This window comes from Vanessa atalanta, chromosome 16 (genome assembly GCF_905147765.1).
Source record: "Vanessa atalanta chromosome 16, ilVanAtal1.2, whole genome shotgun sequence".
Classification (NCBI taxonomy): Eukaryota; Metazoa; Arthropoda; class Insecta; order Lepidoptera; family Nymphalidae; genus Vanessa; species Vanessa atalanta.
The window spans coordinates 2998360-4076715 of record NC_061886.1 but is presented as its reverse complement, the minus strand read 5'-3'; the positions used below and the strand labels follow the sequence as shown (position 1 = coordinate 4076715).

General features: G+C 32.0%; 42 protein-coding genes and 1 long non-coding RNA gene across 73 annotated transcripts; 19 read left to right on the top strand and 24 right to left on the bottom strand.

Annotated features, from left to right (window-relative positions):
* Positions 1-50773: 50773 nt before the first annotated feature.
* LOC125069931 lies at positions 50774-55636 on the bottom strand. 3 transcript variants are annotated; one of them, XM_047679559.1, is made up of 4 exons: positions 55503-55636; positions 51861-52021; positions 50975-51208; positions 50774-50932 (listed from the first exon to the last, which is right to left on the bottom strand). In XM_047679559.1, the coding sequence occupies exons 2-4, from the start codon at positions 52007-52009 to the stop codon at positions 50857-50859; spliced, it is 459 nt and encodes a 152-aa protein (XP_047535515.1). In that variant the 5' UTR covers positions 52010-52021; positions 55503-55636; the 3' UTR covers positions 50774-50856. The 3 variants fall into 3 exon arrangements, with proteins under 3 accessions (XP_047535515.1, XP_047535513.1, XP_047535514.1); XM_047679557.1 differs by having other exon boundaries at positions 50774-51208; XM_047679558.1 differs by having other exon boundaries at positions 50774-51208; positions 51861-52009; positions 55503-55626.
* An 11914-nt stretch (positions 55637-67550) lies between these two features.
* Positions 67551-76141, bottom strand: LOC125070109 (U-Kazal-Dg21.2-like). The gene is made up of 4 exons (XM_047679809.1): positions 76078-76141; positions 70957-71106; positions 68096-68302; positions 67551-67662 (listed from the first exon to the last, which is right to left on the bottom strand). The coding sequence occupies exons 1-4, from the start codon at positions 76139-76141 to the stop codon at positions 67559-67561; spliced, it is 525 nt and encodes a 174-aa protein (XP_047535765.1). The 3' UTR covers positions 67551-67558.
* Positions 76142-146151: 70010 nt separating this feature from the next.
* On the bottom strand, positions 146152-146994 carry LOC125069879. Its single transcript, XR_007119864.1, has 2 exons — positions 146921-146994; positions 146152-146741 (listed from the first exon to the last, which is right to left on the bottom strand). It is a non-coding gene; the product is annotated as an uncharacterized LOC125069879 (long non-coding RNA).
* Positions 146995-175741: 28747 nt separating this feature from the next.
* On the bottom strand, positions 175742-254935 carry LOC125070044 (neuropeptide CCHamide-2 receptor-like). Its single transcript, XM_047679715.1, has 8 exons — positions 254852-254935; positions 191213-191420; positions 189983-190202; positions 183169-183332; positions 182049-182242; positions 178215-178335; positions 176757-176939; positions 175742-175904 (listed from the first exon to the last, which is right to left on the bottom strand). Exons 2-8 carry the CDS (start codon positions 191410-191412, stop codon positions 175742-175744), a joined length of 1245 nt encoding a protein of 414 aa, XP_047535671.1. The 5' UTR covers positions 191413-191420; positions 254852-254935.
* Positions 194947-197707, bottom strand: LOC125070108. The gene is made up of 3 exons (XM_047679808.1): positions 197698-197707; positions 195130-197158; positions 194947-195085 (listed from the first exon to the last, which is right to left on the bottom strand). Exons 1-3 carry the CDS (start codon positions 197705-197707, stop codon positions 194947-194949), a joined length of 2178 nt encoding a protein of 725 aa, XP_047535764.1.
* A 26508-nt stretch (positions 254936-281443) lies between the features above and the next one.
* Positions 281444-283967, top strand: LOC125070061 (cell wall protein DAN4-like). Its single transcript, XM_047679739.1, has 3 exons — positions 281444-281537; positions 282695-282771; positions 283712-283967. Exons 1-3 carry the CDS (start codon positions 281459-281461, stop codon positions 283877-283879), a joined length of 324 nt encoding a protein of 107 aa, XP_047535695.1. The 5' UTR covers positions 281444-281458; the 3' UTR covers positions 283880-283967.
* Positions 283968-288025: 4058 nt separating this feature from the next.
* LOC125070075 lies at positions 288026-295113 on the bottom strand. Its single transcript, XM_047679767.1, has 4 exons — positions 295050-295113; positions 293281-293337; positions 289036-289193; positions 288026-288139 (listed from the first exon to the last, which is right to left on the bottom strand). The coding sequence occupies exons 1-4, from the start codon at positions 295111-295113 to the stop codon at positions 288089-288091; spliced, it is 330 nt and encodes a 109-aa protein (XP_047535723.1). The 3' UTR covers positions 288026-288088.
* Positions 295114-341126: 46013 nt separating this feature from the next.
* Positions 341127-342117, top strand: LOC125069921. Its single transcript, XM_047679538.1, has one exon. The coding sequence runs from the start codon at positions 341424-341426 to the stop codon at positions 341850-341852; it is 429 nt and encodes a 142-aa protein (XP_047535494.1). The 5' UTR covers positions 341127-341423; the 3' UTR covers positions 341853-342117.
* A 25189-nt stretch (positions 342118-367306) lies between these two features.
* LOC125069944 (lipopolysaccharide-induced tumor necrosis factor-alpha factor homolog) lies at positions 367307-368956 on the bottom strand. Its single transcript, XM_047679571.1, has 2 exons — positions 368701-368956; positions 367307-367691 (listed from the first exon to the last, which is right to left on the bottom strand). The coding sequence occupies exons 1-2, from the start codon at positions 368817-368819 to the stop codon at positions 367589-367591; spliced, it is 222 nt and encodes a 73-aa protein (XP_047535527.1). The 5' UTR covers positions 368820-368956; the 3' UTR covers positions 367307-367588.
* A 28793-nt stretch (positions 368957-397749) lies between these two features.
* LOC125070067 lies at positions 397750-443050 on the top strand. The gene is made up of 7 exons (XM_047679747.1): positions 397750-397882; positions 426594-426817; positions 427713-427866; positions 430058-431338; positions 432597-433780; positions 437924-438892; positions 441340-443050. Exons 1-7 carry the CDS (start codon positions 397880-397882, stop codon positions 442742-442744), a joined length of 5220 nt encoding a protein of 1739 aa, XP_047535703.1. The 5' UTR covers positions 397750-397879; the 3' UTR covers positions 442745-443050.
* Positions 443051-443429: 379 nt separating this feature from the next.
* Positions 443430-445545, bottom strand: LOC125070005 (SET and MYND domain-containing protein 4). The gene is made up of 2 exons (XM_047679670.1): positions 444128-445545; positions 443430-444007 (listed from the first exon to the last, which is right to left on the bottom strand). The coding sequence occupies exons 1-2, from the start codon at positions 445543-445545 to the stop codon at positions 443611-443613; spliced, it is 1815 nt and encodes a 604-aa protein (XP_047535626.1). The 3' UTR covers positions 443430-443610.
* A 47-nt stretch (positions 445546-445592) lies between these two features.
* LOC125070006 (protein OSCP1) lies at positions 445593-446706 on the top strand. The gene is made up of 2 exons (XM_047679671.1): positions 445593-445713; positions 445789-446706. The coding sequence occupies exons 1-2, from the start codon at positions 445602-445604 to the stop codon at positions 446586-446588; spliced, it is 912 nt and encodes a 303-aa protein (XP_047535627.1). The 5' UTR covers positions 445593-445601; the 3' UTR covers positions 446589-446706.
* A 2172-nt stretch (positions 446707-448878) lies between these two features.
* Positions 448879-465557, bottom strand: LOC125069794 (nuclear pore membrane glycoprotein 210). Its single transcript, XM_047679372.1, has 28 exons — positions 465307-465557; positions 465074-465224; positions 464860-464980; positions 464280-464367; positions 463527-463757; positions 462871-463342; positions 462228-462313; positions 461680-461856; positions 461054-461185; positions 460570-460655; positions 460118-460281; positions 459508-459636; positions 459019-459161; positions 458350-458557; positions 458008-458127; positions 457435-457635; positions 456942-457184; positions 456639-456785; positions 455719-455829; positions 455354-455543; positions 455103-455203; positions 454602-454886; positions 454178-454356; positions 453702-453841; positions 453184-453365; positions 452553-452745; positions 451384-451851; positions 448879-451111 (listed from the first exon to the last, which is right to left on the bottom strand). Exons 1-28 carry the CDS (start codon positions 465468-465470, stop codon positions 450897-450899), a joined length of 5127 nt encoding a protein of 1708 aa, XP_047535328.1. The 5' UTR covers positions 465471-465557; the 3' UTR covers positions 448879-450896.
* Positions 465558-465995: 438 nt separating this feature from the next.
* LOC125069990 lies at positions 465996-479268 on the top strand. Its single transcript, XM_047679647.1, has 9 exons — positions 465996-468693; positions 469122-469283; positions 473826-474044; positions 474335-474489; positions 476060-476282; positions 476811-476988; positions 477241-477347; positions 478083-478199; positions 478827-479268. The coding sequence occupies exons 1-9, from the start codon at positions 466141-466143 to the stop codon at positions 478929-478931; spliced, it is 3819 nt and encodes a 1272-aa protein (XP_047535603.1). The 5' UTR covers positions 465996-466140; the 3' UTR covers positions 478932-479268.
* A 5590-nt stretch (positions 479269-484858) lies between these two features.
* On the top strand, positions 484859-488409 carry LOC125069712 (homogentisate 1,2-dioxygenase). Its single transcript, XM_047679262.1, has 10 exons — positions 484859-484952; positions 485632-485804; positions 485916-486012; positions 486083-486260; positions 486331-486451; positions 486526-486656; positions 486860-487014; positions 487248-487374; positions 487852-488033; positions 488247-488409. The coding sequence occupies exons 1-10, from the start codon at positions 484938-484940 to the stop codon at positions 488385-488387; spliced, it is 1320 nt and encodes a 439-aa protein (XP_047535218.1). The 5' UTR covers positions 484859-484937; the 3' UTR covers positions 488388-488409.
* A 7-nt stretch (positions 488410-488416) lies between these two features.
* On the bottom strand, positions 488417-489438 carry LOC125070107. Its single transcript, XM_047679807.1, has one exon. The coding sequence runs from the start codon at positions 489341-489343 to the stop codon at positions 488417-488419; it is 927 nt and encodes a 308-aa protein (XP_047535763.1). The 5' UTR covers positions 489344-489438.
* A 134-nt stretch (positions 489439-489572) lies between these two features.
* On the bottom strand, positions 489573-495409 carry LOC125069713 (chromatin assembly factor 1 p55 subunit). Its single transcript, XM_047679264.1, has 10 exons — positions 495279-495409; positions 494956-495133; positions 494717-494832; positions 494284-494488; positions 493480-493554; positions 493051-493233; positions 492741-492858; positions 492491-492621; positions 492013-492190; positions 489573-491480 (listed from the first exon to the last, which is right to left on the bottom strand). Exons 1-10 carry the CDS (start codon positions 495298-495300, stop codon positions 491388-491390), a joined length of 1299 nt encoding a protein of 432 aa, XP_047535220.1. The 5' UTR covers positions 495301-495409; the 3' UTR covers positions 489573-491387.
* An 835-nt stretch (positions 495410-496244) lies between these two features.
* Positions 496245-498207, top strand: LOC125069923. Of its 2 annotated transcripts, none has more exons than XM_047679542.1 (2): positions 496245-496408; positions 496493-498207. In XM_047679542.1, the coding sequence occupies exons 1-2, from the start codon at positions 496297-496299 to the stop codon at positions 497050-497052; spliced, it is 672 nt and encodes a 223-aa protein (XP_047535498.1). In that variant the 5' UTR covers positions 496245-496296; the 3' UTR covers positions 497053-498207. The 2 variants fall into 2 exon arrangements, with proteins under 2 accessions (XP_047535498.1, XP_047535496.1); XM_047679540.1 differs by having other exon boundaries at positions 496247-496408; positions 496478-498207.
* Positions 498208-498222: 15 nt separating this feature from the next.
* On the bottom strand, positions 498223-502042 carry LOC125069922 (transcription factor A, mitochondrial). Of its 2 annotated transcripts, XR_007119865.1 has the most exons (6): positions 501853-502042; positions 501421-501631; positions 501041-501199; positions 500176-500369; positions 499198-499571; positions 498223-498241 (listed from the first exon to the last, which is right to left on the bottom strand). XR_007119865.1 is itself a non-coding variant. In XM_047679539.1 (5 exons), the coding sequence occupies exons 1-5, from the start codon at positions 501924-501926 to the stop codon at positions 499460-499462; spliced, it is 750 nt and encodes a 249-aa protein (XP_047535495.1). In that variant the 5' UTR covers positions 501927-502042; the 3' UTR covers positions 499042-499459. The 2 variants fall into 2 exon arrangements, 1 of the variants encoding a protein (XP_047535495.1); XM_047679539.1 differs by lacking the exon at positions 498223-498241 and having other exon boundaries at positions 499042-499571.
* Positions 502043-503824: 1782 nt separating this feature from the next.
* On the bottom strand, positions 503825-536288 carry LOC125069874 (frizzled-4). Its single transcript, XM_047679475.1, has 3 exons — positions 535316-536288; positions 506940-507112; positions 503825-505120 (listed from the first exon to the last, which is right to left on the bottom strand). Exons 1-3 carry the CDS (start codon positions 536224-536226, stop codon positions 504483-504485), a joined length of 1722 nt encoding a protein of 573 aa, XP_047535431.1. The 5' UTR covers positions 536227-536288; the 3' UTR covers positions 503825-504482.
* Positions 536289-537104: 816 nt separating this feature from the next.
* LOC125069954 (ralBP1-associated Eps domain-containing protein 1) lies at positions 537105-543572 on the bottom strand. The gene is made up of 5 exons (XM_047679583.1): positions 543236-543572; positions 542752-543156; positions 541593-541749; positions 540196-540352; positions 537105-539973 (listed from the first exon to the last, which is right to left on the bottom strand). The coding sequence occupies exons 1-5, from the start codon at positions 543383-543385 to the stop codon at positions 538713-538715; spliced, it is 2130 nt and encodes a 709-aa protein (XP_047535539.1). The 5' UTR covers positions 543386-543572; the 3' UTR covers positions 537105-538712.
* Positions 543573-544479: 907 nt separating this feature from the next.
* LOC125069687 (glyceraldehyde-3-phosphate dehydrogenase 2-like) lies at positions 544480-546697 on the bottom strand. Its single transcript, XM_047679220.1, has 2 exons — positions 546604-546697; positions 544480-545791 (listed from the first exon to the last, which is right to left on the bottom strand). Exon 2 carries the CDS (start codon positions 545784-545786, stop codon positions 544788-544790), a length of 999 nt encoding a protein of 332 aa, XP_047535176.1. The 5' UTR covers positions 545787-545791; positions 546604-546697; the 3' UTR covers positions 544480-544787.
* A 1071-nt stretch (positions 546698-547768) lies between these two features.
* LOC125070105 lies at positions 547769-552109 on the top strand. The gene is made up of 7 exons (XM_047679806.1): positions 547769-547866; positions 547954-548077; positions 548169-548284; positions 548439-548541; positions 549221-549381; positions 549756-549916; positions 550318-552109. The coding sequence occupies exons 1-7, from the start codon at positions 547783-547785 to the stop codon at positions 552107-552109; spliced, it is 2541 nt and encodes an 846-aa protein (XP_047535762.1). The 5' UTR covers positions 547769-547782.
* Positions 552110-552196: 87 nt separating this feature from the next.
* Positions 552197-557081, bottom strand: LOC125069861 (PI-PLC X domain-containing protein 3). Of its 2 annotated transcripts, none has more exons than XM_047679458.1 (7): positions 556688-557081; positions 556494-556604; positions 555998-556160; positions 555579-555708; positions 554248-554406; positions 553455-553651; positions 552197-552594 (listed from the first exon to the last, which is right to left on the bottom strand). In XM_047679458.1, exons 2-7 carry the CDS (start codon positions 556594-556596, stop codon positions 552366-552368), a joined length of 981 nt encoding a protein of 326 aa, XP_047535414.1. In that variant the 5' UTR covers positions 556597-556604; positions 556688-557081; the 3' UTR covers positions 552197-552365. The 2 variants fall into 2 exon arrangements, with proteins under 2 accessions (XP_047535414.1, XP_047535415.1); XM_047679459.1 differs by having other exon boundaries at positions 556757-557081.
* A 12490-nt stretch (positions 557082-569571) lies between these two features.
* LOC125069685 (6-phosphofructo-2-kinase/fructose-2,6-bisphosphatase-like) lies at positions 569572-596609 on the top strand. 2 transcript variants are annotated; one of them, XM_047679214.1, is made up of 9 exons: positions 569572-570064; positions 576101-576429; positions 586829-586963; positions 587751-587911; positions 589679-590071; positions 591323-591544; positions 593243-593477; positions 593990-594117; positions 595043-596609. In XM_047679214.1, exons 2-9 carry the CDS (start codon positions 576111-576113, stop codon positions 595145-595147), a joined length of 1698 nt encoding a protein of 565 aa, XP_047535170.1. In that variant the 5' UTR covers positions 569572-570064; positions 576101-576110; the 3' UTR covers positions 595148-596609. The 2 variants fall into 2 exon arrangements, with proteins under 2 accessions (XP_047535170.1, XP_047535171.1); XM_047679215.1 differs by lacking the exons at positions 569572-570064; positions 576101-576429 and adding an exon at positions 586538-586679.
* Positions 596610-601107: 4498 nt separating this feature from the next.
* On the top strand, positions 601108-636544 carry LOC125069824 (NAD kinase-like). Of its 8 annotated transcripts, XR_007119861.1 has the most exons (10): positions 608412-608964; positions 627101-627184; positions 627703-627832; positions 631043-631237; positions 631434-631536; positions 632165-632362; positions 632894-633051; positions 633462-633544; positions 634019-634101; positions 634802-634845. XR_007119861.1 is itself a non-coding variant. In XM_047679409.1 (9 exons), exons 2-9 carry the CDS (start codon positions 627162-627164, stop codon positions 635013-635015), a joined length of 1104 nt encoding a protein of 367 aa, XP_047535365.1. In that variant the 5' UTR covers positions 601108-601139; positions 627101-627161; the 3' UTR covers positions 635016-636544. The 8 variants fall into 8 exon arrangements, 7 of the variants coding, with proteins under 7 accessions (XP_047535365.1, XP_047535367.1, XP_047535364.1 ...); XM_047679409.1 differs by lacking the exons at positions 608412-608964; positions 634019-634101 and adding an exon at positions 601108-601139 and having other exon boundaries at positions 634802-636544; XM_047679411.1 differs by lacking the exons at positions 608412-608964; positions 634019-634101 and adding an exon at positions 602524-602746 and having other exon boundaries at positions 634802-636544.
* A 788-nt stretch (positions 636545-637332) lies between these two features.
* On the top strand, positions 637333-637959 carry LOC125069894 (39S ribosomal protein L41, mitochondrial). The gene has a single exon (XM_047679498.1). The coding sequence runs from the start codon at positions 637412-637414 to the stop codon at positions 637898-637900; it is 489 nt and encodes a 162-aa protein (XP_047535454.1). The 5' UTR covers positions 637333-637411; the 3' UTR covers positions 637901-637959.
* A 914-nt stretch (positions 637960-638873) lies between these two features.
* Positions 638874-648434, top strand: LOC125069730 (1,4-alpha-glucan-branching enzyme). Its single transcript, XM_047679290.1, has 14 exons — positions 638874-639084; positions 642254-642423; positions 642572-642789; positions 643162-643306; positions 643390-643480; positions 643775-643984; positions 644319-644390; positions 644636-644807; positions 645190-645399; positions 645793-645964; positions 646285-646469; positions 647275-647412; positions 647993-648106; positions 648176-648434. The coding sequence occupies exons 1-14, from the start codon at positions 638972-638974 to the stop codon at positions 648224-648226; spliced, it is 2061 nt and encodes a 686-aa protein (XP_047535246.1). The 5' UTR covers positions 638874-638971; the 3' UTR covers positions 648227-648434.
* A 26-nt stretch (positions 648435-648460) lies between these two features.
* Positions 648461-650542, bottom strand: LOC125069731 (glutathione S-transferase C-terminal domain-containing protein homolog). Its single transcript, XM_047679291.1, has one exon. It carries the CDS (start codon positions 650410-650412, stop codon positions 648604-648606), a length of 1809 nt encoding a protein of 602 aa, XP_047535247.1. The 5' UTR covers positions 650413-650542; the 3' UTR covers positions 648461-648603.
* A 497-nt stretch (positions 650543-651039) lies between these two features.
* Positions 651040-692843, top strand: LOC125070148 (mitochondrial carrier protein Rim2). 2 transcript variants are annotated; one of them, XM_047679878.1, is made up of 8 exons: positions 651040-651474; positions 652394-652544; positions 674417-674484; positions 681364-681542; positions 686399-686511; positions 688050-688269; positions 689612-689714; positions 690867-692843. In XM_047679878.1, the coding sequence occupies exons 1-8, from the start codon at positions 651434-651436 to the stop codon at positions 690985-690987; spliced, it is 996 nt and encodes a 331-aa protein (XP_047535834.1). In that variant the 5' UTR covers positions 651040-651433; the 3' UTR covers positions 690988-692843. The 2 variants fall into 2 exon arrangements, with proteins under 2 accessions (XP_047535834.1, XP_047535833.1); XM_047679877.1 differs by having other exon boundaries at positions 674327-674484.
* A 6-nt stretch (positions 692844-692849) lies between these two features.
* LOC125070150 (guided entry of tail-anchored proteins factor 1-like) lies at positions 692850-693881 on the bottom strand. The gene is made up of 2 exons (XM_047679881.1): positions 693621-693881; positions 692850-693548 (listed from the first exon to the last, which is right to left on the bottom strand). Exons 1-2 carry the CDS (start codon positions 693705-693707, stop codon positions 693126-693128), a joined length of 510 nt encoding a protein of 169 aa, XP_047535837.1. The 5' UTR covers positions 693708-693881; the 3' UTR covers positions 692850-693125.
* Positions 693882-695489: 1608 nt separating this feature from the next.
* On the top strand, positions 695490-698344 carry LOC125070149 (superoxide dismutase [Mn], mitochondrial). The gene is made up of 5 exons (XM_047679880.1): positions 695490-695648; positions 696178-696356; positions 697044-697182; positions 697808-697962; positions 698054-698344. The coding sequence occupies exons 1-5, from the start codon at positions 695617-695619 to the stop codon at positions 698197-698199; spliced, it is 651 nt and encodes a 216-aa protein (XP_047535836.1). The 5' UTR covers positions 695490-695616; the 3' UTR covers positions 698200-698344.
* Positions 698345-698661: 317 nt separating this feature from the next.
* On the top strand, positions 698662-796099 carry LOC125070143 (kinesin-like protein unc-104). 13 transcript variants are annotated; one of them, XM_047679844.1, is made up of 40 exons: positions 698662-698799; positions 709212-709249; positions 750226-750385; positions 768686-768768; positions 773612-773690; positions 773898-774058; positions 774263-774447; positions 775343-775454; positions 776217-776360; positions 777567-777569; positions 778578-778741; positions 779046-779185; positions 779351-779395; positions 780498-780635; positions 780837-781037; positions 781511-781668; positions 782308-782458; positions 783018-783184; positions 783621-783735; positions 784161-784294; positions 784577-784788; positions 787044-787181; positions 787927-788057; positions 788401-788574; positions 788730-788910; positions 789028-789118; positions 789201-789299; positions 789535-789774; positions 789908-790046; positions 790426-790546; positions 790830-790932; positions 791279-791459; positions 791622-791734; positions 792994-793122; positions 793504-793633; positions 793955-794084; positions 794350-794566; positions 794645-794781; positions 795130-795231; positions 795751-796099. In XM_047679844.1, the coding sequence occupies exons 3-40, from the start codon at positions 750286-750288 to the stop codon at positions 795950-795952; spliced, it is 5250 nt and encodes a 1749-aa protein (XP_047535800.1). In that variant the 5' UTR covers positions 698662-698799; positions 709212-709249; positions 750226-750285; the 3' UTR covers positions 795953-796099. The 13 variants fall into 13 exon arrangements, with proteins under 13 accessions (XP_047535800.1, XP_047535802.1, XP_047535805.1 ...); XM_047679846.1 differs by lacking the exons at positions 698662-698799; positions 709212-709249 and adding an exon at positions 747504-747620 and having other exon boundaries at positions 780501-780635; XM_047679849.1 differs by lacking the exons at positions 698662-698799; positions 709212-709249 and adding an exon at positions 747504-747620 and having other exon boundaries at positions 784182-784294.
* A 3572-nt stretch (positions 796100-799671) lies between these two features.
* LOC125069719 lies at positions 799672-803215 on the bottom strand. The gene is made up of 3 exons (XM_047679272.1): positions 803112-803215; positions 800993-801159; positions 799672-800093 (listed from the first exon to the last, which is right to left on the bottom strand). Exons 2-3 carry the CDS (start codon positions 801111-801113, stop codon positions 799789-799791), a joined length of 426 nt encoding a protein of 141 aa, XP_047535228.1. The 5' UTR covers positions 801114-801159; positions 803112-803215; the 3' UTR covers positions 799672-799788.
* Positions 803216-806077: 2862 nt separating this feature from the next.
* LOC125069717 lies at positions 806078-813220 on the top strand. 4 transcript variants are annotated; one of them, XR_007119859.1, is made up of 2 exons: positions 806078-806324; positions 811006-811209. XR_007119859.1 is itself a non-coding variant. In XM_047679270.1 (2 exons), exon 2 carries the CDS (start codon positions 811944-811946, stop codon positions 813006-813008), a length of 1065 nt encoding a protein of 354 aa, XP_047535226.1. In that variant the 5' UTR covers positions 806078-806324; positions 811936-811943; the 3' UTR covers positions 813009-813220. The 4 variants fall into 4 exon arrangements, 2 of the variants coding, with proteins under 2 accessions (XP_047535226.1, XP_047535227.1); XM_047679270.1 differs by lacking the exon at positions 811006-811209 and adding an exon at positions 811936-813220; XM_047679271.1 differs by lacking the exons at positions 806078-806324; positions 811006-811209 and adding exons at positions 806647-806788; positions 811936-813220.
* LOC125069716 (vacuolar protein sorting-associated protein 11 homolog) lies at positions 807668-822671 on the bottom strand. The gene is made up of 17 exons (XM_047679269.1): positions 822534-822671; positions 822102-822170; positions 820913-821086; positions 820567-820719; positions 819829-819959; positions 819079-819229; positions 817386-817814; positions 816805-817080; positions 816492-816711; positions 815406-815628; positions 815115-815273; positions 814396-814553; positions 814093-814174; positions 813649-813864; positions 813448-813573; positions 808451-808650; positions 807668-808214 (listed from the first exon to the last, which is right to left on the bottom strand). Exons 1-17 carry the CDS (start codon positions 822546-822548, stop codon positions 807859-807861), a joined length of 3138 nt encoding a protein of 1045 aa, XP_047535225.1. The 5' UTR covers positions 822549-822671; the 3' UTR covers positions 807668-807858.
* Positions 822672-823309: 638 nt separating this feature from the next.
* LOC125069989 lies at positions 823310-824345 on the top strand. The gene is made up of 2 exons (XM_047679646.1): positions 823310-823502; positions 823913-824345. The coding sequence occupies exons 1-2, from the start codon at positions 823414-823416 to the stop codon at positions 824115-824117; spliced, it is 294 nt and encodes a 97-aa protein (XP_047535602.1). The 5' UTR covers positions 823310-823413; the 3' UTR covers positions 824118-824345.
* Positions 824346-824993: 648 nt separating this feature from the next.
* On the bottom strand, positions 824994-1025400 carry LOC125069696 (beta-1,4-N-acetylgalactosaminyltransferase bre-4-like). The gene is made up of 10 exons (XM_047679240.1): positions 1025113-1025400; positions 836600-836700; positions 834313-834517; positions 833841-834136; positions 833516-833651; positions 831183-831280; positions 830533-830722; positions 830240-830362; positions 829864-829959; positions 824994-829008 (listed from the first exon to the last, which is right to left on the bottom strand). The coding sequence occupies exons 3-10, from the start codon at positions 834480-834482 to the stop codon at positions 828876-828878; spliced, it is 1242 nt and encodes a 413-aa protein (XP_047535196.1). The 5' UTR covers positions 834483-834517; positions 836600-836700; positions 1025113-1025400; the 3' UTR covers positions 824994-828875.
* A 3540-nt stretch (positions 1025401-1028940) lies between these two features.
* Positions 1028941-1038515, bottom strand: LOC125070104 (beta-1,4-N-acetylgalactosaminyltransferase bre-4-like). The gene is made up of 8 exons (XM_047679805.1): positions 1038438-1038515; positions 1036348-1036410; positions 1036055-1036181; positions 1032556-1032653; positions 1031969-1032149; positions 1031535-1031657; positions 1031053-1031148; positions 1028941-1029124 (listed from the first exon to the last, which is right to left on the bottom strand). The coding sequence occupies exons 1-8, from the start codon at positions 1038499-1038501 to the stop codon at positions 1028941-1028943; spliced, it is 936 nt and encodes a 311-aa protein (XP_047535761.1). The 5' UTR covers positions 1038502-1038515.
* Positions 1038516-1043551: 5036 nt separating this feature from the next.
* On the bottom strand, positions 1043552-1049030 carry LOC125069999 (sperm flagellar protein 2-like). The gene is made up of 2 exons (XM_047679662.1): positions 1045723-1049030; positions 1043552-1045634 (listed from the first exon to the last, which is right to left on the bottom strand). The coding sequence occupies exons 1-2, from the start codon at positions 1049028-1049030 to the stop codon at positions 1043588-1043590; spliced, it is 5355 nt and encodes a 1784-aa protein (XP_047535618.1). The 3' UTR covers positions 1043552-1043587.
* Positions 1049031-1049308: 278 nt separating this feature from the next.
* LOC125069811 lies at positions 1049309-1050876 on the top strand. Its single transcript, XM_047679390.1, has 2 exons — positions 1049309-1049424; positions 1049503-1050876. Exons 1-2 carry the CDS (start codon positions 1049395-1049397, stop codon positions 1049980-1049982), a joined length of 510 nt encoding a protein of 169 aa, XP_047535346.1. The 5' UTR covers positions 1049309-1049394; the 3' UTR covers positions 1049983-1050876.
* A 1132-nt stretch (positions 1050877-1052008) lies between these two features.
* Positions 1052009-1058687, bottom strand: LOC125070012 (PAT complex subunit CCDC47). 2 transcript variants are annotated; one of them, XM_047679679.1, is made up of 11 exons: positions 1058549-1058687; positions 1057344-1057489; positions 1056769-1056866; positions 1056123-1056227; positions 1055505-1055679; positions 1055084-1055214; positions 1054235-1054393; positions 1053749-1053939; positions 1053133-1053286; positions 1052591-1052725; positions 1052009-1052219 (listed from the first exon to the last, which is right to left on the bottom strand). In XM_047679679.1, the coding sequence occupies exons 2-11, from the start codon at positions 1057480-1057482 to the stop codon at positions 1052115-1052117; spliced, it is 1392 nt and encodes a 463-aa protein (XP_047535635.1). In that variant the 5' UTR covers positions 1057483-1057489; positions 1058549-1058687; the 3' UTR covers positions 1052009-1052114. The 2 variants fall into 2 exon arrangements, with proteins under 2 accessions (XP_047535635.1, XP_047535634.1); XM_047679678.1 differs by lacking the exon at positions 1058549-1058687 and adding an exon at positions 1058418-1058474.
* A 5232-nt stretch (positions 1058688-1063919) lies between these two features.
* Positions 1063920-1076902, top strand: LOC125069852 (lysozyme-like). Its single transcript, XM_047679447.1, has 4 exons — positions 1063920-1064079; positions 1073423-1073596; positions 1074448-1074521; positions 1076701-1076902. The coding sequence occupies exons 1-4, from the start codon at positions 1064013-1064015 to the stop codon at positions 1076845-1076847; spliced, it is 462 nt and encodes a 153-aa protein (XP_047535403.1). The 5' UTR covers positions 1063920-1064012; the 3' UTR covers positions 1076848-1076902.
* The last annotated feature ends 1454 nt before the right edge of the window (positions 1076903-1078356 follow it).

Here is a 1078356-nt window from a genome sequence, read left to right as displayed (position 1 = left end):
CCATCTTCCCCTATATGGGTCAATGCGACTGAATTATTGATCTTTTGATATTTACTTAAAGTATTTGAGACTTATATTCTTTAGAAAACTATATCTACCTGTAATTACAAAATTATTTCGGAAACTTTTATATTTGCATTTGTTTGGGTAATCATCAATAAAGTTGTTAGTACTGTATTTAATAAGTGTGTCAATATATCTCAAACTTGGATATTATGTAATTACACTATTACGTAAACGATAATCAAATGTAAATAGAAGTCCGCATGGAAATTAATGGTGAGGTAGTTTCTAATGATGAGTCATTAAGTTATATATTTTTTTTCTGAATAATTTCACCCTCCAGTTTGTTCTAGTAAAACCATAATCATATATACTTACTTGAAAAATCGCAATAATTCACACAACGTATTTTTATAAAAAGCCCTAATATAGGGCTATTATCTGCAACATGCGATAATATTATGGAAGACCGAAAATACTTTTATGATTCAAATATACTTTTAATAGCTTAGGGAATAGTGATCAAAATCGCATAAACGAAATAGGCAAATTCATGATCGAGGTATTTAGTACTATCGTCATTTGCATGAAGCGTTCAAAGCGTTAGAAGTGTGATTTTCTACGTTTCTCATTTACATATGTATCGTAGTAATCTATGTATTAGATCTACACCGTAAATAAAAACCATACATATAAAAGAATATTAACAAGTTATACTTAAACGACGTCACAGTTATTCAAAATTATGAAAATAAGGAAAAGCATTATACAAAAATTAAAAAATAGTTTTAATATTTTTTTTTGTTTTATTTTGGATCAAGCATTTTCTATACGACGTTTAAAGTTGTATCGAAGAAACTTAATAAGGTCTAGGCATGGCTATAGTTCTTGATACTTGCTAATGAAACTCGCGTGCATGTATGGCTAGTAACAATCAATGCGTTATGCCTCCTGGTTTTTCAGGTCGTTCCTTAACAAATTTATGAGAACCTGACTGAGAATTTTGACCTAGATTTCAAACAGATATTGTATATAATAGATGTTGATGGTTGCATAAGCTGAGATTATTCATTGATTAGAGCACAACATGGCTGTAAGTTCAATTCAAGCAACATTGAATTTTCAAGTGCTTCATTTGTGTTTATAAATTATCTCGTGCTGGACGTTAGAGGAACACATTGTAAGGAAACCTTCTTGTTTGAATGAATACTGTAATATACGTGTCTTCCGTACCGTATTTGGGCTGGGTTGTGGACACAAGGAGAGGAGGTCTTAATAGCAGGATTGGAACATTCAAAGGCTACTTATTTGTCTTTAAATACACTTTTCATTGACTATAAATAAAATGTATCTATAATGTGTGAAAAGTCCAATCAAATAGTTATTCGAATGGAATAGTTATTTCTGTAAAATATTGATAAGGTTTTGTAGAACTACTTTTAATAGGTGACGAATTCAAAGTTGGCGTGATTAAACCTGCTTTCTGCAAACAGCTAACATCGGTTAGATCATAATCTTTAGTGTTTAGAGCAAATGTATGAACTTATGTCGCTTACAATCGCGTTGGCTAAAATAAACCGTTGAACAAAGGAAATTGTAATTTTAGGTCGTTGCTTTTAATTAACAATCTTACGTGACATATAATATTAGCTGCCTGTCCTGACTTGGTAAAGGTAAAACTCATACAAATATACACGTCCCTTACTCCCCTTAAAATTGAAATTTCTAAAAAAAAAATTTGTAAAACGATGTATTAATTTTGTTATACCTAGGTATATTCTAAATTTCAGCTTTTTGGAATTTTAAGCTCAGTACTTTTCAATATCATCAATTTATGTATTTATAGTATTTTTTTATAATTGTTAGGGATATCATATCAAAATATTAATTGTTTAAAATATTAGTATTATAATGTTACTTTTACCTCGCAGGTTCTCTACATTAAATTTTATTCTCGTTAATAAATACCATTCTAGTTTGCAAGTTTGGTTGACGTTAACGTATACAACTACGATCCTTGCGGTTGTTGATTTATATGTCCTATGATCTCTCTCAAAAAAGGGACTCCTTCAAATGGGTAATTCTCGACATTAGCAAGTAAAATACAAGTTACCTAGATTTAAAATATTAGTTTGAATGACATAAATTTATGACTTTAGTTGGCATAATTATGAGGCCTTACAGACCAAAAGAGAAAAACACTTTTTTAAAGACTCTACTAATAACTGCCTGACCTTCTGATAACAAATAATGATCAACAATAACTGTAACTACAATAACCAATAAAACGACGAATTTCCTATGATTCAGAAATTGTATATCCATAGTAATCCAAAGTAACTCTCTTTGACTGGCGTTTTTTTAAGTATAACGCTACAAGGAATTGAAGCATTATTGAATATTATCAGCTTTGGCTAGAGATTGAATGACGCCATATATTAGAAGCCAAGATGGCCCAGTGGTTAGAACGCGTGCATGTTAACCGATGTTGATGGTTCAAACTCAGGCAAGCACCATTGAATTTTCATGTTTATAATTTGTGTTTATAATTCATCTCGTGATCGGCGGTGAAGAAAAAAATCGTGAGAAAACCTGCATATGTCTAATTTCAACCCACATTGTAGCGGCGTGGTGGAATTTGCTCCAAACCTTCTCCTCAAAAGGAGAAAAGGCCTTAGCCCAGCAGTGGGAAATTAACAGGCTGTTAATGTAAAAAAAATGTAATATTTTAGAAAATGTTTACCTTTGTATGTTCCCCTAAATAGTGAATCCCTCCAGTCAGTAGTTCCCTTTAAACTTTAGGTACTACAATAATGATTTTATTCTATTAAATCCGTCTGTGGCATCAATCTAGGTCCGGATACAAAATTTCATTATAATTCATTATTCCCAGAGCTTACTTAGCATAGATACTGCCTCGCCTCAGCTTACAAGACAGCGTACTTTCATTATTATGCCAGCATCGAATAAATATAGATTAGGGTTCAACCATTAAGCTCTTGAGACTTAAGAAATATAGTTTAAATAAAATTAATTAATGATGTTACTAAGTTTGCATTTGAACATTTTGATATATGGCTATAGTTTTCTCTGTATATATTTACTTAACAAAGCTATTTATTTATTTACTTAAAGATGCATTTAATAAAGTAGGTTAAGGACATAATATTCAAGAAGCATTATCTTGATGAAATGATCTTTTGAAAAGAATATAAAATTAAATAAGAAAATTACTAATGATAACACGAAATAGCAATATTTAATCTTAAAAACATACATAATATATTATGTTTACCAAGAGTGAAAAATAAAAGGAACCCAAATTACGATGAAAATAAAATGAGAGAAGAAATAATGTATACAGACGTTCGTCAGTTTAGCGTTGCAGTGTCAGAACAACTACTTTAAATTCATACTTAAACAATTCATACATAAGAAAGCAAAAAAGCTAAAGTTAAATATTCGCCCAGTGGTCTAAATTCGACAATAATAATTCCATTAACAGCTCTAAACGGTAACACGAACGATAGTAAATAGCACCCTGATGATGAACACTACATCTTATCAATAACTACCAATCACACAAAAGCAAAGAAAATCACTTGACAGAAAGAAGAGAAAAAGGCACTGACACACTTTGCCAAATTATAATTATCAGAAAACCACCTGTTAAAACAAATAACAAATAAGGAAACTTTAAGTATATAAAAGTTCCGATAAAATCAACCACGGTGCGGCAAAGGCAATATTCAATAACGGTGGATTCTATAGCTTTCAACCACGCAATACTGCAGACATCGTTGCCGCCTTATCACATCACTGACACTATAATTCTCGTATCTATACGTAATGAATACAATGATTGTGTTTAACATTTATTTTGGTGTATTATATTCTTCTGTGAATACATATAATAAACGGGCAGTTACCGTCCTGGTACGTGTAAAATTCATACAATAATCATTCTTCCCATTTTATGCAAAAAAATAATAATTGAAATACTCAAAAACGTTTTCAGATTTGATTTCATAAACTAAAATTTTGATTCAAATTTGACCACAACCTGACCTAACTGAATCACTAGACCGTTGAAGCTGTCTTATACATTAAAATATAATACTATACAAAGGAAACAGTTCCGTTTTTACACGATTTTATTTCACTACACCCGTTCGTATGTATGGCTCAAATATTGCAATTGAATTTTAAACCAAGTCTACTTTAAAGATCGGACTGAAATATTCATTCTTTACCTTTATTTTGATAAAATACAGTCTATTATATTACAGTTTTTAGTGTACATGAAGTAAATAATATCCCATTTTTAATAAGTTTTTATGTTTTAAATTTATTTATAGTACTAATATAAATTTGTTTGTAGTAATTTCATATATTTGCTTATGCCAGTTGGAACATTTTGTTTCAACAATTGCTAAATAATCGATTATATTTTATTCCGTTCTCCAAGGGGGAAAAAATACCATAAAAAAGCGAACATATCATTATAATCATAATACGCTTGAATTTATTTCATTTATAAGAAATAAAAAAAATACATTTGGTAGATTATTACCGCTGGTCGCCTTCCTGACGCCAACGCTTAGGAAAGCTATTAACGATTGTTTAGTTTGACTGACTCGTTTGTGAAGTTATAAACTTGTACGGCTACAAATTCCGTGTTCATATCCAGAATCTGACTATGATTTTTTTTTTGCCAAGCAATTTTCAGCAGGGCCAGTAATTGTCAGAAGTCTATTAGTTGAATATATCGTCTTTAAGATCAGCACCCTGGCCAAATTTCTGTCAGAATAAAATACGGATAACTGATCTGACAAAAAAATGTTACAAGCATTTTTTAGTTCTTTTATATGTTTTTGATACGCAAAATTTTGTCATTTTTTCAGAATGCAGGGCTAAAGAAAATAGTAGGGTATGTGTCACTACTGACGCTAAGAAATGATAAGAGGTTGTAATGAGGTCGTTGTGATTTTCTATTATTTTGGTAGTAATATAACTCTTACGCTTTCTTATTAATTTTATCAATAATATCTACATATTATAGATATTAATATGGTGACAAATAGATTTAAACTTTAAGCAATTTGGTTTGACCTTTAGTATTTTTAACATATTATGGCGATACATCGCCAATATATATGATATGAAATGCAATATATTTTACAAAATATATTGCATTTCATAATTGAAATTACTTATTATTTTCTTTGCCTTAAAATTGTAAAAAAAAAATTCTAACAATACGTTTTTGCCCTTATGCTGTGTAGTAATTATATCGATTAAGTGGCGTGTCTGTTGCGACATATTCATAACTATAATAGTGTCTAAAGGTAATACCGGTGATTTGCATAATATTAATGGCTGCGTTATGCAGAACATTATGATTAATTTAAATTATTTTACTTTTTCTAATTGGATGATAATTCCAATTCCGTAAATTATGAACTTTTAGCAAACAAATATGCCGAATTATATGAGGCATTTTATTTTTACAGACCAAAAGTGTTCACTAGATATTTTTACTTTCAATTTTATTAGCTGTATGTGAGTTTGTGTTACGTATTTCGTACGAATACTTTCATTCAAATTTAGTTTTAGTCTCATCCAATGCATAGAAAGTGTTTTGTTTTTTACAACTGCTCTTTTCCAATGACTCTAAATATGGGAAAGCTGATAGTTGTGGCAGACATTGTACTAAAAATAAAAATGTCAACTGGTGCTACAGACATAGTTTACAAAGTAGAATTCTTAACAAAAAGTGCTTTGTCATCGAAGATCGCTGAAGATGATGAATTCATCAGTAAAGCAGTAATCACAGCCACAGTGCATTCCAATTAGGGCATTACGTAGTTGAGTTTCTTTCGCCGGTTCTTCTCAGGTCTGAGGTGCTAAATTCCGAACCGGTGGTAGATTTTTGACAATCAATAAGCAAGTGTAAACACTTCTATATTGAATAAAGATTTTTGACTTTGACTTTGACTTTGATTCTGGGCACAGCAGTAGACTGCGATTAGATGAATAGAATTTTTCTCAATTTTAATGATATTTATTACTATAATATAATATGTTTTAATTAAATTGTTTGTTTTAATCGTATTACTTACCTTTCCTATGTAGGTCTATGACAATTGACAACTTAATTGAATATCTAATTTCTCGAACATTGTTTGAAATATTCTCTTCAGACCAAACCTTACAAATTTGAGTTTTGTGTTTAATATTTAAAATCTACAAAACCTTTTGAAGTAATTATACAAATAAATCTATATTTAAGTTAGCATTTATAAATAAATACAGATCTATATTTGACCTTGTTGAATGTTTGCAAGAATGTTGCCAGCATTTCTCCGTTAAATCGAAATTCCATAATTTGGGTGAAAAATGAGTTAGCTTCTGTCAAAAGTCAAGATAAGGCGGGTATTTAGAGTTTTACTTTACTAAATTGTCTTCCATTTAATTTAATTTTCATTTCAACTTTTGTGATAAATTTTCTCTGACGGTAAGTATTTGTAAGAACGAATATATTTTACAAATTGACAATAAAGACGCTTAGAGTGAGTGAAATTTTGAAAACTTTGAGCGAATATGTACCATACCCTGTTTGAAAATAGGTATTTCTTTAATACCAGAAATTATAGTTACACAATTGCCGTACGCTTTCTTCGAAAACTTTTCATTTTATGCGAAAAATTCTATGCCTTCCGTCATGCTTTAAGACCCAACCCTTATATTATGCTTGATTACTGTGGCAGTTAAAATAAATTACCTACGTTCTAGCCTTCTTGTGACCTTGACGTTTGAGCTGTTAACATCAGGATTATTCAAGGGTAAATTTTATGATTTTATTACGAGCGATATTTGGTGTCCAAAATTAGACTATGATTATCGATTAGAGTAGATTAAGAAAGTAACAATGAGCATAATTTTTAAATAGCATTTTGTCTTTGCTGATGTTCGCGGGTTTAAGTCCAAGTGCATCATTTGTATTTAAAATTATAGCGGTAACGGAATAATAACGTCGTGAGGAAATCACTCCAATAAAAATTGTATAATAAAGTCCTCTTAACTGAATAGCAGCTTCCGATTTCAAGGATTAGCTAAATGCGCACGACATATATAAGAGATGGTGCTAAAATGTGTTCGTAAATATTGGTGTGCTCTCTATTTACCTGAATAAACATTCTGGTACTGACTAAGCAATAAACGTTGACATCAAATCTAAATAATTCTTTATTGGCCTTAAGAAAGACCGATAAAAAAATGTATGCTGATCTAATAAAGACAAAGTTAAAATAAAATGTAATATATATTTTAAGCATAATAGATGAGGTGTCTCAAGTTTTATATGATAAAATTAGACCACGAGGTGGCTTCTAATCTCCAGTACAAAGTTTTACTATAGGTATATGTTTATCAGAAAATCGCCTGGATCGAAGGGATTATTTTCAAAAGAATATGTTTTAAAACATAAGGAGCTTATGTCACCAACCTTCTCCAACGCGAATTTGTGGATACATTCATGTGGCATTTTTCATCTGACTGATGCTTATGTAAAACACCATAAAGAGTAAACATAAAATAAATACATGAAAATTCAATATATTATTTACAGGTAATACATTATAGTGAAGAATTGTGACTCAAAAAATCCGCTCTTTATTTTCTAAGACGACAGATCTTGTTTAAATGATGTAATTATAAATATATTAACGATAGATACATTCGAATCTGTTAAGACGTTTAATAAAAATTAGCAACATGTATTATAATATTATATTTAGTTAACCACAAGTTTTGTATATGAAAAATTGAATGTTCTAATAAATGACCCAGTTTCACTATGCTCGAATAAAGATTTAAATATATTTTTCGAATTATTTAAAATAATTTAATTCCAACTATTCGTTTGTTTCGTGACATTTCCTAAAACATAAATCCTTTTTAATAGCGACCATGTATCGAAATTACTCGAGTGTTTTTCTTATCGCTTTCTTTAAAATGTTATCACGATTCGACCTTCATTTTGGGGGTAGTAGTCAATGACGTGAATTGAGTAACTACAGAGTTAGTTCAAGGTCCATGGGTCATTTTGTTATACATGAGGTCCAAAACAATTTTATCTGATCGCAGTAGCTGAGAATTTCAAGTCACTTAAACGTTTTTCAAACGTTCTTGGTATATTTACGATTTGAACTCGTTGTTTCGTTGATCTTATGGCTAGATAAGATAAGGCCACAGATCCCGAGGTTGTGGGTTCAAATCCCAGATGGGGCCTATAAAAAGCTATTGGGATTTTCTGTTGAAAAAAACTCATTCACACTCTTGTGTCTCGGAAAGTCCTCTTCTCGTCTCGTGTCTCTCTTTCTTCTTCTGTCGAATCTGCCGTCCCATCAGATTTTGAGAATGAGGGAATAGAGAGTTTACCTGTGTTTGTCAGACAATTATGTACTATAGAAATATGTCCTTCGTTATTGGCTGGTCTTCCTTAAGATTGGCCGTGACCAAAATCGGTCAGGATGTCATCATCACCAGCACGATTTTAAAGGTAGTTCTAGGTAGCCCAATGAGCCATTAAATAATCTACCGCCAAACAACAATACGTAGTATTATTGTGTTCTGGTTTGAAGGGTGAGTGAGTCAGTGTAACTATAGGCACAAAGGACGTAATATCATACCACCCACGGTTGGTGGTTCAATGGTGATGTCAATGTCTTTGGGTAGTGGTGACGAATAGATGGGCCATTTGCCCGTACGACAACTATTACAATAAAAAAAGATTATTTATTACAAAAAAAATATCATTGCAATTGGAATAACAAACTTCAATAAAGAGAAACTTCTCTTTATTAAAGTTTTTGATTTTGTTTATATTTTGCGAGTAAATATATTATCGATACATCAATATCTTTGCCGAGATGTCGATTGAGAATCGCTATTTTGATTATTCCTTTTTCATCGGATTCCCATTAGAATTCAAAGGTCCTATTTAAATATGATTTAAAATTTGATTCGACCCTTGTTACTATAAACAGTGCTGTCATTTGAGAATCGCGCTTGCCGTGAACCCGGCCAATCCATTTTTAATATGAAATCTGTAACACTTATTTACACAAACGAATTTAATCGACATTCCTTTAAAATTGTTACTTTTGAAGATCAGTTTTTTGTAACATTAGTTAAGCCAATTCGATGAAGCGTTTAATCCGTGATAAATCAATTTAAAACTTTGAAGAAAGTAATTACATTACTATAATAGGTCACGTTATGTTTGACGCATGACGTTATCAAATACAACGTAAGGTTTGAAAATATATATAAAAATATTTTGACTGAAAATTTATTCAACAAATCAAATATCACGAACATTTTCATGTTTTATTATAATTATGTCTGACACGTTACACTTGTGTTATATTTGTTACGTGTGTGTATTTTATCAAAGGGAATAAATGCAAATATTATATTAAAACGTAACATTTTACTTCCTCTTAAGAGGTCTTTACAATACGTCTTGAAATTCATATAAAAACATTTTCTTTTAAATATTTTTTCAATTTAAAGTATTATAACTTTAAGGCAGTTTTTATTTTTATAATTTTAAAATTACGGAGACCTATTTATAGTATTACACGACTCGTGGTGAGAAATGTTAGAGAATATTTTACGATAAAAAAAAATTACATCGCCTCAATTCTGTAACTACTTTTAGTTCTGTACTTTCAATTGATTTAATGTGGACAGAGAATTAAAAAAAATAATATAAAACTCCAAAAAGTTTTCCCATCAATCAAGTGTGATAAAGGTTTCAACCGTACATTTCGAAAATATTCACTAATTCGCATCAGTCTTAATAAATTCACTAATTAATAAGCTTTAATAAATTCGTTTTAGTAATTTTTGGACCCAATAGATCATTGTCGTTTTATAAAAATATTTAAAAAATAAACAAAAGACTAATTGTATTTATAAATATCTAGATTTCTTTTTTCGTTTAACTTTGAGATTAAGGAATAAGTAGTATTGATTTTTTTTCATTTCAATGAGCACTGAGCCGTGCACCTATTGGATTTTGTAACTTTTTAATTAAAAAAAAAAGTGTCTTTATTAATTTTAGACAATGCGAAAATAATCTTTAATTAATTCATAAATAGAACCAGTCGAGAAATAAGGTTTTTTCTTAATTGTTATAAAATATACGAATGTTTTAGCTTAACATAAAACAACATACCAACCTCTACGCAAATTGTATAATTGAATATATTTGGTACAACGTTACGATAATTTCTGTTTATTCAAATTATTCATTTTCTCTAATGAATCTCATCTCCCTTTAACTCACATGCGTTGCTATGTCCTTTCACTTTGATGATCTCAATGTTATGTAACTCCTCGACTTGATTTACCAGAGATTCTAAATAAATAGAAATATCTTCGTTTACCATTCCTGAAGTCAGCTGTATGACATTGTACCGACGGTCCACTACTTCAGTGAGAATTTCCGTAGGAGTTTATGACAAATACTTCACAATTGATTGCAATTTAGTCGGTAGTAAATTAATCCAAATCGATGAAATCTGAATACTTTGTTGATATAGACACTAGCTTATAACTAGCTCCAGATCCTGAGGTCTTGGGATTGATCCCAAACCAGGTAATAAAAAGTCATTAAACTTTTCTGTCAATAAATTCTTAGTATAAGATCGAAATTTGGGGGCCGGTAATGCTAACACTCCTGTGTCTCAGAATGTATGTTACACGTTGGTTTAACGCTTGAACTTCTGTGTCTTCGGAATAATCTTACGGGCCGGCATGAATACTTGTTGTTGTCCATTTGAGCTGCTATTATGCTGTCTCCTCTGCAGAAGTATTATTCTCCTTTGAGAATGACTGCTTTGACTGAAATTAATCTGAACATCACAATAAAAAAAGTTTGGATGGGATCATTTCGTTTGTATAATCTACTTCCTCAATATGAAGAACGAACTTTGACGGTTTTTTGATTTCCAATATAATATTTCAATACCGTACTTTTTTCTAATTTTCGCCACTACGGGATTGATTATTTTACCACTTCATGTCTTATAGTTTGAAAGTGAAACAAGATCTATTGTATTTAGTTTTTTGTCTTATTCATACAACATATGTCTGTTTGTATGGTGAACTGATCTTATACTTTGATGATGATCCTATGTAAAAGTTCTACCACCAAAATGTTTCACTTGAAAATGAAACTCTGCTATCTACTTTATCTATTTAAGAAGCAATGATTCGAGACCATTATCAAATGGCATTTCTAACTAGCTTTTGTGTTTCAAGCAAACTATATAACAGTTAATGTTAGCGATGAAATTCCACGCGTTTTCTGAATCAAATCTGAATCTAAATTGTACAATGATTTGGCAAATTCCCCTAGGCGATTAAAACTGACACACAAGTTGCTTATATATTTTTGGTTGGTAAATAATTTTGGAGGATCACTACAGTGTAAGAATTAGAATAAGAAACAGTTTATATGAGACCATTTGAGACAAATATTTTATTATATTAAAAAAAAAACCAATTGAATATACGCAAACAATTTATGGCATAGGGGGAAAAAGAGATTAAAAAACAATGACCTTGGTCCCAAATTGGTACCATTCAGCTTCCAAGTCGTCTTCCAAAAGCCAACATTGATTTTCAATTTGATTCTGACGGCGCATAAGCGTAAACGTAAGTCGTATAAAGTCGTAGATAGCTCTGAATGTTAGTTCTAGAACTTTAAGTCTTCTTAGTTAAGTTCTAGAACTTAAGAACTATCGAGAATTCTAAAGTTAGGTCTCATTCAGACATTAAAATATACAATGAATAACTGCATTCTCATCTTTATTAAAATTGTTGAAATTGCTGTAATTATTTCTAGAAAAAGTTTAATGTAAATTCAGAAAATACAAAGTATACACTTTTATAATCAACAAATTTTATATCAATAAACTTTATACGTTAGTATACCTTTTGTTAATATTGTCTTCGGTTTTATATTTCAATTATCTATATTGCAGTTTTCAAAAAAATATATAAAAAATACTTTATATTAGGAAAAATCTAGTCTGATTGTTATAAAAGTAATAAAAAATAAATATAAAATGTCAACTTAATTCAAATATACATTGTGTTACTATATATTAACTAGATATATATATATATATATATATATATATATATATATATATATATATATATATCTAGCACTATACCAAGTTATGGAAAACAGAATATATAACATATATGTATAACAGCCGATGGAACGATGAATGCGTAATTCAAATTAGAATTCAATTTATCTTATTTTTCTAAAAAGACCAACTAAAGATGTAACATTGTACAAGGGTCTATTATTTTCAGTGTTTCTATTTAATTTTACTTTGAAGCAATAAAAAGTCTTAAAATTTTCGGATAACGCTTGAATCTTTAGGGACTTTTGTATTATATATATTTTTTTACAAATTTTAAAATTATTAAATTAAGAAAATAAAATGTTCGTTATTGCAAAGTTATGTCAATCAGAAAAATTTACGTCTGTCAAAAAGATCATGCTAACTTGTACAGGGTATAATCAAGTTTATTTAGTTGAAATTAATCTATAGTATTTTTGATACCGTAGTATTTACAGATTAAACATAAACAAGTTTTATATAAAGTCGCGCTGGTAATTGAAACTCCTTGGTATAATTAAATACGCTATTTGATCGTTTACTTAATTTGCGCTTCGTAGGTTCTGAAATTGTCTTCTTAATGGCCACTCAAACAATTAAATGAGACGTATAAATAGTGAAGATGTTAAATGCAAATTTGTTTTGAACTTTATTCAAACGGTAAGGTAAATTATTTTAAGTTTTCTTTCAAAATAAAAACAATACACTAGTTGCAATATTTTTTTTAAGGTGTTGTAATAACACTAACTTAAAATACATTATTAATATAATTTTAGTAATTAATTTTTTAATTAAAAATTAAACCTCTTTGATATGAATTTGCAGTGTTATTCCGTTAGAACTCGCTTAGAATTTCACACATATGTTAATCGATGCGTGTATTGTTTAAATGTTATAACGCATTTATTATATTCAATGTCGCATATATTTTTTTGACATTTCATGATCGTGTTCCGCAGTGAGTTCTGAGAGAATACCTCAACTGTGTGCGGATCTGTTATCTATATACATATAATAAAATTGAAGTGTCTGTTTGTAATATAAAACTAACCGCTTTTTAATTTATTCATATTACTAAATGTATACACGGTATATATAACAAAATAACTTTTTTCAATTTTTGTCTGTCTGTCTGTTTGCTTAATCTCCGGAATGGCTGGTAGGATTTTAACGGGACTTTCACTGGCAGATAGCTGATATAATTAGGAGTAACTTAGGCTACAATGATAACATTTTTGTTATATGCTTACGCGCACGAAGTCACGGCCTCAGCTAGTGATGAATATGAAAGCTGCTTTGACAGTCATTATAATAGTTTTTTAATTAATTTTTTTTTATGAAATCAATTCGATATGTCTAAATTATATATAACCACTATTTATTACACACATATTGCTCATACCTTTGTTTATTTAAATTGCTGGACACCTATCTAAAATTGAAATATTTCACGATTTAATTGTGCTTTAGAAAAAACCTACCGAATACTTTGAATACATTTGAAAAACTTTAACTTGGTTAAATTAATTTTGAATTACCGTCATTGTTATGAGTACTTTCTTTTGTTTTTCCTCTATTATGTTATATAACTAGTTTACATGTTACAATTTATAAAAGTTATGTAAATTTGTAATTGATATACATATATAAGTGAGTGTTACGAAGACTATTTATTTTATTTGTGTTAAATGTATCTTTTGCTGATATTGAAAGTATAAACACCCTATAATTTATTGTATCGTCAAATATATATACCGTACGGAAATATCAGATACATAACTTATCTAGTATATAACCTGTGTAAACCTGAATTTAATTACAAATATGAATCAATCATATATGTAATTAAATTCATGTTATGTACGTACATAATATGCGTATTGAAGGAAGCATAGTGTTAATGACCTTTTGATGTCTCACTAGCTGATACTTCTGGTATTGTTTCCACGACAATTGCGATGGTACCATCTTCGTGGCAATACATTTATTTAGAATTGGTATATCTAATAATTATAATAAAAATCTTGTGACTCATACAGGTATTACTACAACTCAGAACGTAATTTAATTTATTTATTTTATCATCGTACAATAATTGAATTTGAATAATTCATCGGTGCTTCTATGGATTTGAACTCGTGAATTTTCAGATGAGACAATTTCTATTCACAGAATTATGTAGTGTAGCTATATACGTGTAGTTTATAAAAGATCGAAATAAATTGTCACAAATTCCAATTATAAACATTTTTTTTTATTCGGACATATGTTTCAATGTTGTTTATAAAAAGAGGTTTTATTTATTTATTTATTGACTGTTTAACGCTACCTTTACATAAAATAGTTGTGTTACATAAAAGCAGCACTAACTCAATTTCTCATTCAATGACGCGGCACAAAACTGAAAGATAATTTTATTTACATGAGCTTCCTTTAAGTCGAAGTTAAATCGACACGAACGAAAGCTGACATCGTTTCCACACGAAAATTTCGGAATTGCAGAATAATTGCTGTTTATGTAACATAAGACTCTAAAGAACGTGTTATTATAGAAGTACTGTTTAAAAATGAAGTGATACAACAAATGCAAATTTAAAAATGGTGGTAGGGCTTTATGCAAGCCCGTCTGGGTAGGTTAAATATATAAAAAACAGTATTGTTGTGTTCCGGTTTGAAGGGTGAGTGAGCCAGTCTAACTATAGGCACAAGGGACATAACATCTTAGTTCCTAAGGTTGGTGGCGCATTAGCGATGAAATTCATATTTCTTACAGCGCCATTGTCTATGGGCGGTGGTGACCATTTACCATGGTGCCCCATATGATTGTCCGGCAACATATGCGATAAAAAAATGGCTACCACTGCTGGAATATATACGCCATGTCTTCTATTCTAGTAGGTTCGATGTTTTATTTCACCACGCTGCTCTAATTTGCAACGTTGGATTTTTTTTTTTTTTTTTTTTTTTTTTTATTGCCCGGGAGGGCAAATGACTCTGCTCCACCTGATGGTAAGTGGTAGTAGAGTCCAAACGCGACGACGGCTAGTGCAGTTGGGAAAGGTGATCTGCTCTAGCCGCCCCCGCCTTGCCGGCCCGCAAGATGCCTCTTCACGCCTCGCTTGAAGGAACCCAGGTCATAAGAGGAGGGGAATACGTGCGCTGGTAAAGAATTCCATGTTTTGGAAGTGCGACAAAGAAAAGAGTTGCCAAATTTCTTGGTACGCGATGGAATTGATGTCACAGTTAGGCGGTGACATCGAGAACCAGCACGCGTGGACTTGTGAAGGAAAGGGGAAGCAGGAATAAGGGAGAATAGTTCTTCTGAGCACTCGCCGTGACACATTCGATAGAAAGCGCTGAGTGCCGCTATCTCTCGACGCAATTGTAAAGGCTCGAGGGTGTTGGTGACCTTTACATCGCCAATAATGCGAACCGCACGTCGCTGCAACCGATCCAAAGCCTCCAGTAGGTACTTAGCGGAGCCATCCCAGAGGTGCGAGCAATATTCAACGCAGGACCGTACCTGTGTTTTATACAGCAGGAGCAGTTGAGCAGGCGTGAAAAAACGCCGCACCTTGTTCAGGACTCCGAGTTTACGTGAGGCTGTTTTAATAACAGCCTCGATGTGATCCCTTGGATTGAGGTCGCACCGAACGTCGATTCCCAGTATGGCGACTTTGCTATGTATCTCCAGCGTGGTGCCACAGAGGGAAGGAGGAGGGGAAAATGGTGACTTTTTCGCTGTGAGAGCGCACACCTGTGTTTTCTTGGCGTTAAACTCAACAAGATTGTCAGAGCCCCATTTGGCGATGAGTCCTAACGTCCTATCGAGCTCAACAACAAGATCCCTCCGTCTCTCCTCAGTTTCCGCCCGTCCAGCCGCTGCGCGTCCGTGGTATCCCCCGTGCACTGTACTGTCATCTGCATAGCAATGTATGTTCCCGAGAGAGAGCATATCATTGATATGCAGAAGAAAGAGCGTGGGGGATATCACAGACCCCTGGGGGACTCCAGCATTCACTACATGGGATTTTGAAGCGCAACCATCAACTAGAACGCGAAGGCTGCGCTTGTGTAGGAAGCTAGCAATCCAGGTGCAGAGCTGTACCGGCAGACCGTATGCCGGCAGCTTGGAGAGAAGACTTCTGTGCCAGACTCTGTCGAAAGCCTTGGAGATATCGAGGCTGACGGCCAACGACTCTCCACGCTTATCGATAGCTTCACCCCAGAGGTGTGTTACGTACGCTAGAAGATCACCTGTGGACCGTTTTGGTCGAAACCCGTACTGACGATCATTAATTAGACAGTGATCTTCTAGGTAATGGATCAGTTGGTTGTTTAAGATCCGTTCCATCACCTTACAAAGAACTGAGGTGATAGCTATTGGCCGATAATTTGCCGGGTCAGATCGATCCCCTTTTTTGGGAACCGCTTGCACATTAGCTTCTCTCCAAGAATCCGGCACACATCCTGTAGAAAGAGACAGCTAGAACAGGCGCGTTAACACAGGAGACAGCTCCGCTGCACACTTCATCAGCACTATGGCTGGTATTCCATCGGGACCGCTAGCTTTCCGCACATCAAGTGATTGTAGCTCTGCACGTACATCACGTTGCCTGATTTTGATGTCAGGCATCATGTAGCCACATGAAGGAATTGTTGGTGGCAGCGCACTACAATCATTGATTACGGAATTATCCGCAAAGAGTTTTGCCAGAAGATCAGCTTTCTCCTGCGGACTGTGAGCTAGCGATCCGTCCGGATACCTGAGCGGTGGCAGCGAAGGTTGACAGAAATTGCTTTGCACAGATTTGGTCAGACGCCAGAAGCTACGGGAGCCTCTAGGATGTGAAATAAGGTCATGGCCAAACCGCGCAATGCGCTGTGCATCCGCTCTTGTGTATGCCTTCCTACAAGACTTGGAAGTTTTATTGTAGGTTGCTTTCAGTGAGTCAATGTTAGATGCCCCACTAACGCAGCCATTGATCCACGCGCGATATGCCGCCTGCTTAGAAGACACAGCATCGGCACATTCACGAGTGAACCAACGGTTACGCGTACCCTTACTGGCGAGGTCTGAGTTAGGAATGTAGTATTCCATCCCCAACAGGATCTCACCAGCAATAGCAGCGGCGCTAGCTGTCGGGTCATTCTCACTGAAGCAACGCTCCTTCCAAGGGACTGACGCATAGTAATCGCGCAAACCGTCCCAATCTGCCGACTTATAGTGCCAAATGCGACGTTTGCTTACCGTTGGTGGCGGCAGCTTGGCCTGTGGCACTTTGGTAGATATCAGGCAGTGATCCGAAGAACCAAGTGGAGCCCGAACCTCAACCTGATATTCCATCGGGTGGCTAGTCAGCAGAAGGTCCAGTAGGGAAGGCGCTTGCCCGTCAATGTCTGGGATCCTGGTGGGCTGATCAACCAACTGGGTCAAGTCATGCGTGAGAGCGAAAGCATGGGCAGTCCTTCCCGCATGGTCAGTTTTGGAGGACTTCAACCATGATTCATGGTGAGCGTTAAAGTCCCCCAAAAACACCAGTTCCGCGTTAGGAAACTGCTCTTGCGCAGCATCTGCCACCCGACTAAGATGGTCAAATAGTCGGCTTGTCTCCAAGTCACCATTGTGGGATCTGTAGAGGCACACGTAGACCCGACTCTGACGAACCAAGTCCACACGTACCACTAACAGGGAGAAGGAAGGGTCCTCCAAGCAGCGCAGACGGTGACAACAAACATCCGTCCTGACGAACAAGCATACTCCGGCTTTCGCTTTGAAGGATTCTTCAAGCATGTAGCCGGGATAATTAAGGTAGCTGGTATCGACAGGACGGAGTATTTGAGTCTCCGTCAGAAACAACATTGCTTCATGTGATATTTTCATACAACACATACAGTTTACCTCAAGATATTTTATGCCGAGATAAAATAATCATGAGATAAAGTATAAACTCAAATTTAACGCAACAATATTGAGATGCAAACTTCTGCTTATATTCACGTGTTCACCGGACCTCTCGGATCTTATTTACCTTAAACTTTTATTTAATATTTGTTGGTATATTAAATAAAGGATGATAATTACAACGAAACGACACGAACATGACGTCACAGGTTGACGCAACGTACATACTTAAGACAAACACTTTCCTTTGATCATTATCTTGTTTATCACAAAACTGGGTATTATTCCTGGGCATTGCAAATTCCACTTAGTAAGCTTACAGATAAAACACAATATCGTAAAATAATTAATTATCCAAATATCAAATGTCAATAGTTGCTTTTCGGTTCCAACGACCTTTGACTTCTGAGCAAATAACTTTAAAGTCGAACGAGGATATAATAATAGTCTGATTGTGTAAAGGAATACCAAATTATGGTTCATTATAATTTAATTTGGACCTTAATTTATGTATAGTGTTTAAATCTTATTAATATTGATATGCTGTCGACTTTTTTGGGTTGATTTTTGAATTATTATTGTGTTGAGCAAATATAATATTGTAATTTGATTAAATTTTGTTATATAATGATAAACAGAGAGACATATCTTTCCTATTAACTCCATCTACTTATCAAATATCTGTCCGTCAAGAAGCAAAACTAAGTACTGTGGTGTTCCGGTTTGAAGGGCGATTGAGACAGTGTAGCTACAGACACAAGGGACCTCTCAGTTTCCAAGGTTGGTGGTTGCTTTATTATTTTTGACTTTACCAATATCTGTAACTTTGTAGGCAACAGCGACCACTTACCATCAGGTAGCCCATGTTCCAATTTAACTAGCTACTTAAAATAAAATAAAAAGCTATTACCAATAGTCAGTCTAGAATTAAAATTTGGGTCGAACTGAAAAAGTTGTTGAGTTTTTTTGTCCAGTAATTGTCAATTGCAGTCCGAAATTAGAAAGCGCGTAAAGCTATTAGTTATGCACCTAAAAATAATTTTATAACCGAAACTCAGCAGGTCATTTTATAATATAGACAATAATATCCTCGGCTTCGCTTGAGATCTTGAACATTTTTCTACTAAAATATTTTCGTGCGTTACATTTACGTACTTTATATTTATCGGGCATATTTAACACAGCAGAAAATGTTATTATAAGTTTCCCAAGGAAATGTTAGTATGAAAAAAATGTTCGTATTCTAGTAAATTCACTTATGACGTAGACACGTAGCAAAAGCTACTGATACAGTGATTAAATGAAGATATCACGATGTACTTGAAAACTAAGGAAACCAATATGGAAATATATTTTATTAAAGACCCGACGAGTTTTTATTTTATACTAGTTGTCGCAAGCGGTTTTGCTCACGTTTTATATGTTAGTCGTCAGCAGTAAACTTATTTCATATTACACACGGTGCTGCTCGCCAGTTCTGTTACTAGAACTTGGCTGACACGCTACCGCGTGTCTAGATACCAAATTTCCTCAAATTCGTTTTAGTAGTTTGGCCGTGAGAGACAAACAGACACTGTTTGTCTGTTGCTCTTTTACATTTATAATATTAAGTAAAGTTTTTGTTAATAATTTTAAATAGATTATCAGATGAATTTATGTATCAAACATTCAAGACTCTTAACATGATTATTATACTTACCTATGCTATGTTATTATAATGTTTTAAAGAGTCTAAATGAAGAATGACTATAATCGAAACAAAACAAAAATAAAAATAATTTATACGGTATATCCCATTAAAGTGGAAGAAACAATTAACCCTTTCTTCCAGACAGTTAATTGAAAATGGAGGTCTTAACAAGGTATCCGCATCCGATCCGGATAAATTTGACATGGAATACGATAGTCAATTAATCAACCAATCAAAATATTCAATTTAAGGTAACACTGTTGAATTAAATGTAAAGCAACCAGCGGTACAGAGAGTAGATTCTACCGAGAAGATCCGGCAATAAACTAAGTTACTATAATTAATTACAGAGTATTCCAGTAAAGTAAATTTTTTTTTTATATTATCTAGAAATCAATAAATATTAGGTCCACCACCACAATGGTAGGCCTTTATCTTTTATATAATCTTTATCAACATTGTAAAACAGTTATTTTTAACTTGTAAACTGTTTTATAAACATTCTACTCTTAAACATTAACATTCTTTAAACAAGTACCTATCTTGTAAGTATTCAAAAGAAAAAACAACGAAATCAAAATAAACTATTCACGATTCATTTCAAATATCGTTGACAAGTTTGGAATACAAAACTACAACGATACATTTATGAAATAAATGCTTCGCCTGAATGACGGTATAATTTTTAGTTTTTATGAAGTTCATTTCTTTTAATACATTTCGTAGTATTACATTTTCACCATCACGTTCAAAATGAGTCCATCAACAACAATTGTCATTTAATTTCCTATTTTCCTGACTTTAATGTACACTTTTATTCACTTGTAATATGAAGAATTATATGAAATACTGCATTACTACAAAACTTCGATAAATATGTCCATTCTCTGTAAAAAAAAAAAATTCTGTAAGATAGTTAAATCCACGATTATGCGCCCCATTTTTTTCCAGTAATATTGTACTATTACTGCTGACATGTATGTAAGCAGTATTGTTACACTCAGAATATTTATGTGAGCGTGTACCCACTAAGTTAAAGATTCGTATTCGACTGGAAATATGTTCTACATTCATACATAGTCTACATGTTCCCGACTCTCATTCTCTCATTTAACCTCCCGTCTCTACTACTAATTCCCGATTACAAATAACGACATTATTACTCAATGTGCATTATTCTGTACTATTATTTTTTAATAATATTAATTTTGAAATAAATGTATTTCTATTTATAATTTAATTCCAGCCTTATATAGAACAAATTTATTATGAAGGAGGCTCCACGTTTAAGCACTAGGATTATAAAGTATATACCTAATAATAATTTTAAAACACAATTTTATAAAAATAAAATATTTTATTTAAATTAATATTATTTTTAAATCACACTTATGTTTATTTTACAACAAATGTGTATTCGTAAGCGGTTGTCCAAAATAAGTACAAATAAGATTTAAAAAAAATACATACCTGCATATCCAGATATATTATAAATTAGTCAGAACGGTTTTATTATTAAGAGCCCCATGGATAGTATCACCATTAATACGTAAAACTACAGCACAGTATTCATATCAATACTAGCCCTCTACTTTTTCGACGTGGTGACATGACGTAAGACTTAAATTTTTATTTGATAGAAAATAATATTACGGCAGACAATGTTATTTTTTACCATACCCTATAATATCTTATACATTGGATTAAAGTTCGGTTGCTAAGACCAGGATCATTTAATAAGTCGTCGACATTTTTACGTTCTGAATTTGTTTTCATATTTATAATTAAATCCAGTTCCAGTATTTTAAAACTGATTTCAAATGTAATATTATTTGCGAAAGGCTAACTCTGTATTTCTAGTTTCTTCGATTTGGAAGTAGGTATTTTTTTCCTAGCCAAGATTATAAGCTGAATTATCCTAGACTATTTATTATTAGTGCATATTTCGGAAGAATGGGTCAGTTTTATCCTTTAATCGCATTTTGAATTGACAAAATTTAGTTCGGGATCAGAGGTACTTTGGAAAGTTTCATCAAGTTCTCACCATACCACAATAATACTTGAAGTTAAAAGTTTTCAACGAATGCAACTCACCTGCTTGTCTTACACTAAACGGGGATTAATCTTCAAATTCAAGATCATTTAGTGTGTTATGAAGCGAGTCTTCAAAGGAGAAATTGAGAAACAAGATTAATCGGAGAAGAACGTAGTAACCGACATACTCGTAGCTTGCAAAATTCAGATTGGTAAATCCAAATCAATCAATTAAAATCAGCTTTAGGCTGGACACGTATGTTAAGGTCTTTGAAGCAGATAATCGCGGTACCACAAAAGCCCATCAACCAAATGCACTGATAGCCCGAAGAAGTCAATGGGACACATTTGGATGCGCTTGGGGAGGAATGGATGCTTTGGAGCACTTTGAGAGGCTTACTTTGTTTGTCAATATCCCGAATACTTTTTCATATGTATAGATCTGGTTATTCGCCAAGGCGCGCCTTATATTGAATTATCGGCATGTATTAACAAAGATAATCTTGACAAATTTCTATTTTTTTTTCTTTCTTTATTTTTACATTAGTCCCATCACGCACACTTGGACATTTTATATATGCGTGTATCACTCAACATACATGCATACCGATAACTTAGCGTGGAGGTGCGCGTCTTCGCCAGTGAATAGATCTATACGCAAAAACTGGTCGTTTGATGTTTAAAAAAATGACATTCGTTTGATATTGTTCCACAAAAAGGAAGATATGATTTATGTTTTTGATCTTTCAATATACATTAAATTGCCAAAATTGACAAAGTCACAACATTTCAAAGGAAATCGTTTTGATTCTACATATCTGAGAGTTCTTTTATGTATCCGAACTATTGCCAGATATGATATTTATTAATTAATCAGAATAAATATGAGCTAATGATAAATATCTAATTGTAAAAAATTGTGCATTTGGAGAGGCCTATGTCCACTGCTGGTCATTGGCCTCTCCAAATGCACTCTACTGTGGTCTTTCTTCGGCAACTCGCATCCAGCTCCTGTCAGCCGTCTTGCGCAAATCGTACCTCCAAATGCTGAAATAAATTATATGATCGAAGAAATACTCTTAAAAAGTTATGATCTCGACAATGTCTGCAATTTTGACTTGATATTCAGAACATTAATCACTCCTATGGAATTCAAGGAAATGTTTATATGTGAGTTGAGATATGTGATATTTTTTATCGATTAAAGTTCTTATAGACCTTAGCGAAAAACTTTTGTGATGCCTTTAATTTTTTCAAATTGTTTCTAATTATTTTGTTAACATCGACCAATATATGCATAGTATATTAAATTGGATTTTGAACCAAATTTATAAGTTCGAATTTGGTTTAGAAGGGTGGGCTATTTCTTGGATGAGATATTTATGAGTGTTTCGTTGCTTTACACTCTTGACGATTAATTTTATGAACATTATGAAAATATGTATGAACTTAAAATGTATATGCAATAATTTAGTTATAAGTAACTGCTCTCGAGCTCGCAATATAAAGTACTAGTTACAACGACTTAGCATATAAATTGAGTTGAAGTCTCTAGATATTATGAAATCTTTACAATTAATGAGTCCATAATTTAAGTCATGAATCTAGACACGCGGTAGCGTGTCAGCCAAGTTCTAGTAACAGAACTGGCTAGTAGCACCGTGTGTAATATTACACGAACCATTTGGAGCCACTTTTGACCTCCTCATAACTCAAAAACTATTTGACATAGATGTGTCAAATTTGGCTCATATATTGAGACTCGCGAGATACACATATGTTCCAAATTTCATAAACGCATCTCAAATGGTTATTTAGATATTAACGTCTAAAAATCGTCATTTTTATCACTGACTGACCTATAGATCAAAACTATATCCTACTTCCAGGTGACCTAGAAAGTTCAAATTTGGCATGCAGGTAGATAATTAGGCCAATATAAAGGAAAAAATCTGAAACTGGTAATTTTTTATCATTTTATTATAATTTTTCATTTTATTGGGTCTATTAGGAACACTTATATAGTTAGATACTTAGTTCCTGTAATAACTGTAATAAAAAAATGATGTAAGAACCAGCAATCAAAACTTATGACAGCCGGTCTTCATGTGGATTTTAAGGTCTTCACGTGAATATATAACAAGTTGAATACCACCCTTAAGTTTTTTAAATCCAAATATTTCCGTTTTAGTACTTATGAGTATAGCCGACTTTCGTATTTATTACGTTATTAACTAGCATTTAGCGCACATCAATAGTGCCAAATAATTATACTTAAAAAAAAAATAATAATAGGCATTTCGGTACAAGGCGCGCGACGCGACGCCGGAGCAGCGCGTTGCGATTAAACCTTAACGCGGACGTGTCTGAGCGAGTGGCAACCGCGCTCATAAGAATTATTTCAATACCTTCCGATGGAAACTGCCTAGTCTATTCGACTGCATATTTTTTGTTTGAGTATACTAGTATACAATAAAATAGGTTTCGTGAGATTGTAGTAGAGTATGTATATCGTAACTGGAATGATTTAAGTTTGTACTCTAGCGCTACAAACGGGGATCCTTATTGCTTGGAAGAACAGTATCGAGAAAGCATGCTGATGTCAGCAAAGGACTGATGAATGGGTCCAATGGAAAAATAGAGAAGGTACATTGGGGACATCGATAACAGCAATAGCGCATGTAAAATAACAATTCAATTTAAACATAATTTAATTTGCGAACTAGAAGTCAAAACCAAGTTACAGATATTAAGTAATGTACATATATGTTCAAAGAAAATAATTCTCTATTTGCTTAGCATATTCTACTGTTATACACAAATTACAAAGCCTTCGCCTTGACGGTGCTCTTTTCGACATAGGCTCCTCTATATTAAGTAAAGAGCAGGCTTACGTTGGCCTCTCTAGAGTTACAACCTTAGATGGAGTACATCTTATCAATTTAGGTCCAATTCAAATCAAGACACAAGAGAGCTCTATTGTAGAGTACAACCGTCTGCGCACATTATACCACCCCTACTTGGCCAAATTAAGTATTAACAGAAAACGCGTAAAAATAAATCCGGACACTGAATGGGCAATTCACTCGAACATTTCAGAGGTACCTACAAGAAAAATAAGAATGTATCAAAAAAAAGACAATTATGCCCCGTAAACGTAGGAAAATAGAATAGCTTAACAAAAACCATTTGGTATTAATTTTGTTATTAATAAGTACCTATTAATAATTTATATACAAAAAGTAGTGATATCCCATCAAAAACATAAATGTAAAAATGAGAGCCAAGTTAAATATTATGATATATACCTTGGTTGTTGTCTTCAACGACAAAAGAAGTGAGATCTAAATTTGTGCCAAGTTAAATAGTCCTTTCTGAAATTTATTTATAACTACATAAAATATAATTTATTCTTATAACTTGGGGTAATATATTGTTGCCTAAGGTCTGACTTGGCTAGTTCTTATATGTTTATAAACACAAATTGTAGTTTGTGTTTAGAATAACAAATTATAACTCAGAATTGCTTAGTTAATATTAACGTACATTAAGAGCTGTGATGGTCCAGTCACTAGAAAACATGAATCTTAACCAGATATTGCGAGTTCATATCCAGACAAGTACCATTGAATAATTGCGTGCTTAATTTGTGTTTATAATTCATTTGTAACAGGCTTAAAACTTACGAAGGCTATAATATAATTTGTATATAAGAACTAGCCAAGTCAGACCTTAGGCAACAATATATTACCCCAAGTTATAAGAATAAATTATATTTTATGTAGTTATAAATAAATTTCAGAAAGGACTATTTAACTTGGCACAAATTTAGATCTCACTTCTTTTGTCGTTGAAGACAACAACCAAGGTATATATCATAATATTTAACTTGGCTCTCATTTTTACATTTATGTTTTTGATGGGATTGCTTTTCTATTGAAACTTTATGTTCAATGGCTTATAGATTAAAAAAAAAACCTAATTCCAGGCTAGGTTAGTTTTTTTTTTATGATATCAAGTTAGTTCAACCAATTCAATTCACAAGTTGAGTTGTTTTGAAGTGACAGATTTATGCGTATTTTTAATGAAATGATTAATGATGGTCTACTTGATGTTATATATTAAAAAAAATATCGAAAAAATTGTATAGACAAACAAATACTGGCGCTGTATAGTACTAGCGTCGTCATGCGTTAGCACTTTAAATATAAGGCTTCTTTGACATGCATACAAAACTGTTTTATTTCTTTATAGTTCAATAATGTAGAAACATACAGAAGTAGCAATTATAAAAAAAAAAAACGATCTTCAAGTGTCAACCTTATATTTCCAACATATATAGAACGGGCTATCACAAATTACTGTGTATACAAAATTTTGTGTGTATACTATTTATGTTAATCGTCGATGACTTCTTCCGTTGAGAGCGAACACTAAATATAGTAGTCATGTCATAGAAAATAAAACTACGAAGGAGTTACTATGAAAAAAATATTATTACAAAATGTCTATACTATTAAACGCTATATCTTTTATATAGTTTAAACACAGCGTTTAATGTGAAATATTCTTATTCTTAGACTATGTTTATTAAATCAAATTATGTTTAAAGCTACAACGAACAAAGGAAGCAAATATTCGTATCTTATTCCAAAGATGTCTTTGTTACGTGCAGTCGAGCAAGTTGGAGTAATATTTCAAAAAACTTTATTAAAATATAACATCTCAGTCTACTACTGGTGACGGAGGGTGGGGAGTTTTAGCCCGTACTTGTTTCTTTTTTAAACTGAACGTGGTCATGTTTTGTAGAGTAGCTATTATTAATTTAGTTTCTTATATACACTTACTAGCGATCCGCCCGGCACGGGTGCTAAGCAGATATTAAATATAGTATAGAATGTCTTTATATACATCGTTCACAGCTTTTTTAGCATTCTAAATCTGTAATATCGTCTAATATATTCATTTGAATTACATTCTGCAAAGGGTCATAATGATTTATATTAAATACACAATCTATTTAAGGTATTTAATTGGATAAGGAAAATAGCTTCGTTAATAAGCGATTATTTCTTGTATAAAGGAAAGGATAAAAAATAGTTATTGTGGAATATCCCTAAGAATTAGTCATGTTCAATACTGTAGTACATTATTTTGATCTATATCGTAGGGTTCAGCCTCAGTTTGCTATGAAAGCGCAAAAAAAATGTGTTTATTTTACAACATCACTTTAGAAACTTCTAAAATTATCAGTGTTTCTCTCCTATAGTGTGCATCTATTATATACATATAAAAATCTCCTTTTGAATCACTCTATCTATTAAACAAACCGCATCAAAATCAATTGCTTTGTTATAAAGATTTAAGCATATATAGGGACAAACAAACAGCAGGAAACGACTTTGTTTTATACTATGTAGTGATTGTAGATAATTCTTATGTAAATATGACCTCTTTAAAAAAATCTTATACTGATGTTTACTTCATTTTTAGTTCAATTTAAAAAATATATAATGACAGTTTATTTCACTCTTCAACTATCAGCTTGAGATAAGTAATCAATCAATTCGAAGTTGTTTTTTTAATCATTTCAACAATACGACTATTAAGATACTAGCATAACCTGCATCTTTACCCGCGCATATAGAGTTGCGCAAAATCCGTTCCTAGCGTCTTTTCTACACCCTTTAAGGAACCTACCTGCCTAATTTCAAGTTGGTAGGTGTTATAGTTTATGAGATTTCGTGATTAATCAGTGAGTGATATTTCACTTATATATATGTATATATTAAGAGATATTCAATCACGAATAATAAAAGTTCAAAATAATATTTTGGAGGAATTTCAAAAAACAATAAAATACATTAACAGCCTGTAAATTTCCCTCTGCTAAGGACTAAGATTTCCTGTCCCTTCGAGGAGAAGGTTTTGAGCATATTCCACCACGCTGTATTGGAACAGCGTGTTGGAAACCCGGCAGTATTAAAACCTTCGACATGAAAAAAATATAACAACATAAACAGACTTTCTTGGTTTAGGTAAATTGGTTTCGAAGCGTATTTATCTCTAATAGATATATGAAGTACGATAAAGACGAAAATGTTAATAATACTCAAGGAAAAAATCCGTTTAAAGAATTATGACGTATATTATCATTACAAGTATGACATTACAGTGACCCTCGATGAAAATTCTTGATATTATTAAATTATTCAGATTACTTGGAATTTGCATATAAATTTCAAATTTTGCCTCAAGATAGGATATAAATTACCGTCAAGATATCCATTTATAAACCCAGATTATAAACCAAAATACAATAGTTACAAAATATACACAAAAATGTTAAATAAATGAAAGTGAATAAGATCTTCGTCTATATGATTTAATGTCATTATCACCATCCACATAAATTTGTATAAATGACATGAACATATAATGCATCATCTAGACCAGATATCATATACGAAATATACAGGTGCTTAGTTTCCGTCGAATGTGAAAGTTGCGAAAGATTATCGCTGCTATTGCGAGGTTTATAATATGATACCTACAAAAAACACCAATCAATACATCAATTGTAGAGTTTTACGCGCAGTTGTCAACGTATTTGAAATTTCCTACGTGTTACAGTGGTAAACATTTGCCTGCACTTTCCATCAGGCAGAGAAGAGGAAAGTATATTTGGTCGTAGGCGTACTTAAAGTATAAAAAATCTATCAGCAGTTAAAAAAGCTTAGATAAATAAATCCGAGATGATAAAAGATGATGTCGTACGGATGCACTTAAACAAAGTGTAGTGTGATGAACATTATATAAAAATCAGTACGCAGTATATAATATAAAAATAATTAATATATATATATATTATTTTATTTATATTTTATTTATATATATATATATATATATATAATTAATACACATGTCTTTGTTTTAGCGTGCTTACAAAAAAAGCTAAATTTTATTTGTTTAATATCAATGTTCGGTGACAAACCATATGATCACAGGTATTTTATTTGAAAATTTGGAGTTGGTTGGAGGGTTTTATACGTTGTTTCACTTGTTTCGTCGCGTATTTTAAGTATTGCATGTTTAACCTTAATAGGACTTTAATGATTATTTTACAAAAGAGCTTTGTCTTAAGAGCGCGTTTAAACTCCGAGATTCAGGATTTACGCATCGAGAAAGGTTCCATGCAAGGCACGCCTACATCGCTTGCTGCCAGTTTGCACCAAATCCTGATTGCTTGGAATCCAATCTTACACCATACTAAGGTATTCACCAAAACAACCATGACCGATCATACCTGTGTAATTTGGATGTTAATCTGACACTTGCGTCTCATCCAGGCTTCGGAGGTTGGCAAGATAAACAAGAGGCGGCTGCGCTATATCGCTAGAGCCCTCCAGTGTTCCCACTGGTTCAACGAATCGAGCGCACTTAGAGCTTGGTTTCGGCGTTCTGATTTTAGAGAAGGGCCATCTATTACGGTCTACTTCATATCCGCCACAAGGGATATCGTGATATATCCCTGCATACACATAATGTGTATGAAATCTCTCTGCTGCAAACTTTGGATCTTAGTCCTGCAATGACGGAAGCCTGGGAGCCTAAGTGACCAAATAGGCGTCCCATGGAGGACTATCTACTACGAACATTATCCAATTAAAAAAACTTATATATTAATATCACAAAAGTAACATCCTCTCGAGGGTCCATTTATGGCTGAAACAAGAGCCATATCAATCAAATATATTTATCTTTTACCTAAAAAATTAGCATCTTTTAAATGCACTTCTTAAATGGCTTCAGCTTCGGCCAATAATCATTTTAAGGATAAAATAAAAAAAATTAAACCCATCATGTAGTTGAGAGAACAGCAGATTGAAACACTGACATGCGGTGGTACCATTATATATAGATATTTTTATATTCATATTCTCACAGGCAGAAAGGAAACTGACGGGAAAATGAGCCTAATAAACCTAATTAAGACCGTTCATATAGATTTGGTATTCAAGAAATATTAATCATTCAATACATCGCCAATGCATTTAATATTCATTAAGCCTTAATTACAATCTCTCACTAATCCTTTCGGAACACAACGAGTCCTTGTTGTTTGGTGGTAGATTTGTTTATGAGTTCTTCATATTAACATTACTATTGCATATACAGCTTAGGTTTTCCTTCGAGATATCGAGAAAATATTGGTTTCGAGTTTTTTTTCTCAACAGAACTGAAAATAATGTTCATCGATTTATGAAAGCTACAATAATAATTATTAATAATAATAATAATAAGGGGGGTAAGGGAGTGCGCTTCCATCTAAGCACTCCAAGTCAACCTCACCTGCTCGTGGTACCCCCTGCTCAATAACAATCGAGGCAATGGCAACCGTCTGGTGGCGGTATATCCACTAACCCAAGCTGTCTCATGGCTTAAGAATATGGATATTCTTATGAGGTTGAGATAGAACAGTCAGCATCAGTGTGGGATGTTGACTTAGGGTGACGGTGACTAGGTATTAAGTATACCAAGGGTGGCGCACTCACGTGATTTGGACAGGCACGATAAGTTTTAAGGTCGGATTTAAATTTAAATTAAGATGCAACCAAAAACATATTCCCAAGTACCCGAGGACCCAGAGAGGAACTCTGATGATGGTGAGGAAGTATCTCGAGAGGTTAGGGGAGAGAAGAATCTCCGGGTGGCGGTGTCAAACCATCATACAACACGCGATTTGCTTTTGGACTGCGATGCTAATACGATAAGAAATAAGGAAACGGAAATGACGATAAGCAACAATACAAGGTACTTCCTGAGGTCTACTAGACGAACACAAAATGCAAATGGAACATCAAAATAGCAACATGAATCACCTTTAACCCCATCACCCACCAGTAGTTTATTCGAATCTATAGCTTTATCACCACACTCATTCGAATTGCTAGATAATTCTAGCTCCTCACCATCTAACTTATAATAACCCAGAGAATGCTGTGCAGTTGGCACTCGCTACAAATCTACTGCTGGCCATAATAGTGTGCGAAAGAAGTGGACTGCTGAAATGTATGAATGTATTTGGTGCACATATCTTATAACAAGTGAACTAGAATCTAAGCCTCGTTACCTAGATTTATTACATGCAAAATTTATTGGCAAATTTAAGAACTTTAATGTTTCAAAACAAAGGATAGGTGACAAAAGAAGAGCAATCAAAAGAAATAATTATTTACCCCAACCGACTTTAGATAATATAAGAAAAGAAGTAGAAAAAGAATTACAAAGCAAAACTCAATCTCTGCCTCTACCTAATTCTGGCACATTTTCCTCAAGACTACGATGGACCGATGGTATTAATGAAGCCCTTACACGAGAATACTTTAAAATTACACAATGCGAATCAAATAGAACAGCTTACCGTGGACCATTGCATGCATGGAATGGATGGATCAAGTAAAAGATCAGGAATTGTGGTGTAATGGCAATTACACCACAATTCCCACAAATATCACATGTATCAGAGCAAAGAATTGCAGATCAAACAAGAGTTATTGTTAATAACAAACTCCTAACAGCAGATAGAATACAAGAAATTAATGAAAAAGTGAGAAAAAAAGAAAAAATATATAGAACAAACATTGATAGCATTATCGGTTTAGTAATTACACTAGCAATAATGAAGATGACCACAACAGTAATACACCAAACATATTACTGATAAATTATTATGACTGTACACACACAAACTTAACCGAAAATAATTGCAGCATAAATAACGTAACACGAGAGTGCACACAATCTACTACAGAATTTCGAAGAAAAATACAACTTACATTTGAAGCAACATATGAGAAATACAAAAATATTGACTCAACCCAACTATAACGTAATCTAATGAAATGTAATGCATGCACTTTTTTTGAATAATTTCCATATTATTTTTTTCCTTATTATTTATACTCTTTACTACATAAACGTCAGTAAATTACAATCGATGTTTAAAGCATTAATTCATATTACGTAAATATTCAACAATAAGAAAAAAATCAAATTGTCTAATACAGCTTCATTTGTTTTTGATTTTTACGTAACATGATACAATCGTGAAAGGGCCGCGTCTGCGGGTGAAACGTCATTTAAAAATATGACATTATCGACATAGTTTACATATACAGCAACAAAAATACATTTATTTCAAACTACTAGTTGTCAGAGGCGGTTTAGGGGTTAAGGTTAAGGGTAGGTAAGAAGATATATGCCTATGTCTATCCTTGAGGTTCAAGCTTGCTTCATGCCAAATTTTATCTAATTCGATTTGCTGGTTTGGCCGTGGAGAGACAGACAGAGTTATTATATTATTAGTATGCAAATTTTTATTATTAATTGAACTGAAATTTGGTCATTGCTCTCCCCTTCTTTTGAACAATTTTTTTAATAATTGATAATTGTATTCATTGCATCAGTCATTGGAACCTTAAATTGGCAATAATTCGATAATATTTGTTAATAACTAAGATGTTCCATGTGCCTGATACAATAATACTAAGGTATTGCTGTTTAGCGATAGAATACATAATGAGGAACCTTATCAGATATTCTAAAAACCAACCTTTTTGACCTAGTAATAGATTTTGCCACCAATAAGCAAATGTTACGCTTTTATTTTGGATAAAGATTTTTACTTTAGCGTTGATGAGGTTTCTCTCGCAATCAATTTTATTTGCTCGTTACCTGTTTCCTACATACTATGAGATACAGCTTGCAAGATTGTTTGACATTCACAATTACTGATCCGCTCCTTTAAAATATTAATAACATTATACATATAACTTAGGTCACATAAGTCATACATGTTTGTTTAAAAACTTTTCCTATAACCGACTGTCTTATCCCAAGGGTTAATTTTCAATTGGTGAATTATTTAATTTAGATTGTATGTAAGAAATACGAAAAGTTTCTTACATCACCAACGCGCTATCAAGGCAAGCATGAGCCAGTAGTTACACTGGATCACTCACCCTTCAAACCAGAACACAACAATCGCTGTTTGGCGAAGTCATATTTGATGAGTGAGAAGTCATATTTGATGATCACAAAGCCCTACCACCAAGTAAACGCCTGCAACTACACAAATATCAATGTTTTAAAAAAAATAATTATTGATTATAGGTATTACATAACCAAACCCACGACAATATCTACCATCATGCTGAATATGTATGTTTCATTAATTTTCTTCCTTTGTTGCATACCGTGCAGAACTTGATAAACCCACGCGTATGAAGTGGCTTTACATACTATAGTGGCAGTACATATTGTGAACATCGAGAACTCAGAGAGCATCACGTGTCCTGCTATTTCCATATACAAGCCAGTTGTTAGAATTCCAATGCATTGAATAATAAATAATTCAAATGAGCCCTTTGTTGTGTTTGGTCAACATACTTCAATGTATCGTCAGCAATGTCTATTTTGACTGCTCGTATATGTCAGATCTGCTTCATATATAATATTGATCCCATGAAAAACATAAATGTAATGAAATGAGAGAAAAAAAAAAATGAGAGCCAAGTCCAATATTATGATATATACCTTGGTTGTTGACTTCAACGACAAAAGAAGTGAGATCTAAATGGGTGCCAAGTACAATGGTTCTTTCTGAAATTTATTTATAACTACATAAAATATCACTATAAGATTTATAACTTAGGATAACATATTGTAGCCTAAGGTCTGTCTTGGCTAGTTTAGATGATGAGAGTTTAGTTAGATTTATTTATGTTGTTGCTTTTTTCTCTAGAGTATTACCATGAAGTGATACAGTCTATATTTTCCTCAATAAACTGACTATGTAGAGCGAAAAGATTTTTTTTAATTCCACTAGTTCTTATTTTTTTGTAGGAATAACAGTACATAGCAGAATATTATATTTAATGTTGGTAGCGCCAATGTGCTCAGTCAATACTTTCTGAGGCTCAGTTAATATTTCTGACATTTCTGTCTATGGGCGATGGCGATGGATATCCATCCACTTACTACTACTACTTAATTAAATGAAAATGGAATAAAAATATAATTTTATTTCAAATGGTGTGAAGGGGATCATTTTAGTCTCATAATATGTAAAAAATCGCTAGTTTAGTAGTTAACACGCAAATATTTTTATTTTTTTTATTATTTTACAACTATATTAGACGATATAACGATCCTGTTAAAATACATTAATAGTAAAAAGTATTTTTTAAAACAAGCTTTTACTTAAATGCGCTAAAACGAAAAAAAGTTTACTTTCACTGTAAACTTATAAGTCTTATAACGTCATTCCACTTTTGACATATTTGACACAATTTATATCATACAATTATATTCATATCAAATTATTTAATTTACTTGTAAATTATATGAGAATAAATGTAAATTATAGGAGAATTACACTATAAGTTAACAGGAAAAAGTTTTATTGTAAAAGTTTATTTTTTCCTTTTATTATTATTTTTTACTTTTTAGTAGTTAAGAATTCATATTCTCCTTTAATTTGACATCCATATTATAGGCAAGCGCTAAAAACTTACTCTACCATATTGATTTACAGTGACGTCACTTTATTTTTTGACTTGTCTTCAGCAGGCCCTTTCATTTGATACCCATATTGTAGGAATGAATTAAAAATAATTGACCCGCCATCAGGGTTATCCTGCAATGCTGCATTTAGAATTACGTCACGCAGTTAACCATGCATTGTCATCCAAACTGAACGTGTTTATAAAATTCAGCTCAATCGGCTAAAAATATCTGGTTTAAAATTGATTTACAAGCTTTAGAAGTCTGCCATATTGAATTAAGTGTGACGTCACATTATGTTTCGAATTATTCTTAGCAAACCCTTTTACTTGATAAACATATTGTAAGAGTGCATTAATAATAATTTTTCCGCCATGTTGGGTATGTTGGGTATGCCGCCATGTTGGATTTAGAATGACGTAACACCGTTAACCATGCATTATCATCCAAACTGAAATTTTATAAAAAAAATTAAGATCAATCAGATAAAGATCTGCTTCTAAATTGCATTGCAAGTTAAATAAAAGCTTGTAAAAATGTACTACATACATACATTGTATTACAAAAAAGTCCCTCACCCTGTTTAATCAGGTAACAGTAATAACTTTATGCTTTATTTTTTTATTAATAGTATGTCCAAAACAATTTATATGTATCTACTATTTATATAATAATTTAATAATACACTTAACAATTGTGTATATAATTATACAATTACCTAATAGTTATTTACAAATAGCTTAATTACCTATTCAATTAACACCTAGCTTGGCACTGTTCAATTAGCGGCCTGAATATCATTCAGCCAATACATCTTGTGCTAATTCTTTTAGACATTTGCAAGTCTGCCTAAATTTTTACAATTTTTTTTATAAAGTAACATTGACATTCCAATCACGTTGATAACTTGATACACGTCGATAATGTTATTTATTGGACGCTTAAATGTTAAGAATCTAATAATGTTGGCTTTAACACGTATGCCTACATTAATTTATTTCCGTGTAAATAGGTGTTTTAATGAGTTAAAAGGCTGAGTATGGCGCGTTTCATACATGATCATAAATATTATACGTCTGTTAAATTTTGTCATATCGTATTAGATATATGAACACCTCGTTGGTCTAGTGGCTAGATTTAATGCAACAGATTTCGTGATTTTGGATTGAAATCCCAAAAAATAATGGATTTTGCTGCCGAAAATGTTTCAGTAATAACTCGGAGTCTGGAAGTATGTACACTCCCGTGCCACGGAACACATACACATACACGTGTACGTTCATCAGAACTTATTATTCCGCATTTTTATATTAGGTCACGGGGCTTAGTAATTGGCGCGTGCAGAGTACAACATTTTGATATATCTTGCAAAAATGTTCCCTTAGTATTGTTATAAAAAAAAATGTTGCGATAGAGAGCTTGAGACGATACTTTGCATATTTATGTCTATAGGCATATTTATATTTTGGAATGAGAGTTCTATATGTTATATACAAATATGTCAGCCAGTTCACGTCTTCTTCTTAAGTATTTGTTCCTTATAAGATTTTTTTGGTAATCTGCATTGCCAATACCTATTCACCTCGGTCACAGTACACTATCTATGTAACACTAACAAAATGAAGAAACTCTAAACATGATGATAAAACAAAGTTTCATTCTAAATTTCACCCTCTAAGATAAGTGTTTATAATTTTTTTTAACGATTACGATAAATAATTATATACATAAGCACGATTTCGAGAAAAATCCATACAAATGTCAAACTAGTTGTAAAATGGATTATAGTAACAACGCATGTACTCTTATAAGTAAAGGATTATTCATGGAATAGAATATAATAAAAAAAAACATAAATACAAAAACAGCAGTCGTGAGTTTAGAAACATTTAGCCAGATTATTCGATGCCACAGAGTTGCTTCGAGATAATTGGAAAAGTTCGTCGACGTCAAAGCGTATGCTAACCACGTGGGATCCTCTTAAGAATCACTCATTAAACTTCTTTATCAAATCCTTAGAAACTCACACGTCTTAGAACTTGATACGTTTACTAATTGCTTGAAGATATTGCAAATAGAGTGGGTGTGACCCGGATAGATTAACTGTGGGTTAAGAGACTTCAACCTGAAGTGCAGAGACAAAATTCCGGTAAGAACTCGGTATAAATTAAATTATGTATTTATAATTCAACTTAATGGACATATTGGCATACCTAGTATCGAAAAGAGTTCCAGATATTCAGTGAAGTGACATGATGATTTAAAATTCGAATTTTTTTATTGGAGAGCGGTTCATATTGTAACAGACAATAAATAATAGCCCAGAAATGTTTCATTGGCTATCACCTCCTTGAAAATCGGAGTTTATTTCACAACTCTCAAATACACGTCATGTTATAGAATTTCATCCAAATGATACCGGTACCCTATGTTGGTATTTTTTACCGCCAAGGTCAAGGTGAATTATACACACATCCATGATAACCTGGACTTAAAACCACAATCTTCGAATATGATCATCTCAGCTCTTTTGGTTTATAAAATACATTGTATAACTCTTGTAGACACATTTCATGATTATTAGTTTCAACTGCAACTAATACGTACTGATCAGGACTATCCTCGAAAAAAATATTGTAATAATAAAGAAAATATCAGAATAGCATTTAATCATTAATCAATATTAAATATTTTTGAGCTCAAAAGTATAAAGACAAACCACAAAGCGAGTGGCAATTGCTATCAATATTAATGAGACGCAATAATACTAATTTTTGTATTAACGTAAGTTAAACTGTCAATGCAATGAGAGAAAAGCTATATTTTATTTGTGTGTGAGAGAGAGAGAACGTTATTTATACATTTGAACATTTTTGTAATAAATAATCAGTGAATTGTAATTTATATCTAGACCGTAAAGCATTTCCTTTCGAATGTAGTGTAATTTTTCTTACCGACTTATATCGATTCGTTGCGGGTTACTCCGGGACGTCGTTTAAAAACACACAAAAGTTTCGAAAACTAAAGTTTAATAAAAAAACTAGTTGCCACCCGCGGCTTCTCTCGTGTTTTAAGTGTTTATCGTTAGGTCTTAGCCTATGTCCTTTCTTGATTTTCAAGCTTGTTTCATACCAAATGTGGAGTGGTTTGGCCGTGAGAGAGCAAAAGACAAGAGTTACTTTCCCATTTTTAATATTAGTATAGAAATAGAACTTTATTTTCTTTTACATTCAGAAATACTTTTGATATTATAGACACTATATAAAACGACAATATATTAAGTAATTATATTAAAGGTATAATAATACTGTTAATGTTATTGAATAGTATATTATTATTATTAATAGATTGATGTTTGTACACGTTAATACGTAATTGTTTAAGCATTTATGCTGTAATAGGCTATTTGACTGGATTATAAAATTCATTTTATATTATTTTGTAGAGGTTAAGGAACCTAGTAAAAGTTGTTTTTTTTTTTAATTCTTTTAGGTACATATTTGCTGAAAAATATCAAATTAAAAATTCCATATTTAAAAAGCGCGCGAAAACGCTACTTCGACAATATAGCGCTGCAATGGGGTTGGTGACGCCACTTGCCTGTATTGTAATCTGTGGGACATATTATCCATATACAGTAGGCAAACGAGGTTAACAAGCAAGTGACGTCATCATAAGCCCGACCAATCAGGAGCGTTTTGTGTCACGTATCAAACGTTTAAAAAATGCATTTTTATTTATGGATTTATGAATAAATTAATTATTATATTCAACTTTCGTTAATAAATAACCAATTTTAAACTCATAATATCTACTGTAAAAATGAAAGGTTAAAAATATGTACATATTTAGAATAATTGACACTTTATTTTTCGCATTGTCAAATAGCCTATTGCATTACTTATATATTCGGGATGTATTGTATAGTAGCTTGACAAGCTTCAAGTTCCTGTAATTTTCCGTTTTAGTAGTCGCCTTAACTGCTACTTCTTAATACAGATATTATAACCTAACTAGGAGAACATCACTTTAGCCATTGAATTTAAATAAATATTGTGTAGCGTGTCTGTAGGATATATTACGATGACTATATGATTCCTACCCGGGTTTGCACATCAAGTAAAACTCTTTATAAAGAATATATTTTTGTTTTATGAAACAACATCTCTCATCGAGTTTAGTCATTATTTACGGCTAAGAACAAGTTCACAGATCACTTCACGTTGTGTTCTTGTTTTATATGTGTCGGTGAATTTTTAATATTTCGTTTATCATAAGAAAAACATATTTTATATTAAAGGCCCACGTCAGATGGATCTCAGTATTACAGTACTACCCAGTTTTTATTTCGGGAAGATATAGCTTGGGTTACATTGTTGTTTAATTATATGATATAAACTGAAAATTTCTTTCAATTTACACAGACAGGATTTTTTTTAATTATGTATGTAGGTATATGGTGCTTAATTCATCCTCGGATATACGTGTTTTAATAATTGTAATTGTATACGTAAGCGATTGAAATACATATCAATCCAACAATTCAAATTTAGAATTTAAATGGAATTTCAGAATGTAACAGAACTCCATGCAACTATTTAAATTTCGAAAAAAAAAAGTTTGTTCAAACAATACAATGTCAACGCCTAAAAAAACCCTTGTAGTTTTGCAGCAATAAACCCGTCGTGTCATGTTGGTATGAAAAACGTAGTGTGAGCCGCGTGGCTTTGGATAGCAATTACTGTGACGTTTGTGAATGATAAATGACTTTTGTAAATTGAATTCTTATGCCTTGCTATTGTTTTATAACTATGGAAATAAATATACAATACTTTCTTTTATTTTAAATGCGAAGTTAACTCTGTCTGTTATCTCTTCACGTATAAACCGCTAATCCCATTAAGATTAAATTTGATAGTTTGAGTCCTGTTGAATGACATAGGTTAGTTTTTTAATTTATTTTTTGTTTAAGGATTTGGAAGTATGTATTGGGAATTAATGGTTTATGTGCTATACAGTTTTATAAATTAGGCGCGTGTAAAGCCGCTGATTCGACTAGTGTACATAACACGGTATACATTAAGTATACATAGAATACTATTTATTTATTTCTGTAACTTCATTTATAAATTATGGCTATAAATCATAATAGGCCAATGAATGAAAAAGGTATTTGAAAACCGAGGTTTTCAATTAAATTTAATTGTATTTATTTTTAACTCAACGATGTAGAAAAAATATCGTGGGAAAAACTGCATGTGTTGGATGAAACTCTTCGACATTTATATCCTCCCGCGGTGAAACAGCGTGGTTAAGTAAGTTCTATATATTTTTTCCTAATAGGACAGCAGATATTGCTCAGAAGTATTTAGCTCATTTGGACTTACTAAACACTGATATTATATTAATTTATACTAATTTTGACGACACAAAATATATGCTTCGCGGTTATTCGTATGATAAATAAATATATATATATATCGGAGCGTGGTTACTTTAGTTGTTGATTTGGATAAATAATGAATCGAGTAGTTGGCAATAATGTTTGATGGCTGATTTACTTATAAGAGCGGGTCACCCCGAATGGAGTTGTAAGTGTCATTGCAACGCGAGTCGTTATGTTTTGACAAGCTTCTCGAATGCGATGGTTGCTTGCAAACCCATTTGCTCTTAATCGAGATGAATTATTGTAATCCTTTGATATTATTGTGGTGTACGATTATTGAATCAATGAATACAGTGATTAGACGATATTAAATACGTTTTATTTTGTGAATATCTCCATTGCACGCCCTAATAGTCTTACAAATGTCGGATCAATCCCCGAACCCAACTGTTCGGTATCCTGCTTCTCCGACATATATATATTAAACTAGTTACCAAACACAATTTCAAACTGTCAAAATGAATGTATTATCCATTACCATTGTCTCCAAAATAAATAAAAAAAATATTAAATTATAATCAGTGATCCGTGCAATGTATCCGATTGTAGATACTATGCTCATTTATCTTAACTCATCCACGCGTTGTAACATATCAAGAAATGCAGTTCAAATTGAAAAAAAATACTGTCATTATTATCACTTAGAATGAATGTGTTGTTTATAATATTTAATACTAGCTGTTACTCATGACTTTGTCCGCTTTGAATTAGATCTTGTTAACAATTAGTACATGTTTTTTTTTGCGTGAAAGCTAACGAAACTCCTCATAATATCAGCTATCTGTCATTAAAAGTTCTATCAAAACCGGTCAAGTCGGACAGACTAACAAAAACCAGACTAAAAATATATAAATTCTAGAAAAACGATTCCCTATTTATTTTATTTATTTAGGAGTAAATCATAAAAATGTTACTAATCCGTGTGTATGACAAATTAAATAATATATATTATGAATACTTATTTATTTTCTGTCACTAATAAAATATATTTAACCGTACAAACAGGTTATTCTAAGACGCGTAGAATCCAATGAATACGATTATAGAATTATAAATATATTAATAATATTGATACATTATTACAAAAATATCAACATAGAATCTTGCTTACGTTGTTTGGAAATATTATCCTGCTCAGGAAAGAGCATTATTTTTTCATATACAGTTGAAGGTTTATATTACCTTCACACATTGCACATATTATGCATGTAATTTTTTAATGCGAATAAAACATTTACGTCCAATGCCACATATTTCCAATAAACTTAGATATATGTATATACTTGAGGTCATTGTGCGATATTGAGTTTAAAGGTAAAATCTTAAGGTAGGCGAGGTACGTCGCATTGGTTATGGTTGAATGTGTTCTGGTTGCATGTGTGTAACTACAGCCATAAGGGACATATTATCTTAGTTTCCAAGGTTGGTAGTGTATTGGCGTTAATATTTCTTACAGCGCCGATGTGTACGGGCGATTACCATTTCGTTTATTGTTGGATACGATATTTACCTCTTCTGGTTAAATTAGGACCCTTTGGACAGATTTGAACTTGGTACTATTAAATTTATGTTATTCTATGAAGACTGAGCGATATTTTGTCTTCCACGTATAAATCTAACAAAAACATTATGAAATCGTATCACGTGGTACATGAATTAAATATAAAACCGTTGTGGGTTATTATTCACAGCAAGCACGTTTCGATTATACCTCTTCTGACTGATGCTCGAATTTACGATAATTCGTGGATGAATTTTCAATTCGAATTATGAGAATGTTATACTTAGGACTAGGACAATATCCGCATATTGACATGTAATATTTTAATTTAAATGGGATATGCAGCTTACAATGAAATTAAATCAAAACAAAACCCGTCATAAGTTTCGAACTTTCTATAGAATCTTTTGAATAAGCGCCAAGTTTCGTAGGACATCACTTAGTAAGTAGGTAATTATGTGTAATTAAATAATAAATAAATAAATATTGGATAACATCACATACATTACTCTGATCCCATTGTATGTAGCTAAAGCACTTGTGATATGGAAAATCAGAAGTAACGACGGTACCACAAACACCCAGACCCAAGGCAACATAGAAAAGTAACTCGACCCGACCCGACCCTCGGAGTGGCGTACCCATGACAACCGGTGTACACGTCATCTTTCTCTTTCCCTGTCTCTGTCTATTACATACTTTGAAATTTTTTAAACTAATTTTCTGTTATTTGTTTTAATTCATACGGGATTCAAATAACGATTTAATTTATTGTCATTTTATTATTCACAAACGTTGTTATTTTCTTTTATTGTGTCTGTTATTTATTAAATCATATATAACGAAAGCAACTTCGTTTCAATCAGGTGTCTTACGTCACCTCTCGTTTTTTTTTTTTAATAATATTGTTGCTATTATTTACGCGTGCATTTTAACCGATGACTTCGGGTTCTAACCCAGGCAGGCACCACTGAATTTCATGTGCTTAATTTGTGTTTATAATAAAAACATCGTAAGGAAACCTGCATGTGTCTATATTCAACGAAATTCTGCCACATGTGTATTCCACCAACACGCATTGGAGCAGCGTGGTGGAATATGCTCCAAACATTCTTCTTAAAGGGAGAGGAGGCCTTAGCCCAGCAGTGGGAAATTTACAGTCTGCTGATGAAGCATTAATTTGTAATATAAGCCATTCGTGAACAACTGTACGTTGACCTGTTTAATCATACTTTAAATAAAATTTTAAAACGAATAAATTGTTTTATGTTCGTGTGTTGCTCGAAATAAAAATGTAGTACATCTTAAAATGTATAATTAGTATGTTTGATACGAGTAAATTCCATTTTCAAAATATTTGCGTTTTTTTAACATGAATAATGAGTTTTGAAACGTGTTAAATTAAATTAGGCTAATAGGTTTATAAATCAACTCGAAATAAAAATTCAAGCTAAAAATCTTGTTAATTTAATCCTTTTAAACTCGTGCAGAACAATCTTAAGACAAACTTTGAAGGTTGTCTTTAAACATTATTCATCTAAACTTGAAATTATTAATGCTACTATTTTAGTCTAAGTAGGTATGAAAACTTTAGTTGTGTAATATGATCACAATCTTAAGATAATTGTGAAGCTGTAAATTTTATCAACATTTTAGAAATGTATTCACTATATACATAATGAATAACTATATTTTTAATATACAAACTTTATTTTTATTGCGAACTACATAAGTTGTTAGCATCTATTTTTCACTTCATTACCTTTTTTTTTTGGAAATTCATCAACTAGGAGTGAAAAATTTAGATGAAAACTAAACTTAACATTTCATGAAGGGTTTTTATTGTATATGGGGGAAAACTCAAAACAATATTTCAAAAAGGAATTGTATGTATGTTCCATCAAAACTCCATCTCGCTCTATCACACGATACGACTCGAGGCATGCGATTTGAAAGACAGCATTTTGAATATTCCTACTCGCACTCCGTTTCGGTACTTTACAATCCTCTTAAGACTTAGGCACAAAATGTAATGACACATTAAATACTTTCAACGGTAATAAAATAAGCATAGCTCTATTTTTTTAAGCAAAAAAATAATACTATTTTTAATTCTACTAACTCTCAACTAGGATAACTTATTAACTGTTCATCTACTTAACTTTACTAACAGTCGAAGCCGGTGGGTCTAACAGGATGAAATTTTGCACAGCAAATCCTTACTGAACGAAATTTATCTTAAAAATATATCATCTAAGGGATTCGAATAGGAGAAGAAAGTTTTTATGGAAATTTGTCATTTTCAGTGGTAGAAATAAAGAAATAAGTTTGTAGACTTAAGTTAGTTAGTTAGTTAAGGACAGATGTTTTTTTTTTTTTGAAAATTCAACAGTTGGGATTGTGAAGTTTAGATGAAATAATATATGGAGTACATGGAAAATCATCATTTTTAAATGAATACAGATATTACGGCTTCTTTGAAAAGTCCTCGATCAAGAGTGTAATTGGGGCTGAATGTTTGTATGGAAGTTCATCATTTTTTAAGTTGGAAACATGAATAACGGTATTAAGGCTTCTGTTCATAAGTAAAAGACCGACTTTACAGTGTTTTTCAATGGGATATCTCATCTAGTACACGGCTAGTAAAACAATAAATTACTACAAGTAAACAACAATAGCATTTTTAGGTTATTGGACACTCTATGTTGCAACTTTGTATCTTATTTAACATAGTCATTATATATATATATATATATATAAAACACCCAATTTGTTTGTGTTATTATTATTGTTTTATTGTAGATCATTTTTTTGTGCTTTTTTTTTAATTTACTTTTTTAATATTATAACTAAGCTTCGACTTACTTTAATATGCAAACCGTCTCTTACAATTATATCTTGACATTCATGAGATCATAATAATATATATATATATATTACTATTATTTGGATATTGTATCGTGATTTTATTTTTATTCTATGTGTAATTCCAATATGAAAGTAGCCTAAATTACACCTTATTACATCCGCTATCTGCCAGTGAAAGTCCCATCGAAATCGGTTCAGCCGTTCCAGAGATTAGCTGACACAAACAGACAGACAGACAGACAAAAATTGTAAAAAATGTTATTTTGGTATATGTACCGTGTATATATATATACATATGCATTTAGTAAAAATGGGTTATTTTAATATCAAAAACAGACACTCCAATTTTATTATATGTATATAGATTTTGTTAATTTCCATATCATATCACAAAGATCAATTAAAAGTAACATTTGTATCCATTAATCTATATACTGAATCATTATTCAAATATTTAAGTCAAACGACAATTACACTTATATCCGAGAGACACTCAAATCAGCTATTACCTCAACGTTACTTGAGAAGGAAACGATATAATGAAAAGACTTAACTTATAAAAAGTGTTAAAAAGTCTCCTTAAAGATTTGAGTGCCCGTTAAATAAGTAGCAGAATTTCTGTAGAATTTTTATGAAGGCATCTTATAGTAATGTTTCACCTAGCAAATTCTTATATATTATTTTATTTCAATTGTAGGTTTTTTTTTAATGTAATTTAAGTAATTTAATTTAGGAAGGTATCCTTTTTTATTTCTGCTTTGTAATACTATTTTTTTTTTTTCTTTTAAATATTTATTGTCTTTGTTACAATGTTGCATATATGTAATTATGGTATATAGTGTTTTGTTTTTAATTATCCCTATTTAGTGTGGTTCTACGTGTAAATCATAACTTTTCTGAATTGTCATTCATTAAGTTATTTATTCAAGATAAAAATAAAAACAGTGACAATTTTTTTAAAGTTTTTACATTTTAACTAAAGAAAGTGTAACGTCAATACATATTTGAAGTTATATAATTAAAATTAAAATCAATATCAATGTTTATTTCAAATTACAAAATTATAATTTATTTTTCATTTATATGTTAACTAAAACCTCAACGTGCTACAAAATGTATTTTTGAAAATTTGCATATTGATTTAGGATTTTGTTACAAAACAGATAATAATAAATAAAGCGTTATACACTGGCATATATATATATGCCAATGCGTAAGCGAACACGCCAACCTGATTACTTAAAAGGTTATATATTTGCCAGTAATTAAAAACGGCTCACTCACCATTTCAACTGAAATACAGTAAGACAAATTATAGCCATCGGTAAAATAGATTCTAATATATTTTTATGTGCTATTAATTAAGTTGTTGTTACTTGATATGTATAAATAAAAAAAATTAAACCAATGATTGAGATACTCAATTTTTATGCCCTAATTATACTAATTTCATGTATTAGTCTGTATTTTGCTAATGATTTAAATAAATAAATAAAAAAACCAATGAAATTATGGCATTTATCTTAATTGTCCTAATAAGTACTTTGATGTATGGTCTATGACTTGCGATTCGTTACATAAAAATATATACATCGTTATATGGCATTTTGAATAACCTTTCTAATCCTTTTCATTCGGCTTGCACAATAAGCCGACCCCAAGTTTAAGGGATGAGAGAAATTGAATGATGAAAATCCGATATTATAGCTTCATTTTAATATATTAATTATATTCTTTTTTATCTAAAAATCCTTGAGAACAATCTTAAGATACACATGATTGGAGAGTCTGAACAAAATTTAGGAAATTATTTATCTCACTTGTTATAAACTTAGTATGTCAGGATCATGGTGTTAAGACTTTAAAAGCAAAAGGAAAAAAAAAGTGTTCTAAAATAAAAAAGGTACAACTAACCTAACCTAACCTAGGACTCTAAAGTAGGAATACTCGTACCGTGTGCATCCAGGAAGAAAATTTAACTCGTTCTCTGCGATAAAGGATAACATAGTAAATAAACCTACATGTATCAGATGAAAATCTGCTACAATATGTGCATTCAGCAACCCGCGTTAGAGCAACTTGCGTTGAAAAAGACTCATTCGAAACCTTCTTTTTAAAAGGAGAGCTATTTATGTATAACGTATACACAGTTACAGACTGTTTACTTTTTATATATGTATATAATTATATGTTTGTATTGTGTAATAAGTAGTGTGAGATAATGTTACCTATATTAAATAAAAGTATATTCATAGAGTTTGTGATTATTATTATTTATTTTTTCGCAAATTTTGTTTATATTTAAAATTAAACTACTTTTGTAGGCTATTCTGCAACAAGAAGCTCATCAAAGAACACAAGTGCGACTGACATTTCGCCCAATGTGACTGTGAATACGACGTTTACAATAGTATTTATAAAGTATCACTAAGTCGACTGTCAATATTTCACGAGTGAGAAAGTAAGTGAATTCTTACTGTATCGTACTCCTGCCGAATTTCGACTGTCGAGTCGCACCTGTGTTTGCAGACAAACACAGGTGCACTCTCTAATAATCATAACATAATCCACGGGATGAGAAATCGATAAGACCCGACAGATCTCAGGCGTCATTAACTAATTTCCGAGGCAAGGGATTGTTACACTAGCTGTGGACGGAATGTGAATTTCTTGATGGCAAAGTTTTATATCTACTCCGAATACATTTCCACGTTCAAACAACACTAGTGGGCCTCCCGCGAAACTTCGCTATCATTCGAAAGATTTTTTAGAAATTTCGAAACCTATGACAGGTTTAATTTTCATTCTGTTTCATTGTAAGCTGCGAGTATATATTTGGCGCGAACATTATGAAAAATTGTTTAAATTAAATCGTCCCATAAGCACTGAGACAAAAATCTGCTTACGCTATCAATATATAAGATGATGTGAAAAGAAACGGCAATAAAATATATTAAAATGGACAAAGTGTGCGAAGGCCACGCAAAACACAATTTTTTGTTACGTTAACTTTTTTTTTCTTAACTTTCTGGAAAATAAACAATTATATTATTATAATCAGTCATGAGATTTTGCTTAATGTTTGTATGTATTTTCTTTGAATTAGTAACTCCTTTACGTTCCAAGGAAAACTTTTGACCGCAGTTAACAAAAGTTAAAATATTAAAATTGATACTTCACATATTTTACAGTTCTCGTATAGTTACAAAACACATTGTCAATATGATTCATTAATGTCAGTATGGTTTATTAAATCTGCGCGTTGAATCAAACGACTTAAACCAGTTGACTAATCGAACTCTCAACTTTGTTTCCTTTAATAAGTCCACGTTAATGTCGCCACATACAACTACATATAATACTATGACATATATTTTTTGATGATGGCTGATTCACGTACATTATAATGTAAAGTGGAACATATAACAAGAAATGTCCGTGAGAAACATTCAACTAGACTAGTGGGACGCCCGCGAAAATTCGTGTTTAATTAACAGATTTTTAGGAATTTCGAAACCTATGACAGACAGGTTTTGTTTTGATTTAATTTCATTTTAAACTGACGTCTGTTCGCACGTTCTACATTTGTTTTTTTTTTATACAGCCATAACACCGCTTTCTACCCGGTCAGTAACATTATTCTGCGCTCTAAAATTTATTCTTTGTTAAATCGTAACAATTTAGTAAATTGCAATCAAGAGTCCTCTTTAATCACATCTACGGCTGGAGCTCTTCAAAAAAAGGCCATTAGAGATTTTCTAAGTAATGCTATCGTCCCATAAACACGTGGACAAAAATCGGCTTACGCTATTAATATATAAGATTCATACATATTATTTATCTTAAACATATAAGAAACTGGTTACCCCCACCCTCCCACATCTCTCTGAAAATATAAATACCCGCACATCCTTTCTGAGCATATTCTTACCTTATAAAACAAATGTAGTCTCCAAAAATCAGCTATCTAAGAAGTTTTGGTTGTACATTGATAGATAGTCAGTCAAGAAAAACAAATGAATTAAATTATGTCTGAGGTTAATTACTATTAAATCAAATGAGATTTTAAACATTGTTTGACGTCTTTGATACTTTAAGAGTTCAAATAAGACAAACCATAATTTAGTAAGATCCTTAAATAAAACTAAATTATATTCTATTGCTATGCTTTCAAACTGTACGTGCGACCATATAAATCTTACACAGCCTACATAACATTCTTATGTTCCTTAAGGTACGCGTTATTAAATCGCTAATGAACGACTTCAACCCTTGCGATTTATTGCGTTAAAAATATTCTTTGTCGTGTGAATTAATTTAACATCTAGCGATTAAAAAAAAAACTTTATTAATAAATGATTCTAAATACATACAGCTGATAAAATGTGGTTAGATTTGTTGTTTTCCATGCTAAAACATAAATCTAATTGTACATGATTATTACATCTATAAAATTATTGGATAATACTACATGAATGCTGACTACATTGAAAGTAGGTGAGGTCAACAAGGTTGGCTCAAAATTAATCTGTCTTATAAAAAAGCGATCTAAAAGTGCTTAAGAACTCGAATAAAGTATTTTTGTTCCTACGAAATAGTAAAGAGAGGGCGTAGGCTGAGGCCTATCACTTGTCAAACTTGGACAATGTATTAATTTTGCGTTTAATTCATCTTATGTCCTAGAAAGACAAAATCTCGAAGAAACCTCTATACTTCGGTTGAAAGTCTGTAACATGCGTATCATTCGACAAACTGCAGAGGAACATTGAGAGGATGATACTACCTCTTTATTTTTAAGTACATTTTATCTCCAGTGTCATAACCACATGATTAGTGAAGCGAAGATGATCTGGATGGACGTCGTACTATATAACTGATGTTTCTGGAAGCATGCATTGGTTACTCAACCGAGAGAACCTCGTTCAAAGCCTTGAGATTTGTCGCACAATTACAGATGAATTGTACAATAATTTATATGAGCTTTCACATAATATGCTAAGTATTGGAATTACATATATTATGATTATCTGTAACTAGTGATTAATAAGAATAAGATAAGGAGAAGGTTTGGAGCATATTCCACCACGCTGCTCCAATGCGGGTTGGTGGAATACACATGTGGCAGAATTTCGTTGAAATTAGACAAATGCAGGTTTCCTCACGATGTTTTCCTTCACAGCCGAGAACGAGATGAATTATAAACACAAATTAAGCACATGAAAATTCAGTGTTACCTGCCTGGGTTTGAACCCGAAATCATCGGTTAAGATGCACGCGTTCTAACCACTGGGCCATCTCGGTTCTCAAGACTCTTTGGTGCTTCAAAAATAACTCGAAGCACGCCAGATAGCCATGCTTTCGGCTTATAAGTGTGAGGCATTAGTGCACTCTTGTGCTAGTACAAAAGGTTATTAAGTTTATTATTTTTCGCGCTGTTGGAGATTCTTCGCTGAATAGCCGCCGTGACCGATATAAATCAGAGGATGTCTTCATTAGTAGTAAGTTTTTGTTCGCCCCCACATCCTGTATATAAAAATTATATATATATGGTAGATATACGAGAAAATATAAGAGTTTAAATATAATACTGATATTAGAGTGACTTTAATCGGTTCTTCTCATAGTATTCTACATATATTTTACATTTGTAAATGATGATAAAATAAAGTGTATTATTTTAATGAGTATGCCTTTATAATTATTCATAGAAAACTAATCTTCTAGATTTTGTCTTGTATATTCGTCATTCTATCATAATTAGGTTGGACGCACGCCAAGAGATAAAAAGGACAACGTTGACAAATTTTAGTAACATATTATTTATTTGTCAGCGCAGTATTTTTCTTTTACTTTTCTGTATCTTACGTCTCTGTCATTACGTACTTCCGTCTTGTACACGTCATCTCTCAAACTATCAATCTTTTTTCGACTTTTCTCTCATTGTAATCATAATTTTTTGGCTTTCTTTTATTTCCTATTCGTTCAAAATAGTATCAATGACCAAAAATCTTTGTTTTAGAGCTTATGTCCGCCGGAATGGCTGGCAAATTACGATTGTAGTGAATATAGAAATAAAAAAAAAAATGTTACTTTAATGCAAAAATTAGTATCATGTGAGCATTAAAACAATTGACAGTTAAAAATCTTTAATAAATTAACGATTATTACAGAAACGCGATAAAGTTAAGAAAGTTAAAATATGTTACGAAGAAAGTTTTCAAGTTTTTAAGCAGTCTGAAAATTCGGGACACATGACAACTTACGTACAAAAGCCTATTACTAGCTTGAAGGACTTAATGATACTACATTGCAAGCTAAAGTAGGCTAGCTTAGAACATAAGTGGTTACTAACGTCATAAAACCTAGACATTTAAAACTGCTAACCGCAAAGTCAGTAATTAAAATACTATCGTTAAATCAACATATATATAGTGAACATACGAGTACATATGACTCATGCATAAGTAATATAAAATATATATATATATATATATATATTTGATTCATGTTAAAGTGTGTAATTATGAAAGGAATCGGAAAAAAGGAATTCCTGAATTAATCATCATCTTATTTATTTCAAAAAATAGGTATTCTGTCCATATAGGTTAGCTAATACATTTTAGATTTTCCTTAAGTGCTTGTTACATTTCTATTGATCTGTACGGATGATTGATTTGTCTGTGTGGATACTTGATTTGTTTTTGTTAATACTTGATTTGTCTGTGTTGATACTTGATTTGTCTGTGTCGATACTTGATTTGTCTGTACCGTTTGGACAGGTATGGCAGAGTTGGCAGCGAATGAGCTTGGTCTTAAAGGATAAGACTGTGGCTTTTGTCTATGTTGTTCCAGTGCTTGCCAATTGATAAACCAGAAAGGCTGTTTGTCCTGCGGGAACTGTCCAAGACGATTGATGAGATCTCTATCTCCCAAAGCTTCGATTGGTAATCGCTGTGTGGTTGCATTTTCCGGAGTATCAAATCTGTCATAAAAATGCATTATAAAGGTAAGTTTTGTGTAATTACTATTACATTTAAAATAAATATTATTTATTATAAACCGTACGATAAAATAAAGTTTCGCTTCACAAATTATAACCCAACTTGTTTTGGTATGTAACGGTATTATTATAAATAAGTATTAACATTTATTGATAAATTAGAAGAAAAAAAAATACATAATATAATTGCTTGCTTGTGCTATTAAACAAACGAATATTTAATTTATTTAAAGTTATATTTATTGTATATACATAAATGTAATGTGATAATTATTTCAGATTGAAAATAAGTCGCTAATATTGTAATTGTAATTTCCATCAGCCACGGCGACAAATCTTAAGGGCTACTAGCCACTGCACCTAAAATATTATAGTAGACTCTCATAGTTCTATATATCAGAAATCATTGACGTGGGGTCAATAGGATTCGAACCGGTGACCAAGGGATTAATCCCTCATAAGCTAGCTCTTAGACTCAAAACATTTACTTTTTCATATTTGCTAGGTGGTTAAATTATATTTTAACTGACACAGACGATATACAAATTTTAAATGGAATTCCGCTCGTTTGACTATTTTTAATATTTCTTAACTTAACGGTATCTGAGGTGAAATAGTTAGGAAGTTTTATTACCTATTTCCTAGAGAATCATTTTGCGGACTCGCTAATGTAGTAGTTTCGATTACTGGGAAGCCTATGGGCCGACGACCAGCATATGGCGATCTCTGGCTCGCGCAAATAACTATCAGCGCTGAGAATATGATAAAATGGCTGGTATTCATCTTGAATAATATCTGAAATAAAAACATTAATTAGAATACTTGAGTCATTGGTTGAAATTCGACACCATTTAATTATTACTATTATTTTTAGAAGTAGCAACTCTCCAATTTAATTATGGAATTACTAATATTCCTAGACCTTTACCGATTGTTGAGAAAAAATAAATTAGACATAGGTACATGGGCAATAAAGAGTGCAAACGTACAATGTTATAGAAAATTAAGTGGGATTTTATGGTATATCCCATTGTATACAAGGCTGGTTTTTATGTAAATTTTTGCTTCCTGCACTCCTCGATATAAACTTTTAAAAAATCTAATCTGACGCCCGACCGTGCGCGAATTTTAAAATGTCAAATCTGACGTGCGCATATTATGCTTAAAAAGAGATAAAAGTTATACCCAAACTGAAGATTATTAATTAATTAATTTCCAATCTTGACTGGAAATAATTACAAAAAGAAATAACCGATTCAAAATTGAAATGATAAGTATAACCCATCCAGATAAAAAAACAGACCAAATCGGTTCACGAATGACGCAATTCAGAAGTAATAAACAAAAAAAAACTACCAATCATCCCCTTTTTTTGAATTCGGTCACAAACAAAATATCTGTAGGTACCTACAATTACAAATGCCATCTTTCTGTGCCATTTAAAAAAAGCGTTTTATAAAAAAAAAAAACAAAAATCCTTAGTGCATATTAAGTTGACTTTTGACAAACTAGTTTCAGAATTAATGATCCGTTATTTAAATTCGACTTAGTGACGACAACGGGTAAATTACTTTGACGTACGAGCACTACAAATCATTTGCATAATAGGTTCGTATCTGTAACTGATTGAATAATCTATACGCACTGTATTATTACTAAGCATTGAATAATTAAAAATCGTATAAAATTATATATAAACTCAGTTTATATAACGTTATAAGATTCGTTCGTTTATACGTAAGAAATTTCATCTAATTTGAAAGAAAATGCTTACATTGTGTAAAGTATTGGTAACGGACAAACATCACTGACTTTTTTATGTAATAGGTAGTTGGACGGGCAAATGGGCCACCTGGTGGTAAGTGGTCACCACCGCCCAGAGACATTGATGCTGTAAGAAATAATAACCATTCCTTATATTACGCCAATACGCCACCAACCTTGGGAGCTAAGATGTGTCCCTTGTGCTGTTATTACACTGGCTCACTCACCCTTCAAATCGGAACATAACAATGAGTACATTATCTGATGAGTCGGTGGTACCTACCTTTGATTACAGATTACGTGTTCGTCGAAGCATTAGTTTTAATAACAAAAATATTAAGAGCTAAAATTAAAAGCTAACTTAATATTAAGACATGAATAGACTACTTATATCTCACTTTTACTAATAATAATAAAAATGATGTGTGTTTTGTCATAATTTACTAAAAATGGCATATTGGGCATTTCATTTTGGGGCAAAATTTACCCAAAATTATGTCGGGGTAGTTTATACCCACTCATCAGTATTTAACGTCAAATCAATACTACATTGCTGTGTTCCAGTTTGAAAGACTAGTGGGCCAGTGTATTTACAGGGATAAGGAACATAACATTTAAGATCTAGTGGTTGGAGGCGTATAGTTTCTGGGAGGAATGGCTCTTTATGCTTACAGTACGAAAATAATCGCATATCATTTATCACATATATTGTGTACAGATAAAAAAGGCTGACTTCTTAAACTATAAACTTCGAACTTAATGATTATTGATATAACATAGAGTTTGCTTAATCAAATAAATATGTTTTTTTTTCCATTATTTTAAGTATACGAACAAAGCATACACGAACGAGAGGTGTCGAAGAGTTGACAAGGATGCACACCGTCTGTCATCTCGGGACACGAATCTAATCCCGATAAACGCCAATAAGACTACATAAAAATAAAAATAATATCATAGTGTAATCTGAATTGGATTTTTGAAGACGAAGTTGCGTGTCACAGCTTCTTTCTAGCATATAAGATTAATGAGAAAAAAGGTCAAGTATTATTTCATACTATTTATATTTATATTAATATGCTGATGTATATAAATTGCTTATTTAAAATTAACAACTTCATACGTTTTTATGGTTTTATTAACGTTACGTAATAATACGTTTGAAGCAATGCTGTTAAATGATAAATTATGTACTAAAAATAAATATGTTATTTTCAATATTGTCGTATCAAACTTGGAGATATATATCGTTCATTTCGTTTAGAAACGGTTTATATATAATATAATACACATATATAGAAGGAAGTGTATTGAATTGTCATTAATATTCTGGTGTGGAACCCAAATTCACGCTAAAAGCCTATGTGTTCACATGTGGCTTTGTCAATAAATTCATAAGAATAAGAATAATAGTGTCTGTACGCAAAGTATTTTTTAAAAGGCTTTCTAATCTCATTCTTATATAAAAAACAAGCCAAGTACGAGTCGGACTCGCAAACTGAGGGTTCCGTGCCGCCACACAATTCTGATAAAATGCGCCTTGGGGGAGGCATGTCCAGCAGTCGACTAATACAGGCTGATTATCATGATAGATTTTTATCTATCTTTGTGATACAACATATTGCTTGCTGAATTTAATGTGATTAAAAAGTGTGTATTACTAGTAAATATTTTTACAAGTAACGCTTAATATACGTTAAAGTAATTGTTCTATTTTTGAAATTACTAGTTTTACTCAAAATTCTTTTTTAAATTAAAACTCGTCATTTTAATACACTTTTTTCCCAGAAGGAAACATAAAAGATTTTCTTTATATTAAACATCGTAACAAAGTCGCTATCAAAACAATTAAATAAAAAAAATAAATAAACCATACGTTGATATATACAATAACATAGATTTTTATTAATAAATTAAATTTTACAACTAAGTTTGACCAATTTGGATGTAATATAAATCATATTATATATTTTTTACTTCGTTATTTTTTTGTATCTAAATAACGCTATAATGATTTGACCGCTATAAAGAGGACGAAACTTTATTTCCCACGAATAAAAAATTAATTCGAATATTTTTTAATGGTTATATATTTAATGTGTTTTTAAAACAAAACACGTACATCAATTTAATATTATTCGAATTTACGATCGCTCTGTTAATAACAATTTATAATTAATAATTTAATGTCTAAGTTTATAATCTCTTATACCTTATACGAAATATTATAATATTTAATTAAAATATATAAATGATATCCTATTATTTTAAAAGAAAACTATTAAAAAAAAAATGTATTACCAAAGTTCTAAATTAATTAATTGTCTGGAAGAGATCGTTGCTTTAGCCATAAAACCGTCTGTTGCACCTCACGCTATTTTTGTTTTAATCCAAATGTCAAAATTGGTGTACACCAATACTTAAAACTGATTTAATAAAGAATAAATAATATACCATTTCGTAATTCAAATTAATAACAATATATTATCACGATGAATTTTTTGATACTCACCTCAAGTAACTGAAAATAAATGAAATCCGAAACAAATTGGCCACTGAACTTTTAGATATAACAACTAAATATTCTATAACATTTAAAATAAAACGATGTCGGTACGAAATGTGATGTCTCCGAAGAATATAAACAAACTGCCTCAAAATTAGAAACAGAATTTTATAAATACTTAAAACACATTAACAATATGAAAGAGACAGCTAATACTAATTAATGAGAGAACGAATGGGACAACAAGAAAAATTAAAAATACAGGTATAATATGAATCACTTAAGTTTTAATCTGTTGGAGATTGGGTTTTCCCTGAGTGGACAATATTAAACAAGTTCAAGTTTGAAAGGAAAATTAAAAAAAAACATTTAGTACATTATCCAATAAATTATTATATTTTTTTCATTTATTTCATTACAAATAACGTGTTCAAAATAATTAATCAATTATTATTTTAATTATTATGTTAAGATTAAGTTTAAAAAAAAAGGAGAATAATTGTTTTAATATTATAAATTAGGACTAAATTATAAACAAAGTCGTAAAACATAATATGTCTCAAAGTAATTAAAACTAAATTGATAATTAAATAAACTAATGCTTATTTTTTTTTTTCAAATGTTCTTCTATATAATTGTCTACCAATAAACAAAACCAGTTTATAGCTTTGCCAAAGCCCATATAGATGGGTATAACCCATTTGTCGTTTGAATGACATTTATTAATACTTAGTATTAGTATTGTTGATTAGTTTGATACAATCTTGCAAGAGGTAATAGTATTATGAGATAGCTCGGAGTAGAGCAACATTACACTTTTCATGCATTTCATTTTTTATTTTATTTCATATAGAATTCGGCGATCGTTAAGAAAACTGATGAATCAAATTGCTTCGACAAAATATATCAAATGGAGAAGGCCTTTTCCCAGCTCTGCTGCACATTTGTGATGTTGAATGATATCGAGGCAACAGTCTTAGTGCGTTTTCGCCTTTAGATATAGTGGCGGATATGGACGTGAGATACTATCGCGTACGTAGACGGGAGAGTTGGAATGGCGAAACTACGTCTAGAGGTGAAACCTGATCTCTGCGAGCAATCGGTCTGCGACGCTCCACATGGAAGTGGGCTATTGCAAGCCTTCTTCTGTTAAGCCGTCATGGTTCAGAAGGAGCCGACGGAGCAGTATCGAGAAAGGGCTGATCCAGTTCGGCGGAGATGACGAAGGTGGTGAACGGCCCTTTCACAGGCTTAATTTAAGGTCTGCAGTATCTATGCACAAATTTTATTAATAAATACTTAGACATATGTGGAGTAGAATTCATCAGATACCCTTTGAACTTTAAGCTTTATTATCATTTCAAGTTTTTTTTTTGTCTCTTCGTCATGAAAAATGGACAGTGATTATTTTGTAAATGTCACGTAGGATGAATCAGACGCGATGGAAGATTTATTGATGCGTTCGCGATAAAGAATGAAACGTTCAATAAATCATTTGTTAAATAAATAGGAACAGTGGAATCACCGACTAAAATGAGTATTTATTTAACCCATTAATGGCCAGTACTTTTTTGGCTTCGTTACATGGCGTTCATCAAAGATCTTAAACGATTAATTTGAAAGTAATTTGTAATTTTCAGTCCAAAAACTGTTTTTTAGGTGAAAACAGAACGAATCCTTGGGCAGATAAGTGTTAACATTTTTGTTAATAGCCCTCAATTTTTCTCTCTCCAACAGCCCAATAAAAAGCCTTTTCATTTATAAAATATAAATTGATCCTATCTCATATATCATTGTAGGACATTAGTATATTACGTATTGATAATTGCTAAGTGTCGTAGGTAACTTGGTAACGATGGTAGCTTCGTCTTAAGGATAAAAGTATTTTAATCATATGAGAAATGTAGATTGGGGATGGCCAAGTGATTAGAACGTGAATCTTATCTAATATAATTATATATATATAATCTAATAATTCTTAATTCTTTATATACAGTTAATGATATCACCTAACTTGTTCTGAAGCTCATATTAGTAATCGCACTAGCTCACTGGCCCTTTACAGCTTAGCACGTTTCAAAGAGATATTGATCTGTGGTAAAGTATCTCTAATCGGGTGGTATTTTCCTTGATGAGTTTTCATTTCCTGTTAATTAATTTATGTTATAATAAAATCCACAACAGCGCGATTTTTAAGGAATTTTCTGCCTCGCATAACCACTCTGTAGACCCAGCTTTCGCCGGCTGTTTTTCCGAAGCGATACGACTTGGGAACCTTCAACAAAAGAGCGTACTGCTTCCTTAACCCGGCAACGCACTTGCAAGCCCCCCGGTTTTGCAGATGTCCATGGGCGGTGGTAGTCACTTTCCATCAGGCAAACCTCCTGCTCGTTTGACTAAAAAAAATTCCTGTCAATTTTTTTTTTACATTCATTTTGGGCAATAAAAAGAAACATTGTGTGGAAACTTCAACGTCATGTCAAAAGGAGAGAGCATTGAGATATTTGTAGGCTGTTACTTGAATATCAGGAATATGTATCTGAATTGTATCATAATATAAAATTAATTTATTTAATTCAATTAGCTTTAGTTTTCATTAAATTATTCTTAACAGTAATGCTTGAGGAAACCATAAACGAAGGAAATATTCCACACATATAATTTTATTATAATGTGCGTAATGTCAATACTATATACATATTGTTACTCTTTTCATGTTTATTTACTGTACTGTACTTGAGACCACATTCCATAAAAACATTTAATACGTATGAGCATCTTAACTTGTAATAAATAAGCGATAGAGAAATGTTTATTTTTTATTACTAATGACAACTCGCATTAATTAAATGCTGCGAGGACAGGGTCGGATTAAGCCATATAAATATCCTTGGCAACACAAGCTTCTCCTCCTTCCATATTATTACAAAGTAAAGGGGGAAAAACCTAGCTACATACCTATCTAGAAAAGTTGTTTGATATTTTGCCTAAAAATTAAATGGATGCCCTGTGTAAATTAAAATGAAACTCTTTTTTCAATTGAAAACAAAAAAAAAAACATCGAATTAAAAAAAAAACTTTAAGCACGTGGCATGTGTAAGGTATGTCATTTCTATATTACTAATAAATTATTAATAATAAATTATTAATTCGGCTCTTAATTAAATTAAGAGCCGAGATGGCCCAGTGGTTAGAACGCGTGCATCTTAACCGATGATTTCGGGTTCAAACCCAGGCAGGCACCACTGAATTTTCATGTGCTTAATTTGTGTTTATAATTCATCTCGTGCTCGGCGGTGAAGGAAAACATCGTGAGGAAACCTGCATGTGTCTAATTTCAACGAAATTCTGCCACATGTGTATTCGAGTGTTATGTTGCGAGTAAGACGAGTCGTATGACATATGTTTGTTCATGAGACAAAACATTTTAAAACACATTGCGACATAATATGTGCAAATCAAATCAAAATATTCTTTATCCAGGTAGGCTCGTAAAAGAACTTTGAATTGACATGTAGCAATATTGAATGTAAAAACTCAGTTGTTACTCTTTTCCACTTATCAAATTACAGAGCTTATGTCAATAAAATACATTTAATTTTATATTATATATCCTGCCTGGAAATCAATAAATATTGACTCCAAGCTTTATTGTCATTATTATAATCTTGTTTTGAGTAATGTGCCTTATTCATGATTTTTTTTATGACATGAGATTAAAATTAATTAATAGGCAAAGTTAAAAATATCTGTGGTATCAATAGAATGTAATCTTTAGACTTTCAAAGAACAAACTAGCTTAAGTAACTAAGACTTCATGATTTTATACGCATACGCAGTTACACGCACACAGAATAAGCGCTCTTAATTACTGTTTTTAATCTATCTCACGCACACAGCAAACTTGCACCTTTGTCGGCTGAAATATCTATCTGCTAATCCGCACTGTTTCGTCTTCGTAACTCAAGCCTTCTTAACCGGATAGTACTCCAAAGAAAAGAGCATTTTAATGCTTTATTTATTATTTCAAATAGGTATTGGTAGATAGACTGGCAAATATTTTACTTGGTTTAGGGCTGTGTGCAAGCCCGTCTGGGTAGGTGTTCCGGTTTGAAAGGTGAGTGAGCCAATGTAACTACAGGTACAAGGTACATAACATCTTAGTTCCCAAGGTTGGTGGCGTATAATTGGCGGTGTAAGGAATGGTTAATATTTCTTATAGCACCCTTGTCTGTGGGCGGTGGTGACCACTTACCATCAGGTGGCCCACACGCTCGCCCACCAACCTATGTCAAAAAAAATAATATATATATATAAAGACTACTCGGTAGTACCGACAGCAGACTTGCGCAAAGCTCCACTACCAAGTAGTATATACTTATTTACTTGTTACAGTAGTTCATATTTTATCTAGAATAAAATTTAATATTAAATTAGAAGTATTCCACTCGGAAAAGATCAGCATTAACGTCACGACAAATTACATGATGAATGGAGTCTGAAGGCAGAGCGGAGGTCTTAGAAATGAGTAATATGATTGCGGGAATTTACTCTACGACGTCGACGCGACGTTTTTCTTTAATAAATATTGGTTTCATAATTTTATTGTTTCTATTTTATTTTTATTTGTGGTAAACCTTCGTATGATTTATTTGAATTTATTTCAGATGTTTATTTGTAAGTTGTAAAATAAACGACATTAGTACACATCACTAACATTTTAACATTTTACATCGTAAGCGAAGTCTCCTGATAGTTATTCCTATATTAACCCACACACTAAGCGTGTAGTCTTACGCTCATTTAAACGAATAGAAACATAATTATTTTTTGAAATTCTTTGTAAAGGCCAAATTGGATATTTTTAATTAATCGCGACCATTCAACCAAAGTTTTGTTTCAAATTACAGTAAAAAGAGGTAAGTTTTTTCATAAAAATAAGTAATCTTACAGATTGAAAATTTTCACATTATAAGTAAAACTAAAATATATTACATACTTGAAGTAACACGATGAATTATCCGAAAACGAAAAATTTCTATGACAGGACGGAAAATTCGTCTATCTGATAAATAATATATAGGATATTCATCCGAATCCAATTATATAATGTAGTTGAAGTAATGTGAAAAAAAGCTTTCGAACGAAACACAATATATGTACGGGCATAATTGTTAAAAGTAAATATCTAGTTAGAATATTCGTTCACTTTGTCATACTTGTTTGAAACGATTCAGTTCAATTATGCACGCGCAACAAGCGAATTCTCTCTTCCTTCATTCTTATAATCCAGTAAGAGGGATCAGATACGACGAACAGTAATTTAGACGCAACCCAAACAGAGTCGAGATGGCACATAGAACGCTTGCATTTTAACCGATGATCTCGAATTCAAATCCAGATATTTGCATGTGCTTAGTTAGAGCTTATAATTCATCTCGTGCTCGATGGTAAAGGAAAACATCGGAATTCGCGAGGAATCCTGCGTATGTTGAATTTCAACGAAATTCTGCCACATGTGAATCCACCAACCCGCATTGGATCAGCGTAGAGCTATAAATATAAATGATTTATCATTGTTAACAACACATTTCTGACAAAAAAATCCCGCTAAGTTTCTTTAGCCGGTTATTCGCAGGTCTGATGTATTTCATTCGGAACCGGTGGTAGAATTTTGACAGGCAATAAGAAAATGTAATAATTCTATGTTAAATAAAGATATTTAAGTATGAATTTTTGAATAAAAAAAAGTACACATTCAAGCGCAAGTGAGAACAGATTTAACTAAGACTGGGATAATTACAGGCTGTTTTGTGAATAGTCTTGCTTACTCTGCACATATTGACGAAGATCAGCTAAAATGTATTTTTTAAAAAGGAGTTCCGTGTATTCTATTTTTAAATATATATTCATTTAAAAAAAAGTATTTTTACTTACTTAATACATCACACTGTCACATAAATTTTTGCTCCACGGGTTTATATGTGTTGTTTAATTAAAGTTTTCCGCATTTTTACATTCTTGTTTATCCCAACACGGACGGATATTTCCTAACATTTATATAATGAAACGTAAACAGTTTTATGTTATGAAACTGTTAAATTCTTCGTTCATTCAGTTAAAGTTATTATGTTTATATATCTATACTGATATTTACTCTCTTAATTAAACAGTTACTTTTTTATGTATCAAGAAAACAGACCAGCAAAATGGCAACTACGAGTAGATGGTAAGTTATCCTGTAAATATTGGTACATTTAGAATTAAACTCCACGTATAATGTGTCGCGAATCATGGGATTTATCTTGTTATCACCTGAGTCTATAATTCCGCTGGGTCACCTAATCTACAAGTCGAAATATAATTACATGAGACATTGTTCTTTAGCTGTAGAATATTTAATGGTCAGATAACTCACACTGAATGGCACAAATTACCACAATATAATAGTTCCATGAATGCGATATACTTTATTAGCAAACAAGAATACTAATTAATTGATACGATCTTTACATTATGTCCCAACTAGACAAAACCGAGGATTTACCCGCGTGAAATTTATAAACTTTACATTAACCTGATTGGCGCAAAATTCCTAGGCCTCAAGTTAAATTGAAACGAGTTTTATATTCCTTATATATGAAATGATTAATTCCCCACACAAACTTCGAACCCTTTTCACGCCATTAAGGGATGATTTCCGCGATAAAATTATCTAACCGATGCGCTTCCCGGGGCCTCAAACCTATCTCCATAGCAAATATCATATGATATTTGTTTATTATTAAGTACGTTTAATGGTGACAACGTAAGTCAGAGAGGAAGTTCGCCGAAATGTTTACATTTCTTAATTGGCGTTGCACATTTTTTCCTTGAAGTAAATGTCAAAGTAATTTCTTTTTTTTTTCGCAGAATATGAGCTTCAAATTTTTATTACCTATATACGTTTCGGAAATATTTCAAGACTATTTTAAGGCTTAATTCTACGTGCATGCATATAATTTTTTTAAAGTTATAAAGTAGATACTCTTGATTAAACTAGCATCTTGACGAGAATCTTCTTCAGGTCTAATTTAATCTATCCATCCTTTCTTAACGGTAACTAGCCAAAGATTATATTTTGTACTTTATTGAATTGATAAAAAACGGTATCTAAGTACCGAGTTTCTGGGTCGTCCTAACCCTTGTAGCTTTATGCTTTAATCCGTCATGATGATTGAATGGAATGGGTTAATGATTTTATTACTTTTCGCAAAAAGCCTGAATTGTCGATCACATAATTTGCATAACATTAACTTTGGTTACATTTAATTTCATATTTCAGTTAACAATATTGAAATTTGAATGCAAATATCTCGATTTTATCCTGTATTATAATTGGATAGGATAATAGGACTGGCTGTTTAATTAAACATTTAAAATTAAAAACATAAGTTGTAATATTAGTCTAGTCAAATTACGAAATAAATAAACATGAGCGAACACAGTTTGGGGATTTTGAGGATCGATAGGGGGGTGCATCGTGAGCATAAATTCCAATTTGTGGCTTTCGCTCGGTAAAAGAATATATAACTCCGAAGGTATCGGCATTACAGAAAAAAGTTTAAGAACAAAATTGTGCATAATTAAAAGATATACACGTTGATGAGCAATAAAATTCAATAAAATTGAATGGTTGGGGAGAAAACGACGAAAAATAGGAAAAAAAATAAAATTTTTGCCTTGCGGGAGTAATAAGTTGAAAAATATTGATGTTATATAAAAAAGTTTTAAATAAAAAAGTTAATAAATTTCATTTAGAAGAGAAAAGGTCTCTACAATTTTTTGGCTAACACTGATATTTCTCGAGATATCGAATTAAACGCGTTTCCATCGAAATGACCTTGAGCTGACCTCAGTACAGCCCCTCAAATTGGAATTTATGCTCACGATGCACCCCCCTATCGATCCTCAAAATCCCCAAACTGTGTTCGCTCATGTTTATTTAACCCGTTTTTTTTCGTAATTTGACTGGACTATATGAATTACAAATAGTTCAATTTAAAAATATTATTTATCTTCTATTATAGCTGCAGTCCTATAAACTAAGGAATACATCAGTTTTCCTTTAGTATTTTTTTGGTGGTAAGCCTGTCTCCGTAGGTACCATCTATTTATCACACATTATAGTACCGCCAAAAATCAATATTTATTATTGTTGAATTCCGATTTGAAAGATGAGTAGAAAAGTGTAACTACAAGCACAACAGATGTAAAATCTTGGTTCCCAAGGTTGGCGGTGAATTGACGATGTATGCTTAATATTTCTTAAAACGCCAATGCTTGTAAGCGGTGGTGAACACTTACCATTAGATGGCCCAGTTCTTACGGATATCAGTATATATCCAATTTATATACATACACATACATACAACATATTTTATAATAACCAAAATAAAATAATATATAACATCGTAGTTCCGACGAGGGGTTTTGCACTAGTGATGTAAGAAATACTTTATTACAATTTCTTTGGCAGTAGTGTCAGCTTACCATCAGGTGGCCTATTTTCCGTTCTACCTATAAATGATAAAAAGACACGTAAAATGGCGACTTAAAGGTTGTAGTTTTTGATCGTGAGTGTATAAATGAAGTTTATTTTGATTTGATCTAGTAACGTGTTTTCATACTCGATCATAAAGTCGAAGCCGGAAAAGAGGAGTTTATTATTGTAATATTAAAACTCTTTGAATTACCATAATTACTCAACTTATTATACAGCGTGGTCTAAAACTTTTCCAATAAAAACAAGTGTTCTCGTCATTTCATCAGTAGCAAACCCTTCTTTCGTTATAAACTCTGACAAACAAAACCTATTGAATACTCTTTGGAGACGAGCCAATATAATGCAAATACGTAAGCAAAAATGATTTAGTTCTTTTTAGGATATTATTTATCTGTGCTTTACTCTGTTACCAATTATTAAATCACCAAAAAGTATTACAATTGTCTTCTAGTTTGGTTGGTGAGTGAGACACTAAAATAACGGCCACAAGAAGAATAATATTTTAATCCTAGAACGACGTTTTCATGTAAGAAGTATATTATAACATTACCAGTATCCATAGAAGAAGATGACTAAAGGTTTATTAGAAGTGTATAGGCGTGTCTGCCTTTAGATGTAAAAATTATATTATTTTATCTAATTATTTATTTTTGTGTTGTTTTAGGTTATGGGTTTACGAAAAGTCTACTACTATTATGCCTTCAAATATAAAATGAGCCTGTAATTTAGTCCGTATGATGTATGTCAACAAAGCAGACAGTATACGCGTTACACTCACGAGGAAGTAGAAAACGGTTGAGAAAAGGTGGTATATGAGAGAGTCACGCCATTTACCGGCACGGCATAGGGGACGGCCCTACCCCTAAAACGATAAAATTAAATACAAGTGGATGTAAATGATAGTTAATGTTCTAATATATTAAACTAAAACGATCTGTAGGTAACGAACGTTTTCCATCTAAATTGTTCATAATCAAAATGTGATTATTATTGATGAGGCTGCGACTGCTTCTGCGCCCGGAATTCCCCGTAACTTACGACCACACGACTGCGGTTGCATCGATCTGGCCGTATTCTTAACTAAGTAGGTACTTTGTCGAGGACGTTAATGCACTTATCGAATTTTACGTCGAATAAAATGTCATTTATATTAATTATGATGTTTAAGAAAATGACGTGTCTTCTCGAAGTTTATAGATTTATTTAAAAGTTTGTGCAGTCTTCCAGCACAAATATTGGAACGGCCTCCCAAACAACAAATGAATAACCGTAATATCTCTAGTACTACATCATAAGAAATGATGGTTCTGCGTCTTAATTATTTTTGGTCGGATGTATTGTCATGGGATTATGAGAGAATAGAGTGTGGGATACACAATGATGTTTTCCTTAACCACCGAACATCAGGTGAATTAAAAACACTAATTAAACACATTGTGACACTTTGTTTTCATACAATCTACGTATTCTACTGAGCTAGTAGATAGGCTTAAATTTTAATCAGTGTTTCAAGATTGTGTTGACAGTGTCATTAATTTGGTTTGTCAAAGTTTAAAAAAGTTTTGTAGATAATTCATTTCGTTAATGCTATAAATGTTAATCCTTTTTTATTTGTTATCAATTTATACCATACGGTATTATAAGTGAGTATGTAATTGGTTATTTAGGTCTTAAAAATTTGAGTTTTGTCTAATTGTAACATAACCGGTTTCACAATAATGACATAAGAAAATAACAGCCAAGAAAGTTTTCAAATTTTAATTTACTTTGTGTTTTCCGAAAGAGATGATTTTAAGAAATTTAAAGTTATTATTATTTATTGAAGTTTTAAGTTGAATGAAAACGTAAACATATAATCTAGTATGGTGAACGCTACGAGCGTTTTGATTTAATATTATAATTTAATATCAGTATCTTTCGCATGTACTGATTGTATTTAATACATAATTATTATTGAGTAAATTTTACTGTAATAATTTTCTGTATTGCGTTAAATTGATTTTCGTCGCTAGTAAGTGAGACCGCCTTTTATGCCGCACATAATCTCGACATTGTATAAAATAACCGAGTCGCCTTCCGCCGTCTATACGCTTAGGTATTTTAAACGACGCCATTGATTTTAATACGGTTGTACAATATACATAGTGATTCAAAAGAAAGGTTTATATGCATAAAAGATGGATATTATTCCAGAGAAATTCGGACATAATGCAAGATTTAATTTTTATTTATCAATCTAACTATTGTATGTATTACTAGACTCTCATTATTCCCATGAGGAGCAGGAAAGAGTAGCTAGTTATTTTATAAGATCAATTATTTTTGTATTTACAAAATGATTAAACTTAAGTGTTATTTAATTATAAATTCCTTCTCTTCGACATTATTGTATATAATGCAGCCATTTTAAATTTTACTTTTAATAATCAGATTTGTATTTAACATTTATTTGTATTATTTTTGACGTCATTCGAATCGAAAATAATTGGACAAGTAATTCAGACCATCATAAATTTGTTACGATTATATATATACAAAAAACTAGTTATAAGATATTAAAACTTAAGACTTTAATAATATATAAATAGGAAGACAAAATAATCAGTACCATTTTCTGTTCTGTTTGTCAAACAATTTCCTTATTTTGTATCGTAGCTATTGACGAACTTCGGCGATATCAATGAAAAAATAACATAAAAGTACCGACAAAAATGATCGAAAGATTCTATGTAATTCGTATAAATATTGTTTTCGTAAAATTTTCGAATTTCGAACTATATCACTTTACTAATAATAAACAGCTAGATAATAACAGTAATGTTTCCCCTATAATACCTATTATTATATATAAATATGGACGATACACCTGTAATGAATAATCATCTATCTGAAATTTAATTTATTACATCCAGTTTATCGTTGATCTCATTTACAACGTGCTGAACAATCAAATTAATTTTCAATTTTAAACAGGATACTGACAGCGAAGTTTCATTATAGTAAGTATCACTTAATTGATGTCGATACCTCGTGAGAACTTTAGCACAAATGTACATGACAGTAAATTAATTCTCTTCAGTGATATCAGGCGCTGTGTGAAAATATTATTGCACGATAAATTCAAATGTTTAACTAAAATTTCTATATTTTCGACGTATTGGAAATGATTAAACATAAACATTAATAGTACGAAGAAATCATTTCTAACAATATTACATTAATGTTTGTATTCATGACATAGAGTTTCTAATACCTGAATTAAACATACTTAAATGTTTTAAATTTAAGTCATGTTTTCCACCGGAACTTTTGCTGGAGTATCAAAGAAATTGTGTCAAAGTTTGAAGGGAATAAATGTCTTCTCTCTTAATATAAATTATAAAGTGAGTAGGTACTGTTGTTGAGAAAATATTGTTTAGATGGTTGAGCCCTTAATACCACTGAATAAGATATAGGACGTAGTTATTCTAATAGGTATATGAACTAATAAATTTACGCTCATTTTTTTTTTGTTATATTAATAATCGCGATGGTCGTAGGCATTTGACATTATGAGTTTTTCTTTGAATATATTTTTCATTAGATGTCTTTGGCAGAATTGTAGTGGAACTTCGACGTAACCTAGAATAAAAAACTTTATATATGTAACTTTATTATGAAAAATATAAATAAAAAGTAAAGTAACAACAGATTGTAAATGTTCCACCGCTGGGCTGAGGCCTCATTTCCATTTGAGTAGAAGAATTTTTCCTTTTGTTTAGAGAATGCGTGCTGGATACTGGTGGATACACGTGGCAGAATATAATTGGAATTAAATGAAGGTAATGAATTATAAACACGAAATAAGCACTTCAACTTCTAGGCTCCAGGCTTCTACTGAGAATTCCTCCATAGTAGAAACCGATCTTTATCAGCACGACCTGGGATTTTAATCCAAGACCTCAAGATCTGTGTACCTATGTCGAGCCACTAGACAGTCGTTACAAATATACATTATATTTAAATACATATATATACAGAACTATATACTGATTTAAAAAAAAAAAGTTCCAACCTGTGAAATCGTCGTCTCCTCTGCAATTAATCATATCTAGATAACAACCGTTAGTGAAAGTCCTGTACAAATAATCTCTGTATTTAGAAGCACCGCATACGGGTCGGTAATGACTGGGGCAGAACACGGGACAAGATTCGCCGTACATGCGTCGTGTTGATGCGAAATGTTCCTTTATACAATATCTCAGCGGCGTCCTCACAAAATCTGCAAAATATTTTGATGCGATAGACATTGGTACTTTGCCTATAAATTTTATAGAGCTGGACATGTCCGCTTCTTTTGTATAATAGAATTGAAGTGATAACACAGTGCTCCAATGCGGAAATTTACCTTGTGTTTGAAAACCCCTAGTGTATCCTTATTTTATTAATAGTGTGTTGATATTTCCTCTGCTTTTTACATGGTAACTGACGCTTAACATTAATTGTAAAACGATTAATTTCATGGAACATAATATTACGCTTGTGAGTCATAATTTATGGATTGGTGGTCAAAGTCAAAGTCAAAGTCAAAAATCTTTATTCAATATAGAAGTGTTTACACTTGCTTATTGATTGTCAAAAATCTACCACTGGTTCGGAATTTAGCACCTAGGACCTGAGAAGAACCGGCGAAAGAAACTCAGCGGAATATATATATTTTTTTTTTATTACAATTTTCCATGTACAATAATAATTATATTTTAGTTATTTGAAACAGCCTGGAGGCGATCATTTCATTCCCAAGGTGTGCAGTCAACTAAAAAGTCATTAGTGTTGTAATATCCTTTAGGTAATTTGAAAAATTCCTTACATTTTCATAAGTTGGTATATTAAGGTAATATTTTTTATAACAAAGAACTAATAGATTTTATATGTTATAAATAATATGATAGCCGTTAAATACACCGCAGATACTTAACAGTACGGTTACAATAATATATTTCCTTCTTTAAATCCACTTTAACACCTAAACATGGACATGAGGATTAAATATTTTTACGTATAGATAGGCGAATAGCAAATAGGCCACTTAATGATAAGTGGTCACCACCACACATAGACATAAACGCTGTAAGAGATATTGACCATTCCTTACATGGTCAATTTGCCACCAACTTTGGGAGCTAGGTTGTTACGTCTATAGTAAAACTCATTTACTCGGATTTCAAACCGAAAATATATTTGATGGTGGGTGAGTTTGCGCAAAACCCTACCACCAAGTAAGGTAAAGCTATAGGGCATTGCAGTTCAGTTATTGCCACGCCGCTCGGCTTAAAGGCTGTAAAAATCGGGATTGCTATCTGGTTTTACATAAAATTGCCTGCATAAATGCCAGTGCCGTAACTGTTATTCCAATAATTGCTCTACACTAGATGGTATCATTATGTTTGTTGTTAGCTTAACAGCTTAGCTATTATATGTTATTTTTAATTGTGATATTTGAATCTAGAATAAACTCAAAATGATACATTCGATAAAGTAACAGTCGTTAGTGACAATTATTGGCTGTCATTTTGTCGCTATTTTGATAGAGGTCTTAATCGAAAATCCAACATGAAAAGAGAAAAAAAATAAACAATCAAACGGCAATTCGATTTACGTTTTCCAACCACTGAACTATCTCGGCTCCAATAATTTCAGAGCATGTACATTTTTAAAATGTATTATTATAATTACTAAGTTCTCTATAATATGCATATATATGAAAGACTAGGGATAATAAAAAGAATACGGAGAAGCTTTTCGAATCCACTTTTTGCTATCATTCACACATCATTTTTATACAAAATTACATACACTATTTAAACCACACAAAACACCTAAAATAATAAAGAGCTAAGAGGAGTATTCTTTGATTACTTTGAAGAATACATTCATAGCGAGACTAAGAGGATATTTGCTTAAAATGTAGGTATTAAGGAAATAAAAGCAAGGAAAATATTGCAAAAGTCTTATCCTTGTTTGGTCCACGGTCATTTAAATTTAATCTTTTCTCGTATATATTTTTATATATATATCGAAGTCTTTTATTTACAGCAAAGTGTTATTTAAGTGAAATATTTTATAGATATTTTTATGTCAGTAAAATTTTTTTTATTTCGCGCAAATAAATCAAAATAAACCTATTGAACCCAATGATTTCATCTAATGTATCTGAGCGACATTGTGTAAGTAAATAAATAGAAAGTTCAGATATTAGTATCGACCGTCATTTATATCCCTCATTTTGTAAACAGTAGTTTTAATAAGACTTGCAACGGGACTTCTTCTTCGGTATTTTAGAAATAATGTAAAAAAAAAATTAACAAAAATAATATTCAATTTGTAGTTTGTATATAAAGCAGCAATTGCGTTAGTATTGCTGGCATTTATCGAAATGTTTCGTTATCCGCTCCGAAACTCATTATTTCGGAATAAACTTTTTCGAACAAAAAATAAAATATCAAATCCGAATATATATGACGGAGTTATATCGGTATAACTATTCAAATTGAGAAACTCCTACTCTTTTAAGTCCAGTATTTAAGTATACTAATAATAATACAATAGAATTTAGTGTTACTATCTCTATAAAGCATGTGCTTTGTTTGCCAAATGATTTTCTGATTCTTATTTCACAGCTATGTAATATGTATAAACAAAATATTAAATTACTAATAATAAGAATTGTATATAATGTCTTTATATGTGTTTCTCAATTTAATTTACACTGCTATCGTTAATTTCTTTCGTTTTCCTTTTTAAGGTTGCTTTAAAGATATATATTGTATTTCATGGTCCTTGTTAATATTCTGTTAAGTTCAACAAACAGTATGACATATGAAGATATTAGTATTAAATTATATTTTTAGAAACAATAATTAAATAATATCTTACCCATATCATAACATTTAGCAAAACCCTCCATTGCGCATTTGCTAGGAAACATTTTGTAGGCGCTCTTTTTGATTTCAAAGGCACAAACCATGTTTTCATTTTCAACGGGGCAATCTATTTGACATTCTTGGCTGAGTGATTTTGCAATTTCTAAACCCAAAACAAGCAAAAAATATTAAAATTATAAAATAAATAAAAAAAATGCTGAAGTAACTATTTATTCTACTAAACACCGTCATCACTGAATTTTCATGTGCTTGATTTGTTTTTATAATTCATCTCGTGTTCGGTATCTTAAAACCTTAAGTCAGATTCTGCATGTGTCGGATGAAAATCTACCACATATGTATCCTCTACCACATATAAGAGTAGTTTGGAGAAAAAAGGCTCCATCTTCTCTTTAAAAGGCGAGGTGACTGAGGTTCTGCATTTGTATTTTTACACGCTGTTACTTTATTTGACTAACTATTATGTTAAGTTTTAGCTTATTTCTGTTTATCATGAAGTATTTATTAATTTATATTATTATTGTTTTATATTTTAATTAGGTTAAAATCCATCACATTTATTCAGAAAACTGCTATTCTCAACACTTGCCGTCACACGATAATTCTTGTCATCAACGTATGCTTTATTCTACAAAGGCTGATACACTTGGGTTAGGCTCGTGTATCTGTTTTATTACCCCTCTAAAAGTAATAAAAAAAACGGGAAATTAAATATAATAATAATCTTTATTTCTACACAGTAGTAACTTGGCTTTGTGCAAGCCAATCAGTGCAGTCTGTGATACCTACCCAGACAGGGTAGGTATCACAGACTCATCAGATATTCTACCGCCAAACAACACTACTCAGTATTGTTGAATTCCGATTTTAAGGGTGAGTGAGCCAGTGTAACACAAGGAATATAACATCTTAGTTCCCAAGGTTGGTGGTGCATTGGCGATGTTAGAAATGGTTAATACCACAGCGCCATTGACTATCTATGGGCGGTGGTGACCACTTACCATCACGTGGCCCATCACCTCGTCCGCCAACCTATCCCATAATAGAAAGAAAGAAAAGAAATACTTACAATTATATAATGCTTCTCTGACTCGTACACTAGATTTAATTCTATTTCACCAGTCAGGTACACACTTGACATAATGTATTTGTTTCAACTTTAAATGTTTGTAAATACTTTTATTATTTCCCTCGATAGCTCAATTTGTATCAATAAAATAAGATTTAAAAAAGTACCTAAGTGGTTTTATTTTTTAATCCTTTTGTTATGTTTCAAGCTCGATCTAGATCCATTGAATTCTATTGTTGAAAATCGAGCGCTTTTATCTTATATTAAAGAGAATAATTAATATTTTATACGGTATAAAATAAATACTTATTAAACAACTTCAAAAATGGTGAAAACTTAAGCCGTCTATATATAGATTATTATGTATGTGCGGATATTCTATTTACTTCGATAAAAAAAATTGGCAATTTTTTTATCGAAGTTTTATATTTATATTATCCTTATTAACTTTACGTAAAAATATTTAAAATATTACATTTATTTTGAATGAAAAATAATGAAACCTTTTTCGTCTTTAACGTATTTTTTTTAATAAATAGCTGATATATCAAGTTAACTCTATAACATAAGATAAGTCATATTATAGTTAGTTTCAGCTTAATAACAAGGTGTAACTTATTTGTTTGTTAATATCTAACCATATATAATAAAAACATAGTATCGTGTAAGCTGCGAGTATATACCACAAGTCACGTAATACTTAAGGCACTCTTCGTAGCATTATCGTTCGTTACACGGAATCAACCAAGAAATTTGGTTCAAATAATTTGATTTCCCAGAATCCATCTGGTTGAGTTGATTTGGAAGGAAAGTGTAGGAAAAATAAGGTTACTCTCAAACTCAATTTATAAAAATCTCCTAATGTAAAGAACCTTTTTTTATGTCTTTTCATTAAATGTTACCAAATCTATACTAAATTTAATTATTACTAAAACATCAAACATGAAATCATATTACGTAAGATACGTTGCTTTTGACGTAAAAAGCAACATGGTAATACAGATAGTTCTACAAACAGTAATGCAATATTAAAGGTGGGTTCGATTTTATTCTCTTAATGTCTGAAGCTAATTAACGAATATGCATTAATAGAAACGATATTTATAAAGAGTTAAAGGATAAATCATGAGATTTCTATCGATTATTTCGTTATTGAATTAAAATATTTTATTTGTTTCTTGGTCAAGCCCGTCTGGGTAGGTAAAACCCACTCATCAGATATTCTAGCGTCATATTGCAGTACTCCGTATTGTTGTGTTCCGGTTTGAAGAGTGAGTGAGCCAGTGTAACTACAGGCACAAGGGACATAACATCTTAGTTCCCAAGGTTGGTGGCACATGGGCGATATGAGCGATGGTTAATATTTCTTACACACAGCGCTATTGTGGGCTTTGGTGACCACTAACCATAAGGTGACCCATATACGCATCTGCCCACGATATACATAAAAAAAAAGTTGTAATAATGCATGAGAGCATAAGAGACGTTTTAAAATGGCGTTTTGCGTTTATCGATACGACACGATACACACATCGGTCTACCTTTTTGTTCGTTTCGCTGTAAAAATGCATTTACGCGTTTCCCTTTACATGGAGTGGGGTATGTGTGACTCACTGGTGCTGAGCGCACCGGAATACTGACAAAAAATACTAATATTAATTGTACAGCAGCTTACTTTGATCAAAATAATAAATCAATATTATCAAATTTTAAAAAATAAAAACATCGTGAGAAAATAAATTGTAAATAAAATTAAAGACTATAAAAGTATCTTTACACCCTTCCAACGAGAAGTATGTTATAAATACCCTTTCAAACAAAAACATACTTGCCCAAATCCATTCCGAAGTGACGGAGTTATGAGGTCACAAGCATAAAAAGAAAATACAACCGTATTGATAACTTTTCTCGAAGTCGGTTAATAAATACGACTATTTGGTATATTATATAAATATTAGCAGTCTTACCATTGAATAACACGCCAAGTATAATCACAAAATAATTCATTTCTGACAGTCCTTCACTATAACATAAAAGTAATCATTTTAATTGAACGTAAGACGAAATTTCAATTAAGATAAAACGTGATTTTAGTTATTGACATCGTGAAACGAATTTTACATCCTTGATGAAAATTTACCCGATGTTGTTTTTATGAAAAGAGCAAACTCATTCCTTAAAGATTGGCAACGCATCTGCAAGCCCCCCGGTGTTGCAGATGTCCATGAGCGGTGATAATCACTTTCCATCATATGAGCCTCCTGCTCGTTTGCCCCCTATAATATAAAAAAATATATATATTGTGTAGTTCTGTGTCTTAATTAAAAAAATATAAATAATTTGAAATAAGAATTAATTGTAAATCTTATTTATATAAATTGTGGGAACTTTTATTTAATTAAGGCCTAGTTTATAGGTATATTATAGAAACGATTCGTTTTTTCAAAAATCATTATTAAATATAGAAGTGTTACATTTGCTTATTGATAGTCAAAAGCAAGTGTTTTGCATACGGATCTTAGAATTGTCTACGCGGAGTAATACATAAACCATCATTGGCTTTTGTCTTCCAGGTCAGACGGATACGAATAGCGAATAAAATAGGAAACGTATATAGATATCAGATACTAGTTTTGTAAGCGTTATTAAACAAATAGTTCTCGCCCGTTTCGCTCGGATTGTAGGAGTTATTTGTCAGTAATATAAAAACGATATATTTTTAATTTAAAGCCTATGTGTTTTTCTGATGATTAAAATCAATTGAGTAGTTTTTTCGTGAAAGAGTAACGAACATCCATACATACAAACTTTCGCCTTTACAATATCAGTAAGGATTCTGCTGACTGTTACGAAGGCGGATCATTTATTGAAAATAGTAACCTTAGCTATTTTACCAAAATGTATTCAAGAAGATATTGACAGGAATAAAAACAAGTGCGAGTCGGAATTCGAATCCGGATCGAATTTTATTTTGTTTTTTAGTATTTGTTTTGATAGTGGCAACAGAAATGCATCACCTGTGAAAAAAGCCTGGTGACAGGCGGAAAGAGAGACCTTTTACCCTTTGGTTACGGAACCCTAAAAATACTCTGGATTTTTCAGTTCATCCTCCTGTTGTATTTTAATTTTCAATTCATTTAAAAAAAAATACTTATTTCTAAGTGCATAGGCAAATTTTAAATTATTCATTACGATTAAGATTCATGTAATGTTATTAATAATAAAAAAATAGCATTTAATCTCTTAAAATCAACACAAAAAGTTTATGTAATAGTTGATATATAACTTCGGTTTGTTGTTGCTGGTTCTCCTCAGTAAAAATTCCAAAATATGGCAATAAAATATGGCATACGAGAACCTATACTGTAAATTGACATACATCAGTACTTATAAAAGCCTACGTGAATAAAGTATATGGAAATTCAAGAATAATTTTAAAATAATCAAGTTCTCTTCCAAATAGAATTACACTTCGAGAAAGGTATGGTTATAAAAAAGTATCCCTTGCTGGTAATGGAATCGAACGTTTGTGATTTGTGAAATAAACCGATCCCGACCTTTGAATTTAATTTCGACTTTATAAATTTTAAATATGAAACTCTCAAGCTTTCGTTGAGAGTGATATCGAATATTACTTGTTGGTTTAGGTAATTTATAAATGTCTTAATAGGGACAACATTAACAACCTGTAAATTTCCCACTGCTGGGCTAAGGCTTTCTTTCCCATTCAGGAGAAGGCTTGGAACATATTCCAACACGCTGCTCCAATGCGGGTTGGTGGATTCAAATATGACAGAATTTCGCTGAAATTAGACACATACAGTTTTCCTAACGACGTTTTCCTTCAATGCCGAACACGAGATAAACACAAATTAAGCACATGAAAATTCAGTGGTAGCTATATACCATTCCAATCGACGGATGAATATAAACTAAACTTAGATTTACGTTTTCCATGCGTTTTGCTAATAGTTCAGCTATATTGTGCACTACTAACGGTTCTTGATTAGGTAATAAATATTTATTTATAATTCAACACTATACCACTTAACTTCATCCATACAACAATGTCCTCGATGTTCAAAACGCCATTTTCTCTCAAATCCATTCTGAAGATCATAGATTATTCAAGTTCTCGACCGAAGATACCGCGTCAATTCGTTGTCAAACGTTGTTATTTGGCTTTTGCGCTCTTGCGGTTGGAGCAGACTATACAGACATTATGTCTGTATCTTTGATCTTTAATTTATATGTTTTATTTTGATGTGCCTTAAATATATTACATAAAAAATCGTTCAGACTATTTATAATTTTAGAACTGAAGACTCTTGATATTCTTCTCAACAAATAGTGAATATTTAAAGTTGCGTCACTATAAGCTATGCATATATACTTAAATAATTTAAAATTACTTATTTCAATATTCGTTTCTATTTTACGTTTTCTGTGCTAAAATAATTTTCAGAAATATTAGTAACATAAAATTTGGATAATATGAAACAAAGAAACTTACAAGTCCAACGGAAATATCCAAAATACCTATTTGAACTTTCAGTAGAGTTATTCTGTAACAAGAAACTCACAAAACAAAACGAGCGTGACATGTAAGAATGTGATATGCGATCTTGACAATAATAGTTATAGAATTTATAGGATACACGTATCAAAATGGCGTATCACGGTAAGTCGGTTGTCAACATTTTACGAATTAATGACATCGCAAGTTTTAAATTATTAAATAGTGATTTAAAATTTCGACTAACTTCGACTTGTTTAGGAGACAGAACAAATTCACTTTTTTTTTTATTTTTACGTCACCTGACGTGTAATTATATTGAACTCGTAAATACAAAAAACTCAGTAGTAACACTTATCTGTCAATGAAATTATATAGGTAAATTGCTGGTTGGTTAATGATCAGCAGTATTTTATACAACACACGTTGTTTTTTTGTTTATTGCTAATAAATAAAGTCATTCTTGTAAGGTTTAAACCAGCCGTTAAATCTTACGAATACTAATATTACCTGCGTCACGTCTGTGTGCAGGTTTATATGTCTGTCATCATCATCATTTCATAGTCATGAAATTTTGGATGTTGTATAGTACAGAAATGGATTCGTAATAAATTTCAACGAGAAACACGCATTTTATTTTAAAGATATAAATTTACATAGTTAGATAATAAACTTATGTAATAAAACGTCAATAACATGATACTATATAAGGAACAGACGAATACAAAAGAGGTCGTCGTACTGAATAATACTTGGCCGGAGAGGGTGTAAATGGAACGTAATGGAACCTTTTGTGTATTATCTTTTGATAATAAAAGATTCATTCATTGGAGAAAATATTGTGAAGCTTATTATAGAAAGAACGATATTTCGCGATGCAACGAATAAATACGGTTATCGAAGACAACTAACGGTTATATTTTTTAAATTTAAGCTTCTTGTAAAAAAACAAAAGGGCGATGGAATGCACGGAACATTAATGTGAAGCAACAAAAGTGAATACAAAACCAAAAGTAAATATTATAATGTTAGAAAATTGAAAAAAAAAAGAAACAAGTTATTATTATATATTTTATAGATAAATATTTATTACTAAATTTAAAGTGGGTAATACAACGTAGAACAGTTACTTATATATACATAATATATACTATATATGTATAATATAAAAAATTACGTCTCTTCATGTATTAGTACAGACAATTTAAATTGTTCATTTTTGATAATCTCTTTAATTGAACTACACATCTATATCATTGCGGTTGATAGCCCAATGATTTAAAAGGCTATGTAACTTTCGCTCCAACCCTTGGACGCAGATTAATGTAGTCAAACGTCAACCCATATCATGAAACATTCATCATAAACTGTATGAAATCGTCATGTATATGACACTAATAGCACGTGGTACATCAATTGTTTGTATACAACATTGAGAGTTGTTCGGGCAAGATTGGCCACTTGGTGGTTAATAATCACTGAACTGGCAACAATTTCAAATCAAATATGAAATAGGTGTTATTTTGTTACTATTATATCCCGTTTAATGATTTAAGAAACGATATATGTTAGTGTTCTATATAGTACATTATACTTGGTGGTAAGGCTTTGTGCAAGCCCATCTGAGTAGGTACCACCTACGCATAGTATATTCTTCCAATGAGCCAATGTACTACAGGCACAAGGGACAAAACATCTTAGTTACCAAGGTTGGTGGCGCATTGGAAATATATTTATAACACTAGTAATGGGTAGGGGCGATTATACTTGTATTAAAGTATACGTATAAAAATATAGTTGATTTTTTGGACAGTACTTTGGTACTTTATTGTTTCTCTATATTTGTAAACAGACATTTTAATTTAATTTATTAACACAACTCAAACGAATTAAATCATAAATAAAGTTACAATTAATATAAAAATTGCGTGATCTAAATTAAAAGTCCAATCGAATAAATATGAACAAAAATAAAAACCTCTGTTTGACCGTACGAATATTTATTTCCAACATAAAGGATTACAATGCCATTTATTGAAATGAACGTTTTTTAATTTTTAATTCTATTCAATTGAAATTAAGTCTATAATCGCTTGGTGCGCTTAGTAAAGTTTATTCAATATAGATTTATTTAACGCATATCAAATTGTGAGCAAACCAATGTCGTGTTCAGTGAAATGTAGGCAGACGTATAATGGAAGCACTATTTATGACAGGAATGGATTTTGACGTCGGATTGGCAACGAAATTATTTCCATAATTATATTATAGCTTTGAAATCATAGGTATCTGTTTATTTATGTGTAATATTTAAATATATAAGCATTATTTTTTTCTGTATTGTGATAACATATCATTGAAATACTTCAAAAAACCTGTAGTGCGATGTAATTAATTGTTAAAAAGGTTGTGTAGATATTAATGAAATTAGTGTGTGTTTTTTTTTTAATATTACTATAAGATAGAATTTAAATTTATAAACAACTGTTTATTTTATTTTTTCATTGTACCTGCCCCTAATTGGTGCTCTGCTCAAAAGATGCCTGAAAACGATCGCAATTTTATTAATTGGAGTGTATAAATATACTTTAGCACTCGGTAAGGGATCAAAATGAAAATACTCTTAATCCAAGTGGGCTCATAAAAGCACTTTTGAGTTGTCATATCAGTGTTAAATTAAATGTAAAGCTACCACCGGTTCGGAAGACAGATTCTATTGAAGAACCGGTGAGTAACTCAGTAGTTTCTCATTTTCACTATTTTAATTGCTGAGTATACTTACATAAACTGCAATTAAATTAAAATTAAATGTATATACATATATATCGCCTAGAAATCAATAAATATTAAGACCACTTCATTAAAAACATCCCGAAGGGAGTTTCGAGTGCCAAGATTATAAATAGATACAAAACGAACTCAAGGGGGCTTTAGTAAAACAGAATTTAACAGAATATTAAATGTAAAACAAGACTAAACTGAGTTGTCAGAATATTCTGCATAGTTTAGTTAGAATGGTAATTTTGTTTTGTTTTTGGTTCTTTTTCAATTTAATACTAATTCAAGTATTAAATTAAATATTAATAATAAAATATTCGTGTCTTATGTCAAATTACTTTTTTGGCCGATTTACTGTCGAAACACTTGGCCCTTGGAATAGTGGCGCAAAAAGCTTCATCAAAAGTATAACACCTCGCCTTATTGCCTCCACTGGTGACAGGAGGGCTGGTTCGTTTTTAGCCCGGTTCAGAATTGCGATTAAACGGGGAAATGCTGCTAACATTCTTGTCATAATTCGACTCGGTCAAGATTTATATAGTTGCTATTCTTAATTCATATTTGTATACATATAAATATATTTATTAAAAAAAAAGTATTCATTGGTATACATTAAGTAGTTTAGCCATTGAATACTTTTAGAATCCAACCACTATCTTCAATATAAGATCAGCTCAACTCTTATCAAATAACTTAATTTACTGTCAACCAAATTCATTACGCAACTTGCTAAGTTACAAATCAATATGACAATAATTAAAAGTTACCACAATTCGACTTTCTTGATTTGTTCACTGTCAAACTGTCACTGCTAGTAATTATACAAAAAATATCATTTGTACAACAATAATCATATGATAAATTACAATTGTATAATTATAATAAAGGGTAAGTATATATAAATGTATATAAGTACCGATCAAGATTGAATTATTATCACATAAGTTTCGCACTTATATCTTTGAACAGTTATAATTTTGTCATAACTAATATATACATATATAAGCCTGTAAAATTATCATTGCTGGTCAAATGTCTCGTTAGCTTAATTAGCTTAGTTTGGAGCTCATTTCGCCGCTGCTGCGGGTTGGTGTACACATCTATACATAGTAGAATTTTATACGAAACATCGATGTTTTCCTTGCACTTTACAAATTGGTCACATGTAAACTCATTGGTGCTTGCTCATTTACGTTACCTAGCAACTAGGCCATCAATTAAGTCACCGGTTAAATAAAATGTATGAAAAATAACACTTATTTACATAATACATTCTGCTTATCTGTGCCCGCATCACAGGCCATTAAATCTGTTTTAAGGATAACACTAACAAATGACTAGTTTTGTAATTTGAAACAAAAAATATTATATTAATATGACTCCAGCTTATAAAATACCCGAAGTATATAGCCGAGATGGCCCCGTGGTTAGAAATATGATTTCGGGTTCAAACCCAGGCAGGCACCACTGAATTTTCGTGTGCTTAATTTGTGTTTATAATTCATCTCGTGCTCGGCGGTGAAGGAAAACATCGTGAGGACACCTGCATGTGTCTAATTTCAACGAAATTCTGCCATATGTTTGTACCACCAATTGGAGCAGCGTGGTGGAATATGCTCCAACCCTCCTCCTCAAAGGTAGAGGAGGCCTTAGCCCAGCAGTGGGAAATATACAGGCTGCTAATGTAAAAAATATTATGTTATAAAATACCTACATATATAATTTATTGCACCAAAATATTATTTTTTATTGACTCACCTTCATTAAGAATACAGCTCATAGCAATGATGAATCGATGCTGTTACATTGTCTAAAGTTCGGTTAATTTTACGTTGACTTATTGTGTGGTTTTCAAACATTAAGTGTGTCAAAAAATTATAAGGAAAATTATTATCATATGTAAAATTGTTACCGCAAGGTATAATAAATACTTAGAAGACGAGAAATATAATTAAAACTACTAGAAAATTTAATGACTGTTTGAAGTAAAAGTTTATTATTATTAAACGTATTTTATCGTATGTTATAAGGTTAATTCCTTCAATTAAAAAGCATTTTATTACATGACGTACTAGAGCTATCGTTACGAGATTAAATTTTAGAATAAAAAATACTATTTTTCTTGACTATATACTTTCTTTTTTATGGTTTAGGTGGTCAATACGCACGAGGTTAATATGATGAATTATTTATTGATTAGCACCGTCCATGAATGAGAAATGCTTGTAGGTGAATGACCAGCCACTAAGAAATGAAAATAATAATCAAAAATCCCTTACGTACTCTTGACCAATTCTGATCACCGCGATCGTTTTCAACGGAGAGCTACCATCACAAAACCAATTATAATGATTATACATTAAATATTATATATTTTTAGGAAAGAATTATGGCGAGTTTACGTACTTCTGAGTTGCAGTAACAATACTGCTAGTTTCTAAGATCTGGGAGCTATTGGCACTTTTTTTTTTACAATAAGTCTAGTAATATTTTAATGACAAACGAGACAGTTTTAACTTGTGGTTAAGAGTACGTTGACTTATTCACTATTTTGTGGTTTCTGAACTATAATAATATTAGTGTGGCAAAAAAAATGAAAGAATAAAAGACAATTATTTTTGTTGTATATTCGTTTATATACGGAAATGCACGTCAGACTATTAATGAAAGTAAAATTTCCATGCAATTTTGAATTACTTATGGGGTATTCTCTAAAAAGAAACTCGAAATTCACCGCGGCAATGCGATTCTTTAAGTCATTACGTATTTCACTCGTGAAATATTGACAACCGACTTACACTGACAGGCCATCTTGATAAGTGTATCCTATAAATTTTATAGTCAATGTCGTATATAAAATTCTGACATTTCAAGCTCTGTGTTCTGCTATGAGCTTCGAGTTTCTTGTTACAGAATAGCCTAACAGAACAAGAACGTGAAATATCAGAATATTATATGTGACATTGACAATAATTATTAGGAAATTATTAGAATACAAGTACCAAAACGCCATATCACTGTAAGTCGATTGTCAAGGACAGAATTCACTTCGAGTCAAGACACGAAGTGAATTCTTCTTCTACGGAATCAAATTGCTGAGTAGGAAGAGCTTAAGTACTACACGGCTTTCAAGTTACAAAGATATGGCTCTACATAAATGCTATATGTATAATCAATTCTGTGTCCTTTTCTATGGAATGTTAAATCAATATCAGTAAGGGAGAAAACAATATTTAACCTACACCCGCTTCTCGACTTCTAATCTAAGTAAGAATGATAATATAAAAAATAATCCACATTTATTGTAGGTAAAAGAGATCTTTACAAACACACATACATTATGTATATTCTAAACAATACACGTGTATAAAATTATAAATAATGATCTACGACGTATATTATCTGCGTTGCTCATTAATCATAATTAAATAACATGATGTTTAATATTCATTTATTATTAACCATATTGATGACATATTTTTTTATATAATATACTTTAATCTTATGTGACACACTAGACCAACGTAGAAGCCCTTAATCGGGCAGAACTAAAAATCTGGTTTTCTTGGCTTACGAATATATTCTTGGGTCATATTGGATATTAGTGTATATAAAATCATATATAAATTTTTATTTTGATTATTTGATTGATTATTTTTGTGTAAAAAATACAAACAAAAAGTTGCCATTTTAAAAATATTTGGGAATTAAGCTAGCTTGGGAGGGTTGGATAATAGTTCCCTGTCGCCGATTAAGGGTTAAATATATTAAATTTCTGATGATAGATTCATCATACTTTATTTTTTGATGTCATATATGTAGACGAACTAGCAAATAGGCCATATATAATATATAGCAAATAGTAAGTAGCCATCGTTTTCCATAGACAGTTGTCAAGTTAAACATATTAATCATTCCTTATTTATCACCAGAATTAATTAATTCCAAAATGGCCCAGTGGTTAGAAAGCGTGCATCTTAACCGATGATTTCTGGTACAAACTCAGGCAAGCACCACTGAATTTTCATGTATTAATTTGTGTTTATAATTCATATTGTGCTTGTGAAGGAAATCATAGTGAGGAGACCTTAATTGTAGATCTTTTTAAGGTTTACAATACTGTAGTAGGTACATTATTTTTATCTATCTCGTGTGGTTCAGCCAGCGTTTGCAATGTAAACGCAAACAAATGTGTTTATTAACGACATCACATTAAAAACTTCTAAAATTATCAGTGTTCCTCTAATATATTATGCATGTATTTTACATATAAACCTTTGTTTTGAATCATTCTTTCTATTAAAAAAATCACATCAAAATCCGTTGCGTAGTTTTTAGGATACACAGGGACAGTACAGACAGCGCCTTTGTTTTATACTATATAATGATGTACCTTATTTAAATATATATGTATAGCCTTGACGAAACTCAAACAATTCTATTGACGCGCTTTTCATTATCTCTATAATCTTGAATATAATAAGTTTTGTCAAAGGATTTTTTTTTTTAATTATTAAAATATTCTTCTTCGTAAATTTGTACATGTATTTAAAAAACTGACTGTCTTTTGTTCTCGAGGGAAATTTCGTTGAAAACTCTTATAAATTGTAGCTCAAATCGTACTTAATACAATAACGCTGTTTGTATAACACGTGAAGTACGTAAATTTTCAAGGTTGTAACTAAAATTTATTGCTTGTTGGCTTACGTTAATTTGTACAGGTAAAATTCATACGTTACCCCTCCCACTTCTTCCTCTTGAAGTTGAAATATCTACCGAGACGGGCTAGAACAAAACCCTTCCACCAACATTTTACAAACTCTTTTACACGATATATAATTAAACTAATTGCGTAATTATATTTTGATTTTGTTTACTAGTGAAATGATACGCAGTAAAATGAATTATATCGTGTATAAGTTGGATCACCAAATATCTTATTACCAAAACTGTTGGATTAATAAATTACCGATTGTCATGAAAGTTGACAACTACAAATATATTTTAGCATGAAGTTTTTTTATAGTATCCACTTAATTATATTACGATAGATAGCGTTAATATTACTTATATTAGTAATATAGGATATTGATGATACTAGAAAATTTAAAAGTTTTTTTTTTATACAGCACTTTATTAAAACTTGACATAAAATGAAATGGTTTTATCATACTGGTATATATTGGCATTTTTATTTGACCTTTAGAAAAATTAGTATCGAATATAAGCCAAACGAAAGAGGTTAGTTTTATTCACGGAATAATAAATATTTTACATAGTATGTTAAATGATATATATCTACATACATAGAAAACCATAGAAATTCTTTTTTGCGGCAAAAGGGTCACCATTCTTAGAGATTGACGCAAGTATTTTTTTTTTTTGAAATGTTTCAGTGGAAATATTTAATTCTAAAAAGTTTAAGCATATTTTACTATAGTAATTACTCAAAATTAACTCCTTTAATTCTAGTATTGCGTTCGTTTGACATTAAATAGATATTCAAATGAAGCCAATGCATTCAATTAAATATAAATATAACTATACTTTTATTAAGTGAAGATTAAAAAAGGCTCTCTCCAGAGAAATCTTGGAAGCCAGAAATAAATCTTGATTAAATGGAATGTAACCTTATCATATCTCTCTATATTTAATTTATTTAAACAATGTTTATACTTTAAATACTTGAATCTAATAATATTCAATTACATAATCTACAAAATGTTTTATAATGATGTGGAGCTACTTCAATTACAAATAAATTGCTTGAAAATATCATCAGAATTTGATAATGGAAAGTATGGATTGGCACAAATACAGATAGAGAAGAACATTAAATTAAACATCTTGTTGAGCTACGCAACTCCAATTTAGAGAGGTTTGAGTCATATTCAAACAAAAACATACTTGTGTCTGCTTGGAAGCTGAACAAGATGAGTCGACAGGTCCTTTCATCAGAAAAATCATCTTAACAAGGTCACGCAACCACGTTCAAATCAAAATTCATTCCAGTCAAATCGAGAATTGTAATAGTATCTAAAAATGGGACAGAGCTTTGGTTCGACTATCTACTCTGTAAGTACTCTGGTAAAAATGTATATTCCAAACACATGTTCACCTGGAGCAACCTATGATTACCAGATTAATAAGATGAATTATATGCCTATGGATTTAAATACTATAGTTGTCTCAAAGGTGGCAGTTTATTTTTAAATTAAAAAAAAAAAAAAACTATGTAAGTTACTTCTGCTTTGAAGTTCCATGGTATATGAAAATACACTTATTATGAAACTTCATAATAAGTGCATTTCCATATTTAAACATTCTAACAGATGCACAGAGTTATCGTATATATTATCTCAACTTATGCATCGCACCCGTGCGAAGCAACTCCGGGTCGCCAGCTTAATAAAATTTAATTAATTGTGTGATGATTTTTATTTATGTTATTCTGATTTAAAGATGGTAACACTGTTGCATGGCGGTTGGCTGGTTGAAAAAGCAGCCAATCACGATCGAGCTCAGCTGACCTATTGGATGATCGCGTACATTTTGATGTGACAGAAGGAAGTTGGAAGAAAGGAGGAAGGCAGACTGGTGTCAGACTGGGAGCTCAACGGGGTTATTTTTAAAATGAAGGGTGATTGATTGTACAACTTGGATAATTATGCCGATTAAACCTATTGTGTTAAAATAAAGGTATTTACACCTAATTGAACTGAGTTTTGATTTACTAAAATTGTTTATGTCAAAATTCCTGTCATGGGCGACTATACAAATAAATAAATTATTAATAACATATTTTATTACGTCAGCAATATTTGTCTCTTACTTTTCATCGGTAGGATTATGGTATCTTCTGTCAACTTAATTGTAGTTTTATAATAATCTAATATAAAATAATATAATAAGTAATTTTTGTTAAATATAAACGATCTTCCTTTCTATGTTAAAGATATTTGTGATATTGTATTGTTTTCTCATGATGCCTCATTACTTTTAAATTTGTCAGATAAAAAGCTAATTATAACTACATATGTAAACAATGTTTTATCACTGATACAAATTTTGTTTACAATAAAATACTTAGTTCTAAATGTCAAAAAGACAAAATGCGTACTGTTTGTCTGAAATAATGTAAGAAAGGAAAATATAAAGTTAACTTTAAACAATAGTAGTCTAAATGTAATTAATACTACAGTATTTCTAGGAATCAAAACTTCAGTGGAATCCTTATTTATCGTCCCTGACAGGGAGTTTCAGTTTCGCAGCATACGCGGTTAGTAAAGTTAGACAAGTAACTAATGTTGATACTGCTTGATTACATATATATACACGTATATCAGGAACTATGTCCCTTGTATCTTTAGTTACATTGGCTCACTTACTTCAAACCGGAACACAACTATGACAGAGTCGATTATACCTAACCAAATGGGCTTGCACAAAGCTCTACTACCAACAACCGTTTTTTTTAAATCTTATTGTAATCGAAATAACTTGAAATTCTATACCAAGGTAAGCAGAAAATACTCCTGTGTCACTCGAGATGGAGATGACATCTTTGTATTGTTATCGTCTCATTGATCTTGGCTTGCTTATAAGACTACAGGTCTCAAGGATTTCAATATCTACACGATCGTTTAGAATGGCAATAGTGACCGAAATCGTTCAGAAGGTCATCATGAAAATTAGCCGTCCCTTGATATGGAAAACTATGTATATCCGTCAGTTTCAATCTAAGCATCATAAATAATTCAAATTAGGCTTAAGATACAAATGGTAACGTTCCCTAGTGATTACCCCAGTGAAGTGATTCCTTCCTCACCTAATACATTAACAGCGACATCAGGAATTCAACTAGATACGGTCAGATTATTGTATCTCTAATTAACATATTAAGCGCCCTACTCAGATAGCGGTTGTGTTGTATAATTTATTTAATTTAGAAGAATGACATGTTTTTGATATTTCAATACGAAAGAAAACCTTTTTTTTTTTTTTTTGTCATAATGTGGCAAACGAGCAGGAGGCTCAAAAGGCGAAAGCTGGTTCCACAGAGTGGTTGTGCGAGGCAGAAAATGTCTTAAAAATCGCGCTGTTGTGGATTTTCGGACATCTAGGTGGTGCGGGTGATATTTGGAATTTTGACGAGATGTCCGAAGGTGAAATTCAGCAGCCGGGATTAATCCGAACAATTCCTCGGAACATTCTCCGTGATAAATTCTGTAGAAGATGCAGAGCGATCCAACATCTCTACGCAAAGCCAAAGGATCAAGCAGATCGGAAAGGGCTTGATCGTCGATAATTCGAGCCGCTCTACGTTGGATACGGTCAAATAGAAGAAGCTGGTACTGGGGAGCACCCGCCCAGAGGTGAGAGCAGTATTCCATGTGAGGCCGAATTTGCGCCTTGTATAGTCTTAGACGATAGGCCGACGTGAAATACTGTCTTGCCTTGCTGAGCACACCAAGCTTTTTTGATGCCAATTTGGCTTTGCCTTCCAATTGACCGCGGAACTGAACGAGACTCGAAACATCAACGCCAAGTATTCCGATACTAGCTGTAGCGGCTAACGGAATGTTCTCGAACCGTGGAGATACGACAAATGGTGTTTTTTTAGCAGTTAACGCGCAAACTTGCGTCTTTTTGGGGTTGAAGTGAACTAGGTTTAGCCGACCCCAGTTCGAGACTTTGTTTAACGAAGACTCGATTTCAGATACAAGTTTGTTCCGGTTTTCTTCGACGTTTTCCCGAGAAATATTAGCACGGCCGGTGTATGAGGTGTCTACGGTGCTGTCGTCTGCATAGCAATGAATGTTACTAATTTGCAACAAGTCATTGATATGCAGAAGAAACAGAGTGGGTGATAGAACGCAGCCTTGTGGAACACCAGCATTGACGAATTTTAAGTCAGAGCATGCACCGTCGACAACGACCTTGATGCTCCGATCTGCCAAAAAACTGGTAATCCAATTGCATAATTTCCCGGGAAGCCCATAGGAAGGAAGCTTCGAAAGAAGCGCTTTGTGCCACACGCGATCGAAGGCCTTCGCTATGTCCAGACTGGCTGCTAATGCCTCCCCCTTGCTCTCAACTGCTTCCGCCCATCTATGAGTAAGGTAAACTAGAAGATCACCGGCTGAGCGACCCCGACGGAAACCGTACTGGCGGTCGCTAATCAGCTGGTACTCCTCTAGGTACCGCAGGAGCTGGCAGTTTATAATGGACTCCATTACCTTGGAGAACAAGGAGGTGATGGCTATAGGCCTATAATTGGACGGGTCTGAGTGGTTGCCCTTTTTAGGGATCGGATGCACCAAAGCAGTCTTCCAGGAGTTCGGGACGACGCCGAATGCATAGGATTGCCGGAAAAGACGCGTTAAGACCGGCGCCAACTCGGGAGCACAAGTCCGTAGCACGATTGGAGGGATGCCATCGGGTCCACTCGACTTATGAATATCCAAGGAAAGAAGTGCTTTACGAACTGCACTTTGCCGGAATTTAACCTCCGGCATCGTGGTATCACACCGCGGGGTTGTTGGTGGTGACTTTCCTCGGTCATCCAGAGTCGAGTTCACCGCGAAGAGAGAGCCTAAAAGATCAGCCTTCTCCTTCGCTGTATGGGCCAATGACTCACCGTCCTTGTGCAGAGATGGTAAGGAAGGCTGACAGAAATTCCCTAAGACAGCCTTGGCGAGAGACCAGAACGCACGTGTTCCTGAAGGGAGGCGCACCAGTCTCTCGCCAATTCTGCCAATGTACTCCGTCTTCGCCTTAGCAGGACCTAGAGGCAGAGTTATATTCCTTTCTGATTGCGCTGGTATTTACATCACGAGACGCTGATGCGTTAGCCCAGTCTTGGTAGCGTTCCCATTTTCTGCGTGAAGCCGTTTTGCAGAAACGACCAAACCAGGGCTGGGACTTTCCACCGATGGGGACCGCAGAATACGGAATGAATAGTTCCATACCCTGAAGCACCACATCGGCAACAGAGTCAGCAACAACACTCGGATCATCCGGCGAGAAACAAACCTGCCCCCATGGGTAGGATGCAAAGAAGGACCGCATCCCATCCCAATCTGCTGACCTGTAGTGCCACACTCGGCGACAGCCTACGAAACGAGGTCGTGAGTAACGCGCAACCGGCACTGTACTTCGGACGAGACAGTGGTCCGACGAGCCCAGAGGGGGTTCGACGATAACCTGGTAGCCATCCGGATGGGAAGTCAGCAGAAGGTCCAACAGGGAAGGTGTATGATCCTCCACGTCTGGTATTCGCGTTGGCGAGGGGACTAGTTGTGTCAAATCATATGCTAAAGCGAAGTCGAGAATAGATCTACCCGCATGATCGGTAGTGCGCGATCCAAGCCATTCGGCATGGTGGGCATTAAAATCGCCAAGAATAACGATCTCTGCGGATGGGATCTGCTGCAGTACGGAATCTGTAGCCATTTGGACGTGCTCAACCAGTCGGTCGGTTTCAGCATTACCGCTATGGGACCTATAAAGGCAAGCGTAGATTCGCGGATGGTCGTCACAATCTACACGCAGCCAGATAATTGATAGGTCCTGTCCTTCAAGGCTGCCGAGGCGTCGAGAGCAGATATCATCTCTGACGTAAACGCACACCCCAGCTCGTGGTACAAAGGAATGTTCCAATTTATACCCGGGGTAGGAAAGAAAAGTCGTATCGGCAGGAGAAGATATCTGAGTCTCGGTAAGAAAGAGCAAGGCCGGCTTCGCCGTCTCAAGGTGAAAGTGGACGGCGTTCAAGTTCGAGTTGAGTCCCCTAATGTTGCAGAAGTCCACAGTGAGGGTGGTAGGGGTTGCCTTATGATGCCTGCTCCGCTTGCCCCGAACAGTGGCGAGCGCAAAATTGCCCCCCCCAGAATTCGGAGGGCAGCCTGGGCATCCCTGCTCAGGTGGTGTATGTCCTGAGCATGGATGCCCAGAGAGGGATTCTCCACCGCAGTCGCTGATGGTACCCTCCTGGGGTAATGTAACCAAATTCTGCACAACCATCATGTTTAAGGGGGGGGGGGGGGGGTATCGGGCCTCCGGGACTCTCACATACCAGACGAAACGCGGTAACATAGCTACCACTTCACGCCGATTTTAAGTGAGATTAGATTAGACTATATTTTCGGGCTTTATAGAAAGTTTTATAGACTTAAATTTGACAGATTATAAAAGTATAAGCGAAAAATTTATCCTACCTGTCAACTGTTGACATCTTTTAAAAATTAAACAAAAAGCGATTAAAATTAAATCACACAGCCTATAAATCGCTCAATACATATTTTGATTTAATTCAAGCAACATTTTAAGTTAAAAAAAAAAACGATGAAAATCCTCTGAAGAATATTTTTGATGAACGTTAATTATATTCTCTGGTAAGTCTATTAATTTATTGTAAACTTCAGTGTCGGAGTTAGCTTCAATGACATTGAGAATTTTCAAACGAGTTTCGGAAGTATTATAAGTTGTGGTCTAATGGATAATGTATATTTTATTATATTTACGCGTATTTGCGATTATTCTAAAGAGGAGTTTTAATACATCAGTAAACAAAGTATATTTTTAATATTTATTATTAAAATTTTATTTTAATTGGTTTCCGGCATTTTCGCCTGCGTTAAATGCTTTTAGATAGACCATGCTTGAAAAGTTTATGGTGATCGGTGGTATTTAAGACGTAAAAGTCTAACAAACTAATAAACAAACTCCCTTTATAATTTTTAATATTAGTTACGATGAAAAACTTCGCGACGGTCATAAATGAGAAATTGTACCAAAACACTAAAAGGTCTTTAACAAAGATATTATTTTTGACATAAAAAAACTATTTTACCATTTTGATTTGTTTATAGAAAACTATGTACCTCTCCTATAACAAATTAAAATAACGCCCATATATATGAAAGCATTATTCAAATAATTTTCCCTTTACATAATTAAAGGATTACACTGTCCTAGTCGTATTTTTTATGGTATAAGTTGTCGTACCAAACGAACCACCTTTGGAAGTTGGGCTACCTGCTGGAAGTGGTCACCAGAAATATTAAACATTCCTTACATCGCCAATGCGCCACCTGGTTAAACGCCACGCCTATAGTTACACTGGCTCACTTACCCTTCAAGCCGGAACACAATACTAAGTACTGTTGTTTGGCGGTAGAATATCTGATGAGCGGTCTATCCAGACGGACTTGCACATAGCCCTACCACCCAGAAAAACTCGTAACAAAATTACAAATCAATCATTCAAACTATTACATTAAATATTATATTCGATACCCTTACATTATTGAACATTTAAAAAAAAACATGCAAATTGGAAATCAAAGGTTTTAGATGTAAAGTATTGTAATCATTTCGATATTTTAACGTTCGAAATTTGTCATATTACTTTTTGAAGTATCTGTAAACATATTTATTTGTCTTTGTCTGTTTCTTTTGTCTAATTAGTCTTTGATCTTTGAATATTTGAGACCAAACGACGATATTTATTCCAGCCAATTTAATTGGATACGTGATACTTTTATAATAATATATAAATATTGTTGACAAGTTATAGTGGTTTTTGTTTAATAATAATGTCTCCTCATCTACAATTAAGAGAAAAAACATCAAAATCTTATCGGCAGTAATATGATTATAATTTTGTAATAAAAAAAATAAAATAAAATAAAATATTTATTTCATTATTAACAAGTTACAGCTATAATCAGAAACTGGGACTATCCTAGTAAGTAAATAGTATTGCTACTAGTACTTGTGGCAGGTAGTCCCGCTCTTCCATAACATTCTTATACATTACTAAAAACGTGTGTGTGTGTGTGTGTGCGTGTGTGTGTGTGTGTGGGCGTGTGTGTTTGTGTGCGTGTGTGTGTGTGTGTGGGCGTGTGTGTTTGTGTGCGTGTGTGTGTGTGTGTGCGCGTGGGTGTGCGTGTGTGTGCGTGTGTATGTGTGTGTGTGTGTGTGTGTGTATACGTGTGTGTGTGCTTGTGTCTGTGTAGAGATTTAACAAGTTATACGAATTATAAGATTATAGCATTATAGTAGAGCTTCTGTCTCGAGGTAATTCAAGCGGAGTAACCACTGAGTTACGACTTTCTTACAATCATAAAAGCTTAGCGAATTAATATTTAACTTTTCATTTACACGATTATATACATAGCTAGACTGCCATGCATATTGTCTGGATGCAAATTTAGTTTTAATTGGACAAGTATATGAGACTAATTTTTTTCTTCTTTTGTCTTGTTTGTTACAGTCAAAAGTGATAGTCTTGTGTACTTTAAGAATACATCTTAATAAATAAAGTTGTCTTACAGTTAATAATTTGCAGTCTGAGTAAAGTTGATCCGTTGAAAATGTATAAGGCTTAAAATTCATTACCTTAATAATAAACCCCTGTCCTCTTTCCACCTCTAGAAATTTAGATTTTGAAGCCCCGCCCCACACTGATATACAATAACCTAAAACTGATTGTACCAGTGTGACGTAAATTTGGCTTAATAACTTTTTTGTCGTAACATGTCTCAGTTTTTTAAAAATCCAAATTAGTTTTCTTACTTTACTATTAACAAATTCTATTTGTGGGTGCCAAGACAGGCGTTGGTCTAGCATCACACCTAAGTATTTAGTAGAAGATACTTTTGTTATTAAAGGACAACTACAATTATTACGATTGACATTACAATTTTGATTGTGTAATTTTATATGAAAATTACTTCCCGGTTGCGTTCTTTTATTTAGAGTAAAACAGAGGTAGTTAGTTTTAGAAGTATTTAACGAGAGGAGATTAGATTTAAGCCAATGAGAAACCCTAGACAAACCAGACTCCACAATTCCTTGTAAAATATTCCATGAGGAACCGGAAAAGACAAGCGCAGTATCATCTGCGTATGAAAATATACTACCGCCATCAAGAGTTAAGTCGCATAAATCATTAATATATATAAGGAATAATGTAGGGCCCAAAACACTACCTTGTGGTACACCAAAAGATAACGTCGATTCATGACTTATAAATTCCCCAAGTTTTACACGTTGCCTTCTTCCATATAAATAGTCTTTAAAAAGACACAATGCATTGCCTCTTATGCCAATGTTTTCCAGTTTCTGTACAAGAATGGGAACAGAGACAGTATCAAAAGCTTTCTTTATATCCAAGAATACAGTTAAACACTTATGCCCTTGGTCAAGATGCTTTGTAATAAGAGTAGTGAGGGCCATTACCGCATCTTCTGTTGATTTATTTTGCCGAAAACCATACTGTGATTTTGAAAGTATGTTAAATTTATTAAGGTAATTAATTAATCTGTTGTTTATTAACTTTTCAATCACTTTGGCTATAGATGGTAGAATGGAAATTGGTCTATAGTTATTTATGTCGTCTCTGTTACCATTCTTGTACACTGGGGTAACGATGGAAAGTTTCAATGGTTGGGGGAAAACACCAGTTTTGAAACATACATTAGCTATATGACATAATATGGGGGAAATAATGTGACTAGCTGCCTTGAGAAATTTAGTAGGGATTTTATCCCATCCTGGAGCGCTCTCCGACTTTAGATTTCTGATTATTATATCAATTTCTTGAGGATCAGTGTCTAAGAGAGCGAAGGAAGATAGGTGAGAATTAGGGGATTTTACTATAGGACTAGTTTGAGGGGCAATAGAAAGTGTGTCCTCTGCAATCATTCTGCCAACGTTTGCAAAGTAATCAGATATATAGTTAACAGAGTCAGAAGGTTTCGATTTTATATTTAACAAGTTTTTGTTTTGAGTCTTGTCTGGTTTAGTATTAACAATAGATTTTATTGTATTCCAGAGAACTTTCATGTTATTTGCTGCTAAAGTAAGTTGTTGTCTTTCATAGTTTCGTTTTAATTTTTTTATCATATTATTACAGAAATTCCTATATCTTTTAAATGTGATCCGTAATATTTGATTGTCGGGGTCAGATTTTAGCTTTTTTTGCATATTATTTCTATTTTTAATGCAGCGCAAAATTCCAGGCGTCATCCAAGGCTTAATAATACGTTTAGATTTACAGAAGTAAGTAGTAGTAGAGCTTTCATTCAGTGATTCACACAATATGCTTATTAAATTTTCAACTAATGAATTAGGATCTTCATTATTTAGAAGTGCAGCGATATTTTTGTTAATAAGAATTTTGACAGCCTTATTAAAATCTATAAAGACTTTTATTTTATGGCATTCATTTTGATTTTTTATTTTAGCTAGACTTAAGAATATCATACTGTGATCGGTAATAGTGGTGTTAAGAACTGCAATAAATGGAACTCTTTGTTTGTCTACTTTCAGTATAAAGTGATCAAGACAACTATTACCTCGCGTTGGAAACGAGTGTCCTGGAAGTAGACCATGCATGGATAACATGTTCAAGTAGTTAGACTTGTTATTGCATTCATTATTTGACTCATTTTCTTTTGATATAATATTAATATTGATATCACCCGTTATAATAATATTTCTACAACATTTTAGAGTACTTAGATAAGAACTTAGCGAACAAATAAAATCTGAAGCATTGACATTAGATGGGGATCGGTAGATACCAAGAATAATGGTATCATTTATTTTAAGCTGTAGACAGGATGCCTTCATGAGTCTAACTTCCTCGACATTGACTTGTAAGCATTTTTTAACATAGATTACAACACCGTCACTCCTGTTGATATGTAAGGTAGTTGTAAATGAATTATAATTTTCAAGGGACGGTACTGCCTTAGAAGAATTTAAGTGACATTCTGACAGTACCAAGATGTCCACTTCAATATTAAGCTGAGATAGAGTTAAGGAGAAATCATCGAGGTTGGAATATGCGCTTCGAATATTTTGTGAAACTATAGTAAGATCATTTTTATTTATAATTTTAATTTTATGCAATTCCTCAACATCACATTGTTGTGAGTCAATAGCGGATTGGTCTATTTCGTTTAAGGTGTTAAAATAGCTTTTATTCATAAAGATTATCAATTTGAATAATTATGGTGGTAGCTTGTAAATGATACGTGATATGCTGCTCTATAATTATGATGTTAGGATATATATTGTCTAGAATAAACTGAAAATATAACGATATATCTCTACATGAGTGTACGATTTCAAGATGTTGAGTGAAAAAAATTGAGTATTTATATATGATGTGTGAGTGTTGAAGTGTACAATTTACAGGAGAAATATTTGATGAGTACAAAATACAAAAATAACAAAAAAGAAATTTAAAGCTTAGAAATAAAATTAACAATTTTTTCAAACTAAACATTGGCTCCAGAAATAGTCATATGGCTTGCAAGAGCTTGTGGATCTGAGATTCATTTTTGATAAGAATAATCTGTGATGACTCGTCTTTTCTTACGTATACTTTCCCATAGGCTGTCCAACAAAAATGATATCCTTTTGTTTTGACTAAGTCCCTCGCGAGAAAATAAAGTCGTGACGCTTTGGCAGTCAAATGTTCCGAAACAAAGATTGGTGTTTCTTCAAATGTATTTAAACCCAAATGCTTAGCGCAGAGTTTGGACTTATGTTTGATATTAAATGTCTTACTCAGTTTTAGGACATTGGTTTTGACAATTGTAGAATTTGTTTCTACTATTATGGGAGTATTTTCAAAGCCCTCTTTTTTAGATCGTACTCTGTATATGTCTTTTATGTCTGTATCAGAAATTTTGGATTCGATATTAGTTGATAAGTTAATAACCATTTTTATTAAATCCTCTTTAGTTTCATTTTTTTGTTTCGGTACATTTTTTAATTCCAAATTGGTTTTCCGAGTTTCTCTTTGCATTTCCTCGATTTTTTCCTCTAGAAGAGTTAATATACTTTCTGTCTTCTTTCACCTGGCACTCTAAACTCTCTATTTTCTTTTTGAATTCTTCATTCTGCGCCGATAAAAATGTTATAGAACTCTCAATGTTGATATTAGTGCGTTGAATTTCTTTCAGGGTAGCGGCATTTTTTTTAAATTCTTGTTCCTGGCTTTCCATCAGAGTTGAGATCATTTTCCTCATTTCCTCCTTAAAATTACTCAGGTCTGCTAAAACATCATCATCCCTTTTTCTTTTATTACGAGATGAGACATAATTTGGAGGCGCTTTTGGCTGATGGCTCGACATTTGCATTTCTGAGTCCGAAAGCGATTTATCAAGTACGCTGTCCATTTGTTGAGTACCAGGAAATTATAAATACAGAACTGGTGTTAATGAACATATAGATCTGTCAGGTATGACGACTGTCAAAATGACGACTGTCAAAAACAGTGTTGTCCTGTATGTCAGCCAATCTTAAAAGTACCAGGAGATCATAAGCGTGACAGAGTTTAAAAATAAATCTTCAACGGTAGGTGCTGGATGATTCCTTACAGTAGGGCGTGGCTACTATAAGGATCAATTTTGTAGCGTATGTGCGTAGGTTAGCAACGATAATTGCAAATATAGACTCACACGGGCGGGATGGCGAGTACCAGGATCACAGCGCCTTGCGGTTAGTTGAAATAAATACACTCTTTAGACTTATGCACTCCTAATTTTTTCAACTGATTTTATGATTTCGAAAATATTTAAAATAAAATAAAAAAACTTTATTTAGTTCAGTGAGCACGTCAACGCTAAGCGAAGGTCCGGGGGGAAGAGGAAGATATCGATATCATAAGAAGGTAATGATATCGAATCAAATCAAAATATTATTTATTTAAATAGGTTAAGAAATTTGAATCGTCTTGTTAAAGTATTGAATTAAAGGTACCACTGGTTCGGATAGTAGATTATGTCGAGAAGAACCGGCAAAAAACTCAGTACTCTTTTCCACCATTCCAATTACAGTGTCCAGTGTCCAATTCCAAATTTGATTGTACGTTCAATAAAGCTATTAAAATATAGGTAGAAACCTATAAATCAACAAATATGAACGACGCTTTTTTATCTATATATATAACCTTGTATTGACTAATATACCTTATTTATTTTTTGACATTAGATCTAAAATTTTTAATAGGCCGAGTTATCAATATCTGTGAAATATTTTTAAGGAAAATAATTCCGTGCCCAGTAAGTATATATTAAATCGAAACTCGTAAACTAATTAGTTTACATTTACTCCTTGTGTCGATATAATACTTGTCACCGTTGTTTTCAAAAAGACCCATTATCTTGTGGATATACATAATGTTGTTGTAAACATACTGTGAAGCAACTGATAGAGAAGTAAACTTAACTTTATTAAGAAAATACCGGAGTCTCGAGAGCCAAGTTTAAAAATAGACCGGAGAGCTCTTTTTGCTGGATGAAAATAGTTAAAATAACTGTACCCCAAAGCAAAATGCCGTAAGACATAATACTATAAAAGTAATACAACTATACCAATCGAGCTGTATGTCGATAGCGTTAGGTGATGACGCCGTAATTATTAGTACTTAATATTTATTCAAAAATTGCTGTTTGGCGGTAGAATATCTGATGTGTGTTGGGTACATACCCAGACGGGCTTTCACGAAGCCCTTACCCAAAGTGTATGTGTTCGAAATGGAAAAGTATTTGTTAATTAATAATTTGAAAACTGGTTACATTTCTATCTGTTAAAATTCCATCCAAATATATTGTGTGAATAAGAGGATAAATTTACAGTTATTAAAATATTATTATAATAGCGGTCTTATCATGAATGAACACACTTTTCAATGCGTCACTCATTATTCAAGCGAACCCACTACACAGAAGAGTTTTGCATATAATACTCGCAGAACCCGAAACACATTATTCTACTTGTGTATATACCAACTATTTGTCAACCGCGAGTGCGCTCTCGTTTTAGGGGTTGATCGTCAGATGTTATTCATAACAAGTATCTAGTGTCCCTTCTTGGAGTTCAAGCTTGCTTCATACCAAATTTAGTTCAGAATCCTGAAATCCTGACAAAAAATAAAACAAACAAAGTATATACTACTCAATCTACAAATAAAAAAACACAACAAAAAAAAAGAAAAGATAAATAAAAAAAAGAGATTTGATACGATGGTAGTAATCGTGTCCTGAATAGTTTTTATTCAGCTTCCAAGTTGGGTTTCAAAATCAAACGTTGACGTTTAGTATTTATAATGTTAGTTTATACTATATATATTGTTCTACCGGTTGAAGGGTTTGGATTTTGATGCACTGCTATAAAAAAATAATAAGAATTACTTATAATGTGAATATTTTTATAATGACTGGTCAAATGGTATCTGCTATCAAACACAACTATATAAGATTGTATATATATAAAGAAGACTTGCGTACGAATTACAGAGTCTAATAAGTTTTTAATATCACCTCCTCATCGACCTCCGTGGTCGAAAAGGGTGAACACCGGTTTACGGGTACGCCACTCTGAGGTCCCGGGTTCGATTAACGGCCATATAGAAAAAGTTCATTAGTTTTATAATTTCTATATTGCCTTGCGTGTTGGATCTGGGTGTTTGTGGTAACGTCGTTACTTCTGATTTCCATAACACAAGTGCTTTAGCTACTTATATTCGGATCAGGGTAAGGTATGTGATGTTGTCCAATATTTAATAAAATGTAGACAGTGCGATTCAGTTGTGTGACATTTTTTATTAGCGCCATCTATCACGACTGAGTTGTAACATAGGCACATATACACTCGTTTTTGTACGTGAAATTTCGATTAACCGCAGTCCACGTTGCTTTATTGATAGGTGCTGAGCGAAACGGCAAGCGGAGCCTCTTTGATTTACGCCGTAAAACGAACCCACAAAATGAGTGAAACCTGACGTATGCATGTTTTTACTTGTAAAAAATACTGACCATATTTTCAATGTCATTTAAGCGCTTAACGTCGTTGTTATTATATTAATGTTTTGATAAAAATCCAAACACAAGTTTTACCTGGTAGTGAGGTTGTATAAGAGGTACAAATGTTGAATTGTTATACTCTTGATCAAGGTCCTTGGTTAATTTAAGACAATTGCATAAATTTGCCCTTAAATCAGAATTACGAATTATTATAATTGTGCAACAAAACTTTTACGTAGGCAAACATTCAGGACATCAGGAATGTAGGTGAAAAATAATTAAATCGTTTTTTATCACGTGAATTTATTAAATGTTTTATTTATTTATTTATATATACATATATATTTTATAATATTACTAGGAACAAGTAAAGTCATAGCTTGCCGAAACTTAAAATAAATTTAGCGCCTTATGTCAACAAGAACTTACGCTTTGAACGGGTCAAGTGGATCCAGTTGAAAATTGAGGAAGAGCAGCGTTAATAATACATCACCTATAAAACAATAGTCTCGTCTGAATTCTCAGTCTGTAGGGTTAAAATTTAAGCTATTCGTTGAAATTTTGTCTGCTTTTGCATAAATAATATAATTTTTGCATGTGGAACATTTTAAGGCTCGTACGTTAAGAATTTACTAGAACGGCGTCTATATTATATCCTTCCGATAGGGTATCTGGTTCTTGTTGCTCTGCTGCTGAAGACAGTAGATACACATGTAGCAGAATTTTATCTATTATATGTTTGCTCACGAGGTCTTCCTTCACTACCGAACACGAGATGAATTAAATATATTCAATAAGTATATAAAAACACGCATAGATTTGAGCCTTTGAACATTGGTTGGACCTACAAAAATAATAAAATAAAAAAATACAATTAAAACAAAAAGCCTTTCAATCGGCTTTTAAACTCGAATGAAAGTAAATAAACTTTAATGGTATTCCGTCCGAATCAAATCCGATAATCGGATTACGATGACGAATTGAACATTTAAAAAGTCTCAAGAAGCGGGTTGACTTATTGATTTTTTATTTTAATTCGTTTTTTAAGGAATTAAGTAGGTTAGATATAATTGATTCATAAAGAAAGCGTTTTTTTTTTTTCATTTTAGGCGAAGGCATTAAACTCATGTAACATTTCCTGATTCATCTCGTCGGGTTTTTCCTTAAACTGTCACTCTTAAGTACAACTACTCGCAAGAACAGACACGATATGATTATATAAGTTACTTTCTCATAACTATACAGTATGAGGCTACATAATTGTATACTTAAGAAATATTTTATTCATGCACTCAAGTAAGATACAAGACTGCTTATACTCTTTATAGAATTTGAATATGGAAAAACTGTACAAGATCTTTTTACGAGGTATTTTAATATTAATAGTGGGTCTGCCACGAAACTTCGCGATTATTCAAAAGTTTTTTTTTTTTTAATTTCGTAACCTATTAGAGGTTATGTTTTGATTTAATTTCATTGTAAACTCCAAATTACTTATCTACATTTGGCGCCAAAATTATGAAACTTCTTTTAGATAATATTTTTAATATTAAATAGTATACATTAGTTCAGTTAGAATTGGAGTTTGTCGAAAACCACTTACTTTAATAATGTTTACTTTTTTTTTTATAAGTAACTTTTTCCGCTCTCTTAAATGAATTCTTTGTTAAATCGGAACAATTTAGTAAATTGTAATCTAGAATAATCTTAAATTTTCTGCACATCTACGGCTAGAGTTCTTCAAAATAAGACCATAACCATTTTTTTATATACAGCTATCGTCCCATAATCACTGAGACAAAAATCAGCTTACGCTATTAATATAAGATTTTTCGGCATTTAACATCTGAGACAAAAAAACAAAATTAAAAAAAAAGAATTAATTAGGATTTGTTTTACGAAACAAAACGTTTATAAATCGTTTCATCTGGACAACAATTGACCCAAAAAATTGAAAAATGATTTTAAAGTAAACATTTTACTGAACGGAAACTGAATTCCGTTTTCCGAATAATTGCATTTCCTGCCGTTAGACGGTCCGATGTCACGTCTCATCGTAAAAGATAGCGCTTTATACGGATTTTTATGCATCGTTTATCCGTAATAGGTTCAAGCTTTTGTTTGTTTAGTTAAACCCATTTGTCACTTTTAAAATGTTATGGTATCCTATATTTTATCGACAAGATAGGTCATTTCATAAATACCAGATCAGATATTCTTCGAAAATACATTTTTGGATTTTTTTAGACTGGATTTTATTAATACGTTCCCTTCATCAGTACATAATTCAAAGTGTAATCACTGCTGGCCAAAGGGGTCCAAATGGGTTTTACCACCATGACCATTGGTTAGTAATATTTTCTTAGTTATTTACATTACACATATATCTGTATAATAAATATTAGCTGTGGGTACCTGTAAATTCGTACGCGTTAGAATTTAGAAAAAAAAATTGCAGATTTGCTATAACTTATTCATTCTTTATTATTTTACTATAGCTTTTGTGATGTTAAGTCATTGGTCGGAGGCACCTGACGTGATGGCGGAGTGGTGGCATGCGCGAGGGCTGCTCGCGGTACTGGACGGTATTTGGACATTGCAGCGTGACTTTATTATTATTTTATATATAATTCTAAAATAAAAGTAGCTTAAGCTACTCCATATTACATCAGCTATGTGCTATTGTGAAAGTCTCGTCTAAATCGGTCCAGCCGTTCCAGAGATTAGCCGGAACAAACAGACACTATAATTTTTTTATATATATTATATCATAGATTACAACATATTATATCATATTATGTAATTTAAAAATCATTATCTTATCCTACAACGATAAGATAATGATTTTTAAATTACATATTTGGCAGCTCGTGCTATTCTCGCTACACAAAAATTCCCTAAGAAAGGATTTTTTGGCACTCGACGACTCCGAAGTAGGCAAGAGGAGGAGGATTAGTGCCAAGTCGATGACGTCATATCTGAAAGTCAATAAAGTAAATATTTTTTTGTTTCAGCTTATTAACGAAACCTGTCACGAGGTAAGTCCTATTGACAGGTTTCTGCTTATTGCCGAGCTACTTTTGTCTGAATATCCTTTGATTCCTTTTGTATTCATTTAGTTTGGATTATTTTCCTATTATTTTTATTGGCACGAAGTAAAAATAGCTAGTCATATAATATAATTTCTCTTAGAATTTTTTCGAACAATGCTCGATATTTAGTATGGAAGAGGAAGACATGCTGCGCCGACTCCAAGTAAAATTGGGATAAGGACAGGAGTATGATGATGATGATGACGATGCTCGATATTTTATGTCAGGATTAAGGTCACTGACTCATGTTAATTTTTTTTTTTTATTATTGTTATGAAGATTTAAATTTAAGAACTAAGTTTAATTTTTTTTTTTAATTTTTAATTTTACGTAGATATGACTTTGTGCAGCCGCTTGAGATGATACAACTCGCTTACTATATAATGCACTGTTAAAAAGTGTTACTGTATGTTTTGTATAAGGATGGGTGAGTGAGCCAGTACAATTAAAAGAACCATAGATATAACATGTTAGATGGTTGGAAAGAGGCTTGAGAGGTGATTAATATTAAAAAAGTGGAATCTATTATATACGATAACTAATAGCCCTGTGAAGCTCGGTTGTTTCCCTAAAAATAAAAATAAAAGTAAATTAAACTTATTGACAAATAAAACTATCAGAAGATACTAACCCAAAATGCGTTGTTACAGTTATCGTAACGGTCTCGTAAATAGGCGTATGTATCTAGCTGACAATACAGCCAACAATAAGTCACGTATTTGGTAGCGACCTCAACTAACGGTTTCATCCTATAGTCATAAATTGAATTTGCTGCCAACAAATTTATCTTCATTTATCCAATATCTAATAAACTGGCCAGAATTACTTTATTACGTCACGTACAATACGCTTAATGCTTTAGTCATTCCTGTCAACTAATATTTATTTAATTGCTTGGGTATATGTATGTATAAATTGCCGAGGCTGATTTACAAATGATTCACCTGTTGGTAAGTTCACCACCGCTCAAAAGACCGAAAAAAAGCGAATAGCGCATTATGGTATCGGTAGGTGGACCAGCAAATGAGCCACCTGATGGTAAGTGGTCACCACCGCCCATAGACAATGGCGCTGTAAGAAATATTAACCATTCCTTACATTACCAATGCACCACCAACCTGGGAAACTAATATGTTATGTACCTTGTACATGTAGTTACACTGTCTTACCATTAGGGACGCAACAATATTAAGTATTCTTGTTTGGCGGTAGAATATCCGGAGATATTTAGAAAAAAACGCCTGGATTTAGGCTCGGGTTCCATCACGGTACGTTTATAGACTATAGTATAAAAAACCATGTTAAAGTGCCGCCCTGTATACACTGTGATTAATTATTTATCACTCTCGTCATAAATTACACAATCACAGTCCTCTGTTGCTCATAGGCTTTTCTCAAAAAGCGCCTCAGTTCACGGATAGTTGAGTGTCGCTAACTTCTTCGAGTAACATACAGATTATATACAAGGAGATTATTTGCTATTAGCATAATTATTATTGACACTGTATTAATTATTATTATTAATACATAAGCTTTCAGTTTATATAACACTAGCTGATCCTCTGTTTTAACTGCGCTTGATAAAAATTTACACAAATAAAAATTGTGGGCGACGAACCCACAATTTTACCCCCTCGAGGGGTGAATAGAAAAAAATCTTATAAACCTTCATAGTTACTTTTGAATCTATGATATTAGTATAGATTAAATCATAAAATTAATACGCGATACTCGAATTGAAACGTAATACTCGTTTTATTATTTGACATAATTTCATATCTTCCTTTTATGAAATTCCCCAGAAATCCTCTTGGATATTATATTGAATTCTTTGATGATATTAGAATTTAGAAATATATTAAATGTGTATCTATTGATAGACGTAATGATTATTTTATGTCCTCCTGATCGATTTTGGCAACGATTCCTGAATAAATCCGGCAGACTGCATGTGGAAGACTAAAACACTAATTTCAAATTAATTGACTATTTTCTTCTAGAAAGATACAACCGAAACAAAATATTTTTAAATGTCTTATACTTACAGCCCAACAAAACTATAGCGTGATTCACAAATTATCATAAACCTAACAACGCCATCTAGGCATCACCGTGGTACTAAGAATAACAAACTTTTCAAAGCAAATCATTTACATTTATTAAACAGGTTCAAAGGTGTGTAGGTTTAATCCGGACAGTGCCATTAACAAGGGAGGCTGGGCAACTATGCAGGGCATATTATAGTTCATATGTATAAGCGCAAACGCTGTACTGACTATTAAAACGATGAGATTGCAATCGGATATGGATATCGATATATGTTACATACATATATAATTGTATTTATGAAAAAGAGTAACTACTGAGTTTCTTGGCGGTTCTTCTCGGTTGAATCTACATTCCGAACCGGTGGTACTTTACTTACTACTAATACTTTACTATTCACTTAATATAGTTTGTTAAATGACACTTCAAAAGTGCTTGTAAAAGCCTACTTGAATGAAGTATATTTTGATTTGGTTTAATTGAATACATGTAGCACAAAATAATAGATTTTCGGTTTCGCATTTATAATATAGGTATTTGTATATTGATAATAAGAGGCTCATCTACTGAGATGTTCATCTCACGAGATGTCTAAACTAATGAGATGTGAGAATTCTAATAAGGATGTTAAATAAAAAGATAAAATTGCATTAAATACTTGGTATGCTCATTTTGGTTTGAAAACCTGTCATGACAAATTCAAAATCGTTATGTCTGTTATGTCAAATTTAAAATTGTTTTAAACTTTGTTTAATATTTTTGCAGACCGTATTTGCTCAGTATATGTGAATATCAATTGGAATGCATTTAAGATACATTAACACTTTATCATGAACATGTTCCTAAACGGTTGTACCGTTAGCATAACTACACTATCTATTACAAATTTCCATCCTGTAAAATGTGTGATAAAAATATACTGTACTCCTTTAGCTTTCACCTTATCTTGTCTTTTTCTTTCTCTCTCTTTTATAAGGTTCGCAAAATGAAGGAAATAATTACGACACAGCGTGTTCCTACATTTCATATAAAGACTCCCGCTGTGAGATTCTCAGTTTTATAACGAGGATTTGCTTGGAGACTCTTTCAATGATGCATTAGTATTCATTCTCAGTTCACTTTGCCATAAAATAAGATAAAAAATACTAAAGTTCTGAAATGAAAGTTTTATGCACCATTTTATTAAACTAATTTGAATTTATTTTCTGAAAAATTTGCTCTTATTTTATCATTTTATTCTTCGGACTAATAGGAAAGAAATTGAAAAAATCAATTCATAGTAGTTATTGTGTATTTTAAAGATTTGATGTGGAGTAGTTGTTAGAGTACTTGAATAGTGGCTATAGATACCAAGTTCTAATCAGAGCTGGAACTATTCTGCCACATGTGTATCCACGCTGCACTAATGCAACCCGATGATGAACTGCGCGGTGGAATAAAGTAGAAAACTTCTGAAGAAGGGAAGATTAACTGTAAGACATTTACTATTTTTACTTATTTACTAGAAACTTATTTATTTATTAACCACAAGATAATATATGCCTCAGAAAAAGAACACAAAGATCTTAATTAAATCAAATTCAAATATGTACCACAGATCTTTTCATGCTCTCCTTGGGTGAAAATTAACTGAGCCTCTCCCGAGAGAAATCTCAGAAGCCATAAATATGTCTTGATTGAAATGGAACATTTTAATAAAATATACGTTATTTACTTTATTTAAATTGTTGGAATGTTTTCGTTTCAATAATAAATTATTATAGAATTGAAAATATCGATTTTATTGCTGATTCTGCTCAAGAGACATTTATCTTGAACTATTGTGATTTTAAATTAATTATTTTTCAGGAAAACATTTTGATCATATACCTATAGTCTGAGTATCTTCGACTAAATTGAGATGACAGCGTATCAGAAACAGTTGAAGAAGAAAAGGACGAGTGTCATCAGTTTAGAATACTAATAAAATTAAAGTAACAAATCCAAAAAAAAGTAGTTCAGTGGTTAACGCGCAAATTCTAACCAGAAAGTGAGGGGATAGTGTGACCCGTCGAACACATAATGTCAAAGAAGTAACTGAACTACTGTCATCTTATGGGTCGACATAACTGTGAGTGGATCTGTATTTGTGCACACGTTTGTGCGTCATCTTTTGCACAGTCACGAGTGTACGTTGAGAATGACCACTCTTGTTAAAAACGTTCAGGAGAAATCAGTCTAGATATATAAGCAATCTATATTGATATTATTTTAAGATAGCTTATCGAGTATAATTTTTAGTTACAAAATAAAAAAAATTTAGTACATCAAAATAACAATGATAACATAAAAAATAATATATAAGGGCAATATTGGCAAATTGAATAAACATTTTTTTTAATTTCATTAGAAATATAATATATTTGAAGTTATAATTTTCATTTAATTTTGGCAGTTTCATGAAACATGAGAATTAATATTATTGTATTATACCACAATATTCTTTAATAAAATATAGATATTTTGATTTGAGGTAACCGGTAACTTCGCTGTGAAAGATTTATTCAGAAACTTAAGCGCATTAATCTCGCTGAGAAATATGATAGGATAAATCTCGGAAGTAGCGGTTCAAAAAAGGTAAAAAAATCTGTGAAACTTTAGACAAAGAAAGAAGCAAGTTATGAAATTTCGATAAGACTTATGCTTTTTTGGTGAACGGTCTTATGAACCACTTACTACCTATGCACCGGTTACTCTTCCCCAAGTTAGTTATTTAGTTCTCTACGTTTCCATATAAAGGTCACTGACCCTCTTTGTGTGATTGTTATAATTCATAAGGCGGTGTATAATTATCTCATTTCAAATGTCAAATCTCTAAATTAACTGATTAAAAGGTACTAATAATATGGTTATTTCCAACCAAAATAATATTATTTGAGACTAGTAATTTCCCTCGTATAATAAACCATTGACTATGTCCTAGATGTCTATCTAATATTTCAGTATCAACAGTACAAGTGACTACTTAAACGATTACTAGTTTGTTCTGACGATTAGTTATAAACACATATGAATTTCTATTATTATTTACTTCTCTTTAATATTTCAAGATCACTTCTGCGAAAAGCTTCGAGTTTTTTTCTTACAGAACAACTTTATATAACTGCTATACCAAACACAATAACAATGAAATGAACATATGTTTTCCATCATGGAAGTTGATCGTCCATTTTCCTCTTATAATAAAAAAAAAAAACAAACAATTAACTCATCTAATTATTTTAAGTGCTGTATCACACTTACAATTACGAAACAATATCGAAAGTTTCAACGCGAACTTGGATATCGTTCCCAAATAGCTCTGCCAACGAGTATGTGTCGTATCAAAACTTTTCTAATTATAAAGATATTTTAACCGACGCTCTATTCAATTTTTTATATCTTGTCATAAATTGTTTACAATTTAAAAAACTGATTTAATACGTTCGGTGCTTTGTATATTTATAGAAGTGTTCGTTATTACTCTTTGATTGTAGCAGCTTCACTCATAGCATTCCCTTCGATACTTTTATAGTCCGATAGGTGGACACTTTGTTAGGGCTAATGATGTTTTATTAGTAACCGAGATAAGTGAGTCTGAAAATTTAATTACTTGGGTATTGCAAGAAGTAAAAAACACACTTAAACCTTAATACTGGTACAAAGTCACTCTTACTTTATTGGCCAAACACCGTTTTATTGTCCTGACCCAGGATTTAAGCTTGTGACATCATGGTCTGTAGCCCCACGAGCTAGCTACTAGTCTTTATAGCAAGCGAAATGTCTGAATCTAACGTTAATAGCACGTCGCAGGAGATATTAAACTTTAAGTACATTGTTCATATCAGGATCATCAAAATAAATGGAGCTCGTCCATCAAATCATTTCGACTTTTGTCAAAAGTTATCAAATCAATCAACCGAATGCCTTGCCGCCTAAACATTGGAAATCGGCTTTCTTTCAATCACATTTATTATATCCGATGGCTCTGTCCAGTGAAATTGACTTGATTGATTAACTTACTCATTAATCTCAAAGAGGTGACACCTGACTTATTTTGGTCACGCTGGCGATCTCAACGCATAATAGCCACCTACGCAGGATATGTTACATATATATTTCGTTATGATACTCGTATATATATAATCGCAAAGATAGGCACTTTTTATTTCCTACCTCTTATAATCGCATGGGTAGGAATCCAACCCGACAGGAGAGAGTTCAAGTGTAGACTTTTTTTTACGTCGAATAAATCTTTATAATGTGTCTCAGGCATTTATGTGCGACTAGATAAAGCATCCGCGGCCCGGTCCCTGCTGTGACCCGCTCGTTGCTCAGTGGAGTTCCCTTCATGGGGCGAATTTAAACCCCTTAATCTCACCTCCACTCTTCAAACGTACGCCAAAGTGTAAGCCAGCACGAGGCTATAATATAATTATATTTTATACACATTTTTACAACAAAAACAATAATTATAATATGAAATCGTAAGAACACTTGAATGAATTGCGAAATTAACATAACTTTTCTTATAGCATTTGTAAAACAATATTACATTTTGATTTCTAATCAAAACTCTACGATATATCAATATATGGAAAATTTGATTGTTCGGAAAAGTAATCCAATTTTTATTTTGATGACAAGAATAATCAGTCTAGTCGGGAAATCGCTTCTTCAATATTCTCTCCTACATAATTGTCAAGATGTTTTTTTAAATCAAACGTCTTAATTTTCTTGCTAATCCAGATGATTGGAGTACTTATTATATTGGATACTTGGAGTTTGATTCTTTTCCGAGAATAGATAAATGTGAGGCGATTCGTTTTGAGAAAAGGCCATGATTACTGAACTGAACCAAGAGAACTTTTTTGGGATCGATTTTATTTATTTTATATGTGATATAATTATACACCTCTTACGGGGTCTATTAAAATAAAATGTATTCGTTTCTAAAATTGTTATTTGTTTGTTGGGGCGGAAACAATTCCTTAGGCAGATTTTTTTTAAAATTTAGTAACATCCTCAGGCTCACAGTTGCCCTTGCCTTTTTACATTTTGGCATTTTATGTGTTATCTTTTTACTAAACATCAGAAGATCTTCATCGCATTCGAGCTAGTCATCTCCTTGGCCAGTTGCACTGGCAATTGCATAAAAAATATTGATTTTCTTCAGATTATTTTATTTAATCAAATAACATTTAGCAAAAAGAACCTTAGATTTGAATATTCTTAATTTTTTTTCTTCAATTATCTTTCAAGTTTTCAATGTGATCTCCAATTTAAGAACGACGAGACGAAACTTGAGACTAACAACACGATCGTGAAATCTCAGAAAATATCAGCCTTTTAAAATCATATCACTGTAAATTGATTTTAAAAATTTCACGAGTGAGATACGAAGATAGTTATTACAGAATAGGAGAAAAGTAATAGCCTATGTAGTCCGCGCACTACAAGAATGGTACGTAACTTTGTCAAAGTATATCGAAAATGTCATCTCTTCGATCGAAGGAGCGTTAGAAAAGAGTTTCTACAAAATATTCCGCTCTAGCAAAGTGACAATAAGGTTTTAGCAGATTGTATCTATGGAGATATTTATGTAGGTATTTGCATGTATGTATGATGATGTTTTTCGGGATGTTTTTAACAAAGTAGGAATACTCACTCTTGCGTCACTATATTGCAACAATACTGATTATGTATATTCACAGTAGCATTGATCACTTTGATAAAATCAGTGATAATCATTGTATGTGCACAAGAAGTAAGGATAAGCTTAGAACGCCAAGTTACCGACTCCGCGAAGTCAATAAATCATTCTTGGGGCAAGGTATCTTCTATAATAAAATTCCGCAGACATTTTTAACGTTGCCGTTTCATAGATTCAAGTCAATTTATAATATCAAAAAATACATCGGTAAAGAGGAGATACAAATATATTATTCGATACAAGATTATATTGATGATAAAAAAGCGTGGAGTTAATGCTTGTTGACTTCCAGGCAAGAGACATAACATACATATATAATTGTATTTAACTAACATGACTGTATTTTTATATGTTGAAAAAGAGTAACTACTGATTTTCTTGACGGTTTTTCTCGGTAGAATCTACATTCCGAACCGGTGGTAGCTTTAATATGGTTTGTTAAATGACGATTCAAAAGTGCTTGTAAAAGCCTACTTGAATAAAGTATATTTTGATTTGATTTGATTTATTATTTTAATCTAATAATAATTATGAAATTTAAATAATTGTATAAGAATAAATCTTAAAAAAAAACGCTGTGGCAAATCACAGGCAAAAATCCTAATACCCAACAAGTAACATCGGCTTGAGTTTGTTGACGCTACCGCGCTGCCGGGTGCGATCTTGTCTTATTTCCAATAAGTCGGATCTGAATCTGATTGCACGTAGATTATTCTTGTAAATCGTTTGTATTGATTTAACTGAGTCTCGGGACATTCGACAATGAGTAGAGCCACTTTTTACGAATTTTGCGCTTTCGAGGTCGGGTCGGACGACTTGTGTATCGTACTTAATATAACATGTTTTTTTTTAATCACGGTAAGACTACTTATACTATTGAACATTACGATAGATTATAGTTATAATTTCAACACGGTATGCCTCTTATTATGATATATGATATTTTCCTAGACATCTATAAAGCATCTAAAGTTAAATAAAATTACATTAAAATTTATAGGTCTCAGAACTTCTAAAGCTGTTAAAACTATGATAAATGCAAGAAAATTTTGTATCAGCGATTTATAGATCTGCAACATTAATACAAGTCTGCGACGGTATAATTTTTTCTCTAATAGATCGCACGCATTAACCATTAATAAGATTAAAATATATGTATTCAATATGGTTTAATTTATTGGTTATAGTGTATTATTCCATAAAATTAGACACTAACAATTACGTTACTCTTGTCTAAGTATCAGTTACATGGCACAGACACAAAAGTGTACAGTACTCTTATAAATAAGAAAAAAAAAACATAATTCCGTAACCAAAAGTCACGCACTCTAAATATGACATCATATGCGTGACATTTACCTAATCCCAAAATAGGTTGATTATAATAATACTTTTTCTTAGAAATGTTGATATCCCTTCTTGATTCTTGGAATATTGTCGTAATATTATATTTCGCCCATATGAGGTTAAAAGTATTTTTGAATAGTATTGGCTTCTCCACATAGTATAAAAGTCGCTTCCCGCCGTCTGTGCACTTAGACGCAACGGATTTTAATGCAGTTTACATCAATAAACAGAGTGATTCTCCCACTGCTGGACTACAGGCCTCCTCTCCCTTTGAGGAGAAGGTTTGGAGCATATTCCACCACGCTGCTCCAATGCGGGTTGGCGGAATACACATGTGGCAGAATTTCCTTGAAATTAGACACATGCAGGTTTCCTCACGATGTTTGCCTTCACCGCCGAGCACGAGATGAATTATAAACACAAATTAAGCTAAATTAAAGCAGGTTTATATGCATATTATTTTAGAGAAAAGCGAAAACTTTCAATTTTCTAAGGCGGGAATTTATTTTTAAATTATTTTTTTTATGTTTATTCTTCAATCTAAACGTCGTTTTGTACTCGTATGAAGCCGGGGCGAGTTGTTAGTTATCTTAAAAGATCACTCTTTTTATATATACCAAATAAATAAACTTAGTGTAATTTAATTAAAAATGTTTCGTTCGCCTCAAAATTATTGTATATAAAGTGGCCATTTTTAATTGTTCTTTTAATAAGCAGTTTTATTTTTTTAACTTTTATTTGTATTACTTTTTACGTCACTCAAATTGGGCTATTGTTTTAGAGATAACAAAATAATTGGATGGGGAACTCAGACCATGATAAATAACGTATAATTATAGATGTATACCAAAAACCTGTTATGAGATATTAAGATTTTACATTAAGGTATGCACACACAGGTAAGTTTCGGTCCACGAATTATTTTTAAGTAAAAAAGTCTTGCAATTTCTATTAAATAATATCTAGCTAACACGGAAAGCACGGCGCGTTGTTGATTATTGACAGTATGTATAAATAAATTAGTATTGAAAAAATAAAAACAAAGTATTTCTGTTATTTTATTTTTTATTATAATAAAGTTCATTTCACATTAAACAGGTTTATTGAATTGACTGTTGATATATAAGAGTACATAGTATACATATATAGGGAAAACAGCAGAAAGTAGAGTGTATGAGGGTCTTTATTTTGGGAAAAACCATTCTCAGATTAACAATCGTCTTTTTTTTATGTGTCCGCGATAATAACAGCATTTTATTTTGACAAGTTATTTTTGCGATAGCGTGGTACAAGTTTAAATATTATGTATTTTTATTTTTACATACAAAAATAGAAAATATATACGATAACCCCTCGTAAACGATGCTACTGAAAAAGAATTTGATAAGTTTTAAAAATAAATAATTCCTTACTGATTTCGTCCAATTTAAGCTGAGACTAGCTATTGTAGACTTAGGGCTTCGTGCAAAATATTTCACCGCCAACAGTAATATTTCGTATTGTTGTGTTCCGGTTTGAAGGGCGAGTGAGGTAGCATAACTACAGGGTCAAGGGACATAATCAAATTCCCAAGGTTTGTGTCGATTAGGTTATATAAAAAAAAATGAAATTTCATACAGTGCCTATGTCAATGGGCGGTGGTGATCGTTTGCACAATTGACCATCTGCCTACATAAAAAATAAAACTACTACTACTCTCCGTATTAACTCTCAATTCTATTATCGAAATAAAAATAAAAATATACTTTATTCAAGTAGACTTTTACAAGCAATTTTGAATTGTCGTTTTACAAACTATATTAAGTAAGCTACTTTTCTGTAATGTAAATTCTTTTTCAAGATTTAAAATTCAAAGTTATGTTGGTTAAATACAATTATATATGTATACTAGCTGTTGGCTGCGGCTTTGCTCGCGTGAAAATTACGGTAATTTAAGACCTCTTTGTATACCACATTTGTATTCCAACAGATTCAGATCCACCAAACTCAAAGAGCTTACTCTCGAACAGGCTATTTAGGACTTTCCATGCGAAAAACAGTCTTCTCTTAGGTCAACTCCGGCCATTTTAAAGATTTGACCTCGTGCTTTATTTATTGTCATGACAAAGTAGACTTTAAGCTCGAACTCTACTCTCTTGAACTTAAAGGGGTATTCTGGTGATATCAAAGTTATTCGTGAAATATCTACTGTTTTTATTTTGGCACACTCAGTGATAACTGTAGCCTCTATCACGTAACGATGGAGTACCGTTACTATTAGTCTGGTGCCATTGAATAATTTTGGAGGTCTTAAATTCCCCAGTACATTATTGGCGCGCCAATCTTCTTCCTTAAAAAATGACGTATTTCAAGACTAACCTATATTCGAAATTTCAAACCCTATTTCAACTCTTAACCCTTAAGGGTAGGGTAGAATACCCAGAATTTTGTGCTGCCAGATATGGGATATAATTATTTTTTTTAGCATTAGCAGCCCGTAAATGTCCCACTGCTGGGATAAAGGCCTCCTCTCCCTTTGAGGAGAAGGTATGGAGCATATTCCACCACGCTGCTCCAATGCGGGTTGGTGGAATACACATGTGACAGAATTTCGTTGAAATTAGACACATGCAGGTTTCCTCACGATGTTTTCCTTCACCGCCGAGCACGAGATGAATTATAAAAACAAATTAAGCACATGAAAATTCAGTGGTGCTAGGTTTGAACCCGAATTCATCTGTTAAGATGCACGTTTTCTACCCACTGGGCCATTTCGGCTCTATATATATATTTACGTGATACTCAAATCTAAAATAAATATCTGAAGCGTTCAATGTGAACAAAGATAATAATTACTAAAAACCTGCCAAGTGCGAGTAGGACTCGCGAAAGTTACCGTTTATCTTACATATATTATCTACATAAACGGCAAAAAAAACATGTCTGTTGTACGGAAGTTCCCTTAAATATTTATTTTATTCTATTTTTTTTTATAACGGCAATATAAATAAGTACATCATCTGTGAAAATTGTAAGTGTCTAAATACGTATTCATGAGATACATTCTGGTGAGTCTTAGTAATAGGATCCGTTTTTCCCTTTGGGTACGGAACCCTAAAAAAAAACAATCAGTGCGCAATAAATATGCATTGTATATATTCGCTTTAATCACATTAAAACTGTTTACCTATCATCGTTGTGATTAAAGTTAATTATAGCTAACCGGTCAGTCAATTATCGTTTTATATAATTTTATCTTCTTGTCTGAGTCATGTGTATAAATGAGACTTAAGCCGAAATATATGTAAACAAATATTCGTTTTATTCTATTATTATGCATAAAAAAAAAAACACTTTCCTCGATAAGTTACTAAATGACTTAAGGTTGATGACGATGATGTCTGTCACTCTTTCACTGCCAAACCAGTGAACCGAATTTTATGAAATTTGGTATGAAGCAAACTTTAACTCAAAGAAATGACATTAGCTACTTTTTTTGCCTAACACGTGACAACCGACCCCCTAAAACGCGAGCGGAACCGCGGACGACAACTATTAAAGTAATATCCGTGATTAGTTATATAATAAAGCTTTACAATTTTTTTAAGAATAGTGATATTAATGATGTTCCCCACCAACTCGAGGTCCGGAGTTTGGAGTTCACAGTATTACAGAAGACAGCTCAAATTTTAAAACAAATGACGATAAGAGCGCGGGAAACAAAAGTGAAGCGACAAAATGTAATACTAATAAAGTCATTTTTTTTTCTTATGTTGTAGGGGTAAACGAGCAGGAGACTCACCTGATGGAAAGTGATTACCACCGCACATGGACATCTGGAACAGCAGGGGGCTTGAAGGTGCGTTGCCGGCCTTTAAGGAATGAATACGCTCTTTTCTTGAAGATTCCCAAGTCGTATCGGGTCGGAAAAACCGCCGGCGAAAGCTGGTTCTACAGACTGGTTGTGCGAGGCAGAAAATGTCTTAAGAATCGCGCTGTTGTGGACTTTATAATAACATAAATTAATCAACAGGAAATGCAAACTCATCAATGAAAATACCACCCGATTAGAGATACTTTACCACAGATCAATGTCTCTTTGAAACGTGCTAAGCTGTAAAGGGCCAGTGAGCTAGTGCGATTACTAGTACGAGCTTCAGAACAATTTAGGTCATACTATTAACTGCATATAAAGAAATCGGCATTACTATCGGTTAAGGTATCACTACTATTGGATAAAATTAAAACATATATTTTATTGACATAGTAGTGTCCTACTTGAATTTCAATGACCCTTTTTAAAAAACTAAATGGCCGTCTCGGGACCCCCAAAATAATATTAACTTAAAGTAATCTAAGTTAAGCTGTTTAATACTTAACTGCTTAACTTGAGAAGAGCTTATGTTATTACTTAAATTGTATGTGTATTAATATGATAATGTAAGGAATGGTTATTTATTAAAAAAAACTATTATTGATTATGAAATATATTATATTCTTTGTTAAACCCGAACCGCTGCCATATAAGTAAGAGGAAGGGAAGCCAGTCAGACAGGCACCGGAACGCGTTACGTAACAAAGCGATTTAATCTCCCATAAGAAGTTATCAATTCAAGACGAACTTATTAAATCAACAAAATGTTAGATTCACATTATAGTTGACAGGCTTCTAAAATTCAAAACCGACCAGTTCTTTTTAAAGTCATATACCGAAACACGATTATAAGGCTGATAGCTTTTATAATATTCCGTTTTACTCCCAGCAAGCGTTGGGACTGGGTAACAGTGAGTTATACTCTCACAATATTCCGATGAAAAGTCTAAAAAACTAGTCACGCCGAATACGTAAATATTTGGCAAGACGTGTCTGCAGTAATCGAAACATCCAGCTTAAAGCCTTTATGAGATATATTTTTCTAATACACAGGTAACAAAATAATTCAAATTAAACATTAAATTGCATAATGGTAACATTATCATTAATATTACCTGTATTAATAGTACTGGTAATTTGGTATGGAGATAGTTTGAGTTCCCGGGAAGGACATAAGCTGCTTTTTTTAATTCACCCCTCGACGTGGTAAAATTCGGGAATGACAGTTTACGTGCTATAATTGTATAAATAAAGTTTTATAAATTTCGCGCGGTTAAAGCCGCAGGGTCAGCTAACACTCAATATACCGTACAAAACAGTTTTGACGCAAAAACGTATATCTCAAAACCTTATTTTCAAAAGTAACAAATTCTTATTTCGAACCTTATATAATATATTTATTTATTATATTTAATCATACGTTTTACAAGTATCAAATGTCGTGTTGAAAGATTAACTTTAATATTACATACGATTTTATGTAACGGTGAAGTGATACTTCGCTTAGAATTTTTTCTCTTGTGTACGTTTAGACGCAAACTACGTCTGGGTTAACAGAAAATGCAAAGCCCCAGGCGGATACTTTAAAAATAGAATTTTTTCCTTAGCTTGCATTCTATAGTGGACCGTTTTTCGAGAAAGATTTTAATACCTCGATATTGTATCTATGCAATAAAAATTAGTCTACTAAGACTAAAAAAGGTTGCACGCAAACATTTACTTACGCTTAGTTCAGCACCAAAAGAAACAAAGTCCTCTGTTAATGTCACAGCAAAAATCAATGAAATCGAATGAACCAAGGCCAATCAATGTCACAAATAGCTGTTTCTGTGTTTGCACGACTTTACGTTTTATGGTAAACGAGAACGCATTTAACAGCGCAAACTCATTTGCATAAATTACACCTTAAAATAATAATAACAAGAATAACCATTCGTCATGCACCTACGCAAAATAATACGCAATCGCCGTATCGTTATCAATAAAATTCTAAGCAATAAACTATATTGAAGGCAAAAAGTAGAGGAAAAATCACGAAGGAAATTAACTTGGCTGTAATAAATGCGGAGATGAGTACAAATGCTTATAAAGTCATAACCACCACAATACGACCAATAACTTTATTGGATTTGAATAATGTTTTTAGACGTAATGTAATTATGTTTTGTTTATATATATATTTTCATTATAAATATTTATATTCCAATTTTGAAAAAAAGAAAAATCAATTTTTGTCTGATTTTTTCCGGTTGTATTTATTCAATAAACGATTAGTATCGCTAATCAGTAGGTTTGTTTACAGGACGTAATCAAAATCGTCTTAATAAGAAACCTGTCGTACGATTATAAGAATATCGCATACATTTGGATCGTGAGAATAATAGGAACGATTGGATACTCGTTACTCAAAAACGATCGATTACTGACGTACGTACATACCTATATTTATATACATATGGTAATGTTCTTTCGATACTTGTGACGGGTTATCATTAAAGATACTTGTTTTGGCCTGGGTGAAGTAACAAGTCTTCCTAACTGTAACAAATACCTGATACTGGTAACTCTTGATAGATGCTAGTCTAGTATAATATATCCGTCCGTATGTAGAGTGTATTTCAGGTTATATGACAAAGGTACTCGTACATTATTCTATCCAAATGTTTTTATAATTGTTCTTGTGGTCTAATTTGTTTTAAAAAGTTTTATAACAATAAACTAATACAACAAGGTGACTGGAGAAAACCCTTAAGTTTCGTTTAGCGCTTCTTTTCAGGTTATTATCTTTTCCTGATCAAATGTATTTGTATTTTTACTTTGAATATCATTAACTAAGTATTAGCTTCTATATTAGATAAATAAATTATATAGTAAGTATAATTATAAAACAAAAACATGAAATTGATGGTAGAAAATCAAAGTTATATAGATCATTGACGACCTCCGTGGTCGAGTAGTGTATAAACCGGTTTTCATGGGTACGCCAGTCCGAGTCCCGGGTTCGATTCCCGGCCGAGTCGATGTAGAAAAAGTTCATTAGTTTTCTATGTTGTCTTGGGTCTGGGTGTATGTGGTACCGACGTTACTTCTGATTTTCCATAACACAAGTGCTTTAGCTACTTACATTGGGATCAGAGTAATGTATGTGATGTTGTCCAATATTTATAAATAAAAAAAAAATAATACTTCGAGTATTTGTAATATATACTTTTTAAATGTTAATTATTGTTAAATTGTTGGACTTTATTTTCATTTCTTGATGGCAAACGTGCAAACCGATTACTGAGTCCTGCTATAAATATTGACAGTCTACAGAACATTAATTACTTTTAGCATTCCCAGTGCGTATTTTGCTAATTTAACTTTCATTAAATCATTCGTTTTTTATACAGAAACGAATGACCACGAAACAGATAAAAAACTCAGACGTAAGGTCTTAGACCTCTGATTTTTATATGCTTTGTTTGTAATCCTCATTTTATTATATAGTCAATCAAACCCATCGATAGTTAAGTGAATTCTTTTTGGTTTCATAAAATTCCTTTTATTCATCATTTAGGTATATAGTGAGTGAAACGTTTTAAAAAGAGTGATATGTCTTTAATAACTTCGGAATCAAACTCGATACGTCTTACATCGGGTTACATTCTCTGACAGCTGTCTAGTGTCACCATATTTACAAAAACTAAATCCTCCAGTAAGGAGGTGTAACATTAAAATAATTAACCTAACTATATTAGTATACCACATATATTCAAAATGTATTCCACCTAACCGCATTTCACGACCCGGATTAATACGTACGTACAAGAAAATCTCGATCGTGCACTCGTAATTTACATATATTACTCATTAATTAAATATCTGTCTATGAAAATCAAAGTCATATGAAGAGCTATCATTACGTTTATTGTAACCGTGTTTTGTCATATAATATAAAATAATATAAATAAAAAAACTGTGTCTATCAGACAAATAACAGATCAAGAAAAAACAAAAAAAAAATAATTGCAAAGGTACCAACTGTTGTTTTGGAATGCAGATTGAAAAAAAAAAAAAATGCTGGCAAGAAACTAATTATATCTTCCGAAAGAAACTTTATTTCTACAAGAATTGTTAACATTAATGCCTTAACTATATATAAATAAGACTTAAAAATATGTAATTACTCACTGAATCAAGAGTGGCATGGTGGCAAGAATATACTAGCAGCACTTTTCCGTTGAATCGTAATTCCGATCCTCTGGGCAATAAATGAACCAGCCCTCCTGTGTAGGCAATAAGGCAAATTAAGCCGAAATCATAATGTATACGCTACACTAAACGATGTTGCTCTAAGCTGGTTAATGAATAGTCACAGCGACAATTTACTTATCGCTGTTTTATGAAAAAAAAAAAAAACACAAACAACTAATTTTTAACATTTGCTATGTACCTGCCTTTTGTTGATTTTTTGTTTCTTTTATATTTATGTTATAATTATTGTATAGTTATTAGTCTAAGTGTTGACAACGAATTCCGATGTACGGATAAATCCAATGGGGTTTTTGTTACATCGTCGTCAATATAAAAAATGTATATTCAATAAATAAATAAACAAAAAAAAAAATAATAATTCCGAAATATAAACGTAGCTTTGATATTTAAAGCTTAAATTCTGTAGAACGCCAATGTTAAAGTGCCTACGCGATGACATTATTGAAGAATATGTATCTGTGAAGAATTCATGACGAGACTAAGCATGGCGGTTTAACTTTATTCTTTTACTTTTATTGTTAGTATAAGAGAGCCGGGATGGTCCAGTGGTTAGAACGCGTGCATCTTAACCGATGATTTCGGGTTCAAACCCAGGCAGGCACCACTGAAATTTCATGTGCTTAATTTGTTTTTATAATTCATCTCGTGCTCGGCGGTGAAGGAAAACATCGTGAGGAAACCTGCATGTGTCTAATTTCAAAGAAATTCTGCCGCATGTCTACCAACCCGCATTGGAGCAGCATGGTGGAATATGCTCCAAACCTTCTCCTCAAAGGGAGAGGAGGCCTTTATCCCAGCAGTGGGACATTTACGGGCTGCAAATGCTAAAAAAAAAAAAAGTTCGTATAAGTATGAGATGATGGTTTTCAATAATAATTTTCAACATTATTATGAATCTAAACAAAACAAAATAACGAAAGTTACCAATATACGAGACCAATATAGGTAATATTGTCATGCTTATAATTAAAGGAATCAAAATTAAACACATATATATCAAACCAATTTATCAATTTGTTAAATAAAAAATAATATTCAGTAATAAATCAAATAGATCAATTATTACGATTTATTGCTTCTATTTATATGTCGTTAATTTACCTTTAACTAGAAATATATTTGAGTGTGCGTGTCTATATGTATTTGCGTGTTTGTGATGGTGTTGCGTGTGCAGGTGTTTGATTGCTTGATTTCTCAGATATCACCTAAGCATCATTTTTTCCGAAATATCTAAGAAAATATAAAAGTCCATTTTTTTAGCATTATTAGCATTAGCAGCCTGTAAATTTTCCCACTGCTGGGCCAAAGGCCTCCTCTCCCTTTGAGGAGAAGGTTTGGAGCATATTCCACCACGCTGCTCCAATGCGGGTTGTATAAAAGTCCCTAATAGCTTATTCATATACTTACAGTAACGAGAAGTAACGAGAAGTGGCGGACCTCCTATCCTTCGAGTTGTTGGTACATATAAATTGACTGCCTCCTTGGTAAAATAACTTGATATAAGGCCTCAGATCCCTGTTTGGACCGGATCAGAAATACCAATTCATATATTAAATATTTATTAACTTAGATCCACATTATAGTTATACTTGTTGGTAGGGCTGTAGTAATCCTATTTGACCGAGTTAACCAAAAAAAAAATTAAGTTAACACCCTCTCATCATATTCTTCCATTAAGCAGCAATATATAGCATTGTTGTGTTCCGGTTTGAAGAAAAAGTGACAAGATATTTACACTGGTATAGGTACAAGGGACATGACATCTTAATTCCAAAGGGAATGGTTAATGTGTGGGAATGATGACTACTTACAATCAGGTGGCCCATTCCACATGTCTATAAGAAAAAACATTTAAATTAAAATATGTTTCAAAATATCTTTACAGTAAGTCGACCATATCTCTCAGTATCGTGATAAACTAAAATGCTTTACAATTCGACAACGTAGAGACTTCCGATTACTTTCATCTCCTTTCTCTATTCTCTTTGATCCTCTCTCTCCCGATTATTTGAAAGGCAAATTCAAATCTCTTTGTGATAACCACAGCCGTCAACTTCGTTCTATGGATTCTTACCTTCTTTCTGTCCCTACTCACACTTCCGGTTTCGTCTCTAATTCCTACTCCGTTCAGGTTGTCCGTTTATGGAACAAAGTACCCGAACATATTAGGAAAGCTACCTCAAAATTTACATTTAAAACACGTCTACGTGAGCACATATTGTCAAAAAGCCCCAAGCTCTTATGATTTCTGTTATGCACTACTATTTTTTAAATTAAGTATTGTTATATTATATACATGTTTTTACGATAGACAGTATATATCAATATTTATTCTGTAGATACTATATGGATATGTAAGTAAATGTTTTTTTTTATGTAGTTTTATATAAGTATATGCATATATTGTTATATATTGTTAATTAACTTTTAATTAATTTTTAATTACCGCCTTCACGGTTTTTCTGTTTGACCTAAAGATTGACTGGTAGAGAATGCCTTCAGGCATTAAGTCCGCCTTTTGTCCCATTAACTTTATGGTGGTCAATAAAGCATTTAAATCAATAAATAAATAAAGTTATTTGCGTATAAAAACGAAAGGTCATTAAAAAAAAGGATTTAATGAAAAATACAGTTCTAAAATAATTTCGCGATGGATAGGTATTTAGCTTAATTGCCTTCAGGGCTATTAAACATAAGCCCACGCGATTGCCTCGGTTGAGTATTATTGTTTCACATAATCAGGGCTCAGAGGGTATTATTCTGAAATACAATATAAGGTACGATACATTTGATTGATTTGCACTTAGATTATAAATATTATCAACTCCACTTAATCTACAACTCAAACCTTTAAAACATTTTTACAATAAAACTCAAAACTCACTGTATGACACGACCGTGAATTATCAAAGAGGGACATTGACTATAGTAATCATTAAGATTTCAATGATCAAAAAAAGATATCACCGTATAAAGATTTTCAAAATTTCAACGAATGAGATACAAAGTGAGACTCCTCAAATGCTGTCAACGATTTCGCGCACAAAATGCTGACAGCGTTATTTCTTTATCCCATTTATTTGTTGTCGTCGCGGTGCGTAATGCATGACTAAATTACTTAGCCTGCTTTTACTGCCAACCTGCTAACAATAACTCATTTTTAGAATGCTTTCACTAACATAGTGTGTTCCCCGCCATTATACAAGTAAGCATTAATATATTTGATTAGTCCTTTAGTCAGGTATGGCATGGGTTAAGATGGGTAGCTTTATTATTTCCATAACCAAACATCCTATAATAATTAATCCAAATTATTTTTATACAAAAAATATATTTTTTTATAACTTATAAACTACTACTAATATAAAATACTAGTAAAAGTGCTCGGTACTGAAAGTGCAACATTTAGTATTTTTTTAAAATACTCGTACATTATATTAAAAAATTGTTTGTAACTTATTTTCGTTCTAATTAAAATTGCAATATAAATTTTATTGTAAGCTTGGTGCGCCGCTCGAGGACGGGACTATCAAATGTAAAAATATTTTTTTTATCCGGCAGTTTTAATTACGCGTTCAAACAAAAGAAAAACCTCTTAAGCTTTTTTATTTTAGATATTACTATAGACAAGTAATATCATTATTATAATAATCAATAAAATTTTAGTCATGTGTTTATCATATTATATATATTGTGTATGAACCTATGTTAGTTGACGTTTCGTTAGTTTAAATTCTAGATAAATGGCCATCAGTACGCTGTTCCCGGGTTCAAGCCCCATGTTGGGTCGATAAAAGTTATTGAGTTTTTAAGTCAAAAAATCTCAATAGTAGCCTTGAGTCTTGATTTGGAAGTGTGTACAATCCCGTGCCTCGACAAGCCGTTGGTTCTGCGCCTGAACACTTTTCGTTCGAGTCGGATTTGCGATCCACCGCATAAAGAGAAAGAAAAATGATGTACCTATAGAGTGTGTGGCAGATCTGTGTGTAGGCACACACGTGTGCATTGTAGTTCTGCATGGTTAACTCGTCTCCCTTGCGATTGGACGTTGTGGCGATAATCTGTCAGGCGACATCATTATTAATGATTATATATTATATTTATTGTTAGTGTGTGTATGTATTTAATAATTGCCATTAATATACAATAAATATATTATTCCGTTTCACAAATATGTTCCTGTAATTAAGTTAACGCCATTCATTGCTAAGAAAAATACAAGATATATTGCTTCGAGCGATATGAAATATGAAGCTCAGCTGGACGATACCTTGTCATTATTAAAATAAAAATAAAAAAAACCCAAATATCAAAATAAGCGTCATTGTTTTGAGACATGACGTACGTTGTCGTTCGCAATAATTATGAACGAAAACTATACCCAGTCCAAACAGTTATTGACTTTTTGACAGTTGCTTTAAAATGCATGATTAAAATATATTTAAACTGCGTAATCTTATTTAAATTTCTTACAAACATTTTATAACCCTAAATGTATCAGATTTTTTTAAACACGATAATTATCATGCGTCATGAATATAAAGATATATTAATGTAGGTGTTTATTGTTTTGTTTTTTAAATAGTATAATGTCAACGTTTGCAGTGGTGTATCACACCGAACAAGAATTTGTCTCCTATTTTTTCTTAATAAAATAAATAATTACATTCTATGAGTCTCAGTGACCTGATCGAAAGCATTATTCGAAAATAAAATAATAAGAATATATAATATATATAAGAATAAGAAATATATAATATATATAAACATTAACAAATGCTAAGCCCTAATTATATTTTGTAAAAACACTAATAGTTTTAAATTGAAGGTTTTGTGCGTCGAAAATTAAAAACCATAATAAATATTACAGATTTTATTACGATAAGAGTATTATAATATAAATTATATCAAATATCGTATTTAAGTAAAATCTTCCGATGGTAAACTTTCGTCGGATGTCGAGTATATTTATTAACAAACTTTTTTTAAAGTTTAGCACAAAAATCCAAACATAATATTAATACTTTATGAGTTTACATAATTGATGATTATCTTTCGACGTCCGGCCGCGTGTGTGTGTTTGTGTAAATATGTTGTCATACAATATCTCAAGAACGAATCAAGCGATTACTATCTTTGACGGCGTTTGGTAAAAAAAAACTTAGATTTGATTGGATTTTGGAGCCAATCGATCGAGCTATTCCGAAGATATTGGAAAAATAAAAGTAAAAGTGTACTTTTATATTTTCGAGCGCTTTTAGATCGAAAATAGAGGAAATATGAAGCTATGTCATTACAGACATCTCGTTAGTAGACGTCTCGGGATAGACTGCAAGGTCAACCGCTTGTTTTTTGTTAATTTTATGTATTTATAATCCTTCTCCATATAAACTTAAAGTCAAAATTAAAGTAGCAGCCTATATAGAGAAGGTTTGGAGCCTATTCCATCATGCCGGTTGGTGGATACGCATGGGGCACAATATCATTGAAATTAGACACATGAAGATTTTCTCACGATGTTTCCCTTCACTGCCAGGCACGATGTGAATTATTAACATAAATGAAGCTCATTAAAAATTCAGTGCTGCTTGCCTGAGTTTTAACCCGCAATCATCTGTTTAAATGCACGAGGCTAACCACTGTGCCATCTCGTCTATTAAGTCATCAACTTTAACGGTGCCAAATATCATACTCCTCTATTCGCATGATTTTCGTTTATTGCTATATAACGTTTTTGCTTCACGTATTATTTATTTATAAATATATAGATAATATAATATTAAATAAAGAAAAGCAAAATCTTATATTATTTTAATAAAACATCGTGAAACCGCTGAAATAAATAACAGGTACCTGAGTCACAATTGCTATTCTCGAATACCACGAAAGTAATTTACTCGAAAATTTATAAATAATGAATGAACTACGTGACATTTAACACATATTTAATGTTATTGAAACATTTTTAAACTAGAATTAAATTGTGAAATAATTGTGTACATTATTAAATTGAAATTGACTTTAAATACAAACATACCATTGATATAATTATGTGTATAATTTAAAGCAAAAAACGTTAAGTAAAGTAACAGCCATTGAATATTCCACTGCTGGGCTAAGGGCTCCTTTTGAGGAAAAGGTTTGGAGCTTATTCCACCACGCTGCTCCAATACTGATTGGTGGATACACATGTGGCAGAATATCATTGAAATTACTCTCTTGCAGTTTTTCATACGATGTTACAAAGACAAATTAAGTATATAATGATCCTTCAGGTTTGAATCCGCAATCAACGCTCAAGATCTCTCGGCTTAATCAACGATTTAATGTTAAAGTACTTAAAACGAAACTTTTGTTTAAATTACTATTTTGACGACTAACAAACTATTGATAATGCAGAGTACCTATGAACCACATATATATGTCGATATTTAAAAAAAAAAAAACAAAAAAAAGTCAATGGTATTTCCTACAAAATCATAATATAATTTATTTAAATAAGCTGTAAGTTACTTTAATATTCATTTAACAAGGTGAAATATAATCTTAGGCCACGGGTTCAGAATGTAGATTCTACGGAGAGTACTATTCTAACTCAATAGTTATTCTTTATCATCAATAAATATACATGTATATACTCATCTCGTACAGACCCGTAATACCCGTAACACGTTTAAATTTGAATAAATTTTCTATCCAACCTATAATCATTTCATAAATTTACATATTATTATTGAGAGTTTTCATAAACGTTTTTACGTCCAAAAATTTTGTATGGAACTCCATTTAACTTTTGTTATCAGAATTTATTAAAACAAAGTCCCTTGATGCATGACCTTATATTAACGAAAATATTTTCAATCTCTTTAAGTATTTTGAACGTTTATAAATATGCTACAGAATGTCTCTATATACAAGGTTCACAGTTTTTTTGTCTTTAGACAATACAAGCCGTTCATAGAACCTGCATTTTAAGTCTATAATATCTTCGAAAATATTCATTTAAGTTACATGCTGTAAATTGTCATATTGATCTATTAGGTACTTTATTGAATGAGGATTTATGCTGTATTGCCTAAAACAGCTTCGTAGATAAGCCATTATTTCTAGTAAAAAATAAAGGATAAAAAATGTTTATTACAGATTATCCCTAAGAGATAGACATATACCATGGCGGACTTTTTTTATTTCAATTTATCGCGTAGGGTTCAGTCAACGTTTATTTACGAGATCAAATAGGAAACATTTAAAATATTATCAATTTTTCTCAACTATATTATGCATTTATTATACATATAAACCTTCCTTTTGAATCTGTCTTTCTATTGAAAAAAACCGCATCAAAATCCGTTCCGCTGTTTTTAAGTGATGCATTTTTCTGATTCAATTTGATGCCTAAATAAATTACCTATTATTATTAAAAAAAAAGATGTAAGCCTAGATAGGAGCAGACAGACAGTGGGAAGGACTTTTTTTAGACTACGAGTCTGTAGTAATTATTTAACAAAGGCGGATTTATTACGTAGAATACGTGGATCGTAACTGGAGTTGGGGTTATCGGAAAACTGCATTCGGAAACCTACACGTGTTGGATGAAACATTATTGTTGTCTCACTTGGTTGTTTACCAAGTGGTCCCTCTGTCGACTAAGGGCAGTGGAATATTTACAGACTGGTCCTTTATTATATTTTGTTTCTGTTTTTGTGCACTTTTTGGCACAACGTACATAACATCTCAATTGCCAAGTTTGGTGTTTCTTACAGCGATATTGACTATGAGTGGCGGTGACCACTTACCATCAGGTGGCCCATTACTCGTCCGCCTACCTATACCATAACAAAAAAAACTATACTCATATTATAAATGCTAGAGTAACTCTATCTACCAAAAATATCTGTAACACTTTCAAGGCTAAACTATTAAACCGAAAAAAATGGATGAAATAAGCTAGGATACGAAGCTAGGATACGAAGATCATAGGTTACTTTTTTATACCTTTAACCTATGACACACCCCGCCCCCCAACACTTCTCAAACACGTATTACTTTATAACTAAGAATGAGCAGATTTTGAAAAAAATACCTGACGGTGCTCCAATAATTAGTGATCTTTGTATAAATATAATTATATTTAAAGCATAATTTATTAATATTAATATAAAAATTATACCTGTCAAAATATACTAAACATTTTCTGACTTAAAAAAAATGTCATTGAAACAAGCTGGGCATATTAAAGAAATTTCGTGTTATCCGAATCAGTCTAGCTGTTTTTTATTAATCAGCGAAGAAACCAAAAAGTATTTTTTTTTTCGGTTAAGAATTATTTAACAGGCAGGCAGTTTTTCTATTACGGAAATATATTGAAAGGCATAGTCCAATCGTTACAATGCATTGTAAATCCAAAGTACTGTTATTATTCATAGTAAGAAAAAACCCAATGTAATCACCTAATAAGGAATATAATGTTAAGAAATATGAAATTGGTGTTTTCATCACTTTAACAACTACTTAATATATTTTTGTTTAATAATACTCGGGAATAAGCTAGTCTGGTATTTTTCAGGCGCTGTGTAAATTTATAGCTGCAAAATAATGTAGTTTCTGTCGGAACAAATCAACCTTAACACTCCGTATGGTGCCGTGAAACTCTTTAGCAGTAGCAAGCCCGAGCAGGAGTGGCGTAAGGTGATCGCTATTAATTTTTGTCCAAATTCTTTTTTACATAACCCACTGTGCAGACCTCTTTTAAGTAGGATAAAGGTTAGTATTCATTATTCAGTTTAATTTTACAAGTTTCATTCACAGAGATTTCAACTTGCAGCTAAATGTAGCGAATGACTTTGATGTATGACTAGCTGATGTCTGTGGCTTCAACTTCGTCGAATTTGTCTTCCATATTTCTTAATGGATATCTAACTTAATTCTTATGATCTTGTTGTTATATGGTAAGATGAAAAAGAGAAACTACTGATTTTATAGCTGCTCTTCTCGGTAGAATCTAAATTCCAAGCTGGTGGTAGATACTTATAATTCTAATTTACCCTGTAAAATGACAGGTCAAAAGAGCTTGTCAGGACTTACTCGAATAAAGTATATACTTATTGGACACTACCCTAAGAACCTATTAAAAATAGCATACGTCTATGAATATTGAACTATTTGTTTTGAGGAAATAGCAATCATAACATACAAGTATGTAATGTTGTAAAAATATAAATTTCACAGCGACATATTTTATGTTCACAATTTTACACAATAACTAATAAAAATAAAAATCGTAAATTGACTGAAACGCTCAAACCACTTCAGAGCGGCCTTCTCAGATAGACACAGGACACACAGACAGGTGCTGTAAGTTATTATTAATCATTTCTGATATCGCCAATACGACACCAACCTTGGAATCTAAGTGCCTGTAGTTACACTCACCCTTTATACTGGAACACAATAATACTAGGTATTGCTGTATGCCTACTCAGACGGGCTCACATAAAGCCCAATCTCCAAGTAAGAAAATAAAATAACATTAGTATAGCGCAACCGTTATTTTTAATATAATTAAACGACTTCAATAATATGAGTCATTAAATAAGACTAATAAAAATTATAAATGCTTAGTGGCAGCATTATTGCAAATCGCAAGTCACGGTAGAAAGATTATAATCCAATTATTGGATGAACTTGGAAAAACCCAACCACAATGTGAATCTGCCTATAGTTATGCTAATTTTAATTCATCAGACATTGTTTATACGATGTGGTTTCGATAAATCATTTTTTTTTATCCGTGCAATGTTGGTTTTGATATTTTGGAGACAATAAAATAAAGTTGAAAGGCTTGTTTCTGTATCTGAGTTCATATGATAAAAAACCTTTATAAGTATTGACCTTTATAGCTGAGGATTTATTTGAGTACTACTCATTCTAATATAGATTCCGTATGATTATACGCGTCTTCCTTATTTTTATGTCTAATTTTATTTCTATCTTGGGTGCGCTGATAAAATCTTCATGCCCTTTTTAGTTGGTCGTATTTTCTTTTACCGTTATTGTGGCAAATAGACCACCCTAATGTAAGTGGTCACCACTGCTCATAGAAATTTTGGAACTGGGATGTTATGTTCCTTGTGTGGCTACAATGGTTCACGCATCTTCCAAACCGAAAAACAAATTCTATTGGTAAATCCCTTCCACCAAGTGATACATAAAATAAATAAACAATAATGATTCTTAAGCAAATAAATACTTGTACAATACTGTCAAATAAATATGTTATATAAATAATTACTCATTGCACAATTCCGTTTTTTTTTTTTTTACCTTGAAAATGCAAAGACATTATTCATACGGGAAAGTATGTTATTTTAGCCTCTCTGTTTAAGAGTATTTGTTTTTGATTTTATCGATAAATCGTATACATTGACATTGACATTCATATTCATATCTTGTTTTATTTATGATAGTATGTTTTTATGATTATTGTGAAACGATCTTATTGATTTTATTCAATGAATAAAATCAATAATTTATTAATTACCGGTTAGTAGTAACAACTTCGTTTGAGTAAAATAGAGATTTAATTCAGCGATATATCTTAACCAATGATAGCAGATTGATAAGCCATTAATAAAAAAATATATTTTGAGAAAAATATATTTTGTCGGTGAGGCTTTAAGGATTATTATAGCAAACGGGATGGTGATAGATTTTTAGTAATCAATAAGAAAATATAATGCTTCGATGTTCTTCTGCTTCAACCCTAAATGTGACCTATCCCATAAGTACAAACATTATTTTAACAAAATCGGAACATATGAACAGAAATGGTAATTATAATGCATTAAAATCGGAAAATCCCACAATTGCACAACCGGCATCGTAATGTTTTCCTTTTAAATGAGAATATTTAGTTTTAATTAACTTAACACTTCGCATCACATAACTTGTAACTACACGTATTTTACATTTACATTTTTTTACATTAAAAGCCTGTTAATTTCCCAATGCTGGGCTAAAGCCTCTTCTCCCTTCGAGGAGAAGGTATGGAGCATATTCCACCACGCTGCTCCAATGCGGGTTGGTGGAATACACATGTGACAGAATTTCGTTGAAATTAGACACATGCAGGTTTCCTCACGATGTTTTCCTTCACCACCGAGCATGAGATGAATTATAAACACAAATTAAGTACATGAACGTTCTGGCTAAAAGTTAACAAGTGCAAAATTTGCAATTCAGCCTGGAGTATAGAATTTCGTAGTCGTTACATTTACATAATAAAACTAGTATGCGGTGTAAGGAGGGGGGAAGTTGTCGTATGTATTCGTATAAAAGCCTTCCTTCTTTGGGATACGAGTTTCCTTCACACCAAATTTCAACAAACTCGGTTCAGTAGTTTAACCGTGAAAGCGTAACAGGCAGACAAAAATTACTCGTTGGTATTCACTAGTCAGTATTGATGCTTGAACATCACACAAAATGGAAATTAAACAAATATTATTCAAGACATTTTGTAAGTTATCGCAATCCTTTATACTAGTAACAATGATCACAGTTCGTCTTAGTAATTCTATTGTTGCGCGTGAAAATTAATCAGACCCTTATATCACGTCGTTGGACAAGTATATCCTTTTCAGGAAGTAGGATTTATGTACACCTTTTTGGACACAATAATCAAATGTTTTATCGCCAAATGGCATTATTTTGTTTATCGCTTTTTTTGCGACTGGTAAGTTTGACAGTATAATTAAACACATGGGACATTAATCATTGCTGTACTTAGCATCGCACTGGCGGTGTTAGTATATATTAAAAAAATTAAAACCAATATTTCCACTTGCGAGTATCATCAGGCCATACTTAGTTTCGTTGTTGTTTTAAAGTACATACTGGCATTATAAAGGAGATAACATCTTAGTTCCCAAGGTTGGTGGCGCAATGATGATACCAAGAATGATTAATATTAGATGGAGTTTAATACTTGTCATCAGGTGGCCCATTTGCCAGTAAAACGACCAATGATATAAAAAAATGTTTTTGGGCAGTTAATATAATTTATTTGCAAGCTTTTCGCTCCAAATTGTTAATAAAAACATGTCTGTTATTTTCAGTCCGGGTTAAGTATAACGTCTATGCATCATGTATGCAGGTAAATCTTATAAAATGTTCCGAGAGGTTGGCTCGCTATGTTCTTTTGTATTGCACAAGATTAAGATGCAGATTAGCTTTGCGCGCATAATAGCAAGTTTATTTAAATGCTATGGTCTGGAATAAGAAGTAACTATACATAAAAACTAAACATTACACTTATAAAGGAACAAAGTTTATATCAAACTTACGTTATGTGATATGCAATTAAATTGAGCCAAAATATTTTTGTCTTTAGTTTAAGAAGTAAAAACAATATTATTTTGTTATTAATTGGAATTTAAAACTATTACAGCCTTATGAATTGACTGGCTCGATGGTCTAATCGTTTGATGTAAGGCCACATATCTCAAGGTTCTAGGTTTAACTCCAGGTCAGGCCGATTAAAAGTTGCTGAGTTTTCTGTTGAAAAGTTCTCAATGGGAAATTGGAAGTATGTACATTACTGTGCCTTGGGAACCACGGAAATCCGTTCTGCCTGATAGCGCTTGCGCGCCTGATCTCTTTCGTCATTGGTCGTGTCGGCTTTACCATCCCATCCAAGCATGAGATTTCACCTGTATTTACGCGCACACAAGGCACAAGGTACTATAATACATATGTCTGTCCTGCGTAGTTGGTTGTTTTCCTATGAGATTCGCCGTTGTGACCGAAATCGGCTGGACGACATCAGCCTTATAAAACCTGTACTTTATAGTATTATTTTGCCTATTTTTTTTAGTTTCAGTTTATTGTCTTTGAAGAACACCTAAAAAAAATAGCACGAATTGCAATTATATTTTTATTTCTATCAACTCTCGAAACTTAGGATTACCTAATTAACTTGAAGACAATGATTAATTTGAATTCGTCATTACAATTTATTGTATTTTAAAATACAAAGGAATTGTTCAAAGGAGAAACTTAAATGATTTATTGTTTATTTGTATTAAAATGAAGGTTTCATTTTCATAGATGATTAAAAATTAACAAGTGGAATGAAATCACATTGAATCATTTACTGAGAAGGCCAATTTATTTTGTTATATTTTATTAAATTGGGATATTTTTGTTTCGTATATTTATATAACCTTATTTATTTAACGCGTATCAATGGCACTAGGAAAGTATTTTGAGACATTTTGCATTAGTAGACTGGTATACTATCATTGAATGGATCTAATTCCCAGCAAACTTAAAATCATATTTTCCTAATGTTGTATCAAAATTTATTTTTAGTGTCTCTTTTTTTGAGACCATTATTTGAATTTGAGTCTGTGAATAACTACAAAAAACAAAAAAATATATAATATATATATAATAATATGTGAATAACTACAAAAAAAACTACAGTACAACTACAAAAAATTGGTACAAGCCCGTCTTACTACAGATATTCAATCGTCAATGTGTTCTGTTTTGAAAGGTGAGTGAGCCAGTGTAACTGCAAGCACAAGGGGTTATAACATCTTAGCTCCCAAGGTGCATTGACATGATGTACGGAAAGGTTATATTTGACTTATAACCAACGAGAATCTATTTTTTTTTTGTGTTTATATAATAACCTAACTCGTTATGCTACTGTGTTTAAAAATAAATTTGCTTTTAATTTAACACTTATACAAAAAAAAACTATTAAAGATATATGCACAAAAGCCCGGAAAACATGCCTGTGGAGATACAAATATAACACAAAACAAAAAAAAACAAACAAAAAAAAAACATTTATATATAGACGGCGTTATGTATATTGCTTGTAACGTATCTTAATTCGTTTGATATTTGCAGCGACTTGTATAACCAGTTTTTGCTCAATTGCCAATTATCGAACATGTTTAATTATATTTCGTCAAAGATTAACAATCGCTTGTTACTTGTTACGTACTTTGCGTTTTTGTTTTTATAACCATTCTAAAATTTGAAAATGTATTAAGCCTACTGATTTCAGATGATGCTGCAACATTGAAGTCACGGGATCTCAACTTTTAAATCGATCAGAACACAGAACAGAAGAGAACAGATGATCATCATCAAGCTAAAGATAAGAAAGATGTTCTTTCACCATAGCTAAAAGAAACTCAATCAAGACACATTTGAAAGCCATCAACTTCAACCATCAATTTCAAACTTGACAATCATTTAAAGTTTACTTATTAAAAGTATTGAAATAAAACAGTGTTCGTGGTCACGGGCAGACAGTCTGCCCGTGACCACGAACACTGCAAAGTGCTCGAAACGTCGGGATGTTAAAATAATTAATATACGCGATTAAATCCGTTAAAAACTAGTTTTATTTCAATGTGTAATAATCGCGAAAATCTAAGACAACATTATTAAAAGTAGGTATTATACTTAGGTATATATAGATACATTTATTATACAAAAGGTAGTGAATGTAATAAAGACGTTGCAAGACGTGTACGATTCTAAAGCAACAGATACTTTAGAATCTAAAAAAATAGTCGTGACACTTATTTGAATCGTGTTCATATTAATCGTACGAGTCACATTTTTACGGACAAAGACAAACTGGGGGGAAATGAGAGCAGACCCACTTTATAGACATTAGAAATCCGAAGGTCTGCTTGTTCATTTGATTTATATTGGACGACGTCTGCCCTTTTCGTAAAATATAGAGTTGGGTCAATTAAATTTAGGGTATATTGTAAATATTTACTTTAAATCCTTAAAGGGTTGTGTTATGTGTCAGATGAATAGTAATTTGGAATTTATAAATCTTTGACTATTTATATTCAATACCAGCCCTTCGCCCCGGCTTTATATTGATAAAATAGGGTTCTAAATAAAACGCTTATATTGAAGGACAAATAATGTCGTGGGAACTTGCTTGAGGGACTGCAGAGATGTCTTTCGATTGGAAATATATTCAGGTGCTTAAATGTTTGTATATCGAGTTGTCCAAATACAGATTAAGGCGATTCAACTGCGCAGAGGGGTTAAACAGGGGGATGCTAAAGCCCTGAAACTGTTTTCCTACGGGCTAGAGGTAAAATGTCGTTGACGCTTGATTGGACTGATATGGACTCAATGTAAGCGATGAATACATCATGATGATATTCTCATAATCGCAGAGACACTGGGACATCATAGTAGAATGCTGCGTAACTGTAGATAATTTTCCCGGCTTGTTATGAACTTTTTGGACTCAAAGTTGCTGGTGAATATGACATAATATGTGAGTGGTGAAATGTTGGTCAAGAATACAGCTCGGTAGGAATAGCTTCGACGAGGAAGCCGATCGAAGAATTCATCCAGAGTGCACAGCATTTGACAACATTCGTCAAGTACTTAATCGCCTATAACCCCATGTTTGAAAATAAAAATTTTTGACCAATGACTTGTTTTAGAGCAGAAACATAAAAACATTAACTTTTATTTATTAAGATTTTTAGGCCCTTTCTATTGAAGACAAATACTTTGAGTTATGATACAGTTTTCTGTATCAATAATCTGTTGTCCAGTCAACGCATTCAAATCAAATTATTAACTTCAATGAAAGATAAGATTAGATTTTCAAGGTCACAGCTCCGACCTCAACTAAATCGTATCGTAAAAACTCCTCGAATAAATGTTATGCTTTGCTAGATGATATAATTGCAATACCATAAAAAGCAGTCGAGTGTATAAATTGAATATGAATCCGTTGTAATGACTTTTGGTATTAATCTAATATTAGATCTATACACAGTTCAAACTCTGAGAGATAATTGTTACTTTGTAAGAAAATTGAACCTCCTCGATAGTCTTGTGGTTAGTTTATAAACAATAAAGCTTTTGTTTTTGAATCGTCAATATTTAAACACTGCCACCATTTCGGAAAGCTGCCTCTAACGAGAAGAAACGGCAAGAAATTCGTATAGCTGCTCTTCATTACATACTATAAAACGAAGCATGTATTTTAAATGAATATCTTCGAAGATATTACAGATTTAAAACGCAGGGACATAGTGGATTTTATTGTCTAATGACTGGAAAACTGTGAAAGTTATAAATAAAGACAGGATATGTAGTATATTTACTATCAGCTTTGCACCCGTGTCAAGCCGGGACGGGTCGCTAGTTTCAAATAAACAGATTAAGAAAACTATTATTCACAATTATTGTTTAAGGAGTCCTGTGATGGAACCCGAGCCTAAATCCAGGCGTTTTTCCAAAAAAGTTTTCTTTCAATATATTATAATATTTATTGATTCATTTTGTTTACTACTACTACTAGAATTAATGTTTTAAAGACAATAGGTTAACAAATATATTTTAACCATAATAACAATTGAGACGTAGATTCTACCGAGATAAACTGACACGAAACGTCTATTAAATTAAATTAATTATTCATTTTAACCATTCTTTTCATCGCTAATTTTCTACCAGCCATGGGAACTAAGAGTTTATGTTTATTTTGTCTACACTTACACTGGCTCACACATCATTCACACTGGAACACAAAAATATTAAATTCTGCTGTTTGGCGGTAGAATATCTGAAGAATATCTAGCCTTACCTAACCACCAAACTTTACATATCTTTCAAAAGGGGATACCTTGTATTCTGCTCTATTATTAAGGTTAATTGACCCAAGAGTGAAACAGGCATAAAATATATCATAATTATAAGCTAATTCAAGAAAGAGAAAGAAAATAAACTGTCTGCCTTCGCTAGAATACCGGTGAGCATTTTAAATCTATGGTACTTTTAACTTCGTGTTCAATTACTATATAAGGCATTTAAAGCATGATTGCGCTAATACTTGCTTTTAGTTCCATTATAATCGACTTATTATAAGAGAAGGCAGGAGGAGGAGGAGGCAGTTCGCAATAAACGATAATTTAATCGCTTGTAGTCATGAAAGTAATATTTATTCCTTTACGGTACGTATTAAATTGTTGCAATTAACTTATTTTTATTCACAAAATCTTATTGATTTTAATTTCCTGTAAGGTATTTTATAAGGAGAAAGTTTTGGCTAAGCATTATCGTAGAACATAATTCAACATATAACGTAACCATGGCAACGCATGGCGGTTTCCGGTCGTATTATTAATAAGTATAAATTTTATGAAAATTTTGAGTACGTTTAATCGATACTACGTCAATAAGACCAGCAATTGGTCTTAGCAGTAAATTATTTGTATTATGTGCCATGTAATGCGGGTTAGGTATTCGTAACATACATATATAATTGTATTTAACTAATTATTATTATTTTCATAAAATTTTTTTTTTTTAAACCTTTTCTTTCTGGCCTACGAAAAAAATTGAAAACCATATTTAGTTCTGCACTGTTCTTATATCTACTCGATCTTATTAAAATTATTTGTTATCATTTTCTTTTATAGATTTAAACTGATTAAATAAAATAATAACTGCATTCATGTATGTAATGTGCCACTACTGGGCCGAGGCCTCCTTTCCCTTGGAGAAGAACCACTTACTCCAATGTGGAACCGATACACATGTGACATTAACATCCGATACATTCACATTCCCTCACCGATGAGCACGAGATGAATTTTAAACACATATAAAGTACATGAAAAATCTGCGGTGCTTGCCCAGGTTTGAGTCCGCAATCATAGATTCACGTGTTCTAACTAATGGGTTATATCGGCTAATTCACAATTATTTAAAATAATATTGTAGGTCGATTTATATTAAAAAAATAAATTTTAATAAAGCGTTTAATATAAAAAAATACATTCAAATGTATCTAATATAAAATATATATAAAACTAAATTCATAATTAACAATAATAATTGCAAACATAGCATAAAATTAAATAAAGTAGTGAATACATTAATAGAAAAAAACTCTCCTAACTATGGCACTATGGCAATCGATAAAAATATATCTTAAATACTAGGTTTTATAAATCACAGATTCACTCAATACAATTTTGATTTTCGAACTTTGGCACGGACCGATTACTAAATTTTTTTAATCTTCAAGAAGGTTTTATTATTCAGCCAGCACTATTGGTTGGATGCGAACACACTGGGCCTTACGGGGTAGGTCTGCGGGTTTTTCCTAATCTCATCGTACTGTCTCCAATTAAGATACCAAAAAGGTTGCTTATCGACAGGCATTGAATCTAATCTGTTTATCAAATTTCCATCTCCTCTGGCTTCAATGGGAATATCGCTGTCTTCACCAAATCTGTTTGCAAGCGGGTTCGATTCTGCTGCAGGATATCCGATTGGCCGAAGACCCGCATAAAACGGCCTCTGTGCTTGTGCAACTACACAGAACAATGCGACGACTATTATGACTTTGTATGCTGCCATTTTCTGTGAAAAAAAGAAAAACGTTATCAAATTGTGAATCGATGTATCTTATAAATTATGTGATGTATCTTATAATCGATGCATTAAAAAAAAAAACAATATTAAAATTAATTTATTTTTAAAATTTTACAAAATCCAATAAAAATAAGCGGTGTTATATATAATATGATAAATTCAATTTTTTTAACGTTACATCTATTTCTAATGGTACCTGATATAATTAATTATCTTAATCGAAAATATCAATATTATTTAAATAAATATTGAAAATATGTGATATACTTATGCAGTAGTTAGTATATATGTATACTTTATATTTACCTTCAATATGTTATAAAGTAGGTGTTTTAAGAACTCAACAGAGACACGTGTCGTTGCGTTGGAGTCTTCAAGTGTTGTGAATGTAGGTGCGGCGGATCGTTTAAATATACCCTGCGCACGCGCCTCCACTTCATACGTCATAATAAATGATGTAGAGTAAAGAACAAATTAGAGATGTCTTATAAATATTGTAAAGTTTTAAATTTTGGCGATAGGATTTGGTATATGGACTAGTCTAGAAAAAATGAGAATTTTACGAAATCACAATAATTCCAACCTATTTAAGAAATGTTTTATTAAATATTCAGATATAAAAAGTAATTAAAAAACAAAAAAAAATTATTTCAATTCAATTTAGATATCCAAATAAATTTTCACAATTATTTTAATTTTAGTTAATAATTCATTTTGACGACCTCCGTGGTCGATTAGTGTGTACACCGGTTTTCATGGGTACGCAACTCCGAGTTTGATTCCCGGCCGAGTTTTCTATGTTTTCTTGGGTCTGAGTGTATGTGGTACCGTCGTTATTTCTGATTTTCCATAACACAAGTGCTTTAGCTACTTATATTGGGATCAGAGTAATGTAGGTGATCTTGTCCAATATTTATTTATTTTTTTATTATTTATTCATAATTAAATAATTCATAATTTTATTACAATTAGACGACGAATTCAAATAATCTGTGTATATATGTATATACCATAATATACTCAATATTAACCTAATCTTGACCTACGTAGAAATCGTTGTAATAATAATACAAAGAAGTCTACTCTATCCATTCTTAAGTCAACGTGAAGCCCCCAACGCTATACGTCACTTGGGAATATCTACGTTCTGGTTCGTGACGTAAGATCTCACAAATATCTTATCAACCATATAGTATAACCTCTCATTCGATTATCTATATTTTTATATTTTTTTTATTTCAAATAGTTAGGCACAAAGATTCTACCACCAACTTACTTGGTGGTAGAACCTTTGTGCCAACCCCTCACTCACAGTCATATTCTGCCGTCAAGCAGCAATACCAACTTATTTGGTGGTAGAGCTTTATGCAAACCCGTGTGGATAGGTACCACCCACTCATCAGAGATTCTGCAATACTTGGTATTATTGTGTTCCGATATGAAGGGTGAGTGAACCAGTGTAACATCAAATAAAAGGAATCTTAGTTCCCAAGGTTAGGGGCGCATTGGCGAAGCTAGGGTTGGTTAATATTTCTAGCAGCACCAATGTCTACGGGCGGTGGTGACCTCTTACCATCAGGTGGCTCATTTGCCGCTGCGCCTACCTATTACATAAAAAAAAAACAATTAACAAGATAAAAAATAATGATCATCATTTTCATTCTCATTGCCAATTCGTCATTAACCGTTATATCTCTTAAACTTTTAGATACACTTGCCAACTCAACCTTTAAACTTGAACACAACAGTACTAAGTATTGCTGTTTGATGGCAGAATATGTGATATCATTAAAATCATTGAAATTGAAAATTCTTTGAATCATCGAGGTGACGTGTGAACTCAAATGCGTATAAAGTCTATTAATTTTCTTTTTTTTTTCATTGATATTAAAAGTAGAACTATGAAGATTTCTCAAATTTATTTGATCCGTTTTTTTTTATTCCGGCAAAAAAGCAAACGTATTTAAATGGCGAGGCTTTGAGCAAGCCCTTGTAAGGTACCACTCATCTCTTTCTCTCCTCTTTTTATTAGGGTCACCAACAACTATACATTCACTATTACACAAAAAGTAACATTAAAAAATAATTCAATCTAAAATGGAAAGCGACATACAAACACGACATTTAAATATAACAGTTACACATTAAAATAATTAGATTAAAAATAAAATTTCCTACTATACTACCAAGACAAACAAAAATAAACATTAAATTACTTAAACCATACACTCATCAAACATTCTACCTCCAAACAACAAACATATGGTTTCAAATGATGTCAACATATTCTATAGTTAATATTCGTAGAATTCTTTGAATACTTCGTAACTTCACTTAGATATACATAGAATCGAAACGAACACTTGTTATATGTTTGCTTTCATGATATGAGTGTACAAACAATTATTATTATTATATTAGTAATATGATTCTAGTTAGTAAAACATACTTTTTTACATTCATAACAAAGCCGAATAAATTATTAAATAAATAAAAGAAACTTTGATTTATTAGGTTACGTAATATCAGCGATCCTGCCCCCCGATGAAACTGATTTGGTACCGCTGGTTTTTTAGTGGGTATTCCGGTGTGCTTAGCATCGGCCCCACATATAAACTTCACGTGGGAGAAACGCGTAACATGTTTTTCCAGCGCAAAAAAGAACACGAAGGGTTATGCAATTTCTTCGCCGGTTTGAACCGGTTTCTTTTACCGTGACTGGATATTACACCTCTAGTCTATTCCAACCATAAGTGGAGTAAAGCAAAATAAACTTTGACGTTGAATTGACGTGATATTATTGGTCGACATCTCGAATAATCTAATCATGACATAAATTATGAATTCGCATAAATAGTGAATATCGACCTAGTTGTTATGGGAAGTTTTAAAGTGAAATTAAAGTGTATCTAATTAGTGAAGTGGAATATGCTATCCTTAATTTTAAGTTACTAATTTATATTTGTTTTATACTGCAACGTATATTTTCTTAATTGTATTTAAATTATTATTTACTGCACGCTCTAGTCTCCTATAATTGAAGCACACAACTTGTAACCCTTATATTGTTTAATTTTAAGAATATTTATTTATTGTGTATCTTTTGTTGGAGACTCGTGATTTAAATAAATAAATAAATAGTGTTGTATTTTATCTAAAGATAAGTATATCAATCAGGAACTGTCTGTAGTGCATATAAAGCAGAGCTCCGAGGAAATTGCATGGTTTGACCTTGGGTGCTAAATTGTTATATCCCTTGTGCCTGTTTAAGTTACACTGGCAACCTTCAAACCAGAACAACAACAATGAGTATTTCTGTTTGGCATCAGAATATCTGATGAGTGTTTTTTTTCGTGAAATATTAATTGATTACCCACTTCTCGTCTCAATAACTTAAAACGATATTTGTAATACGATTTATATAAACGGAAATATTTTATTTTCCTATATTTTTGATTTCACACAATCCCTGAAATTCAAATGTAATTGTACATACATTTAATTCACTACTATATTATACAAATAAGATTTATTTTAGAAGAAAATCATTGAAATTGTACGTGCGAGAGATAAGTGTACTATATTAAAACGGATAGAAAGAAAAGTTATTACCTCGAAATCCGGGCTCTAACACTCGAAGACACTTTCTTCTTGGAAGCGCTCCCTTGATCTTCACACACTTGAGGAACACTAGCCAAGGGATGGGTATTATAATTCATAGAATAGGAAAAGAACCAAATCGTCAACGTCAAAATTTTACCATGCATAATAATAATTATAGTTCAAATATAAGCATTAAACTAAATATGTTACAGAAATATTTAAGTTAATTTTTGTTTCGATAATAATTTTGTAACGTAATTTATGGCTTGCCTAATCAATTCATGTTTTATTTAAAAATAAAACACTTTGAATATCGGACAATGTTACGATAATAGTTACAATTTTCGTTGAAAAACGAGCCTCTTATATATTCAATAGTGTTTAAAATAATATATAAAAACTTAATTTCATAGTATACTTCAGTGACATATCTAATATATAATTAAACCAAGTAGAGAGTACATCAATATAATAGAAATTTATTACTATAGCTAATATATAGCTATATATAAAATAAACGATGTATTTAATATTGGGTTTCTTCAATCCAGATTCACTCTGAACGATTTTGATTTTCGAACTCTCGTAACGACCAGTTACTTCAATATTTTAAAAAAAGTTTTTATTTTCCAGCTAGCGCTATTGGGTTTTTCCTCAAGTCATCATAGTGTTTCCAATTCATATACGGAAAAGGTTGCATATCGCAGAGCATCTAGTCTTTTTTTAATAAATTCGCGTCACCTCTGGCTTCAATAGGAGCACTGGGGTATTCTTCTTAGTTTGGGGTAGAGTCAGATTCTATTGCTGCTCTATTGATCTCCATAAAACAGCCTCCGTACTTGCAATTGCACGACAAAGAGTATTGTGATTGCTGTGTCTAGTGTATAATAGTGTAATCTGAGAAATTCTAATGTAGTGAAAATTTCGAACATTATGTGCATCGATATAAATGTACACTACGCATGCGCCTTTAATTTGTACGTCATTATTAAATAATGTAATGTAAATATGTAGTAATGTCAACCTGGTTTCATATCACGACACGCTAACATAAAAAGTAAAGAATAACATTATATTATTTTATTTTAACATCCCGACGTTTCGAGCACTTTGCAGTGTTCGTGGTCACGGGTAGTCTGCCCGTATATACGCGATTAAATCCGTTAAAAACTAGTTTTATTTCAATGTGTAATAATCGCGAAAATCTAAGATAATTCTTAGCTTATTATGTTATTTTTAGGGTTTTAAAAGGTAAAAACGGGACCTTTTTACTAAGATTTCGCTATTTATCCGTCCGTCTGTCTGTCCCCAGTCTGTACTCAAGAACCACGATAGCTAGACAGTTGAAATTTTCACAAATTATGTATTTCTGTTGCCGCTATAACAAAAAACAATAAAAACAAAATAAAGTAAATATTTAAGGGGGATATAAAACAAACACGATTTATTTTGCCCTTTTTTTTCGATATCAATAATGGCAAAATACTACTATATTTTCTTTAATAATAAATTATAAAATATATATATTTGAGTAGTATTAAAGTTGTTTGCCAACACAGCCGAGCACGACATAAATTTTAAACACAAATTAAGCAAATAAAATAACACTGTGGCCGGCCCGGGCTTGAACTCAGAATCATCGGTTAGGTTAGGTAAGTTTACCAATTACTGGGCCATCATAGCGTTGGTGTTTATTAATTTATTTTGTTTATTTAATAATTTAATTTCAATACTTATGCCAATTTAAAAATAAATGAAAAAATCGTAAAAATATTGTATCAAAAATCGGCTGAAAATAGATAGAACCATGGCCTGCATTAACGACGTGAAGATAATGAAGGTACATCCTCTACTTTATCCACGCACTACCTCCATTATTAAGTAAGCGTGGAGCCCTCAGCGCAGTACGTCTCAGGGGAACATATATATTCTAGTAGTGACATAAAATTTTATTAAGTTCTAACCAAACAGATAATAAGACCTATCCTATAAGATTTATAATTCAAAAAATGTTTTTCTTTATAGATTTGTTTTCCTTAACAGTTATCGGAATCGAGAATTATTTGAATCATTCTTCGAATGATATCATCATCATAAGCAGCCCGTAATTGTCCCACTGCTGGGATAAAGGCCTCCTCTCCCTTTGAGGAGAAGGTTTGGAGCATATTCCACCACGCTGCTCCAATGCGGGTTGGCGGAATACACATGTGGCTGAATTTCGTTGAAATTAGACACATGCAGGTTTCCTCACGATGTTTTCCTTCACCGCCGAGCACGAGATGAATTATAAACACAAATTAAGCACATGAAATTTCAGTGGTGCCTGCCTGGGTTTGAACCCGAAATCATCGGTTAAGATGCACGCGTTCTAACCACTGGGCCATCTCGGCTCTTCTTTCTTCGAATGATGTAAGACTCAAATCCATATATTTTTGACGTTGATTTTAGCAGATTTTATTTTGTAATCCCAAATAACTCGGTCCTCCCCTAGAGGCTCCGTTAACTTTGTGACGGTTCCCGCTGCGTGAAAAAAAAATAGATTACGCATACAAGTGTGATTTATGTATGTAGGTTGTAATCTAAGGAAGATGTAAAATCAGCAACATCCTGCAGCCTTGTCGCTATTTCTAAAGGAAGCGTTGCTAGGAGATTTACAGTGGAATTTTAAAACCATAGTAACATTCTTTTGACACAGATAATAAAAAAATTCTAAAGTAAGATTGAGACTCTTTTTTTCCATATAGTAAAGATCTCCAGGAAGGTTCTGTTCTGTAAGGGGTATTTTTATCTACTAAAACCACTGTGATGATGATGATGGGTAAACTTCTCGAATAGTTACTAAACTAAAAATAAATTAATAACCTAACATAGTAAGTTTCCGAAACTTGAGAATATCTAATATAAAATGACGGGTTATAACCAGTTCTACATACATTTAATAAATAACGGAATATGACGTATATTATGCTATTTATAAAATGTAAACACCACGATAACGACTATTCCAGTCAACCAGTCTCCTTTAGGCCTTCCGGTAGGCCCCGTACCAAGTGTTCAGGGGGCTCCCGGCTCGAGGACTTTTAATCGCCTCGTAACGACCCATGCTAGAATAGAATTCTGTTCCCTCCACGCACTCTATAATAAATTATTGACTGGCTACAACAAACATTTTTAATTCATCAATATCATTAATAAAACTCAATATTTTCCAAATCAATTTTAAAATCCATTTATTTAAAGTGTACTATAATTCATAAAATAACTACTATTATAATAAAAATAAATTGAATATAAAGAACCTAATTTAATCCTTATGGCAAAATATATGAAAAGTAACAGTGATATATTATTATATTTATTATATATATATTAGTAATAATATTTATATAAACATCTTAATGAACATATAAACATTTTTACTTTTAGGTATACAAGGAATAATTAAACGTGTATTTCCTTAAGCCAACTAAATCGTTCTGAATAAAAAAAATAAAAAAAAATATCCAAATTCAAAAAATGTATAACCTATTCTACACGAGATTATATAAATTAGAAATAAATGTAACCGTGGAATCAGTTTTCTTTGATATTCACGCACAGTAATCGATTTAAGAGTATGGCTAAAACACCTAACCTTAACCAAAGATTGTGGGTTCAAGCTCCGCCATCATGTGTACCAATCCGTATTGAAGGAGCGTGGTGGAATATACCCGAAATTTTCCTCAAGAAGACTTTACTTGAATATATGTAGATGTAAGTTATGAATAAGCGACAAAACTTCTCCTAAAAAGGGAAAGGAGGCCTTAGCTCAGCAGCGGGACATTTAAAGATTGTTACTAAGTACGAATACTAAATGTATATTATCGGCTTACGAAGTTTCTCTTGTGAGGTTATTTAAAGTAGAAATTACGCTCCTTTCCGGTTTGAGGTTCACGACTAATTCACACGACAGATTTATGAAAACAAGAGCCAACAGAATATTTTGATTTCGTTTGGTATTTTAAAAATGCTTTTGTTTTCGCCTATGGACTTCACACTGCTGAAAAATGGCCTCCTCTTTCAATAATATGGAACTTGTTCAAAACGTGTATAAACAAATATACGTATAAATATTTGCTTTTACACAATACGCATGGTATACAATGTTTTCCGTGAATTTTCACGATAGTTATTTTATTAACAAATAAAAAATGATCATGTGGTTTTAGAGCCACGATCTTATTTAGGCTACGTGCTTATAGGCGGAGTTTTAAAAGTGAACTTTTCAGCTGAGCACATTTGGCCACCCTGAACTTATGTTCAGAGCAACATGCTAAGACAATCTTTTCTGGTTTGACCAATGGAACGATACTCCCTAGAAGGAGACTGTACAATAAGATCATACGCAAGGTCCACTGTGCCAAGCAGAAAAGTACCAGGAGTTTACTGTGTGGCACCATCATCGCATCTGTCATTCACCATAGCTGGCAAACATTTCGAAAAGAACTGTTTTATCTTTAATAATATTTTTTTTATTATAGTAATAACGGGAATTTTTTTTTTTTTAGTATTGAATAAATCAATTGAGTAGAAAATTTATTTAAGTTAGCTTACTCGTGTATTAAAACAAAAACAAAAACTTAGTTTATAATTTAGTATTTATTGAGAACAACATAGTATCTTGACATTTATCAGTCAGCATATAGGATTCCCAAAATTTTACAGTTACATTGCTAACAATATGCTAGATAAAATTAAAGTTAACATTATGGCACCAAATGAAAAACTTAAAAAGAAACTGGATCTTCCTTTTAAATTAACTTAATTTACACTAGAAATGCACTTTCACTCGCTTAAAACAATTTATAAACGAATCTTTGGCAACGATCGCTAAATGATGTTTTTCTTTTCTTCCTCAAAAATTGTTGAGTGCAAATGGGCTAGGCCTAATGGGATAGGTTTGTGGGTTATTCCTCATAGCCTCGTATTGCCTCCAATTCAGATACCAAAAAGGTTGGTTATCGATAGGCATTGCGTTTAATCTTTGTATAAAATCTCGGTCTCCTCTAGCTTCAATAGGAGCATATTCGTTTTCAGAGAAACGGTTTGTTAGGGCATTAGATTCCACTGAAGGGTATCCAATCGCTCTCAGTCCAGCGTAAAATGGTCTCTGTGCTTCGACAGCTGCGCAGAATATTACAACAGCTAAAGCAATTTTGTGTACTGCCATCTGCAAAAACATAAAATGTTATTTATTTAAAAAAAATATATAACTTTAACATTCATCATTATTTAAACAATTATTAATTTCAAAAATAGAACAAATTGCAAAGCAATTGGATAATAAGTAAACATTGCGGTAAAACGATACCGCAGGTTGATATAATTGTAAATCCAAAGTTTATTTACCTCGTATATAAATCTCTTGTAATGAACGCTAAATTCTTGACACGACTCGTTTCTGTGAAGTGCTCCACTGATATGAATGTATGTGCAGCGAAACGTATAAATATACTGCGCACACGCGGCTATCTTCTACGTCACAATATGTAGAACGAATAATGGCGTAGAAGTGCCAATTACATTTTTATAACGATTGCATAATTATATAAAATGTCATAAGCCGATAAAAAATGGTATTCAGAATTGTTCGTTGGATTGTTACATTAAAAATTAATAATTATCGCTTTTTATACATTTAATATATATAAAATATGAATTAAAAATGAGTGGAAATTAAACAAAATTAACGTATCACTGCTAAACGAAGCATAAGTGTCAATCTTTTTATTAATTATTTCTTATTTAACATTTTCCTATAAAAGTTACCTATTTGCTTATCATCGCAAAGAATAAGGAAAACATTGCTCAGTACGAAAAGGTATACACAAATCAGTTGAGCAGAAAACATTAATCCAAACTTTGTTTATAATTTAGTATTTATTGAGACATTTATAACTCAAACGCGTATCAATTTTCCAAAATTTTACAATTACATTGCTAGCAATATGCTAGAAAAAATCAAAGTTGAAATGAACTACTTAAAAATACCTGGATATTTCTTTTAAATTAACTCAATTTACACTAGAAATGCATTATCTCTTCTATAGTTAAATATAAATCTTATAGTTTCAAATTTGATAAAAGGAATTAAGAATGAATGTTCATACAATAATATAAATTATTTAACTAAATTAAAAACACATTTTTTTTTATATTTCAGGTCAATCTACAAATACTATTCTGATAATTGTGTCGTACTTTCTATCCATTGTTACGACCCACGTAAAACCCCAGCGTAACACGTCACGCGGGAATAGTCATCGTTCTTGTCCATGACGTAACACATCAACCAAATAAGAAGATCTGTTGAACCATGAACTTTATTCATAGCAATAGGTCTTTTATTCGGGTTTTAAGTTATCAAGAACTCCAGTTTATTGGTTTTACAATCTAGCAAGAGTTCTTGAATACTGGGTGGTTGAGAAAATTCTATGACTCAGAGGTTATGTTTTGATGCGTAAGTGTGAAGATACAAAATATGTATAATAACTACATTTATGTGGAATATGTTAAATGTATATTAATATTTTAATATTGAGATATATCTCTCCAGTTCAATTACCTTTAAATATTTATTTATTTATTTAAAATACTTTATTGCACAACACAGAAATACATAATATAAACACAAAACATTAAATAAATAGTGCGCAAAGGCGGTCTTATCGCTTATAGCGATCTCTCTCTCTCACAGACAACCTTTGGTGATAGAAGCTTAGAAGGTAAAACAGGTAAGTGCAGAAATAGACAAAGAGGGGAGATAAAAAACTATAATATAAAAATATTTATAGTAATGTATAATAATAAACTACACATAGCTACATCCCAATAATACACACATAATAATATAGTAGGTATATAATTATAGACTATCTATATATATATATATATATATACATAATTATGAACTACATATTATTACATACATACTTGCATACATTATTTAGATATGGATATATAATAGTTTTAATTGTGCATTAATCTATTTTTGTTGTTTATTTGTAACCTCAAACGGGGTGTTTTTATACATGTATCTATAATAATTAAAGTTGTGCTAGTACAGTTATTTATAGATGCGAGTAAAGTTGTGCATTTAATTATTTTTTTTTATAAAAATGTAACAATCATGTGACGGTAGTTGTTAATAACCAAAACACGGTGTGAGTTTCAGAGCTTATATCACAATCCTTGTTTTATTAGGGCTTACGAATATATATAGATCAGGGCTTCGGATGCAGCACTTAGATTTCCTGCACAGCGAGGAACAAGTTGATTTATCAGCACTTGATACTGACTGAAATAGATCCGCAGACTTCAAATACTGCTAGTTCAAATGGCTTCCCCAGCGTCTATGTAAATCAGGTAACATACGCCCTTCTTGAAAACCTGACAATATGTATGCATGCATGATCGGTTCTTAACCTTCAACTTTAACATTTATAATGTTAGTCAAGATAACCCACGAGTGTGTCAATAAATGCATTATTTAATTTTGACATGGCATTTCCGATTAATATTAATATAGAACACGCGAGTTATTTATATTACAAGTTTTATATCTTTTACCGGAAATATTGCAAATGGATGGTATTCAATTTATCCTGTTTGTCTGTTACGACCTTTAGTACAATTTCATTTGTGTTGCTGCCACTGTTTCGGATTTAAGATTTAAGCCCATAGGCACGATCTTGTAAAATTTAACATTGAATTGACAGTTTTTTTACAATACAGAAATACTCTTTAAATATATTAGATTCGCTACCCGTCTCGGGGTCACATGAGTTCAATAAGGATCTACATAAAACCTTATTGGGAGTATTACTGGCGAATGTTGGTAGGTTCTTAGATATTTTCCACACTCATCGTTATATTTCAGAAAAATACCCAAAAACGTAATGAACTGTACTCCGGAACCTTCTTAATGAATCACTCAATGTACTCTGTTCTGTAGTTTTTCAATTTATTGACAGACAGACAGACAAATAATGAAAGTATGGTATGTAAGTTATGCTAAAATTTAACATTGATTATTTTATACAAGACTTAGTACTTATTTTTTCTTTGAGACATTTCAAACAATATAAAAAGAACTCAGTGACGACATTGCCTTGAAATTTGCATAATAAACAAAAGGTTACTTGTGCATCACGATTATTCGTTATAAAAGATTTTATCTTTTATGACTAAACTTGTAATTCATGGTGTATCTGTATTTTTTTTTTATAATTAAGAACTTTAAACAGAACAGTATTGATAAATATCAAACCTATGTGGATTTTTTTTTGAGTGAAAATATTATTAAATATTTAAATATGACATTATTATTATGAGTTAAGAAATACACCAGACCTATCCTTTCAAGCAGAATAAAATAGACAAATGCCGTATATATAGTTTGTTTTTTTTTTTTAATTAATTGCCTGCTCATCAATACTTATTGTTGAACAATCCCTATTTCTGAAACCATCCAACCAATAAAGCGTTCCCAATGAAGTCAGACGTGCCATAAAAATCTGTAACAATCTTTTTCTAGTATAGTTATTGAACACCTGGGACCTCGCAATCTTATAAGCTAGTAACTAAAACAAAGAGATTTTGAAATCATATAATCAAAAAAACAATGACAACATTGGTTCCCTGGGAACGAGGACGGGCCCTTGTGTGGGACGCTACATTCGTTGACACGTTGGCCCCGTCTCATATCCGAGAAACAATGTTAAGAGCTGAAGCAAAAAAAAAGATCTAAACATTCGTGTCTTATGTCAAATTACTTTTTTGTCCCATTTACTGTCGAAACACTTGGCCCTTGGAGTAGTGGTGCAAAAAGCTTCATCAAAAGTATAACACCTCGCCTTATTGCCTCCACTGGTGGCAGGAGGGCCGGTTCGTTTTTAGTCCTTTAGGATCGGAATTCCGATTCAACGGGGAAATGCTGCTAGCATTCTTGCCACCATTCCACGCGATTTATACAGTAACATTTTTTAATTTATATTTATATATATTTAAACACTTAATGTTATCAATTCTTATGTTAATGAACATAAACATTTTTGTTTTAAAAAAATGTATTACATATTGATATATGAATATCATAAACGCTACGCATATTAAAATATCCAAATAAAAGGAGAGAAAGCAGCTTTTTCTTAGATTTCATTATCTTGGTGTGCGTGGCAGCTACGCTTGACAAGCGCCATAGTTCATACTACTTTACTAGTGTGCGTGTACGCTGGGTGTTAAGTTTAACAAGATCTAAGACTCTTATGAGCTCTTTTAAATCGACGTGTTATATAATAAATAAATTACCACTGGCTATTTTTAGTTGATCGGATTGCCAAAGGGGCTACATAATGTAACATTGTTACTGTGAGAAATATTAATCAAGCCTGACATCACTAATGCCCAACATTTGAATTAAGATGTTATGTTCCTGCAGTTTTACACTACGTCGGAAGAGCACACAACAATATTAAACATTACTATTTGAAAGTTAATTTATAATAAGCAGGTCGTATCTATCCACGGGATTGTACCTACAACCAAGTAAGTTGTCACTACCAATTTAATTATATAAGTATGTTAATTGTATACAATTGAATGATTACTTGCTATAATTCAATTTAAGAATACTTACTGCTATATATTTTTTTTCGTGTTTGACTTTGAATCTGGTAACCGTCAAAAATCATAATCATAATTTTTGATTTATGTTTATATAACAATTTTAACTCAGAATAAAAAAAAAAATCTATTTATATTGTGTATACATAGTTATTATAATATATGCTTTTATACTAATATAATAAATGTGAAAGTAAATATTTCTGTATGTGCGTTTACAGCTAAACCGTGAACCGAATTTGAAGAAAGTTTGAAACCCAGGAAGGACACACTTTTCTTAATTTTAATACCTAATACTAACAAGTGCATGTAACACACAAGCAAACTCGCGGTCATAAACTAGTATACCTATACTTTGAACTCATTAAATTGTTTATGTGTATGCATTTGTCACCGTTTACTATTATTATGACAATTATAATAAATATTTATTATCTGAAATTCAATGACGTGTTTCTCATATTATACATAATGACGTTTAAAAATATGTAACTGTATAGAATTATGAGTTAAGTAAAACAAACTTGTGCGTGCTATTGTATTAAAATAAAATGATTATGATTGAAATTTAATTTACTTATATATTTAATTAGTATATCTTGCGGTATTAAATTATGATAATAATTCATTTATGTTTTTGTGGCTACAGCTATTGATTGTTCAAAAGCTCTTTCCAGTTTATCAACCTCTTATTGAAACAAAGCTAGGGGCAGTTGTACAAAATTATAACTGTTACGATATGTTACCGATTATATTTCGTGTAGAAATCAACTGCATCGCGCATTATGTATTTGCTGAGATGGCCCAGTGGTTAGAACGCGTGCATTCAAACGTTCAAACCCAGGCAAGCATCACTGAATTATCATGTGCTTAATTTGTGTTTATAATTCATCTCGTACTCGGCGGTGAAGGAAAACATCGTGAGGAAACCTGCATGTGTGTAATTTCAACGAAATTCTGCCACATGTGTATTCCGCCAACCCGCGTTGGAGCAGCGTGGTGGAATATGCTCCAAACTTTCTCCTCAAAGGGAGAGGAGGCCTTCAGCACAGCAGTGGGAAATTTACAGGCTGCTAATGTAATGTAGATATAGTCCATTAGTATTAAATCAATTAAATCAAGTCCATAGCGCAATGGCTTAAGGGCTGATGTCTAAAATAATAATAAAAAAATAACTAAGTCCTCCTTGATGATTTGCACCAACGCGCATGTGAAAAATATATGTAAGCATACTAGTATAAGTGGAATCCCAGGGACTCGGGGTTCTATCACGCTAATAATCCCCTGGATATCTAGTAGGATCGCAGAGACAACACTGACACTCTGGCCACTTTTTAAGTATACAAATGTGCCAACTGTAAATTACTTGAAAAATTTCGTAAAAGATTTTAACTATAGATAAAAATTCAAATATGTGAAAAGACAGTGGAATTATTCATGCACATAACAAGTACGTATATTATATTAAAATAATTTAACAATGCCACATTACATGAGTAAATTAAGTTCTCATACACATTAATAAAGATCATCTATATTATTAAATGTATGCTATTTTCCTTAATATATAAGTCTCGTCAACATTTATGGGTCACTACGTGTTGCCTATAACTTTTTTATAACAAAGAAACGTTAAATTTATGCAAATATGAAATATATTCATACGTAATGAATGCATTATAACGATGCCATATTTCTGCCATTCAATTTTCTGCTTTTAACACTCCCATTTCCCCTTTGTGTGTGATTGAAGGGCTTGTGAACGTAGTTTCGGTCAAAACTAGAAATAGACCTGTCAGTTGCATGAATTCGCTTTCGAACTATTTCTGAGTTCGTCTCTGTTACTTACCGTCCAAATTAATAACGGCTATTAATAATAAATCTACGTAAAACTTTAATTAACATTTTTAATCTATAATATAAAAAAAAAATCTATAAAGTGAGTAAAATACTATAATTTATAGCACCAGATTTACAGCAGGAGCACGAGCAGGATCTTACATATTTAATATCAATTAGAATTAATTGCTAAATATAAATTATGACGTCATCAAAACCGTCAGCGAGTAACCGTTCAACGAAATCAACGGGAAATCAAAAACACTCCCAGTACAGGTAAAATAACTACGATTTCCTTAACACGTCATAGAATTAGATTATTGCAGAGTATTCCAATTGATGATTCAATTGGCTAAGTATTTATTTATATATGTATATATATATATATATATATATATATATATAATTTAATATTGTTTGCGTTTACCTGTGAACTTTAAATCAAGACAAAGAGTATATTTTCCGAAGCGTTAAGACGTCATAGCTTTTACGAGACGGTTCTTTTGTCAACGGCATTATCAAAAGGTCATATAAATTGAATTTCGATATTTTATCGTCGACGGTAGAGTATTTTTTTCCGATTCAATATCTTATCTATCGTTAAATGCATATTTACATATTAGATTTTAGATATACATTACATTATGAGAGATAATTTAAAATTTGAAGTCGTCATTGAATTATTCAAGAGCTGAATTTGGACATACAACAATTAATCTTAAGCCTGTTAATATCGGAGAATGAAATGAAAAAACCACATCCCTGAAAAGTTCTCAGTCATGTAGACAGCTGCAAAGTAATGAAGCAAAGGAAGGGTGACACGAGTCCTTATTTCTTTTTTTTTTCCTTTTTTTATATTATAGATTGGCGAACGAGTATATAGGTCACCTGTTGGTAAGTGGTCACCAACTCCCTTAGACGATAACGCTGTTAGAAATATTAACCATTCCTTACATCGCCAATGCGCCACTAACCCCGGGGACTAAGATTTTATGTCACTTGTGCCTGTAGTTACACTGGCTCACTTACCCTCCAAACCGGGACACAACAATACTGAGTACTGTTATTTCGTGGTAGAATATCTGATGAGTGGGTGGTACCTACCCAGACGGGCTTGCACAAGTAATAATTTCTTATTCATTGGTAAAAATAACCGTTACAGCTTTGCAATATTTACATTACCTTAAATATATCTTTTCATTAAATTCTACGATATATTTATTTTATACTTGCTTGCAGTACATGGTAGTTTGAATGCCTCGTCGGTCGAGTGGCTAGATATAGGGCTACAGATCCCGAAATGTCTGGATTCAAGTCTCAGGTCGGGTTACTAATACTCAGTAACAGCCCGGAGTCTGGAAAGCACGTTAAGCCGTTTGTCCTGCACCTGAATTCTTTCTGGCCGTGTCGGATTCGCCTTCCCATCGGACTAATATTATTATTTTATAGATAATTCTAATTTTTTGTTATCAGACGGTATAATCCGTCACACTTATGTGAAAAGAGTAAATTTTCTACAGAATCTCGGAAAGTATTATAGCTGATTTTGTTGGGAAGTCAAATAAATGTAATGACATTTTTGTGCAAAATCATATGGTTATAGTTAAAATATGATGATAAATATGACGGCAAATATTATGACATAATAATAATGCAAAGTATGGACTATGAGCTATGACTTATGCGAAATTACCTATTTCATGTATTATATATGAACAGAATGATTGTCTCATCGGTAATCGTTTGGACTAGCCGACTTTTCTCAATTGCTAGAGTTTGATATGCTTTGGATTGGAATTAAATAATCCAATTGGGTTACGCGTTTTAAATTAGAAAAATGAATCATTCATCACTTTAAATTATAACTTTTAAAAGCAGTAATCTTTTGAAAATCATATCTAGAAATTCAACTTTTTTTTATTTGATTTCGTCTATATGTTTTCCGCCAGTTAATCATTTAGAGTACAACTCATCCTATACGTTAAAATTAAAAAAATATATACACTAAAGACATCAGTTCTACATTCAAAATTTCTGCATCTCCGCAATCAATGTTTTTAAAGTCTAAGACGAGTTATTAAAGTTATTTAATATAAATAAATCCATATATTCATTTATAAACATTGGGTTTTATAGATAGCATGGTTAGGAATTCTTAATCTTAAATAACATAATGCTAACATTATGTAATTTAAAATAAATCCATTATTATTGGTAACTTATGTTGTACCCATTAAAAGATTTAAATATAGTACAGAGGCCCATTCAATTACTCTGTAATGGTTTCATTAATGGTTATCAATAAAAGTAGAAGAAAAAAAAATGATGTCACGGTTACATTTAAAGTAAACAGAGAACGTATTACGAAATTTTGTTTATAAGCTAACATAATTTTTAATTGTATATATGTACATTGTATAAGTATTTACATGTAGATATTTGTATGCAAGTGTAGTTATAATACCGCCTTAGCACCACCTACCCAACTTCCATACAACCTCTCTCTTTATTGGGTTGTCTGGAAGAAATGGCTACTTAGCCATAAGGCCGCCCGTTGTACTCTACAATAATATCTAAATTTTTCTTGTAACATATTTTAATCTGTATCATGTGGTGTACAATAAAGTATAAATAAATAAATAATTTATCATGTGTGCCATAGTCAATATTTTTTAATTAAATCGTATTTGACGCATGTGTTTTTACATTAAGTATTTTATTAGTCATGCTGAAAATCAACATGAATAAGTTCAGTTATGTTTCAATAACAAAAACTTTAATCAAACGTCATTCTTATTGTGTTTTTTCAGCGCCGATAAATAACTCTGCGGTTGACTATTTATGAAAGAATATATAACTAAATTCTGTTTAATACAAATATAAATCTTAGGGGATATAAACAAAACAATTCTAAAACACAAATCACAAATTGATTTAAATAAAAAAATATTTGACTCACTCAATCATTTTGAAATATGTATGTAGCTTAAAGCTTCAAAAGGATAAAGTATGATATAATCAAAATAATTCCACGCGAGAAAAGTTCGAAAGCGAAAACATTTTAAATCTACATCTTTCAAGATAAAAAAAAAATAAGCTAAACTGGAAGTTAATTGTTTCAATATGATCCGACAAGCTAAACTTAATGACAACTTTGTTAAATCTTTTTATAAGCTTTATCCTTATTTATCTGTGTGAGCAGTATGTGTGTGGTAAAATCTTGCAACATAATTTTAAACTCATCCTATTCAACCGTTAGGTAACAATGAAATCATTTATAATGTACCTGTACTAAAATGTAATGATTTAAAGAAAATTATCAATGAAATAATAAGCTAAAAATAATGATTTCACGCTGTCAACCACTTGTTCTTTTAAGTAAATGTTTTCTTATATATTATTGTAACTTAGATTTTTTTTTATTAATAATAATTTTGTGATAAAAATAATAAGTTATATTAAATATGCTACAAGTTGAGATGGCCCAGTGGCTAGAACGCGTGCATTTTAACCGATGATTTCGGGTTCAAACCCAGGCAGGCACTGAAATTTCATGTGCTTAATTTGTGTTTATAATTCATCTCGTGCTCGGCGGTGAAGGAAAACATCGTGAGGAAACCTGCATGTGTTTAATTTCAACGAAATTCTGTCACATGTGTATTCCGCCAACCCGCATTGGAGCAGCGTGGTGGAATATGCTCCAAACCCTCTCCTCAAAGGGAGAGGAGGCCTTTATCCCAGCAGTGGGACATTTACGGGCTGCTAATGCTAAAAAAAATAAAAAAAATATGCTAATGTTTGATGGTGAAATAGGCCACTTTACAGTACCACCTTCTCATAGAAATTGGCACAGTATGAAGCTTAAGCCAACTTTTCATAACCAATGCGTCAACCTTGGTAACTTAGAGTCATGTCTCTTGTGTCTATAGTTACACCGGCTCATTCACTTTTTAAAGCCGAACACAACAATACAAGTATTGCTATTTAACGGTAGAGTATTTGATGAGTGGGTGGTACCAACCAAGACCGGCATTCACAAAGTCACCCCCAAAATATTTAATATATCTGAGCTACTTACAAGAGTGGTGACTTGTGTGGTACTATGTCGTCAGTGTTACTTTTACCTTTACTGTCTTAGTTTTTAAAGTTCTAGATTAAAATATTAGAGATATATTATGGTGAACCGGCAGTGCGATTTAGAAAAAGTTTTATCCAAACAAATTTTAGAAAAGAAAACATATTTTTAAATGGTTTTTTCAGCAGATGAAACCGCGCAAAACAGCTTGTGTATAACACTACAGAGTCTACTTACACAGAGTACTAAGTTCGCAGACGGCGCGTATATAATTATAATTGTTATGTTCCCATCTGAAGGCCAAATGAACCAGATGTTATTACCGTAAGTGTTACCAGGCTCTGCTGAATGTCTTAATTATCAATGTGTGCAGTTACAACTACTAATGTAAGTGGTCTATTCAACGTGCTTTGAGACACTTTACAACAAGATTGTGAAATTTACGCTTTTAAAATCAAACGGTTAACTTTGGAGATGATTTCACCATAAGTAACTTACTTTTCCTCTTTGTAATTGCTTTAATAAAATAAAATAAATGTGGTGTTTAATACAAAATTCTTGTATCATTTTCAGAATCAGAACGGAAGGCAGAAGTTAATTCGAGCAGTTCCTCGCTGAAAATAAAATTATTTTTTATTTAAGTAGACTCTTTTACAAGCACGTAATTTATCGTTATTTTACAAGATTAAATCCTTATAATTTTTAACAAGGAAATCAGAAGATTTCTTGCTGTCCGTTAAATATAATACGTCGTCATTGGAAAAGAAAAAAAGGCTTAAGCGCCAAACTGATACTTTTTGAAAATTATATTAGTATGACGAAAGTAAAGCTCATTTTTCAGTAGCATTATATTTACGTTTTTTACCATTCTTCTTTTCCTTTATCATTTATCCGGCTTGAAAATCAACGAATGCAAAATCAACGATTTGAATCATCTATATAATCTTTTATATAGAAGAATAACTATCAAAATCTTATAATTAAGCTGTATAAATTTTGCTTTGCCTATCATTTTCTGTATTTACATATTTTTACTTGGTGGTAGGGTTTCGAGATAGTCAATAGCCCCCAGGATACAGGGTGACCTAGTTTACGGGTACAGGGCCGCTTAGATATAAGTAACATATTTTAAACAATTAAAAATACTATTATTATGGCAGATAGTACTTTTTCTGTCTGTAAAGCTAAACGAAACGTTGGAATTCAATAAAATGTTCCTTTCATTGGCGACAGTTAATGTAAGTTTGTGTATAGAAGCAATTATTCATAATTAATTATTTTATGTAATAGATAGACGGATGAACAAATATACCATACCACCACCGCCCATAGACATTGAAACGTTGTAAGAAATATCAACCACTCCTTACATTACATCAATGCACCTTGGGAACTAAGATTTGCTATCCCTTATTCCCGTAGATACACTCGGTCTATCACCTTTCAACCAGGAATTCAATCACACTAAATATTGCTGTTTGTTGTGTTAGTATCTGATAACCAATCCACCAAATAATTGTCCAAGTCTTGCTACTATTTACACAATTTAAATCTACAGACAATAGATCTTAGGTATGTATCAAAATGTTCAATTTAATTTAGCTTTGAGCGACTGCTGTTGCGAAGCTTAAATAAATTCAGATTAATGTATAAATTCGGATTAAATTAAATTGGATTGATGTTGTAATTGAAATAAACTGAGTTAAATTAAATTCACATATTAATTTATACATAGACTTATTGATTTCATAGGATAACGGTAACAATTGTTTGCTTCTATTATTTTGATAGAACAAAGCTTGTTCAACTTCTTCAGTACCAAAATGTATGAGACATTACATTATGTATTTAATTTTCATTGTCGAATATAATTACAATGACCCCAACGAGGTTTTGTCATATCCTAAGTTTATTTCAGAACGTAAGAATTAATTCCATCAAATTTGATATTTAAAATATCCGAAATGATCCGAAGACTACTGGTTCAAACTCGGACAAACACAACTGAATTTTTATGTGCTTAAATTGTTTATAGCTTATCTAGTGCTCGATGTAATTTTCATGTGTCTCTAATGTGGAACAAGTTCATCGGAAGAAGCTTGACTTTACTTTGTGGTATTGCTTTGTGCAAGCTCGTCTGGGAAGGTACCACCCACCCATCCTTTATTCTATCGCTAAACAGCAACGTATAATCGTTGCCAGTGTAACAATAGCCATAATTGACATAACATTTTAGTTTACAAGGTTGGCGATGAAATAAGTATTTTTAACTTAAACTATTTATCATCAGCCTACATATTTTATATAAAAAATAAATGAGCCTCCTATTAAAGACATTCATAAACTGCTATTTTACATTTTTAAAAATTTATTGTTATGTAATAAAAAAACACCCGATTTACACCATATTTGACATACTCGTAAATAGTTTGTAATTTGATTTCAATGAGTAATGTGTAAGACTCTGAAAACAATTTATTTGTCCTTAAATTAATTTAAAAAAAAAACTAAAAACCATGAATAATATCAATAAAAATTTGTAGAGCACATTCTGTTTAACATAAACATATTTAAAAAAAAAGTCTTTGACTTGTTAGGATCGATGGATTCTTTGTTTTCAAGCTTTTATGAAAATATTTTTACGCATTTATTATTCTCTACCTTGCTCTTAAAGATTTCTTGCTTCATAGTGAAGATTCTGGATATGTCGTCAACTATTTCCGGTCGTGCCATCGGATTATCCTCTTTGAAATTGGCAAACGTTGCAAAAATCGGTCAGGATGACGTTGTCATAAAAATTCGCCAAGCGAAAAGAAGATTCGACGATTTCAACTATGTATTTAAGTACATCACTAATCTCGATTTTATTAGATCATAATAAAACTAAGCTTAAAATAAAATGAGTCTAGTTTAACAGGAGAGTTTTACTAAGCACTGCCAAGTTAGGTTACCATTAGGTAGTTTTTATTTATCCATAATCACAATGAAATACAAAAAAAAACAAAGCGTCATTCTTTTGCCGTCGGTACCATAAATAAACCATGGCCGTGTTTAGCGCCAATGATTACTATTCCTTGATGTCGTATCGTTGTCGTTCCGATAAAAAAAAGGAATCTTGTATATTGCATTCCAACGCTACACGAAGATTTTGTTTGACTCAATCGTATTAGTAGAAGTAATGGAATTCCTTACGTTCCACCCGCAGACTAAGGATTAAAGGCTCTTTTATAAGGTTCTTATATTATTATGGTACCGTAGTCAAAGAAGGAATCCTAATAATTTCATCGAGTACAAGTACTATTCACATACACCACAAGATAGTTTCTCTGGCAAGATGGATCTGCATTGAACTTTGATGTACTTCAAGTTAGTTTGCAATATAATCTTTCAAAGATCTTATGATGTCTTTGGTAGCAAAGTCAGGTTTTATTAAATAAAATATATGTTTCAACTATCATGAAAATTAGCGTTATAATCACCGTTTCAAAATTTACGCACAGGTTTATGAAGACAAAAGAAAAAAGTCTTAACGAGAAAAAAATAACATTCTACGTGCAAGTGAAGAAAATGTTTGTTTTTGTTTGTAGAAATAATAACTATTATATAAAATAATAATTTGTGCTTTATTTTATTGAAATTGTATCTACCATCTTATATCGAAGCACCATGGTGGAATAAGCTTCAAAGCTTCTCTGAAAAGGAAAGGAACCTTAGCCCGGCAGTGGCACCTTTTCTTTATTTATCACTACTTTTTTCCCACCACCTCGTCCGCTTTTTGAAGGGGTTAGGTTTTAAGTTAAAGTTTAGGTTTCAGTGGTTTAGCTGTGAAGGAATAATAGACAGACAGACAGATAGAGTTATCTTCTGATTTATAATATTAGTATAGATGATAAATATTGGACATAATATTCGTAAATTACGATTCGTATATAGATTTCCAATGGCTTTTATAGTATGAGTACGCCTGCATGTTTTCATTAAGACTATCACAATTAAGGATTCAGATTTCTTTTTTTATATAAACGTATGGTAGTCTAATTATGCAACATTAAAACAGCAATACTTACTGTTTCAGTTTTAACGTTGAGTAACCTTAACAGTGCATTAACCGGTGGTACTTATATACTGGTATAAAGCTAGCACCAATGCAATGATGACCTAATCATATTTGCAATTCCATACCAAAGAAATTTAAATTTAAAAATTAGAGCGTAGTCTCGTTATTAAGGTACGAACTAAAATGGAACTTTTGATAAAGATATCTATTATAATTATCCTTAGAGTAGGAAAATTATTAGAAATTATAATTTGTACGTATTAAAAAATATCTATAGCCTTTAATAAATCGATAACCAAATATCTATATAACAAAGGTAAGGTATTTTATTATTGCTATTTCATAAGTCTGTTCACGAACATTAAACTTTAACCTTTATCGCATAATCGTAACTTCGAAATATAATTATTGAAAAGGCTTGTGCTCTACGCAGATTGCCTAACAATATTGTATAAGCATCTAACAAATTTAAACTCCATAAGCTTAAACAAACAGTGGTACTTACATATTACAGGACGTGTAAGTCGTAGACATAATAATTTCGTCCTTTATTCATAAACGATTTTCTGCTTAGCATACCAATTTTAAAATTAATTTTAGGAAGATAAACTTGACATATTATAAGTGGTCACTTTCACACAAATATAATGAGGCTGAGATATTTGTCAGACAAAGACAAATAACAATATTTGACAGACAAAGGGGTCTGTCATTAAGCTGGCTTAATCAGTATTATACCCTGTACAAGATTGCTTGATCTTTTTGACAGATGTAAATTTTCTGATCGACATAACTTTGCAATGACGAACATATTATTATCTTAGTTTAATAATTTTAAAAATTGTAAAAATATTTTAAAAAATACATATAATACAAAAGTTCCTAAAGATTCAAGCGCTATCCGAAAATTTTAAGATTTTTTTATTATATATTATTGCTTCAAAGTAAAATTTAAATAGAAACACTGAAAATAATAGATGCTTGTACAATGTTACATCGGTCGGATGGTAGGGACGAGAATAGCAGGCAGTAACTGCTACAAATATCGATTACGAAAATCCTTATTAAAGATCATTTTTAAGTTATTGTTACGAACGGGGGTCCTTTTGGTCGGGGTCTCTTTACTCTTTTTAGAAAAATTAGTTAAAAAAAAAATGAATTCTAATTTGAATTACGCATTCCATCGTTCCATCGGCTGTTATATATGTTATATTTTCTGTTTCTCATCACTAGCCCGTCTGTCAAAAACATCACGCTAACTTGAACAGGATATAAAACCGCACTATAGCAATACGACGTATTGCTTTTTGGCGCTTGAAAATATGGTAAATGGATATATTGGTACACACACAAAGCACAGATCGAAATCTTGCTATGTTTTTCGTCAAAAATGATATTTTTAATATCACATAACTCTATTATTATTATTAAATTACAATTTTTAGTTAATAAATTAAATTCTTACCTAATTGAAGAACAAGGTGTTCATATTTGGTGATATGCATACAGGTCATATAAACTTAATGGTATATAGCTTATGCATTTCACCAGAGTTATAGAGTAACTCAGTTTCTTGCTTCTTCTTGGCGGTATAATATCAATTCTGAACCGGTGCTTTATATTGAAATTTAATCAAATAACGTGGCGATTCAAACGTGCGGGTAAGATAATCTTCTTCTGACTGGCATTGACTAAACCGGCTAAAATTATGATACTGGCCGTAGTTTAGCGGGCTTAGCGGTTAGAAATTTATGACGCGATTATATATGGGATAAAGTCCTCCTCTCCCTTTGAGGAGAAGGTTTGGAGCATATTCCACCACGCTGCTCCAATGCGGGTTGGCAGAATACACATGTGGCAGAATTTCGTTGAAATTAGACACATGCAGGTTTCCTCACGACGTTTTCCTTCACGTAAATAATATTCTTTAATGGTTACGTTATCGCGTCATATTTAACAGCTTAGTAAAAAATTCATGACTGTACTTTTTGATTTTACTTAGTGAATATTATATAATTGTTTCACGTAAGCTATGTAAAGTTGTAATACAGGTGATCCTTGTCAGGGGTAACCACGTCACGCTCCCTTGCGTGGAAACTTTTAATAGGTTTTTTTCCTAATTACTCAAATTGAGAAACTCTTTTCGTGAAAGATTTTTCGTTATATTCTGGGGTTTCGTCGTTGGAATATAAAATAAATCAGTTGCAACACGTTACGAAACTAAAAAAAAAAACTAAACAAAAATTTGGTCTTCGGGGGTTATTCTGGCTAACTGGTTAAACTTGTGGCGGGAGGTTGCCTGCTGGGCTCTCAGTACCTTGGGAACCTCTCTAAATTGGAGGCCCACAAAAAAGCCAACCGTCTTGGTGTAATAAATAAATAAGACAATATTTTGAAATTATACTTTTTAGAAGAGTAATATGTTATTCTAAACGTTACATCGAATCATTAGGACTATCGGAGATAAAATCACTGAACAACTGGCATAATCATTCGTGTACAAATTCGATCTCGAAAAGATCCGTTTATACATTCATTTATATTCAGTGAACATAGAAGTTTCTCACATGGATAACGTGCGATTTGCCGTACGGCTTTATTCTTATTGTGTTTTTGTTATCTTTGCGCAACCGATGCTTCAGATCTCATATAAAAGATTCTCACTGGTAAACGTAAATAAAATTTCAAGTAATCTCGTTCGTCCAGTCTTTCACAAAAATAAGCCGCTTGAAACGACCACTCGTGACAACGAATATATTGGTAATCGTACACGAATATAAATATTCTCCTTCAATCCTTTGATTCGCGTCAAAAAACCGATATCGCGCTGAAAACGAGGAAAAATTTATATTCGTGGCGAATACATCCGAATAATGTTAATACATGTTCGTTTTTCGTACCTATTCATTTTTTTTATGGCATTGATTGGCGGACGAACATGTGGGCCACCTGATGGTAAGTGGTCACCACCGCCCATAGACAAAGGCTTAACCATTCCTTACATCACCTATGCGCCACTAACCCTGGGAACTAAGATGTTATGTCCCTTGTGCCTGTGATTACACTGGCTCGGTGACCCTTCTAACAGGAACACAACAATACTGTTATTTGGCGGTGGAATATCTGATGAGAGTGTGTTACCCACCCAGACGGGCTTGCACAAAGCCCTACCACCAAGTAATTGTATTCGATTATTTAAATAATGACGTCACTACAAAATTTTATTTAAAAGTAAAAAAAAAAGACACTCGATCTAAATCCATATTGAACCTTATTTCTATATATCGATACTTTAACAACGCTACAATAAATTTTAAATAAATAAATAAACGTTTACACTAAAACTTTTACTATTAACTTATAACGTCATTTCACATTTATTTTTTAGTTATTAAACTCGCTTAAGTATTCTCAGTAAGTCATTTCATTTGATACCCATATTGTAGGAATAAATGAAAATAATTATTCGCCATCTTGGGTGTTCCACCATACAAGATTTAGAATGACGTCACACTGTTAACCATGCATTGTCATTTTCAGCTCAATCGGTTAAATATATCTGCTTCAAAATTGATTTTCAAGCTTTCGAAGTCCGCCATATTGAATTAAGAGTAACGTCACATTATTTTTCGAGTTATACTCAGCAAGCCATTTTATTTGATACCCTTGTTGTTGGAGTGCATTAAAAATAATTGGTCCGCCATCTTGGCTATGTCTCCATGTTAGATTTAGAATGACGTCACACGAACCATGCATTGTCATCCAAACTGAACGTTTATATAAAATTTCTGCTCAATCGGATACACATATCTGCTTCTAAATTCAGTTGCTAGATTTCACCCGTACATACTTACATTACAAGATAAATAAAAGCTTGTAAAATATTTCATTTCGAATGACAATTGAGAAGTTGCAGTGCAAACTAAATCTCAATATCCTTTGGCTTTTATCCTGAACTCTCGGAATAAACTCTAAACTGTATTGTTTCTCGATCAAAGCAAAGGATTTACGGTACACTCACGCTTTGATATTAAACGGATATGAGGTGTCTCGGGCCCCGGATACAGACCGCAAATCTACGTGTACGCTATAAATATATCGAACGAAAATTATTTTGGTTATGATGAGAGAGATTCCCGCGAAAACTTTGTAAATTTGTACAGTTTTAAAACTATTTATGGTTAAAAGTAATATAATATTCGCTTTCATAAAATTAATATCGAAGTCGAATTTATTTCAATTTTTTTCTTGAATTTCGGAATTCGAATTTACTTAGTAGTAATTAATGTTCGGGTTAAAGACCCTTATTTATCAAAAAAAAAAAAACAATTCTCTTAAAATGTGGTAAAATACATAACAAAAAAACTTAGCAACTAAATGTTATAATAATAATAATTGTATTTAATAAATAACATGAGCTAATTAAACAAGTTACAATATAAGAATTAGTAATTATAGGTATCACAATTTTTCTTTGGCATTTATCGTTTCAGTTTATTATTAAACTTACTGTTAGCCGCGAACTTTGTTTGTCATTAAATAAAATTAGGTTCAACGGAATTCAATAAATTTATAGCTATAACCTCCTACGGATGATTCAGCGTTGATTCGTCATAGTCCAATACTATTTATGCACTGACGATCAAGGCACTAAAAAAATATAAAAATTAATTTTATTTACAAAAAAAAACACATCCTACATAAAAATCATCAAATACTTATTCTACGTCTAAAAATCATATTAAATATTCATTTTAATAATCAATTTTGTTTATAATCAAGTATTACTAAATCTGTGTACAGTAATTTCTAATAGATATATATGGGTTATAATTTCGACCCCACCAAATACGAGTACATATGTACAATATTTATCTTGTTCATGAAATTCTATTTACAAGTAGCCATTGAAAATAATTTATTTAATATATTATATTTTTCTATAATAAATATATATTAAAGCGAAATACCGCTCACTGATAACCATCATAACACCTACAAATTTGAAAATTGGCAGGTAGGTTCCTTATAGGGTGTAGACATCCGCTAAGAACGGATTTTATGAGATTCCACCCCTAATTTGTGTTTTATAAATTTCGCGGGGGTAAAGCCGCAGGTTCAGCCAGTATCTTTTAATCTTTTAATATAGAGAGCTTCCTAAGAAGAAATTTTAAGATTTTAGTCGTAAACAAAAATTTTACTTAATCATTCCGGCCCTTTGAATATAATATCCTTGTTTATAATGTTAAACATTAACATAGTTCAAGTAAGCTGATAAAATACCGAAGCTTTTAAGCCCATAGACCTAAATGACCTTCTGTATATTATGTAGAAATTTAATGGCATGGCAATACATCCATCAAAAACCCCCTAATGTTATATTACAGGGGTGTGTTGCCATGACGCTTAATTGGAAGAGTATTAAAACTTCAAGGACATTCAATCCTATTTTATAGTACTCTGGAATATACCAGGCTATATTTAACTCCAATTTATTCGGTGGTACCTTTTTTGTAAGTTTGGGTGACAGTGGGTACCTAACCACCCATTCATTCCTTTCCCAAATTCGTGCTATGTAAAAAAACGATGTAAAAAATCCTTAAGATATCTTACGGGGACAGTCTAAGGGCGGAACTCATAATTTACAGTTTTATATATCATGTTTTATATATCTGTTATCATAATTTACAGTTTTATATATTTTTATTGACATACTACATTTCGACATTGACTAAGATTTAAAATGATACACGTATCAAAATGACATATGTCGAATATTCCGTAAATCAAGTTTAAAGATAATTCAAAGAGACTAATAGTTCAGTTACAAAAAAGCTTCATGACAACTTCTAAAATTGTCTGTAAAATAAATGAAAAATCTTAAAAAAACTACAGTGACAATCTTCAAAGAACATTATTCTTTTGATATAATGGCTTAAGCTTCACGGTCCGATATTTATATCTGAAGTATGCTCATTAAAAGGCGCTCCTTTTTTAATTAAGAAGCTTAATTAATTGAAGACTGTATAAATGGATAAATTTAAAAAAAAATCTTAGAGGTTCCTTTAAATAGAGTGACACTAACATGGACCTCAATACTAATTAAGGTAATGAATAATTTTCCTGCTATACTTTATAGTAATCGGTCTCATTGATCTAGTTACCAGCTTATAAGGCTGCAGCCCAGAGGTACTTGATTTGAACGCCGAATATAGCCGATAAGATCGATAAACTTACATCTGGATTCTGGTAGTTGGAATATTTTAATCTCCAATGCCTCAGAAATACATTTATCCAATATAATATAACCCTCGCAGATAGCGTCTTCCTTGAGAATGGCCGAAGGGTGAAATCGTTAGAAGGCAGCGTCCTAATCATTATCAGATTTTCGCTTACGATAACAATACTCATAATTGTTAATTAATTAAGTGTAACATACTTTCCGCAAACACATATTAAATAAACATCTGGTAAAACGTTACAGAAAGGTCAATAATATAATTGCATAGCTACCAAAGACAATCTTCGATAACTGCTATGCAGATAAAAATCTCTTCTATATTTTCTTTATCTGGTGTCGGCGCAGCATGTCTTCCATACTTATCTGACGTCATCTCACAAGTAACATTTTTTCTCATCATATCGTCTTTCACACAATCCATTCATCGTTTCTTTGGTCGTCCCCTACCTCTATATCTATCCACATCTATGCTCAAGACCTTCCTCACAACATGGTCCTCAGTCCTCCACAAAACATGCATCACAGCCGGTTTCCACATAATGTCGAGTAATAATAATCTTATCTTGTATATCTTAATGATATGGTAATAATATCAATTTTAATAAATAAAATCAATAATGTAATGTGGTTTCTGAGCAAAACGATCAACACAAAATAGGCCCAGTGGGAAATCAATGCGGAGGCGGTACAGCCAATTAAACCATTGTTAGCGGTTATTATTACTTACGTCATTAGCTATATTTATAACAGCGTAGTATTTGAAATGTATTCACAATCATTAATTATGTATCAATTAGTAGCTTATATAATCTCATTCGAATAATAAGCAAGTCCTTGACATTTTTTTTATCAACCCTTGTCTTGTATTGTTTGTTATCTGTACTTAATTTTTTAATTATTTTTTTTTGTCTCTGTATACCGAATTACGAAAGTTTAATAAATTATAAAGAAATATGTATGCCATCTGTACCTCTGTGGTAGGATATTTTAAAATTTAGGTAGAGTTCTTGGTAGTGTTTTTATTGATACTTTTACATACATATATATAACTATATAACAATACGTAAACACTATTATAATTGTATTGAAAATAAATACAGTAAAATATACTTATAAACATATAAAAATTGTATTTCATATGAATAAATAAATGGAATCATTGAAATAAATTTAATAAGTTTTTATTAATAGATGAATTCATTTAATATCGAATAAAATTACTAGAATAGTAATGTTTCTCTATCGAATGTCAGGTAATCGTATTCAGGAACGTTCTGTTTAAAACATTACAGACAGTTACACGATACGCAAATGAGTTCCCAAATATATAACAGGTGAACCTCTAGAGATTACATAATATCCGTATATATAGCCAGAAGCTCATTGACTTTGTAAAAAGCATAAATGAGTTTAAAAAATAATATATTTATTATTTTTTTAAAATATCTTTGTTCATCATGTGGGCGTACAGTGGGTAATCGTGAAAATAATACAAAGAACACTAAGTTAATATTTAACTACACTTTATTACACTATTAGGTTCACACACAAAGTACTCCAATTAGAATGATAACACTCTGCACTTCGGGAACGGTAGGACAGTTCCGTGACCTCACTCGGCTAATGCTTTGCAGTAAGTCATCTGCCTCGACCCGAGCGATGCCTTCACGACTCTGTCGAAAGCGCGGTGAAGTTAGCACCGAACTACATCGAAGTCAAATTCACAACCGTAGGCGCGCTTTTCGTTCCGTTGAGTGTCTGTGACGCTTGACCGGATGCGACAAATCGGATCCTTACTTCCGGAGATCACCTCCTACACACAAACAAACCAATTCTACCTCTTTAAATATATATTAGTATAGATAAAGCAACGCGTTTCAGAGACAGTTTCAGTATTTAATATAATTATAAACTATTGATGTGACAAGCGTGAATTTCAGATTCAAGTAACAACATAAATACAATTTAAAACGTCGTGTATGATCAACAATATATCTGTATTGAAAAACAACATCGTAGTTTCTCATAACAAATTCGTCATGTCATTTCTAGTGCCATGGCATTGTTCTTAGGTATAGTTTACTAGTAAATAATTTTACGCATACGTTCTGTTATTCACGCGGAATTATATCGTTGAAGTTACTTTAGATTTCTCGAAACGGCTGTTTCTCGTTAGTATATTCACATAAAGATTTTAAGATGTAAATCGACGTGTCTGGTTGAAATGATTATGTTTATTCATAAAGTTTAAATTTAGTACATCAAAAAGGATCCGATGCGATTCAATTGCCATTTGATTTTGATGTTATTGCATACATTACGATTAGATTTATGTATATATTACTGGATAATTGTAAGGACCGTTACACCTCTACCTACCTCCGTGGTCGAGTAGTGTATACACCGGTTTTCATGGGTACGCCACTCCGAAGTCCTGGGGTCGATTCCCGGCCGAGTCGATGTAGAAAAATTTCATTAGTTTTCTATGTTGTCTTGGGTCTGGGTGTTTGTGGTACCGTCGTTACTTCTGATTTTCCATAACACAAGTGCTTTAGCTACTTACCTTGGGATTAGAGTAATGTATGTGATTTTGTCCAATATAATTTAAAAAAAAAACCCTAGTTAGATTGTAAGCTTTCGAAAAATTATGAACGGTGCTATTTTTTTTAAATATAATACACCAATTTCAGTTATATTGTGAACACACTAAGCTATATAACCTTAAAGATTATAAGCCATCGAAATATGCATTAATGCATTTAATCGTTAACAGCCCCGGCTTAAGCATATCAAGTGGCCTTTTTTTTCTCGCTGAGATACACTCTTACGCGTTTGCCCCAGCACACCGGAATACTCAGGAGATCGGGTAAGGAATACCTAGCGGTACTCAGCGCAAGACACGGACATAACAGGATCGTACACAACAATCGTCCTGGTACAATTATTATTCTGAAGTACCGCTGCCAAAAAAAAAATAATTTAAGAGACTTTCTAGGGCTCCTCGCCAAGATCCTACCGTCATCGACATAACGACCGTTGGCGACCCTACAATAAGACGGATATGATTGTCAACGTGAAATTTACACGCTAATATTCTAAATCCAGAGCAAGTAAAATTGTGAAGCAGAGATAATATAAACTACTTGCAATGATACAATAATAAATATACATATATGTTTATGTAAATGTATATATACAAAAGAACGCCTCCTTACTTATTTGTATACATGATGATTTACAATCAGACTAGGTTTTTTATAAATAAATGTTCCTTACAATTGTACAGTGATATGCTTAAATATATGTGAAGCTGCGAGCGTGATTACTTTGGAGATATTGTAATAAAGATAAGCTCTTCAAAGCAACACTGCTTTTTGACAGAGGTGAGGACATTTTGCGCCAGAAATGTTACATAAGAAAAATGCGTTATACATTGCACTCAAATTTGACCCAGATGCATAAAAAAAATTGACCACGTGCGAGTCGGACTCGCGCACGAATGGTTCCGTACCATTATATTTATATTTATATATTTTTTTAATTATTAAAGTAAATATATTTATTATTATTATTAATTATTATATTAAGTATTGGTTTTGAGAATATTTCAAGTGCCATTTATTGATATCGAGCATTAATAGGCGAAAAATGGCATTTTTTGTATGGTCCATTAAATATTTATTTTATTTTCTTTTTAGTATTTGTCGTTATAGCGGCAACAGAAATACATAATTAGTGAATATTTCAACTGTCTAGCTATCGCGATTCTTGAGATACAGCCTAATGACGGACTGACAGACGGCGAAGTCTCAGCGAATAGGGTCCTATTTTTACCCTCAGGGTAGGGAACCCTAACAATGAATATGCGGTAAATAACATAGAGATATACAATTATTGTCAGTTTACGGCGTTGTTTAATTTCAAATAGGTATCTCAAAGAACTAACTACATGTATTTATTTATGAATATTCCTAATCAGTTTTTTTTATCATAATAATGGTAGGCGGTCTGGCAAATGTGCCATCTGGTGGTAAGTGACCACTGACCATAGACATTAGTACTGTAACTTGTAATAAATATTAGTCATTCTTCATATCTTCACCAATGAGGGTGCAATTTTCGGAACTAAATGTTATATCTCTTGTGTCTGTAGTAACACTGGTTCACTCACCCTTCAAATAGGATGAAAACAACCACATCTATAATCATCCACCTATAATTAGCACAAAATATAAGGTAAAAAAAAACATACTTTAGATGTAGGATCGTTTTATTTTATTAACATAATAAATAAAGAAATACGACTAGCGCACGATCTTATTATCAGAATTGTACTACGACTTAACCTTCGTTAAACAACTTACAATTCAATTGAATGAATAATTTAGAAACGTATACGACATAAACAAAGAATCATTTGTTGTGATGACTGATTCCCAGACGGGCTTGAATGAAAGGCACCAAGTATAACTCTTGTTAGTCATTTTAAAGAAGTACAACAATTAAAAAGTACTCGTTGAATGGTTTTGTTTAAATTTGAATATTTATATATTAATACTATACTAACCGAGTGATAATGAGAACCGAGATGGCCCAATAGTTAAATTGAATCAAAAAGCACGGATTCAAATGCTCGGTTTTGAACTTTCATGTACTTAAAGATAGATTGCAAGCTCTCTGTTTAATAGGAGAATTTACGACTGTTAGGTATGATGGACCGTGAAGGCCCAGTTACAAGGCTTGTATCTTGACCGTTGGTTCTGAGTTCAAACCCGGAACAAGCACCTCTGATTTTATGTGCTTAATTTAAATTTATAATACATCTCGTGCTCAGCTGTTCAGGAAAACACCTGCACGTGGTGGATGAGAATCTGTCACGTGTATCCACTAACACGCATTGGAGCAGCGAGGTGAAGTATGTTCCACACAAATTCTCCTCATAGGGAAGAGGAAGCCTTTGCCCAGTTGTGGGACGTTTAATTACTTATAACATATTTAAATTACTTAAGAACTGCAATAATCTTGGAAAAAAATATTTGCATTTCTGTAGGTTGGAATATTGGATATTTACATCATGGAACACGGTCCATTTAAACAGATGAATCGAAATTCTATTTCCAAAATTATTTCGTCTTTTATTATTTTATGTACATGATAAAATTAAAAATTTTGAAATAGAGATAAATAATTAACCATAATATCTCCATGACTATTAATAATGGTCACATTTTTATACGAGAAACGCATTTCACATAAAGATCAAATTCGCTCTTGAAACTGCGTGAAATGTATAGAAATCTCAAGTCTGTTTAAATAGATACATTGTATATATATGCCGTAATTAGTAAGTGATGCTTAGAATATTTTACAATAATAATAATGTAATAATATCATTATTTTCCTTATTTGCTTTGTTTATTAAAGGTTGCAATAACAAAGAATTAAAATATAATATACATATCAGCAATATATTTTATAAAGTAAGCAAGTCATTTGCGTTATTTTTGCAAAGTTTCTATATTTATTCTTTTGATTTACACTTATTTTATCGTTGACAGAAATTCTTTCATGGCTCAAAATAAGTTTGGTTGGTAGTAAAATTGTCGTGATTATGGTATCATACTTATTTGTATTGCTCTTTAGATATTTTCAGGGCTATATCATCGCTCTATAAATACATATTACAAGCAACTAACTCAATTAACAAATCCCATATTCACATGAGTCTTATTCTGTGAAGAAATTGTACTACATACAATTTCTTCACACGGGCGACTTGTTAGGTTAGGCAGTTAGCAGGTGACTTAACCGTCACAATAGCATGCGAAAGCGATCCTGTGGCGCCTGCACAAAGCTAAAAAAGTTAATATTTCTTTCAACGCCATTGTCTATGGGCGGTGGTGAATACTTACCATCAGGTTGTCCATATGCTCGTCCGCCAATCTATACCAAAAAAAAAACTTCTCATAAATTTAATCGAATATGATATAAATAAAACGATACAATATTTTTTTACATTTTATTTAAAATAAGGTTGTTTATTTTTTGCAATAAACATAGACACGTATATAAACAATAATAAGAAAGCTTAAAATATGTACAATACAATTGGATCTTTAGTTTATACTGGTAGTGTTTTACAATTTACAAAATAGTTTGTGACATCAACGTGAAACATAAATAAATATGCAATTGATGTTTTTAAATATTTCAACTAACATCAAGATATGTGTAATTTATATATTTATATAGTTACAATTTTAACTTTTTTGCGCCGTGTTGTATTTATCAAGTAAATTTCATTTGATAACCTTTTTTTGTTGAACGTGCAAACAATAATTCGATTTCATAATCATACATTTTCTTTTACATGTAATAATGCCCATTTAGATTTTGTTACTGGATTTTATCCTATTATCATATTTACTTTATCCAAATTTAATCATTCCTTTTTTGAAATTAGGATAAAATATTTATAATAATAAACCAGATACACGAAAAGATGCAACCATATGCTTGTGCTGTTTGCGCACTTAAATAAGTAATAAAAAGTGCGTTACTTTTAGCGTCTATTACGGGATATTTGCTTTATTTTGTAACTGAAGAGATGAAATGGCTCAGTAGATAGAGCACGCGAATTTAAGCCATAGATCACGAATTTCAATCCGACATGGCCATAGTTTACATGAGTTTAATTTATATTGTAAGTTTCAATACCTTTCATGGTCACTAGCAATGAAAATCATCGAAAGCGATTCTGTGTCTGATGGAATGTCTGTCAATCCACCGACCCAGTGTAGTAGAAGAAGTTCCAAATAGATTTGCTCAACTATAAGATATCTATGGATTGTTACTTTACTTTATTTTTACTTTTGTACAGACATAAAATATTTAGTTAAAATTTTCAATGAAACGAATCTATAAGCCGTTGCATCAAGGGAAAGCTACCATTTTATTCAGCGCAGAACGCTTTTAACTGCGCAAATAGTTACATAGGTACTGGGATCACGAACACAATTGTAAAAGTAACTGCGTGATAAAAATTAAGAACGTAGCCGGTTTTTAAATTATATTCGAATTGCCTTATTAAAAAATAATACGATTTATTAATAAATTATAGGACTAGTAATACGTGTTTTTGTCTTTATTAAACAATACTTATAAAATATATATTAATAAAAGAGAAATTATTCTTTTTACTATTCTTTATTTTTAGTTTACTTTTTCGGATTATAGCTGTGTTTCGTTTCATCCCAGGACGTAATTAATGACAATGACCCTTTATAGTCGACAACGGGTACACAAAGATTCTTTGAAAGTATTCATTCCAACTTCATCCTTCACGGGAAGTTCTTTAAAGAATTCAATGATCCGATTGTAGATGTCGAAATGTTTCAAAGATTCCTCAGAGTTCTAAGCTTTCCTGCATTGATTGTCACTTGTTACTATTAAGAATAATTTATAGATATTGCCAAATTAAAAAAAATATATATGTCAAAGAACGCTTGTGTGCGAAAGGTTGTTATACAATGAGTTTATGCTTGATAGCACACATTGGGAATGAAACAATCGCTTCCTGGCTATTTCTTTTCATTTTGAATTTGTAAATATTAAAATTGACAAAAAAAGGTCCGGAGGAAGGAGTTTCTTTCGTCGGTTGGTATTTTCTTTTCCGGACCGGTGCTAGTGTTTAATTTGACAATCAATAAGTAAGTGTAATGCTTCTACATAGAATTTGATTTGATATAATTTTACTTGATTTGATAAGATAAATTTGTTTGTAAAAAACAATCATATAGCTTTATTCAATCGCAACGATATGAAGTAACTATTTAGTATTACGACATTTATAACAGTCAAGATTATATTTATAATATTGAAGTTTGATCGTGATTGATAATCAATATTTTATTTATATTGTAAACATTGTATAAACAATTAGGTACATATTTATAGTTTACTCAACGTCCAATTATTTCTATTTATTTAGCGATGTTTCCACATCGCGCATTGAACAAGCAACGACCTGTTTTAATATATCGCTTAAAATTACTCATACACAAATTTACAATTACATATTTAAATGTCTTTGACAACATATTAATAATATTTACAAATGATTTTATCTTTGATTATAACTAGAGTACATTTAATAAGACATATATCAATTATTTTACATCAATAGAATTTAACACTAAATGTCTTTTAATTTGAAATAAATAAATTTAAACCTTTTTTTTTTTGTTTCTGGTCATATTATCTTGAAATACTTAAAGACTTATAATATTTAGTACAATAATATGACGCTTGTTGATATTTTATCTATATTTAGATTTATCTATCTATGCATTTCTCGTTGACGTCCGTGATGAAATCACTGGAGTCCCTGACGGTCATGATCGTGACACCATCCGTGCTGTTCCTGGATATGATGTTATTCTTTTTCTTCGAGCTACCGTAGTCGTAGTTAGATATAACGACACTTTCCGTTGGATTCCTGTTAAGATAATTATTTGTTTGTTAACTCCAGCACTAAACGCAAAAGTAGTTACTTGTAGTAGTACTTACAGTAAAGGAAATACTTAGTTGGAAATTGAATTTAAAGAAGTTCTCCGTCCGTGTTTGTCTCTTAGAAATGTTTAATAATTAATTAGATTAACTAACTTTTTTTTATTAGTTAATTAGATTGAGCCGAGATGGCCCAGTGGTTAAAACGAGTGCATCTTAACCGATGATTTCGGGCTCAAATCCAGGCAAGCACCACTGAATTTTCATGTGCTTAATTTATTTTTATAATTCATCTCGTGCTCGGCGGTGAAGGAAAACATCGTGAGGAAATCTGCATGTGTCTAATTTCAACGAAATTCTGCCACATGTGTATTCCACCAACCCGCATTGGAGCAGCGCTGTGGAATTTGCTCCAAACCTTCTCCTCAAACGGAGGCCTTAGCCCAGCAGTGGGAAATTTACAGGCTGCTAATGTGATATAATAAAAATTTAATTAGATTTGTTGCCTTACCTTTTTGTATACTGGCTGCTGTATTTGTTATCTAAATTTCATCATATGATTGATGAAATTTGTATATCTTTGAAATATTCCAATGAATGTCTAAATTAATGTTAAATGTACCATTCGTACCTATTACAGCAATGTCGTTGTGGTTCTTCGATCGATGTTTCAAATACAGCCTTTCTCGCCAGCCTAAAGCTCGATGTTTCAAGAACGTCCTTCTCACAGCAGAGATAACGCAGAAAGTACTTCTTGTAGACGTCACTCATGGAGTACAAGGCGATCGGGTTGAAGCAGGAGTTCATAAATCTGGTAGATATAAAGATAATCAATTCATACCTATTACAGCGATGGCGTTGAGTGCTTCTAAAGGACGTCTCGCATATAGCCGTTCTGGACAATCTAGAACTGCAAGTTGGATGGAGGGCGCCTCGACGACAGCAGAGATATCGGTTGAAGTGCTGTCTGAAGACGCCACTCACGCAGTATAAGGCGACCGGATTAACGCAGGAGTTGAGAAAACTGTTTGTTTATAAAACAATATTAATTTATTTTCTTTATTTATACAGTATATTTCACAATAATATTAAATTGGACAAAAAGTGAGCTTAAAGTAACTGGATTCTGTATCAACTAACGTCAAAATGTAAACGACGAATGGCATTTCGACGGGTTAACCGCAATACCATGACAGATAGACTGGACCACGATTAGATCATCGTTTAGTGAATCGATTATTTTGCCTATGCCATCGATAGGAGAATGGTCATAAAGGATTATAGGTTTATAGGATTTTAATGACATAATGGCTTATATATTAAATATATTTTTTTTATATTTGTAATGGAATAGGCGTTTGTCTTCCATCTCACCTGATGGAAAGTGTAGATGAAGTCGAAGGTGGTATACGCCCATCAAAAAGAAACCTGTTCACTATACTCTTAAAAGCTTCAGAGCTTAACTTATCAGGAGAAATAGACCCAGACAGGTCGTTCTCTGTCTTGTACTATAATACTAATTTACTAATACTAACTGATAACGATACTAGGAATTATAGTTATATAAACTAAGAGCTTGGTGATGTCGTCCTGACTGATTTCAGATGTTGTGGCAAATCTTAAGAGATAACAGCCAACTACGCAGGAGTTATGATAGTGCACAAGTATGTGTGCACTACATGTGCACTTCCTATACCCCCACTTTTATAATCCCTCGGGACGGCAATTCTGACTCAAACGGAAAATTTGGCGCAAAACTAACGGCATCACGTGGTTTTCGGGAGTGTACACACTTCAACTCTAAGCTCCAGTTTTTACTGGCATTTTTCCAATCGACGTACCTTCTATCAGCTGGACCGGATCTGGGGTTTGAACCCAGGACATCCAGATTTTGCAAACTTATATAATAACAGGAAAACGGAAAACTTAAAATATGATTTAAATTTACTTATATTATAGACAATATTCATGACCTAGATAAATTAGCGTTGTTGAAGAAATAACATTTTACATATTCATTTATTTAATCAAGTACATGTCCATAAAGAAATTTCTGAAAGCATGTCCAAAAGAAGAAGACGATACGATAAAACAAATGAAACGAATCTTCTCTCGTTTCTCAGATAATTATCAATTACCGATATAGTAATTATTCGCCCATCCCATTTTACAACGCTAGCCGATTTTATCTCAGCGATTGATGCGAGTTTCCTACCTAGACGAGATGCAAATTACTCATAAAATTTTACCCTCATCTTTTTCAATCGTCAGCATAGTTGGAGACATCAATTTTACGAACCTTAGACAGAAAGCGATTATTCTGAGAGCGTGGGTCCAGTCATTATAGTCGCTTTGGGCTGTCGGCGACATGTAGAACCATACTTCCAGTGCATGATACGGTAAGAAGCAAATGAAAAATACTGAAACAAATACTGTTTTATAGTAAAAATATATCTATTTTAGTGTAAATTTGTGTATTTTTAATTGTGCTATATAATCTTTTTTATCTTAATTTTCAATTGAATTCTTATTTCATGATTTAAATACTTATAAGTAAAAGTAATAAACTTAAGTTTTCACGAATGTGTGTGTGTATTGTTGCAATTTGTGTTAGTAGTGGTATAAATAAATAAATTTTTCAGTAAAATTACAGTTTCGAAATGTTCCGCTATTGGACAAAGACCTTTTTTCTACGTAAGGAGTACTTTAATGAAGCGTACTCCGTCACGCTGCACTAGTGTGTATGACTGTAACTAAATATAAGGCAGATAATCATCTGACAGATGCAGGTTTCCTGGTAATGATTACCTTCACCACCTTTCGTGACATATTATAAATACGAAATGAAACATACGAAAACTCTGCTTGTCTGGATTTGAACTTGGAATCTTCGGTTACGAATTAAGTATATTTATCTCCACTAGACACCTCGCCTGCTTTTATTATATAAGCATAAATATGCGCAACGATATATTGATCGAATTTTCTATGAAATTGGGTATTGAAAAATCAGCGGACAACAAAAAGAAACTCGAATCTCACCGTAGAACAAGAGAGTACAATGTTAATATGTGATATGTGACAATAATTACAAATTACGATACAAGTATCAAAAAGGCGTATCACTGTAAGTCGGTTGTAAAAATTTCACGAATGAAAAGTGAATTCTTACTGAATCGCGCTGCAAATAAGTCAGATTATTTTAAAATGTAACCGCCTGTGTTTTACTAACGAAGTAGGAACATCTTGGTGAAACGATTTAATTTTTTACATAATGATGATCTTTATTTTTAAATTTTGCTAAGCTGTCCGTGTCGTTCGTAAGCATCGAATATTGTAAGGCGGGTGCAAATCTGCGTTGTAAGTCGAGGGTCCGTCGTTAGAGGCTTTTAGGTTGCCGACTTAAGTGGCTCTAATATTTGTGACGGCACACGGCTATGTAGTTCAACTTATTTTTGTTATTTGTTTTAAAATACGGACTTATTGTTTTTATATAAACAAACAACTCGCTTATCACTCAACTCACAAAACTCGCATATATTCTATCTTTAAAAAATAATAATTTATTTTTCATCTTATATAAAAAATGCGGTCCAATTAATGCGGAATTATTTGTTCGAAAAGTCTTTATTAAATGGATTTTTTAAAAGAGATTTATTTTTAACTCACGATTCTAACCTAAAATATAGACAGCTTTAATTTCACCTTACATCATCATGACATCGATGCTATACTGATATATAATATATTAAAAATGTCGTTACAAGACGCGCAACCCCGCTGTGAGTCGGACGGGATTATAGCTTGGAAACGCAACTCAATTCTATAACCTTTCTATTTAAATCATCATTTTCCTTATGTTAACAACTATTTATGCGTAAATCATTAAAGCTTCATAACTCAATTTTTTTTCCAAATAAAATGAGGTAAATTGCTTTACTACGTAAACGATATTATTTGATAATTTGACCAAAGAAACATAACAATAGCGCTTATTTCTCAAAAGGCTTCTTTATCGTATAATGTTACACTGAACGGTAATTGGTTATTCCATTTTTTCTTAACAATAGAAAAGTAATAATGATAATTCGTATTAAATGCGGCTTTTCAGCTATTTTTTTCATTCATCCTAATTTGATATTACATTAAATTGATATAAATGGATCTATTATAACATTATTTTCAAAATATAATAGACAAACAAATGAACGTAGAACGTATTGTAAGAGAATAATGAACGAAATATATTGCTTTAAAGTTTGAATGTAAAATAACAGCCATATTCCACTGCTGAAATAGGAGGATAGAGGATAAAATTTGAAGTTCCACCTACTCCAAGGTGGATTGGTCTGACACATGTATCACAATTTCATACACATGCCTTTGTAGATATGTTCAGCGGTACCTTACGAGTAAACCTACACCATACAATATTCCTATAAATATATACATAAATTTTATGAAATCTCTGTAGAGTTTTAGTCTGGATTTGAGGCCGCAATCTTCAGCTCAGACCCGCATTTTTTAACTTCGCCGTCGCAACTTATTTTTTAATTAAATGAATACTAGAAAAGTTAAGATTGTTTAATTATAACTATAATCGATAACTGTTTAAATATCTTTTTTTATATATTCTTAAATAGCATTTAAAAAAAAATTAAACGTAAGCTGTGGTAATCATAAATGCACTCTATATTCCCCCACTCTCATAATTCGATGTGACGGAAAACCCCACACGAACGGTAAGAGCTTTAATAAAAAAGAACACCGGACCAATACTTCTACAGGCTTTCAATGAATGCATGTATAAACACTCCTAACTTATAGACTGCTATTAATAATAATATCTCTTTAATAACTCGGCCCAGGATTAGAACTAAGGCTATGATTGGCTAGCCACTAGACGAACGAATAAAATATAATTCATGATTGGCTAGCCACTCATGAAGCCACCAATGAAGTATAAATATAACTTTAAGTATATTTAGTTTAAAAATTTAAAGTTGAAACAAAACCAACCCTGCATTATTCAGTCATCGATAAAATAGTGAAGTAGGATTCGGATCGGATAAGATATCTTTAGAAGTGTTCTTCTAAAGCTTTTAAATGGATATCCTACTTATTATCCATTAAACATTGAGTTCCTATTTTAAATTCACAATGGGTACTTCACAAAATGCACTTATGTGAATGGTGTTTCTAGATTGCGCTATAAAAACGATATCGCTTGCGTAGAGGTAAGATTTTTGGCAAAATTTGTGAATAATCTTAATAAAACACCACACCATAATACTAACATGCTTTACTGATAACAACATCCAAGATCGGATCCGTATCCGGTAAAAGTGTGCGCTGTGTATTGCTATGGATGGTAAAAATATATGAAGAAAAAGTAAGACTGTCGAGTTTCTTTCGCCGTTCGTTTCTACTTTTAATAAAACTGTCGATAAAGACATCAATCTTGCACAGATTAAAATATTCCATGTAACATTCATTACTGACGTCTCCTTATTTCTTTAGTTAATCAGAATTCCAAGTAAACATCGCCTTAACGAATGTATAAGGCAATAACAACGTACAAATACATTTTGCGAACCAATTTACACTTCGTATTAATATTAAAATTACGCAACGAAATTGTGAGATTACAAAATTACTCGGAGTGGAGTGAAAATTCAAAATAATGTATTAGAATTGTGCAATTTATGACAAAGAACATAAGAAGCCTGTTGTCATATAACTACTCCTTTTTTAGGATATAAGTAAGGTATGACAAAAAAATCCACCCTTATTCCACCCTTATGGGTAATATTTTTAGTTTTGCAGATTTATAGAGTTCATCAAATAAAAGTATTACCAAAATCAGTGTTGTATCAACGAAACTATCTTAAAACATATACTCTAAGCCTAATATAATAAGACCCAACTTGTAATATTCATAATCTTTTCCCTTATCACGGAACATATTGAAAAACAAAAAATAAAGTATTAAAAAAATTCGGTATTATAACTTTAATTTTGAGTTTTATATAAAATTTTAGACTAAAGATTTTTTTATGACATTTTAGTATGAATAATATAGGTGATTATGTGTTTGTTAAAAATATTTTGAATAGTAGCGTTAAGTACTCACCAATGACAAATATCAAGACCATACAAGCGACAGACTTTCTCGCCTTGGCCTGGGCTTCGCCTTGTCCGCCGTGTAGCGCACCCGGCATCTCCTTAGTACTCGCCAATAGGCGTTGCGCCATTAAAGAATAAAAGAATGCAATCACTAGAAGCGGTAAAGCGTAGTAAACGATTGCCTTCGTTAGTGTCATCCATCTAGTAAAATAGAAACATAACATTGTAGAGATTCAACAGATTTAAATGTACCCTACTTATTACCAAAGTTATATCTATTAATGAAATCTTATATCAAAAATAATTGATAAATAAGGCGTATATATAATACGAGATTATATTAATGATGAACCGACGCTTCGATTTAGTGTTTGTGTATAATTTAATTATTTATTGTAATACTTTGTAATTAAAATGTTGGAAAAGTATTACTACTGAGTTTCTTGCCGGTTCTTCTCAGACGAATTTACCCAAAACGGTTTTAGCTATCGTACATTTAATTAAACACTTTAACTAATCCAGAAGTGCTTTTATGAGCTATTTGAATTAAGAAAAAGTTGATTGTAATTGATTTTTTTATATCAAAAAAGTAGATTAATATTTTTACTTTATATATTTAGATTTTTTTTAATACATATTTACACAGGGGCATATATTTAGTTAATTAAAATACACTATTCTTCTTTTTGTAGATTATATAATAAAAAAATGGGAAAAAGATCGATAGTGAAAATAATAATCGCTTCCATAACACTATGTCTTGGTGTGACAATTACGATTCAATTAACAAGACAAAGTGTTAGACAAAGCAAAATGGCTAATGGTTTTTTAAAAGCATATTGCATTATTGTAACACGTGTACACAATCCAATATAGAACATTCTAATTATTCTTAGAGTTTTATTAGGACTTCAATAGTTTATAAGCTTGTCCCACTTTCAATAATAAAGTTATTACTAGAAAACACTACCAACTACATAGAGTCAGTCAGTCAGTCAGTCAAATTAGTAGTTGAGGAAAATGAATACCCATTATACTATTTATTTAAGTTAATCTAATGCTTCTATATTCTAATATCGAAAAAAAACATTCGAATTTTAAATATTAGAATAAAATTAAAAACTCACTTGGAATAATTATGCCAGTCGGCTGGATATGGGGAGCAGTAAACAATAGAGACATTGCTGTCGATATCTTCCGTGATTATGCTGGAAAAAAGCGCTGCCGGTGCTGCAAATATAAGTGCAGCGGCCCATATAATTGTCGCACACACCAAAGGCAGCTTGCGTAGCTAGAAAAAAGGATGAAGTTTTATAAAATGAACGAGAAACACTATGAATATTTTATGCGAATTTTATTTAAAAAAAATAAGTCACACGTGTATAGTATTGTATTAGTATACATAAGTTCATTTTATGTTATCTTTAGACAAAGACTAGAGATATATTTTAAACGAAATTTTGCCACATGTGTATCCCGTAATATCATAGTAACCCGCATTGCAGCAGCGTGATGGAAGCTCCAAACCTTCTGCAAAGGGTGAGGAGGCTTAGGCTTAGCCCAGCAGTGGGAAGTTTCCAAGCTGTTACTCTTTTCGAAAAATTGAAGAATATGAAACTCAGTCACTCTTGGATTACAATCTGTATTTTCAATTAAGTTCGACGTATAATATTTATTTTAGTTAGTTAAGGTTTTATTGGTGCAAGTCCATCTGTGTATGTGCAACCATTTCATCCAATATTCTATCGCCAAGCAGTAACACTTAGAATTGTTGTGTTTTAGTTTGAAGATTAAATGAGCCAAAGTAACTACATACACAAGGGACATAACACCTTAGTTTCCAACGTTGAACACATTGGCGATATAAGGAATAATTAAAAAAAAATCGGCGCTATATATATATGCAGTTGGGACCACTTACCATCATGTCGCCGAAGATAATGTATTACTGTGACCCAATAATAAAATTAATTTTAAGAATCGAATGTTCTAATTTTAAAAATCATAATTACCACTAATTTTACCGAAACAACAATGATTTATATTCCACTGTTGTAGTTGAAATGGTAATAGAGCTGGCGTAATCACAGGTACAAAGGACTTAGCAATTTAGATTCCAAGTCTGACTGAACATTGGTAACAATGATCATATATTATTTACAATGACAATTACTATGAGCGAGAATGGTCATACCAACTATTACTAGCTATTAGAATGGTCGAGATGGCCCAGCCATTAAACACCTGAATCTCAACCGAAGGTGGCGAGTTCAAATCCGGACAAACAACACTATCTTTTTATACGTATATGTGTTTTTTATATTTCATACGTGCTCAGCGATGAAAATAAGCATTGTGAATAAACTTGCTTTCATTTGCCACATGTGTATCCCCGAACACCTTTGGAGTAGCGTGGTAAGGGGAGGAGGCAGGTTTTTGAAATGAGCTATCTAATTTTAAATGATCACCAAACGCCTTAACATTGGCACTATATTATAGCCCTTATTCTAAGAGGCTATGTTTCTGGTGTGTGTTATGAAATTACACTGGCACACTCACGCACTATAAAAGTGAAACCTGTAATAAAATATGTTGATTCGTAGCAATAACATTTCAAACAATAAAAAAAAAAATTGTAAAAATTGACACCAAGTTTAAATATTGCAAGCCCGTCAAGCCCACCATTGTTGTATTCCGGTTTGAATGGTGAGTGAGCCAGTGTAACCACAGTCAAAAGGGACAAACATCTTCCCATGGTTGATAGTGCATTTTCAAATTAAGGAGTAGTTAAAATTTCTTCCGTCACCAATATCTATGTAGAATGGTGACCATTACCAATGTTATAAAAAATCTGATAAAAATAGAAGAGATAAAAATAAACCATTGTATTCTAGCTAACAGTGGTTAGCACGCGTAGATCTTAACCGATGTTCGGGTTCAGTTCGGGTTCGGTTCGGGTTCAAACCCAGGCAGGCACCACTGAACTTTCTTGTGCTTAAATATTTATAATTCGTGCTCGGCGGTGAAGGAAAACATCGTGAGGAAACCTGCATGTGTCTAATTTCAACGAAATTTTGCCACATTCCACCACACATGTATTCCACCAACCCGCATTGGAGCAGCGTGGTGGAGTAAGCTCCAAAGCTTCTCCTCAAAGGGAAAGGGGTGCCTAAGCCCAGCAGTGGGAAATTTACAGGCTGCTAACGTAATGTAATGTACCCGCCCACGTTACAATATATCTTTAACGTAATAAACAATTACCAGATACGAATCACGCGCCTACTGAACCTTCACACTAATTCTAACAACTGTCCAACATGTCAAGTTCATCGGAACGAAGTCTAAACAAAGACAATTCATTGTAAAAGACTAACCTAGAACGTCACACAACAAAGTATTTACTGGAAAGTAATGAACAGCATTGAATTTCATTTAAATGTTTAATCATAAAAAGTTATATAATAAGATCAAAGAGTTTACACATATGTCGTTATAATTATAAATTAGGCTCTTGGTGGTAGGGCTTTGTGCAAGCCCATCTGGGTAGGTATCACCCACTCATCCAAACAACAGTACTCAGTATTGCTGTGTTCCGGTTTGAGAGGTGAGAGAGTCAGTATAATATCTTAGGAAATAACATCTTAGTTTCCAAGGTTGGTGGCGCATTGGCGATGTAAGGAATGTTTAACATTTCTTACAGCGCCATTGTCAATGGGCGGTAGTGACCACTTACCATCACTTACCTATTTGCTCGTCCGCCTACCGATATCATAAAAATAAATCAATAAGGTACGTTCAGACAAACTAAAAATATTACAACATATTATGATATAAATTAATATGAACCATCTAGAATTAAAAAAGAATGCTGAGTGTATTTATTTGTGTGTGTGTTTATGAAAATTAAATAAAATACTATAATAATATATAATAGAGAACATATTATTACTGGTAACTGAGATGACACTTCTCAAAATAACAATGTTAGAGTTTAAAGCAAAACGTAACATACTTAATGCTATTCAGTCCTCGACAATAAAGTTTCACTAACGAGCTGGCTGTTCACAACTTCCTAATTAAATGGCCGTTTAGTTTAAGACTAGTTATATAGTAATTAACAATTAAATTTATAACAATGGGGACTCATTAGGAGAATGACATATGTATTATACATGCGAGTATGTATAATATGTCAGGCTGTTATTTCTCGTGAATCCGAAGGCGTCATTCTAGAACGCCTACGCCTTCATTATAGTAAATAAAGTATTAATAATTATTTTCATATTTTTCATTAAAACCTCCTTTTAAAATGATTTGACATTTAATTCTTTGAAAAATATGTATTAAGTAAATAGCTGAGCCGAGATGGCAAGTGGTTGAAATACGATAATCTTAAGCGATGATTGCAGGTTCAAACCCAGACAAGCACCACTGAATTTTCATATGTTTAGTTGTGTTTATTATTCATCTCGTGCTTGAAGGGAGACTTGTATGTGTCAGACTTGAATCTTCTACGTGTGTTTCTATCCACCAATCTGGATAGGAGCAGTCTATTGGAATTAGCTACAATCCGTCTAATCAGAGTGAGAGAATACCCTAAGCCAGCATTAAGATATTTTATTATGTATATAATAAAATTATATTAGTTTAATATTCAATATAGGTTAATACTTATAGGTAAAATCTTAAAATATGGTCCTTAAATTTCGAAAAAAGTTCTAAAGAAAGTACGGGCATCAAGATCATCGATGACTTTCACAAAATTTTCTTTCAATTTATATCAACATGCCGAACGAACTAACGAATTTAATAGTTTTATACTAACTTTATAATTCGTCAAAATTATACACAGTGATACATAAGATACGATACGAGAATATTATAAATTACTATGATTAAAATTCAAAACATGTATGTTTGTTTAAAATTAATTAAAAGTATTATATTTCATTAATATACGAGTCAATTTACCACTTATTTTCGTCGCGAATATATAATAAAATTAAACAAGATAAGTACATAGCTCAATTAACATACATAAAGAAATTATATAAACACGTTAGATGTGTGACCTGTATACCGCGATTATACGTGTTAGAGTTACATGGTCCTGGTCACAAGTCTGAGTACTTGTAACCGTGACAGATGCAGCTCTGTCCAAATAACATTTAAAATACAAAAGGTGTGATCGCTTGTATGATTTTTTTATGTCATAATATAAATAAAAAATACTATAATCAAATTAATATTAATCTTAATATTATTATTTGTACTTATATTATAATTAACTCAGACTGTTTGTCTATTTACGTTTTCACGGCTAAACCAATTTTGATAATGTTTGGTATTAAGAAAGTTTGAACCTCAAGTATGGACATAGGAACTAGGCTCCTTCTGATCCTTTGATGTAATATTGCTCATTATAAGTTTTTAAAATAATTTTCATCCCAAACTGAATTCCAAGCGGGTGGAGCCGCGATTACAAATATTTTATACTTGGAAAGGAGCACTAAAACTCAGTTTAATTAATCCTTCTAAAAAACTTTAGAACACTTTATAATTTAAAATAGATATTATATTTAAACAATATGAAAAACGTGCGGGTTAAACGATTTAGATGGTGACGATACTAAACTTTGTGTTTACCTGATATAAATTTGTATTTCGAATGTTGCGAAAGATTAACTACTGAGTTTCTTGACGATTCTTCTCGGTACAATCTACCTCCCGAACCGGTGATAGTTTTATATTTAATACAATTATGAAACTATATTTTGTTTGTTTTGATTTTGTATACCTTACTATTTGAAAATGGGTATTTTCTACGTCAATATACGTCGTCAGTTATGTATAAAAAGTATAATTTACACGATAATTTAAAGTGCACAACAGCCAAGTACTGTTATCAGAAAATCATTTACGCGGTTTGACACGAACTCGGCCCAATTTTATGATTGCCATCGCGTAGGAGTAAAATATCCGACACGTTGAGACTGAAAATGCGTTAGCCTCATATGAATTTCGCCAAATGGGAATATTTTTTACGGATCAACTTCACGCCGAAATTACTTTTATTTTAAGTTTTTTTTATAATAACATAATTAGCAAAAGTAATACTTAAAAGATAAAATTCCTTCTTAGCATACAATTTTCTGTATGTGAAATGAATTAATTAATTTAACTGTTATATTAATTAATATATTAAATACTTAATCGTTAAGTCTCATTGATCTATGTATTTAATAATCTATCCGATAATAAATATAAGCAGCATATTATTGTACAATATAAAAAAGTAAAAAATACAAATCAAAAGTCAAACACAAACATCAAAAGCAAGGACATGTCTTTTAAGACATAAATATAACAGTATTCTATATTTTTTATTATTAGGCGGTTTTCTTTATAATAAGATAAATAAAATCTTAAATATATACAAAGGTAAATACCCATTAATTAAAATATACACTAATGAACTGACTAGTGTATCTTACTTACGAATCTTCAGAGAATTTACTAATTATACCGACATAAAACACTGGAACAAAACCACCACATCAAAATACGCACACGCACGGATTCACACAAATAAAAAGTCTAATGTGTGAGACTGTTTATTACACACTCATGTTTACACACAAACATAAACCCACAAACCCACACACACTTTATAGCGACCAGTATATATATATTTTTATAATATTGTATTTATTTAAATCACTATACAATGCATATCTATAAGCCTTGTAATCAATAGCCTTATACAATTTTTATTATTTAAACAGTTATATGATAGAACAATTAATTTTATATCAATTGAGGGTTGAAAGACGTGTACAGGATTCATATTTCAGGCAATAGTCTAAATATATGATGATTTAACTGATGCTGATGAGACCTACTTCTGAACTTTAGGGATAAATATTCAAAAAACTTCAGTGATTCATTAATTCAATAAGAAATAAATCGCAGATGTTCGTTTTATTTAATCTTGTCAAATTTTAAAATATTTTTTATCTCAAGAAAACCTAAAAGCTTACAAATAATAGAGTTGTTAAGCTCTACGAGTAAATTCCACGAACGTCGTCGAATGCGCTACGATAAATCTTTACTAATAAATATTTACGCCTGAGCTGGCTTTGTATCGGTAAGAGTGAGTTAATCTCATACTAGTACATAGTATTCTTGGAAGAAAATTAAATTTTTTGAAACGCAATTTATTTAACTTTTTACGTTAACTATGTATTAAGATTACGTATATAAGCGAATTGGAAGCAAAAGTTTAGGAAGGCAGACTCCACCTTCAAATGGGAATAATAAATGCACAGAAGAGAGAGAGAGAGAGAGATGTATTAAGATTACATTATGATTAGTCTTATATTCCTTATATGCTTTTAATAATTTTTAAATTAACTTCAATTAGAGAATCATTATAGACAATTTGCTGACATAATATACCCTAAGATTTCTTATGTCTGTAAGTGTACACCTAGTGGACAGAAAAGTACATAGAGTAACATAAACAATAGAAACATCGGATAATCGTGTTGTTCTGTAAGAGAACCATACCTATTCTTATTATTTTTGTCGTTAAAAGTAACAATTGTATTACTTTTTGCTTACTAGTATCAGCGTGTAAATATCCCACTGCTGGGTAATTAAGATCTTCTTTAATTTTGAAGAAAAGGATTGGAGTATATTCCACGACGTTCCTCTACCAGATGGTGGCAGTTTTTTTATACATGTTTCTTCTTGATGTTTACCTTAAGAGATTCTCGACCGCGATTGAACCCATAATCTTTGATTAATATTGAATCTAGTATGTTGTATTAGACAGTGTTGTTTTGTTAAATTATTTAAGAAAAATGTTCTTATATCGCAGAAAATTTCTTCATCTAAAGAAAACGTTACTAAAAATATGAAGCTATAACAAAATATTACCTGAAGCTTTCTAAAGGGGTTGACAATGGCGCAATATCGCTCAGCCGATAGCGCGGTGAGTGTGAACACGGATACTCCGATACTTATATCCTTCCCTGTCTCCGATATCCTGCAAATGGCTTCGCCCCACGGCCACGATTCAAGTGTATAAATGACCGACACAAAGGGCACGCAGATTAGAATGACAAGTAAATCTGCTAACGCAAGGGAAAATATGTATCTGAAAATAAATTATACATTACTTTTATCCTTTTTTATGACGTTTAAAAACAGTCTATATTTGAAAGTGTATCATGAAACGGAACCATGAATACCAACATCACTTAAACGTAATCTGACATTCGTTGAATTATTCGCGATATTAACTCAAAACAAAACTTGATTTTATAATTTAAATTAATATCGGTATTTAAATTTTTAATTATCCGTTGGTTTCGAAGCAAATTGAATTATAAAACTAATAGAAAAAAGTAAAAGGAAAATCTTATTCATCAGCCCGTATGAAGCGAGTGCTCTTTAAAAAGATTTAAACTCTATCTAGTCCAGACAAAAGCCGTATATAGAAATTTTCAATTAAGCGTATCTCTATAGACGTCAATTTTTTATTTCACTTGCATTATATTCAACAAATTGCTAAGTCAGGTTTATCCTTTATCGGGAAATATTATAGTGCGCAAGTGCATACACTTGAAATAAAGAGTGTTTATTTTTTCACTATCATAATAATGTGGATAACTATCATAAAAATTCAAGCGCTTCAAGCCCATTCTGACGCGCTGCATTGTAATAACTACCAACTTGAAATTGGCTGGCTTGGCTGCTATTGAAAACTACTGGGTAAACGAGAGGTGTCGAGATACAGCCGTTTAAAATGATGTTACTTACGCTATGTATTAGGTATAGCAACGTTTGAGAAAATTTATTAAAATCCCGTGTGAATTGAGACGATAACAAAAAAATTATAAAAGGAAGAATTTATTAATAACAGAGAAAGAGAGAAAGAGAGAGAGAAAGGTCATCTAGAGATTAAATAACGCTTTTTCCTATCGTGACGATTTTATGCCAGTTCACTCTACTGTAAGGTTCTGTAATCCATGTAAAAGCGCTGCGTTCCACTAAACCCAAAAACTTTAATGTCTCGTTATAGGATGCAAACCAAGGACCTCAGGATCAGTATAAGCTAACTATTAAATCAGTCAATTAATATTATAATACATTTTTAATACTTACGTGTTCGGTGCATTTCGCATTCCTCTATGTCTAACGTACACCACAACCAGTGTGCCATTGCCGAGAACGCCTACGATGAAAATTATAGCAAATATGATCGGAACCAAATAGGTCTCAACGCGCTCTTTGTATGGCGTGTAATCGCTCTCCGACGAGTTGAACTCGAACATCGACGTGCTTAAATTTGACTGTGTATACATTTTGCCATCTGCAACAATGGGAAATTAAATCATTATAGTCGTTTTATATAAATAGGTAAAGATAAATAAATCGCACGGGAGTGATGCGTTATATCAACACGATCCGTGCATAAGACGGGTACTGGACTGATTTAAATGGTTGAGAACCCCATATAACGTCCCCCTCCTCCCAGAGGCCAAGAACCTTTCTAATATTTTTTTGGGATTGGTTGATAAAAAGATAAATATGATGTATGATCAACTCATAAAACATAAAAAAGAAACAAACATATATTATTTACATATTTATACAATGTTTATATACAAATAATATGTTTTTCGCTATGTAATATTTATGTTTCCTAATTTACTACTACTCATGATAATATTTTTGTTTGTCTTTTGATAAATAATTATCTTAACATTGCTGATGTTAAAGTATTTACTGTAACAATTTATTCTATAAAACGATATGTTACTTATCATCTCAACCTGCGGTTTTATTCATTTTACCCTCTTGTCCTTCCCCGTGACTCAAACTATCTCCATTGCAAATTTCATTAAAATCGGTTCAGCGTGAAGCGTGAAGAGGTGTCAGATAGAATTACTTTCTTATTTATAATATTTGTACAGTGTACACATTAATATTCATAATTATTTTATATAGTACAGAGTTTAAATTTGTATTAACATAAAGTAAAGATAAACTCAGTACGCCAAATTTTCGAGTATCTTCAGTGCCAAAGCAAGGAATTCGATTCTATGATATAAGTCCCGGAAACAACAATGACTAACTGAATTTAAAGCTAATTTCGAGTTCAAATAATAGAAGACGTTTTATTTTACCTAATTCAGTAGCCAATCTGATATATATTTTTGGTGTACGCAATGAACAAAATAATACTCAATATGTAATTTTTTTTTTTATTTAATTTACAACATCCACGGGCTCACGCAATTGCCCGTGCCTTATTTTTACATTTTACTTTTATACATTTCGGCGTTTTATATATTTACTTTACATCAGCAGATCTTCGCTGGACTTCAAGCTTGTCGCCTTCTTGGAAGATCCCAATGTGTACTTGGAAGAATCAACATGTACATTATACATAAATAGGCTTAAAATTACTTAATAGTATAAATCTGCGACATTTGCGCTTTAAGAAATTAGACCATTTACCGACGTTGATACACTTAGTATATTTCAGTTACATTCATTATTATTCGGTATTATCTTTTGGAGTAACGCAGTCGTTATCCATACGATATTTGTGCTGGAGAAAAGGGCTTTTCGTGCAATCCATAACTTACGAGCTGTATCGTTGAGGCATAAATTTAAGAAAATCAAGATATTAAATGTCACTACTTATACTTCTCGGTATATATCCTAATATTATGTATGTACGGAAAAATTTTAATGATATTGTGAGAAAACTCATAACATTGGTACAAGGAACAAACACGAACTTATTACTCCTGTTACTCGACTGCTTACAGCCCAGTAACTCTTTTGTAACGGTTTTTGCGGCAATGTTAACGGTTTTACGACAGGATCCGAGAAAGCGTTCACGATGTATCTGTTGCCAAATAAAAAAAAAATATGTAAAAATATGACTCTGTGAAAAACTTTATTATAGAATCAGTGAGTTCAATTTTAATAGACCTCCGTGGTCAAGTAGTATGTACACCGGTTTTCATGGGTACGCTACTCTGAGGTCCCGGGTTCGATTCCCGGCCGAGTCAATGTAGAAAAATTTCATTAATTTTCTATGTTGTCTTGGATCTGGGTATTTGTGGTACCGTCGTTACTTCTGATTTTCCATAACACAAGTGCTTTAGCTACTTACATTGGGATCAGAGTAATGTATGTGATGTTGTCCAATATTTAATAGCACACCTTGGGAATTATACAATCATCTCCTGATTATTTCTTTATGACATTGAATATATGTAAACAATCACAAATTTACAAAAAAAAAACACCGATTCGCCGATTCTTCTCAGGTTCTTTCATTTCCGAACCAGATATTTTCTGGAACTGTTTCCTTTGACAATCAATGATTTAGTGAATAAAGGAATCGGATTTAATTTGAAAATAAAATAAACTATTATCGTACAATAATTATGTTTTAACTTAAATTTTAACTTTAATATAACAAAATATTCTGTATTCAAGTCGGCTCACGTAAGCATTTTTTTTAATTACAGTCAAAAATATGACGAACCCAAAAAAACCGAATGGAATAATTTCATCTTGATTTCGTTTTAATTCCATAAAAATATGAATAATTTAAAATGAAACAATCAAATACATTTTAATGGAGGATGTTAAAATATTTTTTCATGATGATGATTATATATATGTATGTTTTTTTTTATGGGATAGGTCGGGCAATTGGTCCTGTAAATGGTTACTACTATCCGAATGGCACTGTAAGAAATATTAACCATTCCTTTCATCAACAATGTGCCACCAACCTTGGGAACTAAGTTGTTATATCCCCTATAACTGTAATTATATTACATAGAACACTATAGTTTTTACAACTGTTAAGTAAGAAATCGTGCTTACAATTTCATTCTTCATTTTAAGTATAAGACTAAATGGCTTGAAGCCGATCTTCAATTCACTTACTTCGCCTCATCAAAATTGGTAAGAAAAAAAAACAACTGCAGAATTATGACTATGGCAAGGTTGGACGGTCGATTAACCAAATATTTTGCTCATATAAAAAGAAAAACTTTACTTTTGTTACTTTTCTTTATTTGATTTGACTTATGCGCTTTGCTTATGCTTTTTCTATATTATAAATTGGGAATACTATCGTAAAACTTCATTTATGCTGATATATCTTATAATTATCTCTGTCCTGCTTTTTGGATGGCCAGTTATGTTACATGGAGTCACGTACATCATATCCTTCCCTAGGCATACAAGTAAGGGTGTGTTTTTTTAACTTTTTGGGTATTTGCGCACATGTAAACCCTTTAGCTCCTAGTAAAGTATGTATAATTCACGTAGAACATATGATGTTTCTATTAGGTTCTGTGCATGCAAAACTAAAGCTGATTAATGTCTGATTATATAATATTCTGCTAGTCTTTATCGCTATATAATGGCCCCGAAATTAACTTCATTTCTCTGTTGTTTTTTCTCGGCCAAATAAAGCCTATACTTGCTTGGGTTTTAAGCTTGCTTCATACAAAACAAAATTAATCGAATTCAGCTATGTTGTTTAGCCGTGAAGGCGTAACATACAGATAAACAAAGTATTATTCCATAAATTAATTTTTTTGAAAAAGTAAAACAAATCTAATTTATCCATCAAATATAAACTTAAACATACACCTATATAAGTTTGTTTAGTTAGATTCAGAATGGTAGACGAAAATTTTAATTATTATTATTATAATATTATTATATTATTTTTTTATTTATTTTTACTCATGTATAATAACATTTTTAAATATAAAATACAAATTTATAAAATATATTTAAAAATATAGAATACAGAGGCCAACCAGTGGCGGGAACAGGGTCCAAGCCACCGGTGGTCAGGGCTCCAGAGAGAGGAACTTCCTCACAATACGTGCCGTGCCGAGGAGTACTGCCTTCTGCATCAAGCCCTTGACCCAGCTGCCTAACGAGAGCCTCTTAAGGTGTTGGTCGAGGCTCTTGGCCTTAGGCCATTCGCTGAAACGACTATTGGCACAATAACTGCTGTATCCACATCCCACATGTCGACAACCTCGTGAGCTAAGTCGAGATATTTTATTTGCTTATCTTTCTCAGCCTTCACGAGATTCTCGTCATGAGGGATGGTGACGTCAACAATTATCGTGCGGCGCTCTGACCGATCTATCACCACTATATCAGGCTTGTTGGCGACAACAGCCCTGTCAGTGATTATAGATCGGTCCCAGTACAGTGTGATACGACCATTCTCGAGAACTGGGTCGGGCACATACCTGTAGTATGGTACCTCTGATACCACAAGATCGTATCGAAGTGCAAGTTGTTGATGGATAATCTTGGCCACTTGATTATGCCTGTGCAAATACTCTCCGTTAGCAAGACGAGAACAACCGGAAATAATATGTCTAAGGGATTCGCCCGGAGTGTGACACGCCCGACATATGTCCACCGTGCCATCCCTCACAATATACTTCCGGTAATTGTTCGTCATGATAACTTCGTCCATAATTGCACAGACAAAACCTTCGGTTTCACCGAATAGGTTATCGAACCGTAGCCAAGAAACGGACGCCATAAAATCCACATCGGGTCCATGAAGGGCCCGATAGAAGCGTCCATGTAACTCCTTGCTCTTCCATACCCCCTTGCGATTCTCAGTACTTAGTACTACGGGTTTGCGCCAGTTCTCTTTGCCTAAGGAGAGCGGAGTTAGCCCCTTGTCCATTGTAACTACATCTCGGTGCATATCCAAGTCAGTGTGGAGAAAATACTCCCTGAGTTTGTATACTTCACGGTTATGTAGGGTCTTGGCATTTAAAAAGCCTCGGCCACCACATCTCCGTGGGATATACAATCTCATCACCGAAGACCGACGATGATGCATCCGATATGCAGTCAGCAGGACACGGACTCTCCTATCCAAGGCGTCTAGTTCTTTTTGAGTCCACTTGAGTATGCCGAAAGAGTACATCAAGACCGGCATGACCCAACCATTGAAAGCGCGAACCTTATTGCCACCCGACAAAAGACTTTTGAGCACTTTTTTCAGGCGACCAAAGAAACGCTCCTGCAGTGATTGTTTCATGTCGGTCACATTGATGCCTAACGCTTCCGACACACCCAAGTATTTGTATGATTCGTTTGCGGACAGTGATCTAAAGTTTATGGAATCTGAAAGTTGTAATCCGTCAGATTCCATAATCTCTCCTCGCTCTACATGCATAACCGCGCACTTGTCAACTCCAAATTCCATTCTAATAGAATTACTAAAAGTTTCTGTTACCTTTAGTAACTCCATTAATTGTGAACCTGAAGGTGCAAAGAGCTTTAAGTCATCCATGTAAAGTAGGTGGGATATTACTTTACCTCCTCTCCGCAAACGATAGCCTAACCTTGAACCCTCCAACAGAGTACTTAGAGGGTTCAAGGCTAAACAAAACCACAATGTACTCAAACTATCGCCCTGAAATATTCCCCGCTCAATCCTTATCGGTTCGTCATTACCATGAATCGTTCGACATCCTGGATAGCGAAGGACTGTCCGCCATTGCCCCATACATGATCTCAAGAAACTGCATAGAGTTGTATCTAATTTATACAACTCCAGCACCCTCAAGAGCCATGTATGCGGCACGGAATCATAGGCCTTCTTGTAATCTATCCAGCATGTCGACAGACTCTTTCGAAAACGACGGACCTGTTGGCTAATGATCATATCAATGAGGAGTAGCTCCTTAGTGCCTTGTGATCCACCCCTACATCCATTCTGAGAGACAGACAAAATACTATTATTCTGTATGTGACTATTAATCTTATCTCTCAGAATGGAGGTAAGAAGTTTATAGACCGTCGGTAAACAAGTAATCGGTCTATAGTTTTTAGGATCCGTTGCACTATCTGACTTATGGAGCAGGTGGGTGACTCCGGTGGTAAGAAACTGTGGTAGCGACCCAGACTCTAGAGCTGACTGGAACTGAGATGCCAAGCATTCATGCGAGCTGCGCAGCCATTTTAGCCAAAAGCTATGCAGCCCGTCCGGTCCCGGAGACTTCCAGTTGGGAACGGACCGAACTATTAATAATATTAATATTATTTTAATTATTAATATTACTATTATTCACACAGCAAGAAACATAAAAAAAATCATTATATATTAACTATATTATATAGTTTTGTGAATACTTGTATGAAAACTACGGATTAAATAATATTACGTAAGTCTTGTCTGGAGTTTTATTAAATTTAAACAGTTTTATGCCCTCACACCAACACGTCTGAACGGTCGTTTATTTTCCTCTTAGAGCAGTATACAGTTTGAACCAAACCAAGGGTACGTGCAATGCATATATTAAACGACTATCGTGTTTCAGCTCCGTTCACTTATGTCGTGGTATGTTATAGTTGTCAAATAAATTTTCCATTACAATGAAATTCATAGGCACATATTTCGTTATTATATCATGTGTATATTAAATGTACCTTTTTCCTGTTAATATTATATGCATGGCTCTAAAATTTATGTTCTTTGAATAATGTACATTAAGTAATTTTAGTTTAGCGACATTTAAACACATCGAAATAATTGATATTATTTCGATGTGTTTAAATACCAGAATACATGACTTTTTCTGTCATAAAATTATTAGTGTACATACGGGAGTAACCGAGATGGCCAGAACGTGCATCTTAACCGATGATAGCGGGTTGAAACCCAGGCAAGCACGATTGAATTTTCATATGCTTAATTTGTATTTATAATTCATCTCGTGATCAGCGGTGAAGGAAAACATCTTGAGGAAACCTGCATGTGTCTAATTTCATTTAAATTATGCCAAATGTGTATTCCAACAACCCGCATTGGAGCAGCGTGGTGGAATGTGCTCCAAACCTTCACCTCAAAGGGAGAGGAGGCCTTAGCCCAGCAGTGGGAAATTTACAGGCTGTTAATGTAATATAAAAAATGTACGGGAGTATGTGAGATAATTCTGTTTCGATTAACTAACATTGTATACCGCATGTTAAATGGTATTTATATGAGTATAGGGATTAAAAAAATGTATAAATTAAGATGAATATTTAACACTAAATAACAGTTAATTATAAATTGGAATATGATTGGAATAAAATATATGTTCATATATTTTTAATTATATTGGGTGGCAGACGGGTGAATGACCTCATGCTACCCGTAGACATTTGCCACTGCCGCTGTAAGAGATATTTACCATTCTCGACATCGTCAAGGCACTGCCAACCTTGTAAAGATGGTATGTATCTTGAGCTGATATTAAAATATGTGATGAGCACCAGTAGTAGAAGACGGGTTGAATGCACCAAGTGCATTATAAATATTCAGTAAAACATAGTGAAATCTTTAATATTAGAGAAAATCGCGGAATATATTCCGATTTCAATATCGTAAACTGGAAGGAATTTGAAATGAAACGTATCTGACGATAACATTATGTAAATGATGTGATCGAAAGTCGATCATGCCTTTTACGAAAAGAAATAAAATATTCCAACTTCTGTTACTTCACATGGAATATGTTCTTATTTTAAATATAGTAGTATTGTCGCTACGATATTTGAAGCTGACAACAATAAAAAAAAATTGGCGGGAAAGTTAAACGCTCTTCTGGACGCTGGAACCGGAAACATTGTTAAAACATTATCATACATAACTGTATTGTTTTACATTAATTGCTTAACTTATACAATAAATAAAAACATTATTTATTAATTTCGAGAGTGATACATACAACTAATATAAATACACCGTACAGATACCTATCAGCAATTAATTAACAAATAACTTTCTTTAACAGTAGTATGTCAATGATTTTTATATACATTTATATTTACAGACAGTATAATAGACTCAGGAGTATTTTATTTCCACATACTGACTCCTATTTCATGCCGCAAAGCTATCTGAATATTGCGTCGCAAAAGAAGCGGTACTGATTTTGTATAGCTGAACTTAGTAATTCCAGATATGACGCTTTTAAAAACCTATCGAATTGTAAAGCTAAGGCCACACTGCGAAATAATACAGAGCGTTTTTATTTTAGCGGTTCAAAATCGCACGTAGTGCAGGTCACATTCTATCACAGTTATAATATAAAATTTAATTCGTATGCACATACATGGGTATATTTATCACATCTCGTACAGAAATGCAAAACTAAAACGATTTTGATCGCTTATAGAAACAAGCATCTTATAAATGCTTAAGACACAGATTTACACTAAGCTTGATACCACAGGCCGTCCGACTAAACGAGCCTGAAATTTATGTCATACAGAAACTTCACGCACTATTACTTTAGTTTGTGTTCGTGTAATTTTGCCGTTATAAACTGGCCCAGTGCAACCCAGGCAAGCACCACTGAATTTTCATGTGCTTAATTTGTGTTTATAATTCATCACGTGTTCGGTGGTGAAGAAAAACATCGTGAGGAAACCTGCATGCGAAATTCTGTCATATGTGTATTCCACCTACCGTCATTGGAGCAGCGTGGTGGAAAAATGTAATGTAAACTGTAAAAACTCATCGAGGGTAGTAAGTCGAGTCAATGGAAGTATTACCTACCATCGGTAAGTAATTTTGTTGCGGAAATAGCTGTTAATTGATCTTAACATCCTATCATGTTTATGATATTGTATTGTTTGCTTATGATACTTGATTACTTTTCACATAAAAATTAGTTACCAATAAATAATTTAGTTCTAGAAAATTACCCAATTAACTGATGTTAATATTCGATTATACATTATTTTATTAAAGTGTTATTCTTAAGGCATTCTATTTTGGGATAACAGTACAGAATTATCTTAGAAACTATTTCAATTCTGCGAAAAGCGAGGTCTGATCTATTTATAATCTTGGAGCTCGAGACTATCTTCAGGGAGTTTTTATTTAGTTACAATATGCTTACAACAGTGTTATGAATATTTACAATAGAATAGTTTTTTTTTTTTATCTATTATATATTATATATATATATTTAAATTAAGAAATTAAGGTTAATCTCGGTAGAATCTGCATTCCGAACCGGTGGTATCTTGGTAACTTGAATCTATACTAATATTATAAATGTGAAAGTAACTTTGTCTGTCTGTCGCTCTTTCACTGCCAAACCAATGAACCGATTTTAACGAAATTTGGTATGAAGCAAACTTGAACTCTAAGGAAGGGCATAGGGTATTTGCCAAACACGCCACAACTAACCCCTACAACGCGAGCGAAGTCTCGGGCGACAACTAGTAAAGTATATTTTGATTATGATTTTTATTTTGAGCGACAATCATTGTATAAACACGAGGGGTAAAGGTAAACATCTAGTTTCCGACTTCACAGCCTCAAAACATCTTTTCTGGGGCACGGTATTTATTTAAATAATAACATTTCACAGACATTTTATTTATTATCATTTAAAAAACCCTTTATATATAAGCTGTGTATTTATTACTCTATATAAGATTATTATGTTAATAATTATAAAATGTGGAGTTACTATTTGTTAATTTTCAGACAGGATATATCTACATAAATTTAATTCTATTTGATTGACGTTTTTTTTTGTTATGTCCAGACAAACATGGCTTCACTCCACCTGATGGTAAGTGAAAGTGAAGTCAAAACGCGAAGAGGACTAGTACAGTCAGCTAGAATGAGCTGCACCAGTCATCCTTGCCATGCCAGCCAGCAAGATGACTCTTCACGCCTCGTTTGAAGGCACCCAGGTTATAAGAGGAGGGGAACACGTGTGTTGGTAAAGAGTTCCATTTTTTGGCAAAAGAAAAGTATAAACTCATATAAGCTTAAATCCTTGAACCTTTGAATTGTCATTGTCATTGTAAAGAATATTTTTATTTAATATGTACATGAGTTTGTGTGTTGCAGACACAATTCTTTAAGTACGATAAACAGTTGGGTACTGTTGGGACGGAATATTAAACTCAAGTATGTACTGTATTTTAAACCTACTGCGTGTTTTAACATTTCTAGATTCCAGGTTAGACAGAAGTTGCAAAAATTGTGATCAATATGAAAAATTGTGATGTTTAATATTAGATTAATGTTTTTAGTTTTATTTAAAAAGATTGCATAATTATAATAATTTTAAAAAATCTTTTTTTAAATCTATCATTATTATCACAGATCACAGATTTATATGAAAACCAAAGAAAGTTCACGACGAACGATCACGAGTTCGAACTATTATTAAAGGAATCAAGAATAGACACTTAAAGTCACACGACCCATAAGATTTCAAATACATCTATATCTTGTGCCATAACAAAGAATTGTTATTACAACGCTATGCAGAACTTAGTCGACGTTTTTGGTCCCATTTAACTCGTTATATTGTTGTATCTGTTTAAGTGCAGTTTAAATGCAGTGTGAATAAACATAAGCTAAACTTTATATCATATTATTTACGAAATAAAATAATATACATTAAATACACTGCTTAGCGACACGTTAGATGAATCATTAACATCGATTAAGCGCTCTTGTGTAACATCCACGTATTCTATCCACTTGGTCACTGGATTTTCAATGTGTGATTATTGTGTACGTAAATATATATAATATATTTTTAAAAAATGGAAGTACTATTGTTCTGGTAACATTATATAAGTCTTTTACTTCAAAATTTCTTTAATAATCTTTCCATCACTAGTTTTATTAGCTTAGGTATTTTTACACTGGATTTAAACTGCATTTAGACAAAGACAACAATATAACGTGTTAAATGGGAAAAAGCTTATGTGACACCTCAAGAATACCAGTTAATATATTTCTGTGTCAAAAAATAAATTAAACTGTTTTTAAAAATGAAATTAAAAGTACGTTTATGCGGACGGGATTAGCATTTACAAAATCTAGGCTATTTCGCATTAAGGCTATTGACGGGGTCGCCGCAAAAGGAACGATAGCGTACAACTCCGTTTGACTACGAAATTGAATCGAACTAAGCCATACATTTAGAGAAGCGTTTCACGTTTTTTACACCTACGATGACGTCAACCCAGGCGTACTTGATCATAAGCGACCCCGTGGCGCCCGCCGAAAGACGGAGAGGGTACCGCTGGTTTTTTAGTGGGTAAACCCGGCGTACCTGGGCGCGTCCAGGGCTCCGGGAAGTCCCCGAAAAAAAAAAAAAGGCGTACTTGATCATCATAATAAATGACAAAGGAAGTACATTTACATATACCAAAAATAAAAATGACACAAAATTAATCCTTGTCGAACCTTATCGTTTTTGTCAGAAAACTTTATTCCATTAATGGATGTTGAATTATTTGATATTAATATGAAGCAATGAAATCAATAGTTTTTCTTTATCTTTGACGACAAAGGTGTAATATTTTAGTACAATAAAATTATGCTAATTTTTTTCCACAAAGCCTCTCATTTCTTCAAATAACTTTTGTCATTAATTTTAGAAATTATATATTACGATATTTCTTTACAATTATTTTGATGTATAATCTTCACATATACCTATTTCTTACAAATCTCGTTTTTAATATCAAGGGAGTAGAAGAATAGAAACATACGAAACTTAAAGTACGCCCACGTCGATTCGAACTACGAAACATGGCTGCACTAAGCAGAAAATATTGTAAAACTTGCAACGGACGTTTGTACTTTGTTAAAAAAATTACGTACTATTTTAATTTCTTCCTTTATGTCGTTAAGTGTAGGAACTATTTCATCTCTACTTATATTGTAGATGTGACCTTAGAATAGGACATTAGGAATATCAGGGTATTTTGAAATGCTTAAAACAATTCTACTATATTATAGACGCAACAGTTTTTGAGGACGTAGAGACAAAAACTACTGAACGAATTTGGAAAAGAAATAGTTTATCTCCAAAATGAATACATAGACTGTCTAATACATGGCCCCTTCCTTTTCAATCGAGCTTAGCCATGCACAGATGCTAGATGTATCTGGATAAGCGTATTTTTAAATTACAAACAATTTAGATAAGTTTTTTTAGTTGGTCAATTGACAATTTATCATCAAATTCCGGTCTTTCTAAATTTAAAACAAAGTGTTATCGATGCAAAGCTTCGGATAACTTTAAGGCAATATAATGTATATATATATAATATAATGGTTTTACGCATAACCGTCTCGATGGGTACTATTCACTCATCACGTAATATATACTAACGATAACTAGCAGTATACATATAGTACTATTATGTTCCGGTATGAAGGATAAGTGAGCCGTTGTAACAACAGGCACTAGGGACGTAATATCTATAATAACAATGGTTGGTGGCACATTGGCAATTTAAATGAATATGAATAGGAATGGCTAATATGTCTATTGACGGTTACCACTTACCACCAGATGGTCGATTTGCTAATGTGTCATCTTATATATCCTTATTCATAAATAAAAAAAATATATTTGTATTTTACAGTCTATGTGATCGTAAGCTATTCGTCCAATTATGATGAAACTTTGATCAGATGTTCTGTGTACGCCAGTGAAAAAAGAAGAAAGAATTATTTGTATAATATAAACATGAGAACCAGATACGAGTAGCGTAGAGTTAAATAAAAAAAAAAACATCAACTTTCGGACTGCGACCAAATATATAAAGGAAAATACTATTACCACATACATTCAATAGTATGTCAAACCCAGTGGAATAGGTAACGAATATTTAACATGAATTTATCGCGGGTGAGTGCACACGTCAAAGGCATAATCAACAGAACTTTGCTTTTGATAAGTTTGATCGATTAAAAAGGCCACTTGTAATTAAAATTGTTATTAACTGGTTTCTATCTATTTAATTTTAATTAATTATTGCCGCTGTAGATCCCAAGATCCTGAAATCATATCCTAGGTTGACATTGTTGGGATTAAAAAGCTATTGATTTTTTTTGTTCATTAATTCTCAGTACAAAGCCAGAAATTGGAATATAGCAACACAATTACATTACATCAACAGCCTGTAATTTTCCCACTGTTGGGCTAAGGCCTCCTCTCCCTTTGGTGAGCTGCTCCAATGCGGTTTGGTGGATACGCATGTGGCAGAATTTTGTTGAAATTAGGCACATGCAGGTTTCCTCACGATGTTTTCCTTCACCGCCGAGCACGAGATGAATTATAAACACAAATTAAGCACATGAAAATTCCGTGGTGCTTGCCTGGGTTTGAACCTTAATCATCGGTTAAGATGCGATGCACGCGTTCAAACTACTGGGCCATCTTACACAGCAATAAAATACTTAACGTTATTTTAATTACAGATGGAGTCATATTTTCATTCAGATTTGTGAATCTCATTGGGGGCAAATGAAAAGGGAAATAGATGCATGGAAATATTTAGGGAGAGACTAGTTTCTATCTGTAACTTCGATCACGTGTAAGGGACAGAGGTGGTGGTAGGTGTTTCCTATGGGTAGTAGGTCCCCATGTTCTCTTTTTTCTTCACCCTTAACAACCTTTATGCAAAATTTTATGATCACCAGTTAAGTAGTTAAGTCGTAAAAGGGTATAAAGAATAAATAAGCTCGCTGTAGAATTTAATATTAGTTAGGGAAAAAAAATCGTATTGAGTTTACAAAATCTAGCACTCACTCATAACAAATACTTAAGAGTTTAGACTTTACAAGGATCAATGACTATAGTTTTATTTCAGTAATAGTTGTTGAATAAATAACAGAAATATGTCACAAAGTAGATAAAAATCATAATTCATATGCAACGAATATATAAAACCTACTGGCGATGACCAAAAACTTGATATCATAGATTGGTGCTGAGCCAAAGAATGAAAATGTAATTCTAAGCGGACGTTTTAATATTTTCCGAGCAAAATAACGTGATGGTACACCATCAAATATGGAAGCCGAATATCGAGGTGAATTGCTTTTCGTTCAGATACATAAAAAGAAAAACAAAATTATAACTTTAGACCAGACTTTGCTTAGTTGACATAAACTTTACTGATCAAGCCGAGATGACCCTGTGGTTAGTACAGGTAAATCTTAATCGATAATTGCTGGTTCAAACTCAGACGAGCTCCATTGAATTTGTATTTGTTTTGAGCAGCGTGGTGAAATAAACTCTACGACTATATCTTAATTGGAGAGGAAGCCTTAGCTTAGTAACCCACTACTGGGCTAAGGCTAAAACACAAATAACCTGTAAATGTCCCAAAACTTATAGGTTATTTCTTTATGTGATGCGTTGCATAGCTGCTTTAAATTTCTTCGGGTGAAAACTTTAAAATAGCAACAGTTATAGTGCTTCAGTTTTTATTTACATAATAATTATTAATATGAAGTCCTTGAATATAAACAAATATGATATAAAAATAGTTACTGTATAAATCTTGACCGCGTGGAATCGCAATTCCGATCCTCTGGCAAAAAATCAACCTACGCTCATGTCACCAGTGGGTGCGATAAGGCGAGGTGTTATACTTTTAATGTAGCTTTTTGAAGTACTACTCGAAGGTCCAAGTGTTTCAAGATAAAATGGGACAAAAAAAATCATTTGGAATAAGACACGAATATTTGGATCGTTTGTTCGCTTCAGCTTTTTCCGCAGTTACAGACTGTTGCTATTTCACTTTTTTCTAAACTTTTTATTATAATTCAATATTAAGCCCTTCCTGCTTTAATTATCAATTTTAATCCCTACGTCGGTTGTAAACAACTTTTTATAGACTTAGCGAACACTAGAAAATCTTCTTTTTTATAAGGCGAAGTTAGGGATGGTTAGGTTAGCATTTTACCATTTAACATCAGGTGGCCCATTTGTCGGTCTGCAAATTACATGTAACCTATCTGGCTTCATTATTTTATCACACAAAAAATTTACATGTTTTTTAATACTGTTATGATGCCTTAGAGCTACAAAGAACTTATGTAATCACGAAAATCGTTTCAATTAACTAAACAGCTTAACGAACAAATCTGTATTTTTATTTACACTTCAAATTCCGTCCCACTGGAGAATAAGTAATTAGTAAACAAATAATTGAAGTACTTTGTTTAATTTAGATTTTGAAAAGTTATACGGCATCTTCGACAACCCTGTTAACCAAGTTTTGCAACCTGCAAGTAATTACAGTAAATAGTACATACTAGGAAAATCTAAGGAAAAAAAAGGTGGGGCAATAATTTCACACCCATCTCTTTCTATCATCAGCTACCTATCATTCCAAAAAAAGAAGACAAAACATCGTGTAAATTGACAATGCTTTATAGTAAGAGGATATCTAAAATTATTCTCTAAAACATTCATTTGATGTTGCGTTTTATTACTAAGAAAAATATTAAATTATTACATATATAAAAATTAACAAAAAAAAAAAAAATTGTTCTACATAAAATGAAGTACCATTTATACTGAATATCAAAAAAGAGATTACAAATTTTTCACATTTTTAGCTGGAAAGTAGTAAATATGATCAAACAAAAAAAAAGATAAAAAAAAAATACGTATGCACCGTAATAATAATTTCGTGTCCATTATATATGAAATGAACAATGTTGTCAGTATGTCGTATTTCGATTTAAAAAATGGGCACCTAGTTGACATTACCGTGATGTCCATTTTTTCCAAAAAATTAACCCGCAATCGTTGCTTATATAACCTCTGGGTTATCTTAACAAAAATTAATAAAATGTGTGTGTATATTGTGTATCAATGAAATTCTTCATTTCTTGACATTTAAAAAAGTTAAATAAAGTCTGTCTGATTCTACAAATTTAAATACTATGCACGCTACATTTTAAATACATTTTATCCTTTGGTATAAATCTGAGAATAAACTCGCTATATGAATTAATAATGAGTTTTGACTTGTCAGGCGTACGTCTGTCTGTTTATTTAATAAATTATAGTAATATCGTTTATAAAGTTGATAAAATACATTTTTATTTCAAGTAGTAAGGACCTATCAAAAATATTAATTAAATATGGGAAAATCCATCAATTTTTTTTCAATTGGTTTTTGAATTTAAAATTCATATTCTAGCGAACGAAATAACATAGTTACAAAAGAACCAAATATCGATATAAAAAGAAGTAGCAGTCGGGGGCACCTAGCAAATGTTAGAATCGAAATTGGTGGTTATTGAAATTTATAATAAAATTCTAAAATACCAATAAATAAATATGTTGTATAAACGGAGTTTTGTAATAACAAAAAACTATTTTTCTTAATTATTTATTAAAAGCAATATAGTATACGCGCTACACACACTCGTGGAATAAGATTCGATAACAGAGGGGAAGAAGGAGGAAAGGGGAAATTAAGAGAATACCACTATTGTTTGCCATCATAGCATACGAGCGGGTTTCATCCTCAATTACTGCCAATAGCAACAAGATATGCAGTCCGCCTATAAGCACCTACGTTCTTAAAGTATTACGGAAAACTTCAGAATTACACTCGTATAATTTTTTTTTTTTTATATTAGAACACTGCTAATAATCCTCGATAAATTTATAAAGTAATAAAAGTTTAATTTCATTCGAGAATACATATATATTTTTGGAACAAATGTAAATATATAATATAATGAAAACTTAATTACTAAAATTTCAATGAATCAATAAAAAATCAAGTCTTTTATATAGTATTGGTAGGCAGGCCACCTAACGGTGAGCAGTCACGAACGTACTAACGTAACTAGACGTTTATAACCCTCGTTTTTGTAGTTACACTGGCTAGCTCAACCTTCCAACTTTGTGGTACAGTATATGATGACTAGGTGGTACTTACCTTGCACAAAGGCCTACCACCATGTAAACTTTTAATTCAACTACTTTGTATTGACTGGGTTTGCATTTACGTAGCTTATGCATGTTGACATTGGAAATGCGTATTGATTATTGCTATCACGAATAATAAAGCAACTACTTCTATCTTTTTGATTTGTTTTCGATTTGCGATGATCAAGATAATCTAAACTTGTGGAAATTCTAACCTTTACTAATTTATTATTCGGTATTATATCATATAATTCTGAATCGGAGACGCTCGTTGTTTTTTCATCTAGTATGTCGGATTTTGAATTTAATTCTTCGTTCTTGTCTGCACGTTTTCTGTTACATTCTCCATTACTAAGATCGTCGTCTTTATTGGAGCGTTTGTTCTTTTCCAAAACAGCAATACATATATTTTGCATGACATCAGGTGGTATGAAAATGGTTGCATCTTGTTTATTTCTATTTATCATCGTAATAGCCTGATTAGTTTTATTTGTTGTTCCTTCAGATTGAACTTCAGCGCTATTTTCAATATTAATAATTTCATTTATACCTTCTGTTTCGATTGTATAATTAACGTTGGTCTCACATTCTTGAAATTCTTTATTCATTTTATTTAAATGACCAATAGATAATATTTCATTATTATCAATGTGTGAACTATGATTAATATACTGCTCGTTTTCATTTTCGAAAGTGGTGTATACTCGGCGATTTTTGCAAGATTTTTTAAAGAGCAAATATATTACCACAGCAATCAAGATAAAGTACCCAGCTCCTATTATATGGAGACCATAAATTGGTAAGGTCACATTATTCTCTTCTACGTCTGACATTGTACCTGTAACAAAAATCCGCATAATATTTATTTAATAGAACGTCATTTCGAACATTTATCATTGGCTGTTAGCTTCGGCTGGCCAGCATTTAAAACACTATGTTTATTATGATTTTAGATTTACATTGCATTCGTGTGAACTAACAAGAATGTCGCGTCTTATCACGAATTCACGGTGGACTTTGTTGGGGACTTATCTCACATGTAATAGATTTTCGTCAAATGCCTGTTCTGATTCAAAATTTCCTTCAATACTCACGAGATTAATTACTAAGAAATAAGGCATGTTAAAACTTAATAGTGTTAAGCCCATGGTTGAAATAATTCAATCTATGGTTGACAGTTACGTGTATCAAATATATAATCCAGCATTAAGATATAAGATTAAACAAAAAAAGAGTTATTAATTTAAGCGGAAAAATCTTATCTATCTTATTTAGACAAGATAAAATTAAGAAAAAGAAAATTGACTATTTCATTTAAATTTTTAAATAATTTGTTCACATTGAAAAATGATTACACACTTACCTTTTTGATAATTTTCACAACAGTGATACTATATGATATTGTTCTTTACACAAAAAATGGTAAAGTAAACAAAAGACACAGAAATCACCTGTCCACTGTCACATTTAAAATTTCTTCTAACGTTACTCGACACTAAATGCCAAACGTCAAATCCGTAATATTAGTATATTATAATTTCCTTGAGGATAAATTGCAATAACGACAGTCAGAGTTATGATTTTTAGTATTATTATTAATTCAAATAATATCCTCACTCGATACACAAATAAACTACATCCCATATAAGTACAATATATTACAGTAATAATTTATTTATTTTTCATGATTTATGACACTGACAATAGTTGGAAACTCCGAACAATTTCCAAGTTCTGTATGTAGACACGTCCCTTCGGTATACTTGATAGCACAATTTTGTCGCAGTACTACCACTATAAACTTAGGTGTCATAGTACTTTTTCTTGTTGTTGTTATCAGAAGTGTCTGACTTAAGTTTCAAGATATTGATATACTGGTAACTTGCGATTTAAATTAAATATTAGAAAAATATTGTTTATTAAGAAGACGTAAAATCTAGCTCGACTAAAAAAGAATTTTGCTTTGCTATTACGATTACACTGATATCATACTATTTAAGTATACTTTACATTTATACAAAATAAAGTATACTTGCAGACTACAACTTGTTATATGGAAGATATATCTTTTCAATCTATTACAGCTTGAAAAGATGAAAAGGTGATAAAATCTTTATTTTAAGTATATTTTTTATGTAAATAAATTTTTAACCATATTTCGAAATATTCCAGTACTTGATTGGGAAGGCAATTTACTTGACACTCTGTATTTCTACTTTTAACTATTGTTTTCTATCTTCTGAATTTTTAAATTTGCCCACAAAATATAAGGTACAATTATCGAACAATTATACAACTATCGAACATTTTATTGATCTGTTCCTGAATGGCTGGACCAATTTTGATGATTTGTGTGTGTATCAGCGGGTAGTTTATGTCGCGATGCGATCAGGTTACATTGTTACGGTATTAGATAATACTAAAGCTCGTCAATAGCTATCGAATTCAAAATGGTTGACATTATGGTTGAAATTGTTACCTATTTCTTAATTGATTTTCACTTCTTCATAATTATACCTTCACTGTCAGTCTTATCTTAACAAGGTGGGCTGTAAGAGATCGCTATCTGATAAGGCATTTGCACACAATTTTATTTTCCATCCATCCATTTTTGTAATTATTCATTTACAAAAGATAAATTTTCTATCCATCTATTTTATAGTAAAAAAGAGTGGATTTAATATGATTTCAGTAGTCTTTACATTCCTCCATTCGATTATTATCATTTTCGTCATTTCCGACTGTCTATCTCTCTGTCTGTAAAGAAGAAGACCACAAAATAATTCAACCCTGAAACGTATGATCCAACACACAATCGCCCTTTTTAGTTTTGCGTTATAATGCATTGCTTGCATAACACCTCGCCTTATTGCCTCCATCGGTGACAAGAGCCCTGCTGTCCGTTCGCCGCTCCGTGGTTCATTTTTTGTTCAGACGATAGGAATTGCGAATCAACGAGAAAATGCTGTTACCAGTCATTGAGAACATGATTTATACAGCAACTATTTTTAATTTTTATTTGAATACAGTTAGGGATTTAATGTTAATAATTCTTATGTAAATAAAAAAATATATTATTGTTGAAAATAAGTAATTATATTGCTTATAGTTTGTATATTTTGATAGTGGAAATAAAGAGTTAAAAAATTATATAATTTTATTCAAGCAATATATCATATATATCACAATAGTACCTAGTAAGCCATTAACTTAAATTATTTGAATTGGAGGATTGTTTATCAATGAGCTTGAAGTGTTCTTTGAAGTAAAACTTCTTTAGAATTGTAATTTGAAACTTCGAGAAACAATAATGCCTCAAGACAAAGAGACAAACAAAAGACATTCAATTTAATTATTAAATTTTACTAATAATTTAATTTTGATAAAAGGTTTTTGCCTCCATTTACACGGAAAACGTGAAACTTTATTTTTTAAAATGCCGAAGAAAACAACGCTTAAGTTTATGAGGCCTATGTTACAAAATTGTTGTATGTATATGATAAATGATTATAATAATGTCCACTGAATTTTAAAGTTAGCAAGTCCAATATAATATTATTAAATAGAAGAGAAGTAAATGTTCTACAAAGAATTAAAAAAAAAACACTTCTTTAATTCGTCATGTAGCATTTGATTCTATAATTTAACCAAATCAGCAACATCATCGTTAGGTGTATGTAGTAAGGCCTTGTTTCAAACTTCAGCATAAATGTTTTCTTCTACAAAAAAAATTAAAAAAAAACCTGTTAAATCTAAATAAAAAAAATGTATTCAATATTTTAAGTTTTCCAAAAAGTTTTATAAAATTAAAAGAAAAACTTGTCATATACAAACTTTTCAATTTATACCGACGTATAAGCAGACGACAAGTGAACCCTTGCCTAATTAATTATTTACCGTTTTGCTTCACGCTGAAATTAGATCTTTTTGGGACGAACTTTTACTTTTCTTTACTTTTCAGCAGGGTTTGTACTACGGAATATCTTAAAGGTTCTACTCTTAATTTTGGATATTATATCACTTGTTTTTAGGCTCGTTAGTTTCAGCGACAAGGTTTACTTATCTATTTTTTTTTTTTCATTTTACGCCAGTTTTCAATTACGCTTTTTTCTCAATTTTTAGGTTTCCGTACTCAAATTACAAAATAAGTGTAAAAAGGGTTAGAAGTTGTTCTTCTATTTTTCTCGATATTAATAAATGTGTGTACCTACTGTTGATTACCTGGTCAATAGTACGAAACCCTTAGGGCGCGAGTCCAACTCGCACTTGGCCGGTTTTTTAACTAACTCGTATTTGTTGTACTATATTAAAATTTTGTGTGGTCATTGAACTTTATTGGTGATATAACAGTATAACATAATAATGTTTTAGATTTATGGTTACAGGCGGGTAACTCTTGGGTAGCTTACATAAATACAATTTATAATTTTGGTAGAAATTTGTTGTATACGAACGTGATTATTTTACTTATTTAATTTGCCTGACGTCACGTTCGTAGTTTTATCGTGTTTTGCCCGTAGTGAGTAAGGCCACTCATAACAATTGATTAATCAGTTTAAAAGTAGGGTATTTTCGTTACTGAAAAATAAATTATGTAATTTGATAAAAGTTAAAATATATTTATTTATTTATAATACAAAACTCTATACATATCATTACAGGACATGGCTGACCTAATTCGATTTTAGCACGATTATTAAAAATATTTAAAATAAGTCTCTACATTATATATGATATATTCCAGTGGCTATAGTTGTGAGTTCACTCAGGCTGCAATAAAACAAATCTACCCTGTCGGTTATGACGTTGAGGTTACGTAACATGCGCGTCAGTGGCGTCTCCTTGAGCAACTTGGTTCGTCCGTTGGGCACCGCTAGCAACGACGGTCGATGTCTCCGCCACACACATACATATATATTTGTAGAAATATACTCAAATATTTCGATTTGGAGTCATAAAAGCGCATTATTATATTAAAATTTAAAAGTCGTAATTTTTAGTCTGTATATCACGTGACCTAAAACACGAGCCACCGTGGTGAGGCAAAAACTGACATTTCAATATTATCTGGAACTTTGTTAAAGAACTTTTCTGGAGTTTTAATGTTAGTATTTGTACTATATTTATATTACACAACAACGATAGCGATTGTAATTCATTATTTTCCCAAAAAACACAAAATATTTATAGCTGTTAACGTTGAATGAGTGCCAGTCATATAAATGCCAGTCATATATAGACACAGTTGTTGTTTTTATCAATGTGACGTCACCAAAATGACTGACAGCGTGGTTAACAGCGTGGACAACAGAATGGTTTAAAATATAATTTAATTTTATGGCAAGAAAACGTGTTTATTTTGCCGATATATTAAAATATTATATAAATATGGCTTTTTATTAGGAGAATCAGCATTTTGAAGTACTATTTCAAACATAGTAGGATAAGGGTATCCTACTATGTTTGAAATAGTATTGGTGGTATCGACGCAAATGGTTCAACAATACTGAGTACTGCTTTTTGGCGGTAAAATATATGATGAGTGGATGGTCTAGTCTAGTCTAACCACCAAGAAAATAACTATAAAAACAGTAATAATAGCAGACACATTTAATCTCGATTTTTTCCATCACTGCTTAGCAGATTTATTACATATGTATGTATGTTAACGTTAGCAGTGGAACATACAACTCTAGTTCAAAGCTGAAGTACATAGAGTCGCTTATAAATACTAGTACCAAATATTACTCACAAAATATCCTCAACAAATAAATGTAAATAACATCAGCAAATATAATAATCCTTAGAACTCAATATTGTTGAGAACGAATTCTCGGCAATTTCATAGTAAAATAAAAATGGTGATATTGAGCAAATGCTTCATATAAAAATCTACATCACACAAGCTAGCCAAATTCATTCAATTACCACCAAGCATTATTGTACAAACATCTTCAATACGCCTTAATCAGGATGAATCTTTGTTCACAACTAGCTTATCCTTGCAGTTTTACTTATATTTACTGCGTGGGTAATATCATAACAAAATCTGATGAGAGTTAAAACCTCTTTTAACAAATGAGCGATCTTAAATTTTAAAAAAATACAAATTCTGAGTCGCAATCGCAGGTTTAACACGAACAAAATGTGTAACTGATTTAGCTTTATAATATGTATTAGTGATGATAGACTTATGATTATGTTTATTTAAAAATATTGCAAAGTAATTACCGGTACGTATTCAACCGCTATATTAAATATTTCAGTGCTAGTGACAAGGGTGAGTGAGGCAGTTTAATTACAAGCTACATAACTTGGATACCTGAGTCGTCTTCGACTAAGTCACTTATATACCTATTGCTATTTAATATTCCTGTAAATATTCATTTATTTTTACTAACTGATCACAGCACAAAAAATCTTTCATGAATGTATGTGTAAATACGTATATGTCTTTATACATACATATTATTATATAGGAAAGGAGGTATGTATGTGTGTTGTTATTGTTTTTGTTTCAGTTTTTTTAGCCGATCCGTGTGGTACTTCGCGAATACTACTGATTTCGGGAAAGTTCTCGAACTTTTCTGAAAGCAGTCCTGTATCTTACTTCTACGAAGATCTAACCATGATTGATGATAAGGCCACATACCCCGAAGTTATGAGTTCAAAGCGCTGGTCGGTTCTAATTCTGGTTTTCTTTCGAATTCTCATTGAAAACCCGGAACATAGAAATTGAAAGATTGTATACTCCGTGCCACGGAAATTATTATTATTAAATAAATTTCATGTTATTATTAACCGATTACACAAATAAATATTTGCAGCGCGTACATAGACGAGATGGCTTCACTTGAGAAGGGTTCGGAGCAAAGCCTTATTATTATAATTCCTATAGCTGTTATTAAATACCTAACTGTATACTTTATTCGATATCATAGACGACTGCCGTTCTTAAGAGTTATAAATTATGTAAACGTCAAGTCTCTTCCCTATTAAACAGGATTTGTCTCGAAGAAATTAGATTGTTCTTAAAGTTTCACACAAAGTTTCTAATATTGTCTCATAAAATATTTTATTTAACCTTCATCCTGTTTAGTTAATTGTGTTGATTCGTAGAATTATCATTTTAGAAGTTATTTAAATGTCTTCTTATGACATGATACTAAGTACTATTTAGTAGTATCAATTCATTGGGACTATTATTGATAGAATTCTATAAGTTTTTTAAAATAATAGTGTATTTATGTGCTATGTATATTATTGGCGTTTTGTAATTATGTGAGACTCACAAGCCTATTTGTGGCTGAAGCTGGTACTGGAGAGCACCCGCCCAGAGGTAAGAGGAGGACTACATGTAAGGCTCAATTTGCGGCTTGTATAATTTTAAGCGATGGGATATATCTTTAAATAGAAAATCAAAAAGTATTATATTTAATAATTTTTTTTAAATTACATTAATAAGGTGTAATTTACAGTATATAATATAACCCAAATGCCAGAATTAATTTAGTACATCACTCGACGAATATCACTTAACAATGTATTCGCATATCCACCGCAGTCAAATTCTTGATCAAATATGTTTAAAGGTATTGTGGTATCTGTATATTAACTATATTTTATAAATTGTGCCAAATTTGCCATTGGCAATAATAGATCTGGTTCATTTTGGGTACAGTATAGCAGAATTACGATTTAACGCAAAAGAAAAAAACAGCTAGCATTGTTGTCATCAAACCACGCAGTCATTATTAATGTAGCATCAATTTTTAATTTTAATATTTATACACTCATTTAAGTCGTGAATAAATAATAATAATTTATTTAAATTATATTATTAATTCGTTACTCAGAGTCAATTCCGTAAATATTTCTTTTTTAAATTCGTACTTATGTATGATATAAAGATATTCCATCCTGTATTCTGAAAATACAATTTGTTTCACTTTAACTTTAGGCAGTAATCTAAAATACAGTTTAATAAAGAACTTTTATGACGTAATAAATAACATGTTTTACTACTAAGCGTTTAAATACGACTCTAAAACAGAACGATCAATTTTAAAGTACCAAGTTTTTTTTTTTAAGAGACAGACTGCGCACAAGGCTTTTGAATGATTATAGTCAAAATAGTTAAAATAATTACCAAAGTTATAATTTAACCAATAATAACATTAATAATAAAAAAATAGATTTATTATTAAAAACATTTAAGTCAATTACTATGTATAGACGCACCTTATATCCTTTGCGACGCAATATTTAACTAATTTCTTAAAGGAATTAAAGAGAGATGATAGAAAGGGTTTCGACAAACCTGTCTGGGGTAATAAACACACATCACATATTCCATTGCAAAACAGCAAAGCGTAGTATTTTTGTGTTCCAGTTTCAAGGGTAAGTTTCAGGGGCGAGAGATAGACCATATTATCCTAGGGTTGGTCATCGACGATGTGAATATTTCTTATAATGCAATACATATAGGCAGTAGCGATCACCTACAGGTAGTCAGGTCAGTCAGCCTTATTATTGCAAATAAAAATAAAAGAAGCGTGCGTGTGTTTCTTTAAAAAAAAGTTTGAATATTAAATCTCAACTCAATATTTGTTGTATTTTATCTATCTGTACTTCAATATAAAATGTCATCTCAACTCAATATGTCTACTACTCTAAATATTTAACTTACCGCCATTTTTTTTTTCGCCGGATTAACTCTATCATGCTTTACTCCCCCTTGAAGTGTGTAACTCGCTAGTGCCGAGAACGCCTGGTGTGCCCCAGCTCACCTGAATACCCTCAAAAAAACCAGTGCTATCCACTCCGTCTCTTCAGCGAGTCATCACGGGAACGCTTGCGCGTGCTACTGTGATGAACTTGTGCTGCCGTATGCTTAGTCTTAAATATATTTTTCTATAAATAATTGTCTTGAAAGTTTAATTCAAGTCGAATTGTCTGAATAATCTTATTATCTAAAGTACTAATTCTGACACGTAATTACTTATCCTTAAATTTAATTTAATACACCAAAAAAAAAAAATTCTCTCTTCTTCAGTCTTTAAAAATTTAATATTAAGTTTACAAAGTTCGTTTACTGTTTTAAGCCACCAAAGCATTCTGTAATAAACACATGATATACTTTTATTATGAAAGTTTTTTTTTCGAAAATAACCTGATAATTTTTAAGAAAGTTTGATTAAGTCGCTTTGATGATTGAAAATGTGGAAATTTGTATTTTTTAACTAACTTACTCGTACGTTAGTCTACAAATTGGAACATGTGAGTACCTCGTGATAAGATGATAATGTAAACAAAAATTAAATATATAATAATATATATTATATATACATGCAAAACATTTTTGGCATTATAATTTTTTATTGGATATCATTATGTATCGCCTTTGTGTGCCATTGCGATATTATAATTTAATATAAAAAGTTTATAGACGTAATAAAATCGGGAAATGACGCCATTACTCAAGTCTGCCTTTTGCATGAAATGTGACTTTACTTTGATGGACGAAATTAAAAACGGATTTATTTAAAATTTCACAAAATGACCGTAATATGCCATAAAAAAATCGACTAAATTGTTTAAAGAATATGATATTATAATAAAGTTTTTTTCTTGTAGTTCTTTTATTTTATTTTTATTATTACATAGTAATTAACGTTTGATGGTAATGAATTGTTATATGTAATGGAACAATCTTGATACTCTATTTCAAGAGTCTAATAGAATTTGACAGAATTGAATGATACGATCAAAAATTTTATCCGTCAAAGTTAGCTACATTTCTTATGTCTGTCTTTTATTACAAACTTGATGGTAAAAGTTTAAGATAGAATTGTATTAAAAGTATTTCAAGAAGATTTTATAGGATATTTCCATAAAATCACTATATAAAGACGTGCATTAGCACAGAGCTCAGTTGGGAGACGTATATCTTTGGTTGAGGTCGAAGTTTGATATCTGAATACACACTTATGAAGTTTTATTAATTTGTTTTTATTCTTAAAGATCTCACGATCTGTATTAGTTGAATAGGCGAGAAAAGTACTGATGTTACACTGTCTACGATTTAACCTTAGCAGCTATTTGCATTCTAACTGATATTGTAGGCAGTCAAAGTCAAAAGTCAAAGTCAAAAATCTTTATTCAATATAGAAGTGTTTACACTTGCTTATTGATTGTCAAAAATCTACCACCGGTTCGGAATTTAGCACCTCGGACCTGAGAAGAACCGGCATTTCGGGTCATTGCATTTCATCTATACTTATAATAAAATTGGAGTGTCTTTTTGTAATATTAAAATAACCGCTTTATACTAAATGCATATGTATGTATACACGTTACATATAAAAAAACAATATTTTTTTAAATTTTTCTCTGACTGTCTGTTCCTCTGAAACGGCTGGGCCGATTTTGACGGGATTTCACTGGCAGATAGCTGATATAATATGTATAACTTTTTTGTTAAATTCAAACGCTAACTTGTCATAACACATTCTGTTTATTGAACATGACATGTATAACGCTCGGGAGAATTCTCAAATAAAATTCTAACAAACCGTAGTAATATTTTGTTTTGTTTTTTTTTTTTTTTTTAATTGTACGACGTCGGCACTGAGCCATGGTACTTGTGCGTGTTCTAATAGATCAACGCAAATCGTTGCAACCGAGGACACGAATATACGCGCAAGTTTAAAAATGATGAGACTATTAGCGAGTTAAAGTCTCGGTATTTCGAGAAAATATGTAAATATGTATATATATTCACGAATTTGTAGTATTTATATAAAATTACATAATGATACCAAAACCTCATTTTGGCAAAATGAGATTTTGGTATTTGGATGATGAGAAACATGTTACGACTTTTTTCGTGGAGGGCTGTATTCGAAACCCGATCATTGCTTCAATAAATACACTACTTTCAACGTATCGAATCATTTATTAAACCGAATTAAATACCATAATAAATTTATAAATAATTACGCATGTTTACATGACTATACACTTAAATTTGCAATTAATTTAAAGAAAACCAAACAAACGATGTTTATATAGCAATAAAACGAGACCAACTAAAACTCTGTATACATTTTGTTTGATGTATCGCACGCATCGTGAACTACGTTCCAGATTCTCTGTACGTGAGTAAATTTCATCACTTGCATAATTTGGTATACCCGTATTATCAGTACACAAATTCATCTATACATATACTAAAATTTTAGTATCTGTTTGTAATATTAAAATAACTTTTACTAAATGTATGTATGTATACACGGTACATATTCCAAAATAACAATTTTTGTCTGTCTGTCTGTCTAATCTAATCCGTCCGTAGTCAGACTAATCTCTGGAATGTCTGGATCGATTTTTACGGGGCTTTCACTGGCAGATAACTGCTGGAATAATAAGTAACTTAGGCTATTTCCAAATCAGAATTTTATTTAAAATAATAATAAAGACACGCTGCAATGTCCAAATACTTTCCAGTACCACGCGCAGCCCTCGCGCATGCCACTACTCCGCCGCCACGTCGGGTGCCTCCTACCAACGACTTAATATCACTAAAGCTGTCTAATACAGAATTAATAACTTATATTAAATTCTGCGAACTGAACAATCCATTTTTGTTAAATTCAAACGCTACCCGCTACCTGTCTTGGCTACACACGGGCAGAACATGGGTTTATATTGAAGGACAAATATAAGAAGAAAACTTATTGCTTTTTTGAGCCAGGCGCTGATGTAATTAAAACACCTGTCAAATTTTCATCACAATCGGATGATTAGTAATAAGAAATCATAGTAGATATCTTTTTTTATCTATTACTGGGTCACTAGTAAAATCACCCCGGTTTCGCAGATGGTGCAACTTCTAAGCAAATAAAACGAGAGATGCGCTTAGCAAGAAAATATTAATCTATTTATTGTATACCGTTTATTTCTTGGTTTATAGTTAACATAAAAATTGGTTTTGAGTCGTTATATTGTGATCAAAATTTGTTCACAGATTAAACATTTAAACTTGGAAAGTTAACAAAAAATAAAATCAGTTGAGTAGTGTTTGAGTTTATCCATTCCAAACAATTCTGTTTTTACAAAAAACAATCAAGTCTCGTCTTAATAATTCGGGTTTTGACCACGATCGTTCCTATTTTATAATTTTCCCCGCCAACACTAATCTACTAACTAAATATGCAAGCCTATAAAATATACTCATGTACTGTAGGTACTGAAATGTAGAATAAAGTTAGTAAGCAAAAATAGCTAGGTAATCGTAAAAGTCCTAGGTTAGAGGCCGTAGATTAACAAAAGCACCGTAAACCCACCAGTTAGGCGATGACTCAAAGACGTTGGAAAAAAAGAAAGAACCCGAATGGATAAAGAGTGAGTACTTCGGTGCAACTCAGAAAGGATATAATTATGTTCAACATTTGACTGCGATTTCTTGACTGATGATGCTACACTTTTATAAACATATTTAAGTTAAGCTTAACTTTATTCTAAATAATGTCAGTAAAGTAACAATAAATATACTCTATAAGCATTAAATGTAACTGTTTGGGAAATCCCGCACAATAAAACAGCGATACGCCTAGATTTACTTTTCAAATTAATTACTCCCAGCTCCAATAAGTGCTTTCATGTTTCAAGCCACTTTTTTTTAATTGTAAATTATATATGTACTTTAATTTATTTAACTAACGCATTAAATTTATAAGTTATTAATAAACAACACTATTGTGCTGACTTAAAGAAATAGAAGATATTAAAATCCATTGAATATGAATATTCGTTAAATGAAATGATTTAATTTTTACTTTTTTTATGATATCGGTAGGCGGATGGGCAAATAGGCAAGTGATGGTAAGTAGCTACCACCACCTATAGACAATGGCACTGTAACAAATATTCACCATTCTTTACATCGCCAATGCGCCACCACGCTTGGAGTCTAACTTACTAATATACTATGACCCCTGTATCTGTATTTAAAATGGTCCACTCATAATATTAAGTACTGCTGTTTGGCGTCGTCACAAAGTCCTTCCACCTTACCACCAATTAAAACCTATATATACATATATAATAGAAATATAAAATTTTTATTAATATAAAAATAAATTTGTAAATTTTTCAACAGTTTTTTTTTCTCGAAGCAAGTTCTTCAGCTAAATTGACAATAGTAACAAAATTGGCGACGAAGGATTGCTAAGGCTTTTATATCGTAACATGTATTTATTGTGTTTGAAACACTATCCAATTAAAAACAAGAATTAATATATTTTAAAACGACTTACTGTAAGCATATTGTTATACTTGTTTTTTGCCGCGACAGTGGTACGACCATACTCGCATGTCTATAATATATATTTTTGGGATGAAAAAAAAACTTGATCGATTGTTCTGTTACTGCGTGAAAAAATGTCCAAAAAAAAAAAAATTAACTTCCTCATATTCAGTAAAAATAATAATTATGCTTTCTGAAAAGACCTAAATAATATTAAAGGGTTTGAGAGGTCCCTGTTAATCATAAATGAATAATTTTCAACTTGTATTTTTCACTTAGTTTAATACTTGCTATTTTTACAATAAAAATAAAGCTAACCAAGTTCGTATACATTACATACATTAACAGCCTGTAAATTTCCCACTGCTGGGCTAAGGCCTCCTCTCCCTTTGAGGAGAAGGTTTGGAGGATAATCCACCACGCTGCTCCAATACGGGTTGGTGGAATACACATGTGGCAGAATTTCGTTGAAATTAGACACATGCAGGTTTCCTCACGATGTTTTCCTTCACCGACGAGCACGAGATGCGGTGTTCGTATGCGGTGGTTAAATTAAAAAACCCTCATCAATTACTCCACCGCATCAATACATTAACGCTGTTTCCGATTTAGAAAGTGAGTTAGTCATTGGATATATTAGATCTCGGCGTATTAAATGAACGCTCATGAATTAGTTAATCTGTTTGCCTAAAATATTTAGTATCGCACACTAGATCAATATTAGTTCTTGCTCCACTATCTAAAAGATAGTTTAAACTGCGAACATTCACAAGACACACACATACAACAGCTTAAAATAAAGAATTACCAACGTTTACAAGCTTTGATATATTGCATAAATACGCCAACTTTGTTCCGGTTTTATGAATCACGAATCTTTTATACAAAATAAATGAAAAGTGAATTTAAGCATTGCCGCGTTTATGAACTATTTTTGTGATAAAATAAAATATAAATATAAAACCTATTTAACATGTGTGTGTGTGTGTGTGTGTGTGTGTGTGTGTGTGTGTGTGTAGTGTTGAATATATGTATATATTTAATATCGTTGCTTGGAAATGTGCCACTAAGTTCTCACAAATGAAAGATTTTAAAGATTCGAAAGAATTATCTAGAACATCACCGATTTCATATTAAATACAACCAAATAAATTGTAAAACGGGTGGTGTATGACAATATTTTTTCTAACTTAGCAGTTTCAATTAACCAAAACGGTATCTATAATCTGTTGACAATGTTTTTATCTGTGTTTCACAAAAAAGTACTATTAATAATTATTACTTACAACGAATATATAGAATAATTAATTATAAAATAATTTATCTACTTAATAATTTCTCGCTAAACGCTCATCTCATTTTCTTTAGTAATAAATTGTAATCGTCCAGGGCGGGATTGGTACTACATTACACAAAGAAAAGTCGAAAAACTGCGAAGAAGCTTATATCATTATTTGGATTAATTGTTCTAACTCGATATTAACATTTACATGTATATAACTACCAAGCATGCATGCAACCTCATTCACAATAAAATAAATCACAATATAAATGAAACAAAGAAAAAACGTTCAGAAATGTAACATGACTCATTAGAATTTACGTTTAGTAACAAATAAAATGAAAGCACAAAATAAAATAAAACTTGCGACACACGCGACGGAGGCGACCTTTATTGCAATGTAAACACTGAATTGATTATTCTATTTTCTTTTAGTTCATTCTAAGCGATTACTTCTTGCCCCGACAGAATTTTTCCATTAGAACTCCTTACATTTCCTTGGCTTCGTAATATTTCCTCGGGACATGCAAATAATGACTAATAAAACAAGCTTGTTTCAATTTTTAGATAATAAAATCTCTAGACGGCTCGCGTATTTACATTAAATTTTTCGTAGGAATATGATACGACTTTTATTTATAAAAACATATTTAATGAGAGTAAAATTATTTTGATTTTCTCATTCTGTATCATAACTGTTGTGTTAGCTTAGTAATTTAATTTAGAAGACTCTTCTTATTAATCGTTTTTATTAAGCATATTTTGTTTGAAATAGATTGTTCCAAGTATTATTACCGTGATAAGTGAGTCACTCTCATATCGATCTTATTACAATATTTTTATATCCTTAGTGTCACGTATATATTTTTTTAACAACCAAAAATTCACAGACATGGTGTCTGTGCCTTTGATGTGTCTTTTTTAAAGTTATGTTTTACTTTATTTCGATGTGCTTCAATGTTTTACTCATGATGCGAAGTAAAAGAAAGTGCTTTACGATCGGCAACTAGTTTTATTATAATATCCTTGTTCGTTCACAGAGTCAAGAGTGTTTGCAGACCGTTGTAAAAATAATTTAATGGAAATCAATTCTGTATCACATTTTTTAAAAAACCTCAAAGCAGTTTAAATGTTTGCCAATCAACCAAACATGAAACCTGAAACACTCTAACCTGCAAAAACCCTAATATTTAACTTTTTTTTTTAAATAATTTCTATTCAATAATTTCAAATAGCTATCTTATACAGCGTCTTTTTATATGTATTATAAGTTAATAAAAAAATAAATTTTATTTCGATTTTTCATAAATAACGCGTTTTAACTGAGAAGGACCAGTAGTTACTCCATTACTTCTCTCTCTTTCTAACATACCATTCAAATGATTTTTTTAATTCTTACTAAATATATTTTTTAAACAATTCTGTTTTTTTTTGCCTTAAATTATAAAGATATCGTCGTAGTTTATTTAACGTTTACTGTACTTTAATCATAGCTATCCTTTCCTCTCATGACGATAGATAGTCTATAAAAGATATGTGGGAAAAAAAACATAAACATAAGACAAAACAACCTCTACTTGACAAATCTATTGGAGCAGTGTGGTGGAAACTCCAAGCCTTCGCCTTAAAAATAATGCTAAGCAGACGTTCATTTAAAGACTAAAAAAGAAAAAATATATTACTTTTACTACAATCATTTTTTTTAAATGGTTATGTACACGTCGTCATATGAATCTATCGTAATATTATATTGTATATGAAAAAAGTAATTGCGTCTGTCTGTTTTTCTATTTGTTGCTATTTTCGCGGCCAAACGACTGAACGGAATATAATGAATTTCAATATAAAGCAAGCTTTAAAGGAAATAAAGAAATACATTTTTAGACGCGACGGGACGTGAAGCCGCAGGCGATAACTAGTAGTAAATAAACCAGTATCGCGTGCTGTTAAAAAATATTTTTCACCCCTTTTATTTTGGACTCCAAATTACCTATTTTTTGTCCAGATAAAGAAGGTATACATACATGTATAGAATACGTGGTTTATTTCCTTCCTTTTATAATAAATTTGTTTCTGCCCGCGGCTTTATCCGAGTGTTAAGGGGGAAAGTTAGATGTTAAATACTCCATTACATATCTTTATGAAACTATTTGGAAACCGGCTGTCATTGTATGGGCATACTATGCGGAATGAGGACCACGTTGTGAGGAAGGTCTTGAATATAGATGTGGATGGATATAGAGCTGGGAGACGACCACGAAACCATGTATGGATTGTGTGAAAGACGATATGGTTAGAAGGAATGTTACTTGTGAGATGACGTCCGACAGAAAAGTATGGAAGAAGAAGACATGCTGCGCCGACCCCAAGTAAAATTGAGATAAAGGCAGTAGGATGACGATGATGATGATGATATGAACCCCCGACAACACGTATACAAAATTTCATAATGATTAAATATTTAAGGCGTGAAAGCCAAACAAATGAACACACTTTTCATAAAAGTAATAAGGATACAAAGGCTGCATAACCCAAAGCCCGGAGGTAGAATCACAGATCACGCAAAAGAAATGAAGGATTTTAAAGAAATTCTCAGTAGCACTTGTACCTTGTGCAAATCAGAATTTCATTATCGACTGCGGTATTATTAACTGCGGTCTACAGTTTAATTTAGATCATCATTTAAAAAGACCTAATCTTACGATTTAAAGGTAGGAAGTGAAGCGACTAAAAAAAGAACAAATTAATAAAACAATTTAAGAAGAACGTTAAATAAATATAACTATGTAGGTTAGTGGGCGGACAAGTGTTAACTTCGTGTAATCGACGTTCGCGAATGGAATGAACTGACAACTATGTTTACCGGCTTTTACGTTCAAGTGCCGGCTTAATTGATTACCGACTCGTGTGATATTATTTTGTTTAATATTGTGTAACTACAGGCATAAGGACTCAGTTCCTAATGTTGGTTGCATTGTCGATGAAAAAAGGGTTAATATTTCTTACAGCGCCAATGTCTATGGACAATGACCTCTTGTCATCAGGTGGCTGGACTGCTACCCATGCTTTATAAGACAGATGAAAACCAAGATGGCCCAGTGGTTAGAACACGTGCATCTTAATCGATGATTGCGGGTTCACGCCCAGGCAAGCACCACAGAATATTCATGTGCCTAATTTATGTTTATAATTCATCTCGTGCTCAGCGTGCTCAGTCTAATTTCAACCAAATTCTGCCACATGTGTATCCACCAGTCCACATTGGAGAAGCGTGGTGGAATATGCTCTAAAACCTTCTCCTCAAAGGTAGAGGAGACCTTAGCCCAGCCGTGGGAAATTTGCAGTCTATTATATTTTACATATATACATAAAAAATATTAACAATTAAGTCCTTAAATATATACAAATAGGAATTAAAAATAGTTACTGTAAAAATAACCTTAAAACAAAAAAAAAATAAGTTTATTTTATTTTCATTTCAATATAATTGCAAATATGCTGTTATGCAAAATAAATTGAATTTAAACTTTAAGAAAAGCTTAAAATAAAAAAAATATACCGACTGCCCTAGAGTGTGATTATATCTTTATACTAAAAAATCCAGTATTCTCGTATACCTAACTATTCTCTTCTGTAAACAGCTTGAATGATTTTGATGAAATCATCTGATTGATACCTAGCTATTAAACTGGATGGGTGACGTTGAAATACTAAAAAAAAAGTTTAAATTTTATATAAAAAAAATAACATTACAAAATAACTCCTGTTATTGTATTTAAGTATCATTATTTTACCGGTTAGTAAATATTTTATTTGTAACACACGTAATAAGTATATATCATATGATAGGAATTTAAGCATAAAATTTTTAAAAGTATTTGATATATACACTATGTGAAATTCAATATATTGAAGTTAATTTGTCATATATATTATTTATTTGCTACTTTATAGCGGTTTTATGGTTCGATGGTATTAAAGTATTTTTTGTTATAAAATAGAAAACAATTTATACAAGTAAAACAAACATACGTTTAAAAATATGTGCATTAACGAGAGCCGTTCATGAGCGTACATTTTTAAGCTTTAAAAATACCGTTCACTCGATTTTATTAGTAATACGTTGAACAAACGTAAATTAATTTTGTTCGAGGATTTTTCGTTAAACGTACAAATAAATATTTATTTATCACAAAAGGCTGAATTATAAAACTATTTTCCACTATGCATTCTCAGGAAATGCAGGAAAGTTTGTAGGTCTGCAGAAGAATAAATTAATTTAAGAGAACGACAATTTACACAATCATAGACAAAAATTACAAATACATTACATAAGTATATAAGAAATATACTTATGTAATATTTTTAAATACTTGATAAAAATATGGTTTAATATGACGATTAAATGAGCCGAGATGGCCCAGTGGTTAGAACGCGTGCATCTTAACCGATGATTTCGGGTTCAAACCCAGGCAGGCACCACTGAAATTTCATGTGCTTAATTTGTGTTTATAATTCATCTCGTGCTCGGCGGTGAAGGAAAACATCGTGAGGAAACCTGCATGTGACTAATTTCAACGAAATTCTGCCACATGTGTATTCCCCCAACCCGCATTGGAGCAGCGTGGTGGAATATGCTCCAAACCTTCTCCTCAAAGGGAGAGGAGACCTTTATCCCTGCAGTGGGACATTTACGGGCTGCCAATGTCACGTGAAGGATATTTTCTTATATACTATAACAACAATATGAAATTTACGCTTGTCATGTCAATAGTTTCAGTAGGGAGAAACTGCGAAGCGCGTCTACTTATGTAATAATATCATATACCCCACTATAATATAACGCGGTATAAATTTCATGTAAATTGGTTCAGTAAATTTTTCAAATAACATAACAACTACATTAACAAATAAAAAACTTCTCCTCGTTTCTACGTATAAATAATTCGTAATGAACAGATGAAACGATCAACGGAGACATTTAAATAATTAAAATTTATAATATTTAAAGTTAATGTTCTGTGTTCTAATGTTCAAAGAAGCTTCATGATTTAAATCGTCTTTGAACATAAGTAGGTACTTATCGAGAGCGATGAAATTAACATGACAATAGATAGATAATTCGCTTTGTAAAACTCCTAAGCACTACACATTAAACTTTTACTTGGTAAGGCTGTGTGTAAAAGACTCTGGGCAGGTTTTTTAAGGCGTTATTGGCAAATGAGCGGGAGGCTAACCTGTTGGAAATTGACTACCACCGCCCTTGGAAATTTACTTTGTTTCCAAGGAACTTTGGACTATCATTAATTCAAGCAGTGTTTTGGTATGTATGCTTTCTCTCTTACTCTTCTACATATTCATGACTACATATTTTTCCCGCATAACTTGCTGGTCATAAGCTGGAAAAACGTGGAAAAATTATACCGATCACACAATTTATTTGATTTTTATTAAAGTTATATATAATGAAGGTTTAATGTTATGTGAATGAGACGTCTATTGGAGTGAATGTTCAGGTGACTCGTATGCCGTGACGGTAAACGATATCCCCTCTTTCCTTACATAGCGCTATGCCCCCTTTTATGAGCGTGACATAATCAATTTCATAGAAACATATTTTAACGAGCAAATGCATTAAAACAATTACCACACTATTAATCGTAGCATCAACATTTCGGTTTTACTCTACGATATGAGCATGCTTAAATTTCGTAAGGTACATGGGTTCTTGTGATTGAACAAAAATTTTATAGTTGGTTAACTAAGAATATATATGTAGAGGAGTTATTCTGTACAAAAACATCTTGAAACTCGAAGATTACGAGTGTGAAACATCAGAATGTGATATGACGTGACATTCAATATCATAATTATATAATTTATAGGTTACACATATCAAAATGGCGTATCACCGTAGTTGTCAACATTTCACGAGTGACATACGAAGTGACTTCTCGCAGAATCGCACCAATGTAACAAAACAAAAGAAATCCAGTTGATTTAAATGATTTATTATCATAACCAGTAACTTTAAAATTGAACTCGTTTGCGTGAATAATAAATAAATTATAAGGTTTTAAAACAAATCGTCTTTTAGCGTGCGATGGAGGCGTTATTATGAAATAAATGCCATCATCATTATTATTACATCACTTATTATTATTTTTAATTAATTTACATTTTTTAATGGATTATAAACGCTAACATGCTTAAAAATTGTTACTCAATTACTCTTGAACAGTTTCGAACTTAATTAAAAAATCTATCGTAAATATCATGTACTTTATTTAAAATAACTAGTCTATTAATACGAATATATATTCATTAGTTTATTTACGAAATGATTTCTTAATAAAACATGTTAATGGAGCCGTAATTATTATATTTCTGCCTAAAAAAAAACTATATATATAATAAAAATTATTGTACCGTACCTATTTTAAATTAATAGTTTTCCGTGTATAATCTTGGATTAGTAATATTTATGTGTTAATATATGTAATACCCAAATTATTCTTACTTTAGGTTAGAAGCGATTACCAATCAGATTCTGGATTACAAACTGATAATGGCGATAGTAAAGATTATTCGGTAATGCACAATGGCCCACCAAACCTATTACCATACCACATATACCATCCAAACTTGCAAAAGAATCCAGAATCCTAATAAGAAAATTAATATTACTTCTTTAAGAACACATTCCGAAACAATTGAGATGTCGTCTAGAATCTAGTTGTTATGCAGATACTTTTATTGCATATAAATACTATATATATTAAAATTCCCACACAATTTATTTAAAATAATAACCAATGTAAAAAAACTTGCCTATTTACTTAACTTACTTACTTAATACAAATTTAAAATTAAATTTAGATACATAAACAGTTGAAACAGTTGAAATTTTTGAAGTTGCATTTTTGACTTATTTAAAAAAAAACAAAAAAACGCGATAACTCAAAAATGGTTCACTTTTGCACCATGCATATGGGGGTTAAAATTATCACAAATAGTCACCCCTATCACCTCCTAACGGGAATACGTCGAATTACCAATAACCCTGTATATACCTTAAAACTTAAATTGTGATGCTGCCTGGTTATATAAATATGCAAGCACACAAAATAATAACGTACAGATTAAAGATTAAATACACCAAAGGCACGGAAAACATTTCTATAGAGATACAAATTAAACTACTAAAAAAAATATCAGAAAATATATATTTTTTTTAATTATAAGTCAATTTTTAATAAGATTAATCACGTGAACAGATGCGTCAGAAGCGTCATTTACGGATGGTACGATACACTTCAATTCGACCTCGAACATTACTCTCATCGCGCGAAAGATTTCATTTCAAAAATGAAACATTTGGAAAGTATTTTCGAATTCACCTCACATACCACACATTCGGGAATAACTAACGATAATGTTACGCGGCGTTTATTTTAAAGCGGGCTCCAGATATTTGCGTTAGACGGTATAATTTAACGGTGCGATTTTACCGAAAAGATTGCGTGGAAAATATGTTCATACACTTGCGAAGCACATTTACTTATTAGTTTAATTTAGTTGAACTATTTTAACTTTAAGAACAAACTCGAAACTAGCCGCATAATATTTTTGGAAATTATTATAGTGTATATAAAAAAAGTAACATTACACAATCTCTTTCATGGTGCATCTTGAATACGTGTGTTCATTATCTTAACTTTTTGCGCCTATCAACGATATTTACAGCGAGAATGTGGAACCTACTTGAAATAAAAAATTCAAAAATCGAAAATAAATAGATTGTTTTTATAAAAGATGCCTTTACTATGTAAAAAATAATACCGTCTCAGAAAACTATTACCAAGTGAATCAAATCGTGTATCCTTAATACGGCTTTGCACACTCCAGGCCCACGTAGGGGTACATCTAGATATCAATTATTATCGCAAAACATCAATACCTCTTTCTTTATTTGTGAAAGTGTACGAGGGATTATGGATAAATAAATATAAATAAATATAAATATTGGACAACATCACATACATTACTCTGATCCCAATGTAAGTAGCTAAAGCACTTGTATTATGGAAATCAGAAGTAACGACGGTACCACAAACACCCAGACCCAAGACAACATAGAAAACTAATGAACTTTTTCTACATCAACTCGGCCGGGAATCGAACCTGGGACCTCGGAGTGGCGTACCCATGAAAACCGGTGTACACACTACTCGACCACGGAGGACGTCAAAATGGTTGGTATTTAAGTTATATTTTCTAAGAATTCATATGTTTATATTTATGTATGGATATAAAAATTATAAAGAAAACAATGTCTTGAACCCTGTATGACGGATTTTGCCACCGACCCGCATTGGAGCACTATACAGCCTTATCCAGAAGAGCCTTTTTGGCTGTTATTAAACACGTGTTTATATCAGTATGTAATATTACGAAATAAAACAGAGTGTATTCAAGATTAATTTATATTTAGTTTTTTATTTAATAGCTAGGCGGACGGGCAAATATAGCACCTGATGGTAAGTGGTCACCAACACCCATAGACTTGTACGAAATTAATCATTCCTTACATCACACAAATTCGCCACCAACTTTAGAAGCAAAGATGTTATGTGCCTGCAGTTGCACCGGGTCGCTCACCCTTCAAAACGGAACGCTAATTGTAATATTAAATGTTTGAAGGTAAAATATCTGATAAGCGAGTAGTACCTATTACAGGCTTGCACAAAGCCCTACAACCAAATAAATAAGTTATATAAGAAAATAAAACACATTCATTAAAAGTCATTCACTAAAAGTCAATTCATTAAGTCATTCATTCACTAAAAGTCTGAAGAACCATGCTGATATATTTGAAAGTAGACGCTAATATAGATAGAATATGATTATCGATTCGAACTAATTTAAAAATAAAACACTTGCATAAATCTGAAAACTTATCAAAATATTCCTATGTTGGTAAACTGCGGACCCATTTGCGGCATTAAACGTTAATCTTCTCTCGTCGAGAACATTAATCTGTTTACTCTAGCGTTGCGAATGCATCATAACAGCAAATTATACTTCAAGCTACTGTAACACTTATCGACATAAAAATAAAGATTATTACACTGTAATTTTATTTTACCAGATCAAAAGTTTGGGTCGTCATACGTTGAAAGCGCAGTACTGCATCCGATAATGTATTTCATCTATTATATTGAAGGCGAGCTGTGAATGAACATCTCAGTACACAAGCCGAGAGTGAATGGAGATAAGAATACGGTTCGTTCCAGACAATCTATTTTTCACTTCGAGTTGACTGAACGGATTGGTAATAAAATTTTGTTTGATTTTATAAAAATAAATACACTTTGAATGATAATGTTAGACATTATGAAGTAATCGAATAGTATTTTTGACTTTTTAAAGTAATTGCATTCACACGAAAGTGAAAAGTAACAAGTCGATATAAAAAGGCACGCTTATAAAGGAAAATGGATCACAATAAGATGCTTTTGACAATATCTATAGTAATATTATAAATGTATCGAAAATAAATCTGCAACCGTCTGTTATGCTTTCACGGTCAAACCCCTGAATTTGATGAAATTTATATGAAGATAGCTTGAACAAGAAAGGACTTACATTTCGGATGACAACTAGTTATTAATATTTTAGTAGATAGAGAAATATAACTTACTTTAAAGTTAATTGCGTCTCTTATTAAAAGTTTTATGTGTAAGTACTGCTAGTGCAAAAAATTCGAAGTCGTTTTTGTCCAAACAGGAAATATAACGCAGTTTAATATTAATCAATTTACATGTTTTTTTATATGAAACAGTTGTGAATACAGCTCAATTAAATAAAGCTTAAATCATCATGATTATATAACGAAGGCGCATCTCCACGTTGCTTACGAGATGTTAATGTTTGTGTGCGTGAGGTGACTAATGTACGAATAAAGACAGCAAATAAAAATGTTCAGGTATATTATATTCGATAATACACGCCGCGAAGTCCAACGATGCGCACAACTTCGTGAGAAAGATTAATACCCGTTTTTAAGTCGATAAACAGAATTGGTCATTTACTAAATCAGAACTTTCTTCGCTTATTTATAATCAAAAAGGGTCAATGTAACCTTTTTTATTCATAATCAAAAAGGTCCCGTCAAAAAGGGAACTCCCTGCCCTGAGATGAACCGATGAAAAAATCACTGCTTATTATCTAATTTTTTGCTTGCTTCCAATCTATACAGTATATGCGACATATAAAAAGATATCAGAAAATGTATATAGATTAACATATAGCTTCTTTTTTGAAGTGAGGCATTGTGCCAAAAAGCCTACCAAACTCTTTTGAAATCGAAACCAGCGGAAGGAAACTGACAACCGTAAGGCCGTCGGATGCCTTAAGAAGAAGCATTGAAAGGTCTTTTAGGAGGTTCCGTCATCAATATGCTTCGCATAATAAAGGGAAGCGAGGGTCTACAGCTGTCAACATTTGAGGTGAAATGACTTCTAAGAACCTACTTGCTATTATTAGATATCCCTTTTAAATATCTTTTTCGGAACGTTTACATACAACGATTCAGAAGGGACAGAACTGCTAAGTGAATATCTATATTAGTAATCTTAAAGAAAAAGTAAAAATGTTTCAGTAAAATAAATCAGGGTGAGACGATATTACTAGAATGGCTAGTGGTTAGAACGCGTGCATCTTAACCGATAAACGCTCGTTCAAAACCACTAATTCTAATACTAAATTACCATATGCTTAATTTGTGTTTATAATTCATCTCGTGTTCGGCGATGAAGGAAAACATCGCGAGGAAGCCTGCATGTGTACAGATCTACCCCGCATTAGGCAGCGTGTTGGAATAAGCTCCAAAGCTACTCTAACCCAACAGTGAGACTTTTATAGGTTGTAACATTACCTATTTTTTTAAGCATGGGATCTATCATATACCTTACATTGAACCTGCATATAGTAAGGCTTAACTTCACACACTGTATAATTTCCTTACCTATAATTAGTTTTAAAAATAGATAATGTCGTAGTGTTAAAAAACTTGACTGCCTAGTCGGTCTAATGTTTGAGTTGTTGGAAGGCGGATGAGGTCCTAAAATCCCTTTTAGGGCGTAGATTAAAAATAGCATGGGTGCATGGAGCCGTTGTCCTATAGTCTTATAATCGTCCGGCATATGGGAATAGCTCAATTTGAGCGCATACTATAAGTTTTATTTTTTATTTGAGTAATCAAGTAAAACTGACACTTAAAATACTTGTTTTAATGAATACGAAGATATATTTCTCAATGAACTATTCATAAGAATAGTTAAGAATAACCTAAAGCAATAAAAAATGAGTTCTAAAGACTGAAAGTCTGAGGATTTTTATAAAAGTCTGCAATTTTTTTCCGTCACACAAAGTTTCTTCAATCGATTTCCTTAAAAAAGTTTTTATAAAACCTCAAGAATCCCAGTTAATATTTTTCTAAGGCATTTAAACTATTTTTTTTAAAACAAATTAAAGTAAGTTTGGACCGACGCGATCTCGGATATTCTGCTTAGGTATATAATATTATTTCTTAATACAATAACGCGAGAGTTCGCGATCTTTATAGAGTTTTTCTGTCGAAGAATTCTTAGTAATAGCCGAGAGTCTGAAATGTATACGCTAATTGATACAAATAATTATAATTCATTTCTAAATCATTACTACTTAAAATCGCGTTTCTTTGTATATTTTGCCTATGTCCTTCCTTGGAGTTCAAGTTTGCCTCATACCAAATTTCATCAAATTCGTTCATTAGTTTGGCAGTTAAAGAGTGACAGATAGACAGACAGACAGACAGAGTTACTTTTATAATATTAGTATATATTTATCATCGTCAATTTTTTTTTCATTAATAATTCTTGTTATAAATCAAATAATATTAAACTAACAAGAGTAAACTAGACCTCTTTAACAGACACATTTAAAAATTCGAACAATGTGGTATAAACAGCATACTAAGAGCTGTATTTTAAGATAGTGGAACGTATTTTGCTATGCGACCTATTTAAACCACTAGTTTACATAAGGCAACATATTAACTAATTTTCAAGCAAAGCAACCGGTTTTTTTTATGAAATACTAAATAATTTTCGGCGCGCTTTGCATTACAAATCCTGCGCTTTGAATTTGTTTGTAAGCTATTGTCCGTTGTGACTCTATTTAGCGCAACTAAAATATTATCCGTGCTCGGTTTTATAATGATATACGTGGAAAAACATTGTATTTCACATAATAGGTTACAATTTTTAGACACAAGTTCATTCATTTCATTTTTCATTTTTTCATTGACATTTTCATTTTTTCATTTTCACTCATTTGACGTTTATCGTACACCCGCGCTGTAGACTGTCATTCTGTAAAGTACATAAACGTACTCGTATACCAAGTGTAATGGCAATCAGTTGTTTCGTATAGAAGTTGATTTGCTGCAGCGCCATCTGTTGGTGGCCTACAACAAAGTGAATAAAATAAAATGGGTTATCATGAGATACCCAGATTGAACGAAATTGCTTTTACTATATATTAAATAACATACAATGCAATAAATCAACAACGTTTGAGATTAATTTCATGACAGTAAAAAATAGTTATAAAATTCCGTATGAACTTACGACTCTTTACATCACTGGGCCCGTAAGTTGCCCTATTGAGGCAAAGCTTCCTCCTTTATCCGTTATTTATAGGATCAGTTGGGTGTGTTTTGTTTTTCTACCAACCATCTCTATTTTCACATTTACATTTTATGTACATAACTTATTACTAACCTTCTTTCTTTTTACTATATATGAGATCAAATATGTGAAATCCTCTTTGAAGTTCGATTATTACTAACGGCTTTATATTCGAGCTCCCGGTCACTGTGCATATATATTCCTTTAACTATTTTTCTTATAGAAATATTATATTGTTGAACAGCAAAAATAAATTAATTTACACAAATAATAATTATTCAAAATACATTTTAGTCATAAAAATTGATATGCTAATAAAATGTAATCAATCTATCAACCTAACGTAACCTAACCTAACCTGATCATTGCATGGTATATTCCACTGATTACACAATTATTTTAATATAACGTACTTCGTTATGTGATGGCTATCACGTCCCTCGTGTCAACAATAATGTGAAACAATCATATAGATTCGACGTCCAATCACGGATCCTATTATGAAATTGTCCTCAAATTGCACCGCATTTTGGGGAACGCGTTTTAAACCAATTTTAATTTCTTTAATTTGAAAGATTTGATTGTTTGTAATGGATAAACTCAAAAAGTACTCAAGCGATTTTAAAAACTCTGCGATTGTAACAATAAATTTTGAACTTGGCGTTTAAATTTATTCAAAATTCAATCTATTTTTCAAAATATTTACCGTGCGAACCAATTTTTATATCATTCATTCTCATTTTTGATATACTTATAAGTAAGTAGAAAATAATAAATAGTTGTTATAAAATAAATATCAATTTAATCTTTTCTTGCTATGAGTATTTCTCAATTTCATTGTTTAAAATATGAACCCGTGTGAAGACGTTCGTGTTTATTATTACTTTTTTTTTTAGAATCGATAAATTTACGCACTCAACTCACCAGCCAACTTCATCTAAGAGATCATCTCTTTTTATAAGTGGGTCTAACAACTGAATTTTTATCCATCATTGAACTGATTGAGCTTGAACTTTGCACACGCTTTTAGTGCTGGTGACAAGTTGCGTTAGATTATCGCCGTGCATTGGTGTGAGTGATGCTCAGTCTAACAAGATGTCTTCGTATGCGTGAGATCACAAATTTAACAATAAAGACAGCAAAGAAAATCAAATTAGATTATATTTGTTAATCCACGCCTATAATTAATATGGAAGCACGCCTTTGAGAGTGAACCGATCTATACTTTTAATACTAAAATTAATAGGGCTGGCGGTGAAATGTTAAATCAAGTAGAAAATTTAATTAACTTTATTATATATTTACGTATATTATGAAACTTTAATATTTAAGAAGCACTATTTAAATGCATCATGTTTGATGTAAACTTTTTAGTTTCCTATAAAATTAATGAATATGTTTCAAAAAAGGTTTCATTATAAAAATCTTGCAATATCGCAAAACTTACAAACAATTTACAAATACTAACTGTAGTTATAGTTTTTAGTTATTTATAGAAATATGAATACAAAATGGAAAACTAATCTGGTGCGATCGGATCTCACTATCAAATTATTTTTGACGCCTTTACAAACAATATGGATCTTCTATTTATATATGGTTTTTGTATTAAAAAATCTTATTATTATAAAATTAATATTTATAAAGGACATTTTTGGACAGGATTTATTACATATCATATTTAACATAAAAAGCTAGCAAACTTACACAGCCCTTAAGATATTCAAGGTTACGTTTTAATTACACAGTTTCAATAGAAGCCCATGAACAAATCTTACACGCGTACGTTGTAATTATTATTTATAGAAGCCCGAATTCTATGATAAGAAATAAGGCTGTATTTAAAATTATATTGTTATTATTGAATGTCATGCAGATTAAAAATTTAATAATACTAGGAATAAGTCAATAAACAAGGGATATATAAATAAAATAAGAAACAAAATATGTCAAAAATGTTAATAATGTACGCGATACTACAGCTAACGCAAAAAAAAACTGTAATTTCGTACATTTTTGATACAGCCTTTGTAAAAGGTAATAAATAATATATTGGCTGAAATAAATTTTAATACATACATATCAAAATACAAGACTTTTTAATTACTTAAACTGGTATAATTACTTAATTATACTACTTATTGGTACGATTCTATGACATTTCACCTACATCCGTATTTCAATGTAATCGGTTGAAAGTTATGATGTGAGCCACTTGTATGTTATAGAAGTGATCATAATCATCGCCCAAAAGAGTAATTAGTACTTTATCTTATATATAAATAGCGTAAGCCGATTTTTGTCCCAGTATTACGGGACGAAGGGATTTTGAAAAGTCGTAGATGTGCAAAAATTTAAGAGGAATCTTGAAGATAATTTACTAAATTTTTAAGATTTAACAAAGAATTAATTTTAGAGAGCGGAAAAAATTTACTCGCAGACTAGAGAGCGCTACTACAGCTGTAAAAGTAAATTGTTATCGACAAACTTCAATTCTAGCTGAACTAATTTATCCTATATGACATTAACATGTTGATAAGTTGAGAAATGAAATCAACACAAAACCTGTCATAGGTTTCGAAATTCCTAAAAAATACTTTTGAATAAACACCACTAGTAAAATATTAAATAGTAATATAACTTTACCAATGCGACATCAACCTCGGGAAGTAAGATGCCCCTGTGCCGTTGTTACCTACAAACGGATCACTCATATTTCAAATAGGAACACAAAAAACTATGTAATACTGTTCGAAGGGTGGGTGTGACTGGGTGGTACCTAACAAGCCAGGCACAAAGCCCTACCACCAAGTGACATAAATTATTAATAATATATAATTATTATAATATTGATTCTATGGGCATTATTCTCATAGGATTTTATTTAGAATAATTTTATCCGAATTCCTGCCATCGTCAACATACAATATTATGACTAATACTTATCTTATGATACAACTATCATCCGTATATAATATATTCCTATATTTTTAATTATTTTATATTCGCTATACATTTTATTTTAATTGGTATTACGAAACCTCTAAATTGAAGAGAAATACTCTGATTCACCCTCAAAGAGGAGCACGTAGTGAGCGGTTGAGAGGTTGTTTGGAAAACACCCAAGTCGGTCAGGAATTAAGTCTTGAAAAAGAAGTCGATATTCTTACACTTAAAGTGCTTAGATATATCAAAGCGTGACTAAAATTGATATTTTATATCATGATATTTTGCGAGAGATATTAGCAAATATTATAAATGCAAATCATTTATTGGCGCGCTTTGGGGTTAAACCGAGTCTTGCCGTAACGACAAAAGGCTCTCTTACACTGTGATGCCCCCTTTTATACTTATATACATTGTTGTTATCCCTAAAAACGTATTTGCATGAAAATATCTGACCATTCTTAATACAGGTTATTCTTATAATATAGCAGTCCCGTCATGCCAATGGAAGAGACGGAGTAGGTACCGCTGGTACCACCAGCGAGTCCTACATAACCCCCGCTTCATGTGCGCGTAAGAGCACTTTTCCAGGGCAAAAGCACTTTTCCCGTGGAAAAATAATAATAAAATGACTATTATTTTAATCTAGCAAAGATAACTAGACTTTACTCTAAATTATCTTTGTTAACTTCAATTATTGACTAGACTAAGTAAATGTGTAAACCCTATATATTATATTATTATTATTAAAAAATCATGACTATCAGTTATGTAATAAAGACGTGAACGACAAACAAAGAAATACACTTACGAATTTATAATATTAGTAAAGGATATATTTGAAACTGATGGTACAATCGCTAACGCTCTAAGCGTTAGCGATTATTCGATCGTATCCATTTCTTTGATAGCTTGGCCACTTGTAATCCGATTTCGATGATTATTTTTATTGGATAAATTATATACCGATGGTCGTATCAAAATTAAATGAAAATTTGTCTAGTTTTAAAAATAGAATATGGATGTATTGATTGTGCGAATGTAGATACTAATCTACCCATAAGGGCACGCAGCCGTACCCACTTATGAAATACTACCGTTCAGATTTGAAGAACGAGTGAGCCAGTGTATCTACAAACACATAACATAACATTTTAGTTCACTGTCATGATTGGTGGCGCAATGGCGATATAAGGAATGGTTGATACTTATAGCACCAATGTTTTTATGGCGTCTTTGGGTGGTGGGTCATTTGATTGTGTCCGACACACAACACATAACATAAAAAGAAACTGCAATAAATGATTAATAAAATAAGTCAATCATAAGACGTTTCGTGTCACTGACACATTTGTTTATGGAACAAGAATATAAATGTATAACTTTATCGTGTATAATTTATTCGTGATACCTAAAATAAATTTTAAAGCGGTAGAAAATTCAATAGTCGAATATAAATTCAATTTGAATTTAGCTTCGCAGCCGAATATTGTTATAAATTCATTGATCGTATGTGTTCATACCTAAAACTATATTGAAATTTAGTTTCAATTTGTCTTTTAAATTAATAAGCGAGTGTTTAGGTAGGACTGATATTGGTCATTGATTTAACATTTTTTTAAATTATTAGTAAAAAGTAGTAGGGATATTTATCCCACTGTAATGTTTGTAATGTTCTACTGCTAGGCTAAAGCCTCCCCTGCCTTTTGAAAAGATAATCTTATTACGTAAGTAAGTTACGTTCCCTTGCGTTTTGGTGGATACATTCAGCAGAATTGCTTCATGATGATTACCTCCAACTAAAAGCACAAAAACAATTACAAACACAAATTAAGCACATATAAATTCTATGGTGCTTGCCTAGGTTTTAAGCCCACAATTATCTGTTAAGGCGCATGTGCTCTAACCGTTGGTCCATCTCATGGTCAGCTTGCATTTTTTAAATTTGTAATAATAAATCACATGTTAAAAAAGCCGAGATGGCCCAGTGAGTAGAACGCGTGCACCTTAACCGATAATTTCGGGTTCAAACCCAGGCAAGCACATGTGAATTTCATGTGTTTATTTGTGTTTATAATTCATCTCGTGCTCGGCGGTGAAGGAAAACATCGTGAGGAAACCTGCATGTGTCTAATTTCAACGAAATTCTGCCACATGTGTATTTCACCAGCCCATTAGAGCAGCGTGTTGGAATATGTTCCAAACCTTCTCAAAGGGAGAGGAGGCCTTAGCCCAGTAGTGGGAAATTTACAGGCTGCTAATGTAAAAAAAAAACAGTGGATTTTTTTTAAGTTTATTGCTATGTTATATATTCTTATGAATGTTACATGGTACCTCAAATAATTTAACAATGTTATTCGTAACAGCTATCTAAATTTTAATAAAAACCTGTTTCGATCTATAAACTAATGCTCAAAGAAAAATAGCCATCTGAGCTATCAAGACTGCGTGTGTCCTAGCACAAGCGCAATACTATTCCCATTCAAATATTCCAATCGGACGGACCAATCTGAGAATTGCTTGCCAAATTTTGGTCTGGCCAATGCTACTTTTGAGAAATTATCGAGAGTAACAATATAATATCATAACATCCGGATGTTGAACCTAGGACCTCGACACCAATCCAACGAAGTATACATGAAAATACTACTAACCATAAGGTAAGCAACCTGATGGTAAATAGTCACCACCGCTCATAGAAAATGACTGCATAAAAATTAGTAACTGTTCCTTATATAATCAGCTAGGATATTATATCCCTTGTATCTTTAGCTACAACTTGCTCTTCAAATTGGAACACAATAATTTTAAATATTGCTGTTTGACGGTAGAGTATGTGATGACTGGATGGTACCCAGGTGGGTTTGCCTACCCTGCCACAAATTGTAAATATATACCAGATCCAGTAAGAGATCCAATCATGTGTTATTGAATTATTTTTATTGACTAATCTAGACATTGAAAATTACAAAAAAATAGCGAGTAAGTTTTTTTTAAATTTAACGAATAAAATTCTTTAAAGTTACAAAATGCGATTCGTGCCATCATCACATATATCTTTCACGCTTTACGCATTACTGATTTGCGATATATGTTTCGCTCGCTAGTTCTGGTAAATTGAGTTTGTAAGACAAATATATGAAAACACATTATGCGGCTCGAAAGAATCATAAAATAAATTAAACTCTGTAAACATCCGATAGGAAATAGTAATTCCGAAAGTTTTTCCAATTTCAAATGATAGACTCTGACAGAGCTAATGAAATAAATCGGCTTTTGTTTGACCAAAAATATAATTTCCACAGGAGTGAGCAATTTTGCCAAGTCATCGCCAACTCCTTGTAAGGATCTTCCCGCTTGTAGAAGCAAAATTGACGATTTCCTTTTTAAGATTATTTTTTGCTCTTCATTTCTCGTTTTCCGAATTAATCTTCGGATCAGAACGTAATTGATCTATCTCGTACCAGATACTAAAATATCTGTATTAAAATAACCTGTACTGTATAAAACCTATACATTGTAAAACCAATCATTTTCTTAATTTTTAAGTCGTTGAAAATGATCTTTCGTTACCTTTACTTTCTTAACATATTGGGTTAGAAACTCTATTGATGAAGTCCAATCACTCCTAAGGACCTAGCGTACTGTATGCATAGACAGTACTCTTCGGAATACTTGCAGCAATGGAGCGAACTAGCATTGGAGTGGTGCCATAGGTATTTCATTAGCAGAGTGGATCACGCAAGATTTGGACCATTCGAAAGAACTTGCATGATTTTGAATGTAGGCAAATCACCTCACTATTACGTTAACACGATCCCATAGTCCATCTGATCTCCGAATAGGACGGTCATCACAGGGTTTAGTAAGTATGAATCCCGCATAACCCGGTTACCTCTTTTCGAAGCAGCTGGTAAAATTTTAAAGGTTAACATAATAAAACAACTATCTGATGATTTAAATCAGATAGCTAAAGCTATTTCGTGAGCAAATATCATAGTATTATATTACGACAATAACATCAACTATTTTCCAAAAGTTTTTTATTACGTAGAAAAATGTATTGCACGTATGAAAAAAAAAAACTATCAAAGCAAAAGAATAAATTTAAACAATGGTTTCGTAATCTATGCTAGTATCAATTCGAACTATACAGAAATCTAATCACATTATAACATGAAGCCTTCATCCAAAGTTTATTGTCGAATAACTATTTAACTTTTCCAATTTTAAACAGAGCAAACATTACTTAGCTAAATAGAAATTGTAAAGACAAACTAAATAATTAAACTAAAATCGTTATGAGAATCAAGATTGAAAGTGCCAGTAACATTAGAATAAAAGAAAAACTCATAAAAGTACATCGAGGTTTTTTTTTAAACAAAAAAAATCTTTATCTGAGATTGCACCAGTACTGTCGACATCTTGTCTTTATTGTATATATTCCGTGATTTTAATTTAATGAAAACTACTTGGTACATCAATTGGCAATTTTAAATAAAAAAGGCATTGTTTTAAATTCCCTATTCTATCACAATCCTATTTAACTGGATACCTTACAAATAAGCATAAAACAGCTATTTGACCTTTTTTTCTATAGTTTAATGTCTTTCAGTTAAAAGGTCAAGAACAACTACGTCTTTGTCGTTGCGAAATGGGACTCTACTGAAAAATTGCTTTTAAACTACCGTCAAGACTCAAGACTATTCTTCACTAGTAGCACAATAATTGGAAAACGAAATGAAAACAATCCTAAATTGTTTCGATGTTTCTTTTGGTAGTAACTAAAATTTGGGATTAATCATTGATGTTCTCCTATCATTTACATTTTATTTTTATATGAATTAAAAGTTAAAAGGATCCCTTTTTAAACCTATAGACTAAATTAGTTATATTATAGTGCGAGAACGTTTTGATACTTGTGAACCGATTTTGAGACATTAATTTACAAATATGTTTCTTAGTTTCTCTTAATCTCCGAATTGTGTTACGTATTACTCATTATTGGGTCTTATACATTTTAACTTATTTCTGTGACGTTTTAACTTTTCTAGCTTCAAGTGTATTATTAAATATTGTTCTAGATTTATTTATGTTGTGCGTTTTTATTATTTTACGTTTTTATAATATTTTTTCGTGGCGACTATAGTTGCGACCGAACGAGTATCCGCAGACTAACTTACTACTACTCACGGCAAAAAAGCACTTTAAATAAATGAGATAAATATGTATTAAAATTTTGCCAATGTTTTCGAAGTTTTAAGACGTAATCAAAACAACATACATCATTATATAATTTTTCAAATGTAGAAGTTATATTAATTATATTAAAAATTACATTATGTTAATTATGAAAATACACTAACAATTATTGATAAAAAAATAATGTATTATAGTCATTTATAATTAGCACACTTATATTACAAATGCGAATATTACGCCCATATTTATTGATTTACATAATAATAATTTTAATTAAGGCCTTAGATATATTAAAAATGAAAATAAATAAAAAAATAGCTACTGTACAAAACATGCGTGAAATGCTGGCAAATATTGCTAGCATTTCCCCAATTAATCACAATTCCGATCCTCTGAGCGAAAAATGAACCAGCCCTCCAGTAACCAGCGGAAGCAATAAAAGGAGGGGTTACATTTTTTATAAACGTTTTATATTTTTTATTAAATTCAAATAATGGATGTTTGTGACCCATTTACATTCGAACGACTGAACAGATTCTAATCTTATTGAAACGGATTAAGTCACGAAATAAGATAAATACGTTTTTGTTTATCTGTATTAATATATAAAGCTTTTGGATTTATTTGTGTTCCTAATTGTAAGTCTTTGTACAATTCAGGGTAGGTCGCACCCACTCATTATATTCTAAGGTCTGTGATGAATTTACGATGTAGTTTATGATTTACTTACATTTGACTACCGACCTATTTTAAATAAAAGAAAAAGAAAAAAATTATCAGCCAGTGTTTGCAACCTCTTACGTTATAAAATACCTATTCAACCTACCTATTCAATTTTATTTATCATTAAAAATAGCAGCCGCGCAAAGCCGAAGCGGGTGGCTAGTTAAAAATAAATTGTGACTTTAATTCATAGCTACATAACTTGTTTGTACTGTGGTATAAACTTGAGTTTAATATTTGCATTCATGATGCAAGTAAGTTCGCTTTCTTTCAAATTGTCCTCTAAATATAACATTATATTCCAACTTTTTATAGTAACTATTACTTTGTTCGCGTTGAAATCGTTTTGTGATCATGAGTAATGGCGTGTACACTAATAATTATTTGATTAATAGCTTGGTAGAACGTGTTCTATAATTAAAAATGCTACATTTAAATATTTCTTTAACTTATATAAATTTATTTATCTGGGTAGCCATTTTGTTTTATAAAGTTGACTTGTTAATGTAACTCCTCTTCCACGTATAAAATCAGTAAATATGTAGAAATGTATGTAGATAAATAACGACTCGGTAATAATTATGAATTCAACGAAACTGCAACTTTGCAATCAAGCATTTCCACGCAGTCCATACAATATCACATGAAAACTGCACTCACTTATAATACAGGTGTAACAATGCAACAAGCCTTTTCATCCTAAAGTACGCGATGCAATAGTGAAAATCATAGTATAAAAATATTTAAAAAAGAGTAACCGTGTTCTTGGAGAAGCTGATGAAAATAAACAGCGATTTTTAATTAAATTTTTCGCAGTGTATCTATCGTCTCTATGGAATTAAGGACTCAATTATAACGACATAAATGTTTATAGGTATACATATATATATACATATATGTACAGATTGATTTAAAAGTTTATATTGGGTTGGAGTAGAATGATTAAAAAATAAATAAGCAATAAAACAGTCAAAGATGAATCGAAAGTCGACCATAAAAAAAAAATACTTATAATGTAGAAAATAGTTAATGTTTGACTTAATTTTTTTTAATGAATTTTTGGTTAATGTCATTAACCAGTATTAATTTGCACATAGAATTCCATCTCACAATAAAACCTTTTTTTTTATTTTCGATTAATCTATAATACTCATCACTTAGAAATAAAGAACAACAGCATTTATCCATTTATCGAGCATTTGTAACAGCTTTTATCTAGTACAAATAAATTAACCAGCGCATTAGCGGTAGACCAAGCTGTTACGCTACTGTGCTTGGCAAAATTAAATTTAGAATAGATTCGATATCTAAAAAAAAACTATAATACGTTACGATTTTGGCAGATTATTTCTTAACATTACACTTTAGTGTTAGGACATACATTTCGGAGTAGTGTAATGTTAACAAATAAGATTTGTGTTGGTGGGGGCGGGGTGTTGGTGTGACGTGTTTAGTCCTAAATCCTTTCATATATCCTTAACTTATTTACAAAATTTCAAGAAGATCAGTGCTAAATTTTATTTTTGTGAGGAATAGTCGTATTTGGATCGCAATAGAAACGGAAACGTATTATAATCGTTGTTTAATAATTAGGACATCAAAGCTTTTTAAACTTATCTCTTAAATTGTTAAGATTTAACTATATAATTCTTCAATGAACTCACTTCATTTCTTAAAAATAAACTAATGGTAATATATTAATTATATACAAAAATAACGTAATATAGAGCCAACGCTACAGTTTCATTTAACGCAAAACGGAACATTCTAGATGCATACCTATACATGTATCTTATTGAAGTATCTTATCTTAGAGCGCAGTTAAATTTCTGTAAACACCCACGACGTCCTTAATTTGAGTTATAACGAGCTCAGTAAATAGTTTCAGTAAATTTTCGTAACTTACCCTTGCACGTGGTTCTTTAGAAACTCCATCGTGCATGTAATATCCGTATAAATGTGCATGTTTAGATTTTTCCGTTATACAAAGATTGCATCTCTACCGTGAAGTGAAACAGCTTAGTGGATTAAATTTCAAACTCAAATAAAATGGATTTCATCCAGAGGCTCGTTAACGATATAACCTTTTTTAACTTTTATAAGAAGATTAATCTCCAGTTTCATAGGCCCTTGTTAAACTCCGATTTAATAATTCGGCTTTAATCTAAACGTTCATCGGTCGCCTATTGTTTCACCGCTAGTCAACGGCCAATTAGGTAATTTAAATATCAGCTTTTCCGTCGTGCCGTGTATGAGCCGTAATGGCCAAGTATTTGGAGGACGATAACCAATGATTATTAGTTCAAAATAATCACCACTGTTTTTGACGATAACCAATGATTACTAGTTCAAAATAATCACCACTGATTTTTTTCTTTCTGCCACGTGTACAGCAAAACGCATTAAATTAGAGTGTTGATATAAGCTCCGAACCTGCTAAAAAGTAGACGAGGCCATAGCCCAGTAGTGGGACACTCATAGAGTATTACTTTACAGCGTTTCTGAAAATAGAGGTCTAAGTATTTTCCTTGGACCGAGCAAACATTTTATCTCATAATAAAATTTATATACCTTGTACCCTACTAGGATAGGTAGTATTTTGCCGCTAAATTATTTCATTAATTTATTCGTTTCTTAAATAAGGACAAACGGGAAGTAAACTTTCTCCAAAAAAAATCCAAGTCGATTCATAAATTATAGTTCTTAGATAACGAACTTAAATACATGTACTCGTATATGTATACAACGCCTTCTATTTTTGAAGTTAGTTAAAAACCGATACAAGTATCAAGAATAACAATTTATGATAATGTTTTGAAGGTTATTCATTTGATTGATTAATTTGCAGCGTTGTAATTGGTATGCAGACAGTACACCGTGCATATCCATACTAATCAAATGTGTGGTCAGTCGCTTGCAAAACTTTTTTTAATTTACAAATTAAATAAACAATAAAGCAGTTTGAACGAACTATCAGTTACGAATAGGCTGTGCATCTTATTATAATTATTAGCAGCCTTGTTTGCGTAGTTTTTAAGATGTACGTCCCGTGTGTTACTTGTTTTTACAACGGGTGTGTGAGTTACCCGTTTGTAAACCGGAAATGTTAATAATAAGTATTGCTGTTTGGCCGAAATTTGTGTGATGGATGGTTGGTTATGGCCATTACAATATTGATTTTATCAATATATAGTAATATAACCTACTTACCTCGTCTCGCATTAAGCCCTATCACCAAGTACTTCTATGCATAGCAATAAACCAATAGTGCACCACTGGATGGATGGATTTGTGTCATAAAAGACAAAGTAAGGTACTCTGAGTGCTCTAACTAATATACCGAAGTTGCGACCTTTGGCAACCGCCACTCCCGCCTCCTTTTTCGTGAAATGGTACCAAAAAAAGAGATTTTTCGATTAAACATTTCTTAAATTTCAGCACCATTTAAATTAAAAACAGCTATTACAAAGATTTGAGACCTGGAACCTTTATAGGAAACATTTAGAGTCCGCCGAAGCTGGTTCCACGGAGTGGTTGTGCGAGGCAGAAAATGTAGAGTATGGTATTAAAAGCACATTACAATAACACGAAACATAATATAAACAAAAATTAACCGATTAAAAAAAAGGAAGTTCATTTATTAAGTATTGGGCACAACATTTAAATAAAATCATTACTAATCATTTTCTGTAAATACAAATATAATTTGGACTATTACTTTCGGATATTTCAAAAAGCACTACAGACCATAATTTTAGTACTCAGTGTGTATTAGCACGTATTGGAGCAGAGTGGTGGAATAAGCAAGCTGTTATTATTATTTTAATAAAATATTAAAAAAGAAAAATTATAATTTAATATTAATAAATTATCGTTTGTTATTGTTACCGTAATCTATATTTAATTAAATACAGTTATACATATCGTAAAGGAGAAGATAGTGGCAATACTTTGGCCTCTGACTTCAAGCCGTTTTGATGAACATATAAAAAAATCCCTAATCGAGTTTTATTTATACTTTTCATATTATTTTTAAAACCCTTGAATTTTATTTTATTATTTAAATTTTTTTCTTGTCTTTGTTTGCTTTGTATGCTACTTTGTTTAAGACACTTTTACAAGTACACATTTTTTTAAATTAATATTCCATTACCGAATATTGTAATCCATTGCTTACTCTTGTGCCTTATCTTATTCTAGAAACATCCTTAACAACAACAACTACCGACACAGTTTTGACAAACTATATATTTCTGTATTTATGTTTTCATAATCGAGAAGAATAAAATTTTATAATATAGCTGAAATGAGTAACAAAAAAAATAATATGAAGTTAACTTTAAGAACGCATAATCTATACATATAATAAAATTGGAGTGTCTGTTTGTAATATTATAATAACTGCGTTTTACTAAATGCATATGTATGTATACACGGTACATATACCTAAATAACATTTTTTACAATTTTTGTCTGTCTGTCTGTTTGTTCCGGCTAATCTCTGGAACGGCTAATAGGGAGTAACTTAGGCTGATTTTATTTTAGAATTATATGTAAAATAATAATAAAGTCACGATTTGTTATAAAATTCAAACGCGCACGAAGTCGCGGGCACAGCTAGTGATTATAGTAAAATTTCATTTCAATTGTGAGATCATTTTATGCAAGAGTTCTGAAACGAAAACGAAATAATATTAGCATGTCTTTTCGTTTAGCAATTTTAAAAAAAAACGTAAAGTATAAAAGATGAGGACAATGATCACATCATAGTTTCGTGTCGCCATTGTTGTTACTGAGAATAAATTTGATTATTCAGTAGAGCTATTCTGTAAGGAGAAACTCGAAAGTCGCCGCAGAATTGACTATATTATTTATAAAATGTACTTTATACACGTATCAAAACGGTGTATAATCGAAACTCGTCGCCGGTTGTCAACATTTCACGACTGACATATGAAGTCCATTCTTGAAGGATCGCACTGCTGCTTTTCATTTTCCCTAAATAGCTTATTTAGCGAAACGACTCTCGTCACATGTTTACCTTTTAAATTATTTCACTTCTGTGACGATGTTTTTTTTGTTATTCATTTGTTATGTATTCTGTTTATAAAATAGTATATCATCTTTATTAACATAATTTGAGTTTAATTCTAATTTTAAACCTCATATCATTCGTATATATAATTGTTTTTGTATTTTATATATCTATATTTAATTTAAAATAATAAGAATTATAAAATATTAATTTAATAAAATCTTTTTAAGCAAACTATGATTTCCTTTAATAGAAGAAAATGAGTTAAGTTTACAATTGTATGCTTATAAGTTATGAATTGGGAATTCAATAAAATATAAATGTTCTTATTTTCATTAAATATAAAATGCTCGAAGTAGCTTTAAACACAAACCTTATAAGGCAAGGCTGTATTCAATTGAAGCGATGAGTTTATCAAACCAAGTGCTCGACTCGCGTGGATAGGGTTCTGTACTACGAGTATTCTGAATCCGTATTTTATTAAAACAAAATATCCCTTTTGTTTCCTCTAAATTATTAGTATTATAATTGATTATGCTATTCGAAATTTAATAAATATATATTTCTAGAGATAAGAGAGATGCAGGATTGCATTCCTATTTAATATATTCAGAAAAAAAGCTTTTAAATTAAAACTAAATATAAATTTTCTTTTTACAACGAACCACTTGATATGTCACATAAATGACAATGATTATGTTTATTTTATTTTCTGATTTGCATCCCAAATCATCGTACAAAGTCAGATATTCATTTATTTACGATATACAACCATGATTGGGTCGTTACGTTGAGTATATTCAGAGGATAGTATATGATATACGAACAAACAGATACGAAAGTGATCGTAAAACTGTACGTTTTTTTCATAAACAAAACCCTACAAATTAGATTATCAATGAAAGTGGCTCAGATATAGTAAGTTTTATTAAATAATAAACTTGACTTAAAACTTATAAAGGTCTGGTATAAACCAAAAAGGTCTTATATAAATATAAAAAAAAAAAAACAAAATAAGTACAATTTATCTATAAGGTAAGTCTAAATTTGAGAAAAAATTTTGCATATCTTTAAGTAAACTGCGTGTAAACTTTGGCCCTGAAATGTTTATTTAGATTAATTGTTTTTAAATTTGATGTCTATTCGACTTGTTAAATATTAAGAAACAAAATATTTCAGCCTAATTATAATGTTTTTTAATGTCGAACGAATTTCTCGTCATCATCTAAATTGCTTGCTCAGTAAATAACTCAAATTAATCGTAAATCGAAACTAAATATAGAAGCGTTTATTTTAATTACGTAAATTTTATTTTAAAATTTCTATAACACAAATTTTTTTTGCCAAACACTGCATACATTGTCTCTTTTCTGCTTCATTAATTTATTTTGTCGAACGTAGGACTACTACTTTGCTAGGTGGTCCAAACACCACAGAGAAAAAATATTATATATTTTATAAAAAATATACTATAAGTTAGGTTAAATCGAACCGCCAGGTGCAATGGCGCTAAAATATTCCGGACAAAGGTAGATGCGAGTTTGAGTGTCGGCAAGCTATAAACAGTTACCTGATTGACATAAAACCGATGAGGACAAAGGTTCTGTTCAACATTAGTATCCATTACGTCTACGTGATGACGTCATTTCGACGATTGCCGTAATATCCCTTAATAAGCATCATCGGCATATTCGCATGAATAGTTTTCTTACAGCGCCCATATGTAATCCCCATGTTAGATTGATCGCTAAGCTTATTGATGTATTTTCTAAAAGGATAATAATTTCTTAGACGTGTTATTTTATAACCACTTTTTTTAACTTTGTCGTTTCATAGATTCAAGTCATTTGTAAAAAATACATTGGTAAAGAAGGCATACAAGGTTATATAGATGATAGCGTGGAGTGAATGCTTGTTGACTTCCAGGCAGGAGACATAACATTTATATATAATTGTATTTAACATGGCTGTATTTTTAGATGTTGAAAAAGAGTAACTACTGAGTTTCTTGCCGGTTCTTCTCGGTGGAATCAACATTTCGAACCGATGGTAGCTTTACTTTAAATAGTTTGTTAAATGATGATTCAAAAGGGCTTGTAAAAGCCTAGAATAAAGTATATTTTGATTTGATTTTATTTGATTTCAAGGGCTTAAGCAATTTAAGCTGACTTTGAATAAAGAAAACAACAACAGCTATTGATTAGTGGCCAGTTTTGATGAATATCTAATCTGAGTTGCCTGGATATGTAGCAAGGTCGTCAAATTTGTATACTACTTCTATTAAGGCTGTATCAATGTTCTGTTTGTATTCTCTCTGCAGTGTGCAATAGAGTATAAAGTAAAGTCTTCTGTTTTAGTTTTTTGTAGATCATCTCGGTAGAATTGCTTTTCGAATCAATTGTAGCCTTACGTTAAATATTCAAAGGTGCTTTCATGAGCCTATTTGATTAAATAATATGATTGGATATTAATTGCTCGTACCTAGCATTTGTTTTATCAATGTTTTTAATTTTATTATAACATAACTACTGTTTGATAGGTATGTCATAACTAATTTATCAACGTGTTCTTCTCCGTTTATGCTAGCTTTATTAGTTTACGTAGACTGCAAGATGTTTATTATTAATGTATATTAGTACGAGAGCTTCATGTTTCTTCAAGTAAAATTAAATTTATGAATTTTTTTTTTGTTCTGTGTGCCTTTCTTTAAACATCGATCTTTTTTTAGTTGTTCAACTTGGTTGACATCGCCATTTATATTCCCATGAGAAATTACGGTAATGTATTTTATATATATATATATATATTATTGGTTTTTTAATAAAACGATTAAATAAATTACCTCGAATTGATGATTTTAATGACCAAAAGTTTTTGCTGCGTTTCGATATTCCTGCAATATGTCGTGAAGAATACGATAAATATGTATGATAAAATATTGTTATACTTATTTTTTTTTCTAACGGTACATTTTTATAAGCACTGTTAATACAAGTAAAAATATTTTTAAAAGTAAATGTTGCCTCATAAGAACATTTTTCTGCAGTAACAGCGGTTAAGATACTCACCTCCATTTCGGCTATTATTTACATCCTGTATAAGCTGTACTTACATAAAAATGATATACGCTTTAAATGGCTTGTGGAACAGCCAAAATGTACCCTCTACCGCCTACACTCTGTATTATATATTACCTAGTTTTGTTGAAAAATTAAAATAAAAATTAGCAATAAATATTGTGATTTAACTTAAAAAATATTGGGTCTTCAAAAACAAACCTTGAACGACAATCGGTACATTATTTAAGAAAAATTTTAATATTGTATCAATTATCACAAAACAAAAAATTAGGCGTACCTAAAAAACAGTATCATTAACGTATACTTTTTCCCCATTTAAACATAATCGATAATGATTTTTTTAAAGTAATGCTGCGTTTATTTGTAAACTATAACATATACATGAAGTGACATTTAAAGTTTATCATTATTAAATAGGTGTATCCGTCAATAAAATAATATTAACGATATTTATTTTCAAGCTATTATTAATAGTCTAAATTTAAACCAGTGTTAACTAGAAGTGGAAACGCAATATCCCCAAGGGTCAGGATACTGTTTCTCATTACAAGATGATCCGTATACCGTTATTGACACTAAATATCATATCTGTGATTTTGACTACCATGACAACTTATATTATTCAAACTCTAGGGCTGGTGAGAGAAATCTCTCATACGAGACAAATATAAATGTATAAACTCACATTTGTTTTTTTTTTAATTAAATTGGAACATGAATAATAAAACCTATACTATTATTATAAATACGGAAATGACTCTGCCTATCTGTTGCTCTTTGTCAGCCAAACTACTGAACCGAATTTGATATAATTTCGTATGAAATGAGCTTGAACTCAACAAGCCTAACTTTACGAGTGTGTGCAGTATGTGATACATTAAATCTTGCATTAGACTTTTAAAAAAAATGATGGAGCTAAAATTTCATCACACTTATGTTACTCTTGGCGATGAAATACAGCCTACTTAATTTGGTTTCATTATACTACATTGTTTTGAATATTTTTCATATATAACTCATCGTCCTTATTTATTTAATCATTATTATTTAGTTCCAAGTAAATATATTATTATTATGCCAAATTAAAGATAATCAGTTTATAATTGTAACCCGCACAAGAACAAACCGACTAAAATTTGTAAGATAATATTAAATTGATTCTTTTATTGCATACGCACGTATAAGATAGGATGTTATCATTTTATACAGTCGAATGTATTTGTATTCTAGATCTATTGCAACTAGAATTACTTAACTTTGGCAACAGTTAGCAATTCATTAGGATTATTGCAGTAACTATTACATTTGAACTATAATAAAAACAAATGGGAGAAAGAAAGGAATAATAAGTCTTCATTGCACATACATACATAAAAGGAAAGTTAAATACACATTAATTTATTACATTTTGTGTGTACAAAGGCGGTCTTGTTGCTTTAAGCGATCACTTTGGAGAGACGACCTCTCTTTCGAGGAAAAAATCTGTGTGGAATTGGGATAGTGCAATTGCTACAGGGACATTTGCAGTACCTACTTTAATTAAATATATACTCGTTAATAATAATAACCATATACTAGTATATAAACACAAAATAAGTCCCAATTTATTTATATATAAATAGGTATATGTACTTATTTTGTGTAGATATATGCTTATATTTTAGGACTGAAAGGCCTAGTTTGAGTGTAAATCGTTGCATGAAGGTTTTAGTATAAAGAGTTCTGATTTTGAAAATATTAAAAAACCTTAACCTTAAACAATATTAAAACGCCATTGCTTTTGACAATTTTATTTAAACATCCTATCATGGAAATAATTCAAATGGTTCTAAGCCGTCTCGAAATATATTGGGTGTTAGTTTTTGTTCGAATCTAACGAACTACCTGTATATGTATGTATATTTATACATAAGCACATACAATTAAATATTATATTAAATGTGTACAAATAATTTCAAATATATAAATAAATACTATGAATGTAATGGGAAATAATAACTTTTTAAACGACATTAGAAATCGTGAAGGATAACGAATTTCAGTTGAAGATTATCAGCTTATAGGTATTCTCACATGTCCGGAACAACCGTAAAAAAAGTGTAATGGGTGGGTTATTAATATTTATTACTGAATCGCGATCATATCATATTTTAATTTTGTTCATATACTCGAGTAATATGTAAATATTTATACTTGTCAAAAGGTCATTTACCTATTATATAAAATTAAAGAGAATAAATAATAGCTTTGTATTATATTTGGAGACGTCATTGCTACTTGAATTAAATTATAAAATCATCCGATGATCCGACCTTGCGTTTAAAAAAAGTCAAGGTCAATGTTCGGCATTATTGCCAAAGCTCGTTGACGGCAGAAATTCGTGTTAGATTTTTTTTCGTTACAATTTATCGTAAATAAACTTTTTTTTTAATTGTAGTTTAGTTTTTAATCTGTAATTTATTTATTTTAAAATAAATTATAAAAAAAACGTACCTACGCACTTTACACACTTAACAAGTGATTGTTATTTCTGTTCCCTACAATCTCATACAAAATAAAACTTAATTTTATATTGAATTAAACAAAATATAAAAAATATGAATATGTTCATATAATAAATTAATAAAAATCCAAATTACTGATTAATTAAGATTTAATTTCAATAAATCTTCTACTTACCGAAAAGAGACAAATGCCGGTTAAAATTTTCCACAGCGTCGCGGCCGCATCGTAAATCATTCAAACTTTACGAACTTATCTTTCTCACCTTCCCAAAATAATTATATTGCATACGGATCAAAGTGATCAGCCAAAATATACATACAGTTTATAAAACTCACTCTATAACAACCGCAACTAAACTTTTTAAATTGTAATAATTTTTTTATTTAATCGTGTTTTTTATTTATTTTTACTTTTATTATTTTTATTTAATAACTATATTATCTGTCATTGAATGTTGAATGAATTATTTTAAAAATAGAACCGTTCAAACCGTTGCGTATCGTTCAAAGTTGGTCGCATTCCCGCGCGTTCTTTGAAGCGACTACTCTCCGGAGTCTCACAAAATAGACTGGAGGCGATCGCTCCCGTGGCTACGGGAGCTATGCGCATGGTAAGGACTCTAAGGGGCTAAACCTCAACTGGGAAGGCTCTAAATGCATTGTATTATTACACTTCGAACCAAAGAATATACGTGCACTTTTGCCATAAAACTTAATGGAACCTTCGAGATCGTATTTCATATGTTATGTCAGATTTGATATGAATTCACGTTATATATATAATACACATATCTGTGCTATATTGAGAAAAACGCCTTCGTTCTCAACTCAACTCGTGCTAAGGTTACGAAAAAATTTAATATAGGGAAGTATCACAGTAACATTTCCAATAAAAAATGTTATGTCATATTTGCATGACAGTTATAGTTTGAGTGTAGTAGTAGTACAGGGTGCTTCCTGACTGATCCAAAAGGCAGTCTGCGTACGGGCTTCGAGGATTTCCTGCTTTCCCGGGCTTCTCCTCACCGCCTATCGTCGTCAATCTTTTAGCCCTGAAAGGCCAGGGTCAATTGTGACCCAATTACTGTCAATGTTGAGAGTGAGTTGTTAAATGAAGGTTTGACTTTTAATTCAAAATCAAACCATACCTTTGATTAATAATGATTGTACTTATGACTTTATATTTAGTATTTATTTAAAATATAATTATGATTTTTATACGATACTATTACCTTATTATTATCATTATCACTTGTAGATTATATAATGTAATGTAATTTTAATTCTACATTAAAAAAATATGGACAATATTATAATTAACATTAAAAAATAAAATAACTAAGTATAATAAGCTCTAACCCTTATCAAGGAAGAAGAGAATCCTTAGCCCAGTAGTGGGCAATGATAGGCTATATGATATTATTTATATTGACAGTTGAAATCTATACTTTTTTAGTGTCATTGACGTGTTGTCCAATTCATTATTGTATCCTATTTATTTTATTTTAACGTGGCTGCATGTTCATGACAGACAGCATCATCATTTTTGAATTTCAAATTTATGACAATTGCATTGAACTTGAACTTATATTGAATTGGTGTTATTAGTCTTCGTGGGATTCTTGTTTTTCAGCTGGTCTGGAAGGTGTTATGGATCGTTATTTCGAAATTGTAATCCATTATCTCCGATGGGATTGATGAGTTTGTAATCTAAAATCAATGCTAAAAACAGCTACTATACAAATCAAGGGCATGTGTAATATATGGTTAGTTAGTATGGTGTGTTAGCAGCGTTTTCAATTTGAATTAAAATTCCAATTCTCAGGGCGTAAAATAAACCAGCTCTCACCTGTAGAGGCAATAAAGCAGATTAAAAAATATTTTAGATTTTTTTTTATTATTATTTAAAAATCCTTTAAATAATTATGAAAAAATTAATCTGGAAACAGCATAAAGAATAAATAAATCATTTTAACGCTGTTTCCTCAACGTGAGAAGACGCTAATGTATCAAGACATGGAGCCAGTTTCGTTAATATAATAATAAAAGAGCCAACTCATTCCTTAAAAGCCAGAAACATATCCATAAGCCTCCTCCTCCTCACTAAATCAAATAATCGAAAAAACCAATTCGCGGTGATACAAATTATTTGTAATGATGCAAATTTTTACCATACCATTAAAATACTAAAAAAATATATTTTTAAGTTATTTAGGGTCGATAACAATTCAAACTAACCATTTAAAAATTCACCAAGACTTATATCCTTTTCATGTACTCTTACGTTTACCTTCAGATTAAGTGAACATTTCGATAATGCACATGATACTTAGTGCTTTCAACTTTTTTTTGTGGTATCTTTTGGTAGACGAGCATATGGGCCACCTGATGGTAAATGGTCACCACCGCCCAGAGATAATGGCGCTGTAAGAAATATTAACCATTCCTTACATCGCCAATGCGCCACCAACTTTGGGAACTAAGATGTTATATCCCTTGTGTCTGTAGTTACACTGGCTCACTCACCCTTCAAACCAGAACACAACAATACTAAGTACTGTTGTTTGGTGGTAAAATATCTGACGAGTGGGTGGTAAGTAAGTTTCAACGCTGAAATCAAAATTATTAGGCGGCAAATACGCCACTATGAGAACTGTCTTTCACAGCCCATAAAGATAATATTTTTATCATGATTTAAAAGTAAAAATAGTAACAGCCTCGTCAGGCTTTAAGGAAATAATTGTTCTATCATGCAACTTAAATTATGGTTGCTGACGAAAAATAATGTAGTTTTTTGGTTTTTGGCGATTGGACGATTTTTGGCGATTACTTACTTTTAAGATTGATAGGATGTTTGAATTAATTTTTAATGTCAATGAAAATTAGGGCGGTCGAAATACACTATTTATTTTGGATAAACGCCGTATACAGGAATGGTATAAGTGTTATTCCACTCTTTTTGTAATTAATACCAATTAGATTTGCAACAGCTCTCGTTGTTCACCTATTAATAGACAAAACTTAGCAGCTGACTTCGAAATGAAAATTAAACTCATAAGATTAATTAATATAATTAATAAAATAGATAAATCTCACAAACAAAGTATTAGTTAAATATTTGGGTGATACTTAAAACAAAACTAAAACAATTTATATAAAAATAAATTATAAAGTTATTTGTGTATTTGTTGCTGAAAATTCAAAATGGTTTCAAAGACATAATGTATTTATGAATACATACGAAAAACGGTATGGGACGTTCGGTAGGTGTACCTCTAGATAGATATGGTCTACCCCTTAGTGTAATACGTGATTATATTATATTCGTGTATAAAGAGATGGGATAAAATAATGAATCAGTCTTTGCTGATTGATGGACGTACATATAGATATAATATTAGCAATATATATTACAAACTATATTTTCGTAACAATTAGACACTCGGACCTTCGACTTTTTCTGGGCCATATTACTAACAGAAGGCCTGATTCATTTTTCGTACAAAACATCATTATTGCAACGGGAAAACATTGCTAACATTCTTCCAATTTATTATTTAAGTCACTGACAGATTTAAAGATTTCTCAAACTTAGTTTTCTAGTCTTGCCATTATTCACATTTACAACGATGTTATTGATAGATTTAGGGTATAGGTAGCAAACGTAGCAAAGGTAGGTCATGCATATTACACATTACTAACAATTCGTACATATTTATCGGGATAACGATGAGGTGGAATAAAAGACTTCAGTTTACATAACGTAGTCAAAATTTATCACACGAACTTTTTATACGTTATATGGGTCCTATTATCAAAGTGAGCCAACGTGACAAGGCTCCGAAAATACCTGTGAGCGTAAAACAAATTGACGCCTATAACATTTATTGAAATACATTTCTTATGGAGGATAGTACATTTAAGGTCGTAGTTTATTTGTACAGGCAGATAAATATAACACTGAGTTATTTATCCGTCACTGCAGAAGTGGTGACTTTGTGGAAGGGCAAGTCCGTCTTGGTAGGTACCATCCACTCACATATATTCATCTGGCAAACAGCTATTTTTGGGATTGCTCTATCCGGCTTGAAGAGCGATTGTGATAGTATAATTACAATCATAAGGAATATACATATCATATTTTAGTCATAAATGTTAGTAGCGCAGCTGTAGGCGGTGGTAACCCATTATTATGCCTATTTGCAATACATTACATTAACAGCCTGTAAATTTCCCACTGCTGGGCTAAGGCCTCCTCTCCCTTCGAGGAGAATTTTGGAGGATTATTCCACCACGCTGCTCCAATGTGGGTTGGTGGAATACACATGTGGCAGAATTCGTTGAAATTAGACACATGCAGGTTTCCTTACGATGTTTTCCTTCACCGCCGAGCACGAGATGAATTTTAAACACAAATTAAGGACATGAAAATTCAGTGGTGCTTGCTTGGGTTTGAACCCATAAAAACTTAAAAAAAATAAGTTTAAATAGTATTATTTAAAATAGAAAGAGACAGAGCGAAAGAGACTATAATTAAAAAAATGACAGCGCTATACAGTTTTTCTCGCTTTAAACTTAGATATAGACGTGACAATCGTATCTTTTTATAATTTTCTATTTAACATTTCGTACATAAAAAAGTTTCATCAGTATTGATCCATGTTAACAAACATGTAATGCCAATTTATAATATAAATTGCATGCAAATCCGATAATGCTTCCGAAGCTTAATATTAATGCTGGTAAAATTAACGTTAAGTATGTTATCATTTTATGCATAGATAGATTTAGCACGCACACAGACACATTCAAAAGGATCGATTGATAACGTTTGATCAATTGTATATATATATATATCGGAGCGTGGTTACTTTGGTTGTTGATTTGGATAATTAATGAATCGAGTAGTTGGCAATAATGTTTGATGGCTGATTTACTTATAAGAGCGGGTCACCCCGAATGGAGTTGTAAGCGTCATGGCAACGCGAGTCGTTATGTTTTGACAAGCTTCTCGAATGCGATGGTTGCTTGCAAACCCATTTGCTCTTAATCGAGATGAATTATTGTAATCCTTTGATATTATTGTAGTGTACGATTATTGAATCAATGAATACAGTGATTAGACGATAGTAAATACGTTTTATTTTATGAATATCTCCATTGCACGCCCACATAGTCTTACAAATGTCGGATCAATCCCCGAACCCAACTGTTCGGCATCCTGCTTCTCCGACATCAGAAGTGGGATCAGAACACATATCAGACCACGAAGGCGCACTCAGCAGGTTAACAACGCCAAAGCTCAAGTAAGCAAGAACTACAATGGACGTCTCGAAGAAAACATCCCCGCTGACGTGTTTTTCCTGCGGCGAGCGAAGCCACATATCGACGCGTTGTGCGAAGAAGGAAAAACAAAACAAGCGAGTCGATTGTGGAACGTCGAGTGGATGTCTGCACGATGAAGCCAACTGTAGGCTTATTCTTTATTGATAACGGTGGGCAGTTTTCATTTTGTTTTTATTTCGGTGTTAACAAATTACTTGGTAAGAGAAAGCATAGCATAGTGACCCTACTAGAGATTGACTTGGTGACAAAATTGGCCTTGGTGGCAAATGATGGCCTTGGTGGCAAGTGATTGACTTGGTGACAAAATTGGCCTTGGTGGCAAATGACAGCCTTGGTGGCAAATGACAGCCTTGGTGGCAAGAGATTGACTTAGTGGCGTAAATAGACCTTGGTGGTCTTGCTGGTCGCTTACCTTGTAAAGTTATGCTGCTAGAGAATGTTATGCTATTGAGATAGCATGGACGGTTATAATATTCATCGTGTGGTGGTCAGAATGGCCAAGCGGGTTATGATGTGTACATTTGTTGTTTTATTGTTTACAGACGAGGAGGTTTACAGCAACGAGACACACGAGGACGTGTGATAGTGCAGGATGGCCGTATCGGAGCGTGGTTACTTTGGTTGTTGATTTGGATAATTAATGAATCGAGTAGTTGGCAATAATGTTTGATGGCTGATTTACTTATAAGAGCGGGTCACCCCGAATGGAGTTGTAAGCGTCATGGCAACGCGAGTCGTTATGTTTTGACAAGCTTCTCGAATGCGATGGTTGCTTGCAAACCCATTTGCTCTTAATCGAGATGAATTATTGTAATCCTTTGATATTATTGTAGTGTACGATTATTGAATCAATGAATACAGTGATTAGACGATAGTAAATACGTTTTATTTTATGAATATCTCCATTGCACGCCCACATAGTCTTACAAATGTCGGATCAATCCCCGAACCCAACTGTTCGGCATCCTGCTTCTCCGACATATATATATATATACATTTTGTTTTGTGATCATAATTGAAAAATTTTACTAAAAATATTTCACGCGAATCGTTAATGTTTCCGGATTAAAAAGTTACCTGTATCTCCAACGTCTAAGCCTCGAATTAAATTTCACCAAAACCCGTTCAATGGCTTTAATAAGTGGTAAGTAAATAATGAGAGGAAACATTGGGGGAGGCCTACGCCGAAGAGATTACTAGCATGTTTTAGGAATAATAATATTTTAAATAAATAAATATATATGCAATTAAATTGATGAAATTATATTATAAAATGTATATTAAAAAAAAATGGAAATAATATATACTGTATATAATATAATTAGAATATAATTGTAAGCCTGTTTTGTGGTAGAATAAAAAGCTATTTTTATATTTATTTTATAAGTAAATAATGATGATACAGATCCCACAAGAACTATTTACATTTTCATTTTCTCTTAATAAGCCTTTAAGTATCACACTTTTATGAACTAATGCAAACAATCACTTCGCTTTGTCAAGAATGACAACAAAAACACTTTATCATCTGTGGGCGTAATACCTTACGTTATATTACGATGAGTATTCTAATTTAAAAAAAGAAGTACTTTATTTTATAAGATACACATTACTTGAACAAAACAATTTTCACCTCTCCAAGAGCGAAAGTTCTCGATGTTTCTTTGAAAACTTTTAAAATTTATTTCAAAATAAATGTCGAGACGGAATCTATCAGTTCAAATAAATCAAAGAAGCACTTTAAAGTAAGACGCGTTTTGTGGCTTCAATTCCAGGGAAATAAATGGCGTCATACAGCATCAATCGCAATTTTTTCTTATTATGCTATTGAACAATTCTATTTTCACGTGTGTTTCATACAATAGATGTTGAATGAATGAATATAAAAGAGAATAACATCAAATAAAAAGTTATATAAAATCAAGAGAATAATAAATACTTTGACACAAGAATATGAATACATTTAAAGGCATTGGCGTCTGACTGAATGTCAATATATCCGTCCAGACTAAATTATAAACAAGATAGAGACTTGAATTTACACTACAAATTAATAATTAAAAAGCTTTTATTTTCAAGTAATAATGGATTAATTTGATTAATATTGACGGTAATAAAACATAAATTAAAATAAGCGATATATCCTAAATTAATAAAATAAAATAAATTGAATAATTTTCATTACACATTCCATTAATTGGAATTGAAATTAAATAAAAAAACACATATTTAAAATGAAAATAATAAAATTACAAATGATTAAAATAAAAGTAAGAAATTAGAAAAAACCCTTAACTACAATAGACTACGTGTAAATCTCAACAGGCGATTGTCATATCAAAACCAAGCACTAATTTTCTTATGTTTGAAATGACATTTTTTTAATACAAAACTTAAACACTTAATTTTTATTATTTATTGCTTGGCTATGGAAAACATTGTATAGATACGTGGGATAACTAAGAAAATCTGACTCACAAACCCCCTTTGGAGCGGCGGAATAAAGTCCAAACTTATGTTGTGTATTTTGTTTTATTTAATGGTTTCTTCGCGATGATTTTCCTTCGCCGTCGTGTTCATATGAAAGAGATGCTCCAGTGGCCTAAACTAGTATACCATTTTTTTAGAATAGTAATATAATAAACGAATACTAGGCTATGTCTACTATAAAGTTATTAGTTAACTATAAAACCAATAATATGCGATATTATTTTTTCAACCAATTTGCTGTGAAATAAACTAACCTGAATACAAATATAAAAAAATTAAGTAATAGATAGTAATAGATACATTCCCACTACTGTGTTGAGGATTTTTTCCTTTGAGGAGAGGTTTCATCCCGCTGATCCAACTCTGATTGATTGGCCAACACATGTGACGGAATCTCATAGAATCAAGACATATGCAGGTGCATCACCTCATCCTCACTTGTTTTCTTGCACCGCTAATCACGAGCTTTTTCTTTAAAAAAAAAGAATATTAGCAATGCCCCAAATTAATTAAGGAATTACTTATATTCCTATTTACCCCTCCTTTTAAGCTTATCACTTGTGTTAACAGTGGGTACGACAATAGCCCAAAGGGGTCAGGATCGATCCTGCGACTTTTGACAACGCTAGGCGGCGCGTAAACCATTGCGCTATTGACGCTAAGCGAGCTTAATTATAAACATAGCCTTATTTCCAAAGTCATTTAATGTCATATATTTTAATTTATAAAATCATACGCTAACCGCAAGACTTTTACGGCTCTTACAAAATTTACCCTCAGAATATAGCAACGTAAGTCATTACATCGAGCTATTGTTCCTTTCAAGAGATTAATACTAACTTCTTGAACAAAAGGCCCCGTACTTCAGATACGTTGTCATTTTCCAACGCAATGATTCAGCGATTTCCGTTACGGGAAATAACAATGTAGATTCGTAGGCTGACCCGTGATTTAGCTCGTGGATACATTGAATCCATTATTTTCACTACCCTCCAAACTATCATATTTTCAAGTAAATACCTCTATGAATCAATTATAGAACCATGTCGGACTATCGGATAATTAATTCAAATACTCGAACACGCTACGCGAAGTGAAGTACCGTAATTACGTGTAGACATCAAACACACTGTATGTGCCACCGAAGCGTATAAAGTGGCTATAGTATATAGCTATTCAGTAAATAAATATTAACCGACGAAAAATGTAGGTGATATGTTATTGTTTTATAAGTATATCTCTACATCTTTTTTAACGAGTCGCTTAACTGAATTCCCTTGGACGTATCATGGCAATTGTCTATTATAATACTAATATCTACAACCAAAGATAACGTTAACTAGAAACGGTATGTTGGTGTTAAGAACAATTATAATTATGAATATACATAATTATAATCAACTCTATCAATATAGAAATAAGGTCGTTTACTTAATGCGTTTATATCAAAACTACCTCTATCTTATACGGATCATAAAGTCCTATATTCGACTCCGGGGTCATCGCATAAAATTGATTGCTCTCCTATCGAACGTATAAAAGCGAGAACAAATTATTGAGTGTGTTTTACTCACTTGTACACGATAATATCTCTTACGTATTAAGCTCACCTTTGAGATTGGTCACCCTAAGTCTATACTAACAATATTACTGAAATGAACCTTTGAATAAATATTAGATATCGAATAATTTTCTAAAACATTTCGAAAATAGAATATTTTATCAGTTTTTTTTTATTTTTATTCACAATTCTATTTCATCATTGAATAAAGAATTCAAAGCTATTCAATAAATCAGTGGAACTAATGAACACAATTTCCTTCACAAATTGTAGCGAGCCCTACCAGTCTTAGAGTTCTATCATCTAATTCCACCTTCAGCGAGCTAAACGAATTATAGGAACGTGTTTCTTGCTTGTTTTTCGTGTTAGCAGAAACACTAACCGCCTTCAGTAAGTTGAATTAAAGCGGTCTAAAGTTAGAAAGACACTGATGATATATGAAAATGTTCCAAGAGTATGACATTTCAAAATTCATAGATTAATTTGATATTATGTTCTTACTCAGTGTATTTAAGAACAAACTATTCTTAACATTCTATTTTTAAAATTTACTTATCCGGTTTTTCTCAGATTTTTGGCAATGATAGTATATTTAAATTCCTGTAAATTCGTTTGAATATCTCTTCATTTGCGTAACAAAATGTATGGCATAATGTTAAAGTTCAATAGAAATGTGATTCGGATGTTTTACGGCTAGTGACCAAATATCGATCAAGAAATGTTTATTCAGCTTAATTCCTTTCCAAGCTATCAGCCTCGGTTTTAAAGGACACAATTTTGGCTAATATTAATTATTAATAAGGTTTTTTTTGTATAATATATACATGATAATAATCTTTAAAGATATATTACGTTTTAAGTAGTAATGGATCTTAAAGTTAAAACATTTATATTTATAATTAAAATAATTATTTTTTGTTTATAATTATTTTTTTACGAAAAATTAAGGTTTAAAGAAAAAAAAGTCTTTATATTTTTTGCTATATGTATCATTTAAAATGAAAGATTTCAGAGTGCTCGGATGAACGTTCTCGAAAACATTTCTGTCTAAAGCCAATCAAGCTTTCCACTTAGTTCTAAAACTCTTCCACAAACATGAGTGTGTCTTAATGATGTTTATTAACAAAATAAAACGTTATCAGAATATAACAAAAATAAGCCAAAACACATTAACGCTTCACAAACCCCTAGAGAATGGTTCTCAATTACGTATACAATACAATATTATTTTCGATAGAAATTGAATCAAATGTATTTAATAATTAAATTACACTATTATTAATTTATTTAAAATTATAGATTTTGTGTGTATCGATATATTGTGATTTAGAAGTATTTAAGTTTTACAGTATTTTGGTACTTATTATGGAAAATAAAAGTTTACATTAATTTGATATTTCTTATGACTTACAAAAAATAGAATTCGTCCAATTGTTTAAGCGTGATGGTCAGACAAAATCCAAATACTCAAACTTTCTGATTTATTATATAACTCAGTTTTTTTTTCTCATAGAAAGGCGAATCGGATAATGGGCCGCCTGATGGTAAGTGGGCATCACTGCCCGTAGACGTTGGTACTGTAAAAAATATTGATCGTTTATCATATTATTATGAATTTAATTGAATGTTTCCATAAAATAAATTATTTATTAATTCACAATATAATATCGAATTCACCTTTATCGTTTTTTATACAAAGACCCTGCCCAAGATTTTAACTGATCCGATGTTATCAGCCTAACTATCTTACGCTAAGGTTGTTTACAAAGCCTCGTTTTTGGTTAGCTCTGCGAACAAACGCAGTGTCTCTGTTTTATATAAGTTAGTAAGCTATGTATAAAACAGTGTATTCAGGAATAAGATATTATAAAAATATAGATAAAATTGATTTAATTATTTTTTTAATGTGCTGTGATTTTTAATTCTGTCATTTTAATAATAACTTTTACGACCAAACAATATATTTAATTAAATGACTTTATTAAAAACTTTTTAAATAAGATATTTAATTTTAAGAAACATTCGATGCATATTGTGATTAACTATAAAAATAAATACTTTGTAGTTACCTATAAAATTATCTTTGTGATTTCGGTTGGTAATTATGATGACGATGTCGTCCTGACTGTTTTGGCCACGACCGCTAATTTCAAGGGACACCAGCCAACTATCTCAAATATATGCACAAGTGTGTGCTTTCTCTATTCCCTCACAATAATTATCCGATGGGACAACAAATCTAACACGACCGGAAACTGTTCAGGCGCATGACCAACGGTTTTTCCCGTTTTCCAAGGCACAGAAGTATACACACTTCCAACTTCTAGACTCCGAACAGTTCAGTAACCGAGTATATTTCGATCGAAAACCTCAAAACTTTTTATCGTCTTACCTGAAGTTTCAAACCAGTATCTGCTGCGTTTTATCTAGGCACTAGACCCGTTGGTCTACTGGCTTGATATACAGATAGGCAGTTATTAATAATGATGATTATAAGAATAAATATTTTCGTAACTTAATGAGAAAACATAATAGGATGCAAGTCAGTGATATCTCCCTTACAAATTGTATGCGTTCGTGACTATCTCAAATAACTCTATTCATCGTGGTTATTTGTAATTTAAATATACTATTTATTTAATGTTTGTGTAATTCTGTTGTATTTCTAATGTGTGTTCTAATTTGGGAAAATTTAAAGCAATGTACATATAGCTTCAAAATTGTTTTTTTTTTTTAATTTATTTTATAAATAACGTAAAATATTTATTATAAGTATAAATAGAATTTTTTAAGCGAAGTAACATTTTCTTTCTTCGAATTTAATACATTCTTCAAATTGAACGCTACGTGGCATTGATAAAGTTGTATGTTGTTCTACTTGGTATTATTGGAATTTGCCAAAATGTGATCTTGTGCGTCAAATTATAAATCTTCATTTATATATATAAACCAAAAAAGGTAGTAAATCTATTTGAGAAAATATTTTTATACTGTAATAACATTCAGTGATCCTATTGCCAAAGCAATATGTAATCGAAGCCATGATTATGGAATATTGAATGGATAGCCATCCATGATAATATATTTATTAGTCGACATATGCCATGTCCTTAATTAATGCGACTGATACGTTCATACAAATATGATAGAGATTATCCCCTTGACTCAATCGAATTATTTACTTGCTATTAACTTAGGCTGATCGTTTGAACTTCGTGCACGTACGACTAGGTTTTCCTAGAAACACGAATACTTTGTATTGTATCTAGTTCGAAGTATGAGTGAGCCAGTATTATTACAGGCAAATAACATCTTATATCCCACGAGAAGCGAAGAGTACTTGCCCGTCATTGCCATAAAAAAATATTTCATTGACTATTTCTAATCAACTAATTCTAAATCTCAAGTCATTCATTTTAATATTGAGATTACTATGACATATTATTATAAGTTCTACCTTTTATCCGTTGTTTGATATTTATACTGACTTCGCGTAGAGTGCAGAAGAGCAGATTAGAGTACATATCAATTCCCTTTCACAACTTTATCTAACTACACAAGGTTAGCCATTTTTTTGTAGAGTAATGTGTACGCTTTTACAAGAGGATCCTAGAAAACACTTGGTGGTAGAGCTTTGTGAAAGCGTGGGTAGGTACCACCCACTCATCAGATATTCTACCGCAAAACATCAGTACTCAGTATTTTTGTGTTTGAAAGGTAAGTGAGCCAGTGTAACTACAGTTAGAAGGGACTTTATTTCTCAAGGTTGGTGCTGCATTTGATTGATGATGTAAGAAATGGTTAATGTTTCATTTACGGCGCCATTGTCTACGGACGATGGTGACCCTTTATCATCAAGTGGCCCACTTGCTCGTCCGCCTATTTATATCATATAAAAACCTTGTAATCGTTCAAAATGCTTCCATCGTAAACTTAAAAAAATGATAGAGAACGTTTTTGTGCTAATAATTATTATAACGACTTCAGAAATGATACGCCTTGGGAATAAAGCGATCGCCTCCCGGCCGTATCAAAATATATAATTTATCACTGTAAACACAAATTACTTCCAAAAAAATGAATCCTGATGAATTACTTTCGCGGTTATTCGTAAGTCTGATGTGTTTCTTTCCGTACCGGTGGTAGACTTTTCACAATCAATAAGAAAGTGTTGTTTCTATGTTGAATAAAATTATTTGAATTTGAAATATGAATCCATACATACATAATACATATATATAAATTGTGTCGGTATTTATATCTATCTCTTTGAAATTAATACCCTTTGGCGCCGTTCAACCGATTTCTAAGACATTTGACATACACTAGAGAATATTCCAGAGTATTGGATAATAGCTTAGAAGCAAATGCATTCTAGCATTGCAACGTATGCCCGGTTAAATATTAGCTGTATTTTAATAATAGACAACAACCAAACACATAGACTCAATGAGAAATAAAAAACAATTAAAGCAAAATAAAAAAAATAGGTGATGGTTAAGGCTGGTAGAGTCTTAAAGTCATTTACCTATTCAGTTAATACCAATCGAAAATTGCCATATTTTTTTAAATCTCTAACTCTCCTTTGACAGAAAATAGTATAGTGTAGAGGCTCTACACTAAATCAACACTTATCCACATAGGGTGAAGGAACTGCGCTTAACTTCAGTCTCGTCTAAAATTATAATTAACGCTTTTTAAGTCAGAACTCTATGTATTCGACTTTGAATTCTTCTTTAGGCTTAAGCTAGAGTTAAGTGTTAAATGACGACTTCATCGATAAAATTGATTCTTCATATCTTGTTAAAAAAAAATTCAGCCAAACCATCTTGAAATGAAGTATTGACGGAAAGTAAGTTCGGACTTGTAGAGTTTGCTAATATCGTGGAAAGTGCCTTCACCTTTATCTAAATTTTATTAGAATAAGAGAAATTTTCTTGCCACATTGTATGTTTTTTTTTAATTCAATTCAACGTATCAATTTTAAACTATAATTGTTTTAATTAAATATTTCAATTTGTTTGAAATTTGTCGTTTGTTTTTAAATATTTTTTGTCCCATTATTTATTTCTATTTAAAAAAAAAAGTGTTTTGTTTAATTAAATAGATTCAAGAAACGATTCAGAGAAATGAGTACAGAAGAAAAACGATTTTAAAATTCAATTAATTTCATATCTTATTGATTACTTGAATATATAATGAAACTCTACGTTCAATCATTTTTTACAATGAAACGACATTATGTTCATAGAGTATATTTCGTACTATTAATTTAAATGAACCATGAGACCCTTATGAAATGGCAAATCAATTTTCATTCTCTTGATAGGTTCATAAAATTCCAATTTGCTATTAAATATTAATAATTAATATTTGTCTTAATTTATAAATAATAGGAATGATAGGAGTAGAGCGACGTGACTTGACAATTTGCAAATCTTCTAGTTCACGATAATATTTCAACGTCTGTTTCATCTATTTCATTTATATTCTCTCTCACTAAATTATCATTGAGTAGTTTTTTTTTTATGATATTAGACGTTATTATATCATAACAGATTATTTAATTAACTTATAATCTGAAACGACCATTATAATCATATCTAAGTTTTAAACTTATTGGTTAATTGTACAAATATATTCGTGTATAATTAATATGCGTTATCTCCTGCCTTCAGGTTAGCCTTCCTTAATCTTTGATCATTATATAACATAGATTAACATCTACATCAACATACAATAGCGGACGTAGCTTCTATGCCTCCAGCATTTGGCTCAACCGCAGATTCCGTTCTTGCAGTAATTAGGTCTCAAGGCGCTATAAATCAAGTATAGACAGGCCGCAGACTAACTTTGGCCTAACATTACTTTGATTAAATTCGCATGCTATATATTTCAATTATATTTTATGATGTTAAAAACATATAGTAAAGTATCGTAAAGGCGTATTAATGTCCAACTACTTGGCAAAGGCCTATCTCCCTTTTGAGGCTTGACGCTTACTTCATTGTGCTATTCCAATGCGGTTTGGTGGAAACATATGACAAATTCTCATACGCTAAGTTTAGATTTCCATGCGATGTTTTATTTACTATCGAGCAAGAGATAAATCATAAACTCTCAGGCCATTAGACCATCACTGCTATATAGACTCATAAAGACATCATTTTACAATATTGTTAAACTTGCATTGTAGATTATCTCTAGAGTTACGGACAAGAAACTCAGTAGTGTTCAGTTAGTGTTTTCGACCGATTAAATAATATACGTGTTTTAATATAACGTATCGATTTGTTTATATCGCGGCTTTCTTATACTCGCAATATCTTCTGTAAAGAATTATATCTCATTTCTTGTAAGTAATTATGGTTGTAATTTTTTTTAAAAATATTTTTATCTAAAAGTGTAATTTTCATCTCGCACATCCTGAAAATTATTCATGATATTTACATAATTTGATGTAATTGTCTTTATGTCCAAATCAAATAATTTCGACAAAGTAAAATTAGGTTGGTGAATTATTATTAATTTATTATAAAAATATAATGAATTATTAACACCTAAAATTGTTGTCAAAAAATATTTACGTAAGCTTTAAGTTGTTATAGCTTTTGATAAAATAAAGACCTTTTACCGTTTGGGTACCTTGGAATATTCCTTAATATATGTTTAGCCATTTGAAGATTACCTTAAAGAAAAAGACAGACAAAAAAATCATTGTTTCGGTTTTGGTAACTCAAAAGGCAGACGAACTTAAAACACTTTTATTTATTTGTATAGATAGTCTCATTCTTAGGACGTCAAAAGAAAGGTCTAGTAAAGTCTACGTTAATGTTTGAACATAAATCACAGAACTAACATAAATAACAGTAGAAAAATAGTAACATCGGTGACATGAATAATGCGCTTCTGTAGGAAACACATCTTCTTTCCTAGTATCCCTTTAATCACCAGCAACCATTTCCACTTAGCAGGATGTTAATTGCTTACTAACACATGGAAAACCGATAATATACTCTTAATAATATAAAATTATAAATTATAAATATAATGTTTGTTATTCTTGAGACGTACACAAATTAAATATTTGAAAGTGCACATGTCATGTTGTTTCGGTGATTAAAATCGTTTTCATAATGATTTATTCACTTTTATTACTAATTGAAATATAAACTCAAAATCACAAATCGATAAGGTCTAGTTTGTAAAAACAAACCGCTTAGATGCAAAATATTCTTCCTTGTTTTTGTACTTCTGGACTGTAACTTCTATAATATAACCAATTTTATCTCCGTTTGACGTCCTCCCTGATATTGTTCGATGAGATCTTATCTCATTTTATGACGTGCTCAGTGGGATGGAGGCGTTAATTGTTGATTTTAATCGTTCTGTAGAAGCACGGTAGTATCATCACATTCTAGGCACCTTAAGCACAGTCGTTTAGAGCAAATGTCGTTATGAGCAGAGAATTTTGGCAGTGAAGGAAACATCTCGATGAAATCTGCATGCTTTTATATTACATTAGCAGCCTATAAATTTCCCACTGCTGGGCTAAGGCCTCCTCTTCTTTTGAGGAGAAGGCTTGGAGCATATTCCACCACGCTACTCCAACGCGAAATTCTGCTACATGTATAGTCCACTAAGGACTACACATGTGGCAGAATTTCGTTGAAATTAGACACATGCAGGTTTCCTCACGATGTTTTCCTTCGCCGCCGAGCACGAGATGAATTTTAAACACAAATTAAGCACATGAAAATTCAGTGGTGCCTGCCTGGGTTTGAACCAGAAATCATCGGTTAAGATGCACGCATTCTAACCACTGGGCCATCTCGGCTCATCTGCATGTGTCTATTAACTATTTAATTAATTTATGCCATAAGTGTATCCACCAACCTGTAGTGTAACAGCGTTATGGAATGAGTTCTTTTATAGCTTTAAACCAACACTGGGCTATTAACGGGCTATTATAGTCATAGTTGTTTAAGATAACCGTTAGATGGCCCTGACGCAAATATATTAATGAAGATTAGGTCTAGAACTATTTACATAGCTGTTATAAACGTAATAAAAAGGTAGGATATGTTACAAGCGGGTATACACATAACAATATTACAATAACAATCAACATAGCAATTAGCACTTTAACAAGAAGCGAAATAATTAGTATGAGCGGCACTCATACTAATCGACACCCTTCATGAAAATATAACATAAATTTTGGCCAAAATAAACTCGGTAATAGTCTTATCATATTTAAACTCCCGCGAATATAGTCGTATCCTCGGTTTGGCGTTTCTCTGGTTTCGGAGACGATTTGCGTTGATCTATTAGAACACGCACAAGTGAACCATGGCTCAGTTCCGACGTCTGAAATTAAATATTTCCGACGCAAAACGTTGCAACAAGGAAGTTGCAAATCGTCGTAAGTATGACTTACGATTATATGCGTCGTTTCATATTAAAGTAAAGATATTGTGACAACAAGAATAAGGTCGTAGGGTTTAATTTTTACCCATTGTTACTAAAATATGTATTTTTAATTCAATGAGAAAGCCTTATCATACTCTCTAACCTACAATCAGTGCGGTATTCTAAAATTAATCACAAACTGTATTTGGTCGCTGATCAATGCAAAGATGAAAGCTAAAAATCGCTCTCCTTAAAATACACAAATTTTGTCATAAGACCTAATGCGCGAAATGTGTCCTAATGTACGCCGATATTTTAACGTGGATATCTTACAGAAATGGGTATAACCCATAATTTACTTAAATGTGAAAGTTTGTACTATGCATAAACGCGCTACTATTATATAAAAACGCCTACTTGTGCGATTATAAGCTGTAAACACCCTCCTAGTAGGAAAGTAATTTTACTAGGGTATTGAATCGAGTCAATAGAGAACCCACCTACGAAAAGTAATTTTGTTAATTTTGTAATTTACACGCAGTCATGATTTGTACGATAACTATTTTTAATTTTTATTTGTATATAAGGCCTTAATATCAATATTTTTTAATATACCTTATAGATTCTTATAAAAATAAATATATGTGGTTAAAGAACTTTATTTCTCATAAGAATTTTACAATTCACTTAAATGAGATTAATATATTGTTAAATAATCCTTAAGCAAGTACCACAAAAGGCGACACCGATTTATTCGAAAATGGAAAAAGGAAACATCGACTTACAAAACCGGCATATTATAGACTGCAAATATTTCCAACGTCGAAAATATCTTGGAATGTTTCCAGTTCAGGGTATCAACTTCATTCCTAACATGAAAATAAGCTTTATATTATTTATTATGTTACATATACTCCGGTCAGCCACAAATGATTATTTGAAGAATACATAGTTACAATTCGAGTACATTGTGATAAGTAAACCCTCTTATTCAAGTATACTTATACTAGAGGTTACTTACATTTTTGGACACTCAAAATATGCATGTGCGTTGTATCTTAATTACTAATCAATACACTATTTTACTTATCTATCAAATCAGAACTTATTACCAAAGAACTCCTTGGTAGGAGAATAAACGGCAGTTACACAAATCTTCTATACTAATATTGTGAAGAGGTAAAATTTGTTTGTTCGTATGTTCTCCTGAACTAATGATCCAATTCCAATTTCACTGATAGAAAGCTACATTATTATGATATACATACATTTTATATACATAATTTTGATATCATGTCATTCTCTATAGTAATAAATCGCACCCGTGAGAAACCCAGATAGGTAGCAGCTTAAGCACAAAATAACACAAAACAGACAAGTTTTAAACAAAAACAATTATCTTCAAAAAAAAAATCACAATAATTGTATTCATACTAATTAAAAAATCTTGTTAATTCACTAAACAATGACAATCTACGGTACAATTTGTGCGACAAATTAGTCCGTCGTTAAGGAAAATTGAAGAACTTTTTCATCGTTCCTGTTAAAAGAATGAGATCTGAAATTGGCACGATCGTGAAAACACATTTCAATGCCAGCCTAAATGTACGAAATAATGAAGCAATCTGTACTAGTTCCTTTTCTAGATATCTTGTAGAAAAAAAATCTGGACTAATACTAGATAATGAAGGATCTTGTAATTTTTATTTCAAACAGGTTGGGTGCAAATGGGCTATGCTAAGTGGTACTCAAAGACATTAGCGTTGTAGAAATATTGACCGTTACATACGCCAATGCGCAACCGACCTTATAAATTGAGATGTTATGTCCCTTGTGAATATAGTTAACATGGTTACTCACCCGTCAAACCAAAACAAAACAATACTAAGTAGGTATTATTATTAGTCCAGTCAATAAAGCCTAAAATCCTATCCTATCCTAGTATATCTGATGGTATAGTATGTGATTAGTGGGTGGTACCTACTTGCACAAAGCCCTGCCATCAAGCAGTATATTTATAGATTTTAGGCATCGATCCAAAATTATGCTAGGGATATCACCTAATGAGCATTTAAAAAACAATTATATTATATAATAATAAATTAAATTAAAAAAAATATCGCGGAAGCAATTGAATGCTCATTCTTTGCGGTATTATCGTCCCACTTCGAGCTAACCTTCACAGGTATTTAATAAGAATTCCTTGAAAAAAGGAACGATACGACGGTGGAATAGTAAGGCGATAATAATGAGAAATTAGCAAGGAACAAAACCATAAATCTGTTTTCATAAAGTAATTAAATAAATAGTATTCGAACGATGATATAATATAAGAGCCGAGATGGCCCAGTGGTTAGAACGCGTGCATCTTAACCGATGATTTCGGGTTCAAACCCAGGCAAGCACCACTGAATTTTCATGTGCTTAATTTTTGTGTTTATAATTCATCTCGCGCTCGGCGGTGAAGGAAAACATCGTGAGGAAACCTGCATGTGTCTAATTTCAACGAAATTCTGCCACATGTGTATTCCACCAACCCGCATTGGAGCAGCGTGGTGGAATATGCTCCAAACCTTCTCCTCAAAAGGGATAGAAGGCCTTAGCCCAGCAGTGGGAAATTTACAAGCTGTTAATGTATGTTATGTATATAATATAATTACTTGCACTTAAAATTCCTATTAATAATGTTATAAGCATAGTCAATATTAATTTGCCGCGGAATTCACTCATATCGAATATTTATAAAAGTTATAAAAAGTATTATTGGTATCAATAATTATAATAAATTGTAATCACAAAACTTTTTAGAAGTTTACTTGTATAGCCAGCAACTTTAACAATGGTCAGACTCATCTTGAAAAACTAATTTAATTTAAAGTACGATAATACGGCGTACGCGTAGTTTATCTTAGTAGTCGACGCAGCTTGCTTTGAATAACTGTTCGTATCCTGGTCGTTAGAGATAAAAAATATTATTTTAATATAAATTGCTATGACAATACAGGTGAGAAGACTAATAGGTTTTAATTAAAAATAAAGTAATGGGTATTTGTTATTATAAATTCGTATAAAGATTTCTGGTATAATAATTAATCATTGTGAAATTATTGTAATTGTAACTTCATCCCAATGGGAGTTTCTGTCGGTAAAATCTCAAATTTCATCGAACTTTTCTAAAATATTATTAAATATTAAAATTTTAAAAATAAGCTGCTCTGTTAATGATATTAAAAAAATACTATCAAGTAAATGTGTATCATTGCTTATTGTTTTTATGAGAAACAACTAGTCGCGCCCTTTGGGGTTAAGGTTGACTAGAATGCCGTTACGGCATATTATGTCATGAATATCCAAATATGATAAATAATTTAATATTTGGGTCAAATCTGTCAACTGAATTTAAAACGTACCGATTGAGCTGTAATTTAGCATACATATTCGACGTTGGTGTCGATAAAATCTAGCCCAGTTTAGTACATGAAATAAATTATAGCGTGTGTGGGAAAAATATAAAGTTTCCGTGCCGTATATAATATTTTAAAATGTTTTTTTTTTTCGGTCATTGCCGTCAGTCGTGATAAAAGTAACCGATTTAATGAATATATTATTTTGTTTAAAGAATAGAATAGAATAGCCTTGTTTTACACTCAGAGATATTGAAACAGATCTAATAGTGTACCGCTTTGAATACGATTATAATTAAGTATTCAAATAAACAACCAGAAACTATAGTACAAATGGGTGTAGTAGGTTAAAAATTTAGGGAATAACAAGCGAATGTTTTAAATTTATAATTTTGTTGGAAAAAAGTTATCATGTATTTATTTATAGATTGAACCCGTTGAAAACTATTTTAAACGATTTTTATTTTGGAATAAAATAGATCCAGTTTTTAAATAAAGAATCAGCTGTGCCGCACCCTGTTAAAATTCTGCTTTTATCACAAAGCTTTCATGGACTTTGTTTGGACCTCTAAGGAGGTCTATTATAGGTACGCCTACTATCGAATTAATCTTATGAGCTCTTATGGCAGGCCAGAAGCCCTTCAACTTTATAGTCAGTACAGTCATCCTGTTCCATAACTCGGTTGATCGAGGTATTATCCCCTGAAACAAAACCCATAATTTCAACGTTTATTGCAGCGGTCTGATCAGCGATTATTGTCAAAGGGGTGATGTAACACCACAGACTGGTACTCTATAAACAGGGTTTCACCTAATCAGCCCTCGCATGTAGTGACGAAAGTCACCATAAAAAAGTATTGTAATACCACCTAAGGATTGTTCGTTTTGGGCAAATAGTGAAAATATAACAAATGGTGATTTTATAGCGGTTAACGCGCAAACTTGCTTCTTTTTGGAATTGAATTAGACTAGGTTTAGCCGCCAGTCCGAGAATTTATTTAACAAACACTCGATGTCACACACAAGTTTGGCATGAACTGGCCGTTTATAGTAGAATCCATATAACTATTCTGGGAGAACAAGGTGAACGTTATAGGCTTATAATTGCAGGAGTCCGAGCGATTGTCTTTTTTAAGGATCAGGTGCACCAATGAAGTTTTCCAGAAGTTCGTGACTAGCCGGAAAACTTCAAATTAGAGTTCAGCCAGGATTATTTATGTTGAGGGCTTAACTAAGACCCAAATTAAAAATAGCTCCTGTAGAAATAATGAAAGCGTGGTGGCCATAGCGCTTGCAGCATTTCCCCGGTGAATCGCAATTCCGATTCTCTAGGCGAAAAATGAACTACCTCTGTCACCGGTGGAGACAATTTAAAATTCAAAATTCGAACACAAATTCTTTACAGTGAACTTGGGTAACAACAGAGATTCTTAGAATATATATATAAGATGTTGCCGACACCATACAATTTTGTTCTAAATAAATAGTATATTTACTTTTTACTCATTTTTGTATTTCATTTTAACGCAATATTTCTGTAATACATTAGTGGTGTAAATAAACTTTGACATGATATTTAGATTAGATAATTTTATAACAACTACTACAATTATTTGATAATTATAAATCTATTACTTATAGACTATTACTTAAGCGACTTTGAGTAAAAAAAGGAACCATTGCTTGTAATTAGCTCGCGTCTTGTCAAAGGCCAGGACCTCATAAGGAGTTTATTTCCGGCTGCTATAAAGCACGATGGTAGATGCTATCCTTCACCATCGAGTGCAACTTGAAGCGTAAAAACAATTTAAGCACTTAAAAATCATTAGCGCTGACTATGTATTAAGGAGATTTATAAGAAGCTAGACAATACCATGAGAATAAACTAGTATAATAGTTGTTATCTTGTCAAGAATGCTTTGTTTATTACATGCAATAATATTAAATGCAGGCTAATGAGAATACTCACGAAACTACAAATAATGTCTCGTCTTTGTGATGAAACTATACATAATTATTATACATTATATACGCTCTAGTTAATTCAATGAAATTATGTCAAATTATATTACAATATATACAAATGATAATAATAATAATTTAATTAACGTTTCGATTGTACTTACATATTCGGATTGTGATTGATATCGAGGTTGCTTTCAATTAATTTAATTGTCTTTTTATTTAATTAAAAACAGAAACGGCCCTGTTGTTAGAATATTGAATTATAACCGAATATTTTGAGCTTAAAACCAGACAAACAATACGTAAAATTGGGACTTAATTTGCTTTAATAATTCATCTCGTACTTTTTTTCTTAGCATTAGCAGCCTGTAAATTTCCCACTGCTGGGCTAAAGGCCTCCTCTCCCTTGAAGAGAAGGTTTGGAGCATATTCCACCACGCTGCTCCATGCCGGTTGGTGGAAATCTCGTACGCAGTAATGAATAATGTTGAAAAAACTTGCAGAAGTCGAATAAAAATCTGTTATATAATATATGTATCCTCTATCTAACAAAAGATCAATGTAGTAAAATAATCTCCATACCTCAAACCATACATTCTCCTCAAAATTATAATCTGTATAACTACAGATGTATACAACAGTGACATAACTTTCCAGTTTCCAAGGTTGGTGGCGTATTGGCGATGTTTGTCGCCAATGTCTACAAGAATTGACCACTAACGATCAGGTGGTCTATTTGACCGTCCGTCTACCTATGCTATAATTATTTCTGTGACATTACTTAATTTGCTAGACATGAATATCATATAAGGTACAATTACTGTTATAATGTAAATGACTGACTTAGTTAAAGATAAAATCTGGCTCGTAAAATATAAAACGTTACAAAACCCCGTTGTGGAATGGCATTCTTTTTTCATAAAATATTTACAGCGTTGTAAATAAAGCGAATCGTGACACTTCATTGAGCAACCGACTTATTTGCTTCTGACTGTTATTTCCTACACTTTGCCAAACATTGTTGTAACTCTTAAATATCTAAGTGTTTATAGTTATTGTTAATGCTTGGAAAATGGTGACTATGAATATATTGGTATGAAACAATTAAAGTTGGTTCATCGTTCAATGTAAAAATAGTAAAATACCAACCAAATTATAGCGACGTACAATCGCGTTGGTAATTTTCCTTCCAAGCTAACGTCGAGAAATGTATACATCAAGTCATTATAAAGCGACTTCGAGATTTCCATAGCATTCTGTTACTTTGAATGAAATTTCAAAATAATGAACATGCAATAGACTATCTGTTCATTTAAAATAAAAATAAAAAATTCACATTTTTATAAACGCACCCACGTAAACCTATTATAACATTAGAGCGTTTAAAAATATGACAGAAGGTGAGTACGTGGCTGTTGGTATGTGTGCGTGAGTTAAAGACAATGTCTTAAAGATTCCTCATTTAAAAGCTCTTTAAAGTAGACTTGCTATTCTATAACCGGTTCACGCATTGACAATTGTTTTATCACTTTTACTGCACTCGTAAAAACTCGAGAGATAACGACTACGAAGACTTTTTACAATTAATATATTTCCCTACAACTCTAACATTTCTAGGCAGCAATAGTAGGGATTTGACTGCTTAAAATAGAATATGTAGATAAATTTATTATTATTATTATTTTAATCTTTATTGCACACCAAATATACATAAAGATAAAAAAAAATATATTCTTTAAAACAAAGTTGGCCAAGCAAAAGACCGCCTCTTATGGCTTATAAGCCATTTCTTCCTGACAACCTTTGGGTTAGAGGAATAATGTGTATGGAAGACGGCAATTTAAGTACTTAGGCCTAAATATCGATAAAAATTTCAACTGGAAGATACATGTAAATTATATTTGTAATAGTTTAAGAGCAGTGTTAAGTAAATTTTATCATTTAAAACCAGTACTAAATAAACAAATGTTAAGAATAGTGTATTTCGCACTCGCCGACTCGCTTTTAAATCACGGACTTATAGTATACAGACGAACGTTTAAGACATATTTAAAATATATAAGAAAATTAGAAATAAGACTGATCAAGTTCCTAGTTAGTAAAAATGTTAAGAAAAGTTGTAATAGAGACTATGATAGGCTTTTTCATATACGCAAAATATTACCAGTAGACAAAAAGGTAGAATATTATTACAAGGCCGAATATAAAATATTAGTAAAAAATAAATATAATACGAGAAGAGTAACTGACAAAAAGTTATATCAGCCAAAAATAAATAATTACTATGGGGAAAGAACAATTAAATATATGGTACCAAAATTATTTAATAGAAATGTTATGCTAAGACAAAAAAATTAAATAAGCTGAAAACTGTTAAAAATTAAGTTAAGGGATTTGTTTCTCGATGAAGAAAAAATGTCGCCATTATAATATTTATGCAAATGTTTATATGAAGTGAATACTTTATTTGTATTTATACTAAAAACATTTTTTTTTCTGTAATAACGAGCGCGTCTCGCCGTTAAGCATAACTGCTTGGCGAGAACAAATTTTTTTGTAAAAACTTTTTTTATAATAAATAAATAAAAAAATAAAAAGCTTAAAACTTAAAAAAAAAAACTAATTTTAATATCGTTTATTAAAGAAATGGACTAACTTTATATATGACAGATGAAGTGTTCGATTTGAGTGGATGTCCTCATCATCAGGTGGTACGAGTAACAAATAATATACAACAATTCATAAGTGTTGTTTGTACGATGCTAGCACTGAAATATATAATGACGCCAACTCGCACCGACCGCTCTAGACTCCGTCGATACTTTTTGTAACACTGACAATACTTGCGGCTCGTAGTCAAATCAACTTCCGTATTGTACATCATCGACGAATAAATATACTTTCGTTAGAATATGTGTTGAATAGGTGGTACGTAACAAAAAGGGTTTACACAAAGCCGTGCCACGAATCCCGCTGAGCTTCTTTCGCTGATCTGTATTCTGAGAAGACTCAGGTCAAGGTATTTTATTTTCAGAACTGGTGGTATTGTTTAATTTTACATTAAATGATATAAAGCTTCCATATTGAATAAAGGAATTCGATTTGATTGATTTGAGATATAATATGTAAAACTATATTTTTTAAGGTATTTTTTTAAAGTTTACAGTTTTAATTTCTTGACAGACGTGATTGTTTTAATTTAATTATTTGATTTTTATATATATTGATATTTTTTAGATTTATAATACGAGTACTACTTGTATTTATTCAATAATTCACAAATATTATAGTACTACAATATACTTTCATGGAAATGTTTGGACTCATGATGAAAATTAACTATTTTTATTATGAGTCCAAACATTTTAACCAAATTCTAAATATAGAGTTTCAAATTTATTTTTCAATCAAGTCTCTAAATTAATTTACCAAAATAATCAACGCGTAAATGTTTTAGGCAGCGAATATATTTTCTATTTAATTTCCGACGCGACGTAATTCTATTGTCGTATCCATATATGTCTAGCGCAATCCTGTTTTAGTAAATATAGGGACAGCTTGATAGCTTTTTTTTTCATTATTGCACATTCTCGGCTAGAACAACATGGCGTATCTGCGCAAATTTTCTATTGTGTTTTGTTTATTATTAATCTCTATAATATCTGGAACTGAATCAAACAAAGGTAATTAATTATTATATTGTGTTATACTTATTCTTATTTTATATGTACATATATTTACATAAACGAACGCTTTACAAATCCGTGTCGAGGAAGGCCATCGCAGGGATTTTAGTAGACACACATAACCCAACTGACCCTAGTTACCCTAGTTACCGGAGCGCGATAAGTCTAATGCCATGAGGGAGTTCAGAAAATTCAAATCTCACTTTTTCGTTGAAGAGGTTTTCATTAGCAGTACAGTTTGTACCTTAGTCAGCAAAAGGTTATTGATCCTACACCTGGTGTATACCAGTCATTACAAGGGGGGAAGCACTTATCCAGCTGTGTATAATTCATAGGTTTATACTTAACATTAATATTTTTATTTCAGTGAAAATATCATATTGTAGTAATATATAAGATAAACGAGATTTTTCTAGTATTTTACTTAATTTAAAATTATTAATGTTCTTAGTTCTAATTACACTCGTCCCATATGAACGAAAAAGATATTTTTTCTCATGAACTCTGGCTCCGCGTAATTACACAGAGCATCACTTCAATTTTAATGAATAGAATGGTGGTGTTGGTGGAGGGACTCTTATAACTGTATACAATTTACTTTTTGTTTCTTTTTTGTGATCAGAAGTAAAAATGTTTGATGCCATTGACACTGTCCATAAAAAATATATTAAACAGTATAGTTTATTTCTTTGTGCAAACTGATCTGGATATGTTACCGCTCAATAATTGACATTTTTTTATAATCACCATCAGGTGGTGGTGGTTTACTTGGTGGTAGGGCTTTGTGCAAGCCCGTCTGGGTATGTACCATCCACTCATCAGATATGCCAAACAGCAGCACTCAGTATTGTTGTCCGGTTTGAAGGGTGAGTGAGCCAGTGTAACTACAGGCACAAGGGACTTAACATCTTAGTAAAAAAATGTTACCAATAAACGTTTGGATAGATGTTTGTACTCAATCGCGTAAAAACGGCCGAACTTATCTGTATGAAATTTGACACAGAGATTGATTATAGTCTGGAATAGAACACCTCCATCTCCACACCTCTTGCATCCCCGCCCACGCCTGTGAAATTGCGGAAACTAGTAGTCAATATAGAACCTTAAAACTCAAGATTTTCATATTAGATTATTGATTGATAATTTTCTTTCAGATACCAAAATTGCCTTTCCAATTTTCGACGTCACCAGATTATGCTCCGATCGGTTATACTTCGCAAGAAGTAGAAAGGTAATTACGTTTATGTTTCCAAAAAGTTTAATGTAGAAGTGTGTGTGTGTGTGTGTGTGTGAACTGTCATGTCATTGAATTTTATTTATTTAATATCGAAATATCTCGATTATACGAATTTTGTAGATATATGTTGTCTACTAAACAATATTAATTTTTAACATATAACATATTTAATTAATTTTTTTTTACATAATTAAAATATTATTAATATAATTGTGGTAGGTTTCTGATCTGCATGAAATTATTAATATAGATATATTGTTAAACAAAGATTTATTCTAGCTTATTACCGTAATATTCTCGCATAGGTTTAGATTTAGTAGTGAACGTGAACCCTACGTTCACGTCACTTAATATTTCAAAATTAAATTAGTGAAATATTATTATTCAAATCATATCTTATTCTTAAAACCAATTAATCTTTAGTAAATATAAATAAATAAATAATTCTATAAACTACTAGTAATAACAAAAAAAAGCCTCATTAAGTGCAGGAGTTTGAAGTCACAATGCCATTACTTTCAGGCCCGCGGGATTTGTAACTCTTCTTTTACGACATTTTAGTGAACCCTCGCGTCCTTTCCAAAAGATCGTTAATGTTTTACTTCACACGTTTTATTTGTAAGGGACACATAAAAAAAAACTGTAGACTAAAAGGCGTTGAAAATTAATGCTAATGTTTAAAGGGGTTCTTATTATTCCTTCTTCCTTCTTACGCTCTTGTTTAAATTCAAATATATTTATTTAGTTTAAAATATAATTCCATTTTTAAAGTCTTGAATTGACCTTAGTTGAATGAAATATAGAATTCAAAAATATATATGTTTTGTTATAAATAAAACTTACTAAAAATATAAATAATAATACAAAATAAAGTATTATTATTTATATTTTTAGTAAGTTTTATTTATATAATAAAACTTTATTTTGTCCTCAGATCATATGCTTATTATGCAAGGGATTCGATCCATCATGCCTACAATATTCAACCTCGACTACAACTTCAAGTACCACCACTCCAACTACAACAACCAATACAACTACAACAGCAACTACTCCCACGATAAATACAACAACTACTGAAGCTACACCTGCTTCAGAGTGATGTCGTCATTCTACTATTGTTGCTTTATATTCGAGTAAAATCAAATTATCCTGACATTGGTATTCCTATCTTAATTTAAAAATATATGTAATCACCTAAAAATGTTTTTTTATTTTTATTTTATATGTAACTACTTTAAGGCGGCCTCTCTGTCTCGTAGTTCTCTTTCACAGCCAAACCACTGAACTGATAATAAGCATAACACATAATAAGAACACATAATAAGCATATGATCTGACGGATAAGCGTGGACGCCATGAGAGTTGGCTCTGAAACAGGCGACGTAGCAGTCCGCTTCGGCTGCCTGTTAGCCTCTAAAATACACGAGGTTGTCATATACGAAGATAGGGGGGAAGACCTAGGATTCTTAAAACCTGAGGCCACACCATCTCTCCCCCCTGCGGAGCCGACAACCATGGAGTCCCCTCTAAGTGGATCCGAGCGACTACAGCAGAAGCTGGCGGCGCAGAAGCCTGCCCAAACTTTACACACCCGCAGAGAGCCGTGCTCCCCAGTACGAGAAATGGCTTTGATTAAAACTATCCGAGATCTGGTCTCACCGAGGAACAAAGGGTCAAAATCGCCCCAACTTGCCCCCGGGCCGTCGACCTCAACAGACCAAAAAGCGCTGGCGATCAGGGAATTCCTTAAGTCCGACGACCTGGGAAAACCTAAAACGTCACGCTCAGGGTTGACAAGGGCTGACTGGGGACAAATTTCACCACCAAAGCTGAGACCAGCGTCAAACCCACGGGACCACGCAGTGAATGCATTCATAGAGTTCCAGGCTATAGTGAGGGCGACTCGCGACATACACTTAGCCACCTGCAAGAAGATCATGCAGGCCTACCAGCGATCAAACGATAAGCTGCTGGAGGTGGAGCTCAATGAAGCAGAAGCGGCCATATACAACAACGACACATCCCAGATCATCAAAGGGAAGATGTCGGGGTGGTACATGGCCGCTTACAGCGCTGCCTGTGGTTTCGTGGGCCTGGTCGAGGCAGACGGACGAGGAGACTCCCCCATCAAGTTCCTCACACCACCTGAAGACCCAATCGTGGTGGTCGCCAGATGCACGAGGATAATGCTAGATGACAGGATACTGGGGATGGCTAAGTCCATCTCAATAGGTTCTGAAGTCGAAGCACCCCTTGTGGACTGGAAACTACCGCGATTATCTTGGATCAATGGAGTACCGGGATGTGGAAAGACAACTCACATTGTCGGGAACTTCGACGAGAACACAGACATCATAGCCACCACCACCCTAGAATCCGCCAAAGATCTCCGTCAACATCTAACACACCGTTTTGGCCCCAAAGTCAAATCAAGGGTACGAACTATGGCTTCAATCCTTGTAAATGGTCTTCATGAGGACACCAGGTGCGACCGCCTAACGGTCGACGAAGCCCTCATGAACCATTTTGGAAGCATAGTTATGGCGGCTCGCATAACAGAGGCGAAGGAAGTGATACTCGTTGGAGACATCAATCAGCTGCCTTACATCGACAGAGAAAATCTGTTCGAGATGAGGTATTGCCGGCCAAACCTGACCACCACCATCACATGTGAGTTGTCTTGCACATACCGATGCCCCATGGACGTCGCATACGCCATCAGAGACGTCTACAGAGCCATTTACTCAGCGAACCCCGTTGTCCACTCCCTAAAAATGGAGAGGTTCACTGGCGTGAAAATACCATCCAACCTAACCAGAACCCTATACCTGGTCCACACGCAGGAGGAAAAGAGGAAACTTCTGGTGGACCAGGGATATGGTAAAGGTGAAGGTTCTCGCGTCATGACCATCCATGAGGCACAGGGACAGACCTACGAGGAGGTAATCATCATCCGAACCAAAAGTGCGAGGCTCACAATACATCAAAGTGTGCCTCACGCCGTGGTAGCAATAACTAGACACACCAACACCTGTGTCTATTACACGGATGTCTGTGACGACGCAATCGGCAATTTCATCAGCCGAACGATCGGGGTCTCAGCTAAAACATTATTAGAGCACAGCTTAAAAATGGCAATACACCAGCGTAACAACACCATCGCCGAGGCTGTGCTAAATCTGATTCGTGACGGGGCAGGGTCCACTGTTCATAGTATAAGATCGACTAAGTTAAAATAAATTCCCAAAACTATCTGTATAAAATTAAGTATACATAATTAAAAATAAGGTATAACCATAGTTTACTATAAAATAAATGTAATAAAAAAAAAAAAAAAAATTTGTATAGAAATAAGTAAATATTGTTAATAATAAGGTATAACTACTATAATTTACTGTACAACAAATATGCTAAAATAGTAGAAAAAAAAAAAAAAAAATGTACAAAAAAAAAATGTACAAAAAAAAAAAATACAAACATAAAGTCAGTATGGGCAAGAGCCTCCGGCAAGAAGACATCGCCGGCGGAGGCGGAGAAGATCTTCGCTGCTCATCGATCTACAGTAGTTGATAAGCTAGTACTGTTAGAATAGTAACTACTGTAAATCCCAGTGCGCTAAAATTGTCACGTAAACATAAATTAAATTGTAAAAAAGGCACGGGCAAATGCGAGCCTGTGGATGTAGCATAATTAATAAAAAAAAAAAAAAACCACTGAACTGATGTTGATGAAATTTTGTATGAAGCAATCTTGAACCCCAAGAAAGGACATGGGTTACTTTTTTATTCCTTAAACCTGACGATCAATGACTAAGACAAGAGCGAAGCCGTGGACTACAACTATTAACTAATATTTTTCTAAATTGTATATGCCAATACGCTGTCATCTTGAAGTGGGTCTAGTTAGCTTCAACTAAATTTTATATTAAATACAAGCAATTAAAAATAAAGATTTTTATGATATTATCTGTATAAACTAAAAAGTGACAATGTGTAGCTGTCTCATTATTGTGACTATAATTTTTAAACATTTTATTCATGGACACACAAATAAATACTTTCTATCTACTGACATCAATCTAAATTAACATTTTTCGATATTTATTTATTTACTTAAGCACTGGCAGTTTGATAAAACAACATTTTTGTGTATTTTTGTGTTCCTGTATGAATGATGATTAAACCAGTGCAAATACAGGCACAAGGGACATAAAATCTTAGTTTTGGTTTGCTTTGGCGATGTAAGCAACGGTTAATATTTCTTTCGGCGCTATTTTCTATGAACGGTGGTGATCTTTGATTATGAAAAAAAGGTTTTTTACATATGTAATTTCAAAGATTTCTATTTTTTGTAGCTGTAATAACAGTATACAAAGTATTGAATTTATATTGGTGATCTTTCTTGAAGGTCGACTGGTGAACCGTGACATGTATATAAGCAGAGTTATTATTATCAGTTTGCAGATACTAAAATGGAATCTACCACGATTGGTCGAAATGGCGTTTAAAATCAAATCTCTATTCAAAATGGAAGCAAAACACTTACTTATTTATTAACAAAAATCTACCATCGGTTTTGTAAGAAATATCTCAGACCTGATAATAACCCATGAAGGGTTTCGCCGGTTCTTAAACTGACTTAATAATCTCGATTACAAAACATTCTTCAATCGATTACCTATTTAGTACTATGTACAAGGTATTTAACCGCTCATATTAAACTTGCCGTGTCAATATCTCGTGCAACAAATTGCGTGGTCTAGACGTGCGACGCAATTCTCATGCGGCGCGTGATAGGATGGGAGATTATGATGAACTTGATGAGTTTCCAGCGATGCGTGCGCTTCACGTGCTTACGGTGATCTATTGTTCTCAAGTTTAGATATTAACTAGTATCTAAATAGGACAAATTGAGCTTCAATATATATAAAACGTCAAAAATTTCGATAGTTTATGATATTGCGGTTAGGTTAAGTTTGAATTGTTATAATCTAACTTTAATAAGCTTCGGTAGATTATAATCTACCGATAAGTAATGCGATTTATGTAACTAATTGTCAGAAAGGAGTAACAACTGAGATCTTTTCCGTACCTTCTCGGTTGGATGTATTTTCTGAGCCGTACTTACCGTACTTATCTCGTAAAACGACGCTTCTATTATGCTCATAAGGTCCTACTTGAATAAAGGATATTTTCATTTGGTTTGATTTGACAACAGGGTTAATTGATTAGATAAAAAACTTAGACATGATTCGGCGCTGTTTATTTAAAATAAATCATAATACATTCGAATAAATCATTATTTTTATTTAATGTTTGTGGGCGCGGCGATGGGAGCCTCCATGGTGGCGGGTCGATTGCTAAAATAAAATAGATTTATTAAATAAAACAAATAATCACTTTTACACAGACGTGTTTTCCGTGTCTTTAATGCAGCTTTTCCATTGTTTTTATTGACGTTATTTTAGACGTGTCCGCATGATTTTATTTCTAGACATAATCGTAATTCAAATTTTAATAATACTAATAACTAAAAATCTTATTGCATTTGATATTATATCATAGAGAAAACTTTATCGGAAATTCTTTCTGAATTAAAATGTGTTTTTTTCCTATCTGTATTCAAGACTGGTTATTAAATAGCCCAGTTATTTTAAAAGGATAGACTCACAACGACCCACGAGGGCGCAGTAGTTACGCTTAATACTGATAAAACCGCCCGGAGGAGCTTGATAATTCCTATTTTATACTATCGTGCAAATAATATTGTAACAATTGAGGTTTGGAAGCCTGGTAATGTGCAAGATCTACCCTTTATCAGGCACCTAGCTGAAAGACTTACAATTGTAATATTATATGAAGAAAATAAATCCATTCATTTATATTAAGATATCCATTGATATATCAAAGATCAAACAAGAAAAAAACAATATTACAATGAATCACAATTATCATCATTAAATCTGCATATGCAGTTCAATAAATCCCTCTGACAACATACCGTGAAAATTATCATTAGTAGATATTGTATAGAATCTTAATATGACGGTAACTTTTCATTTTTATAATATGATATTATTATTAACACAGAAACCAAAAAGTTTGACGCGAAATAGTTTCTATGTTTGAATATAGATATATCTATTTATTATTTTTAGTACAGTTTATCATTTTAAGTGCCTAGTGGCAGTATAACGTTGAGCTATTGACGCCATTTTTGAATTTCGAAATCTGTAAAAAAAATCGCAACACTTACGTCATCATTTTCACTGTTATCGCCCGCTTCTCCTGTCTGGGTAAACGCCTCAGGTACATCGAAGTTGTGAATGTCTTGAGGTTTTGGGAAATCAGCAGCCGCATCTTCCTCTCCTTCATCACTGCGTGCTCGGGATTTTGATTTTCGGTTATGACGACCTTGAAAAATAAGTATACTAATGTAATCTAATGATTATTCATATGAACGTATATGATAGATGCAGAAGAGTAATTGGCTGCCTTCCTGGTTCTTCTCTGAAGAATCGACATTCCGAAGATATCAGTTTAATATATTATATAGATATTAGTTTTAAAACGACGATCCGTAATTGATTTTCAGAGCATATTTCAAAACTTTTGATACTCGATTTGATGATTTTTATGCTGTATATTGCATTAGACAAGAAACGGATTAGCGCTATCCACTTTCCAATAAATCGAAAGTATATTTTCTGGACCGTTGAACTATTAGCGCGTAATGCGATTTGTCAGTATATTACTGATTTTAAATTCCATTGGAATCGACAATTACTACCTTAAGAAAATTGTTAGATTAAATAAAAAAAATATAAGCAATCAAAATCTATATTTCTTAGGAATAATCAAAAACATTTCTAGGACTAAAAATAACTTCTTCTATATAATGTGCCACCGAGTCCCAGAACTTTTATCCTTTGATCCTGTAACTACACTGGATCATTGACATTTCTAACTAGACGCAGCAATTTCTATTGAGGTAGGTACTCTGTTTTGCATTACAATTAAATAACTAATATAGTTTGTGAAGTTCTCGAATTAACCTTTACTAAATTTGAAGAGTTTGTTTTAAGGTTATTTATTCCTTTAACTGTTAGGGCTTTGTGCAAGCCCGTCTGGGTAGGTACTACTCACTCATCAGATGTTCTACCGCAAAATAACAGTACTCTGTATTGTTGTATTCTGGTTAGAAGAGTGAGTGAGCCAGTGTAATCACAGGCACAAGGGACAAAACATCTTAGTTCCCAAGGTTGGTGGCGCATATGAGATGTAAGGAATGGTTAATATTTCTTACAGCGCCTTTGTCTATGGGCAGTGACCACTTACTATCAGGTGGCCCATATGCTCGTCCGTCAACCAATGCCATAAAAAAAAACCTGATTGCAAATGGTCACTACTGCCTATAGACATTGGTACTGTAGAAGTTATAATGTTACCATCCCTTGTGACAATGCCACTCACCCTTCAAACTGGAACACAACCAGATGTTTTTTTTTTATATTATAGGGGCAAACGAGCAGGAGGCTCACCTGATGGAGAGTGATTACCACCGCACATGGACATCTACAACACCGGGGGGTTTGCAGGTGCGTTACCGGCCTTTACAGTACTTGGTGTATTAGTTAATAGAATATATGATAATTGGGTGATACTTAATCAGATGGGCTATTGCAGGTAAAATATTAACGGTGTATTGTTACCAAAAGTTAATTTACATTTAAACTTTAATTTTTTAATATAACATGCTCCAACATGATCTGAAATGTTATTGAAGCAATTTCTCTGGTGCTTCAGCAATGTACATCATAAATACAGAGACGTTTAATAGTCAATATCGAAGCGGTCTCTTTGATGTATTACGATGTAGCGCTCTTAATACGAATATGTACACGTTACTTGGAGTATTCGAGTGTATTTCCACTTTAATGTCATAAATTGTCCTTCTAATGGCAAACATTAATCAAAATATTATATTTATGTAGTTGCCATTTCATCTTTCATCATAATATTTAACAGCCATTGGATCAAAATTCATCAGTCTGCAGTTCCTTTGTCAAGTCATATTATTCTACCATTAAACAGTAATACTTAGTATTATTCTGTTTCGGTTTAAAATATATATTAGCTGGTATTTTAGCAACTGACAAAAGAGCCCCAGGATGTTAAGTGGTCATCACTACCTATATACACTGGCTATATAAGAAATATTAACCAACATTTACATCACCAACTTATTACCAACCTTGGAAAATAAGACGATATGTTTTTGCGTCTGCAGTTACATTGGATCACTCATCGTTCCAACTTGAATTCAATATACTAATACTGAGTATTGATGTTTGTCGGAATATCTGATAAATGGGTGGAACCTACTCAGATAGATTTGCACAAAACTTGGCCGCCAATGTTGTCTTATAAGCCAATAATATTGTAAAACATGAAATTAATGTAAACGCCGGCTGTGTTCGACTGAAACATTATTCAAGATGGCATTTCACTGAATTAAAGATTTGAAATGACAAGTCCAAAAGACTGTAAGACATTTAGATACTCTTATCGGATACTGTTTGCGTCCGGATCGTTACTCAGGACCAACCTGAGACCCGCTGCCAGTAATTGCGAATAACGTTTTGATACCCGATGAAATATTTTGACCTTAGTGCGCTGTAAATATTTATATTTATATATATATTTATACCAAGTTTTCATTCCGTACACCATAATATTTATTAAAAATTTAGGAAAACGTGTGTGAATAAGAACAATTTTTGGTCTACTTTTCTTCTCGATTTCATTTTTGGCACTAACCTGTAGCTGCTAAACAAATAATAGTTTTAAAAACTAAAAAGCACGCTTTTAGCACGCACAAAAAATTACAAATGAAGCGTTTTGCCAAAAATAATAGTTTAAAAAACTAAAAAACACGTTAATACCCATATCGTGGGGGTACATTTCAAATAGCTTGTCCGCCATATTGGATTTAAGTCACGTGACTATTTTTTTCGTATTCCTGACAGCAAACCCTTTCATTTGATATCCATATCATGGGGGGTGGATTTCAAACAGCCAGTCCGCCATCTTGGGTAGGTCGCCATATTGGATTTGTAATGACGTTTCTTAGCTAGTCATGTATTGTCATCAGAATTTAGAGCGTGTGCAAAATTTATTCCTAATCGAAGACCGTGAGTGGGTCAAATTAAGATTCCAAGATTTTCTTACATACATAGTTACAAGTGAAGCTAATATAAGCGTGTTAAGAAAGAAAAACGTTCGACAAACAGGGGAGAAAAAGGTACTAAGTCATTTTGTCTTTCCCTATTTATCTATAGATATGTAAATCGTATTTAATATCGTTAATTACTAAATACATGATGCTATAGGTAGCCAATTGGCCTATCTATAGGAGGTAACCATCGCTCATAGACATCAACAACGTTAGAAATATTAACCATTCCTTACATAGTCAACATGCCCCACCAACTTTGGAGACTTGGATGTATTATGGCTCAAAAAATAACTATCATGGAATGATAGTCATGGAATGATAGTTATTTTTTGAGTTGGTAGTCTACCCTAACGGGTTTGCGCAAATGACAGATTAAATTTACAATGATTAACAAAAAAAAAAATATCTTTTATGTACGAAATTATTTATCGAGTAATAAATTCCTATAGCCAAGATTATAAATATTATAAACCAAAAACAGATAAATATAACATTTCAGTTATAATGGACTTTGGCAGAAGAAACGAAAAACAGCGCTTTTACACATACACATTTGTTATAAACGCGTCTTCATATATCCATTAACCTGCAATGAAGCAGAATATTGGAATAAGCTGAGCCGTCTTGCAGTCATCTTAAGAGGAGATGTGGCTTCGTCTGTGGAACATTTACAGGCTGTGTTACACTTCCGAAGATATATGTATAACATTTTTAAACGTATATTCACACTAAACTGTATTTAGAACGGCGTAGTATTCTTTATTTGATCCTGGTCAGATATATTTTATATAGCAGTCTAATTAATCTTCAAAAAACAAACTACTTTACAATTGCTACATTATATCACAAAAAAGAAATATACGTTAATAGTTTACGTATACATTGTAATAATTTTAGGCTAAATATATTTAAACGCGTAAACCAAACCAGAGACAATATATAGAATTAAAACCATAAATGATCAAGCTGATTAATATTCTGAATTCTTAATCTGTCACGATGAAATCACGATGATGTCTACCTTAAAGAGTAACCATCTTTGGAGATTTATTAGTTGCCAACAGACCAAATCGAAAAATAACTGAATTAACCAAATTAAACTAAAAGTGACTTAAGAATAAAAGGTGCCAACAGACCAATTCGAAAAAGAACTGAATTAACCAAATTAAACAAAGTGATTTAAGACAAAAATGTGCCAAAAGACCAATTCGAAAAAGGACTGTAACTAAATGAAAATAAAAGTGACTTAAGGAAATATCTTACCGCGTCCGATCGTAAAACCAGGATCAAGAGACCCGGATAAATTGAAACTTCCAGCATCTGGAAGTATTCAATATGTACTTTAAACTACTATTACATAATAAAACGATCGTAATTTTCCCTACAACATAGTTTAACCTACATAGTTTTCAATATTCATTGCCAAAACAGAAGTAAAGTGAAAAGAATAACAGCTTTTAAATTCACAACAGTTGGACTAAGACCTTTAGAGGAAAGTTTGGGGATTATTCGCAGCTCTATGTTTATTTATTATATTACTCATGGGACAGATTACCATGCATCAGATGTAGATTTTGCATGCAAAAGCATTTGAAGGTAAATATTGTAACTTAAAAAATAAGCGAAAATGTTTCATCAAAAATATAAAAATGTACCTAAACACTTTTTATAAAAGTTTTTATTCGACTTTATATATATATTTAAAAAATATATAGACGTTGTTTTTTGGATCTGTGGTTATATTCCCCCTAATATAGTAATACAATATACTAATTGTAAATATTACTGTTTGGCGGTAGAATATCCGATAAGGGATTTACCTAACGGGTTGGACACAACCGGCCACTAATATTATGAAAAAGTTTTTATTCAATTAATCATGATCATCAAGGAGGATCTCTTATCTAAATTTTATTTGGAGTCGGCGCAGCGTGTCTTCTTCTTCTATACTTCTCTGTCTGACGTAATCTCACAAGTAACATTCTTTCTAGCTATACCGTCTTTCCCACAATCCCCGACCTTTATATCCATCCGACCTTTATATCCTCCGCATAACATGCCCATACCATGACATATTTTTATTCAACTATAAATATATATTGAAAAATATATCAATTTAATGATTTGCAGAATTATTTATGACTATTTAGATGACTAAATAGTACAAATGATTTTACATATTTATGTACAAGGAACTGATAACGTCGAATAATCCTCTAAACAGATCGTAATTTTATTGAGGAAGTGTAGTAGTAGTGAAGTACTCATAGAGTGTCGTTTGACTTACTACTAAACGTTAAGCTACCGCCGATTGGAATATAGATTATATGGACGAAAACAGGCCGGAAATGTAAAAGTTTCCAATTCAATTTGAAAAAAAATCAACGAACACATATAATTTACTGAGAAAAAAATCATGGTATGTCAATTTGTACGAAAATTTATCAGGAAACGAATATATTTCTTTAAAAGTATATTTGTTAATTCGAAAATACAAATGTTTGTTGTTAATCAAATTAAAATCTATACTAATATTACGAGTATAAATGCAAAAGTAAATCTGTTACATCTTTACACTTAAACCGCTGAACCGATTTATATGAAATTTGATACGGATATAGTTTGAGTCCTGGGAAAGGACATAGGCTCTTCTTTAATTCACCCCTTGACAGGGCCGGACCGTAGGTTTAGGGGGCCCTGGGCTAACACTACTTAGGGGCCCACCGAAGACATATATGAACGTAGACTTTAATTAAATTAATTGAATGGGTTTGATTAATTGCAGGACTCACAGGGCTGCAAACCATACGATATGTTTAATTTAAATATAGTAATAGATTCTTTCGCATTGTCGTCTATTTTTGACTTTGACTTGACTTAGCTGGGGCCCCTTGAATCCACGGGACCCTGGGCTGAAGACCAAAAAGCTATATGGTAGATAGGGCTCTGCCCCTTGAGGAGGTTAAACGGGAGAAGACGTTTTATGGTTAGTGTAATATGGGCCGAGCTTTATAAATGAAAAATTTGCTTACCAGCCTCAACAGTGAAAGCCATTAACACGACGAATAAAAGGAGAGCTGTAGTCAAAGCCTTCATGATGGTGAGTCTCGAAGTCTTCAGTAGATACTGAATAGTTTATATCGTTGTTTATATATATTTCTTTCAAGTTATTATAATAACGATATCGCTATCTATAATTTGAAAGCAATTATAAAAATTGCAGTGACTTAGCACATTGCTTCTAATCTATTGAAAACTACACTAATACATAATATACACGAAGTATTATGATAATAACTCGAGTGTTCCGTCGGAATATGAGGATTTATTAAATTTATTTTTAATTTCCGTTTCTACTATAAAGAGCCACATATTGGAGATTTGCTTTAGTAATATATAGAATATTACATTTTTCCAATCATTTTTCGAAATATTTATTTAATATCCATGTTATAGATTGAACTAGTTGAACCCGCGGCGTCGCCTTACTTATTTATTATACAAGACTTGTCTTCAACATCGCCTACAAAATGCGAAATGATAACCTATGTGCGTCTTAAGGTTCAACAATCATGCACAAATTTCATCATAATCAATTCAGAGATTTAACCGTGAAATCGTAACAGACAGACAGGCAAACGGACTTACATTCGTATTAATAGTATTAGTACATATTATGATGCATCATAGAGTAGATTTTTGCAGCTTGTTAATTTCTTCTATACTACACATTGGATGTTGAGACTGATTGTTGTATAAATTATCCGGGAATATTGAATGGGACTCATAATATCACCCATAATCAATTCTCATTTTTATTTGATAACAGTTTTCGCTCGCATTTTGGAAGAGGGTGATATATATATATATAAATTAATAAATAAGTCTTATTGTTCATTAAAAGAGTACTTTTTAGAAAAAAGCCCCTGGATTAAGGCTCGGTTTCCATCACAAGACACTAATTATTGTAAAAAACAGCATTGTAAATCTGTTTATTTGAAAAGAGCAACGATGCGAGTTTCTTGCCGTTTCTTCTCGCTGGAGGCTGCTTTTCGAAACGGTGGTAGTATTTTAAAATTGACGATTCAAAAACGCTTCGTTGTGAAGTTTACTTGAATAAACTTGATTTGATTTGATATATATATGTCGATTTTGGTTATAAAAAGTAGTCCTTCGTTGTGTTTAAGCTTGCTTGATACAAATTTCTTTAAATTATTTTAGTGCTTTAGTTCTGAAAGCGTAAAATACATATATACAGAGTTATTTTTGTATTCATAATATTAATTTAGATAATTGAAAAAATAATAATAACAAAGTCGTAGGCCTTTAATATGCTTATTTTAATCCTTAATGCTATCTATTATAGACAAACATTAACCATTTAAATGTTCCAAAATAATAGGTAAAAAAGGGTCACTTTAGTTAAATTTATTTTTCAGACGATTTTAGACGATATCAATTTTATTTCAGCTATTTAAATAAACATATAAATTCGAGGGGTGTGCGGTATTGGATACTGATTACGACATTTATACCTCGAGGAGTGTGAAATTGCATTCGCATTATCAAAGTTTTTATCGAGATGAATTGCAGGAAGCTAAAATTGACACATACGGTGTAATATTTAACTTACCTTATATTGAATAAAATAAAACATTCATTAATACGATCAATATCGAACATTGAATCTATTTCGTTGTCAAAGTTAAAAACCAAACCAAACCAATAACACCTCTTTTGACATTTCCAATTTTTTTTTTTACAACCGACCAGGTCTTGCCAATAATACCTCGAATATTAATGCACTACAATTATCGATATAAATATTATAAATGCGTCTTTACTGAAAAATTTTTAATTTTATTTTATTATATTCGATATAACACAATATCCATATATGTATTGAATTATTCCAGTATTGTTTTTGAATATTTATTAATGTTATTTATACTGTTAATACTCGTAATTGTGTAACACTGTATTGACGTTATGTTTAATTTTATTAAACATAACGTCAATTCTTAATTTTACATGCCTGTTTTAATCTGCTTCCTTTATTCAATGATCGTTTATGCCTAGTATTTCTCTCTATAAGGTCGTAGTGTAAAATAATAAAATTTATAACACCTACTTAATTAAATTTTAAAATGACTCTCTGACATACAATGCACAACCTTTAGGTTGTCAAGCTGGTAGGTCTAACAGGATGAAATTTTGCTAACATTGCTAAGGGAATGGTGAGGTAATCACTGACAAAGGTTTTTTCGAAATATATCTCCTATGGGATCTTAATAGGGGATGAAAGTTTGTATGGAAATCGTCATATCTGACAAATATAGATATATTTTAAGCTTCTGTTAAAGGACAAACTTATAACAGTCATTTTGAAAATTCATCTCTTACTAGGATGAAATTAAGGAAGAAGTTTGTATAGAAATTCGTCATTTTTTAAAGTAACGAAATATGGTATTCGGTATTTAAGCTTCTGCTTATGAGTAAAAGACGGTCAATAAATCATTTTTAATACTAATCCCATAAGCTGTATCACGGCGAGTGCTCCGAGGAATTATCTCGCTAATTCCTGCTTCCCCTTTACTTCACAGATCTACGAGTAAGCGTGCTGGCTCACGATGTCACCGTCTAACTGTGACATCAATCCCATCGCGCACAAAGAAACTTGACAACTATATTCTTTGTCGCACCGCCAAAAAATTGACCTTTTCACCAGCACACGTGTTTCTCTCTTTTCCAAAAATACAAATTGGTCAATAGGCAACGCAGTTATCAAAAAACTGTAATACTAAAAAAAAATAGGTGAATTTCTATACAATGCTTTCTTCAACAAATTGACAATCTAACGGTACAAAACTCAATCAAAAAGAACTAGATTTTATTTTATAAAGGTAGTTGGACCGGCAAATGGGCCACCTGATATAAGTGGTCACCTCAGCCCATAGATATTGGTGCTGTAATATCATTAATTTCTTATAACTATCGCTAATGGGTCATCAACCTTGGAAACTAAGATATTAGGTGCCCGCCCCTTTGCCTGTAGCAACAATAACTCATTCTTCAAGTATTGTTGTATGTATTGTAAACCTCAAAAGTACCTTTACAGACAGGTTAACACGAAACCCTACCATACTAGTATTTTCTGAAATAAACGAATACAAACATAACATAATCTCCCTTTAAAACTTGCTTTCCACTGATGCAAGAAAACCACTAAGAATCCTTTACGTTCAAGATTGAAAGACTTTTTCTCAAGCTGCAACGTACTTAACAGTCCTTATGTATATTATTTTCTTTTCTCATTCAGTTTCCCCCTTGAGTTGAGTCATATTGATTTGTTTTTCTCTCTTGTTACAACAAATATATATTTTTATATCTTTTAGGTTTACATATTGTGTGTTTTTTTATCAGATTTGTTTTTTTGTTCTTAATTAATTTGCAATACATTGTTCAACTTATCCTAAACACAATACTTTTTGGCATTATATCTATATACTTTTGCGTAATTTGTGCAAATAAAAAATATATGTTCGTACTTATAGGAGACGAACGAAATTCGACGTGAATATTTTCACAATATACACCAAATAGAATGTCCTCGTCAATAGATACCTATTTGCACACCTCTCTCTGAGACAGCATAACCCTTGAACTAACGATGTACTCACACTCGGGATTCGGTGACAGGATTGTGTGAGTAATTGACATGACATTGTGTATAAATTGTCAATCTGAATACATTTACTATGTACACGTAGTATTAAAAATTGTCCATACGTCTTTGATTTAGTGGGTAATGAACATGACGTTTGTGTGCTAAAGGATATTACAACAATAATGACTTTTTAGTTGACTGCACACCTTGGGAATGAAATGATCGCCTCCAGGCTGTTTCAAATAACTAAAATATAATTATCATTGTACATGGAAAATGGTTAAAAAATATATATATATATATCCCGCTGAGTTTCTTTCGCCGGTTCTTCTCAGGTCCGAGGTACTAAATTCCGAACCAGTGGTAGATTTTTGACAATCAATAAGCAAGTGTAAACACTTCTATATTGAATAAAGATTTTTGACTTTGACTTTGACCTCTGTCATGTGAAACAATGTGTATTAAGATAAATCGTTATTTTGTTACATACTAAAAAATCATTCTATGGGCAAGTACCTCTTCTCTTAAAGAACTGCGATGATCTATGCGTTATTATATAGAGAGGCGTAATTTCATTCGACCATAATTTCACACAAATATTTATTCAGATAGTAATCCTTCATGACATAAAATATAAAAAGAATAATAATATAATCACATGCATGTAGCAGAGCTAGGATCTAAACCTTCGAGTAAATCTACGTTTGATCTACTGCGCCATCTCGTCTCCTAATCCCATCACAACCTGCTTATAAATCCAGTAGTGTTAAATAAAACACGCTTAGTATCCTCAAACGACATTAAACACTTTTCGATCCAATCCACTTAAAACACGATTAAAGGAAGTAAATAGCATTTAACGTTCCATTACTTTTCGTACAAATAAAATTCACATCATGATCTTATTGTTGGTCCCTCTTCCTTTACAAACAGGATTTACCCTCTTATTGTTAGAGGTTATAAATACATCTAACTTGCGTTTATTTTTCATACATATATTAATCATAGAGGAAAATACTTAATATATTTTTCGATTTTATTTTTGTTATTATAAAAAACAACTAAAACCAATAGAAGTGGTAACTTAAAAAAAACGTCTGTTTAATCGTCGTGGACTAGAGTGAGAGAGGAGGAGCCTGCCTATCGCTGCCTTATGCGTAAAAGACAGGGAAGCCATACAGACTGGCGGCGTAACGCGTTACGTAACGAAGAGGTTTACCCTCCCATAAGAAGTTATCTCTTTAAAACAACTCCATTTTCAAAAATACAGATTTATCATTTGATTTGACAACACTTCTATCTATTATATACTTCTATCTTTAAAATTAAATGAACACACTGATTTGTAAGTCGTAACTGAAAAAAACTATAAAACAAATATTCTTATTATATAACTTGGTGATAGGGCTTTGTGCAAGCCTGTCTAGGTAGGAACACCCATTCATCATATATTCTACCGCCAAGCAACAATTATTTGTATTGTTGTGTTCCAGTTTGAAGGGTGAATGAACCAGTGTAACTACAGGCACGAGAGACATAATGACTTAAGGTTGGTGGCAGATTGGAGATGTAAGAATTGATTAATATTTCTTATGGCGCCAATGTCTATGAGTGGTGGTGACCACTTAACATCAGGTGGCCCAAAAATAAAAATAAACTATTCATAAATCATATACTAGAAGATGCAACATGTTTCAGATAAAGTTTTATTATAGTAACGTAGCTACTTATGTAACATAATATTATTACATAAGTAGCTACGTTTCGCAGTTTCTTCCTGTATTAATTTATGCTATCTATTGACGTAACAAGCGAGAATTACATGTCTATATAATATTTTGAAAACTTATAATACACATAATATTATAAACTAGCTATGCCCGCGACTTATTTGGATATTGTAGCGTGATTTTATTTTTGTTCTATATATAATTCTAAAATAAAAGTAGCCTAAGTTACGCCTTACATCCGCTATCTGCCAGTGAAAGTCCCGTCGAAATCGGTTCAGCCGTTCCAGAGTTTAGCCGAAACAAACAGACAGACAGACAGAAATTGTAAAAAATGTTATTATGGTATATGTACCGTGTAGACATACATACATTTAGTAAAAATGGGTTGTTTTAATATAACAAACGGACACTCCAATTTTATTATATGTATAGATAATATATTTTAAAATCGAAAACTATTTCAACGTTACTCCAGTGACATACGATATGTTTAAAATGTACGATTTACAATATAAAAGTATTATTATAGTTCGTAAAAGCAAAAAAAAAAAACCGCTGTAAATCTTTTTCTTGGTATTATTTGTTATCATAAATGTCTTTACCCAGTCCATATAATCACCATGTCACTTATGTCATTTTCTGCGAATGTAGTCGTTTATCAGTAAGTGATTTTTATATTTCATCATATTGCTGATTATTTACAAACGAAAGGAGGAAAATACAACTGCCGAGCGAGGAGCCCAGGAATAAAGGAGATTTAGGGCTCTAATGGAAAATAAGTTGAATTTCATACGATTCGGTTCAGTTATCTTCACGATGTTTCTCTTTACCAATGAGCAAATTAAATTAAGCAGATATGAAAACGCAGTGATTGATTTTTTATACCATAGGTAGATAAGTAATAACCGTGCATAGACATTTACGCCATAAGAATAACCATTTCTTATATTGCCAATACGCCAACCTTGCTAACTAATTTGTCACTTTTGCATGTAGTGAGCCGAGATGGCCCAGTGGTTAGAACGCGTGCATCTTAACCGATGATTTCGGGTTCAAAGCCAGGCAAGCACCACTGAATTTTCATGTGCTTAATTTGTGTTTATAATTGATCTCATGCTCGACGGTGAAGAAAAACATCGTGAGGAAACCTGCATGTGTCTAATTTCAACGAAATTCTGCCACATGTGTTTTCCACCAAACCGCATTGGAACAGCGTGGGGGAATATGTTCCAAGCCTTCTCCTTAAAAGAAGAGGAGGCCTTTAGCCCAGCAGTAGGAATTTACAGACTGCTAATGTAAAAATGTAATGTAAAGACTGAGTACTGGTCCAAACAGGAACTCAGCCGTATTAAGTATTGCTGTTTGGTAGAATATGTGATGAGCGCAGTATAGAGTCAATGGTTATTACTATTGTCAAATCTCTCTGAATGAATAATACCAAATACTTTTTTACAAGTTATTCGACAGCCAATCCATTGCGTTCAAGTGAATACGTTTTTTATTTTGTTGAAATTTGAAACATTCATAACCGAATCACATCAATCAGATTAACAAATAACGACTTAATAATTCGATTGTTTTTTTCAATTTTGATTGGAATGATTGAGAACGCAATCATTTTTTATTTAATAAATTAATTTTCTATCAATATAAATAAGATGTTAAAATTTTCAAAATATATATCATCAGTCATCAAGAACAAGGAATCTACCATCTCATTTACCAAGGTTGTTGGTGAATTGGCATTATAAGGAATATATAATATTTTTCTCTGCACTAATATCTATGCCAGTGCTGACCACTTACCATCCTGGTGGCCCAGTTGCTGGTGCACTTAAGTATATCAGAGAAAAAAATAGACTCAGATTCTGAACCCAAGACCTCAAGATGTGAAGCTAACCACTGTACTAACGATGCTTTGTTATACAACAATATAAAATGCTCAATTTATTTATCAGCTAACTAAGAGTCTACACAAAAACTATTTTCCATTCACTTTCAAACAATTTACAACGAGGAAGTGAAAAAGTGAATTCCGAGCGAAAACTCTTTGATTTATTACTCGTTGATAAAAATATATGTATGTAGTCTTTTGTTACGTATGACAAATTTATGATTGTTTTGTTCCGTTGGTTTCACACTCGTGGTCACCTTTCACTAACGATGAAATATATCACTTTAATTTTGCGTGTTTGTAACCTGACGACTATCTTCTCCATTTTTATTAAGGCTTATGGTAACTAGCTTTTGTTCAGTTTGATCATGATATTATTCTACGTCATTTTTAAACATTGCTGCTGCCATTGCTGATAATATATGTTGAGTGAGCGATAAATACTCAGCATGCTTGCAAGCAAGGCACAGAAAAACTTAGCTTTCCAGGTTGCTAGCATTGATTTTGTAAGAAATGGTTATTATATATTAAAGCACCGATGTATATGGGCGATGATGACCACTTGCCATCAGATGACCCAGTTACTCAACAGCGTATCTACGCTGTAAAAAAAATTAAATTTCAAACATCATTTATTCCCTATTTTCCTCTCTAAGAAAAAAAAATTAAAATAACCTTTTCGTAAGTTGAAGCGTAATTTGAAAACCTTATTCCTCAATTTTGTACTCCCATTGTTTCTTCTCGCGCTTTTGTACATTCGGCTTAACGATTATACTAAATCAATGTGTTCCTTTATTACAACTTATACTATACCAGTATAAGTTCGGGGCATTTTCCAACGAAATCGGAATACATTTTCATATTTTTCAACGGATTATATTAAAACAAATATGATCCTTGGAAAATAAACTGATTATCTTTTACAATTTCCCCGTTGAAAAAAAAGCAAGTGGTTTTGTAAAAATATAATCGACGTGTCAGACGAATCAAGATCTGGTCCAAGTCGTGTATGTACCAATACTTACCGATCTAGGTCTCAAATTTTACCGAGTCATTAATAATGTGGCTGTTATGCCTGTTCCATTGATCTATTCTAGCCACTTTACCTCTATTTCACGCTCGTAAGGCATCAGTTATTAACAATAGAAAATCAATCGATAAGCTACATTGAAACAGCTTATCATATACGAGTCCACAAACATAAATGTTTACCTTACATATTCTCAATCTGGCTTTACCACATTTTATATAGACAGCACTTATCGTACACTCACTTATCGTAATTGTCAATCTTTAATCTAGCAATACTTTTTCAACTTTCAATTAATTCGGTACTCAAATGATAATCTTTAACCTTACGTTAACGAATTAAACAATGTCTAGTGTCACGGTGAAATGTTCCAGTTTTATTACCAAGATGAAATTCAGAACTGTAACCGATTTTAACACATTTTCCTCACTATAAATAATTTGAGATAGTGCTGTAAATAGATAACAGTGTATCTCAACTGGGCATAATTTCTATCAAAATTACACTAGACGTTAAGCTCGAGGCATTATTAATATTTTAATGCCAAAAGGCCTCGAGTAATATTATATCATCGAAATAAAATGCTTATAGCAAATTAAGAAGGTGATTCTATATTTAGATAAACACTGTCACTTTCCATAAAAGTAAAATTTAATTGACCAGTGACACCAGTTTACTGACGAAAGAACTAGTTTTGAAATTAGCATACCTTTTAAATATGCAACTTGTTAATCCTGTTGGAGATATAAAGTTACATACTTTAGGTACCAGTAGTTTGCTTCTAGAATATCAACTAGATAATAGCGGAAAATTTAAATTTAAAATTCTAAAAATCGTTATTTCACCGCTTTATACTTATTAGGTAAACCTGTGCACCAAGCTTCAGCTTTTCAGATTCAGTAGACTTGCGTTAATAGATAGTTAGTCAAAACAAACGATTTTATAATTATATACCTGTCTCAGCTTCGCACAGACGGAATAAGGGTCTACATAAAACGTTTACGTAATAAATAATTCAGTTAATTTACACAAACCTATAATGAATTATACACCTAAACCTTTTTCATTAATCACTCCGTCCATTACTGCAAGCCGTATGAAAATCAGTTAAGTAGTATTTGAATTTTTTTTTTTTTTATGGTACAGGTGGGAACGGGCTTAAGGCTTATCTCATAGATAGTGACTTCCAGCGCCCATGGACTCTTTCAACGCCGGGGGGCTTGCAGGTGCGTTGCCTGCCTTTAAGAAACGTGTAAGCTCTTTTCTTGGAGGTTCCCAAGTCGTAAAGACAGAAAATGCAGGAGAATTCACGCTGTTGTGGATTTTTGGACATCTAATTAGTGCGGGTGAATCTTGGAATTTTAGCGCGATGTCTGAAGGTGAAATTCAGAAGCCGGGATTAATGCAAACAATTCCTCGAAACATTCACCGTGAAAAACGCGCAAGAACATGTAGAATGGTCCAACAACCAAAGAATCTAGCATATCGGAAAAAGGCTTGATCGTCGATAATTCGTACAGCTCTACGTTGAATACTATTAAATGAAAGAAACTGGTACTGGGGGCACCCGTCCAGAGGCGAGAACAGTACTCCATGTGAGGCCGAATTTGCGACTTGTATAGTTTTAGGCGATGGGCTGACGTGAAGTATCGTCTTGCCCTGCTGCTCCACACCAAGCTTTGACCGCGATACTGAACGAGGTTCGAAACATCAACGCTAATGAGAATCACGGCCAGACAAACAGATAGGTAATAAAAAAGCCTTATTTTGCAATGGGTTATATTGTGAGCGTAAGCTATTGTAAATATTCCATTGATTTATATTCACCATACACAATTCAACACTTTTGTATATCAGTATTACAAAGCCTATTTAAACGTGGTATTCATTGGACCGCTCCACCGCTCCAATTATTTTAGTGAAGTGTCCTGAAATTTTGTAAAACAATTTATAAATCAGTATTTTATTTATAAATTATTGTTGTCTTTCGACTTACATTTCCAATTTGTTTTTAGGTCACCATGAAACTTGCGACTTACGTGTACTTATTCATGGAGAAACAATTTTATGCAGCATATCAACTTCCATACCGTTTCACCGATTGCCATGGAATTTGGTATAAACAGGAGCAATGTGGTAGAATTCTGAGATGAGAATGTGCCTTCTTAAAAAGAGAGAAGGGCCAGCGTTGACTATATGGACATCAAAACATCTTTAAGGTCATTGCTTTATTTTTATAGAAAGTCTGAGATTATATAATCAACTAGATTCCCTGTATGAATTCACCTGAGTATTAGTCCCCAGTACAAGGACCTTAAATTGTTTTGACATATGTAAATGTAAAACTTTGTGAGTGCCTTTTTTGCGATGAGTCCGCCAAAATTTTCTAATGCGAAAAGTCTTGGCGCTGCTACGTTTTCGAATGCTCGATTCCTAGAATTGAAATTGTGTCAAAACAATTAAAGGTCTTTGTACTGGGGCCTATATGAGTTAGGTACTCTATGTCAAATTTCTGAACCCATGGCAACGTATTTGCAAAATTTAATGATGATATATTTATCAATAGTAGTTTAGACGTAACAAACGAGCAAACTTACTTTAGTATTTATAATATTCGGTAGGATAGTATGTTAGTCACCTCAACTGTAAACGAAGACATTGTAAGATGGCATTGGTTGGCGGACGAGCATATGGGCCACCTGATGGTAAGTGGTCACCACCGTCCATAGAAAAAGGCGCTGTAAGAAATATAAACCATTCCTTACATCACCTATGCGCCACCAACCTTGGGAACTAAAATTGAAATTTGGTATGCACATAGATGAGTCGAGTCAAGTCCCGGGGGAAGGATTTAGGCTACTTTTTCAATTTACGCCTCGAGGGGCGTAAAAGTGGAGATGACGGTTTGTGTACTATAAGTTTACCTATAAATTATGCGCGGTTAAAACCGCCGGTTCAGCCAGTTTAAAATAAATAAAAAGTATTAAATATATTTGTGTTTATATCCATAGAGTTTTATAATAATTATAAAAAATAAACATGAAAGAATTCTTAGACATGTCTTAATCCTTTTTGTAAATTGAAGGGGACCTCTTTGTCCAGTAAACGGGTTCCTTATTTAATTCTACGTAATCAAAGTTCAACCTTCTTTTCTAATCGACATTTCATGAAATCCACTTTAATTATACATTTTCGATTGTCTGGTTTTGTTAGGAGAAATCTAGATTAATTTATTAATATACATATAAATAAAAAATCGACGTCACTCCATGTAGGAAACCTACATACTTGCAACCTACATATATAATATTAATATATTTCAGAAAATATATGTGACGTAGTACTGATGATTTTTCATGGCTGGCTACTACTTTAAATGGCTAATGTTATGAATAGTGCCGTTCTAAGGAAAAGTTAAAGTCAGTATATTGATACCTAAAGATTGCTTATCCAAAAGAACTCACTAGTTCATAATATAACGGTGTAGAGTTTATGTAGAATATAATATGTACACAGAAGTTCAGCAAAATAAATTACACCATAATCCTTGTTTGATAAACAATGATGATACTTTAATTTGACGATAATACTGCCTTATAGTTTTTAACAATTAAAACAGGTTCAGTATTACAACATACAATTAACATTGGTTTAGTGTAAATAAATACGTTGTCAAATTTAATTAACCAAATGTTAAACATTTAAAGGCCTATGTACATATCAATTTGGAGATGATAGCTCGAGAAATAATTGAATTTCCTGGCACTTATGCTAAACGGCAATGGTTTAGCTCAGTTCCATTCGTGAAATGTCTTCGGCAGCAAAATTTGGAGTAACACTGCCGCTATCAGTTGATTGTTACTTCTCAATCAAAATATCTCATAAAATAATTGAAAACATCACACTGAATTCAAAAACAAAACGTTATGGTACGTTTGTGTGCACAAGGTATTTATACAATGAGTTCCTAGATAAAAGCACAGGGAATAACTTGGCAGAGCATAACTTTAAATTAATTTAACTGATAAGAATAATTTCAGTGAGATCTCCTAGGTTAAAGTACATCAGATAAAATAGGTGTAATAAAAAAAAAAAACGATTTTTGTAATTCTAGTTTTTATTCTACGACTTGGGATACTTTGTGCATTTCTTCATGCAGACCATGCATATCCAAGAGGGTTCTTCTGTGGTCGTCATCATAGTGGTAGGAGCTGGCGTAGTAGTGGTGGTAGGCTTCGGTGGCTTGCAAAAGTAGTACGGATCGAAATGGTGGGGGATAAACTCGTGTTCATGCCAGTTATCTATGGGTATGAATGGTGGTGGTTCATCGACGTAAATAAGGGATGATGCATCTGAAATGATAATTAAAATATTTTTTTATATCTGTTCATGTTATAAGGAAAAACAAAAGAAAACCACAGGCAACCAAACCGACGTGACGTCACACCAGCGAAACGAAACACATAAATGATCTGGAGTTAGTATGCGATCATCGACAATACGACGGACAGAGGCAAGTGGGCTACTTGAAGTTGTCAGTGAAATGGTCACCACCGCCCATAGGCATTGGAGCAGTGAGAAATTTTAATTATTCCCTACATCCCCAATACGCCACCGACCTTGGGAGCTAAGTAGTTATCTCTTATACCTGTTAAGCTATCTCAATCACCCTTCAGACCGGATCACAACAATGTCAAGAATTTCTTTTTGGAGAATATATTATGAGTGAGTGGTACTACGATGTTTGTGGATTATGAGAAATACACGTTCAATTGCCTGTTAGATTACTCAAGAGAGGATGTTGCCCATAGCAACCCCCAATAACAATAAGTATGACTGTTACTCATAGCAACACGAATTACTTATATTACAGGTACCCGACTAGACGGTCTTGTCCAAAGCCCTAACACCAAGTTCATAATAAAATGTTTTTGTGTCAGCCTTGGTGCGATTAAGGTATAGAAGAAGAAGAGAAGATCGACTCATGCAATAAATACGCTTGTGTGTTTGTCCTACATTCGTGGCAGTGTAAAGGATCCCTGATCTTGATCCTCAATCTTTTTTATAACGATAGTTTGTTACATTGGCTTTTTATGGCAAAAAATGATATCTGTAAAGTACTTTATCTGTAAAAGTAGAAATAGGAAATCTGTAAATCTAGCGACATATTAAATTTACTTATAAAACATGAACAAGATCATAAAAGTTAGCGAGCTTGTTCTTAAGACGTTATTATTCTTTGCTATACTTTAGAAAAGATTTTTAAAATAAATTGTATCCTAAATACCTACGATGACAGCATTTGAAGTAATACGCATGACTTTTTGAACACCTTAGTATTTTGAAAACATAAATAAAAAGTCAAACTTAAAACGTTTTCACAACAATTAGAACTACGATTCAGCGATACGAGTAATAATCTTTACAAGAACCAATAAAAGGAATCGTAAAGCTGTACTGTTATTTACTACTAGTCAAAACAATTAACGTCAATCTACATTGTAGGGTATTGTCTTAATATTCGATCTTTAAAAATTACACAATGTTTAAAATACTACATGTTTATAGAAAAGAAAAATCTATCCGATATTATATTTTGTTATCGATTATTATTTATCTGTGAAAAATAGGCTGGCAACACACGTCAGAGCCGTTTTTGGGCAGCGGCAGCACGCAAAGATATGCATCTAAGCTTGCGCTTGCATCACATAGCCCACTTGCAGTCTATCAATAAAATTAACTTCAGTTTTGTCAAAATAACCTTAAATGAATCGACTCTAGTAGATTAATATTTCAGATAGCTAAGCCAATTTTATTTTTATAAATTAATTTCTTTACATTTTATTTATAAAGATATTACATAATTTCGGATTTATAAATATTAAGCGATGATCTTTTTAACGAATTCTCGTTATTAAATAAATTATGATTGAAAATACAAAACACGAACGAATAATGAGGTCCGTTTACACAACGATGAATTCCATAATAAATATTTTACAATTAACATAATATTCTTCTTGGTATAGATTTTTATCCTATAAAATCGTATTTATATTTTCGACTCGCATCCTATTTACCATTACAAAAGTTTAAAGTTTATTTATTTTTATAAATATTATATTAGAATTAATGATTTGTAAAATTACCATATTTTACATTTATGACATTAGTAGATTGTAATAAGGACTAATTCTTCGAATAATACCGTTTTAAAATATAAATAATATATTTAGCAACAAATAGCTTAATATTTAAAAGATTACAAATGTATTGTATTAATGTATTATCAAAATGAATATAAACTTTATTCAAGTTGGCTTTTACGAACACTTTTGAATCGTCATTTCACATATCAAGTGAAGCTACCACCGATTCGGAATGTAGATTCTACTGAGAAGAACTGTCAAGAAACTCACTAGTTGCTCTTGTTCAACATTTATACACAAGACAAGTATTAGTTCCACGCTTTTTTATCATCTATATATAAATCTTGTATTGAATAATAAGCTTAATATAAAACGTCGTAAGCACAAATAACATTTTCTTACCCTCGTCATGTCTTCGCGGCGAGCAGTACAATGGACAGACCTTTATGCAGAACAACACTGGCTCTTGATTATCTGTGAAATTTAATTATTGCAACGTTATTATTGTATTTCCATAAAACGACGTTTATTTTAATTACCTACAATTTCATAATCCTTTAAACATCAATGGAATTATGATAAAGGGGATACGTTTGGAGCTTATACCACTCTGTTCGATTTCAAGTCAATTGTTACCCATGAGGCAGAATCTCATCCAAGTTAAGCAAGTGTATCCGTCACGTTTTCATTCACCGCCGATTATAAGAATAATTATTTAACACAAAATATGCACATGTAATGTTTGCGGCGCATGGGTTCGAATCAGTTTTTCGAATCTTTGCTTAAAATTCATGTGTTTTAGACACATTTTGATTCTGGAATCTTTTAAAATGTAGTATCATTTCTAAAATATATGTACATTTTTTTTAATTTATATACTGATATTCGTAATCTAGAATTATATCAACCATCTGATCTCAATCATTAATTATATTTATTATTACAGAAATCTCAACCAATCAAATCAATATATTCTTTATTTAAAATTTAAATGTAAAGCTTGCAATAATATTACATGTAACATATCGTCCTGTAAAAAGACTCGACTCGTAGTCTTTTTATGCAAATATAGTAAACAAAAATACTAGGTCTCATCCTATACCTTCTCACCAATCTCTTTAGTATTTACAAATGAAATAAAATGATTTAATATAAATATATCTGTACTTAAACTTGAGTGCGAGAACTACAAAAAAATATTTAATATAAAAAAAAAAAAAACCTAGTTTTTTTAAGCTTTTGTGAAATTTATTCCGCCCGCGTTTTAGGCTCAACGAATTCGAGATACGATGTGTTTTATAAAACGTTTATCAAAGAAAAATATATGTATAATTTATTCTTGCCTGGAGTTACGAAATAAAATATGGTCTTGCCGTGACTTTGACTTTTATAGAGAGAAAAATACGCCTTTATATGCGGACATTATAAAACAAGAGACAGAAATTGCTTCCTGTATTTTATTCCTCTTAAGTATATGTGGTTTGATTAATATCTATCGAACTGTTTTTGCGTAAAAAGTAAATCGGTAAGTCCAACGGCTAGATAAAGACCTTTTTCCTTTCTAGGAGTAGTATTAGTACTCTTTCGACACGTTGCTCCAATGTAGACTGATGAATGCATATGAAGCCAATAAGCTGGCCGTCTCGACTTCATATGGGTAATCATACAAATTTCATGAGGGATTTCATGATTAAGAAATTTGGAAAAATTTAATAATCGATTGATGATTTGATTCCAAATTTAAAGTCAGCGTCTACCTTACGAAAGGAGTACCTATCTAAGAAATTCCAAGTCAATCGGCCATATAGTATCGGAGATCTCGTGATATATGTAATTTCGAAACATACTGGTTTCCTCGCTATGTTTTCTTTCACCGCACAGGATTAAATAAATATATGAACAAGAACTCAGGTTTAAGCCCGCAAAGGTTATAGACTACATAACATCACGCTAGTTTGTCGCACGTCTGAGTCTGTTTGATGAGTTCAATGAGTTTTTATCTGCGTAGAACACTATGTCCACTAGTAAATTAGTCTTGAATAATTCATAAATTTAACCTAAAGCTATTTTCCAAAAAATAACACGATAGATCTGATATAACAAAATCAAATACAAGTCTTTGAATCTTTCACAAACAATAAAGTTCTTCTGAAAATATAATTAACATTGTGTTGGTGTAAAAGTTACCTCCGAACAAGAAAAATGCCCGAGCTAGCGATATAAAACTCAGATAAAGTATGCAAAAACTTGAGTACATTTTTGTTTTTTAAAAATATTTTTTTACGATGAGTTTTTTCCACTTCACGCACCTTTCACTTGAAAATAACGACAGCTTTCCTCGAATACGAACCGCAGTCTTTATACAAAGGCACTTATCGACTTTTGCACTTATTACGTATCGCGATAGCAATCTTCGATCAATACATTTTATTTATTTGAATTGTATAACTTTTATCTCAATCGTGAGAACCAAGATAAACGTATTTTTCTTAACTTTTTGTATGAGATAATTATTTCAAAAGAAAAATCTTTCAAGATACACACATGTAAAAAAAATCCTTTAAAACGACCTGTATTACTTTATATATATTTTTATTAGGACAAAGTAAAGGAGTAATTGTAAAAGCTCTCCAAATATTTCATAAATCGTTGCTTAATCACATTAGCTACCATTGCCTCAGATGTACTTTCTCTTTCAGAATAAACAACCATTATTAAAGTTATCCTTAAAAAAACTGAGAAGATTCCCGCCAAATGAGATTTATAAAATAAGTAAAATAAACCTGTCAATTATTTATAAATAAAAACACTTTCATTGCCTTTCATAGATCTTATTCCTAGAATAATATCTAAATTATAAAGTAACAGATAGTTATGTTTGTAGGGGCGTGACAAACACACACACATGCATACATACTTATATATATTATACACTATTTTTTTAACTAAAGAATGAAATATAATTCTTATAATATGTCTAACAAATACAAGCATTGCTTGGGAAGGCACAGGCTCCTAAGATATGGGGGTGTCCTAGTTAAGGGGTTCGGGCCTCTTTGATGTATTTAATGTATGGTAAACTAAACAAAAATATCAATATAAATAATATTGTATACGTCTTCATTATATTGCAATAATATAATGAACACATTTGTTCTCCAAAAGTATCTGTTGATATTCAGGTGGGGAAAGGAAATGGGATCTGTAGATAAGGGTGAGTAGCCACTCTTTACTCATATGTCTGTTATATATCAAAACTAAGATATACAAATTAATCTAAACTATTTTTGAAGTAACAAGAATAATTTTAGGGGCATGCCAAATTCCATTAATATATTAATTAAAAAAAAATGTATGTGAAGGAACTGACTTCTAGCGCATGTTCATACTAGTTTAGAAGTCAGAGCTGTCTTATTACGATTTCTAAGAATAAGTTTCACAATATACTTATTACAGAAAACAATAAATAAATAAATTACGCTTACGTGACATTAATTTCATTCTTATTAGTAAACTAATCTCATTGCTAACATTTCAATGTTAATCATAGAAATATAAAAGTAATATTCAATAGCAACAATGTCATAGCAATTCCTTTACCAATACGTAATGATGCCACAGATATTAAAACTAGGAAACATCGCCCATAATTTATGCACTGACCACCAGTTTTATTCACAAGTACATAGTTCCAGACTCCTTACATAAGACACTTACTCGTATAGGAACTTGTTGTAAACGTTTTAAAACAACACGATAAAAAGATTAAACGAGACTTATATGCAATATTTAATATAAAATTAATTAAATTAATAGTGTTATTCGTCATACTTATAAAAAACAACCAGTGTTTAATATGATGCTGTCTGTTAATAAAAACAGGGAACACAAAAAAAAATACAAATTAAATGTAAAATACACCAAAAGCACAGACAACATGTCCTTGGAACTACAAAATTAAAAAAAAAATCAAACTATCTTAACGCGTGGCGACGCGTTGCTATGCCAACAGTCGCACTGACCCGCGGCACGAGATGTATCACATCAATGTTTCGTTCATATTTGCGTATATCCTCCGATTGGTATGTAGCTCTGTGGGATTATTATATGCGTAAAGTTTTCTGATATAATATCAACAACAATAGACGTTGCGCCTGACGCATCAATTAACTAGACTTTTTCTTTTTATCTGGATGTGCAAATGTACCTGATGGTAAGACACTTACAAACATTGGTGCATTAAGAAAAATTAACCATGACTTAAATCGTCAATGCGCACCAACCGTAGGAACTAAGTTGTTATGGCCCTTGTGCCTGTAATTACACTGGCCTACTCAATCCTCAAACTGGAATACAACAATACTAAGTATTGCCGTTTGGTGGTAGAATATCTGATCAATAGGTGGTACCTAACCAGACGGGCCGGCATAAAGCCCTACCACCAAGTGAAATTATTTGTAAACGAATTAATTCCATGTTTTTCTTTCAATACTGTTAGTTTTTGTGTATAAGATATTAATTATCGTTATGTACACAAGTGTAGTGTATAAAAATAACATAAAATATTCCATTTAATGAATATTATAGTTTAATTTTAAATTATACGTCACGAAGAAAATGGAGTCCCTGCAAAGGGCAGCTATAAATAGCTACAGAAAAGAAAAACGATCACTTACACGAGACCTTCATTATGATACCCCGAAGGCCTTTTGGGATCATTATGAATATGAATAAGGTTTTCGATCTAAAAGGAGTGCTAAATAAAGCGCAAAGAGGATATATAAAAAAAGATTGTTATAATTTACTGTTATTTGCTTTTAATGTATCTTTATATTTCCATAAAATCGATATGGCCTAGTGGTTAGAACTCGTGAATATAGACCGGAGATTTCGGGTTCACACCCGAATGAGGACTGAGTTTTATAATGTTCTTAATTTATACTTATAATTTCTTGATGTGTTTGGAATTGAAGGAAATCATCGTGAGATCACCTGCATGTATCAGGTGAAATAATGCCACATAAACCTCCACACATTATACATATATCCACCATCCAGCATCAGAGCAGCGTGATAGGATAGTAAAAAAAAAATTGAAATGCAATTTAAAGTATTTACATAACTTGAAAAAAGAAAAACAAAAAGTTTACTTAACTTGCGATTTCGGTACGATAATATTAAGAGCAAATAGCTGTCGCGTGCTTCTAAAAGTATACACAGCCTTAATGTTGCGTATACATTTTATAGCCAATATTTATATTTAGATCTTGATATCAACAGTCTGTATAATAATTTAACGCTAACGCGGGTAATTTTCTATACTAAACAACAATAGACTGAAACTCGTGCGACATGACATATCCACCTTGAGACAAATTTACACTTTAGTGAATTAATTGTTACTTTACCTTGTAACATTATGGTTTGCTTGTTAATATATAAGAAACAAATTTATTTTCAAATAGATTTTTTCTTTTTTTGACATATTTTCGTTTGTATTTTTTTATTTTTAGCATACCTAACATCCAAGTATTTTCTGATATATTTTTGTCAGCGTTAATGTCGGTCGTTTTGGCGATCTTTGGAGAGGGCCATGTCCAGCAGTGGACGACCTAATGCTGATATAGAGAGAGAGTTTTATCTATACAAAATATAATTATGAAAATCTACAATGATCAAAATTAACAAATCTAAAAACCTTTTACTATCTGTTAATTTGGTGTCAGCAGTCCGTGTAAATCGTACTTAAATCTGTTATAAGTTAAGTAACAAAATAATTCGTTTCTAAAAGCAATTTGATTACAACACTACCTGTTGGTAGGGTTTGTGCAAACCCGCCTGAGTATGTACTACCTACTCATCATGTATTCTACCGCCAAGCAGCAATGCTTAGTGTTGTTGTATTCTGGTTTAATTGATGAGTGAGTCAGTGTAACTAGAGACACAAGAGGAATAACATCTTAGCTCCCAAGTCCCAAGGTTGTAGGCGCAATTACATGTATGTATGTGTATGTGTGTACTGTAGTGCGTACATATCATCAGATGGTCAATTTGCATGTACGTTTACCTATATCATAAAAAAATGTACATGAAATATTCCAAAATGATAAAGTGACATGTTCAACTTATTTCCTCCGTGAACTTAAAATATTAGCTCTTTTGTGATGTACACGTATAAGACGAGGTAACTCGACTGCACTTCCCTTTGCCTTTGACGTGTACAAAACAATTTTCAGCAAAGTTAGGAACGGAGATGGAAGGTAATGGCTGTAATTTTATCCTCAAATAGACATTCGCATAAAATAAGTCAAGTTTATTTTCTCATTGCGACTAGGGACTACAACTTCATTCGTGTTCACTTAAAACATGTGTTGCCCCAGATATTTACCCATAAAAATATTATATTTGTAAGTATATCGCCGTTATTTCGATAATAATTTTCACTACTAATTTTACTTTGAAAAGGAGAGGGTCTTTGATTATTCGTACCTATGGATATTCATAAGTCATTTTTCTTTTTTTTATGTTATAGGTGGCAAACGAGCAGGAGGTTCACCCGATGGAAAGTCAAAGTCAAAGTCAAAGTCAAAGTCAAAAATCTTTATTCAATATAGAAGTGTTTGCACTTGCTTATTGATTGTCAAAAATCTACCACCGGTTCGGAATTTAGCACCTCGGACCTGAGAAGAACCGGCGAAAGAAACTCAGCGGGATATATTTTTTTTATTTTTTTTAACCATTTTCCATGTAGGTACAATGATAAGTATATTTTAGTTGTTTGAAACAGCCTGGAGGCGATCATTTTATTCCCAAGGTGTGAAGTCAACTAAAAAGTAATTTTTTTTATTTTTAACATTAGCAGCCCGTAAATGTCCCACTGCTGGGATAAAGGCCTCCTCTCCCTTTGAGGAGAAGGTTTGGAGCATATTCCACCACACTGCCCCAATGCGGGTTGGCGGAATACACATGTGGCTAAATTACGTTGAAATTAGACACATGCAGGTTTCCTCACGATGTTTTCCTTCACCGCCGAGCACGAGATGAATTATAAACACAAATTAAGCACATGAAATTTCAGTGGTGCCTGCCTGGTTTTGAACCCGAAATCATCGGTTAAGATGCACGCGTTCTAACCACTGGGCCATTTCGGCATCTATAAATATAATGCAATAAAGATGTTAGACACGTTATTTTGACATTTAAAAAATCATGAAATTCATTGTATGATCAAAATCAAAATATACTTTATTCAAGTAGGCTTTTGAACAAGCCCTTTTGAATCGTCATTTTACAAAACTATATTACGTGAAGCTACCACCGGTTTAGACTGTAGATTCTACCGAGAAGAACCGGCAAGAATCTTAGTAGTTCTCTATAGACTATATACTATAGACTTATAAATATGGTACTCTACCCATGGATTAAAATGATAAAAATTTGATTTCTCACCTGCACAGATATATCTTACGTCGGTTTAGATGCTGTGGCCGGAATTTATTCAAGAGGATATTAAAATTTTAATCTTATTTAATATTTAAATGGGATATGTACCATTAATGCTTATAAAAAAACATTAACGATGGTGTACGATATTTTAATAATAACGTGAAATATTGTAGTATCTACATCGTGGATGACGCACTTTGCACTGTTCAGTCTAACAATCTCGTATGAATAGTTCGACTATCTAGCATAGTCAAAAGGCACCTGGCATAACTTGGCACTTCTCTTCATTGGCCCAATGATGGATAGTTGGCAACACGATTGATTTAATATCCTCCGACCTAATATCACTTAAGCCTAAGAGTCTCTCAAACTTCGAACTAATGAGTTTCCAATTCGTTATCTACATGTATTTACACAACACGATAAAACATCGTTACGATATTTGAATAGCCTTACAATCAATTGAACTTTTGAATGTATATATAAAATATTTGTTTTTATTTATGTACGTATATAAATAATTTTTTTTTAAGTTTTTGTACGAAATCATTGACATATCGCCTGCGGCTTCCCTCGCGTTTTAGTGGTTGGTTGTCAAGTGTTAGACATAAAAAAGCCTATGTCCTTAATTGGAATTCAAGCTTTCTTATATCAAATTCGATTTAGTTAAAAGAGCAACATACAGTCAAAGATACTTTCGCATTTATAACAATAGTATAACAATAGTATAGATATAACATTTACGTATGTTATAAAACAAACAGCTTTGTTGGTACAGCAGCTTTAAAGGCTACAGAAGCCTAGGTTTTAGATTCAACATCCGGGTCTGCTAATGAAAAGGTATTCGTTTCCCCGTTCGAAAAATGCCTCACGTCAGGTACTCGGCAGTGCTTACACTACAATGTCTGAGAAAACACTCAAAATTGTTCGCCTTGCGTCTGAGCCCTTTCTGATCGTGCCAATAGAGAGTGTTAATACAGTGGTATTTGCGTGCAAACTCGAGCACTATAATATGTACTGCGCAGTTGGCTCATCGGTCATAAGTACAGGATGATCATCAAGGTCACTTATATGACAGTCCAATTTATCTCTTCGAATTAATATAGTTCAGTTTAATAATAAACTTCCTCATTAACGTGCTATGTCAAGTCCAAATTCTAGTCAAATTTATCTGTATTAACTTGTACTAAAATGATGTGTTGATATTTATAAAATCGATTGAGATGTGAAATTACATATAAATACAAAGTACCTTCTATTCTCTACGCTCCCCTTAAATCATTAATAAACCTTTTACGTGGCGGCAATATTAGCCTTAAATTTACGATACATAGTCTGCTAAATTGTATTGTCTCCAGCGTCGAAAGAATACATTACATTAGATATTCTCTTCACAAAGAAAATACAGTCAACTCATTTCAAAAGTAAGGTTAATTACATCAAATTTACTTTTAAGGTTTTATATATATCTGAGATTTACATTCATAATATGTAAGAATTCTATAATCAACATTATCTAAGAATTAGTTGCGCCACTAGCCTTGGGAACTAAGATGATATGTCCCTTGTACCTGTAGTTATAATCGCTTACTCACCCTTCAAATCGGAACACACCAATACTGAGGACTGCTTTTTGGCGGTAGAATATCTGATGAATGGGTAGTACCTACCCAGACGAGGTTGCACAGAGTCCTACCACCAAGTAAACCAAGTAAAAGTTGACTTAAATAGAATAGGATCTTCGAGACGCAAATACCTCGAGATAAAAACAAAAAAGACTCATTTTTAATTAAAATAAAACATGTATGATGTTCAAATTTACTGAGTATTTTATTTGATAAATTAATGAAGGAATGCACATTTTATCGTAAAATATAACACGTTTAAACGCGAAAAAACCTGAAAGAAAATAATACTTATTAACTCCCACTTCGAATGAAAATGTGACACTATATTTTTCGCTTTATTGGCAGAAAGAAACATCAGCTTGTATCAGTGTAATCTATCTAGTTTTTTAAAAAAGTAGCTATTTTTGCTGAAGAAGATTTTTTCCAATATTTGCGGCCAAAACAATTTTTAGGGTAAATGAAGCCAAAACTACTTACCCCTTTTTCCACAGAGAATAAAATAAGTCAAAAGTCGAATAAAAAAATTAACGTTCAATTCCAGTAGACATTAATTATTATTGGTTCGAAATATAAATTAACGAATAATTAACATTCCAAATTACGATATTAGAAATTATTATCATTTTCTCACATATCTTAAATAATATATTTTTGAATAAAGGGCTTATTCCACCTCACACACACATTGCTAATATTAAAAATAATTATAAAAATTATGATTGGCTGAATAAACGAGCTATTGCCGTCAGGAACACAGACTACTATGAACTTAACAATATTATTCTGTCTAAGATTCAATAGAAGTCCGTCGACACTCTTGTAAAGGCCGATAAAGCAATAAATTATGCAACCGTGCATGCAACCAGATTGGCATAACCAACCAAAGCTTTGAAAATATATAAGGCTTGCATTAAAAATAAAATGAAAGAAATATTGACAACACATACTTGAATTTACATAACGGACATGAAAATTGAAATTTAAGAGACACTTTACGATTCGATTGACTTTTGAAGTCACCATCAGACAACCTTTAAAATTGTGCGTAGATACGAAAAATTATTTGTAACGTTTTCTAAATGAGGTCATATAAAATCTCTCCTCTCTTTTCCGTCTATCTAGACTGACCCTCGGCAATGTAATCTAATTTTTAATAAGTACAAGATATATACAATTTAAGAGATATGTACTGTATATTATTATTTTTAAATATTGTCTTTAGCAATCAAAAGACAAAAGTATCAAATGCCTATTTATAACTAAAAACTACATGGTTATTGATTAACCCTTAAATGTTAAGTTACCATAACTGTTGACAAACATTAAAGAGATTTAAGTTAAGTAAACAAAAGCAATTAAAGTGAAACTGAGTAGCTTAAATAACTGCATAACTTAAACCGCTCGGCTTTTAAGATATTCATGAAAACTTTAATTATGTCATAATAGGTTATATTGAAATTTAAATGTCATCTCAAGGTACTAGAAAACAGAATACAGCTCATTATTTTAAATTGACTTAATTGATACTTCAATTTTACTTACGAAATATTCTTCTGAATTCGAAATAAGAAATAGCAATGGAAACACATCTTTGATTTTATAAAAAAAAAAAAGTATTATAATTTTTTTCTGAAAATAAATTTTGATGAAATTGTTTTTTTATTTTTATTTTTGCCGTGTTTTAAAAGGAGTAACTTAATTGGCATTTTACTCTTCGTCAATTATGAGACTTATAATAAGCTTTGCCAATTAATTTCAATTGTTTATTAATTAACACTAATACATCAGATATATTTCTACATAAACACTTATTACGAACAAATATATCACACATATTACGACTAAATATATCATAAAAATGCGTGAAGTTACATTAAGATGTATGTATAAATTTAATTATACTTCATTGACATAACTTTGCACTTGAAGTGTTGAAAAAGAGCAACTACTAAGTTTCTTGTCGGTTCTTTTTGGCAAAATTTAGATTCCGAATATCTAGTAATAATTAATATAATTCATTTAAATTATGATTGAAAATTGCTAGTAAAAGCGTATCTTAATAAAGAATAATTTGACTTGATTTCATTTGATTTGACTTATAATTTTTATTTAAAAATAACTTTTTTTATAAAATTTTAAAATAATCTAATATACCATCATACCGGTATTCTCTAGATGTTTTCCGTCACCGTCAAGCATGTGTCAAAAATAAGTTCCTGAAAATTAATCGATTAAAATTGACATCTTTTAGCTACTGGGCCTTCACGGCTAACGTAATCTAATAAAACTATAAGTCAATAAAATAATATTGTTATTATCGAACTTAGATGACACTGACTGTAAATTCTAAACTCTGATTACAAATACTTGTCCGATAAACTTTAAGTGATCAGCAAGTCTAATGGTATTCCATATCTGACGTACATCAAATTAACGTTTGGATATTCTTCGAGATTTTTCGAGATATATTATTCTTCGTAAAGAAAATTGACTGATGAGTTGAATATTCTATATCAACTAAATTCCTAATAAATACAGTAATATTGCACTGACCAATGATAAAACTTTGCTTATCTTACAGAACCGTATAACTTCTAAGAAGCCATAGCTAGCAATTTTCAAATGATCTATTTTTAGAATTCAATGATTAGTTTGAAGCCGGAGAGGAATACGCCATATAAGTATATGAAGTTATTATTGGCACAATTCATTTGTTTTTCTATAAATTAATACTACTGGCTAACTAAAATTTACGGTAAACAGTTTCAAGTAAGTATTCTATTTAAATATTCTAAAAATCACGTATATGATAATACACATAAATAAATATTGACTTACAAAATTTATTTATTGGCTAGTACACGTAAAGAACAAAATGGCGGGCAGCCCCAGGCAGACATCCCTAAGTTTTCATGTGCTTAATTTGTGGTATAATGAATATCATGCTCAACGGTGAAGGAAAAAATCTTAAGGTATCGCGTGCTGTCTCTACTCTCTAACTGTCACATCAATTCCATCGCGTACCAATAGAATAGGCAACTCTTTTCAATGTCTCACCGCCAAAACAAGGAATTCTCTACCAGTACACGTGTTCCTCTCCTCTTATAACTTGGGTTCCTTCAAATGAGGCGTGAAGAGGCACCTTGCGGGCGATGGCTAGGGCGACTAGTGCAGTTCATTCTCCCTGACTGTACTAATCGTCATCGCGTTTGGACTCCACTAACACTTATCATCGGGTGGAGTAGAGTCATAAGCTTACCTTTGATAAAATTCTGTCACATGTGGAGCTACAAAACTGCATTGGAGCTGCGTAGCGAAATATATCACCTGAAAATGAGAGGAAGTCTTAGGCCAGTAGTGGATGGATCATTTACCGTTGTTACTTTAATTTACTTTATATGAATACCATCCGATTTTTGAACTTCTATCATCTAGTCTTCAATCCGTTGCCCATTCATATGCAATGCATGAATTGCTCAGTGTATACATATTTGAGTGTATGTATTACTAGCGTCGATGTTACTTCCGCTTAAATCCGTATGTATATTTGGCGTTCTCAGAAACGACTTGATCGATTCTCGTTCTGTTTGCCATTTAACGTCAGGTAGTAAAGGCGCATACCCAAAATCGATGGAAATCGTATTTGTTTATCCTAAGGTAAGCAAAAGCTTATAAATAATATATTCGAATATGTTAAGAGAAACATAAGGAAGGAGAAGACGATTCGAATATATATCTCACAACGAATTGACATTGCAATTGGTTATTATTAAAAATAGATTGTAAAAAATATAGAAATAAAAGGAATGCAATAATAACAAAGTGTCGTTTATAAAATTAATATGATTTTCTTATTATTATATCCATACATAGCAACGAAGTATACGCCACTCACACACGAGTTAAAGAAGAAATAAGTATATCAAAAATTAGAATATCATAAAAGCTACTAAACTTTAATTCCAGCGTGGATATTTTATTCAAGAGTCTGTCGTTATCAATGAACAATCCACCAGGGTTTCTCTTTGAAATTACACAGATATTCAGCGTAACTGCAATACCACATAGATATCATTATACTGTCCCCTAAGCTGACTACGTTAATTACGAAGTTTTAGTCACCGATATTAAGTCCTCCATTTGAAGTAAATGGCCTTTGTGCTAATGATCGTTACCAAATAGTTATTATATGAATAAAAAAGGGAAATTGTATTTAACTAACATAACTGTATTTTTAGATGTTGAAACAGACTAATTACTGAGTTTCTTGCCGGTTCTTCTCGGTGGAATCTACATTCCGGACCGGTGGTAGCTTTACTTGATATAGTTTGTTAAATGACGATTCAAAATTGCTTGTAAAAGCCTACTTGAATAAAGTATATTTTGATTTTGAAACAATGCGCAAATTACTATTTAAAAAAAAAAAAAACATTTTATTGCTTTATTACGAGTTTAAAAAATAAAAACAATTTTAAGGTAATAACATTAATAAAGCCTTTTTATGCTTAACATACATAGAAATGTAAAATAGAGTTATTTATTTAAAATTATTCTGTCAATGACAATATACATAAAACAATTACGTCTTTTAGTATTAACGTGTTCCAAATCAATTGTGATCTAATGTTCTAAAAAAAACATGACAATATCTTATAGCCTATGATTGGTGGAGCATAGCATAAGAAGGGATACCAAGAATAACCATAACAATATCACAACATAAATGTATTTGATAGAAATAACGACTAACATAAACACGAGAATGAAAATTAATCCTTCCTGACACGGGATAATCAATTCCATATCAAATATCTGCAAAATAATTTATATTAACCAATTTAAACTTGATGTTATAGAATATTAATAAAGACCGCTTATTGTACCTTACCGGATTATGATTAGAACACGTCATAATTCATAGGAATTTCATACAAGATAGATTGAAATATATTTTCATACACCAACAATTACTATCCTGTTTCGTAGACTGGTAACACTGACGTTTTTTCGAATGCCAAGAAACTAGAACTAAGCAAATGAATAATGTTTTATTTTAAATATATTCCAAAGCTGTAAAAAAATTTTTTGTGCCATGATTCTTTTTTTTAGTTGTCCTGTATAAGAATCAACGATTAACTCCAAGCTCTGTCATAAAATGTCATCAAACTTAATCTAAGTATTTAACAGATTGAACAAATGCAACGACGTGTTAGACAAAGTTCAAAGTCAACGTTTATCAAATCTCAATATTTACAAGAATATATATGTCTAATAACTTTTCCAATGTGTTCGCTTGTCGAGTCAGAATCATTTGACGCTCGGCGGAGCGCGACAGATCTCTGATGGAATGCGCGCCCGGCCGTAATAATCGACATTACTTACGATATTAACAACCTTATTCGGTAAACACATTTGTATCCGAATGAGGATATATACAACTTAATTTATTTAACTATTGGAAAAACTTTTTTTAGTGTAATTTTTTTTTGTAATAAAATATTTATAATTATTTTAGACTATTTTGCTTTCGCTCTAAATGATGTATTGTATATATTATATTAATAATGAAATGATAAGAAATAAAATTGTTATTAAATATCCCGTCCAATAACAAAAAAAAACAGTTTAAATAACTTTATATCAAATCGTATATAATAGAGACACAATGAAAGGGGAAATGTCGCCTGGAAGGGCCTAATGCTTATACCTTACCTGATGATGTAAGTCGGGTAAAAAGACCTTCGCTCGAAAAATATATTAGTTGCGTCTCATATTCGATAGTGTGAGTTTCAATGAACACAGAAATAGGAGGAGTTTAGACTGGTCAATAATATTTACATTATTCTGATGAGAATATTACCAATCGGCCAAAAAGTGCCCAAAATGAAAGGGATTAAAAGACACGACTCTCACTTAAAATGTAAAAAAGGACAAGACAAATGTTGTACAAGCAGATTCGTGGATCTAAATTTAATCAAGATATTCCTGTTATGGCAACCATAGATAGGTTTATGAGACTGGCAACTGCGCTGTCAATTTTATAACAAGTATAAGCGCAAACATGTAATCTTTCTTCTCTCATTCTCGTAAGCCTATGGAACGATCTTACACGAATATGTTTTCCGAGGCATAGTAGGCAAAAAATTATGCCTCGGATAAAAAAAAAACATTCAACTTCCAAACTCCGCTCTGCTACTGCGAGTTTCCCGAAAAACCCAATAATTTTAAATGGTCATTAAAACTATACAGCATAAAAAAGTTTTCACTCCTATTTAACAAGTTAAGGTTAACCTAACCTATACGTTATGGAATACGATTATCGATATCGATAATTCAATAAAAGTAAAGCAATCCGATCTGAGTTGCGATGGTAAAAATATTATAGGCAACAATAATAATAATACAATAATAATTCTTGTAATAATATGTCTTTCGAAATAATTCCAAGACGATAAAAAAAATAACTCCATTTTGGAAATTAATTTTTTCAGAGAAACCTGAAACTTTTATACCACATAATATAAAATATAAAGTAGCTTTCAGTGACGAACGACAAAAGCTGAAATCCATAAAACGGTAAAGCCCTTATTTTACTAACTTAATTAAATATTCAAGGGCACTCTGATCTGAGCCTTGTTAATTGATCACGAGATACTTGAATCTTTTGGATTGTAACAAAATTTTGTCAACGCTAAATTTTTCAACATTCGATAAAATAATTTGATTGAATTGAAATACAATGTCCCTAGGAAGATAATCATTGCAATGAATTTAGAAATATATTAGTAATATAATTAATGGATCTAAATGAAACTCGACATGCTGATAGCGAATAAATTAGTCAAAGTATATAATTATAATATTTTATGTACAAATCTTAAAATCTCCTTTGGTAACTTGGACAAAAAACACATTCGATAAACTTCCACAGAAACGAAAAAATATGAGAACGAAATGTTTCACTCTGAGTTTTTCACGTGATCGTGTGCAGAAAAGTTTTTTTTTGTTTTGTCAATATTACATTACAGGACGGACTGGTGGATACAATGACATTTATATTGGCCAAATATTAAAAAAAAAAATATTGGACTACATCACATACATAACTCTGATCCCAATGTAAGTAGACAACATAGAAAACTAATGAACTTTTTCTACATCGACTCTCAGGACCTCGGAGTGGCGTACCCATGAAAACCGGTGTACACACTACTCGACCACGGAGGTCGTCAAAAAATGAAAACATTAAAAGGAACCCTTTTAGATTATACTCCATATTTCTCGTTATGCAACGGAACAATCGTAGGAGCCTAACTACACTATTATATATTCGGCATTAATGCGTCAATAATAATAATTCAGAACATATTTAAATGTCATTCATTACAAAGACTTTAACATTATGCTAGGAAGAAATATCAAATAAAATATTCGAATATTCTGTCTGCATTAATTCCTTCAGCTTATTTTAGAAACATTCTATAATAAGATCAAAATAATAAACAGAACGTCCCCTCTGGATTAATCTACAGCCGGCCTGACCATTATTAAAATAAAAAAGTGATACCCTTAAGTATGTTTTAAAACATCCTGTCCCAATAAAAATGGGTACGATAGTAGCTCAAGGGGTCTTAATTAAGCCTGTGACTGTCATATCACAAACCAAAGTCACGACCTTTTAACTATCAACAGCGGACTGTAACGGCAGCCTAGTTTTATTTTTTATGAGTTAATAAGCCGAATTATTCTTGGGACGGCTTATGACGGATTTCCATGAAAGTCTAGATATATTGAGGCCAATTTAGTAAAATAATCAAATCACAATAGTGTCCATATGGCTTAAAGAATTACTACTGAATTTTTAAGAGCGTAATGAGTGCTTATCATCTCGTGCTTGGTGGAGAAAATAAAAAAAAACTGTATCGCTGCAAGTAATAGATTCACGTGGTGGTAGAGCTCAGTGCAAGAACCTCTGGGTAGGTACTAACCAATTATCAGATATTCTACAGCCAAACAGCAGTAATCAGTATTGTTGTGTTCCTATTTAAAGAGTGAGTGAGCCAGTGTGACTACAGGCCCAAGGGATATAACATTTTAGTTCCCAAGGTTAGTGAAGCAAGAAATTATTAATATTTCCTACAGCGCCATTGTCTATGGGTGGTGGTGACCGTTGACCGTTTACCATCAGGTAGCCCATTTACTCGTCCACCTATATCATACCTACAGACTTTCAATAGAGCAGCAATTTGAATATAATTTACATATCTTATCAAGGAAGAGAGAAATCTATTTCTAAAAGTTGGAGACTTTTACGTGCTATTAATATGACAAAATAAAATCAGGAGAGCCTTTTGAAAGAAAAATACAAATCCTAATATATAAATCGTTTCTCAAAAGCAACCTATTATAATCTGTTAGATGAAGTTTATCTTGACGATCAACCCTTTAAACGCTGAGCCACTTAAACATTCAAACTGATTAATTATTTTGACTTGCTGTCCGTCGGCAAAGGAACAATGGATTGACGTTTTGCTTTAGACGGAATGTGTAGCATTCAACATTGGAGCTGCCCATAATTCAGGGTGGTGCTGCACCTCGATGCCACAGCCATAAACTCTCTTGCTCAAGATTAAATCATATATAATATATTCATTTGTTTTTGGAATGCCAGCACAAAAACGTCCTGTCGTTATTTGATTCACAGACTTACAGTATAATACAATTATTGTGCCACATTTTTAAATTTATTGAATATGTTACTGAATAAATCAAAGTCAACATATTTTGATGTATTTCATAATTATTCTCTTTAAAGAAGACTTGTTCCATAAGTATCACACTCATATCAACACTATTGAAAAATATATTGTTGATGATAATAACAAAAGGGCCATCAGACTGCTCAAATATAGGACGGTAAGTACAGCACAACGAATAGTATAGTAACAGTGTGTAATAATACCCGACATTATGAAACATAAGTCCCAAACTAATTTTTGGGTACCCATTTGAATTAATTAAACGGCGAATTGTCATTCCTGTTATTTTGATAAAATATTCATGAAGCCAAACCAAACTGAAATCCATTTATGAATACAAAATATAAACTGTGGATTTTTTTTTTAAAACAACCTATGTATACAAAAGCTTATGTACGCTTTCATAAAAACTGTAATCCGTGGCTGAAAATATCTGCGCTTTTTTTTATTTTAGGTTAGAGTGGACTATGTCCGACTTTTTTACCCGCGTAGAAATCAAATCAATTATACTTTAGATTTTTGCCTTAAAACAAGATCCTTTAGACTGGACGAGTGGTACGTTACGGTGTCAAAAAATGTGCCTAATGTGCTACGTGCCCGCCCAGCAGGCAGGCAGCCGTGGCATTTCGTAACTGAATTGTAAATCGTAACACTGCCGTTTTAAAATGCTTTTGAGCAATTATTATTAATGGGCATTTTCTCGCAAATTATATTATTTTTTGCCGAAATTATTAAAATATTTTATCATATTATTTAACTTATTTAAGTATTCGTCGAGGTAAAGAACGGCGAATGGATCATCAGAATAACGTTGATCTTGTAAAGTCAGAATCATAATATTTAAAAATTTTAGATCACGTTCAAATAATACGATTTAAACAGCTTAGAAGAACACTTGAACTGTAACTTTATTACAAGTCTATCAAGCCAACAAGACCTCGCCACTGTTTCGTAAAATAGATTCTACTGATACGAACTGTGGAGCCTTTTGTAAGTTCTTCCGCTCTCTTTTTAATATAAATTCCTAACTTACTACCATTAAATTGACATATCCTTCATCACATAAAGACTACATCACCATATTCCACCACGCTGCCCCAATGCGAGTTGGATACACGTGCCATCAACCACGTGCAGGTTTTCTGACGATGTTTTCCTGCATTGTCGAGCATGGTATTTTAATTTGAAAACACAGTAGTGTCTGTGAGGTTTAAACCCACAATCATCGGGCACTGTTCACGTACAGCCAACAACTCATTTCCGTGTCTCTATATATTTCAATACCACCAATTCCACAATAATTATAGTATTTAAAGAGTACATGTTGTAGAGTTCTGTTATTCTGAAGCAGGGTGATGGAATAAGCTCAGATTGATCTCTTTGAGAATAGAGGTCTTTACCCAAAAGTGGTTCATTTGCTGTTTTGGAAAAAAGGAAGTAATTCTATTTACCTATATGGTATATTGATTATTAATGAGAATGTTTTCGTTTGTTCGGTTGTTACGCTTTCACGTCGCTTAACTACTCAACTGAACATCATGAAAATTATCGTTCACGTTGCCAGGAGTGCAAATAAGGACGAAAAGTACAGCTGCTGCATAAGTCGGGGGTGAAATTACGGGTTGGAAGTATTTAAAAAATAAATAATAAAAATGTGCGTTCCCTTATCTCTTTCATAATGTCGTTGAAAAATATAACAAGTTCCGAAGTTGCTGTCGGAACTGTCATGTCAATTTTTCTGCTTAAACAGGTAAATGAAGGGATGTTTTCTTGACAGTACCAATACATTTTTTTAATTTTCTTTATTTCTTTGCACAGGATATTCTTTTCTTATCCTTATATGAAAGATAATACGTAATGCTATGAGGTAAGTGAGCCGAGATGGCCCAGTGGTTAGAACGCGTGCATCTTAGCCGATGATTTCACATGCTTCACCACTGAAATTTCATGTGCTTAATTTGTATTTATAATTCATCTCGTGCTCGGCGGTGAAGGAAAACATCGTGAGGAAACCTGCATGTGTCTAATTTCAACGAAATTCAGCCACATGTGTATTCCGCCAACCCGCATTGGAGCAGCGTGGTGGAATATTCTCCAAACATTCTCCTCAAAGGGAGAGGAGGCCTTTATCCCAGCAGTGGACATTTACGGGCTGCTAATGTAAAAAAAAATGTAATGAGGTAAAAATTATTACGTCATAGTGACCGGTTTAATGTATGACAATGGAGACGGAACCACATACATGACAGATGTGTGCTCAAACCTATTTCCATAATCCTCGCAATTTGATGAGATGCCAAATACGACACGACAAGAATAAAATTTCCCGTTTTCCAAGTATATACTTCCAACTTCTAGAATCAGAGCTGTCTAATTTCTGTCTATAAAAAAGGTAAAACGAACTGATTGGATACGTATTGGAAATTAGTAAGGAGACCAAGAACTGATAGGATTATGAAAATAGTTCATTAATTTGATTATATACATAAAATAAGAAGTTTAATTAATTCATATTAAGAATAAAATTAAATCTTTTTAATTAGTAAGTAAATGACTTTGTGGTGCTACATGGTGGTAGGGCTTTGTGTAAGGTAGGCTAAGTAACACCCATTCATCAGATATTCTACTACCAAACAAAAGTACTCAGTACTGTTATGTTTCAGTTTGAAGGGTAAGTGAGCCAGTGTAACTACAGGCACCAGGGACATAACATCTTAGTTCCCAAGGTTTTTGGCGCATTAGCGAAGTAAGGGATGGTTAATATTTCTTACAGCGCCAATGTCTATGGGAAGTGGTGACCACTTACCATCATGTGGCCCATTTGCCCATTAAAAAAAACAGTTGTTAGTTTTAATTTTCTTATACATTATAAACTAAACAACTATTTAGTTGATAACAACAAATATTACGGTGGTGGTGGCGGTGTGTTAATGTACGAATTATTATTTTTTCTTTATAACTTTTACTCAGGTAAATAACCCTAAAAGAAAAAAAACAGTAAAATGTAAATTATATTCTGTAAAACGATACATAACATCAAGCATTTACCCTAAAAATTGTTTTGGCCGCAAATATTGAAAAAACTCTTCTTCGGCAAAAAATGTTACTTTTTAAAAATACTAGGTAGATTATACTGATACAAACTGACGGCTCACTCTGCCAATAAAGCGAAAAACATAGTCCTCAAATTTTTCACTCGAAGTGAGATTTAATAAGTATTATTTTCTTTGATGTATTTTTGTGTTTAAACGTGTTATATTTTGCGATAAAATTTGTATTCCTCCATTAAACTCGTTTATTCATACTGTAAATTTGAACATCCAACATGTTTTATTTAAAAATAAAAATAGAGCCTTTTTTTGTTTTTATCACGAGGTATTTGCGTCTCGAAAACATCCTATCCTATTTAAGCTAAATTTTACTTGGTTTACTTGGTGGTAGGATTTTGTGCAAGCACGTCTGGGTAGTTACCACCCACTCATCAGATATTCTACCGACACACAAAAGTACTCAGTATTGTTGTGTTCTAGTTTGTAGGGTGAGTGAGCCAGTGAACTACAGGCACAAGGGATATAACATCTTAGTACTCACGGTTGGTTACGCATTGGCGATGTAAGGAATGGTTAATATTTCTTACAGCGTCAATGTCTATGAGCGTCGGTGACCACTTACCATCAGGTGGCCCATTTGCTCGTCCGCCAAAATAAAAAATAAATAGGTAACCTATTTGTCCCACAAATAGAAAAACACCTCCTCTCCTTATAAGGAAAAGGATGTGAAATGTGATATTTGTCAAAAATACTTTACATGCAATATAAATAAACTTTCTTTTTGTATCACGATCATTACGATCAATTAACCCTTTTTTATTACAAAACATTAAAAAAAAAAGTAAAAATCAATTTATTATTTATATAAACTAATACACACAATACAAATACATACAGGACAATAGATGAACAACCATCTGTAACTAATATCGTGCAATAATGTTACCTAACTTTTAACAGCCGACTTCAAAAAGAAGTTAATCAAATCGGCTGTATCGGAATATGAACCTTTTTTGATTAACCTTTTTATTTGATACAGGCCATACCTAGAAATTTGTTCCATTTCAATTTAAAAAGGAAATTTCTTAATTTGACTGACCCCGATAGCAACTGATGGGATATTGTAAATTTAAATATTGATATTTTTAAATATTGTCTATATCTTTAATATCTAACTCTAGATGTGGATACAAAGGTTTAAATAAATGGATTTCCATCTAAATTGGAAAATAATTAGTATAAGAATGGAACTTTGTATAAATTGTACATCATAGAAAGAAAAATTCGATTTCAATATTCTCATATATATTTTGCAAATCTGTCCATATATATGATGGAATTATAAACGAGAAAACACTTAACAAAAAAATATCCCTTTTTATATTTCCTAGTTTGAATTATAAATAAATATATTTACAAAATAAAAATCACGTGATATAGTGAAAGCGCCATCTATGAAAAGCATTGGTAATTACGTCAAACATTGATATAAACCTACAAATGGCTGTAGCGTGCAAAAAGGTTTTGAAAGATGTCTATGAAATACGAAATTTTCTAAAAAAAAAACTCATACTTAATAAAATAACAATAATTATATTCAACATAACTCTGAATATTAAGTAGCATTATAATTGAATACAATATAGCTTTCATTTTCTTTTTTTTTTTTATGGCATTGGTTGGCGGACGAGCATATGGGCCACCTGATGGTAAGTGGTCACCACCGCCCATAGACAAAGGCGCTGTAAGAAATATTAACCATTCCTTACATCACCTATGCGCCACCAACCTTGGGAACTAAGATGTTATGTCCCTTGTGCCTGTGATTACACGCTTAATTGTTCTGTAATCGTGTTTGTTCTGGTTCTCTAATTAATCGTGAATAATATTATTTACTTTATATATAGAGTTGCCAACCGTACAATTTCTCAGGACATGTTCTAGTTTTTATGAAGTGTCTTAGAAAGTCATAGATAGTTTTAAACAGCGTCCTGGGTTTTTATAAAACCCTGATGTATTTGAAAATTCGAACGCCATTTTTCTTATGATACGGGGCTCAGTCCACGCGAGTGTTCGTGCTGCACGGGCTCAAATATTCATATCACATAAAATATTATCAATAGAATTTCATTTAACCTATTTTCGCTACAAATTAAATCAACTATACTGCTTTCTCCTCGCTACTCTATTCCTGCGTCCTGTTTTAAATTGAATTGTCCTGATTGAGTGCTAGTTTTTGGGGTTGACAGCCCTATTTTTACAAGTGGTTAACATTTTATTTTATTTTTTAAATCTATCTATATACAGAACATGACATAGGGGGAAAAGTACTCTATAGTTTTTATGAGTTGATGAATTATTTATGAAAGTTTAGTTATAATATTTACCAGAATATTCAAAAAATTATATTAGGAGATAAGTGAATATTACGATTTCTATTCATATGTTTTATTTCTTCAGCATCATTATATATTAATCGTGTAAAAATATCTCGCTCTGGAAACAAAATGGTGTCTGAAATCGAAAACATCGTTTAAAAAGTTTTATATTTATAAAAACATGTAAGAGAGATGTTTGCTGAATGGTAAAGAAAATTAAATGTATATTTTTAGGGTTAAAACAACCCTCCCAAATGATTTCATCAAAATCCGCTAGTATTGAGTAACCGTTTATTTTTGAATCGCCTTAATTTTCGTTTGTTTATTAATAACTCAATTGTTATTTTTGTAATGTTCAACAAGCTCAAAGGACTCCGGCTAATCGAGTTAAAAACACGCGCCCGAAAAACAGTCACGCGCTCGGACACGCGCCTCTGGGGCACGCCCCGGACGCACGTCTCGGACACGCGCTTCGGATCCTTTCTAAATCACGGCCTTAGTAAAAAAGACTATATTTTTAATAAAAACATTGTCAACGTCTTAAAATAATTAATTATTACACAAAAAAATCTATATTATAATTCAAAAATATAAAACCACGTAGATTTAAATTGAGATTATTCAGTGATTAGAACACGTAAATTTAGACCGATGATTGTGGATTCAAGTCCAGTCAAGCACCTGGATTTTCAAGTGTACTTAAATTTTGATTATAATTCATTTCGTTCTCAGTGCTCGTAATACATCGTAAAGATGCTTATATGTGTGGGATGAAAATCTGAAACATTTTTATCAATCAAAACTCATTGCAACGTCGTGGCAGTAGTAGAAAATTCACAGGCAGTTACTCTACTTTTCCTCATGTTCGAGATTCTAAATGTAACTTCGCTCCCCTTCATTCTCGTTCGTTAAGCAATGTTACTTCTTCATTGTTCTCTTTATGTCAAAGTATCATATCGTGACCCCATTGGACTACCTCTCGACGTTTTATCACGTAAATGAGACGTTTTCCTGCAACGTTCCACTTAATAAATGGAATAAGCGGGGTATATACTTATCATAGAATTTCCTATCGCTACACAAATAGGTACTGTTTGTCTTAGTATATTTAACTTAACGCAAACTGTTTTGTTTGTAACTTAATATTATAAACGTATGAAGTATCTTTAAATAACAAAAACCACCCAAAAAAGTTTCATCGTGAGGAAACCTGCATATGTGTCTTATTTCAATTTAAATAGCTTTAAGTTTGTCTATAAAATTTTAAGACTTTCCTCGAATTTTCCAGAATCCTATTATGAGATGCTGATAACCTGGGAATTATATCCTTTCAAACAAAGAATTCGGAAAAATCGGTTCAGGCATCTTTGAGGGATCGGGGAACATATATAAAAAAATCCGACGAATTGAGAACCTTCTCACTTAGTTTGTTACCCTTTCATGGCTTAACTGCTCAGCCAATCAAAAAAAAAAGTATGGTATACATTGTGTGAGGGGTACAGTTAAGGACCTACCTAGTTCCTAAGATAAAGAACCCCCACCACCCCCTTCTTTTTTTTTCTCCTAGCACTATCACAAGGGGCCCCCAGGCTCTCCTCCGACATTTTTTTCTGGTTTACTGTCTTTAACTTGTGTTACCACTTATTTTATTTATCTTTTTAGTAATTTATGTGCAATATTCTAAAAATTTGTTCCTTTTTGTTTTATCTTCTATTATGGTACTAATCGTTTGCGTGTTTATTATATTATTTATGTGCCTTTCTGTGTCGTATCTCGTTATGTTATATTTTGAGCATTCTGCTAATAAATGCAGTGCCGACTCTGGGGACTCAACATCGCAGGAGCAAGTCGGGCTTTCCTTGCATTTAAGCCGGTGGAGATATTGCCCATATCCTCCGTGACCTGTCATAACTGGATTTGAGTGCAGCGTTATTTTTAATTTCCTAACTATTTTGTACGCCTTTTTTATATTTGGGAAGATTTTTTTTGTCACCCCTGCTGTTTCTGCGTTTTGATATCTGTCATTCCATTTTTGTATCGTTTTTTGCCTCAATGTCCACTTCATATATAACAGAGGGCAACTGTCGTATGTCTGGGCTGCGGTCTTACTTTACCACACTTCACCCAACAGTATTCAGTGCTTATGTTGCTTTTCGCCAGGTCACGTATGTTCTTCTTTATTTCCACTGCTATCCTTTTCGTGATGATTTGGTCCGCTAGCATTTGCAGTGCCAATCTTGAGTCACTACTGATACTCACAGTTTTTTTTTCTTAATTTGGCCGCTAGATTAGTCTAGGTGACTATAGAGCGCGTACAGCTCCGCCTGGTACACTACCACGCCGTCTCTTACACTCAGTCAGGTACAAAACAATTAAGTAACATATCCGTATTCTGATGAGAGATTTTTTTAGAGAGATTACCACCCAAGTGATTAAGTACCACCTACTCATAATTTTGTTTGTGTTTGAAGGATGAGAGAGAAACATTGTTATCAAGCACAAGGGACATAACATCGTTATCGTAAACTTTGGAAAACTTGTTTTCTATTAATGATGTAAATCAATTTTTGTGCAGTGGCAATGTCTATGGGCAATAGTGATCTGTTTGCTAGTCTGCCAACCTGATATAAATAATTAACCGAACTTCACCGAATAGCTGAACCGATTTATACAACACAAATCGGAATGTGACTAACAAAAAGTAAATAAATATTTAGGAGGTTCCTTTATCCAAACAACTGGCTAGAACGAAAAAAAAAAACAAAAGCGCGCGAAACCGAATTAAGCCGCCAAAATTTTTGCTTTTTGTGCGCGGACAGTAAGGTCGATATTGGCGCGGCTTTTAATTTGTTAAAAGAGTTTTGTTTTATTTGGATTTGTAAGCTCAACTGAGTAAGTAGTTTACTTCAATATGATTTAGTGATTTATATATGTTAAGATAAATTCGAAGTTAAAACTATTTTTGGTTTGTTAGTAAATTGTTTAAAGTTGTATTAATTCTTGTCTTTTTTAATCTATTTCCGTTCTGTACGCTGAATATATTATATCTATATTTTAATTAAAAAGCACTCCATAAAGGACTCTGTGTCGTATATAATAAAGTCATATTTAAGAAAGATTAAACTTATAGTTTTATCTTATCCCATATCATATTTATTTTATGGACAGATATGTGCATAAGAATGAATGATGAAATAAAAACCTTTCCATAAGTACAAAGATGTTGTACTGATAGATTTTGAAAATGACTCTATTGTCAAGTGAGTATAACCAACTACGTACACAAGTGACATCAATCACATAACCGGAAATAATTCAGGCAGGACCAAGGATTTGAGTGTTTATCTAGACACGGTAGTGTAAGCACTACCAACTTGCAAACTGAGAGCTAGCTAGTGAGAATTTCTTGTCAAAAACCTCCTTGTTGCTTTTTATTAAACCCACTCTCTATTTGTTCCAGTGACTGGAAGCTGCTGCCTTATACATAATCCAATAACTCAACAGATAATTAATCATAAATATCCGCATAATATTGTCTGAAAATATAGAGTTCATCCATTTCAACGTCGGTTAAAACAGACGAATCTATGTAATTTTTCGCATTGCGTTCATAAATTTTAACGTCCTAAACAATGGTCTATCAGGGAACGAATTAAGTATTGATTCATCGCACGTAATGAGCTTTCCTACTGACAAGCGCGTAATTAAAAACTGTTTCAAAATACGTCGGCAAACGTTTTAATTCATTAAATGAAATTTGATTTCCGGGTAAGCGGAATATAATCTGATTGCGTTCGACTCGCGTTTTAATGATATTTTGTTTTGGTTTGTGAAACTGTTATTACGCATATAAAATGCAATTTCCGTCTGTCTTTCTGTCCTTTTTCATCTCTTCCAATATAATTAACTACAGTATGTTATATACACATACGTTTGCAACACAACGAAATAATATTTTATTATATGTATTAAGGTAACTATTATAATAGGGACCCGCCCCGACTTCGCACGGATACAATTTATTAATAAAAAAAGCGATATGATATAATTATAATGTATAACCAACAGCACTCAGGAATAACGTAGCTTTATACCAGTAAATAAAATTTTAAAATTGGATCATAAGTGGAGCACACAGCCTATGAATAAAAAAACGAATTAAACCTCTTTATAACTTTAGTTTGTATATTTATTAAAGAGCAAATATAATGTCAGAATATATCAATGGTTTAATAATTGACTTGACTATGATACATGTGTTCTTGTAATCCGTTTCAAGTGTTCATTTGTGAAGTAAAATAGCTCGTCTAGTTAGGTACCACCCACTCATCAGATATTGGCGCTTTAGAGATAAAAGCAATGGTTATTGTTATTTCTGCCTCGATTTCTGTGAGTGACGGTACTAACCATTAGATGGTTTGTTCATTCGCCCACCTACAACAACTTTCTTTTTAACAAAAGAAAAGTGAGGGAACTGTCACATGTACATATGTACAAAAGAATAGCGTGGAAGAAATAAATAAATAAATGTTAATTGTACCCGTGCGAAGCCGGGGCGGTTCACTAGTTATATACACAAACCCTTCTAACTTTTTCTATTAGTGAAAACCGCATCAAAATCCGTTGGTCGACTTTATAGAACGAAAATACAGGCAGAAACAAAAAGCGACTTAGTATTTAAACATTTGTAAATTATAATTAAATAATGTCGTTAAAAAATTTTTAATTACAAAATTTACTAATAAAAACTCTAATTTCTCTCAGTTCTTGTGTAACCGCGATCAATAACAATACATTATCGGAGCCAATTCTACTGCTAATAAAGTATTTATCTGAGCTTCTAGTCGTTAAAGAAATGTGTTTGTTAATTGTGAATACTTGAATACGTAATTGGCATTTTCAAACCGGTCTTTCCGAGCGGTAACAGTCTGCTTCACCAGACATCCGATCTACATTTCCTATTATTCCTTTTGTTGCATTAAGTCTTTCTCTTTAAAGGTTCTGTATGAAAAGAATTTTTTATGTCTAAAAAAATATTTAAATGGACAAAGCGACCTTTAGTCGTGTGCCTTTTACCCACGTTTAGAGGTCAATTTATACTGGTAGTTTTAGCTACCGGAGACACTGATACTATATAGACGTGTACAGGATGAGTAAGTAAGACATTATAATTACACATAATGTCATCAGACATTTGACCTAAGATGTTGTAACATGTTTAGCTTCAAATGTGAAGATGTTTCACACCAACTTTCATCCCTAATTTCAATTTTCCCTGTCAGATGATTAAGAAACGCTCATACTATTTTGTCTTTTAATCAAAAACAGTCGACCAAATACCCATTTCCCTAATTCTAACATCAAAAATTTTATTACAATTAATTCAATACAAACTTTCCCCTATTAAACCCTCTTAAGAGATTAATTCTGCAATAAAGTTCTTTAATAAAGTTTAATAAAAGACATGACATGACAGGTAACATCTTCGATCCAAAGATTGCTAGATTATTGACAATAGAAATATACGTATTCCCGCTGAACTTCCACCTCCATTAATTCTCAAATCTGTACTATTTGTTTGTCGTTTTAGATTTTTAACAATCAACAAATGTAATGTGCATTGAAGAAAGAGAACTTTGACAAAATTTAAATTCAGTTAATTTAACTTACTCGGTAATTTCCTTATGCTATGGTGAGAAAGATATTCCTTCCACAGTGGTTTGTACAACTTGGTGGTAGGACTTTGGCAAGTCCACCTGGGTAGGTGTCACCCATTTATCACATTATTCTTCCATCAAACAACAATAGTTAGTATTTTTATGTTCTGGTTTAAGGGCGAGTCTGTCTGCGTACTACAAACATAAAGGGCATAAAATCATTGTTCCCAAGGTTGTTGATAAAATATTTCTGACGGCTATAATGTCTATGGGCGGTGATGATCACTTCCCATCAGGTGGCCCATTTGCCCACCTTTCAACTTACGACATAAAAAAACAGGTGAACACCCCGTTCCAGTATATTCACATAGCAAAGATCATTATGACCGTAAATCTTTCAAATCAAATGTATTTGTAATAAATTATGTTAAGAATTCAAAACTTGCGATTAATAAAATGATGTATGTTTTCTAGCATTTCTAGAAGATTCGAAATCGTTTTGTTTTGTAAAGCAATAAATATATCAATTACTTTTATTTTATCTCTTTTAAAACGCAATTCCAATAAAACAACTTAAAACGCATATTTTTTTCAAGCTGGTAGTATACTTTTTACAAATCAATAAAAAATTGCAGTTGTTTCAGCTATTAAATACTTTGATTTTGGAAGAACATCCTTTTACCAAATTGATAACTTACACTTTAGTAAAACACACGGTATAATCTTATTCATTTATAGTTAATTAAAAAAATGTTAGACAAATTATATCAATTTATTTTTCATATTAAAAACAAATATATAAATTAAAATCTGCACGTACTTTCATATTACAAAAATAATTACAAAATAATATTTTACGGTATAAACCTTGCATACCTTAAAACATTATTTATAACGTTTTAAAAATGCAGCAATTAAAAAAGTCACTTCATTCGAAATTTAAAAAAAGAATTCTATGAAGCATCAGCGTAATTTTACTATAAAAAAACAGTTAAACAGAAATAGTAAAACCATATTCACTTCATTTTTATTCTTTTTAAAAAACAGTATAGTGCTTTTATAAAACTTAGATTACACAAGTAATATTTAATCTGTGTTTATTCTGTTTAAAAGGAACAACAAATCTGAGACCAATCTGCTTCATAATATTGCATGACAGAGATGGAGAAACTCGTCATATGAACGCACTGTTATTAGCGTGAGATAGATATATTTTTCTCAATACCTTTTCCCAAATGAGAGTGACAAACATTGCTCTTTGCCGTTGTACAAAAGCTGATAGATAATTTTCGGGTATTTATTTTAATATGTAATATAAATACCTACTTACATATATAAAATAACTCATATGTAAAAAAACACCAGAAGACTATACCTTTTATTAAATATAAATCTAATAAGTAACAAATACATTTGAAAATTGAGTTTAGATGTAACAGTAAATCCTCCATTTTATTTAATATAAATAAATATAATAAATAAGTGAATATTATTGATAATAAATACATATAAGAAATATATTTTTAAGAGAAGATATGTTAAGAAAATAAAACAGACAGCATCCAGATGAAGTGGTATTTGTAACATAAATTGAATCCCCAAAAAATCCCTCCTAGTTTCGACCCCATTAGACTAAGTTAGTTTTAAGTAAAGTAAACGTACTCCTATCCGATATAACGTACTATGTTCAAAAGATACACTAACTTAACGACGTAGAACTTCACAACTAAGTTGGTAAGTAATGGAGTAATGTTACTTTAACAAAACTTACTCTCAATTACGTATTTAGGATTTTAAATTAAATTCTTTGGCAGAATACCAACGTCTGTTCCTAAAATTAGATCTATGTGTGAACTGTTATGTGACTGTGAGGTCTATGGCGATTATTTGAGGAATGACTTGTGATCCCTCTCAGAAAATGTGTTTTGTATGTGTCAACTAGTAATACCTTAAATCGACATGTATAAAGTTCAATTTCGCTTAACAAATCCTTATTCTGAAGTGAGATACGTTCCAAAGTTTCAAAGCATTTGACGTTTCCTTTGTAATGAAATTGCTGAAACTCTGTGCTATCAACGTTTCAACTATTTAGCGCCGCGACTAGTACTGAAATATGATTTCGTTCATAAATCTTAATATAAATCCGTAAGATTTTTAAATAATTTCTCGATAACGATTTTATTATTAAAACAAAATCTTTGATTTCATGCCCCTACTAACTCTACAAACATTTTCAGCGTGTGACAAGACGTTATAATTTTACATACATACATATAATGTACATCAAGAAATGTACAAGGTGTTATACATTTCTTGGTGTATCTGTTCATTATATTTCAAAGAGGATTACCAAGATATAGACATAAGGCGATAACAGTCTACCTGTATACAGTACATAAAGCTAGGTACAGAGGCCGGCAGCTCGTTTCCCGGTACTACATAAACCTGAGTATTGATTTTTACAATTTACGCAGATAGCTATTAGTTTACATACAAGCCCGAGCGTAAAACAATGAACTCAGCCAGGTTTTATTTTTGCACGCTAATTACGTTTGGAGCGCGCTCCACGTTTTCCGTACAAATTTCCAAAGCATAGCCTAAATGGGTCCGCTTTGTTTACATACGAGCTAGGCTTCGCCGCGACTAATTGCTCTGTGTCGGCACCTTGAGACAGTTGGAATTCACCTGAATCGGCAGATGCGTCGCAGCTGTCGACCGGGCCAGTCCTCTCGCCCCGCGCGTCCCCTCGCCCCGCAGACTCGCGCAATCGCGGCTAACAGTTTTATTTTCCCGAATAAACTTTATCAAACAAAGCGTGCGTGCCCCGCGCCCTGCATCTGCTCGCCCAGCTGTTACTCTTGCAGCTGGCCACGTCGTCTCGCTCTATCCCGCACAATATCGGTGGAGTCGAACGAGACGAACGTCACCTAGTGTAATCGCATCGAGACCCTTCAATTCCCTGTGCACGGCCCATTCGCAGTCCGTATCCCGACGCCGGCGGGCAAACTGCTAGCGATTATGACGAGCAAGCGTAAGCGCGAACGCGAGAATGAAGCTGAGCGGCACGTTAAGCGTCAGCGGCGTCGCAAGCGTTCTCGCAGCGAACCGCTAATGAATGATCCTGATAATGCTGAGAAGCGTCAAGCGCTCAAACGTTTATTTGGACGGATTTGTTCAGTGGAAATGGATAATGAGCACCACAATTCGGATAATTTGTTTGACAACATGAACGATCACGAGAGCCAGGATGCTTACGGAGACGAAAACGACGACCCTCTGCTGGATTCGGTGCCTGTGGATATGGATCCTGAACAACTGGGATTTTTGGTGTGCGCTCAGGAGACGCTGCGATTCTTGCACGGCCGTGGGATCCCCATCGAACACCCGGTATTCTCAAGGCTGCGCTCACGCCTTCTCCGTGGGATCGGCGAGATGGCGATGGCCTGAGTATTGCTTGGCCCAGAGCCCGCAAGAAACTAAACCTTCTTCTAGCTTCACTTTCGAACATTTTTCACTACAGTGGTTATTTATTCAGTGTAATATGTATGTATATCGGTGTGATCTTCCTATACAAAGAACTATTCTATTTCCTTACTAAGGGGCTCTGGTTAGTGCTTAAGGTGTTTAAGTGTAAAGTTGATTGTTGTTAACGCAACAGGTGGCCCGAAAGGGTACTCTAGTCATTAATACTAGTCAATAATGAAATATATTTGTTAAACAAAAAAAAAAACTATTGATATATTGTATGTAATAAATTCGTCCACAAAAATGGTCTTTATTATTTAATATCCGATTCGATCAAAAATATAAATTAGAATTTAAAAATAAAATCCAACTATCAATTAAATTTGTTTTATTTAATATTCCAGTAATACTACATACTTAAGTATAAAATGTTAGGTTGATACTCCTTGAGAGACTCGTAAACCTAAGAATCAATTCGATAATTATTTTCTCGACTAAAATAATATATTGTAATTATATAATTAAACAATAAAAAGAATAAAACATACACATTATATATTTTTTTGATTTCTATGTTTTTAATAAAATCCTAAAATCATTACCAAAATATTATTGTAAACACTACTACTACTACTATTTCGTCGTTACTTCTGATTTTCCATAACACAAGTGCTTTAGCTACTTACATTGGGATTAGAGTAATGTATGTGATGTTGTCCAATATTTATAAAAAAAAAAAAAACACTCAAGGTTACATCATGTAAAAAAAATAATACATACAATAAAAAATTATAGCTTCAGACAACAAATAAGTATACATTTCTTTATATCTTATAACTTTACGAAAATTAAAATAAAATCTTTTGTATACTATGAGCAGTTTTTATAAGTTTAATTTATGTTTAGACATAAAGGAACACTTTAAATTCACTTTTACGTATTAAGAATCTGTGGAAACTATACTGGCTGTACGCTGTTTGTTTTCAATAACTAAAAAAAAAAAGACAATTTATATTATATGTCAAGCAATTACCCGAATAGTCACTAAAAACTATATTTATACACAGAAATTCGAATTTGAAAATCATATAATTTCATTTTGGTTTGTAGTTCAAGCATCGCATGTAAAGCTCACTCTGTTTCTTTGTTCCGTTTTTTTTTAACGAACGATTGGAAAAATGGTTTATGCGCTGAAGGCGATTCAATTTCTGCTTGTTATTTTCAAATATTTGAATTGTTCATGTAAATATCGATTGCAGTTAGACAGATATCTTCATTGTCTTACAAGAGATTAAAAAATAATATCAATACTTTTAAATCTGACAGTTGTACTTTTTTTTTAACAGTCATGGAAAAGGAGACACAAGGATGAAAAACGTTATTTTGTAAAATAAAATAAATGAATAATGCATCATTTTGACTCTATATATTTTTTTGTACTTTCAAGGACGTCTATTCTATTTTTGTTAATTATTTAATTAAGTAATTTATTTTTTTCAAAACTTTATAGAAAAAGATAGGCGTTTCAAATATGGTACACTTAATATAAATTGAGTACACTTAATCTAACCTAAGATAATTTCTATTTTTATTTTATTAAACTTTAAGGCAAACAGATTTGTTCACTAACAGTTGATACTCCAGTTTATTATTTAAAGATAATAATTTGAGAGATTACGGGCTGTAACAGCGCTCTTAATATATTCTTCAGCGAGTAACAGTATGGCTTTAAGACGGATGCAGAGGTCAGAAGCCTTTTCAATATTGTACCTTTCTTTGTAGGCTTCCGCATTTATGTGCTATTTGTAAACACCTTTTGACTCGGTGTAATAAAAAGTTTTTTAGGCATAATAAAACAATTTAATTTTCATATACCAAGTGTAAGTAACATCAGACACATATAAGAAACTGAAATGAATATTCATCGTATATATTTGTATGCAGAGTCATAATTTTTTTTATACTAGATTGTCACGGGCTCAAGTTTTTTATATATGTATACTATATAAATAGGTAGAATAAGTTGGATCGTGTTTAAAAATAACGAACAAGGAAATCAGTTTACACATAGTTTAATTTAAAAATAATCAAACCTTTGTCTACTTCAAATGGGGTTTTTTTAAACTAATTATCGGATGCGACTCGCACGCTAGCTTTTTATCCGTTGATAGCACTACCACAGAAACCTTCAAACACAACTATACACAGCCTCAACTCCGGAAACCGGATGAACGATGCATGAACAAATAATACGAACAAGTATTTATAAATATTGTATTACTTTATCATGTAAAAACGTAAAAAAAAGCAAAGCCGAAATGTAAATCGCCAAGTCCAAATGAAATTTTACAAAAAAATACATTTATCGTTTTCTATTTAAAGTCTCTAGAAGTTATTAATTTATATTTTATAGAATTACAATTGTACTGTGTCGTTAGTACTTTAGTATTCTTCTATTGTTTTTTAGTATCACATGCCGTTATAATCCATCCTAAGAGTTACCTGTTAGTGTTATTTAAAGCTTATTGTATTCTATAATAAACGCTCTTTACTACTTGTAGATCTATTCACTCATGAAGCCGCGCCCCTCCACTTTTAATATTACTATTAATGACTGACGCTCTTTTTAACAGACTTCAATATTTTATGTTATTCCATATATTTGATGCAAAAGTCCAAAAGAGTGTGTTTGGTTCTACTTATTTACGAACTACTGAACGAACAAAGATGAAATTTGGTATTCATGGACCCAAAATTACGGCGATAAAATAATTTGATGCGAGTGAAACTACCCCATAGTTCGTACTCGTACTTCTACTATTTTTAACTAGAAATGGGGCACTAATAATAGTAGGAGCACGTAGGACAGTTAGTGAGAATTATTACGTAAACGCATCATTTCCTAGTATGCACCGGATCATGAGGTTGTTTTAACAGTTTGTTAGAGTCTAGTGTGTTTTGTTTATTTGTCTGATTGTTTTTCTCGACGCCACCCTCGGTCTCTGTCTTAAGATTCTTCCCATTTTATCAGAGCTTCCCGATACCGATCTTTCCATTGTTAAAAACACTTTAAATTACTAATAAATAAAGACGAAATCACTTAGAATATCTAATATTCTACCTTTTATAATATAATAATAAGAAATAAGTAGCTATTTACTTTTATGTTAACTTAATGGACTAAATAATATTTTTTAGGACTTACGGAAAGGTAAACGTAATTCAGAAACAGATTTGTTCAATACCTAATTCAGTACACACGAAGAAAATTTTCGAGGTCTGTGCCAGCCAGCGCAGAACAAATACAAATTAAAAAATGTATTTAATAAATAACAAATATTAATAATTAATATTAACACTTATCCGCTGCTGGCTGGCAGCGTCTATGTATCTATATTTTAAGGTATGTTTTCTTTTTAAAGTTTCATATGTACAATAGTTGGACAGCATTATTAAATAAATAAATAACATATTATTCAAATAAACCTTCACTAAATTTTGCTCACACATTCTTATAACACTATTGAATTATTAATAGCTAATTTTACTATTTTTAGACATTCCAGTTTCCAATTCGAAATATAAACATATTTAAAATATTAACTTTTGTGCGTGTGTGCGTTATACGTTCGCCTTTGAAACAAAAATAGTAATAATAAAATATGTATGATTATGGAGTTATATTAAATAAAAAAGCATACTAAATGCTGTCGATACTTCTAACAATTCTCAAAATGAAAGTCTTATTAAAGGTAAATAAATGTTTATTAATACAAAATGACAGCAAATATACTTTAAAATAAAATTAAAATTAGTATAAAATATCTTAATCTAGACACTAGACATGCTTTGGCGTTATGTATATTTACTAATATCTTAAAATAGATGTATAATTATATTGACAACTTCATAGTTTTAAAGAAAATAAATATTGTAAAACATGTGTATTTAGGTAAATAATATAAGAATTTACGATTAGTATATTTCGTTGAAAATACATATTATATTTACTATTATTATGTTATTTATTTGGTATTAAACATATAAACAAAATTATAGAGACTATTGTTATGACTTATCTAAATAATACCATTATACTCGGTACTTTTAATAAAACAATGAATACTTTCTTTTTATAAAAATTAATCAGGTATTCATTCACAAAGATAAATAATAGTAGCTAAGTCTAATACAATAGATAAAATTTTGATTATATGTAGAGGGACATAAAAATCATTCACTAGCAGATGGCCTCACTATCTGCGAATATATTACTTTAATAAAAATAAAGAACGCGGAAAAAAATCACAAGGCATAAATTACAAATAATAAAACGTTCCCATAACCCCCGTGAAAGAATTTTATAAATCTTTGGTATAACTTCTGAAGTAACCGCGCTATATACAAACACCCGTTACGTAAAGATAAGCCCTTCTATTTTGAGGCAGCTAATTATAAAATATCACTTAATAATGAAAAATATTTGTAGGTATATTTATGTATTTATGATTGCTGACCGTGAACTAAACTGAACTCTAGGTAAAAGTGTGTTACGTTAAATCAATAGAACCAGTATTGAACACAAAACAATTTCAACTTCACAACTAACTTGCGTATGATATATCACTTCCTCGAAAAGCATATTCAATGATCAATCTGTTAATCTCATCTGTGCTTAACGTATTAATACTATTTGCGTATGCCACTTCCGTTTCTAATTGTTGTTCACCCGATTTTGTTTGATTTTGATAATGATTTTTTGTGTATATTGTTTTGAGAATATTGTAGAGGTTGTGCGCGTTGGGCCTCGTTGAAGGGCATGTTTCACTTTTTGATACAGTCGTCACTTCCGGGATCATCCTGAAACAAGATTTGTAAATTTTTTTTTACTGGCTACTCTATTTGGACATGCTAGCCCCATCGAAACCGTAATGGAAAAAAGTCAAAAGAGAGTCCGTGACGAGACTACTACTAAAACATATGACTGTGTATGGTTACCGCAGTTATGGAAGTCGGAATACAGAGAATATTATTCAGAATTTTATTCAGCCTGTATAAATGTATTTCTATCTCATCAGTGACAGCCTTTGTGCATAATTCTTGGTATAATTTCTTAATATATTTTACGCATTTTAAACTATTTTACGGACATCACTAACTCGTAAATAGGTATTATTTTAAATCTTTATCTTATATTTTTTCTATAATACTGTTATATGTTTATGATAATGATAAATGATCACAATTTCATCCTTAAAAAAATTAAGTTACTACAAATTATACCAAAAAAATCCTATTTTTAAAAAGCTGTTTTTGAAATTACTCTTAATTTACAATCAATAATACAGCAAAAATAATACTCGCAATTTTTTGTAAACTGTATTTTTATCATAATCTAAAATAAAGAAAACATTGAAGTACTTTCAAATTTATATCTATTTAAAATATATATACGGAACATTCAATGCTAATCATACTCCCATTTGAACGTTTTTCCTCGTAAGTTATATCGAACTATGGATTGATATCAAATCGAATATGTATGAGCACCACCGACGCATCGTGCAACAAAGTATGCTCAATCATTAACATGTCTAACAAAACTAACAACTACAATGTGACAGTATTTAAAAATTATTAAAATTGGCATAAATATAATATCTTAATTAAAAAAAAAAAAACATAACGTATAAACAAAAACCTTAAAACTTATTCATCTAAATGAAACAATATTCGTAGCCTTTGAAATACCTCTATGTTTAATGCAAAATTAAAGTTTGTTACGGACACATTTCATTGAACGACATCGCGACTAAAATATTTTAAATAATCTTAATTTCATACTTAAATCTATATTATTACAAAACACAACGTTTTAAATACAAGCTATATAATAAAAAATGTATTTTTTTAACAAAAATATTAATATTAATGTGATAAGCTGTAATCAGCTTTTCTGAATTTATAATATTCTTTAACTTCCGGAAGTAATTTTCGAATCTTTGTTTACGTTCTACAACAAATTTTAAATATTGCTTGAACGTCAACCTTCGAAGTATTGAGATTATACGACCATATTATACGTCAAGACATTAAATAAGTCAATATATAAAATATGAATCGATTAGTTGGTATTAAAATGATTTAATAAAAAGTAAAACATTATTTGTAAAGATTTATCTACCCTCTATCTAATGAAAAATATATAACGAAGACGAGTATCCGGTTATACAATAATAAACACACTTAAACATAATAAATACATATATAAAAAAAACATGTAATCTATCCCACGGATGGATAGAATGGGGAGGAGGTACTGTAGATATTATATTACACAGAAAGTTAGGCAACTTTCGTAAACTATAGGCCGGCTTTAGTTTTTATCACGGATCCCATACAAATTTGCTATAGCCTTTATTGGTATACTTTAGGTAAAATATTTCATGAAACTATAGATGTATGATATCAAACAAAATTAACATAGGTTTATAATATATGAATGGCATCTATGAACCATGGTGGCTGTAGTTCTAATTAAAAGTTTAAATTGGTTCCCCTTTTGGACGCTTGTTCAGAGCCCTAATTCATCTAATGTTTGTAAATCGAATGTATTTTGATGTTCGCAATTATGTTTCCACATGTCTTATAACTGTCAATAATCATTGTATGTACTTATTATGCTTAATAAATAAATATATTCACTTGCACCATAAGTACTTATGTCAATTAAAAACCGTCATTTATTTTAAGTAAAAATTACAAATATGGCATTATATTTTAAATAAAATTAGAAACCACTATTTAAAATAAATTTATGAAACGTTAATTAATATAAATAATTACTTATTTCATATTACAACTTTAAAACAATTAAATTTAAAACCTTAATATGTTACTAATGCACGTTGTATTTAAATTGTAAACTGCGAACGAACAATTCAAACGATTAAAATTCCATAAAACACATGTCAAGGAAACCTGTTAAGTTATTCCGTGCCCCGAAAATAGAAGAAATAACCCACCTGCAGTCGCCCCTCGGCTATATCTTGAGCAAACCTTACAATTACACCTTATATTGCGAAAAAACACTCCACAACTCTCTCGAGCTATTAATCGTACAGGAACTTTCGACAAAATGCCCGACTACGACCGACCGGCAGTCATTCACGATCCTTTTTTCAAATACTTAACAATTACACTTATTAAAGACATTAAACCTTATTCCCTTCAATTAAAGATCATTTTGTAATAACCTAAAATAACTAAGGGGTGCATCTGGGAGCCGTCTGGCCCTATTTGTGTGATTTACCCCAACATGTGGTGTAGTGGGGTTTGAATCCGCTCTGAGCTCGGATAAATGTAGTGCTGGCTTCAAAAATGAATGATATTGCAACGGATTTTAGTTTTACAACGATAGTGCACAGATAAAAAATGCTGCGTAACAGAATCACAGATGAAAAAAGCGTATTCGTGAGGCGGAACAAATTCAATTGTATTTTTTTTTATTTTTGTTTAGAGAAATAACACAATGGTATTACTCACAGAATTGAGTCGAGGCACCTTGTCTAAGTTGAACTTTATTATTATTTGATTTTGTGTAATGTAAATTGTAAATAGTAATTTAAAAATATATATAAAATAATGGTAGATTAATAATAACATTTACGTTTATACACTATATTTGAAATTGAACTCTATTATATTTTAAAAAGGTCGAATACTGCAAAATATTAGTAGGTACAGTAAACTAATATGCAGTTTAAAGAGGATCACAATAATCTAAGTGTACTATACTATTTCAACTCATAATCTTACAATTGTTTTCTTTTTTAATCTATTTACCGATAATCTTATTAATAATGGTACTTCATTCTAAGTTTAAGCGATTAAGTATGTGTTAATATTTTTTGTAAATTATGAAGAAAAAAAAATTGTCTATATTTGGGAGAAGTGTTAATTTTAAATATAGAGTCAATTGTGAACCTCTCGAATATTATTTTATTTTATTTTATTTATATTATAATAATTTAAAGAGATCCACATTAAAAAAGGTACATTAATGATAATTAGCCAGTCAGAAATTTGTTACAAGTGCAGATATTTTAGAACAAAAGCAAGAACTGCGGAGTAAGCCTACAGGCCTTTATTAGGCTAGGTATGCAAAAATACATATTGCGCGCCTCATATAATTTTAGTTTTTACGGCTTAAATGCGCAAACGTCGGGACAGCCTTCATGCCAGCCAACTTAGATAGCACATCTTGTACTATTTTATTTATTTTCTAACAAATATTTTTCTCAACACAAATTTATTGTACAAAAGGAAAAACGGATATTAAATTAATGGTTCATAAGCCAACCTTAGGAAGTGCAGGAAAAAACGTTTGCAAATCGAATAACGAAAACAAGGTTAACAAAAACATTTGACTATACACAAACCTATAAATAAATAATACGTATATATAGTATTTAATGGTATATGAAATACACATGATTCTGTAAGACGTCACTTCGTATGTCACGCGTGAAATGTTGGCAACTAACTACGGTGATACGCCATTTTGATACCTGTGTCCTATATATTTTACAACTATTATAATAAATGTCGGATATCGCATTCTGTCAGTTCGCACTGATTTTCTGAGACGAGTTTCGAATTTCTTCCTAGAACTTTGCTGTCATTTTTATGAAAACTGATAAACGGTAAAGGATTTTTTTATTTAAATAACCATAATTTACGTATATTACATCAACGATATAACATACTTAAAATTATTTATTCAACTCGCGTGAAGTCGAGATGATTCGCCATTAAATTATAAAAATAAATAAGTTACACAAACACAGTTTGACATTGAAAATTATAATTATCTCGTATACCTAATGGAAATTTGTCAAAGCAATTTGCACAAGCTTAAGACAACGACAACGGAGTGCCATAATTAAATAAAACAATAAATGTCATATGTTCTTATCAACTTTGCACAAAAGACAATGTGAGACGAACTCGTTATAACCAATAAAATTGTTATCATTCGGTCGCAAACTGCGCAAGCGACGAGCCGCGTCGGTATAAAAAACCAAGCCGGAAAAATCGTGACGAGAAATATCATTAGAACTTGAAGTGACGTTGTGTATAAATAAATTCTAGCAATAATATATGTGTGCTTACGAATTATAGTTAATATTTGTGTATTGACAATGGAGTTATAAATATGAAGTTCGCAAAATAGAATAAATATCATACAATTGTGATTATCAAGAAGACTTTTCCTAAAAATGGTAATTTTTTTTTTTTTAAATTTAAACGTTTTAATAAAACAGCTGTTTTTGTGTTTCCCACATGACTATTATAACCTATCATGTTAAAATGCAAATAAAACACGCACAAAAATATCACTAGAATTTGTTTAGCGGATGAGTTAATTTTTTGTACAAATCGCTGTTTAAAATTCTCGCAGACACAATTTCGACCTGTTTCTAACCTGTTTCGATATTATTTATATACCACACTTATTCATTCGATCCTTAGCTTTATAAAATCCAACTTGCTATTCAAATGAATAGAACTCAAGCAAAATATATACCAATATTATAAATGCGAATGTAACTCTGTCAGTAGCCTTCACCTTCAGATGAATAATGGTTTTAGTTTGTATCCCGGGGAAAGAATTAGGCTACTTTTTTTTAAGTGACGGTTCATGTGCTATAAAGTTATATAAATTTCACGCAGGTAAAGCCGCAGGTTCAACTAGTTAAGCAAAGAAAATCTAATCTAAAGCGAAAGAAGTATTTTCAATACAAACGGAATATTTTAATTCTAGCATTCCTGCAACCATTTCAAGCGGACATGATTTGCTTTATTTATCACTAGCTGCGCCCGCGACTTCGTGCGCGTTGAATTTAACAAAAAAGTTCTCGGTTATTTTTCAGTTCGCAGATTTTACAATTATTAATTCTGTATTAGGCAGCTTTTTTATATTAAGTCGTTGGTGAGAGGCACCCGACATGACAGCCATGAGTGGCCAGTGAAAGTTCCGTCAAAATCGGTCCAGCTGTTCCAGAAATTAGCCGGAACAAACTGACAGACAGACAGACAACAATTGTAAAAAATGTTATTCTGGTATATGTACCGTGTTTACATGCACATGCATTTAGTAAAAAGCGGTTATTTTACTTTTACAACCAGACACTCCAATTTTATTATATGTATAGGTGTAATTTTATAAATATAGTTAATGTCTTATACTGTGTGAATATTAGCTCTGTTATGATCTTTACTTTATTATTGGTGTGTAACATATTTCCTTTCGGTTTCCTGCAGTCCTTGGGAGTGAGTTCGTTAAAAGGGACGGAAGTGTGTAACAGGAAGTTAGGGAAACGCGCGCTTTTAGATTTGACCAATGAGCGCGTTCGGCGCTCGGGTACGCTGTCAAATGGTTTATGGTCTACCTATTTCTCGAGAGGATATAAGATTAATATAGCTTTTAATATAGCATTTATTAACAAGGTCAAATGTTAGTCATCATAAGCAGTACCGTTCATCTTATTTGTTATTGATCATTACCTCATTGGTATAGTTGTGAATAGTACAATTTCTGATATTGAGGTTCAAATTCTGAGTATTATATAAAAATATTTGCCGTACCTAAGAAACTTTATATCACTGATCCCTCTCAGGTCGTAACAGATTGGACCGGTAATCTGACCGAACCATCGGTAAGGACATAGATATGTCACTTGTGTTTGCACACACACATAAACACTACGATATGTCTAACGCGGTTTGCTTTACCGTTGAGAATGGCCACCTTTACGAAGTCAGTCAGAAGGAAATGATTAATTAAACGCATGACATAATAACAGAATAATTTAATGAATTGAAATCGTTCTTAAAATAAAAGATTTGAATATACAAAAATATTTTTTGTAAATAATCTTAAAGTATTCTTTAAATAAGACGCGCATTATCCTGCTGTGTTTTATTTCAATAAATTCCTTTTCCAGAGAACATTTGAACCCTAATCAAATGTGGACTTACTCGAGCGTGGACATCCCAGCGAGTAGAGTCAGTCGAGCGGAGAGAATAAGGATATACGTGTCAGAGTGCGTTGTCTGTTTTTGTATATTATTTTTCATTGTGTGTGTAGGCTTACTTCTGTACTTGTTTTTCCATTTGTATAGCACTGTGACAAACACACGGAAAGCAGTTGAAACTTTGATCGAAAGTTAAATTCGAATTGTATCCTTACATTTTAATATTATCGTCAAGTTTGTCACTTGATCTTGTTCTTTATTTGTAATTTTAGTATCGTGATATTGTAATAAATCCTGTTTATAATTGTAAAAGAAATAAATTGCTCTTTGTAATAGAACCTTTTCCTTTATATTTTGCTTACAGTAATACAGTTTTATTAATAATAAATATGTGTTCTCTAGCATAGGTCCTGTAAATAATTGTATTATATTTATAAGCCTAATTATAAACAAAGAAATCAAGAACCGTATCTAATTAAAATGTTGACGAACAATAAAATGTAATATTAATTTACAGTTTCACATATTTTCCTTTTCAAGTTAGAATTTCCGTCATTAATTGTATATGTTACGGTCAGAATTGTATCCCGGTCAAAATTAATTTTGACTGAAAAAATATTTAATAAAAGAAAAATCTAAATAACAGAAAATGTGCTGAAATTAGTTAATTTGATCAGTCTTTAAGAATGAGAAAAAAAAAGTATAAAAAAAGCGATTTAATGTTAACTTATGCATTACTTTTATTAATAAAGTAATAATAATAATTAAATAAATACAACTTAAATAACCAAAATCGATTGGTTTGTCATTTGGTTATTTAGTCTATGTATGTATATATGTCAAGATAAACTGTCAAAATGGAGAACGCGTTAAAAAATAACATGGCTAACAGTTGGCTACTAAGTACACGCACAATAGTAAAGTATAAAATATATTTGACCAGCCAGTGACCTAAATTGTAAAGGTTTCGTTAGTTTTACTCATAAACGTAACATCCGACTGTTGTAATGTTATCGTTGAAGTGATTTAATAGTACAAGTTCCACAGACTATTAAGAATATTCGCAGGTAACACGCTTACTTAACCTAAGTTTTCTTTAGTGTCAAAATACTAATGCATTGCCAGGCGAAAGTAATTTTGACCAGAAAATAGTTTTAACCGTAACATATATACTGAATTGAGGAGCAAAATAAAAACAATAACATGAAGTTGTCTATGGATGAAAACAATGACCATTGAGTTATTTTAAAACAAATAAATATAATAATTCAAGATTTATACTTTTATTCCAATCTATGTATTGGAATGGAATTAATTACCGTGTTTTTTAATCTGTGAGATGAATTCACAATTACGAATCCCTTTTTTATCTATTGACGGAGGATTTTGTTACACAAAATGTATATAAAGGATTTATATTCATAGATTTTTACGTTTAAGTTGCTATAAAAGTTTTTTTTTTGTTCAATTCTCTTTGTTGTTTTATCACACGTGCCTCTAAATATATGTATATACAAACACATATATCAGATAAGGTAAGTATAACATTTACTAACATTATATTACATTTTCTATAACCTTCTTACTAATATTGAAAATCTGTGAAATTAAAGCAAAATAATGTATGGACATCGTGAAAGCAAATATTTTTTATTTTCTAATATCCACTCACAAGAAATACTAACTTAAATTTATTATGGTGAAAATGCAGCCGTCGCAAAATTCTGTCATTGACCCGGTTCTTGTGTAATTCGTATTTAGTTACTATGTTTTTTTTTCTTTTAATAATTATATTATTTACAACATTAACATTTTATTAAACGATAACATGATCTATATATAAAACTAGACAGACATAACAGTTCAGGAACTTTTTTCATCTGTTTGATAATCGATGTCCGTCTTTTTGGTAGCTAAAATTGGAATAAGAGTGAAAATCACTATATTGATTAAGGTCGAATGTCGACTTACTAAAACAAGTTATTTCGTATTGAAATACGATTTATTTATATCGATTCTATTTGGAGCTGAGTTAAAAAGGTAAAAAACAAATGACTATCGATTCGAAAGTTCTAGAACAGAATACCTGTCATGCATAGTACGAGTGTATCATATTACACGCTGTCCGAAATCGATTGGATGAACTAGTTATTTAGATTTTCTAGCGAACTATTCGAGCAAAGCATAAAACACAAAACGATTTATATATTACCACCAGACTAATAATATAAATGTGAAAGTCTGTCCGTATGTTACCTCATCACGACTAAACCAGTGAACCGGTCGTAACGAATTTGACATAGAGGTATCCTGGGACCGGGATAATGAGATAGGGATATAAATTACGGGATTTACGGGGATAATAAATTAGAAAAGGTACATATTATAAAGAGGTTCTATATAGACATCAAATTAATTTGAAACATTCCAATTCTTATTGTAATTATTTTTAGGATCAACATTATTAAATATTATTCATTTATTCTATAGCCAAAGATTATAAACAAACTAACATTACCTACAATAAGATAACATGGATCTTAGAACGAGAGCAATGATTTACAATGAATTTTCAAGTGCTTAATTTGTATGTATAGTTTATACCTTGTTTTGCGGGTAAAATTTTGACAACATGTCAAGTCAAACAGCAATAAAAGCAGCGTAGTCGAAATAGTGGATTGAGGTACTACACTATACCTATTAATTATTATTTTCAGGTACAAAATATGAATACAAATCTTGATATAGTTATTAAGATTATTAGTATGAAAAACTTTTCATCTGATTTACATAGTTTTTTAAACTTTATACTAAATTGTTTACGAAAACAAAAAAGAATGCCTTTTCACTTTCAAGAAATAGTAAGTTTCATAAGTACTTTTAACATTTAATTTAATTTATTCCATGGAAAATAGTTTGAGTACTGTTAAGCAAAAATGCATTCTACAAAGGAATTGATTGGATTCGACTGTGTACTCAAAAATCTTTTTCTTCCGTTAAGTTCCTAAATAACGTTCACAAAGTTCTTGTATCTTTAATTTCAATTAAGCTAACACTAAATAATCGTGCTCGTACAGCACAAAAGAGCAAACTCCAATGAAATATAATTGCATATCTATTTAACACTTTATTGTATAATGGGGAATAATATCCAGATAAACTAAAGTTAGGGGAAGGCTTATCACTCTTTCTCTAAAATCGGAAATGAGGAACACTTTTATGGGAGGCTAGCAACTGCGAAGGACATATAATAGACCACAGGTGAGTTCGCGTTCCGAGCATGCTACTGACTATTAAGGTTCTATGTAAGCTAATCAAAAAAACTATTTGAACCTAGGACATCAGGACCGCCTGTCTTATGATCTACCGAAAAGAACGATGAAGTCGTACCATGTATGTAGATATCTGATAGGAATTAAATGAAAACACAAAAATCATAACAGGTAGTATACAAAATAAAATACATAAAGAGTAAATATTATTATTATTATTAATAAATATTATAATATAAGAGTACATAAAGACAATCGAGAATCATAATTACAGCGGACAAAAGAAAAAAATCTGATACAATCTATGTTTCGCATAAAATATACAAACATATTATTTATTTAAATTAATAAACTTGTGATGAATTAAATACGAACTTTTATAGATTTAATGTAATTCTAAATGCGACATACAAAGCCATAACAAGCAATAAAACACTACAGGAATATTTCCGACATCTGATAAAAATAATCATGTCATAAAAACTACTAATAAAGATTACGCCGTTGATTGCGTTACAAAATCAAAATACATTATATTCAAGCATATGCATATTAATACTAGTAGAAAATGAGTATACTTAATAATAATTGTATTATCAAAAGGTACAAAAGCGTGGACAAAATTTCAACATAAAACGATTAATTGGAACTGCTTTAAAATTCGATTGCACGATTTGACCTGTAAATACCAATAAATGAAGCTATCAATGTTTGTAAGAACTATCTGAATAGAGTCAAATGATGGTGACGGGGAGAAATTAACGTAAGAAAAAATTAAATACTAACGATTGGAGATTTATAATGCTACAATGATTACAACATAAGCTGAGTGGTTTACCAATTTGGGCATCACATTCTCTGTGTCTTTGTTATTTTGTATGTATATATTTCTATGAACTGTAAAATGTGTATGTCCAAATAAAGATATTTTGATTTGATTTGACCCAAAACTGAACACCGTAAAATATTAATTGTTTTGAAAGACAAGTGAAAATTTTGTCCAATCGGAAGGAGTAAATCTTTACTTATTAATTATCTAATTACGGTACCAAGTTTCCAGAATATCACCACATTATCATTTCATCATTTTCATCTCACCTTGTACACGTTCGTTTCTACAATTCAGTCAAAAAGCCATTTTCATTTACATTATAAAGATACATTTGCTAAAATGAAAAGATTAACTACTGAGTTTCTCACTGAGACTCATCCAGAACTTGTGATATTATAGGATTAAATTCAATTTGCAAAATAGTTCGAGTAACATCTGAAATATACTGTAAAAATTGTAACAGTGTATGTCAGATGCTACTCGAATAAAATATATTATGATTATGAAACCCGAGTCTTCCAACAACGATGGGTCGTCGAAATCACAGAAGTCGCTGTTTTCACAAGATCAAAAACAGTAATGGAAACTTAGCCTTATACTGCCTATGGAAGCCTTATGACTCATCAAAGACTTTTGATGATAAGACTGCTGCTCCGGTTGTTTTGTTATAATTTGCTCTGTACATACAATACGTAATAATAAATTATTTGCAATGATATTGAGATAGGACTTACAGGAAATATAATTACTAATATATTTTTTTAATAAACAAATATCATTATTATTATAGTAGTTAAGTCGTTTGATTATTTTAATAAAGTTTTGTAGACTTTGTATTAAAAATAACATATCATTTTGTGAAGTAAAAAATAATCCAAATGATTTATTTTATCAAACAGTTAAACGGACGGTCAAATGGGCTACCTGATGGTAAATGGTCAACTCCACTCACAGACATTGGTGCCGTAAGAAATATTAACCATTCATTACAATGCGCGGCCAGCCTAAGACTAAAATGTGACGTCTCTAGTGCCTGTAGTTACACTGGCTCACTCATCCTTCAAACCGGAACACAACAATAATATTAATATTGTTATAAGTATTGCGGTTTGGCTGTAGAATATGAGTAGTTGGTACCTAAACGTACTTATACAATCCCCTACTATTAAGTAAATAACCTAAAAGCCTGCATTTTAAAAATATAGTATGTACACAATTTTAAAGATAAATTGATAATGAATTATCTTAGAACCTTGTGTACCGTTAGTCAGTACTGAGTTGCAAAACACTAAATTTTAAGGTTTAAGTAAAGTTATAAATATAACATTTAGTTTACATTACAAATACGTCAGTGTTAACCATGTATAAAGTTGTAAGTGCATATATACATTTTTTTTGCATTAACAGCCTGTGAATTTCCCACTGCTGGGCTAAGGCCTAATCTCCTTTTTGAGGAGAAGGTTTGGAGCATATTCCTCCACGCTGCTCCAATGCGGATTGGTGGATATACATGTGACAGAATTTCGTTGCAATTAGACACATGCAGGTTTCCTAACGATGTTTGCCTTCACCGCCGAGCACGAGGTGAATTATAAACACAAATTAAGTACATGAAAATTCAGTGGTGCTAGCCTGGGTTTGAACCCGGAATTCTCGGTTAAGGTGACGCGTTCTAACCAATGGGCCATCTCGGCTCTTATACATACTTGTTTATAATTAATTAACATTTTAAATTCCGCAGAACAAAAAACTATGTTGGTTGCAGAGTTTTCAATCATAAATGCATCCTTGGTAACTTTGCGCCGTAAATTCGCTTTTATAATACTAACATCTACTACGTATAAATCTTTATATGGAAGAAACATAGACAGAAAAAGTTTGGTGCGAATTTATCTGATCTTTTAATATGTTTATTATTATTACAAGGTTTTATTTTATCGAAAAAAAAACTATTTATTTAAATAATTATTCAATTTTGCAAATATATATAAGTATGATACATATACAGATAAAAAATATCACACTGTCATCATCGACTTCACCGAGGACTCCAACCAAATTACCTCGGCGGAGACGTCGCCAGGACTAGAACAACCACTCTGTACCCCGGGAACTTCCGTAGGGCGGTCCCGTGATGATTGACGATGGATATTCCGGTGCGGTCGGCACAAATAAAAAATATCTCCAATCCGCAATCTTGAAAATAAAAATAAATTTATTTCTTTTGCGATATCTTGACTTAATGAAATAACATAAAAATTTTGATTAGGGGTAAAGGGGGTATATCCCTTTTTATACTTTACCTATTTTTTAAATATGCGATTTAATTTATTAATAGACAAAGTTAAAAACAAATGGAGAATCCTATTACAGAAACGAATACCGTGCCCAGGAAGGATTTATTGACTTTGCAGAACTTGATGTTATAAGTCGGGGACTTGGTGTTATAAGTTTACCTTTACTTTTCGTGTTTATACAATGATTGTTACACTATTTGCTGTTAACAAATTATGTATCGGTAATAATGCATCGTTATCATGTTTGCATCGTCATAATTAGCTTATTTTCTGTCAACTTTAATTATGATAGAACTAATCTTTACCAAACAATACAATGTCACAAATACATTCAGGATAGATGAAGATTCTATATAAACACCAAAAATAAAAAATGACCTAAAATTAATCCTTGGAACCAATGACATGCGAATGAATTGGATCCCAGAATTATTTCTCATGTTTCTTATTTTATTGAATTGAAATTTAATCATACTAATATTATAAACGCGAAGGTTTAGATGGATGTTTGATACACTCAATAACGCCAGAACGGATGAAATTTAGTACAAAGATAGATAACAGTTTGGAATATAGGTTACCTTGAATCCCGGAAAGATGTACTTACGTAACTAATACCCTCCTCCCATACGGGCAAACTAGAACTAGTAGATATAAAAATGTATATTAAAAGTAATCTAGTTATGTGAATGTCTAGGCAGTAACCAAAAACTTCGGAATTTTTCACTGCAAAAGTCAATACTATGTCTTGATTCTCACGACTAATATGAGCGAATGACCCATTGTTATTACAGAAATAAAATATATTTTATATTCTGTAATGTGATTCAAAAGTAAAAGCCCGTAATGTCTCACTGATCCGTAGAATCTTTATAAGAGTCTCGGAGCTTGTTCCGCTCTGTATAACTCCGGTTGGTGTAAATATATGTATATATATTAGGTAGAATCGAATCCAACACATGCAGGATATCTTACTTAAACATAATAAAACTCGTGTTAAATTAGTACACTTTTATTATTATGTAAATGAAAATACATATTATTATCAATAAATAATATTGAACCGTTCCGTCTGTGATTTTAGAATAACTACCTTTTTTTAAGTTCTATGGTTATATGACTATTCGCAAGTTATCAATTTTTTTTTTTGTTATTTAATATTCTCACGGCTAAATTTCGGCATTCAACCTATTTTGATAAAATTTGCTACAGACAAGCTTGTAAACCATGTACAAACATATTTTTATAATTCACCAGTTAAAGCTAGCATTTCTTTTATGTCAATAACAAGGCAGGCCGGCTAACTGTTCGGTAATTTAAGTGGTCACCACCGTACATACCGTACATTAATCATATATTTCATGGCTATTGCTTTATCAACCTTATGTGATGAGGAAGGTAAAAAATGAGGAGTATGTGATGAGTTCGATGGCACGCTAAAAACAGTATTATATTTTACGAACGTGTCATTGGTATGACAGACTTATTGAATTAATATTCATAATTGTTACTTGGAGCTTAAATTACTCGACTTTGACCTTACTAGTATGTTCTAATCACACCGCGAACTAAAGATATATTTAAGTATAAATGGTATTGTCTGTGGTATTTTTTTTTTGGAACTCCGCTATAAAATCCGTGTCTATGGTACTGTACTTTTTTAATTGTACGCTCTTCAGTCTTCTCTTTACGATGGATATAAATTATTTACGTAACTAGATAGATACGCATTAAATATAGATATTAAATCCACAATTAGTTTAAGGTACTTAATTGGATAAGGGTTAATGCTGTATTGCTTAAAAGAGCTTCGAAAATAAGCCATTATTTCTCGTAAAAAGTAAAGTTAAAAAAATGTTAATTGTGGCTTATCCTTAAAAGATAGATCGCGGACTTTTTTGAGGATCTTTTTAGGGTTTATACCGTACATTATTTTGATCTATCTTTCAGCCAGCGTTTGCAATTCAAGCGCAAAAAGTGTTTATTTACGACATCATCTTAGAAACTTCTAAAAATAATGATCAGTGTTTCTCTGTTAGTGAATATACACCTTCCTCTTGAATCGATCTATGTATTGAAAATAATTTATGCTATGTAATGATTATAAGTATATATATTAAAATCTTTGACCACCGAATCGGATGTTTAATTATTACATACATACCTATGTTGTGGTTTATTATTTATAGTTAATAGCCTACGAATAATTTTACTTATTTTAACGCTTTCCTGTGGGAGTTATATCTCGAAAAAGGACGGAACTGTATCATCCGGAGAATTGCGCGCTATTTGATTGGACCAATGAGCGCGCACGGTGCTAGAGTTGACCTTTAGAGGGCACAAACACATTTTCGGTGAGAATATAATGATAATATTATTCAATACCAAGGTGAGATTTCTGATGTTACATATTTGTGTTTGATCAAAATCATCAAAATATAATTTATTCAACTAGGCTTTTACAAGCAGTTTTGAAACGTCATTTAACAAACTATTTTAAGTAAATCTACTACCGTTTCGGAATGTAGATGCTACCGAGAAGAACGGCAAGAAACTCAGTAGTTACTCTTTTTCAACATCTTTTGAATGGGGTGATTTGTTAGGTTAATTATACTCGCCCCTTTAATATTCTGACACTACTGTAACCAAGATCAATTTTCATGTAAAGGCCATTGCAATAGAATCAATTCAAATAAATTTTATTCAAGTAAACTTTACTATAAAGCATTTTTGAATCGTCATTATTTTAAATCTACTAGGAAGAAATAGCGATAAATTCGCACAGATATTGATTTTTGAATTATTTTTATTACAAACTACTTAATTATGCTCATAAGAATTGATTACCTGTACAACAGTTACGTTTTAGTTAATATATTGTATTTTATTGTTGTATTCTTACTTTTGATTTCTAATAATAGATTATTCTAGCAGGTTGTGTTGTGATAGCAACCGCGATCGATGGCTTGTGTAGCCTGAGAGGTCTTGTAAGGAGAACACGAATCGGACAGATCGTAACGAATATATGGGAGATCCGTTAATTTACGTAGAGACGGAAATCTAAAACATCACTATTTACATTTAAGACGAAAATGAAAATGAAATGGTTTTTATAATATCATTTAAACCAAGAAAATCACTAATGAGGTTCTTTATAAATTATTTACGTTCAATTAGTCTTGTGAAATTACGTTTAAGAACTAATTGTAAAAGTCGACTCGAATAAAGTATATTTTTGATAAGGTTTTGATTGTGTGCTAACGTGATAGGCAAAATTGTAGTTCTGTTTGACATTATATAATGTAGCGTTTCAAAGCATTTAATAATAATTAAAATGATATTCCTCGACGTAAATAATGTAAATGTTTTTCTCCCTAAAATGTACATTACTCGTTACTACGCAGGATAGCATCATTCCGCAATCAATAATCCTTGGAATACGTTTTAAAATAGCTCTTTGATATCGTACCTACTTATATAACATTCAAGCTTTGAATTACTAAGAATTTTTTACAATTTTATTTGCTTTATACTTTCACGGTATTGGAATAGGATTAAAGGAACTATTTTCCAAGTCGTAATAGCTAATAGCTCTTTAATTTTTATTATTTACCTAATGGACTTGTTTAAATCTTCGAGAAAAGTACAATAAGAGATAAATTATGTTGAAACATGATTAAAAATCACAATTCTCAAAATAAGTGATACGGTTTTTTTATTTCTTAACACGATGACATCTTTTTTTTTATGTAATTGCCAGGTTGGACGTATGGCGGTGTAAAACTTATTAACCATTCCAAAGATGACCAACCTCGAGTGGCAAGATTTTACGTCCCTTGTGCCTGTAGTTAAGTTGGCTCAATCACTAATCAGCAATACATAGTATATTGGTGTCCGTTTTAATAGCCATATTTTTTGTAATGTTAAATATATATGACTCGCAGTAAAATATCTGATAAGTAAGTGGTAACCACCCACACCCAGGTTGCTCAAAGCGCCACCACCGAGTATATATTTAATTGGTAATGAATAAAAGATTCTTTAGAGATCTTGACTTAAAAAGTGCTAATTTCTGAAACTGTTAATATTATAAATATGACAAACATTTAATAATTATTATTATATTTTAAAAATAATTACGTTTAATAAATAATCATTTCATTAAAAGCAGTGACAAGGTGTAGATGTAAATAATAAAGTAATTTATCCTCCTATTATAAATATCCTTCAATCAACTGCAGACTTTAGGTATTAATTAACCTTATTTTTCCTTTTAAATATAATATAGATGTGTTATGTGTTATTGATGTGAAACGTATATTGACGCGTCTTGGGGGCAAGGCGGAATCGTATGCCGTGACGACAAACGGCGGAAAACTCGTGCGCTTAGTCGGCACAAAGCTCTTATATGACGTCGTGCCTTCTCTCCACTACAGCTCTCCGTGTGTGCGTGACGCGTATGTTATTTACTACTATACATCATACAATTATTTTAATAATATCAAGTAATATATTTATTTTACTAAAAATAAAATGATATTATTTTTTTTTTTTTATTAAAAATTATTCCAATAATTCAACAATCATAATTAAGATTTATGACGGCTGATTTTTACAAAATATATTACTGTTTTTTACAAATTGACATTTTTATGAGAATGGGAAATAGTGTTAGGTTACTAGTTACTCAAGTGCATAACACTTTTTATTAGATTTCTGCTTTCATAGTTGAGTTAGATAGAATGATACTCGCAGTCGCAAGGGACATAACATTTAAGATACCGGGGTAGACGGCAAAGTGACGTCTTAAGAAGCTGCTTATACTTGTTGTAGTGCCAGTCTCTAGAGAATATTTGAGTTGATACTTGAGGTGACTATCAGATAGTTGAGTTGCTCGTCAACGATATATAAAAAAATAGTCTTACACGGCTTGAAAATAAAATATGAAGGGGCCACTTAATAATGACGTCACTGGATCTACAACAAAAATGCCGTAAGCCAATGTTTCTTATTTTCCACTTTTTTTTAATTTTTTGCCTAAACATTATTATTATATTTTAATAATCAATCAAATCTCCTAAGCCGCGCTGTCCTACCGTTCTTTTTTCCGTATTCTATTATTTTTAATGGCTTTAGTTTTTATGACATGTATTTATTTCAAAGAAGCATTACAATAGAATATGTAATAAATACGTACAAAGAATCTTGTTACATTGTTTTGACTAATTTATACCGAACTTGTGGTGTCAATTTTTTTTTTTTAGAATAATGTATTCCAAATATAAAAATTAGAATATCACTATTCTACAAATTTCAATATGTATATTTTTAAAATTGTCTATGCACAAATATTCCGAGTATGCACGTAGATGTATCAAAACAAACCAAAACTGGTTTATCTAAGCTCTGTCTTGGTCAGAACATTGTTTACCGAGTCAGTGACTCCCAGATAACAACAATACTTCACATGACTTACTTGTATATAACAATGTAAGCATAAATACTGCACTACACTACACAAACTTAGTAAAATTATTTTGTTATAAAATAAAATGTTCAGTCGAATTTAATTAGCTTGATAAGCTGTTCATTATGCTAATTACACATCGTTAAAAATTTACGAGATGATAATATAGTTTTCAAGTATGTAAATTTAAATAAACATTTTGAATTTATAATGCACACACAAGCACACACATGATTCGTTGAATCATGCATTATATGTCTATATTGAATATCGCACTAAAAACGAACTTAAACAAACGAGACCATTTTATTATCTTGGTGTGCGTGACAAATACGATTGGCACTCACAAACGTCACCTTACTGGTGTGCGTGTAAAATAGCAAAAACTGGACACTATTTTATACTTTTTTAAATATGTTTAGTTAAAAATGTTAAGTGGACTGACATAACTTTGTAATTAAAATGCTGGAAAAGAGTAACAACTGAGTATATTCCCGTCTTTTCTCGGTAGAATAATTCCGAACCAGTGACGTAAATTGACAATTCGAAAGTGCTTGTTAAAGCCTACTCGAATAATGTATATTTTAATTTTGATTACAAGACAAGATTGTTTTTTTTTAATTTAATTAGGAGGAGGATGCAATATAGAAGCTTGATTTTTTTTTGTTACTTATTACATTTAAACTAATCATTTGTTCGGAACTACTCAATCAGATACTTTCCAAAATCTGTCTAATTATACTAAAAGTTATTACTAATTTTTATATCGTTATCTTCTTCACTTTTCTTCATTTGTGAAAAAGAGTAGTTACTCTTTTTAACAAATGAAGTTCTCAGTAGTTACTGAGTATCTTGCCTGTTCTGCTCTATAGAACTTATATTCTGCACTGACGTGACGATTCAAAATTGCTTATGCTTGTGCCTACTTGAAAAAATAATATTTTGACATAGATTTACAGTAATTAAATGTAACAAGTCCACTGATGAAAAATATAGCTCAAAAATCAACCCAAGGGATTGGAAAGGTGTAAAAATAAAATTAGTATAAGTTAATACATTTTATTATGAATATTTTCATATAAGTATTTACCGTTACTTTTTTTAAATATCTATATAACAATTCCAATCAGTAAACCAACAGTAACTTTTTACAAAATTAATTTATAAAAAAATGACCTAAACATTAACCAAGTTCGAACATATAGACTGTTGATAAAAAAATTCCAAGAATATAGGTATTTTGATTTATTTTTAAAGATTGCATAAAAATTGACTAAATAATTTCTTAAGAAAAACTGATTTTAATTTCATTCCCGTGACGTATGAACATTACAATATATAATAATTTCCTTATCGAGGAGTTTACTTTTAATATTATATTCATAATAATAAAAAACTTATTGAAAGAAACATTGTTGATCATTGTATAAACACAAGGAGTAAAAGTAAACTTACACGAATATATTCCGACTTCATAAAATCGATACATACTTCCGGAGCACGGTGTTAATTTCTATAATAAGATTGCACAGCTATTTTTAACTTGGCCTTTTAATAAATTTAAAACTCATGTCAAAAAAGATTAATTATAAACGTCGATTTAATATTAGTTGATTTTCAGACCGTATATGTATATAAACTTAAATGCATTTAATTGACATAAACTCAGTAGTTAATATTGTTGTTACTGAGTTTCTTGCCGGTGCTGGTAGAATATACACTCTGAAAATGTGGTATTATTACATGTTATTCAATACTGTGGCACGGCGATTCCAAAGTTCATTTATGAGCCCACTTGAATAAAGATTATTTTGATAAGTAATTACGTTTATCACAACTAAAAACGCTAATTCTAATTAAACTCCTATTCAATATCAAATAACTACACTAAAGGCCTGGGAAAGACATCTCCAATTGAGGAGGTTTCGACCTTTTTCCACCAAACCTCGATAAGATTTGGTGGATAAACGGATCACAAAATGTCACCTGGCAAATACAAATTTCCTCAAGATGTTGTCATTAAGCACACTTAAAAACTTCATGGTGTAAAATTAATGTTTTCCCAGCAGTACGATTCTGTTAGAATTCACTTCGCATCTCACACGTGAAATGTTGATAACCGATTTACGGCGACATGTTCTATAAATTATATAATAATTATAGTCAAAATCGTATATCACATACTGACATTTCAAACTCGTGTTCGGCTGAGTTTCGAGAATATTCTTACAGAACACCTCTATTGATTTTAATACATTTTGATTTCATGTTCTTCGGTTAAGAATCACGTCTAACCGAGCCATTAGGACACATAAAAAATACATTAAACATTGCGTACAATTTATATACTCATTGAGACAAAGATTAACGATATTTTAAATTTAACTGAAATATTTATTTATTATTATAAATATATATTATTCATAACAGTATAATATTTTCCGTATATTTGTGAACAACCTCTACAAAGTAGTAAAATAAATAAATTGTTTAAATAATATGAAAAATATTAATTAAACATGCTATATATTCATGTACTTTTATCACGTGTATAATTGTATTCTTGTATTGTCTTTTATTACAGAGTAATGAAATATTCACATATTTAAACTTATGAAATAGTTTTACAGATTGTTATGGCAACATAGGGAATGTTGTCACTACGTTAGGTTTCAGACAGCATACAAATCCACGACGGTAAGGAGATATCGAGAGCCTACGTCATAACTTGTCAACTTATTCGCTTACGGAGACTACGATGGAGCTCTGTTCTACTCTACCGAAACCACACGGATCCAGTATCCTTCTCTCTTATCCGATATACGATCCAACGTACGCATTGCAATTCGTACAATAGTGTTCAGCGTTATTGCAAGTGTCCACGCAGTAAGGAAGACACACACACGGCCAGCAACTGTAAATGAAACATTCGATCATGATTTTCACTGTAATTATTTTTAATTTTATTTATATATTAAGGCCTAAGTGTTAATAATTCTTATTTAAATAAATATTATAGTGACTTTCATGTGTCATTTTTCATTTTTGTCCGTAAAAATCTCATCAGTGTCACTTGTTGTTTGAACAATTGTTTTGAATGATTTAAGGTTTCGTAAGGTCGATAAACAAGAAACAATTAAATGATCACTCGTCTCTCCTTCTTCTGTTATTTTCGAGTATATACGGCGAAAGCAATTAAAATTTGACAAATATATACTTAGTTGACCTAAATATGTATGTTGAAGTGAAAATTAGAAAAATAAAAATATATACAAGAAGATCAACAAACAACAAAAGACTATCATTTAAAACACAGTTAGGTATTATCGTTTATTTTAAAATGTCAAAGTGTTAAGTTTTCAAATACACAATAATCTCTAACACAAAGGTGAACACTGTAATAAAAAATACTGAGTTCAAATATATTTAGCATTAGCATTAGCAGCCCGTAAATGTCCCACTGCTGCGATAAAGGCCTCCTCTCCCTTTGAGGAGAAGGTTTGGAGCATATTCCACCACGCTGCTCCAATGCGGGTTGGCGGAATACACATGTGGCAGAATTTCGTTGAAATTAGACACATGCAGGTTTCCTCACGATGTTTTCCTTCACCGCCGAGCATGAGATGAATTATAAACACAAATTAAGCACATGAAAATTCAGTGGTGCCTGCCTGAGTTTGAACCCGAAATCATCGGTTAAGATGCACGCGTTCTAACCACTGGGCCATCTCGGCTCATCAAATATATTCTATATTAAAACTGTTCTATTCGCCTTATCGCCGGCATAGAAAATAATATATTTGAAATGTTTTCTTTCATTTTGAGAGTAATTATTAATAATATAATAATAATCTCATACAGCAACGTCACTAATATGTATTTTTATTAATAAATAAATTGAAAATAAATATTATGGCACTTACCCAAGAATACACAACATCAGCGCAAACAAATGTGTTCTCAAAGATGGAGTTCTTTCAACCCTGGTTATTATTTGTTGGTTACATGATCTACATACGTATGGCGAAGGATTTGGGCTCATACTGTTTGCAATAACGACAGCTGGGTATACTGTGGTGCTAGAGGGATGAACCACTGTAACTTGTGGCTGACTCGATATTGGGTAGCCAGGATAACTTTGTCCAGTTCTTGGATCATTGTAATTTGGTCCAGGTGGACCAGGATAGCTTGGACCAGATGCAGGACCAGGATAGTTTGGTCCATCTGGGAGACCAGGGTACGGCGGAGGGTCTTGAGATGGCCGTACATAAGGTTGCGAATCGACTGTCGGATCTTTCACTGTAATTATAAGAAACTCAAATTAAAATAATCATGATTTATTTTGATTTTGTAATTATGAGAACTTGTGTTTTTAGACACCTTTATAACTAACAATGTGGTCCTTGAATAAAGTTATACATACATATAAATAATTCAATAATATTAATTTTAAATTTTCAGACATTTTGTAATACATCCATATATTGATATATTGTAACTAAATATTTTAAAGTGAACGATAAGGAATGATATCAAATAACGCTGATAATATTATGACTAAGACACTAAGCTAAAAAAAGTTTTGAAATAATAAAATATTCTAGTATGACACATCGATAAATTTACATCACGTATAATATTTACTATCTTTAAATAGTTGATGGAACTTATAATTGTTATAATAATATTTCAATCAACAATCTCTAAATAAAATGAATTATAAGGTAAGTTTACATAACCAAATAAATCTTTTCAAATAACTTTGACACAAAAATAGTTTTTAACTAAATAACAAAAATTAAGTTAAACATTAATTCGTCACTGTTTACATACAAGTTCAAACAATTACATAATATTAATCACGAATTAAAAAAAAATATATTAAATTAGTTGACAATAGTTTTAAAAATTTGTGATGAAATAATCAAATATTTTAACCACTTACTTTTTCTTTATTTTAAAACACTCTGAAACACGATTCGTCTTTTATCGAACAAACTTTCAATATAACTGATAAAGAACTAGTTTTTATCAGTTATATTGAAAACATTAACACGTCAAAATGGTTCCACGGAAAGGAGATTAGGAAATATCGATATTTGATAAAAAATAATCGCGATTGTACAAAGAATTTTCTTTAAAAGTATGTTTTTATTTTTATATTATCGAATTATCGATAGTCGAACGGGTAAAATCGGCTGATTTGCCATCTGGTGGCAAGTCGTTACCGCCGCCTTTAGACTTTGGCGCTGTAAGAAATATTAAACATTCCTTTAAATCGTAAATGCGCCATCAACCTTTGGACCTGACTTACTTCAAACCGGAACACAACAATACTAATTATATTGCTGTGTGGCGGTGTTATATCTAATAAGTGGTTGTATCAATAGTGCTTGCACAAAGCCCTACCACCAGGTATTAAAATTGTCAAAATATGGACTTCGAAAAATAGCAAAGTTTTTTTTGTATGTCTACATAGATTTCATCACCTTAAAAATATTCGATTCGGTACGATTTTGTATTTTACTTCTTATGACCCTAATCAAAATATTATTAATATAGAAGAATTATTGAAAACAGAAAAAATATATTGATATTATATTTCAAAACAATTAAACTGTTTACGCAACAAACGTTAGAAAAAAGTAGAAAACATAGCACTTCTGAATATGAAAAATATGGGCGTTGAAACGATGCATCAGGATGCAGCCACCCTGAACCCACCCTGAACGTAGTACTTCAAGATATAAATACAGGTTTTGTGTAAAACGTCTGTTTTCCTCGATTTATATGAAACTCATAACGCTCGTTAACGTTCAATAAATAGGAGAGGTCAAGTAGATTCAGACTGTGTAGTAATATAAGTAGAAATTCATAATTGTAGAGTATTTTGTTTACAAGACTTTATAATATGAAATGCCTGTACATTTCTATAGGAATTCGTAAAATTTAAGCGGATTATTTGTATTACTCTCCAAGAAATTCCCAGTACCAGCCCGAGGTTGTGAAGCTCTTTGTCTTGTCCATAGGAATCTCATATGTTGGACTCTTGCACTATATAATGTTATTTTTAGTAGTTTAACTTGTATTTTCGAAATACTAGTGATGATGTGATCCAAACCTATTTCAAACACGGTGGCCGTTCTTAAAAGAAACTGGCTAACTGTGCATATTCTATTATAGTGCACCAGTGCACTTTCATAAACCAATGGAACAGCAAATCCGATAGGACTGGAAAGAGTTTGGGGCCAGGCAGGGTTTTATGTGCAGCAGTATCGGACAATGAGAGTTAAGGAATGGAGAAACCCGTCAACCTATGAGTGTACACAATATTGCACTTTAATATCTCCTGCGTAAAAGATTGGACATGGCTGAAATCGACAAGGAGACAATCATAAAATTAAGATTGCTAACTTAAATAAAATATTTTATTTCTAATATTTTCTAAAATGATAGAATGGAACTTATTAATAGGTTGATAAATAAATAAATCTTTAGTAATATTATGAACATGAAATATTTTTTAACGCGTTTATCTAATGATAAAAATATATGTTTTTAATTTTCATACCCCAACGATTGGGGAAGGTTATATAACCCAATGCTACGTACGAGGACAGAGGTGGAGCGGAACAGCTATACGTTTAATAACCAATTATTTTCATTGCATAACGAATAAGCTTTTAATTCCTAAATTTAGTATTATACATCTATATCCCATTTTATTCTTTTGTATTTGTCTGTAAATGAAATAACGTCAATTTCCTTAACAATCTGAAAGAGCAATAATACGATTTATATTGCTTAAGACAAAGTTGAGTAAAAAGCATTTTCTGTCGCGAAGGTATCGAATAAATACAGATACGACTATATTCTATAAGATCTGACGTGTTTTCACACAGTAAAGCCATTCTGTAAGGAAAGACACTCAATGATCGAACTTATCGTAAAATGTCGTAACGACCATTGTGATGCGCCATTTTGATACGTGTAATATTTACCTTTCGTTTATAATTTCAGTCAATATGGCGAATCATTTTTTTTATCTCACGTCTTTTTACCGACGACCTCCGTGGTCGAGTAGTGTGTAGTCCCGGGTTCTATTCCCGACCGAGTCGATGTAGAAAAAGTTCATTAGTTTTCTATGTTGTCTTGGGTCTGGGTGTAGTGGTACCGTCGTTATTTCTGATTTTCCATAACACAAGTGGTTTAGCTACTTTCATTCGGATCAGTGTAATATATGTGATGTTGTCCAATATTTATTTATTTAATTTACATTTTACAAAAACTCGAAATTTTATTCTACAAAATACCCAAAAGGATAATAAATGCAGTAACCATGCAATTAGAGGATAAAAAAATATATACAGAACCAACGACTTCACGAAGTATTGACATACTAATTAGTATATACTTGATAAAAAATTGTATATTAACTAAATAACTCAAAGCATTACGTTTATTTTACATCAAACCGTAACTGTGTTATGAAGATAAGAATTAAGTAATTACAAAACCTGTTTCCCTTTATCGTTTCGAATAATTATTCACTTTTATCGAACGATATAACATTGAAACAAATTAAATTGTCATTAATGTTAACTAAATTATATTAAAAATTATCGAGGATAGGTTCTATACGTTTTCCTTCATCTCAGCGATACAATAGTTATATATATAAAAAAATTCAAAAGGTTCTTAGATATCGTATCCCATAGCAGCTTTATAAAATAAAAGAGAAATAAAATTAAAATGATAAACATATCTTATTATTCTTCTTATTTTTACGGTCCTTTCAAGAAGCCTCGCGTAATGCCTTGCTTTTTTATGTTTAAAAACAAAGTGGCAAAGTACTACCCGATAGTGAGTAACCAACATAGATATTGGTACTGTATGAAATTTTAATCATTCCTTATACCGCCCATGCGCCAACAAACTTCAGTATACAGTAGTGTTGTCGTTCCGCTTTGTAAGGTGAGTTAGCTAGTATAACTATAGGCACAAGAAACATAACATCTTAGTTCTCAAGGTCGGTAGCGTATTAGCGATGTAAGCAATGGTTAATATTTCTTACAGTACCATACCATGAGGCCCGCCAAGCTATATATATAATAAATAATAAATATTGGACAACATCACATACATTACTCTGATCCCAATGTAAGTAGCTAAACCACTTGTGTTATGGAAAATCAGAAGTAACGACGGTACCACAAACACCCAAGACAACATAGAAAATTAATGAACATTTCAGCATCGACTCGGCCGGGAATCGAACCCGGGACCTCAAGTAGCGTTCCCATGAAAACTGGTGTACACACTACTCGATCACGGAGGTATATTAGTTTTATGATATAGGTTGGTAGACGTGCAAATGGGCCACCCGATGGTAAGTACCCACCACCCATAGATAATGGCGCTAAACTAAGAATTTATGTCCCTTGTGCCTGTAGCTCACTCAACCTTGAAACTGGAACACAACAATACCAAGTACTGCTGTTTGGCAGTACAATATCTGACGAGTGGGTGGCATCTACCCAGACGAGCTTGCACAAAGCCCTAACACCAAGTGAGTAATATCATAGTAAAAATCAACCTTGGGAACGGAGATGTTAAATATTTTCTACCTGTACGTCTTTTACATAGACTCACAAAAATACTAAATAGTTTTAAGTAAAAACACTAAACAGTACTGTTAAGTATAAAACGTAAATGAACCGTATTCCAGGACACTTCAGAGGAGCTGTAATTTATAAATTGTAAATAAAGTAACATAACATCATTTAAAGCAGTATATACAGCTGGTAGATATAAAATATGAACAAAAAAACGCGACTACAAAACACTTTTGCTCTAAAAGTCGTGTAAAGCTTTGAAACCGATCGGTCATCGGCGAATCATACTTCAGTCATAATATGTGTTGTTAGTGTATGAATTCAGATTACGGATTACTTCGTCCATACGTTTTTACAAGTTTTTATTGGAAAATCAATATTATAAATTATAAATTGCAAAAGCAACGTAACAAACATTTATTGTTTATTTAAATTTAATCAGAACATATCTTATCCTACGACGTAATATTTCAAAGGTATTTCAGTTCCTATACAATACATCTTTATGGTATAATTCAAACATAAGTTGATTTTACACAGGACCCAATTAAAGTAACACCAAGGTCAATAGATTAGGCAAGATGTGTGTATGTTGAAGCTTGTTATAAAAAATTTTCACCATTAATTTATTTTCAGATGTACATTGATACTTTTTATTGATTGTTTTTTAACCGGAAATGATTTCAATTATTCTATTTTTATATGAAATAAATTATCGCCCGACTTTACTCATCATCGACTTTACTCGCGTTTTGAGGCTGGGTGTTAGGTGTTAGGCATAAAAATTTCTTTCCTTCCAAGCTTTCTTCATACAAAATTTCATCAAATTCAATTCACCTGTTTGGCTGTGAAAAACAGACAAGCAGACAGAGAATTTCATATTAATTATATTAGTAAATCTAATTACTTGGTGTTCACTTACCTTAGTTCCTAATGTTGGTGGCGCATTGGCGATTTAGGGAATGGTTAATATTTCTTACAGCCCCATTGTCGCCATGGGTGGTGGTGACCACTTACCATATGCCCATATGCTCGTCCGCCAACCTATATCTTAAAGAAAAAAATAACCTGATTTATGTGGGTAGAACGTAATTAAGAAAAAACGGTATAAACTTTTACTAAGAATGTAGCAACAGACTTTGTAAATACTACAGACTAGACATCAACATTCAATGAAACTCAATACACTGCTGGACATCTTTCCCTAGGTGCGCTAACCACGCTGTTCTCCGCCTTAGGTGTATTACAAATTAGTTCCTGCTGTTAAACCATATTATTCATATTATTTCATGATTGCATTTCCATGTAGCCTTGTTACTTGGACAAAAATGTATATTTAATTTCTTACGTAAATACTAAATACGTAAAGTTTGTAAAATAAATTATAAATGATTAATCATATTGAAAAATATAAAAAAAAAAACGAAACAAAGTATTTTTGAATCTTTGGAGTGACATATGAAGCAAACTTGTTTAAGTTTAATAAAAATAAAACTAATTTAAAAAAAAAACATAATTTATGAACTTAATCCGCCAGGATAATTTACAAAATACATTAGGACATTTTTAATTAAAAACGTACATTCGAGGAATACCGTGAAATTATGTTATTCTGTTCCCGGTATTAGATTATGAACTGAGTATATTCAAAGAATTAGAAATAAACTAAATTTACATAAAGATAACATTTTATATAAAATTAAACTTTAGAGGAACCACTAACATCAGATTACATCATGATTCAGTGCACTGGTTATTTCTAAATGTTCTTAAAACCAACCCTAAAAGCTTAATACCTAAACGTCCCGTAATATACCTAAGAATTATTAACATGAAGTCCTTAAATATATACAAATAATAATTATAAAATGTTACTGTATAAATCTTGACCGCGTGGAACGGTGACAAGAATGCTAGCAGCATTTCCCCGTTGAATCGCAATTCCGATCGCTAAAAACGAACCAGTCCTACTTTCACCATTGGTGGCAATAAGGCGAAGTGTTATAATTTTAATATAATATCAATCAATTCTACATCATATAAAATTGAAGATATCTTACAGAAGTTAACAGTGTACATACAATTATACAATACAAGATCATTATTTATATAAAACCATAAATACCTAATATTATCTGTAAAATAACAATGATGACCAAAAACTAGTGACTTTTTTACGGTTCTTATCGGTATGAAATTATCTATAAACCATAAACCATCGTTTTTATTTTTAAACAAAGTAGTGAATGATAAAATAAATTAGAAAAAAATATATTTCATTTAACAATGAGGATGATATTAACATTTTATACGACAACAAACGTCTACAGACGTCATAACAAATACTTTGTTATTGTGTCTACTTTGCTGTCCCTGAAAGTATTAATTAATCTTAATTTATAATAATGAGAATCAAGATCTATTTACCAAACGCCCACACCTTTTATTCAATCCCCCGCCAATTATTACAGTCGTTTCAGAGAAACTAAAGTACAAATATAGCTCATTCAATACACGACAGGGGTCTTCAAACTAGAGCCCGCAGACACAGGTCCCCCTAGCACTTCCGACAGGCGGTAGCGAGCTGGACACACCCGTTATTGACACGAAAATTTGAGCGTTATTCGAATAATGAGTTCGTATGATGAGTTAGCTCGGACCTGCAGTGCTATTCTGCCAGAACTCACTTCGTGTCTAACTAGTGAAATATCCAAAAAAAATTCTTAAAAGTGATATTTATTTTCGCCTATCTCACATGACTTTCGCGATATTATCCTGTAGTGAGTTTTGAGTTATTCTACATATTATAGAAATCATTACATTAAGAAAACCATTGGATCAAACAACCAAGTCTTTATATTATGTGTGTAGTTTTATTTTAATGTTAATATTTTTTTTATAATTTAACCAATTTAATTATAAAAAAAGAATCGAAAAATGATTATTAAATAAAACTATCAAATTACATAATTTATCTGATTTGTCTATATGATATTTTAAGGAATTGATGCCGTCAGGATACTTATTTTAACCAATATGTTTTCGAAATGATCACGATTTCCAGATAATATTTATAAAATCACCATCTTTATGGCAGATTTCTGTGATTTCCAAGTATGTAAAATAACAGTATTATTATACTTTATGTAACAGCGTTCTATCACAATTTTGAAAGTATTTGCATTTAATTAAAAACAAATAATCCTCAAAGAATTATTTTAAATAGCTGTCGTCCTAATAGATTAAACTATGAATGTATTAGAACTACGTAAACATAAAATTTAATGAATATCACGTAAGTTACATAAGAGCATTTTATTTCTTAAAGATTTCAATTCACGCAGTCAGCCATCATTTCAATGATAAAAAGTAAATCCGCTTTACTTTTGATACACACACGTAAACACGCACGCACACACAAACGTGTGTGCATTTTCACAAAATCTGAAGGAGTAACAAACAAAAACATTGGTAGAGCTTTGTATAAACCCGTCTGGATGGTACCATTCATGAGACATTCTTCCACCGAACATCATTAATTATTATTTTAGTGTTCCGGTTTGAAGGATGATTTAACCAGTGCAACTAAAGGCACAAGCGACATGACATCTTAGCTTCCAAGGTTGGTGGCGCATTGGCGATGCAAGGAATGGTTAATACGTCTATGAGTGGTGATCATCACTTACCATCATGTAACCCATTTGTAAGTCCGTTAAAAAATTATCTAATAAAGATAGAAATTATTGATACTAAAAATAAAACAAATAACACACTTGCATTAAATCGGACTGATAATAAATTTCAAAATGGAAGTTAACAAATAGTACAATATTATTTAGTACTTAATCTCCACTTTTCATTAATGTTAATCTTTCAGAGCATTTAGATGAATTTAAAATAAAAATATGCAATGTTTTCATGCTTTGCAGTTTTTTATAATCTAGTTCGTTGTTTTTTGGTTGCGTAATGACCTATTTTATCTTTCAAAGCTTTTGATAGAAATCGCTTGAAACACGATTATGCTACGGAATATCACGTTATATGTATAATACCTTCATGTTAGAATTTCTATGTAATTCGAGTGGATTTAGTTCTTTAGATAGAGAAGTTGTAAAATAGTACAGGAAGTAGAGTGCTCTACATTTCAAAATCGGATGCTTGTAATCAACATTTTAGTGTTTATAAACATTATATAATAAGATATAATGACGAAAAAATGTTTTAACGTCTTACATACAGACCATAGAGCTTATAGCTTTTCATTATAAAATAACTTTTTTTTATTCAAATACAGAAGCACATTATAAACAAAAGAAGTACTATAAATAAAAATATGACGTACATACCGAAGATTTTACAAAATAAAGGTATATTACAAAATAGACTCTCATGGGAATAACAAGAGATGTGAACAACAAACTAAAAACATTTTATATACGGTGCTGGCTAATGTCTGTGACGTCTCGTGATCTATTGAACGTAGACGTCACAGACATAAGATCAGGAATCTTATGTCTTTCCGATCAATTACATTACAACAAATGTAATGTAATCGATGCAATAAACCAAAATGGCGGTACTAGTCAATTAAATTCAATCAACGAAGAAGTGGATTTAGAAGATGTAGAGACGTAGAAATAATCAACAAGATTAGGATAGTATCGATAGAATCAACTATTTTTTTTACAAAAAGAAAAATAAATAAAAATATACAAAAGCATACACAGAAACTTTAAAAATAATTATATCCATATTTGTATTCGATATTCAATTAACCGAACGAAACAAATTGAGCGTAATCTGATTGAATATGTACTGATTTCATACGAACTGTTTGTTTTAATAATATTTTACGAAAACTCATGCTCTGCACGCAAAGGGTTGAATTCTGTAGAATAAATTAGACAATTAAAGGTGTTTACGCTTTTGTGCTTTTGGAAATCATTCACAGATAAAAGTATTCTATAAGACGTCTCACCGTTATTTATCACGACGCTAAATTTTGTTTCGAGAAGTTTTCTGACTGTACTGGATCGAGACTGAACGCTGTATCGATTTTAATGCTTCACAAGATTGTAAGTAAGATTTTTATCTAAATCTTCAGCAACACAATATTTTTAAACAATTTTTTCAAGTATTATTTTCTATATGGGAAACTCGAATGAAAATTGATCAAAGATACCGCAATTTGATTTTAAAACCTTTTCAACGATACCTTTGTCGGTACGGTGAAAAAAACATCCTCAATTTCACAGGAACGGGAAGCGTGGAGGTTTTATGCTATATTGATAAATGTGTTTTGAAACCTGTTTCTGAAGCAATTATTTGAAAATTTCATAAATCAACTTTTGACTTTACGTCGTAAAGTATAGACTAAAATTACGAAATTGTATACTTCAAAAGTTTCACGACGAGACCTTAAAAAGAAAAATCAGATTGATAAATATTTTTCCGTTCCTATAAAAGATCGTATTACTTTTTTATCCACCATCAATGTTATTTTATTTCAAACAAAGTAAGTTTTACAAAGTTAAAGGTATAAATGGCTTTTAGCGTATGTTCACAACATACGTGGAATAGAGATATTCAGTTACCGACAACCCGTACCCTGTCTAGCTTTGAAAGCGAGGATAAAAATTGTTCCGAAAAATTGTATGCCAGTTAAAATCATGGCACACAATGTACAATACATTTTTATATAACTGAATAGTAAATGTTAACGGTTTTTTTTATACATAGAAACTTCAACAAAGAGAAACGAACTCTATTTAAAAATACCAACGCGTAGTTACAATTGCTATTAATGAAATATAAAATTGTGTTTTTGTATATATAATATATATGTTTAAATACAATATAATAATAAATTAAAACACTAGATAAGATCTACACCTCCAATTTCAATTTTCTATTCAATCTATCCATTGAGTCTCTACCTTCTTATGGGTTCAAATCTTTGCGTTATATTTGTGTTTATATGTAATTCATAACGTCTTGTACTTTGCTTAACTCGAAACGTTTTAAAAAATATGCACATGCCTTCTTCGATTCTACCACAAACTGGTAAAGAATAGAGCTTAAATAAATCATTGTCTAGCAATGAACCTGGCTATTCCATTGCAAAATAATTAATAATTAGTATAAATAATACCTATGTATATGTGCAGACAAAAATGTTGACTCATTTGCGATAATAACGTCCAAAATATTCAATCTTTCTGAAAACATTCCGCATACGGAGAAAGTTTTAGATATCCAAAGCTTACGACACAGTCAGAGATGCAGCATTTTACAGCAAAACTATTAAATAAATCTCATTTCGTCCCTATTAAAACTTTTCGCAAAGGTTTTGCACATCGCTACTGGCTCATATGTGGAACACTCAACTCCGACCGTTTTAATGATTTATGCAAGTAAGACACTCTAGTGTAGCTTTAAGGCTTATCCCGCTATCTCATTTTAGTTAGAGCTCTAAAGATTTTTATTTTATTTACATTATATATCATTATTTTAATTTGTTTATCAATGAGTACTAAAATGTTGAAATTAAACTTATGTTCTGAAATAGATGTAAAGAAGAGCCATTTGAGTTATTTTTTCTTTGTTTACTTCAACATAATTCGATAACATACTCACGTAATCGACGGCAGAAAGACATTCATAGATTCTAAGCTTAACTTACTTTATTGTTGTTCTAAAATTTTTTAAATATAATAAATAGGTTTGTGTAATGAGTTCATATAATAAATATGTAGTATAATAATTTAGATTGAATTATTAGTATTTTAAGAGACGGTTTAAACATTAATTTAATCTCTACAAAATTTCGAAGCACAATATTGCTCATAATAATTATGTAGGCGCTTTATTAAAAAATGTTTATTTATAATTACACGTGTTATATATTATCATTACATCAATTTCAAGACTAATTTCAGCATTTGATTCAAAATATTATGAATAAATAAATTATAACAAAACCGCTAATGTATATAATTTAGACTTTGAACAATGATAATCACGAGTCTATTGTTTCAACAAGTCGTATTAAAGTTCTTTCATAATAATATTACTGAAAAAATAGGTATTTTTCATTTTAACGAACAATGTGCTCGATGATGAAATGTACGCTTCGTACATTGAAAGGGCAGCTAGCCTCGCATGTTTTCGACGCAACGAATTTTTGCTGCACTGCGCGGCTGAATTACAGCAAATATACTACCTACATGTCATCAACTGAATCCAACTGGGCTATCGATTTTATCAAAATGGAAGCCGACTAGTGGTCAGCCAGAAAACTGTTTAATTTTTACAGACTGGCATTGTAACGACACTGCGTTATTTCGTATGTGAATACTCAAAATTCACCACAAACCTTTTGTAAGAGAGAAAAATGCATACTTAATATAGGTTTTTAAAAAATTACCTGATATAATTGTTCGTTAGGTGATTGTATAAAATTCATACAATATAATATGTGAAAAATCTACTTAATTTTATTGCTTTATAAAAACGGTGCATTTACTTTGAGAACAAAGGAACCATAACACAGTTGTAACTACCCTTTCAAGACGAAAGGTGTGCTGTGCGAAAATAAAGTGGTAAATCATACATTAATACATACGTTTTTGTAGACATGTGCCAAAATATAAAAAAAAAAAATAATCAATATATTATTCTTAAAAAAAAAAAAAACAAAAGAAAACTACAAATAAAAATAAAACATAAAATCCAGTAGCAAAATGTAAATAGTGAAGTGTAATATATGCATTTAGCATGGTCGCTAATGGCAGTTTGATCTACGAAGCGTTCCCTGCGAACGACTTCGCTTAGTTGCTAAGCAAGTGCCCGGCCGATCCCAGACTGTCCTCTCATGTTTCTAAGGCAAGAGATTTCCCTGTATTGATTAGTTTCCCGCACGGGATACGGACAGTTCATATCACATTAGCGAACTTATGTATTATCATACACAGTTTCTGTTGGTAGAAATGTTAATGACTTTATGCCAAAATAAATTACAGACTCTTTTCTTGTACTCTTAAATAACGTGTTCATTATAAATTAACTATTATCAAGAAATCATATTCACATCTTCTTTATATATATACTAAAATAATAACTCTGTGTCTGTCTGTTGCTATTTTACTAAACACAATTTGATGAAATTTGATATGAAGTAAACTAGAAATGCTATCTTTTATTCCTAACACCTGACAAACAATCCTTAAATCGCGAGCAAAGACACGGACGACAATTGGTTTAATATAAATAAGTTAATACTATAACGCTATCAATTACTAAATACATAATTAAAGTTTATAAAGTTTTATTTGTCAACTAGCTGTGCATTATTATTTTACATATAATTCTAAAATAAAAGTAGCCTAAGTTACTCCTTATTACATCAGCTATCTGCCAGTGAAATTCCCGTCAAAATCAGTCCAGCCGTTCCAGAGATGAGAAATGTTATTTAGCTATATGTGCCGTGTATACATACATATGCATTTAGTAAAACGCGGTTATTTTAATATTACAACCACACACTCCAATTTTATTATATGCGTTACTATGTGATTTATATAATAAAAGGTTGTATTAACCCACTTCCAATCCCTTCTTATACTTCTCACACTACAAACATAAAGCCTATTAAGTAATCTATGTCCATCTGCTTGTTAAATAAACCGATTGAAACAAAATCCGACTGCTTATGTCAATATTGATACAGTCTATTCATGATTAATTATATATTATATATTTTACGTACATTATACATTGAATACATGTACAGCATAGCGAGCGTATGACTAATGTGATATTATATATAATAACATCTTAAATCTATTAATTAGAATTAATACAGTTATTTCCTATTTTTCATTGCATCTTTTGTATAGGCCGTCGAGTTTTAAGCTGTGTGAACTTAAATTAAATACCATAAACCTTTGTTACAGTCAGCTTCTCTAAAACCACGATGTCTCTACTGTCTGTTCTTTTAAGCCATTATTTGATCCCTTATTATGTCACTTGGAGCATTCTCGACCTTCCGGTTGATAAGGGTTGATGCATCATTACCAGCGCGGGAATTATCAGTAACGGCAAAATCAGTAGGACGAGAAGGAAATATTTCTCCATCTCTTTTAAAATATGAATAATTAAAAAATAAATAAGCGAGAGGTGACGTGGAACACCTGCTTGGAACGATGTTGCTTCTGCTTTTCTAAATTATAATAAATTAAATAATAATAATTTAAATTAAAAACGTTTAAGAAATAATGAAATATATTAAAATACCGTGTTAATTAAAACAATAGCCAATAAATAGTCAAAATATAACCGTATGCAAAAGAAAGAGACAGAGAGAAAGAGAAAAGGGGCGGGGGCGTAACGCTTTATCCTTACTTGACATTTCTCTCTACTAAAAGCCGCGTAAAAGAACTTCGTTCGCATAACAGAGTAAATATACTGCTATGAATGAAACATTTAATTTATTTAAAATTTGTGTGCCGAAACTGTATACACTTTATGCAATATAACAAATATATAACCCACGCATTGCCCTGTGACGTAATATTACGTCACAGGGCGCTGCGTGGGTGACACTGTATACACGTAATCCACTTCTATGCCTTTACAAGCTATTCAGTCATATCAGTGTAATTAAAGGCGATTCTTTTTAATAATATCAATAAGCGGACGGACCACCTCGTGGTAAGTGGCTACTATAGAACAAAGACATTGACACCGTAAGAAATATTGACTATTCCTCCCACCAATACGTCATCAACCTTGGCTGCTAAGGCGTTTTCTCACTTACCCTTCAAACCGGAACACAACTGAGTGGGTGGTACCTAGACAGTCTTGCTCAAAGCCCTACCTATATATAACACACGGTAATGTGTGACCACTTCATTATATGTAATTATGTTATCTTCACGCGTGAATCTTAACCGATGATTGCGGGTTCAATCCCAGGCAAGCACCACTGCAATTTCGTGTGCTTAATTTGTATTTATAATTCATCAGTGAAGGAAAACGTCGTGAGGAAACCTGCATGTGTCTAATTTCAACGAAATTCTGCCATATGTGTATCCAACAATCCGCATTGGAGCAGCGTGGTGGAATATGCTCCAAACCTTCTCCTCAAATATAGAGGAGGCCTTAGCCCAGCAATGGCAATTTACAGGCTGTTACTGAAAAAAAAATTAATGTCTTTTGTTTTTTTTTTGTTAATGTAAAATAAATTAATGTAATGCGTCTTTTGTTTTTTTTTAATTCAAGTCACGTTAACTTTATACCTTAATTGTTGAATTAGATAAGCTATGATTTTATGAATATAATTTCCATATAAAATAAATTCCATATAAAATAATAGACTTAACAGACGTCACTCGATTTGGATTACATTTCACCCTCCCACACGGATAACAACATTACAGAAATAGCCTACATTATAATAATATGAATTTATCAATTTATGTATTCCACGAACATAAAAATCACGTTTGTCGAGTCAATATTCCAATTTCAAAAACTTTCCTGTATCGTCGTAAGTATTTTGTTATAGTTCAGTAATATTTGTAGCTAGGTATTATAAAGAAACGCCTCATAATTTATTTCTATATGATTTTCATGTAGTAAAGATTATACATATGATAATTAAAAACTTTGATCTCTTAGTTTTGAGATTTGATTCTGGATGGCCAGTGAAGTCAATCACTCTTTGTCACGTTAGAAAAACATAAAATTTCAGTTGTCAAGAAGGAGAAGACAGATGTGGTCGCGGCCAATGAAATATTGTAAAAATCAATATACGATAATCCACCTATCGATTTGTTGTATTATTTGTGAACATGTATGACGAAGATGGTAACCCCGAACCAAACAATATTACCGGTTCGCCGTTACATGTATTATATATTACAGGGTTATTGGTAATTTGACGAAATTAATACTTTTATTAAATAAATGTTAATGTTTTACAAATCTAAAAACGTGATAACTCAAAAATGCGTATGTGAGTTAAAATTATCGCATATAACCTATCACCTCCTAACGGGAATACGCCGAATTAATATATTTATACCTATAAAATTTAATATATTAAAGAAAAAATAGGATATTCCAAATATTATATATTTTCATGCGCATATTACAATGTGGTATTTTTGTATGTTAATTATAAACCTACACATAATTAAACATATATTTTAACAAACCTTTGAGATAATTCTTAGCCGGAAAAAAATCGTCAGTCCAAACGTTTTCGAAGCGAACGCTGCCAAAACTATGACATGTACTTATAAATGCGAGATTTGTAGTCTAAAATATCTACCGAAAAGTCCGAAACAACTCATCGATCTTTAACAAATAATAGTGAGAATCTATTGGAAAAAAAAAACAAATTAATGATTATTATTACACACTGAAATATAAGAAAATAATGTTTTCTTCAATTACAGTAATACTCGGCGGCTTCGTGCAAGCGCCTTCTGGGTAGTACCACCCACTCATCAGCTATTCTACCGTAAAATATAATATAATAAATAATATTTTTTTATGGCATTATTGGCGGACGAGCATATGGGTCACCTGATGGTAAGTGGTCACCACCGCCCATAGGCAAAGGCGCTGTAAGAAATATTAACCATTCCTTACATCACCTATACGCCACCAACCTCGGGAACTAAGATGTTATGTCCCTTGTGCCTGTGATTACACTGGCTCACTCACCCTTCTAGTCGGAATACAACAATACAGAGTACTGTTATTTGGCGATAGAATATCTGATGAGTGGGTGGAAGTAAATATATACAACAATTGACACATTATAATTTATATTGTAATATTAAGTTAGTCTGTAATTGGTATATACATTGTAACAATGTTTTATATACGTATTAAGCATGTCTTAGTCCATAACGTTGGCTTCGTAAAAAAAAAAAAATATCGTCACACTGTATTGACTTCATCAAAACAAATAACATGCTGATTTTTACCATTTGATTGACATTTACTTTTAGTAATGTGGACGAGTAGTTTTTTATATAATATCAAGATATTTTAATCAGCGCGTGGAGAAAGAGATATACATCACGAGCAGTGTGATTACAAATAGACCGCTTGACTAGATACTAACTCGATTGTAATATAATGGGTAAAACTCTAACTTTACCTTGGAGTTAGAAATGAGAGAATTAGAGTTCAAATCCTTCATACTGCGAAGGTACGAGTCACGAATAAGTTCTTTGGTTTAAGAAGGACGTATGTGTGTATATATGAAGATATATTCATTTCCTTTGCCTCTAATATCTATAAATTATTATATAAGTCGATTATATTCTGTTTTAGAGCTGCAGGTAAATGCTGGACGACATTGACTGGCGTACTAACATCCTTAAAAAAGCCAAATCAATCGACTCTAATTAATTAAACATTTTAAATAACGACTCTATGTTTGTATAAATTGTTATATTATACATCATGTTATAAAAAAAATATATTTATTAGTTAGTAATCGATAAATTGTGAACCTGTTATTATTTAACAAAGGCTTTATTTTACTACAGTAATAATACATTTATAGTCTCAAATTGAATACAAATCGGGCGAAGTCGTGGGCCCGCGACTATATTTTTATTTTTGTTATACACTTATGATATAATATGTCATAAGTGTATAAACAAAAATAAACAATTATAGAGGCTGTACATATATAATTATGTATATAAAATTCACTCAAAAAGCAATATAGTAAAAACCACAACAGAATGATACCTATATTTCTTTACAAAATTCAATAAAAATAGGAAACGGAATTGCAGACAAGCGATTCTTTCAATAGCTACCGTTTTTGCGGCAGATCGTTCACCCGGAAGGTTTGGGGATTGACGAGCCAAAAATAGCGGTCAGTCTAACCATAACTACGTACCAGCGGGACTATGTCACCTACTAATGGTCGGGAACACGCTTAGCTGAGCTTGCGTCAAATTAATTTTCCATTACCCTTAAATATACGTACAGATTGGAATCAGAAATAAAAAAGCGGTCTGAGTTATGTACATTACTTAATTGATTAATGATAAGAATTCTTTTTTAATTTGCTACCTTAACCTAACAAATATTTATAATTATATCATAATTTATATATATATATATATTTCAGTCAAATTGTCGTCTGTTTTATGTTCAAACCATTTACATTTTTTATGAAATGAATAACAATTACAGATAAAATATAATTTGTAATATAAAATAATAATTATTTTTTATCTGTAATTGTTATGCCGATGCGGCCGAGTATCTTACGACCGTATCATTTAAGAACGCTAAAACAAAACAAAGAATCAATTCTATTCTTTAACCCGACAAGTGTTCGCCAGACAGATGTTCAGCTAAGATTCTAATTACACTAGTCGACAAATATAGCAAGTCGGTACGGATAAAAATAGAAAAAGTGCTTACTCCACAACCTCGTTTTTCATGTTCATGATAAAACTTAATAAATAGTTCGCGTTTAATATATAATACATTTTAATTATGTTTCTTTGTTAACATTTTTGAAGCTTTTAATGAATGAAACAGCAACCCTTTGTAATACATCATAATTAATCTGTCCGACCGTTATTGGCAAACGAATTATAGCTACATTTTAAGAACTTTTATTGAAAATAAAATTTGTAAATAAATTTAAAATTTAAAAACAAGTAGAGGTGTTCTTTATTTAAATAAACATATATATATTATAATTGTTAATAAAATATTTAAGTTAATTTACTCGACTCGAATCTGTCTGGGGCCTCATCTGCTACCGGCAAACACCAATATGTTGCCGTATTTGGATTTGAAGGGTGAGTGAACCAGTATTGTTACATGCACTGCGGACATAGCATCTTACTTCCTATGGTTGGCGACACATTGATATGTACACGTAATACGCGGAACTTGCCTATTTGCTTCTTAAATTAAAATCAAAGTCTTAATGAATATGTTTAACTATATATATATGTGTATCTTGTACGAAAATTAACGATTAAAACTCACTCTTTTCTCAATTATTATTAATTTTCTTCATTTTTTTTTTGTGAAAATTCTAATGGTATATTTTCTAAATGTGCTAATTATGTTAATTATTAATTCAAATAGAACACCTAGTTCAAGCAATGTTTAATATTTCTTAACTAAATATAATATTATAATCCATCATATTGTTCGTATTTCTTATATATTATCGTAACTGACAGCTGTCATTCCGCTAAGTATGTCGGAATAGAAAATAATTTCCTTTAAACTAAGAATTGAATTGTAGCAATTTTTTTTTTAATAATAAGACCTACATATAATAGTGTTGGTTCGAATATATCGATATTATTGCCTTGAATTTCAAACGAAAGTAGCACCGACAAAGCTTTTTTTCATTACATTATTAAACATATTCGAATTACGCGATTGAATTGTATAATCATATTCAGAATTCAGCGAATTTCATTCAATCATTGATTTTGGTTTACAGTTTTAAGTATTTTATATATACCTACATACTACATACATGAAACAATATTTTTATTTCATTTTATTATATAGAAAAATACAATAATGATACATCAATTATAAAAGTTGATAATTTATAATGATCTAGCGTAACGGTCAAATGAGTGATCTAATATTTTAATAATTTCAAGTTATTATTGTTTGAGTAGGAAGTTAATCGGTATCTACTTGTCAAAAAAAAATGCATTGCCTTGCTTTGCCTTTTTAAATGTTTGACTTCATAACTACGCATACTATACAAGAGAGTATCACCATTCAAATCTAGAATAATTCTGTTTTTTATTTGATTGATTTTGTACCTATTACTTTAGATTTAAGATCAATATTTACAGTTGACACCATTTAACATATTTGTTAATTAACAAAAAATATCATTTTATCATATTACAGTCGTCTCTAAAATAAAAGCGTAAATAATCATAGCCCGTCATAGTGTAAGAAGCCGTTTTAATAATATAGACACAAAATTCTAAATAATAGGAAGTGATTTGACTAATTCGAATCGATAATCGATAAATCAATATAATAACTATATTTAATGAGAGATTAACTTTCGATGAGGTACGCACAAAGAAATAGTTATTGGTAATTAGAATTCTACAGCAATGAAATGACATTGCTATAGAATGTTCTAGCATTTATTTTTACTGTAAGGATTTTGGATCATGTATTTTCAATCATGACTATTCAACTTTAGCAAGGCGACATTGAAAAAAAGTTATTAATATATATGATATTATTATGAGTTTTATTTGAGAAAATCTAACCAAAGTGAATAAAAATTAACTTGTAAACGGTAAAGCCAAAACAAAGTATACACTATTCATTAACTATGTATTTGCATCTTCGTAAATGTCGTGAACAATATGCTTATACTACTGAGTAAAATAAGCAATGTCATTGTCTGAGTTGATATTTTATATTATACTTATAATTATCAGAACAAATATTTATCGTAATTATATTTTTTAGGTAAGAACAAAATTAATAGTGAACACTTCTTTAAATAACGATAATAAATTAACTTTAAAAATATAAATGTACTAGCAACCCAGACATTTCATGCATCAATCACGGACTTTTTTACAACTGTGTGAGAGGAACTATTTCACCGCACATTAATATCATACAACCCTATCGATTTACACAACGCACGCCATGGAAGCACAACGGCCAAAGCGACGCTTTTTTTTTCAAATAGGTCATCGACATATACTATAACCGGTTTGATTGTATTTAATTAACATTCGTATATACATATATTAATGGTAAGGAGAACTGAAATCCTTGCCGGAATCAATAAAGAAATATTCAATTAAATGGTGTGACATTCAGATTCAAAAATGTTTGCTTTAGTAAATAGAATCGCGGACTAAGGGCTCGCCCCGTGCCTCCAGTCTTGGGGGCCCCAAATGCATCCGCGTTCCCCTGATCAAATCCTAAACAAGACTTTAAAAATCTGTACTCTATACTCTACAGCCATTTAGACTTTTTACACATAAACATAAATATACTATATAGGTATAATAAATAAACATAAACACTTATTTATACGCATAAATGTAAACTGAATAAAAAGCTTGTAAAACTATTTTTTTTTAAGCTGCGAGCCTCATTCAGCTTTGCCGCCTCGGGCCTCTGACGGGCTTAGACCGCCACTGTTTGAATAAAAACATTTTTATTTTAATAATAGCAATACCCTCAAATATTCTTTATGATTCTATTGGTGAAAATGGAATTAAATTCATGAAAACTAAACGGTAGTTATTATATCGATAATCACTTTTATACAACGTTTAATCACCGTTTAATTAAATTTTTAATATACTATTACATTATTTCCATTATTTATACTTATCTAGTCTAGTCTAGCTAAATCTACACTTTTGGTTTTTTTTTTTTTTAAAAAAACTAACAAAATTGTGTAGTTCAAACAAAACGCAGATTAACGCCTGAAGGAATCCTTAACTCTTAGGTACTACGAAAATAAAAAAGTTACGCAAATAAATGCCAATTTAATACAACCTGTTATCAGTTTATTCGTAATTAGGTTACAAACAGAGACAGTACAGTTTCGCATTTATAATATGAAATAGATAATTTTATAGATAGATCAATGTATTTAAGGTTTTAATTAAGATTTGATAACGCTTTAAGATTTGACGTAAATCATGCTAGACGAATGATCGCGACTTGTCTGCCACGGCTCGTCTGCACGATGTAGATATATATTATACTTATTACATATAAATGTCGCATGTTTTGCGCTGCGACGCTAATTTGGGTTGCTACCGCTACCCTATACCCTAAACATTCCCTATTATAGATTCTATATCAGTTCTTGTAATACACACAATTCAGCATTCATTCAAATACTAAAACGTAAACACATATTTTTATTTATCTTGACAGACGATAAGGGTCAATTTAAGGAACAGAGTTTTAACTGCCATTAAAAACTTTTTATATGTATATTTTAGCGGACGAGCATATTCGCCACCTGATGTGGTCACCACCGCCCATAACACTGTAAGAAATATTAACCATTCCTTACATTATCAATGTGCCGACAACCTTGGGAACTAAGATGTTATGTCCCTTGTGCCTGTAGTTACACTGGCTCAATCACCCTTCAAACCGGAACACGACAATACTGAGTACTGTTGATGCCGGTAGAATATATGATGAGTGGCTGGTACCTACCCAGGTGGGCTTTCACAGAGCTCTATCACCTAATTACTAATTATTACTAAGATTTTTACGTCATTGGTATATTAAAAACATTAAATATATACTTGTCTAAATAAACATGTAAACAAAACTTTAAATAGACGTTTTTAGTCGTCCTTTTTTACATGAAACACTAAGTAAAGCTATTACGTAAGGACAAACTCGAATGTCAACGTATATTGTCATTTACAAAAGGTTATATATGACATTGAGTATTTAATTACAAATAACATTTATAGATACACGCATCAAAGTCGTATTTCAACTATTTTATGTCACGGGTCACAAAATACCACTGCAGATAGTTTTCATTGCTGCAAGCACGATAGTCCATTAAAATAAGTTTTATATGTTGGTAGATGTTACGCCTTATAGTCCGTACAAGCTTAGTGGAGCTCTTAACGATATTGATTACCGACACTGAACGTCTTTGAGATATTACAAAGGTCATGAACGTGACGAGCGAATATTTCCTTCTGACTTTTTAAGAGTGAAATATATTAATCAAATCATATTAAAAATCTCTCATTTGTTAAATGATTATGATAATATATATATATATCAGTAACATTCAAGTAATTCTTGACACTTAATGAGAATCGATAAAATTAATCCAGTTTTTACCGAAAATAAAACTGTCACATATTCCAAATCTACGGTCCCATCTTTCTATTCTAATATCAAAGTGCTGTATATTTATATTTTATTGCAATTATCACAGAAAATAATAAACACTCAATCAAAACAAAATAATCGTCGAAAAATAAATTGTTTTAATGTATTTAAATCCTGCTATATTGATAAAGCGATACATAGAAATGGGATGAGAGTTTACATGTATGTATAATACATGAACAATATAGTAGAGAAACACTGATTATTTTAGAGGTTTCTAAAGTGATATCGTAATAAACACAATAATGATTTTTTATCCTTGACTTTTTACGAGTAATAATTATTAATAAGGCTTATTTTCGAAGCAATTTTAAAGCAATAAAGCATTAATCTTTATCCAATTAAGTACTTTAAGTACATTGCGCGTTTAATATAGATTAATATGACCCTTTTCAGCATGTTATTTACATAAATATTTTCGAAGTTATTACAGATTTAAAACGCAGGGACATTCAGGGTTTGTATTGTCTAATGTCTGAAAAACTGTGAACGTTGTAAGACATTCATAATCATATATTTGGTAACAGCATTGCACAAGTGCGAAGCCGAGGCGGGTCACTAGTAATAAATATAATAATATCTGAGTAATGTCGTCTACACCCTCACTCTCATAGTTTAGCTTTCTTTCTGAGGCAAAGAATTGTAACATTGCCAACTTTCAGACTCCGGCCTGGGTAATTATTCCAAAAACCTTTGATTAGAACTAAGCCAGAAACAGACTTATCGAAACCGTAGTAAAAAACGAACTTCCAGATTTAAAATAAAACGTATAAACTATTTAATATACGAAACTAAAAACAGTACCTAAAAAAATATACAAAAAAAAAGTCCTTTGTGCATATAATTTGAACAGACGTCACATTTTGTTAAATGATTTCAATTTGTAATCGTAATGTTTGTGTTTACATTTACTTTATACTTTATCACGTTTAAATAAAATGACAGGTGCTGTTTCTGTCTACAACAGACGTTATAATTAAAATGAAATTACGGAGTATATTGAAATTTGAAGGCGAAGCATTCTGCATAAAAATTATAGGAAAATATTTTTATAAGTCACTTGCTGAACGCCCCGATTCAACTTCATACTTATATAAATAAATCGACCTGAAGTTATCGTTTATTCGTCCCCAGTTTTTAAAAACTAAATATTCTGTAACATTAGATAACTCACAAGGGTCACCTATCAAAGATAGATAAGCACTGCATTGTAGTATCCTGGTTGCTTCGTAAAGTTTTCCTACTTCGAAATGTTATTCCAAACGCCAAAAAAGTGTATTTCTCATCAACTATGGTAACTTATATGTCAATATATTATAACGTAAAAAAAAAATACTTTCTATTTGCACACATTGAACGTACGTACGTAGTCTATTTAAATATGAATGTTTTCATATTCAATCGAACTTGGCGTAAATTTGAGATAACTAAAAAACTAAATTAATCTTTAATTACTTACTCATTTATGAAACATCACCATCAATCATCTGTGACATCAATGTCACAGTTTCATTTAAATATTAAACATTATATAATAATAATAATTTAACTTATAATTAATAATTGACATTTAAATTATTATTATTATTATTTTCTTCAATGTCTTCTTATCTGAAACATTAAACTACTCTTATCAAATGATAACTTGGAACAATTGCTTAGAACCTTCAAAAGTGAAACAAATCACATGCTCTGATTAAAATAAATGTCAATAATAGCTTAATTACTAACCCAATATAATAGTTATTAAATAACCTTAATATCTATTAATGCGAATTAAATGGCAATTTATCACAATGGTGACGACCTCCGTGGTCGAGACGTGTTTACACCGGTTTTCATGGGTACGCCACTCCGAGGTCCCGGGTTCGATTCCCAGCCGAGTCGATGTAGAAAAAGTTCATTAGTTTCCTATGTTGATTTTCCATAACACAAGTGCTTTAGCTACTTACATTGGGATCAGAGTAATATATGTGATGTTGTCCAATATTTATTTATTTATTATTTAGGCACTCAAAGACCACAGCTGCACAAAGACCTACCTAGTAGCATGAAAGGTTCTCCACTTTCCGCATTCAGTCTGATTTTTCGTTGCGTTTACCGATATTAACTCCCTCAACTCTCATCATCATCTCCAACGGCCATCGGTATATCTCTTCCCAAAGATAGCAAACAGTTAGTGATCTCATTGCAAAAAAAAATCATCTTTAAACATTGCGGTATAAGTGATGTAAGAACTCGACGAAGGTTGCCAAATCTGAAACGAATTCTCCGACTGGCTTCCTTAAATAACAATTAAGAACAAAAAAAATATAAGTTTTTGGCAACATGAACGGAAAATCATAAACTTTTACACGAATGAATGAACGAATTTTTAGCGAATGAAGCTTAGAATACACTCATTGTTTCAAACTGTTTTATTGTTTGAAATTTTGTATGAATAGCCCTTTTAAGGGTACGGTTATTAAAAATATCACAGTCAATGACAATATTACTTGTATTGTGTCAACTGTAATACAATAACTTCTGTATTTCTTATTAAGAGCAGGAAGTCAAAATGTTTTTTCATTATAACGTCACACTTTCTTGTTAATTCTCAAAAATGTACCACCGGTTCATAAATAAACACCTCGAATCTGAAAAGTGCCGGCGAATGAAAAGCAGCGGATTTTTTTTTATCACATTTGTAACAACTGTGTGTGTCATTACAATTATATATTTTTTTCTTTACACGAAACAGCCCGGAGACGGTCCTCTCTGTCAGGGTATGCAATCATGCAAAAAATTATTAATCATTAATATACTTTAACACAAAAACGTTTCTAGATGATTCTATTAAATATTACAATTTCATATTTTTGAATGTTTATGGGATCCTTTTGTAAACACGTAAACATTGTCCCACAAAAGATTAACCCTGTATAACCAGGTAATACTCTTATTACCTGAGCCCTTATTGTAAGCGATGCATCATCATTATAAGTACAATAAACAAAAAACTTATAAAATAGCATATAAAAAAATGGGATAATTAATTAAATTAACATTCTAGAGCTGTGTTCAGGGATTTGTTAGTAAAATAACGATAAAAAGCTTTCGGCGCTTACTACATTTCTTTGTTCGAAATATAGTACATCTCATGACGCATACTTCAAGCAGCGCATAAGTTATTTGATCTTGGTGTAACAATTTGCAGCTCCATGACATAGTATCAAAGGCAGTTGTTGCAGTATAACGACACAGGAAGACGTGTATTTATTACACAGACACCTGCAAAAATACAACCGTCCTCTTCATTCGAATGGCCGAGCAAAGCGATAAAGGATCATAACATGAAATTACCCTAAATATACAAAATCATTATAGTAATATTTACCTAATATGACCATAATGATACATCAGTTTCTATATAATGTAATGTAAGGAAGTCTTTGATATCATTTGATTTTAATAATCTAGGTATTCGTAATCAAATGCTGAATAAACTTTGATTCTTATCTATTATTAAATGCAATAACTATCATAATTCCTAACCGTCATAAAGTTCACCTACCTGTCACCAGTACAGAGGATAATATATACGTCGAACTTGGGTTGCTTAGCATTGCTGTGTATTATTTTTAATATATATAGTTCACAGTTAATGTCTATGTTATTATAATCATTCTGACACTTCACGCTCTTGTTCTGAAATGAGTTTCGAGTTTCTTCTTAGAGAATGGGTAATAAGCTAAGTCGTTGATTGCTTAAAATAATTAAATAAATAGTCTTTGTGTGGATTTTGTTTATATTACATTAAACTTTGTAAACATTTTACATTATTTTAAATCCTAAAAATTTACTGAAACAAAGTATTTATTGAAATTAAAAGTATGAAATAAAGTTTCGAAATTCGTTTGTTTAAAGCTTGTTTGCATTTAGAAGCACAAGTGTGGTCGTAGCTTTAGACATGATTCCTCGTTGCGATCATATGACAGGTGCGGTCGATATTCGTCCGACATATGTACGTTGTCATTTCACTTTTTCTTTAACTGTAGACATACCTAAACTCAAAATCATATAGTATACACCAATAGAGCAATTCGTACTCCGATTGTCGGACATATAAATCTTTATGATATTTTTATAGGAAACAGAAAACGTTAAAGTATGATCGTAATTGTAAACAAATGCTAAAAGGCGAGTGCTTCGTTTTCCTTATAAATACTTTACTTGGACTATATAAAACTAGATACAAAAGTATTTAAAAATATATATTATATCAAAAGTCAATACCGAATATCTTCATTCAATAAAGAAGCATTACATTTACTTATTGCTTGTCAAAAGTAAAAATTATCGATATATCTATGGATATTGTCAGTGCCACAAGAGCGTATGTAACTTAAGGCTCAATATAAAACCAAGAAAAAAATACATAACAAAAGAACTTACTCAACTTAACTAACTCGACGTAAGAGTACACAATTTTGACTTAAGACCTTTTGCGTTAATAATCTATTATACAATTGCTGGATTATCATAAATACCTTAGAAATTTGTGTTCGCGTATTTATTCGAGTCAGTGCAAGTGAAAGATAAGAACTTTTATTATTCTGATTAGATTACTAGTAAAATTATACCAAAAGTTATTTAATTTATTCTTTCATCTAAACGCTACCGCACTCAATATAGAAATAACAAAACATGCAGTCAATTAAACTGTATTAGATATGATTTCTAAACGTGAATACTATAAAATAAATAATAATAATTCTCTAACAAAAGACACGAAATTCACCATACAACACGGAACAAAATTTATAGGAAACACGTATCGAAATGGCGTATCACTGTAAGTCTGTTATCAGTATTTCACGAGTGAATTATGAAATAAATTGTTATAGAATCGTACTTCTGCTTAAAAATAGTTTTTTTTTATCATACTTATAATTATTAAGTCCATGCATCCGACTGGATGCGGAAGGCGGAGGACCGGGAGCTTTGGCGCACCTTGGGAGAGGCCTATGTTCAGCAGTGGACAACGATTGGCTTTTGATTGATTGATTGATTGATATAATTATTTCGATGATTTTTTTTTGTACAGATACTACTTTTGACAATCCATTGAAAAATAAAATATCCGTTTGTAGTTTAAAAATACATATGAATTTACAATAAGACATATAAAATTTCGAAGGTTTACAATATTTTAGGTTCGGTTAATGTGTTTTTAATTTAACATAAATTGGCTCGTTATTTTAAAAACAATATGCACCGTTCTTATAACTTTTGAGCAGTAAACAGTAATTTGACTAGATGACTTATAAACAAACGGTCCTTGCCCAGTAAATATAAAAAAAAAAAAGTTTTCGGTCTCAATATCTGTACTAACTTTCACGGCATACTTCCCGGACATGTTTCAATAAATAAATCAACTGGAACTGTTTCGTTGTTTTACACACGGCTTCCTTTAATTGGAATTAGTACTTCATTTTTTAATGATTTTATTAAAACATTGTTGCCATTTCAAACTGTTTTATCTCTAGCTGATTTATTTTATCCAATTTAACGTTTCAGTCATTAAAAATTAACAGACAGTGACTTGACTTTTATATTTATTTAATTTGTTAAAATCAATGTGTTTTTTAATAAAAAAAAACCTATTTACTGTTTGCAATCGAAAAGTATAATAAAGTAAGTATAGATTAACTACTTAGTATTCCTAATCACAAATATGCCGTATTTGCAACACAATATAATCTTGTAGATCTAAAAACTAGGAAGTACATGCCTGGAGACAGTGGTTTCTTTTTTAAGATGTAGAGTCTAGTCAATAATGTTTATTTTCATGCAATTGTTTTGTAATAACTAATTACATATTTTTTATTTATATTTAAACCCTATTTGCTGCTGAATCACATTCCCATATAAATCCAAATAGTAGAGTTAGTTATCAGGTAAAGCCAACTGCCGGGCAAATTCTTGCTCTCCTTTTTAAAGTGAAAGCTTTTGGATTATTACACTATTTTGCTTCAGTGCGGGTTGGTGGATACACTGAATATCATCGAAAACATATTATCAGACATATTGGCATCAGACATATTTGTTAATATACCTTATATGTTTTAATTATGACTATTTATGTAATGTAAAAATATCCTAATATTCATCAAGCATTTTGATGAACAATTAAATAACTTTTTTTTTCTTAATTACACTCAACTGCACAAATATGGACATAACATAACATAAAACAAAACAACACTTGTGTACACATAATATAAACCATAAAACAAACATCATATTATTTCAACTCTATTTTGATAGACGTTTGAAATAGAGAACAATAAAGATAATATTTATACATATTGTAAAGTAGGAAATGTGTTATCCTTATCAATTTATCAGAGGAGATGCGCGCGCGCAATCATTTATCGAATTCCATCCAACCTGAAACCTGCAGTAGCGAGCCAAACAGCCGCCGAAGCGCACGTACTTTGCGGTCTCATCGAAAACCATATGGCCGGACGGAGTGTATCAAATAATTAAAATGGTAAGTGCACTGTGTTTCATATCCGTGTCAATCATTCCCGTATCGTGACGATCAATTGCAAGTTAGCAAATATAATAAATGATATTTTATATTTTTTACCATGTTCGGAGCGTGTATAATTGCAGAACAACATGAGATTATGATTATGTATTTTTTTACATACATTTCGTTTAAAATAGTGCACGATGTTTTGTTCGTTTATGCGAATAATATAAATATAAAATATTTATAACATTAATTTACGTTTTTAAGTTTTTTTTTTAGCAATTAGTATTTATGTCATTGCCATAATCATAAATATTGTATTACTTATGATACGATCATAATATTTTTTTTTACACTTCTGACAAGGTTATATAAGCACGTGTCTGCGATCTATTAAATCACGTATTGTACCTGTGATCATGAAAAGTATAAGTTTATCATCTTATAAATTCCGAATTATCACTCAAGAAGGCTAGGATGTTATTATATTTTACCTGATTAAATAATGATAAAATCTTATATACGCGTTGTAGTTTGTAAAAAAAAAAATATTTTCACATATTGAATATCATATATTGGCCTTTCCACAATGGACTTTTTAATCAGTAGTGAGAAACTTTGATGTCGCTATTGTAATGAAAAATGACTTTATTTTAAAAATTAAGAGCACTTTTTTGCATAACGAAGTGCTTATTTATCATTTTGTACTTAATAACTTAATTTATATAGTTAGTTTTCCTTATATAAACAAATGCGTTGAAAAGTGTAAAAAATGTTTTGCAGTGCAAAGAGGTTATATATCACGGAAATGAAGATTAATGTTTAATAACATTTATCGTATTGAAAATATTTGTAAACGTCAACAATATTTTATTTTATAATTTAATTAATTATATTTATAACGTAGGTATCATATTTAGTTTATTTAAAACAAGTGATATTTCATTATGTAAATATAATAAAATAAAATGTAAGAATTTTGCTAAGACATTTTTTTATATATTAATATAGATTATTACACCTACAAGCAATTATTTCTGAACGATCTTGGCACAGTTCAAATAGATAAGGCTAAAAGATTAAAATTCGAATAGTTTTTAAATGTATAAAAAGTTTGTGTAGACTAGAGCGAGGATAATTTCAATGAGTTGAATATAATTTTCAATTATTTTAATTTATATGATTTTATAGGTACACAATAGTCTCTAACACTTAGAAATATCCAGTTTATCAAACAATTTTAAGGTAATTGATATATTCAATCATGAACCAAAATAGTCTTTATTTTATGAATCGTATGTCTTATATTCATTTAATTTTAGACTCTGTTGTATTCCGACACATCTCATAACGGGATCTTTTCCTTTCAGTTTTTCGCTGCGTGTTAAAAATCTCAAAACTTCATTCGTTCCTTTGTAAAAGTAAACGAAACAAATTACCTTATCTTATTAAGATGCACCGACCGCAAACGTTTTATAACGACATATGTTTAAATTCCAACTTATTATATTATTTAATTAACCATTGCTAATATGAAAATCATTGAAAAGACACTTGCGATAATATCTTTCCAATTATACTAAATTTAAGATCAAAAATCCATTTCATCATAAAAATACGTTGAAAACAAATTTTTCGTTATTCTCTGAAGACTATTATTACAAAGTACAAATAATTTGTCCGCTAAATAAACCGTTACGGGGTTATATAAAAAATAGTTTGTCCTCTTCTTACGAATGTAAAATTAATGATGACAGAAAGAGAGAATTCATTTTTTAATTAAAATCTATATTTATATCTATCATAATATATTATAAATGTATTGTAATAATATATTATTTTGACAAAATGTACCAAAGTGCACCCCTAAATACTAAACCTACATACCTGACCCTAAATCCCGTCGGGAATTTTAATATAAAATACTTATGAATTGGTTAATGGTCAAAAATCTATCACCGGCTATACGTATATAAAGCAGAATTTTAAAAAGGGGTAAATGTTCGCCGGTATTAGGTATAAATTAATTTTTTCCGATAATTACTTAGATAGAGGCGAATTTTTTTCATAAACAAGATCTTATTTAGGATTACTCTTTTTATAATTGAATACAAATTCATATTATAAACAAAAATGTATAATCCCTGTATAAAAAGCATATTATACAAAAATATCATTCATTTTTATACATGAGATTCTAAAAATATAATAATTTTAACGTAACGAAAAGCAAAAGCCTATCCATCAAAATTATCCAACTTTAATGGAAATCCAGTTTCATTCGTATTACCGCGATACTATATGACAATGTCCATTAGAGAATTCTACGTAAAACCAAAACCAATTGTCTGCATACTGAAATATATTCAAACGTACAATGTAGACTGATACAAAACGGTTTCGAACTTTAAACCCTATTTTAACAATGTCTATTATATCTTGTTATATAATTGGTATGTCATTTCCTTTCTTCATTTATTTTATTTAAATTTTTTATTATACTCTGACAACTTGCACAAAGCTAAATAAAAAAAAAACAATACATTTTTCAAGATTTTGACGTCTCAAAGTATCATCATTTAATTAAAAAAAAAAAACTTATGAAAAATTAACAATTAGAAAAAAAAAAAATCGAGATCATTCTATTGAATCAATGTGAATAGACGCTTGATTATATTAGATATGGCGTTATAAAACACGTGCTGAACAAATAACAGTTCAATTAAGGTAAACATTTAACTGATTCCGGTCTTGTTAAATATTGACATTCCTAGTTTGTTTCAAACATGATCCCATTTAAGCTTAGGTACACAAAAAAAATTATACAGAGTGTTCGGTGATTTCATAGAATTTTGTCGTCGCCTGGGAACCATTTAAATTCCCAGAAGGGGAAAATAATAAATAATTAAATAAATAATATCAACATTATCGCAGTCATATTCACTGCATCTTTAATGCCCTAACCATTAAATTCTTTATAATATATAAGTCTATGTAAGTACCTAACAATAATCGCATTCCCAATTTAAAAACATTAATGGTGTCTCATAGGACACCACATTGATCTTAGCAGAGAAATAACGATCAAGCTAGAATAATAAGAAATTATATTCAACTAGAACAAATACTTCTTTAAGTTGAAACGCAACTATCCTAAACAATATTGGACGTTTAGCGCGATAATTATGTAAATGTGCGTGGTACCCATCCACACATACACAAAGCCAACAACCACTTGAAATCTACATAAACCTCTTCTTTATCGAGTTGCATTATGAGATTGAATTACTAGTCAAACGGGCGATGTCTATTCCAGAAACGTCACGTCCATCTATTTATTACGAATACAATTAAATAATAGATATTTTTAACGTTACTTCAACTTACTGATGTACACTGTATTACTATAATAATATAAAAAAAAACAGTAGTCAGGACTATATAGATACACTATAAAGATTTTTTTTTTATTTTTTTAATTTAAATTTAATTAAGCGCAAATTATAACATCTATTTATAGATATATCGTTAGTATGGCAAAAAACTATGTAAAAATATAAATGATAATCATTATCTTTAAGTTGAAGATTAAGAAGTTACTTTGAAGTGGAGAGTTTACTCTCCACTTCAAAGTAACTTCCTCCGCTCGATCGTGGACCTGTCATAGTCCAAGAGCCAATGATCGGCAGACTTACGATGGGAATAGTGAACCTCCTTTTCACCAACAGCAGGTGAAGCAGTATACCTAGCAGAAATATGGAGCTTGCTACTATACAGTAAGTCTGCTGAACACTGGCTCTCAGTCTATCAGGGACGCATTCTCCCAGCGATCAGATATTAGTCGTAATCTAGCAGTACAGGTACAATTTTTGTTTACTCTCATTGAGAACTATCAAAGTCATTAAAATTACTCTAACGACCCCGGCTGAAAACGACCGAAGTGTCTTAACAATTTCTGGAATTAACGTCTAGAGGCGTTTACTGACCAAAGGACTGTTATATATGTACTGCATTAATCTTAATAAAGTATCGTTTCTCGAGATTGTTATCAAACGATACTTAATTACTGATATTTATAATTTTTTATATGTTACTGGCAAAACCCGTTAGAGATTTTCCTGTATGTATATAATTTATACCTACAATTGTAAGGATCGTTAATATAAAATAAATCTAGATTGATTGTAAACTGTTGAATAATCGTAAACGAAGTATTTGTTACAGTTTATAATCGAACAGATCACCAACCAGCGCACGACAGATCTAGTCCAGCTTATCGTACGGAGATCGTGGTCCGCGAGTTTTGACGGTCTTTTTTAATTCAGACAGCCCTGAGGCCATTACAGAGGTTGTATTGGGTAAAAATCCTACATAACCCAATTAAGAATACACAAAAAATTTGCTATAAATTAACCCACATTTCAATAGGGTATTATAAAAAACAATATACATACATAACAAAATATTCATAATTTGTCGACAGTTCACAATCTTGCTAGATTTATTGTAAAGTAACGGTTCTTACTTTTCATGAATCTACTCAACATTATAGAAGTATCCATAATGTAGCGCCATCTCGTGGTGAATTACAACGAATTTGGTAGCATAAAAAAAAAATCATGAAAAATACAAACGCAGTTTGCACGTTTCGTGGTTGTCAGTTCACCGTCGAAGTCTAATAATGTCAAACAGATATTCCATATATTTAGACAAAGCCAGAGTATAATTCGTATTGATTTTAACTAAACTGTGCTCAAAGATATATAAGAGAAGCTTCATTCAATCCAAAAATAAACAATCATCGGCGAACTAAATTGAATAAATAAATCGACATTACAGTTTTAAAATAGTAATAGCAAAATAATAAAATTAGATAGTACCCAATCTCTATGTCCTTAACTCGTAAAGATTCTTAAAGGCATTTAAACTTCACCTTTAGTGGAAGTCACCGTCTACCCTCATTTCCTCAGACGAGTCTATATTAAAGAACATTCCGAGTCGTCTGGACTGTTTTTTTTAAATGCTTTTGGTTAGAGTAACAAAGGAACGTGATTTTATAATTATGAAACAATTCAAATACTTTTAAAATTAACCTGCATATTTCTGAACGAATTCTAAATTTATTATAAGTCACTAAAGCGGTGTACTTTCTAATGAATGTAAGAGAAACTCTTCCCCTGAGATTGATAATAATTAATGAACCTTAGAACTTTGCCAATCGTCTCATTATAGCTGCATTCTTTTATATTACACTAAATGCCGTGATGCAGCTTCGCTCGTGTCTGAGAGGGATAGCAGGTGTTAGGTATGATATGTCCTTTTCTCTTCTCTATAAAAACACAATGCAAAATTTCATAATAAACTTACTTTTACATTTATAATATGACTAACAATTATTGATATAACGGAAATATATGTATAAAAAAGTAATATATATATCCAACTTGGTAGATACCTACTGTTGTACACACCTGACAGAATTCCACCCGAATCAAACAGAATTCCTCGAAATAATTTTCTTTTCTGCCACGTAAGATTTATACACAAAAAAAACACTTGATAATTTCCTGGTACGAAAATTAAACGATTAAATTCCGCGGGTCCGTCCACTGAACAGTCCAACTCGACATTATATGTAAATACATGTGATTCTCTAACAATATCTAGTGTATCTTTTATTTTTATATGTAAGTTATATAGATAATATTATTTGATATTAAAACTTTATGGTCGAATTTAATTGCAACGTTTTATGTGTACCTCTGAGTATACCTTATCTGACGCGAAAATATTTTATTTGTTTCATGTACATCGAGAATTATTTTTTAATCATTATTATCGACTTAAAACGACGGCAACGAACCTCCAGCTGATGAGTGGGATTTAAAAATAGAGGTTTATTTTTAAAACCGATTATAAAGAATGAAGTAGATACTATAATTAAGGTTTTGATATTTTTATAATACATATACTATTTACACTAACAATCAATTAATCCGTTCTTATATTATATCGCCGATTTAAATGAAATTTGAGTCCCCGGGAAGGACATAGGGTCAGCAACATCATGTATCCATTAGGTGTGAAAAACAGGAGTTTGGAAGTTTGTATCAACGTTTGTGTGGGGGTAAAATGGGGGTGAAGGTTTGTGCTACAATTTTTTATAAATTTCGCGCTGGTAAAGCCATGGGTTCGGCTAGTATCGTTATAAATGGTAACGAAGTTAGTTCGTCTTAATATTACTAAAATGTTTTTATATTATTCTTATATATTTTAATAATATGTAATTGGCAATAAAATTAGATTGGTTTTATACGCATTTTTTACCTCTTAACAATGAAATGCCGATTATGACAGTAATTTGATATCAAACAATGCAAATTAGTGTAAAAAATTATAAATCATTTTTGAACGGTACGTAACAATACATTGAAAGGAATAATTAATGTGTATAAAAACGTAGACATACTAACTAACCAAAGAGTAATTTCACTATAATATTATATAATTATTTTAAATTATTATTAACGATATGACAGTCTATTTAACCCAATGGGTCTTAAAACAAGGTCGCATGTCAAAAGTACTTGACTCGTATTAAAAGAAAACATTGTAAGAAAACCTCATCTGTGTATTAAAATTCATATATTATATTAGGAATTATTCATATATGTTAGGAATACAAAAGTTATATACAGCCTTTGTTCAGATTATAATTCGAAGAATCAACTAAAAACCGAAAATATCTTAATGTATATACTGAAGAAGGTTTTGATGCCGCTTTATTAGCTGATACACTACTTTTTATATAAATATATTACGAAAATATTAGATAATACTAGTATAAATATTAAATTAATTTAATTTTCCTTTACTTTAACATGAAGATGGCTTTTGTAGGTCTACCTCGTTGGTCTTATGGCTAAATATAATTCCGCAATATCATATATAGCATAGCATATCATTTATCACTAATTCAAATAAAAAAATCATTAACTTTTCTTCTACTTTAACATGAAGGTGGCTTCTGTAGGTTGGTCTAATGGCTAAATATAATTCCATAAATCCCGAGGTCCTGGGTTCAAGCCTACGTCGGACTGATAAAGAGTTATGAGGTTTTTCTCTCTAAAGGTTCACTATAGCAACTCTAGAGGTAACTCTTTCCAGAAGCATCTGATCATGAAAGGGACAGAATAAAGGTGCTTTCTCACTCTGTGTTTGAGCACACACTTGTGCACTGTAGTAATTATGTCCTGCGTCAGGCTTGTCTCTGTTGAGACTGAAATCGGTCAGGAAGCCATCATCTTCATATCCATTCAAATATACATACTCTAAACTTTGTTGGTATCAAATGTTAGTGTAGTATACTATGTATGTATGTATGTATGTATACTATTTCCCGAAAATAAAATAAAACGTATAAAATTTCGTCAGTTTATAATCTCTCGATTAGGTAAGTATTTTTATAATTGAACTTGTCATTTCCCGTTATTATTTTTCGTAGGTCAATATTCTGACTAGATTTTCTATTGTTTGAAACAAAAAAGGGTTAGAAATCTATAAACTCCGAATTGGATAATTAAAGAGAATATAGTAGAATTAATTAATTATCTTACCTAAAATCCAAATCTAAAACTTTAGAAAATAATCAAAGAAAATAAATTATCAATTATTTCAATCATCGACAAACTCGTAATTTATTTAAAACACATCCTTGAAACACTAAACACGAAATATTGTTCCAAGCGACTTAAGCTACCTAATTACAAACACACACGTTATACCACATTTTTATCATTATTATCTTATAATAATTAAATTACGTGCAGTATTTCTTTATCAAAACGTTCGTCTAAGATTAATAACTCATTGATTTAAAAAAAGAATTAAACATTTATATCATTGAATCTGAAACAAATGAAATGTTATCACTTTAGTCCACTGACCTTAAATCAAACGGTGGGACAAATCGACAATATTTGTTTAAAAACGAATGTTATACCGTTATTATAAAATGCATTTGAATTTGGAATTCTAAATAGAATGATATCGATATTCGCACTAGCCAGTATTAAAAATTATTATACTATAATCTATCATTCATCAAATATTGAAAAATTATACACAAGTAACAATTATATACAGCAAAATAACAAAAACATTAAAGAACTCATATCTTAAGCAACCGACTATTCTATTCTATCTCTTATGTCAACTAAATATGGCTGCCTCGCCGCGTGTGTCATATATTTTCTTATGCCACGTCGTCTGTCCGGTGACGTCACTTCCCAAGCCACGTCACTCAGTCTGCGTTCAACACGGCCTCTCCTGACATGAGAACGTCCTCGTTCTCTTTTGTTGAATGTGTCTGTACTTCTCTGCTAGGCCCCGCTTCTGACGAGGTATTAGGTTGAACATCTTCAGTTCCAGCAACTTGGTCTCGAATGGCCTCATCATTTGATGAGTCTGCACCTACCAAAAAAAACATAAAACATCTTAGAAGATAAATTACGCTATGAAGCTATTAACAAGTGAGATAGAGGCACAACGTGAAGCGTATCTCACAGTTTGTGACATAAGGGAGGAAGCACGACGTGAGGCTATCCCAAATGTACGAGATAGAGGCACGACGTGAAGCATATCTCACAAACTAAACATAAGGGAGGAAGCACGACGTGAGGCTATCCCAAATGTACGAGATAGAGGCACGACGTGAAGCATATCTCAGAAACCAAACATATGGGAGGAAGCACGACGTGAGGCTATCCCAAATGTACGAGATAGAGGCACGACGTGAAGCATATCTCAAAAACCAAACATATGGGAGGAAGCACGACGTGAGGCTATCCCAAATGTACGAGATAGAGGCACGACGTGAAGCATATCTCAAAAACCAAACATATGGGAGGAAGCACGACGTGAGGCTATCCCAAATGTACGAGATAGAGGCACGACGTGAAGCATATCTCAGGTACATAAGACAGAGGCACGACGTGAAGCATGTCTTTTACTTACTCTCACATTATGCAGCATAGGCTTCAGCAGTTCACTCGCCTCGTCAAGGTATCATGGATCCACAGATCCCTCTGTATGCTCGGCTGTTCCTGACATAACTTATTGTACACACTTCTTGTTGATTGAAAGAACGCTTTCATAAAGTTATGGAAAATCGGACATCAGTTTAAATTTTCAACACTTACATTTAGTAGTAAACCAGTCTTTAATCATGTTACTCAAACTATCATAGAAAAGGACTTTACCAGATTCGACGGGGTGACGGAGTTTGTTAAAAATTATCCACTGTTCAACAATCAGAGGGGGTAAAAGTTGCTCGCGAAAATCAATGCACATACGATGCGTGCCGTCTTTTTTCGTGGCTAAATGGATTCTCTTGCAATCTTTATGTTGAGGAATTCGCTGACACTTACCTCTACCTAAGAAAGGCGATACGTTCGAATATTTACTGATTGACATAATACCTTTTTTCTGTTGAAGTTACCGTTATAAAATATCCTGAAAACTTACGAATAACTTCGTGTAAATGTTGTAAATTATCATCAATAACTTTGGTTTTTAAGAGTATATTTCTATGAGACTCAACCGTAAACACATCAGTCACCTCATTGGAAACATGTTTTAAATATTGACGATCACGTACGAACGTATGTAGCTCATTCACGGCTAAGTACATCAGTGCCTATAATTACAGGACTGTTCATAAGTTCTGATGAAACTACGAATAATTCTACCTCTAATGTAATTTCATCAAACTCAATCGGTAAAGTGACATATTGAGTGATTTCTATTTCTTGTCCTCCTATACCTCTTAAAACAAGAAAACATGGTTTCCGAACACAATCAAAATGTTTCAGTAAAGACAAGGAAATTAGAGAAATAGTAGAACCGCTGTCAATTAAAATGTCTACAGGTACACCACATATAGCTGCTACTACCACATCATTATCGCTTGTATCTTTTTTTTCCATACAGAAGTTAACATTGTCCCTATTTCGTGTTTCTGACTTCAATTTACCAAATCATAAGGCATCAATTTTGCGTTAGTTACGGCAGCGCGTAATTGTGAATCTGTGATACCACAAATAATTATTGCAGACATAAATTCATCACTTTATCCCCGAACGATTCGGAGACGAAGTAACGAACGACGTGCATAATCCGCATAGGTGGGATAATTATTTGATTCCGTATTCATGACATCAAATAAAATATTTGCAGCGTCGGGTTTTTTTGGACATAATGGCTTAAATTCTCTCTTAAAATTACTCCAACTACGATCTGTTGTAACCCACTCATTAGGCCATAATCTAGCGTCACCTTTAAGACAATTCCCTATACGAGGGAGGCATTCATTATCACTCCATTTGTTAATAGCTATCGCGCGATCTACCTCATCGCACCAAACATCAATGTCATGAACACTGGGATCAAAGTTAGAAATATAAAATGAATGATTTACCAAAGTATTTATAGAACGAAATGCATCTACAATTCGCTCAGTGGTGGTCATTTCTGCATCAGTGATACCACTCACAGATTGAGTCCTCGAGGAAGACCCAGCGCCTGCCCCTTCTACATTCTTTGTCACCTGCGGCGTCCGTGTGCCAAGGTCCGAAGGTACCCGTGTAGTCGCGGCTTCCGACGTTGGCGATTGTTGCACATTATTACCTTCTAATTTATTTAGACGTTCAAGAATCAAATCCATCTGACGTCTAACATTACTAGAGGACTTGTCACGATGCCGGCCATGTCGACTTCGTCCTCTTTCTCGGCTACGTCTTTCACGCTTTTGGTCAGACATTATTAACAAAATACTAACAACGTTAGTATAACCATATAGCATAAAATCTGAAATCAAAAATCAAAGTAATCATCACACCTTTAAAGAGAAAAAATTTAAAAACGTTAAATTCAAAAAAATATATGAAGGCTATGAGCGTCCATGCGTGAGAAATATAAGAAAATGTCAGAAGGCGAGTCGGATAGGGCATAAACCCAATCCCACTTCTGATATAATCTATCATTCATCAAATATTGAAAAATTATACACAAGTAACAATTATATACAGCAAAATAACAAAAACATTAAAGAACTCATATCTTAAGCAACCGACTATTCTATTCTATCTCTTATGTCAACTAAATATGGCTGCCTCGCCGCGTGTGTCATATATTTTCTTATGCCACGTCGTCTGTCCGGTGACGTCACTTCCCAAGCCACGTCACTCAGTCTGCGTTCAACAATACATATAATATATAGTTCGGACTCAAACTCAACGGCTTCGCTAAGAGCTAGGTTCAGAAATTACCGAAAAATATAACGTAAAAAGCAGAATTTTACATAAAGCCTTCAATTTAGTTTTCTTTATTATGTATGTGGCTCAGAGGCAATCACGGCGGCTTAGGAAAAAGTGACAAATGCAATTCTTATATCTCTGCTGTGCTGCTCTCGAGGAAAGAAGGCGTTTACCGTGCATTGGGACATTTATTCATGTTACTTTTTATCTTTATATTTAGTCGAAATGAAAAAGAGCTGACGCGCCAAAATTGTGCTTTTGGGAAATGAGGTTTAATATTTTTACTTTGAATCTAATTCAAATAACTACCATTTTGACGCTCTAGCGTAAATAACAAAAGTAGTATTATTCGGGAAATATAACTGGAGGTATTTAAAAAAAAAAAACAAAAACTTTATTTTTTTTTTAAATTATAACAGTACACATAATTAATACAGTTTTAACTATAAGCAGATTCGACTTTGACAGTAACAGGCAGGCATTAACTAAATGTTCAAAACTACTAACAAATTGGTTTGGTCTGAAACTGCGCAAAAAGCAAAACAAAAAATTCAGTATTACATTGAAACATATTATGAACCCTGTTCTTGCTACACATTTTTTATATACTCACTAAATAATTTGTATTTAAGATCAAGTTTTCCTTGTTCATTATAATATTTATTTAAAATGAAATTTTACTACATCAACATACAGTTAAAAATAAATAAAATTCCCTTTTTTAAATAATATTCAGTTCATTTTCGTTCATTTTCGTTCATTTTTGCGTGAATAAGCATCATAATAAACATACAAACATTCACATTTATAACATTAGTAAGACATTATAAATGTAATTACTATTTTTTATTTAAGTAGTTTCTCGATTTTAGTAAGATATATATAAAAAAATTATATGTCAAGTACTCTAGAATATAATATAATTAGAATAGACAAACAGAATATAATGCCTTCATGTCAGTTATCTCGTTCGCACGTAGGTATTTGTAAAAGCATTATAATCACAGATAATAAATAACAAATTAGAGCTAAATAGAGTGTATTCAGTTATTTTAGTTTGAATCGATTAATCATTCACAATGTTAAATGTGAAAAAGATTTTTTTTTTTAATTATTGTTTTATTATTCAAACTATAATAGTTTGAATAATAAAACAATAATCTGTGATCATAAATTAATCTGCCAAGATAAATAATTGTAGCGTTATGTAAATACAATATTGCAATATTAGAAATTTGTTGCAACTTCATACTATAAAGTAACGATTTTTTTTTGCCTTTCTTTTTAAAGTCATTTTGGTTATATGAATACATATAATAAATTGAATTATATACACTTTATTTAAAATTATCATAGCGTTTTTTAATTTTATTTTATTTACCGAGAGTTATATCTATATATAGGTGGTTGCCACCCAAAAGTTAGTTAATTACCGCCAAACAGCAATGTTTGTTTTAATAAATTTTGTATTTTTTGTTTCGGTTTCATTACAAACACAAATTTTAATAATCTTATACATACCGTTACGTGTCGTGGTGCTTGGTAACACTTACCAGTAAATAATTTGGTCGTCTTCTTTTAAAAAAAAATAAATATTATTATTTGTACTTTATTTATAATATTTATATATATGTTCGTAACAAAAAATATATAACCTAATAAACAAATTGACTATACAAGTATTTGCACAAAACTATAAACTGCTACGGCGCGGCGAAGCGCGTTAAGAAACGAAGACACTTGAACTCGAACCGTTCATAAAATGTAGTAACTAACTTTAAGTGACACGCTATTTTAAATCATATAACTTCTTAATATTATAATCAATTTTATTGTGGTCAATGTCACATATCACTTTATGAAATTTGACGGTTGATTTACTTCAAATTTCAAATATAACTTGTTCTAGTAAACATCGTGGTAACAATATTAAAATATACCGATAAATATTATTAACATAACTAGAGTATAAACCGGCATAGCACGGATACAATTTACTGTTAAAAAAAATGATACGCTGATAATGAAAAGGTATGAATATAATTTAAGTATACACTATATCACTCAGGAATTTATAATTATTATTATAATAATAATAATTTATGAGTGATTTTTTTTAGAATTGTTTTATTCTTATATTTTAAAGATGTTATATAGGCGGGCAAGCAAATTGGCCACTTGATCGTTAGTGGTCACCACCGCCATATGGCGCTATAAGAAATATTAAAGTTTCTTTATATCACCAATGTGCCACCAACCTTGGGAACTAAGGATTTATGACTCTTGTGCTTGTAGTTACACTGGATCACTCACCCTTCAAACCGGAACACAACAATACAGAGTACTGCTCTTGGGCGGTAAAATATCTGATGAGTGGGTGGTACATCCCCAGACGAACTTCTACAAAGCCATACCACCAAGTGAATAATAAGTATTTCAGGGGAATACCCTCTAATAGGCAAAATTTGTTTGCTCATAGCATCAATTTTTTCCTATTTATTTTTAGTATAGATTTTCGCACGTCACTGTAGCCTTGTATTTTTTATTAGTTACCGATAAATCGATTCATGGTCATATTGATACTTTATGTACTTTACTAGAGGTAACGACCTAAATCTACCTTACTTAAATTTAAATTTTTAATGGTATATTCTATCGAATTAATATTCAAGAATTTTTATATTGGTCGTACATAAAAATCCTTAAATAAATAAATCTATATAAATCACTTTATGAGAAAATTGTTTCTATGATTATTATTTTTTTCGGATAGTACCTACAACACTATCTTTCCGTTTCACTATGATTTGACTTTTAGATCTAATCTCAAATCTAAATCTATATATATAAAAGCGAAATACCACTCCCGAAATCTCGGAAACGATAACATCTACAAACTTGAAATTTGGCAGATAGGTTCCTTATAGGATATAGAGATATCCGCTCAGAACGGATTTTACGAACCTCGGGGTAGAACGGAGCTTGGACGTTTGTATGAAATTCCTATGTTTTGGAAGTAAGAGACGTGAAATTTAAAATTTATACTCTATAAATGGTGTGAAGGTGTACTAATAATGTATGTTTAGAAATAAACCCCCTATTGTATTTGTATGAAATTCGAATGCTATTAAAGTTGAAGTAATAATGGCAGAAGGATTTTAAATGATATTTAATTATAAGGATTATTGAAATCAACTACTCACTATTATAAGGAGGGGTGTTTTATTATATTATTTTTTCCGAACAGGTGGTAGTGTTTAATTTGACCATCAATAAGAAAGCGTATTGCTTCTTTGTTTAATAAAGGAGTTTGAGTATAACAATGAAAAGTATTTTAGCGTGGACCGTGCGGACCGAGGCGTACACAATATTATGAATAAAGGCTTGTTTGTTTGTAATAGATAACATTACATTTGAATCTGTTGAACCGATTATCTAGCAATAACATTTTATTTTATTTCAGTAACAATAAGACTCACACAGCTACAAACTGAGAACTTCGAATAAATCCGTGGGCTCAGTTAGTACTATTATATAACAAAAGTTACATACTAATAATACATCATTTTAAGCATGTGATAACTTACAGTTAAAACAGTCTTAAAAACCCACCAATTTTTTTTTTGTACTATAACAATATGAAAGAAACTTCGATATTTGAAAACATTTTGCAGTACTACCAATATTCCAAAAACATCGTAAAATGAGCTTAACATTTTTTCTCACTATATGAGGATAATTCTAAATTCGAAATAACGCAAAGGATAAGAGATAGAAATCTTTCATTGGTTCTTATATCAAAAATAATATTAAGCGCTTTTAAGTTTTCACAATACCACCCCATATGAGACTATGTATAAAATTTGTATCTAAGGAAGCCAATATTTACGAGTATATTCAAGACGTAGATATGATGTATTTCGAGTTTCTAGTATTAGATCCCGTGCAGTCGCAAGATCGATGCGTCTTATCCATACCGGGTGACCTACATACGCCCCCGCAGTTCCTAGAAATTTCCACCGTTACATCGAAAGCTTGTAACGTTTGAAACTAGTTTCTTATCATTGACAGTGAATATAGACCTCATATTCAAATATATATATGTACCATAAAGTTTTAACTTAAACGTTTTGAAAAAGGTGATTTAAGTTTTTTTTTCAATGGGTACATAAATGTATTTTGGAATTAAATGTCTTCAAAATGGCACGTGTACTTGTGTTAGTTGAATAAAAACAAATTGCGATTGTATTTAAAAAATAAATTGTTAGAAGACGAATGCGCGAATTGGCTGCAGAGTTATCACCTTAGCCCGCAGTCCACAGACACTGAAATATGCATAAATTACTTCATTCACAGTCACTGTTCCATCAACGATGGTATCAAAGCCGTTATATCCCTCCTGTTTGTAATGACACTATAACAATTCACAATACGAAAAATTAATGTTTGATGATAGAATATCTGGTTGTAATTACAATAACGATTGATTTTTTTATTTTAACTAAGTAATTAATTTTTAGTTTATTTCATATAACACACTGGCGTTTCTTTTCAAGGCCATTGCGCCAACCTTGGCAGCCAAGGTGTTACGTCTCTTGTGCCTGTAGTTACACTGTCACACTTTAAACCGGAACGCAATAATATTAAGTTTTGCTATTTGGCGATAGAATTTGTGATGAGTTGGTGTTACATAATAAAACCGGTTTGCACAAAACCTTATTAGTAAACCTATCCTGCTACTGGAAAATTAATAAGGAATATCTTTATTATTGTCTCTATAGTTGTCAATTAATCCAATCACTTCCAATTTTTTTTTCTGACGTATTTCCTATATAACCTTTTTAGAGATCAATATGTGATTAATCCTACATAAAAGATTAACTCAAACAAGGTCACCCCTATTAATACGAATAAACAATACCTTGGACTGGTAGTTTAAAAATACGTCACACCGATGTTGTTAATTGCAATTCATTTGAAACACGATTAATTATAGTACAATCACCAACAATGACAAAATTGCTGCTAAATGATTACCTTAATTTAAATCGAAATGCTAATTTAAATACAAACTAATTACTTGGTTTCGCTAATAATTATCCGATTTATTTTGAATGTATGTGTGTATGTGTGACTAAAACTAAATTTGTTTCGTGAATATCTTTTTTTTTTATTTATATATTAACATACCGTAAAATTGAAAGGCAAATCGCTGTAAATTCTGAGAGCTGATATTTGCTTCAATATGAACTTTTCCGCATTTAGTTTAAGGCGAAAGCGGAACTCCAGTTTACCGCTTCGAGTTGCGGGGATGATGAAAATTTGTCCAATTCCATTTCAGCTTAAGCGTGTTTTGAAATTTTCTAGAATACAAGTACTGTAAACATAAACAACTATAAATTTTACAGTCAAAATATAATATTTACTATGAATACGTACTCAAATCTACTAGTGTACAAATTTATAATTCTATTTATGTTTTTTTAATTAATACACAAGAACCATATTTACAAAGACACAGTCAATTTATTCATAATAAAAAGAGTATCTTTAGCTTTTATTTAAATTTAATTCTAGGTTTGTGTGGGTCATTTCAAAATAGTTCCACACACCCGATTTATGTCATTACAATGTAATTTTCCATATTCAAATAATTTAAGAACATAGATTAAAAAGATACAAAATATTTTTCATGATTTAAGTATCGTCTGAGCATCACGTGTAATCAAACTGCTTGAATACTTCATATAATAAAGAGACATTAAAAAAAAATAATGTGTATTTGTAACTACATTGTGTAAATTAATTTCTTAAGCCATAACATTAAATAAAAAAAAAACTAGTTGTGTTCGTTTTTTGAATAAATTCATTCTTATAAAATGCTTATTATCAATCGAATATAAATTACCTTATATAAGATGGCTATTTTATTTTAAAGGTATTCGTTTATTTAATAATAATTATAGAATATTCACAGCCAACGTTTGTTATTTACGAGGATATATTTATTGAAATAATAGATGAACGTAACCAACATGTTGAATCGTATTCAAAAAATATAAAAACGACGGATGTAAGCAAACACATGTTGAATTATAATGAGTTCGCTATTATCTAGAATCTAGATAACAAGTTTATGTATTTGTACGGTTGCATGTATGGATATCTAAACATCTCATTTCATATCTGAATTCAAACTAGGTGTGCATAAAAGTAGACCATAAAGGATATACCTAAAAAGTTTCCATAACATATTAAGTACTACTTAGTAGCTAGTTGTGCTCCACGAATTCATTATCAAAATCGATATGTTATACTTCAATAAAGTATGACTGCTTCGTTGGTCTAGTGGCTCGATATAAGGCCACAGATCTCAAAGTTCTCGGTTCAAATCCCAGATCGGGCTGATAAAAAGTTATTATTTTATTAGTAAAAATTCTCAGCAACAGCCCTGAATATGGAAGTTCGAAGTATGTATACTATCGTTACTCGGAAAGCGCGTAAAGCCATTGGAACTGCATCTGAACTCTTTCCGGCCGTGTCGGATTTGCCGTCCCAACGGATTACGAGACTGAGTGAGTCATGATTGTTCCCTCTTGAGATTTACCGCCGTGACCATTGAAAAAAACTGGCAAAAGGAAGAGTAATTACCCTTTTACATATAAAAAAAACATAGGTAATGAATTACAATGAATCTTAAAGTATAATCTTAAATCAATGTGGTGCTAATCACGTTCAAACATACAAATTCTCTACCATTATAATATGAATGTTCTTCTGACTGATTAAGGCCCCGGCAGTCATCCTCAAGAGAGACCAGTCTATCGGGTTAGTACATGTGTGAGTGCACGAACACAACTGTAACATACTACTTATATATATATACTCTCGTAAGTCGATATATCAGATTTCCGGTCTCGTCAGACAGACCTAATAACACGAAAAACCCCGGATCTAGGCTAAACAAAAAAAATCGTTTTAATAACTCTAAAAATTATGTCATATAAAAACAAACAAAATATTTAATAAGAAGTTTTAAAGTAAATACGAACTGAAACAAACAAATAACAATATACACTCAAGGTACACAAGATCTGTAATATAATTACATTTTATCTCAAGACGTTATCTTCTTACAAAACATGAAATCTATCAATAATATTTGTGCATGATGTAGTCATGTTATTATTGATTAATCTACGACTAGATAGAGCGCTTCGAACGCAACAAAAGAAACGCCAGATATTAAACACTATTGTGAAGATATATTTGTGCATAACCGACTCCTAATCTTTTGTTATAGTAAACAAAAACGGAATGTTCCAATATATATATATATTTTTTCATTTACAAAACATCACCTATCGAATTTAAAATAAAAAATATACATTCTTAAAAGCATCTATGAATTTATTATGAATGTTGCAGTGTTGCCTGTATATAATTTCTTTTTGTAAATTTAATTTTCTTAGTGTAATTTAAATATTGAGATACATTTATCATAATTCTAACTCTATTAATTGTTTTTAAAAACATAATTAATCATCCATTGTAATGTTATCTACTTTTATAGACTTTCATTATATCAATACTTAATATAACAAATTCGCAACTAGCTCTGTCTCTTTTCGCTAGCCTGTTGCTCTTTCACGACCACACCACTTAACCGATTTTGATGTAGTTTTGTATGAACTTAAATGCCAGGAAAGGATATAGGCTCCTTTTATGCCTAACACCTGATAAATAATCCCTAAAGGGCGAGCAAAGGCGCGGGCGACAACTATTAACCCATAAATCTAAATTATTAATTTTGTGATATTCTCACGGAGACAAATTTACGAATGCTCATTTGTTTTTTACGTTTTGATGCAAAAAGAACATTGTTTATTTTTCAAATCGATTATGTCAAATAACATGAAGTCTTTTTGAACGTTAACAGCTGACTTGCTTATCTATATGGTACATTTATTCGTAAATATATCTCTTAAAACATCATTATTTAAAGATAAAAATGCAGAGCGATTATATTTATCACATTTAGGTGGTTATTAAATTATGATAACATGATTGATTCGTGTTTTTGTCGTATATAAACATGGATAAAATTTTTTTTAAAGATAATCTCTTGAAGCAAATTTATATGCTTTTTAATACAAATGTTTTTATATTTTCTATTCTATAGACAAATTTCATTCAGATTCGGATTGAAAAAAAAGTTTTTGATTCAGGTTTTAGACCAATTTAAAAAAAAAAAAAAACTGATAAATAAAAACAGACGTTCGTTACTAAAAAGCCACGAAGGTCGAAATATTACAGTACCTACTGGAGAAACATAGTGGGTCCTGACAGATTTGCGTCTGACCCGGGCAAATTTCTTCACCATATTTTCTATAAAAAGAAGAACGAGAATAATGGAGTTATTAAGAATATCTACATTTTATAATAAAATATTATCAGAATAATTTTGTTGAACATTGAGAAAGGACATTGTTGAAATTCTTAACCTCCTGTATGTTACTTTATTATTCGACTTACGATTCATCATCGAGATAATGTTGCTCAAATTATTCCCAGAAACTCGTATTTCGAGTAAAAAATTATTTCCGAAGTAAGTACTCTGATGTCTGAAGCCGTAGAGCAGCGACGCGCGGTATCTCACAAAGTTCCTCGATAAAATACAGATGCCATTAACAAGTCGATATTCCTGAATAGAAAACGTGCCACGCCTGTCCTGTACTTCGATTTACTTTTTTATTTACTCTTAAATATTTAATGAGTTTCTTAGAAGTGCAGGTAAGGGTACGCGCAGGCATCCCTGTGATTTTCGGGTTCATTGGACGTGGTTTTTTTTGACAAAGTGAAAGAAAGGCGTCGAATTGCGTAATTACATGGTTTTGTACCAGTTTTTTGGAATACGTCGCAACTTGAAACTCTTTATTGAAATGACTCTGCCCAATATTTAAAAGACTGCAATTTAACTTATAATATCCAGTATTATGTATATACCTTTAAAGTTTTATACAAAATGAACATAAGTATTTATAAAATTACAAACAAGATTTATTCATAATAGCATACAGTTTCCTTTAGAAACATTTTATCGTAAGACATGATGTAGATACATATATGTTTCTTTATTTTAAATATGAAAAAACTATTTACTCTCTATTGGTGATTTACTTTTACGATATTTTTCCATAGATATATGATAATAATTTAGTTAAAACAATGGTTGAAATATTGGTTACTATAAATCTAATAAGACATAAAATAAGGAAAATCACGATGTTCATCAAAATAACGTAGGATGCAACACCTTATAAATGCTGTATCGCCTATTTCTTCGAGTTGTACACAAATTACTGGTCGCTTTCTAGCGAATACAAATCATTGATGACAGAAAGAGATAATTCAATGTCCAACGATACGCTTGTCTAAATTATTATTACGATAATATATATAACTATGTCAGGCTTGCGTATTTTGAAATTAAACACAATTTCACACTAATGCGTTTCGCTTCCACTTAATTACTTGTTGAATGACTATTTTAACATTGTAATTTAGAAGTAATCTCTGTTCTATATCCATTGAACCGACACACTAATTGCACAAGGGTAGCTTACCCCACCGTATATCACAGAGCACGTCAGGTCATCTGTCCGGGTTATAAGCTAACGTACAATGATCATTGTTAACTCCAGATAACGATGTAATTCTAACCTAAGAAATTATATAAGCTTAAGTGACCCAGTGGATTCAACTCGAAACTTACAAGTGACATTAATTAAAATACAATTTTTTCTAGCTTTGAAATATATTGAAATAATTATAATGTAAATTAATTTTATACGAAAATTCTATCGACTCAACTTTGTTTGGATTAGGTTTAAAAGTATTTTTAGTAACAAGTAATAAAAGTCTTTTGAACAATATTTGTAATTGAATAATGAACTCGTAATCACAAGTTTAATTATTTATTCAAATGCTTTCCACAAAAGATGCGCTTAACGCTAATGCATTCTCAGTCCGCGTATATTAAAAAATATACGAAAAGTTCTCAATAGTCATTCGAAATAAAACAGATATATACCTACGTGTATTATACATATACACACATACATATTCTGTAATACTACATTACATACAAACATTAACGAAACGTATTAGAACTTTTATGCAAATATTTTGTCGAGGCTTTTCAATGAAGTCAAACCAAAATATCGACTACCTTCCCTAAAAAAATAAAAAAACAATTTCATAAAAATCTCACACATAAAAAAATAAAACCAAAACAATACAATTATTCTTTTAAATTCCTTTATTTGTTTCCATATATAATCCATATTGACAATATATCCTTTTACCTAGTATTATTAAAATGGAATTCATTAAACTAATATTATATCTATGATTTTTTAATTGTTGAGATGGAAAGTTGCGCTTAAGACATAATCAAAATGTGGTATATATTAAGTAATTATTCTACTTAGAACTTGCTGGTGGTATATAACTTTGTACACATACACAACACTAATCAGTTATTCTAGCGCCAAACGTCAATGCTATCACGCTGTGTTCCGGTTTGAAGGGCCAAGTAATTACAGATACAATACATATAACATCTTAGACACCTAGTATGGCAGTGCATCCACATATAAGGGATATGATATATATAATTATATATTTGTCACGGTGGCAATTTCTATGGACAGAGATGATTTCATATTTACAATCACGTGATAGAACAAATTAAAAATAAAGCCTTTTTGAATATTTTTTTTATTAATGTAATAGAAGACAAAACACTACTATACATACATTCGAATATACTCATACATAGACGTCCATGAAATAATCTAGAATATAAAACTCCTACTTTATATAACAGTCTAGCTATCTATGTGTGCTTACTCTCGTGATAGCCATCTCCTGACTCGCATCCCTTACTTAATCACATAATCGGCTACGGGCGAGCCACACGATGTGATCAAATAACTGATGCATTTTAGCAGAGCACATGATTTTGTAGCCTCTATATCACGTGTAGTGCTTTTTAATTTGGAATCATTATTTTGACGTTTTTGTATGAGTACTCTTTATTAGGGCTGATCATAATACGTTTATCTTTTAAAATGAACTGATTTATAAAAATAAGTATTATAACAGAGAGAATCCACCTTAATATATTATATCTACTAAACCTATTAATGTTTAGATTTAGATTTACCGAAATAAATATTTTTCTTTAAGTATTCTCTGAACGGAACACACCTACTCAAACATAACAACAACAGATAGAAATAGAGATCTCTCCTTTTTGAAAGTAATTTTAGATCAATACTTCTTCAATCTTCTTCTTTTTCAATTCAGTAGTTCTTCAATAAAGATAAAATATTATATAAATTTACTAATAGAATTTAATTGTAATAATAACAGACATAATAAAATAAATTACCAGCTCTTAATAATGATTAAAAGACAAGATAATTGTTATTGAAATGCCGTGTGAATTAAAACGATAAAAAAACAAAAAGTTTAAATAATGTTATTCAAAACCGTATATACCGTATAATAGAAAAATATAGAGAGAAAGAGATAGAGAGGGGGAGGGTTGGTAAGATCACCTGGAGCGGCCATAATGCTTTTTCCGTTCACGCCACGATTTCTAGTAGTAACTTACTTTTACGGGTGCTCCGACCAGTAAAAGTAAGTTTGTGGAAAATGTTTGGTGCATATTCCGCTAAACTATACTAATGCGTAATAAATGGCCGAAATACATCTATCGTATATAGGTTTTCTCACGACGTTTTCCTTCCGAACAGAGCTGAGCACCTGATAATTCAGAGGTTAGGTCGATTAGAACTCACACGTTCTAATCAAAGACCATCTTAACAAGACCTACGAGACATTTGTGTTAAAAAAATATACTAAACATTTAAGTATGTATATACATTTCATCGAACAAATTGTGCAACATTTGCACTGCATACAAATTATTTCAAGTTCGTAGAATCAACTCGCCGTCTCTGCGAATATTGTACAGAGAAATGTCAATCATAATATTAATAATAGTCGTCATGACTAATTAATAATGATTTTCTGTGAATAATAATTAGTGTTAGTAATAAAATGATGGACGGATATTATGTATACGGATGATATGTATATGTGTACATTGTGCTTAAGCTCTCGTGCTAATCAAAGCAGTATATAATTAAATTATAACTAAACTAGCGACCCGCTCCGGCTTTGCCCGGGTGCAATATTATTATACTACTATACTAAACATAATACAGAATGTCTTTATATACAACGTTCACAGCTTTTTTGGTCATTAGACAATAAGCAAATCCTATGTCCCTGAATTTAAAATCTGTAATATCTTCGAAAATATTCCTTTATATTACGTGCTATAAAGGGCCATGTTGATCTATATTAAATGCACAATGTATGTAAGGTACTTAATTGGATAAGGATTAATGGTATATTGCTTAAAATCACAAAATCGTAAATAAGCCATTATTTCTCGTAAAAGTAAATGATAAAAAATAGTTATTGTGAGTTATTCCTAAGAGATAGACATATACCTGCGGGAACTTTTTTGTAGACCGTTTTAATTTGTACAATACTGTAGAACACCATTTGATCTATCTCGTGTTTGCAATTTAAGCGCAAAAATGTGTTTATTTACGTCATCACATTAGAAACATTCGTTTGTCTACTATATTATGCATGTACATATAAAACTATCCCTCGAATCACCCTATCTATTAAAAAAAACCGCATCAAAATCCATTGCGTAGTTTTGAAGATCGAAGCATACATATGGACAGACGGACATCGAGAAGCGACTGTTTTATACTATGTAGTGATAAGTGATCAATATTTTAATATTTTATGTATAGTATTTTTGTACATATGTATGTATATATAATTTATTTATTTATTTTTACAATAGTATAAATAATGTTTATTTACATAAGAATTATTTACGAAAAGACCTTAAGTATATGCAAGTCAAAATTAAAAATAACTACTGTACAAACCATGACCGCGTGGAATGGTGGCAAGATTGCTAGTAACATATACCCGTTTAATAAAAATAAACATCTTATTTAATGATTATGATATTTACTATTTAAATTTTACTAATAAAATCCTTTTTATATATGTGGATTTTGTTGTGCAATAAGATATAATATTTAAATATATATTAAGTTGTATTATAGTTACTTTCGAAACATTTAACAAATGTAATGTTTAATTTGTTTTCAACAAAACTAAACAGTTATATAATACATTATATGAATATATTTTTGCAAGTTTATCTGTAACGACGTGCCCTATATTGTAACATACAGACAACGCTTAATTTACTTGTAAAATCGGGTGATTTATGAAATGAACCGCTGAACCGATTTAGATGAAATATTCTATGGAGATACTGTAAATCCAGGGAAAGGATATAGGCTACTTTTTTAATTAACCTTTCGGAGCTTAAAATGGATGCTGATGGTTTGTGTTATATAGGTAAAATTTTATAAATTTCGAGCGGAGAAACGCGAAGTTTCAGCTAGATTTTAAATAAAGAACGTCATTTGGTAAGCAAAATAATTATTATCTAAAAATACGTTATCACTTTATATTCGAAATTGGCTGAAAGTTAATAGGAACTACATTTAAAAAATAAAACAAACCTGACTTACAATCGTACTTCACTATATAGGAAAAAATTACATTAAGTGATTTGAACAAGGTATTACCACGGAATTCAATGATGCATTGGATCCATTTAATATCACCTACAATCATTCGTTCATTACCATTCATATATTCAATTCAAACAGATCAAGTGTACGCAGTTTTATTAGATAATAACAGGCAGAGATCTGTCGACGGGGTATTGGATTAACTTCCGACACTAATTGGTACGTGTCAGAACATTGTCATCGTTATGGACACCTTCTAGTTATGTTACAACAGTCTTGTTATTTATTGCATCATATCTGTGATATATGTGTGTATGTTTTCCTAATAAATGCAATGACTTTAATCAACGATAAATAAAATCATTTAATTATTTATGGTTGATTTTAAAGTATATTAATTAATAATGCCCAACGAAACAATTTAAAGATTCAGTGTTGCCAATTAAAATCGGACAGTTTCCCATTTCAATTAAATTTCGTAATTTAATTCAATCGCTTCAGACAGCAATGTAAATGTGAATTTTATTTTAAACACAACACATCATACGGGTGTTATTTTTATACGTGACAATAGATACATATTAATAATTAATAGAAAATATTAATTCACAAGTTAGGCCCATTCACTTTCACTGTACACGAACAACTGCTCTGACTAGTCAATGTAATAAATTGAATAATACAGCTAACTTAGAACTGGTCCCGGCTTCGAATTAGTCTAAGTGTTTTGAGCCCCATTGGCTCTGAGATATAGAGACACTTTTAAACGCAATTTTAAAGAAATGCAAGTGTTCAGCGGACGTTCTTAACGGAAACTAAAATGTACGCAGAACATATTATGGTGCACAATTGTGCTCAAATACATGTGCACTCTTTATTCCCTCACTTTATAGATTAAAAGAACGGAACATATTTTTTTTTAAAAGAACAACTTCCTTTACAAGGAATTAATAGTCCTATTTTTCAACAACTAATTCCTATTTACCTTTTAAATATGTAAAAAGCTCGTATTAGAAGCGGGGGCGACAACAGCAAAAGGAGTCGGGTCATTCTCGCGATTTACATATATATCACTAGGCGGCCCGTAAACAATTGCGCTATTGTTACTTTTTTAAACTAAAGTCATTACGTAAATTCCGAGGCATATTAAAAATCCAATAATGATTTCCACACTCAACTGGTATGTTAATCTCCTCAGGACTTGCAGCCTAATTATAAACTGTTCACTACAACGAGGTGACTATATAATAAGTTATATACGAGATAGTAACAGAAAAGTTGCGATGGAATTGTATCATTTGAACGGAATTTGTCATGTTTAATTGTGAGCATTCATACGGTCACTACATCGAGCTGAGCCATTCGCTGCGAGCTCCGCGTGCTTCACGATGGAATCCCTTTGAGTGTTACGTTACAAGTCGGTACAGTCGACGTTTAGTTGCGAGAACTCCCACATAACACTTTGAAGCTCTATCTAATATCTATTTAATGATCACGAACCGAGACAGTTCAATGTATAGAAAAGGTGGATCGCGAGATTTCATCGCACTTTTCTGGCTTAGTATTTAAAAATATAATTGAAATACCTATATTTATTAAGCAACACTTCGACGTCAACAGTTCCACGGTGCGGTAACGTGCCACGCTACGTTGCCGCTTCGTGCTAGCACGGTACGGCAATATCGCCGTGGAGCGGTGCGTCACGTCGTCGTAAGCCATCGGTGTAAGCCGACATAGTGACGTGTAGATGTGGACAGGCCCTAAAAACCTTGGGAAATGGCAGAGACCAAGAGCAAGACATATTCTTAATAATATCGCAATACACAAAGTTGTACATAAAGACTTGTACAAGATCGCAGATCCCGAAGATTCAAACGCCTGGTCGGATCAATAAAAAGTTATTGAGTATTTGTGTCGAAAACTTCTCACTAGAAGTTCGGTGTCTGAGAATTCGAAATGTAAGGGACATTTCGAACTTGGAAAATACGTAAAGCCGTTAGTCGTGTGATGTACTCTTTCCGATCTTGTCGGGATTGCCATCGTATGTGATTGTGAGAATGAGGCTATAGAGAGAGCACTGGCATTTTTTCGCACACACATCTGCACTACAATACAAACTGCGTAGTTGGTTAACCTCCCTTGAAAAATACCTCCTTGACCGAAATCTCGTCACGATACTTAAAAAAAAGCGTGCAACTCGTTGATTTCCATGCCTGATGCCGTTGATAAATAATAATTGAACTAAATTACAGAATAACTGCTGAATTATTTACTAGTTATTTTTCTTAGAACCTACCAATTTTTAATATAATGATAAATTAAAAATCTCTAAGTAATAAATCTTTAAAAAACTACTATACAAATGTAAGGTCGTAAGAGCCTACTGAAGTACAGCATTTTTTGATTTTGTTTACATTTTGCCAAAGTCAAAGTCAAAGTCAAAAATCTTTATTCAATATAGAAGTGTTTGCACTTGCTTATTGATTGTCAAAAATCTACCACCGGTTCGGAATTTAGCACCTCGGACCTGAGAAGAACCGGCGAAAGAAACTCAGCGGGATATATTTTTTTTATTTTTTTTAACCATTTTCCATGTAGGTACAATGATAAGTATATTTTAGTTGTTTGAAACAGCCTGGAGGCGATCATTTCATTCCCAAGGTGTGCAGTCAACTAAAAAGTCATTAGTGTTGTAATATCCTTTAGCACACAAACGCTCTTTAACGACTCTTTTGAATTTTATAATTGAATAATTTTGAACGTTTTCTGGGATCCTGTTGTAAAAACGTATACATTGCCCCAAAAAAGAGTTACTAACCCTGTGTAATCGGGTACTTGGAGTAACAAGTTTATTCTTGTTCCTAGTGTTAATAGAATGTACGTCACAATTTCTGGGAAAATCATTTATGTTTTTGCGTACATACATAACATTATCAAAAACAAATTGAGAAGCGACAGTCATTATTTTATTATTATTATTTTATTTGCCATAGTTGCCTTTGTTTAAATTAATTGCTCACTTGACAATTTCTCTCATAGTCAAATTAACTCATTTATGCGAGTAATAAATATTACATTGCTTTAATGTATTCAGTTTAGAAGAATTTCATAATGAGTTCCTTTGTGTCCTCGCCATGATTGCATCAAATACGCTTTATCACGAAGTCGACAATCTAATTATATTTTTAAAACCATTTCATATTCAATTACCTTTGTGTTAATTTAGCTTTTCATCTATTACAATGTTTTACTAAATATTACATAGAAATTAATTTGTAAATTCTATTGATAGTTATTATTTCAACTCTAGTACTTTCAATTAACTTATATAAATCGTACATACATTATCACTCGTCACTATTGCATCGCCAAACTGCTGTGCTTAGTGTGTGAATGGTGCGTTTCGATTTAAATCGTGAGCGAGCTAGTATAATTACATGCTCGGGGACATAGCAACTTAAGTACCATAAGGTTTTATGGTTGTTTGTTTGAAATAGTAAATATTTCTTACATACGTAAATAAAAACGAAAACAGTAAAAATATATTGCATATCTCAAACGTGAATTGGCGTGCTAGCGCTATGTTATCGTCATTAAACAAAAAACGGGATTCATTTACTTTTAATTTTTGCCGTATTATTCGCAGATAATAATATACTATATTACTATATCTAATAATGTATTGTTTAACAATTCCAGACGCGACTTTCTCATATAGCAGCTATTCTCGCGGTAGTCGCACTGTCTTCAAGCAGTATCGTCAAATCCCCCAGCAACGATGGAAAAAATTTCGAACTTTTAATACTCCATAACAATGACATGCATGCGAGATTCGAACAGACGTCACAGCTCAGCGGCGCCTGCACTGTCGCTGATAGGGAAGCTGGAAAATGTTACGGTGGCTTCCCAAGAGTCGCACACGTGTGAGTAATTATATTAATTAAAACTATCGATACATGTATATATTACTACGCGTCACAAATACGTAAATATTTTATCTATCTTTAATCATAAATGAGGAGAAGTTTCTTTGTAATGGGTAGCTTAAAAACTACTAAGCCCATATCTAAAAATTATACCACAAGAACAAGGTAAAAATGTATACTAAAATCTATTTCAATACGCCTGTATTGAAAAAGATTTTAATATACAATATTATTTGTTTTATGAAGTTCTTCTTGTGTACACCTATTTCTGTAAAGATACATATACATCTATTCATTCTTATGTAGCTGTAGCTGCCTCGTTGGTCTACTCAGTAGCTCATAAGGCTATAGATACCGAAGATCTTGATTTAATGCCGGCCAGTATAACGTAATTGCTTATTATGTCAATTACAATCGTCAAGTAAGGAAAAAGCGTTATGCTTCCGCCAGACGACCTTTCCTTCTCTTTTTCTTTCTCTCTGTCTCTTTCTATTGTATACAATTTTATATCAAATTATTTAAACTTGTTTTTTGTCAAAATCTTTATCCAATATAGAAGTATTACACTTATTGATTGTCAATAAAATCTGTCACCGGTTTGTTCGGTAGAAGAACCAGCGAAAGAATTGGTTTTTTTTTTTTTAACTCAAATTTATATATAATGGCCATCGTTTCGTTCCCAACATCTTAAACGGCTACATATCTATACAATTATATTATCTTTTTTTTTTAAATCTTATTGTATCATTTCTTACTGTTTAATTTTTTTCCGAAATTGCAAACCTTATACATAATAAAATAAAAAAAATAGTACACTACACATATTAATATACTCAATAACAAAATTAATTGTAAGAAAAATATTATTAAAATTAAATCGAAATCATTTCAGAGTAAAAGAAGCAAGAAAAGCAGCTGCTTCTGGAGAGGGCCCACCAGTCCTGTACCTTAACGCCGGAGACACTTACACAGGAACCGCCTGGTTCACTATCTATAAATGGAAAGTTGCTGCTGAATTCCTTAACGCTTTACAGCCTGATGCCGTTGTGAGTATACAAGAAAATAATTTACGTTTGATTTACAATTTTAGCTATGACATAGATTGTTGTTGCACCGTCTTTACATTATAGCAACAGAATCATAATATACAGTCACACACAAACTTTTTATTTTATAATTGTGCTTCAAGCACAAAATATTCTGCCAATGTGATATTTAGTTTATTTTTTAAATGGATTAAAAAAATTAAAATCTGCGGAAATATAAGTAATATTCTATTTTTATGTAATACATTTGGCTGTTTCTGAAGGATTTCATTATAATTATTATACAATTATTTTGTACTGTGTTGCGGCTTATTACGTCTCGTGTTACGCATGACGTGTTACTGGAGACAATACGAAATGTCCACATTATCATGCTAAGATGTGGCGTGTTGACAAAGCCTGCACATACATACATATACGTATCCAAAGCCTTGTCTGATTGTTCCTGCGTGTAACGCTTTGTTGTATTTGCCACTTACTGTTAATTATGGACCAATATTATTTCATTATATAGGAATACGTTATCGAAAATATATGTATTTTTATTTGATATAAGTAATAAAAAGTAAAAATTTAATTAACGGAAACTCATATCTTGTATAAGAATTGTGATTGATTACTTGTTTTAAAATAATTTAACACTCATAAAATACATATATCAAGTAACTATAATTATATAAAATCAAATAATACTAAATATAATTCTAAAGGAAAAATTCCAACGAAAATATCCGTTTCAAACTTTAAAGAGAAGAAATTAAATTAAATAAAAGTACGTCAAACAATTTAATGAAGCGCGGCGAAACTGCAGTAAAATAACAAAGAAAATTATCGTGAATAATCATGTATTATCTATCACGGCTTCGATTACGACAGGTCGTTAAATTGAGGCAAACCTCCGTAGCGCTGGCTCCAACGTATTATTTCGCATTGAACGAGAAATCGCTTATTGGACAAAACTTGATTGTATGGTCAAGTATTAGTTTTTATTATGTTACTATTTGATTTAACAAAAATATATATTTAGTGAATTTAATTAATTTAACGGTTTTTGTTGAAATTTATAGGTAATTAATTATACTACAATCGATGAATTTTTAAGTCGTTACGTTCGATATAATCATCCCAATTATTAAAAGTAGCATATAATAAATTAAAATAATTTCTGCAGGACGATTTTCCAAAAATGAACAAAACTAAATTCAAAACAGAAATACCATATATTTTATAACGTTGCTCTTGAAATTAATTATTCAGTTTTAATAATGAGTAAATTAATGTTTATAACTACCAAAAATTCACACGCAGAATTCAATTCAACGCAATTTCACGCAAAAAGCAGAGAACATTTCAGAACTAATAAAGTTCCGGAACACAAAGCTGGAATAAGTCAATCAACAAATGGAGTGGCATTTTCATAGCAAAATTTTCTATCGTTGACAGCGTAGCGGAGTTATATTTAATATTACAGGCTATGTACTACATAGGACGTTATATACTGTGGAAAATCAATACTTGTTGCGTCACGTCCGGTTACATAATGTGAAATGACACTGGCTCTACGTAATGTGTTTGAGTGTGTTGCCTTTATTGGGCAATCGTGATCCCGTCAAGTTTACACATATATACATAGTCTGTACTGCTTTTGTCTTATGTTTCGTCCTTTGCATTGTTGAGTTTGGTTTATAGTTTGAATGCTTATATCAAATATTAGACTACAATGGTACTTAAGTGATAAGACAAAGAACACCACATATTAATCAACGCGGACGAAACCAGAAACAGAAATAACTATATCGAAAGGTAAATGACTTATAAGTAAGTGCAATGAAATGAGAGAAGTTTTAAATATATTAACACAAAATTATTACATATAGTTATAACAAAGGTCTTGCTTGAAACAAATATATAATTATGCTATGTGCCTTGTGCTTGTTATGTGTTGCAAATTGTTGGCTTTGGGTGATGGTTTTGTTTTCATCATAATATTTTCCAATGAAAATGAGCAATTATTCGGGCTTATGTGTTAAAACTTTTATCATCCAATCTGTATTAACCAATAAACTAACAACTAAATTTATATATTTAATGACAATAATGATCAACAAATAAACTTAATTCATAATAACAAATGTAACATAAATATACATATTCGTTGCATGGTAATTAACTCAGAAATATTGTTTTTCAGTCACTCGGGAACAACGATCTGGAAAAAGGATCCAGTAACCTTACACCGTTCTTAGCAAATTTGGATTCTATTATCTTGGCCAGTAACGTTATCTTGAATTCGGAGGAAGCGAAGCTGAAAATTAAAAAATCTGTAATAGTTGATGTGGAAGGCGTTAAAATTGGCCTTGTTGGTTATCTGACTCCCAAATCTAATATATTGGACAGCACGGATAATCTTGAGTACATTGATGAAGTGATTGCCGTGCAAGACGAAGTAAATAAACTGAGACAGCAGGGTATCAAAATCATAATAGCGTTGGGTCAATCTGAAACCAGAAAAGACGTTGACATAGCTTCAGAAGTTGACGGCATCGATCTGGTCATTTCTGGTCATCAAAATATTTTCTTTGCAAATGGTACAAATGCTGAAGATAATTTCGAAAACGCCATCAAACCTATTATCGTGACACAAACATCTGGAAAACAAGTACCAATAGTTCAATCATACGCGTATAACAAATATTTAGGTAAAATTCTTTTGGTGTTTAATGAAGATGGAGAAATAATTAATTATCAAGTAGATTCCATATTGCTCGACCAATCAGTACCACAAAATATAGAAATGGCTGAAATTGTTGAAAGATCCAGTGATCAACTTGCTCCTTTAAATGCATCAATTGGCAATACTCTTGTTGAGCTCGATGGAGATACGTGTGGCGTTGAAGAATGTAATTTAGGAAATTTAGTGTTAGATTCGATAATTTTATACTATGCTGCCAGATATAAAGACGAACGGTGGACTGACGCTCCTGTTGCAATAATAAACGGAGGTGCATTCAGTGGCAGTATTTCCCCAGAAAATCGTCCATCCCCAGTCAGCAGAGCTGATATACTTTCAGCTATGCCGGAATCACAAAATTTAGTTGCTGTTACAATGAATGAAACAATACTCAATCAAGTTCTTGAACACTCTGTATCTGATTACAGAGTTAGCAACCCGACGGGCCGATTCCTTCAATTTTCTGGAATTAGAGTTACATACGACTTAGCCAAAGAACCGGGATCCAGATTAGTAAACGCATTAGTGCGTTGCTGGGATTGTTTGATACCTCAATTTTTCACAATTGATAATTGGAGGAGTTATAAAATATTGATGCCGGCTTCTTTAGCTAATGGTAACAACGGCTACACTATGCTCGTTGGTTTACCAAGTGAAGAACTTAATTATGATGCTGTAACCTGTACAACGGAGTACATCCGTATGAGAAGTCCAATCTATCCAGAAATCGCAGAGCGTGTCGTTTTACTTAACAGGGAAGTAGTAGCACCTGGATCTGCAGCTGCACTTAGTTCAACTATAATAGTATTGGCGCTTACTATGTTACCATTTTTAATTGCCTGAATTTATATTTTACGTTCTTAATTAAAATAAACCTTTGTTTGAATTTATTTTTAAAATATTTCTATATTTGTTACGTTCTTATTCTTATCACAAAGAAGAGGAGAGAGAGAGAACAGCCTTAACCCAGATAAGTCTAGAAACTTTTTTTTTTTATTTATCGGAAATATTACTTGCATGTAACATAAATTACTTTTTCCATGACTCATTGCATTAAAAAAAAAAATCTTATCTTTTTTTCTATGCATGTATCTCAAATATGTAATGTTTTTTTTTTAAATAAAAGATTATTAGACCACATTCTTTGAATTTAATGGGTATTTTAAGTGAAGTGTGTGACTTTTGTTAAGGGTTTCCTATAGATAGGAAACCCTAAGCTATACAACGAAGAATATTAATGTGGTATATATTAAATTGTAATGACAGTAGCCATGTATGGACACAATGTTGCAATATCGTGTCTAATCGACTAAAATGACTACTTCATTTGATATGTTCCAAAGTAAATAAGTATTATATTTTATATCTGGGAATAGAAAGAGCGTCGTCAATGTTCATACTAATATTTTGTCGAACGCAGTCAATGTTTTTCTAAATAAATTAAATTTATTATGACAATGCCAATCTAGGATAGATATCAACAACGTAAGGACTTCGTATCTGGAATTACTAGTAACCATACTTAATCGTTATATCAAGAGAATTGGTGCAACATGAATAGCCAGATATATAGTTCAATTTTATAAATTGGCTCGAATCAAGATTATTGTGTCAAATAACAGGAATAAATAATTCATTAAAAATTGTAAACATAGAAGAAACACAGTGAAACAGGTTTCGATTTTCCAAAAGTTGTTGATTACACAATTTTTTTTGAATTTGTACACTCAAATCTTAAACCTATTTTTATTAAGGTGTTAAATATCTTCCTTTCTTTCCATCTTCCTTTATTCCTATATAAAATATTTTATCTATCTTAACTAAAGTTTCTTTTTCTGCTACACCTCTAGGGTAAACTAAAGTCGCTAATCTCTATCTTACATTGCTTCTCCTTGTTAAACTCTACAATTCTGCTACTTATTGATATCATCTATATTATTTATAAACGATGCATGATTAAAATCATAAAACTATAGCAACTTTTGTCTTATTGTTTCAGTCATTGGGAAATCACGAATTTGATAATGGTGTATCTGGCTTAACACCCTTCATAAGAAATCTAACATGCCCCGTACTGGCTGCCAACCTTATACTTACTAAGGAACCTAACTTGGAATTAGAACATAACCTTATGAAATCTGTTGTATTTACTATTAATGGAACTAAAGTAGGCGTTATTGGATACCTTACTCCTGAAACAAAAGTACTAGCAGTAAAAAACAACGTTGAATATATAGAAGAAATAATTGCGATTCGAGAAGAAGTAAAGAAACTTAAAAATGAAGGCATTAATATTTTAATAGCTTTAGGCCATTCTGGATTTTTAAAAGACTTAGAAATAGCGAAAAAAGTTGAAGACATTGATCTTGTTATCGGAGGTCATACAAATACATTCTTATGGAATGGCACAACACCTGACAGTGAAATAATACAAGGCCCTTATCCTACAATAGTAAAACAAGAATCTGGAAGAATAGTGGCGGTAGTACAAGCATACGCTTATACAAAATATTTAGGGAAATTGCATTTGTTATTTAATTCTAATGGAGAAATAGTTAAATTTGATGGAAACCCAATATTATTAGATAATTCTGTACCACAAGATCCTACTGTATTAGAAATTGTTAATAGATACCGTGAAAATATTATTGAAATATCAGATGTACTAATTGGCATCTCTTTAGTAACTTTAGACGGACTAACGTGTCGCTTACAAGAGTGTAATTTAGGTAATTTAATGGCTGATGCCATCGTCGACAAATATGCTTCAGAATATAAAGGAGATGGTTGGACTGACGCACCGATCGCTATTGTCCAAGGAGGTGGAATACGTGCATCAGTAAGCCATGAGGAAAAACTAATTAATATTACTAAAGGAGATCTCTTTACAGTAATGCCGTTTGATGGAAATATCGTGAAAGTAACTCTAAACGGGTCAAATATTATAAAAATGCTTGAATACTCTGTAGCTAAATATAATAAAATACGTGCACCTGGTCAATTTTTACAAATATCTGGCTTGAAAGTAGAGTATGATTTCAAAAGACCACCAGGAAAAAGAGTTGTAAATGTTGAAGTGCTTTGTGGAAAATGTAAAATACCTACTTATGCATCTGTTAATACGTCCGAAAATTATAACATTTTAATGAACAATTTCCTTTCAATGGGAGGTGACGGCTTTTCTATATTTCTGGGTTTACCTTCTACGACTCTAGAATATAATGAATTACAATGTACGGTTGATTACATTAATAAAATGAGTCCCATACATCCCGCCGTTGAAGGTAGAATTACAATACATAGCATCGACGTTATGAATAATGCTGTTCGACGATCAGTATCTATCATTTTAATAATTTTAAGTTTACTTTACACTCAAATATTTTAGGAAATAAATAATATTATATTTAATTATAATTATTCTAAGATACGTAAATATATACAGTAAATATTTTGTGGAAGATTATTTTATAATTTCTTAAACCAGTATTAATTATTGTTCCTAAGTTTTGTTTGAGAAAAATATAGCATTGGTAACGTTCCTGTTGCCCTATTATTCGCATTGATTTGTTATTTTATTAATGTTTGTCGGTCAGATTTGCCTCAGACTTTGCTTTGATAGATAGACTATGGTTTACGATAAAATGAATTACATTATCATCGTAATTATTTGAAGGCTATTGTTTTGTTCCTAAAGTGTATAACACAAAAAAAACTTCTCTTGTATATAAGTTAGCACACAACGGTTCAATATGATTATTGAAAATTTTACAATTATTCGTACCTTTTCTGTAACAACTTATACATTGTCCCTAAACAATCATTGACCCTCTGTCAAATAGCGAGGTAGCATAGGTAATAATATAAATAATAGGTCTCAATGTCCGCATTTATCTTTTATATATTTACGAACAAACATAACGATATCAAATCTTTAACGAATGTTTAAAACTTTTCTTAAAAAAATAAAATAAAACAATCAAAATTGCGCAGGTTTCGTGGGGCAGTTTTTCTCCAATCATATTATTAAAACGCTGCATGTGGTGCATCGTCTCTTAAGCTTTTATGTTCATTGGTTTAGTTGGTTTCGTTTTTTCTAGTTAGTTGGTACAAAACAACAACTCCTTATTTATTAAAATATATTGAATTCATTGGTTATTGTGGAATACATAACAATACAAACGTATTGTTATGTATTCCAAAATTATCGTCATGTAAAAGTTTTACGTTATTTATGATAGACAAGATTTTTTTTTGCTTATTACAATATTTGGTATGTTATTTTATGAGCTTGAAACCTTTCACACGTGCAAGAGTCAAAAATTAATAAAATGTTGACTAATTACGGGGTGTTTTCTTAAAAATTGGTTATTCCTAGTTCTTTGACAGGTTGTTGTTTTATTATTACTATGAAATTATTATCAATTGCAAATTTGTATTGGAAAGTCTTTCGCCATACCACTATACTCTGACATAAACTTTAAGCGTACTGTCATTTGTCAAATAGAATAGTCACAACCTAATCAAAGATCATAGACAATTTTACTACTTTTTAGGAATTTAACAATTATTATATTCCAAATAATTATCTACATATATGCTGCTGTTTATTTATCAATTGTGATAATTGTGTCCTTTAATTATATTTAATGTAAATTCTCCCTGGTCGTGATCGTGTAACTTCTGTGCGATTTATGTTATAACCTGACCTTTATGGATTTAATACTGTAGGGTGTCTGTAGGGTAATTTATGTAAATTTGTTTTACCTATAATATGGTTCAAAGTATATGTTTGTATGTGGCCCTGAAGTTATCAAGAAATTACTTATATTCACAACAATGTTGGTTTAAAGATGATCGATAAATATCATAATGTAGACAAGACTGATACTGCAGGTAGCTGGCATCAGATAGGCTGTGCTTATCAAGATCCTAATATTGCCTACCTACCTAACTTCAATAAGGTCATAAAAGTCCATTAATTATTAAAATATTTCGAATTTAAATAGAAAAAGAAAATAATGCTAATAATATTAGTATCAAAAGCCATTGTGAATCTGAGATGTTGATTCATAACTTATTTGTTAAAGAAGAAAATGTATCTTTTATTTTCGGAAAACTTCTTAACAATAAATAACAGAATCTTATTTAGATACATTTATTTGGGAATAGGGCTTTGTGCAAAGCCTACGGGTCTGATATTCCCACCACCCACTCATCAAACATTCTGCCGCCAAGCAGCATTATTTGGTATTGTTGTCTTCTGGTTTGAAGGGTGAGTGAGGAACTACAGGTACAAGGGACCAGAATATTATCTTAGTTCCCAAGGTTGGTGGCGCATTGGCGAAGTAAGGGATGGTTAATTTTTCTAACAGCGCCAATGTCTATGGCGGTGGGGACCACTTTGCCGCCACTTTACCATGCCGCCCATTTGCCGATCTGCCTACCTATTAATTAAAAAAAAGGTTTTCTACTATATGCTTTTCTCATTTGGATTCGCACAGCGCTTCACAGCAGCCCACAATTTTTTACTATGACAACTTGAAATTTTGTATTAGCTACCATTCTGATAAATATACAAAAACCTCATGCAATCAGTCAGGGTCTAAATTCTACTGACAAATTGACAGTTTATTGCTATCGAATCGTTAAGTCGTAATCGTTACCCTTCAGCTGACCTATTCTACAAACGCAACGATCCAGTTACGATTCGGTCAAACTTGGATCGGGATACAATCGGATATAAATCTTCGGTCTTCAGTTACCTACAATTAAGGTGAGGTTGAGAACTAGTCGAAGTTGGTTCAAAAAAGAATCGGGGACGTATCATTATCATTAGAATTTAGTATAAGGTCCCAGTGTCTGTGGTTGTTGTTACGTACCAAGCAACAAAAAAAAAGGAAACAAATTTCAAATCACAATAGAATTAGTCAGGTCAGTATAACTTCTAGTATTCTTTATGGTAAATGCTATCGTATATGTTAAATGTTTAACTTAACTAATGTTGCTGACTATTTTATAAATATCGAGACAAATTTATGGATTGATAACATGTTCTACGGCTTAAACATATAGAGCTATTCTGTAAGAACTCTCTGCAGAACTCGATCGTGTAATGTAAATCTATTATAATTATAAAACTTGAAAAATATATGCATATGAATAGCTTATCGGCCTAGGTTTCCAACATTACATTCGAGTATAACGAGTTAGATGAGAAATTAGCTCTTACGAAATAGCTCAGCTGTCATAAAGCTTTAATTTTGTGTTCGTCTTTTAAACAGGATAACTATTCTCATAGCCGTATAATGTGAGTACAACACTAGGCTGAGTGAGTTCGCGAAGCGATGACAACGATTTGGTAAAGTTACGAATATACAAACATTTCGAAGTAACTTAAAAAAAAATAGTGATGTTGTAACGGGTTATACTATAGTACGTTTCTTTTAGCTCACTTTATTTAAAAATATAGGCTTATTCCAACTACACAAGAACAAAAGACAAATACAACATTTGATTTATTATTATGAATTATAACAAAAAAATGTATGATATTCATTATGGATTTGCGAAAAATGTCGTTTTGAACGTCGACGAAGATATTATAGGGACTTCGGAAGTAAAATTAAATGGATATAATTAGTTAGGTTGAATTATGTTGTATTAAAATAAAGATAAGTAGTGTACAATATATTTGACCTATTAGCATTGCATGAAATACGTAAATCTGATGTTTGTATATATTTATGCCTTCTTTAATTGGAATAGACTATAGTTATACCTTTATAACAATAATAAAAACTATCCATTTCTTTATTATTTTTTCTTTATCTTGTGTTGGTAGACCTTTTATATAGAACATTAGGTTTTTTTGAGCAATTCAATAAAACTATCATACATTTATATAATTTTAATACAAAAAATATATATATTTTTTATTCAATGAGTAAATTTTTGTTTGAATTTAACATTGTACAAATTTAATTTCAATTGAAAAGATATTGTATTCTTTTAACATTAATTTACTATTTTGTTTAGGATTTTTTTTTTTTTTTAAATAAATACTTTTATGTTCTTCATTGATCCGATAATTCATAGATTTTTTTAAAGAAGGTACCTACACCTAGTAATAGTTTATATATAACTATTTAGATTAACCACTATATCAAAAAACAAACAGTTTAATAAAGGATTAGATAAATGAAACAACTGCTAACATGTTTTAATTACTGCACGTGCATGTAATTGTTTGTGTTAATTGATCTGTTCTGTCCTAAAGCATGTTGTCATTTAAAAAGTTATGTATTATTTTATATAATTGTTGCAGTCCCTTGGAAATCACGAATTTGATCACGGCGTGAGTGGGTTAACACCGTTCATAAAAAATCTCTCTTGTCCTGTGGTTGCAGCGAACCTTGATTTGACCAAAGCTCCTGATTTAGAAAAAGAGACAAACCTAAGGAAATCTGTTATATTAAATGTCAATGGCACGTCAGTTGGAGTCATAGGTTACTTAACGCCCGACACTAAAATGTTAGCTGTGAAAAATGATGTGGAGTATGTTGATGAAATCGTGGCAATAAAAGAAGAAGTAAAAAAGTTAAAAGCTCAAGGAGTCAATATCATTATTGGACTAGGTCACTCGGGTTATTTGAAAGATTTAGAAATAGCAAAAGAAGTAGACGGTTTAAATTTAGTGATCGGTGGACACTCGAATACTTTTTTATGGAATGGTACGAGTCCTGATTCTGAAAAAAATCAGGGACCTTATCCTACTTACGTCACCCAATCCTCCGGGAAAATGGTACCTGTGGTCCAAGCCTATGCTTACACAAAATATCTTGGCAGACTGCTTATGGTATTTAATAGTAAAGGGAATCTACTAAGCGCTGAGGGTATACCTATTCTTTTAGACAAAACAACTCCTCAAGACCCTGATGTTTTGAAAATTATTGAGCGTTATCGTGCAGAAATTTCAAATTATACGGAAGAAGTAATTGGGAAAACGTCAATAGTTTTAGACGGTCTCAGTTGTCAACATCAAGAATGCAATATGGGTAACCTTATAGCTGATGCTATGGTCTATAATTACGCGATGGAATACGAAAGCAAAGATCATTGGACGGATGCGCCAATAGCTATAATTCAAGGCGGTGGTATAAGATCTTCAATAGCTCATTCAGAAACACTAACTACCATTACTAAAGGAGACTTAATTGGAGTCCTACCTTTTGAAGGAGATCTTGTAATCGTAACTATGTCGGGTAGTGTCTTGTTACAAATGTTAGAGCACTCAATTAAAAATTTAGACGAATTAGACTATCCTGGGGAATTTCTACAATTTTCTGGCCTCAAAGTTGTATATGATGTTAGCAAACCAGACGGAATGAAAGTAGTACAAGCAGAAGCAAGATGTTGGAATTGTTCCATACCAAAATATAATAGAGTTAGAGATAATGAAATGTATAATGTTATTATGCCGGGTTTTATATCGATTGGTGGAAACGGTTACACGATGTTTCAGGGTTTGCCTACGCGTTCGTTTAACAGCAGTGAATTAACATGTACCATACAATATATCAAACAACATACTCCAATTTTTCCAGAAATCGAGGGAAGAATAACAATTCTTACACAAAGTAGCAATAACGGATTTAGAATCACTCTATCACAACCATTACTTATTTCGTTAATCTATTTATTTAGTAGAGGCTATATATTAATCTAGTATAATGAAATAAATCCAGCCGTAAGAAAATTTGTACAAATATTTCTAACAGTATTGTTAGTAAGTAAGATATAAAGAGTATTGATGTTTGATGTATTATTTTACCGTCCAAAATCTTTGTAAAATACCAATTTAAATTTCAATAAAAAAGTTAACTTTATTTAGTTTTATTTATAAATTAGTTATACCTACTACATCCATTAATTGGTCGGTTTAAATGTCCTCTAGAAGTAAAATTAAATAGATTATAGTTTCGAGAAATTTTAAAATACAATTCGCTTATCACTTGACATGTTGCAAACAAGGACAGCAATGAATTTGTACTAGGAGTTCTCGGTACTAGTGCCCAGGGCGGCAAAATAGACTATAAAAACTATAGATATTCAATTTCCTGCTATGAATGAGCCATTTTATTTATTTAAAAATTGAGTAAGGAAATATAGAACCTTAGCAACCTCCGTGTCTTTGACCTGACGTGTTTGTTTCATTTTTATAATGAGTCAAAAGTAAAAACAGTTTCAATAAAAAGTATATCTGTTACTAGACATCCGTAAACTATATATCTGTAAGATATAATAAATAAGAATAAAATGATTTAACGACAATTAAATGATTTACTAGCGAAAAGCCCCGGCTTCGCAGGCAACTTATTAGTAAAGAAAATTATATGATATAAAATATATCATATAGTACTCAGGATAACGGATCTGGATTTTGGAATTGGATCATTAGTTCCGGAAACAACAAATTTCACCATTTTTTAATAATAATAAAGATTATAAAATCAGTACAGACTAAATAACTTAGGTTTTTAATGCCCGAATATTTTATTTAAGAAACGATTCGTTTTGCTTACTGATAGTAGGTAGCATTTCTACGACGCTTAAGTCTGAAGCTTCCAATTAGCTTTCTTCTTGCGAATCTTCTTTATAATCCACGGCACTAAGCAACGGATATGGTAATTAAATTGACAAATACGCGTGATGCAATGTAACAAATAAATATTAATTAGAGCATTCTAATAGCATGCAAAAGTTTTTTTTTTATTGAAGTACTCTAGTAATCAGAGCTGTACGTCCTGCATACTTCTCACACACATACGCCAAATTTTTCCTTGATCATAATACAAGATGACAAAAACAAACTTGTATTTTATGTATATGTCTAACCTGTAGATAGCAGTAAATTGTCTATGGAAAAATCATAATGTAGTAGTGCATCTTCATCCGAAGTATATCACCTCGCCTTGTTGCCTCCACTGAGAGGATCGGAATTGCGATTCAAGGGGATAAATGTTGCAAGCATTCTTGCCACCATTCCACGCGGTCATGATTTATGCAGTAACTATTTTTAATTCTTATTCGTATAGTTGAGGCCTTGATGTTAATAATTCTTATGTAAATAAATAAATAAAATAAAAACTCAATTTAACAAATTAAAACACAATTATTTTTTTGTTTCTGTTATATAGTTAGCCGTACGGAAATAATATTAACCATTGCTTATATCGCCAATGCGCCAGCAACCTTGGGAACTAAGATGATTTATCCTGAAAAATGATACTATGTCCCCTGTGCTTATGCCTGGCTCTGGCACAACTCAACTCTAAACTCTAGCACTGACTCAATTACCCTTCAAACCGAAACACAAAAAAACAATACAGAGTACTGCTTTTTGGCGGTAGGTACATTACAAATAAACATTTCAAATGACATAAACTTTCGTATCTAACTTATTACGTACTATGGAATTATTTTAAGAGGTACTTATGGCTGGTGTCTTTGTTTTGCAAAATGCATTTTGTAACGACCAAACGTGAATTTATCTTATATATAAATAATTAGATAATTTCAAGAAAATAAAACTAATCTAATCGTAATATTCTTTTTACATGTATAATATATTTAACTTACCGTAATTCTGGAGAAAAAATAGGTATAATTGATTAGTTAGTCAATATCATGTTCATATAATCAATTCCATTATTGTTTTTAAAAGTTTTTTCTCTTTTGCAGTCGCTTGGAAATCACGAATTTGATGAAGAAGTCGATGGAGTCATACCTTTTATAAGAAATCTGACGTCACCTGTTTTAGCTGCCAATCTTATTCTCACCAACGTACCAGAACTCGAAAAAGAAACCAACTTATACGAATCAGTTGTCATTATTAAAAACGGCATTAAGATCGGAATCATTGGTTATTTAACCCCTGAAACAAAATTTCTTGCACCAAAGAACAAAGTAGATTACGAAGAGGAAGTCGTTGCCATAAGAAGAGAAGTACATAAATTAAAAGAAATGGGAATCAAAATAATCATAGCGTTAGGTCATTCAGGCTTTTTGAAAGACTTAGAAATAGCTGAAGAGGTCGAAGATTTAGATATAGTAATAGGCGGTCATTCAAATACTTTTTTGATAAACAAAAATAGCACAGACGAAATTCCTGAATATCCACAAGGACCATATCCTACAATAGTTAGACAAAAATCGGGAAGAAAGGTCCTTGTAGTACAAGCGTATGCATACACGAAATATCTTGGCAAATTACATTTAATTTTTGACGAACAAGGAGAAATTATATATTACGACGGTGAGCCGATTCTATTGAATAAAGAAATCCCAGAAGACCCAGTCCTCCTAGAAATAGTAAATCGATATCGAACTGACATAAACCAAATATACAATGAAGTTGTGGGAACCTCACTTTTTTATCTCGATGGTGATTCCTGCCGTCTCAAAGAATGTAATTTAGGCAACTTTATAAATGACGCTATAATTAACTTTACAAAACAATATTACAAAGAATATTCTAATGTTAACATAGCGATAACACAAGGTGGTAGAATAAGAACGTCCATAAATGGTCCAGATAAACCATTTAAAGTTACGAGAGGAGATATGGTCACTGTCATACCATTTTCTGATACACTATGCATAATGACTATGAACGGCACAATACTGAGACAGGCTTTGGAACATTCGGTTGCAGCTTGGAGAAAAATTGATACCCCAGGACAATTTTTACAATACTCGGGAGTGGAAATAGTCTATGATCTAGCTAAAGAAGTTGGTTCACGGATTGTGGAAGCAAAAGCTATTTGTTCAGATTGCTCTGGCTTGAATGATATTTTAGATAATCTCGAGTACAAAGTTATTACGTCAGTATTTTTAGCTGAAGGTGGAGATGGTTACACGATGTTTGATACAGTTCCCAAAGAAATAGTTAACTACAATGAAGTCATGTGTGCTGTAGATTACTTGCAGAAATATAGTCCTATAGAGCCAATTGTATCAAAGAGAATAAATATTCTTAACGAGGATAACATTAAATCAGCAATGTTTTTGCCTTCACAAGGAAAGTCAATTAAATTTAATACTAAAATGTTCCTTTTATTAACTTTTTTTATATTATATAGTTAAATCAATGTTGTATGTAGATAATTAAATTATAATCGAAATTCGAAATTTAAAATTTGAAAATGAATTTCGAATATTTTTTGACGTGAAACTTCTTTGGAAATGTTGCAATTGATACTAGGCAAAACATGAAATGCGTCACGCCAACACGCCACTTTTATTTTCTTTCTTTCTGATTTATTTATTGTTAACACTAAAGCTCGTCAATAATAAAAAGTCTATTTTATACTTACATAAGATTGCCATATAATGAACAAATTATTTAAGTATAGATATACATTCCTGTCATTATAATTATAATTGTTGTCATTGTCAATATTTATAATTTAAAAATAATGTGTTGTTATTTTTATTTTTTATTGTATAATAAATGATTTTTAATACACAACATAGTTTGAATACGAAATTCAATAATTAAATCTTCAAATGTAAATTAATTGTCTTACATTTTAAACTAGTTCTATGAAATAAAAAGATTCATATAAATTCTTTCATAAAGATTAAACAATAGCCAACTACAACTTGTATGAATATAATAAAAAATAAAATCTTACTTTGCACTCTTATATCTAAGTTTGTTTTTCAATATAATATACTTTTCTGTCAAATTTTGAATATAGGAACTTTTCTTAAATATTTCCAATGTAAGCACCTATTAAAAATTGAAAAAAGATGTAACATTTTTAAAAATAAAAAATATAGTAATTCTAATTTAACAATTTGTAAAATGTGAATAGAATATGGTTACATAATAGCAATTTTATGTTATAACAACATAGTAAAAATTAACATCCTTAACCTATTGAGTTTCATTCAATATAAAAATAAATATTTTGTCAAAATTAAAAATTAAACAATACTTAAATATCTTATTTTGAATTTACCAATTTCCACTTAACCATAAGACTGCTCCCATAGGGCACTAGGCCCTCAAAAATTTGCAAACATTGTTTTAACGATTCTTGACAGTCACACAGTTCCATGCATGGCACATAAGGCTCTAATAATTCACATAAATCACAGATGCGGTTATATGTTTTTAATGCTGTGTCTAAGTTTCCTTTCTGAAGTTGGTCTATTACGCGCTCATTTAGAATACTGTTTTTGGATCTAACTAACTTTGATGGTACATTTTTAGATTGTCTCATACTTAAGTACATATAATTAGGCCAATTATTGACACAAGCTTCACATAAGCAGGTGAATTTAAATTGAAACTTAAGCGAAGCCTGCCTTGAACTCAGCTCCTCTAATGCATGATGGGGTCTGAAAAAAGAAAAAACATAGTATTGTAAAGGTTTTTTTTTTGTAAATATATGTGTACACACATGACATCTCATCTATTGTGGTTATCAAGATAGAAAAAAGAAAATTACAATATCTTACCCATAATTATCAAAAATTTGCATTCCTTTCTTAATTGGGCGCAGAGCAAACACATACATCCTTGCAGAGCCTAATTTGGTGAATCTAACAATATTGGGGGCACAAGAATGATTAAAAAGGCTACAAAAAGCATAAGGTGCACTTGCCAAACTTATTTGGTCCACACAATTACCCTCCTTACTAGCTGCAATGGAACTAATGCCATGCATGTTGGTAGGACTTGTCATCAAGTGTAACAATAATAGTCCAGCTACACATTCATTTATTTCATCATATTCATGTTTATTTTCTGTTTTTAAAAACTCAGTATTGTTTTCCAGAAATCTTAAAAATACAGCTGCCGTTAATCCTTTTTGAAATATATCAGAAATTGATCGTCTTTCTAAATTTGTAGCTAAAGTATGTATAGATGCATAGTATTTGGAATCATATATCCATTTATCATCAACCTTAACTTGCCCATGATGTTCAGTGTTCATATTGTCTTCAGCATCTTTGATTGTATTAAATAAATCTTTCCATTCATTATGATCATGACGAGCTTTGAGAACAGTTCTTAGAGCAAGCAGTTCCAGTTTTGTAAAGTCCATTTTAACAAGTGTAGCCATAAGTGAACATTCAATGTTATGGTACTCCTTCCAAGCTTTTGCTTTACATTCATCACTGCAATAGAGACAGTAGCAGCAGCCATCACATGGTAAGAGATTTAAACACCTCGAAAGACAATAATTACAACCAAATAAATATTGATCTTTCAGTAATAGTGTAAAATATGGATCCTCTTCGACTATGACTTCACCTACTTTTATGTCCTCTTTGGCAATTACATGTCTACCCATTTCTTTACTAATCACAACTTCTAATTTATTACTTGCACATAAATATTCAGAATGTTTCTCACTTGTCATTTTCAAATATTCATTAAAATCATCATTTTTGATTGTTTGTTTTTCGTTGCTTGAAGACAATGCCTCGTTACACATTTTCTTTCTGTTATTTAGTTTCTCTGTCAATTTTGTAGGATATTCTAAAGAAAAAACTGTATCTATGTCTCGCACACATTCTTTATATTTATTTAATTCATAGAAAACAGCTGATCTATTAGACAGCGCCAAGCAATAGTTTTCAGAGTTTAAGGGTGCATGTAAAAGTGACAAGTTATAATACTGCCAAGCTTTATGGTACACTGTTTGTTCAAAGCATTTGTTGCCTAGGTTACGGTAATATAAGGAACTGTCATTGTTTTTCTTTATTTCTTGCACACTTGGAAAAGCATTAAGACCTTTCACAGTTTTATACACAAAAAGTACTCGTTCACTATTAGTTTCTAGTGATAATAATTCTAAAGACATTTGCTTTATTTTACCCTGTGTCGTTAGTTTGGCAATGACACCTTCATAGCAAGAATCAATAGACATTTTGTATGTGATATTGAATTTTGCAGTATTGATTTTTTCAATTAAAATATATAGCAATGTCCCACTTTGCTACACCTTTTATTGTGATCAACTTAGGTTGTGAGATGATTTATGTGATCGATCAGAGATTAAAAACACAGAAAGTGCCATTGGATAAATCTGAAAGAGGTAAGACTTAATATAAGTATGCTATAAATAATTATATTATGTAAAACAACAAACTATTTATAAAATTATTTTCAGTACTTACAGATATAGTCTCAGTCTTACTTCATCCTAAGCTTTTGGATGAGCTATTTATACCTCAACCGGCAGCGACACACGCAGTTATTAAGCAGCTACTTCAGGATATTTCCGCCACGTCTATTATGAAACTCGACGACTATTCTATGGGTAAATTATGGGATCTCATGACTATGATATTCAAATGGCAGCTATCTGTTGCAACAAATCAAAATATTTTTGACATAAGCCGGCGGCATTTGCGAAGTGTAGCTACACTCATGCCTGAATATTTCTCGAAGGAAATTTTCGAAAATGCTTTGAAAAAAATTGATATAATAGCACAAAAATTTGAAGACGATGACTACAATTGCTTATGTAGCGCACTAATCATCTGGTTTTCAGAATATCACACTAAAATTTCAGTTCTTTTAAGACTGGGCTTACAAAAAAAGGATGGAACATTTTGTCTTCCGTACACATTAAATCCAAATTTTCTTAAAAAATTAGGAGAAAATATTTACAATTACGATAATACTAAAAAGAGAGAAGATGAATACTGTCCAGATCCCAGCGAAGTAAATAGTATTTTAGCATCAATTGAAAGTTCACCTAGTATCTCGAAAGTTATTAAATTAAAATTGCCAATCGAGTTTGGAAATGAAAATTTTGAAAACAAAATACTTAAAATAGACAAAAATATTGAATATAAGAATATTACAGCACTAAAAAAAAATAAAAATAAGAACGGCGACCTCACATACACTGCTAATACATTAAAATCACCTCAAGAAGATCTTTTAGAAATGCTAAAAGAATAAGTTCCATGTTACATTCCAAAATTTAAAATATAGGTATGAAATATGAATGGACTTTAACAATTCCCTACGAGTTATTCCGTTACTAAATTCAATAAAATATTATAATAAATAATATGATAACGACTTACATTTGCTATGACTACCGCCGCCCGCGGTGGGCATTAAGATTATGAGTTAATTGAGTTATGATTGAAATTTAAAGAATATTTATATAAAATTGCTAGGTTTAGTATTAGATTCGGGAAAGAACAATCCATAAACAATTAAACACTTGGTGTTGTCAGTTAAAATCGATATGAAATACAATCGAAATTATACTTCAATTAATATTACTTATATTAATATTTTAAAATTATGGTTATATTTTTGCCACAAAGCCATCGCATAAGCATAAAAAGTTAGGAAATGATCGATGTCATTATGTCAGTGGTATAAGATTTTATTGCAGTACACAAATTGTTGTTATAATAATAATAAGTATATTAAGTCATTGCTGTACTATGAATAAGTAAAAAGTAATATATATTATTATTACAGAATTAGAGCTGAAATTATATAATTAGATTTAATTTAATTTTACAAGACAAAGAAGTGTGGATAAAAAAGCTATCTGTAATGATTACTTTATATAAGAAATTTAAATAATAAAAACTTACATATTACGCACGTTAAGGTATAGTTTTTATTATGTATTTATGCTAAACACTTAAGTTCCAAGACATCATATTCAATGTTAAATTTCAAATATTCGATTCTTTCGAATTAGTGCGACTGAGTCAGACATTCTGTTGGTCTAGAACAAAGAGATAACTAATCTTTAATATTTCGTTTAAAATTATTCTAATTAAGTGTCAATAAACCACTTGCAAACAGATTTATCTAGTTAGTTAGTTACCTGTGGAGCTATTGCGGTTAAAGCATAGCAACTGTTTCTTTCAAATATTTGTTGCAGATTGATATGAAATCAAATCAAATCAAAATATTATAAATTATTATTATGGATCTATGCAGTAGTACCTTATACTCCAGACGCAACAAAATATGAATTAAAAATTTTATAATCTCTCGGTATACTTTTTACCCTTGGTAGTGGAGCATAGTATCAATCAAGAATTAACAAATCAAATAGTAGTGAGCTAAAACAAAAACGTCACAGGTGACAGAAGATGTGAAATCCATAATTTCATCAAAGTTTAACAAAAGTATTCAATCATTACTTGATATGAAGATGATGAATACAAATATATTATATTTATTTTTCAATATAGACTATGCTAAATTGAATTCGTTCATATACTACCAAATATTGTTATCAAAGAACTACTAAATTAAGTAACCACAGACAAAGATTTTGGTCGTTCGTTAGATGACATGGCAAGTTTTTTATTACCAAAACACTGGGAGCCCCCGGCCCCCACTTTAATTAATTTAATGTAAATATTTTAAATATGTTGGGCTTAAAGATATTATAAATAGAGAACCTACAATCTATATATTTCTACATTCTTTTAAGTTAAAGTATTCAAATGCAAATTCAGAAATGTAGGTACTTTCATTATATAATTAAAGTTTAATTTAATATTTATTTATATGAGCTTATGAGGCAACAATATAAGTATGTATGACAATAATTAAATAATATTATTAGCTCACTCTATTTACATGACATTTACAAAAAAATTTTTGCTATTGTTTAAGATATTTTTTTAACTGTGAATACTGCTGTTTTTTAATTATTCTTTGTAACATTTTTTTAATAATTTGTCTTACTTGTGTATACTTACAATAAAAAAGATTTGTAAACGAAAATCAAATAATTACTTAGTGTGATTCTATATTTAAATACAAAACCTGGATTTAAAATCATTTACGTATTTACTTTTTTGTTTCAATTTCCATATAAATTACGTAGAGCTTATTTCTCTTTTCAAAATAAGTGTTATTTTTTGTCCAGGTCCAAAACTTTACCTCATAACTACACTTTACGTGTCTTATTTAAGTTACCAAAAAAATTGAGCCAGCTTTTAATTATTATAGACCTATTATTTGTATATTATTATTTCGAATATAGATAACTAAAAGTAGATAATTTTAACATTTATTAGTTTAAAATTATTTTTTGCATAAATTATAACGAAAACAAAAATATTCATTGTTCGAGTAGGCTCATAACAGTACTTTAGAATTGTCATTTCACATTATTGAATAACATTATAAAAGAGCATGAATGAATACCAATAACCAGGATAGAAATAAAAAAATACATTTTTTGAGTCAAAAAATATTTTATTTACATTTATTTACTCTTTTGTTCAATACGAAAAAAAAATTAGAATAAAATCGTATAGTATCAATAGTAAAAATTGTTAAGGTCTTCAAATATGCTTATTCCATTTAAAATATGCATACGCTCATGAGATCTTCGACACAATTTTAATATCCGTTAAGCATCAGTGAGATTATATAGAATATTATCACCAGTGGCGGATCTACTCATTTTCCATGTATAGGCTTTTGATTTTTTTACCGTACTTATAAATCGTATGTTCAAAGATTCACCGTCGCCTAGTAGCTTTTCATCTGAAGATGATTTAGGAAGTTATTAATTTTAAAAAAATCTCACGTCTGCTGTTCAGCCTGTTGTCAAATTCGCAGACGATAACCACATTGTTACTTCAATTTTAAAATAGCGGCAAATCAGCGACAATATATATCGAGCGCGCATATAATTTACACAAATCTTACTCTAGGCTATTTGACACATTTTTTTAAGTATATTTGTACAAAGTAATAATTCATAATATACCAATACACTATTGTCTACATCGTGATGCGTCTTGGTCATATTAATGAATAGAAATATTATGGATCCATTATGTCTAGCGTCACGTTGGCCAGCCAGGCATTTAAAGTCTGTTATTATTCGTTACAGATTAAAAATTAACTTAATAAGTTAGTAAAAAGCTAAAAATACTTAGTAGCCATGAATCCATGAGATTGCTGTCAAATCAATGCATTATTTCAGTCGAAAGTTATAAATTCAATATTTATTTTTACGTCCAAAGTGGATAATTGTACTTATGTAAAACCAAAAGTAAGTAGAGATCGCATACTATGCGATTCACAGCCACACAACTATTTTTAGGTATATTCCTTTTTATCTGGTAATATATTGTATCATTAGCTTACACCACATAAGAATTGTATTTCATTTGTTTTTCTAGTCACTATGGATATTCTTTATTAGACTATGAACCTATCATTACATTAATGAATATTACACTAATGATCATTACATTATAAAACGAAAAACAATTTTCAAAGAAAATGATTATCACTATTCATTAAAACTAAATAATAAAATACTAGTTAATGACTGGACAAAAAAATGTTAAAATACTTTTAAATTTCCTTTACCTTCTGTATAATAAAAAAAAAAACCACTGATTTTTTTATCCCTGCACCGCTGGTTTAAAGTTTAATGTATTAATCCTTCGCTAAGAAGTTAAGAATTATAACCATACATTTCGTCATATACTAAGTCTCGTCTCGTGAGTTTCCAGTGACGAAAAAAACACAATTCCGACTACAATTGTATGACCTCAAGTATAAACCCATCAAATTAATTATGCACAACTACGAACAGCCCCTTAGATTTGATTACATAAACACTGCATTTAAATGCTAATAATATTTGCTTTTATTAATACACACTGACCATTGACAAATTATTAATTGGTTGCTTTTTATGGTTGGAATTATAATAACTGGTTATTAAACATAAATAGCAATTGTATATCTAAACAATAGTTATACAATTAAATTGAAAATTAATTAGGCATACTAATATTATTAACACAAAAACAAATGCGTATTGTTTTAGGACGGACATATGTTTTTTTTATTTCTATTGTGTATGTATTATGTTTTTTTTTTATATAGTCAATAAATATTGGGCACATTTCAGATTAATATCAAAATTTTAACAGATTACTAGCATAAAGTATTTTTTCTTATTATTTGACAATTTCCAATTCATAGCCAATATTCTATATCGATTATTTACATACATTATAATTTATGTCAAACTTCATTATGGTTAAAATTTTACAACCTTTGCACACAATAGTAACAGTAAAAAACAAAAATAATCAAAACATTTAGATGAGACAATGTTCTCCTAAGAGATTCGCAGCCACAAGCTTCATACGTAATTCGTTTAAATTCCCGTATAACTTTAACCAAACTGTCGAATCTTTGGAATCTTAGCTCTCGTCACAGTAAATTATTTACACGGCACATTCATCACTAAAGGAATCTCGAGTGAATCCTCGTAGAATTGGGCGAGAAACTGGCATCTGGTAAGACGCTGGTGTCGCCGTAGACGGGCGACGCGGGCCCGCCGGCCGCGTACGGGCTGCGCGACCACGTGCGGCTGCGCAGCGGCGACGTCTCCGGTATGACCGTCTTAGCCGGCTCTGTTGGCATTTGGATCCTGCCTTTCTTATTGAGCCTTGATTGAACTGTAAATAATGAAAGCATACTTTTCATGGTCTTTAATCTTAAATCATAAATTATTGCAATGCTTTTAATATAAGTCATTGGTATTATAAATCTAGTTCTTGGAAGACTTTTTCATTTCTTGGATAAATTATAATTCAGAGTTGTTTTATAATCTATATGCTTGAGCAGCAAAAAATACTGTATTAAAGTTATGATTAATAAGATAGTACATATACAACTTTTATAAGGATTTTATATGGAATACTAAACTAAAATTATTTTCATAACTCACCATACAAATAGCCGGCTGCGATAGCCAACACCGTGACTAATGTAGGCAAATAAGGCATCATAAGAGTTAATAATGCCCCGAGTAATGTACCACAAGCGATATCACATTCCCTTTCTACATCTACTTTTATCTCTTGGGATGTTAACTTAGATATCACATTAACCCAACCGATTCCACATGTGACTGTTTCACTTTTCACTAAAACGTTTATTTCGCCGTCATTTGTATTCATTTCGAGTTTCAATCCTGGAGATGTATTTATTTTCACTAGCTTCAAAGCATGTGGATGTCCGTTTACAGTGAAGGTAGTGGGCGGGTTTAGAAGTGATACTTTTGTCTCTGATACTTTTATTTGGGGTAGAAGCTGTACTTTAGTGCAAGTCCGAGCAACTCCCCATTCGGCACACAATTCCACCTCAGATGCTTCCGTGACTTGACTTGCTGTCACTATTGAACACCCCAATTGACCTAAAATAGGTAAATCATAGTTAAGAATACTTATTTATCCTTCATATTTCTATATATGCGAAATTTTATTTGCTTCTTTGTTTGTCATGATTTTAACTAGGTACTTAAAGAACATAGGATACCTAACATGAGCCCCCATACACACGGGAAGGCAAGGGTGGAAACTGGTTTATGTATACTGCCATACATATATTAACACGAACATGCAATGCAGCAAACGTCACATAGCCTCCATTTTTATTAGAAAATAATTATACGACTCGTATGTACTCGATGTAGAAATTGTACGACGCATTATATACGGATAATGCAAACATTAAGCTTATAATCATTAATAGATATAAGAGTACATAATAATAAGTAAAATAACTCATAAGGAATGAAAAAATTCAATAAATAATTGATGTGAAAAATAGTTACTATTTTAGTCGCCAACATTATATGTATTTAAATATATATATATATATCTTCTGTATTGACATACACTCGGTATGTCGATCAATTTTTTTTTATTATTATTTTTTGTATTTATTTAAGTTACATGTTCCACAAATGGTTTGGATTGGATCCAGTTAATAGTGCTGCGATCAGGTTCCATAGATTTTTAATAAAGTAAATAAATTTCTTATTTCACAAATAGGAAGTCAAAACAAGCAACTAATTATAATATAATATTATATAACTTTCTATTCCACACTTACCATCAGCAATATTCAGTGTTGCTTGAGCAGTAAGAGGTGCTTTAGTACGACAAGAATAGGGTAATTCAACTTGTACGCCTTCTAGTGCGTACTTTTGTTCTTCGGTACATAAAAGTGGACTTGATGTGAGACCGGATCCTTCGATGGTTAAGGGTACAAATGAAGAAGGCCACTCGCCTGGTAGAAACTCCATCTATTAATAATATTTTTTAACATTAACTTCAAATACTTTCAATAACTCGTGTAAGAATTAAGTCAACAGTAAATAAAATTAACAGTGTTGTGTTTTTAAATTAACAATATTATAAGCAGACATTTTTTTATTCCTCTGGAAGGTTCGACTTCCAAGGGTCCAAGAGTTATTTTGGTTTTTCTATTAAAAAATCTCATTACCGAGTTATTCGACAAATTGTCAGTAAAAACAGTTAGCTACGAGGTATTGAAAATCCAGTAAAGATAATAAGGAATTCCGTCTCCGATCGTGCCTATGGGAGTGAGATAATAGCGTGCTATCGTGTTTGCACACAAACTCATTAATCACACTCTTTACTCACACAAGCACTTTAATATATAAATAATATATTGATAGTGTTTGAGATAAAGGGAGATAATTAATTTTAATAAGTCGCACCCTATTCATGGGGATCTGGTGTACGGTGAGAGAGGTGGGGGGTCGGTCGAGGCGCAAGGCGTGCCTGGCGGGCGCGTCCGCGTCGAGCACTGCCAGCGTCACACCCGCGCCAGGGTACAAGCTTATATGAGGAGGCGCTCGCCAGCCCAATCCCTCGAGACATATCGCCCAGCTGCCGGTAGCTGAAAAAGACAAGTCTTATTTTATTTTATAATTACGATTTAATTTCTTTCATGGCTCCAATTTTAACATATATATGAGAACATAAGATTAACAGATTACAATTTTTATTCATTTACAAATAATTATACGATCTTTTTTGCTATATAATTGCGTTTATCTCGTTTTATTATGTTCTTGCAAGATTACATGCGGTAATTTCTAATAAAGTTGAAATAGACAACGCTAATTTAAAATATTTATATTGTATAAATATTCAAACAACATATGCTTTAGTAAAAATGGCTATTTCAAAGTTAAAAATTGCAGAAGAATTTTAATACAAAATATCATCTCACCTACAACCTTGTTAGCACTTATGTCAGAACCAACAACCCAAACTTCATCAGTGACAGTAGTTCCGCCTATAGAACTCTGGAAAACCATGAATGCTCCGACTGCGTCTAAACCGGTCATAACCAGTTCACTACCCAGGGCACTGCATTGAAATAACGACTTGTTATAATACACCCTTACCGGAAACATCAAGAGATACAATTGATTATTTTTCTATTACAATATTTACTTATAACAATTTATATCGAATTATGTATACAGTAAAAGTTTACAAATATAATTATTCCATCAAGCAGTACTTCAACTGGGGATCTCTCTATATTTACACTCGTCAGAACTATACGATTAATATTCTGTTTTTACTACATGTTAAAAATAAAGGGAAGGGCAAAAGATCCATCGGTCAGTGGGACTTTCGGCAACTCTAACTGTATCGTATATAAGAATGATCATCCTCTACGGTAAGGTCGGCTGGCACCTGTCGGCGGCGCGGCGGAGGGGCGCGGCCCGCGGCGCGGCGCGCGCCACGTCGGCCTGCGGCGCCAGCAGCTCGCGGCCGAGCGCGCTGCGCAGCACGAGCCGCACGCCCGCCTCGTCCGCGTCGCCCGCCGGCTCCGCCGTGCAGTAGTGCGGCTTGGACACCTCCACGTGGATCACCTGAGGGGTCGTGTCGGCGGTTATTCAGACGCAACCGGACGATGAGTAAATCTCATAGTACACGGATATACGACGCACTGATAACATAATAGTCTAAAAAGAGGTATTCACGCATGGATATGAAGCCGATACACACTGCACTGAATACTACGTGTGTTTTGTATAAGATAACTATGATCAGTCCTCATTTTAATTAAAATGCAAAAGTACCCAGTAAGAAAAGTAATCCAATAAAAACAACCTACCGCTTCTCTATCGATGTTATTTCTCTCATCCTTATGTTTGACGACAATGACCCCATGCCCGGGTCTTAGTCCTCTCACTTCTCCGTTATTATTTACTTCGAAGGCACCATTCTCATATGCGGACCAAGTGCCTCTCGGTAGAGACTTCAAGCGCACCATTGCGCCAACTGCCAGAGCCAAGCTATCACCGGACGTAAAATCGCGGGAGAGGCCGTCGATTGACGTGCGTATGTCCGATACGCCAAGGATTTCAATTGTACTATCCCAGGATCTCGTTTCCGCTATCTGATAAAATAATTAATACATAAATTAGGGTGTTAATAACTTATTTAAAATTATTATCTAAAAATGTAAGTTATTTGACAAAAAGTACACAAAACAAAAAAATGACGAAATATGGAGACATCAAATTTTGAACCCAATATAGAAACGACAAAATGAAACGTAAAAAGCGTCAGGCTTAATACTTGTACAAAATATTTGAAATGATATATAAAATACCTGTCCCATATTCCGCACTCGTACGTCAAGAGTAATGACGCCAGGCTTTAAAGGAACTACGCGAACCGATAGACCTTCTACCACCGACCTCTCTAGCAGATCTGAAAAAATAAAAACAAAAGCACTCATTGTCTACTACAATTTTCGCATCTTAGTAAATATGATCTATTTCGGTGATGGTGTCATCACTTAAACGCGTAAATGCGTTTTTCATTTTTATAAGTATGTCATATAGCATCAGCATCGGTCACCGTCCACGTGCGTGGTGTAGAGGCGCGCCGCGGCGGGGTCGCGCAGGCCCCACGTGACGCGCGGCGCGGGCTGCAGCGAGCCCAGCGCGCCGGCCGACAGCCCGCCCGCCGTCAGCCACACGGGGCCCGGCCGGCCCACCAGCAGCGTCTGCGTGGCCGCTCGCACGCGCAGGTTCGCGATCGGCACCACCTGGGGAAGTATCAATGTGAGCGTTTATTTTTCGCTCCATAGTCGAAACTTAATTGTGCTTAAATAAAATTAAAAAAAAAAAGGAAATTAAAATTGTAATCATGAAATTACTAGCGACATGTCTTTAGAAAATTTATATAATAATAAAAATATATTAATGTTACACAAATTGTACCTCGATTTCGGCCTCAGCACTTGCAAGTTCTACATTGGCTATATCCAGCGCGACCAATCTAACGCGGGCCGTTCCAGTTGACAAGCCTTGCGCTAAGCCTGTTGGCGAAACCTGTAAATAAATATAAATATGTATATAATAAATAAAATATGTTTTAATAATCTATATTATAATGTAATGGTGTCTTCGATCAAGTTTAGATTATTATATTTAAACTATTATACTTGAAGAGTCGAAATGGCCCAGTGGTTAGAACGCGAGCATCTTAACCGATGATTACGAGTTCAAACAAAGGCAAGCACTACCGAATTTGTATATGCGTAATTTCAATTTATATTAAATAATAATTCATCTTGTATTCGCGGCGTGTTGTATTGAAATAAAATTGTGCCACGTGGTGGAATAAGCTGCAAATCTTCTTCGTAAAGGTAGAGGAGGCCTTACGTACTTACTTATTATACTACAAATATGTATTACAATACTGTATACAGAAAACTCCTGATTATCCCAATATTAGTTAAAAATAGTGACAAGTATTGGACTTTATTTGATCACACTGCGGACCAGTGTAATATACATGTGACAGTAATTCATCCAACCCAAGCACATTACAAATGAAGCACCACTGAATCATCTCAGTTTTATATCATATAAAATCATAACTTATGTCTGGTTTTATACTTGTGTTTTATTACGAAATAACTATCACGATTGTAATGATTATAGAACTATGCATCATACAACCTATTTTTAAAATATTTTTTTAGAGTATATAAATTATTTAAGAAGGACATCAATACATTATTATTTTTGTACTATGCAATATTAATTTTACAAAGTTTTATTTAAAAAAATATTAAATTTTTTTGACGTGTCATGTACGTCACACTCGTCACACTCGTCGGCCGGCGCGTGCGCACCTGCAAGTGGTCGTGCCCGCTGGCGGCGCGGTAGTGCAGCGCGGCGAGGTGCGCGGGCGGCCCGCCCACGCGCCGCAGCTGCACGCGCCCGCCCGCCGGCAGCCGCGCCGTCGCCGGCTCCACGCGCAGCGCCGGGAACACCACCACCTGCCGGGCACGAGAGCGGTCACTGGCGGGCTGACTGGCGAGAGCCTCCCCGTTAAACATTCTCGAGGCGAATATACAGAGAGGGAAGGAATGAGTATTATAAATTATTATGAATATAGATAGAATTAATTTACAGATTTTAGCATGTTTGTTTACCTCAACCTCAGGACTCCAAACGCCACCGAAAGATGCACGAACTCTACCAGAACCTTCGTTTAAACCGCACAGGTTTCCATCCTTTACGACAATTTGGCCGGTAGTCTTCCAGTCCGGTTCCCTGCTGGTGCTCAGGTATCTATGAGATATTCCTTTAACCAGGGCACTTATAGGGACACAGCCGTCGACGCAGACTGCCCGAGCCGTTGACACTTCGACGCTGAGAACTTCTTCAACATTGACCTGTAATATTTAATGAAAAAAAACATATATTAAATTTAGACAAAATATAAAGTGCTTTAAAGGCTAAAATTTAGAAAATATTTAAAGAATAGAAGATATTACAATTGTCATGTGGTACAAGGAAAGTTGAATTGAGCCCTCTCTCAATTTAAATATAGCCCTCAATTTAAATAAAAAAATCATATTGGATTTCATTTTATTTCACGATCAATTTTAATGATTGACCTGATATAGATGAAATAGTTCCTACCTCAACGAGCTGCCTCTCTCCGCCCACACATAAGTCAATCACATGGAGGTCATAAGACCCAGGAGCTGGAACTGTTGCAGAGAGTCTACCGCCTTCTACGCTAGCTGTGACTCCCTTAGGCACCTCTACTGAGTACTTCCCACTCCCTCCTGTTATTGTTGCTATATTGGGGACGGATTCACTTTCCCATGCCGTATTTACCTAAAAGATAATTTAAATTACAGATTAACAATATATTTTATGTGTAATGTTATGGTTGTGTGTAGCGTCATAGATTTGGCGTAGATAAGATACTGGCTGTCGGTCGACAAATTTAAGTAGTTGACAGAATTTACACTTCTGAGCTTCAGAAAGCATCAAAAGCCGTGTTCTTGCGCCTGAACTCTTTCCGGAGATGTCGGATTGCTGTGCCATAAGATTACGAGAGTGAGAAATAAAAAGTGCACCTGTGTTTATTCACAAACTTGTGCACAATTATATGTTCTACACATTTGGCGGCGGCGACCAGTCTCACAGTAGCGGCAGTAGCCGCCGTAGATGAAATCAACAATATACATATTTTGTAAACCTTACTTTTAATGGGTCACACTTCAATGGTGCCACGACTTTAGCTTGAATAGTGGCCGTAGCGTCAGGAATAGCAGCTTTGAGGACTCCACTCCATCCTATTGCTTGTTCACTCGCTACTACAAGCTAAAACAAAATAATAACCTCCTTATAAAACTAGGTCATTTATATATAAACAAAAACATTTGAATATAAGAAGTTATCTCAGACAAAATTATACTATAAAGGCGAAGGAATAAGAAATGTGTCAAATAAAATGTCATACTTACAAATATAAATGTTATACTTGATATCTTAACTATTTTAGTCAATTTTCAAGTTGCACAGATTATAAAACGAGTGACTTACCTGGTAATACTTTTGAGGGACTGGTACGGGAGCAAATTCTGGATTTGTCTCAACAAACAATCTATCATTAGATCTATATTCTATTCCAACATGATTTGGCTGAACCTCCCACGATACACTTGGTCCTTGTTCATCTAGCAGTTCCCTTCCAATTGCATCGAAGAGAGTAACTTTAACTATCACTTCTTGTCCTGGTCGCAACCATATTCTGTAATTGCAGTTATAATATCATCGTCATTCAAAGAAGAAATAAGTATTTATATGTAGTTGATTTGACCTAGTGTATGAAATACCCGGATCTTAATCGAAGATTATATCTAGACAAGCATTACTATTAAGCAATAAATTTGTTTTTATTAAACATCCCCATCATCTTTGCATACATCTTGAGGCAACCCTTGATTTCATGTGTATGATGAAATTCTGCCACCAATATCTACCAATCAAAAGTTGTAGTAACACTTTGTATTCCACCCTGACTGATCTAATACATACTTGCTATTCCTAACACATACTTGAAGCTGAATTGGGATGGATAAAATAGAAAAAATATTTAAGAACTTTTATGCTTGAACTTTATTGCTATATTTATTTAAAATGTAATTAAACTACGAAACCCTCTGTCGAAATAGCGATTCGTCATTTATTATACAGGGTAGAAGTTAGTACCTGGGTCCCCCCGAACAGTTCCCGGGCGTGTCGGGCGGCTCGAGGCGGATCCTCGACACGTGCGGGGCACACGACGCCTCCAGCTCGACGGACTCTTTCTCGTCTTCAGTGAATGACACTAGTTCAAGACGGGCGTCTCCTTTCTAAGAAAAATAAATATTATTTTAAAACGAGTCTATTATTTGATTAAGCAACATAATATTACGCTAGAACATAATTGATTATTTAATTACTTAAAAATTAAATAGAAAAAATATAAATTTTAAAACCTTACTGATATTATGAAGGCGAAGGTATAATATGTATGGCTGTTTGTTACTCTTTCACACAAAAATACTGAATGGATTTTAATGAAACTTTACAATAATTTAGCTTCTACACCTCAATAACACAGATTTATAAAGATATTATATTATGAATAAATAATACCTAAAACGCGAGCGAAGCCGCGAGCAAAAACTATTTGGATATAAATTAAGAAAAAGTTACCCTTCGACATGAAACGGTGAATAGTTGTGCGTCGGGGTAGCGCAGCGGACTGGTCTCGTCGCGTGCGCTCAGTGACGTCACGCGCGCGTCGCTGGACTGCGGAGAAAGCGCCTCACCCTCCGCTACCACCTACGCACACGTTCGAAACATTCCCATTCAAACTTTACCCTCTATTCAATACGTCGAACTGCAAATTTGATGATTTATACACATATTTTTGATTTATATATACAATATATTTTATTTATTTTGATTTTTATATACATATTGAAAAATTGATTTTAATAATAATATAATTCAAAATGTTCCCCAAAATAAAAAAGAACGCTCGCGGGGAAAAAGTTACTACACAATTAGTGAGTTCATGGTCAATGGCACACCTTGTGAATGAAACGCCCGGCTGGCTATTTCTTATTGATATTGAATATGGGTTAAATTTACAAAAAAGAACCCTCTGATTTTCTTTTCAAATTCTTCTCGGGTCAAGTTATTATCTGTTCTGAACATTGCTAGTGTTTAATTTGACAAGAAATAAGTAAGTGAACATTAACTATATTGAATAAAGGAATTTGAATTGATTTGAACAATAATAATAAAAAAAAGTATCAACCGGCAGCGTGGCGCCCACGAGCGCGGCCACGTGTCCCGGCCACAGCAGCACCGGCGCCGCGCGCACCGCCACGCGCGCCGTGTCGCCCGCGCGCCCGCGGGACACGCGCACGGTGGACACGCCGCGCGACGCCCACGCGCACTGCAGCACGCAGCACGCGCCCTCTGCGCGCACGGAACGCGAGCATTAGCACATTACCTCCATTGCCTATCGTATATGCATATCGTGGTAGCTAACATTCTATGGGTTCTTTGGATGAGCACCAGTCTAACATAGCAATGTACACAGCACAGTAATGTTAAAAAAAATCTTTAACCTATTAAGAATTATTACGTAGTATAAAATTGCACATATAAAGAAAAACTGATAACGACGAGCACATTCATTGCTAATTACTGATAAAATTATATTCTAGTGACGTAAAATTTTAAAATAAAGTCATCAAAACTTACCTATGGGTTCAATCCAAGTCGCCGCTGTTACGTTTTGGGGTTCGGGACCTTCCAATAGGGAAACTGCGAAGGAGTCGCAGTTACATCTGCAATTATATAATATTTTACACCCAAAGTCCAAAACATCAAATATCATACTCAGTCAGTATATTCTCGGTCTGGAACTTGAATCCTTACATATTATTTTTTAAATTACTTGTTTTAACTAGTCTATAAGAAAGTTACATCCGTAATAAAGAATAGTTTAATGTACTTTTAACTTTTCAATTATTTTTAATGAAGAAAATCAAAAATTCGAAAGTCGTCCCCACTCCTAACACTAGTGATAAACTTAAAAGAAGGGGTAAAAAGGAACATCATTAATTCCTTAATCAATTTGGAGCATTGCTATTATTCTTTCAATATATATATTTGCGATCACCGACGCCCATAGACACAAGCACTGTGAGAAATGTAACTCACACCTGAGCCATGTATCACTCACCGGTGGAAGTTGTGCAACTCGCCCGTGTGCGGGTGCGTGTGCGTGAGCGCCACGTGCAGTGCGTGCGCGCGCCCCACGCGGGCCGCGCCCGAGCTCGACACGCGCACCGCCTCCGCCGCCGCCGCCCACGCGCTGCCAACGTACGTTACATGTTATGGACTTCTTGCTTATTAAATGGCTAGGCGAACGGGCAAATGAGCCACCTGGTGGCAAATGGTCACCGCAACCCATCGGTGTCGTAAGAAATTTAAAACATTCCTCGCTTCTCGCAACTCGGTGTTAAGATGAGGGGTGTAATGACTAATTTGCTTTAAAAAAGGACCATAGGTTTCGATCATTCAATTGAATTTCTTTTTAATAAAGTATGTAGGCAGATGGACAAATTGGCTGTAAGATATTTTAATCATTCCTTACGCAGGCACTGCACTACTTTTACCTGTAGATACACAGGCTCATTCACTCTTCCAATTGGAACAATACTAGGTACTGCTGTTTGCCGGTAGTATATGTTGTGAGTGGTTGGTGCCCACTGAACCTGAACCTACCCAGACAAGCTTGGACAAAGCAAAACCACCAAGAACTTTTATTAAAAAAAAAACATATTTTTTTCAAATATGATATATTACCTGCCAGTAGCTCGTATATGCGGATATTTGGTAAGATGTACGCGAACTTCTAAGTGTCCGACCCCTCGAACAGTCAGCTTGCCCGTGGGTGCGAGCGAGAGAGCAGAGCTTGATGTTTCACTCTCCGACCACGTGACGTCCTCTTTACCGCCCCCACGATGGTGTAGTTGAAAATCTCTAAAAATAAAAGTTTGGTTATTGTAATCTGGAATATACATCTCCATCATCCATACGTTTACTTGATGCACTTTATGTTATAAATAAAACTACTAGTCACACATACACATTAGATAAAATTTAAGGTTTGAAATCGATATATACAAAGAGACTATTCTTAACTGCTCTCTAATCTGAAAATATCAGAAGAAATTTATCAAATTTTTGAAATAAATTTATTTTTCCTTCAAACACATTTAACAATTCCTTAGACTTCCAATGAAAGTTGAAAGCCATTTTAAACATTATACATTCGTTTAATTTTGTATAATAACTAAAAAAATTTATAAAAAAATTAAAAAGTCTTAAACTTAGGAGAAAAATATACAAACTGAGTTGTGTCTGTCCATGCTATGAAAAGTTCTGGTGGTACGATTTCTAACGGATCAACAACTACAGCTGAAGCTTGCCCTTCGACCTGCGAAACGTCAATAATAAACAATAATTATATTCTTATGAATTTACATAACTTAGGAAATAAATATCAATCAATTTTATCATTCTATCAATGCATCAAGAAAAATCTTTAATATAGCCTAAATGTTGGATAAGTTGTATACGTCTGATGGAGACGCAATCTGAAACAGACCTTATGAATTGTAGATTACATTTAAAGAAAGATTTCATTTAAAAAATGGTATGGATATTTCAAAGCCATATAAGACAATTTTTTTTTTTCTATTACAGAATTCTACACATTCAATGTGTAATAATAGCTCCATATGTAAATACTGAGTTCTGCGATGAAAAAAGAAAAGTAAAAGAGAAGTAAGGGGAATTGACCTGAGACAGAAGTGAAGACCCAAGAAACTTGCCAACTTATCGACACATATTCTGTACTGTGATAATTAATGAAGCCTATTATCTTGTTGCTAAAAGGCTATTATTACTAATAGATATATTATTATTTACAAACTCGCAACAATATATTTGTTCATTATTATTTAAACAAACAATAAAAACTTTGTCACTAACCTTCTTTAATAAAGTTCTTCCAGCTATAGAATATAGTCTAGCTGTAACCGTGAAGTCTCCTGCATTTTGTGCGACAGCATCAGTGATTGTTCCATTCTCTGTTGACCTCAATAAATCCACATTAGCATCACCTTCCACTGTTAATCTAATTAACATTTCTTGACCGGCTGTTATAGCATGACCTTCTTCGTCAAATACGATGCAATGTATTATAAAAACATCTCCATGTATCAATAAGTTGGATGGCCTTATGGTAACCCTGATTGAAAAAGGTTCCACAACTGACAATGTGGCTGTTGCAACATTTGTAACTCCTGACATGAGGTGAATTAAAGATGTTCCAACTTCTACACCTCGGACAAGGCTTATAGTATCTTCGAGAACAGCTATTGAAGTGTCTGGAACTTTCATATTGTATAGTGTGTCAGCAACATCTTGCATTGTTAAGCGACCAGCCTGAGCTCGTACAACTCTGAGAAAAACAAGATTTATTTCCACAACATAAAAATAAATGGTCAATGCTACAATATTGTGTAAAAATTGTGAATGTAAAATTTTGTTTGTGAATATTATAAATTTCAAGGAAGATATTGTGTTTGGTTGGATTGATTGGATGGATTGGATGATATTTATATTTAGGATTGTACATTGCTTACCTATAACGTAAAGTATCTCCAGGAACAATGAAAGCTGTTGCAGGAGTCAGTACAACACTTGCAACAACACGTAAGTTCAAATCAGTACAAATATGTCCAAGGCAAACTGTCACTAAAGCTTCGCCCATAGCTTGTCCATACAGCAACACTGAATAAGAATGCAATCCATGATATTCCAACTCATCTACACCTTTGGGTGCTTCATAATCTGTATCGCTCCATCGAATAAGGCTGAAAAAAAATAATTTAGATATACTTTTCTTTTAACTAGTCATTCATTCTATTTAAAACCTATTAAGACTTAAGAACACTTTTCCAATTGCCACTTCTCAGTTTCTGTCATTTTAAAGCTTGTGCGCATGTAACTGCATATGCGAGTATAAGCACAACGACTATAATCAAGCCGATCGATGTAAAGGATTGTAGTGGTATTACATTATTTATTTTGTTTATATTTTCCATTTTCAATTGTATATAAAATAAAATGACATACGAATCATAATAAAATAGTGAAAATTATGAATGCTAGGTGTGTAATGGTATTATGCCTATATGCATGTTGCGTTTTAATGTTGAAATTCAAAGGTAATTTAAGGAAAAAAATCTTTGTAAAAAAAATTAATCAGTAGATTCTTAAAAAAGCAATCTGCTTGTTTCTGCAGTATTTACAGAATTAGAAGTAGAAATTCAATTCATAAGCACTCATTATATTACAGATAAAATACTAATGATTTTGCAATTGAAATTACTCACTTCACCAAAGGATTTTGACCGTACATACTCCCAACATTGTTAATGGTCCAAGTGAAGCTCACTCCCTCTAATGTTGTAAATTTATTACCTGCAATAAACATCCACATATTGATATAATTATTTATGCACTTGTATTGCTCCTGTATTTATTTCATAAAATCAGTAATTTAACAACCAATCCGTTGTTTGAAACAATCAATATCTTATATATCTTTGACTTATCAGTAAAAGTAAGGCAAATCAAAATGTTCTTTCATTTCAAGAATCACATAGGAATGTTTGAAATTTATTTCCATTATACAAAAAGTATAGACAGATATAAAAGTATATAAAGGCTAGACATTTTCACCTGAATTAAATTTGTATAACACATGGCGTCAATATTTGAGTAATCTATATAATTATTGTTATCCATATTGATAGAGTAATTTGTTAATTTGGAATAATACATATTATTATAAAAACCAGTTGTAAGACTAAGAGAGATTTATATGTAGGTAAATACAAAAAAAATTGCAAAAATATAATGGAAAAAGGTATATTTTTTGCTATTAAATTGATTTCGTTTAAAGAGACATACCAGTTTCATCATAAGCTACAACTTCAAAAGCTTCTGGTGCTTGTTCCAAATAAAGGTCTCTTGTAGTACTTAATATTTTTAAAGATGCTATTTTATCAATATCCACATCTCCACGAAGTATCTAAAAACGGAAGTACATTCAATGAATATGAGTATTTAAATAAAAATTGCTAACTGCATATTTTCGCGCCAAATTATAAAGGAAATATCTTACTTCGCCAGTATTTACATCTTCGGCTAAAATTATTACCAAACCCGGTGGTACGCTTATTTTAGATACAGAAACTCGTGCTGCGCGGGAACAGTGGCCCCAAGTATCATCATATAAAGGCTCAATATCGATGATGTCATCTCGAGACAAACTCCTAAAGAAACAATACATTTTTTTCTTTAAAAACATTATTATTATTTCAAGTATCTCCTCTCTCTTTATTGAAAATAACTTACCAACTATAACAGCCACCTTCGATAATTTCAAATGTAAAGTTAACATTCAAATTTTCAAACCACGGGAGTAACACTCTGGGAGTGTTTATCTTTGCACTATCACAAATGATCGTCAAACAATAAAATGTTATTAAAACACCTATAGTCTTATGTAAATGCCCCATATTTATGACATGAGAAAAACATTTATATAAAAGCAACTCTAACCTAAAACTCAGAAATCACAATGATTTCAATTTTTGGCATTTGGCGGCGGTTTAATTGTCAAACATAAATAAGGGATCTCAAAACCTATAACTGTCAGTTCTGTCATCTGTGACAGAGGGATGCTAAGAAGCGTACGGACTACAGACCAGCCTTTTAGGCGGAATTATTGCGGGCCGAAACCGTAGTAGCAAAAGCTATAAAATAAGAAAAGAACCTGAACAACATGCGTAAAAAACTATAATATATTATTAGTCGCATATATTACAAATATTTCTACTTTAATTATTTATTATGTTCAAGTTTACCATGTTTCTTAAAAATAATTTATTTCTTTACATTGGTTTAATATTATAATAATTTTAAATTCATTATCTTAATAAGAAATAATACAACTTTAATTAAATTGTCTTTTTATTTAGTTAGTTTTCATTGTTAGTTTCCGAACGTCACAAAAAATACGTCAAAAAGTTACAAATGGCTGCTTTGTGTTCGCCTTGTTATTTGCCGTATTTTAGTGTGAATCATTAATAAAAATGGTAAAATATGAACATGATAAATGAAATACGAATAATATATCCTTGAGGAAATATAATTATCAACTACTAAGCAAGTATAACGGATATTGTGATGTCGTTCGACAAGGCTACAGAAATAAAAACCAAGGAGATCGATAAAATCAAACGTCGTCATAAAACTGACGACACTGTTGTTGCAACAGCATTAAGAGGCAGTGAAGATACATTCCAGTGCACAAAAATGGAGAACGCAGGCGAAAACGCCGGGAAACCGACCGAGTTATGTTTACAAGGCAACTCTCATCTCATATCTAGCACAACTAGCAGCCTGGCAGATACGCCCGGTGATTCTGGTGTTTTATGTTTGGACAGTGAAGCTTCAGAGGCTACAAGTCAGGCTCTTATGTCTCACAGTCTTATTGGAGCTGAGGAACTGACTTGTGACAGTATTTATGATGCTGCACCATCAGGTTCCCAAGAAATGATCAAGAGCACTAACAGTAGTATCATGACCCGTAGTGATATAGATAATCAAAACATAGGTGCTCCTGATGATATTGTCCCTGAACTTTTAGTTGAAACAAGTAAAAAACCAGTATATGAAAACTTACCAGATGTTGTTCTAAAAGCTTTAGAGAGTGAGAAAGTTTGCAATGAAGAAGTAAAAAAGTCTGCCTTGAGGACATCTGAGCCAAAAAAATCATTATCAGAAGATATTGTGTATAGAAGGAGATGTAGAAAAAAGTCCCAAAGTGGGCCAAGCTCACAGAAAAAAAGAGTATCTTTTCATGAAGATATTTTAAATAATACAAGAACAGATAACATTCACATTGAAAGAGGTTTTATATCTTATGGGCCTGACAGTGCATATTGTGATAAATTCAGACAGAAAAATGCATCAAACGATAGATTCTCATGGTGTGCTTCTGGGGATAGATCACCAAAATATGCAGCAGATGTAGCTCAGCAGACCATGTCTGATATACTGACCTATGGGGACTCGAAACATGATAAAAGTGGAATATTTGAATATTGCCAAACCTTTGAAAGAGAAAATAAGGACAGAGTTAACAATAATGAGGCAAAACCTCATGGAAAATTATATGCGTGTGATTCCAACAGTTCAGATTCCAATTTTAGTTGTGACTCAGAATCTTCATCCAGTGATTCATCGTCTTCCCACTCAAACAAAACTGAAACTTCACCTGTTCACAAGAAAACAGACAAGACACAGAAATCTTACTCATGTGATGGTTTCGAAAATGGTGGGCATGTGGCATTTATCAGAAAAACATATTTCTCTGAAGCCGACATTGATCAGTCGCATGATCGTAATAATAAACCATTAGAAGTCACTCAAAGCCCAACCACAGTCAAATCTGTCTTAAAGAAGAAGAGGTACATAACAACAAATGTTGTAGAAGAAAGAAAACATAATAATAAAGTGTTGAGCCTCCTCGATGCTAATAATATCATAGATTCATTAAAGAACTTTTATAAAAATTTCAATTTTAATTTTGCACCTGAAAAAGGATTGCCAGAGACTAGTTTCGAATTAAATAATGTGGTAGAAGCACTACCGTGTGATGTGAATCAAAATAAAAAACTATCGAAAAGCTTAGACTCTGGTTTTCAAATTGATGATGAAGACGATTTTGTTGAAATTAATCTAAACTCTCAGCCCTTGGAAGCAGAAAAGCCGAAAGAGTTTATATCAGGATCGAAAAATCCCGTGACAGGGGACAGAACACCCAATGAAGGATCCCCTCGTCATAAATTGACATTAAACATGAAAACTCAACTGGACACTAAACTTTCAAACAAAGGGGGTGTGTTTCCACCACTTAGTAAATTTGTCGTTAATTGTGAAAGTACAGTTTATGAACATAAAGGTGTTTCCTATAGTTACGTCCATGATACATTCCAAACAGCCTTTGAAGCTCCAAAGGAAACCTTTGTACCAATCCCTGAATCCACACCAGTCAGTGAGATGGTACTGAGTTCAAGTAAACTCGACCTTAATGCGAAATCAGAACCAGATAATTCGAGCAGGACATCGACACCGAAACGACAGTTCAACAAAAACGTTCAAGAGGAAACGGAGCAAAAGAACGGCGTCTCCAAGCACTTGTCGTCGCCGAAAAAGCAAAACGTAAACAGATACAGTCGCAAGTCCGCATCGACGGTGCAAAAGAGTGACGAAACACAGCAAGTAATTAGCGATAATTGCTCCAACACAGATAACTCAACCTTGAAGGGCGCTGATGATTTCAATGACGAATTCTTCGACAGTCCCTCCAATCAAAAGATGCAATCTAACAAATCGGCGTTACTGAACCGATACCTTAGAAATGTGTGCCAGAAGAAAGACCTTGAACTGAAGGTGAAGAACAATAAATTCTTTCAAATTAAAATGAGAATGGAGAAAGAGTTTCCGAGCATCATATATCCGTTTAAAAATGTGTCGGAAACATTCCGCGTTTCCTCGTCGAGGATGTCCCGGCTCATCGACAAGGAAGTCATCGAAAACAAAAGACTGTCGGTGCGACTTCTCACAGCCGAGGAGCCATCATACTTTGACAGTTTCGAAGACAATGTCGCTATTGAATGCAATGAGAAATTACGACTGCAAATATTTTCCTATCCCAATGAAACATTGAACAGGGTAAGAATCGTTTTGTAATGTTCATTAATGAAACTATTACTAACAAGACCTTGCCAACTATATTATTTATGAAATTATAATACGTTTGTTGGTTTTTAACCTTAGATTATATACGAGATAATTTTCCATGCAGTTATAGTTTCAAATTGGATACCATTATTTTTTTTATATAGCGTTACGTAAAAGCTTCTCTTAGTCACAGCTGATTACTAAGGAAAATATAAAAAATACAGTTTTCTTAAATTAACTGCAGTAAACAATGACACGATCCACTGCAGACAAGTTTTTCCCAGATTGATAAAAGTCTTTTAAGCAATTGTTGCAAAATCATAGTGGTTAATGAAATATATATATATGTATATATTGTATGTATTTTGGTTATGAATATTTTAAAAAATATTTTAAGTAATATTTCCGTTTTGTTGAAGATGATGAAAGTACAATCACCATACAACATGGAGGACGGTTCGTGGACTCCTCTCCTAGTATTCATAACGGACTACGCGCTCTATGTAGCCAGCGTGAAGTCCGGAGGCACAGAATATGACATACTATGCCGATTGCCCCACAACGAGCTGGATGCTATCGCGGTATGTACAGAACTTTTAATACACACATATATTGTAACTTAAGTAATATATTCTGTGATGATTGTTTACAGTTTGAGATCTACCCAAAAACCCTAACAAGTTTTTTTTTTAAAGTCGGACAAAAGGGCTATTAAGCAATCCCTGCCAGTCGACCTTCATGCTAAGATACGGATGTTACATAAAAACACATTATTAAAAATTACAAAATTAAAACTACTGATATACATATATCATGTTGTTTACACCTTTAAAGACTTATCACTTTGAATATTACCTATATCACTTGTTAATTTTTAGTGTTTAGGTGATAAGTTGATGGTGTAACTATTTCAGTTTCGAATGGGAAAAAAACGGAAACTTTAGTTTGACAACAATGCTTAGGGATATATTTAAAAGGCAAAATTTGCATATTACAATATTATTAATTACGGAACCCACTGTCACGAGAACTATCATTTATATTTTCTAAACTCCGAATGTTTTTAACTTAAATAAAAAAAATAATTAAAAATATCCAGTATATAAATGAAGTTTTCAGGTATTATGTAAATGTATTTTGAAAATAAACAATGTTATTTTGTGTCATCGTGTAGAAGAATATGCTTTTTTATTTTTAGAGTGATTTTTAGAGCGAACGAACGAATTACGGCAATGTATTTAAATGTCACTCGGTAAGTTCTATGAGCGTAGAGCGACCCCTTGGGGGCTGGTGTCAATTTTTATTTTCGTTACCAAATCTATAATTCATAATATACATAAATATATATTTCACCTCAAAAGTAATTATTATTTATCGCGTATAAAAGTAATGAAGATACACTATCGATCGGTCGTTGCACTTAAAATGCAACTACAATAAAAAAAAAAATGTTATAACTACATGCTATCAACTTGATTGTTTATATTGTTACTTCGACTTTGAAGTAATTATATAAAATACAGATAAAAAAGATGCAAATAATAAATATATTCAACTATGTTATTTGGTTTATAGTGTTACCAAAAGTGTGCGAATATTTAGTTCAGGTGGAAATGGTATGTCAATTCAGTCACAAAATATGGCACCCAATACTACCCGGACATAGTAGATTAGGTATTAGTTAAACAGTCAAAAAATTATTCCAGTATACAACTTCAGGCTCCATAGTAAAATCACTGGGGGTTTATTGCCATTCAAGAATTCCAATATTCATCTCCAAACTCTATCACCTCAATAATGTCAATTATTATATTGTATTCCGAATTACGTGTACCTTTGGAATGAAATGAATTTACTTCCTGGGTGTGCTTATATACTGATTTTATTAGTTACATATGTGCGAAACGAATGTACTTTATTTTCAATTGTAAAATATATCTTTTATTATCACAAATAAAAAAAGAATCAAATTATACAATCTCTTATAACATATTTTCATTTGCCTTGTGAAATTTCTTAGACCACTACACATACACTTGCAATGTCTATGTGTCCATAGCAAGTAAGCGGTTATGTCTCCTATGCCAGTAATTATACTGACTTAGTCACCCATAAAACGGAACACGGCAATATAAAATATTTCTGTAATCTACCGCGATTCAATTTAAATTGAATCTAGTGCTGTGATTCAATTATTATTAAATCAAAATAAATTTTATTCAAGGAGGCTCTTGGTCTTATTTTGGCACTTAACACGATTCAATTAAATGATAAGCTTCCGTCGATTCGGATTGTGGATTTAACCGAGAAGAACGTACAAAAAACAGTTGTAGTTAGCTACTATTTGGTGTGTTGTGTAACGGTAGAAAAGTTTTGTTGAACGCAACAGCCACACCAAGCCAAATAGTAACTTTAATATCATAACATCTAGTACAATTGTCATTAATATTTAACATATTTATATTTTACATATTTTATAGACCACATAACTTGACTCGTGCGTAACGGTTTCAGATTAAAAAAGAAACATTTGTATTTCTACCCACCGAAGTAGAGGATTTAAATTGACGGAAGTAACATGAGCATACGTTCAGGATTATACGTAACAGACTATATCTATTACAACGTTTTGAAATGATTTTATTATTATTAAAAAAGCAAACCGAATACGGTCCATTAAAATAACATCAATCAAAATCAATTGGCGTTAATAGAATGAAACACCAACGGATCGGTCCATGCACCAGTTTTATTATCAAGAGAAGTTTTCTATCGTGACTGTAGTCTAGACTGTCTGTCCAACTTGACAGATAACATTTTCTATTTACGATGTTTTTGTCTTATAATGAACTTTGCTTTGTAATTGAAAGTTATGGAAAAAAAATTTCGATTTCGTTTACTTATTCGTTCAATTTTATGTCACGATTTAAACTAATGGCAGACAAATTAAATAAAAAAAAAGTGTATAAAATGTCATGGCATTTTCAATAAATATATGAGAAAATAATTCGGCTTAAATACTCAGAAGAATTCACGAGCATAGAAAAACTGACCAAATAATTAATGTCGTGAACACACCCCTTTTACAGTTTTCGTATTTGTAATGAAAAATAAAACTCGACAATTAATTCAAATGTGTTTTTATTTTAGCTAATAATACGTACAAGGAAAATTAAACAACAAAAGTTATTTCGGCAATTCAGCATCGATTCCAATGAACTGCGTCTTTGAATTATCTGAACACCGGCTTGGAAATGTTCCAAGAGTTCCATAGTTTGACTTTAGCACAAACAGTTCGCCTTCATACGCTTCTTAAGTAATAACCAATCGACAGTAAATGTTGCAATAATGTTAGAGCATAATATTAATAATGCATGTAATAAATTTGCATGTTGATTAAACGTTGAAGTTTTTATAGTGACTCACTCACCCATATATTATAAGCGAGACAAACGTTTCTTGACATTGCACGCAACACTCGCATGTTGTAGGCATTTATACAAGCAAGTATCGTGTGAAACAAACGCAATCGTCAACTTTGTAACATATGTCTAAATTTGTTGATTGATCCGTCTTTTTAAGTATTTTTGACTCTAAATATGGCATATTTATTTTAAGACTTTTGAACCATTTCGGGTCGTTTCATATTTACGAAAGCGGATAAAATTAAACGCTGAATCAATACAAAAAACTGAAGATATCTGTATATTTACCTGGTGGTAGGGCTTTGTGAAAGCTCGTTTGGGTAGATACCACCCACATCAGATATTCTACCGCCAAATAGAAGTACTCGCCATAGTTGTGTTCCGGTTTGAAGGCTGAGTGAGCCAGTGTAACTACAAACACAAGGGACGTATCATCTTAGTTACCAAGGTTGCTTGCGTATTATCGATGTAAGCAAATAATATTTCTTACAGCGCCGTTGTATATGGGCGATGGCCTATCTATATCATAACAAAAATTGTATTCCTTTTTCTGATCCGACTGGTACATAACTAATGCATTATTGGTCGGAAATAAACTATCAAAAAAAAAAACATGTTTGTTATGAACAATGGAAGACGAATAGAGAAATTTAAAAGTATTATGCCAAAGCTCTTATATAAGTAAAATTAAACACTTTTATGTAATAAAATAAAACTCAATCTTGATTGTTATTTTATGACCAGAGAAAAAATAATCTTCTTCTTCAGCAGTGCTATTCTATAAGTATTAATTTCGTGTCTCGTGCATCGATGACAACGAACTTACTTGTGATATGTCATTTTGATAAGTGTATCCTATAAATGTTATAATTATTATAGCCATGGCGCATAATATCACATTCTGACTATTACCGCTCGTGTTCTGCAATGAGTTCCGAGTTCCAGAATATCTTTAAAGACTTTGAACATGCTTTTTATTGACAATCTAATTTTGACAACTGCCTTCATTTCCTGTCGTCGCCAAATTTTTAATTATAAACAATATTAAAAATGTGATATTAAATTATGTATATATTAAAGATGTTATAATTACTTTAATAAGAGTAGCTTGACAACGATGCTAGTGATCTTTAAAAATATTTTGAAAGCCTGGTCACAGGACGTTTACAATATCTTTTGACTTACCTAAGCCTCTTGATTGCGTGAATCAGAGAAATATGAATTAGATTATTTAAGGATCAGTTCTTGGTCAACTTCTCTTCCTCTTATACATAAATGACTTGCCTGATCTCATAGGTAAAACACGAGATGATGTATCGGCTTCTCTGCTGTATTTTAGTTACTTTTTTCGTGTAATACCCTATAACATTCTACTTTGGACTAATACAGTCTTTGTCAATTTAAAATGAAGAATCTTTCGCTTCATAATATATACTTGACAATTTAAGTATGTTCGTAAAACATGACGGATTTCGATGATTTATGATAATTATCAAAGTTGTGTCTAATATACAACTTTTTTGGTGGAGACACCTTAGGAACGAAGTGATTTAGAGTTAGCAGTTAAAAATAAATATAAAAATAATTGTAAACGACACTTCTTGAAAAATAATATAATTCCGAACCGATGATAGAGTTTTTTTTCGATTAATAAGCGAACGTAATATTAAATTAATTATTTGGGTGAACTCTTCATAGGTCGGTCCTGAGGCGCAATACATCCAAATAATCGACATAGCGGGTAATATCGCGTGTTCTGTCGTGACCGGAGAAGCTTCTCTCGGCGCGAGACTAGCTTCTTCATTGGAATGGAGCGCTCGAACGTCACCGCTTCGTATACAACGTCCACCAGCCATGTTGCCGCTCAACTGCAACCATCTCGCCTTAGCAATTACAAGGCAGAGGCATGAAAAGAGGGTATGTGATGTGTTAAATTTTTTATATTCTTAGAATTGTCTTCTTTGTTCTCATTCTATTTTCGATGGTATATAAATCTGTCACATGCCACAAACAATACGCGTTCTATTATCTGGCTTCAAGTATTGTCTCTGGTTTCTACAATCGTTTCACAAAACAGACTCAAAGTTTAATACTAGTAGTAACATTGAGATGTTAAGGCTAATATAGGAAAACCTGATATTTAAAATTTGTACGATTCACAAATATATTTTATTTTCTAAGTACTAATAATGTCATAATAATTTCAGGTTCCACCGATCCTCTACTACGGTCGAGCGTGTTCAGGTGATGCTGAAGATAGACTCATCGAAGCCCCAGGTGCTTTCGCACCGCCACTAGAAGGGTACCTCATGTGCAAGACGGAGAAAAGCAAACGCTTTGAACCGTGTTACTTTTTGCTCAGGTGAGTTGAGTACATTGCATAATCTCCGTACCTGTAATTGACCTACTTTTTAATTAAACACTTTTTCTGTAATAATTTTTGACATCGATAAACATACATATGATTTGGACATATAAATAACTTTATATTACATTTGACATTGAGGCCTGAAACACGCGTTTTCGTTGTTGATCTTCAGGTGTTAAGTTTAAAAAGTAACCTACGTTCTTACATGGGGTTCAAGCTTGTTTGAACGCGAAAGCGTAACAGACAGACAGGCACGAGTTACTTTCGCATTTATAATATTAGTATATATTTATCAATAAGCCTAAAAATAAAAATAAAACATCACAAGCGTTTTTGAAACACGATGCTTCGTAATTTAAATATTATGGACTAATTTAGTTCAAAACTACATTAACACACTTTCTTTAGAAACTTTTCTTTTTAGAATGTGTACCCCAGCATAAAGCGAGCTAACGAGTGGTTATAGTGAAAGGCAAATTAGTTGAATTATCAAGATAATATGCCTTGTCATGGTACTCTTATAAGTTATAACATTGTTTTAACTGCTTGTAATATATTTGTATTTATAATTTGGGTATAATATTTACTTCCGTCGCTGTATCGTGATGTGCATTATTAACTAGGAATATAATTGTTTGTTCTGGAAAAAGGTTCGAGTTTATGTATTAGATTTAAATATTTTGTACGGGTTGAAGATAGCTATATGAATTTATCTATACTAATATATAAACTGTACATGCTACATTATTCCTGAGTACTATATAGGGCACAAATTATATTTATGTCATGTATTTGATATATATATACTTTCACTTTCAATACATAGTATAAAACAAAGTCGCTTACCGCTGTCTGTCCCTGTGTATGCTTAAATCTTTAAAATTATACAACGGATTTTGAAGCGTTTGTTTTTTAATAGGTAGAGCGATTCAAAAGGAAGGTTTATATGTATAATACATGCACAATATGGTAGAGAAACACTGATAATTTTAGTAGCTTCTAAAGTGATGTCGTACATAAACACATTTTTTGCGCTTACATTGCAAACGCTGTCTGAACCCTACGAGATATATCAAAATAATGTGCTACAGTATTGTACACCTTAAAAAGGTCTTCAAAAAAGTCCGGGAAGGATATGGTATATCTATCTCTTAGGGATAACCCACCATAAACATTTTTAATCCTTTACTTTTAACGAGAAATGATGACTGATTTTCGAAGCGATTTGAGGTAATACAGCATTATCCTTATCTTATTAAGTATCTTAAATACATTGTGCAATTAATATATATCAATATGACTTTTTATTGCATACAATTTAAATGAATATTTTAGAAGATATTACAGATTTAAAATGCAGGGATGTAGCGGTTTGTACTGTCTAATGACATAAAAGCTGTGAACGATATTTATAAAGACATTCTGTAGTATTTTTATTATCAGCATTGCACCCGCGCGAAGCAGGGGCGGGTGCGATACAAGATATTATATATATGAAAATTATTATACACCCACGAATATTATTAAGATTATGTAACATTTAAATATTGTGTTGGTTTTACAGAGCGGGCGTTCTGCACTGGGGTCCACACTCGCCCGACGGCACTCCCTTACCGAACAACATCGCGCTCCGCACCGTGGTGGGAGTGCGCCGTCACGTGGACCCGTCCCGCCGGCCGCACTGCTTCGAGATAGCGATGAGCGACTCGAGTAGATTGCTGCTGGCTGCTCCGGATGACCCCACCGCTTCCTCCTGGCTCCAGTCTCTACTTCTACACGCTGCTCAGGTAATTTATCTTTTTATTTGGAACGATTTTGTTTTACGCAGCTTACAAAAATGCGTAAGAAAATAGCGTTATGTCTCCTCCAGGCGACCTCTTTCCGTCTCTTTCTCTTTCTCTCTGCCTGTTTTTGTTATATACGATTTTATGAAAGATTATTTAAACAATTTTTTGTCATTGTATTAATTCACACGGGATTTTTTGTAACAATTTTATATCTTGTTATTTATTCATTATTATTTTAATAGTACCCTAAATATTACATAATATTTAGATCATGAAGTAAATTTACACCATTACATAATACCTCGCCGAAGAAAAAGGGCATGTTTGACTAAATTACTTTAACATACTTTAAATATTTACTTGAACCAATTACACTGTCGTTATGTTTTGTGATAAATATATTATATCGAGTCCCGTTGATACGGATCCTGTTAATCGTCCGGACATCTAGAACATTCCAAAATATGAACATCTATACATATGATCTACACGTACATGAGTCAGCAGAAGTCTCTTGTGTGTCGGCAGGCGCTGGAGGAGAAGGACGGCGCCAAGACGAGCCGGCCGCGCGCCGGGCCGCCGCCCGCGTGCACGCTGCTCGTCACGCCGCTCGAGGTGCTCAGCGTGCGCGACACGCTCGACGCCGCCTTCGTCGCCGGCGCCGCCGCCTACCTGCAGCAGAGGGGCTCGGAGGCGCTGCTCAGAGGTCAGTACGCTCTTACAGCTCCGGTACAGTACAGTACGGTACAGTACCGGATGATAGCCGTGTATTATGATGATGCTCCGGGGACCCCATTGAGCACATCCATATTGCAATTCAAAAATTTAGATATTGTATTGTTTCGAATCATTCGAAGCACTTAAAACTATATTTTCATAAGTATAATATTGTAATGCTAGAAGGTAGATTTGTTCACGTGAGAACTACGCCTTTATAACTTTATAACTTTTTTTGCAGAATATATCGAAGAGATGACAACAGATGTTGAAATTTTGGCGTGCGGCTCCATCAAGAATTTGACCGCTTTTAAAATACCGGACACGGACGAGAATTGGTGCTGCTTAGTGAGTATAAAATAAAAAGTTCATTCATTTTGAAATAATTTACAGATTAATTTATTTGTCGTATCTTCGTTAAAATCGTAGCACTCAGGAGTTCCTAAACTGTCATCATGTTGGGCATCGTTTACTAAGCAACTGTTCAAACTAGTGTTGCATATCGAGAGTCCGCTATTGATATACTATGGATACTATCGATAGTATAGCAAAACACATTACTTTTAATCTAAACTATCGGTAGCCAGTTAATTTTCTACAATCAATAGAATTACTTTCTCAAGATAAGTTATTTAGTAGGCCAGGTAACGACACCATATTTTAATTAGTTTAATTAAATTTGCGCCAGTAAAAAGTACAAGAATTAATACATTTCGTACTTTTTATTTTATGAAAAAGAAAACATTAAAGAATTCCCCTTTAAGTTTAAAAATTGTGTTTCTTCTTGTAAAAGTGTAGAATTTACATAATGACATACGGCACCCAAAAGTCATCAAATGTGTGCTACCTACTATCAAATAAACCACAACATGTATATGAATATGATTTTTTTATGTTAATAATTGGTCTAGTATAACTAGTACTTCTTAATAAAACACCCCAATTTGATATAAAATAATGCAAAAATACAATTATAAGAATTTAAATCGCACCGTACCTATTTTTTCGCGACTTTAAAACAACATAATGAAAATGTCCAAATGAATCCAAGGAAAGCCGTTAACCTTTGGTCTCTGTCCGCAGGAGTGGAGCGTGTGCGAGGCGCGCGAGCGCGGCGCGGGGCTGGCGCTGGTGCTGCCCAGCGGGGCCGAGCTCGAGCGGTTCATACACGCGCTGGAGACCGCGCACGACCGCCTCACGGTAACCACCCACACCATCACCACTATAGTTGGCGCCGGCGCTGGTGCTGCCCAGCGGGGCCGAGCTCGAGCGGTTCATACACGCGCTGGAGACCGCGCACGACCGCCTCACGGTAACCACCCACACCATCACCACTATAGTTGGCGCCGGCGCTGGTGCTGCCCAGCGGGGCCGAGCTCGAGCGGTTCATACACGCGCTGGAGACCGCGCACGACCGCCTCACGGTAACCACCCACACCATCACCACTATAGTTGGCGCCGGCGCTGGTGCTGCCCAGCGGGGCCGAGCTCGAGCGGTTCATACACGCGCTGGAGACCGCGCACGACCGCCTCACGGTAACCACCCACACCATCACCACTATAGTTGGCGCCGGCGCTGGTGCTGCCCAGCGGGGCCGAGCTCGAGCGGTTCATACACGCGCTGGAGACCGCGCACGACCGCCTCACGGTAACCACCCACACCATCACCACTATAGTTGGCGCCGGCGCTGGTGCTGCCCAGCGGGGCGAAGTTACATAATATGTGTATATATTTTGAAATTTCATTCAATCTGATTTGCGTCACGCAATCCAGTATGCGTTATTTAGTGTCAGTTATAGCGTAAATAATATTATAAAAATTTTCAGAACGAACCGTTCCCGCTGAGCGTGGTGGAGGCGTCGAAGTCTGCGTGCAGCGCGGCGCACTCCAAGTACGAATCCGCGTGGTCGCACATGTTGCCCCAACAGTGAACAATATCCCGACACATATTAAGTTAAAATAATCTTCCGATAAACATATAAAGCTTTATGTTTATTGCGCTGGTCGTATATATGCTTTGTGATATGTAGTGATATTGTATTTAATCTGCCAAATGAAGTAACCTCATATAAGCTTCTCACTGATATGCTTGTTATAAAACCGAAGTGCAAAGTCTCTGAATAAATCTATAAAAGATTGTAATTGGTTACAATATATGATAAATAATTTGTACTCATGTTAAAAGTAGTGGACGCGAATTTTTAAATTCGTGGAACGCTTATATAAACATGATAAATATATTAATTATTAAATAGTCTTCACTAAAACCATCCTTTGTCACAATAAATCAAAATTTGATATTTAGAACTCTGTATTCGATCGGCTGAAATTTAAATAAACATATTTACATGAATAGAATTGATATTAAATATTTGCATGATCAATAATATAATACTTATTAAATCTTTATTAATATTTTTATGTATTGCATTAAGGTTTTAATGTGAAATATAAAATTTATTTTCTTAAATTGTACACAAAATGTTCTATAATACTCAGTTTTGTCACAAATTTGACTTTAAGTTTTAAAATGCTATATTTCTATGTTCTATGTGCTAAATATTTCAATAGATAAGTTTAGATGAGGCTGTTATGGTACAGGCATTCATTTTTGAATACAAAATGATTGTACATTTATAGAAGCCAATTTGATATAAGTAGAATTTTATTTTACAAAACTCTTAATATTTGTATGTGAAATCTGATATTAAGAGTTACGTATTTTTTTTTTTTTTTAATGTGGCAGAAAACATCACCGACGGCCTCATCTTTACTGCTTTGTAGAATGTTTTTTATTAAAACAATAAATTTGGAAATGTTTGGAAATGTATAACGCATACATAACAGCGGTTCCCAGCCTATTAAACACAACCTTTACAGCTGATCAATGAAGTTGAAATATTTTTAATTTACAGACAGATATCGTATTTTTCCTGTATATATTATTTAATGAGATTTTATGAGACTCGGGCATGACATATTTTTTATATATAATTCAGTATTATTGCTCTATTTTGGAACTTAGTTTAACACATTTTAATGGTTTGCAATGGACTATCAAAATGTATTCACACTCTAAAGGTTTGTTGACCATCGGCTGTCAACCGCTGTTGTAGATCGGAAATGATAAGTTTAAAACAATTGAATTCAAACGTTTAAAAATACAATATTTGATTGTTATAATATGTTTAGAGTATATGTTTGAAAATCAAATTACATTTTTTTTTCAGCAAATTATATAAAGTTTGCATATATTTATCATTTCCATTGTGTATACGATTGAAGTAAAAGGAATTATAGCTGTTGCAAAAATTCTTTAAACATTATTATATAATACAATATTGTAAATAGGTAATGTTCAGTTTATTATAGCAAAGTTCTCAAAAATGTGGTTATATTCAAAGATAATTTAATGTAGAAAGTGACGCATGCATGCTACAACGAGCGTGATAGAGAGAGAGAGAAATAATCAGAATATGAACAGTAGAGTTACGAAAGCACAACATAGTCTAATTACAAGTTACAAGAATGCTTTTAAAATATAGCGAATACATATTAGCGACGTACTTACCAGTTGCTATTTAGATAGGATATAATATAACGTAGATTAAAAAACACATTTTCAAATATATTCCACGTATTATGTATACAATTTATCATCTGTGGACATATAGTTGCTACTTAAATGATGTATTAATCGTTTTTTCCAAAGTAATACTGAAAATTCCGTCTAATGTTATATATTGATGTATTATGAAACTCGTATCCATACAAATTTTATTTTCATTACATTTTTATTTTGTATGTACTTATAGTTTTTATTAATTGAATTCATTGACGCTTACTTTGTTATACACAACGTCTGAAACGAATATTGTCTGAAATGTCATGCTTTTTATATATTGAGAGGAAAGTCAATAATTTAATTAAGTCATTTTTCATAAAATCATTGCAACAAAAACATTTATTACTCAAAATTATGTGGATATTTTCGTATTAAATGAAGGAATGTATCTACCCATACCCAGACAATTATTACTTTTCAAAATAAACTCCCTTTTGTCTAGCGAGTTAACTGTTTCTGTATCTATATATTAAAGATTACTAATCTCCAACTCAAATATATTTTGAGATATTGTGTATAACATAATGGTCAAAATTTTTTTTTTAATATTTTATCTGTGACACATTTATTGTAAATGATCTCTTATTTGCGAATTATATATTTCATATTTATTTAATTTAATATAAAAAAAATGTAATATTGCTCTATGGCATCTAATTTAATTATTATATTTTTGTAAATAAATTTGCATAATAAAAATATTTATGAATCAATCACAGAGCCAACTTTTTGATCCAAAATTGGATCCAAGTAATTGATCCAAAATTGTTTACGGATAGTTTACGGAGCGAACGGTTTTCCGAGAGTTGTTAAAAATAAAATGGTATTGTAAAAGTGGTCTTTATGAAATTAAAATGTTGTGGTTATTCTGAAACTTGGATCATTGAATGAATAATAATTCCTATCGCTAAAATAAGTGATATTCGATTTGTAATCGATTCTGGGAACATTTTCATTCGCAAGTTTCTACAGAATAAGTATGTGTAGTAAAGAGGTTATGCTTTGATTTTTGTAAGTGAGAAATGTTTTTTTTTTGTCGCGAACCTTTTGTAGCTTTATTATTTAAAGTTACTTTTAATGGTTTCGTATTTTTTTTTTTGTCATCGGTTAACCTTTTATGGTGATAATTTGAAATTGTGGGTTTCATTATCGTAATTATTTGCTCGAATATATATGATTAGAATATGCATAATATTATATTTAGATCAATTGTAATTGTGGTTGTCTTATGCTTTGTACACTGTTACCTATATCAATATACAATATCATTGACATTTGTGTATATTGGGCCGGTGTAGGCCATGTGATATTATTGTATTATAAGGTAGGGTTTAGGATCGAGTGTGCCTCGGAAGCTTAAAATCGTAGTAAGGCTTAGTTGACACATCTTTATAAAATAAATAATATATGAATAGAAACTTTTTATAACGTTTTATTTTTCTTTAAATGTATATTATTCAAATGCTCAGTTATAATGCCTATTAAGCCTCATATCAAATTTATTATAAATATTTCGGTATGTTATTTTTTTACTTATAAGAAAATTTGCTTTATATGTATCCTGCTGGACAGCGTCTTAATGTATGTAAAACTAAGTAATTATACTTTTGAGGCACAGTTGTATAAATTAAGTGAACTTTTAGTTTTAATCTGTCGCAATATCTCAGTGTTGTTCATTTTATTTTAGTAAATTTATTTATCTAATTTTTTAATATACTTAACACGAGAAATGAAATTATCCGTGTTAAAAATGCCATGTTAATAAAAATAATTGACGTGTATATTTCGAGTATAAAATTTCGATTTATTTTTATTGTTTTTGTAAGCGTCTTGTACCGTTGTACTGATCAAAGTAATAAAAAAAAAACAAGATAAGTTGATATATTTTTTAAACGAATCACTCATTATTCGAAATTGTCAAGTTGATTTTTTTTTTTTAAGACTGATTGTGTATTTATTTGTTCAATTATTTATTAACATGGACTTAGGTATTAATATGAATTGTCTTAAATGTTTTTTCGTGTGTATGCGCTTCTGAGTGACAAATGTTACTGTGATTCTTGTTGTTTACCATTGTGATTTGTAGTTTGTTGTCACGCATAATGAGGTTATTTTTAAGCTTTTTTATTGTTTGACAATGTATCAGTTGCCTATGGATTATTATAAATTGTGATTTCTAAACCAAAAAAATATGGTTAGGATGAAAATATTTCTGAAATAATGATAATTATGTGTATTTGAATACTTTTATTATTTTTGAATTTCGAACGATAATTTCTTGATATGTTTAATTTTGAATTGTCTATGCTCTCTTTACAAAGCTTTTAATTTTTTTATTTCAGAAATATTTCATTCGATGTTTACCATCGTTACTATATACTATTTTGTTATCAAATTTTACCTGTTTAATATTTGGAAAATCTTATTGGTTAAGCTGTATTAATTGTTTCTTTCCGTAATTATTGGTTTCATATTCGCTGCTAATGTCTTTGCATGTCCAAATCATATGCTAAAGTATTAATAAGAACAATAATAATGTTAATAATATATAATTATACTCGTAGATGCAGGTGTTTTGAAATATGCATACAAATAATTTCGCAATAGTTGAATACTTTGTATAATACAATTAGATGTTTACCAATGTATATTCCGAGACGTTTTCAGAATAGAATTTGAATTAAATAATCAAATAACCTTAGTAATTGTTTTATTTTATAAATCGTATTGATTTTATTATAGTGAATCCCCTTGAGACCTTTAAAGTATATTTCAATTAAAAGCATTTATACATATAGTTTTTTTTATATGCTACATTGCTGCGGCTCTTTGTTTTTTGTAAACAGTTTATCGATACGATCACCAATAAACCAATTGAATAGCGATGGTTCTTTATTAGTAATTTTCACGCAAGTACTGACGGCATTAGTTCAAAGTGTTAACTCAATCAAATTTATACTCAATGAAGATTTATCTACTCCGATATCATTGTTTTTAAAAATAGATATGCAACTGTATATATTAAGTTTTGTGGAACATTATAAATGTATAAACATAAACGAGGGCAACACCGTACTCTACTACCGTACCTTTTGAGAGAGCGGTAAAGTTCGTACTGACGTTTAATTTCATTTATTAAATCCCTACATGCCCTATAAATACAATGCTATTTAGCAGTGCATACTATTATTTTCTGTTTTTGTCTTGATACTGTACTTCCTTGAAAACATTTAAAATTATTGGTAGTAGATGATTTTAATAAAACGTAAACAAAGCTATTCATTTTATCATGAATATTTATAATGTAATAAATATAATATTTTGTAGCTACTAAGACGTTGTGCTTTTTTAGTCTTAAATTATTTTTAAATGAATATTTATTTTATAATTAATTTACCCTCTGAAGCGGGGCGTGGGCGTGTCTTCCGTTGGGATTGCGTATTATTATTCGCTTCGTTTATTAATATTCATGTTTACATTTAATTTATTATATACGTTTTTTTATTTAGTTTACGGTTTAAACAACAATTAGTATCTGCAATGTAATTCAGAATAAAGTATGACTTAAGTTCAAGCAAACAAATACCTGAATTACATAAATGTAATTTTTAAAAATACCTCTGAAATGAATGAAATAACATCCAAACGAAAACATAAACGTTTTAGATATTTTTGTCAATTATTTATGGAACAAAGTATAAAATTGAAAGAATTTTAGATGACATACAAACCAGTTAATTTCCATACTTGTATAGGTAACTTATGAAATTACACTATCAAGAATAAAACATGTTTTATAAATAAGTCTAATAATATAAAACGAACGATAACTTTATTTAAATTAAATTGTCACCAAGTATTTATATTATTAAATAAATAAATAGTATGAGAAAAAATAATTTGTGCTTGCCCTGATTAGAACTGTGGTTAAGATATCAATGCTCAAACCAATGCATTCTCATCTTGGATCAAGTAAATATAATAAAAAAATGAACGGTACTACCCAATCTATATACGGACATCAATATACTTCCTATACGTTTCTTTTGACTAGAATAATTGAATAATAAATTATAAAATTAATGTTTAATATAACATTTTTGCGTCGTACAATTTTACAATAGGTCAAAACAGTTCTGTTTTGTATTTATCTCGAACATTGGCAACTTCAACCTGTTATCGTCATGTTATCGTAATAAACAAGCAGGCTAATTAACATACCTGCAGATTTACCAGTTAGTCTTAAGTAAACATCTCGCTTTTATAAGTATCGCATTTCTGTAGCCACACGTTTCATTAGTTCGTTCGAAATATGGAAGAATTAAAGGTCAGATTTTATTTTTATTTTTATCAGCTATGCTATCCTAGTTAGAGCATTATAGTTCAGGGTCTTAAATAGAATTACTATTTAAATAGAGGCTTAAATCGTTTCAAGTTATTTTTCATTTAAAATATCGTAGGTACCTAATAAGTATTTAAATTAAGTATAAATAATACATACAAATATTATAGCTAAAGTAAATTTAGAATTTTTGTAAATTTTCTTTTTAAATAATTATGTTTTCTATATATTTATTTGTAGTTATTCAATATATAGGCATGAACCTATCACAGAGAAATTAGGAATTTATCGACAGGCGCTTTTGAGATTAAATACAATAATAAGGATCGCTTAGTTATTATTGACAAATTTTCATAGAAGCTTTTATTAATATTAATTTTAACAGTTATAGTAAATACGTTGGTAACTGTAAGAGAACGCGCGTCGACAATTTTATTTAATTTGTTTTGATTAAGGGGACATACATAATTGAAATGGATTATATCCCAAAACATACAAATTAAATATAAATATATTCTGTCAATAGATATAGATTTATTATATAAATATATACTGTCAATAGGTTTTGTAGTTAAACTTATAAAGTTAATTCGAAAGAAAAAAGCGAATAAATGCACGTTTAATGTTATTGTGTAGATAACATATTATTTTGGTAAAATTTTAGTATCTATCCGGCTTTGGTTCGGAATTCTTGAGTGAAGATCCGAGAAGGCCTGGTGCCTTGCCTGCGGGTCAGAATAGTCCACAACAATGTCCGTACGGGTTGTACGCGGAACAGCTGTCTGGCAGCGCTTTTACAGCTCCCAGACATGATAATAAACGATCCTGGTTATATCGGTCAGTAAAATAATTTATTTATGTATTATATAGGTTATAAAAATTAAATAAATTTTTTAACCTTTTGTAAGTGCATTACTTAATCATTTGCAACTTTTAAATTATTTACAGAATTCGCCCTTCAGTTGTTCACAAACCGTTCAAACGAACAAACATCGCTAAATATATGACACACAAATGGGATGATGTCGAACAAGATCCGAATCAGGTAAGTTGTAATAAGCAACACGATTGATATCTGTTTAATTGGACGATTTAATTGCTATATCTGTATTTAGTGTCGCTGGCTCCCCTTTGACTTACCATCAGCGGAACAAGACTTTGTGGCCGGCCTGCATACGGTATGCGGCGCGGGCGATCCTCGCGCCAGACACGGCATCGCCATCCACGTGTTCTTGTGCAACACTTCGATGGACAAAAGCGCATTTTACAGCAGCGATGGAGACTTACTTATTGGTAACTATTAATAGATGATGATGTTGTTAGGTGTGAAAATTCTGATAAATTTGTCTTTTATTTTGTCTAGTGCCGCAACATGGAACCCTAAATATAACTACGGAATTTGGAAAAATGGTTGTGTCTCCAAACGAAATCGCTGTCATACAACTTGGAATGCGATTTGCTGTTGCGGTGGAAGGACCGTCTAGGTAAGAATAAAATTAAAACAAAAAAAAATAGCTAATCATTTTAAAGTGACTTAATTTCTATAATGTTATTACAGAGGATATATTCTGGAAGTATTCGACGGGCACTTCAAGCTACCTGATCTGGGACCGATAGGTGCTAATGGTTTGGCCAACCCGCGAGACTTTCTCACGCCTGTGGCACATTATGAAGATAAGGATATACCTGGTACATTTTTAAGTTTAAAAAAAACTTTCATACAGAAAACATTCAAGAATTAAAACCGAATCAAAATTAGACTACGATAAAAGTTGCATGGTTAATGATAAATAAGCCATTCATACATTTTTTTAATAAACTTATCATGTGAATAATTTACGAATTATATATTCCCATTTAAATTTGAAGTAATTTGTGTGCTATTTTTTAAGGTTTTAAAATCCTGAACAAGTACCAGGGTGCCATATTCGAGGCGGAACAGAATTATTCCCCTTTTGATGTAGTGGCATGGCACGGGAATTACGTGCCCTACAAATACGACCTCAGCAAGTTTATGGTTATCAACTCAGTTTCATTCGATCATTGTGTAAGTGTTTATTGTATTTGTAATCAAAAGTGAGAAACCATAAGTTAAATAAAAGGACTATACTTGAGTATATTTGATGAACTGTGTGATAATTGTACACGTAATATTGCCCGACATATTGTAACATCTCTTTTATTTATTATAAATATTTGTTTTATAATTAAATTAGGTGGAATAATAGATTCAAAATCTAATGAACTCGTTACCGAAAATAATTATTTTATGTATATTAGGATCCGTCAATATTCACCGTATTGACATGCCCTTCAACAAAGCCAGGCGTAGCGATTGCTGACTTCGTGATCTTTCCACCGCGCTGGTCCGTGCAAGAGAATACTTTTAGACCACCTTATTACCATCGTAAGTAGACATACTTTTTTAAATATCCATATTAAGCAGCAGGATCAGTACTTTCTGGTCAAGTGATATATTGAGGCGTTAAAACGCGCACGGGATGAGAAATAGTTTAGTAATAATAAAAATATAGGTACTACTAGTACATAACATGTATATGTCTTAGAAAAAAACTGACCTTTGTGTGAAAATTCCATATCAATCGTAATTTAAGTTGAATCTGAAAAGCAACAACAAAAGTTACCTTCTAATAATAGTACCTGGGTTATTGGTACTAAGTATGATGGAAAGATCGTTAGTTTTACTATTTAATATTAGAGCGCGTATATTAACTATGATTTATAAAAAATTGAATTAAAATCATGACGACATAACATTATTAATTCGTAAAAATGGAATTAAACAAATTAATTTTTTAAAAATATTATTTAATATAAATATATAAATTATTCAAGAAAATATAATATTTTTGCATTTTTATAGGTAATTGCATGAGTGAATTCATGGGTCTCATCTTGGGGTCATACGAGGCCAAGGAGGGAGGCTTCCTGCCTGGCGGCGCTTCTCTGCACTCCATGATGACGCCACACGGACCTGACACAAAGTGTTTCGAAACTGCTTCTAAAGCGGAATTAGTTCCACAAAAAATCGCTGTTGGCACTCAGGTAATTATTAAATATTCGATATTTATAATATAGTGAATTCTATTTACATATCAAAAATTACCTAAAGGTCGAACATTTCGTTATATGAGAAAGAAGAAAGATATGTCATAGAGAAAAAGAGATAGAGAGAATCAATTTCACTTCTATCACGAGTACAGTTATATAATTGACATGATATTATTATATTACATATTAATTTAAAACAAATTTCAGGCATTTATGTTTGAATCTTCACTGAGTATGGCCATCACCAAATGGGGCCTCGAAACCTGCCAAAAACTAGACGCGAAGTACTACGAATGCTGGCAAGAACTACCCAAGCTCTTCTCTGACAAAATAAATGTTCAAAGTTAATATGTTTTCTTTTTTATAAAAAATAAAGTTTATTTACAATTCAAACTAGTGTGTGATTTTAATATCTGAAGCGAGATAAGTGTTGATGATAAAACTAATATCATTGGTGATATTGCTGTACCACTGTTGTATCGTAATGACTTAGTGGCGTATTCTTGCAAGAGGCCGCAATCCACTTTCCTTTTCAAGATCGAAGTGTCCCTGGAAACGTGGATCATAAAACAACTCATCCCTGGCGTCACACTTATAGACGGCCCTTTGACTTGGAGCGCGTCAACTACTGTAGTATTCTGAATTGATACCGTCGAATTTCCATCCTTAGTCACGTTTTGGACAACGGTTACAGTTTTAGTAACATTAGTGCTTATCTTCTGTTCGCGTTCTGCGTCCCATATAAAACTGGACATTAGTTTGCAATCTATACGAGTTTCTTCATATTCCCCATTCGTTTTATAAATACTCAGTTTGCATATCTCGCCTGGTCTTCTCGTATATTCCCTGTTGTGATAGTGGTCATGTTGATTAGCGGACATTCTGCCCAAATTGTACAAAGCCAAACCGGTTAATAGGTTATCAAATCGACTGCCGGAGTTTCTATACTCGTAAACGTATACAGGGGGATGTCCGTGGAACACAGGATGTTGCACCGATCCATAGCTTATCTGCTGCGGTGGATAGTAGTGGTAATGATTCACCTGTGTTGAGTGTCGCGTACCGTGAGGAGAATGACTGTTCCCAGAGAAACCCGGCGTGTGGGGGTAGCTATGAGTCTGAGTACCACGCGGGTAAGATTGTGGAGCGTGAGGGTAAGTATGAACATAAGAATTGCCAGACAGTCCGTTAGATGCAGGGTAATGACTTCCGGTCGATCTGCCACCGGAACCTCCACCCCCTCTTTTCGCCCATAGAGATGATATTAGACAGCAAAATACAAGTAAAAAATAATAAGGCGACATTTCGCGAAAGCTATCGAATTTGAACTGCACTTGTGCGTGTACGAAGCGATGTTCCACTCCCAGTAGTCGGGCAATCACATTAAGCGTGACGCAGACGGGCGGTGTTTAGCGACAGTAAACACGAGGGTGGAATATCCCTCACGGAATTAGATCAGTTAAAAATGTTTACGCAAATAAGACTTGTCAATTAACCTTAATAGCTTTTGTGGGTCAATGAAACGGCTTTTTGAATTGAGATAGTTTTTATTCGTAATAATTAGCGGAGCTTAAAATTACAATCCATTACTGCGTAAACATAAATACAATCGGTCAGTCGTGTATTCGGTCTCTGACTTATTCTTGTGACTTAATTGATAATAAATTAGAATGGAATCGACCTCCAAGGGCCGGCGAAAGGATTTTAGAATAACTTAAGATTATTTTATAGTTAAAACTTTGCAAAACTTAAGGTCGCCGGAAGACGACATTTTTTTTAATAAAAATAGAAACTTATTTGAATATCTTATTTTTAATTTAACTCTTAGCAAAGTTTGGTTACTATACCATGTTCACTTTAGAGATGAAATGTGCAATAAAATGTCACAGGCGAAGCCATTTCGTACAAGTTACTTAAAATAAATTTTCATCCAAAAAAATATTTGACAAAATAACATATAACATTCATAATGAAGTACATTATTTCAATTAATACAATATTTAAAATATAATGGAAATATTATTGTTTACGGAATTAAATTGTATTCAGCGACTTCAGTATTTACAAAATCTATATTTATTAGTACCTAGGTAGAATCATTATAATATATATTATAAAGTATAATAATAATGTATTGATATAATTATCATCAGCGTTATTACTGTATGTAAAAGAAATTAAATTCCCTTCACGATTTTATTGTATCAAAAACATGATGAATACTGTTAATTTTTTTTTATTACAAGTTTACATACATCCCATAAACCAACGATATTAATCTCTGACAAGCCAGACGACCTTAAATATCAATAATGACCTCAATATCATAATTATTTGCTTTTTTTAAAAACTATAATCCGTAGACTATTTTTGCACTAGCAACATTGTTTATACTAAAGACATCGTTATTTCATGGGATTATGTGTAAGCACAGTAGAAAAAAATCAGGCCAAAGACGAATGTTGTTCTCGTAATTATTACAATATTTCATATTCAAAGTGAACAGGATGTAGAATTATTTATAACCTTACTCAATCTGAGTTAGGAGGTTTTGTAAATGCCTTCGTCAATGTTTCGTATGCACAATATATAACAAAAATATGTTGTTTCCCTTAAAACAAATCTTCTGATTTATCCGAGAGATTCTTGCACTTTGAAAATATTCAACATTGGCCCCTAAATAGTATTTCACACCAACATTAGGAGGATCGCTAATATTTTTTGAATTGTATACATGAAAAAAAGTTACTTCTATATAAGTAAAAATGATTATATGGTTATTTCAAATCGTTCCTATTGTTATATTGCTTATATACTAGTTGTAACGTTACAGTTTAATTGCATATATCAAGTCAGTCTATAAATAGCGAAGTTCCTATTGCTGGAGTAAAAACCCACACACAACCTCCGGCCCTCATGTAAAACAATTGAATACAATTTAATTATGTTATTGAACTTGAAGTAATTTAATACATTTATTTAAATAACAGAAAAGGCTCCCAACAACATTTTTGTATAAATTTTGATCACATAGTTAATTCAGCCACTTAACTATAACTTTTGCATACAATTCTGGCATTTTTTCCCTTGATAATTTAACATTGACATCGTGAAAAGTAACGATGGAGCAGATCTAACATATCATACTTTCAAAATCTATATTCAAATAAACTAACACAAATTAAACCTTATTTGCATTACGTAAGAGTCAATACTTAAATGTTATTTATTATTTTAAAAGTTGTTCTAAAACACCCTAAAATAAATGAATGATTTTAAAATGCACAATAGAAGATCTGTTCCACGTACAGTTATAGACGAGCGTGCGTGCGGGGCGAAGGCCGGGCCTTACCCGTGGTTGACGTTGACGCCCGACTCCAGCTCCGAGGCCGGCGTCTCGGGCTCCTCGTCGTTGTAGATGTTCTCCGCCATCTGCCACACCTGGGTGGAATGACTCGATTAACACGCAAGTTTTAAGCAATCAAGAATAGTATTAGAAATGGGAAAGTGTATTTATGATACTTTGCACAGGCAAAAATGTTTTTTGCAAACCTGTTATAACAAAACTGTATATTCTACCTGCGGATTTTTATCTTTAATTTTATACTTTACATAATAGAATGATATGCGACTTAATTTCCGAGCATTGTAATGATTAATTTAAATTAAATAATTTATGAAAATAACCAAATTGTCATGGTGTTCGATTTTTTCAATAAGAACAAAGTTTTATATATAGCCCGTTATTTTGCTTATTTGATTACTAGCTGAAAAAGCGGCTTTACCCGCACGAAATTTATAACACAGAAACCCCCGTTTGACCCCCCTTGAGGTGAGGTTTCGTAAAATCTGTTCTTAGCGGATATCTACATCCTATAAGGAACCTGCAAAATGTCAAGTTTGTAGGTGTTATAGTTTCTGAGATTTCGTGAGTAATCAGTAAGTGGTATTTCGGTTTTATATATATACCGACCTGCATGATGTTGTCCTCGGAGACGGAGCAGATGACCCAGGGCTCGTTGGGGTTCCAGGAGAAGTCTGAGATCTTGGCAGTGTGTCCGCCATGTATAAAGAGCAGCTCGGGCGGGCCGTCCTCGGCGTCCTCCGCCGTCTGCTCCTCGCCTATCTTGGACAGGTCCCACACGTGCAGTCTGAAAACGAGGCATCGTCTTTAGCCATTTCCTACACGTTACACTTATTTATCGATCCACAGAAACGATTCTGTATGCATATGGATTTTTCGAAGAGTTCTACAATTGTATGAAAAAGAAAAAGCAACAATGACAAGACCCCCTCCGTTTGATCGACACCCAGTCGAAAAAAAAAAAGAGAATTTTTGTTGGAAAATTTATAATATATAAAAATTTAAATAAAGTTAACTAATTATTTTTTTAGACTGTTCAGTGTTCATACGTAATTAAAAGTATTAAAAATATTATAATAACATATACCTTCTATCAGTACCGCTGCTTGCAAGGATTGTTTCATTATGCGGTGACCACTGTACTTGGAAGATTTCATCCTTGTGTGATTCGAATGAGTGCAGTTTGAGTTTCAAATTACGTAAATCCCATAGAGCGACCTAATTAAAAAATATAGTTTCATTAGTAAATTAAATAAATAAATTAAAGAAAAGTGTCCACAGATACAAAATTAATTTGTACACATAAAACAAATATTGGACATTTAAATAAGACTTACCGTTTTATCAGCGCTGCCAGTCGCTAAGATAAATTCTGAGTAAGGGTTGAAGCTTAGACAGTTGACTTCTGCCGTATGTGCGTCAACCGTGTGTGACGGCTTAGAGGTATTGTTACATCTGGAAACCATAGTTCTCTATCACAAACTAAATACACACAGAAGTGAATCCAATGGAATTCTATTCATTAAATTTTGTTTAGTCTTTTTCCATTAATTACCAAAAGATTACAATAAAAATTAAGACTTAAAAATTTACTTCATTACCAATGTAATCAGAATTTAAGTACACTATCATTACACAAATGGTCACCTAGTATCCCAAATCATAAGCTTCTGGTCATCAGCCACTGAGCCGAAGAGCGACTCGTGCAGCAAGTGCCAGGCCACGTCCTCCACCACGGCGGTGTGGCCCGTGAACACGGACTTGGCCTCGATCACGCGCCCCTCCTTGGGCGTCGCGTTGATGTCCCACAGGCAGATCGTGTGGTCATCACTGCAACACACGCACTCGCATATACCACCTCTGCTTCGCTCAATACACTTTTAGCAGTAAAAGTGGCGAGTAGATCTAGCAAATCATTAGCATTGGCCTTCAACCATTGGAAGCAACTAGTATTTAAACTGTAATTGATATATGCAACATGCATATTATTTTGACATCTCACTATCAATGCATTCCTATATTTTATATATATTTTTATTACATATTTATTTAAAGATAATAAAACATATTTCTTACCTAGCTGAGAGAAGATAGCCATTGAGGTTAGGGTTCCAGGATAGCCCATAGCCCTCTTTTTGGTGACCACGCAATCTATACAAATAAAATAATAAATACAGTTTATTTTTATCAAATAAATAAAAAAAAATATTCAACATTATAATTTTAAAAAGTTATTAGTAACTAATTATCACAGATACTTTATTGGTATGTAAGGAATTTAACAAACCAAAATATTGATTATTGAGATTTTACATTAAGTTATAAATACTGGAAAAAAATACTTGAAAACTATCTATTATAACTGAAGATATTTGAAAAACTGTAGTTTACTAACAAATGCTTCTTATGTTATTCCACCTTGTTTCTTATAAGGATCGAAAAAGCTTGTGGCCCAGTGAGTTAGCAATTAACTTGCCAAAAAAGGAGTATTGTGTTTGACCATTTAATAACAACAAAATCAGTTAGATTTTTTGATGCTGTTTAACAATCAAGTGCTTAAATTGCTTGCCTACACGGATGCTAGAATTAACTTTTATCACAATAAATGGACAGGTGCAATTTTAATCAAATTAAATTCTGGGTGCTTGACAGGGTTTAAGCCTGTACAAGCTTTGCTTTAAGATTTACATTGTGGAAAAGAGGAAATCATTGCATCCATCAAAAAACAATCAATTTGAACACTTGCATTGCTCTACCAAATCTATTTTATAAAACAAATTATCTTTATCTATAGTTAAGTTAGAACCGCTCTGTTGTATCAAACATCCATCCTGCATTATTAAAAATTCATTACAAAAATACACTTATAAAAAAGATTACCTAAGATCAGGATGGCATTCTCCAGAAGGTTCTGGTTTAGAAGGATGCTTGGTGTAATCAAACACTAACACATCAGAGGATGGAGTTTTTGTTGCAATGACGCAAGGATTCTGTGGCATATAGCGTGCTCTATTCACTTCACCCTCATGGTTTATTTTTATCTCTATATCTATTTTGCCCGATACAGATCCAAAACCACCAAATTCTAAAGAACAAAGATAAAGCATATTACACACATGTTACACAGAAAATACCTTAAGATACTCTCAACGAATTACCCTATTACACTTCTGAAGTCTATATCAGATTTAATAGTTTTTATATAAATTAATATGGAATTGTTTACTGTTTTAGCTTACAATATTGTAATAAGTTTGAATGAAATATAAAATTTTAAATATAAAAACTGTTAATTTCAGTTCAGTACACTTACCACCCTTATCATTGTCATAATGACTGGCATCAAACTGTGCATCTTCATTTGGTAGCTGGACACTTGCAATCAGGAGATGGTTTTGTTCATCCGATGTGTGTGTACCCAGAATTAGCCTACAGACGAATAACACAAATATGTTAATACTCTTTTTACGAAGACGTTTGTGAGATCTTGTATGGGTAACAAAGAAAGTTAGTTAAAATTTTAACTTTCAAGAATACAGGATTTTTTAATACCTGTGAACGGAATAATCTTTTCCTTCGGGTCTAGTAACATCTGGAAGCCACTGTGCAGTCAGAGAGGGCCACTCCAGAGCGTGTGTCATGACCAGGTCATACAAGAACGGTGTGTTCTTCTTCCATATTTTATATTCTTCATTAATAACCCTTTCCTCCACAGCATCGTCGAACGTTTCTATAAGTAAAAAACCCTTGAATATTTGCTAATAAATAGGATACATCACTTTTGATAACCAAAAAATGATAAACGGCCTGTCAAGAATATGTAAGATTATTGTATTTAAATTCTTAGATTCTTGAATAGTTTAAAATATTATTACCTCCATCACCTTTATCACCCATTTTATCGTTATTTACGAACTTTCGTTCGCAATTATAATATGTTTTATCACAAAAACCAACCGGCCCCGTAAAGGCGCCAAACAACAATCCTTTTCTAGCGTTATCAATGTTGCCAACTACGAAAACGCAAAATATATTAGCGATACAAACGATTCCCCCTACTAACTAATGGTAATTATTATACCGACTACTCTATAAGATAAATTTTAAACCAAATTAAAACTTATCTAAATAAATAAAAGGATTGTAGATATTTTGTATTAGTTCGAAAGTTTAATGTATGGTGATCGATTTTGAATATTTTTAAAAATCGTTTGAGTTATTTTCGACTTAGAATAAGTTTATAGCTTATTTTATTTTTTAGAAATTAGAATCTATTATCTGTGTATGTTAAATAAATAATTATTAATTTTATGTTATACATCATAAAGTACATGACAGGCATAGGCAGGTTATGACTTTGTTTTTCATTACTTATTATGCTACTTTATTTACCATTTCTTATGACGTCAAATATAATTATTTCCAAAAAGTCTTACTAAATATGAATTAAATTTGCTAAAGCAGTATTTAAAAGTATATAGGCGTTATTATGTATTTTTTATTATACTTCAAACTCTATCCTTATTTATCATAGTAGTAATAATAACTGGTTACTATATATTTATGTTCCACGTTGGGATCGGTATTTAAATACTACATATTTAGTGTCAAGAACTGAATTAATAAAATCAAAAGAATTTTAAAATATTTTGAAATAAATTATTCTACAGCAATTCAGCTTTGTCAGGTTATTTACATGGCAAGAAATGTTTATTCAAATTCAATTTTTGCACATCATTATATTTATTATATATTGCAACGCTGTTAAAAATAATTCATAAACACAATATGTATAAATATCAATTATTAAGCATAACAACTCCAATGTTGAATTGAACAATGACAAGCTATGACAGTTGGTAACACAACTAGACATTTTGTCAAATTGCCAATATGGCTGAAGCAGCATTAGCACGTCGTGAAGCACGAAGAAGAAAAATATTAGAGAATTCTCATAACAGACTTCAACTTATATCGGGAAAAAATGACAATGAAATTTGTAAAGGTATTTATTCATATTTATTTTGATTATTTTATTTTATATCTTAAATTGCAAACTTTATCACTTTTACAGAATCTTCGATCAAAGCGCCAATACCTGAACCGATCCTTGAGCACTCGATTTTTCAAGAAAGCAGCAGTTCCAACAAGTGTGCTCTTAACAATGGCGTAATAACTACTGGAGATCCATTTGGTTTTGTGTCAACGAATCACGACAATTTTGTAATAGGTGATGGAGATGTCACCATTCCAAGTCATGACATAGCAGCTTTTTTACCCGCGACAACTGAACCAACGCCACAGTCTCCACCGTTAATGGAAAAATTAGTTAGCTACAAATACGACGTAGTGCTAATATCCTTATTAATTCAATTGTTTTATAGTTTTTCGTTAGTAACATTTGATAATACATACTTCTTTCTTCCCATAGTTTTATATGTCACAACAAAATTAATATGGTTCCCAAAGCAACAAAGTTCTAATTTTGCCAATGCCCTTTTACTTTTAAATGGTATGTCAGCCAGTAGAGTACAGAGAATTATGTCAGTCACACAATGGATAAGTGCATTCTCTCAGGATGTGTGTGTATATTTATTCACAATTATATGTGTACAGTCCCTTTGTGAGAGTGTGAGAAGCAACATGTAGGATTTAATTTTAACTGTTTAACTACAAATTCAGGACGACTGAACAGTTCTATTTAAGCAAGCTAAGGTTACTGGGAATGTATCATAGTTTGATTGCTTGTGCCTTTATATGTAAGTGAGATGTTGTGACAAGTGTGCGTTTTAGTCACATATTGCCATTATAGTTTTAAATTTGTAAGTTTGTACATAGTGAAATAGAAAATTTTTGTATAATCAAATAGTAGTTATATTTTGTGCACTTGGTATTTTCGGGGATGTGTAATTTGTATTTTTTTTTTTCATTTATTTGTTCTGATATTATGTCAATAAGTACTGTGATGATATCATGTTTTTCTATGGGGAATATTCATTCTATGATAAAAATATTAGTAATATTACATTTTCCACTACTTGCATTTAATATGGAATATATTTGTCTATTTTTGTATTTTTTCTATACTTATGATGACATTCATGTAAATTTTTAAGCATCTCATCCTGTTTTTTAATGGAAATTGTGTAAAAAAATCTTTAAATAAACTTGTAAAATTAATACATTAATGATAATAGTTAAATAATGATTATGGTCTTTTTAGTTTTATCATATAATTTGTATATGTATAAATTTTATTAGCATTCTTGTAATACATTTCTTCCAAGTTTTATTGTAAATGTTAATATATAAATGACAGCTGTTATACTGCATTTAAAGGACACTTAAAACTGAATGTGTATCATGGCAGTTTGTGACTGAAAACAGAATTTGTAATCTTCAATTGGCAATATTTATAACTTATGGCTTATTTGCTCAACATAACTTATTCTAGGCACTTGTTATGTATATTGCATGTATGATATGACATTTATAACGTTATGGGTTCTTGCAGAAATTTATAATCAAAGTACAACAGACACTTAAGCTGGCATCAAACCAAAGACTTAGAAAGTTAATGAATAATTCACATATAATAGTTATTTATGTATTCTATTATTTTATTCATGTATATTTGCTTTGTCATGCTTTTATTTTTAATGCTGATGCAGTTTATTTCTTTAATACAAATAATACCAGCTTAATGCCTGTTGTTGTAAATAGACAATGAAATATAAATAAAATATTTATTTTAATTATATTTTGTAACAAACTTTTGAAATAAAAAATTGCTCTAACAATGTTTTTCTTGCATTTCATTCCGTTCCCCGTAAGTTTGCTGTAAAAGAATTTTAAATATTAATAAAAATATGCTTTTATATTTACTATTAATGTGAATATGAAAAAAAAAAATCAATAGCATGGTTGAAAAAACATTTTGCAAGTTATCAAAAATAGTATATTGTCAGTTGAGCATTTAAAATAATTAATCATACTAAATTCAGTTCGCGGAGTTAATTATTATTTCATATAAAGATAAATTTGATTCATAAGTACAGCATCAATTGTTTAATAATGTGGTAAAACTTGAGCCATTAGAAAAATATTCTATTGCGTCTGCGCCAACATCGATCACTCCAACGAAACAGCTTACTTGACTATAATTTCCTAACATTAAACAGAAATTACAAAATTCCCTATACCGCAAAATGTATACGCTACTTGGGATTGTCAATTATATTTTAATTAATTAAAAAAAATATACGGTATTTAATTAACAAAACTACTCACCGATAACTTGAAACTACTTCCGTAGATTTAGAATTCAAAGCGTTATTGAAAAGCCAGTCTAGAATTGAAATTAATAAATTTGCAGTGACATTGTGCATATAACACGCAAAGTAGGCGAACTTTTACTTTAATAAATCTCATATTTTCAATAATGGTAGTGTACTAATTCACAGTTAAAAATGATTTAGCAATTTAATCTGAAATTACTGTTAAACTCATTATTGTCAATATTATCTATTTTTAAGCCATTTCATAGTTCGTAGTTCTAGGATTTAATTTTTACTGCTTTACAATAATGAATAATAAGTGAGTGCTAATAAGGTAACAAAATCAAAACAAAAGAAAATAAATGCATAAATCTTTATGAAGTTTTATATTATTTTTAATAAATGAATTTATACATTGCAAATTCTTTAAGTAAATGATGTTGACACTACTGCAAACTAAATGTAACTAAATTCTAAAATTTAAAAAAGCTTTTAATACTAGTCATGATCGTCTTACTCTTTATCTCTTCAGTTTTTGAGGTATTCTCTGATTGATTTAAACTATTTTTAACAGTTTTCTTATCACCCGTGCTCTGATGTCCTTTTTCTAATGTTGTTGTATTGCTTTTTTCTTCTGAATTATCAGATTTCAGAGGAACATTATGAAGTGTGGATAAAGGTTTTATTGTACCATCAGTATTTGGTACACTAGATATATTTTCTTTATCACTAGATTTTGTTTGTAAAGAATTAACTGATACATCAGAGCACCCGAGTTCCTATTGTGTATCTTTAGCAGATTTCGTTTTCTTCTGCCGGGTAGGTTTCTGCCTAATAAGGTCCGAACGACCTAATGATAACATTTTCAATTCCCATGCTTCTAAATCTTTCCTGCAAATAAAACAAATGTTAATGTAAAAATAGTTTTTATTTCTAGTATATATGTAGTATATTATCTGTTGGGTATTTTCAAAGGTCATTTTTTTACATTATTGTACAAATTTTAATTTGCTCCATCTTTCTCTAATTAATTTCTTAGTTAAGTGATTAATGTGTTTATGTGATTATGAAAGTTGATCTATAACAAATACATAGTTTGACATTATGATGCAAATAGCTATGAACATGAAAGCTATCAAACCTTCAAAGCAAGAAACTATCAAAATATCAACATGCAATGGATTGTATGGTAGGGGCTGAGCTAAATGACAAACTAAATATGATCATATTAGAACCAAAACCGAAAATAAAGTTAGTAAAAAACAAAATGAAAAGTAACCAGCTTAAGACGTGGACAGGATACCTAATCTGGTTTAGCACAGAAAAAGGGAGCACTGGATGGTAATGAACTGGTATCCTATGTATGTCTATGTATGTCTGGTATAAGAGACAGTAAACGCAAAAGATTATCCCAGTTACAAGGACTGGACATTAAATTTCCCTATTTTCTGTTAATAAAGGTTATTTTACTTTTATTTGTTTAGTATTTACTTACTTATACTTTATCATAAGACTTTGAGCTTGTTTTTCGAAAGCCACTCTTTCACTCTCAGGTAATTTTAACCAGGCTGTTCTCAACTTTTCTTGGTATTCTTTCATATCACTACCCTTGAATGTATCATGTCTTGATTGGGCAAATAGGAAGTAGGAAGACATTGGTTTCTTTGGCCGGCCCATTTCTTTATATTCCTAAAAAAAACATCAGAACACATTATTTTAACTTACAACTATAGTTTACAATGTAGAATATAATTAATAGTTTTTGTTTTATACTAGGGATGTTATGGATATGTAATTTAGGAAATAGATATGTAAGTAGAGTTATACCAGTTTCAGATATAACTACGGATATAAATTTACTAAGGATTATCCAATTATTTCGATTAGTTTCAACTATGGATATGAGATTATTTAGCAATTAGACTAGGGTATAGGTAGATAGATCATAGAAAAAAACAAATAGCTACTCTATGCAAAACTAAAATTATAATTAACATATTTTTTTATCAATTATGGTTACGGATATCAATAGAATAAAATAAATAAAATCATTGATAAATTTAAATGGGTAAAGATTTATATATTAGAGTTATATATTAGATTTATGTATTAAAGAGTTATGTATAACAACACTAGGTATAGTGGCTATATAAATCTTAGTCATAGATTGAATGTTTAAGCCTAGGTAAGAACTGTTGAGTTTCCATGTGCCTTATTAGTAGTTATAATTCATCTAATGATTGCCAGGTAAACAATTATCATGTGTCTTCCCCAATATTTCAAAGAAAAAACAGTAGATATATATGATACATATATACATTTAAAGGCATTTAAATAATAACAATCAATATATTACTTACAGCTTTGAGCTTTCTTTTTTCTTTAGCAGCAGCCATTTCATCTTTGACTCTCTTGATATCCTCTTTTTGCTGATCAGTGAGTGAAGATTCATAGATATCTTTGATCTTTTTGTAATCCTCCAGATCTTTTTCATATTCTTTTACCATTTGTGACTTTGTCTATAAAAGGTATTATGTTGCTATAAATTTTAGGTTACAATGTAATAAGAAATGTTAAATGGATTTCAAATATTGGACTATGAACTAGGTGCAAATGTGATACAGACAATTTTATAAAAAACCTCATATATTTGTTATTTAATTGTTATCTTGATGAACGAAATTTTTTGATGTTTTATAGACATATTTTATACAGCATATAAAATAATTAAATTAAATACCTCATTGTCTAACTGTTGCCAATGTTTAGAACTCCAGGCTATGGCTTCTTTGGAGCTAATGCCAGGGTTCTTGGCGAGAAGAGCAGGTCGCATCTGCGTCATGAACTTAAAGAAAGGAGTTAGAGGTCTCTTTGGCTTCTCAATACCTAACTTCGCTTCAGCTGACTTTTTCGTATAATTACATATTTGGGTTTGATTAATCCAGTTTGTTCTGTAATATTAAGTTATATTTTTATTGTCTTTTATTTATTTTTCGCAAATAATAACGCGTATATCTATTGTTAAGCAACTCTTAATAAATTATTAAATATAATGCTCTATGGGCACTATTATAGTAGCAAACAATTAAAACGTTACCTAAACTCGTTATCATTTGAAGTGCACTTTTGAAACATAAATAAACATAAATTGGCGTCATAACCTCAATCTTACCTTCCAAGTATTACATTCTTATAGCTGCCTGTTATGAAGTTACTCAAACGACATAAATTACTAAATGGAGACATTATTAAATATGATGTGGTAATTTCATTAAAATATATTCGTTTCTCAGGTTATAAAAATTACCGTAAATAAAATGTCACATGAGTCAGAGATTGGAATGACATATTATAACTAGGGAGGTGGGAGAAAGGAAATTTGAATTTTGATAGATACAATAAAGCCAATTAATCTGCCACAGACATAATTGTTATGTAATGAAAGTGAAATAATTTGAATCCTTATTTTATTATTTTTGGATCCTTACAATATATACGCACGCCGGTTATATTTTTTTTTTAAATAAAAGTAGATAATGTTGGAACTTCAACCGTAATATTTGAGATTACGATAATATTATCAGAAAATATTAAATAAATATTTTCAGACAATGTTATATATTCTTGTATTGATAATCTGATCTCTAAATCATTATTGTTTTGCTTTTGATAATACGTGTGAATTAAGATGTTCTGACTAGTCGATAAGGCCTACTATTCGGCCACTTTCTTAATCGGGGCCGTCTATCTGGCTTCTTACTTTATAATTCTTAAAAAAAAAAAACTTTATACATTTTATTGGGAATTTCTGTATAATGTACTATAAGAAAAACCATTTATAAAAATTAAATACTTTATTAAATCTAAAACAATTACTTTAACGTACCTATATGATTTATTACCACTTTTAATCAGTGACAAAACAAAAATATCTTTAATAATTTCTTTACTCCCTTTTTTAAAAGGTAAATTGTCGATGTAAATAGAATAACTTCTAAAACGGCAACATACAAAGCTTCGTCTTCGTATATTGCCGGCCTCGCTCTCTTTAATCGGAACTTGTGGGACAATAAAGGTACAAATAGTGATACGCGACATATACCAGGATACCTAGAACTTGCCGTTGACCTATCACCTTGAATATTTTCTATTTTTCTTGATGTACATTTTTTATGTTATATGTGACACACGGGCAGGAGGCTCACTTGATGGAAAGTGAACAACTACCACCGCCAATGGACATCTGCAACACCGGGGTGCTTGCAGAAGCGTTGCCGGCCTTTAAAACATGTTTGGTAGCATTATTAAAAATCCGGTGTGTTACTATTTTTGTATTGTCTTCATCGATTGGGGTGTTATATTTAGTTAGGTCTTTGTGCAAGTCCGTCTTGGTAGGCAACACCCACTTATCATACATAGATTTTACCGCCAAATAGTAATAATTAGTGTTGTCGTTTTTCAGTTTACAGAGTGAGCCAGAGTAACCCCAAGGTTAGTTTCCAAGATTGGTGGCGCATTGGCTAGTTAGAGGATTGTTAATATTACTAATGTCAATTTGATAGTTATGTCGAATTACAATCAGGTGTGTCATTTGCCACCCGGTCAGTATATTTGCAATTAAATAAAGGCAACTTATTGCCCATTTAGATATAGTATTTTAGCATATATTATTGAGCTAAGTATTGCCCTCTCGGTTATATTAATATTTAAATATATTTAAAAAAAAATTAGGTTAGTACTTATTTACTTTTAAATCTTTCTTAACTCGTAATTTGATATAGTTTGAATCGAGGTTAAAGCACAGATAACCAAAAAATTTAGATAGTAGGTACCTGGCTCTAATAATATAATTTCGATTTTCGTTTTTAACATATCCAACATGGTATAAGAAATAAAATTCTTTTTATTATTAAACTTTTATTATGTATATACAAAATCCTTAATATACTGTTAGTTTTTTTATATTTACAGTTTTCAGTATACCAATTACTAAACATATATACATTATCACTACCATAAAAAATTAGGCTAATCACTATCTTTATTTATATGCTTTTATTTACAAACAAAAATAAAAATAATTTCTTGTTTTTTTTTCTACAATAACTCAGTTCACTATATTACTTAGAATTTAACAACACTTAATATAAAATTGAACATACATACATACATTCTTAAAGTAATTACAGCAGTCGTAAAATAAAAATCACTCCAGACTAATCATAGATTAATACGAATATTTGTCACTGTCAAACAATACAGTTGATTTATAAAACTAAAAAGAGGTACGACAAGGATTAGAATCAATTAGATTTTATGATTGCTCGAATAATAATTATTATTACTACAGACCTCTAACGAAAATTATATGTTTAATCGTGTACAAAAAATGAAGCATCTTAAGGCACATCGTTTATTTCACTAGCTTCCATGTAAAATCATTTCCATTATTTATTTGTTGTTTTACTTATTCGCAAAAATTATTACACGTATTTTCTTGTTTTATTTAAGTCGTTATTACACTATTAAGTAAATATTGTTAAAATGCGAGGTGGATGTAATTATATACAATCTTGCAATCTATATTTACTGAACTTATATACTTCAAACAATATACATAATTATGTACAAGTCTCTATTTATTTTATACCGTACTCAGCTTACAAATATTTTTTAAATAGATTTTTATTACTACAAATGGCACCATTTTTTCAAAAAACACAATTTACGTTCACTAGCATAATAAATGCACAACATAGGTGGTTATAAAGTCTTATTTTTACATATAGCAATCTTTATTAATCATAGAATAGTTTCGCCGGCCGAGTAGTGATAATGCCGAGGTTTCCGATATGATTGTTGCTGTGGCGGTCTGTAAGTGGCATATTTTTGTGGGTGTCGAGTTAATGTGTGAGGATGTGTAGCATAACAATGCAATGTTAAAGGCGTAGGAGGTGGACCCGATGGACATTTCGCCAAGACTGGCTTTCTTGGTCCTGTCATTCTTCTCCACAGCGCTTTCAATCGCGGCGTTGCTATCCATACTGCCACCATAACTCCTAATATTTGCGTTGCAAATATACGGAATAGGAACACCCAGAATGCTGGCTGCGGCTGTGTTGATGGCTCCGTTGAAGGCACTGGAGCAGCTAACCAGTCTTCCCTTAGAATGTACTCATATACCCACGTTGCGAGTATGCAAGCTGATGGCACTGCGTATAGAGCGGCAAACGCTCCCAATCTTAGCAGGCTTTGATCAGGATGAGGTTGGGGAGGCGCGTTTAAAAGCGTCGCTGGAGCCGGCAAAGGGACCGGGCGACGAAGCACAGCCCGCAGACCAGACGCGAGGAAAACGGTGCCCAACAGCAAACATATTGCTTCAGGGACGATGACCAACGCCAGTAATGACTTACTCGACTGGTTCCCCACGAAGCAGGTTCCTGAAATGATTGAAGCAATCTTATATATTTTGTTTAAGTTGTACATTTAACGGATACGGACTCGTTCTCCCGAAAAGAATAACATTCCAATTTCCAATAAAGCAGCACTCAAAGCGAACACCTACACAAACAGACGGCGAGAAAAAAGGCTGCATTAATAAGGCAGTGGTTAAAAAGGGCCGATTTAAAATTGAAATACGAGCGTGCGAGGAGGAAAGGTGTCGTATTTAACGGCTCGAATAATGGCCGCGCATTTCTTTCGTTCGCTATAATGGAAGGGGAAATAATAAAAATAAAAGAACAATACCCTGGGTATGATTGAAACTGCAATATGCCTGAGAATCGGTCTGTATAGTGCCAAACTTGGTCGGGACTGGATTTACGAGGGATAAAAATAAAATGTATGACGATTTTATTGTTATAACTAACTCTAAAAGATCACATGACAAAAATGCCTAAGCCCTAATCCTCTTATCGGTCATTTTAAGTTGCCAGCCTAAAACTTTAATCTTGAAATAATTTTATAAGACTTCTTTGTGGATTATTTCGTTTTGCCGCTTTACTTAATTTTGTAATAAATTATTGTTTACACTAACTTTAAAAGAAAAAGTGCGGTATTAAAAGACTTACACGTGTTTATCTTACTGTTTTAAGTTTCAAAAATTTACTTAGCGGCAGTATGCCGCTACTTACAGTTACTTTTATCTAAAGTCGGCCTTTTTATTTCTATTTTTATATTTACGTTTTGCGGTATTAATTCCGAGTTTTTAGAATATTATCAGAGCGGTATTCTTCAAATAGCCGTGTGTCCGTTAAATGAAGGATTTAATACTCCCGAGCTTATGTGATAAGGGGTTTTGTTTGATAATATGATACAAATAAACCGCTTTGTTTTTTTATATAATAAGGAATTACCATTCGATTATAAAATTATTATTACATCGTAAGGTATCGTTTTTTTTAAATATGTATGTGAATAATTAAAATAAAAAAATAAAAGTGCTCTGCCAATATACAAACTAACTAGGAACTTATTACTTATTGAATCTTTAACGTGTGACTTAAATCTGACGATCTAGTCCATATTTCCATTTAATCGCACGCAGCTAAGTCAGCGTCTCATTGAAAACACACGTAAACCACAATGGCGCGGTAGTTCCACATAATACTGAACGCATGAATGCGTGCTCCCGTGTACTCGTACAAGATTTAATCGCTTTGAAAACGCCGCCGATCGAACAATTAAAGGAGCACAATAGTCAAAATCGCAAAGATTGATTGTGATATTCCGTATGTATTAGAATAGTATTGATTCGGTATGCTAACTAGCGAAACCATTCATGCTTTTTTTTAATCGTTTTATATTTGTCTAGTATGTTAAAATACCTGTTATTTTCATATAATTACGCTTAGGGTTTTTATGTTACAATAGTAGTAGTGGTACAAGTGTATTACGAATGAAATGACCGATGCTCGGTTCAAATACAATATCCATTTACTAAAATAACATATGCACAAAAATCATTCGTAAAACTGATCTTTATCAATAAATAGAGCCGAGGTAGTCCACTGGCTAAAACTAGTGTCCAATTACACTAAAATTTTGAGAAATGTGTGTCCACAAACCAGCATCGGAGCACTGTGATTGAATAAGTTTGAACCTTCTCTTAGGGACTTTGCTCACCAATGGAATAGGTTGTTACATTATTATATTACTTAAATGAATGATTCAATGTTTTGGAAGGCAATGGTTACTAAGACACGGGCTTTTCTAGTTTAAGGAGTTTTACAAATTCATATTAAGAAATATATATCTCACCTGTCAATTCATCAGCGTCAACATCTCTTGTAACGAGCACAGCCGCTGCCAACGCAGCAGGGACTCCCCAGGCGGCTAATTGCAGGAGTGAAGAGTGACGATCGTTTCTGGCTCCAGGAGTGCTAGGAGGACGCAATACACTTGCCCGCCATGCTCCCGTTACAACCACCCACCTAAAATAAAACGAAATAAGTTTATTAGGTAACTATTAAAAAAATATTACATGTGTAATGTATTTACAATTAAGAAGTATATTACCATGTATAATTTTCTTATTAGAGAAGATCAATGATAAAGTTGAGACAAACATTACTATCGCGTTAGTCATTTACTTTATTTTGTTTTAATCTGTTAATCACATTATAACCGTTTCAAATAAAACGTTAAAAAATGTATGGAACTAAAGATTTATTTAAAATATTATATTTGTGGTTTGATTATATTTTAATGGACGTTCTATCGTTAAAATGACGATATATTAAAGTAACAAAAACAGAAATTAGTTCGCATCATTATGTGCCAAAGTGCCATATTATGTTAGTTTTATGTAAATATACATATATCCAAGTTCCAAGAATGGAAACTATGAATTTCTAAATACCTTAAATACTTATGACGTTAATTAAAATAGAAGATTCTCAGAACTGTTTTAAATATATTATTAATTTATTTAAACATTTTTAAGGTAAGGAATTCGAGACATTATGATTAAATTAAATTGTTGATACGAATGGCTGAATAAAAAACTCAGCTGTTGTTGGCAGGTGGCGTGTTAACTCCTTGAGAGAACTATCATACCATATGAGGAAACTTAAATATAACTATTGTTGAAATTCTTTAACAGCGCACATGCGTTAATGAGGTACTATGGGGTACTATGGAATTATATTTTATCGAAGCCCATTTCGTAGAGAATGAAATTATTAGGTCAAACATAGTTAAGGTAACACGTTAAGGCGAGAATAGTTTTGTTTTTTTTTTCTAAAAGATAAATAGGTATACTGTAACGTTTACATAATTATAATGTAATTTTGCGCAAGATGCACTACGCAGTTTGACAACTGGTTGGCACAATTGTCACTATAACGTGCTCTTGCATGGCACTTGCTGCCATCGGTTCGATCCTCGCATACGATTTTTTGTAAGTCTTATTGTTTATGTTGTAGAATGGATGTTATACGAATCATATTAAAATATTCGGATGACATCTGATTAAAAATGTAATTTAGAAAATAGTTGTATTTTAATTTAGACAAACAGATAAACGTTAAAAACCTAAAAGAGATGTTTCCGGTATTGGTATTGGTAAGTCTATTTCATATAGCAGTCATTATCGATAGGTATTTCTATTCAATGTTTAATTTTTTTTTCAATTTATCAACCAAACAGACACAGAGTAGAATTGTCCAAATAGGTAAATTAAAAGTAAAATAACTTACTACAATTTCTTTTATATATAAACATGTATAAGTATATACATGTAAAAATTACGAAGACTGATAATTTTATTTCAATCAATAAAAATATCAAATTAGTTAACGTTGAACTATATCCGTACCCTATATTGTATACTTTAAAAAAAAAAGTTTAAAATAATTATTTATTTTTGACGTAAATTTTAGACTACAAAAGGCAGATAACGTTTTAAGTTTACATGTTTAATTTTGAACTACTAAAATGATGTGCAACATAAGAACCCTTACTAAATACCATTAAAACGTATGACAGGTAAATCCTCCCCGGGAAACAAGTAAAGTGTCGCTTTGTTTTTAACTATAAATACCATCGTAAGATGAGCCGAGGTATGTGAGTAACTCTGCATTTAAGGGAATGTCTGGAGGATTCTTTAAGGTACTCTTAGGTTGGCCGAAGTTCTCCGCAGTGGCGTGTCACTGGCACTTGAGCAAACAACGGTCTCTATTTGTACAGAACCAAAAGCGGCGATAGTCTAAACAGTGGTGTTTGCTCGGTCGCTCGCATGTTTGATCCGGCCTCCGTCCAACACATGTCGGCTAACATTTTACTAATATTTGTATGAGTTGCATTGTTGTAATTAGGTAAGCGTTGTACGAAGTTTTGGTCTTTGAAATTTTAATTATGCACAAGTAATTATTAAGTTTGTCGAATTGAGTGGGAATTAATTTGAATATGGAAATAAGCACAATATATTCAATGCATAAATGGTTTGATTGACCTTTACATTTTTAAATTATTAATATCGTTGAGATGTCCTTTATTTTTAGAAGACGCTTTTGTAAATAAACACTTATTGCGTTCGAAAATTATTTAAAACCACCTTTACCATTCTTAAGTATTTTTTGTAAAAATATAAATAAATTTGAATTGTATACAGGTTTTTTATAGATATAAATTAAATTGCAAGTTTAATAGGATATTTTAAAATAATATAAGTAGTAGTTATAATTGTTAAGTTTACTTTTCCACATTCGACCTGTTTTTGTCTTCCAAACACTTTTTTATTAATATTTTTTTATTCTTATTATTTCGAATACAGTATAAAATACTATATCATATTGTGAAATTATATGAAAATGCAAATGTTATTACGATCGAGGCGTGAATGGTCTGCCGCTTTTAAGATTTTATTTTTTCGTTTTTATGTGGCGTCATGTCGCGCTTCGAGTGGCCATTAACTGATAATATTATCTCGAGGGAAACGATTCCTTTCACGCTATTAAATTTGTAATACCAAATCCATATGTAATTTTTTGGATATAGTTCTCAACAAAAATATTTTATCGTGGACTTTTTAATTTAAAATAAAAACATTACATTCAACACTATATTTTTTAACAGTCACTTCTATTCCGTGTCTGTGCACATAGACTATACTAAAATATTAAAATGTATATTGCAGTTTCAAAGAACTTATTACATCTGTATTCGAAATTTAAACAAATTAAAATAAAAATTTACGCTTTTTCATACTGGCAGTTTACCAGGCCACACACGCTGCTAACATTCATATTCTTATTTCGAATCTGTCGGGCATCGTAAACGTCTACATGACATACGTTGTTCGGCCTCGGCTTCGTTTCACTTCTTGAACTTAGTTCCATTTTACAGTTCACATAATTTACGGACTATTCATGGCACTGCATTTAATCGCAAATAATATACCTACAACTGATAAATAAACTAAATTATATAAGTTGATGCGTTTATTAATTTATCGTATTTAAATGGATTTTAATTATAATTGTTTAAAAAAAAACTTATAAGAAAATTAATTTCTATTAACTCGTATAATATTTGTAAAATATGTAAGAGACATATTATATGGTTATTTTATTTTATGAACGAAACCCGTCACTATAAAAGTTGTACTTCCTTTAACCAGCTAATGAGCTATAGTTAGAACTGGTTCTCTTCTAAGCTATACGCTACAATTCGCAGTAGTGCAATCGATCAATATTTATTAGTTCAAGGAATATTGCAGACTGGCAATTAAATACATTTACAGAAACGCAGTGAAAAACTAATTAAAGGAAGGAGAAATATTGGAGTTGAATACTTTGTCTTTTGCCGCGAATAATTTCGCTTAATATAATCTGTGTTTTGTCGAGAATGTACTTTACATTATTGTACATTACATTACAGTAACAATTTAGACAACGTTTGTTTTCATAATTTACAAAATATTGCGATCGATTTTTTAAAAACGAGTTCTAAATAAACTCATTTATATTCCTTCCTTTGTCCATCAATCATCGTAAAAAAGTTAATCGAATATACATTTTTCCAAGTAAATACGACCGACGTTATAGAACGGCTAACGCAAAAAAAATGTTTGAAAGACTAAGACAGGTCTAATATGATTGGTTAATATAGTGCGTTCAACTTAACTGCATCCATATTCAGTCACCTGCTGTGAACGCGTTTGCCATTTCGGGAGACTTTAAAGGTGTGTATTTATATTTACATTGAAGATAAATGCTTTAGACAGATATCAATATTTATAAGTATGGATATACCTATAGGGTGCGATTTTTTTATACAAATTCCTTCACTTCATAAGAATTTCATTCTATTTGTATTGATACCACGTGCACTACAGCGAATGTCAGCATGTTAAAAGTTTAGTCTAACATCCAGTTTACATTAATATCATACACGGGTCCCTGTCAAAGCGGCGTGTAACAGAAATAGTGCATCCTGTTTCGATGCGGCGCAGACGCGCGTCGGGGACGTATACGAATTGAACGGATAATCGATTTTACGAGCTCCCGAAATAAACTGGGTCCCTCCTCATGCATCATCAGCGGACGCCGCAGCCAAATTTATTTCGAGTTCGTTATAAACTTGGTAAGTCATAACAACGTCAAGGAACTAGGAGTTACGATGAGATATAAAATGCGAAAAATAAAAACCAATCACAAATCATCATCATTATTTATATACAGTTTTAGAAGCGGCTATTTTTAAGTGGCTCGTTTGGTTTTAAAATGATTATTAGTGATTTGAATTCTTCATTTTTATCTCAGCTTACGAGGACTTAGGACTGAATAACTCAAACTTTGCCTTTTAAAGGTTCAACTGTGGACCTTTCTGAACGGTAGCGTCATCTTTACTAGGTAACTTTAACACGTTCGTGTGTAATTTTATTTATTTCAGGCTACGTTTATTAATCTATAATATTTAACAACATTTTTGTTACAATTCTTTATTTACGCACAATAATATAATCTACAAAAAATATATAAAAATCAGAAAGGAAAAGGGAAATACTGTTATTTGAGTAACACTTAAAGAAATAGATTAAATATACAATATTAATATACTTAATATTTAAATATCTGGAGCTCAAAAATCTTTCGTATCCAGCACACATAAATAACATTATGGAAATAGTAGAATGGCATCTCGTTTAAAGTAATAAATAAGCCTGTTCAACTAAATAGTGCAGTGGGTGTTAGCTTTTATTATTACGAGCGCCTTAACGATTCTTCTTTATGTGGCTTCGCCTGCATCTCTCCACATTTTTAATACATTCCTTTCAAAATCCCTATAGGTACATAAATATTATTGGAGATCAGACACAGGCTACTATAATAACAGAATATTTATCTTCTTATTTCGTTGTAATGGAAACGAACATCAACCAACCTAAGATAAGTCTCAGCGTTTTAGGTGCACAGAGTTTAATGTTAATTCTTTATTTATTCAAAAAAAAAAATGTTAAGTTTTATTGTAAGTTAAATTTTTAAATAAATATTAACTCACTCTTACTATACGTATGAATTAATTTATGAATGTACTTCCGGTACATTCATAAATTTATTTTATAATATGTCCAATTTATTATGTAGACGATATCCATTAAAGCGAAATTGCTTAGCCAAATTAATAAACATTTTTCATTATAAAATGAACTATGCAATTTTTATAAGATAAAAAACTGATCTCCTATTTCAAAGAGTAATTAATAAATAATGAGATCTTGGTCTATGTTGGAATATGTTGTGGTGACATTGACAAGTGGTACAAAACATAATCAATAAAATTTAAAATCTATTATATAATCTTAGTTCATATCTTTATTACAGTGCAAAGTCCAAACAAATTGCTTTAGACGTTTATAAATGGCCACAAACTTAGGATAGAGTTTCAGTCACAATTAATTTATGTAATTTATTATTTGAATTGCTTTTTAGATTACTATTACTCGTGAGACTTGATCGTGTCGGGTAAACATTTCCCGTTGAATTTCAGGTTTTAAACCGGTAATTATGTGATACTAGTTATAAATCAATATGTGCCTAATAGTGATTATATATTTTCATATACGTAGGGAATACTAACAGCAGATTCTTGAAGAATGAATGTCTAGTATCATCACTTTTCACATGACAATTTCAAAATCATAAATAATGTCGTAACTACCTTTTACAAAGGAGAGATGATTTTACGCACAGAATAGTCTTATACCATCTCTAAATTACTAGTCTCTTACTAACCAATATCTCTAAGTTGCGTACTTTCAAGTACGACACAATAAGAAATATGACAGAGTTTAATAATATGAATAAAATGGTACTGATTTAATATTTCTAAGTACGACAATTTCGGGTTGCTACATTATAATAATAAGAATTTATTTAGAACTAGTGACCCGCCTGGCTTCGCATGGGTGCAATGCTGATACTAATATACTACAGATTGTCTTACAACGTTCAGTTTTTCAGTCTAGTCTAGTCCAAGTAGGTTAAATTGGAGTTGTTCTGGAAATTCGTCAATTCTGAATCTAGTAATATGGAAATCGATATTTAGGCATACGTTTAAGAGTTAAAGACAGATGCTAAAGGTTTTTTTGGAAATTCATCATCTAATACTTAAGGAAAAAGTTTGTATGAAAGTTCGTCATATTTAAAAATTATATTGAAATCGTTATTTTTACTCATAGATATATTATTATATATCTATGAGTAAAAGGTTTACCGAAAATTCATCTTGAATAAAGGTTAAATAGGCAATGAAAATTGTCATGGAGGTACGTATTTTTTAAAAGAGATACTTACCTTGAAGTCTATTATGGTATTATAAGATATCTGATTGAATCAAACGCAGTTTCAAAATATATATTTACATAATAGTGCTTACACTAAGTTAACGAGCCTTTAGCTTGTTGCATTCAAATACATATATTTACATTTCTTTTCATGTCCATCACTGCCGCTGATTGAGAACAATGTCGCCATGAATGATAAGTAGAACATTAACAGATAAAAACATTATTTTCAGTAATCCACTTTAATAAGATTATTGAGTGTTTATACAATTACAATAAAACTTATTATATAAAATGTAATCTTTGTTAAATTCTCAAAGTTCTCGCAAACTTTGAGGTTATGACCAAACAACAATTGTTCAATTGTTACAGATTAAAATGAAACATAAGATTTTAATAGCAATATTGAGAAGATGTACAAGACACGAGAGTGTGTCGAGATAGCAAAGATAAACAAAGACGGAAAACATGTCAAGCAATTACCATAACAAGATTTTGTTTTTTGTTGGGCCCGAACAGTCGATTGGAACTAAGGAGCACTAAGAACTCGACTTATTTATGACGATTACATGGAAGTGGGTGCTTGAGGTTCAAAATCGTTTTAGGATAGAAAAGCAATGCTTATAGGTGTTCGTAAGCTTTCTTAGTACGATTTAGTGCCGAATAAAAATGCCGTTTCATTATCGAAATATTACGAAAATAAAGTGGACAAAATTTTTAATAAATAAAGTAACTTATTCATAGCATTTTTTTTTTTATTACTTGTAAATCATGCTCTGGTACGATGTATAATGGTTTTGAATTAGTCAATTTTAATCAAATTTAAATAAAAATAGTAATATCTTATAAAAACTATATACTTTTAATGACATTATATTATACAATCCTTTTGAAAACAAAAGTAAATGTCGTCTAAAAATGAAAAAGAAAGCCACTTTTTAAATATATAAATATATATATATAATCTGCGGTCTTCTTAAGCCTTCACGGTTGCGTCGTTTCGTGGATCGTGATTTCCAATCGATGTCATGATTGTTAAGAGTATAGGCGCTCGTCTAGTTATTTCGGAGCTCGGCTCTTCACCGTTTTATAATAGGTGATTACTGTTTGACGGATTGACGCGCCGCACCGGTCTTATATTGCTCAAGTTTATTACACACTTAAATATTTTTGTTATGTAGTTTGTCGATTCGGTTCTTGTTTTGGGAGTCATTCTTTTTAAATTCTTCATACGATTACAAACTATGTATTTTTTTATGAATATATTTACAATTGATTTATATTGGCACGCACATGAGTATCTAGTTAAATAACAAATCGAATATATAACTAGGCAATTCGATTAAACTAATTCAGGCAATCTCAGACACCGGTCCCTTATCAAGAAGTCAAGCTCTTTTTTCTACAACGATTCCAAAACTCTTTCGACCGAATAATTTAAACTCGAGCTTAATTAGTAATGCGAAACAAAACGTTATCAAAATACGTGTAAATCGAATTACGCGTAACAAATAAAAGTCGATACTAATATGGTATCTAGAATCGATTGGTAACGAGTCGATGGCGAGTCGTTTTCTAGAGAAAAACCACTTTTTTCACTGGTCTTATTTTTGTTCCACAGGAGCATTGCCTCCATTATAAACAAGTACAATTCCCATGGATTCGGTGCCATATTTTGGGACAAGCTGTTGCTTATGGAATATATAATAATAATAATCATCGAGCTATCAAAATGATTACGAGCAGAACTAAATGGTGTATTTGTAGTAAATATTTCGTATTCACAAAATAAATAATTATAACTCTGTTTATAAAAATAATAAGAAAAAAATGGGATTATATACGTAATAAAATGCATATATAAATTTACTACATATCCCATTTCCTAGACTATACAAAAACTTAATCGGAATAAAATAAAAGTTTTTTTTCTTTATAATTATGTAAATGACAATTTAACTAAACGTTTTTAAATATTTTTTATAATCTCTGGATTGCGGTGCAGATTTCTTTTAATTATCCGGAGGACCGTGACGGAATGGTGTCTATACGCGAGAGGGATAGAGGCATTATTGTGAGAGAGATAACAATATATGTTTGTCGTAGGTGTGAACGGGACACGCGCGATACATACCTGCACAGCCTACTGAGTGCTTCTCAAACTTTAAAATATTTTTAGTAATATTTATAATTTTGTGTTCTTTCAAAACTTGCTCAAAATAATTAATTAGTCATAAAGAATGTATACTGATATATATATGTATATATATATATATATATCTATTAAATATTTATATATTTATTTTCTTTATTAATTTGTCATAAATCAATAAAAAAACGATAAAACTAAAAAGCTTAAAAGACTTAAAATTAGTCAAGGACCGAATAAATGGCTAACCTCACCCATTTAAATAGTAAGAATTCTCTGTGTATTTTTCTAAATCTTACATAAAATTGATTTTTAAACAATTTATATAAGATTATGAATATGGCCGATTTTAAAGTTTGTTATAATGGTTTACTAGAAACTTAATACCGCGACAATTGGCTGGCAATGTGAACAATCAAGAAAAGTACTCGACATCAGCTGTCTTGAAGTTTTTACCGCTATTCTTCAAGGACTTATTAAAATGTAAGAAAATGGTACTCTGCATTTTTTACACGAAATATAATTATATTATTTAATAATTATTCGTTGTAACAATGACAGTACATTTAATAAATATACAAATAGTTACATTAATAGATAAAGATCACTTAGCGTGTAAATAAAGTCGTATTCGGTAAAACCCATATTTCGGTTCATCACTATTTATGATTACGGTTTGAGAAGCTTTAAAAGGCTCGTGCTTTTCCTTCATTTCTCGTTAAGAGCTTATAACGAGCCGACCTTGCTCTAACAACTGAAAAGAGATAGATACTCAAAGTGCTATCTGTATGACAGAGAGGGAACACCACGCGGTCAACAATAAGCCCGCTAACAAGACGGATTCACTGAAAAGAAAACATCCTAAGCGCCTCGATTATTCTTTGAATTATAGAACGTAACAGATTTGTAGAGAGTGTTATTTTCCGTAAACAAACATTCGGTTGTTATTTAACAACTGCTAACACGCGGCTAACAAGAATGACTCAAATATTAGGTTGCTATTATAATATGAGCCTTTATACGAAGATATTGAGTATAAATTAGAGTGAAGAAATAAGTATTCAGTTCTCTCTTTGGTCTCCGAAATTTATTCAAATTAGATTTTCTGCTGCGGAATCTTTAATGCCGAGAAACGAGTTGAAAGCGTATTCCTTAGGGGTGTTTTACTGTTACATTGAGACCAAAGCGTGAAGGCATCGAACAAATTTGTAGAAATATATAAAAGTTTATTTTTTCTTTTTAAGTATTAAATCATTCAATAAGATATCATACGTAATAAAAATATAAGATAATAATTATAACTGGCAACCCTAATTCGATCAACGTAGTTAAACTATATTTGGAATTCTTCACCTTAAACAAAGAGGAAGCTTTTGATCATTAGTTACACCTTATGATAATAGTTAGTATGTAACTACGTTACGGTGCTATGAATTTAATATAAAATAGAAGCCTAAATAATTTCCATTGGATATGAAACCGTAGTCGTGAAAATGTTCTAAAGAAGCTACACTTGCCACACATTTTGCGTACAATAAAATTAAGATAAAAATTGCACACAGAAAAAGCGAATACATTTTAAAAAAACGGTTAAATGATTATTACAATAAGACTGCACATTACATTAATTGAATGTCGCTAAAAAAGACCACAGAGCAATAAAATTGAATTTGAATTGTAAAAATAATTACACTCTGTTTTTCTTAGTTTCTTTAATACCAATGCTAATGTTGAAATGTTCTGAGTACAAAACATTAACAAGAACGTATTTAAATACTTTTTGTAATTCAAAATTGCTGTAATAATAATAATATACAGGGGTTTTTAATGGACTGTATATTTGTAGCAACTTTATCCAAATATCTATTTCTGCCGCATATTCCAAGCTGAAAAAAAGGAAGATTACCAAACAGCTCAGCTATATTGACTAAGCTTATACTAAACTACTGACTATATCCACTTTAATTTTACTACCAACATCCGCTAACAGTTTCGTCGAATATTATAGATTTTATTTAAGATACCGCGCCAATTCGAAGTCTTTGTGTTTATTGGCTTTTGTGGATGGAATAGGGTACACCTAGTACAATTATACCTTCGTCTAAAATTGACTGCATGCTTGTATGAAGGGGAATGACCAAATTGTATTAAAACTCAAGGAGGTAATTATTTTATCATTTCTTCTGTTTAGTGTAAATCCATTTGTCAATGTTTCTTGCACAAAATATGCTATAACTTTGAAATAGGAATTGTCTTGAAGTTTTATTGCAATTCATATGGAACGCAGTCATAAAAATTAAAAATGTAATCAGAAAGCACCGCACGCATTATAAATAAATAATATCGAAATAGATTGTTGTATGAGGACTGTTTTAACTTTTTAATTAATCCGGTTTCGATTTTGATCGTGGAGGGGCCCGCCGTCATGATTGAATAGAATATCAATGCATGTAAAAAATCTTAAATATTCGGTACACTACATTCAAGCCAAACAATTGGCAGAATTTATGTACTTAGTTATTTTAATCAATATAATTTTCTTTGTTATTTTTAATAATACTTATACGAAGAATAATAGTTATTATTATTTTTCTTGTTATAATAAAAAATGTACTATTTTAAGACAAAAACGTGTAAAAGACATCAACGCGCCGACATCGCTATTATCATATTTCAAAAGGCAAAAATATCAATAACATATCAATTAACACAAAAACCTTAAATTAAAAAAATACCAAAGATAAACCTTACTAGTGTAAATAAAGTTATATATTATATAAAAAAAAATACATTTATCTTTAAAATCAAACGATATTAAATACTGTTCTATTTATTTTAATTAAAATTTAACATTTTTAGTTTGTGAAATATACAAATAAATAAAACATAATAAATAAAACATAGAAAAGTTAATGTAATCGATTTTTTATACGCACGAAAGGTCTATCGTAAAAAACCTTTGGACCATATGTCATTTCATATATTATTCCCATAGTTTAAATTAAAGTCGAATCCCGCTGAGTTTGTTTTACGAGGGCCCATGTCTGGTATACCTTTATCGGGATTATTTATCAGGTGATTAAAGTTTCTACGCCCATCTGCAAGAACACCGGCGCGGGCGCAGCGAGACGTCACTTTTAATTTGAAAACAGAAAACTAACGTGCCCCCAATTTACGTTAGAATAAAGGACAATATATACGTTTGAAATAAAATTGTACAATTTTCGATTATAATAATTATATTATACTGAATAATAAAACAAAATGTAAGTATCAATAAAGTGATTATTAAAATATATAATTGCCGGTTATAAAAAAGGCATCAGCCTTTATAATACTTGTACCTATATCAAGGATGACGTCGGCGATCAAAATACACAATATAAAGATCATTTATAAATTTATTATTGTTTTCACTGATACGTAAAACGTAAAAGAGGTGCATTTTTAACCCAATAATTGATATTAGGATTACCGGAACAACACTTGCACAAAGCCCATTTTTCGTCTGCTGCTGGGTAGGTACCAGCCACTCATCCTATATTCTACCGTCCAGTAGCATTTCTTAAAATTGTTGTTTTCCGGTTTAAAGGGTGAGAGAGCCAGCGTAAGTACAGGCACGAGGAACGGAACATCTTAGTTTCCAAAGTTGGTGGCGCAATGGTTAATATTATGTCTTATGGTGCCATTCTTAATGGGCTATACTGACCACTTCAGGTGGCCCATAAGTTTTTGCCCAGCAGTGGGACACACCCAGATTATTCATTACTAAAAACTTGTACTGTTAATATTATATAAAAACATTCATTACATGTTTTAAAGGTAGTCTTTTTATGTTTGGTGATTATACAACAATTTATTTAGTTAATTCAGATACAAATTGCCAAAGAACCTTATTTGTATGCTTTTTATTTTTTATCAGTAACAATTATCCGGTGATTAAATGACCACTGTCAGTTTGAAATAATATTGGGTAAAAGGATTCGTCTTTTCGCTCTACTCTTTATATATTGCATACGTCCTTTTGTATATGCAACATCGTTCGTTTCAACTTTTGTTACCGCGACTTCGGCTGTTTCGAATATATATCGGTTTCTTTTAAATCCGTTGGGGTTCGTTGATTTTTCCAGGTTAAGTAAGTTATGTTTATTCTCTGAACAACAATTCCTTTTCGGTCTGAGTTGAGGAGGCCACAGCAGGAGATTGAATAAAGAAGTAATAAAGTTTTTGGTAACTCTTTAATATACTCTCTTTTCAAATAATTGCATATATTTTTGCCTAACCATTAACAAGTCGTTGAGTAAATACTTATGTAAGACCTAAATGAAATATCAACATTAAAAAAAAACACCTATTCTTTTTTTAAATATGTATAAATTTATTTTTTAAAAAATAATTACTAAGAAATCTTAAGAAGTTATTACTAGTAAGATACTTTATACTCTTAAATTAATATTTTATTTCTTTTTTTCTTTTAAGTTGTGGTTATAAGTTGGAAGATCATATGTCTAATTGGATTATGGTACAACTTGACAATATTAGTGATACAATAAACAAGGCTCTGTTTTGAAACTCGTATGCAACGAGACGTCACAGCACGCCTCGCCGTCAATCACGTCACATCTCACCACACCACGCCTCGTTACAAGTTAGAAAACGATACCAGAAAAAATTATGGACGCTAAAACTACGCTTGATAGATATGATTGATATCGTACCAAAATACCAAAGCGATTGTGTGTTGGAGTGATTGTCTAGTATATACATAAATGGTTAGTTTTATATCTTAACTAGTTTTCCAATATATATAATCCTTGATTAATTGAACGTCTGTAACGTCGTAGTCGAACGTCCGTAGTATGTAAACTTTGATAGTTAAACGTCTATGGAATTATTTACACTTCTATATTCTGATCAAACTGTGTATTATAGTATAATGCTATCATTATTAGGCATGTTCAATAGATTAGGAAGTATAGAAGTAGTTCTTTCAACTGTTTATAAACATGTTTACAACTAATTGTATACCCTGTCAGTCTTTTCGGTGTAGGCATCTACGGATCTTTTTCTTATATGGACAACGTTGGCTCAAAATAACATAATAAAATACACTTGCATTAAATTGCTTGCATCTGCCATCAATAATAATATGCTTGGGCTTCTATATAAATATGATTAAAAAAAAAGAAAAACAACACGTCCTTATAACGCAACTTGAAAAAAAAATAGACAAAGCAACCCGTCGCAAATGCGGTCGTTCCTATTAATATACATTTTTTCAAAAGTCTTACATGGTCACTTAGCCTGAGTAAAATTTAACGATCTCAACTTTATTTAAATGTTTGTTTAATGTTTTAAAATTTTATACTAAGTATATCAATTATCACAGATTTATCAATTTACATTATAGAAGTAGAACATAGTGATGCGCGATGAGCTAGGTTTATCGTTTAAATATTATTAAATTATAGACAAGCAACGTTTTAGCGCTGTCCGTCAGAAAGTTTTGTTATAGATCAATGGCGGGCCGTGATTACAGCTTTGATGGTGCCGCCGCGGAATGCAAAATACAGTTCAAAGTCGCCGACTTACGAGCTGTGTTTAGGTGTATTATTAGGGTCATATTTTATTCGATACGAAACAAGATGATTTGTGAAGCAATTAGCATTTGCTAATTATGAGATAGATATATGACAGTTTTTTTTATGTCCATGGCAACGAGGGTTACGTAAATAAATGTTAATATATTCTACCCGAAGCCATTTATTTATACTTCGTTATATTATTATTTATTCTGTATTTATTCTTATACTATCAAATAAGTAATTAAGATCATATTACGAAATCAATCTGATGAAAAAGCTTCAAAAGAAATATACATTAGCTTATTTTGTAATTCGCATCAACGAATTTAAGAATGTTTCCTTAAAGATTATTCAAAGTTCATTGAACTCAGCGAGATACATTATACCTTAAATAAAACAATAAAAGTTATTGCGTCATTAAATCATTACGCGTAACAATTAGACGCAAACATTGATTCTATAAATAAGCAAAACTTGCTGTAAGAGCTGTTTATAAAATATCATAAACTAACAACCGGTCGCTTGCTCGACTTTTATTGCAAAATTATTCAAAACAACTATATAAAATTAATGCTTATTATAATCTATACTAATAACGAAACTTTGACGGCCATCTTTTTTTATCTCAATCAGTTTTTTTTTGTTTATTTTGGTTTTTTTTACATAAATTACATTCCATTAAAAAAATTATACATAGCCTTTTACATTTATATCTAAAGAGGTTAAATTACATTAAACTGGATATATAATATAATATTTAGAAAAAAAATTAAAGCACAAGTAAAATCGCAAAACCGAAGTAATATTGTATGTTGTACTAGGGATATATTAAATCGGTTATGGTGTGCTAGTTTGTACTTTGTATCCATGTAAAATTTACGGCACATAAATTGCTTGTGAATTAATAATACAAGTCGTGAAGTTGTTACGGACATAACTCGACAACGCTATTATAACTTGTACAGATAATATATACATTGCTTGAATTAAATAGATTTTTATTATATTCGAAATTTAAAATAATTGTTACCTAAATTCATAACACGTGATATTTTGCTTCCAACAAAAAAAAAGGTGACGATTATTTCAATTTTCAGTTGAATAATTATATTTTACGCATGCATATTCACCGTTTGTAAATATATTTTAATGATTTTGTTTATTCGACAAGTCACCAAGAGATGTTCCATTTACATTTGAAAATTTATCCAATACTTGATTGTTTAAAATGAGAAGAATATATTTACGTTGCCGTTAATACTACACAATAATAATTTACAATACCTAATAATTTTGGAGACAAGACGAGGCGTAACTCATCAATCTATACGAAAATATATGTCATGAAGATTGCATTAATTAAAGCCTATTAAAAATGAGGTTTGTTAAATGAAAATTACATATTATGTATAATGAGGTAATTTTCCTTTACATATCTATATTTTTATTATTATATAAAATCAATGTTTTATTAAGATTATTGTAAGTTTGATTGTATATAATTGATTACTCCTTTAGTATGTTTCACAGTGCTGGTCGTTGATGTGTACGGTATGCGCAGTTCGCACATCAGAATTCGCCACGGACATCGGATTTAACGCGTTCTTCACACGGCTCGAATGTTAGGCGAGTTAACCTCATATAAACTCTCGTATTATTTATCGCTTAAAATAATGTGCAGTGTTAAGTGGTTTATAACGTTACGTATTTAAGTTATTTAATAGTAAATTATTATTTATATTACGTTTGTACATTCGATTTATTAGTGCGGACCATTGAGAAGTTCAGCGACAAGATTTGTTGGACATAATATTTTGACGGGGAATAATTATATTAACTAACCATTTAAATTATATTTTGTCTAGGTAGAGTATATATGGAAGGACAAAAATTAACAATCCCTGTTCGAGCCCTATAGAATTCGATTCTATGATTTTTATATGTGTGTGTGTCGTGTTCATATTAACTGTTTATGTATGTATTTTTACGTTTTACATATCTCGCATAAAAAAACTTTAAGTTTGATTCGGCAGGTTTTCATATCATAAGAACTGATCAGTTAATATTCATCTTGCGTGTGCTAAGAATGGGTACAACAATAGCTAAACGCTTCAGGGTCGGAACTGCAACTTTCTAATTGCAAGACAACATTATTGACATACAAAATCTCTTAATTAAATGCTTAAATAGAACTAATTCGAATTCTATTTGAAATTATGTTCTTAATTTAAAGATTTATCGCCTAAACTATATGTACCTACTATTATTAGTCTTTATATCTATTTCATATCAAGTAAGTAGTTAGAGCCGAGATGGCCCAGTGGTTAGAACGCGTGCATCTTAACTGATGATTTAGGGGTTCAAACCCAGGCAGGCACCACTGAATTTTCATGTGCTTAATTTGTGTTTATAATTCATCTCGTGCTCGGCGGTGAAGGAAAACATCATGAGGAAACCTGCATGTGTCTAATTTCAACGAAATTCTGCCACATGTGTATTCCGCCAACCCGCATTGGAGCAGCGTGGTGGAATATGCTCCAAACCTTCTCCTCAAAGGGAGAGGAGGCCTTTATCCCAGCAGTGGGACATTTACGGGCTGCTAATGCTAAAAAGTAGTTAGAATAACTTTTTTAGTATTAATGAACCTATATGACATTTTCTCTCAATTCAATTTGTCAGTTATACGGATTTATCAAAAAACAGGCTATACTATGTATAGTAGGAAACAAAGTCGCTTACCGCTTATTTCCCTATGTACGTCTAGATCTTGTCTTAAAATTACACAACGGATTTTGATGCGGTTTTTTTAAATAGATAGATTTTTACAAGAGGAAGACCGATAATTTCAGAGGTTTTTGAAGTGATGTCGTAAATAAACACATTTTTGTGCTTACATTGCAAACGTTGGTCAAAAAAGGTCTTCAAAAAAGTCCGTGATGGTCTATGTCTATCTCTTAGGGATAACCCACAATGACCGTTTTTTATTCTTTTTAAGATAAATAATAGTTTATTTTCGAAGCTATTTTAAGCAATACAGCATTAATCCCTATCCAAATAAGTACCTTAAACACATTGTGAATTTATATAGAATATGGCCCTTTACAGCATGTAATTTAAATGAATATTTTCGAAGATAGTACAGATTTACAATGCATAGCGATTTGTATTATTTAATGACTAAAAAACTGTAAACTTTGTAAGACATTCTGTAGTATATTTAGTATTAGCATTGCACCCGTTAAGCCGGGGCCAATAAAACATACAAACTCCATTACGCTAGTATACTTATAGCAACTCAAAAAAAAACCTGTTTGTTAAATCGCTCAACAATGTATAATCACCGATACATAAGCGCAACCCGAACGCGGTGACCGCGTTCTATGTAACAACGATCTCGTTATCATCAAATTTATGAACACTACTTTACATACAATCGCCTCTTATTACTTACAAGGTATAATAAACGGTCTCGAATTGTATTGTTTAAAAATATATGATAATAAGGCGATACATAAATATTGAGTCACGAAAGTTTATGTTGAATATGAAAGAAAAAAAGAGATGAAAAAAAAACGTATCTTTCGATCTTAGATAATTTTTCGTACGTAAAAACCATCAATCAATAAAAAATTGTCTAGTCGTTCAATAATCTTATAAATGAAGTACTAATTTCTTAACAACACAATAACTCGATTATTTCAATTATAATATTTAAATTTGAAAATTATGTTTGCAAATGACAAAAGCGTCTTGTTATCTTGATTAAAATAGTAAATTCCGAGCAACCTCCTTCGTGTCTTCTGAACTCTTCTCCGTCGCACATGACACTGGTGAAATATCTTGACAAAAATAAAAAACCATAATAATAATAACATTAGAATAACTAGCTTATTAATGTTTAGTACATTCATAATATACGAATACTAAAAAACGTAATAATTTAATTATCTACTTAATAAATACCTATTTAATTAAAAAAGATTTTTTGAATTTATAATCTATTCGATTACGATCTTATCTTTAACATAATTATATATTTACGTACTGTGATTAAACAATATACATTCATTTTTTATTATATGTCAGTAACAAATTATACGAATTTAAATTCTTGTTAGTCCCAGTTATCTCAGATCGTAGAACATGACGTAAATATATCTCTCTAGTAAAATAATTTGTAGAACAAAGTAAGTTGTCCTTTACTAACCTAATGAAATGTGTTTAAGTGTGAAAAAGACAGAGATAACAATAAAAGCCATAGATAGTTGGATCCCGTGGCGCAGGCATGTGCATCTGCTTAGCGGGAAGCGAGTGTAGGAAGAACAACAACGCTATAGAGTGGATATATTTATTATCATTTTCAATTTAAATATTTTATCAGAACGTTTTAAACTTAGTTCATGTATTTAACAGAATTATAGGTTAGTTAAGAAGAATTAATTATTATTTTTGAATAAAAATGTTATAATTGCTTAATTAGACATGAAGCAAAATAAGTTTTGATATTAACAAGGTAACGTAAAATAAAATTTTCATTCTCATACAAAGTCGAAATAGAAGGCGCATTTGATGTTTATTTATCTCAGTTAAAAAAAATAATCAAACATTTAATCATAAACCTGTCTAAACATTATCCTGTTCGACGCATCCCAAGCCATTTCGGGCGGCTTCGGTACCGTGTTTAAATTACGACTGTCGGGATTTCTGCTTACGATCAATAAATCAATAAATATATGCGGCTGTGTCCGTCCGTCCGTCGGACATTAATGGAAATCACTGTTTGTTTAGGACCGATCTCTGTGCCACGGCTGTTATTTAACGGGAGCCATTTTGAAAAAGCAAAATCACCTATTTCACGAAACACATACAAAACAAATTCACATAATATAATTTTAGTGTAATGTTATGGTTAGATATACAAGATAAACACTGTGTAAGCATGACTTATGCAGCTTTCAAATATCATATTACACAGCGTGGCTCTGTAAATGTATTTTTAGAATATATCAAGAACAAGCGAACGTATGAACGTTCTCATTTAAAAATAGTTTCTTATTTAGGAATCTTGTGTTTATGAATAATAATTAATTTTATAAAGTCGGTTGAAAGACATTTTTTTTTTAAATAATATTTTTTCTTTTTAATATAATTCGTAACAATAATAATTTGATAAAACTAGGACTTTCGAATAATTATGTTGTTACATATCTAAAAAAAAAAGTTAAATATTCTTTTTTTTTTAGAACAACGTTATGACGTCGAATCTTTGCGAAGCAATTTCAAATATTAATATTATTAATAACATTCATTTATGAAGCAGAGTCAACTTCGCATTTGCTTTGCACCAGTCCACATAAACCATTTTTTTCGCCGGCCATCCCTAGCAAAGTGAAACAAAAAAGCCTACCTGCTCCCCAAATCCTGCCATCTACAATCCCTCTTTTATTTAACCGAACGTCGCAACATTTCAACTTGTCGTATTCTTCCAAAACGAATAATTTACCAACAAAGGATTTTGCCGTTTTCTAAGAACGAACTGGCCTTGTAAATCTGAATTTGAAAATAGTCTGGGTCACGTAAAGAATGGGGTTCTTATTTTGAAATTTAAAACAGGATTTACTGTTTCTGTTTCCGATTCTTATCGATCGAATTCGATGTTTGGATATATTATATTATTAAACATGAGAAAGACTGCGAAGTATAAATTTCCTTAAGCGTATGATACATTGAATGCTTTATTATCCTAACGGAAATGTCTCGAGATGGTGTCGGTGGTGTGAAAATAAGCTGTGAAAGCTTTTAAAACAACGCAGTGGTCGCCTGGCTCGTTTGTAGGAGTAGGCGCTAAATGCAGGCGCATCCGTTGATGTAGGGTGACTATTTTTTATGTCTTTTTACGAGACTTATACTTAGAATTTATTTTAATAATATTTTTATGCAGAATTACAAATCCTCAAAACACCATGTTTCTGGTTTGTTTTGAAAATATAAATCTGACAAGTTACAAAACTATACCTAAAATAAAATACAAAAATTAGCAGATATTTAATGTAATTAAATAATTCGTAGAAACTTGATCTCTTATTATTATTATCGTTATAAATTACATTTTATCCGAACACAATATAGATGCAAGAATATTAATAATCATTTAAAAACCAAGCTAGCTGTGTGTATAATAATGGTTACCCTCATATTCTCAAGTTTACACTGCGCAAACGATCTCACTGTTGTTCTCGGTAAGAGCTTTTACTTACCTCAGCGACTTGAGATTGCTAACAAAACAGCCTCCGTTTTTAAAATAAATCAATTTGTACAAACTCCATTAAAATTATGTAAAAAAAAAATTCAGTAACAATAATTCTTTTATTTTACATATTTCAACTAACTATTTTACCTCAGCGATGTATGATGTTATAATAACTAAATAAATAATATCAACTAATATAACAGCTTAAGCAAAAATGTTGTGTGATTTATAATACATGAAGAAACAGCCAAACTAATAATGCAATCTTTTCTATTCAGTAAACATGCACATAGCACGGCCATTTCAAGCTTAATTTATAACATGATCTTGTTTTGTACTTGCAACAAATTGCTAGAGATAATAAGAAGCTGGTTGCAATGGCTGCCTACCTAGATATTAACGTCAATTTAAAAATTCCTGTCAAACATCGCGTTCCGAGGTGGGTCTACGTATAACCGTCCTTAATTACATGGCTATCCATCATCGAAAACCAACAAACGAGGTTGTTTCAGAAATCTTGGCCCACCCACTGCCGAGATATAATTTGACTGGCCTTCGGAGCACGATTTTACGTGGAACTCCGTTTAAATATGTCGAATTATATAATAAGAACCAGTTTTATATTGTAGAGGACATAAAGTCAGAAATCAATCAAAGATAATTTTGTTTGCATGTTACTAATTGTCAGCTACAGGTTGATAATGTGCAATTTTTTGATCGAATATATTTTTGGAACATTCTACTGTTTGGTCAGTCGAACAAAAAATGAACGAGTGTCGAGTCACCATCGGAGTTTTTTCAACGATCCTATTACATTTTTAACATCTAACACATGCTTGTAGATCTCATAAACTGGATCGTACAGATTGTATTACAGATTACGGTAACCCAATATACGAGAAGGAGAAAGTGATAAATAGTGTAATTCAAGTTCAAAGTCGGGCGAGTATTGTATAACAATGGAGATCGTATCGCTGCACCACGAGCCTGTACTGCTCGTCGTGTTGTGGGTATATCTGAGCGTGCATCGTACTTAACAAGCCTTATTTACTACAGTATACGTAAAAGGTTTCAATAAATCATAGAAATTATAACAAAGAAGGGTTCATGATTTTTTTTCCACAGAACATATTTAAATTACGTTCGTTTAAAATATTAAAAATTTGTTTGACAAAGTAATATTAACGTACAAAAAAATAACAAGATATAATATTTAGATATCAGTACGCAATGGTACCTTGTTAATTATTCAAAATATTTCTACATTAACAGGCCAATAAATATTCAACAGAAAGCAAATAAAACGCTGTTGCATCTACCACTCCCCAGTATACTGTGACCAACAAAGCGAGTTCCAATAATGAGGATCGTTCGATAGCATCTCGGGCGGCGCGATCACCGTAACAGATATGCAGAATCCTTTCTCGGTTCCTTTGTGATCTGAGGGTAAACACGGCCGTCGGGTATTTTACTTCTCAACAATCCCGTGATCTTGAATTTTAAACCACTTCGAAATCAATGAGGTTATTTTTTTTATCTAGACCCTATTAAGACTAGACCGAGAATAATTAATAAACTCACTCCTATTTTATGTGTAATTATACGACATTGCTATAATGATGTTTAAGAAAACTTTAATATGTTTTTTTAGTTTTTATTCAATTAAACAAACTCCGCCCGAAAGTATTTTAAACCGACTTCAAAATCATATTTTTTTTTAATTGATACCATTAGCTCAATCAACCTATTGGACAAATGGACGGATCTACTTAAGGCTTCGCCAAAACATTCGATAATTTAAATGAATTAATCGTTTTTCGTTCAGTTTGAAGTTATTAATCTAATCACTCTGATAAATCTACATACTTGGGTAAACAATAAAATCAATATTATACCCACAATAATCATCAAATAATAAAACATAATCAATCTGTAAATTGTTACTTTCAAAACAAGGATTTGCGGCCTCGTTCGAAGTATCGTTTGGTTGTTACGAATGAAAATTATTCTGCCAGTGCAAACTACAGTGATTACGTTGGAGCGAGCCTCAGGGAACGACGTCAGTGCTTATTGCCGGATGATTGAAGACCCTCCGCCTTCGATGCAGTCCTTGCGTGAAAGAGATAAAATATCCAATAATCGTAAATGTAAAAGAGAAGAGAACAGTTCAGCATCTGATTAGCATCCCAATTACGGCGCGGGCGCTGTGGGATCGAATCTTACTTGTAGTGCTGATAGATAGGGTATAAGAAATATTGTCGATTATATTTGTTTACTTTTTTTTGTAACATTGGTAGGCATAAGAGCCGTCTGATGGAATTGTTACTACTGCCGAGACATTGGCACGCTAAGAAATTCCTATCATTCCTTACATCGCCAGTGTGCCGCCAACTTTGTGAACTAAGTTGTTATGTCTTGTGCCTGTAATTGCACTGGCTCACTCACCCTTCAAACCAGAACATAACTTTACTAAATATTGCTGCTTAGCGGTAGAATAAATGTTGAGTGAGTGGAAAAACAATGCCCTACCACCAAGTTGTTGTTGACTAAAACTAAAAAAATTTTTCTGTTGTAGTTATTTTCCTACAAAATGTTATCTTATTTAGGTAGGTATAAGTACCTTACCTTATAGTAAGCTATGAACATATTAACAAGAAAAAATTGTCATTAGTCCTTGTAATCGATTGAGCTGGAATAAAAATAACAGACAACTATCTTAATTGTTTAGCAATATTAATGCTTCCACATATTTTACTCGAGAATATTTTTTTTAATCTTCATAAATTTAATTTATAAGCTAAATAAGTTAACATTTTTATCGATAATTCTTTAGTCCGACACTAGACACAACCCTACTAACGAGCATACCGCTCGGTGCAGGGCGGAGAGTTCGTGTTAAGATTACATCAGCTGCCACAAGAAAATTTAAAATAAACAAGAAATTATGAACTACACCAAGACTAACTTTCATGCATACGAAGTTGAAAAAATAATTATTTCAAAGATCGATATAATTATTGCAGACTTATATCTATATTATTATCTTATTGGCTTTATGGACTTTATAAATAAATTACATTTTATTTTAATATTTTGGCTATTCCCTTTATTAAATTGATAAGTTTAATCCAATATTGAACAAAGTTTGATCCAATTTACACTTCCAGAAATAAAATTTATTGTTTAATCTTCTCTATCCACACCAGGCTTTTAAATCATTACACGAACGTAAAACTCTTATCATGTATGAAAATAAAAACACGTTTAAAACACCGTATCTAATGTAATATTTCAGAAGAGCCAGATGTAACGTAACAAATAATTTTATTGTAGGAACCGCAGCTACGGTATTCCTTCTAAATGAAAATAAAATTACTGTTATTTACGAATAGCATGATGATACAATTGCATAGATTTAAATTCTCTAAACTGACGCGATTATGCTTTGTACCGTTAAGGTAAGAATACATCTAAAATAATTTAAGTTAACTAAAAGTATAAATAAAGTATAAACACGTATAAGTATAAATATTAACTACATAAAATGATATTATCGCTAACCATACTTAAACGGCATACATAATTAATGTATTGTAGAGGAATACATTTTTAATATCCAATTTTAGCTATGCATATGACGTAGATATAATTGTAAAAGCTATCTTGAAACTAAAAACTAATTTGTAATATTTAAATAAAACTTTTAATATAACACTGTTTTTATGTACCATAAACATATGCGATTTGTGTGCACGTAGCATTACAGATCATCGCACCACGTTCAAAAGAAAAGAGCTTGCGCGCGCATGGATACAAAACCAATTTGATATTTCTCATTACGCACCGACCACAATATCGGGTACCAGCTAACTATTTCTGATATGTCATTACAAGAATATTAACTTGCTGTTATAAACAAAAAATCTATCTGGTGGTGTCTATTTTTATGGCAGTGAAGCAGATTAAGCGCTTTTATAACAACAATTTTCGCTAATAATATGAACCATTCCCCTTCCATAAAATCAACATCTTAATCTATTATCAAAATAAAAGTACATATTTATAAGCACTAAATTATGAAAGTAAGTTAATCATTAATAATTAGCAATTTAATCGAATGTATTTTTTATTGTAAATACGATATGCCGTATAAATAAAAGATATATTATATGCGATTAAAACTATTTCCTCATTATTTTAATCACTGAGTAAGTAAAAGGTATTCCAATCGAAATAGGAATAAAGATAAACAAACCTTAGACTTACGTATTATATGCCATTTGCTAAAAGGTCAGCTATATGTATTACTAAGCAGTAACTTTTGATTAATAAATATTTATTAATTATAATAGAATATATACATTTAAATTTTACTTCCTACCTAACATTTGTTGACATTCAAAACGCCAATTTTTCACTAATCCATAATGAATATCATAGATTTTGTTCAAGCTTCGATCAAGGATATCGCGACAAATCGATGTTCAGTTATAACAAATTGCTTATCAACGTTTTAAGTAATATGAAAATGCGAGATTTATCTTTATATCTTACTCTGTTATATATTTTATAAAGTACAGAATCGTAATTATGGTATAATTACAGAATAAATTGATGATCCTTCGAGTAAATTGGTAAAGTGATTGATGATATTTTTAATAATATTAATGAGTATGCGTAACACGAAATGCTCCCCTGACGCCAAGCCTTTCGCGTTGGACTTGACAGATGCACTTAAATATATTTCACGTTCCTTTTAAAAAATATTCAGCTTGTTTATTTTCATTTTGTAATCGTTTAAACTTGTATTGGGAAGAATTTAGCGAACGAGACCGTCAGCGTAAGAAAAAATGATTCATTCGAACGCATATAAATAAGAATAACAGATATACAAGCGCGTTACAACTATCAACAGCGAGCATTAATATCTGTCAGGGGGCCCATCAGATATGCTGCGAAAGAAACACCGCTAAACATAAATTTACGTACCTATAGTTATCATAACGAGTTGGTTCTATATAACAAAAATAGAGGCTTTCTCAGAAATTAATTACGACCGCCATAGAGCGGGAATAACAAGTTTCCACGGCGAACTAGCGGTGACGATATTAATTAGGTGTCGTTTGAAATAATGGATGATTAAAATACGTTTAAATATAAAACTTTATTAGTATTATAAAATTTAAGAACATAGTATAAATAAATAATTATCCTTATTTATAAGAGATTACTTCGTTATTAAGAGGTTGCTTCAGGTTTATTAATAAAGTGAATGCATACTGCTATTTCAAAACCGATAATATATTTTGTGTATTCAGTAGGTATAATTTAAGAATATTATAGAAATATTTTTACTATAGTCTATTCTAATCGAAGTAGAAAAGATAAACAAATCTTAGATTTACGTATGTCTTGCGATTTGCTAATAGCTAAGCTAAATTGTGCACTTCTAAAAATTCTTTTTTAATATATCTTTATTTATAATACAACACTATTCCTATTATACTATCTACTTTAATTTTACATCCAAAATTCCGATAGCAAATTCGTTAACGCTCAAACTCTAATTTTGTTTTCATTTTTGCAAATCTATAATGATATCTATTCAAGCTCTCGACAAATGATATCCCACCAATTCGATGTCATGTCGCTTTTGTCTTCGTACGGTTACAAAATAAAATACATAGTATTTTATAAATTGAAAACCTCCTTAAAAATAAAAAATAAACCTAAGAAAGTCGAAATATTTTATATTTTTAGTTCTTTAAATTAAATACATACTGAAGATATTATGCAGGTACTTCTATTACATACATAAATATTCTCTTCCGTTATTATTCTTATAGAGCAATAATTATGATCGTAACATCATGAGATCATGAAGAATAAGATATTAATAAAACTGGTTTTAATTTTGTCGACGTGTTATGATTTCAGAAAATGTCTCATTTAGCTCGCTTCCTTTGCGGGTAAAAGAAATGGAATGCATGCCAGATGCGAGTCGCCAACAAAAAAATCAGTTTAGATACAAAATATTATTAAAAATATAATTTACCATCAAATAAATAAACGAATTAAATAATAACATTTATACAAAAATTATCATCTTCGTATTCATACAGTTAAATTTTATTTAAATAATTCAAAAACAAATCATGTCTCAAGACCGTAGATTGCGGCAGACCGGCAGAACTTTGAACTTTTCGAACTATGATCATTGTAATTTATTAAATATTTATGTATGCGTTCTTGTATGGGAGCTATCAAAATAAATACTTCATGTAAAGCATCGTTTATTTAATGAAGGCCCTGTAACTATAAAGAACCATAAAAACTGTATAAAATAGGTACATGTAATTAATGAGCTTTTAAAATTATGTTTTACTAAATTTAAAGCTTAAGTGAAACGGCTTAAAAATTTTTTAATAATGCTACTTTCTTTAGCTAGTGTCAATAAAATTATAAAGAAAACATTGAAGTATAATGTACCAACAAGAAGAACAAAGCTTTACGCGAACAATACAAATCGACACTTTCAATGAACATTTAAGATGTTCTAAAATTATTTCGGGGACGCAATTGCATTCCACGCTGTGTTGTCTCTCTGCTTTTGACTAGTTAGTTGCCTGTGAAGTGATTTATTGAACCTCGTTTATTTTATTTCTCAATTCCTTCGTTTTTTATGGCCCGTCTTTTCCACAAAAAAAATCAGAAACAGTTTTTCAAAGAACTCATATGATTTATGTTAATAGTTAAAAAACCTGTTCTCTTAAATTAAAGATTTAACTGAGGACGTGTTATAACACTGAAAAGAACGTTAAATTGTTTAGGTACCCATTATAGTTTCCATATGACATATAGTGGAAAGAAAGATCAAAGAAAATGCCGATTCTGAACGTTAAAAATTTCAATGTTTAAAATAATAATAGTTGACTCAACGTAACTGCACAATAAGCCCATTTGCTTTACATTTTTACAGAGCGTAACTCATTAATGTGAAAACAAAAGGTAAGCAGGTCCAGTGGCATTTTAAAGAATTCGAGCTTTACTATTCATATTTAAATAAGGCGTTCAGTTTAGTCAACTTCCGTTACAAAACCATGGATTCAATATTTCGTTAGTAGATGGTTACTTCTGGTATTAACGCATAAGCAAAAACGCACGGTGGAAGGGTGTATTGTGTAATCTAAAAGAGAAATGACAAAATATAATTGATTGGTGACAAAACTTAAGATTTATTGACGGGATTTCAATGTAGCAGGTACTGGAGATCTGACGGTGTAAAGACTATTGTAGTTACGCTCAGGTATACTATTGTTAACTTTGCAATTTTTTGCAACAGTTTTTAATTTAAATGCTTTGTTCTCAATGCTCCTTTTGCAAATTGTCTTCATTTCAAAAGATAGCAATACAATACAACATATTTTATTTGACACTTTGTTAAAAATTGTAACAAAGCATTGGATTTTACTTAAAATTTCACCGGATATTATATACCTATATTGTTAGATTTTGTCTCATCTATACTAATATTATAGATATAAATGTTTGTATTTTGCTTAATAATTTCAAAACTGTTTTAAAACTTTTGTTGCATTAGATAAACTATACATATATTGAGGAATATAATACCGATATAACCTCACGCTACGGCATACGGAGCGAAGGGAGCAGTGACCATAAGCATCCGTAAATTTGGTAAACTGTACTTTGGTTTTTAGTAAAGGGATGTTATGAACTCATATGCATGGAATAGGCAACGATAATCTTAATTACACGTGGATCTTAATTAACCGTGCGCCACTGTTGCAACATAGTTTAGATAGCAAGAAGTTTAAAAGAATATTTTTTCATAAAACTTACCATACAGAGGCTGCTAAGCCAAAGTAATACAGCAGCAAGAAGACGACCGCACAATTAGGATTGGCCAATCCGTCATGCGCAAGTAGCATCCGTGTTGGTGATGTGGAATCTTTGGCGCAACCGGCTGCCGTGCGTCCCGCTGCAGCGCGAACGCCCCACCCAGCAGCCGCCGCACATCTACACAGCGCCACCAGAACCAGAGCTCTTTCTCCTGCTCCACCACGATCTCCACAAGCCAACTGTGCTCCTATAGCCGCTAGAGTACATGCGAAACTTAACGCAGCCCACGTTGCAAGCCACACTTCTGCTGCCTTTCTCTCTCCCGTTTCCCATAGAACTTCCGCATCACAGAATTGCGCACAGCGACCAGATCCTCTCACCCAAACCCAACTATTCGGTTTCACGAGTCTTCGGCAACCACCTCTACCGACTGCATTTGTTGCATCAAGTGGGATAGTTCCCAATGGTGGTGCACGTTCGCCTTCACCTTCCATGCACATATGCTCATGATTATTCTCCGCTGGGAAAAGAGAACAATCTAGTTCCGCTGGCCACGGAAAACCGAAGCCTCGAAGGACTGGGTAACATCTTGCGTAAACACTCTCACATAAACCTCTACAGGGCCCGATAGGTAACGCAACCTTATCGGTACACATAGGAACATAGACCGCACACAAAAATAGATGTAGCTGCGACGAACATCCATACTGAACGAGTGGGCTAAAAGTTTGAAGTGTCACATCAGCATCTGCCTGAAGCGTGTGTCGAGCTAAGTTCGGCATTCCAGTTTGGTTGTATCCAATGTTCTTACACATAGCCACTTTAATAGGTTCACATGTCCTCACAGAAGCCTCTGCGGCTGTTTCGAAAACGAGAGCAATAGATAAAAATAACGATATTAAGCACTTCATTTTTTTATTTGAAACTGTCACATTACAAATTTCATTGTATCGTAAATATTTTCGCGCGCGACGACTACGATTGAACGTACGTACACACCGAAACGCGTCTCTAGACGTTATGACTTGTGTTGCGGTCAGGTCAGTCGCCACTCCGCGGGGAGAGCTCCCTTCTACAAACTACAAACAAAAAGGTCGGCAGGTATGCGCGATAGTATCAAAAGGAAAGGGAGGGAAATTTGAGGAGTCGTGACTCGTGGCGCGGTCGGCGTCCTAAGCAGAGTGTATCTTGTTAAATGAACAACTGTCCTCATCCTCGAGGCCGGCTCGTTAGTTGTTATCAAAACATAAAGACACGCACATACTGTAAATCTTCGTACTAATGTTCTTACATCGGACTTGATAAAAAAGTTTATAAAGGAACGTAATTTTTATTTTTACTTTATAATTTAATAAAAAGGATTTAAAATTTCAAATTGTCAGGAAAATTATGTAATAATACCTGACTAAAGATATTTTTTTTCTTTTTTTTAAATTGCAATTAATATAATACAAATAATATATTTATTATTTTGATACAATTACGTAATTAAAAAAAAATAGGACAATTTTTAAACCTACTTTAACACAAAAAAATAAAACGTTCAACATAATTATTTTTAAAAATGCATTTTATACATCCTTTAAATATAACGATGTATGTGGATAGAGCTTATCATTGCTATTGATATATTTTATCAATATATCGATTTTTAGATATTGATAGTTAACAGATTACATCGCGTTCGAATTTAACTGATATAGAGTTAATATATCTTTAGCGATCTTGTATAGTGTATTAAAAAAATAAAAATAAATTAATTTTGAAATTATTTTATTGTACATAGTTTACTACAATAATATGCATATTTTAACATAAATAGGTAAATATAATGGTGAATATTGTTAGTTTTACAAAAATTGGACCGAAATAGAGATTTGTGAGGTTATAAAGCTTACAGTCAATAGGTACCAAAAATACGCAATGGGATAAAAATAATATTTACATGGCTTCGATTAATAGTATCAATAAAGAATGATGTTCTTAAATTATGACTAAAATAAACGATAAATACTTTTACAATAATCTTATATCGTACAAGTTGTTTCACACTTTGTTTTACTAAACTAATAATGTAATATTTATTCTTTTATATTTTAACATCACCTAGCTTAACGCTGAAGTTATCAGCAAAAAATAGTTGCCAGACGAAAATCTTACTTTTTTTTATATATATATTTATATATATGAGACATTTTAATGGCAATAAAGACAATCATTATCTATCTACATACAAATCCCATGTAAACCGCATCTCAAAATCTTAAGTCTTTCCATCTTTTACATTTACAGAAGCTAATTCTAACGATAATATTATACAACATTCACATATTTTAGTTAAGATTTTTTTATTTCATTGTTTTTTTTTTTAAATTATTTTTTACAATAAAGCGTAAAAATAATAATATTAGGAATGCAATTTAAGCAATACTAGCGCCATTTTTTTTAATATATAAAAATAACTACTTACAATAAAATATGTTTGCGGAAGCAGATTTTTTTTAAATATATAATAAATACATAAATGCCATAACTTTGTATGTTTGTGTTTTCCTAGAAATAATTTATTCCATTTTTAGTAATTGTGCTATTGGTAAGTAGGATTGAGCCAGGTTAGGAGTAGAAAAGTTATTCGAAATATTCCGATTTCAATTAAATCTTCAAACAAAAATGAGTTTCAGGTTCAGATTTCATTCGTGAACAAATTTTCTCAGTAATATTACTATTAAGAAATATTCTGCAAAGCTAGAAAGATATATCCATGTAATATCCATGTAAAAATTTTGAGGTAGTTATTTTGTTGAACCAATTCACTAAATTTTATTATAAACGTTAAAATTGAAGGAATATATAAAATATCTAACAGTCGGTCCAGTCCATATATCCGCATAAACAGATTCTACTAAAAATATGCGAATTCTTTTCATGAAGTTAATTGAAATAATTACGACAATTAATACATCAAAATCATTAGAAAATACTATAGCCTCTTCAAAATAATTTAGCATCGTTTTTTATTTGCATCTCACATTCATAAGCAATGCGCTTTTTTTTTAAATTTTCTTAAAGAAAACGTGAATAAATCTTAATAATCTAAATAGTTTAATTTACAACTAAATTGATGATTAAGTGTAACGAACATTCTTGAGGATCCTTTAAACATTTAACATTTGTAACGTTATATCTAAATTATCTTTCATTAGCACTTAGGACCGAAGACGTTTAAGCCGTTTTCAAGTAAAAATCGATGAAAACAAATTACATACACTAGAATGAATAAATAAAAAACCGAATTTCGATTTTCTTATGAGATTACACAGGTATATAAAACAAGAGAAACGAGTACAACAAATATACAAATGGAATATTGCGGAATGGGGCTCGGGGCTCTCGGTGACTAGACGGGAGTGGAGTGCGCGTCGAGGCGCACGCGCAGCGCCTCCCGCTCGCGCTGCACGTCGGCCAGCTCGGCCACCAGCGCGCGGCACACGCGGTGCAGCACCGCGTTCTGCTCCTGCAGCGCCTTCACGTCCGGGTCCGCCTCGCACGACGACTCGCGCGACGGCTTGCGGTACACCTCGAACGCGCCGTGCATCTTCGGCGCGTCCTCCCGGTTGTAGCCGAAGCCCTCTCCCTCGTACTCGCGCGGCGCGAACGCGTCGGGCGGAAACGCGGGTTCCCCCTCGCTCCGTTGATTGACGAGACGTCGGGACGGAGGGGACGTCGCCGAGGGCGACATCCGCGGCGGAGGCTGCGGCGGCGGGGCGGGAGCTCCCTTGAACCGGTTCAGGTCCAGCGAGCTGGACCGGGTGTGATTACGCAGCGGGCGCGGCGGCGGGGGCGGCGGGGGGTCCTTCTTGGGCGCGTACTGAAGGGACTGTGGCCCCTCCTCCGGGTGCACGGACGATTCCCGAGTCGGTGGCGGCGGTAAGACGCCCGCGTTTTTGACCGGCTTTTTTGGTTGCGGTCGTTGAATCGATTTAATCTCAGGATTTCCATTCGGCGGCTGCTCGAGAGGCGGTTGCGAGTTGAGTCGCTTCGGGCTCGCCAGTTCGAAGGCGTGGGCGAAGTCGTCCCGCCGGGGCGACGTGCTCGAGCGCAGGTCTCCCTCGTGGGGGAGGGTGTTGGCGTCGGGCGTCACCCGTAGTGCGACGGGGTGGAAAATTTTAGGATCCCTCTCTAAAGCGGATTTATGAAAATCAAAATTGACTGGTTTGGGACCGGGGCTCGATACACTCGAAGTGGGCGAGTCGACAAACTTTGTCCATTCCTTATTATTCGCTTGAGGTTCAGGTTTGGGCGGGGTGAGAGAGGGTTGTCGTTCCTCTATTTTTTTGACCGGTTTACTTTCGTATGGATCGTTGTTTTCGGGTTTCGGTGCGAAATTAAAATCGGCGGAAGTTCCCGAACCGAACATATCGGCACCGAGATCGACGAGGTCAGTGGTGACGGCTTGTTGGGAAAAGTGTGAATCCACTTTGGGCACGAGGCAGGCCGGTAAAACGTCCGGCACTGGGATATCGTTCCGCCTCAGAACAATCAGATGCATGGCTATGCTAAACTCTTCCAGCGTTAGCATTCCATCTTTAGTAATATCAGATAACTGCCAAATTTTTCTGAGGTCTGGAACTGAAAGGCGAGACTTTTCGAAGAACAATCTGTAATACACGAGAAAATATTAAAATCTCTTCTAAACTACTAAAATAACAAATAAAAGAACTATAGTTATTTCACAGCTACTTATGCCATTGATTTCAAGCATTTTTCCCATTCAAAAGTTATTTTTCATATTGTTCTAGTCCTAGTTTATATTTACACCACTAAGTATCCGTCGTCAGCAATCAGAAGGATTGTCATGAAAATATATTGAAACGTCGAACCTAGCCGTTTGTCCGGAGAGCAGTCCCCGCTCTGGCCGCAACTGCGCGAACTGCGCCGCGTAGTGCCGCGCCTGCGCCTCGCTGATGGCGAAAATATCGCCGTCTGCTTCCCCTTCCTCCTCGGACGAGTGACGGTCCGACGATTCCTCTTCAGTACCTGAAATTGTCATAAATGGAATTTATGTCATTAATATCTTTAAAGTCAAAGATCTATATTAAATATGAGAGTGTTACTGTTACTTATTGATAGATAAAAATCTACCACCGGTTCGGAAATTCACATCTCGGACCTGAGAAGAACGGGCGAAAGAAACTCAGCGGGATTTTTTTTTAATTTATTTGTTTTTTTAATTTTAGCAAGTATTTATTTCGTGCACAATAACAATATACATATTTTCATTATTTGTAACAACCTGAAAGTGATTATCTCATTCCCAAGGTGTGCAATCAACTAAAAACAAAATTTGTGTTGTAATATTCATTAGCACACACTCTCTTTTAACTATTACTACATTTATCAAAAAATAAATATATGTGATCTTTGTGATATTATATATTGGAGTGTGATAATAAGGTATTAAATATTTTTTAATATATTTTTGATAAAATATTGGCATCGCTTTATTATATAATGGCATTGTTTTCATTCACCAGAAGCAAAAGTAAACAGAGCATATCATCTTTATTGGAATTTGTTTTTGCATAATTGTAATGTAAAAAAACTTTAAGTAAACAATCAATATCTATTTTAGTCTCCTTGACAAAGTAAATTAAAGATAAAAAAAATATAAGTAAGAATGCTTTTTTATTTTCAATAGGATCGTTGAACAATTGTTATTACACTTCAAGTGCAACGGTAAATAGATATAAAGATATTTCATAGGTGATTTAAAATATTATAATTATATGATTTTATAATAATTTGTTCTATAACTGTGAAGCTGGATAGTATAAAAAATAATTAATAAAATTAAAATATAATTATTCTAAAACGGCACCTTAACCTCAAATCAATATATTTATCATAGTAAGTAGTATGTCTAATAATAGCAACAACAAATTTGTTACAGCTGACCAAATGCCCATTGACCTCTAAAGTAGCTTCTCTTCGTACTGTAGTACTAGCCCTAGTGCAGTTACTTATACATTGAATTGTACTTTATTTCATATATTTCATGTAAAGATTTCCTTATGGTATTTCCCTTCACACACACACATAGTACAAAATGAATTACAATCACATGAAGTCAGCATTGTGCACCCAGATTTAAACTCACTTTTTCATCATCAATTGGGCCACCTTATCTCTAAGTTATTGTATGGTGAACAGTGATTATGTAAATAATTTCATAAAACCTGAAATCAGCTTATATTGTTGTATATATAACATTGTTTACCTAGAAGTCTAGTGTGTTCCTCAGCCGTATTAGTGGGCCACACACCACGTCCGGTCGCACTGTGCTCCCATATTGGATGAACACGCTCGGCCACACTATTGGTTGGAGTTGGACTTTCACTAGCAGTGCTCCAGGGTGAGCCAGCTTTAGCTCTTCTCTGTTACAATGTAATAATTCATATTGTTATTTTATTGCATTAATAAAAATTTTATTAATAGTCAACAACAAAAACAATTTTAATATTAAAACAAATATTGTAAGAAAAAAATTGAGGCACTCGATAATATGTTGCGAATTCATAAAAGTCATAAATTATCAATAAAACTTACATATTTAATATATTTACAATAACACTGTGTCATTGAATAAACACATATCTAAGTAATATTTATAGGTTGATGTGCCAATAAAATAATATACATATAAAACAATCAATTTCCACTTATTAATAATGTAAAAATAAATTCCTGTTCTGGTATCCTTAGTTTCAATACTAGATAAAAATTGTGTCCCTAATTTTAAATATAAAAATATAATTGTAAATATAAAGGTGTATGAAAGTTATTGAAATATAAATTAAATATAAACTAAGCAGATTGTATTGCATGGTACAATTTTAATAGAAGTTTTCATACAATAAACAAACTTAGGTTTTCATATAAATAAATTAAAGTTGTACAGTTTATTTAAATTAAAGTTGTACATATTAAAGGTACTATTATTTAAAAATATTCTTAACTTTTGTTGGAATAACTGAGTATGTTCCAACAAATGACAAGAATACTCGATACCCATTTAACTTTTATGTTTGTCATTGTATCCTTATCAAATTCCAATATAATGAGCCATCAATTAACCTACAGATAAGACTGCAACAATATTAAAAACACTTTCAGGTAACTAAGGAAATAATTAAGACTTGTAGATTTAATTTGAACAGTGAGAAAATAAAAAGTGACAAATATGTTATACTGATATGTTGAAAGTAAACAAAGATAAGATTTATTTGATTAACAAATTATAGAAGCATTTTCTTTTACTCTATACACTATTCTAGGTTGACTGTTTTATAAGCTAGAAATAGTAGACTTTATATATATACCTATATTGTATGTTATATTTACTGACATTGACTATTACTTATACAAAATTAACTCACCCCACATGATCCTGATTTTTGTGACATAGTTTCAGATTCCATTTCAGAATCAGTGCTCAGAGGCTCGTCATGAGATAACGTTTGTAGAAGATCACCATCTGACAGGTTTGGCAATAACCCTATAGGTTCATATTCTCCTAGGTTGTCTGCAAAACTTCTTTGCCTTTTAGATATATGCTGCTCTTTTGGAGAATTAGATAATTGTATTAAATCGGCATTAGCGTCTGCGTTAAGGGCCCATGTAAATCTCGGAAGTGGAAGGTCTAGTGGGGTGGAGAGCAGTTCTGGTTTTAAAGACATATTTGATTGATAAGCGGCTATTAATTTTAACGCGGAATAAAATTGATTCCTATTCATATGGTTCAATGAAGAACAGGTATTAGGTGCCACACTTATATCCATAATCTGTAAGGTGTAATTAAGTCAATCGTCAAACATTTTGTTAGCTAAATGTGTTTTTAAATACAATATTAATACAAGTTACCTGTCGTAATATATCATTTGGTACATTTGAAGATCTAAAAAGTTCTGTGGCTTTTAGTATAGGTATTTTCCCGTTTGATTCCTCGTCGCAACATAAAAACAAATCACTGAAATATCTCATTTCGGTTTCTGTCAAATTGAGATCCTCCATTATAATAAAAATACACCGTTATATTGTAATAAAAACTGTTACAGTTTATAATAAAACACCCAATAAATACGAATAACCATTATCTGTTAATGTAAACCATATTCATTGATTAAAAGACGGATTTGAAATTGTAACATCACAAAATTTACACGAAGCAAACGAATATGTCATTGACAGCTGCCCGACATGCCCGCAGCCATTATTTAGTACAGAATCTGTACTATAAACACAGATAATAATACCTTCAACTTTAAAGCTGCGCCTGCCAACTATGCCAATATATAATAATGTATTCGTAGTTTTCATTACTTAAATTTTTTATATTAAATTCATACAATTAAAAATTATATATAAATATCCATCAATGCCGAATTATTCGTAACCTAGAAAATCAGCTATTATTTTAATATAACATATTTTCCAATAAGATTTCCAATTTTCCAGTGTATATTTACTTCTTCGTTATAGTAAATTTAACAAAAGGCTGACGTTAAACAGCTAGTAAATATTGTTATTGAATAATTTAAATAATAATTAAGAGCCTCTACACCTTTGTTGCCTAGGCCCTCCAGATCTCGAAATTCAAGACTGCTAGCCAACCTTATTGCAGAGGAAATGATCTAACAATATCTACAGATACCAAGTTTTGAGATACAACCATTATATTATACACACAGTATATATCTACGTAATTATATGCTTTCATATATATCTTTATAACATACAAAATGATGTAATGATTTTAGTAGTAAGGAAAAATTGTATAACAGCTTTTTATGAAAATTTAAAACAATCTGTGCAGTCTAATAATTAGTAATACTTTATTAAATTGTGTACCTTTAAGCTGCCCAGCTTGAATAATTAAAATAATTAAAAGGGACAAAGGTTTATATATTATTCAGGTTGTAACAACGCTGCTACCTTTTATTTTCAAACAATAAAACTAACAAGTTAATTATTTAATCAAAACATTTTTTCTTTCAAGTCTTATTTAATTTAATTAATTATATAAGCATTAGCAATTATATAAGCAAATCAAAATATCAGTTTTGAAAATAACGAAAAGGGTTTGTGGTAAAAATTAAATACAATAGTTGACTATTATTTGCGATATTTTATTAATTTGTATTTATAAACATAAAAGTTAATTATAATATTAAAAATGGATAAAACTGTTTACATAGATCTGATAATTATATTGTTCTTGAATTATGACTATCATTTCCAAAATAACCTCTTTTCTTTTTATTATACACAATTACAGGTTGCATTTCAAGCATATCGCTACTCTCAAAGTAGTATAATAATTTAGAATACACATCTATACTTAAAACTTAACATAAATATAAGCGTCGGTAATCTCGACATTACAACATTATATCTCTCGATCAAATATAGTAATTTAATCCTTGGTCTGGATGTACTTGATGAGGTCAATGACACGGCTAGAGTAGCCATATTCATTGTCATACCAGCTGATCAGTTTGACAAAGTTGTCATTAAGAGAGATACCAGCAGCAGCATCAAAGATGGATGAGTGGGAGTCACCAACAAAGTCGGTGGACACAACCTGGTCTTCAGTGTATCCCAAAATACCCTTCATTGGACCTTCAGCTGCTTCCTTAACTTTTTGTTTGATCGCGTCGTAGCTGGCGGGTTTGCCAAGACGGACAGTAAGGTCAACCACAGATACATTAGGCACAGGCACACGGAAAGCCATACCAGTCAGCTTTCCATTGAGGGCGGGAATGACCTTGCCAACAGCTTTGGCAGCACCAGTGGCAGCTGGAATTATGTTTTGTTGGGCACCACGGCCATCACGCCATAACTTGCCAGAGGGTCCATCAACTGTCTTTTGGGTAGCAGTAGTAGCGTGAACAGTTGTCATCAAACCCTCAATAATTTCAAAGTTGTCATGGATGACCTTGGCAAGGGGCGCCAGACAGTTAGTAGTGCAGGAAGCGTTAGAGATAACCTTGTATGATGGATCATAGGCCTCCAAGTTAACACCGACAACAAACATTGGTGCATCAGCACTGGGAGCAGAGATAATGACCTTTTTGGCACCACCTTCCAAATGAGCAGATGCTTTGTCAGTTGTAGTAAAGACTCCTGTTGATTCTACAACATATTCAGCTCCAGCCTTACCCCAAGGAATAGCTTTTGGGTCCCTTTCAGAAAAGACTGCAATTTTGTTTCCATTTACAATCAAGTGACCATCACCAGCTTCAACGGTTCCCTTGAAACGACCATGAGTTGAGTCATACTTGAACATGTAGACCATGTAGTCCAGGCCAATGAAAGGGTCATTGATAGCCACAACTTGGGCTCCCTTTTCAATAGAAGCTCGGAGCACCAGACGACCAATGCGGCCAAAACCGTTGATACCAATCTTAGACATAATGACTGAAACAAGAAAACAAGTATTAAAAATAAATTGTAATATAATGTACAAAATTATAAAGATAAGTTAATTACTTATGTTGATGGTGACAAATATTCAAATAAAAATATCTCAGATGTACAAAATTATGAAAAGACTATAAAAATTTATAAATTTACCATGATTTAAAATGTTATATATTACTTTGCTTAATACTTGTCACAATTCATAAAAACACAAGTTGATTATTGTTGAATAATTTGCATACTGTTAATAGTAAAAAAAAAAAAAAAAAACTTTAGCAAAAGCTATGCCTATGTTATAACATTATGTTTGTATCATACAAATATATGTATGTAGGGAAATTATTAAAATTCGTTTTGTTATAATAACCTATTTAAAAACCTGAAAACAACTTGTTAACAGTATATGCATCGGCTTTAATAATTTAATGTAATATGCAATTGATTATTGACCTTCGCCAATGCTAGATTTGAAAACTCCACCTCTAACTAGTCCGCCCTATAGATGCCGGTAAGTAGAGGTCAATTTAAGGTCACACGAATGTCACAAAATATAATAACAAATTAGAGGTAAATGCTATTTGTAACACGAGTTTGTTAAAATGTTTTATACAAACTTGTTGAATTGAATGAACTATTGTTAAAAATCGGTATAAATTTTTTGACATGGCACGTAGGTGATTGCGGAAACTTCTATGGAAATCATGATGTAATTACAAAAATATCAATGAATATAAGCACTACAAACTATATTTATAACAATTAAAACAAAAAGTAAAAATAGAAATATAAAGTTATTTAACATTACATACCGGTTTTAATTTATATGGAATTGAAACAAACACGTCAGACGACACGTTCAACCACCGCAAGATGGAGAATGGAAATGTCAGCTGAAGGACAAACTGACAGAGATAGGATAGAAGTAGCCAATAACATAGACAAAACAATATTTTTTAAAGATTAATGTGTCTAAGATGACGCCTTACAGCATAGCTTTTTATATTTAACCATAATTATAAAGAACTTGTAATGTAAGGTTATATTTGATATTTTAAGTCGCCACACTCATTCTTATTTCTTATACTTTTTCTAATTACCAACAGGTGATCCTATTATAGAAATACGAAATACGTTTTTCCCATATGGTGACAGTTGTTGAAAAATTCCGTGTGCTCCAATAATACTGATTCGACAGAAGTGGTGTCTGCGGCTGATAGTAGGAGGTGGGGTATCAGTCAGACTCATGAGCTCCTGCTATCGCGAAATACCAGGCCCAGCGCAAGTATCGATGATGACAATTTGGTAATCACAGAAAGGTAGGTCGACGAATTTATTGTCAAAAAGAAGACAACCTGTGGGCCCACGAAGCTATGACCTTTCAAATCGAATGATAGCCAGCAGCTACCAGTGAGTCTGAATGAAACCTCATAGCCCGTACATGACCCGTACCGTGTCGCTATGTTTTTAATTTACGTTTGTAAACATGTTAAATTTTAGTAAGTATGCTACAATTTGTCTGTATAAATATATCCAAATTAGCATGAGGTGACAGTTTTTATAATTTATTGTAGCTAACATCTTATTTTGCTTTATTTGATTTAACATACATATTTACAACTATTATAATACATTTAATTGATTCTGCGCGTACTGGATTTTAAACTTCTTGGTGTATAATATCATTGCTTATTGTGAAAAAAAATCTTAGCTGCTATTCATCTACCTACAGTATTTTATTTATATCATAACTTCAATCATTTAATTAAAACAAAACTCAACAAACCGTAAAATCAATCTGCAAGAGAAATTATTTAAATTATTGACTTTAAAGAGTTCCATAACGTCTCACGGGTTATTTGAAATTGAATTTAATTCGTATTATCTGTGACATTGACAAATATTCTTTGATTGGTTTTTTTGAGCGGGTATTTCCAAATTGAGTTTATTATAAATTTCCCTGTATGATAGATTTTGGTTCGAACTGTGAAATGGTGGTACATATAGGAATTAATGGTTTCGGTCGTATAGGTAGAATTATATTTAGAACGTGTTTTGAAAGCAGTGATTTAGAGGTAGGCACATACCCATAAGTAGTGTTGTTACTGGAAATAGTGTTTTGGCTTTAACTTAAGTACAATTTTACATTTCACACTTCACAGGTCTCGGCAATAAATGATCCAGCAGTCGATACGGACTACATTTGTTATCTAATAAAATTTGATTCCACTCATGGAAGGTTTTCTAATAATTTATTGTTTACAACAAATGAAATCACCATAGACGGTAATTTTAATTGAGGACTCTAAAAAAATATTTCAAATTAAATTTGTAAGTTCTATTAAAAAATATTTTATTAGTTGCGTTTGCTTGATAGATACAAAAATTAAGGTGTTTCATGAGAAATTACCATCGAATATACCGTGGCAGACCGCAGGAGTCCAATATGTAGTTGAAGCTTCAGGAATGTTCACGAACTGCGAAAAGGCTTCGGTATTCTTTTGAATATTTTGTCTTGATGCGCAAACTAACTAGTTATTTTGATGTATTCTCATATTTTCGTATCGAAGCATTTCTCTTATTACAAATGTAAATTCGATATATATAATTATATTTAAAAATGAATACAATCTGATTGGATTTACAGGGTCACCTGGCTAGTGAAAGTGTGAAGAGGGTTATAGTAACAGCTCCTAGCGTTGATATTCCCATGATGATATTAGGCGTTAATGAAGAACAAATTAATACCGGTGATTGTTAAACTTTATCAATTTAGGAGGTTTTATCTTTAGTAATCTTCTAGTTAAAGATTTAAATGCAAATATTACATTTAAGTAATAAATGTCGTATAGTATACATGAAGAAACAGGTTTGTGAAAAAGATTGTCTTAAGGATTCTTCAGACTATGATATAGGTATTAGTGATTTTAAATACTTACTGTTAAAAATGATTAATATCATACAGAATTAAAGTTTTTAACATAGGTCTAGTTTAAATAAACATAGAGATAATATTCTATTGCAAGTTAATAAATTAAAAACTCATAATATTTTTTATGAGTTCATGACCTCTGAATTATCAACTTATCAGTGTATTTACTATAGAGATTATGGTAGGGGTTAACGGATACAGGGTCATAAACAACTATACATAAATAATGTCACAATGTTTTTTTCTTCAGATATAAAATATTATTTATATTTTTTAGTTGGAAAATAGAATCATACTTTGTTATTGTGTAACTAGAACTTTAAAAGACTATTATTTAAATAAGTAACCTGGTTTAAAGCAAGCAACATTGTTTGTTGGATCAATTAATAGATTTTTTCTAACTAAATACATTTCCATAGGCGTTAGGCAAATACTTTAATTTAGATGATATTTATTTGTAAATAAAATAAGATATAGGTAAGAATTGAAACTTCCAGAACAAAAAGTGATATCTTGTGCATCTAGCACTTTGTACTGTTTGGCGCCATTGGTAAAGGTGTTAGAGGACAATTACGGTATAGCCGAGGGTTTTATCACGAGCATACACGCAATGACGCCGTCTCTAAAGCCATTAGATGGTCTTTGTTTAAGAGGAAAGGTAATTTTAAACAAAATGTGTAGCAATTAAACTGGTGCCCAATAATTCCGTTAATTAATTAATAGAACGTTTTTTAAAAGCCGATTTCACGAAAAAGTTTCGAAAGTCCTTATAACTATAATTGTTTTAATTCAAAACTATCTACCCATCCTGGCTTTACACGGGTAGAATATGGGTAGAAGGTTTATATTTAGGGACAAACATATAAATTATTGTTTCTATGGGGCTAGAAACCACAACTATGTAGTTTTATCATAATCGGATGAATCGTTTTAGAACGCATAGTAATCATTCATTAAAAATTAATGATTTGTATAAATTACATATAAAATAATGTATATAGATCGTTAAGTAACATTAGATTTTTTAAATAGCATTGGCGTGATCATAGAAGCATTCTTCAGAACATTATTCCAGCTGCGACCGGCGCTTGTAAAGCACTTGGTAGAATTATACCACAAGTCAAAAATAAAATGACCGGATTAGCGTTTAGAGTGCCTATTGTTAATGTCTCTGTACTTGATGTTACAATAAGGTAAGTAGTTTCATTGCTGCATTTGTATTCTTTGTATTTAACTTAAAATGATGACCAGATGTCAAACCTAGAGAACAAAAAACTATTATAATGTATACCTTTTTTTTTAAATTTAAAATAGGTAGGTAGACGTGCAAATGATGTACCCGATATTATGTGGTCAATACCGCTCCCGAGACATTGGAACTGAACTACTTATAATATCAACTTATATTTTTAATGTACCGCCCAACTTAGAGACTAAGATATTCCTTGTGTCTTCGCCTTGTATGTAATTACATTGCTCTCTTATTTGCTACAGTTAGTACCAGTTTAATGATATCCACAAACCTAAGGCAAGTATCCTTAATCCGTATGTATTATGGTTTGATATATGCTAGTTATTTATGTTTTATTCTCAGATTAAATAACAGTACAACAATTGAAGATATAATCAAGTGTATCGAAAATGAAAGTCAATCAACTATGAAAAATATAATGAATACTTCGAGCGAGGAAGTAGTATCCTCTGACTTCTTAGGCGATAAAAATTCTTGCATTCTTGATAAAAATTCAAGTTTACAATTAACACCAAACTTCTTTAAGCTAATTTGTTGGTATGAAAATGAATATTCTTACGCTTGCCGTGTTGTAGATACCATAATGTATTCAGAAAAATGTTTTAAATGTGAACATCTGCTTGATATAAGAAATAAACAATTGATGTCAAACAGATTATTTATAGAACCTAATATACCGTTTCTGGATGAACAAATATTTATCATGCCTTCATATAAATTAAAAAATAAATCCAATTTACTATTAAGTATGTCCCAAGATAAGAGTTTTAGAAAGAAACAGTTCGAAACTACACAAGCTTGTCGAATTTACGAATCCATCCAATCGGGTATAGCTGAAGATGAACACAAAAACGAGATTTTTGAGATATGGAATGATGATGTCAAAGACAGGCAGCCAAAGCTAAGACAAAATATACAATACAATAATTTTTGCCACAGTTGTGTAAGAATCACTCCGCCTGATGAAGTACCACGTATTACTAATGAGAGCGAACCTGATAAGGATAAGGCAGAGTTTGCTAAAATGTCGCATAAAACTAATGACATTTTGAATTGGTCGAAACGACCAAAATATGAAGTAAATTTTTCAGAGGATGCAATAGAACAAAGCACTGAGAGTATCAATTGTAATAGGACTTTCAAAAATAGTCCCATGAGCGGTGACTATGTGCCTTGTGACAACAAATTTTATACACATATGCCAGAGACTAACAACACACCTAAAAAAGATCACTGTCATTCTGGTGAATCTTTGAGTAAATATGATTTCGAGATAATTGAATCCAAGTTGGAAAATGACAATGCAAATAAGCTATCAGAAGTAGAAAATAAGTTGAACAAAAACCTTATCCTAGAGAATGAGATCATTGATAAGAACTCTGATGTAACATACAATGAGTTTGATAAACTAGTAACTGGAGACAATAAAGCAAAATATAAAAATATTCAGATACTTGAATATATTACTAATATCGAACATACTGAAATACCTTCATCAAACATAAAAATTTTAAGCACAACAGATAATAATGACAATCAGAGGAATGAAATACATGATAATAATAACTCAAAAGATATTGAACTCGATGAAGCTTTGAGATCACATGACAGCACTTTGAATGAGATGAATGAACACAGAAATGATAATATAGACATTCAGACTGAAAATCATAAAATACTAAATATGAAAAAGCATTTACAAAAGAAAATTCTAGCAGGTATTGTGCAGTCATTATCCTCAGAAACAATTTTAAACGGAAATGAATTAACGAGTTTACCGGCTATAAATAGCACCAACGTAAGCAATACTGATAGATTAGGAAATATTTCAGATATTTATGACAAATTAGACAGTGTGAGTGGAACAGATTCTGAGAATTCATTTCAAATCAAAGAGAGAAAGTCACAAGTTCTTAAAGTAACGGACTTGACAGCGTCTTTGGAAGATTTGGCGCGATTGGACAAAATCTGCAAAATAATTGAGATATCTGATGAACTATCAGACAAACTATTTTCAGTATTAGATACTAATAATCCAAATTTCAGAAGAAGGAATTGGTCTCTTAAAGATTTATGCGAGAGATTAAAATTGGATGAATTTTATAATAATGTTTTTGGGCACTCAACATTTTGACACTTTTTAGCCATAAATGTGACTAATTGAACAAAATAAAATAAAAAAGAAATAATACTTTATTTCATAAACTTTAGCTCTTACAACAATGTATACTATATCACTGTACAATAAAAAAGTTTGTATAAAATAAAAAATCTTGTAGTTAAGCCTGTAGCAAAACGTGTAAAAATAAAAAAAATGCAGGTACAAATGATAAGTTCCTTAAGTTACCTTATAAAGTAGTTTAAAGCTTAAACAATATTTCCCTTTAATCTTACCCGTAGCTGTGTGATATGGATTCTGTGTTTAACAATTTAAAATTAAGTTTTATAATCATTTTGGAGAAAACAGCGTTATCCATTTCGACAAAGTCAGCTATGATAACGTTTACGCGCGTTGGTCCATCTCTTTCTATTGGTCTGCCTGGCGAAAATTCTGACAATTTGGGATAGATTTCGTTCTTGATTGGTTTAGCGCATTTTTCACGCAAGTTGGACACCCATCTGAAATAATAAGTTCAAATTTTGTTTTATTTTTAAACATAGTATATCTGTAATTAACCTATATTAGGAGAATTTAAGGGTTTCTTTCTTTTATTTAAAAGGGTTTGCAAATAACAAAGATAAAGGAAGTCCGTGTTTATAAAAATAATTTTTTGCTTTTATTTATACCATTTACTTGGGGGTCGGGTTTTTTCTCTCTCTTTCACTCTAGACAGATATTTCTCTGAAGCCCTTTGTCCATCCACTCTCTTGTAATATAATATATTGCTATTAAATTCTCAGTTTCAACCTTGTTAAACAAAGAGTATATGTTCCTGTTTATTATTACTGATCTATTACTTGGAGTCATAGCATAAGCTTGTACAGCTAAAAACTTAACCCGGTAAACGAACTATCGAAGCAAAATAATAATTCTAATCGGATCGATGGCTCATGAGATTACCATGTTCCACCAAACAAACTCTAGCTATTATATCATACAAAAATAGTTTTTAGGAAATTAATTATGGCCTAATTTCACAATCGGCGACAAGCCACAATCTTTGGTGACCGTAACGATACATAATATCGATCACACGGTCTTGTTTTTCTGCGTTTACTGCTCCTACTACACTGACATGACAGGCCTTCCAACCTTAATTTTTTGAAGCATATTTCGTTCCAAGTTAATTGTAGTTTAAACATGTATATGTAGAAACATATAGATTGTGTAATTTCCAACTCAACCGCATAAGTCATGGTGTGAAATACTTAATTTTTTTAAATAATTCAAAATGCGGAAGCATAGTTATATTAATTAAACACATTAGAAAAGTATATGGTTTTATTACTTATATAAGAAAATCCTTATTTTTGTGTACCTGAAGAGAATAAATCCTGGCGTGGGTGTTAGAACTGCTTGATGCACAAAGCCCATTCCTGGGTTACGTTTAACATTTTTCAGAAAGTTTAGCAGGCCAGTAATATTGTCTTGTTGTGGCCACGGTGAAGGCATCATCTGAGGCTGCCAAAATTCACTTGTAGCATATACCGACTGATGCCGGTAGATCACTATTACCTGAAGATTATTATTTTTAATTGAATTTAATAGAAGAAGAACAAATTTAGTATTAATGCATTGATCAAAATAAATGAAATACCATTTAGTTAATCTTCAACAGTACTTTAGTGTTTTAAAATAAGAGGGAAGAGATTTTATAAGGCATTTCAAAATCTTAACAAGACAAATTATTAAGAAAAATCTATTGAAAAAAAATGCATAAATTAATAATAAATCATGTGACTAGAATTTTTTGATTTGTAGAATATTTTCTTTCGTTTTCCCGCAATCTGTGGGAGTGACTTCACAAAAAGTGTCGGATCCATGAGAGCAGGTTAATGTTTTGTTTATTACGAAGGTGCAATATTGGATGTTACATATATTTTTATGGAATTACAGTTAGGTTCATAGGAATTACAAGGTGCTGTATTATATTGGAGTTTTAGATTTATAATAAAAGTAATTAATTATTTAAATTTAGGCATATTCTACTAATAAAAAAATTTATATGTAAGTTTAAAATACAACTAACTTCTGACTGCATGTCATTCAAGGTGTTAGGTACCCTATGTAATTTTGTAATTATAATATGAATTAGGATTATTTTGTAATACCTGCTGGCGTAACCTGTGAAGAGAATTAAGTGTAATACCACTCAAATCTGGTTGTCTTGGTACAAGTTGTGGACCAAATAAGTTGAGTATAAATCTCATTAATCTTTGATGGTCATCTGGAGTGAACCCATAGAAATGCTGAAAATCTAATATTACCACCTGGAATAAGAAAAAAAAAATTAAGTTAATCAAAATCTACTTTGTGTAATTCTAAATAAATATAGGTACAACATTATCTGTGTACCAATGATTTTAGCTCAGATAATAAAAAAAAATTATAGTTTCAAAATAATAAGGTAGAATTTTAATTACACTGTATCCACAAACTACTATTAACTTCTGCTATTGGTATTAGTTATAGATGTATTGTTTATTTAAAAAAGTTATCTAGGTCAAATCTCTTATTTTTTATATTTTAGTATTGTTTTGCAAGCAAGCCTGTCTGGGTAAGTAACCACCCACTCATATTCTACCACCAAACAGTAAAACATTAAAGACAAACAAATGCATTCCAATATTTCACTCAAGTATCCAGTTTTAAAAGCACATTTGAATCATAATTTTACAAAACTATATTAAGAGAAGTTACCACAGGTCAGAATGTAAATTCTACTAAGAACCATAAAGAAACTAAGTAGTATTATTATTATTCAAAGTAAAAAAAATAAAAATAATATTGAAATAAAACTAGTTTTTAACGGATTTAATCGCGTATATTAATTATTTTAACATCCCGACGTTTCGAGCACTTCGTGGTCACGGGCAGACTCAGACCACAAACACTGCAAAGTGCTCGAAACGTCAGGATGTTAAAATAATTAATATACGCGATTAGTAGTTTATAGCGTAGTTTTATTTCAATGTGTAATAATCGCGTAAATCTAAGACAACATTATAAAAATAATATCCTGTCAGGAAGTTAACAAGTAATAATACTTAAAATAATAGTGCAGATCTAAATCCACAGTACTGTTTTGACAGCATTGTTGTGTTCTAGTAAGAAGGGTGATTGAGTCAGTGTAACTTTATGCACAAGGGACATAACATCTCAGTTCTCATAAAATGGTTAAAATTATGGTGTATGGTGCAAATGACTATGAACAATGGTAATCACTTACCATCAGATGGAATATTTGCTTACCAATGCAATAAAATAAAACAATCAAGACAGAACTCTTTGGATCTGAATTAAATTATAAAATATAGAAATAATGAAAATGACCTATGAAACTTATTTCTCCGGCTCTCTAAATTCCTCTAAAACCCTGTCCCATAATAGCCCTAATTAATTTCATTAATTAAATAAATAGTTTAATAGATTCTTAACTTACTTCATATGGGTGTTCATAAATAAAATCTTTTATTTGTTTGAGAGGCTGATATATTTCTCCTGCGTATACTCCATGGGTGAAGTAGAAGTCATCTGAACCAGTTTTAGTTGCCAATCTTAGGTCAAAGTATCTAGAACAAAAATATTAAAATGATAATCTATAAATCATAAAAAAAATCTGATGTTAATACAAAGTTAAAGTTAAGTAAGATAAGTAGGCAAATTCACATTTTACTATTTAGAGTTGGTATAAAAATCCAGTGTATTATTGTCAGATACAATTATTGTTAATTCAGTTGTGTAGAATATAACAAAGTTAACATTTTGCTGATATATACAGTTGTATAATGTCTAATGGTAATTACTAATATAAATATATGTATGATACTTAACAAATAAACTAAAAGGTATACAAAGTACCTTATGCCAATAAGAAGTTGCTGTAAAGCATCAACTGCCTGTGTTATAGTCCATCTTAATATTGTCCCGTGAAATAAAGGGTACAGCCTTTTCAGTATTGGTTCTGCATCAGGGGCTAGGCCACTGGACCTTGTGATGTTATAAGTCATTGAATCATGGCTGCCTGAAGATTAAATTAATAATGTGTTATTGATTTATATCAATATCACTTTCAAATAATGTCCTATTAACAATGGTACTTCTTTATTTATAATGAAATAATATTAAATGATTTTACAAGCATATATTTGATATTTTTCGATTGACATAGTTTGTAATGCACATTGATAATGTTACACCAGAAACCTTCACGCAAATGCCAACCGCAACTGTACAAAGCTTCAACTTCATTGAAAAAAGGATGAGTAAACTCATATGAACAAAGAAAACCATATATTTGTTATATGAAAAAATAAATATTATTTACAATAATTGCAGGATTGACATTAAGACATACCCGGAATGGCGAGGTAAATAAATGGAATGTTTCTTATTTGTTCAGGTAGATCTCTCATCCAGTGCTGAAGATCAACATTTTGAGCAAAACCATTTTCACTCATATTAATGACTGAAAAAACAAATGAAATACACAGTGTTGACTTAATCACTCATAAATGGTCATTACATTAACTTTTTAATTTAATAATATACCTTCACACGTTACGATTCTAAGGTTACCAAACTATCAACAAATACAAAGTATAATATATAAGTTTCTACCTATCGAATCGCACAAATATATGTCATTAACTGAGTGTGAGTAACGTCACCGGGTTAAAATAACTAATGCCCTTCGGCTTTGTGAAGCTGCCCATGGTCCTTTGTTTATCATTAGCATTATACGTTTTCCCGCCTTTTAAATTGGTTGAAATTTTTATAGTAGCTCTTTGTAGTAAGTATACAAAATAGAGGTAAATGTTGCATGAAGTTGTTATTTGCATTGTTGTTCCTAATTATAACTGATAGTAACAGCCTTGACGAATATTAATTATATATCATTTAATATTCATTGTGGTGAGATTTTAGTCAATTATTAATCTGGCAAGTGCCAAGTGCCAACTGGTATGTGACATTTGATATAAAGCTCATGACAGTCACCAGGGCTGCCAGTAGAACTAAATTATTTTATACGTAAATGCTGCGGATTTCGTAAAAGTTAACTTTAGAATGGGTGTAAAAAAAGTATATAAACAGCATACACTTTTTTTTTTTTTTTTTACTTAAGACTACTTATAAACATTTATGTCAGTTTTTTTGTAAAACAATTATTACCATGCCTCATAAGTATAGTTTTTATTCCATTTACATTCCATGACACTAAGTGTATGTATTCGCTGCCAATGAATAATTTGAAAATAATCGTTTTAAACAAAGGTCAAATCATTAACGGAAAATATTTCAAATCTATTAAAATTTTAATAAAATACCCATATAAATTAAACAATCCTTAATACCTATATTTTGAATAGAAACTAATCGTCTTATATTGTGGGAACTGTAAATAATACATTATAAATTCGACAATGAAATAAATATTTTAGTACTATAAAATATTTATTGATTTAATTATTTAAGTAAAATAAGGTTAATTTATTATTCTTAATCTATCGACCTGGAACTTTACATGACAGAGAATTGACAGAATAAACAAAGTTTTACTATTTTATTTCGATATTTTAAATCTTTTTATATATTTTTAAATACAAAAACCGTGTTCTTTGTTATTTTACTGTATACTCTAGCCCCGCCACCTTAAAATAATTAAATAACTTAATGTTAAATAAAAGGGTAACACAGGACGAAACGATGTGTTTTTGTAATCTAAAAAAATACAGCTAAAATATAAAATTAAATAATATTTTTCCATTAAAAAAACTAAAGATAAACAAAAATTTTGATCAAACAATGAAGAACCGTCATTGAAGTAAGCTTGTTTAGATCTCACTGTTGTGCTAAGGCTGTTGGTCCTTTGAGGACCAGGATTTTAGAGCTAATTCCTCCACGCTGCTCCAATTACGGTTTGGTGGATATACATGTGTTAGAATTTAAGTAAACCCAGCAATTTTTTCTTCACCGCCAAGCACGAGATTAATGACAAAAACAAGTAAGTAGTAAATGCATTTTCATTTGTGGTGCTTCGTACTCGCAATCATCGGTTAAGATGCACGCGCTTTAACCACTGGACCATTTTGGCTCTAACACACATAAAGACGAACAGTTAACGTTCAATTAACAAACAAATATATAAAAAAATAATCTTAAGAGACAAGTTTACAGTTAGGTATGTGAAAAAAAAAACAAAACGTTTAGCCAAGTATACTTTGAATATACACTATGTGTATTCAGCCCAGTGTCGTCATTAGGGATTGCAATCCGGCGTAATTTTCAGTCCGGCTGGATTCGACCGGATTCCCATCTAATATGATTATTATGATACAGATAAATATGATTTGATAAATCTGTCTAATTAGTGGCACAATTACCACAATAATGAGTTTGTATTATAATTAAAAAAAATAGTTTCAACAACTTACGGTAAAAAAATAATAATTAGGTTTTTAGCCGTAATCCAAAGTAAGGTGTTATTTTTTATCTATTTCGCCTGTCACATATGTTTGCAGTTACATATCGTTTTTAGTAAACAATCTTTTGATAAGCTTTACCACTTTTCGCACTTATTGAAAAAACTCATTGTATGTAAGAATTACTTCTGCCTTAGAAAGATAAGGATGACGAGGATCTTCGAGAAATATTGTAACTGTAACTCCCTGTTCATCATCATTCGTTGTGTCTTGGTCATCTGTATCTGGTTCATTTGATGTTGTTGGCGTTGTTGCCAGGAGGTCATCTGCCTTCTCTTCATTATTTTTATATAAAATATCGACCATAGCTAATCATAGCTAATGTGCGAAGCACAGCTGTCGATAACAATTCATAAGCTTACCTACTTTGACCAAGACTCTTACTCATGCCAATAATATCAGTTCAGTATCATAACCGAAGTTTTTTAAGCAGTGCTGATAGTATGTTCTGCAGTACATTAACGATGTAATTTAATCAAGCCTAGTTTAAAGAGTTCTTAACAATAAAGCGCATTTAAAGCGTCTACTCATGCAACAGTTCTATTATTTTGACAAAATTGCTAGCACCGGATCCGGTATGTTGGCACCGGATCCGGTAGAAGTATAATGATGCCGGATTACCGGATTCGTTTTTTCGGGTTGGAATCCCTAATCGTCATGTTATGGGTACTGTAACATTCGGCACGTTGCCGTGGTACAAAGATTTTGTTGCCGCCAACACTAAAGCTGTTTTTTATTTCCTGTCTGGATTGTACTTGTATTAATATATTTTTTATACTACATTAGTTTTTGTGATTATCATATTACGCCTCAATCATACGAACTGTATTATTTTTTAACTGTATATTAACTACAGCTTATTCCTTCGAGTTTGATTTATATCTTTTGTAAGTTTTAAATCCTGTTGGAACCGCACTCCTTGTTTCTCGCTACAAGACCAATATTTTCGGGAGATTTGTCAAAATAGCCCGTAGCCCAAGCCATATAATTTTTTTTCAAAACCACTAATACCTAAACGAGATCAGATTGTCATTCTTTGCATCCTTCTTAAAAAATTTTGACTTGTGTTCCTGCATATAAAATACTAGTCTTTTGCTTGATAAAATTAGAGTTTTTTTTTTCTTTCAAACATTTATAAGTAAGACAAGCAGTTATTTGTCTTAACTGACGACTTCGCCTTCATAAACTGTTTCATCAGTGCTAATATTAAATTGTTTTTTTTTTTTTATGTACCTGTTTTTATGTAAATGTTACCCACACGTTGCTCTGCTTTCTCAGAGACGAATGATTAATTATGTCCATAGCTATGTAATAAAAAGCTGGTTTAGTTGTTAGTTATAAGGCCGCAGGTTCTGGGCTTTAATAAAAAGTTATTGGGTTTTTTGTCGTAAAAATCCCAGATACAATCCGAAATTTGAGAGATGGAAGCTTCCGTACTTCGGAAACCACGTAAAACCGTTGGTCATGCGCCTGAACTCTTTTCCCTCGTGTCGGATTTGCCGTCCTATCGGATAATGAGAGTAGGCAGGCAGGCAAGGCAAGGCAGCAACACCATGTTCAATTTATCATTAGACGGCTCAAAATAAAAAATGTATATGTATTTTCAGTTCCCTTCAAATCATGGGTACTGGAAAAATTAATATTATTATTGGCTTCGTTTGTCATTTAGGTACACACCGTCTTAAATCTTTGTAATCAAATTTTCTCATTAGTAGAGTAGTAGGCAATATTATTTTCAGAGAGATTTTATAAAACTTTATACTATAAGTTGATAAAAATGTTCTATAAGAGTGCATTAATAGTTTTAAGTAAGTTTGTCGCAGGTAAACTTATCGTAACTAACCAGATGATTAAAATCAACTAGCAGAATAATCACAAAAAAATTACTACGTTGTTTGGGTCTCTCTAACATTTTGAAGTCTTTATGGACATAAATTAAGGCGATGGTGCAGATAGGAATTATACTCCGCCTTAAAAATACATATCTGCCTTGGAATATCGTTCGTCTCGATGATGATTAATAGATCGCATTTTGACTCTGGGCGTCGTGGTGCACAAAACGACGCCTGAAAGGTTCATTTATATTTCTTGAAGAATGTGTGACTTAGGAAAGAGAATTGATTATTATGTGCTCTGTGCCATTATCTGTGCAAGTGATGTTTTAAAAAAACATGCATTTTAAAAATAACCTTAATTTACTTAAATTCAGTAAAGGCGTTGTATTAATATTCCGTAGCATTAAAATTAACAATATATATATAAGTACTAGGTGTTACCCGCGGCGTTGCTCGCGTAGAATATGAATATATTTATAAATTAACTTAAAATATTATGTTAATGTAAGACCCCTTTGTATACCACATTGGTGTGTATTTCAGCCCTTAGGGTAGAATATTCAGAAAAGCTTAAATACATATCTACCCACTTTTAATCAGTATCCCGAAAATTACGGACTTCCATAAAAACTTTCAATCCTTATTTCACTGAATTTATTAGTGGTAGATTATCTAGAAACGCTTAAATATGTATGTAGTAATTTTTAATCAGTATAACAAAAATAAAGATTCAATTTTCTTTCTTAAAAAATTACGGACCCTCATCCGGAATTTCAGCTGTTGACTGAAAAACGAATCTAATTGACCAAAATACTCAAGTAAAACCTACTTACTAATATTTGAATTTTATTACCTATATTATTCAAAGATGTCCTTTAATATGTTTGTTATGCTGTTTAAGGATGTTATCATTATATTATTAGGGTAAACTTTATAAATCTACTTAATAAAATTATCTAATTACTATTATTCAAGGCACAGCACACAAATACGCAGCTTACACGGGTGATTTTAACAAGATAAAATTTTACTCACGAATTCCTTATGAAACGTAAGAGAGTACTTAGAGAGTATTTTTAAAATTAAATAGCTGATGAAAGTTTATTTGGAAGTTCGTATTTTTTAACAAGAAACATAGAAATCCGTGGTTAAGCTTTTTTATGAGAAACAGACAGCCTACCTTTTAACCTTACCAGACGTTTGCGATTTTCGACATCTTGTCGTGTTTAATCGGACAAACAATAAGTAAATGTAATGCTTTTCAATATCAAGGAATTTGATTTGATTTTGCTTATAATTACTGACAACAGTGCTTAGTGAAGTTGCTTCAGAAGTTGTAATATTTATCAAAATACATAAGTTAGTTTTTACTAAGTCAAATAGTTAGTGTTAATAAAGTGGAGCTTTGTGAAATAATATTCTAGATTAACAAATATAAAGCTAGAATTTAAATTTAATAAACACGACATCCATGTTGAAATTTTCAAAACAAATTATAGCTAACTCGGGATATTGTAATAATTCTAACCATAAACCATTCATTAATTCATAAATCTGTTCAGGCATTTAACTCACATACATACGTCGTCGGAATCGAACCCGTGACTAATTACATAAAGTCAAATACATTATCTAAATTACTTAGTACCTATGTACGTGACATTTAATTAAATCTAGTCTTTTATATTATATAAACGATAATATCGTTTGCATTACTGACGGTAGTAATTATCACTATTTACAATTTTGTTGTTATACAATACAATATGTACTTTGTAATAACTATTTGATTTCTGAACCAATTGCTAATTTTAAATGTAAATTTTTTTGTTATCTGTACCCAAATGTACGTGTAAAAACTTAATAAAAAAAACAAGATTTTTATAAAATACGCAAATTTATTTATTAAAAAATCCGTTGTTAATCCTAAATTATTCATGACTACGATAAAGATAAATAAAAAGGATACCTACCTAAAACCAAATAGAGTCCGAGAAACATCTCAAAAGATCACTGCAAACTGTAATTACTATGTCACTTGTGTCACTAGACAGTTAACGGTTATCTTGTAAATTATAATTTAATATTTTATGTTAGTAAATACGAGTTACCCGAGACGTACTCGTAACTAAGAATGAACTTAGCATGCGATGCGATACAAACAATCTTGATACTAATAAATGCAAAAAGTAACAAATGTGTTATTGGTATAATCGCGATAGCTTTGTTTCGGGACTTTGAATCAACTGATGCATGTCATAGTCGATGGGTGAAAGGATTAGGCTTCGTTTTTTTTCTGTCATTTTATTTAGTTCTGTTGTTAACCTTGTTGTTTTTGTAATGTGATACGGCATTTTATTAATAGGCACGTTAATGCATCACAAAAACAAATCTAAAGTACATATTAAGAATTGGTACCAAAAATTGCCTAATGACGGTGATCAATGGAAGAATCCATTAGAATAAACTGTAGTAAAACAGTACCTTCTACAATCAAAAATGTTTGATTAAACGTATTCAATTTTTTAATTGTATTTTCGTGAACATTATCACGCCAGTTAAGACAATTATGTTCAGTTGACTTGTAGAAGAAGGAAAAGAACACAATGAAGAAATATTTATTTTAAATTTTTTGTAAGTAGCACAGGTATTGTCATAATATTGGATGACATTAAAAAAACGACCCGGAAACCTTACTCGCAATGCACAGTCTTACCGCGGCAATCTTTTGATTCGGCACAAAGGCTTTCAAACGCTACCTATCGCTACAACGGTTAAATCTTATTATACAATGTTGTAAATTCGAAGTTGATCTTTCTTTCACGCAAAATGAATTTACGTGGTCTTTTTGCGTATATATTGTAGTTTATAGGTCGAAGAGTGACGTATTGTTTATATCCCTATAAATTGCACACGGATTAAAGTGCGACTAAAATTAATTTATAATTGAATAATAGAGTACCTTTTCTTAACTTCAAAGACGAGATAAATTTAATCAATCAACGGGAAAAATTAAACAACAAACTGACAAAAAAACAATAATTAATATTTAAAACAAATTAAGAGTTTGTTTATTTATTAAATTGTGTACTTTTTCGAAAGTAATAAAAAAAATAATGAAAATATAAAAAAGTTAAAGTACTTAAAAGCCTATAAATGTTCCAATGATTCGATCCTCCTTTGAGGGGAAGGTTTAGCTTATTTTATCGTGGCTTTATAATATAATGTATGACATGCACAATATTAATGATCATCTATAGTTGATTATAAATTAAAAACCGGGCAAGTGCGATTCAGATCAGTGCGCAGTGAGGGTTCCGTACCACCAGATAGATAGACGAACCATACATTGATGTGAAACAAATTTACGGTTTCGGATTTTTCCTATCATTTTGCTACAAGATATAGCTTCTTACCCAATTTCATGACTCTAGGTCAACGGTCAAGTATCCTATAGGTGTTGATTTTCTTTGTGAATGTATGGGAAATGCGACATTAAAGGTCATACCATTTGATTCCATAGACTTAGAGGATTGATTTTTTAAAGCGCCAAAGTACCGAGGATCTCGGTATTTTGCATTCATTGGAAATTTATATTACGCGTTCCTGGGAAAAAATATATTGACAGACAGATCGACATCGAAGTGATCTTTTCCTTTAGTGATACGGAACCATAAAAATCACAAAAGCTAAGTCACATACTGTATTTAGCGGCAGGAAATGATGTTCCACATTGTAATATATTAAGTCAGGCAATTTTGGTTACTTGCAGATTCGCATTTGACCTTAATGCAAAGAATTACGATCGAGAGCAAGGCCTGAAACTATAAACCGCGTTAACGGAATAAATATTCTTATTTATAAATTAATCCGTATTATTTTTATGCTTAGAAATTATGTATGATTAATATTTAAATACCAGCTTCATATTTTATGTTCTTTCATATTATTTGTTGTAGATGCTTGTTATGGTTTCATACTAAATTAAAAAAGAGTAAGTACTGAATAAAATAGATGATTGTCCAATGCTATTAGATTTAACTAGGGGTTTCAGGGGTTTTCTGGCTTCTAGTCAGATTATATGAAAAGTATACCTAATAAACTATTTTGGGTAATTAATTTAGAAAGTTTTAATAGATAATTTAGAAAGTTTTTTTAAAGACATTTTGCACATGGTATGTCGTCTGTAAAACTATAGGGTCTGTGCGTTTATAAGTTTCCTTTTTATTCTGTTTGTTTGATTTTTCACGGCTTCGTTGCATTTCTATTCGAAATATAGATTAGTAAATATTATTTATTAATTGCCTAGATTTGTAAGACGCGCGTCTCTGCAATACTACCATTGATTTCGCGTGAATTACATTTACGCTGAAAATCGAACTAAAATACCATGTTATGATCTATTAATCAATTTAATATTGTGACGAACTTAAAGTTATTGTATATATTGTATTGTAATATGTATCTATTGCTAAGCTAAAAGATTTTCTTGTAATATGATCTTCATTGACATCATTTACTCGGTAAGAAACTCATTTACTCGTACTGACCAATATCGGATAAAAACCAACAAGGAAAATTGTATGACTAATTTCTGAGGAATCGCATGCGGTTTATAAGCGATGAATGGGATTACTGTTAATATTGATGTAGTAGATAAAATATAAAGATTTTTTTAATTTCAAACACGATAATTTTAAATGTATTGATTGTACAAGTACGTGATGTATTTAAAAAGTTAATTAATAAAAAAAAACTTTTTTTACCTACTAGTACTATAGAAACTTTGAAAAAACCATTTCACCTACAATAAGGACCAAATTAGATCCATATCTGTTATTTCATTGATGTTTTATAGGTATGTAACTGCTAATATCGCTGTTGACTGTAAAATCCTTGAAGCTATTTCCAAATCAATTCGTCTTCAAGTGTTAGTTGCTAGTTTCGTTCATAGGCTATTTGACCGATCTTTTTGAGCTGATGTACCTCAGGGTGTTGTTACCTGTTTTCTAAAGATAGTGATTATTTATTTACTGCCTAGCTAAAACACTTATCCCTTGTTAATAACATTTTTACATGTCATCGAATCGCAGCTAAACCGACCTGTACAAATAATATTTCCTCAGCGATTTCAAAACTAAACTCAAACATGATACAAGTAGCAGTTCTAGTAGTTGTGTGGGTTATTAATAAACTCTAGCTCTACTTTAACCCTGAGATTAAAGTTAAATAGTTTCAGAGCTATGCAAATTTCTGGTTTACGTCATATAGGCAGCCCTATCTGTCGTTTTCAATGTCCCGTGTCCTTGTCTCTTACTATTATAGAAAAAAGTTAATGTCTTCTCCATCCTACGTGACATTGGCGAAAATCTGTGCCCTGTCGGCACAACTAAAAGCCATTAAACTATGAATTGAATTGAATTGAATTGAAAAATAGTGAATATGTTTGATCGTGCCAAATTCAAAACGATATGTTAATATCCCTGTTTTAATTAATTTAAATAATTACAACATAAATATAACCAAGAACATTCTTATTTTGAAGCTAAATAAACATGTGCCTACACTTTTTATTTTATGCTCATGTTTACTTTTTTATTCATAATAAAGTTAGACGTTTGTTAATCTATCACAGGAAAATACCGCTATAAGCTATTAGGCAGAGATTGTGTATTTTGTAGGTGGGACAAAAAAGATTATAAATTATATAATAAATAAAATATTTTTCATTTGTTCGTTTACTAGTTGCTCCGCGTGGTTTCCCCCTTAGTTAAACCTGATTTCACTGCTTCGCCCCTATGGGACTAACTTTTCTCAATAAATAGGCTATTTCATTCAAGAAGATTTGCGAAAAAAAAACAAGGTTGGCGCGTTTAAACGAGATTTATATTACTTAGTACTGTATTTGTTTCAGTGACCTCTATCAGTTATAAACAATGCAACTTCATATGAAGCGTACTTACATGTTGTGTAACGTTACGATGTTACTAAAACTAAGTTATTTAACCTCATTCAAATACATTTAGTATAGGATATTTCGTAAAAGGTAATGTTTGTGTCAATGATTCTATATTGTAGATGCTAATTCGGCATAAGGATACAAACAAGTTTTCACATTAAATTTTATTGTATTATTTTGTCTCTTATACATATCGAATACTTAATTATTTATTTATGCAAATATAACAAACAGTTATTTAAATTTGATAATTGTGTATTTTATTCTCAGTCTTATAGATTAAATAAGTACAATAAAAAAATTGCTACCGTATAAATCATGACTACCATTATAGAAAGAATACTTGCAGAATTTTCCCTTCGAATCGGAGTTCGGAGTTTATGAACAAAAAATGAACAATCCTCGCGATGGTGGAGGGTTTCGTAGCAAACCCTCTGATCTTTCTTAGGGTTAGAGCCCGCATAGGCGCCAGGCGGGCCAATCGTCAACCGGGCGACATAGTAGAATACGCGAGCGACCACGTGGCATCCCGAAAAGACAGAATAGGTACCACGGGTGGTTCAGTAGTTATTTCGGCGCTATCAACGCCCTATTGTATATTAGACATTACCTGCATTTAAGATTTTTAACATTTACCATCGATACCTACCATCATTATAATATAAAAATTAAGTATAAGAAGTAAACAACTTAGATGATGAAATAAGACATTTATTTTAAATGTCTTTCATAACCGGCTAAAGTATCACTAAAATACCTCCCCAAACGTAAACGCGATATAAATCACTCCAAATTATTTAGGTATGTCTGACAGTCTGTACGTATTTTTCCTTTTCGTTCGAATATTTGAACGGCTCGTCTTTATTTCTGATCGATAAAAACATAAATATACGTATATACCTATAAAACTAGTTATCGCCCTCAGCTTCGTTGTTGTTTTAGGGGTTGGTCGACAGGTTTTGGGCATATAAAGCCTATATCTTTCCTTGGAGTTACTTTCGCATTTATAATAATTGGATAGATTAGAGCCGAGATGGCCCAGTAGTTAGAACGCGTGCATCTTAACCGATAATTGAGGGTTCAAACCCAGGCAAGCACCACTGAATTTTCATGTGGTTAATTTGTGTTTATGATTAATCTCGTGCTCGGCGGTGAACGAAATTGGAGCAGCGTGGAGGAATATGCTTCAAACCTTCTCCACAAATGAAGAAGAGGCCTTAGCTCAGAAGTGGGAAATTTACAGGCTGTTAATGTATGTATGTATGTATAGACGTTTGCTATTTGCACGCATACGCTCTCTGTGCATTAATCACGAACACCACTAACTAATTTTGAACGTAACGGCTAGGACGCTGTATCTGTCGGAGCAACCTTTTAGAATAATATGTATTATGATAGTGTCTGAGGTCTGGATAGTGTAAAGAAACATAGGCATAAAATTTTATTATAGTTAATTATTTGCTGTCGAAACACTTGGCCCTTGGAGTAATGGTGCAAAAACCTTCATCAAAAGTATAACACCTCGCCTTATTGCCTCCACTGGTGACAGGTGGGCTGGTTCGTTTTTAGCCCAGAGGATCGGAATTGCAATTCAACGGGGAAATGCTGCTAGCATTCTTGCCACCATTCCATGCGGTCAAGATTTATACAGTAACTATTTTTAATTCATATTTGTATACATATTTAAGCACTTAATGTTATCAATTCTCATTATGTTTATGATAAGACAATATATAAATGACAGCATTTGCGATTGACATTTATAATATTAGTCTGATTTACATATTATTATTGGTATGGCCAAAGGTACCTTATCCAACAACTATAAGATCGAAACAAAGAAATTTGCTTTGAATAATTAAATTTAAGTAATAGTTTTAACTGATATAAATAATGATTAATTCGACGATGACGGTGGTAGGAGGTGACGATATACAAGATTTCAAATAGTTCGGTCAATTTTTAACCTCCGAAGCAAAAAGGGGGTATAAGGGGATAAATTTAGCATTCTGTGACTTCAATAGCATTATATGGCATGGTTACACTAACCCGATGCTTCAGCATTAAAACTTCTCACCAATTTATAGTAGAGGTATCGTGTTTGAGCTCATTGCAAGTTTTTTAATTAAAATTTTAGTTTTATTATGCAAATAAGAGTACCATGCTACGCCAAGTGAATTGTCGTAAGACCTATATCAAAAAGTGTCAAGTGGCCAATTGAGACAGATGTTGAGTGATCTTTGGCAATTCATCATTTGAGCTATGTACGTATTCTCGAAGTGGAGCGGACGATTTATTTATAATTTCCGGAAGTCGGTCAGGGTTTCATAACTAGTCGTTCGAACCTTGCTGTATCAGTTGTCACTTGATGATCTCGCATATTAATGTTACAATGTAATATTGGCACAATTATTAACACATGTATCGTCAAAAAATGCGTTTCTTTTACCCTTTGCAATTACTTTATATAGATAAATTTAGTTAATTTAGTTAGCACGTCCAATAAGGACACAAGTCAACAAGTCACAAGTGTTTCTTGTCTTAATCCTCTAATCTCAATAATATTCTAGGGTATAACTTCAGGATTTCGCCATCTGCAGCTTTTTAAGCAAGCGACTAGAGTTTAGAGCAGTTTGAAAATTTACAACATTAGATAAATATGTTTACTGTTTTAGTCGGACATATAAAGATCCGTCCTGAAGTTATAACCTATCATAATGTAAATGTTCGAAATCAATCGGATTCGTTTTTGCACGAACCTGGTAAAAACAAAATAACAAATTAAATGAACGCCAGATAAAAATAATCTTGGAAAAAAACCTGTTCAACGAAAAATAAATTGATAGTAATTTATACATATATGCAGTAGATAACTCATTTGAATTATATTGGTGAAATAGCCAAGACCGAAGACGTGCAGTGGTCATAATGGTGTAAAGCGTTATTATTGTACCAAAGTTACAAATGAATTCTATGACCCATGTTTCCTTTGTTGTTAAGTGCAACAATATGAGGATATCTTACAACATCGTAAATATACATAAATACAATAAATGAGAGAAAGGGACGACAATAACCATTACTAAACGAGACGTCCACGAGTCAATGTAACGAAAATAGCCGAGCAGAAATCGATGTCGCCCGAATACGAAGTCAGTTCGTGTTAGTTTGCGTCGTCGCCGGTCCAATCCCTCCCTAGAAGTACCGATACTTGCTTTCGCCAAGCTTCAAGCTTCAGTCAACAGTCCAAGTTATAACTGTGCTGCCAAGTGCCACATCGTAAACACAATACAAAACAACACTATATTTTAAACAAAAACTCTTCAACGTTTGATCAATTTCATTTTAAAATGCGTAAAATAAGATCTGGGGTGAAATAGGCGAGTTCGATATATTATTGTATTCTTATCGCGGCAGAGAAGAGGACAGCTTTAAACTGTATAACTACTGTGTTATCTTCCCTGTGCGATGTTGGGGGAAAGTTTTGGTTAACAAGTTGGATCTGATCGTCTACTGGGACTTATTGCGAATGTGTATTGAAACGTTCATCGCTATCCACGGGCGCACTGCTATGCGCCACGATTTGGTGCATTTTATAAGACACACATCCTCTGATCACTACTGCGAAGGAAGACTTTAGTTACTGAGACAGGTAAGAAGTTAATTTAGGCATGCATCGTCATAATACGTTTCTAGAATTTTATAATTTTATCTTATGTAAATCACGCAACATATAGATGTACCTACTTGTGTTTAATGAGAGTAGTGATAACGACAATTACAAAATAAAAAAAAGTGACGATAAGGTTCTATGTCCACTTAATCAATGCGTGTGTTTAATAAATGAAATTTTTAATTCAAAAAAATTAAATGAAAGAATTGTAATTATAATTTTGTTCATACAATGCAGAGTAATATTTATAAACACATTGCCACACAGTAACGCATTGTCTGTTCTTAATGAATGTTATTTTGTACAGTATTGGTAATGGCCATGAAAGTGTATGATTGCTTAAGATCTTAACGCAAAATTAATTGATATTTATAAATAATTCATGTTTATTTTTTTATAATAATCGTATTACTTTAGTTCGAGTTCGAGTTCTTCAGGCACATTAAAACAACGATAACAACAATGCGTTTTACAAGCAAAAAAAAAAGTACATTTAAAAAATTGAAAAAATAATACAAAAACATAAAGAATAAACTTCGAGAATAATTATGTGTTGTTGGATTTACATCTTGGCTTCATGAATAGAAAACTTCAAAAGAAGATGAGAGACGTGATAGGTTTTTATCAGCGAATGAATACATGCGGGTAGAAAAATACGGCTAACTACAAGTAATTCAGACATGTACCTAGTTGTAATGGAATATTTCCATTTATTGTAGCAAATAATTTAAATTACGAGACGTCCGACAATTAAATCGACTTTTATTAAAAATAATAAGTAATTATGTATAGAACAAAAACAAATGATCTTATATTTATTTTAAATTTGAATCCGAAAAAAATATTTATTTCATAATAACACTATTAATATATTATACAACAGTCTAAGAAAAAACTAAGTGGAAAAATATCCTTTGTCTCGATGGTGTCGGTAAAACATTCTTACCTATTGCATAATCCGATACCTGTTATTGTAATTTCATCTAAGTATCCTATTCCCGACTATAAATAAATCATACAAATACCATTGTCCATACTATATATGTCCATAACATTACATTTACTGTTTATGATATGGAAATTAATGTTGTATAAACAAATTAATTCATTACGTATAGATATCACCACAGGTATTCTGTAAGAAGAAACTCGAAACTCACCTCAGAACACGAGCGTGAAATGTCAAAATTTGATATGCGACATTGATTATAAAATTTATCGATACACGTATCAAAATGGCGTATCACCGTGAGCCAGTTGTCAACATTTCACGAGTGATATACGAACGGAATTCTTACAGTCTTACATAAAGCTATTTGTTGAATTAAGCGAATCAACACAACCAATAATATCCGTATTGCTAGCTTTGCTGTGAAAGCAGAGACGCCAGGGACATATTCTACTGAAAAATTGTCACTTTATCGCAATCGAATTAAAATGTTATTATGGAGGTTTAGCTGTTTTCACCTGACCTGGCCACCTGATATTAAGTGGTCATATACAATGGCGCTGTAAGAAAGATTAACCATTCCTTACATCTTTAATGCGCTACCAACCTTGGGAACTAAGATGTTATGTACCTTGTGCCTGTAGTTACACTGGCTCACTCACCCTTCAAACCGGAACACAACAATACTGAGTACTGTTGTTTAGCGGTAGAATATCTGATGAGTGGTCGGTACCTACCCAGACGGGTTTGCTCAAAGCCCTACCACCAAGTATTCTACTAAAACGATCCATTTGCGGTTTCGGTCTTAATTGGATCGAAGAAGTATCAGAAACGTTACATAACTGTTCGAAATTAGTAGAATTTTCCCTCAGTTACGATTGAACTGACGTTATTTTTATGAGGAATAGTACGAGTTAAATCGTAAATAGTAATTTAAGCCCCCAATTGAACATTTTAACGATATTAATGAATATTTAATACATCACATTAGCTGTCTGATAAACTCCATTCACTAATAATTTTGTTTAAGGAAAAACATTACAATTTACGTCGTAAAATATAAAAGTGAGTTCAGGGAAATCTTATTACAAAGACTTCGTTAATTATTTTTAAGTTGGTAATTGGTAATTCCAAGATATACAATTATATAAATATTTGGTGCGGATCAATTAAAAGGATGATTAATTTTTCTAAATACTCTTTGACTGATGCTTATCACAAGAAATACAAGTTGGCGAATGTCGATTTTTATTATGAATGACGTTCATTCAAGTAAGCTCATATTGAATAAAAAATGTTCATGTTATATTAAAAACACTGCCTATTTTATTCAAAGCCAACTATACGATATAAGAATAATATTTATCAAGAATGTTTTATTAACTGACATTTTATTTGAATGGGTATTATCCTATAGTTTACCTACGTATTAAATACGCCTAGTAAAAAAATTTACAATACCATGATTTAACAAATAAAAACAGAAAAAGTTTATATATTTTTTCTATTCACTACATTTGTTGTTGTTGTTGATGGCCTAACGATTCTCAGCACTCAAAAAAGTCAGTTTCAAATAACAATAATTAAATTTGAAAGCTCTAACGATACAAGTAAACAAGTATAATGTAAGTGATAATTACTTAGTGGACAAAATTATGACATGAATATTGACAAATTATGAATACATTGAAACAAATAAATAATATTTAGGTATTCATACTTCTTTAATTTTTACAAGCACGAAACTCAAATTTGCTTTCGAAATCTGGTTTATAAGTATATTATATAAGAACATGTTGTATATAACGGTGTCCTAGTTATCAGCCAGTGGGTGTGGTGATGAGAGTGAATGACATTTTGTTATCTGTTCTGTCTAGAAACTCATTCGGTCGCCGGTCGTCTTAATTATATTCATCAGTTTTAACGTAGCTGTGAGTTATAAGAATAGCGAAAAGTTTTTCTTACCATAATAATACCGAAATAACTTTAACAAATATCTTTAAAATGGAAAATATAATTAAATTAATACAATAAAATATATATTTCAACAAATATAATTATTCGAAAACTTTGAGATAATTTGAATCATTTTGTTTTTTTTCGTAACAAATTAAACTTAATAAAAACTTGAATTCGTAACTTTTTTTATCTTCAATCTGAAGTATTTAGCAATTTTAAAGTTTCAATTGACTCCAATATAGAAATAATAATAATATAATATATATATATATATTATCTTTAATACTTAATACACATATGTTAGCTATTACACTCAATTTAAAATTTTCAGAGTATGTACATAATTTTATTATAAACCCTCAGCAGTACATATGTTACCTGTTTTACAAGTTAGATGTTGATTCCAAGGTAACCAAGTAGGGTCAGAATGACAACGAAATGTGTTAATTTTGTTCTACTTAATATAGGCTACAAATAAGCACTTAGGTACTTTGTTATACAGTAAAATCTCGCGGCTACTTTAACATTTAAAATATAATTGTAATAAAAACATCTTATTCTGTACAAGGTTATGAAGATATAATAGGATTATTATATTAACGAATTAAACGAAGTTCTTCAAGTATATTTGCTTTGACATGATTTTTTTCATTTATATTATTTAGGCGGACAGCCTAGTGATGATCACCTAAAGATATCGGCGCTGGAAGAGGAGTTGTTAACTCTTGTGCCTGTAATAGGCTTGTTTCCACTAATAATAAATCGGATGGCTTTGAGTTTCTAATGATTAACCATGATAATTAGTAAATAAAAAAACAACTTTTCTACAAAAATAATAAAAGATTAATTATATTTTTGGAAAATAAAATCGACAAAATGAGGCATTTAATCACGTGACATTAAACACCAATCAGAGTTGCGTGACGTCACACCTCGCGAAACAAGCGCGGAACGCTACGTTGTTGCTATCAATTATCATTATGGCAGATAAACTGGGGGTACTACTTGGTTCTGGATCTTTCAAACACTCTGCGATTATTGGCATTCGAACTTCGTTGGTATACAACCTGGTTTCATGCGCACTTGTGTCTTTACCCATAATATGATACTCTGTATAATTAGTCATATCATTTGGCAACTAAAAACATAAGAAGAGTTTGAATTATTACATTTTATAAAACGAAAATAATATTTTAACTCAAACAAATCATAAAGTCCTATTCTAGTCCTAACATTTTATAGGTTATGTGTAATATATTATATTTGCTAAATTCATTTCTTTTACGATACATTTATAACTAGATATATAAAGTTGTATTTAATACTTACATCGAAATGATCTTCACAGAAATAAATTGTGGAATTAGTTGACAAAATAAGAGCATCTTGCCTCCATGCCATTTTTAAGCACTTTATTCGTATTTATTTATTGTTTGGTACGTATATGAATAATTTGTCTGGCGTTTTTATCATTGTACTTTCACATTGGGGCACCATACAGTATTTATAATACGAGGAATTCATTATTTATTAAAAAACACAATTGACTGTCATACACAAACACGGCTGTTTCGCGAGGTGTGACGTCATTCAAGACGCCATGACAGTCTTGGCCTTTTTCGCGGTCAATTTCAAGTTCATTTCTAAAAACTCAAAATACTAACATAAAAAACCTATTTTTCTTAAAATAGTATATTTTTGGGGTGAAATAGATGCTAAGCTATAGTTTTAAACTAATTTCCAAATTTTGTCAACTAGCCTATTATACGGGCTCATACATTCCCGCCAATAAAGATGACAGTGGGTTGTCCTTATAAAAATGTCAAGCATTCCTGTAATTTAATATTTTTTATATGCACTCGCGCCACACAAAGGCCACAAATAAAATTAAAAAATATATATTTTTTGTCGTCGAATGGACAACTTTTACTCTAGTTGAGTAAAAGTTGTTCATTATTCTACAAGAGTAAAAATTTAATCTGTATGTCTCAGTCATATGTTGCCTTCTCTCCTTTTGAAAAGAAGGCTTAATTTAGCAGACTGCTCAATGTGAATAAGCATAATATGGCTTTTTTAATATCTCATGCAGATTTTATTTGCTATATTTACCTTCAACACCGAGATTTTAAACACTAATAAATAATTTCCGGGTTTCAACCCGCTATAATCGGTTAAGAAACTCATGCGCATTCTAGCCCCTGACTATGTCGTCTAAATAAATCCTTTATTTACCTTGTAGAAATTTGTTATTATTATATAATTATATGTTATTAAAGAATTGTATACTAGAACCGCAAAAATTTTAATATTTACCTGCAGGATAATACTCATTCAATTTTGAGGAAAATGTTAAATTGGAAGACATCTTTCATGGATGAGGAATTACCGGCGACTCAGTGATATATGTATAAATTGTCGTTTATATATATTTGATCGTTAAAAAGACAATTCCAGACTACAGACTACTAACCCATATGAATAGTACTTAAAAAAAGGAACAAAAACAAAATAAATCTTAATATTTTCGGAAATTTATAACATTTTAGTGTACGAGAAAAATTCAATTATGGTGTATTAATGATATGTTGTATAATTGAATTATTATAAACGTAGACAACTTTTCACGTCACATATTAAAAATATTATTAATATTAATACCAAAAGGCGTTGCGCTGCGTTAAGTTTTTCGTACATACATATATTGGCCTGGTAGAATTTTTCATGATATAGATAGTCAGACGAGCAAATGGGCCAAATGATGGTAAGTGTTCACCACCGTCCATAGACAATGGCGCTGTAAGAAACATTAATCATTTCTTGCATCGCGAATGCGCCACAAACTTTGGGAACGAAAATGTTATGTTCCTAGTGCATGTGCCTCCACTAGCTCATTCAACACACCTTAAAGCGAGAACACAACAATACACTCCGTATTGTAACTGCTGTTTGGCAATATTTTTTTCAGTTCGAGACACATAAAAATCGTCTCATCATATAGTCATATAGATTTTACTTGCAATGCAATATTAATATGGGTATAGTGTTATTTACACATTTAATATAAAACAGTACCTATAATATATTTGAATTTATTTCCGTTGTTTCAGATCGCTATTGATGGCGTTACTGAACAATCGCGGTGATTGGTATTTGTATATTTGGCTTATATATCGTAAAATCTATTCAGCTGTTATATGGTTACTTGGCAATCATTGTCGAAGTGATAAGAGTCGGTCTGTGATAAGCGCCGGTGTCAGCAGCCAGTCGATTGGAGGCCTCCACAGAGTGCGGACGCGTCGTAGGAAATCACAGCAGCACCGTATTAAGCATATCGTCGCACTAGTGAGGAGACCTTCATTGAGAAGAATAGTAATGGCACCAGGACCGAGTACTGCATGTGCCATGATGGAGGACAAAGAAAAAACTCTTTCAAATGGTAAGTTTTTAAGTAACACTCTCAGTTTTAAAATTTGGCAAGCGGACGAGGAAATCGGCGTTTAAAAAGCGATGGTTTCAGTGAAAGCTTTGTAATGTTGGTGACACAGTTTCCGTTTTCAGAAAATAAGTAAATAAGACTCTTGCCATTGTTTTAAAACAATATTTTATAAGAGAGAATTGAGTCGAAATATACCTACGATATTTATTTTTAAATCGAAAAGCTATATACTTACCTATAATTAAAAGTAAATTGTTTTCAAATAAGAGCACAATGCAAAACTATGCACGTAAATAATAAGTAAAGTATATGTACTTACGTACTTCCGTATCGTTTCATTTGTAGTCTTGCCTTCAGTAAGGTTAATATCAATGAGGATCGATCTTTGTAGCTTATTCATAAAAGAAGACAAAATTAATTATTGTAAGCAAATACTGGCCAATTTTACAAAAAAAATGCTACTTATTTCTACATATGATATATCATTATAGTAACGCAAAAGATCTTCAGCATTAATTAAAACACGTGTTATGGTGCAATTAAACATTGCGATCTCGAAGTCCATTTATAAATTGAATTTTCTCTTGAAGACATACTTGGCAATGCAATAGATTCGTCATTCAAATTTTCCCATTGGAAATAAATCTAACTGTACTGACAGATTTTCCGGAAATCAAATTTAGAACATTTTGTTTTCTATTTTTCAAACATATTTTTTTTTAAATTCACGGACTAAGCGGTTTAATCGAATTTGAAAATAGTTTTATCGATTACGTAGAACTAATATTCTCGAAGTGTTCGAATTTCGACTATAAATATTAGTTAAACATCCATATTTAGAACGCTTTTTTTCTCTAAAATTTTAATAGCTGTGCAATAAAAAATACAGATACTGCTGAACTATTTCGTCTTTGCCTATTTATATAAAGAATGTTATTTATAAATAATATGAAATTTAATAATGAATCTTATACAATGCGTTTGAGTTCAGGGTAACTGAAATGCGGAAGATAATTTGAACAAGCTTATTGTATCTGTATAAAGAACTTGAATGTTTCTAACTTGCATTGTTCACTCAATCTAAACTATGAGTATGATTTATGGAATCAAATATCACGGTTGGTTGAACACGTGAGATAACCAAAGATTTCGGGGTCTAACTCTTGCTAAGAAAAAGTTGCTTGGAGATATTAATCTGAAACTTCTTCTAAAGAAAGGCCTTTGGTCACCCCTGAGACATTTAACGGCTATTACTTTATTTAACTGTTAGTAAGTGTTTAATATCAATATACTCAATAACAATAACGAATACATTACTTTTATTCAAGCCCAAAAATATATATCAGCGTAATATGTTATTAAAAATATGTATCGTGAGTATTAACTCTACAAAGAAAAAAACATTTGGGAATGTATTTTAAAGTAACTTTTTGTATTTAGTCCATGTTTAATTAACTATATTATATTACCGCTTACAAACTTAAAAAATATTTGATTATGAGATAAAGCGAAAGATTATAAATCCCTTTTACTCAGTTTTATGAGAGGCTTACACGTATGCTTAAGATATTATTCCAATGGACATACATTTAAATGTTAGAGGAAAAAGCGTTTTCGTACGTTGCCGTTGTTTCAATTTTGCTGCATCATTGCTTTGTCAACAAATTACTTCATTGTAGTTTCCGAATCGAATATGTATATCTAACCGACGTTAATACTAACGTTAGTAAATAATTTGATATCAAATATAACATTGTGTAATCAAAGAATAACTGGAAAAAATATTTGTTTCAACGCGATAATCTCAGGAACTGAAAGTGATTCCTTTTGTGTTCCTGTTGTCATAAGAAGTTGGAGCGATTTGGCAAATTGCATGAAAGTCTTAAGGATATGTCTAACTCGTTCAAAAAGTAGTACTTATCTATGGGATTATATTAATACCTGTGATGAGTATTTTGACAACATTATGTATTGTCTATGTTGGATACTCTCACACAGATATATACTATTAAAATATATACGACATTAGAGATAGAGTGTGATTATAATCAAGGCTGCCAATACCAACTTAAAGAAATCTTTTATTTAAGTTTATATTATATTTTGAGTATTGTATCCGATTGTATGATCTGGCAGTTATAATAAAGACATGTACAGGAACATGCGTGTATAATCCAAATTAATTGCGATTATAACCGTGGGACGCATCAAACAGACCATACGGTAATTGTATAAACAGCCAATTAACAAGTGTATAATTAAACAACACTGTGTTAGGCAAAGCTAATTTAGATAAATGTTTAATTTTGGGTGGTATTATACTTTTTAGTTTTCATCAGCCTACTATTTTATAAATTAAAAAGGGACACTAAAAACGGTCGAATCTTCTTTATAAAGTCTGCTCATTGATTATAATCATAGTTTGAATTCTGGTATATTATTATAAAACTTGCTTTAAACATTTAATAAACAATAACATACATTTTAATGTTAAATTCTACTCGCGTGTCCATTCTGAACAATCCTCACGCAATTTCCATCGATCTTGACATTATAACCGTCGTGTCTGTTGCCGCTATCTCTGAATAAGTAAAGTAAAGAATAAGTTGATTGGTTTTATAGTCAAGATTGAATCCGAAAAAAAAATATTTTTTTTTTAATTCTATGTAAAAACCATCAAGGAGGCATTATTCATTGCCAGTTCTTAAGTTTCTTATATAATTCGTAGGATTCATTATGCGTCAAATTTCAAATCGATTTTTCGACGCAAGTCGTTTCAATAAATATAACCTTGAAAGCTTTTGCCTATATAAAGTTGAAAATGTTCGAATGTAAATGTTGTCTACCTTATGGAATTTTATTTAATGTCTTCGAAATAAATTATTGTAGGTATGGAATAATAATTATTATAAAAAATGAGTTTCTTAGTTCCTTGTACCTTAATATAACGTACCTCAATATTCCGAATTCCTCGATTTAACAAATTCTTCGTAATCCCCTTGAACACTCTATAAGAGTCAATGTAAAATATCCCTTTACATTACGAACATTTTTTGCGAGCAACCTCTTTTTAACAAATTTTCAACTATTAAGAAAAAGTATAAATACCTCAAATTTGTCAACCCAAAACCTTAAAGTCACCAACAAAAATTTTTGTTATCTCCCTAATTGTTTTCAAATAGGAAATATATACAGTAATTTGACAAAAATGTGTTATCATTTATTAGTAGAAGTTGTTAAGTACGTAATGTGAGATGAATAAAACTGCTTTATTACCTCTTTATAACGAATTTTAGACCAACCTAACCTCAACAAAACAAACCTCAGTTTAACGAATTACTTGATATAACGAATATTTACTTGTTCCCTTCCGATTTGTTATATCGAGGTTGTACTGTATTTATTAAATTTGTTGTGGCTCCGCAGACGAAGCAAGCACAAAATCATCTTGATCATAGTGGACTTGTTTAACTTTATTAATTCGTGGGCAGTCTTGTAAAACCTCGTGTCATAGCAATTGAACTTCATGATGAGACGAAATGAGTTCGTCAACAGAACAAAGTTGTGGCACGAATATTGTTGTGGCCGCTGTGACGTCAGACCACGCACAGCCACGCCCCCAGCAACGAGGCCACACTCAAACTGCTTATCTTTAGACAAAGCAACTATTTATTGTTACTTGTATCTTATAATAAACGGTGTCAGGCGTCTTGTAACGTTATTTTCATGGTGTCAATATCGGATGATATTTAATATTAATGATCTTGTAATATAAAGCATTGTAATGATACTTTGTGAAGTTAACGTAAACAGTCATATATGAAAATGCAAGACTACTTATACAAGCGTTTTTTGTTGAATAACTTGATATTTATAAAAATGAAACAACTTTGGGTGCGATGAGATATTCCAAGGTCGAATTTATGTACAACGTTTATAAACGTAACGTTTGAATAAACATTACATTTTTATTTTTTTCTAATGAATAACAGTCTAAACTCTGTTACGTGTTTTGAGTTGTACACGTATTATTTCAAGGCCTATGCTTACTTATATAATTTAATTTTATAATAATAATATCTATCTTTACGTAACCAAAAACTGACGAAATTTAAAAAATATTATAATGATGTTCGAATCGTATCAAATAAAAACTAAATACGTTTTTGTAAACAATTTGCGATTCCAAATATAGATTCGATAAAAACTTGTTTGTTTGCCTTTATCACGCCCCATAATTTATCAGTGGGTGTGTTGCTACGTTCAACATCTTTAAACACGTAGGCAAATAAACCTATTGTTTAAATGTTTTAAAATTGCTCATATATAATAATATTCCATAACAAGTGACGTAGGTTTTAAAATTCTGATTATTTATTATGTACGACTGACGTTTGCCATTTATACTATGGTCACACACATCAACGTCATTCGTCGTAGATTAAATTCCTGCTTTTAATAGATTTTTGTATCAAACTATGGTCTTGTTAATAGGTTATGAACTAATGTAACCAACAGATTTAATGGAAAAAATTGTCCTAAATTATGACTTTCATTTATTTTATTTGTGTAAAGTAATACACGTGACTTTTGTATATTTAAGAAATGACAGGTTAAATATAAGTAGGAAATCAAGAGAGTATATAAAGATAAGTAAGGTTGATGAAGGATAAAAAGAAAATGCAGACGACAAGTTCAATGACCGTATCGGTGTAATAATCGATTATCTTAAAAGCTTATTCGAATTTTGAATTCTTCCGAGCGGCTATTAAGTATAAAAGTATTTTTGGTCTTAGTATGAAAGGATATTTTAGACCTGAACTTGAATAATTACATGCAAAACCCTACATACATGAAATAAATGTATTAAAAAAATATAAAGCTACACCTTTGGTTTTTTAAATCTATTACGTATTTTAAATAATTTAATATTATTACTTTTAAATGGAAAGTTTAAGATTCAAAAAATTAGACAAGTACTGTTACGACATACATAACGATAGAAATCCATTTCTGTGGCCGTTGGCTCGTATCCAAAACAATGTGGACGTTCTGACGACAACATAACGTAAAACTACTTTATGATATGTAGATTTATAAAATTCTAACTCTTAAGTTTTTATTTGCGTTAAAAAATTATTAAGTTATCTGAAGTTTAAAGCTTTGAAAATTGCAAACTCCTAAATTAAATAAAGTTTCTTAAACTCCAACATAATAATAAACAAAATCTGCAGGCACATTTCTGGATCGCAGCGTCAGACGGTTTTCGCGGAATCCCTCGTATCTATTAATAGACTTTAAACTCTCACTGGGACTTACCCCAATTTCACATTACGACGTAATATGTTTGTTCTGTTTAGACTTTCTAGATTCAGTTATCAACGTCTAAGCTAGCCAGGTCAGTAATGAGTAATTGGACGTTATGACCCGTCGATTGCACGTGCATTGTGCACGGTATGCAAGCGTGAACTTTGACGTCATTCATTCACCCCAATGCTTGTAAAACCATGTCACTCATAACCTCTAATTACACAAATATGTATCTTTGATAAATCACTATTTTCTAGTAACTTCATAACAAATGACTGGCATAATTCTTGGGTGTAATTTTTTTCATCCATTGGGAAATTATTTTCTAGGCTATTAAACAATATTCGAACAGTTCGTTTCAACAAATGATTATTAAAAGATGTCTGATTTCTAATATAAATATTGTTTGATGAAAGTTTACTATTTTTCTATATTAAATCATGCACAACAATGATTCAATAAATATTTAGGATCAATATAAATGTAAGAATTTTGAGTTTTGCTTAAATATTTAAGTTAATAGACACGACAAAACTAATTTTCATTGACTGAACGTTGTGTTTAATTACCTATTTTACATTAATTTATATTCATTTTTAATATATTTCGTCATAATTATTAATTGATATATCGACTTTGAAGGGAGGTCAATTTTTTTTGGGACTATCCCAATTTGTATCAACTTTTTTATTGGTGATTAATTGAAAGTACCTAAATATATTTCGTTTCTGCTGAACTGTGCACACTGAGATCACCCATCTAATAATAGTCAGCGGACCGTCGTCTAACGATCCAATAATAGGTTTTGCCTGATATATAGGTTTTGTCAAGTTGGAAACCACTCGGTCGATGGGACTAAGAAATAATTTGAGTACGATTTATAGAAAGTAAGAGTTTCACATTTTTATTAAAATACTTAATAAAAATGAAATGTTATATATACTGGATGTCGACAGATCAATTTACAATGTTTTAATTAGTCTGGTTCTATTTTAGGACTAGCAATAAATAAAATAGGTTACATAACTGAATGATGTAGTAAATAAACCCTAAGTCGTATCAGTCCAGTCACTAGTGGCGGTTAAACTGCTCTCGAATAGATCGTACGTTTCCTTGAGGGTACAAAGTCCAACAGATGTTGCCACGAGAACGTTCACCGGGCTTGGGGCCACCGCTTATATCTCTCTAGATACATACATATACATACTTCTTTATACTTTGCGAATTAAATTACAGTATATACTTTTAAATGCAAACATTTATTACTAAAAAAACATGATTTTTGGAAAGAGTTACTTTATATAAATACTTTAAATAACGCAATTGTTGGCAAGAGTTTTATCCGTTGCTATCTCTAGATAAACAGAAAAAATAAAAGATAACGTAATAATTATTTAAGTTATAAAGCAACAAGAATGATAAATATTTAATGTTGTAGCTTAAAGATATAAGTATAAAAAGAATAATTATTTGTTTTATAGAACTCTTGTTATAATTATTGCTTGTTACACAATATAGATGTTAAAATAATACTGTGTATATATAACTTTGTTTAAACCGTGCTAGTAAACTAACAAGTAAGTAGTTATTTGAGGAGAAAAGTTAAGTTTTATCTACCACGTTGCTGAAATGCATCTTGGTGGATACTGAATACACATCCGACCCATGCAGGTTTCCTAAAGATGTTTTCCTTCACTGCCGAATGGGAGGTGAATTATAAACACAAATTAAGGACATGAAAATTCAGTGGTGCTAGACTCAGAACTCGGTATCAACTAACCATTGGGCCATCTCGACTCAAATAAACTTACTTATAAAATATGAAGTTTATATATTATACTCATTATAATAAGAATTAAGAATTTTTTTTGTTTATGAAAATTTAGCTTATCTGTGGCTTGCTTTGCAAACTATTTTTTTTTTGTACACACTTGTTGATATGAATCGAGCACTGTAGTATGTTACTATGCCAGATTTTATATGCCTTTTTAAAAAGTTATTTAGATTTAAAGGAGTTTTTGCTGAATATTCATTTTTTCATATTCATTCATTCATGTGTGTAATAAAAATATGATTATATTAAGACTCAGCATAAAAATAAAGACGCGGAATATTATAGTGATGCAACAAAATCTAATACACAAAGCTAATGGAAATTCACGATAGTGTGAGTTTTAATTCATAATTTGTTAATAATACTTCAATCTATACTAATATTATAAATGCGAAAATAACTCTGTCACGCTTTCACGGTTAAACTGCAAATTTCATCAAATAGGGTTCGTATTTGATGAAATTTGGTATGAAGCTTGAACCTCAAAGAAGGATATAGGCTTTTTAAGCCACGGGCGACATCTAGTTTTTAATAAAATTAAAATGTGAGAATTTTAAAGCATTAACAAAAATACGTTTTGCACTACCAGGAATAACAGGGATGTGCATTCGCCTGTATTTTTTATCCATCTGCCTTCTCAGCTTAGTATGGAAGGATTCTAATATAAATTAAGTTCTTATTAAGGTATATGTTACATATAATATTGAACTATGAAATGTAGCTACATATATTACATGCAACTGTTTTTGCAAGTGATGCATTCTTGCGTATTATTTATTTATCATATCCGTAACTTGTTTACTAGACGGTTAATATTCTACTAATTATTTTAGACACGTGTTGGAGGGATAAGCAAAACGTGTTGAAACTATTATGAAATTAATTACAATATGAACAATTAAATAATAATAGAAAAAATATTTGTTTGAAATGCGTGTAAATATTCATTTATAGTCCAAAAATAAAGTCAGGTACTTAGGCCCTTTTAAAAACCCTTCTTCTTAATTTACATCTTGTATGTTTAAATTGTATTTCGAATTGTGGAATTTGTGTGGTACAATTATCACCAGTATTAAAATTATTTAATAGTAAAAGTCATTTAAAAAAACGTGTATTTATATGTATACAAAATGCTGTGTTGGCTGTTGAGGATTTCGCTCGTCTAGAGCAAATCCAAGAATCAAGTCATACTTAACATAAAAATGCTTGGTAATACGAACTGAGCCAGAATAAAAAAAACAATTCCGTAGAATAAGGGGAAGTGGTTGTATTCAATTCTTGCAAAAATGTGCCATGAACAAAAAAAAACATTGTAAGTTGACTAAACTTGTAAACTAATATATAGTCGGAGCAGATAATTGCAACATTGTTTTGTGAATAGTCGTTTTCTAAAACGTTACCATGACATAAAACTTTATTGTCTTGTGTAAATATAACTTTCTTCGTGGATATATTTGAATATAACTAAGAATACATCTAACGCAAGTGTTACGAAATTGTTGCCGGAAATTTAAATAAGATCTTAAGATATTAAAAATCTATGTAATTTTATATCTTAAGTAACGATGACTTGATCAAATGAAATCACAAAGCCAGCAATCTTTATTCGCAGAAAATTATTATTATCAATAAAAACAACCTGATAAATGCAAAGCGAACATTAGACTTTTAATCCGATATCGACTATCGTGGATTTAAATATAAATTAAGAATTATTCGTATCAAACATATCCACAAATATCCGTCGATAGCGACTAGCGAGGCGTGTTTCATTCGTGACGTAAAAGTTTGTTTTGCTTTTAAAAACCAACATACGAGAGGGCGCGCCGGCAAGGAGCATTTTTATTGGTGGACATAAAATAACACGACTTGTTTTCTCTTTGCGACTTGTAAATTAAGGTCAACTCGACCGGGCAACGAATATACATACGTAGGTTGAATTTCGATGAATATTAAGTAATAATTAATAGTGTTGATTTTATCTCTACTAATTTACCAACGTATTAGTGATACCACTGACAAGACTAGTACAAATACCGTATGGTATGTTAATTCCTGTGGGTGGGTACCATCTATGGTAACTCACATGTGATGGTGAGTGAGTCAGTCTAAATACAAGCGCAAGGAACAATGTCTTAGATCCGATAGATGACGACATATTGACGCGTGAGAAGTGGTTTGCATTTTTTACACTGCCGGTATCTATTGACGAAGGTGACCCATTATTATCAAGGGGGGCGTTTTATTGATTTTATAAATAAATAAATTGATATCACTTTACATTATATAATAATAAAATTCTACGATGCGATTATTGTATTTTACACTCAAATAAAATGTTAATATTTGTGGCTCTATTTTTATAAATTTTCGAATGGATGTTTATGACACAATCATATGATACATTACACAAATACGTTACAGCTAGTAAAAAAATAAACGAGTATTATGTTATGGTGTAAAAACTTTTTTAATGTTTAGTTTGTATGCGTACAGACCTCGTTTTTATGTAATCGCTTTGAAATTTGAACAGTCTATACATAAGAAAAGATAGCAACCCGCTTCGGTAACAAAACTTTCTGTTATGTCTTGATTTTATATGTAATCCACGTGCTTCTTACTTTTACTGCTACAACAATATTAATAGTTGTATTGTTGTTATATCAGTTGCAACAAAGACACGGTCTAATCAGAATTCTAGAAAGTATTTTTTAACTTAACTTCTCAAAACTTCATATATATTAACAGAAAATAGCTACCATTTCACGCCTATTGGACGTGATAGTTACTATATTTAATACTCATTGGTGGAATATTTTATGTTTACGCGGATATTGAAATAACCAATGAAAAGCGTTCTCTCATTCTGACCCCTCGGATATGATATATCGTGATGAGGTCAAGATATGAGGTAATAATAAAAATATTTGCGATATATATCAGACTTCCCCACATAAATAGCTTCACTTGAAACATATTTCATTATTATATTATGACGAGTAAATTGTGAACAGTCATCAAATAATATAGAAATAACAATTACATTAATATAGTTAGCAACAGTTGGAAGAAAGCGCAATGATTTATATTGTAAAATCCAAACCCAGTGAGTGTTACATTTTAAAAACATTAATCTGTTCTTTTACAACATTATTTCCTAAATTTCGAAAGTTAAATAAAATTTATTAATACTGTCATCATATTGTACACAGGTTTGTTTATTTTTTTTTTAATTTATTAATTATATTGTCGCAGTGACGATGCGTAGACGTCGTATCAGTCAATTCGCACCGCTGCTGATCGCGCTGGTGGGCTTGCCTGCACGCGGCAAGAGCCAGCTGGCGCACCGCTTGTCCAGACATCTCAACTGGAATGGGGAGAGCACTAAAGGTACCTAAATATTCTACATACATACGAGCATTTTTGTTTTTAAGTAAATTGGCGAGCAAATAAGTTAGCTGATTATGATAGACCTTCGCACTTATAGAAACTTATAACAATCGCTAGCTATGGGACCAAAGATGATTTATCCCTAGTGCATGTAATTATAGTAGTTCATTTCAACCGGAACACAACAATACAAGGATTTTTTTGTTGTGGTAAACTTGGATGATACTCAGTCAGATTGTATCGTATGCAGCTACCGCCGGTAGACTGTTATTAAACGAAGGACAAAAGTTATTCATATTATTACAAAAGTTTTAATAAATTCATTTGTAATTATAGTTAATCAAATGAATAATATTATAAAGAAAAAAAAAATACTTCGTAATTTATTCTGTTTTTCAAAACGTTATGGAATTTTAATTAGGGCGAAGATTATAAAGAACATTTAACTTCATACAACCAGTTAGTTATATGGGATAAACAAAGTTAACAGATATTGAAATACAGACTTAATAAATTTATTACCACGCCTTGACCTGCTTGAAAACGTCTGGTAATCTTGACTTGTAGACTGATAGGCTGTCCTAGATATTACGAATAAATATAAGGTACCTAGTGCCTACTTCGTTCTATCCCTTTCATATGGTTCTTGTATAGAAATACTTGTCAATATTACCTGGACTTTTATTTTAATTCTGACCCTTAGGAAATTAGGTTTTCTAAACTACATAGAGTCAATTCTGAACGGTTACATTTTAATTATTATGAAATAATTTCTCTATTGTTTTAGTTTTTGACTGCAGCGAGTATCGTCGTCGCCACATGGCACTTTACGGCAGCCATGACATCTTTCGCGCGGATAATCAGCAAGGCTCTGCGATCCGTCGTCAGAGCGCACGCGAGGCCGTGCAAGATGCTGTGCTGTGGCTCAAAGATGGGAATAGTGTTGCTGTAAGTATTCATGGAATTATTTTTTTATGAACTCTCAACAATTAATGATAAAATTCGACCGGGTAACACAACTAATGGTAGTTGCTTCGAGCCAAGCAAAAAATAATGTTGAAAGTAAGTAGACAGTTAAAAATTTTTTTTTTGGAGAAAATACATTATTATTTTTATATTGTTCTATTAATTTTAATAATAAGTAAATAAAAATAACCATTATTTGGTTATTTTTATTTATTTATTATTTATTTTTGTTTACAATTAGTAAAATCTGTTTTATATTATGATATTGTATATAAAAAGTTAGAATTTACTTTACGCTGTACATATGTAAGAAGATAATCGAATTAGTTAGCTACATTAGCCGGACATATAACATCTCCATTACTTACCTATAGGTTCGCATCCTTTCTGGAACATTCTAATAAGAATTTAATATTTTGTAAACCATTCCGAACTTTGTCAACAACATTCAAGCAATAATTACGCAGCCGAGACTAGAGACTTATAAATTAGACTAGAATAGTTCTATAATGGTCTATTTTCATTTCCAGTAATACTCATGTAAATATAATCAGTGTTTATTAGGCAAGGCCAAGTCTATAACGATAAACGCATTTGTTAGAATAAGAGATGCGCATTAAATATTTTGTTTATATAGCTTGCATTATGAAATATTGTTATAAAATATTATATACTTTGTAAGTAATCATTATCATATTCGTTATAATCATAGTATTGGGTACTTGGATATGAAAAGTACAGTATTGGTATGAAGCCATAGGATCTATCAATAGAGCGCGGGTCGTATCTGATAATTGCTTTTGAAAAAGAAATGTTTTTATTTTTTTTTATTTTATTTATTTATTTAAGCACGCTAACAATATATATATTTGACACACTTACATAATTTCAGAAGTAGACAATCATGTTCTTAATATATACATCAATAACTAGCGTACATGACTTTCACAAACAACTCGACACGGAACAATTATACATATATATTAAATTTATTGAATATAAAATTAGAAAAATTAAAACCTAATAGAAAATACCTAAATAGAAGTTTAACAAGCTAAAACTATTTAAGTAAAATGATTGAAAAGTTTTCTTTTAAAAGCATTCAGAGAATCACTAAATATGTCAATGCCAGGTATATTTTTATTAATGGTGTTGTAACTTATGCATAACCTTGCGATAGGTGCTTGACTTCCCATTTGTGTTCTTGTTTTAGGAATATGAAATAAATTACGAATTTTGTTTCTTGGATATTTACTAGGAACCGAAAAAGATATACGCTCGACTAAGTTAGTACATTTAACACTGTTATGTAGAATTTTATATAAGAAACACAATTCGAGGACTGTTCGTCTGTCCCTCAGAGATATCATCTTACACCATGTTAATCGCTGATTATATGGCTGCCTATGGGAGATTCCACTGGCTGAAAAAGCGAGACTTCTCGTGAAAGCACGCTGTATACTTTCAACTCGTTGAGAGTGGACATTAAAAGTGGGATGTTGAATGTTGAACAATTGCAACTCATATCGGGTATTAAGTAGCAAATAATATATCTTCGTACCTTTATTTACATTAGAATTATTGACTTTAAGTCCTTTAATATATATTTCTGTATTGATGATGATATATTTATTTTTAATGTTTCTTTATATATGAGAATATTCCATCTGTAGAATAAGACGTCTATGAGCCATCCTATGTTTGTTTAAATAAATCAGGTTTCTGAAAAATTACTTAATTTTGTTCTAGATTTTCGATGGCACAAACATAACAAGGGAGCAACGTCGGGAACTAAATGATTACTGTATCTCTGATATGGGCTTCAGGATATTGTTCATTGAATGCGTTTGCGAAGACCAAGAATTACTTGAAAGGAACATAATTGAGATTCTCCACTATTCCGCTGACTATAAAACGATGAGTGAGGAGGAAGCTATAGACGACTTGAGGAAGAAATTGGAACACTACATGCGTCAATATGAACCGATCGATGCGAATTTAGAAAGCAACATAAACTTCGTACGCGTCGAAAACATGGGCGAAACAGTAACAGCCCATAAAGTTTCAGGTCAGAAGGAATCAGGAATTCTCGGTTATTTGTCAGGAATGAGAGCTTTGCCACAGACTTTATACTTCACTCGGGTAAGTCAACCAATTTATTTGAAATTTATTATAATAGTGTAAGAAGTATTTATATAAAGAACTTACCTATATCTCCAGTGGACTTATATCTCTAGATAAAATACGTGGATCTGATGAGAAGATAGCGGGATTAAATCTCGGCAAGCACTAATGAGTTTTTGTCTTGTGTTTAAATTTTGAACGAAACCATTGTTGCCCGGATTCAACGCAATTGCGTTCATATTCTCCAACTGGTAGTAGAGCTGAGTAGTGTTTTTTTTGTACAGATTAAGCGCATAAAAGACGGCATTTACGGACTAAAAAAAATAAATTTAAACAAATGTTGTATGCTGTTAAAAATTTTCAAGAACTATCTTAAAAATTATGATTGAATGGAGCGGCTAACATTTCCCCTTTACGTAACCACTTGATAAGTTTCCGTTTACATCCGCTTAGAAAATCTATCATCTTAAAGCAATCCGTAAACAACTTATTTGTGTAATTCCGCTCGTTCTAAGTAAACATGACTTGGAAAACAGGCATGTCATGTAAATATTATTAATAAATCAGTGTTATCTTTTCATACGTGTATCAAATTCAGCAACAAGATATAATCGAAGTTGTTTTTTCGAACGATTTATTTTTTAATATATTATTTGGGATTATTGAACGATAATCGTTAATGTTTATTAAAGTCAATGAGGCATTACTCAGTCAATTATAATTGTTATATTTTATACAAATGATTGTAACTATATCTACTCTTATAAATTAACACAATCGCTTTTAAAAAAAATAATCATAAAAAAATTTAAACTTTGAAACTAATTTACATACTAAATATTACAAAACATTCCATAGAATGTACATGCTGCTGAATCCTTCAACCAATGTTCATTATTAATAAATTGTTTTGATGAATACTCTTTGTTATACAAGCTTTTATTTAACTTCACCTGTGTACAGCAAACTTAGCAAATTAATTGTACATTAGGTCCATTTAAGTTAGATGAGTTGACTTTTTGCACACTTTTTGGTACTGGTAACACACAATCTAGTGTATTAAATATTGTTGTTTTAATACAAAGTGGCCGCTAATTAGAAACTTGTATTCAAAAAGTTTTTTTTTTCTATAACTTTTCTACTTTATCGTAGATTTAAGTTCTTTTTTTTGCATTATAATTTTTATAGCCTCTTTAATGTATTTAATGTTTGTAAAGCTTAGGAGTAATTTATGATAAGTAAAGTATTGGTTTGATCATTTTCCACCAGCACGGGGAGAGCGAATACAACGTTCTCGGTCGTATCGGAGGTGACGCAGCGTTGTCCCCGCGGGGAGAGAGCTACGCCCATGCGCTCGCGGAACACCTCAACGGGCTATCCGTGAGAGAACCGCTTACTGTATGGACATCAGAATTACGACGCACGAAGCAAACGGCAGCTGAAATTTTGGCGCCCAAAAGATCTATCCGAGCTCTCAATGAACTGGACGCTGTAAGTTTAGTTTTTTGGTACTTATATTATTTTAAAGTAACAAACGAAGTATTTTTACCAATTCAGTAAATGTAATCTAAAATTTAGGAACCATGTCGCATTTAAATTTACACTTTCGAAAGAGGTCGAAGGTAGTGGGTGTAACACTTACTATTATTCTTCACGTCACAACACCTACCAACATTGTGTAATAAAACCAACATTGTACATGTATTTCAAGAACTCGCTGTATATATTATTAATAATAATTATAGCTATAATATATATGTAATATCGATGTTTTAAAACCAAGGAATATTGTGTGACTATTTTTCTTAACTACCTAAATGGGTATTATATAGATCTTATAACAAAAGAATCGATAAAGCGGATGGCCTTCGAAAGGGCTTTGTCTTTGTTTAATGTCACATCTTGTTATTGTTTTTGTAAACATCGTGATGTAAGCGTATTTATCGATACGTGTATCGATTTTTCTGAAAGATAATAGATAAATATGAATAAGTATAACACATTATTATTGAAACGAAAAATAATTTTAGTTCAGTGGTGCTGATTATCTTGTACTAACAAAAATTTAAACTTAAGTAAGTTTTAATACAGGACTAAAAATGTATGTGGTCGTTGCCTCGCCGATTTAATAGCAAGTTTATACAGCCATAGACCCCCGGGGTTCAATCTCCGAGTAGGGCCAATAAAAAAATTATTGGGTTTTTTAGTCGAGAAGTTCTCAGTCGCAATTTACACGCTCGTGCCTCGGAAAGCACGTAAAGTCTCTTTGCTCTTGAGCCTGAACTCGCCCTGGCTGAAATCGGTCAAACCTATAAAATGTTCTACGTTTAACCGATTAAAAAATAAAAAAGTTCTAGATATTAGGTAGCGCTTCTAAAACTTTCTACGTCAATTATGTTAGTTTACTAAACATATTATAAAGAAGTCCGTTGTAAGCGAAGCTAAAATTAAAATTGAATGTTTCAATGACCTACATAAACATTTTATATAGTGACAACACTAAGCGAAAATGAATACATCGAACGTTAACAAAATTACACAAGAAAAATACGAATTCTTGGATAATGTTTTTTTTATTTTTGACCCAAGTTGTGATCTCTGTGACATTGAATTGAATATAAAAATAGTTGAATAGAGTAATTCAATTTGGCGGTTCATTCACATCTCATTCGTTCCATAAAATATTTAGCCAATTGGCTCGATTACAAGAAATACAATCATCATAATATATTGTTCAATAAAACTATACGTAGTTTTTAACCTTCGTGGAAAAGTACTTATAGAAGAATTCCAATGGTTTATTAGCGGCACTTGTTTCAATATTAGGTTAAATATGTGTTTCTATGAATAATATTTAACCTCTTACATATATTTCTCTTAAATCTCAATAAAATAGGCATTATAAATTATTAAAATTAAATCTCTTCGAATTAGGTATGCAACAATTGCTTGATAACAGCAAGTTATCAAACAGATTATTAATCATTAAAGTTCAACTCAATAACATCGAGTCTGTTTCTATTTAAATGAGGTTCAAATCATGCGAATCGCTGTTAAAGCTCTTTAAATAAAAAGGAAGATTTTTTTAATCATTAAATATACAACATCCAAACAAATATTTTTGTAGTTGACGTCATAAATGATGAATTATCAAACAATCTCATGCTTAACTAAATTTGTCTTCATCAGGGTATTTGCGAAGGGTTAACCTACGAGGAAATGCAAGAGCGTTTCCCACAGGAGTTCGCATGGCGTGACCAGGACAAGTTGCGCTACCGGTACCCGTGGGGCGAGTCCTACATTGATATAATGACAAGACTACGTCCGGTTCTGTCAGCTTTGGAGGATGAACACAACGTGGTTGTTGTAGGACACCAGGCTGTGTTGCGTTGTATGCTGGGATACTTCCTTGATGCGAAGCTTGGTGAGTTGATTATTAACTAAACGACACATCAAAAATCGCACTCCAAAGAAACCACGTTAAAGTAATATCGTCAACGACACGACAATTTCTACTATACCTAAATACATATATTTGTTTAAGCGTATGTTTTCAAGGGCATCGTTTGAAAACTAAAAAATAGCTTTGTGTTCGGAAACTGTTACAGATCATCTATCATACAGATAACAAGTTAAAAATAGTCCTGCAAAAACGCTTATCTTGCATCGAAAGCGCTGACGATAAATTATTGTTTATTTTAAGCGCCTGAAAACTGCAAGATTTATTGTAATATTGAAATAATCATAAACATATATTTATACTTTGAGAAAATTTTATTGGGATAATTTAATACTTCTGATGTCTTTTATTGGTTTAACTATTTATTTTTTTAAATAGAGACGATTTAATTTATTTTCTGGTAATGTTTACTCTGTAACAATAGAGGCTTTGGCAGCGTGGGATATTATTTTTCATATATATCGTTTTTATTACAGATGAGCTACCCTACATGAATGTACCTCTGCACACAATCGTCAAGTTAACATCATACGGATACAAATACAAAGTTGAGATGATAAAGCTGCCTATAGAATGTGTGGATACTCATCGTAAACAGCCTAAGGTAACTATTACACACACATATATATTCACATCTTTTTGTAAAATCTATTTTCTAATTTAGTTTTTATCTAATTTATTACAAAGCATAACTGACGTGTAGTATATATCAAAATTTAAATTTATATTATTTGATATAGCAACACAGAAAGCAATACGGAAACACATTTAAAAAAAGTTAATCGCGCTATAGTAAAATGCAACAAAGTACAAATATTACTACTCAGATTCGTGTTTAATGAGGCAATACTCGAATCATTAGACTTGATTTTGACCGGAAATATTAATTTGAAAGGCATTGAAAATTATCCATTACCTTGTTTTTAAATAGAGCAATAAGCATAGTATGAATCATCGCAAACCTATATAAATTAAAAATATATTTTAACTAATTTTGTATTCAGTTGAGCGATAAAAAATATATCGATCAAAATTATCCGCCTGTAATTATTAACAAATTGTACGAGATAACATCATCTAGATAAAACTTATCGTATAATTAAACCTTGTGTAATCTTAACAAAGATAAAAAAGTATTGTCTATATTCTCGTACAACATATTACGCATTAAATAGTACTTTATATTAAGTGGATGACAATTAATTAACTATTAGCATTAAAACTCCTTGATTGACAAACATTTCTTGTGCAATTAAATCAAAATATAAGTACTTAATCTATATTCAAGTAGGTATTCTCTATAATCACTTTTTAGTTGTATTTTTATACTTGTTATACATGACTTGTAATAGAACACTTTATAAATCTATCATGGTACTAGTTAATAGAATTTTACACTAAGTAGGATTAGAGATTTTTAGTAAAAAAGCATGAGAGATATCACATACTTTTTTTTTACCTGATAAATTAGAACATTTATATTACTTTCGAAAACTAATATATCCTAATGGTAAACTTTAATTTTCCAGAACTGCTCAATCAACCGCAGCACAGCGGACGCGCTTGTCACAGTACCATCACACTACGATACACTGCCATCAAATCTCTGGCAAAATACAGAAGCACAACTTTAGGCCATCGGCCGGGCTGCGGTCCGCTAAATTACCAAATCAGCATTAATACTGGGTTACCCAATCCCCAGTGTGGAAAGGCCCGAGGCCATATTCGCAGTTGTGACAGACCGCGAATGAAGATGTTCAGAAGCCGTGTAGCGATCATCAAACTATCTGTGTCTCGTTTCCTCGCCGTATGCGAGAGAGTGACGGATGTATAATGAACGTTGTTTTAAACGATTGCAAGACTGAAGGATCATCCGAAACGTCAATGTAGTTTAAATCGATTTGTGTTCTTATTTTAATGTTTAATTTTCCTAATTATATCAAAATTATAGTTATCTTCGTTTAATTATATCGATTGTAAGAATATATTTTACTTTAAGTTACATATATGTTAGTGAAGTAAAATTATTTTGTCGATTTATATCATAAAATGACAAACAATTTAATGTTTTATTACGTAGGTATTTTGTAAGTAGTATATCATGTCAATTGTATGTTAAAAAGCGCGTTAATGTACAAGCAATTGAATTAAATACATCTTTTACATCGTACCTACGTGTTAAATTTCACAATGTATAATTTGTACGTTTCTACTGCGTCTGTCGTACTTTTTATTGGACTCGAGCCAATGCATGAACTGATCACGAGCCGATTGTATACTGTAGCTAGTATAAGTGTATTATCTATGGTATACTGTACATCGCATTTAGGCTTTAGAAAATGCCACTTCAGTCACTGTATAAAATATAATCCATAAATAAAGCAGTTTTGTATCAATTTTAATATACATATTATAAAATATATATTGTTTGTCATAATAACATACATTTTAAATCCGAACGTTTGTTACTATATCTGTATTATACAGATCATATCATCATTAATTAGGTTAAGGTTATAGTTAAGATAATTAAATACAAAGAGATTTGATTGCGACTGCTTGCAATTGTTTCATGTTTTACCTATTCCATATAATAAAATTAGTCGAGATATGCTCAAAGAAGTTACTTAAAAACAATAGAAAATAGACATCTGCACGTGTATCCTTGTAAATTAATAATTTATAAAAAAAAAATACCATGAATTGTATATTTTCTCTGACAAAAAAAAAATTGAAAATGTTTTTAAGAAATGTCTATATTTTAATGTAACGTAATTTTTAGATTTTGATATTTTATCTTTTATTTTAGTTTACTTTTTAATTAGGCATAGTGCAGGTGTGGTCACATAGAAAAATAATATAAATTTATGTTTGTTTAAATATATACGCGTACGAAACGTGACAATAGACTTTGCTATTGAATACTTTTAATAAGGGACGTTGGAGTAGTATTTTTTTTAAATGTAGTTTACTCCTAAGAATAATTCTCTATCAACGTAATGTTATACAATAATGTCAAGTTTACATAAGGCAAATTATAACATGACAATCGTAGATAAAATATATTTGTAGTTTTTTTTTGTAATAAAATAATGAGTAAAAACGGTCTTTTATTTTTATATATAAAACCTTATTAAGTAGAATAATATTTAATACTCGTTTTACGGGTTTATATAAAGCTATAAAATAACTGATGTCAGGACCTAGAATTCTACAAAAAAAGTAGATAAAGCATAGCGGACTTGCTTTGAAAACACGTATAGATTCTTGGGTAATAAAAAATAAATTAAATATTGTATCGTACAAATCGGTATATTATGTATATTTTCAACAAACTCGGCAAATTAAAAGTTATTACACATCCGGTTCGTTATCCACAACGTAATCGTCATCTTTTTTAAAAATTTCATCCTATTCCGAGCAGTCCTTCGAGTAAGAAACATCTAAACACAAACATTTTCGCATTTGCCTTCAATTTTTGGCTTAAGATTTTTTTATATTTTTGGTTAGTCTTCTCCGAACCGCAGTACTTAATTTTTAATTTGAAAATCAATAATTAGGTGTAATGCTTTTATTTTGTAAAAAGTATTTTAAGTTTGAGACAAGTCTTCGTAAGATAATCCTTTACCATTGACGCGTTAAGGGTAATAATTTGTTCGTAAGAATTACAACCAAAGTTTTCTGCAGCGATACTTCTTCGTTATGTCATCTAATCCAACTATTAAAACACAGCGCTAGTTTGCTTATGAGATAATAGTTTTAATCTTGACCAAAACATCGTAAGCGCTAGGTTTTGAATCACTTTAACAACAAGTAACTTTTCGAACTCGACTACTGAATTGTTATTTATGCCTAGGTTCATACATTGTATGGATTTTTGAATTGATGCGCCGTACCGTACGTGCCCTACACTAAATTAATGGCAAAGTCACACTTATGTCAGTGAATAGTCTGAGTTCAGTCGAACAGAGAGTGTTTGGATCGCCAAATTTTATGCATAGTACATATATATTAATGTCCAATACAAGCTTATATTTAATAAACTATTTTCAAGAATTTTAGGTTTTTTCTTTTAAAACCTGACCGAACTCCTTTCCTACTTCTCATGCCTTTGTAGAACATTAGAAAGCTTTCTTAGTTGTTGTATTAAATATCTTTCTTGTAAATATATTTCTCTTTATGAAATAGATAGATGTCGATCTGTGGAAAAGGTGTGAAGAATTAAAAAGTTATGTGACTATCCTGCCAATGAATACCTCGTTTATTTTTAACGCCGAACCAAACAGGCTTATTTTAATAATAATAAATTAATTATCTATACCACATATGACGATTAACTTTATGGCTCACTAATGATTGCCACATTAAAAATACGATTACACAATATTTTTTGACACAAAAAGTAATATCAGATTGTTTTTAGATTTTCCTCCATCGTTGGATGTGACGCATTTTCATTTATAAACAGCGAAAATAATCTTTTAAGCTTATATGAACTTAACATATGACTCATACACATTATATACATAGGTACACCTTAAATATACCATGACCCAGTGGATAAAATATAAGGCTCTATAATAAATTCTTCTCATGCTCGGCATTATACGAAATTGTACAATACCTATCTACAAGTTTAAAGGATTCTTTCATGTATATATTCGAAGTATAAATAATAAATAAAATATCAACCAAAGTTGTTCATCGAAGTGTAGATAAGTATATTTACACTAAGTCATTTTTAATGTATATACCTCTTGATAATAGTGATTGATTAAAATAAAAACCGAATGCGTTTACAAGTTAAATTTTAAATCATCTGCTATAATCTGTAATAACTGTCTGTTGCTTTCGCTTACGCTTTATATACGATTAAACGACTGAATCCATTTTGATGAAATTTAGTACGAATCAAGCTTGATTTCCAAGGATGCTCTTAGGCCACTTTTTCAGCTAACTAACGTAAAAAAACACCTCTGGTTTTTTGTTTATTGTAGGTAATACAGAATTAAATTTATGTAATTGCGTCTAAAAACTCGAGAATAACTGAACAAAATATTTTCGTTGTTTCGTATCACATACGTGATATGATATTAATTATATCTTCATTGCTCAGTTACTTTGCCATCGTCCATTGATGAAGTGAGAGGTTCGCGTAACGACCGTGACTTATTTCATTGATGCTGATCGTAATCCACCGACCCCTAGCGAAAATGCTCACGCATTGTCATACAAATCGCTATCACGCGCACACGCCGGCGTACCTTCATGACGTTCTATTTTTAAAAATGTGTTTTTATTTTTAGTAAATATTTAATTAATATTACATGCTATGTGTCACAGTGCAAATAGTGTTACATTGATCGAATTAACACTCACTTAAAGTAAGTTATATTTGCGGTATTTAATGTATTATCACTGAATATTGCTATTGTTTTTATTAAGCCTGAGATTTGTTACTTTAGGTTAAAGGAAAATTGTCAATAGATTTATTTATTTATTTTTTAAAGATATTAACGATTTGATGTAACTTAAAATTATGTAAATCTTAGGCTTTTTAATTGTGATTTTCCAAAATTATATCAAGCAAATGTAGTTACGAACGATTCCGATTATTATGGATTAACGAGTAAAACTCTCAAGCGACTCAGTAGTTACTCTTTTACTCTAATTAAATTACATCTTGTATGTTAATTATGTACAACTAAATATAAATATCCGGTCTGAAAATCAATAATTCTAATTATAAATTTTATTACCTGATTCATTGTTTAACAATTTTTTTTTTTAATATAATTCATTTCAATTTCAATATTTTGTTTGAAATTATTAGATATTAGTTAATAAAATTAAATAAACATTGGTCTGAAATTTATGATTATTTTAAAATTATATTAACTTAAATAATTCTACACGCCTGATATAGCTATTTAAATTACATTTATTATACTTACTTATTTAATAAATAATAGTTATTATGTTTGACAAATGTTATTTGAAAAATTAAAACAGCACAATGATAAATAATACTTTTTTTTTTTTTTTTATTTCAAAACCTAGGAAGTAAGATAATCTATGTATTTGTAGTCAATCGAAATAAAAAAAAACGTTTAAAAATGAATAAAAACTATTGCTATTTCTTCCATACTTGGCAAAGAATCGTTAATTTTAAAGAAATTTACGAAGAGTCAAAACTATTTCAAGCGGATTAATTCATGTATTTTAAATCAACGTTCAAACACTTCAGTTTTAGCGTTACTTTTAGTAAATAAAAAAAATATATGGGTAACAAGAATATCATACTTTGTTACAGGAATTAAATTTTCAGAGTTGTTTAACTAGCAATTTTATGGCTAATGGTCAGTTATTAAGTCGGTACAATGTGTATTAGGTAATAAGTACCTACACAATAATATAATGTACTCTGTAGTAATCTCAAACATTTGCCCTGCACATGTTGCTCTCATTTCGTGATTACAGCGACGTTTCGAACGCGTTCGCCTTGGGCTGAGAACAAGATCCCAATAATTTTTATAAATGTGTTCTGGCGGTTGCTAATACAACTTCACATCTATTACCAAGCAACAAGTATTATTTGAAAGTAGACGTTATCTTTTATAACAACGAACACCTCGTTCTGTATTTTGACATTGGAGAAAAGAGGTCCACGATCAATTAATTCTTCATCATTGCGAAATATAAAAGTATAGGTTGTAGTTAGTCAGACTTGTATTGATTCGAACATATACTTATAGTGGTAACGAAGTAATTTGCATTCAATTATATTTAATACTTATTGTACCAGTATCGACATATACAAACCTGGGTATTAATAATATTTAATTTAACTTGTCTTTTATACGTGAGATTTTATTAAATGTCGCGGTTACTCTGTCAAGTCCTTGACCTAGTTCCTAGGATATAGGATGTTAAGAAATTTTGTCCATGCATTTAAATACTTTAAAGTTCATATCACGGAAATATAATAGAGATTTCTGTAGTGCATCCGTTCGATGTAACAGTCGCTTGATATGTATTTTGTGCGATTATTTTAATTGCGATAGATGGTTATTTCAGCGTTAAAGCGTAATTGTATGTAAGTAAAAAGAAACCTAAAATGTATATACCTACTTATATCGTAATTAAAGTCGAGAATCATTTTAACTGAATATGGAATAAACGTGATATTCTTTCCACAAAACTTCCGTGTTTGAACAAAATTACCTATATCTTTCACATTTCTTGAGTTACTCACTACGCAACGAGTACTTTGTTAAAATAACGCTAATAAAGGTGTTGTTTCGTTTTTAAGATTAGGTACATTTTATGATTTATTATAGAATTTAAATTTTTATTGTTAGTTATATACATACCAAACGGATATAATTGATTATGTTACTTATATACGTTTTTTTTAACTTGAGAGTATTTTAGGTTTGTCGTTTTTTATAGTAATCTCAAATCTAAAAAATATTTTTTTTTTTTTTTTAGAATGTTAAACGAACAAGATTTAGCTCTGGCTCGAGCCTTGGCTGCCGAGTCTAGAGAAAATTCTCCTGGTGGATCACCAGGTCCGCTAAGAAAAAATCCGCTGTCATCAGTAATCGACAAACTAAATACTTTCCGGTAAGTGAGGTAATTATATATTTATTTAAGACTACAAAAATCTTTCTTAAAGCCTTAATTATTTTTAATATGAAAAAAATATAATTTTAAATTAACACATTCACTGCCATAACACTGGATTAAATGGTGTCATTGACCATTGGTTTAAAATGTTCATTCTTAATTTATGTAGAATTTATAAACTAACTCGATAATATATTATAACTATACAAAAACAAAACACATTAGACGGTAACAAAAATGTTTTATATATTTTAGGTAGTGAATTTAGTAGGTCTTCTTCTTTATGTGCCATGAAAATACCATAAAATATGAACCCTCATATATGCTTGAATATAATTTGAATTGAAACTTCTTTAGGGTGATTGTGTTTTACTCGATAAAACGAAAATGTGTCACGACAAATAGACAAACAAAAAATTATAATTATTATTAAGTTTCACTTCTGCTTATCTGTTTCACATCTAGTACTTTTTTTTTTAAATCACGACATCTTTAGCATGTGAAGAGTATCGCTCTGTACTTCATTACTTGCGAACAATATGCTTTAAGATATAAGTTGTTTCGAATCAATATTAAAAATGTAACTGTCACAATTAGTAAATATACGTGTTGTGTAAATAGGCGTACTACGCAATGTTCAATAAATTGTCTCGTTAGTATAAGTGTATTATCTATGCTCGCTGATCTCTACTCATCTAGTATTAATAACGAGTCAAGTAAACACTTCTTAACAATTTTGTTAACATCAGTAGACTTTGTTACTTTCATTAAATTTTTTAGATGGTTTTAAAGCATTTTTTTATTAATTCACCAATAAATTAACACGATTAAATGCTACCTGCTTAAACTTTTAGATTGAGTTATTTTTTTATGATAAATTTTGTTTTTTGTTTAATTTCCTTTACTTTTCATTTCAAAATGGCATAATGTATCTAAATAGTTTTTTGTCGTATATGCGCGTATATTATTTAAGATTCGTATACTTTTACCTTGCCTTAGGTAAAATAATGAACAAGGTTTTCGAACGTATTCGCAAATTTTTTTCTTTTTTCTAAATACCTTATTTTGATTTTTAAATATATATTCTGCTAATATAATACTAAAAACAGATTTCATAGATTTAACTTTTAATTCCCATAAATGAAATCTTTACGGTTAGTTTATTCTATTATAATAATTGTTTTTTAAAATAGTGTTCATAATTTACTCGAAAATGAGGTAATACTTTGTAACGCGAGTTCTCAAAACCCCTGCTACCCGATACTTAGTTTACCCGTATCCCGTATGTGGGATTTGACAATGGTTATGACATTGACAGTAAGAGCGACCGTTGACAATTGACATTCCTATTTCAGTGGATTCTGTAAATTCTAACCTCTATTATTAATTATACATTTTATAGATAAATTCGATTGAAAAAAATAATATGAACAATAAATGTGTTTATAACATTATTGTAATAGTCGATTGAACGAGGTGATGAGAGTTAAATGAGTACGATATTAAAATGGCGAATAATAATTAATAAGTGTTATGAAGATGGATAGCAAAAACAAGGCAAAACATTCGACTGCAAGCAAGGAAACTGACGACGAAGAAGAAACGTATGTAATTTTTTTATTACTTAACCAACTGAATCCATAAAAGAATTTATTAATAATGCCGTCGAATATTCTTTGCTCATGTAACTTACTTGTTTACATTAAATCATTTTAATGTAAACAAAAGCAAAAGGTTTAAGCAAAACACACAAAAAAACTTGTAACTGTACGATGCTTTAAATATAAAAATATATAATGAAACATAGAATATGCCATGCAAATTAAAAGAAAAGTAATTGAAATTATAATTCAGAAAAATAATATAATTGAAAACAGTTCATTTATTTTTTATTAATTAGAAGAATATAAAATCTGCTACACACACACTAGTTAAACATCTGTTGCATTAGTAAATTTTTTAAAAAAAATTATGTTTATATTTTGTATAAAGTAAATATTCCAGTAATAGATATGAAATTAGCATTTAATAAATTAACACTTGAGGTATTGGTATATTATTGTTGTTTGTTTATATTTGGATTATCTGTTAGTACATTTTTTTTTAGTTATACCTGATATTATTGTTGGTTGTAAAAAAAAAAATTGCAAAGTTGAAATCCAAATAACTCACTCTTGAGTAAGATTTGCTCTAGTGTGGCACTTAAGCACATATGTACATTTGTTAAGTATCTACTTGGTACTACTTCGATGAACTAATTTGCAAAAGATAACATTTAAAGAGCAATACAATAATATTTCTAAAATTACTTAACATCAAGACACAAAAATAATAAACACTTCATTATTTAATTAATTTTCTTTTATACTTTATTTTTAATATTTGACCAAAGTAACATCTCTTAAATAGCCAAAATCTTAAAGCAGTTGTATCAGCTTCATACTTGGCCAAACATGACAAATTATTTCTAAAAACCTATCATCTTTAGCCAATATAAGCCTTACTGATATATGACAAAAAACAGGTTTGACAAATAATCTAAATTATTTAAAAAATAATATATTTTATTTCTATTATATTATTTAAAATAGGCCTAAAAGCCTTTTGGAAAAAGGTGGAAATTTTATCTCATAGTATGTCATGTTTCTTGCCGGTTCTTTTCGCTAGGATCTACTTTTCGAACCGGTGTTTTACATTTAATTTAACACTGCAACATGAAGATTCAAAAGTGCTCTAGTGAGCCAATTTGAATAAGGAATATTTAGATATTTAATTTTGATTTATTTTTGTATTTAGATGTAGATTTCAAAAACTATGAAATCCAATATTTAAACAAATTTTATCATCATAGTTACGTTTTCAGTCATTTCCTATACTTCTTAAAACATCTCAATATATATATGCAAGATATATTAATTATCAAATTTTTTAATTTTTTCATGATATAATTTAGCGGACAAGCAAATGGGCCACCTGATGGTAAGTGGTCACAATCGCCCATAGACATTGGCGCTTTACAAGTTATTAACCATTCCTTACATCGCCAATGCGCCACCAACCTTGGGAACTAAGATGTTATGTCCTGTAGTTACACTGGCTCACTCACCCTTCAAACCGTAACACAACAATACTGAGTACTGCTGTTTGGCGGTATAATATCGGATGAGTGGGTGGAACCTACCCAGACGAGTTTGTACAAAGCCCTACCACCAACTAATGTTTCAATTGATAACAATATTTTGTCTGATATCATGAACACATTAATTAAAACAATTGTTTTTACCTTAAGTATACACATTATTACATATGTATATAATTTTTCTATAGCTTATACTTATTGAGACAATGTACTGTCGACTTACCACATCACATATAATTTTTTCTATAACAGCAATAAGTTTATTTAAATTTTCTTAAAATGTAATTTTTAATTAAACATCGAATTTATTAATTAAACGTCAATAATACCGGTTATGAGATCTGAAAACGTAAATTCTGATGGTTGCTTAGTCATATTCAGTCAGAAATGTACTGTAGAGAACTACTTTCGGGACAATGACCCCCCACGACCTACAGACTTCATTTAAAGGTACAACGTACCATATGGACGTCGTCTATTACATTTTTAATTGCTTCCAAGTAATGTTCACATTATCAGGCGATCGTGCCTGTTTTCATTTACACTACAGTTCGCCTAGTAGTCGAATTTCGATCATAACCATTGATGAAAGTATAAGGAAAATATATTTCATATTTTAATAATTATATTTTTAGATATTAATTTCTGTTTTTTTTTAATTGATTTTAATGCTCATCAATCACTTGAACTAAATCTCGATTGCCAGAGGAGGAAATGACACTAAACTACCTGGCTCTCTTTGCTTTTTTATATAAAGATTATTAATATTAAAGGTTCCGCCCACTTATCAGTCAATAAACTGCAAAAAGTTAATTTATTCATTACTGTTCCAATTTCAACGGTGAGTCAGAGTACTTATATGCACAACACATCTTTTGGTGTTTTTTTTCGTAGATAATGGACGATGTAGTTAATAATAAATTATTGTAAATACTTCTACTTAGAGTCCAGAATCTAAATTTTATATTTATTAATTTAGATCGTAACTGTAAATTTTTTTTTTTAAAAGTCAGTCATACTTTTTAAAAGCTAAAAATACGTCTTAAGCTAATAATCTTATTATACTCGATAAGCAAGCGCTGGTTGCGATTTCGATACAATCACTATCAGTATAATATTTTGACAAAATGCGTTACGAAAGCCGGACAGAGTGAACTGATAAATATTTAGATACATTTGAAGTACAAAGAACTCCTTACACCATTAAATCGTTGCTCACAATGGTATTTAAAGTTCCCGTGCTTGTAAATTTATGAACTCACCAATTCTTGGACTGAACTGAACACCACTTAACATTCATGAACTGGAACACAGTAATAGAGAGTAATAATGATGAGTGGGTGGCACCCGAATATTATTATTACGTCATAACCTTAAAAAGGATACATCTCTGATACATCTACAAATTAACTCAATGAATCCCCTTTTTTGAACTTACGAATGGCTTGCAACTTTTCGCTATCCTTTAATACATAGATATATAAAATCAGGTAATTATTGCATGAACTTGTGTAACTCACTTAAAGCTTTGAAATGCTTGTCATTTTGCCAGCCACGTGTAACCAACCATATTGAGATTTTCTATGGAATTATGTACTTTGAAAGAATTAAATACAATTTAATACTTAATGAGACAAAGTTATGTAGAAACATGTAAAGATGATGATATGTATTATGTGACATACCCCTCATTACGTTGTACTTGCAATGTTATAAAAAAATGTAATTAGAAAAGTTTATAGTTATAAAAAAGCAGTCTTACAACCTAATAAAGAAGACTCTTTATAATTTTAAGAGGATTCGACTAAATTTTGTTATGTTGATGACTACGTATATTGCTGACTACCTTCTTGGTTTAGTGTCGAGCTTATAAAGCTCCAGATTCTAAGGCCTATTCTAAGATTGTACCGAGGTAAAAACCCCAGAACTGACCAATAAAATAAAATTTGTATCAGCCCGAAGTTTAGATGCTGGAAGTGTTAACATTCCTGAACCTCGTTAACCACATAAAACCTTTTGGTCTTGCGCTTAAACACTTCGGTCTACCGTCCAGATTATTAGAACCCTCTCTAGAGAGTTCAACTGTTTGTGTAGTTGAGTACTATCCAGCGCAGTTTATTCTATTGGCAATGATAGCCTCAACTAAAATAGGTCACTAGAACATCAATTTTTCTAACGCAATATTAAGGTAGTGTTATATATACAAAATTATAACAAATTAAATAATTTACATAATTAATAGAATCCTTCGAAATGATATTGATTAGAAAATTTTATATTCTTAATTAAGAATAGACCTTGACACGAGAGACTAGGTTATAAAATTTTATATGTTAGGTTGAGAGATTGGGAGACAACAACTACTTGCTATACTTTGTAGATAAAATCTCACCTCTTGTTTTTACACGCTTTATGGTAGTTATATTTAAATAATAAAACCTCTATGAGAAGAGAGGAATTAGTTTTTGACGTTAACAACTCATCAATTTTATCGATTTAAAAATTTGCAACTATTCGTAATTCGAATCACACTCAAATAATTGAGTACCATTGTCCTATTCTGTTCGTAGAGTCAGTAGATGAAAAGTATAATTCTCGACTCCGTCTGAGTCAGTTTTTCAAGTCGTTTTTTTATTCCTATTAAGGACTTAGGTATATGAATTACGGGAATTTATATAAAAAGTCCTTACTCGGACATCACATCTATAATGTTGTATAAATTTTAATCGTTGAGATGTTAAAGCACTTAAAAATACTTCCGTTTACATATAGAGATCTCAAATATAACTCATCAATAGATTCAATTTTTTTTTTATAGATAATTTTACTAACAATCACACAATATCGTAAAATGTAATTTTACAATTGATAAATAATGTTTGTCGGAAATGTCTTATAGTTTGACAATGGATTGTTTCAGCACACTCAATTTTCATATGAGATGTATTATAATTTCAATCAAACCTCCTCTATAAAAGAGGAGAAAAATCTGTACCTAAATGTGGTTTATTTGAAGGCTTTTACTTAGGGCGGCGTTATAAATTTCTAATAGTTAACAGTACGTTTCTTTTATTGTTCGTCAAAGCAGACGAGCAATAAAAGACTGGCCACATAATGGTAAGTGGTCACCGTCGCCCAGAGCGTCATCAATGCCGTGGACACAGCCTAACCACTGGCTTACGGAAAATACTCTTCTTAACCCTCACTTAAAGAAGGTCATATTGTAGCAAACGTACACAGTTGAGGGAACACTGAGGAGGAAATTTCGAATTTAAGCTGTGATTTTTTTACATAGAAACTTTTGCGATCGTGATGTATTTTTATTTATATTTTTGGTAATGTTGTCTGTTCATTTGCAGACCTATTATTTAAACCTAGGACACCATCATCAGATTCATAAGCTAGTCACTAGATCATTAAAGATAAATAATTAATATCACATATTATTCTAATATTTACAAGAATTTTAATTATTATAAAAATATCTTTGTCTACTGGTTAAATTAATAGCGTCACTAATTCCATTGTTATACACTCTGAGCAATAAATACAGAACTTTCACTTAATTCGAATCCAGGACAATGGTTTTTAATTATAATTAGTTCTTAGCGAGTGGTTTTGCGTGTTCAAAACTTGTTAAAATATCACTTTCGTTTTGCTGTTGGATATTTCAGTTTCATAAAAACTTTCGTTACTTTAAATTTACTTTGGCTGAATAATGATATGCCTTATCTAATTTTTCACTTACAATCATCCTAGCCTTGACTAAAACATTGCTAAAATACATAAAATGATCATAATTAATTAACGTACATATTTACATAAAGATAACTAAGTCGCTGTTGTTAAATATTATTTCTTTTTTACAGCGTTTAAATTCTTTAGAGTATAATTTAATACAAAACTACTTTTTGTCATTAACCAAAAAAATAATTAGTTTATTGGTAAATAAGTTAACAAATAACCTTCATTGACTGAACGATAAACTTTTCTTTGTTTATACAAATATTATGAACAGGCAGCTTTTGATTGAGATTATATTTTGTGTCGTATAGGACATGCGTTGTATATCTTGCATGTTTTGCCGGCATGCGCTCAGTACCTATTGGGGCCGTCAGTCAGTGATTCTCCTCAGCCGCGATCTCACGCGCGTGGAGTCCCGGCTCACCGTTTTCATTTCGCTCGAAATTCGCAAGTCCCCATTGCAATATTAAACAATCTAGTCGAATAGACTTCACGTGTGTAATATTTTGCAATATCTACGATTCTGCGCAGAAGGTCGTACCGAAACGTTCATATTTTAAAGTAAATTCGTGTAAAATTATACTTAATAACTTGCTTGATTTTTTCATAGAATATACAAGTATTCTAAAGTTATGTACTGAGTTTGAAGTTGTGAAGAAGTAGAAACAACGCAGTGTAAGACGCCAGTGGATTCTTGTAAAGGATAGTTTTGTGATGTGGTAAAGCTCTCGTTGGCTTTGGAACGATGCTGTCAATTGATTCGTTATGGTGTGGATCTGTGGAGGAACTCTCAACGTTAAGAAGCTGTAAACCTGCAGAGAGATCAGAGTACAGATTCAGACGTAGAGCATCGAAGAGTCTTATACCGCAAGCTTTGCTTCACGCTCTCCCAGACACACAAGTGCGATCTCACCGGCAAAGACGCTCTGGCACGTGGCCGTAAGTGTCAACAATTACTAAACACACTAATTAATTCATTTAATTTTTAATTATTATGTTATAAATTATAATTTATGCACTGTCTGAACTTCTCTTTACATTTGACAGCGATTTTCTAGAAACATAAAGTCCGTATTGAGGTTGTTTTTATTATACATATTTCTCTATTTAAGATATTTTTTGTCTCTCCTTTAATTAATATTTCATGTAATATATTAATACTAATATAATACAATTCTTAGCAAATTATGTTAATTATTTTCGCATTAACATTTTAATTATATTTAAATTACAATGCAATTTCAAGAAACATTGTATGACTAATACAATGCTCTATGCATTTGAAATTAACATCGATTTCGCAGATTGATACAAATTATATTCTGTGGAAATCGGATAATGAGGATTTATTTACTGGGACGGAGATAATTGGATTTCAGTGTCAGGTTGTAATAGTCGGTTGTTGACCCTAATAATGGCTTTGTGAGACTGACTGCAGCTCTGGCCAGGTCTAAAATTAGGCATCGCGAACTCTCTAAATGTATCCATTTCGGACTAACGATATCCATAAAATACTGCCCCTTATAAAGTAGAAACCTTTGTTCTTAATTAGCTGATTTAAAGTCTCTCCGAGCACTTGATCCCGATCCAATAATACATAAATGATTTCAATGAAATATAATCGTGAAAAAGGAATATAATTTATATAAAACCTTTTCAGTAAATTATATAAAAGTGCTGACTGTAAATATTCTGTAATATTCGAAAAAAAATCTTTCCTTTCAAGTTTTAAAAGCCATACTTACTAAATCTTTTCTTTGCTAATTTAGATTTATTAAATCTGATAGAATTTCTTTAGTCAAGGCTTAGTAGATATACCGGTATATGTCATATTGAATACTGTAGAACAACTGTTATTGTATATTTCTTCAACTAGGGTAAGGCTACTTACTAAGTTTCTTATCGGTTGTTCTTGTTGTTGGTAGGATCTACATTCCCCACAAGTGGTAACTTTAAATTTAATTTTACTTGTACAATGACGATTTCAATGTACTTATTTGAGTGAAAATCATTTTTATTTTAATAACATACCAACAATACGAGAGACGATAAATATATCAATCGTTTCTACCATATCTTTAAAAAGTATGAAATAAAAATAGAATCTGCAAATTGTGTCAAATATATTAAATCTTCTCGAAACAACTGTATCTTTTCTATTATATCCTTTGTAATATAAATACAACCCTCTTATTAAAAAAAAGTGCATTACGATTTGCGTCGTCTGTAGTCAGGAAATAACACTAAAATCATGTATACTTAATAGTCTTGGTCACCTTTCTCTTATACTTGTACAACCGCAATCGTTAGTCTCGTTTTAAAGTCTTACCATGAATTGGTATATCTAGTTTGCCATCTCGTTAACGTCACTAGACTTGTCGCTTTTCACTCGGCCTATTTCGTTGAGAACCGACCCAGATAGTCCCTCGAGCGTTGATTCCTTGACCTCAGCGATTGTTTGAATATGTACGTAATGTTGTTATCTTGTTATGGTATTAATGTTTTTTTTTTAAATTCAATAAGTGATCTGTCAATAACAATGTTTTTTAAAGGTTTTATTTACCATAAAGAAATTATTCGCTTATAAGGTATTACCGAATAGTGATTACATTTATTTGAAGTGTAATTAATATTATCTCCTATTTGACGCAAGATATGTTTTCAACCTGGCTTCATGCCAAATTTCATCAAACTTGGTTCAGTGGTTTGTTGGTGAAAGAGCAACAGACAGACAAGCAGAGAGAGTTACTTTCGCATTTATACAATTTGTATAGATATTTAAAACACACTTCGTAGAACATTACTTCGCTTAGATTGACTTATATTTTTTAATCTGACAACATCGTTGTACAGTAGATTATTTCAAACTTAGATTTTATCTAAGTAGATCTGACTCTAATTCGTCATTCTCATCAGGTCGTTCTTTGAGTGACACGGGCTACGTGATCGGATTGGCTAGGTGATGTTGAAAAACTAATGTTAACAATATGTAATCAATTCACTCATTGCCTTGACAAGTTATGTAATAGATATTCTTGAAGAAATCGATTTATACTATACTTTTCATCTTTTATAGATGGAATGACCTTACTATTCAGATGGAATAAGTTTTGATAACATTTTTTTTTTAATTTTTAGATTTACCTCTACTATATTACAAATGTTCACTCGGTGGTCAAAAAACAACCATAATCATAATTGAAAAATTAAGAACAAAAAATTAATTAGCAAGTTAATAGCCAACCTTTTTATTTTGATAAAAAATTCCATTAAATAAAAACAAAAACTCGATTCACAGGCAGAAGAGAAAAAGGACGAGATACATCTTTGTATTTCCGCATGTAAAAGTGGACAGGTGCAGCCTCGTTTTAATTCACCTACTTTGTATTGAATAAAAGGAATAAAAGAAGTCCCAGGCATGTGGATGAAACGTCAAGGATATACTACAAACCAGGACACGGTTCTTTTAAAGTGGTCAAAGTATGCAAACCTGATTCTACTGCGGGAATATCAACAGATCCATTAGCAAACTGGTATGAGAAAAACCATTTTAAATAAACGATGAAAATAGAAAAAGAAAACATGTATAGATTATATACAGATATATATATCTATACTAATATTATAAATGTGGAAATAACTCTGTCTGTCGCTCTATCTATTACGCTTTCCCGGTCAAAATTCATTAAATCGAATTTGATGAAATTTGGTATAAAGTAGGTTTGAAACCCAAGCGAAGCTTAGACTTTTTTGTACCTAAAATCTATGTCTCTACCTCTAACAAGTAGGTGAACCCAATCGTGGAAAAAATTAACTCCATTCGATTGATGAAAACTCTACATACATACATATGTATATTCAATTATTATTTTTTATTCTTAACATATAATCAAGTCATATCCGCGGTATTAAATTTATTATAAAAGGCATTCTAAGATGTAATATTATAAGTAGGTAAAGAAGAGATAAACATACTGACATACATATTTAACTTTTCTCTATCCTGTGTATCACACGTGACTCTTGTTAATTGTTAAATTGTTCTGTCTGCTGTTTCGAAAGGGATCCTGTTAAACTTATAGACCAGTAACTTTTTCACCCTTCCATCGTATAGTCAGACTGAATGTCGTTGTTTATTGCTTTCTATAATGTGGAGTTTTACAATCAAGAAATGGCAGGTCGAAGTTTTTTAGTGTTAATACTTCCATTAATTCTAGATAAGCATGTAAAGTCGTTGGTCATGTGCCTGAAATCTCTCCGGTCGTGAAGAATTGCCGTCCCAACGGATTATGGTAATGTCAATATTATAAATCTGACAGTGAGTTTGTTTGTTACGCTTTCACGTCTTAATTACTCAACCAATTACCGTACAGAAAAACACAGGATCCCAGCACCTGCCTCTCACACCTCCTCCCTACCAGCTCCAGCGGACGAAATATATTATTGGTTTAAATACATTTTATTTATTTAAGGATCGTTTTCGACAGTGAAATAAGAGAAGCGCTTGAGTATTGTTAACATATTTTATTTATAGCTATAATAACCTACCAATTACAGGATGTAAATTGTTGCCTTTGACGTGCGAATATAAAAAGACGAAGCGTATTATAGTGTAAGGTTTTTCCGCTCATCACAGGCTATACCTACAAACATTGAAATAATATAAAAAATTAAAGTTATCATATTAACAGACATATAATATAATACGGACAGTTTTATTAAATTTAATTAGCGTCATTATAATTAAAAACTATAATATATAAAATAATAAGGTTATGAATATTTAATTAAAGTATATTGAGGTCTTATTGGTACTGATCAGTTATGTATTTTTTTTTTAAATTGTGGGAACAATTCAATGTTGAAATGGCATAGTTTTTATTATTGTACTATTTTCTCCATCCTTGAGCTCTTTCCTATGTGTATGGGTACGTTGTCACGGTAACCTAGCTACTTACATATTTAATTGGTACCTACAATACAATTCCGTAAAAATATAGTGTTTAGATATTGAATAACAATTTTTTGTAATGATTCATAAAGCTCTTAATGATAATTACTGTTGTATGTATTGAATTAAGTACAATGCTTTCATAGACAATCTCACAACGTCCACGGTAAATTGATAAACTTTAACATGTTTTATGTTGTAGATCAAATCAAATAAAAATATACTTTATTCAAGTAGGCTTTTACAAGCACTTTTGAATCGTCATTTAACAAACTATTTAAAGTAAAGCTACTACCGGTTCGGAATGTAGATCCTAGATATATATTATCAAAGATAAAATATACTTTAATGGAGTGGGCATATAAAATGGTTTTTAATCGTCATTAAACGTTAAGCTCCCACCAGTTCAGAATGTGGATTCTACTAAGAAACCATCAAGAAAAACAGCAGTTCTCTCCTGTTTATATAACAAAATTCTATTCAACTTCACTTATTGCTATGTATGGGTCAAATCCAACCGAACTTTTCCACCAATTCGATTTAAATTTTACCCGCATTGAATACTGGCGGCATACAATCATATCCATTACAATACAAACGGACAAATATTTAAAATCAACGAATATAAGCATGTATATTTTTTCGAAACATTTTTTACAAAATTTTCCTTATTTATAATGTTTTAACAATAAATAGTACAAATATTTTAATTGTGTTGTGGTACGAGTGAACAACGACCAGCACTAATGTCAAATTGCATCTTATCAAATATCGACGCGATATGATAACGTCATTCTCGAAATAGAAAGCAATATATTTTGGTATAACCAATACGATGACAGGATCCATTTTATTCGTATCATTGATCATTGATATTAACTGGCATTCTCTGTTTTCTTCACGATATCAATAATATTCTTATGTTCCGTCATTGAACTAAAACGAGCTGCTCGATTACTTTTTTGATATTTTGCATTTTATTTTTTTCTTTCCTAGCCATATTTGTTATTTTCCTTATGGTCGATTTAATTGCTTTCCTTGAAGTTTAAGACGTAAAATATATTCGAGTTTTATAATTTGTTTATTGTTTATTTATTATTGTTTTATTTCAATCGTATATATTGTATCATATAATGTAAATCGTAATCTCGATGTTGGTACTAAATAAAAATAAAAAAGTAAATTACATGGAACTAAGATAAGAATTTTCCAAATTTTGCAGTCTGACTTTAAGTCTTTGTGGCCAGTCTCAAGGAAAAGCAAATAAATTATACAGGGGATGAGCTTTTACGTAATATTCTTTCTCTCATAAAACTAAAGACTTTAAACCGACACGACAAAAGAACGATGAATGGCACCAAACTTTATAGAAGTTTTTCGTGCTTTGTCAAACACTAGAGTATAATAACTCTATCAACTTCAGGACCTTGGGAGTTCCTGGACATAAATACTCAATTACTTTTAACTTAATACGTAAACGCAGATGTCTGGCCTTTAACGTCAAAAACTTGAGTATTGAAACACAGCTTTCACTATAGTGAATATTTTATTCCAAGAGTAGTGAATAAAATGATACCAAAAAGAAATGCACACGGAACGGAAACGTGGGCAGAAATCGGTAGAAGTTATTGATACAGTTAGATATGCTTTTTATTTTAATAACCTTTTGATCTACACGTGAAAGATTGAATGCTTATTATGCAATTACAGGCGATAATCGTTCTAGTATGTAGCAGATATAACGCTTAAGTTAGTTTACACTGATTATAGGATGATCACCGAGATCATTAATAGTTACAGACTATCATTTTACCAAGACTAAATATATTTTAATTTATAAAACTAATTAATTAATTGGTACGTCTATCTTTATGCCATTTGTATTGAGCGACGAAACTGGATATCGTTTTGGAGGGTGCGTCTTGGATAAATGCGGATGTTTGTTTATTAGGGTGTTTGATTCGAGAACTTTGGCGCAAACATAAATCGATTATGATTAGTCGAAAAATGGAACATTTCCCATAAAAATACCTAGCAGATTGAACTATTTAATACTCTTTCAAATTAAGAACTTATTTTCGATAATATTGTGAAGCATTTGCATGTGTGTTTTTTCTTGTATGTGTTTCCTTGCATACACTGTAGACAAATGACATTTTGGTCAATAATTTTTTTAAAAACACTAGATTTTGTTGAATATAACAGAAAATACGATGTAGAAATTATAAATGGTGTCAATGGGTATAAATGGTAAGTTACAAGGACGGAACTATTTCAATATATTTGTCAATAATAATTTTGCCGATACAAGAGATATAAACAAACGTTCTTATCGAACGATCGTTGCTGTCAGAGACATCTAGACTGTAACAGTTCGATAAGGAACCACGCCATGCTTGGGTCATACATGATAACAGCATAATAAAAATCCGTGCAATCAGTCTATATTCTAATCTATAACTTGCTACACGCAGGTTAAACCCATGTCTAAGTAAATCAATACTTGTGTTATAACACGATGGCTCCAGGAAGGGTGTGAGTATATTTGTTATTGCTTTATTTTGGAAAAGACTTAAAACTTGCAGCTGCACCGACTGACTTTTCGGGAGGGTCCTCTCGATAGAATCGACAGGCAGAGTACTGCTTTACGAAATCCAGTGTTATTTTAAATTAACTGACTTCGTTTCTCACTCGTGAAATGTTGATTGCCCACGTACGTTGTCTCTATTTTATTGCGTGTATAGTGATACTGTTATGATTATGATAATAATAATCAATGTCGCGTACGTATCACTTTCTGACATTTCGCGATCGTGTTCTGTGGTGAGTTTCGAGTTTCCTCTTAAAGATTTGCTCTACTGAGATAACATTTTAAAGTAATTATTCAAACGCTATTAAAATCATATCCTCTATGATTTTGATTAAGTTATTTGTAAATTTATAGTATACTAGTTGTCGACCGCGGCTTCGCTCGCATTTGAGGGGTTGGTTACTTATTATTAATCATAAAAAGTAGCCTATGTCCTTCTCTTAAGTTCAAGCTTCAATCCCAAATTTCATCAAATTCGATTTGTGGTTTGACCGTGATAGAGCATCAGACAGAGTTGCTTTCCTATTGATAATATTAGTATAGATACAATATTGTTAGTAAACGCATAAGTAATGTACGTCAAGTTCATGCTGGCAAAAGTTCGCTCGAATTAGTATTTGCAAATAGTGTTTATCCGAACAGTTGAAATCAGTCGTTGGCTTAAATAAACTAACATAACGGTTTTCGATCACTTCTTCCTTCCTTCCTCAAATAACTGTTATAACTTTGCCCATATTGAACAACAATAGCCATCGATAAAATTTTGTTACAATACGGAATTATCACGAATTTTATACCCATTTGTGTTTAGAGGAAGAGGAAGTTTGAAAGAGGCACCGGTAACCGAGAAGCTATGTGGAAGCCGGCTGTCATGATATGGGCATGTTATACGGAGGAGTGAGGACCATATTGTGAGGAAGGTCTTCAGCATGGACGTGGGTGGATGTAGAGGTAGGGGACGACCAAAGAAACAATGGATGGATTGTGTGAAAGACGATATGGCTGGAAAGAATGTTACTTGTGAGATGACGTCAGACAGAGAAGTATGGAAGAATAAGACATGTGTACACCCAAATAATACTAGGATAAGGGCAGGAGGACGAATTGTGTGCCTGAACCCTCACTAGATTTGTTATAACAAGGAAAGTAGATGAACACAAATTGTATATCATCAGTATAATCCTCGTCGAATAAATCTAAGCGTTTTCGGTTACGTTGTGACCGTTGTTGTGTATTATACAATTGTATTTTAAACCACAGTCAAGACCAAATAGCGGTTTTATATAACAATATTGTAAGAGATAATCTAGTAGTTACGTTTAGTTAACGTCATTGACACGTGGCCAGACCACAAGATTATTATGTTGAATATATTAAGCATAGCAAAAATAACACGTATGAAGTAAATGAGACGGTTCAGTAGAATAAGGATGTTGTATATTATTATAATTTTAATTGAATTAATAAGCTGTAACTTGGATTACCTATATTGTTTTGAATTGTATTTAGAAATTGAATGTAACGTTCGAAATTCAAAGTTTGTCGTCAGTCACATGTTCGAGCTCTTTTTTTGAAAAAAGGCGATTTGAAGGGAATTACAAATTTTTTGTTCGCATCAAACAACGAAAACCAAATTACATCTAATACGATCCGTCAGAAGAGACACTCGTTACGCATGACAAAAAAATGCTTCATACAAATTTATAATAAAAAAATATAAAATAACTCGCAAAAACTTAATTACGTTATTGCAGAATGGGTTCTATAAATCACGCAGCAAGATAGAAACAAACAACATAACATAACAACATAACATAACAGCAAGATAGATTTGCGCAAAACCACATACAAATTATGTGCATCGTTTCCATATCACGTTCGTTGTCTTTAACTTTAATGTTTTTGTTGGTTTATAATGTGCCGTGGTTTCCGGTTACTAGGGGGTGTGGTTGGGGGCTTTAGGTACCTTATGTATTATTCTGTGCCTCTGGTATATTTATGTAAAACTTCAGTTGAGTAATTAAAGTAAGTAATGCAAGCGTAACAAACTAATAAACTTACTAGTTATAATTAAACTATTTTTTTACTGTATTTTCGAGTGCTACAGGATACCCTGTAGCTTTCTTCCAGTGAAAAAAAATTTTAGAATTGGAACACAAGTTCATAACCCTCCCCCCCTCACCCCTACATACAAACAAAGAAATCTTACCTTATCATAATATTAGAATAAACTAGTATATATCGATCTAATGATCTTATTAATTACATACATACTTACTAAAATACGGTTTTCTAAATCAAGTAAACCTTGATCTAAAAAGTGCAACGTTTGTTCTAAATATATTAACATTTTCAATAATGCTATTCAGTGTTTCTGTATAGGTTTAGCTACGATTAGGTTGCTCAACGTCTAATCGTCGCGTCTATGTTGGTCAATGTTGCTGAGACACCTCACACGATCGATACATAATGACCTGACTTAAAACTGCCGCGCAAGTCAATTTGCCGGCATGTATGACGTAATAACTTTCAATTTTTTGACCATATACAATTTTAATGACTATTATAAACACATTTAATATGTCTTAAATGTCGTATGTACACTCTCGTTCCAAGAAAGTTCGTTCTTAATATGTAATAATAAATGTTTTTGATTAAAAATATTTTTTAATAAGAAATAACAAAAGTTCGTTTTGTAGTAATGAAGATAATTGTAGTATTAGCAAGTTAAATGAAGACAGAATTTTATATTATTTAATAAAAAAAAATAACAAAAACAAATCAATATAAGCAGCAATAGCGGTTGATTTATTAGAAGAGTTCCGTTGTCTGTTTTCCAAACTCATCATCAGATTTAACGATATTTATATAGGAACATTTTGGAATTAACCTCTTCCGAACAAAAAATAAATCTCTATATAGGTATGAAGAGTTATGCCGGAACTTACAAAAATAATTATAAACTTTTCAATTGAGAACCTCTTCCTTTTGAAGACCTTTCTTAAAAAAATAATATCATATGCCAGCAATATAATATTTTCGAAATATCTATAATCTAAATGTATATTGTTGTATTGAATGAACTACAGATTAAAATCTTGCTATAAGTGTTTTTTAAGGTTATTCAACTATATATCTATTCAAAAAATTTAAAATCTTGCGCGAAACTGAAACTTCGCAAATGTTAACATCAAGGTCATGAATGTCATTCAAGTCTAACGCAACGCTAAGTCGCAAACGGTGAAGTCAAGTCTGAGAATGAGAGAGTTCGGAGTTGGATGCGCACGCGTCGTTCCGTCGATCGCTCGTATAGTCTCCGATACTGCGCGTAATTCAATAACAATTCAAATGAATTCCAGAATACTAATTCAATTAAAATTATCGTATAATGATTTACGTCATATAGCAAATTGCCGGCGAGTGTTTTTACGATTTTTTCATTGATTAAAACTTTTCCGGTTACTGCAACCTTCGTGGAAGTGATGTAAAGTTTGTGTTCAAAACATTACTTTATGATGCGTGTAGTGTTTTGTAATGTTCGCTAAGTAAATTTGTTTTAAAGGAAAACATCAATTCGATGTCGTCTAAAATGTTGCGAAGACAATTTTCACACGAATCCGGCAAAACGGAGCTTGTTCGTGCCCGAGAGGAATATTTTGACAGAAGGTTTGTTACCGATTCAATTCTAACTTTATGAATAAAATCATTACTATTAAAATCTTTTTAATAGTAATGAACGAAAATACTTGTTCTCTAATTTTGTTAATAATATTAGAGTCATAGAGAAACCCAAAACATGTATAGTGTATAGGTGTATACAAATATTGGTCGTTTAGTACTTATTACATAATTCAACCATCGTATTTCGTACGCCAACTTTCTTTTACAAATGCTTTTTACTGTGTCGTAAGATTACATAGATAAGTTAGTATGACGAGGTTAAATTATATTATAAATTCTTAAAATTATTTTCTATGCAAGTGAAATTTAAATGCAATAAATGATTAAATTAATCTTAGATAATTATATATTGTTTTTATTATTATATCTGTGGCTCCACAAACATGTTGTTCCTGCCTTTATTGTGTCTTTATCTTTGTTTGCAATTTATTTTTCGTTCGAAATATGGTACTCATATGTAATATACATGTATATCTATATATTGACACTATAATTTAAATTTAATTATCTAATATTTTCAAGAGAGAATGAAAGAGAAGAGATGTGTGAGATTTAGACATAGAGAAGACAGGAATTATATTATATAAAAAATATTAATGAAATCTAGTACTTTTATAAATTTTAAATTATTTTTTATCGTATATCTTTGATAAAATAAATATAATTTAATGATGAAATTCAGTAAATCGTAATCTAAAAAAATGCCTCGAGTCGAGTTCTTCGAGTTTTCTGTATTCGGTCAGGAACAAGATTTTTTTACATACGACCGCCAGTGAACTCAAATATTAGACTATCGTATGATTCGATCTGAATAATAATATCTTTATAGAATACACGTATTATACAGACAGTTATAAATATAGTTAGATGATGTGCGTGGCTGAAACTATAGGACCTTATGGTTATGAAATAAAAATGTGATAAATTAAAAAAAAAAGTGTTGTATTTCTTTTACATTTTTTTTAAATATATAGTACTAAGTAAAGATAATGATGAAATTGTAAGATTGCTTACAAAATAAGATATATTTGCTAGTATAAACTACAAAGTGTAAAAAATAATTCCATACACTATATTATCAGACTAATCTGTACTTAAAATATTATAAAGAAGTCATATATACGCAGATAATGTAGTAAAAATGATATTTGTTGATTTTAACAGAAAAGACAACAGTACAATAACAAATATACATAATATTAATAATTTTATTCCTTTTTATAGGTAAACACAACTTGTATTAAATATTACGCAATTATAGTTATTTTTTTTTTTAAATTAATACGAAGGATAAATTAATTTGAATTTTTGTGTCAAATAAGTATGATTTTTTAAAGTAAAAAGAAATATAATTAAATAACATTATTGTTACAAAATTAGTATATGATAATACCTACCTACCTACACGCATGACCCAATGGTTAAACTTAAATAAAAGTTGATACACCACAGGTTACGTCAAATCGATATTATATCCCAGAAATTAAAATCCAGTTGAAAAAAAAATACCATTCTAATCTTAAACTAAATATAAGGTGAAGTGCATCATAAAGATCCTCTTTAAAAATAATTAAGATAATTAAGAAAATGTACTTACCGTGCATAACTGATATATCAATGGCAATCCACCTGCGCATACCTTTGGTTCATTATAATGGAATTTGTACGGTTTATGGGTTATATGGCCAGGCCTAGAGAATATACGATTTAATAATGTGGTTATAAGATAAAATCCGGGAAGACATTAGTAATCGAGACTCAGGGAGCAAAATTGTAGGAAATATTAATAAGTTATTTACCCAGATCTCCTCAGATTATAAAAGTTATTACGTGAACAAATCCATCGCTGTTTAGAAATAAACATTGATTGGTTAAATATTGATTGATCTCTTTCTTACATCATTGATTTGTCATTCGAAAGAAGAAGACATAGCACTATACTGTAGTATAGTTACTATAAATATAAAGTCTTATGTACGAAAGAAACTTAAAAGAGGCGAATTGATCCAGTGACAATTACGAGGACACCCTCGTGTGTCAGGTGAAATTCTACCACATGTACATATCGTCGTTTTGAAAAATGAGATTTAAAGTAAAGTCTTTAAATCTCATTTTGCAAGAGTACAATTTTGGCGCTTTAGCTGTTCTTCCTTTCCGCTAATACGTAGCTGCGCTAAAGCCGTGTAGTGAAATAAGCTCCGAAAATGTTCTCAATAAGAGATGAGATCTTTACACATCGCTATTTACTTTAAACTTATATAAGAAGACATGTATACAGATTATCTCGAACCTTGACATTAAACACATTTGCTTTAGTGCAAATCTATTGAAATGAACTACATATAATTATAAGTTGCAAGTAATCGTTGTAGTGATATTTGATTATCATATAATTTAACTATCAGTTCTTGAAAGATCTCTTGCTATTATAGTAAGGTAAGGTAGCCGGTAGCGTTGCTTATTTTATGTCAGTAAACATGACATTATCAGATATTAAGTACCATTACACCTTTAAGTTGTTCACTGTACTTACGAGTAGGTAATCGCGAAAAATTAATGCAGCATAATGTTTCCAATTCTATTGTACACAATATCTAATAGCTAATCTGATTGCATTGAATATAATGCTTTCTCTTTCTCGTGTTCTGGACGAAGAAGGATAGCAAGTCTTTTAATGTCGAGCTAGTTAAGTTTAGAAATTGTGCAGAACAATATCAGCTAAACACTATTTGAAGTCGGAAAGTTGTATACATTTCACAAACTATGATATGATTTAATAAATTTATTTTTTTAGATATAGTAAATAACAGACGGTACATGTACCACTGGTGAGCAAAGATTCTCTGGATGGAGACAAATGTGGCAGAGAGAGAGTTTCATCAGACACATGAAGGTTTTCTCACGATGTTTTCCTACACCGCTGAGCACGAGATGAATTTAAAACATAAATTAAGTAGATATAAACTCAAAGTCAAAGTCAAAGTCAAAAATCTTTATTCAATATAGAAGTGTTTACACATGCTTATTGATTGTCAAAAATCTACCACCGGTTCGGAATTTAGCACCTCAGACCTGAGAAGAACCGGCGAAAGAAACTCAGCGGGATATAAGACCTAGCCACTGAACCAATTCGACTCATTAAGATTATTTGAACAATATTACAGTAATTATTTTATTTTGTAAACTTATAGACACAAGTAAAATTTTGATATTTAGAATGTACAAAATGTAGATTCGTTAGCAAAATTACATGTTACTCGAACATATCGATGATTATACTAAAAACTAATACCCAATTTGAAGTTATTTATCATGTAGTATATTATGTAACCTTTGTTTTACGATACAAACACTGGCGACCCGCCGACTTCTCACGGATGCAATTTATTAATAAAAAAAATGAGATTTGCACTTAGCAAGAAAATATTGAGTAGATTTATTTACTTTATAGCGCTTATTTATTTATTTATATAAGTGTGTCATAAATTAATTATGAATAATAATTTTATTCTGAAATGTAGATAACATTTAGTCTACGGCTCAAAGATTCAAATTTGGATAATTTTAATTGCTAAGATCAAGATTATTGTTACAGCCGTTATCCGACACCGTTACGCAGCGAGCGATTTTTTTTCGTTAAACATTTGAAAACGATATCTTCTAATGTATTCATTCGATATTATATATTGTTTCGTCATTCGATATTACATATATATTAAGTATAATGTAAAAAATAATATTAATCCATATTAAATGCCCAAGGTAACTAAAATATTTATCTGAATACGGATTAATACACATTGGAGAACGGAATCTGAGAAAATGGCTTTGCAAGTAACCTATATTTTCTACTAACCTTTAAAGGCCGGCAACGCACCTGTAACCCCCCTGGTGTTGCAGATGTCCATGGGCGGTGGTGATCACTTTCCATCAGGTGAGCCTCCTGCTCGTTTGCCCCCTATAACAAAAAAAAAAAAATGCCTTAAAGAAAAATATGTTATGAGTTTCCCGTAGAAGTTGACACATTCAAGCCGGTATCGCGGACTTTCTTGTAGTCGTTTTTAAGACCTACAATTTGACATACATATTCTAAGCTTGTAATATCCGTGTAATCGTGCGAATGCAGTTTTTTGCTTTAAAACACCGTTATAGTTGAGCCATTTTGTATATATGTATACAAATAAATATTTTATCTACAAATCTTCCACGTTTATCGTTTTTTCTTTTACTGAAAATTGTATCAAAATCCGTTGCGGAGTGAAGCGACTTTGTTTCATACTATTTATAGATAATCAATCGTTAACATGGTTTTGCGATACACCCAAATGATCTACGAAAAATGGGCGCTACATATGCAACACATGATCTTGGGAACCATAACAATCTAACAACACTAAAACCAATCAACAACTAAGTATATATATAATTATTTTAATCTTTAGAACTATTTATCTTAAAAATAATGGGGACGCTACACAGGTTTTGTCATTTCGCAGACGTTCGTTGTTTTTAATTTTAGATTTTATTTTTATTTTATTTTGTTTGGTACAGTAACAGATAACAGATTAAAACATTTAGATACATGAGATAGTACTTAACATAATGTATCTATTTACTCACCTTTAAATTAAATCTGATGACTACAGTACTGAGTGTTACAGCTTAACGGTAGATGATACGGATCTATCTATCCAGACAGGCTTTAGCAAAGCCAGACCACTAAGTTAACCAAAAAGTTTAAGACTGTAAAACAACGAGCTACAATGCGACTACTTGTCAAAAGTATGGTTATTAGATTTTGGTTATTTTATATGATAGAATATTATTATAATTATTTTTGCAGAAGAAAGACCACAGTGGCGTGCATTTGGAGAGGCCTATGTCCAGCAGTTGACGAATGCGGGCTGATATGTGTGTGTGTGTGTATGATAGAATATTCGAATCATTTATATTTTCAATTTTCCAGAATTTCTTTCCAAAAGTGTCAGATTTTTGTCATTTAATAAGCAATTGTCTTTCTTCTATATTGAAAAACGACTCCGATCAATTAACTCCAAGCAGAGTTTAATCGTATTTACTCATCTTGTATGACCGACACAAGATTAGTATTGCGTGTTACTAATAATTACAATCTTAATACGGAACACTAGAAATCAATAGTCCGAATTATGCAGTAGGATTATTAGAATTCAATTAAATACAATTAGTTTCGCATGATCTTATCGCTTTTTATTGCATTAGCGACAGGGTCAAGGTTTGTTATGCAACTGTTTTTATTATAAAGAAGTACCAAGGTTAGCATTTTTATTTCTTAATTTTAAACGACGAATTAAAAATTGGTCACACGTAAGGCCGGCATCACATTTAATACTTTTGACGGATCGTATCTTCATCATGTGTTAGGACGTTACCCCGCGACGGACTATGATTGCTGTTTAGTATAGAAAATGGTACGCGATAATGAGATGCGCTGTTGCAATAAATACCACGTAGTACTAGGCACGTGCCCTGGGCCTCTATCTTAAGGGGGCCCCGAAGAACCATCTATTTTTCTCACACGTTATAAATACACTGTGTATGTTACATTGCTATGTTTTTTGTACCACCAATCAGATTCCTAAGAATTAACTAAACTGAATGCCTGGCTATAACCAAATTATTTCGACATGGTAGACGAATTTTAAAATTAAAAATAAATTGCTATTTTGTTAAATATTTTGCTAGATATTTAATTTTAGTAAATATCTAGCAAAGGGGCCCCAAATTCATGTGTGCCCAAGGGCCCTAGCATACATTGAGATGGTTCTGCTTCCGATACGTTCCGGTCTGAGCTAAATATCGTATCGGATGCACGTATCGTGATCGCTAGTATGGACAATATATGGATATGCGAAGCGATCTATGACAAACCTCGCCCCGTCCTGAGACAGTTTCTCTCGATTATTATGGAAGAGAATACTAGACCTCTACTCTTTGATAATATTGTATGTAATTCGTTTGATACCGATTGCTCAATACGATATGATGAAGTATGGAGTAGTTTTAACATTTAAATTATTAGATGCGTAATCAATGTTCGATTTCAGAACTAGAATAATGATAACATTTTCTTAACAGTCATATTACGTCATAGTTATTCGGATACTACCCATATTCTATACTTATAAGCAGAGTGGGTGCAATGTTAACCAATCCAATATATTTTTTATTTAATAAAATATGGCCTTTATGTCTCAATCAATAAAATATTACCCTAATAAAACAATGAAATAATCAGTTGTATGTAATCGCGTAAATTACACAAAATTTACTTAGTTTTTCCGTCAACACTGGCGATATATTAATCGTTATAGTATTTCTGGAAAAACAATAACAAGGTTAATGCAATACCGACCGCTTGTGTGCCGCTGATTTGGTTATTATAGAGCGTGATTCTTTTTGTTTTTGAACGCTTGAATTGGTTTTTTTCAACGTCTAACAAAAATAATTCGATAAGCGTCTCCAGTCTTAAATTAAAATAATTTAAAATATTAGCCCATATATTCCTCGAGTTAGTTTTGTCACGTAAAATTATATATTAAAACAACATTTTTTAAATTTGACAGAAGCAGAATTTTTTTAAAAAATATAAATTCTAAAATAAATTTAAATCAATGCAATGAACCTCCTTTTAAAATTTGAGAAGTTAAATAGCAATAAAAATAGTTTTAAGTAAACATTAGCTCTATTAATTGACAATAATTATTAAGGGCTTATTTCCCTACGCTTTAGAACTCTGTTAAGTAAATATAAATTTGTCAATTTTTCAAAGTAAATTTGATATAGTTAAATAAATTGGTCATAATAATCACAGTCTGTATAATACAAACGAATTCAATATTACATGTAATATGTATTTATTTAGTCGACCAAGGAGTTAAAGATCAGTGGTTCCTGGCTCGACGTGCTGACTGTTGGACGTGTATAATGTGTTCAGGTAGATTTGTTTAATCATAACGTAACATTTAATTGTGAACCCACTATAAAATATATCAAGCACTTCGAATTTATCAGCAATTGACGGTGATACTAGTATTTATAGATATAACTGGGTGCCCGTCCCGACTTCGTCCGTGAAATAATAATTTTATTAACATCTCGATCGTGGCGCCAACTAGTGGGTCCAATATACCAATATAACCACACAAATAAAAATCGTCGATCGCCCAACTAATTAAGAAAAGTTCGGTTACATACATACCTGCAGATTTATTATTATATATAGATATATATTGATTTTACAAATTAAAAAACATTGTTTAAGTTCTAGACATTTGTGTATTTACTTTAACGAATGTTTATTTACTATGATTTAATAAATTTCCCATATTTGTCTACATTTGTAGTTATTATTCATTGTGTCAATATCTCGTATTCGTTTTATGTATGTAAATGTTAAATAAAGTTACGAGTATATCGCTAATACATCATACTATCGGAATATGTTAGAAAAATTGAAATATACTTTTATTAAAATGGTAAAAGCATAGAGCCTGCAATTATATTTTTGATTGAAATACAAAATAATGCGTTATATGTTAAGACATATTGGCCGCGACTGCATTTTAACGGCCAGTCATGTATACGTACCGAGTTATACTGTTTTGAAGTGTGTGTGTGCGTTAGCGTAAAGATTGAGTAATTCCGAGTAATTACAGGCAGAAAGTACGTAAAATCTTATATTCAATAGTTGACGACATACAAGTGGTTTATCACTTTTCAAATACAGTGCCAATATTCGTTTTTCTTCCTAAAATATATGAAAATCTCATGCAATATACATCCATATATAATAAGCAATTCTTTTGTTACAGGAGAACAAGATCTCTGAACGCTCCGTCTCCAATACAACAGTTTGGACCATGCGGCAGAATAATGAAGAACTCAGCAATGGTTATGTAAGTTAAATATATATATTTACAGAAAATTAATATAAAAAAAATTCATGCGCCTATCACAGGTCCTTGAGAATTGACGCGTCAGACAAAAAGCCTATGTTCAACGGTGGGTCAATTTGGGCTGAATATACTTATACTAGTGCGTGAATTTATTAATTACGATTCAGCTAATATCATATTACGATTTTTAAGATTAATATTGAATAGATTCGTAAACCATTATTGATGTAGATAAATAAACATCTAAAGTAGAGTTCGTAACTGTGTGTGTCACAGAAATTTTAACTGCCTCTCTTTTAGAAGTGTCGGATTATGAGAGTGATGGTTGGTGCACTCTAATACGTCCTGTGTAGTTTGCTGGTTTCCTTTGAGCTTGGACGCGCCGTGACCGAAATCGTTCGACATTATTATGGATATTAGATGTACATAATTAAATGTTGTAATATTTGATTTATGAACTAAATTATGTGAAAATTGAATGAAATTGCAATTAATTTGAATAATTTTGATATTTGTAGGCAAATCCAGGACCCGGCGTCTCAACGTCTCACGTGGTACAAACCGCCGCTAACAGTCCTCGTCATAAAGAAGGTCCACGATGCTACTATACTAGCCCCATTCGTCCAGCTCGTTCATTGGCTTGTTCATGTAAGTATTTTGTTTTGCACTAGTATTAAGATCAAATTTAAAACCTTGGCTGTTCTCGATCTATTGAAGATTGTCTTCTTGAACCTTAAAACCTTGAAAATAATATTTTTTTAAGAATTAAATTTGTAATTCATGTGCAAGGTGCTATGGAAACATTTAAGAATGTTTAAGTTGCCATGTAGGCCAGCAGAGGGCATGACTACTAAAAAATATCTTATAAAATTTTGCCTCCATAAACCCGTGCCTAACTATAGGGAAATCCGCCCCTGACTAATATGGATTTTTACGAGGGTGTGACGAAAGAGTTTAGTACTTTTGAAGCCACGTATTAAGTTATTGATTAATAACTTCTTAATTTTTTTTTTCTATGTCATTGTCCGATCGATAATTGTAAATATTGGATTATAAAAAGTAATCCGTATCGATTTGAGTATTAATTAATCATTTATCGTTAGGTATTACCTAACTAAGTAACAGATTTAAATTTATCTTATCTTTCATCTCCATAACAATATAATCCATCAAATAATTGAAACACAAATTATCAATTTTGAAAATAATATTCATATTTAATTATTTTTTTAATTTATGTCTTTGCGTTGTTGCGGATTTGAAAAGGATCTCTAAGTATCTCTCCGCCAATTTATCAATGTTATCAATTCGGTTGTATTTCTTTTTGTATGTTTGTTATCTCAGAACTCAGTAATTTGTGAAGCTTTTTGGTAATTTTTTGTTGGATGTAATTCCTGTTTGGCTCCATTTAATCTTGAAGAATAAATTGTTAGTCGGTTATTGTTTTTTTTTTTTTTATTTTATATTGTAGATATTACGCAAACAGTTCGATTTTCAAATCTAATTTAATACAGAACGCATTTTGGTCGCGTAATGCGCCATCAACTGCCATCAACCAATAGCGACTCTATATTAAATTTAGAATTATAATTTAAAAAAAATAAAGCTAATAATAATATGTAGTATGATATACTAGTATTTCTTCTAATTTTAAAAATAAAGAGACAAAGGTAAGGTTAGTAGTATTTATCCATTTGCGAAATATCGGTTGCGTTCAAACGACTGCGTAATAAAGGTGCGTCAAGTAGCTTTACCTAATAACCGCGTTCGTTGATTTATTGTAACTTAATTTATTATACCCAACCTTTCACATCTGGATTATTTCGTTTCTATCGTATATATTAAATGAAAATAAAATTAACCTGACGGTAAGTGGGTACGGCCATCCAGACAGCAATAGGCACAGTAATAAAAATTCACCGTTCCGTACAACATTAATGCGTCATATTAGAAGGTATATCCCTTGTGCCTGTAATTTGGCTCACTTACTATTTAAACGGAATACAATTATACTAAGGTAGAATAAGTGATGTATAGATATAGTGTACCGGTGGTAGCTTTACTTTAAATAGTTTGTTAAATGACGATTCAAAAGTGCTTGTAAAAGCCTACTTGAATGAAGTATATGTTGATTGATTGATTGAAAGCTCTACCATCAAGTATTTTAGGTTATACGTATGGTTTTAAGTTGACACAAATAACTACAACCTTAAATATTATTAGAAGATTGTGGGTTCAAATTTTGAATTTTAATATTCTCAATTTGTGTTTATACACAATGATCACGTGCTCGGCGGTGAAAGAAAACATTGCGGAATCCTGTAAGTGTGTAAGCTCGTAACCATCTCCTCAAACAGAGAATAATTATGTCCAGCCGTGTGACGTTTACAGTTGGTTGCTTTGGTAAATTAACGTTCTTTGAGGGCGGCAATTGTAATACAAAACACTATATCAAATAGTTTATTTTCAATTACAAAATAACAAAAATCATTTCACGTTAATTTAATAATTAGATCACTTACATTTAATACAACCACTAAAACCTTTTTACACTAAATAACTAATATCGTGATCTAGCGCGTGATAATTGCGGCAAAGCGAACGTTTGCTTCGGGCAGCATAACTACGAACTAACCTCAACCTACCTTTGATTTTCTTACACTTTACTATATTTATATAGTACTAGTTGTTGCCCGCAACTACAGTCGCGTTTTAGGGGGTTGGTCATCAGGTGATACGTAATAAAACATTCTATATCCCTTAATATAAATTTAAATGTTAATTTAAATTTAAACCGGTATGGTATTAAAACTGAACATTATCACAAACATGAGACAGTACGTGGTGCAATGACCGTAATATATATAATATCTGTATATTATAGTTGTCTATAAACCTATTATCAATTCAATTTCGATAAGTCAATACAGATAACATAAAATCAACCGACATATTATTGGTATCACATCTTTAGTCGCTAAACAAAGAAATAATTTAAAAAAATATATATTGTATGTATAATATGTCTAAGAAAATCTTATTAAGTTACTAATGTATGCCAATTTCTCTTATTTAATTGCAAAATAAAAAATAAATAAAAATTACTGTTATTAGAAATTTTATTGCGCTTCATTTTAATTGAAGTTACAGCTTGCAATTCATGCTATTTAATAATATTCGTTTAATTTAATTAAAAATATAAATTTAAAAAATTAACAATATATTTTTGCTGTCTGTTAGAAAATATATACGTGTATAATGCTCGGCAAAATATTATTTAAATGTATATTACATAGCAAAAATCACGTTAAATATTTTTCTCAATGTTTGCTTATATCTCTCTATTTTATTCAATTCCCTCTGAGGATAATATAAGTAATCTTCCTTACGTTGCGCAAAAAGGAATCTTACTAGCTTACAAATACGATCTCTTGGGGGACATAATGCCATATTTGACTTGAGTCTAGCCCCCGGGCTAGGAAAATACGTTACGGTTTAGAGATTGAAATATATTCGTATTATATATTTATGTTATTGGCCGAGGCCGAGGGCCAAGGACGGCGAAATTTAGGGCGCGGCAAAACTTGATGAGGTTTTTTTTTCGTTTTATTGCAAGTAAATTAGTCCTTAAGCATCTGTAATTACGTAATTTCAAACTCGCAAAAAAAAATAGTTGCAATGAGCAAGGGGCGGAAATCTTCCATAGGCCAAGTTCAGCCAAAGTAATCAAATCCGGGGTGAACTAAAAACCCCAATAACTTTTTATCGGTCCGACCTAAGGATGTATGGGGCATGTACCGGCAAGCAGGAAACAATATGTAATTATGTATTATATATTTTCTAACATATATTTTTTAGGACAAGAGCATGGTTGTGTTCGTCGAAGCGGCGGTGCTTGATGACACGTTACTTAAAGAATACGGTGACTTCACGTCAGTCAGAGAGCGGCTGATGACATTCCGGGCCGGCACTGATGACCTCACAGACAAGATAGACTTCATAATATGTCTCGGTGGCGATGGAACCTTGTTACACGCCAGCTCTTTGTTTCAGGTAATTATGTCATGGTTGAGTGTTGCCAAGTTATATAGAATTAAGTAAACCCCGTAACTGATCATCGAAGATAATTATGACAATATTCATACACATCTCAATATGCGATATGCATACGTAAAGACAAACTTTATTTAATGCGCTTTTTTTTAAATAAATTTAATGTTTTGAGAAATTTTTTTTAAATGTTTTTCAGCAATCAGTTCCTCCAGTGATGGCATTCCATTTGGGTTCCTTGGGTTTCCTAACACCATTCGAGTTCAATAATTTCCAGGATCAAGTCATGAATGTTCTGGAAGGTAAGTTTAACGTCTTCATTATTATTCAGCTTTATTATAAATGTAAATTATGAAATGGATTCGATTTCCCGCCAAATTCGATGATCATATGTATATTACGTTAATAATGATCTGAGTTTGACTGTACTAAAAGTGAAAAATACTCCATTCGGTTCACCGCCAGCGTTACGAATGTCTGATATTTTTTAGTATTAATATTTAGAAATGTAACTTCAAATAAAATTTTAAATATAGTTATTATACTTTTGTCAATCAGGTGAAAATATCATAAAAAAACAACAATTTTAATTGTTCACCATAAATATTTTTCAAATTTTTCAATACACACCAGTAATTTAATTAATTTAAAGGATAGGAAAATTGAAAATTGTATATATAGGTTATATATACAAAACAAGAAATAGGTATTCACAGCTCACAGACCACAGGGCTGTCACTTGTGAAACGAATAGAATGTAATAAGTAACAATTACCACAGTTGCTCCTACTTATATGTCATGGTCTCTACCCTACCCTCTTACCTAGGTCTAGGAATACCCTCAACAATATATTTTATAGCATCTTTATTGTAAAAACGAAAGTATGTTTGCTTTATTGAGGGTCAAACAGATTGGTTATTTTCTTCAAGGTCACGCAGCGTTGACCTTAAGATCGCGTCTGCAATGCGTCGTTCTCCGAAAGACGACCGAAGATGGGAAAGAAAAGAAAAAACCGACGACGATACTCGTTCTCAACGAAGTAGTCGTCGACCGAGGACCTTCGCCGTATCTCTCGAACATCGATCTCTTCTTAGACGGCAAACACATAACCTCTGTGCAGGGCGACGGTGAGTTTAAATAAATGGATTTATTAAAATAACATGAATAAGTTTATTTTGGACACAACAGGTGTTGTAAACATATATGTTCGAGTCGTGAGCACAGATGGGCAGTAGAGTAGTGGGAGCAAGTTCGTGCATGTACACTTTCGACCAATTAACAATAGCCAAATGACAAGTGAGAGCCCAATAGACGACAGGCATCGACTGACGGACCAATCGCTGGCTGCGCAGTTCAAGGATTTGCTCACGATAATATTTGTTTGAAAAATAATAAAATATTCCAAAACACACTGCTCCACTGGAGGTTGGTGGATACGCAAGAATATTACTAATAATTGTTTTAAAAGTTACTTATGAAAAGGGTAAATATATTATTGACAAACTTGAATGACAGAATATTTGTGGCCCAGGGTCTCTATATCTTCAAATCCAGCTCTGTATCTAGTGATAATAATACACAATTCATCCTCTGTTCGGCGGCGAATTCCACACGTGTGTCCACAACCCCGCAATGTAACACGAGTGCGCTGGTTGCAGGGCTGATAGTGTCGACGCCGACGGGCAGCACGGCGTACGCGGTGGCGGCGGGCGCCAGCATGATCCACCCGTCCGTGCCCGCCATCATGGTCACGCCCATCTGCCCGCACTCGCTGTCCTTCCGCCCCATCGTCGTGCCCGCCGGCGTCGAGCTCAAGGTGACCGCCGACACGTCCCCGACGATAAGCGGCTATTTATGATATCTCTAACCTGGGGCGAAGAAGTATTTTCCGAAGAAGTGCAATTTTATTACTTTGATCCTAGAATATACTATACTCGAAAAGCTATCGTTACTTATTATAATTATCGTGTCGGAGACGAAGGTGATTGTATATCGAGTTAGGTAATGTGATTATTGAAAAACAGCCTTATTCATAGTTAACGAAAGATTGGTATAATTCACCATTGTGTTCATAGTATGGTTGACAGCATAGTAATGGTAACCAATACGTTCCGTTGCGTTCGGCCAACAAAACAGTTCAAATCCTCACTCGCAATTTATATTTTTAAGCTCAAAGTAATAAACTGGAAATGCTTCGGAACTTTAGTTTGATATTATTAATTTTAGATCGCATTATCTCCCGAGGCACGTAACGCTATGTGGGTATCGTTCGACGGACGCAATCGACAAGCGTTGCAACACGGAGATAGGTACCATACAATCCAGAACTTTCTACCAGGCACTAACGCTTTGCTATCAGCATTTATTTATATATTTAAAACATCTTATTAATTTTGTATCATTATAATTATATCACCGTATATGTATAAATATAGCGTTAGCATTCGCGTAAACGGTTACGTATGACATCTTAGTACATTTAGTTATAGTAGTGTTACAATCATTTAATTGTTCATTTGTGTCAGAATCAATGGACGTGTTAATAACAATGGTATTCACAAAGGTTAATATTTATTTATGAATCAAATATGTATTATGTATAAGAAAACAATTCGGAATGGAAAGTAATCAAAGCAAAGTTTCGATGGCCTAAAAGCCACAGTTTCAAAATTACGTGTGTGACGTTTCACTTCTATCACGGGTTGACGTTTCTAGTGTCCTTTTACCATTAGCGTATAAAAACATAGAGTTAATTTGTACTTAAACCTACGAGCTTGTTTCAGATAAAGCTAAGTCTAGAAGCTCGTAACTTGGCCAGCATATCGTTCGACGGACGATCTCAGTTGATACTCAGGCCAGGAGATAGGTAAAGGAAGGGTTATGGAGGGTAGTTTTAAAATCACGCTATATTCATTATTCCACGTTCTTTTTCACCTTTGGAGTGGAGAAGCCATGTTTGAAACTAAGGGGAAGCTTATGTTGACATTTATTCTTAAGATAAGCTGTTATTGTGATTAATACACAATAGAGATTATTATAGAAGCGGGATTTTCGCATAAAATTCATAATAAACCATTTGTGATGTTTGTGAACTCAAATTGTGATAGGTCCCTTTTCATGTGCTTTCTGTTTTGTTTTTTTGTCTGTTTCACATATTTGCGCTTTGCTTGGTGTTTGCATGTTTTATTTAGTATGGTCATTAATTTGTGTAGCTTGAAGTTGTTACTAACGTTATATAATTAATGTCCGATTACTATATTCGTGAAACGATTCGTTCTGCTTACGGATTGTAGAATTGTTTAAGGGGCGTCCCAAAAAGTGTCCCAATATAATAGGATGATGTCAATTCTAAGTCGCATGTATATGTTTTTCACATATACATGCGATACTTATAGGGAAGACTTGATACTTATGTACAATATTGATTCGTTGAATCTAAAATATAGAAACCGGGCATTAATCGATAGTCTAGTTTCATTCTGATTTTTTTATACAAAACTAAATATATTTTAAGTATATAAACTTTTCAGCTATTAATTTTTGGATATTTTATTTGTTTCGTTTAGTCTGTATGTAACGACCTCAGTGTACCCGGTGCCATCAATATGCGCGCAGGATCAAATATCAGACTGGTTCGATTCGCTCGCCGAGTGCTTGCATTGGAACGTTCGCAAGAAGCAGAAACAAATAGACGAACTCAGCGACATGACGCACTCGTCCAGCGATACCTTGGAGGAGATAGACGCCAACCACCACGACGACCGGCCGGCTGACACGTGACAGATTAAAAATTAAACAGAGACGGGCTAATTTTTTTATTCTATTTTAACATAATATACAAAATGAATTATGTTATTCTGACTGTCTTAATTCTCAAATTAGTAAAATAAATTATTTAATTTTTTTAATACAAATCATATTTGTATAATATAAATTTATAAAAAGAACCATAGAACAGACTCCAATATTACAGAATTTGTATTATTGCATTTCACACAACATATTTAAATAAGAAGTATAAAATTAAATCATATTTATTTATTGTTATAATTACATTATATTATTTTGGAGATTTGACAGTTGTACTGAGATGGCGTGGTGAATATTCAATAATCCGAAAAAGTGTTCTATGGCTGGTTTTATCTGATAGATAAATTTATAAAAAAACGTATTATACATTGGGTCCAATCATTTTCAAGTAGCTCTTTATTTTACAGACACTTTATAATTGGTAGATTATTTCAAATATAAAATAATATTGCTAGCCCAAAATTAATGTGTTTCGAAAAATTAATCTCTGTTTGTAATTAAACTATTGTTCTTTTAAAAGTAATTTTATTCTAAAAAATATTTGTAAAGATAAATTAAATGTATAAAGTTTTTAGTGTGCACATTTTCGTGCAATTTGTGATAGTTATGAAATATAATTAATAATAAAACTACATGAATACGACGACTTTTACACATTCCCTTGGACAATAAAAATTATATTGCGTTATGTCTTTCTTGGGTATGTTTTGATAATGTTACTAGGTATGTTTATAATTAAAAAATATGTATATTGATTTCAACGAAATTATTGTACATAACATTGTTTAAATGTACAAAGCAAACAGATATTATAGTTACCTGTATAGTCCACCTTGAATTTGTTGCTTATTTTTGTATTAAGCTCAAATAAATATGATAACTAATACATACTAAGTTAAGGTGCTACATGAAACGAAATAGTGCCAATATAAATTTTAACAGTGAATTATAGCTTAAATGCACAAAATTTTTATTGAATATGTATGTAATTTAAGTATTAGCGTATTTGTTTGATACACAATGGTGAAATGGATATTGTAAGTTCTTATCGAAGAATATTTTATTAAACAGTATATTTATTATACGGGGATATTGTAAAAATGTTTTATGAACAACTTTTTTGGGATTTTAAATATAAGCTTTATATGGAAAAAATATAAAGGTACATTTACATAAAATAAAATAAATATCTCATAACATACATTTTAATATCAATAAATTATATTGAAAGTTAAAATAGTGGTGCTGATTCAGTAGTACAAAATCTCATAGTAAATCTTATTTGGAAGGACTTGCTATCTTTGTCAAAACTAAAACTGTAATGGAAATAACTTAGTTAATATGTAAATCGGCCCCATTATTTTTTTTTGGATATATTATAAGATTAGTGAATCTATTCTTATCTATTTCATTTGTGAATTCATTTTTGAAATTTTATAATGTGGAAGAGTAATAATGTCTTAATGTTAAAATATTATAAATTATACAGATTTGACCTATATCTCTTTGTTTTCTTTTTAATAAATTGCAAACTGAGTACTAAATAAAAAGTAAAACCACAGATTAAAAAACTATTTTCATTACCTCTATGACACTTAAAAAAAGTGGAAGGGTGTTTTTTCTAAGAAGACCTAAGGTTATGTAAGTAACAGAGATTAAGATATTTATAAAGCAGCTTATAAGTAAAAGTTTAAGAAGGCTACTCTATTCTTATTCTATAACGATTGATTGAAACCAACTTAAATAATTTATTTTCTGCTGAAGTCTTTACCACCAAAATTTTCTGATGCACCTCTAATAGCGCATTTCGAAATAGACTGCACCTGGATGCGGTGGTTTAGGAATTTTCAACCCAAAATTTTTTATTTAATAGAATTGATAAGACAGCAGTTTTATTTGCATTTTTTGTGAATTTAATAAGAGTTTTTTAGTAGTATTATTTAATAGTACTATATTTCAAGTTTTGCTTCATCCCATGGGTAAGCTACACAAAAACTTTTGAAAAACGGCAAGTATTAATATACAATAAGTGATAGTACACTATAATTTAGGATATTTTTTTTTACTTTAATTAAATATTTATTAGAAATAACAACTAGGGTCTAAAGACGGAGTTAGAAGACGAACAAGTATGAATTTGGCCCTTGACATTACGACACCTTTGAACGTAAATTTCTTATATTATTACCTACTTTAGTAAGAATATATCAATGATTTTAAACATTTAAACGTAAGCAGATTTGTGACACAAAAATCGTGGCTGTTTAGTGCAGTACTCTTGCATTTGTGAAAAAATGTGACAGCTTATGTCAAATAAATAACCTAAACTTAAATCTTTGTTTTTGTTCACGATTGAATTATTTATTATGTCGAAAACTACTTCATTATTTAATCTAATAATCAAACGAAATATTTCTGTTACTACTCCCCGTGAAGGTAAAAGAAATTTCCGAAAATTCGTTATACCTAATAAAAGGGGGTCCCGATTACACAAACAGAACCAGGCAGGTCCAAAACCCGAGTTAGAAATCGACAAACGTGGGGTTCGTGATATAGGCTATGTTTTGAACGGCCGCTTTGTTAAAGTACCCGAAATGATTCCTGAACTTATTGTTCCCGACTTAACGGGTTGTGATCTAAAACCCTATGTTTCATACAAAGCTGAGGATGTTATTCAAAGCGAATTTACCGCTCAACAGTTATTCGATGCAGTTTATAGTAGAAAGATTGTAACTGATTTTAAAGAAAATAAACTAACAGAAGATGGAGAACCCTTAGAGCCGTCAGATGAAGAGAAATTGCAGCCAGAAGAAGCAGTTCACAGAGCTAAGAGGACTGGCTCTGATATATTTTAGTTGTAATTTATAAGATATAGTCTTAGTATGTAGTTAAATTGTATGATATAATAATAAACACATGAAAATGATATATGGTTCATAATTTCACAAATAATTTAGAAAGCTGTATTGATATAATTATGTACTCATGATACGTTTAGAAAGGCATGCCAAATTCTTTTTTTTTTTATGATTGACATACAATCCTTATTTTTAGTACTTATAATTTCTACTCATATCAGTGGTGGCAAAACACATTCCCAAGTACAGGCTGTTAATTTTTGCCACCCTTATCTATAATATACTCCCACACACAGGTATACAGATTTGTCTGTTGATTTGTATTATTTAAACTCGTGGCTTTCAATCTTAATATTGTTATTGTAATTAACCTATATTTGATGGCCCTCATAATTGCCACCCTAGACTAAACCACCTGGTAAATCTACCATTATTTCATGCATACTACATAAAAGTATAACAATATTTAAATCAGAACACCATTTAATAACTAATTCATAGTAAATGAAATATATGATAAATACATATACATCTATCTCATATCATTCTATCATCAAAGTCTTATATAAAGAAAAGCAGAACCTTGTTAAATATAATTTAAATTTACCTACATTATTATTACTGGGTCTCATGTTAGAAATTTTAGATAATTTGAAAAATTAACACTCTTGAACATTTTTAATAATAATAATAAAAAAATAATACCTTTAAACAAATGTATATACATTATTAATAATGTACATACATTTGTTTAAAATTATACTGAAAATACTGATTTCAAATTACTATAAACAGTTTACCTAATATTAACACAACACATATTACTTTATTATTCTGGTTTAGTTATTACGAATAATAAGTTCTCTAAATTAAGCATAATGTAAAATTACATAAAATAAACTGACACAGTTGACCCTTATTATCAGTAATATGAAATTAATCTCAATATATTGACTTACTATTATTTGAACTTCATTTATCGCTTCGCGCGGTTGTGATTATTGCACTTTGCGGCGCGTGCGCATAGACTCGTTAAATTTTTTATATATACCTACCTACATAGATATAATGGGTGGTAATTATTCCGCTATGGATCCGATGGACGTCCCTGTGCCAGATCTAAGAAAATTATTCGAAAGAGATAGTTATTTGAAGCCTTATGAACGAGAAATCAGACGACGGTAAGTTTACATATCTTTCTATACATAAATATAAATCTATTATGTTATATTTGTTGAAGTAGAAACAAATATCTCTAAAAATTTAACTTTATTGTAGGTTAACTTTTCTGTTTACGAAGATCACATATTCAAGCGATAAAGCGCTTGATAAATGTTACTATACTTAACATATCTAGATTATTTTCATGCGTATATAAAAACTATGTTTTTGTTTTATGTAGAAATAAAATAGCAGTGAATAGTTAATGTCATTCATTTTTCTATATTTGGAATTTGACATGTTACAAAAAAGCCTAAATGTCGATTTAAAAATAAAGCGCTTTATATGCTTACGGTAAACAGAAATGACATTTTCAATGTCAAACTAGAGGTCGTTGCAATAAACAATATAAAATAATACTACATTACATTAGAATGTGTTATGTATTCTCAGGTCCCTATATTATTATGTTTATAACAAAACAGATGTTATTTTGTTTATTTTATCTAAGAATAATTTAAAGACATAAATAGCTCAATTGAATAATTATTACATATTCGTAGCGTCTTTTAAGTAAATAATTTATTTATTTTGTTCAAAGTTGGTATTGACGAAATCTACGCTATTTGTAAGTATATTATGTGAATAGTAAACATAATATCGTAAGCATATTTTTAACGGTTAAATTGTAATTATATGACCCACCATAAATATTTTTCAAAAAATATACAAACAAGTTACAAGGTAATGTTGTCGTTAACATAAAACGCGAAGTACGCTAATTAAAAAAAATAATTAAATTAAAAAACTTAACCTTTAACCACCAACGTCAATAATTCTTCATGATAGTACCAACACGGGTGCCTAACAAGCCCGTACGCTCAAATGAATTTACAAATAACTAGTGGGTCTTACCAGTGGCGTAGCTATCGTAGGGCCAGGTGGTGCAGTGCACCAGGGCCCCGGAGCTCAGGGGGCCCTCTAACCTTAGCTTTGAATAGAGATGACATATAGATTTAGCCTACTAATGTTCGTCTCAATGTATCCTGTATCCTATTTTTATTCCAATCTATAATTTTGAAGCGCAATATAAGTTAAAGAGGGGATGAGGGCCCGTTTCTTTTTCTATGCACCGGAGCCCTTGTCCACCTAGCTACGCCACTGGGTCTTACGCGAAACTTCGCGTTTATTTAAAATATTTTTTTAGGAATTTCGAATCCTATGAGATGTTTGTTTTGATTTCATTTCATTGTAAACTGCAGTCTGCACGTCCCTCATTTGGCGCCAAAATGAAAAACCTCTTAAATTGAATATTTAATGTCAAATAAACAAGATACATAGTTCAGTTAGAATTGTTCGTTTACGTTTTTAATTTTTTATACATCTATAGCGCCGCTCTCTAACCGGCCAGTAACTGTTTTCCAAAAGAAAATATTTGTTAATTCGTAACAATTTAGAGAAATCCTAATTAATTTTCTGCACATCTACGACTAGAGCTCTTCAAAATGAGACCATAACCGATTTTTTATATGCAGCTATCGCCCCATAATCACTGGGACAAAAATCGGTTTCACTATTAATATATAAGATTGTGTTTAACGGGTACATAGGGATTATAATACTTGAAATAAAGATTAATGCAGTTAGTGCCTTGCAAAAAAAACTTATTCACTTAAAAATACATTCTGAACTTCTCAATTAATTTTTCAATTTTTCGATCAAAGCAACTCGAAATAACTAATCAGCCTCATTTACTTAATTTGAAATAACATAACGGAAGTTTTTTTTTCAATTATAACTCAAACTCAGATTCCTTTATTCAATATAGAAGTATTACACTTTCTTATTGATGGTCAAATTAAACACTACCACCGGTTCGGAAAAGGAAACACCCTGACCTGAGAAGAACCAGCGAAAGAAACTCAGCGGGTCTTTTTTTTTACGTCAAATTAATTACATACATAATTGTATTGGAACAGAAACAGCCAGGAGGCGATCGCTTCATTCCCAAGGTGTGCTATCAAACATAAACTCACTAATTGTATAGTAACCTTTCGCACACAAGCGTTCCTCAACAATTTTTTAAAATTTCGCAACAGAAGCATTTTGAACGCTTTCTGGGATGGGATAAACATACTAAACAATATAATAAAAAGAAATAGATTCTAACACATAAGTCCACTAATAGCTTAAAAATACCGAAATTTCTAAACATATTTACTTGACACACTGCAGAGTGCATGTAAATATTCTTCTTTCAGGAATTGCAGATGTAATTCCAATATCTTTGAAGTTTTAGGAAACACGTATGCTTTTCCATCTTTGTTTGAATTTACATTATGACCAAAACGACCAAAATATATTTTTACCACAAAAAAAATCACCCTACAAATCCAAAAAAGTATCACTAAAATTGCGTTTTCTGATAAGTGTTAGTTGGCTTGTGTGTTATCTGTTGTCAGGCCCTCATATCAGTGGTTAAGTTTTAATGTATTTTGCCATGATTCTTATTTAAAATCATTGCTATTAATGATATAATACCATACATGCAACGAAAAACTATACCCAGTTTTTAAGTTTTCCCTCTGAATGTTATCATGTCATATTATATCTTATAATATTATTTAAAAACATTAATTTTCCTTTTTATACGTGTTTAATAACGAAACGTTCACGCACAATACATCCTATTGTGTTTAAATTTATCAATATTGATGTTGGTATTTGTGCCATAGTATCTATTTATATATTTGTGATAGGTGGCTCAAAAGCCATATCTGGTATTTTTTTTACAAAATACTATAAAGAAAAAAACATCGCAAACATCCGTGAGCAAATAAGAAGACGTAACATATTCTAGCAATTTTTCTATTTGTAGATTTATTCCTAGTACCTAGCTATAATGTCAAACTTTGGAAAAGGCAGAAACAATAACCTACACTACTACACTTTTTCTAGTACTTTTTTCTAGTACTTACAATGACTTACTAAAAACTTAGTGTGATTATATTTTCATAACGTTGACGGTTAGATTTTAAAAATGTTGGTTTTAATGTTTGCGATATCCAATCAGTTTTGCATCAGCCAAGACAAAGCGCGACAAACTTTGAATTGAATAAAAGATATTGAGACTTTTTTTCCATGTTTCGACTCTCTTATAAATAACACGTATCACATCATTTTTTTAAGTTATGCCTGCTTCAAAGACCTATGGGTTAAGATTGAATCGTGGGAAGGAGGATTGGAGGCTTTTACTACAGGATACCGATATTATGGGGTACAATTCGGCGCAGATGGCTCAGTGGTTTGGCGAGAGTGGGCTCCAGGAGCACATTCCATGCATCTCCAAGGAGATTTCAGTAAGTACTTTAACATAAAAATTTTGGTCAGCTTGTCAGCCTTTGACTGCCTGCCAATTTTAGTACTACGCCTCTTTTTCTAATGACATTCCTCATTAAAACACATCACATTCTTTCATTATCTAAAGCGTTTCATCTTTACCTCCAGATGGTTGGAACCCCAAGAGCCATCCATTTAGGAAGTTAGAATATGGGAAATGGGAACTCTACATACCAGAAAACCCGGACGGTACCTGCCCCATCAAGCACGGCAGTCGGGTTCAGATCATTGTAAATGATCACTTGTACAGGGTGTCTCCTTGGGCGAATTACGTCAAGCCATTTGAGGGATTTACGTATCAGCAATTCATCTACAATCCTGAAAAGGTAACATTACAAACTTATAGAGTATGTTTGTATTTAAATGATTATGCATATATTGATATTTTTTATGAAAATTAAAAGTTAAGACATATTTTGATCTACTATTTTCGGTTTTTGAATGGAATATCTTCCATTGACAAAATGTTACTAACTGATGTTTTGAAATAACCCTTTATTGTTATTAGACGTTTTTTATACTTTCCAGACTTTAAAATAATATCTACATATTTTTTTTTTATTTAATGTTGCAATAATTACAAAAACATAAAATCTACGCATTAAATACACGTTTATGTGTATTTATATAATGTTGTGTATTATAGAATAATAATATATAATGTAGTATTATTACTACAAATAAATGTTCTTCTTCAGCCATACCAATTCAAGCACAAAAAAGTAAGCAGGCCTGCGTCTTTGCGTATTTACGAGTGTCACGTTGGAATCGCTACCAATGAAGGAAGAGTTGGCACCTATTTGGAATTTAAGGACAATGTGCTACCTAGAATTAAAGACTTAGGTATGCGCCACGGAATAAAATACAAGAGCTAGTATATTAGTCATTGAAAATGTTCCAAGCATTATGTCTCATTTCATTTGCAGGTTACAATGCAATTCAGTTGATGGCAATAATGGAACACGCCTATTATGCTTCATTTGGATACCAAGTAACGAGTTTCTTTGCAGCTAGCAGGTGAGGTTTTGGGTTTTCTATTTTTTAATCAGTTTAGTTAAACGATACGCATTGGCTGTTTGATTTATGTCTCAATATGTATACCAAATACTGGCTGAATAATTTTATCCACCTAAACCTTCACCATCAATGTCCAATCAACCAATCTATCGTCTACAGACATTCAGACCGACGCGGTGGAAGGAATTTGTTTTATATATATGGTTGTCGTGTTCACTAAAGTCTGATAATGATAGAATCGTGACTAAAAATTAGTTGCCAAATAATAATAATTCCAATTGGTAAATTTTCTAGTCGGTACGGCACTCCTTGCGAGCTGAAACAACTTATCGACAGAGCTCACGAGCTGGGTCTATACGTGATGCTCGACGTAGTCCACTCGCACGCTTCGAAGAACACTCTGGACGGACTGAATGAGTTCGACGGCACTAACGCCTGTTACTTCCACGACGGCGCGCGGGGCACGCACGCCCTGTGGGACAGCCGACTGTTCAACTATTCCGAGTAAGTTACTATAATAATAAAGAAAACAATTACAGAATTACAATTAGTTATTAAAAGGTGATCTTTTCCTATTAAGATAAATACTGACAAACCTTGCGACTTTTTTGACAGAATTTATCTGGTATGTGGTTAGCCTCTGACTGTTTATGCAAAATACTTAGTGATCGAGACAATTTTTTTGAAATTTTACTGTTAAGGTTATGTTATTAAGTTCTATGTTTTTTTTTAATTGTAACTTCTGCTAATTTTTATCAATATTTGACTAGTAATAAATTAAAATGATAGATCTCGTATGACACAAAGTGATATATGAAATGAATACTCTTTTTTATAGAGTCGAGGTGCTACGATTTTTACTATCAAATCTTCGATGGTACCAGGAAGAATATCAATTCGACGGATTCAGGTAAGCATAAATTAAGTGTTGTTACATTAACATTTTGGTGATAAATGTTTCTATAAACGAAAATATTTACTTCTGAAGGAAAGGCCAGCATTTGCAACAACAGTAATTATAACAGGCATGCATTTGATCACACAATGTGATAACTTTTCTTTTTTCGAATTAAGAAAATGAACTTCAATGATATTGCTTCTAATAATTCCGCCGTATCCCGTCCCGCCTTTAATGACGAAATTTGTAATATTCAGATTCGATGGCGTTACATCCATGCTGTACCATAGTCGCGGTATCGGTGAAGGTTTCTCGGGCCACTACGATGAGTACTTCGGCCTTAATGTTGACACCGAGGCGCTCGTCTACCTCATGTTGGCCAATGAACTCATACACTCCATTGATAAAAGAGCCATCACTATTGCAGAGGTAAACCTTTTTATTGAAAATAAAAATCAAACGAAACATTACAACACTAAATATTGCTTGATTGCTTTGTTATAAATAAAAGAGCAATGCCAAAAAACAAATAAAAGTAACAAATAATATGATATCAAATGTTATATAATGTATAATTTAAAAAAAAAGTGTCGAGCTGTTCGCTCCGTCTTGGGGCATGATAATTTTTTTTTTAAATTCCGTAACGTATGATGCATCAAGGGCATGCCCTTATCTCCAGGTTTTAGGTTAATTCAATGACAAGTTTCATAACAATCTGTGCACAAATCACTTTCTTAATTACGCATTTATATATTTAGTCATATTTGATTCAAATTATTATGAGATGAAATAAATTTTTATAATCTTTCAGGATGTATCAGGAATGCCGGCGTCTGGTAGACCGGTGGGCGAGGGCGGCACTGGTTTCGATTACCGGCTAGGCATGGCCATTCCCGACATGTGGATCAAGCTGCTGAAAGAGGAACGAGATGAAGACTGGAAGATGGGTTACATCGTCCATACCTTAACTAACAGGCGTTGGTTGGAGGGTACTGTTGCCTACGCTGAGAGCCACGACCAGGTAGAAATCTATTTAAATTATTAAAAATTGAATTATCTTCGAAATTCTATTTTTAAAATAATACATCATGCATTGCTATTTATAAATATTAGTTGTGTTTTGTATGTAATTACCATATTTTATGTAAATAATATTCTGTTTAAAATTACAAAGTCTTAAAACCTTCTTAGTTGCAAAACAGCCTACCGTCGGCAGAAGTATTATCTAGTGAGCACGTTTAGCGCAGCCTATATAAATGTTGCCCTCATATTACTTTACGGAAACGGTTGAGTTATTGGTTTTTATTAAAATGATCTATATATTCTGTGCTGTGTATTATCTGTAGACGGCATTTTATGAACAAATTAGGCACAGGAATAATTTTCTAATATTATTTTATCCATTCACTACCAGGCTTTGGTTGGTGACAAAACTATAGCATTCTGGTTGATGGATGCCGCCATGTACACACACATGAGTACGCTGAGCGAATCCAACCCGGTCATCGAGCGCGGACTCGCCTTGCATTGTATGATTCGGCTCATAACGAACGTGCTTGGTGGAGAGGCGTATCTTAACTTTATTGGTAAGAATGATTTTATCATACTATTCGTAACGTCGTCCTACATGATCACATCGACTCACATCACATCAGACTCACTGCCGACGATATTAACTTACTAGGTAACACACATTACCCCGCCGGGCTCATGGTTCCTCATACATTACAACTCGTCGACGCCTAGGCGGATGACAATCCAATCAGAGACAACGAGATTTAGACATAGACTAAATAAGTACTTTTTAATAATATTATATATTCCTAATAATCAGAATCATAAGAATGTTTCTTCGAATTGGTTAAATATAAGTCAATGCATTTAAACAAAAAAATATCTCATTCAGGTAATGAGTTTGGACACCCCGAGTGGCTGGACTTCCCACGTGAAGGGAACAACTCGTCGTACCATTACGCGCGCAGACAGTGGCATCTCGTGGACGATCAGCTCCTGAAATACAAGTACCTCAACCAGTTCGACAAGGACATGAATGCACTCGAGGAGAAACATGGCTGGTTGAGATGTAATCCCGTAAGTATTTAGTCATTTATTTTATTATAAATGTTTTATTTACACAAACTAGTTGTGCTATTGTCTTTAATATAACATAGTAACACCAAGTTTCGCACTAATAGAATTGGGGTTGCTAAACGTATGTTTATGTATATTTAAGGACAAACACAACCATTTTTTTTAAATATTTCATTCACCTAAATTTGGTCAAAAAATAATAATTATGAAATAAGTAGGTGGACAGCCTGTAAATTTCCCACTGCTGTGCTAAGGCTCCCTTTGAGGAGAAGGTTTGGAGCCTATTCCACCACGCTGCTCCAATGCGGGTTGGTGGAATACACATGTGGCAGAATTTCGTTGAAATGCTATGACATGCAGGTTTCCTCACGATGTTTTCCTTCACCGCCGAGCACGAGATTAATTATAAACATAAATTACTAATTGTATGTATGTAAAATGTAATGTAGGTAGGTGGTCAGGCAAATGGACTACCTGATGATACCTAAGTGGTCACCGCCGCCCATAGACCTTGACTGGAACTAAGTTATTATGTCCCTTGTGCTTGTAGTTACACTGTCTCACTCCCCTTCCAACCGGAACATAACAATACAAAGTATTGCTGCTTGGCGGTAGAATCTATGATGGTACCTACACAGACGGGTTTTCCCAAAACAAAGCCCAAAATCCAAGAAATAGTTTTGAAAACATGAGGAAAAATATTTATTTTTAGTAAATGTTTTGTTAGCTTAGTTTGTTTATATTCCTTCATATCATCATAAAACGAATCTTAGTGGACATACGAGCTGATTTATTATACTTTTAGGCGTACGTGTCGTGTAAGCATGAAGGCGACAAGGTGATCGCATTCGAACGCGCGGGACTTCTATTCGTGTTCAACTTCCATCCTTACCAGAGCTTCACTGACTATCGGGTGGGAGTTGACGTGCCTGGCAAATATCAGGTATGTCTTATATTTTTTAATATTCATATTTACTTTTTTTTATAATTAACCCTAATTTTGTAATGACTTTTTTTAATTCTCGATAATTTCGTCTAAATTTTAAATTATTTTTACTAATAACAAAAACTTAGTTCAAGTTTTCCAGCATTATATTGTTTGAAAGAACTAAGACATGTTGAAAACGGAGTTTTTTTAGAATATCTTAATACGGTATTTTGGGCGCGTATCCTGCGTTATTTCTATATACAATATCGCATATCACTTTTCGACATTCCAGTGTGAGTTATGAGTGTCTTCTAACAGAAAAGCTCTACTGATATTGAATAACTAAATTTTGTATCTCATATTATTTTCGTAATCCGCGCGGGACGGTGATTTACGTAATCCTTTTTTCCCTAAGCAGACATTTGCAGGATGTCCTAAGATACCTTTAAGATATTATAGGCCCTTACGTGGACTCTCTTTTCTGACCAGATTCTCAGTATTCGGACTATTTGGATCCCAACTGGTGAACTATCTACTATCAAGACGTGTAGGACTATAAAATGTAATAAAAAGATTTATGTGTTTTTGTTTTCAGGCAGTGTTGTGTTCTGACAGCAAAAAATATGGCGGCTTTGGACGAGTGGAACCTGACGGCGAGTTTCATTTAACACAGGGTGTTCCTTGGGGAAACAGAAGCGATTCAGTACAGGTAATTCTATCAAATGAGGATATGTAAGTGTTATTTTTCAGCTTATTTCATAAAATATTTTGCTTCTAGGTCTACATCCCGTGCCGCACTGCTATTGCGTATGCTCGCTGCGAAGAATAAGTTTATTTAAATAACTAAATGCTAGCTAAATGTGTATTTTTTAAAGTAATACTAACGTGTTTGCACTGGTTACAACTCTCAGTTATTTTATATATAAGCTATTTACTATTAAAAGTAGCTATTATGTTATATGTTAAATAATATGTTAAAATGCTAATAGTCTAAGAAATATCTGTATTGCAAGTCTATAATCGCTCAATATAAAAATTGGCTGCAGTTAGTCAAAGTTTAAGTGTCTATTAAAGTCATTATTGTATTTTTTTGTTATTATGTTTTACTATGATGTGAGAAAATAAAAGACTTAGCAGTAGTAAAAAATTTATGTTAATATATTTTTTTATAATAAAAATGTTTTCATAATTATATACCTAGTTTTTTTACGACGGTACACCAACTAGCAAATTATTTTTATCAGTACATGACAAAGGTTTTAATCTGGATAATGTAACTTTGTAGCCGTGTTCTTCAGCCAATCTCGCACGATCTGAATCGATTATAGCCATACATCTTTCACCTCTTACAGTCAAAGGATGGTCTTTATGAGTTTGATCAGCAGTATGTCCAATGCACAAATATTGATCAATTGTCATACTTTTGAATTTAGAACTCCTTGGATAAACAAGCCTGTCAGTTGCATGAACAGAGCCATAACAACATGGGCAAAGAACAAATTTAGCATTTGATTTTAAGCATTTGTCTAAAACCAAGTCACTGGCAATCCCACAAGCATGTAAAGCAATTCCTATATCAAACTTTCCTATAAAGAAGTCTAAATTGCATTGGAAAAAATAAACATTTGTCAGACCCATCTTATGTACTCTATCCCTAGCCCTTAAAAGCGATTGTTCTTTATTTTCTAATAATATAATTGTGCATTTTGGCAGAAGATGAGCAACAAGAATTCCCAAATGTCCACTGCCACTGCAAAAGTCAACAATATAGTTCCCGTCCTGAGCCATAGAGATTACCGCTTGACACAAGTTCTCCAATTGTTGGGATTTTCTTACAACCCTTTCATCTGGTAAATGGCCTGCTGCAGGATTTGCCCCATCTGGAATTTCATTCCAGTCAAGTGCTTCAAATTCCAAATTACTCACATCTAATTCCATTCCATCTTCGATAACATCCAGAGCTTTCTCTATATCTTCAGGCTTCGTGAACAATCGTCTTTTAGGATTGTGTCTTTTGGGATCTGATTTGTACAAACTAACATCTTCTATTTTAGGTATTTCTAGACTTTTTACTATAGGTAAAGGCAGAGCTTTAATTGTTTGTAAAATAAGTTCTAAGCTAATCACTTCATTAATATTTGTAACTTTTAAAAACCATTTATATGTCAATGGAAATAGAGATTCAAACATGTTTTTACCAATTATTTGTACAATTATATGATATGATGGAAGTAATACTAAGTCAGCTAGGGTAAGAAATGGTCCTTCGGCAAACTGATGATTCAAATCAAGATCTTCAATTTTGAGTGGAATATCTATTTCAGATTTTTTCTTATTGGACTTCCATTTCCTATGTTTAGGCATTCTTGCTTCATCTTTCAGTCCATTTATATTTATCGTGCTACTGTTTATGTGATCCACATTGTCTTCAGATTTTATATTTTCTTTCTTCAACTCTCTAGCAACTTTAAATATATTATGAATTTTAACAGGTTTATTCAAATGATTTTCAAACCTTATCAAACTCTTCGGTATTTCGTCTAACTTTTCCTCACTGAGTAATTCTTTTACTGTTTTTATCAAATCAACTTCACAGAATTTTGTCCATATTGAAACTTCATTTGGTGCTTGAAGACAACCTTGTCTAAAGCTGAGTAAACCATCGTCATACTCATTAGAAGACGGTGCAGAGGTTCTGTGTCTGCAAATATGTCTGGAAACGGCACAGAGACCAGTAATTATTGTATCGTCAAATAATATCACTGGATACAAACAAGACGCTACTTGCCAACAAATGTCTTCTTTATGGACGAAATCTATATGGTCTGCTTGCAAATTCAATAACGTTTTATCACTACTGTCTGTGGTATGCACGAAGTAAAGCTTTATATCAAGAGGAATACAATATTTGTATACACAATATGTAATTAGTGATTCCAGAGAGACTTTTAATATGGATGTTTTATCATAATTTTCTTTTGACGTGTGAGTCTCCAGATACAATTCATTTTTCATCCTGTTTTGATTTTAATTTTACAATAATATATGGTTATGTATGACTTTTATAGGTTATGAAATAGGAAACAGGCAGGTTTCTTAAATATTGGATGAATAACAGAATATTCATTAAGACATTAACCGTCAGGCGTCAATGTCATTTTCAGTCATTATATTAGTGAATACTGACTATAGACAATCGCAATTTGCAGGATTGTATTATGTCGTCAACATTGCAATTTTTTTTATTTTCACAGCTATTTAAACAAGTTATATTAATGAGGTACATAGGTTCTTAAATAAATAAGATTTATTTAAATGACACTTTAAAGACTTGATTTTATATTATAAATTTTAATTCCTTAGTCTTGTTTATGATTTTTTTTAATATTTGTTACACGCAGACATTTTTGAAACGTATTATATATTCATTGCAATAATTTATAATTTCAATAAATAGAACTTGTTAAAAATATTTTTTTAACCTTTAAGAATACCTTTACAAATAAATATATAAAGTAGTAATCATACATTTTTTTAATATGGCATTTTAGGTTTGTGATGTGCTATCAGTATTTATAGTATACAGCATGTTTACATGGTGACTGTCTTTAACTCCATTTATTTATAAGCCTTTTGTGTAAACAGATAGAAACTAGTATTCCGTGCAATCTTAAGCACGGCCAGATGAACGATGTGAACGTGTGATTGTACACGTTCCGAATGTGAACTCTTTTTAGTTAGTACGTAGTGTTTGCCGAGTCTTCTGTCGTTAAGCCGCTCACATTGTGTGAAATGAAATCTTGAATGTAAATTGTGCCCAAAATTTTTTTATCATTGCTTTAAAGTTGATAACTATAAAATAATCAAAAAATTGTGTCATTAGTTTTTTGATTTTACTATTTTGTGATAAAAATAAAATTGTGTGCATATATAATAAATAAATACGTTGAAGACGTTGCTATAAGTGGTGGTAGTGCATTTGTTTATTTTTAGACTTCGCAATTTGCAGTCATGTAATTATTCCGGTGGCGCTAAAATGTCTCAAAGGGATACAGCGATACACCTTGTGGCTGGAGGGTAAGGATAATGTTTTGTTTATTACTCGTGATAAAATCCATTAAGTTGAATTAATGATACGCAGTTACCGTATTTGCATAATTTCATATCGGTCGCAATAACACATGTGGGCTGCGCTATTGATGTTTACGCCACTTTTTATTGAACCTATTTATACTTTACCGGTTATCAATTGAAACCCCTCACTACTCTCCAGCTACGTGTTCAATTTTATAAATATTGTAAACATATTATTGTATACGTATTGTTATTAAATTTAGTTTTTTTTTTAATCTTAATGAATTATTATTTATATGACTCGGAAATATCTGTATATTTCGTACATTTCATTCTAGTTAAATGTTAAGTAATTTTTTTATTATTTACGACTAAATCCTTTAAACAGTAACAAAATGTTCTCTTTTTTTGATTTCAAATTGCAATCCTAGTATTTGTTCAAAAATAGTCACTTACTAGCTACATATTTGAAAAGTATAATCACATAAGAAATATTCTAGTTAGAAATATACATGAACGTAGACCAATTTTTTGTTTTCCAAAAATAAATAATGATAGTTTAATCATCTTTTTATGAACTGTAATCATTCATATATATTCTAATTTAACTAACATATTTATATTTTAGTAGTTTCTATATGTACCTTGATATAAATAGAATTAAAATAAAATATAGAAAATAGTTTTAAATCTCCATTTAATGGGCTTTATTTGGCAGATTATTTTATGGCATTTATGTTTGATTATGATTTCGGAAATGGGGTCAATGTGGTGCATATCTGGATATCACCCTATTCTCAGTGTGAAAACATTTTTCTGTATTTTATTTCAAATTAATTTTCACTGCCTGTAAATACATTCTTTATTTATTGCCTAACTCTTGCATTGGAAAAAAAAATGCTAAGAAAAAACTTAATTCCAGGCTTGCAGGCACTGCGGGTGCTGTGGTAACATGCCCTCTAGAAGTAGTAAAGACAAGACTTCAGTCTTCAAAGGGTGTGGGTATTCCACCCCCACCTCCATCTGGTGCTGCTAATTCAAAGCGAGTTTGCTCTAAGATTCCCAAACACCAGGTAAATTGATAACTTTATTAAAATCTTAACATAAATACTTAATAAAAACCTAAAGTATAAATATGTAAATAAATATTTTTTATAGTTTTAGTAACTTTTTTTCCTATGAAATGTAACCTAATAAAATACAAATATAAAAAAATAAAAAATGAAAAAAAAGCAATATAAACAAAATATTAAAGTGATGATGTATGAAAAACAGTTTATTTTAAAGTGGAATTTAGTTAACAGATCCCAAATACAACAGATAAAACTTAAATGATGTGCTATATATAAAAAGCTATTTTTAGTATATTTCTTTTTTAAATTTAATTTGGTCGGATAGATTTTAAATATTATAAAATCCATGTATGTAGTATGTTATGTTTAAAATGGTCAACTACCCTCATTTTTAAATAAAATTCTGAAAATACCTGCATACATAATTAATTTAAGAAAACAAAACTTTATATCGTCTGTATGATACAGAAAATATAAAGTTCAAACATCAATATTAAATAAAGCTAGTTTTTTTTAATATTATATGTTTGTATAAGTTTTAGTTGAAAACGAGAAATAATGCATAACATGTAATAACACAATTCTGATTATTCCAAAATTATTAGATTTAGTTTGTTACAAATATTAGAATAATAATTTCCAAACCAAATAATATTTTATACCACAGATCAACCTAAATGAAATTAATACTTAAATCTTGAATATTATAAACATATAGTATATATCGATTTCATTTTTAATGTAATGATTTCATAAAAGTTTTACATGATAACATGTTTCTTTGTTATTTGATGTTTTCTATACTAGTAAACGTTTCTATAATAATAAGCTTACTACCAGTGCAGATTTTGGATTTTATAATCAAGGAAAGTGAAAAATCTAAAAATTTTGCAATAAGAAATAATTCCAAATCCTTACCTAGTATTTTAACAAAAGGCCGAGCCATTGATAAATAAAAGATTTGAAATTTACATTAAAATCTTATTAAGGATCAAAATAAAATTAAGTAGGTATATAATGAAATAGGGAGCCTATGGATCAAGGTGATGCTAGATATAATTTAGAAATGAATTTGATTCCTTGAGATTAATTAATTCTTGTTATGCAAGAATCAAATCTCAACCACTCCTCCTTTATTTATCTTTTACTATGATAACAATAACGCGTCATTGTAAACAGATAATCATGTTTAGTGATTTTATAAAAAACATCATACAAAAACTATAAAATAAAAATCCTCCAATTTCGAATTGGTAATGTTTAAATGGCTAGTAAGATGAAAAATAAGAAACATGTAGAATCCTATAAAAAGTACTTCATATTTTAAATACTGGGCATAGGGCTTTATACGAGCTCATCTGGTTAAATACCAATGAAACATCAGATATTTTACTGGCAAATACCAACACTATTGTTGTGTTCAGGTATGAAGAATGAGTGAGCCAGTGTAACTACAGGTATAATGATGGTGGCGCGTTGGTGTCGTAAGGTTGTGTCAATATTTCTTACAGCCTCAATATCTATATGAGGTCGTGACCACTTACCATCAGGTAACATCAGTGGCAAAAATACGTAGGTCTGGTCATCCACTCCATGCCATGGAAGCTTAATTCATTAAATTATATTACTACTACTTGTATGTACGTTTATAGATAAAATTGCTTATAACTGGGATTGATGACTAATAATTCAACTGGCTTTAGCAGGTGAAACACAATTGAAGTTTATGTCTCATCCTATACAAAATGTTAAGCAAAATTTGGCTTCGTTAATTCAGGATTCCGTATATTATAAGCAGATATGATTTTATTTTAGTTTAAAGGTAGACAATGCATTGGTGGCATTGAAAGTTTTAAGGTATTCATTCCGTTTCTTGTACTCGATAATTATTTTAATCAATGAAGCATATTAATTAAATAATTGAAATAACATTGAGGAAGAATTGCGTTCAGTAATATATCGAATAGTATTCGAACATATATCCAGATATTACATACCTTATCTATTATGTAACAGAAGGAAGATAGAGTGCGCCGAGTATTGGAGTTATGCTACAAAAGCGAATACGAAATCAAAAACGATTGTATAATTTGATATAATTTGATTCAATGTTAAGCTAAAGTTGATTTATTATAAATGTAATTTTAGTACGTAAAAAACTATAAAACAAACTAGCGTGAATTTGAATATTTGTTATAACAATGATCTATATTGTAAATTAATAAAGTTTGGAACGATATAATATTAGTTTTAGTTTGATTTATCTAATACGTTATATCCGTAAAATTGTGCCAACTATAAAAAGAAAAATTATAAGGGAACATTTATATTGAACGGGTTAATTAATGAAACTTTTTACTTTTTTAAATTCTAATCAGTTTCGATTAATGTGGAACTTTATGAGACAAACATCCAAGCAGACATTTCAAATAAAAGTCAGTAAGATGGAATGTCTTCAAAGTTAGAACATTTTGAATGTGTTACGAAACCCTAAAATTGTATACAATACAGTTGATGTGTGAGATATTTAGCTGCTTGTTCTGACTTCCTACAAGTGAAATAAGAAATTTAATTATAATGGTCAAAAATTAATTCTAGAACCCGAACGCAGTGCCACCTATTTAAACCACTCAAGCTCCACTCAATTAAAACACCAAAACAAATAATCAAAATCGGTCCAGGTTTTTAGGAAAAGTTCAGTCACGTGCTCACGTATAGAAGAATTAAAGATAAATACGAATGTTCGATGCATAATGCTATTTTTAATATAATATAGTCTTGACGATTCATTATCTCAAGGTATTGTCGTCAAGTTTACCATAAATTTATAGGCACGCGCATTTTTTTACCTTGTACGAAATAATGTGGAATTATTTGGGCGAATAATGGATATACAATGATTTATCGATATTAACCTCGTCGCGTGTATATATTTCATTTAGGAGTTAAGTATCTCGTGTTCTGTTCTTGACTAAGCTTAACGTCGCGGAATTCGTCTGAATTGTGTTTGAATAAATACTGTGATATGTTGTTACTTTCCAGTAATGTATTTTTAGTATATTTATTCGTCCGTGGCAAAAATATCCCCTTGGACGATTTTTTTTAAACTTATTTAAAATATTTTTTTAATTACTCTGTGGTAAATTCGGAACTTAGTTATTCTTGGCGTATTTTTTAAAGAATCTTTTGTTTCTGTCAACTTGTGAATGAATGTGTTTGATTATCCGCTTGCATTCCTTGCGTGGTCAAGGTTCTCTTGTTAATGAGAAATAGTAATACATTGTTGAATAATGAGGCAGAGGCAATATTATTAAGTTTTTATTAACAATATGCATCTTGCAACCGAATTTTCAATCGGTTTACTGATACGATTACGGTGAAATTTTTGCCCTTTTTGTATGGTAAAAATAAAGAGTTTTTTACTGAAAGGGATAAATACCGAAATGCATTATTTATATTTTGATTTGACTAAATATTTTATTAGAATAATAAATAGGTTGACCTTGCATTTGAAAATAATTGCCGATTCAAGAAAACAATGATAAGCAGCCACTTTATATATTTATTTAATACTATTTATATAAGAGAATCACGTTGCAACTAAACATAACAAGATAAGACGTCCGTATCCGAGTAGAAACTGTTGAGCACATTATATGAGGAGCGATTATTTAATAAAGTATTATTGACATTTTATAATTAGGTAATTAGATACTGAAGAAGCCGATATGGAGAAAAGGCGTATAGCCTTTCACGTATAGTATAGTATTCCAATTATAAACAAATATTAGACTTCCACATTACATATTATGCACTAGAAAAAGTTTTTAATAAATATATTTTTCTTTAAAAAACAGCATTATTCCACTTAACTTAGCTGTATGTCTGTGTATGTGTGCACTGTGGTACAATAGTTCTATTCCCGTTTAATGATATTTATTTAATGATGTTAAACATAATTGACGAAATTACATACTACTCAATGGAGATGTTGGAGTTACAGTATTAATTTTGTATTTGATTATTCAATGGTTTGTCAGTTCCGCAATAACTATCGCGTGATAAGCAAGCAAGAATACAAATGACCAATTTACTTAATGGCATGTGCTTTGTTTGGCTTCTATTTATAAAATGGTCAGGTATTTACACAAATTACCGTTACTACTACTGTCAATATAATTAGGTTAATTCATCATGGATTTTAATGCAGCTTGTGATTATTACTAGCTGTAACGCGCCCATACACTTCATTATTATATACATACGTCATTACAAAAAGTGATTTCGCGAATTACTTTTCGAGCGTGACTAACAAACATCCAAGAACTCGATTTTATGATTTTTAATACAAAAAAATAATGTTAATAAGATGAAATTGATGCATTTCCGAAATCAGCATTTGTTTTTCCAAAATAAACATGTCTCATGTCATTAGAATTCCCTTTTTGCTAGAAGCACTTTTTATTGTAAATGCATGTATGTTCTTCCTAAAATGGCTAAAAATATATAAAGCTAAGTGTATCGCGAATTATATTTTCAGGTGCTAATAGAGCACTACCACGACGCTTCGAGTTCGAGGTGTGAAAAATATTCTTAACAGACTTTGTATTAAAGTATCATTATCATATCGTTAAGACCTTAAGGATTAGAGTCAACCAATGACCTTGAATGCAGAACAATTTAATTGCATTAGGAAGTTATTCGGATGTGTATATCGTCGTTAGTCATGATCATGAACAAACCTACGTTTTTAAACGAATCGTTTCCGTTTCTCGTCTTCGTCCGAGAATATCGAGTACAATTAGGGCAATTAGTCCCAACCCGAAAGAAACAAAAACAATTTCGGTATTATCATGTTGTGTTTTATTATTTTGACTTTAATGTCTACAATCTTACACTGAACGGATAAGTTAACTTCAAATCGACAATTTTGTTTGTTGTTTCTTAATTGAGAATGATTATAAAATGAGTTTGATTTTTGGTACTATTATACCGTCCGTGTAAAGTGGAAATAATTGTGTACTAAACTAAAAAATAACTTCCTCAGATTATTACGGATGGACTATTTCATTGACGCCTACTTCGTTTAAATTTCGAATCAAATAAATAATATAAGATAATGACTTTAAAAAAAAAACAACTTGTTTTTACAGTTTTATTTTATATTAACACACTGGAAACTAAGAACCAGTTGCTATAATTCTTGAAAATCTTCAAATGGCGAAAAATTAAGGCTTAATTAATATTAAATTTGCAAAGCATAGGTATGTATTAAAAAAAATATGTCGTGTCGATATATTTGAGGCATTGAACTATCAATCAGTAAGCTATTATCTGAATTTATAATTAAAGAAAACTAATAACACGTGAGAGGGGGAATGAATGTATAAAGAGCGCCTGCCGGTTGTCGTTACGGCATACGAGTCGGCCTTACCCCCCAGACACAATAATCGATGTGTCACATCAATAATAATGTGTCATTATAATTTTTCAATATAAATCATTACAATGCACAAAATATTGATAAGCATAGCATCAAGTCTGGTAATAAATCACAATTTACTATGTACTGTATTAGTTCAGTTGATTATTCATGCCAGAACAATTTGGCATCGTTAGCGTGTTTTAGAAAACCTAGTTTCCCTATGTACGTTGGCAACGAACTTTAAATAGGTACTGAGAGTTTCACATGAAATTTTTGCTAGACTCTGTTTACATATATAGGTTGCACAAAGTAAGCTACCAATATCCACCATCCACGGGTAGTAAAATCGCCTTCGATATAATTTAACTTTTAAAGAGGATCTTTACTGTCCCAAAATATGTGTCGAGGCGACTTAAATTGTTAGGTTTTTGCATGCTTTTACGGCAGACTTTGTCAGTTTGAGATATAACATGCTCTTTTTCACCATATTGACAGCGACATAACTTGTCAATTAACAACCATGACTTTCCACCCTATTCTACAGAGTTGACTTTAGGCAGAGAATAAGTCTCTTTTTGCTTGCATTGCCTCGAGATATCTGAAAGGTTCACAAATAATATTACAAGCCGTATATAAGTAACTGAAATTGGGATTAATATCCATAAGGCTCTCAAGCCGCTGTGCTGATTTAATGAGCGGAGCAAAAGTAAAGAAAGACAAAACCTTAGTTATGACGTTATGGTCAAACTAAAGCAAAAATTAAAACCCCGCAACATTACTCATGTTCAAAGTCCACATAGACCGATTTAATTTTAATTTAATACAATTTGCGAATTACATTTACATAGTTTTTCTATACAATTATCACAAGTCCAAAATAATTCGATCAACGCAGAAACTGTTTTTACCTGTTTAAGTAGTTAGGTAATAATTATTTATACTTCAGCGAATGAGTGTGTTTTTTTTATTATTGCTAGTCATAAGAGTCATTTTTGTGCGGAATACATTTTGGATCTTGATACTTATTGTACTTAAGCTTATTTTTAAGACGCATATTTTCATGTTGTATGTCATTATAACTGTCCTTGACATAAATTCTTTTATTTTGAGAATTTTTTATTACAATTACATTTCTTATCTTAATACCGCGTGTAATTCGATAGGGCCAGGATTATAAATATTTTTTATTAGTTATTTCTCCTTAGCCTATTTCAATTAGTTCAGTAGATAGTTGGTGCCTCGTGTAAAATTATGTTACCTTCTGGTAAGCCAATAACACATGTGATCCAGAAGAGACACGGAATACCAGACACCATTAAAGATATCGGTGATATTAGGTATAAAAGTCCCACTGCTGGGCGACTACCGGCGCTCTCATTGAGGACAAGTAATAGACTTTATTTAGCTTAATATCTTAGCTTTATATAACATCTTAGTTAGTGAAGGGTGAGTGAAGCAGTATACCTACAGAGATACAACACCACAAAACTAAGTATTGCTGTTTGGCGGTAGATTATGCTTGCACAAAGCCTTGTCAAGTACATTTTATTATCTCACTTCTTATATAATGTATACATAAACAAGGAATTAATAGAAATCTATATTTATGGAGCATGAACCGTGGGTTGGTCTGTAGGATATTTATGGGTTGATCTATAAAATACTTTTATCGCCGTGAAATAATCATCTTGTTAACTTGCTACTCACGTCTGCCCAATCGCATCGATTAATCTGACTCTATATTTGCTTAGGAATATTTCTATTGAAAAATCAGTTTCCCGTCACAATATCGATTAGTGTCGTAAAGTTCGGATGGTATTGATAGTTCAGCATTAAAAAACCATCCATTACAAAACCATTGGTTGAGTGTCTTTCATTCTACTTTTAACACACACACCACACAATTTGTTGCAGTGAAATAATTTTATCAAATATATGTTTACACGTACGTGCACTGTCATGTTACAAATATTGTCATGTTAATTAATCGTAAATCTAACATATATTATCTCTTCATTGCTGTGAGTAAACACTATACAGGTTTCTGTATCATGAAATAATTTTAGATACAGAGTAGGATGCTAAGAAATTACATACCAGTAATCAAAACTGACTTTAATATACATGACGCCGATTCCAAATATATTTCGGGAATAAATGTTAATAAACGGAAATGGTGGCTTTGTGCAAGCCCGCCTGCCCTAATTACTTAATCTATTGCCAAGTATCACAAACTGTCACTTAGTATTGTTGTGTTCCAGTTCAGTGGTCGAGTGAGCCAGTAAAAATATACGAGGGACATAACATTTTAGTTTCCAAGGTTGGAGCATTGGTGACGCAAGGAATGGTTAATATTTCTTACAGTGTTTATGTCTATGCTTGGTGGTGACCACCTACCACCAGATGACCTAAAAGCTCGTCCTATTGTATAACAAAATTAAAATGAAAATCTCTGCTCATAAATGCTGGGGCATATCTCATTTACAAGTAGTTAATGTATGCGATGCAATGACATTAATTTTTTTAGGAATATTTGTCTGAATAACTGGCGCGCCACCTTTTGCATGTTAATGGTACCATGCCAGTAAGATTTACGCAAGTGCCAACGGCAACTGTACAAAGTTTCAATCAATCAGACGAACGATGCGTGAACATATGGCATACAAACGAAAAGAAAAAGTTTTTTTTTTAGTACTTTGAGATAAGATCAATTTATTTTGTTTATGGAACTAATTTACTAATTATTCAAAATAATGATCTATTCACAATATAATCGGATGTCCGAAATAATTTCCTGCTTATATTAAAAAGATACCGTGCATATATTCAAATCTCATATCCTAAAGGATCTTAATCTAGATCTTAGTCGAGATCGTTCTATTTTTAACCAGCACCGGTTAGGCGTCAGTACAGAATAAGATTGTTTTGTTTGCCTAAGGGCACATTTTAATGAGACCGTTGACTTGTTATCTTTGCTACACCATTGTATAATATACATATGTGTAGTTAAGGTTATCGCGCATTGCAGATTTTTTATCTATTTGTTTTATCTGCAGTATTCTAATGCTAAGTAGGTGATTTTTTTTTTTGTTGTTGTTGCACTCAGACACACATTGATAATCTTTTAGACATACTTACCTACTAAATATTTTTCATAATATTTTTGTTATGCGGTTAATTGTACAATAATACATATATAAATAAATATAAGTAACTATAATAGCGAAGGCACTGTTTTAAATAATTAACATGTATAAAGTGCGTCCAAGATTCGGACCGAGTATTTTGAATTTCGAACCTTTTGTCGATTAAATTTAAAAAAAGGAACAACTGCGGCAATAAGGAGGGGAGGACAGCCTCACAATATGTATTCAAAATTTAATAAAGATCGATAGAGTAATCAAGACATTAAGGCGTAACATATAAACTCGCTTTCGTATTTATAATATCAATTAGGATAATCAAAAGAATAGCACCATTGAATATAAGTAATATCCTATTATCTTATCTCTAAACTGTAACTGATGTACATATCAATTATTATGTCCACCCCCTGTCTACTGATTATAAATTATATCAGAGACGAACGGAGGAGAATATTATATAAATACTGTTCTCGTATCTAATCTATTTAGATAAAATGTAAAATGAACACTAACAGAAACTCGTGTAGTTGTTACATTGTTGGGAAATTTATGCAGAATGTCTAAAGGTCAAAAGTCTTCTGTATTGTCTGGGGTATCGAAGGAAGATTACATTTCCGATAAAGTTTGGATTTACAATATAATACAATTGTTCTTTATGGATTATAATTTATAATTGTTCGTTGTTGAAGAAAGAATATCTGTTCAACTTCAAACCCAGTACAATTTGGGCTGGCAACACCCACACAGTTAAGTGGAATGACGTTATTTGTTAAGGGCTAGTGAACTCATTTTAGGAAAAAAGCTACTTAAGACGTTTGTTTAGAAAATCTAAAAACATTAATAAATAAATCATATTATTCAATACAAGATTAAACAGACAGAAAAGTGTGACTCTCAGTCAGGGTATATAAAATATATTTAATTGTATTTAAATTAAGCTTGTTTTTAAATATTGGGAAAGAGTAACTACGGGGTTTCTTGCCGGATCTTTTCGGTAGACTATACATTCCGAACCGGTGGTAGCTGTACTTAATATAGTTCAGTAAAATGACGATTCAAAAGTATTTTGGTTATGTATGTATTTGGTTGGTGTGAAAAGCATAGGTTTTTTTTTAAATTAATTTAAGAATGGCAAACGTGCAAATAAGAAACATATTACTCCTATGCAATCAATTACACATTAGTAATTACACTGGCTCACTCATCATTCAAGGACTACAAAGTGTTAATGGATGGCGATAAAATAGTTAATGTTTCGTCTATATAACATTAAGCTTGCACGAAGCCCTACCACCGGTGAAATGGACTTATGTTACTCATGGATTACATCATGGAAATCTAAATTAACTATGTACTTTAAAAAAAAGGATTCGTATATAATTGTGTACAGTTTTAATATGATTTTCGTGTTCATATTTATTAGTTGAAGTTGATAAGAAATCTTTATAAGATGTGTATTTTGCATACAGTTAAAGACGCGACGTTGTCTTTCGATATGCCATGTTGATTTTGTACAATGAGTTGTGATTGTTAAGACAAATTGCTCCCGCGTCTTCATTAGCGTCTTGCTCTTCACGCGCACGCTCATCATTATATACGCAATTGTTTTAACTCCATTATCTAAAACGTAGTGTAAATATTCCTTATAATTTAAAATATCATTATTGAACAATTGAACACACACATTGAACAGCTGATTTTTTATACATATCTGTAACTATAATATATATATAAATATAAATATTGGACATCACAATTACTCGGATCCCAATGTAAGTAGCTAAAGCACTTGTGTTATGAAAAATCAGAAGTAACCACGGTACCACAAACACCCAGGCCGAAGACAACATAGAAAACTAATGAATTTTTTCTCCATCGACTCGGCCCGAATCGAATCGGAATCGAACCCGGGACCTCGGAGTGGCGTACCCATGAAAACCGGTGTATACACTACTCGACCACGGAGGTCGTCACAAATATATACTATATTATTATCGATCGTAATATATTTGTTTGTTCTAGATAAAGTATAATATGCCTCTCTGGTATAAAGTTAAGTGCGTAGTTAAAATAAGTGTCCTCTTAGCCGATCCAGAACGTTTTGATAAGTGACCTTGCCCAATGTCACTTGTAGTGGTAATCTGAAACTAATGTTTCAAGGTCTTGCTATAAATACTGCATGTTTTCTTTGATTGGCGATAGTTAGACATGCCGACTTGGCGTATAAAATTGCTCTAAAGATATGATCGACGATTTGATTGGCTTTCTATTTGAAAGAGTCGAAATTGAAAATGCGTGTTTTGGCCCCGTTTGGGAATAATCTTTTGCCAATATTTCTAAAGTAGACACTGGTTTAAAAAAAAAAAAATATATATATTTCAATTTGTTTTGGTTTAAAAAATTTGGCTTATAAATTTATACAATGGGTACGTGTAAATATGTTTTTATGTGTGGTACTTACGGCCTTTTTGTTATAAGTAATGCAGGTAAATAGTAATAGAATTAATAAGGAGCTTACATCGTGTATTATTCGTATAATGTTGTAAACGGACTTACGGTAATAGTCTATTTTGATCCTCTAATTTTAATTTTTTTATGGTCCATTTCACGTTTGACTTTCTTTGTACGTTGCGAGTTTGTTGTTACGGAAACAAGCTCTACTGTCATTTTACTTTTGAATTTAATTTCGGTGATTGGTACGATACAAAGTTTATCAGTAAAGGGTCCATCATTTGTTTCATAATACAGATTAAGAGGATATTTGAAGTATCTGCGAAGTATATTATAAATTTCATAAATATCGATCTTAATATATATACTGATAACATAAACGCGAAAGTTACTCTATCTGTCTATCTGTTTGTTTGTCCAATACCCTTTCACGATCAGATACCGATCAGACCATTTTACCGAATTCGAAGAAATTTGGTACGAAGCAAGCTTGAATATTGAAATTTGTACCTAAAACGTGACGACGTTACAACTAGTATATTATAAGTTGAAAATAGATAAATAGGCGCCTCATGATCATTACATTTATATTGATATATATATAAATCATCATCTTTAATAACGACTAAACTTAACTATTGAAACGCCTATATAGCAGAACGTTAACTGAACAAATCGTCTCAAGTTTATAAATACTGTCGGTAATATTCGTATTTATATGTATTATTAAACTATAAATAATTTAATTTGATTTTTATTAGTAGGTTTTTAATTGAAACAAGGTTCTTGACTTTGCGTTGATATAATGCAGGCTTTATAATAGTATTGGTTGATATGACGATATTTATAATACATATCATGTCTCTGTACGTCCGGTTGCGCCCTGAGTAAGTACGCTAGTAGTATTTTTATATAATTTAAAGAACCAAAAAAAAAAATCTTTCGATATTTCCACATGTCACTTGACAGTTCTGTAAAAAGGCAAAAAATATATCATATTTCTGAAACTATAATATCATATAATGCTTTGTATGTAAATATATCTTATTCAAATATTTTGTTGTTTATTTTAATTATGACATTTTAAAAGATTTTTTTATTTATTATTAAGAAAGCAGATAACGATTTCGAGGCGTTAGATGTTAACATTTTTAACTTAATTTTTTGCAGCAAAAAACTCATATTTCTGGCTTGACCTGTGTATTTATATTATTAATATTAATTATACCAGCACTCAAAATGTATAGTAAAAAAAAATTTTCAACCAACAAATTATATGTATTCTAAAACAATCCACCGCAAGACTGATGCACATTTTCTTATGCGCTTTATTGATACGCTTTTTAGATAATATATTGTCTACCTTAAATTATTTTAATACACATGTTTTCAAACATGTTCTTGTTTTTCAATTGCTTCGAAACGACATTGCATTTTGCATAACATAGCTTTGCTACATAAGTGTCGTTACACTGTGAACTTATAAATAAATTCCACATTTTTCTTTCAAAGTATCGTTTTTTTTGTCATAAGACGTTTTGCGTAGTTGGACAAAACGATTCACAGGCGTCATTATTATTAGACAAATAGGCCACCTTATTCTTTATTCAATACAAGAACATGAAATTCACGCTTGTCACGTCAATAGTCTAAATTTAAAGCGAGGGAAACTGCGAAGCGTAGCTACTTATATAATAATATTATATACTATAGCTTTCTTCGAAACGGGCTGAATCTTCTGGTATAAAATTTATGTACATTGGCTGAGTAGTTTCTTTCATTCAGGCATGAATATTTTTGTCAACGTCGCGTATTTATTATTATTTTAACGTTATTTTACTCGAAAATCGTCATACAAAAGATTGAAAACGATATTACGTTATTACGTATTATACGTACGGTATTCATAACGTTTTAAGTGTCTGGTATAATACTACCATAAATGGCCACATTAACACTAAAAGTAATATTAACCATATTTTACACTATGAGGATCTTATTGTTTTTATTATTAGAATAAATGGTAAGCGGTTGAGGGCTGTTTTCAAACGCCCGACAAGTATAAAATCTTTTCCCTAAAAATATGATCTTAAATCTTCAAGAGCACCATATTGAATCTAGTGACGTCATAACCAGTGGAAAATCAAGACGCTTCTAACGATACATCGTTACACAAATTGTGATAAGCAGTTTAGAAGTTATGCGGGATCAGATAAACATACATAAATACGGTCTGGAATCGTATATCCTTTTTAGTCGGATAAAAATGATACTCATAACATCAATTTATTTTTGTCGACACAAAACGAGCCGAACTTATAAACACTGCATTGCTTACAAAGTGCGGATCTTATATACGATTATCGACCTTAGACGCAGCGGTATAATTTGTGGATTATTAAATTTTGGCAGTTCGAGCCTTCGCTTAGGTGTTTAATTGATTGATTTCGTAGTTATTGCAATTGATTGAAATTATTCAATTTGTATTTTAATTTCTTACATCGCCAATGCACCACCAACCTTCGGCACTAATTTTTTATGAATCTTGTGCCTGTAGTTACGCTTGTTATTTCACGTTTCAAACTGGTATACAACAATACTAAGTATGATCGGTATTTTTCCGATTGTAGTTTTACAAATCCCTTCAATACGTTTTGAAAAATATGATATTTTGATACTAATATATATATATACTTATTATCGAACACGACGCAATGTGTGATTAAAAGTAACACATTCGACATTTCATTAATGGTTATCTTTGTCTTATTCTATTTTGAACGTAAGAGAAGTCAATTAAGTAAATTACCAACTAAGGTTTCGACAGCGATGCTATTTTCGATATTCCCTTGATTTGATTAATTTAGGTTATATATAAGTTGGATAGCCATGATTGTCAATTTAACGAGATTGCGAGTTCAAACCCGGACAAAACTTTACGCTTTATGAGTTTTCATTTGCTTTATTAATTATTTATAATTATTATACATCTCTCGACTGTGAATGGAAACATGAATATCTGCTACATGTGTTTGCTAAACCGAATCTTTTAATTAGAATATCTTTATAGTATTTATACTATATTTGTATAAAGTTTACATTAAGTTATCATGATAATTCGTTATTAACAATAATCATACAAGAATTTATATAGCTCTGATTGTTTTGTCTAATACAAGACTATATACTAAACTTGTCACTCATCGCTTATTGGTCCACCATCTAATATAGTACCTACTGCAACCTCTATAACAACTAACACGTAGAAAATATATTATATACCCATATACATCTTTTTAGTCTGAGCTGTATGACCAACGTAACAATTCTTAAACGGTTGTTTAATATATGCAATAAAAACAATAGAAATTATCTGTGTATATAGTCTGTTCGTTAACAGATTTAACGACTCCTTTACGTACTAAAATGTAAACAATAACGAACATTTATACAGCTGTATATATAATTTATTGCCCTTATTTTCGACTTTGATGCCGAAGCAATTTCAATTATTTTGTGCTTTATTATAACATATATACGGCTTATTGGTGAATTGGTTGTTAAGATCTTTTAGAAATATAATTGGTGAAAATTTATATTAATAGTACAATAAATTGTTTATAAATAATGACATATTTCATCTCTCTCTTGATATATTAAATTTAATTTTATGGATATTTGTATGAAAGGTTGCCATGCTTAACTTATTATTTATTTTGTTAAATAGATATTGGATTTATTATTTATTATTTTTTTTATAACCTTATATTCTTTCTCTCTCGTTATTTTAATTATTTTGTTAATTTTTATTAATTAAGGTTTTCCATTCTATTCAACTTCATAATACCGTTTGTTTGTAAATTAAATATTTCCCTTATTATCCAGATAAATTCACATATTACATAATATAGTTTATTTAATAAATTAATATATAAAAGTATAGTTAATTAAATATATATACTGACATATATGAGCAAAAGATGTGCATATATGATATGAATACTTGGCTTTGCTTCAAAAAGAATAAACGATAAGTTAATACTTTGTTTATCTTGAACATCACTCATGTGGAAAAAATCGAGGTCGTTTTCAATACTAAAGAAATAGTAAGTAAAGAGCATAGCTAATTTAGAACTGTGCCAAGTAATTGAGACTAGTTTACATAAGTCCGCGGCTTTGCCTACCTATCAGGTGTAGGGACGGTCTTAGGTATAAAAAGGTAGCCCATGAGGTTTCTTGGGGTTCAAGATTGTTGGAATATACAAAAATTCAAGCCTCTATACATAATAGATTTCTCTTTCATTATATTATTCAATCTTTCACTCATTCACATTCGCTCACCACTCATTCAATCAACGAACAGCTTTACTTGATTATTTAATATTCATTATTAAAAACATTGTCAAACAGTGCAGACGTGTCTTATTATACCTACCCCATTTCCCTTCAGGTTATGGGCCCAGGTCATGTTTAAAGTTGTTTAAATAATTAAAATTAATAGTAAAAGTGTTACTCAAAATGGATTCGCGAAGTAAAAGAAATATACAACAATTTAACGGTGATCGCTATAGTACTTGGAAGTTTCGTATAAGGTCACTACTAGAAGAAATGCAGTTATTGCCTGTTATTGACGAAGAACCACCACCAATACCAGATAATGAGTGGATTAAGAAGAATATGCTAGCAAAAGGTACGATTGTAGATTACTTGGGTGACACATTTTTAAGCTTTGCAAGAGGTTCTTCTACTGCAAAATCCATAATGGCCGAACTAGACAAAGTATATGAGCGGAGGAGCTTAGCGACTCAATTGGCTTTACGTAAACAGTTACTTAATATGAAACTACAGCCAGATGTGACACTATTCGAACATTTTAACAATTTCGATAATATCATTACTGAATTAATATCGGCTGGTGCAAAATTGGATGAGATGGATAAAATATCACATTTACTTTTAACTCTACCCACATCATACGATGGTGTTATAACGGCACTGGAAACACTTGGAGAGGAACAATTGCATCTATCTTTTGTAAAAACTCGTCTTCTAGATCACGAAGTCAAACTAAAGAATACCACGACGACAGAACTCAAAGTTTTACATACATCAACGAATAAATTCAAATCGCAGAACAAAATTGGATTCGATAAAAGGAAATCATATAATTATTATAAAAAGAAGTCATACACCGGAAATTCATCATATAAAATTTCAAAATTATATTGTGATTATTGTGGACGACGAAATCATATGAAGAAGGATTGTCGATTTTTCAAAAAGTTACAACAAAATGGAGGTAGTAGCGGCAGTAAAACAGCAGCTGCGAGCGCTTTGCAAATCAGAAACGATAACGAGGACAGTTTCGCATTTATGTTTTCAACGTGTAAGTTGTCAAATTCTTATAAATATCATATTAATAATATTGTTTTCATTTTAGATTCGGGTGCAACTGACCACGTTGTAAATAGTAAGGAATTATTTTCTTCCTACTCAGAGTTCACAACACCGATTAAAATTGGTATAGCTAAGAACAATGAAAGCATTCAAGCGTTTGGTAAAGGTACAATAAATGTCATTACTAATTTAGGTTTTCAAGGGGCGATTAATAATGTATTATATGCGCCGGACGTGCCATGTAATTTAATATCTGTATATCGTATTCAACAAGGAGGTATGGTTGTTATATTTAAAAATAACAGTGTTTATATTAACAATAGTATCAAGTGTTTAGTATCGAGTGTTATCAGTAATAATTTATTTAAATTAGTTTTTCAAGTGCATACGCGATCTCAACATAATTTAAATTTGTCTCAAACTTCTACATCTTACGAACTATGGCATAAGCGTCTAGGTCACTTAAACAAAAATAAATTTAACATTCTAAAAAACTTAATTGATGATAGTTACCTAATTAATGATATTATGCCTAATGATACATTATGTGAGTCTTGCATACTTGGTAAACAGTCGCGGTTGCCCTTTGCAAAATCAAAAGATAAATCAGTCAGAAATAGGCCACTTTTTATAGTTCATTCCGATATTTGTGGTCCTATTACACCACCTACATTTGATGATAAAAATTATTTTATTACTTTTATTGACGATTTTACTCATTATACAGTAACGTATTTGATGCATTCTAAATCTGAAGCATATAAATGTATGAAAGACTACGTAACAAAATGTGAAAATTTATTTAATTCTAAAGTTGTTAATTTATATTGCGATAATGGCCGAGAGTACCTTTCAAACGAATTCAAAGAATTTTGTGTTGACAAAGGGATAATGTATCATTTAACGGTTCCTTACACCCCACAACAAAATGGTGTATCAGAAAGAATGAATCGTACATTAACCGAAATGGCTCGAACATTGGTTACAAGTGCGAAATTAAATAAAATATTTTGGGGTGAAGCTGTTTTAACAGCTACTTATTTAATTAACATACTACCCACTAAAACTCTGATAAATAAAACACCATACGAAATGTGGCATGGTAAAAGGCCGAAAATAAATCATTTAAAAATGTTTGGATCTACTGCATACGTTCATAACAAAGCTAGAAAAACTAAATTTGATGAGAAATCTTTCAAGTCAATATTGATCGGTTACGATGCAAACGGTTATAGATTATTCAATATCGAAAATAATCAAGTTTTTATAGCTCGCGATGTTATTTTTGACGAGTTAAACTTTGAAAAATCACGCCCTACACGTAGCAGTAGTGACAACATTGAAACCCTTTCAAAATTTAGTAAGCCCGAAATTGATTCGGCAAAGCTAAAAATAGATCAACAACAAGATTCTTTTAATGACAATTCGTTGGACGGTTCATCGAATACCACTAATTTAAGACGTAGCGAAAGAATTCGAGAATTACCCCCAAAGAATTATAAGCAAATGCACGATCCTGATTTATTTTTATCTCTTTTTAATGATACGCAATCTTTACCTACATCATATAAGAATATTTTCGATAGGCACGATTCTGATAAGTGGTTGAACGCTATACAGGATGAAATTGAGTCGCTTCGAAGCAACCAAACGTGGACATTAGTTATTAGACCGAAAAATGTTAATATTATAAGTTGCAAGTGGGTATTTACAATTAAAAATAATGAATTTGGTGAACCTACACGTTATAAAGCTCGGTTGGTTGCTCGAGGTTTCACTCAAGAGTATTTACAAGACTATCACGAAACGTTCGCACCAGTGGCTCGGATAACTACTTTTAGATTTATATTAGCACTGGCAAATCAGTTTGATTTACATTTACACCACATGGACGTTAAAACCGCGTTTCTAAATGGTATATTGAAAGAAAATATTTATATGGAAGTACCGGAAGGTATTTTAGCAAGTAATAACCAGGTTTGTAAATTGAATAAAACATTATATGGCCTAAAGCAGTCGTCCAGGTGTTGGTATGCACGGTTCGATCTCATTCTCAAGGAAATGGGTTTTAAGAACTCTGAATTAGATCCTTGTCTGTACATATTAGATAAAAATTGTATAGATAAAAACGTGTATATAGTTCTGTACGTTGATGATTTAATTATTACTACTAAAAATAGTAATTTATTACAAGCGTTTAAAAACAGTTTAATGCAAAAATTTCAAATGACTGATTTGAAGGACTTAAAACTATTTCTTGGTATTAGAATTCAAAGAACAACTAATACAATTTCTTTAGATCAAACAACATATTTGCAAAATGTTCTAAATAAATTTTCTATGAAAGATTGTAATCCATCGAATTCACCTTTTCCTTCTAAAATCAATTTTGTAGCTTTAAATTCAGACACTCACTATGATGCACCTTGTAAAAATGTTATAGGATGCCTTATGTATGCAATGCTTTGCACAAGGCCAGATATTTGTGCTTGTATTAATATATTAAGTAGATATCAATCTAAAAATAACGAAGAGTTGTGGAAATATTTAAAACATCTCTTACGATACATTAAAGGTACAATTAATTTAAAATTGGTTTATAAAAAATCTGAATATAAAGAGATAATAAGTGGGTATGCAGATTCCGACTGGGGAGGTGACGAGAACGACAGAAAAAGTACAACTGGCTATTTGTTTAAGGCCTTTAATAATTGTACAATTTCGTGGACCACACGAAAACAAAATACTGTCGCCGTCTCTTCAACGGAAGCTGAATACATGGCTCTCTTTGAGGCTGTGAGAGAAGCAGTCTGGATAAGGTCATTGTTAAATAGTATTTCTATACAAATAACAGAGCCTATTGTAATATTTGAAGACAATAATAGTTGTATATGTATTGCCAATAACCCCACAAATCACAAAAAATCTAAGCACATAGATATAAAATATCATTTTATTAGGGAACAAATCGCTAATCAAATAATAAAGCTAGAACCTATTTCCACAGGAAATCAACTAGCTGACATGTTCACAAAAGCGATACCCTCCAAGAGATTTATAGAATTAAGAAAGAATTTAAATTTGTTTTGAAAAATAATTCATGTTTTGTGTTAATCAAGTAAATGAAGGAATGAGTTTATTTAATAAATAAAACTATGGTTTATGTAACTAAATAGTTAGTATTTTATTTGTAAAAATGAGTAATGAAAGAAATTATGTTATGGTATTGTTATATTATATTAACTTGTATTTTTGAGGGGGACTGTTGGAATATACAAAAATTCAAGCCTCTATACATAATAGATTTCTCTTTCATTATATTATTCAATCTTTCACTCATTCACATTCGCTCACCACTCATTCAATCAACGAACAGCTTTACTTGATTATTTAATATTCATTATTAAAAACATTGTCAAACAGTGCAGACGTGTCTTATTATACCTACCCCATTTCCCTTCAAAGATTAAAAAAATATATCAAATTCGATTCCGTGCATTGGCCGTGAAAGGATAACAGATACAGTCTCTTTCGAATGTATAATATTAAGTATCTAAGATTATTATATTCCGTAACATGTTTATCCAACATCTCGTTATCTGATACCGTATATTTAGTGCCCCGCTCAGATATATATATATCTATTTAAAGCAAGTTTTCCTTAATATATATTGTACAATGTACATGTCCAACTTCTAAGGAGTATGTATTAGGGATTAATTATTAATAATAATAATGAAACTTGTATTCAGTTTATATTTATACCTTGAGTCAAATGTATTATGGAAAGAAAATATGATATTATTAGTAACAATACTCTACATCTATCTTGAACCAAATCCGAAGTATTTCTATGAATTTGTCAAATGATAAAAATCTCAGTCCAAAATATGTAAACAAAGAGTATTCAGAGGAATGCTGCTTCAAAAATTAAGTCTTTTGTCGTATATTTATGAAAAAAAAAACAAAGTCGCTCTGTATTAATAAATAAGAAACTGCACAATTACATCAATTAATCCATTCCTTAATTGCTATAATTTTTATGTTTATAAACAATTAAAATCCTTCCTCTGACGTCGTTTCGCTTCTCGTTAAGTAAAACTATTAATATATCGTGGAATCTTCAAAGGCACGTTTGACCTTATACCGGTTAAGCTATGAGGTAAAGGTTTCTGGAAATTGCAAGAGAAATGGCAGAGGCGTATGATTTATTATTATAAGGTATCTGGCTATATGGGATAGATCATGAGCAATCATTTCAGAGTAGTAATATTTAAATTTATTATATTAAGAAGATATTTCTACTACAGTAATCAAGTTGCTTCTATGATTACTAAATGTTATTTTCAAGAATCGATTCGTTTTGGCTTAAAAATAGTAGCATTGTAGAGGCGTAATTCATACGCTATCAACGGTGCAACAAATAATACATAGTATAGTATGAAGATGAAAGAGACATGTATTAGATTTTATAGTGTTTTATTGTATAATATTATGTTCAAGTAATTTCCTGAACAAAAATGTAACGAACTCGTAAAGGATAAAAAATAAAAAAGGTTACTTAAGTAGTAAAAGGGGTTGAGACATTTTAACTTCAAGTTGTCTTTTGAAATCTTATAATCAATATCTTTGGCTCATGTCGACATTGAGATATAAATGAATACTGGATGACTCCAGCATTAATCTGTTGTGGCTTTTATTAATTTTTTCGATTTTGAATCTAGAGTTTCCACGCCAACGTCCAACATATACAATAAAGGTTTAATATATACTTAATAGGATGTTAATAATAATAACTAATAACGCTTTGTTCCTAGAATAGATAATATTGTACTCGTATTAGTAAAAATAATGTGAAACGTGTTTTTTACGGTGCAATGTACATTTTCGTCATATATCAAAAATTATAAGCGTGTTATTTATAAAATGTTACAAAGTAATATGCTGCAAGTGTCCCACTGTTAAGCAGATGCTTCGTCCTCTTGAGAAAAGATATGTAAGCTTATTCCAGCACATAGCTCCGGTTCGTGTTGTTGGATATACATATTGCACAATTTTAATCCGATACATGCAGTTTTATCACGATGTTTTCTTTGACTTCCAAACGCGAGATAAGTTGAAAGTAAAGTTCAGTTGTGCTTGCTCGGGTTTGAACCCTCAATCTTCGGTTAAGATTCACGTGTTCGAACCACTGGGCCATCACGGCTAAAATGGCAAGTAACATATAATCTGAATTGCATTACTTCTTGACTATAGGTCTAGTAGTAGTAGTGTCTGTTATGAAGTATAAATAGCTAAAACGCTCGTCTTTACTTAAAAATTATTCCTTAACCGGCGAAATGATTAACCGGAGTATAATACAGGAGGGCAAATGGGGCTACAGACGTACGATGGGCGCAATGTTCGCCTACAGCAAGCAAGCAGATCGAATGCTGATGTCCTACAATTACCAGGTGCAGCAGTGTGCGAGGGCGGGCCACGCTCGGACAGCCGGGAGTATGACCCTTATACAGTGCCTCAGGTGAGATTACATTTTTACTTACTTAATATATTTCTCAGACCGATTTTCATTCACTATACATCTGTACTATGTAAATATGAGAAAGTATAAATGATTAATTAATGAAAACATTGTTAATTTGCATGTTTCGAATTCTTATTTTTTTAAATGGTAACTCAACCCCTAATTTTACAAATTGATTGACAAACTCGGGGATAAAAAGGTATTGAACTGTTTTTTATTAGTCTATTATATATTTGCATATCATGACCAAAAGTCTGCAAAAAATGTTTTCTATAAATGACCATAGATAAATTAAAAATAAAACGGTTAGCTGTTGTAATATAACGCGTACATTGCCAATAGCACGTGGATATGTTTGCGTATGTCTACTTATTACAATTAGCCGATTGAGACATTCATTAAAGTGATTTATTATTATTTTTTATAGTCATTAATTGTATTATATCAAGTATCAATAGGCTCATTTATGTTATGTCAAAAAAATACAACTAATAAAAGTATACGCTTAATTTTTCGTGTTTGTAATTTCGCTTGCAATGTTATTTGAACGTGTCTGTAAATATCCTGTCTGCTCTGCTAGACTGTCTTTGTAAGAGTTGTGCAATGATCGTTGTACGTTTGCTTTATTTCAAAACGTTTCGTCAGATTCGTATTAATTCGAGCCATGCGTCGCCAGCGCGGTATGTATAGTTTGAATAATATCTCGTTCCTTAATCAAAATTTATAATTAGGATTTTTACTGTATGTATATAAATAGCATGTTGTGTGGGTTTTATTGCCAAATTACATGAAACTTTTTTGGTATTTATCACATATAACACGGTGGTTTTGATTTGGGTTTCATGTAATGTGTTTTTATATAGGTAGGCGGACGTGCAAATTGGATACCTGATGGTAAGTGGTCACCACTGCCCATAGATTAAGGCACTGTAGGAAGTATTAACCGTCACCAATGCACCACCAACCTTGGAAACTAAGATGTTTTGTTTGTACTTACAATGGCTCACTCACCATTTAATTAAGTCCTACCACCAAGTAAATAATATTTTATCAATTGTATATATGTAAATTTGTAATTTACAGTCTTGGTGTAGCTGTAACTTTTGATACAATTTGTTGAGTTTACTGTTAACCGTATAGGAATTTATATTAAATCAAAAATTAATTAATTTTAGTTGCTAAGCTTATGCTAAATAAAAAAAAACAATTATATTTATGTTCTATTTTAATATGTAAATAAAAGACGTAATTGTTTATGGAGTTTATCAATGCAATAGTGTTATCGTTGTTATCGTTCTATAGTGTTAAACGACATTCGTTAAAGTATTGATCGATTACATTTTTGAATTGATATTGGCAATTTAAAACAAAACAAATCTACGCATTTTTTTTCATAATTCAATTATATAATAATGATTTTATGTAACGCTGTGAAATAATGACAAATATTATTTTAATTTGATATATAGATGTCTAGTTTTAAAGCGACTAGAATAGTTGAATAGTTCCTGAAGAAATGTAGGTACGGAATGGTATTCGTGGTAATAATTATAATGGTACTTAACATTGTAACAAAAACTAAACCGGTTGTTTCGTGAATATTCACTATACAAAACATAACCAAATCAAATCTAATTAATTTATTCAATATAGAAGAATTATATTTACTTATTGATTGTCGAATTAAATATTGCTACCGGTTTTGAAAAGAAAGTACCCTGACCTGAGAAGAACCGGCGACAGAAACTCAGCAATCGAAATATACTTTATTCCTGTAGTCTCGTACAAGCATTTTAAAGCAATTCAATAAACTTATATGAAGTATTGCATCTGTAAGGAAAAACATTATCAAACGATCTCATTATCCTTAGTCATTGCCATGTTTTCTTAGTTTATCTGACAATCTTTTATGCCATTTTTATAATACATAGTGGTCGTCCATTGGTCAAAACTTACTTTATTTACATTTTTAACACATATGGCATTCCTTTGGGGTAGAAGCTTGTTTCACATTAAATTTAATTAAATTCGGTTCTGTGGTTTAGCCGTAAATGTGAAACAGACAACACAGACAGAGTAATTTTCGCAGTTATAATATTACTATAGATTGCTATTATTAATTATTGCTAAAGCGGCCTGGATATGATTCTTTCTTTTCCATTGTGTTATTGTATGTACTCGTATGTTATTAGATAATTTATTTTATAAATAACCTTTAGCAGAAGCAAAGTATATTTTTTGTTACTTAATCTTTTAAGGATTTATAAATGATTGTAGATTATTTTTGTTAATTAAATTTGTAAATAACAAAAAATATAGCTCTTATAGCGTGTTTTTAAAATTTCGTTGACTGAACTTGTTTGGATATTTAAAAAACACTTCTATCTATAAATTGATTTTAACTTTAATAGCTTTTTTAAACGTACACTGTAATCTATTGAATTTTTGCATACAAGGGTTTCGCGATTATAAACTGTCGGTGTAATGGATTAGCGAACGATTTGTTTCTTACGAATAGTATTTACGTTAGTTTTGACGAGTCTCTATATGTAACTATCCATCTCTTTCTACCGTATAGAAACTCGACGTGAAGGAAGATTATATCTCAAAACAGGATACAAAATCAATGGGATATATTTGACTTTCCCTTTGAAAGTCCATTACAAATACTCTTCGATTTAGTTTACATCTACGAGTATATAGGTATTTCTAGAAATTACACGTTTAAGATACTTCAAAATTTGTATTTTAGACATACATATATGCGTACTTTATATTTTCGAGTATTTTTTGCTTGGATCAGTAGTTATGATATAAACTCTAAAATAATTTCGTCCCACGCCTCATGGCAATATAAGTTCGATATTACGCGTGTTCATTATTAATCGAGAAAAAACTACAGATAAGTTGCGTACAGATAAATATTGTATCTAAAATTTAAGCACGTTATATATTAATGCTGTGCCAGGCGATATATGATACTAACACTTTGTTCAATTTAAAGTTTAAATCTAAACGATGATGTAACAGATCGCTTTTTAACGTTATTTCATTCATACAAAATTATTGTGTAACTTTCAATAATGAAACGAGTAGAGTGATTAATTTGTGAACGTTTTTTTTTTTTTTTGTATTATAAAAGGAGAACTTATTTAATAAAAATTTAATGTTTCGTAGTATGGATAGCAACAGTTAACAGTTTAAGGGCTTAAATGTAATATACCACTAAGCAAAGTTATAACGCATTAACAAGCCTATCTCAACGCCTACGAATCTGATTAGAAAAATAAACATTTTTGCGTTAAATAGTCTATTTATTGCTAAGGTTATGACTGTATAATACGTTACGATCCACGAGGGCGGATCAACGAGTAAACCGCGCGAAACAGGAATTTGGATAACATATGATTCAAAAATATATATTGAACCTGACCGTGACGCATTGTATCTTATTTCTAATTCAACATTGTTGATTGATATGATGTGAAGGCGAATTAGTTGTAACCAGTAGGAGCTGAAACGGTTATCGTACATGCGCTAATAGATAAGACTTACGCGCCAGTCACGAGAGACGTGCGTGAGGGATTTGCACTCCGATTTTATACGAAATATTTATTGCTATTAGCAACACTAGGGCTGGCGCACCGACACTAATTTTACTTAAATTGTTGTCGATTTAAGTTGCTTGTAGTTTACAAAATTAAATATATTGTATTTTATTTTGAGTTGTTTCGATAGTTATATTTTATTTATTTATTAAATATTTTTAAATTACTCTTAAATTTCTAACTCGCTGCTTGTTAACTATTGGCTATCTGTCTCCTTTGTTGTTTGTGTTTGTTTTATTTTTTTAAACTAATTAGTTATCTATATTTATGAAATGTATTTTTTTACTTTTTGCTTAAATCACGAAACGTATCGATATGGTATCCAATCAACGCAGAGTCGAGATGGTATAAGGCTATAAAAATTTTTAATCCTTGATATTTTTCCCCTTAATTTTATGTTATTGTCTAGCGAAGTAGACGGGTAACCACTAATTATTACACTATCAACTTTCTAGCTCTGTGCTGTTGCTAAGAAATCCTCGAGAGAAAAACGTTCTTACTGGCCTGACCCAGAAATTTACCCTTGTTTATTAGTATTTTCTCAATACTTAGTATTGATGAAGTTGCAAAAAGTCTAACATCACTGAGGGTGAGTGACTTAGGAGAATTATTAGAATGATGAGTGCATTCTAATTGTATGCTTGAAGGATATCTCCGTTACTACAGTTGGGAACACTTTGACGGTATATACTTCTAATGTCTGTCATCTGACTTTGTTTTATAAATATTTATAAAAAAAATAACAATTTGTTTCAAATCTTAGTGTGTTAAATTTAAACAACCCTAATTTTGTTGTCAATATTGCTGATTTTATTACTTTTTTATAAAATTTTCCACTGCGGGTGTCATGTTACGTTTTCGTTTATATACGATTAGGTATCTATACGAGATGTAACTAGACTCCGATGCTACGAAATTAAGAACGTCATCGAAATTAGGTTCCTAGTAAGCGCAATGACGTCTTCTGTATTAATCGACGTGTCATAAATAAATTTCAGTTATTGTTTTATAAAAAAATACGCTCCAGGTTATACCAATGTTTTTCACCTCTGCTGTAATCGAGCGCCATGTCTCTCCGGAATGGACAACGTTACACCTTGCGTTTGTCTAGATCCAAGTATCTGTTAATTCGAGCAACGATTGGTCTACCTAAGTATGTAAAATTTCCAACTTTTTCCATCAGTTCGTCGCCTATAAAAAGCGGCATTTAATCTCCTGCTCCACACCTCATGTCTTTAGGCTTTCGCACATTAACTTTAGCGCAAATTCTGCTGCTTCTTTTTAAAGGTCGTCCTGTTTTTCTCCATGTCAAAGATAGTCAGCGTAGTCAAAATCATAAAGGCAGTTACTCAATATCGCGTTGAGGTACAGTATTCGAACGCAAAATGACGACAAAAAAAAACAGTATACTGAAAACATACCAATGTTGTCGAACAGAATCATATCATAGCGTAGCGTAGTTGTCGTAAGCAACTTTTGTGAGGTTGATGTTTTTCAAATTGATTCCCAAATACATTATCAAAGTCCACAAAGAGAGAATATATCTCTCTCTTTGAAATTCGGGTCCCTCATCTAGTATGATACGCACCGCGTTAATCTGGTCGGCACAAGATCCATCATTGCTGAATTTGTGTTTCAACCATCATGTACCACACATAAATTCAAGTTGTCAATATGTTATTTGACGACGAAATTGTCCCAAATCTATTGTACCAATAAATGTTAATGTTATCAATGATAATTATAGCGCATGGGCAAGAGGAACACGGATATAATTTATTTTACAATTTATTAACAGAAATATAATCGAAATTCTTTATTCGGCATATGTAATAATGTTCTCGCTAACTTCAAACTCAATGTCGAATGAATTTACAAATTACTTATCTGAGACAGATATTGTAACGATTTACGTCATTGGATGTTTATTTATATTTGGCTATCAGCGACGATTATACTTTATTGCCCTCGATGATCTTAAAATAACAGAGTATTTAAAATTTTATAATATAATAATAACGTCTGTGATATTTTAAGATCATAATTAATTACTTAACTGTATCCCTATACAGTTTTCGTGTTTCAATTCATTTGTTTGTATGTGTAGGTAAGTCTAATCTTGCAACTTAGTTCTTAGTTCAATCCAATCGCTTAGAAATTTTGTTTTTGCCTACATATATAAAAACTCGTTTTAAAAAAAGTACAGTTGTAATTGTTCCTTTGGCTTTAAATCCTTTAAAAAAAAAAAGAAGAGGGTGCACACTCCTACCATGCGGGTTGATAGCTACGCCTGTAGCAGATTTCCTTACGACACATTCAGGTTTTCTCACGATGTATTGCTGCATCGTCGAGAGATGAATCATTAACAAATTAAGAACATTTATTTGGTTCTTCCCCGGACACTTAACTAGTGCTGATTTTAAACATCATATCGATTCAAATTATCGTTTAAATATTAAAAAATTAAGACTAATAAATATAATTGTATTTAACTAATATGACGTTGTATTTTTAAATGTTGAAAAAGAGTACCTACTGACTTTCTTGCCGGTCTTTCTCGGAAGAATTTGCATTCCGAACCGGTGGTAGCTTCACTTAATATAGTTCATTAAATGACGATTCAAAAGTGCTTGTAAAAGCGTACTTGAATAAAGTATATTTTGTTTTTGAGAAAAGAAAAAGTAGTAAATAAATACATTTATTCATAATATTTACAAAATTCAATGCATCAATGATTTCAAATGCATGTTAATCTAATAAATTATGTCAACTTTAAAAACATTCTATATCACTTGTATATATTTATACCTTAAATATGATATGGAATCTAAATTAATGTTTATAATGAGATCTATATCTTTAAAATATATTGATTAAATTAACTTAACAGATGTTCACCGTGTTTTGCACCTTTTATGCGTCGGGTAATGTTATTTCGTATAACGTGGATTGTATAAGACTACGAATTTCAGATAAATGTTTATTAAAATATAATGTTCTTATTTTAAAGGTATTTTCACATATATATTTTATTTTATTTTTATACTATTTATTACTAATGCAAAAACAACTCTGTCTGTCAGTCAACAACGCTTTCATGGCCAAACCACTGAACGAATTTGATGAAATTTTGTATGAAGCAAGCTTAAACCCCAACGGAAGATTTTTTAATTTTTTTACTTTAAATATATACATTACTTTATACTAAAAAAATATATAGTTTACCTATAATGTGTAATATTCATATTAATCGGACCATTGATTTCAGGCACATCGTACAAAACGAAGGCGCCCGCGCGCTGTTCAAGGGTCTCGGGCCGAACATAGTGGGCGTGGCGCCCTCCAGAGCGATCTACTTCTGTACATACTCCCAGGCTAAAGCCATCCTCAACCAGCACCTTCCACCGGACACGCCCATCGTACATCTCTCAGCGGCCAGCGCAGCGGGTAAATAACTATTTAAACATTACTGTACACAGACGATCAAAATAACCAATACCGACGTCGAATGGACGAGACCGATACATTACACTTCCACCCTCTCCGCCGACAGTCACGAGGTTCTCGGGTTGCGATGTCTTGCCGATGTCTTACCGCCACACCTTAGATAGTGCCTTCAATATTCTGACAATGTCCTTAGCTGAAGTTCTTACTGTCCGGATAGATCCTTAAGCTTTTCGTCTCACTTAACTGTTAACCTTTTCTCGGATGAATCACTACCAGTAACCCCGAAAAGATCAGTAGGACCTACAACAATACAGATTAACCGATGTAATGAGACCAAAATTATACGTAATTTCAAAAATGCACAATATTTTAATTTAAATAAAAAGTTTTTATAAATATACAAACTATACAGAGTTATTTAAAATGATATGCTAATGTGATTGTCTGAGCGATAACAGCCACGGTGGCTAATTACAAAAGGAAACGAGCCAGCTGCGCGAGACATATTATAATTATTAAATGTTTGCACTAACACAAGTGCAGTCCCTTTTCCCTAACTTTTTTAATAAGAATTTCTTATCCTTATGATAAGAAATACGACTGAAAACATCAATTTGGTTTTTGAGGAACGCTAAAGTAAACACTGTCAATTCCAAACCCCTTTGAAGTCAAATCCACAGGGTCAGTGGTCTTATAAGCTTATTAGACCAAGGCATCAAAATAACACATACAAACACATAAAATAAATTAATATAGACGGCTTTTCGTTATGTTAGTAAGATGAATAAAACGCCACGTCGATTTATACAGTTTCGATCTTGTTTTGAAACTGCGTGTTTATATATAGGAGTAAGAAAAGATAGCTTGCCAATTTCATTATTAGGTCAATCTCAATACGCTTATGAATAAAAAATATTCGTTGCCATATACTTGAATAAAGCGGGAATGAATTTCTTTTCGCCAAGTAATATAGTGGTTGGATAAATAAAAGTCTAGTTGAATATCCGTACATTTATAAGTCCTTTATTGAAATCGATGAATTCGAACTCTACTCCAATTTGATCATCGATGTTATTTTTTATATAAAACCTTATCGAAATGCTTTTTTTTTTTTTTAAATAATAATTAAATTTATTAAAAAGCTTTTTGATACATACATTCTTTAAAACATGTTTCCTTTAATAAGTTATCGCTCGCGTTTTTGGGATTGTTCGTTATGTTTGAGGCATAAAATTAGGATACGTATAGGAAAAAAGATAAACAAACCTCAGATTTACGTATTTCATGCGATTTACTAATAACTCAGCTATATTGTGCACTATTAAGAGTTATGATTAATATATTTTTATTTATAATACAACACTATTACACTTAACTACTTATTTCCACTTTAATTTTACTTCCAAGATTCGATGATAGTTTCGTCGACGTTCAAAACGTCATTGTTTCGCAAATCCATAGTGAATATCATAGATTAATCAAGTTCTCGACCAATGATATCGCGTCAATTTGCTGTCAAATGTTGTGTATTTGGTTTTTCTCTTCTTATGGTTGGAATAGAGTATATATCCTTTCTTGGGATTTAAACTTGTTTCATTACAAATTCCATCAAATTCTGTTAAGTGGTTTAGCACAGACAGACAGACAGAGCTACTTTCGCATTTATATTATTTGTTTAGCTGTGGCTAGTATGATAATGCTTAGCACTGTAATTAACCGATACGAATCGTGCCCCATCTATTAATAAACCTTGATGGCAATATGTTAGAAATTGACACTTGGTCAATAAAAGCTGTACAAAGTTTTTACTTAATTGGATGAATGATATCATACAACATATTCTTATGTTGAACATTTAATTTTGTATTTATCGAATTTTTTATAATACATATTTTTATTTAAAATTATAAGGATTTACCATTAGGATTTTAAACGTACGTCTATGTCTAGTTATGACAAAAAAAAATACAACTGACAGAGAAAATGTAGTCACAATAGTACAAGCTTAAATAAAATATATAACTATTATAAATTCTAATCTAAATCTATAAAGATAATCTTCAAGCAGAGGCCGAGTAGATGCATCCATTCAGCGGCCATGTTGAGATAACGAAAACAAAATGGATGACCTATTTTATGGAAAATATTATGCAGTTCATATAAAATGATGTGTGTAGTTCTTTATTTTGTTTTTACATCTATTCACACAAGAAGATACGCCCACAAAAAATATTGTATTCTTATAATCTTAACAAAATATCTTAATCTGATTTGTATTTTTTTTGCTGTTTTACTTTTAGTCGTCTCACGCATTTTGTAGACACGACTCACTCATACCAATGCCCGCGAATAGTAATTTAAGGGTGGGTTGCGCGTTCATCAGTGAATTAAGACGAAAACACAACAAGCGGCCGGGTGCAAGCAGTGTTGTGGCGATCTGAATAAAGATCGGATGATCTCAGACTTGACCATTGTCAGGAGGCGCACCCCAACATGCGGCACCTCTGCAGCCTAGGTTAAGACGGACCTGAGTGCATAGATCTATCTTATATATCTACCTATAAACGTTGTTAAGGAGTGATCAGTTAAACAATGCTGCATCTTCATCTTTCGAATCTAAAATCAAGGTTGATAAAAATAGATAATTTATATTTTATAACTAAGGTCATAAGCTGTACACGATATAATCAAATATTAATTGAATACGTAGCTAATATTATTAGAAGATAATACATATCTAAATATATAACGTCTAAAATTAACTCAAATATAAATAATTTATTAAAACGGGAAGCCCGCCTGGGTCGATACAACCCACTCACCGGTTATTCGGCGAAACATTGATATTTTATTGCTGTGTTTCGGTTTGAATGATCAAGTGTTTGTAGCGGACGAAGATTATAACTTAGGTCACTTGCTTTAAAGTTCAAGTGTATGCCTCACGGCTGGGCTAAGGTCCGTTCTCCATGTCACGGTAGCATGCGTAAGCTATCCCGTAACGCCCCCCGAAAGACGGAGAGGGTACCGCTGGTTTTTAGTGGGTGTCCGGTGTACTTGGGCGAACTCGGCGTCCAGGCCACCGGGAAGTCCCAAATACCCCCCCCCACTTCCATCACAAAAAAAAGGTCCGCTCGCCACTGGAGGAGACAGTATTCACCCGAGCTGTTGCAAAGCGGTTCGGAGGATATACATGTGTCAAATTTGCTTAAACGTTTTCTCACAACGTTTGAAAATCCTTCATTGTACAGAACAAGATTAATTATATGAATCAAATTAAGCACGTGGCATCATAGCCATTATAGATACATATTTTGAGCTCAGAATTGTCAAGTGGTTAAACGTGTTCTCGTCCATAGCCTATTTCAATCGAAGATATACAACCCTCAGATTTACATATGTTCTTGATTAATACATATCTATTTAGAAAACAACACTTTTTAATTTAACTAATTTATACTTATATATCCACTTTAATTTTACTTCATAAAATCCAAAAGCAACTTCGTCGACGTTTAAATGTCAATTCGATGTTAAATGATGTTTATTTGGCTTTTGTCCTCTCGTGTTTGGAATTGACGGTGTGAGGAATAGCTTACACTTAGTACAGCGTCGACAATTATGAGAGGATTACACAAAAACTTAGGCGTATTATAATTTAATCGAACTAATAACATGAATATATTTGATATGTACTTATGTAATATAATAATCGTACCATAACGTTTTGGAAGTTTATAACGCCCGTTAAATTTTTATTGACGCGTCCGTTTCTATTTAAATATTTATTTTTTGTTATTATAAAAAAAGAAATGTAATGTTTTTCGCTCGTTTTAATACTTCTCGCTAACGAGTTGATTAATATTCATATTTGCTTGTTTTACAAATACAGTCTTTAAGTAGGCACAGTCAAACCAAGAGAATAAAATATTCAACTCGTGCGAAAATAAAATGAATGTTATTATTATGTTTATAAATGTTATTTTGGTTTGAATAACTCATCTTCTATTAGACAACCACTACAAATAAATTATTTCAAGCAAATTTATATATAAATTTTATTTTTGGGCACCTAATATTTCTTCAACGACGAGAATAGTGTTTCATATTACATACTATGAAATATTTTACTTTATGAGTAGTTTGATTAAAATAACTTTACCTCTCAGAGTAAATTTAATAAAATCACGTTAAGACGAATTTAAAAAAAACTTCCTACTGCAAAAGAAAACAAGATAAATGTATATAATTATAAAAGGTATTCGATGTATTAGTTTGTACTTATTTATTTTTGGTCGACGAGATAGTGTTTTTCTTAAAAAAAACACTTGTACACAATACATTCGTATCTCTAAATAATGTTAAAACAATTCATGCAAAGAAAATGTTGGTTGCATGTGACCCGTGCCATGAGGGATACCTCGGTGAGTCAGAATATGTCGAAGAGATTGACAAATAAAAAATATCTAGTCATATCCTTAGTTATTCCCCACATCTGATGAGATATGGGGAATAACTAAGGATATGACTAGACTGAGGGATGCCTCACAGTAAATAAATAAATATTGGACAACATCACATACATTACTCAGATCCCAATGTAAGTAGCTAAAGCACTTGTGTTATGGAAAATCAGAAGTAACGACGGTACCACAAACACCCAGACCCAAGACAACATAGAAAACTAATAAACTTTTTCTACATCGACTCGGCCGGGATCGAACTCGGGACCTCGGAGTGGCGTACCCATGAAAACTGGTGTACACACTACTCGACCACGGAGGTCGTCTAACAGTCCATGCATCCTTTTCACATTATCGATATAAATATAATTTATTAAATGTAACCATCTGTTTCAGGATTCGTATCGTGTACGATGACTAATCCGATTTGGTTCGTGAAGACTCGTTTACAACTCGACGGTCAGAACATCACAGCCTGGCAATGTATTAAAAGGATATACACTAAAACTGTAAGTAAGAATGTGATATATGTCCTTTATTCAATAATTTTGGTGATTAAACAATGATCTAAATGAAGAGTCATATTTGGAAATATTTCAAATGTGGTAAGTCATCAGGTGATATTAAATATAAACAAATAGGACGCGGTTAAAGACCGAAGTTGTTAGACATTACACGACGACAACGGTTCTTTTCTTTAACATAGTTATACTACGAACCCAACGGCTTTTATTCAGTTTAAATTTAGAATTCCTACAGAATATGACAAATCTTAGTTGTCAGGTTCAAAAATATATATAGCGAATTAAAACATTCAAGGATATTACACAACAACGACGGTCCTTTTCTTAAACTTAGTCATACTACGGTCCCAACGGCCTTTATTCAGTTTAAATTTAGAATTCCCCCAAAGAGATCATAAATATTGGTTGTCAGGTTCAAAAATATAACTCGCTGAAGCGAATTAAAACATTCAAGGATTTACGCAGAAACTTTTTAGTATTCGTATGTTGATATATAGTCTATTCCAACCACAAGAGGAAAAACCAAATAAACATGTGACATGGAGTTGATGCCATATCCTTGGTCGAGAGCTTGAATAATCTTTGATATTCATTACAGATTTGCGAAAAAATGACGTTTTGAATGGTGACAAAACTGAAAATAAACAAAAAAATTAAAGTATATAAAGTGACAGTTCTGGACTATTCCACTGAACTACTTATTAGTTCAGTGGAATAGTCCAGAACTGTCAGAAGTAGTTCAGTGGAATAGTCCAGAACTGTCAGTTTTGCACAATATAGCAGAGCTGTTAGAAAATCGCGTGGTATACGTAAATCTCGGGTTTGCTTGTCTTAATTTCCTCTTCAATTGGAATAGACTATACGTATTCTTATCTAGTAAATATATGTAACTCGGAAAGCACAGATAACTAATTCGCCATACAAGTTTCAATTAGTCTATTGTAGACGTTCTATTGCGTTGACCTTGAATTAATATTGTTAGTAAGACTCTTCATTACTTTAAATACAGAGTCAAATGGCGCTCAGCTCATTGTCAGTGTCCAGGAGTATCAGTATAATGACCAAATTATCAATAATTTGTAACCATCCGCTGGTTATACTAATAGTAGCTAGTTCCTTCTGTTCTTTATGATGAAATTGTACAGACCGATTTCGGCGGCCAATCTCAAGGGATACCAGTTAACTACGCAGGACATAGTATGGTGCTAAAGTGTGCTATAAATTCTACTCTTATAATCCGGATAGACGGCAAATCCGACATGACCGGAATGAGTTCAGGCTCTGGACTAACGGTTTTAAATGTTTTCCGAGACACGGGAGTGTACACGCTTTCAACTTCTAGAATACAGAATGTTGCTAAGAAATTGTATAGAATAAACCCAATAACTTTTTACTTAGTACTACTGTAGTGGTCTTGTCTTAAAGAAATGCTGATTATCTTATTCTTGTTAAATTAACAAAAACATAACGCTTGATTTAAAAAAACATTTCGAGGTTTTTTATGAATCTTTCCTCGCTTTCAGGGCGTAAGAGGCTTCTACAAAGGCATAACGGCGTCATATATGGGCATCAGCGAGACGGTGGTCCACTTCGTGCTGTACGAGGGCGTGAAGGCGCGCCTCATGGCCGCGCGGGCCATGGACGGCGTGCCGTCCGACCAGCGCTCGCCGCGGGACTTCATCGAGTTCATGGGAGCGGGCGCCTTCTCCAAGACCGTCGCTTCTTGCATCGCGTATCCACATGGTGAGATAACAATATATTTATCTCTCACTCACACACATACACCTATAAACTCATAAACATGCAGTGTCTCGTAGAGTAAAACGTTTAGTTTTGGTTTTCTTTTTTTTGGTGCAAATAGTAATATATATAATATGCACACATACATATAACTCATTAAAATCGAGGTTGTGCTGTTATTAATCAAATATTTAGTATAAATTTCATCAAAACTTTATATAGTTTTATCTGATATAATAAAATCTGAAAAGATAGCCAACAATTATTTAGTAATCCAAAGTGTAACGGCCAAAGGAAGGAAGAAATAAATGTGACGATGTACTCAGATTGCGTTATCTTTCTTTGCCCTTTTATCGGACGCTATCAAGTATCAGCGAAGTGGGACAAACGTAGGAATTAGAAAAATGTACAATTGAAAAAAAAACAATAAATCAAGATATAGTCGTGTTAGTGGGTCAACTTGTCAATGCAATCTCTTGAATCAAAGTGCAAGACAACAGAATATGCTATTACATGCTATATGATATAAATAAGTATATAAAAAATATATTAGACAAGACAGCCTATTACGTTACGACGGTTAGTTGGGTTAGTGTTGAATCCCAGGCAAACATTACTGAATTTTCATGTGCTTGATTTACGTTTACTGCATCTGCATCTGTTAATATATCTTAAATTATACCACATGCGTATCAACGACCCCGCTTTGGCGCAAAGTGGTAGATTAAGTTCGAAGCCTTCTACTCAAAGGGAACATCTTTCCTTTTTTAGCCCAACAGTGAGATATTTACAGGCTGTTAAATCTAAATTGTACCATATATTGACGAAGCTTAGGTAGGGTGTCAATTCAGCGTCTAGATATATAGTCGTCTCGTATGTGCTCTCCCATCGGAATATGAGAGTAAGGGAATAGAGATGTTCTTGTGCGCACCCTTATGCCTCTAATATGCCTTGCACACTTGACTAGTCTCCTCGGGTGTCATCTTATATCTTATAATCGTAAATAATATTATAAATCCGAAAGTAAGTTTATTTATTCGTTTGTTCCGCTGTCACGTCTTAACTACTCAACCAAACATCATGGAATTTTGCATACACGTTGTCAGGGATACAGAAATGACATAGGCCCCTCTCCTCAAACTCAGATCAAGCTGCGGTCGAAACTAGTTTCTCATGACTGCTAGAGGTATTATGATATGTTAAATATAAATGTAAGCTCATAATAATAAGTGTTGATCAATATTTGTGATGACGACTTTTAACACAAAATGTATCAGTCATAAGAATATATTGCTTTTATGATATTCCTTACGGTATTGATAAATTAAAAATACATTTTCCACAGAGGTAGCGAGGACACGGTTGAGGGAAGAAGGCGACAAGTATCGCAAATTTTGGCAGACACTTCATACGGTTTGGATGGAGGAAGGCTATCGTGGAGTTTATAGGTAATACTTTACTTTACTATTAATAACTATTATGTATGTCTGAGGCAATAGAAATGACATGTACGAGTCTCAGAAAAAAGGGAAAACAATGGGATTTATTAGTTCCAATAAAACTGCCAGACTACAGAGAAGGGCCGACACGATTTACACCTCAAGTAAATGTAGGGTCCTTCGTGACCTTAAGTAGATGACGCAAAACACAAAAAAGAGCTGTCCAGTGAGACGGTTGCGTCTATTTATAATACTTACAGTTGTTTAAGTATTATAAATAGACGAAACCGTCTGAATATATTTATTATTACATTGATATTTTTGATAGAATCAGTGATTATCATTTTATAAACATGAGAAGTAAGGAAGTAAGCTTATATCAGCAAGTAACTGACTTGAAATCAACTTCAAAAGACTTTCAGGCAGGACCTACATCTTTCTGATGATCTTCTTTTCTTCACACGGCCCTATATAAATTTTATTTTATTTGATTGAAATAAAACTTTGTATTTCGAATATTGGAAAACAGTAACCGCTGAGTTGTTTGCCAGTTTTATTCGGTGGGATCTACATTCCGAACCGGTAGCCTTCACTTTTTTAATACAATTCTGTTAAATGACGATTCTAAACTGCTTATAAAAGCCAATTTGTATAAAGTATATTTTGATTTGACGCAGCGGTTCCGCTTTGGCTTAACAGATTGGATTAAAATTTTCAGCTATATTTATGCTTTTAAATGTGCTCATAATTATTTCAGAGCCATACTTTATTTTAATCGTATAAAATTAATAATTAGATACTTATATGATATTCCAATCTTAATGTCTACAAAATTATGATAAATGCATAAAAACTTTGATTTTAAATTGTATCTTTTTTCATATTCTTGATTACCATGATACTTAATTATTGTGTCTATAATTATTATGGATTTTGTTTCCTTGAAGGTATTTCGTAAACACCGTGACAGCTATGATCGATAGTATACGAAGAGATAGTCTATTTCTGAGATAAATCGTCTCTGACTGATAAACACTGTCGTACTAAACTACTCATAAAGGTTACATCAATGTCATTTATATGTCAATTACAACACGTTGTAGTATATTTCCTATAATTAATAATATTATGTTATAAATATTTTCAATTTTCTTTGTCCAGGGGCCTCGGAACACAGCTTGTCCGTCAGATACCGAACACAGCCATAATGATGTCCACGTACGAAGCTGTCGTTTACCTCCTCACGACACACTTCAATAATTCCTTCTATGAGAACACTTAGTCAGAGAGCAGAAAAGAACCTGTGATTCCCGTAGAGAGCTCCGGGCTCGACTGTTAGACAATTGGCATTGGGACGGCTCGTTGACCTAAATTATTTCTAGATCAACCGTGTCCCACTTAACTTGTGGTATTAGGTCATACTCCCAAAAATAGATCTTTCGTGTAAGAAAACGTTTGACGAAAACCGATACTTAAATAATAGTAATGTTGTGGTTGTTATATTCCTTTTTCGTTTCGTTCGTTTTGGGATATGATTTCAATTGATCCAAAATCGTTTCGAAAAGGTTAAGTATGTTTTGAAGATTGAAATCCATCGATTTACTAATATTGGTAATTCCAATGAAAAATTTATGGATTTTATGTAAACAGAACCACATAAAGTTATATTTATAAGGGAGTTTGTAGATCAAGAAGTAGATTACTATATTTGTGTCTTATCGAACAGTCTTCTATGTCCATATATATCAATATTGGTATTATTAGTCAGTGAACGAGTCAATATTGTTTTATTTCAAATATTATAAGCAGTTTTCATAAGTAAGCCATGGTCATTTTTTGAACCAGTTATAAGTGTGTGCTAAGTCGAAAGTAGTGGATCAATAAATAAAGACATTTAAGGTATGTTTCCACTGAACTAGTTGGCAATATCTGTGTTTGAAATACCTTATTAATTCTTTGATTTCCATTTAACTCCTCAGCTAAAAAAAAGGTCGTCAATACCGAGTCGGTAATAGTCGTTTTTGAACCGAGCAAGTATAAGCATAGACTTATTCGGTATCTACAACACGCGCTAAAAAGAGACCTGATTCTGGACATTTATGGGGAATTCCCGTCGTCAACTTCAACAGAAACTTTTGACATACAGAACTGTATTGCCTTCACAAATATTGCCGATTCGTTTGGGACTCGGCTTTGAATAATGCAACACGAAAAATTTACTATACTGTTGTTTATTTTAATGTGCTTACATTATAATTCTACATACAAAAGTCAACAATTATTAGATGTTAAATTGTTAACTAAGTGTTGTGTTTCAGTGTAAGAATTTATAATTTAAAAAAAAAAGAAAATTGAAAGCCTCTATTTTAATACTATTTGATGTTATTTGTTTTTCAAGTAAAGAAGTTTATTTTATCATTTCACGTGAACATACTTAAATGTATGGGGAAATAGAGTACTGGTTACGAGCCTACAATAATGTATTGCAGCTGTTTTTCTTAAATAATTTCAACTCTATTGCTTTAAACAGCAATATTTATTTCACTTGAATTGTTATGTAACATTATAATTATTATGTAAAATTCTATTAACTTTATGCCATGTGATAATTTAATGCAAATTTGATTTAAATTAGACGAATGGTTTAATATAGTATTCTGTTTTAGGACTACATCCACATTATGACTGTTAAACAACATTTTCTTTATTGAAATTTAAGGCTTTGTAAATTCAAGTACCCATACTTAACTAAAACCCAAGATTTGTAGTCATAATTGATTTTATGAATATCCGTTAAATATTCTTCAGCAGTTAGCACAGAATTAGTAAGTTGTGAGCTGTGATATAGCACATTGTAAATATTAGTTACTTTGATATTTTTATTACATAGAGCTCTTTGCAAGGTTTGAAATACATTTTGTCATGAAGGCTTTCCTTATCGATCTAGCTGTAAGTTTTTTTTAATCAGCAAATCAGGATATAAAAATATTATGTAGATTTAATGTTGATTCTTGTTAACTTAGGAACTGGTAAGTAAACTTCTGATTGTATATTTGTTACTGGAAAGATTTTGGACGTATGTCAGACTGAGTATAAGATACTATTAAATTTGTTTATTGATTAAATGATTAAAAAATACCATTGTTTCTGTTTAACCACCCTTATTTATTCTGAATTGAACAATTACCATAACCATTATATGACCTGGTGCTGAGAGCCAAATTACATTTTTGAGTCATCCACCAAATTGTTAAAAAAATATTTATTATTTTGCTAAAATGCTTTAGGTTAACTTAAGAAGGCTTACTGTATATTAAAGTTATCAATATTAAGCTATAGAGAACCAGACCACAGCAATAATCAAATATAATAATAAATTACCATTACACAAAGTCAACACATATTTATTCATTAGTATTATCATGATAAAATTGGTTTAAGTAATGATCTAATTGACACATTTGAAATTAAAACCCATACATGAGTTGAGATTGCATTTGGCATATCGCTGGGATATCTAAGCATCGTAGTGAGAGGAAAAAGATCCCCATCCAAGGTCACAATTGGTTCACGTCTAAACCAAATAACTGATATAATTATAACCAGTGCTATCACCACTTGGAGAATGATGTTTATTGATCCCTTTATAGCCAAACTCTTGCTTAATCGCGATTGTGAGTTCTCTTTTAATTCGACATCGAGTTTATTTATTTTTCGCTGCAGTTTCGAGTATGCAGCAAATTCATCTTTCATTGATATACTTTGTTGTTCTGCTTTGAGTTTCTTTAAATCGTTTAGAATTACACGTTCCTCGCTAGACGGCCTCGAAAAGCAAGCTGCTATCTGTAGAAAAATAATTATTAAGAACATATACTATTATTAATCATTGACTTTAAGAGCAAAATAATTTCTCACCGGTTTCACTAAAATTGGAACTATAGCACTTAAAGTGCATAGAATAACGAAATATATTAGAAGAAATCCGTTTACAATTTCCAACATGGTGAATGAAATATAGCGTCCGTTTGTTTATTATAAAGACAAGACCAAATTTCGTATACAGTACATAATCTTTTTTTCCTTTGAAATAATTAGGATATTTGGTTATTTTGTTTCAAGTATTCTATACAGTTCGTCTTTTCGCTCTGGATGTTATTCTTGTCAGTCACATGTCAGTGTCAATATATCAATTGTCATTGGTTGATTTCATGTTTTGTTACAATGGCCTATGTGCTTCAGTGTTTACATTTAATGTGTCAAAAGTGAAGTATTTTATAAAGTTGTCTTTCAACCGAACATTTTAAAAATACTACTATAGGACTTGTCTGCTCTAGCGAAAACTTATCTAGGATATATCTTATCCTGAAACTCTGTTTGAAAAGTTTCATCTAAATCTAAAGTTAGATTTTATGCATCTCTACAACCAAATATTCCAAGGCAACCTTGGTTTTCTTTTACTCGTTTGATCACCACAACTATCTGCCGCCTACGCCTTGGACTTGCTAGTACTCCTATTCATCTGTGTAAGATTAAGCTTATAGATCACTTTGTGTAAATGTGGCATATCTGTTCTCCTGCCCCAAACTCATCTTATATACTCCCCTTTCCCTCCTAAAGTTCCTCGTTCTATTAATATTTAATGTTTGTTAATATTTGTGTGTTTGTGTGACTAATTTGTAAATTTTTATGTAAATATATTGAACGTAATAAGATGTATCTGTAAATAATTTTGTAATTGTTCTTATGTTATTTCAAGGCAATAGGATAACCTATTGCATTGACAATGCGAAAAATAAAGTGTGTAAAAATTATTGCAATCAGTATATACTATGAGTTTATTAATTGTTATTTATTAACGAATGTTGATAATAATAATTAATTTATTCAAAAATCCATAGATAAAAATGCATTTTTACACGTTTGTCACGTGACACAAAATGCTTCTGATTGGTCGGGTTTATGATGACGTCACTTGCTTGTTAACCTCGTTTGTCTACTGTATGTGGATTTTATGTGCCACAGACGTCACCAACCCCATTGCAGCGCCATACTGTCAAAGTAGCGTTTTCACGCGCTATTTAAATATGGAATTTTTAATTAGATATTTTTCATCAAATATGTACTAAAATTAAAAAATAAAACAACTTTTACTGCGTTCATTATCCTCTATTAAATAATATAAATTGGATTTTAAAAACCAGTCAATTAGCCTATTATTTCTTATTGTGTTGTTTTAGGTTATAAATTTAGAACCAGTCTACTACTATTATACCTTCTAAATTAAATTGAGCCTGTAATCTTGACCGTACCGATCAATCGCCATCGTGTCTTCTCCATCGCACGTGTCATTGGCGAAATAATTTGTGGCTTTTAAAATATATTTTTTTATACTTAGTTGGTTACAACTTGTTGTTGGGATAGATGATTTTTTACATTTTTTATTGGCAATTTCAACTGTTTGTTAACATTAACTCGACGATTAACTCTTCTTAATCGTTCGATCAAATTTTTATTTATGTTACGAAAACCTTTAATTAGGTTTTAAAACTTATGTAATATTACTAATACTACACACATTGAAATTATATGTATGTTTTAAGAATAAGTTTTTTTAAATTGTTGAAGTTATTAAAATACTATCGAACACTTTCGAGGTTTTATATAACTTAATATAATATTTGAAAATGACACATTAATAATATAAAATTATATATGGAAACCACTAGCAACATTCAATATAAACTTCAAGCTTGATTTTTCAGTGATGTAACTTTACATTTAACTGTCAATTTGTAAGCGATATTGAATAGATTGCATAATTGTTCATTTCTTTTACTAAACATTTACGTAGAGAATTTGCCGGTTGTTGGCAGCTACTAATCCGAGTAGATATTTACGTACGACTATTAAAATGTTCGTCACACGCAGGGCTGGCACTTTAATGTAATTATATTTTTTATATTAATCTATTGTAACTATTATATCTTATTTTAATTGTATCATTATATTATTTAATTACATATAAGAGATAATATATAAAAATTGTAAAAAATACATATCATAAAGCTATTTCATGTAGTTTGTACACTTATAAGTTTGTATTTAATATATTTTATTACTGTCCTATGAAATTATTGATTCAATTATTATAACCAAATGTATTTTTATATATTGGCCTCTATATCTTTATGTATTTTTTTTATTATAATGCTTACATACTTATTTATAAGGTTTTACAAGAAATGTTTAAAAAAAGAGAAGAAATTATTATTTTCGTATTATAAGCTATTAGTATTCTGATTGTAATAATTATGCAATTTTTTTATGTATAAAAACAAATATAATTTTATTTTTAGCCGAACAATTAATTGCTTTCAAAATAAAACATGGGCACTTATTTTATGAAGATAGTTATATATATTGTTTTTGCATTACAATACTTTTTGTCCAAAATCTATGAATTATTTTACAGTTGGAGTGTAGGTGCAACTCGTCAAAAGCACTCTCTACCAGAACTTCCTTATGAATACAGTGCTTTGGAACCCGTGATCAGCCGTGAGATAATGAGCCTTCATCACAGCAAACATCACGCTACATATGTGAATAATTTAAACGCAGCAGAGGAGAAACTCGCTCAGGCTCAGTCTAAAGGTTATAGATAATAATTCACCTTTAGTTTTGATAATTTTAATTTTGTTTATAAATTTTGTCTAAAGATAAAAAGAAAGTTAAACGAATATTCATTAAGATATCAGCAAGGTGAACTAAATTTACAAATGATCTTTCAAATTGGAAACAGGTTTTTTAACATTATGGAATTCTTATAAACACTATAGACTTTTATTTATTATTATAACATTGATTTGAGTTTTTAACATATTTTAATTTTTAAATAATCTATTTTGGAAGTATATCTGATGCAACCTTAACTTTTAACAGCAGCAGATACGAACACAACACTATCTTTACTGAGTGCTATAAGGTTTAATGGTGGTGGACATGTAAATCATTCTATATTTTGGTGTAACTTGTCTCCCTGTAAAACTAAGCCTTCATGCCCCTTGTCTCGAGCAGTTGAGCAGTAAATTATTTTTTATTATTTTTGGTATATATTTAGGCTTTAGTTCAATTGTTTTAAAGTATTTGATGAAGATGATTGTTAGTATCAGTAATCTATATTCAGAAGTATTTATTCATTTTAGGTATATTGTAAAGTATATAGAATTATTTACTGATAGAGTTCTTAAAAATAATGTTATTTAAATAAATAGACATAGATATTTCAAGATATAAAAGCAAATGTGTAGAACAATATTTATAATCCATGTTTGACTTCAGGTGATATTCAGACAGTCATCAACTTAGCCCCAGCTCTTAAGTTCAATGGTGGTGGTCACATCAACCACACCATTTTCTGGCAGAATCTTTCACCTAAAGGAAGTAAACCCTCTGATGTTCTCAACAAAGCTATTGAAAAGTAAATATCTGTGTATATTGATTTTGTCTCTTCTGTAACAAACTATAAATGTAACTGTGTTTTGTTCCATTTTAATGGTCAGGATCATTCAACTATGATTTCAGTCAATTAATTTTTTTTATAAGATTTGTCCTTTTTAAATCTTTTTTCCTTTTCTGTTTAAATCTATTTGTTATATTTCTTGAAAAAAAAATTATTATTTGCAGAATTTATAGATAAATTTTGTACATTTTATGCTGTAAAGTATGTTGTAGATATTGTTGTGTAAAATATTTCGATTACCTGAGAAAAATACGTTCATGTGGATTTTTATCAATTTTAAATTTAATTAATTTTGTTTTTTTAAACTAGTACCTGATTATTAGTTGCATTCTTGTTATAAGTTTACTAGTTATTAGAACTTTTCAGACTATTGGCCATAAGAGTATTTGTTGATTAATTTAGTCTTTATTTAAATTAAATTAAATTCTTTTTTTTTTAATTATTTTCCAATCATGACGAATTCCTTTATTATAGAATCTAATTATACCAATATTATAACCATATATATATTGTTAATGTAGTTGACTGAATGTAATAAAATTTATAATATAGAAATTCGCTTAAATAATTGTTACTATTTCAGAGACTTTGGATCCTGGGATAACATGAAAAATCAATTAGCAGCAGCTTCTGTGGGCGTACAGGGTTCAGGATGGGGCTGGCTTGGTTACAATAAGCTGATGAAGAAACTGCAAATTGCCACATGTCCGAACCAAGATCCTTTGGAAGCAACTACAGGTAATGTTTTATTAATAATAACATCATTTATTGATTGTTTCCATAAATTTGTTAAAAGTAATGTGAATTTAAAATTTTGTTATTTTTTCAGGAATTGTACCACTTTTCGGCATTGATGTTTGGGAACATGCTTATTACTTACAATACAAGAATGTCAGAGCCGATTATGTTAAAGCAATATTTGATGTCGCCAACTGGCAAGATGTTTCAGCGAGATACGAAAAAGCTCTTAAGTAAATGCGCTTATTAAAATTCGCATTTTTTAATCTCTTAGTTGCGTGGGCTTAAAAAGCAATATTTAATAATCGCAATTACAATTTAGTCATTAGACTGTACCTTGTGATGCATTCATAAGTTTAAAAATATATATAATAAACTTCGATACTGAATTTTATTGTTCTTTGTTCAAATTAAAATACAAATATTCCTTTATATACTTTTCTCTATTACTACAGAAATCGATTACTATAGAAGTATACTACTGAAATAAATCTAACCTAAATTATACAACAATCAAAACAAAAATAAGTTGTAAAGAGCATATTCAATAAAAACAGCTTAAATTAACTTAATATATAAAGTTAAATTACATGTAATTTAGAGAATTTTGTTATTCACATGTTAATAACTGAGTATTAATAAAAAAAAAGTGAAACGGAACGTAGAAACGTCAGTGGATGAATCTGTCAAATCATTTGTGATGAATTGTCAGACAGTTTTTATTGTGTTGCGGTTGTTTTCGGGAAATAAATAAATTATCCACTTTATTGTAATTAAATATACCCAGATTCTATACAACTGTGTCTTAGAAGAATTGCTCTCGGAGTTTATGATTTGGTAAGTTAACATTTTAATTGATTTTAAAAGGAAAACTCAGGTACGTCTATGCCACTGTTATTGATTTTTCAGGGGTAATAGGTGTTAAGACTATTAACGGGAGTGAAAGTTCACATTATCATCTGAATAAAATCCCTATAAAGCCTTTCCATAAGATAAGTCTGTGTTTTGTCTGGAATATATTTTAATAGGTTTTCATCAGATTAAAAAAAATACAAATGAAATCATGTATATTTTTATTGAGTTACCTTTGTTCTCGAAGGTTGAAATTTAATAGAATTTTACTTACGAAATTATTTTTGAAACATAAGCAATTATATCAATTTATAAATATTTTTTTTCCACTCACCCTGGAATTGATAAATAAATAATAAAATAAATATATTGAAAAGTTCTATCTTTATATTGCCTACAACAATACTACTAAAATATCAAAATATTCCAGACCTGCCTTAATGTTAAAGTTGATGTAGTAATTTAAGTTAATGGGTGGGGTGATTCAGACTTGTAAATGTGTTTATGTGGGGTTCGGGAAGGATATGAAATTAGGTAAAACTGTAAACACAAACCTTTTTAGTTTAAAACAAGCTTCAGTCAGCAATTACTTGTAATAGAAATAATTTTGGTACTTATTTTATTCTTAGTAAAACTTCCTTTGACATAGTTATAAAAAAAAAAATTATAGATATTTTTTCACACTCAAATACTTTTTAAATGTGTAGTATAATCGGAAATGGATTAATAATATAGAAATGTTTCATATTGTTTCTGTCATCAATATATGAATATGAATATAAGTAGATATTTATAGTGCATTTGACATTTAAACCTTTCTTATAATACAAGGCCTACCTCAAAGTGGTATATTGCATGGGCAATTATGGGGAATTTTCTAGTACAAGTTTGCAGATAGGCAGTATATAGGGTGGCCATGATTATTATTAAAAATAATAACAACTATAATTAATCTATATAAGAAAAGTAACTCAAATATAATTGTTATTGAACTAAATAAATACAAAAGCAGTATTTAAAAGTAAAAAAAGTGAACCTCAAGTGTTATTTTAATAACAAGCTATTTCTCAATGTTGTTTTAACTTCCAATGTTTGTGGTAAACATTGAATGTTATTCGAATGCAAGAATGTGTTTGCACCAATTATGCCCGACATGAATGTTTTGGGCCTACCCCAAAATGTAACATAAATGCATGCAATTTTGGACGATATGTGTCAGGTGTGGGGATAGGTCCGGTTTTTGTTTTAGGGTGGCCATTAGCTGTTGATGAGAAAGACTTCTTTATAGATAATTAGTTGTTTGTTTTTTATAATTCTATATGATTTTATGTGGTTTTTGGGAGTTTTTAAAAAATATCTTGTTTGCTTAAGTTCTGAAGGTATTTTTTATTAAAGCCATTTTTATTATGGTAACTAATTTACTAAGTAGTCAACTTTGCTTAAGGGTTTTGTTAGAAATACATCAATTATATTAACTATGCAATCTAAATAAATATATTAATTGCAATTAATTTAAATGAGGAATAACTATTTGAAGTCTAAGGGGAACTCCGAGTGAAAGCTACTGTAACAATATTTTTAGGGTTAGTTTTAAATCAAACTAATGACATTCTTATTTCTAGACAATCTGTTTATCATTGGGCAATTGAGTTACTAAATAAAAGGTGCAGCCGTCGAGTTTATTAATTTGTTATCCATGAAATTGTAGATCTAGTGTTACTCTACTGCGATGTGTTATCGAGCGCGGCGCCGCACGCGATGCCATCGTCGGTGAATGCACTCAAAGGGGGCTCATCTATAATAAATTCAGATCCTGAAACTACTTACGTTGATACGTCATAGAAAGGCTTCGATTACTAATTTGTTAACCATGAGGCGATCATAGTGTATAAGATATTATATTGTTGTTTAAGTTAGATATAGATACCTAATTCAATGGAAAATTCATCATGACATTTGCTTTTTTGAATTTATGAGAAATCCTTGTTTTTTTTTAATTAGTGGCGATCGTTTGGAACAGCAACTTGCAAAGAGTCTTTATATATCGTCATAGATCTTTTAAGAATAAAAATAAAACATGGTGGCGGCAAACATTCGACGCACTTTACTTGTTTTGGCCATGTTTTAAAATGATATTAATGACAAGGGAGCTTCTTATAATTATGATTGTAGATATAAAAAAGCTTAAGTGATTTGCTTCCATATTTCTAAGGACTTTGATTGATCATTTCTGTATATAATGAAACAGTCATTGACCTGCAGCTAAGAGACGGGAACGTTGTTTATCGTCTGTGAAAACGACATCAAAGTTAACATTAGGCCAATGAACTTCAAAATAAGATGGGAAGATTTTATTAACGTTAATACGGGATCACGAGAAGACTGAGCGATATAAAATTGTTGTTAAACCATTACAATACGCACGTCTTTTACGATATTACTGGTTTACCATGTTTCGAATTTCTGGTTTTCATTTAATATCCGATTTTGTTTTAATTGTGCGAACATTATTATGGTTTATATTGAATGATATAGGTAGGCGAACGTTGACCCTATGGTAAGTGTTCAATACCGCCCATAGACATTGGCTGTAGGACATCACCAATGCGCCACCACCCGTGGGAACTAAGACATTATGACTTCAAACCGGAACTCAACAAATTACAATCCCAGGTATTGCAGTTATACGGTGGAATATTTGATGACTGGGTGGTACTTATAAGACGGGCTTGCCTACTTGATAGACGTAGTACATACTGTTTGTTTTCTCACCTTAAAGTTGCCTTGTTTTAAACTGTATATGGACAAACAAACAAAGAATCACTTCAAATTAGAAATCTGTCAACAATGTATCATTGTCAACAGACTCCCTGTCCAAATAACAGAAACAAAATAGTTAAACAATAACTATGTGTCATATATGTATACACGGCTGTGCGATTCTGTAAGAATTCACTTCGTATCTCACACGTGAAAGGTTGACGATCGAATTACGGTGATAACCGTTTTGATTCGTGTATCCTATATTTTTTATTAATAATAAAGTCAATGTCACATATCACTATCTGACATTTCACGCTCGTGGTCTGCGGTGAGTTTCGAGTTTCTTCTTACGGAATACCTCTGCAAGTCAGGGAAATAATTATATTTGCGAGTAAATCCAATCATATTTATTTGTAGATGTTTTTTCGTAAATTCCTGGTAACATATTAGACGATACATTTGTGTTGGTATTTGTTAACTAATGATAATATTTTTTTAAATTTTATATTTAAAAGTTCCGTCTCGTTCTCCTTTCTTGTAAATAATAATATAAACAATTAAAGATATTATATAATCGTTCTTCCATTATAATGCTTTCAAACAGTATTTGTACATATAAAAAACAACGTCCAGACCATTTTTATTTTTTTATTAATCGTCTTGTGAATACACCATTTGATGGTAAGTGGTCACCTCCGCCAACAAAAATCAGCACTATAAGAAATATTAACCATTCCATACATCTTTAAACGAGTCACTAACTTGACTATTAAGCTAACCTACCACGACGGCTCATCTTGTACAAAGACCTGCAACCAAGTAACTAAATGACATAACCCGAACTTTGATACCTTATTGTATTGTAGACGAACGATTTTGTGAGAAAGTATTTCGTTGACACTTTTTTTTCATGTATTTTCACGGATTACTTAAAATGTATTCTATTGAGGTACTTCATTTTTTTTAAAGATACTACGGTGTAAAAGGTGATGCAAAAGTGTCTGAAGTCGGTGCCAAATGAATAGAAAAATCTTATTCTTAGCAAAATCTCGTAGTAATATAAACAACTTTATTTATTATGATCGGATACAATAACGCATATAATTGTAAACAAAAAAAAAAAAATATAATGGCGATGATAGCTTGCGAATGTCTTATCCAGTATAGGTCTATTCACTTATAGGGCCACGCCCCATTAAATTATCGTTTTAATAAAATAAACTCAACAAATACAATCACAGGCACAAGGGACATAACATCTTAGTTCCCAAGGTTGGTGGCGCATAGGTTTTGTAAGGAATGGTTAATATTTCCAAAATCATAATGAGACTCACGCCATCTTACGGAAACTATGTGTTACGGTTATTGCACCAAGTAAGCTTCAGGACACTTATTACGCACTTAATTATTTTTTTCAATTTTCGCATAAGTGACGGTCTCACACCGGGCGGGGTTGCGATATGTAAATCAGAATATTCTGTATTCAAGTAGGTAATTTTGTATCATCATGTTGTTAGTGTTGAATTTAATGTAAATCTATCGCAGATTCTATCGAGAAGAACCGACAAGAAAATCAATAGTTTCTATCTTCCACCATTGTAATGTACGGAGTATGTCAATAAAGTATAATTAAATTTACATATATATATCCCGTCTAGATCTCAATAAATACTAAGTTCACGCTTTTTTGTCATAATTGTAATCTTGTGTTTTATTTTTTATCATCAATTATGTCTTATGTATCAATGTTTTTTTGACATGACCTTTAAATTTTTTGCTAGGCCAAGTTACTAATAACTAAGGAAACAAGATCAAAATCATCTCCTTGAACAGATTGATTTGCTCAGCTGTGAGTTATTATAAACGGTATAGATTTGATTAGTTGAAAACGACAATCATGACGTTTTGAACTAATCAAATCACATTAAAGCGTATGGAACCATCACCATCTTTACCACAGGGCACACGGGGCACGTGCCCAGGGCCCCTATCCGGAGAGGAGCCCGATGAACCAACAACTTCTTTCACACGTTTGTTCTCATGTTGTATATTTTTGAAAGTGATATATTTGTAAGAAATAACTAACATATTTATCAAAAAAGGTTATAAAATAGCCATGAGATTGTACATACAATCAATCAGATTTCTCCGAATATACGAAAATTACCGCACCGTTGAAACTATACTTAATGCCTGGCCATAAACAAATTATTAGTACATGGTAGTAAATGTCTACCAAAAGGGCCCCAATTTCATGGGTGCCCAAGGGGCCCAGCATAGCCTGAGACGGCTTTGTATGGATTTTTATACCAAATATATTTCGAGCCAATTATACCAATCGTAGCGTATGATTCACTTACTTTACATTCAACCCTTATGTACTATTAATGTCTGTGACTAGCGGACGGTTTCACGCTCTATAAAATACCTAAGGGCTAAAGTGAGTGAGTTATATGCAAGAGTGATTCGCAGTCGGTTGGTACAAAAGAAATTAAAGTTTATATAGTACGGTATGATATATGATATACGACACAGTTTGATAGCCTAATAATTTAAATATTGGACAACATCACATACATTACTCTGATCCCAATGTAAGTAGCTAAAGCACTCGTGTTAGGGAAAATCAGAAGTAACGACGGTACCACAAACACCCAGACCCAAGATATCACAGGAAATTAATGAACTTTTTGTACATCGACTCGGCCGGGAATCGAACTCGCGACCTCGGAACCATGAAAACCGGTGTACACACAACTCGACCACGGAGGTCGTATACATGATATAATAATAGTAATTTTAAGAAACCAGTACAATATTATAAAAACATCCAATTTACAATCACACAATCACTTTATACTATACTTGGTGGTAAGGCTTTCTGCAAGACTGTCTGGGTAGGTACCACCCACTTATATTCCAAGGAGCACTACTTAGTCTTATTGTGTTCCGGTTTGAAGAGTGAGCCAGTGCAACTACAGGCACAAGGGACAACTTAGCTCCCAAGATTGATAGTGGTAGTAAGGACTGGTTAATATTTCTTACAGCGCTAATGTACAATCAGGTATTTAAATGTGAGTTTATTTTGAGATATTAACAAAAAATCGAGTCACTTATTCGATTATTATTTATCGTATTCGAATACTAAAATTTTAAGGTTTAGTATTGTGTTAGGAACGTTTTTTATTGCTGCGGTTTACCTCTGAATATAGGCATCCTTTTAACTCAATATAAATAATCCTTTTATAATGTTAAGCCGTACGAAATAAAGGTGAATCTGTTGCGGTTCAGTGTCAGTTAAAAAAAGGTATAATGGAGTAAAGCGTAAGGTGTATTTTTAATTTTTAGTTATGACTGTCTAGGTTTCTGTGTCTATTCATCTCATGCAACGCATCGTTATTGCAAGGTCGTTTGCAATAAATTCAACAGTCTTAATCTTCAATAACAAGACCTTCTAATGATTTTACCCTACTTAAGGCCACGTATGCTTGACCAGAAGCAAAGAGCTTCTTGCCTAAATAGACAACGGCATGATCGACAGTACTACCCTGCATTTTGTGTACTGTGCAAGCCCAGCATAATATAAGTGGCAGCATTTTTCGTTCCACGGTTCCGTGACTATATTTTGCTGGAAATTGCACAGACTTGGGCTGAATGAGGTGAACACCGTCTTTACCGAAATCTATACGGACGGATGGTATATTGGATTAAGAGTGATGTTAGAATATTTTTCAATTTATTCTTGACAACCTCTTTCATTTACATAAGTGCATAAAGAAATAACTGTTCTGCCATCTCGAATGTTCCACCATATTGGAATTAGAATGACGTCACATTATTTTTCGATTTACTCTCAACAAGCCCTATCATTTGATACCTATATTGTAGAAGTGCATAAAAAATAACTATTCTGCCATCTCGAATGTTCCACCATATTGGAATTAGAATTACGTCACATTATTTTTCGATTTACTCTCAACAAGCCCTATCATTTAATACCTATATTGTAGAAGTGCATAAAAAATAACTATTCTGCCATCTCGAATATTCCACCATATTGGACTTATAATTACGTCACATTATTTTTCGAATTACTCTCAACAAGCCCTATCATTTGATACCTATATTGTAAAGTGCATAAAAAATAACTATTCTGCCATCTCGAATGTTCCACCATATTGGACTTATAATGACGTCAAGCAGGTTATCGTGTATTGTCATCCAAACTTATCGTTTATACAAAATTTCAGCCAAATCGGTTAAAGATATCTGCTTCAAAATTGAGTAGCAAGATTCCACCCGCACATACATATATACAAACATTGCAAGTTAAATAAAAACTTTTAAAAAGTTTACATAATTATGAATTTTGTGTATATTTTTAAATACCTTTCAAGTATGCGAGCCATAATGATTAAGTTTTCTTTTTAAAATTATATTTTAGTGTTATAAAAACTAAATATTCATTCAGTCGGCGTAACATTGTTTGGTAGTATAAGGAATACTAATGTCTTTTTGTTCAGTTGTTCAGACATATGTCCTTTTCGAAATACATACAGAAACTTTTTTTTTGTAAATTTCTGATTGTTATACACAAATTGAATTAGTTTTTAGTATAACATATTTGCACCTGTAATAATAATTATGAATGTGATATCACTGGTGAATCACAATCAAATTGGTACTGGGTTCATAATGAAATTCATTATATAAGTTAATTTTATCATAGATCACAACATCTATTTAACAAAAACATTTTTAGTTACAAAGAACAAAGCAGATAATATTGGTAATGTCGACAAAATATTCTATCTATAATGAAGCTAGCAATTATATATTTCTCTGTAGTAGCGCAGATCTACTGACAATGTTACTCGCAGTCTCTTTTGTTCTAAAGTAGGCTTTTGTCAAAGACTGTACCTTCTGTTCACTGTGAACGATATTCGCTTACGAGCTTGTATATAACGTAGAATACCTTTTGCCTACTCGATAATCCATACGAAGATTATAACATGTTTGGGTGAGTGTGTGTGCGTTTGTCTTGCTTGTATGTTATATCATTTATTTAATTGTTTTTTATAGAATACTATGAATACTTTATATATTTTTATATAAAATAAATAATTCGTCACTTACTATGTATCCGACCGAATATTCGACGTGTTTTGGGTGTACGATTCCCATAGTCGTGATGTAGTGGTACTCGTCTTGATCACCGTTAAATAATCTGAACGAAACAAGTGTCATGGCTGATGTGAATATCGATAATATATTACTAACGTGAACGACTAAACTTACATTTTCGAATATCATCACGTCTGATGACGAGTTGAAACAGAACCCCTCGTTAGTTTATTATTTTATAATTATTATTATTAAATATTAGGCATACAAGTTAGTTAAAAAAGTAATTAAAATGTTCCGTATTCCGTAAAGTTTTAGTAGTACGTGGGTAGGTTCCTACACCTACACGTGTTCTCGTTTTCTGTAAATGTATTAAGGTTCATGTCATGTCAACACATTAATGCAAAGTTAATTGACGTAAAATACTAATTGCGCAAGCAGAACTCAACAGTCTACAGCCTGCTAATGGCCGCCGTGATGCAATTTTCATTTCAATTGCTCTCCGATCATTCTATTTTACAATAGATTGTATGTCGAGCTTTAAATTTGTTATATTATGAATTGTGTTTCGGTGCTACGTCTAGTAGTAGCTCAATTTACTGATCTCGAGGTTCTGGGTTTTGAATCTAGTTGGGCCAAGAAAAGTCTCAGTAGTAACCTCAAACTATATACGTTGACAATGTTTACAGTCATGTGCCGAGGAAAGTATTAAAATTATGTATGAAAAAAACATACTTATAAATTGCTTGTTTTGTGGCTTTTGCAAGGACCTAGCGGGGCTCTAAAATTCAATAAATCAATACTGCTTTTCAATATGTGTGTTCTTTTTAAAATACAAATACTTATAATATATTACTTCACAAGTATGCTAAGTCAGAATAGCTTTGTGTTAATAAGCAGTACATTTGTAAGTAACTAATGGAATGCACATCTACTAGGTCTCTCTTTCCAATGAGAGTCTGAGTCTCAAGTTAAAATGTCGGAAGGAAACGATATCTCGTTGGAATTTAATTTGCAATGAATGTTTACCGATTGGGATAGCTCTGAGTGGATTTTGTCTATTTACAATCATTTTTTTTATCCCCGAGGTACTTTAAACTAAGTGCATAGTTTCGATGTAAGATAGATGTTACCCGATAAAAAGTAGCATGAATTATTTTATCATTATCATTAGCAGCCCGTAAATAGCCCACTGCTGGGATAAAGGCCTCCTCTCCCTTTGAGGAGAAGGTTTGGAGCATATTCCACCACGCTGCTCCAATGCGGGTTGGCGGAATACACATGTGGCAGAATTTCGTTGAAATTAGACACATGCAGGTTTCCTCACGATGTTTTCCTTCACCGCCGAGCAAGAGATGAATTATAAACACAAATTAAGCACATGAAATTTCAGTGGTGCATGCCTGGGTCTGAACCCGAAATTATCGGTTAAGATGCACGCGTTCTAACCACTGGGCCATCTCGGCTCTTATAATATAATTATTTATATACTTAAGTTGGTATAGCATTTTATTTCCTGGCTGTCGAAGCGTCGCAAAGACTAAAAGATAGAGATACAATTATTTAAATACATACAGTATACACATAAAAAAAGAGATAAAAATCAAACTTCTCATAAAAACAATTTCTAATCGTCAAGTTACAGCAAAGAATACTTTATTTAATAGGAATTTCATTAAAGTCATCGATCGTTTATTATTATTTTATTAGTTATAGTTTATGGTACCGTATCGATAAATGGTTTAAGAAAATTAACTATAGATAGTGAATAGATCTATCGCGAAAGCGCGCCCCTCTACGCAGAATTATCGACGTGCATTAATAAATATAGCACACTAAGGAATCTTGTTAGCACGAGCCTCACTCACACTAATGCACATCGATAGTAATTTAATGTAGAGGGGCGCGCCTTCGTGAGTGAACAGATATGCACATTATTGTGTTGACTCATATGTAAATGTTATACCTTAAATGAAATAAAACTTTTTACAGTTTTACTTATGACCATGACGTATCTGACGTAGTTCTAGATTGTTTTTCTTTTAATTATGTTTCCTTGGAAAAACAAACGTATTGCACAATACAGCCCAATTTTCATAGATTTTATAGGGCATTAGTGAAATCCATTGTATCATCTTACTTTGTTTGTTTGTTCCAAATGTCATAGAGTATTAAAAAATAATAACTAATGTTAATGTTATGTTCCCGTAGTTTTGTAAGTCTAATATAAGGTTTCGGTATTTCTAGTTCCAAAGAATTTTTGTTAAGCGCATCTGTCAATCATAAAATCAAATACAAGTTAGGATGCGGGGAACTAACCCACCGGCAAAGTTTTCCCAAAGACATTAGGTGTCACATTGTCTCCTTTTTTTGGAATTTTCATCATACACTGTCCCCAAATTAATTATACTGGAAGCGAGAAATAATATTATTGACTTTATTGCTATAGAAAAATAATTATTCAAAGGAAGAAGATTATTCCAGTAATTTAATTCTATTTTCTTTTGCAGATGTTTACAACGCTATAAACTGTGACGCACTTTCTAAGGTAAGTACTCGTATTTAAACCGTAAAGCGCGCTTGTTAAAATATTTTCTGGGAACGTAATATTTTCTTTGCGAGAATTTTAAATAATATTTGTATGAATAAATTCGTACAATGTGAAATTCGAATGAATTATGAATCTTTTGCGTCACATTCATTACTTCATTATTAAGACTGCTCCGGGGCGCTAATTAGATTCATATTACGGAGGAAAATTGAAATAAGAACGCACCTGTTTCTGAACGTACGTATATATAACAGAAAATTTAATAGTGACTGAAAACTTCTCTACTTTAATATTTCGGACTTTCATCACGGGGACAAATATTTTTTTTTTAGTTTTAACTATGAATAATTAATTACTGTATTGTTATGATATATAATTAAAATTAGAGGAAAAGATAGGTAAACTCAATTAATGCGTGTACAACAGCCCATTTAAAGTTTAAATATACACTAATATTAAAAATGCGAAAGTAACTCTGTCTGATACCTCTTCACGTTAAAACCGCTGAACCGATTTGGATGACATTTAGTAGAGATACAATTTGAGTCCCGGGAAAGGATATGGGCTACTTTTTAATTCACCCATTGAGGGGGTAAAATCAGGGGTTGACGGTTTGTGTGCTCTAGGTAAAGTATTATGAATTTCTCGCGGGAAAACCGCTGCTTCAGCTATTGTATATATCTTTACTATTCTTGCCATTTAAAATATGTATGTTTTTACAAATATTTTTTTTTATTTATAAAATGCAAATTTCCAACCTACGTTTTACCTCCATAAAGGTGGAGCCTTAGCGGATTTCTACATGCTATAAGGAACCTACTTGCCAAATTTCAAGTTTGTAGATGTTATAGTTTCTGAGATTTGGTGATTAATCATTGAATGGTGTTTGGCTTTTAAAATGTATATGTAGATTAGTCCGATTGAACTTAACAATATTGTAATCTTTAAATTTCCTCAAAGCTAAGTTCTATCTATCTTCTGTCCCGACAGTTATTACCGAAGATTTAAATATAGTACGTCTCTTTAGGTCTGCGGTAAGTCTGTGGATATTCAGTGGATTTTCTTTTATTTTTGTTGTCTTATCTGTCTGAGTAAAGATGTTTAAACGTTGTATTTTATTTACTAAGTACTTCATTATTTTTTACTACATAAGCACAGATATAGTCTATTATAAATACAACAAAAGGAGGTCATACAAGGAAGTCATAGTTTGATGATTAGATTTCATTTTCACGACATTCGTTAATCGAAATTAATACAGTGTTTTTCGTATTATATAATTTAAATTAAGAATCAATTCGAATACAAACTCACCATCGAGCTGTTAACAAAACACCCCCTCTACAATCCCATCACTTAAAGAATATTTTAACGCCCTACAAATTGTGAACCTTATTACTAGAATATATGATCGTAAGTCGATCTGAATTATTTAAGATTTGTTTACTCTTAAACTCTAAAGATGAATACAATAGACGGTCTTGTTGACAGACAAGAGAACAAAAGGTGTTTACCTGGATTGTACTTGTGATTGTTGTGATTGAAAGTGATTGTTAAAATGTATTTTTATATAACTTTGTCAATCTATTTATAACATACGTACCACCCGAGTGTGTATTCATTTAAATATTAGAAAAACTAATAGGGTATTCTACTGTTTAAAAAAGTACTTCAAAATGTTGATTTTCCTAATAAAAGCCACAAAAATATATTTCGGCGACACGCTTTCTTGCCATAAAATTAAATTAAATTTTAACCTTTTTTATTTCCGCAAAAACGCTGTCAGTCATTTTGATGACGTCAGATTGTTAAAAACAACAGTCGTGTATGTACGACCGGTACTCATTCAACGATAACAGCTTACATACTGTGTTTTTTGGGAAAATACTATCATTAAAATTCCAGAAAAGTTGTTTATCAAAGTGCCAGATGATATTAAAATGACAGTTTTTGTCTATGTGACGCAACACCATGACGGCTCGTGTTTTAGGTCACGTGATATACAGAATAAAAATAACGAATTTCAATTTTAATATAATAATAATGCGCTTTTTTGACTCAATATCAAAATATTTAAGTATATTTCTACATATATTTTATTTTTATCACGTTCATAATATATTTTTAACTAACGAAAATACCCTATTTAATGTTTTTTTATATGTGTAAATGGTCACAACTGTCCATTTACATTGGCGCCGTAAAAAATTTGAACTATTGCTTACATCACCAATGCATCACCAACCTTGGGAATTCAGATGTTTTGCCTGTGGTTACACTAACACACTCCTATTTCAAACCGGAACACAACAATACTAAGTATTACTGCTTACCAGTAGAATGTATGATGAGGGGGTCATATCTACCCAGAATGTCTCACACAAAGCCCTACCGCCAAGTAACAATATTATACTACTACTATTATTTTATTAATATTTCTAAACTGCTTGTTGCACTCGCGTTGTAGGGGTTGTTCGTCAAGTGTTAAGCATAAAAATGCTTATGTCCTTCCCTGGAGATTGAATTTCAAGGATGGACTCCTTAGAGTTCCAGCTGGCTTCATACCTTTTATCAAATTCTGTTAAGTGGTTTGGCCGTGAAAGAGCAACGACAGATAGATTTATTTCCACATTCATAACAGTATAGATTTTATAAATTTTATAATATAAGTACATTTCGTCTAAACCATTCTATCGCCGCCATTAAGAGGTGTCGCGGGCGTCAATAAATAATTAAGGATGAATTCTAGTAAATAACTTTGAAAACCGCCCTTTGTCTTGAGATAATGGTCTCGGCTTTAATGGAGTTTGCGTTAGTAATTTATTACACAAATGTATTAAAATTTTTAATTTGGTCAGTATAGTTTAAAACTCTTGCTATATTATACACTTCTCTTAAAAAGTATGTATTATATAAAAACACAGTAATGAACAAATATTGTCTATGCTTGTGTCTGTTATAATGTGCTAGTTCTATATCTATAGATCACAGATTAAATTGAAATTAACAAACACAAATTCATCTCTGTAATAGGACTAATATTTATTAATCTTTAAGTTTAGATATATGTTAAAGGATTAGCTCGAATAAATTAATTTACTTGTAAACTTATGTAAATTAAATAAATATTATTTTATTTCGGATTTTTCATAACTACTCGCAATTTTTAGCGTTAAATACTTATTGCGTATTATTAATATTAAAGATTTTTTCTTTTTGCCTTATTGAATACGTATTTCACTGTTAGTTTTTTCGTGATTCGTTTCAATTAATAACTGTTATTGATATGTTTTATTCGAAATGGGAATTCCAAAACATTTACTGAAATAAATAAATAGCATATTTTAGCATTAGCAGCCTGTAAATTTTCCCACTGCTGGCAGGCCCCCTCTCCCTTTGAGGAGAAGGTTTGGAGCATATTCCACCACGCTGCTCCAGTGCGTGTTGGCGGAATATACATGTGGCAGAATTTCGTTGAAATTAGACACATGCAGGTTTCCTAACGACGTTTTCCTTCACCGCCGAGCACGAGATGAATTATAAACACAAATTAAGAACATGAAAATTCAATGGGGCCTGCCTGGGTTTGAACCCGAAATCATCGTTTAAGATGCACGTGTTCTAACCACTGGGCCATCTCGGCTCTTAAATAAATAATAATAATAAATAATACGAAAAGTAAAGCACGTTTCACTTATAAATTTTCCCACATCTAACGATACACAAATAATTAATCATTTCAAACAAAAGTCGAGCAGTGCAAAGTTTATCTTTATAAGATTTCATTTATTGATTCAACTTTAAGAAAATTTACTTGTGTAAGTTTAAAATTTATTAGTATTATTTTTATTTGTAGGGCTTTGTGCCAGCTTGGGTAGGTACCACCCGCTCACAACTGCCGCCTAGCATTATTACTCAGTACCGTTGTGTTCCGGTTTGAAAGCTGATCGAGTCAGTGTAACTACAGGCACAAGGGGCATAACATCTCAGTTCCCAGGGTTGGTGGCGCATTGGCGATGTAACGAATGGTTTCAATTTCTTACGCCGCCAATGTCTGCCATTCTTGTGTTAACTATTCACAAAAATATACAATACTAGCCTATATTGCGGTTTTACGCGAGAAAAATTTATAAAACACAAACTTTTACCCCCTTAAGTAAGTAAGGAGTTTCGTAAAATCCTTTCTTAGCGGATGTCAACACCCTATAATAAATCTATCTGCTAAATTTCAAGTTTATAGGTTTTATTGTTTCTGAGATTTCGTGAATAATCAGTGAGTGGTATTTCGATTTTATATATATATATATATATATTTTTTACAATTTACTTTTGTGCAATACATAATTATAATATAATTTGGAAGAAAACATCCCTAAGTGGCCTTGATTAATTTATTCTTGGTTATTCAAAATAAAGAATATGATGTCGTAATAAGATAAGGGCATGTTTTTGTAAACATAGGGATGATGTAACTCGTATATTTTATGTCTCAACGCAGACGGTATAATGGTTTGATGTTAGACGTTCCTAGAGATGAATAATTTTGGAAGATGTAATTTACGAATATATTCGTTTTTTGTAATGACATTGTTATCAAATCGATGTAATTATAGATCCTAACAAAAAATTACGAGGATGTTACCTATCTCTGTTTACTTGGTGGTAGGGCTGCATAGGTTGTTAACCTACCAAACATTCCTCACTTATTCCATTATATTAGTATTGATGTGTTCTGGTTTGAATACAGGCACAAGGCACATAGTTTTTTAATGCCCTAGGTTAGTAGCGCATTAGCGGTATATGGATTATGGAGTATTTAATATTTCGCATAGTACCGATGTCAAGTAAAAAGAATATATATCACGTAGATAGTGTATTGTTATACACTATCTTAGTGATCACTATCTATATATATCACGATAGCTTAAAGCCTCACTTTTATGTTTGAATTACAATTGATCTGCTAAAGAAAATTTATTGTTAAAAAGTCTTGAGTTTTAGACGTTTTATTTCAGAATAAGTACTTTTACTTGGAGATTAAAAAGAAGAAAGACAAGTCCTACACAGTTCGAGAGTTCAAATACGAAAAAAAATCTGATCTAGCGCTCTCTTAAAGTATTTTATTTGCGAACACTTTGAGTTTAGTTGTTAAGCTGTTCCACGATTAAGGCTCCCCATTTCTTCTAATGACTGTTGTCTGTTGAATGCATGGTATTTTATTTATATAATTTAAAATATGTTTAAATTTCTAAACGAATTTAATCTAGATTCTGTAAGGAAATTCCTCTGAACAAAAATATATTTTTATAAAATGATATAAATGTATATATGTATATATATTTTGTGTATCAGAAACAGCTTGATTAAAATAATATATAGTAAAACTTTTTGTTTAAAATATAATAAATATATCCTTAAAATAATAAAGAAATACAGGCATTCCGTTTTTAGTCTTACTTCAAGTTTCTGACGTACTTATCAATGTCAGTTGTATGATATAAATTACGTATTTAATAATCTTTTAAATGATATACATGTTTATCAATTTTGTTGCTCTATGAAAGGTTTTGAAAGAGTTTAAAATCACTAAAATTTTCGAGATCCGTGAAGTTTTTGTAGAGCATACTCAAAGATTTCGTGTGCGTTTTTTTTAGACATTAGTTCTTCAGACTAAAACTAAAAATGAACACATGTAATTATATATAATCAGATTCCCACTTATATGTAAAATGTCTCTTCTACAAGTATAATTTATATTCCTTTTTTTATTTTTGCGACAACGGCCTATTTATTGATGTTTTTAAAAGGACATCACTAAAACTAAAAGCGTGGGCGCTAAGTGCGTGCTGCGTTTGAAATGTGTCAACATGACTTTTGTTGTCCTTGAAACGTCGTTAACGTATGTGTGGTATTGAAGATTTTTATTTTCTTCTGATTATTTAATGGACAAGTATTGCACAATAATTAAATTTATTATCTTCATTGATTAAAAAAATAGTTACAAAGATGGAATAATTTGTTAGTCATTCTCGGTCAGATAACTTTTAAACTTAGATGGCGGCGATGGTACGATATGTTAGAAAAACAAATTGACAGTATAATTATAATGACACTACGTATTAAAGGGTCTTTGAAATCAAGCATAATATGTGTAATGCAAATTTATATTTGTACCAGGGGGTCGCCCGCGAAACTTCACGTTTCTTCAAAAAACTTTTTTTGGAATTTCGAGACCTATGACAGTTTTTGTTTTGATTTAATTTCACTGTAAACTGCAAGTTACTCATCTACATTCGGCGCCAAAATGGTGTAACCTTATTTAAATGAAATTTGTAATGTCATATAGTATACACTAGTTCAGTTAGAATTGGAGTTTGTCTATAGAAATTTACTTTAATTTTGTTTAATTTCTTTCCTTTTACAGACGTAGTAGTCTCTAACCGGCCAGCAACTTTTTACCGGTCTCTAAAATTAATTCTAATAAATTTAATAAAAAAAAAGAATCCTTTTTATTTTTCTGCACATCTACGGCTGGATCTCAAAATGAGACCATAACCGATATTGTAGGTGCAGCTATCAACAATCACTGGGACAAAAATCTGCTTACGCTATTAATATAAAAGATTTTACAAAACACGTATTAAACATTGCTTGCAAAATATAGTTTTTTTTTTTTAAATTAAATAAGCCAGGCTTACAATATCTATCTTTTTTATCAAAAATAAAAGATTGTCATAGAGATTATGGAATTGCATAAGTTTCTCTGTTACAATAAAGTTTAATTATTACTCAACAAAATTATGAGGACACCGTGTATGTACATATGTCATGCAATTTCGAAACGTAGATGGGACAGAAGCCAAGTTATGTACTTAAGTGTAATTTCTCTAACATTTTGCCTTATACTTGAAACTTTGTTATAATTTAATTAATAAATATTTTTAAATTATTCAAATAGACTTTATAAAAAGATTTCAACAAGGGCTTTTGATTCGTGAAGCGCTACCTCCGGCTTCGAATATCGATTACATCGAGAAGAAGGGACGAGAAGCTAGCTTGTTACTAGTTTTATAATTTTAAAGTGGATGCAGTCTTAGTAAAACTATTTGATATAAAAGGAAACAGTTCTGAAATTAAAAAAGTAATATCCATTGAAAACATATAGTAAAATATGAAATAAACTAACACTTATAATGAAATGTACACGTATTTTTATTCAAGTTAAAAAAGAACGAGTTTATTGATTTAGTATGTTTGTGATCAATATGTATTGTAGCAATCATATTAATCTTATCCTTAAAATCAATAAGTTGCTAAAACATATATATAACGGATATATCGACTAATGTTGTCTTAGATTTTCGCGATTATTACACATTGAAATAAAACTAGTTTTTTAACGGATTTAATCGCGTATATTAATTATTTTTAACATCCCGACGTTTCGAGCACTTTGCAGTGTTCGTGGTCACGGGCAGACTAAGGTGACATTTGTCTGTTCGAATTAAAAAGAAAAATATTATTTACAACTACCGCCAACGATTTCTTAATTGGTATCTTGAGTAGCGTTCCGGTTGCACGCAGAAGGCACTAACTGTATCCTTAGGTCTTATATCGACTGTATGAACAAAATCGAAAATAAAGACAATATAAAAAAAATATTAAAAGAACGAAAGAACAACCAGTCATTTTTAAAATATATAGTAATTCTTTCTTAAGTCTAACGCCAGTTTGAATTGCAACCTAAAAAAGTTTCATTAAAATGATATGACTATGTTTACTGTGTCATGTAAACTGCAATGAATTATTGCGTATAATGCAACTGGCATTGTACAAAATTCATATTGATTTATTTGAACCGTTGTCCTACTTAAAGTTGCTGGAAGGGAAGCTAATGGCTTTCAACTGAAAATGATCGCACTACGTAGTTTTTCATTCGTTTAATGGCTTCGTATTGTACTTTTTTTAGTGTGCCATTAAGTGCCTTGCATCCTGTGTTTATTTAATAAAAATAGTGAACAAATTTTTCTTATATCTTTGTTAATTTAATATATAAAAACTTTTTTTTAAATAATATTGATGATGAATTAAGTTTTAATTAAAGAAACAAAATATGTTTTGTTTGGTCGAGTTGAGATGGTAGTGAGTTCAAAATAATAACAATCACTGATTTTTTTTCATCTCTACGTACATTTTTGTTTTATTCATTTCGCACATTATGATGTTGAACATCGAAGGAAATTATCCTGGTGAATATGTACCTATATGCTCAAATCATCAGTAAAGTAAATCCTTTCAAGAGGGAAGGCACCTGCCCAATAAAATATTATAACATTTAATTAAGTCGTTATTAAAGTGTAATTTATGAATACATTAATCCATCATATTTTAGTCCTAGGAACTAATTTAGTCTAACGTCCAATTCCAAGGGAATAAGTAAGACCTAGGAATATCAATTCGTACGTTATATTTTGTAATTCGAATCATCATTACGTATTTACGCATTACGCATTTATAATCTTATATGCTAACTAGAAAAAGGTTCGTACAATTTCATTTTCAATTTATTAATTTAAGCTTTTCTTAGCCCGTTGTAAGAAGGTAACGTAAGTTTCAGATATTACTTAACATAAGTACACAAAATTATACTTATATATACTTAACATAACAACACAAATATTAATTAAAATATTGCATGAGATTTTTATATTTAGAAGGATTGGCACATGAGCTAGCTGGTGGAAAGCGTTCACCGTCGCACATAGACATGGCAACTTTGAGAAATGTTATTCGTCCATGTGCCTGTAATTACACTAGCTCACTCACCCTTTTAACCGGAACAGAACAATGCTAAGTAATGCTGTTTAGTGGCAGAGTAAGTGATGAGTGGGCTCCGCAAACGCATAAAACCCCATCACCGTGTCTAGAAGTAGCTTCACAGTGGTTGTTTTTCTAAGTTAATTTTAGATTTTACGCTTTGCATAATCGGTTGACGGTTATGGTTACAGGTCGATATCGTCCGGAACGATTTCAATCACGGCGACCAGTTTTAAGGAAAACCAGCTATGCATTATTTAATACTAACGATAAATTCAATTAATATAATAATAAGTTTTAAAACATCAAACAAAAAGACCAAAACCATATTTATGCATTGTTTTTTTTAATGGAATGAAATATAAATTGAAAACGCAATTGAATTAAACTAACTTTTCCTAAAGTCGCGTATAGAAATGGTCGTGTAAAATAGTCGAGTCATACGGGTAATTTCCCGTAGTTAGGAACGTAGTTGCGTGCTTTCGATACCCGTAGGTACTAGGTGAGTTTACATTGATTGGCTGACGGGACCGACTCGCCGGCGCCGAGAGAGCTCGTCGTACAAAAATATTTATATTATCCTTTGAAATAATGTTCTATGTCAACGATTCATACTGCACATTTCCACATCAGTCTTCTCTATCTAAATTGTATTTTTGCATATCTTTCTTGATTTCTTTTGTAGTTTTATGTAAAATATTCAGTTAATAAGATTTCTGTTGCAGGGATTCGTGTATTAACAAAATAAATATCAATAAATTAGGAAAGTTAAGAAATTATGTTTTACAAGCCTTTCACTTCCTTATACTAGCCCCTATATGTGGATTAAATTTTGCACCCAAATTTTAAACCAATTCTAATAAACTCTGACTGACTGACTGACTCTGCTTAAATTATGGACAAATTTTTGTTGTAAGTCACAATGTAAGTAGTGTTATAAATTTGTTCGATTCTTTGGTATAACTAAATATTTTACGTTATGTATATGTTTTTAACAATAATTCTGCAGTATCAAATAAATTATTGTAAATTAATTTTATAAAAGGAACTATTTTCAAAATAGAGCCAAAGATAAAATTTACGTTTCAGACTTGAAATTCATTCTACACATTTTGCATAAAACTTACCGAGTTCAAATATTCACCGACGAACTTTAACCAAAGACAGATATTGCATTTGTTCATTCACTGTTCGTGGGGCGAGTTTCCTCAATATCTTGCCATTTTAAAGGAAGGTGGGAGACAGTTAGTGTGGACATCATTGGTGTATTTCGTGTATTGACTGTGTTACGAAAAGGGAAAATATATTGATACGTAACTACTTGATATTGATCGATTCTAACTTTGTAAAAAAAAAAATCACATGTAAGTTGACTTAAATAATAATAAATAAATAAATATTGGACAACATCACATACCAATGTAAGTAGCTAATGCACTTGTGTTATGGAAAAACAGAAGTAACGACGGTACCACAGACACCCAACCCAAGACAACATAGAACACTAATGCGAGACCTCGGAGTGGCGTACCCATGAAAACCGGTGTACACACTACTCGACCACGGAGGTCGTCAAAGTTGACTTATTGTTGAAATCTCTTTATAATGTCTTTTAACAATATAATTTTAGCTGTCAGTTATGTACAGCTAAAATTATATTGTATAAAGAACACGTTCTTTAATTTCCAAAGCATTTCCGGTTGTTATTTTCAAATCACCAGCAACCATTTTCCAAATGTCGTCGCTCCGTCTAGCTAGAGAACGTTCCCGATGTCCTAATAATTATGGCTTACAACGGGATTAATCCAGAAATTGTTATAAATTTCTTATTTAAACGATGAGCGTTCTCCACTAAGGAAAGCTTTACTGCGTGGTCCGACGTTTTGTAACCTTATAGCCAGTTATATTATTTAGTATACCTGTAAGTATCCCTGCATTCTTGGAAGCATTTCTCATTATAGCAGAGCTAGTTATTTCTATCTCTGCTAGCATAGGTCAGTATTTCTTTATTCCTTTATGAAATGTGATTGAACACTAGTAATTAATGAATTATTTAATTGCTCTCTAGTAAGGAGAATTTGTACGCAGTGACGTGTCATATAGTGCTCATGGTAAATTATATCCCATCAAAAACATAAATGTAAAAACGAGAGCCAAGTTAAATATTATGATATATACCTTGGTTGTGGTCTTCAACGACAAAAGAAGTGAGATCTAAATTTGTGCCAAGTTAAATAGTCCTTTCTGAAATTTATTTATAACTACATAAAATATCATTTCTTCTTATAACTTGGGGTAATATATTGTTGCCTAAGGTCTGACTTGGCTAGTTCTCATATACAAATTATATTATAGCCTTCGTAAGTTATAAGTCTGTTACAAATGAATTATAAACACAAATTAAGCACGGTGCTGCACGCCAGTTCTGTTACTAGAACTTGGCTGACACGCTACCGCGTGTCTAGATGTATGTAAGAAGCGCTATACTATACGAAGCGGAATGATTTTAACGCAGTTTTATCATGTCAATGTCAATAAAAAAATGCTCTTATTCTCTTATGCTATAAATGTTTCATTTAATGGTTGGCTATTTATATTTATAAGATAGATGTCTTAAAGTATATTTATTGTACTGGGCCACCTGATGATAAGTGTACTACCGCTAATAGACATTAGCGCTGTGAGAAATATTAAACATTCCTAATATCGCCAAAGCTCTACCAACCTTGCGAGCTAAGATGTTATGTCCCTTGTTCCCTTGTAATTACACTGGCTCAATCGTCCTTCAAATCGGAACACAATAACACTGGCGGTAGAATATGTTATGAGTGGTGAATATATAACCACAAGGGACTCACATAAAGCAAAATAAACTTTAAAAAAATTTAGAAATAATAATATATAGTGTTAATAATAGGTTTTATATAACGAAATAAGATGAAAAGGTATTCCCAACTCGACACTGCGAGGCTAGCAACTTCTCGTTTAGATTACCCTATATCGCGTCATGCATTCTTAATGGTTCCTTCTAACTACCCCTGGGGAATCGTTCAACAAAATATTTTTATTTAAGGCCTTAATAGAGACTACAGACAATCTATCAGCGTTAGACTACAATTCCTTCTCTTTTACCAAAATATTCTTTACTTTCTGTGCAAGTCCGTCTGAATACGTAGATACCCATTGATTACATTTTCTACCGTCAATAAGCAATGCTTAGTGTTGTCGTGTTTGGGTTTGAGGGTTGAGCGAGCCAGTATCGCTACAGTCATAAGGGATATAACATTTTAGTTCCCAAGGTTGGTGTTGCATTGACGATGTAATGGATGTTTATTAAAAAATTAAATAAGGCATATCATGGACTTAGTATTTATGGACTTCTAGGCAGTATGTGTAAAAAAAATATTAGTTTTTTTTATGATATCGTTAGGCGGACGAACAAATGGGCCATTCGATGGTAAGTGGTCACCACAGCCCATAAAACTGACATACTCTTTAATTAAAATGGTAGAAAAGAGTAATTACTGAGTTTCTTGCTGGTTCTTCTTGGTAGAATCTACTTTCCGAACTGGTGAGAAATTTAAATTTAAATCAACAATGTAACATGACGATTCAAAAGTGCTTTTATGAGCCTACTTGAGTAAAGAATATTTTGGTTTAGGTTTTGTTAATATTTCATACAGGGCTAATGTGACCATATAGGCGATGGTGACCACATACCATCCACATAACACCAGGTGGCCTATTTGCCAGGATAACTTCCGCCGTCAGTTTTGCTTTTTTTAAATATGTAAAGGCAATTTTCATCCGAATCGTCGCTATGACGCAAGACGCAAGGGTACGATTCTCGTGCTACGAATGATGCAATCCTTTCATTTGCCTATATTATATTGCACCCTTGACCTTTACATATATGTATAAATACTTAGTGAAAATGAATTTATGCAAATTGATTTACTATGCAAATTTTATTTACAGTTGTGTTTTGTTTTTTTCGTTCTTTTCCTTTGACCGTACTTAAGTTCTATAGTTTTCATTCTGCGATCAGAAATTTGCACAATGAATATTAAAATAATTAACCCTCCAAGCTTATAAGCTACCTACTTGTTAAAATTAGTTGTGTTTTGTATGATTTCTTTACAGCAAGAAATTAGCTTACCTACGTGTCCCTTGCATTTCGATATATTATTTCGCTTTATTCATTTTTTTTTTAAATATTTAATCAATTGCATCGGTAGCTAGCTTAAAGCTGTATCCCGAGTGCCAGAGTAAAAATCTCACGTCGAGCTAATAAAAAGTTATTGAATTTTTCTGTCACGAAATTCTCAATAACTGCCCGATGTAAGGAAGTACCGTGCCTTCTGACGTACGTGAAGCCGTTGGTCCTGAAGCCGTGCCTGATCTCGTTCGTGCCGGATTGCTGTTCACTGAATATTACGTGGGACATATTGGGTGAGGTGATAGAGGGAGCACTATAATGTTTCTTCCATAGTTGGCAGCGGGAAGGATTTTATATAAGTGAAATAAGAATTTTCTTTATTTTATTTTTGCTGTACCTGCCGAGTCCAATGTAAACAAGTCTGAGATCTTGATACATAAAAAACAATTACCATCAGTAGTGTACCAATTTAGGAATTTAGTGATTTACAGTGGCACACGTACAAACTTTTTTTTTTATATAATTCTCTTCGGTCACTTTTGAACGATTGTTGCAGCATTCTAAATATATATATATATATATATATATATAATTTTTTATATATATAATTATATATATATATATATAATTTTTCTATTCAGTAAAATTATAGCCAAATTGAGTTGCTCTAAAAAGAGAAACAACATTTGAAGCTATTGTTTCACCAGTTATTGTAAATTCTATTATTTAACCTCTATATTTAGAATGCTGCAACAATCGTTCAAAAGTGACCGAAGAGAATTAACCGAAGAGAATATATATATATAATCCAATCTTTGAGTTTTATTTACTTTTACAGAGGAAGAATTATTTTATTTTAACAGGAGACTTGATCCTGTATCGTATTATCCAATTTATGAACCGAATTCCATATTTTTTTGGTTCGATAGCTATTGTAAAACGATAGTATTATCAAAATAATATTGTGAAAAAAAGGTAAAAAAGTGTAATAAAAACATTAAAAAATGTTCTTAAAATCGTCTTCAATCATCATGGTCGAACATTTATTATTCACACGTACACGTCTATTTTAATCTAGTCCTCTGGTTAACAGTCATAATGCTATTTAGAAAACACAGTAATAAAATGTAATTAATAGACGCATTAAATTTAGGACATGCACCACTTAAGTAATTGGTGTACGCATTAAAAACTACATAAAATAAACATTAAAAAGTTTCAGTTAGATCGAGTATCCAAATTAATATTTTATATGAAGAATAAATACCATAGTAAACTACTATTACTTGCTTAAGTTTAAACCTATTTTAAACAGTTTTTTTAAGAAATTCTTTCATTTCGTGGATATATGTATGTAAAATGGTATAATTTGAGTAACATTGCTTCCTTTCTTCTCGGAAATAGTTACGGCAAAAACTTAAAAAAAAAATTATTTTAACTTGGCATAATTTCCGTTTCCTTTAAATGTCAAAGTTATCATAATGTCTATGTAAATTATCCTCAGCATTCGTTATTAGCTTTTTTTATTTACAACACAATACTAAGAGAGCCTTCGGCTTAATTATGCCTATTTAAATATTTTCTAACCATTTTTATGTTATCTGCAATCGCAATGAAAAACGGAAATCGTCTTATAAATGAGTGCGGAACGAGACGTTGTGCTGAACGGATCTACGAAACTGTTCTCCGCAATTACATGGTACAGGGGTGTGAGGCAACCACGCGGCATATTTATCGGTAACGCCCAATCGAGCAAGGTCAACGACGTATATCCACATCTTAACGTTTACTGTCTCTTGAAGTCCACTTTCTTGCACATTCTTTTCCTCTTGGCTGTATGTAGAACATCTTCGTCAGTAAGATCACAACTAGTCATGTTATTTCTAATAACACTCTACCATACTTAATAATTTTTCTTTTAATATCAAATATATATAAAAAAAACTATTGACAGCCATGGAAAGGTTTGAATTGTAATTTTATAGCTAAATCAAGATACCATACAAGTTCCTTTTCACGTTATCCAATGCTATATTAAGTCTTATCGTGTATGATTCATTTAAATAAAATAATAAATTTGATTGATTTCGTTTTACTCGAGAACATTAAATTTTTCTAACGCTTGACACTTATCAAAATTTAAAGCTAGTGACATTCAAAGCAGAGCTCAGCTACTTACTACTAATATTGTATACTAAAACTTCTGGTATGCGCTGTATTTTGTGGAATAAGCTTTATGTATTTTTTAGTAAGGCTATACGAAAAAAAACCGCATCCTCATTAGTATGGATAGATGTCCGTTCCCTTTGCTGGTGCTACGCTAACTGATGAGGTTGATCGTTAATATTTTCTCCTTTCATCAGTCACATATCGTAAACAAACCGTTGGGCGGGTTCGGAGTCACAAATTGCACGAAAACATCTATAAATCGAGAGAATGTTCGTCCCGAGCGAGTTATTTGCCACACGCAATGGTGTTCCTTAAGAATATTCTCTTTGAGATATGGTACACTGATAAATGTACTTAGAACTCATTTATTTATCCGTGTGGTATTATAAATATTTTAAAGAACGTAAGATGATTATGTTTTCATCTATATTTGGAGGCCTATTCTGAAATAAATCACTTTGTATCGTAATCGTGAAATGATGAAAACCCACTAAATGTGATATATTTGTATGTGTGGATAATTTATGTGTTATAATTAATGGTAGTAAAGTAACAACCTGTAAATTTCCCACTGTTGTGTTAAAGCTTCCTTTTACTTTTGGGTGCCTACTCCGCCACGCTGCTCCAAAACGGGTTGGTGGATACATATGTGGCAGAATTTCATTGAAATTAGACATGCACATATGCAGGTTTGTCACGACGTTTTCCTTCACCACTGAGTATGAGATGAATTATGAACTTAAATTAAGCACCCGTCACATATCACGACTTATCACTCTGACATATCACGAATTTATTCTGCAGCGCTTTTTGTATTAGATCCTACCGAGCAATTCCACCGATAATATCTATAGAAGGCAGCGGTCTTCCATAGATACACTGACACTGCAACGAATACTATTTTAAATCGTGTACTATCTTAGATGCTATGTATCTTTTATATATAATATAATTGACTCACACTTAAAACAGGAACACACTACAGAGTATTGATGTTTGACGGTAGAATAACTGATGAGTGGGTGGAACCAGACGCGTCTGGAAAGCCGTACCTACAAGTTTAAATTCGAATTCCCTTGTTCAATGTAGAAGTATGACACTTATTGATAGTAAAATTGAAAAACTCACACTGGTTCGGAAAAGAAAATACCTCACAAGAACCGGTGAAAGAAATTCAGCGTATATTTTCCATTGTTTCCACTTAAAACGTTTATATTAAATGAGAAATATACCGAAAAAATCATGCTTTTTTGTTTGATTGATGCGTGCTCTGTCTGCGTTCATACTCACTCAAAATTCATCACCCTTGGACACATATTTCAGGAACGCACAAAAGATTGTTACAAACTTCTACACTAAATGTATCGTGTCTATTTTAGAGTCCCTTTTCAAAATTTTATTGTCTTGTTTTTGTATTCGATCTTAAAATGTAATTATCATAGCTGTTCAAAAATTCAACCTTCAACGAAATGTGGTTGACGCGGATATCAAAGGTCAAATCAAAGACATCGGCTTGGCATACGAATGGAAGCCCGTATCTCGCTAACATTATTAAGGTCAAGCGTATAAACCGTGCTCCTGAATCTAAATCGAATGCCTTTTCATTAAGCGCTGTTTAATCGTTATTTAGTATCGTGTATTGGTTCCTTTTGTTTCGTCGTTGTTGGTTTTACCTTTTTTAATTATATTACCTGCTTATTGTATTGCTTCTTCAAAGTTTCTAAACGAATATACGATTCTCTGTATACGAATATATACGTATATGAGTTGTCATGGCAGCATCGATAGAAGTTAAAAACGGTAAAAATAGTTCGTTTCAATAGAGGTGACGTTTTTGGCGTTATTTCTATCACCTATGCACGTACACACAAGTGCTGTGAAAATGTCTCACTGCTTAGCAAAGGCTTCCTATCCAGAAGCTACTTTACTTTAGAATTTGACCTAAATGTTATAAAGTAACGACATCTTCTCGTAGTATAAAAATAATTTAATGTTTAATAAGAGTATTAGATTAAGTTAGCGTGCGTCCAGTGGTTGGACTTCGATCGTAATCAACATGTTTCAAACAGTTTTCTGATCTAGTTTTAATTATTTTTAATTGATTACACTAAAAATAAAGAAGGTATTCTAACAGCGAGAAGATGGTAAATTTTCTTGTTTTTGCCTGTTTATAAATAGATAGAGTTGTCGCACGTGGTTTCGCTCGCTTTAGAGGTTCGTCGTCAGGTGGTAGGTATAAGTAAGAATCTTATGTCTTTCCTTGGAGTTTAAGCTTTCCTAATTATATCAAATTCGTTTCAGTGTATTAGCCGTGATAGAGCAACAGACAAACAGAAATAGTTACCATCGTATGTATAATATAAGTATTGATTTAAATTTAAGCTAGCAGGTTCTCTTGACAACAGTCAATAAAGACGTATGTATAATATTTGTGTCAATGTGTCAGTAAATACATAGAATTGAAAGTAGTATTCAAATAGGACTGAAAATTACTCAACTTGAAAGAAATACTTTTAAAATAAATTCAACAAATTGTTATAAAATCAAACGAATATAATATTTTGTACATAACGTAGCATCAGATGAAGTGGTCGAGGTCACGCGATTGTGTAATCAAAATCCATCAGAGAATTCCTACAATGCAATAGGCTCCAAAATTAATGTAGGTTATTTATAATAACCCCTTTCATGTCGTGTTTATAGTCGCCTAATAAAAACCTAAAACGTGTATTGTTAACATTATAACATTATTTCTTTGTCTTAGAATTTTGAAATGTAAAAAAATGTGGTCCTATCGATACTACTCTTTCAAAAGTAAAGACGAAAATGTTGAAGTTATGTTAAAATAAAAACATAATTATTTTTTATAATTTTCTTAAAAAAAATATTACTGTATCTAGCTTTCCTACAGGAGAATTTAATACAGTGTTAGTTATTCGCGTAACGATAAAAGATTAATTACAAAATCCGTTAAGTCTTATAGAAACCCTACTTTACCCTTTGTTTTTCCCAAGCACTAAGATGCCTTTTCAAAACAAACTATGTGTAATACGCTGTCAGTCCCACAATAGTAGCGACCAATGGCGTTCGAGTTACAGTTCCGACGCATGCGCGTACGTGGGCGTCGGTCGATACATTGTGACGTCACGCGCCGCGACCAATGGCGCCGTACCGTCGCACATCAATCGATGTGAACGATTTGCCGACGTACATCCGACGTTTTGTATCCTTATGCTCTATTGTTTTTTATTACAGGTAATATACGAAGGTGTACTCCCTTGAGAATTTAGATTCGGATGTTTTTAAAATGAGGTTTTAATATATTTATATGTAAAATGTTATAAGTTAGTTGTTGGAGGTTATTTAAGTATCTTTGAAAACAGTTATTGCATGAAATAGTGAATGAAACGGGCCGTGAACGTGATTCATTCATATTTTAGCGACATTTGGACAATAATTTTCTTTCGTAACTTATAATTGTTTGTTTAAATAAATTGTATATTTTAAATTAAATACATGTCAAATATTGCTATATTATTTAAAAACAAAACTTCATAAGCTAGTAACACGGCAAAATCAATTTAATCGTATTATTCGTCTAACAAGCATTGTTGCCTAATAGTTTTTCACTATTTAAGAGCTTTTAAATTTACGGTGTAATTGCTTGTTGAGTGCAATGAAAATGCTCGTAAAAGCATTTTTTTATATAAACAATAGTAACGACAAAATAAAAACCTAACAAAGGAAATTAAAAACAAATTTTAACAACGTATTATTACTTCTAAAACGGTTTTACACTCGACGAAACGGTCTGTGATATCGATCTGTGAATACGTCACTTTGTTAAAAATAATTAATTAATACGATTTAAATTTGTTTTAAGTCTAAGATGTCACCTAATTCTGTTTACCTCGTAAAGTAACTAAATAAATAAACATTATGAGTTAGTCAATTTCGCAATAATCTTTTGTATGGCTTTTATTTGTTTCGAAGTCTGTGTTGAGTGGGATGAATAACTCTCATAATAATGGCTTTAATTAAGAAAACACCTAATTTATTATTTCTTTACTTTAAAAATGAAAATGAAAACAGTACAAGCTCGGCTGAAAAGGTACATTAACAAAAATTATGTTATTTCAACAAAAAAATATTGATGTTATATTTATTTTAAGGGATTTGAGTATTTATGCTTTGAAATAAACAACTGGAATTAATTTTGAAATGAATGTTTTGTTTTTAATTTTAACGTGAATAAATTATTATTTTAAAGATTATTACTATAACAATCTTTATATATGTACATATAGACTTAATCTTTCTCTCATCTAATACAATTAAATAATTTATGTGACCTTTCTTGCTCCGATTTTTCAGACCACCATTTCGCGTGAGGTTAAATTAACAGTAACATCTTTCGATGAATGTTTTAATGTTATTTTAATAATTATTTTTTCATGTTTTTCTTTAAATGGACTATAAGAATGTGTGCCTCGATATTGCTTCTCGTATTTATTCGTATGCTTTATTCGTGGAATCTGTTCTACCCGATTTAGGTGAAATTCTGTACACATTATTTGGCATGGTGACAATTTAATCCACTTCACAACTTTTAGCATTGCAATCAAACATATTAAATATCAGATCCCCGCTATCTTAGCTGGGATATTTCAGTGACATACCCGTAGATATTATAGTTTATTTATCCAATCTCTTTATACTACATTTAATTCGTTTTAATATGTGTTTTCCAAAATGATGGCTTAAAATATTGATAATTATAGTCCGTAAACAGGTGAAATGGATTTGAGAGGTATTGAGAGGTTCAAGTTTTCATGTTCGGATTCATATCCTAATAAATTATTTGTAGGACGATATTATGATTTTATGAGAGTTGTATCCCATACATCAGCATGTATGGGATGTCAAGCATCCTAAATAATCTCGTGATCAGAGGCGAACGAAATGTCTTCCTGGGCACGAGGTGAATAATAATTTGATTATTTTTGAATATCAAAACGCTACTATTAATTAAAATCACGTGTTTTATCAACTGGGTCACTGTTCTTTAACAAATATTTTTCATAGTTTGTTAGTTGATATTAATTATAATCTGAGTAAAATTTTAAGTAACGCTAATCTATACGTAAATGTGTAAATATTGTGTAATATTACTACTGTTGAAATTGTTATAGCGATGATAAATTTTATTAGAACTTCTTGTTCGAAAGTAACTTTACATCGGCCAATATTAAAAATTCCTTACGTTACTATGAATAAAGTGCTTGTCTTATAATGAAGGTTTACTTGACAAAGTACTCTAGCTATAGTTCGTTCCTACGAATAGTCCATGAAGATATTTAATAAGCTCACAGTTTAATCATTGTTGAACTACATGTAATTTTATTTTGTACCATCATTATCCGTTGCTGCGTCTAAAAGCAACTCGAAAATTGCACCTTAATTGATCAGTATTCTTATATTGTCAGAGTTTGTAAAAATATTTAAGTGTATTTTGACAGGGACACGTTCGTTTAAGCCCCAAAACGTTTTCGACCGTCTACAAAGAATAATTTGTGTTATAAAAAATGAAAATTTTATGGGGTACTTATATGAAAATTACATCAAAAAGCAAAATCAAGTAGGCTCAAAAAGAACTTTTGAATCGTCATGTTCCAATATTGAATTACACATAACGGTATCACTGATTCGGTAGATTTTATCGAGAAGAACCAGCAAGGAACTAGTGTCAATAAAGTGCAATTTGAGTTCCTTATTATTCGTCTCTGAATTTACAAATAGGTCGAATGTCTCCAAATTAAATGAGTATATTAATACAGTTGAAGCTGTCATTCAGATAAGGAACAATTCTATATATACTATAAACATATATGTATGTGTGTGTGTGTGTGTAGATTATTTTATCTGTCCAATATGGCGTCAATATGTCATAGTGCACAAATATTCATGTATTTTATTCGACCGCGATTTGATTATATCACATTTCAATATGACGAATGAATGATGAAGGGATTAAAATTTTAATTGAATTTGCTAAAAAACTTTATGTTAACGCATGTTTATGGAAATAAATAATAGAAACTTACTTGGTGGTAGGTCTCTGTGCAAACCCATATGTGTTGGTACCATACACACATTATATATTCTACCGTCAAGCAGCAATACTCTTAGTATCGTTGTTATTCGGTTTAAATGGTGAGTGAGCCACTGTAACTACAGGGATATAAAATCCCAGTTTCCCAATTTTGGTGGAGCATTCGTTAGGAAAGAAATGTTAAAAATTTCAAACTTTGTCTATGGGCAGTGGTGACCACTTATCATCGTCACTTTTGGTTTTTTTAAAATATTTAAATCAATAAACACGGACTTGTCGTAAATATGTTATAAATAGATTGACAAAGTTAAAAATATCCTCTAACAACGATCCAACTACCGATGCCATACAAAAAAGAAAGCTTTTTTAGTGGTTGTAATTCGAATAAATCACGCCTACGAAATAAGAATAAAAATAAAACGTCAATGTAGGCTTTCTGCAAAATACTTTGAACCAAGTTGTAAGATTAACTTATTGAAAAAATAGTATTAGTAGTAGAAAAAAATTATAAATTTAAAGATGAATATAATTATGAACATCATAGTGAAATTCGTAAGTTTATGAAACAAAAATATTTAAAAAAATATGAGCATGGTTGTAAAAACTATTGTAATGACAATATCAATACCAAGTTTTTTTTTAAATACGTTAAGGTTTTTAGACGTTTCAAAATATGAAGATGTCCATCTGACCGTTTTCGGTCGCGGCATTTCTCAACGAGGAAAATCAACTACGCAGGAAATATTACAGTGGTCACACTTGAGCCCAGGGAATACAGACCTCTCGTAATCCGATGGGAGAGCAATCTATCACGACCGAGGAGAGTTCAGGGACTCGTGCTCTACGAGAGTATTAACACTGCCCATTGCCAAATTTTGATAGCCACTAAGATTTTTTTTGAACAACGAATCTATAGTCTTATTAAATAGTTAAAAGATCAACGATAGAGTCAAAACTAAAAAAAAACAAACAAACAGTTTACTTTAATGTAATCCGTAAACTAGTCGTAAAAAGGCTGTTTAGTGTTGTTCACAAAGTGTTATGATTCTGTAGTAAAGTGTTACAGATATAACAAACGCTTTCAGCTGAAACGGCTTGACCTCGTCATTATCATAAAAGCCTCGACATTTCGTTGCATGTAGAGCACTAATTAATGACCCCAACTTGCTTACTTGCGTTGGCCACCGATATGCTTAACCTCATTTCTTAACACCTAATACGTTTTGGCTAATCTTATACTTTAGAGTTAGAATTGTGTTGTTGTAAGCATGTACTATAGTAAGCAAATGTAGCTACAACAATATTATAATAAAACTTACTCATTTAATTGAAACCCGTAATCATCAGATTTGGTTTCGTGTGTTATAAACAGATTTGCTTTACCTATCTTAGGATAACATTAAATGACGGTAGCATGCGAGAGCGCTTCTCTGACGACCTCCGAAGACGGAGAGGGTACAGCTGGTTTTTTAGTAGGTCTTCCGGTGTACTAGGGCGTGCTAGGCCTCCTGGGCACTGGCGAGTCCCACGTTTTCCCCACTTTAGGTAGAGAAAACGCATAAGGAGTTTGTCCAGCTAGACAAAAAAGGCTATCAACTCGGATATTAAAATTGTTAGTCTGTTTTTCTGAGCATTTTTTTAACATTTAATAGTAAATAATTATTGTAGTTTTTATATTATATATGAGTAAGTCTTTTAGAAGATGAATGAAACAAACTTTTGAACCCGATTCCAAGAAAGACAATTTTAATTTTGAATGTCGATATGCTTAAAATCATAAGGCAATTATAGCACGATTTAAAGAACTATTAAGGCCATCGATTAACAGTAAAATTAACTATTTGTATTATTAAAATAAATCTGAACAAAACTCAAATATCAGTGGTGCTCAAAAAATAAAATAAATCTGAACAAAACTCAAATATCAGTGGTGCTCAAAAAAAATATTAGTGGTGATATTTTCGTCGTTAAATACGTCGCTTAAATACTGATCGAATAAAACTATGATTATTAAAATCGATTAGAAGTTGTAGACTAAAGAATAAAACTTAGAAACGGCTGAATTGATTGATTCTATCTTTTTGAACCTTGAAAATTTTAAACGCTCAAGTGCTTAGTTTACAAACAAATAGCACTTTAAAAATGAATAATCTAATCAATGTTAAGTTGATTTCCAATATTTCTGTTCCGAAACGGAATTAAAAAAAAATATACTTTTGGTCATGAGACTTTGTGCAAGCCTGCCTGGATACCAACCACTCATCAGATATTCTACCGCCGACTAGCAATACTTAGTGTTGTTGTGTTCCTGTTAAAAATGTGAACCAGTGTAACGGAAGGCGCAATGGACATAACATCTTAGTTCCCAAGCCTAGAGGTGCATTGGCGACGCAAGGATGGTTAATTTTTCTTACAGCGTCAATGTACATGGGCTGTTAGTGTGCCTTACCATGAGGTTGCTCATTTGCCCGTCCGCCAATATCATAATAATATAAATTTGTTTACAACATACTACTGTCATATTTATACGTGTTTATTTTCTTTATAAATAAATACAAAAGGCGCGTATTTTGTCCCACGTTTTATCTTTTGTTTTTTACTACGATACGACTGTTGAAATACAATTTTTCTACGTCAGGGTTTCGCAATTTTACCTTCGAAAATATTGCTATATGTTTCAATCATACATACGCACTAAGTAGAAAAGAAATTTAAATAAGTTTTTAATTTTATTTAAGACATTAAAAGATTAGAATTTTATATTATATACTTTAACAAAAAGGCAGATGAACAAATAAGTTACTCATAATTGAGTGTTTGCGTAGACATGGCGTAGGCGTTTGCGTAGACGCTCTACGCAAATGTTTATCATCAAAAGCACGTCAAAGGGGCACCTTTTTATGAAATTAATACATTATTTAATTTCAAATCGTGGCTATTCTCTTATGCGAAGTAATTTAACTAATTCGATCCGATTTTTATTCTATCTCTCTCATAGATATATTTTTCATGTGTTATATAAGAATATGACTCGACCGTGTGTATGTAAGTATGTATAAAATATAAAAGTAGTATAAAATAACTGCACAAACTGGAATGAGGGCAAGAATGTAAGGAGTATTTCTACGTCGAATCGCAATTTCTATTATCTCAGCAAAAATGAACCATCCCTACTGTCTTTGAGGGAAGTAACTATATGACAGAACGTTAAGGTTTACAATATATTTTACAATTACTTGAAATGTTAATAAATTCAACTTCCACATACCATTAAAAACTTAATACTTTGGATGAAATAAATTGTAAAAGCAACTGGTTTCAATTTTATTTCTCTATTTGAAAATGTTCTGATTTAAAAGTTAAAAATAAAAACATACATTGCATAGCACAGCCAGTCGCATTTTAGTTCGATAAAATAAAAAGTGTATTAGTGAGTTTTCAGTCCGACCTATTTTTTTTATTTTCAAAATGGCGTATAACTTATTATACTTTATTTATTTGCGTTTTGTGATAGAAAGAACGACATTAATACGAGACGATTGGTTGAAGGCAAAGAGAAAGAGATATAACACCACCGCCCCCCTCCCCCCTTTAAAACAAGATTTCGCATTTTTTTATATGTGTCTTTTACACGTAACAAAACTTCCTTTAAATCATTTTCAAGTATGTTTATAGTTCACATTTTGTGGTGATGGTTTATATACATTGTAGCCATATATAAAGGTAAATAAACCATTGCAACAGTCCGGTTATATTGTAGAAAAGTTTGTATTCAATTTCCGCAAATCGACTACAACGTTCAACAGTACAGCATATAATACATAGTATATACATAGTTTAAATTGAGAGTTATTGATTGTGCTCTGCCTGACCTTTCGCCTTTGTGTCGCACTGTTTCATATTATAGACGCAGCCTTTGTCGATGTTTACGTATTTCAGATTTATGTTTTGTAATCTGATTACCTGTTGTATCATGCATGGATCTGTATTTATCTTATCTGTGTTCATTCGCTGATAATATAAATGAAAATGTTGAAGTAAATATTCTGATGTATTGGATTTCAGTTTTCACAGATTAATGTCAAAAATGGATGAGTGTTTAAGCCCTTTTTGCTTTACGCTATATATACACTTTAACGATTACTGTAAATACTTAACAATTACACGCGATGAAGTAAACTTACGAAGATGAGCTGTAATATGCTTAATTTGTATTGGTACTTTTATTATGAAATCTTTTGCATTTTCTATGTAATGTCTGCTTACAGAGTATTGTGAGGTACATTATTTGATAACTTGACATTATTCTTTTAAAATCTGGTTAATGTTTGCTATATCGCTGCGGAAAATATTTTCATAGATAAAGTCATGTGTATATTTTATCAGTATTGAAAAAAGCTGGAGTCTTGGAAGGACGTCTAAACATTTGAAGAGTAAAATATATAATTCAACAAAACTTAATCAATATTCAATCGTGGTTGATTCAATTTTGAATTATATATTTTTGGAATGGTAAGTTGATCAACAAATGTTGGTCAAAAACATATTAGAATAGAAAAAAAATAATTATCTGAAATTTATTTGTCATAGTCCAAAGGTTTTTATATGTAAATAAATATTGCAAATAGAACTATGTCAAATGTATTCGAATTTATCGTAGTGTCCAGCGAGCTGAAGGCATCTTCAAATCTTCATGAATATTTTAATATTCGTCTTCTCTCTTTCACCGCCTCAAAAGAATTCTGCTTGTTACTTGCCTATAGCTGTGTGACCTAATTTTAGCAAATTTTTTATGTTTGGAATTAGTGAATTAAATTTTCATGACATTAGGTTACGTAGGTTTTTTTTTAAGATTCTAAACGAGTTTTTTAGATGTACTTTTTTTTAACATTTTTTTTTTATAATACACAATAAATTCACGCTTGTCACGTTTATATAAGAATGTTGAAGCTGGAAAGTCCAGTCCTAAAATAATAGTAGTACCTACTTAAACCTTTGAAGCGCGTTGCATCTTCTGGTGTAAGTTTTGTGTATATTGGGTTAGTAGTTTTCCGTAAGGCATTAAAAAAAATAACGACTCATTTATAAGTATAAATTCATTGTATAATATACTAAACGCGAGATATTAGCTACGAGACCAAAAGTCCTGATATTGTAACGTATGGCGCTGGCGGAGATCAGAATTTCGGTATCTAGGTCAACTTGGTCGTCCTCGAGGTTCAGACGGCCGTATTGCAATGACTCCCATTAAGTATCCCAGGGTAGTGCAGTGTTCAACATTACGTAATGCTTTTAAAATAGGATAAAACTAAAAGCTTGTACTATTTTTTTCCGGTTTAAACAAGGACAGATGTAAACAAGTTCTTTTTTCGAAATGTTTCCACTTTATATGGACTTTGTTTGTGGTAAGATGTACTTTTTTATTAATGTTTGTACGTATTTAAAAGCTTATTTGAAACTAGAATAAATACGTAATTAGTGAACAACTACGGCTCAGAGCAGAATTAGCAACAGTATATAGTATATAGTACAAAGACTTTAACCTTCTGTAGGTTCTAAGGAATCAGTTATCAATAAAATCATATCATATCATAAGTGTTAAAATAGCTTAGTTATTTTGAAACATTTGCTTAGTTTTAGACTTAAAAAAACGTCATATTTTTTGGGTTTTAATTGCTCGGCATGTTTTAAAACAAATTCGGAGACTATATTCGTTCTGTCTTAAGTTGTTTAAAAATGTTTGTCAAGTGACTTACTTGAGTTTTTTTTTATGAAGTTGAGTGCGGTGTTTGTTTAAATAAAAGTTGATTAAAGACATTATATATATAATGGTGATGCGGGTTATATTAAATAATAAATAAATAATAAATATTTTACTTGGCTTTGTGCAAGCCCGTCTGGGTAGGTACCACCCACTCATCAGATATTCTACCGCCAAACAACAGTACTCTTTATTGTTGTGTTCCGGTTAGAAGTGAGTGAGCCAGTGTAATCACAGGCACAAGGGACATAACATCTTAGTTCCCGAGGTTGGTGGCGCATAGGTGATATAAGGAATGGTTAATATTTCTTACAGCGCCTTTGTCTATGGGCGGTGGTGACCACTTACCATCAGGTGGCCCATATGATCGTGCGCCAACCAATGCCATTAAAAAAAAAAATTGGACAACATCACATTCATTACTCTGATTCCAATGTAAGTAACCAGCACTTGACAGAAGTAACGACGGTATTACAAACACCCAGACCCAAGACAACATAGGAACCTAATGAACTTTTTCTACAACGACTCGGCCGGTAATCGAACCCGGGACCTCGGAGTGGCGTACCCATGAAAACCGATGTACACTACTCGACCACGGAGGTCATCAAATATTTGTAATTGTATTTTTTTTTAAAAAAATTTCACAGCCATATCGATTATTTTTATCTGTGTGTTGAAGGAAATATCGAGAGGTAACTCCTGTGTTAGGTTAAATCTGCCCCAAGTGTACCACCACCCCGGCACAGCGAGGTGGGATATCCACTAAACGTTCTCCTCTCCTCCTCAAATTGGATACGGGACCCTCAAGGCATTAATTCACTAAAACAAGTGAAAAACTGAATTAATACTACGAGGTGCGTATGATAATACTAAAATATTCTGCCCCAGTTATTCCAGAAGTCAATTACATTGATTAAAACTTTCATTTACATCTCCGCGACTTCATTATGATTTTAATGTAAAACTCTTTAATTTAACGCTATTATAGTCTTGGTATAGTTTTACAAATTGCGAATATGTCCAAATTACTGCTACTATTACGATTTAGTTTCTCTTGAGTAACACAGTGAAACTAGTTTCTCAGGAGAAATGCAGAAGTTTCTCGAACAACGCGATCTCTAAACAACCTGATTACTACGCTCTACTGTTTTAATTAGATTGTCTTGTTGAAATTAAGGCAAGATCTCAGCTTTTAAGTTAACAAAGTTTAATACGTGTAGTGTGTGGTATAAATTCTTTGCAATTATGGTCTGTAATATAATTGGATTGAAAATACAAGAGTATGTCGAAAGGACGTAGACTTGGACGGAGTATTTTCCGTTACACATTTTTCTGGGCGTTGATATGCGTTGTGAAACATACATAATGAAATATTGGCCAGTTTCTCAACACTGGTTTTTCAGATATCTTGAAATGTAATGGAATGAATCGATTTTTACAAGACTGCCTTATAAATAAGTTTAATGTTTTCATGGCTTATATAATGTATGTATGTGAGTTTCCTCGTTAAACTTCGGGTGACGGCCATCCTGTACGCGTTTCCTATAAGATCGCACCTCAACCTTGGGCGGTTGCAGCACACGCAATCTCCCTTGTATCGACTTTTGCGTATTTGGGTTAGACATTGTGGAAGCGCGCAAATCACAAAGCGGTTTCCTTTGTCAATTGACATCCCATATTCATTAATTTATTAAAAATAATATTAAATTTACATAACATATTTGATTGAAAAATAAAGTTTGTTGGCGAATTTTCTTTCTCTCCGATTCGGCTGTCAACAGTATGGTGAAAGAATATATGCTTAATTGCAATAATGTTTTAATGACCCGTACCGGGGTTGGAATCCAGAAACTCGAAATCTCTAGTATTATAAGCGAGCGACTCAAATTTAATATAAAGGTGTTATTGATATTACCCATTTCATATTGCGATTACCTTACGAACTATGGGATATAAGTTGTTATCTCTTTTATGATAAGTGCCCTATGACTCACTTAAATGAATTGAAGGGTTCCACCGATTATATCATAAATTCTTACAGTGCCAATATGCCAAGCAGAGGTGGGGTTGTTCATTTACAAGCTAAAATCGAATTTCTTACACCTGTTAGTTGAATTTATAGAATTAGTTTTTTTTTGTGTGGGTATACGATTTTACAACAGAATCACAGGAAGGTGAAAACGAGACGCTAAATAAAAAAATATAATATTCTTAAGCAAACATTTATTACAAATATTTATTAGTTATAAATTTTCTTTTTGTGTTCGAAAAGAGTACTTAACTACGGAGTTTCTTGCCGGTTCTTCACGGTAGAATCTACATTCCGGTAGTAACGTTACGTTTAACATAGTTTTGTAAAATGAAGATTCAAAAATGCTTGTAAAATCCTATTTGAATAAAGTATAATTTGATTATGTTAAGCAGATGAGCAATTGGGCAACCTGATGGTGGACCACCGCCCAAAGACATTGGCGCTGTAAAAATATTAATCTATCTTTACCTAACCAATGAACTATCACCTTGGGAGCTAAGATGCTATGTCCCTTGTGCCTCTAGTGACACTGGCTCAATCATCCTTTAAAATGGAACACAACAATACTAAGGATTGCTGTTTGGGGATAGAATATATGATGAATGGTTGGTACTTACCCAACGGGCTTGCAAAAAGCCTATCGGGTAAATTTAGTTACTTTATAAGTAGCACATCTAGGCCTTGCATCCTGGCTGTTTCTTTATAATTTTTAAAAATATAAAATTAGACAAAAAGGTTCTAAGGTCATGTTAATTTCCTATCCGATACTATTTTTATTTCTGTCAATAAGTACGTCTAATTCGTTTGTACATTAAAGAAATGAATGTTTTAATTTAAAAAAAGATTTCGCGCAAGATATATTGATTTAAAGGATTACAAATAATTAATACTGTCGCTTGAAGGTCAAAGTTTCTAGAACGCAGTAATCTCAATGCTTCAACATTGTTAGCTTCTGGTCTAATTACATTATTCGTTAGATAAATGACCGCAATAGCAATGTCTAAAAGGCGATAAAGTACAATAAAGACACCTAATAAATAAACCTTTAAAGGTTAAAGTCAACCTCTGACTTCGTTTGGGAATGATCGTATTGTGTTTATTTTTATTTAAAAGACAAGTTTGGTTAATTGACTAAACTTAAACTTTTTTTATGAAATAGGCGGGCGAGCAAATGCGCCACGTGATGGTAAATGGTCACCACAGTCCTTTGAAGTTGGCACTGTAAGAAATATTAATAATTCCTTATATGGCTACCGAATTTGGGAAATAGGATGCTAGGTTCTTTGTGCCTTACTTCAAACCGGAACATCATAATACTTAGTACGGCTGCTTGGCGGTATAATATGTCACGATGTTACCTACCCGGAAGGACTTGCACGACGTCCCACTAAGTATTCTTACACAGATTTGGAACTTCATTGTTCGAATATCAAAACTATTTAGGCTAAAAATAATAATTTTCTTGTAATCTTTATAATAAAATTATATAATTGTGTTTTATTTTCTCAGATTTGAGATTATTGTATGACTTATGCATACTTTCATATTTGTTATTAAAATTTGCTAAATATATAAGTGAAGATATTTGTAACGTATTGTTAAGATGTTGTATGACAGCCTCTAGCTCAAAGGTTTATAGATCGACTAATGGTATCAAAGTGGAGATTCGATCCTGACCCATTGACCTCTTGTCGTCCTCAGTTTACATCATCAAATGCACAAGCAATCCATTAAATCAACTGAAAAGTAATTAAGCTTAATTGGAATGGAGAAATAGTAATATTAATATATCCTTGGAAATACGCGTCACAAGATTTTAGTCTTTCCTTGGAACAGTATGATGTGGGTTTACCTTTAAATAAATAAATTACACACTATTACAATACACACTAGCCGTCGCCATATTTTATCCCTTCGAGGGTTAAATTAAAAAAAAGTGTCCCAGGGAATGTATCTCCATACCAATTTTCATCGAAATCAGTTCAGCGGTTTAAGCGAGAAAAGGTAATAGACAGAGTTACTTTCGCATTTATAATATATTATTATATACATTTATTATACATATGTGTATAGAAAAGAGAAATAAAAATAACGAAGTTACTTTATTTTTATTATATTGAAATATGTTTACAATTAAAATATTTTGCGTTGTTCATAACTAAGTTTATAACAATGTTATTTCTTCTGGAAACTTGGAACAATTTCCTACTATTCCAAAGGGAATACGTTCAACACAGCCACGTTCTACACTTCAATTTGATAAAAATATTTGTTGTCGAATCCGCCGAGACTCGCTCCAATGACCAGAATATTGTAGCTTGTATATACACATTCGTATTTGTTGTTATTGTTGTTATTTTTTTGTTTGTTTGTATATAATCAATAAAAATATAATTTTACAATGTTCGAATGCAATTAGCTTGGTGTATTTAAGTGCATGTTTGAAAAGCAGTTGTTGAAAAGTTTTTAAGTAATTTTATTTTATTTTTCGGTTGACGTATACATTATGGTCGGTAACATTTTATTATACGATGTCCTCTATTTAAAGGTTGTCTGGCAGAGATTAAGGTTTCAGCAAAAATTCTGTACTTTTTTTTTCTAAAATACAATATATTTATTTTGTATTGAATTGTATTTAATGTTTTTCAATATAAAATTTATTGTCGATTTATTTTAAAATAGTCTTTTTTAAATTAGAAATATACGCGGTAAATGAACTCAGGGTTATTGGATAAAATCTTAAGCACGCTGTGTAAAAATTGCGAATAATATTTATGTGTCATAACGTAAAGAATGCTTATTCATGTGACTTGATGTCTAGTATTCAATCTTTACTTGTTCTGTATGGATTTTATTTTATTGCTAACATAGAAATCTTAATAACTAATGCAACTGTTAGTTATCAAATAATTCTTATTCAAGGATGCTTTTATTTGATTAAGCACATTTTATAAAATCAATTACCAATCAGAACCGTTCAACCGTGTCAAGAAATGTTGAAATAAGTCTTTTATAAGAATATAATTTCAGTATCGTCTTAAACTAGCAAAAGCGTAAATAAACGAAAACCTTGGAATAGTGGTCGTAGTCCTTGGTCTTATCAATAACATTTGTATTTATGAAGGTCTCGTGTGGCGATTAAGATTGAAGCTTAGCCCAACAACGTTGGTCGCGTCCCTCGCGCAGAATCCGGGGCTTGAATGAGCTACTATTTTTTTTGTTCGTATTGTATTTTATGCGTAGAAATTATTCTTTTTTTTTTAATATTGGATAGGCAATTGTTAAGTGGAACATCGTGCACTGTGGTAAAGAAAATATCGTGAGGAAACTGGCTTGTATCTAGCTTTAAACCAGTGTTTTTTTTTTAATTAGACCATTAGACTCAGAGATTTCATACAAATAAACAAATTTTACTTCTTTATAATAGATTTGTTTCGAATAAGAGTAACGGATGTTATAATAAATATCATAGGGGCTGTGGTTTTATATAATGTTTCGATTCATTAATTGGTAGTGCAAGCTTTATTTATGACATTCACTGAATTTATAAATAATGATATTATATTATAAATATATAAATATATATTGTAAATAATGAATTATAAAAAATATATATTATAAATAATGATAGGCTATCGGAAGGCGTTTCATATCAGGGGAAAACTAACTTTCGATTTTAATAGAAAAAATATGTTTGCAGACGTTTTAGGTGTTGAGCGTCAGATTTTTGATATCGAAAGTAGCCTCTGCTGCATCGTTTGCTTAACACGAATTTCAGAAACTGTTACATTTATAATTTTTTTATATAATAGCAATCATATACAATGTTAATAGCATAGTTTATTTTAAATAATATCATGTTATGTTTTCTACGTTATAGTGCGAATAAAAAATATGATAACATTGAAAAATATTTTTACCTCGTATAATATATGACACTAATTTTATGTATGTATTCAAAACTTTATGATATTATTATATTGGAGATTTTAATGGCATACTGTACAGTTCGGCGCCGGATTGTGAATTTTCATCCCACCTCACTGCTATTGGATGATGAATGTACGATGAATATATAAATAAATAACACATGGTGAGTGAGCCAGTGTAAGAACAGGTGAAATTGCGCGGTTGTGGGCGCATTAACGTCGCCAATCTATGGGCGAAAGTAGCCGCTTTAATGTAAAGTAGGCCTCTAGTTCGTGATTTGCATATTATAAAAATGTATGTCACTGTATTTTCTTGATTTTTGTATCATTTTTCTGTTTAATATACATGCTATTCTGATTAAACACTATCATTATCATTAGTGTTATTTTTATTGCGAACTCTACGTCAATATGATTACAATGAAGTATTAAATTTATATAAATAATGACTTAGATGAGTATTATTAAAGGAAATAACACGAAAAACTGATAAATAATTTCTAAGTTTCGTTCCGTGAAAATAGAATTAATCGTTATGACGCAGTGGTAGTCATCACAAGTTGAAACGATTCACTCATTCATGCCTTAAATCCCTTACCCGCCCACAACATTCAAGTAAATCCAAGAAAGAATGAAGCCGAAACACATTATCCACTTGTACGTCGAATGCTGCCAACTATTGTTGGCAAAAGACTTTAAAATTCGCCAGTGAGTCCCGATCGATGGTATTAAAGCGAGAACTTTCGTTCGGAACAAGAACTATCCGTTGATATCATGACGTCATTCAGACTACCCATGTAGGTACGTGTAGACTACCCTCTGTATTGAACTTAATTTGAAGTATACGTATGCTAGCGAAATTGAGTTTGTTTTGACATTCGTCTGGAACAAATATTGGCGTTATTTTTGTTTATAAAACTGTATTTACAATCATACCCGAATGGAATATTTCTATTTTTTTTTTTAAATTATCTGGTTTTATATATTTTTTTTTAATATATTTTGCCAAGAAAATATCAACTTGTATGCCCGTATATAGAGTATCTTTGAGAATTACTTTTCTTTGACATTTGTCGTTCGTTGGAAGCTACATTGAAACGCCCACGAATGTGTCTTAAAGGTCAAATCACAATTAAAAACAGAATTAGAGTTCATTTCAGTATTTTTCAGTATAAAGTCATATCCGTTACATAGAATTGTTTACTTGAAACGAAATGAAGTTTTTTCAGCTATTACCACATGAGAACTATTTGTATGATTCTTTCACTATATAGTTTTAGTTAAAATAATATAATAATAATAATAAAATATAATAAATAGCTGATTATTTAATCATATATCATAAAATGAAAAGATACTTTATTCAAGCACTTTTGAATCGTCATTTTAAGTGACGATTCAAACTATATTAAGTGAAGCTACCACCGATTCGGAATGTAGTTTCTACCGAGAAGGACCGCCAAGAAACACAGTAGTTACTCTTTTTCAACATTTAAAATACAAAGTTATGTTAATTAAATACAAATATATATGTATATAATATATTCGGCCTGGAATCAATAAGTATTTGCTCCACGCTTTTTTATTATCTGGTGTTTATTGATCACTTTTAACTTGGTTATTGACAAACTATGTTAGTTTTTAAATTAAATTGGTTATTTTTATTACTTAATAATAAATAATATGCCTTGTTCACGAGCCATTCGTATATAATGTCGAAATATCGAGTTCCAACAAATAAAATTAATAAACATGGTAAATATTCCGTTTTAAATACTTGTAGTAACTATGTTAGTATTTGATCTTGTCAACAATGTTGTTCGCATCTATCCCGTATATGTATGTAATGGGAAACTCTTTGTAGTCGTCGAACATTTTCCACTATGTGAATAGTATAAGTATCTACTTCATCGGTGTTTGGCATCGACTCAGGTCAAACTCTTTCTAAATTTGAATACCAAATTGAAGTCGAAGCTTTGTCTAACACTGCTCTCTTAAGTATTGCACTTCATTATTGTTAAATAATTTCTTATTAAAATTAATCTCATTACTAAATTATATATTAGAATATATTTCAAACAAAAGTGCATAGATTTAACAATTGCTAGATCTCGCTCAATAATAACTGCTGAGTTTCGAGGGGTTTCTTCTTAATAGAATCCACATTCCAACCCAAAGTGGTAAAAATAATTTGTTTAAAAATATTTTGATTTGATTAGAAAAAATATTGATAGGTAATTAAATGTGCACTCTTTATTCTTTACCCGAGTTAAAGCTACTTTTTAAACTTATCTTTGTGAATAAATAAATATATACGTACATCTGACTTAGGACTTTACGTATGATTTTAGAATTAATTTGCTAATTTATAGAAAAACTATAATGTTTTATGTGTTAAAGACGTCAATTTAACGGTAAATATTTGCAAAATTTCAATGCGAATATGAATTATATACAGTAATATTTTTAAATAAAATAAGTTTCTATTATAACAGCGTTTGATGATTTTAAATTATGTTTGACAGAATAAGGACGTTTTATAAACAGAGCTAAAAGGATTTATGTTTTATGGTGAGACTAATAGAGTGGCTTGCAATATTGATTATTTTTTTAATATTTTTCCAGTGAAAACAGACCACTAATTAAAAGTTATTGCTAAAAACTAATAATCCATTTAGTTTAGTTTAGTCATGAATGTGGGGTGATGTTTTAACTGATTTAATAATAATACTTCTTATAAGTGTGGGTACTGAAGATCTTAGTAGATTCTTACATGAGCCAATTTTGCATTAAGCAATATGACTGCGCCGTAGTCAGGTATGACTCATAAACTGGCTCATAAACTGTCTCATAAACTGTGAGGTTATTAATGGAGTATTAACAAATGTGAGCTAATTGAAAAAGCATTGAATCTAAACACTAATGGCGTCGTTTTTAAGTCGGATTACGACCGTTCGGATCTTAAATAAAACTAGACTATTCAATCAATACGTTCGTGTTGCGTCATCGTGCGTGGTTAGTCCAGTTCCTTAACCCCCACAATTTTATTTATATTTTTGAGATCAACTAATAGCATCCATCCCACGTAATATTTATATTAGACATAAAAACATAACTAGTCTGAAGTATATGTTTGTGCGTCAAAGTGAAATAAAAAAAGTAGTTTTTTTTTAAAACAATAGTTTCTACAGCAGCTGAGTGTGTTAATTATATTTTGATCTCACTATATATACTAAACCTTTAATAAATATTGTACAGAAATCTCATAGTTCAAAGGTTTTTTTTTGTTTAATTAAATTCCAATAGCGTTGTTTTATATAAATTAATTACTAAAGAGAAAGAAATACGATAAAAAGACCGAAACCGAATTATCGATTCCTATAAACATAATTGAGGATTATAGATGGTTTCTGCGTCTGTGTCTGCATATTACATTAACACAAGAATATATAAACAGTATGTTCATTTTAATGAGACTATATCTGTTATATCACACCCGGATAAAATCAGGTCGTTAGGATCCTGTAAAATTTAAAGTAAGACCATTCATAATTGCTTTTAAAAGAGTACATTTTCATAAGTACGCGCTTTGTCGTAGAGGCATGTGTAATCGTACACTTAATAAAAACAAGTCGCGTTCAATACGACAAGGGTTGACATTGTCATAAAGCCGCTTTACACACGTTAAGACTTAATTACATTTGCATACATGTATGTACATTCATATTGTGACCGGAAACAACAATTATTTGAATATGTTCGTTCAATAAATAATATTAATGATTTGTTAATGTTTTACTTATAACAAGAGGGTTAGATGAACTTGTAGAATGAATATGTGAATTTCAGCCCAAGATTGCGGTTTCAAATCACAGGCACTACTGGTTTATCAGGCATGACTCTGTTAGATAACACTGTAAGGAAATTCGCATGTGTGTGTGATGAACACATCGTCTCTAACTTGTGTATCGGCCAACTCGCGTTGAAAGAGCGTATGTGAATAAGCTCAGAAACATTTCTTCGAAAGGAGAGGAGGTCTTAGCCTAAAAGTTACGGGCAATTACTTTAAGTAAATGGAAGGCAGATTAGCAATTGGGCAATTTGATGGTTAGTATATAAAATAAAATGTGTATAAACTATATTTTACGGTCACAAAAACGTCTTTGATTTTTGACGGATTTATGTAAATGTCTGTTTGTATCTACATATATATTTACGTTCTTCTTATGTGTATCTTGACTTAAGTGAAGATAGTAACGATCCAATTCACATATGCGATGAGTAATAACATGGTAAATGCATTATTTAGTTTCCTAGTAACAACATTTGGCGTATACCTATATAAACCTATATAAACCTATTTGCCAAAAAAAATAAGTTTCAAGCCGTTCAATGTGTATGGTTCGTTTTGATAATAATAGAAGTCGTATACACCTTTATAATTTTGTAATATAATGATAAAGACCTAATGATTGTCTAGACAGTACCTGATCCTTATTTTGTTCGATGGACATGTTTATACACTTAATATGATAGTATAGTAATTCAACCACATGAAGTTCGAAATTGTTTTTAGTAGTACAGTTATTTATTTTTTTTTGGTATGGGAAATAATGTTTTATATAATTACAAATTGTAGGTTGAAGTTGAAATTACTAATGAACAAAGGAATATTTTTGATGCTTCCTCATCTTTAGATTCTCGTCCGAGACTCAAAAATTTCATGACCGATCAAGTAGACGGGGCTGAAATCAAAGTGGACGTGACCAGAGTTTCTACGAGGTTCATTTCAGTTCCTCAAATATAACTTAATTTACAATTTATAATGTATTTGAAACTTGTACTTTGTAATATTTGGTTTCGTAACCTATAGAATAGCTTTTGACTTTTTGTATTTCGCCTAGAATATATTATTTAAAACCTTAAGAAATTGACGTACTGTATGGTTTTGACGTTTCGACATTTTTTTAAGACAAAAGAAAGTAGGTGCGAATGCGTAATGAGGCCTCTTTCAAACCTACGCGTCAAAACGTGTAATTCAGAAAAAAAAACGTTAAATAGTAATTAGGCTTAATTCAGCTGTGCTCTGGGAGTTGAACACTTGAAATGGTCGGGTTGTGTAGATTTGTTAACGTTATTTGCGGTGAGGGCTGCGCGGCGGCGACGACGCGCATCGCGGTGCTAGATCGAAGGCCCTGGAAGGGTACCGCGCATGCGTGGCTACGGCTCCACCGATGTCTTCGCCGTCAGCCCGCAGTCGCACCGCGCATCCATCGGCGACGCCATGCCGACCGACGCAGCGACTTGACCGGAGCGCCCAGCTCTAAAACACCCCTGAAAACAAACAGAAGCGCGTCAAATCCACACCCTCGTCCACCAGACTAGGGTAAGTCCATAGCGGCTCGCTTTCGTCCCGCAAGGCTGCATTTAACGGGTGCTGTGTCCAAGGTCGGATCTGAAACGCATAGAGGGCGTCAGTGTGCGCGGTGAGTCATCTCTGCGGCGACACGTTTTCATGGCCGCCTCTTCGATCTCCTGAAGTTTTACAGGCGTTTCGATTGGAAAGATGTAGGTTGCAGTGGATGTTACGTAAGTGCGTGAGGAGTGCAGCGGCCGTGGCGCCGGTACTTTCGACTCCGTGTTCAGCCGACCGTTGGCAATTACGGCACGCGAGGATCGCTTTAAGGAAACATTCACCATTTTGTACGCGAATCTTGTGCCGTAAGCAACTTTTGCTAATAAATCGTGTCAGAGCCATGCGCCCGTACCTTTATATTGTGTTCGAAATATCTTATTCGTTATATAAAACGGATGTTGTGTGATTTGATTACCTTGTGAAAGTGATTTTTGATACTAAATATTCAGTGATTCATCTCATATTTCTGCGTTCAAGTTGTGATCTTAAATTAGTGGTGGGTAACTAGATATAACGTTCCTCTTGCACAATAAATAAAAATTACATAATATTTTGCGTCTCGGATTTTAGCTCATTCTTAAAATCATGTAACTTTATATTAAAATGAAAATTTGTTGTTTTTGCCGAAAATTGATAAAGAAAAAAACAAACAAATAATTCAGACGAAAGAACTTATATATTACTTGAACTTTATGTTATTAGATAAATCAAAAAAGATATTAACGAAAAAAATATTTAATAAATATCAAAAGAAAATCAATGATCGATGACCTTTAAGCAACGGTAGTCGGGCGACGCGTGCGCAGCTGGCTCAGATGTTATCCGGACCGTGACGGTGGCGGACTAACGGATCTTGACCTGTTACTTTATTGTAATAATAACTAAATTAATTATCCTTTATTTAAATTCTCCATGAGTTTAATTTAGATCTATGTTCCAATTGTAAACATACATTATCTTTACACATTTCACATAATAGACAAAATATTAGATATTTGTATATTATGTGTTTATAAAGAATATTAAAAATTTACAATATTTATTACAACTAATATAATAATACTTGTTAAGTGTAGTGAAAATATTAAAAAGTGTCCAATATAACACCAGTAGTCGCAAGATTCCAATCTGACGATCCGATCCGAGTAAAAATTAACAACTAGTTAAAGAGAAAATTAAGGTTATTGGTAACGCCTTAAAGACTGGCATTGATAGAATTCTATGAAAAAAAACTTAAGTTACCGAGAAGTCCTAGTCTAGGTCGTTAGTTTACCTGGCCTCATTAAATGCTTTAAGCTTTTACGAGCCACGAGAAGTATTTCCTCCCAATTTCCTCACCGCAGCGTAAATTACTAAACGAGGTTAAACGCAGATATTCAACTGGTCTTATTAACTCTAATGAGATTTGTCAAATTATAGGCTCCTTTATGTTCAATTTTAGGATAACTTTTCTTTAATATCTTTATCGTACATAAGATTGAGTTTTTATTGGAATTATTTTATGCGTAGAATTACATTGTTTATAAATTACTAATTTTATACAATTTTTGTTTAAAATAAACCTATATTACGAATTAAACTAAAAAACTCATATTACTAAAGGTAATTCGTGCAGGTAAACAATTTTGATTGTTAATTGAGCAAATTTCATAAACCTTCAAAATAAAAATGATTTTTTCTTACTTGTATTTTTATCGACGTTTATAGTTTAATAAATAATTAATATAATTTTGGATCTATATTTATTTATTTATTTATTATTACATAATAAATATCAGCCTGTAATAAATGTACAATTCTATCAATTTAGTGCATGGATTTTTCTAACGAAATTTCTTAATATACTTGCAAAGCGATAGCCTAAATTTTTTTTATGTAACTCAATAGTTTGACAATATGAATGTTCGTTGTATGAGGGAGGGAGGGAGGATTAGTTTGTTACCAGACATGACAAATATAGATTTCCAGCGCTTGAAGCGCTTTGTCATTTCCATATTCGTTTTTACTCTATTCTTATATGGTTTCGAATGTCTGAAGATGTTGAATTTTTTCTTTGGATTAATAAAATATTACAAACATAATACGGTTTTAAAACATAACTTTTTTATCCCTTTTAAACTTGATTTATCAGTTTGTTTCTGTTAATTTAAATTGAATAAAGAAACAAAATTTGACTAACTAACTCACTTAGATAAATTTAATAGTCTTCAAAAATTCACATCGTATTTTAGTCAATAACTTAAACATTTAACTAATTAATGTATATCTTATAATAATATCTTTTGTAGTGCCTTTTGATAACTGTATAAAATGTTTATTAAACTCGTTTGATTCCTCGTTGATGATTATGCTTGGGGTAGGTTACAATATGCATTGATTTCTCGGTAGGTTTGCGTGAATCGGTTCCTACATAAAATAACTGTTCCTTTATATATTTCTGAAATGAAAACTCGTTTATAGGGCATCGTTTTAGAGTGAAATTATCGTCTCGATTAAGACGTTTGGTTGGGACAGTCAGGACATATAATTTAGCTCTTTGTGACGTGTATGTTAATTCTCATGTGTTTGTTTACAGGTGCGTTTCGGGCGTAGTACCGATGTGTTAGTGGTGCAGCTGGTGTGACTATCAGCCACCATGTCATCGGTGAAGGTGGCGGTAAGGGTCCGCCCCTTCAACTCGCGCGAGATAGCGCGGGACTGCAAATGTATCATCGAAATGTCTGGCAACACTACAGGTAAGATATTTCATTATTTATTCATTTTTTTAGGTTTTAATGTTTACAAAAGATTCGGTTTTATATATGTATAATAATTGTAACCAAAAACTAAATCAGTTCGATATAATGAACAACATAAATAATAATAAAATAAAATGTATACTAAGATATAATTCAAAGTCAAAGTATTTCCTTTTCTCGTGATACAAAATTGATTCACGTGCATAATGGCTTCCCAAAAATCTTTACTCGGCGCGTTAAAAATACTTGAGCAAAAAAAGAGAAAATCGGCAGATACCTTTTTTTTACCTAAATGAATAAAATAGTCTTTCACATTAACGTAACTTATATATAAAGCCTAATAACCTGGGGGCGATCGTTTTATTACCAAGGTGTGCCATCTTTAAAAAGGGCGTAATCATCTCAATGGTTTTTCCAAACGGAACTTTTGAGAACCGAGTCTAAACACTCTTCAATTTAGGAGAGAAAGGAAACAGATGTTTTAGAAATTATTAAATGGCTTGCTACTTCCCGTAGTAAACCAATCTATAGAAAAATGGTTTTTGACAGTACTTAAAACTTAATGTCGAAGAGAAGTTCATTAGAAAAAATATTATTTATCTATCTAAATAAATATTATGAGACAATATTTGTTGTTACGAGCCTGTCCCCCCCCCCCGGTACGGTACGATATACGGTACGGTACGGTATATATACGGTAAGAAATAATGAATTTTGAAATAAGAATTAATACCAAATTGAACATGTTTAAATATTTGAAGAATGTTAGCTCTTAACTTAGTTACTTAAATTCTTGGAAAAAAATGTCCTAATAATTCATTTAAAGCGACATTAATGTTCTCTAAATAAGATTTTACGAGCATACCTTAATGCCACAAAAATTTATTAGTAAGCGTTAGGCGCTTGTAATGAAGAATGACGCTAACCCTTTCCCGACCTATTCGCCATTTATAAATTGCGTAAAAGCTTTCCAAAATAAGTGCTCCCAAGATAATGAATATTGATGTGGAATTATTTGAAAGTAAATCAAATATTCCATTCCGTAATAAATATAATAGAATTGAATATTCATTGATACTAATATAATAAACGCAAATGTAACTCTTTAACGGCCAAACCACTGAACGTAATTTGGTACCGAATTTTTAATTTTGATATCAAAACTTGGTATGAAGCAAGTTAAACTTCAAGGAAGGATATAGACTACATTTTCATGCCTCAAAGCTGACGACTAACTCCTAAAACACGAACGAAACCGCGATAACTAGTATATTTATGAAATAGCATGAAACAGAAAAGACAAGATAATAAATTCAAACGTATGCAAAAGTTATACTTTCTTAAACTAAATGCATAAAATTTACAAAATTATAAATTATAACAAAAAAAAAAACGAAATTAGGAAGGAACGGAAAACGAGAAGGAGAGGGATAGGGCCTGAAGAGGGCGTAACGCTTTTCACTTACGTGAAAATTTCTGCCAGTTCACACTGATGTAAGTCGTGTGAAAAAGAACTTCATTCCAAAAGAGAGATTTTACTACAGACCTTTCCTACAGTTTAAAAACACCAGTAGGCTGTACAGCGATGATCTTTCGAATCGGGAGACCACTTAGCTCTACTCGTAGTAATATCAATATACTAGTTTTCGCCCGCGGATTTGCTCTCGTTTTAGGGGTTAGTTATCAGGTATTATTCACATAACATATTTATAAATTATAGCCCATGTGTTGTTCTGATGTTTAAGCTGTATTATTGTAAAGTTTCATTAAAATCTTTTTAGTAGTTTTTGTGTGAATGAGTAACAAATATCTATACATACAAATTTATTTCAGACTTACAATGTGTTGCGTGATTTAAAAAATAAGTTATTAGGCATTTTAAAAACTTTTTTTACATTTCATTTTACGACATAAATGATTTATCTACACTATATTTGAAAGATTCATGATATGTACTAATGCCATACATAATATTTGCTCACGAGCTGACGCGACAGGTGCAACACTGTCGAAACGGCGGACAAATAATAAAAAAACGTATGAACGCTGTTAGACCCGAATAGAATGTTATGAAATACTAACTTTGTTCAAGTAGACTGCTTGTAAAAGCAGTTTAGAATCGTCCATTTACAAGATTTCGGTTTGGAATGTAGATTCTAATGAGAACCTACAGGAAAGCAAGACATTTTTTTAAACATGAGTATACTAATTATTATACAACTGATATTAAGTTATCAATGTGCTGGAAAATGATTATAATGGAAAATAGTATTATAATAGATTTTCGAAGTTCACGAAAGTTTAAAGAGAACGTAAAATTCATGATTGTCATGTCAATAGTCTGAATTTGAAACGGGGGAAACTGCGAGGCTCGTTTATTTATATATAAAAATCTCTAAAACGCGCTGTATCTACGCGCTGTAGGGTCCCGTTAATAATTAAGATGTATTAACACTTCCTTATTTGTATCAAAGTTAGTTTGTTAAAAATCTTACGAAAATGTTAAATAACGCCAAAGGCTTCATTTGTACATTTTATTAAATAAATTATCGGTTTTATTGATTTTCATCGAGTCATACCCACCAAACGCAACATTTGCATTATATCATATATATATAAATCGTTTTGGTAGAAATCATCAACGAAGTTGAATTAATTAAACATTTTAGTTAATATTATTATATTATTATAAGTGCATGTGGCATTATATATAAGTTGTACATATTTTGCCACCTTAGATAGGCAATGCAATATGAACTTATTAAATATAATAGTTCTAAAATGACTCTTATGTAGAAAATTACAAAGTAGATTTTTTTTAAAGCCATTCTTGTAGTTTTAAACCTTTTTAGAACCTGGGTTAGTTGCGCAAACTTTTAAAATAACTTGGACCGGTAGCGTGGGTACTTTTTTTTACAATAGTGGCAAGGTCAGTTTTAAATAAAATGATTTGAAAATAAATTAAAATACGAAACAAATCTATTTCTAATTCTTCTAGTTATACTGGCTTTATTTGAATTTGTACTCAATAGTAGAATTATTGGGGATGACGTACCAAAAAGTAAAATAGTAAAATTAGCAAATCATTCAACATAGTATTTAAAAGAATTAAATCTAAATGAGAGCCGAGATAGCCCAGTGGTTAGAACGCGTGCATCTTAACCGATGATTTCGGGTTCAAACCCAGGCAGGCATCACTGAAATTTCATGTGCTTAATTTGTGTTTATAATTCATCTCGTGCTCGGCGGTGAAGGAAAACATCGTGAGGAAACCTGCATGTGTCTAATTTCAACGAAATTCTGCCACATGTGTATTCCGCCAACCCGCATTGGAGCAGCGTGGTGGAATATGCTCCAAACCTTCTCCTCAAAGGGAGAGGAGGCCTTTATCCCAGCAGTGGGACATTTACGGGCTGCTTATGTATGTTATGTTAAATCTAAATGAATGCGGACTTAATTTTTTATAAGGTTAAAGTTCGTCCGTCATTAATATATTTAAGGCAATCAATTTAAAATGAAACAAAACATTTCAAACCTTGTCTTCACTAACACTTTTATATTAAATAAGTTGCCTTTGTTATAATACGGCTAAAATTTCATTAATACATTTTCCAATAGTCATACACTATTAATATTTAACACAATAAACGGATTATATGAATAACTAGAACCATATTATTCACTATCGTAATGTCACTAGCAGTACATGAAAATGTCAAAAATTCATATATGAATCACCCTACATTAAAATTTTTCGTATTCATTTTGAAAGGGGACGCAGTGAGTCATTTTGCATTTTGGGATTATGCCAATGCAGGGGACATTGTCTTTTCGTATGTTGTACCTATTTCATTGCAACGGGTTGCACTGTTTTATAGAGATACTGGCTACTGCATTGCTGTTAGTATTCAGAAATGCAGCTGTTTTTTTATTATGCTACGAAACATTAGATTATTACTTATGAACGTTATCTTTTTAAAAGCCTTGGAATAATGAAGATAATATCTTATAGCTTTCTGGTTGTTGTAATATCTTTGCTTTGATTACATCCACAAGATATTCTACCGCCAAACAGCAGTACTTAGCATTGCTGTGTACTCAGCATTCCCGCTCGAAGGGTGATTGAGTCATTGTAACTACAGGCACAAGTGACATAACATCTTAGTTCCCGAGGTTGGTGGCGCATTGGCAATTTAAGGAATTGTTAATATTTTTATAGCGCCAATGTCATGGGCGGTGGTAACCACTTACTATCAGATGGCCAATTTGCTCGTCCGCGTCCGCCTACCTATATAATAAAAAGAGAAAATTTAATAGCTTCCAACGTACATATAGTTTCGTGGGCAAATTGGTCGATTCGGGTGTCATTTTATACAAATGGTGATGGGTCTCAAATAACACCTGACGCTGTAGTGTTAATAGCATAGTTGTCATGCTCGTTTTTAAACGAACCGATCAAATTATTTATTGTCGTGCACGACTATGGCTATACCGTCGATAGCTATATATATATATATATATATATGTACTTAAGATACCCACCTTAAGTACATATATATACATACATAAGTATACTTTCTAGATGGTAAGTGGTCAATGCTAAATATATTGGTGAACCGTAATGATATGATGCAAGATATATGACATATATTTCTTATACCGTCAATACGCCTAAAACCTAAGGTTTTTTCAAGGTTTTACCTAAGATGTTGTGTTCCTTGTAACTGTAACTACACTAGCTAACTTATCATTTTAACCGGGCCATATCAGAATATTGGTATTCAGTATTAGACTAGGTGATCAGTGGTATTTATCCACGCCTGTATGCTACGACTTTAGGTACAGAAGACGTTTGAAATATAAGTGTAAACAATGTCGTAAAATTCTTCCAATGACAATGTCTTTGGAATTTGCGAGTGGCATACTCGTTCGTTTGGCAACTTCAGGAAAAGAAAATATAATGTACTACTATACTGATCATGGTCGTTTGTGCGTGACAACGAACATTTCTAAGTAAGTTCCATCTGTGAAACCTCACAAAGTATCAATGTCACGAGAAGCCAATCACAGCGTTCGAATGTTTGGAAACATTAGTGTAGTATCTATAAATAGTAAATTAAATTAATTGTTAACTATCTATATGACTTGCTTAGACTTGGTCGTTATAGTCAATAGCGATAAATATGATAAATGTATTTTGTTTTTATTGTCAATGTTAATTTCATATTTAATTGTGGACTAAACCATCTGATATATGGTCATGGCATTTAGTTTCAAATCCATCATCTGAGACTAGGCTTCTGCTTCTGCTGCTGTGTATAGGCTTCCTCTTGTCTGAGCCAAAATCCTGCGATAGTCTTAACTAAGTTTGTCTAAGGCTTTTGTTACGTCATCTTCCCATTTTACAGCTGGACGACTGATATTTCTATACGCAGTTCATGAACTCCAAATAGCTATCGCCTCACATCGCCGCTACTTGTCATTATTTCTCCAGTCCAGATACGTTTTAGCGAATCAATTTCTACATAGCCATTCATTTAAGGTCGGTTTTTACTGCTATTATTAAGGTTCTCATTTAGAAAGTCAGTAATATATTCAGCAGAAAGTGGGATAATTATAAAATACTTACACGCATTTTCGCTGAGAAATTTAGTTGCTTTGTTATTAATTAAATTAAAAATCATGGAAGGACTGCTACATACATTCGAAGCGATGTCGCGGATTATAATGTAATAAGTAGTTTAGTTTTAATAACAAATTTATGGGAATGATTGTTCTTATGTTACCTTTACAAACACAAGTGGTCTTCCTTGTAAACATTATTCACCGGGTGTTTTCTTAAACATTGATATAACATTTGAACAAAGAAGACTTAATTGTTTAACATTTATAGATAACTTAGTTTTCGCCCGCCGTGTTGTTTTGGCCTATAAAAAGCCTATATCCTTCCTTAGGGTTGAAGCTTGCTATGTACCAAATGTAATCACATTCGGTTCAGTGGCTTAGCCGTGAAAGCGTAACACACACAGACAGACAGAGTTACTTTCGCATTTATAATATTAGTATAGAAGACGTAATTATATTTAAAATATTACTGGCATCACTTAATTTTAAAACAACATTACGTCACATATCAGTGTGTTGTTTTAAGTCACGCAACATCACGGTTTGTAGTGCGTGTGAGAACAATGTTTACTAGCTTATATTAATTTTTCATTATATTTAACCTTATCTCTAAAATATTGAATTAAAAATGTATTAATGTTTTAGTGATTTTTAATGCCGGTACTACAACAATATATTAATAATGAGTTATATGTAATTTATCACTTTTTTTTATTTGGCGTCAATGACTTTTTGTTACTGTTACTGGATATGATACTTTAAAAAAGATTTATTATTGATGGCCTTGATCAATTGGCTAGATATAAGGCCACAGATAAAGAGGTTTTGGGTTCAAACCCTAGATCGAGCTAGTGAAAAGATATTATATACTTCTGTCGTCGAAAACTTCTCAGTAGCAGCTCGCATCAGATTGTGAGAGTGAGCAAATAGAGCGTGGACCTGTGTTTGCGCACACACTTGCTCTATAGTATGTCCTGTGTATTGGTCGCCCTTGACTGAAATTGTCGGTCAGGTTAACATAATCAATATATTAGATAGAAGATGACTTTTTAGAAATAGATTTTATTAAGAAATGTCCCTGAACAATATTGTATCAAAGAGTATTATGCATCCTCTCGAAATAAATATAAAACAATGTACTTGTATGTCTGTGCATTTATTTACACAAGTATTATTTATTTCGAGGACATAAATATGTGTCTGTATTACGTAATGTAATTAAAATTTTACGCTGATTTACTTGTATAAATTAAAATTCAAAACGGCTTTTGTGCATTTCATGACTGTGTAGAATGATAGCATGAATGCTAGGGCTTCGTACTTATCTGGTTAGCTAGTTATCAGATATTCTACTGCCAAACAGCAATACTCAGTATATATATATACGGTTTAAAGGGTGAGTGAGCCAGTGTAACAAAATAACACCTTCACTCCCACTATTGGTAACTGGCGTATTGGCGATGTAAGGAATAATTAATATTTCTAACAGCACCAATGTCACTAGGTCGTGGTGACCACTTACCATCAGGTAGCCCCTTGGCTTACCTATACTATATAAAAAAATGATGCAACTCTATCGTAAATTCGAGTCCCATCTCTGGATGAAATAATCCTGTCCTTCTATAATCAATGGATGTAATAAAACGTTGTGTTATATATTTTAGATATGTATGCCCACTAATACTTCAAAGTCCAAGTGTTTACTCTAAGGTCTAGCATCTTAAAGCTATTAACACCTATAAATTGTATCTATTGTTTTGTATCTTAATATACACTACTGAGATTCCCTCGAATCTTCGCGATTATTCAAAAGACTTTCGTTCCTTTTTTCCTCTCTCTAAAATTCATTTTTTGTTAAATTATAACAATTTAGTAAATTGCAATTAAGAATCCTCTTTAATTTTTGCTAATCTACAGCTGGAGCTCTTCGAAATATGACCATACCCGATCTTCTACGTGCAACTGTCGTCCCATAATCACTGGGACAAAAATTGGCTACACTATTAATATATAAGATGTTTGATGTTTATATACATAACTATACCACTACTGCTACACTGTACTATCTAGGTATATTGTAAGGTAAACATTAACTTTTTAATTTTAAACATAATTGAGATATTATACACTTTTTAAAATACCATATGGTTATGTAAAGGGTAAAAGCGGATGACGTCACAGTTTGCGCCACATTCTAAGTATTCATGAATATACATGACTTTGTAATGCTCTCTCCTACACCCTCGGACGTAGACATTCAGCTTTTCATACGATTATCTTTTTTAATTTATAATTGTGATGTTATAAAACATAACGATCGTTCATTATAATAACGCTTAAAGTGACTAAGAAGTTTGAATATGAATAATTCAATTCTCGATGTTTATTCCTTGTTTGACATAGAGTTAAGAATGAGCCGTCATAGCCCAGTTGGTAAAACATGTGAATTTTAACCGAGGATCGTGGGTTCCAATTAAAAGCCCGACAAGAACAACTAAATTTTTCATGTGCTTATTTGCTTTTGTCTTTTATAATCGGACGCTGAAGAAAAACATCGTGAGGAAACATACACGTGTCAGTTAATATTACGCCAAACGCGTCTCCACCAACGCAATAGCAACAGTAACATATAATAGCCTGTAAATTTCCTCCTCCTCCCCTTTGAGGAGAAGGTTTGGAACGTGGTGAGATCAAAACCTTCTGATTAAGAATAGAGACATTTACCCAGTAGTAGGACATTTCATGGCTGGTAATTCTCTTAAAAAAGTTTCACATTTCTTAAATCAATATTAATTGTTATGAATGCGTATTATGCTCAAGGTTACTATTTAAATTACTATGTTTTATACTCCTAACCGTTTTTATAGCTTAACTAACAACGTACGTATTGATTTTGGTCTAATAGAATGATCGAAATGTAACATAGCTTTACAACCTTCAGAAAAGATAAAAAAACGAAGATAAAAAGTCCGGTTGCGAGTTGTTCTTGGACCGAAGGCTGCGCAGTGCGCATTGTTAAGAAATAATAGTGAAAGATACGAATACAAGATTCTAGTAATTTGTTTTTTATAACACATACGAATTATTTGGAACCATATCAAATTGTAGTTTTCGTTTTAAAATTGTGAGTAAGTCAGACTACGTTTGTGATAAATCGTTTTTTTTTCTGACGGAATATATAGGTTTTCATTTAAAATTATATTATTTTTTGTAATTATTTTCAATAAAAGGATACCGATATCTTAAATCTTTAAAGGATTTTTTGTATCTGAGAACTTACATTTCGGCCTGAAACAACTATACTAATGTACATTGTTAATATTTAAGCATATATTTGTAACAGACTTTATAAGAATGTTGTTGACTGATTTAAAAAAAAAAAAAATTACGTGTAAGTCTTTCCTCTCGCTTTTCTTCAACGGAAACCTGGAACGGAAATGTGTAACGGGAAGTGCGGTGCTAGAGTTGGCCGTCAGGAGGTACAAACCTTTTTTTACGAAAAGATAACGATGATATTCCTTGTTACTAAGGTGAGATGTCAGATGTTAAAAATTATAAGCGACTACTTCAAGGCTCTATATTCATCATATATAACAAGGAGGTTTAATATTAATTTAATAAGAAATTTGTGAAATTACTTATAGATGTCTCACGGTACGTCTATAACGATTCAATATAATTCGAGATTCGTCCCACTTATATAATTAAAAAAAAACCATCAACGAGGATATAACTTAAGCTTTTGTCTTCTTGTTTCTCTCTTCGCGTGTTTTGTAAATATCCGATTAAAACACACAACTACAATAAAACACACACATACATAAAACATAAATACAATTACAACAAGTATATATAAAATGCTGTTTTTAAACAATTTATTACATTGTTTAGAGTATAGCATGTTAGGTTAAAGTAATGGCAGTAATTCCGCCTTATTGCAGTACAAATAATATTATACCGAAAGAAAATTGTCGATTTCGCCAAGAATATTATCAATTATGTTTACCTCGGGTGTAATATATAAGAATATACGAAATATCAGGTGCGTTAAGAGAATGCGTCCCGACGGTCTATAAGAAATGCTCCCCTATTTGTATTCGTAGGGCTGGGATTCCCCTATTTTCATTTTGGCTTAATAGATCATTGGTTCCGTAATGAGATTAGATTGAATCATTTATATATATTTGTTATTTGGAAATGTTTATTGAGTTTTAATTTATTTAATTATTTCTTATTGCGGTTACTTTTACTTTAATATTGTAAAGGCGAAAGTTTGTATGTATGGATGTTTGTTACTCTCTCACGTAAATTTTATTGAGTGGATTTAAATGAGAACTGACAATAATACAGTAAAGCTCATTCACCAGAATAACACCATAGGTTATAATTTATGAAGATATTATGTGAATAATACCTGATAACCAACGCCTTGAAGCGCGAGCGAAGTCTAATCTAACTAATATATATTAAATATTAGTGGTTTCAATCTTTGAACCGATTTTTATATTATTATATGACTATTTTTTCGTACCTACTCTCGTCTCTTATGCGTTGCAATCATATCGTATCGCTAATCGTGTTATATATAAAGCATATTTTCTTTTGCAATATGACATGGTTTTCGTTGGAAATATTGTGCTAAAAGTCAACAGACCAGTACAAAAGTTATTTATTTTTTATCTCACAAGAGCTAGGACGTGTCGTATAGAGAACAAATAGCTCGTAAACATACTTCGTTTCCAGTAATGTCGTGAACGTGCTCGAACCGCTGCAAGCAAGCTTAAAACTAAAAGTTTACATTATTTATGACCACTTCAATTTCCGTCGTAATACCTTTCTAATGCATTTTTTGTTTTTATTTAGGAAAGGTTTTAGTGGGGGGTTTTTTGAAGGTATATTTGTAAATTATATCTTTTGTAGTAGGGATTTTAATAACAAAACAACATAGCGTAATGTTATGTTTCGCTAAAATGTTACTAATTTATTTCCTTTACACATATTTTACAATAAAAATATATTAATTTAAAGTTTGCATTTAATTTACATTTAATTATGAATCACGAGCGAAAAAAGTATTTGTAACTCTTTGGAGATCGTAAAACGAAGTACTTAATCTTTAACGGTAAAACATTTTGTAATTAAATAACGAAAACTATTAATCCAATAATGAGATATTGACATACTTTCTAGAATAAAGCGGCACTTTGTCTTTGACAATTACGAGATATTATGGCTCTACAGTTGAACGAACTTTGATACCAAAACTGAACTTCCATATTTGAATATAGGGTTATATATATTTTTTTAATTAATTTCGTGCCCATCGCTTTCGGAAGCGTGAGGAAATCTGGTGAGATCGGGACTCTCGCGTAGTCTTATTATTCTACTTAAATAAGAATTCAATGTAATTAACTATGTACCGTACCATACAATACAATGTACCAACAACAAGCAAATATTGTTATGTATGATTAATTAAACCAATTATAAAATATATAAGGTAATAGCTTTAGTTTTTATTCACTTATATACGCTAACTTCTATTTACTTCTATTTAAGGTCATTTTTGAATAATAAAAAATAAACGTGGATCAAAATGAGGCTAGAGAAAAACGAGACTGTCTAGAACAAAGACTTAAAGGAATGTAGGTCAAACGTAACGCCTAACCCTTTTCAGGGCGTTACACTTGTACAATATTCAAAGAAACACAGAGGACAATGACATTTTACTGACTGCAACGAAGATGACTAGATAACTGTTTTACTACATTATTTAATTCCAGATTTTTAAATTTTACATTATATAGTAGAACTTGCAATTCACGCTTGTCACGTTAACAGCCTTTTAAAGCGGTCGATACTGTGAGACGCAGATACTTTTATAATATTATTATGTATAAAAACCTCCGAAACGCGTTGCAGTGTCTGGTAAAAGTTTTATGGATATTAATTTAAAGGTTTTTACAGTGAAGTTTTTCAAAAATGTCGCCTCATTTATGGGTATAGAAGCAGAAGATGTACCTGAACATTGTATTTACTAATTGGTTTTTTAACTCTCGGTTAGAGCGAGTCTATGTAGATTCTGTTGACTCATGAGTCTGTATCCAAACCTCAATACTTTGTGTCTGTTGACATATATAGTCTATATTTATATTAATTTTTTTTTTGTTATTTATTATGAATAACAAAAATATTCATATATAAATATATAATTATAGTATTCAGTTGTTCAGCAGGTTTATCGTGGTTTTATTTGCGTTAAATTAAGTTGCAGCATCACGCTACTATGCACGCTAATATAGTTTATGCAAAATTAAATAATTGTCAAATTATGTTAGAACATCCTGAGATTAGCGCGTCCAAATAAACAAACTAAAGTCTTCAGATTTAAATATTGGTATCGATACAATATATTTAATTAAAGGTTCGTTTTAAAAGAAATAATAACGTTTATTCTTTATACATAGCTGTTCAGTATTTTCCGCCATGTTTGAAACAGAGTTCCCAACAACCTCGGTTTCAATGTTAGAATATAAAGGTATTTTCCGGGCTTTGATAGCGAGGCTTTATATAACAATACTGTTGTCTCTCCGTTCCGGCTGTCGGCTTTTAAACTAATATCGCGGAAGGGAAAAGGGTTGAAAATGAAAGGTTATTATCTAGCATAAAATATGTAATATTTAGTAATAATATGTATGCTATTTTGTATTGATTTGCACGATAAAATACCATACTAACTGAATACAAAACTTGTCCATGACGTCATGTGACGTTTTAATGACTTGGCATGGAATAAAAGACCAAAATTACCTGTCAAGGGAAAACGGTTTTTATTCATAGTTACTTTTCTATATGAGAGCCGAGATGGCCCGGTGGTTAGAACACGTGCATCTTAACCGATGATTTCGGGTTCAAACCCAGGCAGGCACCAACCCAGGAGGCCTTTAGCCCAGCAGTGGGAAAATTTACAGGCTGCTAATGCTTTCTATATGGCTTTTATATATTATTTATATTATATAACTGTATAATATTTTTACCTAAGATTTATATCCTGTATATTGTGCATGCTTAATTTTGTTAACGACCTTTTGGTGTGGAGCAGTAATTTTACACGACTAATCATATGGCAATTTGTACGAACCAGAGATGACTAGTAATCGAAACAAAACCAAAGCCGCCGCTGGCTCTAATGCTATTCAATTATAAATGATATTTATAAAATTTAATATGTACGTATTTTTGCATTAACTAATTGTATATTAAACTAGTGTAAACTAATTGTAACAATATATTGGTTTTTAAATGCCGAACATTAATTAAAAAGTTTATTTGAGAAATTCTTTTTTCAATTTAATAATATTTATTAATGAAAGCTGGGATTTTGTTTTCGCAAAAGGAAATACATAAACTAAGATTCATGTAAGCATAAAACGTGGATGCTAGATCGGCGAACAAGATGAAATTGTGTTACTCCCGGGTGATGGCTGCGCAGTAAAGATCGCATCTGCAGTGTGCATCTTGATGGCTCATAAAACACTGCTCCTCTGTAAGACGGACGAGTAATACTCGGAAATTTTTTAATATCCTCTATAAACTTACGACTGTCTGTTACTACGTACAACTTTATAGTTGAAATTTGTAAATCTTTTTATTTTTCAAGTGGTCCGTTAAGCTGCTGCCGCGAGGTTTTATCGATGTGATCTTCAGACTTCAATGAATAGGATATCTGATGTAAAGATATATTTTAAATCGGACTGGTATTTATCTCAAGATTAGCGCATTCAAACAAACTCAGCATCTTCAGCTATAAGCAAAAAAACAAACGGTAAATGGTCATCACTATTGATACACATTGACGTGCTAAAAGTATATATAGTAAGAAAAAAAATATATTATTAATACAATTGTGGGTTCATACTACTTACAGCATGTATGTATGTATGTGTCCCTTGTGTTTGTAATAACACTGGCACACTCACTATTCAAAGCGAAACTCGGTTATACAGTATTGCTCGATGGTGTTTTAATAAGTGGTGAGTCACTGAATAATCACTTATGCTACAGTAGAAATACATGAATATACATAGCTGTTCAGTATTTTCCGCCATGTTTGAAACAGAGTTCCCAACAACCTCGGTTTCAATGTTAGAATATAAAGGTATTTTCCGGGCTTTGATAGCGAGGCTTTATATAACAATACTGTTGTCTCTCCGTTCCGGCTGTCGGCTTTTAAACTAATATCGCGGAAGGGAAAAGGGTTGAAAATGAAAGGTTATTATCTAGCATAAAATATGTAATATTTAGTAATAATATGTATGCTATTTTGTATTGAATTGCACGATAAAATACCATACTAACTGAATACAAAACTTGTCCATGACGTCATGTGACGTTTTAATGACTTGGCATGGAATAAAAGACCAAAATTACCTGTCAAGGGAAAACGGTTTTTATTCATAGTTACTTTTCTATATGAGAGCCGAGATGGCCCGGTGGTTAGAACACGTGCATCTTAACCGATGATTTCGGGTTCAAACCCAGGCAGGCACCAACCCAGGAGGCCTTTAGCCCAGCAGTGGGAAAATTTACAGGCTGCTAATGCTTTCTATATGGCTTTTATATATTATTTATATTATATAACTGTATAATATTTTTACCTAAGATTTATATCCTGTATATTGTGCATGCTTAATTTTGTTAACGACCTTTTGGTGTGGAGCAGTAATTTTACACGACTAATCATATGGCAATTTGTACGAACCAGAGATGACTAGTAATCGAAACAAAACCAAAGCCGCCGCTGGCTCTAATGCTATTCAATTATAAATGATATTTATAAAATTTAATATGTACGTATTTTTGCATTAACTAATTGTATATTAAACTAGTGTAAACTAATTGTAACAATATATTGGTTTTTAAATGCCGAACATTAATTAAAAAGTTTATTTGAGAAATTCTTTTTTCAATTTAATAATATTTATTAATGAAAGCTGGGATTTTGTTTTCGCAAAAGGAAATACATAAACTAAGATTCATGTAAGCATAAAACGTGGATGCTAGATCGGCGAACAAGATGAAATTGTGTTACTCCCGGGTGATGGCTGCGCAGTAAAGATCGCATCTGCAGTGTGCATCTTGATGGCTCATAAAACACTGCTCCTCTGTAAGACGGACGAGTAATACTCGGAAATTTTTTAATATCCTCTATAAACTTACGACTGTCTGTTACTACGTACAACTTTATAGTTGAAATTTGTAAATCTTTTTATTTTTCAAGTGGTCCGTTAAGCTGCTGCCGCGAGGTTTTATCGATGTGATCTTCAGACTTCAATGAATAGGATATCTGATGTAAAGATATATTTTAAATCGGACTGGTATTTATCTCAAGATTAGCGCATTAAAACAAACTCAGCATCTTCAACTATAAGCAAAAAAACAAACGGTAAATGGTCATCACTATTGATACACATTGACGTGCTAAAAGTATATATAGTAAGAAAAAAAATATATTATTAATACAATTGTGGGTTCATACTACTTACAGCATGTATGTATGTATGTGTCCCTTGTGTTTGTAATAACACTGGCACACTCACTATTCAAAACGAAACTCGGTTATACAGTATTGCTCGATGGTGTTTTAATAAGTGGTGAGTCACTGAATAATCACTTATGCTACAGTAGAAATAGAACCATGTTAAATTCATTCGACTAATGACTTTGTTTTTTACGTTCTAGTTAGCTATACGCCGCTACGAGTATGTCGTTTAAAATTCCCTATTTCAAGTGGAGATTATGTATATTAAACGACTATATAAATACAACCGTTGCATATTGATACGCGTGATATTAAAAAGTTCTCTCCGTATTCAATTGATATTTAAACACGAAGTAACAAAGCGAAGTTTTCGTCGAACAAGTTAACAAATTACGGTGCTTACGTTTTGAAATGATTACCTTCGCAGTTCCGCAAATTTATATCAATCACCCAATAATTAATAATTGTAACTCAATGCAACTATTCAAATTCCATTGGCACAATATGTTTTATGCATATGTATATAAACCATACAAACATTTTTTTTATAGTTAACGATATTTCTTGTTTAATATTTTACCTAACGTTAAACAAGATCGACGAATACCTACATAAAATTTTGTTTTTGAAAATTGTCAACATTTCACATGTATGTAACTTTTTTTTTTGTCTTTTTGTCAAATAATCAACTCCATATCGTTTACTAAGTCTAGTAAAACCTTTGTGATGTATATTAGTTCCTAAATATATTAATATACAAGTTCTGTTAAATTTATTTCTTTTCACGTTTGAATAGCTTAAAAACAAATTCACATATCACAATACAAAATATTGATACATACATATCACAAGACAGTAATTAAGAAAATGAGTTTAAGAAAATATCACAATACAAAATATTGATACATACATATTACAAGACAGTAATTGAAATTAACGTTATACTGATCTGATGATGGAGTTAGGAGGTCGTTACTGGGAGCATTTATTAGTTTAAAACTTTAGTAAGGCAAGTTTACTGAGATTTAAACAAGTTTTTAGTTTAAAGTTTTTAATCTAGTCGATTCAACCAATATACTACTTTAATCCGTGAGCTTATGTATATATTTCCTTCCAATTATGTATTCTAATCCGCCAAGGTGAGAGCATTTGTATGTCATCTCAACAAAACAGGAATAACGTATTATACTAACATATTTGAATTTATTTATTTCAATTTTACATTTTTTTAATAATTTGAATGTTCCTTATTAACTTTTGTCTTATTTTTAATACCCAACTAAACTGCTAAACTAATATACATAAAATTATAGGGGAGTTTTTTATATATAGTAATATTATACAAGTAACTGCGATTCGCAGCTTTACCCTATATTTTAACAGTTTAAATGTTGACGGGCATGAATTTTATATAATTACTAGATAAAAACCTGGCTTCGCTCGGGTTCAATTAATAAAACTAAACAAATACGGTTTATCGGAACAAAAAAAAGACCCAAATTGTTTTTTATATATCTCGATTATAGGAATTTTGCGGATATATAGATGTTGTCTATTATATATAATATTGTCGGGACTATCGTAGAGCTGCACGAAATTAATAAATTTCATCATTCACGGACTAAGCGTCCGTGTTTCTTTTTTAATGAATTGCTAAATATACATTTAATTTTTGATTGCTCACTTATATGATATTGTGCATCGATGTAGTTCTACTTAAACATGTTCGAGGATAACCTCGTTTACTTTACCGAATTGTATTATACTATTCTTATCGATATTAATAGCCATGTTGGATTAGTGGCGAGCTTGTAAGAATGTAGATCCAAAGGAACAGCGTCGGGTTGGTGGAAATAATTGCATTTTTCTGTCAAGATATCGATCAATGTTGTTTTCTATTTTAAAGACGTATCACTTTGAATGTCACCTATATCAGTTGTTAATTTTAAGTGTTTACCAAAGTTGATGGTGTATCTATTTCAATAATATATAAATAAATTATTAATCAATGATTGGGGCATACATAAGCTAGGTAAATATGAATATATAATATAATATGCATTCAGTTATTTTAAGGAATCACATAAATTATTTCATTATTACCACAACATCAGTCTTATATTACAGTATATGGGCGGGGTATATCTTACAAACTTTAATATGAAATTATTTTCAATGGGAATTGCTGTAAAAAAAGTATATAACGGTTCTATTACTTAGCTATTAAATTCTAAATGAAAAGGTTTCTTTTGAAATGCAATTTCCGTAATTTTCCCGTGAAAGGTACTCGAATAGGATACGCGACGGCGTCGACTGCGGTCGATACGTCGCGACGCAGCGCCGCGCACCTACGCCTTAGCTTACCTCGTAAGGAAAATTGGACGTGAAAAAATTATGCAATACGAATACTGAACGAGAAATAAGAAATGTTATGTAATTGTAATTTCAATACATTGATTTAGGAGTTTAGGTATAATGTTTCAGTGCAAAGTTATTTAGATGAAATTAATATTTAGAATTGCTTCGCTTCGATAAGTAGTACAATACTTTAACGATATTATTTTAAATAATTAGATTATAATAATTTTATTTGAAATATGTGAACTGAATTAACTTAGTTATTACAAGACATTGATCATTAGCCTAGCCTAGGCGATACTTTAAACTTGAACCGACTTTTTCGTATGCAATTTTTTTTTTAAGAATGTCCTGTTTTATAATCGTTGGAATTGTTTTTATAAACGTGTATTATATAGTACACTACACTACATCATGTTCGCAAATACTTTAATTTCTCACTCCTTTAATCCGATCAGACGGCTAATCCGACCCGACCGGAAAGAGCTCGGGCAAATAAGTATAAATAGAAATCCTACTTACTTTTTACTTGAGCGTCCCGGAGATTACAAACCCTTACAAGCGTACCACTAGGCCAATGAGGACGGAAAGTGATAATGAAATTAGAATTTTAAATACCGCTTGGAACCTTGGTACATTTTGCATTGTATCTTTCTAAACAGGAACAAAATTGTTTTTGCCTAAGTAGGGAGACATTTGCTGATGTGGAAAGGGTTTTATTCAGGTCTGTATGTATTTGATTTTTTAATTAATTTTATTTTCATTTGTTACAGTGATTCAAAATCCTAAAGCACCTCCGGGCAACAAGGAACCTCCTAAAAGCTTCAACTTTGATTTCTCCTACTGGTCTCACAATGTAAGTTAAAAATTACTTTTTTTCAAATATAAGATTTCTTAATAAGTTAAATTTCATATATTCTGTTTAGAATCATAATTTTTATTCAATATATTTATTTAAACTCATTTACAAATGATGAATAAAGTTGTCTTCAGTCTGTTCTCACGGAAATCATATTTTGAAAAAAATAAAACAACACAGTAATAATCTAGAGAGAGTTTAATAAACGTTTGAATTAATTATTAATAATAAAGTTTAGCTCTAGATTATTATTTATGTATGTATCGATATAATGTCGATCGAAATAACTAAAACAGACGGGCTAACTGTATTATATTGGTGTGCGTGAGAGTTATACTTGAGTTGACACTCGTCAAACGTCAAACTACCTAATTAGTGTGCGTGTACTTAGTGACCAACTGTTTGACACTATTTTTGCCTTCTCAAATAACCAAAGGTATAGCTAATGAGACTCTCTTCGGGATGTTTTGAACAAAGTAGGAATACTCACTGTTGCGTCTCAATATATTTACATAAATATTATGTACATTCACAGTAGCATTGATCACTTTGATAAAATCAGTGATAATCATTGTATGTGCACAAGAAGTAAGGATAAGCTTAGAACGCCAAGTTTCCGACTCCGCAATGTCAATAAATCATTCTTGGGGCAAGGTATCCTCTTCTATAATAAAATTCCGCAGACATTTAAACTTAACTTTGCCATTTCATAGATTCAAGTCATTTGTGAAAAATACATTGGTTAAGAAGGCATATTATTCGGTACAAGATTATATTGATGATAAAAAAGCGTGGAGTTAATGCTTGTTGACCTCCAGGCAGGATACATAACATACTGTAAATAATTGTATTTAACTAACATGACTGTATTTTTAGATCTTGAAAAAGAGTAACTACTGAGTTTCTTGCTGGTTCTTCTCGGTAGAATCTACATTTCGAACCGGTGGTAGCTTTACTCTAAATAGTTTGTCAAATGACGATCCAAAAGTGCTTATAAAAGCCTACTTGAATAAAGTATATTTTGATTTGATTTGAATGTTTAATATGATGAATGTCCAACGATTCCTTAAAGATGAAAAATGTCATTATTACAACATAACGTTAAAATAACAAATTCACTTGCGTCGAAACACATCCAGAACAATGATATCTATGTTTATTTACTTTAGTAACCCAAACGTACGAAACACGCAAGAGTTTGATTGATTGTACGTTACTGTCGGAACAAATAAACATTCGATCATTTTGATATGGGTAAGCGTAATAGCAGCAATACTAAAGTTTATTCAAGATTGATAGATTGACAGCTGACATTGTGTATCTATATAATAATTGTCGCCCGTGGCTTCGGTCGCGTTTTAGGGGTTGGTCGTTAAATGTTACATAAAAATTAGCCTATGTCCTGAGGTTCAAGCTTGCCTCGTACTCAACCTTATAAAAATGGGCTCATTTGTTTGGTTGTCAAAGAGTAACAGACCGATAGACAGATAGAGAATTACTTTCGCGTTTATAATATTAGTATAGATAAAATTGATATTGGTGTATCTGTAAGAAATTAATAGATAAGATAGAATCATTTGATAGAAATATATATAATTTGGAAAACATGTGTATTTTTTCATGGAGAATGTTTTTGTACAGTCGGTACACTATATTAGTCACCGTCTAGATGGCGTTCGTTACCACAATTGATGGTGATATATAGATATGGTGGATAATATCTACAAGGTTTTGATAGTATTTTATAAAGCAATAACATGTAGATTGCCCCTAAAAGTCAAATATCCTGCGGTAACCGCGGAGAGAACTCGCTGTGATTGTTCTCAACCCCTCGCTGGTTATTAGCTTTCGATTACTTCGTCGAACAGATGTTGCAATATTATATTGCCAACATATGTTCTAATATTTATGGCAACTACAAATCAATGAAATATATTAATTTACTACTTTCCTAATAAATTGTTAATGTCAAAGCTATAATTTATATACCCAAGTGCTTAGAATGAATGAATTGTATGTGTTAAGTTTAATTAATTTTATCAGGCGAAGCTAGTCATATTAGAGTAACTACTGAGTAGTAAACTCAGTAATTAATCTACTTTCCGAAACTGTGATTGCTTTACTTTTAATTCTATATGTTAACGTGATATGACCATTCAAAAAATTTTGTCAGCCTACTCGAATAAAGAATATTTTGATTTTATTTATTTCTGGAGTTTTCGGAAGATCACAGTTCCCATCTTTGGTATCACCAACGAATATTATATTCATTTTATATTTATTACTCAATCAAGTGAGTGTAGACGATTTTGTTTTTGTAGATATTTTACATGATTGACGTTCTTTGAAGACCAGACTAGGCTATACTAGACTTATTGTTTGGTCACTGTCTAGAGTTAAAATTAATTTTACAAATTTGTCGTATAGCTAACGGATTATTAATAAAGATTTATTTAAAGTAAATTAAGATTAAATTAGACAATGGGTAATGTAAGTAAAAGTTAAATAAATATTACCTTTGATAAAAATATTCGTGAATCACTGACGAGGTGGGCACAGCCGTGTTTCGGGAGGCAGCCATATTGTATCGACAACGCGATTAAGAGATTAGATATCTGCGATACGTGTATTAAACTATAGGGTTTCTAATCCCGACTTGTGTGCCGTTTCCTTTATGTAATGAAGTGTGAATATCTTATCCTGAAAGAACTTGCTTAACTCAGAAATAAAATGATGTTTCTTAGGTTTTCTTATACCATTTTATAATTATTATTTTTAATGTATTTACACGACGCCCAATGAAATTATGTATCTGTCCAATCAATTTTCCCGCCATGACGAGTATCTGTCAATGTTTATGTTGCCAGATTAAAAAAGTGTATATTATAATGATTATTATACAAAGTGACAGCTACTCGTCTGCAATATACCTATTGATAATAATAATTCGTATAATATTAAGTATTACATTCTAATGGAGTCTTACAATCCATTGTTTGAAATAAGAACGACTGACGATTCTCTTAAACGTACTGTGTCGGTTTTTTTATGTATTTCATTCCGTTTATTCGAATATTAATAAGACAAGCCGTAACAAGTTTATAGAATGTAATCGACAAAGAAAAACGATTATTTAAAAATAGTGATTCGAATTCAATAATAAATAGTAAATGTCGAAAAATTTTATGCTTATTTCGATAGTAAAACTTTATTAAGTAATCTTACATCATATGTTAATTACGTAATAAAAAATGACTCAATGGGAAAATTTTGAGAAAAAGTTTCACAACACTGTATGCCCAAATATTTGCTCTTAAAATTGGAAAAACTGAAACGTGTACTGTCTGCGTTTGGCGCAGACAGTACACGTTTCAGTTCACCTTGCGACGTCAATGATCGTCATACCTTATTATTTTCCTGAAAGACACGGACTGAGCCTGTTGATTAACTGTAGTAATATTTTAGAAGAGGTTTACTTTGTTGTTTTAAAGACTTATTTACATGGGTTTTGAAATTAGTTCCAGTTGAATAATACAAAATAACATTACCAGTATAAAAAATACATAAATGTTATAATTTTATTTTTTCCTGTAATAAGAATAGATTTATTTATGGCTAGAGGAATCTGTTGTTTTTTTTATAAAATATTTTAACTGTGTAATCTGTATAATTGGAAATCATAAATTTAGCTGCCGGTATAGCACATTTTGTAGCGAGAAGCGTCGAATAATTTTGCATATATTAATTCCAATTCTCTGAAATTATGTTCATTTCAATTGCAAATTCTGTAATATCCACGCTATTTGTACCATTTTAACAGTATGTCAGAATCAAAAGTGTTATGATGAATAATATTATACCTTTGCCTCTGTTTTGACGTTTTTTTTTAAACAAAACTTACAATGTTATTATAGAATTATGGAGCAATTGTCCATTTCGAAATGAAACCGCAAACTGGATGGTTTCGCAAACCGTAACAATCGTTCCAAATTAATTGTCAAAGAGATTGGAGTTTGCGGACGATTTTGTGGTTTAGAAACAATTGTATTACGACCTTAGGGTGGCTATTCGATTACACTATATGATTAGTTAGTAATCGTTTAATGTTTTAACGTAGCCTTGTCTATTAATAGATAGATTCATGAATATTACAGTTTTGCCACTTCCATAAAAGTCAAAATTATAATGTATATATATATAAATTTTATAAAACTTTTGTTTCTTTTACGGCTTAAGCCAAAAATATTAAGGCCAAACTAAATTGTTCTAGACTATAATATAATAGTACACATAAGATAAACCGATTTGACTAGACAAACTAGTTTGCTATAACATTTTGTAGCAAAACTTTATCATTTATCATATTTCTTCATTGGCAATAAGGTCCATCTCGTGTTGGCCGAGAAATATTATTGACGTGACAACTCAGTAGTAACTCAGTAGTGCTTGCTCGGCTTTAAAGCTTGCGATCAGAGGTTGACAATCACATATACTATTTACTGGATTTTGGTACAAATATTAAATTGTAATGTTGAAAGAGGACGATGAAAATATTCTTTATTCCAAATTCAAAGGTCATCGCTCACGTTGCTCCTGAAACTATAAACGAATGAAATATTTGCTAATGAAAATAAAATCAGACACGTTTTTGAATAATAATAAACAAAAATGTTTGTACGCTCGTTAATGACCCAGCGGGTTCACGACCGGAGTCAGACACTCGACACGAGCCGTTGTAATGAACCGCTTCGCGTAAAAATGCATGTTTCTTAGTTACATTAAAAACCTTTTATTTTTTTGTGCCTTTTCATTTGTATTTTTTATATATATATTGTTTCAGCCGAGTGACCCGGAGTTCTCATCCCAGGTGATGGTGTACAAAGATATCGGCGAAGAAATGCTTCAACATTCCTTTGATGGTAAGAAAAAACTAATATTTTACATGGAATGATCTATCCAGTAAACTTAAATATATACATAGCATTGTGGAAGATCTATAATTTTCATTTGTTTCAAGATTGAAGAAACAAAACCAGTGATTGTTAAATTGTTAAGCGGGCCCTTATACCTTCGAGCAATTAACGAATATTTAAAAAAATACATAATACTCGTAATTAATTTTCTAGGCTACAATATATGCATATTCGCCTACGGACAGACGGGTGCGGGGAAGTCCTATACCATGATGGGAAGGGGAGAGGAAGGCCAAGAGGGGATTATACCTCAAATTTGCAAAGATTTGTTTAGGCGCATTCGACAAACCACCTCGGAAGATCTTAAATATTCGGTAAGAAGTAACAACATTAACTAGAAATAGTATGAGCTAGCTTTATTAATAAGTTTGTCTAAATTAACGCTTTCCAGTTACATAAGATCAGGTCTATGAATTGTCTTTGTATGGTCGATGGTCACAAAAATATTCGGAATTATTAAAATTTTTATTTGCTAATAACTACGTCTATATTTATCAATAAATATGTCTTTCCGAAAGGTTGAAGTATCCTACATGGAAATATACTGCGAGCGGGTTCGTGACTTACTGAACCCTAAAAATAAAGGGAACCTTCGGGTTCGTGAGCACCCAGCTCTTGGGCCCTACGTGGAGGACCTCAGCAAGCTCGCTGTTATGTCCTATCAAGACATATACGATCTCATCGATGAGGGTAACAAGGCTAGGTAAGTAAAGAAATGTTTCCTATGATCATCTAAAATCACTTTTTGGGTCAGGGACACATTTAAATTAGATCTCGATATATCTTCATCACGCCGAAATAAGTGAAGTTTTTAAACTTTTTTAAGAATTTATATATTGAGAAGTATAAAAGTTATGTCTGTTAATCCTGAAAAAGATAGCTAATGTCTCTTACTTATATATAAGTAACAACATAAGCGGAACATATATGGACACATATGAACATATGGACCTTAAAGGGCTCTAAGATTTGAGTCGAAACCTACTTGTCCTTGTTATAATTATTATGAGCATATATAGCACAATGAAGTGACTCAAGACTAAATTAACAAAATAACTAAAGTCGTCTTTGCTGAGATTCAGTCGCAGCGACCAAACGCATTAATGTGCGAACGCACACTGATGAGTTCTTAGTTTCCTCACTCACATATGTATGTAATGTAGTATGTATTGTTTGAAATACACGAATACTTCTGTTCTTACCTTGGCATAGAATTTAAAAAAAACATCTCTAATTATTTTAATTGAATTAAGTATAAATAATCATTTTTAGTTATTGTTTGCAATTCAAGTACAATTACATCTTGTAAAAGACTCGCGATTTAAAGTAAATATGAGACTATCTAACGAGATTTTTCAAATCGGACTATTAATAGATCCTTAGAATAAAACATCAATACAAACAGCTTTTATAAACTTTGTGTACTCATATACTATGGTTATGGTATATTAATACTATGGTTTAATTTACATTAATTATTCCAAAATTAACCTGAAAATGTCGATCAATATGATCGTAATCCAATAAGTAAGAAATTTTGAAATATAACAACTTGCCACGTGTTTTTATGTTGAATGTAATCATGGTTTTGTCTTCAGGACGGTCGCAGCTACGAACATGAACGAGACGTCGTCTCGTTCACACGCTGTTTTCACGATTTTTTTCACACAACAAAGACACGACAAGACGACTAACTTGGTTTCTGAAAAGGTAACTACTCCCGACATACTTGATTTTCATACAATAAAACCGGTGTGTGTGCGAGAACTAGTGCGGTTCGACCTCGCCCACCAAGGGTTCCGTACAAAGTTGGAAAATATAATTAGTTCGTTGATCACGGCAATTGAGTATCAGAAATACTTTTAGTAACTACAAAGTTTTCGGACATTGCCTCTTGTCAGCTTTCATGATTCTAGTTCAGTGGAAAGAGTCATAACTCTAGTATATACCATATATTTCATACTTATGCGTATGAACATATGAGGTATATACCAAACTTATCTTATACGTTTTCAAAACTTAAATATTTTTTCACTGATCCAAGAAATTGCAGTCTTCAGAATTTGTTATTAAATTTAATTTGATCCCCTGATGTGTTTCTGAGAAAAGGGTCTTGACGGTCAATTAGGGTTTTTGTTGAGGTACGGAACCGTTAAAATAACAAAAATATCGAACGAAAATGTCAGATATTTTATTAATTTATCTAAGGAATACAATCACATTGGTAAGTGATACAAAAGTAGTCGCCTCCCATAGACACTGGCATTGTAAGAAACACAAATCACTTCTTAAACCATCAATGTACCGTCAACTTTGAGATCTAATATATTATGAACTTGAACATGTTAGTTAAAAGACTTGCTGTCTTCTGAGTGGACAATACACTCAAACAATCTTGGACTATATAAAACTTTACCACCGATAATAATCCATCAAAAATTTACGAATAACTAATTTGAATAACATTTCTAGGTGTCAAAAATATCCTTGGTGGATCTCGCCGGATCCGAGCGAGCTGATTCCACAGGCGCTAAAGGAACGAGGCTGAAAGAGGGGGCGAACATCAATAAGTCACTGACGACACTCGGAAAAGTCATTTCAGCTCTGGCTGAAATTGTAAGTCAATTAGAGGATAAAATTAGTATTGCACTGTGGATTTTTAGTTGAGCAGTTCGGCATTGTATGAAAATAAAACACATGTTAATTTTGTTTAAATATTTGTATAAAATTCTTATCCGATGTAAGTGTAGCATAGGACGTATTTGTTAATATTTTGTAGTCTGTGACGTCATAGTACGGTGTCTCTTAGTATTCAATATGTTTTAGATTTTCCAGAAATAATTTAATATTTCAATAACTTTTTTAATACTTAAAAAATATTATAATAATATATTTGGAAAATTAAATATAATACATTTTCTTTTTTCTATAGATTAAGAATTTAAAAAAAAAAAACTTTATTTATATCTGACACTCCTAATACAATAAAAAAATTAAAAGAAAAAAAAAAGATTCCTATAAAACATATCATCATTAGTTCCACGTCTTAACTTATGAATAGAACTAAGTGGAGAAGTAATACTTAACCAGTTACTCATAAAGAAGGTTTTGCTATTATTATACTCATTTCTCTCTTAACTATGTTTAGTTAAGAAAAAAAAAATTATATTTCATACGACAGAATTTACGGTATTCGTTGAAATTCTCCTTTAAATTATTTCAATGATTCGATATGACTTGCGCGCCATCTATTATCCACGAATAGTACTATTTCAGACTCACTTTCATCAAACACTACAAAGTTTCATTCCGTTTGCACGAATAAATACATTCTATATGTATATATGTGTGTGTAACTTACATTGGATAATGTATTAATAGTTTTAGTTCTATATGTCAAACTGTATACAACTTTAAAACCACGTGTGTAATTGCATTGGTTGAGTAGGTTCTGTCATAGTAGTGTGAATGTGTGGGATGCTAGATTTGTATATAACTACTTATATATGTGTCTGTGAATGCGCTAATAATTGAAAATATTATTTCAATAAAATTTCAATTTCATAACATTGATGCAAAGTTATTAAATAATATAAAAATTAAATTAAATTTTATAAATTTACTGCTTAATTTAATTTACTTGATGGTATTTTTTTTTAATGAGGTGTTAAATAAATTGACAACTTTAAAATGTTCTTAAAATGATTGATAGTGAATATGTAATTGTATGGCTATATTTTAAGCTATGTATATATGTATACATATAGATTTAAACGTATTTTAAACTGTCCTCCTGCATCTTGTTTCTTTGGACGTGTTCAGTCGGTAAGTGCAACTGTGGTTCTATATACATTTATACAACATTCCAATGGCAGAAAAAGTAAAGATAAACGAACCTTATATTTATATATTCCATGATATTTGCTAACAGCTCTGCTATATTATACACTGCAAACGGTTTTTGATTAATGTATATTTATATATAATACAATATTATTCCAATCAACTTTTTTTATGAAGTGTAATTTAACTTCTAAATTTACAAAACTTTGATATTTAAAACGCCATTTTTTGTAATAACTATCATAGATAATTTGACATTTCATGGTCAAAATTGTTTATTTATCTTTACTACTCCCTCCATTGGAATTAGCTATTTGTAATTTCGTGCTGTTTATGTGTTTGTGTGCCTGAAATGTGTATTTACTATAATATACATAACTACGTAGATGTATTCATGTGTATAACTTTGTGTACATTTTTAAATAGAAAACCTTTTTGGTTTTTGCCGAAATTTTTTTTTTGGTATGTATATTTTTATTTATCTGTGACAAAAGCAAATATTACGTTTTTTTAGCTTCCAATAATTGCTTTAGGTATTATAATGTCTCGAGACGTTACTGCATATTATTAATATATTAGTAGTTCGTTAGATTTGCAGCTACACTGAACTACTTAATCTATTGAAGTACACTTTTCTAGAATGTATATTTGTACTACTTACTAAATCATGAACAATAATTACGCAAAAGCTTAAACACACTTCTCTTCGTCGCGGTTTTTTAATAACACGTTGAAACAATGTTATTATCAACCTCATAAGATTATAATGAAAAAAGGCCATATTTTTGAAGCATAGATTTGTTAGCAACATATAGTTGGTTTTAATTCACGTTAGCTTTTAGCTTTTTTACAGTTCACAGATTAAAAAATGCCAAAAAATACTTCATAGATCGCTTTTAAAATGTTTAAAGACTTACGAACACTTGCCTTTCAGAAATGGCACTTTATAGCTATAAAATATAACTAAATAAATTATTTTTATGTTTTTAGGCATCAAAAACTAAGAAGTCGAAGAAAGCTGACTTCATTCCTTACCGTGACTCGGTGCTCACGTGGCTGCTGCGTGAGAATCTCGGCGGGAACTCCAAGACCGCCATGATAGCGGCCATATCACCGGCTGACATTAACTACGATGAAACTCTTAGTACATTGAGGTAAATTAAATATAATTATGCAATTGATAATTTTTATAATTAATTAAACATCTTTATGCACGCCTTAAGTTTATATTTGAATGTATTTAATAGGAATTATTGTAATAGATATTATCAGGACTAGTCACATTTAAAGTTAAAAAATTGATTATTAAAAACATTTAAATGTTATTTCTCGTATCTATTCCATATCAAGTTTTAATTCTTTGTTCTTTTCTAAGAAACCTTACACATACCAGAAATGCATATCATAAAATATTTAATCTATGAGAGACTAAAATTTGAAGAGAATGATCTCCAACAGATACGCAGATCGCGCTAAGCAAATCGTTTGCAAAGCCGTTGTCAACGAAGACGCGAATGCGAAACTTATCCGTGAACTCAAAGAAGAAATACTCAAACTACGCGAACTTCTCAAAGCCGAAGGCATCGACGTCGAAGAAGGTGAGAGCTATGTAAAAGATTACCATTCGTTTAGGCTTAGTCGTCATGTGACCATATAGTTCGTCTTGTGTGTTTGTACGTTTTAAAAAAAAAGCTAGAACGAACTAAACGCCACAAACGTTGATTTTTTTATACTAAAGTGAACTTTTATTTTCAATTGCGAAGGACCAGATGGTAGAGTCGTTTATGAAAAGAAAGAACAGCCTACCAGTAAGTAAAAGCAAAGAGGCTTGCGCATTGCATATGTACACCCCACCTGTACGCTTTGCCTCCTCGGGGTTGCCAGGACAAAAATATGAGACTAAATCACGTCAATTATGACAGTAACGCTGGCAACCCAACACCTTAAAAAAACTGAATTGCACCCTTATCCAGAGCTTGTGGCGTTGTAGGCGTACTTATTTAGTACATGATTTTATATAATCGTCACTTCTTGTAGGTACATACGTATTGTTTCGTTATGTAATATATAACTGCGCTTATATTTATATATTGGTGTTGGTTTATATCGAATTGGTAGGACATTTAGTAAATATTTCTTTTTATATGAATGTAAGTTACGTTATTAATAAACTGAGCATTTTATTAATAACAAAATAGTTATGCAACTTGAATCAATAAATACTTTTTTTTTGTATTTAACTTAAAAATTTAAAATGCTCAGAGGCATCGACCGTTCGCGGCATTTAAAAAAAAGATATTATAATACGAAGAAATTCGAGTCTGAATTAATGTTTAATGGATATTAGAAGAATACAGTTCTTATAAACAGTTAAAATATTTAGAAAATAGTTTTTAACGAGAAAATAACGTCGCGAACGGGAATATTATACTTTTTATAAATGTTTTGCAAACAAGCTTCATAGCTTCGCATGTTTTTTCTATTTATGTCCGTTGAAGAATTTGTTTTCAGATAATAATCATCATCAGCCAGGTCCAAAATTGATTACATATATTTAAATAAACAATAGAAACAGATTGATTATTTAAATTGCTTAGCATGTATAGTAGCTATTGTGTATTAAAGATAATCGAATCAAAGTTGGACGAAATCTAATTTAAGTACGAATAATATGATGTCAGTTTCAGCACTTGTATTGATTTTGAACCGCACAACGTGCGCACAAGATTGTTTGAAAACATCACACGGTGATTGGTTGCAATTGAAATGCAATAAAAAACAATATCGTACCTTGCTACTATGGGATAGAATCACGTAAATTTTGGACAAAAAAATAAATCACGTATATTTTGGAATGGAAATGTTTTAATATTATTCTTTTGTACCATAAAAATATTTCTTATGGTAAAGCAGGAGAAGAGAACGCGTCGCCGATGCGTAAGAAGAGCGAGTCTGAATCTGCCTTGTCGCCCAAGCTGTCTCGAGCAGCTACCACTATTGCTGAAGAAGCTGTCGACCAGCTACAGGCTTCTGAAAAGCTTATTGCGGGTAAGACAATCAAAATGAAAATATTGTGTTTTGTTTAGCTTTCTACTCAATAGATCAAATTAATAAAAGAATATTACACTACCATGACATGATGACGTTTAACTGACAAACATACACACAGACATATATATTTTATATGAAACATAGGCATAAATATATATATTCAATTGTGACTATATTCATTGAATGTAAACCCATCAGAACTCAACGAAACCTGGGAAGAGAAACTGAAGCGCACTGAACAAATCCGCGTTCAGCGCGAAGCGGTCTTCGCTGAAATGGGTCTTGCGGTTAAAGAGGGCGTCACTGTAGGCGTTTATTCGCCGAAGAAAACTCCTCACTTGGTTAACTTGAACGAGGATCCCAATCTCTCAGAATGTCTTCTTTATTACATCAAAGACGGTAAGTTGTCTTAAAAGCGAAATTAATTTAAAATATTTCGCCATATTGAAAGACGTGTAACATGACCTCTATATGCCCTTCACTATTTATGTATCGATAACATAAAACCTAAGATCAAATTACGAGATCAAGTGACTCTTTAATACGGTTGGATTACAGTTTGTTTCATTGCTTCGACCAGACGGTATATTTACGAGTATCGGGAATATATTTATTTAAAAAAAAACTTTGTTTATGGTTTGGGATCTTGACCACAAACACTTTTTTTTGTAATATTTGTATCCTTCGAAGTTCAGACGTTATTTAATAAACTTTTTTTGACGTATTAAGAGTTATCAACTGTCAGACTTTAAATATTTTTAGATTATTGATTAAGTTCATTATATATTTGGTAAAATCTTTTTTTTTACTTTTATCAGTATGGTCTTTTGGTCTAATTGAGCCGGAATATTACAGAAAGTTACTGTTCCCAGGTGTCACACGTCTCGGCACCGCCGAAGGCCACGTTCCGCAGGACATCCAGCTCTGCGGCTCTCACATCCTGAGCGAGCACTGCATCTTCGAGAACACGGATGGCGTGATCTGCCTCATACCGCACCGCGGTGCACTCATTTATGTCAATGGACGAGAGGTGAGTGTTACCGATTGGAAAACTTAGGTATAATGGGCCTTTTCTTTTAAGAAAGTTGGTAACTCCGCATTTTTGGTTAGTGTTTGTATGGTTTTTGTACCAGACGCTTATCATTTATTCTTTCGGCACACTTCCGTTTAATCCAATTTGGAGGAGCGAATCAATGTCTAAACAGGAATGCAATATTTTATATTTTAAATATTTTAAATTTCCATCGTTTTCTTGTGTACGGAGTGGTTTATATGTATGGATAGGTATGAGTACTTTTAAGAATATGAGCACTTAAATACAATGATAACCTATTATTCAATAAAAGTAAAAAGGTTTTTTATTTAATAAGTCTTATTACGTAACATATTCAAAAAAATCATTTTCCTTTCGCGAAATTTTAATATATTGGTAAAATACCTAAATGTATTCGTTACATAAACTTATGTCAAGTTTATGTAACAAATACAACATAACAATTATTTTGAAAATGAACATACATATTTCTTTATATGCGTAGTCAGGGTGAACAGAATAAAATGAATGAATATTTTCGTGGACTTAATATAATTAAATGTCTTTTGAAGTTTCGGCATTTTTTTTTTATAATCGTTTCGACTATGGTAAATACAATAATTTTATTGTACGCAGGTAAACGAACCTATAATTTTGAAGACTGGATCTCGCGTGATCCTCGGAAAGAACCACGTTTTCCGATTCACTCATCCCGGACAGCCACGCGAAGAACCCGTGTCGAACAAGGATACCGTCAGCGATACGCCCGGAACGAACACGGATAGCGGTAAGAATTGGCTTAATTTAATTCCGATGCAGCAAGATATAAACAGCAATTAAATACTTGAAAAGCCATTTGTGGAGGGGCTTCGGAATCTAGAATTTTGTGTTAAGATCCACTTGATCTACCCACCAGCTTTCTCAGCTCTTGTTATTGATAGAAGTGCCACTATTTTAAATTTAGGGTCCCAATATTTCTTAATTACAACCGTTCACATAATTATGCCCGTCATTAGTACTTTCTTGTTGTAAATTGTCTCTGCATTCAAGTAGGGTAACAATGTATTCCATAATGTAACCCATGAAAAAGGGCAATCGTATAAATAGTTGTTTTGTGTAATAGTACCTATATATTTATTTAATAAAATGTAACTGATATACACAGTTTGCTAAGAGAAACTTTATCAATATGAATGATTATCTAGTATCAAGATCATTGTGTCATAGTTTGTAAGACTGAGAGTTTTTTCGGTACAATGTCCGTGTCAATGTTTTTTAAATATTCCTCATTTTTATTTGACTACTTGTAGTAAATTATTAAAATTAATTATTATTTTTAACCACAGCACCAAGTGTCACGGAGACAGTTGATTGGGACTTTGCGCAATGCGAGTTATTGGAGAAGCAAGGAATCGATTTGAAGGCCGAGATGCAGAAACGATTAATGGCCTTAGAGGAACAGTTCCGCAGGGAGAAGGAACACGCTGATCAGCAGTTTGAAGAGCAGCGAAAGGTACGGAACATACTATTGCAGTTGACTATATGTAAATTTAGTTCGTTGCGGACCTTATTTTCACAGAATTAAAAAATAACATAAATTATTTTAGCAAAAAAAGGTTATTGCTCCGTAAGGTTTTTAAGGTAGATAGCATACTTGTAATAAATTCTTTTCAACGGAGTAGTTCTATAAAGTTCTATAATTGCGATTGTTTACTATTGTACAAGCTCAAAGTTATGACATCATATTATTGTGTTCAAGATCATACAGATAAAAAAATAGTGAAGTTAGTCTTTTTTGGTTTTTTGATCGAGACATGTACTTTATTATAATTTATAAATTTTTGGTAAAAAATAGCCTAGAATCTACGTCTAGAAGAGGTTTAATGCGTAATTTAATTTTAAAACGACAAGCCAAAGTTGCTTAGGGTGTTTGTTTGGTTTGATTTTAGAACTACGAAGCTCGTATCGACGCACTTCAGAGGCAAGTGGAAGAGCAGAGCGTCACCATGTCTATGTACAGTTCCTACACGCCGGAGGACTTCCACAACGATGAGGATATATTCGGTATGTCTATAAAATTTATATCGTAATGTCATTTATCAGAACAGACACCACCAGACAATTCGGTTAGGTATAATTTCATCTAACAGTCGTACATACTCTTAGGTAAGAAATACGATTTTTAGCATTTTGGTGTCCACCGACGTACATTCGTTACTAATTGACTTTAATATTGCCTCAAGTCTTTGATTTCTATTTTTCCTTCCAAATAAAAAGTTCGTTAAGGGGGGGGGGGGGTGACAATTGCCTCAGAGTGAGGGATCGAACTTGCGGCATTTACGTCGGGAGGTGGTCCGTTTAGTATTAAGCTATTTAGATTTATCGTTCAGTCACATTACCCTCCGACGTTGAGATCTTCAATCTTGCCTAAGAGGTGTTATTACACGAAAAGTATGCAATAACAGTAAGCGTGTGATATTGTGGGGTAGTGAATCCCCTGTTTGAGACAGAATGCTGGTCGGCGCGCGAGGTGGGGCTGGCGGCCTGGGCCTTCCGCAAGTGGAAGTACCATCAGTTCACCTCGCTCCGAGACGACCTGTGGGGGAACGCGATCTTCCTCAAGGTTAGTGTAGTAAATAACGACTCTATAGATGTAACAGGTAACATGGATCAGTATTGTGGACAAGCATTCTTATGAAGCTGGCTCTATACGTATACAATTTCTAAACGAAAGCAATTTAATATGTCTCATTCGCAAAAAATTGAATTTCGGTATGAATTTACTCGTAGCAGCTAAATTTCAAGATCAGTCATAGCCGAAGGAAGGTAAACATGTTATTTTTTGTGCAGAAGAAGAAATGAGGGTAAATCAATTAGTGAACTAAAAGAAATTCCATCGACGCAGGAAGCGAACGCGATATCCGTGGAGCTGCGCAAGAAGGTGCAGTTCCAGTTCACGCTGCTGACGGACACGCCGTACTCGCCGCTGCCGGCCGAGCTGGCGCCGCGCGACGACGGCGACGACGACTACCGCCCCTCCGCGCCCACCGTCGTCGCCGTCGAGGTCACCGACACCAAGAACGGCGCCACGCACTACTGGACGCTCGAGAAGCTGCGGTAAGCCCCGAGCCTGCTGCCCTGTAGCTTACTAACTTTCTCCAGCACGATGGTTGAAGTCAGCCTCGGATCTACTATATTTCCGATGCAACATTTTGTACCGCCACCTTCCTAGCGTACTCAGAATAACGAGTGCAGAGTGAGACATACTACTTATACTTATATATCTACTAGACAAATGATTTATGAGAACCATAAAGCTATTTTCAATACCTCTTAAAATCTTTCAAACAATTATTAAGATTGACAAACATAAGGATTATTTGACAGCCCTACGACAGCAAAATGAATTTAAACAAATGAATTTCCTTGAAAGAAATTAATGGGGTAACCAATCATTTCTGGTTACCAGTAGATCCGAGGCTGGGTGGACTTACTAATTTTCCGTTGTGGTTTTGGTTGGTTACTTGGAACGAATAGGTTTTACGCTCTTTATAAATTACGTTCAGGAATTTTTAGTAGTAATTTTGGAGCTATGATTGGGAGTTTATAGTGTAGAGACTCGATAAAATAACTTTATCGATATAGATTTAGTTTTGTAGGTCTTTTATATTTTAAATACTCTGTACACTAAAAATGTATATAACCATATTATAGATATTTTCTTAAAATTTTAGGACATAAGAAAAAATCTAAATGGAAATTAGTTTAGTTTAGTTCTAGTGTTTGTAATCTTACAAATAAATTGAAAGGTATCGACTACATAATACTTGTATTTATATTTAGTTTTTATACATTTATTTCACATTTTTTAACATAGAACTGATTATTATATTTATTTGCATTTCGTTGTATTATTTTTTTGTTGTTAATTTTTTTTTTCTTTTTTTATCATTATTCTGCTGTAGCAATATTTATTATATTTTTTTAGTTAATTTGGTAGTCGACCGAATAATGCATTTATTAAGTTCATATATATAGTATAGTTTTTATATAATATTATGTTATAATACGAATTATACAGTAGGTAAGTACATATTTTAGCAATGAAATTGTACATGTGCATAACTATTTATGACGAAGCTTTTTTGGTTTGCTGCTTATTATCTTTATTTACATAAAAAAATGCTTACATATTTTTTAACACACATATTTATTATAATCATGTACCTCGATATAACACAAGAGTCGTCGGATGTAGGTGAAAAATTGGAATAAAGAAAGGTGAATTGAAAAAGTTACATAGGGTTGAAGTAATCGCTAGGAACAGAAGGTATAGATTTTAAGCGCGGGATAGTCTCGACGACGCGGCGCCCGAGGCGGAGGCCCGCCGGCGCTGGGCCGAGTGCAAGCGGTGTGTTGTCCGTAGCCACCGGCTGGAGCTCATGCGGCAGATATACAACATGAACGAGAGCGCGTGCGGCGACGACGAGCCCGCGCCGCCCGCGCCCCCCGCCGCGCCCGCCGCGCCCGCCGCGCCCGCCGACCCCGCGCTCCTGCACTGTATCTCCGCCTGCGCCAACAACACGCGCCTCTCGCTCGCCAACCTGCTGCCCTCGAGGTTTGTGCCTCAGGAGAAACAAAGCAGAGCGAGACGGAAATACTAGTTGCACGAAATTTGAAGCGCGTCGCACGTTTCGGGAACGATTTAGATCGATGCTAGGACTTTGAGCGAAATTCGTCGAGTCGGCTTCTATTCTGTTGTTCGTATGAGAGTTAACTCGAGGGCTATCCATACTGTTTTGTTTCTGCCTTCGATGTGATGCGAGCGAGACGGAATTTATTTTACGCTTTCGTCGACATCGGCAGTCACGCTTTTGTAATATTGTGAGGCTTTTTAGACCATATGAATATTGTCGAGCGGACTGCGTATTGCCAGGCTTTTATGAGCAGACGTCTGAAAAAAGAAGTCACGAAGGAAGTATATTTTTGCGTTCGATGTGTCCTTTGTTCGTATTTCGCTGCATTTCAGGAGCTTTTCAAACCTGCACAACATCATCATACAACAAAATTACGAACACTCTGTACGGCCATTAACTAATTGTCGAGCTACTGTTAATATAGAGATAGTATTTAAAATGTATTGTTGGCATGCTTGTTTTATATAATTTATAAATCATTAAATGTAAAAAAAAAAAATGTTTTTTATTGTTACTGAAAAAATAACCGTACGTTCTTATTTGCTTGCACGTGCTGCATTCAATTTGTCTGCCAAAATATGTTCTAAGCTTTCCGAAATCATTGTTGTTTTGATGCACAATTTGGTTAAGCAATTTTGTGTCATACGATCTAATGTTTAAGGTATATATTTGCAGACAACGCTTAGAACTGATGCGCGAGATGTACCACAACGAGGCTGAGCTGTCGCCCACCTCGCCCGATCACAACATCGAGTCGGTCACCGGCGGTGATCCGTTCTACGATAGATTCCCTTGGTTCCGTCTAGTTGGACGGTGAGTTATCCTTGCTTATATTCTATTCAAATATATAGTAGAATAACACTTTCGGATAAACACCCTGACCTGAGAAGAACCGGCGTAAGAAACTATTTATCTATTAAGAAATGATTTATCTTTTAAACGGCCTTGAGTACTTCGTTTCAGTCAAAAAGCGTGATATCATCAATGCAATATTATATATTTCAGAGATAATCGCAACTGTAGTTATAAATGCGGAAGTGATTTTGTGTTTTGTTTTATGCTTACACGTCTTAACTACTCGACGCGTTATCATGAAAAAGTTTAAGGTTACTTAAAACATGCTTCTCAGGCGGACGAAGTCGCGAACGGAAACTAGTTTCTTATATTTATTTTTAGTTATCGGTACCCGCCCACTTTAATAGTAAATAGTTTGTTGTTTTTTTGGAATTAAAAGTTAATTAAAAAATATCTTATATTCCAAAATAAAAGAAATCCAGTTTTACCCGTATCAAATCAAAATTTTTAAGATGAATAAGAAATATATGTTTATATTATTTGCGAGATGAATAAATGTGCTATTTTATGATGCCCATACTTATCGCTTAGAAGACTCACCCTGAGTTTTAGTTAAAAAATATTGCGAGTATTTTAAAATGGACCGATTCATTGATTAAAAAAATAGATGACAAGAAACAAACTAAATTAACTATCAATGTATGGCAATGTTGTCCACGTCGTTTTTTAATTTGTGGAAGTGACGTAATGACTTGTTCCTCAGGAGCTTCGTATACTTGTCGAATCTTCTGTACCCGGTTCCACTTATTCACAAGGTGGCTATAGTGAATGAGAAAGGAGACGTGAAGGGCTATCTCCGGGTAGCTGTACAGGCAGTCATCGACGCCGAAAAAAGTAAGCTATTATTATTAATTTTACAGTTAAAAAGAAGCTAATTCCCGTAGTTAGACCATGTGAATTACAACCCATAGTCGTGGGCTCAACCCGGCAACCGGACTCACTTTATGTTCATGTGCTTAAATTGTGTTTATGATTCGTCTCGTACACGGCGAAAATATGCATGAGTTGGATTAAATCTACCAAAGGTACACATGCATTGGAGCAGCGTGTTAAATAGCTGCAAAACTTCTCAAAAGCAGAGGAGGCCTTAAACTCAACTATAAAATATTTAGACACTGTTACTTTATTTTTAATTACGTTTTAATTTGTAAGTATGGAAATGGGTGTATTTTTGTAGATAACGCCGAATTCGCTGCTGGTGTAAAGCAGTCAGCTAAAATCTCATTTGACGACGATATCGTGCCAGCTCGGTCTAGGCTCAAGGCGATTTCGAGCGTTGAGAAGAACAACGCCATTAACGCTATCAATATCGAAGACCGACCCGAACAGGACTCAAATATCAAGATTGAAGGTGAATATTGTATTAGTGTAATAATTATTAACGAAATAGCAACTACATTCTAACAGAGTTTGGGTAAATTTTTTTTGAATAATTAAGAATTATAAAAAGCCTCTATTTAAACTGGTGAGATGTAGTTGACGACGCATGTCTGAATTTGGTACCAGAACTAGCAGTCGGAGAATGCGACGCCGACAGCGGTCGGGGCGACAGCTCGCTGGCCTCGGAGCTGAAGGAGGAGGACCTGCCCGAGCACCTCACGCTGGGTCGGGAGTTCACGTTCCGTGTGACCGTGCTGCAGGCCCACAGCGTGTCCACGGACTACGCAGACGTATTCTGCCAGTTCAAGTGAGTGATGCGGGAATGTTTTTTTGAGTTTAGCTTTTATGACGAATTTAGACGAATAACATCTAACGTACGGTACGTACTAGATAATAATTAAATATTTGTTTCTTAATGTTTCAGCTTCCTGCATAGAAATGAAGACGCTTTCTCGACCGAGCCTGTCAAGAATGCCGGAAAGAACACACCTCTTGGATTCTACCACGTGCAAAATGTAAGAGTTAAGAAATAAAAATAAATTTAAAATTGAAATCCTTCAAAGACAGTGAATTTTATCGAAATGTATATTGTTTTAGATCACCGTTCCAGTGACGAAGTCGTTCGTCGAATACATAAAATCGCAACCGATAGTTTTCGAAGTTTTCGGACATTATCAGCAACACCCGCTGCACAAGGTAATATATAAATGAAAATTTCTTACCGTCAATTAGTTAAACCAGATGTTTTTTCAATAATCTGTTTTTTAATCAGTCGTGAAATTAATTCGATATAATTTTACCCTTTCAATTTACTACCTATTTACTCTTGGATTTACGATTAAAATATTATACTTGAATTTAGTACATGTAAATGGTTCCCCTGTAACACCACCGAACACCACACATTTGAGAGCGTCTGCTTTGTGTATAGTCGAGTGAGTTGCGGCCGGTTCTGTGGCAGGACGCGAAGCAGGACGGGCCGGTGGGCCGCGCCCCCCCGCGCCGCATGCTGCCCCCCTCGCTGCCCATCTCGGCGCCCGTGCGCAGCCCCAAGTGGGGCGCGGCCAGCGTGGCGCCGCCCTGCTGCTCGTCGCACCTGCACTCCAAGCACGACCTGCTCGTCTGGTTCGAGATCTGCGAGCTGGCGCCCAGCGGCGACTACGTGCCGGCGGTGAGTACGTTGGCATACGTATCGCATACCAGATGCGGTTTGTGGCGACTGGCATTAGCATAGTTTGGATTACTTTAGAACACAAATTCTCGCCTGTCTTTTTATTTCCTACAATTTCCATTATTTTCAACAGGTTGTGGAGCACAGCGACGAGTTGCCGTGTCGAGGCTTATTCCTCCTACACCAGGGGATCCAGCGACGTATTCGCATCACTATTCTTCACGAACCATCGTCTGACTTGCAGTGGACTGATGTCAGGGAACTCGTCGTTGGTAAGGAACATAATCATGTTGATAACCAATTCATATAATTTTACGACTTCTCAAATTAATTTTAGGTGCATATTCATAAAGTCCCCAGTTCAGGCAAAATCTATACTAATATTATAAATGGGAAAGTAACTCTGTCTGTTACCTCTTTATACTTAAACCGCTGTACCGAATTAGCTGATATTTGCTGCTCAAGCTGCTCAGCTTGCCTTGCTCTTAAATTTTGATCAAACAAATTGTTAAATTTAGTTGCCTGTTAACGTATTGTTGATATTATAGTTGATACATATACTATAAATGATGTGATCAAACTGATGAATTGGGTCCCAAAGTATTTGTTAATTATCTGTCCATTGATATTAATGTTATTTCCGTAACGCAGGACGCATTCGCAATACACCAGAGCCAAACGATGACTCAAACGACGGCGACGAGGACGGAGCCCTGTCTCTCGGCCTGTTCCCCGGAGAACGACCGTCTTTGGATGATCGAGCTGTGTTCAGGTAATTGGAATCAAGATAAGTTCAATTAACGTTTATATAAATTGACTATATTGTACAATGACCAAAATGTTTAAAATTATTTAATTATAATACTTGGATGTATTTCAAAAAGTTACTTTTCTTTTTATGCTAAAGTGTAATTAAACTCCATAATTTAGGTGGTATATCAGTAAAATCTTCAAAATTCTGGTCAAATTAAACGTTTACAAGACGATTTAATTAATAAATTAATGATTTATATGAATAGATGTATATTTGAACGAAGTAACAATTTTGTACATAGGTTCGAAGCCGCCTGGGACAGCAGTCTGCACGGATCGCCTCTCCTGAACAGAGTCAGCGCGAACGGAGAAGTTGTGTATATTACACTAAGCGCTTATCTTGAGGTAAGTTTTCGTTTAAAGAGTTTAACATTTAATTTAATTTTTGTCGTTTAATATTAACGGTTAATATGTATTCATAAAGACATCGGCAAACTCAGTACTGTCGGTTAAACTTCACTTTGAGTATAACATGTTCAAATGTGATTTTTGTAAATTTTGAGTTTGTTTATCAAAGGCAGTATATAATAGACTGTAATCCGAAGCCCTCATATAGTAATTTGGTTCCGTACGGTCGTGGGAGGAATTTATCACGCATTATTTATAAATACATAAGAAACGTATCGACTAAACTGAGCCAAAATCAGTTCGCACGTGTGTCGTCGCCGTCGCTAACGGAAGGGGCTTGCAGGTGGAGAACTGCGGGCGGCCGGCCATCGTGACGAAGGACCTGTCGGTGGTGGTGGTGGGGCGCGAGGCGCGCACGGGCGCGGGCCGCTCGCTGCGCCGCGCGCTGTTCGGCTCCCGCGCCGCGCGCGCCGACCGCCTCACCGGCCTCTACGAGCTCAGCCTGCACCGCGCGCTCGAGCCGGGTACGCGCACGCGCACGCGCCCCCTCCCGCATTGTTTCCCTATCTAAATTGAATTATCTATTTACTTATTTGAACACGCATTCAGTCTAAGTATTTCATCGGTTGATACCTTGATCTTGATTACTCGACATCGATGAAATATAATAATCTTTTCCACCCCAGGTGTCCAGCGTCGTCAGCGTCGCGTGTTGGATACGAGCGGCACGTACGTGCGCGGGGAGGAGAACCTGCACGGCTGGCGCCCGCGCGGCGACTCGCTCATTTTCGACCATCAGGTCTCGATATTTATTATATAACTATGATTCACTCTCAACTTTGAATCTTTAGATTTTCTATAATGTCGCTAAGTTTTTAATAAATATTAGAAATAATGAGTCGGACCTCAGACACACTGGACAAAATTCGCATGTTCTTTGGCTAATTGAGTAAGCGTATTATTTATTTTTTATGGCAATGATACGTGTGTCGTTTTCTCTCTATGGTGTAATTTATTTTTTCTAAGCTAGTAGTTTGGATATAATTTTATTTGCAAGCTAAGATTCCTGTATTTGTATTTCGAAATTTCCTCTTCGTTACTTTTAAACTTACAGACTTGTACAAAGGCTACAGTTTAGTATAATATCAAACGTCTTGTAACGAAAGTCATTAACGATTGTTTTCTTTTACTCAAACAGAAACGTATCTGGCGCAAACTGATCTATGATTGGCCGCTCGACATTATCGATAAATTCCAGGTCCACAAATATGTTTCCTTAGCTATTTAGTATGTGCGCAATCATTCATTTGGTGTTCTAGTCATTCGTACTAAATAGCTACTGAAAAGTAATTTGTGTACTGGTTACTTGTCCATTCATCTCTACTTCACGCATATATACAAACAAATATAGTGTTATATATTTAGTTTTTTTTTTCTATCTGTACAAGGGCGGACTTACATTAGCTAAAACACTAATAGCTTTTGTTATAAACTTTGTTTACCGGCGTACGGTTAAATACTGATTTGTCTCTTTCTAACATCAATGATTTGACATTTGAAAGAAGAGAACAAAGCATGGTTTAATTATTCACCAACAATTTAAGAACGATTTTGAATGTTTTTTTTTTTTTTTTTAATGATTCTATTTATAGATAACGATTTTGTTTGAAATATTTGTCAATGAGTGTAGATTCGCCCTTATCCTCTTTTACCTAATATTATTGTTCTTGTTAAAGGTCATAGGACGATGCTAGATATTTTACCTCCATCACACATTTGTAACCTTGAAGTATACACGCTTTATCATTTATACATAAGCTTTATATTTAATATTTATACAAAGACTTATATATTTTACATAATTATTCTCAAATAAACACCCTTTTGATTTTTTTAATTGCTTGTTAATTATACTCTTTTTAAAATTTTAAATTTAAATTTTTTTTTAAACTTGCAACATTTTTTGTTAATAATTTGCTCAAAAGTGGTTCTCAAACTGTCGCCGCCTTGCCTACGAAACTAATTGGAGAAGTGAGACTAATGATGTTATGATTTCAGTGGGAGCTTGAGAAGATGACACGGCTCGAGCAAGTCGGTCGGACAAGACATTTCCTGGCGCTCCGCGAGCGCCTCCGTCACGGACACGAAAACACAGTCGCACCTAACGACTTTACTAAGACAGAGAAGGTATACTATACTCAAAACCAAATCGAAAGTCATAAAAATAAATGGCAACAGAGCCGTATTTAAAAGTCTCGAGGCCCTCGAGCAATAGAGTAAAGAATTATTTTACAAATTAATTTGAACATTGTCGTTTATGTATGGGTAACTTTAAAAAAAGTTATTAGTAACATTATTATAATTTGACAATATCTAGTTATCTAAACATTTAAAACATTACATTTGTTACAATAAATTACAACTCCTCAGAATCTCTATTGTGAGGGCTCCTCTCTTGTGGAGGCCCTAGGACAGGTGCCGCAGGTCCCCTTAATCCAGCCCTGATAACAACTATAAATGTTCAAATATCTTGTCTTGTATATTTACGAATGAATATCTTGCGTACAGGAGGTGAGCAACATGGCGGCGAAGGCTGCGTCGGAGTGCGCGTACGCCCGCGACGACGCCGTGTACGAGCCGTGGGACATGAGTCCGCGCGAGCGCGACCTCGCCTCCAAGTTCATCAAGCTCATACAGGGTACGTGCGCAGGGCCCAACTCAACCGCTTAACGGATACCGATAAATTGATATTGATTTCTTACAGATTAAAAAACGGAATGGATCTGTTTTTCCGTTTGCATGTGCACGATTTGTTTAGAAATTATTAATTTACTGAGGTTTTAAAATAATAATTATACGATTTTGTCTCTAACCTTGATTTAATTTGTAACTGTTGTTATCTGAATAAACTTAAAACTCTATTCAAGTGCTTAACATTTGCTACATGACCCTCACTAAGGGCGGTCATTTATATAATTCTGAAGTTTGTTTATTTAACACTTATATTTGTAATTTATAGGAAGAATAGGCAATAACAACAAGGACGTAGATGCGGCGGTATCACCCGCCACGCCTGTGGACGAAGGCGTCTCGGCCGATATCTCGACGCCCAGTCTTCTGTCCTCCATACACAGTGCCAGTAGCTTCGAGTGAGTGTCTTCTTTCGTAACGATTAACCTCTCCTTTTACAATATAACTAATTCAAAGGATTCTAGAATATTTAATATAAACCATTTTGTTATACACATTTAAAGAATTGTAAAATATTACATATTAACTCGTAAATCATCACTCAGTCATGATGCGCTGGCTCTTATCCATTTGTTTGGGCCGAAACGGTGTGTCTCCATCCATGAGTCGGGAGTCACATCCCGAGTCAGTGGCTTTGAATGCGACGGTTGCTGTGAATGGCAGGCTGTGCTCCCCGGAGCGCGCGCTGCTGGAGAAGGCGGCGGCGGCGGGCGGCTGGGGCGCGGCGGGCGTGTCGGGCGCGCTGGCGGGCTCGCTGCTGGGCGCCGGCGCGCTGTTCGTGCCCGACTGCGAGGAGGTGCGCGTGTCGGCCGCCGTGGCGCGCCGCGGGTACCTCAACGTGCTGCAGCACGGCACGCACGGCTGGAAGAAGCGCTGGCTGGTACGGTCAATCCCCCCCCTCCTCTAGCTACACTTTTGATACCCACGAGAGATTCGTTAATAAATTCGTTTGTCGCAGGTGGTCCGTCGGCCGTACGTGTTCATCTACCGCGATGAGCGCGACCCGGTTGAGCGCGCCGTCATCAACCTCGCCAACGCGCACGTGGAGTACTCGGAGGACCAGGAGCAGATGGTGCGGATGCCGAACACATTCAGGTACTCTCTACTTTTATATATTTGTCACGTTTCCGGTCGACCTTGCGTGTGACTTGACATCGAAGCTTTAAAACACACGATGTGTTGCTTTTCCGAAACCTCTTTTTTGTCAAAAAAGAGGTTTTATTTTATTTTTTTACCTTTAATATTTAAAGGTAAAAAAATAAAATACCTTAGCTCGGATAGTTCTGACTTTTTTTATCCCTCTTAATCAAATATAACGAACAAAACTTAATTTGATATTAGTAACACAATTACACGTCGTCGGTTTGTTTAATTATACAGACAACATTGAACAAAGCCTATAAACTTATAAAATGGAAATATAATCTACCCAAATGTTTATAGTGTGGTGAGCAAGGAGCGTGGCTACCTACTGCAGACCTTAGGAGACAAGGAGGTGCATGACTGGCTGTATGCGATAAACCCGCTGCTCGCCGGACAGATTAGGTGAGATTATATATTATCTGTTTATTAGAATAAGTAATAGATAATTGAATGATTTTAATTTTTTCAATATTCAACTTTTAAATATGATCTTAATAAATATATATTGAATGGAAAATATTGAACATTTTTACTGTATGAAGGTGCTTTTTAATAAGCCTCTTTCAATCCCCGATTAAACGTCTTGTTTATTAATATTAAAATGAAATTGTGTTTCGCGAACTGGGTGTGAAATGCTTATTTGAAACATCTTCAAATGTAATGTCAACAATTTATATATTTCAACTATATATATATATATATGTGGAAGTAATGATTGTATAAAAAAAGAGAGATACCTACTATTACATTCGAAAAATATCTTAAAATTTAATGAAGATCAAAAGTATTTCCAACTCGAAAACTACCGAGCGGAACGTTAACCGTCATCGACTGCCAGCTAAGATCGGTCCCAGTAGTCGTAGCCTAGTCGTAAGCGAGCAGCAGCCGGTCGGTGCATATGTATGTACGCACACGCTGAAGGTGTCCGCGCGCAGGTCGCGGTCGTCGCGCCGCCGCCCCGCTCCCCCCGCGCCGCCCGCTCCCCCCGCGCCCCCCGCCGCGCGCCTCGCCGCATGAGACGCCCTCACCATGGAGTCTATACTCGTTTATTAAGTGCGTCGCCGACCGACGGACGCTCGCGCACAGACCGCTCCCCGCTTTGCGGACCTCGGATAGATATTGAAACGGCCCCCTAGGCTTTTGCTCGATCGCTCGACGAGCTCCGGGTACGGGCGAGCTGCTGAAGTATAAATAATCATTTTTGTTATTCTATGCAGTCGTGCGAATATGTTCGAACGCGACGGACCGAAATTCGTATCCAGAGCTCGATCGGCCCTCGCATTGAATATTATATCTGTATCTATTTTATCCGTAGTTGATTAGTTTTATGTAATCGAGGTCTCCGAGCTGTTTAATCTATGCATCTATTGTTAATCTACGACACTTACGATGGAGATATATAATTTGATTCTGTAAATCAGTAATAGAAATGTCGAGCAAAAGTTAAGACTAAATATAGAGAATTCTGTGACTGGTTTGGTAGAGAGATTAAAGATAACGAATTACTTTATTTAAAATTTTAATTAATCGAAAAATAATACTTTGAATTTTCGAAATAGAGAGTGGTTTTGCAGAATAATAAAATACCACTGGAACGCGTGTCCTAGCTGGGACCACGTACTAAATAGTTAATAATATATTTTATAATTATCATTCGAAATTATATACCAAAGAATCAATTAATTTAGCATATCTGTTTATTATTAACAGTATTGTATATGGCATTTAATGCGACATACGATCTATACGTAAATATAGATTGGGTGTTTTATACGTTGTTATATTTTTACAATGTTCAAAATAGTTTTAAATTTATGGTCAAGTGTGAGTTGGGACCAAACCGGTGCACCGATAGCGGGAATGGGGTAATATAAAAAAAAAACTATTTACACAAATAATTACCTAATGTATTGAAATATAAGCGGGCTGTTTTAATATCTATGGTAGGACGCACAATTTTATAATAAGTTTTTTATCTATGTATTTTCGACAGTGTATAAATGTTACGGGTCTTTGCATCGCCGTTTGTTTCCTTTCTTGCCAAATATTAAAAAGAAAAAAAAAATGTTACATTACATATTATACGATGTAGACGATAAAATCTTGCCTTGTTTTCTCTTGAACTTGAATTATTTTTAAATTATTTGGAAATGTTATTTAAAATTTTAATATAAGCTTAATAGTTTTAAGTTATCAAGGTGCAATGACTCATATAAAAATATATGCCAAGTAAAAAAAAAAAAATTAGTGTTTCGTGCAGTAAGTATTGTCAAAACATATGTTGCGCACAAAACAAGTCGGCGATGTCTCCAATGGACTCCATATTGTACCGTGAGGATAAAAAACGATGAACAGAGAAATGACAAAATGAAATGACCTATATAGATTTTTCCCTAATGTTACATACATTATTGATGTAATTTAACTTGTATATACGTATGACTTGAACGGTAGATTATATTTTGAGGCTCAAACGGGCCACCTCGGTTGGATAATCCGTATGACGTCATACGTAACGTTTGATTTAAAACTAGTATTGAATGATTGTAAATACATATATAATTGAATGGCAATGTAGTTAAATGTAGAACTACGTGTTTCAAAATAATTTAAAGGCTTCTGATGTCGTAAATAATTTAATATATTTGTGTTGTAGTTTATTATAATATTTTCAATTTAATAATTTTATTGAAATGGATTGTATAAAGTAGGTTAATGTGATGTTACCGGTGTATTCACGATCACGTAATGATTTAAACCGTCATTCGTTAGTGTCCAGCGTCACAAATCATTCCGAAGTGTCTAGTCACAACTACTCTGTAGTTTACATTGTATGTGATAGAGTAGATCCATAGGTACAATACCGTGCTGCGAACTCACACCAAGTAGTTTTTTAAATATCTCGGTGTTATGTTAAATACACTTATAATCATCTAACTTCCTTCACAAATTCACCCTACCATAGAGTTCGTAATGTCGCAGAGATGGCAATTTATCACCGTAGTTAGAGTAATTGATGTGATTATAGTTTTGTGCCCTTTTTATATTCATTTCCTCAATTCTATGATTCCAAACGACTCTTAATCTTGTTACCGCTTCGATGGATGTTAAATAAATAATCGTCACTTAACTATCGCTTGTAGGTGACTATTTTCGGAATAAATCGTATTATATAATTCTATCTCGTGACAACTCTGTAAGCTTAAGTAAAGTTTAGTGAATGTAAATAAATGTCTTTAAATAGTTCGTTTGGCATATATGAGTTTCAGAAATATTAGAAAAAAAATTATATACATAATTATATATAAATTTTGACATAATTGCTTTCTTCTACGTTTTAAAGTCCAGTCACCGGCTTGCGCCCTGAATCGTAGACAAATTCTCGGCATAACACTAGAATATTCAGATAATAACTTAGCATAGATAAATAGTTTTAAGATCAAAAAGTATTATCCAAATTTAGTCATGCTGTGTGTTATAATATTTATTAAAATTGTAATAATACAATAATTGTCGTCGAGATGGTTCAAGTCGTTTTCGAAGTCGACGTTTCCGCCGGGCGCAACGTCGAATACTTACGTTACCGACACCTCATCGCCGTTCTAGAGGATTCTGACATTGTGCTTTATTTATCCATTAAAACGTCCTTTTCATTAACTTAAAGTTGTGAATATGTCTCGTGTCCAAATTTGTTCTATACCACAAATATATTGCTATATGTGTAACTCTCATATTATCTAAAGGATGAAAGGATCTCAAGTCGTATGTACTATTTGTAATAAATTTATTTCTAGTCATTTATTTATAACATTCCAACGCTGTTAATTCCTCTTTTTCAACTAGAGTAATGTATTTTGCATAGCAGAATCGTGTCTATCTAGTTTACTAAAGGGAAAAATTTAAAACACGAAATGATGACGTAATATATTTAATTTCTCTAATGATATAAGTTCGTTTGCAAAGCTTCGTTCGGTTATATTTTTGTAGTTCCAAAAGATCTTTTTAAATTAGAGATAACGGCTTAAGCTGGATTATATATATTTTTATAGAGTGTACTCTAAGGCTACTGTTATTTTTATAGGAATAGCTGTTTTCTAAAATTCTGTTCACTGTTTCGTGTAATTTATGTTTAAGTATTAGTTGTTCGGGAGTGTTGGAGGAGTGAGGGTAGAGGTGGGTTAGCGCTTACCCGAGAGTATACAACGGCGAGGCCGCTCCGGGCCGGTCCTTGTGATTTCGATAGTGATTGTTGTTTGTTGGGCGAGAATGATATTTGAATAATTATATATTCTATATATAATTTATGGATTTCATTCAAATTTATAAAAATAAGAACAATGTAATAATTGGTAATATTACTCATTGCTCTAAATGTACTATCAAAATATATTATACACAGTGTTAAAGGTCATAAATAAAATGCTTTGAAAATTTCCATATTGTTGTTTCCTTTCGACCACTCCTTATATCCTAACACGTAGTAAATTTTTATTTATTACAAATAATCACCGCTCATCGATGAACGACGAACCCGAGCTGAGTCTGAATATCATCAACTCGAACAAGTGTACTACTAATTCATAAATATTGTATAAGCGAGTTCAAATTTGGAGAAGAGCTATCATGAGATTTTTGAGCTATTCTTGTAGTTATATTTAAAAAAAAAATTGAACCTTCAAAGATGTAGTCGAAAATAATTTAATAAAAAAAACTACGATTAAATTTGTTCTCTAAATCCATTTGAAATTAATTTAAATATTTTTTAATCAGTTTTTTACTCTACTATATTACGGAGAACACTACTGGCAGTCATTCTCCGTAATAGACAAAATTAACATTATCAATCTTAACTTATCTTAGATTAATATTATTATACCAAAACATGTATACTATCGTAAATTCATTTACATACGTCACTGCACAGACAAGTATTTACCAAACACGAAACTTCTCTCGCACTCATGAAAAAGGATTTAGATTTTTGTCGTAATCGTCGTCGCCATCATCATCATCAGCAAACGGGTTAGTCGGTTCATTCATTTCATCATCAGCGAATGGGTTTTTAGATTCATCATATGTTTCATCGAAGGGATTTCTACTATAGCTGATAGCTGATGATAATCTCGGTGCTTCGCTCTTGACATCTCTCTGGTGAATGAATGGGGACTTTTTGGTATGAATTTTTGGCTCCAATTCAGTCACGTTATCTTCGACACTGGCACTGTATAGCTGTTGTTCAATGAACTGCGTTCTGCTATTTGGGACTGAAAAAATAAAAACGGAGTATATAGTAAGTATAGTGATTTGTCTGCTCATTAATAAGAACCAAATTAACCAAACTCTACTAAAAGAACTCTTTTGCTCAAATTTTTAAAAACCACGTTTAAAAACTATTTCGATTCACATGCGTTACCTATCGATAACATTTCTTCGCCTTCGACACGTTTCAAGAAAAGCTCAGTTCTTTTCATCATCCTGAGAGTGAAACCGAAAAAGTTACAATGTTTATTTGTTTTATGTTTGTGGTAAATAGACCCAGAAACGCTATAAAAAATATTTAGCATTCCTTACATCACCAAATTGGGAATTCTGATGTTATATCTCTTGTTATATTTCATCATCTCTGATGTTATATTTCATATTCAATATATGTATTTAATTTAATTAGTTTGACAAAAAAAAAGACCCGCTGAGTTTCTTTCGCCGGTTCTTCTCAGGTCAGGGTGTTTCTTTTTCCGAACCGATGGTAGTGTTTAATTTGACTATCAATAAGTAATTGTAATGCTTTTATATTGAGTTTGAGGTTTGAGTTTTATATGTAGTCACTAGATCACCGACCCTTCAACCCGAACAGCAATTCCATGTGCCACTGTCTGGCGGTAAATACCAGTGAGTGATACCCACCCAGACGTACTTGAACAAAGCGTAGGGCACCAGGTGTTTATAAATATAAATATATCATGATAAAATGACGTCCTGAAGAGCGAAAACAACGGCATTTTTACTTCTTACTTTACATGCATAATCCGAAGGTATGTCAAACGGTTAAAGTTCAAACAGCCTTATACGGTAGCCCAACTGGTCCAACCAAAGATTTAATAACATGCTAAAAATGTTAGCAAATACTTACGAGTGCAAATATATGTATAAAAAAGTGCAATACCTTGCTTGCTTTGTCCCTCCTGCAGTCTCGAGTTGGTCGGTGCCCTCTGCTCGTATGTCTGCGTGGAATTGTCCGCTTCCGTATCGTGGGTGGACTCCGGGGGTAACGTCACAACTGTCATCTTATTGAATAGACTTCGTCCGAAAAACTCTGACCCCACTGCAAAACTGGAAATAGAAAAGTACCCTTACTCAGTTCAACGGATATTAATGTAACTGGATTTTTTTTTGTTGGTATTGAGTTGGTTTACAATTATAAATGGGATCAAATACACAACTCGAACCGGAAGGTCGTGCTGGTGAATGTAATATGGGGTGAACCAATTGCTGGAAATATTTATGTTTATTAACCACTGATCTTTATCAACTCTATTCTAATGAAACATTTCAGTCACAATTATTACATACATTACATTACTTATATAATTAGTAGGTAATAGATTTCCGAAGTCCTTAATCATTTAATAATAAAGATTTTTTTGAAATATTATAACTAGAATCTATACTAATATTACAAATGTGAAAGGAACTCTGTCTGTCTGTTTACGGCCAAAGCATCGAACATAGGCTACTTTTTCATATCTAATACATGACCAACCCCTAAAATGCGAGCGAAGCCACGCGCGATAAGTCTTTACTAAAATAAATGTAAAAGTAATTCTGTCTGTCTGTCCGTCGCTCTTTCGCAGCCAAACCATCGTACTTGAATTCTCAGGAAGAATAGGCTACTTTTTATGCTTAACACCTACCGACCATCCCATAAAACACGTTCGAAGCCGCGGGACACAACTAGTATATTTCATACGTAATATACATAATACATAGAGACATTGTATTTGTGTAACAATTTTTAAAATGCTACCTATCGATATAAGATTCGTTAGTGATTGTCAAACAGATATTAAACAATAAAAAATTTATGAACGTCGACACGCGAGATAACATTAATAAAACATGATTGTTAATAACGAACATAATAAACAGGTTACACTTCTTGGTCAAGGTTTTCTTTAATAACTGCGAGACGGACCGACTTTTTTACATCTGCTGTGTTAAATTAAAATTTAATCTGGATGCAGTTTGGTTTGTTAATGAAATATACTTCCTATTTACCGCATTTACGCGCCATATTCATATACTCATTATTTAATTTTGAAATGTAACTTCAAGGCCTAATTTAAGTAGACGTTTCTTACGCAATATCGTTTCACTTTATTATTTTTTTGTATAGTATTACTCTTGACCGCATTGTTATATGTTTACAAAACAGATGGTCAAAAGTAAATTATTTTATATCAAATTGGTTTTAAGTTCGTTTTACGATTACAATATTCAAGGGAGAGTAACTTAGACTCTACAACAGATATATTTTGACTCATTTAATATTGCGAACATTAAATCTCGGGAATAATAACGTATCCAATGTGTAGACTCCTAAATAAATAAACCTAATTCTGAAATTTTCGGTACTGAAAAATAATATCATAATAATCGGTTATAAGTACAAACACACGTGTTGAACTAAACGCAGACACAACTAAACTTTTAAAAAAACCAAAATCGAACTATACGAAATGATTACACTAATATCAACAAAATATTATTTACTGAAAATCCAACTACGACTCCAATCCAATAATGACTACCCAATAATAAGTAAGATTATTACAATAATCATAACTTTGTAAAAAATATATAATAATCAATTATAAAAATGAAATTGTTCAGCATACTCAGCAATCTTCCAGCTAGTATATATATATATATATATATATGTGTGTATGTACATGGCTACTGTTTTAAAGCAAACGATATATTTAATAAAATATTCGACAGGTTATGTAAATATTATTACAATTAACACAAGACAGGAGGTTTTTGGAGGTTTTAAGCAAATGCCAAAAGTATGATAATTTTCATTTCAAACATAATATTTATTACAATATTTTTTTTTATAAATTTAAGTTATTGGTATTCTAGGTTCTGTATTAATACAGACAATTGCTTTGTGACTTTTATTAAATTATTATTTTTAAATTCTGGATGGTAGGGCGCGAGTTTTAAATTTTACCTCTACTCGATTACATTATAGATCCGGAGCTGATAAGCATCATACGTACCGATAGATTGTCTTTTGGCACTGTTGTTTGTAAGCACGGACACATACGTTATAGCCTAGTGTATAAGCTAGGTAAGCTAGATTTTGGGTCAGCAGAAGTGGTCTAGGCACTAAATAAATAATCCATCAACACACAAACCTCTCGTATCCATCATCGACTGCATTATAAAAACACCAAGTGAAAGGCGAAAACATATCGTTCACAAACAAAACATTTAAACTATCGACGTGTTATCAATTTTCGATAATAATTTATTACATTAGGAATTATAACTTGATAACGAAAAAATGTATTCGCGCGATCACGATCCGAGTAAGAATGACATTGAACGTTAAAGAAAGGCCAATAATTCAAAATAGAAAAAACATGTTGTGTGCAAAATTACACGAATACTTATATTGTATGTTTTAGTATTCACTTATGTTATTCTTCGTCAAATTAAACCACCGGAGGAGTGCTTAGTTTGGAGTTTATTTCGACGCTGCTCCCGTGGGAAGATTGCCACTTGCCAGAATTTCATCACGCATTCAAGTATCTTAACTTTATTTTCCGTTATCTACTTATATAATCTATGTGTATATACATTTCGCGGGTTCAAGATACATATACATATATATCTTCAGTTAAGGTCTACGTGTTTTCGCTGCACTGACTCGCCTCATATATGTATATACAATGCTAAAATAAAACGCTTAGTATTTGAAAAATAATATTTACTTATTGGTTTTTCGTTTCTTAAATTTTTTACTTTAACCTTCCTTCCTCATGCAAAGAGTTCACACTTTTGTCACGTGTCTAAATTGCACGTGCTTTCATTGCATAAATACATGCTATTAATGGACGACAATAACTAGGCGGCATACGTTGTTGTGGATAAAAGCAGCTAAAATTATAGCTGACATAGATCAAAATGTGGCTTATAGATACAAATTTGCACAATTACAACTGGCAAGGTCAACATTTTATTAAAATCGACTACCCGTTTCACAGAGAGCGATCTATTATAATTCAATTATTAAGGTAAGTGGTAACTAACATGTTTTCTGAATGAGGATTAATAATGAATTGGAGAAAATGGCTTCGCAAAAAACATATATATTTTTTACTAGATAACAATCTTACATATTAATAACGTAAGCCGAATTTTGACCCAGCGATTATGGGACGATAGCTGCACATACAAAATCGGTTATGGTCTCATTTTGAAGAGCTCCAGCCGTAGACGTGCAGAATAATAGAGGGGATTTTTGATTGCAATTTACTAAATTGTTACGATTTAACTAAGAATTAATTTTAGAGAGCGGAAAAAAGTTACTGGCTCTTTGAAGAGCGGTACTACAGCTGTATAAGAAAATAAATTAAAAAGGTAAACAAAATTAAAGGAAATTGTTATCGACAAACTCCAATTCTAACTGAACTAATGTACATACTACATTACTTGGTGGCAGGACTTTGTGCAAGCCCGCCTGGGTAGGTACCACCTACTAATCAGATATTCTACTGCCAAACAGCAGTACTCAGTATTGTTGTGTTCCGGTTTGTGTTCCGGTTCCGGTTTGGGTGAGTGAGCCAGTGTAAATACAGGCACAACATAACATCTTAGTTCTTAAGGTTGGTGGTGCATTGGTGATGTAAGGAATGGTGAATATTTTTTACAGCGCCATTGTCTATGGGCAGTGGTGACCATTTACCATCAGGTGGCCCATTTGCTCGTCCGCCTACCGATATCATAAAAAAAACGCCGGCCTTTAAGGAAAGAGTAAGCTATTTTCTTGAAGATTCCCAAGTCGTTTCGGTTTGGAAAAACCGCCGAAAGCTGACTGATGTCTAATTGAACAATTTACCAGAACGGTAAATGTCAAATACATCACGCAAGTTTGAAGGTTCTATGATTTGTAGATACCTAATTTCGGTGTATTTAAAGTGTTTAAAATTACATTTTTACATTAATATAAGAGGTTATTTTACCGATTCCTATTTTTTTACACATTGTACATTAGTAAAAAAAGTAAAGTATATATAAAGAATCATATATTATGTGAATATATATGTGCGAGCAAAAAGTACTTACATGAATTCAAAACAATTACTATCATTGTTTAAACAGTTGCTAGATGCTATGGTATATTTGTAGTTTCAATGTTATCAGAATGAATAATAAGGCTTTGTTTATAGAAATCGTTCATGTAATACGTCAATGATTTAAATATGGTGCTGATTCTTAACAGAATTTACGCAAGTACCCAGGCATAATATTATAGTGCACAAGTATGTGCACAAACACAACTTAATTCTCTATACGCTCTCATGATTCCGATGGCACGTAAGGAAAAGTAAAGGAGGAAGGAAGGAAGTAGCTAAGGCGCAAAGGATGCTTTTAGACACACATGATTTTTTTTAGAGCCCAACAACATCTTGGTCTTGGACAATTTACCATCACGCATTGTAAAGTGCGATTAATCCACTGTGTCTGGGGTTGACCTAAAGTTAAAAACAATCATGCAAATAAAAAACAACTCAAATTACGGGAAAAATTCAAAATTACGTAAAAAGTCTAAAAACATAAAATTTTTTGGTCAATCACAATGTATCGTGGTCTTGAAAGTCATTTTCTTTGTTTTATCGTTCGAAATCGAAAATAAGGATTATAATATGTGTGTATATATAATTTTCTTTTCCTAAAATATTTGAAACTAATTTCCTATAGAGATAAGTAAATATTGTTAATTTTTTACAAAAATTCAAGACTATAAGTCTTTGTTAAAAAATCATTTCAACAAACAGGAGTTTAAAATCTGTATGTATAATATATAACTGACTACAATACTATTTAAACATAACTTTATATCACCTGTTACCGGATATTAAATCAAACCTTTAAATATGTATCGTTAACCATCCACCTGCTGACTGTGTTTAGTTTATTATCTGTGTTTTTGCGCTGCTGTGACATTTCGAGTATGACGTTTTGTTTGATAATTTTCTATTTTAATTCGTATTATAATTGTAAAAGATAGTCAGCGGATTGATAGACAAATCTATATAGCGCTGGCTACGCAATAATATTGTTGACTTTTATTACGAGTATATATATAGTATATTCGTAGGGGTTTGATTGACCATACCTGACAATTGTGTGTGTACGATTCTCAAGGACTGAGAACTAAGAACTTCTTTAGCGACCCTTAACATTCGCGTTTTTATAATTATTGAGTAAGTAATTTAAATTTTTACTTAATATTTATAACATGCTTTTAAATTCAGTTAAAAAAAAAGTTTAAAAGTAAATTGTTTATGAACTCAAACTCTATTATTAATAAATATAACAACACTGCATTGTTCACCTTTAACATAGAGGATTTTCAATTATTTTTGTTATAATAAAACATTATCTTAATCTTGTAATACCAGTAATAAAAATATATTATTTTAAATAAAATTTGTCTCTATAGTTCGTCTTATAAATATAATTTTAGTTATTTATACACATAGAGTAAGACTAAATTATGAAGATATATTTTTCAATTTGGTAATAGTGATCACTTCAACTTAGTCAGTTTAGAACTGTCACAATGAAAGACATTTTACTGAAATTATTGAGAAAATTAAAACATTGCTAACAAAACCAAGCAGTTTCCAATCCTTGTAATGTTTACCATCATTGGTACAGTTGTCAAGTAGGTACCTAAAACAGAATTAGGAATACAATTTGACAAAGAAAAGATTATTCTTTTGCATTTTCTTTTGATAAGTTTCTATTGTAAAGTATATTTAAAATAATAATTATTAAAAATAACATAAAATGGTAGTCGGCCTAAAAGTTTAATATTCCACCTCCATTGACATAGATTTTAAATGTCTTGAGTGACTTTATTAATCAAAAGAGGCTGGTCTCTGGTACTCCGTATCGTTTCATGACACTAATATATTTTTTACATATTTGTTTACACTTTAAAATTAAAGTTTTTGTTGTCAGTTGATATTGTCTCGTAACTATTAAACTGAAATTCTAAAGAAGTTACATTAGTGGAATAAATTTATACAAATTATTTTAAGTAAAATATATGAATAATTAAATAAAAGTGTTATCATATAGCCAATGATGTTTATTGAATTTATGATAAAAAAAAACATTTAAATAGTGAGTATTTAAATTTTCAATATGTATGGAGTAAAAAATAGATAATATGGAATAAAAGAAAATTGAAATTTTGTTTTAGTAATTTATTATATTATCACAATTTTCAGTAGACAATACATTAATATTTATGATTATATTATTATAAATTAAAATTTTCTAAACAGCGACATTGCTATCTGTAGGAATGTTCGAATATTTGTTTAATTTTGAATTAAAATAAAAATTATAATAGACAATAGCTATACACAAAGGACAAATTTAGACACTAAAGGAACACTTCTAATATAAAAAAAAAATTAATATCAACAAATATAAACATGCAACATCACAATTGCAAACATAAACAGATTGATTTGGATCAAAATGTTATTTATATAATTATGTATATAATCAACATTTTGAAACTATATGTTTTTTATGATAATATAATTTAGAGAACTTGCTCGCTAGAAAATATAATATTAATAATAAAATATAGTGTTTAAACTTACTTTATCTTTGCTTAAATGAATATTTCTATATAAGAATGTGTTGTATAAGGCGACATCACATATGTCATTGCCAAACACTAGCCAAGCATTACCAAAAAAGAAACTATTTGATAATTCAAGAAAAAGGATTTAGATTCTTGTCATAATCCTCATCATCACCAAAAGGATTCGTTGGATCATTCTTTGTTTCATCAGCAAATGGGTTTTTAGATTCATCATAATTTTCATCAAATGGATTTCTATTATCGTTGGTGATAGTTGATGATATCTTTGGTTCTTCTTTTTTCCTGACAACACTTGGGGATGCGAATGGGGATTTTTTGGTGTGATTTTGTGGTTCCAATTTGGTCATGTTAGCTTCCAGGCTAGAGCTGTATTGCTGTTGCTCCATTAGCCGCATCCTGCCTTCTGGAACTGGAATCACTGATGTGCCTTTCGGGGCTACCTGTTTTGCTGTGTTTGATACAAATACTGTAAACATAAAAAAACACTTAAAAACATTCATTTACAGAGCAATTGAAAAAATGTAAATTAGTTCTATTTGTTGGGCAAAGTTATCTTTGTTTGCTATTGGTAGGCGTAATCGACTTGTCAAGTTAAAATTGATATGACATGGAATTCAATCTATATAAAAGACGATTATAAAAATTCACTGCGACAAAATTCCATGACCAAAAAATACGTTGGTATAAAAAGACGTAGAATACCTTGTTTGCTCTGTCCTTCTTGCAGTCTCAACTTGGCCTCAGCACCCGGCCCATAAGACTGTGCGGCAACCGCAGGTGCGGGTGCGGGAGCAGGTGTTGGCGTTGGTGCAGGTGCGGTTGGAGAGGGCTCCGGAGGTTCCGTCACAACCGTTACCTTATTGAATAGCCCTCGCCCAAAGTACTCTGATACCACGGCAAAGCTGAAAATAAGACAATAAGAAATAAACTCGGGATTCAACGATCTTATTTGGTAAATCCAGTTATGAAAATCGCAAGTTCCTAGAAATTATTTTTATAAACAACTATCCTTTAAATCTGATAACCATTTCCAATGTTAAGAAAATAGTCTTTATCTTAAGTAAACTGTATTCGAAAATCTGCAAGCGTATGGTTTTTATGTAGAAAGCCTGCCTTTGCCCCTTGCTATACTAGTAGCCACACGTAGTTCTATGTCCTATAACTTTACAGTACTTGCTCACTCGTATTTAAAACAAAGTATCCAAAATCGCGGGGTTGTACGATGTTTACAAATTTAAAGGCACATTTTTTGAGATACATTGAAAGGCCCTCGCATTTACGATAGAAACAAATTTTCGGATGTGGAGACGAATCGGTAGAAAGACTTTCGTATGCCGTTCAAACAATGCCGTTGTTTTGTTTTAGAAAGTGTCATTTTGTGTACTCAACGCAGTACAGTATCGTCTTAAAAATATAATGCATATTAAATCTTTGTATTGTTCAATAAATGAAGAGAAAATATTTCTTCTCGTGATCAAACTGGGATTGCCCGATCTAAAGTATCTTCATTAGGTTGTGCTCTTTCATGTCGCCCATCACAACATCAAATCAGCTTTTCTTGAGCATACCGCGGCATCTAAGACTTAACGACGAAAATTAGGTGAAAGCCTCTATGTCCGGCGTAGTCCATATGCGGCTTATTTGGTCAAACCAACGCATAAGGAAACTTACCTGCAACTTATTTACGACGTTGCGGAAGCCGAGGTTCGTGTGCTCGTTGCAAATGAGATGTAGCCTCGTAACGCCACATATCCACAGCAACTTCATCTCCGCGACGCAAATTTGCTAGACATGTGTTCCGAGAGCTAGCCATGCTGCTATTAAAATATACAACAAGCAATACAACCGGACTGGTCGGATGACGCACTTGTCCTTCTTTAATTTCACTGGTATCTAGCGATCACCCTTGGTAAGTTTCCCGCCAATTGGTCTAATCTTTGTTTATTAGAGCTCTGAGGTTGTATCGTTTCGTTGGTTGTTCGTGTAGTACGGACTAAAGGTATCTGAACTTTTTCGTCTTGATTACGGATTGTCTGCCTATCCTTATAGTTTCCGGGTCCATGCTGCCATAGACCATATTCAGTCTTCGCTACATTTGGTTTCAGACCGCAACTCTCTTGCTAACGCTTTCATGGGTTCACCTTGTGTTTCAATACTAGCTACGGACTAAAGGTATCTGAACTTTTTCGTCTTGATTACGGATTGTCTGCCTATCCTTATAGTTTCCGGGTCCATGCTGCCATAGACCATATTCAGTCTTCGCTACATTTGGTTTCAGACCGCAACTCTCTTGCTAACGCTTTCATGGGTTCACCTTGTGTTTCAATACTAGCTTGTCCTGATCTACCAACATGTCAATATCAAGCAATACACTAAACAGAAAGGGTCTCAGGGTGAACACAACCTACGATTGTAAAAGGATGAGTATCGTCAACGGCGGTCCGTCTTATGAATTCCATGGCTTTTCACGCTTCGATCCGTAAGTTGTCAGGTCCTACGGCTTTTTGGTTCTGATTGTGCGAAGACATTTGAGTATCTCGACAGATCTTACCGGTGTAACAACTTCGAGAATACGAGGCAATTTTGAAGGAGAGACAGGTGCGTTGCGTGCTGCTCAACTCGTATACATAGTGAATATAAAGCCTTTATAACAAATTTGTTTTCTACTCTAATAATATTTCGTTTTATTATTGACTATTGATATACTAATACGATAGACTTAACTCCGCTCGAAATCTAAATCGCTATTTAAATATCAGATTCCTTGTAATGTTTTCTTTGTGATATCGACATTATGCAAAGGAGAAGTAAGTATTTAGTACGACTTTTGACGTAAATAAAAACAGCTTGGAGCTTATTCTGCTGGGTGTAGTCGTATAAATAAATATAAAAGTACTTCTAAATATTCTTATTTCTTGTTCGATGCTGCTAAATACTGGTCTACCATTCTTATTGGACTTACGCCTTGACCTTTCTACTACTACTATTTAAACTGTGAAGAGTACCACTACCAATGTTAGGGCTCATTGATGATAACTCACAGAATCTCTGAGATTGAGCAAACGGTTCAATATGTAGATATACATAACGATTTTACATCATGTAAAATTATTAAAGCAATAAAACACGTAAAAAGAATATCGAAGTACTACGAAAAACGCATTTTTAGCTTATTTAATTTATTTATATAAATGGATGTAAGGTGGACTAAATCAATAGTGAAAAGAAATATATTAAAACATTATTTTATTTTTCAGATTAAATTTTATCTACCAACAGTTACTGGCAGCAAATGACTAAGAGTCGACGTAATACGGCTCATTTTTAATTCAGGAGACTTCTAAACATGCCATGACATATTTTTCTATACCTGTCTTAAATTAATACCACAACGCAGTTTTTACTATTTTCAAATACTTGAGAAATGTGAATTTATCTTCATAGTTGTGAAAATATATTATTTGAAATAATAATAACCACATTTAGTCAAAATATTAACTACTTATGACTTGTATTAATTTAAAATAAAAAAGAAAAATAAAAAGTTTTATTTAGCAAAACTTCTTTTTATTTTATTTTCCCAAATTTTTTAAGAAATGTGGAGTACAAAATTATTTTTCTGACTCTTACTGAGACTAGACTAAAACCCATAAAGTAGTACCCAAAGTACCCAAAAAAATCTTGTTATTCATGCAAAGTTACGATGTATTCTCTCATCTAATTATCATAAAACAAAGTAAATAATCGACAATAGACAAAAGAATGTTTAGTTCTAATCTAATCTTGAAACTATAAGGCATCATGATGTTATGTCAATGAGATTTAATACTATTTGCATTCATACGGAAATCATATAAGTCTATTCTTTACATTTGTCATATTAGTTTCAATAGTATACAGTATAGGAAAATAACAAGAAAAAATAAAATTTTACATTAAATTCAGTGTGTGTATCAAATTCATAATAGATTAACAAAAACAAACTAAGCATACACAGTTTTTCGTTTAAAATATTTATTTAGAAGGAGATTCCAGCTGTTTCAATCCTTTTAGTTTCAAGAATAGACTAATAATAAGTAAGAAAATTGACGCGTATTTAACTACAATTATGCTATTTCGTTTATTTTATTTTAGCACTAAGAATCATCTCATGTAAAATAAAATATTAAAGAAATAATCATTTTTAGGCCTCACAATGTCGAAGTCTGCAGTACGAGAATGTAAAGGACTCATAAATGAAATAATAGTGAAAATGCCGCCCAAAACAGCAGCACAGTATAGTCGAGAATACAGAGCAAGAAAAAAGGCTCAAAAAAATGCTTATATTCCAAAGCCTACACCAAAAACGCCAACTGAGCGTAGTCGAGAATTTAGAGCGCGGAAAAAGGCTTTGGAAAATGCTGCAAAGGGTCACTCAACAAACTCGATTGTCACTGAACAACAGCAAAACACACTGTCGGAGAATCTTGCGATAGATATTGAACTACAAAAACCAAAAAAGAAATCCAAAACTCCAGCAGAACGAACTCGTGAATGTCGAGCTCGAAAAAAAGCTTTACAAAATGCTGTACTTGAACGATTATTAACATCTTCATCAAATATCGATCAAGCTGATGCAGATCAACAAATATCTCTGACGAATAATATTACTAGAAACGTTGTACATAATTCTATTGGTAAAATAAAGGTATTGAAAAAAAAACCCAAAACACCAACAGAGCGCAGTCGAGAATGTCGAGCTCGGAAAAGGGCATTAGAAAAAGCTATGGCCGAACACTTAATAATAACCCCTTCCCCAATTTTTGCTCAACCTGATATGCATCAGCAAAATACTCTATCGGAAAACTTAGCTGAGTTACACCCGCAAATTACTCTGTCAGAAAATCTTGCTGATGTTATTTCGCAAAATAATCTATTAGATAATCTTGCTGATGTGGTAACGCAAAATACTCTATCAGATAGTTTAGCTGATGTGCTTTCACAAAATACTCTTTCAGAGAATCTTGCTGATGCCCATTCGCAAAATACTCTTTCAGAGAATCTTGATGAATCACAACAGCAAAATTCTTCATCAGAGAATATAATAGCAAATTCAAAACAGCCCGTCGGTAGCAATCGGAACTTAAAAGAAAAAACCAAAACGCCAACAGAGCGTAGTCGCGAATTTCGAGCTCGGCAAAAGGCTTTGGAAAACGCTGTCAAACACCTACCAAGTAATGTTTTATTAGACAATGACATTTGTGTAACATTCGGACCTTGAATAAATACGAAAAAACTTTGAAAAAGGCTTTAGGAAAATGCTGTCAAACACATACAAGCGTGATAGTAGATAACTTAATATGTGTAAATATTTATCGGCGATAAGTAATAAGTGTACGTTATGAAACATGACTGAGTCAACTTCACCAATACAACGTCACCAAATAATACTGTAAATATCGATGAAAGAAATAAAAAAATATATAAGTTTTATCTATATTCTTTTCTTTTTGAACCTTTCAAACAACCCTTACTATTAACCCTTACAAATATCAGGATATCTAGGATATGTTTCTCTTTCTCACTTTGCCGTTGTACTCTTTATACGAAGAGATTAGGTGATGAGCCACATGATAGTAAGTAGTCATCTTTATTAGTAAAACTCTTAATAGTTAGAAGTAAAAATAAATCTAAGTGTGGTAAGGGTACGTTGTACTCACGGATCGTGGTCAGCGAGTAGTCTTGAGTGCAATAACTCCGCGCCGGCTGGAGGGGCGCGAGGTGGGGGGGCAGAGCTGGCGCACGACGGACACTCGCGCTCAGACTCCGAGTACGTTTGAAAACAACTGCAAGAGGTGGAGGGTATTAGTCCGTTGTATCGTAAAGTATAATTAAAATCAATCTTCGGAATAAATGCTCACTCTTGGTGGAAGGAGTGTTGACACAGGAAATGTACGGTAGGCAGTTCCAAGGGTCTATTACAAGCGGCACATCTCGAACTCTGGAAGATGACTGCCTCGTTCTGGATGGTTTGGATTTGTGCTTTCATCTTCTCGATTTCGCTCTTGTATTTTGAAGCTAGTTCTTGTTCGCGGGTTATTACTTCGTCTTCAGATTTTAGAACATCCATCAAATATCTATGAATGAGGAATAACAGGAATTTGTTGTAAAATAACAATGCTAGAATATAGGCAGTATGTTTTAAACGAATTGAAAAAAAAACGCTAACTATAATTACATTAAAATAAATCTATAAATTGACTTCAATCTTAAGAAATTCAATTGCCACATTGTCTATGGACCCTATAAAGTTTTAGTAAAGATGTACAATCACTTTGTCCTTCATTGAATGTTTTAATACTAACTTGCGAACATCACCGAGAGTGTACGTCGGTGTGCTAGCGAGGCAGTCGATGACTAGAATAGGAGACAGTAGTTTTTCGCTGTCTGAAACAAAAGTAACGTAGATTGAATTAAAATAGTATCACAAATCATTTATTTCAAGTCAATACAGCAATAGTCTTTTTAAAGCAACAATACTCAGTTCTTAGAGCGAGTTGTATACACGCTTTGCGGAACATATCACGTGCAGCAGCTCGGGCAGACGGGCAGCAGGTGGGGGGAGGCTGTGCACATCGACATCCGTTTCTTGTGCGCTTGGTACTCACCCACGACGCGCAGCAGCTCGGGCAGGCAGGCGGGCGGCGGCGGCGCCCACAGCACGTCGAGCCACAGCCGCGGACACGCGGCGCCGCGCCGCCGGCACACGCTCAGCGCGAGCTCCGCCTGGCCGTCGCGGAGGTGTAACGCCACTTGGGATCGCCATCTGATATATATAATCCGTGCCTTGTGAGGATGGGGCGGAACTTTGTCGAAGTATTTCGAAAATAATAGCTCTCGAGCGACGGAGCGTAAGCAAAGGATTTCTGAACTAATTATCCCTCTAATCTCAAGCGCATACGTTTTTTGTAAAAAAAAATTATATACCTTTGAAATTTAAATAAAATTACTAAATTATTCGGTTACAAGACGTTTGAATTTTTTAGAAAATTGTAACTTGATATAAACAATGCTGTTGTGTGTTTCAATTTTTTGTATTTGTACCTAGAATGGACCTAAAATAGATCCCTATGGAACACCTAAAATGAACTGACGATAACAAATAGAAAATTTAATACGATCTTATTTTATTCATAAAAGGATTATTACCATAATTTCATACATAAATTATTACGTAAATATTATATTCTTAATCAATACGATTTGCGCACCACATTTGGTAAATACAAAAGATAGCAATGAACTTCACTCGCGAACCAAAAACAATAATTATTAGATATTGATTTAATTTATCAGATTAATTATTTTTTTAAATCGTTATACTCACAGTTTCTTCTCCTCGTACAGATGGAGAATGCCAGTCTTGAAACCCAACATTTGGCATATTATAAGAGTTTGATCTTTATCGTAATCCGCATCTGGATCCTTTAATACTGCGAGGACTTTCTGCTCGTATGTTTTTTTCTCAGCTTCAGGAGACTTAGCCCTGAGAACAACAATTTGCTAAGTTGGCGCTGGCGCTTTACAACAATTGCTTTTCAGATTTGAAATGTATTATTGTTTTGAATGATTTGTTTCTCTAGTTAATCTTTCAATAAAATCACTTCTCTGTACGTACCATACATGAATGTAGTGTTCGATCAACGCATTATACACCAAGCTGGAACAATTAGTGTCCGTAGCGATCATATGCTCAAGGAAATCTATCAACCTTTCCGAGTTACTCAGGAACATATGAACGTAATCGTCCGGAAACGACCTGTCTGGCTCTCTAAACCTTCCAGTGAGTGATGACTCATCGGCTAATGGACGGCTTCGAGGTTTATAGTCCGTGCATAACACTAGAAAAATATATATGTATTTTTATATTACTTTATTTTCAAGTTGGATATGAATGGGATCTTCCAATGAAGACCTTACAACATACGAGTATTATCAATAATTGAAAAACTACTCAAAATTATTTTAGTAAAAGAGATCTTCAGGCAAATGGTCCAGAACGTAAGGTCGCAAGTGATTTGTTTACTATAGTAAGAAAACTGACCGTAATGATTTGTAAATATAACTTTTGAAAATTTTGAGTTGCAGATTTAATATTACCTACTATTGTCTGCAACAATGCAACTGTAATATTAAATATGAAAGAATTTGTGAAAAATATACAGTATTGCATGGTCGACTTTGTCGAAGGCCATTGAAAAATCAGGATGAGTCCTCACTCTGAGGATTTGATTGATGACTAAAACTAGATTACTAGACTATTAGACTAGATTTGAATAAAATCGGTTTTATTAGCCGGAAGTTCACTGAGAAAAAAAATATTTCATACGTTATATTCCTACCTTTCGATAGTGTCGCTAACAAGGATCAATTTATTACAACGATATACCATATTTTGTTTGTTATTAGTAAATATTTAATTACTAAGATATATTTATTTTTCCAGAGTATGTAATAAATAAATATAATAAATATTGGACAACATCACACACATTACTCTGATCTTAATGTAAGTAGCTGAAGCACTTGTGTTATGGAAAATCAGAAGTAACGACGTTACCACAAACAACCAGACCCAAGACAACATAGAAAATTAATGATTTATTTCTACATCGACTCCGCCGGGAAGTCCCCATGAAAACCGGTGTACACAATAACAAACAAAATATTCTTTTGAAAGTAAATATTAAAAAGCTCTACATACACTTCAGTAAGTTGGTGCTCTCTTCGGGTTCGTGCTGAATCAACTTGTGCCCATACTTTTTCATATACATGTCTGCATCATCGAATTCCAGCTCAGCAATATAGTCTAACGCTTGTTTGAATTCTTTCTTGTCTTCTATCACCATCCTTAGGTACCAGTCGTGTCGTTTGTGGTTTGCAGCGAGTGAGAGAGCGTCGTCGACACTCACTTGTCGAACGACCTTAAAAAATCCACACATATAACAAAGGCAACTAAAACATTATCGACACTGATATGATTTGACAATATCAAAGATTAAATATTTTACACATACCTTAATAGCGACATCCACATCAAAGTCGATAACTTTATCCTTCGAATTTATGAACTCTTTCAATTTCCCTTGATGATCGTGTTGGTCTATCTTCACATAGCATGTCAGTAAGAGTGTCGTGTGGTCTTCTGTGGCGAAACCCTTCTTATGAAGTTCTTCTAAGTATTGAATGAGAGGCTCTAGGTGTCTCGATTCGAGATATTTTCGTATGACGTATGAAGTTTCAAGCCAGCCAATTGTTTTGACGTACTGGTCTATGGCACACTTTAAGTCACCCTGTATGTAAAATCTTAGCTTTTATTATTGAGTCAAAATAAAACAAAATATAAAGATGTATTTATCAAGATGTCAAGGTAATATAAAAAAATATTATAGAAAATTTTTGAATTAAAATTCGTGCCTCTAACTTTAGGTTAAAAAGGTTATTCCCCGAGACACAGTGTCAGTCATTTTATCCAATATAAACAGGATAAAAAAAAGTCTTGAAATACCTAGCGTTATTATCGTAGTACAACGTATTTGCAATTCTTCATTCTTAATATAAAAAATATGATATAAAAAAATCCTCAATTATCTATTACCTTGTTGTATAAATGGTCTCCATATTGCTTATAAATCTCCGTTAACCCTTCAGCATCATAATGCTGACTGCTCGCTATCCTTATCGCTACATCGTAAAGATTCTTCTTAAACAGCAACGAGAGTTTCGACTGCAGATCTTTTTCCTCCAAATAAATCATTTCTTTGTTCTTCGTCAAAATATAGAACGATCCCCACTCTGTTAACACTGCATCGATTTCTTCAAAGGACTTGGAAAATACTATGAATTTGTTTTGGATATCTAATATAGTAATATGGTGTGATTTAGGAGTGTTCGTTGAGCTCGATGCCTTGTTTGAAGTTTCATTGGTTGTGATGACTAGGTAACTGCGGAACCAGTTGAGGCGAAGTTTCTCTCCTTCGAGGGCGTAGCACGGACCACGTCCTTCAGTTGTGTAGCAATATATGGCCTATAAATAAAAAATCGTAATCATTTATCTATTATACTATTAATAACCATTCGGGCGGACGAATTGGCCACCTGACATTGGCGTCGTAAGAAGTTGAACTTAACCATGAATGGTTAAAATGAATGACATCGCGGAACTGAGATGTTCTTTATTATTATTTACCTTGTGCCTATAGTTACACAGGCTCAATTTCCTATCTACAAAGGCGTAGCAACGATGTAGTCTGCTTTGTCTACGGACGTCGGCCAGCACGCTGCAGGCTGTATACTCACGTCGGTGGTGGCGACGGTGAGGCGGTACGCGTCGGCCAGCTCGCTGCAGGCTGTATACTCACGTCGGTGGTGGCGACGGTGAGGCGGTGCCCGTCGGCCAGCACGCTGCAGGCTGTATACTCACGTCGGTGGTGGCGACGGTGAGGCGGTGCCCGTCGGCCAGCACGCTGCAGGCTGTATACTCACGTCGGTGGTGGCGACGGTGAGGCGGTGCCCGTCGGCCAGCACGCTGCAGGCTGTATACTCACGTCGGTGGTGGCGACGGTGAGGCGGTGCCCGTCGGCCAGCACGCTGCAGGCTGTATACTCACGTCGGTGGTGGCGACGGTGAGGCGGTGCCCGTCGGCCAGCACGCTGCAGGCTGTATACTCACGTCGGTGGTGGCGACGGTGAGGCGGTGCCCGTCGGCCAGCACGCTGCAGGCTGTATACTCACGTCGGTGGTGGCGACGGTGAGGCGGTGCCCGTCGGCCAGCACGCTGCAGGCTGTATACTCACGTCGGTGGTGGCGACGGTGAGGCGGTGCCCGTCGGCCAGCACGCTGCAGGCTATATACTCACGTCGGTGGTGGCGACGGTGAGGCGGTGCCCGTCGGCCAGCACGCTGCAGGCTGTATACTCACGTCGGTGGTGGCGACGGTGAGGCGGTGCCCGTCGGCCAGCACGCTGCAGGCTGTATACTCACGTCGGTGGTGGCGACGGTGAGGCGGTGCCCGTCGGCCAGCACGCTGCAGGCTGTATACTCACGTCGGTGGTGGCGACGGTGAGGCGGTGCCCGTCGGCCAGCACGCTGCAGGCTGTATACTCACGTCGGTGGTGGCGACGGTGAGGCGGTGCCCGTCGGCCAGCACGCTGCAGGCTGTATACTCACGTCGGTGGTGGCGACGGTGAGGCGGTGCCCGTCGGCCAGCACGCTGCAGGCTGTATACTCACGTCGGTGGTGGCGACGGTGAGGCGGTGCCCGTCGGCCAGCACGCTGCAGGCTGTATACTCACGTCGGTGGTGGCGACGGTGAGGCGGTGCCCGTCGGCCAGCACGCTGCAGGCGGGCGCGGCGCCCATGGCGTCCAGTACGGTGCAACGCTCGCTGCTCGTCCAGCACACCATCACGCACGCTCGTGACACGACGAACAGCTTGTCTGCCCCCCTGCACGAAACAGACTAGCTGGATCATACACAAGAAAATATTAATAGCTGTATTTGTTATTATCACATTTCTCTCTTCCCACTTATTAATGACATGAAAAAAAAATTTGGAATGCTTTTACTCCAACTACTTGACACAACACACTTGACACCTTCCTTAGAAATTTTTAGTCTGAGAGAAACTCCACGGCTTAAAATAGGTATCTAGAGGATGCCGCTGCAGACCCGCTCCACCGAAGACGACCGGGGAGGAGGAAAAAGCGCTACGCGCACCTTCTCCCCCTGCCTCAATAGGCGCCGCAGGATTCGCAGGGGGGGTCTCAGAACCCCGAGAATCCCCCCTAGGTGTTGGAGGCCCGCTTAGGCGTGCCGACCGTCAGGGCGTCACGGTAGCATGCGTAAGCGATCCCGTGGCGCCCGCCGAAAGACGGAGAGGGTACCGCTGGTTTTTTAGTGGGTAAACCCGGCGTACGGGCCGGGCTCCAGGGAGTCCCATACACCTCCTACTTTCCATCACGTGGGGGAAGCGCGTAATGCGTTTTTACAGTGAGAAAAAAAAGAAGGTATCTATACATCTAATTAAATAAAGTAAACCCATACTTGAAAGCCAATCCCGTTATAGGACTGGATCCAGTATCCGGCAATGTCTTCATCTTGCCACTGCGTTGTCTCGCGATGTCTCCGCGATATAAGGTCACAGAGCCATCTTGGAAGCCAACGGCTAAGAGATTCTATATGGCAATATTTGTAACAAAAAATGGTTAGTAAATAATATTGCAATGTAATATTTAGGTGTATAAAGATAATTCTTTTCCTATACAATGTGCCTGTTGCGTCAACGCAATAAATATTGCGTTTTAAGACCAAACCTAAAAAAACCAATAACTTAAATTCATTAACTTTTTTTTTCATTTCATTAATTTACAACATCCTGTAACATTATCGGAGATAAATAATAGCGGGTCCATAACTTACGGCCAAAATAGGTCATACGTTGCCGTTCCGAACTATTCATTTAAAAAAATATTCAATCAAAGCGAACTGTGTGGGAAGTGGGCGGGTATGTCTTGCGCTCGCACTGCCGCACGGCGTTGTCATGTGGTCTTGTAGTTTTTACAGGTTATTAAACTAATTTACAAATTATGTTTCACTTTGTTTTAATTTCCGCGTGAGTTATTTTGTTCGAATATTTAACTTCTTATTATTCGTCTATTTATTTTATCGATAATTTCATCAGCTTAAAAGCAACAAGTATTAATCGACAATGTGATGACGTGGGTACCATTCTACATGTAACATTACAAAAAACTTATACGCAAAATAACATGAATGGTTCACCTTATTATCATGTACAGCTAATGCGGTAGCTTGCGTGGGATACATATGTGAAGGCACGGCTCGTGATGTCCTCACACACTGTGGATTGCCATGTCTATCTACACGTGACCAATCCCATACTTTAATTAGAGGGGTCACACCAGCTTCATTTTCCTGGTGAAATGAAACAAAATAATTAACATGTACTTGTTTACATGTTTTAAAATATTTTTTTATTCTAATGCTGTTTTATCTTTACAATAAAAATAATTTGTGATGAATATAATAATCATTTTTATTTATCTAATTTTAACTTTTTAAATTACAATTAATATGTCTTATTAATATTAATAATTTTAATACTTACCCCAATAGTTACCAAATATGGATCATGCGGTAGCTGCTGGGCTAGACTGACCGTCAAATCATATGCCTTGAATGATGTGATCTCCCAAGAGCGAGAGATCAGATGTGCCCAGCCAGTCACGTCACACAGGATTACATGGTTGTTACCACTCGTGGCAACTGTTACATTTGTATCCTAAAATACCATTTACATACAACAAAAGGTTGACTTAACGCCTTAACTTAACTAGTAGGCTAATTATCAGGGTTCGAAAAATCCTATTTTTATAATAAATATCAAAAATCCGATTTTTTTATATATAGAAAACGAAGCAAATTTCATTCTGTAAACACTTAAAAATATAAAAGGTATTTGTAAAATAATACAAGTGTCGAAATACTATATTTTTTATTAAAAAAAAGTAACAAAGGAATAAATGTCTATCTATTTGAGAAAGAAATTTTTAAAGAACACTTAAAAAACAAGTACCTTTTATTATTATATCTCCATTTGTTTGTGAGATAAATCAACTAATTTCATTTTAATATTAATTTGTAATCGACTAATCATAAAAAGTAATTATTCAATCCGGCCTTAAGCATAGATCTATGAGTGTTGTTCAGAAGATAGGAAAAAATCTATTGATATATATCATGATATATATCCGTGAACCCTGCTAATTATATATTTAAGTTGATACTATATGTATATGTACTTATAAAAACAACTAGCTATCATAAAGAGGGTAATGTTAGTACATTACTTTTATCATAAAATTAAATAGCCTGTGGTATGGGTTACATTATTTAAACCTGTAAAATAAGACAGACTATTGCAAATGTATAATTATTGATATACAGCAGCTGTTATATTATTTTTAAATAATTTAATTAATCCATATTAGGTTGGTTCATCACAACAATAAAATATATATAAAATTGGAAGATTATCATGGATCGAATATTTCATTCTCAAATACTTTGACTTTTAATTTGATAACTTACTTCTTATACATTGTGAACAATAAAGAATGTTACATGCATTTCTTTTGGATCTTCTGTCTTACTATATAGAATATGATATATACTAGATATGCTAATAATAATAACAAAATAAATATAGCACTACAATTATTGTTCAATTATAAGATACATTTTAGTTGATACTTAGTAATATCTTTTTAAGCTATTTCTGATTATTTTCAACTTACTTGAAGACATTCAGCTATCTTGCCATTATCTATATTCCTATGAACGTCAAAGAATGTAAAACGACGCCACTGAAACATATAAAAAAAATATTAAAACTGCTTTTGAAATTTATATATTACTAAAAAAAAATTGCTAATCGACAGAATGAGTCAAAGGCTAATTGAATTGAATATGATGATTACAGCTAGTATTAGTTTTTATCAAAAAACAATAACATTTTATTTGAACTAAAAATAGATTAATTATTATTATTCTTTTGGAATATTTGCGGTTAAGTGTTGATAGAAAATTTAATCTGAATTTTGAATTTAGTTTAGTAGTTAAACACTATTTTAAATGAGTATTTGATCATATAATAATGTTTTAGTTTTTTTGTTATTTATAATCGAAAAGATTAAGTAGTCGTAATTATGAAGATACGCATCACTCACCTCTAGAAATGCCATTTTACTATTTATTACAAATATTTTAACATTATAGTATTATTTGCCAAATCTATGCAACTTCCACCTCCAAGTAACTAAGAGAAATTAGAATTAGGAAGTTACAAACAAAAAATGACAAGCTGATTCTGATTTTAGCCTGACAGTGTCATTATAAGTATTTTGACTTTCAGAACGACATTGACAGCTGCTGCTGTTGTATATATATATATTTTAATTTTGGTTGGCTTTGGATGTAAGTAATGTCAAATGCTTAGCGCCTTGAGTTTGCCAGGTTCAGAAATATTTACTCTTATTTTTTGCACGTAATATTGTCATTTAGTCACAACATTTTTTATATTATAGATGAACATTCTGCCATTCTTTCATTCTTTTTTTTTATAAATCTATATTGAATAAATAGAAGTTTATCTTAACAATTAATAATTTTTGACGTAATTGGGCTTATTTTGTTTTTTATTAAAACTCGTTGTAAACTACCAGCGAGATTAACTTTTGAATTTGTTTAAATCTCATTAATTTTAATTAATTAATTAGGATACCTACATGTGATCATTTAAGTGATTATTTATATGTATTTACTATTTCAAGTATTATCTAAATTAAACATATAACTCAAATAGTAATTGAAATGGTTAATTTTATAGTATAATAAGCAATAAATTATATTCCTAGTTAACTATAATGTAATGTAAAAAGTATTTATGTTAATGCTGTCATTTAAAATGTACAAACTTTTTACATGATTTATTAAACTAAGAACGTGGTACTTTAGCGATTAACGAAATAGTTTTTGCGTCAGGAATAATATGACGGTTTGGTATTAAATTGAAAAATATTAATATTTTTGATAAATTTATTTTGAAAAATGCCGAAATACTATAGATTTAGAGCCACAACACCCACACGCAGAACAAAGAGGTGTAAAGATAAGGACAAGGAAAGGGATGTGGAAAGGTCAGAATTTGTATCTTTCTTAAAGATTTTATGTAAATAACAAAATATTGTTTATGTAGGTATAAATAAATACAGCTTTCAGTTTATCATAAATTAAAAAAATAGAGTAACAAACATAACATCATACTAAGGTTATGTTTGCATGGGATATGATCAAATTATTGGTCTTGGTTATTAAATTTATGCTAGTTCCCAAGACATAAATTTAATGTCATTAACTATAATCGTCCTTCACGATGAATAATGAATTCTCATTTACAGTTCTTCAAGTGGACTCTACGTAGTTCAAAAACGCTGGTTAGTTAATTAACTAAAATCTTTCAAGGCTCCAAACCCGAGGCCCTGCTGATCATTTAGGTGTATAAATTGTGTGTGTCTCTTTTTATGTATGGTGTATTTTTTGTCCGTAGAACGAGCCAGTCTGTGAATAATTGGTTGGATTTGACATTAGCTTGCACGCTAGCGCCATCTTGGTATCTTCGGCGCACGTCCTGGCGCGAGACTCCACCTCTAATGGGGCTTCCAAGACAATTAGCTACCGATCTCCGTGCTTCTTTACAATTTAATAATCGACCTGTCTTTGTTTTTAAAATACCTCAAACAGATGCGTTCTAGCAATTGTTATGGATGCAAATGTACGTTTAAAAATTTTCGCTCGTAATCGATTGTCAAAAAATGGGACGTGAGCTTATTCGAAATTTTTGTATGTTTTTTATATTTTATTCATTTGAATAATGTGAATAATTTGTACACAATAATTGTGGGGTTATTACCTAATTCTTACGGTATTTAGAATACCTGCTATTATATATCTTGTATATGTCAAATCAGGTTTATTTGTTTTGATCAATAGAAAAATTCAAAAGAAAGAGTTGATTTTTATTATGAAAAGATTAAATGGTTTACAATTTTACTCGGAACAGATAGCTTCACGTTTAAATTGGGAAGGAAAAGGATCGGTGGGTAAAAAAATCATCGCGACGAAACCTGTGTGTTTCGGATGAAATTCTACCAACCCGCATTGGATTGGCGTGTTGTAATACCTTCAACTCCTCGAGAGATGGGTAATCTTCTGCCAAGCGGTGGATTATTACAAGGCCGTAAAAATAGATCAATATTTTATCTATAATACTTTACTTACCTTGGGTTGTAGGTGCATACCTACAACGCACCATGCACATGCAACAGCTTTAGCTACCTACACTTTGCTATGTGCAAATCGTTTATCTTTTTGATTTGATCCAGTACATATTAAGCTACTTTCAAATTTAATAATTTTTGAAGCTATGAGGGCAACACTGGTCCTTTATATTTTTTTTTATAAAAGAACAAAACACATTCAACATAGAGGTATTGTTAATTTCTATCGTGTATTTATATATTATATCTGGTATTGTTTTCAGGAAGGTAAAATAAAACAAGACATTTTATCTGAAAACAAACAATATATTTATAAAAAAAAAACAAATACTATACGAAATTAATGCGTCATTATATTTTAAGTAACTCAAATCTATCTAAAAAGTCTATACTTTTTCTACATTACATTTGGATGGCTAAGCGAAGTCTGTACAATTAAGACTTAGTTATTAATTTGCATGTATAAAATGCTATTTCAATATATCTACAGTGAAAAGATATTCTAAAGCGTTTTTTTTTTAATTTGAAAAAGGAACAACAACATAGTTTTAGTATTCCATTTTTTACGACACAAAATGGTATTTTATGGCAGTAATATAATAACAAATAAATGGACTATTTATTTAAATGTTTAAAACAAATACTTTCTATAATTCGAATATAAAAGTACATTAAAAAAGTAATTATGTAAAATTTTGCAATGTAATTTAATTATTACAAAATAATAGATTCAATATTTGTATAATTAAAATTTGTCCATTCATTACGTTTTATTAAAACCTACATGTGGTTAATAGCCTTTGTTCAAAGCTGTTGTTGGTTTTGATAACGATAACAGACCATGACGAAAATTCTAAATAAATTTATAGATAAAGCTTTTAAAAAAATAAAATTTTTGGACGCCATACTACTTATCTAAATAGCAAACATTGCGTATTTTCCAGATTACACTAAAATGAATATTTTTTATTACATAGATTTTTATTAAAAAATATATTTAATACCAACTAAAGCAGTTTTTATATTTTAATTTTATGATTTCACAAACATAGTTAAATATAATGATTATAATCACTAGAACAAGTTTAATTGTACAAAATATAATTTCTATAAAAGCATATTAAAAGCATTTCAGTTATGGAATTATACAAAAATGAATAATCATACATATATATAGGCCTACGTGAAAAACCAACCATTGATAGAAAAGTAGAAACAGTTAATTTGAAACTTGATCGGATCTTTTTAAATATTTTTATGGCGTTTATCTGTGCCAGTTGATCATGTAGGAAACTGTTCGGTTGCAAATTCTAAGGTTTTGGCCAATATGATTAAAAAAAGAATAAAAAACAATTTTGAATCTTTATAAAAGTTTAAATTGTTAAATTAATATCGGTCATAGATAAACAAATGGAAAGAACGTACGTGCCCCATGAAACTATCAATTAAATACGGGCTGAAATTTTGAAAGAAACAAAGCGATCGTTTGTCTCTTTTAATTCAAGCCCATAATCTATAATTCTGTGTTAATTTTGTTAATGCTAAGTGGGTGTGATGTCATATAGGAATCGGTGTATCGTGTATTGACGGTATCGCCACTTTTTTCTTTACATTAATTGTATACGGACTTTCACTGCATCGCTGCGCTTTATTTGCTGCGCTGTCAATCAGCATAACATTTAAGATTATCTGACAACTAGTGGTGTAGACAACACCACTAGTTGTCAGATAGAAGTCTTCTATCAATGGTTAATTGTTACATTAATTCCATATAATTTCGTATCACATTTAAAAGCCCCTTAAAACTAAAATTTAATGAATAAGCATGCTACTAAAATACCGTTACAATCTCACTTTTATCACAATAATAACGATTCGACTTAGATCATAAAATTAAACTGCAGTTAAGGGATACTCAGATACAGAAGTCATTTATATTTAGTTATCAGCAAAAATGATTTGCCTAAGTCTATTTAACATGGAACTATTTACATTTTAATCTTAAATATCTAATTATAATAAGTACACTAATATACACTTAGATTAAAAAAGAACCACATTTGACATAACTTGACAGGACAGTTTTTGACAGTTTATAAAAAATAATAATATATATTTGGCTTTATTATAAGATATTGACGTAATATTCGATATGTTTAGGCTAATTTTCCAACTGTCAAATCTGATAAAGATATCAATAATTTCAGCACAGATAAAAATTATACATTTTAAGAAGTTTTTTTTTATTTTAAGAGGATTTTTGTCAATTAAACAAAATATTTTTTTTTTAAGGTACTCGCATACACATTACAATATAGGTCACTTCTTACGCTGTGTTTTATACAAGTAGTTACACTCGCTCGTTCTGTTTTTAAGGCTGAATGAAGTAATACAAAATATAATTTTTAGAGCTATAATATGCTGATACGGATGGGCCTGCAGATAGACAAAAATTACAATAAATAAATAATAAAGTAAAATAATATATGTAGATGATAAATACAATTAAAATAATTATGTATATAAGAGGCGTCGTTCTAAATATTTTGCCTAGTACATAGTGAAATATAGATCGTATGCGAGAGATTCAAGTTGCCTGTATCACAATTTTTTAATTCTTTGATTTTTTCAAAATTAAATGTTATATGTTGTAATAGGCAAGAAATTGAGTTTCGTAATAGCGTCTATTTAACACAATGTAATTCCATTAGGTGAATGGTGCGCTTAAACAGTTTTCGTTAATTCGTTTCGAAGGTCCCTGTTTTGTCGACGTAATCAAAATGTATGTTGTTACAAGTCTATGAGTGATATGATTATGATAATTATAATGATGAATATGATTTTCATAATTATGATGAAGCAATTGTTTAACAGGAAAAAGAACATAAAACATCACAATCCACTTCTTGTTACTTTTAGGCCGCGAATGGCAATTAACTATTCTTATGATTATAGATACATTACGAAGATTCCTAGGTGTCAGTTTTTTACATTGTATCGTAATTATTAAAATTTGAGTACAATCTCGATTTTATCAAAATTTAGGTCTTGACAAAGGCCAATAAAACATTTATTTAAAAAAAAAACAGATATTTAATACAACTAGATATAAAATTGCAAATATGTTAATAATAGCGAGACAATAAGCGGTTTCTTTTTATTCTCGTTTTTTAAATTATGGTTAGTGATGACCCTAAATATCGATAAAATAGAGATTATCATTTTTATTTTATTGGTAAAAAGTTGGAAATACCCTAAATATTCATCGGTATTGTCTTAATTTGTATTTTTATCGACAATTATTTATACATTAATTGATATATAAATCGATACGTTACGTAAAACGGAAAATTGTTAAATTGTTTATTGTCCTGAGCCAAAATATTTAAATCTTAAAAATATAAATACGTGAACAAAAGACTAGTGATCTTTAAAATTACACGAATATATTATGTATATTGTGAAGTCGTGTTTACTTTGATTACATCATAGTATATTTTTTACTTAACTATCAAGATTTTTTTTTACGTTCGAGCAACTTGAAACTTGGGTATCCACTTTCAATACCATATTTCCAATTTTTATAACTGTAAGTATAACTCATGAAAAGGTGGCAGACTCTAATTATTTCATTACCTACTTATGTTCAGAAAAAAAAATTTTGAAAGTCTATCACAGTTGCTCAAACGTGATATTATAAGAATACAAGGTACCTATCTACTTATTATACTAATAACATGTTTTCGAATTTGATCCTTCAACATTTATTTTACGGGAAGATGATTAAAAAAAAAAGAGAAAATAATCTTACAATAGCTTACGGAATATTTTCTAAGTGTCAAACTTTTCACTAGACGTCGAAGGAACATTTATGATTAGTAATCGATTCATTTGCAAGATTATAACAACTCTGGGTAACCACATACGATAATAAGATTATTCCGACATATCTGCAAATTTTATCAAAACAAATCAACAATAGTAAAATACTTTATATAATTTAATCGAATGATAAAAATGCAATATAATCGAATAGATTAGCTTAAATCGATTAAAGTTGTTATTATCTATTGTTAAACGTAGATAAAAATAATAGAATAAAAAATAATAATATACGATTAATCTTAAAATAAATGACACATAAAATAATAAGTGTTATATAAATCTGCAGCTATTTCGAAAGTCGTATGGGTGTTACCTATCGCCAAACAACAGTTTGGCGAGATACGTCCGTCAGCTGCGTTCGTCAATGTTGGTCACGACATGCGTGTAGAGGTGGCGCCGCGTGACGCGCACTAACTCATACTCGAGTGTCGAAAGACCATCCTTCTGGAATGTCTTACTAGTCTGGGACAGGAGTTGGTACCTAAATAAAATTAAAATTAAAAACACTTTTGACTTTTCAATAAGACTCATTTTATACCGAATTATATGTAGAAACGTAAACTAAACAAGTATATAAACAGTAGTTTGTTATTCAGAAATGCAATTTTATGTAGTCAACAATATACCATGCGCCCCGAAGGACTGATTAGATGGAGCTAAGAGAGACTTTGAAAATAACCAAAATATACTAATCGAGCAGTATCAGTAGTAATATAATAATATCAGATAATATTTTTATAAAGAGTTTTTTTTCGAAGTAGTCTGATAGAGATGTAATGTCTTCATGACATATAGTATATATATGTAGTCTTTGACACTTGGTAATAATGTTCTGTGGCTCCCTAAATACTGAATATTTTTTTTAGTAATTTTCGTTTTATTATTTGACTACGGTATTACGTTTTTAGTTCCGAATTTTTTTTAAATCTATACACGTCATATTCGATATGGCGTATTACGAATTTAATTAATTATATAAATTAATAAATGGATTATTAGTAGGATAAGGCTGACTTTGATGTAGCATTAATTATTCTATTTACATAAGGTTTTATATGTATTTTAACTAATAGTATAAAGTAGTAAGATAGAAGTTTTTTACGCTTTGTCTAAACAACACAACCGATCATCATGAATTTTTCATACACGTTGTCAAATCAAAACTGTAAAAGGCATAGGGTACTTAAGACTTGCCCCCTCTTCATCTGGGTGCCTAACAGTGGTAAGTTCCTCGTAGATGCTCACACGCAGGCGAAGTTGGGACGGAGACTAGTATAGTACAAAAAAGAAATATATATTATATTTTGTGAATAGAAGAAACGAGACAACGACTCACCTTTTAGGATTTGGTGCGGATTTCTTATGATCTAACATGGCGTAGCGCGCAATTGACATCTTGTACCTTGCTATGTGGTAATTCATCTTTTTTATCCTGAAACCAAAATCCAACAACAAATCAACATAAAAAAATAACTTTACATTGTCATGTAGATTCTACTAAATCTGTAATTTTTTCCATAAAAAATAACAAAAACTAACTCCAAGAGGTTTATGATTTGGAAAATTTTGCTTAGGATAATATTTTGATGCCTTTTTTATTCATTTTTTTATTGGACCGGCTAGGACTTTGATCTCCGGTTCTTCGGCCTTGTAAGCAAGCTACTCAACGAGGCTGTCAAGGGAATGTTAATGAAAATGAATGCAACACTCACCTATAAAACATATCGTCGTCCTCCCCACCCCAGCCCCAGTACTTATTTGAGAAACCGTTCACTTTGGTGAATTGCTCCAGAGTCATAGCAGAGACACCGCCGAAAATATCCTCATATGGTAACCTGAAATTTAAATATATTCGAATTAAAACGAAGTCATTTTAATCTGTGGTATTTATAACGTTTGATTAAATTTGTCGCAAATTAAGAAAGTAGTAGGAACTACTCTTATGGTAGTGATTATATGGAACCGTGTTTGAAACCTAAGAAATATCACGAACTTAAACACTTACTTAAACTTTAATTTATCAATAGAAGCGGACATGTGCCTAGGCTGTCGTGGGCAGGAATACAGATTTCTAGAGTCAAGAGGCAGCAGGTCTATATCGTGGAAGATGAAGCATTGCCAACCACCCGGCTTTTGCTTTTGACTCTCCACGAACCCAACGTTCATTAGCTTGGCACGATTGAAGTCGCTAGTTCCTGAAATTACAAAAAAAAAATCTGACCGTTTGTCCTATGACATGAAATACACTTAGTAGTACTACTTTGAGTAAGCTCGTCTAAGTAGGTACCACCCACTCGGCATATATTTTACCGCCAAACAATAATCTTATAATAGTATTGTTGTATTCCGGTTTGAAGGGTGAGCGAGATAGTGTAACTACAGACAGGGACATAACATTTTAGTTCTCAAGGTGGGTGGCGCATTGGTAATTTGAGGAATGATTTATGTTTTTTACCGTATCAATGGCTATGTACTGTGGTGACTACTTAGTTCCAGGTGGCATATATGCTGGTATATGACATAAAAAAATCTCAAAACCAATGTCGCATTTCTACCGTCATACCCCTTAAGTGTTATGTTAATTATATTTGAATCATAATTTAAATAGTAAAATTATATTCAATTTTGGAGTTACTCCATTGCGGCGTTATTTACCTTCCTGTTCGATGATAAATATGCCGTATTCGATTTGCTGCTTCATCAGAAACGGATGCATGTGGTTCAGGAATATCGCCAAATGTTGCTGGCGATCTCTGCACATGGAAAATAATTTTAATAATGTCCTTATTCACCCGCGGCTGTTGTTTTGCCTTGAGGTTAAGCTTTTGTTCCAAATTCCATCACATCCGGTTCAGTGGTTTAGCCGTGATACAGATACAGAAACTGACAGAGTTACAGAATCAATTTTGCATTTATAGCGATTTGCATAGATGGCGATAATAAAATATACATTTTTATTTTGATATTTGAATATTTTCCAGCTTCACGGGTAGAAGCCCGTTGAAGATAAAATACATAGAGAGTAATATCATATTGTTTCAATGTGTTATATGTGACGTCGTCAATGGTAACAGGCAAATAAACTTATTTATGTCTCTAAATTGATATAAAGAAGTAAAAAAGTAAAGTATTAGTACATTTCCACAGCTGGGCTAAGGCCGCCTCTTTTTTTGGGAATGTTCGAAGCTTAATTTACCACGTTGTTCCAATACGGTAAAACTGAACAATCTGAACAATCTTTGTTTTAAAATCACGTGTTCTAAACAGATCTACCTATTATCTATCTATCTATTCGTTAAATCGATATCTAATTATTACTATAAAAAAAATTATTAGTTTAAAGTAAGTAAGATTGACTTAAAATTTTTTTTTTTTTTTATAATAAATAATAAAAAATAATAATCATCTTAAACGTCGTTGCTTCCTACAACATTTTATATCAAATAAAAATGGTAAGGCATTAATTAGATTATATAACAAAAGGCAGATACAGATGCAGAGGCATGGTACATTAAAGTGAAGCAACGAAAGCGAAAACAAAATCATAAGCGGTAGGTATTCTTATGATTTGTATCCGCTTTTGTTGCTACACTTTTAATGTTTAGTACGATTATATATATACGAGCCTTTATATTTATATTAGCCTTTATATTATATACGTTTTTTTTATAATCGGAGAAGCATTATATAAATTTTTGTACTTTCTACAACACGTGCAAGAGTATTAAAAATTTATGGTTCTTTTGAAGTGGAAAATACATAATCAATCATTAATGACGTGAATGAGAAAACCATTAAAATCACCTAAAGTCGATAAAGGTATTATGAAATGCTTATAAATTATTTTTTTGGAAAATTATTAGAACGAGACAATAAATAACAATGCCAGAATAATGACTTGAAGTTCTCCTGTATTAATTTTACTGGCAAATTTTTCGGTCCAAAAAAAAACCGACATAAAATATTTTAGAAACAAAATTCTAGTAAGATAAAAGATCAAGTTATAACTTGTTATCCCAATTTACAGTTTCTGACAATACGAAACTTCACACACACAAAGAAAAAACAATACGTGACGTAGCGTTTAGGTGCCCAATATTTTAAATTCATTCCAAAATCATAAATACGCTCCAAAAGGTATAAAGGAAAAAGTCGTGCTAAAGAAGTTCCCAAGGTGTGATAAACGCTGGCTTGGCGTTTATGAAGATTGCTTATTGGCCAGATAACATAAATATCACGACCCTCGCTTTCACTTAGACACGAAGAAGTGTGAGAATTGGTTTCAGAATTTCAATGCAAAATCGCTTTTATCCCTGTCTCGTATCTTTTTAAAAGATAAATATATTTTCCTTCAGACATGGTATAATCGAATTTCATTTTAATCTATCATACCCGAGTTGTTTAAGATTACTTTTGAATTTAAACAATAACTTGTACAGCGTATATCTTACAAAATGGTGGTCGGACTTTTGTGTGGTAAATATTTTCTTAACTTTTATGTTATAGCAAGTTTATTATAATGGTTTACTTCCACTGCTGGGCTTCCACAGCTTCCTGCTGCTCGTTTGTTTTCTGTTATACAAAAGGGAAAATATCTAATCTTAATCCACTACAATGCACGAATAGCGGAATTTGGTAGTTTCTTCGCAATAATTTTCTGGAATAGTAATCTATACTAATATTATAAATTTGATAGTAACTCTGTCTTTCTCTTTGTCTTTTACGGCTAAACCAATGTTGATGAAATTTGCTAAGAAGTAAGCTCGGACCTCGAGGACGGACATAGCAGCTAGGGGGTAAAGTTGTAGAAGAGGGGCAGTATGCAAGTTCACAAAGAATCTTTGTCACAAATTGATTTTCACGTGAGCATTGCCACGGGTTCAGCTAGTTTTATATAAATTATGAAAAGTTCAGTAGAGCCTTTGTTTATTTAACTCATGACTATTTATTTAGATGTTTATGATACGGTTTACAAGATTTCCTTTTACCTGTAAGGGACAATAATAGCGACTTTGTGTCGAGCTGTGCAGTTCGGTGGCGAATAATATCCACCGACTTGTACCTCGGGATATCTTTTTTCGACCCAATCAAGTTCTATCTCAGTCTTGTTTACTGATATTGGACCTAAAAGAAAAAAATTAATTATTTTTTGTTCATTGTCTGTAGTTCTAATTTTCTTGAGTTGCCAGTGACAAATTTAATATTTAATAGTTACTAGACTAGATATTTCTGAAATATTTTAGAATTTTTTGTTAAATTATTATCGGTTTTTATGTACATAATATAAAATATATATTCAAAGTCAATAATTACCCAAATCAGACGGCATTTCATCACAAAGAGGCAAAGAAGGCTCAGAGACTTTAAGTTCGCCATCTTCTGTCGTGACCAGATTTTTTATTCCTTCCATTATTTTAGTAATCAGGAGCGGTGTACTAAAATCTTCTGATACATTTTGGCGCGTCATATTCGATATATCTCTGCTTGAATTGTTTTTGTTCGTACTGTTAGAAAAGGCGATTTTCTGGGAAGAATTCTTCAAAGAGTTCTCTATCGTAGCAGATGGAGTTAGTTTTTTAGGCCAAACTTGTGATGTTTTATCACTAGTCCTGTAAATCATATATATTTTTCAGTAATAATACTCGATTATTTAAATGTAATTTAAAAACAGAAACTAGATGAAATCATTTGTATATACATAAATGATACATGTTGCATTTGAAACGAATTGCTATCAAGTCGTTGTCCCATAAAATATAGTATTAAATATGCAAAGGAACCGTACCTGAGAGTGGATTGCGTTGCGTTATGCAGTGGTGTGTAGAGGTAGGTTCGGAGTGGCGAAGCGTCGAGGATTGATCCGAATAAGTACTCGACCGCGGCGAGCGCCAGCACCAGCAGTAGCAGCAGGCGGAGCGCCCGCGCCGCCCGCCCGCCGCCCGCTGCTGCGCCCATCAACGCATGCGGTGCGCGAGCGCGCGACTCGAGTTCTGATTAAAGAAACGTTTTATTAAAACCTGAACCATTTAAAGCCGAGTTAATAGTAGACGGTTAAATGGTTCTCGTGTTATAATAAGAGCATACCAATGATGTTTGGAATATGTGAACTTATCATCTTAGAAATGATTCTCTTAATAAAAAGTAAAATATACCATGAGATGGTCCAGTTTTACTACTAATATAAAAAAAATAATTAAATTTAATAAACAAATATATGAATGTTTATTTTGCCGTTAACGTATTGGTATATCAGGTTTCACACAGTTGCAATTTATAAAATATATTAATTAATCACATTAAAAACTTTAAATATTTGTATGCGGAAAGACTGTAAAAACTGCGTTTCAAACAACGAGAACACTAAATGCAATAATAATAAAAAGACAATAAAAAAGTTATTACAATTGTTATTAGCAAAGTAATTACTATAGATTAAGTAAATTAGATTTTACTAGAAAACACAACCTGTAGTGCGCGAACACTACGTTTTAGTTAACTAAATGATGTAAGAAAGCGAGCCAAAAATATTATTTACGAACTAGCTTATTCAACATAAATTTTTCTGCATTTTAGCGAATAAAAAAGTGACCATTTTCATTGAAAATTTACATAAAAGCAACGGAAGTCAAAAAAGGATCTAATGTTTTGTGTACAAACATATGTAAAATGATATATATTTTTTGCTCGAAAGCACTCGAGGGACATTCGGATCAGTGAGCCATGAAAAATGGTTTACAGTCAGCAGTTATTTTTAAAGGCACCGGTTTTCGCTAACTTTAGTAAACATTTATCTTGCTGAGTTTAAACTGGACGTTATTTATTGCACCAAGTTTACGGTTGTGTACTTTGACTGTGGCGGGCGTAGCAGCTTGTAAATGTCGCACTGTCGCACAGGCATGGCTTCTCTCGAACAGAAGTTTTTGAAACTTATGAATGTATGAAATGAATAACTGAATGATTCGATTACAATGACATATTAATCGCACGACAATTCGTTGGTGCTAGTTCTCACTTGAAACTTGTAAATATAATGCTATCGTTTTTAAAGTATTATATATTAATAAATACTAGAGCAGCACAAATACAACCTGACTAGTCTTTCTAGTAATTATAAAATATAACAATAGTAATCGATATTCCGTAATCTTCTGATACAAAGGAGAGAGGGAGATGTCTTGTTTCTCGAACTTTTCTTAAGCTGTGTCAGATATAAGATTAGAATAATCGCGACGAACCGGTGTCGACCAGAACCCTCGAGAGTAGGAAGATAACTTTTTGATTGTTTCATAGAATTGTTCGAAAAGTTTAACTGTTATAAAATTAGTGAGGTCGACATTTTGGATCGACTATAATCATATCAAATCAAATTATACTTTAATCAAGAGAATCTTTTCAAGCAAATTAGAATCGTCATTTTTCAGACACGTTTTAAATGTAAAGCTATCAACGAGTCGTAATGTTCAGAAGACGCAGAGAAATGTCGCTATGTTAGCGAACGTTAATAACTGCACCACACACACAGGTTTACAGTGTAGCAGTTATTATCATATGTTGCTAATGTTTTAATATGATGTTTAAATAAGTTATTATTAAAAAATGTAGATTCTACCGAGACGAACTGGCAAGAAACATAGTAGTTATCTTTTCTAACATTTAAAAAGCAAAGGTGTTTCAGTCAGTTAAATTGGAAATATTACTGCTCCATCCCAGTGAGTCGTAGCGTCATTTTATGTATGTATAATAGTATTATAAATGCGAAAGTAACTCTGTCTGCCTGTCCGTAGACTCTTTCACGGTTAAACCACTGATCGAATTTGATGAAATTTGATATCAAGCAGTCTTGAACTCTAAGGAAGGCTATAGGCTACTTTTATGCGTAATACCTGACTACAAAGTCCCTAAAACGCCGAAGAACCCATCGGCAACAACTAGTGTACTATATAGACTCTCTCAAGAATGGGTTAGGAATACAAACCGATGTTTTCAAATCAGACTTATGAGATTTATTAATTTATTCGCTTCTAATATTAGTAAACATGAGCTTATAATCAATAATTCACATTAAGTATTACCTGTTTCTGGAAAGTATGTAAAGAAGGAGCTCTATGAAAATGTCCCATTGTCCGCACTAAAGGTCTTCAACAAAAACTGTTGTAGCTGCTGCCATATTTGCCTGCAAAAAAAAAAATAACGTTAAAATCAGTGGTCACAATAATGACTCAGGACATATAATCGATTAACGAAAACCTCGTCCCCTTTTGAGGGAAATATTTAGAGCATATTCTACGACGCTGTTTCAAATTAGTTTGTGAGACACATGCAGAATTCGTGTTGCTCACAGTACACACAATGTTTTCTTTAGTCCTACGAAATTCTGAAAAAAAATTCTGTGGCGCTTGAACTCGAGATCCTCGATTAAAATCTTAAGCAACGGTCACGAGTTCCAACTATTGAGATTTTGGTTTATAACGACGTAGTTATTTAATAAAAAAAATTAATTATTCAAAATTCCTTTACGACTTCGTGCAGCTTTTATTAGATTAAAAAAATAATTACAACTCGCTTACGAATTATACTATACAGGCAAAAGAATATCGCTATGATTAATCCCATTAAATTAGGCCAAGTTTTACCCATGTAAAGCGTACACAGGTGGGCAAAAAAATACAAGGTGACATGATGCAATCTTTACAAATTCTATAGATGTTTTTGCCTAATGGTTTGAATCCATCACAAAATACAACACGAATCATATTTAAAATTTAAATCAACCAAGACATCAGGGATATCTTTGCCTCTATGTATTGATTAAAAAAAAAATGTTTTTAGATAACTTATTTACGTAATATGCAATTGTATTAAGTTAAAAATCCATCGGTACTAATACACAAATTTTACAATAAAAACTCTTTTGTTTAACGAATGTATTTATTTACAGAATTAATGTATAAATTATATTATATTTACACTTCAATCCTCTTTTATTAGACGCGCATTATGACGTAACGAGGAAAGGGGTGGAGTTACGTATAATGATATGTGGTAATGAATGCATACATGGCTGGATGCGTTCTTAGTCGAGAATAGTACGCAGAAATTAAAATACTAGAAGTATTTAATTAAGTACAATATTATTTATGACACTACTTTACTAATTATAATTAAATATTATTTTGGTTTTTTCTTTGGGGTATACCGTTGGCGAGCCGTTTATAGAATAAGCAAATGTTTGTCTTTATGCAAAAAATTATTGAATAATATTATTTGCATAAAATGACTTCGTTAGTTTTTTTTCAAACAAGGTATTTTTTGTTGATCATAATTGATGTTTTGATCATAATCCCTACTAATATTTTTAATGCGAGTCTTTTACCTCTTCACTCTTAAACCGCTGAACCGATTTGGATGAAATTTCGTATGGAAATAGTTTCAGATACAGGGAAGGACATAGGTTAGTCTTTTATCATGGAAATCATCCCTTAAGGGTGTGAAAAACGGGGTGAAAGTTAGTGTGGGGGAATCAATAATTAATAAGAAATATAAAAATCATTATAATTTAACTTTTCGTTAACTTAACATAAATAACGCTTGTGTATTAAATATATAAAGTTTTATAAATTTCACGCGGGTACAGCAGCGAATTCAGCTAGTATGCATAATAAAGAAGTTGTTTAACCACATTGTAATTAGTTGTATACACTTGTTGTTTTTGTATATTACAAAACGTTTGGTTTTTCCATATGTCAATTTATCTTTTATCCTTGAAGGCAATAATAGTTTTAGCATTAGCATTAGCAGCCCGTAAATGTCCCACTGCTGGAATAAAGGCCTCCTCTCCCTTTGAGGAGAAGGTTTGGAGCATATTCCACCACGCTGCTCCAATGCGGGTTGGCGGAATACACATGTGGCAGAATTTCGTTGAAATTAGACACATGCAGGTTTCCTCACGATGTTTTCCTTCACCGCCGAGCACGAGATGAATTATAAACACAAATTAAGCACATGAAATTTCAGTGGTGCTTGCCTGGGTTTGAACCCGAAATCATCGGTTAAGATGCACGCGTTCTAGCCACTGGGCCATCTCGGCTCAGTGGCTACAACGCGTGATAATAGTTTTAATTGATGAATAATATATCTGATTCTAATAAAAATTAATTTATCCGAACATTCTAATTTAGAACATGTTCAATTATAAAGTTTCTTTGTACGAAAGATACGCCATCTGTTACTCTAATGATTTATTGTATTATCAATACAGAATATGAATTATGTTATAAAATTAAGTCCTATTTATATGACGTTTAAGGATTACTTATTATGGAACATTTTATAATTCTAATTTCAAATATTAAATAAAAAAAAAATCTCATTCCATTCTCGACTAGTTTCGCAGTGATACGAAACTAAAAATATGCCTCTATAGGTACACTATGTTCAATCAGTCAAGCTGATTTTGAAGTGAAACTTCTTTAGAATTACTGTGATTTGAAACTGAAGTTATGTTATGAAGTTTAATTTCTACTGCATGTGAATTCAACAGACACTAGGTTTTTTTTATTTGATACAGTGGAAAAACATAGCAGGTATAACTAGCCAGTGCCAAATGTTCCGGAACCTAACAAAAAATCAGCGCCATTCCTTTGTCTCTTCAGGAGACGTCATGGCTTGCGCCTACCTAGAACAATCTCGAGCTATTTTAAACTATAATGTATTATAACATTTATAACGTAAATATATTTTTCATTTATCTATTATATATAAAGTTATTTTTATAAAATTGCACTAACCTATTGTTATTTAACGAAACATAAGAGTCTTTCATTATATTTATTTTTTTATGATAACAATATTGTATACGAATTTAGTTGTTGTATATACATATAAAACCTTCATAATAGCTAACCTATTTACATCAGCATTATACTAAAACTTTATTGAGCGTAGCTTGTCCCCAATTAATATTTGTAGCTTTTGTTTCTCGTAACAATAACAGAGACGGGTGGTTTAACGGCAACATATTTTTAATGTCGTTGTTTTGTTACTGTAACCTTCAAGGTTTTTTTTTCATTAAATTAATAAATCTTTGTTGACGTTTGATCCGTTACATTATAATCTATAAAAGTTGCTTTCTATTATTCTACTAAGCACCCACGATGTCTAGTACGGGTACGATCAGATACATGAAACATTTGTAAATGTTGATATTAATTATATATTTTTTTAATTATTCTCCTCCTTAATTTGTTTGAGTTTAGAAGTTTTGCCATACCTGCATGTTTTTTGTTATGTTTAAGAACAGTATAATTGACGTTTACATTTTTTTTTATCTGTCGCCTTTATGTTATGTTGGCAACCTTTGTTTCTAAGTCTCATATATCGAAATGTTTGAAAACGAAAATTAAATATTAAATAGATCTATAACAGTTAATGATAGATTATTAACAACGCCTCGTATATTATTCTGCTTATGCTATTATTGAATATAGTAACCGGGCAATTATTATTTTACTTCCAGTATAGCAAGAAATTAATAAAATTTGTATTGATTGATACAGTATCTACTACAATTTATTTTTAAGTTGTCCTTTAAAGCCTTAACTGTGCCGATTAAACGATATTTGAATATATTTTTGTCTTTTATCATGAACGTATTACGATTACACTTTTATGAGGGAAAAGTGTTGAGCCCTTTCGTAGGCTTTCAGGGAATACATTACACTCGGTGTACATGATGAGGTTGTAAATGCATTTTATTTTACATCACTCTCTGGATGTGCTGTTGTCGGTAATTTAAAAGGAAAAAGTTTCTATCGACAAAACTATTTAAAAAAAAAAAACAAATAAACAAAATTGATTTAAATTTTTGTAACGAAGCTAAAATAAAATAATTGTTTTTGATTATAGGTAATTTCAAATATTATTTACGTACAATACATACTCACACACTAATACTGAACCTTTTCCTTACGTCAACGAAATCTAACAAGGATTTTATTTATTATGCATTCAATCGGACGATTTATATATGACCCAAACATATAAAAAAACCTACTACTAAAAATCACACGCGCAGGCAAGGTCTATCGTATATAAAATAAAACGTATTATTTTTTTTTTTCGTAAAAAATTATCTGGAACAATAAAATCCTTTAATAAATATCACGTCAACGGGTATAGCAAAATATTTGTTTTAAAACTTGTCATGTTTGCGCGCAACGAAATTTTCGCTATACGCTGAAATTTGTTTTGAGTACAAACAAGCACCACCTTTGACATGAGAAGTGGTTACTGGAAATATTCTCAAACAATAAGGTTCTATGTACATTATACATACATTGTATAATGTGCTTTATGTTAGAATTAGAGCGAGTTTTTTGATCCAATTTGCTATTTACAATCTTTTACATATATATGTAGTCTTTAGTCATCGGCAATATTTTAGTCGAGCTCGAACAAAACCCTAATACTGATGAAACATTGCAAGCTACGTACATTAGTCGTGTCTATTTACTAGACATTCGCGGCATGAATTAAGTACGGAAATGTTAAAAGTATGAACGCAGTAAGCAAATGTTCCAAGTAAAAGGTAATTTTTCCACAAACAGCGTAACCTCTGAAACGAGCTCCGATTGCCAGGTACGTCATCAAACACGCGTTTGAAATGTAAATAAATTTACTTTGTACATAGCTCAGCTTCCTACCTAAATGTAGATTGTAAATCAAATTCATTGCCCGCATTACTAAAAACGAACTTTAGGACCATGGCTTAGAGTCCAATTTCCTATGAATTAATTCGATACACCAAGCGCTATAGTAGCTCGTATATCAATAGGAAATATTTTATGAATGGCCCTTTAAGGGGATAGAAAAATTGCCATATAAAGGAATAGAGAATTTCCGGGCCACAGGTTTCATTTGATGCAGAGATTCAGACGAGGGTACGGCACCATTTGTCACGCTAAGTGTAAATCATGATCTTGTGTTACCTCTAACTATTATAAAGGTGCAAAGTTTCATCATATTTATGCTAATATAAAGGACTAAACTTGGTTTTAATTTCTTTCATATAATGTAGATCTAGACAAGTTATAGACCGACCAAAAAAGGAACTCCATAATGACTTGAAATTATAAATATGTATAAGTATAGGATTCGTAATTTAGAAAGAAAGACGATAGAAAATCTTTTGATTGGAATTGAATGCATTTACCTAAACACATACGACATTTATAGATGTCACCATTTTAAGGCAAATCATCAATCATCGATCTGAGAGATAGAACAAAATTGTGCGGCATATGACTATTTACGTCGTTTTATTATTTTACGAGCGAAAAAAGCGGCATCGCATCTTATCAGCGATGAGTCGGGATTCTCCGTCTTCAATGATAAGTGGTACTGTGTGGATGAAAGGACGTGAACAGATGTCAATACAAAAATACGACGCACGACGCTACAAAAGCCGTAGTTTCGCTATTGCGACGCCGTTTCTAAACAGCCTGAGATGTATTAGAGGTGAGTTCGCGGGAAGAGATTTGTTTGGACGACCGTATTAAAAAAAATAATAATCGTAAAGTCTTAATTAACCAATACATAGGAGGATATTATAATATATGTTATTATGTTTATATAATGTATTTACTTGGTGGTAGGGCTTTGTGCAAGCCCGTCTGGGTAGATTACCACTAACTCATCTTATATTCTACCGTAAAGCAACAGTACTCGGTTTTGTTGTTGTCCAGTTTGAAGAGTGAGTGAGGCATTGTTACTACAGGCACAAGTGACAAAACATCTTAGTTTCCAAGGTAGTCGCAAAGTCGCGATGTAAGGTATCATTAATATTTCTTACGTGCCATTGTTCATGGGCGATGGTGACCACTTAATATCCAGGTGGCCCAAGAGAAATTTAAAACTAACCTAGCGAAACAAAACACTCGAAAATGGCACGACACAAAGGAATGTGGAGATTATTAAATCAAGTACAATTGTGGCAAGGATAGTTAGTCTACAAATTTTACCCTAATGTTCGCATTTTTAGGATTAAAAATAATATTCATTAGGCACAAACACACATGCACAGCATTTACAATACCGGAAAAAAAAGACACCAGACACAAAAGATTTGAAATTGAATATTGGTGCTGTTAAACTTACGAAAATAAATAAAAAAGGAGTACTTCCACAGCGGTTTCAATGACATTTTATAAATTCACGCTAACATTTTCAGTGAAACATCATCACAGAAATTCGAAAGCTGTACAAAAATAATTTTAACGTGTATGATGCCAAATTTTTACTGGTCAAAAAAAAAGTACGCGCCAATGAAAAAAAAAAAAAACTGTGATCGGAATCGCATCTAATATTTTGTGACCTTTGCCTGTAAACGTCGAGATATACTTTTTTTTTATTTTGTTTTTCTATCTAAAACTTATATCCATTAGTTTTATATAATTTTCCTCTAGCTTATTCTTGCCGGTCATTAGTGAATCTTTCTCACACAAGTGTTTTTACGCTTATAAATGGAGGCCTATTTTAAGTATAATTTGTGAGAAGAAATACAATATTAGTATTATATTATTTTTGTTATACAGGAATACAAAAGGAATCCATATGTATTTTTCATTCATCAATTTATCTTCATCATTGCCCTGTTTCGATCTAAAAGAGACGTATCCAGGTAGATATAGACTGAACTCGAATCATGTACCAATTGGCGCATAGGCCCTATAGTACTCAGTGAGCAAAGTATGTCAAAGGTTTTAATATGAAATGCAAAACTCGCTAGTGGAAGAAGTAACGGAAAGGTTATTGCTATAAGAGTCCTTAGAAGCAAATTTAATAATCAAAGGTTACATTGTCGCGTTGGACTTTTAATGCGAAGACATAAAATAGTTACGTCAAGCGAAGTGCCGCCAATACACAAGTTATAAAGTTGTATCGACATCTGTCACTCGCAACTTTCCGCTCTACGAAAGTGTTAACAAAGTTATTTGTTTTGACAACGAGATGACTTCCCAAGTAGGTTGCGAAATTCGGATCGAGCACAGAACAAGTTTTCCTTGGCGGCTGGAAATGGCAACAGAACTTATAGCAAATAAGAGATTTAATTTATCCTCAGTTGGTTCAAACATGTTTAAATATTTAATTATTTTCTTTCTTATCATTCTTTATTTTGAGAGAGAAGACCCGTCATCATTGTGGTTATTATAAGGTGTAGTTAAAGGTACTATTAGTACAGTGTTTGAAATTCGACCGTAATCATTATTGAAAAATTATGTTTTATTTGTCACCTGTTCGTGGTCACCACTGCCCGTAGACATTGGCACCGTCTAAAAAAACGAAGGTTTTTACTAAGCTCTGTCAGTAAGTACTTTACTAGCACAAGATTTTTAATTTAATTCTTATTTGTCTTATTATTTTTGTAGTGATTACTTCTTATAAGAGGGTAAACCACTTCGTTACGTAACGCGTTACGGCTTCAGTCTGTCTGGCTTCCCTTTCTCTTACGAATACGGCAGCGATAGGCAGGCTCTTTCTTCCTCACTCTAACCTGCTGGAAGTATTTCTGACAGTCGTCGGACGTTTTTTTCTGTCGGGTGTCCCGATACGCACACGTATTTTTAAATGTTGTCTGTCATTGAACGTTATCATACAATATATGATATGGATTTTTATAGCGAGTCTTTGATGCCAATGAAAGCATTATAAACAAGATTTGATACGTATAAAATAATTCAAGATTTTTCATAATTATAAAATATTATAGAAAATCACAATTACTTGGAAAAATGATAGTTGACTCAAAACGGTTAATTAGGAACGATCTTTGTCCAAATATTATACTATCGGTCCGTGCAAACATCTGAAAAATGTAAAAGTTTGAATCTTTTTACCTTAATTTAAGGGCCAAAAAAAACGTTAAAAAGTTCCGCCAACAGTTTCATGTTAGAGCGGCGATTAATTTATCGAAGTAGGCAATTAATGTTGGTGAAAAAAGCATTTTATGGCAACACCGCTTCATAAATTAGTGCTAATGACCGCTAAGCCATCTTGCGGTAAACCAGCCGAGATGAGAGTTCAGCTTTTTTTAGTTTTATGTTTGCTTTAAGCGATTTGATAATTTTTTTTTTAATATAAGTTATCTGTAACAATGTTAACCATTTCTAATATCAACAATGCGCCGATTATGTTAATGCCTTCTTTACCCTGGCTTGCACACCCTTCGAATTGGAACTCTAGCCCCGGTAATAAAGCCCCGGAACTGTCATCCTGATTTCAATATAAATATTTTTGACGACCTCCGTGGTCGAGTAGTGTGTATGCCGGTTTTCATGGGTACGCCACTCCGAGGTCTCGGGTTCGATTCCCGTTGTCTATGATGTCGGGTCTGGGTGGTTGTGGTATTGTCGTTACTTCTGATTTCCATAACACAAATGCTTTAGCTACTTACATTGGGATCAAAGTAATGTATGTGATGTTGTCCAATATTTATTCATTTATTCATTCTACGCATTCGCAAATACAGGTACGCTCTCTGTTCTGATGGAACGGCAATTTGACGCGATCGGAGTGTTCAGGCGTAAGACTGACGGTTTCACATACATTCCAAGGCACAATAATGTAAAATTGAATTTAAACCCAGGACGTCTGTCATGCAGTTCAATAAACTAGCCACTAGACCAAAGGGATAGTCAACGAACCAAACATAATGTAAACATAGTATTATATACATATATATATCTATGTTTGGACATTTATCAAAGATCAATAGATCTATTATCTTGACGTAGCCTGTCATGTATCGGACCGCAATACCCCACACACGGCTGAACAAAGGTGTCCTACCCTTGACTCTCATTAAGAGAAGGTTTTGAATCTTATTCGAACAATCTATTCGAATTACATTATATATACGATGTTTGTATAGTTGACGAAATTTAAATTAAATACTAATTTAATATACATTAATCAAAAATACGAATAAGAATTCAAGAAAATCACAGAATAAAATTAAATATAGAGCCTAAGAACTGACAACAAATTCATTTGTTACTCTTTTTCTTAAATTATTATATTATATATACTTACTTACTTGAGAAGTTACATTACATTATAAATGTATTGTATGTGTATTGTAACATAATACAGGTTAGTATACACAGCTGTTTCCGCAGGTGCGGTCAAGTTTCAATCTCCTGAAACCGGAAATAAGGGAAACGGAGTTTGATAGAAATTAATTGTTATTATTGAAATTCTAATAACCATAGATATGATGTATCTCGCAAGACTCAATAAATATCGTGACAAGAAAAATACGTTTTTTATTTTATGAAATAATTCAGCGTTTAAAATACATAGTTAGACATTTTTATTCATAGACTTTGGTTTATATTTTAACGCACAAACGTGATAGTTCCCATTTGCACTAATAGTTAAGACAATGCCGAGGAGATACTGAAAATTATTTGAATTAATTTGAATCTTTATCTCTCTTACTCATAATAAGATTTGTTATGCGAAAAAGAGACAAGAACATGGTAATTTATTTAGTTATCTAGATACCTACATTTTTCTACAACAAAAGGTCCCCTTCGTAGTAGAATCAAGTTCTTATCTATCGCCTAAAGCTTTTGAAATGATATCTATGACGATTACTTTCCAGTTATAAATATTGAATTGCAGCAAAAGTTTTAGTTTTGTTTTGGTTTTCGATTTATTCACGTAAAAATCTGTCCTTGATTCGCAGTTCGTTTATTTAAACGGCTTCAATTTTGTTTCAAAGCGAATATCGTTTTTTTTTTTGTTAACAAACCAAACGGGATTTTCGATTGATTGTCCATATAGTAAAGGTAAAAATGTAAATGATATTTGAAATGTAAAAATATTTTATTATTTATATAAAATCTAAGCTAAGATTTTTCATATTTGATATGATTTTTCCAAAATATAAGTATACGCGTACATCTTAACCGTTGATTGAGGGTTCAAACCCAGGCAAGCACTGGATTTTCATGTGCTTAATTTGAGTTTATAATTCATATCGTGTTTGGCGGTGAAGGAAAACATCGCGAGGAAACCTGCATGTGAGTAATTTCCACGAAATTCTGTCACATGTGAATCCACCAACCGGCATTGGAGCAGTGTGGTGGAATATGCACCTAACCTTCTTCTCAAATACCTCTTAGACTAGCAGTGGGTTGACAGCAGGCTGTTACTATACTATACAAACTGTATTTTGTAAAAATTGATATCTATCATCATGGATCGAAATTACATCGACATCGACCGTAATAATATGTCTATATAAGTAGACAAGAGAAACCGTTAGTCTTTGTCCCGTCTGTGTATACGAGTACTACACAATAATATAAAATTCAATACAAGATTGTTCTTTTCAGCATAAATCTATCGAATAGACACTCTTGTCCTTTAAGGGAAAAGGAAATATATTTATATTGCATCGTAAATAAGGTTACGAAGGATTTATTCGAATCCTCATTTGGGTTTAGAGATTAAATATTCGAATAAGATTTGAATAAAACATTGTATAAACAATACAAAGTTTTATTTACACTAAGTATAATATCGGATTTGATTTCATGCTTTATGCATTTTAATTTTAATAATGCAACTCATAATACTGGTAATATCAATAAAAACTTATTATATTTCAAAAAGATAAAACGAATACGACATATATTATATATTTTATAATAAATACAGGTTTGTAGGGGTAACCGCAGGTACAAAGGATCTGATGCTATATGCAATATATAATCGTTAAAATTTTAGTGAATTATGTTTTATTTATGAACTAGCTGTTAGCCACCAGCTTGGCTAGGTATTAAATGAACAAAACTAGGTAAGGAATTAGGTTGGTCATCGTTAGTAGTATACAAGAAGAAAAAAAATAATTCATGTAGAGTACGGCGGTGAAGAAAAACATCGTGATTAAATGCATGTGTGCATCCACTAACTCGTGTTAGAACAGCGTGGTGGAATTTTCTCCAAAATATTTCCTCAAAAGGAGATGAGACCTTATACTTTACTCTTAAACTCAAATTTTCTAGATTTATTTTCCTCTTCGACAAGCTACGTATTTCTGCTTTTATAATTTTACAAGAGGCTTATTAAAACTTTCTTGAATATTAAATAGTGTCGAATATCCGATGTAATTATTTTACAACTAAGAGGAGTTGTTCGCAAAGTTATTTAGAAGTAGCCTTAAGACCCTCTTAAATGGCTTTACAACTGTTTCTTTTTTTAATTACATCTCTTTGTATTAACTAGAAAATAGGTTAGATAAAAAAGAGGTTTTATTGTGTATTTTATATTAAGTACAAGTTGTCACTCTTGGCTTTGCTCACGTTTTATGGGTTAGTTGTCAGATATTAAGAATAAAAAGTAGCCTATGGAAATCCTTGGAGTTCAAGTTTGCTTCATACCAAATTTCGTGAAAAGAGCAACATACAGACAGTACACTACATTCACTATTGCATTTATAATATTAGTATAGATATACTAAAGGAGTTTGAATAGTATTATGATTATTAACTTTATGGCACACAACGTAGAACATTTACATTAAAAAGAAATAGAACATAGGAAAAGGTGAGCTTATCGCCGTAGAACCAACTCCTTCGGGCAATCTTCGGACAGAGGAAATGTTCTTGTGATGTTATAGGTGTACAAGTTCTACAGGATAAAATAAGATATGCAAGTTCTAACAATATCTTACTCTATAATATAAATGTTTTACAAGAAATTGATTTATTTAATACGTTTAAGTTACAGTAGAGTAAAAGTATAGTTTACCCAAATAATATTATTTAAAGCAGTCTCTCATAAACACTAAAACGAAAATGTTACAAATTTAAATGCATGTAAAGCCACCGTTGGTCTGCAATGACGACTGAACCGACATGAATCTACAAGAAACTCAGTACTTAATCTTTTTCTCGCATGAAATCCTTGGTTTTTGGTAATCAGTGAAACATGTATATTAAATAATACGGCGGGCATATGTACAATATATTTTCATTATATACATTTTTACATTAACAGCCTGTAAATTTCCCACTGCTGGGCTAAGACCTTCTCTCCCTTTGAGGAGAAAGTATGGAGCATATTCCACCACACTGCTCCTGTGCGGGTTGGTGGAATATACATGTGGCAGAATTTCGTTGAAATTAGCCACATGTAGGTTTCCTCACGATGTTTTCCTTCACCGCCGAGCACGAGATGAATTATAAACACAAAATAAGCACATGAAAACTCAGTGGTGCTTGCCTGGGTTTGAACCCGCAATCATCGGTTAAGATAACCACTGGGCTATCTCGGCTCTCTGTTCATTATATAATTTGCGTTAAAAAAGTTGTAGTATATTAAGTTAATTGGCAGGGCGCATTGACGATATGAGAAATGATTAAACTACCAAACGACACCAATGTCTATGGCAGTGGGTCACGACAATTTTTTATGGTTACACTGTGCGCCAATGCCATAAAAGAGATTAAAAAAAAAAACATTTTTCTTTGGCAAGAATATTATTTTAAAGGATGGTTTTCCTTTACATCATCCATACGTTACTCTTTTTCAACATCTAAAAATAAAGTCATGTTAGTTAAATACAATTATATATGTATGTTATCTCTCCTGCCTGGAAGTCAACAAGCATTAACTCCACGCTTTTTTATCATCAATTTAATCTTGTATCAAATAATATGCCTTACAAATTATATGAATAGCATGAAGTACCCATCTCTTTCCAACATAAAATACGAATTGTATTAAAAAATCATGTTCAAATAAATATGTCGTGTGTCACATCAGAAAAAAAACACAAGACAATTTACAAGAAACCAATTAAAACTTTGCATATTTTCAGCTTCCCCTCGACTAAATTTGAAGCAATTAAACTTTTTACCGCCATAACTTGATTCAAATAAGGACATTAGACGAACAGAGCCAATTTTAGAGACTAATCAGATTTCATTCTACCTTCAAGCCGGGTTCTTCTGAAATTGCTTCGTTATATATTAATATCCTGCTAATGTGTATGTATGTTACAGTAAGTACCTATCCATACGTGTTGCACTGCTGGGAATAGGTCTTCTTTTTTTAAGAAAATAGCGATAGGTATACGTGCATGTATCTCTTTGAATATATATAGCCTGACTTTAAGTCTTACGTCTAAAAAAAAAAAAATTAACTATGGAACTTAAATTAGAAAATAGGTGCGTAAATCTAATTAAGATTGAAAAGGGAGGGTTATTATTTTAGCAGTTTATTTATATCTGTTAAATTACTTATCACAGTTTGGCAAATAAAGTCTTAAATAACAAAAATACCGTGGAGATCTTCGAATCTATTATAAACAATATTTAATTAAATATAAGAGAACTTCTGGTTTGCTATTTAGATTCTACCTAGAGGTTCTAAAATATAACCCTTTTTAATAAGTTTTATATGCTTAGTACACAATTTTTTGTATCTATGCGGTTGACTGTTCAGGAGTTCTTTCATTGGGAGCCAATATTGAGTATAAAATGCTTAACATAAAAATTTACTTCGAAATTGAAAAAACATGTAATTCGTTTAATCAACTCCGTGACATGAGACGAAAAGGAACATGTTTGATTTGACCTCACCGTCTCTTCGGCGGGCGTCAGGGTCGCTTTCGTATGTTACCGTGACAAAAGATAAGCCCTAAGGAGACGCTAGTTTAAAAAAATAAAATTATACAGCAATCATCAATCGGCTGCTGTAGACCGAATTGCCAATAACAGACTCGTATCGTTCGATTGGGCAGCAATTACATGGTTCAGCAGCAAAACCAATGTAATTATCTTTTCTTCAAATGTCCTTTGTAGTTTTACCCATACTTTCATATAAATATAATGTAATAGATTAAGGTTTTGTTAAAAGGATAAGCGCTTTGAGCCTTTATATATAACTACATATTAAATAACAATGGTTTTTTTATTATATAAGTAAGCGGAGAGCATTGGGCCACCTGATAGTATGTGATCACCACTGCCCAACGACAATGGCGCTGTAACAAATACTAACCATTCCTTACATAGCCAATGCGTCACCAACCTTGGAAACTAAGATGTTATGTTCCTTGTGCCAGTAGTTACACTGGCTCACTCATCCTTCAAACCGAACAAAACAATAATGAGTACTGCTGTTTGGCGTTAGAATATCCGATGAAAAGATGGCACCTACCCAGACTTGCACAAAGCCCTACCAAGTATATATAAGTTACGTTATAAATTGAAAAACTAAGGTTTTCACTAAAGCACGGAGTTTACGCAAAGGCGTAAAGTTTAGGTGTATTCATTCTGTGTCATAAATTAGCTGAAAAGTTACGATGATTGCGGATGATGTCGGAAAAATCATAACCATTGGTGTGCGTACATTGGAGTTATATGTGTTACGATAAAAACGTTTTATGTAAACCCTTATTTCATAAATCCATGCGAAGCTGGAACGGGTAGCTGGTATATATTATAATAAACCATGAACATATTACACATGGTAAAAAATATTATTAATCTTAAAAAAAAAAAACAAAAGACGATACAGATACAGCTTTTTTAAATATAGAATGCGTTCATATTTCTTTCATGATAATTTTAAAATTAGAACAAATTTATGTACAGATTTTTCTACTTTCCAAGTAGTGTAATGTCTCACCTATAAAAGTTTAACGTCCACGTATTATCAGACCAAAAACAATTTTCTGATGTGACATTCTCTAATCAGCAAATCCCCTCAGCTTTGACAGTCGGAATGCTTAATCCCGACCTGGATTGACCCTTTTTCTCTGCTCCGGATAAATATAGAACGAAAAATTCGCATTTCTTTTAACTTCCACAACGAAAAGGCGTGAAAAGGGATCTCGACTCTTCCATTCAAGTAATGAGTGTTAATTGTGTACTAAATAGACAGCGTCTAAAAGATTACCTTTTAATAGCAACGCGCTTTTTCTTATTAGTAAAACGTATTAACTCACACTTTAGTCTAAGAAAATGTTGACTTATAGATCTATCAAGCCACGAAGCCGCGCCCCTCCACGCTTATTTTTCGTGGTGCATTAGACTTGCTTACGAGACGTCTTAGTGTGCGTGAGATGACTAATGTAAGAATTAAAGACGGCAAAAGAAATGCAAATTAGATTATATTTGTTAAAGCAAGATAATAAAACGCGAAGGGGCGCGCCTTCAGATTGGGCGTAGGGCTTTATTTATTTGTTAGTTATTATTGGTCACAAGCAATCGTGTAGCATAAAAGACATGACGTCATTCTCTATCTGTTAAAAAAAAACAGGACAGTTACCTTATAACGAACTTTAAAAGTAAACAAATAAATAAGCAATGTCCCTCGGGATTACGTAACAATTCTAACGATACTAAACATGTTCAGACGTTTAAAGGTTATGATGCAATAAAGAAACTAACTGTTTTCATGGTTCATATATCATATATCATATACTTCTTGAGCAGTCGGGTTATATATTGTTGTTATTACAACTGGTGAGTTTTAAGGAAATGAAATTTAAGTTATATGCGGAGAATAAAGCAAAAATTCCTTACAAATAATATATACGAGAATTACCACATACGTAAATATACACGTATACATACATACATCACAAATATTATTATATACATAATCTAACTTCGTACAAATATAAGAGTCGAAATTATTACTTTTTAATCAATTTTAACCCGCTATTCTTACCGTATAACTTTAAATATATGTATATATAATATTACCTATACAGAAATATCGATACGATATACTCGACTTATCATAAGTGGCTCAAAGCCATACATAACCATAATCTTGCAAAATACTTTCATATTATTGTATAGGCAAAATCAAACCAAATAATAATAAGTATATACGACTGCTTCACATATACTTTATGATAATATAATGTTTATACAGAAGAATATACAAAAATATTCTATAAAAGCTGATATACATACTATTAATACTAGAAATAAGAATAATCTTGTAACTCCTACTTTCCGTTTGCATACGGCACAGAGAACGTTTTTGTGCAATGGTATCTTCTTTACATAGTTTTTTTTTTTTTTTTTTATTGCCCGGGAGGGCAAATGACTCTGCTCCACCTGATGGTAAGTGGTAGCAGAGTCCAAACGCGACGACGGCTAGTGCAGTTGGGAAAGGTGATCTGCTCTAGCCGCCCCCGCCTTGCCGGCCCGCAAGATGCCTCTTCACGCCTCGCTTGAAGGAACCCAGGTCATAAGAGGAGGGGAATACGTGCGCTGGTAAAGAATTCCATGTTTTGGAAGTGCGACAAAGAAAAGAGTTGCCAAATTTCTTTGTACGCGATGGAATTGATGTCACAGTTAGGCGGTGACATCGAGAACCAGCACGCGTGGACTTGTGAAGGAAAGGGGAAGCAGGAATAAGGGAGAATAGTTCCTCTGAGCACTCGCCGTGACACATTCGATAGAAAGCGCTGAGTGCCGCTATCTCTCGACGCAATTGTAAAGGCTCGAGGGTGTTGGTGACCTTTACATCGCCAATAATGCGAACCGCACGTCGCTGCAACCGATCCAAGGCCTCCAGTAGGTACTTAGCGGAGCCATCCCAGAGGTGCGAGCAATATTCAACGCAGGACCGTACCTGTGTTTTATACAGCAGGAGCAGTTGAGCAGGCGTGAAAAAACGCCGCACCTTGTTCAGGACTCCGAGTTTACGTGAGGCTGTTTTTATAACAGCCTCGATGTGATCCTTTGGATTGAGGTCGCACCGAACGTCGATTCCCAGTATGGCGACTTTGCTATGTATCTCCAGCGTGGTGCCACACAGGGAAGGAGGAGGGGAAAATGGTGACTTTTTCGCTGTGAGAGCGCACACCTGTGTTTTCTTGGCGTTAAACTCAACAAGATTGTCAGAGCCCCATTTGGCGATGAGTCCTAACGTCCTATCGAGCTCAACAACAAGATCCCTCCGTCTCTCCTCAGTTTCCGCCCGTCCAGCCGCTGCGCGTCCGTGGTATCCCCCGTGCACTGTACTGTCATCTGCATAGCAATGTATGTTCCCGAGAGAGAGCATATCATTGATATGCAGAAGAAAGAGCGTGGGGGATATCACAGACCCCTGGGGGACTCCAGCATTCACTACATGGGATTTTGAAGCGCAACCATCAACTAGAACGCGAAGGCTGCGCTTGTGTAGGAAGCTAGCAATCCAGGTGCAGAGCTGAACCGGCAGACCGTATGCCGGCAGCTTGGAGAGAAGACTTCTGTGCCAGACTCTGTCGAAAGCCTTGGAGATATCGAGGCTGACGGCCAACGACTCTCCACGCTTATCGATAGCTTCACCCCAGAGGTGTGTTACGTACGCTAGAAGATCACCTGTGGACCGTTTTGGTCGAAACCCGTACTGACGATCATTAATTAGACAGTGATCTTCTAGGTAATGGATCAGTTGGTTGTTTAAGATCCGTTCCATCACCTTACAAAGAACTGAGGTGATAGCTATTGGCCGATAATTTGCCGGGTCAGATCGATCCCCTTTTTTGGGAACCGCTTGCACATTAGCTTCTCTCCAAGAATCCGGCACACATCCTGTAGAAAGAGACAGCTGGAACAGGCGCGTTAACACAGGAGACAGCTCCGCTGCACACTTCATCAGCACTATGGCTGGTATTCCATCGGGACCGCTAGCTTTCCGCACATCAAGTGATTGTAGCTCTGCACGTACATCACGTTGCCTGATTTTGATGTCAGGCATCGTGTAGCCACATGAAGGAATTGTTGGTGGCAGCGCACTACAATCATTGATTACGGAATTATCCGCAAAGAGTTTTGCCAGAAGATCAGCTTTCTCCTGCGGACTGTGAGCTAGCGATCCGTCCGGATACCTGAGCGGTGGCAGCGAAGGTTGACAGAAATTGCTTTGCACAGATTTGGTCAGACGCCAGAAGCTACGGGAGCCTCTAGGTTGTGAAATAAGGTCATGGCCAAACCGCGCAATGCGCTGTGCATCCGCTCTTGTGTATGCCTTCCTACAAGACTTGGAAGTTTTATTGTAGGTTGCTTTCAGTAAGTCAATGTTAGATGCCCCACTAACGCAGCCATTGATCCACGCGCGATAAGCCGCCTGCTTAGAAGACACAGCATCGGCACATTCGCGAGTGAACCAACGGTTACGCGTACCCTTACTGGCGAGGTCTGAGTTAGGAATGTAGTATTCCATCCCCAACAGGATCTCACCAGCAATAGCAGCGGCGCTAGCTGTCGGGTCATTCTCACTGAAGCAACGCTCCTTCCAAGGGACTGACGCATAGTAATCGCGCAAACCGTCCCAATCTGCCGACTTATAGTGCCAAATGCGACGTTTGCTTACCGTTGGTGGCGGCAGCTTGGCCTGTGGCACTTTGGTAGATATCAGGCAGTGATCCGAAGAACCAAGTGGAGCCCGAACCTCAACCTGATATTCCACCGGGTGGCTAGTCAGCAGAAGGTCCAGTAGGGAAGGCGCTTGCCCGTCAATGTCTGGGATCCTGGTGGGCTGATCAACCAACTGGGTCAAGTCATGCGTGAGAGCGAAAGCATGGGCAGTCCTTCCTGCATGGTCAGTTTTGGAGGACTTCAACCATGATTCATGGTGAGCGTTAAAGTCCCCCAAAAACACCAGTTCCGCGTTAGGAAACTGCTCTTGCGCAGCATCTGCCACCCGACTAAGATGGTCAAATAGTCGGCTTGTCTCCAAGTCACCATTGTGGGATCTGTAGAGGCACACGTAGACCCGACTCTGACGAACCAAGTCCACACGTACCACTAACAGGGAGAAGGAAGGGTCCTCCAAGCAGCGCAGACGGTGACAACAAACATCCGTCCTGACGAACAAGCATACTCCGGCTTTCGCTTTGAAGGATTCTTCAAGCATGTAGCCGGGATAATTAAGGTAGCTGGTATCGACAGGACGGAGTATTTGAGTCTCCGTCAGAAACAACATTGCTGGCCGTGCTGTCTCGAGATGGTGGTGGACAGCATTGAGGTTAGCGTGGAGTCCACGGATGTTAACGAACTCAACCTCAAACAGCGTGGGAATGGTGGGGGTGTGCACCGCTGTACGACCGTCATTTCTTTTATGCACTGTCATGGATAGGGGGAAAAAAGAGGAAGAGACGTGAAGCGAGCGATGCGTTGCCACGATAAGGACGGTCAAAGTGTGGAGCTGTGTTTCCCCAATAAGTTGCCAGAAGAGAAAATAAACCGACCCGCCGGGCGGAAGGGCCCCCGAACCCTCCCGGTAGTGGCCGCCGGGACCCCACCGTCCGGTCACCAACCGGCACGACGGTCCACACCGGGATTATGCGTGGCCTGGTGGGGCAGCCTCGCGAGCTGGTTAGGAACGCTTGGGCCCCTGTACTCTGCCACGGGCGGCCAGCGGAACAACCGTTTCTACGGGTCTCCCTGACCGGCGGGTCAATATACTTTCCTCCAGCATTGGTTCAACAGCAACATCCACCGGACCAACACTTATGGCGACAATGCGCGCTCGGGCACTGGCTGTACGCCGGCTGATCTCGAAACGCGGCTGCAAGCAGCCACTTCACGAGTGTTTCACCATGCGTACGGTGGTAACAAGCCAGGCGGATGATTGACATCCTACCACCAGATGAGCAGATGGTCGCTCAGATGTCCCTTAGTCGCCTCTTACGACACCCATGGGAGAGAGAGGGGCAGTGAATTGTATTCTTACTCCGTCACTGCACGGTATAAAACAAAGTCGCTTTTTCTGTCCCTATGTCCCTTTGTATGCTTAAATCTTTAAAACTACGCAAAGGATTTTGATGCGGTTTTTTTAAATAGATAGAGTTATTCGAGAGGAAGGTTTTTGTATATAATACATAGACAATATAGTTAAGTAACACTGATAATTTTAAAAGTTTTTAATGTGATGTCGTAAATTTATAATTTTTTTGCGTTTACATTGTAAACGCTGGCTGAACCCTACGAGATAGATCAAAATAATGTACTTCAGTATTGTACACCTTAAAGCGGTCTTCAAAAAAGTCCGCGATGGTATATGTCTATCTCTTAGGGATTATCCACATTGCACCCGTGCGAAGTCGGGGCGGGTCGCTAGTTTTATATAATAAGATACCGGAAAATATAATCAATTTATTATTTAAAAAAATTAAAAAGTTTACTGAGGTGAAATTAATAAATAAATCTTAATATTCATTAAAATAATACTTTTTCGAAAAACACGCCTGGTTTCATTACACTACACTAATTGTTGGGAAAAACAGCATTGTAAATCCGTTTATTTGAAAAGAGCGATTATGAGAGTTTCTTCTCAGGCCAAAACGATTTGTTAATTAACTAGTTAATTCCAGATATATATCCGGAATGAACCGGTTACAGATGTCAAATATCACTCGAATATATATATTATAATCCAAATGCATTATGTATTGTGCAACTGAACTGATGATTGATCAGTGATAGTATACCGATATCTCTCTTTCTGTCTTAGGCTACTTAACAATCGTAAGTAAAAGACAAAGTATTGTGTAACTATACAACCTCTATGCATATGCATGCATAATAAGTAATTTGTTTTTTTTTTTTAAATATTTGATTAGCAAGGAAAATCAGCGTCGGCCGTCAAAATGATCCACCAGCAATTCTTGGTCTGAAACTAAATCAAGGATTGCCAGATAATATGTAGATTTTTGGAGATTTATACAGTCGATTGGTATAAACATATTTATGAGCTATCACCTCTAAGATTGATTACGTTAGATTTTTATTTAATAAACAAATTTAAATATTAAAAACAAAATGAATTGTCTATGAAATCAATTTTTAGACAACAATATAACATTACTTGCTGATCAATCAAGTTATCTTTACCACGTAGCTCAACAAAGTAATTGTCATCTTAAAAATTACCTTTTGGAGCTAAACATTACGCTTAACGCTTTAGCTAATCGTTTAAACGGTTGGATTTTGGATAAATATTAGTTTTAAAAAAAGAAAACAAATTATATCGTTTAAATTCACACGCTTGAAAAAATATATTATAGACAACCTATTGACTAGGTAACTATGGTTACATGACATGAACATTACGATTACGGTTTCAAACAGGTCTAGCTACACTGATAACATTTTTATAATTGTACAGTAACATGTACGTGTCTAATGAAATTGTGACACGCGTGAATCAAATAACAAGGAGTCTTATGACCAGCATTGGGACATTTACTGGCTACATTTACTTAAAGATTCTAATTAATGACATTTTCAAATTTAAATTACATTTTTGTTTAATTTTTTTTCATTCGTGCAATCGGTATTTAATGATATTTCATTGTATTAGGTATTTTAGTTAATGTGTATTACATTTGTCACGTAGAATATGTCCCAGTAATCGTTTTATCCAATCAATAGCCGTTCCGTTTTAATGTTTATAGACAGCATGTTCAACCGTAATGATTAATGTACATCGACACGCAATATAAATTGCTTGTGCCAGTTTATTTATAAATTGAAGGCATATATTATAATAATTTTATTTTCAATATAATGACAAATAAATGTATACATTAAAAAAACCGGGTACGCTACTAATAAGAAGGATAATTGTTAAGCAAAACAAATAAGATAACTGTCGAAACGCAAATATGTACTGAAATTACAATTTAACTAAACTTAGTCCGTAATATTATTCGAAATAAAGGCGAGTCTTCCTTGCAAGTGTAATGCTACTTGTGAAATTACAAATATGGTTTCGATAATAATTCCACGATATATGTAAACGTAATGTATGTACATATATATGAAATGGATCAATTAATTAAGACACGAATATTACGGTAATTTAATTGTAAGAAGGGAGTAATTTTAAATGTATCTTGTAAAATTAATACATTGTTCGTGTAAGAGCCTACTTTAATGAATAGAAGAAGCATTCGTAAATATTGTGCCTACAATTTGCAGATGTTAGATTAGAAATCACTTTTAAACTAACCAAGCATCACCATTCCAGTTGATTTAAATTAAAATTCATCCAGTAAATAAGGAATATTTAATTATAGGAAAAATATTTTAGATTAGATTGTACGCATTAATATTTATGTTTTAAAGCTTTATGTTAAGAAATTCATAATTTTGATGTCGTTGGATTTTAATACTAGTATTTTTTTAAATACTATGATGTAGGTATGTATACCATTTTCGTTTAAAATACAAAACAAATAATAGCAGAATTCGATTCTTTTCTTGTTTTATATTCAAACGTATGATTTTTTTATTTGCCTATATTTTGATATCAGTTTTAATTGTTGTATCAGCGGGACTGTGTTCTGCAAATATGTTCCAACCCGTGTATAATGTTTTGCATATTATTTTAAAGTCATTTTTAATATATATTTTTTAATTTCTTATAATTGATTTTCTCTTTTCAATGTTAACAACTTTTATTCTGTACATCACGGGCCAGTTTTTAAACTAAACAGTAAGGTCTTCGAACTATAAATGCTGTTGAAGAAATGATTATTATTAAAAAAAAAAACTGTCAAAAATAAGTGTCTTCTAACATCTGATGTCAATTAAATAATGACAAAAAGTAATAAATCAGGGTCGAACTTAACACTGTTTATAAGTAAGACTATTAATTGTTTCGACTTTACGAATTGTAATTCTTTTGTACATACATTTATTATAATAATAGTTAACTTAAAGTAATGAATAATATCGTTGAAATTAATGGCATGACACCGTAATTATCACTGATAGTAGGAAATTTCCCTTTGAATAAAACATTCAAGGTTTTCCATACAAATGAAGACATCAATGAATTACGATAAAGACTCCTCCACTCGGTCGGTTTATACTTTATTTAATTCTCTTTTTAAATATTAATTTAAAGACCCATCAAATATTTATAAGGAAAATAAATTCTAATGACTTTACTTATGAATGTTATTTAGGTTATTAGTGATGCAATTCTGTGTTTTTTTTTTAATTTCAAGTTGGTTGGTGGACGGGTAAGTATGCATCTGAAGTTAAGTGGTCGCCAACACCAATAAACATTGACACTGTAAGAAATATTAATAATTCCTTATTTCACCATCGCAACACCAATTTTGGGAGCTGTACAAGTTCAAGGGAAATAATATCTTATTATGCCCCTCGTACTTGTAGTTACACTGGCTCACTCACCCTCCATACCGGATTACAACAGTACTTATTGTTGTTTGGAGTCATAATAGACCCAGACGGGCTTGCACAAAGCCCTACCGCGCAGTAAGTTTTTGCACCAGAATTACCTCGTTTGAAATGAAAAATATATTTTATAGATATTTTTTTTATTGATTAGTAATTTAATCCAATAAAAAATTATAGAGACATACTATAAATAATTTATACACAATTATTTAGTTAACGTTTTAGCTATAGGGTGATAAGTTAAACAATGCTCTTTCTTCTTCTTTCGAATGTCAAAGTCTTTGTGACAGAAAGAGAGAAATAAGTACAATATAGTAATGATCATCGATGGCATCTCCACACTCAATTTAACCCTATAAAATTTCTATTCACCGGTGCATGTAATATATATTATTTATTGAAATAAAGCATAAGTTCTCACGATGTCTTTCTTCATCACCGAGCACGAGATGAATTATAAATACAAATTGAGACATGAACTCATGAACCCTACGTTTGAAACAGAATCGGTTATTTATATATTATATTTAAAAAAATAACCTCATTTAAAATTAGACTACGAAATTTAGATAAATGAAATCGATACGTCTTAATTTTACAATAAATATTTTATAGGAAAAGTCATCGATGTGAAACTTACGGATGCACTTGACGGCATTACAAAATCGATATTTTCATATCAGCTCTTCGTTTACAAGGTTGAATAAATTTATTATCATTGTGAGAATGACATATGAGTGGATCATAAGTGGATTAGATGGTACTTTTTACTGCAATTCACTGAGCATGACTGATCAACGAGACTCACCTGGTGGAAATCCAATCAGGTGAGCTTTGTGCGAGGCAGAAAACGCCTTAAAAATCGCGCTTTTGTGGATTTTCGAGCATCTATGTGGTGCGGATGAAACTTAGAGTTCTGAAGCGATGTCCGAAGGTGAAATTTATCAGCCGGGATTAATCCAAACAATCTCTCGAAGCATTTCCCGCAAAAAACGATAGAAAATACAGAATGACAGTATTTTGAACTGTTGAAGGTGTATATATTGTTATTATTTGTTGTACAAAAATTGGTAGTATGCAGCGAATAAGCCGAAAAAAGTAGAGCCCACTTGAGGGCTCAGTGAGACGAATACGTTTAGGGTTTCTCCTAGGGGTACCTCGACTCAGGACGTTGTCAAAATAGAGCGCTATGAAGAGGGCGTGTGTTCGTCACCTCGCAAACTGAGAAACTTGTGTCCATTGGAGGAAAAGACAGTGTAATTATGGTGTATGTATAGGATTCGTCACTGTAAAGGAAACTTAGTCTAATGCAATCCTGTTATTTTTGTCGATCAGGACAGATTTAGGACGCCTAAGTCCGTCTGGTGTTTTTGGTGCTTTTTATAAATTTGGAATGATGCAAACGTGGACATCATTATCATTTATCGTATACCAAAATCTAACGATTTATATTATGACGTTTGAAAACTAAAACGTATTATTTATTATTTTGACTTGATTAGAGCGTCGTTCGTATTACATAATGAAGATCTCCAAAGTTCACAATTCTCCAAAGCTCATACATATGAGGCTGCGAGTTGATAATGAGTGAGCAACTGTATTTGCTTTTATAGTACTGATACTGCACTTTGAATTTTCATATGTAGTCCTATCAATTTATTACTTTATACGGGTTTTCACCGCGATCAAAATCAGTTCAGCTCTTGGCCATAGTTGATGCAATTCAAATGTTTCGAAACGCCGGATTTATCTAGAAATCATAGAACCTCCGTCATAAGTATATACTTATATAAGATGTAGACACAACATTTTGTTTTTAGCATTAAAATATGGGAAAATACCATAGATAAAGGAGATGTGTAAACGGCTCATACAAACTCAGTCTTTTTCTTTATCGCTCTGGAGAAACGCGTTACTCGTTTCCCCCTTATTAAATGGGGGTGGAAGGCGAATTTGGGACTCGCCAGTGCCCAGGACGCCTACTGCAAAAACTAGAATGGAATACCTACTAAAAAATCAGTAGTACTCTCTCCGTCTATTCGAGGCACGGGATTACTTTCGCATGCTATCGTATCTAAGGTAAGTCAATTACGATCATATTTTATTCACTGGCAACATTCACGTTTTTCCAAAGGCCAAATATCCAAATAAAAGGAAATAATCTTTTATTTTCAAATATTTATTCCCATGATGTACAAAAACATAAAACAGATGGACTTATAAACTTAAATATTATACGATATTTTTTATATTTAAAAATTTAACAACATTTGCCGTTGAATAGCAAAACCGATTCTGCAACAATATAATATTTACATTATACGTGGAACCGATGTCCCGGTGGAAAGCAGACGTGTATCTTAGTCGATGATTATAAGTTCAAGCCGGGCATGCACAACTGAGTTTTAATGTTTTAAATTTATGTTAATGATTCAACTCGTGGGACAACATCGCGAGGAAACCAACACGTGGCCAATGAGAAACTGCCGTATATCCTACATTGGAGCAGCGTGGTGTAGCTACAAACCGTCTTCTTAAAAAAGGAGCGGAAACCTTAGCCTAACAGTAGGAGTATTGGCTGTAACTTTATTAATTTAATTTTATAGATTAAATTACAATTAAAAAAATAAAAGAAAATAAATATACCAATTTATATTTTAGATAACTAATTATTTTATCAGAAAAAGCTGCATTTTAAAGAATGTTAGGAAGAACACAAAGAACGTATACGAAATATCGCTGTTAAAATTTTCTCTTTTCCTGACGCCGCTCTGGTTAATAAGTACAGTTCAGTAAAAGGAAACATTAGCAAGTTACAAACGGTAAATATTCACTGCAATAACCACGTTTGAAGTGCTCGCCGAGTTCTGTATGTTTGTGTATGTGTTTGTGTTACAGTGTACACAGGGAACACTGGAACTGATATAGTTTATGAGTTTAGCGTGATCCTTGTTGAACTCGAACAGTAATTTCGATCCGGAAATAGATATCTAGTGTTTGTTTTAATTCGTAATGGACCTTATGACGTGGATTTTGCATTATTAAAGGTTTTGTCCGGAGTCTGGAAACTATTATTTTCCGAGATATATCCCATTATATGTGTTAAAACAGCTTTTAAATGACTCATTCCTTAACCGAGGTCTATATCTAAGGAACACAAAGGTTGATATCACTCTTATTTAGGGTTATGTATGGCAAATTTCATCCAATCCAAATTGTGATCTGACGGGTTCAAGACCAGGCAAACGCCACTGAATTTTCATATGCTTAATTTTTGTTTATATTTCGTCTCGTGCTCGGCGGAAAACATAGTGAAGAAATCTACATTTGTCTAATTTCAATTAAATTCTGCTACATGGTGATATTAGCTCCAAACCATGTCCTCAAAGCTAGAGGAGGCCATGCATTTGGATATTTACTTTCCTACAATTTATTAAATAATAAATTTCACAAATAAGTTTGAAAGAAAAAAGTTTTAACTAATACAATTTCTTAACAATGTAATACAAAACTTTAATTGGATGCAGCTGTTATTTATTATAATTAGTCTTAAACAAAGTTTTTTTATTTAAACTCGAACTTTAAATATACTTTACAAGGTTAGAATTTCGCAGGTTTTTGTTTTAAATTGTTATTTTGCAGTAATTAACTTGAGGATACTACGTGTAGAAATCGGAATAAAGTTTTTGTTCCAAGTACTTTTCACACAATTACAACCTTTTTATTTACTTAATTAAAAAAATTATAATAGTAAAACAGTTGTGCTACATTCCAACAAAGTGGAATGAAGTCATTAAGACTATTTTTTTTTAATTTTTTGGAGCAATGCCCATTATAGGGAATTGCTAATATTCCTATTTACGACCAATTCGACGACCTCAGTGGTCGAATAGTGTGTACACCGGTTTTCAAGGGTACGCCACTCCGAGGTCCCGGGTTCGATTCCCGGCCGAGTCGGTATAGAAAAATAAATAGTTCATTAGTTTGCTATGTTGTCTTAAGTCTGGGTGTTTGTGGTACCGTCGTTACTTCTGATTTTCCATAACAACAGTGCTTTAGCTACTTACATTGGGATCAGAGTAATGTATGTGATGTTGTCCAATATTTATTTAAACCTCCATTTAAGTTAAAAACTTGTGTTGGGAGTTGGGACGACTGTAATGTTCACATGAAGATCGATTTACAAATTAGATTCAATATATATTATATTTAAATATCAGCTCGCTGTGCACACACACCGTCTTTACCGCGCGCAAATTTTTAATTATCTCTTTTCCCGCGCTTTCCGCGTCGTGTCACTTGAGTTGAGATGACAGATGCATAAATACACAGATAATACATATCCATATAAAATATAAACCTAATACTAATTAATATGTTATTATAAATCTGTGTACACTACAACGACAATAGCCCAAGGAATCTGAATTGATCCTGCGCTTTTTTAGATCGCTAGGGGGCCCTTAAGCCATTGCGGTTTTGTCGCTTTTATTTATCGTTAAGGGTCATCTATCAATTCAGAAGTTCAGGCAGTTCGCTGCAAGTCTGTCGAATCATAATTAACACTTTAAAAAAATCCTGACTGATACAAAAAAACGACTTCAACTTTTAATTATAGCCATTATATTTTTAATCTTTAAAAACAATTTTCAATGATTTTTTAGAATATAAAATACAGATTATACATTAGACATACGTTAATTAAAAAGTGCGTGCCTGCTGCGTGTAGGCGTACAAGGGCTTGTTAGATCAATACGAGCATTGGTCTACTAGGCTCATATGAATGGTATAGGAATAATCTTATATTGTACTAGCTGATCGTCTCAGGTGTGCACGGTTATGTAGAGGTTTTTAATAAAGCTTTCGATAAGCGATCTTTTATAACTCATAATGTTTTTAACGAGTTGATTTAACTAACTTGTAATATTCGAATTACAAATAACACTATATATAATATCTTAAAACTATAGATAATATTTATCTACATAAAATGTTTTAAATGAATGTGTTATTTATTTTTGAACGAATTAATAATCTGTGACACTGCATCAAGAAGGGCACATGCGGCAGAAATATACTTCCGGCACATACGGCTTTCCTTACAATGATTTCCGATTACGAGATTTTAAAACACAAATCTCTGAGCTTATTATTCTGTAAATAATAAAATTTATTTATAAATAATGCGAATGAATCAATAAACGACGATTCCCATAAGATAAATTACCGAAACATATATATTTATATTGATAAATCCACTGATCCCAAGGGATTTCAGCGAGTAATGAATCGTTGAGGCGGGCGTGACGTTTGACGGCACGCAACATTAATCAGGATTCGTGTGAAAAATTTACTTGTATGTAAATACGAGTTGATGGTTGCCCGCGTTTTTGAATTTTAAACCAAACGATAAAGTCGAGATAATATTGGACTAGTACAGTGCTGCAACAGTCAATGTATCCATTAACAATAGTCATGTATATAAAAAAAAAACAAAAAACAGTCAACTTACATGTTTTTAAACAATATAGGCTGGACGTTAACAACTATATATTTATAGAGAGACTAGTCAACTCTGCAGGACATATTATAGTACACAAGGGTTTGCAGGAATACGGATAATATTTTTTATAATATAGAACGGCGGGCGGGCAGCTGGACCAACTGATGGTCACTACTTAAAGACATTGCCGCTGTTAGAAATATTAAACATTCCATGGCATGTAGTTTCACTGGCTCACTCACCTTCAAACGGAAACCGAAGACAATACGAAGGATTGCTGATTGGCGGTAGAATAGCTGATGACTGTGTGGTCCTTACCCAGACACCCACCAAGTTAACGGCTCTATCGATTAATCTCGTAAATATCTACTAATAAATAACATAAATTAGACGGTAAAAAGCTCTTAGTCAGTATATTGTTGATTTACATACACGATAAATTATAATTTTGATGAAAAAGAGTAACTACAGAGTTACTTGCAGAGTCTTTAAATCGGCGCTGTAACTCAGTAAGAAACTTCAAAAACGAAAAAATAAAAATACATTCCGAACTGTTAATATGTAGCTTTAAATTATGTATCGAAGGTCATTATTAAGCGCCTATTTTAGGGAAGGTTTTTATTTACATTTAAATTTATTAATATTTGAGAAAATGAGAAATTATGTGGGCGGATAAGACCCCGTCTACTTGATTTTCAAATTAATTATCACGAAAAATGTCTCTACGATGAACAATAAAATTGTAACATTGTTTTTCCTCTGTATAAAGGAAAACTTTGTCAGCCTAAAGGGAACATTTCCCGGAAAATGATTATATTCCAATGGTATAACCAAAGTGTACGTATTTTCATTTACAAAAGTAATTAAATAATGGTAAGGTTCCATGTAAGCCCGTTTTACGTACACCAAACTCATAGTTATTCATAGAATTGTTCTACTATTAACATCCAGGCCGTGAGTAAGCAAGTGCACTCACAGACACAAGGGATATAACATTTTAGATTCCATTTTGGCTAGAGCATTAACAATATCAAAATTCCATTGCCATTTTTTGTTCGAAAAATGCAGATGGCAATTTAATTGTTTCTATAATAAAATTCCGCATTGATTTTTAAATGAATTGAATCTAAATCTATCACTCTATCTTGTAAATGTAAATATTAACCGAAATCATAAACATTGATTTATATAAGAATTATTAACATTATGACCTTAAGAATATACGAATCAAAATTAAAAATAGCTACAATACGAAACTTTACTGCGTGGAATGATGGCAACAATACTAGCAGTATTCATATATATGTCGAGGAACGAGCAACGCCATTTGTTAATACGATCAAGAACTATGCCTCGGTGTTGCTAGTTAATAAATTCTAGATATCGAAATAGTTTGTTATTTTATTCCGTAAAAATAAGATATTGAGAAGTCCGTTAACGGGTTTATTTGAGCACCGAGGTATGGAGGAAGAGCGATCTGAGCCCGAACGTGCGGAGGATCCGACATATATTAACTATCATCACTATATAACGTGTAAGTATTAACATTATATTTCCGTAATATGACGATTCAATACTTAATTTATATGTCTACTTGAATGATGAATATTTTAAGTAGATGAAAAGTTACCACCAGGTCGGTATGAAGATTCTACAGAGACGTATCTCAGCCTATCTTACCGAACTTCCTTCCTTTGCGAATCTTATTGATATAATAATTAATTAGATGCTTTGAAATGAGCGTCGTGTTCGAACCGTCTTAACAAACAATATTCTGATTTAATGAGAGAGTCGTAGTGAACTATATACTATGTACTATACTATACCTTATTGTGTTTACATAAATTATTATTGACTTATATAACAGCGATAGTAAATCAAGTCACTGACGCTGGGAGCTTCAAATTAGGATGGTATATAGGAAGGTTTATAGCATTATCTAGTTCTAAACTAAGTATAATTACGTGTTTGATTTTTATCATTTGTATTTATTAATAACAATATCACTACTAATACATGATATATGAACACCTTAAGAACCTTTGAAAATATCAATTATAATTGGAGCAAATTTTATCAATCATTGATAATTTATTATGTATAAATCTTTTATCTTAAAATGTCATTGCACCTTAACGTTTTCTAATCAAAAGTTATTATCAGCGAGAGATTTTAACGAGAAGACCGCTTCTATTCATTTTATTGTGTCCAAAAGATGTGACTCTTTCTTTACGTGCCGTGAAATAAAGTATAAAATTAATTTTATACTTGTAGAATTTACTTTATAGATCTATTCACTCACAAAGGCGCTTTAAATTATTATCAGCGTGCATTAGTAAGAGTGATGCTCGTACTTACACAATGTCTTAGTGTGCGTAACGATTAAGAGTAAAGGCAGCAAGAAAATACAAATTTGATCATATTTGTTAATGGAAGCGGAAGATTTATCGTGGAGGGGAACGCCTTCATGAGTGACTAGATCTATACCTTCTCTTTGCAAGATTTATTTATCCGTGGAATCTCGTGTTACACACAAGTTGTCTTAAGCATTTAACGTCAGATAAAAGTTATTTGTTCTTGCACGCTATCTGCAGACCCGACGTATACTTACGCTGGCGCTTTGCCAAGATGTGGCTTCTATTAATTACTCCAAGATACTTGGCGGTGAGCGCGGCCTTCCACCGCAGGTTACCTACCGTTTGGTAATAAGTCACTTCGTTATACTACCACTATGTAGCAATGGCGTATGTTGACATATTTACAGGTCACATGATCACAGTTGTTTTTAGATCGATTTTTTTGAACACAAGTTAGATTGCTATGTCTAAATGGCGGATGATATAGCGACTAACCTTACAAATGCCGATTCACTTTAGACTTAAAGGCGTTTAGGTTTAGTTGCCCGGATATTTTTAACTAGGAGGACGAGTAAATGGGTGAACTGATGGTATCACCTTCCATAGACAATAACGCTGTAAGAAATATAAACCATTCTTTGCGTCGCCAATACGCCACCAACTTTGGGAACCAAGACGACACAAGGACAAGGGACTTTTCAAGGGAATTTTCTATATATTTATTTGTAAAAGTATATAAATCTAATAACTTTACTTATTTGGTTAATAGCTTTAAGAATATCTTTAAGCGTTAGATAGCCCATTTTTGGGTAAGGTTAGAGTCTATATAACATCACGTTAAAACGTTCAATGTCGACGAAATTAAGTGGAACAGCTAATATTGAATATAGTCGATAAAAGTTGGTCTAAAGCATTTACCAACATTTGGACGATAAATAAAACGGTGCCAATATTTCGTATGATAAAAATGGATGCCCTTATTAGTAGCTACTTGTATAACACTATAATACCGTAAAAGGGCTAGAAAAATTACTGGCGTGTCGCCAAGCCCTAGTCTTTATCAATTGCTTGCAGATATTTCGTGTGACACATATTAGGAGTTAGATTTATATTAAAAAAAACGGTTAATTTATACTTATATCTAGATATATTATATATATGTTAGTTTATCTATATACTATTATTTTAGATGCAAACATGGCAGTGTCTGCCTGTTAATGTTTCAAGGGCAAGCCTCTGAACTGCTTTTGATGTAAATTGGTATGAAGCGAGTTTGAATTCCAAGGAAGTACATGAACTACTTTTTTATCCTAATACCTGACGATCAACCTCTAAAACGCAAGCGAAACCTCAGGCGTCAAATAGTTAATTTAACAATACGTAGTATATCTTCTTGATGGAAGGGTCGCCAGAAGTTATAAAATAAAAAAAACTAACACTTATAAACTCGGACTATATCATATATAACGTAGAGACTTGTACTTGTGAGAGAATGTATACAGTTTTGTATTATAAATGAATAAAGTTTAGATCACGCATACAATTATAAAAATCAGCCAAGATTTAGGATTCCAAACAATAGATGGCGCTTTATTTAAGAAATAAATATTGGACAACATCACATACATTACTTTGATCCCAATGTAAGTGGCTAAAGCACTTGTGTTATGGAAAATCAGAAGTAACGACGGTACCACAAACATCCAGACCCAAGACAACATAGAAAACTAATGAACTTTTTCTACATCGACTCGGCCGGGATCGGACCCGGGACCTCGGCGTGGCGTCCCATAAAAACCGGTGTACACACTCGACCACGGAGGTCGTCAGATATAAATATTGTTATTTTTGTATATAAGTTGAATGTAAATTTGTATATGCATCGATGTAGGGTCAATAATTTTATTTGTGAAAATCTGCGGCTCTCACTAAAACGGTAAAATAAAATCTGATGTTTAAGCAAACTCTACGCTGACATCATGCGGAAATCCGAGAATGGAATTTAATAAAACGAATGTCCTGGACAAAATTCAGCAAACATTCTATCTCAAGAATTGAAAGGATATGGACATAAAAGTCTACATCAGTTCAAGCGAACGATGTTGTAAGTATGTGATATTTACTATGTTCAATTGAATTCGTTCCATAGTGTCTTGAATTTATTATTTACTAGTTTCTGCCCGTGACTTTGCCTCCTATTTCTGTATCCCTGATAATGTATATTTTTTAAGATGATAGTAGACAGTAGTTGATACGTGATATAACGAAATAATAAATAAACTCACTTTCGACTTTATTAAATTAGTCTTAACAAGCCGACTCCAAAAAAGAAGGTCCTCAATTCAGCTGAATTTTATTTGTACTGTAATTGTGAACGGATTATACATTTCTTTTTTAATATTCAGTGAAGTCGTTTTAATTGCGTCCCACGAGAGATGTTCCATTTCGAGTTAATGAAAAAATAAATAGTCGTTAAACATGGTTGGTAATTAGGAGGTTTATCTTTTTTTTTCTCTAATCGGTGTACTGTTACGTCGCAGATTAATGGACAAATGGACCACCTGATGGTAAGTGGTCAACACTGCCCGTAGACATTGCTACTGTAATTAATATTAATCATTCCTTCTAATCAAGGAAATCAAGGAAACTCAGATGTTACGCCAGTAGTTACACTAGCTCACTCACCTTTCGAACCGGATCTCATAATTACATAATCCTACCACCTAATAAAAAGCCTTTTACCGAAGCATACGCATATAATATCAAGGCATTAATAGATCTATGTATTAATTTTTTAATTTTTATAACATTATAAAGAGGAAAAATGTGTTTCAAAATGAAATTTATGAAATTATAGATCCAATAAAAAAACAGGTAGAAAGCTATATTTTTCGCGAGTGCTATAGAGTATATATTATAGTTTTCTTTAACAATAAATTGCACCTGTGCAAAGCCGGGGCGGGACGTTAGTAGTATATACATATACTGATGACGTAGTTCATGTCCCCCATATCATAAATTGGGCATACGAAACCAACAACTCAGGCTATAAATATATTTTATAAAATTTCGATTAAATAATAAGTAAAACTTAAACAAAGCATTGTTCATTCAATTAAACCCAAGTTATTTATAAAATTAAGCAATTAAATAAATAAAATATTTATTGCTATTATTTTTATTTTTTATTTGTTACGTTTTCTTTTTATTTCTACTTTTACGATTTCTATTAAAAAGTTTTATTAATACAAGTAAGATAACAGCAGAATTAGAAGACAAAGTAGTCCTCCGGGATATGATCCATTTTGTTCCAGATGAATGACCTGTCGTTATAACCTTTTGCTTGAAAATCCTGCGTCTACTCTAATATAACGCTCGAACGGACGTCGCCTCCCAAATTTTGGGCTTAAAATAAATCTTCTAAGATGAAACAGTTACGAAGGATATGATTATATTTTAAACAAGATTACATGAAGACAAGATTTCTTAAGATGGAAATTTTTTAAAGAATTTTTTGAACAAATGGTACCTACATTTATGTTTTAAAGTTTCATATAAAATTAGAGATTACAATCTATTGATCTGATTTTTATTTTTAATTTAATGTATAGGCTGACGGTCAAATGGGCCACCTGAGGGTAAGTGGTCACCACCGCCCATAGACTTGGACGCTGTAAGAAATAATAACCATTCCTTACATTACACCAATGCGCCAAGTACCTTGGGAGTTAAGATGTTATGTCCCTTGTGCCTGTAGTTAGACGACTCACTCGCTCACAACGAAACTAAGTTTTGCTGTTTGGCGGTAGAATATCTGAGTGGGTGACTACCCAGACGGGCTTGCACAAAGCCCTGCGACCAAGTATTGAAAGATTATTTTTATGTTGATTATTTATGAGCAATAATATGTAACGCGATAGACTACTATAGTCATATATAAGTATAGTCTATCCTGATCGAAGAAGAAATAAAGGTAAACAAACCTTAGATTTACGTATGCCAAGCGATATGTTTATAGGTCAATTATTTTGTGAACTACTAACAACACTATTCCATTAATTATATCCACTTTAATTTAATTTAGTTCCAAATTTCATCGACGTTCAAAACGTTATTTTTTCGAAAATTCATTATGAATATCTTAGATTTTTCAAGCTCTCGACCAAAGACATCGTGTCAATTCAACTTCATGTGTTTTTTTTGGTCTCTGTTTTATTGTATTTGGAATATACTATAGTGATGTTACTTGTATTTATTTTTGACTACATATTATTCAAGAAACAAATGTAATGTAATCGATATATTGTAAAGTATCTTAACATAACATAAGCAGCCTGTAAATTTTCCCACTGCTGGGCTAACGCATCCTCTCCCTCTGAGGAGAAGGTTTGGAGCATATGCAATTCACATGTGGCAGAATTTCGTTGAAATTAGACACATGCAGGTTTTGTCACGATGTTTTCCTTCGCCGCCGAGCACGAGATGAATTATAAAAACACATTGGTTAAGATGCACGCGTTCTAACCACTGGGCCATCTCGGCTCTCGTATCGTATCTTATTTTTATATATTTATAACATCGTATTTTTAAAGTGAAGCGAATAAAATATACTATAGAGTTAATGTTAATCAATGCATAATGTTTTGCTACATAAAATATAAATCGGTCTCGGTGGAAATTCGTTTGCCGTTTCACGCTCTTTATTGTTATAGTAAAAAATATATATGCAGATTTGAATCGAATAAAATATTCATATTATGGGTTGGATGAAACATTTTTGAAGTCAATATCATTATTTATACTCACAAGGTACATATGTATATACATAACATAACGTAAAATTTTTTTTAAATTTTAATGTTCAAAAATCGTACAGTTCGATTTTAAATTTAAAGTTAATAAATTATTGTCCTAGATTAGGTATAATAAGATTATATTATATTACCTAACCTACATAAAATAAAGGCAAGCGACACATAACATATATTACGATACTTATCTTTATATCGTTTTCAATTGAAACACTTAGACCTTCGAGAATGCAAAAAAAAAGAATTCTAAAACATATAAAACCTCGCCTCATTGCCTCAGCTGGTGACAGGGTGATTCATTTTTCGCACAGATAATATAATCGGAATTGCGATTCAGCAGGGATATTCTGCTAGCATTCTTGCCACCATTTCACACGGCCATGATTTGTACATAACTTTTTAATTTTAATTTTTAGCTTTGATGTAAATAATTCTTCTGCAAATACAAGTATTCAAGGTGAATCTAAAGTGAGAATGAGTTTTTTTTTTTAATGTAAACCATTCTGTTCTTAATCGATCCTTGTTACATGCACGGACTCCAATTCGTGTGTTGAACGAATGAATAAATGAACGAATTAAATGTATTATATATTTTCTAAGATGAAAATACGATTGATAACAAATATGTTTTATTTATAAATACATATATAAGATGGCCCAGTAGATAGAACGCATGGATGTTTAACGATGATAGCGGGTGCAACTCCAAGTAAGCACCACTGAATTTTCAATTTCTTTCTTTGGGTTTTTTAATTCATATCGTGCTTAGCTAGCAAGGAAAACATCGTGAGGAAACCTGCAGGTGTCTAATTTTAAAGAATTTCTACATGTTTATCCATCGAAGTATTGGAGAAGCGTGGTGAAATACGCTCCAAACCGTCTCCTTTAAGTCAGAGACTTTAGCCCGCTGTTACTGTACTTTACTGTACTATATATACATATACATATATGAATACACGTTACTGTGCGTTAGAGGAGGGAGATTTTATTAAAAAAAAGCCGTTAAAAGTTAAATCATATGTGGAATAAATTAAGCAATAAAATCATTCTTTATCTAGTTTTCATTCATTCAATAATAAATATTATCTAAGCGGCAATATTAAGACAAAGTAGTAAAATCAAACCTCGTTATTGTTGTTAATAACAATCTCAAAACTTTATCGATAGCGGATAATTTCCAATGATGTTAAACGCCCTTCAATTTGACAGTACTATCAAGTACCACGTTAAAGGTGGTGGAACGTCGTCACGTTCCTTTACATTACATTTGAAATATAGAAAAATTCACACGTAGAATCTGAATTTTGCATATTGAATCAACGTGGTACGATGAATCGATGATTGTGTCCATTACACCGTGCAAATCGAGATGGTTATACAAAAATGTACGTAGAATATTCAGCTTTCAAGAATTTTAGTTCTAACGGTATCATTGATTGATATGTTCATAATTCAAACCGTGCTGTCGTATTGTCATCTTGTGTTGACTAGATATATATATTTTTTAAAAAAATTATAAGGATATTAGAATCAAAAATCATTATCAAAATATTCTTTAGTCAAATAGCTCATAATGATTTTTAAACGTCATTTTAGTGTTTAATTAAATGTAAAACTACCACCGGTTCGGAAAGTAGATACTACCGAGAAGAACCAAAAGGACAAGAAACTCAACCGAAAAACCACAAAGGCATACCAATTCGAATATATTATCCGTATCAAAGTCATACACTTTGTACCGGAATTGCATTGCAGGAACTTTTTATTCGTGACGTGAATATGACCTTTATATTCTCTAATTTTATTTTCCTCATAGAACTTTTTTTTTTAATTCAAGGAAGATCAAACTTCTTATGTCATGTTTAAGTCCCCTTAGACACTGGCAACATCAGCTTCTTACACCGATAATATTAATCGGAAAAATATGGATTTTATACGATAACTATAATTTGGAACATTAACTTATGAATTCCACGTGGAATGATAGTGTAATTTTGATACACGATAAGCTTGTTTGTATGATAATCTACGATTCGAGAATGTGATCAGAATATCTGATCCAATCTATTTGGAGCTCCGTGTAACTAAGTAGAAACTTTCGGAGATTGATGGATAACTCCATAAAATATTTATCTCGATTCGGTTCGATCCTCGATTAGATTTTGCTGATTTAATTCGATTTACGTAGATCGAGGAAGATATATGAATATATTTATTGTATCAGGTAATCTGACCACCTAATGATAAGTGGTCACTGATCACAACCATATACCCTGGCATTATAAGAAATATTATCTATCCCTTACATCGCCTTTCCAGCTTAGGAGCTAAGATATTAAGTCCCTTTTACCCGTTCTAGTTCACTGACCATTTAAACTGGAACAACAATACTAAGCATTGCTGCATTGTTGTAGAACACAAAGAATAGTATAATAATAATAATGATTTATTTTCAGACTATACGTCCATTTTGTTAGTAACAATTTTCTTATCCTAGTGTTAGTATAATAAATAAAACTAAAAAGAAAAACTGTTACTAATCACTCCTGCGCCATTCCGTTAGAGATTTCACAATAGTGATATACAAGCAGTCAAGTTTGCTGGCGATCATGCTAAGGAAGTGGTGCTATCACTGACTTTGCGAACTAGGGTTGCGCATTTTTTACGCATCGTGGCATAAAAATGTGATAGATGAAATCCCTACCACCTAGTAAATAAGTACTGCACTATTTATTAATCAATAAAAAACGTTTTCCTTCATTGTGCTGCTCCTGGGACCGTTAAATTGTTATGAATTGTTCATCGACTATAATTCTAAATATATATTGATATTTTATTCATAAAAGGGTTCGCTCGATTGTATTATAGCTCATTATATTGTGAACTATCGTAGTGGAAGGATCAATTGGAATAAACGATAAGGCCAAAGATGTTTTATATTTATCCTGGACTTCAAAAGATAATGTAAGGATATCGTGAAACATACATATATAAGGATACTGTATTTAAATATGTAATGGTTGTTTGTTACGTACACAGATAAACAAAATAAGGCTATAAAGACAATATAGAGACTCGACTGTGAATAATCTTCTCGAGGATTGGCTTATCGAAAATCATATTTACATACATCAGTTTGAATATACTTCTGCTGCTGCATTATGCTTAATTTGTGTAATATACTAGATTTTCGTTCTTTTGTGTAATTAAAAAAAACGGCATAGCGTTTTTTCAATTTTAATTATAACTTTCAAGTCTGTTGTTGAATAAAAATATCGTTGATTACAAATCTTTGTACGAAAGAAACGGAGTAAGTTGAATAAATAATGCTTAATTTGAAATCCTTCAACTTGGCTAATCTTAGCAGGTTTCGTATTCTATAAATCGGTTTAATTCTTTAACTATTCTTAATCCATATTCAGTTTCTCGCCGGTTCTTCTCAGTAGCAGTTGCAGCTTTACATTTCATTTTGTAAAACGTCGAATTAAAAATTTAATGTAATGCTTTCAATGAAGTACCTTCCTACATTTTGTTTTGACTAAAAAAATATTAAATAACAATTAACTGTCATATTAATTTTTTTTTGTTTTTTAATAATAATTATTTTTTATTTCTTTCCATTTATTTTTTCACATATTAAAAACAACCTTACTACCGTTTTTTTTTTCGCTGAAAAAAAGAAACGTGGAAGAGTGGCGTATGTGGGACTCGCCGGTGCCCAAGATGTTGGCGGTACACCGGGATACCCACAAAAATACCAGCGGTAACCTCTCCGTTTCATCGGCGGTCGCCACGGGATCGCTTTCGCACGCTACCGTGGGCTGGTACTTACCTAGATGGGCTTGCACAAAGCCCAATCACCAAGTAAATTAAATTGGTAGATATCACATTGGTAAATTGAGTAATGATTAATATTTCTTTATTATTTAATATTTGTTAAAGTACACATGTCTAGCAACAGTGGTGACCACTTATCATCAGGTCACCCATTTGCCAGTCCATCGTACTACATGCCATATAGTAGTATTTATATATTAATAACGTTATACGCTGCTAACATTTAGTTCCGTTTTCTATCATAAGCAGCAATGCGTATTTGTTACATAACGGTAGGATACCCATATCCAGGTTACCCAGAGCTCTATGGTATATATTAAGATGGTATTTTAATCTAAAGATTCGTAACAAAATAATTATTAATTGATAAATTTCACAAAATAGGATCTAATCAATTAGGTCGTACACTTGTGAACACAATAAATAAAGATAAAATATTTTTTTTTCAGAATGATTATCATTCATACAGAATGCAAAACTATAAATGTAAGTTCACTGGCAGCTCATAAAAGTTTATTTTAATATTAAAAATAATATAACTAATAACATAATTCACAACAGCCTTTACATATAAGATTTTTCGGGCTCCTCTTTACTCGTAGAAAAGGTTTCGAATTTAAATATATTATGATATATCTTAAATCTGTTTTCTGTATTACACAATCATGTAAAACGTGCTAAAAGTATAAAATCGACGAAACGAGTTCCAATATTTTGTTTATTCCATCATTTATATTAATTAAAGCCTAAGCTGACGCACGGGAGAAAATTAAAAAAAAAAAATACAAAATGACACATTTGTTTCGTTAATAAAGAAAACAAAGCACGTTCCATTTTATCATGATTTTGTTTTCGATAAGACGAGTTCATTTCGCACAATGAATGTCAGCGGGGAAGCTTGGGGTGAAATAACAACGGAAAAATATGCTCGCTGTTCAAACGACAAAGGCGACCTAACCTAAATTAATATTTCTATTTATTAAAACTTTTAATTGCGATTGTACTCTCATTTTTTGTCTTTATAGTTCGTCGCGGGACTTGTCGCGGGTTATTGTCGTTCCCATTCGCATTATAAGCTTTACGTTTAATTGGAGAGGAGTTAATTCACTAAATACTGGCATTGGTGCTTAATGCATTTTAAAAAAAAAGGCACGTGAAGTGAATACATTCAATGTACAGTTACAATGACAATCTATAATCATTAAAATATATAAAAAAAACATTATATTACATTAATTTATAACGTGTGTTGAATAAAATATCTTAACAAATATTTACTATGCAATTGAATACTAAATGAAACTTGCATGTGTGAATTCACCTGAATCAGTTGAAGCTTTAAGCTCTCGATGTATTTAACAAACAAATTGTTTACTTTCATATTCCTAATAAATGTTAACTACCAACTATTCGAAAGCTAAATTCTGTTCTGAATAATTATTTATATTATTCTATACATTTTTTTTAATAAATTATTTTAGCCAAAATACTTTTTTTTTTTTATTTCACTTGTAATTAAAAAAAAAAAGATCAGTTCAAATTATAAATTAAGAAATTGAATAATGACGATTCAAAGGTGCTTTTAGAAACCTATGTGAATTACGTATATTATGAAAACAACCTTTCGAAATTCTCGCCGATTTTTTTTGTACATATTAATTACTTATTTGCTACTAGCTATTTCGCGCGATTGAGCCCGAGTAAACCGTTACAGATTCGCCACGTGGTTGGTTTCGCTTTTCGGTTTCGCTTCGTCGGGCATTATATAAAAAAGGGGGAGGGCGCAACAATTTTCGAATTCAAAAAATACCTGCGTAGGAACCACCTTCTCGTCATATATTCTTCCGCCAAACAGCACTACCAGTTGTGTTCCAGTATAAAGGGAGAGTGAGCCAGTGTCGGTACCTTAAGGGACATAATATGTTAGTTCCCAAGGTTGGTGGCGTATTGTCGGTGTAAGGAATGGTAAATATTTCTTACAGTGATAATATCTATGGGCAGTGGTAACCAATTATCAGGTGGGCAATTCGCCAACATACATCATAAAAAAATTGCCAATAACCTACAGACGATTCCACATCGATTGTAGTCTCATACAGATACGTTGACTAGTTTCGTGATTAACACAAAGAAAACGAAAAAAAACGGCCAAGTGCGAGTCGGATTCGCGCACGAAGTGTTCCGTACCATTATCTATAAAAACGGCAAAAAAATCATGTCTGTTGTATCGGAGCCCAACTTAAATATGTATATTTAAGTGGGGTTGGTATACATCATGGTATCTAACCATTATCATGGTTCATGAGATACAGCCTGGTGACAGACGGACAGACGGACGGACAGCGGAGTCTTACGTAATACTAGTAAACGTAATAATTGTCCGTTTTTGTATAAACATATCCAAAATGTTCGCTATTGAAATATTTGTTGTAATTAAATATTGTAATATAATTTTCACTAATTACAGAATAAACAGAATTGTAAATATATTTTCGTCTGATGGAATGTCAGTTGATTGGATTTTACTGTTGAATATTTAAAGGTAAAATGAAATTGGCCAATTTACGGGGATTTATATTTTGTAATATATTCAAATTTATCATATTTTTGTATATATATAGGGTTAAAAATATATCGAGAACCTTCCTTTATTGTATTATAAATAATATAATTTTGAGCTACATTGTTGTTTTGAGCCAGTGGTTAGAACATATGAATTGAATCTGGGCAAGGGGCTCTAAATATTCATGTGTTTAATTTGTTTTTATAAATCATCGCGTGTTCGGCAGAAAGGAAAACATTGTGAGAAGACTTAGATGTGCCTGTGGGTCTGCAGATAAGGGCTTAACCCGCCAAACACATACAATACAAATAATTTATACACAATTTTAACGCATACTACATGATCAGATAATATTCACATAACAGACATACTTACACAAAACATATGAAACAAAAGAGTACAAGCAAGTATAGTTAAATTGTTTAGTAAAACGTACTATAAGAGAATACTTTAAAACTATCTTTGCTTATAAAATTATATTTGGGCAAAAAAAAAATCAAGAATAAAGAATAAATATTCAACAATATCAAAAATATTCAACATTAAGGATCAGAATCGAAATGGGAGCTTTGTGTATAATGGAGGCTTAAGAAAACGCTATTTCGATTCATCTTGCGTAATTTCACTCGATTGTCTAAGTTTTCCTTTCGTAGAACAAACTTCGTCATCTCTCACAATTTTCTGTCCAGGAAAATGGAGCGAGCAACCTCTTTCATTTTTATTGTTAATGCAAATTTTTATAAGAAAATTTATTAAGTATGCAATGAAAAGTTTATATTTCTCTGCGTGTATTTTAGTCGAAGAGTTTCGTTGGTCGTACTTACAATTGTACATTATAAAGTTTTGAGTTCATAGCTCAAGTCGGGTTAGAAAAGATTATGGGTTTTTTTGTTACAAAATACTTATCAACCCGGATTAAAAAACTGTGAGGTCTCGAAAGGTTGGTCCTGTTGCTGATTTTTAACCGACTTCATAAATAGGTGGATCTCAATTTGTATGTGGGTTACGTTTGTTGCTAGAACTTCCATTTCTGAATCGATTTGGTAGATTAATTTTTATTTTTATATACTTCCCGTTTTTTCAGATTTAGATTTGACGAAGAAATACCACCCCTATTTAATAGCTGACATATTTTTTTATGGCCTCGAATTTTTTTTGTAATTTATTTACTCAGACTATTCCTTGAAATCGGTTCTTTTTTGTCAATTGTCATATGTCGTACCAAATTATGAGACTGAGAGGTTATAGGGCCAATAATTGTGTGTCTGTGAGTGCATACAGACACAATCGTTTATTATATCTCCTGAAATATTTAACGATCATCATATTTTTTGTCAGTAACTAGCTTAACCATGTGACTTTATATACATGGGATAGCAGGTGTAACTTGGTATGAATTTTATCTAGTTATTTTATAAAGTAATTTAAAAATATAATAAAATTCGTTAACAATCTCAAATGGAATATAATAGCATTTTATTTTATTTTATAAATAACAGTTTAATTAAGTTTATCCTCTGAATTTGACACAGCAATAGTCATTGAAAAGTAACAGCTATGTAACTCTTGATTGATCTGAGGCGCGCAGAATTTAATTTCACAAAAGCGAAAGATTAATTTACTTGGAAAGGTATATTGATGTTGAAATACCTTTCCTATTTTAAAGCAAAACAGTCAATAATTTATTTGGTTTTATTATGTTTTATGGTAATTACCAGGTATTTTGTAATTTCGATCGAAGATATTATGTATAATAGATAATTTATAAATAGATAAATAAATGGAATATGTGTCAACGAATCGCGATTTATCTGAAATCTGTTGGTAGCAATTTATGATTTGTTTTTATAAAATAATTAGTAAAAAGTATTTATCTATACTAATATTATAAATCTAAACAAAACTCTTTCAGTCTCTGTTACGCTGTCACTCACAGCTAAAGGACATAGGCTCCTTTTTTAATTCACCCCCGAAGTGTAAAATAAAATGTTTTCTTATGTAATTAGAATTGAATATATGTTTGTAAGCAGTCCGTGAAATCTTTTGTATAAATTATTAAAAAACAAAGACAAAAATCTTAAGTTTAATGAATTAAAGTCAGGTGAAGATATTTGTACTTGGGTAAAGGTAAAGTTAAGGTTCAAGACTATATAGTTACGTCCTAGTTATGTAACAATATACACAACTTCATACATAAGGCAATGTTCATTTTTTTTTTTTGATAAAATATTTGTCTTCACCATTCCTTACTATATTAAGCGAAAGAACACGATCTTTGATGGATTTTCAGACGGTTTAATAACAGCCATGTCGTGTAAAGTTATTGACGGATAAAGAAATAAGACAAATAAGTTTCTAAGTTCTGTCAGTTTGACAGCTTCGTTTAAACGAATACAAGACAAAGCAATGATTCTTATTATACAGCCAAACTCTCAAAAGTCAAATGTCAAACATTTAGACACTAAGAAATAATAATATAATATAAATTTACACCAATATTTTACTAGCTCAGTGGACCTTTTTCTGATTGGTGTGAATAAGACAAATTTTGATAGCGATCGGTTTTACGGTTTAAACGTTGGGTTGCAGTTACATGTAGCGGAGGGTTACAGACAAGTGAATAGCATCAAGACTGAGAAAAATAAATAATATATATTTGCCAACTTTCATGGGGATTGATCAAACAACGCTGCAATCTAATCATCTCGAACGACCATTACATATCTTTTTATATACTCAGATGAACACAAAAAGATACAAAAAAACTACTAAATCTTTTTATTTTTAAAATGTTATAGTGCTATTAAAATAAAAAGTTACATGTTTATTTCAATCATATAATAAAGTGGGCGTAGCAATACACAAATGATAATAAGCGTTCGAATAAATGAATATATGTAGGTTATCAGGCTATATATTTTTTTAGATAATCCATTCGGTTTAATGGCACGAAGAAATTCCACTTTAAAAATGTTTGACAAAAGAGTTGATACTGAAAGAGGTTTCATAAATATATATTACGATCTGTGTGGCGTTACTTTTACTGAGCTGCTCGAGGAATTCTTTCATTTTGTGTTATTTAACCAGTTGTCGTAATACACACATAGGACTGAGTAATTATTACATTTAAAATAAACGTGTTTCTTTGGATATTATCTCGAAGCGTTTCCAATTTCAAAATTAGTATATTGTTTTTTATTATTACTATTATAATTAGAAGGCAAATGCACAACTTTATCAACGTCACTAAGGTAATTGCTTATCGCTATTCATAAACGTCTAGAGTAAAGAAATGCCCCAGCGTACATAAGACCTTATTTCTTGTTCCAAGGTCCTATGGCTTTCTTAAAATCAGTTCTACATTTACTGTATACTAAATAATGTCCCCATTTCGTCCTGTGTATGTTGTTAGGGGTTTATGAAACTGCATTGTTCAATTTCCATATGTTTCTTCTACTGTCAGGAAAATTATCTCGTCATTTACATAATTAAAGTTATATACAAATCATGCAAAAAGGTCGTTAATGACGTCAATACACCAAATGGATTATTCATTTTGAATACATTATCTACTATTTCATTTTCCAAAGCAAGAATTACCTAATATTGCATAGCTTCTAATGTAAGGGAATACGGTTGGAATTTGCTTATCAACGATAGCATTGTAATCTCTCGTAGGCAGTTCTGTTATTCAAATAAGATTGAACGACAAAACGTTTTTGTATGCGCCGAAAATAGACTTTGATTAAAGTGTTTATTTAAGCTCAATTTAAGATGAAATTTTCAGTTATATTTTATCGTTATTTTCTGTTAATTACCAGTGTTAGAGCTAAGTGGGCGTTTAAGATGAGAAAGTGAAAATTTTATACTTTATCCAAGGAGGGTTTTATCATTTTACATTATTTCAATTTAAATGAAAAGAGAATCTTTTCAACAAACTATTTAATTAATTACAATTTTTTCTACATTAAATCTAATTATTATTTGTATAAATATTATATATGTTTATAATCAACGATTTTTTTTTTCTAAGAAAATTTTATAAATATTGGAAAATGATTTTTAAATTTATAATGAAAAAAGAACCTTAAATATATGAAAGTAGCTTAAATAGATGTTCATTGAAAAGACTAAGTATTATTATTATATTGAAAATTTATACTCTGTAGAAGACTGTACGTTGAATTTCTTTGCCTCATTATTCTTGCAATACATAGAGAAACAATGGCAGCCATTTCTCTTATATAACAAACGCCATTGTAAGTGGAGTCGGAAGTCTGGATGTATAAGCCATAATGGAATATCGATGTTCTCTAACTATTACTGTTACAATTTCCTTAACGACCTTCAATGTTAATAAATGATAGCGTTTTAATGACGTAAGTAAGTGATGACGCAAGAAATGCGTATAGCGTAGGTGAAAAGAAATAAGCTGGAAACTTAATTCTAATTTATTTTAGTTTATGGCTGTAAACAATAAGTACTGGCCATTTCTAATACTTAATAGAATGATAAAAACAAAATGTATTTAATCTGCACTCAAAAAAATACTATTCATTACCTACTCGATCATATTATTATCTAAACCAGTTTAAGTATCTAATTCGGTTACAATATATAATCCTATACTAACAAAGGCAATATATATATATATATATATATATATATTTTATAGAATATTTTAGAATTTAATCATCTCAATGAAACAACACATTGAATTACAAACAGTAGATTGAGATATTAATGAAACAAATTAATTGTCTACGATTGAAACTATTTTTAAACGACAATTGAGTTCAGATGATTAATGTGGCTTCGGAATGATCGGTAAATTTTACATTCGAATATGAGCCTTCGGTATGTTTTGTTAATTATATTTTTTAGGATAAGTAATATTGACCTATTAATCTCCTACTAAGGGGAAGCCTTTCCTTTCCTTTTTCTTAAAGCTTAGAGTTTATTTTACCAGGCTGACCATTGGGCAAGTTAGATAACTATCTAAAAGATTTTCATTCGACAAATGCGGGTTCCCTCTAAACAAGATTAATTTTATAAAACAAATTAAAAAAAAATGGCTTGCACAGATTTGAATCCGATATCTTTGCTGAAAATTGACCTGTCACAACACTTTGTTAAAACTAAATTGAATTAAAAGTGTTCTGAAAACGATACAGTTTTTCTGAATTACACGAACGCCTTGTGTTCTAAAATTATAAAATTCATGACACGAATTTCGTAATGTTGTATATTTTAGCCATTACCATTAACATCGCGTTTTCCCCATACTTACGTTGAATATTGCGTATAACGCGTTATGGATGGTTTAAAGATGCTACAGCGAGCAGTAAATTTTTTTTTTCAATCAATAAGGGCGTTATTTGGTAAGTTCAACTGAAAATAGGATTATATAACATTACTACAAATTTGGGTAAAAGTAGAAGTTATAAGAAACTAAAAATGGTAGATAAATGGTGAAATCAATTACATCCAGTATGTCTTTCAGCAACCACTTCCAGGATTTTTTTTTTTAATTTCAAAGGGTGGCAAACGAGCTGGAGGCTCACCTGATGGAAAGTGAATACCACCGCCCATGGACATCTGCAACACCGGGGGGCTTGCAGGTGCGTTGCCGGCCTTTAAGAAATAAGTACGCTCTTTTCTTGAAGGTTCCCAAGTCGTATCGGTTCGGAAAAACCGCCGGCGAAAGCTGGTTTCACAGATTGGTTGTGCGAGGCAGAAAATGTCTTAAAAATCGCGCTGTTGTGGATTTTCGGACATCTAGGTGGTGCGGGTGATATTTGGAATTTTGACGAGATGTCCGAAGGTGAAATTCAGCAGCTGGGATTAATCCGAACAATTCTTCGGAACATTCCCCGTGATAAATTCTGTAGAAGATGCAGAGCGATCCAATATCTCTTCGCAAAGCCAAATGATCAAGCAGATCGGAAAGGGCTTGATCGTCGATAATTCGAGCCGCTCTACGTTGGAAACGGTCAAATGGAAGGAGCTGGTACTGGGGAGCACCTGCCCAGAGGTGAGAGCAGTATTCCATGTGAGGCCGAATTTGCGCCTTGTATAGTCTTAGACGATGGGCCGACGTGAAATACGAGGCTAAATATGAGGCTCGAAACATCGACGCCAAGTATTCCGATACTAGCTGTGGCGGCTAACGGAATGTTCTCGAATCGTGGAGATACGACAAATTGTCATAAGTGTGTACTTGGTGTATTAAAATGGTGGAAATAAGTTACTGAGTATCTTCTCGGTAGGATCTACTCCCCGAACCAGTAGAAGAGTAAAATTCAACACAGTAACATGACGATGGAAAAGTGATTTTACTTTAATAAAGAATATTTTATTTTATTTTTGAGTGTATATTAGAAACAGACCGCATTGTAGCGTAATTGCGATGCGCAATTCAATGTTTTATTCAATGTGAAGAAAATATAACAGACAAAAATTAAATTTCATATATTATCACCTAAAATTAAATTTTAAAGTTATGGAACCATCCTCCGCCACCCTCGGAAATAATGCGGAACTTTACAAACTTCGTACGTTAATGAAAGTTGGCGTAATGGTGCCATTTTAGCTCCCATTATCATTGAAATAGGGCCGATTATCGCATCACCTTTAACACACGCGACTTTATGACATTCTAAGGACTTACACAGACTAGCGTATCGGTGTACATTATAACTTTTTTTTGCATAAATAATGCGGCAAGATTCGTTTCTGTAAAAAATAACAAATTATTTATTTTACAGTTTTATTAAATAAGTTATTTTATTTAGTCAACGTAGAAATTATAAAGTATTCAAGTATCTGCAATATGTACTCGATGTGAATCAAACGAAACTAAATATTCTGGGACCTAGTCCAAAACTTGATCATCGATCAGCTCTAAAAATTCTAAATTCGCTGCACATCAGTACGCATGTCTGTCCCAGTTCATATGATATTCATAAGCACCAGGCTAGTTGCTAACTCGTTAGAACTAATTTCCTAATCGCCTGAACAATTATCAAAGATTATTTAGCATCAAAATTGTATAATGTTCGTCAGGGGTTGAATTATTAAGCTGACGACAAAACGTTACAGATGTGAGAGCTAGCAAAAGATGAGTCAAAAATTTTTCAGTCAATCCTTGGCTAACTTTTTCCAAACACGTTGAATTTGTTGAGTGAAGAAAAAAAGAGTGCACTTAAGTTTGAGCATAGAGTTATGATTTATAATATTAACTGCACAATTGGCGTTTGCTTTATATTAGTTAGATAATGGTCGTCGTTGTCACAATCGGTCAGAAGCATATCACGTTAGCATATGAACATTAATATCCCCATCGTAGAAACGATAACCGATGGAGTACATGTTCGGGTAGTGACGACCTTATCTTTGACAACACAAGAGAGGTTTTAGTTAAGTGAGATGGATCGTCTATAAAATTGGCCGGTAGGGGTTGGAAAAAAATACCGATTGAGTTTAGTGGCGTGACCAAGAAGTGGTCTATGTAAGCAAATCGGCTACCTGATAGAAATATTGTCCATTTCTTACATCGCCAATGCGCCACCAACCTTAGGAACTAAGATGTTATGTCCCTTGTGCATATAGTTACACTGGCTCACTCACCCTTCAAACCGGAACACAACAATAATGTGTACTACTGTTTGGCGGTGTTGTATATTTGTTAAATCAAAGTATTTTGTAGAGCGATTACTGTTAAAATGCATCTCGGAAATGTGGCAATATTCAACTTTTATTATTTCCATTTTCTGGTCGTAAAACTCGCAGATAGAAAATTTATTCTAAACGACAAACTTTTTCTATCACGATTGGACGCTGTAATATTTGTTGAGTTTGGAAATAAGCATATGGATATAAAATTTATGTGAGCTTTGTACTTTGAATCTTTAAAACAAATATTATTGTTTTCAAGTGGCGCGTGTGTCGTCACCCTTATCGATTTGGACCTAAGTCACCCTCGGCCACAAAATTACACCATACATCACCGTAACGGCTTCATTCAAGAGCGCAATCCATATAAATTCCCGATAATCGACCGATAAGTAGCGCGAAGCAACATTGACGTCGTATTCTTTATATCCTAGTAACAATTTTATTTTTTCATTAATATTAAAAGTATTAGACGTAAAATTTGTTTGTTTTGTATGTATGCACCGGAACTAAAGGACCACTTGTATCTTGTTACATTATTCGTGAGTGCTATAATGAATATACGGTAAAACAAAATCAAGACAAAGCAATGGGGACCCATACATCAATGAACAGCCGTACACTAAGGGACGAGAGTTTCTGTTACTTGTCGAATATTAATTAAAGTTATGATACATTATATATGTATTTATAATAAGTTGAGTTTACAATATTATACATAATTTATGTTTCAAGTAATATTCATTTATGTATTAAACATATATATTTAAATTAAAACATTAATAAATCCTACATAAAATACAGTCTCGCCGCGATAAACTTCTAATAATATTTCTGATCCGATTCAAAGTTGACCTTGAATCAAATCATAGCGTTAACCTCAATGGTCTGGTCGGTCTTTTTTAAGACTGGAGAACCCCTAGTCCTTAGATCTACCAATAAACTCGTGTAGCAGCCTGGAATTTAAAAGTTACCATTGTTTGCGCTTAAATGCCGCTGCTGCTACGTGTGAACTGTCCTCCGGGCATCTTGCCATCCCAATGGATTATGAGAGTAGAGGAATATAGATTATAGAACAGCTGCATAGTATTTATGCATACATTCGTTCACTATCATTCCATAGTATAAAACAAAGTCGCTTCCCGCTGTCTGTCTGTCCCTATCTATGGTTGGATCTTTAAAACTAGGCAACTACTAAACGGTTTTGATGACGGTTTTTGATTCAAGAGGAAGGTTTAACACATTTTTTGCGCTTACATTGCAAATTAATACGAAGCGATTTTAAGCAAGCGTCAGGATTAATGACGTATTAAAATCCTTGTCCAATTATGTACCTAAATATAGCCTTTTACAGAATATAAATTAAATAAATATTTTCGAAGATATTACAGATTTAAAATGCAGGGTCATAGCGGTTTGTATTGTCTAATGACAAAAAAGTGAACGTTGTATATAAAGAAATTTTGTTATATATTTAGTACCAATATTGCAACCGTGCGACGCCTGGTGGGTTGCTAATAAAAGCAGCGTAGTTCTAAGCGTTAATATTCGGAATGACATCATAATAGCTTTGGGTTATTCCAATAATAATGAAACGTGAAAAACGAAAAACATGTATTTTTCATATAAAGGATGAATTCAAGTAAGTTTTTCGTAATTGCCATTTTGCGGAAACAAACCCCCTTAGCAAAGGGGAAGCGATATATCAATGTGTAAAACAGAGCTCGACAAGGACGGGCCCCATCTGTGACTCGGCGATTTCTAACTTCATCCATTATACATTTAGTGGCTCAATTGTTTGTAAGATTTTTTTTTTCAATGAACGATTGAGTCTGACATGACTCTAATATTTTGTGTTTTTTTTTTTTATAAAGGATATATTTTTATAGGGTATTTTGATACTATCTAAACTTATCGGTTGTTTTATTAGAATTATTTATGAAATTAATTTCTAGCTAATTAAGTAAACTATTTTATATAATAATTTATATTTAGCGTTTATATAGTGCGCGCAATAGTCTATTGTTTTATCACTTAACATCAATTAGTGCATTGCAGTGTTTCGGTGATTAATTCAGTGTATTTATAGGAACAAAGGATATATCATTTCGGACCTTAAAGTCGGCAGAGCCTTGATGGAATCATGAGTCGCTTATATTTTCTACTTTGCTAATGTCTATGGTTTCAATTGACCGCTTATAATGAATTGATCTATAAAGCCAATTAATTTAAAAAAATATATTTATAAAATAATTCTAATACTTAGGCAATTTTTATCTCCAGTTGAAAGCAATGTCAGATGATAAAGTCTTCTTAGTTCTTATTTAATTATACCTGTGGACAATAAAAAAAAATTAAACAAATTTAAGTTAAACCTAAATGTAATTTAAAAATAATTATTACAGATTTTTTTTTAAATATACGATAGTGAAAAATGTTGTCAAATATTTTATTTAATATTACAAAATATGCTACGCTATTGACTGTCGAAAATCCACAACAAAGAAATACGTTACACCCGAAACAAAATGGCGGAACGAAACTTAACGAGGTTATATATTTTTTCGCAAAAATATTTGTTATTTAAATTTAAAACGTAAAATATGGACCAACATTTTTAATTACTAATCTTACAACACAATTAACATCAATAATTTTTTTTCGATTGTTAATATTTATATGAGAATTGATTTTCCAGGATAATTAGTAGTTGTTTATTCTTCGGCACATAATATAATTTTAATTTTTGTATAAGGTTTTAGTGAAACAAAGTATGTAAGAATTATTAAAACGACATAAAGAAATGTACAATTTTAATAATACTTTAAGCGTATCGCAGGCGTGTGCGGAATTGCGGCAAATTCCTGCAATCTCATTTTTATCTCTCAGACAGTTTCAGCTGTTCGCAGACCACGTACAAGCTTCAACTCGGAACAACTTTAGGGTAACCATATCTTATGAAACTTTAGGTACACGTTTTAAAAGATTGTTATAACGTAAGAAATGTATTAAAATGTTTTACTAGTTTCGCCGGTTTCGTCCGCCGGGGAAGGCGCTTGTAAGTGTTAGGTAAACAAAAGTAGTTTACTTGTTTAAGCTTGATTCATACCAAATTTCATCAAATTCGGTTCTATGGTTTAGCCGTGAAAGCGTAACGGACTGACAGGAATAGTTACTTCACATTTATAATATAAGTGATAAATGATTAAACGTAAAAACATGAAACGCTGGTTCAACAATTCCAGTGCCTAAGAGCTTGGAGAAAAATCAACCACGACTTCACTGCGGTTTGAGTACACATTTTAGAATTTTGTTTTTTCAGGTTTTCTCATTACTTTTCATTTCACTGATCACGAAATCGACATATGAATACATTGACATCGAGAGTCATTTTACTGTTTTCAGTATTTATTCAAAGGAAAAATTAATTAAATTTCACGCGTTAGATACTCGTTATTAAATGCATATTTACATGACAAACTAAGCGAAGCTAGCTCGGTTTTGAACTTTCCAATTAGAATTTCATCTTATCCACTATCCAATGGAATATTTCATTTCGGCTATGTAGTTGTCACGTTAAAATTTATAACCATAATATTTTATGGAAAATTCCGTTCTATTTGATGGTTACCCTACTTTTAGTAATTGAGAAACAAACAGAAACAACGTCGAATTGGTGAAAATTAATTTTAAAAATAACTGCTATGTTATTACGAGCAAAATATTAATAAACAAACTTGATCATACTTGCCTGTTTCATTGAAATTTAATTTATATATACTTGATGGTAGGGCTATTGCAAGCCCGTCGGGGTAGCTACCACCCACTCATCAGATATTCTACCGCCAAACAGCAGTACTCAGTATTGTTGTGTTCCGATTTGAAGGGTGAGTGAGCCAGTGTAACTACAGGCACCAGCGACATAACATCTTAGTTCTCAAGATTGGTAGCGCATTGGCGATGTAAGGAATGGTTAATATTTCTTACAGCGCCAGTGCCTCTGGGCGGTGGTGACCACTTACCATCAGGTGACCCATGTGCTCGTCCGCCAAACTATACCATAAAAAATGATATAATTATAAGTATGTTAATTAATTTAATCGATATTATTTTATATAAATAAATTATAAAAAAAACAATATACTATCATATTTATTATAGTGAAACTAGCATACAAATGAAAGTTAAATATTTGCACTAGAAGTGATTTTAGTAAACATTACTTTATAATGTTCAACAGCCTCTACTAGAAAATCATACACACAAACTACAATGAATACTGGGAATATTTTAGTCAGAAAACGAAGTACGTTAAGCGACGAGGCAATAAAAAAATTGATGCTAATGTGTGCATGTGTGTAAAACTTTGAGAGCGTTCGATTGGTCGAAACGAAACAGTACACTCAAACGCTTTGAAATTGCGCCAAGTCATATACTTTTTTTTAAACATGGAACGTTTTTTGACTTTACAGTATTGCTGCAATTTATGTACGATTGGAAAAATATTGCATGGCAGGACATAGTAGGACTTTGTGCCCGTATGATTTTGTTAAAAAAAAAAAAAATAATATATACAGAAATGTCATAAATATTTCGAAACGCCACGTAATTGATGTTAATTATTCATCAAAAGGCACACAATAGAAATCACTTGGACTAGAATTGAAAGCAGTTGTATATTTCTCTAAACCCGAAGTTATGTAATTATAACATTAATATTTAGTATAAAACGTAATAACGAGCCGAGATGGCCCAGTAGTTTGAACGCGTGCATCTTAACAGATGATTGCGGGTTCACCAGGCAAGCCACCGAATTTTCATATGTTAATTTGTGTTTATAATTCATCTCCTGCGGTGAAAGAAAAACTAACTAACTCGTGAGGAAACCTACATGTGTCTAATTTCAACAAAATTCTGCCACATGTGAATGTGAATGCCAACCAGCATTGGAGCAGCGTGGTGGAATATGCTCCTAACCTTATCCTCAAAGGGAGAGGAGGCCTTAGCCCAGCAGTGGGAAATTAACAGGCTGTAGATGTCGTAATAGCTACACATAATGTTAAATGAAATAAATAAATACACTTATTTCAAATGGATTTTTTCCAGGGTAAGCCGCCCTATAACTTCCAACATAAGTCTAATTAATATTATAATTGGAAAAGTGAATTTGAAATTTGCATACACCTCAGGTATATGGAAAAGGGCATAGCTTACCAACAACTGCCCATCACACGCCGGCGACTCCACGGGCCAAAAATTGTATTTATAAATATTTTCACAGGGGATATTAAAAACGCGTCTCCAATATCGCGAGTACAGCAGGTCGTTTGTAATAAATTCCCATTATTTATAGCCTATTGTAATATAGCATCAATCATTTGAGGAAAATTGTAGTTGGAGGACAGTTTCCGACGATTAAAACGAAACAATATGAGTTTTATTACCTGAGGCTTATTAACTTTGTCTAGTCTTATAAAAACTATGTTCTTTATGCAAGATTTTTCCAAAGCGTTTACTAGTCTTTATAAATAAACTAGTAACCCGCCCTGGCTTCGCACGGGTGCAATGCTGATACTAAATATACTACAGAATGTCTTACAAAGTTCACAGTGTTTCAGTCATAAGACAATACAAAAAAAGAAAAGAGCGTACTCCTTCCTGCAAGCCCCCCGGTGGTGCAGATGTCCATGGGCGGTGGTAGTCACTTTCGATCAGGTGAGCCTTCTGCTCGTTTGCCACCTCTAACATAAAAAAATAATTCAAACCACTATGTCCCTGCGTTAAAACTGTAATATCTTCGAAAATATTCATTTAAATTATATGCTTTAAAGGCTATATTGATCTATATTAAATTCACAATGTATTTAAGTTACTCAATTTGATAAGGATTAATGCTATATTGCTCAAAATAGCTTCGAAAATAAGCCATTATTTCTCGTAAAAAGTAAAGGATAAAAAATGGTTATTGTGGGCTAACCCTACGGCATCGCAGACTTTGAAGACCTTTTGAAGGCGTACAATACTGTAGTACATTATTTGATCTATCTACCTAAATATCGTAGGTTTCAGTAAGCGTAAAAATGTGTTTTTAGGACAACACTTCAGAAACATCAAACGCATCAAAATCCTAAAAATTTATTCAAGTATAAGTTATTTACTCTAAGGTAAATTTCGCGCCTTTTTTATATCGTGTCAATTATTGTCGCTCTACTCTGTGGACATTACAAAGGACTTTTTTGGCTCCGTTTATAATTTAAAAAAAGAACGGTAGACTAGATTTTAGTTGAATTGTTTGTCTTGTTATAAATTCCAATAGCTTTAAGGTTTATTCAAAATGTTTTCACAATTGAAAGTACATAATGACGGGAATATATAAATCAATATCAAATAATAGTTATCATTTGTATTCAGCAGATACACTAGCAACATTATCGGTGTTACAAGCTCTTCGGTTATCGGTTTATACAAATATTGCGTTTCAATCAACATTTTCGTGATAGCATTGTTACTACAGTTTCACAATTTTCATTTGTATTTGAGATAATTATTATAGATGAGGAATCTGACTAATGGAAAACACATTTTGCATTCCAACCTGGTCGAGTTTCAGACAACACGTTAAATTAAATATATATATTCCATTCTTTCGAGAGCCGAGATGGCCCAGTGGTTAGAATGCGTGCATCTTAACCGATGATATCGGGTTCAAAGTCAAGAAGGCACCACTGAATTTTCATGTGCTTAATTTGTGTTTATAAGTCATCTCGTGCTCGGCGGTGAAGGAAAACATCGTGAGGAAACCTGCTAGTGTCTAATTTCAACGAAATTCTGCCACATGTGTATTCCACCAACCCGCATTGGAGCACCGTAGTGGAATATGCTCCAAAAACCTTCTCCTCAAAGGGAGAGGAGGCCTTAGCCCAGTAGTCGGAAATTTACAGGCTGCTAATGATAATGATTCCTTTCTTAATGTTTTTTTTTTTAACTAACCGTAATCTCTATTTATTAATATCACACTGATCAATTTTTAAAACTCTGATCAAAATCAGATTAACTAATTCGATTTGTTCTTAATGTTCATTGGTCGATGGCAGCGGATAACGCAATACGCGTCCAATCAGCGTTTAGTATTTTGTCAGATTAGTATACCTGTCTATTGCCTATTCCAACCATAGGAGGACTAAAGGCAATTAAGCAACTCTGACGTTGAATCGATGCGATATCATTAGTTGTTATTTGATAGGTGAGTGAAAAAATGGCGTTTTGAATATCTGAGAAGTTGATATCGGAACTTTGGAAGTATAATTCAACAGGTATAAATGTGGAATGGTGTTTTATTTTAATTAAAGTTATAGTCATCAAGAACTTTTTATAGTACATGCTGCTGCCATTAGCAAATCGCACGATATATAATACTATTATAAATTTAAGGCCTGTTTATCTTTATTCTTACTTCGATTGAAATATGGTATATCTGCTTGGTGCGTAACCGGGGGCATTACTAGTCTAAGTATAAATAACTGCTCAAGTTCATGAAACACTCACGAAATATTAAAATTACACTCATATATTGCTTTTTATAACTTTTCAAGGCTTTAACAGTAATAAAATATAAGAGATGCGCGTTGATAACTTTTTATGGAGCTGGAAGACGATAAATTTTATATATAGTATGTTGGGGTAACATCAGATAGGAATTAGAACGGTTATTCAAAAATTACTTCTAAGAAGTTAACAAAAATCAAAATATACTTTATTCAAGTAGGCTTTCGATAGCAGTTTTGAAACGTTGCTTTACAAGACTAAATTACTATTTATTAAAATCTTAATGTAGATTCTACCAAGAATGAACGGCAAGAAACTCAGTCGGTCAAAACGCCAAGAAATGGTTAATAAAATCACTGGAAGAAATCTGAAACGTTATTTTGAATAACAGCCATTTTGAGTGTACCATGATCAGTATCAAAGCACAATATTCTACGTCCTAAATTTGAAAATATTCGAGATTCTTCTCCTCACCGTTTGTCTTTGAAAGTTAAATTATAGCGGTTTTTGGAAGTAGTGGTTGCTCTAAACTTTATTTGATCTGAATGTCTCAAAAATGCCTATAAGAGCCTAATTGAATTAAATACTCATACTTTTTGACATTTGTTTTTATACTGTCCGGATAGATATATGATTCCACTCCACCTGATGGTAAGTGGAAGTGGAGTCCAAACGCCAAGACGACTAAAAGTACTAAAGAGTACAGTCAGCAAGAATAAGGTGCACTAGTCGCCCTCACCATGCCAGCCCGCAAGATGCCTCCTCACGCCTCGTTTGAAGGCACCCAAGTTATAAGAGAAGAGGAACACCCATGCTGGTAAAGAGTTCAATTTTTTGGCTTAATTTGAATGGTGTAACTTCTAACACTATCGAGGTAGTTTTGTAAATGATTCATTTGCATTGAGCGATTATACTCATGATAAATTAATTAAGTTATTTAAAGAAAGTTTTGATTTTATTTTATTCGGCAAGTAGAGTCTGAGATAAGGTCATGTAGTATAATACGTATATATACATTTAAAAATAATGTCCGAATAAAAAAATTGACCTTGTAACTGTGTCGTACCCTTGTCTTCGCTATTCGTACATTTCTAGGTCTTCATATTAAAATATCTCATCCGCTGCGAATGGAATCCCTCATACTACGATACTATTTCTCGCAACATCGCTCACGTGTCATTCTAAGGCTGCGTTCATATATTTCAACTTTATATTTAATTTTATACATAACTTCAAAGCATTCCTTGAATTTTTATTAAAACCTTTTTTATAATAAGTCTGTAATTTATTCCAATGCCAGGAGAAAGAAAATTATGCACTACGGGCTGCTTTTAATTATTAAAGTTTTATTTATAATACAATATTCATTTATTTAAATTCCCACAGTCGAATACTGCACATGGTGACATTTTGTGTTTGGACCAGTATTTTCATGTTAATTCAAAAGACAAAGTAGTTGAATTACTTCCTCCTCCTGCCATCAGAATTGGTTATGTTATGGCTTAAGAGTCGTGAGGTATGGACACGGAGTACTTCGCCAATATCATGTAAAATACATAATATGGTAATTATTTTTTGTAGTGTCGACACCTAATGATTACTAGGCATGTTAAATAGTTGTATACCTTTGCCCATATTCGTATAAAAAAGAGATTAAAAATATTTAAATATTTCAAATTCATATTTCGAACATTCATTGAGAAATTATGAAGCATATTTGCCTTATGAAAAACTATATTTGCGTTAATTGTTTCGAAATGAAATTAATACAATACTTGAACTGGAATGATTATTCATTTCAATATAAATATAGCATTTTTTTTTAAATAAATTTTGCATTGTGAACTTGGAATAACAATAAATGTTTTACAAACACCGAAGCTGTAAAGAGTAACATCTTTGCTTCTTTCGGAGTAAACAATTAAAAAACAACCTCTACTCCCGTGGTGCGATGCAAAAGAAACTTGATAAATATACCAACGGAAAAAAGATAGTACAAAGTATAATATTATATTCTTTTACTAGCTACGTTGCAGTTTTAAAATAATTTATAACATTTTTCAGTAATAAGGGATTCTTTATAGCAGATGTGGAATTTTATTATTATTAAAATTTATAAATTCTCTATGTTAATAGCAAGATGGTTTTTTATTTAAAAATAATTTCTCAGCATTTATTTTTATTTTATTTATAATTATACACAGTTAAATGCAATAAATAGATATAATAAGATTTAGACGATATATAAAAAAAACTTATTAGTAAAATACTGAGGTATATAATTTTAGTAATTCTATTCTATTCTAGTTTAACGTCTATAATCTTTATATATGTAATTCGTATATACGTGTATATTTAAGTTCCTAGATGGTTAAGATTAGACTTGGCAGATTGGACTTGGCTCTGTGCCTGGGTTCCAGGATTTCTTGTAACAAAAAAAAATTATAAGTTGACTCGTTCAAAGCCGGGACCGTTCCGAGCCACTAGTATACTCTAATTATTTCCCACAAACGAGACTAGTATCTTAAATTATAGTATATTAATCAGTTAGATGTATTAACTAGTATTCGATTTTTCAATTTCAACAACCGTCACAAAATTAGATTGTGAATCAAGTGAGTTAACGTGTAATATTAATATTAATCACCTGTGGGTACCGACTATTCGTTAGTTAATAGCTATATCAATAGCCTTTGATGACATAGTGGACTAGTTAGATGAAGCCTTATGACAAAACCTCTCATATAAAAAGTTATAGTAGAGCTAAGGTTACGTAAGAGTGAGATCAGCAATTTTTGCGTCAAGTCGCGTTGGTAGCAAAATATAATGTACTCTAAGTTGTAAACTTAATCGAAAATCGTGTTTCCTTTTTAGGTGAGAAACGTCATCGGACTACACGAATAAATGGTTTATCGCCCTTTATGTATATGGGGACAAAATGGAAACACAATCGGTAATTTTCTGAAACAATTACAAATAGTTACCAATAAAGAAATTTCTAAATCCTTCAGTGGAAACGCGCCTTTATATTTTCATTCATGTCAAACGCCTCTATAAAGTTGTCATCTTTGCGATGATGTGTTACGTACTTTACTTTTATTAAATCTTCGTAATAGCGTTTCTTTTGTGTATGTTTTCTTATAAGTTTCTATTTATAAATTATATTTTTCTTTGAAATATCCGTAAAACGTGAGGGTAGAAAAAGAGGGTAGACAATCGACATCGACAATCGTTGCGTTCAAGGAACCGGACAATGGTCGTCTAAAATTTATCACATATAAAAGGCGTGTTTTATTGATTAATTGTGTAATTTTATGAATTATAATACTTCGTGTAGGTACCACTATTTAACACATGATTTACCGTAAATCACCAATACTGAGTATTACTGTGTTCCTGTTTGAAGGATAAGTGAGCCAGTACCTATAGGCACAAGGGGCATAACATCATATTTCCCAAGATGGTGGCGCATTGGTGATATGAGATTGATATTAGAAATGAGTTCTTACAGTGCCAATGTATAAAGAGTGGTGCCCACTTACCATCAGGTAGTCCATTTGCCAGTCCGCCTACATATTTGCCTTAAAAAAATCAAATACATCCAATACTTACATAAGAATATACGTACCTGGTACATTTTTTAATATTTAAAAAAGAAAAGCTTTTATGTAAATTGTTTGTTATGTCGCATGATAAATTAATGACGTTAATGAAAGATAAATCAGTCAACATTTTATTAAATTATCCGGTCGACTTTATAAATGGATCAAGGAACAGTCATGTCGGGCTGTTACCGCTAGGGGTAGAAACGGCATCCCTTCCTTATTTACAATTATGAGTGATCGTTGTTATGATTAATAACAATTTATTACAAAGGATTATGCTTTTTTTTTGTGTATATTTAATAAAACAAACGTGTATACAAAAGGCTTACCGCGTTATAGCTGATAGAACTATGGATTTACCATAAAGATGTCCGAACGATACTAAATAAATAAAAAGTCATTGACAGAATTAAAACATTATTAAAAATTCTAAAAAATATACATACCTACATAAATTTACAAGTCTGGATCGTTCTCTTTTTTGTTTTTTTTTTGTAAATAATACACATAGCAAATAAACAAATATCGGATGACAAGCTGATGAGAAAAAAGTACTAAAATAATAAAGCACTTTTAGTTTTAATATAGCTTGCCTGGGTTCTATTTTCAAATCTTGAATTAAGATCCACGTGGTTTTTCCGCTGGACCATCTTGGCTCAAATTAAATATAAAACAAATAAATTGTCTGTCTTAAAAGCACAGAACAATAATAACTGAGAGTTTTATTTTAAATTATGTTCCAAGATTGCGAGACATTTATTATACACTCGGGTGTCATATTTTTTTATACAACTGTTGTAATGTTGTATTAAAAGCTGAGATGAAACAGCATGTGTATATGACGTCGTTTTAAATCTAAGTATAAACTGATTCCAAATTTGAAATCGCGTAAACAGTTTTGTGAGTAGTTAAACCTCCTTTATTTATAGACTAAAACTTATAGGTATATATCAACATAAAATTGTAATCACCGTTCGATTGTAATCTATCTCGCGACATTGTAAACTGCCAAAATATTGTGAACCGTGATTTAACTCAAAATAAAACAAAAGTCAAAAATTTCGATAGTTTATGATATTTCGGTTATGTTAGGTTAGAGTTTTTATAATCTACCGAAAAGCAATACGTTAAATTGTATGCAGTATGTTACGTATACACTTCAAATTATTAAATTTTATTAAACGCTTTCATCTGTTAGTGTGCGTGAGTCAAATCCTGAATCTTTATTCTTGGTAGGCCCAGTCATCACATATTCTACCGCCAAAGAGAGATATTCAGTTAAGTTGCGTTCCGGTTTCAAGGGCGAGTGAGCCAGTGTAATTAGAGGCACAATTGTCATAACATATTTTCCAAGGTTAGTGGAAGAAGTAAATAAGCAAATTTATATTCATATAATATTATCGTTAAGTTATTCATAAAATCTTGTTACTTTGTTAACATTCCAGACATTTAAAGTCAATAAAACCTAGCTTAGTATCAAATTAAAGAGACCAATTAAGAAACAATATCTTATGCGGTAAAATGTATGTATGACTTGCAAAGGCAAATTGCTCCGAAACTGAATTCATTAAAGGTTCGGAAATCGACTACAGCGTAGCCATTAAGCAATTTCCTATACAATGCATCAGAAATGCAAAACTGAATTTATAGTGGAAATTTAAATCTAAAGCAAATTGCATTACACATTGATTTTAATATTTGTACAGTACATAATTTAATTTAAATAATTATTAGATTCTTATTGATATAGTTCGAGAACATGTTTAAATTTTTCGTTCATTTTTCTTGGTCAACAATGAAATAATGAGTAAAATGGATCTTGTTGGTCTACGATTTTAATAGTATGAAATTTTATGACGTATTAACCGTAAAGTTTGTCCGGGTCAGATTCCTGTCCGGGTAAACTACATTCTTCGGTTACGATGCAGATATTATAGTCACTGAGCTGTTTCGTCCAATGATATGAAGTTAATATTCCAAATAATACCTTTTTCTCTTTGACTTTGAGTTGAAAATTCGAAATATTTGATATTCACATAAGACTATTTAAGATTGTAACTAGATATACTGTTTCAGGTTTCGCGTGAGACCATTTTGTCTTCCGTACGGACGCGCTTACATGCCCAGTGTCCGAATCAAGCGTGAAGTCAGACATGCATAGTTGATATTCAAGTAAGAAATATTTATTAAATTTTTTTATCGATTTACATCACTATAATTTTCACTGATTATACTTTTTATTGAAAAACAAAAAGCACTTTATTATTTGGCAAACTAAATCAAGAAGAAACTTGAACTTGAACGAATTAATATACATACTATATAATATACTGTACGTATATATAATCTATCCTAATATTATAAGTGCGAAAGTAGCTCTGTCTGTCTGTCACTCGTCCAAACCACTTGACCGGATTCGATAGAAATTGCTATGGAACCAGCTTGAATTCCAAGGAAGGAAAATAGGCTTTTCATATCCAACACCTATCGACCAACTTCTAAAACGCGAGCGAAGCTGCGGGCTACAACTAGTACTATTATATAAAGAAAATTTTGTTTCGCTTATCACCTGATTCCTACTAATAAAGATCGAAAGAAATAATCCGACTGAAATTTGATCAGATACCACTTTACGAGCCTAATTTGAATTAATTAAGGTGAAGGAGAAACGAAAGGTAAAAAAAAACTTTAGGCGGAAAAAATCTGCCAAATGTGTTAACTTACCCTACCAGGCAAATGAAACACGCTAAATAAAAAAAAAGTTAAAGTATGCCTGTGTGCGAAAGGTTATAATAAAATTTGTGAGTCCATGGTTGATAGCACACCTTGGGAACGAAACGATCGCCTCCTGGCGATTTCTTTTGATATTGAATCTTTGTAAATAATCACAAATTGATAAAAAAACTTGGCAAGTGCGAGCCGGACACGCGCACGAAGGGTTCCGTACCATTGACTATGTAAACAAAAGTAGGTACACACATTTATTGATATCGAGCAATAATAGGCAAAAAAGTGCGTTTTTTGTATACCCTCCTTAAATAATTATCTTATTTAGGTTCTTTCCCCGGATCTTTAGGTCAGGATTACAGTCAGTTACTTTGACAATCAATGAGTAAGCTTAATGTTTCTATATTGAATAAAGGAATTTGATTTGATTTAGAGGGCCTAGAAGGGGATTTTTTTCAACACACTCATGTGCAGAATATTCCCTATATAAAACGTGTGCAAACATTTCCTTTACTCTTCAGTACAAAATTTGACTTTGTACATTAATATGTATTTGATTTCAACGCGAAACAGTATTTGTTTAATTAATAAAATAAAACAATAGGGACTGTAGGGAATGATTCCGAAATACAAAGCTATATTTTCCCTTTGTTTGATAACATCTTTGAGAATATAATTTTTCCAGTAGAAAAGAATCATTGTAATAACAAAACGCTATAATTAAAAATGGTTTCGCTGTTAACGCGGACCTTGTTAATTAATTTACAAGTTTTATAACCAAGATGTCACACACTCAGAACATGGGATTGCGGATTCAAGCATGGGTAAGCACTTGAAGCACTAAAAATAACTGAATAAGCACTGAATTTTCACTACGTCACTTTTTTATTGCTGTAGATGACACCGCGCTCAAGAACACATACAACATACGGGGAGTTGTCTAGAAGGAACGTGTATCGGGTATACAGGTTCCTTCCAGGCAAAGCTTTTAAAAACTTCCATCATTTTTACGGTAGTTTTTTTTCACGTAGTGGAATCTTGAGGAATCTTTCAAGTGCTCCCACTTGGTACAACTTGGAGCCGAGTTACGTAGGATTTTAACCCTTAAATTTAAGTTAGGCCTCCTACGTACGCGGTCATTATCATATTTATTGGCCCTGCAAGAAATATTAATTCTATCATTTAAACAAACTTATGTTCCTATATAATGTGTGTGCACGGACACATGGATTAAGTGAAGGGTTTGTTATGGCGAAGTTTCGATCGATCGCTTCAAGTAATGAGCAATCCAGCCCAACTATCTGGAGCCGACCCGACGCGTTGCTACAATATGCTCTGACAATGGGACTCAATGTCGCCAACAGTGGCTCAAGTCATAAGATTACAGAGTATTATAATTAACTTGTACTATTTTATATAAAAAAACCGCTGTTTTGTTCTTCGTCAGACAAAATTGAAGTGTCATTCCGGTCGTGTTGGACTTGTCATCTCGTCTAATTATGAGAAGGAATAAATGCAGTTGTATTCGCACACTGTTGCACTATAATATGTCCAGCATAGTTAGCTAGTCGCTAATGTGTCGTCGAGGCTGAATCAGTTGGCACGGCAACATACACATCATTAACTTTGAAGAAATATTTTTATAATTGACTGGTCTATTAAATTCTGCCACATATGTATCCAGCAACCTGCATTGGTGTTGCGCGGGGAATAAGCTCCAAAACATCTCCACAAAGGTAGAGAAGGCCTTACCAACTGTAAAATATTTACAAGCTGATGCTTTAATTTTACTGTCAAATATATATTTTTTAAATTATAAAATTATTAACAACCAAATAAGAAGCCAATGCGTTGCAATACTTTTTTTTTTAATATACTTAATAAAAAATCATGTGCCGTTCATTGCACATTGATGGTATTAACATAATTTGTCTTTAAAAATAAATAGTACAAATCTTGCTAGACTTATTACAGCGAAAAGCGGTTTTAGCTTTAAAGTTAAAACGCTTACTCTTGTAACTAAAATCGTTCTCGAATCAAGCGTTATTCTTATTGATTGAGTACAATAGGAGAATGTAGCATTATTACGTCTGTCCGAGTTGTTTCGTAATTTGCGTGTACCGCACTTTATTCTGTTTACGACTGACATTATTTGCCAAATTGATTATTGAAATTGAAACTGCTACGGAAATTCAGACGTATTCATTTTATATTTATTTAAGTTAAATAAATTTACGCATTTGGAATAAATGTAAACCGAATAAAAATTTATCTAGACACGCGGTAGCGTGTCAGCCAAGTTCTAGTAACAGAACTGGCCTGCAGCACCGTGTGTAATATTACACGAACCATTTGGAGCCACTTTTGACCTCCTCATAACTCAAAAACTATTTGACATAAATGTGTCAAATTTGGTTCATATATTAAGACTCGCGAGATACATATGTGTTCTAAATTTCATAAGCGCATCTCAAATGGTTATTTAGATATTAACGTCTAAAAATCGTCATTTTTATCACTGACTGACCTATAGATCAAAACTATAACCTACTTCCAGGTGACCTAGAAAGTTCAAATTTGGCATGCAGGTAGATAATTAGGCCAATATAAAGGAAAAAATCTGAAACTGGTAATTTTTTATCATTTTATTATGATTTTTCATTTTATTGGGTCTATTAGGAACACTACTTAGTTCCTGTAATAACTGTAATAAAAAAATGATGTAAGAACCAGCAATCAAAACTTATGACAGCCAGTTTTAATGTGGATTTTAAGGTCTTCACGTGAATATATAACGAGTTGAATACCACCCTTAAGTTTTTTAAATCCAAATATTTCCGTTGAGTATAGCCGACTTTCATATTTATTACGTTATTAACTACCATTTAGCGTACATCAATGGTGCAAAATCATTATACTTAAAAAAATAATAATAATAGGAATTTCGGTACACAGCGCGCGACGCGACGCCGGAGCAGCGGGATAGGAGCGTTGTGATTAAACCTTAACGCGGACGTGTCTGAGTGAGTGGCAACCGCACTCATAAGAATTATTTCAATGCCTTCCGATGGAAGCTGCCTAGTCTATTCGACTGCATATTTTTTATTTGAGTATACTAGTATACAACAATAAAATAGGTTTCGTGAGACTGTAGTAGAGTATGTATATCGTAACTGGAATGATTTAAGTTTGTACTCTAGCGTTACAAACGGTGATCCTTATTGCTTGGAAGAACAGTATCGAGCAAGCATGCTGATGTCAGCAAAGGACTGGTGATTGGGTCCAATGGAAAAATAGAGAAGGTACATTGGGGACGTCGACAACAGCAATAGCGCACGCAAAATAACAATTCAATTTAAACATAATTTAATTTGTGAACTAGAAGTCAAAACCAAGTTACAGATATTAAGTAATGTACATATATGTTCAAAGGAAACAATTCTCTATTTGCTTAGCATATTCTACTACTATACACAAATCACAAGGCCTTCGCCTTGACGGTGCTCTTTTCGACATAGGCTCCTCTATATTAAGTAAAGAGCAGGCTTACGTTGGCCTCTCTAGAGTTAAAAACTTAGATGGAGTACATCTTATCAATTTAGGTCGAAGTCAAATCAAGACACAAGAGAGCTCTATTGTAGAGTACAACCGTCTGCGCACGTTATACCACCCCTACTTGGACAAATTAAATATAAACAGAAAACGCGTAAAAAAAATCCGGTCACTGAATGGGCAATCCACTCAAATATTTCAGAGTTACCTACAAGAAAAATAAGAACGTATCAAAAAAAAAGACAATTATAACCCGTAAACATAGGAAAATAGAATAGCTTAACAAAAACCATTTGGTATTAATTTTGTTATTAATAAGTACCTACTAATAATTTATATACAAAAAGTAGTGATATCCCATCAAAAACATAAATGTAAAAATGAGAGCCAAGTTAAATATTACGATATATACCTTGGTTGTTGTCTTTAACGACAAAAGAAGTGAGATCTAAATTTGTGCCAAGTTAAATAGTCCTTTCTGAAATTTATTTATAACTACATAAAATATCATTTCTTCTTATAACTTGGGATAATATATTGTTGCCTAAGGTCTGACTTGGCTAGTTCTCATATACGAAGTATATTATAGTCTTCGTAAGTTCTAAGCCTGTTACAAATGAATTATAAACACAAATTAAGCACGCAAATATTCAATGGTACTTGTCTGGATATGAACTCGCAATATCTGGTTAAGATTCATGTTTTCTAGTGACTGGACCATCGCAGCTCTTAATGTACGTTAATACTAACTAAGCAATACTGAGATGTCCTCCATTCTTCTTAGATGTTCTGAGTTATAATTTGTTATTCTAATCACAAACTACAATTTGTGTTTATAAACATATAAGAACTAGCCAAGTCAGACCTTAGGCAACAATATATTATCCCAAGTTATAAGAAGAAATGATATTTTATGTAGTTATAAATAAATTTCAGAAAGGACTATTTAACTTGGCACAAATTTAGATCTCACTTCTTTTGTCGTTAAAGACAACAACCAAGGTATATATCGTAATATTTAACTTGGCTCTCATTTTTACATTTATGTTTTTGATGGGATTCGGTTTACTAGCTAGCACTTTAACTAAACTACAAATATGTAAAAAATCTGTTGTAGATTAATCATCATTACCTAAATATTTTTATTACTTTCAAACGTAAAATATCAAATTTTATTGTAATTCGTACATATTTCATGAAACAGATGGAAATGTTGCACTTAAATTGAACTTTGAAATTTTATTCTAATCGCGCCTAAAGACGTTTCCCTACCTTCAACTTAATGTCCTCTTTCAAAGTAATGGAAGAAGTAAGTTTAATTGTTTGAGACTTAAAAGAAAAATGTTAAAAGTTTTGTCATACCGTTCGGAGACGTGCCACAGTCTAGCGCATAAATCACCCGTCCCCAGGTGTATCTTCAGCTTTACAATCGCCGTTTATTAATTGTTTTCGTTCCATATTAAAATATACACACACACATATATTCATAAGTTTTTTTTTTTTAAAATAACAGATAAAATATCTTAAATAAAAATAGTAAAAACTTTTTCTATCACAAGAGCTCAACATAAAAATTTTAATAAGTACTTTAATATATTTGTTTCTTTATACATTTAAGTTGAGAAACGAAAAAAAAAAAACAAAACTTACTCTCACTTAAAAAAGGAGTAATTCTTTTTAAAAGAAAACCGTCTTTTTGCATCTGTCCTGACCCAAATACATGTTATTGAATAATAAACCTTATTTATAAAGTTTTAAGAACACAATTTGTTTATTTTGTCACCTTTCAGCGTTACTGCTTAACAGGACTGAATACAACTTGTATGATACAAAGGCAGCTGGCAGTGCATGAGACTGGCTGTAAGAATCCTGCTCCACTTTCAAAAGAACACAAGTAACTTCAAAGAAAAAGGAAACTTGTTTATAGCTGTAAGCGGATTTACAAAATGGCCACCGGTTTAATGTAGAAAAATGTAAGGTGTAATTTTGTTTTTTATTAAGAGTCAGCCATCTTGGAGTCATACTAATATTATAAACAGGTAACTTTGAATCTTTCTTTGTATTCAGGTGATAAAAATTTAGTTGATATGAAATTTGCATATTATGGTTATCTTTAGTTCCATGAACATTTGTATAAGAAACTGTGTTAATATTTTTGAATCGTCATATAACGAAATTTAATTGAAAGGGAGGGAACTCCCTTACCCTACTACAGAGAAGAACTATCACTTACATAAATAATGAATATTATATAAATATAAATATTGGAGAACATCACATACATTACTCTGATCTCAATGTAAGTAGCTAAAGCACTTGTGTTATGGAAAATCAGAAGTAACGACGGTACCACAAATACCCAGACCCAAGACAACATAGAAAATTAATGGAATTTTTCTACATCGACTCGGCCGGGAATCGAACCCGGGACCTCAGAGTAGCGTACCCATGAAAACCGGTGTACACACTACTCGACCACGGAGGTCGTCAAAATATAATTATTACTTATCCTGAATAGAAATCAACGAGTACCTACTCCACAGTTTTTTTATCGCCTATAAAATCCTTAATCGAATGACATTCATTTTAAAAGGATTATTTATTCATTATATTACATGTAAATATAATTCATGTTATTATAATATTAACGTTTACAATAGTGCAATTGGGGAAGAATTCGTTTCGTATCTCACTCGTTAAATTTTGACAACCGACGCACGGTGATACGCCATTATGATACGTGTATAATCTGACATTTCACGCTCGTGTTCTATGGTGAGTATCGAGTTTCTTTTACAGTATTTCCACGGATTCGAAAAAACGAATTGAAAGAAACGAAGCGTCACTGTAAACATTTAATAACTGTCTATCTATTGTATGTGTATTTAGTTCTCTATGGAATATCTCCAAGTTAAGAAACTACCCAACTTAATCGGATTAAGCATTTATACGAAAACAAAGTTTATGCTAAATAGTTCAAAGTTGTTATTCATCGAATAATTAACAAGAATAGAAACAGCGAACTAAATTCAATATATGGTGTATTGTAGGTAAAATAAAGATTTTATCCATGAGATATTAACAAGTCACATGAAGCAGAGCCTACATAAGGCGTCGACGAGCTGCGCTCGGGGGTATTCGTCGGAGGGATCACACGATTGTCAATTGTAACAATTGTTATTATTCTACCTACGCTGTGTTATTAAAGTAAACCACCTGATATATGATGATAATATATCATGTCATAGAAATTAAAAATTTAATTGTGTATTAAACTCAACAGAAGTTTTGGATGGCTAGAAATTATTTATAAGAGAATAAAAAAGATAAGAATATTAAAACTAAATTTGGATGATTTATGATGAAGCAAGAAACGAATGGAATAAGTACAAAAAATATTTCATCAAAATCAGTCAAGCCGTGTAGGAGGAGACCAATTCCGATATAAGGCTCATCGAAAATTCATGTATAAACATTTAAGATAAACTTGAAAATGAATTAGGATAACACATACGATAGCATACAGATTTTCTTTAAATAATTCATAACATTGATAATACTTGGCATTATAATACACGGTCTTGGCCTTTGTCGGATAAAAAAATAAATGACACTGAACGAGTCGATAGGATTAAGTTGAAGGTTGAGCGTCAGTGCTGATTAGTGCGGATGTACGACGTCTTAGAGCGAATTTCTGTAACAAAACGAAGGTCATCTCCTTTAATTTCTCCGTATCTATAGTTTTAATACACACGTTGACATATGTTATATATAAATACTTCCAATACTATAAAAATATGAGAATTATTTAAAAACAGCCGCTTATGTTACTACACAAGATATTCAGTATTTAAGAACAACGAATATATTTTATAAAATCTAATACGTTTTATTCATCTATAGCCTTATAAGCTGCTTTCGAATTATTCAAGCGATTGTGTATAAAAGACCGACCAAGCGATACAACTGAGACGATCTATTCCGCTATAACAACACGTGCGATTGAGCACAGCAAAGACATTTCGCTTGGCAGCGCAATTGTGGACGTAGCATCACTATCTCAGGTCAATTTCGTTCCCGCTCCCTTGGTCCTGATGTTCATTTCTATTAGATTCTATAATTACCTGTCAAAGGTACAAAAGCCCTTTCAGATTCAGAGATAAGAATTCAATTTAAATGTAATATTTATGCAATTGGAAAATAAAGAGATCGGAAGAACTCCGCCTCGTGAAACTAACGCATTGCAGATGAACAGATGTTCTATGTAATTCCAGTTGGAATAGAAAACAAAATATAGTTTAATGATGCAATTGGAAACGTATTTTCTTATTGCCGTGCGCCGGTTACATTAACAGCCTGTAAATTTTCCACTGCTGGGCTAAGGCCTCCTCTCCCTTGAGGAGAAGGTTTGGAGCATATTCCACCACGCTGCTCCAATGTGGGTTGGTGGAATACACATGTGGCAGAATTTCGTTGAAATTAGACACATGCAGGTTTCCTCACGATATTTTCCTTCACCGCCGAGCACGAGATGAATTATAAACACAAATTAAGCACATGAAAATTCAATGGTGCTTGCCTGGGTTTGAACCCGAAATCATCGGCTAAGATGCACGCGTTCGGTGCGCCGATTGTGTACGTGAAAATGGTTACTATAATCAACAAAGGGTTTTTTTTCGTGTTTTCTTTAATTAGTGGCACGGCTGTAACAAGCTGGACTGGATAGGAAACACCCACTCATTAGATATTCTACCGCCAAACGGCAATACTTTCGTATTATTGTATACCAGTTTTAGGAGTGGGTAAGCCAGGGTAACTACATGCAAAGGGAACATATTATCTTAGTTCTTAAGATTGCCACCATGGGAACTAAGATGTTATGTCCCCTGTGCCTGTAACAAAATAATACTAAGTATTGCTGTTTAGTGGTAGAATATCTGATGATGAGTAGTACCTACCCAGACGGGCATATACAAAGCCTTATCACCAAGTTTGTTGCGTGCACAGCAAATTTGATACTCAAGGCAGATACATAATTTGGAATGGAATGGCATGGAAAGCCGCACGTATACCGAAGAGTAACGAATATACATACGCAGCGGGTAAAATTCACAGGAGAATGGACGGCTATATAAAATTCACACTATATAGGCTGTTGAACAATAAACGTTGCGTTTTGAAAAGCGGACCCTTGTTGACCAGACCTCCACAGGGCCAATTCTACTATCAAGTCCGCTGCGGTTCAGCCGTTTCCCTGTCCTACGATTCAATTGCGGTCAAAGTTGGATCGGAATATAATCGAGATCGTATCGTAACCGTTACAAATTAGTAGAATGAACCCCGCTCTTTACCATAAACGGATTTCTTGAACAAAGATACAATTTTCTCGTCGCGGATAAAACGATGCACAATATTTTATGCAGTAACAATAAATCAGTCGAAGTATACTTTATTTGAATAGGTTTTTTCTTTTATTAAAATTTATGATCGGGCATGTTGTCTATGAATTGGTATATCTATCTATTATTTTGATTGAGTTTAAATTAGACGTGTCAACCTGATTTCCAGACAGCTTCGCATTCGAAATTATGGAATTGCTGGAACAGTTTAATTTTTGGCACGAAGTTATATTACTAGAGTCCAGGCGAAGGGCGAAATATTATTAGAACTCTTTTTTAAATTTACACAGGATTTTTAATATTTTTTTTTGTTATTATAATTTAATTATTCTTAAACTTCAATTTATTTTATTACTGAATGTAATTTAATACATAATGTATAACGAAAGTAACTTAAGTTCAACCGCTTGAAAAACGACACCTCATTTTTTTTAATACATATTTCGTAGAAGTATATAAGTAAATCCATACATACATATATACGATCAGTTTTTAAGGCCTTAAACTGTCTGCAATAGTAATTTGTATTTCTAAATTCTGAAAGTGTATTTTTACAGTTGTACGAAAACAACTTCCTTTGTCTATACGGGTTAATGACCCCAAAGTTGTATCGGTGTAATTTCCACTTTAAAAAAAGCTAATCGAGGAAATAGATATAATTCTAGATAGAATGGATGGAATTAAAAAAAAATGAATTTAGAACGGGTTTCAAAAGATTTTTTAGTTGAATGGCACCAATCGGTATCGTAAATAACGCTACACAGCTAAACTGAAGCGTGAAGTCCAAAAAAGAACGACCCGTGTACGAATGACTGGATTGAATGAATGATGAGCCATGTTATAGCGTTCATCATTCATGATACGTCCGAAATATTTTACAAATGATTTTTTAAAATAATAATACTTTAGTCTACACGTTAAAACTTTTTTATATTTCAGTTATTTATATTTAATACAGTAATGTATTTAATCTAAACTTTAACAAATCCATATTTGATTTTTAGAAATTGTATTAGTACCCTACATTAATAATAATATCTTAAAACCATTAAAATAATTAAACAATGTTTTCCACGCTTTGACGCGTCGCTTTATTGAGAGTTAACAGATATCATTTTCGATATAAGCAAAGATTTACATACATACATACATTCACACATATACAAAAATAACTTTCAAACTGGTAACAAAATGTAAGATATAATGGGGTTCACTAAATGATTAATGAATTTCACCTTAAAGAAAGGTAAGCAACGTTTTCGGTAACCTGACAAAAGTGCATTAGGCGTACATGTTTTTGTACTTAGTAAGTATCTTCCTTAAAAAAAATCAAGAAGATAAAATAATTCATCAAGAACACGCGTAACATTATAGTGAGGCAACAAAAGAAAATACAAAGTCCAGAATGCATTGTGTAATTTGACAATTTGTTAATCTATGCTAATATTTTAAATGTCAAAGTAACTCTACCTGTACCTATACCTATACCTCTTCACGTCTAAACCCTTGAATCGATTTGGATGAAATTTTGTATATAGATAGTTTGAGTCCAGGGGAAGGACATACGGTTTTTACTTTTTTTAATTCAGACCTCCAAACCCGCAGGATTATCTGGTACGTCAACGATTAATTATTCAAGTGAGAACAATTTTAACGTATTAATAAAAAATATACATCATTTCTCATTACTATTTTTTTTATATTCAAGGACCAAGCCGAATAATATCTATGAATAAAGTAAACCAAACCATTATATTATTCTGCAAAAACAACTATGTATATACCTAACGTTGGACACTATTTTAATCTGAACCGTGTTTAAAACAAAATAAATTAATTAGTTTTGCTTCTCGCTTCAATTTAAATTTGGAAACATTTAATTTTAAAACCGCTAATACGTAGTCGCTTAAAATATATTCTGTTTTTTTTTTTTTAATTACATCACTAAAGGATCAATGGTATGCAGTATTCATCTTGCTGAGAGGCGACTGAATAAAGTTTAAGTGTCATCTTTACATACAAGACTTATTTTACATATTTTATATATTACATACAATAACAGATGATACAGTGCATTTCCGAGAAGGTTTTAATATAAAAAATAAATATATATATAAAACTACGACCTCGATGCGGATTGAGACGACGAATCGATGCGGATTGATGGCAACAGGCTATAAATTTTTTGAATTCCGATGATTCCATCCCCCTTTTTTATTGTTATTCCTAGCAAAGCGTTTAACAGCTAGTAACTAAATAAATAGCTACACTTCACAGGATCACCCGCTTTAAATTTAGACTATTGAATTGACAAACGTGTATTTCATGTTCTTTTTCTAGAACTATAGACCTTAACCATGATATTAATCGTCATTAATAATGTACCATTTTAGCTGTGACTCTCCGAAATAAACATAAGTTTGAAAAAAGAACACGTTCTATTTAAGCTACTAAATGAATAAACGTTTCAAATAAAAATAGAACTAAACGTAGTAGAAATAATTTTTGTTGTCGTATAAATTTGAAGTTGGAAACATTTGAAATGTTACAAACTTTAAAAACGCAGTTAAAGGGAAATTAAGTATTCGTTTAATTACCCCAAAGAACTAGAAACGTAGCTCAGGGAATGCTAATTCTTGAATGAATTTTCTGCAGGCTTGGTCATTTAAATTAAATTGGGAGTAAACTTGATTGCAACGGCTTTCATTGCTGAACAATTTTCCGATCCGATTGTAATGGAAAGCCCATTGAAAACTAAGATAAACGAAGAAAAGAGTATTTATTAATGAGGTTTTATTCAAAGAATTTAGTTTGTTTTAAAACTATTTTATGACATTTTCCATTTTTTTTTTTTTAAATCAAACTGAGAATTTCTGATATTTAATTAAACATTCGATTGATTTAATTTGGAATAAGATATGAATACCTCAGAATTTATTCAATAAATTAGACAGTACCTGATAATAAATTCGTAGCACAATCCCAGTGTATTTGTTTAATTCAGAATAATTATTAATGATCAAATGATGGTTGTTGTATTATTATTGATACTGAGAAAATAATGCTTCATGTTTGTTTGTTACTAAGCATAAAGAAACCTTACATCATTTATCCATTTAAATAATACTTTTCACATATATCGAATAGGACATTGACCCGATAAAAAAGATTCACCTCTTCAATGACTATTGTTTTGTTGAAATCCAAATAGATGTTCTGGCATTTTTCAAATTTAAAAAATGAATCGTATCTCGATGGCTGTAACCACTGAGTTTTGTTAAACATTAAACCTTTTTGGAGCAGAAAACTGTTTTGATAAAGCTGTAAAATACAGTATTCGGCTTAAAACACATTTATCCACCCTCGATTTATGGATCTATGAATAATAAACAGCTATTGAATTATTTAACAGGCGATGCGTCGCGTTACGAAGTGTCAGAACGAATTTAATAAAACATCTATGTGTTTTATCTTCGCCATATATAAATTATTTTAATGAATTAAAAAAGAAAAATATCAATAATTACCCATTCTATTAAAAATAAATAATTGGTTTTGTTATTTGTTTTACACTGAAATGAGCTTTATCATAATGTATCAGTTATTTGAGTTTTTTTTAATTTAATAATAGATGCATTCTCTATTGAGTTCAAAGCATCATAGTAAAAAATATATCTAATGGAATTCAAACGTACAAATAATCAATTCATATAATATCTCTTGCGTATAAGACTAGATGCTGTTTAGAATTGCAGGTGGGCCAAATCGGTTATGAGGACAACAGCTTGCGCGTCAACCACGACCTAAAATATTATGTACTATGTGCGCCGCCAACTGTAGTTACTATAGTATTTCTTGTAAATCTGCCATCATCGCGAGACACAAACCATGATAGACCTTGGAATTTTTATATGTCTAGATAGATTATCTAAGTGGATAACTGTTGGCCACTGTACTTAGTGGCCAACTCTTGACCACTATTTTTTTGCGGAAATTAGTAAAGCAGCATGACGTTTGGCGAGTGACAAGCGTAGCTGTCACGCACAACGAGATAATAAAGTTGGTCTATTTGTTTTTGTTATTTTGTTTTTTTTTATTTATTTTTTTTATTTATTTTTTTTATTTAACTCTATCGATACGTATAAATAATACGTTGCCATATTCTGCCGTTTATATTTCGTAACAAAATTGCCTTCCACAAATGGTATTATAATGTATACAAATGTAAACTAATTTACAATATTTGTTGGATAAGAAATGCGGAAAGAAGAAAATGGCTTTAATATCTCCAATTATTTACACGTCTTGAAGTTTCCAAGCCACGAGGAATGACAGAACTAAAGAGAATTTAGTTAATATTTATTACTTTTACCCATAGAAGGTAAAAGATGAAGATATCACTCAAAACTCTCTTCTTGGAGAAACAGCCTGTAATCGTTTCAAACCTGGACGAAGGCGGCTGAGCTTATTCGGCTACGCTGCTCCAATGCGGATTGGTGGTTCACACCACAAACACACAAGCACCACTGTGGTGCTTACCAGGGTTTACTCTCTCCTTACACTTTCCACTTCGACCAACGATCCGATCAATTTTCCCGCCCGCTACTCGTCACATCGGTTGGACAATATTCAAATCACATCGCTTAAATGATTTCCATGCCCGAATGAACGAAGAGTTGTTCAATTTAATAGCTTCACAATGAATTAATATTAATGTATATAATAATAAAATCAAATCAAATGTATTTTATTCAAGTAAACTTTACAATAAGCATTTTAGAATCGTCAATTTTTAAACTCTACCACCGTTTCAGAAATCAGCCTCTAGCGGGAAGAAACTACAGGAAACTCGTATAGTTGAATTGCCTACTTAGTTACTTCGAAGTTTATACCTCGTCATCATCAAAACTGCGACGCCTAGAAAGCTAAAACACGTTATTATTTCGTTTGTAAAACAGAAAACTTAGTACTAATGGTTCACTTGGTAGTTCTATGGGAATATATTGAAATATCAAATCTGAAAGGAAAAAATGGGAGTGATCATTTTATATAACAGCTAGTACATTATACGAGTGTTTATAAACATATAACCTAATTACAGCAAAGGATTATGGGACCTACGTCATGAGAGTATGACAAGTAACAGGATTTAACGTAATAAAGCGTGAGGGACAGTCCTATAACGTATAAATAATAACAATTGATTGTAAACTTTAAGTCCAAACGCTTAGAGACGATTTCAGATTGTTCTTAGTACGACCTATAATACCACCATCGCTAGCCAACCACGAACTATCGTGGCCACGTTAATTGAAAATCAACGTTATTGTAATAGAATTTCGATTAACACTTTCAAATCGTTATCGGTGTATTAAATCGTGTATTTAATGATACATAGTTTACACTAAATTATTGTTCTATAATTTACCACACAGTTCCCGGCTTGGGTTGCAACATATGCCTGAATACATTCTCTGCCAGTCAAATTTTAGGCCTTCCCTAGAAGGCCGTAATTAATAATTAACAATATATAACATATTTATATAAAAACCTATACTAAAAAAAAAACATATACATACACATATAGTATCTACAAAATAAATATTGATCTATACTATTTATAGTAAAAACATATTAATAATAAATAATAATAGTACCTAATAGAAGTCATTCTAATATGTTCGGGCAATTTGTTCCATAATATATATTTTTTGTAAGGGAATATTCGAGACGTCACGCACGCCATTTCATCTACGATTATTTTGATACTAAAAAAGTCAAATACATACATATATTTGGTCATTTCAAATAAAAATATTATTTTATACAAAATAATTATTATTATTCCGCCTGCTGCTTTGTTCGCGTTTTAGGGTTTCGTAGTCAAGTTTAAGTTAAGTTTTGTTACACACTAAAATTATATCAAATTCTCTTTAGTTTTGTCTTAAAATTTTAATTAATTTAACATCGTTATCTTTCCGATGGCATTGTCCATATAGATTAGTTCATTAATTTAGCAGTAGTGTTTTTTTATTGAATGTTTAAGTTATTATTTTAAAGAAATATTTCAGATACAGACGCAACCCTATTTGAGTTTCGATTATAAATGTATAGAATAGTTAACGCTTTGAAATCCCAAATGCTAGTAAAATCATCGTTATCAAAACAAACTTTGTGAGCGCTGCCGATAAACGCAAAGTTATAAGCGACAGATGCTTCGTGTCGACGCAATTGTTTAATATAATACTATGAAAACTATTATATTTATGGTTATAATATGTATATCTATATATTTATATATAAGTCGTACTTTTCCGTCACAGAGACAGGCCACTCTGTTGATGTATGGAGAGAAAAAAATCTTAATTCTCAGAATACTATCATCATTATTACATTTAAGGATACAAACGTATTCCATTTCGCGAGACGACGTATGGACGAATCACGATTTCCAATTACTTCATCTATAATATTTATTTTAATAAGAAAGATATGGATCGCAGTGAGTCAATTTAAATTAATAAATTTTAATATTAACTCAATTAAAAAAAAAAACATTGTACATTATTTAAAAAACTAACTCGACATTATATTTTAAATTATGAAAATTAAATTCTCTTTCGGAAATTTAATTTTAAAATTTTGCACGTTAACATAATAAAATCTATTGTCCGAAATTTTCCGAGCGCGAGCTGGCGTATCGCCAAGTGCTGGCGTCTATTAATTACTTGTAGTTACTTGCGGTAACGCGACCAGTACTAGAGAACTGTCAACAAACGTTTGTAAATAAATGTATAAAAAGGGAACGCATGTGAAACTAGAACACACACACACACACACACACACACACACACACACACATGCACACACACACACACACGTCCGCCTTTTATTTTTGTCTACGATGCCCCGAACTAACGTTCGCTTTTTTTCTGATACGAAAACTTGGATTTTAGTTAAGGCACCTCCTAAAATATTCCAATAAAAATAAAATAGAATTTACGCTTTAAAAATATCTAGTTCTCTTGTTTTTATAACGGAGCTTCTAATAGAAAATAGAACAAAAACTGTGATTAAAAACTATTAATAAATATTTATAAAATATCCGTTCGTTAAGACGGACATTTAAGGAATGTTACTTTAATTAGGTTTAAAGAAAAAATGTAAAGTTTTTTAATGCTTACCTATTTTAATTTAGAATCGAAAATATATAAGCAATAACAAGGCAAGGAACAAGATATATAATGTATAATATACGGCTATAAGGTGGATATTTTTAGATACATTACATTACATTAACAGCCTGTAAATTTCCCACTGCTGGGCTAAGGCCTCCTCTCCCTTTTAGGAGAAGGTTTGCAGCATATTCCATCATGCTGCTCTAAAGCGGGTTGGTGGAATATACATATGGTAGAATTTCGTTGAAATTAGACACATGTAGGTTTCCTCACCATGTTTTCCTTCACCGCCGCGCACGAGATGAATTATAAACACAAATTATGCACATGAAAATTCAGTGGCGCTTGCCTGGGTTTGAACCCGAAATCATTACTGGACCTTACGTTTCTATATAAACTACTTCATAATAAAATTGATTGCTCAAGCTTACTCTCTAAATTAAATTTCAGGGTGCCTTACAGATATCCTCGAAAACCTATTACGCTGTTAGTACCACCTCTCTGCAGAACTGTTTTTGCTCAAAACTCAATACTACCACGTTTGTGTAAACTATACAATGGGCTTAGTGATTTGCTCGATATCAGTTCGGACTCACCTAAGACTTTCCGTAAAGTTATTACAGAAAGAATGTTACAATAGCATATAAATGTAAATATGTAAACTTATAGTACTTTGTAATGTGGTTTTTGTTATTTCTGTTCTTCACTTTTCTTTTTTTTTTTTTCTCCTTTCAATGTCGAAATATTGTTACTTAATGTTAATCAAGCACTTTAATATTTAATTATATAATTGTAATCGGAGCAAGAACGCTATGCATGCAGTTTTTGCTTTTGAATGGGTGTACATAATGTATCTTATTTTGTACATGATTTCATTGGTGTGTAATTTATGTAACATCCGCTAGCAAAACATAATAAATAAATAAATAAATAAATAAATAAATAAATAAATAAATAAATAAATAAATAAATAAATAAATAAATAAATAAATCATCGGTTAAGATGCACGCGTTCTAACCACTGGCCATCTAGGCTCTTTTTCAGATAACCCCACTAATATTAAATTGCGAAAGTAACTCTGTCTGTTACCTCGTCACGCTTAAACCGCAAACTGATTTAGGTGAAATTTGGTGTTGAGATAGTTTCAGTCCCCGGAAAGGATATAGGTTAGTTTGTGTCACGGAAATTATCCCTTATGGAACAGGGGGTTAGTTAGGGAATCAATCATTTCTTAATTAAAAAGTGTCATTATAATTTAACTTTTAGTTCAAATTTAAGATGCTTTTTTAAGGACTTTTGGTAAAATGAGAGTAAAGATATGTGTGGTATAAAATTTTATAATATAGAGTAAAGGCGTTCAGGTTTGTATATTTAGGTATACTTGTTTAAATCATAAGTCACAATAACCATTTTACATACTTTTAGTCTAACTATTAGTACGAGGCAAGTGATGCTGAGTTTTAAACCACACAACCGATTGAGACATTTGCTATTGCTTGCGTGTTGGGTTTTATTGATCGCAAATTATTTATTTATATATCTGTGATTTATATGTCGGAGATTTCAAGTAACATATAAATATACCCACACGTAAACGTCGACTGTTCTGTTCCCCGGATGTCACTAAGTTTTATTAAATTTACCAGCTGTCACCCGCGTTTCTCTCCCTGGTAGAAAATCACGAAAATATTACATAAATTTTATAAATATTAAAATAACGCTTTTTTATAATCTATCGCCACATTGATGGATGAACGATATTATAATTCATAATTGTCTAAGAGACGGATCGTTTAACTAATTTGTTTACGAAACAATACAATGATTACAACCCTGATATCGCAAGAGTATGTTGTGCCTAAGCATGTATTTTAGATAATAATAAATGAGATACTATAGGTAAATATTGTACAATAAATATATTTTAGTTCCACATTTTTATACTAGTAATTCCTAGTTTTACTATTTCATTATCGCTTCGAAGTAATCTTTAGGATTAAATGAGCGGGAATACAAAGAATACTGTAGCTTAGTATTTGCTCTTCACTAGGCTTGCATGACATTTAATTATAATTCCATTTTGTATTTATAAACAAGTTAACCTTTGAAAAATAAACCTATGATTGTATATCAATTTTTCGATTCGATTCGAATTTTAAATTTTGAATTATAATTTTAGACTGAGAATTAACTCGGGACATCCATCGTCTTTGGTTTTAAATACTGGTGAAATTATAATGTTACATTTAAGCATAACACATCATTATTATTATTCATTAGCAGCCCGTAAATGTCCCACTGCTGGGATAAAGGCCTCCTCTCCCTTTGAGGAGAAGGTTTGGAGCATATTCCACCACGCTGCTCCAATGCGGGTTGGCGGAATACACATGTGGCAGAATTTCGTTGAAATTAGACACATGCAGGTTTCCTCACGATGTTTTCCTTCACCGCCGAGCACGAGATGAATTATAAACACAAATTAAGCACATTAAATTTCATTAAGATGCACGCGTTCTAGCCACTGGGCCATTTCGGCTCTCTAGAGACAGAGGCATTTTATTGCGTAAAGATATATTGATAGATTTTCATAAAAAATATCAATTCGAGCGGGTAACACCTAGTTTCTTAATGAAATTAATGAAATTCTAATTCGTTTTTGATGGGATTCATTTTTACTTTGTAGTTATTATGTCTAAATCAGGAAATGCTGGAAAAATTTTACATTCGTTGCGCGTAATATTGCTCTTTGAAAAAGATTTCATTTACAAAGAAACGTTTGTTTGTTTGTTAAAAAGAAAGGCCCTTAATAAGTCTTTGTGTGTTGAAAAAATGAAAAATTTTAGAAAAGGAAAAATTAGAAACACTTTTGTCGCCTTTATTCTAAAACTCTAGTTACTGGTTAATTTCTAACAATAAAAAAGCGTATTACCTTCTACGATATATCTTTAATTAAATATAAGGCACCTATTACATTACAGGCACATGATACACAAACTTTAATCCAACGCCTATTACCTACTATTGTCAAGTTACGAGATACTCTATAGATTTTCTTTTGAATGTCAGTTTAAAGACCGCTTAACAAATACTGGCGTCCCTCGAGATGATCCCACTAAATTATTGACAACTTCGTCTCAAAGAAATTATTCATAATTCACAATCATAACCAAGTTGAATTAAAACCTTTTTGTCGATATTCGTATACGAAAAAGTTTTAAAAAAATCTTATTTTACAACAATTATAGCATTTCAATAAGATATAGAATAATTAAGGATAATAATAACCTTTGTTTATGTATTTATTCGCTTTTTGCTCCATTGCTGTCCATCACAACGTGTTTTTATTGACATCAACATATTAAATAATACAGCACCAAGGGCCCCTACGTCTTAATAGAAGTGTGTGTATAGAACACGTAATAAAATTGGAATGTCTGTTTGTAATATTAAGATAACCGCTTTTTACTAAATGCATATGTATGTATTGACGGTACACATACTAAAATTGATTAATTTTTGTCTGTCTGTCAGTTTGTTCTGGCTAATCTCTGGAACCGATTTTGACGGGACTTTCACTGGCAGAAATCTAATATTTTAAGGAGTAACTTAGGCTACAACAATCACTTTTAAAGTAATTAACAAACGTAAATCGCTATGCATCCCTCTCTAGCTTAATAAATCATTATAAGATGTTATTCACATTGTAGCCGTAATTGCATAAGCTCGTATATCCTTCAGACCGAAACCTAACAATACTAAGTTTTTCTGTTTGTTTGTAGAAGAATAGCTGGTAGCCTAGACAGACTTACACAAAGCCCTAAGTAAAACTCATTCCATATAAAGTTTTAAAACCAAACCTTTTAACGCTGAACAGTTGCCCGTGGCTGGAATTAACAATGAAATCTGTTTTTTGTTTTTTTTTTCTAATCGGTTTAAGTCGCCTTTATCGTGTGTTAAAAGGTAGTCCAAACATAATAAATGACGTGATTCTCTGAACCCTTTTAAAAACGTTATAAACACAATTGGTTTATGAACCCTTTGTTTATGAATTCGTTATAGTTTTTAAAAGAGTTTTTAATATATATACTATTTTCGCTATCGAGTTTCTGGTTATTATTTTTTACCAAATCTATAGATGACAACACTGAAGCACATGGAGGTTATGTGGTTATGGGCTAATGGGCCACCTGATGGCAAGTGGCCACCACCGCCCGCAAACATCGTCGCTGTAAGATATTTCAATCATTCCTTACATTTCCAATGCACCACCAACCTTGCGAACTAAGTTATTATGTCCCTTGTGTCTGTAAAAGTGCACTGTCTCATTCACTCTGCCAACCGGAACACAACGATACAAAGTATTGCTGCTTGACAGTAGAATATATGATGAGTGGGTGGTAACTACCCAGACGGCCTCGCACAAAGCCCTACCACCAAATGCTGTGCAAATGGTTGCATATTCTGATCAAAAATATTCTATTTAAAAACCTATAACTAACATTATCAATGTCAAATGAGGCTTCGAATTTCTCGTAGCGTTTTGAATGTCATAAACTGCTACATCAAACGAACGAAAAGCGTTCGTTATAGTTTCGACCGTGTCAGCTTAGAAACATCTAGATGGATATCATGCGGTTTGCATAATCGTCCCGATTTTGTACTATTGATTTGTGATAGACGACAAACTGTCTCTGTTTTGTATATGTGTGAGTATAAATCACAAAAATGGAACAAACTATACAGAAAAAAATATTAAACGAGGAAACCTGTTTTGTATTACCTAATTGAAAAAACTACTGAGACCAATATACCTACATAAAACTTTTCAGAGGAGGTTTTAGTATTTAAAACATGGCAGACAAAGTCTGCCGTCGGTTTTAATAAGATAAAGGCATAAAGCGAAAACTTAATGTCACTCAAATTTGACATTTATCCAACAAATAATAAAATACAAATTTCAATAACAAAAGCTCGATATTGACGCTTGTCTCAATATTCTAAATTTAAAGCCGGTAAAACTGATACAATTGTGATGTATTTGGTTTAATAGCTTTTTTTCAGGTAAGCATTACATATTAAAATATCACCCGCAATATCATCAATAGAATCATTAAGACGATCAAAGTATTAATTAATTCATCTCTAATAACTTTGGCTTGTTTAATAAACATTCTTTATTGTATGAGCTGATCCTTGGGAAAGGGTTGAGAATTAGCTAGCGAAAATTCCAACAATCTTCCATGAAATCATTGTAATTGGAATGGATACATATTTGATAAAATAGCGTCTCTTAACACGGTTAGAACTATGATTTATATTTAGTTAATGATTTTTTGTCTATATACATATAAAAAAAGAAAAACAGCTACAAGTAATAACTATGTATTCGACTGTTACTGTAAATAATACATTATTATTTGATCATAATTCACTCACGTTATTTATGGAGGAAGGCTCGATATCTCACGGTTTCCATTTACAGAGAGTGTATACGTGAAATCATGATTCTCACCGGGAGAATTCGAGAATTCCTCGTCAATCAATGAATGTAAAACGCATTAACTGGTGGTGATAGTGGACTCCATATAGACTACAGTTATTCTACCGCCAAGACTTCGTATTGGTTTCTTCAAGACTGGTCTGGTTTCAATGGCAAGAAGTAGTGTAATTAAAGGAAATAGAGTCACATCTTAGATCCCGAGATTGGTTGGAGCTGGTTTATATTTATTCTTACGATTTGTATTAATTTTAAATTAAGAACAGATTGAAAAAAAAAAATTAACGTCTCTAAACTCAGATGGTATTAGTACGACGTAGTGGAGGGGTCGTGTAGTTTCTGAAAATTTATGTTGAATCAAGAAATATGTACTAGAATTATAATTTTCGTTTTTGGCGATCATTTTATTCCATCTTTGAAAATATTTGTTCATTATCTGATGGCTTCAGCTAGGAAAAATTTAATTATAGTAAGTCGTTGTTGTGATCTCCTACTTAACGATATAATGACGTCAATAACATTAAACAGATGAACACTGTAAACACTGAGGGTTTTTCTTGTCATATTTTACAAAAAATTCTTTGAATACTACACAAATGCAATTTACTTACAAAAAATGTCTCCCAGCTTTTTATATATACAAGAACTTACTGTGCAAGCCTTACAATGATAAGTTTCATACCTGCAACAAACAAAATATATTATTTTTAATACATTATTTTAACACAGCATTTTATAACGTTCAAAGTCGGGACGGGTCTTACTTGAGCTACGTGACTAGTTTTTCAAGCGTTCGCCAGAAAATGTAAATACTGAGATTTTTACCTCTACTTCGTTGACATAACAAACAAATTAGCTAATTTGGTTTTAATCTGACTGATCATAGGTCGGTTACAGGTGATGACGTAATGAGCGACCAATGAGCGCTCAGATTGGGGTCAATTAGTTGATTATACTTTTTTTCAACGTTTCAGAATGTGAAGGTTTATTTTATAACACTAAACTACGGATTTTAAACACAGGAATCTACATTAGTAAAATACAAGTAAACTATTATTGACAGTGGATTTAATCAGATTGTTTTTTTTTTTTGCAAGTAAAATATGCACGTATAGTACATAATTAAAAATTAAATTAGCAGCCTGTAAATTTCCCACTGCTGGGCTTAGGCCTCCTCTCCCTTTGAGGAGAAGGTTTGAAGCATATTCCACCACGCTGCTCCAATGCGGGTTGGTGGAATACACATGTGGCAGAATTTCGTTGAAATTAACACATGCAGTTTTCCTCACGATGTTTTTCTTCACCGCCGAGCACGAGATGAATTATAAACACAAATTAAGCACATAAAAATTCAGTGGTGCCTGCCTGGGTTTGAACCCGAAATCGTCGGTTAAGATGCACGCGCTCTAACCACTGGGCCATCTCGGCTCGGCATAGTAAATAATATTAGTACGAAATTCCAATAGCTATGTAACCTATATGATTACAAATAGATAAGTGGCCGAGTATATTTGTAAAAGATACTCATAGATTAATTCGCCCAGCTCCAATGCGAGGCTGTGCTCCCATTGGAGCAGCTTGGTTCGTATATTTGGTATAGGGGATTGTTTTAGTGCCAGACTAAAACAAAAACTTATCAAATCTTTGTTTAATTATTGTTTATATACGTATAACTATTTAGCCTTAACTCGGTGCGTATCTTTTAAATGTTATAACTATATATAATATGTCTATTTTGAGTGAGTTGAAAAATAACACAAGCGCAACTAAGTTCATGTATATACGAGTATAGTATGTTCATTTTTATTTTATTTAAAAATTACAATTAAAAAAAATGTATCCAATTAAAAACAATTTGGACAATTAAAGTTTCGTTAGCTGAACGATTTAAGCGGTATTCAAAAGCGGAAAATTATGTTAATCAACGGTATTATCTCGGGAGTGTTGCAAAGTTACGGCAACATTTAACTCGCCGTCACAAACAGGGCTGCCAGCATTCAGTCTCAGTCCTGGATCTCGGGGTTTGTGGATTTCATCGCCAGACTTGCGGTACCAAGCGAAATACCAATTTAAAAACGAGACGTCTAAATTTCAGATACAATTAAATAATTAATATAATAAGTTATAGTAATATACAGTTTATTATTAACTAATAATTAACACAAGACACAAATGAAGCTGACGCGCACGTCGCAATTCTTTACTGCATATTATTTAGATATTAAAGATAAAAAGTCGAGGACTTATACATATTTATTTCTAGGCAGGATATAAATTAAAACAAAAAGTACTTTATTCAAATACTCTGTATATTAAAATAGTGGAAAAGAGTAACTGCTGAACTCAGCAGTTACTCTTGAAGTTACTCAAGAAACTTCTTGCTGATTGTAGCTTTACATTTAATTCAAAACTGTTACATGACGATTCAAAGATACTTTTAAAAATCTACTTGAATAGAGAATATTTTGACATTTGATTTTGAGATATCTACATATATCTAGATATATACGCTCGTGTGCGCACAAGATACATACATAACAAAAGTGACGTAACAGTCAGTCTTACACTTATAACAGTCTAGTTCTTATTCGCTAAGTAAGAGAGTGTAATATGCTAAAATATATTTCGTTGCAAACAATGTATTCAATTGGGCACTTAGGTCGTTACCTTTCATGTCATCTTACAATAGATTATACGCAATCGTATTATATCGAAACGTTGCACAAATTTGAATTTAGAATTTACATTCGACATTTACTTTTATCACTTTCACAAAAGTCTCATATATATAAGTGTTGGCTATTGGCCCCGTGGCTCACGTTTAATAAATCATTACCTTTTTAAATAAAATTTGGCAACCCTAGCTGCAAGTTAGCGCTACACGGATATCGTTGTTACGAAATTCTGCAAGAAAATACAATTTCCAACCATTTATATATATATAAGAATATTATTTTAACACGAAAAATGTGGCTCATATTTACGGGTATATGTATAAATTTATAAAAATATATAATAATAGAGAAAGTAGCTCTGTCTGGCTGTTACTCTTTCACGGCCATACCATTGAATCGAATTTGATGAAATTTGTTATGAAGCAACCTTGAACCCAAGAATAGGGTTGCCAGACGACCGGATAAAGCCGGACATATTTAAGCAAAATAAACGGTGTCCGGTGTGTCCGGCTTTTTGTAGGCCTTTTAGATTTTATTTCATTATAATTTAGAAAGATTTATGGTAATAATCAGAAAAGCTTGATTTAACACACATTTTTTTATCGTACGTATTAATAATGAGACAAAAAATCTGCAATAATGTAGGTTGTCCGGCTTTTTTACCCAAATGTCCAACCAAACTGGCTCTTAGGTTTGGGGACCTGGCAACCTAATACCATATTATGATCAACACCTGACAACAAACCCCTAAAACGCCAGCGAAACCGTGCGACAATTTATAGATTATAAATATAATTTTATAAAAATTTATGTTTCTTTGTGTGTGACGTATACGTTCTTAAACTTATAATTCGAATAAATTATAATTTCTGTCTTGTCATATACATATTAACATAACAAATATATTCATTAATTGAAAGTACACAAGCAGACATTGGCATTGTAAGAAATATTAAAAATCATTTACATCGCCAATGCGCCAACAACCTTAGCAACTAAGACCTCCTCACACAGACCTTCTTTCTCTAGTTCCTTGTGCCTGACGATTCAAAAGTGCTCATAAAAGCCTACTCGAATAAAAGTATATTTTGATTTTGGTAGATTATTTGATGGATGGAGGGCTGGACCGACCCAGACGGGATTGCACATAGCCCAACCACCAAGTAGAATGTGATAATATTTTTTATTTATGTTTTCATTAGTAGATATTTGAAACTATGAAATATGTTTTTCAACCCAGATATTGCAGTGAAACTGCACGGTTCGGATCAAACCCTGGTGTTTATAATCAATTTCAAGCTCAGCGGTGTAGGAAAACACTTTAAGCTAACTTGTTAACTAAAATTCTACCTGAAATTGAGCAACATGCTGTAATATATTAGACGTACAAAATATTCTTATATATTCTCATCGGCATCGGGAAGCATCTCTTCCAGACAACCCAAAAAAGTAAGTACTAATTAGCCATAAGTCCGCACATTGTACATGAAATATGTGTTTATATATTTTTGTTTTTTTTTTTTTTTAGCATTATTACTAATTTTGTTTTATTTTATTTTTTGTGTTTAATCCTAATTCTTTATTTTTGTTTGTGGTGTACAATAACGTATATTTCATTCATTCATTCATTCGTTCATTCATTCAACTTTAACCATTATTAATTGTAATACTTAACGTATATAAATTAAATACATTTCAGAATTATTAGTCTTAAGTAAGCGTTCAATTGCTTTTTGTTTGCACAATTCAGTCCCTATACGCGCAAACAAACCTCCAAGTAATGAATAGAGTACTAAGTTTGACTTGTGTAAATTGATCTCTATTTAACTTACCGAGCGAAAAGGCAACGTCGATCTTTATATTAACAATCTAAGCACAAAGGATATCACATTTTATAAAAATAAATTGATGTAAGTTAAAGCTATTTACACTTGAGCATAGTATATGTATATAATACTAGTTGTCGCCCGCAGCTTCGTTCGCGTTTTAAGAGTTGATTGTCAGGTTGAACCTAATAAAATTTGGTTCAATGTTTTGCCCGTGATTAAGCATTAGATTATTATTATTAGATATCATTTGATACCCACTAAAGAGTTTACCTTAATTACTAATTATTAATTAATGAAAATAATAATAAGCCACCAAGATAATTTTTTGGACGGCATGTTTTTATATAATTTTTACATCATAATTATGTGTAATTGTTATTTTTTAATCTTAGTTTTATTCCTCAATTGTATTTTTTTTTTAATGACTGAGATTTTTTTAGGGTAAGGGAGTTAAATAACTGTGTTTAGATGGTGGTAAGCTAAAAACTGTTTCGAAGGATATAAATAATTATTCTTTATACAGCCTGTTCTTCGTTGGAGATCAAGTTCACTGCGTACCAAATTTCGTCAATTTCGCTTCAGAGGTTTGGCCGTGAAAAAGCTACAGACAGATAGACATACGGTTAATTTCGCATTTATTATATTAGTATAGACCAGTACGAAAAAACTTAGCTGTAAAATATATTTATTTAAAATTTAGACGAGCTTCGAGCATGTTAGCAACGATTAAATTAAAAATTAAATTCGTGTAAAATCTCTTGACTAAATCCCGTTCAAACGGACTTTACCACGTGAACTCGAAAAGCAATATCTACGAGGTAGGAAGATTAATTTCATCACACAGAATACCGAAACATTTTTAAAGAATTTATGTGATGTATTTATTTCTATACAACTGGAGAACGCGACTTCATCGTTTATATTTAAACATGAGAATAGACCATATTTTAATCGTCATTTTACCTTTTAATTTATTAAAATATATTAATTCATATAACAATATTAATTAATATATATTTAGGTAAATTAGGTACATCAATATGTAATTTACCCAAAATGTTTTAATACCAATTAATAATGCCGAGCTAATCACTATTTTAACTAATTAAAAAATACACAAAAGAAAGATGAAATTAAATAATTATGTTACCACAAATATGTATTATTGGAATAAACATATTAGCAGAGCGACATCTGCGTGGCGTCTCACAAAGGAGGCGGTAGTTGTGCGGCGGACACATTCGATCGCCATCGCTAGCAGGGTAAGGACGTATCCGTACTTCGTTATTATCTTTCTTACTGTGTAGTGTGATTTGTGTTGTAGATTAAATGTTTTTCTTTTGTTGTATATTGTTTGTTGTTGTTAATCTTTTATCATTAATTTTGGGTTAGTCTATTTGTTTTTTTTTTTAATTATTTCCTACTTCTGGTTCTAAAAATATAATACTTATTGATTTATATATAAGTAAGCTGAAGAGCTTGTTTTTTAATCAGATTTTAAGTCAATTTCTGGACCTGACCTTCTAAAAAAATATTCATTTAATAGTCCATGTCTTGAGGAGGTTGATAAGCAATCGCCTTTTAATTATAGTACGCTACGCCCCACGAGACCGGAGCGGTAACGCGAGTAAAACCGCATGGAACTGCTAGTTGATCTATATTGAATACATGACTGAAACGATTACACTTGAAAATGTATACCTAAAAGTAATAACTAAGAGAGACCTTTAATGATTTTATATTACAAGGTCTATCTATTTTGGAGTATGGCCAGAAGTTCGTTATATAAACAATCACTATATAAGTTTATATGGAAGCATAACACGAACACTTAGCCGCATGAATGAATCGTATTCCAAATCGATTTGAATCGAGTAGTCTCCGTATAAAACCGAGTGATTTTAATAATCGTTTATGTCATTTTGCATTCAGCTCTTAACATATGAAATTGTTTAGAAAATTCAAGCCGACATTCGTACCAAAATAAAATATAGATCTTGAATTGTTTTATTTTTTATTTATAGTTAACGAAAACTTTGATTACATTTTGATATACAGAAATAGCCATTAATATTTAATTATTAGGTAATTAATAATTATGAACAGTTTTTATTCAATTACGATATAATTTATGATCAATTCAATCGAGTTTACAAACTGATATCTCACAAATGTCAAGAAAAGATAAATGGAGTAAATTAAAATGTTATCCTTCTTTATGGTAATGGTAGGTGGGTAGGTAGGACGGGACAATGGGCCACCTGTTGGTAAGTACACATCGCCCATAGACATTGCGTTGTAAGAAATATTTACCACACCTTACATCGCCAATGCACCACTAACCTTGGGGCCTTTAGTTACTGTATCATTCACCCCTTAAACCGGAACAGTTGCTAAGTATTGCTGTTTTGCGGTACAACATCTGATAGAGGGTGAGCTTGCACAAAGTCCCACCTCCAAATAAGACATCCCTGACACAAAAGCAATACACGAACGTAATACTTTCTAAATATTCATTAAACTCTCCGCTTATCTCTAGATAGAATTCTAATGAGTCTGTTACAAGTCGGTTGGAGTAGAACGGCCGAGTTATTAATGGAATATCGATGTTCTTAGATACTTCAAGAAACTATTCATATAGAATCTCGTGCTGATTGATAACATTTTAATTACTCTGGATAACTTAGTATTAAGAATATATATATTACGGTTCTAGTTAAAATAATTTTAAAGGAAGTTCGATTTTTTTTAGAAGTCAAATTCTGTTCTAAATATTTAAATAACATATGGGCGAAACAGTTTCGCTCGGCTCTAATGAAACTAGTAATAAAAACATGTATTTTTTTCTTGTGTGAACAATTATGTTTTTACAGAAAACACATATAATAGATAAACCTAAAAGGCAAAAGCTTATTTCAATGCAAAGCAACAAATTTGAGCCAAATCGTTTGCGAGATCATTTTTTTTTAATATAAATATAAACATACATTTATTATTATACGATTGACACACACATATTTATAGAGCCGAGGTGCCAATAGCTAGAACACGAGAATGTTAATCAAAAATTGTAGTTGCGTTAGCAGACCGGTATTTAATTACCATCACAACTTTGGCGGCGAAGTACATCGTGAGGAAATCTGAAATCTGAAAAAAAAAACTGTGATTTATACTGAAGAACGTTTTCTGAAGGGCGCTGGTTCAAATCCCGATTTCAACCCGCTTCGTTCGGTCAAGATTCATGAGTTCCAGCTACTAGGCCAAACCATATTTCCAACATTTACAATTAACTACTTGAAAACCAATTTAAAAAAAGAATTACTGACCTAATTTATGATGATCGTAATTTTCATAAAACGCGTAAGATTAATAATTGAAACTCTTACCCAGATCTTTATTAGGCGCAATAAATCATTTCACGAGGACCTCATGTCGCTGGGCCGACGCTACCCTAAACTTTATAAGCGAATATTGTAAAATGATAATATTTATTCGAGCCCATTGATATTAAATTATATTTGGCGACATACAAATATTGCGCAACGAAATTTCTAATTAAAATTTTACGGATTCCTAAGTGATTTTTAGTATAAAAATTATATTACAAAATATATTAATGAATAGATGTGCTCACGACTTCCTGCGCGTTTGAATTTAAGAAAGAAGTTGTTGTTCTAGCCTAAGTTACTCCTTATTACATCATCACGTTATTTTGGTATATGTACCGTATAGACATACATATGAATTTAGTAAGAAGCGGTTATTTTAATATTACAGACAGACAATCCAATTTTATTATATGTAGTATAAATATATAGATATAGATAAAAAATCGTGGACTTAGGATTTGTTGATATCTAGGCAATATTTATAAAATAAATTGTAAAATATTTACATACTCAGTGGTAACTTTGTGTTTAATTTAACTCTAACCGTCATAATTTCATATTTTTCTCGAATGTACGAGTTATCTGTGAAGAGCTTAGCTGATTTGTCTTAAATAAAAGCCAGCCTGTATTTTTTATATTATTCTTATGTATAAAAATATATTTATATATTATGATATGATATGTTAATCTATACGCATATTAAAAATTCGAAATTAACTGTGTCTATTGCTTATTCGCGGCCAAAATGTTTAAGCTTGAACTCCAAGGAAGGGCGTAGGTATTTTTGCCTAACACCGGACGACAACTCCTAAAACGCGAGAAGTTGGCTTTTATCAAACCGCCCAACAGATGACTTAAGCATACCAGAAGACGCTCAAACTATTATTCTCCGCTTCAAAATTGTCTGACTACCGCTATCTGGCTTTTTGCTCTGTAAGACCCTTAGGCAACTTGTGATCCTCTTATCCTATATCTAATCCAATAAATATTATTAACGAATGACCCAAAAGATTCGTTAAGATATAAATTTAAAGAAATTAAAATAATGACTGTCGCTTCTCAATTTGTTTTTGATAATGTTATTTATGTACGTATGCCAAAACATAAATGATTTTTACAGAAATTGTGACGTACATTCCATAAATACTAGGAATAAGAATAAACTTTACTCCAAGTCCAAGTACCCGATTACACGGGGTTAGTAACTCGTTTTGGGGGCAATGTATACTGTGTATATGTATGTATATGTGTTTACAACAGGATCCCAGAAAACGTTCATAATATTCAATTGTAAAATTGAAACGAAAACGTTTGTGTGCTAAAGCATATTATTACACTAATGACTTTTTAGTTAATTGCACACCTTGGGAATGAGATGATCGTCTCCAGGCTGTTTCAAATGACGAAAATGTGTTTATTATTATAGTACAATACTATATTTGTGATATAAAAAAAAAGCATCTCGCTGAATTTCTTTAATTTCTTTGTCCGAGGTTTTAATTTCCGAATCAGTGGTAGATTTTTGACTATTAATAAGCAAGTGTAATCACTTCTACATTGAATAAACATTTTTGACTTTTACTTTGATTAAAATTACCTCAAATTAATACAAAGTGTAATAATTTTTCACCAATTAAATTTCATTAATGTTTTCACACATCAACCGCCCAAGTGAACATTTTTAAAATTGACTGTCGACCGGCTGCCTTGTTGGGGCCTCGTACGATTTCATGGCGTGACCGTAAGCCCACTTCATAGTTGTCCTTATAGTACATAAGTTATAGTATTTAATTTACCTTTATTATACAATAATACTTACCTAAGTTTTAAGCGAACATTAAATTTGTCAAACAATATGGCATTAAGCATAAACTTTTCTTTTAAACCCTTGTTTCTAACAAGAAACGAAAAAGAAACTTCATAATTAAAATGTTAAAAGAATATGAAGTGAGTCCACTAAATTATTATATTTTACATTTTCTCTCCTGCACTGAAATGCTTTTGTGAGTTTCGTTAACATTTTTCCTAATATGCAATAGGCAGCAAACGAGCGATGGAAACTGACCACCATTGCCCATGGACATCTGCAACACTGAGGGTCTTGCTTAACTGGCCTTCGAGGAATAATTAAGCTCTTTTCTTGAAGGTTACCAAGTCACATCGAATCGGAAAGATCGCCGGCGTAACAGAGTAAAATTTGGAAATACACGCACGGTAGAAATTACACATCAATATCAGCGACAGTCCTTACGCTATGTTGCACATCGGGTTGAAGACCGTTAAATCTCTTACTTCTTTAACAATAAGTATACTTTGACATAAATGGTAATATTAACCGCAGATTTATGTTCAATGAAGCACCACGCGGCACATGCAGGTAGCGTGAGTTGGATGACAATCTGATACATTTGTCCACCAAATCGTGGAACACAATAGTAGAATAACCCTCAAAATGTGAAAAGAGGGAGTCTTGCCCTTACAGATGGACATTTACAGGCTTTTAAGTTTAGTACCATATAATTAACTAGCTGAATCTGCGGCTTTACCCGCGCGAAATTTATAAAACACAAATCTCTAACCCCCGTTTTACCTCCTTAGGGGTGGAGTTTCGTGAAATTTGTTCTTAACGGATGTCTACACCCTATAAGGAACCTACTAGAAAAATTTCAAGTTTGAGATTTCGTGATTAATCAGTGAGTGATATTTCCGTTTTATATAATATACTTAACTTAAATTACACAATATGATTTTAATTTTGAGGTAATCAATCTTAAGATAATCAATAAAAAAAGACAAAAAGAGGAAAAGAACATCGTCTTTAAGATGATTGCAATTTGTCAGTCGTGGTAATCTGACGTTGACGTGAAGGATACGCCATTATCTCTAACATCTCATGAAGGGACTTTTGTCCGTAATAAAAATAAAACCAAACTCAAGAGGCTCGCTAGCAATTTACAATTAGGAGCAAAATACAATGTACGGGTTTGGTTGCTAGTAGGAAAAATGCGGAACTTTGGACAAAGTAAGGAAATGTAACTGAACGGCAACTATAACTCGAAAGTTTATGATTTTGTGTTATATGAAAAACATCATTTGAATGAAAACTTTATTATTAAATTAGTCGAAGTATTTGTTTTTTTTCGCAATTATTGCAATCGAAAATGGAACTTAATTGATGTCTCTGCTATAGAATTATTGGCGACAGAAATCGATGGTTCTTTAAAAAAATATATCACCGCCCTGCGAGTGGGAAATTTTTTCGATTTCGATAAACGATTTCGTCACTCTTTAAACCTAGGCCTGTATTACTACTAGTCCTAAGTCCTCAGTCCTAAGTCCTAAATCATACATCCAAAGCTCACCAACAGAAGGTAATAACAAGGTCTTTAAATGAAGTACGTAGTTACCTAGCCAGATGGGTTTGCGCTGAACAAACACAACAGAAGTATGTAATAAATTTAAAAAGAAACAGGTACTTCAGAGGAACTTTTCTTTTTTAGTATTCTTTGTAGCTTGTAGCACAAAGTGAATTTTTAACTATTACATTGCATTTGTTAACCAAGTGCAATATTCCTTAAAGTAAATCTCCTTAATTATTAAGCAAATTAAAAGTCATTTCATTACTTATAAATTTAGATGTTTTTAAAATTATATTTATAAAAACATACAATCTCGTTTTTCACGACAATCAATCATTTTCATATAATAAATAATAATTAATGTTACAATATACTAAAACCTTATACGAAACGCGCTACGTCTTCTTTTATAAGTTTTATGTATATTGATTCAGTTTTTTAACGGACAGAATATAAAATTGTCTTCTTTTATTAGTATATTATATAGTTATCTTATGTTTAATTTGCAGTTTTATAGAGACAGACTGAAGAGTCGATTTCTACAGAAGTCTTTTTAATTGATGATGTCTTTTAATTTACAATATACTTTATTGATCTAAATATAGCGCAGTAACAGCGTGTTATTGTTTAACTGAAAATAAGTATATTACTTTTTATTAAACAATGTAATATTCCATATTTTTAATAGGAACATCTTAATTAGTATTATATATGCGAAAGTGAGCTCCTTTGTTACGGCCTCACTTCTTAACAACAAAACCAATCATCATGAAAATTTGCATACACCTTAACCTAACCTCTGACAAAGTGAAACCGAGTACATAAAACATCTAACTCTTCCTAAAACGCAAGCAAAATCTCAAGCGGAAAATAGTAATGATATATAAATACACATTTGCTCTCTGTTACTAATTAAACACGCTTTACAGACAATGCATTTAAATTACATTTTCTTTTAACGTAATAACCAGTGAAATCGCATCACAGAAGCAGAACTTTATTTCATTAGCTTGTTTTCCCGAAATGTTCTCTTGTTCTTGGACAGGACGCGTTGAATTCATAATAAATATCTCAGTGTAATTTCAGCGCGCAATAATATTATATTTTCATTGCATTAATAACTCCATTTTCTGAAACACTGATTAAACTCAAAATAACTTCAATCTTGTAGAAATAATAAGATTTAGAATGTAAGCATTAAAAACGGTTTATTGAAAACAAGTGCAAGTGACATAACACATTGACAGACACTAGGAAAAGTTAAGAGATAACAAAAAAGTATTTAAGCTATTAGGCGTTGTTTAACTTCTTCCAACATCCTCTCTTAAACATAAGCCCATCTTGGAGGCACAGAAAACCAATTTTGAGTGCGTCGTGGCTTTCGTTAGGGCATCTGCGACCATCATGTCCGTCTGAACATAGCGAACGTCAATGGCCCCACCAAGCACCTTGTCACGAACAAAATGATGCCTCACATCAATGTGCTTCGTCCTGGAATGATAACCTATCTCTTTCAGCGTAGAATCAAGCTTCTTATTCCACTGCCTACTCGCTTGTTCTAACCCATACAAAGATTTCTTAAGTTTACATACTTTCTTATTACTCTCATATAGAGGTGGCTGCTTCATATAAATCTCCTCTTCTATGTCGCCTTGCAGAAAAGCTGATACTGCGTCCATTTGACATATATCCAAATCATATTTTACAGCCAAAGCTAACAAGTATCTTAGAGATGCAAGTCTCACAACAGGTGAAAAACTTTCAGTGTAATCGATTTGTGAACATCCTTTAATCACTAGACGTGCTTTATACTTAACTGTTTCTCCATTTTCATTTCTTTTTACCTTGTAAACCCATTTGCATGGTATGGCACGTTTGTTAGCTGGTAGAGTAGTCATTTCCCAAGTATTGTTTTCAAGTAAGGACTTGTACTCTTCATCCATTGCTTCTTTCCATTGCCTTGCATTTGGACCTGTTAATGCTTCTTCAACAGTTATTGGATCTGTAACTTCCATAAAACCCATGAAATTATTGCCTTCCATGTTTTTTCTCTGATGTGACCTCAATGTAATTCTACTTTGTATATATTCATCATTATAATCATCATAATCATCTGTATCAGGGTAATAAGTCTCATCAGTTTGTCTATTCGAGATACTACTATCAGATGAAATCTCATTACTTGAAGATGTTTCATTTTGTGAGCTTTCATTGATACTTGTTTCTTCTGTCTGATTCTCTGAGTCTAAACAATCAATCTCTGTCCTACTCAGAGGAAGTGTAATCTGCTGTGGTACTGACACAGTTTCCGGAGCAACATTTTCCAAAACATTACAATTTTCAATAAATTACCACATCTCTACTAATTACAATATTTTTACTAACTTTATCATAAAGCCTGTATCCCTTCGTATTCACACAATATCCTACAAAGATTAATTCTCGTGATTTGCTATCCCACTTACGACGATTTTTCTTAGGAACATGTACCATGGCCTTAGAACCAAATATCTTTAAATGAGAAATGTGTGGTTTCTTTCCAGACCAATTCTCATATGGTGTTGTTTCAGCCAGTATACGTGATGGGGATCTGTTTATGATATATGCGGCAGTAGCGACTGCCTCTGCCCAGAATGTTCTTTGCAGTTTTGCTTCAAACAACATGCACTTTGCACGTTCTACCAGCGTCCGATTCATCCTCTCTGCTACACCATTTTGCTCGGGCGTATATGGAGTGCTGGTCTGATGTTTGATTCCAGAAGCTGCCAGAAAATCAGAAAAATTATTATTACAGAACTCTTTTCCGTTGTCACTTCTTAATATTTTTATTTTCCTTTCTAGCTCATTTTCTACTTCATCTTTAAATTTCTTAAACACTGATGTAATATCCAATTTGTTCTTTAGAAAATAAACATATACTTTTCGAGAATAATCATCTATGAAGGTTATGAAGTACTTCCCTCCACCTAAAGATGGAGTCTCCATCGGACCACACAGATCAGTATGAATTATGTCAAGTAATGCATTTGCTCTAGAACCCGAATTTGGAAATGATAATCGTGTTTGTTTTGCTTCGCAACAGGGTATACAAACAGTATTTACTTCTTTACCAGAAATAGTTACACCCTCAGTACATAGAGGTAACCTCTTTACATCGGCCATATTTAAGTGACCCATTCTTTTATGCCATGTAATTAAATCTGTCACAGCATATGCATTTCCACTTACAACATTAAGTTTGTACATATTGTCTATTAGCTTCGCTGTTGCTACTAAATTCTTATTGCCATTGTAAATGTTACAACCAGTATTAGTAAATTCCACTTTACAGCCATTCTTTTTCAATTGACTGACAGATAATAGGTTTGTTGTTAATTCAGGAATAAACAGAACATTTCTCACCTGTATTAGATGTTCATCTTTGTTTAATTTGGTTTGAATATTTACTTTACCCATACTCTGCACAGGGATCGATTTACTGTTTGCCACCTTTATTCTATGAACCGGAGGTGTCTGTTCATCATACATCCAGTCTGAGCGTCTTGTCATGTGCATTGTTGCTCCAGAGTCAATATACCAGTCATCCTGGTTCAGTGTGCTGTAAGCTGAAAAAACTGCTGCAAAGGTTTTTTGATTACTTTTCTGTACTTGTACTGTACACTGATTTTTAAAATGTCCATATTTATTGCAGTTATAGCAACGAGGCCCCTTTCCTTTTGGCTTTTTATTGTCATGAGAGGTATTTTTATGCTTTGTAAAAAATACAGAAGTTTCGGAAACTTTCACTTCCTGTAAGAGTTTTGTTTTAATAAAATCTGATGATATTTTGATACCGGAACTTTCCAGACCCATGATCATTGGTTTATAATTATCCGGTAAACCTGCCAGCATGAGTGTTCCCAACCATTCATCATCTACTTCGAAACCAATGTTCCGCAACTTATGCGCTGTACTCATAACTTTATTCACATATTCTTCGATACCACAACAGTTGTCCAACGAAGTATTGACCAAATCCTTAAGTAAGCCGACTTTTCTCGAAAGCCCGGAGTCTTCGAACGCATTTTGTAGGTTTTTCCAGACTTCTTTCGCTGTTTTTGCATTTTCGATATGTACGTAGTTCATAGGTTCAACCAACAAAATTATCTTCGACTTTGCTTTGACATCTTTCTTAAAATCGACATCGGTACCAGGTTCAATGTTTTCCCACAATTCTTCTAATTGTAAATATGACATTACTGCAAACTTCCATGTGGAGTAATTCTCCCGTCCGACCAATTTCTCAATTTGTATGTTATTCATGGTCATTCTTTACGGGACCGACAAAATACAATATATCGCGCAATACTTTACTATGACTTATTTTAACGGTAAATATTTTAATGTTTACTCTAAATTAGGTATACGAGTCTGGGCCCATAACCTGTAGAAATAATAAGATTTAGAATGTAAGCATTAAAAACGGTTTATTGAAAACAAGTGCAAGTGACATAACACATTGACAGACACTAGGAAAAGTTAAGAGATAACAAAAAAGTATTTAAGCTATTAGGCGTTGTTTAACTTCTTCCAACAAATCTGATTGGTCATCGATGATGGCTGACGCATTGGGCGACCAATGAGAGTCAGTCAGTATTTAGACAGATTAGTAAATGTAACTTTGTTCATCATTTCAGAAATATATGTAAAGTTTATTTATTTTATTTTATATATTAATCAAACTTTCATAGACGCACAGACAATGACAGTGAAATATTTAAATAATAAAAAAATAAATAATTGTATGTATAGTACAAAGTATATACGTATATACATAGTATCATGTAATTTTGTGTTATTACACGTGCTATTATGTATATATGTATTACCTTGAAAATGCATTTATTAAACATACAATTACACAGATAATTTTGTCTGTTGAATTCGAAAGAGTAGCAGACATATTTTTTGTCATTCCAAAACAGCTCGTAATGTATTATCAAAATATTATATATACATTTCACGCTGTGCACTTGTGATAATTAGGAATATAATATGTTGGTAAATATACCTCACAGGTGTTATAATAGCTAACGTTTGTATAAATTTAAACCATAACGTATTGTATTAAAAAGTTGACTCCGAAAATGACGCAAACGATATTGTACACAAGGTTATAAAGCTTACTTATCCTGATTTAGGAATATATTTTACAATGTATATTTAAAAATTTTAATTGTGAATATTTGATTGTTATAGTAGAAGTAGAAAGAGAGGAAATTACATATATTACAATATTAATTATTATTTTATTATTAATAAATAGAAAATGGGTGATTATTATTTTATTGCAATTAACTTACAAGCAATTTTTGACTTTTATAAAAAAACGGGTATGTAAAAAATCTTAAAAAAAAAAAAAAAATTCATCGAAGCGGTAATCGAAAAACTTAAAATATTCCAGACTCCTCTTCTTAAATATCATGTAATAATAATTGAATCATTTCTCTACGACTCTTATGCGCTCGTATTAAAGATGCAGTTGAATATAAAAGTAATGCCTTTTCATTGAGAGCTGAAACATACGTTCACGAAGATTGAACTTTGCACACTAATACAGATACATTTGCTATTTCAATATTTTCATTCGCTTTACGTGTTATCAAAGTGCTAAGCCACATGGTGTATGATCAGGGTGACCAGAAGTTTCGGTCGAACGTCGGATAATCCGCTCATGTTAGGATTATGTATTTATTTTATTATATAACTAAGTATACTTACATTATTGAAATGAAATTTCATTGGTCACGAATATAAATAAGATTTCAAGTACGGATTTGGGTGCAACGCTTCTATATGTAACGTTCCAGTAAAACTTTTCTGATGCAAAAACGATTTAACATATCACCTCTTTTTTGGTATTTTTCTTGAATAGATTAATTAAATTTAAATAGTAATTTCATTATTAAAATACTTAAATAACATGAGAATTTAAATGTCGAAGTTGAAATTGTTACTGAATATTCTCAATTTATCTGAATTTAGACACATTTATCTCCAGCTATTGAAGAGGCATTGGAGTCGTGTAAACAATTGACAACAGATTTTGAATTGACAATATTATCGCACAAACGCCTTTAAATAAATGGTACCTGCAAGAAATTTGCCGAACGAATACATTTATGTATAAGTCTTAGTACACGTACAGTACGATTCAAAAGTCCTTGTCCGAGATCAAGACTGTCTAAAAATAAGGTTGTGCGGTCCGCGAAGGTTTGATTTACCGTGAATGGTTATATATTATCTCTTTTCACCCATCCATTAACCGTTACAATTGAAAGTAATGACTGATTAACAATTAGAATTATGCAACCCGTCCTCATCATGTTTCCACAGCCCAACCGAAAATGTAGTACACATTCGCAAATGTATTTAAATTGGACAGCCCTGTCCTCAATGAATAAATCATTATTTTTTTATAATGACTTTGTAAAGTTTTTTGATGAATAAAAGTTATGTCTCATAACAACAGAATGCCTGGTCACCATCACGAGTTCCAATCAAATATCCGCATCGCTGCGAATTCAAACACACCAGAAAACAAATATCGTCTATAGGACTTTTTCTTTTTAGGTTATCGAATTTTACATATTTATTAATTTTCTCGATTTAAATTTAGAACGCGTTCATTAAAATGTGAGTGATATCTACCAATCCACCTATAATATGGTCTGGTATAATAATTTCTAAATTACTATTAACAGAAGGTCACATTACCGCACGTCCTCACGATCCAAAAAAAACACTTCCGAAGTTCCGGTTGACACCTATTAACGCTTAATGCCAACATTATATTCACATAGCCGAGACCTTATACATACTTGAGTGAACCAAACGTAAGTGTGATTCAGAAACAAATTATATCCATACAAATTTTGAGTACAAACATTTAAACACTGCTTAACCACACCTTTACTCAGTAGTGGGACATGACTGTTCTACTTTAGGTAAATCCAAACAGTACCTATTATCTGTATATATACATATATCTGTAAGCTAATGGTAAATTGTATTTCAAAATCCATCGCCACGCAAAACAGTAATAAGGCGATGTCAATGTTTTTAAACGATGTTGTAGAAAAAACAAATTTAGTTGCTTTAGGAAATAAATCCTTTAATTCTTTTCTTTTTTAAAGTTAACCACGCATTACATACGGCACACAAATAAAATAATATCAAAATCAAATCACGTAACTTACCTAATCAGGAAAGCGTAAACTCTTTAAATAAACGTAGATAAATTACCTGTAACAAATAAAATTGTTTAAATTGCGGTTGTAAATAAAACAGTATTAAATAAATACATATAATTTAACAGAGAAAGAGTTCGAATAAATCCATTGTCAAAGAAAAACTTATTTTATCAACTTTCTCACGCAACTTTTTTTTCAGCCGTGTGACAACGTTGCGAGACTTCATTTTTTACGTTTAAGGTTTTATATAAAATAAAGTTTTTTTTTTTATGTAAAAGGTAAGCGTACCGGCAAATGGGCCTTCGGCGCTAGTAGTGGGTAATATTAACCATTCCTTACATCGCCAATGCGCCATCAACAATTTGAACTAAGATTTTATGTCCTATATGCATGTAGTCACACTGTCTCACTATTCAAGCCGGAACACAACAATAGGCTTGTTTCCACTAATAATAAATCGGATGGCTTTGAGTTTCTAATGATTAACCATGATAATTAGTAAATAAAAAAACAACTTTTCTACAAAAATAATAAAAGATTAATTATATTTTTGGAAAATAAAATCGACAAAATGAGGCATTTAATCACGTGACATTAAACACCAATCAGAGTCGCGTGACGTCACACCTCGCGAAACAAGCGCGGAACGCTACGTTGTTGCTATCAATTATCATTATGGCAGATAAACTGGGGTACTACTTGGTTCTGGATCTTTCAAACACTCTGCGATTATTGACAAACTTTGTTTTTTCAACATATATCTTCTTGGCATTCGAACTTCGCTGGTATACAACCTGGTTTCATGCGCACTTGTGTCTTTACCCATAATATGATACTCTGTATAATTAGTCATATCATTTGGCAACTAAAAAAATAAGAAGAGTTTGAATTAATACATTTTATAAAACGAAAATAATATTTTAACTCAAACAAATCATAAAATCCTATTCTAGTCCTAACATTTTATAGGTTATGTGTGATATATTATATGTGCTAAATTCATTTCTTTTACTATACATTTATAAATAGATATATCAAGTTGTATTTAATACTTACATCGAAATGATCTTCACAGAAATAAATTGTGGAATTAATTGACAAAATAAGAGCATCTTGCCTCCATGCCATTTTTAACCACTTTATTCGTATTTATTTATTGTTTGGTACGTATATGAATAATTTGTCTGGTGTTTTTATCGTTGTACTTTCACATTGGGGCACCATACAGTATTTATAATACGAGGAATTCATTATTTATTAAAAAACACAATTGACTGTCATACACAAACACGGCTGTTTCGCGAGGTGTGACGTCATTCAAGACGCCATGACAATCTTGGCCTTTTTCGCGGTCAATTTCAAGTTCATTTCTAAAAACTCAAAATACTAACATAAAAAACCTATTTTTCTTAAAATAGTATATTTTTGGGGTGAAATAGATGCTAAGCTATAGTTTTAAACTAATTTCCAAATTTTGTCAACTAGCCTATTCTAAGAACTGCTGTTTGGCGATAGAATATCTGGTAGGTCTAGTATATAATACGTAATCACTATTTGTGTCCCACGGACTAAGAATAAAAATAAGAAGAAGAAGTATAGAGTAAACTAAATAGTAGCTTAGAATATATGTATTCATGATTACCAGACAAACGTGCAGACAAAAATAACAATAATGGTTGTTTTGATTTTATTCAGCTGTTAATAACCATTTTACTTGGAGCCGTACCTGCAATTTTTGCAAGCCCGTCTGTGTAGGTACTCTTCACTCATAACATATTCTACTGTCAAACAGCAATACTTGTATACCAATGATTAATGTGTCTTTAAGTACCAATGTCTACGGGCAACGGTGACACTTTACCATCAGATGGCCAATTTGCCAAAACATCTACCAATGTAGCATATAAAAAAGTCATATTAACTAAGAAAAAGCAAATGGACAATTTAATAAATCCAAATCGTATTTTGTGTATTAAATATGCATTATACTTTGTAAATTCTCGAATGAGATAGCTCCTTTAGAAACCCTAAAGATTTTCAACCCTATTCTAATACTTTAAATTTAAATATCACAACCATCGGTAGAATATATCGCGTAACACACAAAAAATAAATCAATTGAATCGAGAATAATCTCTTTTAAAGTCGGTTAGTTACACAAAATGGCCGGAATCGGTTCATTATTTAACATTAACGATATCCAAATGAACACTAATTTAAATTAATGTAAACTCATCATTTACTCATTCGAAAATTAATTACGAATGTGTTTTATCGAGCGGTTTAATGTGTAAATTTCATTACAATCGCCGACAACGATTTAATTTCCTTTTTCCTCGTCGTCTAACGCAATACAGTGCGTCGTGTTTATGTGTTTAGAATTATAATTATCTACGTAAGACGAGCGAACTTAAAGACAATTATTCAATCTGTGTTGCTTTTTATTACGAACTGAGTTAACTAAAAAGCTATAAAAACTTTTTTGAAACTTTGTTTTTTTTTTAAATGTAATATAGTAAGATTTCTGCATAGTTAATTTTTGTTTGAATCTAATTATGGCAATACTAATCTTAATTATGAGAATTACATTCTTAAATACTATTTTCCGTTAACAGCAAAAAAATGATAATTTATAAAATAAAGATATATAACAAAGTTTATCGAAATAGAATCTGCGCTATATTTCGTGTGCAATTATGAATTGACTATTCGCTGACAACCGACTTATGGTGATGTACGCGATTATGATACGTGTAGCCTATCTATTTTATAATTATTATAGTCCATTGACCTTAATCACTCATTACGTTTTAACATATAACGGTCGTGTTCTTCTCCTTAAATAATAGGTCTACAGTACTAGAGCTATTATATAAGAAACTTGAAACTCATGTATAAAGTTGAAGAGTTTATTATTTGTTTAAAAGCGCTAATTAGGACCTGTAGGTAATATTTGTTTGTAGGGTTCCGTATCCAAAAAGTAAAAACCGGTCTGTCTGACACCAGGCTGTATTTCAAGAACCGCGATAGCAAGACAGTTGAAATTTTCACAACATATGTATTTATGTTTCCGCTATAACAACTAAAAACACAATAAGATAAATAATTAAGGGGGACTCCCATACAGTGTTAATTTCCGAACCGGTGGTAGATTTTTATTATTATGATATGATTGAATAAATATTTTTGACTTTGCACAATAATTGCGATTTTTTGCCGTTAATAGTACGGAACCCTTCGTGCGAGTTCGACTCACACTTGGCCGGTTTTTTTACCGACTTAGGTTTAAGTTGTTTAAGTAGATATAATACTAGTAGGTACCCTTGTATAGTTTAAGCTTTATTATTAGATATAACGTTGAAATGCATTTCTCTTTATAGTGGTTTAGTATTAATATATAAAACGCTTTTTTTAATACTTCATACGACAAATGAATGTTACTTTACGATGTTTCCCTTCACCACCGAGCGCGAGATGATTTATAAACAGAAATCAAGCACATGTAAATTCCAACGAATTTGCTCAGATTTGAATTTGTTATAAAACACAAATCCATCCAAATGAATGTTTGTGTTAGAATCGAATCGCTTTTTTCCTAAATTAAATTACGCTGGAAAAATCGAAAGAAAAACGTTGTAAAACTTTATTTCAGTCGATACACGATACTAAAAACTTTAGTCGCTACGAATGAAATTTTTGTAATACGAAGTTTACAAAAAAAAAAAACTCAACAAGAAAACTGCTAATACGTGTTTATTTGCAAAGGAGCTTACGAAACACCAGGATTTTTGTATTTTTTTTTTTCTTTAATAAATAGTTTAATCGAAACAATCAAGTTTAATGAAACGACCCGTTTTAAACACAATCTTTTATTTAAATAACACAATAGCGGGATATTCTAGAGAAATATCTTTATTACGAATGTTATTTGGTCCTCTGTCCTTCCGTAAGCGGAATGTTACAATAATTAAGTTGATATTAGATGTCGTTGGGGCGGCTCGAGGCATAAAATCTACATTACCCTCCCGTTATAGAGGTCACTCTTACGTTTATGGTACGTTTCGACATTCCCGAAAAAAGTCGTTAAGAGAAAAAAAAGTAAGTATTCGAATCGTGACTATATAATGTTTTGGAGAAATAACGAGAAGAAGTTTATTTGTAATACAGCGTTGATATACAAACATTGGATTTTGTTTATTTTTATGAAATATATTTAAAAAGAAAATGCAAAATATTTTTAAAGTAAAGAGAAATAAAATAATTTATTAAAAACAATGTCCGCAATCGTAAACATTTGTACTATTCAGGTTTCAAGTTGATTAACAAAAGTCAAAGGTTAAAAAAAAAACCAAAACATATCAAAGCTTGACATAAAGTAAAAACATCACACAAGCTATTATTTCAGGTTTAATTGATATAATAATTTCATTACATTTAATTGAATAAAATAGGTATACACTGTTATCTCTAAATAGTAAATTCAATTATTGAATGTAATATTCATCACAACGAAATTGTTTAGTTGTAAATTCATGTAATTGCCTTGTATTTATTTGTGTAATTATATAAGATATAAAAGGCTATTTATTTAACTTATACTAATATTATAAATGCGAAAGTAACTCTGTCTGTTAACTCTTCTTTAATTTGCTGAACTGATTTAGATGAAATTTGTTATGGGAATAGTTCGAGTCTCGGGGAAGGACAAAGACTACTATTTTAATTCACTCCTCGAGGGGTAAAATGCTGTAGACTGTTTGTGTGCTATATGTTAAGTTTCAAAGCCGCTTCAACTAGTAAACACTACAATATATTACAAAAATTTATATACTTATCCGAATACAACCATTTGTAATGTTGTAAATATAAATGTGTTGATTTACAAAGTAATAATTAAACTCTAATTACTTTTATCTATTTCCATATATTATATTCTGGTTATATAATTTTTGAACTTGAACTTTCCTCAAGTTTCGACAGAATAAGAAGACACACAGTTTAAGATGTGTGTTGAAATCATTTAGCTATTATTAAGGATTAGAAAACAATTATGTATTCAAAATCTATTATAAATTATTTAAATTGTTCTAATAATCGTGCTCAAATATAAAATGTCAAATAAAACTGTCCCCATTGTGCAAAACAATAAGTTTAGGTTGTTAACGATCGGTCGCTACGACGCTTGGCCTCAAAGTGCTACGAATCTTTACGAGGCCGCAGAGGATCATAGCCGTTTCAGTGTTAACAAGCCTTTGGTATCATAGCTTAACTTAGCTATTATAAATTATATCTTAAGTGTTTTGAAACAATAAAATAAGTAACAAATCTTTCTTGATCAAGAATATCACTATCACAAAATATGTCACTTCTATATCTTCGTAGGAGCCGATATGGTCCAGTGGTTAGATCGCTAACATCTTAACCGATGATTGCTGGTTGAATACGTTCAAGTGTGGTGGAATATGCTCCTAACCTTCTCCTCAAAGGAAGGAGGCCTTAGCCCGGCTGTGGGAAATTAGAGGCACATGTGCAGGTATATCTTTGTTAAATTATTCGGTTCGTCAAATGTTCGTGTGCTTGTTGTCTTCCAGGCAGGATATATTAACCAACATAACTTTGTATTTTTAATGTTGAAAAAGGGTAACTACTGAGTTTCTTGCCGGTTCTTCGCGGTAGAATCTACATTCCGAACCGGTTGTAGCTTACATAATATGTTTTGAAAATGACGATAAAAAAGTGCTTGTAAAAGCCCACTTGAATACAGTTTATTTTGATTGTGATTTTGAATAAAATACAGAGTATAAAAATACAGAGTATTTAAATGTATTTAAGTTAGTTTAAAAATGTTGTATAAACTATATTATTGTACGCTGAGCTAGTACTCTCTATATTGCATAGCATGAACATTCTTACGAACAGTAGTTTTTATTTTTATACTCTTAATCCTATTAATTCCGCTCGAGTAAGGATGTTTGGAGGTTTGCGTTTATCTAAGCCACTAAAGGGACTTTTTATTTTGGAATTACTTATTCTGGTTTCGTTTTAAATTGTTAGATTTAATGTACCATAGCGCTTGAAATGTTAAGCAGAGTAAAACCTCTTCGTTTTTTTAAACCAACTTAATAATTTACAAAAACAGTGTATTTAATTTCAAAATCTAATATCAACGTAGAATGACGTAAGCACCACATAATGAATAAGGTATTGCGCAATGTGATCTCCACGTTTTACTATTAATAATACATTAAAAATATGTAACAAAACTAAGAATCATTTAAAATTAGATAACTATTTCACATACATTTATTTTATTAAGAAATGAATAAAAAATCCTATGTCGTTATAATACCATAAGTACTGGATAAATTTATGTATTTAAAAAACCTTTCAGAAACAATAAAGATGCGGTTTTTAGGTCTTGAAGTGGCGATGGCGAGGGCGGCGATGACCACTTATGGACATGAGGCCCACTTGGCTGTAAAATCTGATCCTTTGCCAAAATTGATTTAAAAAAATTGTATAGATATTTTTCTCAATATAATCGTCGAAATACTTTCGAGAGCGGTTGCAATTCCGCCATGATCAAAATTATTTACATGATGAAAATTAATTCAATAAAACGGCTCGAAATTGCAAGAAAAATAATAATAACACGTAGATATATTTACTATTCGAACTATTGAATTCATGGAAGAAGTAAATTTGTCCGCAGATAAAACATTTCTATAATGATGAGTCTTGCACGTACGTATTGATTTTATGAAATGATTAAGATGTTTTCATGTTAAATGGCTATCATATGAACGGCGAATAATTTAAGCGGTTTTGCCAAATCAAATGTATTTTATAAGCAAATTAAGAAAATTATGTCTAGCAAGCGGCAAGTATAACTCAATTGATCAGCAAGTAATATAATACTGGGCGGCCTTAGTATATATGTCAAAGAAAACTACATTTTAATAAACATTCTGTGAAAGTTATTTAAAATTGTTATAAAAAAAATCTATTTTATTTTGTCACGCTGTGGAAACCTTCAGAAAGGTACCCGGCCCCTGGGGGGGAAACCACGTTATGTGGGATGTGTACTACTGCGGCCGTTTATGGTAACCGCTTCTATAATACTACTGACTAAATAATAATTATGTATTAAGATTGTTCATTTCCAAACATATGCGTTTTCAAGCTGACCAAATCTTCTTATTTTCTGATAATTCTTGATTAAGTTTCTCATCAGGAAATATTGGTGATTTTTTAAACCAGCCGACAGAAACATATTATGTTCACTTTTGAAATTACTACACTTGCTAACTAATATTCTAAAAAAAGGGAGAAAAACTGAGCATTACAGTGCGAAGCACCTCGTCTTATACCGATTATGAATACACTTTAATAAAGTCATTTATTTATTTTTTATCCACTGGTGACAGGAGGGCTGGTTCGTTTTTAGCCCAGAAGATCGGAAGGCCCAGAGGCTAGCATTCTTGCCACCATTCCACGATTTATACAATAACTATTTTTAATTCATATTTGTATATATTTAAGCACTTTATTTCACTTTTTGAGCCAATATGACCGCTTCATTTAAAATTGTAAAAACAACTGAATCGACTGTAGGCAAATACTCAAAAACTAATCTTAGAACCTTCCAAAATATCCAAGCACTATTGAGTTCTATGTGCTTTAATTGTACTTATAATTTATTTCGTGTCAATTTTGGCTCAGATGATATTCTGCTTCACGGATAACTTCACACTTCTTAATAGGTGATGAAAGCTTTTACCCAGTACCCATTACTGGGTAATCATCAAGAACATAAGAAAAATTGGGTAAAACAATACAAATATACTATGCGGAACAAACAGCGACTAGATAACCTAATAACTAACTTATATAAACTTAGGAGGGAGAGAAGAACACGAAGACAAAGAAGTTAAACTAATAGAAAGCAAAAGAAGAACAATTAATCAATTATTTTATTTATGGCTACTCATACGATAAATTAAGATCGTCCGAATAAAAAAACATATTCATACAATTGTCAGATTAATAAAAAAATATATAAACGTATTACTAGACACTTCCTTAATTAAAATAAACTCTATATTTATAAATGGGCATTATTCCAAATTCAATTTCGTAAAGTATTCAAGAAAATATATTTAGTTTTATGTATCAATCTTTGAGTCATTATAACAGTATCTTATCATCAACAAACCAGCGTGAGTCGAACTAACGTTTTACTACAGATAATAATGTAAACAAACAATTATATTTAATTTTTTAAACAACAAACCAAATGAGACACATTCAAAAGCTGAATCAACAAACCAGAGCCCCTAACCGACATTGGGGCTCTCATGAGCTAAAGTGCTATCAAATAACTAAGTACGGTAAATAGTACCGACCGGTCTACCGCGAAACGAAATTAGAACAGGCTGAATGTAAGCTGGATAAATGTATTTAGATTTTATGTTTCAACTCGAGCAAAAAATATTTTCTACTAGAGAAAATTGAATATGATTTTCAAGTCTCGGTTCAACATTTGTTTATAATTAGGGGGGTTGTTTACTAGATAGGGAAACAGGAAAATGCTCCGGACCGCCCACAGACATTGGTACGAGAATATTAATTATCCTTTACGTCGTCTAAAGCAAATTATTTTATTCTATACCGTTTATAGAAAAACTTTTTTTTTAAGTTTACAAATTTTTTTTTAAAGTTTTTTTTTTAAAGTACTATCCATGCCCCAAATTAATTAAGGAATTACTTATATTCCTATTTACCCCTATTTTAAGCTTATCACTTGTGTTAAGAGTGGGGAGGACAATACCCCAAGGGGTCAGGATCGATCCTGCGACATTTTACATCACTAGGAGGTCCGTAAACCATTGCGCTATTGACACTTATATAGACATATATTGGTTGATGTCATATAGGTCGTTGGTTGAACGGAGCCGTTTAGTAAAAGGGCTAGGCTGTTAATTAAAAGGCTAATTTAATTACTGCTGCGACATATACACAGACAGGATAACATTTGCGCTGGTTTTGCTAGTTAAAGATATATTTAATTCAGTTAATGTACAAACTGTTTAAGGAATTGGTTAATTATGCAAGTCCCACTGATATTACAAAGTCGATTGAAGTTTGTAACTCTATCGTGACTTAACAGTTTAACACACTCGAATGAATGTATTTGAGAATGGTCCACGTCTACGATAGACTAACACACACTCACACTTCACATTCCGTAATTTGTAGCTCAAGGACAGAAATGAGCATCTCTAAATCAAATATATCATTTATATGTTTTATTATTTTATTTATATTGGGACGAAGTTTTTTTAGCCTTACAGTAGAGTGAACTCACAGAAATCTCTCTTTCTCTTTCTTTCTCTCTCTCTCTCTCTTTCTATTTTATATAATATTATTTAAATGTATTTCAACAATTTTATAATTGTCATGTATTGATTTTCGTTCACGTTGTTAATTAATTTTATTGTGTCTATTGTTTAATATATAATATATAGCAAAAGCAACTTTGTTCCAACCGGATGTTCCAAGACAACGCTTGTTTTTATAAGATATACAATGACGGACTCAAAAACTGAATCAATGTTAACCTCCTCCTTACCACAGGGTTATGATTTGTTTCAAATTGTAATATTTTTATTCGAAAAGACAATTGAAAATAGTTTTTGAATCGACAATGGAACGTGTTCGAAAATTCTACGATGATATTTAAAAGAAAAACAATAAAATATACATTTTGTATATATGGGCGCAAGTCGCCATTTATCGGCAATGGTTTAAAATATTAATAATATAAAATAATAATTATAAGTATATTGTCAATTATCATTTTAATGTTTATATTTTATTATGTAAGTAAAACTTAATTTGGATTCGTCTTGTAGCGCCATTAATTAATTCTCTGACAGCAGCGGTGGGATCACAGCCCCGAGACTTTTCAAGACCTCCGGATGAGTCAATATTCACTATGGAATAAGTTATGGGTCTTCTAACATCTATTACGAGGACAGCTGCGACAAGCGCTGCAAGAGCAACATTAACTGAGGAGATCGTAACTATGCGGCGACACCATGACTTTTATCTTCCGCCGTTCAACCCTGATGAGAGATCACATGACATCAGGGACTGGTGCGCTAATGTTGATCAAACCATTATAAAATTGAATATTTCGCCACACGAAGCTCGAATGAAGGCCATTCTGCAATTGAGAGGACGAGCCAAGATATGGGCCGACACCTGGTCGTTGCACTCAACGACGTGGGAGCAAGTGAAGCAGGAGCTGATCCATACGTTTGGTGAAGAGTTCCGGTACGCAGATGATGTGCAAAAATGGCGCATCTACACTTCGGACCAGGCGAGCAGCTACGCTGAATATGCTACGACGGCCTGGACGCTTTTCAAGAGAGTTAGACCAGAAGCTTCCGCGGCCGAGGTGGTAGATGCACTGATCACAGGTATTTATCCTGAGTTTATTCGGTCGGAGTTGTTGAGAAATACACCCGAATCGCTCCCCAAATTAGTATCGATTTTAAAAACATTTCGGAAACGTAAAATTGAAAATAGAGAGAGTAAATATAACGATTCTAAAAAAGTACGTGTTACAGGACCTTCAAAGGATCAAATTATATGTTTCAATTGCAATAAGCCTGGTCATTTGTCAGGAGATTGTAGAGATAAAAATCTCTCTAAGCATAACTCTCTTTTATTGCAATCAAATAACAATCCCGGTACCAGTGGTAGTTATAGTAATGCTAAGATTATTGAGTGTAGTTATTGTCATCGTACGGGACATTCAGAGAAAAATTGTTTCCGGCGTCAAAGTGACGAACGTAACACCTCGAACAAAAACGCGATTCAACCCTAGCTAATATTGTAGAACAATTGAATAGTGATTCGATTCCCAAAAATAGAGCAGATACTCACGTTATACTTCAGGATAAATTACTGAGACGTAAAGTACAGATAAATAATAAAACACATAAATGAATTATAGTTCCACGTAATTACTGGTGAAAATCTTATATCCCATTATCATGATAATCTTCAACACTTTAGTTGAGAAAATATCCTTGAAAAATTGCGAGAGCAGTATTTGTTCCCTAATATGACTAGATTAGTTAGAAAGTTTGTAGAAAACTGTATTATGTGTAGAGTAAGAAAGGAGATATCGGGCGCTAGACAGGTTACTTTTCATCCAATTGATAAAATAGCTGTGCCCTTCCATACAGTTCATGCTGATATAACCGGATGAATGAACGGGAAATGCAACGAACCTGAATATGCTTTTGTATTTATTGATGGTTTCACTAAGTATGTCCATATGCTTTATACCAATGATCGTACAAGCGAAACTGCTATCAAATGTTTTCAAAATTTATTACTTAATTTTTATTTATTATTAATTGCCGATCAGGATAAAAGCATGACATCTACAGAGCTTAAAAATTTTTGCTAACAATATGAGATTCAATACTATGTAATAGGTAAGGGAGCTAGTAGGGCTAACGGGCGAGTTGAACGATTAATGAAAGTCTTAAAAGATAATATGACTAATAGGCCATGGCACACCGCTTTACAAAAATTACAACTAGCTATTAACTGTACAGTATAAAAAGTACAGGAATAAATCCAATGGAATAATTATTAGGTAAAAGATGTTTCCCACCTGCCATCAAAATGCTACAAATTGACGATGACATACTGACAGACAACTTAGAGGACATTAGATCAAATGCTTAAAAACGGATGGACGAGCGGTCCCTTAATGATAAAATGCGCTTTGGTAGAGGTAAAGTCGGTAATTTCGTCTTGATGCAGCGCCATGAACGACACACCACTAAATTAGGCCCTAAATTTGAAGGCCCGATGAAAATTTTAGATATATTGGCAAATGATCGATACAGACAAACATGTTAACCTTCGTAGGTGTTCAGAAAAAATTGTAAGTCATAATGCCTTACGGCCTGCCCCTACAGCTCAATCAGACCCTTTTAATGATTCTGTCAACTCGGACGAATTTACCGTATGGGCGGAGGAATCAAATGAGACTAATTAACGTGACGGTGCTTCTATTTCCGCTCCGGTCAATGTTGATACTGTATGATACATTCTGTTGATATGATTTATTTTATGTTGTAATTAACATATATATTTTTTTTGTTGATATGATTTATTTAATGATATAATTAATATGTGCGTGTATGTGTTAATTTATTTTTCCTAACCTATCCTATCCTATATCCCTTCCTAAAACGCTGGTTGGCCACCATGCGTATCCTTAAACCTGGTCTTGTTGGCTAGATCCCTGGATGGGTGATGCCTTATGTGTTGGCTAGATCCCAGGATGGGTGATGCCTTATGTGTTGGCTAGATCCCAGGATGGGTGATGCCTTATGTGTTGGCTAGATCCCAGGATGGGTGATGCCTTATGTGTTGGCTAGATCCCAGGATGGGTGATGCCTTGTGTGTTGGCTAGATCCCAGCATGGGTGATGCCTTGTATGTTGGCTAGATCCCAGCATGGTCGATGCCTTGTGTGTTGGCTAGATCACAGCATGGGTGATGCCTTGTGTGTTGGCTAGATCCCAGCATGGTCGATGCCTTGTATGAAATTATATCATAGCATGTAACAGCGCAGGGGACGCGCTGGAGTCAGTATGGCCGTATGGGCGCAAGTCGCCATTTATCGGCAATGGTTTAAAATATTAATAATATAAAATAATAATTATAAGTATATTGTCAATTATCATTTTAATGTTTATATTTTATTATGTAAGTAAAACTTAATTTGGATTCGTCTTGTAGCGCCACCTGTAATGTGTCATAACGGACTATGTAATAAAAATATTATATTATTTTTTAAGTAATTCAATTGTAATTAATTAAGAGCTATAATTAATAATAATAACCAAATAGATATTCATCTTTAATATTAAACTATATTTTAAGAATGAATTTGCAGTAATTGCATTAATTTATTATAAAAAGTTGTAGTTGTGAATATCCGTTTGATTCATTCGAAAAGTACGCCTTAGAAACGGGCATTGTTATAGCAACGCCATATTGCATTGACATTTTTTAAAAAAAAGACAATAAATTGTTAACAGAACTAATAAAGATTATTTAAATTGATTGCGTTTCACTGCGATGGAAGCTGTAAACCCGACTACTTCTCTGACATATACATTACAGACTTTTCTCACGGTCAGGAAATTGCTAATTAAATTTAAAACACTCTCACTCACTCGTGTCGGATTTATCGCCTGAAAATATATCACTATTTCTAAGTGACAATTAAACTAATACTATGCTGTTAATAAAATCAATTCATTTTGACTGCCTTGATGATTTATACGGTTGCAAAACTTGAGGTCTTGGCCTCAAATTCTGCGCGGAATCAAAAAAGTTCGAAGTATATACTAGCGTTTCATGACAAAATTATATGCGTGAATAGTTATTAAGCGCGCATATTAAATGAAAAAAGAAAATACATTTATAATAATAATTATTATTATTTGAATTCATTATTCTTTTTTTTTGTATTAAGAAAATCTTAGTCGTGCGATTACGAATGTGACAGTGTGTTCATTCCTGTGCTTAGGCAGGTAGCTATTGGATTTCCACTCCAGTTCTCTCTGATAGTGTTTAATTGCGAACCAATAGGAAATTGACAGAAAATCTGTAATTACCGTTGTACCCTTTACAACTTGTTATAAATTTTGCATAGATATGCTCGACATTAACTGGTCGCCATGACTATTAGATATAAGGCTATTCGACCACATGGTATTCGTAAACCGTAAAAACGTACTTTTTCCGTAACATTTGTATTCGAGAAGTATTCAACTCCCTCCAACTCCCTCCAAGTTTGTTAGTGCGAGCCAAAAAACCGAAGCCCAATGAAATTAAATGGAATGAAGGTTGCATACATAATATTCCCATTGCAAAAGATATTCAAATGAAATAGGAAAGTGGAGTTAATTAAAAGTTCCGTGAATAGGTTTATAAAAGGCAAAGTAGACTTATACGACCCTCCAGCGTGGAGTGTTTCAAGCGTATGTAGGATTAAGGAAAAAATTAATCACAAGTGAGAACAGTGAAACTGGGAACAATGAGATTTTCGTTCAATTATAGACTTAAAAAAAAAACTTGAAAAGTTTTCGGGTTATGCTTATTCAACTCAAACTCAAACTCAAATTCCTTTATTCAATATAGAAGTATTACACTTTCTTATTGATTGTCAAGTTAAACACTACCACCGGTTCGGAAAAGAAAACACCCTGACCTGAGAAGAACCGGCGAAAGAAACTCAGCGGGACTTTTTTTTTTTTACGTCAAATTAATTATATACATAATTATATATGAGTAGAAACAGCCAGGAGGCGATCGTTTCATTCCCAAGGTGTGCTATCAAACATAAACTCACTAATTGTATAGTAACCTTTCGCACACAAGCGTTCCTTAACAATTTTTTTAAATTTCGCAACAGAAGCATTTTGAACGCTTTCTGGGATCCTGTTGTAGAAGCGTATACATTGCCCCACAAAAGAGTTACTGACTCTATGCAGTCGAGTAACAGGAGTAACAAGATTGTGTTTGTTCCTTGTACCAACGTTATGAGAATCACATTTTCTCATAAAAACATTAATATTTTTCCGTACATACAAAACATTACAGAATATATATTGAGAAGCAACAGTCAATATCTTAATTTCTTTAAATTTATACCTCAAAGATTCCTTGGCTCCCAGGTTATAGATTGCGCGAATAGCCCTCTTCTGCAGCACAAATATAGTATGGATAGCGGCTGCGTTACCCCAAAGCATAATACCGTACGACATTATACTGTGAAAGTAACTGAAATAAACTAGGCGAGCCGTAGCAACATCGGTAAATAATCTAATTTTTTTGACCGCATATGCCGCAGAACTCAGTCTACCCGCCAATCCGTTTATATGGGGGAGCCACTGTAATTTGGCATCAAGAGTAAGGCCAAGAAATTCAGTTGTTTCAACTGGATCCATCGATTCCCCATTGATAAGTACATCGGGTTTTACATTTTGCACGTTTGGTGTGCTAAATTTTACAATTTTAGTTTTTTTATTATTCAGCCTAAGATTATTTACGCTAAACCAGTGTACTATATCAGACATAGCATTGTTTACAGCGTCATACTGTACCTGTTTCCTATTAATTTTAAAAACCAAAGAGGTATCATCAGCAAACAATACTATATCATGTTTGTTCCCAACAAGAAAGGGCAAGTCATTAATATATATGAGGAATAGAAAAGGTCCAAGAATTGATCCTTGTGGGACCCCCATACCAACTGAGACCCCAGGAGACCTTGTCCCTTTAACGTCAACCCTCTGAATTCTATTGTTAAGATAAGAAGTCAGAAGGTCGAGTGCACATTCTCTAATTCCATAGTGATATAGTTTCCTGACCAGAGTTTCATGTTGAACACAATCAAAGGCTTTGGATAAGTCGCAGAAAATCCCTAAGGCATCCTGCGACCTCTCCCAGGCTTCATAGATATTTCTTATTAGTTCGATACCTGCGTCGGTAGTCGAGCGACCCCTCGTAAATCCAAATTGTTTTCTATGAAGCAGATTGTATCTATTGAAATATGCTAATAATTGATTTAAAATATTTTTTTCAAATATTTTGCTGAGGGTTGGTAGTATCGAGATTGGCCTATAGTTGTTAGGATCTGAAGAGCTACCAGATTTAAATATTGGAATGACTTTACTATGTTTCATCAGGTCAGGAAATACACCACGTTGAACACAATCATTGAATATTATTGCAAGATAAAGTGCAATTAGATCAATAATTGAATTAATCACCTTTACAGAAATACCCCATAGATCAGCAGTTTTCTTAATGTCTAATGACCTAAATGTACAAATTATGTCATTGGTGTTTACAGGGGTAAAATTAAATTTTGATTTGCATTCACGTACATTTTCTTTCATTAATGATTCGGCAACTGCTGGAGAAGAAATAAGTAACTTAGTTGTAGAAACTGGTATGTCAGCAAAAAATTGTTCAAAAACTGAAGCAACTTCCCGTTCACTATTTATGACTTTATTATTATAATTTAAGTTCAATTCGGAGCTACGACTGCCACCTCTACCAGTTTCACAATTAATAATTTTCCAAGTCATTTTTATTTTGTCATGTGCATTCTTAATTCTATTTTTTATAGTTAAAGACTTTGCCAAAAAGCACACTTTTCTAAATAATTTTGAATAGTTACTTACATAGTTGGCAAAAGTGGCACTGTGATTGTACGTCCTTTCATTGTAAAGCTCGTACATTCGTTGCCTACTTTTATGAATTCCAATAGTAGCCCAATCATTGAATTTTAAAAAGTTTTTTGTATTAACTGTTTTAGAAGTGAATATTGCATCAAACTTGTTTCTAATTAATTTAAATAGATCATTATACAAAGCATTGAGGTTATCACTAAAAGATAAGTGTGGTAGATTAGCCAAAATATTACTTCTAAACTTCTCAATACGACTAGTGGTCAAAGGAACAAACATTATTTTTTCGGAATTGCTTATTTTTTTAACATGGAAGTTAAATAAAGCTTGTTGTCCACAATGATCTGAATTTAGTTTATTAATTATAATATTTAAAAAGTAATTCTGATTTGGACTTTAGATCAACGAAGCATTAAAATTATCAATATACTAACAGCTCGTCAGTATCTCGATGTTGAAATAAAACTTTAAATTTAAAATTATCGGACGAAGACCTTTTGATGATGAAGATAATGGTGATAATTTCGATGATATTGAATTGTACAGAAAAAAAAATAGTTAATTATAGTAAAACGCATTATGCAAAAGATGTTTTTTTTCTAAATAATGTACCTTATATACTTTAACCGTATGTTATAGTTGAATTAATGGAACTAAATTTTTAAAGTTGGTTTCACCAGTTTGACAAATTGAATTCAAATATTTCAATCGGTAGTAATTAAAAATAAAATATAAAGCACCATTAAAATTAATTGATAAATAAATTATGAACCTGTTTTTGAAAGCCCATTGAAACTCTCCAAAAAGTTATATTATTTAGTGAAATGTTTAGGGTATAATTGAATGTGTTGGCGTAGCTTCTTAATCAAGGGCCGCTTACTCGAAAAGCCTTAAAGTTCATTGACCTTGTCGTTTTATTCCCGAATAAAATTTCCTTGGCTATTTTTGCCACTTGGACGTCGATTTCGTAAAAAAAAATGTCCAACCCTTTTCAAAGTTCTAACAATATTCAATATATTGTACTTTAATGACAAAGTTAGACTCTAAGATGGACGATGTCTAAAATTGAATAAAATCATTTCATTCACTTCTCAACTTTGTCGAACAAGCGGTCTTGGATCCCTTTTTGGAATTAGCATAATCAGCTCGGCTCAGGCTTCAGCTTAACAGAAGTTTCACCGTTCGTAAAAGCGTTGGGTTAAAGCAAGATAATACTGTCTTTAGTAACAGTACCTTCGTCGAATACGAATGTTTCTCTCTGGATAACATCAATTCATATCGGGCCCAAGTTACCATATTTTACGTGGGGTCTGTTTATTAGTAACGGAAATTAATGCTATTTTGCCTAAATTTCATGAGCATGTAAATTCTATTTGCCAATGTTAATGCTATTTGCATTTATAAACAAAATAAATTATTGAGTACGTTACATGCGTTAGCATAACTAGACTCGTTCGTTGATTTTGTATCTATATAGTAAGTGAATTACAACCATTAACGAGAAATGGTACGAAGACACGATATAATGTATTCAAAAATTCTATAACTCTTTTTATTGTGGAAATTGTTTAGTTGAGAATAATAAAAACCTAAAAATAAAATTAACATGCAACATACGTTCTAAATTATGGACAACGTTATTAACGAAATAACGTTATTTTGCTAGTAGTGTTAAAACAATGTAATTAATTAAAATTTTATAATCAAAGAGATGTGTAAATTTCGGCCTGTAAAAAGCTTCATAAAATTAAAAATGAAAACCGGCATTATAAAAAATCATTATCGTTTTTTTGTACATGGCAATAAAATATTTTAAAATCAAAGGTTATCTGTTTGATTTATACTCGAGTTTTGGCATTCGAAAAAACGTGAATGCTACCAGTCTATGAAATAGGATAGAATTTGGCTATGGTAATTTTTAAAAGTAATATATTATTTTACTGGTATAATATTTAGAATTGAAACTATTTTAATAATTACCATAAAGATAAATAATACTCACTGAGTGATGGAAGGAAATTCATTTGTTCAAAAGAACAGGTAATCGTTTTACTAAACAAATGACGGAACGTTTCAATGTGTCATGTCATAAGCTTGTCATTATGTAACTGTCACTAATATGACATTTTGAGTGGAAGTGCGAATATTTTCCTTATGACATTTTATAAGGTTTCTTTACCCCTGCCTTTTTTTTTAAATGAGGCTTTACAAAATTCAATTTACCTTGGATTTACGCAAATTTGTCCAAAAATTTCGCCTCCACTGCACCTCGATGATATATTAATTATACACAACGTAGATAATTTTCTTTGAAACAAAAATTTTATTGAAGTAGTTTCAGTTTTCATTGAGATACAAATTTTCTCTTTATTCTTAACTTCAATGACAGAATCATTTTCAATACACGAATTTTACCTTAATAATATACAAGTGGTTTTTTGTACGTCCTTTCTCGGTCGAATTGGTATGGGCCGGTTTCACATCTCTTTTAACACTAATTCGTTATTACGTTACTCAGATTTCCGTACACATAACATTAAATATATTTCGCATATATTACGGAAAACGGTATAAATATGCTAGAAGTGTAATAAAATCGCGAACAAAGTGCGTCAGTCCATTGTGACTGAAATGATAAATTGATGCCTTAGAGCAGAAGAAAATAAAGTTCCTTTGAATATACCGCCTACATTCAACACAAACTTAGAAGATCCTTTTATGTTAAAAGCATTCGTTCTCCAGTAGATACTCATCTGTTTATATGGATGATCAAAATTTGCTTTCAAATCAAAAGCTTTTGTAAAATCATATCCCATTTTGTAATATAAATAAACCGAAATATATAAAAGAGTATATATTTTAAATATTTTTAAGGTTATTTAAATCAATAACGCGGAAAGTTACGTGTTTTTATTATCTATCATCAAGTGAAACCTATTTTAAATATGGCGACCATGTTATTTTTTTTCAGCTATGGCGTGTAGTGTAATCAGGCGTCATTTTATATTCTAATCAATCGAATAATTGTGTCAAGGTGATTAGATTATTTATAGTAAATAAATATTACAACTAAATAAATATTATACGTACCACTGACTTTGAACTGCATACACAGTCACAGATAATAGATGGATTTATATTCTTTTACCTTTGACTTTTTGTGATTTAAAAAAGCTATTACGTGACAGTAATATGACGCTCCTATTCAGTATGTTCAATTATTTTTTATCTTTATTTTGAACAAGTACGATTGAAGTTGAGGTATGAAAGGGGTTGGATGACGCTCATTACAGGAACCCTCCGAAACCTGTCCACTCTGATACGGATGGATTTAAATTAAACACACGTTGTAACATTTCCGTCTGGTTTCTAATTAAGCTTTATAAACGATTTTAAGGTTATTACTACAAAATACCGCAATGCGTTGAAACTTACGCATTACACAATAAACTAGTAATTTGAATATCGTTATCAAATAAGTTTCTATATTTAAACGCAATACAATAAAGAAATTAAATTTATATTTAAAACCAATTGAAAACCTAAGGTTTAATATGGCAAGTTTATTATCATTTATTATATATATTTTATACTGATATTTTATATTTTTTTCAGGCAATTCAAAAATGTCAAAAAAACATTCAGGATCAAGTCTGCGTTACTAAGTTACTCATCGCTAGGCGGCCTGTAACCCGTTAAGCTCTATGGTGTTTAATTTATTGAATTAAAATTCATGTCATAATTTTTAATTTAAGTGCACTTCGCTTGAACGAGTATGTTCATGAATATAATTTAGATACTGCTGTACATAATTAAACGTTTTTTTTTAATTTCACTTGGTTACTAATTTCAGGTAAATGAACCATATGATTACTTAAATATTTTCAATACAATTTAAAAAAAAAGAGTGATAATTTACATGAGGTTGATAGGTTTTGGCTGAAAACACTATCCTCTTTGCTCAGTTGTGAGACATTCGGAGTTCCGATATAACTCACTAGCGACCTTCCCCGACTTCGTACGGCTACAATTTATACCACCCTATAACAATTCGAAATTATGTATCTTTCTACCAGTGAAACATTTTTTAGAATTCATTACTCCCATTGCATACAAAACAAAGTATTTTTACCTCTAAGATAAGATAAGCATGACAACTAAGTAAGAATACGAAAATGTCGGTTATATTATCGTTAAAACGCAATTTTCGGCTGTTGTTTTCGATTCGTCACGTGTAGTTAATACCTTTATATTTGATAGATTAAAAAAAATTCAAGGATTTAATTACAAACGACTCAACACACCTCAGCTTCGTATACGTAATTTACTAAGTACCTACCTGCCTGATACGGCCGTGAACCGATTAATTTCCCAAATACCCTGACTGCTCGTAATTGGCTGCAATGAATGGAAGCGTTGGAAAGCGATTACTTTGGTTCTGTGGAAATTTGGATATGCCCGCTGTATAGTGGCACATTAGGTAAATTTAAAGCCTTATAAACTCGCATAACACGAACGAATATGCAAGCAATTAAATGTACAGGTATATTACATAATAGAAATACTGTTTATCTGGCTAGTCCCAAAGACTAGTTAAATTATCGGAGCAAGGATGTTAGTAGACCTAGCTGTGGAAGATTGAAGAACTCTCATCGTCCGTGGGACGAAAGAAAAGCGACCTGCTCACGGAAATAAAAGTGTTAGTAAAAAAAAAAAACAAAATTCGAACACTTTTAAAAATAATTTAGAACATTATCATTTTTTTAATTTGAAACGACGTTCCATTTTTTAAATAAAATGTCGAAGTAAATAATATATGGAACCACATAAAACGGTAATATAATATAACTTAATGAGGTACATTTGGTCGGTCACACCGTGGGCGAAACAGTAAACGGCTCGGAATAGCCCGTCCGTAAAAGTTAACGCCATTTCCAAACAGATATGATTGTGTAATTAGCAATTAAACTTTCCAAAGGAAACTTTCACGTTTCAACGTTCATATTTCAAGAACAGATGCATTTGTGTTTATATTTCGCAAATTATACAAAAATAATATAGCCGATTCAATATGGATAATATTTTTAAATTCTTGGTGACAGGAGGGTTCATTTTTTGCCAAGAGGATCAGAATTGCGATTCAACATGGAAATGCTGCTCGCATTCTTGCCATCATTCCACGCGGTCATGATTTATACAGTTACTATTTTTAATTTTCTTTGCGCATAATTAAGGCTTTGATGTTAATAATTCTTATTATAATAAAATAATTATTGGTGGTAGGTCTTCGTGCAAGCCCGTCTGAGTAGATACCACCCACTCATCAGAAATTCTACCGCCAAACAATAGTACTCAGTATTATTGTGTTCCGGTTTGAAGGGTGAGTGAGCCAGTGTAACTACAGGCACAAGAGACATAACTTCTTGGTTCCCAAGGTTGGTGGCGCATTGGCGATGGTAGGAATGATTAATATTTCTTACAGTGCCATTGTCTATGGGCGGTGGCCCATATGCTCATCGATCAACCTATGCCAAAATTTTTTTTTAATGAAAACTAGCAAATCGTTCCGACACAATTCGGGTTAAATAAAATTAGGATTTTATCCAGTGCTATTTTTAACGATCATTCTTATTAAGGGCTAAATCATCTTACAACACACACTGCGTAGTACTTTATGCGTTTAGGCGTTTTGATTATTTTATTACCAATAAAAATGGACAGCGAAAACGAATAAATAATTCCAGTGAATAGCCTGTAACACTGGAACCGGGGTCAACGAATTGTTAACGTCAGTTGAATCGCCTTTATCGAAGGAGCACGAAACCGCAACAAAAGAGATAAAAATGACACTATCGCTAAAGAAAGATCAGCCACCACCACAGCGACACCCAATCCGAATCCGGAGGATTTCATATACACAAACTCACAATATTTGCGCTAACCATATAATATTAGTATAGATACACTCAGATATGTTCTAGAAGATATTTTTTTATAATTTTTACCCAACTGGTGTTTTTTTATACACAGTAGTATCTTCTTTTTTTTTTAATTATATTAACTTCACGTCGAAAACCTCTTTGGTTGACTATATACGAGTACTTAGAACAGAAAAAAAAAAAAAAAAACAAATAAAATATTCAAAATAACTATGTACATACAGCACTGAAAATAACGTTTCAAAGATTCTTACTCCAAAAATATAAAATTATTAGAATCAATAATTTTCGTTAGAATCGAGATTCCAAACCAGTATTATCAGGATTTTAATTGGTGACATTATATAGCATTTAAAGATTATTTGAAATTATTCTGACTTGATTTAAGAGCACATGCATAACACAGCTCATAGATTCCACTGTGTAATGTAATCAGATTCATGCTATTTGCATTAATTTGATTATATTGGCGACCTGGATGTATAAATAAGATTCTTAACTAATTCATCATTTTATATGATTGATTCGTAGACGAGGACGAAGGACAGAACAGCATATGTCAATCAATTAATAGAAGAACGATGTTTTTGCATAAAAGATTTCATAGATTTATATGGAAAGTATCGGTACTATTTATTTACATAAGTATTATTGGCATTAAGTCATTAAAAATATACAAATATGAATTAAAAATCGTTAATATATAAATCATGACCGCGTGGAATGGTGGCAAGAATGCTGGCACCATATCTCCGTTGAATCGCAATTCCGATCTTCAGGGCAAAACAGGGACAAACACACAATTTGGAATAAGAAACGAATCTGGATCATTTATATTTTATTAACCGACTTCAAAAAGGAAGAGGTTCTCGTTGCTTGTCTTCTAATATTTTATATTATAACTGAATAAAATTAATTCTAATAAAAACAACAAAAAATTCAAAAAAAAGAATTTGAATACTTACCAACTACATTATTGAGTCTATACTATGTGTAATCCTTTCCAATGCTTTTGTGATGCAAATAAATCTTCATAAAAATCTAAAATGGTCGTGTTTTTGTTTTACTCGAATATTCTTATAATCTATACTAATAATATCATTGCAAAAGCAACCCAGTCAGTCTGTCTGTTTGTCGTACTTCACGGCTAAACCAAGGAACCGAATTTGAATTCCTTATGTAGACTACATTTTTATTCCTAAAACCTACGAGCAACTCTAAACGCAGGCGAAAACTATTTACTCTATATATATAGAGTAAATAGTTTTATATATATATATATATATAAGAAAAACTATGTCAAATCTACAGACTAATATTTCAATGGCCTCTTGAAACAACGTGCCCTTTATTTGCAGAGTATTAAGGTAAAATAGAACGAGAAGAGAAAACAAGAACTCGACTGCGCTGTCGCCATTAGCTCTTCGAAGTCAGGATAATTACGGAAAAGCAATACACAACATTTCTCTCAGTTTTTTTTTACAATTTGTTTTTAAAAATACAAAGTCATTACGTTCTTTGCCCGAGTCTCATAGACTTACAAGGGGCCGTATCTAAGAAAACAAGCTTATATTTTTATTACAAGCTCTGACCCGTAATTATTGTTTTATACATACGTACGTACATTTCTAACACTAAACATTAATAATCGAAGCGAAGCAACGCTTTTTATCGTACTTTCTATAGATATCAATATAATATATCTATATAATATAATCGCCGGAAATTCGAAAATTTTTAGACTGGTAAGAAACATTATTCCTGATGTGATAGATAAATGATACCTTTTTCATATAATTTTCTTTTTTTACAAATTGCACTCGTGCGAAGTCGGGGCGGGTCGCTATAAGATTAAAATGAAACTAAGTAAGATTTTCATTTTGACTTTACATATGGAAATGTTGTACTTAAATTCAGTTCTTGTGACTTTATTTTCATTACGCCCAAAAAATTTCAATTTCATGATTGAATCGTAAAAAAAAATAAAAAGTTATGATCGATTGATTTTGGAGGCAATAATCAGCTAAGATCAGACATCAGCGCAGTCATCAGACATAAGCCGATGGGGCGGGATATCAGATATGACTGTAAAGAGTTACTTGCTTTCTGAGTTGCTGGACTGTAAACACTTTCAAACTCCCAGACTTCAGGCTGCTATTGAGAATTACTCTCCAGGAAAACCCAATAAATTATTGCCTAACGCAGGGTCTTAGGACCTTTTGTCATTATAAGCTACCTACTCGACCAGTCAGTCCGATCAGATAGTCGAAGTCTCAAATAATATCTAAGTAAGGAAAGACTGAAATATTATATAGCTTCATAGTCGGTTTAAGAAAGATTAGGGGCTCGCCGTCGACGGATTACGGAAGCCTAAGTAAATCCTTTAAATAAACAGATTATTCTGCTCCGAATAATTAATGAACATAATTACTAAATTGTGGAGCGGCTTAAGTGCGATTGCGAAAACAAATAATATTTCCCTTCCATTTGTATCAAAAAATTCAAGATAATACGAATATCGCGAAGGAATACCGAGCGAAATATTAAATTTATGACGACCTAAATACAATAACAGAAAAATAACGAGGTTGGATCGTTGGAGGGCTTTGTGCAGTTTCGGTTTGAAGGGCGAGTGTGCCGGTGTAATTAGAAAAACAAAAGACATAACATTTTAGGTTGACGATGCATTAGCAGAGTGGTTTAAGCTTCTTGCAATGTTAATATCTATGGCGAAAGTGGCCACGTTCCACCTGATCACCATTACCATTACGATTGTAATCAAATAGACCAGTTGCTCGTTTACCTTCCTTCAATATAAAATAGAGTAAAAAATTGACCTTGAATCGCATTTTTATTCGTATGGACCCTACAGTCGTACAGGTACAATACGTACAGTACATTGGTCCAATAAGTTTTAACCTAATGGCATTTCTTGCAACTTCTTCCTGTGAGACAATCACTTCCCGTAAATATACAAACGAATAAGATTTTTTTTATTAAAATTTTTTAAGCTTCTGCTTAAGCATTTTTATAGTAAAATTTTAGTTACTTTATTGAGTGCTGAAATATAAAGATACAAAATTCGATTGATTTCCATGAAATGTAAATCAAATTATTAAAATTAATTTTATAGGCAACTTTTTGAGTGTTAAAAACAGGATGTGTTACACCACGCACACGGTAACTCATAACATGTAGTTAAAATATTTCTACAACACATGTTTGACTCACGACTTATTCCATTACAGTCGAGTATGAGATTAATTATGAACACGTTAGCTCAAAATAATTCAGCGGTGTTGAAATTTTCTTTGCAATTTACACTGTAAAGTTTTGTTTACAGTGGAATTAATTCTAAAAAAATCAACGAGCCATCTATGTTTGAACTAAATAAATGTTTTTCAGATATCAGCGCCAACATTTAATTAAGATCCAAGTGTTATATCCTCAAGGCCTTACATATATAAGAATCTTTTTATAAATAGGTAAGGCAAACAGTTCAGCTTTTCTCCTATGTTTGTCATCAATTATCTTAATTTTTTCTTAGGTAGAATACGGGCAAGAGTTATAAAAAATATAAGTCCAAAAAATCTTCGAAACCGGTAACTTCATGGGTTTATTTAATTTATAATTATAATTATGAACCTGGATTTCGTACGGCTCTAATAATATTTGTATATATATATAGCCATTATAATCGTTTCCGAGATCCACGATATAATTTATTCATATAAAACAATTTCTTATTGAAAATCATAAGATAATGTTCGAATTTCGAATACTATAGTTAAATAATACAAATAAATTACGCGACTAAAACTCTAGCACTACACGTTCGAGGTCACCGACTGTCGTTTGTTTAAGACATCCCATACACCTACAATAATATTGCACCAGATTTTTATTGTGCAATAATATTAAATACCCTTTTTGATTTCAAACGTTCGACAACATCACTCAATAAAATTGACAAACCAGTCTGATCAATATTTTCGTGAGCAACATGTCTAAAAAAGAAGTTTTGGCGGCAGTCGTGCTTTTTAAAAAAAAGGCCCATCTACACACACGAAATGCTTTTAAAGGACTTAGCCTTAACTGAAAATAAAACGATTTTGAAATTTACATGAGAATGGATATCGCAAAGTAGCACTTTGTTACAATTAGTAAAACCTTTGATAGAGAAATAGGACCCAGTTATGAGGGAAGCGATTTTAACTTTCAACGATTATCTATAACTGTGCATTATTTAGCCACTGGAAATTTTACAGCACGACCATACACTACACCTTGACTGATCGATCGCAAACACTGAAATGAAAGATATTGTTCAATTTAAACTTGCTGTACTGGTTCCCTACACATTTAATTATATTGTGTAATATTATTATAGGTATATGGGGCACGTAACAAAGTATTTTAGGGCTTACGTCGTCGCCTCACGCTCGTAACACCTAAGTGCGTTGAAATAAATACGTAAATATATAAACATCATTTCGCCTTGCCTTTATGGTTTTATATTTAAATGTAATTAAATATGATTGTAGTGACGGCTCATCCCCCCAGACCCCACTAAACTAAAATACAAAATATAGGATACAACGATATATTACTCTATACTGAAGGGCATTATCTACATCTTACTTGATGGTACAGCTTTGTGCAAGCCCGTCTAGGTAGGTACCACCCACTCATCAGGTATTCTTCCGCCAAACACCAGTACTCAGTATTGTGGTGTTCCGGTTTGAAGGGTGAGTGAGCCAGTGTCACTCGTGCCTGTGCACGAGGGACATGACATCTTAGTTCCCAATGGTTAATATTTCTTACATCGCCATTGTGGCCCATTTGGATAATATAAAAAAAAACATCTGTGCTAGCGCCGTCTGAAAAAAATACATCTTAGCTAGAGATGATTATGCGTTGGTCAATAAGTACGCTTACAGATCGCTGATGCCCTGATACTGGATATAATTAAAATGCGTCAATACATGGTAATAACGCAGTGAACAAAGTATAAATGCCATACCATGATTACATAAATACTTTCAAAAATATGCTAATTTTCACGATGAGACGTATCTGTATGTCGGTATACGTACTGACATCTATTTTATCGTATATCATTTAGATCTACTATGTGATCGTTATCTAACAACACATGCTCCATCCACCCTTATAGCTTTATGAAGTTTCATAACTGCGGCACAGAAGTTCGTTGTAATCTGGTCCCTAAGTGGGAAGATCTCTAATAGTTAGTTGAGTAATTAATCATCTCCAAAGATATGAAGTATGTTCCCCATTAAGCTCTACTGAAATATTAATTGTTTTTGCAGTAATCTGAGATATTTTTAATTCATACTGTGAATAAATAAAACTGCTGTTGATATTTGCAAATTTATTTCCATTCATTAGTTTTGCTAGCGACCTTTGGCGTGAGTCCCATTTTTTATAATGAATGACGTCATCATAGATGTCTTATCGTTCACCTAACATTCAAATCAGTTCCAACTTCACCGAATGATTTCATTTGTCACGAATATTTGAAATTGATTACTTAAATTCTTTGAAGAAAATATCAATCATTGGAGCAAAGTATTCTGCCAATATCACATAGATAGTAATGATTTATATTTTTAATGATTTAACTAGAGTAGAATGAAAATATTTTATTTTCTATTACTAATGGGTAGGCTGCCTGGCAAAAGAACCAACCGATGGTCACCGCAGCCTTTAGATGGAAGTGCTAAAAGAAATTTTATCTATTCTTTACATAAAAACACAATATTACGCAGTGCTGTCTAGCGGTAGAAAAAGTGGTAAGTGGAACCTAGACTGACTTGCCAGAAGTAAATTATTGTTAAAGTGATATTTATAATGAACTTAAAATTTAAATTTATTTCACGATGTTAATTGCTCTTAAAGTATACGAGTATATAAGTTTCTATAATAGGAACGTTTATTTATACGGAATTCCGAAACTGTCATGGCGCGTAATCTGAACAAAAGTGCACTTAAAAGAAGGACTCTTCCTCTTTCAGGATCGTTTCGTTTTAAGGGTCCTTCGCTACAGGAGTATTTACTATGTATCTCTATATACACACAGCCTTTAATTGATTTGTTATACTTTGCATTATTCACAGCGAGTAACTCTGCTATAGTATTAAGGGTATTTTTATGTTTTTTCCGCTGGAAAAACGCTCTAACGCGTGGGGGAACCTCACGTGAAGTGGTATTCACCGTGGTGTGATACTCACCGGTGCCGAGTTCCCCTGGTGCGGAATACCCACTAAAACACAGCGGTACTCACTCCGTCTTTTAAGGGGGGGGGGTCTTGTATTCTCGCATCGCTTTCGCATACTGCCGTGTATTAAGGGTTACTTTATTGACAAGAATTATACTCGTATTTTGCAAAAATGTATTGATTTTAGTCCATTTTGAACTATTTCGTTCTTAGTTGCTTAGATAGTTCACGTAAGATAAAGAGCAGTGCCAGTAAGTCTCTCACTGATGAACAAAGGTTCCTATCCTCTAATAGGAATGGTTTTAGAGCATATCCTACCACGCTGCTGTAAAGTTGATTGATTCAAATTCGAAAGATTTTTCACGATATATTCCTTTATCGCTGAACAGTAGATTATAATAATTAATTGGGAGTTCTATGTACTGACACCTGACTTGTAAGGCTTTCAGTAGCAGTCTGGTGTTAAGGAATACAGAATTCCAATTGCAGTAGTTTCTGCGAACAATTGCGCACTGTAATATTTCTGCGTAGCTGGCTTCGCCTTGAGATTGTCCGACGTTGCCAAAATTTGGTCAAGTGGACATCTTCAACTATATACGAGTATGTACGAATGTGACGCCACCTTGCAACTCAATTATCATTCACTTACAGGATTCTGCACAATTTGCATACGTATTTATACGTATTTCGAAACGAGGACCGCGTTTTAATGTTAATACACTTTATTGTACACCACAGACCTAAAATACAGACATCTTAGGACTAAAGACAAAAAAAATTAATAAAATAAAAATATTACTCAAAACAAAAATATAAACAATTATTGACTTATGGTTAATTAGCCATCTCTTTCAAAAAACCCAATCTGAATAAGATTTTTTTTTTTCAAATATCTATTGGTGTATTTTATTTCACTTGTTGGTTTATGTGGTACGGAAAAACAAAATATTTTTTATGGCATTAGTAGGCGGACTTAGAAATGGGCCACATTACTGATAAAATTACTTATTATGACTGATAAAATTCGACACAAGCCGCGTAGTTATTTTACAGCAATATATTTTAAACATGTGTTTGTGTAGGAAAGATGCATAAAAATACATCTTCATCCACAAATACTAAGTAATATCTAGAAGAGTTAAACATGTCTTTAATATTAAGTTCTTTCTGACATTTGTTTGTATCTTTATCTGTAACGTATGTTCAATAAATAAATAACAAACACTTATTTACTTATTTGTAATGTTAAGAACCCCACGTCCGGGAAACAAATCTGAAACAGTTTATTCTTACTTAACGCATTACGTCCCTCATTAACGTTTAAGGCAAAGCGAGACAGGGCTATTTTTCAAAGCAGCCTACATCTCATCCTTAGATTAAACTAACTAATGAGCTAATGCCTCAAATTAAGTAACCGTTTAATCTTTGCTACGCAAAAAAATTGACATCGGTAACATATTTTATTCACCCGGACATCATTTTAAACAAAACGATGGTGGTTATATTAAAAAAGATATGACACTGTAAGGAACTTTAATTAATATTTACATTAGGAATATGAGCAACCATAAACGCACGTAAATATGACTTATTCAATACATTACATTAACAAATTTGACCGATTTCCTCACGCAATAATCATTTACTATTATTTAGTTTTCGTGAGAAAAAACTAATAAAATTATAGTACCTAGAGCCAGTGTAATTACAGGCACAAGAGTCATAACATTTTAGTTCCCAATACTCCGCGTATTGGCGATGTAAGGAATGGTTAATATTTCTTACAGCAACATTGTCTACGGGCGGTGGTGACCACTTATCGTCATTTGATCGTCCGCCTAGCTATATCATATTAAAAAAATATAATATAATACAATAGTACATTTTATACGATAAATTATAGGATTAAATTGACTACAAAGCTAACTGTTTCAGAACACAAATTAATTATTTTTTTTAATTATAAGATTTAAATCAATGATTTTAAATAGAAGTCAAAATCAACATATACTTTATTCAAGTAGGCATTTACAAGCACTTTTGAATCGTCTTGTTACAAAAATATACTAAGTGAAGCTACCATTGGTTCGGAATGTAGGTTCTACCGAGGAGAACCGACAAGAAACTCAGAGTTACTCTTTTCCAACATTTACAATGATAGTTGAATATAATTACGTATGTTTATAATATTTCTTGCCTGGAGTCAACAAGTAAATAAAATTAGATGGTTAAGTAAAGGTGTTTCAAATAACGAAAATATTTGTTTTATTATAAAGCCGCTGAATTTCCTTCACCGATTGGTCTCAGGTCCGAGGTGTTTGTATCCGAATAATTCCCGGTAAATATTTATGACTATGAATAAGCAAGGGCACCGCTTCTATATTGAATAAATATTTTTGACTTCGATTTTTATTTCAACAGTCATTTAAAATAATGTACCTAAATATTTCAGAAGTGTTTATACAAGAAATAAAATATACTTTAAATTTTTAAAATAGCTATTCACGTCTACAATGAAAGGTTATTTTAGTTCTTATTAAGTTTAAAGTAAATATTCTGAGACCACTTTTAGTAAATGGTTATCTTCCTAAGCCCTCTCTCTGTAGTTCAGTATAAAGTTTCTTGTTCAATTTTGCTTCAATTCTTTCAAATTTCCTTGAATTCTGTTAGAATTAATCTTTAGGCGAGTTTAGATGGTCAGCGCTTTTGCTTACTTGGCATCGTCCGAGCTGAATATCCATTGGAACAGCTCTATGGTTTACCGAGCTCTATGGTATCTATTAACAAGAAAATAAAATTCAGGCTCGTCTCAGATTAAATTTCGCAGTGAAACTGCATCTAATACACAATCTATATAACTACGTTATAAAATTATATACATAGTTTTATTTATATTGGTTTAGATTTTGTTTTCATTTATTTTCATTATTTATCAAAATATATTGTTATAATTAAATTACCATTATTACTTAAGCTGACTTTACTTTGCTATAAAGTTGATAGAGATGACGGATGACCTCACCCACTCCCCTCAGCGTACTCCCCACTAAGCCACGTCGTCCACTCGGCTCAGCCCTTATCTATTGTTTGCGGAGTGCGTACTATTCGCTGTGTATGCACTTTGTACGGACAGAGCTAAAACACACGAATATAATGGTTTTTGAAGGTTTACTATTTGATTTGTTTTACTTTTATTTTAAAACAAATTTTATACATATCGGTAACTGCAAGTCCGTATTTTACTAGTAATATAATATTTTTTTCTGGAGTTTTTATATAAGAAATTCGTTATATAAGTTATTCAAGTCGGTTTTACAAGAACCTTTGAATCGTTATTTTATGGAACAGTAAAGCAACCACTGGATCGGAATGTAGAAAAACATATCAGGTTTTTTTCAATAAGTAAAAATACTTCAGTACGTATCTTTTGATATGATAAAATAAAATTAATGCTTGTAACTAACTCATTGGTTCACTAGCAACTAGTATCGAAGTTATGACTGCCGTTCAGAAACCAAAAATCACAACCAAATTTTTAACATTAACAAATGCCACATTGTTTGTTGATGTATCCGCTAAAACATTAACCAAAGCCTTTCTTATACAGTCAGTACAAAGTAAAACATATTCCAAAATATACACTCGCATACATATATGTGGATTACAATCGCTATTTTTAATTTAGATTGAATATATCACCGTATAATAATGATGTCTAGTAATAAATCTATCTCGTGAGATTTTGAACGGCGTTTCGATAGAACAATAAAACGTATATAATTTCGATTAGGTAATTTTCGAGTTTTTATTATTTAATTGAAATTTACTTTTTTATTGTATAACTAGGCGGACGGGTAAATTTTTATGTTTGCTGATGCTAAGTGTTCACTTATAGAAAATTTTTAACCATTCCCCAATCCGCCATCAACTTTGGAAAGTGAGTTGTTATATTCCTTGTGCCTGTAGTTACACTTGCTCACTCAACCTTCAAACCGGAACACAATTAATTAATGTTTTCAGATATATTTTTCAACAGACTAGTAAACTTGTCAATAATAAATGGTAACCTTCGCCCATAGACTAGCAAGAAGTATAAAGCCTACACTATAAATGTGTCAACTATGATATCCAAGATGTATTCATGATGTATATATTATTGATGTGAAACATAATATATTGGGCCCTGGGGGTAAGATCGACCCGAAAGCCGTGACGGAAACATCATGACCCTCTCTTGTGTTCTCGGCCACCGCTCTCTACCCCCTTGTGAGTTCGTTTACCTACTTTTCGTGTGTAATTATGCTTCCTTAATATATATTATCAGAGTAATAAGAAAAATATGTTTATACAACAAAAGTCTGTTTTTATTTGTATCACTAAATATTTATTTATTGCGTTTCTCGAACACAGTATTAGTTTGACAAATAGAATTACAATTGCTGACGTTATATGTCATTTTGACAGTTGTGTCAGTATTTTATATTTAAAGCTAGTAACATTGACATTGACATATTCTCGACATTACATGTCAATGCGGGTGGATACCGATGATTTATTAATTATTCATCTTCGGGCCATTATATATATCATGGCATTCAATATATTTTAGTAGCGGATACATACTCAATTCAATTTTTTTTATTTTATCTTATGTGTAAATTTACAGAAATTACAACGGTCCATTTTATATTTACTTATAAAACATATATGTTCTCTTTTTCTAAGCCTTTTTGCTAAAGAGAACATTTTGATAGTAACACTGTTTCAAATAATTACTTTTAAATACATTTTAGTTACCTAGTCGGAACATAAATGATCATATCGAACGGTCACTAACTATTAAAAACTTTTAAAATAAGAATGTAAAAAGAATACCACATTCTTAAATGTTTAAACAAAAAAAAAACTTTTAAAATAAGAACAGAATTTTAAAAAAATCTGCACAATTATACATTTTAGAAATTAATTTGAATAAACAAAATACTTGATATACATACACATTTACTCGGTCACTGTAATACCACGCTATTACAGTGCAGTTTTAATACCTATCGTGTATAGAAAAGCCTAGATACCAACTGCAACGTAGTCGTTAAGCCACACAAAGCCCATGCAGACATAATAGCGGTCGCCTCTGATTTTACCTTGTTCAGCTCTCTGCTGGTTTAATATTTTGCAACAGATGCTTTTTTGACAAATTATTCGTATAGTGAAATCTCATGGATATTTTATGACTCACGAAGTATAATTGGCTGGAGTATAAAATTCATTTTCTACATAAGAAGCTAAATTAAAAAATATAGCGGTAAAAGTCTGTATACTTATTGTACTTATAAAATAAAAAATATTCAACTGCATTTATAGTGTGATACTGACATATTTGTACAGATGCAATGAAAAGAAAAAAAAAGGCGCGCAATCGCTTGGAAACACGCGGGGTGTCGGTGTTGCCACTAACATATTACTTAAAGCGCACACAATACAATGAGCAAATAAACCATTATGTGTATCTGGTTGCAACTTCAGTCGTGTACATATTATAATAATTAAGTCACCATTATTTAATGATAATATATAATTTTACTATATTTTTATTGTTCGCTAATCTAATAATTAAATACATCAAGATGGCTGTATTTCTATATAATTCTCACTATATTTAAAAGCTTTACTGATTAGGCTAAATATAAGTTAAAATTAAGTTAAACTTTTTTAATTTTCAGTTTTTGAAGCTAGAGTAAGAAATAGCATTAAAACAATTATGACCAATTCTGGTTATTGTTAATGTAACTTACGCGAGCAATCTCCTTCTTAGGCTTACAAGTAACTTCGGTCACGATCCCAACGAAGACCGGACAGAGACAATTTGATTTGAATTATTTATCACATTAGTTTAAATACATCAAACGTTAAAACAATGCAATAATTCAAATAACAAAAACAAATCGCGAGAGAGTAAATGTGATTTACGGCTTTGAGTCAAAAACGATTCATTTCGGACGTTACATTCTTCTGGTTTATCTTAAATTCAAGAAGTTTTCGTCCAAAAAAAATTTTAAATCGAAAAACCTCAGAATAACATTCTGTGTCAATGTTACCATCGCTATTATAATTAAAAAACAATAAAGAGACGGATTTTCTGACGGATGTCTCTGGGTTGAAATAACAAGTGAATTTCTTTATTTTGATACTTTTACAAACGGTTGATAAATTGACCTAAATCAATAAAGATTTTGAAATTGTTTTTGGAAATGATGTTATATTAAATCTCAGATTCAATTACATTACTTTTGACTATATAAATTAGATTTTATCCGATAAAGTAAAAATAATAGAAAAAATCTACATATAGGTACATTATTTATGTACATATAAATAAGTCAAAGTATATTTGATAGTGATTTCACAATAACTGATTTTTAAAAAGTACCACAATCCAACCAAACATAACCTTTTTTTGGTCTATCTGTTTATTTAAGACTATATTTAAAATACGAAGTACGTAGTTACGTAGTAGACTTATTTACTATTCCATATATAATAAAAAAAATAAAAATATAATTCAAATTATTGGCATTCAGTTACGAACCGGCTTACGTAATAGAAAAGAGTTGGCACCTCAAATCGCAGTGGATTTTCAGTGTCCCACTTTTAAAGATGCCTTCCGGCCAGCTTCAAATTCAGTCGAGGGCTATACAACTGCAGAAGTGGATTGAAGACTGCACTTAATTTTAAATCGAACTGGTGATTTATTTTATGTTCAAAATAATAAAAATAAGGTAAGGTATGATCATGAGATCATGAGAATATCTCATGGTTAGGCATAGGACTTCTTTCCGATTTACACAGGTTTAGTCCCTCCAAGCTTCTCTAACGCGGAGAACACACATGTGACATTATTTCACGCGACACTTGGTACATGTGTAATGTGTTTGTCTAGGTTTCTTAACAATGTTTTTTTACTAAAACAGAAAATAATGATATTTTTCTTGCTCGAGTTTAAGCGCATAACCTTCGTTTCTAATTCCCATGACAAAAAAATGACAGAAAAATTCATTAATTTCACAGATTTTTTGGGCTACCGTATGTAGATTAAGGCCTTATTAATTCATCAGCTCCATTTCAGTACGCGTTCGGTATGACCTTTATAACACAACAAAAGATTCGTTCGTTAAGTTACTTAATAATGTATAAATTTCTTGAATAACAAATTTCAGCGTCGCTGGTCGAACAAATCATTTGTCACGTGACGTGTGACGTGACGTGCTCAACGTAGCACGCTTATAGCCGTTATTTAAATCCTATACTAATATCACCTCTGATCTGACCAGATTTGTACCGACCAATTCGTCTTGGGGCAACTCGGTGGATTACCTTTATGTCCATGCAACCTGTTCAATTAGGAGAGGAGACTTTAAGCCAGTAGAGGGATGTTTATGGCGTGTTACTTACCTTTTTTATCTATATATCCTTACAAATTCCCGCTTTTGTCATATCCAGTCTGATATAGTTTTAAGGCCTAACTAAAATAGGTTCTCATATTGAGGATTTTATAGCTTAGCGGGATGTGACACTGGAGTTATACGATCATCTAACTTAGATTAGATTTTTGATTAGCTCCTGGAAAATATAAAGGTGTTTCAATTTTCAGCATGAAATCCTGTATCTTAGGACGCTATGAAGCTCCCAATAAATTCTACGATATCAGAAAGAGACCTGCATATACAATTTTTCGTTATGAATATGATCGGCAACTTTGGTACAAAATCGACGAAAACATTAACAATAAAATGTTACAAAAGTTACTAAAAATAATAGTCTTAAAAATACTCCTATATATATTTTTAAATAATCTCTAAACTTTCTTTTTTAAAAGATTCATTACGGATACCCACACAGTAATTAGTTCATAATAATCACTGAAAAATATTAAAAACCCGTTGCTAATCCCCTTTATGTTCTGATCATTATTTTTCCTGTATTAAAAAAGATACGATTATTAAATAAGCTTACATAATGCCGACATAAAGGATAATCCGAGTTCAAGGAAGTAATGTTAAACATTTATGACAAAATTAAACACTGCGGGACAATCTAATTACCTTAAACGAAGAGAACACGCGAATAATGGTGATCTCGCTACATTTAAACTCGTGTTAAGGGATTCAATACAACGAATTGTATACAGCTATTATCTTATTATCATTTTTAAATCATAAATCGAATAAAATTAAGTTATCAAAACTGTTAGTTTTGTTGACAGTGTATGATAAAAATGTTGTTCAGAATATTAGAAAAAATCACCTAATAATTTGGCTTTGCCTAATACACTAAGTGAACTCGAATAACGCCTATATAATCAATAAATTCATAAATTAAGAACGGGAACAGAGTAGTGCAGTGTAGCGCATAAAATAAATCTATGCGTTATACGGATTATTAATGAAATCATGTCATAAGTTACAATGATATTCACTATTAAAACGCAGACACGTGATAAATATTTGTTTTCCCTTTTTAGCGGAATTGTTCATACCATATTTTTTTATATTATTGAGGAAAACATGTTATACGTACCGAGGAATAATAAAAGGCCTAAATTAAGATAAAACTATTGTTAATTTCAAATACAGAGACACGTCAAGCTATTGTAAAAATACAAAAATATCAGTTTTGTACGAATCAAGTGATAATTTCTTTTCGATTAAAGTATTTGTGTCTATTATTAATTTGTGTTAATAATTCAACTCGGTGGCGACTATTTCGTGAGGAAACCTACCTGCCTACCTCTGTCAGATAAAAATTGAAAGATCTTCTTATTTATTTACTTAGGTTTGCTAGCGATTATAATAATACACTGTTTATTCAAACATGTTAATGTATATTAATTAGCGCACGGATCTCATTCTTTACGGCGATAAGAGAACGTTTGTATGTTGAAGATATATACAATTAGTAATTTCACGGATTTAATTGAAATACACCTGGCTTTTTTTTGTTTCATTTAAAAAATGTAAACAAAAAACTTGACACGCGATTTTCATGATCAGGTTATTTTCAGTTCCAAATCGGAGTTTATTCTTACTTTGACTATCAATTAGTATCTGTAATGCTTATTGTATTGTTCACAGATCTTTAATAACATATCAATTAGTATTAGATTAGTATTTTAAATAAATTATTATTATCTGTGACCATCCATCTGTCATCTCGAGTGACATATCGCGGCGCGCGGAAAAATAAGGTAAATTGTCGCTGTCAAGACTATGTGTGTGCACAGGGAGCTGATATTTAAAGTAAAATATATTTAATCTAATTCCTAAACCGATATTCTTGTTAAAAGGTGAATATTACACATATGACCATGTGATATACCTCAGAGCAACCTAATTTGGGCTCCTGACACATAATTATAATTTTTATTAAGAAAATAAAACTGTGGTGTCTGTGTGAGAGAATAAAATAAATAATAAATAAATTTATTATTATTATAACTTTATCCGTATCCAGGTTTTATATTAAATTTCATTTTAATAAAAAATCATATTTTTTTTACTTATTCGTCACTGAGTCTGACCTAGTCTAAGATCTACAGCCTTACAGCTAGTCACTAGACATAGCATACTTACATACAACAAAAAATACAATACTTAGAATATATGGATGTTTGAGCTGTAAATTAATAATCAATTTAAGTCAGTTACGACGCCGTTTTATGGAAAGATGACCATTAAATTTAAGAATTAAATTACCAGAAGCAAATGAAATTCTTATCTTAATGCGACCATTACGCTGTTAACCTAAATTTAGTTTTAGTTCATTACCTGAAGAAACGAACCGACGACGTTCCTATCCTGTTACAGAAATTGATGTTATTTTTAACGAGATGTTGTCTATTCTCTTGTTTTCATAAAAAAAACTGATATAATAACTAAGGTATAGTCAGTTCTAATATAAGAGGATTTTCACATAAAATTAACGCCATCTGATGTCACGTGGTTGCCACCACAGACATAAGAGCTGTCAAAAATATTAACCATTCCAACCATATTAACAATCAAACATCACCAATGCACAACGAACCTTATGAACTAACTTACTAACCTTATGACACTTGTGCCTGTAGTTTCACTGGTTCACTCACCCTTCAATCCAAAACAGAACAACAATAAGTATAGCTGTTTGGGTAGAATATATAAGTGCATGGTATTTACACTGATGGGGTTGCTCAAAGCCCTACCAGCGAGTAAATCAAAATATTTTTACAAGTACTTTTAAATGGTCAAGCGCTGCCACCTATTCGGAATGTTGGTTGAAAAACTCAGTAGTCAATATTTAAAAAAATCAGTACCTATATATTACATTACATACATTTCTCATATTAATAAGATACAAAAGCAAGCCCAATAGTGGGACATTTTTTATAGGATGTTAATTTACTTTTCAAGCAGTTAGTTTCTACACGAATTCTAACAAACGGCAGTTCATACATTTTTATCAGATTTATATTCTGAAACCGAGTAATAGGCTTTACTGATAGATTATTTTTAACTATCATAAAATAGATGGATGTTATCAATTCGGTTGTTTTTTTTTTAAATTTGCTGCCCCAGAATTCCGTCATTTATGAACCGATTTGGCAAATTATTTTCTGTTTGGGAGAGTATGCTTCTCATTCGAACCCATTTCTATTTGGGATACCTCAAGATGGGATGAAACCAATCAAATTAATAGAAAACGAAATTGGATTAAGGTACATAAATATTCTTACCCGTAGGTATTATTGTAGGACGTGATGTGTAAGACACAAAAAAAAATCGACAAAGAAACATGGCCACATCTATTCCATTATTTCAACTACAGATAACACAAAATACAGTGGGTGAGCTTTGTTTAGTATTTTGACATAATTCCACCGCATTGAGGTCAAACCACTGTAAGGCTGTAAGCCCGTGCGACCGTAAAACTAATAATATGTTGCTGCAATACAAACCGTAGTGTTTTCAAATTTAAGCTTGGAAATATTGCAAGGATCGCGCATACAGAGCACGAGGTGAATTTATGTACAGTACATTTTTCGCGTGACAAAGAATTCCTAAGGTTCCACGGGCAATAAGTAAAACTGATTTATCATAGAGAAATGTAGGTTTTTTATCCTCACTCGAAAGTGAGTTTATTTATTTATTAGTTCGTCGCGCTTTCGCGTCTTAAGTACACAACCGATCACCATGAAATTTTGTCAGACTCGTTGTCAGGGGTATAGAAGAGGACATCATCGTCCGAGTAAACTCCTCCCTAGACACACACACAAACGCGAGCGAAGCCGCAAATTAAAACAAGTACAACGTAAAGAGATGAAACAGAGAATATTTACAATAAATCACAATTTTCAATTATTTTCAAAATAACGTTAAATATTGAACAAGCTCTAAGCCTCCTTAAGAACATATAGATAAAATATATCGTATATTTTATCTATATGTTGTAAATATATTTTTAAAGGTATAACTATTTATGATGCGGTTTGAAAAATTTCAATCCGTGCGCTTTCCAAACAAACAGTGCAAACTTCAACAGATACACGAAAACATTGTTTGAAAGATTTATTGATATCCAAAATGTTTACACGACTGATATGAATCAGTTACACGTGAATTTGAACTGAAGTTTGGTTCAAACCAGGGCAAGCTCTATTGAGTTCATGTCTAATTTGTATTATATTTCTTTGAAAGTTGCTTCTCAGATCAGGGTGTACTTACTCAATGAGTACATAAATGGAATTCTTCTGCTTTGAAAAATTTAATTTAAATTTTGTTTGCTTATTATTTATTTATTTATGTATTATAATTTGTCTACAGACGTACTGTCTATGCTATTGTTATATAATATTCATAATTATTTGCATTTTATTGCCAGGAAGCATAACAATCCGATTTTTTCGGATTACAGATATTACGTAAACAAAATTATTTTTCAAAGTTTAATTAAATACATTCACACATTGTATGAATCGTTATCAAAAATAAATATTTTATGAAATTCCCTGTAATTAAAATTTTAATTGACGCACTATTTATAATAGTAACAAGCTGTTTGAATAAAGAATTAAAATAATATTTATAATCAGCACATTAGGGACTAAATTCGCTTGGGGTTTGTAAAATACGTATCTTCAATCAACACTAAACGATTAACAAAATATACAAGTTTTGTACCATAATATTAATATGGGAAAATTGTTAATTCATTTATGGGTGAGAATACTTCGTACACTTTGAACTGCTGGGTGGTAACTGTAGCATCTTCTTTATTTTACCAGCGAACAGCAGTATTGTGTATTACTCTGTTCAATTTGAAGTATGAGAGAGCCAAGCTTAATACAATTACAGGGGATACCATCATGAATTGCTAGGTTTACGATGTATTGAAGCTATATGGAATGGACTACATTTCTTGCAGTACCGCACATATGGGAGTAAGTGCTATAAGAAACCTTTGTTAACCGTCTATAGTAACAGTGTTTTAAAGTCCCACTGTTGGGTCTACGCTGCTTCAATTCCGATTCTCATACACTAAATGCAGTTATAACTATGAATTTAAAACCAAACACGGGATGAATTATAAACACAAGTAAAGCACATGAATTCAGTGTCAGAGTCTTCGATTAAGATTTACGCCTTCTAACAACTCGGTCGTAACGATTATTATATATCTCTTATACTTATTCGAACAAAAAATGTTAACTTAAAATCGTTAACACAAGAGACACCAGCGTGTAGTTTATTAATAAAACTGCAATGCGACGCTTGCAGATTTCGAGCACCAACATAAAAGAGTCACAACCTCATTGGGCTTTTAAATATTTTAGCAACGAACAAACCGATGGCAACGCTCATTTGTTGATTATTAATATTTATATGACTTGGTGCAACGGCTTAGTGCAAGCTCGTCCGGGTAGGTATAGGTCACATATCCGTATATCACATATCTAAATTCCGAACCGGTGGTCGATTTTTGACAATCAATAAGAAAGTGTAAACACTTCTATATTGAATAAAGATTTTTGACTTTGACTTTGACTACCTCCAAGCAGCAATATTTAGTACTGTTGTGTCGGAACACAACAGTACTAAATATTGCTGCTGCCTGGCTCATTATACCTTTTAAATCGGAATTTAAAAGGTATAATGAGCCAGGCTAACTTGGTCCATAATATCTTAGTTACCTAAGTTGGTGGTGCATTGTCGAGGTAAGGAATGGTTAAGATTTCTTACAGTCAGTCTATGGAAAGAGACTACTAACCATCAGGTGACCGATTTGCCAGCCTGCCTACACACTATCAGTACCAATAAATATAAAAAAAAAACATAATGAAAGTAGGCTTTAGCCTAGTGAGACATTTACAGAGCGTTACTTTAGCGTTACTTTGTGTTAATTTGTTAACGAACTAAGCTAGTACTCGGACATTGGAAATATTCTCATTAAGCTATACTTATTTTTATTACATGCTACTATAATTGCATCTACATACCACTGCAGTTCTGGCAATAACAGCATTGTGGTATTTTTCTATATCTCATGCTGAGTTAGAGCCCATTCACGGTATTCCTTGTGTATATTTTTGTTTTGAACTCCCATGTTTTTCGCGTAATTGAAATAATTGTTGTGTGAGTACAATATATTTATCAACTAGTTGTAGCACGCGACCTAATTCATATTTTAGGAGTTAGTCTTCATCATAAAGAGTTTAAGCTTGCTTCATACAAAATGTTATCAGATTCAGATCAATGGTTTACCGGTAAAAGAAAAACAGACAGACAGACAGAGTTACTTTAATACATATCTAAGTGACGTAACTCTAAGCAGTCAAGTCTCCTCAAAATTTTTATTTTTTCACCGTCTTCTTAATGTTGTCAGGATACCTTGGGGCGTCATGTACTAGAAATGCAAGTGTATGATAATTAACTCTTTGGAGAGTATATGCGGGATTAATACTGTGGGTCTAGGATTTAGTATATGGATTACTTACCACCAGTGGAGATTTAAATCGTGAGGAAAATTGTAAGTGTCGAATGAAAGTCAACCACAAGCGTATTACCCAACGAACACTGAAGGAGAGTAGTGAAAATTGGTCCAAATTTTACATTTTCTGTTGATAATTATTGTTATTACGAGCCAAGTGGTTGAAATGCGTGCATCTTAACCGATGATTGTGAGTTCAAATCAAGGCAAGCGCCACTGGATTTTCATGTGCCTAATCTGTGTTTATAATTCATCTCGTGCTCGGAATTTCAACGAAATACTGCCACATTTGTATCTACCAACCTGATTGGATCAGCGTGGTGGAATAAGCTCCTAACCTTCTCCTCAAAATGAGAGGAAGGGGGAGGAGAGGAGGCCTTAGCCCAGCAGTGGAAAATTTACAGGCTGTTACTGTTTTTGTTTTTAAATTGTAAGGAAATGTTATCGTCAGATAGCTGTTTCCAGTTTAACGTTACAATCGCGTGTGAATGTAAAATTCATCAAGTTAAGAATTTCCACCAACCAATGTACCAACGTTTGTACAAATGTAAGTCGACGTTCTACTTCGAAACTTGTAAACTCGACACAATATATAGTGTAGGTTGCTTAATTATCCTCGCCGCATCGTCCCTCGGGCCGGAGGTTGGGAGGACAAAGGATAATGTTACTCACAATCGGATAACTTTGTATGTACAACCAGACAGATAGATTTACGTATTATGTTAAATGTTAATTTAACTGTTATTTAGTTAGCATGCTAGCATGTGAAGTTGGTCCTGCGGGTGGAGATTGTGTGGATGTGTTTGCACAAACATTCTCGTACTTTATCTGCTGTCTGTGACTGAATCGGTAAGGAGGACAGAATAATCTAGCAACATAGCAATGCAAGAGTACTAACAGCCCGATCGAATAATAAATATTTGATTTTGTATCTGAACATCTAACACGGTCCACATATTCACCAATTAAATAACTTAGATATGTTTTGAAATCCAATTTCTGGTTAAGTTAGCACGAAGAAGTATAGATACCCTTGCATAGTCGATTGCTTGTAACCTTAGGGGATCCCATGACAAAAATTGTAGATCGTATAATTTGGTACAGAAAATTGTAATCAAACTTTTTCCCCTAAGATTCACCATTTCCGAGAAAAAGCAATTCCATAATTTACTAAAGTTTTATTTCCCATAATATCACGTTCAGCTCATTAGGATTATATGCAAGAGTGAATGTCTATTTTGAACGGACTATTGCTACAAACCGGTTACTTTATAGAACGAAATTTATATACAACTAATTATATAAAAGATATATATTGTATTTGTTTATGGTCGGTAATAAATAATTATGCACATTGAAGTAGGTATGGACAGAGTAATATATATATTTTTTAATTTTGTTCTTAACAATTCTTGTATGTGTATGTATGTAGTTTTTTTATTCTATAGTTTTATGTATAAGTATGTATTTACGTTACATACATTAGTAGCATGGTTATTTCCCTCTGCTGGGCTAAGGCCTCCTCTCCCTTTGAGGAGAAGGTTTGGAGGATATTCCACCATTCCGCTCCAATGCGGGTTGGTGGAATACACGTGTAGCAAAATTTCGTTGAAATTAGCCACATGCCGGTTTCCTCGCGATGTTTTCCTTCACCGCCGAGCACGAGATGAATTATAACACACAAAATAAGCACATGAAAATTCAGTTGTGCATGCCTGGGTTTGAACCCGAAATCATCGGTTAACATGTACACGTTCTAACCACTGGGCCATGTTTGACCTAAAGGTTGACGACTAGCAGAAAATGCCTTCAGCCCGCCGTTTATTCCATTCACTTTGTCGTGATCAATATAGTATTTAAATAAAATAATATTATAACCACTTTACAAATTATTTCGATATAATATAATAAAAATCTACACGAAGAAACGGCAAGCGAATTCAGCATCAAGTTGAAAATTCAGTAATCCAATAAGGCTCCTGTAGCAATTTCGTTGCAAAATTTAAATAAGACGTTCTGCCAAATGAAACAGACGCGAAATCAAGGATAGGTACATATTAAGTTCAGTAATTGTAGTGTATGCAAAGAACAGAGAGTTTCTAGGTTATTACAGATTATAAAAACTTATAAGTAGTAATACAACGTTCAATTTTACGCTTGTTAAAATTAAGTCATGGTTTTGGTTCTGGTTGATAATATTGTACATAACATCATAACAAATAATGTAATAATAATGAACTAACGTACGTTATTTTAATAATTATATAGTTTACGCCATTATATAAATTACTATCATAAAAATCGATAGTGTGGTTTCTGATTTGAGCCGCGTATATTCTAATGACATATGTCAATCACATTACATACATTACATTAACAGCCTGTAAATTTCCCACTGCTGGGCTAAGGCCTCCTTTCCTTTTGAGAAGAAGGTATGCATATTCCACCACACTGCTCCAATGTGGGTTGGTGGAACACACATGTAGCAGAATTTCGTTGAAATTAGACACAAGCAGGTTTCCTCACGATGTTTTCCTTCATCGCCGAGCACGAGATGAATTATAAACACAAATTAAGCACATGAAAACTCAGTGGTGCTTGCCTGGGTTTAAACCCGCAATCATCGGTTAAGATGTACGTGTTCTAACCACTGGGCCATCTCGGCGCTTATATCAATGAAGAATGAATGAAGAATGAATGAAAAATATGTCAAATATCTGTTAGTAATTGAATCGTTCTCAAAAAATGCTTATAAAAAACTTATAAAAACTGAAATAACTTATAAAAAAAAATTGAAGTGATGTTATAGGATTATAATACAACTAATTTAGTAATATCGATTTCCGTATTGTCAACTGTCTGCACTTGTTTTATAGTGTCTATAAAACGTACATAACATGGTCGGGTTGTAAGTTGTATTTGTCAATGTCTGTTAGTTACGGATAGTTCCCATGTCTTGGAGCTGTACGTGCATCGACCCCTGTTGTTATCAATAACCACAGGAGATGAATGTAACGACGCTTCGGAACAATTTACTACAAATAAAACGAGACACAAAACTCTACCTTTACTTCACCTGCTTAAGAGAACAGTCTGTATCATTATTATCGTCAATGATGGATTGATTGAACAAACGAATATAAATTAAATAAAAAATGTCCTAACCGCCATTTTTATGATTTGTCAATTGCTTACTTTTTTTTTAATTTATCTATGGTCCGCATAGTGCCTTTCTCTTCTATTCATCTTTATCTTCATGTTTTCCTCATTTTAATCCGTCACCTTAATGACATTCCAATGACCTGACGCCATTTCAATTAATGCGAGCTAATTCTATTCCTCACCTATCGATCTTCTATACGAACATAATATATCAGTGAACTGAGGTGCTTAGTTCGGAGCAGACAGATGAAGTCAAATCCTACTTTTATTTACTCATGTCCAGTGGATATAATTCATAGGTCTTAACCGAATGTCATAGTTTCAAATATGTTAATTTAAGATTTCGTAAGTTTATAATTTACTAGCTGAACTTGCGGCTTTACCCACGCGAAATTTATAAAACACAAACTTTACAATATATTTTTATAATGAAATAATTTGTTTTACATGCGAGCGAAGCCGCGGGCAAATACAATAACTAGAACACAATTTAATCATCCAGATTTAAATGTAACGAAACATCATTAGCACAATTACCTCAAAAGTCGGATGTCTGCGCATCCCCTAATGAGTTCTGAACGCTCGAGGCAGTTCCAAGATCTTATACAATTAGGTAGGAAGCTCTCATACACTTCCTTCATCAGCATAAACTAGCAAATAAGTATTTACATGCGGAATAGTTAGCTGACGTGAATTTTCAATGACTTAATATTTCGTAAAATATTTGAGAGAAAATTTTGTCTGATAGTTTTATTACTGACTTGTTGTCGACTGCAGTTAGTCGCGTTTTAAGGATTAGTCAGCTGTTAGGTATAAAAAGCCTTAGGATTAAAATATTGTCAAATTCGGTTCAGTGTTTTAGCCGTAAAAACGTTACAGGCATTTATAAATGCATTAATATTAGTATAGATAAGTTGGTAACAGCATGTATATCCCACTGCTGGGCTAAGAACTCATTCATAAAGACAAGGTTACTTGCTATCAACCACAACGCTGCTCTAATTAGGGATTTGGGATAAAAAGTGGCACATTTATCCGGTATGCAGGTATCCTTACGATATTTTTCTTCAACGCCGAGAACGAGATGAATTATAAACACAAATAAGCACAAGAAAATTCAGTGGTACTTGGATGAGTTTGAACACGTCGAAGTGCGGAAACATCAATCACGGCTTCCATTGTTAGTTTTAGTTTGATATTGCATAGAACTCTTCTCCGTCAATTACTTGAACTTATGACAAGTATAATTAATTTATTTACTATGAACATCTTATAAACGGGTAAGTAATTATGTGGTATTTTTTTTTTAAGTATTAAAATAGAAAAATCAGTTTAAAAGATATTTAAGAGTGTAATATGTTTTTGTCGCCCGTACAAAAAATCTACCAATAGTTGCCGATCAAATGAAGGGTTTTATTATATGTAGATATTTGGTCGACTTGATAATGGATGTGTTTGCAAAATATTGTTCAGCTGAATTATACAATTGTCAATTGTACGGTTGCCATAAAAATAATATTTATAAGTTTGACCGCTGATCGCTTACGAAAATTTAATTGTCTATGAAATCAATTTGAAGACTGCCCAATATTACATAACTCAATGATCAATTAAGTTACTTAAGCATCTCAATTTACTTTGCTTACAAAATTCATTTTGGGGCTGAAAAAAACCTCTTAAATTAGCTGACCGATTAAAAGTCAGCCTTACAAAAGTATCTTGTATTTATGGAACATTTTTAGCTCTGTTACAATTTCAACCTATGTACCAGTTGGTATAGACTAGTATATATTACTAGTTTTATAATAATAAATATACATGACCGATGGTGTTGAAGGCATTAGAAAGATATAAAAACTTATTTTATGCTGTCGAATTTTTTTTTCTTTATGGCTTCGGTAGTCGAACTGGCGAATGGCAACTCACTCACCTTCAAACCGGAACACAATGATAATAAATATTACTGCTTGGCGGTAGAACATATGACGAGTGGCTGGTAACTACCTACCTAGATGGATTTTGATAAGTTATATTTTTAGAAAAAAATCCAGTCTACTTCAGTTTTTTGAATGAATCATTTAGAAAATGAAATAGACGGTGGAAACTAAAATACAAACCGGTGTTCGCGATTGAAGATTTGAAAGTAATTGCAATTTTTTTTTTTCATAAAAATTGTATCACCTATTTCTTACTAAAAATTATTATTATTACACTTAGTTTGAATATTTATGTATGTGTAAATAGACAAAGACAAAATCTAATTTTCTTGTTTGGTAGATTTTATATTGATGAGCTTTTGTAAAGTAACGTAAGTATGTAAACGTGGTAATTCCACCTTGCTGCACAATTGTGAATTGTTTTTTTTCTTTTTTTCCTTCAATGCTGAGATGAATTATAAACAGAAATTAAGCATTTGGAAAAACAGTGGTGGTTGCCTTGTTTTGAACTTGTAACCATCGGTTAAGATGCACTCGTTCTAACCCCTCGGTCATCTCGACCGTCGAGCTTTAGTTTTATCAATAAAACATAATTGGAATGAGAACGTAACTTACTATCGTTCATGTTACAGTTTAGAAAAGTTGAGAGAATGTACTATTGTCGAATATTTACTATTGTCGAATTTATGTATTCCTATCCAATCATAAGAAACAACATACAAATAAACAACATTTGACAGCAAATTTACGCGATCCTATTGGTCGAGAGCTTGATTAATCTATGATATTCACTATACGAAAATGTTATCGAAATATTTGAAGTAAAATTAAAGTGGACTTAAGTAATTAAATGTGATACTGTATTATAAATAAAGATATATTAATCATAAACACTTATTATTATTATTAGCAAATCGCATGAAATACGTAAGGTCTGTTTATCATTATTTCTACTTCGACTAGAATAGGCTGTACGTGACGCAATACTTTAGTCTAACAAATATAGATATGTGCACCAAGTTCTTTAAGTCAGCGGTTTTGACATTATTCATGAAGAGATCTCTAGCATAGCTATAGTATGAGACGCCCTAGTTGTGACTGCTGAGGGCTCTCACCCGGTCCTCACCACGCGAGACCTGATACGGACTTCTTACAACGCTAGGAGTCAGCTCATATTAAAAAAAAACCGTAGTCGAGAGCGAAAACGAAAAGCATCTTTGGAGTTGTTTTTACTTATTTAGTTACTTTTACTTTGTTTTTGTTTCAAACCAAAGTAATAAATCTTTATTCAAAATATGAGCGTTACACTTGTTTATTGATTGATCCAAAAGTCAGGGTGTAAACAACCCGGACTTGTGAAGAACCGGCAAAAGAAACTCGAAGGAAATTTTATATCAATATCACAGTATACAATTATTGTATTTATAAAATAATTAAAAAAATGTTTTCGTTATTTGAAATAATCAGACGGCGATCGTCCCATTGTCAATGTGTGCAAAGAATTAAAAATCATTCATTTTGTAATATATAGGTATTAAGTAAAGTGTTCATGTTAAATCTGACAAGAATACTTATTTGACATTTTTTATTTAAAAGCGAAACGCTAGATGCTTCAACGATATAACTTTTAAATTGTTATGATCTATAGCAAGATTATGCGCCGCGACTCGGTGTTCATCCATACGAAGTTCAATTAACTAAAGTCTAACGACAACAGACAGCGCCGTGTATTCGTTGATTGGACTGTCGAGCATTTTCAGCTGACCATTTGGCCGAAATCATATTTCATATAGGTACATATAACATAGAGCCGAGATGGACCAGTGGTTAGGACGCATGCATCCTAACCGATGATTTCTGGTTCAAACCCAGGCAGGCACCACTGAATTTTCATGTGCTTAATTTGTGTTTATAATTCATCTCGTGCTCGGCGGTGAAGGAAAACATTGTGAGGAAACCTGCATGTGTCTAATTTCAACGAAATTCTGCCACATGTGTATTCCACCAACCCGCATTGAAGAAGCATGGTGGAATATGCTCCAAACCTTCTCGACAAGGGAGAGGAGGCCTTAAGCCCAGCAGTGGGAAATTTACAGGCTGCTAATGCTACATATAACATCATCGAAAGTATTCTAATATGATAAAAAATGTGACAATATCACTCAGAGAATTTGTTTTATTTAATTTCGAAGTTCGAGCGTTCGTAATGAAAAAACCCTATTCGTGTCATTCTCACAATCATAATAAATTTATTTAGCCTTGGAAATGAAAAGCTGATATGGAATATCGATTCTATAGTTACGTCAAGTGCATCTGTTAGTTTTACATCGACGACCTGTCCTTCGAATAAATAATTTTGAATACTTAATTAAGATGTTCGCTTCAACTATCGCTTCAATTTTTTTTGACTAATTTGAACAATGAACAATATTTAAATGATTAAATTAAAGTAATGATGCCACCGATCAGAAATGACTTCGTATCTAACTCGTGAAATGTTGGAAACCGACTTACGTTAATAATCTATTTTGATGCGTCCGTCCTCAGAATATAAAACAGCATCAGAATATAAAGGAGCACTCGGAAAAATATAGTGAAACAACAAAAGCGAATACAAAATCAAAAGCGATTACAAATCTCCGGTGATCTTACATCACCATTTCCCTTTATTAATTCATTATTGACGTATTGAAAAACAAAGACGCAACACTTTTTTGCTTTGTATACGATTTTGTTGCTTTCCTATTATGTATCGCGTGCTCCATGAACAGTTTTGTTTATCCTTAAGACTTCATAATTAATTAAAGTCTACGTCAGATATCACTATCTGATAAACAATTGTGTTAAACACTGAGTTTCGACTTTGTTCTCACAGAAGAGCTCTACAAAAGACGAAATCTGTGAGTTAAAATAAAAATGAGAACACCGCTGTATACGTCGAGGCCTACGTTTTAATTCAGAGGCTGACCCATAAGATTACAGTACATTTGATATTTTACTTGCAAAGCAGCGAGACGGACTACAAACGGCTATTTTATACAATATTCCACTCCATATAAAAGGGATGGTAAGCGAAATACAGAAAAAACGTCGCTGTAAATGTAGACAATAGACTTTTAAATGAAGATCGAGTTAAATGAAGTTAGGTGGAGAATTTTAAAATTTTTACTTTATAAGTTAACTGACAAGTAACTTTTAAGCCCAGTTTTATACTTGCGGCTCTAGGCCGCGTTGAAACGAAGTTAACTTCATCGCTTTTTGTAATATATATATATTTGTATGCTGCCTTCGACGCTTTACACAGTTTATTTATTTTGCATGCCACCGCTAGGATGTGATTCTTCCTGTCTGGTATAAGTAGGTACAGGTCAGTCTGGGTACGGGCCTCGGGGATTCCCAGAATACCCGGGCTTGTTCTCACCGGTCCGAGTCGCTTTAGTCCTAAAAAACCTAGTGGCTGTTGAAGTCATTCATACTTCACACATATATATTTTTTTCTTAAATCCGACACTGCGACGCCGTTGACCCCAAAGACTACGTTATGTATTTATTATCATATTATTATAGGTAAAAAGAACTATACCATTTTTCGGAAAAATTAGTAAAATAAATGCAATACGGAAGTAAAAAATTGAATATTTCCTGTTGTAAATAGAAAACGCGTAAAAATGTGATCACGCACTGAGAGATGTATACGGGACGCTCAGATGAATTCTAAAATATGAACGATTAAAATCGTTTTATATATTATAGGAAATAACAAGACATCCGATCAGAGTTATCCGCATAGTTGAATCAGAGGCAAGCGAGATGTGTCACCTAACAAGATAGAAAACGAGCTAAGTTTGACAAACTTTTGAACAGTAACGTTTGAGGCTACCAAGTTTGTCCGTTACGTAAAACTTATCAAATAGTTGGCAACACTTATTTCTGTAGTTATTTGAAAATAATTCCATATACTTGCCGTACGATATACGCATAGACTTTCACTGATCTCGTGTTGCTACTTAGCTATGGCATTAAAATTAATTATTATCAAATATCCTAAAAAATAAGGCGTATCACTCGACATAAGATTGCATAATAGATTAGAAATAAGCCTGAAAATAGTATTCGTTGATTTTTATACAGGTTAATTAATGGTTAATTTAATTATATTTAAAGAAAATACTTGCTTTTTTTTAAAGAATTTATGCAATGCCCCAAATTAATGAATACATACATTAACAGCCTGTAAATTTCCCACTGCTGGGCTAAAGCCTCCTCTTCCTTTAAGGAGAAGGTTTGGAAAATATTCCACCACGCTCCAATGTGGTTTGTGGCAGAATTTCTTTGAAATTAGACACATGCAGATTTCCTCACGGTGATTTCCTTCAACTCCGAGCACGAGGTGAATTATAAACAAAAATTAAGCACATGAATATTCAGTGGTGCTTGTGCTTGCCTGGGTATGAACCCGAAATCCATCTCGGACCATCTCGGCTATGATAATTACTAATATTCCTATTTACCCCTCTTTTAAAGCTTATCACTTGTGTTAAAAAAGCCATAATGGTCAGGATAGATCCTGCGACTTTTTACATCGCTAGACGGCCCGTAAACCATTGCGCCATTGACGCTTCCTATTGACTTAAATTGGTGGAAAAGAGTTATTATTGAGTTTCTTGACGTCTCAGTAGAAGTTTTTAAATTTAAGAATAATCTAATAATCTAAGGACTATTTTTAAAACTCTTTTGTTTAATGTGATGAGGATAAAAAGCTTTTAGGCGCTTACTAATTTAATTTCCGTTTTTTCTTTTCTTTTTATTCTGAGTGGATGCTTAAATCAATGATGACAGAAAATACACTAATCAGTGTTCAACTAAATACTCACTAAACAACGTTTATAAATAAAAATGAAATATATGTTACCACTAAAAAAAACATTACGCAACCAATTTAAATATGACGTCAAAGTTTAATTTTTAAACGAAGGTTTTTAAATCCACTCTCATTAGCATATATGATGAGTTACCTCTCAATTTGGCAACCTTAACTGGAGCTCGTATTGTTTACTGTATGTCGTTGGAGACAACTGGAGCAATTGCTCCAGGCTACAGTAGGTCAAGGCATTTGAATCATTCCGCATATTGCCAGCTGAATAGACGAAAATGTACTATACTTACTTAAGTAACACTAAGCCTTGAATCACGAAATGGCTCGCGCGTTTTGTATTGTGTTTTGTCGTATCATTTTAATTAGACTTCATTTGCATTCGTTTTTGCATTTTTCATTTTAATGATAATATATCGTATGGTATATGTATTTATTATACATATACCAAAATACGCGCTGTTCTTAAGAATGCTTAAATTTAAAATAATATACATACTATTAAATTTTACTTTATGTAATCGTAACAATATTTAAACAAAAGCCATTCATTAAACGTATGAATTAAACCTTATAAAATTAAGTGCGAACGTTTCATAAAACTTAACAATTACAATGGAACCACTCATGCTACGGTTCACCGCAATGCTACGACATGTAGCAAATTGCTACGGAAACTCCGCAACTGCCTTTGATATAAGACATAAGCCCAGATATAATTGCCGTAGTATATAATCGATATTATTATTAAATATGTGATGAGGTATCCGCCATGGCTCAGCAGTCTAAACTTGTGAAACTTGACCGAAGATTGCAGGTTGGAATTCGGGCAAGCATTGAACTATTTGTGTTAATAATTGTTTGGTAGACGAGGACGAAAAACTTCGTAAGATTAAAAATGTCTCGAATGAGGTACGTTGTACTAAAGTACTGGATGAAAATCTGCCACGTGTGTGCCACACCAACCAACCCATATATAACCAACATAGTTGCAACGTGAAAAACTTTTTCCTAAAAAAGACAGGAGGCTTTAGCCCAGCTGGGGAATATTTACAGGCCGTTTCTATACTTTTACTTTAAGCTCATCAATTTATATGACATTACACGCTTTATATGCAAATCATTGAAAACGGAAACCAGAGTACACGTTTGGAATATTAAGAAAATGGTTTCGCATCTGACAATATGGAAGTTAAATCGAAATTTTATTACACGATTTTTCTTGAAAAAGAACATCATATTTTGTAAAAAGCATTATTATACCTAATTTATATTTTAAATAACTACCATACAAACTTTAAAAACCGACGCTTCACAATAATGAAGCCTTAAAAACATGTGAAAAGTGATCCCGTCTCAGTCATTCGTATCTCGTTGGAAGAGGACAGACAAACTGCAGAAATGCAACAGCGAGTCGGATACTGCGTAATTGCGCAACTGACGCCAGTATATTGTAAAATCAATGGAGCCCAAAATATATGTAAACATTTTTAATATATTTATTTTTCAGTGATAGATAGAATACTAAATATCAAAACTATCGGGCGAAGTCTTATGTAGCAGTTTAGTTTTAAAGTGATGTGACGAAGAGCCAAGCAATAATAACTGAATGTTATGAGTCGCTTACCGATAATTTAGATAAACTTTATTTTCAATTTTTATACAATGTATAAGCAGCAACAAATAACATTCAAACATACATATAAACGAAACTCAAATTGGTCTAGCGAAATTTTCTCCTCTACTGAGCGATCGAAAAAATATATTACGTCTTTGATGAAACGAAAATGTTAAAAAGAAACTCGTTTCTAAAGCATTCTCGGAACATTCTTCCGCACTCGCCCGACTAAGTTTTCAAGAGCATGCTACATTCAAACAGAAAAAGGTTCTTTTCACAAGATGCATCGTAATCTCGTAACAAGGGTGTGTTTAGTGGGAATTCTGATATTTTATTTAACGCATATCGTTGAACTTTATTAACTCTACTTTTCTAAGGAATATTAAAGAAAAACCGACACGGAATAAACTTCTAAAGAAATGTTTAAACAACAAATAAACAATGATTAATGGCGCACTTAATATAAAAAGAACGATTCAAATCTTCAGGAACTACATAGATAAGTATTTTCAGCTACAGTACAGAGTAGCAGTTGTAGTTTACAGAGAATGAGATAAAGATAATTATAGAGTATGTTGTCTATGAGAAAATTACCGTAAATTTTAGCATCAAATGCGGGCTTAAAGTATAATATATAGAACTACACCTTTATTACAGTTAGGTAATTTCAATGAAAAAAATAACTGTATTAAATCCAAAAATGTTATCTTGAAATTAGTAGGTAATAATACATTTATTTATTTGTTTGTTTTAGTCCTATTTGCTGTTGAAACTCTTAGACCTTGGAGTAGTAGTGCAAAAAGCTTTATTAAAAGTATAACAACTGCGATTCAACGGGGAAATGCTGCTAGCATTCTTGCCACCATTCCACGCAGTCATTATTTATACTGTAACTATTGTTAATTCATATTTTTATATATTTAAGGACTTAATGTCAATAATTATTACGCAAATAAAGGTTTATTTCAGTAAAAAAGAACTTTATTTGTTAATATAAAAATCATTTACGATAAATTGAAAATCATTCGGATCAGTTGTAGTAAAGATAAGATCCTTAATAACACTTAAAAACACAGCCGGCTGTACATAGTGCATTCAAATGTTTTATACTCGAATACTTGTAAAACTGATTATTTAGTGGTTAGTCGCGTGGTTTTATTTTTTGAGAGCCAACATCACTCAAGCACTATAGCGGTAGGGCACTAACAGCGACAAAAACAATCTCATGTAGGTTTAGCAATAGCCGGTCATGAGTCTGCCAAGTCTTGCTATACCACTAGGTTTGTTAGACAAATATACATTAAAATAATACTAAGAAAGTTAAATTTTTTAATAAGTCCAAACTAACTAACTTACATACATACCTTTTAATATTTAATTTTCACTGGATCATTAATAAAATATTTTACTCTGGAACCAGATAAAAACGTATCTATAATTATAATTGTATAGATAGCAGTGGCATTCATACTTGGAAACACTTAAGTTCTGCAAGCCCGCATTACATACATATTACATACAATACATATAGAGTAGTGATGACACAGAGATTAAAAGACGTGACCGATGATTCTGAGTTCAAACCTGGCCAAGCACTACTGATTTTCACGTGTTTAGTATGTGTTTATAATTCAACTCGTAATCGGTGGTGAAGAAACACATCGTAAGGAATCCATTACTTAGCGGATGAGAAACTCCAAGATTAGAACAACAGAAAAGAAGAATAGGCCGTAGCCCAACAGTGGGATATTTACCGACTGTTACTTGTTAGGCGTGTATAATGACTACAATATAATTAATTTGTGTATAACGTATTTAGATTTGTGTCTATAGCTTATCCAGATCCAGTGGTTTCCAAACTTCAACAATTACCCCTTCATATAAAAGTAAGAGTATCGCCCCTCCCACTATAGTCATGTTATATATAACATCGTTGCATTTCCAGTAGTCGATGAAAAAAAGGTTGATATGGAGATGATTCGTTAATAAATAATCAATGATTACTAAAATTGGAAAGGCTTTATATATTTGGGGGCAGTATGGCCCCGTTGAGAGTATGTTCCCTTACATAATTTCGTTTACGCCAATGATAGATAACCTTTTCACTAGGAGAGTATCTTTGACTTGGAACTTTCCAGTTCGTATGAATTAAAGATGACATCACTGACCAGAGAAGAATAAATATTGGCTGATATCGAGGTCGAGCGAAATTGATGCCCCTTATTTGAATATCAAAGGTATAAATATTTTTTATCGTAACATATTGTATAGTGTATATAAATGATATGAATAAATACTTTTTATGCAGTTATAGGTGATTCATTTTTATTTATGTTAGGATCATGTGTCTTTATCCGAAAAGTGGGGTGTTAAATAGGGAGTATGATTGATGATCTTCCTCGAGTGTAAAAGAAAACATCTTGTTGAAAGTGATATCAGGAGGCCTCTGCTCAATAGTGTAATAGGTAGGCTTGCCGACAAATGGGCCACCTGGTGGTAAGTGGTCACCACCGCCTATAGGCATTGGAGTTCCAATGCGTTATCGACCTCGGGAGCTTTGGGGACGTAATGTTCCTTGAGCCTGCACTTACATTGGCTTAAAGAATATCTGATGGGTCGGTGATACCTACCCAAACAGGTTTGCACGAAGCCCTACCACCAAGTAAATATTGTTCTTTTATGTGTTCAATAATTGAATTAATTATCTTTTTAATGGAAATCATTATGCTTGTAGAATTTTATATGACTCCCATGACTTTTCGGAAATCAAATATATGATTTGACATGATACTATTAACCAGATAAGGCGCAAGTTATTGGCAACCGTGATACGCGTAAATATCTATTCCGAATGAGATATAGTTCAATTTGTTCACGCGACATATGTCTGTCTGATAAATTTTGGGTAATTTATACACGTACACCTACGTTTTGGATAAAATGAACATTCCTTCGCTAGTTTCTGACGCAATATTACGAGTATATATATCAAGACTACTGACTTGCGTTGTAATCGATGGCTGGGTACTATATTATGTCATGTTTGCTTAGTTTATCTACAGATATATTATAAAGAAGTTAAATTTGTTTGTTTGTATTAAAACTCCGGAACTAATGAAACAATTCTAAAATAACAATGGTATATAAAGCTACATTATTTCTGAGCGATACATATATACATTATATTTATAAGATTTATTTATTTTTAATAATAAATGCACCCGTGTGAAGTTGGGCAAGTTGCTAGTACTATATACTTTAACAACATGAGAAGGAAGTAATATAGTATCTTACTAGATTTCAAATAATATGAGTAAAAATTTTGATTAGCTAAAAAAATTTTCTAAGTTTGAGAAACTGTGAATAAAACTCAGTTTATAACACTTGCATAACAAATTATTTATATAGTATATTGTAAGAAAATCTAATAATAAATTAATAATAATACGATTTAAATTCCCATTATGTTCTTATCGATATAAATACAATCGATATTGTTAATCGCGAAAGCTACTTTTTTCGGTTCGCTATTGAAATATAAAAACAAATTATCCACGAGAGCAATGCTTAAAATACGCGACAATGGTTAATTTTTCGTCATGAGAATCGGAATTTCGATTTAACAGGAAAATCTGCTAGCATTCTTGCAATCACAACGCATATTTTTTATACATGGTCATTATTTACTTTTAATTTATGTATATTTTGTTTTACTTATTCATTATCTCTTATATAATATATAAGTTATATTATGTAAAGTCGGTGTCAGAAAGAGTTCTCCGCGTCTGTAAATTGTTCATGACATCCCCTCTAACGGAGGCGCGCTCCACGCTAAATTAATTAATAATTAATAAAAATAAATTAAACATTTTAACACATATTTTGTATTTTTTTATCGTCTTAACCCTTGGTCGTTTCACACTTAGACACATTGTATAACACGCCTTCGTAAGTGAATAGATCTATACTTTAAATTTAATTATTAAATTTTAGACTAAAAAAAATTAACCTCCCGTTCTTAAAATGTCCTCATGTCCATTGATTATATAGTTTTTTTAATTATTCGTTACTATTGCAAATTAATAATAATTATATTTTAATCGTAAAAGCAGGATTTTAGCACGGGATTCAATTTATTACTAAAGAAAATATTATATAAATTTAATATATACTATATAGCACTCAGAAATAATGTACCAGTAAAAACATTTTTCAGAATTGGATCATTAGTTCCGGAGCATTATACGCGTACGGCGTATACATATAAACTAACAATATATACCTCTTTATAATATTAGAATAGATTCTCGACAAAATACCCATTCGGTCACGAACCTGTCAGAGACCCGACATTGACTTTATTTATTTATAAATGTAATACTGTAAATGAATAAAATAAAACTGGTTTTGAGTTAAGTTAATGATTTTGTTATTTATATTATTTTTAATAATTGTTTACAATACTCGATAAATATATGAGTAACGTTATATTCACGTCGTACGTTTTGAACAAGTACGTTCTCTATGACAGTTTATTTCCCTCGGTCCACGGTAGTTTTTATAACATTTTTACAGTGCACTTCGGTAAACTCATTCTATGCTCAACTTTAGGAAGACCCTTGAAACGTACCATTTTACATTTTTATAGCAAATAAATGGAACGAAATTTTATCTAAAGTGTTGTTTTTTTTATAAATTAATATAATAAACTAACAGTTGCGCATACGTTTCATACATTTTATTATTTATAACTGTAATCAGTTTTATCAGAAATAATTAAAATTTAATCGTAAAAATTCACATTTAATGCGATATTATTGTAATTTAAAAATATAAAATACAGCAATATTGATTCAAATGTATTTTATATACTTATAAAAGTAAATATTACGTGACGTTTGTTTTAGTTTCAGTTAATAATAGTTTTTTATTTCAACCTCGTATTATAACCTAAAGTTTGTTTCTTTTCAATAGTATAAGAGCAAATAGTTTGGAAATATTGTTTACAAATTAAAGACCCGTTGCAATAAATAGTTTTAAAATAAACTATATTTAAACGACAATTTCATGTAATCACACACAAGCCGTTTCACTTTAATTATTGCGATTCATTAATAGCGACAAGAAATGATAATTAACAAACATTTACGAAACGTGCATTGTTTTTCACTCCATTGCTCACTTCAATAATATTTAAATAAAGTAAATTCAAATACATATTTGAAATAATAACGTTTGTTTTTCAATGTTTTTAGACCTGTTATGTATATTCAATTTCTAATATCAGATAATGACGATTTTACTGCTTAGGTTTAATTTCAAATGGACTTTTTGTCAGAGCGATCGAACTCAATAGACCTCTTTAAAATATCTTTACGCTTCCCTAGGGAGGCGCGTCGCATTAGTTGAGAAGCTCTGACTGAAAGCCAATACGCCTACAATGATTTAAACATTACTGGCTCATTTTTTGTCAAGAGAAACAGAATTATTTATAATACATGTTTAAACATTTCTAACCGTTAAATTCTCAGGTACCTCTCTCTACTAGGATTACACTCAGTAATATTTAAAAGTACGTACTAATCAGCTCAGCAGGATTAAGGCTGCGTATCCTTTTAAGGAGAAGATTTTTAGAGGGTATTCTACCTCTCCCGCTTCAATGATAGTTGTTCTATAAATGTGAAAAATTGGTGGCCAGATTTAAGGGTGAAATATAAACTCAACCACATAATAATTCAGTGGTTCTTGTTCGGATTCGAAACCACAATCTTCGGTTAAGATTTACGTGTTCTAACCAGTGATATATCTGACCTCTTTGTGTCTATAAATGTACGTATTCCAGAAAATAAGATACTGAAATTTACAACGAGTCTCCTTATCAACTGTGATTGCAATTATTATATTATCGCATACTCTTATAGATAATTCATCAAAGTTTTGTAGAAGTTTCCTAGTCAAGTACATAGCCTAGCCGCCGTGCCGCTGGGAAATCCGCACGGTTTAACTTGCGTTAATCGTTCCTGCTCTAACCCCGTGAACCGTAACGTGAAACTTTACGTTTTAACGGAATAGCCTTTAAACTTAATTTAAATAATATTTTTTTACAAAATTTGAGCAATGGAATTTAAAAAAATAAATAAATAATAGTTTCTGAGTCTAGCGCGTTCAAAAAAACAAAAATCTTGAGTTTTATCATATCAGTATAGATGAATATAACTAAAAATTTTAATTTAGTTGTCCTATGATTTTTTTCTCATTCAAATTCGGAGTTTTAAAAGAATGCAAATCTATATTATAATTAAGTAATTTATATTTTGAAAGAACTCTCGATTATAAACTGTAACGTTTGATTGCATTCATGTAATTAAGTTAAGGCGTTTTTTAATTATGCCTTCGTTTCGTATATAATGGATTTCTTAGCGACATGTGACATCATTAAACAATATTTTTTATGTAATAAGTAGGCGGACCGGCAAGTGGGCCTGATGGTAAGTGGTCACCACCGCCCATAGACATTGACGCTGTAAAATTAATAACCATTCCTTATATAACACCAATACGCATCAACCTTGAGGGCTAAGATGTCATATTACACTGGCTCACTCACTCTTTAAACCGGAACACAATAATACTAAGTACTGCTGTTTGGCGGTAGAATATCTGATGAGTGGGTGGTACCTACGCAGACGGGCTTGCAGAAAACCCTACTACTTGGTAAGTAGTTACATATATGATATATTAGATTATAATTTGTTACTTGACAGTCAACTCAAGTAACCTGAATGTATACATCATAAACAGTGATAAGACATAATACACTTCAACGAAACACTTATCGCTATTAATTGTCACCATTAAATAATCAAACACAAACACATTTCACCTATCAACTCCGTAACTATAAGAATTATGAAAATACTGTTATACATACAAATTATTAATAAATTATAGTACTTTGTATGTTATTAAAAATTGTAATTATAAACCGTTATTACTGAGCCTCGTCCAGCCTTCGAGACAGAGATTCCGAACATGTAATTGTTAAAAATTCCAATGGCTAATCAGCGCATACCGGCTGAGCTGCGGTGCCAATAGCATTCCCGACATTCTACCAGAGGACAAGGAATATTCACCTAACCGAAACACCAAAAACACACAGGCACGACAGATATTAGAAAAATGTGAAAGGATTTTGCATGATTGGTGTTCTGTGTTTTTTTTATTTCTTCAAATTAGTAATATTAGTTTTATTTTTAAGCAAACTTCATAGAAATAAGGAAGCTATGATAGATTTATAAATATTTTTTTTATCTATGTTAATTGATTAGGTTTTGGAAAATAGCTAGATCGATTTGGATTAAGCTTTATACTATTGTAGTAGAACACACATCATCGAACATTTGTAGTAACTTTAGTTTATTTTTTATCTGTGAAAGAATCTTTAGGTATATTCTTAACATAATAAAAGCATTGATTTTAATCTAGTATGGGTTTATCAAGAAACGAGGATTATCTTGATAGCGTAAACTCACTATTTATATCTAAAGAGGATTTGTTTTCCAGAAACCTTAAAAATAAAAGCTTACATTATCTGTGGAGTGCGATGACATTACCTGCAAAAAAAGTAAAGTAAAATAAGTTCATTGTCAACATTAAAAAAAACAGTGACGATGATTGCACACACTTTTATGGTAATTTTAAAAATTTAATCTGACCAGTCTGAATATTATTTGTTTATTTTTTTGTCTACCTTTCAACGGTAATATATTTTTCAGACCAATAACAACATCAACAGATAAAATATACCACATAAATATTTAAAAAAAAAATAGATACTTATAAGATACAACAATGTTTTTAAATAAATTAATATTTTAAAAGTGGCAATAAAAATTAAATAAAAAATAACCTTTACAAATATTTTGTTTGAGAGTTTACATAATTATGTTGACGCCATTATGAATATTTGGAGGGGCTAATAATATACGAAATATCCAACGAAACGAATATTATAATTTATTGAATACGAATTATATAAACATTTCATAAATACATAAGTTGTTTTTCCTATAATTACGCAATTATTCTAACGCTCATAAAATAGCAGGCAAATAATTAAAGACCGCTTGCCTTGAATATTTTTTCTCAGAAAACTTTGAAGTCTTTCACATATTTCATTTGTAACATCTTAATCCTCTTTCGGTAATCTCTGGTAGGTACAAAGTAAGCAGATTAACTAAGCCGATAGCTACTAACTGTTAACAAGAATCTTGTTTTATAATGTACCTATTTATTTGAAATTAATCTTCTTTTCCATTATGACAAATATATGTGTATTTATATGACGTTTCTCTATCCTAAGCCGCCAATTAAATGTTAAAATCCCTTAAAATAAGCAACTTTGTGCGTTATCTTATTTTACAATGTTTTATTTTATTACAAACTAGCGACCCGCCCCGGCTTCGCACGGGTACAATGTCGGTTATCCCTAAGAGATAGATATATATCATCGCGGACTTTTTTCAAGACCGTTTTAAGGTGTACAATACAGAAGTACATTATTTTGATTTATCTCGTAGGGTTCGGCACACGTTTGCAATTTAAGTGCAAAAATGTGTTTATTTACGACATCATATTAGAAACCTTTAAAATTATCAGTATTTCTAAATATATAATGCATGTGTTATACATATAAACCTTCCTCTCGAATCACTCTATCGATAAAAACCGCATCAAAATCCGTTGCGTAGTTTTTCAGATCTAAGCATACATAGGGACAGACAACGGGAAGCAACTTTGTTTTATAGTATGTAAAAATTAATATTTTAAATGTTTTGCGAGTGACAGATATGGAATTGTGTTGAAGAAAGAAGAGATTACATTTATCATAATTATAATAATTTGTTATTTTATTTAAAATATTATAGAATAATAGTAATTTATTTAGATTTGTTGTAATAATTATCTATTTAGATCATTATTATTTTATTGTAATTAATGTTTTGCATGCAATAAAAAAAACTATTTTTAATAACGCTGAAGAAGTAAATCTTCTCAGGCCCGGACTAATACACTTTTTTATAGTTATTTGCACAGATAAAAAATTATATTTTTTATCTGTGCAAATATATATATTAACATTATTATGTTGTAACCATTTGAATTTTTTTGTTGTCTTCTCTGAATATCTGCGCCAAATTACAATTTGGTTGCAATATTGTATTACATTTAAACAAGAACAAGATAAGTTATAATATAGATAATTAAATATTATTGACATTCAAAAGCTTGATTATATTTGTTAATATGTCACACCATTGATTAAATACAGATTATCAATCAAAATATATAAATATGCATAGGTATATTTTACAGCCTTTTTTTAATAGTGCGACTCTGTAAGAATTGATTTCGTATGTCACTCGTGAAATTTTGACAACGGACTTACGGTGATACGCCATTTTGATACTTTTATAGTATTTTTTTTTTTAGTTATAATTAATGTAGCATATCAGGTTATGACATATCACGCTCATTCTCTGTGGTGAATTTCGAGTTTATTCTCACAGAATATCTCAACTGCCGAATCCAGAGACTTCCCTTCTCAACTTTTTTAATTTAACTACATAACTTAAAAAGTATTCTGAAACTTCATCAATTATCGTACTTTATACGTTGTTTCTGTAATCGATAACGAGGTTTTAGAATACCGTATCGTAATATCAAAAACGGAATCCGTATAGTTAAGCGAAATTTATTTGCGTTTTTACTGTTTTGTGTCTACTTTGTCAAGAGACTAGAACTATAATAAAAAGTAGTTTAAATATGATGAAAATTACTGAGTTTTTTACCGATTTTTCTCAGTATAATCAACATTCCAAATCGTTGGTAGCTTTATATTTAATATGACGATTCAAAATGACTTATAACTACTTGGATAAAGTTTTGATTATGAGATAATTTGATTTAAGTATAAAATTGTTTAAAAGTTTATTCAATTCAATACTACAATATTAAACATACAGTAAGTTCATAAAGTGTGTAGATTTTACATTAAAAATCAGTAATTAGTTATTTTTCACTAATAAATAATATGAATTAATGGTAAAAAGTTTTATTCAATACAATGTACGGAATCTAATTGATTCTGTTTATCGAATTATATAAATATTATAATAAGTTAACTTGGTGGTCGGTACCATCCACTCATGATATATTCTACCGCCAAACAACAATACCTAGTATCGTTGTGTTCAGGCGCGAAGGTGAGTGGACCAGAGTAAAAAGGGCATAACAACTTAGTTCTCTATTTTGGTGACGCATTAGTGATAGGAGGAATGATTAATAGTTTTACTGCTTCAATATCTGGTTATAAGATGGGTGGACTGGCACGGGGATCACCCCAGTCTACCATTACCATACGAATTTCACCTTCGGATATCTCGTCAAAAATATAAATTTCACCCGCACCACCTAGATGTCCGAAAATCCACAACAGTGCAATTCGGTCTCGCACAACCGCTCTGTGGAACCAGCTTTCGCCGGCGGTTTTTCCGAACCGATATGACCTGGGAACCTTCAAGAAAAGAGGGTACTCATTCCTTAAAGGCCGGCAACGCATCTGCAAGCCCCCCAGTGTTGGAGTTGTCCATGGGCGGTGGTAGTCACTTTCCATCAGATGAGCCTCCTGCTCGTTTGCCACCTATATCATAAAAAGTTGTGGATTATGTCTTCTTATCTTTTAACATAAGATGAATTAATTAATTAACGTACAAAGTATTACCGGATATTTCATTACAGAAACGACATTAAGGAGATTTGTTTATTCCATTAGCAAAAAGTATTGTAAGACTCAGTTCACATAGTAGACATATATTGTCGTTGACTTCTCACTATGACGATTTCATCACACGTATCTGCTTGTCCAGACATTAGAACGAGGAAATTATTAAAACGACGTATGTGTATATGTTTCCGGATACTTATAACAACTGTAGTTTACTGTTTACCGTCGTCAATAAAACGTTTACAAATTCTGTAATGTTCGTGTACAGTATGTCTTTTATAAACTACTTATATATTAAATCATACATACATGAGATATATATATGTAATGGATTAAAAAAAAACCTACATATATATTTTATACATTGTAAAGTGTTATTATTAATAAATATTATTATTTTTTTACTTACACATCAATTTGTGAAAGTATGTTTTCATGTATATTTATATAATGAACACAATTATAATACTTTACGAATATACAACTTAAAATATTAAAATTAAAATAATTATAATTCTAGCAAAACACGATATTTTATCATTTGAATGCTTATCATGACATAGTCAAAGCCACAGCTGTATGTATATTATTGGTATACCGCAAAAGGGTGCAACCAATTATATTAAAACCAAGCGCTCCTAATTTATAAATACTTACTATGGCAACACACAAGCAATTTAGTGTTGGAAAGCACACGTACGCCAAACATCGATTAATTATTTATTTATCAAATCGAAGAAATCGTTCTATTTACTACTTTGTTGAGAATGAATACTTATTTAAAAATAGAACACATTCTTTATCGTTTGAACGTTACGCTTAAATAAAGAATTACATTTCGCTTGGAGTTTAAACTGAAATCCTAATACGGTAATAAATAACGACACTTTCAACCATACATCTCATTTTAAGTACATTTCGTTCAATTATCTAAGCAGCTTCACGCTCAAATGTGACAACCTATTCTTTCGCGAGTGTTATCTAACTGACTGTACCCGGCTTTAAACGAAATCCGTAGGCGGGAAGAGGAAATCCACTTTTCGTGCTGAATGTACTTTACTGTCTCCGGTCTTAATGCGATTTGTCATTGTCCGAGACAAGGTAGCGTAACTCCTGCAGCCGAGGATTAAATCGAAACTGTGGCAGAATTAAATTAGGAAGACGGAATTATACGTCCGTTTGAAACGTTCGATGATTTTTTCGTAGATTAAATTTTGTATTTGTTGTTTTTGTTCGGTTTGAAATTTATCTCTCGCTAACTGGAATTTAATTTATGACTACGTATATATGACTAGTATAATATAAGAGTACAAAAGACGATGGTGCCCTTCGGAAGGATTTCAGTCACGGCAGCTAATCTAAAGGGATAAATAACAAACGACGCAGTTCATATTAAAGTGCGCAAATGACACGACTGATAAGAGTCCAGGCGCAGAACCAGGTTTTACGTGCTTTCCGATGTATGTGAACATACTTCCAACTTACAGATTCCCCAACTAAACCAAATAAAATTTTAACCGGTTCGATTGAGGCTTGAACCCGGGACCTCAGGATAGAAACAATACACGTTTGGTAGTGCATTTTCTTCTGGCTTGCTTTGCAAATAACATTATTCCAGGGTGATGTATTTATATTGAAATCAAATATACCCAAATATATAGTAACATACTACTTCTGCATAAAGTAACGGTTTAAAGTTTCAGTGTTTACAGTTTAAAGTTTATTGTCGGATGAAAATCTGCCAGATGAGCACTTACCTACTTACATTAAAGCAGCGTGGAATAAACCCGAACAGAGATATTTGTATATATATTTCATAATTTGCGGTTACTTTTACCTTTTGCCCAAACAAAAATTAATATAGTTCTGAGCGTATCTTATCACTTTAGTGATAAGGATTTAAACTTCTCTTTGCCATAGCATTATCTTCTTTGATTGAATTATACGCGTCTGACATTCATAAAACCTTAATTTTGGGTCTATAAAATTTTTAACATTTTGAAAGACCCATTTCTTTCTTATCTGTATACGCACCGCATTTATTTTAGTTTATTGGTTTGTCTAGTTATTTTAAACTGTATCCTTGATATAAAAAAATCTTACCGAAAAATATCGTCATACACATATCATCATATATCATTATTGACCTTTAAGAAATTAAAATATACATACAAACATTTACAAATAACAACGACCTGTAAACGACTTCTTGTCTAGAAATTTAATAAATGCAAATATGTTAATACCGATAAAATATTAGTAATTATTATGTATATATTTTTCTTTGCAATAATAAATAATTAATTGCGCAATAAGGTTTTATCGACATTAAAATTAATTCAATGTACAATAAGAAATATTCACACATTTTTATAAAATACTTATTCATTCGTAAACATTTCGAACTCTACCTACTTTCATTATATTTATAACCAATAAACAAGTTCAAGTGATTGCATTGTACGAAAATCCCGGTATAAAAAGGAAAAGTGACGAGTACTATTTTTTCCTCGAAGCAAACCCTTTTTTCTTAAGACATAAACACGTCGAAATCAAATAAAAACTTTTTCGTATTGAATCGCAAGTAAAAGAGTATTTCTTAAGTATTTTTACTTTTTTTTTCTTTCGTTATTCACGAATGAATGAAAATGATTATATTTTGTCGGTCGCAATGGATCAGAAAAGTAATAACTTCCCTTTAAATATAATTATTACTCAACACACATATCTAAATATCAACAGTCCGCATTACTGTGTTTCAGTTTGAAGTTTTAGTTATCCAGTATAATAAATGGCTCAAGTCACATAACATCTTAGATAACATAGTTCATTTCGCATTGACAATGTCAGAAGTGTTATATTTATACTTCTTGCCGTGCAAGGATCAATGGGCGGATGTGACCGCTTACTATCACAGGTGGCCTACGTGCTTGTCGGTCTTTCTTAAATAAATATTTAAAAAAAGTCTGGATATCAGCACAATATATAGAATATTATTATATCTACAAAGAGTAAACATAGAATGATTTTTAATTTTACTAATTTTTGTGAGTTTAATTACAAAGTTTAGGGCGCATACTTTTGTCTTTGGCATCACTACCATATACCTTAATGTTTCTTTTTCTGTTTCAATGCCTGTGGTACTGCGGTAACAGCCCAACATAATTCCGTTATTATCAAAATAATTCGTGTTAAATATAATAAAAAAAGGTAAAGTATTTGTAAAAATGATTTATTAATATTTAATAAATTATCGAAAAATAAAATCTGATATACATACTTTTTTATCATTAAAAGTGATTTAAATTATCTAGTCTGTAGCTGTCAACATCCCGCGTAATACACTTTGGCGCGAAGTGACGGGTGACCTCATGCTACGGAAATGAAGACTCTTGATAGACAGTTTATTAGCAGTCTCCAACACGAACGAAGTTTAACAGTTTGACTTGTAAATATATTTTAAATTAAAATAGTCGTGCTCATTTATTTTTTTGTTACATTTATAATGGGTTTTCATTTCGTTAGGAGAGCACATGATTACTTATAAAAATAACATGTTTTCTTCTGCCTTAGACTGCATGGGATTAAGCTGTTACTTTTAATTTTTATTCACAATTTTGGCCTGCAGCTGAAATATACCAAGCGAGCTGTATCAACGAAACGAAGACACGAATTAGATATAATATTTTAAATAAATATAAAAAAATCGAGACTATGACATTGGCTAAGTCATTCGAGTTATATATTCTGTTATCAATAGGAAGACATACTACGAACAATACATAGTAAACTTAGAAACGCCACAACAATTTTAATAAAACGAATAATAACAATAGATTCATTGGCTATTCGTTTTATAACCTATCGGTAAAATGTGGTTTTCTAAATAAATTAGGAAAAACAATTTTTTTAGTTTGAAGCTTAAAGAGAAGGTAAAATATATGTTCGTGTTTTCATGCCATCGTTCCAAACTACTGTAGTCTCTGTGTGTGACGTTATATTATTTACTACAGCACAGTATAACAAATGCTAGAGAAATCTCCTTTACATCTCTTAAGTAACATGATGCATAATGTAGACTCTAAAATGCAGTGTACTATAATCATATTTTAGTTTTATTTTACTTGAAAAGTGGACTATTTTTTAATATAAATTGCAACCTTAGCGACATTATTCGAGTGCTTTATAAACCTTTATTTTTTATCAACTGTAAACACTCTTTACAACTTTACAAAACACTTATTTTAAGATTATACCGTTTGCATTATACGTAAGTTGTAGATTTAATTTTATATTCATTGGTTATTTGGTGTTAATAATGGTTGCGGATAAACGTTACCTCCAAGCGTACTTTGTGGTTTATTTCTATGTTATTCAGTTTAAACTAAGTTTGTATCGAAATCATCATTCATTTTATGATCAGTCCCAGGGCCGGATTTAACCACATGGCTTTTTGGGCTTCAGCCCAGGGCCCAGTGGATTCAAGGGCGCCCCAGCTAAGTCAAGTCAAAGTCAAAAAGGATGAAAAAGTTATGGATTCTTTCGCATTATCGTCTAGATAATGCGAAAGAATCCATAACTTTATTAAATTAAACAGATCGTATGGTTCGCAGCCCTGCAAGTCCTACAATTAATCAAACCCATTCAATTAATTTAATTCAAGTCTACTTTCAGATATGTCTTAGGTGAGCCTCTAAGTAGTGTTAGCCCAGGGCCAACTAAACTTACGGTCCGGCCCTGACCGATCCAATAATTTAATAGTTTTTACAACGGCGCAGTGTCGTTTATATAAACGACAAATAAGAACGGATCAAGACACGAGCCTTGAAGAACACCTCAGTATTTAAACACGTGTAATTTGAAGAATGTAAAAATCTCGTAGTTGATACTGTAAAGAATTTGTACTTAGTGGTAGGGCTTTCTGCAAGCCTGTCTGGGCATGTACCACTTATCATATATTGTACCGCCAATCAGCAATACTTTGTATTGTTGTATTGCGATCTGAGGGGTAATTTCTATGGGCATTGGTAACTTACCATAAGGTGGCTCATTTGTCCGACCTCCTATTTCATTAAAAAAAAGAAGGCAGGGAAACCGTAGCAAAAACTACTACAGCTTTTTTATATATATTTTTTTAATATAAAGACACAATATCAACAGAAGCAAAATTGCCACTTACAGCTATTTGTTATAGACATATCGAAAATGACTGACCAAATATTAACACACTTATTTAAACATTCACGCGCCGGTATGAGTGTTCCACAAAACATGATATTTACTTAAGATGATAAGGTGCTCGTGCTGTGTATCCGATAACGATAAGTTTATTTAAATGCTGTATATTAAAAAAAAATTAAAGCCCTTCATTGTCACGTAGTATTTGTATGTATTTTATTGAGATACATCATTCGATTGATCGTCAAGCTTGCAAGTTGCAAGCTAACATAAATTCGACTACCCAAAAAAGTGTCTTAAAGTATTGGTATGTGTAACATTATAAAAATCTGGTTTATTATTTCAGACCGTGTCACCGTTGGTTTTGTGAACATCCTATATAACACGAAGTCTTAGATTCATACTTTGTATTGAGCCAATTAAGAATATCAGGTTTTTCAGCTTACAGTTAAAAATTTTCAGTAGCAACACGAATTGGTAGTTCGTAATGTTTACATTCGCTTGCCTCTGAGAGCACTTAAAGCCGTTGGTCAATTCGCCAAAACTGTGATCGTATCGTATTGCCGTTCGATCGAATTATTTAAGTGAGGAAGTAAAGAGAACACTACTGTGAGAGTATTACCTAGGGTAGTCTCCATGAGAAATGACCGCCTTTTACGAAATCGGATGATTTGAAGAACAAAATATGAAGAAAATAAATATTTGAAAAAAGAAAAAATATTTCTTACCCTGACCACCACTGCCACCACACCACCACCACAAGTTAATGCATCATATTTTCTAGAAGTTTCACGCCAATGTATTTCAATCTTTGGTGTGAAAGGTCAAGTTCGTGGCGGTTTTAAAGGGTAACCAATTTAAATTTTGGCATATATTAATAAATTTTATAGTCGCTATTCTGTCCAATAACAAACATACCTACAGAATGCATTTGTTATCAAATCATTCCATATATTAAGGCCTGTTTACATTAGATACATTAACATAAAATCTAACCCGTTTGTGTAGGTGCCAGACACTGATCAGATATTTTACCACTACATAGCAGTACCCAGTATTATTGTGTTCCGGATTGAAGGATGAGTGATCTAGTGTAACTACAGGCACAAGGGACATAACATCTTAGTCCCCAAGGTTGGTGGCGCATTGGCAATGAAAGGAATGGTTAATATTTGTTATACCGCCATTGCCTATGGGCGGTGGTGCCCATTTCACATCATCAATGGGGTAGCCCATTTGCTCGCCTACCTATATCATAAAAGAAAAGAAATATTTCGCAGAATCAGTAATAATAATCCTTGTCAAGACTAGAAGTAAAAATAAGCTTATAGCACAAATAAAATAAAACTTTAGGGCGACGTTCATTCTCCTGCCCTTATCCGAATTTTACTTGGAGTCGGCGCAGCATGTCTTCTTCTTCCATACTTCTCTGTCGGACGTCATCTCACAAGTAACATTATTTCTAACCATATCGTCTTTCACACAATCCATCCTTCGTTTTTTGGGTCGTTCCCTACCTCTATTCATTCCTTACTCTATCCATTCGCGTAACACCACACATTCCTCTCAGCATTCTCATCTCCGCTACATGCAATTGTCTTTCAGTCATCCCTTTTATAGCCCAACACTCTGATCCATACAGAACAGCAGGTCTGACCATGGTCTTATAGATCTTCCCCTTAAGTTTAAAGGGAATACGGGGGTCACAAATTGTTCCCGTAACCTGCCGCCATTTCATCAACCCCGTGTTAATTCTGTGCTTCACCGTTCGATCCATTTCGCCATATTAATAAATAAGTTAAAACACAAACACTCATGTTATTTAATTAGTGAGAATGACTATTTAAATTGACTTTTACGAAACTACATACTTGAATAATGTATATTTTGAATTTGATAATCAAAACTCGGCACGAACTGTCTGGAGAACATATCAACAACTAAACCCCTTATTATGCACGTTGACGTGAAATACAAAGCTGATTGCAGACATTAAACCGACAATACCTTAACTATATACATATGTGCCTGGAACGGTGAAAGTCACAGGTAGAATTCCGTCTCCTGGGGCTAGTTTCGACCCCGCTTCTAGAACTTTAACTAAAGTAGAAAACACAAGTGCTGTTACATTTGAAGTGATTGCTATGTTGAATGGTTAGTATTCTAATAACTCACTAAACAAAAAACCCAATATATTTAAAAACAATAACAATTTCACAAGAAAGTGTTAATGGTAAAAAGGCAAAGCCATTTAAAGTTTTCCATCAAGTTAATACCATTAATTTATTAGCCATACTTCACTAGACAATTGCCACCACACCCCTGCTATTCATTAAGGGCCGATTCAGAACACATTAAGCTAGATTAATGGAGGTCAAGTTTCACTGTTTACGTTAAGATGTAGTCATTAATACATATTTAGATTTATTTGATTTAATCTAAGCTAATATTATAAATTTGAAAGTAACTCTGTCTGTCTGTCTGTCGCTCTTTCACTGCCAAACCAATGAACCGAATTTGATGAAATTTGGTATGAAGCAAACTTGAACTCCAAGGAAGTACATAGGCTACTCCTTTTGCCCAACGCATGACATCCAACCCTCTTAAACGCGAGCGAAGCCGCGGGCAACAACTAGTAAAAAAATACTTCATTGAGTTAATCCTTACTATTCTTACAAGTCTGTTGTTCTTTCAGGGACAAATCACTGAACCAAATTTGATGAAATTTCATATAAGGCATGCTTGAACTCCAAGAAGGTCAAAGGTTATAAAAAAGCCTAACACCTAAAGACCAATTAATAAAACAATTAATAAAATAAAACGCGAGCGAAGTCGCAACCAAAATAGTTATAGCACGCGGCTTCGTTCTTGTATATAATACTAGCGTTTTCTATAACCTTCATTCAACATCGTATACGTCGCACAGTTGTACAAAGAACTCTGTTAAGAAGGATTCCGCCACTCTGCTTCACTGTTGGATATACAAGTGTTAATATATCGAACCATGCAGGATACCTCATCGTGTTTTCAAGAAAGGAGATAAATTATAGCACAAATTAAACACTTGAAACTCGACGACAGCCCTCAATCTTCGTTTAATATTCACTTGTTATAGTCAATGGATTATAATTTTGTGAACTTTATAAGACCTTTCGGTATTGCAATACATATATAGTATATAACAATTATAATATGTTGTCAAAGTAAATTAAAATAAATTTATTTCATAAATTATAATAAAGGAGTTAGCGCTAGAAGTAAGACGTCAAAAACATTTAATAAATTTAAAAAAGTGACTTATTTATAGACTGCACTAAGATTCGACCTTGATATTTAAACATCAGAACCAAGCGCGCCCAAAAAAACTTTTTTGGGCGCGCTTGGTTCTGATGTTTAAATATCAAGATGAACTTTAAATATAGAAAGTTTGAGTGGCGAGTATTCGATCGTTAACTCCGACGTAAAAAGTTTTAACTTACCTATAGCTGTAGTGTGCACACATTAAAAAACCTATGCGACGTTTTTTAATCTGTTATATTACAGATTAAAAAACAGTTATTATTTCACAATAAAACACGATTAAATTATCATTAAAATAATATAATCGCGACATTTATTGAAAATTGTCACTTTATTATAATTATTATTTTAAACGCCTCATTACCGCGTCATTTTCATTTATAATAATTGATTATTTGTACGGAAAATTATGGTATTCATGTAACTAGTGAGTAATTACTGTAAAAAAATGTTAAAATGAAAATAAATATTCAAAATGTTAATAAAAGAAAATTTTTTATTTTGTTTTCATATTATGCTTATTGCTCATCATTAGACAATCAATCAACCAAAAATATATTATAAAGGCACCTAAGACATACCTTTCACAAAAATAATTTACAGACCAATCAAATTGTTAAGACTGCTTGATTTTTTTTAAACATTACTGACCACAAACAAACAATCGGATAATACAAAAGCAGTCAACGCTATCTATGTAATCAATCGCAAGTCAATCTTTATGCTAAGCAAATATTTACGAGTGAGGAAAAATGTTCAATAATAATTTATTAACAATATTAGTATGCCTATATTATAATCTATACGAAAAACAAAATACCACTTTAACAACTTCATCATAAATCATAAAAAAAAAAACAATTAAATTTGACGTTAGTAATAAAGTGTGTATCTACTAAAATTTTCAATAAAGACGTAATGTGTTATGTTACATGCTGATTGGTTAATTACTTTATTTATTGATTAAAAAACAAAACAGAACTATTTATACAAGGACAAGGAAAAATTGGCAAAAGTTTATAATGCCGAGTCGATGTAGAAAAAGTTCATTCGTTTTCTATGTTGTTTTGGGTCTGGGTGTTCGTGATACCGTCGTTACTTCTGATTTTCCATAACACAAGTGCTTTAGCTAATTACATTGGGATCAGATTGTATGTGATGTTGTCCAATATTCATGTATTTATAATTATGAGAAATAGCTCATACTCCGGCTTAACGTATAGCAATAACGCCTAAGCACTCAATCCCGTATGGAATCTAATAAATTAAATAAACAGGAAACATTGGTTTAAATATATTTGTTTTTTCTCTCTGTCCGTCAATGACGCTAAAACTTCTTTAACGTATTGGTCTCTGACCCATCGACGCGGAATTGTAGGTAGGCTTTTGTTTTTTATTTCGATAATTCTTAATCCTTTTTATCCAGAGAGAGCGGGAAACAGCTCGCTATTTTATAAATCTACTGAATCATATCGCGCTTCGATTATTGTATTTACTGTTAATGCAATTAAAACGTAGTTCTTACATGAGTATTTTGTTATTGTCCTTTGATTTATTCAAATGATAGCAAACTCTCGATCCATAACACTCGTCAGTTGACTATATTCGAACAAAACAAGATTCACAGTACAATATAAAAGGCAGGAATATAATATTAACATATAAACAATATTCCAAGGCTAATATTTGCATACAACTATACTAAACTTCGTGTGGAACCAATATCGAATGTAATAAGTATTGTTCTACAACGTATACTAATATGTTACGTTCACGCCACAATCGACATTAATCCTATGAGAATAATTTATATTATCGTGTGATGTTTTAGTCACTTGAATACAAAAGCGTAGAAATGTCACGTAGGGATAAATTAGCGTTTATACGTGATATGTAACGTGTTAATGAAAAACTATCATACTAAAATGTCTTATAGATAGTGATGGATAAATACCATATCTATATGACGCATACATCGTGATCTAATTAAATTGCAAGTGAGCCAGTGTAATCGAAAGAAACATTCCGTGATTGGCGGCAGATTGGCGATGTAAGAAGTTTAAATATTAATTCTTATTGTGCCATTTCTATTGTCTATGGTCTGTGGTCGAAGACATCACTTATCAGATGTCGTATTTTGTATTGCCTCCTTCCTCAAAAGCATATTGTACTGTAATGTAAACTAAGTACTTATAATGTATTGGTCATAAAATAAACACTTTATTGATTAAACCATGCGTTTGTGGGATTTATTGCATTATGTATATGTCATAATTTCATAATATCAATAGAACCGAAGACCGTAGATCCACGTCAGTATCACCGAGGTGACGAGATAAACATTGTATCCACTACCTATTTGTCAGAAAAATTTATACCTATATAAAGATCTGTGGTGCAGCAGTATGTTAAATTGAAATCCTTATCCTGTTCCATAACAGAACAATATGTCCAGCAATACTATATCTATACAAGACATATGTTATAATTTTTTATTAGTTTACCTTCAAACATGCTTACATAGTGTTAGAAATGTGTAATAAATATTTGTGCTGCCTACAAAACGCTCTTCAACGTCAGTCCGAGGTTATGCAAACAAATATATCTCGTTACAGTTTAACAAACAAGATTACAAATAGAATTTGAATAATTATTTAACCTATATAGTAGGTAAGTGTTCCGCTACTGGGTTAAGGCCTGCTCTCATGCGGGTTGGTCGATAAACTTGTGGCAAATTATCAACCGACACATGCCGGCATCCTCACGCTGTTTTCCATAACCATTGAGATAAATTCAGTCATGCGCTTCCCGTTTGAACCCGTTGTTAAGTAAGTATAATTTGTTCTAATCACCTAACCACCTCGACTCTAATCTACTACGGAAAACCGTAAATTGTCGAGCAGGGCTTTACAGTCAAAGTAGGTCGGTAGGTATCACTTAGTCCAGTTCCTTTCTTTTACCTGTCCGTATCCTGATCTATTTGGGGTAATACCAGCATGTCTTTTCTTTCCATTCTCCTCTATTACTGGTCATCTGATTGTTTACATCCATCCCTCCTCACATCCCCTTCCATGATTTATTTGGTCGTTCTCTTCCCCTCCCTCTGCGCTAATACTCATCTCACTTTTCATCACTAAGCACAATTTTTATTGAAAAAGTTACACCCTCAACTTATCACCAGGCACTTAAAATTTACATCTGACAACATTGTCGTTCAAAAATATAAACCAAACTAACCTATATAAAATCAAATTTAATAACTAAATTATATAATCATTGAAATTAAGACACAACAAAGACAAAATACTACCACAAAACAGCAATAATATGTTTCAGTGTGTTCCGTTTAAAATTGTGAGTTAGCCAGTGTAATAAGACACGCAATGGACATAGCATACCTACTATAGTTTGCGGCGCGTTAACGACGTCAAAGTTGTTTATTACTCACAGTTTCAATGTCTATTTGTTAAGGTGGAAATTTTTCATCACGTGACATATTTTCTCGTTTATTTAAAATATTTGCCGATATAAATTATTATTTAAAGAACATATGTTTCATATTTAATTTTATAATATTTAATTCAAATCTAAATGAAGTCAAATAAACGGAAATATCAAAAAGGATAACCAGTGACGTGTATTTATAAATATTTTATTTACTTTAAGAGTTTAAATACCCTATATGATGTTTTTAATATTTGTATACTTAGTGAAATAAATTAAAAAACTAATTAAAAAGGTTACGGCCGAGATAGCCCAGTGGTTAGAACGCGTGCATGATCTCATCGTGAGGAAACCTGCATGTGTCTAATTTCAACGAAATTCTGCCACATGTGTATTCCCGATGGATGCGCATTGGAGCAGCGTGGTGGAATATGCTCCAAACCTTCTCTTCAAAGGGAGAGGAAGCCTTAGCCCAGCAGCGGGAAATTTACAGGCTGCTAATGTAAAAAAGGTTAAAAATGATCTTAGAAAAAATTGCTAGAAATTTATAAAAACGACAACTGTTTGTTGTTATATCACTCACAGCACTCAAACCGAAATATATCAATCAATAGTGGTATCAACCCAGACGAGCTTGCACAAAGCCCTACCACCAAGTAAATCATCGAACACATCTCAAGTATTAAAGTTTTTATTGAAGTTACCTGCTCTTTCTACAACCTTTAATTGTACGCTTAAGAGTTAGCTCCGCGAATCAAGCAAAATAAAACTAGTAGACCATAGAACTTCCATGTTTCCACACATAATTTCGTTCCTTATTCAAATCATTTAGAGCAACATTTACCAGACAGATTTAAAGCAACTAAACTTTTATTTACCACAGTCTTAGTTATAATTTAAAAAATGTCAATCTGCCTAAAAAACTATTGAAACCTTATAACTATATTGGCTCGAATTCGAACCCTTCAGGATCTGGAGCCTTGTTAGTTAGCCAATAGCCAACGAAGCATTACAACTAGATCATGGAGTGCTTATGTACTTTGATGCACGTCACTCGTTATTAGAAATGTCAGTCTAATTGGGCACTTTTCAGGTCCGCGACTCGCCCATCGAGGAAATGCACATTTCTATTTTTTACCAAAGCAGTATGCAATGTGGTCGTAGCATATTTTTTTGAAGGCTACGTGCTATTAATAATGAATATTCCTTTTTCAAAATCACAAAAGAATAAGTTTATTATCAGAGTCAACTTTTTTTTCCTCATCGCCTCTCCGTTCCATTTCTTATATATGTTAACAGTTATATATAATTAAAATAATGTAAACAAAACGTTTTATCGTTTATTCACTCAGAAATAGCACAATACGTCACGTATCGAAATCGCTTCAGAATATATTCAGCAAAACAAGAAATAAACGTACATGACGCCTCCGGCTTATTGATTGACGAAAAAACTCAATTCGTTTTGAAACTTGTTAATTTTCTAGTTGACTGACGTCTAACATTATTTGCTCGTTCGAATCAAAGAAAAAAAAAACGGATTTTATAAGAACAATAATACTCATATAAAGTACATTTTTAGTAGTTTGTTATAAAAACGATCTAGTGTCTAATAATTTTGTCTATTTGATACAAACAAATTTTCGTAACCGCATAAACATTGGCTGTTTGATAAAAGCCTTATACAAAAAAATTATACATTTCTTTTAAAAAGTAAATATATTACCCAATAAAAATAAATCAGTTTTTTTGTTACACCTTTCAAAAATATACAAGTACATGCTGAAAACTGTTACACAAGCCGTAATAAATAATACCATCGCAATAATTTTATGCTTGAAGACAACCATAATTTTCTCTAGGATAATTAATTATTGTTAAGCTGGGAAAGGCAGGATAAGGGCACATCGATAGGGTTTTCTGAAAAAAGAAACATAATATTAGATTCGGTAAAAATAATTTAGTGAAGAAGAATCTAATGAATGAAGTTCAACAAATGACTTAATTGAAGGATTACTATGTTTTTGACGGTTTGAGTGACAATACGGGGCTTTTCTTACTGATTATTAGAATGACCTAGTAACTTTATAACGTCCAAAAAGTCTTATAGTACTTTATGAAATATATTATAAATAATTGGACATATTACACAGATATGACTTATTGGACTTCTGCAGATAAACCATACAACATGATATAAACTAAAGTAAATAATAAATAAATAATATTAATTGTAACTAAATTACAAAATACAAGTGCATTATTTAACGTTAGTAAATATATAATTCCATTTAATTGTTACACAGAGAGTTTTGTTTTACGAAAACGAAAAGAACAAAAATATTTATAGAAGACATCTGCGATTTCACAAATTTTGTTATATATATAGGTTTCGATTTAGGTAGAATCGGGTAATAATGACCTAAATAATAATGATTAACTATATATTATATAATGAGCTCTTCTTTGTTATGCGTTCCAATGTCTATAGCCTAATATATATTTCCAATTAAAAACCACAGAATGTATTGGAGTCTACATAAGGTGAACGACATATCGGCTACTCCGTGTGTCACCAGAACATATTGCACGGTGCATAACAATCATGATTTATTTTTCAATAATACTGTATTTAACTAACATGACTGTATTTTTAGATATTGAAAAAGAGTAACTACTGAGTTTCTTGCCGGTTCTTCTCGGAAGAATCTACATTCCGAACCGCTGGTAGCTTTACTTTAAATAGTTTGTTAAATGACGATTCAAAAGTGCTTGTAAAAGCCTACTTCAATAAAGTATTTTTGATACAAAAATATATAACATTTAAAATATTTTGAAGGCTTGTGGAAGTTCAGCGATTTTACAAATTTGACGACTTCTTTACTAAGCTTATTAATCTATAGTAATCTACACTTTATTATATTTTGTTTGTTTCTTTGTTTGTTTGTTGAAACACGCTTATCTCAGAATCTACCAATACGATTTAAAAAAAAATTCTATTTGAGGTTTTTTTTTTTTTACTTGAGATATGAAGATTACAAAGTATGTAAGACAAACGGGGGGAGCAGCTAGTAAAAGAACATCAAAATATTTTACGTTACTAACACAATTTGGTTTAAGAAATAACATTTATCCCTTTCCGTCCTGACTGATTTGTCATTTGAGCAAAGAAAACAGCTTCATTTAACTAATGAACGTAAAACAAAAAAAAATTATCGTATATATAAGTATAACTAATATTAGAGAGCTAAATTTTTGTTTGTTGTATGTACGGGGTAAACACCGAAACAAATAATCCTATAAAAATATATATCCCACGTATAAAGCTAAATAATCCCACTATGGGGTATAAATTAAATACATAGATATATCATATCATTTTCTTTATTAATAAACGGAACCCGTGTGAAACCGGGTCAGGTCACTAGTATAGGTACAAAGCCGTTAGTTTCGTGTACAAAATATTTAAGTAGCGAAACTTTTGAAGCGTCTATTTAGCAATACGTTTATTCAGCAAAGGTCGTGACCCAATAAATTAAAATCCCTACTCTGAAAAAAAATCTATAATGAATACCAAAACCAAACAGCTTTGCCTATCAATGTTGTTTAGGGTGGTGATTAGTCAAACAATGCCTCGTCTTCTTCATTAGAATGCTAAATCAATGTTGACAGAAAGAGAGAGCTTTACTTTACTATACTAATTTTTATTATTTTGATTAAGTTTTAATCAAGCAAATATTTATGGGTTTTTTTTTCGGCATAAAAATTGGAAAATATTTGTAGAAAGAAAAATATCTTTTCTAGACGTGCATCGATTACGACACATATAATGTTCATTATTTTAATATAATTTTGTCTTCTTTTGGTTTATTATACACAAGTATTAATTCTTAAATATTTCTTTCAAATAATAGGCTAAGTACCTTTTTCCTTTTATTGAATCGATGCAACGTGATCAACTCTATTACATTTGTCATATATAAAGACGATTTGATATATTTTACATATATCCTTAAAATGCTTGCATTTTTATTGCCACACAGATCACAATCTAAATTCAAGAAGGCGAAAAATTGCATTGAATTCCACTACGGCTTCTTCATTGACTCGGAATTTGTCTTCGTTGACTTGTCTTCTTTGGTGTTATTAGTCTTCGTGGTTCTGGATTTCCCAACTAATCATCATGGATGGTATTTGTCCAGTTTGACCATAACCGGAGAATTTAGTCGATTGTAATCCAGAAATTCCCTAGTGGTTGCATTTGCAATGCGTGTTCGCTGTTATCCGTGTACAAAGGATATTTTAATGCATGTTGCCAATAAACCAATAAATATTTCATGGCCTAATTATTTTAAACTTAGCACATATCACGTCAGAAGATAAATTACACAGAATAAAGCCACGTCAATATGAAGTATTAAAAAACGATACATGTAACATACATTAAACAATTACAAACATCGATCACAAATCGGATTTATGAAATAGCAAAATCGTATAAAATAGTCGGACGGAAAATTCGGACATTTTTCAGTTAATCCGATTCGTCAGTCATTAGAGTGGGGGAGGCGAGGGGGGTGCCTGCATCAAAATTAATCCGAAAATATTTGAACTAACGATTATAACTAGAATACTAGGTCGTAGTAACAATAAAAAAAAAATCTTCACTATAAAACCTAAAAAAAATATGTTATTGTAATTGTGTTATTTCAGAGTTAGTATACGTTATTTAATTGTAAATAAAACACGTGGATTTTGAACGATAGTCGCGGGCATAAATCCCAATATAAATAAATATCAATGACTTTTTTATACGAGGTTGTAGTTGTGTTCCGGTTTGAAGGTGAGTGAGCCGGTGTAATAATTAACAAAAAAACTTAACGTGTTTGTGCCCAAGGTTGGTGGCGCATTGCAATGTAAGGAAATGTGACCTCTCACTCAGATGACCCGTTTACTGGTTCGCCTACTCGTTTTATAAAAATATAATTTTATGATATACTAGCTGGTCTGGGTTTATCTGCGCTAAACTTTCCTCCTCCGACCCCAGGAACCGTAGTGTAACGTATAATTTCTTCAAAAATTAGACTAAAAAAAGCAAAATATTGATTCAAATCTGACTGATAGATCAAAAAATTATCGCGCACAAAAAAAATATATACATTGTTACGTCAGTTCATTCATGTTGTTTCAGTCTTCATAATACTTCAAGTTCAGTCACATTGGCTACCAATCTTGAATCAATTTTAATTGACCCCTTCGAACGTATTAATACAATAAAGTCGACTAAGTCAAAATATTCATTATTCAACTTCTGAATCGTCATTTTACAGTCAATTTAACAATTCAATGTAAAGCTACCACGTTTCAGAATGTAAATTTTACCGAGAAAAACCGGCAATAAATAAGATACCTGTTACTTAAATAATACATTTTATTTAAATCGACTTTATTTAAAGGTATTATGGTAATTACATGACGTCAATGAGATGACAACTACACATCTGTATAGTATCTTGCTGCAAAAAAACCCGTTGTGACGTAATACAGTCAAGACTCGAGATTATTTTCGTCGCGTCGCGTCGTAAACTTAAGATAAATCTTAAGGTTGTTATTATGACATAATTAAAATGTTATGTATATATTTAAACATACAATAGAACATCGGCGAAATATTTTTCGTAGCAACCGGCATAAAATATTTAATGATTTTTAGATCAATATACGAATATTTTCTTTCGTATTGCACATATCGATATAAATACTGTAATATATCATTTTGTATGCAAACAAAATTCTAAATACAATATTTAAAAGCAAACATTTATGATTGATTCCTTATCAAGTTGTATACCCAAGTAGGCTCTAACAAGAACCTTTGAATCAACATTTCATAAGTGACAAAATCAAGATAGCATTTATATCTCTTCAACAACAGTGATTATATTACTTCGTGTTTATTATTTATTATATTATCATATATATTTTAGGTCAATCTATACATACAATGTATCTGTACCACAGTTTGACATATTATTTACTTTCCTCAAAGCATTGAGGAAACAATTGAGATTAAAACTTTATTAAAACCATTTCATACAAAATGTTTATAAAAAAATTATATTAATTTTGTCTATATTTTGTATGTAAACTATATTTGCCCTTAAGACTATATATTTCTTAATGACATCACATAATATGTAGTTGATGAATATGTAAAAGTACAAATTATATGTAAATTCTAACCATGAGATCTTCGATGATTCATTCTTTTACCCTTAATAATACTGGCTCAGTCACTCTTCCAAGTGCCACTAAATATTTCAAAGTAATGATGCTTAGTAGCAGAAAAATTGTTACATGGGTGATATCTACCCACTATAATGCCGGCCATGCCATAAGCTTTATACTTTGAGATATCATCGGCATTTAAATAAACAGTGTTAAAACTTTTGTCAAAGAGCGATCGACATGTCAATAATTTTTTCTTATCTGTTTATCCACTGATGTAGTTTGGGTTTAAAGTTTTATACAAACATTCCTTCTTTTTGGTATACTTAAGGATATGCTTATATGGATATGCTTGAGATGTTTATTCTTTATACACGAGGAGCAATTATGATTTGAGGCAAATAGTTATAAATCAAAGATACCAAAATTTTAATTGGTACTTCCTCGGTTACACTCTACAAGATTAAAAAGTTAATGTATACATTTGTAACATATTCTGTACTTATTATACATTAAATTTCTTCACAGACTACACAGATAAATTATTTATTAGTATATAATAATAAGTCAATAGAATATAACAGGTAACAAGTCTTTCTATTGCAGCAATCGATTAATGTCAATAATGTTGCAAATCATGAATAGATTTAGTCATAAATTATTGTTGAATGTATGTATTATAATGGTATTTATCAATTATATCATTGGCAAATGGCATAATACACTTTTTATTCATAAAATATTGAATATATCAAAATAATTAATTCATGTTCAAAACAATACTAACACTGTTTTTTTTCTATTGAAGTATCTTTATAAATTACGTAGACCATTATGGAACTGGTTATGACTGTATTATATACTCTTTGAATTGTATCTAATGTGTGTATTACTTACATCATAATATGCTGAATAAGCACCTCTTAGTATCAATCGCTGATTCTTGAAGGTAACCTTCATGAATAGACAAAAGTATAATGCTAAAAGTTTCATAAAAGACATTTTGCATTATAATTTGAAACATTCACTAACATAGCTTATGGTTATAATTAAATTAAATAATTATTTTTATTAAAATATCAACTATTGTATTTAAATTAAATTTATTATAAATATGTGTCAAGGTTTTTATTTTATTAAAAATTTTATTAAATTGTCACAAATAAATTTTATTTTTATTTTGGATACAACATGTACTTACTATAATGATAAGCTATATATAGCTCATAAAAAATGTCATACAAAATCTTTGGTATAATTTTAATGAGTATTCAAAAATAAAATACGAAACTTTAGTGATAAAAATTTAAAATACAATTCCAGAAATCTATGTATATCTATTACATAAGTAAACAATGTTTTTAAGATTATTCAAGAAAGTAATAAAGGTTCTCTAAATAATTTATTGTTTACTTCTGTCAACTTCTACATTTCTTTACAATATTATGGTGATGAAGTAAATAGATTGTGACAGAACAACATTATCCCCCACTAAGTACCATTTCTAAATATAGAACGACGCAGTCAAAACAGCAATGTTTACATTATAAACTTAATAAATAAAAAATATTTGAAAGTAACTAACTACTAACCTTTTACACCATTTGTTGTAGATTCAAATGAACTTGCGCCAAAACTGGTACAAATTTCCTCACAAAAACCAATCGGTCCAAAAAACACACTGCCTGTCTTTGACTATAAACAACTATATTCCAAAAAATTTTATTCGAATAACATACGCCGACTTTAAAAAAAAATTGTAACGAGTTTCAGTTATTCAAAATAATATAAACATTCAAAAAAATGGTGAAAGTGCGAAAATGATTAGAGAAAACACGGAAAATCCACCAAAAGATCACCTACTACCGCAAACCGCAAAATCCAACTGACATTTAGTGAAGAGTCAGACTGAATGATACCATGTTTGGATAATAATCTGCCTGACGTTATGTTAATTTTATGGGGAGATCAAGATTTCAAATGTCTTTTACAGTCATTAAAAACATTTTAAGTTGATTTTACTGTTCATACCGATAATAATATAAAATTATCCAAGATAATTCTGTAACTAAAATAGTAAATGTTAATATCTGCATCATATAACCTAGTCCAAAATTCGGTATGAGTACTGCTTTGGCAGCACTGTCTACAGTGCTTCGAAACGTTTCATTTTAAGCAGATATTTCAATCATATTGTGACTTCGAATTTCAGTAAATTCGTAAATATTATTATAATCTGCAAAAACTAAAACTAAAAAAACGAACTAACAAAGTTAGTTTATTTTTTCTGAAATATTCAAGGTAAATTCTTTTATTTATGTTGTAATATGGCTGTACTTAAAATACCTTTTTTAACCAGATATTATTATTAAAAAGTCCACATATATTTTGTTAAAAATGTATATATGAGTGATAAATAAATACTAAAATATATTATGTATTTTTATACTATTTCATAAAATTTTAAATTTAAATATAAATATGATTTAAAATATGAATCGGATGGATTTGTTATACCGTCGCAGATATTTCTTAAAAGTTTTTTTAAGGCATACTTAATATTTCCGAAATATTTATTATCTTGATCATAAGACATCAATTGACCTACATTATAAATTATAATTTGAATACGATAAAATCTACTGAAAGAATTTATCTAAATTATAGTGTTCACTAATTCGCATTAAAATATAACTAAGCAAAACTGTTGTTTTTTGGTATTTTCACAATTACCAATACAAGTATCAAATATCTGATTGAAGCTGTGCCTTTACTAAAAACACTAAGGGGGGAAGTAGTATCCATCTAATAACTCTTGATTGATTTCGATCAATCGAAAATCACATCGGCAAATTTAATATCTTAAATTCTCATATTACTTATACTATCGAACACAAGCTATTTCAGAAATTTCAAGTGATGAGTTTCTCGCTCATGTAGCATTTCAGACCTTTCGTTAGAAAATAAATAAATTGTATTGACGGAGTAATAAAAACTGGAAAATTAAGCATATCCTATATTAGAACTGAAGAAAAAAATACTTCATTTATTCGCCATTGGTTCTCGTAACATATTCGACACAAGTGAATAAAACCGCGCCTGATTTCTAGAGTTATCCTTCAAATATTACCAATATTGTACATTCTACATACCTGATGCCCTTTAAAAATCTTGATAAACATTATACATTGATCTTTGCATAGCAATGGATTCATTTGGTAGCATCGCTTTTTATTTATTTATTTATTTATTTATTTATTTATTTAATAAGTACACTAACAATATACATATTAATTGATGGTTTACACAACATCCAAAAAAAGAAAATCAACTTCTGATATGTACATCGATTACAAGTGTACATAACATTCACAGTGTATGGTGTCAACATGTAAAATAAAGTTTAAATTAAGTTGAAACTAAAATATATTATACAATTTTAAAAAAGATTATTGGCCTATGCTATCGTCGTTTACAAACACAATAACTACATATTATAAAAGAAAAACGAAAAACAAGGAATTTAACGCACTATTTAGCTGACAAGAAGTAATCCATGAGCTTTTTTTTAAAAGTAATGAAGCTATCATGAAAGATGTCAATGCCATGTATAACTTTTGTCAATTCATTATGTTTAGCACATATGCGCACTATCGGAGCCAGTTTTCCAAGATGAGTTTTCGTGATAGGAGTATGGAATATTTTTTGAGCAATTATACACTTATGGATCTTTCCTATAATCTACATATCTATACTAATAATATAAATGTGCAAGAAGCTCTATCTGTCTGTCTGTTGCTCTTTCACGACCAAACTACTGAACTGAATTTGATGAAATTTTTTATGAATCAAGCTTGAAACCCGAAGTAGGTATAGGTTCCTTTTTTATTCACCTGACGACCAACCCCTAAAACGCGAGCGAAGCCGCATCGAAAGGCATCAACATCAAGCGAAGGCATCAACTAGCATGCTACACAGCCAACTCTAATCATAGGAGGACTGAAGACAAATAAAAAATATTTAATATTAAGAATTTAATAAATGTATTGGTAAAAAAATGACGTTGAGAAAGTTGGTATAGGAACTTGAAAGTAGTTATGTGGCATAGTGTTCTAATGTAAACAAAAAAAGTTCTAAGTAGTATTTTATATCAAGACAAGTTTGAACAGAAATATCGTATTATATTATAGCAGAGCTAACACCAAATCAACTGGAATATACGTAAATAGTAAGTTTCGTTTATATTTGCGTTTTCTTCGATTGGAATTTAGGCTACACTTACATTGTTTTTGTCTCACATCAAGGAAATAAATAAGTAATACGTCATACTAAAAATTTCTTAAATTTCTTTAAGCTTAGTTAGAAATAAATATCGTTTGTTATTAATAAATTGGTAGTTACGTCTTGTACATTGTACAGCACTGTTTATATATATACTACACTACACTGATTCCAATTACAACAAAGGCAGATTTAGAGATTTACAAATGAGGCGCCTATATCCTGGGGGCCAATTCTACTAATTTGCGTGCTTGCTTAATTTGCCGGTTCTAATACGATTCAATTTTGATTATTCCTTACAAAGATTAACCTACATTATTAAGCTGAGGTTATTTACGATTATGTAACTAAGGACCAATTTTACTTAATTATATCGGTTACGATACGATTCCAATTATATTCTAATCCAACTTTGACTCAACTGCAACTGGATCGTTGCGTTTGTAGAATACTAGGCTGAATGGCATCATTTCGATTCGATTGTGATAAACCGTCAAATTGTTAGTGGAATTGGATCCCTCTCGGTATTTACGTGCCTGCATTATTTCTGATGGCTTTGAAGAAGATAGCAGAACAGCACCATTTTTTTAGGCATAGTTTGACCGACGAGCATATGGGCTACCTGATGGTAAGTGGTCACCAACACCCATAGACAATGGCTTTGTAAGAAGAAATATTACCCTTTCCTTACTAACCTTGGTAACTAAGATTTTATGTCCCTTGTGCCTGTAGTTACACTGTAGTCACTCACCCTTCAAACTGAAACACAACAACAGTACCTACTCAGTATGAGTATTGTTGTTTGGCGGTAGAATATCTGATGAGTGGTTGGGTTGTCGTGGGCCCAGTGTAAGCCAGTTTCGGTAGGTAACCACAGGGTCCTCTACCATATGGCTTTTTGGGCTTCAACCCAGGGCCCCGTGGATTCAAGGGGGCCCCAGCTTAGTCAAGTTAAATTAAAAAATAGACGATAATGCGAAAGAATTAATAACTTCCAATCCCAATATGTATGGTATATCCATACATATTATTGTAAAAATAGTATTATATGTGCGAATAATATCATTAAAGTATTATTTAAATACAATAGAGGTAAAGTTAGTCTATTATGATTAAAAAAATAAAGAAAAACACATTTTTTATTCAAGGTAACGTGATTTAATCCATTGCGATATCAATTTTGTAGTATTTTCTTTACCAGGATTTATGTCAACAATTATATGGGTGTGAAGATGATGCTCCGTGACCGATTCCAGTTTATACTTCAAATTTGAAATTCCCTCTCTTTTATAACGCTGATAAGTCGAAGACAATAGAGCAAATCTAAAAAAAAGTAAGTTCAGTTATCAAATAAAGGCCAAATCTGTGTGACATTCATATTTACAGAGTCAAGTTTTTCAGTGGATAAAACTACCTAACGAGCAACGCTTATTTTGTTTGTTGTTTTCATAGGCTAGCTTTGTGCTTAAAGTTTGTCTCATATTCAGAATTGAAGAAAAAGTGTGATTAAAGAAACTGCAAAGAAAATTAACAGAAACGACCATAGTCGAGAAATGTTACATATGGTACCATTATGGACCGTGAAAATCATGATGTTGTATCAATCATCAAACATTTATATCGGACAAGTTAGAGCTATTCTGTAAGAACAGACTTAGTCACCACATACGATCGTGTTATGTCAGAAAGTGATATGTCGATATGTGATATTGTATGCATCACAATAGACTGTAAAGATGACATTACGCCGTCTCGACTCCAACTGCATTTTGAATCAGCTTACACTAATACACTGAAATGCACTTCCACTTCCTTTCGGTGGTATTTTAAACATTTAATAAAAAGAAAAACTCGGCGTACTCGTACAACCTGGGACATCTCCGATCCGTTTGCCATTCGTTACCAATGTATTGGCTCCGTATCGGCAACGCGTTTAGGACAAAAGTCGAAAAACTGTCAAACCATTCGTCCGCGCCTTTTGATGAAGTGTATGCTATACGTGTATGTAAGCCTTATGATGTTGTTGGTCCTAAATTCAGCGACAGAAAGGAAGGTAAAAGCACACCGTGATTTACAACGTGTTGTCCAAAAAGGAAAATTTCTAACTCATTGACGATGACATCAACTGGCGACCGTCGCATTAGTCGCCTTGGCGACAACTAGTTACTTAACTTACGAATGTTTTAGTTTAAACAGTGTTGGGTATGCATAATGTGCTAAAACAGAAACTTTATTCACATCACGGTTTCACGAGTGAGTTCTTACAGAACAGCATTACTGTTGATAAGTATTCAGATTTAATTGTTGTGTTAGGTTTAAAAGTATTATATAAATAACATTTATGCAGTAAAATACATACAATAACTCAGTATTACTTTTGTAACCAAACAAAACCACTAACAAGATTAGTTTTTCTATCAAAAATACGCTTATTGTCAATCAATATATAAATGTGTAAAAGCTATCACTCGGACATTAGTGTGTAGTTACATGTTTGTTAATATTAGATAAGAACACAGAGCGTTACCACTGTTGATAACATAATAAATTATTCTGGCATCTGTTAAGTCTCAACACTAAAGTATATATGATAAAACATTACGAGAGCATTAGATTGATAAAAAATTACGCCGATATTAATTACACTATAGCATACGCGTATCGTGAATTTTTTATTTATATTCGCGCCCTGTAAACCTACGTATCAACGTGTTCAGCTCAAAAATTTGTGATAGCATCTCGCAATAATGTATACTATAAATACTAATCAGTAATATGTACACTACTCGACGATCTCCGTGGTCGAGTAGGGTATACACCAATATACATATTTATTTATATATATATATATACACCAATTTTCATAGGTACGCCACACCGAGTTCCCGTGTAGATGATGTAGAAAAAGTTCATTAGTTTTCTATATTGTCTTGGGTCCTGGGTGTTTGTGGTACCGTCGTTACATCTGATTTCCATAACACAAGTCTATTAGCTACTTACATTGGGATCAGAGTAATGAATGTGATGTTGTCCAATATTTATTTATTTATAATTCATTGATACCCAAAATAAAAATCTGCATCTGTGCTTAAAGGCACTGATTGAGATAATTTTATTATTTACAGATTTTCGTTTGTTTTCAGTTTTGTACAAATGTTATACATCATTTAGTCAACAAACACGGCCTCGGACTTGACTCCACTAAGGTTTAATACATGGAAGACAATGTACCATAATGTAAAGTCACTAACCGTAGACGATTTGGCGATTGTACTGAATGCTTAAGAGTAGTGTATCGAGCGATGTCTTTACGATTTCTCACTATTGGTAAGCCCGCAGCTCGGATTCTAGAAATAAAAATATATTTAAAAAAAAATTATAAGCAGAATAAACTACGTAAATTTTTAAATGTTAAAAATTTAACAAGGTCAAAGATCAGAAACAGTTCATTATGTTTTATATATTTTTTTTATCTATGAAAAATATTTTATACCAATGTTTTCATTTTGATCTTGCTCTATATCTATGCATTAGTGATGTAAACTTTTGCATATTTTCTTCGTTAATATTAAATTATAAGTAATTTAACGCAGGTACATATTCTTAATATATGTACATATATATACAGACATCTTAAGAATAAATAACAATTCCTTTATTATTGTTTTGTCTTTAAAACATTTAGTAATTTTTTTATGTACTTTTTTATGTGATTTAATAATTTAAGTGAAACCTCCAGAACAAGTCGTTGTCTTCTCCCCCCCAACCCCAATATAAATTGGAATATCCATTGACTTGCTGGAATTGCTGCACATCCATAGAAGACACGCCACCGAATAGAGATCGAAATTTTGGTCTGAAAAACATAATTAAAATAAATTATCACTAAAACATTTTTTTATATCGTAATTTACATAATATCTAATCATTTATTAGTAAGAAATAACATACAATTCCTTGTAACTTAAAGGCGGCGCCACCCGTGGGAACCAAATTATTATTACCCAAAGAGGTTTGCGAGGTTTGGATAGTATAAAAAGAAACATCCCAAAATAAATTCTTATTAGCAGAATTAAAAGTTTTTTTTTTAATTGTTCATCTACATTGAATTCTTTTATTTTTTACATTTCAAAGATTCGAAACGAAGACGACATAAAAAAAAATTACTTCTTAACTTCCGCAACTGTTGCGCACATGTGTTTTGGCCATGTTGGACATGAGTACAATATTCTATCGTCCAACGGTAACAAATCCACATCATGGAATATTACACAGCGCCATTTGCCATATTTTTTGATCTCAACAAAACCTGCGTTGAAAAGTTTGCCTCTATTGAAAACATCTGTGCCTGTTGGGGAAAATCATAATTAATCTGTTATTTCGTCTACCATATTCTAAACTCTTATAAGTCCTCACTAAATTATCAACCCTAATTATTGTAAGCACACTAACACTAAGATCCTACATTTATTGTTCGAATCCGTTTGAATCGAGAGCTGTTAGGTGTAATTCAAGTCTAAGGACATCTGTGTGCTTAAACGCAATGTAATACTGCGTATGTATGACGTATTGTACGATGCGTTTCATATCCGTCCGTTGGTAAGTTTAGATGTACCAAATGACAGTGTTATACGAAGACAGACGTGATTATGTTACAAAGTTAATTTGTTTGAAGCTCGATAATATATACAGACAACGGGATTACTTTCATCTCTTCTGTCACTAAATTTATACGTAAATATTTGTGTCCTTACCTTTTTGCTCAATAACAAATATCCTATATTCCAATTTTTGCCTTATAAGGAAAGGATGGATATTATGAAGATAAACAAACAAGTCTTTTTTACGGTCTCTGTGAAACGAAACATAAATATAATTAGCGTATCACAAATAATATTAGAAAACACAGAAGCACAAAATGAAAATACAATTTTATTTTACAAATACGAATCCGTTTTCGGTAATGGCAACACTTTGTTGACCCAATATTGCGCATCGGTAAACAAACTGAATTTTATTAAAATGTAATGGATACACGGGAGGTAAACAAACAACCAAACGGATGGAAAGAGACATTTAAATTAATAATATTCGCGGTTTCGTTAGCTGTAATTTCCCACACAATAAGCAAGTATTCCCGCGAGATTTCTCGACATGTTATTAATTACTGTACTCAAGTTACTGTTTATACACTGTAAACTAAGGATGTTTTTAGGATGCATAACTGAAAAATCTACTAAACCAATTAACATAAATTAATATCAGAAGATGCATTGCTTTTAGGAAAAAGTTTGCAGTGAAATGGCCCACTGATTAGAACGCGTGCATTTTAACCACCCAAAGCACCATTGAATTTTCATGCGCTATCATTTTCATCTTGTGATCGGTAATGAAGGGAAACACTATTCCTATATATAACCTTAATGTATCTAATTTAATTCTGCCACTTGTGTGGTACTCCAATCCGCATTGGAGCAGCGTGGTAGTATAAACTCCAAACCTTCCCCTCAAAGGGAGAGGTAGCCCAGCAATGGGTCATTTAAAGACTGTTACTTTTTTGCGTCTGCTGACGGTTTTGCTGGTTATGAATTAAACACTATTTATACGATCTCATACAAAATTGTCTAATGAATAGTAGATACGATATTGATAGGATCAACTATTCGCTTTTTTATAATTATTTTGTATAATTCTTGTACACATTTTCGTATACTATCCCTATATTTGCTAAGGGAATCTTGGCTGGTGACACTTTGCCAAAAGGTCTATGCACTTTTATGTTTGGTATCTGAAAGAGTCGTAATTTCTAGGCCAAGTACATAATTAATACATGCTAAAGCAGTGACTAAGTATTCAAAAAAATATTACAAATGAGGTCTTTGTGTTGTATATTTCAATGTTCTCTGGGCTTGTAGCATTATTAATAAAATGCGACCGAATAATCGAGGGAAGGAGTCTTGATATTTTATTGTTTTAAATGGCAACATTAACACTTTCATAGATGATCAACTGACATATTTAATTATACATGCGCAACATTTGTGCAATGTTTTAATGCAAAGGGACAGTGAACCGAATGTATGTAAGTAATTAAAAGGTAATAGTAACGTCAACTATATCATCAGATGGCAGAGTATTTGATGGTGTTTGCTACACACCTTCAACATCAATAAAAAAACCGTTAAACTCATTATCGATCTGTATATCAAGTCTAAAATAATGCCAAATATAATCCAAAAATAAAAATAAAAACCTTTTTAAACTTAGATAAAAGACTCTGTTACGTTAAGCTTGCATTCAAATTTCAGTATCAAATCGAGAACTGTATTCTTCGTGATGAAACATTCACTATTCAAAATGGAGGCCATTATGTAAGCTCTATACAACGCTAGCAAGACTCAAAAGATTTTTCCTGCCGCTTCCTTTTATTGTAAGGAGACTATTGCTACTGAATTTGCAATTTTAAGCGCCGTTCACTCAAACATTTACAAAGTTTATATAGGTATTTAACCTGTATAAAAGACTTTTTTTTTTAAATGACAGAATAGGTAATGACCGAGAATTTCTTTTTGGTCTGGTAATTTTGACGAATTAATAACTTCATACAAAATGTCATAGATATGAATTAAAATATAAAGTTACTACATTATTAAGCAATTCTTTATAATTTTACTAAAAAATATGTGCCGGGATTTATCCTGATGACGCCCACAAGACTTGTAAAAACTAATGAGATGTCAAGGAAACCATTATCCTTGACATCGTTTCGTTTCTCCAACATACTTTTATAACATTATATAAATAATTAGCCGTGTGTTTCTGGCAGAGTAAAATAGAACCTCCATATTTTCAGTCCTTAGCGTCTCTAAATACATAATAAAAGCATTTTCGTTCAGCGAATCTGTCAATTGAATAGGTCTCGTCTAAATCAACCCTTCAGTGACAGTGAAATACACCAGCATAAGCATTCCCACGGAGGATTTATGTTAATCAGGTCAATGTAATACTTTAATTTTGAATGGAGGAATTTACTATATAACAGTATTGTATATGCGGCTTCTGGTACTTTGCTAAAAATACGTGCGAATTGGTTTATTACACAAGTATAGTACGACACAATTTATAACATGTAACGTCGACAAATTAAAAATAAAATACAGTCGATCGACAATTTGACGAATGTATTTATTTATATGAGTTAAACTCATCGTTACGACCAACGCGTTTATAATTTAGAATTAATATTTAAATTGAAACAAAATTTATAATCAACTTAGATTATAAATTTTGTTTCAATGTTATTTAATTTCGTGATATGATTTTTCTTTCATCAAACCTTTTTATTTTACCTGATTATTTTTCATCTACCCTCTACCAACATTAATTTTTATTTGAATTTTGTATAAATAGCGATGTGTTTAAAATGAACAAATATAATTATTGTTGAACTTGAGCAGGGTAGTTACTCTGGGGTACATGTCAGTCACCTCCTCGTGGTGTACCCTGGGCAACGGGGCCGGCTTGAGCTTGCTCGTCGGCCACGGCTAAGACTGGCGGGAGGGATGCCGCGGGGCTGCTCCTGGTACGTCCCTGATCGGCGTCAGGGCAAACCATGTGAGTGGCCTCGTTGGCTAGGAGGGAGTGGGAGGGCTCGCTACTCGAGCCTCCCAGGTGTTTTACACCGGCGGTCAGCGGCGGAGCCTACCATCTTATCCGCCGCAGGGCGTCAGCTTCGTTGACGCCCAGCCTCCAGTGGCGAACTCGGGGGAGTTCGCTACATTCTTACGTGGAGGATGAGGGGGAAGGCGCGCACTAGGCGCGCTTTCCTTGAATATTCAGCCGCCTTACGGCGGCTGCCGCTGGTGGGGTCGCGGTTGCATGCCCTTGGCGATCCCGTGGCCTGACCACTCGGCGGCATGGTGGAAACCCGAGGATGGTTTTAGTGGGTAGGACAGGGCATTAGCACTAGCGTGCCCTGGCACGGGGCATTAGTTCCCGGTTGAGTCCCACATACCCGTCCTGGACCCCGTCCGGGCGGCATGCGTAAATGCATTTCCTCCTCGTTAAATAAAAAAAAAAAAAAGGGTAGTTACTCTGCCGGCTAAATAAATATTGTTTATCACAATACAAAAATTCTTTCGCTGTCCCGGGCCACCTTCCGTTTCATATGACATTACAAATTATTACGTTTGCGTAAATATTATTTTCAAATAAGAAATAAATAAAGATTAATGATGAAAAAATCTCTCTTACCTGTACGGTACTAAAACAGCAACTTTATGTCTGGACTTGCAATTTTTCGGACGATAATAACCTCCAGTACTCACTTCTGGATATTCCTCGGGATATTTCGTAATTGTTTTATTAACAAATATTTCACCTAGAAGTTATTTTTTTCTTCAAATTTGAATGTAAGCATTTCATATGTATGTATGTATGTATGTATGTATGTATGTATGTATGTATGTATGTATGTATGTATGTATGTATGTATGTATGTATGTATGTATGTATGTATGTATGTATGTATGTGTGTGTATATTTACCGCATTCAGTTATATTGATGTAGCATGTGGGTAAATTTACTTCGCCACCATTTCCTGCAGTCACTAGATGTCGATATGGTGAAAAAAGGTTTCATTACTAAAGTATATCTATTATATATTATATATATAACATTTCTTAAATTAAGTAAAATTGTGTAAACGTAGTAACAAAATTGTTTGAGATCAGGCCAGTATTCTAAATACAACTTATCGATTAAAGAATTATTTGATTATTGTTTTTTTTTTGTCGGGATTTTTGTTTTATACTCTTTATAATTTTGCCGTGTCCTAAATTAACTTTTCTTTCTTTCTTGGTAAACTTGAACACTAATTCTTATTGTAACGAGCTATAACAGTTCTACCATTTCATGGATTTGATCTTGTAGATATCCTGATAATATCTCTCAGAAGAGATATTATCAGGGTTCGAAAAAATCCGATTTTTTTATATATATCCGATATATATCTGAGATATATATATCCAGGCTACGAAAACGAAACGAATTTCATCCTGTAAACACTTAAAAATGTGAAAGGAATTTGTAAAAAAATACAAGTCTCGAAATACCACGTTTTTTATTTAAAAAAAGTAACGAAGGAATTTGTGTCTATCTATTTGAGAAAGAAATATTTAATGAACACTTAAAAAACAAGTACCTTTTATTATTATATCTTCATTTGTTTGTGAGATAAATCAACTAATTTTATTTTAATATTAATATGTAATCGACTAATCATAAAAAGTAATCATTCAGAGTCAGGTCTTAAGCATAGATCTATGAGTGTTGTTCAGAAGGTAGGAAAAAATCAATTGATATATATCATGATATATATCCGTGAACCCTGGATATTATGCAAGAACAAACTCGAAATTCACCACAGAAAACCATCTTTAAACAATTAATTAATTCTCAAACAGTTATTATGCTACATATACTCTAAATATTATTTATTATAATGTTAAAATATATTATAGATACCAAAATACTGAAACAATAAACGTGTCAATTTTTTTTATCCAATGAGAAACCAAGCGATTTCATACTTAATATGCTGAATATGCCATTAAGGTGATACCAGATACATTCAATCTGAAGAAAGTTCACTGGAGCGAATATGAATTACTAAGCCGAATGCCGAATGAGGTGTGCTAATGAATTAATTTGTCACTTTTGTTTAATATTTTGTTTAGACGTATTGTCCCAAAAAAGAACACAAAATTGACGAAAATGGAACAGTCTGATTCCACCTTTAGCTAGAGATTTCGTCAGCATTACAACTATAATTAAATTCAACTTAAACTGCATCTATTATTAAATCAATCTTTAATTCAACAATGTAACTATTTTTCCGAAGTCTGTAATAAATGATACTTAGTGTGTGTATAAGTTATTTAAATTGTTTAAACCTAAACAAACAAAAACAATAGCTTTACAACGCGCGTGTAACATTTTAGAAACAAACAATTAATCCCTAAACTCACGGAATGATTTTTAAAATTCATGGGCAAGGCAGCGTTTTATTATGTTTCATTAAAAGGCCAAATGTTTATTCATAAGTTTACCTAAACGTCACATAATATGCTTTTAATTCAAATTCGCTTTAGCTTTTGCTATTTTTAGTATATAAAAATACGACGACACTAAAAAACTTTCAATCATATTTAAAATTTAGTTTTCCTACGTTTAGTTTGTTTTGAGTTTCTCTGGTTTCAAACATTAATAAAAAAAATCACATCACTCAGATGATTTAAAAAAAAGGGTCTCATAAACCATAATTTGTTTTGTTATTGATGATAAAAAAAAATAAACAAAATATATAGATAATTAATTCACCAGTACTAGGACTTACATAGTAGGTCTTTGCACGGTCACCTGGGTAGGTTGGTGATTAGTTAGTACTAATCACCAGTTATTCTACCACCGTATAGTAATACTTTGTATTGCTCAGTTCCAGTTCGAAGGGTGAGAGACCCAATGTTATTAAAAGCGCAAGGGACAAATATTTTAGGTTCCATCATAGGCGGCGTTTTACTTTATTCAATTCTATTACGCTCGTCTGCTTCCATAAAATAAATATAAAATTATTACCGCTTTTTATATTTTCGTAAATAACTGTAGTTGTGTTGTCGTCTTCAATCCATGTCAACTTCATATTAACATATTCCCTTATGTTTGTATTTGTAACTTTTATAAATCGAACGCAATACGTTATTGCTAATAGTACAATAACACATGTCACTCGAAAAACACATTTTGTGTCTCTGTCTTCTTTATTATTACTTTCTGATTTTAAAGTTCGAACTCGTTCTAAAATTGAAATAAAAAATCAATACAATTTATACTTTTATACACTGTATGATATTTTTTTTTTATATTCAACAGAATATACAATAGTTTAATCGTTCGGATAAAAAATTATCTGTATCGCGCAAATGTATCTAACTAGACAGATATTTATAGTCGTGGCTAATATAAAAATTTAAGTACCTATACTTTCAAAAAGACAAAGTTTAAAACATTAATAATATTATCAGATATCATTTAGTGTCAAAATATCTAATAGAACTATTTTTTTTTATTTAATTTACATCCACGGACTCACAGTTGCCCGTGCCTTTATCACTTTTTATTTTTATAAATTTTGGCGTTATTTTATATTTTTGCTGAACATCAGCCTATCTTCGCTGGACTTCGAGCTTGTCGTCTTCTTAGAAGACGTGGCCCACATTGAAATTTATTTTTTTGCAATTTAAAATAATATATAATAGAACTATTGAAATATATTGCAATTAATACGACCTTTGATTACTTACTCAAACGATAGAAAAAGGTTATCCTAGGACACGAAATAAGTGCAGCCGCGAATATCGATCTCGCGACCTTTTGATCGTTTGCCAACCCTCTTACCGCCAAGCTATGTGTGCGTTTACGTTTTGAGGATAGATTTATTACATACCGACTTGACCTAATATTATGAAAGGTATTTATCAAAAATTATAAATTAAAACATTTTTGGGTTAAGTTATAGTATAATCAATCATTTTAAACTCTACTAACGTTTATACTTTATTAAAACATGCTTAGAGTTGATTAAAATTGTAAACAATATCCAAAGATATGAAAATTATAAAGGTAGTATATACAACCGGCAATCAGCAATATTTAGTATTGAAGTAGTAACATTTGAAGGTTGAGTGAGCCATTGCCTACAAGCACAAGGAGTAGAGATTCTGGTCATTGCGCCTGTTGTCACACTGTCTCACTCAACCTTCTCAAGGTAGTCGAATTGGCGTTGTAGTACATTTACCAGACGACTGACCCTATTTGATATAAAAATATTTTTTTTTAAAACACAAGCATTTTTTTCACATGCACATTCGCATGGAGTCTTATCTATCCTGAAATAACATTTTTGATTTCATTTTAATAATTATGCGAATGTTTAAACAAGATAACTGCTATGTAAGTACTGTGGTTATTTTATTTAAATTTATATCAAATTTATTATTGTATTATGTATATACGAACAAACTATATTTACAAACTATATGGACTTAATTGTTTCATCTCAGTTTATTAAATAATATTCAGGTTTTTTCAAATAAAGAAGTTTTAAGAAGGTTTTACAATATAGTATTATTACATAAGAACCTGGTCTTCGCTATTTAACCCACTTTAAATTTAGAAAATTGTCGTTTCATACAAGAAATTCATGTTCTTTTAATAAATACATATAATTACTTACTCTTTAAACCACACTTCGTTAGCAAAACCTTTATTATTTTCCTAACTGGTAAAAAGCTAACCATTGTTAAAATATAACTTTTATATAATATATAATATAATTTAATCGCAATATCATCACTTGAATTTACAACTCACTAATGATTGATGTTAAATGATTAATTACTTCATTCGATTTTTTTAAGCAAACATGGGATGTTGTCGTTGCTTTCTATAAACATTGCAATTAGTGACGTGAAGTTTAATCCATTTATTTATTAAACAATAAATAAAACGTAACGATTTTCTTTGTTGACCGTCGCATCGATATTTATTTAAAATGTTCATTAATCATTGAAATTGTACTGATATTATAAAATGCGTCAATAAATAATAAATAAATAAATATTGGACAACATCACATACATTACTATGATCCCAAAGTAAGTAGCTAAAGCACTTGAGTTATGGAATATCAGAAGTAACGATGGTACCACAAACGCCCAAACCCAAAAAAACAGAATGAATGAACTTTTTCTACATCAACTCGGCTGGGAATCGCACCCGGGACCTCGGAAGTGAATAGCTTTAAAAACTACTTGAAGTATTCACCGGTACTTAATTGATAAATACAAAAGTATTCCATACAAAAACAATTTTTTTGTTCTTCATTTCGTTAGTTGCAGAAAAAATTAATCATAATTTTATACCATTTTGTCTACCAACTCTTTAATACAATACGGATGCTATGCAAATTCCTAAATTTTAAAAATGGTTTCATATCGCGCACAGCAGCTGGCGCCACAGCGGCACCGGCTGCCAAACTACGATGACGATGTCCGCCTACCCAATTTCATTCACGGCTGCCATTCTCCACGGAGGCTAGCCAACTATATGGGATATATTAATGCAGTAGTAAAGCATCAGCCTGTGAATATAAAGCCTGTCCCACTATTGGGCTAAGATCTCTTCCACCGTTAAGAGGATGGTCTGGATTTTATTCCACCACGTAAAAAACAAGCCCAAAAATGATGTCCTGAACCTATCAAGTATCTTCTTACCAAAGACGATTACGAAGAGATTAGGGTATTAAATAACAGACACGATAAAATAAACTAACGTTTGAGTATAATTTAATGAGAATGACAAATTTCTTATTAAAAATGAAGACTTTATTAAAAAAAAAATATATTATATGAAACAAAAGAAAATAACAACAAGAAAGAGAAAAGATGGAAACGTCGCATGGAGGGGGTGTTTCCATACGTGACGATCACTGGCACTCTATCGTAAGCAACGTTAAAGAACTACGTTCCAATAATTGATATCGGACAAAGTGCTTTAAATTTTCGCTGATCACACATACAACAATATTCCAACGAATTGAGAACCTCTTTTATTTTAAGATGGTAAATAATTGCGCAGACGTCTTGACAATCAATAATGAATCACAGTCAAGTGTTATTAAGTACCAGTAAGCAAAAAATAAACTATTTGATAAAATTAATTACTTGATAAATAGGTACGTAAACAATTGCGAGACGAAGGTAGCCAACAGTCACATCTGGGTTTAACCTGTCATTTGGGAATGAATATCTCTGTTCAGGAGGAATATATATGTGAATATAATGTTATATATTTGAGGAGATAATATATTAATGAATATAAACTAAAATATGTAAAATAACATGCAATATTTATAACATTATTTGTCGATAATAATTATATTTTTCGGTCGCAATCAATTTCGTTATTTCCTAACTTAGATTTGTCTAGAAAAGACGTGAGTTCAACGGGTGATTCCATCGACAACATCTCAGAAACTATTCCATTTTCTTTAGAAACTTTCGGGGGTGGTTTCCGAACTGATAAGAAACCTTCAAGAAAAGAGCGTACATATTTCTTAAAAGCCGGCAACGCACCTGCGAGCTCGCTGATGTTACAGATATCCATGGGCGGTAGTTGTCACTTTCTTTCAGGTGAGCCTCCTACTTGTTTGCCAAATATATCATAAAGATTACTTACACTGGCTTTTTTTATTCTTTGGTAACGGCAATGAAATATTTGTATGTAACTAATCAAATACAATAAGATTTCCATCTATACAATCTTACTACTTTCCAACGAATTGACTTATTTCAAACACAGTGTTTACCTTGAGAGGATGAATTATAGGTATTATCAAAGTGAAGTAGTGCTCATCTACGTAATTTCTATACTTACGCACTCACCTACGTACTTGATAAAGTGGTATTCTTTTCGAACTCAGCTCGGGCATTCATTATATCCCCATCAGTCCATGATTCAGACAGAGTTCGTAATAATTATTACATCACACTAGCTCAAGCTTACGATCAGTCACTCTATGATAACCTTGACTCAATTAATTGAAGACTATCAATCCTTATCAACGTTAACTAAATATTAATGTTCAACGTGTAAATAAAATTCACATTTCATAGTGTTAAATTTGAATTAAGATTTCCCGGCATATTATTGGTAGTTTGTGCCCGCAATTTTGCCATCATGCGATGGAAGGCGGAAGCTGTTAGGTACCGTATGTCCTTTTCTGCACACGTGGAAAAAGGTAAAGTAAGGTAAGTAGTAAGGCAAATGTAAGATGCGATCAGATCGCATGATCGCTGCTTCATACATATAACCTACATCTACAACTTTATTGTGCAAATTGCAAAAACATTAAATTGCATTTAAAACGACGTAATTTTCGCCAGCCACCTGCAATTCTATATCAGGAACTATTAAAATTAATCGTTGACAAATACAGCAAAGAGGACAGCAGCATATACATAAATAGGTTTTAGTGATATTACAATATAATTAAATAAACGAGGAAAGAGGAATGGCCTGTAGTAAGATAATGATTATGATATTTTTATTCTCGAAAGACTCACCCGTTGAACATTTCTTTTTTGTAATAATAAAACATAGATATTGGCATCAAGAATCCAGCTGAAAAATATAAGCTGTTATGTACCTGTGGTTAAACTAGCCCCTCTTCCTTCAAAACCAGGACACAACAATATAATATACAATACAAAATTGTATTTTCAGCTTGTTTGATTTTTAAAGTGTTGCCTTTACACGTGACAGAGCAGGGTTGATTTTTCATCCAAATTGTTGACGTTCACAGCTTTGGAAATTTATCAGTTGAACACGAAACGATCGCAAAATTTTCTATCATTCTGTTTATTAAAATAAATAATTTACTTATTAGTTCAAAATAATAAAGACAATGTTATTTATAATTATATGTATTCAAATTTAGTTCAAGAATAAAATACATTCTTCAAAAAAGGTCAAGACTCTCTAAGATACCTACAACACAATTAATTCTATAGAAAGAACTGTTTGTACATATTTAAAAGAAATAAATTTAACGATCACATGTGTCGTAGGTGTCCCCAAGTGTACCATTTAACCTCGTATCGTATCGGTATTTAGAAACTAATTTATTGCGAGTCAAACGTTTACAAGTATGAATTTTACTGAGAATTTTAAATACTTATTATCTTATGAACCTCGTCAGCCAAATTTGTAGCACAAAACTTTTTCGTTTTATGTAAAATTTTACAAATATTAGGTTCAGACACAAATTTGCACACAAATATGTCTTTATTTTCATCATCATCTTCAAGTCTTTGCATTGCTTCTTTCACATGTTCAATGTATGGAGCCGCTCCAACTTCTGGTTGTAGTTGAAAAAAAGAAGGTAAACAAATATGAAGTACTTTCCAAATAACGGATTGACTCACAACATAAGCCATATTTGGGTCTTTTTGTGGTTCAACTTTTTCTTCTTCTATTATCTCTTCTTTTTCTGACAGTTTTTCTTCAATTACTTCTACGTCCTCTTCACACGGTTTACAAATATACGTCATTTTTACATCTATAGTAGATTGAACTATTTTACTCCGACTCGTGAGACTCTTCTGAACCTTCGGTATTCGAGCACTTTGAGTACTTTCAATTTTTTTAGCCCTTGTACCGCCTTTGCCCTTTTTTCCTTTTTTATCAGATTCAGGCAAGATAGGCTCTGTATATTCTAACTCTATTATTGAAGTACCTTCACATGTATTGATTACATTGGTTATCAACTTATCTAGAAACTGGCCTGTGCATTTATATGCACAAACTAGGCATTCGTCTTTATACTTTTTATCTCTTATTAACTTAGATACAATTTCTTTGCATTCTACAAGTTTAAAACAGATATTTTTACCAATAGCCATCGATAATGCCATTACAAAACCTTCAATAGGATCGACATTTTTGCAGACTGCTAGCAAGAAAGCCGAATAATTCATTACATTATCAGCTGTCTCAAACAATTCAAAAAGAAAATGTTTTATTAAATTTTTCCGAATTAAATCACACTTATCTTCTGAGTTATAATCCTTTTCAAACCAAAGTTGCTCTTCAATAAAGGTATTTCTTTCAATTAATTCTGAGGACTCAAGATCGTTGCAGCGGAAATGCTTACGATGAAGTAACAGTTCATCCACGGTAGGGAATGGTAAATTCAGGCAAAAAATAAGAAAATCCCTCCAATCAATATACGTTGCCTCTCCAAACAATGAGAATACTAACTTCGGTATAAGGTCAGGGTCTATTCGTTTCCAAACTTCTGGAAACATAGGACCATCACAAATCTCTCTACCAAAGAAAATAAAATCTTGTAGTAAGTAAATAAATGCTTGCTGCAATATTAAACCAGTTGGAGCCACGATTTTGAATTGTGAACGTAATCTAGCTAAGTGACAAATTTTGAATTGCATATCAGATACAAATTCTTTCGGTACTGCAGTATCCACTTTTGTTTTTGATGCGGAAAATTGCAAAAGATTAGCGTCTATAATAAACATATCTTCTTCTAGTGCAAGACTTTCTGGGATTCTTTTACCACCTTCAACTGCCAATTGTAAATATTTACATAAGCGGTCCACTGATTTTATCTCATTAAGATAATAGTTATTTATATCATTCTGAATGTCTGTAAAGGTCTTGCATATGTTATCGTTAAATAATTTGATGTCCTTATAGCACTTGTACTGCAACGCCAATAGGCGTAAACTAACTCTGAACATTTCACCATTTATTCCCATAATCCATTCTTCTATACATTTAAGAGCATTATTTTTGTAAATTTCTTCTTCGTTCAATGATTCTACCGAATTGTTATCTTCCTTTTTCTTCGTTGTTGGTACTATTTTGGCTAATTCACTGTATTCTCGACTTATAAGTGATCTGTAGGAATCATTCGTATCTTTTACACTCTTCAAAGCAAATTTTACATTACTCTCTATTATAAAATGAAAAGGATTATTACTGAAATCTATCTCTATATTTTTTAATTGCATTTCTTGAAAACAAGTTTTAAGTTGTCTATACAATTTATCTTCGCCGCCTTTCTTACTTCCGGGCGTTTCATCTGTTTCTTTGAATATTTTATTTAGTTCTTTTGAGGTTATTCGATCATTAGATGGGGAACGCTTTATCATAGCAAAATAAAAATCGTGCAAAGTTTGATAAGTTAACATAGCTCTGAAACAAAAGACAACATCAAATAAAGGCAAAAACAAACTTACTTCAAACCGTAACTACCTTATGGTAGTTAAGTGTTATCGCTTACCTATTCAGTTCAGTCTGCATACAGGAAATGTATGTATTAACCATCGTCGTCATCTCTTCTAATGCCCAATTTTCACAAATAAGCATATGCCTTTGTTGTTCTGCAAAAAGCTTTCTTTCGTCACATATTTTATATAATCTTTGTTGTAATTCTTTTACTTTACAATGCCATTCGTTTTTAGAAAAATGGATGTCACGCCAGTCATTTTCAAAGTTATTATATTCCTGTTGAAAACTACTAACTAAATCTTGTTTTTGAGATGGCAGAGTTATTATTTGCTCCATTTTGTCTTTAAGGAATCTCGTATATGGTACAAGACAATTCATTTGCAATCTCTTTGCAAAGAATAAGTGTTTCATATCGTGTATATACGTTTTTTCTATTTCTTCCCAACAAGTAGCTAATGCAATACCAATAACTTCAGGTATTGGTAGTTCTCCATAGATCCAGTCTTCTTCCCCTGCTAATAACTTTACATCTTCGCTACTTATGGGTGTATATGTTTTACCCTCATTTTCTTCTTCATCAACACTTTCTAATATCACTTCATCGTGTATTTCTTCTGTAGAATCAGGAGCCTTTACTATATTTAAATCATTCGAAGAGGATAATTTACTTAATTTTGAATTACGACGCAATTTTTCTTTAGATTTCCCATTAGAAACTTCAGGTTTAACTATTTTCGATTTCATTCGCTTTTCATCAGAAGACGGAAAGTCAAGAATGCTTAAGACGTTATCTCCAAATAATTTATCGTTTGATTTTAAGGGCATTGAGAAGTCACCAATTATATATTTACAAATCAAACCTAGTTGTTCTTTTTCAATTACTTCGTAATACATACTGTAATTGATTCCTAATACGGCGTAAAATCTATCTATTAGTTCAGAATTTTCTTCATCTAAATTCCATATAACAAACTCTTGTAGAATATCTTCTGTTTCTTTCAGTTTAATGTAGCAAGAAAAATAACTTGTAAACGGTTTATCTAATAACTTTTTATGAGGATCATTTACAAGCTCGGAAGTTCTCACTTGCAAATAGGGATCTTTTTTCTTAATTCTGTGTTTAATAATACTTTCCTCAAGATAAATATCGTCTTGATCATCTAGTTCGATTTCATCAGGCGGTGCCCTGCCCGAAAACGTTTCTTCCAAAATTTGTGCTTGATAATATGAATTGGGATAGTTTATGATAACAAAGCCATTGATGTTATCGTGGTCCTTTAGATACTCAACTATTATTGCACATAGTAAATGATCAGTTAAAATATTACCAGAATTTAAGCATTCATAAGCATATCTACCTAATTCCGCGGAAGATGACAAAGTTATATCTTCTTCGGGTATAGCTTTTGGTGTTTGTGTTTGCTTAGTGTTAGCAATTAATGGTCCTGAAATTAATAACAAATTTGCTTCGCTACTTTTTGTAACTACCTCATCTTCAGATTTCAATAACTTAATAAATTCTTTAGTATCTTCTTCTTGTGCTGATGCAATAAATTTATCAAATGATAACTCGATATCCATACACCCAATCAATTCAGTTTTGAACTTTCTAAGACAGAAATTGATGGCAGTCTCGAGGCGTACGACATGTATTTTCTGAGCGTTTAACAATGTTTGCATCGCGATAGTTATTGAGTTATCCGGTAAATTGCGTACGATAGCTTTTGCTGAATAATTTGGTAACGTGGCTGGTAATCGTTGCGGTGGCAGTGGGTACTTAATTTCGAGAAGTGAGTATACTACGTGTCCTAAAATACGTAATCCTAAATATTCATACTTTCTATCTTCAGACTCGGGATCAAAGTTAGGTATTAACAAACCTAATGACCATGGATATAAATAATTATGATAATCTTTAAACTCACTCTTATTTAGCACTTCCTGTCTATCTAATTCTAAATGTAAAATTTCTTCATAATCAGGTGTCTGATTTTCATCTGTTGTTGATTCTTTTAAAATATTTTCCATTGACTCCAGATAATCAAAGATAGGTTGTTGTTTATAATACAATGCTTTCCACTCAGTAATAAAATGGTTTGGTATATCGCCCTCTAATAGCCTTTTATAATAAGCATATTTAGTAGCGTAATCAATTATTGATAGAATTGTTTCATAACAAATATCGTAATAGTGCTGCCTTTTTCTTTTCATTTTTTCAGCATATAATTTTTTGTGCAAAGTATTCTGTCTTTGTTTTTCAAAGTCTATTTCAACTAGACCTAAGTTAATGTCTTCTTTTAAATTATCAAGAAATTGATTAAATTGCTGAGTTCTTTGTTCAGCAAATTCTTCTTCACCAGTGATTCTATTTTGTACTAAATTCCGGGCCTGTTGTTTAGTTTCCATTATTTGTGTACACATCTGTTTTTCAAACTGAGACAATTTCATAACTTTTTTGGCGAGCTCGATATCTAATTTTGCTTCCTCTTCAGCGACAGACATATCCCATAATGATCCACTTATAACATTACTTATCTGTTTTTGAAATTCTTCAGAATCTGTTTTTTTATGTATTCTACTGTGTAGATTATCCAAATAATTTTTAGTCCACTCTGAATCAACAATGGATTTTTTTCTTTCTTTGGCTGCTTCATCCAAATTACACAACTCTTCGTATGTATAATCGTGGAATTTACACGGATACCTCATTGAAAATATATCCATGTCTTTCTTATCTTTATTGGTTATTTTTTTCGTCGTTGTTTCTGGATATTTCAATGGAGTTTGAGACTCTTCTATTCTTTTTAAAGTTTTTAAATAATTGTGACGTAAATAATCGTAAGTTTCTTGGATCTGTTTTGATTTTTCTCTTTGCCACTCAATGAATTGATTTTCATCTAATAAAGGCTTTGCTAGATGATCGACAAACCGATCCTGTTCTTCTTTTAGCTTTTTAACAGTAAACCGATGTTCAATTTTTTCTACTAAGTTCGAGCACATTTTTCTCTCTCTTTTAATAAAATTAGTTCGATCTCTTTTGTCTAAACAAAGAAAAAGTTTATAAAATAACCGAAGTATTGAAGAACCTTGTCCTGCCATTACGTTAGCCAAATCTGTATCACTTAAATTGATTTCTAGTTCAAGCAACCACAGTGTTAAAAGCTTCCAATTATTTTTTATATCTTCATTTATATTACTTGGTTTTATAAGATAATGCTTTTCTTCATTTATAACATTATAACTCCGTAAGACACATGAAATAATATGACCATTTTTCATTTTATCTCCGAATTCTTTAGCTTCCCATGTAATAGTATGCTGCAAGGTATGGGAAAGCCATTCCTTTAAAATTTCTGCCATTTTCTCGTAACGTTACAAGAATTAATGAAAGTTGTAATAAAAAAATATCTTTATTCCGATTTTGACATTTCTCTTATCCTTCACCTTTGTCTCGAATTATATTTCTTAATATTTTATTGATATTCAGTTGTGACCAGTGACAAAATCAACTTTACTTTTTTTCATATTTTTGTAGCAAAATCGACCTATACTAATTAAATCATATAACTATGATTTCTGGTAATAATTAAAACCATAAAGATTTACGTATATTGTATATTTTTATGGCAAGTCACACAAAATGTCATAGCATATTATGACTTTTTTGTGATGTTTATTTTCGCACGGTTTTTGCATATTTCATAAATTTCATTCAAATCTATTCATGATGAAATGCAACGAATTTGAAAAAAGTGTATGTAACTTTCCGACATCTTGAGTAGAAAGTTCGTATCTCCATCTTTTATTTGGAAACATATTACGTTGTTTACAGAAACCTCGCCATCACATGAATCTGGATAATTTGGATAAAGCATTACACGATTTGGGAATGTTGAGTGCAATAACTGAAGCGCGACGTGATTATTTACGAGAATCTAAAACTAATCTGGGCGTAATGAGGCTGAACACGCGGTACGTTTCCAACGTCACAGTGGGGTATTGTATGAAAAGAAGCACAAATAAAAACAGACTGTGCCCTTACGTGCTGCCCGTAAGGCATAGGACTAAGAGTGAAAACTCGGATGCCATCAGTTCTGAGGCTAACGATAGCAACTGTGACTTTAAATATAACTTATTAGAGCCATCAACCAGTACCTGCATTAGAGAAAACTTCGACGTCAAGAGCCCTGCCAAGCGATGTCAATCACTCGAGAACCTCAATCTTAATTTAGAATCCCCACCAAAGGCAGAAACTTCGCCTGATATGGATTGTGTGTCGACCAGAATTCAGAAATTACAAGTTGACGAATGACAATCAAATTAACAACATCAACCTGTGTAAACGTACCCATGAATAATAATTGTGCATTGAAACTGTGTAGTTAATATCAGATTTGAGTGATCGATGAACTCAGAATGTATTTTTCTGTGTATGAATATGTATGATAGAATGAAGGAACTTAGAAGATACTGATTATAAATGTTCCTAGGACTTAATTTAAATTAATTTTGCATGTTTCTCCTGCCTGTTATTTACCAATAGATATTTGTTAGTTAAAATCATAAGCATCTTTGCTCAACAGATATAGAAACCATTGGATATAATAATTATTTAATATCATTGTTTAGTTTTCATGGTTTAGTTATCGCTTTGGTGCATATTAGTTTCTTCATACATTTCATCTAGAAATAGAAATTTAGGTCAATGTGCGTTAAACAATTCTATGAATACAAGAAAATTTTAAAATATTAATTGTATTGTATGCACCTAACATTAATATTCATTAAATTGTCTGAAAGTGTAGAATTGATGGTTACCTTTAGTGTAGAGTGCTTGTTGAGAACAATTTTAATTTTGTTTTCTCTAAATCACAGATGTATAATTTACTGGCTTCCAATGTGTGTGTTTGAATTTATTTATATTATGTTTTAAAGTAGTTTAATAAAAAAGTAATTGTGATTAGTTAAACAACAAAGGTTGTTTTAATAAGTTTTTACTAGAGATCTCATAACATCACAGCATAGTGGTGAATATTTTGAATTTAGTGTGTTAATTCTTGAAACAAAATAAAACAATTATTTATCACTCTGTTTCGCTTTTGTGACTTAGGAATGGCTAATACATGTTTGTTAACATATTTTGTTATTTTTTTTTTCTTATTTAATAAACAATATTTGAAATAAATATTGCCTTGAAATATTTAGTTGTTTTATTTTATTTGAATGAACCCTAGTTACCTTTGTTACCTAACTTGCTTTTATTATTGACATTAGCAAATAATCTTATACCTAACTGAATTAATTAAAAAATATGTGCAATCACAAGTAAATTCAAAGAATCTAAATGACATTCATTAGCTTATTTATATGTACTTATTTTAAAATTAAAGTCGTTTCCTGCCATCGGCTTTTGTGATTCAAGAGGAAGGTTTCATATATTTCGTTATTTATATGTATAACATGGATATTGTAGTAGAGAAAATCTCTACTTTTCTAGGCGCAAAAAAAAGAATGTAACTATGAGTATAGACAAAATTGTCTCATTGAAGTAAGCGCATATACCGACGAATTAAAATTTTACGCTCGACGGCTTATTAATCATGTTAGTCAATGTAAGATGTCGATTAATTAATAATACTTACAAGCAAAGACATCGAATTCGAATGTTAATATGTATGATAACTTGATAATGAGGTTTATATAAATTATATAGACCATAATAAATTATTGCAATGCAGAACACAAACTTAAATCTGTTCGATAAATATGGCCACCGGAACCTGCCTCCTGCCCCGCGTTCAATCATTTGTCACAAGACGAAGATCTCCAACAATTATGGTCCTGGTGATGGTTTTTGAAAGGGTGTTATATAGCCGTAAAATCCGAGTCGCTGAGAATTATAAATATCACAAAAACTATCTATTTGTATTTAGTTCTAGTGTCTTACTTTCAATCTACCTTTTAAATTTAAAATAACTTAAATGATTGATTTAAAAATCTACCATCGGTTCGGAAATAAATATTTCAAACCTGCGAAGTCGGCAAAAGAAGACCGGCGAAAAAATCTCAGCGGGTTCTATACAAATAAATATAAACACACTTAATGATTGTAATAATTATTTATTTTAACGGTTTCTGTGGCAGACGGAGTGGTAGAATTGTGTTATAATAATATATTAAAATGTGTTGGCGCCAAAATATGACCTTAATCGTTACGATCGTCGCTCGATCGATATAGTGTCGGTTAGTATATATATGTTAAAAAAAATCCTTGTCGTGTGGTGCTTTCATCAAGACGTGCACCGGATATTAGTTATGTATAAAATAAAGCATTTGTGGATGTATACAGATATTCTTTATTCACAAGACTGTAGGATCAACACTTATGGATAGGTAACAAAAAACTCTTTTTTTAAATAATTATTGCATTTGAGTATTGCTGATTTACAGCGCCTTCACTTTGAGTTGCTTCATTTTCGGGGCTTTACGTTTTTGTTGACGCTTCTGCTCCTTTAGCTCCCAACGCCGCTGCTTCTCGGGATCATCTTCCTGTAATACCACATACATACTAATAAATCAGTTTCAGAACTGAAACTGCAAACATATCAACGAATCTTATTTGCATAAACTTTAAAAATAATTCCAACAATGGCTTCTTTGAAGCCATTACTTAATTATTATTATTAAGACCAATAGGATAGAACCTGCTACTCTCGAAGATTTATTTATTGACATATTAAATGTGGCATGTCTATGTCACTTTGCAAAATAAAGTTCTCTGTCCAAAAAAGGTTAGGAATTCTCATATCAAAACATTGACTAAGGCCGGATTTAGTTCTCGGCGGTGTTGCCAGATTGAGGTCCCTTCGGATCGCGAGTGAGGAAAGCGTAGCGCGGGTGTGGGGGGAGGCAGCACCGACCGCCAGTATGCGCTCCTTCTCCTGCTTGCGCTTCTCCTCGCGTCGCTGCGCGGCCTGCTCCTGGCGCGCCGCGTGCGCCCCGCGCACCCACGCCTCCGTCGCCTTCACGCGCCGCTTCTCGCATTTCGAAAGGGCCTGGTGTGCGGACAATTGACATTTTTAGTAGTTTCTCTTATATTATATAAGTTAATGAACATTTTTTTTTAAATTATTGTAGCAATGCCCCGTTATGAGGAATTACTAATATTATTATTTACCCCTCGAATTAAGCCTAAAACTTGTGTTAGGCGTAGAAACGATAGCCCAAGAGGTCAGAATCAATCCTGCAACTTTTTCATTGCGGATTCAGGCGGCCCTTAAACTATTACGTTATTAACGCTTTTACTTGTATTAGTAAAAATCAAATTTTGACTTATTGATCCTGTAAAGTTAAAATTACTCCACAAAACCTATAATATTATTCATTTAATTTTCATTTAATAAGCTTTAGATATTATATTTTTTAGATTAAAAACACGAGTCTTAATTCAAAACTGACATACCTCTTTGCTTAAACGAAGTCGCTTGATTTTATCCAGCAAATAGAACACCAACAGCAGCAGGGGCCGAACTTCGTCTCCACCGCCGTCGGGGCCCAGCGCGAGACTGACTAGCATCACCCGTTCCGTTTCTGGTGGTTTTGTGGCTACGGTTTCTCTGACAAATAAATAAGAAAAAAAGCTTAGTATTCACGACATCTAGAGGCCAAAAGAGACTACTAAAAAAAACTATTATATATATAGAGAAAACTATTTACAGTTATCAGTATGATGACGCCGAAGTAAAATTTGTAACTTATAAATAAATTCAAGAGTACAAGAGCCGGGATGGCCCGATGAGTGCCATGAGTGATGAGTAAGTGCATCTTAACTGATGATTGTGGGTTCAGGCACCCAGGCAAGTACCACTTTTTTCATATGCTCTATTTTAGTTTATAATTCATCTCGTGCTCAGCGGTGAAGGAAAACATGATGACGAATCTGCTGTAACATTGGAGCAGCGTGGTAAAATAAGCTTCAAAACATCTCCTCGAAAGGGAGAGGAGGCCGTAACCAAGCAGCGGTAGGTAGGTTCACAGGAGCACAAGAGTATCGAAGTAGTTGTAAAAAAGTGTCTCACTCCATCTGCTTGGGCCCGCAGTAGCGGTCGGACACGTGTATGTACTGCACGTGCGCGTGGTAGCGCTGCAGCGCCGCCGTGACGCGCGCGTCCAGCACGCCGGCCGTGGCCTCCGCGCACTCCGACAGCACGCCCAGCGCCGCCGGCAGCCCGTGCTTGTCGCCCGCGCGCCGCTCGGGGCAGAACATGCTCTGCGGGCGGTCGCGGCGGTTACGTTCCTATCTCACGACTCTCATACCACTTATTTTCTAATAAAAATATTTTAAACGGAAACGGAATATCAAAGCGTTAAATATGTCTCGGCTTAAATGCTGGGATTGATCTCGTTTTTTTCTAAAATACCAGCTGTTATACGCTCGCTTCACTGGGCATAAAATTAACTTGAAATAACGGCGGAAGAATCAACGGAATTAAAAAAATAATCATAGTTTATACCGACACATTCAGTAGTTTCATTACAAATAGAAGAAAAGTTAGACTGCTTACCAAGTCCTGCATCTCCTTAGCGAGGCGCGTGGCGATCTTCTTCTGCGCGATGCAAAGAACGAACGGATCGCAATCGTCTTTACCGAGTTCCACGCGGATAAGTAGCGTGTCCGGAGTTGGTCTAACTACACCCAGTAACACGTGGACTAAGTCTTGACGCTGAAAAGATAAACATAATAAACACATTGCCTTTTAATTTAAATAATATGCCGTCCGCGAATTCGTTAGTTGGTCAGGTCTTAGGCAAAAAATATTCTATGTCCTTCCTTGGAGTTCAACTTAGCTTGATACCAAATTTCATCAAATTAGCTTCAGTGGATTGGCCATGAAAAAGCAACAGACAGACAGGCAGAGTTACTTTCGCATTTATAATATTAACGCAGACTAGCTACCCACCCCGGCCTTGCAACATAATACATTATATTTATTTACGCTATGACCATTTTCGACATCCTCCACAATCATTGTCATATTTCAGCAATTTTACACAAAACCATTCATACGGACAGACAGGCGGAACGGTTTTACTTAGTCTTATAACATGCAATGATAAGAACATTTATACAATTTTAAGTTCAGAAATATAATAATTCAATTGATATTGTTTATGTTTTTTATGACATATTACCTGAACCAGCTTCACGCGCGCGAAATTTATGAAACTTCCCCATCATAGCACTATCCGTCCCTCCTTTTTAGTGGGGTGTCGAGGGGTGAATTTAAAAAGTAGTCTAATCGGTTCACCGGTTTAAGCGTTAAGAGGTAACAGACACAGTTATTTTCGCATTTATAATATTAGTACAGATCTGTTATTTTAAATACTAAAGGTAAAGGTGGCCAGGGACTCACCTTGATCAGCTTGAGTGTGAGCAGCATCCCCTCGCAGCACTGGCGGCCGCTGCACCACATGGTGAAGCAGTGCTCCGCCTCGCGCCGCCAGCCGCGCTCGTCCGCCGACACCACGTCCAGCCCCGACTCGCCTGCGGGACACACCCTCCTTTATCTTTGCTCGACTTAGAGCAGACCTGTCCGGCTGGATAACACCATCGATCCCAGGTAGAGGTAGTAACAACTTTTTAAATTTAAAATCAATGTTAAAATGAGTTCAGTATGATTTATTATTCCTAATATTATTTCTAACGTGAATTAATTTTAAATGCAATGCTACATAATTATTTTTGCTACATATTTGAATGAAGTGAATTACTAATTCGCACTTATATTAAAAAAAATACATATTAAAATGTTTCCAAAATACTTATAATCTCACCAACTAAAGTAAAGTTCTCATCCAAAAGTGGTTTATGTAGCTTAAGGAAATTAGTCGCTATGGCGGTGTTCTTGGTGCGTCCGATGACGTACGCGAGCGCGTACGCTGCGAGCAAACAGCAGAGGATGCCTTCCAGCCAGTACGCGTCCCATCTGGGCCGTATCATGATTGGCACCTGTGGTAAAATACGATTAAAATCTTTAGCTTCATAACAAATTTGCTTAAATTTGGTATGACCAAGATTGATCTCCCTTTTTTATGCCTAATCAGGTATTACAAGGGATGTTATGGAGCTCCGTAGTCGTAAACGAAACCAATAAAAAATTAAGTTTTATAATTTTGTTTTTACATTGTTATATACTCAAAGAGAGTAACTTATTTTATTATAACTATTAGTTTCTTATTATTCCTAATACTAAATAACATCTTACAAATAAAGTCAAATTATATATCTTGTAATTTTTTCTTTTACAATTTCTAAATAATGTCATATACGTAACCGGTAAAATATTATTCATATATCCGTATCCATATCCGAAATGACAAATCCACAACATCTCTGCTGAGGACCATCCCCCAAAACGCGATAGCTAATATTATAAAAAGTATTCAAACTACCTGAGAGATAGTAATTTTTGGTTGTTCGGCAGTACGAGGCGTCGTGTCCTGGTATCCCTCAAACTCTTCAGGATCTTGAAAATGTTCAAATTCATTATCTTCATCCTGGGAAATACATATCGATTTTAGATACTAATAGATTATAAAAACTTAATTAACAATGTCTGTCAAAAGACAATTTGATAGACATTATAAAAAGTGTGTCTTAAACTCTATTATATGTTTAAAAAAAAAACATTTTGGACATTGGTTACAACATAAAAGTATTAAAATATACTCATGGTTAGATGATTTAATTAAGAATATGATGAGATTTATAATATCAGGACTATCAGACTCAATCACCCAAAACTGTAGTCATAATATTTTGTTTATAGTATTCATTAATGTTGTATTTACTTAATTCAAACCTTGGACTGCAAGGTCTGTTACTTTTTAATCTAAAATTGAATCAGCTATAGAGCAAAGATTTTTTTTATAATATATGTAAGTGGACAAGCATATGGGGCAACTTAAAGTAAGTGGGTGGGTGGTGGTAATATTAACCATTTCTTAGATAGCCAATGCACCACCAACCTTCGGAGCTAACTTGCACAAAGCCCTACCACCAAGTAAAACAAAAATCAATGTACCCCTTTATATTTACCTCAACAACTATATCATCAGCATCAATGTTTGTTTCAAACTGTTCTTTATTTACATTCAATTTTGGTTTTAACACCGGCACTTCTTCTTCACTGAAATCTGTAACCGAAAAATAAATTATCAAATTTTAATTTGAATGAATAAGCAAAGAGGTTTGATATTTTTTAATATATCAATCAAAAGTATAGAATAAAAATATAAATAGTCTACAATGAAAGTTATTTATAAAAGGCAAGCAGTTGCTTACACTTGAGCTGCATCTTTATATGTCAAATAGACAGAGTACAATTACACTGTTCCTCTATATTAATTAATGATATAAATATATAACTGAAATAGTGACTAAACCAATAAACATAAAACATATACTAGAAGGTAGAGGTAATTTACGATACTATGCTATGGGCGAGACTCTCTGACTCGAGTATAGTAATATACTCACTAGAAAGTCCCAACCTTAAACATGCTATGTATAATACTATGGTACGAAAAAACTTTTTAATTTATAAGTAGCTACATTCATCTTTGTCTCGTACTTTATATAATAATTGTGTTTTATTCAGTATGATCTCTTACCATTGCTTGGAGTATCCTCATCAGCCTCAAACTGTTCAAACTCAGCAAAATCATCATCCTCTAGTGAAGTGTCCTCGTAAGCCTGGGACACACAAACACTGCACAATAGCAGTGCTATGGAGAGGATCACTATACGCATTTTCAACCTAGAAGAAAATAACACATTATTACCACCATAAATTAATGAAAGAAATAATATCTACTTATTTAATTAACTTAATACTTAAACAGAGAATTATTACGAAAAAAATATTTGAATTTTCAGAATAGCCATAAGATTTGTGTAACAATTGTTAAATAATTTGAAGATTATATTGTTAATAGCTCTCTGTACACTGTGTTCCAACATTGTTGGAAAAAGTCATACAAAATTACCCTTTTAATTTTATAGCACATACAGTATCTACACATTAACTATTACAGTCGCGAAAGGAGTAATGTATGTTAAATTTCGAGTCTATCTGACCTATTTTATGTCAGACATTTTTCGCTTAAATATATAGTTTTTTTAAAATAACAAAAAATATTGGCTATTGTATTCATTGAGTCTTTAAGACATGTATGTATCCTGTTATGTATACTGTTTTTCCTACAAATTATTCATTCATACCTACATTTTTTTACTCTATTGACAAAAATAATCTTACTAGATCATATTTATCTTATAACAAGGTTGTGGTAAAACAATTGATCAGATAAGGTCTTTACAAGAACAAATGTCTTTGTAATTTGATTATATATAAATTATGAAGTGTTACTACGAGATATAATTGTTAATAAAAGGTGGAAAAAAAATATTTAACTATAAAAAAAACATATTATAATATGTGATATTAATATGTGGAAACATCAAGGATACTGAGCTATTTTAAGAATATAAAAGACAAAGCCACAAGGTGAAATGATTTGTCACATAAAACTCATTATATATATAAGGTTTCTTTACCAAATTAACGGCTTCACTGAACTTTACTTAACTGACCTATTTATAATAATATCACTAATCAAAACGTCAAAATCTTTGTATATTTTATGAGGAATGAAAAATATATCAATTTAAAACACCAAACTTACAACGTCTTAGTCATATATTATTTTATATGTTATAAAATATGAATTTAACCACTAAATTGTACTTCAATGACATTTACATTTTACGTATAATTTTATATCACTTTTAAGACATTTGAATTATAAATTTTTACCTGTAGGACGATACACTAAATATTAAATAAAAACATTTATTTTAAGTTACTTATTTTTAACAATTTGTTCTAAACTAAATAGCTATTTCATTACTTAGCACAAAAAATATTCTGATTTTTCTCGATTTCAATTATCAAAACTTTGTCATGTTATTTGATTGGTTGAAATTGAAGTAGATTAGTTTTTCAACCAATCGTAAAAGAGAGCTAATGAAGGTTTATTGCAGTTTTGCCGTAAACGTAACGTAAGACACATAATTATTGACATTGACACTATTTTCTGTCGTCACATGACAATTTTTACAAGTGTTGCAAGTAGTATTTATATGTTTCGTCCAAGTAAGGTTGTTATACACAATAACATTTATTTTATATGTATATATAAAATCTGTAATATTCATAAAGAATAAACTAATATGATATTATATTACAATATATATTGAATTAAGATTAATAAAAATTGCTGAATTTTATTAATCTTAATTCAATATATACGGCTGTAACTGTAATTTTATCGATAAAAAGTATCTAAGTCGATAATAAGCTTGTAACTGATTATCTTCCGTAGAATATTACATTTCTAAAGCTTTTAATAATTTCAATGAAAACAATTTAAACCTTCTACTTTATTGTCCTTAAATCTTTTACTTTGGTCACCCGCGAAACTTCGTGTTAATTCAAAAGTTTTTAAAGGAACAAAACCTATGACTAGTTTTGTTTTGATTTCATGTCGTTGTAAACGATCATACACATAAGGTATATCTTTATAAATCCTACTTCGGTGTTATATACTTACTTAAACAGACAAAACTAAAATATACTAGTTTATCTGAAACGTAGGTACCTATAAATATACAAACAAACACATACCATACAGAGTACTAGATGTACTACGAATCAATAAAAATATTATAAATGCAAAGTAACTGTGTCTGTATGTTTGTCTGCCTGTTGTTCTTCCACGGAACCGAATTTGATGAAATTTGGTATGAAGCAAATTTAAAGACAACAAACGTGACAACCGACCCCTAAAACGCGAGTGAAGTCGCGGGTGACAACTAGTGCTAATTTAAAAAATGAATTCAAATTTTAGGGAGACATAAATTAATTAAAAAACAAAAATAAAGTAACGTGATTTAATGGTAATAATATTAATTACAACCCAAAAGCTACATTTAAGTCAACCTCGACGATAAATTTTTTATTATATTATTTCGACGACTATTAAAAATGTACTTCAAGACAATACTTCTAAATAATGTATTTGTCATTTTATGGGGTCGAAGACCGATATTTTTTATTATTTTTGTGGACCTGTGTTAAACAACATTCGTCTATTGAAATGTACCGTTTAATCTAAAATCAGAAAATGTATTTTACATAATTTATGTTTTTTAAAATAGAAATAGGTACATACCGTTATATTATTATTTTATTAATGAATCTTAACCTAGATCTACACAAACTTAGATGAAAGGACTATTTAATTGTCTTTCATGTATTTTTAAATAATATTTATATTGTTATAAAATATATTTATACCTGCGACAAGTTTGCTTTATATTGGCCGTAAACAAAAAAAAAATGTCCAAGTCAGAGAAAACGTTCTGATCTCAAAATAAAAACCGGTAATGTATCAAATAAGCAAACAGTGTCTAAGATATTAGTAAGTAAGGTGCAATAGTAGTAGTTAAATGTATCACAATATTGACATCGATAGACTATTTGTTAGTGGTTGGTAGGTAGTAGGTACTCGTGTAGTACCTCGTGTAGTGTACGTGAAGCCCAACCAGGGCGTATTTTACATTTATATTTTTACGTGTCTGATTTTGGCTCGACACTCGAGTTAAAAGGGGATTGTAAGAAAAATGCACAATACATTAGTAAACGTAATAATTGTATATTGGATTATCTTAATATCTGTGATGGTATACGATGTATAGCAAAATATATATTTGATTTTACGCAGGTGAAGCTGCAGGGCACAGCTAATTTATATATTAATGTATTCTGATCGTCTAGTGTCTAGCATATAAAGCGGCAGATAATACGATCAGAGTTCATACCCCTGTCCGGTCAATATATATTTCAATCGATTTCTGTGTCAAGAAATTCACAATATTAATTAACTCTGAGTTCAAAAGTTCTTGCCCCCGAACTCTTCGGTCATCGGAATTGCCATCCCAACGGATTATTAAAATGAGAGAACAGTAAGAACTCGAGATCTTGCCAACACACTTATGCACAGTCGTCTTGTCAGAAATCGATAACATTATATTCCATCAATAAATAAGTAGGTAATAAAAATAAAAAAATACGATGCAGAACTAACCTGTAATATAGTTTTTATTTTTAAACTACAACAAAACAAAACGGATATATAAAATTGTACGTATGATTTAGTTGCATTGTTTTCTAAATGTCATTTCCTACACCTTGAACAAGACATGATTCAATACAGTCTAATGCTGACATTCAGTAGTGCGTCATATATTTATTGATATTAAATAGAACAATATTTACAATAACCGTATAAATTATCGGTCTATATATTTAATAAAATTATTTTATTCTGAGTCAAGGTTGAAACAATAAGAAAAGAAAAAGAAATAATTATCTGATTCTTGCACGGTCTTCGTCTCAATAAATGAAAATGAATGTTTTCAATGGTTTCCTATTAATATTCACTTGATAATGATGAAAATTTGTTGAGGTTTTCTATGAGAAACAACAAGATTTTTTTTTGTAAGTTTGTCCTTCAATATGAAAGATGTTCAGCTTAGATTAGATATACCTATCCGTTCGAAAACGGAACAGATATCTTATAATTTATGAGTAAATAAAATTTCTTTTCCGTATTTTAAAGCTTTCAAAATACATTAAATGTCGTACCCGACTTTTCATATATGACTGTTAAATAGATAATGTTAACAGGATTTCAACGTTTAATCGTAATTCCAATGAACCAGCACTCCTGTCAATGATTTTTAATTGTCAATTAGAAATTATTGTGTAAAGATAAGACTCTAAGGAACAACTAAATAAATATAAAATTTTTGTTTTCCTTTTGTTGAACAAAAATCAATTGTTTAAGTATCTTTAGTTGATAAAACCATGCCTGATCCAGTGACAACAAAAAAACAGAAATAACGACTGTGACGAGAGTATTTCACGGTGATATATAATTTTTAAAGAATTTATGATGTCACTATTTACACAAATATTGGTCCGGTTTTTTGTGTATTAATTATATTGCAACGGCATAATCACAATAAATTATTTATCAGTCAATATTGCCATTTAAAAGCTTTATTCTCTAGGTACCTACCTACTAAAAAAATTAACGTTCGGTTGAGAACTCCCAAATTTTAAGTCTAAAATATTTATACACTTTTCAAACAATTGAATTACAATTATTTCTACGAAGTAAATTTTGTCTTTATAGTCGTATTCGTTATTTCAAGGTGCAGTAGCAAATTGAGGAAGCATTCCGAGAAAATCATTTTCCCGGATTTGAATTCTACGATTTTTAAAGAATAATTTTATATTCGGAGATTTAATGTTATATAAGACGGGATTTCAGTTATGTATGAATGTAATGATGACTAACATGACTGTTTTTTAAAGGAAATTTGTAAACTATCACGTGTGTGCGTATGTATCACTTCGTAAACTAGGTTTTTCCAGGTTTACTTTCAAGGACTTTTATCTTTTGCACACCACGAACACGAAGTACTATATCTATACTATTATCAGTATAAAAAATATCACGATCGCCTTTGCATTAATTTGATTTTATAATATAATTTACATAAGAAATAAAAATAGCTTTACAGATCATGACGGGTATGGTGGTAGAAATCCTAGCAGCATCTTAGCTTCGTCGCATCGCCATTCAACGAAACAGCCCTCCTGTCACCAGTAGAGGCGATAAGAGGACGTTTTATGTTTTTATAATAATTAGTATGAAGTGTTTATTATAACACAGTACCTACCTTTCATATAAAGGAATTATACAAATAAAATTTTGTTAGCATAAATATTATATTCAGAATTTCAATGTAGTGGTTGGGTTAGGTTAAAGTTATCAAGCAAAATTATAATTAAATAAATTTAATTCAACTCAAATCTATCTACGTTAAATACAAATTAATTTCACATTATTATATGTGAAGCATTATACCATTTGAAAAATGAACCCTTCAATTTATGCATCTGAGTTTTTGTATCTTTACAATATGTATCGCTTTAATTAGATACGAAAGGACAAAAGATAAAAACCAAGCTAAGATAAAATTATCTCCTACATAAAAAACTTAAAACTTTTCGGATTTTATTTCATGTGTCCACAAAAAGAAATCTTCTGAAAATTTCGATACACCATAAATTAGTAACATAATGACCTCATCTAATCTTAATTAAAGTTTTAATAATACAACTTCGGTGAAGGGTACAGGTGTTGATCACAGATCTATATTGATATTTTTTTTAATTAGACGGTCTGTATGTTTGTATAAACACCTGTATGTGTATCATGAAAGCCACAAAATATCCTCGTATAAATAGGTTACATTACAGTTCGCTACCTCTCCCTCCCGTGTTTTTAAACCGATTTTCTTTTGTTTCGAAGATAGTCAAAAAAATCGGCATTTAAGATTAGCAAATAAATTTACGAAACTTTCAAATTCATTTATAACGTCATCAATAATGATTATGATCTAATATCGACCACTGGACTGCAAGAACAACACTTGTTTACGACAATAAATAAGATACTCTTTACATTAGTGATATATAGCCGAGGTGCGACTAACACTTCTATTATTTCACGTGTTCAATTTCAGTTTGTTTCTTTACAAAATGATACGAACTCGTCTAAGTAATTTACCCAAAGTTTTCACCCAATCGTTTGTCACTAAAAAAAATATCTTTGCGTTAGGTTGAATGGTGAATAAGCCAATTTCTGTGCAGCCATAGATATTCTAGTAGCAGCAGATATTCTACAAACACGAACATCAAATTGCGATTCTCACGAAGTTGGATCGTATCATAACGGATTTAAATAAGTAGAATTGGCCCTCAGTTACGATTATGTCCGTAGAATTAGTCCCCTGGTTTAATTTACCTGTAGACAAGCATGCACGAAATATAAATGTATATATATAAAAGAATGTACTGTATCCTGTCTCCGTATCCAACATCCACACGAACTAAATTAAGCTTACAAGTTCGTTTTTGTAATCCCATTAATGTACGACGCCGTGTTGTTAACATTTTAAGATGATAAATAAAAAATAAAACAAAAATAGTGTAATATTATTTTTATGGATTCCACTGACTCAACATCCGACCATATAAGAAGGTTTAAGGCCACGATCAATGCCAGTCGAGAGCAGATGCGCGTGCACATACGACGTTAAAATTTAAGTTTTTCTTATTTATTATTTTTTATACTACTGTCACTATGACGTCAGCCGTGATTAAGTTTAGTGCCATATTAATGCTGGCTGGAGTTGTTATGGCTGATATTAGTAAGTAGAATATTTTTATAGTGTTGACATAAGTGATAATTTAAACAAATTAAATAATCGCAAAGTTACGCTCCATAATGAAATCAAATAAATATAATTTATTTTATTTTAAACCTATTGTTATATTTTCAACCTAAGCTTAAATAAAAAAATTGATACTACATCAAATATGGCCAATAAGTATCAAATTTGAAATTCGTATTCTATTTTTGGTAAATATAATGTGGTTGTGTTTTTAATCGTATTAAGCCTTGAAATCTTAATAAATCACATCATTAATATTTAGTTTCATTGAATTTTATATAATTATATAATCAAACGTCGTATTAAATTATCAAATAAATATTATAATATAACTTTAATTATTATGAATCAATTTAAATAATTTAATTTTAATGAAATTGTATGTATTATATATTTTAAAAATAAATAACATAGTTAAAATACAATATAAATCATGAATATATATGAATACTAACAAACTTACGTAATGTTGAGTTTTACAGTACATATAAAAATACTCTTAAGAACGGATAATTATTGCAATTTATATATTAAATTTTATAATAATTTCATCTACTTTTAACTTTGCTAACAAATTAAACCGTAACAAAGAGGGCAATTAGACGTTAAAGAACATTAATCAATCGAAGACTACTGATTACTTAACTTCCCACATAAATTGTTTTATCTCATTCATACTTTACTTAGAAACCGTTTATTGGACATAAGGAATTTCCGTGACTACGTCGGATTAATCTTCGGAGATTAAATATTTAATATTTCTTTAAGGTAAATATATAATAAAAAAAACTTAAATATATATTGGATCTTAGATTGAGTTTCAGATTTATAACTACATAGCTCCCCGCCCTGACTTCTTAGAAGTAAAATTCATACTTTAGTTTCCATTCATAAATATGATTTATTGAAAGTTCGTTCTCCCTTTTCCATATATTCAGACATGATCACAAGTAGTGTAGATTAATCCTGATATTTATGTTAATCGATTAAATTATCTAATTATAAGAAAATACCATAATTTTAATATTGCAGCAATTTTCATAATAGATCAATTATTATAAAATTATCTTGTACGTTTAATTAATTTTCTCGTCGATCTTTTTACAAAAAACATTAATGTAATGTATAATGTGAACAAGTCTAGTCTAAGAGAATAAAATTATCTTTACACAGAATCACAAGATACATACAATTTATTAGGTGACATAAGAATTTAATTTAGTTTCCGATACAGCGCCACCAATCAAAAGTCTAGAAAGCCAATCAAAAACGCGTAAAAAAATCATCAGAAGCAGTCCCGCCACTCAGGCTGCTTAGCATTTAACGCATCAATACTGCCTAACCCCGACGAACAATATCATAGACATGATGTTATAAACCGTAGCTATCGGTACAAGCTAACTACACCTATATCTGAAAGTGTGTAAAAAATATTACAGGATATTACTATGTATGTATAGATAATTACTAAATGGGGACTCAGAGCACCGTTTTTAAAGTTAGTTGGTACATAAATACGTTTACTCAACATAGGAGTAAAAATTCTACCATAAATATATTTATATAGATAGAAAGCCGTATAATTTTAAGAATTTATTATAAAAGGAGGTCATAGTTTTTTTTTGCTTAAAATAAAGCTTTTAAAGTTCGTTGGCATAGATTTCTAAAAAACATTAAAAAAAATGGTAGAATTTGCTATTTATGCTAAATTGCGGAAGGTATCGGTACTGTGGTAATTCTTTTGTGTATTTTTTTTCAAAGAACAGATTCTTATGCAGTTAATATGATTAATTATCGTTTTATAAAACAATTAAATTATTAATTACGATAAGCTAGTTGCAAAATCATGATTGAAAAAACTTATTATCATGATTTCTGAAAAGCCAATTATTTAACAACAATAGGTGTATCTGACGTCTTTTGAAAAATTATATTTCCGTGTGCTTTGACGTTTTGCATAATTATTTAACTTAGCGTTTAATTTAACAAATAGGGCCTTGCTTGTTCGTATTCTCCTAGAAATGTACATTGAGTATTTTTTTAAATGTTGATAATAATGATATAAAATTCATTTCTTTTAAGTCGCCTGTTATCTGTTCTAATAATACACATATAAATACGAAAGTAAAGTGTTTATCTGTCCGTCTGTTATACATTTAAACTACTAAATCGAATTTTATGATATTTGGTGCGACAAACTTGAACCTTTGAGGGGGTTATGTTGGGATAAAGGGTTGTATGCACGTTCTTGAAGCATTTTCGTCATAAACTGAATTCCAAGCGAACGAGGCTGTGGATTCAACTTTTATCTAATATAACTTGACATTACTTTGATAATTTATTTGTATTGTAATTTAGTAAAAATAATTACCTTACATAAATATTTGAGATTTGTACATAGTTCAATATAAATAGATACAAATTAAAAATAACTCTACTCGTTATAGTCGAAAGAAGTAATAAGTCATTAAAATAAATAATACTACCAGTTGACATGTAGAAAAAATATCAGCGATGTTGGTTAATATTAAATGCGAATTAGATATTCGTTCTGACTCAACTCGAGTAGAGGTCATTCTGTTGTCCGCTATTAGTATAGTTATGTAAGCTGGGCTTAATTTCATATTTGCTTTGCCATGGTAATGTTAAATGTCGAAATGTATGTTAGAAAAAAATACAACAAATGCTATGTCTTCCCACGACGACGATTCCAATATATATTTAAGTACTATAAGAACTTTATGTACTATAAAACTGTTACGTTTAAACTGTATAAATATATGATAGAGCAAACACTAATTTTGTTCATACTTTTAACTCCCGTTTTTAAACGATTATCATACTTATTTTTTTAATTTATTAACGTGCACAAGAACTAAATGAAAAACACTGGCATCAACAATATTAACTTACAAACTATTGGCAACATTTATTTACTAATAAATTCTAGATACATAAAAAAGTTTACATTATTACAACGAATGTGTTGTCGTGTGTAAACTACATTATCTATAACTTGTCATTTATAATTGCCAGAGCTTAAACTTGAATAGTATACGGTTGTTTGAATATTTAACATGGTAATGACATCCGCTGGATCCGCGTGCCGATCGGTCCGGTTCTAGACGGCACTTGTCTGACGACATATTTAGGTTCTGTACAGTGCGACAGGGTACGGACATTGCTAATAATATATCCCACGTACAAAGTACGTAAATAGCGAATGATCGAATTGTATATTACTTATGTGAATACTTCAAGTAAATTGCATAGTTTACGAAGTTTTTTTTAACATGCATTGGTTGGTTTTTTAATCAAAAAAACCCTAGCCTCTCTTTTTCTATTCATTCCATATTAACACAAATGTCATATTTTTTTTTTTTAATTCTCATATTAAAAAGAACAAGGAATTCACGCTTTTCGCGTAAATAATCTAAATTTAACGCGACTGAAATTGCAACGCAACTACTTAAAATAAAACTCTTTACATATCATACTAAAACATTCAAAACGTTTTATGTAAACTGGATAAGTAGTTTATTTTTACGGAAGTACCGTGCCTACCTTCAAATAAAAACGTAATTTATTAGTACAGAATTAACGATTACATCAATTGTTGGTTATTTGAAAATAAGTTCTATTTTTAAAATTATTCTCATAAAACTTAACTTTTATACTCAATGTGTAATGTGAAATTTTAGTATAAGCTGTTCAAACGAATAAAAATAATATTGAAGATAACTTAAAGGATTTATAAAGAAAATATTGAGTCAATTAATTTTTTTTTTTAAATTAAATAATAATAATATTTAATCTTGAATTCGTTATTTATATGTAATTAATATTATTTATATTTATATTTAATAAACATTAAAACGATTTTTTATTAATTACTATCTATTCTGTTAAATGTTTATTTCTGTTTAGTCTATATTATATTTTTGTCTCTTTGTTCGATAAAGAAATATCAAAATATGAAATAATAAAAATTGCTAATAAAATGGTGTCGATTCTTTTGTACAAAATCTTTAAATTGATTTGACAAAAAGATTCATAGATATTCGTTCTGACTCAACTCGAGTAGAAGTCTTTCCTTTAGTGTTAAACTGAAAAGAATAGCAAGTATTTCAGGCCTGTATAATTTTAGTAGTTAAGTTCCTTAGCGTCTTTATACTACTGATACAGGTTTTATAAATATTATCACTGTGTATTATATTTAATTGAAATGATTCTCAGTCTAAATCCATAGTCACTGCTTTATGTGTGTAAGGAGAGTAGTGCTGTGTTAATAACGAACACTGAGCTACGTCCTGCTCAACCATTGACATAGAAAATGCTCTATATGTATTAAATTAACTGTAATCAAGTAATTATAAAGTTATTAGTTGGTCACCTTATGATCGAATCTCGACAAGAGCAGCGAATCTGAAAGACTAATATACTGAACTGTATTATTGTGCAATTTTAGACCGATAGAATTCTCACTTATACCCACGCCTAGGATGGCATAACGCCGTTGTTCCTGTGAATTCTCTCCAATCGTATCGAATATCTGATTCATTGGATTATGAAAATGAAGGAATAGATACGGCACAAGTTTTTGCCCATACACTTCTCCATCTTTGAGAATATGTGTAGTGAATCTTAATATAATAGACTAGCTGAGCCCGCGACTGCGTGCACGTCAAAAAAGTTGTTAATGTAGCCTAATTTACTCCTTATTACATCAGCTATCTGCCAGTGAAAGTTCCGTCAAAATGAGTCCACCGTTCCAGAGATTAGCCTCAACAAACAGAGAGACATGCATAAATTGAAAAAGATGTTATTTTGGTGGATGTACATGTACCGTGTATACATACATATTACTTTAGTAAAAAGCGGTTATTTTAATATTACAAGCAGACACTTCAATTTTATTATATGTTTGTATAGATTTACTCACTCCATCTTAAATCATACCAAACATAATAGTATAAACTCCATTTCAACCATATGAAGAGAAAAATTAAATGAACAACATTTGACTGCAAATTGACGCGATATCATTGGTCGAGAGTTTGATTAATCTATAAACATAAATAACATTATTATTATATTAACTATGGATTTGCGAAAAAATGGCGTTTAGAACGTCGACGAAACTGTTATCGGAATTACGAACGTAAAATTAAGTAGTAAAGTGTTAATACACTAATGTGTAGTGTAATTGTAATGAACATATATTAATCGTAGACTCTTAGTAGTGCACAATATAGCTGAGTTATTAGCAAATCGCATGAAATACGTAAATCTCAGGTTTGTTTACCTTTATTCCTACTTCGATTTTAATAGGTTATATATAGATCGTGGTCAAAATCACACAAAAAAAATTAACCGCAACAGTGACCTTAAGGCTTAAACAGACGATCGTTATATTCACATCACTGTAACGTAACTGTCATATTGTATTATATTTATTTCACAAAGTTGTCATCTTATGTTATTAAACATTTGATCAACTGTCAGTTCCGCTTCCGCAGTATTTTCATTTATTATGAGCAAAACCATTCTCTTGTATATATCTATTATGAGATACTATCGAGTTTTAAAAGATATAACTATATTAATATTTGTTATTATTATTTATTTATTTATCTATAGATTTTCGAAATACCATCGGCATATTCACAAAATATTATTAAGTAAAAGTATAATACACCACTACATGCTTTTACATTATACATACATTAAATAACAAAAAACTAAATACTCCTACATCAATATATCTTTACAAGAAAAATAAAAATATGAACAATAAAATGAAAGAACAAAAATTACTACAAATTAAAAACAAATAAAACATGAAATAAAAACAAAAAATTGAACTTGACACTGATTAAGCAAAGAGGTTATTAAATAATTAAATAAATAAATTATTATGAAGAAATAATTTGTCTTTGTGGATAAACTAATAGATATCGTTGTGGATGTAGTATATACATTATAACATCGAGTACCTAAGAACTATTTTTTTGTACTATTTTTATTACTTGTGGTAGGATTTTATGGGTCTAGGTATGTGCATTTATCACATATTTATCGCGAAATAGCAATACTTAGTATTGTTTTGAGGATAACATTTTAGTTCCGGAAGTTGGTAACACATTAAGTACACAAGGGATATAACATTTTAGTTCCGGAAGTTGGTAACGCATTAGTGATGAAAGGATGGTTCATATAATATTTCATACTTTGCCAATTTCTATGAGCAGTGGTTTCCAGAGTTAGCCCATTTGCCAGTCTGTGTACATATTTTAAATAAACGTTTAAAAACTTTTTATCATTGCTTATGTTGCTTAAACTGTATAAAATATAAAAAATTACGAAAAATACGTAATCATTCGAAAAATATTACAATAAACAACATTATTGTTTCCCAAGTCATAAATTATGAATTATTAACGAAATATATGAATATGTAACACTTAGTCATAAAATATAAAAAGAATCATGTCGAAGTCCGGAAAACTAAAACAAAAGTACTTATTTTCGGTCAGTTATGAATCATCGAATTCTATACACGAACTTAACGCAAAAAAAAAAACTCATTAAAATAAATAATCGTAACAACCGGATGTTGCAATACCGAAAAGAATTGATTTTTTAAATAATTCAAGCATCACTTGTATTATATTTAGAGAATGATGTTTTAGAAAAACTAATAGGATTTATATTTTATCTATGTAGCAAGTCCAGCTCATTAGTTTTTATATTGTATTTCAAAAATAGGCATTGCTTATTCCGGTTTAAAGGTGGATTGAACCGGTGTAGTTACACTGGATCGCTAATAAGACGTAAAGGCATTTATATCCTGTTGTTACACATGACTATGAGGCGTAGTTTTAGTCCTACAAAGTGTCTAAAGAGGATTGCCACCACTTTATTTATTGGTGTATTATTTTTGGAAGTGCTATTAAAACAATATTGCGATTTTGAACAGAAAGCGTATCTACTAAAAATCTCACTAAGTTTTAGCGCTCATAATTGAAAGATAACAAACACATATTTTCCAATCGGTTACAAATTTTACTCCTACACCGTCTCCATCTAAATAGAGCAAAGCTTGATGCTAGATTATTTAACGGCATGTATAGTATAGTTTTATTATCAAGTTCTAGTTTATTTAAGAAAAATATATTCTTATTTTACTTTCAATCGAACATTAATTTCATAGCCCAAATCTTGAGAATGGTTAAACTTAGTAATATCATGCTAAAACCCAAGGGGGCAGAGCCGTCTAAACCTTATAGATCATCATAAGTGTAGTGTAGTCCATCATAAGTGTTACTTTTTACATACCATGTACATACATTAAGATATTTGATTAATTATTTAGAAAATGTCAAAAATCAAGTTCCGCCTTTTACGCTCTACTATAAACATAGAATAAAAACGTAAAAAAAAATGATCCTGTCATTGTGTTGCCATAGCAAAATATTCTTAACGCATTCCTCATTCGCACGTCTATTATACAAGTATTTTCCTCTATTAGATGCATTTAGCTATACTTAGTAAATCGCATAATAATATTTCCATAAACGTTGTTATTATTTAATTAAGAAGTAATAAAAGGTCACAGATTAAATAGCAATCAGATATGTAATAGAGTGAACAATACATTAACCGGATCTCTTTATAGGCTTAATAACAATACATATAGAAAAAAAAACTTATTTACTATGATACATTACTTGAAATATTTGAAAAATATCGAAATTTGAATTAAGAGCTAAATTTTTTTTATATCGTTTTCGTTTTATAAGTATTCATAGAAAAGTCGATAATGCAAGGAAAACTTTTACAATAGTAATGTTTACATAAAATATTAAATAACCAATGATTTGTACATACGTGTTTACTGTAATCACCAAAAATAATACGTGCATCTTAACCGGAGTCTGCGGGTTCAAATCCTGGCATGCGCTGAACTTTCATGTACATAATTTACCTTCATAATGCAGCTTCAATCAAAGAAAAGCATCTTTAGGAAACTTGCATGTGTCAGATGATATTATGCCACATGTGTTCGATACACACCGTGGAATGAGTTCCAAGCCTTCTTCTAACTGAGCAATAATATTGTAATTTAAAAAATCATATTAAAAAACTCGAATTTCGATTGAGTTATTTTATTTTAATTACAATTTGGGACACATGGTACAAAATAACAATATCATTAAAACTTAAAAAAAATAACAAAAGTAAACGACGTCTCATGGACGTCTAATGATCTTGATATTTTAATAAGGTTAAAATTATCTATTGATTTTATAATCATAAAGGACACAAAATGTTGAAATGAGAAGTCACAAAAATAGCCAGCATTCAAAATCAACAAAATAGTCCAAAAACATTAATTAATTTAAGTTATCACGTTCTTAGCGCGACTAGTTTTTCTTATAACAAACAATAATTAACTTTAGAGCTTTATAAATAATACAATATTTAACAAGTCTCTAAGGTTACGTAGAAAATGGCAGCACACTTCCTATAATCATGATTCTCTAAAATCCCTTCTAAGTGCACTATTCGGAAATTCTCTATTTCCAAGCGTATATTAACGCTATGCGTCGTTAGTCAGACAATCCGGGTTTTTGTATTATTATGTATATAGATATTGTATTTACGCATTTATCGTACATGGTCATATCCATACAAGGTAACAAGTGCCTTGACCCTTCACAATACATTACATTTGATAAACTGTGGTTTAAAATATTAACATAAATAATTTCACGTAAGCTTTGTTTAATCGAAAATCTACCTTAACATAATAAAAAAAAATATTGATACGGACGTTTATATTCTTATACTATTGCCTTATTGAATATCTTTGTTAAAACAAAAGAACTTTGAACGCAAAGTAATGTTATTTTTTTATTCTGTAAAGTGCTAATTCACAATTACAATTCTATGAAATTGTTTGTTTAATAGCTTTTAGTTACGCCAATATGGCCGATTGAAAATGTCACGTAGGAATTTCAAAAGGTAAAAGTTAAGTTTACGGAAAATGTTTTTGGAAGGACGTTATCTTATCTTTCTCCAGCTTCAGCTCCGATCCATTTTTGACAATTAAGAGCTAGGCCGAAATAGACTTGGAGCCTCTACCATCACACACTTTCGCTATATTTTATGATTGTTTACATATTACTACAGTACAGACGTCTAACGTGCGCTGAATTTAAAAATAACTTAAAATGTATATATATTATTAGCAATTTAAATTACACCCCACTTTTTTTTTAAATTTAATTTACATTTCAACTTTTGATTATTCCAGGTCTGAAACCAGTCACAGAAGTATGTCTAGGATGTATTTGCCAAGCTGTATCAGGTTGCAAGCAAGGACAGCTGTGTGAGGGTGATGCTTGTGGTCTCTTCCGTATCACCTGGGCGTACTGGGCCGACGCTGGAAAGCCAATACTCCCAGGAACTGCACCCGACTCTCCTACGGGTAAGTTTATTTGAAAAATAAATAAAAATAATGATAATAACCCATCTTACAAAATGTAAATAGTCGTGAATAAGCATTGCAATATGTGTGTCTGTAATAATAATAATATATAATACTGTAATTAAATCTTAAGTTCGCTTATATCCAACACATATACTGTGAAATATATGTATGTACTTCCTATAGACAGTTAGCTCATCAGTTAATTGGGCATATTTCCTGCAGCTTTAAATTAAAAAAAAAAAAGATAAGTAACACCTCTTTTGAAATGCCTGTATCAAGATCTGGGCTAAAATAAGGATGTTTATTTTTCATCTGACTTCATAAAAATCGTCAAATGACTTTAAAAAAAAAATTCAACCTCCATACGTAACCCATTTCAGGGTTAAATTCTCAGAATCGATTCATCCGTAATATGAGTAAGCTTTGACCATGAACATATTCCAAGGTTTTAAGGCTCTGAATAACTAATAAAGAAATAAAAAATGCAGCTTTACATTGTTTTTAAAAGTACTTTAAAACATTATCTAGCTCATTATTCATTTAAATGCAGGTGGTTTTGCAAAAAGCATTAGAAATCTTCATGATTTTTCATCGTAATTTTTAAGTTTTGTATCGTTTTATCTTTGTTTCTTTTAATAGGTAGATAATATCGCGATAATATCGATAATATCACAATCTGTGAACCAATTTGTTAGGTCTACAAATATTGCCATCTCTTTCTCTTGTGTGGGATAGCAAGTATGTTAGTCATATGAACAGATTTGTTTTAGTACTAATATAAATAACGTCAAAAGAAACTAAAATATATATATAAAATAAATCTAATATTTAAATAAATTAATTTCCAGCTTATTCAGACTGCACAAACGACCCCCGCTGTGCCGCTGAGGCCGTTCAAAATTACATGAGGAAATTCGGCCAGGTAATGTATTTCTTAACAACTAGAACATATTATTCGATTCATGAATATTCGATCGTAGCAGGATACACCATGACTTTTATCCGTTTACCTAATAAAAAAAATAAGGTTTGAACGTTTGGCCTTTATACGTTGCAAAATCATTCATCCGATTGTGCTGTGTGATCAAGCTGGTGAGGTGCGTACTCCACCGAAGGCTCGATAAATACATGATTTTTTCTCTTCGTATATTTTTCCTTTCATATATTATATGTTTTATATAAACCTTAGTCGCGTCAGATAAAGCTGGGAGGAGCAAGTAGTTTTAAATAAAACATCCGTGATAATAATCGTAGGCGGGAATTAGCATTGAGATACATTTGTTGGATATCGTACCGTCATTGAAATTTGCATAAAGACGCATGACATGACATCATCAATGTCACTCGCCAACTCAAACATAAACAATCAAACGATTTATTGCCTTTATAAATAGATTACTTATGATAATATGAACTAGTTAAACCAAATCAATAGATTCTTATAACACTGGTATTTAGATATTTAAGTTTATGAATAAAATAATTTTTACCGTAATATAAAATATAATTATTTTTAAAAAGTAGAGCATCTTGTAAATGTTCCACTACTGGGCAAATGCCTCTGCTCCTTTTGACAAGAGGGCTTAGAGCTTATTCCATCAAGTTGTTAGATTTTCATCCACAATAGGCAGGTTTACTCTTCTTTGGTGGTAGAGCTTTGGGCAAGCCCGCCTGGGTAGGTACCACCTACTCATGACACATACTACCGCTAAAGAGTAATACTTGTATACCGGTTCGAAGAGTGAGTGACCCAGTGTTACTACAGGACATAACATTAGTTCCTAACGGCGGCGCATTCATGATGTGTGGTTTATTTTTAATTATTTTATAATCTAATTAAAAATTGTAACTAGTCAATTTCCATCAGATGTGCCGTGCCTCCTGCTCGTTTGCCACCTATGACATAAAAAAAAAATAAACATATCGGAATATTTAGCCTTTGGTAAATATTCCGATCGCTTAATAAAGTTTGGTATGGCCGTATATTTAAACAAGCAGCATTACAATCAAAATTGTTGGATTTATGTATTTAACCTCTGAAATAAATCAGCGAGGTTCTTTTTTAGTTTCTTTTAGTTTTTAATATCTACTTTGCATTATTGTACGTTTTTGTTCCGTGTTGAGAACCTAATTTACATAATCCTTTATCATTATCACAGTCGAATGATTTGGCCATGATGTCATAAAACTAGTATATTAAATATATCATTGAGCGTTTTATTGAATCTTAAAATGACACTTTAATAAAAACAAATAGACCGATTTGAAGTTTTTACATAAAAGTGTATTGTTAGCAAGTTATTTTCCTTTTATTTATACCAAACATAGTAACTGCATTGTTGATCTTGTGATTAGTTTAAAAGATTGCAGATCACGAGATCCTAGCTTTAATCAAGGCCAGCACAAAGAAACTTTCTACCCTTATTTAGGACGTCGGTAGTGTAAACCCATCGTGCTTCGGACAGGTAGTAAAGCCGTTGGTCTTGTGCCATTTGCCTCCGTTAGTGTCGCATCGCTTATCAGAGGGAATCACCAGAGTAAATAAATGAAAGGTTATCGAGTATTTTAATAAATATATTCTCAATAGCAACGTGCAATTAGATGTTTTAGTATATGTTTTTAGTATATGTAGGCAAAGGAGCAAATGGACCACCTGATGGTAAATGGTCACCACCACCCATAGACAATGGCGCTGTTAGAAGTATTAACCATTCCTAACATCGCCAATGCGGTACCAACCTCAATCAACTAAGATTTTAGGTCCCTTGTGCCTGTAGTTACACTGATTGACTCACCCTTCAAAATGGAAAACAACAATACTGAGTACTACAGTTTGCCGGTAGCATATAGTATGAGTGGCTGGTAACTACACAGACAGGCTTGTTCAAAGCTATATTATTAATTTCCAATGCACCTTATATTCTATTATTTCGAATTGCTTTCGCATTTAACCATATAAGTGAAGAAATATGGACTATATCTACACAAGTTTAAGAACTAGACTTAACCTAGGCTAGGCTCCTTAAAATAGTCACCGTGGCTGAAATAATTCAGGAAGTATGAAAGTATAAGCTCCTGTTAACTGAATTTTACATTTGCAGGACTGTAACGGTGATGGCGTCGTGAATTGCTACGATTATATGGCCATCCACAAGCTAGGAGGTTACGGGTGTACCGGTGACCTACCTTTCCAGTACGTCAATGTTTTCAACCAATGCGTGGCCGCTGTAGCCTCAGCGCAGGGCTGAGGAACTCTATTTAGCTTTAAAAATATCTTTTGCTCAATAAATCTTTAATTATTTATGAATAAATATTAATTAATTGTCTTTATTTTTAACCCAATATCGCAATGGTAACTGATGCCAATAATACATAAACAAAATTAAATACTGGAGATTTCTATGAATTTAATAGTTCGTTAAATTAAAAGTATCACTTAATAGGAACAATATACGTCTATGGACTTCATAACAATTACTTAGATATTATGTCTAGTGTACTGTTTCTCAGTGTTAAAGATAATTAGCATTGTAAGTTAAGTAGTCAGTTATAAATGAAATCATAAATAAGATAAATCATTCATTGTTCTATAACTTGGTTAATATATTAAAATAAAAAATAATTTATACAAAACAATTCATTTCATTTAAATCCTTTACAAAATATGAAATATTCATATAATCTAAATCTCGCTCAAGTACATTAACTAAATTATTTGTATTATTGTGTTCCTATTTTAAATATGAGTGAGCTAGTGTAATTACAAGCTTATAGAACTAACGATATAACATAATCCTACTTGTTTGTCTATTAAAAATTTAAAGCTCGTATCAAAAACATTGATAAATAAGGCATATTACTCTATACAAGATTATATTAAAGATAAAAAAGTCTGGACTTAGTATTTATTGACTTCTAGGCAGGATATATAAAAGTAATTGTTGTTTACTGATATATTCTGTAATTAAAATGGTGGAAAAAAGTAACTACTGAGCTTCTTGCCGGTTCTTTTCGGTACAATATCCTTTCCGAACCAGTGGTAGTTTTAAATTTAATTCAACAGTGTAACATCATGATTCTAAGGTGTTTTTATGAACCTAGATACTTAAATAAAGAATATTTTGATGCATTGACCGCGTAAGGAATACTTTTACATTTCTTACATAAAAAAAAGATCAACAAAAGAAGCCCATTAATAGATAGATTTTAAAGTTTGAATGAGTAGTCTTTAAATTATGTAAACCTTGAACAAAGATATTTTTGCAAAAATAAAAAATATCATATGGAGTATAAAATTGCCTACAAAATTTATTACATAAATTTAAACGTTGATGAGAAAAACTATTCGCAAAACTCGTTATTCAAGATGGCGACTAACGATCACTTCTCCGAAGCGAAAACTTGGATTTACGAGTTACCTCTCCAAACACATTTTAATTGAAAAATCGATTGTAAGGCTTTTTTTATTTCACAAAACCTCTATCTTTTTGGAGAAAACTATGTCTCACTATTCGGTTATTTTGAATAATATTATCCTGTTGATTTAAGATGGATTGATTTTAAATTGATTTATCCAGCATAAAAACTCTTTTCACGTATCATGCATACGAATTTCATAGGCACGCGGAAAGAATTGTAGTAAAATTGGCGAGCATGTATATACCATTTACAACTGTATATACTATTACGTGTACTATGTAAAGGTAAAACTATGAATAGAGTTTTACTAAAAATGAGGGTCAAGATTTTATTAGCAA

Bases quoted from the DNA above. Each gene is read 5' to 3' on its own strand.
- LOC125070005 (XM_047679670.1), bottom strand. From the start codon at position 445,545: ATGTCTATTGATTCTTGCTATGAAGGTGTCATTGCCAAACTAACGACA. The intron at 444,008-444,127 runs GTAAGATATTGT...TTCTTTTTTCAG, and splicing joins CAAATTTTTGATAATTATGG to ACCCCATCATGCATTAGAGG.
- LOC125069944 (XM_047679571.1), bottom strand. From the start codon at position 368,819: ATGAGCCCAAATCCTTCGCCATACGTATGTAGATCATGTAACCAACAA. The intron at 367,692-368,700 runs GTAAGTGCCATA...TTTCATTTACAG, and splicing joins CTGATGTTGTGTATTCTTGG to TTGCTGGCCGTGTGTGTGTC.
- LOC125069716 (XM_047679269.1), bottom strand. The intron at 821,087-822,101 runs GTAAGTTGAAAA...ATGGTATTTTAG, and splicing joins AGATAGCTGAATGTCTTCAA to GATACAAATGTAACAGTTGC. The intron at 813,574-813,648 runs GTGAGCATTTAT...CACCTCTTGCAG, and splicing joins CAACACTCCTTCCACCAAGA to TTGTTTTCAAACGTACTCGG.
- LOC125069811 (XM_047679390.1), top strand. From the start codon at position 1,049,395: ATGATGAAATGCAACGAATTTGAAAAAAGT. The intron at 1,049,425-1,049,502 runs GTATGTAACTTT...CGTTGTTTACAG, and splicing joins GCAACGAATTTGAAAAAAGT to AAACCTCGCCATCACATGAA.
- LOC125069931 (XM_047679557.1), bottom strand. From the start codon at position 52,009: ATGAATACCAGCCATTTTATCATATTCTCAGCGCTGATAGTTATTTGC. The intron at 51,209-51,860 runs GTAATAAAACTT...TTTTTATGACAG, and splicing joins AATGATTCTCTAGGAAATAG to ATTTGATACTCCGGAAAATG.
- LOC125070143 (XM_047679844.1), top strand. From the start codon at position 750,286: ATGTCATCGGTGAAGGTGGCGGTAAGGGTCCGCCCCTTCAACTCGCGC. The intron at 768,769-773,611 runs GTAAGTTAAAAA...ATATTGTTTCAG, and splicing joins TCTCCTACTGGTCTCACAAT to CCGAGTGACCCGGAGTTCTC. The intron at 782,459-783,017 runs GTAAGAATTGGC...TTTTAACCACAG, and splicing joins CGGAACGAACACGGATAGCG to CACCAAGTGTCACGGAGACA.
- LOC125069685 (XM_047679214.1), top strand. From the start codon at position 576,111: ATGGCGTTACTGAACAATCGCGGTGATTGGTATTTGTATATTTGGCTT. The intron at 587,912-589,678 runs GTAAGTATTCAT...ATTTTGTTCTAG, and splicing joins AAGATGGGAATAGTGTTGCT to ATTTTCGATGGCACAAACAT. The intron at 590,072-591,322 runs GTAAGTCAACCA...ATTTTCCACCAG, and splicing joins AGACTTTATACTTCACTCGG to CACGGGGAGAGCGAATACAA.
- LOC125070107 (XM_047679807.1), bottom strand. From the start codon at position 489,343: ATGTCGCCTTATTATTTTTTACTTGTATTTTGCTGTCTAATATCATCT.
- LOC125069730 (XM_047679290.1), top strand. From the start codon at position 638,972: ATGGGTGGTAATTATTCCGCTATGGATCCGATGGACGTCCCTGTGCCA. The intron at 643,985-644,318 runs GTAAGTTACTAT...TCTTTTTTATAG, and splicing joins CGACTGTTCAACTATTCCGA to AGTCGAGGTGCTACGATTTT. The intron at 644,808-645,189 runs GTAAACCTTTTT...ATAATCTTTCAG, and splicing joins GAGCCATCACTATTGCAGAG to GATGTATCAGGAATGCCGGC.
- LOC125069719 (XM_047679272.1), bottom strand. From the start codon at position 801,113: ATGACAGTTGTGACGTTACCCCCGGAGTCCACCCACGATACGGAAGCG. The intron at 800,094-800,992 runs GTATTGCACTTT...TTATTTTTTCAG, and splicing joins GGAGGGACAAAGCAAGCAAG to TCCCAAATAGCAGAACGCAG.
- LOC125069874 (XM_047679475.1), bottom strand. From the start codon at position 536,226: ATGAAGTGCTTAATATCGTTATTTTTATCTATTGCTCTCGTTTTCGAA. The intron at 507,113-535,315 runs GTAAGTTTTATG...GTTTTATTTTAG, and splicing joins GGCTTAGCAGCCTCTGTATG to GTGGGTGGTTGTAACGGGAG. The intron at 505,121-506,939 runs GTGAGATATATA...CAATCATTTCAG, and splicing joins TGACGCTGATGAATTGACAG to GAACCTGCTTCGTGGGGAAC.
- LOC125070044 (XM_047679715.1), bottom strand. From the start codon at position 191,412: ATGTATACACAGTCAAATTTAAGCACGTCGATGTTCGAGTTCAACTCG. The intron at 190,203-191,212 runs GTAAGTATTAAA...ATTTATTTTCAG, and splicing joins ATGCGAAATGCACCGAACAC to ATACATATTTTCCCTTGCGT. The intron at 183,333-189,982 runs GTAATATTTTGT...CCTTTTTTCTAG, and splicing joins ACCCCTTTAGAAAGCTTCAG to CTACGCAAGCTGCCTTTGGT.
- LOC125069713 (XM_047679264.1), bottom strand. From the start codon at position 495,300: ATGGGTGATAAAGGTGATGGAG. The intron at 493,555-494,283 runs GTAATCTTTTTT...TTATTTGTATAG, and splicing joins GAATGCCATCCTGATCTTAG to ATTGCGTGGTCACCAAAAAG. The intron at 491,481-492,012 runs GTCGGTATATAT...CATTCCACCCAG, and splicing joins CCGAGGACAACATCATGCAG to GTGTGGCAGATGGCGGAGAA.
- LOC125069717 (XM_047679270.1), top strand. From the start codon at position 811,944: ATGTCGAAGTCTGCAGTACGAGAATGTAAAGGACTCATAAATGAAATA.
- LOC125070148 (XM_047679877.1), top strand. From the start codon at position 651,434: ATGTCTCAAAGGGATACAGCGATACACCTTGTGGCTGGAGG. The intron at 651,475-652,393 runs GTAAGGATAATG...ACTTAATTCCAG, and splicing joins ATACACCTTGTGGCTGGAGG to GCTTGCAGGCACTGCGGGTG. The intron at 652,545-674,326 runs GTAAATTGATAA...AGTATAATACAG, and splicing joins CTAAGATTCCCAAACACCAG to GAGGGCAAATGGGGCTACAG.
- LOC125070067 (XM_047679747.1), top strand. The intron at 426,818-427,712 runs GTGAGTAATTAT...AAATCATTTCAG, and splicing joins TTCCCAAGAGTCGCACACGT to AGTAAAAGAAGCAAGAAAAG. The intron at 431,339-432,596 runs GTTTTACTTAAC...TTATTGTTTCAG, and splicing joins CAGAAATCGCAGAGCGTGTC to TCATTGGGAAATCACGAATT.
- LOC125070075 (XM_047679767.1), bottom strand. From the start codon at position 295,113: ATGAAGGCTTTGACTACAGCTCTCCTTTTATTCGTCGTGTTAATGGCT. The intron at 289,194-293,280 runs GTAAGATATTTC...TTATTTTTCAAG, and splicing joins TGGTTTTACGATCGGACGCG to GTCGTCATAACCGAAAATCA. The intron at 288,140-289,035 runs GTAAGTGTTGCG...ATTTTATTTTAG, and splicing joins ATAACAGTGAAAATGATGAC to CAATCGACCCGCCACCATGG.
- LOC125069712 (XM_047679262.1), top strand. The intron at 485,805-485,915 runs GTCAGTAAAATA...AATTATTTACAG, and splicing joins AAACGATCCTGGTTATATCG to AATTCGCCCTTCAGTTGTTC. The intron at 486,013-486,082 runs GTAAGTTGTAAT...ATCTGTATTTAG, and splicing joins TCGAACAAGATCCGAATCAG to TGTCGCTGGCTCCCCTTTGA.
- LOC125069861 (XM_047679458.1), bottom strand. From the start codon at position 556,596: ATGAGTGAAAATGGTTTTGCTCAAAATGTTGATCTTCAGCACTGGATG. The intron at 554,407-555,578 runs GTAAGTTAAGAA...TTCTTATTCCAG, and splicing joins TTTATGAACACCCATATGAA to GTGGTAATATTAGATTTTCA. The intron at 552,595-553,454 runs GTACACAAAAAT...TTATTATTTCAG, and splicing joins CCAGGATTTATTCTCTTCAG to ATGGGTGTCCAACTTGCGTG.
- LOC125069921 (XM_047679538.1), top strand. From the start codon at position 341,424: ATGACGAGCAAGCGTAAGCGCGAACGCGAGAATGAAGCTGAGCGGCAC.
- LOC125069696 (XM_047679240.1), bottom strand. From the start codon at position 834,482: ATGGGCGCAGCAGCGGGCGGCGGGCGGGCGGCGCGGGCGCTCCGCCTG. The intron at 834,137-834,312 runs GTACGGTTCCTT...TATGATTTACAG, and splicing joins GCAACGCAATCCACTCTCAG to GACTAGTGATAAAACATCAC. The intron at 829,960-830,239 runs GTGAGTGTTGCA...TTTTGGTTTCAG, and splicing joins GACGACGATATGTTTTATAG to GATAAAAAAGATGAATTACC.
- LOC125070104 (XM_047679805.1), bottom strand. From the start codon at position 1,038,501: ATGAAGTTGACATGGATTGAAGACGACAACACAACTACAGTTATTTAC. The intron at 1,032,150-1,032,555 runs GTAAGGACACAA...TTTCCCCAACAG, and splicing joins ATTTGTTATTGAGCAAAAAG to GCACAGATGTTTTCAATAGA. The intron at 1,031,658-1,031,968 runs GTAATTTTTTTT...TATGTTTTTCAG, and splicing joins ACAGTTGCGGAAGTTAAGAA to ACCAAAATTTCGATCTCTAT.
- LOC125070109 (XM_047679809.1), bottom strand. From the start codon at position 76,141: ATGGATTTGAGAGAAAATGGCGTTTTGAACATCGAGGACATTGTTGTA. The intron at 71,107-76,077 runs GTATAGTGTTGA...TTTTGGGTTTAG, and splicing joins TGTATGGATGAAGTTAAGTG to AAATTGCAAAATCACTCAGC. The intron at 67,663-68,095 runs GTTGGAACTTTT...TTTTTATTCTAG, and splicing joins AGGAGACGACGATTTCACAG to GTTACGTCGAAGTTCCACTA.
- LOC125069687 (XM_047679220.1), bottom strand. From the start codon at position 545,786: ATGTCTAAGATTGGTATCAACGGTTTTGGCCGCATTGGTCGTCTGGTG.
- LOC125070150 (XM_047679881.1), bottom strand. From the start codon at position 693,707: ATGTTGGAAATTGTAAACGGATTTCTTCTAATATATTTCGTTATTCTA. The intron at 693,549-693,620 runs GTGAGAAATTAT...ATTTTTCTACAG, and splicing joins TTCCAATTTTAGTGAAACCG to ATAGCAGCTTGCTTTTCGAG.
- LOC125069990 (XM_047679647.1), top strand. From the start codon at position 466,141: ATGTCGTTCGACAAGGCTACAGAAATAAAAACCAAGGAGATCGATAAA. The intron at 474,490-476,059 runs GTGAGTTGAGTA...TTGGTTTTACAG, and splicing joins CCGTGTTACTTTTTGCTCAG to AGCGGGCGTTCTGCACTGGG. The intron at 478,200-478,826 runs GTAACCACCCAC...AAAAATTTTCAG, and splicing joins CCGCGCACGACCGCCTCACG to AACGAACCGTTCCCGCTGAG.
- LOC125070006 (XM_047679671.1), top strand. From the start codon at position 445,602: ATGTCCCACTTTGCTACACCTTTTATTGTGATCAACTTAGGTTGTGAG. The intron at 445,714-445,788 runs GTAAGACTTAAT...AATTATTTTCAG, and splicing joins ATTGGATAAATCTGAAAGAG to TACTTACAGATATAGTCTCA.
- LOC125070108 (XM_047679808.1), bottom strand. The intron at 195,086-195,129 runs GTGGGATGTGGA...TAGTCGTTTCAG, and splicing joins GCTCACGAGGTTGTCGACAT to CGAATGGCCTAAGGCCAAGA.
- LOC125069999 (XM_047679662.1), bottom strand. From the start codon at position 1,049,030: ATGGCAGAAATTTTAAAGGAATGGCTTTCCCATACCTTGCAGCATACT. The intron at 1,045,635-1,045,722 runs GTAAGCGATAAC...CTTTTGTTTCAG, and splicing joins ATGCAGACTGAACTGAATAG to AGCTATGTTAACTTATCAAA.
- LOC125070149 (XM_047679880.1), top strand. From the start codon at position 695,617: ATGTTCGTCACACGCAGGGCTGGCACTTTAAT. The intron at 695,649-696,177 runs GTAATTATATTT...ATTATTTTACAG, and splicing joins CGCAGGGCTGGCACTTTAAT to TTGGAGTGTAGGTGCAACTC. The intron at 697,183-697,807 runs GTAAATATCTGT...TTACTATTTCAG, and splicing joins CTCAACAAAGCTATTGAAAA to AGACTTTGGATCCTGGGATA.
- LOC125069894 (XM_047679498.1), top strand. From the start codon at position 637,412: ATGTCGAAAACTACTTCATTATTTAATCTAATAATCAAACGAAATATT.
- LOC125070061 (XM_047679739.1), top strand. From the start codon at position 281,459: ATGGCGTATCTGCGCAAATTTTCTATTGTGTTTTGTTTATTATTAATC. The intron at 281,538-282,694 runs GTAATTAATTAT...ATTTTCTTTCAG, and splicing joins TGGAACTGAATCAAACAAAG to ATACCAAAATTGCCTTTCCA. The intron at 282,772-283,711 runs GTAATTACGTTT...TTTTGTCCTCAG, and splicing joins ACTTCGCAAGAAGTAGAAAG to ATCATATGCTTATTATGCAA.
- LOC125069922 (XM_047679539.1), bottom strand. From the start codon at position 501,926: ATGTCTCCATTTAGTAATTTATGTCGTTTGAGTAACTTCATAACAGGC. The intron at 500,370-501,040 runs GTAAGTAATATA...TGTTTTTTTTAG, and splicing joins AAAAAAGAAAGCTCAAAGCT to GAATATAAAGAAATGGGCCG. The intron at 499,572-500,175 runs GTAAGTAAATAC...TTTTATTTGCAG, and splicing joins AGTCTTATGATAAAGTATAA to GAAAGATTTAGAAGCATGGG.
- LOC125070105 (XM_047679806.1), top strand. From the start codon at position 547,783: ATGGTGGTACATATAGGAATTAATGGTTTCGGTCGTATAGGTAGAATT. The intron at 548,078-548,168 runs GTAATTTTAATT...TTTGCTTGATAG, and splicing joins AAATGAAATCACCATAGACG to ATACAAAAATTAAGGTGTTT. The intron at 548,285-548,438 runs GTATTCTTTTGA...TTGGATTTACAG, and splicing joins CGAACTGCGAAAAGGCTTCG to GGTCACCTGGCTAGTGAAAG.
- LOC125069824 (XM_047679408.1), top strand. From the start codon at position 608,771: ATGCTGTCAATTGATTCGTTATGGTGTGGATCTGTGGAGGAACTCTCA. The intron at 608,965-627,100 runs GTAAGTGTCAAC...CTTTTGTTACAG, and splicing joins AGACGCTCTGGCACGTGGCC to GAGAACAAGATCTCTGAACG. The intron at 632,363-632,893 runs GTGAGTTTAAAT...CGCTGGTTGCAG, and splicing joins AACCTCTGTGCAGGGCGACG to GGCTGATAGTGTCGACGCCG.
- LOC125069852 (XM_047679447.1), top strand. From the start codon at position 1,064,013: ATGACGTCAGCCGTGATTAAGTTTAGTGCCATATTAATGCTGGCTGGA. The intron at 1,064,080-1,073,422 runs GTAAGTAGAATA...TGATTATTCCAG, and splicing joins AGTTGTTATGGCTGATATTA to GTCTGAAACCAGTCACAGAA. The intron at 1,074,522-1,076,700 runs GTAATGTATTTC...TTACATTTGCAG, and splicing joins ACATGAGGAAATTCGGCCAG to GACTGTAACGGTGATGGCGT.
- LOC125069954 (XM_047679583.1), bottom strand. From the start codon at position 543,385: ATGGAGGATCTCAATTTGACAGAAACCGAAATGAGATATTTCAGTGAT. The intron at 543,157-543,235 runs GTAACTTGTATT...TACACCTTACAG, and splicing joins CAAATGATATATTACGACAG to ATTATGGATATAAGTGTGGC. The intron at 541,750-542,751 runs GTGAGTTAATTT...ACATTGTAACAG, and splicing joins AAAAATCAGGATCATGTGGG to AGAAGAGCTAAAGCTGGCTC.
- LOC125069731 (XM_047679291.1), bottom strand. From the start codon at position 650,412: ATGAAAAATGAATTGTATCTGGAGACTCACACGTCAAAAGAAAATTAT.
- LOC125069989 (XM_047679646.1), top strand. From the start codon at position 823,414: ATGCCGAAATACTATAGATTTAGAGCCACAACACCCACACGCAGAACA. The intron at 823,503-823,912 runs GTCAGAATTTGT...TTTTGTCCGTAG, and splicing joins AAGGAAAGGGATGTGGAAAG to AACGAGCCAGTCTGTGAATA.
- LOC125070012 (XM_047679678.1), bottom strand. The intron at 1,054,394-1,055,083 runs GTGAGTCCCTGG...TTATCTTTTCAG, and splicing joins TCACACTCAAGCTGATCAAG to CGTCAAGACTTAGTCCACGT. The intron at 1,052,220-1,052,590 runs GTCGGTGCTGCC...GTGGTATTACAG, and splicing joins AGAAGGAGCGCATACTGGCG to GAAGATGATCCCGAGAAGCA.
- LOC125069794 (XM_047679372.1), bottom strand. From the start codon at position 465,470: ATGGGGCATTTACATAAGACTATAGGTGTTTTAATAACATTTTATTGT. The intron at 464,368-464,859 runs GTATGTCTCTTT...TGTTTATTGCAG, and splicing joins TGTAGCTTATGATGAAACTG to GTAATAAATTTACAACATTA. The intron at 460,282-460,569 runs GTAAGTTTTGAT...CCGTGCGCGCAG, and splicing joins GACTTGGATTGAACCCATAG to AGGGCGCGTGCTGCGTGCTG.
- LOC125069923 (XM_047679540.1), top strand. From the start codon at position 496,297: ATGGCTGAAGCAGCATTAGCACGTCGTGAAGCACGAAGAAGAAAAATA. The intron at 496,409-496,477 runs GTATTTATTCAT...TCACTTTTACAG, and splicing joins TGACAATGAAATTTGTAAAG to AATCTTCGATCAAAGCGCCA.